The sequence below is a fragment of the Bos taurus genome, chromosome 6 (genome assembly GCF_002263795.3).
Source record: "Bos taurus isolate L1 Dominette 01449 registration number 42190680 breed Hereford chromosome 6, ARS-UCD2.0, whole genome shotgun sequence".
Classification (NCBI taxonomy): Eukaryota; Metazoa; Chordata; class Mammalia; order Artiodactyla; family Bovidae; genus Bos; species Bos taurus.
Window position 1 is genome coordinate 94,907,849 of NC_037333.1, and position 1,153,433 is coordinate 96,061,281.

Below are 1,153,433 nucleotides of genomic sequence, written 5' to 3' on the forward strand. Positions count from 1 at the left end.
CTGAATATTCATTGGAAGGACTGATACTGAAGCTGATGTTACAGTACTTTGGCCACTTGATGGGAAGAGCTGACTCTTTGGAAAAGACCCTGAAGCTGGGAAAGATTGAAGGCAAAAAGAGAAGGGGGTGGCAGAGTATGAAATGGTTAACTAGCACCACTGATTTAATAGACATGAATTTGAGCAAACTCTGGGAGACGGTGGAGGACAGAGGAGTCTGGTGTGCGGCAGTCCATGCGGTTGCAAAGAGTTGGACGCAATTTAGCAACTGAACAACAACATTCAGATGTTGGAATTACTGATGACTTAGGGAATGACCACTGCCCTTCCTTGCTTTTCTAGGTTTTCTTCAGTTCAGTTCAGTTCAGTTCAGTAGCTCAGTCGTGTCCGACTCTTTGCGACCCCATGAGTCGCAGCACGCCAGGCCTCCCTGTTCATCACCAATTCCCGGAGTTCACTCAAACTCACGTCCATCAAGTCAGTGATGCCATCCAGCCATCTCATCCTCTGTTGTCCCCTTTTCCTCCTGCCCCCAATCCCTCCCAGCATCAGAGTCTTTTCCAATGAGTCAACTCTTCGCATGAGGTGGCCAAAGTAATGGAGTTTCAGCTTTAGCATCATTCCTTCCAAAGAACACCCAGGACTGATCTCCTTTAGAATGGACTGGTTGGATCTCCTTGCAGTCCAAGGGACTCTCAAGAGTCTTCTCCAACACCACAGTTCAAAAGCATCAATTCTTCGGCGCTCAGCTTTCTTCACAGTCCAACTCTCACATCCATACGTGACCACTGGAAAAACCATAGCCTTGACTAGATGAACCTTTGTTGGCAAAGTAATGTCTCTGCTTTTGAATATGCTATCTAGGTTGGTCATAACTTTCCTTCCAAGGAGAACGCATCTTTTAATTTCATGGCTGCAGTCACTATCTGCAGTGATTTTGGAGCCCCAAAAAATAAAGTCTGACACTGTTTCCACTGTTTCGCCATCTATTTCCCATGAAGTGATGGGACCGGATGCCATAGGTTTTCTTACTCCAGAAAAAGATATTGGAGACAGAAAGACCGTGGCATTGTTCCAAGAGTTACTACTCTTGGTCGTGTCCTGTGCAGAATGTACTGTTGGTAAGCCGCCTAACTTTTCTGAACCTAGTTTTCTTCCCTGTAAACTGAACATTGGAAACCACATAATGTTGTAAAGATTGGAGATGAAGTTTGGAAGTCCAAGCCACCTAGTAGGCAGTAGGAGCATAACAATGATTATTTTCATAACTGCATTTCCTGTGTCTTCATGAGTTTTCTATTTCCTTGGGGTTTCTCAACTTCATAAATGGCTTTCTCCTTTTTTGTGAATGACCCGAAGAGTCTTTGGTACTCTGTATAAAGAAGAGGATGGGAAACTGGGAAGCTATGACAAATCTGGACAGCATATTAAAAAGCATTTTTTTTTTTCCTACAGCAAAGCTTAGATAGTTTAACATAAAAATTTGTACAATAATTTTTAAAAATCTTTGGCCTCAGTGGCCTCTTACACACTAACTATGCCGCAGTCACCAGTGTTTGGGAGAGATCATTGGTCTTCAAGAACCATGAACTGACAGGATTTCAGCACAGTAAGTTTTCCAAATTGCAGCTTGTAGTACGCATGACAGTGAGCAAGGTCCTGGATAATACAGAGGAGGATGCCTAATTTAGACAATCTACTTTAAGTAAAAAAAAAAGAAATTCACAGATACCCATCAGTTACTACTTTAAGGTTCTAATAGTGTCTTAATCTGAGAAACAAAGGCTTCACAAAATATGAGCTTACTGGGATTAAAAAGCATTTTTTAATATGAGGCTTCCTGGGATATGGATCATTTCTTGAGAATTGTAGGTGGAAAACTAAGACAAATAAAGTTGGAGTCTGAACTATGGATTCCACTTGACAGAGTAGGTTCCTTATCTCCCTTCAACATCTTCTGTAAAAATCCACTCCCTCAAGTCTCCTTTGGAAGCTCACCACTCCAGAGAGCTCCCTTCCCTGGTGGTCTGGTGGAGCCCAGGAATGCTGGCCTTTAGGGCACACCGGCCAGACCTGTTTGCTCACTCAAGTTTAGAGCAAGCAGCATGGGAGGTCCTGATAAGCTGGCTTCTTAAGCATGTAAGGTAGGTTCTGAGCACTTGAACAGGCCGGTGAGACAAATTGTCAAGTGGTCCCTAGGAAGTCTGCATTAAAAAAAAAGAATAAAAGCATGAATTTGATTAGCAAACTGTCCTATTAGAGCCCTAAAAGATGATTCTATTTAGAACACTTTGAAATCTCTTATGTTTAACCTTGGAAAAGAATTATCTTATCTATCTCTTTAAATAGTGTTTCAGGACTCTTTTTTTTTTTTTCTCCTAAATTACCTGGATGCTAGAAAAATTTAAACCAAGAAGGATGAAAAACTGGTGGTTCTGCAGTTTTCAATCTAAGGGAATTGACCAAGAAGAAAAAATAAAACATGGACAGTAGATGAAAGTAATACTATGCTCACACACTCATTTCATATTAATATTTCTCAGAATGGCTTCTAGAAGAGATTTTCCCATTACTGAAATCTTATTTTTCCCATAAAACTATGTTATATTAGTTGAAAAAGACCTGTAAAGTTTTCCTTCTGAAAATCTCCTCACCTCAAGATGATTACTGATTCATAACTTATCAGAACTTATTTTTTAATTAATTTTAACTCTAATAAAAAATTATGGTTTTTCTGGTTTAGAAAGTAAAATGATCATTCCAGGAATTTTCAGTGCTCTTTGGAACTGGTACAAGATTCCTGTGTTTACTTGGAAATATGGTTTCTGAACATATTTCCTTTTATATTTGAGAAATTTCATCTAAACTATTTTTGCTCTTTGAAAAAAAAATGATTCTCTTCTTTCTTTTAACAGTAATACCTTCAGAGTGATTTTAAAAAAGAAATCTATCTTTAACTTGGTGGGGACCTCTTTTACTTTTACTATTTTATCACCCTACTGTAAATCAACATCTTGTTTCCAATTTGTGCTTTTTAAGAAATTTCCTTCAAGATACTGAAGTCAGGAAACAACTGGTGATGGTTTGGGTCACTTACTCATCAGAGAGTCTAGGCCCCTGCCGAGGATCCACCCTATTTTTTTTTTCTTGGAGTACAGTTGATTTACAATGTTGTGTTAATTTCTGCTGTACAGCAAAGTGATTCAGTTATACATATAATTATTTTCCACATTTTTTCCATTGTGGTTTGTCATGGGATATTGAATATATTTCCCTGTGCTATACAGTAGGACACTGTTGCTTACCCATCCTATATGTACTAGTTTTCATCTGCTAATCCCAGATTGTAGCTCCATCCATCCCCTGCATGCCTCTCCCTTGGCAACCGCCAGTCTATTCTCCTCTGTGTCTATTTCATAGATAAGTTCATTTGAGTCATATTTTAGATTCCATGGATATGTGATATCCTGTTCATTGTTCTCTTTCTTACTTGCTTCACTTAGTGTGATAATCGCTATCTAGGCCTGTCCAGGTTGCTGCTGGTGGCATTATTTCATTCTTTTTTATGGATCAGCCTTATTAGAAACCAGCAAGTGCTGTGGGTCAGGTTTGTCGGCGTGCCGTTGGCTGGCAAAGTGGGAGGTGAACGCAGTGAAGCACTGGGCCCACAGAGACAAGTGCTGACGGGAGCCTGTCCCTCATTTCTCATGGGTCTAGACTGTGTCTTCCTGCCCAACTAGAAATGCACTTTGGTCAATAAAAACTGTTCCATGTGTGAAACGTACTTTTTAAAGTTTATTTTAAATATATTAGATTATATCAGGAGAATTTGTGAACTCCTTTTGAAATAATGATTTTCAAATTTTTCAAGCCATCAAAATAAATACATTATGTTACTAAATGTGTTTTTAAAATATGTTATCCAGATTCATAACAAAACCTTTTATTTTTTTTTAATGGAGTCAGCTTTATACATGAAGCTAAGAGTCCACTAGAGGTCACTTTTTCAACTTATTTCCCTTAAAAATGGAAAAATTTAGCTGTGATTCCTGCCACTGAATCTTTTTTACATGCCTTTGTTTTCCATATTGGAATTTTTGACTCCTCCAAGAAAAAAATGTCTGTATTTCAAACATTTTTTCCCCTGAAATCTTTCTGAGACTGATATGTTCTTATGTTTCAAGCACATTTTCTATTGTGACATTTTAAATGATCTTAGATATCTAAGTCTATGTTAATTTTTGATTATTTAAATATCTCTATTTGAACATTAGTATCTAGAATACGTGTGACTCTTTCGTAAAGTTTTCATGGATTTTACAATACTGTATTAGTGTGATTTCCCTGGAGGCTCAGTGGTAAAGAATCCGCCTACCACTGCAGGATACTCTGGTTTGATCTCTGTTCTGGGAAGATCCCCTGGAGAAAGAAATGGCAACTCACTCCAGTATTCTTGCCTAGGAGATCCCATGGACAGAGGAGCCTGGCGAAATATAATCTGTGGGGTTGCCAAGAGTCAGACATGACTTAGCGGCTGAACAATAACATTAGTGTTAAAGAAGTGGGTTAACTGCTATTATGTTACTAGTACCACTACTTGTGCATAAAAAGTAACTTTACAAACATATCTTTGTGTATATACAATCTTGTGTATTTTCCACTAAACCATCTGGCATAAAGTTATAATTTTCTGGCCTCCCAGTTCAATAAATGTCCTCTCCATAACTATATTGATTTTAAAACATTTTCAGTTATTAAAATTTACCCCAGATCAATGGTTTTTAAACTCAGAAATAATGCAGTGCAGTATCTCATTTCTCTATGAAATGGAGGCATTTAAAGGGAAATATTGTAGAGAGATTTATTCTTATCTTCCAAAAGATTGTCTCTGTATCATTCACTAGACACTCATTTATGTAAATGATTCCTTTAACAACAAAGATCCCGTTAGCATAATTTTTACCAATGTTGAAAAGATCTTATTGAAGAAAATATTTGATATCTGAAAAAAAGTTAAAATCATTCTACATGTACTACTTAATTTTGATGGTATTATGTTATTTTCATACATGAATATAATACATGAATAATTTCTCTATGTAAAATACTGAAATATTACAAAAACTAGCTATAATCCAAACCTTCCCAAAGGTATGCCACTTTATATGTATTCTTCTCTGATGTAGGTCTTGTAATAAAGAGTTACATTTAAATGTTTCAAACACCTATTAATAGAATATATACCTATATTTTGCTTTATGTACACATGTTTTAAAGATAGATATAAGATGCAACAAATTGTTCTGTCATTTATGTACTTGATTTTGATTTAATAATAGGTGTTGGAATTATTTACAAGTTGGTTCCTATAAATCTCTCTCATTATTTTGATCTACAGCATGAAGTCTTTGAGAATGACTATAGTTGAATTCCCCATTTTCCTAGAGAAGTCCAGTTCATTTCCTTTTTTCTCTTAGAAATAGTATGTGTGTGTGTGTGTGTGTGTGTGTGTGTGTGTGTGTGTGTATCCTCCTGTGTGTGGTCAAGCATTCCTCTCCACTGAATTCTATGAAGAGAATTGCTAGGTCATAGGGTAGAAGCATTGAACACATTAGTTGATACTGCCAAGTGGCTCTTCTCTCAGGGTCTCACCAATGCCCTCTCAGCTAGTAACAACTGGAGAAGAGCAGACTTCCCACACTGAAGCCAACATTTAATTTTTTTTGTTATTTCTATGGTATCTCATGTCTGAAATTGCATTTGCCTAGTTATTAGTACTATTTACATTCACCCTCTATCCATTCCTTTAGTGAGCATTTGTGTTTCCTCTTTTGTGCATTTCTTATTCATATTTTTTGCCCATTTTTATACTTATTTGCTTTTTCTTTTTAATTTCTAGGGGATTTTATGTATTTTGAATACTAAGTGCTTCCTAGGTGAAAGTGAAAGTGTTAGTTGCTCAGTCATGTCCGACTCTTTGTGACTTCATGGAGTGTAGCCTACCAGTCTCCTCTGTCCATGGAATTCTCTAAAAAAAAAATATTGGGATGGGTAGCCATTCCCTTCTCCCGGGGATCATCCCCACCCAGGAATCGAACCCATGTCTCCTGCATGGTAGGCAGATTCATTACTGTGTGAGCCACCAGGGAAGCCTAGTTATATTTATGCAAATATATTTTTCCAGTTCATTTCTTGACTTTTAACTTATAATTTTTCTGTTGTAAAAAGTTTTTAATTTTTATGCTGTCAATTTACCAATTCTTTCTCTTGTAGCTTTAATTTTGGTATCTTGGTTAAGAAGATCACTCCAGGATTTCCTTGGTGGTTAAGAGTTCACCTGCCAATGCAGGGGACACAGGTTCAATCCCTGGTCCAGGAGGATTCCACAGGTCACAGGGCAGCCAAGCCTGTGCGCCACAGCTACTGAGCCCTGGGCCCTAGAGCCTGTGCTCCACAACAGAAGCCACCACAAGGAGAAGCCCACGCACTGCAATTAGAGAGAGGTCCCTGCTCATCACAACTAGAGAAAATCCTCTCACAGCAATGAAGAACCAGCACAGCCAAAAATAAATAACATTTAAAAAGACCACTTCTACTCGCCAGACCTATAGTTCATCCAGCTATCTTATATCTTATAGTTTCATCTAATTCTCATATAGTTTCATTGTTATTGTTGTCTTCAAATTTCATGAGGATTAGGTTTGTGTGTGAGGCACAAATCTCATTTCACTCTTTTTCCCAAATGGATGGTGAATATTCCTTATACCCTTTGATGTGTAGTTAACATCTTATTGACTTAAAATGTTATTCTCATGATAATGTAAATCTCCTACCTTTCACAGAATTATTTCTGGGCACTTCACTATTGATTGATCATTATTAATGGATACTTGTACAACACCACATTTTTTAAAGTAGCACACACTTTGCTATCTGGCATATCACACCCTTTTTTCTTCCTTAAAATGGCAAAATTAATAACAAAGTTACCTTCGCTATTTTGATTTACTCTTTCACATTAGTTTTTTTGTTGTTCTTAAACATTTATCTATTTATTTGACTGCTCTGGGTCTTCACTGTGGTGTGTAGGAAAACAGACACCATGTTTTCCTTATTTTCTTTTAAAGAAATGTATGTATTTATTTGGCTGTGCCAGGTCTTAGTTGTGACATGCGGAAGCTGCTTCCCTGACTCGGGATCGAACCCAGGCTCCCTGTGTCGGGAGCATGGAGTCTTAGCCACTGCATCATCAGGAAAGTCCCTCACATTGATTTTAGAATTGGCTTGTGAAGGTTACTGAAAAATCCTATTCAAAGTGAGAATTAAACTGAATGCACCACTGGTGTAGATTAAAATATAAAATACAACACGCCTTTAAACTACATATTAATTACTTTGTCCAGTTTTTCCGAAGAACATTGATGCTTAAAACTAACCAACTACTAGGTACCCCACTATTAGTCTTGACATTGTTATAATGAATATCTCCAACCAATGATAGTATAGGGAGTCTGTGATTTGTTCAACAGACATTTAAAGAATGCTCATTTTTTGCCAGGCATAGAAGATGAATATTAAAGTTAGAGGGACGTTATACCTCTGAAAATCTGAGTCGATTCCATTGTCATTGTCATATTCCAGAAGTCAAAACAGGCACCCAAACTTAAACATTTATCCCTGGTGTACCACAACAGTTCTAAACGTTCAGATATCCCCAGGACACTTGTGGAAAGTCCATCATGTCAATACAACTTCATATAATCTCAGTCTCTCACACTTGAGTGTTTCAGAATCTCTAGGTGACATGCTGTCAGAATGGACTGAATGCAGATAAGAAAGTCCACTTCTCTTTTAACTCACATAGTAAAGAGATTTATAGAAATATAAGACAAGTCTTCTCTTCCCACTAAATTACTTTTGACTCTGGGAAATATGATTATTCTTCATAAAATATATACAATTTCATGTTCTAAATTTCTCATACTAAAAGCCTTGGAGTTATCCTTCATTCCCCTATTTTTCTCCTATTCTTCATGCAAATTATCAATGAATCCTGTTGGCTCCACATCAGAATGTATCACAGTATGATACATATCTCATCATCTTTGCCACTACCACACTGCCTGGCCCATGCAAAGATGATATCAAGCCTGGATTATTATAATAACCTTCTATTGCTTCCCTTTAGTGAAGGCCTTTCCTAGCTTCACTGACTTGGTCTGGCTTAAATTTTATTTTTCCACCTATTTTTTTCTTTTTCTAAAAAAATCTTTTTGAAGTATAGTTGATTTACACTTTGCAATGTAGTATTAGTTTCAGGCACTGTGTCTCTTTACTAAACTTCCCCATCTTTACAAAATCATTTATTATTAACAGTCCACATTACAAAACTATTATTTGTCTATTTTTCTTGTTCCTTCCGAAATGTGTCTTGCAAATAAAATGCATTTCTACCAAAATTTTTCTTCATGAGTAAATCCATCATAAATTTCCAAGATGGAAAGGCAATTGTCTCCTTGTAAGAGTAGCAGTAGTAAATACTTTGCCTCTTCCAACTTTGGTCCACATGACTTGGTTTTCTGTTTTAAGTATTTGTATCTTCCAAACTTCAAATTTTTCTAAACAAGTAGAAACTGAATTATCTTTCTTCATATGTATTTTATCATGTAATGTTTTCATTTAGTTGAGTCATCAGTAATACACATTTCAGTGACTTTTATTTTAGAAGAAATATGGATAATAATAGAGTTTGTATTTCTTTATCATTTTATACTTACCAAAGCATTTCATTTACACTTTAAGTGATTCTCACTTAATCATCATAGTGACCCTGGAAATGGTCCACATATGTATTTTTTAGGCTTAAATTAATAAATAAAATTTTGTTCTGTGTAATTTTAACCATTTTTATTTTTCTTTCTCATTTTATTAAGATATAATTGATGAGCTCTATAAAGGACAGAAATGGTATGGACCTAACAGAAGCAGAAGATATTGAGAAGAGATGGCAAGAATACACAGAACTGTACAAAAAAGATCTTCATGACCCAGATAATCACGATGGTGTGATCACTGACCTAGAGCCAGACATCCTGGAATGTTAAGTCAAGTGGGCCTTAGAAAGCATCACTACGAACAAAGCTAGTGGAGGTGATGGAATTCCAGTTAAGCTATTCCAAATCTTGAAAGATGATGCTATGAAAGTGCTGCACTCAATATGCCAGCAAATTTGGAAAACTCAGCAGTGGCCACAGGACTGGAAAAGGTCAGTTTTCATTCCAATCCCAAAGAAAGGCAATGCCAAAGAATGCTCAAACTACCACACAATTGCACTCATCTCACACGCTAGTAAAGTAATGCTCAAAATTCTCCAAGCCAGGCTTCAGCAATATGTGAACCGTGAACTTCCTGATGTTCAAGCTGGTTTTAGAAAAGGCAGAGGAACCAGAGATCAAATTGCCAACATCTTCTGGATCATGGAAAAAGCAAGAGAGTTGCAGAAAAACATCTATTTCTGCTTTATTGACTATGCCAAAGCCTTTGACTGTGTGGATCACAATAAACTGTGGAAAATTCTGAAAGAGATGGGAATACCAGACCACCTGACCTGCCTCTTGATAAATCTGTATGCAGGTCAGGAAGCAACAGTTAGAACTGGACATGGAACAACAGACTGGTTCCAAATAGGAAAAGGAGTACGTCAAGGCTGTATATTGTCACCCCGTTCATTTAACTTCTATGCAGAGTACATTATGAGAAACACTGGACTGGAAGAAACACAAGCTGGAATCAAGATTGCCGGGAGAAATATCAATAACCTCAGATATGCAGATGACACCACCCTTATGGCAGAAAGTGAAGAGGAACTCAAAAGCCACTTGATGAAAGTGAAAGTGGAGAGTGAAAGAGTTGGCTTAAAGCTCAACATTCAGAAAACGAAGATCATGGCATCTGGTCCCACCACTTCATGGGAAATAGATGGGGAAACAGTGGAAACAGTGTCAGACTTTATTTTTCTGGGCTCCAAAATCACTGCAGATGGTGACTGCAGCCATGAAATTGAAAGACGCTTACTCCTTGGAAGGAAAGTTATGACCAACCTAGACAGCATATTGAAAAGCAGAGACATTACTTTGCCAACAAAGGTTCGTCTAGTCAAGGCTATGGTTTTTCCTGTGGTCATGTATAGATGTGAGAGTTGGACTGTGAAGAAGGCTGAGCGCCAAAGAATTGATGCTTTTGAACTGTGGTGTTGGAGAAGACTCTTGAGAGTCCCTTGGACTGCAAGGAGATCCAACCAGTCCATTCTGAAGGAGATCAGCCCTGGGATTTCTTTGGAAGGAATGATGCTAAAGCTGAAACTCCAGTACTTTGGCCACCTCATGCAAAGAGTTGACTCATTGGAAAAGACCCTGATGCTGGGAGGGATTGGGGGCAGGAGGAGAAGGGGACGACAGAGGATGAGATGGCTGGATGGCATCACTGACTCGATGGATGTGAGTCTGAGTGAAATCCGGGAGTTGGTGATGGACAGGGAGGCCTGGCATGCTGCGATTCATGGGGTCACAAAGAGTCGGACACAACTAAGTGACTGATCTGATCTGATCTGATCTGATGGTATAAATTTAAGAGGTACAGCATAATGACTTGACCAACATATTTTATGGAATGATTACCACAACAGACTTAGTGAACATTCTTATATAGATTTTTTAAAAAAGAAAAAAAAAATTTTTCCCTTGTGATGAGAACTCTTAACAACTTTCAACTTTTATAAGAACTTCATTGAAAATGATACAATAGGCTCCTTCTCCCTCTGCTAAAGAAAAGTTATAATAGAAAGACTATCAGGTCTTCATGGAAACAAATAAACATAGCCATTTTGAGGTCAAGTCAGTTGGGTTGATTGCCTCTTATGGTTAGTCACAGTCTAAAAAGCACAATAGAATAACTGTAAAAGAAATACATTTTAAACTTGCCCGGTGCTTATTTTCCAGCTCAAATGTAGAGTGTGCATAATCAGACCAGGGTTTGTGTGTGTGTGTGTGTGTGTGTGTGTGTGTGTGGTAGTCTCTAGTGGGCTTCCCAAGTGGCTCAGTGGTAAAGAACCCACCTGCCAATGCAGGAGACACAGGAGATGAGAGTTCAATTCCTGGGTCAGGAAGACCCCTTTGAGATGGAAATAGCAACCTACCCCAGTATTCTTGCTTGGAAAATCCCATGGACAGAAGTGCCGGGTGCCCCAGTCTATGGGGTCACGAAGACTGGTATACAACTTAGTGACTAAGCACACACTGGTGCTGAGCAGAACTCAGTATTTCATGGTTAGAAAACATGCGTACAAACGTATCACAAAACTAAACCCAAGCCTCAGTTTCCTTGAAAATATTTCATACATTTTCTCCTTCCAAAATTTAAACTACATATATTCATTCTTGAGATTACAGTTATTGTAAAATATTCTTTCTTACCATAGCAATATCTGAAGAGAATTTGAAAAACCATTCAGCTTTCACTGCTGGACAAGTGAACCAACATTCCCTGTTCACATAACAGCATAGTTAGTCGAATCCAAAGTGCATTCTAATTCTGACTATAGCATCCAGTTAACTCTCATGGAAATTATGTGCATATATTACATAATATTTATAATTATATGATGTATAAATATGTCCCTGTAATTTGTAATAATTTGATAGAGGCTCTAAGTTTTCTATTCTTAGGTAAGTTCTAACAAAGGTCTTACTGCTTGCCGCCTTCTTTACATGTTATTCTGATGACCGATTTCTATTTTAAATTCAGATTTCTCTCCCTTCTGCTCACTTTGCATTCCTTCAGCAGGGACTCTCTAATTCTTGGAATACCTTTGAACCTTCACACTTTCTCTCTCCGTGGCTTCACTTTCCTTCCTTTTCCTTTCTCAAGTGTTCGGTTTCTCCACCCTCAGGTCCTTCCATACCCTCCCCTCACCACTCCTTCCTTCCAGTTGGTATAGCTGACTAGGGGTTGCCAGTTCCCAAAAAGGAAAAGGGAAAAGCATGGATTCCTATCCTATACTTTTTGGCTACTCTCCAGCTGTTTCTCTGCCTCTCCCTCTCCCTCTCCCCTTGCCCCTTCCTTTCTGCGGCTATTAACTTCTTTTCTATTCTCCCCTTTCCTCCTTTGGTAATTTCCTATAACTTCTACTGGAATTCTTTCAATCATTACTTACTTCTTTTCTTTTCTTTCTTTCTTTATTTTATTTTTGGGTGCATTGGATCTACATTGTGGCACGTGGGCTTCTCTTTAGTTGTGTCTCCAGGCTTAGTTGCCTGGTGGCATGTGGGATCTAAGTTCCCTGACGAGGGATCGAACCTGCCTCCCCTGCTTGGAAGGCAGATTCTTAGCCACTACACTGCCAGAGAAAAGTCTCAACTTACTTCTTTTTATTCTTTTAGGTAGTAGTTACCATGTTGCTTTTTCATACTGGCATCACTGACATGAGTTTGCGCAAGCCCTGGGAGGACTTGGTGATGGACAGGGAAGCCTGGCGTGCTGCAGTCCATGGGATCGCAAAGAGTCAGACACGACTGAGCGATTGAACCGAACTGACTACCATGTTGCAGTTTCAGGATACAAGTAAAAAGATATGGCTACTGTTAAAAAGAAGAAACATCAGTTATTTACGTCACCAAGTAAAAGTCACACTGACCATTATCTTGGAGCTTAGACTAGAGGCTGGTGTCCCCAGTCTTAGGCAATTCCAGTGATCTCCCATACTACTTGAATATTATGAGTCATTATAGTGAATCTTGGGTTTCCCTGGTAACTCAGATGGTAAAGAATCCGCCTGCAGGAGATGAAGGTTCAATCCCTGGATTGAGAAGATCCCCTGGAGAAGAGATTGGCAACCCACTCCAGTATTCTTTCCTGCAGAATTCCATGGACAGAGGAGCATGGTGGGCTGTAGTCCCTTGGGTTGCAAGAGTTGGACACAATTTAGTAACTAAACAACAACAATAGTGGATCTTGGCTTGCTACTAGCAATGTAGAAGTGAGTGCCCCTAGTTTTGTAAGAGGCCAATAAGAGATATTATAAGAATTATGCATTCATGAAAGAAACAGAATTGTGGATATTGTCAATGTCTTAAAATAAATATCTGTTAAGTGTGCTAAGAAACCCTGAGGATATATTCTCTTGCTTATAGAGAAAAAGAAGCCTTATATTTTAGCTTCCACAGCCTCATAAAAATGATTCACAGCAAAATTTAGTTAGTTCAGTCACTCAGCCATGTCCGACTCTTTGCACCCCATGAACTGCAGCACTCCAGGCTTCCCTGTCCATCACCAGCTCCTGGAGTTAACTCAAACTCACATCCATCAAGTCGGTGATTCCATCCAGCCATCTCATCCTCTGTCGTCCCCTTCTCCTCCTGCCCCCAATCCCTCCCAGCATCGGGGTCTTTTCCAATGAGTCAACTCTTCGCATGAGGTGGCCAAAGTACTGGAGTTGCAGCTTTAGCATCATTCCTTCCGAAGAACACCCAGGACTGATCTCCTTTAGGATGGACTGGTTGGATCTCCTTGCAGTCCAAGGGACTCTCAAGAGTCTTCTCCAACACCACAGTTCAAAAGCATCAATTCTTTGGCGCTCAGCTTTCTTCACAGTCCAACTCTCACATCCATACATGACCACTGGAAAAACCATAGCCTTGACTAGATGAACCTTTGTTGGCAAAATGATGTCTCTGCTTTTGAATATGTTATCTAGGTTGGTCATAACTTCCTTTCCAAGGAGTAAGCGTCTTTTAATTTCATGGCTGCAGTCACCATTTGCAGTGATTTTGGAGCCCCCCAAAATAAAGTCTGACACTGTTTCCACTGTTTCCCCATCTATTTCCCATGAAGTGGTGGGACCAGATGCCATGATCTTTGTTTTCTGAATGTTGAGCTTTAAGCCAACTTTTTCACTCTCCTCTTTTACTTTCATCAAGAGGCTTTTGAGTTCCTCTTCACTTTCTGCCATAAGTGTGGTATCATCTGCATATCTGAGGTTATTGATATTTCTCCTGGCAATCTTGATTCCAGCTTGTGCTTCTTCCAGCCCAGCGTTTCTCCTGATGTACTCTGCATAGAAGTTAAATAAGCAGGGTGACAATATACAGCCTTGACATACTCCTTTTCCTATTTGGAACCAGTCTGTTGTTTCGTGTCCAGTTCTAACTGTTGCTTCCTGACCTGCATATAGGTTTCTCAAGAGGCAGGTCAGGTGGTCTGGTATTCCCATCTCTTTCAGAATTTTCCACAGTTTATTGTGATCCACACAGTCAAAGGCTTTGGCATAGTCAATAAAGCAGAAATAGATGTTTTTCTGGAACTCTCTTGCTTTTTCCATGATCCAGGAGATGTTGGCAATTTGATTTCTGGTTCCTCTGCCTTTTCTAAAACCAGCTTGAACATCAGGAAGTTCACGGTTCATGTATTGCTGAAGCCTGGCTTGGAGAATTTTGAGCATTACTTTGCAAGTGTGTGAGATGAGTGCAATTGTGCAGTAGTTTTAGCATTCTTTGGCATTGCCTTTCTTTGGGATTGGAATGAAAACTGACCTTTTCCAGTCCCGTGGCCACTGCTGAGTTTTCCAAATTTGCTGGCATATTGAGTGCAGCACTTTCATAGCATCATCTTTCAGGATTTGAAATAGCTCAACTGGAATTCCATCACCTCCACTAGCTTTGTTCGTAGTGATGCTTTCTAAGGCCCACTTGACTTAACATTCCAGGATGTCTGGCTCTAGGTGAGTGATCACACCATCGTGATTATCTGGGTCATGAAGATCTTTTTGTATAGTTCTTCTGTGTATTCTTGCCACCTCTTCTTCATATCTTCTGCTTCTGTTAGGTCCATACCATTTCTGTCCTTTATCGGGCCCATCTTTACATGAAATGTTCCCTTGATATCTCTAATTTTCTTGAAGAGATCTCTAGTCTTTCCCATTCTGTTGTTTTCCTCTATTTCTTTGCATTGATCGCTGAGGAAGGACTTTCTTATCTCTTCTTGCTATTCTGTGGAACTCTGCATTCAGATGCTTATACAAAATTTACAGCAAAATTTACCAGCATGTAAAATTGGTTGATGTAATTAGGAATGATTAACTCAAAAGAAACCAGATAAGACATGATAACTGTCTTTAAACAGTTGAAGTACTATTAAATAATTAATAAATTATTTACTTCTGGAGGATTTTCTACTATATTTTTTTGCTTTTTATATGTTAGGTACTGTTCTGGGTGGGCTTCCCAGGTGGCACTAGTGGTAAAGAACCCACTTGCAAATGCAGGAAAAGTAAGAGATGGAGGTTCAATCCTTAGGTTGTGAAGATCCCCTGGAGGAGGGCATGGCAACCCACTCCAGTATTCTTGCCTGGAGAATCCCATGGACAGAGGAACCCGATGGGCTACATTTCATAGAGTTGCAAAGAGTCAGACACGACTGAAATGACTTAGCACACATGCATGCACTGTTCTGGGTACATTTACTTACGGAGGATGATAATTGGGCCAACAGTGGAAACATATTTTTATTGTTTTAAATAAAGTAAGGGAGATTTTGCCCCATTGTACATTTTCCCCTCTATTCAGATTATATTCTTTTTTATGGCTTAGCTACTCTAGGTGAAAAGGATATTTTCTCCATCCTTTGAAAGATTCTATCATGTATTAATAAGTTCTTCATATACTTATATATGAATGATATACTAAACGGTGCTGTGCTTAGTCGCTCAGTCATGTCCTACTCTTTGGAACCCCATGGACTGTAGCCTGCCAGGCTCCTCTGTATGCAGGAATTCTTTAGGCAAGGATACTGGAGTGGGTTGCCATTCCCGTCTCCAGAGGATCTTCCCAACCCAGGGATTGAACCAGGTTTCCTTCATTGCAGGTGGATTCTTTATCATCTGAGCCACCAGGGAAGCCCATAATAAATGAGACTAAACGAAATATATGAAATCTTCTACCACGGTGGTTCTCAACTAACAGAGGCTTTTCCCTCCAGGAGATATTTGACAGTATCTGGAGATTTTTTCTTAGGGACATCACACTTTGGGTGAGGTGCTACTATGTAGAAACTTGGGATGCTGTTAAACATCTTATTAACATAATGCACAGGACAGTCTCCCCCAAACAAAGCAACTTTTCTGAGGTTGAGGAACCCTAGCCTATCACAACAGTAGCCCATTTTACAGAGCTATTCCTAACCAGCCCTGCTTCCCAATCCCATTCTCCATGTCATAAGTAAATGTTAATTTACCCTTTCTCTTCGTTTTCTAGTAAACTCTTACTATTAGTTTCCCTTTCAGCCACTTGTATATTTGAGGTCAGCTTGATAAAGTATTTTTTCTTTTTTAATTTATTTATTTGGCCATAACAATTTGTCTGGCCTTGCCTGGTCTTAGTTGCAGCATGTAGGATCTAGTTCCCTGACCAGGGATTGAATCTGGGGCTCTGTGCATTGGGAACATAGAGTCTTAGCCGCTGGACCACCAGGGAAGTCCCCAACTTCCTAAAGCTCTTATACTCAGATGAAAGAGAGAAGTACATTTACAATGTTTCTCTTGTGCTCCATACATTCATCCATCTCCATCAGCTCCTGCTGCTCTATCTTCACAATGTATCCAGCATCCAACCGCTTCAGTTTCTTTCACTGAAAATACCACAGTTCAATCACATCATCTCAGCACTAGATGACTTCAATAGCCTTTCAACAGAACTTCCAACTTTGACTTTGTCCCTGACAATCTATTGTTCACCCAAGGGCCAGAATGATTCTTTGGAAAACTAAGTCAAATCATGTAATTTTGCTCAGAAACCTTCAACAGTTTTCTTTATCTCTTAGAATAAAATTCGCAATCCTTTCCATCATCTATAGGGTCACACATAATAAGCATCCCTTTCCTCTTTAACTGAAGGCTTCCTAGATCTAGCTTGAATGGTAAAGAATCTGCCTGCAAAGCTGGAGACCTGGGTTGGATCCCTGGGTCGGGAAGATCCCCTTGAGGAGGGCATGGCAACCCACTCCAGTATTCTTTCCTGGAGAATTCCATGTGCTGAGGGGCTTGGTGGGCTACAGTCCATGGGGTCACAAAGAGTTGGACAGGACTGAGTAACTTTCACTTTCCTCTTTTACCTGTTCTCCTATAACTCATTGTCTCTCTGTTTCTATCACATTGGCCTCCTTGATCTACCTGAATTGCATCAAGCATGTCTTTTTCAGAATATTTCTTTTCTCCATATCTGCACAGTTTGCTTCGTCTCTCTGCAATGGCCATTTGTCAAAATTGTTCTTGAATACTCTATATTTAAAAAGCAACATTCTATCCTTCAAACAAATATCTCTATCTTGCTTACTATGATTAAGATTTCAGTGGTTTATTTATCATTATCCTCCCTTCACTGTGATGAAAGTTCAATAAAGGTCTAAGTTGTTTTGTGTTGTTATTTAGTATAACATTTCAAGCACCTAGAACAGCATCTGATACAAAATAAACACTAAGAAAAAACTTTTGAATGAATATTGCTCTTGTTCAGTGGCTCAGTCACGTCCAACTTCACAACCCCATGGACTGCAGCATGCCAGGCTTCCCTGTCCTTCACCAACTCCCAGAGCTTGCTCAAACTCATGTCCATTGAGTCAGTGATGCCATCCAACCATCTCATCCTCTGTCATTCTCTTCTCTTCCTGCCTTCAGCTTCAGGGTCTTTTCCAGTGAGTTCGCTTTTCTCATCACGTGGCTAAAGTATTGGAGTTTCAGCTTCAGCATCAGTCCTTCCAATGAATATTCAGGATTGATTTCCTTTAGGATTGGCTGGTTTGATCTCCTTACTGTCCAAGGGACTCTCAAGAGTCTTCTCCAGCACCACAGTTCAAAAGAATAAACCTATCCTATACCTATAGGTTGACATTTTAAAAAGTGAAGTGAAAGTGAAGATCACTCAGTTGTGTCCAACTCTTTGCAACCCCATGGACTATACAGTCCATAGAGTTCTCCAGGCCAGAATACTGGAGTAGGCAGCCTTTCCTTTCTCCAACCCAGGGGTTGAACCCAGATCTCCTGCATTGCAGGCAGATTCTTTACCAGCTGAACCACAAGGGAAGCCCACTTAAAAACATTTTAAAAACCACCATTTAAAAATTATTATTAAGTGTGTGAGAAAACATAATATATTGTACAGTACTTAAATTAAACTCTGATTTGTTGCACAACTCTCTCCTCAGCAGGACTGACACTTTGGAATCCTGGAGGAACATCCTTTCATGTGAGACAATTTGTTAAAACAAACATGATAAAACATTGATGCAATTCTATCACAGTGAATTAAAATGTCATCTTACTGTATAGTTATGTAGTGACAAGGCAGAATCCAAATGCGGCCTAATAGCAGTCCTCAGTGACTCCTTATTTTATAGGACTTTTAATGCAATGTTCTGGCATCTGTGAATATTTACTCAATTGAATTGTATGAGAGAAGTGTTTTGTAATCATTTGTAATTAGCCATCTTGATATCTGGTCTCAACACAGCTACAGGGCAGATAGAATTGGGGCCGTAACAAGATACTTAATCTCTGAGGCTCAATCTAAGAACTCTGGGTTCTTAGAGCACTTGGGGACACGCAGATGTGCCTCTCAAATCGTGCTTCCTTGAGTAGAAACAAAGCAAAGCATCAACGATTGATGAAAAACAGTTATGACTAAAGTCCCTTTCTCTTTGTCTTCTGGCTTTGTGGCTCCTGCGTGTGGATTGCCTTCTGGCGTGGGAGCTCTGGGCGACTCACATGTCTGCTGGGGTACCGCCGGCTTCTCTGTCATCCTGCTGTGATCCCCTCAAGCCAGTTTGGGGCTGCAGGCCACCACTTCCACTCTCATCCCATTTCCTGTTTGTTCAGGAGGTACCTGCCATCCTGCTATGACAGTCTGTTCTGCCCGGCTCTCTATCCCCACGCCACTGTCTCTGCGATCAGTAGTTCCTGAACTCTGGTTCCCAACAGCTTGCCAACAGCACACTCTGCCCTTGTCATCTCTCGCCTATCACACCTGCTGCTGCCACCTGTTCCGGTACCTTGCCAACATCTCCCCTACTGCCTTCAGTGCTGGCTACGCTCCTGCAATGGAGGAAGAATATTTTCTTCCTAATCAGTGGCTGCTGTTGGACAGTGACACAACCAAGCAGTGATGTCTGGGAAATATTATGTCGTCTGTCCTTGAGATAGTGCACTCACTCTCATTGTTGCCAAGACATTTAACCACAAAGCTCTAAGGTCTGTGGTGCTTACTGTTCTAGAACTCTCCCCACCGCCACCACCACCCGCCTACCCCCGCCAGCTTTCTAAGAACTGCAACCTCTACCAATCAACATAAGATCCAACTATTAACTCAAACTCCTCCATTAAGCTTGTTTTTAAAGTCTTCTTCTTTGATTCTCATATCAAAATTTAGCTACAGGGAGACAAAGGGAGGGATATTTTGCCAAGTCTGGTTTCAGCATTACTGACATTGGCTAGGGTATAGAGATAAGTCAAAATCAAAGAGCCCTGTCACGTCTACTTTCCTTGTGGCTCAGCTGGTAAAGAATCTGCCTGCAATGCGGGAGACCTGGGTTCAATCCCTGGGTTGGCAAGATTCCCTGGAGAAGGGAAAGACTACCCACTCTAGTATTCTGGCCTGGAGAATTCCATGGACTGTACAGTCCATGGGGTCATAAAGAGTCGGACAAGACTGAGTGATTTTCACTTTCATTATGTTTACAGGTAAGTGTGAACTAAGCTCTTAGATTTTAAGGTGAATATTAAGTTGGTATACGATCTGTAAAAGATACATAATTAGGGTGTTGATGGTTATACCGCATACTTCTGTGTGACGGGATGTGCACTATGATAGTCTGTTTTTTTTCAAAATGCCAAAATGAAAACTGGGGATGAGAGAGACGGAAGGAAAATGAGTGAGTATGTTAGAGATTAACAAATTTTCAGAAAACAAGATTTCTTAAAAACTTGCATATCTATAGAATAATGGAGTAATGGAGATGCAAAGATCAATAGAAATGAAGTGATATGAACATGTTATGTAAGCAATAAACTATTATACACATGTAAGGATTATTATAAGCAGGTTATTTCCAAAGTACAGCTTCCAGAAACTGATCTCTTAAAATGGCAGTCTATTTCCTTTAGGAAATGCTCTCATTTTAGAAAAATTACATCAAGCCAAAAGCTAATTTCACTTATACTATGTTCTAGAACATTTGATACAAAATAGCCCAATCTCATTAGCAAACCTTTCAAAGCAATCAAGGGTATAAATGTAAAATCTAGAATATCTGTGATTTGTAAAAGTGAAGAATCAAGAGTTTTGTGCTTAGGGGTCTGTGGAGAGATGTATAGCTTAAGTGATCTATTAATATACATTCAAATAAAAATTGCTCAAAATCTTTGACCCAGCTATCCCACAGAAATAAAATCAAAGGTACATCTGAATGTTTTGGATTGTAAGTAATTATAGTTAAGAAAATACTGGAAACAACTGAAACAACCACAAAAGAATATACATTTATTCTTTTGATCCTATGGAATATAGAGTGACTATTTAAGAGGATGCGTTAGATTCATATGCATTGATCTAGCCTAAGACAGCTGCCCTCGGCATGTTTTTATGTGAGGGAAGCACAACCATGTACACTATAGGATCTCATTTCTTAAAACAATCAGAAAAACAACCCAAATACATAAATTTCGGGATATGTGTTTGAAATAGCATGGAAAAAGGCATGGAAGAATATACTATAAACCAACATTGATCACCTAAAAAAGAGAACATCAGTCTTTTATATTTGAATAAGATTGTATTCTTTTTTACATTTAAATTATCTAATATCTAAAAAGAGATCAAATTGTCAACATCCGCTGGATCATGGAAAAAGCAAGAGAGTTCCAGAAAAACATCTATTTCTGCTTTATTGACTATGACAAAGCCTTTGACTGTGTGGATCACAGTAAACTGTGGAAAATTCTGAAAGAGATGGGAATACCAGACCATCTGACCTGCCTCCTGAGAAATCTGTATGCAGGTCAGGAAGCAACAGTTAGAACTGGACACGATACAACAGACTGGTTCCAAATAGGAAAAGGAGTATGTCAAGGCTGTATATTATCACCCTGCTTATTTAACTTCTATGCAGAGTACATCATGAGAAACGCTGGGCTGGAAGAAGCACAAGCTGGAATCAAGATTGCCAGAAGAAATATCAATAACCTCAGATATGCAGATGACACCACCCTTATGGCAGAAAGTGAAGAGGAACTCAAAAGCCTCTTGATGAAAGTGAAAATGGAGAGTGAAAAAGTTGGCTTAAAGCTCAACATTCAGAAAATGAAGATCATGACATCTGGTCCCACCACTTCATGGGACATAGATGGGGAAACAGTGGAAACAGTGTCAGACTTTATTTTTCTGGGCTCCAAAATCACTGCAGATGGTGACTGCAGCCATGAAATTAAAAGATGCTTACTCCTTGGAAGGAAAGTTATGACCAACCTAGATAGCATATTGAAAAGCAGAGACATTACTTTGCCAACAAAGGTCTGTCTAGTCAAGGCTATGGGTTTTCCTGTGGTCATGTATGGATGTAAGAGTTGGACTGTGAAGAAAGCTGAGAGCCAAAGAATTGATGCTTTTGAAGTGTGGTGTTGGAGAAGACTCTTGAGAGTCCCTTGGACTGTAAGGAGATCCAACCAGTCCATTTTAAAGGAGATCGGTCCTGGGTGTTCTCTGGAAGGAATGATGCTAAAGCTGAAACTCCAGTACTTTGGCTACCTCATGCGAAGAGTTGACTCATTGGAAAAGACCCCGATACTGGGAGGGATTAGGGGCAGTAGGAGATGGGGATGACAGAGGATGAGATGGCTGGATGGCATCACCGACTCGATGGACCTGAGTTTGAGTGAACTCCGGGAGTTGATGATGGACAGGGAGGCCTGGCATGCTGCAATTCATGGGGTTGCAAAGAGTTGGACATGACTGAGCGACTGAACTGAACTGAACTAAATATCTGCAAACATAAAACATATTTTAAAAAGTGAATCTAACTCTGTGCTGCTCTATAAATATACATGAAATTGAAGTTGCTTCTAGGATTTCTTCCGGTGTGGAAATTATACACTAATTTTCCCAGTTGCAGTGACACATTTATACCTAAAGGACTCTCAGTTTTCATACATGCATCATTAGGATCCTGTTAATTGTTCAACTCTAATAAAATTCTGGCAATAAAATCTTTGTTTTTTTTTTTTTAAGTACTCAATTTAAAAATTGGGTTGAAATTGGGACATCAAGGTAAATGTCAGAAAGTTATAACTTCCCAAAAAGGTGTAGTTCTTCCAATTCTATTTTCTGTGATAAACATCCTCAGACCATTCAATCAAATGATAATATTTTCAGATCTTTTGTACCATATTGGCTGTGATTCTCTGGCTCTATTTTGAAATATTTCTTCTGCTTTGTAAACAGTTATCTGTACTTTCTTAAAGTATCCCGATATTGCAATTGATTTTGAGAAGCCTTGATTCAATGGAAATTTACACTGAGATTGTGGCAAACTAACAATCCCAAAGGAATTGGGAACATTATTTTAAAATACAGCCAGAGAATCACAGCCAATATGGTAAAAAAATCTGAGAATATTATTTGATTGAATGATCTGAGCTTGTTTATCATGGAAAATAGAATTGAAGGATTCCACCTCTTCTGGAGCTAATAATTTTTTTGACATTTACTTGCATGAATTCCCAATTTTAATCCAAATTTAAAATTGAGTCAATCATAAAGGAAATCAATCCTGAATATTCATTGGATGGTTGGAGGGATTGATGCTGAAGCTGAGCTCCAATACTTTGGCCACCAGATGTGAAGAGCTGACTTGTTGGAAAAGACCCTGATGCTGGGAAGGATTGAAGGCAGGAGGGGAAGGGGACAACAGAGATGGTTGGATGGCATCACCAACTCAATGGACATGAGTTTGAGCACGCTCCAGGAGTTGGTGAAGGACAGAGAAGTGTGGCATGCTGCAGTCCATGGGGTCGCAAAGAGTCAGACATGAGTGAGTGGCTGAACAACACAACAGTCCCAGGGTCTTTCACCCTGTTGTGTTTGTGAATGTTTTAATGCAAGCGATGTAAGAGTCTCTGCCACATCTATCTTGTACTTGAGCAAATGACTTTTTAAGGCTAAATGTCAGGCTTTATCGTTCTCCATTTTCAGATTGACTGTGTTCATCATGTTAAAATTTGAAAAGGAACTAAACTGCACATATAGTACGATTAAAACAAGGGACTTTTATGGGGATTCAGGGGCCAAGACTCCACACTCCCAATGCAGGGGGCAAGGGTTTGATTCCTGGTCAGGGAACTATTAAAAGATCCCACATGCAGCAACTAATAGACCTCACATGCTGCAACTAAGACCTGGCACAGTTAAATAAATTAAAAAATATTTTTTAAAATAAGTAAATTAAAAAAATAAAGAAGACGGGAAAGCAAAATGAAAAGAAAGTTATGTAAAAAATACATATACTTGTTAAAAGAAATTTAAAAAAGAAAGTGTAGTTGTGCTCAGTTATATCCATATCTTTGTGACCCCATAGACTGTAGCCCACCAGGCTCCTCTGTCCATGAAATTTTCCAGGCAAGAATATTGGAATGAGTTGCCATTTTTTACTCCGGGGGATCTTCCTGACCCAGGCATTGAACCTACATCTCCTGTGTCTCCTGCCTTGGCAGACAGATTCTTTACCACTAGCACCACCTGGAAAGCCCCTGAAAAAGAAAATAAACAGATCAAAATGACCATGAGTATGGCTGAGTGTTAAGAATCATAAGTGATTTGCTCTCCTCACACCGTTTTGGTAATTTTCTTTCATGATATTTCAATGAAAAGTTACATTCTTTTAAATAAAAATAAATAAATAAAATGACCTTCATCTTGTTTGTTTGAACAAACTGCTATATATCTGATGATGACATAAGAAAAAAGAACTTGGGAACATTTAATCGTGAAGTAGCAAGAATTCCTAGTTGATAGATCTTGGGTGCCAATGTGACCTGTTTCCTGACCTAAAAGGATAAAAGGCAAAGGGAATAGGGGAGCTGTTGTTTAATGGGTTTAAATGCTCAGTTTTGCAAGATGAAAAAGTTCCAGAAGTCTGCTTCACAACTGTGTGGCAGTATTTAACGGTGCTTGAACTAACATTCTTTTAAAATGGCCAAGATGGTTAAGTTTTGTTTTATGTGTGTTTTATCACAGTTAGAAAAAAAGTGTGAAAGGAACAAGCTTCAATATTAGATATGGTGGATGGGAAAGGATCGGATCACTCAGAGCATCCTGGCTTGGTAGAGGGTGATTGTATTATTGGAAAAACCGAATATGTATGAGGAGGAGGAGGGGCTTCCCCGGTTTGCTCAGCGGTCAAGAATCTGCCTGCTGTGCAGCAGACATAGGGACACAGGTTTGATTCCTGGATTGCAAAGATAACCTGGAGAAGGGAGTAGCAACCCACTCCAGTATTCTTGCTTGGAAAGCCCCATGGACAGAGGAGCCTGGTGGGATCCGGTTCATGGGATCGCTAAGAGTTGGACACTACTGAAGGGATTGAGCACTGAGCACTGATGAAGAGGAGCAATTTGGAGTGAAAACATTAATAGTGTGGTGGTCTGCACCATCTCTCCTTTTTCCAAATATTTCAGCGTTGCTTTAATAAGCAGTTCCCTGTGTATCTCCAGGGTCCCATCTCATATGGGAAATGTTGTGCATATCTGCTTTTCTGCTCCAGGGCTTTCCTCTAAGGCATGCTGTTGTGACCTGGAAATGGGAGGAAGAGGGAATCAATGGATAATTGCTCCAACTTCCCCATTCTTCTATAAGTTAGTTTTGAGGCAGATTCTACATGGTGCCTGGTATGTCTCTAGTGAGTTTGAGCCCCAGTTACTGATGATGGTAATCAGTTCAGTAATCTATCCCTCCTTTTTTTTTGGCCTTTTCCTCAGGTCTGGCTTTATTCCCTCAACTTCCTCTTTCTGCTTTTCTGCTGTATCATTTTCTAAATAAACTATCTACACCCAAGCCTTGTCTCAGACTCTGAGTAAATCAAGATAAAGATATTGAATGATATTAATATTTAGGATACATAACATTTAGGAGTCATTGGGAGATTCATTGAAGATATCCATTAGAAGGTTAAAAATTAGTGTCGTTGCCCCAAAAGTATAGTCTTTCCATTGTCTTGATCCATTTTGCTCTTCAACCTTTCAATAATTTTTCTTTCTGCCACTCATTTACATTTATCATTGTTCTCTGCTCCTTCTCCTATTTTACTGTTTTGCTTCTTTTTTTTTTAAGTCTGAGATCTTAAGAAAATTCACTGAACAGAAATTTTGTTTAAAACACTTCACATTGTCCTTCCTCAAATGAATCATAGGTGACTGCCTACAGGTCTAGTTTCTGTTCAGAGATTATTTGGTCCCTCTTGAGTTTTTGGCCCCAGGATCACTCCAAATTTTTTCCTCAATCTGATTGCTCTGAATAAGGGCATGTTCTCTTTTTTATGCCTTTATTTCATCTGATGCAAAGTAGTGTTGTTAAAAACAATGTGAACAAATATAATAAAAGATATTTTGATTCTACCCCGTCTTGTCAGTCTAAGAAAGGTTTGCTACTGTAACAAAGTAAGTTTTATTTTTTTTAAAAAACACCTCTAGGAACCCATTATGTCCATGTGTCATATCTTATTGGATGCACAGTATTGGAAATGTGGTTAAAATCTGGAGGAATCATGGATCTTTGGCACTTTTCCAAATGCTAAAAGAAATTCTTGCAATAATGAAAGGTGCTTGTGTCTGGGAGAAGTAAAGTCATTCTGTTTAAATCAAAATTGTAGTTTCAAAGAGAACAAAAGGGGAAGGGTATGGAAGAGAAATTATGTTAATCCACTCTTGTAAGTTAGAGTCTTCTTCCTCTCCTCATGGCAAGGATGCTGTGATCATGTTTCCTTATCCTAATCTTTCTGCAATTATAGTGATCCCCATCTCCTGGGGTATCAGTTTTCTGCTGTGCTTGGTTTCTCCTAGTTTTATATCTACTCTCTGTTGTCTTTTTTCAGAAATAACTCTTTCCTACAATATTTATCACCTTTATAAGGTTTAGGGGACTTGGTTAGCTTGACAAGCTTAAAGAAACTCATTGGAAATTAGGCATTTAAATGACACCAATTCAAAAATTTTCTAACTTTAAGCAAAAATATTTTTTAAAAAACTAGAATAATCTAGTTTGTGATTAATCGAGGTGGTGATTAAACAAAAGTCAGAGCTATCCTAAGATTGTATACAAGAAATGAATGACCCGTGCAGTTTACATAGTATGCAAAGCCATCTACTAACAATCAGCATCACCAGGACTAAGATATACTCTTTCCATTATTTAATGTGGTTTATTTGAAACAAGCCGCAATATCATAGACTGGTGGCAGGTCTGGTCTCGTGCCACTTATTGGTCTGTAAAGCCTGAGATAAGGTAGAGACAAGTGACTTTTTCTTGTTGATCTTGTGAGTTTGTAACATCTCTCTCTCTTTTTTTTTTTAAGACTCGTAGTGATTATCTAACCTAATTGCTTTTGCAGATTTTACCAGTTGAGAAAAGCCTGATAATATGGAGAAAGTGAGTAATGGTCAACCATGGAGTTGACTGATGGCAGAGCCAGAACCAGAAGCCATTCACTCCTTTCTTCACTTAGGCAACAAGTATCTCCTGAGTACATTCTCAGTCACAGGCAGCATGTGAATTCAACTAGGGACCAAAATAGTTTCCTCTGGGATGGAGTTCATGGTAGGGATGTCCAGGCTGTTGGAAGGTCCAAACGAGACGTAAGAAAGAGAACTTGAGAACATCTAATTGTGGAGTAGCAAGCATTCCTCATTGATAGGATCTTGGCTGCTGGTAATGCCCTGTTCTTCCAGAGCCTAGAAGTTTAAGAGGCTTATAGCTTTTGTCTCCTTTTACCTGATCTGTTTTTAAAGGATTGACTAAACCAGCACAGCTCTTTGCACACAGTAGAGTGAGGAACTAAGGAGAAATGGTTGGCCATGTACATTCCCTTGTAAAATCTTTCAGTACATAAGCCTTACTCTACCTGTCTGCTGGTTCTGTAGTAAGACAAAGTGAAAGCTTTGTTAGCATCTTGGTTGTCTTTCTGGGCTTTCCAGGTGGCACTAGTGGTTAAAGAAACCACCTGCCAATACGGGATACATGAGACTGGGTCGGGAAGATCCCGTGGAGGAGGGCATGGCAACCCACTCTAGTGCTCTTGCCTGGAGAATCCCATGGATAAAGGAGCCTGGCAGGCTACAGTCCATGGGGTTGCAAAGAGTTGGACATGACTGAAGCCACTTAGCATGCACGCACACATGAACTGTTGCCTTTCCTGCCAGTGTTTGAACCTAGATCAACCTTTGTGGCCCAGCCTAGCTTAGAGCTGATTGTCCAGTGAAAGCTACTAAAAAGTGAAACTGATTGGAGAAGAGAGACCGGTGGCAGGTCTGGTCTCATGACACTTATTGGTTGGGAAAAGTTGATATGAGGAAGTCTCCATATTTAACTCTGTTTATGTGCTTTAGAAACCCTACTGCTTATGTTCAGCTATACACACTGATCTTTACTTTCACATAGGTTTTACCTGACCTTTAGAGGAAAATTGGTACAGTTGGTGCAGTGAAAAATTTAATAGTATTAGACTTATTTTATCCTAGTGGCTAAAAAAATTGTTGAAATCCATTTTTGGAGAGATTAGCAAGACCAACCACACTACCTCCCCCCCTTACAAACTTTTTTTTTTTTAAATTACAGTGTAATTGCTTTATAATGTTGTGTTAGTTTCTGCTGTAGAATGAAGTGAATCAGCTATATGTAAACATATATCCCCTCCCTCTTGGATCTCCCTCCGCCCCCTCATCCCACCCCTCTAGATCATCACAGAGCACCAAGCTGAGCTTCCTGTGCTTTACAGCAGGTTCCCACTAGCTATTTATTTTATACATGGGTGTGTATATGTGTCAATTCTAATCTCCCAACTCATCCCATCCTCTTCTTTCCCCTACTGATACAACCATTAAGGAGAGCAGTACAGAGGTTCCTTAAAAAACTAAAAGTAGAACTACCATATGATCCAGCAATCCTACTACTAGGCATATACCCTGAGAAACCATAATTCAAAAAGACACATGTACCCCAATGTTTACTGCAGCACTATTTACAAAGCCAGGACATGGAAACAACCTGAGTGTCCATCGAGAGATGAATGGATAAAGAAGACGTGGTGTATATAGTGGAATATTATTCAGCCCTATAAAAGAGTGAAATTGGGCCATTTGTAGAGATGTAGATGGACTTAGAGTCTGTCATGCAGGGTGATATAAGAGAAAAACAAATATTGTATATTAACGCATATATGTGGAATTAAAAAAAACGGTACAGATGAACCTATTTATAGGACAGGAAGAGAGACCCAATCACACTCTCCACTTACACAGTGTGGGAGATGGACTTTGGCTAATTATCTCATGAAAAGTCATGTACCTTTCTTCTAATATCCCCCCCTCCCAAATTCTCTGTATTTTCCATTTAAAGGATTGAATCTGTTACACGTTACCATTTATATTGCATTACCTATATCTTGGTCTTCCCTTGTGGCTCAGCTGGTAAAGAATCCGCCTGCAATGCAGGAGACCTGGGTTCAATCCCTGGGTTGGGAAGATCCCCTGGGGAAGGGAAAGGCTACCGACTCCAGTATTCTGGCCTGGAGAATTCCATGGACTCTATAGTCCATGGGGTTGCAAAGAGTCAGACACGACTGAGTGACTTCCACTCTCACATATATCTTAGAGCCAGTTACAACTAAATGCAGGTCTTGACTGTGATGATGATTACTATACTATGCTTTTGTAAAACTGAGATCAATACACCAAAAAAAAAAAATGAAATTTTACTACATATAAAGCTTTCAAAGAAAGAGAACCAAAATAAAACAAGAGTACAGCATTGACTACTGTTGTCCAGTTGTTCCTTGACCTTCATATTAAGAAACAGCAAGTAACACAGAAATGTGCACAGGATTATATGTGCTTCCTGGAAATTCTAATCCTCCCCTGGAGAATGGACTGTTTGCACTTGATATTATTTGAATGTTTTATGTTTCTATCCCAAGAAGGACTCTTTAATCTGCCTCTAATATGTAGACAGGCTGGGAAAATTCCTGCAAGAAAAATATTTCTTGTGACATACAGACGTAACAAATGGAGTGGCATTTTAAAGCTTTATTCTGGCATGACATGACAGGTGTCTCTGTTATCTAGAAGAGATATGCTACCCGCGCTGGTAGAACCCATGATATAGGTGCCTGAATGTCACCACTCCAGTAATGGGAAGATTTGAGTGATCCTTATTCCATAGCCCACAAAACTTGTGTACTATTGTTGTTAACTTGGAGGCCTGGCACTTCTCTGTGCGTCATCTGATGACACTGTCTCTGGTGTTTATGACAAAGGGAATCTGTTGCAATTTTTACCCATCAGGATAAAGAACATTTTCTTTTCCTTTCACAGAATTGAAGAAATCTGACTTAAAAAAGGAAGTTCCATTTAGATGCTTTTGTTGATTTGCACCAGAATGTAAAGCCCTACGGCCTCCAAAATGATTTCACCTGAAGTATGTGAGGAACAGAGAGGTTGTATTTTGATGGTTAATGGTATCGAGGCAACCAATGTGCCAGGAGAGGGTAGTGCCGTCTAGTTTATGAGCCTTAGCTCCTTAGCTTTTACACCAATCATCAAAACAGCACTTGGCGGCAGAGGTTATCACTGGTACCATTTCACCAATGAGGAGAGTGAGGCCCAGAGAGGTTCAGAAACTTGCTCCAGGTTGCAGAGCTAGGAGCGTTGTGCTTGTGCAGAAGACTGAATGTGCGTTTTACATGCCAAGATCAGGAGTGTTTGTGGAGAGGAGTAATGTTGTTTAATTCACCCAAGCAGCCCTTAAGACTGATGTTTAGGTGCATGTTGATTTCTTCATGTTGGGCCTGCATCTTGTGTCAATTCATATTAAAACCTCAGTATTGTACGTCCTGGTTCCCTGCCTTTAAACAGAAGGTATGTTCCTGTGATTCCCTTTAAGAAGCAGTAACCAAAGTGTCCCCCAGATTCTGCTTCCTTAATAATCCTCCTTTCAGTAGCAACAGATTGGGTGCAAAACAATTGCAGTGGAGGGTGCAAGAATTTTATTAATCAATGCAAAGGTCATATATATATATATACACACACATATATTTTGACAGCACTGGGTCTTCATTGCAGCTTGTGGGCTCTTTGTTGCTGCCCTGGGGCTTTTACTTATTTATGGCATGGGGGCTTCTGGTATTGCGGAGCATGGGCTCTAGAGTTCCCATGCTCTCAAGTTACAGCACATGGGGCTTAGTTGCTCCACGGCATGTAGGTTCTTAGTTTCCCAACTAGGGATTGAACTCTCATCTCCTGCATTGGAAGGTGAATTCTTAATCACTGGGCCACCAGCAAAGTCCCGCCAAGGGAATATTTTTAATGATAATTTCAAATGTTTCAAAATGCTTGGTAATACACTAAGAGTGGTCTTTACCACTGAAATAGACAATTCTTTTATGATTTTTTTTTTCTTACAATGCATTGGCCTTTAAAATCTTTAGTCTGGGACTTCCCTGGTAGTACAGTGGGTAAGACTCCATGCTCTCAATGCAAGGGGCCCCGGGTTTGATTCCTGGTCAGGGAACTAGATCCCACATGCTACAACTAAGACTTGGCCCAGCCTAAACAAATAAATATTGTTAAAAAAAATCAATAAAATCTTTGGTCTTAGACATGTCCTCAAATTTTCCCTAAGTTGCCTTGTTATAGTACACCTGCAATCCTGTTGCTTATCTTTTTCCAAACAAATCAAAACACATTATAGATGAAGCTTAATGCAGTAAAAGACCCTAAAATACTTTTTAAAAAAGACCTTTTTTTTGGTACAATATTTCTTTCTTTTTTTTTTTTTGGCCATGCCACAGAGACATTTATAATCTTAGTTTCCCAACCAGGGTTGAAACCTGTGCCCCTTGCATTGGAAGCACAAGCTAAACTATTGGACTGCCTGGGAAAGCCCTAAAGAAAAGCTTTGAAAATTAATCAAAGGAAATTAGTATATAAGGAAAACTCTTAAAGCTGACTAGTTTGTGTCTCAGTTTTACTCATGGAGAAGATGAGGTGGAAAAAGAGTTTGTTCCAAGTGATCTCCTCTGAGCCCTCAGTCACTGTGAGATTATTCAACTCCATCTATGGGAGATTATCATTTGATTTGAAGACTAGTAGCTTTCTATGGGAAGAAGGCAATGGCACCCCACTCCATTTCTTGCCTGGAAAATCACATGGACGGAGGAGCCTGGTAGGCTGCAGTCCATGAGGTCACTAAGAGTTGGACATGACTGAGTGACTTCACTTTCACTTTTCACGTTCACACAGTGGAGAAGGAAATGGCAACCCACTCCAGTGTTCTTGCATGGAGGATCCCAGGGACGGCGGGGCCTGGTGGGCTGCCCTCTATGGGGTCGCACAGAATCGGACACGACTGAAGCGACTTAGCAGCAGCAGCAGCAGCAGTTTTCTGTGGTGTCAAAGTGTCTGCTACCAAGGTGTTCCCATGTGGAAATCTGAAGCTAACTCCCTTTCCTTTAAAAGGCAGACAGGTTATCTGGGCAAATTCTCCAATCCTGCAAACTGCTGTACCTGCTAAAAGCCTTAGAGTCAGAAAAGATGACACACCAGTAACTCTTGCTGCCTTAGAAGTGTTAGTAGTATTAGGATCACTATTTGAAGAAGACAGTGGCCAGTACAGATTGGGCTTCTGATTTATTTATTTTTGGCCATGCTGCACGGCATGAGGGATTTTAGTTCCCGGATCAGGGATCAAACCGGTGCCACCTACACTGGACGCACAGTGTCCTAACCCCTGGATATCCAGGGAAGTCCTCAGGTTGGGCTTCTTTACTTTGATTATCTTCCTTTCCTTTAGCTTTCCTTAGAATAAGGCCGATAAATTTCATTCATCTCATGATTCACAAATGTTCACTACAATTGTCTTTCAGCTGCTGAAATACCAACAGGGAATCATAATCCAACCTTGTAAAAAGCTGCTGGACCCAGCTCTTCTGTCACAAATTATGACACCCAAGTGTATTAAATTGATTTATTTTACTACCTGCATTTTTCCAAAGGCAGGATGAGTTGATTAAAATATCTTTATTTCATACATTGTTAGATTTTTTTTGTATGTTAAGGAAATGCATTATTTTGACAAATTTAACATAAACAATTCTAATTCTTATAATTATATAATTTGAATTATAAATTAAGTTTGCATACTAATTTCACATTTACAGTCACACCTGTGTTTTTATTTACTTCTCAAAACAAAGGGCACCTGAACAGAAATTATTACCTCTACTTTTACAGAGAGTGAAAATGAGGCTGTAAGGTTTGACTCATCACACTATTTACCTTGTGTATGTGTGTTTACATGTGGAGGTGAGCTCTGGAATTAGAGTATATTTGCTCTCATGAGAGATCTTTCTCACCATCGCTCCTACTGTCTTTACAAAATGAGCTGAGTTTTGAAGCCCTGCAGGCTTCCACTCTGCTGTGCTGGAATTTTTAAAAATCTGGATGCATGTGGTTTGCTTTGTTTTGTTCTTTGTACCACAGAGAGCCAGCAGGAATTCCCTGGTGGTCCAATGGTTAAGACTTGGACTTTTACTGCTGTGGATCTGGGTTTCATCCCTGGTCAGGGAAGTAAGATCCCACAAGCTGTGCAATGTCACACACACACACACAAGAGGCAGTACATTGCTGTCACACTGTCTCGTAGTCCATCCCCACTTTCTGGCTCCTGATCTCTCTGTCTTTGCATTGTCATCACTACAAAATTCTTTGAGAAGGTAAGATTTAAAGCCTAAACCTTACTTCCCCATTGGTAAGACTGGTGTCAACTCAATGGACATGAGTTTGAGCAAATTCCAGGAGATAGTGAGGGGCAGGGAAGCCTGGTGTGCTGCAGTCCATGGGGTCACAAAGAGTCCGACACAACTGAGCAACTGAACAACGACAACAAAAGGCTAACTGGTGTTTAGCATGTGTGTGTAAAACCAAGAACAAACTCTTATTTCTTTCCTTCCTTCTCTCCTCTCATGTCTAGGGTGGAGAGGGGTAGGTGGAGTTGTAAAGGAAACAAAGTGAAAAAATCAGAGGGAAATAATAGCAGCATCTCTGAGGCTGTTTTTCTCATTCAAAAACTATACAATGAAATAAAGTATCTGAACTAGAAGGCTGTTTCTCCTTGTTCTACTCTCCCTAAAGCCCCTGGAGGATAAACTGAGAAGTGGATATTTTAGTAATGAGCCCAGAATAAAGTATCTCAAGCTGGGGAGCAGACTGTCCGTCATTAAGTTTATTTATTCATTCAACAAATATTTATTGGGCACCCACAATATGTGTCAAACATCATTCTAGGTGGATGATAAATATTTGTAAACAGAAGATCCGTACCATTGTGGAGCTTACATGCTAGCAGGGTGAAAGAAGAAAACAATAAACATGACACTGAAGTAGATTGTATAGTGTATTAGAAAGTGATACGAACTTCAAGCACAGTTGTAAGGGTACTGCTCCTAGAATCAGACTGAGTCTGAACCTCAGCTCTACCACTTCCTAGCTGTGTAACTTGGGTAAGTTAGTTACCTTCTCTGTGCCCCAGTTTTCTTATGACTATAAAGTAGAAAAGACAATGGCACCTACTCCGTAAGATTGTTATGTGCGTGAAATGAATTAATACCTGGCAAGAATGCCTGGCTGAGAGTAAGAAAGAGCCACATAACTGTGTGTTAAACAAATAGCTGCTATGAAAAAAATTAAAAAGAAAAGCAGTGTGAATATTATGGAATATGAAGAGTGTATGTATGTATTTTGTAGAGGATGGTCAGGTAATGTTTGAGAAGAAAACATATGAGCAAAACCTTGAAGGAGGGGACAGTTCAGTCAGTCAGTTCACTCACTCAGTTGTGTCTGACTCTTTGTGACCCCATGGACTGCGGCACGTCAGGCCTCCCTGTCCATCACCAACTCCTGGAACTTGCTCAAACTCGTGTCTGTTGAGTCGGTGATGCCATCCAACTATCTCATCCTCTGTCCTCCCCTTCTCCTCCTGCCTTCAATTATTCCCAGCATCAGGGTCTTTCCCAATGAGTCAATTCTTTGCATCAGGTAGCCAAAGTATTAGAGCTTCAGCTTCAGCATCAGTCCCTCCAATGAATATTCAGGACTGATTTCCTATAGGATGGACTGGTTGGATCTCCTTGCATTCCAAGGGACTCTCAAGAGTCTTCTCTGACACCACAGTTCAAAAGCATCAATTCTTCAGTGCTCAGCTTTCGTTATAGTCCAACTCTCACATCCATACATGACTATTAGAAAAACCATAGCCTTGACTAGACCTTTGTTGGCAAAGTAATGTCTCTGCTTTTTAATATACTGTTTAGGTTGGTCATAGCTTTTCTTCCAAGGAGCAACTGTCTTTTAATTTCCTGGTTGCAGTCACCATCTGCAGTGATTTTGGAGCACTACCCCCCCCCCCAAATAAAGTCTCTCACTGTTTCCATTGTTTCCCCATCTATTTGCCATGAAGTGTTGGGAACAGATGCCATGATCCTAGTTTTCTGAATGTTGAGTTTTAAGCCAACTTGTTCACTCTCCTTTTTCACTTTCATCAAGAGGCTCTTTAGTTCTTCACTTTCTGCCATAAGGGTGGTGTCATCTGCATACATTAGGTTATTGATATTTCTCCCTGTAATTTGATTCCAGAGGAGGGGACAGAGTTAGACAAATATATTGGATAGTAGTTACAGAGGAAGTGACCTTGGTGAATGTCTTAAAGTGAAGGTGCCGCTGCTAAGCTTTGAGAACTGCCAGGCAGCAAGTGTAGTTTGAACGATGTGAGTCGGGTTCAATTAGGAGCTGGAAGTCCACTGGGAGGAGTTTAGCTTTTCCTTTAGGCATGAAATGAGAGGTGACTGAAGTTGTAAGGAGAGGAGTGGCAAACACTGACTTTCCTTTTTAAAAAGATTACTACCCCACGTTGAAAATAAATTGAAAGGGTAGAAAAATTAAAGGCAGGGTCTTTGGGGAGATGGTGATGGCTTATACCTGGGTGGTTGCAACGGAGATCTTAAGTAGTGGGTGGCTTCCGCATATATTTGGAAGATAAAGCTGAAAGGAAGTCCTGATGGATTGCATATAGAGTGCAGGAAAGAGGAAAATCTAGAGTGAATCCAAGATTAAAAGTGCTCGTAATGATTTCTCCTGTCTGCTTTCCTTACCTACAATTTTATTCATCCACCCCCGTTTCCTCTTTGTATCTAATGCCAAGATAGCTCCGAGACGAGAAAAAGTCATAATATAGGGAAAGGAGAATGTATTTGTGAGAGATAGTGGGACAGAAGAGAGAAGCAAAATCTGTCTGGAAGAAGAATTTAAGGCTGATGGTTCCTCCCACAGAATATAGTGGAAAAGAGTTCCAACTGGAAAAGGATGCAAATGAAAAGGCTCGATGGCCCCATTTTTATATTTCCCAGATCTCTGGGCGATCTTCCACCAGATGAGGCAGGATCAAGACATTTCTCTGAGCTGGAATGTATTTCTATATATCTTAAAGATGGGGAACAAAAGGTTAGCAAAACTAAAAATAAATATTGGTGTTAAAATTCATCTTTGAAAAACGTAGGCTTATCTCCTCTCTCCTACCCAAACCTTCGTGTCATTTCATTCTCTTCCTTCTTTGTGTGCGGACATAACCATGTTTAAACTAAACTGTCGAAGAATAATTAATGAGTGTATTAGTCACTCAGTCATGTCTGACTCTGCGACCCCATAGACGGCAGCCCACGAGGCTCCCCCGTCCCTGGGATTCTCCAGGCAAGAAACACTGGAGTGGGTTGCCATTTCCTTCTCCAATGACTTAGCAGCATGTCTGACTCTGCGACCCTATGGACTGTAGCCGTCAGGCTCCTCTCTCCTTGAAATTCTCTAGGCAAGAATACTGGAGTAGGTTGCCATTCCCTTCTCCAGGGGATTTTCCAGACCCAAGGATCAAACCTGCATCTCCTGCACTATAGGCAGACTCTTAACCATCTGAACTACCAGGGAAGCTCAAATAATTAATAAGCGCAGGAACTGACACTGACTTTTTCCAGTGAAGTCTGTTAAGCTCAATCTCTACACAATCTCTCTTTATACCTATCTCTACACAAATGCAGTGCAGTACCATGAATGTGCTCCAAATGGTGATTTTTTTCAAGGAGGTTACATATGGAAAAACTTTGTTTGTCCTACTTTTTTTTTGCTCTCTCAACATTTCTCCCCAATCTCTTTTTTCTTCTTGCTTCCCATCCTCCACTCCCTTCAGCTGGATATTCATCCATAAAAGCCATTTACAGTTTGATGCTGCAAAGCACTCATAGCTGTTAAACTAGTCTCCGCTGGAAAGGAATTTTCCTCGAATCTGGCCACATTCAGTCACTCACTAACAGATGTTGTGGCCCCAGGCTGCGTTTCTGGGGAGTAGGTAGAGAAAGGGGAAGGGATTCATTGACATCCTCTGTCAGAAGTCAATAAGCCATCATTCAACTCTCCCAGGCCCTAAGCAGGTGCTCTTTCCTTTTTTCTGACAATAGCAAAGGTTCCCAAGACCCAGATGACAGTCTCTATGTTAACACTTAATGGCTGTACTGACAGGTGCTTCTCTGTATAACCAGACAACAGGTGTTTGCCCGGTGCAGCCTGCCAAAAGCCAAGGAGCCAGAGTAGAAAACAAAGCCCATTTGTGAAAATGATTACTGTAATTAAGAGCTATGGCAATGCAAACAATGAAAACTCATACACTTTCTGCAACTCACAACATCTCAAATTCTTTGTCCCCTGGATAGAGGAAATGACAGACTACAAATCACCCAGCATTATAATGTAGTTTTAAAACGCTAAAGTTCTCGGTTCTTTGGGGAAGAGATTGAAATGATGATTAAGGCATCTTTTGAAACGATCCCTCATAAGGTTCTTCTTTTAAAGTGTGTATCATTGTACTCTTGGGGGATTACAAATCAGTGTATGCTGAAGGAGACTGCCTTTGAGAGAGGTATAATTTGCTTGAGAGGCCTATATACCCCTAAATAAAAAGAAATAGCTAAGCAGTATTCAAATCACAATATGTCTGGGGTGACCCTCATTACAGCAGAAGATCCAGTTCGATCCCTGGGTCAGAAAGATCCCCTGGAGAAGGGAATGACTACCCACTCCAGTATTCTTGCCTGGAAAATTCCCATGGATGGGGAGCCTGGGTCACAAACAGTTGGACACAACTGAAAGACTGAGCATGCCCCTGGGAGTTGAGCGGGGAGGCATGGGGTTAGTTCAATTCTAGCTGTTACATACTGTGATTATTATTACTATTATTTTTGCCATCAGGAACGTCTTTATTTTAATTAATTTATAGAAGTGGAAAATATATTCTTTTTTCCAGTAGACAATATAATTTTTATTAATCATATATGATTTAAAAACTCTTAAATAGGGGCTTCACTGGTGATCCAGTGGCTAAGTCTCTGAGCTCCTAGTGAAGGTGCCTGGGTTCAATCCCTTGTTGGGGAACTAGATCCCATACACTGCAGCAAAGACTGAAGATCCCACATGCTGAAACTAAGACTCAGCAAAGCCAAAGAAATAAATTAATCAATTTTTAAAAATTCTTGCACAATTTTTGATTTTGTAGGTCTTTATATTCCTCTCTCCCAACTCCTTAGCCAAGTTTAAAAGTTTTATGCTTTTCATTTTGATTTTCTTAGTATTTAGTATTACATAGTAAAGATCATCGGAGAAGGCAATGGCACCCCACTCCAGTACTCTTGCCTGGAAAATCCCATGGACGGAGGAGCCTGGTAGGCTGCAGTCCATGGGGTCGCTGAGGGTCGGACACGACTGAGCGACTTCACTTTCACTTTTCACTTTCATGCACTGGAGAAGGAAATGGCAACCCACTCCGGTGTTCTTGCCTGGAGAATCCCAGGGACGGGGGAGCCTGGGGGGCTGCCGTCTATGGGGTCGCACAGAGTTGGACACGACTGAAGTGACTTAGCTTAGCTTAGCTTAGTAAAGATCATATTTTATTTCAGTAATTATTAAAGGGATAAGTAATGTATCATGAAAACAGAATAATAAATAACTTATATACTGTGGTTATTGAACACCTTTGTATTGTGATCGCCAAAAGGATAGTCCAAGATTTTTTAGCTAGCTATTTTGCAGTGTTAAAAAAAAAAAAAAGAAAGAAAGATTGAAAGAAGTAAAAAGGGCAGTTCACAAATAATTCTTCTAGAGGTCCTAGGAATGGGATGCTTTTTTTTTTTTTTCCAAACCGCTTTTGGTTAAGCTGAAAAGTTTTTGGACTTCTCAGAAAATTCTTGATTTTAGAAAAAGTATGCAAGGAGTATTCCTCTAGAATGTTCTGCCTAAACTTTTCTTGGGGAAAAACTAAACTGACATGAAGCATCCACTTGCTATTGTTGATATCTTTCAAATGTTGTGTACTTCCTTTTAATGGTTGCATCTTCAATTTTGGTCCCCTTACCTCTTTAACACTGAAGAAAAATAAGCATCTTATTATGGGGAGAGGGAAATTTAGTATGTGTGGACTAGCTCTCAGACTTAGTATGAGAAATCAGCTTTGATCAAATTACTTTCTGAACAAATGGCCTTTGACTGGGTTGGTGAAAGGATAGGCCATGTGCCCTGGGTTTCAGCAGCTTCCTATCTGTTTATCACTGGTACCAGGCTTGGTCTCACTTCTGTTTTCTCCCTCCTGTCTCATCTGGAACAAGAGGGATGTCCTAGAAAAGACACTGTGCTTCCTTTCTCTCCTTCCCACCCCCTCCTGATTTTTCTTGAATGAGAGCCCATTTCCTTATGGTCTGTCTCTCTGGATACCATCCAAACATCCAGAATGCTAAAGCTATTCCAATACCAGCAACTCTAATTGACCCTCTTTTTATCTCATAGATGAGAAAAGTCTCTGATTCCTCATCCTCTTTGCCACCCAACCCACTTCTTATGGAGAATTAAGGCTGGAAGTACCATACCTCTCCACCTATGTTGAGAATGACCTCTCTAGACATTATTAGAGACACACTGTGCTGAGTGCTGAAGAATTGATGCCTCTGAACTGTGGTGTTGGAGAAGACTCTTGAGAGTCCCTTGGACTGCAAGGAGATCCAACCAGTCCATCCTAAAGGAGATCAGTCCTGAATATTCATTGGAAGGACTGATGCTGAAGCTGAAACTCCAATACTTTGGCCACCCGATGAGAAGAACTGACTTATTTGAAAAGACCCTGATGCTGGGAAAGATTGAAGACAGGAGGAGAAGGAGATGACAGAGGATGAGATGGTTGGATGGCATCACCGACTTGATGGACATGAGTTTGAGCAAGTTCCGGGAGTTGGTGATGGACAGGGAGGCCTGGTGTGCTGCAGTCCATGAGGTTGCAAAGCATTGCACACAACTGAGCAACTGAACTGTACGAGGAACAAAAGCAATCACTAAGAGCAAAGTGGGTTTTGCAGGGTATGGTGGCATTATCTCAAATCATGACCTTTCTTAGGGAGTTTAGGATTGAAATATACACCATCTGAGCCACCAGCGAAGCCCAAATTGTACACAATGCTGTATTTAAAGTGGATGACAAACAAGGACCTACTGTACAGCACAGAAAACTTAATGTTATGTGACAGCCTGGATGGGAAGGGAGTTTGCGGAGGATGGATACATGTATATACATGGCTGAATCCCTTTGCTGTCCACCTAAAATTATCTCAACATTGCTTTTTGTTTTTGCTTTTTGGTTGTGCTGGGTCCTTGCTGCTGCACGTGATATTTCTCTGGTTGCAGTGAATGAGGGCTACTCTTGCTTGTGGGCTTCTCATTTCAGTGTTTCTCTTGTTGCTGATCTTAGGCTCTAGGTGTGCAGGCTCAGTAGTTGTGGCTTATTTGCTGCATGTGGAATCTTCCTGGGCCAGGGATCGAAACCATGTCCCCTGCATTGGCGGGAGGACTCCTATCCACTGTACCACCAGGGAAGTCCTACTATAACACTGTTTAATGGCTATTAGTTCAGTTCAGTTGCTCAGTCGTGTCCGACTCTTTGCGACCCCATGAATCGCAGAACGCCAGGCCTCCCTGTCCATCACCAACTTCTGGAGTTCACTCAGACTCACGTCCATCGAGTCAGCAATGCCATCCAGCCATCTCATCCTCTGTCGTCCCCTTCTCCTCCTGCCCTCAATCCTTCCCAGCATCAGAGTTTTTCCAATGAGTCAACACTTTGCATGAGGTGGCCAAAGTACTGGAATTTTAGCTTTAGCATCATTCCTTCCAAAGAAATCCCAGGGCTGATCTTCTTCAGAATGGACTGGTTGGATCTCCTTGCAGTCCAAGGGACTCTCAAGAGTCTTCTCCAACACCACAGTTCAAAAGCATCAATTCTTTGGTGCTCAGCCTTCTTCACAGTCCAACTCTCACATCCATACATGACCACTGGAAAAACCATAGCCTTGACTAGACGGACCTTTGTTGGCAAAGTAATATCTCTGCTTTTCAATATGCTATCTAGGTTGGCCATAACTTTCCTTCCAAGGAGTAAGCGTCTTTTAATTTCATGGCCGCAGTCGCCATCTGCAGTGATTTTGGAGCCCAGAAAAATAAAGTCTGACACTGTTTCCACTGTTGCCCCATCTATTTCCCATGAAGTGATGGGACCAGATGCCATGATCTTCGTTTTCTGAATGTTGAGCTTTCAGCCAACTTTTTCACTCTCCACTTTCACTTTCATCAAGAGGCTTTTGAGTTCCTCTTCACTTTCTGCCATAAGGGTGGTGTCATCTGCATATCTGAGGTTATTGATATTTCTCCGGACAATCTTGATTCCAGCTTGTGCTTCTTCCAGCCCAGCATTTCTCATGATGTACTCTGCATAGAAGTTAAATAAGCAGGGTGACAATATACAGCCTTGACATACTCCTTTTCCTATTTGGAACCAGTCTGTTGTTCCATGTCCAGTTCTAACTGTTGCTTCCTGACCTGCATACAGGTTTCTCAAGAGGCAGGTCAGATGGTCTGGTATTCCCATCTCTTTCAGAATTTTCCACAGTTTATTGTGACCCACACAGTCAAAGGCTTTCGCATAGTCAATAAAGCAGAAATAGATGTTTTTCTGGAACTCTCTCGCTTTTTCCAAGATCCAGCAGATGTTGGCAATTTGATCTCTGGTTCCTCTGCCTTTTCTAAAACCAGCTTGAACATCAGGAAGTTCATGGTTCACGTATTGCTGAAGCCTGGCTTGGAGAATTTTGAGCATTACTTCACTAGTGTGTGAGATGAGTGAAATTGTGTGGTAGTTTGAACATTCTTTGGCATTGCCTTTCTTTGGGATTGGAATGAAAACTGACATTTCCAGTCCTGTGGCCACTGCTGAGTTTTCCAAATTTGCTGGCATACTGAATGCAGCACTTTCACAGCATCATCTTTCAGGATTTGAAATAGCTCAGCTGGAATTCCATCACCTCCACTAGATTTATACTCCAATATAAAACAGTTTTAAAAAAAATCAAATCACAACTTTTGCACTCATGTGTCACCAGCACAAAGAACTATGTCCTCCATCTTCCATGGCTGGCCCTGGACAGAATAAGGGGCTTCTAGTACTTTAAGAAGAGAATGTATTTTCTCCAATTGGACATCATGTGCCAAGGTAACTGGGGGACCTGTAGTGCTTTGGGACTCAGTGCATGGATGCAGCAGAAGCTAAAGTTAAACTAGTCACAAAGTTAGTTGGAAAGCACCAGAGATTAGTTTTATGAGAAAAAGTAACTGATTCCATGCAGTCAATTCACAAAAGGTCTCCTTCTACTAGCAAAGGCTGCTTTGCTTTCTGACTTCACAGATACGGAGGAGACCAAATGCCTGTGACCATTTCAAAGCAGCTGCCTCTTCAGAGAGGAGTAGTAGGCCCTGGAGAAAGAGGAGGGGATCTAACCTCCGGACCCGCAGAGTTCCTAATCACTCGTCAGCACCCTGCCGGTGCGCCCCTCCTCTCTGCTTCCTTGCCGCACAGCCGGCCCTTCCCACCCTTCTCAGCCTGCTCCCGGCTCCTTTAGCCACAGGCTATTTGTTCTTGTAGTTGCTGCCAACTTGGCTGGTGAGAAGCCAGGCCTGGAGGAAACTGAGGGTCCTGGCAGGAACGTGGACTGACGGCTCCAACGGGGTCAGTGCCTGACTCCTCCCACAATGCAACTGTGCCTGCATCAAAAATCCTATGGAGGTAGAAGTCTATGTGGGGTCAGCAGGGACCCTGTTAGCAAAAAAAAAAAAAAAAAAAGCGGTGCTGCTGTCTGGATACAGCTTCTGAGTGTGTGGAAGGGCAGCAGGAATGGAGAGGGAGGGCCAGACTGAAGCCCTTCACGAAGGAAAAAATTTCTGAGATCCTCTGGACTTTTGTCTGCATGAATCAAGCCAAGAAAACCAGCCCTTGCCTTGCACTGTAGCAAACCTATATTAAGGTGGCGCTCGTGATAAAACCGGCCAGCCAATGCAGGAGACAGACCCGGGTTCTATCCCTCCTTGGGAAGATCTCTTGCAGGAGGAAATGGCAATCCACTCCAATATTCTTTCCTGGAGAATCCCATGGACAGAGGAACATGGCAGGCTACAGTCCATAGGGTCGCAGAAAGTCAGACACAATTGAAGTGACTGAAGTGACTGAGCACCTCCAGCAGCAGAGATGTGTAGAGACTGACTGGCTCTGAACAGAAGCCTGTGTGAGGTCCAGAGGCTCCCCCTGGCAGCCTAGTTCTTGGGTTGGAGAACCTTCTGGGAAACTGGTGTGCACTGTCCAGGGTTGCTCATTCAGTCTCATTATCTACCTCTGGTCCTTCCTTCAACCCAGCATGAAGCACTATAGATATGATGGACCAAGTTTTGGCCTCACCTCTGGTCTCAGAGACCTCTGACCTCTGTTTCCAGACAGAGGAAGATTGTAATTAGTAAGCTTATCCCTCAGGTGAAGGGAACCTTGGGCGCTGACCTCTTCATCCCCATCTCTTTCTTCCTAGACTTTTGAGTACCGATCTAAGGATACAAGTCATTATAGCTTGCTTTTCAATTGACTCCCGTGCCTAGAGATTGGATCATAGGTACAGCTACAAAAAGCTAAGAGAAATTCACCTCTGGGGTTCTCACGCTGAACTGGGGGAGGACTGGAAAGAAACTCAGGTGCTAGGGCTAGGAAAGGTAAGTCTAAGGAGATAGGGCTACCGAACCTGAGGCTGAGGGGTTGAGGAACTGAGGAAAGTAAATCCCAAGAATTGGGGACACAGCTGATGCCTGGATGATTGGTGGGACCCATTAACCTTTTGGTTAGTTTTTCGGTGACCCTTCCAGGGGGCGATGAGTGGAAGCTAGCCTTGGAGGACCGTTTGCTTTCTCTCTGCAGGCAGCCAGGAGCACACACCTTCTCTCCGGCCTCGCTTCCGAGGCTGGGAGAGTGCAGGAATTAAAAACAGCATGGTGCACTGGCCGCGGGCACCTCCACCTAAGCCCTGGCGACCTTGACCAGGCTCATTGGCCTGTGAATGGACTGAGGGATCATCCCCAGTCAGGGGGCTTTTGATGATGGAGAAAAAAAAAAAAAGCGGTACAGGATTGCACTCTTTTGAGTGGAGCTGGTAGGAGTAGAGACCGGGTAGCCAAGACCATGAAATGAGAGTTTTTTAGACCTCAGATGTGTGGTGGACACAGGCTCAGCTGATCTGCTGTGCCCCGAGTTAGGCAGGGAGGGCGCAGGCCAGGACAGGTGCAGTCGGAAGCGAGGGGCGACTGGTCCCTTTCTCTACGGAGCTGTGGAGGGATGGAAGGGGGCTTGGCTGTTCAGAGCAGAGGGCAGGCGCAGCCCTGTCTTCTTTAACTGTTCAGCTTGTTCTTTTTTTAACAACCCAAATACATGTTCAGCCCTCTTCTAGATTTTTAAAAGTCCAGTGGTACCCACTCTACATGCTCCTGCACACCATACTCATTCAGTTTTAATCGCAACTTCAAAAAAAAAAAAAAAAAAAAACCAGCATCCAGCAGAGTTGAGAAGGAATCTGAGATCTGATTTGCCAGACTCAAACCACTCTTCTCCACTGGTCACTCCTCCACTTAGCAATGCTCTGCTTACCCTGACGTTTCACTCTCAGAGGAAGTCGGAGGGCACCTCCCCACCCTCCAGGTACAGCTGAGCTAAAACTTGAGCAAGTGTCTTGGCCTTCTGGGGTCATCCCTAGACAAAAGTTTGATCCCTAGCTGGAATCTTGCAGGAGATGAAAGGGATACAAGAATGGCTGTTTCACTGGGGGTGGGGTTGGAGAATCTGAAAAACAGAGGAAAAGAAAAGGAGGAATTTCAGCGAGAGAGGCTCAGCCTCAGAGTCTCTTTGGCCCTAGGGTTTGGAAAGGAGGTTGATGGTGTCTTCAAGGTCAGTCACTTTCCTGCTCTTTCAGCAGACCCCCAGGGAAGAGGAGGTGGAGACACAAGCAACTGGATTTGCTTTGGAAAATCTTTGTCACTTGAGGCATAGGTGGTATATGGTGTCACAGGCAGGGGAACTTACCGATGCCATGGGCCTTAAACCCTGACAGCTTTGTCAGAGACTCAAGGGCATCACCTGCAGAAGGCACAGTGCCCAGGCTCAGCATTCTTTACTCATTCAGCCTGAAAAGAGGTAATGTCAGTCAAGGAGATTGTTGTGAGGGACCACCTGTCCTCAATCTCCACTTTCAGGATTGCCTTGCAAGGATCTGCTTACCTGTGGTAGTTAAGCCGGAAGCCTAGAGCTTGAGCCAAGCACAGCAGAAAGAGAAGGGGTGTTTAGCCCAGGATGGCATCCTACATAGGGCTTCCCTGTTGGCTCAGACAGTAGAGAATCTGCCTGCAAAATGGGAGTCCTGGGTTTGATCTCTGGGTTGCGAAGATCCCCTGGAGGAGGGCATGGCAACCCACTCCAGTGTTCTTGCCTGGAGAATCCCATGGACAGAAGAGCCTGGCAGGCTACAGTCCATGGGGTCACAAAGAATTGGACACGACTGAAATAACTTAGCACTGAAGTGATTTAGCATCTTACACAGTATGTCAGGAGCATTGTGCCCAGGCCATACACATCTGCGAGTGATGCACCCTTTCTTTCCCCTCTCTCCCTCCACCCAGTGGCTTCACTAAGTTGTCCAGGTGACTTTCTGTTAACAGCTGCCTTGATGTTAAGTATTCCAGCCAAGGCAGATTACCAATCCTGAAAAACAAACAAGTGCTTTATAGGCTTCTAATTATTGAGATAGGATTCCTCAAGTGGGACTCAATAATAGAGGAAGCAAGTTCTTCCCATCAGTCTTAGACCTTACCGGGCCAAATCACCTTATCAGGCCAAATCACAGCCTTTTCATTGAACTGAACAGTGAATAATGTACTAGAATGTAGTTTCAGGCTTCAAATATGTTTCCAGACGGAAATATTTCAAGAATGTAAGCCAGGTATACTTCTCAGATAAATGACAGTAGGGGCATCGCCTACACGGGAATTCTCGGTTCTCAGGTTTCCTGAAATCCAGAGCGCGCATCATTAATCATTCAGTGGGGTCGGCCCTTCAGTCAGTGGCAGCTCTGAGTAAGCTGAAGCGAGCCGTGAGCTAATCCTTCCTGCCACGGGGATCCTGGCGCGAGAGAGGACAACTGGACAGTCGGTCACATGCGTCGGTGGTGCCCAGACCCTGCCTCTCTTGCCGGGCTCCGAGCACGGCGTGCGTGTGCGCTCACGCTCCGGAACGCAGACCCGGAGCTACCCAGAAGGAAAAACCGATTCGGCGGCAGGCGGCAGGATGTTTAGCGCTACCAAGAGTTTCCCAGCAGGAAAGCAGCTCGAGCCCTGGCGTTAATTGCTTAAGGTGGCTCTCTAAACACTGAATAAACCCACTCCTTAGCTCTTTAGTAAATCAGTAGCCACAACAACGGCCAGAGCCTTCTACCCAGCGCGCCACACCAAAGCCTTCCCAAGTTGGGCTGCGAATCCTTGTTTGGTTCCTGGCGGCCAACACTTGGAGCACGGGCGGGGGATTCCCCCCGGCCGGGATGAATCCCCCTCGGGATGCAGTTCCCGAGACACCCCCGGGGCGGGGGTGGTGACAGTCGGGTCGGCTGGGCACCGGGGAAGTGAACTTGGAGACTGGATCCTGGGTAGGCGAGGGCGCGTTGCTGGGACGCCAGCGTTCCGCGGAGGTGCGAGAGGATGAGAACTCACTCACTCGGCATTTCAAGCCCCCATCCCAGGGGCTCGCGCGGGGCTGAATTCGGCGCCGCGTTGGCTTGAGTGGAGGTGGCCGTGCGGCGCGTGAGAACTGCTGGGGTGCGTGGCCCGGGTGCGCGCGCGCCGGGCGTCGGGGTGCAGCTTCCCTCCGCCCGGGTTCCCCTCCCATTCGCCCTCTCCCATCTCCTCCCTCCTCCACACCCCCGCCCCTCCCCGCACCGGCCGGAGAGTACACAAAGCGGCGGGTGAGGGGAAGCTTCGCAGGCGTGCACGGAGCAGTGAGATCACTGGCGTTATAAATATCCCAGTGCCAGCGCCGAGATCCGTTCGGGTGGCCTCCCTCTCTCTCGCTCCCCCCCTCTCCCTCTCTCTCTTCCCCGAGGCTATGTCCACCCGGTGCGGCGAGGGGGGCAGCGCCAGAGGCACGCAGCCGCGCAGGGGCTACGAAGCCCAGAACCAACCCTGCAAGATGCACTTAGGACCCCCGCGGCTGGAAGCATGAGCTTGTCCTTCCTCCTCCTCCTCTTCCTCAGCCACCTGATCCTCAGCGCCTGGGCTCAAGGGGAGAAGCGCCTCGCACCCAAAGGGCAGCCCGGACCTGCTGCCACCGAGAGGAACCCGGGAGGCGCCAGCAGCCGCCGGAGCAGCAGTAGCACCGCGACTTCCTCTTCTTCCCCTGCCTCCTCCTCCTCCGCGGCTTCTCGGGGCGGCCCAGGAAGCAGCTTGGAGCAGAGCAGCTTCCAGTGGAGCCCCTCGGGGCGCCGGACCGGCAGCCTCTACTGCAGAGTGGGCATCGGTTTCCATCTGCAGATCTACCCGGATGGCAAAGTCAACGGCTCCCACGAAGCCAATATGTTAAGTAAGTTGCTTGCTGTCCTCCAAAACCTGTCTTGAGCGGGTGGCGGGAGCATCGAGAGGGACCGCCGGTTATTCCCCAGGCTGTAAGCGCACCTTCCGGAGCCTGGGCCACTGGGATCCAGCCGGCCCTCGAAACAGCCGGGCGGGTTGGGTTGGAGGTGCGTCTGGGTGGCACGCACACCCTTACCGGTCTCGTGGGGATGGGGAAAGGCGATTCCTGAGGTACAGGCTACCCCGAGGCTGGTGCAGACAGGCATCTTGTTTCCAGCTTGCCCTGGTCCCAAAGAGGAGCTCCAACCTGTGCCCGGAGGAAAACCAAAAATCTTTCTCCTTGTTTAGTTTCTGTTTACCTTCTGCTTCTGTTTACCAGACTAGCATTTTCCACTGGGCAGCAAAGTGCACCCCTTTACCTGCCCATAACGGAACAGTTCTTTTAAAAATAACCAAATCTCACATACTCCCCTCTCACAACCGCTACCACAAACCCCAAATTGCTACATAATGTGTGTGCGTATATGTGTGTGTGTGTATCCGTATATGTCTCTTGTAGGTAGGTACATATTTGCACATCATATACATATAGGATATATAGGTATACCAGACAGGAGACCAGACGTTCTCTGACTGGAAGAAGACAGTGATCTAGAAAACTGGACACGTTTCGAGAGGGAGACGTGATGGACATTCGAATTATTAATTCCGGAGTTGGGTTTAGCAACGTTTAGTATCTTGAGACCATGACCAGACCTTGTGAGGAAGAGTGGCCGGCCTTTTGTCCTCCAAGGACAATTAAAGGAAAGTTCGGTATTTTAGAGAACATTTAGAGGCAGTTCAGTTCAGTACAGGTGAAAATTTTGTGGGTTTTTAAATTTAAGCCAAGTTTAAAATTTTCTTTCTTAGTTTAGCTCTCTCTCTCTTTCCCTCCTTCCTTGTCTCCTCCCTTCCACTCTGTCTGAGTTTCCAGACCATCACTGCGGTTCCTGATTCTTCTGTTTCTCCAAGGCAGCAGAGGGGAAAGATGTGTGGGACTGGGGACATCTCTGAGGACGTTTTCCTCGGTAGGGCCAGATGGCTCTTCCAGCCGGGGCTGGTCCAACAGATAGACTCACGGCCCGGGCCTCAGGGACCCAGGGAGAGTGGAAACGTGGCCAGGAGACAGCGCAGTCATCCGGCCCGGAGTCTCAGCCTGGTGGCTCCCAGGTGTACTTAACTTTCTCTGCCTCAAGCCAGTGACCCCACAGATTTCTTCTTAACCAAGCTCCGGAGGAGCGGGGGGCGCCACTGCGGGGCTGGCAGCCGCCCCCACGGGGGGTTGGAGATGCGCATATCGGTGTGGGGGGGGGGGGGCCGGCTGGCAAGCTCTCTCTTGGGAGTTCAGGAGGCGGGAAGTGGAACGCGAGCGCGTCCACGCCTGCCCCTTGCCCCTGACTGCTCCTACCGCCTCTGCCTTCAGCTTGCTGTGCTGCCCGTGGTGAGGTGGCTTGGAGCACCGAACCCCAGAGAGGGCCTTCCGCGTCAGCCCTAGCGAATGCCAGGGCCTCCCACATGCTCTTCAGAGGGGACTGTTTTTTTTTTTTTTTTAAAGAATGTATTTATTTTTGGCTGGGTCTTCCTTGCAGTGGCAGTCTTTCTGTACTTTCAGGAGCCCGGGCTACCCTTCCTTGTGGTGCATGGGCTTCTGATTGCAGTGTTTCTCTAGTTGCAGAGTGCAGACTTCACTAGTTGCAGTGTGTGGGCGCGGGAGTTGAGGCACAGGACTTAGTTGCTCAGGGGGATATGCAATCTTCCCGGACCAGGGATTGATCCTCTGTCCCCTGCTTTGGGAGGTGAACTCTTATCCACTGCATCACCAGGAAAGTCCGAGGGGCCTACTTCTGTGTTTTAAGGTTCATTGCACTCGTTAAACTTCTCGCCATATTTGGTGATAAAAGGCAAGGTCAATTAGGGTGAAGGGGAATTTCCGGAGATTTCAGGGTAAGCAAATGTTATGTCTAAGCAAGTGTTACTTCCATCTGTCCTCATTTTGTCCCACCCAGCTCTCCTTCCACCAGACATCAGAGCTCATTTCCCCACTTGTGGTAATCTTTCCCTCTTCCTCTTACAGGAACACTGTTTCTATTCTGTTCTTCCTGTTGTTCAGTAGCTAAGTTGTGTCTGACTCTTTTGAGATGCCATGGACTGTAGCCCACCAGGCTCCTCTGTCCATGATATTTCCCAAGCAAGAATACTGGAGTGGGTTGCCATTTTCCTTCTCCAAGGGATCTTCCCAACTCAGGGGTCAAATCCACATCTCCTGCATTGGCAGGTGGATTCTTTACCACTCAGCCACCAGGGAAGCCCATTCTTCCTGTAGTTTATCCCCAAACTCAGCCTCAACAGAGAATGACTTCTATGTTCCCAAGGGAAGATTCAAAGCTAACCTGCAAGGAGCCACAGGTTGGATCCCAGAGTGGGTAAAGGAGGTGTTGGAGCGGGTTTTGGTGTGCTAGGAATCTCTGAAAACCAGACTCATTCCCACAGTATTTACCCTCTTCTCTTGGAAGAAACCACAAGAGACAAAGATTTTTTGCAGCTTAGGCCTTTTGGAGGGGAAGTTATAGAAAAGTAGAGAAAGGGAAAATGAGAACAGATCAACAGAGAATACATTCAGCTAAAGAAGACATTGGCCAGTATTTATTTCCAAGGTACCTTTTATTTTAAAATCCACTTTGAAAGATATCTAACAAGAACAGACACAAAATGCTGCTTTGTTTCTTAAGCAAAACTAAATAAAAGTGCCTAAATAAAACTTTCTTAATTTAACTAAGAAATTTAATGCTTTCCTAATTCATTCCAGTTTATAACAACAGCCTTTCACAGTTTAGTCTGTATCTTTTGCTTGGCTTTCGATCAATTCACTTATTCATTCATGCATTTGTTCATGTACCCAACACAGGATACCTAGCTCAGCAAGCTTGATATTCTGGTTACTTGATATTGGGTTAGTTGGGATTTTTTTTTCCTTTGCCTTCTATAGGATTTTCTCACAGAGGAAAGTATAATTTGTTTAAATCATGGTGATTTTCAGCTTTGTGATATCTGGAATGTCCTATACTGTATCATAAGATTTTGCTACTGTTGATCCATGAAGAATTTATAAAATATGTCATGTTTAAAAGGACAGCATGTAATTTGAAAGTTTAAAATGAATCTCTGTCTTTAAGTAGCTGTGAAAGAGAAACAAGATCTGCTAATTGAAGTTGGTCATAGACCTTTTTGAAGATAGCACATGATGGTTTCCTGATACATATGTAAACACAGGAGTTGTTTATGGACTATTGGTTGGAGTAGATGAGGAAACATTTGCCCATATCTCTTAAGAGATGCTGAGAGAGCTTGGACCATGAGAACCATGGAGGATACATCAGTTTTACCTCATCATCTAATTCTACTGTCTATGAGTTAGCAGTGATGGAAAACACATTATTCTGACACAGCTTGTTACCTCTGTAAAGAGTCAAAACTCTGCCATGAAACTGCATTCTAACAGGTTCTTCTAAACTCCATAATTTTCTGTAATGTTTATCAGAAGAGAGAAATATATATGCATGTATGTTTCATGACTATCATTTGACATTAAAAAATTTCCAAAACCCTGAATATTTTTTGTTTTGTTATCAAAAGTACATTTCCCATAGATCTTGAAATATAATTTGTTTAGCTAAGGTGTACCACTTAATATAGTCTTAGCTTCTCATACAAGAGTTATCCCAAGTTTTAAAGACAAGAATCAAGCTCACTGCACATAAACTCTTATCATAGGAAATGCTAAGGAAGGATGAAGATGGGCAAGACAGATAGATGATAGAATTCCACTACTGAATGAAAACAAAACTTTCCTTTAATTTCTACATTTTCAAGTTTAATTTTAATACAATGCTTCTGTTGGCTTATCTTGGGCCACTGAAGGAAAGGCAGTCAAGTAACTGTCAGTTCAGGGAGCAAAAGCTTAAGGCTATAGCTACACAAAGACTAACCGTTCACATAAAATTATGGAGATTACAGTCATTTATTTTGGCTAGCTTTTAAAAATCTGAATTCACTGTCAACCTTGATATTAATGCACAGTCAACCTTTATATAGTCCCTGAAGCCTAAATAAACCAGAATCTATATGGAAAAACTCAAGTGGCAAATTTGCTAACTTAATGAAGACTGCTAAACTCAGATTTCAAGACTCAGATTTGATAATGACTTATCATGTTTGTTGCTGTGTGAAGCCAAGTAGAGAAACTTCAGCTTTAAATGATTTATCTTTGAGAGTTTTCAGATGCACTGTTGAAATCTTCTGAATACATGGAATATTTGTGTATCTTATTCACTGATAAAATAGAAAAAAGGGAGATGTCTACATAACTGTATCAACCATCATTGATAAAAGTCTTACTGTATTAAAAATTCTAGAGGGGACTAAGTGAACAAATCTAGATAGAGATTTTCTTATGGGAATAAGTTTACTTTGTAATGAACACCTAATGCTTGTAAGTAGATTAAGCAGTGCGAGACCCTGAATCCCTGCATCCTTCAACCTAGATGTCAATCCCAGAATTCCACCAACAGAGAATAATTCCTTCAATTTAACACTGCTTTTTACTTTTGATCCTCTTAAATGTGAGCACCCTAGGAAAGATAACACATTGTCACTTGTACTTTAATGTGAATTAATTTATACTGATCTCTCTCTCTTTCCCATTCCCCCTGCTGCTGCTGCTAAGTCACTTCAGTCGTGTCTGACTCTGTGCGACCCCATAGATGGCAGCCCACCAGGCTCCCCCGTTCTGGGATTCTCCAGGCAAGAACACTGGAGTGGGTTGCCTTTTCCTTCTCCAATGCATGAAAGTGAAAAGTGAAAGTGAAGTCGCTCAGTCGTGTCCGACCCTCAGCGACCCCATGGACTGCAGCCTTCCAGGCTCCTCCATCCATGGGATTTTCCAGGCAAGAGTACTGGAGTGGGGTGCCATTCCCATTCCCCCAGCAGGACCAAAATAGCAGGAGATTACTAAGACATATATTCATACATGTGTACACATGGAGTATCCTGAAAAGGAAGAGAGGTAGTGAGATGATCAAAGAAACAATCCAACTTACAAACATTCACTGACTGTAATCTGAGACACTTGGCCTTCCACAGTTTTTCTTCTGGCTACCATTTGGGCTTCCATGGGAATTGTAAATTCCCATCAAATTTATTATTGCTGACTCCTAAGCGGAAATTACTAAAATTGAAAAAAAAATCAATTTTAGAGAAATGCTTTCTGAAATTTATATACATGTGATTTAGTGCACATAGGTTTAAAACACTTAGAATTCTTTAATGAGTTATTGAGATTTGGCATAAAAATCAATAGGCCTGTGATCTTTTTAGGCAGGTGAGGGGAAAGAGGTTGAATTGTGGGGCCTGAAGAATCTACTCCAATATTCTATGAAAAAAGACATTGTGAAATTACTGTTGAAATGACTTTAAAACTATAATCTTACGAGTGTTCCCAATAGTACACTATAATTACATTAAAATTTAGAACATCATACCAAAGTTAACTTTTGAAAAAACAATTATTTCATTTAATCTCAGCTTGTTTCTTTCCTTCATTCTTCATAACTTGAAATAGAATGATTTTTGCAGAATTATATTTTCAAGGTTTCAATTAAATATAATTTTCTTAAAATTATAAAATCCTTTAGGTATGATCCAGCAATCCCACTGCTGGGCATACACACTGAGGAAACCAGAAGGGAAAGAGACACGTGTACCCCAATGTTCATCGCAGCACTGTTTATAATAGCCAGGACATGGAAGCAACCTAGATGTCCATCAGCAGATGAATGGATAAGAAAGCTGTGGTACATATACACAATGGAGTATTACTCAGCCATTAAAAAGAATACATTTGAATCAGTTCTAATGAGGTGGATGAAACTGGAGCCTATTATACAGAGTGAAGTAAGCCAGAAGGAAAAACATAAATACAGTATACTAACGCATATATATGGAATTTAGAAAGATGGTAACGATAACCCTGTATACGAGACAGCAAAAGAGGCACTGATGTATAGAACAGTCTTATGGACTCTGTGGGAGAGGGAGAGGGTGGGAAGATTTGAGAGAATGGCATTGAAACATGTGAAATGTCATGTATGAAACGAGATGCCAGTCCAGGTTCAGTGCACGATGCTGGATGCTTGGGGCTGGTGCGCTGGGACGGCCCAGGGGGATGGTATGGGGAGGGGGGTGGGAGGAGGGTTCAGGATGGGGAGCATGTGTATACCTGAAATTTAAAAATGTTAAAAATTATTAAAAAAATAAATATGAAAATAAAAATAAATAAATAAATAAATAAATTTACAGAATTAAAAAAAATAAATAAATAAAATAAGTATTGGTGGGTCTTCCCTGGTGGTCCCGTGGCTAAGACTTTGCACTCCCAGTACAGGGGGCCTGGGTTCTATCCCTGGTGGAGGGACTAGATCCCAAGACTGTGCTGCAACTAGAAGATCCTGCGTGTCGCAACTAGGACCTGGTGCAGCCAAATCAATAAATAAAATACTAAAGTAAATAAAATAAGTACTGCTGAAATGCCTTGCAATATGGGACACTCAAGGTATTTTAGTAAAAGTAGTAGGACGTTTACCAAAGAGTCTCATTTGAAATTATGATCTGTGCCTTTCACTTTGAAGTTAGTCCTATGTGACAGGAGAGGCCTAACTTGCCGATTTCATTCTGAGTTTATAAGATACAAAACCTGTCCTTTTTTTTTTCAGTGCCATTTCCTTAATTATTTGCAACCCTCTATGAATCAGACCCCAAAATCCTCATTTGAGCTGCACGGAGATGCATGTGTTAGCCAGAAAGAGAGTGGACTGGCAGGAGGGAGGAAGGGAGGAAAGACATATTGTTCTGATTCTTGATCAGCCATGATTACACAAGTGTGTTCATTTTGTGAAAATCACTGGGCTGTGTACTTCAGATGTGTGCACTTTTCTATATTGACTTGCTACTTAAAAAATAAATGATAATATTCAAAAAAAAATTATAAAATCCTTTTATTCTCAGGCAATATATCATTTTTTTGTACTGGAACTTATAAGAAAAGAAGCCATGTAGTATGTAATAAAATAACATTTTCACACATATTGTTTCATCTTCCCCGTATTTAAAATTTATTACAATGCAAATTTTATATAACATATACATGCAATTGGGAAATGAGTCAAAATGGGTCTTTCTTAAAAATAGAATATGTTGTCGGAAGCCAGTTATATAAACAAAATATTAAACAAACATTTACAGAGCCCGTTTGTCTTGACCTCTTAAATGTTAACCTGCAAACACATGAGAATTAATGAGAATTTTTCCCCCCACTAATACACAATAGATTACAAAACCAGGTGATTTTCCAGACAATAATACAGAAAGCCTTTACTAGTAAAGAGCCAGGCGTTAATTGAGGGAAACATACAATCAAGTCTTTTCTACCAACTCCACATTGTCTGTTTTGTATCTGTCATTCTACACATAGATGATTTCTTGTGTTCTCCCTGTCTCATTTTTTAACAGATGTCTACATAGTATTCTCAATTGTATTTATCATCTCCGAAATATCAAAAATCATTAATGCTATTTTCAATATCACCCTGTAATTTTGATAGAAATATAACTTTGCATCAGATATTCTAATCATGCTTTATTAATAATATTATTATTGTACTACATTATGTAGTAAATTTATCTTTACAAAGCATTCTGTGTGCTTTGTTACTATTTGATAAAATGATAATGCTTCTAAGTCTTTGGATACACATCACAATCAGTCTGTATCATAACATCTATTATAAATTGAATTTTGAAAACATTTTGAAGAAAAAAATTTCTAAGACACAGTGTTGTTTTGGTTTTTTTTTTAGGAGTTTTTTTTCCTGAAAGCAAAAGTAATTCCTTTCCAATAGTTTTTAGATTTGGGGGAGTTCGTTTTAAAGAAACACCCACTAATAAAGTGGTAGTGGTAGTTTTCTTGAGATGTGTTTTATTTACTCCAGGCTAAGAACACTTATTCATAAGAACAGTAGTTTCCCTATGAACTTTCTGTTCAAGTATTTTTTAAAAATGAAGTTGAATAAATAAGTGGCAGGATTTGCTACAGTTATAGGTATTAGGTCACATTATGCAACATTTAAGTGCTCTATAAAGATACTCATATATGTGTTTGTATGTATTATATACATGTATATCCACAATACACTGCTTCTTGTATATTGAATAATTTTATATATACTTCAAATACTGTAGGAGGAGATTACTATGTTAAGAAAATCTGATGAACTTCCCTATTCAACAGAGTCCTATTGAAATATGCTAATTAGAATATATGCTCAAAATACTACAGATTGAAATACTGAGATTTTTTTTCCTTCTCCCTTCCACTCCCACTTGCTTCCTTCCTTTCTTCCAAGGCAGGTCCCTTTATAGCTTTAATGAATAATATTTTATCTTTTTTATTTTTGCAATTTGATGTAGGCAGTTAACAAAAAGCCCTATGCTTTTCTCTTGTTCATATGGCATTACATATGAGTTTATGGTAAACAGGCAGGAATTCCAATTATATACAGACTATGAGTTTCAGCTTCTTAAAAATACCCTATGAACTGTAGTGTGCAACTCTTTTGACCCAGTGGATGTGAACTTTCAAGTTATTATAGGAGACAGAGGGACATAGACTTGGTAGTTCTCACTATGAAATACCAAGTATAAATGATAACATAATAAAATACCTCATGAGATTTTTTCCAGAAGAGTCATTCAAAATGCAAGATGTCTCAAACCGTAATCCATCAAACACTTCATTGAGCTAACAACCCCAAATTATCTATGGTGCTTTCAATGTCTTGTTATGTGTAATCTTGAAATAAGCAACCACTAAATGATAGGGTATGATATATATTGATTTATACTTTTATAATTATGGTCATTTGAGAAAAGGGATTTTTTACTTCATTGAATATTGTTTTCAAGGCTTCCAGTGATTTATATTAATTTTGAGTGCAGTTGTATGTGCTTTAATATTCAATGGACTGTCTTATCTTTGACCGAGCAACAATGCATGAGAATTATTTTGTAAAACATTTTAAACAGTCTTTTCCATTTCTCTAGAACTTGAAAAGATTCTTCTGTCAAACACTGATTATGAATAGTGACATCATTTTAGGAAAAAATGAGTGCTAATGAAGCACAAGCAAATTTTGAACCTTGAAATTTATCATTTTAAATGAATACTTGAGTGCTAAACCTTTTTTTCCTTTTACATAATAAATGTCACAATAAACAAGGATGTTCAATACTTTTTAAAAAAATCACAGTAATAAGGAATGGAAAGAGTCTCTGTAGAAATTTAAATCTTCACAATGATATATAGAGGAGTCTGTGTTTTATTTTGGGATTTCTGTCATCCTAGGTATTTTGGAAATATTTGCTGTGTCTCAGGGGATTGTAGGAATACGAGGAGTTTTCAGCAACAAATTTTTAGCGATGTCAAAAAAAGGAAAACTCCATGCAAGTGTAAGTAGAACTACTTTATATTTGTTAAAGGTGTTACAGAGATTTTACATGTGTAAAATGGAACGAGTGATTTTCCAAACTGATAGATAAGACAATTTGCCCAGAGAACTTTATGTTTTTCATTTTTATAAGATTTTATGTGTCCATTAAACCAAGAGAATTGTGTGTGTTTTTGTAAGTAATAATTTAAATATTTTATTTATTTGAAAAGATAATATAGAATCCACAAAAAGGTTTAAGGATAAGTTTATTTGAAAAAAGCATTCTCTAAGTGATTGTCATTATTTATGTCTTAATAGTGGTCCAAGTAAGGAGAAACATTATGGAAATACGATATTATATTTTAAAGTTACATACTGATGGTGATTGTGTAACCAGTAGATCATGTTATTAATTTTAAAAGCTACTTATTATGTCAAAAATGGAGTCTAAGTAATAAAACATATTTATTTTAATAAGTATGGTGGGAAGAAACCAATAATGAGATGATTTTGACCTTTAATAGAGAAATTTCATTTGAGACATTTTCATCTTGTAGTTTTTGTTACATCAAAAACAATTACTTCTTAAAACTACGAAGACTGATTCTGCACTTGTAAACACTTTTTTGGACTAGTTACGCAGTTTGTAATCAATTTATAAATTATAGATTTCTACGCTTTGTTCTGAAAATGCTCATTACTTGGGAAACACTAAAATGTTTTAAAGTTAGTAAAGTACATTTAGCTTAATTTTCCTGTTGAGAGTTTCTTTCATTAGTATTAGTGTGTATGCACAGCCCTTAAAGTTATTTATGCTTTGTCTGTGGTGTACTGTTTTGTCACACTAAATCATTTTAAAAAGCAGTTCTTCTTTAAAGCTACTCCTTTAATCCTTATTCACTTTAATTCTTATTAAATTGGAGAAATATGACTCCCAGTTTTCAAAGTATATAGGAAGTTTTAATCGAGCGCAGTCAATTGAAACTTACTAATTATGATTTCTGCTTTACAGACTTTTAAAAAATGGAAAGAGAATTTCACTTGGTTTACTGTTTAAGACTTTGTTTTCCTTTCTCTAGCATCTAAAGGTGGCTTGTTAATAGCTTTTGAAGGAGATCATAAAACTGAAGCTATTTCTACAGTTATTTGGGGATTAAATGAGATAATATATACAAAGCTTTTTAGAACAATATTAGGTACAATGTAAGTGCTCAATAAATATTACCTATTATTAGATAATTCAAATTTAAATACAATAAACTACTATAATCTCAGTTTATTAAATCTTTGTTAACCTCTTCAATCATCCATTGCAAGAGTTATAACTAGATTTACTTATCTCATTTTCTGAGCAGATTATTTTATTCTAGCAAATTACAATATTCATAAAATAATTGCTCTGGTTTATAACCTATTTTAAGGGGCAGTGTTCTGTGGAAAGCAGGACATGCCATTTTATTTTTAAAAAGATGTTCTAAAAATCCACACACAGAATGGAAAAGAATCATCAAATGCTTCTGCACTGAATAACTTTTCTTCGATCTACTTTGGTCATTAAAGATTGAAACACATTCAAACTCTAAGCATTATAATAATATGCAATTCCTGAAAAAAATTTTCTGTTATTGGTTTGCTTATTTTGGGTGAAAATATTAATTTTTAAAATATTCTGATTCAAGCCTTAGCATATGCAAAAAATAGACTACCTTGGGCCAGCTTAAGGATAATTGTCGCAGCAAGCAAAGTATTACAAATGGATGCCAATTAGAAAGGTCACACTGAGAGGTTAGGATACATGATTCCTCTGTCAAATGCAAGTAACAAATTTCCAGAAACTTGACCCAAATGTCTAAGGAAGGCTGGCTGAAATAATGCAGATAATGCAAAAACAGCATCTGTTATTCTTTCTCATCTTGGCAGGCTAAAAGTTATTTCATGGAGTAATGACTTTTAAACAGTACAAAGCAAGCCTTGCTCTTGTCACTCATTGAAGCTCTTTGATATAAAAGTCATTCTGATGACTTTGAGCTGAATTGAAGATAAAAAATTAAGCCCTATGATTATGTGAATTTTTTAAAAACCAATTGTCCAAGCCCACTGTCTCTTATTTGAGCTTTTATTATTCTCTCGATAGACACCTAATTAGATTATAAAGTGAATTATTTTTGAGGAAGTTGAATTTAGGTATAGTATTAGCCCTAATGTTTATTAGTTATATGCCAGATGATTTCCTTCTTCTTTTTAGTTACTAGTTAAACATGTTGAAAAATTGTTCTTATAACTTTAAATATAATTATTTGATTTAGTTTGACTTTTGCAAAGTTTCATCACCACTAAAAAGGCTAAAATGCCTTACACTTTCAAGATTAAATATATAATTAAGTGAGTTGCTTTAAATTAATAATTGTGCAGAGCCATTTAAAGAGTAACTTTATAATCATTTCAAAAAATAGCTATATAAAATCATCATGTTGTATATCTTAAACTTACACAGTGTTGTATGTCAATTGTATCTCAATAAAACCGGAAAAATTTTAAATTAATGAAGAGTAACTTTGGGGTTCTATTTACAAAGTGTGAACTATAAATGTAAAGTAGTCATATAATTCTGGGGAAAGTAAACCCATAGTATGTCGAGAAATATTCATGGATTATAGTAGATTTTTCTTGTTTTATATAGTAACAATCAGACTATTACAAATTAGTTACTAGATAGAGATAAAATATCTGTATATTTCTTTCAAAGTTCTTTCACTCACATTCTCTCATTACCTGGTTAGGTGAGGCAACAGTCTCAGCCAGAGATGTTAAATATTTTCCTAAGTTACCACAGTTAACAAAAACTTGAACCAGAATAACATGCTTTAAAAATTCTCTCTCCATTTAAACGCTATAATGCTTGGTATGGAAAAGGTAGCTCGAAAGAAGATATTTTGTTTCATTTGGAACTATTTACACTATTTTCAGCTATTATTTTATGGAAATTAATAGTTGCATGTTTTAATAATATTTTTATGCTACATTTTAAAGAGTGAATTCTGTGGTTCATCCTTAGACTATTTTTGCTTTCTTCTCTCTCTTTCTCTCTCATTCCAAGCTCTTTGGGAGGATCTTTTTCCCCCATCTACTTCTGTGTCTCCTGTACCTGATTTTAAAGTCTAGAAAGGAGGAGACGTGTGCACCATGAAACTTATCACACTGTTTTGTAAATGTTGGTCATTCAGTGTGATGAGGAGCTGCATCGGGAACCTCTTTTAGGATGTACTCCCGGAAGAAAAAGGAGATCTGTTTCATTCACAGAAAATCTTCTTTCAGAAAATGCTTCATGGTCAGTGGACACGAAGATGGTGAACAGTATTATCAGCCCAGAAAGCTCAGGTTTAGGCAACATTTATGCTGACCTCCTTTGTGTGCTAAGTTTGTTAATTCTGTAAGAGAAGTTTTATCTGGACTTCAGCCATCTCAGTGTGCTCTGCTCTGTGCACTCAGTCAACCAACACACTCATATTAATCTCCACGCAGCTCTGCTTCAGACCTTTAACTGCTGCTGCTGCTGCTGCTGCTGCTGCTAAGTCGCTTCAGTCGTGTCTGACTCTGTGTGACCCCATAGATGGCAGCCCACCAGGCTCCCCCATCCCTGGGATTCTCCAGGCAAGAACACTGGAGTGGGTTGCCATTTCCTTCTCCAATGCGTGAAAGTGAAGAGTGAAAGTGAAGTCTCTCAGTCGTGTCTGACTGTAGCGACCCCATGGACTGCAGCCTACCAGGCTCCTCTGTCCATGGGATTTTCCAGGCAAGAGTACTGGAGTGGGGTGCCATTGCCTTCTCTGGACCTTTAACTGGAAGACCCTAAATAGACAATGCAGTCAGATCCCTAGTGTGCAGGTTTTTTTCAGCAGCCGTTGCAAGGAGGAAGGTGTCTGGTCTTTTTCTCAAGATGCCTTGAGAATCATTGAGAGAAGCACGAGGTAATTGTTTCCCCAAGACCCTGAGGGTTAGTCAGAGCCTTCTCTGTGGCCTCTGTACTTTATCCACTTACTCCCAGGCTGAGGTACTAGGTGAGGCTGAGCACCCTTCTCTTTCGGTCTCTCTCTGCCTGCCTGTCTGTTCATGCTCCCTCCTCACTCTGTTCTTGCTCTCTTCTCAGGTTGCTTATCTTTATCCAGAGTCTCATATACGGTGCCTTCCTGGATTTATCTGAGATGGGTCTGGATGTAAGAGAGGGAGCTCTTGAGTCTGGTAGTTAAATTGTGTCATTCTTCTTAAACTGTATTGTTTTACTTAATCTTTCTATTCCTTGGCTTTATCAGCTGTAAAAGGAAGAAAATTAAACTAACAATACAGGGTGATAGTGGAGCATTTTAAATGAGATAATACATATAAAACACTTAGAATAGTCCCTGGAAAGTATTCAGCATTTAATGTTAGAACAGATCTTCCTGAATTTGCTCTCAGGCAGCTGTTTCATGATCCTATATCCCCTCTCTCCTCTTTCTGATTTTGGGGTCAGGCAGCTGTGACCCCCTTGGATATTTAGACCAGCCTCAAATCGCATTCATTATTGGCCTTTTTGTTCTTTTCTTTAGGTCCCAACTCGTCTTGCATACAGTAGCCTCTTATGTCCTGGGTTTTCCTTTTCCCAAGGAACTTAATTTGAAAGCAAGGATTTCCAATGGTCATAATCTCATAACTTTTTAAGATCCTTCTCGTGCATCGTATTTTTTTCCCTTAAAAATCTAAATCTTAGAAAAAGTGGTTATCATGAATTTGTCAGTCTTTTCATAAACTATATGTGATCACCCATTGGTTGTTGGGGGAAAACATTTTAGCTTATTTTAAACATACAGAAAGAAGCATGTGGTGGAATTATTTTTGTTTCTCAGGGTTTTAGGGGATCATGCTTGGAAGGAAAGCTAATTGCAGAGTTTACGAAACAGGCATGGAATGTATGCTTGATCAGCCCTGAGCAAGGACTAGAAAAGCCTCCTTTCTTGGTTTCAGAGGGTGCCAGCTGGCTTGCCCAGGATGAGAGTCTGGACTGGACTTCCTGAGCTGGGGGCAGAGTGAGGAGGAGTCCGCAGCCCCAGAGCTGGGCGTGTTTATTGAAAGGAGAAATGAAGGTTTGAGTGATGGCTATCATCATCATTAAAAAAATAATTTATTGGCCTCTGTAAAGGAATTGAATAGAAACTTCCCTTATCCTCTGTGTTGTGCTGTGCTAAGTCACTTCAGTCATGTACGACTCTTTGGGACTATATGGACTGTAGCCCGCCCCCTCCTCTGTCCGTGGGATTCTCCAGGCGACAGTACTGGAGTGGGTTGCCATGCCTTTCTCCAGGGTATCTTCCTAACCCAAGGATCAAACCCCTGTCTGTTATGTTTCCTACATTGGCAGGCAGGTTCTTTACCAGTAGCGCCGCCTGGGAAGCACCCCCATCTTCTAAGAACTTTCAATTTACACAGTAGAATTGAGTACCTAGTAACTCAGGCTAAAAAAAAAAATGGGTTCAGGATTCTACCTTTGCAGTAAATGTCAGTTTTCCCTTAATTTCACACTATGTTTATCTGGTTGTGCTGTGCTCAGTTGTGTCTGACTCTTTGGGACCCCATGGACTGTAGCCTTCCAGGCTCCTCTGTCCATGGGGATTCTCCAGGCAAGAATACTGGAGTAGGTTGCCATGCCTTCCTCTAGGGGATCTTTCCAACACTGAAGCTCTATTTTATTGAGGAAAATTACATGTAATGAATTGACTTGTAGCTTCGGAGATCCATTTCAGCCTAAAGTGAGAGATGGTGTTCTATGTCTCCGGTGGCTTGGGGAGTGGCACTTGTTTTTATCAGTATTTTAACACGGAGCAACTTTAGGGCAAGGTAGTACTGTACAGAAGCCTAGGAGATGCCCTTGGCTTTGCTCGTTGTTACTGAAAGAGCTTGAATCTAGGATTCAGTAGATGAGATTTAAGTCTTAGGCTTACCTTGGCATTTGGTAAATGTGGGGATTTAGAGGAACTAGTTTCTTTATTTTTCTGGCTGGAAAATCAGATAATAGCATCCTAATAGTTGTGGAATTATGTGAGAATGAAACAATATATGTAAAACACCTGGCCTCAATAGCCCAGCTCTTTTGAGCAAGGTGACTCAGACGGTAAAGAATCTGATTCAATGCAGGAGACCTGGGTTCGATCCTTAGGTCAGGAAGATTCCCCTGGAGAGGGCAACCCACTCCAGTATTCTTGCCTGGGAAATCCCGTGGACAGAGGAGCCTGGCAGCCTACAGTCCACTGGGTTACAAAGAGTCAGACATGACTAAGGGACTGAGAACTCATGCCTGAGCACTCACATATATTCCCTTGATTGCTCAGCATGAAGTATTGAGATACAGAATGGCCAGATTAGAGATTGCTAAGCAGGAAATATGGCCAAGCTCTGGAGATGGCACGGCTTGCCTACAACTGACCCATACAATACTTGTGAAGAGTAGGAGGCCACCTTCAGGGTGCGTGCTGCCCTGTTCTGGAGTTCTCTGCTTGGGAGCAGTTGGAGCAGGGTCTGGCTTTCGGCTTTCACTCACTACCGAAGGTTGGTACTTTTGTGCTGGGAACATCCTGCGCAACCGTACAAAACAGCCTGGGCTTAGGGCACCTGACCCGGGCAGTCCCATTGGCATGGGTAGTACTGGGAACCAAAACACACTGAAGGAACATAGAGGAACCGGAAGTAGGGATGCAGGCAGCAAGAAAGTGTTGTTTAGAGCACAATTTGGTCTATAACTGCGTTGATTACAGTCTATAAGAATAGTTTAATGATTTAATAATATTATATAGCCTTCGACAACATTTTAATTATTTGTATTTATTACTTAACTTTATAAAGTTTTGCAAGAGGCAAATCAAATAAAAAGTGAAATAAAGAATTAAAATTGATTAAATACCCCACAGACTCGAGGGTTTATACTCCAGGGCTTTGCTATTAGCCTGAATTCAATCCTCTTTATACATCTCTTTCATACATCATATATTTACTTTGATAGTGGCACATAATGAGAATTGGGACCCTATTAACACGCCCTCAGCTCCCTTGCTATAAGATTCTCAATCATCTTAGAGCATGTTGACTAAGAAAAAAACTATATTAAAAGGTTTTAGAAAGTTTTTTAAAAACATTGTTTCAGAAAGAATTCTCTGGTTTAATTGACCTTCAGATTTCAATTAAGCAGACTTGTTCTTTTGTGGAATATTACTTTCTTTGAACTGAATTTGATTTTTCTTTTAAATATCCACTGTGTGCCCTCTCCCTGTGAGGAGATGAGTAGAATCAAGGCAAAGTGTTCTCCTAAGCCCAAAATTCTTGTTTTATTTAACAGCACTGTGTTGCCCCACCTCTGAATTATTTCCATAGTTTCAAGCAAAAGTAGTGTAATTTAGTTTTTATTTGTTCTGTCAATTAAGACTATTTTAAATTATGTAGTAATCAGCCAATTTAAACATTTCATTTTAATTTTGCAGTTATGGCTTGTTGACTGTAACTTATTTTTACACTTGCAAAATCAAGGAGAAATTAAAGAGAAAAACACAGATAATTTAAGTCAACAAAGAACACAGGCAGAACCATATTAAATTGTCTTTCTTCGTAAAAATGGCAACCAGCAGTGTCTGGGATGTGATAGATAGTCAATAAACATCTATTGAATAAATTCAGAAAATAATGAATTAGAAACAAAGATAGGGGTTCTTTATGAACATGTTAATGATTGGTTTTGTTGTAGTGACTGATGGTGGTAGGATGAAGGTGATGTGTGTTCTGTTTTCAGTAGCTTATTTGAAATCTGATTCACCTCTCTACTTCACACCTGAACTGTAGATAAAGTCTTTATGTTGACTTCACTTTTTCTAGGGAAATAATCCAGTTCTTTTATTTATTTTTTAAGTTTTTGGTTGGAGGATGATTGCTTTACAATGTTGTGTTGGTTTCTGCTATAAAACAACATGAGTCAGCGATAAATATACATGAATCTTCTCCCTCCTGAGACTCCCTCCCACCCCCACATCCCATCCCTTGAGGTTATCACAGAACACCACAGCTCTATTATTTTAAAAGTATATATTTTGCTAAAGGAGTTTTTATAATTCCAAAAGAATTTCAAAGGTTAAACTTAGCCTGGTAGATTTATTATCTAAAATTGTATAATGGCAAATGTACAATAAATAATTCTGCTGCTTGATGACTCTGCTATAGAGATGTTTAATGAGTAACATTAAGGATAGCCATGCACTGCTTCCCTGGTGGCTCAGGGGTTAAAGCGTCTGCTTCAATCCCTGGGTTGGGAAGATCCCCTGGAGAAGGAAATGGCAACCCACTCCAGTATTCTTGCCTGGAGAATCCCATGGATGGAGGAGCTTGGTGGGCTACAGTCCACGGGGGTCACAAAGAGTCAGACACGACTGAGCGACTTCACTTTCACTTTCATGCACTGCTTGGGGTTCCCATCTTGTCTGAAAAGGGCCAGGAATATTGATAGGAACAGTCAGTTTCTCCAGAAGAAACTAGATCCCCTGATGAAAAAAAACTCACTGAAATGTTCATTTCAAATGATTCTGTTCCATCGTAGCTGGAAGAATTTTTCAGACAAAACATTAAATTAGAAGTCAATTAAGAAAACCAAAACAGTCTGACTGCCTTTGCTTCTGTTTCAGTGGGAAGTTTGGAATGGCTAAGGGCCTACAAGTAGTGTGTGGGTCCTCAGAATTCTATCTCTATACTCCATGTGACAATTAAGTGCCCCTTGAAAAACCTAGAGCATGAACAGTCATCCTGGTAAAGGCTTCTCTTAAGAAAGAACATGAATCTTGAGCAGAGGAGGGGGAGAGGGAGAAAGTTTTTAGATGCAATAATTTTAGGGACAGTATTGCTATAGGTTAGGTGTGTGTATGCATGTGTCTGTTGGTCACATCAATTAAAAAAAATACAGGTTTCTTCTTTATTTTCATTGACACTGTTAGGAGAAAAAGGTTAAATTATACAGTGCTGCTAAGTCGCTTCAGTTGTGCCCGACTCTGTGCGACCCCAGAGATGGCAGCCCACCAGGCTCCCCCATCCCTGGGATTCTTCAGGCAAGAACACTGGAGTGGGTTGCCATTTCCTTCTCCAGTGCATGAAAGTGAAAAGTGAAAAGTGAAAGTGAAGTCGCTCAGTCGTGTCCGACTCTTAGCGACCCCATGGACTGCAGCCTACCAGGCTCCTCCATCCATGGGATTTTCCAGGCAAGAGTACTGGAGTGGGGTGCCAACACTTTTAAAAAATTTGTCAAAATTGAATTAAGTAATCACTGCTGTCTTTATTTCAGGAAAATGATTTTTGTGTGTGTGTGAAACTGGGGTAGAAGTCAAGTCAAAGTATAATGTACTGTACATTAGAAATGTTATTCAGACATATTTTAAGAAAAAAAATCTGAGGCAGGATGAATATACGTGCTACTGTTTTTTAATGAAATCTTCCACACCTTTCTATAATGCTTGTCCATTTATGTAGCAGAAAATATTCCAGAAGACTATTGCTGTTGTTCAGTTGCTAAGTTGTATCTGACTCTTTTCCACCCCGTGGACTGCAGCACACCAGGCCTCCCTGTCTCTCACTGTCTCCCAGTGTTTGCCCAAGTTCATGTCCATTGAGTCAGTGACACTATCCAACCATCTCCTCCTCTGCAGCCCTCTTCTTTTACCACATGACTATAGTTTTTATTTTACAATAAAACTTTGAGATTATCTAATTGAATGGGAGAGCACTGATGTCCTTTTAAGAGCTAAGTTGACAAATCTATGTTTGGTTTGTAAGAAAGCATTTTTAATTGAAGGCCAATAAGAACAATAAATGTCTCCTCTTCTAAAGGAATGTCAGCATAGCACCCTTGTCCTAGGTATGGGCCAGTAGGTTAGGATGTGATGAGAGAAAGCCATAGACAAAGGTTCTTTAAAACACTAGATTATAGCCTGCTAAAGACCCAGTCAAAGGAATTGCCAGTAGACAGATTCTCAGATACATAGTTTCAGAGTCCTCAGATAAAGAGCTTTTTGACTGAACTACACTCTACACTCGAATGTAAATAACTTAGGTAGACTGTCATGTGTAAGATAAATGTGCTATTGGAAATACTCTGAGATTGGTTGTCTTCTGATATTGTCAGTACCTTTCAAAACTCAAAAATTCTATGTGGCCATCAACAGTAGGTATATGTAGATTGTTTTGCAGTGTTCAGACTTCCAGATTACAAGGTTGGGATCTGTACTGCAGAAGAAAGCTTGATATTATTAGAGAAGCAAGGAAACTAGAGGACTGTTAGTTCCAGTGTGGAACTGAAGCAGAGCATATTAAAAAGCAGAGACATTATTTTGCCAACAAAGGTCCGCCTAGTCAAAGCTATGGTTTTTCCAGTAGTCACGTATGGATGTGAGAGTTGGACCATAAAGAAAGCTGAGCACCAAAGAACTGATGCTTTTCAACTGTGGTGTTGGAGAAGAATCTTGAGAGTCCCTTGGACTGCAAGGAGATCGAACCAGTCCATCCTAAAGGAAATCAGTCCTGAATATTCATTGAAAGGACTGATGCTGAGGCTGAAACTCCAGTACTTTGGCCACCTAATGCAAAGAACTGACTTATTTGAAAAGACCCTGATGCTGGGAAAGATTGAAGGCAGGAGGAAAAGGGATGACAGAGGATGAGATGGTTGGATGGCATCACCAACTCAATGGACATGAGTTTGAGCAAGCTCTGGGAGTTGGTGATGAACAGGGAAGCCTGGTGTATTGCAACTCACGGAGTTGCAAAGAGTCGGACTGAACGACTGAACTGAACTGATGGAACCTCTATGATATATAAAGAATTATATATATAAACAAATATATATATTATATATATAATATATATGTAGTTGTTTAGTCACTAATTCATGTCCAGCTCTTTTTTCAACCCCGTGGACTGTAGCCTGCTGGTCTCCTCTGTCCATGGGATTTCCCAGGGAAGAATACTAGAGTTGGTATTTAGTGTTCATATATATGGGTCAAGATCCTTAGTATTCCAAAGCCCAAGACGTTTGTACAAATGGTCCTCCCTGAAATTGTGAAACCTAGTCCAGGATAGGGAATTCTACTTCTTTGGGAGTTATGGACTCTTTTGTATTTGATGAAAGCTAAACTCCAGATCCTTTTCCTAGAAAAATATTTTGATTCTCACAATAGCCTTATGGCTGCACGTATTGTGAACAAGGAGCCTAAAGCTAAGAACTCAATTGGCAGAACTAGCATTTGATTGCAGGTCTATTTGGCACCATCTCGCGCTCTTCCCCTATGCTGTGTTCATTCAACTTCCTCAGTACGGCACACTGAGCCTTTTCAGAGCTGGTACTGGCCTACTTTGTCATCTTTATCTCTGGGTCCTTTCTCTATGCATCCTAAGTGAAAGTCACATTGAACAACTTATAGTAGCTTCCTGATGACCTGTGAACACACCGTTGCTGTTCCCTGAAAAACCTCTCATGTCACCTGATTACTATTATCTCATTGTACTTTAAGACTCAGCTCAAAAGTCACCTTTTCTAGGAAGACCTTCCTGCCCTCTTCGCTGCCACCTCTATCCTTTTAGATGCCTTGTACCCTCTGCATACCACTATCATAATTCCATTTATCAAACTGCACTGTGATGAATGTCTACTTCTTTGCTTATTCCACTGTTCTGTGAGCATTTTCAAGGGCAGGTGTGTGTGTGTGTGTGTGTGTGTGTGTGTGTGTAGAGGGAAAGAGAGAGTGATATCTGCCTGAAGTGTTGCTAGTGACTCCAAAAGGTAATTTTTTTCTTCCTGGCATCAAATAGACTCTCCTGTATCACTGTGTGAAGATGAATTTTTTCCTAAAGAACTCTTAACACATGCAATATTAATAGGGCCATATGCTACCCCTTTCTCAGCACCAGGAAGCACACGGATGAGACTGAAAACTGTATTCTTGTTTCAAAGGATAACATGACCCCATTTCTCTGAATGAATTCATGTTTTACCAGGCAATTGTTTCTTAGTAATATAGTACTATTTACTTTCTTGATGGTTTAGGAGGGGGAAAATCTTACGTTAAAAGTTAAATTTTTAACTAAAATTTTCAATGTATGTTAAAAAGAGCAACAGAATTTAAATATATTGAATTCCTGTTATTTTAATATACACTGATATTATTTCACAATTGTGTAATTCGTAGTAAACCACCAGCATTACAAAGATGAATGAAGTAGGAATATAGAAATGAAAATAGTAATTTTAAAGCAACTTTAAAAGAGGCAAATGTGTCTTTATAAAGAGAATGGAGTCGGAGTGCAGGGGCCAGTGGAATTCTTGTTTTTCTTTATAGTCTTCTATAAAGACTTCTATAAAGACTTCTTTATATTACATGCTGAAAATATTATCATTGCTTGAATTTCCTCCTCCTCTTCTTTTTTTTTTTTTCCTCTAGGCCAAATTTACAGATGACTGCAAGTTCAGGGAGCGATTTCAAGAAAACAGCTATAATACCTATGCCTCTGCGATACACAGAACTGAAAAGACGGGGCGGGAGTGGTACGTGGCCCTGAACAAGAGGGGGAAGGCTAAACGGGGCTGTAGCCCCCGGGTTAAACCTCAGCACGTCTCTACCCACTTTCTGCCAAGATTCAAGCAATTGGAGCAGCCGGAACTTTCTTTCACAGTTACTGTTCCCGAAAAGAAAAAGCCACCTAATCCTGTCAAGCCAAAGGTTCCCCTTTCCGCACCTCGGAGAAGTCCTAACACCGTGAAATACAGACTCAAGTTTCGCTTTGGTTAAGACTTACTTTGGTTTTGTGAGAAACCATGGAGTCTCCTCAGGAGTTTCTGCAGCTGTCCTCAGTGCTCTGAAGACAACTTCTTGGACACAGCTTCAGCTATATACTACACTGTATTGAAGTCAGGTCATTTGTTTCAGCTTGACTGAAACAAAAATGTTTTCTGATAGTAACTGAACTGGAAGTCTTTGTACCAATATAGGGAGTTCACGACGACATAAAGCCTTTTGCTTTATGCTTGGTGCATACAGGGATTCTTTTTTGGAAAGTTCAACAGTGGGGACTATGTATTTTTCTGACTTTTACAGATCAACCTGAAGAAAACATACATGATACATTTTTATTTTTGGTTTCCAAAGAATATTTTGATGGAGATAAAAGTATTTTATTAGATTTTTTTTTAAAGTACCTCTGCATTGAGCATATTTTCTTACTTTTATTATTTCTAATTGATAAGATATGAAACAACCATTTTAATGCAGTTTATGAATTATAAATATGTTTATAGACCATTTTTAACATGTGGATTTCTTTTTCATTGTTCTCATTCATTGCACTTTTAATTTTTATTATGATTGTTTTTCTACCATACCTCAGATCATGTAAGTTTAATTTTACATCTTAAAATGTTTAAATTCTCTTCAACAGCACTAAAGGCTCAGCTTGTGTTTGTGTGTGTGTGTGAGTGTGTGTAAATTCATGATTTTATATATGGAATCCTGTCTCTGTGGTGGCTGGGCTATAATGGGTTAGAAGTAAGGAGAAAACGTAAGGAATTTTTGGTGGAATTAAAAGTTGAGGCAAGGAAAAGAATTAGAGGTTCAAGTGCACTGATTTTGCAGTGTTTATTGATAGCTAATTCTACTTTGCCTTCACTTCCCATTTTATCTACCCCCTGCCCTCATTCTTTAAAGCTGGAGAAATACATTTTATTCTGTCCATCAAGCATAGACTATGAAACCAGAGTGCTTAAAATACCTCTTCTATGACCTTCTGCTATCTCCACTGTATAGATCCACAGGGAGCAACCCATTTAGTGGAAAAACATGGAGAACCGAAGGAGATGAATCATGTAACAGTTATCCATGTCAAGTCCCATTATCTAAAATATTATTACTCAAACACTCTTTGAGTTTCCTATCCTAAAGGTAAACACCTCAGTGAATAGATCTGCCCTTTTATAAGGAAAATTTCTATGTATATTTTTAAATAGTTGGCTATGTGACATGGGAAACTTAATCTGATGAGTTGAAAATGGCACTTAAATGTCAACCCAAATACTGAATGTTTGGTATAAGACAGAAAATTTAACTGAAAAGAATTTACATAATTTATTTTCTTGGGTAATCATTTTTATGGAGTTCTATGAGATAGAAGTATTTTCTTCAGAAAGGTGGCAATAAAAATGGTAAAGCTAATGTTTAAAAGTATGTCCCACAGGAAGAGCAAAAATTGTGCACAGAAAGTATGTGATTTGTATTTAAGCACGTTTCTTTTCTTTTAAAAGATATTGCTAAACTGTTTTTTTTTTTTAGAAACACAGCATAGTTTATTTTGATTTACAAATGCAAAGTGGAAACGCAACAAAATTGAACTTACTACCATTTAAACAGATTGCTATGTTTCAATAGAAACTATACACATTATATATAATTTATATAAAATCCATCCATCAACTAAAACATCATATGTATATCTAGTATGGTGTTTTTATTATAGAACCAACAATCTGATTAAATGTTGTTTGCATTTAATGCATGACTTAAAAGAAATAAAATTCTACAAAAGTTTTAACTAATTTATATCTTAAAAATCTCCTGGATTAAATGAAACAATGAAATTTTGCCAACAAAGGTGTGCCTAACTCTTATCTAATTATCATATTTTCTTACATACATGGTAAAAGCTAAAAATAATCCTCTAGTTTATTCTGATTTATTGTTTAAAATTATACACTGTATATCAAGTTTTTAGTGCACATGAAAAATAAAATTGCAGAACAGGAGAGCAGTAGACATGTGTCCCAAAATGGGCAAGGAAAATGCAGTATTAATGATGGCTAATAATAAAGTTAATACATATGTTGTATTGGGCAAATATTGCTGGTAGTTTATGTTAAACTAAAAAACACTACCTTATCTTGTAATCCTAATTTGATTTGATCAGCATATGGAAGTTAAAGTAGAATAGCTTTAGTAGAATATGCACTATGCAAATCAAGACTCATTAATTTCAAAATTTAAAGCAAAGCTAAAAAATATTTAAATTACACTTCTCTTTAGTTTACTGGCCATAAACAATTATATTTAATTAAATCTCACTGAAGCAGAAAGTTACTCAAGGTAATTAATTGAAAGAACTCATGTAGAGGAAATATGTATAATTCCTTACTAATACCTAGCACTTTTTAAAGGGGTCCTTGCTTATGCAGTTTTTGGTGATTTTGAAGTAACTAGACCTACCGAATAGTCAATAAAGTTATTTAATTGTGATTGTGTTCACCTAAAAATGTCAATGAATTTTACATTACAGTTTAGGAAACTTGTTCAGAAGAGAGACAACAAACACCTTCAGACTGACATTTCAGTTCTATTAATTATGTTTAATTTAGTTTCGATAATCTTTATTTGGAACATCAGTAGAGGTAAATAGACGCTTTCAATTAGATGTAATAACACTGCGGTTTTTATTTCACAGAATATACCATCACTTTTTAAGGAACTCATTTGAGAGTGTGGCTTACATATACCTTAGTTCTTTTAGCTGAGTTATAATGACTCAGCTGTACAAGATTGTGTGGTGGTGATAAAGGGTACTGACAAAAGATTTTCCAAACTTAACAATTTTATCATCTTAGATAACTTTTATTTCTTGGACCTGAGAATAAAACAACATAATTCTGGTAGGTAGATTTTCTATAAAGTTGATCTTGAAATAGAAAACTGAACAAATTTCTTAAATTAACACTTTTACCCTTCCAAAGGAAAGAGGCATTTAGCCATAACTTCTCACATTTTCAATAACAAAATGAAAATACTGCACTAACTAAAATCTTGAATTCTGGCACTATGTTTACAGCTGCAGAAAATTTCTTGTACAGTTAATTTTTAAAATAAAAACAATATTGTGGACACTGCAGCAGTGGCAAGCTAACAGAAACATCTTGTCCAAAGAATTCTACACCTTCTGTAAGATTTATTTTATTGTTACATCTAAATTTTGATTACATAAAATCTATTTTTTTAAAATCAATCATCTTTTTACACCTTTTCAAAGAAAGAAACTTTCAGGCAAATGAACATGATTCCTCTATTTTTCTTTTAGAAGTCAGTCCAATTGTACTGAAATAGGATTATCATATGATTAGGCATTAGTGGAAGAAAAGCATTGCCTGCTCTATCTCATTCCCTGGGAGAACAGGGAGGAGAACCCAGCCTGAGTCAGTAGAGGCATTTTTTTTCATCTGAGAATCACATACAAAGTTCAGATGTACCATCAAACAATGGCACTACAAATCATCCGTGAGTATTTAAGCAATTTTATGTAATAAAAAGATAGAAATCAATAGCTCATACATACTTTTATTTCAAATCTTCTTTTGTCCTGACTGACACATATTTATTTATCCAAAGTCACTCTCTAGCCTTATTCCACCATAGGAACTTGAACGCCATTTCCAATTTTGTCATCAATGATTATGTGAGCCTTAAACTGTTGAGGTACCAAAAAGAAGACATGGTCCTCTTCAGGTGGAACTTAAAGTCTGTCCAGATGAAACTGGACAGCCATGTGAAAGGGATCATTGAAGAAGTAATGCGCTGTTATTTTTTAAAGGCCTTGTCTTACATTAAGAAAAAAATTGAGTATGCCATTGGATTAAGAGATTTTAAATATAGGGATCAATCCCTGGCTTACCATTTTGTGAGGAATTTTGCAAATTTGTATTAATTGGTCAGGAATGGTCAGAGTAGCAACATTGTTCATAATAAATACCTCAAGATCTTAATTAAATATGTAATTTTTGAATATCTATGTTTTGACCAAAATGCCACCTTCTTCATGAAGACTTCTAGAAATTCATGAAGAAATATGAATGATCTTATCTTGACACCAGTCCTTCAAATAGGTATAGCTCATGACATAACTTTCCATCGCCTTTCCCTTATTATCCAATTAATTTAGTATTTTCTGAGATCCTGCTTAGCTGAGGCACTCAGCAAGTGAAATGTTTCTTTATTTGCTCAATACTCATTCAGTATGTTCCAGGCGGAGGTGAATAAACGTATTCATTGCTTTTGAACTTATGTAGAGAATATAGCTGCTCTCCTTGCATGCTGGCCAACCCAAATTCAGGCTAATAAAAAGAAAATAAGAAATGTTCTTAGGTGATAGCAATTTTGAATAATGTGTTCCCATGACTTTAACATTTTGTGGAGGCTATTGGACATTCTACTTATTCAAGGCACTAGCTACATAATTATAGGTTCCTTAAATATGTTAGGTGCTCCAGAATGCTTATAGAATGGATAAAGGTGCTGAATAAGATTTATTTGATGAAGATGATGATGGTTAAGAGAAATTCCTGCAAGATATGAAATGGAATACCGGCTGCCTCCCTCACTGTACATGGATTTCTCAAACACAAATCCCAAGCCCAGACTAAAAATATCAGGCACTCACAAGCTGCATTGAACTATCAATAAATTTAGTTACCGTATGAAAGTTCAATTTCATCCCCAATCATAAAAATAGGTGACAGTGCAAATTCCCCTCCTTTTTTTTTTTTTTTTTTGGCAGTTTGCAGGCCAAACCAGCAGTCCAGTGGGATGTCAGTAGGTATCAGTGGGAGAGTGAAGACATTACTTTTTGGTAATTTGTTTCTTGATGCTTCCCTTGCCCCTCCTCCTTTTCGCAGATAAACTCTTTCAGTGAAGTCCGTGTTTTTCTGTACCCTACAGAGAGATTAGTGAATGCATAATCACACAGTGACAGGTCCAGTTCCAATGTGTTTCTCATTAAATTCTCTGTCATCCCCTCTGTGGGAAACTGGGAAATTTATCAGATTTTCCTACAGGGAGGTGAATTTCTGCTGAGGAGGCAACACAGTGTCTTTTACTCTCCGGAGTGCAATTATGGCTCGGCTTCCACAGCTCCGCTTCGTTGACCATCAGGCTCTCTTTGGGGGAGGTGTGCATTCCATAACCTGTCTCCATGCTTTGAGACATGTTATATATTTACATTTTTTAAAGTTTGCTAGTTGTTCTACATTCTTCTCCAGAAAAGGCCTCTGAAAGCAAGGGGAAATGTACTATTCAGTGTACCGGAAGAGGCGATACCAAGACCTCCCTAACAGTCACCATCCTAATAGAAAATGAGACAGAACGTGTTTAAATTCTAGAAGAGAAAAGCAGTTGAAAATTGTATGTTCTCTATTTGTTCTCTCTCTTTCTCTTCTCTCTCTTTTTTTCATACAAGATGCATTACAAAGGGGTGAAAACATGTTTTCTGTTTAGGTAATGAAAGAATGACAGTCATGCCAATGACTCCTATAAATCTCCTCTGAGACCTGCAGTTCCTCTAAATGATGATTAGGAGGAATGCCATGCCCATTTCTGTTGCCACATTTGTTATGTCACTGAGTTCTAAAACTGGGTCAGCTCTGAGAAAGAGTTTGTTTTCACCTTAGTAATTGTGTTGTCTGAGATCCTCAGCCTTTACCATCTGCACAGCAGGAGGACAAATGAGAAAAAGACACAGAGCCTGGCGCTGGCACAGACACAAACCACAAGATCTCACTGCCACCTAAGGGAGGGGTTCCCAGGTGGCACAGCTGTAAAGAACCACCTGCCGATGTAGAAGATGCAGGAGACACGGGTCCCGATCCCTGGGTCGGGAAGATTCTCTGGAGGAGGGCGTGACAACCCACCCCAGTGTTTTTGCCTGGAGAATCACATGGACAGAGGAGACCGGGGGGCTACAGCTCATGCGGTCACTACAGCCCACGGCGGTCGCGAAAGAGTCAGACACGACTTAGTGACTAAACAACAATACATCATTGAAAGATAATCAGGAACCCAATAGAGCATGGGAAGCAGGAGGTATATTTTTCTACATGCATGTTAAGTGCTTCAGTCGTGTTCAACTCTTGGTGACCTTATGGACTGTAGCCTGCCAGGCTTCTCTGTCCATAGACTTTTCCAGGCAAGAATACTGGAGCAGGTTGCCATGCCCTTCTCCAGGGGATCTTTCCGACACACAGATCAAACCAGCATCTCTTTTGTCTCCTGCATTGGCAGGTGGGTTCTTTAGGACTGGTGCCACTTGGGAAGCTCCACATTTTTCTACGGAAACTTCTAATTCTATCTGTCACAACACTGACCCGATAGCTGAGATTGGAAGATCAACGGCCATCTAATTTCAGTATTGCTTAGAAAGGGAAAAACGGACTTGTGCTTCTCAGCATCTGATATATTTCTCATGATGTAGACGTCCCTGGGATAGAACATGTGTGGGTTAAAAAATTGAAAGGGGAAAGTAGCCCTGAGTCTGCCGTAACTTTTCAGCTCTTTTCTACCTGTCTGCAGGAAGCTGGACAATTGTTAACCATTTAGCACTTAAAACACACACATACACCCACCCAATACACATACACACACTACCTCCCACCGTTGGTCTTAAAGGATTATATCAGCTCCTTCTGAAAATTGCCACTCCTTTGGGGGCTGCAAGGATTAGAGCAAAGCAACCTCCTCCAAGACATGTGAGGGGGTTGGCAAGTGTTGCTGCATCTACCTTGAATATTACAGAGGCACCCTTGCAGTGCTTCCAGCCAGCGTTCCTGTAACGCTGGCCTGCAGTCAATAAATATTTCATGTCTCTTGCCCCCAGGGTGTGCTCAGAGGACCACCCTGCTAGTGTCTGACTCGGTGCTCACAGCTTTGTGCTGTGGGTGGAAAGGTGGGTGTGGAGCCGGAGGCGGAAAGTGCAGGCAGGATCCAATGTGGTTAACATTTGGGATCATTGGTCTGGCTGTAGGGGATCTGCAGAATTCTTCATGTCAATACTCATTCTGGGAGACGGAGCAAGTCCATCAAGAGGATTATCATCCAGCATCAGTGTGACTCACTCAAGGGTTAATGGAAGGAAGCATTCATAAGAGGTGAGGTTGCAGATTCAGAGAGAAATAGAGGCCTCATGGACTTCTTAACAGGGCTTTCACTGTTGAGTGTGTGGGTGTGTGTGTGCTCAGTCGTGTCTGACTCTGTGTGACCCCATAGACTGTAGCCTACCAGGCTCTTCTGTCCATGGGATGTCCCAGACAACAGTACTGGAGTGGGTTGCCATTTCCTTTTCCATTTCACTGTTGAGGTAATGTAGAATGTCATCTTCCATTTAGGAAGGAAACTCTCAGAATTTCCCAAAGGCAGGCACCCAGATGGGAAAGGGTTCTTGTCTCCTTGGGGCTTCCCTGGTGGTTCAGATGATAATGAATTTGCCTGTAATTCAGGAGACTCACATTCTATCCCTGGGTTGGAAAGATTCCCTGGATAAGGGTATGGCAACCCACTCCAGTACTCTTGCCTGGAGAATCCCATGGACAGAGGAGCCTGGCAGGCTACAGTTCATGGGGTCCAACAGAGTGGGATGTGACTGAAGAGACTGAGCACAGCACAACCTATTTAGACACACAGCTAAAACACCTAAAGGGAAATGAATAGTTAATAAATTGTTGGCATTTGAACCTTGGCCCCTGTATTGTTCTACGCAGATTCCTTCTTCAGTGCTATGACATTCATTTCCCAGCTGCTGGAAATGTGCCCTTTGGCCCTTAGGGAACTGTCCCATCCAAGGTTATACCCACTCCCAGGGACACCATGAGGACAGTGATTTGCTGTTTCAGAGATTCAATAGCCTATCCCTCTTGCCAGAATTTGTAATAAAAATGGAGGATCATACTAGCTTCTTCACTTCCTTACAGGGAAGGATGTAGATAAAATACAACACATTCAGTTTAATTAAAATCCCAGGTATAAACAATGTTTTAGTATATTCAAATATTGCATGGGCACTCTGTATTTTTATTTATGAGGTTTGGCAACTATACTTATGGATGTTACTCTCAAGAGGACTCCCCAATAAACCTGTGTACTACTCTGAAGTAGCTTAAGATTATTTCCAGATAATCCATTCTTCAGGAAAAGATTGTTGTTGTTATTCATTCGCTAAGTCGTGACTGACTCTTTGGAACCCCATGGACTGCAGCACAGCAGGCTTCCCTGTCCTTCACTATCTCCCAGAGTTTGCTCAAACTCATGTCCATTGAGTCAGTGATGCCATCCAACCATCTCGTTCCTCTGTCGTTCCCTTCTCCTCCTGCCTTCAATCTTTCCCAGCATCAGAGTCTTTTCCAATGAGTCAGCTCTTGCATGAAGTGGCCAAAGTTTTGGAGATTCAGCTGCAGCATCAGTCCTTCCAATGAATATTCATGGTTGATTTCCTTTAGAATTGACTGATTTGATCTCCTTGTAGTCCAAAGAACTCTCAAGAGTCTTCTCCAGCCCCACAGTTCAAAAGCCTCAATTCTTCAGCGCTCGGCCTTCTTTATGGTCCAATTCTCACATCTGTACATGACTACTGGAAAAACCATAACTTTGACTATATGGACCTTTTGGAGAAGGTATTATGGTCAATAAACATCAAGAAGTACCTTGAGTTACAAAAATAACTTACAGAAGAACACGAAGAGATCTAGAAATTTGTCTTTCCACATTTGGGGGATCACAGTTCAACATTCTCATGGTCATAAAAACCTTTACACTCATAAACAATGCCAAATTCAGAAGTTTCGGTGGCTATACAAACTCTGAATTATTATTTATTCAAAGTGGGATCTAAAGGCATCAACCTTTCACTCCACCAAGATATTAGCTGTCAGTCTGCTTGTTTGTATGTTTTATGCTGAATGGACTGCATTTTCCTAAAATTATACAAGGAGTGTAATCATTTTGTGATTTATCACCAACATTTCTGAAAGTCTCTTAGAAAGTTTGTTACTCCCTCCTTCATGAAATACATTTTTTAGTTATTTTCCAAAGTGCCACATTCTCCTGGTAGGTTTGCTAGGTCAGTGGCTCCTTCTTCCTCATCTCTTTGGCTAACTTCTCTTGCACCTGACTTCTAAAGCTTGCAGTTCCTCAGGGCTCAGGTTTTGGCTCTTTTCTACTCTCTCTTTCTCTCTCAAACTCACTCCCTGTGTAATCTCATCTCTGCTTTAAAAAATCATCTGTATGCTGATGACTCTCCAATTGAAATCTCCAGCCTCAATCTCTCCCAGAGTGCCAGGCTCACACAGTCAACAGCCTCCTTGACATTGCTCCTTGGATGTCTAACAGGAATTTCAACCTTAGTATGTCCAAAACAACTCAACTCTTGTTCCTGAACCGGTTAAGCTTCCAGGCTTGCACAGTTTAATAAACAGCATGATGATATATTTAGTGATGTGAGCCAAAAATCTAGGAATAATTCTTGTGCCTCCTCTTTCCTTCATAATCCTCATCCTAACCCTCATCAATCTACCAGTAACTCCTTTTGCCCAAACTTTCAAAATAAATCCTTATTCCTACCACCCCTCTCTCTACTCTATACCTCAGTCCAAGCCACCCTCACTTTTCATTTCATTTACCCCTACAGCCTCTCAACAGGTCTATCTTTGTCTCATAAGAATGGATTTGACAGAGAAGTCAGAGTAAAATTTTTAAAACTTAAGTGCTGTCACTGAGCTGCTTAGAACTCTTGAGTAGCTTCTCCACCCACTAGAATGAACCTGGTCCCTTCTTCACTCTTCCATCACATCTCCACCCTCGGCCAGCCTCACTCTTTCTACTCCAGCCACAATGGCCGGGAATGCCTTCCCTTGAGTTCTTCACCAGTTGCATTCTCTTTCTCCTGAGAGCTGTCCTCCATGATGGTGCTGTTTAAAACCTCTTCCTGAGCTCCTCCATCATCTCCTCCTTAGTTTCTTTAAGCACATGTTACACACTCCTCAATGATGTTAAGTCCTTCTTGTGTTTACTGGATTCCCAAGGGGATTGTAAATAGTTGTCTCCTCCCAGTAGAATGTAAGCACCTTGAAGGAAGAAGCCACCCTGTTGGGTTTATTCACTGTGGTATCTCAGGCACCAGGCAATGTACCTGGCACATAGGAGTCACCCCATGTTTACTGATTGAATGAACACATACTATCCATTTTGTTGCAAGTCTTCTTTTGAAAAATGCTAATTTGTTCCAATTTGATGGATACAAAAAGGAACAACTTGAACAAAAGGTGAATTTGTGTTTGCCTATAGGTAATTCCAACCTGTCCATTCTAAAGGAGATCAGTCCTGGGTGTTCACTGCAAGGACTGATGCTAAAGCTGAAACTCCAATACTTTGGCCACCTCATGCGAAGAGTTGACTCATTGGAAAAGACTGTGATGCTGGGAGGGATTGGGGGCAGGAGGAGAAGGGGACGACAGAGGATGAGATGGCTGGATGGCATCACCGACTCGATGGACATGAGTTTGAGTGAACTCTGGGAGTTGGTGATGGACAAGGAGGCCTGGCGTGCTGCAATTCATGGGGTTGCAAAGAGTCGGACACGACTGAGTGACTGAACTGAACTGATAAGTAATTTCATCCGGGAGAAATATTCTGTATTTCAGATGAACCAAATTGCATCGATGTGCATAATATATACTGCACACTTCTCATGAAGTCAGCAAGCTACATCTGTCCACATCTGGGTTTACAACTTTCCACCTGATTCAGAGCACCACCTTCAAACATTTTATGGACGGAATTGTGTCTCCCGCACATACATATGTTGGAAGTTCTAGCCCCCAGTGTATTTAAAAATAGGGCCTTTAAGAAGATAATTAAGTTTAAACAGATGTATAAGAGTGCGGCCCTACTCTAATAGATCTCATATAAGAATGATGCCCTAATAAGAAGAGGAAAAGGCGGCAGAGAGCTCTCCCCACCCCTTACGGACACATGCGCATGCGCACACAGAGAAAAAAGGACACAGCAGGCAATCCGCTGAAGCCAGAAGGAGAGCCTTTACCAGAAGCTGAGTGGGCTTGAACCTCAGTCTTGAACTATGAGGAAATAAATTTATGTTTAAGTCATCCAGTCTGTAGGCTTTTGTGATGGCAGCCCCAGCCAACTAGGACAAACCACTTGAAAACTCAGAAGCCACATCTCTTCCAACAGCCACTCTATCACACAGTCCTGTGCTCTCCTTTCTCCTCTCAGCCTTTTTGGTATTTTTTCCTCTTCTTTTAAAAATTTTTATTTAATATTTATTTTTATTTCTTTGGCTCCACCACGTCTTGGTCATGGCATATGGGATCTAGTTCCCTGATCAGGGATGGAACCCAGACCCCTTGCACTGGGAGCTCAGAATCAATCACTGGACTACCAGGGCAGTTCCTCTCAGCTCTCTTTTATGATATAAGTATCGTCTCACATTTTTTTCTATGGATCTGTCTCTGTTACTCACCCTGGAAGCTTAACTATAAGCAAACTTAAAACTTTTTTAAGGTAAAATGACATATTTATATATTTCTTAAACATTTAAGGTATATAAACTGTGCTGAGCCACCAGGGAAGCCCCAAGTATATCCATATATTTGTGCAAATATAAATACATATAACTATATGGAGATATACATACATATATATATATATAACAAATATATAGCAAAAAAATTATAGATGAAGCAAAAGATTGAAGCCTTAGGCATAAATTATAATGTATTTTCTATTATCCCAGGCAAGCTTCTGTCTTGTATTTTCTGATATTAACCCTTATTTTTAAACATTACCAATTATCTTTGGTACATTCCAGTTATGGAGTTGGTGATGGACAGGGAGGCCTGGCGTGCTGCAATTCATGGGGTCACAAAGAGTCGGACTTGACTGAGTGACTGAACTGAACAGAACTGAACTGAATTATCTTTAATCTGATCATTTTTGAAATGCTTTGTCTCTTTGTGGTGATACTTGCATTGGAAAAAGACATGAGGATATGACTTAGATAACTTCACTCCAAAGTCTTTCACTGACAGTGCTGTACAGATTGAAATTTTAAATGCTATATCAATGGATTCAATAAGTTAAGAGTTTGAGTCATGCTTTATTTCATTTTGAAGGTCAAATACCCATTATTATTATTAAATAATATCAGCTTCAAATCACACAGTTCAGCCTCAAATAAAAATATAAAGTAGATTGACACATAAACTATCATTTTATTATAGTTAAGAAGCCATGTATTTTATTATCAGATGATATTTATTGAACATGTGTGTGTGTGTTAGTCGCTTAATCTTGTCTGCCTCTATGCAACCCCATAGACTTTAGCCCACCAGGCTTCTCTGTCCATGGGATTCTCTAGGCAAGAATATTGGAATGGATTGTCATGCCCTGCTCCAGGGGATCTTTGTGACCCATAGATTGAACCCGGGTCTCCTACATTGTAGGTGGACTCTTTACCATCTGAGCCACAAGAGCAGCCATCAAACATGTACTGTGTGCAAATCTATAAAAATGACTAAAGAAGACTTCTGTTAGTTGTTCCATTTGCTATGTACATTCTCTATTGGGGGACCCATTGGGTGTACTGCTTGTAACAGGAAAAGTGGCAACTGGCAGATGTGAGTCTGTGTCCTAATCTTAGCCCTGCCATGAATTAACTGGAAGGGCTTGGACCTTTAAATGGGGCTTAATTTGATGATTCATAAAGTTTCCCAGAAATGTGAGCTGGTGTATTAGTTCTGTAGAACAGTGGTCCCCAACCTTTTTGGCATAAGGTACTGGTTTAGTGGAAGACATTTTTTCCATGGATGGAGGCAGAGGATGGTTTCAGGGTGATTCAAGCTCATTACATTTATTATACACTTCATTTCTATTATTATTACATTGTGATATTAATGAAATAATTGTACAACTCACCATAATGCAGAATCAGTGGGAGCCCTGAGCTTGTTTTCCTGCAACCAGACAATCCCATCTGGGAGTGATGGGATACAGTGACACTTGAAGTGTGTTGCTTATGTCCAGTTTACTCCATAACCTCATTTTGGTTGCATCTCATGGTCCATGGTCCAGAGGGTTGGCGACCTCTGCTCTAGAGAAACAGAACCAGTAGGATCTATTTGTTTACATAGGAATTGGCTCATGTGATTATGGAGGCTGAGAAGTCTCAGGATCTGTTATCTGCAATTTGGAGAAACAGGAAAGCCAATGGTACAATTCAATCTAAGTCCAAACATCTAAAATCAGGAGCACTGATGTCTGAGGGCAGGGAAGGATAGATGATCCGTTTCAAAGAGAGAGAGGGAATTTACCCTTCATCTCTTGCTACTCTATGGGCTCTTGGTGGATTGAATGATACCACTTACACCAGAGAAGGTGATCTTCTTTATTCAGTCAGCCCATTCAAACATTAATCTTGCCTGGAAACATGCTAACACATTTTTAGAAATAATTTTTTAACCAGTCATCTGTGATCCCCGAGTTGACATGTAAAATTAACCATCACAGCTGGGTTTTCTCTGTTTCCCCTTCAGCCCAGTTTCCTAGTTGGCTGCATTTAAGGCTGAACCACTGTTCAGGTTGTAAATGATATTGTGGAGAACACTATTCTTCTACCAGAACTCCACAGACCTCTGTAAGCTTCCTTTAGGAAGGCTCTAGTGGGAGAAGAGGAGTAAGGCAAAGTCTTCTGTAAGAACACATAGAACATGTGTGCACTCAGGAATAATCTACTTAATAATAATTACACACTATGAGGGGAGAAGGGGAGAGAATGTGTATAAGACATGGTTAGTTTAATCAATACAGTTAATTGAATGAATGAAACAAATTGCCAATGATTTCCTTACTTTCTTTGCTGGTACAGGCCAGCTCTCCAAGGTCTTTTAACAACATTCCACTGTAGGGTAGAAGGAGTTGATGAATTATTTCAATTCATAGGTAACCAAAACTTTAAACTCTCCTACTAGATTTAAGGGGCTTCCCTGATAGCTCAGTTGGTAAAGAATCTGCCTGCAATTTAGGAGACCCCGGTTTGATTCCTGGGTTGGGAAGATCCCCTGGAGAAGGGATAGGCTACCTACTCCAGTATTCTTGGGCTTCCCTTGTGGCTCAGCTGGTAAAGAATCCACCTGCAATCCAGGAGACCTGGGTTCAATCCTTGGGTTGGGATCCCTTGAAGAAGAAAGGTTCTCCACACCAGTATTCTGGTCTGGAGAATTCCATGGACAGAGGAGCCTGTCCATGGGGTTGTCAAGAGTTGGACATGACTTAGTGACTTCACTAGATTTAAATCTTGTTTTCAGTTTGACTTTCTCAAAATAAATCACACTTCCTAATACAGCGTCTATCAATCTACTGATATAGAAACCCAATTCTCTTTTAAGACTTATTTTTCTTTCTTATAGTGAATTATTTCCAAATTAAAAGAAAGAGGGAGAAAAACATGACTGTTTTAAATACAAATGTGACAAAAAACAAGACAAAGAGAAATATTTATAGTAAGATGTAGGAAGTTGCCTCTTAAATTGCTTCTAAGGCACTATCCAAATTTAAGCTTTTAAAATCACATAAAACTCACTAGTTGTAAACATGGTGATTGACCAGCTACTATATTACTTATAATTTTAGTCATTTTTTGAAAATCTCACTGAAATGGAAAACCATAGTAATAGCCCTCAAAGGAACTGACCTTAAGACATGCTTCAATATTTCGGTGATAAGCCACACATTCAAATAGTGAGGTATTCATTCAGAAAGCTTGTGATCTTTTCTCTGAGAGAGCTAAGATTCATTTCCCACATATCTTGAGTGGGAGAAATGAGAACACTATTGTTATCAACAACAACAAAATGAGTGGATGGCTGAATTCTACAAAAGATGGTCTGTTTTGTCTTCAAAATACAGTAGAGGGCAAAGGAAAGGGCGCTTTAGGAAAAATGACACATATTTTTAGCAGAATTATGACCACTCATGTCATCCAATAAAAAATATGTCTCATCTACATAATAGCTTCATGCTTACTATTGTGCTAATTGAACTATGTACTTTTGATGCATTCTCTATTCATGTGAAAGTGTGGGTAACAAGTGATAAAAGTCAACAGTCACGGCAATTGGACACACTGAAAATCTTTCTTCTATGACTCTGAGTCAGTCTCCTCAGTGGATTACTAAACACATTCCAGAAATCTCATAAGTTACTACTGGTCTAAAAATGGATATAATTAAAGATGAGTAAACCTACCGCAGAGCTTGATGTAATCTTTTAGGGTAATTAACCCAAACTATTTACAATGGATTTTTATTCCACTTTTCTAAAGATTGCATATATGTTATTACAAGTTCATATATCTTTCCATTACAAAAGCAACTCCCCCTCCCACCCCCCACCGCCCCAACATAGTCACACAAAGCGAAGAGGTATCTGCATTGTAACAGTTTTAGAGCAGGTAAGTCCAGTAACCATGGTTGTAAGTTTGATCACAGCCAGACCAAGATCTGGGGATACTACATGAATTTCACCACATCAGAAATTTACCAGTATATATCTCTAGGTTTGGGAGTAGTATGATTTGGATTGATAATTTCCAGTGAGATATTGTTACAGGGAAGAGCTGACTCCATATTGGATCTGCTGCTTTCACTTTAACATTTCTTCCTGTTGCTTTTTTCACTAAAAGGATACTGTTTACACATAAAGACCTGCCTTGGGGAGCTCTGAAACCTCTGCCTAAAGGTTAAACCATTATGTCTTTGTTCAGGATCCTGTCCATCTGTGGATGGATACAGGAAGGAAAAAATTAACACATTCTCTCCCCAAAGCTAGCCATTCAAGGAGATATTTGTAAGATAAATGGCCGTTTAAAAATTTTACCTCCTCACCTCCCCCCACTCTCTGTTCTATAAAAGAACCTGGCATCCAGACCCTGATAAGATGATTATTTTGAGATATTAGTCTGCCATCTTCTCAGTTAGCTGAATTAATTGACCTATCATGCAGTGAGCAAAGGGAGCTTGGACTCAGAAAAAAATATGCTTGTCTCAACTAAGTTGTTTTTATTGCTATGCCACAAAGTTGCTTTACATGGTGGGGGAAAGGTGACTCTTTACTAAAATTCTCTCTTTTTTTTTTTAAACATCTGATTATGGCCAACCTAGATAGCATATTGAAAAGCAGAGGCATTACTTTGCCAACAAAGGTCTGTCTAGTCAAGGCTATGGTTTTTCCAGTAGTCATGTATGGATATGACAGTTGGACTGTAAAGAAAGACAAGCACCGAAGAATTGATGCTTTTGAACTGTGTTGTTTGAGAAGACTCTTGAGAGTCCCTTGGACTGCAAGGAGATCAAACCAGTCCATTCTAAAGGAGATTAGCCCTGGGTGTTCTTTGGAAGGAATGATGCTAAAGCTGAAACTCCAGTACTTTGACCACCTCATGTGAAGAGTTGACTCATTGGAAAAGACTCTGATGCTGGGAGGAATTGGGGGCAGGAGGAAAAGGGGATGACAGAGGATGAGATGGCTGGATGGCATCACTGACTCAATGGATGTGAGTCTGAGTGAACTCCAGGAGTTGGTGATGGACAGGGAGGCCTGGTGTGCTGCGATTCATGGGGTCGCAAAGAGTCAGACACGATTGAGCAACTGAACTGAACTGAACTGAAGTGTTATTAAATTCTAGAAAATAAGGATCCTTTTCTTGCTGTCTGGTAGTTTTCTCTTAACTCAAACTCTTAACTTTCCATAGTAAGGCTTTCCATTCTATGTGGATTCACTAAAACACCTATGAAATAAGGCCATTTCTGGATAATTAACTCTGTCTTTTCCTTCATAATTGACCATTACTTCTTATAGTCCAGCTACAGTGCTCAGGGCTTTCACCCTATCTCTTTAGCCCTCATAATCACCATATGGAGTGTGTAATTTCCCCCTTTTCGGGTTGATGAAACTGAGGCTGGGGGATTAAATCTTCCAGGATCACAAGGCAAAGTTGAGAGTCAAATCAGGTTTGTTTTTTGCCCCTGTCTTCCCCAAGTTTTAGCTTAAACAGTGTGTTCATCCTTGAAATTCTGTTATATATTACATCATTCAAAACCTAAATGCTTCCCTCTATTGAGAGTTATAGGAGGTGGGTTGGGGTGTCTAGGGTTTAGAAAAGAAGAGCAAATAGTCAGATGTAAATTTGACTTCCTGACTCTGCATGTTAGAAGTTTGTGAGTCCATGTGCTGGTATATAGAAGAGATGTAACAAAATGAGAAGTAACAAAAATGAGTAATTGGATAAGGATTACAAATATTGAATGACATGGTGTTGGAGAAGACTCTTAAGAGTCCCTTGGACTGCAAGGAGATCCAACCAGTCCATTCTGAAGGAGATCAGCCCTGGGATTTCTTTGGAAGGACTGATGCTGAAGCTGAAACACCAGTACTTTGGCCACCTCATGCAAAGAGTTGACTCATTGGAAAAGACTCTGATGCTGGGAGGAATTGGGGGCAGGAGGAGAAGGGGACGACTGAGGATGAGATGGCTGGATGGCATCACTGACTCAATGGATGTGAGTCTGGGTGAACTCCAGGAGTTGGTAATGGACAGGGAGGCCTGGTGTGCTGCGATTCATGGGGTCACAAAGAGTCGGACACAACTGAGCGACTGAACTGAACTGAACTGATATCACCTTGTATATCTGGAGATGCCCACTGATCTTTTAGGGTATCGAATCCTTTTTTTAACTTGTCCATTCTGATTTTTGGTGAATGACACACCATTTTACTTTCTGTAGTTACATCTAGATATCAGGGATTAATGCCATCTTTAATTTTTTAAGTTTTACATCAAAGAACCAGAAACAAATGGTAGGAATCAATTATCATAAAACTCAGGACCTGCATCCTGTTGTTGTGATACCTTTGTCTCATTAAAGTGTGACCTGATTGTAGCTGAGGAGTTGTTGAGAATATTTCCCTTTTTCTTAGCTGTCAAAATTCAGTTGATACATCACAGATCCCTAAAGCTATGTAGGGAACTCTTCCCTTAATTCCATTCGCTTCATTTCTAAGCATCTGTAATAGTCATGGCTGGGTTCAGTGAGAGTTCTGCTTGCCATGAGTGTGAGATCATGCCCTAAGTAATTATAGTGAGCGTGCAATGAAAATATGTGGTAAGTATAATGTCAGGAAATCATGCAAATTTTATTATCATCAGTGAAGTGGTGGCTGGTGGAGAACTTGTCAGTATTCGCAACTTGAGGCTTCTAATTACCCTGATTTACTTGTAGCTCCATTCATAATCTTGCTGCTGTGTTGCTCCTGACAGTACTTTTGCATTTTGCAGGAAAGAGATAATACCACGTAAATAATTTAAAAACAATAAATCATTTACAGTGGCTTTAAACCAAAACCTAATGCAGTAGCTGGCTGAGGACTTGCTACACTTGACAGGTAGCTGGCATGCAGAATTCATCTATGCATCATAAGTATTTACTTTAAAAATTCCCCAATCCAAATCAGGCAGGTTGAAGAAAAAATAAGACCTAATCCTCCTCCGTCCTGAAGAGTCCATTTTACCTTCTTGAGGCAAAATGGGAAAGAGAGAAATTAAGTTCTGTATAGGATAGTAGTTCTACTTAAAACACAGATTTGCTGAGTTATGCTTGCTAAATGACTAATTAAGGCTGAGTCTACCAGCAGAGCTGGCTGAGTGTTGGAAGAGTTACACAGACACGCCTGTGGCAGCACCCCACCCCTCCCTACCCCCCATCTCACCCCTCCTTCTCCTCCCCGGCCCCCACTATAAGGAAAGACTGGAAAGACTGGGAGCAGGAGGAGAGAGCTAGCTGATACCTAACCAACTCCCAGCTACTTGCAGGGGAAGTGGACGCTCTTTCTCTTTGGTTATTTCTATTCACACAAGACAAAGCAGATAATGAAAAGCAGAAACCCATCGAGAAAAGCTTCAACTCAAAGAAAAAAGGTAGGACTCCTTCCATTATGCCGGAGGAAGTGCTGTGTCTGCCAGCTGCCTTTGGACAATTGAGTTCCTACTGGGTGCCAAGCAGGTCATTATCTCTTTTAATCCTCTCAACAATTTTCTGAGGTAGGTATGATTATCCCCTTTTATAGATAAGGAAAAAACCTGAGTTAGATTAAGTAATTCCCTGAGATCACCAGCTAGGGAAGTGACTTTCGGAATTAAGTCTGAATCTGTCTGACTCAGGCGGCGTTTTCCCTCCATCCCTTTCTTTGTACTCTCCATCCCTCTCTACAAGCCCGATTTCTTGCTTCAGTTCAGTTCAGTCGCTCAGTCATGTCCGACTCTTTGGGACCCCATGAATCACAGCACACCAGGCCTCACTGTCTATCACCAACTCCCGGAGTTCACTTAAACTCACGTCCATCGAATCGGTGATGCCATCCAGCCATCTAATCCTCTGTCGTCCCCTTCTCCTCCTGCCCCCAATCCCTCCCAGCATCACAGTCTTTTCCAATGAGTCAACTCTTCGCATGAGGTGGCCAAAGTACTGGAGTTTCAGCTTTTGCATCATTCCTTCCAAAGAACACCCAGGACTGATCTCCTTCAGAATGGACTGGTTGGATCTCCTTGCAGTCCAAGGGACTCTCAAGAGTCTTCTCCAACACCACACTTCAAAAGCATCGATTCTTCGGCGCTCAGCTTTCTTCACAGTCCAACTCTTACATCCATATGTGACTACTGGAAAAACTATAGCCTTGACTAGACGGGCCTTTGTTGGCAAAGTAATGTCTCTGCTTTTGAATATGCTATCTAGGTTGGTCATAACTTTCCTTCCAAGGAGTAAGCGTCTTTTAATTTCATGGCTGCAGTACCATCTGTAGTGATTTTGGAGCCCAGAAAAATAAAGTCTGACACTGTTTCCACTGTTTCCCCATCTATTTCCCATGAAGTGGTGGGACCAGATGCCATGATCTTCGTTTTCTGAATGTTGAGAGCTTTCAGCCAACTTTTTCACTCTCCACTTTCACTTTCATCAATAGGCTTTTTAGTTCCTCTTCATTTTCTGCCATAAGGGTGGTGTCATCTGCATATCTGAGGTTATTGATATTTCTCCCGGAAATCTTGATTCCAGCTTGTGCTTCTTCCAGCCCAGCATTTCTCATGATCTACTCTGCATAGAAGTTAAGTAAGTAGGGTGACAATATACAGCCTTGATGTATTCCTTTTCCTATTTGGAACCAGTCTGTTGTTCCATGTCCAGTTCTAACTGTTGCTTCCTGACCTGCATACAGGTTTCTCAAGAGGCAGGTCAGGAGGTCTGGTATTCCCATCTCTTTCAGAATTTTCCACAGTTTATTGTGATCCATACAGTCAAAGGCTTTGTCATAGTCAATAAAGCAGAAATAGATGTTTTTCTGGAACTCTCTTGCTTTTTCCATGATCCAGCAGATGTTGGCAATTTGATCTCTGGTTCATCTGCCTTTTCTAAAACCAGCTTGAACATCTGGAATTTCATGGTTCACGTATTGCTAAAGCCTGGCTTGGAGAATTTTGAGCATTGCTTTACTAGCATGTGAGATGAGTGCAATCGTGCGGTAGTTTGAGCATTCTTTGGCATTGCCTTTCTTTGGGATTGGAATGAAAACTGACCTTTTCCAGTCCTGTGGCCACTGCTGAGCTTTCCAAATTTGCTGGCACAGGCTGCATGGGCGCAGGAGGGCTGAGAGGAGCTACTCCACGTTCAAGGTCTGGAGGGGCGGTGGTGAGGAGATACTCCTCGTCCAAGGTAAGGAGCAGCGGCTGTGCTGTGCTGGGGCAGACGTGAAGAGATACCCCCAGGTAAGAGAAACCCAAGTAAGATGGTAGGTGTTGTGAGAGGACATCAGAGGGCAGACACACTGAAACCGTAATCACAGAAAACGAGTCAATCTAATCACGAGGATCACAGCCTTGTCTAACTCAATGAAACTAAGCCATGCCATGTGGGGTCACCAAGTCAGGCTTTCTCTACAACATTGTACTTCCAACAGACTTGTGGCTGCCAAGGGGGAGTGGAATGGGGGAGGGAAGGATTGGGAGTTTGAGGTTAGCAGATGCAAATTTTTATATATAGAATGGATAAAGAATAAAGTCCTACTCTATAGCAAAGGGAACTATACTCAATATCTTGTAATAATCTTTAATGGAAATAATCTGAAAAAGAATATGTATACAATCTGAAATATAATATAATAATCTGAAAAAGAATATATATATGAGCGTTAGACCATAAAGAGAGCTGAGCACCAAAGAATTGATGCTTTTGAACTATGGTGTTGGACAAGAGTCTTGAAAGTCTCTTGGACAGCAAGGAGATCAAACCAGTCAATCCTAAAGGAAATCAGTCCTGAATATTCATTGGAAGGACTGATGCTGAAGTTGAAACTCCAATATTTTGGCCACCTGATGCGAAGAACTTACTCATTGGAAAAGACCCTGATGCTGGGAAAGGTTGAAGGCAGGAGGAGAAGGGGACAACAGAGGATGAGATGGTTGGATGGCATCACTGACTCAATGGATATGAGTTTGAGCAAGCTCTGGGAGTTGGTGATGGACAGGGAAGCCTGGTGTGCTGCAGTCCATGGGGTCGCAAAGAGTCAGACATGACTGAGTGACTGAACTGAACTGAACTGAGATATATACACCACATACATAGGGTAGGCCAAAAAAGTTGAAGTTCATTTGGATTTTTCAGTAAGATATGGGAAAATTCAAAAAAACTTTCTGGCCAGCCCAATATATATCTGAATCACTTTGCTGTACAGCAGAAGTTAACATAACACTGTAAATCAACCAGTCCTGGGTGTTCATTGGAAGGACTCATGCTGAAGCTGAAACTCCAGTACTTTGGCCACCTCATGTGAAGAGCTGACTCATTGGAAAAGACACTGATGCTGGGAGGGATTGCGGGGCAGGAGGAGAAGGGGAGGACAGAGGATTAGATGGCTGGATGGCATCAGCAACTCAATGGACATGAGTTTGAATGAACTCCGGGAGTTGGTGATGGAGAGGGAGGCCTGGCGTGCTGGGATTCATGGGGTTGCACAGAGTTGGACACGACTGAGCGACTGAACTGAACTGAACTGAACTGAATATTTTAATTAAAAAAAAAATAAAGGATCCCTCTTCCATGCCTCCAGAAAGGGTCCACTAGCCTATTCTGTGAGCACCCCACAATAGGGCACACACATAGATTGCTTGAAACAGATGACTTCTGTTTTTGTTCTATACATTGCTACTTCCTGTCCCCCTCCCTCTACAAATAATCTCCCCAAGTTCCCAGCTATCCTGTTTTTTCATTAGGTGTTTCTCTTGGGGGAGACCTCACTAGACCTGTTAAAATGCCTTTTTTCTTCTTCTGAAATACCAGCAGTTAAATATTTATTTCTTTAGATTAATGATTTTCAAACGTTTGCATAAGAATTACCCGGAGCACTTGCTAAAACACAGATTGCCATCTTGTGAATTAAATATACTTTGTATATTTACAAATATACAAATATACAAAGTATAATACTTTGGCTCCTAGTAGACACTCAATAAATGTTATTTCCTTTTTCAGTCTACATTTTAAATTATCCTCACATCTTCCCAATGTGAGGTTTACCCTGATGTTCCCCAGTCTTTGAATATCAATTTCCTATTAACAAACAACAGGTTTCTTTTATTAATGCATTTAGAAAAAGGAGAATAAAGGGTATTTCTACCCATTTATTTGTACTGCAAAAAGAAGCAAAATATACCTGGCATCAAGAGACAGTGTGGTGTAACTACAGCTGTGCTGCCTTTATGGAAAAAGGCCATGTCTTTAGAAGGTTACTCTGTTCAAAGTCATTCAAACTTTGTTTTGAGGGAAAGAGGGCTGCTCTTTAAGAACTGAAAGTAAATGGCAGAGTCTAGCTGATGAAATGTGCCAGAACCTCTCTAAAGCTATGGAGAGGGAAGCACGTTTGATAGAATTTAGGTACTGATCAGAAGGGGCCTTGGCAGTTAGTTGTCAAAGAATCTTGCCTTCCATGGGGAAGATCAGTAAGGAAGAAGGAAACTGGTGAGCTTTATCAACTGCTCAGAGTAGTAGTTTTTTTTTTTTTTTCTTTTAAAACTTAATTTCACTTGTTGTTTGTTATTTATTTATTTATATATTATTGGTTGTTCTGGGTCTTCGTTGCTGCGCAGGCAGGCTTTTCTCTAGTTGAGACGAGGCAGGGGGCTACTCTTCATTGCGGTGTGTAGGCTTCTCACTGAGATGACTTGTTTTGTTGCTAAGCACAGGCTCTAGGAGCATGGGTTTCAATAGCTGTGGAGTACAGGCTTAGTTGTTCCGAGGCATGTGGGATTTTCCCAGACCAGGGATCAAACCTGTGTCCCCTATATTAGCAGGCAAATTCCCATCCACTGTACCACCAGGGAAGGCCCTAGAGTAGTAATTCTTTCAGTGTGTCCCCTAGACCAGCAGAAATAGCATCTCCTGTGAAATACGAATTCTCTAGTTTCATCCCAGACCTAACTGAAGTAGAACCCTGGGCAAGGGCCCAGATCTGTGTTTTAGCAAGTCCTTCAGGGGATCCTGCTGAACAGGAACATTTAAGAACAGTCTTAGGGAAATTTTCCTAAAGAAAGACACAAAAGTGTAGATAGTACACTGACCTAAGATATGAGCTGTGACTCTGGTGTGTTACCTCCAATGGAGTCTTTCATAATGACACTGTAAAAGTAGAGCAGGAGAAAGTTTCAGGTGATTCTCAACCGTGGCTGCACATTTGAGTCACTTGGGTCCCTTTGAGAAATACCACCAACCATTTTGGGCTATATCCTAACAATTTCATTTTCCTTGAGCGGGGCTCTAGGCTTTCATATTTTTAAGGCTTGCTCAGATGCCTGTAATGTGGTGGCCTGGGTTAAGAATATCTGTTGTAGAGGCTTGAAGTTTGGAACTTGGGATACCATTAGAAAAAGTTACTGATATTACTTTAAAACATAACTTAAGTACTGCATGATAACAGCTACCAGTTAGCTGAGTTATCAGAACTCCTGTCACAGTTAGGAGATGGTTTAGGAGTGGGAAATGGTAACCCATTCCAGAATTCTCACCTGGAAAATTTCATGGACAGGGGAGCCCGGCAGGCTATAGTCCATAGGCTTGCAAAGAGTTGGACACGACTGAAGCACGTGAGTATACACATGTGCTAGAGTGCAAGGCCATTGCCACTGTTCCTAGTTAGCAGCCTTTGCAGACTGCTGGGCACATGCACAAGTAGAGTTGTGTGCCTTGAATCGAGCCCACTGCCCTTTTTACAACTATCCCCTGTGTGAAGGGAAAGTAATAAGACTCATGGAAAAAGCTTGGTCTCAGAGAAGGAAAATCTGCCCAGGAGTGCCAGCTTCACCACTAGCAAGACCTACAATGAGATCATATATAACTTGAGTGCTCTGCAGCTGTGTCCTTGTCTGTACTACTCAGTAGGCTTCCTCCAGCTCTAAAATAAAATCTTTACTCATACCATGGCTTCCCTGATGGCTCAGCGGGTGAAGAATCTGCCCGCAATGCAGGAGACATAAGAGACACTAGTTTGATCCCTGGGTTGGGAAGATCCCCTGGAGAAAAAAATGGCAACCCACTCCAGTATTCTTGCCTGGGAAATCCCATGGACAGAGGAGCCTGGCAGGCTACAGTCCAGAGTCATAAAGAGTCAGACACAACTGAGAACTAAGCACACACACACACAGAGCTTCTTTAGTTTCATGCAAACTGGACAATTGCACATTTGTCTGTTAAGAGCCAACATGGTCTGAGGCATCACAGATCTCTAACCTTGAGTCTTACTCCTTTGACTTTTTATTAAAGCAAAACTTTCCCCTTTGGATAAATAAGATGGATGCACGCATGCATGCTAAGTTGCTTTAGTCATGTCCGATTCTTTGTGACCCCACAGACTACAGCCCGCCAGGCTTCTTTGTCCATGGGATTTTTCAGGTATGAAGAACCCACTAGAGTGGGTTGCCATGCCCTCCTTTAGGGGATCTTCCTGTCCCAGGGACTGAACCCGAGTCTCTTATACATCTCTTGCATTGCAGGCAGGTTCTTTACCACTAGTGCCATCTAGGAAGCCCATTAAGATGGATGCTCTAAGGGAAACACAGAAACTGCTGAAATTAAGTTCACACTATGAACTGAGAGTGTTCATTTTACCTCCTTCAACTGTAAAATCAGTTGAAAGCAATCCATTCAGGTACCTGTACTATCATGTTTTTGTAAAAAGAATGGGATTGATTCTAGAAAGTACGAAGCTTCTCTGGCTGCCTTTAAAAAAAAAAAAACTACTATTAGATGTGCTTAAATTTCATTTCATGATACTTTTTGTTTATGAAGCCAACTTATAAGCTGAGAAAGGCTTGGACATTCCTGTCCTCTCATAAATGATGCTCCAGATATTATACTATTCTGAGAGGTACCATATGAAGCGTATCATATAATTATCATGGTCCATTCATTATGCTTGGTTTCAACTGATATATTTGGAAACCATACAAGGATCAGATTCTAAATGGAGTACTTAGGCAGGAGATAGACATGACCTCTATCTTTATTGCTCACATACTCTATCCTTCTTACATGGTAATATTGTAAATCTTACTTCTTCTGTAGCAGAAAATAATTATTTTCCCATCTCTCACTAGCTCTCTCACCCTCCCCTCCCCTTTTCATTCTAATTTAACATATCTCCAAGTATCATTAACTCTGAAAAATTCACTTAAGATGTTCGTGTAAACATTTATTTATTTGGCTGCAATGGGTCTTAGTTTCAGCATGTGGGATCTTCAGTCTTTGTTGCGGCTTGCATGGTCTTTAGTTGCAGCATGCAGAGACTCTAGTTGTAGCACATGGGATCTAATTCCCTGACCAGGGATGGAATCTGGGCCGTCAGCATTGGCCATCTGCACTGAGTGCAGAGTCTTAGCCACCATACCACCAGGAAAATCCCAAAGTTCATGTAACCTTTAATTTTTTCCAAGTCATAGGTCAATTGATAAATGCCAATTTTCATTCATGTGCTTTTGACAAGCTTCAAAATACATATGTCGGTATGGATATATATATGTGTGTGCACACGTGTGTGCGCACACACACACACACACAAGCACATTTGCAGCCTTATTAGCAAAACCATTCCCTTCTCTTTAACCAAACCACGGTTTTGAAGGCAGGCACATGCGCCAAGGCGAAAGGCTGAACAAGGAAGTATGAACTGGAGGAAATGAGACCTCTCCTAGTTTAAGATGCACAGTACTTTCTAACTAGCATGAAAGACTGTTATCACAGAAGATAGAGATGTATGTACTAGCTATCAACAAAACTCTTTTACCTAACTGGCAGATGAGATTGAAAAAAGCTACTGTGATTCAATAAGCAGTGCCTAGTTGCACCTCTTCCATATGGGTCTAGGAAGCTTACGAAGAATATTTTTTAGTTACAACAGCTATTTAAGATCATGTATTGAAACATGATGACTCTGGACGCATAGCTTTGAATTGCTATACCACAAAAGGTTAGAAACATTATAAGACACTCAATCACTTTGCTTTCAATTAAAATATATTATAGAAAAATTATGTACTATTTGTCAATAACCAAAATTGTTTAAAATGTTATGAATTACATTAAAAAATTTTTGTCCATACTCTAGCCATGTGAGACCTTAGTTTCCCAAGGGATTGAACCCATGGCCCTGCATCAGAAGGTAGGGTCTTAACCACTGAACCACCGGGGAAATCCCGTGAATTACATTTTTATCTCATCCTTTTAAATTTCATATATATTTATAACACATACATTATATATAATATGTATTACATATTCATCTTTCATGTTTATAAAGGAAGGTCAGCTATATAGGGGACAACCTATAATAGAAAATTAGTAGCAAAAAGGACTGTAGGTGAATGAATTAGAGTATTGAGTTCATCCACAAAGGCAACTATAGTTTTTTAAATATAAAAACCGATTTAAAAAATAATAATCCAAAACCTCCACACATCTTATTGAAATGTTTCTGATACATATTAAGAGTTTGACAAGTAGAGTTACTTTGATGGCATAATTTGCATAGTACCTATGAGAATTGGGGAATTAGATGCTAAGAGACTTTCCACAATCCATTTTATAACCACTGATGATCAATCATACCTCCTGTTTTCTCTTCCATCATATCTGGATATAAACAAAATTTCAGGTGAGAGAAATTTCAAGCTGAAAAACAAAAGGGTGGACCAATAGGTAGATTGACGTACAGGTAGATGAGTTGAATCATTCCAGCCCCACCCGTTGCCTTACGTTTTAAAATCAACTCCATTAATAAAAGAGTATTTGAACCCAACCCCCAAATTTTATATCTTTATAAATTACATAAAGTACTATTGTACCAATATATTATTATCAATAATATGTATCAAAACAGAGTAAATATTTTTATATTGGCTTATAGCATATCTAAGGGGACTATTTTTTTGTATTACTGAGTTTTTTAATCTACCTTATCATCTCCCCCTATCTTTCACCAGGTATGAGATGTAGTTTTTGTTCAGTGAACACTTTTTTGAACTCCTACTATTTCCATATACAATACTAAGATCTCTAGGTGATAAATATTTGAAATAGGCTTGTCATATCTATCTATTGTGTGCCCAGTATCTCTGAAAAAGATGCATCCTGGACATAATAGAATAGCCCCTGTTGAATAAATGTAGTCATATGGTTCAGTGCAGGCTGTGGTTTGTTATTTGCCAGTCCTCTATCTAGGGAATACTGTCTTCCAGTAAGGAAGTAAGGGAGATAATAAAGTGAATGCTAAGGTAGAAAAGTTAGAAAATTATGTATAAAAGTGTTAGTCATTCAGTTGTGTCCGACTCTTTGTGACCTGGACTGGACTATAGCCCACCAGGCTCCTCTGTCCATGGAATTCTCCAGGCAAGAATACTGGAGTGGGTTGCCATTCCCTTCTCCAGGGGATCTTCCCAACCCAGGGATTGAAATTGAGGCTCCCACATTGCAGGCAGATGCTTTATCATCTGAGTCACCAGGGAAGCCCATGTATATACATCATATATAGCATATATGTACTTTATATGTAAATATATATGCTTTTATACAGCGTATGTGGAGAAGGCAACGGCACCCCACTCCAGTACTCTTGCCTGGAAAATCCCATGGGTGGAGGAGCCTGGTAGGCTGCAGTCCATGGGGTCGCTAACAGTCAGACACGACTGAGCGACTTCACTTTCACTTTTCACTTTCATGCATTGGAGAAGGAAATGGCAACCCACTCCGGTGTTCTTGCCTGGAGAATCCCAGGGATGGGGGAGCCTGGTGGGCTGCCGTCTATGGGGTCACAAAGAGTCGGACATGACTGAAGTGACTTAGCATACAGCATATGTAGTATATATATATGTTATTTATCTTGTAAATTTAAAATGTTTCAGGAATATTAATAGTAGATGGTATCAATGTATATAAGAGGAAATTATAGGATATTCCTGTTAGCTTTCAATGCTCATTAAAATAAATGTGAGTATAAGACAAATTATTAGCTAAGATTTTCAGATAAGTACATTAAGAAAGAAACAATTCAAAGTCTATTTGAGAACTTACCATGTGCCAAGCATTGTGCTAATTTTTTCGATGTGCATTTTCTCATTTCATCTTTTATGATAATTCATAAGCTAAGTAGTTCTATTACTTTCAGTTTACAAAGAAGAGATTTTGTGATTTACCCAATATGACAGCCATGAAAGGGTAGATCTGAGATTAAAATTCAGATTATCCTGGTAAATAGCTAAGGCTCTGGAGCCAATGCTAGACTGGTTTTCCTACCTCTTTACTAACAGGGATGCTCCAGTGCTTTCCACTGAGATTAAAATCAACAGTATTTAAATACAATTTATGGGGGCATGTTCGGATAAGTTACTTGTAAGTAAGCATTCTTGCGGTTTGTTTTGTTATGAATTAATGATAACTTAGGCTGTCAACTCTGCCAAACTTTAATATATGTTTAATATATGTTTGATAACTGTTTTTATAATTGTTAAAGCTTGGTCTTAAAAAAATGTCTGAGTGGTAATGGTCAAAAACATGAAATACAACCAGCCAGACTAGAAGACTAATTACTTAAACCGTCCCTGTGATTATATATATTTCCTTTATAGACACACATAATATGAAAACATCTCAGAACAGGGGTGAAGTTCTATCATAGATCAGTCTGTTTCCTTCTGATGAGGAATTTCAAGCTCATCCTAAATGCAGGATCTTTCTCTGTGTGTCACTGCCTAACTTCCAGATAAAACTCCTTAAGAGAGATTTTCTCAGAGCAACATCATGGCCATATTCCTTATAATATACCTTGGTTGCGAGGTAACCCCACCTCCTGGGGGCAGGAAGTTGCCCCTAAACTCAATATCCTCCTTGGTAACATACTAACCCCTCAGCTGAGCTCCTTAATGAGTGCCTCAGAAACATAATTCTGTGAAGACAGCCATATGGGGATGATAGATGCATTTTGGACAGAGACAGAGAGACATGTTGAAAGCCTCACAGTGTTCCCAGAATCAGTTATATAATTCTTGACTAATTTTTATTGCTTTGCTATCAGTCTTGTGCCAAATTCTGGTAGTATTTTTTGTTTGTTTGTTTTTTAATTCAATGTGTTACAAAGTGATTGAAGGAGAGGTTTTCTAGGTAGAGGAAAAATTAGCCATAAGTGACAGGTATGTTTTGTGATGTGGCGGGGGGCATGTACATTAAAACTTTAATTGGCCTTTTGTGGACTGATGTTCTAGTTTCTCATTTATATTACTACAAACTTACTGCCATAGTGATGGGACATTGCTTTTCTGTGCTTTTTTTTTTTTTTTTTAAGAAAAAGAGATTAGTATTTATTTATGTATATGTTTTTGGCTGGGCTGGGTTTTCATTGCTGGACCATTCAAGGGCTCCTCATCGCCCTGGCTTTTCTTGTTGCAGAGCACGGGCTCTGGGGCACGCGGGCTTCAGTAGCTGTTCATGTGGACCCAGTAGTTGTGGCTCCTGGGCTTTAGAGTACAGGCTCACTAGTTGTAGTGCATTGGCTTAGTTGCTCCGGGGCATGTGGGATCTTCCCAGATCAGGGAAGTCACCGAGGTCTCCTGCATTGGTAGGCAGATTCTTTACCACTGAGCCACCAGGGAAGCCCTGCTCTTCTGTACTTCTGATTGCTGTGTAAACCCTATTCTAAAGAAATTTGTCTTATTTTACTGAATCACATACTCCTGGCCTTGGGATTGGTTAGGTAGCCTAATCCTTTTGGCATAAATGGTAATAACATTTTAATTTTTTTGCAGAAAGGTGACAGTTTTACTGTGGGAAGTAAAGCAGTCAAAGGAAACAATTGTCCAAGCATAATTAAAGAACAGAGAACAAAAAGAGAAGAAATATTTTATCAGAGAGTCACATATTAGTGAAAAGTGCATGCGGGCATGCTCAGTCCCTCAATCCTGTCTAACTCTTTGCAACCCTGTGGACTGTAGCCAGCCAGATTCCTCTGTCCCTGGGATTCCCCAGGCAAGAATACTGGACTTGGTTGCCATTTCCTACTGCTGGGGATCTTCTAGACCAGGGATTGAACCCACGTCTCCTGCATTGACAGGCAGAGTGTTTACCTCTCTGCCACCTGGGAAGCCCATTAATGAAAATAGATTTGATAAAATGGAAAAATTCATGTATAAATTCTTACATCTGGACTTACTACATTCAGTGATTTCATTTAAGGTCAAATGTAGTAAAGGATTCTTTTAAAAGCATTACTAAGAAGTAAAACTTTCACTATTTGAGATAATATGTATTGTATATAGAAAATACTAAGGAATCAACTAAAACTTCCATTAGAAGCAATGGACAAAATCAGCTGGGTTGTGGAATATAAGATAAATATATAAAAATCTATATATTGTATGTACATATAAGAGTATATATTCTAGACTCCTGAAGTGAACAATCCAAAAACAGAATCTAAAACGCTTTGATTATAAAAAACATCAAAAGAATACAGTGTGGGCTACAGTCCATAGGGTTGCAAAGAGTCAGACATGACTGAGTGACTAACACTATCTTCATTTTATTGATAAGATGGCATTATTTCCCATACTGATCTATAGATTCGACAGTCCCTAGCAGATTCCCAGTTGGCTTCTTTGTAGAAATTGACATGCTGATCCTAAAATGAATATAGAAATTTAAAGTACTCCAAATCATCCAAACAATTTTGAAAAAGAAAAATTGGAGAATTACACCTAATTTCAAAGCTTACTACTACAAAGCAGCAGTTACTAAGACAGCATAGTATTGGCATAGGATAGACATATAGATTCTATAGAAAAAGACCCAATATATCTATGGTCAAAAATGATTTCAATAAAGATGCCAAGACCATTTAATGAGGAAAGAAGTGTCTTTTTGACAAATGTCAGTGGGACAACTGAATATCCATCCACCTTGAAAAGAAACGTTGGACTACTACTGAATACTCCATGTGAATATTAACTGGAAATGTGTTTAGTAGAAAATATAAAACTACACAATTCTTAAAAAAATAGGGGTCAGCCTTCATGACCTGGACTTAGCAATGATTTCTTAGTTGTTGTTGTTGGATGGGATGTAAAATGGTGCAGCCACTTTGGAATCTTTGGAAAGTGTGGCAGTTTCTCAAAAAGTTAAGCATGGAGTTACTATATGACCCGAGAATTCTAATTCCAGGTATATATTAAAAGGAAATGAAAACACATTCATACAAAGACAGACGCATTCATCTTCACAGCAGTATTATTCACAATAGCCAAAGCATAGAAACAACCCAAACGTCCATCAGCTAATGAATGGATAAACAAAATGTGATATATTCATAAAACGGAATGTTATTCTCAAAAATAAGTATGAAGTATAGATACACGCTATAACATAGATGAACTAGATGCTAAGAGAAGGAAGTCAATCACAAAAAAGCATGTATTTTGAGATTCCATTTACATAAATTGTTCAGAATAGGCAAATGTATAGAGACAGAAAATAAATCAGTGGTTGCCTAGAACGGGGTAGGAATCTGACTGGCTGGAGATGATAACTAAAGGGTACAGGGTATCTTTGGGGAGTGATAAAATGTTGTAAGATGAATTGTGTTAATTGGTGGCACAAGTCTTTGAATATACTAGAAACCATTGAGTCACATATTCTAAATTTGTGAATTGTATGGTATGTGAATTATATCTCAACAAAGCTGTGACCAAAACAGCATTATTTCTGAGGCAGCAGTCACACACTTTTAATGTAAGTATCCAGCCCCTTCAACATGGGTTTTCCAGTTACACCTGTGCAAAATAAGGAAACATTTTTTAAGAGAACTTTGGTTTGGATGGAAAAACATCCAATGTACTTCAAAAATATGGATTCATTTAAACTTTGGTATGTCACGAGCTTATTAGCATTGTGAAGTTAATGGTTGTAAAGGTCAAGGGATGTGAAATAGGAGAACAAATTCTTTAGACTTTTTTTTTGTTTTTTAACAGGTGCACCGTATCCAGAGAAACAGTTGGTGTAACCCTTACATCCATCTTTTTTGTTGATATCTCAGCAGAAAATACTATTTTCAGAAAGTATTGTCTTGCCAATGAGTTATACATTTACAATCTATCATTCTTGCCCAGCTATGAAAATAATCCTAAGGCACTACACCAGAATCCTGAAGAGCTGGTGCAAGAGCCAATTCTGTTTGCTTCTTGCCTTTCTTTTGCCTCTGAGCCTTTTTACTTAATAAATCTGAAAAATGTATTAGTCACAGTGGTTTTGACTCTAAGCTAAAGCTCTAAGTGAGCTGTTGCACTTCTGAACTAAAATTTCCCCGCTCTTTGCCATCTCTCACCCTGTGCTTTTCCAGACCTAAAATGTCAAAGTATCAGGCAGATGGAATTACATTTGGAACGTTGGTTTGGTAGGGAATAACTCCATGCTTTTAGCAGATCTGTAATCGTAGTATTTTTAAAAACAGTAGACTGCTAATAAAGGACTCATTGAAACCAGTTCTCTGTCTCAAGTAACTATTGTGTTTAGATAAAATATTCAGTACTATGAAACAAAATCAGTACTGGCCATTTTCTAAGGTGTCTAGGAAGTTATTGTAGGCCAGATTTTTGTCTAGCAAACCTTTAGAAGAAAGGGTTTTAGGTAGATGGAAATACTTCAATACTTTTTTGGGGGGTGCATCTTGGCTAAAGAAACTAAAACACTTCTAACCTTATTTCAGCAGAACATTAGAGTAGCTTCCTTTCTGTCAGGGCCTTGTGCCCATGAAGCATCCGGCAAAGACATTCTGTTATACCTTTGAAATGACTGGCATTATGTTTCCTTTACCTGTTGAGCTTAGTCGCTCAGTCTTGGCCAACTCTTTGTGACCCGATGGACTGTAGCCTGCCAGGCTCCTCTGTCCATGGGATTCTCCAGGCAAGAATACTGGAGTGGGTAGCTTATCCCCTCTCCAGGGGATCTTCCCAACTCAGGAATCCAACCAGGGTCTCCCGAGTTGCAGACAGATTCTTTACCAGCTGAGCTTTTTACAAAATTGCATTTCTGTGATTGGGAGTGCATTTTTTTTTTTCTTGTTGAATTTTGGACCTCCGTGACTACAATTATGTCTCATTGCATTGCTGACTCTGGCTGGGGAAAATGTGAGGACGAAACAGAGCCAAAACAACTGACCAGGAAGTAGGAGTCCTTCTGGCTTCTAACACCGGCTTCTCTGTCACTATCTCTGCCTTTGGGTGATATTTCCATCATCCAACAAATATTTATAAGCACATACTGTGAATGTACAAAGTATCATCTAGATGTCTAAACTCATAAGATTTCAGTTTCTTCTGCTGTAAAATGAAACATGATTTTTAAGCTGTAAAGCTGATTATTCTCTTATGATCCAGAGAGCAGAGGTTAACACACTTGACCTCAGTTCTAGGGAACTCAGAAATTTTACCCATATTTGTACACTTAGTACAATACTTTCTCATTCATAGAGAAGTTCTCTGTTTTTAAGTGATGTTTTGTACATGCCTTAAATTCAGTTTTGAAAGTCACTTTAAATGAAAATTGTGTGTGCGTGCTCAGCCCCACAATAAAGTCAGCAATGGAAACGTGACACTGGACAACTTATGGTGTGGTGTCACAATTTTAAATGGCTGGAAATTCCCTCTACTCTGAATAGGGAGAAATGACAAGATATTTTGTTAGTCTTGAAAAACTGCTGGATTCTAGCCCATCTGCTTTTTTATTCTTCTTCCCTTTTTCAAGAAAAAAAAAAAAAAAAAGACCAAATGCAGTGAGGACCAGTGTGGCAGTGGCCCAGTCGTGACTGGCAAGTGTTCTCAGTTGCAGTCACAGTACGTGTTAAGGGCCACTTTATAGACTGCCCTTTGCGGCTTTAGCTCTGCTCACCATCAGTTGACTTCCTTGTGGTGGGAAGTCGGAAGGAGAAAACTGAAGCCTGGGCCCTGTATTTTTCAGTGGAGCCTACTTTTCTGCCCCCGTTCTTCCCCAGACTTAAGTGGCCAACAGAACACATTCACCCAGGTGTGAGTCCTTTCCTCTTGGACTGGGCTTTGGATACTGGGATTCCAGAATTCTCCCTTAACTGAGCCTCCACACTGCAGGTGTGTGGACTTTGCCTGAAGGGTGGTCATGTCAGCTGTGGACCCTGATTAAACCTCTACGTGTGCATTAGGGATGAGAGGAGAGGGGAGAACTGGGCTCCAAGCCATGGAAACAGTGGGGCTGGGCCTGAGAGTAGATATTCACCACTCTTCAGAAGACATTCTCCTATGAGTATGTTTCCATGGTTACACCCTCTCTTCTACAAGGAGCACACATTTTCAGAACAATTTAACTCTAAACCCTGGGCAAAATGGTAAACTTGGTTAAGACCTCCCTTTGGGGGATGGGAATCATTGGTGCAAAAACAAGAACTGTAACATTTTAGTAGTGGGGAGAGGAAATATCAAGTAGAAGGAGAAAAAGGATTTGGGAGGATACTGGAAATATTTCTTGTCCTGGGGGGGAAAAATATGGGTATTCACTTTGATATAAATCATTCTGGGTATTTTTCTTTAGGTGTGCTACAATTTTCAATAAAAGCATTTTTTACATTTTTAAAAAGCTTTTTAGAAAAAGATTCTTTGGTTCTTTTTTCTAAAAAGAATCTTTTTAGAAAAGATTCTCTGTGCTGCATTTATGTATATCTCTCAGTCACGCTGGTTATTTCTTCTCAACACCCCATCACACTGTATTCCCATATGTTTATCACTATATGCTCAGATGCTCAGTTGTGCCCAACTCTTTGCAACCCCACGGACTGTAGCCCACCAGGCTCCTCTGTCCAAGGGATTCTCCAGGCAAGAATACTAGACTGGGTTGCTATTTCCTTCTCCAGGGGATCTTCCCTATCCAGGGATCAAACCTGGGTCTCCTGCATTGCAAGTGGATTCTTTGCCAACTGAGCCACTAGGGAATCCCTGTTTATCACTGACTTCCCAAGTGGCACTCGTTGTAAAGAAACCACCTGCCAATGCAGGAGATGCTGGCTGCTCTTAATTGCCTACCAAAGAGGCTACCTCTCCTGGACCAAGCTCACTCCTTCCATTCCTCATCCTTTCCTACCCTTGGTCAATGTGACTAGGTCTCCATTTGTTCCAGGAAGTGCTGTGCTGCTCTTGGTAGCTTAATCAATGAATTAAATGTATCTTTAATGATCCATTTACTAATTAATGTGTTCTTTGTTCCAGGCAACAAAAAGATTCATAATGTTGAAATTTACTTCTGCTCAGAAGGCATTATAAGGAAAATAACCTCCACTGGGCTTCCCTTGTGGCTCAGCTGGTAAAGAATCCGCCTGCAATGCAGGAGACCTGGGTTGGGAAGATCCCCTAGAGAAGGGAAAGGCTACCCACTTCAGTATTCTGGCTTGGAGAATTCCAAGGACTATATAGTCCACGGGGTCACAAAGAGTCGGACATGACTGAGTGACTTTTCCCTTTACTTCACTTGAAAGGAAAACTCAGAACTTCCTGAGTTTTAGGAAGTAGAATCCTCTGGGGAGGAATGTTCCCTCAGGGTCCCTGCTTGCTTGGATTTTTCTCAACCTGTTACAGTTTGTATCACTTTGTTACAGTCTCCTGTGGGCCTCTCTCCCCCGTGTGCATACAATTTCTTGTCTGTAGGCAAACTTATTTTTAACACCTTTCCCCCCCCATTCTAAATACTAAAGTAGTACTTAGTATTTAGTAGAAAGAATGAAAGGATTACAAAAAAACATAAAAATCTTGCTTACCAAGCGCCATCTGTTCTGCTATAACACAACTGCTGAAATTTACGAAATCTTGAGTTCTCAATAATCATGTAGGGAAATGATTATTCCAATAGGAAAAGGTAGGAGTGGGGGCAAGAAGAATTGAGTCAAAACAACAAAGTTATTTTAAGGAGCAACACTAATGATCCTTGGCTGGAATTTCAGGTAGGCTGCCAGGGGAGGTTTTGGCTGGCAGGCCTGATGCCCTTCAAACCACACGATATTACAGCTTTCACCTGTGGGTGAAGCTGTTTCTGCAGGGCACCATTGGCAGACGTAGAAGTAACCCTTAGATGTTGCTTTCCGGTTGGGGAGCCTCAGGCAGGAGCGCCACCCACAGGAAGCTGGAATAAATGCATTACTCGCGGAAAGATGAAACAACAAAGAGGAAACATCCATCTCCAGACCAGAAGCAATGCCCAGGGTCGTAACTGGGAAAATAGGGTAACGTGTGGTGAAAAGACAAAGTTAGATTGTAAATGGAGGAATAAAAAAATTCAGGAATAGAAAGGTCAGAAACTGGGTGGAACACAGCGTATGGTGCATGCTAAGTCGCTTCAGTTGTGTCGGACTCTTCGCAACCCCGTGGACTGTTGCCCTCCAGGCTCCTCTGCCCATGGGATTTTCCAGGCAAGAATAGTGGAGTGGACTGCCATGCCCTCCTCCAGGGGATCTTTCCGACCCAGGGACTGAACGGGCATCTCTTACCCCTCCTGCATTGGCAGGCGAGTTCTTTACCACTAGTGCCACCTGGAAGGCCAGAGCACAGTGTATAGATTAGGGCAACTGGTTCTGGACCAAGACCCTTGAGTAGTGATTACAAACCAGCTTCAGGACTTCTTCGGTTGCCCAGTGGCTAGGACTTTGTGCTCCCAGGGCCTGGGGCCCAGGATCAATCCCCGGTCAGGGAACCAGATCCCACATGCTGCAATTAAGACCTGGCACATTGAAGTAAGTAAATAAATGAAGAAGCCAGCTATCATGTGATGTCTTGGGTGCAGAGCTTATGGACTGAAGAGCTCTTGACTTAAAAAATAAAGAAAGAGGGACTTCCCTGGTGGTCCCATGGCTAAGACTCCGAGCTCCCAATACAGGGGACTGGGGTTCAATCCCTGGTCAGGGAACTGGATCCCACGTGCTGCAACTAAGACCTGGCACAGTCAAATAAATAAAATGTTTTTTAAAGGAGGAAAACATGGTCTCTGTTTTATGTAGCTCATTTCTATTAATTAACTTCATTGTTTAACTATGACTTGAAGCTATAATTTATTATCAGTGTCTCTCAATAAAGTAAGATAGAAAGGAGTTATAGGATTTGACCATGATTCCCAACTAAATAAAAATAATTGAGGCTTGACTTTTTTAGAACCTAAACAAACACTTTCTCTCTTAAATGTTGGATTCACAGGAAAATGGCCTTATTTTTTTCTTGACCCAACAACAGGTTTGACAAGTGAAAGCTGCTCAGTCATGTCTGATGAATTCTCCAGGTCAGAAGATTGTGAGGTAGCCTTTCCCTTCTCTAGAGGATCTTCCCAACCCAGGGATCAAGCCCAGGTCTCCTGCATTGCAGGCAGATTCCTTAACAGCTGAGCCATAAGGGAAGCCCAAGAATACTGGAATGGGGAGCCTATCCCTTCTCCAGGGGATCTTCCTGATCCAGGAATCGAACTGGGGTCTCCTTCATTGCAGGTGGGTTCTTTACCAACAACACGTTTAATTACTTTTTTTCTCTTAGTATCCAAAACCTATTAATTAGGGTTTATTAGCATGTGGAGCGGAGAAGGCAATGGCACCCCACTCCAGTACTCTTGCCTGGAAAATCCATGGACGAAGGAGCCTGGTTGGCTGCAGTCCATGGGGTTGCTAAGAATCGGGAACGACTGAGTGACTTCACTTTTACTTTTCACTTTCATGCATTGGAGGAGGGAATGGCAACCCACTCCAGTGTTCTTGCCTGGAGAATCCCAGGGATGGGGAAGCCTGGTGGGCTGCCGTCTCTGGGGTCGCACAGAGTCGGACACGACTGAAGCAACTTAGCAGCAGCAGCAGCATGTGGAGAAACAAATCAGTTACATAATCATATATATTATAATGATCAATAAATTATATAAGCCTATAATAGAAAATGTGCCAGTATTTCATAAAAATAATATAATTCTTCACTCTTGAATAATTATGCAGGCCAAACTTCTAGAAATCAGTAGAAGTTTTAATTTCAAAATTACTTAGCCTATTTTTAGTTCATTTTAAATTAACAATTAGATTTCCTCCTGCGTATTAATAATTATTTGGAAATGTTGAGTGATTTAGGGCAGTCAGAATGTTTGCCAACAGTCACATGTTCTTGGTAGCTGCTATTGTAGTCATACTTTAAGGCAAATATTAGATTTTTTAAATTAAAGTAAGAGACAATATTCTTAAACTACATTTTAAAAAAGTTCAGGAATCTACACGTACACTCTTTCTGGAATATGTAATCTACTGGGAAACATTATGAAAGAACATAACATAAAAAAAAACTCTTTTGCTCTCCAGAGTGGTTATCATGAAAGGCTCTCAGAGTACTTTGCCATCAATTTTTATGATCAGCCCTTTACAAAAACCCTCAAAATCCAGTAATTGACTCATAAACTAAATAGTAAGTGGAAAGGGGAAAAATTAGGAAGCACAGTGCATTACACATGGTATCATAAACAGAAGCCTAAGTTACCATTATTAATGCATTTGGTTATTGATAAGCATGCAAACAGAGCCACATTTTTTGTGATAAAACTTTATCACAGATGCACAGTCATTTCAGGTCTGTTGCTGCCATCATCTCCTCGGTCTCAATGTTCTAGAATGCAAATCAGAGACATTAACACTGAGGTATGCTGGGAGGAAATGGTTTTTAAAGAAATTTGAAATTTTGAGACTAGCAAAAATTTTGAAAAAGAAAATATGAGCCAGTAATTGCATATGTCTGTAGATATTCTGAATGGACATGGAAAAGGGGTAGTTTTAGAAGAAAGGTAAAAAGAATCTGAGAAATAAAAAGGTTCACGGGTCCAGATAGAAAAGGCAGCAGCTGGAGATCCATTAACGTGGTTGTACAAGAACACGTTTGTGTCATATTCATTAAAATAACTTTACATTTAATGTGCATACTACTGAAGCACTATAGTTGCTAGAAATATTCTCTCTTGGTTATTGACATTAATATTTTTGTGTGCCTTTGGCTAAAGTTGACCACATCATTTTGACCAATGGTTGACAGCATCTATTTATATAAGCTTTTCATTTTTCTTCATAAGTACGTGCTATGGTATTAATATGTTTAGTGTTCATATTATTTGGCAAGGGTTAGCTTTATCTGTCTGAATTATCCTAAAAATAATATTCATCTAATTTGTTTTTGTATTTAAAAATTAAAGTAATTATTGGGTGGATGTATTGGGTGGGTAGTGGTGGTAGAGGCAGGTGGAAAAAGGAGAAGAAAAGAGATAATTATGAATAAAAGAAAAGATGGGAAATACACATTTTTTGACACTGACAAAAAATCTTGCCAAGCATACTGAGATTTATTGTTATAAAATAACTTAGTACAATATGTGTTTTCTTATTGCATGGGGGAGCAATTCTACTCTTTCCCCTTCTTCTCAGAGACTTTCTTTAGGTTAAATCCAAACACTTAATAAACACATATGTTATGTTATATCACACAATTTTCCATCTAGATGTGATCTTACAGACCATCCAGTTCTTTTAGAGAAGACAAAATTATTTTCTGATTTCTTAAAACAAATTCCTGCATTCTTTCTATTAAGTCTGTTGTTCACACACAGGACCAGTTTTTTTCACCTATATCCCACTCTGTATACTGTAAATATTTTTTATCATTTAGCTCCTATAAAATCGAATTGTCCTCATTTATTTAAAGATGTATTTCCCAAATCTGCTTAATTTATCTCCTTCTTTCCCTCCCCTCAACCACTTACCAGTTCAGGACCTCTATCCCCCTTGCCTAAATTGTGATATCCTTGAAGATGTGAAGGACCAGGTTTTAATTTTTGTGGCACTTTCAGAGACTTTTGAGCTTCCCAAGTGACCCTAGAGGTAAAAAAAAAAAAAATCCACCTGCCAATGAGGGAGACGTGGATTCAATCCCTGACTTGGGAAGATCCCTGGACAAGGAAATGGCAACTCACTCCAGTTTTCTTGCCTAGAAAATCCCATAGACAGAAGAGCCTGCAGGGTTACAGTCCATAGGGTCACAAAGAGTTGGGCCCAAGTGAGTGACTGAGCATGTACGCACACACTGTGCCTGGTCCAGTTATGTTAAATTATTGCTGAGTGATTAACTTTATTGCTTTGATGAGTGTCAGTGGCAAAGATGGACCCAAACATCTCTTTTTTTAATTCTTGTGATAAGTTTATCCATACTCAGAGAATGTTGGATATCCTGGAGAATTAGAGCCAAGCTCAATGAGTGAATTAGCTCTTAATGGAGTTGGCGTCCCTTCCTTAAATGCTTCTTCTAGAGTGTTTAATGAAGACTAATGAAGGTTAGGTCCTCTTTTTGTGTTGGCTTAGTTGTGAGTGGGGTTGTTGTATTATTACCATGGCTGCAAAAACACTTTGCTACCTGATGAGCTCTGACATTGTATTCAGAGGCTAGAAAGAAGATGCTGATTTAAAATAGATCAGGTTTCTCCTCTGAGGAATTCTATAGAGGTCAGTGAGTATTTTAGAGGTGCTAAATATACTCCTCAGAAAAGCAGCTTGTTTCCACCTTGTCTCTAGAGTTTTAAAGATGTCACTTCTTATTTTCTCCAGAAATTTCATCTGAAATTTTTTTTACCATCAAATCAGTACCTAATTATTAGAGTTTATTAAATACTTGCAAGCTTTCATTAAAAACCAACCACATCACTGTATTTCTTATTTTGATCTAAAATGAAAATCTTTTGACTCTTATTTGAGGATAAAAAGTGCTCAGTTGCGCCTCTATACACTTTATCCCAGTAGTTTCTGGAATCCGTCTCTTCTACACGTAATGTGTGAGACGGTGAAAATGTCAGATGAAGGATTATGGAGGGCCTTGTTAGCCATGTTTTTAAAAAAAAAAAGAAAAGAAAGAAATTTTAATTCAAAGGCAGTGGAAAGCCAATGGAGGTTTTCAGAGAAGTGTGATGAAATCAGATCACTGTTTTTAAGTAAACCCTCTAACTCAGTTGTGAAGAGTGGAATGGAGAGGGTGCCCAAGGGATCTAAGGAAACCAGAAAAGAGGCTATCTTTGGAGTCTAGATGTCAGTTTCTGGCTTAGACAAGAATGCAAAAGCAAGGAGGTTGGAAAGAAATCAAAGCTTTAAGTGATATATTTGGGAGAATGAAATAATACAGGTCATGTATTTCAGGGGTAAAGGAGAGTCAAGGTCACAACTGTCTTCCAGGTTTCTTCCATGAACCATGGAGAGAAGAGAGAAAGATGTATTCTGAAGGAGGGAACACATGTGGAGCAGCAAGTTTAGGAAGCATGGAAGAGAAAAATTCAATTGTATACTCATTTTCATCTGGTGATGTCTTGTAGGCAGTTGGACTTGTGGGCTGGAGCTCAGGAGAGTGATCTGGCTAGTTATATAAACCTGAGAATCATATGCATGTAGGATATAAGTTATGGATATAGATATACAGTAAGTCCCCTACATACGAACCTTCAAGTTGCGAACTTTCAAAGATGTGAATGTATATTCCATCACCGTCAGGCATGAGTGAAATTGCAGCTCGTCCTCTGTCTCCTATTGCTGACAACCCTTCAGCTCTACCATCTCCCACCTCCTCTCCCTCCTCCATCAGTAACTCTTGTTGCCTGTCACTTGATGCCAGCCACCTGTATGCCAGCTGTTGTACTGTGCTACTGTACTTTTCAAGGTACTGTACTGTAAGATTAAAAATGTTTCATTTCTGTTTGTTTTTTATGTATTATTTGTGTGACAAGTATTATAAACCCATTACAGTACAGTACCACGTAGCCAACTGTGTTAGTTGGGCGCCTAGGCTAACTTTGTTGGACTTATGAACAAATTGGACTTATGATTGTATTCTCAGAGTGGAACTTGTTTGTACATAGGGGACTGACTATAGTCTCAGAACATATAGAGGCAAGAAAAAGCCCAGAAGAGAACTCCACGACCATTGAACTTTTAAAAGCCAGTTAAGGGGAAGAGGAGCCTGCAAAGAACACAGCAAAGACAGCTAATAGAAAATCAGCCATCTAGTTGACCAACCAAACAACTGGTCAGAAATGATGTGATGGCAACTGAAGGAGAGTTTTGAAGAGACGAGAGTGGTCACAGACTCATATGCCCCTGAGAGTGACGTAGTATGAGAATAGAAAAAATTGCCTAGGAGGCCTTCCCTGGAGGTTCAGTGGTTAATACTTTGAGCTCCCGATGCATGGGGCATGGGTTTGATCCCTGGTTGGGGAACTAAGATCCTGCATGCCACTCAGCCAAAAAAAAAAAAAGCCTAGGATATCATCATTGCCTGTGATAAAGATAGTTTCAGTGGACCAGTGCATAACATTAGATTGGGAAGGGCTGAGCAGAAACTGTATGGTTAGAACATGGGAATAGGGGCAGTTGCTAACTCTTTCAAGAATCTTTGCTGTGAGAGATGAGAGAGCTTGTAGCTGAAGTGGACTGTGGAGTGGAAGGCTTGTTTTAGGGTTCATTTGCTTGTTCTAAAAATGGGGAAAGAAGTGGGGGAGAGAGAAAAGGAAAGAGAGAGGAAGAGAGATAATGATACAGGAGTGAGAAGGGATAGTCAAAATAAGAAATCCTGAGAAGGCAGGAGAGAGCCAGGGTAGAATGAAGGTCTAAGAGGAGGTGAATCTCTTCTTTTGAAACCAAAGGGAAGAAATTGAAGAATTGATATGTGAGTAATCTCGTAGGATATCTAATCTGATGCCTTTTACTTCCATTGTGAAGTAGGAGTTAAGATGATCTGCTTTGAGACAGGAGGATATAGGGTTAAAGAGAGAAGACAAAGGAGGAAAAGTCACTGCAGAAAATAAGAGTGATTTGAAGGGAAAAACACATAGTAAGATCGGGGGTGGTGCCGAGCAACCATCTGAAACTGGCAGCTCTGCACTGGTCGCGGTGGCCATCTGTTCACCTGCGATGCCTTCTGAGAGCGTTTGGCTCCTCAGCGGGAGTGGTGCATTAGGGGAGAGCCTGATATCCATGTAGGCAAAGAGGTTGAAGGAATTTTCAGTGGAATTGCTAGGAAAACCTTAGAGAGTCGCTGAGAGCCCAGTTCTGAGAAGATTGTTGCAGCTACCGTATCCACCATTTATTCCAGAAAAGAGATGGTGAAGGCTTAAGTCTATGGGGTCACAAAGAATCGGACATCACTTAGCAGCTGAACAGCAACAACAACAAAAATCCCATAGCACAGTAACTTCCAAACTTTTATTAGCTTCTGTCACCTGTCAGCCCCATTCCTGGTAGCAGTTACCTCTGGTCTTTCTTCTGGATCCTTCCCTTTACATTGTCAGAGGCCAGGAGAAAACTGGAATTATGACACATGGACATATCACGTCTGCATGAGCTAGAAGCTGTGGAACCAGAACTCCAGCACTTTAGAATAACAGACGATGTGGAAGTCCAGTGATCTCATCACAAGAAATAAATTCAGTGTTGTTTTTATTACAAAGTGCAAAAGAGCTCTCCTTGACTGATGATTAAGCACTAGTCCTCATCTGCAACCCACAGGAACTTCATGAGCAATAGGGCAACGTCAGACACAAGTCTCTTATCCTTTTAGAGTGAGCATTATGTTTCTCTTTCTTACAATATGGTAATGTATTAAGTGCAGTTTAATAGAACCTCAAGTTCTTACTCAGAGTGTTTAGCATCTTATTAGCATAATAAACAAGGCATTTCGTTTCTATCATGTCAACTTACCTAAAGTATGTTTTCTAGTCACTTTCCCAGATACCATGGTATATTGCTGGATATTTGGAAATAGAAAAGCACAAAGCTTAATTGGAAATTTTTTCATACACTTCCACTTATACTTTGGTAAGTATAATACCAAAGCCTTTTTATTTCAAAGAGATAATGATGCTTAGATTTTTGCTTACATTCCCATGACTTTTATTTTTATATTGTGTCATTTTTTAAACTCAGTAAACTGAGCTAAGGGCTTCCCTGGTAGCTCAGTGGTAAAGAACTCATTTGCCAATGCAGGAGACGTGAGTTCGATTCCTGGTCGAGGAAATGGCAACCCACTCCAGTATTCATTCATGTCCTGGGAAATCCCATGGACAGAGGAGCCTGGAGGGCTACAGTCCATGTGGTTGTAAAAGAGATAGACATGACTTAGAGACTAACGGCAACAAAACTAAGCTAAATATGGTGTATATTTTGTTATTCTTACATAGCACATGTTTCTTTCATCTTTTGGAGTATTGTTGTGAATATAGATATTCCTTGCTGGTCCTCTTGCAAAGAATGAAATATCCAGGATTGGGTGCTAAATTCAGGTTTCCATCTTTAAAAATCCTGGACTACAAGTAGGAATGCATGTTACCCAAAATAACTGATCATAACAAAGACTTTAAAATAGGAAATAGAGATCTGCCAAAGCTCATTAATTTCTCAGGCACAGGTCTGAAAGTGCTTTTAAACTTAAATTGAAGGTCAAGAAAAATACAATTGACTTAGGCCTACCATCATTCAAGCTTTTCTTGAGAAGTAAGGCTGAATTGATATTTTTTTCTTCCACTATGTATAACTTTGGCCACCTCATGCAACGAGTTGACTCATTGGAAAAGACTCTGATGCTGGGAGGGATTGGGGGCAGGGGGAGAAGGGGATGACAGAGGATGAGATGGCTGGATGGCATCACCAACTTGATGGATGTGAGTTTGAGTGAACTCCGGGAGTTGGTAATGGACAGGGAGGCCTGGCGTGCTGCGATTCAGGGGGTCGCAAAGAGTCGGACACGACTGAGCGACTGAACTGAACTGATGTATAAAGAAACTAATTTGTTGAAAATCATCCTCAGTGTTCTCCGTTGGAACACATTGCTAGATTCATTGACTTGAAGCATTTTCATGATTTTTTAAATTTAGATGTTTTAGGGATTCCTTCATCAAAGAGCTGATGGCCAAATGGTAACGTTTAATGAGGTTTCCACCAAAAATACATAGTCACAGTGGATCCTAATAGAAGAATATACAGGCAAACAGTAATCTCAGATTTTACTAACATATAGGTCCTTGTAATCAAATTGTTATGGTTGAATAAACCCAAAGATTCCACCTGCAATGCAGGAGACACAAGAGATGTGGGTTTGATTCTCTGGGTTGGGAAGATGCCCTTTAGGAGGAAATGGCAACCCTATCCAGTATTCTTGCCTAAAAAATCCCATGGACAGAGGAGCCTGGTGGGCTACAGTCTATGGGGTCGCAAAGAGTTGGACACTACTGAGCAACTGAGGATGCCCACGCGTGCCCGTGCACACACATACACACAGACAGACAGACACACAGTTTCCCCAGATTCTTTATGGTTTCTCAGAATGCATGAGATCATGAAGGAGGAGGACTTCAAAGCTGATATGATAATATAAGCACTCTGGAGGCTTCAACAGTGACATGTTTTGTTTGTACGTGATCATCAGTCATTTTCTTCGTACCCTGTCTTACTCTAAGATTATTACCTCTGCAAACTCTTCATTCAAGCATTCAAAGCCTTCCTACCAATTTGTCTCCTTAGTCAGATTCCTTCCTTCTGTGCTCCTTCCCGGGTTTCTTTTTCCTACACAGGACCCAATCTTTCTTTGCCTCCACATCTTGGAATATGCCACACCTTTTGCTTCTTTATTTGTGCTGATCCACGTTCCCTTTCACAATTTGACATATATATGTATTTCTAATAAATACAAAACCCCAACTTTGATAGTTAATTCCATGTGGCCCTTCAAACCTCGATTCACCTTTCTCTTTCTGGGAAAGCACGAGTAGTGAGTTGTTTTGCTATTTTTATCTCTAAGACTTTGGCCAATCCACTTAGATTCATTCTGTTTCCATATTACGAATAACGCTAGTGCTACTTTCCTGGTGGATTTGTAGTCATGATTAAACAAGATAATGCATATAAAGCATGCATTTAGAACAGGGCTGGCACATGATAAAATTTTAATAAATATTATCATACTAAATTAAATATATATTTTCTAAGCCTTTCCTTGTGCTCAGTTCACTCAGAACAATGAGGAGACATTAGATAATAGAGAATACTGAGACCTAGATAATCCAGACAGAGAAGGCAATGGCACCCCACTCCAGTACTTTTGCCTAGAAAATCCCATGGACGAAGGAGCCTGGCGGGCTGCAGTCCATGGGGTCGCTAAGAGTCGGACACGACTGAGCGACTTCACTTTCACTTTTCACTTTCATGCATTGGAGAAGGAAATGGCAACCCATTCCTCTTCTTGCCTGGAGAATCCCAGGGACGGGGGAGCCTGATGGGCTGCCGTCTATGGGGTCGCACAGAGTCGGACACGACTGAAGCGACTTAGCAGCAGCAGCAGCAGCAGATAATCCAGAATCCTGAGACCTCTGTCTCTTATCAGGTAGAATGCCTTAAGCCACATGGATTTTTCCCTCAGTCTTGAGCTATTTGAATTTTCATGTCTTTTTAGGCATTAGATGATGTCAAAGTGTTGGTGGTTGTTAATTTTAGCACAGATACTAGCTAAAGATGTAATCCATTGTTGGTACTTAGGACAGTGCCTAGCATGCAGGGTGCACTCGATAACTGGTATTATTATTATTAATGTCATTGTTGTATTATGAGTGTCCAGGGTTTTTTTCTCCTTTCTGTTCTCCTAAATCAAGACGACATTGTACTTAAAAATAATGTCCAAAGTGCCACTTAAAATGTAATTAATTAAAAGACAAGTTACTGATATCCTAGAGATTATTGTTTCCAGCACTTAAAATCAGAACATTCATGACATTCTAATTTTGAGAGGGCCTTTTTAAAGTAAGAAAGCTAACTCAAGGTGAAGTATCTTAACAGATGTTTTCATTAAAAATTTTTTTGCACTTCTGTGGAAAGCTTCAAAATTAACTCGGTAAGTACTTAGAGAGCAACTACCACAGACTCAAGTGTTGTACTATGTGTTAATTCCCAAGGATGATTTGTAGAACATTAAAATCCAAAAATGGATTCTGAAAAATTTTGCCAGCTGCCAGGGTGGATTACTTTAAATCCATGTTTTCAAAATGTAAAACTCTGTTCTAAAGGAAAAGTCTTTAGTAAAAACCTTTGCTTTCTAATTTTCCACAGATATTTTACCCTTTAAAAGAAGGCAGCTTCCACAGGCCAAGGTCTTTGTGTGTTTACTGAAACTTAAAGGTTAAAAAAAAAAAGTTAAAACAAGCGCCTGGGGCCAAAAGAAGTCTTCAAAGATATTTTCGTTCAGTTAGTTTCCTTTGGGAAATTCGTAAATTCTTTCTCATGTTCAAAAATTAGCAATAACTTAAAAATAGGTGGCCCAGTGGTAAAGAATCCTCCTGCCAATACAGGAGATGTAAGAGACGTGGGTTCGATCCCTGGGTCGGGAAGATCCCCTAGGGAAGGGAATGACACCCCATTCCAGGATTCTTGCCCCGGAAATCCCATGGACAGAGGAGCCTGACAAAGCTACAGTCCATGGGGTCTTGGAAAAGAGTCGGGACTGACTTAGCAACTAAACAACAACAACAACAATTTGAAAATGTTATTAATGTTTCTTTTGTTAATGGATTTATTCACAAGTCCATTTCTAGAAATTTCTGTTTTGAGACACTCTGCAAAAATGGACCTTCAGTTACCAGAGAACTAACCTTGGTAATCTGGTCCTTCACAGCATTGATTTAGAATGAGACTAGAAGCTCTGATCTGTAGTATTTTGTCTACATATCCTGGCAGGAGTTTCACCTTTCCAAATTTTGGATTGCAATTGTCTCTCTTCCAAGACTACTCATTTTTATCGAAGTGCGCGTCTACTGAAGTCGTCAGACCTGAACTTGGGGAGGGTAATTTGAGACAGCTTTCCTAGGAGTGAGGCGGGAACCTGAAACCGTAACCAGACACGGGGGTGGGATTAACGCCCCAAACTCCGCACCGGTTTCTAACTGATTGGAAGGGACGAAGTGGGTGGAATCTTCTGACCCTGCCCCCGGGCCTCCGTAGCTAGGGACGCTTCGGCCACGGCAACAGCGATGGATCAGGACGAAGCGTTGACCACCGTGGACAATATAGTCACGCAGTTCAACACCTACGAAGATTTCCTGGACTCGCAGATCACGACCCTGGACTTGTACTACCTGGAGGTAAGGGCAGCCGCCCAGTAGGGTGGCCACCGCCTTTGCGTTCCCTGGGTCCGCGCACGATCCTGAGCCCCCGGGTCGTGGGGTGTTCGCCCCCTGGCGGTGAATCTTGGGGACTGCAGGCGCGGCAGTTTCCTGACCGCGGCTCCAAAGCCACCGCGGTGGAGTGCCGCCGTGTCCGTGTCCCTAACCCGCCCCCCGCCCCCCGCCCCCTCCACTACCTGGGTCTGAGCGGCATTCCGGCCCCTTTGTCCGTGGCGCCGCGCAGACCCGTGCCCGTGCGCACGCGCACACACGCGCCGCGGAACTTCGGTTGTCTGCCCAGCGCCGCCCTCGCCGTCTCCTGGCCGCCCCGCTTCCAAAATCCTCCCTCTCCGAGCTGAGGGGCTGGATTCGGAGACCCGCGGAGACCCTTCCGGGGGCTGCAGTTCAGGTCTGACACCCTGTTTCTTTTTGCCAGTTTGTACCAAAGAACAGAAGGCAGTATCCTTCCAGGTGTATCTCGTGTTCTACTGGGCATTTGGTTCCCTGAACTGTCACCCCCAGCTAGTTGGTTCAGAAAGCGCTTTAATTACAGGTACAGTTACAGCTCCCTGTAACTGCAGGCATAAGCTGACTCCTGTTTACCGAGTTGATGGAGCACAACTGTTGTTGACAGTTAAAAAAAAAAAAAAAAAAGCCTGCAACACAGCAAAATCGGACGTAATTGGGATTGGCTACAGTCCTTCTCTGGCTTCTTAAAGGTGTTGGGGATGGGTGGGGAGCAAGTGGGGGGCTGGGAGGAGGGCAGAATGATACAGTGCTTGGCCTCCTGGAGGAGAATCAGAATGGAGGGGTGGATAATGGGCTGCGGGTCCTGAGAAGCAGGATATGGACCGAACGTCCCTGTAGCCCTGATACAGTCCCCAGACCAGGCCGACTAAACGGACACTGACTTGGAAATTCTGGTGTTTTGGAGCCAGACCCCGGACCCCCAAGTTGCCCCATATTTAGGCCAGAGAGAGCAAGCACTGCCATGTGGGTCCACTCCACATGTGAGTCTGAGAAGGATCTGTATCCTGCAGTGAACTCCACAAATACTTATTCACCACAACAGTAATTCTTTTAGTGGATTGAAATTTTTGGATTTGGAGTCCAAAATGATCATATTAAAACTTAGATTTTACTTCAGTGGGGATTCCAAGGTCTGAAAAGTGTTTCTTCAAAACACATTTATGTGCTACATAGGAACATAATTTTTTAATACAGTATATTTGACATGTTCACAATGCTTTCATTTATTTGTATATCCTTAGCTGCACTGGGTCTTTGTTGCTGCACTGTAGCTTTCTCTAGTTGTGGTTCTCCGGCTTCTCATTGCTGTTCCTGGGCTTCTTCTTGCCATGGCTTTTCTTGCTGTGGGAGCACGGGGTCTAGGCGTGAGGGCTTCAGTGGCTGCTGCACAGGCGCTCCGTAGTTGGGGCTTGCCGTCCCTGGAGCTTCAGTTCAGTTCAGTTCAGTCGCTCAGTCATGTCTGACTCTTTGCGACCCCATGGACTGCAGCACGCCAGGCTTCCCTGTTTATCACCAACTCCTGGAGCTTGCTCAAACTCATGTCCAGGGAGTCGGTGATGCCATCCAACCATCTCATCCTCTGTCATCCCCTTCTCCTCCTGCCTTCAATCTTTCTCAGCATCAGGGTCTTTTCCACTGAGGTAGTTCTTCGCATGAGGTGGCCAAAGTATTGAAGCTTCAGCTTCAGCATCAGTCCTTCCAATGAATATTCAGGACTGATTTCCTTTATAATTGACTGGCTTGATTTCCTTGCAGTCCAAGGGACTCTCAAGAGTCTTCTCCAACACCACAATTCAAAAGCATCAATTCTTTGGTGCTCAGCTTTCCTCATAGTCCAACTGTCACATCCATACATGACCACAGGAAAAACCATAGCCTTGACTAGACAGACCTTTACTGGCAAAGTAATGTCTCTGCTTTTTAATATGCTGTCTAGGTTGGTCATAGCTTTTCTTCCAAGGAGCAAATGTCTTTTAATTTCATGGCTGCAGTCACCATCTGCAGTGATTTTGGAGCCCCCCAAAATAAAGTCTCTCACTGTTTCCCCATGTATTTACCATGAAGTGATGGGACTAGATGCCATGATCTTAGTTTTTTGAATGTTGAGTTGTAAGTCAACTTTTTCACTCTCCTCTTTCAGTTTCATCAAGAGGCTCTTCAGTTCTTCACTTTCTGCCATAAGGGTGGTGTCATCTTCATATCTGAGGTTATTGATATTTTTCCTGGCAGTCTTGATTCCAGCTTGTGCTTCATACAGTCCAGCATTTTGCATGATGTACTCTGCATATAAGTTAAATAAGCAGGGTGACAATATACAGCCTTGTCATACTCTTTTCCCAGTTTGGAGCCAGACCATTGTTCAAACTACTGCACAATTGCTCTCATCTCACATGCTAGCAAAGTAATGCTCAAAATTCTCCAAGCCAGGCTTCAGTAGTATGTGAATCATGAACTTCCAGATGTTCAAGATGGTTTTAGAAAAGACAGAGGAGCCAGGGATCAAATTGCCAACATCTGTTGGATCATCGAAAAAGCAAAAGAGTTCCAGAAAAACATCTACTTCTGCTTTACTGACTATGCCAAAGCCTTTGACTGTGGATCACAACAAACTGGAAAATTCTTAAGGAGATGGGAATACCAGACCACCTGACTTGCCTTCCTAGCGCTTCAGGCTTCAATAGTTGTGGCACATGGGCTCAGTGGTTTCAGCTGGAGGGCTCTAGAGCATGGGCTTAGTAGTTGTGGCTCATGGGGTTAGTTGCTCTGAGGCATGTGGAATCTTCCCAGCCAGGGATTGAACCTGTGCCCCCCCTGCGTTGGTAGGTGGATTCTTACCCACTGTGCCACCAGGGAAGTCCAGGAACATAATTTTAAGGAAGTAGAAACATCTCACTTTAGTCCTATCTTTTCCATGAGCAAATTGTGTGACCTTGGGCAGAAAATTTGATCTTTCTGGAATTATGTGTTAAAAAAAAGCCGGGTGGTATTTCCAACATATTTTCTGACTTCAAAATCAAGCTTTTAATATTTTATACAGATAATATAAAGTTAAAATCATGAAGGTTCAGTTTTATGCCTTGCAATGGAAGTCACTGAAGTAAATGAGGGGCAAAAAGTAGTGGTGCCAAACAGTGTTTGAATGTAAATTTTTGAATATCAAATAAATAATAATGAAATATAGACAATAAATACTCCAATAGGATATAATTATCTTTGTAGCACATGTGCACAATTGCCAAGCATCAGCTTAATATTGTTAAGAAAGGTTTCAATTTTTTTTTAAGGCAGAGTTTTTCATGTGAGTTAGCAATGAAACTTATTGACATTGATTAGGAGTGAGAAATTAAAACTTTGTGTTATATTAATCATAATTTCAAAGGTCTCCAAAATGGAAAATGATGACTATGTTTGGGGGAAAGGTAAAGAAATTTGCTTTTACATTTGATGTTAGTTAAGCCATTTGCTGTCAGCCAACTTCTTTCACTGGCCACTTTAGTGCTGCCATGATGGGCACATGGAGGAAGACAGAGGCTACACAGGGACCCAGTGGCATGGATGCCCTCTTGCAAAGGCTGATGTTGCTGAATATCTGACTCAAATGACAGGAGTTTGACTGTCAGCAACCAAGTTGAATACCTGCAATATTGCACCATTTCTCAAGGGAACCAACCAACCACTTGGTGGCAAATTGACCACATTGGGGCCCTTCAACTTTGGAAAGGTCAACAGTTCAATCTGATAGGAACAGATACATTTGGTAGTAATGGGTTTGCCTCTTCTGGCTGTAGTCATAAGTCTGCTCCACTATCTAATGGCCTATGGAGTATTTTTTTCTCTTGGAAAAAAGCTTTTTAATATCATGAAATTATATCAAATGTTTTTCCCTTTCAAGATGGAGGTAGTCATGGGTAACTAACCTGCTACCAAGTGATTGGCTAATTCCTAAGACTTGGGCTTTTCATTTTCTTTTCCCATAGCATTCAACACACTTAGAAGCAACCAATGCCATTATCTTTCTTATTGCCACTAAATTATACTCTGGCAAAAAACACTTGGTTACCCAAAGCCCTGACTTCATTGCAGGTCTGTAAAGTTGATAAATTAAAACTTGGCCTCTGCACTTCACTGACTACAGCATAATCTTTTCTACTGTAAAGAGGGCTTGTAATACCTTTAATAAGGTCAGAGAACCAATTCTAGGTAACCTAGAACCATTCAGTTCAGTTCAGTTGCTCAGTTGTGTCCGACTCTTTGCGACCCCATGAATTGCAGAACGCCAGGCCTCCCTGTCCTTAACCAACTCCCGGAGTTCACTCAGATTCACGTCCATCGAGTCAGTGATGCCATCCAGCCATCTCATCCTCTGTCGTCCCCTTCTCCTCCTGCCCCCAATCCCTCCCAGCATCAGAGTCTTTTCCAATGAGTTAACTGTTCGCATGAGGTGGCCAAAGTACTGGAGTTTCAGCTTTAGCATCATTCCTTCCAAAGAAATCCCAGGGCTGATCTCCTTCAGAATGGGCTGGTTTGATCTCCTTGCAGTCCAAGGGACTCTCAAGAGTCTTCTCCAACACCACAGTTCAAAAGCATCAATTCTTTGGTGCTCAGCCTTCTTCACAGTCCACCTCTCACATCCATACATGACCACAGGAAAAACCATAGCCTTGACTAGATGGACCTTTGTTGCAAAGAAATATTTGCAAAGAAATAGAGGAAAACAACAGAATGGGAAAGACTAGAGATCTCTTCAAGAAAATTAGAGATACCAAGGGTACATTTCATGCAAAGATGAGCTCAATAAAGGACAGAAATGGTGTGGACCTAACAGAAGCAGAAGATATTAAGAAGAGGTGGCAAGAATACACAGAAGAACTGTACAAAAAAGATCTTCACGACCCAGATAATCACGATGGTGTGATCACTCACCTAGAGCCAGACATCCTGGAATGTGAAGGCAAGTGGGCCTTAGAAAGCATTACTACAAACAAAGCTAGTGGAGGTGATGGCATTCCAGTGGAGCTATTTCAAATCCTGAAAGATGATACTGTGAAAGTGCTGCACTCAATATGCCAGCAAATTTGAAAACTCAGCAGTGGCCACAGGACTGGAAAAGATCAGTTTTCATTCCAGTCCCAAAGAAAGGCAATGCCAAAGAATGCTCAAACTACTGCAGAATTGCACTCATCTCACACGCTAGTAAAGTAACGCTCAAAATTCTCCAAGCCAGGCTTCAGCAATACCTGAACCATGAACTTCCAGTTGTTCAAGCTGGTTTTAGAAAAGGCAGAGGAACCAGAGACCGAATTGCCAACATCTGCTGGATCATGGAAACAGCGAGAGAGTTCCAGAAAAATATCTATTTCTGCTTTATTGACTATGCCAAAGCCTTTGACTGTGTGGATCACAATAAACTGTGGAAAATTCTGAAAGAGATGGGAATACCAGACCACCTGACCTGCCTCTTGATAAATCTGTATGCAGGTCAGGGAGCAACAGTTAGAACTGGACATGGAACAACAGACTGCTTCCAAATAGGAAAAGGAATACGTCAAGGCTATACATTGTCACCCTGCTTATTTAACTTATATGCAGAGTACATCATAAGAAATGCTGGGCTGGAAGAAGCACAAGCTGAAATCAAGATTGCCAGGAGAAACATCAATAACCTCAGATATGCAGATGACACCACCCTTATGGCAGAAAGTGAAGAGGAACTAAAAAGCCTCTTGATGAAGGTGAAAGAGGAGAGTGAAAAAGTTGGCTTAAAACTCAACATTCAGAAAACGAAGATCATGGCATCTGGTCCCATCACTTCATGGGAAATAGATGGGGAAAAAGTGGAAACAGTGTCAGACTTTATTCTTTTGGTCTCCAAAATCACTGCAGATGGTGACTGCAGCCATGAAATTAAAAGACGCTTACTCCTTGGAAGAAAAGTTATGACCAACCTAGATAGCATATTGAAAAGCAGAACCATTCAATCTGTCCTTTAAATTTCCATTCCTCTGGAATCATTGCCAATAGCCAACTGTGACTCATTCAGGGTTCACTAAGAGAAGCAGAACATGAACACACACACACACACACACGTAGATGCAAATATGTGTGTGTCATGTATATTTACCTTTTTATAGAAATTTTCCCCTGCACCATTATGAAAACTGTTTAAATGGTTGAAGACGGGCTGTTTCTTTAGTGTCTGGAACCTGAAGTCATTAGGACAGACAGCCAGGAAGTAAAGTTACCTGAGAAGTGGGGGAAACGAGGGGAAATGGACCTATAAAAGTGCACTAGAATTCATAAGGACAAACTGGAACTTGGATCAGGCTGTCACCTTTTCTACACTTCCAACTTTGATGGTAGGAGGAGATCTGCAGAAGAAACTAGTATCTTTAGTCACGGAGATAAACATACTCATACACCTGACCCAGGAGTTGGAGGAGGTAAAGGAGAAGATCCTGTAAGAGCTAGAACAATATGGTTGCTCTTCTTCTATCATCCAAATCTATTGCAAATGTCTCTTGTGGTCCAACCTAACCTGTAACTAACTAAGGAAGGAAAGTTATGGAAACAAAGCTCTAACTTAGCTAAGTTGACAGAATACAGCATTCACTGCATCTACCACATTTTACTTTTCACAAGGAGACTGAATTAAAGTATAACTTATATAATTAAAAATTAATAAAAAGAAAAGCATGTAATTTTCTTGAATCATTTATAGGATTTGTATAGCCCTGACATCAATCCATAAAAGGATAGCACAAAATGGAAAGCTAAAGACTAATTTTACTTACTGAGTGAGAAATGAATCTAGGAATATAATAAGAAACAATAGATCAGAGACTGCTAAATACTACTCTTAAGTAGTATGGTTTATCATAGGAATGCAAAGATGGACTCAAACAGGAAAGATAGCACTTCTCATCAGAAGTAATACAAGCCATGGTATAATGGGATAACATTCTCTAAAGTGCTGAAAGGTTAAAAAGTCAACCTGTAACACTAATCCAGCAAAAATGTCTTTCAAAAATTAAGTGAAATAACTGAAGAAATCAAAGAGAAAACAACAAGTTCCTGAAAAAGATAAAAGAGAAGACCAACAATCCAAAATCTAGGGGATGAAAGCAAAAGCAGTTCTAATAGGGAAGTGTATAATGAAAGAAGCTTTTTAGGAAACAAGAAAAATCCCAAATAAGCAACCTAAACTTGCACTTAAAGGAACTAGAAAAAGGAGATCCAACCAGTCCATTCTGAAGGAGATCAGCCCTGGGATTTCTTTGGAAGGACTGATGCTGAAACACCAGTACTTTGGCCACCTCATGCAAAGAGTTGACTCATTGGAAAAGACTCTGATGCTGGGAGGGATTGCAGGCAGGAGGAAAAGGGGACGACAGAGGATGAGATGGCTGGATGGCATCACTGACTCGATGGATGTGAGTGTGAGTGAACTCTGGGAATTGGTGATGAACAGGGAGGCCTGGCGTGCTGCGACTCATGGGGTCGCAAAGAGTGGGACAAAAATCCTCAACAAAATGTTAGCAAACTGAATTCAATAATACATTAAAAGGATCATACGCCATGGTCAAATGGGATTTATTCTAGAGATACAAGGATGGCTCAATACTCACTAATCAATCAAAGTGGATTAATAGTCACTAATCAAATTTCATTCAACAATTTATTAATATGACATTATTAACAAATCGCTGAATGAAAATGATATGATCATTTCAATAGATGTAGTAAAAAGCTTTTAACAGTATTCAGTATCCATTTCTGATAAAGACTCTCAACAAAGTGGGTATAAAGGAAACATACATCAAAAAAATAAAGGCTATATATGACAAACCCACAGCTGTCATCATACTTAACAGTAGAAAGTTGAAAGCATTTTATCTAAGGTCAAGAATAAGAGAAGGATGCCCACACTTGCCACTTTTGTTCAACAAAGTATTGTAAATCCTAGTCATAGTGATTAGAGAAGAAAAAGAAAGAAAAAGAATACAAATTGGAGAGGAAGAAGTAAAACCACCACTCTTTCCAGGTGATATGATACTATACATAATAAATCCTCAGTCATGTCCAACTCTTTGAGACCCCATGGACTGTAGCTTTCCAGGTTTCTCTGTGCATGGAATTCTCTAGGCAAGAAAACTGGAGTGGGTTGCCATTTCCTTCTCCAGGGGATCTTCCCAACCCAGGGATCGAACCTAGGTCTTCTGCATTGCAGGCAGATTCTTTACTGTTTGAGCCACCAAAGAAGCACTGCAGGTGGATTCTTTATCATCTGAGCTACCAGGGAAGCCCCAATAAATTCTCATACACCATCAAAAAATTATGAGAACTCATCATAAGATTAAGTAAAGTTGCAGTATGCAAAATTAATATGCAGAAACCTGTTGCTTTTCCATATGCTAACAGTGAACTATCTGAAAGGGAAACTGAAAAAACAATCCTGTTTGTAACTGCATCAAACAGAACAGAATACTTAAGAATGAATTTAACTAAGGAGATAGATTACCTGTACTTGGAAAACCATAAGACACTGATGAAACCAAAGACAACACAAACAGATGGAAAGATATACAGTGCTCATTGGTTGGAGGAATTAGTATTGTTAAAATGACTCTACTACCCAAGACAATCTACAGATTCAGTGCAATCCCTATTAAAATACCAGTGGGATTTTTCATAGAACTAGCACAAATTCTAAAATTTTATGGAAACACAGGAGATGTCAAATATCTAAAGCAACCTTAATATAGAAAGAACTGGATTTAAAATTATACTGCAAGGCTCTGGTAATCAAAATAATATAGTATTGGCACAAAAGCAGACACAGATCAATAGAACAGAAGAGTGAGACCAGAAATGAACCCAGACTTTAGTGGGCAATTAATCTATGACAAAGAAGACAAGAATATACAATGGGAAAAGACAGCCTCTTCAATAAATGCTTTTGGGAAAACTGGACAGCTGTGTGCAAAAAGGTCAAACTGGAGTACTTTCTTATACTGTGTACAAAAATAAATTCAAAATGGATTAAAGACTTAAATGCAAGACTTGAAACTATGAAACTTCTAGAAGAAAGCATAGCCTGTACATTCTTTTACACTGGTGTGGGAAATACATTTCTGGATATATCTGCCCAGGCAAGGAAAACAAAATCAAAAATAGACAAATGGTACTACATCACATTAAAAGGCTTTTGCATAGAAAAAGAAACTATCAACAAAACAAAAGGCTGCTTAGTAAATGGGAGAAGATATTTGCAGATGATACATTTGAGAAGCGGTTAATACCCAAAATATACAAAGAACTCATACAATTCTACATCAGAAAAACCCAAACAAGATGATCAAAGAAATGAGAGGTAATCAGAATAGACATTTTTCCACAGAAGATACACAAATGGCCAGCAGATGTATGAAAAGTTGCTCAGTGTCACTAGTCATCAGTTCAGTTCAGTTCAGTTCAGTCGCTCAGTTGTGTCCAACTCTTTGCGACCCCATGAACCGCAGCACGCCAAGCCTCCCTGTCTATCACCAACTCCAGGAGTTTACCTGAACTCACGTCCATTGAATCGGTGATGCCATCCAACCATCTCAACCTCTGTCATCCCATTCTCCTCCTGCCCTCAATCTTTCCCAGCATCAGGGTCTTTTCAAATGAGTCAGCTCTTCACATCAGGTGGCCAAAGTATTGGAATTTCAGCTTCAGGATCATTCCTTCCAATGAATATTCAGGACTGATCTCCTTTAGGATGGACTGGTTAGATCTCCTTGCAGTCCAAGAGATTCTCAAGAGTCTTCTCCAACACCACAGCTCAAAAGCATCAATTCTTAGGAGCTCAGCTTTCTTTATAGTCCAGCTCTCACATTCATACATGACTACCGGAAAAACCATAGCCTTGACTAGACGGACCTTTGTTGGCAAAGTAATGTCTCTGCTTTTTAATATGCCGTCTAGGTTGGTCATAACTTTCTTTCCAAGGAGTAAGCGTCTTTTAGTTTCATGGCTGCAATCACCATCTGCAGTGATTTTGGAGCCCCCCAAAATAAAGTCAGCCACTGTTTCCACATCTATTTGCCATGAAGTGATGGAACGGATGCCATCATCTTAGTTTTCTGAATGTTGAGCTTTAAGCCAACTTTTTCACTCTCCACTTTCACTTTCATCAAGAAGCTCTTTAGTTCTTCTTCACTTTATGCTATAAGGGTAGTGTCAAGTGCATATCTGAGGTTATTGATGTTTCTCCCGGCAATCTTGATTCCAGTTTGTGCTTCATCCAGCTCAGCATTTCTCAGGATGTACTCTGCATATAAGTTAAATAAGCAGGGTGACAATATACAGCCTTGATGTATTCCTTTTCCTATTTGGAACCAGTCTGTTGTTCCATGTCCAGTTCTAACTATTGCTTCCTGACCTGCATACAGGTTTCTCAAGAGGCAGATCAGGAGGTCTGGTATTCCCATCTCTTTCAGAATTTTCCACAGTTTATTGTGATCCACGCAGTTGAAAGCTTTGGCGTAGTCAGTAAAGCAGAAATAGATGTTTTTCTGGAACTCTCTTGCTTTTTTCATGATCCAGCGTATGTTGGCAATTTGATCTCTGGTTCCTCTGCCTTTTCTAAAACCAGCTTGAACATCTGGAAGTTCATGTATTGCTGAAGCCTGGCTAGTCATCAGGGAAATGCAAATCAAAACCACAAGGTAACACCTCACAAATTTCAGAATGGCTGTTATCAAAGACAACAAATAACAAATATTGATGAGGATGTTGAGAAAAGGGAAACTTCATGCACTGTTGAAGAGCGTGTAAATTGCTACAGTCCTCGAGAATTTAAAACTGGAGCTACCATATGATCCAGCAGTTCTACTCCAAAGAAAATGAAAATATTAATTCAAAAAGACATAGGCACCCCTATGTTCATTGCACTATTATTTGTATTAGCCAAGATATGGAAACACCTAAGTGCCATCAACAGATGAATGAATAAAGAAGATGTGGTTACAATAGAATATTACTTAGCCATAGAAAAGAATGAAATCTTGCCATTTCTGCCAACGTGGATGGACCTAGAGGGCATTATGCTAAATGAAATAAATCAGACAGACAAAGACAAATACTCCTTGATCTCACTTATATGTAGAATCTAGAAAATCAAAACAAATGAACAGCTATATTTAACAAAACATAAGTAGAGTCATAGATACAGAGAAGAAACAGGCGATTGCCAAACGGGAATGAATTAGAGGGAGGAGAGAAATAGATGAGGGATATTAAGAGATAAAGACTTCCAGGTGCACAGAATTGCGTGAGTTGTGGGTATGAAAGGTACAGTGTGGGGAATAGAGTCAATAACTATGTAATATCTTTGTATGGTGAGATATTTGTTAATTAGATATCATGGTTATTGTTTGATAGGAATATGAAATCTCCTTGCTGTGTAACTGGAACTAACAGTGTTGTAGTTTGTTCAATGTACTTTAAAACGAACAAACAAACACACTTTTAGAAAAAGAGAGCAGATTTGTGGTTACCAGAGATCGAGGAGGGTGGAGGGAGGGGGAATTAAATGAAGGCCAGTGCAAAGGTACAGACTTGCAATTACAAGATGAATAAGTACTAGGGATATAATGTACAATATGACAAATACAATTAATGCTGCTTTATATCATTTTTGAAATGTGTTGAGAGTAAATCCAAGAGATCTCATCCCAAGGGGGGAAATATATATATTTTTCTATTTCTTTAATTTGGTATCTGTATGAGATAGATGTGAACTAAACTTACTACAGTAATCATTTCATGATGTATATAAATCAAATCATTATACTGTACACCTTGAACTTATATAGTGCTGTATGTCAATTATATCTCAGTAAAACTTGAAGAAAAAATTAAGGTGAAATAAATATTTCTTTAGTTAAAAAAGCCAAGATAACTTGTTGTTAGCAGGCCTGTTAAAAAAATATTTATTTTATTTATTTGGCTGTGCCAGGTCTTAACTGCGACACAAGGACGTATGAACTCAGCAAGTTGTGGCATGTGATCACCTAAGTTGCAGGATGTGGGGTCTCGTTCCCTGACCAGTGATCGAACCTGGGCTCCCTGCAGTGGGAGCGTGGCGTCTCAGCCACTGGGCCACCAGGGAAATCCCTTAGCAGACCTTTCCTACAAGAATTGTTGACGTTTTTGAGGTAGAAGGAAAATCGTGTATCTGTAAGAAAGTTGGATCTACACAAAATAATGAAAATCATGAGAAATGCAAATGAATGAATGAATATGTGAATGAATAAAACTATTTTATTTCTGTTTCTTTAAAGATAAGTTATTTAAAGATGATTAACCATTAGAGAGATGACTTGTGACTCCACCAGTTAGAACATGGTAATGGTTAAGTGGGGAAACAACTTCAACTTTCTGCTTGATCTTGTCATTTGTTAAATACAAAGAAGGCTGATTACCAAAGAATTGATGCCTTTGAACTGTGGTGCTGGAGAAGACTCTTGAGAGTCCCTTGGACTCTCAAGGAGAGAGATCGAACCAGTAAATCCTAAAGGAAATCAACACTGAATATTCATCGGAAGGACTGATGCTGAAGCTGAAGCTCCAGTACTCTGGCCACCTGATGCGAAGAGCTGGCTCATTGGAAAAGACCCTGATGCTGGGTAAGATTTAACGTAGAAGGAGAAGGAGATGACCGAGGAGATGGTTGGATGGCATCACCGACTCAATGGACATGAGTTTGAGTAAGCTCCAGGAGATAGTGAAGGACAGAGAAGCCTGGCATGCTCCAGTCCGTGGGGTCATAAAGAGTCAGACATGATTTAGTGACTGAATAACAACATTTTTGTGTCAATGAGCACAGAACTATCCAAATAATTCAGTGTGGCTCTGGTAGGGTACACAACAATAATTCACTCCATATGCAAAGTTAATAGTGCAGTTGGGTTGGGTTTAATTCAATCACTGATGAATTATATGTGATGAACCATGTTTCCTTATACCTGGCTGGTTAGTTCCGTAGCACACTGTGGTATAGAGCAGAAAGAGGTATAAGAAAAAGAAGAACTAGTCAATACAGCAACTTTTTAATGGTCTTTATTATATAAAATGCTTTGTTGACCACAGGCAACTTATGTTTTGCTGCTAGAAGAACCCCACAGTTTCACAGAGCTCAGCTATAAATTCTTCCTCTGAGCTCATTTTTAGTAATGTATTTAAGAAAATTTATACTCAAGTCATCTCATTTTTTTCTAAATCAAACTCAAAATCCACATCCCTTTTCTATTAAATGTTGACTCCACTAGGTGGAGGCATTTGCTCAGTTTTGTGGTTCAGAGGAAAGTAGCCTGGGATAGAGAGTAAAGTGAGCAGGGGAACAAGTCAAGAAAGAGCCCTGGCAAGCCCTGCTGCTTTGCATTGTCTTCACTTGGCAAATGTACCCATATTGCTACACAGGTTTCAGTATTTGCTTTTAGTGTTTAGCAAAGCAAGGTAGTCAGGTTTTCCACGTTGATAGTATCTGAATTTTTTATTTTGTTTGAGTAGTTTGAACTTTAAAATAGCCACTGTGGGTTGAATAGATTATTAACCATGAATTAAGTTTTCTCATTTTAATTCTGCTAGACAAAAAGTGAAAAAGAACTAAAGAGCCTCTTGATGAAAGTGAAAGAGGAGAGTGAAAAAGCTGGCTTAAAGCTCAACATTCAGAAAACTAAGACCATGGCACCTGGTCCCATCACTTCATGGCAAATAGATGGGGAAACAGTGGAAACAGTGGCTGACTTTATTTTTCTGGGCTCCAAAATCACTGCAGATGGTGACTGCAGCCATGAGATTAAAAGATGCTTACTCCTTGGAAGGAAAGTTATGACCAACCTAGACAGCATATTCAAAAGCAGAGACATTACTTTGCCAACAAAGGTCCGTCTAGTTAAGCCTATGGTTTTTCCAGTGGTCATGTATGGTCATGTTGGACTATAAAGAAAGCTGAGCTCCTAAGAATTGATGCTTTTGAGCTGTGGTGTTGGAGAAGGCCCTTGAGAGTCCCTTGGACTGCAAGGAGATCCAACCAGTCCATCCTAAAGGAGATCAGTCCTGGGTGTTCATTGGTAGGACTGATGCTAAAGCTGAAACTCTAATACTTTGGCCACCTGATGGGAAGAGCTGACTCATTTGAAAAGACCCTGATGCTGGGAAAGATTGAGGGCAGGAGGAGAATGGGATGACAGAGGTTGAGATGGTTGGATGGCATCACCAACTCAATGGACATGGGTTTGGGTGGACTCTGGGAGTTGGTGATAGACAGGGAGGCCTGGCGTGCTGCAGTTTATGGGGTCGCAAAGAGTCGGATATGACTGAGCAACTGAACTGAACTGAACTGAACTGAGACAGTTCTTGCATTCAGCAGTGATGTATTAAGTGAGGGTCTGTAACAATAAAATAAATGCTATTTTCACGATATTACAGACATTTTCTGTTTAATTAAGATGGTAATATAAGGGATAATATAAAATGTTAATATACATGTTGTTATATAATACTTAGGGGTTTCCTAGGTGGCACTAGTGGTAAAGAGCCCACCTGTTACTACAGGAGATGTAAGAGACATGGGTTTGGTCCCTGGCTCCAGAAGATCCCCTAGAGGAGGGCATGACTACCCACTCCAGTATTCTTGCTGGGAAAATTCCATGGACAGAGGAGCCTGGTGGGCTAGTGTCAATAAGGTCACACAGATTCAGACACAACTGAAGCGACTTAGCGTGCATGCACAGACAAGTAATACTTAAGCCTTTATATCAGTAACTTCTGGTAAAATATCACCTCTTCAATGGGGAGATGCTTGTCTCTTTTGAATATGCTATGCAAGTAACAGAAATGTGTGTGACAATTTTTAAAATAACTGAAATATAAAAGGTCCAGAGAATTGTAGGGAAATATATATATATATATATATTTTTTTTTTTTTTCTTTTCAGTTTGAAGCTTTTTGTGGTCATCTTGGGTTTCTACTTCTCTGTTTTTATTGGTACCGACATTATATGGAAACAATATCCTTCTACTCAAATAGGAAATTCATCTGCTCTGTGCTTTGTATTTGAAGTTATAATGCCCCGTGTCATCAGTTAATTGACTTCAAGGAAGTAGCTCTCTGAAGTATTGAACTTTCTGAAAGCAATCCAGTTTTCTTTTTTGTGCAGTTGCTTTTTATAAAGTCTTTTTTGTGTAAATACTATTGTCTTGTATAAATACTATTGTCTCTAAGTTTTATTGTTTTAAGGATACTTTATTAATTATCTACAGCTCTTCTCATAAATTGATTAAAAACATAACAGACTTTTGTCTTCCAGTCCCTTAGAGAAAATTTAATGCATGATGTTATTATCATTTTTTTGTCCCATCTTACGTCTCTGGGAAAGGGATAACAAATCAGATGTTTATAAAATTACTGTTGGAAAGAATTCCAACTTTTCAAATAACACATTTGCTTTTTCATTTGAAACAGTTATTCCGTATACATTGATAAAACGTCTCATTCATCCACAAACCTAACATCTATCTTCTTTTCAGGATGAAGGTCTGGCCCGCCAGTTGGTGGAGCTAGGCTACCGAGGTACTGGAGAGGTGGTGAAAAGAGAAGATTTTGAAGCAAGGAAGGCAGCTATAGAGATTGCAAGGTTGGCTGAAAGAACTCAGAAAAAGTAAGTGTCCATGTTCCAAACTGATTTTATATTACATCGTAGAGTCTGTGAAAAAAATCCAGTTTTGTTGGCATTGTGGTAATTTAGAAGCACTGGTTGGAACCGGTAGAACTTGGAATATTCTAAGCATGTGTTGTGCAGATCAGGGATTGGAGGAACTGTGATATGGTTGCAAGAAAGCCACAGGCAACTGTGAGCTACTAATTTAAAAAATATCGATACTGAAATATGGTCATCATACCAATAAAGTCCTATTAAAACACAATTCTATATAATTGGCTTTACACAAAAACTACGAGTGATTTTTGCCTTTGTACTTTTGAGGCCTGTTAATCTTTGGCTTCATTTACATTCTCACGTTTTTGTAAATACTGATTCACTGGATTCTGTTAGCGATCACTGGCTTTTGTTAATGTGACTCATACCTGGTTATATGAAATGTGAATTTAATAAAATACATTAAATGTATTAGGAAAGAGAGGTACATCTAAAGTGAATAAACAAGTAAGACAATTTGAAAAAGACTTGATAAGTAATTACCTATTTTCTTTTTAAAAGTTAACGCTTAAGTTGTAAATGCTGGAGAAGATAATTACTTCGAAATTGGTATATTATTCTTGCTGTTGTTTAGTCATTAAGTCATGCCTGACTCTTTCTGACCCTATAGACGTAACCTGCCAGGCTCCCCTGTCCATAGGATTTCCCTAACTATGGTTGATTCTTGTTGATGTTTGACAGAAAACAACAAAATTCTGTAAAGCAATTATCCTTAAAAAACAAATAAATTAAAAAAAAAAGAATACTGTATCTTCCCGACCCAGGCATTGAACCCATATCTCTTGCATTGGCAGGCGAAGTTTTACCACTGAGCCACCAGGGAAGCCCACATTATTCTTAGGTAACATTTAAAAAAATACCCAGTAATTACGAGTAGAAATCTCCCATGGATTTGCTATCAAAGTAACATTTGGTAGTGGACTGTGAATCCGTTCTGGAAATGTGCAGTTTTAATGGATCTTTCCATTGAAGTAGTGGTTCTTGTACTTCAGAACCATAGAATATTGGAATTTAATATGCTGACATTCAGTAATATATTAGTCTTCTATTGCTGTCATAACACACTGCCACAAACTGAGTGGCTGAACACTACACTAATGTATTTCTTCATCGTCCTATAGGTCAGAAATCAGAGTACAGTGGCTTGGATGGATTCTCTGCACTCTGTATCACAAAGTTGAAATCGTGGTGTTGGCTAGACTGAGTTCTTTTCTGGAGACTCTGAGAATGAATCTGCTTCCACACTCATTTGGGGCTTCTGTGATAGCTCAGTTGGTAAAGAATCCGCCTGCAGTGCAGGAGACCCCTGTTCGATTCCTGGGTCAGGAAGATCTGCTGGAGAAGGCTACCCACTCCAGTACTCTTGGGCTTCCCTTGTGGCTTAGCTGGTAAAGAATCCGCCTGCAATGTGGGAGACCTGGGTTCGATCCCTGGGTTGGGAAGACGCCCTGGAGAAGGGAAAGGCCACCCACATACGGGATGGGCCCCACATGTTTCCTCTTGCCCCATGTGGGAGTTCCTTTGTTCCCTTCTCTGCCCAGGTCCATTGTCGTGTTATTGGCAGCAGTGCCAGCAGAGTCTGGACACCAAACATGTCCTGTACCTATTATGCTGAGGATCACTTTGAAAATATGTGTGAACATCTGCCTGCCTGCCAACTGGTACCGACTTGAAAACACATGATTCTATGATGAGATTATCTTAGTTAGCTTCTCTAATGTGTGGGCAAGCAGCCCCATGCAGATCACAACCCTATTCTCCAGCAATCATAGAGCACTCATCAGCAGCAAGAGTATGTCACTTTCTTAGAATAGTTTCATGGATAAAAGTGGCCGGTTAAAGATATTGGGAGAGAGTATTTTGCTGGAAGAAAGCACAAGGTTGAAACAAATTCCTTAGTTGTTCGCTTCACAAATACTCATAGACAACTGTGCTGCCCTAGGTGTTATGCTAGGTACGGGGGCTGTTATAGAAGAGTTATTAGTCCCTGCCCTCCAGAAAACTGAGGGCTGGATAAAGAAAACACAGTGATGTTGCTGGTGGGAGTATACATTGGGAAATAGTTTGGTGGTTCTTCAAATAGTTACCATATGACCCAGTAATCCCACTCCTAAGTGTATATCCAAGGGAATTGAACACTTCAGTTCAGTTCAGTTGCTCAGTTGTGTCCGACTCTTTGCGACCCCATGAATTGCAGCACGCCAGGCCTCCCTGTCCATTACCAACTCCCGGAGTTCACTCAAACTCATGTCCATCGAGTCAGTGATGCCATCCAGCCATCTCATCCTCTGTCGTCCCCTTCTCCTCCTGCCCCCAATCCCTCCCAGCATCAGAGTCTTTTCCAATGAGTCAACTCTTCGCATGAGGTGGCCAAAGTACTGGAGTTTCAGCTTTAGCATCATTCCTTCCAAAGAAATCCCAGGGCTGATCTCCTTCAGAATGGACTGGTTTGATCTCCTTGCAGTCCAAGGGACTCACAAGAGTCCTTTCCAACACCACAGCTCAAAAGCATCAATTGAACACTTAGGTCCACTGAAAAACTTATACACCAATGTTCATAGCAGGATTATTCATAGCAGCCAGAAAAGGGCAGAAACTCCGGGACTTTCCTGGTGGTTTAGTGGTTAAAACTCTGAGCTTTCAGTGAAGGGGGTATGGGTTCAATCCCTGGTCAGGGAACTAAGATCTCACATGCTGCATGGCATGGACAAAAGAGGGAAAAAAGGGAAAAAAAAAGGGGAAGCAATCCAAATGTCCATCAACAGATGAATGGATAAAAAAATGTAATATACATAGATAACAATGGAATATTATTCAGTCTTAAAAAGGAGTGAAATATTCTTCTCTGCTATGACATGAATAAACTTTGAAAATATTAGATTTAGCAAAGGAGGCAGGTAAAAAAGTTTATAAATTATATAGTCCCATTTATGTAAAGTGTCCACAATTGGTAGATCCATAAGGACAAAAGTAGATTTGTGGTTGTCTTTGTCAAGATCTGGAAGGAAGAGTGAAAGAAGAATGATTGCCAGTGGGTATGGGGTGTTTTTCTGGGGTGATAGAATGTTCTGGAATTAGATATTGGTGATGGCTGTACAGCTTTGTAACTGTATTAAGAACCATTGAATTGTGGACCTTGGAAGTTTGAATATTGTGGTTTGTGAATTATATCTCAACTTAGGAAGGCAGTTACAACAGAAGGTAACATATGCTATCATAGGTCTCACAGCAACACCCTGAAGTAGTACTAAGTCAAGATTTGAATGTGAACAGGGAAGGCTCTTCTTAAGGCATGTCAGCTGAATTTACTTTTAAAGGGCAAGTAGGAGTCAATGAGGAAGACAAGGGTATGAAGATGGACACACATTCAGTTTGCCTCAATTCATGATAAACTTGCCTTCTTCACAAATCATCCTCTCTACCTCTTTGTCTTAATCTGTGCCTAGTCCCTTGCTAAGATGTCCCCCCACGTCCAACCCAAGTTGTACCAGCTAGAGGTCACTCATTTCCACATTAACTGGGTTGGTGGCAGTGGTGGTCGTGGGTGGGCTCTGCATTCTCCTAGCTCCCTCAGCCTTTGCTTCAAAGCCCTCTGTGCTTCATTATCACATAAACATCATCTCTCATCCCCCATCCACTGAGATTCATGCCAGCTGGGTAGCTGCAAGGCAGAGACTTTTTGTAAAGGTTGGAAAGAAAGGATGGGATTAGTTTAGCTGGTGTTTACTGAGGTAGCTCCCCTCATAAGTCCTGGAGAATCTCTATTTGTAGTGAGAAGTTCAGTTGATTTCCATGGGTGATAGAGAAAAAGATGTTGACTGTACACAGGTTGAATATTGGATTATTGGGGTCTAGTTAGTAGTTAATATCTGAGTAGTTATATCTCAGCCTGAACACTCTTCTGGATGACCTTGTAAGATTGTCAGTCTCTTAGCTTTGGGCTAGTTTATGTTTTTAGGAGATGAATTAGCTTTTCTTTAAACTGCTTCTGAGATAATGACCTTATTTTTACTGAAATGCAGAATCTGAAACACAGAGGGCATAAATAGTAGCCCTGGAGGAACTGCGAATTGTACTGCTTGGCTGTTGCCATCTTCTTGAGAGACTTTGTGATGCGCCTTTGGGAATTCCTGTAAAGGGAGCTTGACAGGCATCTCAGATGCCGAATATATAGGGATCCCTGTGATCTTTCTTGCTGAAATAGAGAGGATATCTGTGGTGATTTGGGCTTCCCAGGTGGCTCAGTGGTGAAGAATTCACCTTTCAATGCAGAAGATGCAGGAGACCTGGGTTCGATCCCTGGGTTGGGAAGATCCCTGGAGGAGGAAATGGCAACCCACTCCAGTATTCTTGCCTGGGAAATCCCACGGGTAGAGGATCCTGGTGGGCTACAGTCCATGGGGTTGCAAAGAGTCGGGCATGACTGAGCACACATGTATGCATAGTGATTTTGGAGAAGGCCCTATATTCTTTTATCCTCAAGTACATCGGGGACTAAATTTAAAAAGTTGGACAAGTCCCCAACCTTTCTTATTCCAACCAATTGTCAGCTTATCATCTGTCCACTATTTCTAAGTGGAGTATGCTTCCTCAATTTATTTTTAAAAATAGGAGTTGGATGTATCTATTAATTGATAGCATACTTTTCCTGAAGATGATGTTAGATACAAGGTCAAAATTTGTTTTATGATTCACTTTATGATCAAAAGGGAATACCACATGCTAGTGAATTAAATGAATTTCTGTAAGTTTAATGTTTTCTGCTAGTTAACATCTGATTTCTATAAAATGTTTCACCTTTTCACTTTGTTTCAAGTAGTTTATGCTTTTAAAGTCATTCTTGTGCATTTAATAGCGCTCAAGCAAGAAATCTAGAGTTGTGGCTTGTCTGAGATTAGCCTCTCCAGGAAGCAGACAGTGGGGGTCAGAAGAGAGAAGGTTTGCTGGGGAAGGTAACACCTGTGAAAGGGAAAGTGGGAAAGCAGGACTAAGCAGGGTCAGAATCTTCTTTTTTTTTTTTTAATGTTTATGTATTTATTTGGCTGTGCTGGGTCTTCATCGCCACATGTGGGATCTTCAGTCCTGGTTGCGGCACTCAGGATGTTTTTAGTTGTACCATACAAACTAGTGGCAACATGTGGGACTGAGTTCCTCGACCAGGCATCAAACCAAGGCCTCCGGCGCTGTGAGCGCAGAGTCCTAGCCACTGGACCACCCAGGAAGACCCAGGGTCAGACTCTTTTTTTTTTGGCCAGTAAACAACTTAGTCTTTTATTTGCCCAAGGCCAGCTGTTGCAGGCATTGAGGCCCCAAGACTTCCAGAAGGGATGGGGGAGGGGGTGAGCCATCCTGTCTCCCAGGTGCTGCCTGCCCCACCCGGCTTCCTGCAGGAGATGGGAGAGTAGATAGAGGGGACCCTTGCACCATCAAGTATATCCTCAATTTTGTGTGTGTCAGTCGCTCAGTCGTGTCTGTCTCCATGATGTCATGGACTGTAGCCCACCAGGTTCCTCTGTCTAAGGGATTCTCCAGGCAAGAGTACTGGAGGGTCAGACTTCTTGATACCAAAGTTACAAAGACTCTCCCAGCACCTCAGAAAGCTCCAGAGTAAAGGCTGTTTGTTAAAGTTTGGGTGAAGCATTCAGGCCCTTAGTACCACTTTTGTATTTAGTCATTGCCTGAGGGTTGCCCTCCAAGTGTGATCTCAGCTTGAAACTGAGGCAGATCCTGGAAGGGTTAACAGCTGGAGGCTGTCATTTCAGCATCTTCCCGCAGTCAGGCAGCGAGGCCTTTTTCCAAGGGGTATCTGAGTGCCATGTCCCCATGCCTGCTACGGATCACCCCATGTGACGTATGGATCCATTTTATACTTGCAGGGAGCAGCTCTTCCACAGCACCAAGGGCCTTTCTCCCAGAGAGGTCATTCACAAGAGGAGAGTTAGTGGGATGAGCTACAGTCCCCATCACTGGTGTTGGTTTGGGGGCCAGAGGTGGTTCTCATCATCTCATTCTTCTACTGTTCATCCTGTATCCTCTGTCTTCAGCTGTCACCTCTGTTAGTCTCAACCATAAGATGATGCAGGCCATGGTAATCCTACTGTGCTCATGTTGAAGTTGCTGAATTTCTCATCCTCATTTAAAATTCTGTTAGGAAGTACCAAGAGGTACTTGGGTGGGCCACTCAAGTTTGTCGCTTGTTACTCTTTACCCCCATTCTGTAACAGCAGTGCCATCTCTCTTGCCGATCAGCAAGAGTAACTCTTCACAAGACAACGTCTCTCCATCTTGTTTGCTGGGATGTGGGCACAAGAAACTTAAGAGTGCTCACATGGAAGTCAGAGTTTGTAGTTCAGTGACACACTTGCTGTTTTTCCTGGTAAGAGTATTCTCAAAGACGGCGCCCTATCCTAGAACAATATTGCTTCTGAGCTGGAGATTCAGCTGTGCGTCCTGTGGACTATTCCAAACAGTTTTAGGCTGACGACTTCTGATGGGGCACTAAGTGATTTGGCCAGAGGATCCCATGATTATGAGCTCTCTCCCACACCTTTTTTTTGGTTGTACAGTGGGTTTCCTGGTTGGGGTGCTGTGTTGTATTGGATTTCATGCCTGTGGATTAGGCATTTTGTAGGCACCCAGATAGTGGTGCCAGCTAAGGTCAGGTAGGCAGCAAAAAGCACATTCGTATCAGGAATAGGTAGGTGTTCCCATGGAAATAAATTTTTGTCCTTTCAGGGGACAACAACTGTCAACAAGAGTTCATTGTTCTCCTCGAGGACTAATGCCCTCCCAGAGACTCAACATTGGTCTCTTTTGCTGGAAAATTGGACCTGGAGAAGTAGAGTAGCTAGATCCGCCATAGTGAGTGGGAGTCTGCTGTTGGGTCCTTGATCTGTTGTGCTTTGTTGATGTGTCTATCATGCTGATGTTGAGAAGACTGCTGACAAGGCTGAGTGACATCAACTGGCTGAGCCCTTTTGTCTGTTTGGTTGTTTAGTGCATCATTTTTGACGGGTGTTATAAGAATCTTCACACTTGTACTCATTACCCTATATCCATCCATGTGACACCACCTCAGATATTCTTAGTTTCCACCTTTTTTCTTCCCAGTTTCCTGCCCAGCCACTTAGCCCATTCACCATTGCCTATGAGTCTTTGTTTCTCTTTATCCTTATGCCTATTTGTTTTCCCTTATCGTTCTACACAGAGATGTATAGGGATGATCAGGGACTTCTCTGGCAGCCCTGTGGTTGAGACTCCATGCTTCCACTGCAAGGGGTGTGGGTTTGATCCCTGCTTAAGGAACTAGGATCCCACATGCTGGGCAATCAAAAAACAAATAAACAACAAAAACAAAGTAGATGATCAGATGTGTCACTGAAAATTCTGCCTATTGGGAAAAGTTTTCTTTCTCACTGTAATTTACAGACATTCCTAGATTTTATGGCTTGAACTGGATTCTCCAGCAAAGGTTTGTTTAAATCCTGATCCCCAGTATCACCAATACCACAGCATGTGACCTTATTTGGGAATAAGATCATTGCAGATATGACCAGTTGTTGTTGTTCAGTCACTCTCTTGTGTCTGACTGTTTGTGACCCCATAGACTGCAGCATGCCAGGCCCCTCTGTCCTTCATTATCTCCCAGAGTTTGCTCAGATTCATGTACACTGAGTTGGTGATGCTATCTAACCATTTTATCCTCTGCCACCCCCTTCTCCTCTTGCCTTCAATCTTTCCCAGCATTTGGGTCTTTTCCAATGAGTTGGCTCTTCACATCAGGTGGCCAAAGTATTGGAATTTCAGTTTCAGTGTTAGTCCTTCTGATGAAAATTCAGGGTTGATTTCCTTTAGGATTGACTGGTTTGACCTCTTTGCTGTCCAAATGACTCTCAAGTCTTCTCCAGCACCACAATTCAAAAGCATTAATTCTTCAGCATTCAGCCTTCTTGATGGTCCAACTGTCACATCAGTGTGTTACTACTGGAAAAATTAAAGCTTTGACTCTATGGGCTTCCCTGATAGCTCAGTTGGTAAAGAATCTGTCTGCAATGGGGGAGAGCCTGGTTGATTCCTGGATTGGGAAGATCCGCTGGAGATGGGATAGGCTACCTGCTCTAGTATTCTTGGACTTCCCTTGTGACTCAGCTGGTAAAGAATCTGCCTGCGATGTGGGAGACCTGTGTTCGATCCCTGGGTTGAGAAGGTCCCCTGGAGAAGGGAAAGGTTACCCACTCCAGTATTCTGGCCTGGAGAATTCCATGGATTGTATTGTCCATGGGGTCACAAAGAGTTGGACACGACAGTGACTTTCACTTTCACTTTGAATATATGGACCTTTGTAGGCAAACTGATGTCTCTACTTTTTCATACACTGTCTAGGTTTGTCATAGTTTTCCTTCCAAGGAGGAAGCATCTTTTAATTTCATGGCTGGAGTCACTGTCCTCAGTGATTTTGGAGCCTAAGAAAATACAATTATAATCAGTTAACTTAAGATAAGTTTGTATTGAAATTGGGTGGGCCCCTAATCTAGTATGACTGGTGTCCTTATAAGAAGATGGCCATGTGAAGAATCTGCATGCAATGCAGGAGACCCCAGTTTGATTCCTGGGTTGGGAAGATTAGCTGGAGAATGGATAGGCTACCCACTCCAGTATTCTTGGGCTTCCTTCGTGGCTCAGCTGGTAAGGAATCTGCCTGCAGTGTGGGAGACCTGGGTTTGATGTCTGGGTTGAGAAGATCCCCTATAGAAGGGAAAAGCTACCCACTCCAGTATTCTGGCCTGGAGAGTTCCATGGAGTGTATAGTCCATGGGGTCAGAAAGAGTCGGACATGACTGAAAGACTTTCACTTCACTTTCATGTGAAGACAGATACCTAGGGAAAATGCCATGTGACAATTAAGGATTCAAGTGATTACAGACGAAGGAATGGCAAAGATTTCCAGCAAGCCACCAAAAGCTATGAAAAGCAAGAAAAGATTCCCTTAAAGTTTCCAGAGTAAGTATGACCCTGCTGATACATCTTGATGTTTGGATTTTAGCTTCTGAGCCTATAAAGGTGATCAATTTCTGTTGTTTTAAGCCACCCAATTTGCAATGCTTTGTTGTAGTAGCCCTAGGACGCTACTACACTGAGGAAGTCTTTATCTTGAAAAGCTTTGAAGTGGCAGATACCCACAGTTTTTAGGGTTTACTCTGTCTTTCGGAGTGCATGTGTCTTATAAAAGGTATGTGATGGCCGCCTCTTGTTCATTCTTTCAATCAGTGTGGTGTCACTGGTGGAATTAATCAATGTTATGTTCTGTGGAATGTCCAGTTGGCCCAGATTCCATTGTGAAAGGGGATAGTTACTGTAGCCCCGAGGCAAAACTGTGAATGAGTATTGTTGTTGTTTATTGTGAATTCATTGATTTTGACCCCATTTCCCAGTTGGCAGAGAAAAGGACTCACTCACCAAATCAATAGCTATATGCCATGTATCTGAAGTCATAATTTGTTCTAGCAACTCTCACAACAAATGCAATCAATACTATGACTTGAATGAGCTTGTGGTAGTCTACAGTCATTTTCCAGGATCCAGTGTGGGGATTGTGCCAGTTGCTAAGTGTGGCAATCTGAATTAGATGTTTGGATCAATGATCCCTGGGTAGATCAGTAAGCACAGTGGACCTGTTGTAAACTGACCCTTTCGTCAAATGGCCAGGACTCCATCTGTTATCTCCTCCCCACGTGCCTTCACTCTAATAGTGGGACCATGAAGATGCTTTGGATCTCCAGATACCAATCTCAGCTGTGACCCTGCACCCAGTAGTCTATCAGCTGTCTGGGTATTCTCCTTTCTTTAGTGTCTGTTAATCTAAGTAAATGGTTGAAGATCCCTTTGGCAAAGAACAGAGGGACTCATTGCAACAGATACTTGATATTGGGTTACAGGTCCATTCCTCTAGGACAGGGTAACTTCTTCAGTCAGCAGGTTCCTAGTCCAATACTGGATCAGGTATGGATATTGGGCAAGACGTCCTAACTTCCTACTGTGATGGCTTCCTTCAACCTCAAATAATCAGCTTTGATTTCTTATTGTGATACACATTGAGTAGTACCTTTGTTGACGGAGCATCTGTTTTGCCCCAAGGGATGACATGTTCAACACACCAATTGCATGATTTTCTCCATGTGAGGGTCCTAAGCGGCCACTCTGAGCTTATTGATCAAGTCCCTGGATTAAGCTCTTATCTGAGTCTGAGTCAGCAAATTATGATATTGATAAATGCTCAGTATTAACTAGCTTTATATTATAACATCACTGAGATTACATTCTCAATTTTTCCTCCTTTCCTCTTTCCTTCTCTCTGCCTCTCTTTCACTTTTTTTCCTTCCACCAGTCTTTCCCTCCCTCCCTTTCTCTCCAACAAGCAAGTGATTATAGAGGGTGCTGATCTTTTTAGGAATGTCATGTCTATCTATACATGTCAGCCTATCAGCAAATGTATCCATATTATTATACTTTCAGTTCAGTTCAGTTCGGTCACTCAGTCATGTCTGGCTCTTTGTGACCCCATGAACTGCAGCACACCAGGCCTCCCTGTCCACTGCCAACTCCCGGAGTTTACTCAAACTCATGTCCATCAAGTTGGTGATGCCATCCAACCATCTCATCTTTTGTCAGCCCCTTCTCCTCCTGCCTTCAATCTTTCCCAGCATCAGGGTCTTTTCAAATGAGTCAGTTCTTCTCATCAGGTGGCCAAAGTATTGGAGTTTCAGATTCAGCATCAGTCCTTCCAATGAACACTCAGGACTGATCTCCTTTAAGATGGACTGGTTGGATCTCCTTGCAATAGTCCCTTTATAGGCAAATTCAAGGATGTCTTCTCAGATTCACCTTACTTGCTTGACTTCTTCTGATGCCTTTAATAGCAATTTGGAATTATCCATTTCTTCAAATATTTCCTACCTTTGACTTTTATTACCTTTAACCTTCCGTTTTCTTCTGTGTTTGCTATTGTCTACTAGCTTTGCTGTATCTTCTCCTTTCTCACTAACTTGGATCTCTCCCAAAGGACAGTTCTTCTTCTTCTTCTTTTTTTTTTCACTCTTTATATTCCACTGTTTTCATATCTCAAACACTTAACGTTTCCAGTTTCCTAAACCAGATCTCCAGTCCTGACATCTTTCCTGGGCTTTTAGTTCCATGTTTGTTTTTTAAATAACTGTGTTGTTAAACCAATACCAAAATACCAAAAAGTCTTACTGTTGTTCCTTTATAGAGATCCACTCCCCATACAAAGATTCCTTTTTAAGTGCTGGTAATACCGTTTTAGAAAACTATAAGCATTATATTTTACAATATCTTCAAAAGACTATTTGTGAGCAATTCTAAAAGACAATTGACACTGGATTTCTGTTGAGTCCTTTGTTCAGATTTGTTCCTACCTTCATATATTTTTCACTCTTATTACATCTTGCTAATCCAATTTTTCTTCAGATTGACTTAGTTTATTACAATATCACATGATTGCTCAATCTCAGCTTTATCATCTAATACTATGCTGCCCAATCATATGTCTGTGGAACAGCCTTCAAAACATTTTCTTTCCTCCCATCCCTTCCTCTTTCCATTCTTTCTTCTTTCTAGCTTGTGCTCATGCTCAGTCGCTCAGTCATGTCTGACTTTTGTGAGCCTATGGACTGTAGCTCTCCAGGCTTCTCTGTCATGGGATTTCCCAGGCAAGAATACAGAATGGGTTGCCATTTCCTCCAACATGGGAATCTTCCTGACCCAGGGATCAAACCCACAGCTCCTGCATCTCTGCATTGGAGGTGAGTTCTTTATCACTGAGCCACCTTGGAAGCCCCCTCTTTCTATCTTCAACATTTGAATTTTCATCCCTACAAAAGGATATTAGGTGGCTTGCAAGAGAAATAGGAATATCTCATAGCAACAAGACTTTGAAAGGTAGAAGATAAAGTAAAGGTGGAAGAAATGCAATGAAGCTGAGGTTGTATGCCAAATTTGGGAAGGTAATTCAAAGAGGAAAATATTTACATTACATAATTCATATGTCCACTTGGAACAACAAAACTATTGATAAGAAGTGTAGATATTACTGGTTCTAGGAGCTATAGGGGGAGAAAAATTTTCCTCGACCATCTTAGAGTCCCTGAATGGGTTTGAAAATTAAACTGGCAAGCACATTAACAGGAGAAAAGGATACAAATGTATTTAATATAAGGAGCCTTCAAGAGGAAATAAAAACCTAAAGAAACAGACCTAAGTAGTTTGTACTAGGTTTGATGAAGAGTGGACAGTTGTCAAGGAATATGATCGGTTAAGGAGCATGAGATAATTACAGTAAACTGGAGAAACTTCGCAAGGCTTGTTTGTTAGGATTCTTTTTGGCACTTCTTTGTCCTCAGAGATGCAGGGATTTTTCAGTACCCACAAATCAATCAGTATGATATACCACATTAACAAATTAAAGAGCAGAAACCACATGATCATCTCAGTAGATACAGAAAAAACTTTTGACAAAATTCAACATCCATTATGGTAAACTCTCCAGAAACAACACTGTAAGTTAAGTATATTTCAGTAAAACTTAAAAAAACTACCAAGGTATTTGTTTCAGAAAGCAAAACTATGTCATGCCTAAGTCTCTTTCATTTAAGGATGTCAGAAACACAGTTTAGTTGATTTTGCTCTTCTTTCCATTCCATGCTGTTTCCTAGGGTAGGTATATAAGGAGAAAGAGGAATGTGATTGGAAATGAAGGATAAAGTAGGAAAACATTAAATTTTTTTTCATTAGAGAGGAGCCTAGCAAGGACTCATGGAAAATAAGTAAACAAAGCAATAGATATTTTCCACAGTGCTATATACATTGCTCTCGTCTTTCAGCATATTTGATTAACTAATTTGCTTAGCTGACAAATTATTTTTCTTATTGGTTTTAATTTTTATTTGATGGGAAAATTCCTTTTAACCATCAAAGAGAAGGATGGTTTGATCTAGGAGAAGGATGGCAGAACCCCATTACAAGGGTCCTTTGATCTACTTAGAGATGTTCATTTCTAGTAATCAGTGCATAATAAGAAGGGGTGTTAGAAGAAGGATAAACAGGGTTTTTCCAGTTTGTTATGGAGTCAGTTCATTACATCATAAACACCCCTGTTTGCCTCAAACACATTTTCAAGGGTAATTGTAAACATCCATTGAGAAAATAAAATATGTTTATATATATATATACACAAATATATACATAAACATTTCATGCCTAATATTCAGATAATTTAAAAATTTTATACTGTGAATTTTATTAGCAACAGTATTCATTTTATAGATGAGTAATAAGCATTAAGTTCTTTCAAGTGCATAGAATCTTGCTAGTAGAATTATTCTAATCAAGATGATTAAAAGTGATCTTTTAAAATTCAAATGTTGAAACAATTTCCAGATGTGAACTGATTTCTTGACTTGACACAACTTATACATTCTAAAAAAAGACAAATTTTCTTTTCAACCAGAGGGGTTTTTGTCTGTTTTTGCCATAACATTAAATGATTATATGTCACATCCTTGAAACAAATTATTGTAAAACTACTAGATTTTAACACTAAAATTTAATTTCTGTAACTGTTAGGTTAATATTATGACTTTAAAATTTTGTACTTGATTTAGTTTATATATTCTCTTTTTATTTACATCTATATGTGATTGCAGCCATGAAATTAAAAGCTTACTCCTTGGAAGGAAAGTTATGACCAACCTAGATAGCATATTCAAAAGCAGGGCATTACTTTGCCAACAAAGGTTTGTCTAGTCAAGGCTATGGTTTTTCCAGTAGTCATGTGTGGATGTGAGAGTTGGACTGTGAAAAAAGCTGAGCACCAATGAATTGATGCTTTTGAACTGTGGTGTTGGAGAAGACTCTTGAGAGTCCCTTGGACTGCAAGGAGATCCAACCAGTCCATTCTAAAGGAGATCAGTCCTGGGTGTTCTTTGGAAGGAATGATGCTAAAGCTGAAACTCCAGTACTTTGGCCACCTCATGCGAAGAGTTGATTCATTGGAAAAGACTCTGATGCTGGGAGGGATTGGGGGCAGGAGGAGAAGGGGACGACAGAGGATGAGATGGCTGGATGGCATCACTGACTCGATGGACATGAGTTTGAGTGAACTCCAGGAGTTGGTGATGGACAGGGAGGCCTGGCGTGCTGGAGTTCATGGGGTCGCAAAGAGTGGGACACGATTGAGAAACTGAACTGAACTGAACTGTAGATGTATCCGTATATCATAGATCAATGATGTATACATATATGGGCTTCCCAATTGGCACTAGTGGTAACCCACCTGTCAATGCAGGAGACATAAGAGACATAGGTTTGATCCCTGGCTCGGGAAGATCCCATGGAGGAGGGCATGGCAACCCATTCCAGTATTTCTCCCATGGACAGAGGAGCCTGGCAGGCTGCAGTCTGTAGGGCTGCACAGAATTGGACACAACTGAGGTGAGTTAGCACGTGTGCGCACACGCATGTGCACATGCACGTGTGCCCCCACACACACACATATGTATTTAGAAACAAACTTTCATGGCAGTGAATCGTTTGCCAGTACAGTGATCTGTGTATATTTTGTGTATAACACAATAATTAGTCGTATTTTAAGTATCATTTGCTAATATCTGCCAAGCACTGTAGAGCATTTTATGTGTTTTAACTTAGTTAATGTTCACAACTGTTTTCGTGGATATAAGTATAATTACCTCCATTTTACAGTGGAAAAACTCAGTACATAGAGTTTACAAACAAGTTTAAACAGCCCTTAAGAGGCAGATGTGGGGGAAAGCTCAAGCAGCCTGGTGTTGGAACCTGGATTCTTACACTCTGGATTCTACACTCTCTTACCTCATATAATGAAATGTGTCATTAAATGCCATATCCTCAGAACAGAGCGCCTTCCTCATACGTTGTTCTCTGTATTCTCAATCTGTATGTGTTATGACTGAGGTAATATTAGAGTGAAATCATAAGCACCAGTACTACTTGATAATATTGAATTGGGAAAGGAAGTCACGAAATGCAGGTTTATCTTTATCAGAATCCAAGTAACTTGTCTCATTCACTTTAAGTAACACATTGGGCAATAGAGCTTTTTGATGACTAAACCTTCATGTCCTTAATATGTTTACTTTAACACAATATTAAGTCAGTTCTGAAAAGGTGCAGGTGTGTTTGGGTAGCTTTTCTCTCTAAGTAGTGAATTTGTAACATTAGCAATAATGTTTTTGCACCTGGATTTGGATGGCGATAACAGACTTTCTCAGCCTAAGAATAAATTTGGACTCCTTTAAAATTTTTTTCCTCCTCTGATTTAAAAATATTCTAAACCTAAATAATTTTGGAAAACTCCACAGCAATAAATAAAATTTGTTTACTTAGGTGCAACAAAATATTTCCTTGTAACAGGGATTGTTTCTACTTGTAATAAGTTTATAATCTTTAAGCAAAAGGGGCTAGATTCAAGGCCGTCATTTGTTTGTGGAGTCCGAGGCTGTTATGCACAGGCTTAAAATGATCCTGCTCTTGTGAATCCTTTTCCTCTTTTACTTCAATATTAACTGGTAGTTCTGATTTGTTTCTTTTGTGAACATGAAGCTTGTTCCTTATGTAGAGTCTGCACTGGCCTTCTTTTTGTTTGGAAAACTCTTCTGCCTAATTGATCATTATGTTGTTGGTTTCCTTTTGTCGTTCAGATCACAGTCCCTATCTCCATATCTCCATAGAGGCACCCCAGACTTTAGCCATGCAGTCGCTCACTTCAGCACTGCTGTTTTATTCTTCTCTGAGGTCAGAAACTTCATAGGTTTTGTTTGTGTTGATTGATAAAATGCAGTTTTTCTTTCTTTTTTTTTGTGCATTTCTTTTTCTTGGGGATGGTCTTGATCACTGCCTCCTGTACAATGTCATGAACCTCCATCCATAGTTCATCAGGCACTCTATCTATCAGATCTAGGCCCTTAAATATATTTCTCACTTCCCCTGTATAATCATAAGGGATTTGATTTAGGTCATACCTGAATGGTCTAGTGGTTTTCCCCACTCTCTTCAATTTAAGTCTGAATTTTGCAATAAGGAGCTCATGATCTGAGCCACAGTCAGCTCCCGGTTTTGTTTTTGCTGACTGTATAGAGCTTCTCCATCTTTGGCTGCAAAGAATATAATCTGTTTATAATAGCCAGGACATGGAAGCAACCTAGATGTCCATGAGCAGATGAATGGATAAGAAAGCTGTGGTACATATACACAATGGAGTATTACTCAGCCTTTAAAAAGAATATATTTGAATCAGTTCTAATGTGGTGGATGAAAATGGAGCCGATTATACAGAGTGAAGTAAGTCAGAAAGAAAAACACCAATACAGTATACTAAGGCATATATATGGAATTTAGACAGATGGTAATGATGACCCTATATGTGAGACAGCAAAGGAGACACAGATGTAAAGAACAGAGTTTTGGACTCTGTGGAGGGGGGTGATTTGGGAGAATGGCAGTGAAACATGTATAATATCATATGGGAAATGAATCGCCAGTCCAGGTTCAATGCAGGATACAGGATGCTTGGGGCTGGTGCGCTGGGATGACCCAGAGGGATGATATGGGGAGGGAGGTGGGAGGGGGGTTCAGGAGTGGGAACACGTGTATACCTGTGGTGGATTCATGTTGATGCATGGCAAAACCAATACAATATTGTAAAGTAATTAGCCTCCAATTAAAATAAAATAAAAAAAAACGAATATAATCAGTCTGATTCTGGTGTTGGCCATCTGGTATGTCCATGTGTAGAGTCTTCTCTTGTGTTGTTGAAAGAGGGTGTTTGCTATGACCAGTGTGTTCTCTTGGCAAAACTCTATTAGCCTTTGCCCTGCTTCATTCTGATTCGAACTCCAAGGCCAAATTTGCCTGTTACTCTAGGTGTTTCTTGACTTCCTACTTTTGCATTCCCTATAATGAAAAGGATATCTTTTTTGGATGTTAGTTCAAAAAGGTCTTGTAGGTCTTCAAAAACTGTTCAAGTTCAGCTTCTTCAGCATTACTGGTCGGGGCATAGACTTGGATTACCGTGATATTGAATGGTTTGCCTTGGAAATCAACAGAAATCATTCTGTTGTTTTTGAGATTGCATCCTAGTACTGCGTTTTGGACTCTTGTTGACCATGATGGCTACTCATTTCTTCCAAGGGATTCCTGCCTACAGTAGTAGATACAATGGTCATCTGAGTTAAATTCACCCATTCCAGTCTATCTTAGTTTGCTGATTCCTAGAATGTCAAAGTTCACGCTTTGATCACTTCCAATTTGCTTTGATTCATGGACCTAACATTCCAGGTTCCTATGCAGTATTGCTCTTTATAGCACCAGACCTTGCTTCTATCACCAGTCCCATCCACAACTGGGTGTTGTTTTTGCTTTGGCTCCATCCCTTCATTCTTTCTGGAGTTATTTTTCCACTGATCTCCAGTAGCATATTGGGCACCTACTGACCTGGGGAGTTTCTCTTTCAGTATCCCATCATTTTGCCTTTTCATACTGTTCATGGGGTTCTCAAGGCAAGAATACTGAAGTGGTTTGCCATTCCCTTCTCCAGTGGACCACATTATCTCAGACCTCTACACCATGACCCCTCCATTTTCCGTGCCCCCATATGGCATGGCCTAGTTTCATTGAATTAGACAAGGCTGTGGTCCCTGTGATCAGATTGGGTAGTTGTCTGTGATTGTGATTTCAGTGTGTCTGCCCTCTGATGCCCTCTCTCAGTGCCTACTGCCTTACTTGGGTGTCTCTTACCTTGGACGTGGGGTACCTCTTCATGGTTGCTCCAGCAAAGCGCAGCTGGGGCTCCTGACCTTGGACATGGGGTAGCTGCTCCCCGCCCCTGCGCCGCCCAGCCGCTGCCCCTCCACTGCCCAGCTGCCGTCCCTGCACCGCTGGATGCAAAAAATGCAAAAAAGCAAAATGGCTGTCTGGGGAGGCCTTACAAATAGCTGTGAAAAGAAGAGAAGTGAAAAGCAAAGGAGAAAAGGAAAGATATACCCATTTGAATGCAGAGTTCCAAAGAATAGCAAGGAGAGATAAGAAAGCCTTCCTCAGCGATCAATGCAAAGAAATAGAGGAAAACAATAGAATGGGAAAGACTAGACATCTCTTCAAGAAAATTAGAGACACCAAGGGAACATTTCATGCAAAGATGGGCTCAATAAAGGACAGAAATGGTATGGACATAACAGAAGCAGAAGATATTAAGAAGAGGTGGCAAGAATACACAGAGCTGTACAAAAAAGATCTTCATGACCCAGATAATCATGATGGTGTGATCACTCACCTAGAGCCAGACATCCTGGAATGTGAAGTCAAGTGGGCCTTAGGAAGCATCACTACGAACAAAGCTAGTGGAGGTGATGGAATTCCAGTTGAGCTATTTCAAATCCTAAAAGATGATGCTGTGAAAGTGTTGCACTCAATGTGTCAGCAAATTTGGAAAACTCAGCAGTGGCCACAGGACTGGAAAAGATCAGTTTTCATTCCAATCCCAAAGAAAGGCAATGCCAAAGAATGCTCAAACTACCACACAATTGCACTCATCTCACACGCTAGTAATGTAATGCTCAAAATTCTCCAAGCCAGGCTTTAGCAATACGTGATCTGTGAACTTCCTGATGTTCAAGCTGGTTTTAGAAAAGGCAGAGGAACCAGAGATCAAATTGCCAACATCCACTGGATCATGGAAAAACAAGAGAGTTCCAGAAAAACATCTATTTCTGCATTATTGACTATGCCAAAGCCTTTGTCTATGTGATCACTACAAACTGGAAAATTCTTCAGCAGATGGGAGTACCAAACCACTTGATATGTCTCTTGAGAAACTTGTATGCAGGCCAGGAAGCAACAGTTAGAACTGGACATGGAACAACAGACTGGTTCCAGATAGGAAAAGGAGTATGTTAAGGATGTATGAAAGTGAACGGTGAAAGTGGAGTCGCTCAGTTGGGTCCAACTCTTCACGACCCCATGGACTGCAGCCTATCTGGCTCCTCTGTCCATGGGATTTTCCAGGCAAGAGTACTGGAGTGGGATGCCATTGCCTTCTCCAGTGTTCTTGCCTGGAGAATCCCAGGGACGGGGGAGCCTAGTGGGCTGCCGTCTATGGGGTTGCACAGAGTCGGACACGACTGAAGTGACTTAGCAGCAGCAGCAGCAGCAGCAGCAAGGATGTATATTGTCCCCCTGCTTATTTAACTTATATGCCAAGTACATCATGAGAAATGCTGGGCTGGAATCAAGATTGCCAGGAGAAATATCAATAACCTCAGATATTCAGATGACACCACACTTATGGCAGAAAGAAAGGAAGAACTAAGAGCCTCTTGATGAAAGTGAAAGAGGAGAGTGAAAAAGTTGGCTTAAAGCTCAACATTCAGAAAACGAAGATCATGGCATCTGGTCCCATCACTTCATGGGAAATAGATGGAGAAACAGTGGAAACAGTGGCTGACTTTATTTTTTGGGACTCCAAATCATTGCAGATGGTGATTGCAGCAATGAAATTAAAAGATGCTTACTCCTTGGAAGGAAAGTCATGACCAACCTAGACAGCATATTAAAAAGCAGAGACATTGCTTGCCAACAAAGTGGTCATGTATGTATGTGAGAGTTGGACTATAAAGAAAGCTGAGCTGTGAAGAATTGATGCTTTTGAACTGTGGTGTTGGAGAAGACTCTTGAGAGTCCCTTGGACAGCAAGGAGATCCAACCAGTCCATCCTAAAGGAGATCAGTCCTGGGTGTTCATTGGTAGGACTGATGTGAAGCTGAAACTGCAATACTTTGGCCACCTGATGTGAAGAGCTGACTCATTTGAAAAGACCCTGATGAGGGGAAAGATTGAGGGCAGGAGGAGAATGGGATGACAGAGGTTGAGATGGTTGGATGGCATCACCGATTCAGTGGACATGAGTTTGGGTAAACTCCTGGAATTGGTGATAGACAGGGAGGCCTGGCATGCTGCGGTTCATGGGGTTACAAAGAGTTGGATACGACTGAGTGACTGAACTGAACTGAACTGATATGCAGTATTTTTTCCTCAGCCACATGTAAGTTCTGTATGAGCAAGTGTCTTTCTTTTGCTCACTACTGTCTCACCAAAGTCAACTATAGTCCTGATGAAGAGCAGATTCTCAGCTACTAGTTGAATTACATGACTTTGTGATTCAGGAGTTGAGAGCGCCCGGTGCTGGATGTGTTTTGGATAAGGTAACAGTAAAATGGGCTTCGCAGGTGGTTCAGTGGTCAAGAACCCACGTGCAGTGCAGGAGACATGGATTCAATCCCTGGGTCAGGAAGATCTCCTGGAGAAGGAAACAGCAATCCCCTCCAGTATTCTTACCTGGAAAATCCCATGGACAGAGGAGTCTGGTGGGCTACAGTCCATGGGGTCGCAAAAGAGTCAGACGTGATTCAGAGACTAAACAATAGTAAAATGGCTTGTCATCCAATCTGTAACACTAATGTTTGTCTAGTATGGACAGTCAAGTCCTAGATATGACACCCAGAGCTTTGCAACATAGTTCAGCAACTTAACCCATGTACTTGAACCCACATTGTTAAAAAAAATTCCCATCACAAAACCTATACCTACATACATCTTTTAAAACTTTACTTCTCTGTGAAACTATGTACTTGGGCAAATTGCTTCTAAGTTAGATTGCAAGTCAGTGGCAATAAATAACAAGTCAATTGTCAAGTAGCAACTATATATATATAACATATATAGTATATAAATATACATAATATAAAATTTATATCTGTTGTATAAATACACATTACATAAAATTTTCCATCTTAACCATTTTAAAGTGTACGGTTCAGTAAAGTATATTCACATTATTGTACAACCAATCTTCAGAACTTTTTGGTCTTGCAGAACTGCAGCTATATACTTGTCAAACAAAATTCACTCTTTCTCCCCCTCCCCCAGTCTTGGCAACCACCATTTTACTTTCTGTCCCTGTGAATTTGACTACTCTAAGATATCTTATATAAATGGAATCATACAATATTGTCTATTTTATGACGTCTTGTTTCATTTAACATAATGTCCTCCAGGGTTCATTCACATTGTAGCATGTCTCAGAATTTCCTTTGTGACTTCCTGAAGAGTATATTATCATTATTTTTTAAGTACTTTTCCAACTCTTGAAAAAGTATTAATTATATCCTGGATATAGTTATTTAGCCTTGACAGTAATTATTAATATCAACTCATATGCTTTTTTAATTAGTTGATCAAAAACTACAGAATTATGAGTGATATTTTTATTGTACCTACCCATCAGGATATGCCGTGTCCTTTTTTTTTTAATAGGTAAGAAGTGGATTTATTTAGAGAAACATACTCCACAGACAGAGTGTGGGCCATCTCAGAAGGTGAGAGTGGTGCAGAAATATGGCACAGTTAGTTTTTTATGGACTAATTTCGTAGGCTAATAAATGGGAGGATTATGCCAACTGTTGTGTGGAAGGGGCAGAGATTTCCATGGATTGGGTCCCTGCCCACTTTTTGGTCTTTGATGGTCAGCCTCAGAACTGTCATGGCACCTTTGAGTGTGTCGTTTAGTTTGCTGATGTGTTGTTCTTGTTCAATCATTAAGTCCCGTCTGACTGCAGCACTCCAAGCTTCTCTGACCTTCACTGTCTGCTGGAGTTTGCTTAAACTCATGTCCATTGAGTCAGTGATGCCACCAACCATCTCGTTCTTTGTTGCCCCTTTCTCCTTTGCCTTCAGTCTTTCCCATTATTGGGGTCTTTTCCAATGAGTTGGTTCTTTGCATCATGTGGCCAAAGTGTTGGAACTGCAGCTTCAGCATCAGTCCTTCTAGTGAATAATCAGTATTTATTTCCTTTAGGATTGACTGGTTTGATCTTCTCACTGTCCAAGGGCCTCTCAAGAGTCTATTCCAGCAATGCAGTTCGAAAGCATCGATTGTTTTGTGCTCTGCTTTCTTTATGGTCCAACTCTCATATTCATACATGACTATTGAAAAAACCATAGCTTTGACTATATGCACCTTTGTTGGCAAAGTGATGTCTCTGCTTTTTAATATGCTGTCTAGTTTTGTCATAGCTTTTCTTCTAAGGAGCAAGTGTCTTTTAATTTCATGGCTTCAGTCACCATCTGTAGTGATTTTCGAAAATAAAATCTGTCACTGTTTCTATTGTTTCCCCATCTATTTGCCATGAAGTGATGGGACCAGATGCCATGATCTTAGTTTTTTGAATGTTGAGTTTTAAGCCAGCTTTTTCACTCTTCTCTTTCACCTTCATCAAGAGGCTCTTCAGTTCCTCTTAGATTTCTGCCATTAGAGTGGTATTATCTGCATATCTGAGCTTGCTGATATTCTCCTGGAAATTTCTCCAGCTTGTGATTCATCCAGCCCAATGTTGCACATGATGTACTCTGCATATAAGTTAAATAAGCAGGGTGACAGTATAAAGCCTTAACATACTGCTTTCTCAGTTTTGAACCAGGCCATTGTTCCACATCCAGTTCTAACTATTGCTTCTTGGCCTGTATACAGGTTTATCAGGAGGCAGGTAATGTGGTCTGGTATTCCCATCTCTAAGAATTTTCCACAGTTTGTTGTGATCTACACAACAAACTGATGTGTTGTGATGAGTGTATACTGAAATTCAAGGTCGAGTGGAAGTCAGCTCATCTGACATCTTGGACCCATTTGGTTCCAATCAGTTTATGTTATGTTCCCGCCCTATGTCATTCTTTCAAAGGCTGTGCCCTATCCCCTTCCCTTTTCATTCCTCCCTCAGAGATTTCACTTCCGTATTCTTATGGGAACCAGAGAGAGAATACATCGTGTTTTAACTGAAAAGTAAAAATGGTTAAATCACACCCAGGACCCAAGAGGAATAATTTTAGAGAGATGCAGGGATGTCAGTATATTCAGCAGTCAGCTTATTTAGTGGATCTTGTACCTTTGATCCCAAAATGTCAGAAGCATGGGTCCTGGGTGCATTCTTCTGGCTGAGGCAGGGATCTAATGGAGAGAGACAGGCAGGCTTGAAACCAGCAGACTATCATTTCTGTACTATCCTATTCACTAAAATGAGTCACGAGGTCATTCCGGATTCAAGAGATGGAGAAAAAGACTCTGCCTCTTATTGGAAGAAGGTGCGAAATTATATTGCAAAGGGCATAGATGTAGGGAGAGGCATGAAGTATTGAGCCCATTTTTGTAATAATTTGAGCCATTTTTATATTCACAACTTAGCCTACACCCTGAATTCTTCATTCACTATCCTGCTCTCCTTTTAATATAGTTTTATATGTGTGTTGCTAAAAAGTAGAGTTTTCATTTTAATTGTTTTGACTTTATAAAAGATGCTATTGCTAAATGTTTGCTTTGGGGATTTACTTTTTCACATAGTATCTTATTACTAAGAATAATTCATATTGTTGTGTGTTGCTATATTTTGTTTCTTTTTTCTCTTCTGTATAACATTCTATTGATGGTATCAGCACTGAGTCTTAAACATCCTTGTTGATAGGGGTTTGGGTTACTTATGGGTCTTGCTATTGTGAACAGAGCTGCTATGAAAGTGTCTCCTAATGGATCTTTCTCCTGAGCAATATGCCATTTACTGGAATGTATCTGTTATAGAGTATGTGAATGTTTAATTTTATTTCCAAGGTGATTGAACCAATTTGCCTGCTGCCACCAATTAATAGTGTATCTTTTGGCTCTCCATCCCATCCAATCCCATCCTTGTATGGTCAGAATTTATTTTTGTCATTCGAATATTTTAAAAATGACTTCTCATTGTAGTTTTGATTTGTGCTCCCTAATCACTAAAGAAATTGAATCAAAAGTGCCTTTGTATGTTTATTGGCCATATAGGTTTCTCTTCTGTGCTTTTCTTATTTTCTTGTAGGAATATTTTATTTGTACCTGCTTCAGCTTTATATAATTCCAGTAGCTTCTTCTAGTTTGCAGTTTGTCTTCTTTAGTTTAAGGTGTCTTTTGATAGAATCTGAAATTAACTTTGATGTGAGGTTATGAAGGGTCATAGGGTGGGTCATACATTTGCATTGTTATACATAGAACAGAGATGCATATTGTCCTCTCTTCCATACATTCCTTAGATTGTGTTCTGCTATTTGAGGGAATGGTTAAGAATGACAAATACCCATAAGAGGCTCTGAAATTATGGGACTAACTGGGAAGAAAATTCCCTATTAAAAAAAATAATTTTTAAAATGAAAGCATAGTCTTTCTTCTATTTTTTTCTTCAAATCATTGTAACATTTTTCTTTTCACATCTTTCAGTTTTCGCATTCCTAAGCAATAAAATGGACTTTCCTGGTTGCTCAGATGGTAAAGAATCCACTTGCAATTCAGGAGACCTGGGTTCAATCCCTGGGTTGGGAAGATCCCCTGGAGAAGGGAATGGCTACCCGCTCCAGTATTTTTGCCTTGAGTGGACAGAGGAGCCTGGTGGGCTATAGTCCATTTGGTTGCTGAGTCAGATACAACTGAGTGACTAACCACACATATAAGCAATGAAGTGATCAAGTGATGGTTTAAAACATAAACAACTGATAAATATATGTGTTATGGAACTATTCTAGCTTAACATGTTTGTGATGGGAGAATTTGTACATAGTTTGGTATCTTCATGATGGTAAATAGAAAAAGAAAAAAATTATGAGAAATTTAACTGGTTTCAAACATATTAATTTATAATAGTTCAAAAATAGTTATTGTCAATTCTAATACCCTTAGAAACATATCCCTTGGTACATGCATTCAAACATTTAAAGCAATACAGGGGTCAGAAAATGTTTAACGTGTATTATTAAGAAGTAGAGTCTAGATTAAAATTGTGAAATTCGAATTAGATTTAAAATGTGTGTTGAGTCACCATTTTCACAAATTCATTGACAAATTCATCTGTAACTTTTAACTTTTCAATTATTACATGTTTACAAGTTACTCCTATAAAATCTGTCAGGTTATATCATCTTAAATTAGAAGAAAATGGATTTCTATGTACATGTGAAGAAAACAGATTTCTTAAATGTCATCAAGAGGTAAACATTGACGGTTATTTCATGGATTGTATGAATTTTGATTTTGTTTTCACAGCTTTTCTATTTTAGCTTTTATAGAAGGTAGAAAAATGTTCTGAAGCTGTGTGCTTCTAAATTTGGTCCTTACTGACAGGGAGGAATTATTTGAAGCACCTGAAATCTGATCTGAGCCTTGGAGAAAGGTACCACAAGATGATAGCATACATGGTTACAAAGCAAGGAGGATTAGCAAGAGCAATATATTTTTGGAAAAAAGGGCAAGCACACCACTTGGAATGTTTTATCAAGAGAGGGATACAGAAGTGAAAAGTAATCCTTCTGCTTTATTTGGCATTATTGCTGTGTTCGATTTTGGTCTTTGCATTTGGCAAAGTATATGGAGACTCTGGAGAAGGTCCAGCGAAGATCAGCAAAAGTGATGTAAGGAATGGGGACCAGCTCCTATGAGAGGGCTCAGTGGGATCAGGACTGTTTAACTTGGAGAAGGGAAGACTAAGGGGTGATTTAACTGTCTTCAAGTATTTGAAAGGTTATTATATAGAAGATGCAGAACAGATGTTCTTTACTTCCACAGGAGAGCAAATAAAAGGAAATAGTTTTAAATTGTAGCAAGAGAAAAAGTTCAGTTGGTCATAAAGATGGACATAACTATGAAGAAGGGATTAAACACTGAAACAGGTAACCAAGGAATACAGGGAAATTCAATCCTTAGAGATCTTTAAAACTAGGGATGGATAGCCATCTGCCTAGGAAGCTTTAAGTATCTTCCACCTCAGTGCAGTGAGTTACACTGTTTCTCGTTTTGAAACTCTTCCAACTTGGAGATTCTATGCTCGTTGTTTGTACTCTTGGAGTTACCTGAAAGACAGTCAGTTAGGAATAACTATCTATCCAAGGACAGAGGCTAAATCTCAGAAAAGGCAGAGATCAAAGGGCTACCTGGTGTTCCCCTGAGTGTCTCTGATCTCTTCCTAACCCCACAGGTATTAGTGAGTGGATGAGAGAGGAGAAACCTGTTTCTCACCTGTTCATTTGTAGAACTATGTGTAGAAAGAACTATATATGTTCTTTCTTCCTAGAACTTTCTCAGTATGCAGTGATTATTTAGGAAATTATGCTAGCTACTGTGATACGGAAGGTCAGGCATTGTACTAAGTTATCTCAGTCGTAGGGAGGTGGCATGTTTCTTCTTTCATAGATAAGGAAACTGAGACTTCAAAGAATTAGCTTAAGGTCCTTCAACAAGTTAGCAAGAAAAGTATTAATAGGACTCCTTTTAGGACTTCTTGTTTGTCTCATTGTTCTAAGGAGAGGTTATACTCATGTAGAAGTATTTTCCAAGTTATATTAATTTTGTTATATATTATATTTATATATATATACTTTACATATTAATTTTGTTAATATTTCCAATATTAACAAAAGTTGATAATGGCAACTTTTGTTAATATTAAGAATAGAATATGGGTACAAAAGTAATAACCTTCATTAGGAGAATATAAGGAAATATGTGTTCAATAAATAATGACCAAGACTTTGATTTGAAGTTGAATTTGGTGATGTGTTGTGATATGTGTCATAATTAAGGTGCTCCCCTTCACTAAAGCAGCAGCACTGTATGTAACCAAAGATGATTATTTCCTTTGGCCTTTGGATCCACAATTAGGACAACTGAATAGTGGGCCCATGAATCACAAATTTACAATTTGTGATTTACAATTTAAGTAAACTTTGAAGTTTGAGCATCTACATTTCCTAAAGACATGAGAGACATGGAATATTGCAAACTTCCATAATTAAGTTAAACACAAAATGATAATATAACTATTTTAGAGTAAATTTAAATGAATAAAATAGTATGTGTTTGATGTTTGATTCACTGATTCTTCACGGTCCTCCATCAGTGCTTCATTTAAATTTATCACAGCCTAAAGTTTGTATAGAGTTAATCTGATTTTTGTATTTCTAGTAAAAAAATACTTCTGGGAACATCCAACCAGATGTAAAAAATCAATTTTCTAAACTAAAAATTAGCAGTGAACATACTACAGCATTTATCTTGTTTTTTAGAAAAATAATACCTTTCCCATTAATTTATTCAATTAAAAACTTTAAAGGCACTACAGCTAGGTGTTGGGAGCTCTTAATTTGTTAGGGCAGTAGGAGTATGAATTCTTCTACCCTGTTTTGTTGCTGTTTTCATTTCTATGATTCTTGGGAAGCTTATCAGCCAAATAATGTTAAGAGCACTTGAATGTTATTTTCTGGAGTAAAATTTCTCTTTGCCTAATGTCTCTTTTATATTCTGTAATTTAGACTTCTTTTACTTCATGGTAAAGAGAAAGAAACAGGTAACATTTATTGACCACTCAGGGTTTCCCAGGTAGCTCAGTGGTAAAGAGTCTGCCCGCTAATGTAGGAGACGTGGGTTCTGTCCCTTTGTCAGGTAAGATCCCCTGGAGAAGGAAAGGGCAACTCACTCCAGTATTCTTGCCTGGAGAATTCCATGGACAGAGGAGCCTGGCGGGCTGCAGTCTGTGGGGTAGTAAAAGAGTCGATCGTGACTTAGCGACTAAACAAGAAAAATTCAGCTTTCATCGTCAGTGCCACTGAAGGCATCATCTATGGTGTTGTCAACGCAGTGGTCTCTTTCAGGTGTTCCTGTAAATGCTCTGCCAGTACTGTCAAATCCTTATACTCATCCTACTGAGTGGGGCTTTGATTAGGCTCCTTTTATGGAATGAGAAACTGAGTGTGTACTGTGTAGACCACAGTCACAGAGAGGTTAACTAATGCCCCTTGTCACTCAGCAAGAAAATGGAGAAGTAAGGATTCATGCTCAGGCAATCACATGACCATGCTTTGGACTTCATACCATGTTGCCTGCTCTTTTGGAGACTGTTTGCTTCTGTAAAATCTTATCATTGTCATTTCAGATGTCCCAAGTTTTCTGCACTTTATTTCTAATTAATAGCCTGAATCAGTTTAGAGTTCTTATTTTTTTTTGCTTATTAAACACTAATCATAAAACCTTTACAATTCAAATAAATATTTGTTTATTCTAAGCTGTGATTTAAAGGGACGTATTTTGTATGACACATTTTAGGGTAAAAGTTAAACATGAAAAAACTCCTTTTGTTTCGTTAAGGAACTTACAGTTCAGAGAGATTAACACGTAAATTCAGCTAGATATATTTCTTGAAGCAGAATGTGCTAACTGGTATAAGAGAAGTATAAACAACATATTCCAGAAGCACAGAGGAGGGAGAGTTTCATTCTCATGAAGGAAGTGTAGAGCCATGGAGCTTGCCATAGGGTGAGAGAGCTAAAGGATCTGTATTAAATAGGGTAACAACAAGACATGTGGGCACAGACAATGTGCAGGACAGGGAGGAGGGACATTCTTTCCAGTGGCTTATGCCCACTGAGGATATGGGGGGATGCGGCACCATGTAGATTATCTCTCTCTTATTCGCTGGATTATAAACATCAGGAAACTGTACCTTGACACCCACACACACACACCCACCCACCCAACAATCTGGCTACTCACTTTTTAAAATCAAATCTCTGGTTAAAGTAGGCTCAGTTAATTGGGATGGTGATTGTTTTCCTTAATAGGTATGCATTTTTAAACCTCAAGAAGATTTAAAACAGAGTGTAAAAGCGTTTAAGACTCAAAATTTTAGAGCACTGATATCTATGTGTTAAGGAAGAGTCTTCATAATTAGTATTGTATTTGCTTAAAATGAGCAGATCTTGGGCTTTTAAGATGATATCCTAGTAGCTTCAAGTTAAAATGTGTAATTGAGTAAGTTGTTTCAGCTTGTTGTTTTTTGTATAAAAGTTTCTAAATTTATATGTTGTATTTGGACATTTAAGGCCTTCTCTGATAGCTCAGTTGGTACAGAATCCACCTGCAATGCAGGAGATCCCCCGTTTGATTCCTGGGTCAGGAAGATCCTCTGGAGAAGGGATAGGCTACCCACTCCAGTATTCTTGGGCTTTCCTTTGTGGCTCAGATGGTAAAGAATCCACCTGCAATATGGGAGACCTGGGTTCGATCCCTGGGTTGGGAAGATCCTCTGGAGAAGGGAAAGGTTACTCACTCCAGTATTCTGGCCTGGACAATTCCATGGACTATGTATGTCCATGGGGTTACAGTCAGACACGACCAAGCCACTTTCACTTTCAGGATATTTAAGAAAGCTTAAGATTTCCCTTTTTATGTGTTTAATTTACTAAATATATAAAAAATACTTAAGCATTTTAGAAAGTTTTTTTTAGTAGACAAAGTGTTTAAAAAGGAAATTGAATATATTGAGTTTATGATGTACTTTAGTATGTATGAAGGTATTTAGTTTTATAAATGGATCCAAATGTCAATCAAAAGCTACTTAAATAGACCCTTAGAAGTTTCTCAGCTTATCACTAAAATTTATTAGCAGAGTTTAAAAGGCTAAAAGATGGTTGTTTGTATCCCAAAGCTGCCTGTGTGATGACATCAATAATAGTGGAATAAGTCTGATTGGAATGGGTTTAAGAGAGAATGGGAGGAGTGGAATTAGAGAGCAAGATCCGGATATTGGTGTCATTACTTAGGTACTGACTGTGGTGCTGGCTGCAGCTTTGAGGTCTCACCCTTAGATGACTGTGCACGCAGCAGACTTCCTGCGAAGAGACCAGGGGTGGGGGAAGATAACAAGGCTGTGTATGAGTGAATTCACCTGTGATGCCTCCCAGGACGGGATTCAGGAGCTGCAGATACAGCTATACCGGCAGGTGCTCACACCTACAGAGGTAGCTTATTTCCTTTCAGTTCAGTTCAGTCACTCAGTTGTGTCCGACTGTTTGCGACCCCATGAATCACAGCATACCAGGCCTGCCTGTCCATCACCAACTCCTGGAGTCCACCCAAACTCATGTCCATCGAGTCGGTGATGCCATCCAGCCATCTCATTTTCTGTCATCCCCTTCTCCTTCTGCTCCTAATCCCTCCCAGCATCAGGGTCTCTTCCAATGAGTCAACTCTTCGCATGAGGTGCGAAGTTTCAGCTTCAACATCAGTCCTTCCAATAAACACCCAGGACTGATCTCCTTTAGGATGGACTGGTTGTATCTTCTTGCAGTCCAAGGGACTCTCAGGAGTCTTCTGCAACACCACAGTTCAAAAGCATCAATTCTTTGGTGCTCAGCTTTCTTCACAGTCCAACTCTCACATCCATACATGACCATTGGAAAATCCACAGCCTTGACTAGACGGACCTTTGTTGGCAAAGTAATGTCTCTGCTTTTGAATATGCTATCTAGGTTGGTCATAACTTTCCTTCCAAGGAGTAAGCGTCTTTTAATTTCATGGCTGCAATCACCATCTGCAGTGATTTTGGAGCCCCCCCCCAAATAAAGTCTGACACTGTTTCCACTGTTTCCCCATCTATTTCCCATGAAGTGATGGGACCAGATGCCATGATCTTCGTTTTCTGAATATTGAGCTTTAAGCCAACTTTTTAACTCTCCTCTTTCACTTTCATCAAGAGGCTTTTTAGTTCCTCTTCACTTTCTGCCATAAGGGTAGTGTCATCTGCATATCTGAGGTTATTGATATTTCTCCTGGCAATCTTGATTCCAGCTTGTTCTTCATCCAGCCCAGCATTTCTCATGATGTACTCTGCATAAAAGTTAAATTATTTCCTTTATCAAAACCCTATTTGTAACATGCAGATTTCTGAGGCTGAAACTCACTCTACAAGAGTGAAAGAAAAGCAAGAAGAGTCTGGAAGGGGCCAAGAAATTGGAGGAATGGTGAAGAATAGGTGCCTTAGAATTCTGTATGAAAAGGATGCAGATTTCTGCATTTATAACATGAAGATTTCTGAGGCTGAAACTTACTCTACAAGAGTGAAAGAAAAGCAAGAAGAGTCTGGAAGGGGTCAAGAGTCTGGAAGGGGCCCCCAAATTGGAGGAACCATGGAGAGTAGATGTCTTAGAATTCTGTATGAAAAGGACAGAAGCCTGTTTGGTGGCTCAGTCTCAGAAGGCCAGAGCCCAGGAATTGCAAAGTCAGGAATGAAGCTTACTTTTTCTGTCTCTCCAGTGTCTCATAGTTCCTCACTTCTGCTTTTGTGTGCCTGTCTGTGTCATTCTTTTCAATCTTTAGCTACAAACCTGCTCCACTATTACTCTGGGTTTATGCCTTAAAGTGACAGATGCAGCCTTAAATGTCTCTCCATTCAAGCCATCAGAAACTCATAAAAGTCGTGAGTCACAATGGCAATAATTGTGACGGACCTGGATCCAGTTACTTCTGGCTGAGAGAGCAAAGTCTAGGGTCCATTGCCCTCTTAAGAAGCATGAGAATCTTTGAAAAGGAGACTCAGTTGTTGTCTTGGAGTGTGATGCGCCTGCAGGAAATGGGTGGGCAATTGTGGTGCAGTGGGATATGGCTGGGAAGTGCAGCTAGAGAAGAATATTATTCCAAATCTAATTTTTAGATAGAAACCAGTTCAAAACTTTATCCTTAATAATCAAAGGATTTTTACATAGTTCTGAAGTAGTTTTTCATTAAGTTTAAGGAAGAAAATGAAGCACAGTAATTAGGTTGGTGGTTTTCAAAGGTTTTTGCTTTTCCTTCAGCAGAAACTTTTTGCCACTGAAATCTCATGTGTAGCACCAAAAGACAGAACAGATGTGGGTGGAGTGCTATTGCAGAAGTATTTTCAAGGGGCATGGAACCCTCCCTGCCCCATTCTTTGAAATATATATGTTATATCCTAATAGGTTCCATCTTCTATTTCTAGTCCCCTTTCTACCCATAACATCCACGTGAAACTATCCTTGGGGTACCTTAGAGGAATTGCATCTTTCTTGGCATGTTTATTTTGATTATACATATTCTTCATTTGGGGTGAGGTATCTGTTAAGGTCTTAGGTCCATTTTAAAAATCAGGTTGTTTGTTTAGTTTTAAGAGTTCTCTGTATATTTTGGAAAACTGTCCTTTATCAGATGTGTCTTTTGGAAATACTGAAAGTCATGACTTGCCTTCTCATTTCTCTCTCTGTTGGCTTTTTGAAAAATATTCTTTTCTTGAAAAACTGCTGAAAGCATGCAAAATTATCATTAGTATAAATGCTGGAAAGGCAGTTGATACCCATATTGCCAGGGTTACTAAAAAGTTATGTCCAGTCAAGTTGAGTCGCTCAGTTGTGTCCAGCTCTTTGAGACCCTGTGGACTGCAGCATGCCAGACTTCCCTGTCCATCACTAACTCCTGGAGCTTACTCAAACTCATGTCCATCGAGTCAGTGATGCCATCCAACCATCTCATCCTCTGTCGTCCCCTTTTCCTCCCACCTTCAATCTTTTCCAGCATCAAGATATTTTCTAATGAATCAGTTCTTTGCTTCAGATGGCCAAAGTATTGGAGTTTCAGCTTCAGCATCAGTCCTTCCAATGAACATTCAGGACTGATTTCCTTTAGGAAGGACTGGTTGGATCTCCTTGCAGTCCAAGGGACTCTCAAGAGTCTTCTCCAACATCACAGTACAAAAGCATCGATTCCTCCATGCTCAGCTTTCTTTATAGTCCAACTATCACATCCATACATGACTACTGTTAAAACCATAGCTTTGACTGGATGGACCTTTGTCAGTAAACTAATGTCTCTGCTTTTCAATATACTGTCTAGGTTGGTCACAGCTTTTCTTTCGAGGAGCAAGCATCTTCTAATTTCATGGCTGCAGTCACCATCTACAGTGATTTCACAAATAGCTTAATTATGTGATGTGTTTTTGATGGTCTCTTTGATTTTACCATCAAAATTATGGTTTTGTTACAGGACGAAATTGTCAATACTATGTTCTAATTATTATTTACCTCATACATATTTTATTATGTTAATTTCTATATTGTTTTATTTTTGTTAGCTTTTGACAAAAGACCTACTATCCTGCTTTTGAACATTTATAATTTAAGATATTTGTCTGAAATGTGTTAAAAGCAGATATATTCTGTATCTCAGCATATTTGGTATAAATAGCTGGACTACTTATCTGTCTGAAATTGTAAATTCACACATTTCTGTGCATCAGAAAGAAAAGAAATATGGCAAGATTTTCTGTGGCATTTACATAAACTTCGTCTCACCTCTCACTACTTTGAGTAAAATGAGCACAATTCTTATAAAATTCTATTTTAATGAGAAAATTAGATAATTGTTGTTGTTTGGTTCCTCCAGTGAGAGTCAGGCTTCCCTGTCTTTCACTGTCTCCTGGAGTTAGCTCAAACTCATGTCCACTGGGGCTTCCCTGGTGGCTCAGATGGTAAAGAGTCGGCCCATAAAGCGGGAGACCCAGGTTCTATCCCTGGGTCAGGAAGCTCCCCTGGTGAAGGAAATGGTAACCCACTCTAGTATTCTTGCCTGGAGAATCCCATGGACAGAGGAGCCTGGCAGACTGCAGTCCATGGGATTGCAAAGAGTCGGACACAATTGAGTGACTTCACTTACATGTCCATTGAGTCCGTGATGCCTTTCAACCATCTCATCCTCTGTCGCCCCCTTCTCCTCCTGCCCTCAATCTTTCCCAGTATCAGGGTCTTTTCCAATGAATTGGCTCTTTGTATCAGGTGGCCAAAATATTGGAGCTTCAGTTTCAGCATCAGTCATTCCAATGATTATCCAAGGTTGATTTCCTTTAGGATTGACCGGTTTGATCTCCTTGCAGTCCAAGGGACTCTCAATCATCTTCTCCAGCACCACAGTTCAAAAGCATCAGTTCTTCAGTGCTCAGCTTTCTTTATCCAAATCTCACATCCATACATGATGTGATAATACATGGAGTTATTTTATAAATATAAAATACTGGAAAAGACCTTGATGCTGGGAAAGATTGAAGGCAGGAGGAGAAGGGGATGACAGAGGATGAGATGTTTGGATGGCATCACTGACTCTATGGACATGAGTTTCAGCAGACTCCAGGGGTTGGTGATGGACAGGGGAGCCTGGTGTGCTGCAGTCCATGGGGTCACAAAGAGTGGGACACGACAGAGTGACTGAACTGAATAAGTGATTTTATAAATTACATCATTGTATTATAATTACTGACTTAAAATGAGTTTAAATGATCTCCTGTGTATAGATGCTGAAGCTTGGCGGTTTGGTAAAGGCCCATAACACTGACACTCAGAAAAGAAAGGCACTGACAGGAGTGCTATCCCAGCAGCTCATCAGCAGTAGAATAGCCCCGTCCTGGATGTGAGGTCAGATGCAAATGCTCTGATGTTGTGCTGCTGGCTCTTTCCTTGAGGTGGTACTCAGCATGTTTTGCTTCTGTTTTGGCAATATTAGGTCATTTTTTCCTATTATAGAAGGCTTAGTTTCACAATTGGGTGGCAATTCGAAATCCAATTATCTTTCTGTTTCATTACATTAAAGAGTGTTTCCAGAGCTTTGCGCCCAAGATGCTGGGTGATGCCTTGCCATTTATTAGGGAGGTTTTGACAAGAGGGTGGTTATGACATGTCTCATTATTCTATGCCTTCCAGCCACCCTCTCTGCCCTTAGATCTTATGTTCTGCTCTGTTCCCATTAAAACGCAGCTCTGGCTTGCTTCTCCCTAGCTTATAAAGCCTCTGACAGCTTTCCCTCACTTATTGTTCTAACCTACTTTTCTATCTGATTCCTCACAACTCATCTTAATGTTTTTGTTGTTCAGTTGCTCAGTTGTGTCTCTTTGCGACCTCATGGACCACAGCATGCCAGGCTTCCTATCCTTTACCATCTCCCAGAGTTTGCTCAAACTCATGTACACTGAGTTGGTAATGCCATCCAACCACCTCATCCTCTTTCATCCCTTTTTCCTGTCTTCAATCTTTCCCAGCATCAGGGTCTTTTCCAATGAGTTGACTCTTCACATCAGGTGGCCAAAGTATTGGAGTTTCAGCTTTAGCATCCGTTCTTCCAATGAATATTCAGGGTTGACTTCCTTTAGGATTGACTGGTTTATCTCCTTGTTGTCCAAGGAACTCTCAAGAGTCTTTTCCAACACCGAAGTTTGAAAGCATCAATTCTTCAGTGCTCAGCCTTTCTTATGGTCCAACTCTCACATCCGTACATGACTGCTGGGAAAATCACAGCCTTGACTATATGGAGCTTTGTTGGCAAAATAATGTTTTTGCTTCTTAATACGCTTTCTAGGTTTGTCATAGCTTTTCTTCCAAGGAGCAAGCGTCTTTTAATTTCATGGCCTTAGTCACCATCCTCAGTGATTTTGGAAACCATGGAAATAAAGTCTGTCACGGTTTCCATTGTTTCCCCATCTATTTGCCATGAAGTGTTGGGAACAGATGCCATGATCTTCATTTTTTGAATGTTGAGTTTTAAGCCAAGTTTTTCACTCTCTTCTTTCACCTTCATCAAGAGGCTCTTTAGTTCCTCTTTGCTTTCTGCCGTAAGTGTGGTGTCATCTGCATATCTGAGTTTATTGATACTTCTCCTGGCAATCTTGATTCTAGCTTGTGCTTCATCCAACCCAGCATTTCACGTGATTTACTCTGCATAGAAGTTAAATAAGCGGGGTGACAGTATACAACCTTGATGTAGTCCTTTCCCAAATTGGAACCAGTCTGTTGTTCCATGTCCAGTTCTGAGTGTTGCTTCTTGACCTGGATACAGGTTTCTCAAGAAGCAGGAAATGTGGTCTAGTATTTCCATCTCTTTAAGAATTTTCCACAGTTTGTTGTAATCTACATGGTCACAGGTTTTGGTGTAGTCAATGAAACAGAAGCAGATGTTTTTCATGAATTCTCTTGCTTTTTTTTAATGATCCAACAGATGTTGGCAATTTGATATTTCATATTTATAAGTATTATTCATATTTATTTCATACTTACTTTCACTAAAATAAGCTGCTCTTTGTGGCTCACATCGGGTTTTCACTGATTGCTTCTTTGCCTTTTCCCAGCCCGTTGTTTGTTCATTTGTTGAAAAACTATATATTGGGGCTGCTTCCTGCCAGGCACTTGTTCTTCTAAGAAGACCTCTTTCTTAATTTTCTCATATACTGTACAGTCCCTATTATTCAAAACCCAGCTGAAACACTTCATGAAGCCTTTTAAGATACACCTTGATAGCCCAATTCTCCTTTTTTTCTGGGAACTCATTACCTATTGTCATATTATCTGTATTTTTCTCATGTCACATTTTCTCTAGTCACATTCAAGTTTATGATCATGACTTATGAAGGCTTTTAGTGCTTCTGTTTGATTATAATCTCCTTGAGGACATAGACTATGTTTCAGTCCTTCTGCTTCCCTCATAATCCCTTGCACAGTACTTTGTAGATCATCATAGGCATTTGTGGGATAAATAACCAAAATTGTATTTTAAACTAGTTTTAATTCAAATTGATTTCCATCTTGAGAAATTAGGAGGCCAGTATATCTACTTTATGACATTTTGTGGTCTTGGTACAGCAGCTTTCTAAATCATTAGCAATTACTGATTACTTACATTCCCATGAATTTTTATTTCCCTCTGTCTTGTGATTCTCTTACTTAAAATGTTTAGATAAGAAAGGTAAGTAGGGGAAATAATTTAAGACCAAATCAAGTTTTAAACCTCAGTTCCCCAAATTCATTGAAGAGGGGACTCCACGAAAGAACTTTACATGTTTTTGACTTAATTTGTGTATGTATGTATTTATTTTTTTTATGAATGGACTTTCAAGGGCCTGGGAACTCCATGATATTCTGTGCAGATCTTGCAGTGGGTGAGTCAGTGGTTTTTATCCAATGCTCAAAGGTGCCTTTTACACAAAAATAAAGCAAAACAACAGTAACAAAAACCCTACTATTCTCATTGGTCTTCTTTATCCTCTTACTTTATCCTGGCATTTCAAAGAGTGTCACTGTATGTGAAAGGCTTTTGAGGAATTAAATCCTATATATGAATTAATTTTAGAGATTATTGTTGTCAGCAAGAGTCCATACCATAAAAATAGTCACTTGATATAATTCTATAAGATCATTCATCACTAAGACTTAGAGAAGTGAATGTCAAAGTTGTTTTTTTCCCCCATCTTAATGAGATAAATACAGTGATATGAATTTAACGGTCCCAAAGGCTGGTGCACAATGTTCAAAGAACAGGTGATTTGTTCCCTATATAGTAAAAGAGTGAAAGAATGATTCCTTGCTTGAAGCTGGCCAAGGCTTAAGGAAACAGAGAATGCGGTGATTCTGGGATGTCACTCTCGGTCCACTAAATTTGGACTCGTAACTATCCAGCATAATTCAGTGCCCTATAAAGTTGTTGGTATTTCAGACCTGATGGAAAACAGTCCTCTGTAGCTGAGGAAATAGTTTTCCCCTTTACTAATCTGAAAGCATTGCTTTTTCCAGTGCTACCCAAATTAAGAAGAGAATCTTCAGCTTAGCCCTCCACTTCATGGTAATGAACTTCGTTTCTAACTGCATCTCCTGGGACTTTCTTATGCGGAATCCAGGTTTCTTACAAATGAGGTTACTTGCAGGGCCTTGCACTTTCTTAGCTTTTTACTTTTCCTCATCTCATTTTTTGTTTGTTGGTTTTTTCTTAAATGGAATTAACTAACTCAATTATTTATTTAACCATTTTTTATTGAGTAAGTACCCTCTACCAGGACTGAGCACCAGGGATTCAATGATAAGATATAGTCTTCAGGCAGTCAACACCCTGCCCTGGCCATGTAAGTAATTAAATAAGACAAAGTATTACTAGGTAGTCTGGGAAGATCCCCTGGAGAAGGAAATGGCAACCCACTCCAGTATTCTTTCTGAGAGAACCCCATGGACAGAGGAGCCTGGCAGGCTACAGTCCATGGGGTCACAAAGAGTCGGACATGACTTAGTGACTGAGCAACAACAACAATCAGTAGATGATCAGTATAAATTTTATATATGTGAAGATGTATATAAAGTCAGCCTTACAGTTATTTATACATTTTCTTGTAGAGAACCTATTTTCTTCTGCTTGGATACTTTTACTGTGTATGTGTATATATACACACACACACATACACATATATATATATACACCAGACAAACATTTGGACCATCTATTAATACATTTTTACCTATGTGCCCTTCTTGAAAATGTTATTTTAATAAGTATTCTTTCTAGTCAGCTAATTTTTTACAAGGGAACTGAGAATACTCAATGGAGAAGACAGTCTCTTCAATAAATGGTGTTGGGAAAATTGTAAATTCACATGTAGAAGAATGAAACTGGACTCCTATATCATACCATCACAAAAATAAAATGAAATGTATTAAAGACTTTAATACAAGACCTGGAATCATAAAACTCCTAGAAGAAAATGTAGGAAAAAGTCTTCCTAAATCTTTGCAATGATTTTTTTTTAATATGTAATCTAAAGTACAATAAAGTAAAAACTAAACAAGAAAAATCTAGGAAAAGAAAATGGCAACCCACTCTAGTATTCTTGCCTGAGAAATCCCATGGACAGAGGGGCCTGGTGGGCTTTAGTCCATGCGGTCACAAAAGAAGCAGACATGACTTAGCGACTAAAGAACAACACATCAAACTAAAAACTTCCATATAGCAAAAGAAACAATCAACAAAATAAAAAGATAGCCTACAGAATGGGAAAAAATATTTGCAAATATATTTGCAAATTATAAATTTGATATCCAAACTATATAAAAAACTCATACACCTCGATAGCAAAAAAAGAAAAAATCAATAAAAAAATGGGCAAAAGACCTGAATAGACATTTTCCAAGGAAGCTTTATGAATGGTCAACAGATAAATGAAAAGGTCAGCTCAGTATCACTATTAGGGAAATGCAAATAAACACCACAATAAGATGTCAACTCTTGCCAATTAGAATGGCTGTCATCAAAAACATAAGAGATAACAAGAGTTTATGAGAAGATGAAGAAAAGGAGAACCTCTATGAACTGTTGGTGAGATTGTAAACTGGTACAGCCCTTTGGAAAACAGTATGGAGGATTCCTCAAAAGAATTAAAAATAGACCTATTATGATCCAGTAATTCCATATATTCCATATATCTGGGACTATATCCACAGGAAATGATAACATTGTGTTGAAGACCTACCCGTTGCTGTCCATAGCAGCATTATTTATAATACTCAAGACATGGAAACAACTTAAGTGTCCATCAACATATAAATGGATAATGGAAAGTGGTGTATATTGGTAAAATGAAGTATGGTTTAGCCATTAAGAAGGCGAGCCTGCCTTTTGTGATGACATGGGTGTACCTAGAAGACATTATGTTAAAGTGAAATAAAGTCAAACAGAAAGGCAAATACTGTATAGTCTCATTTATATCTCAAATCTAAAAGAAGAAAAATAAATCTGAGCTTGCTGTATAAGAGATTAGATTTGGAGTTACCAGAGTTGGGTGGAAGTGGGAGGGGTAATTGGAGGAAAGTGGTCAAAAGGTACAAAGTTCCAGTTCTAAATAAGTATTGGTGATGTAATAGACACATGATGACTAACACATGATAGCTAAATTTGGTGACCTGGGGTCCTTTCCTCAATGTTTGGGGTCCTCCTCTGGTTCCTGGGATCTGCTAAGATGGGTGGTGGGTTCTGGAGTAGCCCCTGGCAAGTTCTGGACAGTGTGAGCTGCAGTCCCTGTGTCTTCCACTAGGGGGGTTCTCCAACTCTCTTCCTTGAGGATGGAAGCCAATTAGATGTCCTGAGAGCTCTGGGACTTGAGTTTTCGGGTCATTTCAGTCCATCTCGGTTGGGCTAGAGTTCCAGGAGGGGCAGTCTGCTGGGCAGACCCCTCTTCTGACTGGTGTAGCATTTCTTTCTCTGACTGGGCAGCACTGAGTGAAAGGAATGGTGCTGACATACTGATTATTGGTAACTCACTCACGCATGTCAGTGAACAAATGCAGGATTCTGGGAGACTGAAAGAGTCTTGTGCTGGAACCACTTGGGTATAGGTATTGTCATTGTGTTCCAAATGTGGTGCTGCCTTGAGGTTATGCATCCTGCTCTCAGGAGCACTCCTGCCCCCCACCTCTGCTGGCATCCCCAAAGGCCACCCACCTCTCTGCAGGTGGTCCTCCTAAGTGGCCAAGTTCCTGCCCTCTGAGAACTTCAGAAATCATTGCTCTCAACAGCAGTGGGCCCTCTTGATTGGTATCCTATTTTGTCTTGGATCTATGTAGATGCACGTTCTCCTAGTCAATCTTCAGCCATGTTGGAAGGGAAGGACATTCCTTGCTCCAGTGGGACTCTTCTCTCACCGAACATGGTTCTTCTTCTAACCAGTGCTCTATTGTCAGTATGTGGGAGGTGGGGTTACAGTTTCAAAAGAGTTCACATTCGATGAATTCAGTAATTATATCCAGAAGATATCAAGAAGAGACACTATTGGAAGATGTTTGCTCTGTGTTATAAAGCTCTGAAGATAAATTTATCATGACCAGAAAAAGGATTATTATTCACACTTTCCTGCATGCTCTGGGTAAGACTTGCTTGTGTAAAGCAAGTGTCATCTTTTGAATGTCACTGAATGCCAGCATTCATGAGTGGCACCAGGGATGAAGCAACTTCCTTAGGAATGATTCAATTAGCGTGAAAGAACTGGTACTGGAAAAGTAGAGAGGCAAATATTGTTTCAATATAAACAAGTTCCAGTTATGGTGATATGAGTAATAATAGCGTTTTTACCTTTTTCTTGCCAAAGGAGGTAGGAAATTAATCAAGAACATGAAGAGAGAGTTCCAGGACCTGTTCAAGAAGAGATGGTACCTAAACATGAAGAGGAATTGTCACATGTATTATTGGAGTGAACTTGAGTTCACTTGCCAACCGCACAGCAAAGCCAGTCTACTGACACTATTGAGTGGTAGTAAAGGAAAGTACAGCATTTATTGCAGACAGCAAGCATGAATGGGTACTTGGGCTCAAAAGGCCTGAACTCCCTGATGGCTGTCAGGGAAGGGTATTTAAAGGCAACATTTGGGGTGAGAGTCTGTTTTTTGGAACTCAAGGAAGGCCGAGGAGACTAAAGCTTTTTTTCCACCACGGAAACCCTTTTTTCTCCCAGGGAAGACCTACAAATGGCGGAGGACAAAGAAAGGCTTTTGTACTCAGGAAGGCCCCACAGGGTCCCACTTGGTTTCCGTCTCCCTCTTTCTTTGATATTTCTCAATCCTAAGAGGAACAGAGGGCAGGACAAGAAAAAGACTGAAGTTTTGGATAGAGAAGTTAATTGTAAACCCAGTTTTTGGGACACCCAGATTCACATGCACTCATTGGACCCTAAAAAAAAAAAAATTAAGTGCTTGTTTTCTACCCATTTTCCTCAATTGTCATCAATCACTAGACATTGTATAGACTCATGAATTTTTGAAGTAAATTATTTAACCAACTGGGTTATATAGATGGGGACCTGATACATTCTAGGGGCAGACCAGCCAAGAATCAGCATTTGTCCACGAATTATTGGAAGATATGGTATCATCTGTTCTTGGAGACTGTTCTGTTTATTACTATTAGTCATTTTTACTCTCAGGGCCTCTTAAGAGTTTTTAGGCCTCTCTCAAGGCCTAACCCATAATTTCTCACATGATTTTTTTTCACATTGTACACTGAGGATGTATGATAGGCTATCAGTAAATAGTTGTTGAGTGAATAGTAGTTGCTTAATACATGCCTGTTGCATTGAAAAGGATAACTGTATAACAAATGGCACAGAGAAAATTAGCTCTTACTCGTGGTAACTATTTCGCCTTTGGAGAATGATAAAAAGTATTTTACAATTATAATCTAGCACATTAACTGCTGCTGGTGCTGTTAAGTTGCTTCAGTCATGTCCAACTCTGTGCGACCCCATACACGGCAGCCCACCAGGCTCCCCTGTCCCTGGGATTCTCCAGGCAAGAACACTGGAGTGGGTTGCCATTTCCTTCTCCCAATGCATGAAAGTTAAAAGTGAAAGTGAAGTCGCTCAGTCCTGTCCGACTCTTAGCGACCCCATGGACTGTAGCCTACCAGGCTCCTCTGTCCATGGGATTTTCCAGGCAAGAATACTGGAGTGGGGTGTCATTGCTTTCTTTGAACACATTAACTACTACACTTAAATTTCTGAGAATACACTTACATAGTTCTGGAAAAACCTTCACTAGATCAAGGATTATTCTCACCCCTTCTTTTCCTTGGGGAGAACTGATTCAGGCTTGTGTGAAGAAAGTGTTTAGTGTTGTTTTCTTGGTTCTGTTATCTGTTTCTTGGTCTTTTCACTTAGAATCTTTATAAAACAGGTGTATAAATAGAATTGTTTTCAATGAAAGGGAACCTTGCCCTTCGCAAGCCTCTGAACAGTTGTTTTCTGCACCTGCAGCAATAAAATTCGAGAGAGATAATGTATTGAATTTTAATCACATGCTGCCTTGTTACATATTCACTGTTTAAAAACATTCCGTTTATCTTGGAGTTGTTAGTAAAAGGGCGGTGTTGCCATTAAGCCACTGAATGGCCTGGGGAGTGATTTTACACTGGGGAATGATTATAGTCTTATGTAAAAATAGCAGACTCTTAGGTTAAAGTGAAAAAGACTGGTAAAATGCTTGATAAAAGCCATGCTCACTAGAAATGCTTCAATTGAATGTGTGTGTGTGTGTTTAAAATTATGGATGAAGTTGGATTTTTATCTCGATACGCAGAAAGGGATCATTAAGTCTACAACTATGAGTATTACAATTTTGATAACATTATATATTTAGTAAAACTCGTCTCTGAAGCGAAGGGGAACATGTTTTGCCACCCTGAAATATGCCTCTTTTTGGCATAAGGATCCTCTTTGCCTGGTCTTTTTTAAGAAGCAGCAGATACAGAGAAGTTTCAAAAACTAAATAGAAGTAGGAAACATGTGGGCTTTCAAGGTGGTGCTGGTCACATGGACCACAGCCTGGTCTAACTCAGTGAAACTAAGCCATGTCGTGTGGGGCCACCCAACATGGACAGGTCATGGTGGAGAGTTCTGACAAAATGTGGTCCACTGGAGAAGGGAATGGCAAACCACTTCAGTATTCTTGCCTTGAGAACCCCATGAACAGCATGAAAAGGCAAAAAGATAGGACAGTGAAAGATGAACTCCCCAGATCAGTAGGTGCCCAATATGCTGCTGGAGATCAGTGGAGAAATAATTCCAGAAAGAATGAAGAGACAGAGCCAAAGCAAAAACAATGCCCAGTTGTTGATGTGACTGGTGATGGAAGTAAAGTCTGATGCTATAAAGAGCAATATTGCATAGGAACCTGGAATGTTCGGTCCATGAATCAAGGCAAATTAGAAGTGGTCAAACAGGAGATGGCAAGAGTGAACATTGACATATTAGGAATCAGAGAACTAAAATGGACTGGAATGGGTGAATTTAACTCAGATGACCATTATATCTACTACTGTGGGCAAGAATCCCCTAGCAGAAAGGGAGTAGCCATCATAGTCAACAAAGGAGTCCAAAATGCAGTACTTGGATGCAATCTCAAAAACGATAGAATGATCTCTGTTCATTTCCAAGGCAAGCCATTCAATATAACAGTAATCCAAAGCTATGCCCCAACCAGTAATGCTGAAAAAGCTGGAGCTGAACGGTTTTTGAAGACCTACAAGACCTTCTAGAACTAACACCCAAAAAAGATGTCCTTTTCTTTATAGGGGACTGGAAAGCAAAAGTAGAAGTCAAGAGATACCTGGAGTAATAGGCAAATTTGGCCTTTGAATACAAAACAAAGTAGGGCAAAGGCTAACAGAGTTTTGCCAAGAGAACGCACTGGTCATAGCAAACATCCTCTTCCAACAACACAAGAGAAGACTCTACACATGGACATCACCAGATGGTCAGTACCAAAATCAGATTGATTGTATTCTTTGCAGCCAAAGATGGAGAAGTTCTATACAGTCAGCAAAAACAAGACCAGTAGCTGACTGTGGCTCAGATCATGAACCCTTTATTGCCAAATTCAGACTTAAATTCAAGAAAGTAGGGAAGACCACTAGACCATTCAGGTATGAACTAAATCAAATCCCTTACAATGAAACAGTGGAAGTGACAAGTAGATTCAAGGGTTTAAATCTGATAGAGTGCCTGAAGAACTTTGGATGGAGGTTGTGATATTGTACAAGAGGCAGTGATCAAGAAAAAGAAATGCAAAAAGGCAAAATGGCTGTCTGTGGAGGCCTTGCAAATAGCTGAGAAAAGAAAAGAAGCGAAAGGCAAAGGAGAAAGGAAAGATATATCCATTTGAATGAGGAATTCCAAAGATAACAAAGAGAGATAAGAAAGCCTTCCTCAGTGATCAATGCAAAAAAATAGAGGGAAACAACAAAATGGGAAAGACTAGACATCTCTTCAAGAAAATTAGAGATCCCAAGGGAACATTTCATGCAAAGATAGGCACAATAAAGGACGGAAATGGTATGGACCTAACAGAAGCAGAAGATATTAAGAAGAGGTGGCAAGAATACACAGAAGAACTGTACAAAAAAGATCTTCAATCTTCATAACCTAGAAAACCACAATGGTGTGATCACTCCCTTAGAGCCAGACATCCTGGAATGCAGTCAAGTGGACCTTAGGAAGCATTAGTACGAACAAAGCTAGTGGAGGTAATGGAATTCCAGTTATTTCAAATCCTAAAAGATGATTTTGTGAAAATGCTGCACTCAATATGCTAGCAAATTTGGAAAATTCAGCAGTAGCCACAGACTGATAAAGGTCAGTTTCCATTCCAATCCTAAAGAAGAGCAATGCCAAAGAATGTTCAAACTACTGCACAGTTGCACTCATCTCACATGCTAGCAAAGTAATGCTTAAAATTCTCCAAGCCAAGCTTCACCAGTACATGAACCATGAACTTCGAGATGTTCAAGCTGGATTTAGAAAAGGCAGAACCAGAGATCAAAATGCCAATATCTCTTGGATCATGGAAAAAGCAAGAGAGTTCCAGAGAAACATCTCAGTTCACTTCAGCTCAGTTGCTCAGTCATGTACAACTCTTTGCAACCCCATGAACCACAACATGCCAGGCCTCCCTGTCCATCATGAACTCCCGGAGCCTACCCAAACCCATGTCTATTGAGTTGGTGATGCCATCCAACCGTCTCATCCTCTGTCGTCCCCTTCTTCTCCTGTCCTTAATCTTTTGAGCATCAGGGTCTTTTCAAATGAGTCAGCTCTTTGCATCAGGTGACAAAAGTATTGGAGTTTCAGCTTCAACATCAGTCCTTCCAATGAACACCCAGGACTGATCTCCTTTAGGATGGACTGGTTGTATCCCCTTGCTCTCCAAGGGACTCCGAAGAGTCTTCTCCAACACCACAGTTCAAAAGCATTAATTCTTTGGTGCTCAGCTTTCTTTATAGGCCAACTCTTACATCCATACATGACTACTGGAAAAACCATAGCCTTGACTAGATGGACCTTTGTTGACAAAGTAATGTCTCTGCTTTTTAATATGCTAGCTAGGTTAGTCATAAATTTCCTTCCTAGGGGTAAGCATCTTTTAATTTCATGGCTTCAATCACCATCTGCAGTGATTTTGGAGCCCAGAAAAATAAAGTCAGTGACTGTTTCCACTGTTTCCCCATCTATTTGCCATGAAGTGATGGGACTGGATGTCATGATCTTAGTTTTCTGAATGTTGAGCTTTAAGCCAACTTTTTCAGTCTACTCTTTCTCTTTCATCAAGAGGCTCTTTAGTTCCTCTTCACTTTCTGCCATAAGGGTGGTGTCATCTGCATATCTGAGGTTATTGATATTTCTCCCAGCAATCTTGATTCCAGCCGAGCGTTTCTCATGATGTACTCTGCATAGAAGTTAAATAAGCAGGGTGACAATACACAGCCTTGATGTACTCCTTTTCCTATTTGGAACCAGTCTGTTGTTCCATGTCCAGTTCTAACTGTTGCTTCCTAACCTGCATACAGGTTTCTCAAGAGGCTGATCAGGTGGTCTGGTATTCACATCTTTTAAAGAATTTTCCCACAGTTTATTGTGATCCACAGTCAAAGGCCTTGGCATAGTCAATAAAGCAGAAGTAATATTTTTCTGGAACTCTCTTGCTTTTTCGATGATCCAGTAGATGTTGGCAATTTGATCTCTGGTTCCTCTGTCTTTTCTGAATCCAGCTTGAACACCTGGAAGTTCTGCTTTATTGACTACGCCAAAGCTTTTGACTGTATGGATCACAATAAACTCTGGAAAATTCTTCCAAAGATGGGAATATCAGACCACCTGACCTGCCTCCTGAGAAATCTGTATGCAGGTCAAGAAGCAACAGTTAGAATTGGACGTGAAACAACGGACTGGTTCCAAATAGGAAAAGAATTACGTCAAGGCTATATATTGTCACCCTGCTTATTTAACTTATATGCAGAGTACATCATGTGAAATGCCAGGCTGGATGAAGCACGAGCTGGAATCAAAATTGCTGGGAGAAATATCAATAATCTCAGATATGCAGAAGACAGTACCATTATGGCAGAAAGCAAAGAAGAACCAATGAGCATCTTGATGAAAGTCAAAGAGGAGAGTGAAAAAGTTGGCTTAAAACACAACATTCAGAAAACTAAGATCATGACATGCAGTCCTATCACTTCGTGGCAAATAGATGGAGAAATGATGGAAACAGTGAGGGACTTTATTTTTCTGGGCTCCAAAATCACTGCAGATGGTGACCACAGCCATGAAATTAAAAGACACTTGCTCTTTGGGAAAAAAGTTATGACCAACTTAGACAGCATATTAAGAAGCACAGACATTACTTTGCCAACAAAGGTCCATCTAGTCAAAGCTATGGTTTTTCCAGTGGTCATGTATGAATGTGAGAGTTGGACCATAAAGACAGTTGAGCACTGAAGAATTGATGCTTTTGAACTATTGTGTTGGAGAAGATTCTTGAGAGTCCCTTGGACTGCAGGGAGATCCAACCAGTCCATCGTAATGGAAATCAGTCCTGAATGTTCACTGGAAGGACTGATGCTGAAGCTGAAACTCCAATACTTTGGCCACCTGAACTGGCTCACTGGAAAAGACCCTGATGCTGGGAAAGATTGAAAGCGGGAGGAGAAGGGGACGACAGAGGATGAGATGGTTGGATGGTATCACCTATTCAATGGACATGAGTTTGAGTAAGCTCCAGGAATTGGTAATGGACAGGGAAGCCTGGTGTGCTGCAATCCATGGGGTTGCAACGAGTTGGACACGACTGAGTGACTGAACTGAGTGGAAAAGAATCTGCCTTCCAGTGCTGGTGACATGAGAGATGTGAGTTAGATCCCTAGGTCAGGAAGATGCCCTGGAGAAGGGAATGGCAGCCCTGTCCAGTATTCTTGCCTGGGAAATCCCATAGGCAGTGGAGCCTGGTGGGCTACAGTACATGGGTTTGCAAAGAGTGAGACACAACTGAGTGACTAAACGGCAGCAGCAAGAAACGTTTGCATTCATAAGGGAGATCTCCATTTTTAAGGATGTTTCCCAGCTCTAATGGGAAGAGGAGGATATCCAAATCTCTAGAAACTCTTTATCAGTGGAGAAGGCTGTAACTTAAATCTGCATAACAACCATGGTGGTGGTTTAGTTGCTAAGTTGTGTCCGACTTTTGTGACCCCATAAACTGTAGCCTTCCAGGCTCCTCTATCCATGGGATTTCCCAAGCAAGAATACTGCAGTGTGTTGCCATTTCCTTCTCCAGGGGATCTTCCTGACCCAGGGGTTGAACCCACATCTCCTGCATCAGAGGTGGATTCTTTACCCACCTAGCCACCAAGGAGGCCCTGCATAACAACCTTAACCTTGCTTATTGTGCTTTGCCTGATAATCTCCCATGACTGGCTCCCTATCTCCCATCTGTTTAGCTGGAGATGATGCTGTTTAGCTTAAGATGATGCTTGGGCCATTTCCTGGGTACTCAGTTTTCTTGGACATCTCCCATATTTGTAAGAAGTGTGTATAGTATTAAGCTTCTGTTTGTTTTCTCCTGTTAATCTGCCTTTTATTATAGGTGTTCTCACCTGAGAACCTAGACGGGTGGAGGGAAAATGATAATTTGTCCCCTGAACAACCAAACACAGTTTCACAGTGTTCCTATGGCTGTTAGTTTTAATTTTGTTGCTGGACTTTTTAAAAAAACATTAGACTGAAGTTTATCATATCGACTATTTCCACACTCTTTAACCTGAACAGATTCAATGTTTATTTAATGGAGATTATTTCAGTTATTTTTAAAGAGATTAGGAGAGGAAAAAAGTTGTTTTTATTAGCCTTTATTTTTTCACTCTATATTTTAATATGATCAGTACATCATGTTTTGCTGTTTTCTGGAAGGCTCTGGATATTTTCTTTGGGATGTGGAGTTCTCTAATATGGAGTACATCTTAAAAGGTGGGGAATACATGGAGATGGAAAACTGTTTTTTTTTTTAATCCCCAAATTAAAATAGTACTTAAAAAATTAAAATGTAGGAATTTCTGTGAACATATACTAGAAATTAGGTTACACATATGTTAGAATTTAGGTTATGTGTACGTTAGAATTTTCATTGATTAGGCATAACATAGGGTGGGATTTCCCAAACTTAACTTGTTCATAAGAATCTTGTTGGTGTATTATCCGAAAACTGGGTTCACCTCTTGGTGGGTGTCAAGGCAAAAGGCACAACCAAGCCAAAGATCTAGAGAAAGTGAAAGTGAAAGTGTTAGTTGCTCAGTCGTGGCTGGCTCTTTGCGACCCTATGGACTGTAGCTCACCAGGCTCCTCTGTCCAAGGGTTTCTCCATGCAAGAATAATGGAGTGGATTGCTTCTCCAGGGGGGGTCTTCCTGCCCCAGAGATCTAACCGAGTCTCCTGCATTGTAGGCAGACTCTTCACTGTCTGAACCACTTGGGAATCCCAAATGTCCATTACTTGAAATAGTATGGAAATTTTCAAAAGTAATGTGTCCTTGAACAGCAAAATTAGGGAAGTTTTAAGCTGAAGGTCATGCATATTCATGAAGAGGCTTGAGCATAGGAGAATTCAGTATAGAAGTGGGGCAAAGGTTGACAGAGTCCTGTTCAGTTCAGTCTCTCAGTCATGTCTGACTCTTTGCGACCCCATGGACTTCAGCACACCAGGCTTCCCTGTCCATCACCAACTCTCGGAGCTTGCTCAGACTTATGCCAGTTGAGTCAGTGATGCCATCCAACCATCTCATCCTCTGTCATCCCCTTCTCCTCCTGCCTTCAATCTTTCCCAGCATCAGGATCTTTTCCAGTGAGTCCATTCTTTGCATCAGGTGGCCAAAGTATTGGAGTTTCAGCTTCAGCATCAATTCTTCCAATGAATATTCAGCACTGATTTCCTTTAGGATGGACTGGTTGAATCTCCTTGCAGTCCAAGGGACTCTCAAGAGTCTTCTCCAACACCACAGTTCAAAAGCATCAATTCTTTAGCATTCAACTTTCTTTATAGTCCAACTCTCACATCCACACATGACTACTGGAAAAGCCACAGCTTTGACTAAGCAGGCCTTTGTTGGTAAAGTTAATTAAAGTTAAGAAAGGTAAATATCATCATCCATTCTCCTACTTGGCTGAGGGCCTTTAGTTCCTACAGAATTCAAAGATATGTATCGGGTTATTATGTGTATTCCTTGAGGAGGAACTCAGAATCTGTTTCATTGAACAATGGTTTTTCCAGTAGTAGTCATGTGTGGATGCGAGAGTTGAACCATAAAGAAGGCTGTGCACTGAAGAATTGATGCTTTTGAACTGTGGTGCTCTCGAGAGTCCCTTGGACTGCAAGGAGATCAAACCAGTCAATCCTAAAGGAAGTCAACCTTGAAGATTCATTGGAAGGACTGATGCTGAAACTGAAGCTCTAATACTTTGGCCACCTGATACGAGGAGCCAACTCATTGGAAAAGACCCTAATGCTGGGAAAGATTGAGGGAAGAAGGAGAAGGAAATGACAAAGGATGAGATGGTTGGATGACATTACTGACTCAGTGGACATGAGTTTGAGCCAGTGCTGGGAGATAGTGAAGGACAGGGAAGCTGGGTGTGCTGCAGTCCACGGGGTTGCAGAGCCAGAAACAACTTAGAGACTGAACAAGAACAACAACAATTGTTTATTTTTTAAATTTAAATTTATTTACTTTTTAATTGAAGGATACTTGCATTACAGAATTTTGTTGGTTTCTTACAAACATCAACTTGAATCATGAATCAGCCATAGGTATACATATGTCCGCTCCCTCTTGAAACTCCCTCCCCATCCTACCCCTAACAGTTGTTTGTTGACTGCTTTTCCTTTGTCCCTGCTTTCCCTCCCTTCCCTAAAGATCCTTAATTACTGAGCTCTGTTTAAGGACAGGCACTTTTGCCAGGCTTAGATCACAAAAGGGTTTAAACCCAAAATAGCTTCTCTTAAGTCAAGAAAGCCATGCCTGGTTCTCTTTTTCCAGGGATCTCCCTACCCTATCTGCTTATAAGAGGACTTATTGCTTATGTAGATTCTTGGGTCCCTTAGGCCTACAGAATCAGAATCTCCATGGGGAGGGCCTAGAGTGCTTGTTTACGATAGAAACGTTGGGTAATGGCTAAGAACAGATGTTAGAGACTAGAGTATCTGAGTTAGAACCTTGAGTTCACCGCTTTTTCCACCTGGGCTTCCCAGGTGGTGCAGTGGCAGAGAATCTGCCTGCCAATGCAGGTGACGTGGGTTTGAGTCCTGGACAGGGAAGATCCCCTGGAGAAGAGTGTGACAACCCACTCCAGTATTCTTGCCTGGAAAGTTCCATGGACAGTGGAGCCTGCTGGGCTACAGTCCATGAGGTTGAAAAGAGTTGGGCACAACTACTTGAGCAAAGCTGATCCACAGAGGAAGTATTATTGAAAAAAGCTCTACACCTCAGTTTTCGTATATATAAAATAGGGGCAATGGTAATACCTACTAAGAGCGTTGATCTATAGATAGAAAGAGATGTAAATTGTATCATGTATTTAGCACAATGCCTGGCACTAGTTAAGCATTCAGTAAATATTAGCTGACTGTGGCTCAGATCATGAACTCCTTATTGCCAAATTCAGACTTAAATTGAAGAAAGTGGGGAAAACCATTAGACCATTCAGGTATGATCTAAATCAAATCCCTTATGATTATACAGTGGAAGTGAGAAATAGATTTAAGGGACTAGATCTGATAGAGTACCTGATGAACTGTGGACGGAGGTTCATGACATTGTACAGGAGATAGGAAGCAAGACCATCCTCAAGAAAAAGAAATGCAAAAGACCAAAATGGCTGCCTGAGGAGGCCTTGCAAATCGCTGAGAAAAGAAGAGAAGAAAAAAGCAAAGGAGAAAAGGAAAGATATACCCATTTGAATGCAGAATTCCGAAGAATAGCAAGGAGAGATAAGAAAACCTTCCTCAGTGATCAGTGCAAAGAAATAGAGGAAAACAATAGAATAGGAAAGACTAGAGATCTCTTCAAGAAAATTAGAGAAAGCAAGGGAACATTTCTTGCAAAGATAGGCTCAATAAAGGACAGAAATGGTATGTACCTAACAGAAGCAGAAGATATTAAGAAGATGTGGCAAGAATACACAGAAGAACTGTACAAAAAAGATCTTCACGGCAGATAATCACGATGGTGTGATCACTTACCTAGAGCCAGACATCCTGGAATGTAAAGTCAAGTGGGCCTTAGGAAGCATCACTACAAACAAAGCTAGTGGAGGCGATGGAATTCCAGTTGAGGTATTTCAAATCTTAAAAGATGATGCTGACAATATGTCAGCAAATCTGGAAAACTCAGCAGTGGCCACAGGACTGGATAAGGTCAGTTTTCGTTCCAGTTCCAAAGAAAGGAAATGCCAAAGAATGCTCAAACTAATGCACAATTGCACTCATCTCACACGCTAGCAAAGTAATGCTCAAAATTCTCCAAGCCAGGCTTCAACAGTACGTGAAGCGTGAACTTCCAGATGTTCAGGCTGGTTTTAGAAAAGGCAGAAGAACCAGAGATCAAATTGTCAATATTTGCTGGATCATTGAAAAAGCAAGAGAGTTCCAGAAAAACATCTATTTCTGCTTTATAGACTACGCCAAAACCTTTGACTGTGTGGATCACAATAAACTGTGGAAAATTCTGAAAGAAATGGGAATACCAGACCACCTTGACCTACCTCTTTCTGTATGCAGGTCAGGAAGCAACAACAACAGACTGTTTCCAAATAGGAAAAGCAGTACATCAAGCCTGTATGTTGTCACCCTGCTTATTTAACTTCTATGCAGAGTACATCATGAGAAACTCTGGGCTGGAAGAAGCACAAGCTGGAATCAAGATTGCCAGAAGATATATCAATAACCTCAGATATGCAAATGACACCACCCTAATGGCAGAAAATGAAGAACTAAAGAGCCTCTTGATGAAAGTAAAAGAGGAGAGTGAAAAATTTGTCTTAAAGCTCAACTTTCAGAAAACTAAGATCATGGCATCCATTCCCATCACTTCATGGCAAATAGATGGGGAAACAGTGGAAACAGTAGCTGACTTTATTTTTTTGGTCTCCAAAATCACTGCAGATGGTGACTGCAGCCATGAAATTAAAAGACGCTTGCTCCTTGGAAGGAAAGTTATGACCAACCTAGGCAGCATATTAAAAAGCAGAGACATTACTTTGTCAACAAAGGTCCTTCTAGTCAAGGCTATGGTTTTTCCAGTAGTCATGTATGGGTGTGAGACTTGGCCTATAAAGAAAGCTGACCACCAAAGTATGGATGTTTTTGAACTGTGGTATTGGAGAAGACTCTTGAGAGTCCCTTGGACTGCAAGGAGATCCAACCAGTCCATCCTAAAAGAGATCAGTCCTGGGTGTTCATTGGAAGGACTGATGTTGAAGCTGAAACTAATATTTTGGCCACCTGATGTACAGAGCTGACTGTTTTGAAAAGACGCTGATATTGGGAAAGATTGAGGGCAGGAGGAGAAGGGGACATCAGAGGTTGAGATGGCTGGATGGCATCACTGATTCAATGGACATGAGTTTGGGTAAACTCTGGGAGTTGGTGATGGACAGGGAGGCCTGGCGTGCTGTGGTTCATGGGGTCGCAGAGTCGCACATGACTGAGCTACTGAACTGAACTGAATTGAAATATTAGCTATTACCATTTATAGTATAATACTTAATACATTTTCAAATACATTTTTTCAAAAAATTAAAAAAAATCCACTAGATAGTTAAGTAGGTTGAATATTATTTAATGTGAGAATCAAATGAACCGAAATGCTGTTTCCACTCTTTGAGGCTAGTTCAGTCTTTCCAGCTTTTCCTTAAAAGAAAAGGAACTTGGAGAAGGAAATGGCAACCCACTCCAGTGTTCGTGCCTGGAGAATCCCAGGGACAGAGGAGCCTGGTGGCTTGCCGTCTATGGGGTCGCACAGAGTCGGACACGACTGAAATGACTTAGCAGCAGCAGCATGCACATATATTCTGCACGTTTATTCACATATGGCATTTAAATAAGCATATTTAAATGCTATATTTAAAAAATATATATCATTTTCCTGAAGTAAAATACAGCAACAGATCTTAAAGGCAGTTTTTGTTATATTGTCTATAAGTTACTTTTAAAAACATATGAATAGCAAGTGTGATATATATGTGTAACTTATTTTTAAACCACATCTGTTAACATTTGAAATGACCTAATCAGGAATCCACAGACTGAGAAGTTAGCATTTCAAACAGAGAATTATCTAAATCTGCAAGAGATTCTATTAACTACCATAAATGATTTTAGACAAACATTTTCATTGATTAAATGTGAATTTTTAATATATGTGAATTAAGCATCACCACTTTTGCATGGCTGTGGTAGAAGAACTAGGAGCGTCCCTCAGTTTAATCCGTTGGGATTGGTACAGACTTTCCTTCAGTCTCGTATCCCAAGACTTAAAGGATGGGCCATTGTGTGATTCAGCCAGACACTTAGATCAGCTCATCCTGCTTGCAGAAAGCTGTGTTTGTCTCTGAATCTTTCATATGAGGCTCTTGTTGGAGCCTAGTGGCCCGTGAGGACTTCATCTTGCTTACAGACCTGGGTTTGTGTCCCTTTGCCATAAATGCTTATACCCGTGGCAGAATTCATTGTGAAGCTAACTTTGTTTTCCACATATTCTAGTGGTGAGTTGTAGAAAAGGACACTTTCAGCCCTCACTTGCCTTTGATCATTAGAGCCTACTAAGCAAGAGATATTCAGGGGGAAAAATGTGACCAATTTTGAGTGACCACTGTTAAAAGATAAATGAGGCATAGTAAAATTTTTAAAAAGTTTATTTGAACAAAAATTGATTTGAACTGGGCTGTGCCAAACCAGAAGTCATTAGGAGTACTCCTTGGACAGGAGCCAGGGTAAAGCCTTACCTAGAGAGGATGCAGAAGCAAAGAAAGGAAATTGCTGATTGGCTATAGCTTAAAGATTGAAGGCAAAAGGAGAAGGGGGCGGCAGAGGATGAGATGGTTAGATATCATCACTGGCTTAAAGGACATGAATTTGAGCAAACTCCGGGGAAACAGTGAAGGACAGAGGAGCCTAGCGTGCTGCAGTCCATGGGGTCGCAGTGTCAGACACAACTTAGCAAAAGAGTAACAACAACAAATAACATAAAGCCCTGTTTGCTGTTTGTGATTGGTTGTCCTTAGCGTTTTTTAAATAGAAATTTATTTATATTAATTGGAGGCTAATTACTTTACAACATTGTATCGGTTTTGCCATACATCAACATGAATCCACCACGGGTGTACACTTTTGATTTCATAACCTTGAGGCATTTACAGGCTGAGATTTTGTTTTGCTTACATAGGCCACCCAGGCATTAGCACCACTTCAATCTGAGAGCTTGTTTCATTAATTTAACATCACATAAGTTTATTTCAGTTCACACGTATCTCCTAGTTCCATTGCAATTTTTAAAGTTGAAGGTCAAAATCTTAGGCGTTTTAGTATTTGTTTTTCAACCCTTGGTATCATAGTCTTACTCAAAAGAGGCCATTTTCCATCTCTCTTCCAGTTCATTAGTAGTTTGAAATAGAACATGGCAGGAATGTTTGCGTGCATGGGTGCTAAGTTGCTTCAGTCAGGTAGGACTCTTTGTGACCCTATGGACTGTAGCCTGCCTGGCTCCTCTGTCCATGGGATTCTCCAGGCAAGATACTGGAGTGGATTGCCATGCCCTCCTCCTGGGTATCTTCCTGAGCCAGGGATCAAACCCGTGTCTCTTTTGTCTCCTGCATTGGCAGATGTGTTCTTTCCACTGGTGCCATCTGGGAAGCTGTAGGGATGTTTATGAGTTGTCAAGCTTTAGAAATTCCCTCACCATCCTCACCGAGAGCTGTTTACTAAACATGTAGCTGGCCTTTCATGGAATGGTGTTCATTCTGATAGGTCTGTATTTGTGATTCACTGGCTTTAAAAAAAGATTCATACTAGTACCCCTGCAGTAGAAGAACATGGAAACAGCGACAGATTTTCTTTTCTTGGACTCCAAAATCATCGTGGATGGTAACTGCAGCCGTGAAATAAAAAAAATGCTTTCTCCTCAGAAGAAAAGCTGTGACAAACCTAGACAGCGTATTATAAAGCAGAGACATCACTTTACCAAAAAAGGTCCAAAAAGGACTGTATGGTCAAATCTATGGTTTTTCTAGTGGTCATGTATGGATGTGAGAGTTGGACAATAAAGAAGGCTGAGTGCTGAAGAATTGAGGCTTTTGAACTGTGGTGTTGGAGAAGACTCTTGAGAGTTGGACAGCAAGGAGATCAAACCAGTCAATCCTAAAGGAAATCAACTGTATATATTCATTGGAAAGACTAATGCTGATGCTGAAGCTCGAATACTTTGGCTACCTGATGCGAAGAGCCAACTCACTGGAAAAGATCTTGATGCTGGCAGAGATTGAGGGCAGGAACAGAAGAGGGCAACAGAGCATGAGATGTTTGGATGATATTTCCAGGGGCTTCCCTGGTGACTTAGATGGTAAAGAATCCATCTGCAATGTGAGAGGCCCAGATTCCATCTCTGGGTGAGGAAGATCCGCTGGAAAAGGAAATGGCAACCCACTCTAGTATTGTTGCCTGGAGAATCCAATGGACAGAGGAACCTGGAGGGCAGTTGGACACAACTGAGCAACTAACATTTTCACTTTCACTTTCACTTTTAACCGACTCAATGGACATGAATTTGAGCAAACTCCTAGAGATAGTGAAGGACCAGGAAGCCTGATGTGCGGCAGTCCATGGTGTCACAAAGACTCACACAGGACTGAGTGACTGAACAACAAGTAGAAGAAAAAGGTCAGAAAATACATAAGAAACTCATAAATTTCTGGATTTTTTTCTGGGCCACCATAGCATTGTTGGAAGAAGACATGGAATACAGTCAGCTAGAAGCACAGAATTGGTGGGGGCCTTTGGCAGAAGAGGTTGGTTGAGAAAGTATTCAGAGATATAACCCAGATAAAACCAAGACAGGTAATGGAGCTGAACAGAAACAATCTAAGGTTCATGTATTAATTTCCACAATCATCTCTTAATTTTCTGTTGATAATAAATACTGGTAGCACATCTCTTAATCTTTATGTAAATGTTTTTGAATATAAAATTTTAGTTTGAGATATTTGTAGATTTAGTTGTAGTTGTAAGAAATAATAGAGATCTCATGTATCCTTTAGCCATTACCCCCTCAATGGTAACATTCTACAGAACTATAACACACTGTGGCCTTGATATTGACATTGATGCGGTCAAGATAGACAACATTTTCCTCACTACAAGGATCTCTTCTGGTGTATGCCCTCATATAGCCATAGTCACTCTCACTCACCATCTCTCCTTCCTTACCTTTGACAACTGCAAATGTGTTCTTCATTTCTATAATTTTATCATTTCAGGAATGTTACATTAAATGGAGTGGTACAATATGTAACCTGGGTTGGCTTTTTTTTTTTTTTTAACTCAGCATAATTTTCTGGAGCTTCACTGAGGTCATTGTGTGTATCAAAAGTTCATTCCTTTTTATTGATTGGTAGTTATTCATCATATGGATTGTACCACAGTTTGTTTAATCATTCACCCATTGAAAGATACCTGAGTTGTTTTGGCTGTTACGAATAAGGTTGCTATAGACATAGGTGTACAGGTTTTTTTTGTGAATGTGATTTTTTTATTTCTCTGGGATATATGCCCAGAAGTGCAATTGCTGGGTTATATGATAATCACATTTCAGCTTTTTAGGAATATGCTCAACTTTTTAGAGTGTCTGTATCAACAGCAAAGTTTGAGTGATCCAGAGTCTCTGCATCCTTGCCAGCTTGTGGGGTTGCTACTGGTTTTTGTCTTAGCATTCTCACAACTGTAGAGTGGTATCTCCTTGTGGTTTTAAGGCATTCCTACTGGCTACTGATGCTGGCCATCTTTTCCTGTACTTACTTGCCACCTGTGCATCTTCTTTGTTGACATGTCTCTTCATGTCTTTTGCCCATGTTCTAGTTGCACTTTTTTTTTTTTTAACTGTTCTTTATGTATTTTAGAGACTAGTCCTTTGTGTGGTTTGTAAGTATTTTCTTATGGACTACAACTTGTCTTTTCACATTTATTACATGATCTTTTATAGAACAAAGGTTTTTAATTTTGACAAATTCCAATTTATCATTTTTTTCCTTTTGGTGTTGTCTAAGAACATTCTGAGAGTCCCTTGGACTGCAAGGAGATCCAACCAATCCATTCTATTTTTTTATTTTTTAAATTTTATTTTATTTTTTAACTTTACAATATTGTATTGGTTTTGCCATATATCTAAATGACTCTGCCCCAGGTATACATGTGTTCCCCATCCTGAACCCTCCTCCCTCCTCCCTCCCCATACCATCCCTCTGGGTCGTCCCAGTGCACCAGCCCCAAGCATCCAGTATCATGCATCGAACCTGGACTGGCGACTCGTTTCATATATGATATTATACATATTTCAATGCCATTCTCCCAAATCATCCCACCCTCTCCCTCTCCCACAGAGTCCAAAAGACTGTTCTATACATCAGTGTCTCTTTTGCTGTCTCATATACAGGGTTATTGTTATCATCGTTCTAAATTCCATATATATGCGTTAGTATACTGTATTGGTGTTTTTCTTTCTGGCTTACTTCACTCTGTATAATAGGCTCCAATCCATTCTAAAGGAGATCAGTCCTGGGTGTTCATTGGAAGGACTGATGCTAAAGCTGAAACTCCAATACTTTGGCCACCTCATGCGAAGAGTTGACTCATTGGAAAAGACTCTGATGCTGGGAGGGATTGGGGGAAGGAGGGGAAGGGGACGACAAAGGGTGAGATGGTTGGATGGCATCACTGACTCAATGGGCATGAGTTTGAGTGAACTCCGGGAGTTGGTGATGGACAGGGAGGCCTGGTATGCTGAGATTCATGGGGTCGCAAAGAGTTGGACATGACTGAGTGACCGAACTAAACTGAACTGCAGAACATTCAGCCTAAACCTTGATTTTCAAGATTTTCTTTTTTTTTTCCTTCTAAAAGTTTTGTAATTTTGTGTTTTATATTTTCATCTGTGGTCCATTTTGAGCTGATTTTTGTATAAAGAGTGAGACTTAGTTTGAGTTTCATTTTCTGGCTTATGAATGTTTAATCATCCAGCATTGTTTATTTAAGAGGTGATTTTTTTTTTTTTTTACATTGAATTGCTTTTTCACCTCTGACAGATACCACATCAGTCAGATCAGTTGCTCAGTCATGTCCGACTCTTTGCAGCCCCATGAATCGCAGCACACCAGGCCTCCCTGTCCATCACCAACTCCCGGAGTTCACTCAGATTCACGTCCATCGAGTCAGTGATGCCATCCAGCCATCTCATCCTCTGTCGTCCCTTTCTCCTCTTGCCCCCAATCCCTCCCAGCATCAGAGTCTTTTCCAATGAGTCAACTCTTCGCATGAGGTGGCCAAAGTACTGGAGTTTCAGCTTTAGCATCATTCCTTCCAAAGAAATCCCAGGGCTGATCTCCTTCAGAATGGACTGGTTGGATCTCCTTGCAGTCCAAGGGACTCTCAAGAGTCTTCTCCAACACCACAGTTCAAAAGCATCAATTCTTCCATGCTCAGCCTTCTTCAGAGTCAGTTGGGTATTATTTGTGTGGGGCCATTTTGGCTTCTCTGTGCTGTTCCAATTTCATTAGTTTCTTCTCCTTACTTTTTTTCATCCTTCTGCTTGCTCAGGGTTTATTTTGCTCTTCTTTATCGAGGTTCTTGAAGTGGGAGCTTAAATTATTGATTTGAGAATTTCCCCCTTTTCTACTGCATTAAGTTCATGCTGTAAATTTTTTTGTCTCAGCACTCTTAGCAGTCTCCCATAGATTGATGCATTTTTGTTCTGTTCAATGTATCTTTAAATTTTTCTTGAACTTTTCTTTTTCTTCTATTTATTATTTGAAAGCGAAAGTGTTAGTCACTCAGTTGTGACCCCATGGACTGCACGGACTGTAGCCTGTCAGGCTCCTCTGTCCATGGAATTCTCCAGGCAAGAATACTAGAGTGGGTTGCTATTTCCTTCTCCAGGGGATCTTCCTGACCCAGGCGTTGATCCTGGGTCTCCTGCATTGTAAGCAGATTCTTTACCTTTGAAGTGTGTTATTTAGTTCCTAAGTGTTTGTAGATTTTCCTGTTATCTTTCTTGTTCATTTCTAGTTATTTTCCTTTTGGAGAACCCACTGAATGTGATTTGAATTATTTTAAATTTTGAGACTTGTTTTATGTCCCATAATATAGTCTATCATGATGTATATTTCTCATGCATTTGAAAAAAATGTGTATTATGCTGTTGTTGGGTTAATTGTTCTATAAATGTTGTGATTCTTTTGGTTGATGATGTTGTCAAGTTCTTCTGTATTCTTGCTGGTTTTCTGTCTGATTGTTTTATCAATTGTTGAGAGAGAAGTATTGAAGGCTCCAAGCCTTCAAGATCCAGGGGATCTTCCTGAACCAAGGATCAAACGTGGGTCTCCTGTATTTTAGCTGTACCACAGCCATCATTAGTAATTTCCAGCAACAGGTAACAAGTGTTTTGAGGAAAATTGGACTTCATGGTAAAAAAAAATGGTACATAACCTATCCCACTTTTGTGTATTGATATGGTAGCAACTCTCAAAAGTTGTGTAGTGAACAAATTCCTGCTTAAAGTTGTCTAATCTAGCATTTAATTATATAATTCTACATGTTAATAATTGTTGTTTAATTGCTCAGTCATGTCTGACTCTTTGGCAACCCCATGGACTGTAGTCTGCCAGGTTCCTCTGTTCATGGTATTCTCCAGGCAAGAATGTTGGAGTGGGTTGCCATTTCATTCTCCAGGGGATTTCCTGACCAGGGACTGAACCTGCATCTCCTGCATTGGCAGGTGGATTCTTTACCACTGAGCCACCAGGGAAGCTCTACATAATTAAACAATCCAGATTTATTTAACTACATAATTTCTCTCCAACATATTTCATTTTGTTTTACTTTGCTATGCTAAGTCACTTCAGTCGTGTCCAACTCTGTGCAACCGCATAGACGGCAGCCCACCAGGCTCCCCCGTCCCTGGGATTCTCCAGGCAAGAACACTGGGGTGGGCTGTTATTTCCTTCTCCAGTGCATGAAAGTGACTTTGCCTATCACCAATTAACAAAATTTAGTCTATTAATACCTATTAAAACTAATTTTAGCTTGGGGAATATAAATTCAAAGTAATTTGTTTCCTGTAATATGTGGGATATTATATGATGCACTGATATAATTAATCTTTCTTGGCTTTTTAAAGAGGTAATAACAAATCTGTAGCTTTATTGTCATCTCCTCTTTAGGATGTTTTCTTAATCTGGATCTTATGGGCCTTTTCAGGTTTCAGTGAATGGCATGAAGAGTCCCCAAATTGAGTATGGTATTTTGTATAAGATGTGCACATTTCTGTAGAAAGGGCTTGTTGTTTTAATATTCAGTCCTCAAAGAGTCATGTGACCCTTGTAAGATTAAGATCTAATGTTCTATAGGATGTAGTTGTCCATTAGTGAGTGTAGTTTTTTATTTCTCAAATCAAGGTACTTAATTAAACAGCAATTTATGTATCTAAACAAGAAATAAAGGTACATTGCAATATATTGGTGAAGGCATTTAGGACATTTTGTTTTTATTACAACTACCTATAATGCTTAGAACTTGTATAAAAGGGCAGAGGAAGTCATACTCTTTATGTTTTTATATTTAATAGCAGATGCAAATTTTATTTTTCATTGTGGTTTATTTTCCTGATGTGTTTTTCTTTGTCCACTTATATTAATTCACAAATGGCTATTTAATGTCTACTATCTGCCACATATTAAATATCTTATTATATATCATGAAATAAGAAGAATCATCAGGTGATTTTACAGAATAGCTCTTCATTTGAGCTTTACATTTCTCAGAAGATAATTAGTAAGGTTAATATGCTACACATTGCTAGACATTGAAGAAACTGTATTCCTCTCCCCCATGAAAAATCAAGAGAAATTTAGGGCTGCAATTTTGCAGTTTATTGAGCAGCCTAATCTGCTCCTGTTTGTTACTTTAGACACCCGTTTTGATGCCGTTCCTTGGCTCTGTATTACAACTGTTGTTGTTTAGTCCCTAAGTTGTGTCCAACTCTCTGCGACCCCATGGACTGTAGGATTCTTTTCCACTGAGCCACCAGGGAAGCCCCTGTATTACAGCACTTCCCATTAATGACTGTCCTTTTATTTCTAGTTTGATTCTTGATTTTCCAAAGTTTCTGTTTTCATTCTTCCACTATTTGTATCCATCTAATATCTTCTTATTAAAAGTATATTTTATATTGAAAACAGGGAGGGAAAATTTTTTATCTGTATTCTATAAAGTGATGTGGGCAGAATTTAGGTCACAGGGTATAATTTTAATAATTTAAGAATTCCTCATGGGAATGAGGAATGGCTGGGGGTGCAAAATCAGAAACCCTGACTTCAATAACATCATATTTTAAAAAGCTGAATTAATTACTCTAAAAAAAAAATAATGTACAAGTGTAGTAACATGTGAATAAAATGTTTCCTTGGGAGAAAAATGAACTAATTATGGTAAAAATATTTCAGCAGAAACAACACTGCATTCTTTTAAAGTGAAATCATAAATAGAGGTAAACTAATATTTCCGGAATTATTGACACTCTATACACAATGTGTGTATTTTTCTTGGCCTTCAACATTTTTTTCCACTAAATCAGATTCATTGCATTTGGCAAGATTTTTCAAAAAGAGCATGAGGTTATTTGTGGGATGTGTATTTGACATGTTCACACAATGTACAGTTCATAGTTCAAAGTTGAAATCACAGCACTGTTTTTCTTGACAAGAATTCTCTCTGGCAAATTGCCTAGGAAAATTCTGGTAGATTTGTTTGCATCCCACCCAATATTCAACTAATATTATAAAATCAGTCATCAGCTGGGACTAACTAATTGCTCTAGAGTTATTTACTGAATAAGACGACTCTCCATTAGACTTGCTGAAACAATTGTTGTTTAGTCACTAAGTCTTTTCATACTATTCATGGAGTTCTTGAGGCAAGAATACTGAAGTGGTTTGCCATTCCTTTCTCCATGCAGGAGGAGAAGGGGACAACAGAGAATGAGATGGTTGGATGGCATCACCAATGAGATGAACATGTTTCTGATTTTGAGTAGGCTCTGGGAGTTGATGATGGACAGGGAAGCCTGGTGTGCTTCCCTGTGTGTCCATGGAGTCACAAAGAGTCGGACACGACTGAGCGACTGAACTGACTGAATCACTAAGTCAAATCCAAATTTGTGACCCTATGGACTGTAGCATGCCAGGCTCCTCTATCCATGGGATTTCCCAGGCAAGAATACTGGAGTGGGTTTCCATTTCCTCATCCAGGGGATCTTCCCACCCAGGGATTGAACCCACATCTCCTGCATTGGCAGGAAGGTTCTTTACAGTCGAGCCATCTGGGAAGCCCCTGTTGAAACAATAGGACACGTTTAACTGAAAGACTTAAGTACTCTTTTACCTAAAAATTGATTGGAAAAATATATGTTGAATTTGTATCTTTGATAATATGACAGTTATATTATTGGTAACTTGGGAAGATCCCCTGGAGGAGGGCATGGCAGCCCACTCTAGTATTCTTGGCCTGGAGAATACCATGTATGGAGGAACCTGGTGGGTAGTCCATGGGGTCGCAGAGTCAGACACGACTGAAGCGACTGAGCATGAGCATGCATATTATTGGTAATTCACACAACATACAGATATCTAGTCCTGTATATCTCAGGATAAAATCTAGGTAGGAACTCGGTAGAAATGTTTTACTCTAACTTCACTTAATGACATGTTACTGTTGCACTCTGCCTATGCCATCAACATTCTTCACTTGTTAATTTATTTCGGTGGCTATAGTGCTGAAATTTTATGTCATTTTGAACTATAAACTCTGCCTCATAGAAAGTATTGTGCCACATTCAGAGAGTTTAGACTCTGATTGGCAGTGGTAGCACGAGTCTAAAATTTGATTTTAAGAGTGTGAGCATGTTGCTAAATCCAAGTTTGTGCGCCCGACACACAGTGAGGCCAAACAGACTGAAATGTCGGAATTTGGAACTGAGAACAGTTTAATATGAGGGCAAAGCAAAGTGAACAGGCAACTGATGCTAAAAGACCGCCACACTCCCTGACAGTTTTCAGAAAAGAGGTTTAATTTTAAAGGCAGGATTTGGGGTAAAAACTGCAGGGTACATGACTTTCTTCTGATTGGTTGGTGGTAAGGTAACAGGGCAGTGCTCCAGAGATCTTGTGCTCAGCCTGAAGTTACCATCCTCCACCTGGGTGGGGTCCTTACTTCCTGCAGGAGAACTCAGATAGTTAGGTATATCTCTTGAGAAGGAGCTAAGATTTTATCACTGCATTATAGTTTGACTTCCCTGGTGGCTGGGATTCAATCCCCGGGTTGGGAAGATCCCCTGGAGAAGGGAATGGCTACCCACTCCAGTCAGTATTCTTGCCTGGGAAATCCCATGGACAGAGGAGCTTGGCAGGCTACAGTCCAAGGGGTCGCAAGGGTCAAATATGACTTAGTGACTAAACCATCACATTGTTTGACAGCTTTTCCTTTGTCTCTGCATTCCTTTACTTTCCTGATTAGTAATGATTTGCACCTGATCTTTGAAACTCAGGGAAGTAAGTTTAGGTGGCTGATGCCTTTCCCCTACAAACGAAAGTGGGGACACAAAAAGGCCTTTTTTTCTTTTAAACTTGGGATGGCCCCACAGGTCCTGCTTAGTTTCAAGCAGGCTGTAAAACGTTATATAACTAATGTGATTCTAGTGGAGTTCTTCAGCATCTGTCAATTAAGGTTGTAGTTTGTAATGTAATGTGTCATTGCAAAACATTATATAAAATGGCAGTGTTTGTAAATGTGCAAGGTTTAGGTAAAATAAGTAATCTGGATACTAAAGCAGAATCAGGGATGCAAATTGTTGTTTTATTTCCAAGTTTTCCTTTTCTAGATACTGTTACCCCTCTAAATTTTGTGAAGTAGTGTCATCTAGAACCTGAAATTTTACAGCAAAGTCCTACTTTTTTCTAACAATGTTTATGAACAATTTACCATCATAAACCATTTAAAATTTTATTTTGCATTGCTCTATTTATATTCATAACAAAGATCTATTGGCTTATTAATATGCATTTATTTAACATGAATTATGTACCAGACAGTCACTCAGAATTTACTGTTGTCATTTTAGTTGCTAAGATGTGTCTGGCTGTTTGTGACCCCATGAACCATAGTCTGTGAGGCCCCTATGTCCATGGGATTTTTTCCAGGCAACAATTTTGGAATGGGCTGTCATTTCTTTCTCCAGGGGATCTTCCTGACCCAGGGACTGAACCCATATCTCCTTCATTTGCAGGAGGATTCTTGTCTGCTGAGCCACTAGGGAAGCCCTAAGAATTTACTAATGACTAAGAAAAGACTTCCTGCAATAATGATGTTTACATCACCGCAGGAGAGAAGACAAACAAGACCAAGAAATCTATTGGCCAATTCTCAGTTCTCATCTTGCTTGACTTACAGCAGCATCAACACAAAGGATCTTTTTCTCTATTTTGCAATACTTTCTTCACTTAGCTTTGGGATTTCCCCAGGTTTTCTTCTCTGGCTGTTTATTCTCTATTTCCTTTGCTCATTTCTCCTTATTTTCTTGATTTCTTAATGTTGAAGTGCTCCAGGATTGTCCTTGAACTTCTTCTTGTTTTTTTCCATCCTTGATGGTTGTATTTATTAGCATGGCTTTAAATACACTCTCTTCTCTGACAACTGCCTACTCATTAATCTCCAACTTGGACTTCTCCCCTGATCTCCAGATTCACCGTGGATTTGTTTATTCTGTATGTCTTCCGTATAATCTGATACCCACAAAGTCCTGATTGTCTCTTCCAGATCAGCTTGTCCTGCAGGCTTTTCCATTTTAGTAAATGGTAACTCTAGCCAAAACTCTAAGTTACCATTCACTTCTCTTTCTCTATTAACACATCTCCAATTCACTGTCTTTTTGATTTCATTACTCCTCATTTTCCCAAGTCCAGCCATTCTAGCCTCCTTGCTATTGCTCCAGTACATCATATATGGTTCAGCCTTAGGGCCTTGTGCTTGATTTCTCATCTCCCAGATAAACTCACTTGTGAGACTCTCCCTGACCAGTCTGTTTTTAAAATTGTATAACCCTTCCCCCCATAACTATTCTCTCTTACATTAAAAAAAAAAGTTTTTGTTTATTTATGTTTCTTGTTTTTCTTCATTACATCTATCCCTGTCTGATATACTATATATTTTACTTCTGTACTTTTTCCTAGCTTCTCCCTTTTCTAGAACATGAGCTCCATGGCCAGGAAATTTCATGTTTTGTTCTGTACCAAGAGTGGGATCTGGCCTGCAGTAAGTCCTCAGTGGAATGAGTGGCTCCAGTGCAGAGGAGCCACGTCTCTGCAGGGTTCCCCCCGTCCTTCTTCCCTCATCATATCTAGTTCTTCAGGCACCCTACTATCCACCCTACTTCCTTCCATCCATCCCTGTCTTCCTTTTTCCTAGTCCCCCGCATGCCTCCACCTCCTCCTTCATTGTTCTTAATAAACTTGGAGAAGCCACTGAGTTAAGGCTAGTTTTCTATTCCTGGCTCTCTGGATTGGCAGTCATTTGGTCATGTGGTAAATCTGTGTCTCGTTTGTCTGAGGTATAAGCTACCTGTATATCATAGAGATGCCTCTTTATCTTCAGGGTCCCTGCCTGCTAACCATTCAATTTGAATTCTGCTGCTGATGGCTCAGCAGTCATTGAATGCCACTGATACGTGGCTGCGGAAGTTCTGTTTGGGAAGTGGCTGGTTCCTGTATGAGTGTCCCAGCTGCTGCCCGCATCACAGCTCTGGATTACCCTCCTCAGTACCTGAGGTGATACTGTGCTGTATTCATACACTCATTTATGTTCTTCATGGCAGTAAGTTGTAAGCTCTATGAGGATAGGAACATATTCTGAATATCAAGGCCAAGGATGGTGCCTCATTCATGAAAATAAATATTTATTGAATAAGGACCAAATATCTAAATTTCACTTATAGAAAGAAAAATCTAAAAACAAATAAAGATGGAAGCTAGTTTATAATGGTAAAATATTGGTAATAAGCACATCACTTTTTCTTTCATTTGTCTTATCTCTGCTCTTTCTGGAGCTTCCCAGGTGGTGCTAGTGGTAAATAACCTGCCTGCCAATGTAGGAGACATAAAAAGACATGGGCTTGATCCCTGAGTCAGGAAGATTCCCTGGAAGAAGGCATGGCAACCCACTCTAGTATTCTTGCCTGGAAAATTCTGTAGACAGAGGGGCCTGGTGGGCTACAGTCCTTAAGGGTCACAAAGAGTGAGACATGACTCAAGCAACTTAGCATGCACACATTCTCTTCCTAAGAGAAAGTCTTTGTAGTTTTTGGAACAAGGTTTACAGTTCTTATATAGCATGCATCCTACTTTTTTGTATACTTTTGTTCATATTAATGGGAATAAGGCATTGTAGAGAGGGGAATAAATTGGCCTAGATTGCCATCTTTTCCAGAATATTTTCACTAGTGTTTGCTTTTTAATGACAAATATTTCTCAGATTTTACCCACCTTCTATGCCTGATAGAGCACTAATTAACTGTCCATTATCACAGAACAAAAATTTACTCTTATCAGGAGACTTAAAAAATATGTTCTTGGTGTTTTAGGGCAGGTATTGAGCAGTTGTTTTCCTGTGCTTAATTGTCCTTAATTTTTTTCTCGTCATCTTTTCATTCCCAAGTATGTAAACTGTGGAGTAAAACTAAAGAGTTATAAAAGGCTAAACATGTATGATTTCTGTTAAGACATTATCTTGTGGAAGAAACAATCTGGATGTGTCATGCATTTTATATGTGTATGTGAATAAGTCATTTCCCTTAATGTGTAGACAGCTTTCTAAATACTATATCTGTGATATAGTATGCTGTGATCTATAGCAATGCATTCCTAAAAATGATGTGTGGTGATAGCTAAATGCTACAGGGTTTTGGATCTGGTAGACAGAGTGCCTGGGGAACTATGGATGGAGGTTCACAACATTGTATAGGAGGTGGTGACCAAAACCATCCCTAAGAAAAAGAAATGCAAGAAGGCAAAGTGCTTGTCTGAGGAGGCCTTACAGATAGTTGAGAAAAGAAGAGAAGACAAAGGCAAAGGAGAAAGGGAAAGATATACCCATTTGAAAGAAGAGTTCCAAAGAATAGCAAGGAGAGATAAAAAAGCCTTCATAAGTGAACAATGAAAAGAAATAGAGAAAAACAATAGAATGAGAAAGACGAGAGATCTCTTCAAGAAAATTGAAGGTACCAAGGGAACACTTCATAAAAAGATGGGCATGATAAAGGACAGAAATGACAAGGACCTGACGAAAGCAGAAGAGGTTAAGGGGCAAGAATATACAGAAGAACTGTACAAAAAAAGATCTTCATGGCCCAGATAACCATGATGGTGTGGTTATTCACCTAGAGCCAGACATCCTGGAGTGTGAAGTCAAGTGGGACTTAGGGAATATTGCTATGAACAAGGCTGGTGGAGGTGATGCAATTCCAGCTGAGCTATTTTAGGTCCTAAAAGATGGTACTGTGAAAGTGCTGCACTCAGTATGCCAGCAAATCTGGAAAACTCAGCAGTGGCCATAGGACTGGAAAAGGTCAGTTTTCATTCCAATCCCAAAGAAGGGCAATGCTAAAGAATGTTCTAACTATGGTACGATTACACTCATTTCACATATTAGCAAGGTAATGCACAAAATCCTTCAATCTAGACTTCAGCAGTACATGAACTGAGAAATTCCAAATGTACAAGCTGAATTTAGAAAAAGGCAGAATAACCAGAGATCAAATTGCCAACATTCCTTGGATCATAGAAAAAGCAAAGGAATACCAGAAAAACATCTGCTTCATTGACTACACTAATGCCTTTGACTGTGTGGATCTATAGTAAACTGTGGAAAATTCTTAAAGAGATTGGAGTACCCAATCACCTTACCTGTCTCCTGAGAGACTTGTATGCAGGTAAAGAAGCAACAATTAGAACCAGACATGGAACAACAGATTGGTTTTTAACTGGGAAAGGAGTATGTCAAGAAGGACATGTATATTATCACCCTGCTTATTTAACTTCAATGCAGAACACATCACGCAAAATGCCAGCCTGGATGAATCACCAGCTAGCATCAAGATTACTGGGAGAAATAACAACAGCCTCAGATATGCAGATGATACCATCCTAATGGCAGAAAGCAAAGAGAAACTATTAAGCCTCTTGATGGGGGTAAAAGAGGAGAGTGAAAAAACCAGCTTAAAACTCAACATTCAAAAAACTAAGATCATGGCATCCGGTCCCGTTACTTCATGGAAGGTATAAAGGGAAAAATTGGAAACAGTGACAGATTTTCTTGGGCTCCAAAATCACTGCTGATGGTGACTGCAGCCATGAAATTAAAAGACATTTGCTCCTTGGAAGGAAAGCTATGACAAACCCAGACAGTGTATAAAAGGAGGAGACATCATTTTGCTGACAAAGGTCCCTATAGTCAAAGGTATGGTTTTTCTAGTTGTCATGTATGGTTGTAAGAGTTGGACCATAAAGAGGACTGAGCACCGAAGAATTTTCTTTTGAATTGTGGTGTTGGTGAAGACTCTTGAGAATCCCCTGGACTTCAGGGAGATAAAACCAGTCAATCCTAAAGGAAATCAAACCTGAATATTCATTGGAGGGACTGATGCTGAAGCTGAAGCTCCAATGCTTTGGCCACCTGATGAGAAGAGCTGACTCATTGGAAAAGACCCTGATGATGGGAAATTTGAGTGTAGGAAGAGAAGGGAGCAACAAAGCATGATGTGTTTGTATGGCATCACTGACTCAATGGACATGAGTTTGAACTAACTCCGGGAGACAGTGAAGGACAGGGTAGCCTGGCATGCTGCACTCCATGGGGTTGCCAAGAGTCGGACTCAACTTAGCAACTGAACAACAGCAAGAAGGATTGGAAGAATAGAAAAGAGAAACATCTGTGGAAAAGTGAGAAGAATACTTTAATGAAAGTATTGCTTCAAGTTCTGCTTTTCTCAGTTTCTCAAAACTACAGATGAATTAGTTTATTCTTTATATAAAAGCACACATAGCTTTGATGTTTATGAAGAAATAGTTCCCTTATTTGTTATTGATTTTAATTTACTTGAAAACCATTCCAATTTTAAGCAAATAATTACATGTCAGAATCTCATGCTAAATGTGCAGTTTTGTGTGTGTGTGTGTGTGTGTGTGTTACTTGCTCAGTCGTGTCTGACTCTTTGCAACCCCATGAACTGTTGTAGCCCACCAGGCTCTTCTGTCCATGCAATTGTCCAGACATAAATATTAGAGTGGGCAGCCTTTCCCTTCTCTAGGGGATCTTCCTGATCCAGGAATGGAACCTGGGTCTCCTTGATTGTAGGCAGATTCTGTACTATCTGAGCCATTTTTTTTTTTTTCTTTACTAAAATCTAAGTATAAGATTTGGTATAATATGAATATACCAGTTTGGTGTAATATAAAATTTATGTGAATAAATACCAATTATTCATTTGCTCTTAGCATAACCTTCTCAGCATAAATTAAAAAGAGGTATTTTATTTGAAATTTTTAATTTAAGAAAAAAATTAATTTGGGAAAGTTTTATTTTCTGTACAATTATTGGGAATAGTGTTGAAAATTTCTTTCTTATATTATTTGTATATTATTAATGTTTTATATCTATATTAGATGGGTATAGTGCTTCATGTTGCCAGTATTATCAAGTAAGATGCTGCCAATCTCTTTCACATGTCATACATTTAAAAATATGTCTTGGGTGTCCAACACAGTTATGGTCCCATAGCAAGGACTCAAAAAATATTTGTTAACTGGTCACTTCATTCATTCTTTCCATGCTGCAATTATTTATCAAATGTTGATTATGTATAGTTAGAAACAGCAAGAGAATTCCAGAAAAACATCTACTTCTGCTTCATTGACTATGCTACAGCTTTTGTGTGGATCACAACAAACTGTGGATTCTTAAAGTGATGGGAAAACCAGACCATCTTGGGAAACCTGTATGCAGGTCAAGAAGCAGCAGTTAAAATCATACAAGGAACAATGGACTGGTTCCAAATAGGAAAAGGAGTACATCAAGGCTGTATACTGTCACCCTGCTTATTTAACTTACATGCCGAGTCCATCATGCAAAATGCCAGACTGGATGAAGCACAAGCTGGAATCAAGATTGCCGGGAAAAATATCAATAACCTTAGATATGCATATGACACCACCCTTCTGGCAGAAAGTGAAGAGGAAATAAAGAGCCTCTTGATGAAGGTAAAAGAGGAGAGTGAAAAAGCTGACTTAAAACTCAACATTTAAAAAAAAAAAAAATCATGACATCTGCTCCTATCCCTTCATGGTAAATGGATGAGGGAAAAATGAAAACAGTGACAGACTTTATTTTCTTGGTCTCCAAAATTACTGAGGATGTTGATTGCAGCCATGAAATTTAAAAGATGTTTGGTGTTTGGAAGAAAAACAATGACAAACCTAGACAGTGTATTAAAAAGCAACTTTGCCAACAAAGGTCCATATAGTGAAAGCTATGGTTTTTCCAGTAGTCATATATGGATGTGGGAGTTGGAATATGAAGGATGAATGCTGAAGAGTTGATGCTTTTGAGCTGTGGTGCTGGAGAAGACTCTTGAGAATCCCTTGGACTGCAAGGAGTTCCAACCAGTCCATTCTAAAGAAGATCAGTCCTGAGTGTTCATTGGAAGGACAGATGCTGAAGCTGAAACTCTAATACTTTGGCCACCTGATGTGAAGAGGCAACTCATTAGAAAAGTCCCTGATGCTGGGAAAGATTGACGGCAGGAGGAGAAGGGATGACAGAGGATAAGACAGTTGGATGGCATCACTGACTCAATGGACATGAGTTTGAGCAAGCTCTGGGTGATGGTGAAAGACAGGCCTGGCATGCTGCAGTCCATGGTGTCACAAAGAGTCGGACATAACTGAGTGCTGAACAACAACAAAAATTTAATGCAAAATATAAGCTGTAAATTTACATTTATTTATGCCACAATTTATATTTGGATGTTGTACCTTATAAAATATTCTATAAATATCAGTTGTTCTTAAAATAATGTTCTAGTCAACTTAGTTCTTTTTTTTAATAGGATATGGTTGGATTTGTGTTTTTATTTTTTTAATTAAAAAAGATTTTAAAAAATTTATTTGGCTGTGGATTCTTAACCAGTGGATCACCAGGGTAGTCCCCTTAGTTCTTATTGTTTTAATTCTGTTTCATAATACACTAACACGTTAGATCCAAATAATGTCACTTGTTTTAAGGTTGTCACTAAGACTGTTTTTTGCTTCCTGATATCCATGATCCTATTTTCTATAATGAAAGGACTCTTGTTTTGTAGAAGGGCATGTGCCTACAGAGTAAGGATGACATTTGCTAAGCTCCTTTGGATGTGATGTGTGCAACCTTCAGACTTGCCTTGAAGGGAGGAAGAGTTGTCCCTTGGCTAACTTTTCCCTATCATGCTGCTTTGAGAAGTGTTTGTGGTGATGGGTTATCTTGTATCATGTGGATAAGAGCAGTATCTTAGAGATGACAGAGCTACATGATAGAAAGAGCCTGTGTGATGTCTAATGCTCAATTGTGTATGACTGTTTGTGACTCCCTGGACTGTAGCCTGCCAGGCTCCTCTGTCCATGGAATTCTCCAGGGCAGAATATGAGAGTGGGTAGCTGCTCCCTTCTCCATGGGATTTTCCCAACCCAGAGATCAAACCCGGGTCTCCCATATTGCAGGCAGAGTCTTTATCATCTGAGCCACCAGTTCAGTTCAGTTCAGTTGCTCAGTCATGTCCGACTCCTTGCGACCCCATGAATCGCAACACACCAGGCCTCCCTGTCCATCACCAACTCCTGGAGTTCACTCAAACTTATGTCCATTAAGTCGGTGATGCCATCCAGCCATCTTATCCTCTGTCATCCCCTTTTCCTCCTGCCCACAATCCCTCCCAGCATCAGAGTCTTTTCCAATGAGTCAACTCTTCACATGAGGTGGCCAAAGTACTGGAGTTTCAGCTTTAGCATCATTCCTTCCAAAGAACACCCAGGGCTGATCTTCTTTAGAATGGACTGGTTGGATCTCCTTGCAGTCCAAGGGACTCTCAAGAGTCTTCTCCAACACCACACTTCAAAAGCATCAATTCTTCAGTGCTCAGCTTTCTTCACAGTCCAACTCTCACATCCATGCATGATCACTGGAAAAACCATAGCCTTGACTAGACGGACCTTTGTTGGCAAAGTAATGTCTCTGCTTTTGAATATGCTATCTAGGTTGGTCACAACTTTCCTTCCAAGGAGTAAGCATCTTTTAATTTCATGGCTGCAGTCACCATCTGCAGTGATTTTGGAGCCCGAAAAAATAAAGTCTGACACTGTTTCTACTGTTTCCCCATCTATTTGCCATGAAGTGATGGGACCAGATGCCATGATCTTAGTTTTCTGAATGTTGAGCTTTAAGCCAACCTTTTCACTCTCCACTTTCACCTTCATCAAGAGGCTTTTTAGTTCCTCTTCACTTTCTCCCATAAGGGTGGTATCATCTGCATATCTGAGGTTATTGATATTTCTCCTGACAATCTTGATTCCAGCTTGTGCTTCTTCCAGTCCAGCGTTTCTCATGATATACTCTGCATATAAGTTAAATAAACAGAGTGACACTATACAGCCTTGACGTACTCCTTTTCCTATTTGGAACCAGTCTGTTGTTCCATGTCCAGTTCTAAATGTTGCTTCCTGACCTGCATACAGATTTCTCAAGAGGCAGGTCAGGTGGTCTGGTATTCCCATCTCTTTCAGAATTTGCCCTGAAAGAACCTGGATCCCCCATAAAATCTACCATTTCTAGACTGTAGTGTGAAAGGAGTAAACTTCTATTTTCTTTCTGTATTTGAATCTCAGCCATGCATTTCAAACTTACATCCTAACTAAGAAAGAATTTGGTATTACCAGACAGGGGTGTTTAAAAGTGGCATAACCTAGCTCTGTGTTAATATGTTTAACGTTTGGGAAGCAGAACCACAGATATTGGAGATTGAAATGCTGGTTGATCGTTGATAAGCTTTGATATAGTTGTTGCTTTCAGTATTTTAGAAGGCACGTGAAATGTTGACAGAGGCCATACATAACATTTGGGGAAATCATTGCAAAGCTGCAGAGTTTTCATGTGTGTTGGCAGCTGCTTGCTCCTCCAGCAAATTTCTATGACAGAGATGAACTCAAGCTAGAGTTAACCAGTCTGTGATCAGAGGTGGAAAGGAATACAGTTCTCTTAAGAAAAGCTCTTTGTGCCAGGTTAGCAAAATAATTTCACTGAGAGTCCTATAATTTGAGGCCTTTGAGGGTTGAAAAAGTCAACTTCTGTATTCCAAACCCAAGCAATCATAACTGATAGCTTCAAAGCCACTGCCTTAGTAGGAGATAAGCTCAATGCCCTGCCAGATTTGGGAGCCAGACCAGAGGCACAATCAAATTAAAAAAGTATTGCTTTTCCACCCTTACAAAATGGTTTAGATAGCCTGGATATAGCTTCCATCCAGAGAAGGGGTAAGGAAAATACAAGCATCTTCAGGCTTAAAGACTACGCTCAGATTAAATCTTTGGCTATAGTTACTTACATATGGAACTAATCCAAAACAAATTGCCTGGAAGCTTGCTATGGTTTTGAGGGAATTGTATGGCTACAGAACAACAACATAGACTGCAAAAGCCTGTAACTGTTCAGCCCTTTAGGAAATTCCTCAGCCACCAAATCTGGACCAGCCAGGAGCAGGCTACAAAAACACTTCAGTCTTCAAGGAGAGCAATCTTGTAAGGCCTACTGGATTCATAGCAAGGGAGGACAAAAGATAAGAAAGCTCCTTCTTGGGGATAGAATGATAGGCTATGGAAGAAAATGGACATTTCTTCCAGGAAAGCAGAATCAGGGCCTTCCAGTTGAGACTAGTCTATTGTTGGCTCATGGAATATTTGTAACTCCTACCTAGTAGGATTTGATCATTGCCATGGCCCAGTGGCTGCTGTAAGTTTACCAATCCCTCTTTGCTCAGTGGGGGCAGCTTAGTTTGCATTATGCATTTTCTTTATAAGCTTTGAGCATTGTGTGTATGGGCACAGATAAACTTGTTGTAGTTTGTAGGCTGCTAAACCATGAGGCTCCACCTCCATGATTAGTTAGGGAAAGCATTATGTCATCCAGAGAGGAGAGACTTTTAGCTGGGTGCAGTAACCAGTGGGTAGTAATGGGCTTCCCAACTGGCTCAGTGGTAAAAGAATCTGCCTGCCAATGCAGGAGATGCAGGATTGATCCCTGGGTGGGGAAGATCCCTTGGAGGAGGAAATGGCAACCCCCTCCAGGGGATGCAAAGAGTTGGATACTACTGAGCATGCACATAATTACATTAGTATTCCTTTTAGCCACAAGTATAGAAATGAGAGATCCATGGAGAATTGGCTCCCAACTGCTTTTGCCCAAGTCATTTGTGACTTTCTAAGTTTTGTTCTAATGTGCACTTTTCCTACTTACCTAACTTGAGCTTTTACAGCTTACAGCTCTACTGTCATTTTACCCATCCTGACTTAATTATACCATTTTCTCTAGAGTTTCTTCTTATTCCTTTGACTTAAAAAATTTATTTTATTTTTAGATGCATTGGGTCTTTGTTGCTGCATGTGGTCTTTCTCTAGTTGTGAGTGGGGGCTACTCTCGAGTTATGGTGCACAGGCTTTTCATTGTGGTGGCTTCCCTTGCTACAGAATATGGCTTCTAGGGCACTCGAGCTCAGTCCTTGTGCTTGTGGGCCCAGCAGCTGCAGCTCACAGGCTTAGTTGCCCCATAGCATGTGGCATCTTCCCAGACCAGGGATTGAACCTGTGACCCCTGAATTGACAGGTGGATTCTTAACCACTGGACCACCAGGCAAATCACCCCTTCGCTTCTTTATTCATTCTTTCCTCCATTTATCAAATATGTTTTCAGTACTTCATATACTCCAAGCAGTCCTGTAGGCACCGAGAAGTGGACAATACAGAAAAAGCACCTTTATTTTCTTAAAGCTAGCAGGGGAAGCTTAAGGTGAAGTCAGGTAATAAATGAGATAAATGATGTGTAATGTTTTAGATGGGGCAAGTACTAAATGGGAAAATAATGCAAGGTAAAGGAATAGAGAAATAGGAAGATTAGGGTAGGTTACAGTTTGAGAACAAAGGTTTTACTGAGTAAAAAGCATTTGAATAACCATCTGAAATAAGTGAGCAAACCTTGAGGTTATTTGGGCCCTATTTGAGGGTTGATGGAAAAGGCCTGGGCTTCCTAGGTGGTGCTAGTGATAAAGAACCCACCTGCTAATGGAGGAGACTAAAGGGATGCAGGTTTGATCCCTGGGCTGGGAAGATCCCCTGGAGGAGGGCATAGCAGTCCTCTCCAGTTTTCTTGCCTGGAGAATTCCGTGGACAGAGGAGCCAGGCAGGTACCAGTCCATGGGGTTGCAAAGCATGACTGAAGCAACTTGGCAGGTATGCATGGAAAAGGTCTAGGAAAAGCCAAGAGGAAATGCAAGACCTTGAGCCCATGGTGGGCCTCCTGTGTCTGAGGAATAGCAAGAAAAAGCCCTGTTACTTATTCCTTTATTGTCTATCTTCCAAAGTTCATCCTAACTCTTGACAATATAAAATTGATTTTACTTTTTTCTTCTACAAATTTATGGTTTTGTGTGTGTGTATTTGTGAGACATGCTTCATCCATTTGTAATAGTTGAGGTAGAGAGTTCTCCAAAAGGTATATAGTTTTTCTAAGATAATTTATTCACTAATCTTTTACTTTCTCCATTGATTTTGTCATTTAAGAATTAAAATAAATTCTTATATGAATAGGCTTTTTTTTTTACTTCTGTTCCATTCCTGTTTGTTGATTTTTAAAATTCATTAAGAAGCTATTTTAATTATATGACTTTTTTTTTTTTAGAAATTTCTAGACTGTCCTCCTTATTTTTCCAATTGAAATGTATAATTCTTATGTCCAATTTCAACATCTTCTAGATATTTTAATTTATGTTGTGCTTAATAGATGATAGATAGATAAGTGAACATGGCAACTGTATTATGTTGTCATCCCACACAAGATTGTGATTTATTAACTTATTGAAATATTCTTTTATACTCCTCAGTACTTAAAGTACAGTAACATGTCTTTTTGGTTATTGGGTTTATAGTTGTGGGCTGTGCTGTGCTAAGCCAGAATACTGGAGTGGGTAGCTGTTCCCTTCTCCAAGGGATCTTCCCAACCCATGGATCTTCCCAACCCAAGGTCTCCTGCATTAAAGATAGATTCTTTACCAGCTGAACTACCAGGGAAGCCCTGGGTCTATTGTTATGCCTTTTTTTTTGGTTCAGTTGTGTTTAAGTGTTAGTAACATTGAACATAATAGAGAAATACATATCTCTGGACTCAATTTTACCATTTAACGTGCTTTATTGTTAGTCTCAAGTAATTCTTAAAATTCAAGTTGAAATTATTTTATTATTCTAATGAAATTATGCCGTATCCCACATAGAAAGTTGTCAAACTTTCTAAATGTCAATATTTCTAAATAAGAGTTTTGGTGTTCTGGGCTTTGCATACAAAACAGTGATGAGAGGGTTACTGATCCTGAGACATGAACATAGCCTAAGTGATATAATCTAATCTTCTGTCTCCCCCTGGATAGAACTCAGTGAAACCCATCAAGCAAGACAGCTTAATATACTTTTTGGAGATTTAAGTCAGACAAGAAGATTCACATATTCCGCTGGTACAGTCCACAAATTATAAAGTTGTTTTGCAGGTGGTCATATATCCCGATGGGGTAAAATATTCGGGTTTGTTTTGATTTTTTAGTCAAAGTTTGCATGATGGCATGGAGACTCTCCCATTCACTTTTCTACCATAATCTGATTATTATGTAAGCCCTGATGTTTATCAATAAAGTTCTTACTTTGTAGGTATGAGTCAAATATTCATTTTTTCTTAAGATTTAGTTTGCTCTGAATTTTCACAATGAACTCGTTTCATGCTTAATTTTATTTTTATCACTCACCTATTATTAGTATTCACAAATAAAGCAGAATTACTTTGTTAGTTGCCGACATTCTTGTTTTCCTTATTTTCTGTTGATATTAAAAATTTGTTATAATAACAATTCGATTATATTGTTTCAGTGATTTGTTGATGTTAACACTTTGCCAAGGCTAATTCTTGATGGAATTTCATAATTTAAAAAAAATCAACTTCTGAACCATTTTTAAGGATATAGTTCAGTTTTTTTTTAAATTATTTTTTCATTTGACTGCACTGGGTCTTAGTTGTGGCATGAGGGACCTTTAGTTATGGCCTGCGGGATCTAGTTCCCTGACCAGCGATGCAACCTGGGCCCCCTGCGCTGGGAGCTCTGAGTCTTAGCCCTTGGTCACCAGGAAAGTCCCCGTAATTTTTTTCATGTAGGTGTATAAAATATTTACTTTTAAAAGCAGATAACTGAAAACAATTTAATAAAGTTATCAAAGACGATTGTGTATCTTATTGGATTTAAAAATGTATTTTTAAAAAACATTTACAGTGATTATTTTAATTGATATTATGATTATATTTTTGAATTTTCCATGATTACAATGAAATGGAATAATATTTTTATTTGGAGGATAATTGCTTTGCAATATTATGTTAGTTTCTGCCATAATCAACGTGAATCAGCCATAGGTTGACATATGTCCCTCCCTCTGGAACCTTGCTCCCACCTCCCACCCCATTTCACCTCTCTAGGTTGTCACAGAGCATTGGGTTTGAGAAACTGGATAATTCATCAATATTTTCTGCTTTGCTAACCACATTTTTCATGATCACATTCTCAATCCATTCTGTTTTGTGTAATTTCTAAGAATGCCAACATCTAAAAAACACTGACAAATTTATTTTCTGAAGTTAGAGAGTCCCACAGTCTCCTTCAGTACTTTATTTTTAATTGGATTCACTATTTATGGATATTAATTTTTCACCAAAAGGTTAACTTCTTTCTCAAAGCTAGAAAGTTACTTATTCATGAGGTAGACTATCTTGTCATTAATTCAGATAGGCTTTTTGTCCCCTAATAATTTCTGCCTTCCTCTGCCTAAATGTCTTACTTGCCTGGAAGAGATATGCAGTTGAGCAGTGGAGCAAAGTACAATATATTAGCACAAAATTAAAAAATGAAACCATTATTTTTAGACTGCTTATAACAGTGTCAAATCAAAGCCCAAGAAACTGGTTTTAGAGTTAATTCCTGACACCAGAAAAAAAGATATCTCACATCACTGCAAACCTTTAATTTTACCATCCTGTATAAAAACTTACCCATACTGTATTTGATACCAAAAAGGGAAAGAGAATAAAAAAGTTGCCTCTTCAAATAATGTGTTACTACATACGTTGACATTTCATATCAAATATGAGAAAGACAATATGAATCCAGAAGATTGGTACATCAAAAAATTTTCATTACACATGGATGATTTCACAAAAGTAGTATACTTACCGATATATTACTGCTTGGAATTCTTGAAGACAAAGGCTTGGAAGAATATTATTTATTCCAATGAAGCTCTGTATCAAACATCTGAGAATAAAGTGGTAAAGGAATACTTGAAACCAATAATATACTGAAGAAGCACTCCCCAAAATATCTGGGTGACGAAAGTTATATGAGGTTACAGGAAAGCATCTTGAGATTTACATCAAAAGTTCTCTTTATACCCTAGAATTCAGAAATACATTATTTAATTAACATTAGAAATATTCACATATGTCAATGTTTGTCCATAGATCTATAATCTGTATTAAAAGATGTTACAAGGATTGTGATGAGTACTAAAAATGAGGATACTTATATACATAAAGTGATAATTAAATCCAAGCTGATAAAATACCATTTTCATCTTCATTCAAAGAATGTTCAGAACATAATTTCATACTGAAGTACATTGGTGACCCAAGGAGAGTTAGGCAAGAATTTATACAATTATTGATAAATTGTGTGTGTGTGAGAGAAGGAAGGATGGAGAGAGAGAGAGAGAGGACGGGATATGAAAGAATGTAAGGAAGTGGAGGGGCTGGTTTCTTTGCCTATTTTTTAGAGGCGTTGTTGTTGGCTTTCAAAACAGTGCACTTCACTGATATTTTTTCAGCTTCCAAGGAGCTTAATTAAAGTATTTTAGCAGGTACTAATAGAGTTAATAGAGAAATTTGTATCTTGAAACTTTAAGATGAGCAGAGCAACATCTGTGTAGGCTTGAGGAAAATCTTTAATATTTTTAAATACTTGAAATTTTAAAATCAGCATTACTACAAGACTACTCACTGTTAAATTTGTCACACACAAAAAAGAAGGAAGCTAAAACTGTTTTAAAGGACTGATTGCTCCTGTGACATATAATTTAAACAGAATTATCTGAATTCTGGTAATTTTACAAGAAAGCAATGGAAATACAAGCAACATATATTCATTTGATACTGCCTACTTTGTGTGAACAAAATGTGTTATTAATATCACTATGAAAAATTTAAGGAGATCATCCTTAAACAGTTTTGACAAGGATTTGTGTATAGCCATTTTGAACATAAAACCATATACTAAAGCATTATGCCCACAGAAGAAATGTCACATTTCTTATTAAAAGTAAAAAAATCTTTTTTTGGAAAGTGCATTTATAGTCAATATTTTAAATCTTCCCTAATATTTTGTATTTTATAATCACAAAATGCAAAGAAAATGTAATACTTTCTTCTCTAAGTCTCATAGTTGCTCCCAGAGTCAATTTTGTAAAATTTATTTTAATGTGTGTCATTAGAAAAAGGCTGTTAGTCACTTCTTTATAATTCAGCAGAGGAGAATAGTGAGTCAGTAACTGGTGAAATTATAAGGGCTGAAAAAGCAGCTTTGGAGATGGCAGTGGTTTAAAAGATTGTGCTAAATGAGTTGGATAATTTTCATCAGACTAAAAGCACATGAGGTAAATCTAAAGTAGCTTAGGGAAGACAATTGTTCTTGGGAAGCTGAAAAAGCTATGTTGATTTTTAATAGTTTTTCTCTTCTCTGTCTCTCTTTAAAGTAATTATCTTCTCAGTCACATAAAGCATTTCTGTAATGCCCTGAGCAGCTTAAAATGGGAACAGTCGCCCAGGCTGTACCCAACCCAGCAACTAGCGCCGTCTATTTCCACCATCTTTCTCAGATAGTATCTGGTGCATGCATGCGAGCTAAGTCACTTCAGTCATAACTGACTCTTTGTGATCCTGTGAACTACAGCCTGCCAGGCTCCTCTGTCCATGGGATTCTCCAGGCAGGAAATACTGGAGTGGGTTGCCATGCCCTCCTCCAGGGATCTTCCCCACCAGGGATCAAATTTGTGTCTTTTATGTCTCTTGCATTGGCAGGCAGGTTCTGTACCACTAGTGCGACCTGGGAAGCCCGGTATCTGTAAGTGAGAGGGTACTGTATTAGTTTGCTCAGGCTGCCATTACAGAGTACCACAGACCGGATGGCTGGCTCGAACAATAGAAATTAATTTTCTCCTGGTTCTAGAGGATGGAAGTCCAAGATCAGAATGTTGGCAGGGTTGGTTTCTTCTGAAACTTCTGTCCTTGGCTTATGGGTGGCTGCCTTCTTGCAGTGTGCAAGCATCCTTGGTATTTCTTTCTGTGTCTAAATTTCCTTTGGTTATAAGAATACCAGTCAGATAGGAATAGGGTCTACCTGTACAATGGGAAAGGAGTACGTCAAGGCTGTATGTTGTCACCTTGCTTATTTAACTTATATGCAGAGTACATCATGAGAAATGTTGGACTGGAGGAAGCACAAGCTGGAATCAAGATTGCTGAGAGAAATATCAGTAACCTCAGATATGCAGATAACACCACCCTTATGGCAGAAAGTGAAGATGAACTAAAGAGCCTCTTGATGAAAGTGAAAGAGGATAGTGAAAAAGTTGGCTTAAAACTCAACATTCAGAAAACGAAGATCGTGGCATCTGGTCTCATCACTTCATGGCAAATAGATGGGGAAACAATGGAAACAGTGTCAGACTTTATTTTTGGGGGCTCCAAAATCACTGCAAATGGTGACTGCATACATGAAATTAAAAGACACTTGCTCCTTGGAAGAAAAGTTATGACCAACCTAGACCGCATATTGAAAAGCAGAGACATTACTTTGCCAACAAAGGTCTGTCTACTCAAAGCTATGGTTTTTCCAGTAGTCATGTATGAATGTGAGAGTTGGAGTACAAAGCTGAGCACTGAAGAATTGATGCTTTTGAACTGTGGTGTTGGAGAAGACTCTTGAGAGTCCCTTGGATAGCGAGGGAGATACAACCAGTTTCCATCTTAAAGAAAATCAGTCCTGAATATTCATGGAAGGACTGATGTTGAAACTGAAACTCCGATAACTTTGGCCACCTGATGCAAAGAACTGACTCACTGGAAAAGACTCTGATGCTGGGAAAGATTGAAGGCAGGAGAAGGGGACGTCAGCGGATGAGATGGTTGGATGGCATCACTGACTCAATGGACATGAGTTTGAGTAAGCTCTGGGAGTTGGTGATGGACAGGGAAGCCCTGTATGCTGCAGTCCATGGAATTGCAAAGAGTCAGACAGCACTGAGTGACTGAACTGAACTGTACAACGTATTTGACTTTAATTATCTTTAAAGGCCCTATCTCCAAATGTAGTCACTCTCTGGGTTACTGTGGCTTGGGACTTTTGCTTATGAGTTTTAGGGGGATACAATTCATCCCATAATAGGGATCCAGCAGTGCAGTTGGGACATTGTAAGGGCTTATTTTTAAAAAATTTAAGTTAATATTTTTCAGTGTAGGAATGATTTTCATGTTATTCTGTAATGATAAAGGAAACATAGTCCTGTCTGGCATATAATTAATATAGTTAGTTATCTATAGATAAACTGCTTCCATTTAAGCCTTTTTAAAATGCTTGATTTAGTGTTTGCTTTAAATCTTTTGACAATATAATCCATTTATTTCCTTTCCTCTTTGACAGTAGTTATAAAGCATTATACAGTTAAAGGATGGAAAGTTCCAGTGGTTGATCTTTAGATTAATTTAGTCTCCTCCTCACTTTCACCCATTACTCTAACAAACTATGCTGTAGAGAAGATGGAGCCTCATTTAAGACTGACTATTTTGATCTGGTAATTACTAGTGAAAGACTAGATCCCATCATATCTAAAGCCTGATCCTGTTACCTGGAAAATTGTTCCTAGGAAACTGATGGCACACCAGTAAACACTCAGGTCCTGCAGTCAACACTCAGAAGAGCGCTAGGGATGTTACCATTGATTTGTGCCTCCTGGGCACAAGCATGGTTGCTGAGGGTAGAAATATAAACCCATTGGAAGAAATATAAAGGAAACTTCTAGAAGGTCATAGGGACTTCTCTGGTGGCTCAGCAGTAAAGAATCTACTTGCCAATGGAGGAAATGCAAGAGATATGTGTTCTATCCCGGGGTAGGGAAGATCCCCTGGAGAAGGAAATGGCAACCCACTCTAGTATTCTTGCTTAGGAAATCCCTTGGAGAGAGGAGCCTGGCAGGCTCCTACAGTCCATGGGGTTGCAAAAGAGTCACACATGACTTAGTGAATAAGCAACAGCAAAGAAGGCCATAGGAGATCTTCACTCTAAACAGATAGGACCCCAGGCTTTCCTGGTGGCTCAGTGGTAAAGAATCCTCCCATCAGCACAGGAGACATGGGCTCGATCCCTGATCTGGGAAGATCTCACATGCCCAGGAGCATCTACGCCTATGTGCCACAATTATTGAGCCTGTGCTCTGGAGCCCAGGAACTGCTACTACTGAGCTCACAGCTGCAACTACTGAAGCCATAAAGCTTGTGCTCTGCAACAAGACAAGACATCACAACGAGAACCCCCCTCTTGCCTCAACAAGAGGAAAGCCTGCACAGCAACAAGACCTAGTACAGCCATAAATAAATAAACTTATTAAAAGAGAGAGAGAGAGAGAGAGAGAGAGAGAGAGAGAGAGAGAGAGATGACCCTGATAATAGATGTTTGGTGGGGATTTGAGGCAGAGAAGTCTGCCCCCTGGCTGGGAGCATCACACGTCATCACTGGTGCGTGTAGTAAGCTGTATGTTGTGAATGGAGTCCTTTCCTTCTTTAAAGGAGTGATGTCGTCTTAGCATGCCTGGCTCTTTGGGTATCTTTTAGTCAGTTATCCTGTTGGGGAAAACAGGCCCTCAACTATTTATTTCATTTCCCACTTCTTTCCCTTGATACAGAGGAACACCCAACAGAATAAATTACAGGACATGTAAATCCAAATTAGTTTTTTCTGGCTACTGTCATTTCTGGGAAAGGGAAGTGGATAAAATTACTTTTAGAGTTTCTTCTGAGAATTGTTGGTCTCTCAGTTTGTGAAGGCTCTGGGTATCCTGTGTGGAACTAGCTGAGTTTATGTTTAACATGCTGCTGTTTGGGTAAAGACTATTGTAAAATACATCTGATGGTTTATTTTAGATGGCGGAAATTTAATGCCTTTTGGAGCTAAAGTTATTATTGTTAATATTGTGAACATTAAAAGGGCCATCAAACCAAGCTGAATGAGAACAATGTGGTACAACAATAAGTTTGAAAAATAAGGTAATTAAATTACTGTATTTTACTTGATTACTTGTTAAGCAGTAGGAGTTTTGGGGGTAGATTATGGGATTTGTTTGAAGGGATATAACACATTTCCCCAAATGAAAACATCTGTCTACATTGATGTTTTCCATTAGTCATCTTCAGAGACATTAATTTAACTTAAAACAATTCACACGACTCTGTTGATGATTAATTTGGAAATGATGTTTGCATTATTAGTTGAAGTCAGAGACACCATGAGAAATGGTAGTAAAAACAGATGGCCACGATGATGCCTTTGGTCCTTAGAATGTTTACATTAAAGTGGCCCCTGGTGTTTGCATAGGGATTGAGAGCAGAGGAGAAACTAAAATTGGCACAAGTTATTAAAATGCCTGACTCAAAAAGTCAACATAATCCCTGCATAGAGTCTCATAGAAACTGCAGTCTTATCGAGTTTCATGTGATTGACAGTAGCTTGCACTTACCCATTATTCTACAGGACTAGAGTAAGCAGGGAGAACTAAATCCCTTTTATTTATTTATATTTAAGAAAAGGTTTTAAAATCATAAAAGCTATTAGAAGAGATCATGCTTTTATCTAATGAATCTTGCGTATCACAAACATTCCAGTTTTTAATACACAGTAGAGTTTTCTGTAAGCATTCAGGCAGAGGCATTTAAACTCCTTCAAGAGTACTCTCATACTAAGAGTGTATTGTCATATATCATCCTTTTAAATCATTTGTTCCCAGATTTTAATGTGTATGTATCCTGTCCTATATATCTTAATTAGTAAGGATTTTAGCTGAATAAGGGTAAAGAATCCACCTGCAATGCAGGAGACCCCGGTTCAACTCCTAGGTCAGGAGGATCCGCTGGAGAAGGGATAGGCTACCCACTCCAGCATCATTAGGCTTCCCTTGTGTGGTTCAGCTAGTGAAGAATCTGCCTGCAATGCGAGAGACATGGGTTCAATCCCTAGGTTGGGAAGATGCCCTGGAGAAGAGAAAGGCTACCCACTCCAGTATTCTGGCCTGGAGAATTCCATGGACTTTATAGTCCATGGGATCGCAAAGAGTCGGACACTACTGAGCGGCTTTCACTTCACTTCACTTTTGCCGAGTAAAGATGCAAAGAGCCAACTCATTGGAAAAGACCCTGATGCTGGGAAAATTGAGGGCAAAAGGAGAAGGAGGTTACAAAGGATAAGATGGTTAGATAGTATCACCGACTCAATGGACATGAGTTTGAGCAAGTTCCGGAAGATAGTGAAGGAGAGGGAAGCCTGGTGTGCTGCAGTCCATGGAGTTGCAAAGAGTCAGACACAACTGAGCAAGTGAACAACAAGCTTTATTATCTAAATTTTCAGCAAGCTTTAGAAGTGCCTTTCTAAAGAATAATTTTTAAAAATTCACATATACCTATTCCTTAAATTATTTCTTAAAAATAATCTCCCACAAGCCTGATGTTCTTTTTTTCTTAAACCAATCTAGCTGTTTCCCTAGCATTTAGCTTTGTTGTTACTGTTGAGTATAGCTTAAGTGTAGCTTTAAATAAGAGAAGATATTTGGTTTGGGGAAGATATTTGGTTTACAGTGACACACTAATCACATGATACTGTGTCCTTTATCATTTCAGACACTCCAAAGGGATTAAATGTATAAACACATCACAATGAAGGTAATAGGTGACCATCAGTAGCTGACAATTTTCAATGATTTTCTGTTAGACAGAAAGCAATTTGGGGAGAGCAATTTGAGAGGATAGAAGGATCTGAGACCTGAGAAGGAGTAGATTTTTATTTTACTGAATCCTGGAGATCCTCAAGATTCTAGAATGCCAGTTCTGATGAAGAACAGAAGTGAAGAGTGAGTTGAAAAACAAGACCATTTATATCTATACATGGAAAGGCTTCCTTGGTGTCTCAGACACAGTAAAGAATCTGCCTGCAATTCAGGAGACCTGGGTTTGATACCTGGATTGGGAAGATCCCCTGGAGGAGGGCAAGGCAACCGACCAGTATTCTTGCCTGGAGAATTCCATGGACAGAGGAGCCTGGCAGGCTACAGTCCATGGGGTTGCAAAGAGTCAGATACGACTGAGCAACTAACATTTTCACTTTAACTTCTTGGACGGTCACGATAATGTTATACTTTACAGAGTCGACAAAATACCCAACAATGAGCATCAACCCACTTAGGCAAAAATCAGAGGGTTCTTCCTTTTACAAATAAGTGACTGTCTGAATTGCATGCAGACAGTTGGTGTGGGAGTTCGTGCCCAGATCGAAGACCTTAGCATTCTGGGAGGTAGGAGTTCTCCAGTGTGAGGACCACCTCCCCACTGAAACGTTCCACCAGCACCCGTGTGCACATTCCCACACGTTTAGGTTTTTATCGGCTCATTCCTAAATGTGAAGAGATAACTAGGGTCAACAGATATTTGAGGAAAACTTGAAACATAAGAAAGAAAAATTAAGGTAAACATATTAAAAAAAATGCCCATAGATGGACACATGATCACAAATGAAACAGATACTTATTCAAATTATTTGGGGATTTTAGTGAATCCTCCCACCACACACTCATACACACTTTCACTATTAATACTCTATGCATTATTCTTTAAAATAAGGATACAGTGCTATCCGAAAGCAACATGGTGAACAAGAAAGATTTTTAAAAGTATAAGCAAAATAAAAGATTTAAAGCATAGGACCAGTAAAGTTGAAGAAAATTCCTAGAAAGCAGGAAAAAATATATACTGACTGGCCTATTTCATTTTCTATTATATTTGTTGTTGTTCAGTCACTAAATCGTGTCTCTTTGGTGACACTATGGGCTGTAGCCCTCCAGCCTCCTCTCTCCATGGGATTTCCCAGGCAAGACTATTGGAGTAGGTTGCCATTTCCTTCTCCATAGGATCTTCCTTGATGCAGTGTGTCCTGCATTGGCAGGCATACTCTTTACCACTGAGCCACCATGGAAGCCCTTTTCTCACACAGAACCCAAGGAAATAAAAGCACCTCCTTGAAATGTCTTTAAATTTCTTATGTTACTGTTTTCAGATACAAAATCTGACAGTCACCAGTGTACAGTATGCAGTGATTCACATATCAATGAATTATCCTTTATTCTTTCATTATCTGGTATTGATTGAGCATCTACTATTGATCTATCATTACTCTAAGCACCAAGTAGTGATCAGTACAGTGATCAAGGGAATTCCCTGGTGGTCCAGTGGTTAAGATTCCATGCTTTCACTGCTGAGAGCATGGGTTCAATCCTTGGTCAGGGAACCAAGGTCTCCACAAGTCACAGAGTGCAGGCAAAAAAAAAAAAAAAAAAATCAGTGACCAAAACATACAAAAATTTCTGTATTCACAGAGCTTATGTTTTCATTGGGAAAGATAGGCAATAAACAGAAACCAAAAAAATAAATAAATAGTATGATAGATGGTCATAAGTACTTTGAAAAATAAAGCAGATCAAGGAGATAGGAAGGTGCTGCTTGGTATGGGGTTTGGAAGAGGACTTTTTAAAAAATACTTATTTATTAATTATCATTTTTAAAATTTGGCTATGCCAGTTCTTCATTGTGGCATGTTGAATCTAGTGCCCTGACCCAGGCCCCCAGCACTGGGAGCGTGGAGTCTTGGTCACTGGACCACCAGGAAAGTCCTGGGAGGAGGATTTTTGGAGGGTTAGAATCCATAGAGTTTGTGTTTCAGGCATATCAAATTAGAGACGCCATGTAGAAATCCAAGTGGAGATGGTAAGGGCGGTTGGGCAAACATTTTGGAGTTCATTGGAGGGGTCTGGGCTGGAGATACTGATTTGTGAACTGTTCAAGTATAGTAATATTTAAAGTCACTTGAATGGATAAGATAAGAGTTACAGGGAATGAGCCATGTAATACTCTTAACATGTAGAAGTTCACACCATGAGGAAGAACTTACTAACAGAGACTGAGAAGGGTTAGCCAGGAAGAGACCAAAGGGAATATGGTGTTCTGGATACCAAGATTGGAAGGTATTTTGGGAAGGAGGCAGTAATCAATCATTCCAAATGATTTTATAAAAATGTTTTCATCTGCAAATGGGTAGTGGCAGTGCTCTTCTTATTTTATGAGGCTAAGAGCTGAAACTCTAATACTTTGGCCACCTCATGTGAAGAGTTGACTCATTGGAAAAGACTCTGATGCTGGGAGGGATTAGGGGCAGGAGAAGGGGACGACAGAGGATTAGATGGCTGGATGGCATCACCGACTCGATGGACATGAGTTTGGGTGAACTCCGTGAGTTGGTGATGGACAGGGAGGCCCGGTGTGCTGCAATTCATGGGGTCGCAAAGAGTCGGATATGACTGAGCGACTGAACTGAACTGAACTGAGAGTAAGTAAAAATGGAAGCGTTACATTGCATAAGTAGTTTGCACTACACCAAAATGTAGCCACTTCAAATACAACTTTGAAGTAAGCAGAGTAGAAACAAATTATTCAGTCAACCACTCAATTGAGAGGCAAGGGTCACACCATTTGATGATCCAGAGCCAGGATTTCCTACCGCGCCCCCTGCCCACCCCACCCACCAATAAATCACATGGGAAATTGAGTAACTGTCTTTGTTATTTGTGTATGTCCGGACAGAGGAGCTTGGTGGGCTGCCGGCTATGGGGTTGCACAGAGTCGGACACGACTGAAGTGACTTAGCAGCAGCAGCAGCAGCAAGAGCATCTCTGAAACCTGGAATCATTATTGGGGCATGTTGGAAAGTTGTTTTTGGTAATTTCCCTAGTTTGAAGATGAGGCTACCCAGTTTGTGGTATTTGAAAACATATTTTTTTGAGTTTACACACTTTTGCAAAATTAAATGGAGTCATAGATGTTTATCCACTGAAATCCCTTTGGGTTGGATGGATTGGCAGAATAGCAGAAAATATGCTTGCTTTTATTTATCTATTTATTTTAAAAATATAAATTTATTTATTTTAATTGGAAGCTAATTACTTTACAATATTGTATTGGTATATCCTTTGGGTGCCTAGTGTACTGTTAAGACTCCATTTATTATAAATGCAGCAGTATATATTAATTGTTGAGATACTATTTTTTGGTCCTTTGCATTTTCTCCCCTCATTTATTTTCTTAGAGATTCTGCTTAGTGTTCTGAATGGTAGAGAGAACCCAATCTTTGAAGGTAAGGAGAGGAACAGAACAGCTTTTCTTCCTGATTCAGCAGGATAGAGGTTGTCAGATCTTCTGAGTAGGAAGGAATCCATTCCCACCTTAGAGCAGTACCTTGCACTGTGGGCCCAGGAAGCCCGGTCCCTAAGAATGGAGAGTCCCAGCCACACCAGGTGTGACACAGGGACAGCCTTCAGCTTCCAGGGCCCGTGTGGCCAGAGGCAACAAATGCCGTTCTTCTCTCACCTCCAGGAGGCACTGGGACAAATTTATGTGTAAGAATTTCATAAAGCAGCAGTCTCCTACCTTTTTGACACTAGGGACTGGTTTCATGGAAGGCAGTTTTTCCATGGACAGGGTTGGGGAATGGTTTCAGGTTGATTCTCAGAAGGATTACAGAGTCTAGATCCCTTACACGTACAATTTCCAGTAGGGTTCGCCACCCTATGAGAATCTGATGCCGCTGCTGATCTGACGGGAGGCTGAGCTCAGGTGGTAATGTGAGTGATGGAAAGTGGCTGTAAATACAGATGAAGCTTCATTTGTACACCCGGGGCTCACCTCCTGCTGTGTGGCCTGGTTCCTAACAGACCTCTGCTATAAAGTACCCTAATGCTTACTTTTGCCCTTGAGTTCTTAGGCAAAGAACTCAAATTCAAGATTTTTTAGTCATAGCTTTTCTTCTGAGCCAATCCTCTTTTGCTGGTTCTTCCCTGCCCCATAGATCATTTTCAGATGCCTTTCTGATTTCTTTAACTACGTTCTACTGTAACACTCATTTTTCATAGTATGCTTCATACAACACCTTTGCCCTAACTGAAGCTAGCCCCGCCTGCTGAGGAGATGATTTTTCTGGCAACTATCTGCCGTAGAGATCGTTTATACACTGCATGTTTAACTGGGCTTGTCATTCCCTATTGGTTTTCTAGACCATTTCCTGCATCTTCCAATAAAAATCTTCCTTCTGCTTCGAAACTTATTCCTGACATCCATCTCCATCCTTCTGTGACATGTTTATCTGTGACATCTCTTGTGTTTGTCAAGTATTTTGGCAACTAGGTCAAAATTTTATTTGTCATTCCAAGTGCTTTCATTTTTTATTGTTACTTCCTGTGGTTCACGCAACTCTTGAAAGTTCACAGTTCTTATGATAGCTTGACAAGTGGCTACATTCTGGAACCTCTCATTCTCTGTCTTTGGACTCCAAAATTCTACTATCTTTAGTTCTAGTCACAGTCTCTGCTGTTTCTAGCTTTCTGTCTCTTACTCAGAAATCCTAATCTCCAGTTCCTTAACTGCTTCATCTCTCCTTCCCCTTCTAGCAAAACTTCATTTTAAAAAAATTACTACTTACATCTTCCTTTGCTTGACTACTCAACCTCTTAGTCTGTCTCTGTCTTTCCCTCTTTCCTTCCCCTTCTCTTCCTTCCTCCCTCCCTTCCTTTGTTCCTGCCTTCATCTTTATTTTTTTTCTTTGTATTTCTTTTTATCTAATCTATCTATCTATGTATCCATCCATCCTAACTTATTGAAACTTATACCCTGTGTCAGAAACTTGGTTAAGTTCTTAATCTAAAACCTGTCTTTCTCTCTTTCTAGCACTCAGGCCTCCTGTTAGGTTTTGGCGTATGTCTGAGGTCTAACCAACAGGCCATGAATAGAAATGATGTGTGCGCCACTTTTGTATGAACCTCTGGCATGACCCTTCTCCTTTCTCCCAGTCCCATCTGCTGGTTGGATGACAACACTCGAGGTGTTCTTGGAAGCTGCATGTTAAAGACATGCTATCTTGACTTCCTAAAGACGTCCTGACTAAATCCCTGCTTCTATTCCAGATAATTTTAAATGAATGAGAAATAAGCTTCTTTTGTGTTAAATTATTGACATTTCTAAAAATTAATCTGTTATAGCAGTTCATGTTATCATAACCTAAGATAGATCCAGACCTCTCCTTTTTTTTTTCTTCCCCATGTTTGATCTGCCACTGAGTGGTACTGGAGAAATTCATACCACTGTGTGGATTAGTACCAAAATCTACCACCTTCAACTTTGGCTGGATTGTCAGTTTTGCTCAGTGATCACTCTGGGTGTCATATTACTTCTTTTCCTCATTTCCCCCAATAACTATTTTTTTTTAATTTTATGAACATGCTCAGTTGGGTATATGATTTGTATTTTATGTTATAGAAATATGAAAGACCTTGAGAAATTGGAATTCTTCAAGCTTCTATTCAACTCGTATTCCCCCTTCCCTTCATCTACAAGCTTGCCTGCCTTCATCATGTCCACTTTACCCTCATTCAATGAAACAATTGATTCTCTTTCTTTTTGAGGTTAATAATTCCACTTGTACATCCATCTCATTTATCTTCTTAGAGCCTTTGGTCCACCTGGGATTCTTAACAGGGCATTCTTAACAGGCTAATTTAACCCAGCCTTGTATTTCCATCATGAAACATAGTACATGACACATAGTGGGTGTTCAAAACAAGTTTCTTCAGTAAGAAAATAAATTGTATTTTCTTTATTGTATTTTCAACATCATCCTTTCTACTGATATTTTTCCTCTTCAATATAGAGTCAATCCTGTTCCTATGAAATACAAATGGAAGTAAATAAAATCTTCTCAACCTTTAAACTCCTTGAATTCCTATTCTATTTCTTTTCTATGAGCAACCCTTCTGGGAATTATCTATATGCACTCTCCTACTCAACCCACTATGGCTAGACTTCTGTCTCCCTTGCTTCACTAAGATGTTTTTCACTAAGGTCAGCAGGACTTTGTAGTTCTTGAAATAAAAGAACAGCCACACTCTATGTTAGTTTCCTTGACTTCTCTGCTGAATTTCACACTGTTGTTACTCCCCTACCCCCACCATAACATGTTCCCTTGCTGCACAGTTTTGCTTTTCTTTTTATTTCTCTGTTCTTGCCCTCCCACCATCAGTTTATCTGTTCATGCTGGTGGTACTGATTTGCTTTCTTCTCCGTTTATAGACTCTAAGTGATCTCTTCCCACCAATGCTTTCCCAATTTACAACAGCTCAAGCCTCTTCCCAGTTTCAGATCTGTTTATTCAACTGTTCACTGGATGACCCAAATGTCCTAAAGTCCTCTCATCAGCCTATTACCCGGAGAAGCTTCTCCCTCTCCCTAATATTCCTTTTAATGAATATTGAAGTCATAATAACAGCCTGTATTGGAAATGTTAGTTTTTTTTTTCTTTATCATACCACTTTAGTCTAGACTATTAGAGACTGAGGTAGTGATAGCAGAAGAAGATGATCCCTCAGGACAACAGAATAGGACCAAGTGAATATCTGAGCAAAACCACAAGTGGAAGAGGAATTTTTGCCCACCAGATTGTTTCAAAGTTGTGGATCTGAGAGAAGAAAGACTGCCTGCTCCCCCCAAATAGTGAATAGGAGAGGGAAAAAATCTTCAAAATTTATCTTCTGGTAATGGCAAGTCAGAATAAAATGATTAAATATTAAAACTTTTTTAACACAAGGCTTATCAAAACTTTTACATAATAGAGGAAAAGAAACATGAGACTAAACATTCAGAAGAAAAGTAAAACTCCTGAAAATCCTGTGTAGCAAGTGGGTACTTTAGAAACATGATCATGGGGATGAATGCTATAAAACTACATGAAGAGAGAACATGAGATATGATCAAGAAACTGTTATGAAGAATTTAATGAACAAAAGGAAATGACCTTAAAGAGATAAAGACATAAATATGATGCCATCCAACCATTTCATCTTCTATCACCCTCTTTTCATTTTCTTCTAATCTTTCCCAGCATCAGGGTCTTTTCCAATGAGCCAGTTCTTCACATCAGATGGCCAAAATATCAGAGCTTCAGTTTAATCATCAGTCCTTCCAATGAATATTCAGGGTTGATTTCCTTTAGGATTGACTAGTTTGATCTCCTTGCAGTCCAAGGGACTCTCAAGAGTCTTCTCCAGCAGTACAGTTCAAAAGCATCAATTCTTCAGTGCTATGCTTTCTTTATAGTCCAACTCTCACATCCATACATGACTACTGGAAAAACTAGAGCTCTGACTACAAGGACCTTTGTCGGCAAAGTAATGTCTCTGCTTTTTAATATGCTGTCTAGGTTGGTCATAACTTTTCTTCCAAGGAGCAAGTGTCTTTTAATTTAATGGCTGCAGTCACCCTCTGCAGTGATTTTGGAGCCCCAAAAAATAAAGGTCACCAAAGTGCCACACAGATGGACAGGTCATGGTGGAGCTTTCTGACAAAACGTGGTCCACTGGAGAAGGGAATGGAAAACCATGTCAGTATTCTTGCCTTGACAACCCCGTGATCAATATGAAAAGGCAAAAAGATAGGACACTGAAAGATGAACTCTCCAGGTTGGTAGGTGCCCAATATGCTACTGAAGATTAGTGGAGCAGTTACTCTAGAAAGAATGAAGAGACGGAGCCAAAGCAAAAACAATGCCCTGTTATGGATGTCACTGGTGATGGAAGTAAAGATGCTGTAAAGAGTAATATTGCATAGGAGCCTGGAATGTTAGGTCCATGAATCAAGGCAAAGTGGAAGTGGTCAAACAAGAAATGGCAAGAGTGAACATCAACATATTAGAAATCAGGGAACTAAAATGGACTGGAATGGGTGAATTTTACTCAGATGACCATTATATCTACTACTGTGGGCAAGAATCCCCTAGAAGAAATGAAGTAGCCATCATAGTAAACAAAAGAGTCCAAAATGCAGTACTTGGATGCAATCTCAAAAACGATAGAATGATCTCTGTTCATTTCCAAGGCAAACCATTCAATATCACAGTAATCCAAGGCTATGCCCCAACCAGTAATGCTGAAGAAGCTGAAGTTGAATGGTTCTATGAAGACCTACAAGACCTTCTAGAACTGACACCCAAAAAAGATGTCCTTTTCTTTATAGGGGACTGGAATGCAAAAGTAGGAAGTCAAGAGATACCTGGAGTAACAGGCAAATTTGGCCTTGGAATGCAAAATGAAGTAGGTCAAAGGCTAACAGAGTTTTGTGAACAGAATGCTCTGGTCATAGGCTCACATGAACAAATATTAAAGCTCTGCCAGTCAGACCTCTTCTCCATTATCCACAAATGTCTGCTACATTTCATTTTTAAAGTTAAGACTGATTTAAAATTAGAGATGCACAAAAGTATCAAGACCATACCCAAGAAAAAGAAATGCAGAAAGGCAAAATGGTTGTCTGAGGAGGCTTTACAAACAACTGAGAAAAAAGAAGCGAAAGGCAAAGGAGAAAAGGAAAGATGTAGGCATCTGAATGAAGAGTTCCAAAGAAGAGCAGAGAGATAAGAAAGCCTTCCTCAGTGATAAATGCAAAGAAATAGAGGAAAACAATAGAATGGGAAAGACTAGAGATGTCTTCAAGAAAATTCGAGATACTAAGGGAACATTTCATGCAAAGATGAGCTCAACAAAGGATCAAAATTGTATCAACCTAACAGAAGCAGAAGATATTAAGAAGAGGTGGCAAGAATACACAGAACAACTATACAAAAAAGATCTTCATGACCCAGATAACCATGATAGTGTGATCACTCACCTAGAGCCAGACATCCTAGAATGCGAAGTTAAGTGGTCCTTAGGAAGCATCACTATGAATAAAGCTAGTGGAGGTGATGGAATTCTAGTTGAGCTATTTCAAATCCTGAAAGATGATGCTGTGAAAGTGCTGCACTCAATATGCCAGCAAATATGGAAAACTCAGCAGTGGCCACAAGACTGGAAAAAGTCAGTTTTCATTCCAATTCCAAAAAATGGCAATGCCAAAGAATGCTCAAACTACCACACAATTGCACTCACCTCACATACTAGCAAAGTAATGCTCAAAATTCTCCAAGCCAGGCTTCAACAGTATGTGAACCTTGAACTTCCAGATATTCAAGCTGGATTTAGAAAAGGCAGAGGAACCAGAGATCAAATTGCCAATATCTGTTGTATAGTTAAAAAAAGTAAGAGAGTTCCAGAAAAACACCTACTTTTGCTTTATTGATTACGCCAAAGCCTTTGACTGTGTGGATCATAACAAAATGGAAAATTCTGAAAGAGATGGGAAAACGAGACCGACTTACCTACCTCCTGAGAAATCTGTATGCAGGTTAAGAAGCAACAGTTAAACCCTGACATGCAAGAATAGACTGGTTCCAAATTGGGAAAGGAGTATGTCAAGGCTGTATATTGTCACCCTGCTTATTTAACTAATATGTAGAGTACATCATGAGAAATGCTGGGCTAGATGAAGCACAAGCTGGAATCAAGATAGTCAGGAGAAATATCAATAACCTCAGATACACAGATGACACCACCCTTATGGCAGAAAGTGAAGAGGAACTAAAGAGCTTCTTGATGAAAGTGAAAGAGGAGAGTTAAAAAGCTAGTTTAAAACTCAACATTCAGAAAACTAAGATCATGGCATCCGATCCCATCACTTCATGGCAAATAGATAGGGAAACAATGGAAACAGTGAGAGACTTTATTTTTTTGGTCTCCAAAATCACTGCAGATGGTGACTGCAGCCACAAAATTAAAAGGCACTTGCTCCTTGGAAGAAATGCTATGACCAACCCAGACAGCATATTAAAAAGCAGAGATATTACTTTGCTGACAAAGGTCTATCTAGTCGAAACTATGGTTTTTGCAGTAGTCATGTATACATGTGAGAGTTGGACTCTAAAGAAAGTTGAGAGCTGAAGAATTTATGCTTTTGAACTGTGGTGTTGGAGAAGACGCTTGTGAGTCCCTTGGATTGTGGGGAGATCCAACCAGTCCACCCTAAAGGAAATCAGTCCTGAATATTCATTGGAAGGACTGATGCTGAAGCTGAAACTCCAATACTTTGGCCACCTGATGTGAAGAAGTGACTCATTGGAAAAGACCCTGATTCTGGGAAAGATTGAGGGCAAGTGGAGAAGGGGACAACAAAGGATGAGATGGTTGGATGGTATCACCGACTCGATGGACAAGTGATGGAGCATGTTCTGGGATTTGGTAATGGACAGGGAAGCCTGGTGTGCTGTAGTCCATGGGGTTGCAAGGAGTCGGACACAACTGAGCGACTGAACTGAACTGAAAAGTATCTAAATTCTAGCCAAGATCATGTTATTTTTGGCCACCTTTAGCTAAATAACAAGCAAACTAATTTTGACTCTATTTTGTAAAGTCAAAGGAAAAATATTGCACATTCTAGTAAAGAACTTCTATGCCAAGTTTAAGCCTGGATCCAATGTTAAAACTAATTTATAACTCCCCCAAATGTAGAAGTTTGCTAGAACCTTAACATTACTGTGCTGCCAATTGCTTACTGTTTCATTTACTTACATTACTGGTACTTAAGCTAAAGGAAACTGAATGTGGCTGTTTAAGACATAAGAAACTACGTACTGTATTTTCTATGTAGTTTACTCTTTTGAGAAAGTGATGATTTTTACCTAAGAAATGAAGAAGGTGACCTTCATGGCCACTCAAAATGTTGCAGTGCTAAATAGTACACCCAATAGTGTGTGATGCAGAACTTTAAAAACAATGAGTGTTTTTCAGTATTTAAAACTTTGCTCTGAGCATGTCAGAGCTTTACAGATGAGATATATCGTCCAGGATCCCAAACTTCAAAGGCCTAAAAAATAAATTGCAAACTAGCAAACTTTTGGTTTTTGTTTTACTTCCATTATTTTTGTAACCTTTCCTTTTAAGCACACTTTTTGCTTTTTCCATTTGCAGATAAAGTTAGTAGTACTGAAATAATTCATTTTAAAATAAATTTGAAATGGGTTGAGCTTTCTGTGAGTTGTACCAAATGACATAAAACTGTGAGTTTCAGAGATTTTATATTTTCTCCTATCTTGTCATAATATTTTGACATCTTCTAGTGAGCTTCAAGTTGAAAAATGTACCTGGACTATTATTGATTAATAGAAAAACAATGATCCTGTAAACTGCAGGGAATACTTCTGTCTTTTACTTTTTCAGTCATTTAATTTTCTACTCAAAGGTAAATCTGACTAGCATCTTTTTCTCTTCTATGATGAGCCTAATCTATTTTTTTAAAGTTTGAGAGTGGTAGTCACTCAGTTGTGCTGGATACTCTGTGACCCCCTAGACTGTAGCCTGTCAGGCTCCTCTGTCCATGGGATCGCCCAGGCAAGAATTTTCACTCCAATTTCACTGGAGTGAATTGCCATTTCCTTCTCCAGGAGATCTTCCCAACCCAAGAATTGAACCCTGATCTCCTGAATTGCAGGCAGATCCTTTATTGCCTGAGCCACCAGGGAAGCCTATCTTTTTATTAAGAATGGCATTAAAATGATAAATTATGTCAGTGATTCCTTTGAAAATTATTTTACCATGATGAAGTTGCTTTCAGGTATTGATCAAATTTTATTTGCAATTGGTAGTGCAATAAAAATGACAGTTCTTGGGTGTGTGTGTGACTTAAATGATCTGGGTTATTTTATTAAATACCATGCATTGTATGTTGTTTAGTTGCTAAGTCATGTCTGATTCTTTGCAGCCCCATGGACTGTAGCCCTCCAGGTTCCTCTGTCTTCCACTGCTTCCCAGTTTGTTCAAACTCATGTCCATTGAGTTGATGATACTACCCAACCATCGCATCATCTGTCGCCCCCTTCTCCTGCCCTCAGTCTTTCCCAGTATCAGGGTTTTTCCCATTGGATGTATTGGACCTTATTTTCTAGCAGGCAGAAGTCAAGAATAGATAAAGATAGAATTTGACATTTCTGTTTTATAGAATACTCTAATTTAGGTAACAAAAATGTGAGAGGTACTGCCTAAGCTGACAGGAGGAGAGTGGTGACGTTGCTGCTGCTGCTGCTGCTGCGTCGCTTCAGTCGTGTCCGACTCTGTGCAACCCCATAGACGGCAGCCCACCAAGCTCCCCCGTCCCGGGGATTCTCCAGGCAAGAACACTGGAGTGGGTTGCCATTTCCTTCTCCAATGCATGAAAGTGAAAAGTGAAAGTGAAGTCGCTCAGTCGTGCCTGACTCCTAGCGACCCCATAGACTGCAGCCCACCAGGCCCCTCGGTCCATGGGATTTTCCAGGCAAGAGTATTGGCGTGGGGTGCCGTTGCCTTCTCTGAGTGGTGACATTAGGAGGTCATCAGTTCAGTTCAGTTCAGTCACTCAGTCGTGTCCGACTCTTTGCGACCGCATGAATCACAGCACACCAGGCCTCCCTGTCCATCACCAACTCCCAGAGTTCACTCAGACTCACGTCCATCGAGTCAGTGATGCCATCCAGCCATCTCATCCTCTGGTATCCCCTTCTCCTCCTGCCCCCAATCCCTCCCAGCATCAGAGTCTTTTCCAATGAGTCAACTCTTCGCATGAGGTGGCCAAAGTACTGGAGTTTCAGCTTTAGCATCATTCCTTCCACAGAAATCCCAGGGCTGATCTCCTTCAGAATGGACTGGTTGGATCTCCTTGTAGTCCAAGGGACTCTCAAGAGTCTTCTCCAACACCACAGTTCAAAAGCATCAATTCTTCAGTGCTCAGCCTTCTTCACAGTCCAACTCTCACATCCATACATGATCACAGGAAAAACCATAGCCTTGACTAGACAGATCTTTGTTGGCATAATAATGTCTCTGCTTTTGAATATGCTATCTAAGTTGGACATAACTTTCCTTCCAAGGAGTAAGCGTCTTTTAATTTCATGGCTGTAGTCACCATCTGCAGTGATTTTGGAGCCCCCGAAAATAAAGTCTGACACTGTTTCCACTGTTTCTCCATCTATTTCCCACGAAGTGATCCCTGTAAAAGGAGAAACAGGGAGGGACGCAGATTCCTGTATTAGGAACGAAGTGATAGAGAGTCTCAGAGGCAAAGATCCCTTTTTGGGATTTTTTGAATTTGTCCCACAGATCCTGAGAGCAACTTGAGATCATTCTTCAGGACTGGAGCCTGGGAACCAAATGCTTCAATTTTCTATATATATAAATCACCACCCTTCCATCTCTTCCACATTCTAAAAACTGTTGTTATATTATGAGGAAATTAAAAAAGATCCCTCTCCCTCCCTTGGGAGAGTGAAAGAGAAGGAAACCAAGGGAAGCCATGGAGTGACACAGAAAGAAAAAACAAACCAAACCAAGGCACAAACTAACAAATTGCAGCCTTCTGATACATTTTGGAGTTTTTCCTTCATGTGTTAACCCTCTGTAGACTGTTCTTTTCTTGGACTTACTTGAGCAAGGCTTCTGAATCATGCAGTCCCAAAGAAAACAAAAAAGGAGTGCCTAATGAATAAACACTTTGATTGATTAACATTCACAGCCCTGAGGATTGCAGCCCAGCAACTCAAGCTGTATTTCACATGCAGACGAATGTAAACTTCTCTTTCATTCAGTGGCTGTAATTTCTGGGAAAACACAGATCCTCTCACAGGTTGAGAGAAGCACAGAATCTACAGGTTTTGAGGGCCCCAGCTGCAGTTTTTTAATTTCAATGAAGATACCTGAAAATAATTCAGGGTACCTTAAAAAACTCAAATAATTTCCTAATAGGTTAACTATGTTGTTGTTCAGTCACTCAGTCGTGTTTGATTCTGACAACCCCATGGACTGCTGCACGCCAGGCTTCTCTGTCCTTCACTATCTCCCAGAGTTTGCTCGAACTCATGTCCATTGAGTCAATAATGCCATCCAACCATCTCATCCTCTGTTGCCTTCTTCTCCCCCTGCCCTCAGTCTTTCCCAGCATCAAGGTCTTTTCCAATGAGTTGGCTCTTTACATCAGGTGGATAAAGTGTTGAAGCTTCAGCTTCAGCATCAGTCCTTCCAATGAATCTTCAGGGTTGATTTCCTTTAGGATTGACTGGTTTGATCTCCTTGCTGCCCAAGGGACTCTCAAGAGGCTTCTCCAGCACCACAGTTTGAGCAATTCTTTGGTGCTCAGCTTTCTTTATGGTCCAACTCTCACATCCATAAATGACTACTGAAAAAACTATAGCTTTGCATATATGGACCTTTGTCGACAAAGTGATGTCTCTGCTTTTTAATATGCTGTCTAGGTTTGTCACAGCTTTTCTTCCAAAGAGCAAGCGTCTTTTAATTTCAGGGCTGCAGTCACAATTTTCAGTGATTTTGGAACCCAAGAAAATAAAGCTTGTCACTGTTTCCATTTTTTCCCCATCTATTTTCCATGAAGTGGTGAGACTGGATGATGATCTAACTATGAGCTAATAATCAAAGGAAAAAAAATCTGTTTTTTTGTGACATCAAGAATATTCATTAGAAGGACTGATGCTGAAGCTGAAGCGCCAACACTTTGGCCACCTGATGTGAAGAGCCAACTCATCAGAAAAGACCCTGATGCTGGGAAAGATTGAAGGTAGGAGGAGAAGGAGGCGACAGAAGACGAGATGGTTGGATGGCATCACTAGCTCAATGGACATGCGTTTGAGTGAACTCTGGGAGATGGTAAAGGACAGGGAAGCCTGGCACACTGCGGTCTCAGATCAGATCAGATCAGATCAGTCACTCAGTCATGTCCGACTCTTTGCGACCCCATGAATCGCAGCATGCCAGGCCTCCCTGTCCATCACCAACTCCCGGAGTTCACTGAGACCCACGTCCATTGAGTCAGTGATGCCATGCAGCCATCTCATCCTCTGTCGTCCCCTTCTCCTCTTGCCCCCAATCCCTCCCAGCATCAGAGTCTTTTCCAATGAGTCAACTCTTCGCATGAGGTGGCCAAAGTACTGGAGTTTCAGCTTTAGCATCATTCCTTCCAAAGAACACCCAGGACTGATCTCCTTCAGAATGGACTGGTTGGATCTCCTTGCAGTCTAGGGGGTTGCAAAGAGTCAGACACTACTGAGTGACTGAATGACGACAACAAAAATTGCAGACCCAAATGTCATCGACTTAAATATTTTAAAAGATGGCACAAAGTATAAATTAGTGCCCTTTTGAGCCAATATCTTTCTAGACTCTTTCTGCAAAAAGGATAACAAGTGTAAGTCGTGGAATACCACCAAGATATTCATTGTTCTTTCTTTTTTTTTTTTTTCTAATTTTATTTTATTTTTAAACTTAACATAATTGTATTAGTTTTGGCAAATATCAAAATGAATCCGCCACAGGTATACATGTGTTCCCCATCCTGAACACTCCTCCCTCCTCCCTCCCCATACCATCCCTCTGGGTCGTCCCAGTGCACTAGCCCCAAGCATCCAGTATCGTGCATCGAACCTGGACTGGCAACTCGTTTCTTACATGATATTTTACATGTTTCAATGCCATTCTCCCAAATCTTCCCACCCTCTCCCTCTCCCACAGAGTCCATAAGACTGTTCTATACATCAGTGTCTCTTTTGCTGTCTCGTACACTGGGTTATTGTTACCATCTTTCTAAATTCCATATATATGCATTAGTATACTGTATTTATGTTTTTCCTTCCGGCTTACTTCACTCTGTATAATAGGCTCCAGTTTCATCCACCTCATTAGAACTGATTCAAATGTATTCTTTTTAATGTCTGAGTAATACTCCATTGTGTATATGTACCACAGCTTTCTTATCCATTCATCTGCTGATGGACATCTAGGTTGCTTCCATGTCCTGGCTATTATAAACAGTGCTGCGATGAACATTGGGGTACATGTGTCTCTTTCCCTTCTGGTTTCCTCAGTGTATATGCCCAGCAGTGGGATTGCTGGATCATAAGGCAATTCTTTTTCCAGTTTTTTAAGGAATCTCCACACTGTTCTCCATAGTGGCTGTACTAGTTTGCATTCCCACCAACAGTGTAAGAGGGTTCCCTTTTCTCCACACCTTCTCCAGCATTTATTATTTGTACACTTTTGGATGGCAGCCATTCTGACTGGTGTGAAATGGTACCTCATAGTGGTTTTGATTTGCATTTCTCTGATAATGAGTGATGTTGAGCATCTTTTCATGTGTTTGTTAGCCATCTGTATGTCTTCTTTGGAGAAATGTCTATTTAGTTCTTTGGCCCATTTTTTGATTGGGTCGTTTATTTTTCTGGAGTTGAGCTGTAGGAGTTGCTTATATATTTTTGAGATTAGTTGTTTGTCGGTTGTTTCATTTGCTATTATTTTCTCCCATTCTGAAGGCTGTCTTTTCACCTTGCTAATAGTTTCCTTTGATGTGCAGAAGCTTTTAAGGTTAATTAGGTCCCATTTGTTTATTTTTGCTTTTATTTCCAATATTCTGGGAGGTGGGTCATAGAGGATCCTGCTGTGATGTATGTCGGAGAGTGTTTTGCCTATGTTCTCCTCTAGGAGAACACATTAAAAAGATCATACACCATGACCAAGTGGGCTTTATCCCAGGGATGCAAGGATTCTTCAATATCCACAAATCAATCAATGTAATACACCACATTGACAAATTGAAAAATAAAAACCATATAATTATCTCAATAGATGCAGAGAAAGCCTTTGACAAAATTCAACATCCATTTATGATAAAAACTCTCCAGAAAGCAGGAATAGAAGGAACATACCTCAACATAATAAAAGCTATATATGACAAACCCACAGCAAACATTATCCTCAATGGTGAAAAATTGAAAGCATTTCCTCTAAAGTCAGGAACAAGACAAGGGTGCCCACTTTCACCATTACTATTCAACATAGTTTTGGAAGTTTTGGCCACAGCAATCAGAGCAGAAAAAGAAATAAAAGGAATCCAAATTGGAAAAGAAGAAGTAAAACTCTCACTATTTGCAGATGACATGATCCTCTACATAGAAAACCCTAAAGATTCCACCAGAAAATTACTAGAAATAATCAATGACTATAGTAAAGTTGCAGGATATAAAATCAACACACAGAAATCCCTTGCACTCCTATACACTACTAATGAGAAAACAGAAAGAGAAATTAAGGAAACAATTCCATTCACCATTGTTCTGTTCTTTCAAACAAAAGGAACCAAGTAATTGCAGGTTTTAAAAATTGTGAATTGCTTATCAATGTCTGAAGCAAGGAAATATGCAACAATTCCTTTTGAGTATTTTTAAAATAAATATGTGTAAAAATAAAAAATAGGTACAAAATATTTAGAGCTATACTTCAAAATATTTAACCTGAAGGTTCAGTTTGGAGGTATGGTCCTGCTTATGAAGTGTTGACCAGCACTGGAACTCTGGTAAGTGGTTATGGGGACCTTCTTCTTTTTTTAAATTTATTTTTATTTTTGTCTGTGTCAGGTATTTGTGGTGAGTGAGCTTCTCTCTAGTTGAGGTGTGCAGGCTCAATAGTTGAGGAGGCATAGGCTTAGTTGCCCCACGGCATGTGGGATCTTAGTTCCTTGACCAGGGATTGAACCTTTGTAAGGTTCAATTGTAAGGTGGATTCTTATCTGGGAAGTCCCCTCATGGAGGCCTTCTGCTCCTGGGCAATTGTTTTCCTTCTCGTGCCCTTGAGGCTAACTGTGGTAGAGAGGCTTATCCCCCTCACCAGCCCACTCCAAATCACAGAGTCAGCTAAAGACAATATTTCTCATCCCTCAGCCTTGAATTCTGTTTTCACCCCTGAAGCTGACTGCAGGTCATTATTACTACCCCATCAAATGCTCTCTCACCCCAGGCTGCTGCAGTCTTGCATTACCTCAGACCTGTGCACTGCAGGATATCTGTACAATGAGAGCAGCTAGATACATGTATCAGCACAAAAGGAGGAAATATCTGCATGCTAAGGTTTTGTTTAGAAGCTTGAAGGAAGGCAATTCCATGCCTGTCCCTCAGTTACAGAGAAGAGATGGTTCTCCATCTTTTACAAGGAAGATTTTGGGGTCAAAATTCTAGCAGAGGGCTGCGGATAAGCCTGTAGAGCTGTTGTCCCGAAGCTGTATTTGAATAGCAGGTCCACTGATTTTCTCTTAGGTTGTGTTTTCATGTGTGGATTTGAGACACGGATGTGTTGGAGCTAGCTTTCACGAACTAGCAAGACCCCTGGGCACTTCCCTTCCCAGATAGGCCATCAGTTGGTAGCCCGAAATTGGCCAAGGTGGTTGTATTTATGCCTTTATACCATGGATGCTGGCAGATGCTATCAGTCAGGGCCCCTGTCTCTCCTCTAGCCAACCCCAGCCGGATTTGGGGATATTGACGGTTGATTGGAGCAGAGCTGCTAAAGCCATTCTAGGTCGATGCCTTGGTGGCACATATGTCTTAAGCACTTCCTAAAATGTAGACCTTGTTTCTTTCATTTTTCTCCTTTGTTCTGATCTTCATTTTGCTTTTGGTTTCCTCTCCAGACTAATCCGCTTCTCGCTCTCCAGCTTTCACTATTCTGCTTTTCTCATAAAGTCGGCTGCCTCCTGAATCTCTTCCCAGAAAATTCCCCAGTTTTTTGCCTTGTCTCAGTTTGGCAGGCGTCTAAACCTGCACCTTTACACCTGCATCCCTCTTGTTAAATGTGGGAGAATATTTTCCTTTCATGTGCTCTCCAACACAGGAATATGTAGTAGAGACTAAATAATGTAGATTTTAATGCCAAGTGCGATGATGCAAGTGGGGATGAGAGTCAACTTACAGGAAGAAGAAGTTGGTACCACATAGGTGTGGTGTTACATGTGCTTTGTTTGTTTGTTTTTTGTCCTTATATGTAATCCAAATTTTTCACTATGAAATGAGATTGACCAAAAGAAATGTGACCACTGTAGATACCTTAAATAAAAGAAGATAGTGAGAACCAAAGTGAACATTGGTTTGTTAGCTTTAGAAAACTCATTGGCAAATGTGGTTTAGAAAAGGATGTTAATTACAGTAGAATAATATCCAGCCTTTACAAGGAATGAAGTTCTCATACATATTATTAATACAATATGGATGAATCTTAGAGCAAGCCAGGCACAAAAGGACAATATTATAGGAAACATATAAAGAGAGATAGTAGATTAATTTTCATCAGGAGCTGGAGAGAGGGGTAATGGAAAGTTATTGTTTGATGGGTACAGAGTTTCTGTTTGGGATAATGGAAAGTTTTAGAAATAGTGATAATGGTACAGAAAATTGTGAATAATTAATGCCACTAAATTGTGTTCTTAAATATTGTTAAAATAGCATATTTGTGTTATATTTATTTTCCCACAATAGAAAAATAACTTAATTGGGAAAAAAAAAAGAAAGTGGTGTTATTTCTAGATACCACCTGGGTCCTCTTTCATTATTCTTTATCTCAGTGACTGGACCTACATTGCCAAATAAATTTGGATGACTAATAAAAAGCATTCAGCAAAATACCCTATTAAGTGTGATATATATTTGGAAGCTTTCAAAATTACAGGCCAGTAGTTCTCAATCTGTAATCTCTGACCAGCAACATCAGCATCATGTGGAAATTTGTTAGAAATGTAAATTCTCTGTCTGCATCTCAGGTCTACTAAATCATGATCTCTGATGGAGCTCGGGCCCTGTGATTTGTGTTTTTCACAAGCCCTCCAGGTGATGGATGCTTGCTGGCTTTGAGAACTAGGTTTTCAGGCTGTGACCACAGAACTGACTGCCAATGAGGTGGTGTCTTTTTGTCTGAAGTAGAACATGGGATTTGGAGTAACAAGATGTGCAGAAGTCTTGATGATAAAATGCATGAGAATTTACTATTTATGTGACCTCGGGCAAGCTACTAAGTTTTCTCATTTATACAGATGTTTTCTCATCCATTAAGTGGGGATAATATCAGTACTTAATTCAAAAGGTATTTATATGAAAACATAAAATTATGCATTATTATTCATTTAATATTAATAATAACAGTATTAACAATAGCAATACATAGGAGGATGTTGGGTTAGGCTGTTAGGAAAGGACATTATTTAATATATTATCTGTGGGTCTCCAGTTGAAGAAAGGAAGAGAGAAGTTTCTTTTAAATTTTAACGACAGAGAGACTTCCCTGGTGGTCCAGTGGCTAAGACTCCGCATTCCCAATGCCGGTGGCCCAGGTTCAATCCCTGGTCAGGGAGCTAGATCCCACATACCACAACTAAGAGTTTGCATACTGCAGCTAAAGATTGAAGACGTAGCATGTCACAACAAAGACTGAAGATCCTGTGGGCGAAAACTAAGACCCATTGCAGCCAAATAAATAAATAAAAATAAATAAAAAAATAACTATTTAAAATGTTTAATGACTGGAAAAATGACTTATTTATCTGCAAGAAATAAGTGCCCCTGTTTGTTTCTGCTAATGAGAATTATATAATTTTTCATGTGTTCATTTTTAGTTTGGTTGATAGGATACTCAGGGCCAAATTTGATACTCAGTCCCATCAATTACTTAAGACTTTTTGTGTAATATGTACTTCTTTTCATTTTTATATGTGGTTCTATTTTTAAAATTCATCCAATTTTATTTGTTGCTAAGTCATTTCTGACTCTTTGTGACCCCATGAACTGCAGCATGCCAGGCTTCCCTGTCCTTCACTATCTCCCAGAGTTTGTTCAAATGCCCATTGAGTCATTGATGCTATCTAACTATCTTATCCTCTGTTGTCCCCTTCTCCTCCTGCCCTCAATCATTCTCAGCATCTGGATCTTTTCCAGTGAGTCAGTTCTTTGCATCAGGTGGCCAAATTACTGAAGCTCCAGCTTCAGCATCAGTCCTTCCAATGAATATTCAGGGTTGATTTCCCTTAGGATCGACTGGTTTAATCTCCATCCAGTCCAAGGGACTCTCAAGATATGTCCCCAATTATAACTTCCTTTACACTTACTTTTTCTTTTGCCTTAGTAAAAAATGGAAGATAGAAAGAAGGAAAATACCTATCACTTGATTTAGTAAAATTACTTAAGAATGCTAGGAATACCAGGAAAGTCTCCATATTGAAAGAATTCTTCTGTGTTCTTTCTGTGGTCATAAGATTTCTCAGGCTTAGCCTCTCCTCTGCATAATGAATAATGATTTTCCAGTACCATGTAGTGAAAAGAGCCCTAGCCAGTATTTAGGAAAACCAACCATATGCCTCTGTCACATTGGACATGCTATATGTTCACTTCCCTCATCTCTTGAATAGATTATGAAGATCAAATAAGAAAATCTATGTAAAAATGCTTGGTAAATAACAAAACTATGCACAAGTTGAAGCTGATGTATATAAAATTTTTATCACATAGATACCATTTGTTAAATAAGTGAGTAAACAATGAACGAATGGATTCTTCATCTGCCTTTTCTCCTTCTCTCTCTTTCATTTGTCATGCCCAAATGTATTGGCTTCTAGAACATAGTTTAGGACAATGTTTTAATAAATGAAATTCATTTTGTCATTAAGAACATTGTGTTCATTTCATGTAGATATCACCTCAAATGGAAATTGATATTTTTAAGTACCTAAGACAAATGTAATTGTTGTTATACATATTATTACTGAGTCACTTGATGTCATTTAATGGCTCATACTTGTTTTTATTTTCTTCATATTCAGTTGCAGATATGGCAGTCTTCTCAATTTCATGAGAATATTTTGTTGACCTTAACATTTATCGGTTTTGTGAATTAGGAATGATAGCATGACATATTATTAATGAAATCTTGGGATGCATTTCAACAGTCTAGCAAAATGTCATCTTTCACCCAGCAGAAGACTGACTCAAGAGAAATGCTCAAAATTGACAAAATAAGGTAGGGGAGAGAGAATATATTTTAGCAGAGAAGTTAATTACAAATTTATTTATTTGTATTTATAGTCAGTCACTTCATATAGTCAAACAATTTGAAAACAATATGAAATTGAGTTAAAGTTACTTCTATATGAAGTAAGTAGACATTATTAAATAGTGATACTAATGACATTAATAGCTATTTGACATTATTAAGAGGCACTGTATAATGCAGAAAATTACCCTCTGCTGGGAGATATCACAATTAGTCCAGTTTGCAAAGGAAGCCCTGAGACTTGAGAATTTACATAATCTGCTCAAGCCTCACAGTAGTGGGTTGTTCAGCTAAAATATGAACTGAGACTGTCTGCCTTTAAATCCTATATTTATTACCATTTGCTACCCTATGGGTTATTGTACACTATTTTAGCACTATTTTTGATAACAACAGATGGATATATGGGAAAACTAAACCAACCCCCCAAAAAAAGACTCCAAAATAAAGCCAAAAACAAATTAAAAAAAGCAGAACCCCAAAAAATAAAAAATCCCCACAAACCCAAACCTATTAACAAATGTTATTGATACATTTATTAGTCTTCTATGCCATAGTCCTAATATATTTTTGTAAAGCACTGCCATGCCATTTAACAGACATTGGCAGGAAAAGTCCTCTTGTGGCATTAATTCCATGCAACCATAAAAAGAATCCTTGCTAAATGCCAGCAAATGAGGTGGTAATAACTTCAAACTTCTTTACTCAGCAGGGAGATGCTCAGCAGGGGTAAAAAAAAGATCTGCTTTCCATCTCAAATTTTTCAGTGTAAAACAATGATATGAGGTTCAAGTGTTCTTCATGACCCCTTTAAGTTGAGGATGTATTAACATGCGAGTTAAGATGTAGCAGTTTCACAAAAATGATCTATTTTCAAAGTTTAGCATTCAGACTCCACAGCGTGACTGCCAGTGTTTCTTTAGCTGCTCGATGGGAGAGACCTTGCGCTCCTTCCCACACACCTGTGTTTACATTGAGGCCTTGGCAGCACATGACCCCGCAGCCATCCCTCACAGCACTCGGTTTGCCTTCAACCATGGCAAGCCGCACTGTCCCTGCACTCTCACTGGCTAGCACTGTTAGAATGTTGACTTAGGAGTCCTAAGCTTGGAATTTAATATAAATCAGTTTGTTGAATTTCACTCATTTTAGAATGTTACACAGATATTTTCTTAAATCCTAAACTGGAATTGATTATGTCGTGTAAATACTGTGGAACTTTAAAAAGGGAATGGGGGCGTTGTTTTCATGTAACTTTTTTGCTTTATATGGACTTAAGATATTTCTCCCCATTTGCATCTCTTGGAAAATAGGGATCATGGGCTTAAAATGAGTTGGTTATTTAGCAAAATATATAGCAAGAGAGGAGGGGGATAATATTTCTTTGAGGCTTCTTAGGTTTCAGGTACAAGATATTAAGGCAAAAGAAATCTAAAACAATACAACTTTGAAGTGATGGTTTAAGTTTTTAGATGCTGCTTTTCATGAAAAAATTGATGCATAATTAATCTTTTCATCAAAGTATATGACATTGCTTTTAGAGCCTAATGAATGAATAGTACGTAGAATGCATTGACCTCTAGATTTCTCAGGAAATAGCAGGTACTGTGGCTATATTCAACTACATGAGAGTGACTGATGTGATTAATTGATTCTTGAAAACTATGCTTTCCTAAAGTTCATTCCTGAAGAAGATAATCAGTTCCTGCCCACAAGGAACTTAACATTGTTTAGGGGTTAGAGATAAGCAAATAGATGGTTACAAAAAGAATAAATAAGAGAATTGCAGAATCCACAGGAAGCTCCTCTAATCAAAATGCTGTGGGGTCAGGGAAGCCTGAGCAAAGAGGGGCTAGCCAGGTAAGGCTCTGGGTAAAGAATATTCTAGGCAGAAGGTAGAGATGTGTGAATTCCCAAAACCAAAAACAGATTTCTACAAAACAAATTCCATAAAATGGGTCTAAGGCCAGTATCATTAATCCTTTGGAAAGGGATATAAGGTTTAACTTATTTATAATTTCTGATAGGTTTAAATCATCCCATCTTTAAAAAAGAATCTAAGGTGCTATTTCTTTAGGGAGGTGAACTGTTTCTCATGGAATATCTCTTTTATTTATATATTTTCTGCCCTTTTGGAGTAAAATGGAAAGGTCCCCGCTTGTTCAAAAAAATTAGAAATTTTGTTTCAGTCAGTGAACTACTAAAAAGAGGTTGGTTATAAGCTATGTTAGAACCAAAAATTTTTTGCTATTAAAATTTTTATAGTATTAAAAGATTTTATTATAAATCATTTTTTTTTACTACTTAAAATATATTTTGACCATTTAAAGTTATGATTTTAAAATGGAAGTTTAATTAAATGAATAAATTAAAAATATAAATTTAATTAAATTAATGAATATTTTGAAATCAAAGTTGAAATTTAATGAACAAGTTCTGGGGATCTCAGGTACAGTATAGTGATTACATTTTGTGATACTGTATTGCATACTAGCAAGTTGCTGTGAGAGTAGATCTTAAATGTTCTCACTATAATATAGTGGAAATATGTGATATAATGCAGGTGTTAGCTAACACTGTAGTGGTAATCATTTTGCAATACCAAGTATATTAAATCAACATGTTATATACCTTAAACTTACACAATGTTAGTATTCAGTTATATCTCAATATAGCTGGAAAAACATTTAACTTTTCACCACATTGTGGCTGTCTCAAGTTTCTCCAATTTTATATTATCACTATTTTCATTAAGCAAAGGAACATGCTGAGTACTGACAGTAGGAAAAATGTGTTTATTTGAACAATAATGTTTGAGTACCTAATTTATCTGATAATATTATTTTATTATATATACATTTAACTTACTGAATTATAAATCTTTTCCAAAAGCTGAGAAGTGAGGTTACTGACTTAATAAATAATACTCCTTATTTTAAAAATGGAAATAAGAAAGTGATTGTAATTAGAAAAATGTTTTCTATCTAAAAATTTCCTGCTGCTGCTGCTGCTAAGTCGCTTCAGTCGTGTCCAACTCTGTGCGACCCCATAGATGGCAACCTACCAGGCTCCCCTGTTCCTGTGATTCTCCAGGCATGAACACTGGAGTTGGTTGCCATTTCCTTCTCCAATGCATGAAAGTGAAAAGTGAAAGTGAAGTTGCTCAGTCATGTCTGACTCTTAGCGACCCCATGGACTGCAGCTTACCAGGCTCCTCTGTCCATGGGACTCTCCAGGCAAGAGTACTGGAGTGGGGTGCCATTGCCTTCTCCAATAAATTTCCTAGATGGGGCAATAAATTTAAAGTCAGTTTCTGAATACTTAAGGTTAATAAGGTATTAAATAATTCCCTTTTCATCTATAAAAAACAAACAATCTGAGACAAATTCACATTTCTTCTTTGACATGGTAGGGTGGGATGAAGAATATATGTATTCAAATTGAATTTAAAACCATTTTCTGATGGCCAGTTCAAGATGGCAGTTTAGGAAAATCCTGAAGACTTATCCCCTCCCGCAGACATACTAAATCTACATCTATGTTTTGAACAATTCCGTCTAAAAAAGACCTTAAAACTAGCTTAATGGTCCTCTCCAACAAAGGTTAAAAGGGTTACATCAAGGCAGTAGGAGAAGCAGAGATATCTCACAAGAATTCCACCCTTCCACAATCAGGAGGAAGTCTTACAAACACAGAGTTTCTTTCTGAAGAGCCAGGTGTTCATGCTCAATATCAAGCACCCCAACCCTTGGAACCTGCACCATAGGAGGAGCCCCCAAAAGGTATGGCTTTGAAAACAAACAGGACATATTAAAGAGGCCCACTGGGGTATAGGGTACAGATATTTCACCCCTAAAAGACTCACACATAGAGTCACTCACCCTGGGACCCAGCATAAAAACAGCAATTGGAAAAGCACATAGACCATATGTGAAGGAGATTCATTTGCTAATCTTAAAACATCTGTTGGAGGGGCAGGTGCCTATTGGCACCCTCTCTGGGAACAGAAGTGGCAGTGGGTGCCATTTCTGTGTTCTTCGTCTATCCTTCTAGCAACAGTGGGTGTGACCTGGTCCCAGACTCTCCTGCAGTCCCATAAAAGCTGGTGGGTGTGCCCCAGCTTCATGCTTAATCACGGACCTGCTAAAGTCAGCAGGAGCACACTCGCCCCACTCTCCTCTTGTTCAGTTAAAGTATGTGGGGTACACAATTCACACAGAGAAGTCTTGTTGAGCACCTGGCTCTGGTGGCATCAGGTTGTACACTTTTGGTCCCTGCAGAACTGAAAACAATCAGAGAGACAGTTCTTGTCAGGCTTTGCACAGACAGTAGACTTAAACACGTCCCCAGTCATCCTGTGAAAAAGGCCTACCGGAGCTTCAGCCAGAGCAATAGGCTTCAGGTTTTCCACATATCTAAAGGCTACTGACACCATCCTTGGCAGAAAGTGAAGAGGAACTAAAAATCCTCTTGATGAAAGTGAAAGTGGAGAGTGAAAAAGTTGACTTAAAGCTCAACATTCAGAAAATGAGGATCATGGCATCCGGTCCCATCACTTCATGGGAAATAGATGGGGAAACAGTGGAAACAGTGTCAGACTTTTTCTGGGCTCCAAAATCACTGCAGATGGTGATTGCAGCCATGAAATTAAAAGACGCTTACTCCTTGGAAGGAAAGTTATGACCAACCTTGATAGCATATTCAAAAGCAGAGACATTACTTTGCCCACAAAGGTTCGTCTAGTCAAGGCTATGGTTTTTCCTGTGGTCATGTATGGATGTGAGAGTTGGATTGTGAAGAAGGCTGAGCACTGAAGAATTGATGCTTTTGAACTGTGGTGTTGCAGAAGACTCTTGAGAGTCCCTTGGACTGCAAGGAGATCCAACCAGTCCACTCTGAAGGAGATCAGCCCTGGGATTTCTGTGGAAGGAATGATACTAAAGCTGAAACTCCGATACTTTGGCCACCTCATGCAAAGAGTTGACTCATTGGAAAAGACTCTGATGCTGGGAGGGATTGTGGGCAAGAGGAGAAGGGGACGACAGAGGATGAGATGGCTGGATGGCATCACTGACTCGCTGGACGTGAGTCTGAGTGAACTCCGGGAGTTGGTGATGGACAGGGAGGCCTGGCATGCTGCGATTCATGGGGTCACAAAGAGTCGGACATGACTGAGCGACTGATCTGATCTGATCTACTGAGTTGCTCTGAGGTTATGTGGGCTGGAGGAACCATCTTTCCACTCTCCTATGGCCTTGCTGGAGAAGGAAATGGCAAGCCATTCCAGTATTCTTGCCTGGAGAATTCCATGGAGAGAGGAGCCTGGTGGGCTACAGTCCATGGGGTCACAAAGAGTCAGAGACGACTGAGTGACTAACACTTTGGCCTTGCTACAGCTTGCCAGTACTCCCAGAAAGGAGTTGATACACTTGCCTGGACCCCTGATTTTTGTACCTTTCTTCAAGAAGACACATCCAGATCACATGCTCAGGAGGCCAGCAGGGTTTATCTTTGAGGTTCCATAAGACAGCATGTGTGTATCTGCTTTAAAAGCTGCTGCCTGAGGGTCTGGCTTATCAGCCTGAAACGAGGTTCTAACTGAGATCTCTCTGTCTGGAATGCTAACAAGTCTTGGCACACCCTCAATAACTAGGACCTATCAAGAATAAATCAGGCTGCTTAAACAATCACAAAGGTTCAAGAGATAACTAAGAACTAGGGCAAGGTTGAATGATAAGGTTCATTTCTTACACAAGGCCACTTCTTCAAATAGGAGGGAAGGAGTCCTCCCCACCACCCCCAAGTATATAGAAGCAAACATGGAGAGTCAAACAAATGAGGAAACAGAGGAATATGTTCCAAATGAAACAATAAGATAAAATCCCAGGAAAAAAAACCCTTAAATTAAATGCAAATAAATAATTTAGCTTATCCCTGGGATTTCTTTGGAAGAAATGATGCTAAAGCTGAAACTCCAGTACTTTGGCCACCTCATGTAAAGAGTTGACTCATTGGAAAAGACTCTGATGCTGGGAGGGATTGGGGGCAGGAGGAGAAGGGGACTACAGAGGGTGAGATGGCTGGATGGCATCACTGACTCGCTGGACGTGAGTCTGAGTGAACTCCGGGAGTTGGTGATGGACACGAGGCCTGGCATGCTGCGATTCATGGGGTCGCAAAGAGTTGGACACAACTGAGCGACTGAACTGAACTGAAAGAGTTCAAAGTAATGGTCATAAAGATGAGACCTTCAACAAAGAGAAAATACAAGAAAGTAACAAATGGAAGTTGAAGTTGAATTACAGAATATAATAACTGTGCTGAAAAATATGCTAGAGGCATTCATCAGAAGACCAGATGAACTAGCAGAAAGGATCAGGGATCTGGAAGGCTGGCCAGTGGAACTCATCCAAACAGAATAGCAAAAAAATTGTTTAAAAGTGAAGGTATCTTAAGAGACCTATGAGACAACATGAAGCAGAACAACATTTACATTATAGGAATTCCAGAAGAAAGAGAGAAAGGGGGTAGAAAACTTATTTGAAGAAAATAATGGCTGAAAATTTCCCTAACATGGGAAGGAAATACAATCCAGATCCAGAAAGCCCAGAGAGTTCCAAGTAAGAGGAACCCAGAAAGATTTACACCAAGATGCATTATGATTAAAATGTCAGAGTTCAAGAGTGAATCTTAAAAGAGTAAGGAAAAAAAAAAAAAAAAAAACACACACTTGTTATATACAAAAGAATCTCCCAATGACTCTTAGATTTTCAGCAGAAACTTTGTAAGCCAGAAAGGAGTGATGTGACATATTCAATGAGCTGAAAGGAAAAAATTTCAAAGAAGAATAATCTGCCTTGTCAGATTATCATTCAGAATTGAAGGGAGATATTTTCCAGACAAGCAAAAAGTAAAGGTATTCATTACCACTAAACTGGCCTTGCAAGAAATGTTAAGGGGACTTCCTTAGGGTAAAAAATAAGGACACTGATTAGTATCAAGAAAACATATGTTTATGAATATCTCACTGGTAAAGGTAACTATGTAGTAAAGGTAGGGGATTGATTACTTATAGAGCTAGTACAAAGGGTAAAATGCAAAAGTAATAAAAATAGCTGCAACTATAATAATGTTATATAGAATAAAAAGCTGTAATATGTGATATCAAAAACATAAAATGTGGGAGAAGAGTAAAAATATACAATTTTAGAATGTGTTCAAACTTAAATTGCCAAGAACTTAAAATAGAATGGTACTCACACACTCATACACACACACAAACATACACATACATGTATATGCATACATACATACATAGGCTATTAAGTATGAACCTCTTGGTAAATACAAATGAAAAATGGACAGTACATACCAAGAAATAATGAGAATGAGTTCTAAGCATAACACTAAAGAAGATCATCAAACTGTAAGGGAGGAGAACAAGAGAAGAATAAACAGAGAGGAACTACAAAACAGCCAGAAAACAATTAAGAGAAATGTAAATGGGCTTAATTCTCCAATCAAAGTAAGTGACCAAATGGATAAAAAATAAGACCCTGTATTTGCTCCCTGTAAGACACTCACTTCAGATGTAAGCACACACACAGACTGAAAGTAAAATGATGGAAAAAAGATGTTTCATATAGGTAGAGAGCAAAGAAGGCTGAGGTAGCTAAATTTACATCAGGCAAAATAGGCTTTAAAACAAAGTGAGAGTGAAGTCACTCAGTCGTGTCCGACTCTTTGTGACCCCATGGACTGTAGCCTGCCAAACTCCTCCACCCATGGGATTTTTCAGGCAAGAATACTGGAGTGGGTCGCCATTTAAAACAAAGATGGTAATAAAAGATAAAGATGATCATTACATAATGATTAAGGGGTCAATCCAACAAGAAGATATAACATTTGGAAATATTTATTCACCCAACATAATCTGAGCCACAGTCAGCTCCAAGTTTTGTTTTTGCTGACTATATAGACCTTCCCCATCTTTGGCCACAAAGAATATAATCAATCTGATTTCGATATTGACCATCTGGTGATGTCCATGTGTAGAGTCATATTTTGTGTTGTTGGAAGAGGGTGTTTGCTATGACCAGTGCGTTCTTTTGGCACAACTCTATTAGCCTTTGCCCTGCTTCATTCTGTACTCCTAGGCCAAATTTGCCTGTTACTCCAGATATCTCTTGACTTCCTACTTTAGCATGCTAGTCCCCTCTGATGAAAAGGACATCTTTTTTGGGTGTTAGTTCTAGAAGGTCTTGTAGGTCTTCATAGAATCATTCAACTTCAGCTTTTTTAGCATTACTGGTTGAGGCATAGACTTGGATTACTGTGATATTGAATGGTTTCCCTTGGAAATTGAGAAAGTAGGGAAAACCACTAGACCATTCAGGTATGAGCTAAATCAAATCCCTTATGATTATATAGTGGAAGTGACAAATAGATTCAAGGGTTTAGATCTCATAGACAGAGTCCCTGAAGAACTATGGATGGAGGTTCATGACATTATACAGGAGGGAGTGATCAAGACCATCCCCAAGAAAAGAAATACAAAAAGGCAAAATGATTGTCTGAGGAGGCCTTACAAATAGCTGAGAAAAGAAGAGGAGCTAAAGGCAGAGGAGAAAAGGAAAGATATACCTATCTGAATGCAGAGTTCCAAAAAATAGCAAGGAAAGATAAGAAAGCCTTCCTCAGTGATCAATGCAAAGAAATAGAAGAAAACAATGGAATGGGAAAGACTAGAGATGTCTTCAAGAAAATTAGAGATACCAAGGGAACATTTCATGCAAAGATGGGCACAATAAAGGACAGAAATGGTATGGAACTAACAGAAGCAGAAGATATTAAGAAGAGGTGGCAAGAATACACAGATCAACTATACAAAAAAGATCTTCATGACCCAGATAACCACGATGGTACGTTCACTCACTTAGAGCCAGACGTCCTGGAATGTGAAGTCAAGTAGTCCTTGGAAGCATCACTATGAATAAAGCTAGTGGAGATGATGGAATTCCAGATGAGCTATTTCAAATCCCCAAAGATGATGCTGTGAAAGTGCTTCACTCAGTATGCCAGCAAATTTTGAAAACTCAAGAGTGGCTACAGGACTGGAAAAGGTCAGTTTTCATTCCAATTCCAAAGATAGGCAATGCCAAAGAATGCTCAAACTACCACACAATTGCACTTATCTCACATGCTAGCAAAGTAATGCTCAAGATTCTCCAAGCCAAGCATCAGTAGTATGTGAACCATGAACTTCCAGATTTTCAAGCTTGATTTAGAAAAGGCAGAGGAACCAGGGATCAGATTGCCAACATCTGTTGGATCACTGAAAAAGCAAGAGACTTCCAAAAAACATCTACTTTGCTTTATTGACTACGCCAAAGCCTTTGACTGTGTGGATGACAAGAAACTGTGGAAAATTCCTCAAGAGATGGGAGTACCAGATCACCTTACCTGCCTCCTGAGAAATCTGTATGCAGGTCAAGAAGCAACAATTAGAACTGGATATGAAACAACAGACTGGTTCCAAATTGGGAAAGGAGTATGTTAAGGCTATATATTGTCACTCTGCTTATTTAACTTATATGCAGAGCACATCATGCAAAATGCCGAGCTGGGTGAAGCACAAGGTGGAATCAATATGCAGATGATACCACCCTTATGGCAGAAAGTGAAGAAGAACTAAAGAGCCTCTTAAAAGAAGAGGTTGAAAAAGTTGGCCTAAAACTCAACGTTCAGAAAACTAAGATCATGGCATCTGGTCCCTTCACTTCATGGCAAATAGATGGGGAAACAGGGGAAACAGTGAGAGACTTAATTTCTTTGGTCTACTAAATCACTGCAGATGGAGACTGCAGCCACAAAATTAAGACGCTTGGTCCTTGGAAGAAAAGCTATGACCAACCTAGACAGCATATTAAAACACAGAGACATTACTTTGCTGACAAAGGTCTGTCTAGTTAAATCTATGCTTTTTGCAGTAGTCATGTATAGATGTGAGAGTTGGGCTATAAGGAAAGCTGAGCGTCAAAGAATTGATGCTTTTGAACTGTGGTGTTGGAGAAGACTCTTGAGAGTCCCTTTGACTGCAAGGAAATCCAACAGTCCATCCTAAAGGAAATCAGTCCTGAATATTCATTGGAAAGACTGATCCTGAAGTTGAAACTCCAATACTTTGACCACCTGATGTGAAGAACTGACTCATTGGAAAAGACCCTGATGCTGGGAAAGATTGAAGGCAAGAGGAGAACGGGACGACAGAGGATGAGATCATTGGATCACATCACCAGTTCAATGGATATGAATTTGAACAGGCCTTGGGAGTTGGTAATGGACAGGGAAGCCTGATGTGCTACAGTCCAGAGTCACAAAGAATTAGACACAACTGAGCAACTTAACTGAACTGATTCACTCAACATAGGAGCAGCTAAATATATCAAGCAAGTATTAGTAGACCTAAAGGGAGAAACTGACAGCAATATAGTAATAGAGAACTTTAGCACCCTAGTTATGTTAATGGATATATCATCCAAACAGGAAGTTAATAAGGCATTGTCAATGTCACATTGGACAAGATAAATTTAATAGACACATAAAGAATATTCCATCCCCCAAAAGGAGAATACATTTTTCTCAAAGGTACACAGAACATTCTCTAGGAAGGCTCATATGTTAAGCTCCACAAGTCTCAATCAATTTAAGAAGATTTAAATCATTTCAAGCATCTTTTCCAACCATCTGGAAATGATTCCAAGCATCATTTCCCACCAATGTGTGCAAAAGATACAAAGTATTATAATAGACTACAATGAATAATTATACACTAACCAATTGGACAAGTAGAAGAAATGGATAAATTCCTAGGAACATACAATCTTCCAAGACTTAATCATGAAGAAACAAAGTCTAAATAGACTAATTATTAGTAGAGTGATTGAAACAGTGATCAAAAATCTACCCCGAAATGAAAGTCCAGGACCAGGTTGCTTCACTGTTGAATTCTACCAAACTTTCAAAGACTTCCGAGATTCTCAAACTCTTCTAAAAAAATGAGGAGGAGAGAATGCTTCCAAATTCACTTTAGAAGGCCAACAAAGCACACAAAAACAAAATTATAGGCCAGTATCTCTCACCAAAATGTTAATAAACCAAATTTAATGATGTATTAAAAGGATCATATGCCATGATCAAGTGAGATTTGTTTCAGGGATGCAAGGATTGTTTAACATCTGCAGATAAATTACTGTGATATGTCATGTTAATAAAATGAAGGATAAAAATCATATGATAATACCAATTGATGCAGGAGAAACTTTTGAGAAAATCCAGCATCCAGTTATAATAATAAAAAGCCTTCAACAATGTGAGTACAGAGGGAATATACCTCAACATAATAAAGGCAATATATGACAAACCCACAGTTATCATCATACTCATGGTGAAAGTTGAAAACTTTTTTCTACGATGAGGTATAAAATAGGGATGCCCGCTCTCACTACTTCTCTTAAACATAGTATTGAAAATCCTAGCCATAGAAGTTAGGCAAGAGGGGAGGAGCTAAGATGGTGGAGGAATAGGACGGGGAGAACACTTTCTCCCCGACAAATTCATCAAAAGAACATTTAAACGCCGAGTAAATTCCACAAAACAACTTCTGAATGCTAGCAGAGGACATCAGGCACCCAGAAAAGCAACCCATTGTCTTCAAAAGGAGGTAGGAAAAAATATAAAAGACAAAAAAAGAGACAAAAGAGGGAGGGATGGAGTTCCGTCCTGGGAAGGGAGTCTTAAAGAGAGGTTTCCAAACACCAGGAAACATTCTCACTGCTGAGTCTGTGCTGAGCTTTGGAAGCACAGAGGGCAACATAACAGGGAGGAAAAATACATAAACAATTAAAACCCACAGATTATGAGCCCTACGGTAACTCCGCCAGCAGAGAAGCAGCGCAGACACCTGCACCCACCACTAGCAAGCGGGGGCTGGGCAGGGAGGCACAGTGCGGGCTGAATCACTTAGAGTAAGGATCTGGCCTGAATACCCCGAGCGCTACCTGAGTGAAATAATTTGGGCTGGCAAACCAGACTGTGGGATATCTACCATGCGAAAAGCCAGCCCTAACCTAAGACACCGCCAGGCCCGTGCACGGAACAAAGGACTGTACAGAGATAGCTGGCTGCAGAACGTACCCCTCCAGTGACAGGCAGCCAGAGCCGGAAGGGGGCAATTGCAGCCCCAAAGAGACATTATCTACAAAACTGTAAGCAGGCTTCTTTGCTAACTAAAACTTCTTGGGGTTCTGGACAGTCAACATCTGCCTGAGAAGGTGCGCCAGTTGTACATCCAGATAACCGAGTGGCGGGGAGGTGATAAGTCGCAGCAACCGCGCTCGCCATCATTGAAAGACAAGTATATGTCTTGTCTTTCTTGTCTGAGCTGCTCGGACCTGGGAAGGGCACAAAACGCAGGCCCAACCGAGGCTGTGCCTCTGAGGACTACCCAAGTGCCTGAACCTGAGCGGCTTAGACCTGGGAGGCGCAAGCAGCCCAGGGCCAGCCGCGGATAGTTCCCGGAGGAGCAACCTAGAGCCTGAGCAGTGGGGGCAGGGAGGCTACACGCGCCATGAGCGGGGGCAGGCCCAGTGTGGCTGAGGCACTGCGAGCACACACCAGTCTTATTTATTTGCAGCGTCCCTCCCTCCCCACAGCACGATTGAACAAGTGAGTCTTAAAAAAAAAAAAAAAAGGTGTCCACCACCGCCCCCTTTGTATCAGGGCAGAAATCAGACACTGAAGAGACCAGCAAACAGAAGAAGCTATAACAGAGGGAACCGCCTTGGAAGTGACAGGCAATAGATTAAAACCCCGTGGTTAGTACTGACATAGGAAGGGGCCTATAGATCTTGAGAAATATAAGCCGAACCAAGGAACTAGCCGAAAATGAACTGAACCCACAATACCCACAACAACATCAGAGAAAGTCCTATATATTTTTTACTATTTTTACAATCATTGTTTCTTTCTTTTTTTTTTAATTAAAAAATTTTTTAAGTCCTCTATTACTCCTTTAATTTTCACTTTTATAACCTACTATTACTTTGCAAAAGAAAAAAGACCATTTTTTTAAAAAAAAAGCAAACTTCATATATATAATTTTTATAACTTCTGTGACCTTGTTTTTTTTCTTTTTTCTTTTCTTCTTTTCTTTAACATTGTATTTTTGAAATTCCAAACTCTGCTCTAGATTTTTAATTTTAGCTTTTTGGTATTTGTTATCAATTTTGTACCTATATATTTTTTATAACTTTGTGACTTTTTTTTTCTTTCTTTCTTTCTCTTCATCTTTTCTTTAACATTGTATTCCTGAAATTCCAAACTCTACTCTAGATTTTTAATTTATGCTTTTTGGTATTTGTTATCAATTTTGTACCTATATCTTCTTTATAATTTTTGTGACTTTGTTTGTTTTTATTTTTTTCTCTTTCTTTTTCTTCTTCTTTTCCTTAAAATTGTATTTTTGAAATTCCAAATTCTAGATTTTTAAACTTTTGCTTTTTGGTATTTGTTATCAATTTTGTACCTATATTTTCTTTATAATTTTTGTGACTTTTTTTTTCTTTTTCTCTGTTTCTTTTCCTTCTTCTTTTCTTTAACATTGTATTTTTGAAATTCTAAACTCTACTCTAGATTTTTAATTTTTGCTTTTAGGAATTTGTTACCAATTTTGTACCTTTAAGAACCCAATCTTCAGTACCCATTTTTTACTAGGGAGCGAGATTACTGGCTTGACTGCTCTCTCCCCCTTCAGACTCTCCTTTTTTTCCACCAGGTCGCCTGTGTCTCCTCCCTAACCCTTCTCTACTCTACCCAACTCTGAATTTCTGTGTGTTCCAGATGGTGGAGAACACTTAGGGAACTGATTACTGGCTGGATCTGTCTTTCTCCTTTTCATTCCCTCCTTTTATCCTCCTGGCCACCTCTGTCTCCTTCCTCCCTCTTCTCTTCTCTGTATAACTCCGTGAACATCTCTGAGCAGTCCAGTTGTGTAGTGCACATAAGGAAGTGATTACTGGTTAGCCCGCTTTCTCCTCTATTGATTCCACCTCATCTCATTTGGGTCACCTCTAACTCCCTCCTCCCTCTTCTCTTTTCCATGTAACACTGTGAACCTCTCTGGGTGACCCTCATGGTGGAGAAACTTTTCATCTTTAACCTATATGTTTTATCAATGGTGTTGTATAGAAGGAGAAGTTTTGAGACTACAGTAAAAATAAGACTGGTAACTGGAAGCAGGAGGCTTAAGTCCAAACCCTGATTCCAGGGAACATTAATTGACAGGAGCTCATCAAATGCCTCCATACCTACACTGAAACCAAGCACCACACAAGGGCCAACAAGTTCCAGGGCAAGACATACCAAGCAAATTCTCCAGCAACACAGGAACACAGCCCTGAGCTCCAATATACAGGCTGCCCAAAGTCACCCCAAAACCATAGACATCTCATAACTCATTACTGGACACTTCATTGCACTCCAGAGAGAAGAAATCCAGCTCCACCCACCAGAACACCGACACAAGCTTCCCTAACTAAGAAACCTTGACAAGCCACCTGTACAAACCCACACACAGTGAGGAAATGCCACAATAAACAGAACTCCACAAACTGCCAGAATACAGAAAGGACACCCTAAACTCAGCAATTTAAATAAGATGAAGAGACAGAGGAAAACCCAGCAGGTAAAGGAACAGGATAAATGCCCACCAAACCAAACAAAAGAGGAAGAGATAGGGAATCTACCTGATAAAGAATTCTGAATAATGATAGTGAAATTGATCCAAAATCTTGAAATCAAACTGGAATCACAGATAAATAGCCTGGAGACAAGGATTGAGAAGATGCAAGAAAGGTTTAACAAGGACCTAGAAGAAATAAGAGTCAATATATAATGAATAATGCAATAAATGAGATCAAAAATACTCTGGAGGCAACAAATAGTAGAATAACAGAGGCAGAAGATAGGATTAGTGAGTTAGAAGATAGAATGGTAGAAATAAATGAATCAGAGAGGAAAAAAGAAAAACAAAAGAAATGAGTACAATCTCAGAGACCTCCAGGACAATATTAAACGCTACAACATTCGAATCATAGGGGTCCCAGAAGAAGAAGACAAAAAGAAAGACCATGAGAAAATACTTGAGGAGATAATAGTTGAAAACTTCCCTAAAATGGGGAAGGAAATAATCACTCAAGTCCAAGAAACCCAGAGAGTCCCAAACAGGATAAACCCAAGGTGAAACACCCCAAGACACATATTAATCAAATTAACAAAGATCAAACACAGAGAACAAATATTAAAAGCAGCAAGGGAAAAACAACAAATAACACACAAGGGAATTCCCATAAGGATAACAGCTGATCTTTCAATAGAAACTCTCCAAGCCAGGACGGAATGGCAAGACATACTTAAAGTGATGAAAGAAAATAACCTACAGCCCAGATTATTGTACCCAGCAAGGATCTCATTCAAATATGAAGGAGAAATCAAAAGCTTCACAGACAAGCAAAAGCTGAGAGAATTCAGCACCATCAAACCAGCTCTCCAAAAAATACTAAAGGATATTCTCTAGACAGGAAACACAAAAAGGGTGTATAAATTCGAACCCAAAACAATAAAGTAAATGGCAATGGGATCATGCTGCTGCTGAGTCACTTCAGTCGTGTCTGACTCTGCGCGACCCCATAGACGGCAGCCCACCAGGCTTCCTCATCCCTGGGATTCTTCAGCCAAGAACACTGGAGTGGGTTGCCATTTCCTTCTCCAGTGCATGAAAGTGAAAAGTGAAAGTGAAGTTGCTTAGTCGTGTCCGACTCAGTGACCCCATGGACTGCAGCCTACCAGGCTCCTCCATCCATGGGATTTTCCAGGCAGGAGTACTGGAGTGGGTGGCCCTATCAATAATTACCTTAAACGTAAATGGGTTGAATGCCCCAACCAAAAGACAAAGACTGAATGGATACAAAAACAAGACCCCTATATGTGTTGTCTACAAGAGACCCACCTCAAAACAGGGGACACATACAGACTGAAAGTGAAGGGCTGGAAAAAGATTTTCCACGCAAATAGGGACCAAAAGAAAGCAGGAATATCAATACTCATATCAGATAAAATAGACTTTAAAACAAAGCCTGTGAAAAGAGACAAGGTCACTACATAATCAAAGGATCAATCCAAGAAGAAGATATAACAATTATAAATATATATGCACCCAACATAGGAGCACCGCAATATGTAAGACAAATACTAACAAGTATGAAAGGAGAAATTAACAATAACACAATAATAGTGGGAGACTTTAATACCCCACTCACACCTATGGATAGATCAACTAAACAGAAAATTAACAAGGAAACACAAACTTTAAATGATACAATAGACCAGTTAGACCTAATTGATATCTATAGGACATTTCATCCCAAAACAATGAATTTCACCTTTTTCTCAAGTGCACACAAAACCTTCTCCAGGATAGATCACATCCTGGGCCATAAATCTAGCCTTGGTAAATTCAGAAAAATTTAAATAATTCCAAGCATTTTTTCTGACCACAATACAGTAAGATTAGATCTCAACTACAGGAGAAAAACTATTAAAAATTCCAACATATGGAGGCTGAACAACACTCTGCTGAATAACCAACAAATCACAGAAGAAATCAAAAAAGAAATCAAAATTTGCATAGAAATGAATGAAAATGAAAACACAACAATCCAAAACCTGTGGGACACTGTAAAAGCAGTCCTAAGGGGAAAGTTCATAGCAATACAAGCATACCTCAAGAAACAAGAAAAAAATCAAATAAATAATCTAACTCTACACCTAAAGCAACTAGAAAAGGAAGAAATGAAGAACCCTAGGGTTAGTAGAAGGAAAGAAATCTTAAAAATTAGGGCAGAAATAAATGCTAAAGAAACAAAAGAGACCATAGCAAAAATCAACAAAGCCAAAAGCTGGTTCTTTGAAAGGATAAATAAAATTGACAAACCATTAGCCAGACTCATCAAGAAACAAAGGGAGAAAAATCAAATCAATAAAATTAGAAATGAAAATGGAGAGATCACAACAGACAACACAGAAATACAAAGGATCATAAGAGACTACTATCAACAATTATATGCCAATAAAATGGACAACGTGGAAGAAATGGACAAATTCTTAGAAAAGTACAACTTTCCAAAACTGGACCAGGAAGAAATAGAAAATCTTAACAGACCCATCACAAGCACAGAAATTGAAACTGTAATCAGAAATCTTCCAGCAAACAAAAGCCCAGGTCCAGACGGCTTCACAGCTGAATTCTACCAAAAATTTAGAGAAGAGCTAACACCTATCCTACTTAAACTCTTCCAGAAAATTGCAAAGGAAGGTAAACTTCCAAACTCATTCTATGAGGCCACCATCACCCTGATACCAAAACCTGACAAAGATGCCACAAAAAAACAAAACAAACAAACAAAAAAACTACAGGCCAATATCACTGATGAACATAGATGCAAAAATCCTTAACAAAATTCTAGCAATCAGAATCCAACAACACATTAAAAAGATCATACACCATGACAAGTGGGCTTTATCCCAGGGATGCAAGGATTCTTCAATATCCACAAATCAATCAATGTAATACACCACATTAACAAATTGAAAAATAAAAACCATATGATTATCTCAATAGATGCACAGAAAGCCTTTGACAAAATTCAACATCCATTTATGATAAGAACTCTCCAGAAAGCAGGAATAGAAGGAACATACCTCAACATAATAAAAGCTATATATGACAAACCCACAGCAAACATTATCCTCAATGGTGAAAAATTGAAAGCATTTCCTCTAAAGTCAGGAACAAGACAAGGGTGCCCACTTTCACCATTACTCTTCAACATAGTTTTGGAAGTTTTGGCCACAGCAATCAGAGCAGAAAAAGAAATAAAAGGAATCCAAATTGGAAAAGAAGAAGTAAAACTCTCACTGTTTGCAGATGACATGATCCTCTACATAGAAAACCCTAAAGACTCCACCAGAAAATTACTGGAACTAATCAATGAATATAGTAAAGTTGCAGGATATAAAATCAACACACAGAAATCCCTTGCATTCCTATACACTAATGATGAGAAAATAGAGAAATTAAGGAAACAATTCCATTCACAATTGCAACGGAAAGAATAAAATACTTAGGAATATATCTACCTAAAGAAACTAAAGATCTATATATAGAAAACTATAAAACACTGGTGAAAGAAATCAAAGAGGACACTAACAGAAGGAGAAATATACCGTGTTCATGGATTGGAAGAATCAATATAGTGAAAATGAGTATACTACCCAAAGCAATTTATAGATTCAATGCAATCCCTATCAAGTTACCAACAGTATTCTTCACAGAGCTAGAACAAATAATTTCACAATTTGTATGGAAATACAAAAAACCTCAAATAGCCAAAGCAATCTTGAGAAAGAAGAATGGAACTGGAGGAATCAACCTGCCTGACTTCAGGCTGTACTACAAAGCCACAGTCATCAAGACAGTATGGTACTGGCACAAAGACAGAAATATAGATCAATGGAACAAAATAGAAAGCCCAGAGATAAATCCAAGCACATATGGACACCTTATCTTTGACAAAGGAGGCAAGAATATACAATGGATTAAAGACAATCTCTTTAACAAGTGGTGCTGGGAAAACTGGTCAACGACTTGTAAAAGAATGAAACTAGAGCACTTTCTAACACCATACACAAAAATAAACTCAAAATGGATTAAAGATCTAAATGTAAGACCAGAAACTATAAAACTCCTAGAGGAGAACATAGGCAAAACACTGTCCAACATACATCACAGCAGGATCCTCTATGACCCACCTCCCAGAATATTGGAAATAAAAGCAAAAATAAACAAATGGGACCTAATTAAACTTAAAAGCTTCTGCACAACAAAGGAAACTATAAGCGAGGTGAAAAGACAGCCTTCAGAATGGGAGAAAATAATAGCAAATGAAGCAACAGACAAACAACTAATCTAAAAAATATACAAGCAACTCCTGCAGCTCAACTCCAGAAAAATAAATGACCCAATCAAAAAATGGGCCAAAGAACTAAATAGACATTTCTCCAAAGAAGACATACAGATGGCTAACAAACACATGAAAAGATGCTCAACATCACTCATTATCAGAGAAATGCAAATCAAAACCACTATGAGGTACCATTTCACACCAGTCAGAATGGCTGTGATCCAAAAGTCTACAAGCAATAAATGCAGGAGAGGGTGTGGAGAAAAGGGAACCCTCTTACACTGTTGGTGGGAATGCAAACTAGTACAGCCACTATGGAGAACCGTGTGGAGATTCCTTAAAAAACTGGAAATAGAACTGCCTTATGATCCAGCAATCCCACTGCTGGGCATACACACTGAGGAAACCAGAATAGAAAGAGACACATGTACCCCAATGTTCATCACAGCACTGTTTATAATAGCCAGGACATGGAAGCAACCTAGATATCTATCAGCAGATGAATGGATAAGAAAGCTGTGGTACATATACACAATGGAGTATTACTCAGCCATTAAAATGAATACATTTGAATCAGTTCTAATGAGGTGGATGAAACTGGAGCCTATTATACAGAGTGAAGTAAGCCAGAAAGAAAAACACCAATACAGTATACTAATGCATATCTATGGAATTTAGAAAGATGGTAACGATAACCCTGTATACGAGACAGCAAAAGAGACACTGATGTATAGAACAGTCTTATGGACTCTGTGGCAGAGGGCGAGGGTGTGGTGATTTGGGAGAATGGCATTGAAATATGTGTAATATCATATATGAAACGAGTCACCAGTCCAGGTTCGATGCATGATATTGGATGCTTGGGGCTGGTGCACTGGGACAACTGAGAGGGATGGTGTGGGGAGGGAGGAAGGAGGAGGGTTCAGGATGGGGAACACATGTATACCTGTGGCAGATTCATTTTGATATATGGCAAAACGAATACAATATTGTAAAATTAAATAAAATAATAAAAAAAGAAGTTAGGCAAGAAAAATAAAAAAGGGTATTTTAATTGGAAAGTGCCTCCACTAGTTTGTCAGGAGAAATAACAATAACCTCAGATATGCAGATGATACCACCCTTATGGCAGAAAGTGAAGATGAACTAAAGAGCCTCTTAAAAGAAGAGATTGAAAAAGTTGACTTAAAACTCAACATTCAGAAAACTAAGATCATGGCATCTGGTCCCATCACTTTATGGCAAATAGATGGGGAAACAGTGGAAACAGTGTCAGACTTTATATTTTTGGGCTCCAAAATCACTGCAGATGGTGATTGCAGCCATGAAATTAAAAGACGCTTACTCCTTGGAAGGAAAGTTATGACCAAGAAGTGACTTAGCAGCAGCAGCAGCAGATAGCATATTCAAAAGCAGAGACATTACTTTGCCAACAAAGGTCCATCTAGTCAAGGCTATGATTTTTCCAATAATCATGTATGGATGTGAGATTTGGACTGTGAAGAAAGCTGAGCGCTGAAGAATTGATGCTTTTGAACTGTGGTGTTGGAGAAGACTCTTGAGAGTCCCTTCGACTGCAAGGAGATCCAACCAGTCTATTCTAAAGGAAATCAGTCCTGGGTGTTCTTTGGAAGGATTGATGCTAAACCTGAAACTCCAGTACTTTGGCCACCTCATGCGAAGAGTTGACTCATTGGAAAAGACTCTGATGCTGGGAGGGGTTGGGGGCAGGAGGAGAATGGGATGACAGAGGATGAGATGGCTGGATGGCATCACTGACTCAAAGGATGTGAGTTTGAGTGAACTCCAGGAGTTGGTGATGGACAGAGAGGCCTGGCGTACTGCAATTCATGGAGTCTCAAAGATTTGGACACGACCCAGCGACTGAACTGAACTGAACTGAGCTGAACAAGTCCATCAAAATGTAGTTAGAATTATTGAAAAAATTCAGTAAAGTTTAGGCACAAAATCAATTTACAAGTTCAATTTATAAATGTCTCTTGTGTTTTTATACACTAACTTTGAACTATCAGAAAGAGAAATTAAGAGAGAAATGCCATTTACTACTGCAGCAAGAGAATAAAATATCTAGGGATAAAGTTCACCAAGAAGGTTAAACACCTGTATGCCGAAAAATTTAATACTTTGATGAAAGTAATTGAGGAAGATGGCAAATAAATAGAAGTTCTGTGCTCATAAATTGGAAGAATGACTCTTCACACTGACTGTTGTGTAAAGACCAAAGTATAGGGGAAAACAGAAGTAGGCATGAGCCAGTTAACAGGTACTGCAGTAGCACATGCAAGAAAAGATCAACGCTTGTTCTGGGGAGATGGTGGAGCAGGACCCAGTTAGGAATCCTTTTGTTTTTTTCAATTAGAGCGTCAGGATATACTGATAGATTTGATATGCAGAGTAAAAGAGAAGAATCAACTTGGATGTCTAAGTTATTGTTTTTTGTTTTAATTTTTTAATTCGAGGATAATTGCTTTTCAATGTTGTGTTAGTTTCTGCTCTACAACAACTCGAATCAGTCATAACTCTATAGATATATCATATCTCCTCCCTCTTGATTCTCCCTCCCATCCCCATTCCCCCACATCCCACCCTTCTAGGTCGTCACAGAGCACCAGGCTGGGCTCTGTGTGCTATACAACAGCTTTCCACTACCTAGCTATTTTACATATGGTAGTGTGTATATTGGAGAAGGCAATGGCACCCCACTCCAGTACTCTTGCCTGGAAAATCCCATGGACGGAGGAGCCTGGTGGGCTGCAGTCCATGGGGTCGCTAAGAGTCGGACATGACTGAAGTGACTTAGCAGCAGCAGCAGTATATATATGTCGATGCTACTTTCCCAATTCGTCCCACCCTCTCCTTCCCCTGCTGTTTCCATAAGTCCACTCTCTACATCTGTGTCTCCATTTCTTTCTTGCATCTAGGCTCATCAGTATCATCTTTCTAGATTCCGTGCATGTGTGCTTAGTCGTGGCTGACTCTTTGTGAATAGATATACACATTAATGTATGATATTTGTTTTTCTTTCTGACTTACTTGACTCTGTATGACGGGCTCTAGACACATCTGCCTTACTATAGCTGACTCAAATTTGTCCCTTTTTATGGCTGAGTAAATGTTATTTTTGGCCTGAGAAACTAGGTAAATTTTGGTGTCATTTACTGAGATGAGGAAACGTGTGAAAGCAGAGGGTTGTTCTGGGGACATGAAGGGAATATCAGTAGTTTTTGGACACATCAAAGTTGAGATAGCTTCTGTCATCTGTGTGAACCTCTTAGGTCATCTCTTGATATGTGAATTTTGATCTCAAGCCAAAGTCAGGCTACGAGCTGTACATTAAAAAAAAAAAAAAAAGAATCATCAAGGAATATTTGATGTTTAAAGCTAATTTAGTGGGTCTAATTGCGACTCTCCAGGGAGAGTGATGGAGTAAAAATGACCAAGGACAAAGTCCTAGGCAATTTTTGTCTCCTCCAGTCTCCCAGCTTCGGAAATCACATCTTCAGACGATACAGTCTACCGCTCCTGCTTCTTGGTGTTCTCTACAGACTTGAGTTTAAGCTCCTGGATTTGTCTGTCTTTTCAAATTATTAAAAGATAAACTGAAGTGTGTGAAGAATTTCAAGAGTTCATTTTTTGAGCAAAAAGTGGTTTTAATCATGCAGAACCAAACTGGAAGTGGTTAGGAGAGCTCTGTCAACAGGAGTTCAGAGAGGAACTTTATAGAGAAAAGGCAGAAGCAAAGCAAGGAAATTATTGGTTGATGACATCTTACGGCCTCCCTGACTATTTCTGATTGGTTGTCTTTAGGTTTTGATTTTGTAACCATGAGAAATTTATGGCTTAGATTTTTATTTATTTACTTATGTAGGCTTCCAAGACATTAGAGTCACCTCAGTCAGATGATCTATTGTTTAAATAATTCAATAATCCTTATGCCCATCATACTCTCAGAGGTTCAGTGAGCATGGAGATAAACCTTCCAGTCTGGCCACTCAGATCCTGGCTCTCTTCTCCTCCAATGAGTTTCTCTGACAACAACCTTATGCATCTCATCCCACCATCAAACTCTAGATCTTGCATTACTAATATCTGCAATCCATCCACGATCACAATGTCAAGGTGATGAGATCACAATGTCTCAGCACTACCACTGAACTTTCCACAGTTTTCGCTCTAGTTCTCTAGATTTATTCTCTGACTCTCATGAGCTCTATAGCTCATTGTTCCTACACCTTTTAAAAGTATCCCTAAAGTCTCTATTCTCCCATTTCCCTCCCAACTTAGTTTTGATTCCATGGTCCATCATTATAATCACTCCCTTGCAGACACTGTCAACTCACTTGCGTCTATTTTCTGCTTTATTATTGTTGCCTGGCAAGACTCCAATGCTGGTTAAATCCAACTTTCCTCTTTCTCCACACCTGCACTTGCAGACCTGAATATAGCTGGAGAAAATCCTGCAAAAGTGACTAGTGTCATTAAAAAAAAAATTGTATTGGCGGATAGCTGCTCTACAGTGTTGTATTAGTTTCTGATGTACAGTGAAGTAAATCAGCTATATGTATCATATGTCCCCTCTTTTTTGGATTTCCTTCCCATTTAGGTCACCACGGAGCACTGAGTAGAGTTCTCTGTGTTATGTAGTAGGTTCTCATTAGTTATCTCTTTTGTACCTAGTATTGTATATATGTCAGTCCCAGTCTCCCAGTTCATCCCACCCCTCCTTTTTTTGAATTCATGAGAACTAACCTGCATGAATCCCCTTACTGCTCCAGCAATCCTTCTACGTTGTTCCCTAGGGCATTTGTTTACTCTCCCTCTTTCCTAAATCAGTGGTCTTCAAACATATTGCTCATTTAGTCCTAAGAATTTTGAAATACATTCCTCATGTATTTTTCAAGTTTATATCTAATAATTTCACCACAATTTGAATTGTTCTAAAGGATGTCACACCTGGTATATTGGATGCCACTTTTTAAAATGTATCCAGTGGTAACTAAATGCCAAAGCAGATATGTCCACTCTTTCCCATTTAAAAGGTCAAACAAGCTATTCCATAACAGTTCAAAATGTTTATCACTAATGTTTCTTCCTGACTTTGATTCCATTCTACTTACCCCACAGGATTTTATTTTGTGCTAATGATGTTTCCTTTGTGTTTGCTAGCCTTTCATTTATTACCTTATCATACTTATCTGGAATAGCAATGTGTATAAATAAAATTTTAAGAATTCTTTTTATTCTATGAGCATAATTCTCTAATTGTTAAAGTAGTTAATGGATTATTATCAGTACAAATATTTTTAGTAAGCAGCTGACCAAATAAAAAATCTTTTATGCATTTTGAAAAATAAGAAGTTTAAAAACATTGCTGGAAATTCAGTGTCAAAAGAGACTGACAGTTTTTAAGCACCAATAAATACGTCCACCTAATGAAACCATTTTGTTTCTGAACGCAATAGTTGGATATAAATTGATTCTATTTCCTTGCATGTTCCTTAGATGAAAGGAACTTTCACTCCCTGTCTTCATGTATTTATGATTTAATTGATTATCTTTTTATCTTTGAAATTAAAATCCTTGGTTATAAAGACATGGCTGTAGTGGAGAGCCCTGACAAAAGAGGTATACATTGGAGGGTAGGAGTGGGAGAAGAGGGTGCTGATACATTGATTTCACACAAAATTTTCAAAGAAGCCCACTTTAAAAAAGGAATGTCCAGCAGTAATACCAGACAGGCCTCGATGATGTTCAAAGTGGTTCCTGATTCCCGGAATATGCCACATTCACTAGACTGATATGCCTAGTGTCAATTACCGCCATTCAAAATGATTGTAGATACTTTTGAAAAGTATGGTTCCAGAAGAATGATCACATGAGTATAAACTGTGATATATAAGGGAAAAAATAGTAGGATTTTGGTCAATTTAGTCTACCAAAGTGAAAAGTAAGGGGTGATATAACAATTTTACAATAGCAAGCATACTATCTTGGTGAATATTTACTGCATTGAGTTGGACTATGTAAAAGTGGAAGTTAAGGTTGCCAGTTTATTAGTAGCCTCTATTTAAAAAAAAACAAAAAAGAATGAGATGTAGGGGCTCTAGGTGAAAAAATATAGATTTGAAAAATGTGAAAAATTATTTAAGAATTAGACATGAAGTATCCAAAGAAAACTTGGAGGTATCTTTTCTGTCCCTAGCCTTTTAAAGTACTCTCTGCATGAGGTTACGATCTTTATGAGATATAATAATTTCATAGTCAAGTAAATTTGAGAAGTGCTTAGTTAGAAAAAAATCATACCAACGTTTTAAAATTAGACTTTAAATAAATGCTTCTAACATTCATTGTTTTTTTACAACTGTTAGGTAAGACTAGAACACATCTTTGGTCAAAAGTACAAATGTTTACCACCAACTGATAAAGTAATGAATTATTTATTATAAAAACTGGTCTATTTGGAAAAGTAGCATTGTAAACAAATCGATTAAATAAAAAAGTAAAAGTAGTTATTTTAATGTTAAGTGGTCATGTGAAATTACTGAAACATTACTACAGAGCTACATTACTTTTGTCCAATAAACTTGTTTAGTTCAGTACATTTAGACTACATCTTGAAAAATCTTTATTGTATTGGTACTAACTAAATTAAGTGGACACCTGGAACATTTACACATTTTGGGAGGCCTTAAGAGAACCAAGTGACAAAAAGCTCACAGCCTATTGCCATAAAGCTGAAACACGTGTTCTGACTTACGCCGGCCAAGTATCTGCTGATAGTCATATCCAGATTTTTAAAAAATGGTTATACCCAGCTGTAACAATTTAATGTGAACCTGGGCAATACTTAGTTGATGTATTCTTTTCTTCATGTACTACGGCATTTCCCTTAAAAACAAATTAATACAAAATTTTAAATTGTGTGTTCTTTGTCCGGTATTATTTGCATGCTTTTTTATTGATTGTATAGTACTCCAAGACTGAAAGTGTCTAAGTTGATATTGTAAAGAAGCTGCTAGTTGCTTATTAGGTGGATTGTTTCAGATAATTGCATTTTTAAGATATTATATTCCAACCAAAATAAAATTCCAGTTACACTATAAGTAGAAAAACCTCTGAACTTCTGGTATTGAATTTGATCATATTATTCATAGCTCAATTCAATTTATAAAGAGTGCAATATAATATGCATTTGTCCATGAAGTCTTTTTTAAAAAAATCATTCTATATTAAAAATTTAGCTCATAAATTTATCTAAAAAAGTAAGTGTTACTGTTAAAGATCAATCAATGGCCAGAAAGTTAATCATTATCTCTGGAAAAATGTCAGAATGCCCCAAAGACATATGTTTAGACTATTGGTCTCTTTAAGCCATGAAAGCAGAAATGTCATGTTCAAAGACTGACTTCGTCATGTGTGGCAGATGGAAAAGCATAGTCATAGATACTTCCAAGAAGAGGCAGCACTTTGCTGAAAAAGCTTAATGTCAGTAGGGGCAGCCAACAGATATTCTGAGGACTTTAGGTCTGACTTCTAAAGACATAGTCTAGACAAGGATGCCAGTACTTCACTGAAATGAAGATGCTCTTGTCAAGTTCATACCTTGTTGTTTCAGAAAAAGTCTCCATATGCCACAGAACAAAGTAATGTGCTAAACTAATTAATTACTACCATTTAAGTCCCTCGAAACTCATAGCAAATAACATGTTTTAAGACCTATATGTGGGTTTCCCTGGTAGTCCAACGGTTAAGAGTCTGCCTTGCAGCACGGGGGACACTGCTTTGATCCCTGGGTGCCTGCGTGCCACAGCTACTGAGCCCACATGCCACAGTACTGAAGCTGCACACCCTAGAGCTCATGCCTGACAACTGAGGAAGCCACTGCAGCCATGCAGCGAGAAATCTGGGCATCAGAACTGAATGGTAGCCCCTGCTCGCTGCAACTAGAGAAAGCCTGTGCACAGGCAAAATTAAGTAAAATTGTTTTAAAAAGACCTGTAAGCATTGGTGAAGTATTGATTTTTTTAAAAAATTGACAAAATTGAAGCTCACTTCAGAGCCTGCACTCAGCTTAGGGCATTTAAAAAGACTCTGTTGAAGGCATAAATTCATCTATTTTACTGGCTTTGCAAAGTACATATGAAATAATTTTGTTAATATGAATTGTATTTTCTTTAGAGAATTTCGATTACTGACCGTAGCAACTCAATATGGATAAAATTTTAAAACTAGAAGGAAACTTGGAGACCTAGTCTTTACTTACTTATTTAACAGAATGAGGACACCATGCCTGACTCTGAGGGCTTAAAAATGAGTTGTTTAAAAATTTCATGCTAATTAGTGTCAGAACTGGGACTTAAATACAGGTGTTCCTACTTCTAAGCTGAAAATAGAAAATATAATTGAACAAGTATGTACTTACTGTTATCAGTTAACATATGATGATAGCAATGCTACCGTGTATCCCCCGTCCTCCCATTTATTCTGTCCATCTAAAAATTTTCCAGTATGTCTGGTTTGTTTCGGACCTGTTGTTGCTGATGGTTAGCCACTAAGTCATGTTCGACTCTTTTGCAACCCCATGGACTGTAGCCCACCAAGGCTCCTCTGTCTATGGGATTTTCTAGGTGGGAACATGGAGTGGATTGCCATTTCCTTCTCCAGAGGACCTTCCCCACCAAGGGACCAAACCCACGTCTCTTACTTGGCAGGTGGATTCTTTACTACTGAGTCACCAGGGAGGCCTGTTTAAGACCTAGTATCTGGCGAATGCTCAGTATCACACGTTTAATTTAGAAATCCTATTTCAAGAAGCGAAAAGACAGAATCTTTTGTTCTGGTATATGTGACATTATTTGAAAATATGGGAACACACATGTTTTGTGTGATTATATGAGAAAGGATTGCTGTCTAAAACTGGATTGTAATAAAAGAAGTAGAAGAGTCAGACAATCTTATATAATGGCCCTGTAACCTCACAGGTGGCAACTCTATCTGGGAATATAGAATTCAAGCAAAGAGTTTATGATGCTTGAAATTCTTTTACCAGAAATGTGTACTATATCAATAAGAAAGTACATACTACTCCTTGCAGTAACATCAGTACCGGCTCTAACTGCCTCTTCTCTTTTCTCTGACCTTAAAGAGATATTTATTAGAGGACGAGAAGAAATTCAGAGTGAAGTCTCATGGACTGTCACTTTTGTCTAAATGACATTTCTATCATTGGTTTCATAATAATATTACTCCAAAGTATTCCTTTTGGGTAGATCAAAATACCATTCAAGATTATAATACTCCTAGGAAATCTCTTATTAAGTCATCCAAGAAATGAGAAAGTTTTAGCACATGAACTTAATAAAATGTCTTGGCATGCAGGCCCAGAGTAACATATGCATTTGAGGAATTATTTTTTTCCATTTTATGTATTTAATTAATTTATTTTTCACTGCACTGGGTCTTCATTGCTGTGTGTGGGCTACTCTGTAGTTGCGGCGTGCAGGCTTCTCACTGTGGTGGCTTCTCTTGTTGCAGAGCACGGGCTTTTGAACATGGGCTCAGTAGTTGTGGCCCACGGGCTTAATGGCCCTGAAGCTTGTGGGATCTAACCAAACCTGGTATTGAACCATTGTCCCCTGCACTGGCAGGCAGATGCTTAAACACTGGACCATCAGGGTGGTCCAGCAATTGTTGAAGTTAGTGAAACAATAAGGAACAAAGCAGTAGAGAATAAATTAAAGTGTGAAAGTGTAGTTGCTCAGTCGTGTCCAACTCTTTGCGATCCCACAGACTGTAGCCTACCAGGCTCCTCTGTCCATGGGATTTTCCAGGCAACAGTACTGGAGTCGATTGCCATTTCCTTCTCCAAAATTAAAGAAAACTAGGTGCAATTTTAGCATTCTCTTTCTTTTTACTTATGTTTTAGATGCATTGCATTGATGATTTCTTTTTTCTATGGATAAAAGTATTTTAAAAAATGTTTGCATCATTCTCAATTTTGTCTTCATTATATATTGCATTTCTCTGTAGTCTTTTGAAATGTGTGTATAAACAATATTAAAGTGTACTTATAACTAGATGAAGTATGGGGTCAGTTTTTAAAATCCTGAATGAAAATATAAAAAGGTCCTTAGGAGTTTTCTGTGGTAGTCAGTTCCAAACTGTCTACATCAAATGTTAAAACTATTTTAAAAGTTGTATTCTTAAAACTTGCCTTCCTCACTCTGTATGACAGTTCCTAAGGTCCATCCACATCTCTGTAAATGACTCAGTTTTGTTCCTTTTTATGGCTGAGTAATATTCCATTGTCTATATGTACTACATCTTTATCCATTCATCCGTCGATGGGCATTTAGGTTGCTTCCATGACCCGGCTATCGTAAATAGTACTTCAGTGAACATTGGGGTGCATGTGTTTTTTTTTTAATTTTGTTTTTTTCAGGGTGTTTGTCCAGTAGTAGGGTTACTCGGTCATATGATAATTCTATTTTTAGCGTTCAAAGGAACCTCCCTAAATCCAAAAAGAGAAAAACAAATATCCTATATTAACACATATGTGTGGAATTGATAAAAATGCTATAAATGAACCTGTTTTCAAGGCAGATATAGAGACACATACGTAGAGGGGGAAGGAAGGTGGGGTAAATTGGGAGACTGGGACTGATGTGTAGACACTGATATGTATAAAATAGGTAACTAATAAGAACCTGGTGTATAGCACAGGGAACTCTACCTAATGCTCTGTGGTGACCTAAATGGGAGTGAAGTCCGAAACAGGGGATATATATATATATACACACACACATACATATATATCTATATCTATATCTATATCTATATCTATATATACACACACACACACACACATATGGGCTTTCCTGGTGGCTCAATGGTAAAGTGAAAGAAAGTTAAGTCGCTTGCTCAGTAGTGTCTGACTCTTTACGACCCCGTGGACTGTAGCCCACCAGGCTCCTCCGTCCATGGGATTCTCCAGGCAAGAATACTGGAATGGGTTGCCATTTCCTTCTCCAGGGAATCTTCCTGACCCAGGGATTGAACCCAGGTCTCCCGCATTGCAGGCAGACGCTTTAACCTCTGAGCCACCAGGGAAGCCCAATGGTAAAGAATCCACCTACAGTGCAGGTGATGCAGGAGACGGAGGTTTGATCCCTGGGTTGAGAAGATCCCCTGGAGGAGGGAATGGTGACCCACTCCAGTATTCTTGCCAGGAAAATTCCATGGACAGAGGAACCTTGTGGGCTATGGTTGCAAAGGGTTGGATGACTGAAGTGACTGAGCAAAAAAAAAAAAAAAAAGTATGCATATAGCTGATTCACTTTGCTGTACAGTAGAAACTAATACAACAGTAAAGCAACTGTACCCCAATAAAAAAACAAAACAGAACTTTCCTCTTTTTTTCTTTCTTTTGTCCCAACCACATACCTTTGTGAATCAGAGACCTGGACTCTTGCTTTTGTTGTTAATTATTTAAATCAACTTTTAATCTTTAGTTAAAATATTTTCTTTTATCACAAATAATTAGGACACTTGAATGTTCAAATTACTGTATTACTTTTGTGTAAAAAGTTTTTTTGAGTTTATACAATTTTATTCTGTCTTGGATTTATATATATATATATATGTGTGTGTGTACATATATATATATATATATATATATATATAGGAGAAGGAAATGGCAATGTATAATCATATGCAGAAAGACACCACACCCAAATTTAAGGTATCCTAGAGTACTGAGAACTATACCTTACTGTTAGTGGTTGATTGTCTGTTGTTCTTTCTTTACTTAAAAAAAAAAAAATCTTTCTGTTTTATATGGTAGTATTGCCAATGAACAATGTTGTGATAGTTTCGGGTGCATAGCAGAGTGACTCAACCATCATATACATGTACCCATTCTCTCCCAAACTCCTCTCCAGGCTGCCGCATAACACTGAGCAGAGTTACCTCTGCTATGCAGTAGGTCCTTATTGGTTATCCATTTTAAATACAGCAGTGTATACATGTCCATCCCAAAGTCCCTATCTATTCCCCCGACCTTTCCCCTCTGTGTAAAAAGTTTGAAGCAAGTTCCTTTGATCACTCTACTATAGCATTGAAAGTTGGCAAACTGCTTGGCAAATATATCCTGGAGTTATGATCTATCAGGCTGCTAATTATAACTTTATTTTTTATTGACCATTAAGACTATTCAGCTCTCTGCTCTTGTTGGCCTCTGTGGCCATTGAAGGCACCTTCTGATTTTAAATTTGCTCTCTTTGTAGAATTTTCTGTTCTGGGGAAACAGGGAAATAACTTGCAAACTTACTAGTTAAAATTCTCAGTGCAAATTAGCTGTCTGGTTTTACATCAATTTCTCAGAGATTTGGTTAGCAGGAATCAGTATCCCCTTAGCCTAATTACCTGGACAACCAGCTGGTGTGACCTGCCAACTGCTTCAGGCATTTTTAGTCCTATTTGCAACTTGACCTTATATTTTCTAGACCCATACTATCTCCTATAGACTATATCATTCTACTAAGCAGAACTTTCTTCTTGAATGTCAAGTCCCAAGTATATTTGGGCACTTTATATAGCTTGGCCTCTTTTCTCTCCATTTCTAGGTGCTGCTCTATGTGTAACATTCTTTCAATTATGTCAAACGCTTTGGAAAGATGTATAGAACTTCTATCACCAAAGGCATACAAAATAATCAATTTAGTAATTTTAGTAATTATTATTTTAGCAATAAAGGTACATTTAATTTAAAAATTACTTTATCAACAATGATCTTTGTCAACTATGATGATTTTGTTCATTTAAAAAAGTAACGTGCATTCTATTGTTTCCTGACATTTTGATTTCACAAGTCACCATCTACTTTTGTTCTACTTTATCAGTGTCCATCCTATAGAGTATAAGATCTGTGGGTGCAGAAACCTCTTCTGTTCTGTATTTACTCTCCCTTTGTGAAACAGTAAAGTCAGGGGTTTCTGGACTTAGCTGTAAGGGTCTCTTCTTACGTGGCAAATGTATTGATATCTTTCTGCCTTAGGTGTAGCCTCTCAAGGCTCTCTGAATCCTTACCTTTGCCTCCTGATTCTGTCTCTTCTACACTGAGCTTCTTTGGCACTCGGTGTCTCTGTGTTTCAGCCTGCCTATACTATCTCTTTTACAGAGCTTCCTGACTTTGATTTCACAAGTCACCATCTACTTTCTTTCTGCTTTACCAGTGTCTATCCTATAGAGTATAAGATCTGTGGGTGCAGAAACCTCTTCTGTGTCGTTCACTAGTACTATCTCTGGATAAAACAGAGGTTAGATATTATATAAATACTGAACTGAGTGGCTCCTTATCCTAATTTTCTTCTTCTAGAAACGATATAATTTATATATTCTGAGAATTCCCAATTTATGTTCTTCCCAGTTACCAAAACTTTTCTGGAGTTTTGCTGTTGTTGTTTAAATCAGTGCTTAAGAAAAATAAAACACATTTGTTCTGTGATCTCATAGTTTGAAATTCAGTGCATTAAATAGTCATTATGTATAAGATTTAAACCATAATAGCTATGCAATAATTCAGTAAAATGTTCTACACAAGGGATTACTGCCTTTTCAAAGGCAATTTAACCCATAAATATTTACTATATAAATATCATTTTCTCTAGTATTTCTATAAAGAGGATGTTTTTCTTGGTTAATTAATCTTGTTTGTTTCTCCATTTTACGAAAGGCAAATTTTTCATTTTAACAGTGCCTGAGTAGCTTGTCATTCTCCTAGCAAAAAGTTCAATTTAGCACTTAACAATATTTGGCAAGACTAAAAATATTCTGACATGAAATACTTTGTTTAATATATTTAATTTTGTCTAATATGAATATCATTAAGTTACAGATAAAAATTATTTAACTGTAATGAAAATAATTGTAAAATGCTTTTCAGGAAAGACCACATGTTTTATGTAATGATTGTCTTAATGAGCAAGATCTTAAAAAAATTCTAAGGATAATTTCATGGTTTAAAAATAGAATTAATATAGGCTGGACACCAGATTTTCTGAAAGTTTAACATGTTCATAAAAATAGAGGTATAGCAAATTAAACTTAGAATTCTGAATTCCATTTGATAAAAGCACTTAAACAAAAATGAGTTTTGCTCAGGCTTTAAAAAAGAACTCATCTGGAAAATATGTTATAAAGGACAACACATGTAATACACATACAAATACCATAGTTAACATTCGTAAACAGGACATAAGAGTAATATAGCCATTTTTTTCTCTATTTAAGGAAATGTTTTATTGTAGTTAGGTCAACACAATATTGGGGCTTCCCTGGTGGCTCAGATGGTAAAGAATCTGCCTGCAATGCAGAAGACCTGGGTTCAATCCCTGGGTCAGGGAGTATCCCCTGGAGGCGGGCATGATAACCCACTCCCATATTTTTGTCTGGAGAATTCCATGGACAGAGGAGACTGGTAGGCTACAGTCCATGGGGTCACAAAGAGTCGGATATAACTGAGCATCTAATATGGACACAGTATCACACAGCCCATATTTATATATAATAACTCTGAAAAACGACTTTTCTTTCATTATCACCAGATTTCATAGGTTGATATTTTTGACAATCCAGTGTCAAGAAGAATTAACAACAGAGATGTTTGTAAAATAAGCATAAAGTGGCTCATGGTAAACTAGTTCTTTAGCGGGGGCGGGAAAAGCAATTGTGACCAATAGAAGGTCAAAGGCAGAGAACTCTTGTGTAGGATAAAGTGAAGGGACTTGGAAGTATGTGTAAAGAAGTTAGGAAGAAATATAGTTTGGTATAACATAATGCTAGTTGCAAATTTAAATAGTTTCAACCAGCTCTGAAATATGTATAAGGCTGTCTCTTTAGTTGTACAGTACTTGGGTACACGTGTTAGGCCTTATCCTTCTGGTCTGGGCCCAAATGGCAGTTATGTTGAGCAGTCTTCCTTGATCCCTTGAGTTAATGAAGCCATCCTCTGCTATTTAACTCTATGTCAGTTTTGTTTATTTCTTTCACAGCATTTTTTAAAAATTGCAATTTATAATTATCTTGAGTTTTTCAGGCATTTGGTATTGTCTTTTCCTCCACTGAGCTGAAACCCTCGACTGCTGAGACCTAGCCTGGCTTTCTCTCCCTCTTTCCCATTGCTGTAAACCACCTCTGTGTTTTAGTGACTAGATATGATACACATAGTCAGTATTGGTGCAATAAATGAATATGTTAAAATATGTCATTGTGTGTTCTCAGTCGCTCAGTGTTGTTTGACTCTTTGTGACCTCATGGACTGTAGCCTACAGGCTCCTCTGTCCATGGGACTTCCCAGGCAAGAATACTGGAGTGGGTTGCCATTTTCTTCTCCAGGGGATGTTCCTAACCCAGGGATTGAACCTGCGTCTCCTGCTTGGCAGGCTGATTCTTTACCAATGAGCTACCAGGAAAGCCAATTATATGTGGTAGACTCAAAAAATTAAAAATGATCATCTGCGATAGATAAGAACCTTAATTCCAGTATATCTGACTCTAAGTTCATCACTTTCTTAATTATAATCTAAAGATAGATTTGTATCTCTTTTACCTTATGTTTTAAAAGAAAACCATCACAATTTAAATGCTAAATTTTATTTTGTTTTGTTAATGCATATAAAGCTAGGCTAGATTTTATGGATTTGGTGTTCATCCGCAGAGTGGAAATTCAGTAATAGCTATGTTTTACAATGAAAGTAGCAAGGGGAAGGAGAAGGAAAAGCTATTTAATTTGGCTGAAACTCTCATTTCCTTCTTGAAATATATCCTTATACAGCTTACTTTCCTTGCAAAAAAGGATCTGCAGCGAGAACAAATTTTACCTATTATATTTAAAATAACATTTTAGGAAATCATATAAACATCACAGACACATTGAGCTGCCAATTCTTGGTCATTGTGAGATTTTTAGGATGGGTAAAAAAAAATTGTAGTTGGTTTCACTTTATTTGGAAGAATATTTTCTTTAATTTCTACCAAAGTAATTATATGATTTGTATCAAATTTTTGGTTTAAATTTTCTTAAAGCCATAATGCAATATTTGTAATTTACAAGTGACTTTCGCCATTTCTTTCTTTCTTTTTTTTTTTACTTTTTAAAACATTTTATTTTTATAAAATTTTAGAGGTTACTTTCCATTTATAGTTATTACCAAAAATGGGCTACATTTTTTGTGTATATAATATATCCCTGAGCTTATCTTACACCCTAGTATTTGCACCTCTCACTTCCCCTTTTCCATACTCGCCCTCCCCCTCCTTTCCACTGGTAACCAGTAGCTTGTTGTCTTTTTTTTTTGGCGGGGGGGGGGGGGGGGATGGAGATTTCCTTAAGTGGTTTTGATAAATGAGACTCTTAAACAGAAATGTTTTAGTTTAAAAGGTAAAGAATAGAGAACTAAATAAGATAAAGTCCATGTTTGTTATTCTAAAAGTAAATTTCTATAAAAATGATACATATTCAGTATAGAAAATTTCAAAAAATAAGCAAAAAGTGATAAAAAAAATTGCCTGTAATTCTGTCAACTGGCTTTGGTATATTGATATATATGGTGGGCTCTGTATGGTGTTCAGTCACTAAGTCATATCCCCGCTCTTGTGATCCCAGGCTATAGTCTATGGGATTCTCCAGGCAAGAATACTGGAGGGTTGCCATTTCCTTCTCCAGGGGATCTTCCCGATCCAGGTCTCCTGAACCCAGGTCTTCCAGAACTCAGGTCTCCTGCATTGTAGGCACATTTTTACTGACTGAGCTATGAGGGAAGGCCATCTATCTCTATAGATATATGTGAATCTATATTTTATATACTATTTAAAATTTGGATCATGCTATACATTCCATTTTGAAACTTAATTTTTAACCTAAGAGTATATTATGGGCAATATCCAAAGTCATTGGATTTTTCTTGGGTAACTTATTTATTTATTCATGAGTATATTTTTAATAAAAATTTTACATATTTAAGGCATATAACATGAAGATTCAGTATACATACGAATTCCCACAATTAGCACATCTATCACCTCACATATTTACCTTTTTAATTTATTTATTTGTTTTGGTGAGAACACGTTAAGTACTACTCTCAGCAAATTTTAATTATGCAATATAATATTATCAACTGTCATCACCCTGTTATATATTTATCTTATAATTGAAGGTTTTTACCCTTTAACCAGCTTCTATTTCTTCCTGCACCAAGCTCCTGGCAACCACTGTTTCCACTCTGTTTCTATGAGTTCTACTTTTTTTTTTTTTTTAAAGATCATGCATATAAGTGAGACCATGCAGTAGTAGTCTGCCCTCCCAATCCATCGGTTTTGCATCTATGAATTCAGCCAGCCACAGATACAAGTATTTGAAAAAAGAAAATTCTAGTAAGCTCCAAAAAGCAGAACTTGAATTTGCCTTACACTAATGCAGATGACACCACCCTTATGGCAGAAAGTGAAGAGGAACTCAAAAGCCTCTTGATGAAAGTGAAAGAGGAGAGTGAAAATGTTGGCTTAAAGCTCAACATTCGGAAAACTAGATCATGGCATCTGGTCCCATCACTTCATGGGAAATAGATGGGGAAACAGTGGAAACAGTGTCAGACTTTATTTTTTTGGGCTCCAAAATCACTGCAGATGGTAACTGCAGCCATGAAATTAAAAGACGCTTACTCCTTGGAAGGAAAGTTGTGACCAACCTAGATAGCATATTGAAAAGCAAAGATATTACTTTGCCAACAAAGGTCCATCTAGTCAAGGCTGTGGTTTTTCCAGTGGTCATGTATGGATGTGAGAGTTGGACTGTGAAGAAGGCTGAACACTGAAGAATTGATGCATTTGAACTGTGGTGTTGGAGAAGACTCTTGAGAGTCCCTTGGACTGCAAGGAGATCCAACCAGTCCATCCTAAAGGATATCAGTCCTGGGTGTTCATTGGAAGGACTGATGCTGAAGCTGAAACTCCAATACTTTGGCCACCTCATGCGAAGAGTTGACTCATTAGAAAAGACTCTGATGCTGGGAGGGATTGGGGGCAGGAAGAGAAGGGGACGATAGAGGATGAGATGGCTGGATGGCATCACCGACTCGATGGACATGAGTTTGAGTGAAATCTGGGAGTTGGTGAAGGACAGGGAGGCCTGGCGTGCTGCAATTCATGGGGTTGCAAAGAGTCGGACACGACTGAGTGACTGAACTGAACTGAACAACTACTTACATAGCATTTGTTTAATTTACAATTATTTACATAGTATTTACATTGTATTAGGCATCCTCAAGAAGACTTATAATATATGAGAAGATGTGCATAAGCTATATGCAAATACAACACTTTTATGGAAGACATCCGTGAATTTTGTGTGTCTGTGGGGGGTTTTGGAACCAATATCTCATGGGTACTGGGGACAACTGCATTTGTCTTCCTTTGTCTGGGTTATTTCACTTAGCATCATTCCTTCCAGGTTGAGACATGTTTTTGCAATTGCCAGGATTTTTCTTTAAAGACTATAATGTTCCATTGTATGTGTAAACCACACTTTCTTTATTCATTCATTTGTTGAAGGATGCTTAGGTTGTTTTTATACCTTGGATGAGGTGAATAATGCTTCACTGAACATGCAAGTACAACTAACTCTTCAAGATAGTGATTTCATGTAACATAATTTTTAATGTCAGTATTGTAATATGGATATATTCAATACCATGTTTAGTTTAGGATTTATTACATTTTGTATTTCACATTCTTTTCTTGCATTATAATAATGATAATATGCTTAATATAATAATGATAATATGCTTCAAAGTTGAATTTGCTTCCTAGACCACTAGTGTTCCTAGACACTAATAGATATTATTTTTACAATGTAATGTTTTAACCTTGATGTAATGTTTCTGGCATTAACATTTCTACATTATTGTACATACCACTAACATTTACCCATGGACTTTTTTCATGCAGTAATATTTCTACATTATTGTACATATCGCTAACATTTACCCATGGACTTTTTTCATCCCTTTAATTTTTAGCTTTTCTTGGTATTTTGATATATGTTGATATATGTTGATGAGCTGTGTTTCTTATTAATAATGTGTGTAGGCTTTTTTTTTAATATTCATCTAAGTGGAAAATCACTGCTAGTTAAGAGGAGAATTTGACCTATTTTCAATATTTTTTGTGTAATTAATTTTAGTGGATGGGTGTATGTGTGTACAATTTAGGTACAGGAGCTACTTTGGTCATTTTAGTTATATTTTCTCCCTTTTTCGATTGAGTTATAATTGACATATAACATTGTATTAGTTTCATCACAACATAATGATGTGATATTTGCATATATTGTGAAATGATAACCACAGTAAATCTAGTTAACATTCATCACCATCAGTTCAGTTCAGTTCAGTCGCTCAGTCATGTTTGACTCTTTGCAACGCCATGAATCGCAGCACACCAGGCCTCCCTGTCCATCACCAACTCCCGGAGTTCACTCAAACTCATGTCCATCGAGTCGGTGATGCCATCCAGCCATCTCATCTTCTGTCGTCCCCTTCTCCTCTTGCCCCCAATCCTTCCCAGCATCAGAGTCTTTTCCAATGAGTCAACTCTTTGCACAAGGTGGCCAAAGTACTGGAGTTTCAGCTTTAGCATCATTCCTTCCAAAGAAATCCCAGGGCTGATCTCCTTCAGAGTGGACTGGTTGGATCTCCTTGCAGTCCAAGGGAGTCTCAAGAGTCTTCTCCAACACCACAGTTCAAAAGCATCAATTCTTCGGCGCTCAGCCTTCTTCACAGTCCAACTCTCACATCCATACATGACCACAGGAAAAACCATAGCCTTGACTAGACGGACTTTTGTTGGCAAAGTAATGTCTCTGCTTTTCAATATGCTATCTAGGTTGGTCATAACTTTGCTTCCAAGGAGTAAGCGTCTTTTAATTTCATGGCTGCAGTCACCATCTGCAGTGATTTTGGAGCCCCCAGAAATAAAGTCTGACACTGTTTCCACTGTTTCCCCATCTATTTCCCATGAAGTGATGGGACCGGATGCCATGATCTTCGTTTTCTGAATGTTGAGCTTTAAGCAACTTTTTCACTCTCCTCTTTCACTTTCATCAAGATACATAGTTACAAATTTTTTGGTGATAAGACCTTTTAAGATTTACCATATCAGTAGCTTTCAAATATTTATTTTAATATTATTAATTATATTTACCATGCTGTACATCACATTCCTGTGTCTTATTTGTTTTAAAACTGGACATTTTTATCTTTTAATTCACGTCACCTATTTCACCACTCCTCATACCCTGCCTCTGGCAACCATCAATCTGTTCTCTGTATCTATGAGGTGGTGGTGTTGTTTTTTAAATTACGCATATAAATAAGATTATGTGATACTTGTCTTTCTCTGGGTCTGACATATTTCACTTAGCATAATGCCCTCAGAGTCCATGTGTGTGGTCAAAAATGACAAGATTTCATGTTTTTATGGCTGAATATATTCATATATATATATATATATATACACATTCCATTTTCTTTATCCATCAATGCACATATAGGTTATTTCCTCTATCTCCTCTTGAGCTTTTCTCCTAAGATGAATAATAAAATCAATATTTCTCTGATTAAAGCCCATACTCTGAAGTATGATGGCAAAATGTCTCATAACTTCCAACTAAACTTTACCATTTCACATCTAACATTTTATTTATATAAAATAGCCATAAATAGCCAGCCTAGCTCTAAGGAATTTAGAAACGTACTTACTTTATTGAGTTCATTTTGTTGTTGTTGCTGTTTTAATGATAAGCCAATGTATTTGCATTTTGAAATAGTCACATTTTGGTTTTTTTGGTCGGGAAGAATCTTACCTAAACTTCTATTTAGTCTTCAGACTATTGCAATCAGAATAGAACTCTCATCTCAATCAAAATTGCCCTTGTGAGCATCATCAGTGACTTCTAGTCAATCAATCCATTGATCATTCAATACTGCTCTCCTAACTAATGTCTCTGATGCTTTTGGCATTATTGCAAAGAGGTTCCTAGAAGAATATGGTAGGAAACCATGAGAAAGTGATCCTTTAATCAGCATTCTTTTGGCAGCCTTCTTATATGCATAGAAAGTGGTTTTGTTCAGTTTTCAGTCTTTGAGTGTTCTTTTCTGATTATTAATTTCTCCTTGGGAGAACTTGTTGAAAAGCTGTTTCCTAACGTTTCCTCATATAAGAGCCTGAAATATTTAATTATAATAAAATCCTTAAATTTAGACCTGTGTAGATTATAGAACGTGAATAAAATTATGCCAAACTACCGCATTTTAAATTGCAATAATTCTATTTCAATATACTCCATCTTCTCATTTGTTGAAATAGCCAGCTATTTTGTTCAAACTGCTGTCAAAGCAATAGTAAATTTATTCTAAAACGTTTTAATATTTGTGGTATTTGGCAGTATATTCAGTAAGTCTTTAATTACATCTGATAGAAATACAAGTTCCATCTGTCTTGCACATGCGTCCTACTCAAAGGATGGCACCAATGCAAGTCCGTTTCTGATGCTCATAAATAAGATACCAACAAACCCACAATATTGGTACAGACTGTTCTGGACCAGGTTCTAAAATGTTAACCACAGGAAGTGATTTTAGTTCTTTTTTTAAAACCTTTTTTTAAAAAAATTTTCCCTCCATCAGACCGCCTACGTGCTCATTGTGGCACTTTAGGTTTCCTGGATCTTCTAAGTACTCAGAATTACTGGAATAACCAAATGGAAGGCAATCTTATTTAATGACATAAAATGTTAGACATAGAACTAAAGCGATAGCTAGCTAAGTCTGATCATTCTAAGATGAAGTTTTTTTTTAAAAAAAGACCACTAAAGCTTGTAAAATGTGTGGTCACAGCAAATGCATACATATCAGCGCATTAACAGTCAACCTTTCTGATAATTCGTAAGATAACTTGTAATTCATAAGCCTTCATAAGTCTGGCTTACCTTATCACCACTCTTCGACATTTGTATTTACAATATTGAGTTATTTGCTATTGACATTTAAATTTTAAATGCAAGCAAAAATACTAAGAAGGAAATTAGTGTGCTGTACTTAATAGTTGACTCTATTTTTCTCAGTAGGTGCTTTCTTTTGTAATTAAAATAATGTGTTATTAATATATATTTATATGAAAATATATAAACTGCAATTCATTTGTTAATTTTACAATTAAAAATTATTCATATAACTTTGGATAGGTTTCTAAGAGTTTCCTTAACAGTTTGGATTTGTCTCAACATTTCTGAACACAGAGTAAAATTTCCACAGTGTTCACAGATGGCTCTGTTCTTGATGTAGTGTTCTCTTTTCTTCTTCATGACGTAAGAGAGAAAATGAAGCATATGAAGTTTAGTAGTTTGGAAAATATTTTTTCATTTTTTAGGATGAATTTTAATTATTTTTCTAAGGTTATCATTCAGTTTTGGTTCTGCTCAGTTCTGCTGAACTGTCTAACATTTTACCTCATGGTAAATAATTTGAAATACTTTAATGTTTTGTATGATCCATTTTAATTATTTTGATCAAGATGGCTGATTTATAAAAGACTATGATATAATATCTCTCCCCATATTTTTATATTATGAAATGCTTAGATGAATGAGTCACATTTGATGCGTTAAGTTTTGTAACAAATACCCACGTATCAAGTGCATTAAAACAGCAATTTTCCTTTACTCAGGTGGTTCTTTTTTCCAGATAGAAACTGGCAAATAAGAGATTATGACTAAGTGCTCTTCATTTACTGAGAATTCATTCTGGTGCACAATTAATAAAATCCTTGGGGTAACATAAGCTTAGGTGGGAAAATGGACAAGGGTTGAGAGGGGCAGAAAAGTGTCATTAACTTCCTGAAGGACATGTGAGAGAAAATGTGAGATCCAAAGATCTTTCTGTAGGATTTTGAAACACCATCTCCTCTCCATGATTGGAATTATTAAGTTGAGTTCTCACAGAAAACACGAGGAATTCCATGAAACTATAAACTGAGATTGTTCTCCTTTAATGTCTGAATAAGCCTACTCTCAACTCTTGATTTCTCCAAGACATCCTTATAGTTATCTTTAGCATGGAATTTCTTTAAGAGGTAGTCTGTGTTTGTTGATTTTATTTCTCAGTCCTTAAATATCAATATGATTTCCTCCCACCTTTTTATGAGTTCTTCTGGAAGAAGCTAGGTTCACTACTGTTTATATCTACATCTTACCCAGTCTCTTTATAGCTTTTGTCACTGAGACCAGTACTTCCTTGATAATATCTTAGCTTCTGCCTACAGTGTCACACCTCTCTCTGAGTTTATCTTCTGTCTCCAAGGATCTTTGTTGGGTTGTTTCCCCTGAATCTAACCTTGTTGTTGTTGTTCAGTCACTAAGTTGTGTCTGACTTTTTGCTTCCCCAGTGACTGCAGCATGCCAGGCTTCCCTGTCCTTCACTATCTCCTGGAGCTTGCTCAAACTCATGTCCATTGATTTGGTGATGCCACCCAACCATATGATTCTCTGTCACCCCCTTATTCTCCTGCCCTCAATCTTTCCCAGCAACAGGGTCTACCCTTACTAGTTAGGTATCTTACATACCATTTTTGTCCTCCTTTTGGCACGTTTTCCTTTGTCTGTCTCATTTATTCCTATGGCTTCAACTTTGAGGACTCCCATTTTACATGCATACAAACCCCTTTCTTAGCTCATGAGCCTGGATCACCCATGAAGCATAATAACAAGCTCAGGGGAGCCATGGAAATAAAGAAATAATTCAGAAAAATAAAAGGGAGAATCTGACCTGTTGGGAAAAGGTTGTTGAAGAAAGCTTCCTGGAGGAACTGATTGTTGAGGAGGCATTTGAAGGCAGTGGTGTAAATGATGTTGTGAGGAGGTAGAAGAACAAGCAAGATTCTTGCATGCTGTCTAAAACTGAATTTGCTGAACATCATTCTCATAGTAGCAATAGTAAAATCCTGCAGTGCTATCTCATCATCTACAGAATAAGGGTAAAATCCTTTAGCCTAGGACTTGAAGTCCCTCATATCCTGGCCTCAAGTTAACTTTCATCTGATTTCTAGCACTCCCTCTAATCTACTTTGTTTTTCAGTTGCTATGTCATGTCCAACTCTGTGACCTCATGGACTGCAGCAGGCCTGGCTTCCCTGTCCTTCACTATCTCCCAGAGTCTGCTCAAACTCATGTCCATTGAGTCAGCAATGCCATCCAACCATCTCATCCTCTTTTGCCCCTTCCCCTTCTGCCCTGATCTACTTGGTTGCTTCCTAAACTTCAATGTACATTAAAGACTTTATCATTTGTTTTACACTATTTCTTTACCTGGATTGTCCTCTTTCCTCCACATTTTGTTCCTGGCCGGCATCTCTTAGGTATCATCCAAAGCCCAATGAAATATGATACCTCCGCAAGTTTCCTACACAGTGGGTTTTTGCAGAACTTTTTGCAAGACTTTATTATGTTCTTATCATATCTTACTCACAAGAGGTGTCATTGTATTGATACTCAGACCATGGCTCTGGACACAGACTGCCTGGAGTCAGTATCCTGTTTCTCCTGATTGTTACCTGTGTGATCTCGTATAAGCTAACGATAGTACCTCCTTCATCAAGTTGTTGGAAGGGCCATAGGTATTTATTTCTTAGAACAGTAACTGACTTAATATTAAGCAGTCAGTTTCTTAGTTATTGTCACTTAAAAAAAATTATATATCATCCTGCACATTCAAGCTACAACTCTTTTGGAGACAGAGCTATCCTTATTAACTTTTTTGCTGGCCACAAAGTAAATGAAAAAATAGATATTTGCAAGATTGAGTTTGTTATTTCTCTGAAATTCTTTGAATGACATGCTTACCACCACCTTTGTTTTAATATCTGTTCATGATTTTGTAGGAAAAGAGAATTGGGGTAATGAGATTTAATTTCTCTGTTACTTGAATAAATGTCAATGTATTGACTAATGTCTTGATATAAAGTACTCAGCATATGTGTAACTGAATCACTTTGCTGTACACCTGAAACTAACACAACATTGTTAGTCAGCTATACTCAGATATAAAATTTAAGAAATAGAAGTACTCAGGAAGCCCTTGACTGAATTGTGAAATAGACAAAAATTGTCTTTTCCCCCCTTCATTATTTCCCCAAAGTTCTTCTCCTATTCCTAATCTCAAATAGCTATTCTTTTTCTGTCTCATGAACTTCAGCTGTCAATTATCTGACAGGCATCTCAAAAGCAGTAGTATGTAAGAAAATAACACATGGATTAATGCATGGATTGGTGTGAGTTATTGTCAGTGTTCTAATTCTAGAGTCGGTGGTTCAGTTCATGGAAGTTCAAGATAAAAAAGGAAAAGTTGATCATGTGTGGCCCATGATAATTAGTCTAGTTCTATGAACTGAAGTCTACCTAACAATATTTTCCATTTTTAGATTATAAACCTGCAGTACTTTCTAGAGTTATTTACATTTTAATGGAGATCTGAATTTATTTCAAGGAATTCATCTCTTAGTCATTTGAAACTCAATGTCAGATTGTCCTATTATCTCCAGTTCTAGAGATTTTGGTTCTCCTATATCTTATATCTGCTCACACTCTTTCACAGATGTTTATTTCTTCATGGTCTGAGGAAACAAATTTCTTCATGGTCTGTTTGTATGTGGGTAGTTGGGGAAAGGACTTGTCCATATCAGTTGAGGTCATTGTGTTGCCACAGATTCCTGAAGGCATTCCTTATAGTGAGATTTAAGATTAACAAGCCTTGGACAGTGTGATGGAGGGACATTCTTTGGAGTATCACATGGTTTTCCCACTTTGTTTATGGGTAGATCCTGATTATACTTATTTGAGAATAACATCAATGTGTTTGGGAGCCTTTAGAACTGTATCCTCTAAAGAGAATTGAGGCAATTTCCTAAGTAGTACTTTGAGAGAGTTGCATTAATTTTATAATACTAACTTTAGAAGCATTACTTTCTTGGATCTTTCACAAGTATTCTTTTGGAAGATTCACTTTTAATTAAAATCTAATCTATTACCAAATCGAGTTGATCCCAGTTCAAAAAGAGATTTTAAATTGATTGACATGGGCCAGTTTTCACTGCCACTGTTCTGGTCCAATCGTGTGACTTCCTCTGCAGAAAATCACCACATTGGCCTCCTACCTGGTCTGGGTGCCTGCTGTTGGCTGTTGGGCTCTTCTTCTCTGCAAGCTTCTCTCTGATGCTTTTACAGCAGATACATTATAGATGCCAAGCTCCAAGCCTCAGGAACTTTTGTGATGGACTCTTAGATTCCAGAAGCTTCACTTATTGGAGATTTGTTATATTTTCTTGATTCAAAAACAATAAATTACAACTGATTTCCATATAAAGACAGATGACACTTTTGTGTCAGTTTTTTATTTATACTGTACACTATAATTAGTCAGACCCAAAATAATTTTAATTATACTATCTAGATACATTTTTAAAGTTGGTCTCATCTGGTAGACAAGAATAATACATAATTGAGACCTCAAAATTGTGTCATGTCTGCTGCACCCTAGGAAAAAACAAAATTAAAAAAATCCATATTTAGATGATACTGTGAAAGGTGTTATTTCTCTAGGGAAAGCAGTTAGTATGAATTTTATTTTTTTTCTACTCATTTATTTATATTCTGAAAATTTTCACATTTATGCCTATTTAATATTAATATCTAAATAAGTTGACCCATACATGCAATAACTTGCTTCAAAGAGAAGTGCTATGTAACAATATTTTTCTGTGATATAGTTCAGTATAACAATTATTTTCCTATCATATGGTAGAAAGATATAACTCTTTTCTGATTACAACCATTTCTATGAAATGGATGGTCCTGTAAAAGCAATTGTTTCTTTTGATTTATTTTCTGTCTAAGGTAATAAAATAAAGAAGAAACTTTTGCAATAAGAACTTAGTTGTATAAATCTTGTAATGACTATGTCCTGTATCAAGTATGTCTTGTCTTCAGATTCCCTTCATCTTTTCAATTTTAATCAGTTCTATTGATTATGCAGGGCTTCCTTGGTGGCTCAGAAGGTAAAGAATCTGCCTGCAATGTGGGAGACCTGGATTTGATCCCTGGGTTGGGAAGATAACCTGGAGGAGAGCATGGTGACCCACTCCAGTATTCTTGCCTGGAGAATCCCCATGGACAGTAGTCCGCCAGGCTCTCTGTCCATGAGGTCACAAAGAGTTGGCCACGACTGAGCAATTAAGCACAGCACAGCATTGATTATGTAAAATAAATTTACTGGAAAAATAATACTCTGATGTATATACACACACAATGTGTGTGTTGGAGGAGGTGGCCAGAGAAAGAGAGAAGACACACCATAAAAACCAGGGAGAGAGAAGACTAAGGATGATGTGGTAGATTATCATTTAATTTTAAAGTTTCTTTTATAATAAAATTTCATTTTAGCTGTTAATTCAACAGACAGTAGCTGAATATCATCTACACTTTGATAATCGTCAGTTATTACAGATAGAAGGTTGTGGTTTATATTAGTTCCTATAAAACATTTCTAGGTGATTTTAGTATCTTTTACTAGAAATAGCAACCCAGTCCAGTACCGTTGCCTGGAAAATCCCATGGATGGGGGAGCCTGGTAGGCCTACAGTTCATGGGGTCGCAAAGAGTCGGACACGACTGAGTGACTTCACTTCACTTCAGTTTAATAGTTTCTTGGCCTACTATCTTCTATTTATGTCATCTTCCAGTCTGCTTTAGTTTCTCAGTCCCAGTACCGTAATCTTGACCTTATCATTGTTGGTAAAGTCAACCTATCTTTAATCTCAGTTTCAAGGAGTCCATTCTCTGACCACCTTTTATCTCTACAATTCACTTTCACAATGACACCAATTTCAAAGATTCTTCAAACCCATCAGGACCTTACAATTCCCTTATTTTATGCCTTTTTTCACTACCTGATCACATTTCTCACATTCTCACTCATGTTCCCAATTGCCAGTTGTCCATTCAAATGCCGAGGTCCATCACTATAACCACTCATTTTCAGACCCAACTGCTTACTCCTGTGACCCTTTCTCACTCTTTTATATTTATATGATAAAATCCAAAATTTGATAAAAGCTCATTTTCTACTTTGTGCCTGTACCTGTGGAGCTGAACATGTCTAGAGAAAAATGCTATGTTGAAACTCACTCCTAAGTTCACAATCATCAACCCATGTGCCTTATTAGTGTTTTCGGTAGTCCTATTACATTTACCTAATCCATTTGCTTTCCCACACTCCTTAATGACTTTTTTATACCTTCTTCCATCTTTTCAAAACACCCCACCCTCACTCTCATTATCTTCACTCTCAGCTGATAATCCTTCTTTTCATCTTCCTGAGATACAGAAACAATAAATAAAAAATTTAAAAGCTACTACCATTGTAGCAAATCTACATTGTACAAATCTACACTTGTACCCTTATACTTTGATCTTCCTCCTTTTAAAAATTAATTAACTGATTATGCTTCAATCAAAAGCTAATATTTTCACTGATATCCTAGAGCCCATCCCCTCTTGCCAGCTTAAGGACACCACTCCAGCCACCCTCTCTTCTTTCAACATAAACTTTTTTCTCCCTATTCGGTCAACCATGTCAGTGGAAAATTTTAATGTAATTTTTCTCATCTCATAAATCTCTATCTTTAGTCCATATTTCACTCTAGATATCACCTCATCTCTGTTTCTCTTTACGACAAAACAATACTTGAGATACTTATTTGTACTTTCTGCATCCAAGCCTTCTCCTGTTACTATTTCTCACTTTAGAAAAAATTGTATTCGGATTTATTGATTAGCACCATGTGGTATACAGGATAAGTTTTATTCTTTCATGATTTCTTGAACTAGTGAGCTTTATATAATTTTTCCATTGACTATATTAAAACTTTCTACTTTCTGTCATCTTAAAAATATGGCTTTTTAAGTCAAGTCTCACTTTTAAAAATTCTCAATGAGAAGATACTTAAATGTGACATTTCACTTTTAAAAAATGTCATGAGATATTTTGTGCTTATCTTTGTGACACAATTTGTTGTTGTTCAGTCACTCAGTCATGTCCGACTTTTTGCGACCCCATGGACTAGAGTGTGCCAGGCTTCCCTGTCCTTCACTATCTCCTGAAGTTTGCTCAAACTCATGTCCATTGAGTCGATAATGCCATCGAACCACCTCATCCTCTGTAACCCCCTTCTCCTGCCTTCAATCTTTTCCAGCATCAGGGTTTTTTCTAATGAGTTGGCTCTTTGCATCAGGTGGCCCAAGTATTGGAACTTCAGTATCAGCCCTTCCAGTGAATATTCAGAACTGATTTCCTTTAGGATTAACTGGTTTGATCTCCTTGCAGTCCAAGGGACTCTCAAGAATCTTCTCCAGCAATACAGTTTGAAAGCATCAGTTCTTTCATGCTCAGCCTTCTTTATGGTCCAGCTCTTACATCTGTACATGGCTAGTGGAAAAACCATAGCTTTGACTATATAGGCCTTTAATATATGTGACACGATAATTACCATTTTATCTTCAGTTCACTCAGTCATGTCCAAATCTTTGCAGCCCAATGGACTACAGCATGCCAGGCTTCCCTGTCCATCACCAACTCCCGGAGCTTGCTCAAACTCACATCCATCGAGTCAGTGATGCCATCCAACCATCTCCTCCTCTTCTCCTCCTGCCTTCAATCTTTCCCAGCATTAGGGTCTTTTTCAATGAGTCAGTTCTTCACATCAGGTGACCAAAGTATTGGAGCTTCAGCTTCAGCATCAGTCCTTCCAATGAATATTCAGGACTGATTTCCTTTAGGATGGACTGGTTTGATCTCCTTGTAGTTCAAGGGACTCTCATGAGTCTTCTCCAACACCACAGTTCAAAACCATCAATTCTTTGGTGCTCAGCTTTCTTTATGGTCCAACTCTCACATCCATACATGACTACTGGAAAAACCATAGCTTTGACTAGATGGACCTTTGTTGGCAAAGTAATGTCTCTGCTTTTTAATAAGCTGTCTAGGTTTGTTATAGCTTTTCTTCCAAGGAGCAAGCGTCTTTTAATTTCATCGCTACACTCACCATCTGCAGTGACTTTGGAGCCCAAGAAAATAAAATCTATCAATGTTTCCATTTTTTCCCCTTCTATTTGCCATGAAGTGATGGGACCATTTTAGGTTGGTGTTAATTATATTCACTAATATGGAAAGTAGTTTATTAGCAATGTTGTCTGGTTTGGTCTTAACTGCAGGATGCTATGACTTGAAATACATACCCATATTTTTCTGTCATAAAGTTGCAGGGCCTTTTTTCTTGAACTTGCTCTAACCAGGTTTTTTCCCTCCCCATCTCTCCACTGAATCTGCTCTGCTCAGGTCACCACTGATCTCCACGTTGTTTTTTCCAGTGGTTGATCCTCAGTCCTGGTATGACAGAGACAATCTTTTCTTCTCCTTTTTCTCTTTTAAAAACACTTCACTCTTCTTGAAACATCTCTGCTATGTTTCTAAGACTCTTTCAGGAAACCATACCTCATTGGTCAATCTCACTGACTGACTACTTTTCAGATTCCATACTTCAAAGGCTTGGGTACTCTGGAACTAAGATCTTGATCTCTTCATATCCACTTACATGTTTTCACCTCCAGATTTATACTTTCAATTCAGACTTATTTCCCCTAAACTCCAGACTTTTATATTCAGATGCCTACTGGGTATCTCTACTTAGATGTCTACCAGGCAGCTTAAACTTACCATGTCCAAAACTGTACTGTACTTGTAACCTGTCATTCCATCTCCAAACCGTCTCTTCCCACAGGCTGTCTCATATCAAGAAGCAGAAAATCCATCCATCCAGTGGCTCAGAGCAAAATATATGTATATATTTGAGTCATCTTGATCCTTCTCTTCCTACCTCACCCCAAATCAAGTCTGTCAACAAATCATGTAAGATCTACCTTGAAAATATAAGTAGAATTGAATCATTACTCACTAACTCTACTACTACCTTTCTCGTCTAAACACCACTTTTCTAGTCTGGAATATTATGTGCCATATAACAGCCTCTTAAAAGGTCTGCTTGATTCTGTGCCCTTTCTGTTCCCCCATCACTTTCTTTTCTCAACTCAGTAGCCAGATTGATCATATTAGGTTATATCAGTTTAGTTCTCTACCCCAACTTTCACTATAGATCCTTTTCCTTCACTGTACAAGTCAAAATTCACAGAATGACTTACAAAGCCAACCCAAACTGCCTTTTCACCTTTCTGACCTTACCTCTTGCCAGTCTCCCCATTACCTACTGAGTTGGCCAAAAAGTTCTTTCAGGTTTTAGCCAACTTTTTGGCAAACCCAATACTTCAGAGAAGCCACATTAACCTTACACATGTCACACAAACTCCTAACTCAAGGACTCTGCTCTTGTTCTTCCTGCTGCCTGAAACACTCTTCTTCCAGATCATACTGTTCCTCATGGGTCATACCCTTTCCTTCTTTGCACCTTTTCTTATGCAGCCAACCATACCACCTACCATATGACTGAATGGATATTTACTTGCCTAATGTGTGCATAGTCTGTCTCCACATTGGATTGTGAGCGCCTGGAGGGTAAGGATTCTCATCTAGTGTTTTCCTTTGCTGATTTTTAAGTGCCTAGAACAGTGCCTGGCTAGGTTAATAACAAAGCTTATAAAAGGAATGAACGAGTAAAATGCAATGCATATATTCTCCATTTTCACTCTGTAATTTTATTCATTCTTCAATTGTTATTTGATCCATTACCTACTTTGAGAAGGCTTTATTTCCCATCCTGCTCCCATATCAAGAGTGAATTAGTTGCACCTCTTACCTGCAGTCACTGCATCCTATACTAAGCTGTATTTTTGTACCTCATCACCTTGCCTGTTTTCATGTGTCATCATGGAAGGCAAATACAGAGTGTTTACCACTACATGTTCAGTACCTGCATCCTAAGAGCTTTTCAGATAATTATTTCTTGAATAAATGAATCACATATATATCCTTTATTGAGATTGTACTGCATCACAGAAATAGTATGTGTTGTACATCTCATATTTTCTTGAGGATCATCTTTATTGTATGCCAAGATTTGTTTGATGTTTTCAAAACTCTTCTTAAATAAATGGGTATCTTTTGAATTAAATATTAAAACGTTGACAACCTTGAAAACTTGACTCTAGTAAATGTTTTGAATGATATCCTCATTAATCTTTGATTAATTTTCAGACCATATTTTCTCCCTCAGGGAATGGTGTTGATTAGTTGCCTGTTACCAGATTGAAAGTGAAATCGCTTAGTCCTGTCCGACTCTTCGCGACCTGTGGACTGTAGCCCACCAAGCTCCTCTGTCCATGGGATTGTCCAGGCAAGAATACTGGAGTGGGTTGCCGTTTCCTTCTCCAGGGGATCTTCCTGACCCAGGGATCGAACCCAGGTCTCCCACATTGCAGGCAGACGCTTTAACCTCTGCACTACCAGGGAAGCCCTTAAATACGAGAATACAGTCTCTCAGAAAACCTCCTATAGAGACATAGAACTTCAGATCCAAGTACTAACATCAAAGATTTCAAGGGAGGAAAGGAAGCCGGTAGAAAGAAGAAGGGAGAGAAGGCGGGAGAGGGGGCGAAAGGGGTGGCCTTACAGACGTCTCCTGCCACCTACAGATACCCAGGCGTTATGGGACTTTTCCCTGGGCCTCCAGAGAAGGGAGGACTGGAACTCGGCCCTACCAGAAATCAGATCAGACCAGAACCAGAATTCGAGTTCTCTGCCAAGAGGAGGTGATCAGTCTCCAATCCTCAGCTCAGGCTGAGGGCCCTTTGACCAGATTCCTGCGTCCAGGACCAGGGGACTAGAAAAACAGGGAAGGATAGGAAGAGTTAAGGAGAGGAAAGAGAGAGGGAAGAGGAGACATGTCAATAAAGTCTCTTGTTCCTTACCCGGTCGGGGCACTCTGGCTAGTTGTCCATGTCAGGAGGAGACCAGGAACAAAAGGGTCCCAGTTGCGGCTGCTGGGTCTGGTCCATTGGCAGGCAAGCTGGCCCCTGAGTACCCCGAGTGGTCAGGATGTCAGTCTCAGCGAAGAAGAGTCCCCCCCCCCCCGCCAGAGTCGCCATTTGTTGCAGGAAGGCGGACCCCTTCCAGGGCTCGAAACTGGGCTCTTGTCTAACACTCAGAAATGAATTGTCCGAGGAGACACATGTGCTGACAACAGGTTCAATAATCTTTATTAGTGTTATGATCTTTATTTTATTTTATTTAAAATATTTTGGAGTATAGTTGATAAACAATGTTGTGTTAGTTTCAGATGTACAGCAAAGTGATTTAGTTTTACATGTGCATGTATTCCCTGTTTCTCAGATTCTTTTCTCATGTAGGTTATTATAGAGTACTGAGTAGAATTCCCTGTAGGTCCTTGTTTATTTCTCTTATATGTAATAGTGTATGTTAATCCCAAGCTCCTGATTTATCTCTCACCCCTATGTTTCCCCTTTGGCAGCCGTAAGTTTGTTCTCAATATCTGTAAGTTTGTTTCTATTTTGTAAATAAGTTAATTTGTGTCATTTTAAAAATTCAATTCCACATAAATGTGTATGATATTTCTTTCTGACTTACTTCACTTAGTATGATAATCTCTAGGTCCATCTATATCGCTATAAATGGCATTATTTCATTCTTTTAGTGGCTGAGTAATATTCCATTGTATATATGTGCTGAATCTTCTTTATCTATTCATCCATTGATGGATATTTAGGTTGTTTTCATGTCTTGGTTTTTGTAAATAGTACTGCAATGAGAATTGAGGTACATGTGTCTTTTTAAATTATCTTTCTGGGTATATGCCCAGCAGTGGGATTGCTGGATCTTACATGCTCAGTCACAGTTATGTCTGACTCTTTGCTGAATCATATGGCAACTCCAGTTCTAGGTTTTCTTTTTTTTTTTTTTTAATGTAAATTTATTTATTTTAATTGGAGGCAAATTACTTTACAATATTGTATTGGTTTTGCCATACATCAACATGAATGCGCCACGGTGTACACTTGTTCCCCATCCTGAACCCCCCTCCCACCTCCCTCCCCATACCATCCCTCTGGGTCATCCCAGTGCACCAGCCCTGAGCATCCTGTATCATGCATCGAACTTGGACTGGCGATTCATTTCATATATGATATTATACGTGTTTCAATGCCATTCTCCCATATCATCCCACCCTCACCCTCTCCCACAGAGTCCAAAAGACTGTTCTATACATCTGTGTCTCTTTTGCTGTCTCCCATACAGGGTTATCGTTACCATCTTTCTAAATTCCATAGATATGCGTTAGTATACTGTATTGGTATTTTTCTTTCTGGCTTACTTCACTCTGTATAATAGGCTCCAGTTTCATCCATCTCATTAGAACTGATTCAAATGTATTCTTTTTAATGGCTGAATAATACTCCATTGTGTATATGTACCACAGCTTTCTTATCCATTCATCAGCTGTTGGGCATCTAGGTTGCTTCCATGTCCTGGCTATTATAAACAGTGCTGCGATGAGCATTGGGGTACACGTGTCTCTTTCTATTCTGGTTTCCTTGGTGTGTATGCCCAGCAGTGGGATTGCTGAGTCATATGGCAGTTGTATTTCCAGTTTTTTAAGGAATCTCCACACTGTTCTCCATAGTGGCTGTACTAGTCTGCATTCCCACCAAGAGTGTAAGAGGGTTCCCTTTTCTCCACACCCTCTCCAGCATTTATTGCTTGTAGACTTTTGGATCTCAGCCATTCTGACTGGCGTGAAATGGTACCTCACAGTGGTTTGATTTGCATTTTTCTGATAATGAGTGATGTTGAGCATCTTTTCATATGTTTGTTAGCCATCTGTATGTCTTCTTTGGAGAAATGTCTATTTAGTTCTTTGGCCCACTTTTTGATTGGGTTGTTTATTTTTCTGGAATTGAGCTGCAGGAGTTGCTTGTATATTTTTGAGATTAGTTGTTTGTCAGTTGCTTCATTTGCTATTATTTTCTCCCATTCTGAAGGCTGTCTTTTCACCTTGCTTATAGTTTGCTTTGTTGTGCAGAAGCTTTTAAGTTTAATTAGGTCCCATTTGTTTATTTTTGCTTTTATTTCCAGTATTCTGGGAGGTGGGTCATAGAGGATCCTGCTGTGATTTATGTCAGAGAGTGTTTTGCCTATGTTCTCCTCTAGGAGTTTCATAGTTTCTGGTCTTACATTTAGATCTTTAATCCATTTTGAGTTTATTTTTGTATATGGTGTTAGAAAGTGTTCTAGTTTCATTCTGTTACAAGTGGTTGACCAGTTTTTTTCTTAAAGAGCCTCCATTCTGTTCTCCATAGTGGGTTTTATCAATTTACATTACCACCAGCAGGGTAGGAGGGTTCCGTTTTCTCCACACCTTCTCTAGCATTTATTGTTTGTAGACATTTTGATGATGGCCATTCAGACTGGTGTGAGGTGATATTGTAATTTTGATCTGCATTTCTCTTATGATTAGTGATGTTGAGCATCTTTTCATGTGTCTCTTGGCCATCTATGTGTTTTCTTTGGAGAAATGTCTAGTATATTTAGATTCTCTGCCATTTTTTAATTGGGTTGTTTGTTTTTTTTGATATAAACCTGCATGAGAGAAAGAAAGATAGTGCTAAGTCATGTCTGACTTGCAATCCCATGAACTGTAGCCTGACAGGCTCCTCTGTCCATGGGATTCTCCAGGCAAGTTTACTGGAGTGGGTTGCCATCTAATTCTCCAGGGGAACTTCCCAACTCAGGAATTGAACCCAGGTCTCCTGCATTGGAGGGAGATGCTTTACTGACTGAGCTACGTGGGAAGCCCAACCTGAAGATCTGCATGAGCTGTTTGTATACCTTGGAGATTAATCCTTTGTGAGTTCCTTTGTTTGCAAATATTTTCTCCCATTCTATGGGTTATATTTTCATTTTATTTAGGGTGTCCTTCGATGTGTATGAACTGTATTTTAACATCTTGCTTCTCTTTGGAGGAAAGAGGTCAAGTTGCTTTAGATGAATGTAACTTCTTATAATACTTCCTTAAGACTTAACTGACTTCATTTAGAACTTAGGTGTAATGATGAAAACCAAATGTTGACTATACTTATGGTAAAGTTTAAAACAAAGTAAAAATTAATTTTAATTTTATTTCTGAAACCAAATACAACAGAATATCATTTTAACAAAGTCCAGTTGTTTCACATTTTCAAATATTTTAAAAGCCTCATAATGTCTTCAAATAGACCACCACACATTGCATAAATTTGTAGGAATGTTGCTGGTCTGGAATAAGAATGTCAGTCCTGCAGTCAGCACCATATGTATTTTTCAGAGATTAAACTTTATAAAAAAATCATCAAGATTTTAGGAATTTTGAAGCAACAAAATGATGATGTAGAAAAAACAATTAGAAGGTGTCTTCATGTCTAGCCTTATTCCTTATTTAAGGAGTAAAAATACATATTTTAGAAGATATCCATAAATTGTTAAAATAAATTTTATTTATAAATGCTTATAGTCATTTTGGCTATCTGAAAAATGTATATAAGTAGAGCTATCATTTCTAGATTATGTTAGATATAGGAAATGTCATTTCATACTTTTATTCTAACTAGTTCTGTGATACACATGAAAAAATTAACCTAAGTGTAGTTGTTTTAAAAAGATATTATATGCAAGTTATATTAATTTTTTATGATTAAAAGTTAGCAATCTTTATTTAAATTATTTTGGCTTACAAAGAACAAAAATGTGACATTTGCATTTTGAAAAAAATTATTTTGGAAACTTAATAAGTTAGTTTTCTGTTTTATTTTATTATTTTTATTTTTTTTACTTTACAATATTGTATTGGTTTTGCCATACATCAACATGCATCTGCCACAGGTGTACACGTGTTCCCCATTCTGAAATCCCTCCCACCTCCCTCCCCATCCCATCCCTCTGGGTCACCCCAGTGCACTAGCCCCGAGCACCCCGTATCATGCATCAAACCTGGACTGGCGATTTGTTTCACATATGATATTTTACATGTTTCAATGCCATTCTCCCATATCATCCCACCCTCACTCTCTCCCACAGAGTCCAAAAGACTGTTCTATACATCTGTGTCTCTTTTGCTGTCTCCCATACAGGGTTATTGTTACCTTCTTTCTATATTCCATATATATGCGTTAGTATACTGCATTGATGTTTTTCTTTCTGGCTTACATCACTCTGTAAAATAGGCTCCAGTTTCATTCACCTCATTAGAACTGATTCAAATGTATTCTTTTTAATGGCTGAGTAATACTCCATTGTGTATATGTACCACAGCTTTCTTATCCATTCATCTGCTGATAGACATCTAGGTTGCTTCCATGTCCTGGCTATTATAAATAGTGCTGCAATGAACATTGGGGTGCACGTGTCTCTTTCAGTTCTGGTTTTCTTGGTGTGTATGCCCAGCAGTGGGATTGCTGGGTCGTATGCCAATTCTATTTCCAGTTTTTTAAGGAATCTCCACACTGTTCTCCTTAGTGGCTGTACTAGTTTGGTGTACACACTGTACACCAACAGTGTAAGAGGGTTCCCTTTTCTCCATACCCTCTGCAGTGTTTATTGCTTGTAGACTTTTGGATCGCAGACATTCTGACTGACGTGAAATGGTACCTCATTGTGGTTTTGATTTGCATTTCTCTGATAATGAGTGATGTTGAGCATCTTTTCATGTGTTTGTTAGCCATCTGTATGTCTTCTTTGGAGAAATGTCTGTTTAGTTCTTTGGTCTTAAAAATTAGAGTAGAAATAAATGCAAAAGAAACAAAAGAGACCATAGCAAAAATCAACAAAGCCAAAACCTGGTTCTTTGAGAAGATAAATAAAATTGACAAACCATTAGCCAGACTCATCAAGAAACAAAGGGAGAAAAATCAAATCAACAAAATTAGAAATGAAAATGGAGAGATCACAATGGACAACACAGAAATACAAAGGATCATAAGAGACTACTATCGGCAACTATATGCAAATAAAATGGAAAACTTGGAAGAAATGGACAAATTCTTAGAAAAGTACAACTTTCCAAAATTGAACCAGGAAGAAATAGAAAATCTTAACAGACCCATCACAAGCATTGAAATCGAAACTGTAATCAGAAATCTTCCAACAAACAAAAGCCCAGGACCAAATGGCTTCACAGGTGAATTTTACCAAAAATTTAGAGAAGAACTAACACCTATCCTACTCAAACTCTTCCAGAAAATTGCAGAGGAAAGTAAACTTCCCAACTCATTCTATGAGGCCCCCATTACCTTAATACCAAAACCTGACAAAGATGCCACAAAAAAAAAAGAAAACTACAGGCCAATATCACTGATGAACATAGATGCAAAAATCCTTAACAAAATCCTAGCAAACAGAATCCAACAACATATTAAAAAGATCATACATCATGACCAAGTGGGCTTTATCCCAGGGATGCAAAGATTCTTCAATATCCGCAAATCAATATATTAATTTTAAGAATTATTTCAGACTCAATAACCCTTTATTAGAAATGCACTTAAATAATTGTGAATCAAGTTGGACAATCAACCTATAAACATTCTGCTGCTGCTGCTAAGTCACTTTAGTCGTGTCCGACTCTGTGCGACCCCATAGACGGTGGCCCACCAGGCTCCCCTGTCCCTGGGATTCTCCAGGCAAGAACACTGGAGTGGGTTGCCATTTCCTTCTCCAATGCATGAAAGTGAAAGTGAAGTCGCTCAGTCATGTCCTACTCTTAGCAACCCCATGGACTGTGGCCCACCAGGCTCCTCCGTTCATGGGATTCTCCAGGCAAGAGTGCTGGAGTGGGGTGCCTTTGTATGAAACCATTTGTAGCTGATAGTATTTTAAAGTATTTCCCCCACTGCTTCTGCAGATTTTTGGTGGATCTCGGTCCATCAGCTACTCAGTATGCTAGGGAAGTCTTTGTTCATTTCTCCAGAGAAGGGAATACTCAGAAAAATTCTGAGGATCAAGGGAAAAGCAAGAGAATGTTTAGGTTCAAGAGTGTGTAGGGATGGGGATGGGGAGAAATTCAAAGGAGAGTTGATAATGGTTTTGATTCAGTCTTGGGGATCCCAGAGAAAATAGCTTATGGTGAAATATGTCAGATTTGTGATCTCCAAAGATTTAGCTTCAAGATCAGGGACCAGGCTTGATCACTCAGGGCTCTTGTGTGACAGAAGTTTTATTACACTGAAAAAGAAACTGAGAAAGCTTCTGACATAGACCCACGCCTACAGCATCAGTTAAGTTCAGTCACTCAGTCGTGTCTGACTCTTTGAGACCCCATGAATCGAAGCATGCCAGGCCTCCCTATCCATCACCAACTCCCGGAGTTTACCCAAACTCATGTCCATCAAGTCGGTGATGCCATCCAGCCATCTCATCCTCTGTCATCCCCTTCTTCTGCCCCCAATCCCTCCCAGCATCAGGGTCTTTTCCAATTAGTCAACTCTTCGCATCAGGTGGCCAAAGTATTGGAGTTTCAGCCTCAACATCAGTCCTTCCAGTGAATATTCAGGACCGATTTCCATTACAATGGACTGGTTGGATCTCCTTGCAGTCCAAGGGACTCTCAAGAGTCTTCTCCAACACCACAGTTCAAAAGCATCAATTCTTTGGCACCCAGCTTTCTTCATAGTCCAACTCTCACATCCATACATGACCACTGGAAAAACCATAGCCTTGACTAGATGGACCTTTGTTGGCAAAGTAATGTTTCTGCTTTTGAATATGCTGTCTAGGTTGGTCATAACTTTCCTTCCAAGCAGTAAGTGTCTTTTAATTTCATGGCTGCAATCACCATCTGCAGTGATTTTGGAGCCCCCCAAAATAAAATCTGACACTGTTTCCACTGTTTCCCCATCTATTTCCCATGAAGTGATGGGACCAGATGCCATGATCTAGTTTTCCGAATGTTGAGCTTTAAGCCAACTTTTTCATTCTCCTCTTTCACTTTCATCAAGAGGCTTTTGAGTTCCTCTTCACTTTCTGCCATAAGGGTGGTGTCATCTGCATATCTGAGATTATTGATATTTCTCCAATCTTGATTCCATCTTGAGAATCTTAACTGTGACTGTGTCTTAAGATAACAAGATTAGTGAAGGTTCTTGTTAAGGAGAAACATGTCCTTGAGCAAGATACATTTTTGTTATATAATAATTAGTACAGAAAAGAGTGACTGAACTGAACTGAACAGAGCTTAAGGAAAAACATACCCTTGAGCAAGATGGGTTGTTTTGTTGTGTAATCATTAGCTCTGGGCTTAAGAAAGTTAGTCTTAAAGACTGTTGTCATAAAAACTCAGAGTTTAAGAAAAAAAACCTCTTATGTGACTAAAACAAAGCCATGTAGAAAACATTTGTCCCTGTCTCCTCCTTGAAAGCCCAGGAATCCTTTCTCCTCCTTCCCGTCCTCCTCCTCCCCCTCCTCCCCCTCCTCCCCCTCCTCTCTCTCCTCCCCCTCCTCTTCCTCCTCCCCCTCCTCTCCCTCCTCCTCTTCCTCCTCCTCCTCCGGGACTCAGGAGTTCTTATCAACCTACCTAAGAATTAACTCTCTCACTGACTACCTCTCTCTAGTAGTTGAGCCCCAGGTGAAGATCAGTAGAGATCTCGGTTGAGATCCCAGAGCAAAACAGACCTAGACCTCCTTATCCTATGGCAGAGTCTATCAAGCATGTCGAGAGGGGTCTACTCCAGGGAGCAGAGATGGCTGCATAACACCTCTAAGCAGCCTGGCTTGAGGTTGACCCATAACTTTCTCAGGGACCACCATGCTCTGCAGTGACTGAAAATCTTCAGGCACACCCAAGAGGATCATGAAAATACAGAAGAGAGTTACTGGACAAGGTCTTATGGATGAGAATTAGGTTTGACAGAATTGTAACCTGACTAGACTAACTTCCAAGGATCAGGCCACAGATGAGCTAAGATTCAGAAGCATGGACAGATGTCACCATGGACCAACCACCCCTGAACTCCACTGCCTATGTTTTATTACTCTGTTAGACCTTTGGTGTGTAGACTCAATCCTAAGCAAAAATCCTAGAGTTTGGATGAGTTCAGAGATTAATTTGCTAGATACAAATAAAGGTTTCTTTTTGTTTGTTTTCCCCTCACAACTGAATATATGGATAGAGCTCCATACCTACTTCAAATTTTTTTTTTTCCCAAACAAATTGAAAGGGTATGTTTTAGCTTGTACATATCCTTAACTCAATAGATAACCCACAATCATATGATGACAGTGGAGAACTGCTTAGGTAGGTACATTTCAGGGGCCATATAACTGGCATGTGGAGTACTTTATACAGCCCTGATTGGCAAAAAATAACTTTTACGAGTGTAGAATAGTGATTACCCTCACCTTCAGAACATTTGAGATCTATACAAGAGGAGAATCCAGATAGTTTTCATTTATATATACAAAAGCGCTATGGATAAATCAGTTTCTATCTGCTGTGCTGAAGAACAAGTGAAAACACCACACTCAGAGATTTCTAGGCTTCCGGATCCAACACTGATTAACTTCCAAGTTCATGGAGGATTGCCTCCTCCCCCCAATGTTTATAGGTTTTCTCTGGAACACAGCTCTCCAGACACCAGAACAAGCCAAATGACAAGTTGCCAACAGAGAAATATGGGAAACAGTGGAGAGTACTTTTTAAACTGAGACCCACAAAACTTCTAGAGCCAGAGGTTAACTCTAGAAGCTTAGCCTCTCTTGGATATAAATCCTGAAGATAACATCTTGACCCCAGATGCTTCCATGATGATCTTGGTGACTAATGAAGGGAATGAAGGAAGATGTTTAAACCACTGGATATAGTGTGGTTGGAATTAGATACCTAACTATGGCTGATATAAATTAAATGTTAAACACATTTGCTTATATAGTCTAAATATGTGAAATTATGTAATTTTTGTTTTAAACACCTTATAAAAAGTAATAGCATGGCACCCCTTTATTTTTATTAGTTTATAGCATGCTGAAATATATTGTTCAATCTTAAATTTATGTGAAAGCATTTTAGAACAGGCTTGAGTAGAGGAGGTGGAATTAAATGCGAGAATTTATTGACAATAGGACTGCATACTGAGGAAACAAATTTAAGCTGTATTTGCTTTTACATGAAGTAGGCCTTACTTGAAATGAAAGCTGAATAAATAACAAAATCCTTGTTATTTTCATGTGTGAATGTGTCTTTTAGTCAAAAATATATTGTTATATACACTCATAGCAATTTTCCTTTGTCAGACCTTCAATCTTGACCTTTAAGTGTGAATATTAGAACTCTATATTATGATCTTATAAAATTGCCTATTTCTGAAAAAAATAGTAACTAGCAACAGAATTTATCAGGTAATAAATAACTTGAAGAACACTACACATTAGGGATATATCATTATTATTTCTGCACATAGAATTGACTATTACAGATGTTAGTATTAATGAATCAGCAACAAAAAATAACCATACATTTTGAAGGTTGAATATTTGTTTCATTGAGACGAGTAATGATGGCACTATCTAGAAAAAATCATGAATTTATCACAAACTTATTCCCTGATCACCCTTTGTCCTGCTTATAGAAACTACTTTTAAAAAATATTGTTGGAACTTATATCTCATCTCTTTCAAGATTCTGTTGTTTCCTCATTGTTCACAGACTCCTCACCTTCAGAGCAAGCTCCCTGGGGAGTGACCTGTGTAGTTGCACAGCGTCCTACATTTAGAAGGGCCCCTCAGGGGACCTCCCCTGTGGTCCAATGGTGAAGACTCCACACCACCACTGCAGGGGGCCCAGGTTCAATCCCTGGTTGGGGAACTAAGATCACACATGCACATGGCCAAATAGGGGGTGGGAAAGAAGAAGGGCTGCTTGCTTAATTTAAAGCTCTGTAATAATTTTGAACATTCTCCACATTTCATTGTCTACTGGGTCTCACATATTATGTGGGAATCCTTATCCTGATGCTCCAAACAGAATTTATTCTCCTCTTTGTCTTTATACTTTTTTTGTACCAGTCTGAACTATCATACCAAGTTACACTATAGCTTGATTATCATCTACTTTCTCAGACAGTTGTAGTAGATGCTCGTGGTACCAGCCAGCTTACTCATCTCCTAGATGCTGTGAGTACTAGCCTTCTCCAGAGAATTGTGCTGCAGATGCAGAAGGCCCTCTGCCTTCAGGTGAAACTGCTCTGCCGTGCCACTCATGTTGCACAGCTCCCTGTGGTCTCCCGTAGGATCAGCTAAAATCTAAAGTAAACTTTAGCTGAGCCCACAGCCTTGCTTTGGTTTATCCTCTAACTTATCCTCCTTCCCTCACTGCTCTTCTCCTCTGAGAATTCCCTTAATGGTACAGAAGTATCCGAATCCCTGTCTCAGGCTCTGCTGCTAGGTCTTCCTGTCTAAGGTACACAAGACAATGATATTTACAGGTGAGGAAAGTAAAGTGACTTGAAGAGAGATGTTCGCAGTTAAATGGAAGTGGTAAAAATGTTGATACCGGTAAATTATTATGTCACATGTGTATACTGTAATTCTCTGAGTAATACTATGAAAACTATGCAAAGAGACAGAGTCAAAAACACTATAAATCAATCAAGTTGGAATCCTAAAATATATTCAGTTAACCCCCAGGAAAGCAGGAAAAGAGAAACAAAAGATGAATTTCAGGAGAAAGAAACAGAAAAAAAATAATAATAAAATGGAAGTCTTAAGTTCTAGAGCATTAACAGCTCAGTGATACCACTCAAAATACACCAATCAAAACACTAATTGGCAGAATGAATTAAAATAAATACAACCAGATGTTCTTTGCAAGAGATTCACTTCAAATTCAAGAACATAGTTAGGTTGAAAATAAAGGACTGAAAAAAGTATACATGAAAATACTAATTAAAAAATCAAGAGTAACATATTAATATCTGGCAAATACCAGGGCCAATAAAATTACTAGGAGCAAAGAGCATTGATAAAAGGATGAATTTATGAGAAAGACAAAATGATCCTAAATACTTATACACCAAACAATAAAGGTTCAAAATTTAAGAAGCAAAGCTGAAATGAGAATTAGATTACAATTATAGTGGGTGTCTTCAACACCATCCCCTTGGTAACAGATAGAACTACTGGATAAAGTCAGCAAGGGTAAGAAAGATCTCAACAGTGTACTGAAAACCAATATCTAATTGACGTATATAGAACACTCACTCAACAAATAAAGAACAAGTGCCCATGGGACATTCAGATAAATAGAATAATTCCTGGGTCATAAAACAAACCTCAACAAATTTGAAAGAATTGAATTCACACATAGAGTGTTGTCTGACCATAATGTAATGAAACTAGAAATCAATAACAGAAAGATAACAAAAATATCTCTAAACATGTGGAAATTAAACAATACACTTCTAAATAATCCATGGATCAAAGAGAAAGGCTAAAAGGAAAGAGAAAAAAATTTATAGAACTGAATGAAAATGAAAATATTAAAATAAATTGCAGCTGAAGTGTCATGTAGAGGGAAATTTATAATTTATAAATTGTTTATAATTGACAGCTTCCATTGGAAATGTGGTAAGGCCTTAAATAATCTGAGTTCTTATCTCAGAAAGTAGAAAAAGAGAGCCAGATAAACCAAAAACAAAGAAATCCAAAGCAAAAGGAAGGAAATAATAAAGATTATTGTAGAAACAATGACATAGTAAAGTAGGAAAACAATAGAGCAAATAAATTGAAACAAAAAATCCATAAAAGTAATAAACGTCTAATAATGCAAAAAATAAAAGAAGAATGAAACAGACAATATTGAAATAGATATTACTCCAAATTCTTCAGCCATTAAAAATTAAGAACTTAATAATCTGAACAACTTTAATATATTGGATGATGTAGAAGAAAGTAGCCAATTTCTTGAAAACCACAAACTATCAAATTTCAACCAAGATGAAGAAAATAATTTCAATAGTCCTTTAACCTAGGAAAGTTGAATTCATAATTAAAAAATTACTGAAAAAATATCACCAGATCCAGATAATTTCAGGAGAGATTTCTAGTAAGCCTTCAAAAAGAATTAACAGTTATTTTAAAGTCTCTTAGAAAATAAATGAGATGGGAATACTTCCCAACTCATTTTAGGAGGCCAGTATTATCCTACAGTAAAGCCAGAAAAAGATAATAATGCAAATAAGACAACATGAAGAAAAGTATCTCAAATAAATTCAGACTCAAAATTTGTCAGCAAAATATGAACAAACTGAATTCAACAATGTACCAAGAGAATTAGTGGAATTTATTCCAGGTATGCAAGGCTTGTTCAGTTTTCAAAATCATCCAGTGTAATTCACCTTGTCAACAACTTAAAGAAGAAAAATCATATGATCATATCAATTGACATAGAGAAAACATTAGAATAAAATTCAACATAGTTAATGATAAAATTCTTAGGTTAGAAATAGGATGCATTTAACAAAGCATGAAAGCTGGAAATTTTTTAATATGCTTATGAAAGAAATCAAAGATCTAAATAAATGAAAAGGTACTACTGGGTTCATGGATTGGGAGCTCAGCATAATAAAAATGTCATTTCCCTCCTACCTGATCTACAAGTAGAATGAAATTCATGTAAACTTTCATCAAGCTTTTTTTTTTTTTTTGGTAGATGTAAAAAAGCATATTCTAAAATTTATATGTAAGGCACAGAAGTAGAATAGCTGAAATAATCTTAACAAAGAATAATAAAGTAAGAGGGATTGATGTATATACACTACTGATACTATGTTTAAAATAGATAACTAATGATATAAAATAGATAACCTACTATATAGCACAGGAAACTCTACTCAATTCTCTGTGGTGACCTAAATGGGAAAAAAATCAATAAGAGAAGGGATATATGTATACGTATGACTCATTGGAAAAGACTCTGATGCTGGGAGGGATTGGGGGCAGGAGGAGAAGGGGACGACAGAGGATGAGATAGCTGGATGGCATCACTGACTGGATGGACGTGAGTCTGAGTGAACTCCCGGAGTTGGTGATGGACAGGGAGGCCTGGCGTGCTGCGGTTCATGGGGTCACAAAGAGTCGGACACGACTGAGCGACTGATCTGATCTGATCTGATCTGATCTGATGACTGATTCACTTTGCTATCCAGCAGAAACTAACACAGCATTGTAAAGCACCTATATTCCAATAAAAATTAAAAAGAAATAAAGTTGGAGGAATCACTCTACCTGTACTGTTGACTACATTCTATCCCATAATGTTGACTGTGCAGATTCAGCAATAAAGACGGTTTGCTATTGGTAGAGGGATAAACTAGTCAGAATAGACTACAGAACCCAGAAGAAGATGCACACAAATATGCTCAACTGATTTTTTATGAAAAATGCAAAAAAGTTCAGTGAAGTAAGGATTGTTGTTCAGTCTCTAAGTTGTGTCCAACTCTTTGCAACCCCATGAACTGCAGGACACCAGGCTTCCCTGTCCTTCACTATCTCTCGGAGTTTGCTCAAATTCATGTCCATTGAGTCAGTGATGCCATTCAGCCATCTTATCCTCTGTCACCCTCTTCTTCTCCTGCCCTCAGTCTTTCCCAGAAGCAGGATCACTTCCAGTAAATTGGCTCTTCACATCAGGCAGCCAAAGTATTGGAGCTTCAGCTTCAGCACTAGTCCTTCCAATGAATATTCAGGGTTGATTTCCTTTAGGATTGACTGGTTTGAGAATTGACTGGTTTGATCTCCTTGCTGTCCAAGGGACTCTCAAGAGTCTTCACCAGCACCACAATTTGAAAGCATCAGTTCTTCGGTTCTCAACCTTCTTTATGGTCCAACTCTCGTATCAGTACATGACTACTAGAAAAACCATACCTTTGACTATATGGACGTTTGTCGTCAAAGTAATGTCTTTGCTTTTCAATATACCGTCTAGGTTTGTCATAGCTTTTCTTCCAAGAAGCCAGCATCTTTTAATTTCCTGGCTGCAGTTACTGTCTGCAGTGATTTTGGAGCCTAAGAATATAAAATCTGTCACTGTTTCCACTTTCCCCCCATCTATTTGCCATGAAGTGATAGAACAGCATGCCATGATTTTAGTTTTTTGAATGTTGAGTTTTAAGTCAGCTTAAAGTAAGAATAGCCTTTTCAACAACTGGTGTTGGAATGATTGGATCTCCATAGGTAAAAGAAGAAGGAGGACGAAAAGGAGATGGAGAAGGAGAAACAGGAGAAGCAGAAGGGGAGTATCTCAACTTAAATCTCACACCTTATGTAAAAACTAATTCAAACTGTATCATAGAATTAAATACAAAATATAAAAATATACAACTTTTAGAAAAACAGTTTAGAAAATATTCAGCCCCTAGAGCTATTCAGATGTTCTTAGATGTGATACCAATAGCATGATCTATAAGAAGAAAACTGAATAAATTGGATTTCATCAAAATTTTAAGTTTTGCCATGTGAAAGTCCATGTGAAAAGGATTAAAAAAACTACAGATCAGGGGAAAATATTTGCAGGCTATTTATTCAACAAAAGGCTAAAATGTAGAGTATATAAAGAACTCTGGAAACACAACAGTAAAAAAAAAAAAAACAGAAAATGGAAAAAGGACATGAAGAGGCATTTCAGTGAAAAGGAAATACAGATGTCAAATAAGCACATGGAAATATGTTCAACATCAAAGAAGCACAAATTAAAACCTCAATGAGGCATTCCTGCACATCTATCAGAAGGGAAAAAATGAAAAAAAATAGTAACAATACCAAGTGCCTGAGAGGATGTGGAGAAACTGGATCTGTCACAGGTGGGAATGTAAAATGCTACAGCCTCTTTGGAAAACAAATTGGCAGTTTGTTATAAAACGAAACATGCAATTTCCATATGACCCATTAATTGTCCTCCTAGGCATTTATCCTAGAGAAGTGAAAACTTATGGTCACATAAACTCCTGTAAAGTTCATAGCAGCTTTCCTTGGAGTAGCCCTAAATTGAAATAAGCCCCAGTGCTCTTCAGCAGATAAGTGATTAAACAAACTATCATGTGTATATACCATCGAGTACTGCTGCTGCTGCTGCTAAGTCGCTTCAGTCGTGTCCGACTCTGTGCGACCCCATAGACAGCAGCCCACCAGGCTCCCCCGTCCCTGGGATTCTCCAGGCAAGAACACTGGAGTGGGTTGCCATTTTCTTCTCCAATGCATGAAAGTGAAAAGTGAAAGTGAACTCGCTCAGTCATGTCTGACTCTTAGCGACCCCATGGACTGCAGCCTACCAGGCTCCTCTGTCCATGGGATTTTCCAGGCAAGAGTATTGCAGTGGGGTGCCATTGCCTTCTCCGACCATGGAGTACTACTCAGGAATAAAAAGAAAGGACCTGATTCAGACAGCAAATTGGATGAATATCTAGGGAATTATGCCAAGTGAAAAACAGAGCCAGTCGCCAAAGGTTACATACCTTGGTTCCATTTGTAGAACATTTTAAAAAATGGAAGTCCAGTTGATGTACAATATTATATGTTACAACTGTATAATGTATGATTCAAAAATCTAAAGGTTATATTTCATTTATAGGTATTTTAAAATATTGGCTATATTCTCTGTGTTGTACAGTATATCACTGTAGCTTGTTATATACATAATAGTTTGTACCTCTTAATCCCCAGCCCCTATATTGCTGCTCTGCTGTTCAGTCTCCCCACTGGTAACCAATAGCTTATTCTTTCTATCTGTAAGTCTGCTCCTTTTTTGTTCTAGTTTGCTTTTTTTTTTTTGTTTTCAGTTATAGTGACTATAAAAAAAAAGGAGCAGACTTACAGATAGTTTTTGTTTCTTTTAGACTCTAGTTATAAGTGACATCATACAGATTGTGTTTTTCTCTGTCTGACTTATTTCACTCAGCATGTTCTGTGCTTAGTCGCTCAGTGGTGTCCGACTCTTTGCAACATGGGGTAGACTATGGCCCATTAGACTCCTTTCCATGTGGATTATCCAGGCAAGAATTTTGGAGTGGGTTGCCATGCTCTCCTCCAAGGAATCTTCCAGACCCAGGAATTGAACTGGGGTCTCCTGCATTGCAGGCGGATTCTTTATCAGCTGAGCTACCAGGGAAGCCCTCACTCAGCATAATACCCTCCAAATTATAGAGCAGTTTTTGAATAACAAGATTTTAGAAATGGAGGACAGATTAGCAGATATCTGAGGTTAGGAACAATGGAAAGTTGAAGGTGGAAGGGAGATGGGTGTGGTTACAGAACTGAGTTCAAGTCCCACTTCACTTATCTGTATATTATCTTGGGCAATCTCTTTGTGCTTCTCCCTAACTGTAGTAAACATACCTACCTACTTCATGAATGAACTAGGGTAGTACATATAAGAAGTTAAAAAAAAAAAAGTTTTGAACTTCGGACACATAGAAAGCATTCTATTGATGTTGGTAATTATTACTTTTGACATGAAATATGGGAGATGCCCATAGCATTTGAGAATTTATGTCTGAATGCATTATAGCTATAGTCACTGCTATTTTGTAAATGACTTTTCCTGAATTGATAAAATGATTGCATATCTTAATTTGGCTAAAATTTTCTGTGAGGGAATAAAATTTTGGTTTAATTTAATTGTAATACATTGAAGTATTCAGAACTACTTATTCATATTTTTCCACTAAAGTGAATATGAATGATGTTTTCATATCTATTTTTTGTTAGTCAGTAGTTAGTGATAATGAAATTGGTCATTGAACAGCACTTAGGGTGAATTTATTTGCCTTGAATTTATTAAAGACCAGAATCTTCAGACAAACCATATATAGCATTTATAAAGCTACTGACCCCAGGCCCATCACATGACCTAATGATTGACTAAAAGAGAGTCTTTATGTATCTTAATATGTCCAATAACTGTAGTCAAACCAAGCATAAAATAACAGGTCCTCTTCTCTTTCAAGTTGTAGTAACTCAGGAATTGCCTTAATGCTAATTTCTTTTAGGATAATAGTAAGGCTCACGACACTGATGCTAAGATTTCCTATGAAAACCTGAGAGACTCATAGAGGCCTGGAAGTGGATTTTTCAAAATTATAAAGTTTTAATGATTGACAGTTTTAATTATTAACATTTATTATATATATACATGCACGCACACACACACACATGCACACACACACACACACACACACACATATATATATTTTTTGTTTTTGGAGAGCATCCCTCCTGCCCTGCTTCAGTTTTTTCAGGACCTCGGACAATCAAACTGTTCATCTCTAACTTCAAACACTTTTATGTATGTGAAATCAGATTAAAATGAGGGTTAAGTACAATCACAGAAGAGGAGAATAAGGAAAAGGTCAGTTCTGCTTGGCTGTGAAGGCAGGTGCACATTGTACACAGTATATACTAGTACCTTGGGAGTTTTTTAAAATGTAAAATAGAGCACATCTTTTCCCATCAGTCATATCCCTGACTGACTACCTTGATATCTACTGATTTGAAGAATCAGAAAGTGGGAGAAAGTGAGAGAAAGTGATGCAACGTGGTATACTAAGAAGAGTTATGTCTTGCTAGAGAAAATTGTTGTAGTTTAGTTGCTAAGTCATATTAGACTGTTGCAACCCAATGGACTGTAGTCTGCCAGGCTCCTCTGTCCATGGGATTTCCCAGGCAACAATACTGGAGTGGGTTCCCATTTCCTTCTCCAGGGGATCTTCCTGATCCAGGGATTGAACCCAAGTCTCCTGCAGTGGCAGGCAGATTCTTTACCACCAAGCCACCTGGGAAGCCCTGACAAAATTGTATTTAACTTACAGAGCAACGTGCTTATGGAGCATGTGTGGAAAACAGCTCTGAATGGCAGTACTCAGTATAGTGACACATATTTTAGGTCCAGATGAGGATGCAGTCCTCACAGCTTTTAGGGAATAAGTTACATGTTATATGTGTGAGCTGCCCAACAAGATAACTATAGCCATTTAGTAGGGGTTCTATAAGCTAAGAGCCCCAGTTATGCTCAAGAGGTTATGCTGCCTGGGTTCAAATCTCCAGCTGTACCATTTATCAGCTGTGGGTCCTTGTGTAAGTTGCTTAACTTCTTATTGTCTCAATATTCTCATTTGAAAATATGGAAATAATAATAGTTACCTGCTAGAGTTATTATTAGGAGTAAGTATTGCAACTCCATGGAGAAGGCAATGGCACCCCACTCCAGTACTCTTGCCTAGAAAATCCCATGGATGGAGGAGCCTGGTGGGCTGCAGTCCATGGGGTCGCTAGAGTCGGACACGACTAAGCGACTTCCCTTTCACTTTTCACTTTCATGCATTGGAGAAGGAAATGGCAACCCACTCCAGTGTTCTTGCCTGGAGAATCCCAGGGACGGGGAAGCCTGGTGGGCTGCCGTCTATGGGGTCGCACAGAGTCGGACACGACTGAAGTGACTTAGCAGTAGCAATTGCAACTCCATGGACTGTAGCTCACCAGGCCCCTCTGTCTGTGGGATTTCCCAGGCAAGGATACTGGAATGGGGAGCCATTCCCTTCTCTAGGGGATCTTCCCAACCCAGGGATCAAACTCAGGTCTCCTACATTGTAGGCAGATTCTTTTCTGTCTGAGCTACCAGGAAGTCCAAGATTACTATATCGGGTGGGTATTCTCTTCTTTAGGAGATCTTCCTGACTCAAGGATTGAACAGGAGTCTTTACCATCTGAGCTACTAGGAAACCCCTCTTAGAGCAATGCCTAGTACTTAATAACCATTCAATAAATGGTATTTTAAATTTTTTTATTTGGAAATTTACTAATAAATTCTGTACAGAATTCAAGAGAAGAACTTGCCTACTTTTACTTCTACTTTGTAGTGATTCAAGATTCTTCGCCCTTTGGTGCCTGTTTTCTACATCTATTGTTACATTCTTTAAAAATACGAAATTTGAAATATTTTTTACTCCATATAATTTTTAGATATGGTTATGTCGGCTATACCAGGGAGGATTTTTTATTAATAATCATAATGATAAAAATCTAATTTTCTTTATTATGTTTCTTATTAACATATCTTAGAAAACTGAAAGATTGTAAATAGGAACCAAATGCTATGAATCTTTAAAATATAGCTTCAAAGTCATTGCAGATTTTTAAAGCTAAATACAATAAAAAATATTTAGCTCCCCAGAACAACGGCGGAAAGATACATAAGGTAGAAAGCACACAAGTGAGGCCATATGTCTATTCGTATATCACAATTCCACTGTTTAAATTCACTCTGAAAGCCAGCTAGTGAAAAAACAGTGCAAAACTAGTTGGTTTGTAGTTCTTATTTTTACTTAAAAAGTTGCCTGTTTAAATAAAGAACATTCCATGTAATTAAAACTTTTATTAAATTCAATCAAGGAGCATTTGAAGCTATAGTTTATAAAGTACAAATTTGAAAATTCAATTTTGACTTAAATGCTAACAGATTGTAAGTAACTGTATCTTACCCTCAACTGTACCAGTCCCAAAATAAGATATCAGAGGAGTCAAAAGTCCAAACACCAGGGACAGATTGTGTAAGTTAAAATCTGAGCTCTTATCCTTGCTGGGAAGGACAGGGAACCCTGGTGTGCTGCAATCCGTGGGGTCATAAAGAGTTGGGGATGACTGAGCGACTGAACAACAATCCTTGCTGGAGGCATGACTCTGACTACGGGGTAATTATTTAGCCTCTCTGTGCCTCAGTTTCTTCATCTGTGAAACCAGTTAAAATAGTACCCAGTTCATTGGGTTTCTGCAAGGATTACAGAATGTATATATTCTCTGTGTGTGTGTGTGTGTGTGTATATATGTATATACATAGTGTAGAGTTGGTCACTCAGTTGTGCTGACACTGCAACCCCACAGACTGTAGCCTGACAGGTTTCTCTGTCCATGGGATTCTCCTGGCAAGATACTGGAGTGGGTTGCCATTCTCTTCTCCAGGGGATCTCCGAACCCAGGGATTGAACCCAGGTCTCCTACATTGCAGGCAGATTCTTTACTGTCTGAACTATAGAGGAGTCCTGTAGCTTTACTGTCTGAGCTACAGGGAAGTACTATATATATGTATATGTATATTTACACACACATGTGACTGTCTATGTAATAGACACACACATTAATAAATATGTTGTGTGTGTGTATAGATGAGTGGGTGTGTATAGATGAGTGGGTGTGTGTGTATATATATATATATATATATAAAATATGTATTAAAAATTTTCATGTCCCTATATTGGGCTTTCTCCTAAACCATTGCTGTTACTCTTGCTGCCTTTCCCTAGGTATGAAAGAAGAGAAATCAGACTTTTCAAAAACACCTTCACTGGCCTGGCCTGGAAAAAATAATGAAGCTGCTGAAGTTTGTTTTTTTGTCGTATGCTTACTCCCTTGAACTTGGGTAAACTCCAGGAGATGGTGAGAGACAGGGAGGCCTAGCGTGCTGCAGTCCATGGGTTTTGCATAGAGTTGGGCACAACTTTAGCAACTGAACAACGGCCTCTCTTTCTGTACCCTTGTCTCTTTTCCAGTACTCAGTACACTCTTTTTAGCTACTTTTATAAACATAATGCCTTTTAGCTGCCACACTGGTTTTCTGAAGTCCATTTCTCTAGTGCTTTCCTTGTGTCTGCCTTACCACAAAGTGTTAAAATAACTTCTTACCCTCTTGCCCATTCCCAACAGTGAAACTGTTTTTTTTTTAAACCTGGTCAGCACTTGGGACCACACCTATTTGTAAACACACACTAAGGTGTGACGTGCTGGTAGGCTTACCTGCGGCTTCTTTCCTCTGATAGGAAAAAAAAAAAATCTGTGCCTCTGCGCTGGAGGAGTGAAGTTTGAAATGTGCATTTTGATTTGTGTTAGTGGGTATGAGTAGTTGGAGAGGTGGCTGACACCTTTGGGGTGAAGCTGACTCTAATGAGAAGTAGGTAGCCTTGGTCCTCATATTTACTGAAAATAAATGTCATGGAAAAGTAAAAACAAGACTCTAGAAACATAAGCAGTCTTTATTTAGAGTCACTGTCTTCCATTTACTTACTAAGAGTACTATTTATTTCTGTAACTGCTCCTAAGCTACTACCTAAAATTTTCTTGTGTATTTTCATAACTTTTTGAGAAGGGGATACATAAGAACACAGATGTGGGTCTTGTTTACTTGTTATATTTCCTACAGTAGATGCTAAATAAATGCATGGTGAATATAAGATATAGAAATGGACCTATTTCTGGCTTCCTTTTGGCTTATTTGCTTCAACAGACTTTTTGTTTTTAAATAAAATTTGAATTTTTGTGAAGTCTAAATAAAAATTGATAATGAATAGAGAAATCTAAAAAACCTGTTCAAGCACAACTTCTGCATTTTTAACTCTGTTTTATTATTTTTTATTTTTTTAAATATAATTTTATTTAATTGGAGGTTAATTACTTTACAATATTGTATTGGTTTTGCCATACATCAACATGAATCCGCCACAGGTGTACACGTGTTCACCATCCTGAAACCCCCTCCCTCCTCCCTCCCCGTACCATCCATCTGGGTCGTCACAGTGCACCAGACCCAAGCAACCAATATCATGCATTGAACTTGGACTGGCGATTCATTTCATATATGATATTATACATGTTTCAATGCCATTCTCCCAAATCATCCCCTCCTCCCTCTCCCACAGAGTCCAAAAGACTGTTCTATACATCTGTGTCTCTTTTGCTGTCTCCCATACAGGGTTATCGTTACCATCTTTCTAAATTCCATAGATATGCGTTAGTATACTGTATTGGTGTTTTTCTTTCTGGCTTACTTCACTCTGTATAATAGGCTCCAATTTCATCCACCTCATTAGAACTGATTCAAATGTATTTTTTTTAATGGCTGAGTAATACTCCATTGTGTATATGTACCACAGCTTTCTTATCCATTCATCTGCTGATGGGCATCTAGGTTGCTTCCATGTCCTGGCTATTATAAACAGTGCTGCGATGAACATTGGGGTACACGTGTCTCTTTCCCTTCTGGTTTCCTCAGTGTGTATGCCCAGCAGTGGGATTGCTAGATCATAAGGCAATTCTATTTCCAGTTTTTTAAGGAATCTCCACACTGTTCTCCATAGTGGCTGTATTAGTTTGCATTCCCACCAAGAGTGTAAGAGGGTTCCCTTTTCTCCACACCCTCTCCAGCATTTATTGCTTGTAGACTTTTGGATCTCAGCCATTCTGACTGGCGTGTAATGGTACCTCATTGTGGTTTTGATTTGCATTTCTCTGATAATGAGTGATGTTGAGCATCTTTTCATGTGTTTGTTAGCCATCTGTATGTCTTCTTTGGAGAAATGTCTATTTAGTCCTTTAGCCCATTTTTTGATTGGGTTGTTTATTTTTCTGGAATTGAGCTGCAGGAGTTGTTTGTATATTTTTGAGATTAGTTGTTTGTCAGTTGCTTCATTTGCTATTATTTTCTCCCATTCTGAAGGCTGCCTTTTCACCTTGCTTATAGTTTCCTTTGTTGTGCAGAAGCTTTTAAGTTTAATTAGGTCCCATTTGTTTATTTTTGCTTTTATTTCCAGTATTCTGGGTGGTGGGTCATAGAGGATCCTGCTGTGATTTATGTCAGAGAGTGTTTTGCCTATGTTCTCCTCTAGGAGTTTTATAGTTTCTGATCTTACGAAAATACACATATGTACCAATGGCATCTACATTATTCCTAGGGCTAAGAGCCTGAAGGGAATGCACAAAAGATGCTGACACAGCTGCAAGTGAAACCGAAGCCATAGCAATACAAATGGGTTTTAGCCAGTTTTTATCTCGGAGTGTTTCATTGACCTTCTCTGGGATAGTCAGGCCTGGGTATTTCCACAGCTCTTTGGAAGAGTACTCAGCAAATAAACTCACAACAAAAGCCATTTTAAGGGGGAAGTAGTTGGGCAATAATATTTAAATCACTCGACAAATAAGTGATTTCAAGCAGTTGTAATGTAACCTTCTGATAATCACCTTTAATCCATTTTCAATTCTCAACTAGTATGTTAACTGACTCCTCATTATTCAGCTGCAGAGAAATTACATTGGAGCCTTTGTGCAAACATAATCTCTGGATATCAAGACCAGGAAAGTTTAGATGTATTGGGTGATTAAGTGGTATTAATATTGAGAAAAACAATGGGTTTTACTTGCCTCTATAGGATGAATTTCAATTACCTCTAGTCCCACATTTGACCTTTTTAGAATTCACTTTTTCTATATGTACATAAATGATTGATGATAATGATTAAAATAAATTATATAATAGCATGTTTTTAAAGTAATTCAGTTGAACGCATAATAGTAGCTCAAGAATATTTCCAATTGTAAACTAAGTTGGGTTCAAATTTTTTAACTTTGCTGCATTTTCATTTAAATAAAAATGTGTAGAAGAACTGTACATTCACTCTTTGGTCCCCTGATAATAAGACCACTTTCACTTTTGACTTTGTCTGGATAATCTCAGGTTGTATCAGTTGTCCCAGCATAATAATTCATGACACTGTCTTCTATTCTCAAAAATGTTGTGCTTTCACTAATAAAGCATGCTACCTAGTACAGAGAATTTGTTTGTGATGTACTTTTATAGTCTAAAAAGTTCTGGAACTTATCAGATTGTGAGTCACATATAATGGTAGCTAGTCATAGCAAGCATCAATTCCTCTGCTTTGTCATACTTAGCATTGCTTCTTTATGAGACATTCTTCCAAATATTTTGCCATGTTCTTTAAAATAAAAAAGTATTGCTCCTTTCTAGTATGTTTTATTCAGAACATTCACAAATACAAGCTCATTTTTCCCCATAACATAGTAACATGTTAAGATTTTCATTTCTACAGTACTTAGTAGTTTGTGTTATTTTTCAGAAGAGGAAAGATCTTTTGAAAACCACACCTTCATTAGTCAATTTCATCCTTGGGTAAACTCTTGGCTTCTGGAAATGTCACTCTGAATGTAGTATAATGTTTACTATGCAGTAGGCACCTAATAGATATTTGTTAAATGAGTAAATGAGTAGCAATGATAGTTTTCTAAATTTTAAAAATATTACTTTGTTTTAGTAAATGGCATTATTTTTCAAGTCATCCAAGCTACAATGGGAATAATAAAATTCTTAACTTGAGAAATAGCCAATCACTAGTATCTATATTAATTAGGATACACTACAAGAATTAATTAAATTATCCCATGTGAGATAGTAACTGAGAAACCTTAACCCATATATGTTTCAATATGAAGGAGGGAAAGAGATGATGTGGAGAGGAAAGTTGTTGTTCAGCTGCTCAGTCATGTGCGACTCCTTGAGACCCCATGGACTGCAGCACGCCAGGCTTCCCTGTCTTTCACCATCTCCCGGAACTTGCTCAAACTCATCAGTTGATGATGCCATCCAACCATCTTATCCTCTGTCATCCCCATTTCCTCCTGCCTCAGTCTTTCCCAGCATCAAGGTCTTTTCCAATGAGTCAGCTTTGTGTCAGGTGGCCAAAGTATTGGAGCTTCAGCTTCAGCACCAGTCCTTCCTATGAATATTCAGGGTTGATTTCTTTTAGGATTGACTGATTTGATCTCCTTGCTGTCCAGGGGTCTCTCAAGAGTCTTCTTCAGCACCACAGTTTGAAAGCCTCAATTCTTCAGCACCCAGGTTTCTTATGGTTCAGTTTTCACAGCCATACATGACTATTGGAAAAACCATAGCTTTGACTGTATGGACCTTTGTCACCAAAGTAATGTTTCTTCTTTTTAATACACTGTCTAGATTTGTCATAGCTTTTCTTTCAAGGAACAAGCGTCTTTTAATTTTGTGGCTGCAGTCACCATCCACAGTGATTTTGGAGCCCAGTAAAATAAAATCTGTCACTGTGTTCACTTTTACCCCATCTATTTTCCATGAAGTAATGGGACCAGATGCCATGCTCTTAGGTTTTAAATTTTGAGCTTTAAGCCAGCTTTTTCACTCTCCTCTTTCACCTTCTTCAAGAGGCTCGTTAGTGTCTCTTTGATTTCTGCCATTAGAGTAGCATCTGCATGTCTGAGGTTGTGGAGGGGAGATTGCTTTGCTCTGCTAAGTTGCTCTGTCGTGTCATACTCTATGTGACTCCATGGACTGTAGACCGCCAGATTCCTCTGTCCATGGGAATTCTCCAGGCCAGAATACTGGAGTGGGTTGTCATGCCCTCCTCCAGGGGAGGGGAGAGTACCATAAAGTAATTGAATTTCTTGTCATGGTGAATGGTATACCCATTAATTTCTTCAGACTTGCTATTGAAAATGTATCAATAATTATTCTGGAGCCCCTTAAAAATATACTTTCCATGTTATGTTACAAATTTCTGTCTTCAGAGAGGTGACTTGTGATTTCAGCCCAACATCAATTAAGAAATATACACCATATTACAGAGGAGAAGACCTTGAAGGCTCATCAGTAGGCCATGAACTTTTCAGACAGTAATTTGAAAGAAAGTTTGAGAATTGCACTTAAAGGAATGGGCTTTGCTCTTTGATCATGTTATTAATCTTCCAGGAATTTAATAATGCTTAAGCCAGTTTTACAATTAAACTAAGAGGTAGTCGATAATGACAATAAACTTTAAGTGTCTGTAATAGCATATGATGGTGAAGGAAAAGACCAGAGTTTTAAAAGTTTTTAATTCTTTAAGTCAATTGGAAGAGAATTATTGGCATCAAAATAGGCTTTGACTGGCAAGCCACTATCAAATTAAAATAATTATTTAAAGCCCTCTAGTCCCTTGATATTGCAATCAAATCCCATTAAAGACTAAGCTCTATATCCCCTTGTCATTCCTTCCTAACCACATTTTTGTATACCTGGTGAATCTTTCCCTACTTTCTCACTCCTTCCACTTAGTTTCATCCACCTCTTTTAGTTGTTAAAAAGGAGTATAATTTTGTGTCCTTTTTAGGAAAAATAAAACTAATGAAGATAAAGCGTCATTGCTTCAAAGTTCAATAACTACATATTGAAATTTCTGGAATAAGTAAAAAATTGCCCTTACTGGGTAGCCAAATCCCTCTCCCTCTATAATAGGCGAGAAGACAGAAAACAGGCATATCGATGTAGCTGTTTGTACCTGTGTTGGCAGAAAATTGAGGGGATTCTCTGTTGTTTTGTAATACTAAGGTTATTGTTTTATAGTGAACAAGGAAGTGGCTAGAGCTTTGAAATGAGTGGAGACTTTTTTTTTTTTAAATGGCTGCACGAGGACTGGAAAGAGCATTCACTAGTTATACCTGGAAGTAACCTAGATAGCAGTGAGTGCAGGTCACAGATCTTTAGTGACACTGACATGCATTTCTTATTTTCTCTAGCAAGATACAGCTTTCCAGATTTAGAAGGCAGATATTCCACTTAAACTGTGTGGATGTATTATAGGGACAAGCAAGGGAGTTGAGGACATAGTAACAGCAACTGATACACTGCACTATGGAGTTGAATATAGGGGAGATAGAGTGGAGATATGATGAGTGTATTTGATAGGCAGAAAGTAGAAGCATTAGAAATTGGATACCTGGGCTTCCCTGTTGGGGCTCAGCGATAAAGAATCCACCTGCTAGTGCAGGAGACACAATTTTGATCCCTGGGTGGGGAAGATCCCCTGGAGGAGGAAATGGCAACCCATTCCAGTATTCCTGAAATGGGAAATCCCATGGACAAAAGAGTCTCGTGGGCCACAGTCCATAGGGTTACAAAGAGTCAGACATGATTTAGCAACTAAACACAACTAAACACCAACAACAATAAGATACTTTATAGCTGGTAAAACCATAATTCTTCAATATTTGAGGGGAGGATTTAAGGATTATTAAAAAAAAAAAAAACATTGGATTTGTTACTAAGATCTAAGTCCTGGTGCAAGGAGGGAAAAACTGAGTGATTTGCTACATACTAAACAACCAATAGGGCTTCCCTGGTGGCTCAGAGGGTAAAGCATCTGCCTGCAATGCAGGAGCGGAGAAGGTGATGGCATCCCACTCCAGTACTCTTGCCTGGAAAATCCCATGGACGGAGGAGCCTGGTAGGCTGCTGTCCATGGGGTCGAGAAGAGTTGGACACGACTGAGCGACTTCACTTTCACTTCTCAGAGCTAGGATTATAGACAGCTGCTGCTGTTTGAGTTTCAGAGTTTAGCAGTGAACCAGTTATAGGTGATGACAAGACCCAGGGTGTAGACAATAGAGCTGGATGGAAAGTGGAGTAGAAGTGAGATTCACTAAAGAGGAGGAAGCAGAGGAACTGAGATGTTAAGATTGTACCTTTGAACTTTGAAGATGCTCAAGTTGATATTAGCAATTTGTGCATAGGAAATAATGCTGAGAGAAGTGCAAAGCCTTCAGCGAATATGGGGGGAATGGCTAAAAGATTGATAGGTAAATAGTAAGGAGGTAATTTAGGCAGTAGAAAGCTGGGATGCTCCATGAGCCTTTAAAGATAAAGGTTCTCATGGAATTATGTTGTCAAAAAGATCTAGCGGTATCATTGAGGCTCTAGGACAATGGTAGCTAATTATCTTGACTCTAACATAAAACACAATATGAGAAAAAAAATGGATTTTACTTGTGAGTTCCATATGGGAGAGCCTGGTTTGAATCAGGGCAAGCACATAGAGAAAACATTCAGTGAAAGTGTTCAGAATACATGTCTTTTCCTTCTTTGTGAATACATTTTTTGGAACCACTCTGTTTTAAGAGGTAGGAAAACCAATGTTCCATCAGATGAAAGGAATTGCAGAACTGTATGGAGACATGAATTTAAGAGAATTGCAGAACTGTATGGAGACATGAATTTAAGAGAGAGAAGATGACGATGAAGCTTATGCCTTGGGTGGAAAGATTGCAGGACTGTGTGAGGCATGCTGGCTTAACATGCACAGGTTGTCTATAAGTTAGTCTATGCTTGGAGCCTCATTTTGAGTTCTGAGCACATAATTTTATGATTCATATAGTGTAAGAACTATAGTTAGTGAGTGTTGGGATGGAGGACAAAATGAGATATAGGCTTGCCTGCCTCTTGCCTGCCTCCAAATCTCCATTTGAGGCAACCATTAGTTTGGGGTCTCACTGGAGAGCTGCCAACACATTATTGGAGACAGTATGAAAGAAGCACGTGTTGACTCTTAAAGCTCTTTATTTAATTTCCTACGTGTTCACTCTGTTTTGAGTACCTCACATGTTTAATTGCATCATGTGACACAACCAGAGAGAAATAAGCCTCCTATCTAAAACATTGTTCTGGGAGGGGCATTCCCTAACTAATTTTATCTCCTCTGAGCACCAAAATATTGACTTTTACCAGCTAGGTGGGGTGAATTTAGTGGCATACTTTAGAGTTAGTGCGCTTGGCCCTGTTCTCTATCAACATTCTTTCTGTGATAACCTCCTCTGACACACTAGGGAGGGCTATACTTCACTCTGATATGCCCAAATAATCTACTTATTGTTTAAGGTTCTTTTTTTTCTTAAAATTTCCTCCTTACCTTTAATATGAAAAATGAAATTGCTAGTTGCTCAGTCGTGTCTGACTCTTTGCAACCCCATGGACTATGGTCTGACAGGCTCCTCTGTCCATGGGATCCTCTAGGAAAGAATACTGGAGTGGATTGCCACTCCCTTTTCCATGGGATCTTCCCTACCCAGGGATCAAACCTGCATCCCTTAAGTCTCCTGCATTGCAGGTGGATTCTTTACCGTCTAAACCACCATTAAATCACCTTTAATATGGGACAGTCAAAACATTTCCCAAGAAGGTAGTGATGTGAGCATCAAAGTAAATTCCTCATTTTTATTCCCTCCCATAATAACAAACGGGCTTCCCTGATGGCTCAGTAGTAAAGAGTCCACTTGCAATACAGGAGACATAGGAGATGTGGGTTTGATCCCTGGGTCAGGATGAACCTCTGGAGGAGGAAATGGCAACCTATTCCAGTATTCTTTCCTGGGAAATCCCCATGGACAGAGGAGCCTGGCGGGCTACAGTCCATGGGGTTGCAAAGTCGTGTGTGACTTAGGACCAAACAACAACAGCACAACAACAAAAATTTGGCATTGATTCATCCACAAATGAAACTGCCCCTCTGGGAGTTGTGGGATCCAACACCATCTGCCAAGGGACCCGAAAGAGTCTCGCCCACCTGTGTATCGGGTAATAGGCTGACAGACCTCAGTACCAGCTGTGGACCCTGCTGTGGCCTGTGAACCAGTTCCAGCCCTCTCTCAGCAGGCCAGAGCACCTGGAGAACACCAACTCAAGGCAGTTACCCACAGAGGAACAAGAGCGCCTTTGTGGAAGTTCAGGTTTCCAGAGAAGAAGTTGTAGCACTCTGCTGGAGAAAAAAAATAAAATATGAGTTTGGATAAATTGGAGTGGGTGAGAAGAAGAGCTTGACTTTGCCCATATCACCCCACCCCTGGGAGGCACAGCTTCGGCCTAAATGAGACCCATTTGGCCCGAGATTTCTCCTGTGGGAGAAGGGAGACCTGGTGAATGAGTGTGAGACTTGTCCAGTGGTGAGGCATTTTGCCAGAGACTCATTTCTCTCTCCCAGCCTGTGTGCGTGTGTGTATGCTGTGGCTTCAGTTGTGTCCAACTCTTTGAGACCCCATGGACTCTAGCCCACCAGTCTCCTCTGTCCATGGGATTCTCCAGGCAAGAATACTGGAGTGGGTTGCCACACCGTATTCCAGGGGATCTCCTCAACCCAGGGATCAAACCTATGTCTCTTATGTCTCCTGTGTTGGCAGGTGGGTTCTTTACCACTAGGGCCACGTGGGAAGCCCCTCTCCCAGCATCCAGAGTCCTAAACTGAGTGTTTCATGAGTGGACAGCGGTATGGGGGTGGGGGGTGGGTGGGGATTGGGGCTGGGCGTGGAAGGACATTGGGAAAGAGGCCGCTATGATTCTGAGAGGGTGTTAAAGAAATGTAGTTTCTGATGGCTGCCTAGTGGGCTCCATTAGGAAGCTGGCCCATGAGCCACTGGGGAAGCCTCATGTGTGAATTCCCTCAACTGGCCCATGGGCACCCCCAGTACCTGCATGCTTGTCCGGCTCCCCCTGCTCTACTGCAGGCTCGTTGTGGTCACTCCAGAAAGCAGAAAAGCTAGTAAGCATGCAGAAAAAGCAGGTCAGGGTCTGTGGGCCAGAGGGAAACCACTAAGAAGTCCCATGGTATGGCTTCCTTAAGAACAACAAAGACGCTGTCAGTGGCCAGCCTGGTGCTCTGCAGGACTGAGAGAAGACATACAAGCTTAATCATTATGCCACAGTGGGAACAAGAAGTGTGGAAGAGGTACATTCACACAGGATCTGAGAAAGCCTCAGAATCTCTAATAGGACTGATGGAAGGTATAACTACATTAAAGTCAGTCCATAAAGATTGGAGGAGGCAACTGCTAACACGGAAGTGAAGACAGCAATACAGAACTACAAGAAACATGAAAAATCAAGGAAACATTATGAAAGATCACAATAATCAGTGTGTGTGGGCTCAGACATGTCCAACTCTTTGTAACCCCATGGACTGTAGCCCACCAGGCTCCTGTGTCCATAGGATTTTCCCGGCAAGAATACTGGAGTGGGTTGCCATTTCCTTCTCCAGTGTTATCTTCCCGACTCAGACATCAAACCCGCATCGTCAGCGTCTCCTGCACTGGCAGGCAGATTCTTTACCACTGAGCCACCTGGGAAGCCCTGTAATCTCCCAGTAAATAAAGCCAAAGACGTGCAGAGCTATGATTTATCCAATACAGAATTTTAAGAAAGTACTTTAAGAGAACTCCATTAAAACACACAAAGACAATTCACTGAAACCATGAACACAATGAGAAATTTAATACAGAGATAGAAATCCTAAAAAAGAACCAAACAGCAATTCTGGAGCTGAAGAATTCAGTGAACAAAAAAAAAAGTGCAGTAGGAAGCATCAAGCACAGAATAGACCAAATTGAAAAAGAATCTGTGCATTAGAAGGTAGGAATTTGAAAACAAAGGAAATGATTACCAAGAAGAAAGTGAGGGAGATTGGGATTGACATATACACTATATAAAATAGATAACTAATAAGTAACCTACTGTGTAACAAAGGGAACTCTACTCGGTTCTCTGTAATGACCTATATGGAAAAATAATCTTAGAAAGAGTGGACCTATGTATCGATACATGTATTACTGATTCACTTTGCTGTACAGCAGAAAATAACACAACATTGTAAATCAAACTATACTCCAATCAAAATTAGTTAAAAAATAGGACTGCATTCTTTAGGGGACATGTGTTTTCTCGCTATAAGCAGGTATTATCATATGGAAAGTGTTTATGTTAAAATACCCAGCTTTAGTACTTAGCTGTGTAACTGGGACAATCACAAAAAACTAGCCAGTCTGAACACATGGACCACAGCCTTGTCTAATTCAATGCAAGCAATCCATGCCGTGTAGGGCCACCCAAGATGGAAGGGTCATGGTGGAGAATTCTGACAAAATGTGGTCCACTGGAGAAGGGAATGGCAAACCACTTCAGTATTCTTGCCTCGAGAACCCCATGAACAGTATGAAAAGGCAAAAAGATAGGACACTGAAAGATGAACTCCCCAGGTCAGTAGATGCACAATATACTACTGGACATCAGTGGAGAAATAACTCCAGAAAGAATGAAGGGATGGAGCCAAAGCAAAAACAACATCCAGTTGTGGATGTCACTGGTGATAGAGGCAAGGCCCGATGCTGTAAAGAGCAATATTGCATAGGAACCTGAAATGTTACATGAATCAAGGCAAATTGGAAGTGGTCAAACAAGAGATGGCAAGAGTGAACGTCGACATTCTAGGAATCAGCGAACTCAAATGGACTGGAATGGGTGAATTTAACTCAGATGACCATTATATCTACTAGTGTGGGCAAGAATCCCTTAGAAGAAATGGAGTATCCATCATGGTCAACAAAAGAGTCTGAAATGCAGTACTTGGATGCAATCTCAAAAACAACAGAATGATCTCTGTTTGTTTCCAAGGCAAACCATTCAACATCACAGTAATCCAAATCTATGCCCCAACCAGTAATGCTGAAGAAGCTGAAGTTGAATGGTTCCATGAAGACCTAGAAGACCTTTTAGAACTAACACCAAAAAAAGATGTTCTTTTCATTATAGGGGGCTAAAATGCAAAAGTAGGAAGTCAAGAAACAGCTGGAATAACAGGCAAATTTGGCCTTGGAGTACAGAATGAAGCAGGGCAAAGGCTCATAGAGTTTTGCCAAGAGAATGCACTGGTCATAGCAAACACCCTCTTCTAACAACACAAGAGAAGACTCTACACATGGACATCACCAGATGGTCAATCCTGAAATCAGATTGATTATATTCTTTGCAGCCAAAGTTGGAGAAGCTTTATCAGATCAGATCAGTCGCTCAGCAAAAACAAGACTGGGAACTGACTGTGGCTCAGATCATGAACTCCTTATTGCCAAATTCAGACTAAAATTGAAAAAAGTAGGGAAAACCACTAGACCATTCAGGTATGACCTAAACCAAATCCCTTATGACTATACAGTGGAAGTGAGAAATAGATTTAAGGGATTAGATCTGATAGAAAGAGTGCCTGATGAGCTATGGACAGAGGTTCGTGACATTGTACAGGAGACAGGGATCAAGACCATCCCCAAGAAAAAGAAATGCAAAAAGGCAAAATGGCTGTCTAGGAAGGCCTTACAAATAGCTGTGAAAAGAAGTGAAGCAAAAAGCAAAGGAGAAAAGGAAAGATATACCCATTTGAATGAAGAGTACCAAAGAATAGCAAGGAGAGATAAGAAAGCCTTTCTCAGGGATCAATGTAAAGAAATAGAGGAAAACAACAGAATGGGAAAGACTAGATATGTCTTCAAGAAAATCAGAGATACCAAGGGAACATTTCATGCAAATATGGGCTCAATAAAGGTCAGAAATCATATGGACCTAACAGAAGCAGAAGATATTAAGAAGAGGTGGCAAGAATGCACAGAACTGTACAAAAAAGATCTTCACGACCAAGATAATCCTGATGGTGTGATCACTCACCTAGAGCCAGACATCCTGGAATGTGAAGTCAAGTGGGCCTTAGAAAGCATTACTATGAACAAAGCTAGTGGAGGTGATGGAATTCCAGTTGAGCTATTTCAAAACCTGAAAGATGATGCTGTGAAAGTGCTGCACTCAATATGCCAGCAAATTTGGAAAACTCAGCAGTGGCCACAGGACTGGAAAAGGTCAGTTTTCATTCCAATCCCAAAGAAAGGCAATGCCAAAGAATGCTCAAACTAATGCACAATGGCACTCATCTCACACGCTAGTAAAGTAATGCTCAAAATTCTCCAGACAGGCTTCAGCAATACGTAAACCGTGAACTTCCTGATGTTCAAGCTGGTTTTAGAAAAAGCAGAGGAACCAGAGATCAAATTGCCAGCATCCACTGGATCATGGAAAAAGCAAGAGAGTTTTAGAAAAACATCTATTTCTGCTTTATTGACTATGCCAAAGCCTTTGACTGCATCTGTCACAATAAACTGTGGAAAATTCTTCAAGAGATCGGAATACCAGACCACCTGATCTACATCCTGAGAACTGGACATGGAACAACAGACTGGTTCCAAATAGGAAAAGGAGTATGTCAAGGCTGTATATTGTCACCCTGCTTATTTTAACTTATATGCAGAGTACATCATGAGAAACGCTGGTCTGAGTTGGATGAAGATTGCCAGCTGGAATCAAGATTGCCAGGAGAAATATCAATAACCTCAGATATGCAGATGACATCACCCTTATGGCAGAAAGTGAAGAAGAACTAAAGAGCTTCTTGATGAAAGTGAAAGAGGAGAGTGAAAAAGTTGGCTTAAAGCTCAACATTCAGAAAACTAAGATCATGGCATCTGGTCCCATCACTTCATGGCAAATAGATGGGGAAACAGTGGAAACAGTGACAGAATTTATTTTTGGGGAATCCAAAATCACTGCAGATGTTGATTGCAGCCATGAAATTAAAAGACGTTTACTCCTTGGAAGGAAAGTTATGACCAACCTAGACAGCATCTTAAAAAGCAGAGATATTACTTTGCCAACAAAGGTCCATCTAGTCAAGGCTATTGTTTTTCCAATAGTCATGTATGGATGCGAGAGTTGGACTATAAAGAAAGCTGAGCCCTGAAGAACTGATGCTTTTGAACTGTGGTGTTGGAGAAGACTCTTGAGAGTCCCTTGGACTGCAAGGAGATCCAACCAGTCCATCTGAAGGGAGATTAGTGCTGAGTGTTCAATGGAAGGACTGATGTTGAAGCTGAAACTCCAATACTTTGGCCACCTGATGGGAAGAGCTGACTGATTTGAGAAGACCCTGATGCTGGGAAAGATTGAGGGCAGGAGGAGACGGGGACAACAGAGCATGAGATAGTTGATTGGCGTCACCAACTCAATGGACATGGGTGTGGGTGGACCCCGGGAGATGGTGATGGACAGGGAGGGCTGGTGTTTGTGGTCCATGGGGTTGCAAATAGTCGGACCTGACTGAGTGGCTGAACTGAACTGAACTGGGATAATTATATAACCTCAGCTTCTTAAACTATAAAAGGAGGATAGGTAGTAATGATCTGTTTCAAGCATTGTTATTCAATAATTTAAAGCATTATCTAGTACACATGAAGTATCAGTAAATTTACTGAGTGTGTTCTGAAATGTACCTTCATTTTCATATGACAGCCTAGTTTTTTTTAAAAGTAGGAATGTATCTCCCAATTCAAACCAAATAAAGATTTTTTTAAACAAAAACAATGAAAAGGTAACCTCTGGAATCTATGGAATAGAAGAAATTATTTGCAGTCCATATATATAATAAAAGGATAGCTCATACAACTCAGAACAAAAACAATCTGAATAAAAATTGGGCAGAGGATCTGAATAGACATTTTTCTAAAAACAACATACAGATAGCTAAAAGGTGTATGAGAAAGTGCTCAACATCACTAACATCAGGGAAATAGAAATTAAAACCACAGTGTGATACTGCTTAGGACCTGTTAGAGAAAGTCTTATTCAAAAGGCAAGGAATAACAAATATTGGAAAGGATATGGAACAAAGAGAACCTCTGTGCACTGTTGATTAGAATGTAACTTGATTGATTTGTGAAAAACAGTATATAAGTTTCTCAAAAAATAAAAAGTATAAGTGTCATATGATTCAGAAATCCAACTTCTGGGTATACAGCCAGAGGAAATGAAAACAGGATCCTGGCGAAGTACCTATACTTCCATATTTATTGCACCTTATTCACAATAGCAAAGATATGGAAACAACCCAAGTGTCCATCAAGGATGAATGGATGAAGAAGTGGTGAGATATATATATATATATATTTCTCTTGTTGTTCAGTTGCCAAGTCGTGTCTGACTCTGTGACCCCATGGACCGCAGCACGTCAGGCCTCCCTGTCCCTCACCATCTCCTGAAGTTTGCCCCAGTTCATGTCAGTTGCATCGATGATGCCATCCAGCCATCTCATCCTCTGACACCCTCTTTTCCCTCCGCCCTCAATCTTTGCCAGCATCAGGGACTTTTCCAATGAGTTGGCTATTCGCATCAGATGACCATCAAATCACTTCACCTTAAGCATTAATCCTTCCAGTGATTATTCAGGGTTGATTTCCCTTAAGATTGACTGGTTTGATTTCCTTGTTGTCCAAGGGACTTTCAGGAGTCTTCTCCAGCACTGCAGTTAGGAGGTATCAGTTCTTCGGTTCTCTGCCTTCTTTACAGTCCAGCTCTCACAACTGTACATGACCACTGGGAAGACCATAGCCTTGACTATACAGACCTTTGTCAACAGAGTAATGTTTCTGCTTTTCAACACACATAGATACATATATAATGGAATATTATCCAACCATGAGAAAGAAGGAAAAAACTCTGCTATTTGGGACAGCATAGACAGACCTTGAGGACATTATGCTAAGTGAAAGGTCACCTGTGAAAAATAAATACATGTATGATAACACTTATATGTGGAATTAAAAAAAATTAAACTCATGGAGACAGATAGTAGAATGGTGGTTACCAGGGCTTGAGAGCTTAGGGATATGGAGAATGTTGGTTCAAAGGGTAGAAATTCCCAGTTAGAAGATGAATAAATTTGGAGCATCTAGTATACAGTATGATGTCTATAGTTAACAGTTCAGTTCAGTTCAGCTGCTCAGTCGTGTCCGACCCTTTGTGACCCCATGGACTGCAGCATGCCAGGCCTCCCTGTCCATCACCACCAACTCCCAGAGTTTACTCAGACTCATGCGCATTGAGTTAGTGATGCCATCCAACCATCTCATCCTCTGCCGTCCTCTTCTCCTCCCACCTTCAATCTTTCCCAGCATCAGGGTCTTTTCAAATGAGTCAGCTCTTTGCATCAGGTGGCCAAAATATTGAGGTTTCAGCTTCAATATCAGTCCTTCCAATGAATATTCAGGACTGATTTCCTTTAGGATGGACTGGTTGGATCTCCTTGCAGTCCAAGGGACTCTCAAGAGTCTTCTCCAACACCACAGTTCCAAAGCATCAATTCTTCAGCGCTCTGCTTTCTTTATGGTCCAACTCTCACGTAGTTAACAGTACTGTATTATATACTTGCAAGTTGCTAAGAGAGTAGATCTGAAATGTAATCCTCACAAAAAGGAAATGGTAATTATATCATGTGATGGGGGTAGTAGTTTATTAGACAGTAGTAATCATTTTGCAATATATAAGTGTATCAGATGAGCACCTTGTACCTTTTAAACATACATAGTGTTAATTGTGTTATATTATTGTTATGTGTCAATTATATCAATTATATCACAATAAAAGTGGAAAAAAGTTGCCCATGGATCATCATTAAATAGTCCCTGCAAGCAGTAGCTCAGCTGTAATACACTTTCACCAAATCATGCCCCACTAGTACGCAAGTTCAAGGTACTGAGGTCAGCCTTGTATGTGAGAAGATGACACCTTCGTGGGCCATATATACTCAGGCATAAGTAGTTGTACTAGCAGAAAACACTCAAGTAATATATAGTTTAAGAAAGGTGACTTTAAAGACAGTAGAATTACACATGTTTTAAAAATTAAAACTACAGCTATAGTTATGCACATTTAAGAACACTTTTAAACATTATAAATTATGGTGTAGCTTATTCTATAAATAATTTAAGGCACCTTAGAATGAGTAAATGGAGCTTTTCTGGTGGCTCAGACAGCAGCTACAGGAGACCCAGGTTTGATCCTTGGGTTGGGAAGATCCCCTGGAGAGGGGCGTGGCAACCCACTCCAGTATTCTTGCCTGGAGAATATCATGGACAGAAGAGCTGGGTGTGCTACAGTCCATGGGGGTGCAAAGAGTCAGATGCAACTGAGTGACTTTCACTTTCAGAGTAAGAAAATATAATTTAGAAACAAAAAAGAAAATGAAGAAAAAGTAAAGGTATTTGGAATTAGGTCTGTGATGTCTATAAAAACACATGCCATAAATGTGAATATACTCATGAATAATGGGCCACCAATTTAGGTTTTTTAACTGTCAATGAAAAAAGGAGTAACAGACTCACAGAGATAGAGAACAAACTAGTGTTTACTAGTGAGTGGGGAGGGGCAATAGAGCAATATAGGAGTTGGGAATGGGAGCTATAAACCATGGGTGTAAGACAGGCTCAAGGGTGTATACCATGGGGAATAGAGCCAATATTTTGTAATAAATGGTAAATGGAAATTAAGCTTTAAAAACTGAATAACAAATAAAACTTTTAAAAATGAATAGAAAAAAGAAATTATGTAAGAAAAGAAATAGAGAAAGCTTTTGTCATTTAAGCAATGACACCAAATAAATAGATAAAAGAAATCTTAGGGTCACTTGAAAATGTAAAAATAGTACAAAAAAGTTAGATATTAAAACAAAGTCATGGTGATTTGGGGTTCATTCCTGGAGGATTAAACTGATGAAAAACAGTTCTTATATATATTGTCTAAGTAAGAAGTCAAACTTTCACCAAATGACAACAGATTTGGTGCAGATTTTCCCTAGGCACAATAAGAGATAAATTTTATTCTGATTCTTATATGACTAATGCAAAATTGATGTTCACTTGAATATTTTATTCCTTGATTTAAATTGCAGTGGTTTCTATTTCTGTTATATGAAGCTAATGTTTTCATACTTGAATTTTATAGCGTGCAGGCTTTGGCTTTGACAAAAGTAAGAGAATAGTTTTATTTTACCATGTATAAAATGTCTTGTTCTGTGCCATTTTCTGAAATGGTAAATTACTTAAGTAAAATTTTAAAGAGTTATTTTACCACTTTTGAAATTTTCCTGAAGTAAAAGGTAAATACAACAAATAAATGATACAGTAAATTCAGTTCAGTTCAGTTCAGTCACTCAGTTATGTCCGACTCTGTGCGACCCTATGGACTGCAGCATGCCAGGCTTCCCTGTCATCACCAACTCTTGGAGCTTGCTCAAACTCATGTCCATCGAGTCGGTGATGGCATCTGACCATCTCATTCTCTGACATCTCCTTCTCATCCTGCCTTCAATCTTTCCTAGCATCGGGGTCTTTTCCAATGAATTAGTTCTTCGCATCAGGTGGCCAGAGTATTGGAACTTCAGCTCAGCATCAGTCCTTAAAATGAATATTCAGGACTGATTTCCTGATTAAACATCCCTGTATTTAAAAGAAAAATCATATTGCACTTTTCTAAATCTCTTGTCTTTATCCTGGCTTTTTTCCAGTTTGTCCTTCAACAGCATTCAATCGCTTTTAAGGGGTATATTTAAAAAACGCATTGAATTTTCCATACATCATTCATATTGGGTAGTTTATTTTATTATTGGAGAAGGAAATGGCAACCCACTCCAGTGTTCTTACCTGGAGAATCCCAGGGACGGGGAGCCATCTATGGGGTCGCACAGAGTTGGATATGACTGAAGCGACTTAGCAGCAGCAGCAGTTTATTTTATTATTAAATCTATGTTTGAGGAGAATTTTAGATATACACATATATGTGGAGAAAATATAATTAATCATTTTTTGAAACTAGCATGACTTACTGGAGATTTTCAGGTTGAAGTTATTGCCATTTTTTATGGAAAATTTTTGTATTATGGTTTTTCTAGAATATTTTTATTATAAAATAATATATATTTATTTTAAAACTTAAAAAATAAAACTGAAGTAAAAAGCGGAAGTCTGTCTATATCCTTAATTCACTCCTTGGAGTTAGCTACTGAAAATATTATGGTAGTCATTCTTTCACACATTTTTTAATAGAAGGTACTTATAGTTTTTATGTATTTACACATGCATGTACTTACTACATGTAAATGGAATAATGTAAGATATTGTGGCCTTTTTCATCATTTACCAATTTATTTTTATATGTTTTTTATTGTGGTAAAAGTCACATAATATAAAACATACTATTTTAACCATATTTATCTGGTTGGCCTTAAGTGCATTCACATTGTTGTACAGCTCTCACCATCATCCATTTCCCAAATTTTTCACCTTTCTAAATGCTGTCTCCATTAAACATGAACTCCCTTTTCCCCCTCCTCACCTCTCCACCCTTTGGCCCCTGGCACGTATCAATGTATTTTGGATATCACTTCACTTTGTGGATATAGGTTTACATCATTACTTTAACATATGGATGTCCTATAGTTTATTTAACCAAGTTCCTATTGGTGGACACTTATATTTTTCCTAATTATTTACTTTTATCAAAATGCTACATGGGGAACACATGTATACCTGTGGTGGATTCATTTTGATATTTGGCAAAACTAATACAATTTTAGATAAAAAAAAAAATAATAGAAAAGCCCATTTTAGTGTGAAAAAAAAAATGCTACAGTACTTACGCAGGAAAGGAAACCATCAACAAAAGGAAAAGACAGTCTACAGACTAAGAGAAAATATTTGCAAACAATGGGAATGACAAGGGTTTAATTTTCAAAATACATAAACAGTTCATATAGCTCAATATCAAAACCCGAAACAACCCAATCAAGAAATGAGCAGAAGACCTAAATATATATTTCTCCATAGAAGACATATAATGGACAAAGACACATGAAAAAATGCTCAACATTGCTAATTATTAGAGAAATGCAAATCCAAACTACAATGGGGTATCATCTCACCCTTGTCAGGATGGCCATCATTAAAAAGTCTACATATAAATGCTAAAGATGGTGTGGAGAAAAGGGCACCCTCATACACTTGTTGGTGGGAATGTAAATTGGTGCAGCCACTATAAAAACAGTATGGAGCCTCCTTAAAAACTAAAAACAGAGTTACCATATGATCCAGCAGTTCCACTCTTGTGCATATATGCAGACAAAATTATAATTTGAAAAGATACCTGCACCCTTATGTTCATAGCAGTACTATTCATAATAGCCAAGACATGGAAGCAACCTAAATGTCTATCAACAGATGAAAAATAAAAAATATGTGGTACATATACACAGTGCGATATTACTCAGCCATCAAAAATGCCATTTTCAGCAATATGTGTGGACCTAGAGGTTATCATACTAAGTGAAGTAAGTCAGAAAGAGAAAGACAAATATATGATATCACTTACATGTGGAGTCCATAATATGATACAAATGAACTTATTTATGAATCAGAAACAAACAGAAACAAACTCACAGACATGGAGAACAGACTTGTCCTTGCCAAGAGGTAGGAGTTGAAGGAGGGATATATTGGGATTTGGGGAATAGCAGGTGCAAACTATTATATGTAAGATGGATAAACAAAAAGGTCCCACTGTATAACACAGGGAGCTATATTCAATACCCTGTGATAAAGCATATACATACTTTTCATATATATGAATCCCTTTGCTGTACACTAGAAATTAATAAATTATAAATCAACTCTACTTCAAAAATAAATTTAAAAATTCTGTAGCTAATATCCTTATACTAACCTTATATTAAAACTTTGCTTTGTTTTATTAGAATATTTATATATTAAATTCTGAGAAGTGGATCCTTGTACTAAACTATGTATATTTTAAATTTTAATAGATATTTCCAAATAGTCCTCCAAAACAGTTTTACCAATTTACATTCCTAAAAGTGGGCTATGAGATTTACTGTACTCAGCTATCACAGGCTATTATGAAGCTTCTTTTTTATCTTTCAAATTCCTAAATGAAAAATGATACACTATATTTTTACCTGTACAGTTGACCCTTGAACCACATTGGTTTGAACTGTGTGGGTCCACTTATATGTGGATTTAAAAAAAAAATATGTACTGCAGTATTATAAGACCTGAAGTTGTTGAATCTGTGGATAGAGAACTCTTGATAATGAAGGCTGGAGGGCTGACTATAAATTTAAACTTTGATTTTTCAACAACGCTGGGGAGGTTGGTATCCTTAATCCCCATGTTGTTTAAGGGTCAACAGTACTTGGTTAAGTTTGAGTGATGTTGAGCAACTTTTAACACATTTATTCATGACAAGAACATTGATCAACCATTTTCACAATACTGCCGTCATTGAGACTGCTAAAATTCAAGGATTTCTTTTGACCTCCAGGAGACTATATCTATGCCTAGAAGATCATGTTTGAGCACTCTTTAAGACATTAAAGAAGAGTAATATGTAGATACTAACTTGAGAACATATGAAATATTTTGGATTCATATTGTACAAGGAAAGACAGAAGATTTGACTTAAATTTCTAAGACCATGGACACTATGATTGAACATAAACTTACTCATTCTGATGAAATACTATAATGTGTTCATTACTGGGTGAATGTTTTTATTGGCCAGGCATCTTAGTTAAGAATGGGAATTGACTTGGATGATTTTTTTAATATTAATCCACTGATATCTGAGAACAGAGTAATGGGAATCAAAGCGTATACCACTGAGTTTTACAACAGCCAAGCCTTGGAATTAACCCTGGAACACTCACTTCTCTTGAAACTCAATAGTGGATGAGATCATTGAAGGAGAGTACAGCTTAGAAGGCAAAATACCTAGGACAAATTATGGAAGAACTCAAACTTCTTTTATTTATTTATATATTTTTTTTCATTTTTACAATATTGTGTTGGTTTCTGCTGTAGAACAACGCGAATTAGCTATAATGACACATTAGCCTTTCCTCTTGAACCTCCCTTTCCTCCCTGCCCGATCCTACCCCTCTAAATCATCACGGAGTGCCAGGCTGGGCTCCCTGTGATATACAGCAACTTCTCCCCAGCTATTCATTTATTCATGGTAGTGTATCCGTGTTGATGCTACTTTCTCCATTCATCACTCTCTCCCTCCCCAGCTGTGTCCACAAGTCCACTCTCTACATCTGCCTCTCCATTCCTTCCCTGAAAATAGGTTCATCAATACCATTTTTCTAGATCCTATATATATATATATGTATATATATATACACATACATTATTTTGTATATAATACATAGAGCCTGTGTAACAGGCTCTAGGAACTCAAACATCTATTTTACACAGTACTCTTTCTTCTACTTTCCTCGCAACTCCATCTTTGTTTCCTTTGCACGTTAATCTTTCTCTTTCCAGCCATAAAATGTTGATCTTACTGAAGGCTCAGTTCTAAGTTGCGTCAACTTTTCACTTTATACTTTTTTTCTAGATAATCCAATATCATGCCCATTGACTCATACATAATTTACACACCTATGTATACATTTATACAGCTAGCCCAGAGTTTCTCAATCTTATCATTATTGATAATTTCTGTGTTTGTCTTTTGCTCTTTGACACATGGATCATCTGTCCTGTGGATTTTAGGGTTTTTGGAAGAATTATTGGTTTTTCCCACTACATACCAGTAGTAACCTCCATTTGTAGCAATCAAAAATGTTTCTAGACATTGTCAAATGTTCCTGAGGGGCAAAATCACCATTGTTCTAGCCAAAAGCTTATTTTAGCCCCATATATACAAATATCTAATTGCCATGCCTCTTGAGTATTTTAAAAAACCTCAAATTCAAAATACCCCAAGTGAAACTAGTTGTGGAACTCCTGTGTTTAAACCTGGGTGTTTCCCAGTCCTTGTTCACTCAATGAAAAGCACCTCACCCTCTGACTGTGCAAACCTAGCCTAGATATCATATCTTCTTTTTCTAGATGTATTTGTTTTCTATTGATATGTGACAAATTACCACAAATTTTTCAGCTTAAAACTGGAACAGGCTTATTTTGTTAGAGTTTCTATGAGTCAGGAAGAGTCTACACACAGCTTTACTGACTCCTCTGCTGAGGGTCTCACAAGGCTGCAGTCAAAGCCTCAGGCTTTCATCTCATTTGAGAAGAGGTTAAATTTTACCTCAAGCTCCTTCTGATTGTTGGTGAAGTTCATTTCACTGTGGCTGTATGAGCGAGGGCCCTGGCTGTTTGCTGGCTGTTGTTTGGAGACTGTCCTAGAGACTGCCCACAGCTCCCTGCCGTATGACCACCTCAATAAGCAGTTCACCGTATCTGGCATTTGCTTCTCCAAGGCCAGTAAAAGACTCTGTCTCTTTCCTGTTTGTTAAGACAGAGTCTTCTATGGCATAATGTTATCAGGAGAGTAAAATCCCACTACCTTTGGCACATTCTGTTAGAAGGAGGTGACAGGTTCCACCTGTGCTCAAGGAGAGGGGCTTATTCAAGAGCACGACTCATTGGGGGTCATCTTAGGGTGTTACTAGAGAATCAGTCCATCACCAACATCTGTGAATTTCATCTTAACATGTATATCCACCAGCTTCCATCTGTCTTCTCTTCAGTGCTTATCATGAAGCTGTTCCAGCCTATCATCATCACTTACCCAGATTGTTGCAGTATCTTCATTAATATTTGTCTATATCTGTTTTCCTAGTAGCTCAGTGGTAAAGAACTCACCTGCAATGTAAGATTTGACCCCGGGATCAGGAAGATTCCCCTGAAGGAGGAAATGGCAACCCACTCCAGTATTCTTACCTGGAGAATCCCATGGACAGCCTGGCAGGCTACAGTCAATGGGGTTGCAAGAGTTGGACATGACTTAGTGACTAAAACACCACCACATCCACTCTGGCCTTCTCCAGTCCACTCTCAACCACGTAGCCCATATGATCTCTTTGAAATGCAAATATGTTCATGGCTTCCTTTTGCTTAAATCTTTTTGAAGTCTTTCAAGAGTTCTTGATGTGATTAAACTCCATAGCAAAGTGTTAGTTGTTAAGTTGTGTCCAACTCTTTGTGACCTTGTGGACTGTAGCTTGCCAGGCTCCTCTGTCTGTGGGGTTCTTCAGGCAGGAATACTGGAGTGGGTAGCCATTCCCTTCTCCAAGGAGTCTTCACAAACCAGGGATCTAACCCCAGTCTCCTGCATTGCAGGCAGATTTTTTACCATCTGAGCCATCAGGGATTCTTAGAAAAATTTCCAGGATCATTTTGGCTTCTTTCAAATCCTTTGTTTTCCTTGTCACAGGATTTCTGTATGTATTTTCTTCCTTTGCCTAGAAAGATTTTACACCTTATCCTTCACCCAGATCACTTCCTCACAGAAACTTTCTGACCTCTATGAATATATACTCTCCTTATGACAAGTTCTTCCTCTTAGAATTTATAGTGGTCTCAATATTATAAATGAGTTTATGGTTAGTTGAATAATCTCTCTCTCTCTCTTCCACTAGGCAACACACTTTATGAAGGTAGAGACTGTGTCTGGTCTTGCTCACTCTTTAGCCTCTGCATGAAGCACTACGTCTGGCACAAATAGGCATTTAAATTGTTTTGTCTTAGTAGATGCGTGATTGATCAGAGAGATAATTCAGCAAATTGGAATCATATAGGAGATATGGATACTTTGGTTTTTAAACTGATTCCAGAATGAGAACTGTACATACATGTACTACTTACCAGTTATGTATCTCACAGTTTATGTGGATCAGGAGTCCGAGTGTAGCTCAGCAGGGTCCTTGGCTTGGGATCTACTGTGGTTTGAATATTTTATCTCTGATCCTTCACACCCTCCCACCCCCTACCCGACCTCGCCATTCATATGTTGGAAATCCTAACCTCCAAAGATGATGATATTAGGAAGTGGGGCCTTTGGGAGGTGCTTAGGTCATGAGAATGAAGCCCTCGTGAATGGTTAGTGCCTTATATAAAGATGATCCAGAGAGGTCTCTGGTCCTTTCCACCATGTGAGGACAGAGAAGAAAGTGCTGGCTATGAACCAGGAAAGTCAACCCTCACCATAATCTTGGACTTCCAGCCTCCAGAACTGAAAGAAATAAATTTCTGTTGTTTATAACCTACCCAGTCTGTGGTATTTTGTTACAGCAGCTGGAATAAACTAGATAAGCTGCAGTTAAATACTTTGAAAACTTCAACTAAGATGAACTACTCAGCAATTATAATCAAGAAATTAAGAAAATATATTCACTTGGAAAATAGCTTGAAAAAGTACATTTTGGCATAAGAAACAGAAAATTCATTATATAAGAATAAACAGAAGTTCAAAGTGAAAAATAATTCTCTGTTCCTTCAGAGCTCCAAATCTTTCTGCTACTGCTGCTGCTAAGTTGCTTCAGTGGTGTCTGACTCTGTGCGACCCCATAGACGGCAGCCCATCAGGCTCCCCTATCCCTGGGATTCTCCAGGCAAGAATACCTGAGTGGGTTGCCATTTCCTTCTCCAATGCCTGAAAGTGAAAAGTGAAAGTGAAGTCGCTCAGTCGTGTCCGACTCCTAGCAACCCCATGGACTGCAGCTTATCAGGCTCCTCTGTCTGTGGGATTTTCCAGGCAAGAGTACTGGAGTAGGGTGCCATTGCCTTCTTCATAAATCTTTCTACTACCCGCTTACAAAGGTCCTTCATGCAAATTCTCCTAACACATACTAAATCAAAATCATAAATCTCTAGAGACTAGTACTGTAGCTTCTACTACTTATGCCAAGGTATATTTGTGTGTGTGTATATTAGTTGCTTAGTCATGTCTGACTCTTTGCAACCCTGTGGAATGTAGCTTGCCAGGCTCCTTTGTCCATGGGATTTACCAGGCAAGAATACTGGAGTGAGTAGCCATTCCCTTCTTCAGAATGTATATTTATTGAAAAGAAAATTTAAATTAAAAAATCTGTATGTCATCTCTTCAATATCATTCTGTCTTTCCAATTAAAACAGAATAAAACCTTCTAAATATTCTAATGATTTTTAATAATGAGTACAAATTTTTTGTATTCATAAAATCCTACAATTGCAATTTATAGCTTTAAAATTGAATGAGATATTGCCATTTTAAAATGGGTTCTCTTGGCAATCTGTTATTTTAGTAAATAAGATTATTCTGTAGTTTGTAAGGTAGTCAAACAAATGTGATTCTAATTAAAACTAACAAAGAAATGTAAATAGACAAATAGGCAAGTGGAATGGATTTACTTAGCTGTTCTATTGTATCATGTCTTATATCACTGTTATTATAATTATATTAATAGTTTCCAGCCTAGCTATCTCTGTGCACATCCTAAGAACCTAATATCTAGTTCTTGAACAAACATGTATACAAGGCCTTTATTCTGAGATGTTACAATTGCTTTAAACTTTTTCCATCTCTTTCTAAAGCATACTGTATGAGAGCAAGATACCAGTTGTGTGTTATTGGGGCAGATACTTAAACTTTTCAAGCTACATTTTTCTCATTCAGTACCTACATCTTCTTATTGTGAGGTACAAAGAGCTAAGGCTCACAGTGCTTAATAGAATGCCTGCTGCTGCTGCTGCTGCTGCTAAGTTGCTTCAGTCATGTCCGACTCTGTGCGGCCCCATAGACGGCGGCCCACCAGGCTCCCCTGTCCCTGGGATTCTCCAGGTGAGAACACTGGAGTGGGTTGCCATTTCCTTCTCCAATGCATGAAAGTGAAAAGTGAAAGTGAAGTCGCTCAGTCGTGTCCGACTCTTAGCGACCTCATGGACCACAGCCTACCAGGCTCCTCCGTCCGTGGGATTTTCCAGGCAAGAGTACTGGAGTGGGGTGCCATTGCCTTCTCCGAATAGAATGCCTAGTTCATACTAAGAATATTCAGGTAATATTAGCAATTGTTATTTGCTATTTGAGACTTCCATGCTGGCTCAGCAGTAAAGAATCCGCCTGCAGTGCAAGAAACACAGGAGTTACAAGTTCGATACCTGGGTCAGGAAGATCCCCTAGAGAAGGAAATGGCAACCCACTCTAGTAATCTTGCCTGGGAAATCCCAGGGACAGAGGAGCCTGGTGGGTTACAGTCTGTGGCGTTGCAGTTGGACATAACTTAGTAACTAAACTACCACCACCATTTGCTGTTGATACAAATTCATCATCATCTTCAAGAATTGTGTTCCTCAGTCTCATGTCAAGCTTGCTCATCATGGAATCACTGGAAACTTCCTTGTAAGTACTTTTAATATTAACCACTAACATTTGTTTCCATAAAAAATATTATCCTACTCAGATTGGAAGCAGTTTTCATGACAGATTAGTATAGGAAGTTGCTCAGTTGTGTCTGACTCTTTGTGACCCCATGGATATACAGTCCATGGAATTCTCCAGGACAGAATATTAGAGTAGATAGCCTTTTCATTCTCCAGGGGATCTTCCCAACCCATTTCTCCTGCAGTGCAAGTGGATTCTTTACGAGCTGAGCCACAAGGGAAGCCTTTCAACAATACGTAAACTGTGAACTTCCAGATGTTCAAGCTGGTGTTAGAAAAGGCAGGTGAACCAGAGATCAAATTGCCAACATCTACTGGATTATTGAAAAAGCAAGAGAGTTCCAGAAAAATATCTACTTCTGCTTTATTGACTATGCCAAAGCCTTTGACTGTGTTCAGTTCAGTCGCTCAGTCGTGTCCTACTCTTTGCAACCCCATGAACCGTAGTACGCCAGGCCTCCCTGTCCATCACCAACTCCCGGAGTCCACCCAAACCCATGTCCATCGAGTTGGTGATGCCATCCAACCATCTCATCCTCTGTTGTCCCCTTCTCCTCCTGCCCTCAATCTTTCCCAGCATCAGGGTCTTTTCTAATGAGTCAGCTCTTCATATCAGGTGGCCAAAGTATTGGAATTTCAGTTTCAACATGGGTCCTTCCAATGAACACCCAGGACTGATCTCCTTTAGAATGGACTGGTTGGATCTCCTTGCAGTCCAAGGGACTCTCAAGAGTCTTCTCCAAAACCACAGTTCAAAAGCATCAATTCTTTAGCGCTCAGCTTTCTCTATAGTCCATCTCTCACATCCATACATGACCACTGGAAAAACCATAGCCTTGACTAGACATCTTTGCTTTTTAATATGCTATCTAGGTTGGTCATAACTTTCCTTCCAAGGAGTAAGCGTCTTTTAATTTCATGGCTGCAGTCACCATCTGCAGTGATTTTGGAGCCCAGAAAAATAAAGTCTGACACTGTTTCCACTGTTACCCATCTATTTGCCATGAGTGGACCACCACAAACTGTGGAAAGTTCTTAAAGAGATGGGAATACCAGGCCACCTGACCTGCCTCTTGAAAACCTGTGTGCAGGTCAGGAATCAACAATTAGAACTGGACATGGAACAACAGACCGGTTCCAAATAGGAAAAGGAGTACATCAAGGCTGTATATTGTCCCCCTGCTTGAGTACATCATGAGAAACGCTGGGCTGGAGGAAGCACAAGCTGGAATCAAGATTACCGGGAGAAATATCAATAACCTCAGATATGCAGATGACACCACCCTTGTGGCAGAAAGTGAAGAAGAACTAAAGAGCTTCTTGATGAAAGTGAAAGAGGAGAGCAAAAAAGTTGGCTTAAAGCTTAACATTCAGAAAACTAAGATCATGGCATCTGGTCCCATCACTTCATGGCAAATAGATGGGGAAACAGTGGAAACAGTGTCAGACTTTATTTTGGGGGGCTCCAGAATCACTGCTGATGGTGAGTGCAGCCATGAAATTAAAAGACACTTGCTCCTTGGAAGAAAAGTTATGACCAACCTAGACAGCATATTACAAAGCAGAGACATTATTTTGCCAACAGAGGTCCATCACATCAAGGCTATGGTTTTTCCAGTAGTCATGTATGGATGTGAGAGTTGGACTATAAAGAAAACTGAGTGCTGAAGAATTGATGCTTTTGAACTGTGATGTTGGAGAAGACTCTTGAGAGTCCCTTGGACATCAAGGAGATCCAACCAGTCCATCTTAAAGGAGATCAGTCCTGAATAATCATTGGAGGGACTGATGTTGAAACTGAAACTCCAATACTTTGGCCACCTGATGTGAAGAACTGACTCATTTGAACCTGATGCTGGGAAAGGTTGAGGGTGGGAGGAGAAGAGAAGGACAGAGGATGAGATGGCTGGATGGCATCGCCGACTCAGTGGACATGAGTTTGGGTAAACTCTGGCAGTTGGTGATGGACAGGGAGGCCTGATATGCTGCAATCCATGGGGTCATAAAGAGTCGGACACAACTGAGCAACTGAACTATCTGTGTGTAGGAAGAGACTTAGAGCATTTTAAAAGAATTTATCTGTGACCCTTTTCTGTTTATTGCATCTTCCTTACATGAATTCACCTGCAATGCAGGAGACCCTGGGTCAATTCCTGGGTTGGGAAGATCTCCTGGAGAAGGAATAGGCTACCTACTCCAGTATTCTTGGACTTCCCTGTTGGGTCAGCTGGTTAAGAATCCATGTGCAATGAGGGAGACCTGTGTTCAATCCTTGGATTTGGAAGATCTCCTGGAGAAGGGAAAGGCTGCCCATTCTGGTATTCTGGCCTGGAGAATTCCATTGACTGTATAGTCCATGGGGTCACAAAGAGTCAGACACAAGTGAGAAACTTTTGCTTTCACAATATTTGCCTATGTGGGTGTTGGCAATGACAAAGCTAAAGGACATAGGGCCTTACTAGTATTCCTAAAATGCCACTCTTTTCATTCACCCAGGTTTTACAAAAGTCCTCCATGACTTTCTGTTGTTTGGAGAACAGTGTGCAAAGCCAAAATCAGAAAGTGAAGGTCCCTCTATAATAAGACCTTTCCTGGGACTTCCCCAGTGGTCTAGTGGTTGTGACTTTGCCTTCCAATGAAAGGATTGCATTCAATCCCTGGTCAGGGAACTAAGATCCCACATACCTTGAAGCCAAGAAACCAAAACACAAAACAGAAGCAGTATTATAACAAATTGAGTAAAAATTAAAAATGGTTTACATAAAAAAAAAAAAAAAATCCTAAACAAAAAAAATCAAGTCTTTCCCCATCTTTTACCAAATGATTCCTCTTCCCCCTTGTACACGCTGCCTCACCAGGACTGGTTTGTTCTCCCTTTCACTGGAACTGCCTGACCATGCTCACCTCTGCACTTCCATTCGTCTCCTTTTCATATCCTGGTGAGCCCCTTCTGTTTCAGAGTTTATTAAATCTTCACGGCTTCTTATGATTGCTTTTTCCAACACTATGTGTATGCCTGAAAAAAAGGGATACTCTATGGCATTGTTACATTAAGAAAATAATTGTTGGAGAAGGGTGCTTAAAGAGCTTAGCCATCTCAGACCTTGAAGAAGGGAATGCTTGCTATTTTCCTGGCTGACAAATCTCATAAGCTCTCCATTAGGTTTGCAAGCAGCTGAGGGGTTGGCTATTACCCCCTAACTTCCTTCTCCTGTTTACTGATTCAGAGCCCCACCTATCTTTTGGTTAATGGACAATTCTTACAATCTGGTAGATTATTGATTAAGATTCTTGGTTTCTCCTGTGGTTGTGTGTTATTCTCATAAATCTCCAGAAGGGGATACATCAGAAGCTGCTGGATAAGGAATTCCTCAATGGTCTAGTGGTTAGGACTCTGCACTTTTCACTAAGATCCTGTGAAAAGAGTGGCCTGGCAAGCTACAGTCCATGGGGTCACAGAGAGTCAGACCTAGCTGGGTAGGCACACGTGCATTTCTGTAAATAAATGGAAGGGGATACATCAGAAACTGCTTGATTGGGATTTCCCCAGTGGTCCAGTGGTTAGGACTCTGTACCTCCACTGCAGGGGTTATGGGTTCCTGCCGGGGTCCAGCCCCGGTGGATCCAGGGAATTTGTAGCGGGGACTGCGTCGGCGAGGATCAGGAAACAATTGCTTAATTAAATGTTAATTAAGGATATAAAGAGTGGTTAAATAAGGATAGCTCAGTGAGGAAATTCAGTGGAGAAAAGAGGCTGAATAATGCAGCCAGAAGGTGAGAGAAAGAACGACATGGGGAGACCAAGTTTCGGTGAACAAGGCCCGCACTTTATTTTCCAAAGTAGTTTTTATACCTTAAGTTATACATAGAGGATAATGGGGGAAGGGGTAGAGTCAGGCAGTAAGCCAGGCTTTCTTCCTGCAAACTTATCATCTGCAAAAGTTTAGGTGATTTGCATCATCTTCTGGCCCGGAGGCCTGTTAACATTTTAAGACCCTTTCTTCAGAAAACTTATTTTTCTCTAAAGGTGATTAGTCAGGCGCCACCCTCCAAAAGCATTAGATAAAGTTGCATTCCTATAGGGCAAAGGTGTGGTGGGCTATAACAAGGAAAAGAATTAACTCAAGGGTCCAAGGTTACAAACATTAAAGCTACTACTTACACCAATTATATTAATCAATACACTGCCAGGGACACAGCAGGTAAGGGATATGGAGACTTAGCAGCAAACATTGGCCCAACAAGTGAAAAACCCTTCACCAATACAATTTCTAATCAATCTTTTAACTGCTCAAAGGAATTTGTATTTAGACAGTTTAGAACATCTCATGCCTCTCACAGTTGGGAGGCTCTGAGCAATCACATGTGGCCGGAAAAACCTATTCAGGCAGGCTAGAGGACTTCCAAAGGAGTTTGTAGGTTGAAACACTATCACACCCAGGAACTTTATTACCTGGAGCTGTAAGTTAACTCTTTTTTCAGAGAGAGGTAGTGGGGGACAGCCCCCCGTAAAGTCAGAGGTGTAGGTGAGAGCACAAAGCAGAAAGTAGGCAGACTCTGGTTTTGGGGGTAGATGCTCGAGAATTTCCAGGGGGACTCCTGAGGCTCGATCCCGCCTTTGCGTTTGCTGAGCCTCCTTCCTCATGATCTTTGCCAGGGGCGGAGCTCCTGCTCCCGGCAGGTTCCATCCTTGGTCTGTTAACTAAGATCCCACGTGCCTCATGCCGTGGCAAAAAAAAAAAAAAAAAGAAGAAGGAGCTGCTTTATTGTTTCCATCTTACTGGAGTAGTAGCTGTAGTCGCTCAGTCATGTCTGACTCTTTGCAACCCTATGGACTGTAGTCTGCCAGGTTCCTCTGTCCATGGGATTCTCCAGGCAAGAATATTGGAGTGGGATGCCATCCCCTTCTCCAGGAGATCTTCCTGACGCAGGGATTGAACCTGGGTCCTCTGATTGCAGGCAGATTCTTTACCATCTGAGACACCAGGGAAACTCTATCTTACTGGGAGCTATTCCACATTTGAATTTAATGCCAATCCTTAGAATTCCTCTAATCCTCTTTTGTGCCCATTAGACCCACTCCCCTGTATTTGCAACCTCATCCCACTTACTGCATCTTTACCTACAACATGCTTATACCATTTGGTTTGAAAAGAAAAAGGCAGTCATTTCCTGTATCTCCTAGCCTTTTGTCTTTAGAGTCATGGATTATGGAAACTCCTGTGTCTGTCTGTCTCCATTTGCAGTGGACAGCATGGAGAGATGGCTAGGTCCCTATCTTACTCTCTTCAGGCTGCCATAACAAAAATACCATTGATTGGGTGACTTATTAACAACAGATATTTATTTTTCACAGTTCTGGAGGATGGCAACTCCAAAATCAAGACTGCCGATCTGTGTCTGATGAAAATCTGCTTCCTGGTTCACAGAAGACTGTCTCTCACTTTGTCTTCACAGAACAGAAGGAGCGAGGGAGCTGTCAACCTACTATTCTTGACAATATTCCTCTTTTAGAAAAAAATCTTTCCTGTTTTCAGCTGATGGTTACTAAGTTCTGCTGTTCCTGCCACTTCACTCCCCTCTAACCTCTACTCTAGCCAGACCCGGTTATTTGTACTTCCAGAAACATGACATGTTGTTCCTCACCTTCCACTCCTGGTCTTTGAACTTGCCCTTTGTTTTCCCTTGAGAAATTCCATGTCTCTCCCATATTCTTTGCTGTTCTCACCATCTTCCAGACCCAGGTCGCAAGTCACTGCCAACCCCACAACCAAAAATGTGACTTTACAATCTCTTGGGCAATGTTGTGTTTTTAATCACAGTGTCCCGCATTGTATGATAATTATTTGCAGTCCTGTTTTCATCACTAAACTGTATGTTCATTGATTCATTTCTCTTGGCATTCACAGACCTAGCCGCTAAGTCGCTTCAGTCGTGTCCGACTCTGTGCAACCCCATAGGCCGCAGCCCACCAGGCTCCCCCGTCCCTGGGATTCTCCAGGCAAGAACACCGGAGTGGGTTGCCATTTCCTTCTCCAATGCATGAAAGGGAAAAGTGAAAGTGAAGTCACTTAGTCGTGTCTGACTTTTAGCAACCCCACGGACTGCAGCCCACCAGGCTCCTCCATCCATGAGATTTTCCAGGCAAGAGTACTGGAGTGGGGTGCCATTGCCTTCTCCTCACAGACCTAGACAGCATAGTAAAAAGCAGAGACACTACTTTCCCAACAAAGGTCCATCTAGTCAAAGCTATGGTTTTTCCAGTAGTCATGTATGGATGTGAGAGTTGGACCATAAGGAAGGCTGAGTACCGAAGAATTGATGCCTTTGAACTGTGGTGTTGGAAAGGACTCTTGAGAGTCCCTTGGACTGCAAGGAGATCCAACCAGTCCGTCCTAAAGGAAATCAGCCCTGAATATTTATTGGAAGGACTGATGCTGAAGCTGAAACTCCAATACTTTGGCCAACTGATGCGAAGAGCCAACTTGTTAGAAACCCTGATGCTGGGAAAGATTAAAGGCAGGAGGAGACGGGGACGACAGAGGATGAGATGGTTGGATGACATCACTGACTCAACGATATAAGTTTGAGCAAGCTCTGGGTGATGGTGAAGCACAGGGAAGTCTGGCATTCTGCAGTCCATGGGGTGGCAAAGAGCTGGACATGACTGAGCGACCAAACAACAACAAAGTATTATATCTGGCATGTAACAGATAGCTAATGATTTTTCTTTAATCAAGAAGATTTTTTTGTTTGTCTTTAAATTTATTAATTTGGCTGCACCAAGTCTTGGTTGTGGTATCTTTGTATGCTGTGCTGAATTACTTCAGTTGTGTCTGGCTCTTTGCGACCCCCTGGACTGTAGCCCACTAGGCTCCTGTGTTCATGGGATTCTCCAGGCAAGAATACTGGAGTGGGTTGCCAAGCCCTTCTCCAGGGGATCTTCCCAACCAGGAATCGAACCCTGCATTGGCAGGTGAGTTCTCTACCACTCGTGCCACCTGGGAAGCCCTATGCTTAGTTGCATGGGATCTTTAGTTGAACACAAACTGTTAGGTGAGGCATGTGGGACCTAGTTCCCTGATCAGGGATTGTATCTGGGCCCCCCTGCATTGGGAGCTTGGAATTTTAGCCTTTGGACCACCAGAGAAATCCCAAGAATGTTTTTTGAATGAGTGGATGAATGAATGCAGTGGCACAGGAGACTGAGGAGAAGAGACAGAAGCAAGAGACAATTTAGGTGCTAGATTCATTAGAACTTCATAACTGTTGGCTTGTGAGAAAGAAAGGAGCTATCTGTCAGGGAATAATATAATTCCAGGTAGTGATGAACACTGTGTCATGAAGACAAATAAGAATGTTTAAACAGAAAAGGGTGGGGTGGTATTTTCAATAGTCTCACAATGGGTTCATCAGCGATGCTGCTGCTGCTAAGTCGCTTCAGTTGTGTCTGACCCTCTGTGACCCCATAGATGGCAGCCCACCAGGCTCCTCCATCCTTGGGATTCTCCAGGCAAGAGCACTGGAGTGGGTTGCCATTTCCTTCTCTGATGGATGAAAGTGAAAAGTGAAAGTGAAGTCGCTCAGTTGTGTCTGACTCCTAGTGACCCCATGGACCGCAGCCTACCAGGCTCCTCTGTCCATGGGATTTTCCAGGCAAGAGTACTGGAGTGGGGTGCCATTGCCTTCTCCATCATCAGGGGTGACTTCTCAATTATGTGACCAAGTACAGCAGTGAGCTCTGTGGATATGTGAGTGCAGATTGTTCCAGGCAGAAAGAGGCACATATACAGAGCCTTGAGATGGAAGCATGCTTGACTTGTTTGAGAAATGGCAAGGAGAACGGTGTGGGTGGGGGAGGGAGTTAGAGACGTGATCAGAGATGCAGGAGTTGGGAGGGACATGACCTTGGAGGCTATGCTATGCCTTTGGATTTTATTCTGTGTGAGATTGGAGGTCTTTGGAGGGTTTGAGCCAAGCAATGACACAATCTGACTTAAATTTAAAAGGATCACTTTGGCTGCTATACTGAAAATCAATTATAAAGGGACACGGAGGCCAATTAGGAGACTGTTGCAATAATCCCAGAGCAAGATGGTGGTGTCTTGGACTAGGATAAGAGCAGAGCAAATGGTGAGAAGTGCTCAGATCAGATTCTAATAGGTACATTTTTGAAATTAGAGCCAATAGGCTTTACTTGTGGACTGGATGAGAAAAGAAAAGGGCTCTTCCTGGATTTTGGACTTGAATATTCTACAGTGATTTTAAAGACAGTGTATTCAAAATGAAACTCATTCTCTCCATCTTTCATTTTGGTATGTAAATTTCAGCATCCCAACATTTCTTTCTTATTCTGATCACCTTTTCTCCTTTCTGTGTCTACCCAAACAATTCCTACATCTTGACACCTTTACTGCCTTACTGATACCAAATACATTCACTTCTATTCACCCACAACCTTATTTCAGGCCATGAAATGACCTGCTTGGATTACTCCCACAAGCTTCTATATCTCCCTTTAGAATATCTCTGCATGTGGCCAGAACAATCTTTCTCAGTGAAACATTTCAGTGATTTCTAGACTCTCTGACCTAGCAATCTTCTCTCTTGCTGAATTCTTAAAGCCCCTGTGCCTTTCACCTTTGCCTGTGCCATATTCTCTTATGGGGCTTCCCTGGTGGCTTAGTCTGTAAAGAAGCTGCCTGCATTGCAGGAGACCTGGCTTCAATCCCTGGGTCAGGAATATCCCCTGGAGAAGGGAATGGTGACCCACTTTAGTATTCTTGCCTGGAAAATCCCACAGACAGAAGAACCTGGCGGGCTACAGCCCATGGGGTCGCAAGAGTCAGACGTGACCAAACCACCACATATTCTCTTACATCCAGCCCTTTGCATGTGCTGTGTTCTCTGCTAATCAGAGCACTTCCAGTTCCTTTCGTGGAATAGTTGTGACTTGTGTTTTGGGTCACAGTTTAGTCATTTAAATAGTTTAAGAAACTTCCCAGGTTCATTTTTAGAATATAAGGTGTCATATTACATGAATTTTTTTTTCATTTTCTAGTTGAATTTTCATAAAATACTCAATGCTTTTGTATCTCTGTGTTGTATTGTTCATTTTCTCTCAATCTGTGCTTATAGTTTCATTCATTTACAGTAAAATTAGTTGGCCCTTTGAATCATCCTACTGTGTTTTAATTATTGCTGGAATACAGTCATGTGTTTCACATGAACACATTTTTATCTTGAATTTTTGTAGAGAAACATTTTAAAGAACTATTTTGGAACTACTGTGTTGTGTTTTTGGTTTTGTTTTTCTCTGTGTGTGGAGAGAGGCCAAGGACTCTTTGCTCACCTGTACCTGCTTATTCCCTGATTAGGTACAGTGCCTTCCTTTTGTTGATAAACAAGGTAGGTTGTTAAGAAAAACCCAATGAGGTGAGGGGACCTGTGGATGCACAGGAAGGACAATGAAGTACTTATAAATTAACTGCATTAGAAGATACCAGATTTCCCTTTCTTTGTGTGAGTGCTAAGTCACTACAGTCACGTCCGACTCTTTGTGACCCTATGGACAGTGTCCCGCCACACTCTTCTGTTCGTGAGATTCTCTAGGCATGAATACTGGAGTGGGTTGCCGTGTCCTCCTGCAGGGGATCTTTCTGATCCAGGGGTTGAACCCGAGTCTCTTATGTCTCCTGCATCGGCAAGCAAGACTTTTACCACAAGTTCCACCTTGGAAGCCCTTTCTTAGATATAGTGCAACACTTTTAAACACCTAGTGTCTTGTTTGGAGAGCAGTATTTGAATAGTGAGGGGAAAAGAAATGGGACCTGAGGGGAGAAATTGTATTAAATCACCGAGACAAAATATTTTCCTTACAGACTGTAAATACTGGTTTTTAAGATGCATGTGAGTTAGCAAAGCAGGTCACACGTTCACCAGTGTGGTGAGGATATTTATGTGAAATACACAAGGGGTTTTGACTTCCAGATGTTTGCCTTGGAATGTGATTGCAATGACATCACAGATACATTTGAAAGTATATCTGCAGCTATGATAATGGTGTTTCAAAATTTGAAATGGAAAGAAGAGCAGAATAGATCATGCCAATATTGGTGATTTCTTTCAGAAATAGTAGAGATTTTATTGGTAAGATATAACTACTTCTTGAAACAGTCAGTGAAAAACTTTTAAGATACTTTAAAATAACCCTGCTACTAAGATTATGTTTTCTGGAGAATATCATTTGTAGAAATTGTATGCAAAAAGAAGGTAATTTAATTCAGCTGTAATCTAGACCGTTTTCCTGAAATCTAAGGCTTTTCTTCTTTATATTAAATAATAATGTTCACCAAGAGATTCAACAAGTACTTATTGTCTTCTATGTGCCAAAGGTGTTCAGGTGCAAGGATTAACCAGTTAACAGAAAGTAAAGTCCCTGCTTTGTTAGAGGTTACTCTGTGCAGGGAAGAGAGACAATAAACAAGGAAGACAGCATTGTAAGTTACAAGGATGATAAATGTAGGGAAGGAAAAGAAAGTAGAAGAGGTTGGATACAGAATGCTGGAGGAGAGGGGCTGGACTGTAATTTTCTGTAGCGTCCCCGCCAGTGCCTAATCAATATTCCAAGGGCACAGCCAAATAAATCGAAATAAATATAGGAAAAAAAAAACAAAGCAAGTGAGGGGAAAGCCAAGCAATTTTGGAGAAGAAAGTGTTCCAGGCAGAGTGAAATCATGTGCAAAGAGCTTAAGGCAGACATATGCTTCCAGGACTGGCTAGAGGTGATAAGTAATAGAGCCGGTAGGAAATGACATTTAAAATCTGTGACGTGGGGCTGGGTGATGGCAAAGATCACACGGGACCTTGTAAATCAATATGCAAACTTGAAGTTTTGTTTTGGAAAAATACTGAAATCTTTTAGATGGTTAAAAGCAGAGACAAAAATGATTTACATTTCAGAAGTATGATTGTGGCTGCTGTGTTGAGAGGCAAAGGAGGAAGTGGGGAGACCAATTAAAAGTCTAGTTTCATAATCTATGAAAGAGATGAGGATAGCTTGATCATGAAGGTAAGGGAGTGGAAATAGGAAACCATGGCCAAGTTCCAGATATATTTTGAAGGTAACTTTCAAAAGATTTCCTGATGTGCATGCCCAATCATTACTGTCTGACTCCTTGCAATTCTATGGGTCTTAAACCCACCAGGCTCCTCTGTCCATTGTATATCCCAGGCAGTAATACTGTAGTGGGCTGCCATTTCCTTTTCCATGCGTAATTATTTAAATGTTAAAGTATTCTATGTGAAATGTGAGTGAAAGAAAGAAATCATGATTTAAGATTTTTTACCTTTGAATTTCTTTTTATCATTAAAAATTTCATGCATAGTTGATATAAAATGTGTTAATTTCTTCTGTACAGTAAAGGGACTCAGATATGCATAGTTGTATATTCCTTTCATATTCTTTTCCTTTATTATCTGTCACAAGATATTGAATATAGTTGCTTGTTCTATACAGTAGGATGTTGCTGTTTATCCAGCCTGTATATAATAATTTACCTCTTGCTAATCCCCAAATTAATCCCATTCCTTACTCCGCTATCTGCCTCCTGCTTGGAAATCACAAGTCTATTCTTTGTATCTGTTTTTGTGTCATAAATAAGTTCATTTGGTATCATATTTTAGGTTCCGCATGTAAAATATGTCATAATGACATTTGTCTTTCTCTTTCTGATGTGCTTCACTTAGACTGATAATCTCTAGATCTAACAATGTTTCTGCAAATGGAATTATTTCATCATTTTTGATGGCTGAATAATATTACATTCATCTGTTGATGGACACTTAGATTGCTTCCACGTCATGGCTATTGTAAATAGTGCTGCTATGGACATGTGCACGCTTAGTCGCTTCGGTCATGTCTGACTCTTTGTGATGCTGTGGACTGTAGCTCATCAGGCTTCTCTGTCCGTGGGATTTTACAGGCAAGAATACTGGAGTGGGTGGCCATGCCCTCCTCCAGGAGATCTTCCTGATTCAGGAACTAGACCCGTGTCTCTTACATCTCCTGTGTTGGCAGGCATCTTCTTTACCATCAGGGCCATCTGCTGCTTTCAGTCTCTCAGTCATGTCTGACTCTTTGCAACCCCATGGACTGCAGCACACCAGGCTTCCGTGTCCTTCACCATCTCCCAGAGCTTGCACAAAACCATGTCCATTGAGTTGGTGATGGTATCCAGCCATCTTATCCTCTATCATCCCCTTCTCCTCCTGCCTTCACTCTTTCCCAGCATCAGGGTCTTTTCCAATGGTTCAGTTCTTTGCCAAAGTATTGGAGCTTCAGCTTCAGCATCAGTCCCTCCAAGGAATATTCAGGGTTGATTTCCTTTAGGATTGACTGGTTTGATCTCCTGCAGTCCAAGGAACTCTCAAGAATTTCCTTGAACACCACCGTTCAAAAGCATCACTTCTTTGGCACTCAGCCTTCTTTATGGTCCAACTTTCACATCGATACATGACTATTGGTAAAACCATAGCTTTGACTATACGGACTAAATGGACTATCTTGGCAAAGTAATGTCTCTGCTTTTTAATACACTGTCTAGGTTTGTCATAGCTTTTCTTCCAAGGAGCAAGTGTCTTAATTTCATGGCTGCAGTCACCATCTGCAGTGATTTTGGAGCCCAAAAAAATAAAGTCTGCCACTGTTTTCACTAAAGTTTCCCCATCTATTTGCCATGAAGTGATGGGACCGGATGCCATGATCTTAGTTTTCTGAATGTTGAGCTTTAAGCCAACTTTTTCACTCTCCACTTTCACTTTCATCAAGAGGCTTTTTAGTTCTTCTTCACTTTCTGCCATAAGGGTGGTGTCATCTGCATATCTGAGGTTATTGATATTTTTCCCAGCAATCTTGATTCCAGCTTCTGCTTCATCCAGTTCAGCGTTTCTCATGATGTACTCTGCATATAAGTTAAATAAGCAGGGTGACAATATATAGTCTTGATGTACTCCTTTCCTAAAAAACAGTCTGTTTTTCCATGTCCTAACCCTTGCTTACAAATTATGGAAAATTCTTAAGGAGATGGGAAAACCTGACCACCTGATCTGCCTCTTGTGAAATCTGTATGCAGGTCAGGAAGCAACAGTTACAACTGGACATGGAACAACAGACTGGTTCCAAATAGGAAAAGGAGATCGTCAAGGCTGTATATTGTCACCCTGCTTATTTAACTTATATGCAGAGTGCATCATGAGAAACGCTGGACTGGAAGAAACACAAGCTGGAATCAAGATTGCCAAGAGAAATATCAATAACCTCAGATATGCAGATGACACCACCCTTATGGCAGAAAGTGAAGAAGAACTAAAAAGCCTCTTGATGAAAGTGAAAGTGGAGAGTGAAAAGTTGGCTTAAAGCTCAACATTCAGAAAACGAAGATCATGGCATCTGGTCCCATCACTTCATGGGAAATAGATGGGGAAACAGTGGAAACAGCGTCAGACTTTATTTTTCTGGGCTACAAAATCACTACAGATGGTGACTGCAGCCATGAAATTAAAAGATGCTTACTCCTTGGAAGGAAAGTTATGACCAACCTAGATAGCTTATTGAAAAGCAGAGACATTTCTTTGCCAACAAAGGTTCAATTAGTCAAGGCTATGGTTTTTCCAGTGGTCATGTATGGATGTGAGAGTTGGACTGTGAAGAAGGCTGAGCACTGAAGAATTGAAGCTTTTAAACTGTGGTGTTGGAGAAGACTCTTGAGAGTCCCTTGGACTGCAAGGAGATCCAATCAGTCCATTCTGAAGGAGATCATCCCTGGATTTCTTTGGAAGGAATGATGCTAAAGCTGAAACTCCAGTACTTTGGCCACTTCATGTGAAGAGTTGACTCATTGGAAAAGACTCTGATGCTGGGAGGGATTGGGGGCAGGAGGAGAAGGGGACGACAGAGGATGAGATGGCTGGATGGCGTCACTGACTCGATGGACATGAGTCTGAGTGAACTCCAGGAGTTGGTGATGGACAGGGAGGCCTGGTGTGCTGCGATTCATTGGGTCGCAAAGAGTCGGACACGACTGAGCAACTTATCTGATCTGATCTGAACCCTTGCTTCTTGACTTGCATGCACATTTCTCAGGAGGCAGGTCAGGTGGTCAGGTTTTCCCATCTCCTTAAGAATTTTCCATAATTTGTTATGGTCCACACAGTCAAGGGTCTGGCATAGTCAATAAAGCATAAGTAGATTTTTTTTCTAGAATTATCTTGCTTTTTCAATGGTCCAGTAGATGTTAGCAATTTGATCTCTGGTTCCTCTGCCTTTTCCAAATCCAGCTTGAACATCTGGAAGTTCTAGGTTCATGTACTGTTGAAGCCTACCTTGGAGCATTACTTTGCTAGCATGTAGAATGAATGCAATTGTGCAATAGTTTGAACATTCTTTGGCATTGCCTTTCTTTGGGATTGGAATGAAATCCAGTCCTGTGGCCACTGCTGAGTTTTCCAAATTTGCTGGCATATTGAGTGCAGCACTTTTAATACCATCATCTTTTAGGATTTGAAATAGCTCAGCTAGAAATCTATCATCTCCACCAGCTTTGTTCAGAGTGATCTTGACTTCCTACTCCAGGATATCTGTCTCTAGGTGAGTGATCACACCATCGTGGTTATCTGAGTCATTAAGATCTTTTTTATATAGTTCTAGGTTGGGAAGATCCCCTGGAGAAGGGATAGGTTACCTACTCCAGTTTTCTTGGGTTTCCCTGGTGACTCAAATGGTAAAGAATTCACCTGCAATGTGGGAGACCTGGCTTCAATCCCTAGGTTGGGAATATCCCCTGAAGAAGAGAAAGACTACCCACTCCAGTATTCTAGCCCGAAGAATTCCATGGACAGAAGAAACTGGCAGGCTGCCAGGGGTTTGCAAAGAGTTGGACACGACTGACTGACTTTCACTTTTATTTTCTGTGTATTTTGCCACCTCATCTTAATATCTTCTGCTTCTGTTAGGTCCATACCATTTCTGTCCTCTGTTGTTCCCATTTTTGCATGAAATGTTCCCTTGGTATCTCTAATTTTCTAGAAGAGATCTCTAGTCTTTCCCATCCTATTGTTTTCCTCTGTTTCTTTGCACTGATCCCTTAGGAAAACTTTCTTATCTCTCCTTGCTATTCTTTGGAACTCTGCTCAGATGGATATATCGTTCCTTTTCTCTTTTGCCTTTCATTTCTCTTCTTTTCTCAGCTATTTGTAAGGCCTTCTCAGACAAACCATTTTGCCTTTTTGCATTTTTTCCCCCCTTGGGGATGGTTTTGATCACTGCCTCCTATACAATGTTATGAACCTCTGTCCATGGTTTTTCAGCACTCTGTCTATAAGACCTAAACTCTTGAATCTATTTGTCACTTCCACTGTATAATTGTATGGAATTCAATTTAGGTCATGCATGAATGCCCTTGTGGTTTTCCTTACCCTCTTTAGTTTCAGTCTGAATTTTTCAATAAGTAGTTCATGATCTGAACTCCAAGTCTTGTTTTTGCTTACTGTATAGAGCTTTTCCATCTGGTTCCAAATAGGAAAAGGAGTACATCAAGGCTGTATATTGTCACCCTGCTTATTTAACTTCTATGCAGAGTACATCATGAGAAACGCTGGGCTGGAAGAAGCACAAGCTGGAATCAAGATTGCCGGGAGAAATATCAATAACCTCAGATATGCAGTGGAGAAGGCAATGGCACCCCACTTCAGTACTCTTGCCTGGAAAATCCCATGGATGGAGGAGCCTGGTGGGCTGCAGTCCATGGGGTCGCTAAAAGTCAGACACGACTGAGTGACTTCACTTTCACTTTTCACTTTCGTGCATTGGAGAAGGAAATGGCAACCCACTCCAGTGTTCTTGCCTGGAGAATCTCAGGGACAGGGGAGCCTGGTGGGCTTCCATCTCTGGGATCGCACAGAGTTGGACACGACTGAAGCGACTTTGCAGCAGCAGCAGCAGCAGCAGCAGCAGATATGCAGATGACACCACCCTTATGGCAGAAAGTGAAGAGGAACTAAAAAGCCTCTTGATGAAAGTGAAAGAGGAGAGTGAAAAAGTTGGCTAAAAGCTCAACATTCAGAAAACTAACATCAGGGCATCTGGTCCCATCACTTCATGGGAAATAGATGGGGGAACAGTGGAAACAGTGTCAGACTTTATCTTTTTGGGCTCCAAAATCACTGCAGATGGTGATTGCAGCCATGAAATTAAAAGACGCTTACTGCTTGGAAGGAAAGTTATGACCAACCTAGATAGCATATTCAAAAGCTGAGGCATTACTTTGCCAACAAAGGTCCGTCTAGTCAAGGCTATGGTTTTTCCAGTGGTCATGTATGGATATGAGAGTTGGCCTGTGAAGAAAGTTGAGTGCTGAAGAATTGATGCTTTTGAAGCGTGGTGTTGGAGAAGACTCTTGAGAGTCCCTTGGACTGCAAGGAGATCCAACCAGTCCGTTCTAAAGGAGATCAGCCCTGGGTGTTCTTTGGAAGGAATGATGCTAAAGCTGAAACTCCAGTACTTTGGTCACCTCATGCGAAGAGTTGACTCACTGGAAAAGACTCTGATCCTGGGAGGGATTGGGGGCAAGAGGAGAAGGGGATGACAGAGGATGAGATGGCTGGATGGCATCACCGACTTGATGGACGTGAGTTTGAGTGAACTCCGGGAGATGGTGATAGACAAGGAGGCCTGGCGTGCTGCGATTCATGGGGTCTCAAAGAGTCGGACACGACTGAGCAATGAACTGAACTACAGAGCTTCTCCATCTTTAGCTACAAACAGTATAATCACTCTGATTTCAGTATTGATCATCTGGTGATATCCATGTGTAGAATCTTCCATTGTGTTGTTGGAAATGGGTGTTTGCTATGACCAGCACGTTCTCTTGGCAAAACTCTGTTAGCCAAATGTTAGCTTCATTTTGTATTCCAAGGCCAAACTTGCCTGTTACTCCAGGTGTCTCTTTTTTTTTTTTTTCCAGGTGTCTCTTGACTTCATACTTTTGTATTCCAGTTCCCTATGATGAAAAGGACATCTTTTTTTGATGTTAGTTCTAGAAAGTCTTGTAGGTCTTCATAGAACCATTCAACTTCAGCTTCTTTGTGTTTGGGGCATAAACTTGTATTACTGTGATGTTGAATGGCTTGCCTTGGAAATGAACAGAATGAAATGAACATTCTGTTATTTTTGAAATTGTACCCAAATACTGCATTTTGGGCTCTTTTGTTGACTATGAGGGCTACTTCATTTCTTCTAATGGATTCTTGCCCACAGTAGTAGATATAATGTTCATCTGAATTAAATTTGCCCATTCCAGTCCATTTTATTTCACGGATTCCTAAAATGTCGATGCTCACTCTTGCCATCTCCTGTTTGACCACGTCCACTTTACCTTGATTCATGGACCTAACATTCCAAGTTCCTATGCAATGCTGTTCTTTGTAGTGTTGAACTTTACTTTCACCACCAGACATGTCCACAACTGGGTGTTGTTTCCACTTTGTCTCAGCCTCTTCATTCCTTCTAGAGGTATTTGTCCACCCATCTCCAGTAGCAATTTGGACACCTGCCGACCTGGGAATTCACCTTTCAGTGTCATATCTTTTTGCCTTTTCATACTGTTCATGGGGTTCTCAAGGCAAGAATGCTGAAGTGGTTTGCCATTCCCTTGTCCCGTGCACCACATTTTGTCAGAACTCTCCACCATGACCCTTCCATCTTGGGTGGCCCTACTGCATGGCTTACAGTTTCATTGAGTTAGACAGGGCTGTGATCCATATGATCAGTTTGGTTAGTTTTCTGTGTTTTTCATTCTGTCCTCTGATGGATGAGGATTAAAGGCTTGTGGAAGCTTCCTGATGGGAGGGATTGGCTGTGGGGAAATCTGGGTCTTGCTCTGGTAGGCAGGGCCTGCTCAGTAAATCTTTAATCCAATTTTCTGCTTACGGGTGGGGCTGAGCAGCCACCTATAAACATAGGGAACATATATCTTTTCAAATTATAGTTTTATTACCTTTATATTTCAATTTAAACACTGCTTTTTAATGTTCAGAATACAATTTTAAAAATTTCTTAAATTGTGAAATCAAGTGCTTGCTAATTTTGCTAGTTTTTTGTTATTTCAATTTGTGGTTCAAAGATTTACTTAAAAATGTTACTCTATTTGCAGCTTATATAATTGTCCAATTTAGAATTAAAATTTTCATTATAATACTAAACTATAGACTTTTATTATCTTTCAAAATCTACAGAAAAGAAAACAGGCTATATTTTATTCTCTTAGCAGCAACTGATAGTGACCTATTGAATATCCATTCTTTTCTTCATTAAACATAAATCTCTGATTTGTTTCAAGATGGAAGTGTGCCCAACTAATTATAATCACTTTCTCAGCTTCCCTTTCAACTAGACATGGCCATGTGACCCATTTCTGACCATTCAAATGTAATAAGCAAGCACAGGTGATAAGACTCTTGGAAAGATTTTTTAAGGTACAAAGATGAAGATGACCTTGTGTTATGCCATACTACCTTCTCCTCTTCTTCCTACTTAGACTGGAGCCATCTTAAAATCTCAGCTGAATATTTAATCTCTTGGACATCTGAATATTTGGGGTCTATCTTATCACAGTTTAATACTTCTACTTTTTAAACAAGAGAAATTAGCATATAGAAGAATGTGTTGCTTTTCTAGATATTTTATTGCTAAGTGTTGGGAAGGGTTTGTCAGAAGGGTACATGGTATTAAAAAAAATAGTAATTAGTTCATTATAAACTCCTTGACTTTTTTGTTCATTTCTCTGCAACATTCTGGAAAAGATTGGAAAGGCATATTTATCTTGCCCTTTTCTCTGTAGTTTGAGTTAGAATTGTCTTCTGCTCTGTCTCTTAATCATTATGCATTGGCTAAGGCTCAGTTCCCTCATTTGTAAAATAAGGTCAATAGTTATTTTCTCATTAGTTTTTTTTGTGAGGATTAAATGACATAATATTGGCAAATTATGTAAATCCTATGAAATCCTATAATCTATATCTTGCACAAGGTAAAAGCTAATTGAATGTTAACTGCTATTATCATTGGGCTTCCCTGGTGGCTCAGATGGTAAAGAATATTGTAAAGTTATAAAATAAATAAATAAATAAAAAAGAATCCTCCTGCAAGGCAGGAGACACTTGTTCAGCCCTGGATTGGGAAGAGTCCCTGGAGAAGGGAATGGCTATCACTCCAGTATTCTAGCCTGGAGAATTCCATGGACAGAGGAGCCTGGTGGGCTAAAGTTCATGGAGTTGCAAAGAGTCGGACATGACTGAGCAACAGTGCACACACACTATTATTGCTGCTGCTATTTCACTGATATTCAGAAAGCCATATGTTATTTGGATAACACATTAAAAAATTTTGCAAGTAAAGTTTAAGTTGAGCACATTGTTATAAAGCAGAAAGAGAACTCCCCAGGGCTGCCGTCTATGGGGTTGCACAGAGTTGGACATGACTGAAGCGACTAAGCAGGGGCAGCAGCAGAGAGACTACAGATCTGATGCTGCTAAGCAAGTACAAAGGATCTCCTACAATGAGAACCTAGTGGATAGCTAAGTATTTTTCTTTACATTTTTTCTTCATTATTTTAATGTCACTCGGCCCAAGCATCTCAATACTAACAGACTTCTTAATAATTTATTATACTCCTGTTGTGTCTACTTTCCATCTGACAATGTCTAAGCCTTGTGTATACTCTGCCTTATTGAATTCCTTGAAAGTATTGTCTCCATTTGAAAAGCTTTTCACCTGCTCTACTGTAATCTGAGTTGAGCAATCTCACGTGCTTGTCTGCAGAACAGGATTTAAGTACTCATTAGAAATATTAAATCCAGAGGCAAGCACAGGTGCATGAATTCTGGCTTCAGTTTCATTTGCATAATAGTAGCTGGGTAATTGAAGCTGTCAGTTGTTACCTGGCCAAACACAAGAGATAAAAACACTGTATTCAAGCATGGGTTCCTAAATCCGTCTACCTTTTAGTCTTTACAAACTTGAATGATTTTTGTTACCATTTATTAGTATGCACAGGTGCAGAATGCTAGGATTCCTATTTATAAATTCTTTTCCTGGAATGTTGCAGTCCCTTCTTTAAACCTTATTTTAGACTCCTCTAGCTAGAAAGGAAATTTTGGCCACTGAATACTTTTTTCCTTTCAGGGTGGGTGCCTTTTGCAATTTTAATTATAGAAGAGCATAACTGTTGGCAAAACAAAGCTACTGGGTTTCCGCCCTCAGAGGAACTTTAAAAAAGGATTGGGGCTTGATTCCATGGACTAAATATGTAAGATCCAGTCATTTCTTACAGTCTTCCAATGTTTGAAAACAAAGACAAAATATTTTGTGTTCTTTGGTGTTGTAAATGAGAAGGGAATCCAAAAAAGAGGGGATATATCTATGCATATGGAGATTATCTTTGCTGTACAGCAGAAAATAGCATGTCATAAAGCCATTATATTCCAATAAAAATAAAAAAACCCTTTCTAACAAAAATTAAGCGATATATCTCAGAAACTTTTTTAATATGCTAGTGAATTCTGCATCATATGCATACATACTCCAATGATGTTCTTCATAGAGTTATTTATAAGACAAAACCTAGGAAACTTTCCATAGTAAAATGTGGATACAATTGAATCCTAAGGTGGTCTTTAAAGTGATAGTATAAAAAATATGTTCTATGACCTGGGAATATGTTCATAATTTCTTAAGTAACAAATATAAGAAATATAAAAATTGTAAATATAAGAAATATAAACAACAAATATGTTGCATAATATTATATACAAATGGTGGTGGTTTAGTTGCTAAGCTGTGTCCAACTCTTGCGACCCTATGGACTGTATCCTGCCAGGCTCCTCTGTCCATGGGATTCTCCAGGCAATAATACTGGAGTGCATTGCCATTTCCTTCTCCAGGGGATCTTCCCGACCCAGGAATTGAACCCGGGTCTCCTGCATTGGAGGCAGATTCTTTACCGACTGAGATACGAGGGAAGATACGTTATACATTATATACAAGTAATGGAAATACATATAACTGTTGATTAGATCCAGTACTGTGCTCAGAAGAATTGTAGGGCAAATAATATCCTCAGTAGGAAAGAATATTAATATTTATTATCAACCTCTACCGTGGGTAAAGCAAAGGATACTAATATCTGAATGTTATATATTTAAAATTCATGCCCCAAACAGTAAACGTGGTCACTTCTGGGTAAGGAGATTAAAGGGGATTTAATTTTTTTTACTTTTGGTTACTTCTCATTTTCAAACCTTTGAGAAATGATTTTATTTTATTACATTGAAAAAAAACCCAACAAAACTTTTTTAGGGATCTTTCCTTAAAAGCACATTATCCACAAATTAAAGAGAAAACAGAAAGAAAGCAAAGTTTTTCTAATATACTTTTGTGAAGGTTTAAAAGTTTCAGATAAGTTTATGACATTTTTATAGGAGGTAATTCCATTGGCAATATATGCTGGCCTGGTCTTAGTAGTTAAATATACTGAAGTACAATGCACAATTATTCTTAACAATTAGAGATAAAAAATCATGTCTTAAGATTCTGATGATTTTCTTTGAGTTTAACAAGTTTGCTTTTGTTCTGTTTATCTACAGAAATGATATGATTTATTGTGGTATTAAAAGGAAAATTTCCACAGACAATTTACTGATTTAGTTGGCTTTTATTTAGTGAATCATGAAGGACCTAGTCTAGAAAATATCAATACAAGGGGGTTTCAAAGAGTTATACAAGGCGAGGGGGTTTTATAGACCAAAGTGAGCAAGAATAAAGAATTTATACTGGACATTTGCTGATTGGTTAAAGCAAGGTTACCTTCCTTTTGTTGTTGTTTATTTGCTAGTCATGTCTGACTCTTTTGTGACCCCGTGGACTGTAGCCCACTAGGCTTCTCTGTCCATGAAATTCTCCATGATGTGGGTTGCCGTTTCCTTCTCCAGGGAATCTTCCTGACCCAGAAATCGAACCCACATCTCCTGCATTGCAGGCTGATTGGGTTCTTTACTGCTGAGCCACCAGGAAAGCCCAGCTTGCCTTTTGGTCGAGCAAAGTATTGGAGGCAGGTCAGGTCACTTGTGCTGAGTAGACATGTGTTGAGTGGTTAACTTAGTTCTTCCTTTTCTGAGAGATTTAAGCATGGAAGCATAGTTAAGTTTCGATTTGGTGATACGTGGCTTAGCATGAATTACTCTATCTTGGGCCTTATCTAGTTCAATAGTGCAGCCCACCAGGCTCCGCCCTCCCTGGGATTCTCAAGGCAAGAACACTGGACTGGGTTGCCATTTCCTTCTCCAATGCATGAAAGTGAAAAGTGAAGTCGCTCAGTCGTGTCCGACTCTTTGCGACCCCATGGACTGCAGCCTACAAGGCTCCTCTGTCCATGGGATTTTCCAGGCAAGAGTACTGGAATGGGTTGCCATTGCCTTCTCTGATAGTAGTAATTAGTTGAATATAAAAAAATTAAAAAATAAAATTTTAGTTTATAGTTTTATGTCTGGAATATAAAAAAATTCTTGTTTCAGAAAGTAAATCATGGGCTCATGTTACTAAAATAAAGACATTGTATTTTAAAATATTTATAGGACAAAGATATTTTAAGAGTCACACTAGGAAATTTTTGAATGGCATCTGCCAATTTAAAGAGAGTAAATGGAATTCCTTAGTCATCAGTATTTTTTTAATTAATTTTTTTTATTGAAGGATATTGCTTTACAGAATTTTGTTGTTTTCTGTCAAACTTCAACATGAATAAGCCATAGATATACATATATCCCCTCCCTTTTGAACCTCCCTCCCATCTCCCTCCCCATCCCATCCCTCTAGATTGATACAGAGCTCCTGTTTGAGTTTCCTGAGCCATACAGCAAATTCCCGTTGGCTATCTATTTTACATATGGTAATGTAAGTTTCCATGTTACTCTTTTCATACATCTCACCCTCTCCTCCCCTTTCCCCATGTCCATAAGTCTATTACAGGGGCAGCAATGGGGAAATAGACTTATATTCATCAGCATTTTTAATTGAACACAGATTCTTTTTCTTTTTTTTAAAAAACTTAGGAATGATTAAAACCTTTGGATGATAGGAATAACCAAAGAATTTTTAAGAATATCAAGAAATCTTTTAAAAATTCTAGGTTCAACAGGGTTTTTAAATTTTATTATTTATTTATTTATTTTAACCTCCAATTAAAATAAATAAATTTATATCAACAGGGTTTTTTAACTTGATTTCTGAACAGTAAAAGTAATAAGGATTAAAAGAGAACTTTCATTCCATCTGTGCCAGTTCTGGATGAGATGACGGGGCAGAAGTACATGACAGAGGAGAAAGATTCAGAGTTTAGCCAGGTTGTGAGTCTGCCCATTTACTTGAGAGGAATCATCTTCAACCTGGGTACAGCAAAGTACGTATCATAAAATATAAAAAGTTAAGAATGAAGCATATTTACTAAGTCTCATTATTTTTAGTCCCCGCAGCCCACATGTTAGGTGTAGAATAGAATGGCCATTTTATTTTCAGAGTTATCTCTAAGAATGAGAGACCTGAGCAGGGATCCTTCTTCATTTTTCCAAAGGGGAAGAGTTGAGTTTCAGAGACTATAGCCTGAGGACTTTCATGTCAATCCCAATCCTATGTTGGAATATATAATACACAACTGATTGGTGGACACTTAGCAAAGAGGGGATATTAGCACTGGAAGACAACCTTGATTCTTAGCAATAGAAATTTTAACAAGCTCTTTTCCTGTTTTGATAAATTTACAACTTAATAGTCATTCCTTTAGCCTTGTGCTATAGTGGGACGTGAGTCTCAGTGAACTCCTGGAGTTGGTGATGGACAGGGAGGCCTGGCGTGCTGTGATTCATGGGGTCGCAAAGAGTCGGACACGACTGAGCAACTGATCTGATCTGATCTGATCTGATCTGATAGTGGGTATGACTGAATGCCTTGGGCAGTTAGTTAAAAGTAACCTTAAGGTTTGTTAAAATCAGTATGCTGTTTGTTAAAATCATGATGTACATGCTTACAAGTGTCGAGCACAAATGTTTTGTCATTGTAGCCTTAGTTAAGTTCTTACAGAGTATAGTTCCGAGTTGTGAGAACTTTATTTTGTAGGAAATAATTAAAATTGGAGATTATTCAGAGGAGGGTCATCAAGCTAATGTGAGCTCTAGAACCATGTATATTGAAGTTATTAAGGAACTGGTGATATTAAGCATAAAGAGGTGGCTTTTATGGTGGTCACAGAAAAGCTATACTCAAGGTTGAAAATGTAACTGATTGTTGGACATGACAGTGGAGCTTTGGAAAATAAAGTAGAAGCATTGGGTGGTTATTACACACAGGAAAATTTCAGCTGTCTCCGGAACCATTTTCTAGTTCTTAGAACTGCTCAACTGTGGGATAATAGCCTATAGAAATTTCCTGCCATTGAAAATCTTGCTGCAGAATCCAAATTAATGCCTTTCAAGGATGTCACTAAGTGGATTCCCTACCCTGGTTAGGAACTCTTAGATCCTCTGATTTAATGACTCTAGTTTTTTTTTTTTTTTTTCTTTTAAATAAGCTAATCTGAAGAATTGTTCCACTACGTAACTCTGAGTCATGGTATACATGTATCATTTAAAGGTGTTGTAATTATGCTACTCTGAGATACATTAGATAAATACTATTTCATTAACAAAATCTAATGAAAGAGTGCTACATCATCTACAACTGTTAGATTAAGGTACTTTAACATGTTTTGTATAAACAACAGAGTTCATTCACATTTCTGCACCATGACTTTCTTAGTAGGTTTTTAATTTCCTCACAGCTCTAAAGACATCTTCAGATCAAGGGCAAGTTTAAAGGGCATATTGGTGGTTTTCCAAGGAAGTATCCTAAGCTGAAATTTGCCTACAATTTCTCTCACTAAATTTAATTAACAGGAAAAGTTTCTGTTAATAAAATGATCTCACTTACTTCGTAGATGTACTGGCTGTTTATCACATTTGTGGCCTTACAACATCTTTGAAACACCTGTTCTATATTTGGATAGTTCCTCAGATTATATGCCTTGGACTTATGGTCTAAGATTTGTATCTTGGATTTTGTTTTAATTAGGTATGGTAAGGTGGCAGACAAGGGGGCATCTGCCTTTGAAAGAAGAATTTATTACTTATGTTTTCTAAGAGAAGGGACCTGCCATGTCACAGAGGGCCAGATGGAAAGCAGCAGGTTTTGTCAGGTTGCAGAAGCAGGAGTGAAGGGGAGAGCATGACTGAGAGCCTTTATCACGTTTTCTGTGGGAAAGGCAGGCAAGGGAAACCAGTAAAGACTGGCTAGATTGAATAATCTCAGAACGCTCTGGGCAATGGGTACAGTGTCTAGTTCTTTGGTACTTGGCTCTGCATGATTTAGTACAAGAGGAATGTTGGCTTGATATGTGTGAGGTAGGTAAAAGAGATGGTTGGGAGAATGGAGTCTTGATTGGCTGGAGGGTTTGTTATATCACTTTCATATCCCTGAAGAAGCTGGAATGCAAGGAGGATGTAAACAAGTTTGGCTGTTAATTTATCTCTGGGATTATTTGGTACAAATAAACAAATATAGAATTAACAAAAAATAGAGAGAATGCTTCCTCAAAGTAGAAGTCAGGATCATTATCTTAGCCTCTCTTGCTTCTACAGCACATACATGTGACTTCAACTTACAAATCTCTTGATTTGCAAGAGATCTGTACTTGGAGGTGTCCAAGATGAGGGAATCAAGCACATTGGAGATACTTTTTTTTGGTGAGTAAAGCATCTAGTTTTGGGGTCCTGCGGTTGAGAAGTTTCTGGAATCTAGTCTTAGTATTTTTGATATGAACTAAGCAGTCTATAAAAGCACAATATCTTGGTTAAGTACAGAGGCCATAGGGTTTTTGCTAAAGCTATCAATTCAGTGTAATTGAGTATTTTTCAGTAGCTTCTTTTTCTGGATTTCTGACCTTTTTCAAAGTTATATGATCTCCCTAATATCTTTTGATTAATTTAATTTCTGCTTAACCTTGCTAGAGTGGATTCTGTTATTCACAATTAAGAACCTTGAGAGATACAGTGACTTTCTAGGAGTTCACATTTTCCTGAATTTTCTTTTAATAAATAGAGAAGCCAGGCAAAAATAGTTGAAAGTATACTTTACCTATTTTAATTAAACATGAATATCAATAAAATAATTATACTTTGAAACATAAATACCTACTGTACCATATGAGGAGATGGAGAAATTGTAAGCAGGTTCAGCAAATAGTATGTCGCAAAACTCTATAATTCCAATACCCCAAACAAGGACGGGAAATCAAAAATAGGCCAATTAACTTGTAAACTGTAGTTGTAAATATAGACTTTTATGACTATTTTGATGGCACAAAGAGATTTAAAGGAAAACAACTCTTTATGATGAGCAACTTTAGCCAGAAACCCAAACAAAGTCTGTTTATGTGGAACAGAGAAAGACAGAGCTGGTGATCATACATCAGAAAATCCAGCACACCCTTACCCATGGATAGCAAGCTGAAAACCTCTGGTTCAAATAAGAATGATGAAGTGTACATTTTCTCTATGTAGCTTTTATTTCCATGATGTAAAGTGAATAACGTATACTTGAAACTTACAAATAATGAAGAGTTAATGTCCCACAAATGGCCCAAATATTTTTTCTTATGCTGTATAAGAAATTTTGTAGTGACTAGTAAGGAGCTATCTAACAGACTTTTTTCAACTCTTGCAAAACTCTCACATGTTTCTTTGATGGGGATTTTTATTCTTGATAATTATCAAAGCCACTAACCACAGAGAAGGATCAGAGAACCAGATGATTCAATTCTTGCTCTGATCTCTGTGTCCTGGTCAAATGAAAACCTTGTTTTAAGAAAGAAATTTGCTTTCTCCAAGATATTTAGTAATGTATTTTGCATTTTCCAAGAAACATGATGGAGATTTTGTTTTATGTGATTTAGACATAATACGAACAGAAAATAAATGTTTCATATGACAGGAAAGATAATTGTGAGAAATAATATACATGCTGTTTTTTATAACTTTCTTTAGACATTGCAGAAATATAATTTCTCTGTTTATGTGTATTCCAGATAAACATGGTTAAGTTTATTTGAATTCCTTTTTTCCATATTACTTCATTGTGGTTGGTAGTTTTGACCATTGTAAGGATTAAACATTCTTCAAAGAGACAGTTGGGTTAGTTAAATCAAAGTTATAAATGTGTTAAATATGTACATTTGCATATGTATATTATGAGTATTTTTCTTCTTAACATTTTGTATTAAGAGAACCTTAGGGTATTTTTGATGTAGTACTGTATGCCTTTTCTACAGGCTCATTTGGCACTCATTGTACCTCACTTGTAACTTTTTAAAGGAAGCATGTATAATCACATTTCTTCTTCTAGTTTTTATAAAAGTAGCTGATTCAATTCACAGACATTTGTGGAAGTGCTGTGCTACTCATTGGGTATGCAGAGTTAAGTAAGATAGACAAGGTTCATGGTCTCATCAGATTCAGCCCAGTGAAGATAACAGACATTTCACAATTAAACACAAAAATAAATATTATAGGTGCCAAAAAAAGAAAAGAATTCTATGTGAATTTATGGGAAACCTTAAATAATGTGGTTGGAATTCTAAATAGTTTATCAAAGTACGAGGCCACTACTGAGCCACTGGCCAAGGATTGACAAGCAAATCAAGGTTAGAAGGCATATTCACAAGAAAAATAAGAAAAAGTCATGAGAGTGAGAATGTAGAAATATCCAGCTACGTACTTAATCATGGAAACTCTAAGATTATAAGAAATTCAGTTTGTATATGACTGCAGCGTTTTGTCTTTTCCCCATGAAGGGAACTGTGGCCCTACCAATCTCTTTTGTCTGTTGTTTGTGAATTAAAACTCTGATCGGGATGTGATGGTTTGCTTATCTCACTATCTTATGTAATAAAACTTTAGTTTTAATCTGCTGTATTTTCAAGTGCTATACTTATCTTTCATTGAAGCTGTGTAATTGCCTAAATTAGAAAGGAGATCAGGAAGGGCTCTCTGAGGATGTGACATTCAACCTGTTATATTATAGATAAACAGGAATTAGACAAAAAAATTCTGGGTGGTATTTTCAGCAAATATCTCGTGGGGAGATCTCAGGTGGGAAAAAGCATCACAAGTGTCAAGAACTAAACACTGACCAGCACGACCAAAGTAGTGAGAGGAAGAGAGTGGCAAGAAGACTCTTGCAAAGCTTTTAGAACAGGTTTGTGACCTTTATATTTTATTCTAAATTCTATAGGGAACAATTAATTAGAAGGGTTTAAGCAAGCAAGCAACTCACATACACATATACACATGCAGACACATATATTTTTAGGGTACTGTGGCTTCAGTGAGGAAAACTGGAGATAAATTGAGAGATGCCAGCTAAGAGGCCTTTTTAAAATATGATATTAAACTAAATGATGATGATGTATTAGATTTAGGATAAGTAGAGGCAAAGTAGAGGAAGTTGAATGGATTCTAGATCTATTATAGACGGAGGCTTAGCAAGACAGTGAAGAGTGATGGGCTTCCTCATGACTCAGATGGTAAAGAATCTGCCTGCAACACAGGAGACCTGAGTTTGATTCCTGGGTGGGGAAGATCCCCTAGAGAAGAACCCACTCCAGTATTCTTGCCTGGAGAATTCCATGGACAGAGGAGCCTGGCAGGCTACAGTCCATGGGTTGCAAAGAGCTGGACATGACTGAGCGACTTTCACATTTTCCATGGGGGTAAAGGTGAATGCAGCCATGAAATTAAAAGATGCTTGCTCCTTGGAAGAAAAGCTATGACCGACCTAGACAGAGTATTAAAAAGCAGAGACATTACTTTGCTGACAAAGGTCCATTTAGTTAAAGCTATGGGGTCGCAAAGAGTCGGACATGACTGAGCAACTGATCTGATCTGATCTGATCTGATGGTTTTTCCAGTAGTCATGTATGGATGTGAGAGTTGGACTATAAAGAAAGCTGAGTACTGAAGAATTGATGCTTTTGAACTGTGGTGTTGGAGAAGACCCTGAGAGTCCCTTGGACTGCAAGGAGATCAAACCAGTCCATCCTAAAGGAAATCAGTCCTGAATTTGCTCTGGAAGGACTGATGCTGAAGCTGGAATTCCAATTCTTTGGCCACCTGATGTAAAGAACTGACTCATTGGAAAAGACCATGATGCTGGGAAAGATAGAAGGCAGGAGGAGAAGGGGACAACAGAGGATGAGATGGTTGGATGGCATCACTGACTTGATGGACATGAGCTTGAGCAAGCTGCAAGAGTTGGCGATGGACAGGGAAGCCTGGCATGCTGCAGTCCGTGGGGTCGCAAAAAGTTAGACACAACTGAGCGACTGAACTGAACTGAAAGAGTGAGAGGGAAGGACATTACCAGATTAAACTATTGAAATGTTTACAACATTTCTAAAAAAATGTTTTGTATGTTTATGCACATACTTGTTACACATATATTAATAGATGTTCTGTGAAATGACAAAGCTCATTCTATGGTCAAATAAATTTTGGAAACACAGTTTAGAGAAAGTTAGAAAGATTACTATAAGACTTTTCAGTGTCTTTAATATACTCTTGTACAGTATAGATTGTCAGCAGGGTGACCAAAAAACTCTTGTATTTGTTGAAATTCTTGTAGTATTTTCCTGAATGTGCTTTGTGATTTGCTGCTTAAAAGAGTAACTGAACTCTCATATAAATTTAATTGTTCATATTAAATTCTGAATTGGAATAATTTTTTCTTTTAACTTACTGAGAGTGTTTATAAGATAAATTTGGGGATTTAGCCCCAACTCATGTCCCAAATTCATAGACACGAATTTGATCAAACTCTGGGGAATAGTGAAGGGCAGGGAAGCCTGGCATGCTGCAGTTTATGGGTCACAGAAAGTGGGGCATGGCATAGCAACTAAACAACAGCAACAAAGTTTCACACACTGTAACATTAGTCCTTCAAAGTGGATTTTGTCTGTTCAAGAGTTATTTATTGAGCTAAATATTGTCTTAGACATATATTGCCTATGAAATTATAAATAAGACATGAAAATTGTGTCTAATAAGCGTTTAGCCAATATTAATATTTATTGATTGATGTTGACTGCATGTACACTTTTAGACGAATCATCTGAACCTTATGTCACCATATCCAACTCTTTCTTTCTTACATTTACTTTTATCTGCATAGGTTTGGCTCACTTGATATAGGCCAATTTTACTTTTTCTTAGCCGTGTCTCAATTTAATGCTATAATGTCTCTAGATTTTTTTTCTTGGGTATTATTGGACGTGAGTTTGAGTGAACTCCAGGAGTTGGTGATGGATAGGGAGGCCTGGCATGCTGCAATTCATGGGGTCGCAAAGAGTCGGACACGACTGAGCGACTGAACTGAACTGAACTGATCATCATCTTAAGTGGCTTCTACATAGGTTTGTTTTATTATTTACTATCATTAATTATTCACCTTGAAAATAAAGTTAGAGTTTGACTCTAATCCCTCCTCTTTTAATCCCTACCATTCTTATCCTGAAATTAATACAGTTCCTAACTTAATGTCCCATACGATTCAGGGTATAGCAATGTATATAACATAGGCTATTTTCTAAACCTTTAAAAGTATCACTCAACACACACACACACACACACACACACACACACACACATACACACAGATATACACACAGACACACATTCTAAGTATGAAATCTAAAGAAGAAAAATTACCTCTTCACATATACTGGTCTATGCTATAACCATATAAGGAGAGCTTCTCAGTCATAATTTTCCCCCTTTCTGGAAGTGGTGCATTTTACAAACTTAGCAGAAAGTTGATAAAGAAACATATATATATATATATATATAAATGTAAATGTATATATATAGTTAGTGCTGGGTAAGTGACATGAGACATGCCACTGGTAGCTTTGTTAACTGTCTGAAACATTTGTGCCAATATTTGGTCAGGTGTCGACTTCCCAGTGTAAGCCAAAACTCCCATAACCATGGAAACTGTTCAATTGAAGTATGTGAGCAATAATAATATTTTTTAAATCATTTACTCTGTGGAGTTTCAAATATCATATACTAAGTGTAGTTTTTACAATTACTTGTTCATTTTATTAAACAATAAAATATGTGATATTAAGATCCTTACAAAGACATTTCCTGTACATTAGATTATGTCAGTAGCAATGAAATTTTTATAGTAGATTTTTCAGCTGACAACATGCCAGAAATATCAAGATGGCTAACAATCTATGCTTTAAAAAATGACTTCCTAATCCAATTATTTCTTGTAAAGGATAGCACATTTTTAAAGTATCTTTAATTTAAAAATAAAATACATGATAGATAGACCAATGTTTATTCTGACAACATATACGTTGTTATTTCTAATTCATATATATTTTTAGTCCAGGTATCAGCTAAATGTACTATAAATAATATCTTGTGTTAAATTTTTTTTCCCTTGGAATAGATTTTAGTTTTATACATGGAAATTTATGTGTACATTCCTCTATTACTAAACCTAAGACTTTTTCACATGACTAATACTTGAATTTTTGTGTATAAAAGATTTGCCTTTTAAGTTATATATAGATTTTTTTTAATCTATTAATGTTTTTAAAGAAACTGTAACTGTTTAATTTACTTAAAAACATAATACAATTCTTTGCCTTTCAAGGAAGTATTTAGATACAAATAGTTGTTCAAATAATCAGATCAGATCAGATCAGTCGCTGAGTCATGTCTGACTCTTTGTGACCCCATGAATCGCAGCTCGCCAGGCCTCCCTGTCCATCACCAACTCCTGGAGTTCACTGAGACTCATGTCCATCCAGTCAGTGATGCCATCCAGCCATCTCATCCTCTGTCATCCCCTTCTCCTCCTGCCCCCAATCCCTCCCAGCATCAGAGTCTTCTCCAATGACTCAACTCTTCTCATGAGGTGGCCAAAGTACTGGAGTTTCAGCTTTAGCATCATTCCTTCCAAAGAAATCCCAGGGCTGATCTCCTTCAGAATGGACTGGTTGGATCTCCTTGCAATCCAAGGGACTCTCAAGAGTCTTCTCCAACACCACAGTTCAAAAGCATCAATTCTTTGGCGCTCAGCCTTCTTCACAGTCCAACTCTCACATCCATACATGACCACAGGAAAAACCATAGCCTTGACTAGACGAACCTTTGTGGGCAAAGTAATGTCTCTGCTTTTGAATATGCTATCTAGGTTGGTCATAACTTTCCTTCCAAGGAGTAAGTGTCTTTTAATTTCATGGCTGCAGTACCATCTGTAGTGATTTTGGAGCCCAGAAAAATAAAGTCTGACACTGTTTCCACTGTTTCCCCATCTATTTCCCATGAAGTGATGGGACCAGATACCATGATAGACTCCTATTTGTTTTCCTTATTGGGGTAAACTAACAAATAAGTGATATGCTTCCCAGGTGGCTCAGTGGGTAAAGAATCTGCCTGCAGTGCAGGAGGTGCAGGAGACATGAGTTCTATCCCTGGGTTGGGAAGATTCCCTGGAGCAAGGTATGTAAACCCACTCCAGTATTCTTGCCTAGAAAATCCCATGGTCAGAGGAGTCTGGCAGGCACAGTCAATAGAGTTACAAGGAGTTGGACATGACTGAAGTGACTGAGCACACACACATGAGACTTGAGTTAATAAAAGGTATTAAAATATTGCTTGTTTAAATTGGACTATGGTACTGGTTAACACAGGTTACCACAATTGATTACTTTTATAATTGGGGAAATATAAATAGATTCTGGACTCCCCTAATGGCTGAGTGGTAAAATATCTTCCTGCAATGCAAGACAGTGGGTTTAATCCCTGGGTCAGGAAGATCTCATGGAGGAGAAAACGGCAACCCACTCCAGTAGTCTTGCCAGGAAAATCCCATGGACAAAGGTGGGCTACAGTCTGTAAGACATGACAGCAAGTAGGTCAGGTCAAATAGACTCTGCTTTCAATGAAGTAGACAGTGCCTACAATTGGAAATAAAAAAACAAAAATATCTTTTGCCTGGCCCTGACCTGTTAAATATTTTCCTAAAATATATATAATTATGCCACCAACTCTGAGCCAGCCAGGTGAAAGTCCCAACCAGAATAGCATGGACCATAGTGCTTTTTATTGGAAGTGAGTGGTTTATTTTATTATCTAGACTTTAAAGTCTTTTAATATGTCTCCTAAGTATTTGTATGGTCTAGAATATTACAAAGGAAGCTCTAGAGAGAAAAAGAATTATAGAAAAAGGGAAATATTTTGCTAACATGAAAGCTGACTTTACAAAAATTTAAATACATTTTGAACAAGAGTTTATTACTACATCTAGTAGCTTTATTCTTAGAGCATGTGTGAATGAATAGCCAGTTATGAATGGTAGACAAATTTATGCAATGAAAAGTAAATGAAAATAAAATGTGTCTTTCCATTCCCTGAATGTAAGAATCATTTATTTGGAGCATAAACATAAAGGTTTATATTTTTCCATAGGAAATAAATTTCATTCCACATCTTCTAAGTAAATATATATTATGATTATCTCTTTTTATGCAAAGCACACCACAGCTTTAAATATCTGCTTTGTTTTGCTCACAGTTTTGTGAGTCAAAACTTCAGGAAGGGCTCGTCTGGAAATCTGGTCCTTGCTCAATAGACTCTGCGGCGGCTGGAGTTAGAGGGTCCACTTCCAACATGGCCTCTTCACTGATATGCTTATGCCTCAGTATTCTGTCTACCAGTGTCTGTCTGTCTCTCTCCTTCTCTCCAAGTGGCAGCTCCTGCTTCAGGTTTTCTCCATGTGACTTGGGCTTTTCACAGCATGGATGTCTTAAGTGTAGTTGGCTTACATAGCAGTTGGCTTCTAAGACAGGATGTTCCAAGAGAGATGGGGAGAAGATGCCAGTTCAGTTACTGTCTGGTAATTAGAACTGGTACAGTGTTACTTCCCTGTATTCCATTGTTCAGAATAATCAGGTTCAAAGAGGTGGAGAAAACAGACTACTCCTCTTGAGAAGGATGGCATGAGCACAAAGCATATGATTATGTAGGATAGAAGATGCTATTTTGCCATTTTGAAAAATGTCCAGTAAGTCTTTTAAAAAACCGTGGTCTAGACAGATACTTTATGATTAGTGTATTTGGAAAACTGCACATCTTGATTGGAGCATAGGGAGAGACAGATGAAGAGATTCAAAATTTAGATGTCAAAATATAACTTTACTACATGAGCTGTCTTTTCCTGTTTTGATCCTTCATCAAATGAGGAAATGCAAACATATGAAAATATGTTCGCTTTTGTTTATAATAAGATAAATACAAAAAAATGTACTGTTAGTTTCTCACCTATGAAATCAGCAGAAACCTAAAAGCTTTGGAATATACTTTGTTGATGAGAGTATGCAGAAACTTGTAAATAATATTCTTATAAATGACAGAAAGGACTACCGAATGGCCCACCCATTGAAGGAGAGTTTGATAATATTTAACAAAATAAAATACTCATTTATTCTTTAACCAGGAATTCTACACCTAGGAATTTATCCTAAAAATATACTGGCAAAAATATGAATGACCAATGCCCAAAGCTATACATTAAAGCAGTATTTGTCTTAGTAAATAAGAGGGAGCAACCCAAATGACCATCAGTAGCCAAGCGACTGTACTGGAATATATCCATATAGTAGAGTACTATGCACCTAAGAAAGGAGTGACAATGTCTCTTACTACTATGTCGTAATTTTCTGACTGTAATGTAAGTGAAAAAGAAAAGTTGAGATAAATGGGTATAAGATGCTACTATTTACAAAATAAATATAAAGCTAGCAAGATAATAGATAGATATGCTTATCTTTGAAAAATAGCAATTAAAAAAGCAATATCAAGTCAATCCTTTTGTTTAAATTGAGGATCTGTATAGAAGGGAGGGAATAGAACAGGATAGAAAAAAACTAAGGAAGATGCAAGCTAGGCTTCTTTAAAATCTCTACATTGTAGATTTGACTTTAGTATTCTAAGGATATTTTCTATAATTATAAGGAAAAATTTTATATATCTTAAAAACTTAAATAAAATTAATAAATGAACCTAATTGTGTATGTAACTGGGATCACAGTTACAAAGAAGGTATCTTTTTCAAGTGTGGGGACTTTATTTTTTTGTTAATTTTAAAATTTCTTACTCATGCTGAGTATCATGCAGGATGCTAATTCTTTAACCAGGGATCCAACTTGCACCCTCTGTAGTGGAAGCGTGGAGTCTTAAGCCAGTGGACCATCAAGGAAGTTCCCAAGTGTGGTGACTTTAAAACACAGTTATCTGGTCATATGTCCCTAGTGGGATATAGCTTAAATGGAAAAAAAAAAAAAGATTTGCATTTGCACCTTAACGTATTTTCAAAGCATATTGTTGATAATATTGGCTTATGATAATTATCATAAAACTTATCATAAAAGTTTTATTATCATAAAACTTATGATAATAAGTTTTATTTGGGACTCTATGATAAAGCGAATGAGATATTAGCTCTTTCCCTGGTGGTTCAGTGATAAAGAACCCACCTGGCAATACAAGAGACACAGGTTCAATCCGTGCATCAGGAAGATCCCTTGGAGAAGAAAATGACAGCCCACTCCAGTATTCTTGCCTGGGAAACCCCATGGACAGAGGAACCTGGTAGGCTACAGTCCATGAGGTCACAAAGAGTCGGACACAACTTAGTAACTGAACAACAATAAAAATGATTTATTATGATGGTGTTTTTGAACTTCAGGATTTTTGCTTTTGGATGGAAGGAGACTGATTGTAAGAACAAGGCACCTTGTATAAGGAGTGTAATTCATTGAGGGCCCCGTCAGATGCTCTTTGAAACCTGTTGTCCATTTGCACCCATGCCACACCTGCCATAGGCTGCTTTCCCCCAGTGACTGAGTGTGGCAGGAATATTAAGCGTGGATCCATTTCTGGGAGCCATAACTCTTTATTGGCTAACTTTGGTTCAAGGACTTAGAGCTTTGCTGAATCTTCCTTAGCATAGCAGTTTAGGATACTTATTTCTCTCTCTGACTCTCTCGCTCTCTCTCCTCCTTCCCCATTCTAATGCTGTCCCATCTTTTCTAAACTCTTCTTTGTCACTAAAGGTCAGAATTATATCCCAGTGCTGCAATTCTTATTGAAAGGGTAACACAGAGGTTCATACAGGGGGACAACAGGAACCAAGGCTTCCTAACAGCCTTCTTTGGGTATCTTTCTCCCCGAGGTCCCACATGGATACTCCTCTCCTTCTGTATACCCCCTCCTACTGTATCCCCCTCATCTGTATACTCTTCTGCTTTAAGTACACACTGTCTTGATGCTTGAAAGTCTCTACCTGCCTCATATGGTTGTTGAGAAATGCAGCGTGGCTTTTCTGCTTAGACTGCTTTTCTCTGGTGAGTAGTTGCCCCCTGGAATTTCATCATATCAGATTGTCTTCCACCTTATATAGAATTTTTCAAACATTATTAACAAGAGACACACACATGGAGACTAGGTATAAATAGCATCAAAATGTTGAGCCTCAAGACCTTTGACTTTCTAAAGCCTCGTGTGCATGATCGACCTCCGTGTTCTATTGTAAATGTAAATAATATTTTTATGATGTAAAGCAGTAAGACGGATGCCTGAAGAGAGTTTAAAGGCTAGTATATCAAACACGGGGTTATTTTCCTTGCTTTCTGTTTTCTAATTGGCTTGTATAAATATAACCAGGAAATCAGGGAGTATATTTCAAACCAGATAAAAGATTTAGCTGCCTCTCGGAGGAGAGTGAAAGTGAAGTTATATTTTAATGTTTATAGAATAAAAGCGAACACATTCAGAAACTAAGAACTTTTATTTCCTCTCTAAGTTGTCTTTTTTCTCCCCTCAAAGTGTGAGAACGTCTTAACCTACCATATTTAAGAACTATCTCGATAAATTTGCCAAAGTTACCAAGAAATGAGGAATCCATTGATGCTTTCTCACACAGAAGCCAAACCATTTTGTCCCTTCAAAGAAAAGCACAAGTTTTCCTCCAGGGGGAGTGGAGTTTGATGTCAGATACCACAGATTTCAGGACTCCCACTTGGGTTTTCCTCAAAATAGAAAATGAAAAGAAACAGCTGTCCAGTGTGCGTGTTAGCACTTCTCGTCTTTCGTCTGTGTGCTTCTGACAGTTAAAGTTTTTCCCAGAGATGTTGAGAGCTTTACTGTACGTTTGATAACTTAAAAACTCTTTCACACAGAAAAGGGTGGGAAGGTGGTGCCATTCATCTTCCTAACGGAAATTTGATTCTCATTCCTTCTCATCAGCAAATGAACCACATTCCTCAAGTATTCTACTCCTTTTCTGAAAGTTATTAGAATATAAATTGATGACCTCCTGGAAATTCTATGGAAATCATAGTATGTAATGTAAAAGTTATGCATTCATGCTGCTGCTGCTGCTGCTAAGTCGCTTTAGTCGTGTCCGACTCTGTGCGACCCCATAGACGGCAGCCCACCAGGCTCCCCCTTCCCTGGGATTCTCCAAGCAAGAATACTGGAGTGGGTTGCCGTTTCCCATCTGTATTCATAAATCTCTCTAAATGCAATCCTGACTGACCTGACTCCTAAGGAACATTGTTTCAATTACATTTGAAGAAAAGAAAGAAAGAAAAGCCACCAAGAATAGATTACAAGAAAATACAAGAGACTCAAAAACCACACACTGGATTTAGCTCCACTGTTTTTTTCCTTTTGAATCTTCAGAAAATTATCCCTTGGTATTAAAGGTAGATTCGCCTATTGAATTTATACTCAAAGGAAAGGACTTGAAATTGTTCACCGGTTGCTTTTTTCCCCTTCTATACATTTTCTGGTATTCGTTCTGTTATTCAGAGGACATGTAGATCAGACATAAAAGTATGTACATACGAAACATAAAAGTAATCAGGGGAAAGCAAATTAAAGGTATGACAAGACAGTACAAACACACCAAATTACTTGATATGAAAAACTCCAGTATAATAACACATATATATGGAATTTAGAAAGATGGTAATGATAACCCTGTATGCGAGACAGCAAAAGAGGCACAGATGTATAGAACAGTCTTTTGGACTCTGTGGGAGAGGGCGAGGGTGGGATGATTTGGGAGAATGGCATTGAAACATGTATATTATCATATGTGAAACGAATCACCAGTTCAGCTTCGATGCATGATACAGGATGCTCGGGGCTGGTACACTGGGTGACCCAGAGGGATGATATGGGGCGGGAGGTGGGAGGGGGGTTAACACATGTACACCCATGGCGGATTCATGTCAATGTATGGCAAAACCAATACAATATTGTAAAGTAATTAGCCTCCAATTAAAATAAAAAAAAATTTAAAAACTCCTAAAATACAACATTTGGGGAGTGATGAGGATCAAAAGGAACTCTCATGTTCACGTGGATCAGAAGGAACCCTTATTTTCTGGTAATGGTAGTGTCAGTTGGTTCAACTGTTTTGGAAAGGAGTTGGCATTGTTTTGTAAAGTTAAAGTTACAAATACCCTACAACACAAGTATTCCACTGCTAGCTACATTTCTTAGAGAAATTTCTGCTCAGGACACATGTACAGGAAATTCTGGTTTATAATAGACCCAAAGGAGAAACAACTTTGAGGTCTATGTTAATAAAAATGGTAAATAAATAGTTGTGTGTTAATATAAAAGAATTCAGTGAAAATGAGAGTCAACCACAAGCATCAAGATGTGTGAAACATACAAACATGTTAATGAAAAGAAACAAAATTTGAAAAACACATACTTCATGATACCATTTGTAGAAACTTCAAAAACAGGCAAATTAAACTATATTGTCTAGGGGGTACAGTGATACTTATGTGATAAAAGGAAATGGTGATCATGAAAGTTGAAGACATATAAGCCAAAAGCAAGGGAGTGGATTTCATAAGAGTGAGAAAGTGGTTACCTTTGGTGATGGTGGTGATGGGAGATGGAGTAGTGAGCAGGAAGGAATAATCGGAGTTCTAGACTGTTGTCATTGCTCTGTTTCTTGACTTGGTGATAAGTTACAGGGGTTGGCTTTGAAATAATTGGTTAACTCTATATTTAAGTTTTATGCTGTTTTTAATGTTTGTTAGTTATATATCGCATATATCCTATAATGAGTATATTATTGTTTAAATTCACATTCAAGATAAAAAACAAAGTTTTTCTCTAGGCTATTTGAGGCAAATTCCTATGGTCTGTCATTTGGGCTTTTTAAAATTTTTTGTGGTTACATGACTTGAAATTGCTTGCACCTTGCTAAAGATAGCTGGAGAGGAACAAATAATTGTCTGTCGTAACTTAATCTAGCATATCTCAAGAGGTCAGTTCAGTTCAGTTCAGTTGCTCGGTCGTGTCTGACTCTGCGACCCCATGAACTGCAGCATGCCAGGCCTCCCTGTCCATCACCAACTCCCGGAGTTCACTCAGACTCATGTCCATCGAGTCAGTGATGCCATCCAGCCATCTCATCCTCTGTCATCCCCTTCTCCTCCTGCCCCCAATCCCTCCCAGCATCAGAGTCTTTTCCAATGAGTCAACTCTTCACATGAGGTGGCCAAAGTACTGGAGTTTCAGCTTCAGCATCATTCCTTCCAAAGAAATCCCAGGACTGATCTCCTTCAGAAAGGACTGGTTGGATCTCCTTGCAGTCCAAGGGACTCTCAAGAGTCTTCTCCAACACCACAGTTCAAAAGCATCAATTCTTCTGCACTTAGTTTTCTTTATAGTCCAACTCTCACATCCATACATGACTACTGGCAAAACCATAGGCTTGACTAGACGGACCTTTGTTGGCAAAGTAATGTCTCTGCTTTTGAATATGCTATCTGGGTTGGTCATAACTTTCCTTCCAAGGAGTAAGCGTCTTTTAATTTCATAGCTGCAGTCACCATCTGCAGTGATTTTGGAGCCCAGAAAAATAAAGTCTGACACTGTTTCCACTGTTTCCCCATCTATTTGCCATGAAGTGATGGGACCAGATGCCATGATCTTTGTTTTCTGAACGTTGAACTTTAAGCCAACATTTTCACTTTCCTCTTTCACTTTCATCAAGAGGCTTTTTAAAGTTCCTCTTCATTTTCTGCCGTAAGGGTCGTGTCGTCTACCTATCTGTGGTTATTGATATTTCTCCTGGCAATCTTGATTCCAGCTTGTGCTTCTTCCAGCCCAGTGTTTCTCATGATGTACTCTGCATATAAGCTAACTAAGCAGGGTGACAATATACAGCCTTGACATACTCCTTTTCCTATTTGGAACCAGTCTGTTGTTCCATGTCCAGTTCTAACTGTTGATTCCTGACCTGCATATAGGTTTCTCAAGAGGCCAGTCAGGTGGTCTGGTATTCCCATCTCTTTCAGAATGTTCTGCAGTTTATTGTGATCCACACAGCCAAAGGCTTTGGCATAGTCAATAAAGCAGAAATAGATGTTTTTCTGAATTCTCTTGCTTTTTCAATGATCCAGCAGGTGTTGGCAATTTTATCTCTGGTTCCTCTGCCTTTTCTAAAACCAGCTTGAATATCTGGAAAGTTCAAGGTTCATGTATTGCTGAAGCCTGGCTTAGAGAGTTTTGAGCATTACTTTGCAAGTGTGTGAGATGAGTGCAATTGTGCGGTAGTTTGAGCATTCTTTGGCATTGCCTTTCTTTGGGATTGGAATGAAAACTGACCTTTTCCAGTCCTGTGGCCACTGCTGAGTTTTCCAAATTTGCTGGCATATTGAGTGCAGCACTTTCACTGCATCATCTTTCAGGATTTGAAAGAGAGCTCAACTGGAATTCCATCACCTCCACTAGCTTTGTTTGTAGTGATCCTTTCTAAGGCCACTTGACTTCACATTCCAGGATGTCTGGCTCTAGGTGAGTGATCACACCGTCGGGATTATCTTGGTCATGAAGATCTTTTTTGTACAGTTCTTCTGTGTATTCTTGCCACCTCTTCTTAATATCTTCTGCTTCTGTTAGGTCCATATCATTTCTGTCCTTTATCGAGCCCATCTTTATATGAAATGTTCTCTTGGTATCTCTAATTTTCTTGAAGAGATCTCTAGTCTTTCCCATTCTGTTGTTTTCCTCTGTTTCTTTGCATTGATTGCTGAGGAAGGCTTTCTTATCTCTTCTTGCTATTCTTTGGAACTCTGCATTCAGATGTTTATATCTTTCCTTTTCTCCTTTGCTTTTCGCTTCTCTTCTTTTCACAGTTATATGTAAGGCCTCCCCAGACAGCCATTTTGCTTTTTTGCTTTCTTTTCCATGGGGATAGTCTTGATCCCTGTCTCCTGTACAATGTCACGGACCTCAGTCCATAGTTAATCAGGCACTCTTATCTATCAGATCTAGTCCCTTAAATCTATTTCTCACTTCCACTATATAATCACAAGGGATTTGATTTAGGCCATACCTGAATGGTCTAGTGATTTTTCCCTACTTTCTTCAATTTAAGTCTGAATTTGACAATAAGGAGTTCATGATCTGAGCCACAGTCAGCTCCCAGTCTTGTTTTTGCTGACTGTATATAGAGCTTCTCCATCTTTGGCTGCAAAGAATATAATCAGTCTGATTTCGGTGTTGACCATCTGGTGATGTCCATGTATAGAGTCTTCTCTTGTGTTCTTGGAAGAGGGTGTTTGCTATGACCAGTGCTTTCTCTTGGCAAAATTCTATTAGCCTTTGCCCTGCTTCATTCCGTATTCCAAGGCCAGATTTGCCTGTTACTCCAGGCAAAGTTTCTTGACTTCCTACTTTTGCATTCCAGTCCCCTATAATGAAAAGGACATCTTTTTTGGGTGTTAGTTCTAAAAGGTCTTGTAAGTCTTCATAGAACTGTTGAACTTCAGCTTCTTCAGCATTACTGGTTGGGGCATAGTTTTGGATTACTGTGATATTGAATGGTTTGCCTTGGAAATGAACAGAGATCATTCTGTTGTTTTTGAGATTGCATCCAAGTACTGCATTTTGGACTCTTTTATTGACCACGATGGCTACTCCATTTCTTCTGAGGGATTCCTGGCCGCAGTAGTAGATATAATGGTCATCTGAGTTAAAGTCACCCATTCCAGTCCATTTGAGTTCGCTGATTCCTAGAATGTCAACGTTCACTCTTGCCATCTCCTGTTTGACCACTTCCAATTTGCCTTGATTCATGGACCTGACATTCCAGGTTCCTATGCAATATTGCTCTTTACAGCATCAGACCTTGCTTTTATCACCAGTCACATCCACAACTGGGTATTGTTTTTGCTTTGGCTCCATTCCTTCATTCTTTCTGCAGTTATTTCTCCACTGATCTCCAGTAGCATATTGGGCACCTACTGACCTGGGGAGTTCCTCTTTCAGTATCCTATCATTTTGCCTTTTCATACTGTTCATGGGGTTCTCAAGGCAAGAATACTGACGTGATTTGCCATTTCCTTCTCCAGTGGACCACATTCTGTCAAACCTCTCCACCATGACCCGCCCGTCTTGCGTGGCCCCACAGGGCATGGCTTAGTTTCATTGGTTTACCAGGCTATGGTCCCTGTGATTAGATTGACTAGTTTTCTGTGAGTGTGGTTTCAGTGTGTCTGCCCTCTGATACCCTCTTGCAACACTTACCGTCTTACTTGGGTTCTCTTACCTTGGACGAGGGGTATCTCCTCACTGCTGCCCCTCCTGACCTTGAACGTGGAGTGGCTCCTCTTGGCCCTCCTGCGCCCGCGCAGCCACTGCTCCTTGGATGTGGGGTTGCTCTCTCAAGAGGTAAGACTTGCTAACATTCTCCATAGGATAAAAGAAAATCTGAAATAGCTCCAAGTTGTACCAAAGAAGTGATAAGACAAGCAAGACAGAATATTGCAAGAAAAAAGGTGGGAAATGAATTCTGAAGAGAGGAAAAAACCATGCTATAAATAGGATTGTGTACCCCATCCACCCCACTTGACCCTACCAAGTCATATGTTGAAACCCTAACCCCCAGTGGGATGGTATTTGAGGACTGACCTTTGAGAGGTAATTAGGTTTAGAGGAGATTCTGATGGCTGAGCATTCGTGATTGGTTTAGTGTTCACATAAGAAGAGACACCAGAGAATTTGCTCTTGTTCTGTCTCTGCTGTGGGGGACCCAATGAGAAGGCAGCCAGGTGCAGGCTAAAGGAAGCACTCCTCAGGTACAGAACGTGCTGGTGCCCCAACTTCAGACTTCTGATGTACAGAACTTGATAAATTTCTGTTATTGAAGCCACCCAGTCTATGGTATGGTAAATTCCATAGTATTTTGTTATGGCAGTCTGAGCTGACTATTGGGCTTCCCTGGTGACTCAGATGGTAAAGAATCTGCCTGTAATGCAGGAGATGTGGGTTCGACCCCTGGGTGGGGAAGATCCCCTGCAAATATACAATGATACATTGAGGAAAGGAAAGTGAGGGTTTACCAATTAAAAGATAGTTATAAAACACTTTATTTAGGGGAAACTAAGATTTTTCTTCTCCTAATTTATGCAAAGGACTAAAGCAAAATATATCATGTTGTCCTGGAAAAGTACAGAATCATCTCTCCCTGACAAAGTAAAAGACTATGTTAAAGTACTGTAAAAACATTTCATACTGAAACACTCAAATGAATTATCTAAAAATTCACACATTGTTTTAATTGAAATTATGTATTTTTTAATCAAGTTTGCCAACAACTTTTTTTCTATTTTGGCCTTTAAAAAATCAAAGGTATATTATTTGAGACCGTACAAATACACATATTACAAATCATTTTCTCAGTAAACTTATCATGGGAAATAAAGCTACCCATGAAAAACTGCTCTTTCATAAATTAGTGTGCTTGTGTCTAAAGAAGATAATATTATAGAGTTTTTATAATAAATATTTTACCCATTTACTATTTTTTACTTTACTCTGCACTTAATGTTTCTAAACCGAATATACAAAAACATCCTTTTAAACAAACTGAGGTACAGAGAGGTTAAATTAAAACATATTTTCAAACAAGTACTAATGAGCTGGATATAAATTCTAGAAATATAAAATGTGAATGTGGGTTATTTAAACAACATAATTAAATCATAAAACCAGTAGCTTAATTTTTGAGGATTAAGAATATATTTAGAGTCATTCATGTAGAATTATATAAATACATTTAGCTAATGATTAAATAAGGTTGGTAAAAATTAACTCATACATATGACTTTTACCCTATTTTGAAAGTGTGGTGGAGTGTAAACAACATAGATGGAGTGTTTGCCTTTTTAAAACTTATAACCCTCAGATTTTGTAACAGAAATACTTCACTTCTTAAGGAAGTGACTCCTTTTGTAATATTTATTTAAGCAAGGTTTCTCAGGTCACTGACTGTTAAATAAATCTAGTTAAGTAAGAGTAAATCATGTTAAAGATTTAAGAATTCCTTACCACACACTCTGTATTACCTTTCTTTCCCAGTATTTCTTCTTGCTGAGAAGTTTCAGGTTCTCAGATGTAGCATGTTATAATAATTGATTATTTATATAACTTTTTTTTACCCTGCTGCAAATAGCTTAGGGCTTTTAGACTGTATCCTCTCTGTTCCTAGTTTATATAACAAAAATACTATTATCTTCCTCATAGAGGTTATAAGAAATGATGTTAAGTCTGTGTATGTAAGACTTGAATAATATTAAAAAGGAACAATATTGTCTTCATGTATTGTCAGTGTGGCAGTCACATTTCTTAAACTTATTATAAATAAATGATGTTTGGTGCTTGATGATGGGGTATGATCATTTTAAATTAAAAGTTTAAGGCCTCCCTGGTGGCTCAGACGGTAAAGAACCTGCCTGCAGTGTAGGAGACCAGGGTTTGATCCTTGGGTCAGGAAGATCCCCTGGAGAAGGGAACGGCTACCCACTCTAGTATTCTTGCCTGGAGAATCTCATGGACAGAGGAATCTCATGGGCTACAGTCCACGGGGTTGCAAAGAGTTGGACACAACTGAGCAACTAACACATACAGCTGCTAGGCTACTTAGAGATTATTCAACTCATCATGAAACCCAGGTTCAGAAAAACTTGACTTGGACTAATCAGTTGGTAAGTGAATAAGAATTAAAGACTGATGTCCTGTCTTATATTTCAGTTTGATTTCCATTATCTCATGTTTCCATTTTAAATACTTAACATTTTGACTATTTAAAAAGCAATTCATTTTAATTAGATAAATTGTGCAGTCTCCTGGGATATCTTCAGTATATTACAGATTAGGTTAAAGTCTAATTTGATCAACAAGCCAATCCCAAAACAACATCTTTGTTGAAAGAGTGAGCATTTCATATGGTGAAAGTATCAGTTTAGATTAAGTTTAGTTAGAAATAGGGGTTCCCTGGTGGCTCAGATGGTAAAGAATCTACCTGCAATGCAGGAGACTTGTGTCAGGAAGATCCCCTGGAGAAGGAAATGGCTACCCACCCCAGTATTCTTGCCTGAAGAACTCCATGGACAAAAGAGCCTTGGAGAGCTATAGTCCATGGGGTCACAAAGAGTGGGGACATGACTGAGAAGTTAACACTTAGTTAAAAATAATTGAAAACCCCAAAGTGACAGTGACTGAAACCAATTATAAACTCTTTTTATTTAGCCTTATATTCCAGAGGTTTTTCACGTCTGATAAACCTGGGAATAAATATGATCTTCCTTGACACTTGCATAAACATCTATTCCTAGGAACAATAACAATTCAGTAAAACAGTAAGTTGCAAAATATGTAATAAAATGAACCACTCACAAAATGATATTGATACAGTATATACTTTTATGGGTACATGAGTATATGCATAAACAACTGAAAATAACTGAAGGCTGTGTGCAAAATGATAATGATGTTTACTTTGGATGTTTAGGGTTGAGATTGGTAATCTGATTGGACTTTATCTGTAATGTTCTAAGGATTTACAACAAAATAAGGTGTGTTTGGGGATAGGAAAAGTGGGGAGTAGACTTACTATACAGAAATCTTTAGGACTGCTGCAGTATTGTTGTTTTTTTTTTTCTCCCGGTTATGTTGCCCTCTGAGATTCCAAAACTCCCCACAGACGTGCCAGTGAGAGGGGGTCCTGCTGTTTGGAAACTTCTCCTTCACGACTCCCTCCCCAGCATGGGTCTCTGTCCCTAACTCTTTGTCTCTTTGGCTTTTACATTTTGTCCTACCTCCTTCCAAAGAGAATGGGCTGCCTTTCTGGGTGCCTGGTGTCCTCGCCAGTGTTCCGAAGTTGTTTTGTGGCAGTTGCTCAGCATTCAAACGATCTCTTGATGAATTTGTGGGGGAGAAAGTGGTCTCCCCATCCTGTTCCTGCACCATCTTTGGACCGCCCCCTAAAGTAACTTAAAAAATTTTTTTTTCATTGTGGTAAAATCCACATAACATGAAACATACTATTTTGATTATATTTGACTGTATGGTTCAGTGGCGCTATGTGCATTCCTATTGTGTAGCTCTCACCACTCATTGTTTCCCAAATTTTTCAGCTTGCTAAACTGAAACTGTCCCCATTAAACACTAACTCCCCATTCCCCCTCCCTCCCCTCTGACCCCTTGACCCCGTCATCTACTATTGCACTTCCGGATTCTATTAACTTGACTATTCTAGGTATCTTGTACAAGTGGAATCAAACAATATTTGTTGCTCTGCAGTATCTTAGCTGGATAACCATCATATCAATTATAGGTTTTGTTTGTGAACAATAGAAACCAATTCCAATGAACTAAATCAAAAAGGGGGTTTACTGGAGGGATACTGATTATTGTAGATTTGAGGGAAAAGTTGAATGATGAGGCTATCTAGTAGGAATTAAGGACAGCTTAATTCAGCTTAATACAACTCCAATTTCTTTGCAACCTTGGATCTCTCTCTTTATGATATGCATTCCCATGAGATGACGTGACATTAGGTAAGTTTGAGGCATATTCATCAGCTGAGCTTTGGGAGGTAAGAGTTGTGAGTGAGTGGGTACCATTGACTATGTCACCAGAGCAAAGAATGTGAGAGGGACCATTTTCCAAATAAAAAGTGTATGTGTGCTCAGCCGCTCAGTCGTGTCTTGACTCTTTGTGACCCATGAACAGTAGCCGCCAGGCTCCTCTGCTCATGGAATTTTCCAGGCAAGAATACTCAGTAGAGTGCCACTCCCTTCTCCAGGGGATCTTCTCGATCCAGGGATCAAACCCACGTCTCTTATATCTCCAACATTGGCAGGCAGATTCTTTTACCACTAGTGACACCTAGGAAGCCCTCCAAATAAAAATTAGGGTTCTGTTTTCAAAAAATGCGAAGGTTGTCAGGAAGGCAAAACCAATAAGTGTCTATAGCTATCACAGAAGAACACAGACCGAAGTCTATCTCATTTCTTCAACCATAGTTTTTAGATGTTCTGTGCGTCTGCGGAAAGATATTCTTCTGTGGAGCTAAGTTTAGTGATCATACTGTCCAAAAGTGTCTTTATTTGGTTAAAATGCAATCAACTGCATGAACACATTTTCTGTACCTTTAAATTTTGCTCAGAAATTCTTTTCTTTATTGCTCTTGTTTACTGAGCTATGTACTCATCTTTGGTTATGCTGTTGAAGGCAATGGGTACATGGGATACTGTTTACAAATATTTACTACTTTTCCGTAGGCAGGATTATCCTTTTCCATTCTGTTGATTTCAGGCGTGGTGTTTGCTTTCTCCAATAAAATAGAGTGGAAGTGACATGAGTCTCTTACAAGCAGATGTTCTAAGAGCCAGCAAGTGATGGTGTTCCCTCTGCACAGTAACAAAGATGTTTCAAATAGAGGTTATTTTCAGGAGCCTCCCAGTACATCCCTCCACGGTGAAGAGCCAAAGTCAACCTGCTGTGGATGCACAGCTTTTTGAGAAACAATCATTTGTAATTTTAAACCTCAGAGATTTGGGGTATTTGTTACCTTAGTATAAGCTAACCAGTCCTAATTGAAATACTTATAAAACTAATTCTCTGTTCAGACTTCACAGATAATTTCTAACTCATTGTGGTTTTAAATATTTCTATCATAAGTAGGAAATTAGGTAGAAAGTGATGAAGTGAAGAGAAGATTATTTTGTGAGCATTGGAGAAGCAATACTTCTCTCTGGGCAAGCTTCTGACAAAATAAATTTGATATTTTGGAGATTTAATGTCAGAAGTACATAGGTGTATTATAATATGGAAGACTTACTTTTAAATAGAGCAACAGATTGAGAAATTTCTCAAACACATGATTCTCTCCATTAGTACCAATTAGTAGTTATTTTTATGTATAGTTAGATGTCTGGTGGCCCAGTGGTAAAGAATTTACCTGCTAATGCAGGAGATTTAGGAGACATGGATTTGATCACCAGGTTGGGAAGATCCTCTGGAATAGAAAATGGCAACCCACTCCAGTATTCTTTCCTGGAAAATTCCATGGACAGAGAAGCCTGGTGGGGTACAGTCCATTGGGTTGCAAAGCATTAGACACAACTGAGCGACTGAGCATGCACACACACAGGTGTTTTGATTATTAGTTGATATTGATACTATGCGTGTGTGCATCCTAAGTCACTTTAGTCGTGTCTGACTGTGACCCCGTGCACTATAGCCCACCATGCTCCTTTATTCATGGGATTCTCCAGGCAAGAATATTGGAGTGGATTGCCATGCTCTCCTCCAGGGGCTTTTCCCAACCCAGAGATCGAACCCACCTCTCTTACATATTCTGCATCGGCAGGTGAGATGTTTACCACTAGCATCACCTGGGAAGTCCATTGATACTATAAGCCAAGGCATATAAAACTAGTAAAGAAGAAGCTGACAAGTTATGATTAGTTTAATAAGTTGCATGTATTGTTCAACAAAATAATCATTAGGTTACATGCTGTATATGCCCATATTGATTTAAAGAAACCTGGTAATAATCTCTCTTTAACTTTTTAGAAAAAGAAATCCCAGGTCTATTTCCCTATTAAGTACTTCCCAAATCTACCTCTTCTTATTCTTACCACCGCTGCTTTAAGTCACGTCTTCATTATCTCTTACCAAAGCTCTCTAATTAATATTTCCAGTGTGCTTCTCCTCCAGGTTATGTTTACCACAACCACTGGATGCTATAACTAAAATACAACATTGACCGTTGTATTTCCTTGCATATGACCCTGTGGTTCAACATGTCCTAGAAGACAAGGTTCAGGCTCCTTAATGTAGCATATAAGGGCTTCCTGGAAAGGCAGCATGGCCTGTTGGTTATGAGAATGAGTTTTAGAACCACACTTCCTGGGTTTGAAAATAGATCTGCTCTAAATTAGCTGAGTGACTTTTACTAAATATTTACAACAGTATGTCTATAAAAATGTTAGCTTTTGTTAATTTTATATGGTTTCTCCCTCCCTTCCTGTACTTACTGTCTGATTTTTAAAAAAATTACCCAAGGGTAATGAATACCCAATTAATTTTTTAATAATTACTCAATGCTTTCCTGGTGGCTCAGACAGTAAAGAGTCTACCTGCAATGTGGGAGATCTGGGTTTGATCCTTGGGTTGGGAAGATCCCTTGGAGAAGGAAATGGTAACCCACTCCAGTATTCTTGCCTGGAGAATTCTGTGGACAGAGGAGCCTGGGAGGCTGTGGTCCACAGGGTCACAAAGAGTCAGGCATGACTGAGGGACTAACTTCCACTTTCAAGGGTACAGATTTTCATCTCTATTCTTGAATTCCTTTGTAATTACTCATAACTCTTTCCCTCTTCCACTACCCTCACCCTCCAACTGGCTAATGCTGTCTCATCTTTTAATGTTTAGTTCAATGATAGCTTTAAAGCTTAAGACTAAGTTGACTGTTCTTCAGATACCTAGGATATTTCTCTTATGAACTCAAAATCCATCCGTATCTCTATTATTATACTTATCACACAGTGTAATATTATAATGTTTCTGTATCTACTGACTTCTATGAGACCACAGGCAACTTGAGAGCAGGAATCATATCTCATTAATTTGTCCTTAGTATAGTTCCTGGTTCATAATAGACACACAGTAGAAATGTTTGTTGAATATATAGAATATTGCCAAATAAAGAAAGGATTGTTATTTTATAATCACTTTTGAACTCACTCTTTATTTTGTGGTTCAGTGTTGCTTGATCAAGATCATTGTGATAAATTTCCTTTAAAATTTATTTCCAGAGAAAGTAATTTCTCTCTTGAATTCTTAATACTTTCTTTTTTTTTTGACAAAGATAACCTGGTTTCCTGTCTTGCCTTGAGTATCTCCACTCATAGAGCTAAAATAGTGTTCTATTCCAGTAACTGAATTGGCCTAAGTGGCTAATATTTTACTTTTATTATATTAAATAATTGTGCTTAGATTACAGTCCATTTTAAATTATTATGGATAGTGAGGAGAGTACATAGTTTGAATTCCATGACATGATAAAAAGAATAAAATGGACATGTAAGTGCAATTAACTATATCTGGCATGAGTATTGATATTATTTATAATCTTGATTCCAGTTATTTTAAAATAAAGACTCTATAACTGTATGAAATTAAATTTAAGAATCTGATAGTTTATTATAATTATGTATAATTATAATGATTGTGAATTGTGTATACTGTTTATTTGTAGTTTTCATGTTGAAGGAATTGTCACTTGAAATAAAGAAGGCTGTTTTTTTGTACCCAGATTATTTTCAATATATTTGTTTAGCTAATATATTATAACTGGAGATCTGCTTTTTTTTTTTTTAGGACACTAACAAGTGCTGGTAAAGACCTACATGATAATTTTCTGAAGGCTTTGGCAGTGAGAGAAGAAGACAATCGCAGTGGAAAAGTGAGCGTGAGTACATTTCATTCAGAGATTAAAAACGTATACCTTAAAGGCACATTAGTATGTAATATCTAGTTAGTTAATAATATAATTTTAAATACTGTCTCTGAAAGGTAGTTCATTAGGGATATAACAGAGCTCTTTATTATTGGAATATATGTGGAAAAATTATGTCAGTTTATATCTGTAGAAGTAGCTACATGGTGAAAAATATTAGTATCATTCTGCATATTTGTTGTGGAGAAAATGCCTATATGTGGCAGACTGGTTGTCATCTCCAACTTTGTGCTACTGCTATGCTGAAACTTCCTGCTTCTTTTTAGCCTCATCTCTTAACACTCATCTTGAAGGTTTTCCCACTGCATACCTGATTTTATGCTGTCTCTAGAAGATAGAGTCTTCCCTATAGTCCTATGTTGGGAGGTGTGTTAGAAACCACATAATGGAGAGAGATGATTTTGAGTCATCCAAGGAGGATATGCTTTTGCTTTATTAAAACTTGTGCTAAATCAGATATTTAAAATTGCTAATATTATTTGGAATATTTACTTTCATGTTTTACTAATATAATACTGGTGATAACAGTCTTCTGTATGTAAAAATAGACAAATATTCATGCTGAAACTGTAATGAGTGACTTACAGGAAAAGAATCAGAAGTAGCAGGATGCAAATTTTAGAGCAACAGGAAAATATGTTATGAGTGTCTATTTTTACCAAAGTTTTCTTAATTAAAAAAGTTGTATTTTTTTATCATGTCACTGGAAGATGTCACATGCAGATAAAATCCTCAGTGTACCTCAGAAAGAAAAAATATCACTCTTTGGTTAGGTAATTGTATAGAATGATCCTGGACTTGAAATCAGGGAAAGTTTCTTGGTGGAAGTGGGCAGAGTGAAATTTAAAAGAGGTGAGGTTGGAAACATGGGTGGACACTAGACTTGGGGGATTTTGTAAATCACAACAGAAAAGTTGGAATTTATCTGACCCTTTTTGGAAAGAGCAGCTAGAAAGGAGGAAGACACGTAGAAAAATGTGGTGTCATAGTAATCCATGGTAAGGACCTTCAAGAAAAAGCAAATGATCATCAGTGATCAAGCAGGATAGGTCTGGAAAAGGATCTGTTGTGTTTGGGAATATTTACTTTAAAAAATACTTGACAAGAACAAATTCCATCCATAGTAAGGATAGAAGTCAGGTTTCTCAGGGTTGAAAAATGGCCCGTGGTTAGGCAGTACCACCAAAAAACACAAACAGCTTTAGAGACCCGAGGCCCATGGTTTGTTCTGAAATGGTCTAATGCCTCTCAAAAATGCCTTTTTAACCTTTCTATCCCATTGGTATTTCCTTTAACAATGAATAACAGCATCATTCACTTATTTACTCAATCAGAAGTATGTAAGTTATAATAAACTCTTAATTCTTTCTCATGCATGTTGACTTGAGCTACTGCTGCTGCTGCTAAGTCGCCTCAGTCGTGTCCGACTCTGTGCGACCCCATAGATGGCAGCCCACCAGACTCCCCTGTCCCTGAGATTCTCCAGGCAAGAACACTGGAGTGGGTTGCCATTTCCTTCTCCAATGCATGAAAGTGAAAAGTGAAAGTAAAGTCACTCAGTTGTGTCGGACTGTTCGCAACCCCATGGACTACAGCCCACTAGGCCTCTCCGTCCATGGGATTTTCCAGACAAGAGTACTGGAGTAGGGTGCCTTTGCCTTCTCCGGAATGAGCTACTAAATTCTTCTAAATATGTCAAATTACATCACTTTTCACCGTCTCAAATAGCATTTATCTAGATTCAAACCCCCATCACATCTTAAATATATTACTATAACAGCCTCTTAAATCATAACACCTGTTATCATTTTCTTGGCCGCCTCTGATCTATTTTCCAATCTCATGCTTCTTATGCACCTGCTCAAGCCTGGAACTGTTTTAGTCTCTGGGACACTGCGACACTGACGAATCTGTGACCTTAAAGCATTTGTATTTTAGAGCGCGAGATAGAGAATGCTATGCTATGCTAAGTCACTTCAGTCGTGTCCAACTCTGCGCGACCCCATAGATGGCAGCCCACCAGGCTCCCCCGTCCCTGGGATTCTCCAGGCAAGAACACTGGAGTGGGCTGCCATTTCCTTCTCCAATGCAAGAAAGTGAAAAGTGAAAAGTGAAGTCGCTCAGTCGTGTCCGACTCTTAGCGACCCCATGGATTGCAGCCTACCAGGCTCCTCCGTCCATGGGATTTTCCAAGCAAGAGTACTGGAGTGGGGTGCCATTACCTTCTAGGTGAGGAAAACAAAAATGGAACAGTTAATTTCAACGTTGGATGGGTGCTATGAAGAGCACAGAATTAGAATATCAGATATAGAGATTGAACAGACAGTGGTTGGATGCTTTAGCTACTGTGTATAGGAAAATCACTTTAAGGAGGTTACATCTGTTGAGACTGGAATGAAATGAGGAAGATAGTCATGGAATGTGAAGAGTAAGATATCCCAAAGAGATAAATATTTGAGAGGGTGCAATATATCCCATTAAGAAGGAACGTGTATTAAAATCTCCCAAGATAACAGCAATCATGGCATAATCAAGAGACGATAAGAAAACTGAAATGACTGGAAGGCAGTTATTGAAGGAGATTATAAAGACAGATGAGGTCAGAGAGAAGGTCAGAAGCTGGACCATACAGGTTATAAGGAATTTTTATTTTATTCTTTTTTAATGTTTATATTTATTCTTTTATTACTGTGATAAGAAGTCAATGGATGGATGATGTTAAGTAGAGAAGTGACATGATCTGGCTTACACTTTAGATTGACTTCACCACTGCTGTGTACAGTAGGATAATATGGGGAAGAAGTCAAGCAGAAGCAAGCAGATAAGTTAGGGAGCTCTTCTAGTCAATCAGCAAAAGAAGAAGCTCTTAAAACAGCATGGTTGTAGTTGAGATAGATGGAAGTTCATCTCAACTGAATCATGTCCATGTTTTAGAGGCAAAGCAGACAAGACTCAGTGATGGATTGGATGTAAAATCTTAAAGAAAGAGGAAATTAGGATGCTTTCTAGGTGTATCATTTGAACAGGTGGGGATGATGGTGGCATTTTGTGTGGCTGGGGAACTTATTTCAGGAATCAATAATGAAATAGTTATATTTTGGCTACATTAATTTTGTGATGCCTATTAGATGCCCAAATGGAGAATTGGATTGGTCATTTACATATATTGGTTTGGAAATTGTGAGAAGTCTTGGCTTGCATGTAAACCTGAAGGTTATCAACATCAAATATTAGTCACTCAGTCGTGTCTGACTCTTTGAGACCCCATTGACTGTGACCTGCTAGTCTCCTCTGTTCATGAGATTTCCCAGGCTAGAATACTGGAGTGGGTTGCCATTTCCTTCTCCAGGGGATCTTCCCAACGCAGGGATCCAACCCAGGTCTCCACGATTGCAGGCCGATTATTTACAACATCTAAATGGTATGTAAAATCATGAACTTGCAAAAGTTAACCAGGAAGAGAGTATAGGTAAAAAGAGTGAGGTTCTATGACAGATTTTTAAGACACTCCAACATATAGAGATCTGAAATGTGTTGAAGAAGTAGCTAAGGAAGCTGAGAAATAGCACATAGGAGAAAAATCAGGTCAGAGCCATGCTGTGAACAGAAAAATTTAAAAAAACTCCAAGGAAAGAATGCTCGCCATGGCAATTGCTGCTGAGAGGCTACATAAGGGGATATATCAATTTCCCAGGGCTGCCATAGGAAATTACCATAACCCAAGCAGCTTAAAACAACAGAAATTTGTTCTCTCACAGTTCAGCAGAAACATTCTGAAGGGTCTAGGGAAGAATCTGTTCCATTCCTTTCTCAGTTTCTGGTGTTGCTGACAATCATTGGAGCCGGGGTCCAGCCCTGGTGGATCCAGGGAATTTGAAGGGAAGACAGCATCAGGGATCAGGAAACAACAGCTTATTTAAATGTTAATTAAAGACATAAAGAGTGGTTAAATAAGGATAGCTCAGTGAGGAAATTCAGTGGAGAAAAGAGGCTGAATAATTCAGCCAGAAGGTGAGAGAAATAACTACATGGGGAGACCAAGCTTCAGTGAACAAGGCCCGCACTTTATTTTCCAAAGTAGTTTTTATACCTTAAGTTATGCATAGAGGATAATGGGGGAAGGGGTAGAGTCATGTAGTAAGACAGGCTTTCTTCCTGCAAACTTATCATCTGCAAAAGTTTAGGTGATTTGCATCATCTTCTGGCCCGGAGGCCTGTTAACATTTTAAGACCCTTTCTTCAGAAAACTTATTTTTCTCTAAAGGTGATTAGTCAGGCGCCACCCTCCAAAAGCATTAGATAAAGTTGCATTCCTATAGGGCAAAGGTGTGGTGGGCTACAACAAGAAAAAGAATTAACTCAAGGGTCCAAGGTTACAAACATTAAAGCTACTACTTACACCAATTATATTAATCAATACACTGCCAGGGACACAGCAGGTAAGGGATATGGAAACTTAGCAGCAAACATTGGCCCAACAAGTGAAAAACCCTTCACCAATACAATTTCTAATCAATCTTTTAACTGCTCAAAGGAATCTGTGTTTAGACAGTTTAGAACATCTCATGCCTCTCACAGTCGGGAGACTCTGAACAATCACATATGGCCGGAAAAACCTATTCAGGCAGGCTAGAGGACTTCCAAAGGAGTTTGTAGGTTGAAACACTATCACACCCAGGAACTTTATTAACTGGAGCTATAAGTTAACTCTTTTTTCAGAGAGAAGTAGTGGGGGACAGCCCCCCGTAAGGTCAGAGGTGTAGGTGGGAGCACAAAGCAGAAAGTAGGCAGACTCTGGTTTTGGGGGTAGATGCTCGAGAATTTCCAGGGGGACTCCTGAGGCTCGATCCTGCCTTTGCCTATGCCAAGCCTCCTTCCTCATGACCTTTGCCATGGGCGGAGTTCCTCACGCTGGCTCCCGGCACATTGGTATACTTTGGTTGGTTTGTAGAGACATCACTTTGATCTCTGCTACTGTCATCACAAGACATTTCTCCTTGTGTACCTGTGTTTGAGTTTTCTGTCCTCATAGAGGCACCAGTCATATGGGATTAGCAACCCCCTACCCTGAATATGACTTAATATTAATTCCATTATGCCTACAAAAAACCTATTTCCAAATAAGGTTGTCCTCACAGGTACTAGAGGTTAAGATCTTAACATATATTTCGAGAGGGACAGAATTCAATCCATGAAAAACCCATCAATTCAACAGATAAAATATTTGCTGTTGTTTTGGGGTAGGTAAATATCATGGATTATACTGGCAAGGGCAGTTTCAGTGGAAGACTGTGGTTAAGTGTCTCCTTGGAGTAAGTAAAGAAAAAGTTGTATAGGTGAAGATAAGGAAGATCAACTGTTTTTGAGGATTTCTGCAGTGAAGTATCACTTAGATATTGATTGCTAACTGGTACAGGGTCAAGAGTCCAGGAAATTTATTTTATTATGCTTTAAGATGGATCATTGATGTTGTTCAGTCACTAAGTTGCACCTGACTCTTTGCGGCCCCATGGATTACAGCACGCCAGGCTTCCCCGTCCTTCACCATCTGCCAGAGATCGCTCAAACTCATGTCCGTTGAGTTGGTGATGCCATCCAACCATCTCATCCTCTGTTGTCCCCTTGTCCTTTTGCCTTCAATATTTCCCAGCATCAGGTCTTTACCAACGAGCCGGCTCTTCACATCAGGTGGCCAAAGTGTGTATTAACCAAGTTTATGTCAATGGGAATGACCCATAGAGAGAGGAGTGTTGATGCTGTAGAGGACAGAGGGGATCTTTGCTGGAGGAATGGGATTCAGAACACAAGGAAAGGGCTTGCCTTTGAGAGGGGAAAAGGCCACTCACAGGAGGGAAAAAGGAATCTATAGGTCTATGTACTAGGTAGACTCGTGAATTTGGATTTGGGAAAATGAGATAACTCTTCTGGGAGTTTATCTAATTTTTTGACATTGCTGCTAAATGACCTTTAATTACATCAGTATAGGTCCCCCCCCCCGTCCCCCCCCTTAGAAAAACATCCTAAATTTAACTTTTTTGAGTCATTTAATGTTTGGTAGGCTGTCATTGATTTGGAAACTAGCATCTTTTTTAGACTCGTTGCTGACTCTGAAAATAACATATGGTCACTTATTTGGACCTTTGAATTTGTGATACTATTATAATCAGCAGAATGCATGTCATTGTATCAAGGGCAGCATTTACAGCTTACTTTTCTGTATCTAGTCTTGTCTTAATGAAGACTCCAAATTGTTTTAGAGAAACTATTTACAACAGAATACAGTATGTTTTAGAAAGATCTAATTATCAATATTAGGATCATAAGCTTACTTAAAAGCCATTTACTAAATGGATATGCTTTAAAAAAGTAATCCTATAAAATATACAATATTCATGAGATTTGAATCTATATTAATTTGCTGTCAGCAGAAATTATACGTGAATTTTATGAGGTCTGAACTCTCCAAGGGAAATGACTATTTCCTGAGCATTGAGATTTCTCTGCATAATGCACAGATACAAAATACATGGAGAACTTCATTTCAGGGGCACATTTGCTACTCTTTTTGTTTCATCTTATTGAAAGTAAATAGTAAAAAAGTTATGATATAGTTTTAGAACTGGCATACTTGACCTGCATGGACTAATAAGGTTTGAAGCTCTAATTTTGCAGCAATTTTCCCAGATAATTTTCTTTAAATGTAGCTAGGAAATAAGAAGAAGATGGGATTTACTTTCCCACACTCATAACTTTTGAGTATATTTTTAAGTTTGGTGATCCCAGGTTTCAAATGCTATTTAGTGTAATTGGATCTTTTTCTGAGTGTCCTCTTTCTCCCTCTGGTCAACTAATTGCAAATGTGATTTATTAGTTTTTTTTTTTATGCTTTGAGTTGACACTGCTATAGAGCCTGGAATTTAGAAAAAGCAGGCCTCCTCTCAGTCCTTCATCCCCAGGAGCCCCCACCTAATATTTTCAATGTGTAAGTTATAAGGTTATTTGCTTATTATACACATTTATACAATCCCCACAAAGTTGCTGCCTGGGGATGTAGTCTTGGGCTATGCCCTGGGAGAGAGTAGGGTTTTACGAAAATTGAAAGTTTATAGAGCTGCTATTTAAAGACTAAAATTTCTTGAAAATGTACTTCCTTTAAAGGTTTCAGTGGTTCAGATGTTTTAGATATAGATATTATTTCTATAAGTTCCTTTTAAAAGAAATGTGATAGACAGAGTCGTGTCCTACTCTGTGCGACCCCATAGACGGCAGCCCACCAGGCTCCCCCATCCCTGGGATTCTCCAGGTAAGAACACTGGAGTGAGTTGCCATTTCCTTCTCCAATGCATGAAAGTGAAAAGTGAAAGTCAAGTCGCTCAGTCCTGTCCTAACTCTTCGTGACCCCATGGACTCCAGTCTACCAGGCTCCTCTGTCCATGGGATTTTCCAGGCAAGCGTACTGGAGTGGGGTGCCATTGCCTTCTCCAAATGAAATGTGATAAGCCAGAGGTAACTCAGTTGAATTCAAGAATTAGTATTATTTCATAGTTACCTATGAATGTTGTATATAAATGTTATATATAATGCTTGCAAAATACTAGGTATGTATAGTATCTGAATATGTATATATCTATGTCAGTTCAGTTCAGTTCAGTCACTCAGTTGTGTCCGACTCTTTATGACCCCATGAATCGCAGCACACCAGGCCTCCCTGTCCATCACCAACTCCCAGAGTACACTCAGACTCACGTCCATCGAGTCAGTGATGCCATCCAGCCATCTCATCCTCTGTTGTCCCCTTCTCCTCCTGCCCCCAATCCCTCCCAGCATCAGAGTCTTTTCCAATGAGTCAACTCTTCGCATGAGGTGGCCAAAGTACTGGAGTTTCAGCTTTAGTATATAAACATATACAAACACCATGTATAAGTATATATATATAGGTACGTATGCATAAGCACACATTATTTTACATCTTTTCCAAAATACTCCATTTTAAATTACTATGATGCAGCATGTTGTTTAGACAAAGCATTGAGCCTTATGTGTAATTCATGTATAGAAAATGTTTGAAATAATTTTGTAGTACTTCAAATGACAGGTATCATGAGTATTTTTTCCTGGTAACAGAGTATTTAATTATATTTTAAATGCAAGCTATTCATATAAGAAAACATTTCTACCTCATACCTCATAAATTTCAGGTTTAAAACTTCTTTGAAGACTAAAATAGCTAACCATTTTCTTCTCATTTGTAAGCAGATTTATTGTTTCCTGAGAAGGTGTAATTTTCTGATTGCTCCATCTATGAAGTGTTTAACACTGTCCCCACAATGAGGCATTTATTAAGAGTATAACAAGTGCTTAGAAAAGCACATTAAACAGGTCTGGTTCTAGATGGCCCGAAACTCAGATCAGAAGCAAATCATAGTGATGCTGGTGGACATAAAAAGTTCTCAGAAAGCTGAACGCATTGTGTAAACATATGTTGTTGTTGTTCAGTTGCTCAGCTGTGTCTCACCCTTTGCGACCCCATGAACTGTAGCATGCCAGGCTTCCCTGTCCTTAACCATCTCCCGGAGCTTGCTCAAACTCATGCCCATTGAGTCGATGATGCCATCCAACCATCTCATACTCTGTAGTCCCCTTCTCCTCCTGCACTCAATCTTTCCCAGCAACAGGGTCTTTTCCAATGAGCTGGCTCTTCACATCAGGTGGCCAAAATATCGGAGTTTCAGCATTAGTCCTTCTAATGAATATTCAGGATTGATTTCCTTTAGGATTGATTAGTGAACATATGAGATAGAGCAAAATGCATTTTCTCAGAAAAATCTGTGGAAATATTAAATATTTCAATGAGGATGATATTAAAGGTATTTCACTTTATTTTTTGCAATTTATAGAAATATCATAATCAAATGGCTGAATTTTTACAGAGGATGCTTGAGTGAAGATGTAACATCTTGAGAGCATTTCATGTCCATGATAGAGACTAAGAAAAATACTTGAGGTCAAGATTTGATGATTTTACAAAGAAAAGACTGGGCTTCCCTAGTGGCTCAGCAGTAAAGAATCTACTTGCAATGTAGGAGACGTGGATTCAGTCCCTGGGTTGGGAAGATCCCCTGGAGAAGGAAAGGGCAACACACTCCAGTATTCTTGCCTGGGAAATCCCATGGACAGAGGAGCCTGGCGAGCTACAGTCCATGAGTTGCAAAGAGTCGAACATGAGTTAGCAACTAAACAACAACCACAGTAAAGAAAAGACTAGATAAACAACAGAGTGAAGAGGTAAAATGGATTATGCTGAGATGATAATTTCTTCCTAAATTGCCTTGAGGTATTTATGTAGTTGATAAATCTTTTTTCTCTCCTATCTTGATGTCTATGACATGATTATTGTGTAGTTTCCCAACTGTCTTCTGATTTTTGATCCCAGTCTCTTTCTTGGACTGACTACTGTATATCTCCGTTTGAGCTCCATCTTTTTCACTGTATACATTTCCCCTTGGTGAATCACCCAGACCCATGAACTCACTACTCTATGCTTCTTGCTACCATAAAAAGAGGCTTACCTCTGTTTGCTTCCTTCTACCTATTAATTTATTCAATTATTTATTAAATGGTGACAACTGGTTCTGTAGAAGGCCTTATATCAGCTTCTGGGGGAGGCAGTGGATGGCAAGTGCCGTAAGGAGTTTAGAGCTGCTTGGAAAATAAAGTGTACAATCCAGTAAACATACAGATGAAGCAAAATTGCAAGTGTGATAAGTGCTATTGATATGAATAAAAACACAAAAAGTTTTGATTGCGTTTAAGTGGGTTGAGAAATGATATGATCAGATTTTCAGACAAAAAAAGATCAGTGTGCTTTCAATGTAGAGAATAAATGATAGAAAGCATAAAGCAGTTGCTTTAATTTTTGCAATACGATAAATGCATTTCAAGAGCTAATAAGAGAAGATGAGATGGTAGCCTGGACCAGGAAGATGACAGGGAAGATAAAGAAGATTTGAGAGTTATTTAGAAGGTAAACTGGGCAGAAATTGGTAACTGGATATTGCTAAGGAGGGGACTGAGACAAAGGGAGTGGCCATGGATGTTGGCCTTCACAGTTGGATAGAAGGTGCTACTACTCTTTGGGTCATGGGACACTCTAAGATTGTGAATGGGTACAGAGATCATGGCTCTGATTTTGGACATACATCTTTGATGAAAAACATTGTTTAGGTGTTAAGTAGAGATCTGGAGAAGAAGAATTCTTCTTGGACTGTATTCCAGTGTTTATCTCCACATTTTGCTACACCTCACAATACTTCATTTAATCTGCTACTAAACCAAATTTCTGTTCCTCTTCCATTCCCCAGGTATCACATCCAGTTGGTGACCAAACCTGGTCAACTCTACCTTGTGTATTTGTCTCAGATAAATGTGGGGGAGATGGCAAGAAAGCCAGAGAGGTCTGAGGACTCCACTGTGCTGTGCTCAGTAGTGTGGATAATGTCCTGGAGGTGATGGGTATCCCTGAAAGACTTTAGTCGCAAATGGTCTGTGTGATCAGATGTGTACTTAAGGGTACAGCAGGGGCACTATGTAAGACGTGTCTGTAGGGATAGGACGGGGAGGTCATTGTAACATTACAGATAGATAATAAAAGACTAGAATAAAGAAACGACAAAATGAATAGTGAGAAAAAGATGGGTTGGAGTAATTCAGGAGATAACTTTGTTTTGATAAGGAAATGGTGAGAGGGAGTTTTGAATACTATCCATGCATTTCTCTTTGGAGAACGTGATGGCATATATAAGCAGCTGATGATAATTTTATTAACGGGAAGAGGAGTGTGATCCTGGCTTTAGAGGTCTAAAGTTCCCAATTTACCACTTACCTAGTATTAACATTTGCCAAAGGACTATTAAGAGTACCCTCATCTTAATATTGGGGCCTCCCGGGCGGCACTAGTGGTAAACACCCCTCCTGCCAATGCAGGAGATGTAAGAGACTCAGGTTCGATCCCTGGGTTCAGAAGATCCCCTGGAGAAGAAAATGGCAATCCAAAACTCCAGTATTGTTGCCTGGGGAATCCCATGGACAGAGGAGCCTGGTGGGCTTCAGTCCTTAGGGTAGCACAGAGTTGGATGCAACTGGAGTGACTTAGCATGCATCTTAATACTGATTGAGCACTGAAAAGAAAATATAGACCTTTGGCACACTGCATGATAAAGTGAAGTGAAGTCACTCAGTCGTGTCCAACTCTTTGCGACCCCATGGACTGTAGAGCCTCTGTCCGTGGGATTTTCCAGGCAAGAATACTGGAGTGGGTTGCCATTTCCTTCTCCAGGAGATCTTCCCAATCCAGGGATTGAACCCGGGTCTTCTGCACTGTAGGCAGACGCTTTACCGTCTGAGCCACCAGGGAAGTCTACACTGCATGATACATGATAATAATTTAGTAAATAATGTGATTTTTCTGGTAAATTATAACATTGCTAGAGCTAAAATTGTAAATAAAATAGAAATTGTAGAAAGTATGAAATACTTTTGTTAAGTTTCTGAGGTAAGTATTGAATAGTTTTGAATCTTTCTTTAGAAAATATTGTAGAGAGGGTTCCTTGAGACCATAGATACTTGCAGATTTTATTAGAAATCTAAAGATTGTCAGTCATTGGCAAGATATTATAGCAGTCAGAGTATTTTCTAAAAGCCTTTATATTATAGATGTTTTAATGTTATAGGAAACCACAGTCCATTTCATTAGTTTTCTGCTGTGTGAAAACTTTGCTACTTGCATAATATTTGCTCTTTTCCAAAGACACAAAGGACAGGCTGTCCCTGCAGGGTTTCTAACGTAATAGGATTACGTAACTCTTTTAAGTAGTGACCTGGCAGGGTAGGGGTGGGTGACAGGAGTCGTTATTTTTTGAGATGGTACTAAACAAAGACTCCAGCATTTATTGATTCCACTAAAATAGTCCTTTCCTAATCAGAGACTGATGAGGATTGAAATGGAGGGTCACACGCTGTTCTGGGTTGGGGAAGTGGAACCTGTTGACACTTATTTTCCCACTGAATGTTGACTGTGTAAACAGTTACATGGCTGACCCGTTTGGGCTTTGAAATATGCATTATTGAAGCTGGTATAAAGGCACTACTTACAGATTTTCCTTCAGAGTCATTCAAAGAAACTACTGTATGTGGCTCAGGAAAACCTATGAATTAGGCAGTTCCTAATATACCCATTTCCTGTGTTGAAATCTCTATGAAACATAAGATTGCGTTGTATATGACCAGTAACATTGTGCTGACATGATCTTTTCCCTCCTTGCTGTTTTCCAACTTCTATAAAATGTTCCCTTTCAGGAAAATGAAGGTATTATACAGATGTTTATTTCCTTTTTAATTGAATCCATGCTTGTCCACCAATAAACCCTATGGAAATTATATGACTCATACTGTTTTACCTTCATTTTAAACAAATTACATCAATGTTTGGAAAACAGAATGCACATCAACTTCTATGTCAATAAAAAATGTATAGTCAAATAGATCTTTAATTTTTTATTTCCTGGATAAAAGTATGATACAGAGGCAGTGAGAAATTCTAAAGAGTAGAGATTATGGAGCCATATTCATCTGAGTTTGATTCTGGGATTTCCTACTTATTATACACTAAGTTCTTCAACTTTACAATCTGAGTTTACCCACCCACCCTATGGGATCATAATTTTCATATAACTGAGATACTTCTAGAATAAAATTATACTGTGTTCTAATCTTTAGTACATGGTGTGTGTGTGTGTGTGTGTGTGTGTGTGTGTGTGTGTGCCATCAATACTCATGTCTGAATCTGTGATCCCATGGATTATAGCCCGTCAGGCTGCTCTGTCCATGGAATATTTCAGGCAAGATACTGGGAGCAGATTGCCATTTCCTATTCCAGGGCAATCTTCCTGACGCGGGGATTGAACCCATGTCTCTTGTGTCTCATACATTGACAGGCAAGTTCTTTATCATTACTGCCATCTGGGAAGCCAGGTGGATCACAACAAACTGGAAAATTATTAAAGAGATGGGAATACCAGACCACCTGACCTGTCTCCTGGGAAATCTGTATGCAGGTCAAGAAGCAACAGTTAGAACTAGACATGGAACAACAGACTGGTTCCAAATCAAGAAAGGAGTAAGTCAAGACTATATGTTGTCACCTTGCTTTTTTAACTTATATGCAGAGTACATCATGCGAAATCCCAGGCTGGAAGAAGCGCAAGCTGGAATCAAGATTGCCAGGTGAAATATGAGTAACCTCAGATACACAGACGACACCACCCTTATGGCAGAAAGCGAAGAAGAACTAAAGAGCCTCTTGATGAAAGTGAAAGAGGAGAGTGAAAAAGTTGGCTTAAAACTCAGCATTCAGAAAACTAAGATCGTGGCATCTTAATCCCATCACTTCAAGGGTCCCATCATTTCATGACAAATAGATGGAGAAACACTGGAAACAGGTCAAGTGGGCCTTAGAAAGCATCACTATGAACAAAGCTAGTGGAGGTGGTGGAATTCCAGTTGAGCTATTCCAAATCCTGAAAGATGATGCTGTGAAAGTGCTGTACTCAATATGCCAGCAAATTTGGAAAACTCAGCAGTGGCCACAGGACTGGAAAAGGTCAGTTCTCATTCCAATCCCAAAGAAAGGCAATGCCAAAGAATGCTCAAACTACCGCACAATTGCACTCATCTCACACACTAGTAAAGTAATGCTTAAAATTCTCCAAGCCAGGCTTCAGCAATATGTGAACCGTGAACTTCCTGATGTTCAAGCTGGTTTTAGAAAAGGCAGAGGAACCAGAGATCAAATTGCCAACATCCACTGGATCATGGAAAAAGCAAGAGAGTTCCAGAAAAACATCTGTTTCTGCTTTATTGACTATGCCAAAGCCTTTGACTGTATGGATCACAATAAACTGTGGAAAATTCTGAAAGAGATGGGAATACCAGACCACCTGATCTGCCTCTTGAGAAATTTGTATGCAGGTCAGGAAGCAACAGTTAGAACTGGACATGGAACAACAGACTGGTTCTAAATAGGAAAAGGAGTACATCAAGGCTGTATATTGTCACCCTGTTTATTTAACTTATATGCAGAGTATGGTTTTTCCAGTGGTCATGTATGGATGTGAGAGTTGGACCGTGAAGAAAGCTGAGCACCGAAGAATTGATGCTTTTGAACTGTGGTGTTGGAGAAGACTCTTGAGAGTCCCTTGGACTGCAAGGAGATCCAACCAGTCCATTCTGAAGGAGATCAGCCCTGGGATTTCTTTGGAAGGAATGATGCTAAAGCTGAAACTCCAGTACTTTGGCCACCTCATGTGAAGAGTTGACTCATTGGAGAAGACTCTGATGCTGGGAGGGATTGGGGGCAAGAGGAGAAGGGGATGACAGAGGATGAGATGGCTGGATGGCATCACTGACTTGATGGACATGAGTCTAGGTGAACTCCGGGAGTTGGTGATGGACAGGGAGGCCTGGCGTGCTGCGATTCATGGGGTCGCAAAGAGTCGGACACGACTGAGCGACTGATCTGATCTGATTTTTTTTTTTTTTTGATTCCCAAATCACTTCAGATGGTGATTGAAGGCATGAATTTAAAAGATGCTTGCTCCTTGGAAGAAAACCTATCACCAACCTGGACAGCATATTCAAAAGCAGAGACATTACTTTGCCAACAAAGGTTCATCTAGTCAAAGCTTTGGTTTTTCCAGTAGTCATGTATGGATATAAGAGTTGGACTATAAAGAAAGCTAAGTGCTGAAGAATTGATGCTTTTGAAATGTGGTGTTGGAGAAGACTCATGAGAGTCCCTTGGACTGCAAAGAGATCCAACCAGTCCATCCTAAAGGAGATCAGTCCTGGGTGTTCATTGGAAGGACTGATGCTGAAGCTCCAGTACTTTGGCCACCTGATGCAAAGAACCGGCTAATTAGAAAAGACCCTGATGCTGGGAAAGAATGAAGGCAGGAGGAGAAGGGGATGATAGAGAATGAGATGGTTGGATGGCATCACCGTTGTGATGGACATGAGTTTGAGTAGGCTCCAGGAGTTGGTGTTGAACAGGGAAGCCTGGCATGCTGCAGTCCATGAGGTCACAAAGCGTGAGACACGACTGAGTGACTGAACTGAAGTGAAATAATACGTGTTGTGTTAGCTCATGTCCTCTAGACAACAGTTCCCAACCTTTTTGGCACCAAGGATAAATATTCCACGGACCAGGGTTGTGGGGGGGTGGATGGTTTCAGGATGATTTAAGCACATTACATTTTTTTGTGCACTTTATTTTTTTTTTATTGTTATATCAGCCCCATTATACATCAGCTTTACCTCAGATCATCAGGCATTAGATCCTGAAGGTTGAGGACCTCTGCTCTAGAAGCAGAGTCTGATATGCAGATTTTGGGGTATGTGATTTAGTGAGAAAGGTCTCTCGTGTGAAACCTACTAAGGGAATGAAGGAGGCATGATTGTATAGAGGAAAACGAAGGCAGAAATGTGGTTTCATTGGAAATCTTGCCTCGGTCTGATCAGGCAGGGATCTCGGGAACATGAATTGTATGAGATCTGTTCTGCCTGAGATAAGGGGGATGTGCTTATATGTATAATCTCTGTCCCTTCTCCTATCTCCATCCATTAATCCTCAGCTGTCACAGGGGTTGGGGGAGAGGGAAAGTGGCTCAAATCACCTAAGGGCAGTCCTTTTCAAAGGGAATGCAGGTGTGAACCATTAGCCATTAACACATGCAGCATCTGCAGCTGAGTGACCAGCCTATGAAAGGAACCTAGGAGGCCCCCCACCAACATGTTCTGAAGATGCAAAAGTTTTTAGTTTCAGCCTTTTTTGAAAGAAAAGAATGTCCCCTTTTCAATACTGTAATCCTATATAGGCAAAAATATTTTTTAAATAGTTAAATTCATCAACTATTTTTATATGAAAATTTAATTATATCTTTGTGTGTTCTCAGTTGCTCAGTCTAATATCCTTTTTCCATGTATTATACTGCAGAAGGCTCTTCACTTACAAATAATCAGAAGTCCAAACACGGTTTTGAGGTCCAGAAATGTTGTGCATATTATAAACTTTCCTATTTAAATCTTATTTGCGTTAGAACGTGTTCCCATATAGAACAGGGACTATTTTGTTTGGATTGACATAATCAAGCCAGTGACTCTACTTAAGAACGGGCAACCAGCATCATGTTTGAGAGTATTCACAAAAGACAGGTTTGTGAGTATAAGAAAAAAGTCATCATAAAAAAATGAAGATACAGTTTATTATTTAATAAACACTACCCATTTTCAGATGTAGTACAATGTATTTTGGATGCTTTTGGTTGTTTGTGGAATATGAAAAAGAGTAAAGTTGATACAAAGTCACCAAAATTTGAAAATGAATCTCTTTGTCATATAATGGAGCTATTATAGCCCCAATATTCTATGCAAACAAGTTACCTTGGTTCTTTGTCTAATGGTGAAATGCAGTAGGATTGTTTAGACAGTAACAGAGGTCTGAATATCCTAAGATTGCATCACTTCTCTCCACAAATGAAAATAGAGTTAAAAATGGTTTTTTAAAAAAAAGGTGTGTGGGGGAGCACCAATATTCTAACAGCAAGTGCCCTGATGTGAAGATTATGTGAATTTCCAAGTCCACAATCCCTTAGCTACCAACCTAAAATCCATGAAGTTCTGAGACAGCAGGGGAGTACATTGTTACATGCACTTCAGAGAGAAATTTGGCAATATCTGGTAGAAATAAAGATGAGTACAAGCTTTAAACTAGTAGATATATATCTAAGAGAAACAGTCAATCGTATATATATACTAATATATATGAAGATCATTACTCGCAGGTGCATTAAAGCATTGCTTAGAATAGCAAAATAACCTAAATGTTCTTAAACTTGATAATAAACTTGTGGTCTCTTTATGGAATGGGATACTGTACAGCATCAATCTGAAAAACTAGGTGTATTCTGTATATCAACATGGAATCATCTTTAAAACATCATGTTAAGTTAAAAGAAAAAAGGTATGTTCCAGAGTGACATGTGCAAGATGACCTTCCCTTAGTCACTAACAAGCTCTGTTCCTTTCTTTGTCTTAGTTTTCTTATCTGCCTATTGAACTAATAACAGTATCAGGTTAGTAGAATAGGTATGAGAATTAAAGGAACTAATCACTGCAGATGGTGACTGCAGCCATGAATTAAAAGAAGCCTACTCCTTGGAAGGAAAGTTATGACCAACCTAGATAGCATATTCAAAAGCAGAGACATTACTTTGTGAACAAAGGTCCGTCTAGTCAAGGCTATGGTTTTTCCTGTGGTCATGTATGGATATGAGAGTTGGACTGTGAAGAAAGCTGAGCACTGAAGAACTGATGCTTTTGAAGTGTGGTGTTGGAGAAGACTCTTGAGAGTCCCTTGGACTGCAAGGAGATCCAACCAGTCCTTTCTAAAGGCGATCAGTCCTGGGTGTTCTTTGGAAGGACTGATGCTAAAGCTGAAACTCCAGTACTTTGGCCACCTCATGGGAAGAGTTGACTCATTGGAAAAGACTGATGTTGGCAGGGATTGGGGGCAAGAGGAGAAGGGGATGACAGAGGATGAGATGGCTGGATGGCATCACCAACTCGATGGACGTGAGTTTGAGTGAACTCCGAGAGTTGGTGATGGACAGGGAGGCCTGGTGTGCTGTGGTTCATGGGGGTCACAAAGAGTCGGACACGACTGAGTGACTGAACTGAACTGAACATAAGCAAAGTGCTTGGAACTCTATTTGGACAACAGTAAATTATCAAGAAACACCATTATTACAAACATTTATATAAATCTTAAAAACATACAAAAGAACTGATTTTTTAGTGGATACATCCATGTTCTAATTTTATGAAAACTGCATGGCGACAATGTACACAAATTTTGGAAATTGTGCAAGGTAAGAGAAGGTTGGAAAGAGGGGGAAAATAATAGAATTATAGAGCAGGCTTTTATGTAATGCTTTATTTCTTTAAAATTTATGATACCAGTAAGAATGAATGTAAAGATTTAAGCTTAACTGGATGTTGGCTAAAGGATATTAGTTATGGTAGTTATATTAATAAATGCTATTTATGTTTATCTCTTTGCAATTTTTTATGCTTAAAATATTTCATAGTTATAAATGTAAGCAAAACAAGATTGTGATATTTTTAGAAAAAAAATTAAATTATTATGCTAGTAAAATTTTTATAGGGAAATAAACAAAAAATGCAGCCAAGAGGTCAAACATAAAGGACAAACTTTGGGTGGCAGCTTACAACAATTCTTTTTCCTCTGGGAAAGGAGCCCAGATCCAGAAGAGGGCCCTCAGAGGCCACAGGGGTCCTGCTTTTTCCTGTCTATCCCAGATGATTGATTCATGTTGGGTCAGTAAAATGTATTCAGGTGTGAAGCAATATTCAAGAAGATACACAGGCTAGCAGACACTGAAGCTAAAAGAGACAGTCTAAACTCCAAATGCTGAGTTCTTGGAGTTGCCTGTGGATCTACTGTTGTGTTTTGAACATTCAATCCTGCCTTTGAATCTGGGGGATATTGCAGGAGTATCCAACAAAACCTCCATTTTTCTTAGAGTTCAATTGGCTCACAGCAAATAAATCTACAATCTTAAAATTAGTAGTTTATCTCTGATACAGAGAGGGTAATCACTTCGTAGCATCCTTCTGTGGGCATAGATTATTTCCAATTTCATCCAGAGGAGACTTTCAGAAGCATTTCAGAGTTGGAATCTATGGATTCATACTCTGTCAAACTCTTTGTGACCCCTACTGTAGCCCTCCAGGCTCTCTGCCCAAGGAATTCTCCAGGAAAGAATACTGGAATGAATAGCCATTTCCTTCTCCAGGATATCTTCCCAACCCAGGGATTGAACCTGGGTCTCATGCATTGCAGGCAGATTCTTTACCATATGAGCCACCACAGAAGCCTCAATAAAGCTCTTCAGTTCAGTTCAGTTCAGTCGCTCAGTCTTGTCCGACTCTTTGTGACCCCATGAGTCGCAGCACGCCAGGCCTCCCTGTCCATCACCAACTCCTGGAGTTCACTCAGACTCACATCCGTCGAGTCAGTGATGCCATCCAGCCATCTCATCTTCTGTCATCCCCTTCTCCTCCTGCCCCCAATCCCTCCCAGCATCAGAGTCTTCTCCAATAAGTCAACTCTTTGCATGAGGTGGCCAAAGTACTGGAGTTTCAGCTTCAGCATCATTCCTTCCAAAGAAATCCCAGGGCTGATCTCCTTCAGAATGGACTGGTTGGATCTCCTTGCAGTCCAAGGGACTCTAAAGAGTCTTCTCCAACACCACACTTCAAAAGCATCAATTCTTTGGCACTCAGCCTTCTTCACAATCCAACTCTCACATCCATACATGACCACTGGAAAAACCATAGCCTTGATTAGACGGATCTTTGTTGGCAAAGTAATATCTCTGCTTTTGAATATGCTATCTAGGTTGGTCATAACTTTCCTTCCAAGGGATAAACGTCTTTTAATTTCATGACTACAGTCACCATCTGCAGTGATTTTGGAGCCCCCAAAAATAAAGTCTGACACTGTTTCCACTGTTTCCCCATCTATTTCCCATGAAGTGATGGAACCAGATGCCATGATCTTTGTTTTCTGAATGTTGAGCTTTAAGCCAACTTTTTCACTCTCCACTTTCACTTTCATCAAGAGGCTTTTGAGTTCCTCTTCACTTTCTGCCATAAGGGTGGTGTCATCTGCATATCTGAGGTTATTGATATTTGTCCCGGCAATCTTGATTCCAGCTTGTGCTTCTTCCAGCCCAGCGTTTCTCATGATGTACTCTGCATATAAGTTAAATAAACAGGGTGACAATATACAGCCTTGATGTACTCCTTTTCCTATTTGGAACCAGTCTGTTGTTCCATGTTCAGTTCTAACTGTTGCTTCCTGACCTGCATACAAATTTCTCAAGAGGCAGATCAGGTAGTCTGGTATTCCCATCTGTTTCAGAATTTTCCACAGTTTATTGTGATCCACACACTCAAAGGCAATTCTGTGTACTTAATTTGTCACACAGCAATTCAAACATAAATTGCTACAAATTTTTTGAGATATATCATGCAAAATGTGTAACAAAATGTAAAATTAATGGATGTGCCGATTGTGATGATATACCTAAGAGCTTTTATTTTTTTTATGTTAATGAAATTAACCTAGACTTTTAGTGAAATTATTAACATAAAAATTTATGTTAATGAAATTATTAACGTAACAGAGGATTAGATGGTTGGATCACATCACTGACTGATGGACATGAGTTTGAGCAAGCTCTGGGAGTTGGTGATGGACAGGGAAGCCTGGCGTGCCATAGTCCATGGGGTCACAGAGTCAGACATGATTGAGCGACTGAACTGAACTGATAACTGAGAAAATGTTTACATATTGTTTTGTATTTGGACATGGGCAATGGAGGCCAAGTATATTCATGAGGCTATTTGACAACTTATTCAACATATAGTAATAGTTTTTTCTTCAAATCCATAAATTTTAAGGAAAAACTTGTTAAAATTAACAAATAGGATGATTTTCATAACATGAGTGATATATAACAATGGGAAAAGGGGATTTTTTGATATATAATATATGCTATTATAATGAATGGATTGACTAGGTCTTCTGTCAACAGATAGTTTCACTTCCTGAAATTAACAGAGGATCTCTTTATGAGACCTTCTTTAGAAGATCATAAAGTAGAAACTTTATGAAGTTTCTACTGAAAATCAGCTTTCAGGAAAGAGGTTGACTGTAGTATAGTAAATTATAGAGGTTCTTCAAAACAATAAAAGGGATACAACAAAGATTACTCTTTAAAATTTATTAACATTTTTGCTCAACCTAATTTGCAAAACGTGATGGTGAATTTGAAAGAAAGTTGCAATTTAACGTTTCTGCTATCAGAAGAAAATTATATTCAAAACATTTTTTCTTTTGATTTTTCAACTGAATATAATTTAGCACTTTAAGAGGTTAGTAGATAGGCTCTCAACAAGACTTGGATCACAAACAAATTTAGCAATCATGCTAATTTCTGTTTTCCTCCTTAACTCCAGTATGTGGTGAATTAAGTGCTCTCCTTTTTTTTTTCACTTTCTCTAGAGCAGGGGTTATAGCTGTACACACAGGACAAAGTTATGTTTCTTTAGATGAGGAAAACAGTGCAGTGTTGTCTGTGCTCTTCTTTGGACGTTTTACATGTCTGACCAGTGCTGGTCTCTATATTTACTAATCCTAGGGAAAGAGTTTCAAGGAGAGGGACAAGATCTGAACCAATGTCTTCATTAAAGCCAAGATATCAAAAATACCTGCTTCCTTTGGCATTTTTGGGGGGGAGCTCAAATATAATACATTTTTACTCAACTTTAATTCTTGAGTGTTGGAGGAAAACTCTCAAAAGGGTCAGTTTATCTGTTACTCTTTTTTTTTTTTTTAAATATAGCTTTGTTCCTCTTCATATAGATAGAGGCTTTGACTGTTTTTAGATTACAGCTATATTTAAGATAACTGTCTTCTGTTGACTGCTCACATTTTGTTGGATCTTGTAATTTGTCAAATTTATTAGCATAAGCTGATTCATAATACTGCTTGATCATTTTACCATTTGTAAGATCTGTAGTGATATCCACTCTCATTCCTGATACTGCTGATTTCTGTCTTCTCTGTTTTCCTGAGCTGTCTAGTCTGAAGTTTATCAATATTCTTGGTCTTCTTAGAGAACCAGTTATTTGTTTCATTGATTTTCTTATTAATTTTGTATTGTTTATGCCTTTGATGTCTGCCCTTTATGATTTTGTTTCTCCTGCGTACTTTGGGTTTATTTTGTGTGTGTGTGGGTTTCTTCTTAAGATGAGAGTGTAGGTCATTGATATGAAGTTTTTTTTCTTTTATCATATAGGTATTTTAGTGCCATAAATTATCCTCTAAGTGTTGGTTTATCTCCAGCAGGTATTTTGATAGGTCATGTTTTAATTTTCAAAAATTCATTTGATATGCAGTACAAATTACTTTTTGATTTTCCTTTGGATTTCTTTTTAACCCATGGATTATCTAAAAGTTATTATCTAGTTTCCAAATATCTGGGAATTTTCCAGCTTCCAATATGCCAGCAAATTTGGAAAACTCAGCAGTGGCCACAGGACTGGAAAAGGTCAGTTCTCATTCCAATCCCAAAGAAAGGCAATGCCAAAGAATGCTCAAACTACTGCACAATTGCACTCATCTCACACGCTATTAAAGTAATGCTCAAAATTCTCCAAGCCAGGCTTCAGCAATACGTGAACCGTGAACTTCCAGATATTCAAGCTGGTTTTAGAAAAGGCAGAGGAACCAGAGATCAAATTGCCAACATCTGCTGGATCATCAAAAAAGAAAGAGAGTTCCAGAAAAACATCAATTTCTGCTTTATTGACTATGCCAAAGCCTTTGACTGTGTGGATCACAATAAACTGTGGAAAATTCTGAAAGAGATGGGGATACCAGACCACCTGACCTGCCTCTTGAGAAACCTGCATGCAGATCAGGAAGCTACAGTTAGAACTGGACATGGAACAACAGACTGGTTCCAAATAGGAAAAGGAGTACATCAAGGCTGTATATTGTCACCCTGCTTATTTAACTTCTATGCAGAGTACATCATGAGAAACGCTGGACTGGGAGAAGCACAGCTGGAATCAAGATTGCTGGGAGAAATATCAGTAACTTCAGATATGCAAATGACACCATGCTTATGGCATAAAGTGAAGAGGAACTAAAAAGCCTCTTGATGAAAGTGAAAGAGGAGAGTGAAAAAGTTGGCTTAAAGCTCCACATTCAGAAAAAGAAGATCATAGCATCTGGTTCCATCACTTCATGAGAAATAGTTGGGGAAACAGTGGAAACAGTGTCAGACTTTATTTTTTTGCGGCTCCAAAATCACTGCAGATGGTGATTGCAGCCATGAAATAAAAAGATGCTTACTCCTTGGAAGGAAAGTTATGACCAACCTAGATAGCATATTAAAAAGCAGAGACATTACTTTGCCAACAAAGATCCGTCTAGTCAAGGCTATGGTTTTTCCAGTGGTCATGTATGGATGTGAGAGTTGGACTGTGAAGAAAGCTGAGCACTGAAGAATTGATGCTTTTGAACTGTGGTGTTGGAGAAGACTCTTGAGAGTCCCTTGGACTGCAAGGAGATCCAACCAGTCCGTTCTAAAGGAAATCAGTCCTGGGTGTTCATTGGAAGAACTGATGTTAAAGCTGAAACTAGTACTTTGGCCACCTCATGCAAAGAGTTGACTCATTGGAAAAGACTCTGATGCTGGGAGGGATTGGGGGCAGGAGGAGAGGGGGACAACAGAGGATGAGATGGCTGGATGGCATCACTGACTCGATGGACATAAGTTTGAGTGAACTCTGGGAGTTGGTGATGGACAGGGAGGCCTGGTGTGCTGCAATTCATGGGGTCGCAAAGAGTCGGACACAACTGAGCAACTGAATTGAACTGAACTGAAGCTGGCCCCAGGGTCTAAGATTAATGTGTTAAATTTGATTACTTTATGCCTCTTTTTCCTTTACTGTCACAGTTGTATCATTTGAGATCAACAGGCTGAACTGGTGAGTCACTGATTTAACTGATATTCTTTCATCATAGTAATGTGTTCTTATGTGATCCTTGAGGAGACTGGAGGTTTTTGTTTTGTTTTGGTTGTTTTCTCTGTTGCCTAAATTACTTCTATGTCCTCTGGGGTGAATAATTTTGTATTTATTTTTGTCTATCATGTTGCAAGACTTTTTTCCCCCCAAACTTTTAGTAATACTTGGTTCTTCATTTATATTTAAGAAAGAGGCAATCTAAATGCTGACTATGAGCTCTAATGGGTTTTGCATCAACCTATGACTGGTCAGGGAGCCTACCGTTAGGCAGAAGCTCTCTTAATTGTGGAAGACTTAGTTCTGGGGAACCAAGTGCTTGTTCTGGTTCTCTCCAGGGATTTTGTGCACTCTCTTTAGATATTATTCTTCAGTTCTTTGTCTGGGTTTTTGAGGGGCGTAATTGTCTAGCTACTGATAATTCTGTTCAGGCAGGTGGAGTATATTTTGATTGGCTTTCTTATTTATAGGTCACTTCTCATTGTTTGATATTATGTAACTGGAATCTCTGAGCTCTGAGCTTCTCCAGCATTCAACTAATAAAACTGGTTTTCTTCTTAGATTCAGTCCTCTATATACTCCTTCCTGCCAGCCATTCTTCCTTTCCTCCTTTGTGGGTAGGTCCAATTATATCTGATTCTCTTTTATTATTATTAATATTAATAGGTATATTTTAATCCCTGATAGTTACAGAGCTTTGTTTTTTCAAAGAATCATGCCATTGTATCCTTACTACCAGGAATCATTTGATAGGAGCATAGTACGCTCATGTGTATGTGTGCTCAGTTGCTTAGTCGTGCCCAACACTTTGTGGCCCCATGGACTGTAACCTGCCGGGCTCCTCTGTCCATGGCATTTTCTGGGCAAGAATACTGGAGCAGATTGCCATTTCCTACTCCAGGCGATCTTGACCCAGGGGCCAAACCTGTGTCTCTTATCTCTCCTGCACTGGCAGGTGAATTCTTTGCCACTAGTGCCCCCTGGGAAGCCTGTCTTCTCATATATGTGTATAATTTATAAACTATACAAGAAAAGGTGCTGTTCATTGATTAATGTAATTTTTTATAAAGAAGATTTTCCCATATGTTAGAGATTTCTAGGAATATAGGAAATATAATATATGTAAAAAATGATGCAGAAACTCTTTGGGAATTATGTTGCAGGGGCTTGTGCAACACTTTGTATATATGTTGTTGCTTTGTAATAGATGCTATTTGATAGGCTAGAACTAAATTGAGTTTTTAAATTAAATGCTTTCTACTAGGTTAAGGTAATCAAATAAAATGACATCTCAATTATTTAAGAGCTAATGTGCTGAAATGTATATAAAATTCAACAAAATGCTATTGTTGCAAAGACCTAAGTGACAAGGTGTCAATGAGATGATGCTGCATAACACTTTGGTATCTGTAGTCGAGTTTGTAATTTCTTAAGCACATATTTTTTTGTATGTTTTCCAAGGTAGTGGAGTTCCTCAAGATTCTTGGAGTAATATTTGGGCAGGAAAAAGATCCAGTTCCATAATATTTTCTCCTTTGGGGGTAGTTGGCTGGGAATGAACTATGTAGCACCCATATCTGGCCCTTGATGAGGGTTCCCATCACAGTTACCAGGCTGTGTGTGACTCACCGGGAGGAAATAGATTTAGGAAAACAAAAGATCTGATTTTCTGTTGTCTATTTGGAGACTGAGGGATAGAGACACTGTGGAAGGAAGGCAAGGAGAAGGGAGGGAGGGAGGAGAGAAAGACAGATACATTTGACACCAATGTTATCATGAATCATAGAATCTCAGAAAAGCAGAGTGCATCTTATTCAGCCCCCTTTCCAATATGAATCAAACTGTCCAGCTTCTTTAACAGAATGGTTTAAATACTTGCATTAGTAGGAAGCTCAGTTCTCTGTAGGCTGTCATGTATTAATATATTTCAGATCTAACAGAGCTGGGAAAAATCTACCACCTCGGTTACTTGTCTTCTGGAACAACATAAAATAATGCTACTGCCACTCTGGTTTTTGAAGATGGATTTCAGTTTTTCCTTTTACATCTTCTAGCCTTTTTAAGTTAAATGTCTTATTTCCTTCAATAACTCTTTACTTAAACACACGGTGTTTTGACTGATTTTTTTCTTGGTACTCCCTAATTTTCAGTATCCCTTTACAAGCTTATTGGGATTCCCTCATAGCTCAGTTGGTAAAGAATCCACCTGCAATGCAGGAGACCCCACTTTGATTCCTGGGCCGGGAAGATCCCCTGGAGATGGGATAGGTTACCCACTCCAGTATTCTTGGGCTTCCTTGTGGCTCAGCTGGTAAAGAATCTGTCTGCAATGTAGGAGACCTGGGTTCGATCTCTGCATTGGGAAGATGCCCTGGAGACGGGAACAGCTACACACTCCAGTATTCTGGCCTGGAGAATTCCATGGACTGTATAGTCCATGGGATTGCAACAAGTTGGACACGAATGAGCAACTTTCACTTCACTTTACAAGTTTATTAAGATTGAATTATAACCTACATATGAAAGTGAAGTCACTCAGTCGTGTCCGACTCTTAGCGACCCCATGAATCCTACCAGGATCCTCCGTCCACGGGATTTTCCAGGCAAGAGTACTGGAGTGGGTGGCCATTTCCTTCTCCAGGGGATCTTCCCTGACCCAGAGATTGAACCTGGGTCTCCAGCATCGTAGGCAGATGCTTTACCATCTACACCACCAGGGAAGTCAAGTTGTAAATGTGCAGCTCCATCATTTACCATAATTTGATCAGTACCCAGAGTAATAAAAATAGTATTACAGATATCAAATAAACTCCCTCTATGCCCATTTATTCACTATTCTCATACCCCCAAATATAATCATATTCTAATTTCTAACACCATTGAACAGTTTTGTCATTTTTGACATATTTTATAAAATTAGAACCAGATTGTCTGAACGTCTCACAGTTTTGTTTACAAGAGTCACCCATGTTGTTGTGTGTAGTTGTAGTATATACTAATTCATTTCTGTGGTTTTTCCACTATATGATAACACAATTTATTTTTGTTTTACTGTTATGCACAGTGGATTGTTTACAGTTTGGTGCTGCTATGAAGGTGCTGTGAACATCCTTGTACATGGCTTTGTGTACATATGTGCATAAGCTTTCTATTTCTATTGGATATATACTTATAAATAAAATTGTCAGATTATAAGTTATTTATATATATGTTTAATTTGAGCTTCTCAGGTGGCACCAGTGGTAAAGAACCTGCCTGACTATGCAGGAAACATAAGAGATGTGGATTTGATTCCTGGGTTGAAAAGATCCCCTGGAGAAGGGCATGGCAACCCACTCCAGTATTCTTGCCTGGAGAATCCCATGGACAGAGAAGCCTGGCAGGCTATAGTCCATAGGATTGCATAGAGTCAGACACAACTGAAGTGACTTAGCATGGACATGTGTTTAGCTTTAGTAAGTAGATAATGCCAAATGCTTTGTAAAGCAATTGAGACAATGTACATTCCCAGCAGTCATACATAGGAGTCATGGCCCCAGTCTCATTAACATTTATTTATTTTAAATTTTGATCTTAGAAATTCTCATAAGTGTGTGATGTTATCTCACTGTGATTTAAATTTGCATTTCTCTGATTATTGATGTGGTCTTCTGTATGTTCATTAGTCATTTGGATGTCCTTTTTGAGAAGTGTCTGTTCAAGATTCTTCCATTTGTCTACTGTAATTTTGGCCTTTTCATAATTGATTGTATTTTCCATATGTTCAGGATAAAATTTATTTGTTGATTGTGTGTGCTGCAGATATCTTCTCCCACTCTGTACCTTGACTTTTTCTCTCAATGAACGTTCCCAATTTTGATGTAATAGTTCAATTCATTAATTTCTTCCTTTATGACCAGAGCTTTAGTTTTATCCTGTTTTACAAATCTATGCTATCCCAAGATCATAAATATATACTCCTATGTTATCTTATAGTAGTTTTATTGTTTAATGTTTACATTAGATATGTATTTTGCCTGCATTTACTTTTTCAAATAGTATAAAGTAGAGGTCAGCTTCCAATGAGATGCCTGTTATATCAGTACATCCTAGCAAAGGTGTCAGGCAGGCACAGATATAAAAATTTGGATTTCCAAGTAGAGGTCTACACTGAAGTTAAAGTTCTGGGAGTGTTTAGTGTGCAAATGCTCAGTTATGAGATTGCTGTTACTAGAGAAGTGAGCATAGGTTGAGAAGAAACCTGAAGACAGAGTCCAGGGACACTCCAGCGTGTCACCTGAATCTTCACTCAGGACTCTGCTGGGTGTAAATGTGGAGGACAGTGTACTAACAGAGGGTAGTGTGTACCCCATAATTCTGACTGTCTGGATATCACCTTCAGTAGCGCATCCCATGATCATGTTGGCTTATGCCACAGTCAAGTCAGAATATAAACTTAGTTCAATGTCACGTAAGCTAGAATGTCAAATTTTAAAATATGAGTTGTTATTAAGCCAAATGCTTCATTTTGTCCTAATGGAGTTAACTAGTTGGCATACAAAAGCAATGATTTGTATTTTTTTTTCCTTGAGCATTTTATGAGCTTTTCATGTTCCTTGAGTTATTTGTCTCAACCTATCAGGATATTTTGGGATTCTAAATAATGAATCCAACATGTTAGCTATGTCTCATACATCCAGACATTCAACACTTTCAGGTTTGATAAGTAAGGGATTAATAGGGATTATTGGATACTGTAAGGTCATATCTTGAAATCTTTGACACTAGAAACACTAGAAACCTTTGTAGATACACTACAAACCTTCCTCTTCTAGCTGACATTGTTCCCAAAGCTTGTTTGAGCAAAGCTGTTCAACTGTATGTAACTTACTGTCATCCCGATCATATTCCCTTGGCTTTTCTAGGAAGCTTCTTCGAGAACCTTCCTAGAACCTTTCTCTCAGCTTCTCATGAGAGAAGCCATCTTTCTTTGAATTCTCACTTTATGTTGCCTAATGCTGGAATCTCACCCACATTCTTGACAGTGTAAATCACTTCCAGTGTCAATTTATTTCACTTCTGCCAAAAGGAATATCCAAAAGACGGTATGACATGTGCTCAAATGTCACAGTTGGCCTCCAGCCACCTCCAGCAATGTGCAAGTAAAAATTGTGCAGAGTAACTTTTATTCAGCCAAATGCGAAAAGAAAAAGTCCCGTAGCATGAAGACATTTCAGTTGCAACATTTATGAAGTGCCTGTTTTATGCAATGTGCTGTTTTAGATGCTATGAGGAGAATCATATGAATTATGGTTCCCTGCCATCACTCTGCTATCTGATCTAGAGGTCTGTCACTTACCTTGCTGTTGAGCCCACAACTCTATAATTTTCTTCATTTTTTGCATAATTTGTTCTCCAGTCGTTGCCTGTGATTTCGTTGCTTCTTTAAGACACCCCTATAAGTTGTTACAAGGTACTTTTCTAAGTTCTTTCTAGCAGTGACAGTATTTGACTCTTTACATCCACATGCTTAGTATTCATATCTTGTGAACCACCTTTTCTTCTATACTGTCATACAGAGTTCATAATGAGAAATAAAAAAAAATAAGAACACTGAGTCTTTTAGAGGTTAAACCATATAGTTTCTGGCCAGCAGGGTCTAGAAAATAAATGCCTTCATCTCCAGTTCTGTTTTTTTTTTTTTTTTTCCCTAGTCCACAAACTGTGACTTCAAAATTGCAGAGGCATTGAATTTAAGGACCCCTAGTAACTGTGAATACGGACTCAAAACTCTCTTAACTGTACCTCATGACTGGTATGAATGCCATGTAAAATGAGATACTGCTGCTCCTGATCTTAGGAGCAGGCTACTACTATTACACTCCCAGGAAATATTTGAGGTCTGAAACTTGTGTCTCGGTTACAAGGGATCATTTATTCCTGAAATATTTGCAGTAGTATTTTTATAAGGCATGTGACCAAATCATAATATGTGCCTTTAGCAGTGAAGGGATAAAGGTGGTTGATTATCAGTAGGAAACTTGGATGTTATATACTTGAAATCAGGATACAAAACAAAACAGACAGCTCAAGATCGCAAAGGGAAAAATTAGTAATCCATGAATAATAAACAGGAAAAATATTTTTAAAAGGTAGGATGTCAGAATACCTCTGAGATCAGTTTAACATATATGATCTGCACTTATGTATAGCAGATTACCTAAATTCAAACTGACCTTGGCCACTGTATGGAGGCAGTATTTTTGAAAGAATGAGCTGTACTAAAACAGTTTCTGCAATACATTAGGCACAACTATGCTTTCCTTCCATGTTAGGCATGCAGAACTTTTCCCCACCTGTTTATTTTTCCTTAAACAAATATATTATCTGATATAACTTGTCCAAAGAAAATTTTCTCTTCCTCTATATGAATGAACTCCCCTCTTACCCTTTTGCTAAATCCTGGAGTTGTGATGTAGTTCAGGATCTTATATTACATCCATGTCACTTTTTGGAATCGCTTCAATGGTATAGTGACTTGAATTATTTTCAAGTATTTAATCAGCTTCTGTTTAAGTCGATTTTCTCCTTTGATGGTGTAAATTTATTTTCCAAATGCAAATGTATGATAATACAGATTGGACTCCCTGTGCTGTTATAAGATTTGAAACAAATAATAAGCTTTTGTCTTAAAGTCTTTTATAGCTGTAAAAAGTAGAAAAATTAAAAATGTTTTATCAAGTCTGTACTGTAGATTTCATGTATGTGTGTGCTAAGTCACTTCCATCGTGTTCAACTCTTTGTGACCCTGTGGACTGTAGCCCAACAGGCTCCTCTGTCCATGAGATTCTCCAGGCAAGAATACTGGAGTGGGTTGCTATGCCCTCCTCCAGGGGATCTTCCTGACCCAGGGATCGAACCTGCGTCTCCTGGATTGGCAGGCGGGTTCCTTACCACTGGCACTACGTATGGCAGCTATTAAATACTGTAGTCATTTATTTTCTTTTGATTGTTGAAAATTTAAGGTGTTATTCCATGGGAATGGATGGCTCCTAAAGAAATGGTTCTGAGTGTCCAAAATGTAAGGAAGAAGTTTTTTAATAAATGGATTTAGACTTTGTGGGAAAAAAATACTAGGTGTCTGAGTCAAAGTTTTAGATTTATAATTAAGCTGTGATATTTACTTGTTTGAGCTCTTTGGGAAAATGATATGCCTTTTCTGTACCTCAGTTTTCTCAGCTATGGATTCAAGGTGAAAACTGGCTCTTGGTCATTTAATTATGGAACACTTTAAATGAGATAGAGTGTGTAATGTTCTTAGTGAGTGCGCAGTAAATATTAGTTATTACTAAAATTCACAAGAAGAGTATTATATAAAGTAGTGATCTTCCCAGAGGGTTGAAGAAAGGAACAACTAGGAAAAATTAAGAAGTTTCAGTTATTTTTAGTGGGCTTCCCTGGTGGTTCTGATGGTAAAGAATCCACCTGCAGTGCAGGAAACTCAGGTTCAATCCTTGGGTCAAGAAGATGCCCTGGATAAGCGAATCGCTACCCACTCCAATATTCTTGCCTGGAGAATTCCGTAGACAGAGGAGCCTGGTGGGCTTCAGTCCATGGAGTCGCAAAGAGTTGGACATGACTGAGCAACTAACACTTCTGAAATTGAGACTCAGAAGTAACAGTGTATTATAGCTATATTAAATACCTAAGAAGGTAAATTGAGGAGGTTAAACTTTTAATCTCACTGTTTTATCATACAGCATTGTTTGTGTAATATATACAATTAATTTTTATTGGAGTATAGTTGCTATACTATGTGCTAACCATGGGACAGTTGCACTTATCTCCCATGCTATAAGGTCATGCTTAAAATCTTGCATGCTGACTTCAGCATTATTTGAATCAAACCCTTCCAGGTGTCCAAGTTGGATTTAGAAAAAGAAGGGGAACCAGAGATCAAATTGGTAACATTCACTGGATGATAGAGAAAGCTAGGGACTTCCACAAAAACATCTATCTCTGTTTCATTGACTGCACCAAAGCCTTCGACTGTGTGGATCATAATAAACTGTGGAAAGCTCTTAACAAAATGGTAATACCAGAACATCTTACCTGTCTCTGGAGAAACCTGTATGCAGTTCAGGAAGCAACAGTTAGAACCAGTTCAAGTGTGAGAAAGGAGTATGACAGGGCTGTCTGCCGTCACCCTGTTTGTTGAATCTATACACTGAGCAGATCATGAGAAATGCTGGACTGGATGAGTTACAAGCTGGAATCAAGATAGGCAGGGGAAACATCAACAACCTCAGATATGTGGATGCCAGTCTATTGGCAGAAAGTGAAGAGGAACTAAAGAGTCTCTTGATGAAGGTGAAGAAGGAGAGTAAAAGAGGTGGTTTAAAAATAAGTATTTAAAAAACTAAGACCATGGCATCCAGCCCCATTACTTCATGGCAAATAGAAGGAGAAAAGGTGGAAGTAGTGACAGATTTACTCTTCTTGGGCTCCAAGATCATTGCAGATTGTGAATGTAGCCATGAAATCAAAAGATGTTTGCTTCTTGGCAGAAAAGCTATGGCGAACCTAGACAGTGTGGTGAAGAGCAGAGACATTACTCTGCTGACAAAGGCCCGTATAGCCAAGGCTTTGGTCTTCCCAGTGGTCAAGTACAGTTGTGACTGTAGAGGAGGCAGAGTGCTGAAGAACTGATGCCTTTGAACTGTGGTGCTGGAGAAGATTCCTGAGAGTCCCCTGGACAATAAGGAGATCAAACCAGTCAATCTTAAGGGAAATCAACCCTGAATGCTCATTGGAAGGACTGATGCTGAAGCTGAAACTCCAGTATTTTGGTCATGTGATGCAAACAGCTAACTCTTTGGAAAAGTCCCTGATGATGGGAAAGATTGAAGGCAGAAGGAGAAGAGGGTGCCAGAGGATGAGATGTCTGGTATCACCAATGCAATGGACATGAACTTGGGAAAACTTCAGGAGATGGTGAGGGACAGAGAGACCTGGTGTGCTGCAGTCCATGGGGTTGTAAAGAGTTGCACAGACTGGGCAACTGAACAGCAACATAGTTGCTTTACAATATTGTATAAGCTTCTACTGTATGGTGCAATTAATCACCCATACATATGCGTATATCCGCTCAGTTTTGGACTTCCTCCCATTCAGGTCACCCACTAAGTAGAGTTCCTTGTGGTGTATAGTATGTTCTCATTAGCTATCTATTTTATATATAGTATCAGTAGTGTATACATGTCCTTCCACTCCCCTTCTCCCTCTTGGTATCCATACATTTGTTTTCTCTATCTGTGATACAGGGTTATTTAAAGTGGAAATTTGTGCTTTGTTGTTGTTGTTTGAAGTCACTAAGTTGCACCCAACTCTTTGCAACCCTGTTGACCGTAACCCCAGGCTCTTCTGTCTGTGGGATTTCCCAGACAAAAATACTGGAGTGAGTTGCCACTTCCTTCTTCAGGGGAACTTCCTGACCCAGGGATGGAACCCTCACCTCCTGCTTGGCAGGTAGGTTCCTTACTGCTGAGTCACCAGGAAACAATAATTCAACTTTTGCCTACATTTTGAGTTTATCTGATTAAGTAAGTAACATTTTTCACTTGATGAACTTCCCTTGATAGAAAATATGCCATATTTTGTGCATTTTGAAATGTAAGTGTATGAATAAATAAATAATAAATACCACTGGAGTTTGAGGGCATTATATGTATATCCTTTCTCTGTTCTTCACCTAAATTTGGATTTGATTGAGAGAACATCCTAAGGTCAGATGGAAAAAGATGTTGTTCTTCAAACAGATAAATCTCTATTGAATTGATGCTTACGCTGAAAGCACATGCACTTGCCATTGCTACTGTTTTTCCCGGGATAGGTTTTGGAACAACTAGTCTAAAAGGGAATGCTTTGCTCTACAGTGTAGACTTTAATTTATCTAGGATCACTCTGGTGGCTCAGTGGTAAAGAATCTGCCTGTCAATGTAGGAGTCATGGGTTCAATCCCTGGGTCAGGAAGATCCCCTGGAGAAGGAAATACCAGCCCACTCCAGTATTCTTGCCTGGGAAATCCCATGGGCAGAGGAATCTGGTAGGCTACAGTCCATGGGGTCCCAAATGAGTCAGACACAACTTAGCAACTAATCAACAACAAGATCACTATACCACTTCACACTTACAGCTTTATTAGCTCCACCCAGTTGAGAGAAACAAGGATTACCAACGTGTCCAATTCTATAGGGAGGAGTATGAGGTAGAACAAAGCAGTTTTCTTAAATATCAAGAGGTTCTACAGCTTTCTTATCCATTCATCTGCTGATGGACATCTAGGTTGCTTCCATGTCCTGGCCATTATAAACAGTGCTGCAATGAACATTGGGGTACATGTGTCTCTTTCAATTCTGGTTTCCTCGGTGTGTATGTCCAGCAGTGGGATTGCTGGGTCATAAGGCAGTTCTATTTCCAGTTTTTTAAGGAATCTCCACACTGTTCTCCATAGTGGCTGTACTAGTTTGCATTCCCACCAACAGTGTAAGAGTTCTAATGAGGTGGATGGAACTGGAGCCTATTATACAGAGTGAAGTAAGCCAGAAAGAAAAACACCAATACAGTATACTAACACATATATATGGAATTTAGAAAGATGGTAATGACAACCCTGTATGCGAGACAGAAAAAGAGACAAAGATGTATAGAACAGTCTTTTGGACTCTGTGGGAGAGGGAGGGGGGGTGATTTGGGAGAATGACATTAAAACATGCATAATATCATATAAGAAACAAATCGCCAGTCCAGGTTCGATGCAGGACACAGGAAGCTTGGGGCTGGTGCACTGGGATGACCCAGAGGGATGGTATGGGGAGGGAGGTGGGAGGGGGGTTCAGGATGGGGAACACGTGTACACCCGTGGCAGATGCATGTTGATGTATGGCAAAACCAATACAATATTGTAAAGTAAAAAAATAATAATAATAAAAATTTTTTTTGAAAACCCATAAAAAAAAAATCAAGAGGTTCTAAGTAAGTGTAGAAGAAGAGAATACAGAAATTAAACCCTAGATGCATACCTGTTAAAGCTGGACTACTTGGCAAGATCATTGGCATTCATTGAAGTTGTATACGATGATCAATATTCTAAATGCTCTAGCCTAAAAACTAACCTAACAAAATAAAATACATTTGTACATATAAACATGGAAAGTGAAAGTGAAGTTTACTCAGTCATGTCCGAGTCTTTGTGATCCATGGCCTATACAGTCCATGGAATTCTCCAGGCAAGAATACTGAAATGGGTAGCCTTTCCCTTCACCAGGGCATCTTCCCAACCCAGAGATCAAACCCAGGTCTCCCACATTGCAGGTGGATTCTTTACCAGCTGAGTCACAAGGGAAGCCCAAGAATACCAGAGTGGGTAGCCTATCTCTTCTCCAGTGCATCTTCCTGACCCATGAATCAAACCGGGATCTCCTGCATTGCAGGCAGATTCTTTACTAACTGAGCTATGAGGGAAGAATTCAAAGGGCTAAAAGCAGACAATGATGTCATTTTTTTTTTCAAATTTCAAGACAATTAAATGAAAAATTATTGAAACTACTAAGTAAAAAGACAAAATATCAGTTCTTTGCTTTTTGTCAGATCATTCCAGTATAAAATTGAAATATAAAAAGTAATCATTAGGTTTAGGTTGTGTGGGTGTGCTCAGTTGCTCAGTCATGTCCTATTCTTTGAGATCGGACAGATTGTAGCCCTCCTGCCAGGCTTCTCTCTGTCCATGGGATTTCCCCATCAAGAGTACTCGAGTGGCTTGCCATTTCTTCCTCCAGAGGATCTTCCTGACCCAGGGATCGAACCAGCATCTTCTGCATTGGCAGGTAGATTCTTTATCACTGAACCACCAGGGAATTCATCAGCCTGGTGACTCACTTCTTTTCTTACCTTGGTTGCTTAGCAGGAAGCTGGCTCAGCAGGTGTGAGTTAGTTCAATAGAAGAATAGTCACTGGGGTCCAAAGGCAACCCCTTTCAAACAGAGCCTCTCCCCTGACAAGAAAGTTTCTACTGATACAGATCACATAGATGTCCTTGGCTCTTAGCCTTACACATACATGGGGCATTACTGATGCCAGTTTCCTCTCTGCTGGAAAGTTGGCCATGCGCACATGGATTTGAGCAGTGGATGATGAGCACTGAGGGCTGGGCATGCTGTGTGTTCTACTGCTTCTCTGCTTATCAGTTTTCTCTTGATAACCCCCATATTCTGTCTGCACTGTGAAATGTTGGTGGTGTGTGCCCATGACTAGCAACTAGGAAGCAGAGAGGGACACTCTGTTTCAAGGTAAAACACAGGGACAACCATCAAAAGCCAAAAGTATGAATTACGTGGCTCAGATGGTAAAGGATCCATCTGCAATGTGGGAGACCCGAGTTTGATCCCTGGGTCAGGAAAATCTCGAGAAGGGAATGGCTACCCACTCTGGTATTCTTGTCATGGACAGTGGAGGCTGGCAGGCTACAGTCCATGGGGTCGCAAAGAGTCAGACATGACTGAGCAGCTAACACACACACACACGAATTATACATTGCATCCGAAAGGCAGAATGGGTAAATGTCAGTGAACTTGGATTGGACACCTGTCCTCTGAGGTCAGTGTGATACTGGAAGGAGAAATTTAATCTTAAGAAGATCAAAAAGAGATTGATGATGAAGAGAATTTCGAGCCATTGGAATATTTTCCTCAGAGAAAGTGTGTTTAAACTAGGAAGAAAGGAATTGAGTTTATTTTGCACTGGCAAGATCACATATTTTGCCACCAGTTGAAATGAAGGATCACAAGGTAAGTTCAGTTACAGAGAAAAAATTTTAAAGCTCCATCTTTCATGACTCAGTTATAAAAATTCATACCTCAATTAAAAGAGAAATTGTTATTTGTATTCTAGTTGAGGTCATGTTAAGATAAATTATTTGTATTTTTAAAAATAGGAGTTAAATGATTTCTCTTGGAGAGATCTGTGCAAATACATTTCCTTTGGAACAGCATTTACTTTTCAACCAATTGCTTACTAAGCATGTCTTTGACTTTATTTTCCAAAGGTAAAAATTGGCCTAATGGGAGAAGAAAAATATCAAAATGATTTTTCTACTGTGTTTTCAAAATAATCATCTTTCCTTAAACATAAAAGAAGTTATACTAGTACATCTAACTCTGGATACAGGCTGGAGGACTGAAAAAGATTGTATCACCAAGAGGAAATAACATTAAAAAATCCTCCTACTGATTTACTGCTGTGTTGTATGCGCTAGTCATGTCCAACTCTTTGTGACCTCATAAACTGTAGCCCTCCAGGTTTCTCTGTCCATGGAATTTTCCAGGCAAAAATACTGGAGTAGATTGCCATTTCCTCCTCCAGGGGATCTTCCCGACTCAAGGAGATCAAACCCACTTCTCTTGTGTCTCCTGCTTTGGCAGGTGGATTCTTTACCACTGCACCATCTGCAAAGCCCACTGACTTACTACATCACCTTTTAAATGAAAGAAATGGAAACAAATGTCAGGAATGTGCTTTCAAAATGAGCTTTTTGCTTGTGGTATTTCATTCTGGCTCTAAACATAACCTACAAATGCAATGAAAAGAGGACATTTGTTTTTACAGAAACCAAAACCAGTTTGTTTTGTCACCTACTCTGTAACATTTCATTATGCCAGCTGTTGTTTTTCTGTTTTTGAATCTTTTCCTTTAGAAATAATTTTAAACTATTGAAAAGACACAAGAATAATACAATATCTGTATACCTTTTACCCAGATTCACCTATTGTTAGCTATTATTTTTAATGACACTTGTCAAAATTTTAGTATGTTGAGTACTAAAAGCTAGTCATGCTGCTTTCTTTTGTGGGTTTGATGTGCTACATTCCTGTTTCCAGGGATGGTGAGTTCTGGCCAGTCCATGTAAGTCCTCTTAGGGCAATGGGAATCAAATTACCTTTCTTTTGTAACCCTTAGGGAGGCCTCTCCACTTGTTGACGGAAGAGTCAGTGAAGCTCCCAAGAATAGGTATAGAGTTTAAAAGTTAAAAGTCCCATTTTCCAATCTCGTTACTGCTTCTGAAACCAACAGTATCTTGTAAATCTTTCCAGAAACATTCCATGGATGTACAAAGATATATGGCTATTACTATAGCAACAGGCACATAGTTGTAGACACATGAAGAGGTATAAATACGTTTGTAAATGGAATTACAGATATAGATTTAGAAATAATTTTCCATATATACTCTAATGGGATTATGTTGTATATGCTTTTCTGCAGCTTGCTGTTTCCATGTGGCAATAAATCTGAATTCATTTGTGAAGCTGGTCATATAGATTTGTCTCAATCTTTTTTAAAAACTGCATAGTAATTTCATTGGGTGTATATGCCATAATTTTTAATCTATACCACAAATGATAAGCATTTTTTTTTACCTTTTTCTGTTATAAAACTAATAAATATGCTTAGCTTACCTGAGAGTTTCTGTAAAATAAATTTATAGCAGGGTGTGTGCGGATTTAAATTGTGATAACAGTTTTTAGATAATTTTGATAATGATTGATATTTCTTGTGTTTGGAAAATAGTATGCATTCAGAAAATATTTACAGAAAGAGGGAAGGGAGGAAGAGAGGTAGACAGGGAGTGAAAGAAGCAGTGAAGGCTAGTCTCTTGGGGACAGTTTTCTTTACCTAAGTGAAGAAGAAGATGGACCTTTCAAACAAGATTATGATTGCTTTTATCTAACAGTTTTCTATTATGCTTTATATTTTTGAATTTATGTACTTTTATGTTGTGTAATTTTTATATCTTTCAGAGACAAACTTGACTGTTACTTCGTTAGGAGGAATATAAAAAACAGAATGTTAAATATTCTTATTGTATGGTCTTGTCATACCCTAAACTTCTTCATCGCACCTGCACTTTCTTTCAATATCTGTCTCCTTAGATAGACCAGAGGCAAGAAGCACCATAAGGAATGAGACCATGTCTGTCTTTTCGGTGTATTCTCTAAATAAGGATGTTTAGGTGTTCGGCATTTGTTAAAAACAAAAAGGTAGGGAGAAGAGAATTAGAGAGACACAGAGATAGAGAGAGAAATGGACACAGAGAGAGAGAGAGAGAAATAGAAAGGAAGGAAGGGAGGGAGGGAGAAGAGGAAGGAAATGAGCAGGGTGATGATGCCAGGAGTTAAAGCTGTAAATATGGGGGAAATCGGTGAAAACCACTGCAGACAGTGACTGCAACTGTGAAATTAAAAGACCCTTGCTGCTTGGAAGAAAAGCTATGACAAAAATAGACAGCGGATATAAAAGCAGAGCCATCACTTTGCTGACAAAGGTCAGTATAGTCAAAGCTATGGTTTATCCAGTATGTATGGATGTGACAGTTGGACCATAAAGAAGGCTTAAGACCAAAGAATTGATGCTCTTGAATTGTGCTCCAGAGAAGACTCTTAAGAGTCCCTTGGACAGCAAGGAGATCAAAGCAGTCAATCCTAAAAGAAATCAATCCTGAATATTCATTGGAAGGACAGATGCTGAAGCTAAAGCTCCAATATTTTGGTCACCTGATGCAAAGAGCCAACTCATTTGAAAAGACTCTGATGCTGGGGAAAATTGAGGGCAGGAGGAGAAGGGGGCAACGGAGGATGAGATTGTTGGATGGCATCATCAACTCAATGGACATGAGTTTGAGCAAGCTCTGGGAGAGAGTGAAGGACAGGGAATCCTGGCATGCTGCAGTACATTGGGTCACAGAGTAAGACATGACTGAATGACTGAACAATAACAAGGTGAAAAGTCAATGGTAAGAAAGAAAAAAACTCACAGGTATATGACTGTCAGTATTTTCTGACTTTAGAATTGGGAAACATTGGGTCATTTTCCTGAAAACCAGAGGAGTTGACCGCAGCTTAGTTTCTGACTGCAGAGTGAAAGCTGTGAGTGTTGGAAGGTCTAGAGTAAGAAGGATTGTTTGTAGGACTTGTTTTTCCATTTCAGTGATATGCAGAGAACTAGGAAAGGTATCACTGTAAAGATGAATACATGCTTTCTACTATTAATGCTAGGAAAATATGAATATAATTCCAATCATGAATCCATCATAGAGGGGCTGTTTGGAAATTGCACTGGACTCAAAGCTTATGTAATTTAATAGCATGAAGGTTCTCTGAGGTGGTTTTGCTTATTTTTACTTTAGATTAGAATGTAATGTAGTAGAGACATTTATAAAACATTTCCTAGCTGAAATTTCTTTTTGAATCTAGTACATCATAATTATATAACTCTTCATCTTAATATTTCTCTATGTCTGTATATACCTGGTCTTCCCTGGTGGCTCAAATGGTAAAGAATCTGCCCACAATGCGGGAGACCTGAGTTCAATCCCTGGGTCAGAGAAGGTATTTATATAATTATACTATGTAGAGACATTCACACTAAAGAAATGAACCATCTTAAATTCAATACCATTCAAAGTGTTGCTAAACATAAAACAATAAGAAGTAAATTATTCAATTTATAAGCTTGCTTTTTCTGTTTCACTTTCATTCTTGGGCTGTGTGTGTTTTGGCTAACATTTAAAAGTGGGTTCTTTGCCATATATCAACATGAATCCACCACAGGTATACAATATTGTAAAGTTAAAAAATAAAATAAAAAAAAATAAAATCAAGAATTTAAAAAAAACTGGGTTCTTGAAAGGAAAATAAATGATATATTTAATTATTAACAGGTTGCATATTTTTGTTCATTTCACTTATCGGTATGCCTGACTGATGGCTAATTCCAGTAATAACAGAGAGTGGGCTTCAAATTTTACTCTAACAGGATGAATTGTTAACCTATGGAACATGCCTCATTTGAATTTCCTCTCAATTATCAGAGTTAAATCAACAGGAGGCTGATGCTGCTCATACCTTTAAGAAGAAACTGGCAGAAAGTAGTGCTCATAGCAAAGTTTCCTTTACAAGTTAGGAAAACATTTTGGCTTCATCCTACGTATACTACACTCCAAGGTCTTTTGCTACTGTTTTCCGAATTACTCACTGACTTGATGAATGGCAGTTACAAGTAGTGCTTTTATTGCAATACACAGATGTTGGTATTTTCCACAATTTTCTGGAGGTAAATGGAGAGCTTTCATATAGAAAAACTTATTTCAGATGTAATAAAAGAACCTAGATTTCTACTTTTTAAAGATCCATACAACTCCTAGATTTTTATTTTTACTTATTTTTTAAAGAAGTCTATTTAAAGAGCCTGTCTTTCTTGGCATTGATAGAAAGCAGATGTTACCTGATGGGATGAAGCCAGGAGGTTTAACCCAGAATAATACAGAGATAGAAACATCACACTAGTATCTCAGACGGTAAAGCATCTGCCTGCAATGGGTTCAATTACTGGGTTGAGAAGATCCCTTGGAGAAGGAAATGGCAACCACTCCAGTATTCTTGCCTGGAGAATTCCATGGACAGAGGAGCCTGGTGGGCTACAGTCCATGGGGTTGCAGAGTTGGATATGACTGAGCGACTAACACACACACAGAAACATCATGTTAAGGGTCAGAAATGGCTTAGAATTTTAATATACAACTGAGTAAAGCTAAGAGAGTGGGTGTGTATGTTTTTGTGTATAAACTTGTGGGTATGTATGGAGACAGAGAGAGGTTCAGATGGAGCTGATGATGAAAGTTCAGTTCAGTTCAGTCACTCAGTTGTGTCCGACTCTCTGCGACCCATGAACCGCAGCACGCCAGGCCTCCCTGTCCATCACCAACTCCCGGAGTCCACCTAAACCCAGGTCCAATGAGTCAGTGATGCCATCCAACCATCTCATCCTCTGTCATCCCCTTCTCCTCCTGCCCTCAATCTTTCCCGGCATCAGGATCTTTTCCAATGAATCAGCTCTTCGAATCAGGTGGCCAAAGTATTGGAGTTTCAGCTTCAACATCAGTCCTTCTAATGAACACCCAGGACTGATCTCCTTTAGGATGGACTGGTTGGATCTCCTTGCAGTCCAAGGGACTCTCAAGAGTCTTCTCCAACACCACAGTTCAAAAGCACTGATTCTTTGGCACTCAGCTTTCCTTATAGTCCAACTCTCACATCCATACATGACCACTAGAAAAACCATAGCCTTGACTAGATGGACCTTTGTTGACAAAGTAATGTCTCTGCTTTTGAATATGTTATCTAGGTTGGTCATAACTTTCCTTCCAAGGAGTAAGCGTCTTTTAATTGCATGGCTGTAATCACCGTCTGCAGTGATTTTAAAGCCCCCCCAAATAAAGTCAGCCACCGTTTCCACTGTTTCCCAATATATTTCCCATGAAGTGATGGGACCAGATGCTATGATCTTAGTTTTCTGAATATTGAGCTTTAAGCCAACTTTTTAACTCTCCTCTTTCACTTTCATCAAGAGGCTCCTTAGTTCTTCTTCACTCTCTGCCATAAGGGTGGTGTCATCTGCATATCTGAGGTTACTGATATTTCTCCTGGCAATCTTGATTCCAGCTTGTGCTTCTTCCAGCCCAGTGTTTCTCATGATGTACTCTGCATATAAGTTAAATAAGCAGGGTGACAATATACAGCCTTTTGACATACTCCTTTTCCTATTTGGAACCAGTCAGAGGTGAAAATAAGGAAATGTTTTATGAAGATATTCTGTGTTAAAATTCAATTCTCCAAATAATTTGGCATTACTTTCATTCATTCCTTCCATTTATTTTAGTTTTTACTGGACTGTAGTTGCTTTAAACAGTGTTGTGTTAGTTTCTGCTGTGTAAGAAAGGGAATCAGCTTTATGTATATATGAATGAGTGCTCAGTTGCTCAGTCATGTCCCATTCTTTGCGACCCAATGGACAATAGCCCACCAGGGTCCTCTGTCCATGGAATTTTCCAGGCAAGAATACTGGAGGAGGTTGCCATTTCTTACTCCATGGAATCTTCCCTGACACAGGGACTGCAGCTGCATCTCTTGAGTCTCCTACATTGGTGGGCAGATCCTGTACCACTGTGCCATCTGGGAAGCCCCTATATGTGTAAATATATCCCCTCTTTTTTGGATTTCCTTTCCATTTAGGTCAGCACAGAGCATTGAGTACATTTAAATTTATTTCAGTTGTTTTAAGTTCGCAAAGTGTGTGAGACTTTTAATTAGAAATTATAATTCAATATAAAGAAATGTAGGGATGAATTTCTCAGAAAAGTTTCCAAGGGATTTTTTGTATAACTATACTATTTTCTATTTGAGCACCTTACTATATTCAGAAACTTAAGACTGTTTTGGAGGGGGAAAAAAGCTTACATTTTGTTAAATAACATGACTTTGTAAATCAATAAGACTTTTGCCTTGTGTATAATTATGTATACTAGCAAAGCTTTACAGTGAAATCTGAATAATATTCATAGTTGTTAATTTTTTCCCATATGTCTGCTTTCTCCACACACACATAGCCTTCCCTGCTATCAACATCAATGGAATGAGGGACATAGGTTCATCAATTCATTACAACTGATGAACCTATATTGACGCATCATGATCACCCAGTGTCCATACTTTACATTATAGTTGACTCTTGGCTGAGTGCCGAAGAATTGATGCTTTTGAACTGCGGTGTTGGAGAAGACTCTTGAGAGTCCCTTGGACTGCAAGGAGATCCAACCAGTCCATTCTGAAGGACATCAGCCCTGGGATTTCTTTGGAAGGAATGATGCTAAAGCTGAAACTCCAATACTTTGGCCACCTCATGCGAAGAGTTGACTCATTGGAAAAGACTCTGATGCTGGGAGGGATTGGGGGCAGGAGGAGAAGGGGACGACAGAGGATGAGATGGCTGGATGGCATCACTGACTCGATGGACATGAGTCTGAGTGAACTCTGGGAGTTGGTGATGGACAGGGAGGCCTGGCGTGCTGCGATTCATGGGGTCACAAAGAGTTGGACACGACTGAGCGACTGATCTGATCTGAACGTACATTCTGTGGGTTTGGACAAATGTAAAATGACATGTACCCATATGCCCTGAAAATGCTTTGTGCTCTGCCTTTTCATCACTCTCCACTGCCTGGCCCCCAAACCTTTGGCTGTACAGTATACTTGAAATTTGCTATGAGAATAGATCTGTGTTCTCACCAAGAAAAAACTGATCTTTTACTGTCTTCATAGTTTCACCTCTTTCAGAATGTCATTTGGTTGATATTATACAGTATGCAGCCTTTTTCAGGTTGGATTTTTTTTTTCACTTACCAATATGTCTTTAAATTTCTTCTGTGTCTTTTCATGACTTGGTAGCTCATTTCTTTTTAGCACTGAATGTTATCCCAGGGTTCATTTATCTATTCATTTTGGTTGCTTCCAAGGTTTAATAATTAACAATAAAGCTGCTCTAAGCACCTATGTGCAGGTTTTTCTGTAAGCATAATCATTCAACTCCTTGGCGTAAATATCAAGGAATTCTGCAATGATTTTTTGATAGTGCTTTGAATATTTAAAATTTCCCTACTTTTTGTTTATATGGCATTAATGGAATTTTTTTACAGTTTCTATTTTATGTGCAATAGTATGTTTTTGTAGCTTTTCACCAATACCTAGCCTGTCTAGATATTAACCTGTTTGTATGCTACCTTCTGTGATTTTTTTGTGACCATATATCTGTGCCAACTAGTGGATTTTTTTCAATAAAAATAATGATTTTGTTTGAATAGTTCATAAATGACCCTCAAAATGATTAAGTGAAATGAAGTAAAAAATTCTAAATGATGTTTGAACAAATCAAATGAGTTTTCATAGTTATCTCTTTTGAATTGTATCTCACCAATATTTTACCCACTGAAAGTTTGTTAAAACTTTAAGGCAGAATAATATTCATTAATATCTATAGGTTTTCCGGTAACTTACATATTTATTTAATCTGTATTTTATGAAGTTGTAATTTATTATTTGAAGAGATTTCAGTTCCACTTTCTGATCATATTAACAACTTCTTTAATAGAAGTTCTAATAATAATAATAAATAACATCAATAAGATGCAGAGGGAAATGAGTCTTCTCTCTGTTCACAGAAGACCATTACACTGGTTTCAAAGTTGTGAATACCCTAGACTTACCTGAACCCCCACAATCCACCTTGACTGAACATAGCATTGAAGTAGTAAAAATTTGCACACTTAAGAAAAAGAGAGCAATTTTCCCCCAACTTTATTGAGATATAATTGACACATAAAAGTCTTACATATTTAAACGTACAATATGATGGTTTTATATATGTAAATATCATGAAATCACGGAGAAGGCAATGGCACCCCATTCCAGTACTCTTGCCTGGAAAATCCCATGGATGGAGGAGCCTGGAAGGCTGCAGTCCATTGGGTTGCTGAGGGTCAGACACGACTGAGCGACTTCACTTTCACTTTTCACTTTCATGCATTGGAGAAGGAAATGGCAACCCACTCCAGTGTTCTTGCCTGGAGAATCCCAGGGACGGGGGAGCCTGGTGGGCTGCTGTCTATGGGGTGGCACAGAGTCGGACACGACTGAAGCGACTTAGCAGCAGCAGCAGCAGCATGAAATCATTACCACAATGAAGCTAATTAACATGTTCATCATCTCACATACTTTTTTCTTGGTGAGAACACAGATCTATTCTCATAGCAAATTTCAAGTACACTGTACAGTATTACTCACTACAGTTATCATGCTGTACATTAGATCCTCAGAATCTGTTCATCTTATAACTATCCTTATACCCTTGACTAACATCTCCCTGTTACCTACCCCTCCACAGCCCCAAGCAACCACCATTGTAGTCTTTTCTTCTTTGAGTCTGACTATTTTAATTAAGATTCCATATATAAGTAAAATCATATGGAATTTGTTTTTCTGTGTCTGGCTTATTTCATTTAGTGTAATGTCGCCAAGGTTGATTAATATTGTTACAGATAGTAGGATTTCTTTCTATGCCTTAATACTATTTCATAATTATAATCTTATAGCTGAATTTTATATATATATATGTATATATATAATTATATATATGTAAATATAAATATATACATATATATATATATAATATATGTGTGTGTGTTATCTCTTTGAGGTCCAGATATCATTTCCTCTGGCTATATAGCTGGAAATGGAATCTTAGTTTTAAGGAACCTCTGTATTATTTTTGGAATGGCTGTATCCATTTACATTCCCATCAACAATGTACAAGGGTTCCTTTTTCTCCATATCCTCTTCCTTGCTTATCTCTTAATGTTTTTATTATAGCCATTCTTTAACAAGAGTGAGGTGATATCTCATTGTGGTTTGGATGTGCGTTTTCCAGTGATCAGTGGTGTTGAGCACCTTTTCAGATAATTGTTGGTCATTTGTAAGTTTGCTTTGTAAAAGTGTCTATTCAGATCATTTGCCCATTTTTTAAACCAGATTATTTCTCTTTTGCTGTTGAATTGCATGAGCTCCTCATATAATTTGGATATGAATTTATCAGGTGTATGGTTTGCAATTATTTTCCCCCCAAAGAGTAAATTCTAACAAAACACATGCTATTATATCTAAAGAGAAATAGACACTTGCTTTTTCTCTCCCATTCTCTCCAATATCTTTCCTGTGATACTCATTACATTCTTCCTTACTCACATATTCTCTGCTTCATGTTTTAAATATGTTTCTTAAACTCAGTGTTGCTATGCCCAGTTCCTTAATGACAATAGTACAGAATGTATGTTGGCTTAGTTAACCAATATAATTTAAAGACCTTTTATCAGAATGGACCTTAAGCTACAAAGTCCTTTGGGCCCTTCTTGTCAATACTGTATAATCTACAAAAGTGAAATAAGATCCTTCCTAAATATAAAACTATGGTTCATGTTCAATGATAATTATAAAGGCTTTTTACGTCTTAAATCTTGTGATTAACCCAGAAACTTGCTGGCAGGAGGGTTTCATCAGTCCTGGTTCAGTTGCTCTGGGCGGCCTATAACCATTATGTCATTATCAGCTGCAGGGTGAGCTAGTCTCGCTGTGTGTAGGTTCACTAAGTTGGTCTATCAGTTCTCCAGGAGAAAATGCAAATAAACGGGTTCCAAACCCCTTCAGAGCACACTGTAAATCTTTGTAACTTCATGGCCGAATGGTAAACCGCAGGACCACATGACTCAATTCCCTTGAGACAGCCATGTTATTCCTGTCAGACTTTTCGTCCCTCATACATCAGCTGGAAGCTTTCATCTCCTTTTAAAGTCATGGCCCCTCAAGTAGGGGTGAAATTACACCTGTCAGTAATAAATGTGCCCAGTACTCTATATCATTCTGTCATGTCACAGAAGATATTAAAAGGAGGCAGAGCTTATTCCAAATTGTTAGGAACACTTTTTCCCCCTTTTCTCCACAGTACGTTTCAATACCTTCCAGTTGTGTAATTGTTGAGAGAATTTAAAACTTTCTCACCTAAGGTAGTTTTAAAAATATTCCCCATAAATTGAGGAGCCTTGAAGAAATTAGCTTCCATGTGGACTATACGTTATATTCAGTAACTGTGTTAAACTTCTTTGACAGAAAGATTTAACTGTATACATAATCTACAACGGCAATCTAAATGTGCCCCTTAGCACACTTGTTCTGTTTATTTTTTGTACGTTACCCTCTGATAACTTTCTGTTTGCCTGTAATACCATACGGCAGGTGCACCTGGAGAGCCACCGCTTTATTTACACAGAGAACAAAGTTAATGTTTTATCAAATGCAGGTCACACCTGGGTTGAGACATTAGTAGGAAACAGGGTTCAAATCAAAACTGCAACTTGCTCTTAGCTTGATATTTGAACTCCATTGAGCAAACCCTCTTGAGTTCTCTTGAAAGTTCTGAGAACTTAGTCTCTTAACTCCCCATTTACTGAAGGATGAAAGGCAAGCTGGGAGACTGAAGTGCATTACTTGTAGTGCTACCACCCCTACGATAGGTCTTGACCTAAGCAATGAGAAACACTGAATGGTGTCATTACTGCCCATAACACGTACTACATATGCTGTCCCCGGTAGAGAATTCTTGAAATACATTTGTGTGTGAGGGAAAACGTTTGGGTCATTGTCCTAAAACTGAGCTATAGATGAGTGAATGCATATTGTGTGAACTTCACAAATCTCTGATAATGGCCATGCTCTAATGGGTTTTTGTTGTCATTGTTATCCCTCAATGAGAAAGTATGGGCCAGTTATTTTTAGATTAGTGATACAGTAAGGGTACATGAATACAGTTATCTACTAGAATTGTTATATTTTGTTTGCCACAGGCATGGTATTTTTTTTTTTCAGAGCCCAAAAGAAATAATATAATTCTTCATTTCTATACCTTTCTTTCTCACCCTGTGTTGTCCTTTCTCTTATTTTGCCTAAGGATAAAAATAACACAGCAAACTAAAGCACAGAGCCTAAAATTTGGTGAAAAGGATGGATTGACTTGCTTGTTACTAAACTAAAGAATTTATCTCAAAAGAACAATATAAATTTGATTTCTCTGAAAATGATTACATTAGAGTCTGATGAGAAAAAAAAAAAATCCTAAAGTATCTATTTCAAGCTTTATCAACTAATATGGCTTAGATGGTAAAGATTCTGCCTGCAATGCAGGAAACCTATGTTCTTTCCCTGGGTTGGGAAGATCCCCTGGAGAAGGGAATGATTACCCACTCCAGTATTCTAGCCTGGGAAATCCCATGGACAGAGGAGCCTGGTGGGCTACAGTTCATGGGGTCTCAAAGAGTCGGACATGACTGAATGACTAACACTTTCAATCTTATCTTTATTTACAGAAACCCACCCTAAACCATAGGCAAGGCTAAAAATGTATTATTATTATTTAATATTATGTGGTTTATTGTTTGTTTCTTTTTAAATTTTTTATTTTATATTGGAATATAGTGGATTTGCAACATTGTATTATTTTCAGGTGTACAACAAAATTATTCAGTTTTACACATACTTACATCTATTCTTTTTCAGAATTTTCCCCATATAGGTTATTACAGAATATTGAGTAGTGTTCCCTGTGCTATTTAGTATGTCTTGTTGATTATCTATTTATTCATATATAGTAGTATCTATGTGTTAATCCCAAACACTGAATTTATCCCTCCCCTCTTTACCTTTTGGTAACCATAAGTTTGTTTTCTGTATTTGTGAGTCAATTTCTCTCTTTAAATTAATTCATTTATATCATTTCTTTAGATTTCACATATAAATGATATCATATATTAGTCTTTCTCTGTCTGATTTACTTCAATTAGTATGACATTCTCTACGTCTGTCCATATTGCTGCACATGGCACTCATTTTTATGACTGAATAATATTTCCTTGTATATATGAACCACATCTTCTTTATCTAGTCATCTGCCAATTTCTTCCATTCATCTGTTGGTTGCTTTCATGTCTTGGCTATTGAAAATAGTGCTGCAGTGAACATCAGGCTGTGTGTATCTTTTGAATTGTGGTTTTCTCTGGATATGTGCCCAGGAGTGGGATTGCTGGAACATACAGTAGCTCTATTTTAGTTTTTTAAAGAAACTCCATACTGCTCTTCATAGTGGTTTCACCAACATACATTCCCACCAACACTGTAGGAGGGTTCTTTTTTCTCCATACCCTATCCAGCATTTATTTTTTATAGACATTTTGATGATGGCTATTCTAACCAGTGTGAGTGATGTCTCAATTGTATGGACCTAAAAGAAGCAGAAGATATTACGAAGAGGTGGCAAGAATACACAGAAGAACTGTACAAAAAAGATCTTCATGACCAAGATAATCACGATGGTGTGATCACTGACCTAGAGCCAGACATCCTGGAATGTGAAGTCAAGTGGGCCTTAGAAAGCATTACTATGAACAAAGCTAGTGGAGGTGATGGAATTCCAGTTGAGCTATTTCAAATCCTGAAAGATGATGCTGTGAAAGCGCCACACTCAATATGCCAGCAAATTTGGAAAACTCAGCAGTGGCCACAGGACTGGAAAAGGTCAATTTTCACTCCAATCCCAAAGAAAGGCAATACCAAAGAATGCTCAAACTACTGCACAATTGCACTCATCTCACACGCTAGTAAATAAATGCTCAAAATTCTCCAAGCCAGGCTTCAGCGATATGTGAACCATGAACTTCCAGATGTTCAAGCTGGTTTTAGAAAAGGCAGAGGAACCAGAGATCAAATTGCCAATATCCGCTGGATTGTCAAAAAAGCAAGAGAGTTCCAGAAAAACATCTACTTCTGCTTTATTGACTATGCCAGCCTTTGACTGTGTGGATCACCACAAACTGTGGAAAATTCTGAAAAAGATGGGCTACCAAACCAACTGACCTGCCTCTTGAGAAATCTGTATGCAGGTCAGGAAGCGGACATGGAACAACAGACTGGTTCCAAATAGGAAAAGGAGTACGTCAAGGCTATATGTTGTCACCCTGCTTATTTAACTTATATGCAGAGCACATCATGATAAACACTGGGCTGGAAGAAGCACAAGCTGGAATCAAGATTGCCAGGAGAAATATCAATAACCTCAGATATGCAGATGACACCACCCTTATGGCAGAAAGTGAAGAGGAACTAAAAAAAGCCTCTTGATGAAAGTGAAAGAGGAGAGTGAAAGGTTGGCTTAAAGTTCAACATTCAGAAAACGAAGATCATGGCATCCGGTCCCATCACTTCATGGGAAATAGATGGGGAAACAGTGAAAACAGTGTCAGACTTTATTTTTTTTGGCTCCAAAAATCACTGCAGATGGTGATTGAAGCCATGAGATTAAAAGACGCTTACTCCTTGGAAGGAAAGTTATGACCAATCTAGATAGCATATTCAAAAGCAGAGACATTACTTTGCCAACAAAGGTCCATCTAGTCAAGGTTATGGGTTTTCCAATGGTCATGTATGGATGTGAGAGTTGGACTGTGAAGAAAGCTGAGCACCAAAGAATTGATGCTTTTGAACTGTGGTATTGGAGAAGACTCTTGAGAGTCCCTTGGACTTCAAGGAGATCCAGCCTGTCCATTCTAAAGGAGATCAGTCCTGGGTGTTCACTGGAAGGACTGATGCTAAAGTGAAACTCCAATACTTTGGCCACCTCATGCGAAGAGTTGACTCATTGGAAAAGGCTCTGATGCTGGGAGGGATTGGGGACAGGAGGAGAAGGGGATGACAGAGGATGAGATGGTTGAATGGCATCACCAACTTGATGGATGTGAGTTTAAGTGAACTCCAGGAGTTGGTGATGGACAGGGAGGCCTGGTGTGCTACAATTCATAGGGTCACAAAGAGTTGGACATGACTGAGCAACTGAACTGAACTGAACTGAATAATTAGCAGTGTTGAACATCTTTTCATGTGGCTTTTGGCCATCATTCTGGAGAAATGTCTATTTAGGTCTTCTTTCCATTTTTTGATTGGGTTGATTATTTTTTTATATTGAGCTGCATAAGCCATTTGTATATTTAGGCTGTTTGTATATTTAGGCTATTCGGTGTCTTTTGTTTTCATACAAATTTTAAGCCTTGTCAATTGTATCATTTGCAAATATTTTCTCCCAATCTGTGGGTTATATTTTTGTTTTGTTTATGATTTCCTTTGCTATGCAAGAGCTTTTAAATTTAATTATGTCCCATTGTTTATTTTTGTTATTTTTATTGCTCTAGGAGTTGGATCAAAAAAAGATCTTGCTGCAATCTATGTCAAAAAGTCTTCTGCTATGTTTTCCTCTAAGAGTTTTATTGTATCTGGTTTTACATTAGATCTTCAATCTACTTTGAGCTTTTTTGTGTGTGTATGGTGATAGAAAATATTGTAATTTCATTCTTTACATGTAGCTCCAGTTTTCCCAGAACCACTTATTGAGGAGACTATCTTTTCTCCATTGTATATTCTTGCCTCCTTTGTCATACATTAATTGACCATAGGTGTGGGGGCTTATTTCTGGGCTTTCTATCCTGTTCCATTTATCTACAATTCTGTTTTTGTGCTAGGACCATACTGTTTTGATTACTGTAGATTTATAGTATAGTTTTAAGTTGAGGCATATGACTCCTCCAGCTCCATTCTTCTTTCTCAAGATAGCTTTGGCTATTCAGGGTCTTTTGTGTTTCCATGCAAAATTTAATAATTTTTTGTTTTAGATCTGCAAAAAAAAAATTCCATTGATAATTGGATAGGGATGTCATTCAGTTTATGGCTTGCCTAGAGTAGTACAGTCAATATTAATCCAATCCAAGAGTATGGAATATCTCTTCATATGTTCATTTCATCATCAATTTCTGTGGTCAGTATCTTATAGTTCCCAGAGTACAGGTCTTTTGCCTCCTTTAGGTATGTTTATTCCTAGGTATTTTATTGTTTTTGATGGGACAATATGTGGTATTGTTTCCTTAATTTCTCTTTCTGATCTTTAATTGTTAATTTATAGAAGTGCAACAGATTTCTTTGTATTAATTTTGTATTCTGCAAATTTCAGGAATTTATTGATGAACTCTAGTAGTTTTTTGATGGTCACTTTAGGATTTTCTCTGTAGCTGTGTGTGTGTGTGTGTGCGCACGCGCGTGCACGCTAAGTCACTTCAGTAGTGTCTGACTCTTTGTGACTCTATGGACTGTAGCCTGCCAGTTCCCCTGTCCATGGGATTCTCTAGACAAGAATACTGTAGTGGCCTCCATGACCTCCTCCAGGGGATCTTCCAAATCCAAGGATTGAAACAGCATCTCTTACGTCTCCTGCATTGGCAGGCAGGTTCTTTACCATTAGCACCACCTGAGGAGCCCCTTTCTAGGTAGACTATCATGTTATCTGCAAAACAGTGAGAGTTTTACTTCTTTTTTCCCCCTTTGGATTATTTTTATTTCTTTTCTTCTCTGATTGTCATGGGTAGTACTTCAAAAAATATGTTTTGTGAATTTTTTTTATATAAAAAATTTGTGAGAATTCAATTATTCCCATTTCTGTACTCAGATCATCCTTATACCAAATAATTTCTATGGTTTAATTTAAAGTTCTGTGATACTATTTTCACTTAAACAGAAGTTGAGCAATCCTCTCAATCCTCTCAATTAAGTGTGAAATAGCTCTGAACACCGCAAACCCTAACATTGCACTTTGGACTCTCACTACAAGTCTTGCATTTAATACATAGTACTTAATAAGCTGGTTTTTCTGTTCTATTTACCTTTAGAATATAAGAAGCATGAAGCTTAAAGAATTAAGTACGATAGTGAGAATGGAAAAAATAACAGCCATGGAGGGAAAGGAAAGTAACAGTAATGTACTAGATATGTTATTAGGTTCTTTCACATTTAATGCTCAAAACTGTATGTGAGGTACATTACTTGTTCCCCCAAAAAACACATTACTTGTTTCCTAGGCTAAGGCATAGGGCACAAGGCACGCATTTTTCTTCAAGACTGGTAAGGAACAGAATTGGGATGTTAACTCAGAATATTCCCTCGGGGGTAAAGAATCTGCCTGCCAATGTAGGAGGTGCAAGTTTGATCCCTGGCTTGGGAAAATCTCTTGGAGAATGAAATGGCAACTCACTCCCAATGGGAAAATCTCTTGGAGAGTGAAATGGCAACCCACTCCAGTATTTTTGCCTGGGTAATCCCATGGACAGAGAAGCTGCTGGTTTACAGTGCATAGGGTCACAAAAGAGTTGAACGTGACTTAGCGACTAAACAACAGCAAAATTTTACCTTAAATGAGCAGGGAAAAGTTAGAAGAATGACAAGTCACCTATGTAATGTAAATGTTGTCTAGTGTGTTTGTCAGAGAAAGAAGTAGTAGAAAATTCATTTTAGGGAGATCCATAGAAATGGGTAAAATCTACAGAGCTTTGAAGTCACTGGCGTCATGTATTTTCTGGAACCTCTCATTTTCTAAGGATAATTAAGACATTATTTTACATATTTTTGTTGTCATTGCCTGAATCATTTAACTCTAAATCTGATGGGACCCCTATGGTGTTGCAAATAAATTTAAGTAACTCAGTTCCTTAAATTCAATTCATTATAATCCCAAATTACATTACTTCCTCCATTCTCTCTGCAGAACTTGGTCACATCCATAATGTCAGTCAGGACAAACAGAGCCACTTGTCCTCTGCCCCATTTCAGTTGGCTTTAGTGTTTTACTGGTATGCATCCATGTAACAGAATTTTGCAAAATGAAGTCCGCACGTGACCTCCATGAGAAACCCCTATGTTGCTTTTGTAGAATGCTGAATTAGTTCATCGGGAACTGGGGCTTACCACTTTCAGTTCAACATCATTTCCTTTTGTACATATGATGGTGCTGTTTTGAAACTGATGGCGTTTTATAATCCATCTACACCTACTAGGACTAATGCTTGTTCGGAACACTGTTGACTGAGACAAAAGTGATGGGAAAGACAAGAATCTGTCTTCAGTTTATAACTCTGAACACTGTTGGCCATGCTTTTCCCTGTATCTTTGCCAGAAAAGCAGGCAGGCACATATTTGATTCATTTTCTCTAATTATTTTAAGTTATTATTACTGCCTTCCAGTTAGTATGGAATTGGGTTTTGTTAATTGATGCTATGGTTCATAGACCCCTGTCCTTTTGTTAAGTACATTTGTTATCTTTCCATTTTTTTTTCTCTCTGTAAATATAAGAAATGATCCATTTACAAGTTAAGTTCACCCCAACAGATTGTTAATGTCAGTTTGGACTGAAGTTATAGTCTTCCTATCTTAATGAGAAGAGTTTTGATTAAAATTTGCTGCTATCTTTGCATATTTCAAGTCTCAAGGGGTGATTCAAAACATATAGAAAGAGTGTTCCTGATAGAAAGTGTCTTAAGAGGTGCATTTATATGACTAATAACCATGTGGTGCCAGCCAGCAGCTCTATATTTAATAGAGACGACAGACAGACCATAGCAGTCGTGAGGCACTGACTCTAAATTAAAGGCAGTTCTACTGAAAAGGAGCTCTTGATGTAACAGATATCACAGATACTCTCACTGGAGAAGTTGGCACTGATTGGATGTGGGTGATGTGGGAGAACTGGTGCCAGATCTTTTCTGGAAAAGCATAAGTTACTATGTTCTTGGAAGTCTGGCTGCACTCCTGAAAAGTTAACAGGCAAAATTCATGTCGTTTGTTTGACAGAGAAGTTGGGTGATATGGGAAAATGCTTTTTTGTTTTTTAACTTGGAAAAATAAATTTTGACAATGTCTGGCAATGTGGCTCTTTTTAAATGTGGTTACAAGTCTTTAAATGAATTAGGGGAAAATTAGGGATATACAATTAAGAGACACAAACTACTATCTATGAAATAGATAAGCAACAAGGATATATTGTATAGCACAGGGAATTATGGTCATTATTTTGTAATAACTTTTAATGGAATATAATCTATAAAAATACTGAATACTATGCTGTACACCAGAAAATATTATAATACTGTAACTCACCTATACTTCAGTAACAAAAAAATGCTGCTTTGAATGTCAGTTAATGGGACTTCAGTGTTAATAGAGCTTGATGTCAAAACTAGATAATGAAATTTTTGGTTATCCCCTGCCTCAAAAAAGTAGATATATTAGTCCAACTTATCAAAAATTAAAAAAAAATTGAACATCACTGTTATGAATATGTTGTTTGAAGTTGACATGTTTGAAATATTTTTGATCAGAAGAGAAAAACATGATTTTATTTTATTTTTTAAATTTTATTTTATTTTTAAACCTTACATAATTGTATTAGTTTTGCCAAATATCAAAATGAATCCACCACAGGTCAACATAAATAAGACACCTTTGGTTGCACTTACACCAAAGCTTTGTGAGCTATATTTAATTATAGATTCACTTCCCATTTCTTCAGTGATATATTTAAATGTTTATTAACTAATTATATTTTACACATCATTTTACTATGGATAGCCTCACTGGTGAAGAGTACTAAAACATCATTTGTATCTTAATAACATACTTTACTTATTCGAAAATCTCTTCATTTTATTGCATTAACTTTTTCCTTCTTTCTGCGTAGTCAATAAATTTTGGCTAATACTGAGAACTGAAAGTACTAATATTTACTAATATGAATAAATTAGTGTACTAGTCTTTAGAAATCCTGATCTGAGCTTAGGGAACTGCAAACAGAGTGCAGAATTTAGAAACTCTTGGCTGTTTACTGGTCAAACACTGTTCACTGGCTAGGTAAACAGTGATATGGAAGCAAACTTATATAAGTACAACGTAAATAGCAGTGTATTTACTTTTTTCTAATATTTTCAACTATTTATAACAAAGTATTGTGGATTACTGAAGCCAAACTTCTTTACAAAGTAAAGCTCTCAGCATATTTAAATACCCAGCTCCAGTGTGTCTACTTGGGAAAAGAAAACTGACACCACCGATTCACCCTAGGTTGGCATGCGTCTTGGTACTTCCAGCAATGGTAGCTTAGGAATAATTTCTGTCTTCTGTATTTAACTCCACAACCTCTGCAAGAATTTTAAGACATTGTTAAAGAATCACATTATTGCTTGTGGGAATGGCGTTTAGCTGTGTGGAAATCTGGGCCCTCATGGTCTCCTTTAAAGTAGAGCAATACCATTCCTTCAGGAGCTTGGGAGCTGGTAATTAGCCTTAGTTATCCACCGCTTAGTTACTAACCTTCTCCAGGAAAGGGCTTCCCTCGTGGCTCAGCTGGTAAACAATCCACCTGCAATGCGGGAGACCTGGGTTCAATCCCTGGGTTGGGAAGATCCCCTGGAGAAAGGAAAGGCTATCCACTCCAGTATTCTGGCCTGGGGTCCCAAAGAGTGGGACACGACTGAGCAACTTTCACTTCACTTCTCCAGGAAAGAGTAGCTATTTCCTTTGATTGCTCAATTCAGCTTCATATGTCTAAGAGTTTACCTCACATAAAATTATAACAAATATCACATTGTTTTGTATTATGTTGTATTATATTCTATTTTCATGTAAATTTTATTTGTGTGTCTTCCCAAGTTAACTGTGAACTGTTTACTTTGCGTGCCAAGACTGGAACCAGACCAAAGTGGCTCTTTTCTGTGAACACAGCAAAGCCTTCTGGCTGCCCCTAAACATGTAAAATTACAATGAAGAGTTGCTGCTGCTAAGTCGCTTCAGTCGTGTCCGACTCTGTGTGACCCCATAGATGGCAGCCCACCAGGCTCCCCCATCCCTGGGATTCTCCAGGCAAGAACACTGGAGTGAGTTGCCATTTCCTTCTCCAATGCAGGAAAGTGAAAAGTGAAAGTGAAGTTGCTCAGTCATGTCCGACTCTTCACGACCCCCTGGACTACAGCCCACCAGGCTCCTCTGTCCATGGAATTTTCCAGGCAAGAGTACTGGAGTGGGGTGCCATCGCCTTCTCCGGCAATGAAGGGTTACAAATCCCTTATAACCGATAAGCATCTTGTGGCTATTAATGAAGGTCAAGTATGGAAAGAATAAGCTTTTACTCTTTCAGGTCTTTGAAGGAAAAATAAGAGGTCAAGCCAGGTATACTTTTGGAATTAAGATGTAGGAGGTATTGCATAAAGTCAAGTTATTTTTGAAGAAAAAAGTGTTATCTACAGTGTGTAAAATTTTTCATCTCATGTACATGTAAGTAAAGAGAGTAAACAGTTTTTCTCAAACAGAGGCATAGGACTGAAGGACAACCAAGCAAATAATAATTTGATAATAATTAAATCTAAGTCTTTCAAATTTGTGACCAAGTGTTCTTATATTCAGAGTTATGCCATGGACACAAAGATGTTAAGGACCTCTACTGTTTTAGGAAAAAATTAGAGCTATATAAAAATTATTTAGAGGTGAAATAATATGAAGTAAAGATCAGTGAAGTCTTTGAAGATAGAATGTTAACTCAAACCAAAATCATATAAATCAGGAAAGGAGTTTTTTCTGAAGGGTCTTGCAGCCAAATCAGTCACATAAGCTCTGATTATTTCCATGATTTTTAATTACTAATAAGCTAAAAAATACATTATATAAATTTTTCTTAATTCAGAATTGAAGGTGAGATACTTAATGACAAGTGGATTTTTATTTAGTGTACTTACAGTAGGGTTTACTATGTTATAAACAGGACATACTCTTACTTAAAATAACTATATTCTAATAGAAATGAAATAAAAATAAAATTTTTATTTAAAATACCTATGAAACTCATACCATAACCTATTAAAACATGGAGGAAGTATGACATCTATACATGTAATAGTGATTACTCTTTTGGCTTCCTGGACTCAGTTTCAATGTGTGTGTTATCTGTGTGTGTGTGGTGGGGGGGCAGAATTTGAATTATTTCTGACAATGTCTACTTGGAGATAGTATCACATTACCCAGGTAAAGGGCTCAATCAGTGACATGAGACCATTCTCCACTTCAGATGCCAATCACAAGTCCCACTGACTTTAAATCAGTGGTTCCCCATGACCCCCTCCTTGGGTTCAGTTAATTTACTGGAATGGCTCACAGAATTCAGAAAAGCCTCTTTATTCACTAGAGTGCTGATTCATTGGAAAGGATATTAAAGAATATAGGTCAGAAGCCAGTTGAAGGAATGCATAGGGGGAGTCCCAGGAAAAACAGCTTCCTTCCTTGTGAAGTTTGGTGTCTGGTATGGTGGCACCTGGAAGTGTTCTTGTTCACCAGCCTGGGTTTCTGAACCCCCTCCTTTTGGGTTTTATGGAAGCTTCATTGGTTATTTTTGCTCAGGTGCTCACTTGTGTCTGACTTTTTGTGACCCCACAGACTGCAGCATACCAGGCTTCCCTGTCCCTCACTCTCTCCTTGAGTTTGCTCAAACTCATGTCCATTAAGTCAATGATGCCATCCGACAGTCTCATCCTCTGTCACCCGCTTCTTCTACTGCCTTCAATCTTGCCTAGCATCAGGGTCTTCTCCAAGGAGTCAGTTGTTTGCATCAGGTGACCGAAGTATTGGAGCTTCATCTTCAGCATCAGTTCTTCCAATGATATTCAGTACTGATTTCCTCTAGGATTGACTGGTTTGATCTCCTTGCAGTCCAAGGGATTCTCAAGAGTCTTCGCCAATACCACAGTTCAAAAGCATCAGTTCTTCAGCACTCAGCCTTCTTTATGGTCCAACTCTCACATCTCCTTCATTACCTGGGCATAGTTGATTATATCTCTCAGTTCAGTTCAGTTCAGTCACTCAGTCGTGTCTGACTTTATGCGACTCCATGAATCGCAGCATGCCAGGCCTCCCTGTCCATCTTTATCCACTGGTGATTGATATAACCTCTAGCTCCTCTCTCTCCCTGGAAATCGTGGGGTCGAACTGAAATTTTCAACTCTCTATAATCACACGGTTGTTTCTCCTGGGCACCAGCCCTCATCCTTAGTATTTTCCAAAAGTAACCTTCCATAGTATAAGCTCAATTGTTATGGAAGGGGATTTGTTGAGAATAACAAAACACCCATTTCACCTTTGCAGCTCAGAAGCCCTTTCAGGCACTCAGGATAGGAAACAAATACTGTCATTAAAATTGTTCCCATTCTTCTATTGGCTCATAAAATTGCAAGTGTTTGGGAAGCTATGAGCCAGGAACTGTGGAGGAATAGGAAATATATATAAAGTTTTGTCATCTGAATGACCAAATCTATATTTCTTATAAATCAGGATATTGCATTTAATAAAGTGATCTTTGGTTATCTTTCCGTTTTTCAGTCATTCAAAACTCAGGTTCTACATTGAGTTGTTGAATATTTTATTTTATTAGGAGGTAATTGACTTATTTGTCTGAATATGTGAAAATAGAAACTAGATATGAAAAGAATCACCTGTACAGCATTAAAATCCAGTAAGAATCAGTTTACCACTTTACCACCAAAGTTAATAATACAAAAACACTGCAGATGGTGACTGCAGTGATGAAATTAAAAGACACTTGCTCCTTGGGAGAAAAGCTATGACAAACCTAGACAACATATTAAAAACCAGAGACATTATTTTTGCCGATGAAGGTCCTTCTAGTCAAAGCTATGGTTTTTCCAGTAGTCATGTATGGATGTGAGCGCTGGACCATAAAGAAAGCTGAGCACTGAAGAATTGATGCTTTTGAACTGTGATGTTGGAGAAGACTCTTGAGAGTCCCTTGGACTGCAAGGAGATCCAACCAGTCAATCCTAAAAGAAATCAGTCTTCAGTGTTCATTGGAAAGACTGATGCTGAAGCTGAAGCTCCAATACTTTGGGCCACCTGATGCAAAGAACTGACTCATTGAAAACAAACCCTGGTGCTGGGCAAGATTGAAGGCAGGAAGAGAAGGGGACGACAGAGGATGAGATGGTTGGATGGCATCACCGACATGATGGACATGAGTTTGAGCAAGTTCTGGGAGTTGGTGATGGACAGGGAGGCCTAGCATGCTACAGTCCATGGGGTTGTAAAGAGTCGGACATGACTGAGTGACTGAACTGACTTAAAATAATCTGAAAAGATCCATACTCCAGTTCACACTTCATCATGATATGTTAGGTAAGGTTGTTGTTGTTCAGTCACTAAGTTGTGTCTGACTCTTTGTGACCCCATGGACTGCAGCATTCTAGGCTTCCCTGTCCTCCACTATTTCCTGGAGTTTGCTCAAGTTCTTGTCCATTGAGTTTGATGCTATCTAACCATCTCATCTCTGCTGGAAAGATTGGAGGCAGAAGGTGAAGAGGGCAGCGGATGAGATGGTTAGATGAGGTGTTACAGATGGATCCCTTATCAAAATCACTGAGTTGAGTTGGCATGGTGGCCATGGCCTGCACAAGCTGGTGGCCTTTCTGAGAGCACTGAAGGCCCTTCTCTTTAGAGTGACTTTCTACTTCCTTATATTTTTTTGATAGTTGACCTTACTGCTTTGAGACCTGTGGCATTTTCTGAATACATTTAGGGTTGGAAAACATCTAATAACTCATTTCCTTAACCTTTATTATCCTCTACAATCATAAAAGAAAGAAAGATGAAAATATTTTATTTAATGTGCCAGCTACCTAACTAGATGCCTTACACATATTATGTATCTAGAATATAGTTAAATATTCAGCAGATACTTAACACTGTTGAAGTACTGAAATGCAGTATATTTTCTTTCATCTTAAAACAATGCAAACAAGTCTTCAGTAAGCACCTATTAAACCTCTCACTCTCTAAGCTCCCATCACTGGCTGTGACAGTTCATTTGATTTGCCCATGTAAAATATCTGCCTAATTATACAGTTTATGTTTAGGCATATATTCCAGGATGATTATGTCTAATGCACTGGTTTGTAATATTTCTTTCTCTATTGCAATGGAATAAGCTGAGGTTGAGAGAATTTGTCATGATGCTGTTAGCAGCTCATTTTCTGCTATAAAAATGACTAAACAATCTTTTTTTTTAATTTTATTTTATTTTTAAACTTTATAATATTGTATTAGTTTTGCCAAATATCGAAATGAATCTGCCACAGGTTTACCTGTGTTCCTCATCCTGAACCCTCCTCCCTCCTCCCTCCCCGTACCCTCCCTCTGGGTCGTCCCAGTGCACCAGCCCCAAGCCTCCAGTATCGTGCATCGAACCTGGACTGGCGACTTGTTTCATACATGATATTATTCATGTTTCAATGCCATTCTCCCAAATCTTCCCACCCTCTCCCTCTCCCACAGAGTCCATAAGACTGATCTATACATCAGTGTCTCTTTTGCTGTCTCGTACACAGGGTTATTGTTACCATCTTTCTAAATTCCATATATATGCGTTAGTATACTGTATTGGTGTTTTTCTTTCTGGCTTACTTCACTCTGTATAATAGGTTCCAGTTTCATCCATCTCATTAGAACTGATTCAAATGTATTCTTTTTAATGGCTGAGTAATACTCCATTGTGTATATGTACCACTGCTTTCTTATCCATTCATCTGCTGATGGACATCTAGGTTGCTTCCATGTCCTGGCTATTATAAATAGTGCTGCGATGAACATTGGGGTACACGTGTCTCTTTCCCTTCTGGTTTCCTCAGTGTGTATGCCCAGCAGTGGGATTGCTGGATCATAAGGCAGTTCTATTTCCAGTTTTTTAAGGAATCTCCACACTGTTCTCCATAGTGGCTGTACTAGTTTGCATTCCCACCAACAGTGTAAGAGGGTTCCCTTTTCTCCACACCCTCTCCAGCATTTATTGCTTGTAGACTTTTGGATCGCAGCCATTCTGACTGGCGTGAAATGGTACCTCATAATGGTTTTGATGTTTTCCAATTTCCATATAAACCTATTGATATAGTTGTGATGGTTGGTGATGGACAGGGAAGCCTGGCATGCTGCAGTCCATGGGGTTGCAAAGAGTTGGACATGACTGAGTGACTGAACTGAACTGATGCTCATGAAAATACCATCAACAATCAGAAGCATTGAAAGAATGAGATAACATAGAGTTGTGGAAACAATTTTAAAGTACATGATATAAAATACAAGTATTTTGTCATTGTTATTGTCTTTAGGTCAAATGCTATCAGTTCAGTTCAGTTGCTCAATTGTGTCTGATTCTTTGCGACCCCAAAGACTGCAGCATGCCAGGCTTCCCTGTCCATCACCAACTCCTGGATCTTGCTCAAACTCATGTCCAATGAGTCGGTGATGCCATCCAACCATCTCATCCTCTGTCGTCCCCTGCTATGTATCTTCACACTTTGCATTTATGGAAAATGATACCAAAAAAATCTATCAAGCAATACACACTGGTCTCAACATCTGTAGGCATATATTCCACTGGTCAAGGCTGTCCAATGAATTTATAGACAAGAATCTTTGGAGTTGAATGTTTGCCACCACCCATGATCTTTGATAAGAGAAATAATACAGTGTATAACTTTACTTATGGAGGGTTTATCAGTGGACTCCAGAGGGGAATAAAAAGAACAATTTGCTGAAAAGGGGGTGACTGCAGAGTCACTGGGGATGTCATGGTGATGAAGGAGATGTGTTTCTCCTCTTAGAGATAATGGAGAATGTCTGAAAGGGCTTTGTAATTGACAGTCATTGTGACTTTCTCCAAAGATGTTCACAAAACAGTTTTGAAATGTTTTTAATAGGTATTTCTTTTGTATTTTGTGTTTGATCTACAATCAAGTGAATTTAGACTATGTTACTCTTGCTTCAGGGTGATGGCTTGATTCCTGATGCCATATTGATAAATTGATACTGAACATCTCATCCCTGTCAACCTTCTCATCACTTGATTTAATTAGTTCTTTGAGGTCATGTTTAATCAACTCTGCACTGACTGAGTGATAGTCTCTCCTTTCTCTTTTTTTCTCCTTAAATATGTGCCCTGTAGGAAGTCAGAGGACTGGCTATACAGCAGAGTAGAGTTGGGTTCAAATTTTGGCCCAACCACTTTTTTGCATGAGATTTTTAGCTATTTATCATCTATAAATGTTACTTTCCTAGTGCATAAAATGAGAAAAAAAATTTCTGCCTTTGGGGATTGGTTTGTGATGAAGACTAAATAACACAGGTATGTAGAACATCTGGCCTGGAGTATTTAAATAAATTGGAGCTATTGTGTGAGTTAGAAAATACGTAGTGGCAACTGTAATGTTCATATAATTTATCTAATCATATTTTGTTCATTTCAACGCCAGTGAAAGACATACACTTTTAAAATTTTTATTTATTTCTTTTTGGCTGCACCGGGTCTTCATTGTTGCATGCGAACTTTCTCTAGTTGCGGCAAGGGCGAGAGAGAGCTGCGCTTTGTGGCTCTGTGCAGGCTTCTCATTGTGGCTTCCCTTGTGGAGCACAGGCTCTAAAGTGTGGGATCAGTGGTTGTAATGCATGGGCTTAATTGCCACCCCACCCCGGTTTGTGGGATCTTCCCGGACCAAGGATCGAACTCATGTCCCCTGCATTGGCAGGTGGATTCTTAACCACTGGACCACCAGGGAAATTCAAACTTACTTTTTTAATAGCTGCTGCTGCTAAGTCGCTTCAGTCATGTCTGGTGTCCAACTCTGTGTGACCCCATAGACAGCAGCCCACCAGGCTCCTCTGTGCCTGGGATTCTCCAGGCAAGAATACTGGAGGGTGTTGCCATTTCCTTCTCCAATGCATGCATGCATGCTAAGTCGCTTCAGTCATGTTTGACTCTGTGCAACCCTATGAACAGCAGCCCACCAGGCTCCTCCATCCACAGGATTCTCTAGGCAAGAGTACTTGAGTGGGTTGCCATTTCCTTCTCCCTTTTTAATAGCAAAAGCTGTGATATCTGCCATTTCAGTAGGTATAGTTCAGTGATAGCTAGTGATCATAGTCCTGACTCTAAATACGTTCCAAATTACCCAATTTCTTAGAAGAAAAAAAAAAAAAAACACGAAACTAGGTGATGTAGTATGTTGAAATTTTGAGAGTATTTTAATAATGCAGTTGTAGATCCCATGGATGGAGGAGCCTGGTGGACTGCAGTCCATGGGGTTGCGAAGAGTCGGACATGACTGAGCGACTTCACTTTTCACTTTCATGCATTGGAGAAGGAAATGGCAACCCACTCCAGTGTTCTTGCCTGGAGAATCCCAGGGACAGAGGAGCCTGGTGGGCTGCCGTCTATGGGGTCACATAGAGTCGAACACGACTGAAGCGACTTAGCAGCAGCAGCAGCAGATAGACTATTAATAGTTTTGCTAAAGTATATGATATACAGGCATACTACATCACAACTATAAATCAATATCTCAGGATTCTTATTTTCTGTTAAGGGCTTGTTTATAAATATACCTTTCATAGTTTCCTAAAAATTATAATTTATAAAGAAGTTTCCTTGGTATAGTGTTTGAAAATATTAATTCTCTTTATATTTTGGAAACAGAAATAGTTCTATATTTTGATTTTCTTACTTGAAGATCTTCAATTTTTCTTCTACTTGGATAAACATGTCAAAAGTTTGAAATAGCCCATGGGCCTGGAAAATGCATTTCTTTAGGGTCATGGGACTCATTCAAAGAAGGACAAGGTTATGATGATAAAGTTTTCAGCATATACATTTAAATATTTACAATACGACATTTAAATTATTATATTCATTGCATGCTATTACTATAGACAGAAATTAATGATCTATTTATTAAGTAATATATTGACCATAACTGCATAATGTTTTTATAATTATTTAAATGATATTACTTGTTTCATGGTAGATTTTCTATGAAATAAATGCCAAGAATAGGTAGACTTGTAAATTATTTTTTCACTCAAATATACTTGAGTCATATTAACATATTACTTTCAGTTCAGTTCAGTTGCTCAGTCGTGTCCGACTCTTCGTAACCCCATGAACTGCAGCATGCCAGGACTCCCTGTCCATATTACTTTAGGACAGTACATTTTAGAAATTAATTAGGTCTAAGTTGAGACTAGACTGTCAGAAAATCTGCTTAATGACACAAAGATTCTATTTAGACTGTTTAAATATTAGAAACAGAAAGCAAAAAGGAAGTATGATCAATTGTAGGGCTATTCATAAAATAGTTTCTTCCTGTATTAGAAAACAGTGCTGTATAAATTAATTATTAAATAACATTAAACTGATATAGTCACTAGAATTATCTTCTTGACTTTAATAAAAGATACAAAGGTACTTTAATAAAAAGTCCAGTAAAAGTGTTGATTTAGCGATTATTGAATTTTACCATATTAGTAGATAGGAATAGTAAGCTCTATTGCTATTTTATAATTGATTTTATATGAATTATTTGTTGAGACAGTATTATATAATATATATGTCTTACTAATTGTATTTACATATATTTTATTGACTGATAAATTATATAAATGTCATTAGATTTAACACAGACACTTGAAATAGATGCTGATATAAGTATGAAGCACAGATTATGAATTAAGGACTAAGGCTGGAAATTAGTAGGTGATAAAATTAAACATTAAAAAATAAAAATATATATGGTGGGATTCCTGGCCATATGCATTTCTTCCCTTTTAATAATTTTCCAGTAAGTAAACATCCTTATCTTTATACTTTTTTGTATATTATAATCCTGGTACCTCAGATTATCGAGTATTTGAATGTTTTTCATTTTGAAAATGAGAAAGCACTTCACTTTGTCCCTTGCATTGTTCTAACATAATTCTGACTGTATAAACGTATTGTTTTCAAAGCAAGTTACATAAAATTTTTTCAAATTTTTTCTTTTTGATTCATATCATCATGGATTATGATTGCTTTCATCATGTTAACAATAATAAAAGTATTTTAGAAAATTAGAGCTATTCAGACCATTTTTGCTGAGGTTTCATGTTGTAGTTCATATTATTGATATATTTAGTTATGGTATGAACATTTTTTAACAAAAATTATTTTCTTGTATCAAAATTATTTTTATAACTATGAATTTGTTTTCAGAAGGGCCCAAAATGCCTGGTTATCATTAATACTTAATTGTTTATTTCCTGTTTTCCCTATATATTTATTCATCATTTGTTATGTGCTTAGCAAATGTTAGATGCTGGAAGTGAAGTCTGACAAGTCCCTGGATATCATGGAAATTAATGCTCCATGGGAGAGGTGGACAATAAACAAGTAAATAAATGAAGAAATCTAGTGATAACTACAATACTATGAAGAAAACAAAGAACAAGAATAAAGACTTATATGGAACAGACTAATTAACAAATACATACTTATGAGAATATATACACTTGCTACTTTTCATATGTATAAGTGAGAAGTAAAATCATTTTTTGGTGAGGAGGTGGTTTTTTGCAAGTGTTTTGTATATATTTAACACAGTGATAATTGAACTAGAGAAAATGTATTATCAAGTAAATAGAAATTAAATATTTCCTAAAATAGCACTAATGGAAAATTTTGAAACCTATTTACCTGATTTGTAAAAGAAAAGAGCTTAAAAATTGTCTTTTGTTTGAGTAATATAATTTTAATAAGCACTCCACATTGTGTTGAAAACTCACAATATGAAGAGTGAAAAATTTTATGTGAGTGACTTATTTGATATAACTATTAAGCCATAAAAATTTACTGAAAGAACATGCATTAAACATGGTTGTTTTTCATCTCTAAAATGCCATTTTGAAAAAAAAATAAATATTTATCTTATCACTCATTTCTTCTTAAAATCTGGAAACTTGTAAATCATATACATTATGGTAGTAGAATCCTCTTAAAATCTAACATTACTACTTAACTCTTAAAATTACAGTTTAAAAATTAAATTGTTGATTTTAATAGGTTTTATTACTTGGTTTACTGTTTTGTACTTAGGACACATTTTATTAGATTATGTCATGCTTTTAGGATTTAACATATGACAGGATACTATCGGGAATGTAGATTCTTGGATTCTGAGTCTAATTAAGATTATAACTACACTGGCCATTAAAAAACAAAATCTTGTTCCTTTGCTTGCTTCTGAATTTCATAGGAGAATAATTTATTTTGAAATGTACTTATATATACTGATTATATACTTTGCTCAGAGACCAAATTTTGTACAAGAATACCAACTTCGTTAATATATGAGAAGCAATATTTCCTGAAACTAATTAGTCTTAACTACAGGTTTTTCTTCATGGCTTAATGTTTCTCTCTTTAAACATTTCTAATAATGTAGAGAATGGGAAACTATGGAACTATTAAAACAAAAAGCTGAGTGTGAACTCTTGCTGCCGAGAGAAAAGCTTTTGAGATAGCATAGAATAATGAAGAGTAGAGGTGAAGGGGTGAAAGCTAAATCAAGTTCACTTCAAATCAACTCTGCTATCAGCTTCTTAGGCAGGATGATCTCTATGGTCCTCAGTGCCAGCATGTGTAAATTAGAGAAGGTAATATGTTCCTCAGATTGTTGGTTTCATTATATATATGATATAATAGATATAATATAATAGCATATTTAAAAGAGTGTGCATGTTATTTTATAAACACTGTTAATGATGCAAAGAGCTGACTCATTTGAAAAGACCCTGATGCTGGGAAAGATTGAGGGCAGGAGGAGAATGGGATGACAGAGGATAAGATGGTTGGATGGCATCACCAACTCAATGGACGTGAGTTTGGGTGAACTCCAGGAGTTGGTGATGGACAGGGAGGCCTGGCGTACTGCTGTTCATGGAATCGCAAAGAGTCAGACATGACTGAGTGACTGAACTGAACTGAACTGAATGTTAGCCATTATTTTATAACATTTTCACTTAGTTGTTTAAGCATTCTACCTTGATTACAATGATAGTAAAGTGGTGTGATCTTAGAACAGCCATCCCAAACGTTTTTTGAACCATGGACTGGTTTCATGGAGGACAATTTTTCCAGGGACTCAGGACAGGGAGATAGATGGTTTTGAGATGATTTGAGCCTATTACATTGATTATGCTGCCACTGACTTGACAAAAGAGGAGCTCAGGTGGTAATGTGAACAGCGAGCAGTGGCTGTAAATAAAGATGAAGCCTTAGTTGCCCACTACTCACCTCCTATCATGTGGCCTGATTCCTAACATGCCATGGACTGGTACCAGTCCAGGTGCTGGGGACCCTGGTCCTAGAGCATATAGGTTGAACATGTGTAACAAAATATGCTTTTTTTGGTAGGCCACTATAACTGAATTATTAGATTGCATCTAAAAGCACAGCCATGTAGGTCCACTTTGGACCTACTAATTTGAATTTTCTAAGCTTCTAAAAGCATTTAGGGTACTCTTTTTTTAAGTTCTTTGGAGACACCATTATAAACACCTGAAAGTGAAAGTGAAGCCGCTCAGTCGTGTCCAACTCTTTGCGACCCCATGAACTGGAGCCTACCATGCTCCTCTGTCCATGGGATTTTCCAGGCAAGAGTACTGGAGTGGGGTGCCATTGCCTTCTCCAGAGCATCTTCTCAACACCTAGTATCATTAAATTGTAGTTGTATTAAAGTTACAGTTGACTAAGAGTTCCATTTAGTGAAGACCAGTTAAACTTGAATTGTTAAAATGTAAAAGATGTAGGAAACCCACTGTCTAACCTGAAATGATTAATGTGAATAGTGAAATACAACGAACCTTATGTATTCCACTGAGACCATTGCAAATCATTTCATATTATGCTATCTCCCAAAGGAATTTAATATAGGAAATGATTAATTGTACAAAAATCATACTTTCTTAATATAGGCATCCTTAGAGTTCAGCTCTGGAGAAGGCGATGGCACCCCACTCCAGTACTCTTGCCTGGAAAATCCCATGGACGGAGGAGCCTGGTAGGCTGTAGTTCATGGGGTGGCTAAGAGTCAGGCACGACTGAGTGACTTCACTTTCACTTTTCCCTTTCATGCATTGGAGAAGGAAATGGCAACCCACTCCAGTGTTCTTGCCTGGAGAATCCTAGGGATGGCGGAGCCTGGTGGACTGCCGTCTATGGGGTCGCACAGAGTCAGACATGACTGAAGTGACTTAGCAGCAGCAGCAGCAGCAGAGTTCAGTTCAGTCGCTCAGTCATGTCCAACACTTTGCTACCTTAGAGTAATCCTTAGAGTAATCTAGTTTTATAAAATTCTGTAATTCTTAGAATTATAAAGTAGGAAATTAATTTCATTCATGTTTATAGATATTTTTCATTTGTAACATTTTAGCTCATCTTGAGTTTAGTATACATGAAACTAAGATGAAAACAGCTGAAATAGTGACTGTCATATGTACCTTTTCTCAACATAAAATGTGCTTCGTGAAAGAAAGCAACCCCTACAGAATACTGAATCTGGAATGGACTATCCCTACCATAAATTAAAGATCTAGAATCTACTTTTTCTTCTTTTTCCCCTACTGTAAACAGTCATCCTATAACAAACAGTTGTCCTATAACAGTCGCTTGCACTCTTACTTTACTTGACTGAAGTAAAGTGAAAGTCACTCAGTCATGTCCCATGGAATTCTCCAGGCCAGAATACTGGAGTGGGTAGCCTTTCCCTTCTCCAGCAGATTTTCCTGACCCAGGAATCAATCCAGGGTCTCCTGCATTGCAGGCCTATTTTTTACCAACTGAGCTGTGAGGGAAGCCCACTTTACTTGATTATATTTAGACTAAATAATACTCAGTTCAGTTTGGTTCAGTTCAGTCGCTGAGTTGTGTCCGACTCTTTGTGACCCCATGGACTGAAGCATGCCAGGCCTTCCTGTCCATCACCAACTCCCGGAGATTACTCAAACTCATGTCCATTGAGGTGGTGATGCCATTCAACTATTTCATCTTCTGTTGTCCCCTTCTCCTCCTGCCATCAATCTTTGCCAGCATCAGGGTCTTTTCCAAGGAGTCAGTTCTTCACATCAGGTGTCCAAAGTATTGAAGTTTCAGCTTGAACATCAGTCCTTCCAATGAACACTCAGGACTGATCTCCTTTAAGATGGACGGGTTGGATGTCCTTGCAGTCCAAGGGACTCTCAAGAGTCTTCTCCAACACCACAGTTCAAAAGCATCAATTCTTCAGTGCTCAGCTTTCTTTATAGTCCAGCTCTCACAATCATACCTGACAACTGGAAAAACCATAGCCTTGACTAAACAGACCTTTGTTGGCAAAGTAATGTCTCTGCTTTGTAATACGCTGTCTAGGTTGGTCATAACTTTCCTTCCAAGGAGTAAGCGTCTTTTAATTTCATGGCTGCAGTCACCATCTGCAGTGATTTTGGAGGCCCCCCAAAATAAAGTCTGACACTGTTTCCCCATCTATTTCCCATGAAGTGATGGGACCAGATGCCATGATCTTCATTTTCTGAATGTTGAACTTTAAGCCAGCTTTTTCCACTCTCCTCTTTCACTTTCATCAAGAGGCTCTTTAGTTCTTCTTCACTCTCTGCCATAAGGGTGGTGTCATCTGAATATCTGAGGTTATTGATATTTCTCCTGGCAATCTTGATTCCAGCTTGTGCCATATCCAGCCCAGCGTTTCTCATGATGTACTCTGCATATAAGTTAAATAAGCAAGGTGACAATATACAACCTTGACGTACTCCTTTTACTATTTGGAATCAGTCTGTTCTGTGTCCAGTTCTAACTGTTGCTTCCTGACCTGCATACAGGTTTCTCAAGAGGCAGGTCAGGTGGTCTAGTAGCCCATCTTTTTCAGAATTTTCCACAGTTTGTGGTGATCCACACAGGGAAAGGCTTTGACATAGTCAATAAAGCAGAAATAGATGTTTTTCTGGAACTCTCTTGCTTTTTTGATAATCCAGCAGATGTTGGCAATTTGATCTCTGGTTCCTCTGCCTTTTCTAAAACCAGCTTGAACATCTGAAAGTTCACGGTTTATGTGTTGTTGAAGCCTGGCTTGGAGAATTTTGAGCATTGCTTTACTAGCATGTGAGATGAGTGCAATTGTGCGGTAGTTTGAGTATTCTTTGGCATTGCCTTTCTTTGGGATTGGAATGAAAACTGACCTTTTCCAGTCCTGTGGCCACTGCTGAGTTTTCCAAATTTGCTGGCATATTGAGTGCAGCACTTTCACAGCATCATCTTTCAGGATTTGAAATAGTTCAACTGGAGTTCCATCACCTCCATTAGCTTTGTTTGTAGTGATGCTTCCTAAGACCCACTTGACTTCATATTCCAGGATATATAGCTCTAGGTCAGTGATCACACCATCGTGATTATCTGGGTCGTGAAGATATTTTTTGTATGGTTCTTCTATGTATTCTTGATACTCCTTTTAGTATCTTCTGCTTCTGTTAGGTCCATACCATTTCTGTCCTTTATTGAGCCCATCTTTGCAAGAAATGATCCCTTGGTATATCTAGTTTTCTTGAAGAGATCTCTAGTCTTTCCCATTCTATTGTTTTCCTCTATTTCTTTGCACTGATCACTGAGGAAGGTAGGTTTAATTTTTTATTTTTTTTTTAAATGCAACATTTTATGAAAAGCTAAGATAAATTCTCCAAAACAAAATTGCCCTCAAGCTTAATGTATGTTAATGACTGCTGTGTACTCTTTATCTGTAACTTATTTTTAGATTTTAAATTAATAAAAGAAAATGTGAATTGAAAAAGCAGATTATTTCATTGTTTTTCATGCTTATTTTCATTCTCCCAACTGCTCTCTGATTCCCCTCAGGTAATACAGCAGTAATTTGTTAGGAAGTGGATTTTTATGACCCATGTTAGTATTGAAAGTAGCAACAGGCATTCATCTGTCAGTAATAGTATTCTAACAACCATGGGCTCTCACTTATTGAACTTTACTACCTTAGCAACTGCAGAGCATTTGGAGATCTTAGATCTTTTGTTAAATATGGCCCACTAATAATTGGATTGTTTTACATTCTGATAGAATTATAAATTATATGTTTCCTGGAAGAAACTTTGCATAAATTCACTAATACCCAAAGTAAATGTACCATGAAAAGCAAATCGTATCAGCATTTCAGCTAGTTAATAGGAGTACTATATTATTACCTAAATGACAAAACTTTTGGATATGACCTCAGTTGTCATGTATTATGGCCACTAATATTCTTCAGAGGGTTTAGAGAATAACAGCCCATCCTTCCCCTGAAAGCTCACTCTCTTCTTCAGGGGTACAGACAGGAATTAGAGAGGGAAAAAGAGGGCCTCTGCCTGGTAGGACAAAACAGCAGCCTTAACCTTGGCTACTCAAGTGGTATGAGATGCCACATTCTCAAACCCTTCCTTTTCAGTATTAAAAGTTCAGTTATGGATGAACATTTATAATTACTTAGAAAAATTTTGAGTGATTCTGAAAGTTTACTTTTCAAAGAAAAGCAATAAAAAATAAAATAATTTGCAAAAAGGACTTAAAAAACAAAACAAAACTTATTCACAAGTTGTAGCATTTAGCTTCTTAGCATTTGTCCACAAGTTGTGAAGGGGATCCTCAAGTGACTATTGAAATGTTAGGGTTTGATGACATTCACTTGGACCAGACAACTTCGCATTACAAATGAAGAAGCTCAGAAAGGCTAAGAGGCATGCCCAAAGTGACATAGCTGATGGAAAAGCTTGCTCTAAATGAACATATCTTGCATTCCTATGTTTAGGATTTGCACAACACTATATATAGAAGGGTATAGAGCAGGAGTGGGCCGACTCTGGCCTGTGAGCCAAATCCAGCCTACTGTGTGCTTTAGTAAATGAAAGTTTATTGGCTTACATCTGTGTTCATTCAATATCATATTGCTTATGGCTACTTTTGTGCTATTTAACAGTATATTACTTAGACTGTAATACCCCCCAAATATAAAGTACATATTATCTGGCCTTTTACAGAAAAAGTTCACCAAACTTTTTCTGTATACAAAACTAAGGTATGAGGGTATGCTAATGAAGAGAAAATTGAAATACTTTTATAAAAAGTGTTGTTCAATGTGCCTATCCAAAAATAGTTTGAAACTTTACTCTGAATTTCCAATCAAAAATAAAGATTATGGCCATCCATGAATGTCATAAAGCCTGAGTCTTTCATTAATTACTTTTGTTCATTTTTTAAAGATCAAGAATCTGAAACCTATTGTATTACATTTAATGAAGATAAAATGTTAGTATGGAAAAGCTATATAAAAGGTATGGATAATATTCTCTAAATTGTATTCTAACAAAATAGAAGGAAAATGAGAAAAAATCATTGTCAGCAAGGTATAATAGATAATAGATATGATATAACGTACAGTAAGAAGGGGAAGTGATAGACAAGCACTTTCATTTTTGTGAAACTCCCTTACTTTGGAAAGAAATGGTTGTCAATGCCTGTGCATTTCCTTGACAGATTATACCACACTGCACAATGGCAGCATTTGTCTTTGGTCTGTGGACCTAAGACATTCAGTACTGATGGGACCTTTTTCAGTACAGGTAATAATAAGGTGGTCAGTCAAGCAACCGAAAGATCGAGTTTAAAGTTAAAATTAAAGAAGAATTCCCAGCACTATAGCATTTCATTTTATGTAAAGCTCCTCACCAGCCAGGCTCGTTTACTTGTCATAGGTCCCCAAATAAGAATATAAGGTTGACATGAAAGATATAAACATGTAAGGTAGCTCCATTCCATGGAAAAGGAACTAAAAGAAACACTAGAACAAGCCTATTAGATAACTTAAAAGAATGGCAGAAAGAGTAATTAACAAAGTCTCTAATCTCTATCATGTCCTTTAAAAAAATAACGTGTCCAAGCAGCAGTTCATCCAAAGGTCATGGAGCCTTACTTCCCAGTTTTCACTGGAGAAGCCACTGTTAAATTAATATTATTTAAATTATTATTAAAGCATCAGTACAATGTTCTGATGCTTTTGTTCTGATTTCTTTTGTCACATATAGTTGTCTCTCAAAATATTTAATGTATAGTCTTATGGTTGATTTCTAGCAATAAAGACAATTCTTTTTTACCTTTCTATGTGTATTTAGCATGTAGATGGGAGGGAAACTGGTGACTTCTGCAGTGTTCAGAACTCAGGGTGATTCACCTTACCAAACCATCTTGTGTTGATGGATGAGGAAACTGAGGCTCAGAGAGCCTTTATTTCCAGAGTTACACAATGAATGAGAGCGTGGCTGGCAGGCAAGAAACAAATGACCCCAATCTCTGTCATAGACTCTTCTCACAGTGCCACTCTAATTCCCCACTTGGAGAACTTTAATTCAGTTTCCTTATTGAGATATGGCAAGGAGTCACGTTATGACAAAGAGCTCCGATTTGAGGACATTTCCTTCAATGTTTAAATATTATTGTGCACTTTATTGATATGGGTGCTTATGATACTATATGTTTTGAAGCATGTTTAGCCATTCTTGGTAGGTCTAGTCATGGGTCCCCAGATGAGCATACAGGGTGGGCATGAGAGATACAAACAAGTAAGGTAGCCTGATCCTTACTTCTCATTCCAAAGAAAAGGAGCTGGAGACTTCCCAACTCAGAAGCACTAGGACAAGCCTATTAGATGACTAACACGTGGAGTCTTGGGTCACATTTTCCTGAGACTGTAAGCGCTAGATCACAGTCTTCAGTAACTAGATCAAGTCCCTGACCAGAGTTTCTGGATCAGCAAAGCTATCACGTTTCCCAGTGTTCTGTTGTTTCCCCATAAGTTATCATTGAATGTAAAGTACTGCAACAATGCCAGGTGTGATTCCCTAAGGGAGCAAGCAGCGATTCTTATATTTGGTGAACATATCAGAGCACTCATTCTTTTTCAGATTGTCTTAACCCACTCAGGCCACCGTAACAAAATGTCTTGGAGTAGGTGACGGAAAGAACAGAAATGTATTTCCTCACACTTTCTGGAGACTGGAATTCTTAGATCAGGGTCCTGACATGGTCAGTTTCAGGCGAGGACTCTCTTCCTGACTTCCAGATGGCCAGCTTCTCAATGTGTCTTCACACGGCAGAAAGAACAAGGACAAGTTCTTTGGTTTCTCTTCTCCTAAGGAGAGTAATCTTATCGTGAGTGTTGTAACCCTCTCCCCTGACTTCATCTAAACCTGATTACCTCCCAAGGGCCCCGTCTCTAAATATTATCGCAGTTGGGATGGGAGCTTCTGCATATGCATTTTTGGGGAGGGAAACACAATTCAGGAGCTACACCAAGCACGAAGGACACAAGGGTTAGACATAGACCTTTCCTCTAGCAGGGAAGACGGACTTCAACAGAAAGTATCACAATACAATGCAAACAGTGCCATCAGTGAGCAAAATACCAATACTCTAAGGAGGGTAGCGGGCCATTTCATCTGTTATTCCTCTCATAGAAGGACACGGAGATGTGTTTTCGGTGTGGAGAATGCAGAGATGCCATTCACAGTAGGATCAGCTACATCATTTGTCAGAGGACCAGTGCAAAGTGAAAATGGAGGGGCTCTTTTTCTAAAATTGCTAAGAATTTCAAGGCAGTGACAGTGAAATATTAAACCCAGTATGGGCAAAGAACAAATATTGTATGATTCCATTTATGTGGGCTAGCCAAAGGAGTCAAATTCCAAGAGACAGAAAATAGGTGAGGGGCTATAGGGGTGGAGGGAGGGGAGAAGGAGATACTATTTTTTTTAAGGACTTTTAGTTTGGGGTGATGAAAAAGTTCTGGCAGAGGATGGTGGTGACAGTTGCACAACAATGTAAATGGACTTAATGCCCCTGGATTGTGCATTTAAAAATGATTAAGATGGTAAATTTTATGTTATGGCTATTTTACCACAGTAAAAAAATAAATGAACCAAGCATGGGGCTCTTCTGAGTCCAGGGCACTATGTGGCTTCTGGGAGGTATACTCTGGTTTTTCGCAGCGAGGAAAATGTTTAGTCTTTAGATCTGCTGGAATGCCAGAGGAGTGTGTGTGTGTGTGTGTGTGTGTGAGTGTGTGTGTGCACGCGCATGTACCTGGGCTGGCAGGAGATGAGAGCTGGAACAGTAGACTGAGACCAGGTCATTCTGACCCACAGTATCGCTTGCCTCCCCTAAGAGGTTTGCCCTTGTTTCCTCTTAATTAGCCACCTGTTTTGTTCAGGTATACATCCCTTGGGCACAGTAATCCTGTTTCAAGTTCTGAGCTTAATACTGATTAGTCTATCAAAACTGAGCAATACTCAGAGGATTCCCATTGCCAGTGGTTAGTTAAGTGGCAGCCCCAAATTTGTCTTCATATATTTTCCTCCTTGGAGTGCTACGAAACACATGTAGTCATGTTTCAGGATTAGTCCTGGGAATTGTATAATTCCTCCGAAGTGAACTCCAGCAGTGACACTAGATATCACCTATAATACTCATTGCATTTGTTTAAATGTCATCTGTTTTTTCTCTGTGTCTATTTTCTGGTGAATTATTATTTTCCTCCTGTGTGCACATTACTTACATTCTGCATCTAGAGGGTTACTCAAGATTAATGAGTGGCCCCCTGTGTATAGAAAGTGACTACCTCTGCAGGTTATTATTTTTTGTTTTTACCAATTGCCTTTTTTTTTTTAAAGTTAATTTACTTATTTTAATTGGAGGCTAATTACTTTACAATATTGTAGTGGTTTTTGCCATACATTGACATGAATCAGCCATGGGTGTACATGTTTCCCCATCCTGAACCCCGCTTCTACCTCCCTCCCCATCCCATCCCTCAGGGTCATCCCAGTGCAGTGCCCCTGAGCGCCCTGTCTCATGCATCAAACCTGGACTCGTGATCTGTTTCACATATGGTAATATACATGTTTCAAGGTTATTCCCTCAAATCATCCCACCCTTGCCTTCTCCCACAGAGTCCAAAAGTCTGTTCTTTACATCTGTGTCTCTTTTGCAGTCTCGCATGTAAGGACACTGTTACCATCTTTCTAAATTCCATATATATGTGTTAATATACTGCATTTGTGTTTTTCTTTCTGACTTCCTTCACTCTGTATAATAGGGTCCAGTTTCATCCAACTTGTTAGAACTGATTCAAGTGCATTATTTTTAATATCTGAGTAATATTCCATTGTATATATGCACCATAGCTTTCTTATCCATTCATCTGCTGATGGACATATAGGTTTTTGCAGGTTGTTAGAGAATATCATCCATCCTTTGCTCAGCAAAATCCAGATGAAAATATTTTACATTTCCATGCATGTATTAATGTGATATGTGAATAAATATGCTATGTTCATTAATTAAATTTTCTGTATATTTCTGTCACTATAGATATAAAATATTAATATCTACTAAATATGATTACAGATGAATTATATGAGTTTGAAAAATTTTATTACACAGTGTACTATTTTGCAAGACTTATTTTATGCTCATCCAAGCATTTTAAAGACTAGATCATTGTATCTGTACAGATGTAACATCATTATATCCAAAACTTAAAAGTCATTTCTGCAAAGTTAATATATTCATCATAGTATGAGTGAAGTGAAAGTCACGCGATCATGTCTGACTCTTTGCAACCCCATGGATTATAGTGCATGGAATTCTCCAGGCCAGAATACTGGAGTGAGTAACCTTTCCCTTCTCCAGGGGATCTTCCCAACCCAGGGATTGAACCCAAGTTTCCCGCATTGCAGGCAGATTTTTTACCAGCTGAGCCACAAGGGAAGCCCAAGAATATTAGAGTGGGTAACCTATCCCTTCTCCAGCAGATCTTCCCAACTCAGGAATCAAAACTGGGGTCTCCTGCATTACAGGTAGATTCTTTACCAACTGAGCTATCAGGGAAGCCCTGATAGCATATTTAGCTACATTAACATTTTCTCTTTTAAACTCAATACCACACTGGTATTTATCTGGAGATTTCACAACACTTGATCCTTTTTAACACCTTAGTTTAATTACTTTTTAAATTAAGTACAGACTTCCTTGGTGGCTCAGATGGTAAGAATCCACTTGTCAATGCAGGAGATGCAGGTTCAGTCCCTGGGTTGGGAAGGTACCCAGGAGAAGGGAATGGCAACCCACTCCAGTATTCTTGCCTGGGAAATTCCATGGACAGAGGAGCCTCGTGGATTACAGTCCATGGGTCACAAATACTTGGACATGACTGAGGAACTCACACACACACACACAAATTAAGTATATACTCTTTAGTAGGTGTTGTGCTAGGTGCTAAACAGAATTTAATCAAGAATAAGTAATCTATGCTTTTGAACTGTGGTGTTGGAGAAGACTCTTGAGAGTCCCTTGGACTGCAAGGAGATCCAACCAGTCCATTCTGAAGGAGATCGGCCCTGGGATTTCTTTGGAGGAAATGATGCTGAAGCTGAAACTCCAGTACTTTGGCCACCTCATGCGAAGAGTTGACTCACTGGAAAAGACTCTGATGCTGGGAGGGATGGGGGCGGGAGGAGAAGGGGACGACAGAGGATGAGATGGCTGGATGGCATCACTGACTCGATGGACATGAGTCTGAGTGAACTCTGGGAATTGGTGATGGACAGGGAGGCCTGGAGTGCTGCAATTCATGGGATTGCAAACAGTCGAACACGACTGAGCGACTGAACTGAACTGAACTGATCTACCCACAGCTTACATTTCATACCAAAGTGCAGATGAGTGTAACAAGGAACAGTAGAGAGGGCATCACATGGATATGGCCACAGAGTGGGGGACATTCACAAATCATGAAGCTGAACAGGAAAAGTTGTCATATAAGTTAAGCAAATGGTATGAGAAGAATCTATGTAAGCTGAAATTAAGCAAAGTACAGTTTGTCAGTACTTAATGAAGTTGTCATTCGGGTGGCAAGGAACCTGCAAAATCAATGGTAGGTGCCTACTTCAGGAATCATGGATATTTAGGGGTAACTAAGGGATAACTAAATGAAGCTAACAGAGGGGAATGGTTCTGCATTTAATAGGGTCTTAAAGACTAGTCTGAGAAGTTTGTAGTTAATCTGAGGCTTTTAGGAAGTTAAAAAAAATTTTAAATGGCAAATTATCATTCTAAATCTTCTGTTTAGGGAAGATTAATCTGTTAAGAGTGTGAAGAGTCATTTAAACTATGGAAAGATAGAGGTCATAGGATCCAGTTGGAAGGGATACGGTAAACAGAAAACCTCAGGGGAGTTGGCAACAGACAGAACTTGGATTTAAGCACTGTCCTGAATAATATAGTTGGCTGGGGAAATGAATGCTGGCATTATTAATTGAACTAGGAAAGTCAGGAGAAAAGTTGGCTTATGAGAAGACATAATTAATTCTGTTTTGGCATTTTATAAATTAATAGAAACTCTTCAGGTCCACTGTGCCAAAATTACCACTGTCTACCTTGATACTTCAGTGAAAAGTCAATAGTTTTACAAGCACATCATAGATCAACTACATTGTCTACTACATGCAAGACACTGCTTTAAGTGCTGGGATATGTAGTGGTTAATAAAACAGACAGAAATAAAGACTTTTCCCTCGTGGAGCTTACATTTGGTGTTAGAAAAACAGCAAGGGACACTTGAACGAAATAGGAAAATCCAGAGAGATGCTAAACTGGAATAGAAGCAAAGGGATTGTTTAAACAAAAAGAGAGTGATCTACTGGGCCACATGCTGCTGGTAAAGTAGTGAAGTGGAGTGAAAGTCACTCAGTCATGACTGCTCTTTTTGACCCCATGGACTACACAGTCCATGGAATTCTCTAGGCCAGAATACTGGAGTGGGTAGCCTTTCCCTTCTCCAGGAGATCTTCCCAACCCAGGGATTGAACTCAGGTCTCCTGCACTGCGGGTGGATTCTTTACCAGCTGAGCCACGAGGGAATCCCACTGGTAAAGTAAGAATAAGATAAATAAATTGTCATTTGGATTTGAGAAGATGAACATTGTTGGTGATTTTATGACAGTAGGTGAGTGGGGTGTGTCCAATTTAAATTAAAAAAAGAGGGAATGAGTATAAAAGACTCAGCCGCTTATTAGATGATTATGGTGTAATGAAGAGTATGGAAATAAGCCAGGGCTGATAGAGGGTTTGTGAAGTCTTTAGCTTGTCTGTTTTGGAGTGGATGAAATTGTAGGATATTTGTTTATTGATGAGAAAATCCATTAGAGAAGGAAAAGTTATGATTAAGTAAAGGGAGGAATTCTAGAGCAATGTCTTTGAGTAGATAAGGGGCAATAGCATCCAGCGTACAAGTTGGGGAATTGGCTTTTGGATGGGAAGATGGATGACTTATCCTAGTGGAAAGCAGAGTTTGGGAGTCCAGTGTAGATGGATATGATTGAGGGAATTTGTGAAAGGTCTGTACTTACTGCCTCTATTTTCTTTGTTTCAGAATAAAAAGAATCAAAGAAGTTACTAAGAGTGAGTTTTTTGTGTAACTCTCATCAATAAAGATATTATTGTATAATAGATTTAGTGGAAAAAAGAGAACAATTTGGTTTTACAATGTAATACACCTTTTTAAAAGACAGTTGTAGGCATTATAGGATGTTTTAGTATCTGTATGAGATATGGATTTTTGTGTCTTGTGAGTTATAAGATAAAGCATCAATGGCTCTGATGTCCCTCGGTGGGAAAGCAGTTGGATGCACTATGGTCCATCCACACTGGGGACTGCTGTGTAGTTATTAGAAAATGAATTTGTTAGTTCCACAGCTACTTGACTGGAGGGATTTCCAATGTATCTTTGTCAGGTGAGAAAAGTTCCAGTTACGGGTAATGTAGTTATTATGATCCCAGATTTTATAAAAATGAAGCAAGTATCTTGTGTGGATTTTTGTATATCACATTATTAATATAAAAAGCAATTAAAATGGATATATAGTGACATATTAGCATTAACGGCCTTTTGTAGAGTGAGAATGAAGGCATGATGGAGACAATAGTAGCTTTATTTTTATAGTTCTTTTCATTGTTTCACTGATGATAATGAGTATACTTTTTAAAAATTTTGATATTTGACAAAACCAATACAATATTGTAAAGTTTAAAAATAAAATAAAATTAAAAAAAATTTTTTTTTTTAATAAATAAATAATTAAAGAAACTTCCCTGGCAGTCAGTGGTCAAGATTCTGTGCTTCCAACATAGGGGGCATGGGTTTGGTCCCTGGTCTGGGAACTAAGATCCCACACGCCTCCTGGTATGGCCAAATATTAAAAAAAAAATTAAAGAGCAAACAGATTCAGAGATTCTGAATTATTCAATATCATCTTTACGTAACACAATATCTTAAAAATTGTTAACAGACTTAATTCCATTTTATGGTTCTTTTTATGAAAAGTATATTAACTTTTTCATATTTTTCACTTGTGGTTTAGTCACTAAATCGTGTCCATCTCTTTTGCAACCCCATGGACTGTAGCCCACCAGATTTCTCTGTCCATGGGATTTCTCAGGCAAGAATACTGGCGTGGGTTACCATTTCCTTATCCTTATCTCCTTGACCCCTGGGGATTGAACCCATGTCTCCTGCATGGAAAGTGAACTCTTTACCACTGAGCTTCCAAGGAAGTCTATATTTTTCATACTACTATTTTCTTCCTGTATCCCCATGGAATGACAGATCAATTGGTATTTGGGTTGAAGGAGATAATAGTAGGTATCTATGTGTTCTATGAAGCCTAATTCAGATGAGCAGGATGGCAGCTTGTGCTCCTCGGGTGTACTTCGTGACCTGGTTAGAAGAATTTTATGCCAGAGGCAACTTGCTCCCCCTGTAAATGGGCTTATGTGTGACTCTGGGCCTGTTGCCTAACTTCATGAACAAATATTTCTCATGCTTTGTTGTTAAATGAAATAATTTTTAAGATGCCTAATTCATAGCAAAATGTGAGCAAAGAAATAAAAAAGGATATTAGTTGCAGAAGTATTTTTCACCCCCCCCCCCCCCACACACTGATCTTTCGTCAGTGTTTATCACTTTGAGTCGAGTTTTCCTTCTTGGAAGGCTTCATTAACTGAGTCTCTATGACATGACGCACTCCCACAGAAGTCTCACCCCAGTTATGTCTTCCAGTTCAAGCTTCTTGCCTGGGTTTCAGAGTACCTACTTTAGGTACAGATATTCTTCACTAGATCAAAACTTGAAACCTGACATTGCCCAAGCTGAGCTCGCCATCTTTCCCATTTTGCTGTTCTCCAGTGTTTGCTGCCTCAACAAATGTTGAGGGGCCTTATAAATGCTTAGAGTCCTTATAACTGTAAAACACAGAGGCAAGAGAGGGAGAACCAGAGACGTGGCTATCCTTTATCCAATTGTGGAGATGTACTTCAACAGCTAGCAAAGAAGTGCAGCCCAGAGTTCAACAGTTTATGAAATAGTTCATCTTATCCCTCCAGAAGCCAGGAGAGTGATCTTAGAAGTGGATTCTCTCCCAGTTGAGCCTTCAGAAAGTCCAGTCTTTAGCATCTTTTATTCCCTTTGATTTTTTCTGTTTCCTTAGACTGTATTCATTTCCTGTTGCTGCTGTAACCGATTACCACAAAGCTGGTGACTTAACACAAATTCATTGTTCTAAGATTCTGGAGGTCGGGTGCCTGAAACAGGTATCACTGGGGTAAGATAGGACTTCAGTCCTGCTGAGGCCTCAAGGGTATAGTCCTGGCAGGCTATAGTCCATGGGATTGCAAAGAGTCTGACAGGACTGAGCAACTAAGCACAGCATAGCATGGCATTCTACCAAACACATGGGTTCACCCTTAAAAAATGTATGCAAATACGATATGCACACACACCAAAAGGAGAGTAGAGTGGGGTGTCAAATACTTATCAAGTAATCAAAGGGAGAGAACGTGGGAGCAAACATAACATGAATGGCGTGAGTGGTGATGGGGTCAGGAATATTCTCTCCTCTGATGTGTTCTTAGGTGTTCCAATAAAATCACACTTGTCCAGTAAGAGTTCAGCGGATGCCTTTGGAAACACAGGAGACTAAGAGGATGGCACAAATTGGTTATTGGCAATAATTAGTGCTTATTCTTTCCCCCATGTCTAGGCTATTTGGTGACAGTGAATCTTCTGTTGCCACACTTGTTCAGAGTGGCTGGAGCTATGCAATTGGGAAGATCAACACCAGCTGAGTCCCTGCTTTTATTAGCTCCCTTTCTTCAGCAAAATACAACTTATGTCTCCACCTAGAAAATGAAAAATTCTCTTCCACTTCCACAACCCGAAGACATTTGTGGCCAATGCTAGTCTAAAATCATAATGCCAGGGAAAACGCCCTTCTAAATTGTAGAGATGCTGTGCTGTGCTTAACTGCTCAGTTGTGTCCAATTATTTGCGACCCCATGGACTCTTCTGGTAGACTCCTCTACCAGGCTCCTCTGTCCATGGAATTCTCCAGGCAAGAATACTGGAGCAGGTAGCCTTTTCCTTTTCCAGGAGATCTTCCCAACCCAGGGATCAAACCCAGGTCTCCCAAACTGCAGGTGGATTCTTTACCGTCTGAACCACCAGGGAAGGTCCCATACTATAGAGGTAATCTTACTTTATTTTGTATTGAAAGAATAGATAAAATGTCAGTTATTCAATTTGATGACACTGAGCGCAGGAGGTTTGACTTTATGTGATGCAAGTAACTGCCTAGAGTCATAGCTGATTTAAATTAGAGTTATCTTCAGATTTTGAATTAATAAATATTTTAGGTCACCCTTTAACAGTCAGTTGCAAGTCATCTAACTTAGGGAATGTAAAATAACTAGGAAAAAAGAGAGAACTAATAGCTCTTTGGGTACTTGAAATATCTTCCCATCACTCGGATTAATTTTGAGGTGGGGAAGGGACATTTGGCTTCTATTGTGTGAGGTTCTTTCTATAACCTGGCATATTTTCCAAGGCCTTCATGATTTGGAAGGTTAAGTACTGGTTGTGCCTCTTCTCACAAACAAAAAATAGCAAGTTAAAATGAGGAAAGTGCTTGGTAGACGTTATCTGCAAAGAATTTTTGTTTAGAACCCTTGTTTTTACTGTGGTTGAATGACTTTCAGTCTGAAATATTTGAAATTTAGCATGATCTCCCAACTTGTGGTTGTTTCCACTCTTCAGCTTTTAGGACTGAGCTTTTAACACACAGTCCCTGAAAAGTCAACATCCATCCCTAAACATGGTCCCATCTTTGAGCCACAAGTTAATGAGAATGGACTATTTCAACAGCCAAACCACAACAGTGCCTCCAGTGTCTGTACTCTTGCTTTGAGTTGCCACAGATGCATGTGCTCTGCATCTGTGTTAGAGGGGTTAGCCTTGACATTCCTTCATCCCATGGAATATTTGTTTTTTTAAAAAAGAAAGGAGCAGATGTGCTTCACCCAGATATGATATTTGGTCAGGCTGGAAATTCTTCCACCATGTCTTTCCTGTCACTGAGTAGTACCACACCAGGGCTGGCCTTCTGTATCCAATTGAAATTGATGACTGCTGGTGACTTACTAATTATAATAGATCTACTGTCTGGAGTACGAGTGCTGTAATTTATTCCAAAAAGACCCTTATTCCCAGTTACACATTTACAATTTCAGCATTTAATCAGTTATCTCCTGTGTGAACCACTCTTATTTTTGAGTGTTTTGAAAAGTTAGAAAAAAAGTCATCCAAATCATTTTGAAAGTTTTATCAGAAAACAAGGTATGTGTCACACTTTTCACATATTCATTTCTGGAAAATCATGCACTGTAAAGTGAAAATCGCTCAGTTGTGTCCGACTCTTTGTAACTCCATGGTTTATACAGTCCATGGAATTCTCTGGGCCGGAATGCTGGAATGGGTAGCCTTTCTCTTCTCCGGGGGATCTTCCCAACCCAGGAATCAAACCCAGGTCTCCTGCACTGCAGACGGATTCTTTACCAGCTGAGCCACCAGGGAAGCTCATGTACTGTAAGGATCTGGTTTATTTCACTTGGGCTTCCCTAGTAGCTCAGCTGGTAAAGAATCTGCCTGCAATGCAAGAGACCTGAGTTCAGTCCCTGATTCAGGAAGATCCCCTGGAGAAGGAAATGGCCACCCAGTCCAATGCCCTTGCCTGGAAAATTCCATGAACAGAGGAGCTGGGCAGGCTATAGTCTATGGGATCACAAAGAGTCGGACATGATTGTGCAACTAACTTTCTTTCACTTACATAACGAAATCCAGATCCATCTATTTTGTCCCAACTGGAAGATTTTCCTTCCTTTATATGGCTATATGCTATGCTATGCTAAGTCACTTCAGTTGTGTCCGACTCTGTGGGACCCCATAGATGGCAGCCCACCAGGCTCTTCTGTCCCTGGGATTCTCCAGGCAAGAACCCTGGAGTGGGTTGCCATTTCCTTCTCCAATGCATGAAAGTGAAAAGTGAAAGTGAAGTCGCTCAGTCGTGTCCAACTCTTCGAGACCCCATGGATTGCAGCCTACCAGGCTCCTCCATCCATGGGATTTTCCAAGCAAGAGTACTGGAGTGGGGTGCCATTGCCTTCTCCGATATGGCTATATACTATATATATAATACTATTCCATATCATATATACACACATATGAGGTATACATATATACTCACGTGTACATATGTATTACGCTTTCTGCATCCATTCATCCATTGATGACATTTGGGTTGCTTTCATATCTTGGCTATTGTGAGTTATGCTGCAGTGAACATGGAAATTCAGGTGTCTCTTCAAGATCCTAATTTAAATTCCTTTGGATAAATACCCAAAAGTGAGATTGCTGGATCATATGGTGGTTCTATTTAATTTTTTGAGGAAAAATAATGGTTGCCCCATTTTCATTACCACCAACAGTGTGCAAGGGCTCCCTTTAACTCCGCATCTTTACCAACAATGATGATGATGTTAGTCATCCAAACATAATGATGATATTAGTCATCCTAAAAAGTGTCATGTACTATCTCATATGATTTTGACTTACATTTCCCTGATGATTAGTTATGTTGAGCATATTTTCACTTTTTAACATCTTTGGAAAAATGCCTTTTTATTTCATTTGTCCGTGAAAACCATGCATTTTGACTGGTGAAATCACTGTCTCCATTCAGACATAGACTCCAGATAATGTGGGAATCCTTGATGTTGGTTTGTTCTTTTTTCCACCTTCCCTTTCCTCCCTTCCTCTGCCCCTCTCTCTTCCCTTTCCCTCTTTCTGCCCCTTTCAAACTATAAGCCACACTTAGTTGTGCTAATAGCATAATTCTCTGGGGGCTCAGCAGTAGGGAATCCATCTGCAATGCATGGGATGCAGGAGAAGCGGGTTCTATCCCTGGATCAGCAAGCTTCCCTGGGGAAGGAAATGGCAACCCTCTCCAGTATTCTTGCCTGGGAAATCCCATGGACAGAGGATCCTGGAGGGCCACAGTCCATGGGTTCACAAAAGAGTTGAACACTACTTAGCCACTAAACAACAGCAAATTGTGCTCATAAAGTAACATAAGTGCAGAATGGATTAACAGATGTTTCAATTTTATAGTAATTTTCCCATCTGACACTGTGATTTTGAAACATAGTGAAAGTGAAAGTCACTCAGTTGTGTCGGACTCTTTGTGACCCCATGGCCTATACAGTCCAGGCCAGAATACTGGAGTGGGTAGCCTTTCCCTTCTCCAGGGGATCTTCCCAACACAGGGATTGAACCCAGGTCTCCCACAATGCAGGCGGATTCTTTACCAGCTGAGCCACCAGGGAAGCCCAAGAATACTATAGTGGGTAGTCTTTCCCTTCTCCAGTGGATCTTCCCAACCCAGGAATGCATCCAGGGTCTCCTGCATTGCAGGTGGATTCTTTGCCAACTGAGCTGTGAAACATAGAGTGAAACAAAAAGGCTTGAAACTGGATTTCAATTCAGTTTTTCAATTCTTTGAATGTATAAGTATTTCCAAGGCATTGAAAAATGAAGTACACAATATAGTTTTCTGTTCAAGTATACGAGCAATTCTCTTTAAAATAATGTGAATCAAATCATAAATACTATGTAGAGCACATCTGTGTTAGTGGACTCCATGCCTCTGAGCAGAGAGCAGTGGCCTTCAAACCAGGTGCTAGTGAATGCTAGGGTTTTGTAGAGACCCTACAAACATTCCTTAAAATATAATTTAAAACACTCTCACGTGTGTTGTAAAGCTTTTTAGGTCCTTCAGTTTGTCAACTTATGAAGACAGGTTTGTTTTTTTTTTTTCACTGTAGACCATGAAATAAACTCTCTTTTCGTCACCATGATGAGTTTGAGCAAACTCTGGGAGATGGTGCAAGACAGGGAAGCCTAACGTGCTGCAGTCCACAGGGTTGCAAAGAGTTGGACACAACTGAGCTACTAAACACCCACCACCATCAAGGTGAAGTGGGCTCATATGATAACTGTTTCATCAAAAGGATGACTTCATCTTTGCACTGGTCATGTTACAAAGAAAAACTTATTTCTGTGCATGTTCCCTTATATAAAATTGCAGAAGTAACAATTTTACCACATTCAGAACCACAGATTGCAAAGGTGACTCTACATATTTCATAAGCCATTATGTGTACAGATGTGCATCACATAATTTATAAATATTCATAAATAGACATACATGTGTATATATGCTGCTGCTTAGTCACTTCAGTCATGTCTGACTCTGTGCAACCCTATGGACTGCACCTGCCAGGTTCCTCTGTCCATGGGAACTGGTGTATGTGTGTGTATATATATACATATATATACCCTTTCCTCTTGAACCTCCCTCCCACCCCTCTAGGTTGTTTCAGAGCCCTGGTTTGAGTTCCCTGAGTCACACAGCAAATTCCGACTGGCTATCCATTTCACATATGGTAGTGTATATGTTTCTCTGATACTCTCTCCATTCGTCCCACCCTCTCTTTCTCTCTCTGTGTCCATAAGTCTGTTCTCTATGTCTGCATCTCCATTGCTGACCTGCAAATAGACAAGAGTGCCCCCTCTTGCCACTATTATTCAACATAGTTTAGGAAGTTCCAACTGCGGCAATCAGAGAAGAAAAAGCAATAAAAGGAATCCAGATTGGAAAAGAAGAAAGATCTCACTGTTTGCAGGAGACATGATATGATACATAGAAAACCCTAAAGATACTATCAGAATATTGCTAGAGCTAATCAGTGAGTTTAGTAAAGTTGTAGGATACAAAATCAATACACAGAAGGGCTGTATATAGAGAACTATTGATGGAAGAAACCAAAGACAACAAAAACAGATGGAAAGATACTCCAGGTTCCTGGACTGGAAGAACCAATATTGTGAAAATAACTATATTACCAAGTGCAATCTACATATTCAATGCTATCTCTATTAAATTACCAACAACTTTTTTTGCAGAACTAGCATATCAGTGTTTTAATGCTGCTGCTGCTGCTAAGTCGCTTCAGTCGTGTCAGACACTGTGCGATCTCATAGATGGCAGCCCACCCAGGCTTCCCCGTCCCTGGGATTCTCCAGGCAAGAACACTGGAGTGGGTTGCCATTTCCTTCTCCAATACGTGAAAGTGAAGTCACTCAGTTGTGTCTGACTCATAGTGACCCCATGGACTGCAGCCTACCAGTCTCCTCCATCCATGGGATTTTCCAGGCAAGAGTACTGGAGTGGGTTGCCATTGCTTTCTCCGCATATCAGTGTTTTAATGGCAAGTACTAAAATGGTATCATAGAAAGTTTTCATATGTATTTTATTTTTCTTCTGTATTTTATATTTCTAACCGAAAGTCCAGATATTGTTAAGTAATTAATGCAATAGTAAGCCTGTAAATCTACATTTCATGAGTCCCTGAACTATGAAAATATTCATTTCCTCTGAAAGACCATGGTAGGATAGTGAAAGTGAAAGTGTTAGTTGCTGAGTTGTGTCCAACTCTTTCCGGCCCCATAGACTGTAGGCAACCAGGCTCCTCTGTCCATGTAATCTTCCAGGCAAGAATACTGGAGTGTGTAGCTATTCCCTTCTCCAGGGGATCTTTCTGACCCAGGGATCAAACCTGGGTCTACTGCATTACAGGAAAATTCTTTACCATCTGAGCCACCAGGGAAACCCCAGTAGTATGGTATTGATGTTCAAAATTAGCAATAAACTTGGTAGAAGCCCCATGCACTCCTGCTCCCTCTGGCTGTGCTGTATGCCAGCCGGTCAAGAGCAATTTATTTTTGTTTCCAAACCTGTCTGTGTTAGTTGTTCTTTTATTTACTAATACATTAAATTTATATTTAATTGTTCATATAATTAAATGGTATGAAAAGAGATGAATTTTGGGAACAAAAAGAAATGTTGTTTCTAAGACAAGTAAGTTAAATGCTTTGGAAAGCTTTAGTTACAATCACAGCTAAATTAGGTGTAGAAAAAAATGGTGAATTATTGGAAAAAGAATCATCAAAATCTAGATGGTTTTCATGTGCAAGTTGCTTCTAAAGTATTTTCAGTTCCGCTATGTCTTAAAGACACTAGACTTCATACGTAATGCACTGGAGGAAAAAGGAATGTAAGAAGCTCTGAGGAGCAACTGCTTACTTAGAAAACACCTTATCCATAGTTTTAAAATGGCAACTATGCGAACCTTTGTATGTTTTACATAAAAATTGAATGGTTTGTATCATCTTCTAGAAAGGGCTTCCCAGGTGGCTCAGTGGTAAAGCATCTGCCTGCCATTGCAGGAGTTGCAGGTTTGATCCCTGGGTCGGGAAAATCCCTTGGAGGAGGAAATGTCAACCCACTCCAGTATTCTTGCCTGGAAAATTCTGTGGACAAATAGGCCTGGTGGGCTGCAGAGTGGGACACAACTAAGCCAGTGAACACGCATGCATGCATCCTTTTATAATCATCTCTGTAAGTGTTTTTTTTTTTCTTTTTTTTTTTGATGTATAGACTACTTACCAGTCTAACTGAGTCAGTGGAGAGGATATCTACCATAACTCAATCCTGATATTTCCTTTTACCCCTCTTTTAATGCTTCCAGGGCAATGTTATTGAAAGATATCAAAATTGAAAAGGTGCTAAAAATCTATTACCACTTTCAATTTAATTGTGTGAGTCATAATTTTTTTTTAATATTGTGCAACCTAAAGAAAATTTAAAAATAAGAGCAAAAGTACAGGTGATAGACATGAAAATAAATGTGACTCTGATTCTTGTTTCAAATGTCTCTCAAAGTAGCCTCATTATTTTCATTGAGTAACTACCAAAAAAAAAAAAATGTAAAGATCATAAATGCAAACAGAAGCAAGAGATTTTAAAACACAATTTAACAGGTTGAGAGATTTATGTAAGTTTTCATCAAAAAAGTATTTCTTTATCAAACTGTGTCTCAAATACTCTAATTTAGAGTGTAGAAAAGTGATTCAGATGCTACTTGAGCTTCCTAGCAACAGAGGAAGAACAGGATGCTATCAAACTGACACAAAGGGAATCAGTAAGCTTCATTTTCAGTAAGACGATAGGGGAGACTTCACATAGGAAGTAGGTTTAAACTCAGCCTTAACATTTTCTGGCGAATAGAGGGAGAGGTAATTTCCGAGAGAGGAAATTCAGCAAAGGATGGTACAAGAGAAACAGAGTATTTATAGAGAAGAGTAGAAGCTCTTGGTTGGCTACCCTGGTGGCTCAGTGTTAAAGAATCCGTCTGCCAATGGAGGTGACACAGGTTTGCTCCCTGGGTTGGGAAGATCCCCTGGAGAAGGAAATGGCAAACCACTTCAGTATTCTTGCCTGAGAAATCCCATAGACAGAGGAGCCTGGAGGGCTACAGTCCGTGGGGTCACAAGAGTCGGACACAACATAGCGGCTAAACCACAACTGCTACCAGAAGCTATTGGTCCTGGAGTTTGGGGAGGGAGAGAGCTGCCTAAAGGCCAAGGCATTGGTCCTGTCAAATAAAGTGGCTTTTTTGAACCACTGATGTTGCCTAAGTCTGAGAATGACACAATTTATGGAACATCTGTTTAGATGGGTATAAAGTATTCTAGAAGAACCTGGGAAGCTGTGACTAATTCTGCCTGTAGGAAAGCTTCTTTATAGAGGAGATGACGCTTCATTTTAACTTGATGGATGCATATTTCAGATCTGCTTGTTGGTCATAGTTTGAAGGGAAAATAGACTAGAGGCAGAGACAGTGATATGGATATGATATGGATAATGGAAAATAATTTAAGACTTTAGTCAAACAATTTCTCTCTTTAGTCAATTTTAAGGCAATTACTGTTGATGTTTAAAAATAAATTCCAAATTCGTGGAATTCAAGATATTTTCATGTCCTTCTACTTTATTTGTCCTTTTCCCTTATATTCAGAAAGTTCACCATGAAGTAAGCATCTTGGAGTCATTTGACTAAAATGAAAAAATTAATTTAAAAAATCTTTCTCTCAAAACCAGTCATTATTTCTAAATAAAATGAGAGGTAAAATAAAAGTACAGTTTTATTGTATAGAAAGATAAAATGTTTGCTCAAGTTGTTGTATTATTAAAAGACAATTAAAGTTGGATTTTAAATGTTTTTGAAAGGTTCCTAATTGTTGTCATATGGTTCGGTTTCATGTATGTTTAGGCATTAAGTACTTGCCATACATAAATCACTGAAGAATATGTTCCTTATGAAGTGAACTTTCAGTTGTATTCATGATTAATAAAAGAAAGAGGTATAATTATATCATTTTTTTCAATATTGTTCTGGCTTTCAGTTAAGAGGTTAGCTTGTAAATAGTAAAATAATGACAAAACAGCTTCACTGTACAGAAATACCTATATAATACTTATGGTATAAGAAATATGAATACATTTCACATGTAGAATCATTTAAAATATATTGGGAAGGTTAATATTTGCAAGATTTGCATACTTCATAGTATTTATAAATTGAGAGCTGTAATTTTTGTGTATTAGTGTACTTATTTTTAAAATAACAATTTTAAATTAATACTTAATGAAAAACTTTTTAGAAATGTCAGTAAAATTAAAAAAAAAATTTTATCCTACCATCCCCCCAAAATATTTTGTAGGATATATCTTTTATGCATACATAAAACTATGTAACCTACTTATATTTTTTACTGTTTTCTTATAAAATTTATATTGATACTTCATTTTTAAAACTTAAGTTCTTAGCATATCCCTTTAGCATATTTTAATATTATAAATCATTTTTAAAATTATGGGATCTTAATGGTTCACATGCCAGTAAAGTAATGCTCAAAATTCTCCAAGCCAGGCTTCAGCAATATATGAACTGTGAACTTCCTGATGTTCAAGCTGGTTTTAGAAAAGGCAGAGGAACCAGAGACCAAATTGCCAACATCCGCTGGATCATTGAAAAAGCAAGAGAGTTCCAGAAAAACATCTATTTCTGCTTTATTGACTATGCCAAAGCCTTTGACTGTGTGGATCACAATAAACTGTGGAAAATTCTGAAAGAGATGGGAATACCAGACCACCTGATCTGCCTCTTGAGAAATTTGTATGCAGGTCAGGGAGCAACAGTTAGAACTGGACATGGAACAACAGACTGGTTCCAAATAGGGAAAGGAGTTCGTCAAGGCTGTATATTGTCACCCTGTTTATTTAAATTCTATGCAGACTACATCATGAGAAACGCTGGACTGGAAGAAACACAAGCTGGAATCAAGATTGCCAGGAGAAATATCAATAACCTCAGATATGCAGATGACCCCACCCTTATGGCAGAAAGTGAAGAGGAACACAAAAGCCTCTTGATGAAAGTGAAAGTGGAGAGTGAAAAAGTTGACTTAAAGCTCAACATTCAGAAAATGAAGATCATGGCATCCAGTCCCATCACTTCATGGGAAATAGATGGGGAAACAGTGGAAACAGTGTCAGACTTTATTTTTCTGGGCTCCAAAATCACTACAGATGGTGACTGCAGCCATAAAATTAAAAGACACTTACTCCTTGGAAGGAAAGTTATGACCAACCTAGATAGCATATTCAAAAGCAGAGACATTACTTTGCCAACAAAGGTTCGTCTAGTCAAGGCTAGGGTTTTTCCTGTGGTCATGTATGGATATGAGAGTTGGACTGTGAAGAAGGCTGAGCACCGAAGAATTGATGGTTTTGAACTGTGGTGTTGGAGAAGACTCTTGAGAGTCCCTTGGACTGCAAGGAGATCCAACCAGTCCATTCTGAAGGAGATCAGCCCTGGGGTTTCTTTGGAAGGAATGATGCTAAAGCTGAAACTCCAGTACTTTGGCCACCTCATGCGAAGCGTTGAATGATTGGAAAAGACTCTGATGCTGGGAGGGATTGGGGGCAAGAGGAGAAGGGGACGACAGAGGATGAGATGGCTGGCTGGCATCACTGACTCGATGGACATGAGTCTCAGTGAACTCCAGGAGTTGGTGATGGACAGGGAGGCCTGGGGTGCTGCAATTCATGGGGTCGCAAAGAATCGGACATGCTGAGCGACCGATCTGATCTGATCTGAATGGTTTACATAAAGGTTATTGTATTGGTGTTTTTGTATTTCATTTAGCCAGCCATTTGTGGTTGGCATTTACACTGTTGTTATCACCCCTGATGTAACTATGAAGGTGAACTGCCTGAAACTTAAATATTTGGCCCCATCTCCTAGAGGGCAGTACAGGGATGTAGGCAATAAGCATCTTAAGGCTTTTGATTCATAGTGTGAAAAGGCCATGGAGAAGGCAATGGCACCCCACTCCAGTACTCTTGCCTGGAAAATCCCATGGATGGAGGAGCCTAGTAGGCTGCAGTCCATGGGGTCGCTAAGAGTCAGACACAACTGAGTGACTTCACTTTCACTTTTCACTTTCATGCATTGGAGAAGGAAATGGCAATCCACTCCAGTGTTCTTGCTTGGAGAATCCCAGGACCGGGGAGCCTGGTGGACTGCCGTCTGTAGGGTCGCACAGAGTCAGACACGACTGAAGTGACTTAGCAGCAGCAGTGAAAAGGCCATCCAACTTAAATGCCTACTTTCTTTAAATTTTGCCATCCCAGGAATCATCAGTATTTCATTATTATTTTTGTTATTTTTAATCCTTTGGAGTTTTCTGTTTTAAATTATTTATTTGATATTGATTGTTTTACATTTATCGACAATTTGCATTTTTATGAGTTGTCTATTATTCCTGTGAATTTATATGATGCCTTTTGTCATCTGACTTTCCTACTTTTGGATTCCAATTCCCTACAATGAAAAAGACATTTTTTATTGGTGTTAGTTCTAGAAGGTTTTATAGGTCTTTGTAGAACCAGTCAATTTCAGCTTCTTCAGCATCAGTGGTTGGGGCATAGACTTGGATTACTGTGATTTTGAATGGTTTGCCTTGGAAATAAACAGATCATTCTTCATCTTTCAGACTGCACCCAAGTACTGTATTTCCAACTCTTTTGTTGACTATGAGGGCTACTCCATTTCTTCTAAGGGATTCTTGCCCACAGTAGTAGGGTATACTGGTCATCTGAATTAAATTTGCCCATTTCCATCTATTTTAGTTCACTGATTCCTAAGATGTCGATGTTCACTCTTACCATCTCCTGCTTGACCATGTCCAATTTACCTTGATTTATGGACCCAACATTCCAGGTTCCTATGCAGTACTGTTCTTTACAATATCAGATTTTTCTTTCATCACAAGACACATCCATAACTTAGCATCATTTCCGCTTTGTCCTAGCTGCTTCATCCTTTCTGAAGCTATTTGTAATTGCCCTCTACTCTCCTCCAATAGCGTATTGGACACCTTCCAATCTGGGGGGCTCATCTTCCGGTGTCTGATCTTTTTGCCTTTTCATACTGTTCATGGGGTTCTCACGGCAAGAACGCTAAAGTGGCTTGCCATTTTCTTCTCCAGTTTTCTCCTCTTGTCCTTTGCTTTGGTATTTTGTTTATGGCACATGCGTGTGTATGTGTGTGGTCTGAGGCTGTAAATAGGCACATAAAAGGAAAAAGCACTCAGATAAGTTTTCAAATATTAATCTACTACGTATTGATATTATTCAGTTTCATTCAGGACAAAGTCAAAGCCTATTTAAACAGTCCATATATTTATGAATTCGAGGATTCACTTAGGTTGCAAGGTTCCTTTCTCTTACAATCAGAAACTAGGACACACTCTACTCAAAATTGGTGTATTTGGGTGATTTTGAAAATTGAACAGAAGAGAGAATTCCTAGGAAAATGAAAAGCTACTCTTACGCTTAGAGATAAAAATCGGTGGTATGATTAAGTCTCTCAAAACACTCAAGACAAATTAGGCTGTGACTGTCACAACAAAATTTTCATTTGATGAGAACTTGAAGCTGACTGCATGGTTTCCAATAAATGTTTCCCATTAGAAGTGACACTGGACATCTTAGATGATGAAAGACTGTTGTTAATGGATGTAGAGCTTCAACAACGCCAAAAATATTTCATCAAGTGGATTCTCTGCATGAGGTGAAGTTTCACCACGTACAAATATTTTATGAACAATATTTTAGAAAATACATATTTATTTAGTTGGCAAAGCTGTAGAGAAAAGTAAAAAATGAAAACCATGAATCTTAGGTTAGTAGTTACCTCTGGGAGAGAGAAGAGGGAGTGTGATCAAAGTGGGTAAACAGGGGCAACAAATGTGCTGAGAATGTTTAAATTGGTGGCAGTTGGACACGACTGAGCGACATCTGATCTGATCTGATCTGACACAGGTTGTTGTTACTATTATCCCTTTTATATGCATTATGCATAGGCTTTGTTTGAATAAGCTGTTAAAATATATTTTAGTAATTTTTAAAATCACAAAAAATATCTAAAAACAGTGATAGTCAATGCTTCTTAATGTGTTCTACATGCCAGGTACTCCCCCCACTTTTTTTTTTCCCCCTTTCCCCATCATGTTCACACACTGTATTGTCCTTCTTATTTCTACTTGCATCTAAGTGAGTTTATCTTTTTTCTGTTCTGACAGACATCAAGAGCAAGTGGGTGGTGAACCCAAATGTAGAATCAGATTTTAAAAGCACTGTTTTAGAAACTATTAGGTATAAATGGGGGCCGGGGGTGGGATGATACCTGTTTATTTTTTAAAATTCTGTATTTCATCTCTAGTGTATCCTTTAAAAATATATATTTGATGTATGTTTAAACATACATCCAGGATAGTAAAATGATGCATATATATATATGTATACATTTGTCTCAGTAATAAAAAAGGCACAAATGTAAAATACTTCTGTGCTTTATTTTTGCCTATTGTGCATATTTTTAAAAGGTTAACAAAGACAGGCATACAGTTAGGATATTTATGGAATATAGGCTATTTAGGAAGGGATGGATAAAATTAAGCATTTTGATAAAATAAAAAGGGCTATTCATTAAATCCTGTCCATCTAACTTAAATATAATGTATAATAAAGTTCACTGTTTGGTTTCCCAATTCTCCTAGAGGAAAGTACTTGTGAGATTAGCACAGGCAAAGTAAATGTATGAGCTGACATCCTGAGAGCAAAGGGAAATTTAGAAATTATTTTAAAAGTGATTACTCAATTATATAATGTTTTATATAATACAAGATGGATATTCATGATGTGGTATCAAGAAACACTTCACTTTTATATTAAAATGATTTTCATTTTCACTAAAATTATTCAGTTTATCACTTGAATTATTATACTCCAATATTGAATTTTTTCCCCCAGACTAAGACTTTTTTTTTCAATAAATTAGACAACAATGTAGTGTTCTTCTCTTGCTGGACATTTCATGTGAGTGTTTTATGAAATCATTCACTGTCATGAAGTCTGTGTCCAGTCTTATGTAGATAGGTATACGCAGCATGCTAATTAAGGAAAATTCATTTTCATATATAAATGCAGTAAGCAAATATTACGCTGATTTTTTTTTCAGCTGTAACTCGTTGCAGTTACTATATTTCACTTATAAGATTTTGTTCAGATTGTGGCTACCTGATGATAAATCTCCATGAATATTGGGGTACTGGGGAATGATGGATCTTCTGAAAGCTGATTAATAGAATCAACAGTAGCGATACACTATTGGGTTCCTGTGTATCTTCTAACTGCTCATGCTCAAGGAAGATGAAGCATATTTAGTGATTCATTATGCTCTTAAAATAGAGGGGCAAGAGAAAGAAAGACATAAAGTTAGATGGCAGGTATTTAGGTTGTATTTATTGGTCAGTGCAGATGGCTCATGGAGATTTCATAAACTCTGCATTGCTCCAGAGACCTGATAGATTTTATTAGGTCTTGTTAAAGTCTCATGCTGGGAGGGATTGGGGGCAGGAGGAGAAGGGGACATAGGGGATAAGATGGCTGGATGGCATCACCAACTCGATGGACGTCAGTTTGAGTGAACTCCGGGAGTTGGTGATGGACAGGGAGGCCTGGCGTGCTGCAGTTCATGGGGTCACAAAGAGTCGGACACGACTGAGCAACTGAACTGAACTGAACTAAAAGTCTATACTGAGGCTTTTCAAGTAGTGCAGTAGGAAAGAATCCATCTGCTAATTCAGGAGACACTGAAGATGTGCGTTCGATCCTTGGGTAGGGAAGATCCCTTGGAGTAGGAAATTGCAAAGTGTCAGACACAGCTGAGCAAACATGCATACCAGTACACTCTATACTAAATAATGTGTTTACAGTTCTTGGTCTCTTTCCTTTTTTCAGCTTCTTGGTCACTCTGTATTTAGATCTGATTAACCTTGCCTGGAAAATCCCATGGACAGAGGAGCCTAGTAGGCTGCAGTCCATGGGGTCGCTAAGAGTCAGACACAACTGAGTGACTTCACTTTCACTTTTCACTTTCATGCATTGGAGAAGGAAATGGCAACCTATTCCAGTGTTCTTGCCTGGAGAATCCCAGAGACAGAGGAGCCTGGTAGGAGGCCGTCTATGGGGTCACACAGAGTTGGACACGACTGAAGTGACTTAGCAGCAGCAGCAGCAACAGCAACCTTACCATGAAATATTCTGGTGTAAGTGAATGAAAGAGTGTGTGTGCATGCTCAGTCATATCTGACTCTTTGCAACTCCATGAACTGCAGCCCTCCAGGCTCCACTGTCTATGGAATTTTCCAAGCAAGAATACTGGAGTGGATTCCCATTTCCTATTCTAGGGGATCTTCCTGACCCAGAGATCAAACCTGCATCTCTTGCATCTCCTGCATTGGCAGGTGGCTACTTGACCACTGTTCAGTTCAGTTCAGTCGCTCAGTCGTGTCTGACTCTTTGTGACCCCAAGAATTGCAGCACACCAGACCTCCCTGTCCATCACCAACTCCCGGAGTTCACTCAAACTCACGTCCATTGAGTTGGCGATGCCATCCAGCCATCTCATCTTCTGTTGTCCCCTTCTCCTCCTGCCCCTAATCCCTCCCAGCATCAGAGTCTTTTCCAATCAGACAACGCTTCGCATGAGGTGGCCGAAGTACTGGAGTTTCAGCTTCAGCATCATTCCTTCCAAAGAAGATCCAGGACTGATCTCCTTTAGAATGGACTGATTGGATCTCCTTGCAGTCCAAGGGACTCTCAAGAGTCTTCTCCAACACCACAGTTCAAAAGCATCAATTCTTCAGCACTCAGCTTTCTTTATAGTCCAACTCTCACATCCATACATGACCACTGGAAAAACCATAGCCTTGACTAGACAGACCTTTGTTGGCAAAGTAATGTCTCTGCTTTTGAATATGCCATCTAGGTTGGTCATAACTTTCCTTCCAAGGAGTAAGCGTCTTTTAATTTCATGGCTGCAGTCACCATCTGCAGTGATTTTGGAGCCCCCCAAAATAAAGTCTGACATTGTTTTCACTGTTTCCCCATCTATTTCCCATGAAGTGATGGGACCAGATGCCATGATCTTAGTTTTCTGAATGTTGAGCTTTAAGCCAACTTTTTCACTCTCCTCTTTCACTTGCATCAAGAGGCTTTTTAGTTCCTCTTCCCACCTGGGAAAATGTCAATGGAAATATGTCCACAGATACACTATCTATATTGCACTAATTTATTAATTTTTGCAATTTTATATTCATTATTCTTAATTACTGTTTTTAAAGATTAATAGATAATTCCATTTATATAGGTAAAAATATTGCAAGACTTCTGTTTCCTGTTCTCCTTAGTCAAACCACACCCCCCACCAAAGGGAATATTTTCGTAAAAGACATTAAGGGTGAATTCTAGGGTGATACCACCTAATTGTCAGTATTAGCTTATTTTATTTATAAAATTAATGTGGTAGGAGTTTGTGTTATGCAGAATTAACAGAAGATAATGAAAGTTACCAAAGAATCTGATTAATATGAATAGGTTTTCTCCATTAAATTATTGATAAAGTATGAATTGTCTATTTATCATTTCCAGTAATTAATTACTTGCTAAGCAGTCTCTCTAGCATGATGGATAGAAAGAAAGGATTTACCATGAAGTAAAGGTGACACTGGAAAGTACTAAGGATTAGCTTTCTTCCGTAGGTGTCTGATATAACATCATTGAAATACCGATTTTAAAAGCAAATATCCTGGAGTCATTGCAGGAAATACATTTCATGTGTCTTTAAATGTGAATCTATATAAAAGTAAGAAGGACCCTGGGTAGACAGAATTGGTATGCTAAGTGGGTGCTGCAGCTGCGTTGGCTTCACAAATGCTTTGCATGTGTTGTTCTCGAAGAGCAAATAATAAAGCAGTCCCCTCATCGTTCAAGGCCATGAGAATATTTTTTTCCCTTTTAATAATAGTCCCAAATATGATCTTCGTTTTATTTTCTTAAAATGTTTGAAACAGTGAGCAGACACTTCAACTTGAAGACACAGCTGTTCAGTTGATCAGGCACAAAAGAAGCCCCACAATATCCTCAAAGTGAAATTGAAATTGCAATTATGTGGATTTTAACTACTGAATTTATAAATGTGCCCCTCCCCCCAAAGAAAGTTGGAAAGCTGCCAACTGCATTTTATGAAAACGGCCACACATATCACAAAGAAATTTACATTTTGTCACCCTCTTCCCTTTATTGACATGTAAACCATCTCCTTGCTCTCTACCACTTACTTCTATTTGAAGGTGGAAGTCAGGTGGTTGGAAGTTGCTTTAATGATTTCCTCTCATTTGTTTGGGATAAGCAGCTGCACTAAATTGTATAGCATCATTTTGAATATGCATAGACCAAAGCTCAGCTCCAGTCAAAAGGAAAGTCTCACTTTATCTTCTTGGCTATTTCAGTTTGCACTGAACATTTTTAAGGCAGAAGGATTAATGCTGCATTTTGATACCATGCAAAATGGACTATTATTGTTATGGGATCTTTGAGACATATTTTAAGCTACTTCATGTTCACTTTGAAAATTCTTAGCAACTTCTGACAAAAGCTAGAGAAATTTTTCGGTTTCAAAGTTTCCAAAAAAATCTATTTAGTTTTCTTTATAATTGCCCCTTAAAATTATTAATACCATTTTTGGTTGTCAAAGGTAATAGTTGGCTTTGTCAAAGCCATGTGAAATAATTAATATGCTCCCTGCCATATATTTTTCATTATTGGGACAAAGTGAAAACTTTGTGACTTTTCATTAGTTTTCATTTTTTAATTCAGTTCTTGAGTTTGTCCAGGATACATTTGTTCTATTTTTAAATCATTTTTTAAAAAATTCATTTTATGGAAGTATAGTTGATTTATACTGTTCATGGGGTTCTCAAGGCAAGAATGCTGAAGTGGTTTGCCATTCTGTTCTCCAGTGGACCACGTTTTATCAGAACTCTCCACCATGACCCGTCCATCCTGGGTGGCCCTACGTGGCATGGCTCATACTTTCATTGAGTTAGACAAGGCTGTGATGCACGTGATCAGTTTGGTTAGTTCTCTGTGATTTTGATTTTCCTTCTGTCTGCCCTCTGATGGATGAGGATAAGAGGCTTGTGAAAGCTTTGTGATGGGAAAGACTGGCATGGGGAAAATAGGTCTTGCTCTGGCAAGCAGGGCCATACTCAGTAAATCTTTAATCCAATTTCTGCTGATGGGTGGGGCTGTGTTCCCTCCCTGTAGTTTGGCTTGAGACCAAACTATGGTAGGGATAATGGGCTCCAAAATCACTGCAGATGGTGACTGCAGCCATGAAATTAAAAGACACTTGCTCCTTGGAAGAAAAGCTATGACAAACCTAGACGGTGTATTAAAAAGCAGAGACATTACTTTGCCAAAAAAGGTCTGTCTAGTCAAAGCTATGGTTTTTCCTATAATCATGTATGGATGTGACAGCTGGACCATAAAGAAGGTTGAACGTAGAATAATTGATGCTTTTGAACTGTGGTGTTGGAGAAGACTATTGAGAGTCCCTTGCACTGCAAGGAGATCAAACCAGTCAATCCTAAAGGAAATCAATTCTGAATATTCATTGGAAGGACTGATGATAAAACTGAAGTTCTGATACTTTAGTCATCTGATGACAAGAGCTGACTCATTAGAAAAGACCCTGATGCTGGGAAAGATTGAAGGCAGGAGGAGAAGGGGATGACAGAGGATGAGATGATTGGGTGGCATCACCGACTCAATGGACATGGGTTTGAGCAAGCTCTGGGAGATGGTGAAGGACAGGGAAGCCTGGCGTGCTGCAGTCCATGGGGTTGCAAAGAGTTGAACACGACCGAGTGACTGAGCAACTTCAACAGTAGTTGATTTATGATGATGTGTTAATTTCTGCTTTATAGCAAAATGAGTCAAGTATACATATAGATACATTATTTTCATATTCTTTTCCATTATCACAAAATATGGATTGTAGTTCTCTGTGTTGTACAGTAAGATCTTGTTTTTTATCCATTCTATGTATAGTATTTTGCATCTGCTAACCCCAAACTTCCAATCCATCCCTCCTCTACCCACTACCCCCTCGGCAACCACAGCTCAGTTCTCTATGTCTGTGAGTCTATTTCTGTTTCGTAGATAAGTTCATTCATGTCATATTTTAGATTCCACATGTAAGGTATAGTATATGGTATTTGTCTTCCTGACTTCATTTCTTTTTTAATTTATTGAAATTTTTAATGTTTTGAAAATGTTAGCTCTCTGAATATACCTTATTATTACCTTGACTTGTCATTTATTGTTCATAAAATAGCTTCAGATTTTTTTCATAAAAAATCTCCAAACAAAAAGAAAAATATTGATTACATTTGTATTTGGGGTCAGCTTCTACTATTTAAACTAACACTGTAAACATGTAACTTTTATCTATGGTAATCCTGTTTCATGAAGATTCTAAATGCTAAAGAATTCCTTGAAAGGAAAAAGAATATTTAAAGTGTAAAAATGTTTTGATATCCATTATTATGAGTTTTGAAGTGGCAAATGACTTTGATTTGTTATCAACATTTAATAAACATTTTTCAAATGTTGATAATAGCCACCTGATGTGTATCATTGAAATATTTTTTTAAAATATATTATTTGTATGTCTCAAAATTATGAGATATCTTGGGTTAGAATTGTTTCAGATCAGATCAGATCAGATCAGTCTCTCAGTCGTGTCCGACTCTTTGTGACCCCATGAATCACAGCACGCCAGGCCTCCCTGTCCATCACCAACTCCTGGAGTTCACCCAGACTCACGTCCATCGAGTCGGTGATGCCGTCCAGCCATCTCATCCTCTGTCACCCCCTTCTCCTCTTGACCCCAATCCCTCCCAGCATCAGAGTCTTTTCCAATCAGTCAACTCTTTGCATGAGGTGGCCAAAGTATTGGAGTTTCAGCTTTAGCATCATTCCTTCCAAAGAAATCCCAGGGCTGATCTCCTTCAGAGTGGACTGGTTGGATCTCCTTGCAGTCCAAGGGACTCTCAAGAGTCTTCTCCAACACCACAGTTCAAGAGCATCAATTCTTCGGCGCTCAGCCTTCTTCACAGTTCAACTCTCACATCCATACATGACCACAGGAAAAACCCTAGCCTTGACTAGACGAAACTTTGTTGTCAAAGTAATGTCTCTGCTTTTGAATATGCTATCTAGGTTGGTCATAACTTTCCTTCCAAGGAGTAAGCGTCTTTTAATTTCATGGCTGCAATCACCATCTGCAGTGATTTTGGAGCCCCCCAAAATAAAGTCTGACATTGTTTCCACTGTTTCCCCATCTATTTCCCATGAAGTGATGGGACCAGATGCCATGATCTTCGTTTTCTGAATGTTGAACTTTAAGCCAACTTTTTCACTCTCCTCTTTCACTTTCATTAAGAGGCTTTTGAGTTCCTCCTCTTCACTTTCTGCCATAAGAGTGGTGTCATGTGCATATCTGAGGTTATTGATATTTCTCCCGGCAATCTTGATTCCAGCTTGTGTTTCTTCCAGTCCAGCATTTCTCATGATGTACTCTGCATATAGGTTAAATTAACAGGGTGACAATATACAGCCTTGATGAACTCCTTTTCCTATTTGGAACCAGTCTGTTGTTCCATGTCCAGTTCTAACTGTTGCTTCCTGACCTGCATACAAATTTCTCAAGAGGCAGATCAGGCATGGATAAATCTGTTGCTCACTTCTAAAGATTTGATTGAATTCTCTTTGTCACATTTGAACGTATTAGTCATTTAAGTTTTTTGCTTTTTTCAAAGTCTCCCTCTACTCCTATACCTGGTACTTTTTCATAGCAGCATCTCATGCCTCTGCTAGCCTCTTAAGTTTATCTGAATTTTATTTGGGTTGTATATTCCTTTCTTAATTAAGTTTACCCTGGGTACTTCTTCACCTACCACCCCAAGTTTTCACCTTATGCTTAAGGCTCTCAGATCTTCTCGATTCTCTCCTCTGAACTCCAGAACCATATCATCAAAATGCTATTGGAAATCTCTACTAAGTTGTTCTACAAATACGTTAAACTCAGCTTATCTAAGTAAGACTTATCATTTTTCATTTTCCTCTATTCCACCTGATCCCAGCCCCATGTTTCCCCACTAGTACTTGAATAGGCTGGGAACACAGACATCATCCTATAGATACTATCTTCCTTCTCAGATTATCTCCCACAGTATTCATCAAGGCTTATCAAGTGTCTCATTCAATATCAATGCCAACCCCTTTCTATTTTAACTTCTCGTATTCTATTAATAGGAGCTGGAAAATAACAAAGTTACATAATTCTAGACTCTCTGCTGCTGCTGCAGCTGCTAAATCGCTTCAGTCGTGTCCAACTCTGTGCGACCCATAGACGGCAGCCCATCAGGCTCCCCCCGTCCCTGGGATTCTCCAGGCAAGAACACTGGAGTGGGTTGCCATTTCCTTCTCCAAGGCATGAAAGTGAAAAGTGAAAGTGAAGTCACTCAGTCGTGTCCGACTCTAGCGACCCCATGGACTGCAGCCTACCAGGCTCCTCCGTCCATGGGATTTTCTAGGCAAAAGTACTGGAGTGGGGTGCCATTGCCTTCTCCATCTAGACTCTCTAGGGAATAGATAAGCGAGAAGATGCAGTGGTCAAACTCAACAAGCATTGTATGTTCTGTTGAACTGTGGTGGTTCCATCTGATTTTTTTTGACAGCTGAAGCAGACTGCCTAACATTCAAATTCCCAAGGGAATGAAGAGTGATTACACATTTCTTCTGCGTTGCCTTCAATTTCCATAGTCTGGCATTTAAGACTCTCCCAGATCAGCTCATCTACCTTTATTTTCTTTTTGTCCTTCTATTACTCTGTACTACAGACAGACAGAACTGTTTTTATTGTTCATACTTAAATCATAATTTCATGTGGTTAAGTATCTATTCCAAATTTTCTTCCCATATGGAGCTGTAACCTCACCCCCACAAATGTAGTCTTACTGTTCCTGGATTGCTTCAATTCTGTCACTTCTCTTATCATTTTATACACTGGAATTCATCTATTTACAGGATGGTTTTTCTCTTCTATAATTTCTTAAGAAGTAGTTTATATTTTCTCTGTATCCCTACATCTTTTAGTTTTGGGAATTTGAATATTTAAATATTCTGGATGAATAAATGGTTTTTATTAAAAATTACTGAAGTATGAATGTAATTATTGACCAAGACTTTATATTGTGGTAAAATAACCTAAAATTTGCTATTTTTTGACTGTACAGTTTAATTGCACTAAGTATATTCATGTTATTGTGTAGCTATTAGCACCATCCATCTCTGGGACTTTTTCATTTTTCTAGATGGAAACTTTCTACCTGTTAAATCAAAACTTTCCATTTCACAATAACTAGCCCCTGCCCTGGGGAACCACCCTTCTACATTCTGCCTCTGTGAATTTGACTACCCTAGATTCTTCATGTAAGTAAAATCACACAATATTTGTCCTTTTGTAACTGTTTGTTTCATTTTAGCGTAGTATCCTTAAGGTTCATCCAGGTTAAGAATTGAAACGAGTTGCCAGTTCAGGTTCGATACACGATACTGGATGCTTGGGGCTAGTGCACTGGGACGACCCAGAGGGATGGTATGGGGAGGGAGGAGGGAGGAGGGTTCAGGATGGGGAACACATGTATACCTGTGGTGGATTCATTTTGATATTTGGCAAAACTAATACAATTATGTAAAGTTTAAAAATAAAATAAAATTTAAAAAAATAAAAAAAAATTAAAAAAAAAGAATTTCATTCTTTTTAAAAATTGTATAGTTTTTCATTGTATGTTTATACCAACATTTTGTTTATCCTTCATCCATCAATGTGCACTTGGGTTGCTTCCATGTTTTGGCTGTTGTGAATATGCTTCTTTGAATATGAGTGTACACATATCTGTTCAAGTCCTTGCTTTCAGTTATCTTGGATGCATACCCAGAAGTGGATTGCTCGATCATATGACAGTTCTATGTTTAACTTTTGAAGGAACTGCTCTACTTTTTTCATTGTGCCTGTACTGTACAATTTTAAATTTCCACAAGCAGTACTCTCATTTCTCCACATCCTTGCCAATACTCCTTATTTTCTTCTTCTTCTTCTTTTTTTTTTTTTTTTTTGGTAACAGCCCTTGTTTTCAGTAAGTATGAAGTAGTATAACCTTGTAGTTTTGATTACATTGCCCTCATAATTAAGGATGTTGAGCACCTTTTCATGTGCCCATTGCCCATTTTTATGTCTTCCTTGGGAAAATGTGTATTCAAGTCCTTTGCCTTATTTGTTAATAGAGTTGTTTATTTGTTTTTGTTGTTGTTGAGTTATAGAAGTTCTTCTGTACATTCTAGATATTAATCCTTTATCAGATATATGATTTGAAAATACTTTCCATTTTATGGATTGCCTTTTCACTCTGTTGATAGTGTCCTTTGGTGCACGAAAATTGCAATTTTGATAAAATCCAATTTATCTACATTTCATTTTTTGTCTATGAGTTTGGTGTCATATGTAAGAAATCATTGCCAAAACCAGTAGCATGAAGCTTTCCCCTTTTGTTTCTTGTAAGAGCTCTATAGTTCTATATCTTTGTTTAGGTCTCTGATCCATTTTGAGTTCATTTTTTGATTGTGCTTGAAGGTAAGGGTCTAACTTCTTTTTTCTGTATGTGGATATCCAGTTTTCTCAAAGAAAAAAGAAAAAAACTATTGAAAAGACTATTCTTTCTCCATTGGATGCTCTTGGCACCCTTGTTGAAAATCATTTGAGCATACATTTGAGGGCTTATTTCAAGGCTCAATATTCTATTCTCTTTGTCAACATGTCTCTCATTAAGCTGGTACCACACTGATTACTTTGTAGTAAGTTTTGAAATCAGGAGATGTGAGACCTCCAACTCTGTTGTATTTCAAGGTTACTTTAACTATTTGGGATACTTTGAGATTTCAGATGAATTTTAGCTGTCAGCCAAATTTCTTATCTTCCCTTTGCTTGAAAATAAAGTCACTCAGTCATGCCCAACTCTTTGCAACCCTGTGGACTATACAGTCCATGGAATTCTCCAGGCCAGAATACTGGAATGGGTAGCCTTTTCCTTCTCCAGGGGATCATCCCAACCCAGGGATCAAACCCAGGTCTCCCTCATTGCAGGTGGATCCTTTACCAGCTGAGCCACCAGGGAAGTCCAAGATTACTGGATAGGTTGCCTATCCCTTCTCCAGGGGGTCTTCCCAACCCAGGGATTGAACCAGAGTCTCCCACATTGCAGGTGGATTCTTTACCAGCTGAGCTACCAGGGAAGCTTAGTTACACAAATATCGAGAAGAATAAAAACAATTAGTATTCCATCAATTTTTAGTGTCAAAGAACTTGAATATTTTTGGATATTAATAATACACAAACCATTAGAATACAAAGAAGACAATGTTATATAATGGAAACAACCTTGGAATAGCAGTTGAGAAGTTCTGAGATTTTGGTTATAACTTCTAACTACCTTTGTGGTCTTCAGGAAGCTATTTAATCCATCTGGGCCCCAGTTTCTTTTTTCTCATAGTGAGATCATTGAAACTGATTATCTCTAAGATGTGCTCTAACTCAGATTTGTATGAAAAGTAAAATCTTTGGAAACTCTGCAAGATAGTGTTTTAGTTCCTTTCCCTGCCTACTCCTAGCTAATATTATGCTTATGAAAAACGGTCTTTCTGTCCATCAAATGTATATTATGTGTATCTCTTCCTCTGGCAGAGGGAAATCTCTCTTGTGAATTCCGTTCATGCTCATGTTTGTTAATGTTCCATCAATCAGGAGATTGATGAGGTGGAAGTTTAACAAAGGATGAAAGACAAGTTGTACCCAGGTGTGCAGAAAGGAGTAAGTTGCATAAACAAGAAAAATCACAAGAGGTTTAGCACCAGAGGCAAACAAGAATGAGAGGCCAATCAAGGAAAGGAGGTGGGAAGCCTGTGGAACTGAAAAGTTTGGCACTGGACTGCTGGAAATGGGGGCAGTAGAGGATACTTTTATTTAGGTATCTGAACTAGAACTAGGACTACCCACTTCTTTAGTTGCCTGGGGACCTAGAGATATAGAAACCGAGAAAAAGAGCTATTCCTGAAGTGTTGAAAGGGAAGAGGGAAGCATAGAAACAGGATGCAATTAGAAAGAAGAGGTAACATAGCATACACTAGCCAAAGGCAATTTAACAGATGGCAAGATGTGTAAGATGCTTATTGTGATGCTGGCCAGTAACTCCGTTTCCCCAGTGACTTAGTGGTAAAGAATCCGCCTGCAATGCAGGAGGCACAAGAGACACGGGTTTGATCCCTGGGTCAGGAAGATCCCCTGGAGAAGGAAATGGCAACCCACTTCAGTATTCTTGCCTGGAAAATTCCATGGACAGAGGAACCTGGCAGAGCTACAGTCCGTGGGGTTGCAAAGAAGCAGACATGACTGAACATGTACTTACCAAATACTCAGTAAAGTCCCCTAAGCTCATGAATGCTTTTGTATGAGAAACATTTTGGTGCCTGGGAAATCCCATAGACAGAGGAGCCTGGTGTGCTACAGTCCATGGGGTTGCAAAAGAGTCAGATGAGGCTTAGTGACTAAACAACAATAGCAATCTGACAAAGGGCTATCTTTCATGCCAGCATTCATGTAGCCTGATGCAAAGGCAACCCTTGGGGATTCAAGAGCCTGGAGAATGTTAGACCATCAGACGTCTCCAGAACTTTGGGGAAGGCTTTGGAAACTTATAACTTCAGGAGCTGGTGAAGAGAAAGGGTACAAGGTGATATTGGAATACCTGTGAAACAGAAAAGAGAGAAATTCCCTGTTGAACAGGCTGATTTCAGTGAGATATACAAAAACGGTTGATTTTGTTTTCCTCCAACCGCTGCCTTCAAATTTGTCCTGTGGAATCTGCCTTCCTTTTCCCTGGACAGTATCACAGTCTTATTTTGTATTTTTTTCCCCCACTAAAAATAGTCTTATAGCTAATTCAAATTCACTTTTAGTTTTTAAGAGTCCGGTCCAGTCTAAATCAAACCCTTGTTCTAATGCGCATTTATTATCACCAGATAAGGTCTCAAGTTACATTTGGGGTAGGAAAATGTGACTCTGTTTTGTTGTTTATTTTATATTCTTTTGAATAAGAAGAACAGTAGCTAAAACTTGAGTGCTAAACTTTGCATTCTATATGCATGTACATTTATTCTTTGTAATAAACTTACTGTTGCCTCCCTCATGTAAATGAGGGAACTGAGACTTAGAAGGGGAAGTCTCTTTCTCAAAGGTCTTATTTTCATTGTTTCTTCCCCTGAATCTTTCCCATCAAGGCAGCATTTTACACGTATCACTTAGATTTCATTTTTAAACTTTCACTCCATCAATTCTGGCCCATTGAGATCCTTCCAGTGTTTCTGTCATCCCGCCTCTTTCTCCTAGCTCTTGAAGGCTGCCAGTGGATAAAACCTTCCCTGTCATCATCCCCGTTGTTGATAAAAAGGTTGAACAGATTGGTACCAAGAGCAGAGCCTGAGGTCCTCTGCCAGAGAACACTCCTCATGTTGTATCCATTTATCCATCAACATTCTATGAGTGCTGTTGACTTACAGGTTGTGAATTAACTCTCATTTAGCCCATTAAGAAAAATCTGGTCCACAGATTTAATCAAATTCTTTCTCCTTCTGTAGTATAACACATCTATCTCAAAGATAATATGAGAAAAATTTGCTGTTCTATGGGCAGATGTGACGGTGGTGGAAAGAATACAGTATAAATATGAAGCCTCTGTAAACTATTATTTATAGGTTCACAAGGTGAAAATATCTTAAGGGGTCTCCCAATGTGCTTTTCTTACCATTACATTAATAATTATATCATTTATTCTATAAGTCCTCGTGCTTCTTAGTGACAAAACCTAGGGCCTGATGTTTAAATTTTCACAAAGTCAAAAGTCCTGGAGAAGTTCCCCTTATTGGAGCAAATATTTTCTTTTGTATTATTACCAAAAGATGTTTAATAGAAGATACCGATGTTCATTTTATAACATAAAAGCTACAGGTATGCTTAGAAAATCTCTACTTTCTTTTAACTAACCTAATATGGATCTATCTACATTGAATGCAATGAAATATCTCTTGAACATATTTTTATTTTTACCTTAACTTTTAAAGTTAATGAGTTCCATATGTTTACCACTTAACTGCCTAAAATAACTATTTTTGAATTTCTAAATAATTTTAGTTTTGAAAAATAAGGATAGCACAAAATTAAATACATATCTTCCCTGTAGTTCAAATGATAAAGAATCTCCCTAACCCTAACGCAGGAGACCCAGATTCTATCTCTGGGTCGGGAAGATCCTCTGGAGATGGGAATGGCAGTCCACTCCAGTATTCTTGCCTGGAAGATTCCATGGACGGAGGAGCCTGGCAGGCTACAGTCCGTGAGATCGCAGAGTCAGACATGACTTAGCGACTATAACTACTGCTCTTACTGTTTATACAGTGCCTTATCCATAGCAGATGCTCAATAATTACTTATGTAAAGAACTTTTGTATTATATGGAAATCTAGTCCATTTTCTTTTCTGTATTTTAAAATGTCTTTTTTTGAGTGTCTAGGAGTGCACATTTCTAGTCTTACTATTGGGAGAGAAGTTCATTTATGTAAGTTTTAGGATTTTGAATACTTTAATCATCTGTTTTTATCTTTCACTTTCTAAACTGGAGTCTCAGTTGTTCCCAATATACTCTTGTATGAGAGGTATATCCCATCCTTGCTCATTGCAGCTGTTCATTTCTGAACCTTTGACAGATTAGTTATATCTTTTCTGTTCCACACCTGATTAATCAGAATGTAAGCTTTCAGGTCTGAGTGACCCTTATTGGTTGTCTTCAGGGCATCAAAACATTTTTCTCTGCTTTATTTCTGTCATTTATCCTGACATATCTTTTAAAAAATCTTTCTAACTATTATGCTGCTGCTGCTGCCAAGTCGCTTCAGTCGTGTCCGACTCTGTGCAACCCCATAGATGGCAGCCCACTAGGCTACCCCGTCTCTGGGATTCTCCAGGCACAAGAACACTGGAGTGGGTTGCCATTTCCTTCTCCAATGAATGAAAGTGAAAAATGAAAGTGAAGTCGCTCAGTCATGTCCAACTCTTAGCGACCCCATGGACTGCAGACTACCAGGCTCCTCCGTCCATGGGATTTTCCATGCTGGTTCAGTTCTTTAGAATAAGTAAGTCCAGGTTCAATGCAGGATACAAGATGCTTAGGGCTGGTGCACTGGGATGACCCAGAGGGATGGTATGGGAGGGAGGTGGGAGCGGGATTCAGAATTGGGAACATGTGTACACCCGTGGTGGATTCATGTTGATGTATGGCAAAACCAATACAATATTGTAAAGTAATTAGCCTCTAATTAAAATAAATAAAATTAAATTAAAAAAAAGAATAAGTAAGTCATTAATATTATCTAAATACTAACTTTTCTGTTCCAAATGAATTCCTTTTTTTCTTGTTCTTCACCCAGTGATAAGATTTGGCCACAATTAGCCAGGACTACTAGTCTTTTACATCATTAAAAATTCTTACTTCTATCACCTTCACACTTTTCTTTTTCTGAGTAAAAGAATATCTTTTTATAGATTCTATCCTGTCTGTTAACAGTCTCAAAAGCCTCTTTCTCTTTTCTTGAAGCCTATCCACTTCAGACATATGTGTATATGTTTGTCCCAGTAAAGCCTCAGAAAAAAATTTTAATGGATAGAAATGGTAAAATACTAAAGTTCATATAAAGGGTGTGATGATGTTGATATGTATTATTTGTGTGATGGTGGTTCATTCGGTAAGTTGTGTCCAACTCATTGTGACCCCATGGACTCTAGCCCATTATGCACAAATTAAAGTATATTAGAAATGATTTAAAATTTGTTTCTAATGTTGCTTTCTGAAGGCAACAAAAATAGGAGACTTATTCATAAAACCAGAATTGAACACTCTATGCAGTTCTGTCGTCCTTTAAAATTTTCAGATAAAAGAGACTTTGAGGCTGGCCTCACACCATCACCTAAGATTTCTCTGGAGTTTTCATCACTTATCCTAAGAAGCTCTTGTTCAGCAAATGAATTTTCAGAATGTTATTAAATTTAGATTACTAGTTTCTTAGATTTGGTTTGAGATCTCTGAGGGGAAAACTCCAGAGCGTCACCATTAGCTACCCAATGCATAACGTCTGCTTTCAAAACAATGAGCAGGGAAATGTGACCCCGTGCTTGGGAATTGAAATCTTGCCAATTGCACTGAAGTGTTACATTCATTATGTCATACCACACACATCTGATAAGGGAAGACATAATGCTGTTGGATAGGCTCTTGTATACAAGAACTCTCTAGGTCAAGTAAAGGGCTGTTTTTCATTTAATAACTGAACTATGCAGGTGCTAATTTGGACCATATGTAGGACAATGCAGAAATATGTTACTCTGCAGTGGAATGGTAGCATGTGTGTGAGTTGATAGCAAGGGGGGGGGGTTGATTAATTAAGGTGACTATGCTCTGGTTAATTTAAACCATGGAAATCAATTAACGTAACTTTGTAAAAACATAAAGCTTGCAGAAAACTGTCATAACGCTGAAGTTTTTTCTGTTCCTTCTCTTCATACACCCTGACTTTTTGAAGCTCCCTGTGGACCAGTTCATCTGAGAGAAACATATTGGACACTGGGAAAGGCCAAATGAGAACTGAGGCAGCAATTGACTCCCTCATTACATATGCCTGCCATGGGATCTACATAGTGTATCTGGCACAAGAAATACGGAGTGATTCAGGTTCTTAATATTTTTCATCTTCTTGTGGGAACTAAGTTAGAAGAAAGGGCCCCAGAGGTAACATGCTAAAAACCATTTTCAAGATTTAATTGCAAATTTGTACTAACCAACCAATACGTAGATATAACCTATGTATTGAGGATTAAGTAAATCCATGAGAACTTTGATGAAAATTTCGTTTGAATGCTAACCCCTAAGAGGACTTTTTAGGTTGCTGACCTATCCAGTGAAAGCCATGTTTCACAACCTTCTGCCCTCCAGTTGCTCATACGCCTCTCTAACATTTTTATATTTTCTTCTTGTTCGCTCCTTTTTTGAGATTCTGTTATAGAATCCTCTTATTTTCATTACATGTATTGTGTGCTCAGTTGCTCAGTTGTGTCTGACTCTTTGCGATCCCATGGATTATAGCCTGCCAGGCTCCTCTGTGCTTTGGATTTTCCAGGCAAGGATACTGTCTCGGGTTGCCATTTCCTATTCCAGGGGAATCTTCCCGACCCAGGATCAAACCTGCATCTCTTGCATCTCCTGCATTGACAGGCAGATTCTTTACCACTAGTGCCACCTGGGAAGCCCTGTTACATATATTATTCTCCTACTAAAATCATCATTAGAGATGAGTAATATTTTGGTTCATTATGATCATACAAAGGCTTGTGAAGAAAAATTTTTATTACCCTACTGGGTACACAAATGCTGCCCCCCAGGAGGAAAAGGGGGATGGTGGGATAAATTGGGAGGTTGGAACTGATATATATATATATATGTGTTGCTGCTGCTAAGTTGCTTGTCAGGTCCGACTCTGTGTGACCCCAGAGATGGCAGCCTACCAGGCTCTTCTGTCCCTGGGATTCTCCAGGCAAGAACACTGGAGTGGGTTGCCATTTCCTTCTCCAATGCATGAGAGTGAAAAGTGAAAGTGAAGTCGCTCAGTCGTGTCCAACTCTTTGCGATCCCATGGACTGCAGCCCACCAGGCTCCTCTGTCCATGGGATTTTCCAGGCAAGAGTACTGGAGTGGGGTGCCATTGCCTTCTCCGATATATGTGTATGTATGTACATATATATACACATATATATGTCTATATATATACACACATACATACATATATATATGTATATATACACTATTGATACTATGTGTAAAATAGGTAACTAATGAGAACCTACTGTACAGCACAGGAAACTCTATGTTCTGTGGTGACCTAAATGGGAAGGAAATTCAAAAAAGAGGGGATATATTTAAACATATAGCTGATTCACTTTGCTGTATAGAAGAAACTAACACAACATTGTAAAGCAACTCTACCCCAATAAAAAAAGAAATGCTGCCCTGGTTCTCACTGTTTCAATGGGTTTTCATTGCTATTGCACAATGATAGGATTTATTGAGCAGTGGTAGCACTTAGATGCCATTCTTAATTCTGAGAAAAAAAGATTTCCAGAGAATACAATTATTGATCATATCTTTGGCACTTTATCAGGATATGAACTTTCCTGAGCCTAGATTTCTACTGTGATGTGAAGCATCTGTCCTGCGAAATGAAAGCATGGACTAAATTTCCTCCAAAGATGCGTGTAAAACTGATATCCACCCTCCAGTGTAGTGATTGGTAGACCATGTGCATGGTATAACATTTTTGTTTTTCCCTTTATACTTACAACAGAAATCCCCTGAGTTATCTGCCTTACAGACATGTTCCTATTTCTCTAGAACTTTCTAACTGAACTTATCACTTCTAAAACACCCACACCCATCAGTTTCATCAATCTCTATAAAACGTACTTTGCAAACGTTACCCCTTCTCCTTAGAAAACACTCTTGCCTCTAAAATAAATCCTGAAACCCAAGTTTCAAGAGAATCAAGTCATTATGCCATCTGGCCTAACTTACCAGTCCACTTTCTCTCCTGCTACCCTCGAGCAAGGGTGACCCATCACTGGACTTCTGAAACTATTTGGTCAGCTCTTCTCTAATCTGTGCTTGCCCAATTCCATTTCCCTGGAATGTGCCCCTCCCTCCACTCTATTTATTAAACCTCGATATTTCACATTCTTATCTCAAACTCCAGCTCTACCACCCATGATGTCCTCAGCCTCAGAACTCTTGAAATTAGTTATGTAGAATCTCAGAAGTTGCATACCTAAAGGGACCTTTATAAGTGACCTGTCTGAATAAATTTCAGTAAGAAAACTGAGAGCCATGGAAGATAAAATTAACAGCTTGCTATTGCAAAAAGCTTAAGAAATACACAGAGAAAGGTTTCATCCCTGGGGAGAGGAGGAAATCACAACTGTAAATTCTTTGAGATCGGGATTTGCGTCTTATACTTGTCACCTAGCAAGTATGAAACGGGTGCTTCGTAGATAATTTGATGATGACATCCTGAGAAGCTTTACATGATAGAATACGGTGGGCAGTTTTAATCATCCAAAGTAAAGGCTACGTAGAAAACATAGAGGACTGGCTTCCATTATTAGAAACGCTGCAACAAAAATAATTTGTAAAAATTATTCATTCATCTCAGCAGATTAGTGCTATCAAAAACAGCTATTAGTAGCTATCAAAAACAGCTGCATTTAATCATAATGGAAGCTAGTGCTAATACTTACTATTTATACATAAAAATGATTTTAAAAACTTCTATTTTAAAGTTTGTTATGAATAAAATTGTCACTGCCCTAACAATTGTGGTGTTTCTGCCTCACCACTTAATATTGGAAATACAACCGTTGAGTTCTGAAAGTCACACATGGAGTACATTCTTTGGAATCTTCTTTGTTTGATCACTGCTGAACAACATGCAAAGCTTTGTATTTTTTCACCTGAATAAATAGTGCCCTGCATTTCACCCTTTGAGGTCAATACATATGTGTCACAAGACAGGCGTTCTTCAGCTCTTTTCCTGCAGATTCTAATGAAAAGCAAAAAGCTCAGCACTCATACCACCTGACTGAGAGTGGAAGGGCCTGTGTTTCTTATTCTTATTTTGCAAGGCAAGATGGTGATCTCCACTAGTTTTATATATGGTGATGTTTTCTCACTAGAAAAGAACTGTATGTATCTATATGCCTCTCTCAATTTTGTTTATCTACCAACATAGCTTTAAAGCAGATGACTTGTCAAATACTCTGAGTATTTGAATTTCATTGTAATTTGCAATAACTGGTGTGCAAAAGAGTTGCCAATATCTGCATATTATTTGTGAATTTAATGATTACTTGTCAGGATAATTAATGTTCAATTGATATCTTGAATTCTAACTTGGCAGTAGCCCTTTAAAAAGTTTCAGCTTTCATTAGAAATCATTTCTTTATTATTTATAAATGTTAATTGTGGGTAGAAAACTTGTTTACTATTTTAAAGAAATCTCAGATTATCTATACCATGTATTTAGTTGAAAGTGTTTGTTTTGGGCCTGTCTTGAATTTGACACTTTTAAAATAACATTAAAAAAAAACTACTGTGATTTAATTGTGCATAACGAATGTATGATCAGAGAAGGCAATGGCACCCCACTCTAGTACTCTTGCCTGGAAAATCCCATGGATGGAGGAGCCTGGTAGGCTGCAGTCCATGGGGTCGCTAAGAGTCGCATACAACTGAGCGACTTCACTTTCACTTTTCACTTTCACACAATGGAGAAGGAAATGGCAACCCACTCCAGTGTTCTTGCCTGGGGAATCCCAGGGACGGCGGAGCCTGGTGGGCTGCCGTCTATGGGGTCGCACAGAGTCGGACACGACTGAAGTGACTTAGCAGCAGTAGCAGCAACGAATGTATGATAAGTTTTAGAGTCCAAAGCGGAAACAAAAACTTCATTTTCATAGCTTCAATGAGTCTCCATAACTTGACCTTTTTTTTAGACACAGGGACCAGGTTTGGGGAGCTGAAATTGTTCTATTGGTTACTGGATATTTAAGGTTTGCTAACAAATACTATACACTCTGTAGTATTTGGAAATGTCTCATAGTAGCATCATTAGACAAACCAAGTTTTCATTTAGATGTGATGAGAGCCAAGTACATATGAATGTGCACATGGTTTTCTTATTTGGGCACAGGGAAATATTTCTATAGTACATTCACACCTCACCATTCATGTGGGGAAATATTTGATGTGTTGTTAATTAATAGTGTGGACTACTCTGGATAATCTTAGCTATATTAGAAAACTGATTTTATTAGCAGGTCTTACCAATTAAGTCTAGTGATAATATATGGACTGCTAGAAACTTCTTGTTTTGTTTTGTTTGTTTTTTGTTTGTTTGTTTGTTTTTTAAATACCTAGATTTTCCCCACTACTTTATTCCAGGGGCAGCTTCCTCACATGTCTTGAGGTCCAACTGCCATTCTATCTATCTATGCCATACCATCACTACCCAGATGGAGCAACCTGTGTTCTGTGAGTGCATGCTAAGTTGCTTTAGTCATGTCCAGCTCATCTGGACTGCAGCTCACCAGGCTCCTCTGTCACGGTATTCTCCAGGCAAGAATACTAGAGTGGGTTGCTATGCCCTCCTCCAAGGTATCTTCCTGATCCAGGGATCAAACCTACACTTCTTATATATCCAGCATTGGCAGGCAGAATCTTTATGACTAATGTCACCTGGGAAGCCCAACCTGTGTTCTATCCATCTGCATATTCTTTTTAAAATGAAAATCTGGCCCAAATGGAAATGAGCATCTGCATAAATTTTGTTTGTATTACTCCCCACCACCAAATCCTCAAATGATCCCCTCCTTTAATAGGCTAGAGTTGACTGTATCAGAAATTGACCAATATAAACCATATCATTATCATCTTAAATACTATAAAAACTTGGACATAGACAAACCAAAGCCTCATATATGTAGAATTTTTAAAATTATAGAAGAACAATTTGATTCACTATGTCTTAAAGTTACTAATTTCAATGTTATTTGTTTGTTTATTGAGTCATTTGTTCAGTGGACATGTAAGAAAGAGAAGAAAATGGATTTATGAATCTGTGGACTTCCTGCCCCATGCAAAGGAGGACCTCCTGACATCAGTCAAAAGTGACAAATGATAATCAAATACCAAGATAAGAGACAGGAAAATAAAGAAAGCAACACATGATCTGTAAAAGTACAGTGAATCCAAAAACTTCATCACCTGGTCTCAAAAGTGTTTCTGTCTTTAACAATTACTGTCTACTGAGTTCTAACACCCTCTTCCAACAACACAAGAGAAGACTCTACACATGGACATCACCAGGTGGTCAACACCGAAATCAGATTGATTATATTCTTTGCAGCCAAATGGAGAAGCTCTATACAGTCAACAAAAACAAGAACAGGAGCTGACTGTGGCTCAGATCATGAACTCCTTATTGCCAAATTCAGACTTAAATTGAAAAAAGTAGGGAAAACCACTAGACCATTCAGGTATGACCTAAATCAAATCCCTTATGATTATACAGTGGAAGTGAGAAATAGATTTAAGGGACTAGATCTGATAGATAGAGTGCCTGATGAACTATGGACTGAGGTTCGTGACATTGTACAGGAGACAGGGATCAAGACCATCCCCATGGAAATGAAATGCAAAAAAGCAAAATGGCTGTCTGGGGAGGCCTTACAAATAGCTGTGAAAAGAAGAGAAGCGAAAAGCAAAGGAGAAAAGGAAAGATATAAGCATCTGAATGCAGAGTTCCAAAGAATAGCAAGAAGAGATAAGAAAGCCTTCCTCAGTGATCAATGCAAAGAAATAGAGGAAAATAACAGAATGGGAAAGACTAGAGATCTCTTCAAGAAAATTAGAGATACCAAGGTAACATTTCATGCAAAGATGGGCTCGATAAAGGACAGAAATGGTATGGACCTAACAGAAGCAGAAGATATTAAGAAGAGGTGGCAAGTATACACAGAAGAACTGTACAAAGAAGATCTTCATGACCCAGATAATCACGATGGTGTGATCACTGACCTAGAGCCAGATATCCTGGAATGTGAAGTCAAGTGGGCCTTAGAAAGCATTACTACGAACAAAGCTAGTGGAGGTGATGGAACTCCAGTTGAGCTATTCCAAATCCTGAAAGCTGATGCTGTGAAAGTACTGCACTCAATATGCCAGCAAATTTGGAAAACTCAGCAGTGGCCACAGGACTGGAAAGGTCAGTTTTCATTCCAATCCCAAAGAAAGGCAATGCCAAAGGATGCTCAAACTACCACACAATTGTACTCATCTCACACACTAGCAAAGTAATGCTCAAAATTCTCCAAGCCAGGCTTCAGCAATACGTGAACCGTGAATTTCCAGTTGTTCAAGCTGGTTTTAGGAAAGGCAGAGGAACCAGAGACCAAATTGCCAACATCTGCTGGATCATGGAAAAAGCAAGAGAGTTCCAGAAAGACATCTATTTCTGCTTTATTGACTATGCCAAAGCCTTTAACTGTGTGGATCACAATAAACTGTGGAAAATTCTGAAAGAGATGGGAATACCAGACCACCTGATCTGCCTCTTGAGAAATTTGTATGCAGGTCAGGAAGCAACAGTTAGAACTGGACATGGAACAACAGACTGGTTCCAAATAGGAAAAGGAGTACATCAAGGCTATATATTGTCACCCTGTTTATTTAACTTATATGCAGAGCACATCATGAGAAATGCTGGGCTGGAAGAAGCACAAGCTAGAATCAAGATTGCTGGGAGAAATATCGATAACCTCAGATACGCAGATGACACCACCCTTATGGCAGAAAGTGAAGAGGAACTAAAAGCCTCTTGATGAAAGTGAAAGAGGAGAGTGAAAAAGTTGGCTTAAAGCTCAACATTCAGAAAATGAAGATCATGGCATCTGGTCCCATCACTTCATGGCAAATAGATGGGGAAACAGTGGAAACAGTGTCAGACTTTATTTTTTGGGGCTCCAAAATCACAGCAGATGGTGACTGCAGACATGAAATTAAAAGATGCTTACTCCTTGGAAGAAAAGTTATGACCAACCTAGATAGCATATTCAAAAGCAGAGGCATTACTTTGCCCACAAAGGTTCATCTAGTCAAGGTTATGGTTTTTCTATGGTCATGGATGGATGTGAGAGTTGGACTTTGAAGAAGGCTAAGCACGGAAGAATTGATGCTTTTGAACAGTGGTATTGGGGAAGACTCTTGAGAGTCCCTTGGACTGGAAGGAGATCCAACCAGTCCAGTCTGAAGGAGATCAGCCCTGGGTGTCCTTTGGAAGGAATGATGCTAAAGCTGAAGCTCCAGTACTTTGGCCACCTCATGCGAAGAGTTGACTCATTGGCAAAGACTCTGATGCTGGGAGGGATTGGGGGCAGGAGGAGAAGGGGACGACAGAGGATGAGATGGCTGGATGGCATCACTGACTCGATGGATGTGGGTCTGGGTGAACTCCGGGAGTTGGTGATGGACAGGGAGGCTGGCGTGCTGTGATTCATGGGGTCACAAAGAGTTGGACACGACTGAGCGACTGAACTGAACTGAACTGAGTTCTAGATAGTAAAGATACAGAATGGTGAATGAGGATCTAGAACAGGAAGTAAGGATATAGACATTGAAGATTTAGAGCAGAAGGCTTGCCTGGTGATTCAGTGGTTGGAATCTGCCTGCCAAGGCACGACTCACTGGTTCGATCCCTGGTCCAGGAAAATCCCCCATGCTGCAGAGCAACTAAACCCATGTGCCACAACTACTGAGCCTGTGCTCTAGAGCCTGGGAGCTGTAACTGCTGAGCCCGCATGCCTCAGCTACTGAAGCTCACATCCCCAAGAGTCTGTGCTGCACAACAAGAGAGACCACTGCAGTGAGAAACCATGCACCACAACTCTAGAGTAGCTCCCACTTGCCACAACTAGAGAAAAGCCCACACAGCAATGTAAAACCAGCACAGCTAAAAAATATATAAATCAGTGTTCCATAAAATTTTTATTTTTTAAAAAAGGTGTAGAGCAGAGGATAAAACAGACAAAGCCCCTCTTTCTGTATAATTTATGTTCTATTTTGAGGAGACAGACACTAAACACACAATAAAAATACGCTTGATCATTTTATGGGATAAATGCAAAAGGGAATAAAAACAAAGTATGATAAAAACTTACAATGGGTGGTTATGGAAGGCTTCTCTGAGACAGTGGCATTTGAGGGGAGGGCTGTTGCTGCTGCTGCTGCTGCTGCTGAGTCGCTTCAGTCGTGTCTGACTCTGTGCCACCCCATAGATGGCAGCCCACCAGGCTCCTCTATCCCTGGGATTCTCCAGGCAAGAATACTGAAGTGGGTTGCCATTTCCTTGTCCAATGCATGCATGCATGCTAAGTCACTTCAGTTGTATCCGACTCTATGGGACCCTATGGATAGCAGCCCACCAGGCTCCTCTGCCCACAGGATTCTCTAGGCAAGAATACTATAGTGGGTTGCTATTTCCTTCTCCAGAGGGGAGGGCTGAATGTCTAGAAAAGCAAACGGAGGGACTGATGAAAGTGTTCTAGGCAGAAGGAAGAGTAAGTGCGTAGACCTTGAGGCATAAATGAGCTTAACATGCATGAAGAAGTAAGAAAGGCCAAGGTGCTTGAACGGCAAGTACTGGAAGAGTAGTTTGAGAAGAGGATGGGAGTGGGTGGCCGGACACAAATCACACGTGACCTTTTGTGAAGAGAAGAAATTTGAATTATAGTCTATTGTGTCAGTGGAAAAGATGAAGTGAAGTTCAGTACCCTTGAAACATATTGATGTTAAGTACACACCACTGTATTTAAAATGGATAATCCTTGAGGACCTACTGTTCTACACATGGAACTCTGTTCAACATTATGTCACAGCCTTGATGGGAGGGGAGTTTGGGGCAGAATGGATACATGTGTGTGTATGGCTGAATCCTTTCACTGTTCACCTGAAATGTCACAACATTGTTAATCAGCTATACCCCAATACAAAATAAAAAGTTTTTTTTTACAAAGTATTATGTAAAATGACTGTAAGGTGTTATGGAAACATTTGAACGAACATTTTGGCCTACCCAATATAAGGACTAATGCTCTTATAAAATTTTGAATAAAAGTAGAGTTAGAACGAACAGTAAGCAGATCAGGTTTATCTGGAAAATTACAAATTCTTTAATATTACTGGCACAGTTTGAATTTCCTGAGTCCCTATAAGCTCACTGGCACCTCAGAAGTCATTTAACAGTGATATTTAAATTTTGCAACTTCTTTCTTCTTTACAGTAAGTGCCTTAGTCTCCCTGACACCAGGGGGATATAACTGATATACCTCGCCACCTGGCAACCTAGTTGTGACTAAGATTAGTCAATATTATTTCTAACATGTTTATGACAGACTTCTTCCAAACAGGTTCCGCATTTGCTCTGTTGTACTGGGCAGGCTCTCTGTTGGGCTGTGGGTGGCCTGTCAACATTTCACTCTATAGCACTTCATTGCTGTTTCAACAGATACCATGTTATCTGTGGCTGCTTTTCCAGACCCAACAGTTCCCAACCAATGGCCACATTGCTTCCAGATGCAGGAAACACACTTACTATTCCACCAGGAAGTGCCAGAAACACTCGGAATTCCCATAGTGCCCAAGATAGGAAGCAATCTGTGGCAAAATGGATAACGGGCAGGTGACTTTCTCTCCTCTGACTTAGGCTTTATTAGAGGATCCCAAGATGCAGTTAGCTGATATTTTACAGCTTCTTCAATTGTTATTCAGTCGCTAGGTTGTGTCTGACTCTTTGCAACCCCATGGACTGCAGCACGCCTGCTTCCCTGTCTTTCATTATCTCCCAGAGTTTGCTCAAAGTCATGTCCATTGAGTTAATCCTACCATCTCATCCTCTGTTTCCCTCTATCCTCCTGTCCTCAGTCTTTTGCAGCATGAGGGTCTTTTCTGATGAGTCCGCTCTTCACATCAGGTGGCCAAATATTGGAGCCACAATTGGTGCAGTCTTCCACAATTCCTCAATCTTCCTACATTCGTCATGTGTGTGTTAGTCCCTCAGGCGTGTCCAAATCTTTGCAACCCTGGGGACTGTAGCCCGCCAGGCTCCTCTGTCCTTGGGATTCCCCAGGCAAGAATGCTGGAGTGGGTTGCCATTTACTTCTCCAGGGCATCTTCCTGACCCAGGGATAGAACCCAGGTCTGCATTGCAGGCAGATTTTTACCGTCTGAGCCACCAGGGGGCTGAAAACTTTTTCACATCAGGTACTATTTATATTTTTGTCTTCATTTGTTATAGACAGTCAAGTTCCAGAAGAAAGAGTTGAATAGTCATTGTGATCTATTTGGAAGAGCTCCTTACCTCTGATAGCCAAAGGCTTTGTTACTAATGCAAGTTCATTTGTTGTACATTGCCATGTGGATTTGCTACTGGTGCCTCAACCTCAGTATGTCCAAAATTAACTCATTGTGTTATTTTTCACACTTACCCGGACTCCTAATCTCCTGTCCCTTTTTTCTTTTTTGTCTAGTTTTTGGTTTTTTGAGTTTATTTATTTTTTGTCCTTATGTTTAAACTCTCCCAGTCCTCTGCTTAATAGACTGCTGAGTTATCACACATACCTGAACTTCAGCTCTGGACACAGTCTATACTCAATTTGGAACTCCCTAGTTACACATGTGGATGAAACTGACAAGAGTTGGCACTGAAGAGGTAAGCAGTTTCTGATACTGAAACTTAGTTTTATACTCAAAGTAAATTGGGACCATTGAAGCAGGGAAGGAACTCATCAGAATTTAATATTAGACAGATCTTTTTGGCAGGATTAGGGTGGGGGGATTGGAAAGAACTAGAAGCAAAGAATCTAGTAACCATATAGGTGAGATAAAATGAGAATCTGAAGAGATCTCTTTGTTAGATATATAGGAGCTAAAATGCGCCAAGTGTGGAATACTAACGCAATAAAGAAGGTAGAAAGGAAATTGACATGTTAAATGTGACTTTCATCTTCTTGCATAGCTTCCAAGTTGAGGTCAAAAAAGTAAAGTTTGGTCAAATGTACAGATTCACAAGGCAGAACACTGGTTTTACTACTTGCTAGCTGTGTGACCTTGGGCAAGTTACTTAAGCCTTCTTTTCATCAGATATGTATAGTTATTACTTCCTAGGATTTTTTTTTTTTGACCACTAGTAAGTTAATGTTTGTAAATTCTTAGAACAATACTTGGTATGCAATAAAAATTTAAATAGTTTTAGTTATTGCTGTTGTTCAGTTTAGTTCAGTCACTCAGTTGTGTCCGACTCTGCCATCCCATGAACTGCAGCACGCCAGGCCTCCCTGTCCATCACCAACTCCCAGAGTTTACCCAAACTCCATGTCCGTCGAGTCGGTGATGCCATCTAACCATCTTATTCCCTGTCATCCCCTTCTCCTCCTGCCTTCAATCTTCAAATGAGTCAGCTCTTTGCATCAGGTGGCCAAAATATTGGAGTTTCAGCTTCAACATCAGTCCTACCAATGAACACCCAGGACTAATCTCCTTTAGAATGGACTGGTTGGATCTTCTTGCAGTCCAAGGGACTCTCAAGAGTCTTCTCCAACACCACAGTTCAAAAGCATCAATTCTTCAGCGCTCAGCTTTCTTCACAGTCCAACTCTCACATCCATACGTGACCACTGGAAAAACCATAGCCTTGACTAGATGGACCTTTGTTGACAAATGTCTCTGCTTTTTAATATACTGTCTAGGTTAGTCATAACTTTTCTTCCAAGGAGTAAGCGTCTTTTAATTTCATGGCTGCAGTCATCATCTGCAGTGATTTTGGAGCCCCCCAAAATAAAGTCTGACACTGTTTCCACTGTTTCCCCATCTATTTGCCATGAAGTGATGGGACCAGATGCCATGATCTTCATTTTCTGAATGTTGAGCTTTAAGCCAAGTTCTTCACTCTCCTCTTTCACTTTCATCAAGGGGCTCTTTAGTTCTTCACTTTCTGCCATAAGGGTGGTGTCATCTGCGTATCTGAGGTTATCGATATTTCTCCCAGCAATCTTGATTCTAGCTTGTGCTTCTTCCAGCCCAGCATTTCTCATGATGTGCTCTGCATATAAGTTAAATAAGCAGGGTGACAATATACAGTCTTGATGTACTCCTTTTCCTATTTGGAACCAGTCTGTTGTTCCATGTCCAGTTCTAACTGTTGCTTCCTGACCTGCATACAGGTTTCTCAAGAGGCAGGTCAGGTGGTCTGGTATTCCTGTCTCTTTCAGTATTTTCCAGTTTATTGTGATCCACACAGTCAAAGGCTTTGGCATAGTCAATAAAGCAGAAATAAATGCTGTTGTAGTTTGTACTTGATGTTATATTATTTTAATATTATAAAATGGGTGGTAATGGTGCTGCTAATTGGAATGGGCTATAGAAGAGGCAAAGTATACTTGAAAATTAAGATTATGTTTAAATTTAGACTTACTGAGTCTGAGATGTCAGTCATATTTCCAGCTAATGAAGTACTACCAGAAGATGAGCCTGCAGTTCTAGCAAGGGCTCTGGATAGAAGAATGTAAGTAGGCTAAGGTTTCCTTAAAAAATGTGCTAGGGTTTGGAAACTAAACATAATCGGGAATAAATAAAATGAGAATGTGGTGATAGAATATCTAGCACATTCTTTCAAGAAGTTATAGATGAGAGAAAAATAGGTATGACAGTAGCCAGAGAGAGGAAGAAATTTTTAATAAAGTTTTTTAAAATAAAAGTTTTAAATATTTTAAATGAAAGAATAGTTTTAATATATTTACAGACTGAGTTTGTATAAAACCAGAGGAGGGAAAGGAAAGGAAAATACTTAATAAAAATCAAGATAAAAACTAATATTAACTATTTACTAATGGTAAAGACATTTATTCTGAGTCATCCACTGTTCTAAGCATTTACATGAATTATCTCACTGGACCCTCAGAAGCAAGCAAGATGGGTACCAGATGAGGAATCTTGAAGTCTAAGAGGCTAAGCTGGAGTGCGTGACCTTGAACCCAGGACTGCCTGTTACCAAAGTTCTTATCTCTAGGTACTATATGATTTTGCTTCCCATACTTGGAATGAAAGGGATAATGGACAGTGATCCTAAAAACAATAGTAGAGATTACAATAAAGAGAAAAAAATGGAAAAATAAAAGTAATAATCTATAATGGAAGAGAATATAAGAGAAGTGTATATGTATATATATATATATATATATATATTTATATATGTGGATCACTTTATGTACATCTGAAACAAACACAATACCATAAATCAACTGCATTTCAATAAAAATTTTTAAATGGAAAAATCAAAAGCATCAAATAGTTGAGGATATGATTTAAGAATCTTTGGGTTGGGTTAGAAAGAAAGATATTAAATGAGTAAGGGGATAAAGAAAACAGAGTTCTCACACCTTCAGTTGAGTTCAGTCGCTCAGTCATGTCCAGCTCTTGGCTACCCCATGGACTGCAGCACTCCAGGCTTCCCTGTCCATCACCAACTCCTGGAGCTTGCTCAAACTCATGTCCATCGAGTCAGTGATGCCATCCTTCTCATAGCTTGGCCCCTGTTAAAATAGAAATTATATTTGTATTAAAAATTTCTAAATCTTGATATTCAATTATCAAATCCCAATCACCAAAAAAGTTTAATGAAGTTACTTGTTTTTAAAAAATTACCTAAAATTTTTGATTCTCTTGAAAAAGTGCTAAGACTCCTTTGGCTATAAGGATTGAAAACGATATTTAAAAGTATTAAACCTAATCTAGATGCATGGGATGAGGGGGTTGGAGAGAAGTTCAAGAGGAAGGACTTGGATATATATCAGTTCAGTTCAGTTCAGTTCAGTTCAGTCTCTCAGTCCTGTCTGACTCTTTGTGACCCCATGACTTGCAGCACGCCAGGTCTCCCTGTCCATCACCAATTCCTGGACTTCACCCAAAGTCACATCCATCGAGTGGGTGATGCCATCCAGCCATCTCATCCTCTGTCGTCCCCTTCTCCTCCTGCCCCTAATCCCTCCCAGCATCAGAGTCTTTTCCAATGACTCAACTCTTCGCATGAGGTGGCCAAAGTATTGGAGTTTCAGCTTTAGCATCAGTCCTTCCAAAGAACACCCAGGACTAATCTCCTTTAGAATGGACTGGTTGGATCTCCTTGCAGTCCATGGGACTCTCAAGAGTCTTCTCCAACACCACAGTTCAAAAGCATCAATTCTTCGGCGCTCAGCTTTCTTCACAGTCCAACTTTCACATCCATACATGACTACTGGAAAAACCATAGCCTATATACATATATGTATATGTATACCTATAGCTGATTCACTTCATTGTACTGCAGAAACTTTACATTGTAAACAACTATATCTCAATTTCAAAAAAGAAGAAATATATTTACATTAAAAAAGTAATAATCCTAGATGAGAGTCCATTTATCTACACTGGTTTTAGGCAGAAAATACAGAGAGATTTACTGGTGTGTGTCTATTTTTTTTTTTTTTTTCCCACCAGAGTTTAAATGTGGTTAACGGGGTAATTGTTAGCAGAAACCTTTTCCTTATGGCAATGTTGGTGGGCTTTAAAATCCCTTGTACTTAAATTATCTGTTTTCCCCCTTGTTTTAGCTATGCAGTATTTACTCCAGAAGGGGAAAAAATTCCTACTGATTCATACCAGGCTTATAAAACAGAATGTGTGCTTCTACTTTTTATAGGCAAATGAAATAGAATGATTATAAACAATGAACTTGCCAACGTGATACTGCTAATCAGCTTGTTTAAACAAAATCCATACCAAGTGCCAAATACCTGCCATCTTGTTAAGGAACAGTTTGTGTTCTTTGTATACGGCCAGATTTGATTCCCCAGAGATTTGATGCTATGAGGCTGGAATTCAATTTGTATGTGGTTAGGAATGATATTAGGTTCTAGACACACTGCCAGGGCATATCTTTCCAAACAGGTGGGAGAATGAGGCAGAGTGGAAAAACTCTACAGTGATGCTTGAGGAGATGCATAAATAGATTTATTTTTATAATAGCCTTTCAAGAATCTTCTTAGCCCTTTTCCATTACTCAAGTTAATCACAAATTTAGGAAGTTCTCTTTACATCTTTGTATTTTCTTTAGCTTAATGCAGTATAGAGAATGTAATTCAATGTTTATAAATATTCATTTTTCAGAAACCCTTTTTACATATGTTTCATGAATCCATATTTAATTTACTTCATTTTCCCCTTCTGTTAAAGAAACATTTAACAATTAAGAAAACGTATGGCACAGAAAATTTGTCTTGGAAATTCTGCAGAAATAAATTACTTCTCTGCTTTAATATACTGCACTAAGCTGTTTTTTTAGTGGAATGAAGATAAATATCTTACCAAATGTCTAAAATATTGGCATCAATGAAGGCTAATCTGCATGTCTGTGATTGATATTAGGTCATTCTAGAAAACTGTACTCAGATAAGACCATATGACTAGGGTCCCTTTTATTTATTTTTTTTGTTTTGTTTTTTTGTCTTTTTTTTTTTGGACTAGGGTCCCTTTTAAAGTTATGGGTCCCTTTTAAAGTCATTGCTATTTGGGTAAATTCTGGAATTTTATTGAATATTTTTTCCCGGCCATTTTGCCTTACAGCATCTGCTAAGTAAGAAATAAATGGATCTGCCAATATTTTGCATTTTGATTTTTAAAAAATAAACATATGATGTCTCAGTTAAGTTTTCCTATATTAAGTATTTCACCCTAGTTAATTTCTAGTGGGGTTTAAAATCCTATATCATATAACAAATAAGCCTCATCAGATAAACTGGAAATTATTCCAGTTGAGTCTGTCTTCTGATTCATAGAGCATTTCGAGACTAGCCTTGGAAAAATTGACATAATGGAAGAAAAACTGCTTAACTTTCTGGAAAGATGTTATGGAAATAAACTGTGCTAATGCCATCTTTCACAGTTAGATCAACCTTCAGCTCGACATATACTCAGCTGTCTTTTTCCTGCTTAAGTCTATTTCACCCTCCATGACCTGTCCTGTCTTAGTGGGACTAGAGGGGAATCTACTCCCTCCCCTTGACACAAACATAGCATTTGTCTGCTAATAAAGAAGTTAATAAGTCCTTTTTCAGGTTAACTTCAATTAACATCTGTAGTTTTCTTATTCATTAAACTGAAATCTTTCTGACCAAAAACTGGTCTTTGTTTGGACCTGGATCTACTGATCTGCTGTCTGTAACTACCACTCTATGACCTCGAGGAGATGTCAATTTCTGAAAGACTGGCTCAGCGAGTAAAGAATCCGCCTGCTATATGGGAGACCTGGGTTTGATCCTTGGGTTGGGAAGATTTCCTGGAGACGGGAAAGGCTACTCACTCCAGTATTCTGGCCTGGAGAATTCCATAGACTGTATAGTCCATGGGGTCACAAAGAGTCGGACACAACTGAGTGACTTTCACTTCAATCAACAGTACATGAATAATCTTGATCCTTCACTTCCATACAGAAAAATACTCAAATTTCTGCTCAGTTTTTACAGAGCAATATCTAATCTGAAAAACAGGTAAATGGATGCACACATCTGCTTATTACTGTGAGAAAATTGAACATCTCTTTTCTCAGGTTCCTTTTCCCTTAAATTGTGATATTTCTGTGAAAATGCTCCTTGCCTCTGTTGTCTGCACCAACCATTTTTACTGGGTCTTGGGAAAGGTGGCAACCTTTGGTGCAATTATGTGATGAAAGAAGTGTGGGCCAGGTACTCATCTGACTGGGCAGATCCTGTCTGTTCCACTTTAGCTAAAACCTTTGACTTCTCTGGGCCACCTTTATTCTTCTTTATTCTTTTAAAAATTAACTTAATCAATGTAAAGAATATGATTCAGTGTCCAGAACATAGAGAAAAATCAATAAGTCAAAAATCAGTGAATTAATGCATATAGATAGTTATGCACATATCAGGTCAGCCTATGGACTTTGCCACAGCAGGCACCTTAAAGCTATCATATATGATAACTCCATGAAAAAAATGAGTTTCCCTGGTGGCTCAGATGGTAAAGAATCTGCCTGTAATGCAGGAGACCTGGGTTCAGTCCCTGGGTTGGGAAGATCCCCTGGAGAAGGGCATGGCTACCCACTCCAGTATTCTTTGATGGAGATTTCCCTGAACAGAGAAGCCTGGTGGTCTACAGTCCATGGGGTCTCAGAAAGAAGGACAGAACTGGGTGACTAATACTTTCACACTTTCATGAGGAAACTTAGAAGGAATGCTATGCTATGCTATGCTATGCTAAGTCACTTCAGTCGTGTCCGACTCTGTGTGACCCCATAGACAGCAGCCCACCAGGCTCCCCCGTCCCTGGGATTCTCCAGGCAAGAACACTGGAGTGGGTTTCCATTTCCTTAGAAGGAATAGTGACATATATATTTCTAAAAGAGCAAATTTGTTTGGAAGGCTAAATTATTGGTTCAATAAGTTCCCCATTATAGTTTGAACAACCTTGTGAAAGAATGTCTTAAAAGTCCATAAGAAATATTGTAAGTGATGTTAAACAGTTAGTTTTCCTCATTTTAAACCAGAGTATCCTATATTAGTGGCTTATTTACACATTCAGATTTCTTTTCACTGTATTTCATATATTAAGTGAAATATAATGTATGAAAATGTCAGTTATGATAGTGGTAAAGAAAGCTGTGAACTGTTATCATGAGATAAGTATGTAGATAACTAGAACTGGTCTAAAGGCAGAGGAATATAGAGAAATAAGTGATAGGAAGCAGAAAAAGATGAGAATATGGGACTAAGAAGGGTAGCTGAGGTCCCTGGCTTACCCATTTTCTTGAATTTAAAGTGTATTCTCATATTTTGGTGGCTTTAGAGGTTGTGAAATATTTCTTTGCTTAAAAAAAAAAAAACTGTAATGAAACCACTGGATATACTACATAAATACTGATATTCTGAATTCTCTACCTGGATAAGGAAATGGAAACCGACTCCAGTATTCTTGCCTGGGAAATTCCATGGACAGAGACGCCTGGCAGGCTACAGTCCATGGGGTCACAAAGAGTCAAACACAACTTAGCAACTAAACAACAACAACAGCCATCTATCATATTCTACTTTTCCAGCCCTTTTTCCTTTCTTTCCCTGCAACTGCCCAAGAAGATACATGTATTTCCCTCCAAACATGTCATTCTGTCTTACCTCTACACTTCTATTTTGATGTCTATCTTAGTCCATCTTCAGCTGACAATATCCTGCACACTTCTTCATAAATCTAGACTAAAGCAAATTAAAAAACCAGTGCCTAGAAAGGAAAAGAAGGGGAAAATGTAGGTTCTCCTTTTAAAAATTTGTTAGCAAAAAGAAAAAGGTGGGGATAATATTGAAAGTCCCTGAGGGAGATTTCTCTTTAACTTTTTTTTGTCCTCATGGGTGTAGAGAATTTTGCTTTAGACTCGAAAACTAATAGAGAGGAAGAGAAAATTGTATAGCCTGGGAAAATGAGAAAGCTTGATAGAGAAAATCTGGAGGAGGTGAAAATAAACAGTAAGGACGTAAGATGGGAGTGTGTATCTCGCATCTAGGCGGTTGTGTGTGATAAGGCTTCAAAGAGATGCTGTAAAGTTACTCATCTGCTTCGGGAAGTAAGGAGGAACGAATAGCTGAAGACGTATGTAGATAGGTGAAAGGTGAAGAATTTGAGTGAACTCATTATAATGGCCTGCATCTTCTCAGGAACTTAACTGCTGAAAATGAGAAATACAGGGTTGGAGGAGGATACTTCAGAAGAGTAGAAAAGTTCTGGAAGGGCTATCATAAGAAATAAGATAGGTTGTCAGCTGAATTTAAGGAATGCAAAGTTAAACTGAAGATCTAGTTGAGGTCAGTTGCATATAGAGATGATGCAAGTTGCAGTTAAGGAATCTCATATTTTGTTCATTTCTAAGAATAATGCATAATGCCGTACAGTTATATTTTATGATTAGGTTCCTGATAGATATAGCAGATAATAGGCATGATTACATGTCAGTGTTATTGTTGGCAGGCTTCCTTGGTGGCTCAGATGGCTAAGAATCCACCGGCAATGCAGGAGACCTGGGTTCAACTCCTGAGTTGGGAAGATCCCCTGGAGAAGGAAATGGCAATCCACTCCAATATCCTTGCCAGGAGAATTCCAAGGACAGAGGAGCCTGGTGGGCTACAGACCATGGGATCTGTTATTGTCGGCAAAAGATCAGACATTCCTGAAACTGCAGGAGCAGCGTGCCTTTCTTCAAGCCTTTAATTTTAATAAATGGATAAATATTAGTTGCTAAAACAATCTCATGTAATAGCAGCCTGTCCTAGATAGAACTATATTTGCAGATGTACCAAGAACTTTTGGAGGTTTCAGTCAGTTCTGATACATTCTGTTTTAGAGATTGTTGATATACATGGTTTTATATTATTGGAGTTGTCAGTTAAGAAGAACTAAGACTAAAGGACAAACTGATTATTTTACCATTTTAGATGTGATGATAGAAATTGGATAAGCCTCACCCAGTTTTTGAATAGCTAGGTCATATAGTCGTTGGCTTTAGACTCGACCACAGGTTCAGGTAGAAACTAGAAATGGTAATGACAGTGAAATCAGAGGCGATACGGACAAGAGTGCTAGCAGTTTTGTCTTGGAAAGAAGAAAGGGAGAAAATGCAACTTCCTCTTTGCCTATATCCCCAATTACATAATAATAGGGTAATAGTAGCTGCTGTAGAAAATGGTCCACAACATTTATCACTATTTGAACAACTAGTTTATTTCTTGCTCACAAAACACTGCTGAGCTATTCCAGTTTAGTGGAAAGTAAGAAATGTTTCATTCCACTCAGTCATTCAGAAACCCAGCTTAATGGAAGTCTCTGTCATATGCAAGACATGGTTTCCAAGGTTGTATAGTTGTCTCCTTCCAGTGAAAAACTGAGAAAGATCATGGAAGTTGGCTTCTGGGAAGCCTGATTTGCTGATATAGAAGTGGAGCACATAGATTGTGCTAATGTTCTATTACCAAAACTCTGTCATGTGGCCAAACCCCACTGTAAGGAAAGATAAGAATATAATCTACCTGTATGCCTAGGAGAAGAGGAAAAGAGGTATGGAACAACTTATAGTCGGTGCCATACTAACTGCTTAGTAAGTGTTGTGACAAAAGCACTGGTATATTCATCTAATAGGGAAAGTTATCTCCTCCTGCTGCTAATTCGCTTCAGTCGTGTCCGACTCTGTGCGACCCCATAGACGGCAGCCCACCAGGCTCCCCCATCCCTGGGATTCTCCAGGCAAGAACACTGGAGTGGGTTGCCATTTCCTTCTCCAATGCATGAAAGTGAAAAGTGAAGTGAAGTCACTCAGTTCGTGTCTGACTCCTAGCAACCCCATGGACTGCAGCCCACCAGGTTCCTCCATCCATGGGATTTTCCAGGCAAGAGTACTGGAGTGGGGTGCCATTGCCTTCTCCGAGTTATCTCCTACCTAACCCTAATCTCCATTTAAAGATTAGGAAAACATGGCTGGTTTCCCTTCAGTTGGCTCTTGCTTGAATATATTTTTAGCAATTAACCTCATTATCCAGCATTCAAAAACTGCTGAATAATTTCAGAATTCACCTACTTAATACCATTGCTACCAATTCAGGTCAGTTGGTCAGTCATGTCGAGCTCTTTGTGACACCATGGAATGCAGCACACCAGGCTTCTCTGTTCATCACCAACTCCTGGAGCCTGCTCAAACTCATGTCTGTTGAGTCGGTGATGCCATCCAACCATCTCATCTTCTATTTTCCCCTTCTCCTACCTTCAATCTTTCCCAGCATCAGGGTCTTTTCCAGTGATTCAGTTCTTTGTATCAGGTGGCCAAAGTATTGGAGATTCAGCTTCAGCATCAATCTTTCCAATGAATATTCAGGACCAATTTCCTGTAGGATTGACTGGTTTGCTCTCCTTGCAGTCCAAGGGACTCTCTTGAGTCTTCTCTAGCCCCAAAGTTCAACAGCATCAATTCTTTGGCACTCAACTTTATGATCCAGTTCTCACATCTATACATGACTACTGGAAAAACCATAGCTTTGACTATACATACATTTGTCAGCAAAGTAATATCTCTGCTTTTTAGTATATTGTCTAGTTTCATCATACCTTTCCCTCCGAGGAGCAAGTGTCTTTTAATTTCATGGCTGCAGTCACCATTTGCAGTGACTTTGGAGCCCAAGAAAATAAAGTCTGTCACTGTTTCTATTGTTTCCCCATTTCTTTGCCATGATGTGATGAAACAGGATACCATGATATTTGTTTTTTGAATGCTGAGTTTTAAACCAGCTTTTTCACTATTCTCTTTTACTTTCATCAAGAGGCTGTTTAGTTCCTCTTGGCTTTCTGCCATATGGGTGGTATCATCTGCGTATCTGAAGTTATTGAGATTTCTCCTGGCAATCTTGATCCATACTGGCATTTTGCATGATGTACTCTGCGTTTAAGTTAAATAAGCCAGGTGACAGTATACAACCTTGACATACTTCTGTCCCAATTTGGAACTAGTCTGTAGTTCCATGTCCGGTTCTAACTGTTGCTTCCTGACCTGCAAGAGGCAGGTCAGGTGGTCTGGTGTTCCCATCTCGTGAAGAATTTTCCACAGTTTATTGTGATCCACGCAGTCAAAGGCGTTGTCATAGTCAATAAAGCAGGAGTAGATGTTTTTCTGGAACTCTCTTGCTTTTTCCATGATCCAGTGGATGTTGGCAATTTAATCTCTGGTTCCTCTGCCTTTTCTAAAGCCAGCTTGTACATCTGGAAGTTCACAGTTCATGTATTGTTGAAGCCTGGCTTGGAGGATTTTGAGCATTACTTTGCTAGCATGTGAGATGAGTGCAATTGTGCGTTAGTTTGAGCATTGTTTGGCATTGCCTTTCTTAGCGAATGGAGTGAAAACTGACCTTTTCCAGTCCTGTGGCCACTGGTGAGTTTTCCAAATTTGCTGGCATATTGAGTGCAGCACTTTCACAGCATCATCTTTCAGGATTTGAAAGAGCTCAACTGGAATTCCATCACCTCCACTAGCTTTGTTCGTAGTGATGCTTTCTAAGGCCCACTTGACTTTACATTTCAAGATGTCTGGCTCTAGGTGAGTGAGCACACCATCGTGATTATCTGGGTCGTGAAGATCTTTTTTGTACAGTTCTTCTGTGTATTCTTACCACCTCTTCTTAATATCTTCTGCTTCTGTCATCTTTCAGTGTCTTGTCTTTTTGCCTTTTCATACTGTACATGGAGTTTTCAAGGCAAGAATACTGAAGTGGTTTGCTGTTCCCTTCTCTAGTGCACCATGTTTTGTCAGAACTCTCCACCAAGACTTGTCTGTCTTGGGTGGCCCTACACAGCATGGCTCATAGTTTCATTGAGTTAGACAAGGCTGTGATCCAAGTGATCAGTTTGCTTAGTTTTCTGTGTTTGTCGTTTCCATTCTGTCTGCCCTCTGAGGGATAAGCGTAAGAGGCTTGTGGAAGATCTGTCCCATTACTATAAACGACTCTTAATTACAATGAGGCAATGTAGAAAATTCTTGGTTTTTCAAGGAAACAAACTTTTATCCCCACTATGTGAGAAGAATGAGTGCATTTCGACTTGAGAAATGGATAATAGTATTCGTTAAAGTAGTGAGATTTTATATATTTTTTCATTAAAAAATTTTTGCTATTGCTTTGGTATTGTTTATGCAATAAATAAAAGTCCTTGCTTTTTAATGTTGAGTGCAGATTTCTCAAATGTGTGTAAGTCTACACATTATATTAATGTATATCTTATATTTAAAAGGCTACTATGGAATTTTCAAAATTCAGATTATAATTCTTTTACAGTTTTGACTTTAAATATAAGCTCTTAGTATGTAGCAAGTATACCCAGATGCATTATTTAAAAAATTGTCATCTTTATCTGCCTTTGTTAATGTAGTCTGTGTTATGTTTTAAGAAAATATTATTTATTTTTCTTATATTTTGGAGTTGAATTTGTGTGAACATATCTTAAAATGTTAAAATTTTTAGTTAACACAAATGAGAATATTGGAGAATCCCTGTACTGTCTAAGGATTAAATGAAAAATTATTTACATTAAGTCTTGGTCACAGTAGTTAGCACAAGCTTCAGAGTTTTAAGGAATAAAAATTTTGCCCAAAAGAAAAGTTTTCTGGGAAAAACATGAATTCAAGTCAGATTTGGAATTATTAGTCTTTTCTCTCCTAATGCCCTCCAAATATGCAAATTCCTGATAATCATAAATGAAGTCCTATATGGAATTATAGCCTGAATAATAAGGATAAAATAAGGAGAAATTTATAAAAATTTTATAGATACATTGAATTGCTTCCTACTGTGGCATAGAAGATTGCGTGCCAATGTTTATGCTTCTGTGTGTATACCACGTGTGTATGCTTAGCATGCATGTAAGACTGAGTTTTCTATTTTCCCTTTGCTCTCATAACAGTTCGTTAGAGAGAGATTTACCAAATGGGCTTATGCTACAGTCAGTTTTGAGAACATTTTTGTAGATAATTAGATATTCACATGAACTTCTTTGGTTTCAATCATGGACATGAAACATTGATTTCATCACTTATAATACCTACCAATATATCTCTTTACCTAGGAGGTTGTTCTTGAAATTTAGTACGCATGGAAACTAACCTCATACCTAACGAAACATACAGATTTCTAATGAAACAAATTAAAGGAACATGAATATACGTTTATGGTCCATGAATATACATTTACTAAGCACCACCTCTTAATGCTTGCTCCATGTCAAGAAACACTGCCTTAAGGAGTGCATCAAATAATATTTCAGTGTTTGACTTTTATCATGCATCTTGCATAAAGTCTTATATGAAATGATGTTTCTGAAATGAATATTGTGCCATCCATATTCAACTTAAATTCTATAGTGACACATGAAGTTCCTGATTGAGAACCCACTCTGTTTTGCCTTTGAGCATGAAACATCTATGCTGTCCAACAAGGACTGGAAATTATGGTCTGTGAACCAAATATGGCCTGTCTGTTTTTGCTGGGCCTTTAAGCTGAGTGGTTTTTACATTTAGAAATGGTTAAAAAAAATCAAAAGAAGAATATTTCCTGATGTGAAAATTATATTCAAATTTCAGTGCTATGAAATAAAGTTTTATTAGTTTTATTTATGCTTATCTGTTTATGTATCCACCTGTGATTATTCCTATACTCTAATGTCAAAGCTGAGTAGCAGCCACAGAGACTGTATACTATGCTCTCATCTCTTTGCGTTGCTGTTCAGTGCAGTTCCAATCACAGTGACACCGTTATAATTCTGTAGTCTTTCAAGTGCCACATGTATGGTCATACCACATGATTGGCAAAGCAGTGGCACTGTGGTTTTGCAAAAATAATAAAATAGGTCAACATCACCAAACTGAGCACTCGTCAGTAATATTCCCAATTAACAAGAAAACAGCATTCATAAAAATTAGAAAACTAAAATTTAATATTGCATCATAGAAGAATTCCTTCTCAAAAATACAAATGAAAATGAAGATGCAACCATAGAAAGTTTCTGAGTCATTCATTTGTTAGTTAAGCAAGGAAAGCCATTTTCTGATGTTGAATTAATTAAATCATCTTTGATTGCAGTAGATTAAGAAATTTATCCAGAGAAAATAAACTGAAGACAAATGCCTTCCAAGGGATGAATATACTCAATTAAAATAATATTTTTGTATATTGATATCAGTATTTGGCAATACTTGTCTTTGTAAAAACTCATTTTCAAACATGAAATATGTAAAATCTCATTAAAGATCAGCATTAATGGATGAGCATTTGTGGTTGATTTTGATGATAGGGAACAATGCATTTGTCAGTCTCATCATTTGCAAGTACTTTCTCTCATTTCATAGATTGTCTTTTCATCCTGTTGATGTTTTCTTTTGCTGTGCAAAAGCTTTTAACTTTGATTAGGCCCCCTTTGTTTATTTTTGCTTTTGTTTCTTTTGCGTTAGGACCTAAAGAAAGTATTGCTATGATTTATTTCAGAGTGTCCAGTCTATGTTCTCTTGTAAGAGTTTTATGGTTTCAGGTCTTACATCTGTGAGAATAACCTTATTTGGAAATAGGTTCTTTGTAGATGTTACTGTTTTTCAGTCACTTGGTTGTATCCGACTCTTTGCAACCCCATGGACTGCAGCATGCCAGGTTTCCCCATCCTTCACTGTCTCTCAGACTTTGCTTAATCTCATGTCCATTGAGTCAGTGATGCCATCCAATCATCTCATCCTCTGTTGTCCCCTTCTCCTCCTGACCTCAATCTCTCCTAGCATCAGGGTCTTCTCCAGTGAGTCAGTTTTTCACATCAGGTGGCCAAAGAAGTGGAGCTTCAGCTTCACATCAGTTCTTCCAATGGATATTCAGAGTTGATTTCCTTAAGGACATCGTTTTGCCAACAAAAGTCTGTGTAGTCAAAGCTGTGGTTTTTCCAGTAGTACATGTACAGATGTGAGAGTTGGACCATAAAGAAGGCTGAGCACCAAAGAACTGAAGCATTCAAATTGTGAAGCTGAAGAAGACTCTTGAGAATCATTTGGATAGCCAGATCAAACCAGTTGATCCTTAAGGAAACCCGTGAGGTATTTACTTACTGCCATTTTATTACTTGTTTTCTGGTTGTTTTGTAGTTCTTTGTTTTTTTATTCTTATTACTTGATGATTTTTGTTAGCATGCTTGTGTTCCTTTCTTTTTAGTTTTATATCCATGGTGGGTTTTTGATTTGTGGTTAGCATGAGATTCATCTATGTTGATCTATAATTGTATCTACTTGTTGCAAACTTAGTCATTTAATTTCACACATACTCTATAAGATATGCATTTTTACTCCCTGCCTCTACCTTTTGTGTTTTTGATGTTCTATTTTATATCTTTGTGGTTATACCTTAACTGTTTATTGTAGTTATAGTTGCTTTTATAATTTTTTGTCTTTTAATCTTTATACTGGCTTATTTTGTTGTTTGATTGTTAGTCCTTATTATATATTTGCCTTTTCTGTGAGACTTTTCTTTCCCATATATTTTTATTTTTTTTCTATTTAGAGAAGACTCTTTAACATTTATTTTAAGGTTGGTTTATTATTGATGAAAGAAATAAGTTCTTTTGAGTTTCTTTAGATATCCATGTTACTTCCATATAAATTTGGTTCCCACCTTTAAGCTAAAAACTTATGTTATTTCTTATACTTGATTCAGTGTTAATGAAAAGTAGAAGGGACTCAATAAATGTTACATGGTTATTTGAAACAATGAATTAATTTATTCTCCTTGAGTATATTAATAGCAAACTCACCCTTTTTTCTTTTACCCATTAGTTTTAGTTTTAGTAACTCAACATTTATATACTAACAGTCTTAGTGTTCTGATCATACAGTTTCTTGTCTTTACTAGCTCTTTTAGGAAAAGCCTAAAAGAAGCTACAGGTGTTTTTCTGCTACACCATGCCAGTTGCCCACTCTAAGGTTGCTACATGTGTCATTCAAGACTGCTTCATATCCAGCATTGTCAAATTTATAAAGCAAGAAACTCCAATATTTTCATCTTTCCTACATTCTCATTAATTATGTTACCCTTGCCCTAGCAGCTTCCAGTTTTTTTCTCTCCAGCATATTGTGTCTTTAATCTTATTTTTTTACATTATTTATTTTAATTAGAGGATAATTACTGTACACTAACGTGGTGGGTTTTTGCCATGTATTAACATGAATCAGCCACGGGTGCACATGTGTCCCCCCATCCCAAATCCCCTTCCCACATCCTTCCCCACTCTATCCCTCTGGGTTGTCCCAGAGACTGACTTCGAGTGCCCTACTTCATGCATCAAACTTGCACTGGTCATCTATTTTCCATATAGTAATATATATGTTTCAAGGCTATTCTCTCAAGTCATCCCACCCTCACCTTCTCCCACACAGTCCAAAAGTCTGTTCTTTACATCTGTGTCTCTTTTGCTGCCTTGCATACAGGATCGTCATTACCATCTTTCTAAATCCCATATATATGCATTAATATACTGTATCTGTATTGCTCTTTCTGACTTTCTTCACTTTGTATATAATAGGCTCTAGTTTCATCCACCTCATTAGAACTGATTCAAATGCATTATTTTTATAGCTGAGTAATATTCCATTGTGTATGTGTACCACAACTTCCTTATCCATTCATCTGCTGATGGACATCTAGGTTGCTTCCGTATCCTAGGTATTGTAAATAGTGCTGCAATAAGCATTGGGGTACATGTGTCTTTTTCAGTTCTGGTTTCCTCAGTGTGTATGCCCAGCAGTGGGATTGCTGGGTCATATGGCAGTTCTATTTCCAGTTTTTAAAGGAATCTCCACACTGTTCTCCATAATGGCTGTACCAGTTTGCATTCTCACGAATGCTGTTAGAGGGTTCCCTTTTCTCTACACCCTCTCCAGCATTTATTGTTTGTAGACTTTTTGATGACAGCCATTCTGACCAGTGTGAGGTACCTCGTTGTGGTTTTGATTTACATTTCTCTAATAATGAGTATGTTAAGCATCTTTTCATATGTTTATTAGCCATCTGTATGGATAATGTCTTTGGATAAATGTCTGTTTCGTTCTTTGGCTCACTTTTTGAATGGGTTGTTCGTTTTTCTGGTATTGAGCTGCATGAGCTGTTGCGTGTATCTTTTGGAAATTAATTCTTTGTCAGTTGTTTCATTTGCTATTATTTTCTCCCATTCTGAAGACTGCCTTTTGACCTTGCTTATAGTTTCCTTCATTGTACAAAAGCTTTTAAGTTTAATTAGGTCCTTTCAGTCTCATTTTTATGTAACTTGTTTTCTTCTTTTAGCTACATTGGTTAATCAGTCATTTTATCAGTCTCTCAACCAACACAACTTCATCATATCTTTCTCTCTGTAACCTTTATAATCACCAATAATGTACTTTGATGTTTAAGTTGTCTTTTACTTTAGAGAATGCCATAATTATCATTTATTTTGCTTATTAAAATTTTATAATTTCTAGGGCATTCACAACCTCACCATTACTATAACTCATCTTGCCAAGTATTTATTTATTTCACAATGGTTCTTAATCCTCACTTTTCTGGTTCTAGACATTGAAAGTAAATTCTAGATTTCCAGATGTTTTATTCAACTTTATTTCTGTCTTTTTTCTGGACAGTAATCCCATTATTTCCACCTTTGAATATTTTAAAACTTCATTGAATGAGTCAGTTGCTAAATTATAGCTATCTGTGCAGCAAGCAAAATTGGAGTAAAAGAGCAATTTCTTCTGGTTCCAGAAAGTATCATTGTTCATTTGGCCATATGTCTCAACTACTCTAGCTGTGATGAATTAGATTAAGTGGTCTTTGAAAGAGGAAAATTTGGAGCAAGGAAAATTTCAGGAATCTGATGAGGGACTCTCTGAAGTTCCAGGGTACACAAACCAGGAGCTTTCATTTATTTTCATCTATGAGGCACAAGTAGTTTGAGCTTGAGATTGTTGGTTTCAAATAAATGAATCTGGACCCAGTTTCAATAGCAAATGGGAATGCATAACTGAGTGGCAGCTGCTCACCAGCAAACTCAACACGGGGCAAGCTTTTCAGTTGAATTGTTTCATTTGGTGTGATTTTCACAGCTTGATCATCTCATGTTTGCACAGTGTTTTCCTGCTAGATTTTAATCAGTTCTCCTCTTGAGCTGGCTAGATAAAAAAAGAGTGAGTGATTTTAGTTTAGTGACTCAGTCATAGACGTCGGACTCTTTGCAATCATGCGGACTATAGCCCACAAGCCTCTGTCCATGGAATTCTCCAGGCAAGAATACTGGAGTGGATTGCCATTCCCTTCTCCAGGCATCTTCCCGACCCAGGGATTGAACCTGGGTCTCCTGCATTGCAGGCAGATTTCTTACCCTCTGAGCTAGGGAATAAAAAAAAAAAAAAAAGGACTAATCAAATTATGCTTTATGATTTTATACTTTTTATTGAGCTATAATTAACATATTATATTAGTTTCAGTGGTACCATAGAGAATCAGCATTTTTGTACATTATGAAATGATCACTTCAATGAGACCAGTTACCATCAGTCACTATACAAAGTTGTTACAGTATTATTCACTATATTCTCTGGTTTTCTTTCACATTTTTGTTGTCTTTGCAGACTACCTAGATAAGAGTTCAGTCCTAGTAGGAAACGCTTTTTTTTTTTTTTTTTGGCTTTTTGCTCTTTATGTGAATATTACCAAATTCTTTTTACTTTACTGAATGTAAGTAAAATTGAGTCTAACATGCCACATGATATTTTCCATTTTCTTTATCAGATTCAATGTATGATTTACAGTTGCAATTATTCTCTTTGTGCTGCTGCTGTTGCTAAGTCGCTTCAGTCATGTCCGACTCTGTGCCACCCCATAGATGGCAGCCCAGCAGGCTCCCCTGTCCCTGGGATTCTCCAGGCAAGAACACTGGAGTGGGTTGCCATTTCCTTCTCCAATGCATGAAAGTGAAAAGTGAAAGTGAACTCGCTCAGTCATGTCTGACTCTTATCGACCCCATGGACTGCAGCCTACCAGGCTCCTCCATCCATGGGATTTTCCAGGCAAGAGTACTGGAGTGGGTTGCCATTGCCTTCTCCGATTCTCTTTGTAGAGATGTTCAATTGAGAAAGACTGTCAGTTGGTATTTTTCTTACAAGGTTTGCTAAGATTCTATTTTAAATTAGTGTAAAATATTTATGAGAAAATTGTCTTTGATGTTAGTATTTTTACCATACTGAACAAAGTACATATGGGCCTGTCCAAATAGCTTATTCAGTGGAGAGAGTCACTTAGGCAATTTTAAAAGTTGTTATACTATACACTCAATCTGTGATCACTTGCACACAAAAACTATCCTAGTAAAAATGTAGTTAAGAGCAAATAACATGTATGGTTGATACATCATAAGGACATGCTCTTGAATTTGAACTTTTAGTTATTAATAACCAAAAGCACAACATAAAATACTAGAATAGATGACTATAAGCATTGTTTTCAAGTATAAAGAAAAATATATTTAGAGAGGGAATCAGAGTATGGTTAATTTGATATCTGATCTGTAGCATATCAATCTTAAACCTGTAAAAGTCACACAAAATAAATGTCAGCTCTGGTTTTACTATTATAAATACTATAGCTATTAACACTTTTGCTGTTTTTTTCCAATAGCTAGAAACAGTATATTCAACCAAAGTGAATCCAGTAAATGTTTTAATGAAGGCAAATATAGTCTTATAACCAAATGTTCTTTACATTTACATATCAATCAGTAGCTTGGAAAATGCATTATTATTATTTTTTTTTTTTTTTTAGTTTAGCTGTTTGATTCTTCCACATGTTTTACGTTTGTTTAAAGATGTGGCTCCTTTGAAAGACATTTTGAACTACAGCCTCTCTGTTGTATGGGTAAATGAAAGCAAATGATGTTGTTGTAAAGTATAAAGACAAAAGAAAATTTGTCAATGTTGCAAACAAGTATAAGCCTGTAATACATATAAATAATCTGGCTTAAACATGAAGGTTGTCAGAAGCACTGTTATATATTGCTGCTATCCACATTCATATTTTGATATAAATCACTAACCCTATGATTAAGAAATATTACTGAGGAAGTTTCTTCCCAAGTTTAAATTTCTTCTTCAATCTGAGTGGGTCAGTGCTTCACTTATGCCCTCGTAGTTCAGATGCTGGACAGTCTGATTCAGCAAAGGCCCATAATGTCCCACCATCTAGAAGCTAGGTAAAATGTGACACAAACACAGACTGGCTCCTCTGAATCGTCAGGAATAGGGATGAACAGGAAGCATATTTTGCTGTCAATGCTTACCCATTGATCCAGATTTCTCTCAGGTTGATGGCGATGTGAAAAAAATCTTGTTTTTTTCTAGAACAATGCTTCAACCTTATTAGGTGCTCAGGGCATATCTGAGGGAGAAAGGGAGGAAGCTTAGGCCATTTGGTAATAGAGACTCTCATTTTCCTTAAAATTATTTTAATTTTAAAGTCTTTGTGACAGTTATTGGACTTCCCTGGTGGCTCAGATGGTAAAGAATCTGCTAGCAATGCAGGAGACCCGGGTTTGATCCCTGGGTCAAGAAGATCCCCCTGAGGAGGGCGAGGCAACTCACTCCAGTATTTTTGCCTGGACAATCCCATGGACAGAGGAGCCTGGCGGGCTACATACAGTCCATAAGGTTGCAAAGATTTGGTCATGACCAACAGTTAGAACTGGACATGGAACAACAGACTGGTTCCAAAGAGGAAAAGGAGTACATCAAGGCTGTATATTGTCACTCTGCTTATTTAACTTATATGTAGAGCACATAATGAGAAACACTGGGCTGGAAGAAGCACAAGCTGGAATCAAGATTGCTGGGAGAAATATCAATAACTTCAGATATGCAGATGACACCACGCTTATGGCAGAAAGTGAAGAGGAACTAAAAAGCCTCTTGATGAAAGTGAAAGTGGAGAGTGAAAAAGTTGGCTTAAAGCTCAACATTCAGAAAACGAAGATCATGGCATCTGGTCCCATCACTTCATGGGAAATAGATGGGGAAACAGTGGAAACAGTGTCAGACTTTATTTTGGGGGGCTCCAAAATCACTGCAGATGGTGATTGCAGACATAAAATTAAAAGACGCTTACTTCTTAGAAGGAAAGTTATGACCAACCTAGATAGCATATTCAAAAGCAGAGATATTACTTTGCCAACAAAGGTCCGTCTAGTCAAAGCTATGGTTTTTCCAGTGGTCATGTATGGATGTGAGAGTTGGACTGTGAAGAAAGCTGAGCACCGAAGAATTAATGCTTTTGAACTGTGGTGTTGGAGAAGACTCTTGAGAGTCCCTTGGACTGCAAGGAGATCCAAGCAGTCCATTCTAAAGGAGGTCAGTCCTGGGTGTTCTTTGGAAGCAATGATGCTAAAGCTGAAACTCCAGTACTTTGGCCACCTCATGCGAAGAGTTGACTCATTGGAAAAGACTCTGAGGCTGGGAGGGATTGGGAGCAGGAGGAGAACAGAACGACAGAGGATGAGATGGCTGGCTGGCATCACCGACTCGATGGACGTGAGTTTGAGTGAACTCCAGGAGTTGGTGATGGACAGGGAGGCCTGGCGTGCTGCAATTCATGGGGTCACAAAGAGTTGGACATGACTGAGCGACTGAACTGAACTGAACTGAGTGACTAAACATGCACGCACGCATGACAATTATTAAGCACATAGTGAATGATAACATGAATCATAGTTATTCATCCAAAGCATACAAGACCATGTATACTTATACCTGTATATTGACAGCTATGCATAATATACTTTATACCTGTGTATTGACAGCTATGCATATATAGTAAGTAGTGTACAACTGATTGACTTCTCATTCTGTCTCTGATAAGCAATAATAATCAATAGCTATTAGGAAACTATCAAATTTATCTGAATGCCAGCTGGAGAAATTGATTTCAGAATACTGAGAAAGGTAAATCAAGATTGAATTATATAAGGCTGTGGTGATAGTAGAGCAGCTGAACAAATTTTTGGGGATTAAATATTGGGGCTTGAAGAGAGAAGAAAACTCCGTAACCAGCTATCTCAAGGTCAAAAAATCTGAGGAATGTGAGCTGGGAGGGCATTTTATCTGAACTTCATTACTTGAGGCCCAGTGTGGAAGTAGGTAAAGTTTTCTTACTGGCCAGGATGATTGAAGAAAATAGTTTTCCTTTGAGAGCAGCATCCAGAAAACTGCAAAGGAAATTTGATTCTTAGAGATGCCAGAAAGAGACAAACATGAGACTGAAAGAAAGAAGCTCAAGTAAACTTACTAGGGAAGCAAGTTCTAATTCCAGCTCTGGCAATAAGCTTCTGGGTGATTAAGACAAGTAACCGTCTCTCTGAGCATTGGCTTTCTTATTACTAAAATAATTATGTTGCGGTATCAAGCATTATAGATTGATGACCTCGTCTTAACTTTGAAGAAATGATTGCATGTTCAGCTGTTAGTCATGTCTGACTCTGCAAACTCATGGACTGCAGCCTGCCAGGATCCTCTATCCATGGAATTCTCCAGGCAAGAATACTGGAGTGGGTTGCCATTTCCTCCTCCAGGGGATCTTCCCCATCCAAGGATCAAACCTCATCTCCTGCACTGGCAGGCAGATTTTTTACCACTGAGCCATCTGAGAAGCCCTTGAAGAACTGAAGTGAGACTTTTGTTCGTGATGTTTAGATTTGAATCTAAAGTCTCAGTGAAGCTTGTATACATTCCCTGTTTCTATCAGGATTCCCTTGCTCCACCTTTTGTCCTCCTTGCACGAGCACTTGCTTTGCCCTTGACAGTGTTTGAATTTCAAACCTCTCTACCTCTCTTTCTATTGTCTTTTAGGGTTTTTGTTTGTTTGTTTGCTCTAAAATTCCACTAGTGCCTGCCGATAATGATAGAATGAACAATAATACTGTCTAATTATTGGGTTCCTTTTATGTGCTTGAGACTAACCCTCAGAACCACCTTAGAACATTCAGAAAACTAAGATCATGGCATCTGGTCCCATCATTTCATGGGAAATAGATGGGGAAACAGTGGAAACAGTGTCAGACTTTATTTTTGGGGGCTCCAAAATCACCAAAGATGGTGACTGCAGCCATGAAATTAAAAGACGCTTACTCCTTGGAAGGAAAGTTATGACCAACCTAGATAGCATATTCAAAAGCAGAGACATTACTTTGCCAACAAAGGTCCATCTAGTCAAGGCTATGGTTTTTCCAGTGGTCATGTATGGATGTGAGAGTTGGACTGTGAAGAAAGCTGAATGCCAAAGAATTGATGCTTTTAAACTGTGGTGTTGGAGAAGACTCCTGAGAGTCCCTTGGACTGCAAGGAGATCCAACCAGTCCATTATAAAGGAGATCAGCCCTGGGTGTTCATTGAAAGGACTGATGCTAAAGCTGAAACTCCAATACTTTGGCCACCTCATGTGAAGAGTTGACTCATTGGAAAAGACTCTGATGCCGGGAGGGATTGGGGGCAGGAGGAGAAGGGGACGCCAGAGGATGAGAAGGCTGGCTGGCATCACCGACTCGATGGATGTGAGTTTGAGTGAACTCCGGGAGTTGGTGTTCTCATCCAGAGTGACATATTTTCTAATTATGTTGGAGAAATTAGTTACTATTTTTCATCAAGATGAGGTTACTTCAAGGTTAGACCCTCTTAGTAGGCTTAAGAGAGATTTCTTTAACCGGGCATTGTAGAACACAAGTTCTAGGAATTAATTCTGTTCTCTTAAAGCAGATTAAAATGTACAATTGTGGTTATTATCCCAGTGTTTAAAGTTTCATTTTTTGCTTGCATTTCTAAAATGTACTATCCTTTGTAATGTTAATTTTACTAATATTAAATTTTCATGTTAGTACTGAAGAGGCAATAAGTTTAACTTGTCATTCAAAAAAATTCTGAGAAGATTAATTGGGTTAAACTGGTGAGTTTACACACGCTGAAGCAGTAGTTTTGACTGTAGCCACAGTCCTTGAAAATGAAGGTACAAGTCTCTGAAATGCCCCCCTTATAAGGTATTTGGTTACTTCTCAATAACCATACTGTCCTGAGAACCATTATCTCCTAACATCTGCTCCTTAAGTACTGTCTGAATCATGACTATTTAGCATGCTTAGAAAAAGAAAACCCTCCATCTGTACCACTGTTAACATTGCAAAGCCAGTACAGCCAGGACAGAGTAGATTAGAGTAATTTAAACTTATATATCAACAAAAACTTCAGATAAGTACTAAGTCCAGAATCTAGGTTACATGTGATAACATAAAAGTATGAAGAAGACCAGCTAACAATGGCAATCTTCATTTCTTAGCTACTAGCTTGAGCTTGTACTGCTGGCTGCACAAAAGAAAAAAGAAGAAACCTTGTTTTGACTTGAACAAATTCAATGTGTAAGTCAGTAATGACTAATTGTATAATCCATACTTAACAATTTTTAATTATATTCTTCAATAAAATGAGTAAACTGTAAACTTTCAAGTCAACCAAATGTATTATAATATATCCAAAGCCTTGAAAAATTTCCTTATTCTTTTAAAAATTTATTTACTTTTAAATTAATATTTACTGGGATATAACTGATTTGCACTGTTGTATTAGTTTCTGCTATACAGTAAAGTGAATCAGTTATACATATACATTATAGCCACTCTTTTTTACATCCTATTTCCATGTAGGTCATTACAGAGTATTGAGTAGAGCTCCCTGTGCTATACAGTAAGTTCTTATTCATTTCAGTCAGTTCAGTGCTCAGTCGTGTCCGACTCTTTGCGACCCCATGACTTGCAGCACGCCAGGCCTCCCTGTCCATCACCAACTCCGGGAGTTCACTCAGACTCACGTCTATCGAGTCAGTGATGCCATCCAGCCATCTCATCCTCTGTCATCCCCTTCTCCTCCTGCCCCCAATCCCTCCCATCATCAGAGCCTTTTCCAATGAGTCAACTCTTCGCATGAGGTGGCCAAAGTACTAGTTACCTATTTTATTACATAGTGAAAGTTGCTCTGTCGTGTCCAACTCTTTGTGACCCCATGGACTGTAGCCTGCCAGGTTCCTCTGTCCATGGAATTCTCCAGACCAGAATACCGGAGTGGGTAGTCATTCCCTTCTCCAGGAGATCTTCCCAACCCAGGGATCAAACCCATGTCTCCTGCATTGCAGGCTGATTCTTTACCATCTGAGCCACCAGGGAAGCCCTATTCCATAGTAGTGTGTATATACCAATCCCAATCTCCCATTTTATATCTCCTCCCTTTCTTTCCCCCTTGGCAACCATAAGTTTGTTTTCTACATCTGTGACTCTATTTTTGTTTTGTAAATAGGTTCATTTGTATCATATTTTTAAACTCCACATATAAGCAGTATCATATGACATTTGTCTTTCTCTGACTTACTTCACTCAATATGACTATCTCTAGATCCGTCCATGTCATTGCAAATGGAATTATTTCATTCTTTTTTTTTTAATTTATATCCAAAAATGTTTTAAAACTCAGATATAGAAATGATTTGGAATCATTTGTCCTTCCATAATAGCTTGATTAATTTAACAAGTCAGTGAATGGTTTGTCCAAAAATAATCTGTTAACCTATAGATTTAACAAAATGGCACTAAATATTCTGCCTTGTTCATATACATGAAGATTGTTTTGTACACTCTGACCAATGTACTTTGAACCTGCAAACAGAAGCTTTTGTATGCCTTCATTTTCTCAGTTCTCTGTCTAGAGTACCCTATTAGAGGGCTGTTTTTTCCATCTCTTCATTCTTTGATAGTCAATAATGTGCCAAGCACTGTTCTGGGTTCTGGGGGATAGTGGTGAGCCAACCATTGAGTTGGGAAACTAGGGAGAGGATGTGAACACTGACTGTTCCAGAATACGCAAGAGTTAACCCAATGGATGGGACATGAGAGTGTGTTTCAGAACTGGAACAGAGAGACTGGAGCAGAGGCACGGAGGTGAGAGACAGCTCGATGTATAAAGGACTAAAGCTGAATGGTGTTAATGGGCCATAAAGTATTATAAAAGGAAGAGTTGAATGGCAAAAGCTTGGCTACAAGGACTCAGTTAATGGGTTTGAACCCCTGTAGGGAGGCCACTGAAGAGCTGAAGTCAGAAAAATTGCATATCCAGCTGTGCAGGAGGCAGCTGAGTACAATTTTGAGAAGAGAACTCTCAGATGTTAAGGCAAGAGGCCAAGCAGGAGATGATGATGGTCTGAAATAGGTTGCTTTTATTCCATAGAATAATAAATTGTTTTCTAGAATGTAGAAAGATTTTGAGGTTATCAGGAGAATCCGGCACAAGCATCACCAATAGCAACGATGGTAACATCAGTAGCAACCAGAACTTACAGAGCGCTTACGGGTGCCAGGCACTCTGCCAAGACTTTACATGATCTGGTGCAATCCTTCCTGTGACTTTGTGAGTTAGGTGCTTTTATTATCTCCATGTTTAGAGAAGGTCACACAACTAGGAACTGAGTGAGCTGAGACTCAGGCCAGATCAACTTATAGCTATGGTCTTAACTACCATGCTATGCAACCAAGCTTATTTAGTTTATAAATTTAAGTTTGCATAAAATACTAATGACTTTCAGAATAAAAATTGAATAAATTTGTCTACTAAAGTAGTCAAGTTAGTGGACTTTGTGACTATTTTCACTCTTCATAAGAGTGAAAGAGGAGAGTGAAAAAGCTGGCTTAAAACTCAACATTCAAAAAATGAAGATCATGGCATCCAGTCACATCACTTCATTGCAAATAGATGAGGAAACATTGGAAAAAGTGACAGGCTTTATTTTCTTGGGTTCCAAAATTACTGCAGATGACGATTGCAGCCGGGAAATTCAAAGATGCTTGCTTCTTTGAAGAAAAGCTATGACCAACCTAGACAGCATGTTAAAAGCAGAGACATTACTTTGCTGAAAAAGGTCCATCTAGTCAAAGCTATGGTTTTTCCAGTAGTCATGTATGGATGTGGGAGTTGGACCATAAAGAAACCTGAGCACTGAAGAATCTGTGCTTTTGAACTATGGTTTTGGAGAAGACTCTTGAGAATCTGTTGGACTGCAAGAAATCAAACCAGTCAATCCTACAGGATATCAGTTCTGAATATTCATTGGAAAGACTGATGCTGAAGCTCCAATACTTGGGCCACATGATGCAAAGAAAAGACTCACTGGAAAAGACCCTGATACTGGGACAGATTGAAGGCAGGAGGAGAAGGGGACAACAGAAGATGAATGGTTGGATGGCATCACTGACTCAGTGGACAGGAGTCTGAGCAAGCTCTGGAAGTTGGTGATGGATAGGGAAGCCTGGAGTGCTGCAGTCCATGGGGTTGCAAAGAGTCGGACGCGACTGAGCGACTGAACTGAACTGCCCATACTTCAAAGAGGCATTTAACTTCCAAGTTTGAACTCATTTTGACAGGTGCTTAAACTGCAGAGGCATCTGCTTATACCCAAACAGAAGGAAGCTGCAAGCAAGCCCTATTAAATGTATGAAGTAGTAGAAAACATCTTCAGTCCTTTGTGTCTGTTCATCCTTATTTCTTGTTGATTTTTATCCTCCTCCCTAGGTTATCTGTGATTTAATGCTGTCTCTCCCACCTCTTGAGATATAAGTGACCTGAGAAGTTGATTTTAACATTTATATTTAATAGTGACTCAGTGGGATATTGCTCCTAAAGGATATTTTTATATGAAGAATGGATTATAGGTGGAGAAGGAAATGGCAACCACTCCAGTATTCTTGCCTGGGAAATCCCATGGACAGAAGAGCCTGGTGGGTTACAGTCCATGAGGTCTCAAAGAGTCAGACAACTTAGCGAATAAGCAGCAACATGAGTTATAGAAGGATGGAAGGGAAGAGAGAGGCTTCAGAAGTACTTAGAAAGAGTTGCTTCCTAAAAGGACTAACTCATTTTAAAATAATCATCTCATGTGATGAATTTAAGCATGAAAATTGCAGCACAAAAAATCCTTATTCAGATTCTGTCCTTCAAAGCAAATATCTGATTATAATCTGACGTCTGCTGGGATATGATTGCCTGGAGAGAGTGCACTGGGGAAAGGTTCAAGTATCTGGATACACAGGCGGTTATAATTCTTCAACCTTAAAACGGCATCTAGTTTTAGCTCTTAACTGTTATGAGCTTTGGTTCCTGTGAGTCAGTTTCTGAGTTGCAAGTGGGTTTCCAGAACACTCCCAGATCAAATCTCTAAGTCTGACACACTGATGATAGGCTTCAAGTAATGGTGACTTCATCAAGGAAAATGCTCCCTTTCAATGCTCCTTGGCAGTAACCTAGTTTGTCTTCCTATATTACACCTTACCTTGCTCTATGTCCCTTCCCTTTGGAAATTCTTACAAGACCTCTTTAGAAATTCAAATTGTAAGTGTCTCCATCTTGGAAGGGAGATAGAGCTCTGAGAAAGAGTTGGCCTTCCCATTACCTTCAGACCATATCATGTAGGAAAATTGAGCGAGTTTTGGAAATCTCCTAATCATACTTCCGACACTGATGACTTCTTAAATTATTGGAAGGAAAAATATCAATCCTGACAGCTGACAATGTTTTATAATTGCATTTCATCAAAGAGTTTATTTTAAAGCTGCCTAGAGTTCTTACTGCATTCCACATGGCTGACTTTTGGCAAAGTTAGGAATACTGATAGTCTTACTAAAACCTCATAATTTTCCAGGTAGTTCCCTGTCTTAAACAATAAATCTCATTTTCTCTTCTCAAAGTTATTTGACTTCCTGGGCAGTGTACCAAGTTGGGCAGATGTTTTGAAGATGTTCCGATCAATCCAAATTAGGAAATAGGTATTTGAAGTTCACTAGATCAACATAATGGTATTGAAACTTGGCTGTGTGATTTGGGTGGAACACGGTAAAAGAAACACAAAAAGTTTTACTGCTTGTGTATGACCCAACCTTTGAGAGGAGAAAAAAATGACAAGTTGGCTTACTTCAGATATATTTTGATCTCCCTTGCAAATCCTGGAAATACTTAGGTCTGCTTGCTGTTGGTAATAACAGATCAAGAAATATTTTCCGCAAAAGGTTTTGTTTTGTATTTGTGATGGCATAAATTATTTTTGTTTATGGTTTGGAAATAGCATACCTTTTAATTTCCTGAGGGTCATCATAAATATTGCACTTCTGAAAGACTAAATGAGCCTACAAAGTGTGGTCAAAGAAATATATTTCATTTCTCATTGGCTAACATTATGGGTGAGTGCTTTTCAGAAATAAAGCATTTGTGTGTGTTTTTTTTTAATTGGAGGATAATTGCTTTGCAATGTTGTGTTGATCTCTGCTGTAAAACACTGTGTAAACACTGGTTTCATATATATATATATATATATATAGTTATATATATATATACATACATCTCCTCCCTCTTGAGCCTCCCTCTCACCCACTCCAAATCCTGTCCTTCTAGGTCATCACAGAGCACCAGCTGGGCTCCCTGGGTTATATAGCAGCTTCCCATTAGATAGATGTTTGTTTTAAAAAAATTAAAAATTCATTTTAAATATAAAATACACATTTTTCACTTGAATGTATGTCTTCCTTAAATACTGACCATGTGAGCACCCCATACACTCTTTATAACATTGCTATGTACAATTTAATGGAATATAATGATTTTAAGAAGTTTAGAGTTTATTATCTCCATTTTATTGGCAAGGATGGCAACACTCATAAATTTAAAGCTGTGATTAAAAGTCACATCCAATGTTGTTTCCATCAACCTTTGAATTTGTACCCACTTCAGTGTACCAAAGACATAGCAAACCTTTAGTACCAGCAATTGTTATTTTTCTTGGACCCTGATTTGACTGTCATTATGTCAGAAACTGAAAATGATTCTATTTGTAAACCTACTAATAATGGCATAATTTTCATAAGACTGAAAGAACTTATAGGTTCTTATAGGTTGTAACCTGTAAGTCTATAAAAGTCCAAATGGAAATAAGGCAGAGAACAGACTTTGTTCAGTAAAATAGAGTAAAAATGTCAACATGATAGCTGTGTTAGTAATCCCTTTAAATATTTAAAGTGCTATATTAACACAATGTGGCTTCTGTACAGGTGTCTTATTTGTTCCTTTCAGTGGCCCTGTGAGAGAAACAAGGGGCATGGTAGTTTCCTTTGCAGAGAAGAAAAAGGAAGCTTAGAAAGCTAAGATATCTAATGTCTGACAGCAAGTGAATATCAGTAAGAATAAGTCTGACTTGTAATATATGCCATAACTAAGTTAATTTGAGCTTTGAGTGCATTGATAACATGTGCAGACCTGCTTATACCCATGCAAAGACAATTTGAATGTAATCACTTCATTATGTCTTACCTTAAAGCATTCACTCCCAATATGTAAATTTACATCTTGTACATGCGTCCCAGTTCTTCTATTACCAAGCTACATGACTTTTCTTCATTTATGATATATTTTGCGGCCACTTTTCTTATTTATAATAGAAATGATCATCCTACCCCCTTATAGTTTATGCCACTGAGTAAAGTAAAATGACATGATAAAGCACATAGCTCTTAGCCTGGTACATAGCTAGTTTCCTATAATCTAGTTTAGTTAAATTTGAGTATGTATACATTCAATTCATAGCTATGGATTAAAGATACTTAGCTAGTTCTAAAGCAGTGCCAGTCCTGAAGGTCTCTGAAGGTCTGACATCATTATCAATAGTAGAGAAGTTACTTGAGGATGCAAATAAAATGTGATCATTGTATCTAGACCTTTGGAGGGATGTGCTTGCATATTCTCTGTCTGCTTCAGATCCAGATTCTAGAGTTACTTCTGGCTGTACGTTGAAATTTGCACATCTGTTGCTCATTCACTAAGTCGTGTACATCTCACTGTGACGCCACGGACTGCAGCATGCCACGCTTCCCTGTCCTTCATTGTCTCCCAGAGTTTGCTCAAATTCATATCCATTAACTTGGTGATGCTGTCTGACCATGTCATCCTCTGCCATCCTTTCTCCTTTTGCCTTCAATCTTTCCCAGCATCAGAGTCTTTTCTAATGAGTCAGTTCTTCACGTCAGATGGCCAAAGTATTGGAACTTCAGCTTCAGCATCAGTCCTTCCAATGAATTTCAGGGTTGATTTCATTTAGGATTGACAGGTTTGATCTCCTTGCTCATCTGTTAGGGAATTTATTCATGTACTCAATCACTGATTTGATAAATAATGAGTTGTCAACATTGTGCCATACAGTTTGCATATGCTGGGGCAACAACAATGAATAAGACAGACATATCTCTTCTTTTCGTGGACTTTACAATATATTGAGAAGATATACAACTAAAAAACTATGAAAAAATATGATGAATATTATGATAGGAAAATTTTAGGTTAGGGCATGGGACCACTTCGAGGAGTCTAGCCTAAAGGGAATGGCTTCACTAAGGAAGTGAGTGTTAAAGCAGAAAACTGAAGGATGAGTTGAGTTGGCTGTTTTTAAATGAGAAGAGAACCAGAACGTCTGGCAGTGATTTTCTTCTGTGTAGTTCCAGCTTCTCCCATGACACTTGAGATATACAAAGTCATATTTGAATGCTTTGTTGTGACCACTGTGTGTTACTGGAAATAAACTCAGGTCAGCAGAAATCGCATATGACTACTAGATTTTCTTTCCAACAACTGGTAGACAAAACATCTAAATTCCTTCAAAATGTATCCTGGAAAGGCCTGCAAGTTATTTATGTCTCAGGATCATTGTTTAAAAAAATGTCTAACTTTATATAAGAATACACTAATAATAATGAAAACAAGTGCTACCATATTCCAGTGCCTGCTATGTATCAAGAAAGCCTTTGCATTCATTAGTTCTGATCTCATCAACCTCATAAAACTGATATTTTTATCACCATATTGTACAAATAAAAACTGAGATACAGCTTGTTTAATTCTTATTTTATTCTGTTAATCAGGAAATTTTTATAAAATATTACATGTGACTGTTTGCTAGTTGAAACATTTGACTTCCCCCATTTCACAAATACTTTCTTGTTATTAATCACCATAATTTTTGACCATTTCTATTTTACAATTATAATTGTGTGTTAATTCTCCAGTATCAACTATTTTCTGTAAATTCTCCTTTAAGTTTATATTTGGTGATAGCAATGCCCTACTATTTGTTGAAGCCAGAGTGTTTGTAACTCAAGGAAAGGTAAGAGAGAACATGAACAGGTGAATAATACCCAATCGTGTTATGGTGATCATCAATATAGTTTTTCTACATAGGCTGTACAATAATTTGGCTGTACACTATATGGCATTAGTAAGTTTTTGGGACACTGCACTGAAATATAGGGAACAAAAACTATGAGTGGTTCTAACAATACTCAAGGAGAAAGAAAAGAAAAGCATGGCAGATTACCAAGCTTCTTCTGGGACAAGGACCAAGTCTTCAACTGGGTATCTGTTGTTCCTACATTATACTCAAATTTTTGGTGAACTGAAGAATATACAGGTGGTCTGAAACTAACACAACATTGTATATCAGCTATACTCCATTAAATATTAAAAAATTTAAAACCTAAAAATATACAGGTGGAGAGGAAATAATCTCTTCAATAAGAAATGTGTTTAAAATGGTTATTTTCATCAGTGGAAACATATAGGAGCAGTGTCTCTGTATAATATTTTGGAGCAGTTGTCAAGACTGAAAAATTGATGATAGAGGGACTTGAGGGGATTTAACATAAGTCAGAGAGAAGGTTTTAAAAGTATTGAAAATAAGAACAAAAAATAAGGTAATTCTTACAGATGTATTTGTATTTAAAAAATCAATTATATCTTAAGCTACAAATAAAACATCAGTGTCCTGAAGTAAAAATATTACAAAATTATCATTCAATCATAAAGCAATAAAATTATCAATTATTCATAAAATAAATACTAAAAGATTTTTTTCATCTGTAAATTAAAAATAAAATCTTCCATTAAACAACTTTCAGATAAAGGGGGAAAATAGAATAGAATGTGCAAAAAGTAATAATAAAAATACTACATATCAAGACCAACAGCATGCATTTAAACAATAATCAGAAGAAAATCTGAAACTTACCAAATTAAGACTTTTACTATTGCTATCTTAGTGTATAAGTAGAGAAGTAGGAGGAGAAGCAGATGAATGAGATATCAACCCCAGATGGTTAACAAATAGTTAAAGTATTTTCATATCTGACTATTGTGGAGTAATGGGTACCAGATTTACCTTCTTCATGCAACAGCTAAAGAAATGGATGAAAACATATAAAATAAATTATATGGAATCTATAAACCCACAGATCCAAAAAACACAATGAACCCCAAGTATAAGAAGAATAAAAAAAATTATACCAAGGCACATCAAAATCAAAATCCTTAAACTGAGTGATACAGAAAAAAATCTTGACAGTAGCAAAAAGAAGGGGAGGAGAGAAAAGATACATTATATGCAGAGAAAGATAAAGGAGGCAGCATATTTCTGTTAGGAAACAATGCAAAGGGGAAGACAGTGTAGAAATGTCCTTAAACAGCTGAAAGAAAAAACTGTCAACCTAGAATTTTTTTTACCCAACAAAATTATTATTCAAGAAACTAGCAAAATAAAGACCTTTTCAAACATAGGAAAGCTGAAATAATTACTCACCACCAGACCAGTACTAAAAGAAATTTTAAAGGATTTAGCAGAAGGAGAATTACACCAGACAGAATCCTGGATCTTCACAAAGGAACAAAGAACACTAGAAATGATAAGTATGTGGGTAAATATATTTTAAGATGTATTTAAGTATATTTAATGGGCTTCTCTGGTGGCTCAGCTGGTAAAGAATCTGCCTGCAGTGTAGGAGACCTGGGTTTGATCACTGGGTTGGGAAGATCCCCTGGAGAAGGGAATGGCTACCCACTCCAGTATTCTGGCCTGGAGAATTCCATGGACTTTATAGTCCATGGGGTCGCAAAGGGTCGGTCATGACTGAGACTTTCATTTACTTACGTAAGTATATTTAATAGATAATAAACTGTTTAAAGGAAAAATAATGACAAATTGTGGGTCTTCTAACATATGAAAAAGCATAAACTATAAAAGGAAAATTGATAAATTGTACTTTATAAAAATTTAGAATGCCATTCTTCAAACGATGCTCTTAGTAGAGTGAAAAGATAAGCCATAGACTTGGAAAATACTTTTAAAACATTTATGTGATAAAAGATCTGTATCAAGAATATATAAAGAACTCTCAAAATTTAATTATTAGACAACAAACAATGCAGTAATCAAATCAGGCAAGTAACTTGAACAGATACCTTACCAAAAACAATACAGAAATGGCAAATAAACACTTGAATTAGTGTTACTAATCTCACTAAGAAATGAAAATTAAAATCATAATGAGAAACAATTTCACACCTATTAATATGTCTAAAATAAACAAGACTGATCATACCATCTGTTAGCAAGGATGTGGAATGCTCATATTGTGCTAGTGGGAATGTAAAATGGGGCAGTCTCTTTGGAGAACTTTTTTGACAGTTTCTTAATGACTAAATATTCACCTACTAAATGACTTAGTAATTGCCCTAGTTAGTTATCAAAAAGATACCCTCATACAAAGACTTATACATGAGTGGTCATTGGAACATGATTCATAACAGCCCCAAACTGGAAACAACCTAAATGTCCATTAACAGGCTCAGTTCAGGTTAGTCGCTCAGTCGTGTCCAGCTCTGAGAACCCACGGACTGCAGCATGCCAGGCTTCCCCGCCCATCACCAACTCCTGAAGCCTGCTCAAACTCATGTTCATCGAGTTGGTGATGCCATCTAACCATCTCATCCTCCATCATCCCCTTCTCCTCCCCTCTTCAATTTTCCCAGCATCAGGGTCTTTTCCAATGAGTCAGTTCTTCACATCAGGTGGCCAAAGTATTGGAATTTCAGCTTCAGCATCAGTCCTTCCAATGAATATTCAGGACTGATTTCCTTTAGGATTGACTAGTTTGATCTCCTTGTAGTCCAAGGGATTCTCAAGAGTCTTCTCCAACACCACAGTTCAAAAGCATCAGTTCTTCTGCACTTAGTTTTCTTTATGGTCCAATTCTCACATCCATACATGACTACTGGAAAAACCATAGCTTTGACTAGATGGATCTTTGTCAGTAAAGTGATGTCTCTGCTTTTTAATATGCTATCCGGGTTGGTGATAGCTTTTCTTCCAAGGAGCAAGCATATTCTAATTTCATGGCTGCAGTCACCATCTGCAGTGATTTTGGAGCCCAAGAAAATACAGTCTGTCACTGTATCCATTGTTTCCCCATCTGTTTACCATGAAGTGATGGGACCAGATGCCATGATCTTCATTTTTTGAATGTTGAGGTTTAAGCCAGCTTTTTCACTCTCCTCTTTCACTTTCATCAAGAGTCTCTTTAGTTCTTCTTTACTTTCTGCCATAAGGGTGGTTTCATCTGTATATCTGAAGTTGTTGATACTTCTCCCGACTATCTTGATTCCAGCTTGTGCTTCATCCAGCCTGGCATTTTGCATGATGTACTCTGCATATAAGTTACATAAGCAGAGTGACACTATACAGCCTCGACGTACCCCTTTCCCAATTTGAAACCAGTCCATTGTTTCATGTCCTGTTCTAACTGTTTCTTTTTGACCTGCATACAGGTTTCTCAGGAGGGAGGTAAGGTGGTCTGGTATTCACATCTCTTTAAGAATTTTCCAGTTTGTTGTGATCCACACAGTCAAAGACTTTAGTGTAGTCAATGAAGCAAAAGTAGATGTTTTTCTGGAATTCTTTTCTTTATTCTATGACCCAGTAAATGTTGGCAATTTGATCTCTGGTATCCTTTAGCAGGCAAAAGGATAAAAATACAGTAGCCTACTCATACAAATACAAGTAGGAATCAGTTCAGTTCAGTCGCTCAGTCGTGTCTGACTCTTTGTGACCCATGAATCACAGCACGCCAGGCCTCCCTGTCCATCACCAACTCCTGGAGTTCACCCAGACTCACGTCCATCGAGTCAGTGATACCATCCAGCCATCTCATCCTCTGTCGTCCCCTCCTCCTCCTGCCCCCAATCCCTCCCAGCATCACAGTCTTTTCCAATGAGTCAACTCTTTGCATGAGGTGGCCAAAGTACTGGAGTTTCAGCTTTAGCATCATTCCTTCCAAAGAACACCCAGGGCTGATCTCCTTCAGAATGGACTGGTTGGATCTCCTTGCAGTCCAAGGGACTCTCAAGAGTCTTCTCCTCTCAAAAAAAGGAATGAGTTGCTGATACTGTTACTACGAGAATGAAATCCAAAATGATTATGCAGAGTGAAAGAAGCCAGATAAAAAGAGTCCATAGATGATTCCATTTATACAAAATTCTAAAAATGCAAATTAATTTATAGTGTAAGAAAGCTGTATGATTGTCTCCTGATGAGAGGTTGGAGAGAGGTAGGAGGAAGGTTATGGAGGCAACAAGAAAACTTTTGTGGGTAGTGTGTTCATTATCCTTATTGTCAGGAAGTTTTTACAGATTTTAAGCAGGTAAAACATAAATAGTGCGCTTTAAATATGTGCATATTTTAATGTATGTCAATGGCACCTATTAAAATATAAAAATAAATAAATGGATTAAATACCTACATCCGCTCCCCCCCAAAAATCTATATAAACAACAAACCAAAGGAGAAATTATTAAGTATAAAAGTAAAGATCAATAAGGTAGACAATGGAAAAAGTCTACCTAACAAATAACTCAAAATCTTGGTGTTATGAAAAGAACTAACAAAATAGACAAACTTCCAGCTAATTTCATAAGGCAAAAACGTGAGGGGACACAAAATTATACAAAATAAGAAATGATAATATGTAAATCACCATCAAAACAAAAAATATCATTTCAAAATATTCCAGAAATTTTGCTACTGTTCATATCTTTGTTTCCTTGAGTTCATTTCTTCATAGACATAACAGCAACTGCAACAACTATTTAGAAGTTAGATACACACACACTTGTTGTGGATAAGACTATTTTATCACTGACGTGGCTTAGAATTGTTGGCTCATGCTAATGATAAAAAGCTAACTACTTTTAGTTGGTTTTATTCTTTTTAATTTTTCTATACACCGCACACCCCTTTCTTGCCTATAGGACCACTGCCTTTGTCCCTTCCTTGATATATCATTACATCCAATTACTTCTTAATATTTCTTACTGAGTAGTTTATTTCCATTTTTTTCTAATTCCCAAAATATTTTTTTTCTCTGAATGTTTCTCTTTTTATATTATGGATGAACTACACCCTTTGAACCCTTTGGGAATACTAATTTTATATAATTTGAGGTTTTTATTATACTTTATTCATTAGCATCAAGAGACTATATTTCCTCTGAATCTCCTTTTCAGTTTGTCTTTTTTTTTTTTTTATCCTCTTTGTTTTATGTTAGAAACTCTCCTCCAATGCCTAGAGATCTTTGGTTTATTTATATTTAAGAGAATGCACTGAAAAAGTCAATTTGGAAGGTCTCTAGCCCTGTGATTGATTTTTTCCCAAAGATACAGAAGTATAGATCTCACTATGCCAAGTAAGGGACAAAGTATAGTCTCTTTGTCCCTCACTTCATAATTCTCTTTGCCCTTGTGAGTTTAGATGATTTTTATCCCTTTACTGTTACTTCTTAGGCTTTCCAGAGGAGCAGAGGTAGATGGGTGTGTTCAATCTGCCAAATTTATCCAGAAGCTTGGACTCTTCCTGTATGACATGTTTAAATTAATAACATTACAATTTATATACTGAAGCTGTCTGTAATTTTCAAGTGTTTGGGTAGGTTTTCTTTGGCCATTTTAAAAAGCTGTTCCATTCGGCGATCACTAATACCTGTTAAATTTAACTTAGAAGAGAAAAGAAAATGTCTCTTATAAAGCCTCCAAATACATTAATTTTCTACCATACTTACTTTAAATATACTTAAAAATAAAACATATGTTTATACAACCTGTGTTCAAAGTTGAATAAATAATTATCAAATAATGAGGGTTAAAAGTAAAAATAAAATGTATCAAGAAGATACTTTTTTTTCCCCACACACTTCACTGGTGCTGAAATGTGTTATGAGCTATCTTTCTTTGTAATGCTTTTGGCACTTCAGTTCATGCAGATCAAAACTAGCATATGTTCTTTCCCTGATTTTCCATTTCTTCACTAACTTAAACATTGTGGGGGCTGACTATATTACTCACTGATGGTGGACTAAAGTAGTTAGCTTGAAATTGATTTAAATTAAATCGGATATTTCAAAGATACAAGCCATGTCTTGACAGCATTACCACAGCACCCATGAGATATTATATAATCAGTTGGATACAGATATGTGTTTATCAATTGATTTGTTCTTATCTAGGAATACTTTTCATGATTGTATTGTTTTTCTTTCAGTTCAGAAATTTACTTCAGAGAAAATCTAAAGGTTTCTTTTTTCCACACCCTATCCCCCAGGCTTCCAGCAAAACTAAACTAAAAAATAAATAAAAGAAAATAAATCATCTTAAGTTAGGGCAATGTGCTATATATTCCAAGATAACATTTTTTAAAGGAAAATATTTACTTTCAATGTGAAAGAACTTCTGTGTATCCTTTCTAGAAAAAATATTTTTATTCAGCTCACTAGTAAGATATTCCATAGTTCAGCATTCCAGGTCATTTAATGAAGGTGTCTACATGTTTTTATTTTTCTTCCAGAATATTTTATTTACTATTTTACTACTATAGTATTTTAAAATAGCTACAATATCTGCAGAAAATTATTTAACTAGGCTGTACTTTAGTTTACTACCCTAAAGGATAAAGAATATAGAGTATGAATTTTTTAACTTACATATGCTGTAATGTATTATTGCTTTAAGGACAACAAATGCCTAGAAAATTATGTAGAGGAGGGGAAGTGCAATGGACTCTTGAGTTAGACTACCTGGATTCAGACCTTGATCCCACCACTTATTATCTTATAGAAGAATGGCCCTTGGTGTCCTCATTTTAAAAATAAGGCTACTAATAGTACCTCATAGAAATGTTAAGACATTTAAAGAAGGGTAACACACAAAAAGAAAAGGCAATGGCACCCCACTCCAGTACTCTTGCCCAGAAAATCCCATGGAAGGAGGAGCCTGGTGGGCTGCAGTCCATTGGGTCGCGAAGAGTCAGACACGACTGAGACTTCACTTTCACTTTTCACTTTCATGAATTGGAGAAGGCAATGGCAACCCATGCCACTGTTCTTGCCTGGAGAATCCCAGGGACAGGGGAGCCTGGTGGGCTGCCGTCTATGGGGTCGCACAGAGTCGGACACGACTGAAGCGACTTAGCAGCAGCAGCAACACACATAAAAAGCACTACATAGCTCCAGTTACTTAATAAGAACTCAATAAATGTTATGTAATAATTGTCATTATTATCATAAACTAAAATATTATTATTATTATTATCATTATCACCAAGTCACAGCAGATCATTTTAAGATATTTCCCTTTATTCTGTTGTTAGATTTGGGACAGCTCTTTAGGTATTGATTCCTGACTTCCTAGGCATCCATTGATGAGCAAAATATATTTCTGAGAATGGTCTAGAAAACAAATATGAACTTACTGGGAAAATATGTTAGGAAATTTCTCATCCTATTTTGAAGTGATAGCAATATTAATGAATTTGTAAATAGAATTTCTTTTTGCAGCCATTAATTGGCATTCTAGGAAAAACTCAAACATGCATTTAATGAATCACAAAAGAACACTTTCTATGTATAAAACCATGAATGTCAGAACATATTACAGTTTAAGAATTAATAGCAATAGCAAAGTTTTAGTTGGTTTTGGAAAGGAAATTATCCTTATTATTTCCATATTCAAACCTCAGTTAGTAATCTTAAAACTGATATGATTTATTATACAGTAGTGATATTCTTTTTTAATCCTCTTATTTTTCCAAACTTGTGAAATATTATTTCTTATAATCTTAAAGCTTTTTCTTCAGTTTTGAGTCTGAAAAACTTTGGCTTAGCACCTTCCACATATTTCAGTGACAATGGAGTAATAAACTAAAATATATTCTGGAAAAGCAAAAACCAGTAGACTGAAAATGTTACCATGGATTCTGTTTTCTTTAAAAAAACAATACTCTTTTTCCAATAGCAACATTTATGATAATTCTTTCATTTGCTCTTGACCTCTGATTTATGAAACTATTCAGAGCCGTATTCTGTACTTATCTTTTCCTATTATAATTTCACTCAAAGTTACATTTCCTTCTGTCTTCCCAACTGATCTCATCAAGTGAAGTAGGAGACTGGAAACTGAATTCCTTCCTTCTTCCAAACACTCTGCATTCAGTCAGTCATCATGTCATGCATTTTGCTTTTAAACAGTCTGTCAATTCTGTTCCTCTCTCTGTCTTTTCTGTCCTTGTCTTAGTTTCTGTTCCAGCTCCAAACATGAGGACTTGAAGAAATAATCATCCTTGAAACATAGCCCTCAAACCCATTCTTCTTTCTACATTATTGACAGTATGCTCTCTAGAAAACATGATCCCTTTAGAAGTCACACATTGCCCACAGAATAAATCTAAGCTTTTTAGTGTGAGAGACAAAACCCATCTTTGCTGGTTCCTGCCTACCCGATCAGTATCTTGTTCTCACCTTTGCACCAAAGGTATACTCAGTTTTTAAAAGATGCTTTTGCTCCCCCAACCCACATTCAACCAAAAGAGATCAACTCCTTTTTGCTGACATCAGGGAAAGTGAGTTTGACTAACCAAGACAAAATTTCTTAGATAGATGAAAAAGAAGATTGTAGGTTGCTGTTCTTGACTGTCCTTCTTCAATGGTGAGGTTGAAATTACACAAAAGAATGGAAAGTAAGCTGTATCTTTATCCTAGTAAGTATCTGTACTCTTGGAGCTGCCACAAAGCGTTCACAGACGTAACAGTCGTCTGTAGGAGTGAGGACACCAGTTTGGCCTCGTAGGCAGAACAGTATGACAGCTTTGGTTTATACCAATGCCAGGTGGGCTTCCCTGGTGGCTCGGACAGTAAAGAATCTGCCTGCAATGCAGGAGACCTGGGTTTAATCTCTGGATTAGGAAGATCCCCCGGAGAAGGGAATGACTACCCACTCCAGTATCCTGGCCTGGAGAATTCCATGGACTTCAAGAAGAGCCTTGTAGGCCACAGTCTATGGGGTCGCAAAGAGTTGGACATGACCGAGCGACTTCCACACACACAATGCCAGGTCAGAGCTCTTTTTGGTTGCTGACCCCTCAGCCTCAGCATTGCCACCTTAAGCATACCTGGAAGGAAATTCGCATGTGTTTGTGGCTGGCAGTCTCATCAGCAGGCAGCTTCAAATCATCTTCTGATATTCAGGTGCTGATGCCATCATCTTCTCTTGATTGAGCTGGATTTGTGATTCACTTTTAACAGATAGAATACAGCAGAATTTATGGTATGTCAATCTTGGGATTGGGTTATAAAAAGACTGTGGCTTCCTTCTTGAGCACTCTGTCTTAGATCACTCATTCTGGGAGAAGCAAGCTAACATGTTATGAGCAGGCCTGGGGAGGAAAACACTTGAATGAGCTTGGGAGTGAATCCTGTATTCCGAGTCAAGCCTTAAGATGACTGGTGCCCTGCCCAACAGCTTGACTACAACCTCATGAGACACCCTGAGATAGAGGCACCCAGGACCAGATTCTTGGCTCACAGAAACTGTGAAATAATAAACATTTGTTGTTTTAAGCTGCTAGATTTTAGGAGTCATTTGGGCACTGGATAACCAATACACTGTTCCTTACAGCTGTCATACCCCAAGCAGTACACTGGCTGCCTTTAGGCTAATTACACTGCCAAAGTACTGAACAGCTTTAGAAATTACCATATACACTGAGTTGTTCCATTTCTTCCCTCCTTTTCATATGCCTGTCTTCTTCCTGTCTGCCTTTCGTGTCCACTTGTTTTCTAGTCTTACCTTGAGATTTCCTGAGATGGTAAACTTAGACATGTACTTCCTCTGGTTACTTCTACGCTTTGTATCTATTGTTGACATTCTATTGTAATGATTTGAGAGATCCTCTGACTCACAAACACATAACCTAATTCTCTGTGCCTCTTTTCTCTCTGTGTGTGTTTAAAGATGACACTTCTTTTCTCGGAAAATAAAAAGTAAAACCTAGGTGAGGGTAGTAGTTGCCTGATTTATTTTTTTTAACTTTTCAAAGCTTCGATATGTCAATCAAATCAGTACTAAAACAGGTCCAGTATTGTTTTTCCTATCGTTAAAATGAACGTTCAGTTAGACTACATGGGTAAACAAAACAGGCACAGTCAAACAACCAGATCTTTTGCATTTTAAAAATGCCCTGCGGGCAGTTTTCCTTGAAACCTCCTCTGACAATAAAAAGAAAGGCATGCCTGAGGAAATGCACAATAATGGCTTGTAAAATAACTTTCAAATTACAAGGAGTCAAACGTTCTGGTTTCTGTCAGGGCCCAGTGGCCATTACCAAGCTTTAATGGGTGCAGGTGCAGTTGGCTCTTAACATGTTTTGTTTTTACTTAATCCAGTTATCACTGGCTGTTACCCCAGTACCCACTCCATCTGTTCGCCCTCATCCTTCACTCATTTAGCACTGCCTCGGCAAGCTCAGTTTACCAATGCAAAGGAAAAAGTTCCTTGATTTCATCATTATCTAGTAGGGAGTGACCTAGTATTCTTATATTCATTGGCTTAAAACTATAAAGACTTTGGCAGAGTTGATTTTCATCAACTTTTCATGGTTTTCCTCATAATGTCAAGATTATGACCAGTTCATTTTCTAGGTATAGAACTCTGAAAAACCACTGACTTTTAACCTTATCATCAACCCTCAGTGTGGTTCTTTGCTAACTTGTTTCTATCTTTCATAATTTTTATTATCAGCTTCTCATGTGTTTGCTATACTATAACCCCTAATTGCTTCATTTCTGAAAGCTTCCATAAACTTTTCTCTGTGTTATAAATGTTTTCTCCTTTAAAATTTTGGACAAAGATTTCCCTGCATTTAAAAAAAAAATATTGTGTGTTTTGAGTTGTAGATACTGAAAGCAGAAAAACGACCAATCTGATTGGAAGTGTGCCAGAAAGGGTGGAATATTTGAAAGAAATGGCTCACTTTCATGGTTTTCCTTCATAAATCTTGCTGTTTACTTGGAGAAAAGCCACAGATACTCTGGGAGTTTGCTTAAAGAATCACACACCTTGAACTATGAGTTCTGCTTGCTGTTTCCAGATGCAAGGTCTGGAAATGACCTTGCATTTCCAGCAGGCCATAGAATGACCTGCTGCCTACTTTTCGATTACACATTAACCTTGCTTCCTTTGCATTTTGGGCTTCCCACGTGGTTCGGTGGTAAAGAATCCGCCTACTAATGTAGAAGATGGGCAGCTTCAATCCCTGGGTTAGGAAGATCCTTTGGAGAAGGAAATGGCAACCCACTTCAGTATTCTTGCCTGGAAAGTCACATGAACAGAGGAGCCTGGAGGGTTACTCAACTTTTTAATAATTGAGATATTGTCTTCCCTTTTGACTGGAAATACAGAACACAGTGAGAACACATAAGAGGATTAGTTAAGAAATGCATATGAGTTTTTAGCCAGTAAAGAAAAGAAACAGCAACTGGAGAGAAATTATTTTGCAATACTATTATGCTTAATTGGGCTTCCCAGGTAGCACTAATGGTACAGGACCCACTGGCCACTGCAGGAGACATAAGAGATGTGGGTTCGATCCCTGGGTTGGGAAGATCCCCTAGAGGAGGGCATGGCAACCCATTCCAGTATTTTTGCCTGGAGAATCCCATCCATAGGGTCACAAAAAGTTGGACATGACTGAAGTGACTTAGTAAGCATGCACACAATGTTTAATTATTACTGTTCTGATTCACCTTTTAGAAGCCGAGTAGCAATTGTCTCTAATGGTAATTATTCTTCTCTTTTTTCCCCATGAATTTTCCTTGAAGCATGTATTTTCTGACACCCTTTCTTGGGTCTCCACACTGAGTAATTATCACATTGCATTAATATTTTCTATTTAGACTTTGGGCTCATTCTTTTCTGTATTCTTTATGTTAGAAAAGAGTCTGTTATATAATAGACTCTCAACAAATGTTTTGAAGAATGGAAGAAAGAATTTCTATGTATAATTCTCATCATCTTCTAATAGCTATGACAATTTTAGTATTATTCTAAAGAGTTAATTCTAACTCGATTAATTATAAGCGTTATGAGGTGTTTGATATGGATTACATTTAAAGCTACCAGGAATATACATGTATACTACTAAATCAGTATTAATTGGGCCCACATCTGTAATGTGGGGCCCCGCACCCATAATGTAATTATGGTTGCTTATCATCTATCTGTATGGCTATAATTTTGAGACCATAATATATTATGTTCTGCATATAATAATTTTGAAATCTATATAAATGTACCAGCCTAAACAATAACTGAAAATCTATGAATGGCTATTAAATATAAATTAACACTTGTAAAAGCATGCAAATAAACTTTTAATGAACTATTAAATTACTGTTTAAACTTATGCCAACTAATATACTCTCAGCTTAACATAGGGCATGAAAAAGGGTATAAAATAAAAAGTGTCCAGCATCCTTATAGGAAAAATGAGGCATTTTCTAATAAAAATTATTAAATGTATTTATTCATTTCCTCATTCAGGAAATAAGTACTGAGTTCCTATAAAGTGCTAGGTGTCATTATAGTTCTAGGATGTAACAGGAGATAAAATAAATTCCCTGTCCTCAAGGAGGTGAAATTACATTGGTGGATAGAGGCCAATAAGCATATCTGTCATAGACTGATAAACTGACACAGACAAATAGAAAGAAAGAATAATATCAGCATCTGATAAGTACAATGAAGAAAACTGAAGGGTCAGAGAATGATGGGCTATTTTGGTAGATGGTAAGGGGAGAACTCTTTATCAGGCTGAAGATGTCAGGAGCTGAAAAGGTTTTCTACAAGTGAGAGAATTTCAGAGAATATATGACTTTATATTTTTTACATTTTTTGAAAAGTAGTTAATTTACAGTGTTGTGTTAGTTTCAAGTGTACAGCAAAGCAATTCAGTTATACATATATGTATGTATATATTTTTAGATTATTTTCCATTATAGGTTATTATAAGATACTGGGTATGGTTCCCTTTGTTGTACACTAGGTCCTTGCAGTTTACCTATTTTATATATAGGAGTATATATATGTTCGGAGAAGGCAATGGCACCCCACTCCAGTACTCTTGCCTGGAAAATCCCATGGATGGAGGAGCCCGGTGGGCTACAGTCCATGGGGTCGCTGAGAGTCGGACACGACTGAGCGACTTCACTTTCACTTTTCACTCTTATGCATTGGAGAAGGAAATGGCAACCCACTCCAGTGTTCTTGCCTGGAGAATCCCAGGGACAGGGGAGCCTGGTGGGCTGCCGTTTATGGGGTCGCACAGAGTCGGACACGACTGAAGCGACTCAGCAGCAGCAGTAGCATATATATGTTAAGTGCAAACTTCTAGTTTATCCCTCCCCCCACTTTCCCTTTTGGTCACCATTAGTTTGTCTTCTATGTCTGTGACTCTGTTTCTATTTTGTAAATAAGGTCATTCATATCATTTTTTGTTTCCACATATAAGTGATGTCATATCATGTCTTTCTCTCTCTGACTTACTTCATTTAATATGATAATCTCTGGGTGCATCTATGTTGCCAAAAATGGCATTACTCATTCTTTTTGTGGCTGAGTAATATTCCATTGTATATATATACTCCACAGCTTCTTTATGCATTCAAGACTATATGACTTTAGATAAGAGTGAGATATAGGAGACCAACTGTAGATGTCCAGGGAAGCCAAAAAATATTGGTCTTAATTCAGTTAGACATGTAGACCACTTTAGTGTCCTACATTTAAAAGCTCAAGACAAATTCAACTCAGAAATAGGCAGTGGTGTATCTTTCAGAAAATGTGACTCCCTTTGGCAACTTAACTTGATCTTTCATGTGTGAAAAGGTGATTTAGGTATGTATGTTGACGGTAGTACTGTTTATGAAAAAAATTGGATATTATGTAAAAAATTTATCTTAGAAATAGTGTGATATCAGTTGACTTCATTGCATCTGTTTCTGTCATTGACTCAAAGTAATTGTGTAGTTTATTGTCAAATTTAATATTTATATTTCATTAAAAGTTATGAGTATATATCTATATATACATACATTGAGTGTGTTCACACACACACACACACACACACACACACACAATATATCAGTTATATAATGATATGTTTCATTCATAGCAAGATTCAAACAACTTTCAAACTTATTTTGTTAAAGATCATTAAAATATTAGGGTTTCTTTGAGATAAACTGGAAAATAATAACTCAATGGCAAAAAAATTGGATATTATTTTTATTTCTAGGAAGAAGGTGGGTTGAAGTCATTGGTTTCTTGTTTTAAGTTTAGATAGCTGGTAACATTTTCAGACAAGATAGATTTACATGTTTTCTTCATCCGCAGTTGAGAGTTGGATCTCGGAGGACATGTTGCCAATAAAACTAAATCAAGCTGTTTCCCTCACACTTACTGAGATATTGATTATGCAAGGAATTAATAAATATTGGTTTTTAAAACAATATATCTAGATAGATAAGGCAATTCTTATTTCTTCTTTATAAAGGAGATCTAAATCCTTGCCCTAAAAATCATAAAGATTACTGTGAAATGTGCTTTTAAATTCATGAAATACACTTGATTTCAAAAAGTTAATGTACTGTTATGTGGGGTCCTAAGCTAGGCTTCACTCCACGTTATCAGTGATCACTTTTAGTACATAATTCGTTGAATTTTCAAATGGCAACCCACTCCAGTGTTCTTGCCTGGAGAATTCCAGCGACGGGGAAGCCTGATGGGCTGCCGTCTCTGGGGTTGCACAGAGTCGGACATGACTGAAGCAACTTAGCAGTAGCAGCAGCAATCCTGCAACCTGGAATGTGAATGCTAAAGGAGCAATTTTAAGCCAGCACAGAAACATTCAGCAAAAAATATTTGTAGAACTATGACTTATACACATGTTAATTTGTTGCTAGAAATGACAAAAAAAGGAAGACAAACTTTAAACATCATAACAAAACCTAATTCTTTAGACAATATATTTACTTATACCATTTTCTATGCACACACACATACACCCAAACACAGGTTTATCTGATCCCATGGTTAACTTTGACCTCTGATAAAATAGGGGATATATCTGATGATAGCCATTAATATATGTGTATAAATGATTATAAATATAAAGTAATGTTAAATTGAATTTGGGGTCCACACTTGGTTTTCATGAGCTAGTTTCTGGCTTAGTCTACATAGGAATCTTTATAAGAGACTATTCAGCTGCACAGTGGTATTTGAGAATGAGTAGAACTGAAATCTATAAAATATGACTTAATTTGCCACATGTCAGAAGCCATAAAAGCAAATGTATCTAAAGTTCTTTCATGCCTACAAGTATAACACAAGTGGTCTTTTTCGTCACTTATAGTAAATATGATTATTGCCAGATTGTAAATATGGACCCAGGTTCTTCCTTGGGAAATTTAGTCCAATCTGTTTTCAACTCTTTACAGATGTGAGTTTTCCATAAAGATAATATCTTTGTACTTTGCTACAAACTGTAAATTATATTATTTAATTTATCTCTTAAAGGTATATGATAACACTATATATGTGATTCAAGCTAGGACTAAATCTTCATGATTTTCTGTAAAAGAAGAAAAGGATAGGAAAATAAGATGGCAGTTTCTTCACAATAGAGACATCTATCTCATTTTAAAGACAGCAATATAATGACCTTATCAGAGTGCTATTGCTGTCTTTCTATCTTCCAGATGTCCTAGAAAGAATCCAGAGACATTGTGCCTCATTTAGGTCCTTACTGCAATCCCTTCTGTGTTCTCTGTCTCTGTTTTAGCCCTCCTCCAAACCTGACCAGTCAGCTCAGAGATTTTTAGGCAATGTGTGTGTGTGCTCAGTCGTGTCCGACTCTTTGCCACCCCATGGACTGTAGCTCACCAGGCTCTTCTGTCCATGGAATTTTTGAGGCAAGAATACTGGACTGGGTGCCATTTCCTTCTCCAGGGGATCACCCCAACCCAGGGACTGAGCTCACCTCTCCTGCATCTCCTGTATTGGCAGGCAGATTCTTTTTCACTGAGCCGCACAAACAACAGCCCCACAAACAACAGTAAAATAGTGGAAAATAGTTATTTAGGCACTCATTTTCACCTTTGAAAAACCTGATTTACAAATTTTACTAATGCAGTTCAGCCATCACAGTTTTGCATGCTAAAGCACCATTTTTGACAAATAATTCTGCTTCCCTGCCTATGAACACCTCCTTTCTTATCTTTTGTGTTTTTGTTTGTTTGTTTTCCTTTTGTAAGGCTGTTTGCTTTATTCCTATTAACACACAAGATCTACCCAGCATATAAATTATTCTTCAAGAATCATTTACATGGTTGATACGAAGTACATTGATTTGTTAAGAATTTGACCACCTATTATAATAATGATGAGCCTCAAATTTCTCCTCAACTTGAGAAAGTGAGTTTCATGATTAGAAAGAATCCAAATCATCTCTAATACAGATCACTTTTAAAAATTATGCAAAATACTACTCCACTGGTTGAGAAGTTGGGTTGGTCACCTTGTATGTGGCACTGAATATTTCTTAAGGATAAGGAAATGTTTCTGATAGATGAATAAAAACATCCTGAACTAAGGCTTGCCCTACCAAATGGAATTTCCAGTGTATTATTGGTTTCAACCAGGACAAAACCAAACGACTCATCTGGCTTAAAAAGTAATAGTAATAATAATTGAAAAGGACAGATAGAAACTGACTTTGAAATGAAGATCATAAACATACAAAGTGGCTAAGCCAATTCCACAGTGTAGGTGGGTATTCAGTCAGAGGGAAGGACATGATGTCTAAGCAGCGGGGAAGCAAACATTCAGAAATGGTGACTGCACATCCCTGCGCTGTAACATGTCAATACTCATGTTTGGTGATTCAGCCAAAGCCCATGTACCTTAGCCAATCGTGCAGTCAAATCTTAAATGGATATTTCTAATCTGGTCCTCTGAAAGTTTTCAGATAGTTACAGGCAGTGAAGCAAAACTTGATATCCTATATTCAAGAAAAATAATGTTTGAATAGGGTAACATTGTATTTTAAGAGCTAACCTATATAAAGATCTTCAACTAGTCTTGATATCATTATCTCATTCCATCCCACCTGCAATCCTATGAGTTATCCATTGTTATACCCACTTTGCACACAAGGAAACAGAATGAGAAGAGTTAAGGAGTCAATGAAAGGCTAATGCTTGACAGTAAGTATGAAACTAATGATATAGGTTACATAAAAATGATATCATTAAAATGACCAGCAGATCCAAACAGAATAGGAACCAAACCTTAATTAAGTTGCAGCTTGAAATATTGTACATGGATATGCTATACCAAACAAAATTGCCTTTATATGTTTCTAGTAGTGAAAGTAAAAGTTGCTCAGTCGTGTCCAACTCTTTGTGACCCCATGGACTATACAGTCCATGGAATTCTCCAGGCCAGAATACTGGAGTGAGTAGCCTTTCCCTTCTCCAGGGGTTGAACTTTCCTTTCCCTTCTCAACCCAGGGATTGAACCCAGGTCTCTCATATTGCAGGCAGATTGTTTATCACCTGAGCCACCAGGGAAGTCCAAGAATACTGGAGTGGGTAGCCTATCCCTTCTCCAGCAGATCTTCCATACCCAGGAATTGAACTGGGGTCTCCTGCATTGTAGGTGGATTCTTTACCAACTGAGCTATCAGGGAAGCCCATGTTTCTAGTAAGTCTTCACTAAAAATATTGCATTCAATTTGAGAATTGTGTTAATGTCTCCTTTAGTAAAAATGAATTAGAGAGTAGCATTTTTTACTTGTTTATAAAATTGTTATTTTAGAATAGATTTAGATTTGTAGAAAATTTGTGAAGATAATATAGATTTCCCAGATATCACATACTCAGTTTACAGTACTAATAATGCCTTATATCAGTGTGAAACACATCAGAATTAATGAGCCAATATGATTCATCATTATGGACTAAAGTCCTACTATATTCAGATTTCCATAGTCTGTGCTGAAGAGCCTTTTTGTGTTCCAGGAGCCTTTCATTAGGCTCCCCATGGCTTCTCTGTTTCTGAAGATTTGACAGTTTTGATGAGTACTTATCAGAACATGTCTCAGTAGGGATTTTTCCTGTAAGTTTTAATTTGCCTGATGTGTGTCTTGAGCTAAGAAATTTCCTAAGGAATTCAATCTAGAAAAATTTCCTAGAATATTCTGGCTTTCAATCCTATCTGAGTTGAGATAGTCTAGTCATGGTGTAAGAAAAGGGAACCCTCTTACACTGTTGGTGGGAATGCAAACTAGTACAGCCACGATGGAGAACAGTGTGGAGATTCCTTAAAAAACTGGAAGTAGAACTGCCTTATGATTCAGCAATCCCACTGCTGGGCATACACACTGAGAAAACCAGAAGGGAAAGAGACACGTGTACCCCAATGTTCATCGCAGCACTGTTTATAATAGCCAGGACATGGAAGCAACCTAGATGCCCATCAACAGATGAATGGATAAGAAAGCTGTGGTACATATACACAATGGAGTATTACTCAGCCATTAAAAAGAATACATTTGAATCAGTTCTAATGAGGTGGATGAAACTGGAACCTATTATACAGAGTGAAGTAAGCCAGAAAGAAAAACACCAATACAGTATACTAATGCATATATATGGAATTTAGAAAGATGATAACAATAACCCTGTATACAAGACAGCAAAAGAGACACTGATGTATAGAACAGTCTTATGGACTCTGTGGGAGAGGGAGAGGGTGGGAAGATTTGGGAGAATGGCATTGAAACATGTATAACATCATGTATGAAACGAGTCGCCAGTCCAGGTTCGATGCACGATACTGGATGCTTGGGGCTGGTGCACTGGGACGAGCAGAAGGATGGTATGGTGAGGGAGGAGGGAGGAGGGTTCAGGATGGGGAACACATGTATACCTGAGGTGGATTCATTTCGATATTTGGCAAAACCAATACAATATTGTAAAGTTAAAAAAAAAAAAAACCCAAGGTACAATCAATTTAGGACCTGTAGCATTTCTGCAAGTAAAAAATTGGAAATATCACAGAAAATAAAAAGGATCTCTGCCTGAGTCTTCAACCACTTATTAGGTTTTTGTATCTAGGCAAATAATTTAATATTACAGTTTACTCGTCAGTCAAGGGCACTTTCTACTTTAGAGAATATTCTAAGGATTAAAAGAAAGAACTCACACTAAGTTTCTAATATAGTTCCTTGACATAATAAGTTATTAATAAGTAGTAGTTTTAAAATATTATTAGATAAATTATTATTAAATAATAATTTGGATAAATATTAAATAATAATATTATTAGATAAATTATTATTATTCTATATTATTAAATATAAAATATTATTAGATATCACATATAAAGAGTTGGACACAGAATAGGGTTTAATAAGAGTCTATTAAAATTAGTGATTTGAGAAGTCAGTTAGTCAGTCAGTTCAGTCACTCAGTCATGTCCGACTCTTTGCGATCCCATGAATCGCAGCACGCCAGGCCTCCCCGTCCATCACCAAATCCCGGAGTTCACTCAGACTCACGTCCATCGAGTCAGTGATGCCATCCAGCCATCTCATCGTCTGTCGTCCCCTTCTCCTCTTGCCCCCAATCCCTCCCAGCATCAGAGTCTTTTCCAATGAGTTCAATCTTCGCATGAGGTGGCCAAAGTATTGGAGTTTCAGCTTTAGCATCATTCCTTCCAAAGAAATCCCAGGGCTGATCTCCTTCAGAATGGACTGCTTGGATCTCCTTGCAGTCCAAGGGACTCTCCAGAGTCTTCTCCAACACCACAGTTCAAAAGCATCAATTCTTCGGTGCTCAGCTTTCTTCACAGTCCAACTCTCACATCCATACATGACCACAGGAAAAACCATAGCCTTGACTAGACGGACCTTTGTTGGCAAAGTAATGTCTCTGCTTTTGAATATGCTATCTAGGTTGGTCACAACTTTTCTTCCAAGGAGTAAGCATCTTTTAATTTCATGGCTGTAGTCACCATCTGCAGTGATTTGAGAAGTAAGCTGACTTAGTTTGTGAAAATATTTAATTTGGAAATATATACTATTATCCTACAGGAATTAACATTTTTGCACTTGGTTTTACTAGAATCTATTCAGCTTTTACAGTGCAAAATTTTTGTTATTCCTTAAATTTAGAGGTTGATATCAATCAGGTTGACAAGACTTCTTTCAGGAGCAGAGATGGGTCAGCTCCTTGGTATCTCATCATTCTTAAGTAACTAATTATTAAAATTACATTCATAGTCAAACAACAATTAATGCTATAGTGAAAATAATCTGGTATTGGAACAGACCAGCTGATTTTATAGACATCTATTCAAGTGTGTAATGAAAATAGAAAAGATAGTATATAGTCTTATTTGTAATGCATTTTTCATTTAGCCTGGGATAAGTAACGTAATCAAGCCCATTCAGAGTGTGTCTGCACAAATAAGGCCATTAGAAAAGCAAACTAGAAACTAGGAAATGGTCGTCAGAATATGACAAGCTGGGTAAGATTGAATGATCATGATAGTAAGTACTGGCCTTTGTGTCTATGGCTTTAAAGAAACCAGAATGGGCTCAGTGGAAATTGGGCTCTGAGCCCAAGAAGAATTAGGCAGGGAGCCTAAAGGAAATTCAATGTTCTCTGCTTCTTCTTTCTGCTTTCTATTTAATTTGGTTTTGGGAACAAATCTCTATTTACAGGACAATTTTAAGTTTATCTGAAGCAGGTGGAAGATGGTTGGTTTTGAGTCTACAGATATGGCAAAGCAGAGAAAGACATAGGAAAAAAGGAGAGGGCGCCACTGGTGTATGTCAGGGAGAATGTGGAAAGCTTTACAGTTATACTTTGATGCTCTTTAATATAAAGGAGATTTATAGCTTTTGCCTGCATGAGTGGGGTGTTTGATTGTTTCTGTTTCATAGTTTAACTAATCTAGCCTCCATTATTAGAATAGAAATGTAATAATGTCAAAAATGAACTGTAATAGTTTGACTTACTAGACAAATTTCCATTTATTGATTCCATGTATTTGTAAAGTATATCTAAATATAAAGAGGGGTTGCAAAAGGTAAGTCCAGTAGGAATATAAATTGATTTGCTCCAAGCAATATATAGTGGTTGTTTATACATGTGTTTTATGGCAAAAATGTTTCTTAACATTTTACTAAATAAAGTTTCTGAATATATCTGCTATGGAAGAAACTTTAAGATTTAATATATAAAGAGTATGTGACTAAGAAATTTACAAATGAACTTGCTCAACATTTCTAATTTTTCAATAAATGTAAATACTAACTTGATAGTGATATTAATCTTACTAAATGTAGTCAAATTATGTTTTACACAAAGGCAATAACAATTATCACATCAATTCCAGACACCAAATTCTAAGGTGGACACAGAAGTAAACTGATTGAAACAATTGGCAGAAATACCTCAAATAAACAATTATTAAATGTGTGAAATATTAAAACATAAGCAGATGAGATTAAAAAAAATAATTTCTTTCCAGGTATAGGGACTAGAGTTGTCATTTTTGAGTGGAAGAGCTCTCAGATAGAATTTGTTGTTCAGTCACTGAGTCGTGCCTGACTCTTCGTGACTCCATGGACTGCAGTACACCAGGCTTCCCTGTCCATCATGAACTTATTGATATTTTTTCCCACAATCTTGATTACAGCTTGTGCTTCTTCCAGTCTGGCATTTCACATGATGTTCTCTGCATATAAGTTGAATAAGCAACGTGACAATATACAGCCTTGATGTACTCCTTTCCCAATTTGGAACCAGTCTGTTGTTCCATGTCCAGTTCTAATTGTTTCTTCTTGACCTGTGTACAGGTTTCTCAGGAGGCAGATAAGGTGGTCTGGTATTCCTATCTCTTGAAGAGTTTTCCAGAGTTTGTTGTGATCCACACAGTCAAGGCTTTGGCATAGTCAAAAAAAGCAGAAATAGATGTTTTTCTGCAACTCTCTTGCTTTTTTGATGATCCAATGAATGTTTGCAATTTGATCTCTGGTTCCTCTACCTTTTCTAAAACCAGCTTGAACATCTGGAAGTTCTTGGTTCATGTACTGTTGAAGCCTGACTTGGAGAATTTTGAGCATTACTTTGCTAGCATGTGAGATGAGTGCAATTGTGAAATAGTTTGAACATTCTTTGGCATTGCCTTTCTTTGGGATTGAAATAAAAACTGACCTTTTCTAGTCCTGTGGCCACTGCTAAGTTTTCCAAATTTGCTGGCATATTGAGTACAACACTTTCACAGCATCATTTTTCAGGATTTGAAATAGCTCAACTGGAATTCCATCGCCTCCACTAGCTTTGTTTGTAGTGATGCTCCCTAAGGCCCACTTGACTTCACATTCCAGGATGTCTGGTTCTAGGTGAGTGATTACACCACTGTGGTTATCTGGATCATTAAGATCATTTTGTATAGTTCTTCTACGTATCTTCTTAATATCTTCTGCTTTTGTTAGGTCCATACCATTTCTGTCCTTTATTGTGCTCATCTTTGCATGAAATGTTCTTTTGGTAATTCTAATTTTCTTGAAGAGATCTCCAGTCTTTCCCATTCTGTTGTTTTCCTCTATTTCTTTGCACTGATCACTTAGGAAGACTTTATCTCTTTTGTTATTCTTTGGAACTCTGCATTTAGATGAATATATCTTTCCTTTTCTCCTTTGTCTTTAGCTTCTCTTCTTTTCTTGGCTATTTTAAAGGCCTCCTCAGACAACCACTTTGCCTTTTTGAATTTCTTCTTGGGGATAATTTTGATCAGTGCCTCCTGTACAGTGTTAGGAATGTTTGTCCATAGTTCCTCAGGCACTCCATCTATCAGATCTAATTCCTTGAATCTATTTGTCACTTCCACCATATGATCATAACGGATTTGATTTAGGTCATACCTAAATGGTCTAGTGGTTTTCCCTACTTTCTTAAATTTAAGTCTGAATTTTGTAAAAGGAGTCATGATCTGAACCATAGTAAGCTCCTGGTCTTGTTTTTGCTGACTGTATAGAGCTTCTCTTTCTTCAGCTGCAACAAATATAATCACTCTGTTTTCAGTATTGACCATATGGTGATCTCCATGTGTAGAATCTTCTCTTGTGTTTTTTTTTGGAAGAGGGCATTTGCTATGATGAGTGTGTTCTCTTGGCAAAACTCTGTTAGCCTTTGCCCTGCTTCATTTTGTATTACAAGGTCAAACTTGACTGTTAGAATAAGAGGAACCAAAAATTACACAGAACATATTCAGTTAATGAATTGAATGATTGCATGAATCTAAGGTGATGTTTATTATATCCTAATGAGTTGTTTATATAAATAAGGTCTAAAGAATGCAATTTAGCACATTAAAAGTATTAATATATAGTAAAAATAAAAGTTGAGATCAGAGAAAAAGGCATTTTGACCAGGATCTTGAGTTCTAGCTAGGTTTGTTGACAAAATCTCTTATTTTTGAAGAAACCTTTTCATGTTGGAACCATCCTTAAGTTGGGATTTTTTATCTGTAAATAATATTGGCATGCAGATTAATTGAATCTGGCATAGGCTCCAAATGAAAGCACTTAGAAAATTGCTAAATGCCATGTGGTTCAGTGGTAAAGAATGCATCTGCTGACGCAGGAAGCCATGGGTTCAACTCCTGGCTCAGGAAGATTCCCTGGAGAATGAAAAGGCAACCCCCTCCAGTAATCTTGTCTAGGAAATCCCATGGACAGAGGAGCCTGGCAGGGTACAGTCCATGGGGTCACAAAAGTCAGACATGACTGAGCAACTGAGCATACATGCTATGGAAACCAAATATTAATGTCTCTGTTAAAGGAATGTGCTCCTCCCAAGTTAGCACATTCAACAGCCTTCACACTGAACATGTTTCTACATAATAATTATAATCACAAAGAATTCAGACTCATTTGGTAGTCTCATTGTTTATTGCTTCAAAAGAACAAAACAATATTAAAATTAATGAACTTTTAGATTGTCAGTATAGCTGCTGCTGCTAAGTCACATCAGTCATGTCCAACTCTGTGCAACCCCATAGACGGCAGCCCACCAGCCTTCTCTGTCCCTGGGATTCTCCAGGATAGAATACTGGAATGGGTTCCCATTTCCATGTTCAGTTCATGAAAGTGAAAAGTGAAAATGAAGTTTCTCAGTCGGGTCTGACTCTTCGCGAGCCCATGGACTGTAGCCTACCAGGCTCCTCTGTCCATGGGATTTCCCAGGCAAGAGTACTGGAGTGGGTTGCCATTGCCTTCTCTGGTCAATATAGCTAATATTTCTAATTTCCAATATAGCTAGAATTCCCCATTTTGCAAAAGTGGGGAAAAAATAACAGTAATGGCTACATGCACAAACAATAAATATTCCTGGGTCCAAGCTTTCTTTAATTTTCAAAGGTAGAGCAAACTGGAACTAGAAAGCCTTAATGAAATGAATCCATGAGCAACCAAGTGGCAACCTTGTATTTAGAGTCCAGCTGGCCTACAGATGAGATGAGTCCATTTTCTGTTTCCACTCCAGATGCCATGACATCAGCATGTCTATGAACAATAGCCTAAGCATCCAGACCTGTTTCCCTCAAGCAAAGCAATAGTTACAAACAGTCTAGTTTCAGTACTAATCAAATTACTTTGACAAGGAGCAGTCACTTAAAAAGAAAGGAGGGTGCCAAGACTGTTGGAACTTAACCTTGAGCATAGTGGTATGCCTTCAGAGCTATGCAGTTGTCAGCAGAGGGCTTCCTAATCTGCTCAGTGGGATTATCAGTGGTTTAAGGGAGCTGTCCTTGAGTACCCAGCAGTTACTAGGTACACACTTATCACATCAATGAAATGATTTATCCCACTGAGTAGAGTTGCTGGGATTTAACAGGCACTTGTCTGTTAAAAATCACAAGCAAAGATTGATATCTATCATGTTCTTTCTCTTTCCCTTTTTCCACGTCTAATTGCTTCATTCTTGCAATGGTGCTTTCCATATTTCCACAGGTTTCAGCCATGTAGTTTGTCTTGGGATAGGAAGAGGCAGTATTAACCAACTAGTGATGATTGTGTTTCTGCATACATGTGTGCCTATTCCACTCTGACACAAATTTTACCTAATTAATTAAAATGCTTTCTGATATGAATAAGGGGATTCCTTCATTTCAGTGAGTTTGATGTGATGTATATGAGAGATGACATAGTTCTTATGAAATATGATTTAAAACTGAGCAGAGCTTTGGAAGAGAAAGATTGGGATTGTTAAGAAGATAGAGGAAACACCAGGCATTTGAGTTGTCTCTGATTTGGGCTATAACAAATAATTCTCGGGGACTTGTGCAAACATTACTATGGGAAATATTGCACGTATGTACCTATACATATGTGTGTGTATACACATCGTTTCCAAGGCAAACCATTCAATATCACAGTAACCCAAGTCTATGCCCCAACCATTAATGCCAAAGAAGCTGAGGTTGAACAGTTCTGTGATGACCTACAAGATCTTCTAGAACTAACACTGAAAAAAAAAAAAGATGTCCTGTTCATCATAGGGACTGGAATGCAAAAGTAGGAAGTCAAGAGATACCTGGAGTAAGAGGCAAGTTTGGCCATGGAGTACAAAATGAAGCAGGGCAAAGGCTAATAGAGTTTTTCCAAGAGAATGGACTGTCAGAGCAAACACCCTCTTCCAACAACAGAAGACATGCCTCTGCACATTGACATCACCAGATGGTCAATACCAAAAGCAGATTGATTATATTCTTTGCAGCCAAAGATGGAGAAGCTCTATACAGTCAGCTGAATCAATAGACATATTTATGAAATATCAGTAGAATTGCTGGGCCATAGATTGTTTTTAGGTCCACATTTAGTAGAAAATATTAACAGGTATCCATAGTAGTTTGCTCAAAATCCTTCAAGCTAGGCTTCAACAGTATCTGAACCAAGAACTTCCAGATGTACGAGCTGGATTTAGAAAAGGCAAAGGAACCAGAGGTCAAATTTCCAACATCCACTGGATCATAGAGAAAGCAAGGAAATTACAGAAAAACATCTACTTCTGCTTCATAGACTATGTTAAAGCCTTTGACTGTGTGGATCACAACAAACTGAGAAAAATTCTGAAGGACATGGGAATATGAGACCACCTAACCTGCCTCCTGAGAAATCTGTTTGCAAGTCAAGAAGCAACAGTTATAAACAGACATGTAACAATGAACTGTTTCCACACTGGGAAGGGAGTATGTCAAGGCTGTATATTGTCACCCTGCTTATTTAACTTGGTATGCAATTAGTAAATCTTAGCAATTACTAAAGTAAAACTTAAGAAGATAAATCTCTCATTTTAAATTATCATTTATGCTATGAAATATATTTTAAAATATGGCACATTTCACTACTTAGTTTTTCTAATGTATAATTTCTAATACTGTAAGAGTAGGTTATACAAATGCATGATAAATTATTTAGACTGCATAAAAAAGAATTATAATGAAAATCTCACTGATACCCTTATAGAATTACATTTGAAAATGGTAATATTTTTAAAAACTAGAGGGTGTCACTTTAAAGTATTCATAATATACTTGACATATCTAGATCATTGTTAGTGATTTGCATACTTAAGTGGGAAGAGGCTTCTACTCTTAGTTCTCAAGTTACTGTTAGACTTTGTAGCATTCTAATATACTTTCATATAACTGCTGAGTTTACATGTGGAATAATGCTGTTATCAAGATCATTACATGAATGATCACAATGAAATCCATCCATAAGAACCATAAATCTTATATAATAGGAATCCACCTGTGGCTTTATGGTCTTGGAACTCAGCCATAGTTTTTCAAAACCAATGAAAGTACACCTGTCTATCAGATGGGAAAACACAGTGGTCATTAATTATATTCTTTCTTTATCTTATGGGCTTAGAGTTAATTAGTATTATTTACAGGACAGACTTTGTGTTTGATTTAAGTTATATTGAAAGCCTTAGCCCCTATGTGAGTTACTTTTGCAATATCATGGTTTGATCATGTTGTGAAGACATCAGGAACAAAACATGCTTTGGATTATGTGCTGCTGCTGCTAAGTCACTTCAGTCGTGTCCGACTCTGTGCGACCCCAGAGACGGCAGCCCACCGGGCTCCCCTGTCCCTGTTGCAAGTTAATATCATGTTCAGAGTTTCAGGAGTTTGGTTAACCTTTTCTAGACAGTTTATGACAGAGGCTTGATAAAGGAGGAAGGAGGAAAAGGAAAGTATGGGGTCCAGTCAGCATAATCAATTTCCAAACACAAAGTCTATCAAGTAGCATGCCTGCAGAGCAGTGAAAATTGAAGGGAGTGAGAAGCTTTGTTTAAAAAAAGAGATATTATCTTTCTAATTTTCTTTATCTTTTAAAATGTATTCATTGAAAATTTCAGATTAATGTTATTACTTTCATTATTTTCTAAAATGGTCAGTGATTTTTTTCTACTCTGCCTTCACTGAATATCAGAGTCATGGCTCACTATTTATTAAAAGCTTAACTGACCAACATGGGCTGCAAGGGGAGTAGAAGAAGAAGGGAAGGAAGCATATGAAGACAAAGGGAAGACAGAAAGAGGAAGTAGAACAAAAAGGAAAGGATGCAATCTCGGCTCTCGGATGTCTGAAATATTCCCATGTACAATTATCTCTAGCTAAAGAGTACAATTATGTACTCTATTAGTTTACAAAGGCTGCCATCACAAAGGACCATACACTGGCTGGCTTCAAACAATACAAATGTCTTTTTTCACAATCTGGAAGCTAGAAGTTCAAGATCAAGGTGTCAGCAGGGTTGATTTCTTCCAAGGCCCCTTTTGAGCTTGGCTTGTAGATGGCCTTCTTCTCGTGTCTTCATGTGATCATCCTTCTGTGTATTTCTGTGTCATAATTGCCTCTCTTTTTAAGGACGCCAATCCCTCATTTTAGGCTTAGGACTTCAACATGTGGATTTGGGGAGAATACAATTCTAGTTTCTATAATAGATTTTTGAGTAAATTACAGTACAAAGACAGTAGAACAATTAATTCCAGCCAAGGAAATTTGGGAGAGCTTCATGGTAGAGAGAATATGTATTCTTAAGTTCATATACATATCATCACATAACAGGTTTGAATTTTAGGGCTAAGGGCATTTTCAACAAATACTTAATATACTAAGTATAATAATATATGTATGAGTCAGGTTAACTTTTCAGGAAGCAAACTAAGTATAATGTCCTTAGCTATTATTTATACAGGAGAAATGTTGAAACATTCCAAACCCTCTGCATTAATATTCAATTCAAAGAAACCTTCTGTATCAAAGATTGTTTTAGTTATAAGCACATACATAGGCTGTCTTCCAAAATTATTTCCAAATGTATGTGCACTAATATGTTTCCCTGTAGTTTTACCTCTTTGCTATCACTCTGGAATAAAGATTTTAAATGAAAAAGAGGTATACTTAGTTTAAAAGGGGAAAAATTCCATTTTTTATTATGTTTAAGTTTTAAAAAATTGTTATAAACAAATAAAAACTTGTAAAGGTGTGCAAGCATTCTAATTTGAGTTATATTCTTTTTGATAAATGTGAAATCTTCTTTTGAAATGGAATGGAGTTCTATTTTTGTAAAACATAGTCAGATTGGTTTAAGTTCAGCCTACATTTCTGTTGTTTGCAATTATATCCATAATGACAAGGAAAGATTGCATTTACAGTGTAATTACTGTTATTTTTCCTATGTATTAACTTAATATGTCTGTTATAGACTGAATGCTCATTCCCCTCTCAGTTCATATGTTGAAACCTAACCCTCAAAGTGATGGTATTTGAAGGTTGGGTAGGGCCTTTGGGAGGTGATTAGGTCCTGAGGACAGAGACCTCATCAAAGAGATTAGTGTCCTTATCTAAGAGACCCAGAGAACTCCTTTCTCCCTTCTACCATGTGAGGACAGCCATCAGTGAACCAGAAGGCAGGTTCTCACCAGACATTGAATCTGTTGTTAATGTTTCATGTAGGAGAAGTGTATTGGCAGTTCTCCGTAGTAGTTCTAACACTTTATACTCCCATTAGGCATGTGTGAGGTTTACAGTTGCTCAAGAGTCTCAGCAAACTTTGAGATCTGTCAGTCTCTTTTTTAGCTATTCTAGTGAGTTGCATTTCCCTGCAAAGTCTAATAGAGTTGACTATTTTTTAAAAAATCTTCACTGGCCATTTGGATATCTTCTTTTGTGAAGTTGTGCGTTTCAGATTTTATTGAGTTGTCTTTCTATTGTTGATTTGTCAGAGTTCTTTATCTTGTTTTGATTTGAGTCCTCTGTTAGTTACATTATGCAGTAGGCAGAAATCCCTAAGCTTGTATGATAAAAATTTGGCGAATATGATTAAATTAAGGATGCTGGGATAAAGAGATTTTCCTGAATGATCTGGGTGGACTGTGAATGATACAGTCATATGTATCATTTTAAGAGGAAAGCAGAGGGGGACTTGGCACAGACATAGAAGATAAGGCGACAAGGTGTTAGAGCCTCCTTAATGTGACTTCAGAAGCCCGAAGAAGCAAGAACCTGATTCTCCCTCCAGGGTCTGCTGACAATTTGATTTTGACCCACCGATGCTGATCTCAGACCATAGTCATCCAGAACTGGGAGAGAATATGTTTCTGTTCTTTTAATTCACTGGGTTTTTGGTACTCAGCTAGAGAAGCTGATACACATGGGTTGCACATGTCGTCTGTGCTGTGTAGATTGCATTTGCATTCACTAATGGTGTCTTGAATAAATGGAAGGTCCCCAGATAAATGTACTCCTATTTATTAGTCTCTTTCTTGTGGTTAGCGTTTTTCCTGCCATGTTTCAGAAATGTTTCCCTGTCCTGATAACGTGCAGATACTCTGTTGTGTTGTTTTGCCATTCATATTTAAGTTTACCAACCACTTAGAAGGGAGCTATTTGACCTTTACACATCCATAACTGTTTTACAGACATTTTGTCAATTTTCACAAAAAATTGGATGAATTCTGAATTGTACTGACTTCTAAAACAATTTTGAGAAAATTGAGAGCCTGTAAAGCATGACCTTTTCAGTTTATGGATATGATATTTCCTTCTATTCAACATTTACAAAAATTTTATTAGATTTATTTCTAAGTGTTTGATGTCCTCATTATAAATGGTAACTTGAAAATGTCCTTTTCTTTACTCCTGTGGCTGTTAAATACAAATATGGTTGCTTTTTTTTTTAATATTAACTTTCTATCAAGCCAAATGGTTAAACTCACTTATTTACTCTAAAAAAGATCTTTTGCATTTTCTATATACACAGTTATATAAAAATAAGCTATTATTTTTCTTCTAAAACTCATAGATGTTGCTTTTTTCTTTTTTCCTTTTTAAAAAATTTCATTGGGGAGGCTTTCCACTAGAATTTGAATAGAAATGCTCACAGTAGACATCTATATTCTTTCCCTGATTTCAGAGGGAAAGACTTACTACTAAATATGAGGTTTGCTTAGATTTTTTTGTTGTTGTTGATTTTCTTTATCAGATTGAGACTAGTCCCCTCTAATCTTAATTTTGCTGGGATGTTTAAAATCACAGATTTACTGATGCTTTGTTCTAGATATTATCTGAGAGAATAATTTTACTTTCACCATTTTATTCTGCTTAATGTGTTGAATTACCTAAACTGATTTTCTAGTATCAATAAGCCTAACCAGATAATGACATATTATTCTGTTATATATGACTACAATTCATTTGTCAATATTTTGAACATAAATATTTGTAGCTATATGCAGAGTACATCATGAGAAACCCTGGGCTGGAAGAAGCACAAGCTGGAATCAAGATTGCCAGGAGAAATATCAATAACCTCAGATATGCAGATGACACCACCCTTATGGCAGAAAGTGAAGAGGAACTAAAAAGCCTCTTGATGAAAGTGAAAGAGGAGAGTGAAAAAGTTGGCTTAAAGCTTAACATTCAGAAAATGAAGATCATGGCATCTGGTCCCATCACTTCATAGGAAATAGATGGGGAAACAGTGGAAACAGTGTCAGACTATTTTTTTTTGGCTCCAAAATCATGGCAGATGGTGATTGCAGCCATGAAATTAAAAGACGCTTACTCCTTGGAAGAAAAGTTATGACCAACCTAGACAGCATATTAAAAAGCAGAGACATTACTTTGCCAACAAAGGTCCATCTAGTCAAGGCTATGGTTTTTCCTGTAGTCATGTATGGATGTGAGAGTTGGACCATAAAGAAAGCTGAGCGCTGAAGAATTGATGCTTTTGAACTGTGGTGTTGGAGAAGACTCTTGAGAGTCCCTTGGACTGCAAGGAGATCCAACCAGTCCATTCTGAAGGAGATCAGCCCTGGGATTTCTTTGGAAGGAATGATGCTAAAGCTGAAACTCTAGTACTTTGGCCACCTCATGCGAAGAGTTGACTCATTGGCAAAGACTCTGATGCTGGGAGGAATTGGGGGGCAGGAGGAGAAGGGGACGACAGAGGATGAGATGGCTGGATGGCATCACTGACTCGATGGATGTGAGTTTGAGTGAAGTCCGGGAACTGGGATGGACAGGGAGACCTGGTGTGCTGCAATTCATGGGGTCGCAAAGAGTCTGATACAACTGAGCGACTGAAAACTGATATACATCAATGAGATCAGCCTGTAATTTTCTCTGGCTATAATGGTTTATTTTTCATATTTTGGCATCAAGAGTATCTTAGCCCCATAAAACAAGTTTGGATGTATTTTCTTTTTTAAGTATTCAGAATAAGTATTTATGAGATTGACATTGTTTCTTCCTCAAATGAATAGTGAAACTATGAGGCAGAGTTTTGATGTAAGAAAGATTTTTATTTATGGATTCAATGAAATTGTTTTCTGCTTATTTCAATGTAGTGGGTTATGCTTTTCTAGGAATTTTATATCATCACAGATTCTCCAATTTTCTTGCATAATTTTTGTAAAATTCTTTTATGACCTTTTTAAAGTCTGTATAATCTGAAGTAGTGTTCATTCTTCCAACTGATTATTCTTTCTCTCTCTCTCTCAAAGCCAGTATCACCAGATGACATTATTATTATTATCAAAAATCCAAATGTTTCTCTAAGGTTCTCTCTATTGCTTTTATCTTTTTTATTCCCTTCATGGTGTTTTTCTTCATTTATTTTTTATTGTTTTTCTGTCTCTCTCTGAGATTAATGCTTAGGGATTTTGATTTTCTTCATCTTTCTCCTTGATTTTTTTTTCTTTTCTAATATATTTTAGGTGGCTCCACCCTGAACTTTAGGTCTTCCCTTTCAACAGTGCCTTAGGTGGTCTTCCTACAACTTCCTGTCCTTCTCCCAGGGGTAAGAAAATGACTATAGGCAATGCTTGCCATCCTGCTGGGGGTGAGGGAAAGGGGCATTTTTTCTTTAGACCTAGGCTTAGGTAAGCCTTTTGTCAATGGGTGTTGAAATAGGGGATTCTCAGTGATCCTGTCCCAACCCCAGATTTAGTTCAGTTCAGTTTAGTTGCTCAGTCGTGTCTGACTGTCACCCCATGGACTGCAGCACACCAGGCTTCTCTGTCCCTCACCAACTCCTGGAGCATGCTCAAACTCATGTCTATCGAGTCAGTGATGCCATCCAACCATCTCATCCTCTATCGTCCCCTTCTCCTCCTGCCTTCAATCTTTCCCAGCATCAGGGTCTTTTCCAATGAGTCAGTTCTTCGCATCAAGTGGCCAAAGTATGGGAGTTTCAGCTTTAGCATCAGTCCTTCCAAAGGGTATTCAAGACTGATTTCCTTGAGGTTTGACTGGTTCAATCTCCTTGCAGTCCAAGGGACTCTCAAGAGTCTTCTCCAACACCATAGTTCAAAAGCATCAATTCTTTGACACTCAGCTTCCTTTATAGTCCAAATCTCCCATCCACACATGACTACTGGTAAAACCATAGCTTTGACTAGACAGACTTTTGTTGACAAAGTAACATCTCTGCTTTTAATATGCTGTCTAGGTTGGTCAGAGCTTTTCTTCCAAGGAGCAAGTGTCTTTTAGTTTCATGGTTGCAGATTTTGGAGCCCCAATTAATAAGGTCTCTCACTGTTTCCACTATTTCCCCATCTATTTGCCATGAAGTGATGGGACCAGATGCCATGATCTTAGTTTTTTGAATGTTGAGTTTTAAGCAACTTTTTCACTCTCCTCTTTCGATTTCATCAAGGGGCTCTTTAGTTCTTCACTTTCTGCTATAAGGGTGGTGTCATCTGTGTACCTGAGGTTACTGATATTTCTCCCAGCAATCTTGATTCCAGCTTGTGCTTCATACAGTCTGACATTTCACATGATGTTCTGCATAAGTTAAATAAGCAGCATGACAATATACAGCCTTGACAAACTCCTTTCCCGATTTGGAACCAGTCTGTTGTTCTATGTCCAGTTCTAACTGTTGCTTCTTGACCTGCACACAGATTTCTCAGGAGGCAGGTAAGGTGACCTGGTATTCCCATCTCTTGAAGAGTTTTCCAGAGTTTGCTGTGATCCACACAGTCAACGGCTTTGACATAGTCAGTAAAGCAGAAGTAGATGCTTTTCTGGAACTCTCTTGCTTTTTCAATGATCCAGTGGATGTTGGCAATTTGACCTCTGTTTCCTCTGCCTTTTCTAAATCCAGCTTGAACATCTGGAAGTTCACGGTTCACAGACTCTTGAAGCCTGGCTTGGAGAATTTTGAACACTACTTTGCTAGCTTGTGAGATGAGTGCAATTGTGTAGTAGTTTGAACATTCTTTGGCATTGCCTTTCTTTGGAATTGGAATGAAACTGACCTTTTCCAGATTTGTGGCCACTGCTGAGTTTTCCAAATTTGCTGGCATATTGAGTGCAGCACTTTCAGAGCATTATCTTTTAGGATTTAAAATAGCTCAACTGGAATTCCATCACCTTCACAAGCTTTGTTCGTAGTGATGCTTCCTAAGGCCCACTTGATTTCACATTCCAGGATGTCTGGCTCTAGGTGAGTGATCATACCATCGTGGCTATCTGGGTAGTGAAGATCTTTTTTGTACAGTTCTTCAGTATATTCTTGTCACCTCTTCTTAATATCTTCTGCTTCTGTTAGGTCCATACCGTTCCTATCCTTTATTGTGCCCATCTTTACATGAAATGTTCCCTCAGTATCTCTAATTTTCTTGAAGAGCTTTCTAGTCTTTCCCATTCTATTGTTTTCCTTTATTTCTTTGCATTGATCACTGAGGAAGGCTTTCTTATCTCTCTTTGCTATTCTTTAGAACTCTGCATTCAAATTGGGTATATCTTTCCTTTTCTCTTTTGCCTTTTGCTTTTCTTCTTTTCACAGCTATTTGTACGGCCTCCTCAGACAACTGTTTTGTCTTTTCACATTTCTTTTTCTTGGGGATGTTCTTGATCACTGCTTCCTGTACAGTGTCACAAACCTCAGTCCATAGTTCTTCAGGCACTCTATCAGATCTAATATCTTCTAATGGCCACAGGACTGCAACATTTTAGTTTTCATTTCAATCCCAAAGAAAGGCAACGCCAAAGAATGTTCAAACTACTTCACAATTGCACTCATCTCACACACTAGCAAAGTAATGCTCAAAATTCTTCAAGCCAAGTAAACAGTATGTGAACCATGAACTTCCAGATGTTTAGTTGGATTTAGAAAAGGTGGAGGAATCTGAGATCAAATTACCAACATCCGTTGGATAATCAAAAAAGGAAGAGAGTTCCAGAAAAGCATCTACTTCTGCTTTATTACCTTCTGCTTCTAATACCTTCTAATACCGGATTCAGGTCTGGACTATATATGTATCCTCCACCTCCCTCCTGCCCCAGAGGCAGAGTGGAGGTTTTTCCTAGTTTTCTTCTTCTAGTTACAATGAGTTATCAAAATGTTCCTATGGTGATAGTGTTTGTTCCCATTTCGCCACCATTTTCAGGCTTCCCAACCACCCCGCCCAAAGGAAATAAGAATGATATGATTGGGTGTTATGCCTTTTCTAAAAGTGGTTGCTCTGCAACTTCTGTAGGCCTGCACCTCATATGTACTTTCTTATGACTCTCATTGGTCATTTTTGCAAGAAGAGCCCAAGTGTTTGCATGAATTTCTCTTGTGTTTGTGGTTCTCATCATCTTCTATATTATCCTGCTCTCCCACAGTCAGCATTCAGCAATTTGTTAAAAATTTTAGCTGAATTCTTCTAGATGTTCACTTAGCTCTACTCCCCTGTAGGTAAGCAAATGCATGTATTCTGTCTGTGGAGATACCTGCCTTTCCTTAGGTTTCTTGTTGAATTCAACTCTCTGGTATGTTCAAGAAAAGCTGTATGTATGCAGATTGCCAAAGGTGTTGTAAGAGTGGCAGCGATTCTCTTTCCTTTTACCTACCTCCTGTGTGGAACCAGCTTTTCATTTTTAAGTCATAGATAGTCAAGAGGTTATAAGAATCTTAATCTTAGAGGTCCAGGCAGTCTAAGGTTTTCTAGGTCAGTAGTAATCAAACGAGATTTCCCTGGTGCCTGCCTCAAGCAGTAAAAAGTCTGCCTGCAATGTAGGAGACATGGGTTCAGTCCCTGGGTCTGGAAAATCCCCTGGAGAAGGGAATGGCTATCCACACCATTATTTTTGCCTAGAGAATTCCATGGACAGAGGATCCTGGTGGGCTACACTCCATGAGGTTGCAAAGAGTCGGACATGAGTAAATGACTAACACTTTCACTTTCAGTAACTACTTGAGATAGAGCCCAGACTGAAGAGTTAGGTAAGTGAGCAGTGGTGTCATTTCTCTACTATTGTTGCCTGATTGTTTTTTGGAAAGAATCAAACTGTAACATTTGGTCTGCTCTTTGAAAGAGGTGAGTAGAACCAACAGTTGTGTTGTTGTATGCACACTCAGTTGTGTCCAACTCTTTGTGACCCCATGGACTGCAGCTCACTAGGATACCCTGTCCGTGAGATTTTCCTGGCAAGCATACTGGAGTGGGTTGCCATTTTCTCCTCCAGGGGATTTTCTCAACCCAGGGATCAAAGCCCTGTCTCCTGGGTCTCCTGCATTGCAGGCAGATTCTTTACTTCTGAGCCACTGCAGAAGCTCATAGGTGTTAGGCTAAATACAAAATTGCCTCCTCTGGAGTCAGAGCTAACAAAAGAAGAGAAACAACCAAACAAATATCCTCGGTGAAAAATGCTAAACATGTAAAAGTGCTAAAAATGTAAGACGTTAAAACTTAGTACTTCTTTCCATTTCATTTGATTGATTTTGCAACTATTCTTCAATGTTTTCTCAATTATATATTGTGACAGAGTATTTTGAGAATGAAATGAAAGGATCATAAATCATGTAGAACAAATACTTAGATGATCGTGTAGAAAATTCAGCCATTCAATTATTAAGGTCACCCTTTACTCCTCAGGGTGATAAGTGGTTAATGAAAGTAGAAGTTGAGCTAAATAAGAAGTGGAAATCCAGCATAACCCAATTAATGATAAATCCTAGATAGATCTTTGTCAGTGCTTGAGTATCTCAAAGACTGCCTTTCTAACTTTTGTGCAATGAGCCGTGGTTTTCATTAGAACTCCATGGCCAGCAGAAACATCCGTTTGGTTCATTTTACTAGCAAGTATTTTTGTATTCTCACATGAATAAATAAAAAAAAACTGGCTCAAGCAGACCCGTTTCTTCCCTCTGGTGCTTCTGTTAACAAAGGGCTAGTGTCAGTCTTAGGGAAGGCTTCCTGTGCTGCTTGCGGCCTCTCTCATTAGAGATATCAGAGAACTATATTGTGAGGACCCTGCTCTTGCCCACAACACCTCAGAAGTGGCAGTTGGGTTTTTGGTCTTTTTGTATCTTGTTTTTCATAATTTGACCCAACTGCACATGCATGCAATTATTTTTAGTGCCTTATAGTGTCTTTGTATTTTGTTGCTGGAGGAGACTTTTGTCCAGGTGCAAGCATTGCAGTGAAGGATCCCAGGCCCCAGGTCGCCTCATTTTCAAAGGGGCCCGTGTATCACTGCTTTGCAGTTTAGGTAGTTTTAACACAGAAAATACTGTGCCTATTGTGAATCAATTGTAGTAGTTCTCCAACTAGAAAATCAAATATATTAGATTCATCTGTGTGGCTTCACTAATTTTACTTTTTATTTTCTGTGCCCCAAGGTTTTCATTTTTTTCTTTAAAAGGAAATACGGTTCAGATATTTGGCTAGTTGCCTTTGCACAGTGTCACTGCATCTATTTTTATTTATATAAAGAATAATATGATTTATTCACTAAGGATAAAAATGTGTGATTATTTTTCTTCATTCAACCACCATCAGGGAGCTTAAGATTTTTACCCCACAAGCAAACTCAGTTGACAGACTCCTCCGTACTCTGTGACAGGACTTGGCAGACTGTGGCCCACAGGCCGAATCCGGTCCATCACTTGTTTCTCTGTACTCAGGAGCTAAGAATGGTGTTTATGTCTTTAAAATTATTTTTAAGAAACATCAAAAGAGGGTAATATTTTATGACACATGAAAATTGTGACATAAAAAAAAAAAAAAAAGAAAATTGTGACATTCAAATTTCAATGTCCATAAATAAAGTTTTATTGGCTCTATGTTTGCTCAATATTTTCAAAAATTTATTGAAATGGTCATAGTCATTTGTCTTTGAAATACTTTGATGGCTGCTTTCTGCTATGATGGCAGAGCAGAGTAGCTGCCACAGAACTGTATGGCCCGCAAAACCTAAAATACGTACCTGCCAATTTACAAGAGATGTTTGCTGGCCTCTGCTGTATATAATCTAGATTGATCAAGTTCAAGAATATTTCAAAAGAAAGAAGTGTGGCAAACAGTAGATGATGCAAGGGACTGGATATTGCTATCATTACATAGGATTCACGATGTCCTAAAATGTATTATATATTTACAAAATAATGTATTTAATATTTGTGGGTACATGCAGCTAGTATTGAGCTTTCCCAATGGCTCAGCATAAAGAATCTGCCTGCAGTGCAGGAGACACAGGAGACACGGTTTGATCCCTGGGTGGGGAAGATCCCCTGGAGGAAGTAATGGCAACCCACTCTAGTATTCTTGCCTGGAGAATCCCCTGGACAGAGGAGCCTGGAGGGCTACAGTCCATGGGGTGGCAAAGACTTGGTCATGAATGAAGCAGCTTAGCATGCCTGCAGGCAGCTAATAATGATAACACCTCAAGAATTCACACACCATGTTTTGAGTTCTAATCAACTCTAAAATAATGACAATGATTACTCAAACCACACCTAGAAATCAATACTGTTTTTCTTTTCTCATAATCATTGTGTGGTTTTTCTTGTGTTATGACATCAGTTTTTATAATCTTTCATCATTTTATATAAGACATTTGTTGTTGTTGTTGTTCAGTCACTAAATTGTGTCCAATTCTTGTGACCCCATGGACTACAACACGCCAAACTTCCCTGTCCTTCACTATCTTCCAGAGTTTGCTCAGACCTTTTAGGTAGCTCAGTGGTAAAAAAAATCTGCCTGCAATGCAGAAGATGTTAGAGACATGGGTTCAGTCCCTGGGTTGCAAAGATTCCCTGGAGAAGGAAATGGCCATCCACTCCAGTATTCTTTTCAAGGGTTCCATCCCTGGGTCAGGAAGATCCCCTGGGAGAGGAAATGGAAACCCACTCCAATATTCTTACCTGAAAAATTCCATGGACAGAGGAGCCTGGCAGACTATAGTCCATGGGCTCGCAAAGAGTTGGACACGACTGAGCAACTAAACACTCACACGCACACACATATAAGACATTAGACAGAATTTTTTAAAAAAGAGAAAGCAATATTATAATTAGAAATAAAATATCAGCTATTTGATAAGTACTTAAAGCTCAGTTTTTTAAATATATTGTTAATCAGTGAACTATTTCACATTGAAAATTCAGTAAACAGTAATTTAAAAATTGTATTTCTCATGACTCAAACAATTGGATTTCTCACCAATGGGGATATCAGTGTTTCAGGAAGTTTTCTGTAAGAATTTTTGTTATTTTATGTTTATTTATTCAAAATACTTACTCATTGCTAACTTATTTATGGCAACCTTTTATTCTTTTACAGTTTTTTTCCTAATGTCAAAACAATGCCTTTAATCCTGAAAGCTTCAGTAGTTTCTTACCAAAGCAAAGATGCTATTATTCATATTACTAGTTCAGTATTATATATTAGCAAGTTAATGTAGGCATTCTTAATTGTTAAAAAGTATTTCCTACTTTTTCACAAAGTCAGATTTTTTTTCATATTCCCAATCTAAATTGAATTAAACTGATGTTTCCTCATGGACTTATGTTTCCTAACACATTCATTACATAAACAATAAAGGATAATTATTTCTAAACGACTTAATTCTGTGGACCTAAATATAGCAATACAAACATAACAATACTTCCCTTTCAAAATTTGTATTAATTTGATTGCAAAAAAAAAAAAAAGTATGTCAGTCTTATTACAGATGGTATATATTTTAAGGCTATCAAAACAGAGAATTTTATATCAAAGATGGCCAGAAAGCAGATGTAAACTTTCCCAGATATGGATAAATTAAGGGTATACTGGACCCCCCAAATGCCTATCACCTTCTAAATATTAAAACAGCAGGAAAGCATTATTAATATTTTTTTGTATGATCCTGGGTTCTTATGCTTAAAATTAACTTTGAAAAAGAAATGGTGAAGCTCATTCAAGTTATTTTGAAAAGCATATTTATATTTTTATAAAAAATAAAGTCACGACTACAAAAAGACATAAAAATTGGTTTGTGTCATATTCGTGCCTGAAACTTCTGATTATTTTTTTTTTTAGTGTGGTTCAAATAACTTTCATTTCATAAATCTTTTCAAATGCCTCTTAGGTATTAGGCACTATGTTAGGTTCTGAAGGAGGAGGTAAAGTTGGTCAGTATGTAGACCTGACTCTACAGATAGTTATAGTTCAACAGTTACTGTAGAATTTTGACAGTTCTTACATGGCCAAATGTGTGTCAGATAAGATTATCAGAAACGAGATTTAGAGTGGTAGTGTGAGATCTGATTAAAGAGAAAAACTTGAATGCCATGGTGATTCTCTGAACTTCAGTTCAGTTCAGTTCAGTCTCTCAGTCGTGTCCGACTCTTTGAGATCCCATGAATCGCAGCACGCCAGGCCTCCCTTCCCATCACCAACTCCCGGAGTTCACCCAGACTCACGTCCATCGAGTCAGTGATGCCATCCAGCCATCTCATCCTCTGTCTTCCCCTTCTCCTCCTACCCTCATTCCCTCCCAGCATCAGAGTCTTTTCCAATGAGTCAACTCTTCACATGAGGTGGCCAAAGTACTGGAGTTTCAGCTTTAGCATCAGTCCTTCCAAAAAAAATCCCAGGGCTGATCTCCTTCAGGATGGACTAGTTGGATCTGCTTGCAGTCCAAGGGACTCTCAAGAATCTTCTCCAACACCACAGTTCTAAAGCATCAATTCTTCGGCACTCAGCCTTCTTCACAGTCCAACTCTCACATCCATACATGACCACAGGGAAAACCATAGCCTTGACTAGACGGACATTTGTTGGCAAAGTAATGTCTCTGCTTTTGAATATGCTATCTAGGTTGATCATAATTTTCCTTCCAAGGAGTAAGCGTCTTTTAATTTCATGGCTGCAATCACCATCTGCAGTGATTTTGGAGCTCCAAAAAATAAAGTCTGACACTGTTTCCACTGTTTCCCCATCTATTTCCCATGAAGTGATGGGACCAGATGCCATGATCTTCATTTTCTGAATGTTGAGCTTTAAGCCAACTTTTTCACTCTCCACTTTCACTTTCATCAAGAGGCTTTTTAGTTCCTCTTCACTTTCTGCCATAAGGGTAGGGTCATCTGCATATCTGAGGTTATTGATATTTCTCCCGGCAATCTTGATTCCAGCTTGTGCTTCTTCCAGTCCAGCGTTTCTCATGATGTACTCTGCGTATAAGTTAAATAAACAGGGTGACAATATACAGCCTTGATGAACTCCTTTTCCTATTTGGAACCAGTCTGTTGTTCCATGTCCAATTCTAACTGTTGCTTCCTGACCTGCATACAAATTTCTCAAGAGGCAGGTCAGGTGGTCTGGTATTCCCATCTCTTTCAGAATTGTCCACAGTTTATTGTGATCCACACAGTCAAAGGCTTTGGCATAGTCAATAAAGCAGAAATAGATGCTTTTCTGGAACTCTCTTGCTTTTTCCATGATCCAGTGGATGTTGGCAATTTGATCTCTGGTTCCTCTGCCTTTTCTAAAACCAGCTTGAACATCAGGAAGTTCATGGTTCACATATTGCTAAAGCCTGGCTTGCAGAATTTTGAGCATTACTTTACTAGCATGTGAGATAAGTGCAATTGTGCGGTAGTCTGAGCATTCTTTGGCATTGCCTTTCTTTGGGATTGGAATGAAAACTGACTTTTCCAGTCCTGTGGCCACTGCTGAGTTTTCCAAATTTGCTGGCATGTTGAGTGCAGCACTTTCACAGCATCATCTTTCAGGATTTGAATCGCTCCACTGGAATTCCATCACCTCCACTAGCTTTGTTCGTAGTGATGCTTTCTAAGGCCCACTTGACTTCACATTCCAGGATGTCTGGCTCTAGGTCAGTGATCACACCATCGTGATTATCTGGGTTATGAAGATCTTTTTTGTACAGTTCTTCCGTGTATTCTTGCCATCTCTTCTTAATATCTTCTGCTTCTGTTAGGTCCATACCATTTCTGTCCTTTATCGAGCCCATCTTTACATTAAATGTTCCCTTGGTATCTCTAATTTTCTTGAAGAGATCTCTAGTCTTCCCCATTTTGTTGTTTTCCTCTATTTCTTTGCACTGATCGCTGAAGAAGCCTTTCTTATCTCTTCTTGCTATTCTTTGGAACTCTGCATTCAGATGCCTATATCTTTCCTTTTCTCCTTTGCTTTTCGCTTCTCTTCTTTTCACAGCTATTTGTAAGGCCTCCCCAGACAGCCATTTTGCTTTTTGCATTTCTTTTCCATGGGGATGGTCTTGATCCCTGTCTCCTGTACAATGTCTGAACTTCATTTGTCCTCATTAAAAACTTTTGAGTGGAAGGTAGTTATGGTCATGCATGCATGCTACGTTGCTTCAGTCATGTCCAACTCTTTGTGATCCTATGGACTATAGCCTGCCAGGCTCTCCTGTCCATGGGGTTCTCCAGGCAAGAATACTGGAGTGGCTTGCCATGCCCTCTTTCAGGGGATCTTCCTGACCCAGGAATCAAACGCATGTCTCTTATGTCTTCTGCGTTGGCAGACAGGGTTCTTTACCACTAGCACCACTTGGGAAGCCCAGTTATGATTATAATTGTAGTTAAAAATCATAGAAGGAAAAATGTGAGCAAGATTGTCTCTTGTTTCATTTGTTTGGTTGTCATTTAATTTTTCTCCTTTCAACCACTGTTCTCACCTATGTTTAGAAGTTGGGATAAAGATATCAAGTTAATAATATTTACTGTTGTGTATCCATGGCAATTTTGACACCACCATTATTTTATATCTTTTTGGAATTGTTTTATTGTAGTTCTGTTGCTAGAGTATAGGACAAACTTTCCATAAACATAGACAACTGGAATTATTTGATGTCTGTGTTACAGGGATTAAAAAAAAAATAGAAATAATGATGATGTACACAACTTTTACACTGAATTTATTCACAAAATTAAGTCTGCAACTTTATCCCATATTTATTTCTGATTTTCCATAATATTATTCACCTCAATATGGACCTACTCTCCTTAAGTTTTTTTTTCAGTATATATTAAAAAACTGTCTAGATTCATCACAGCAACTTTTTACTTGGGATTATGTTATGGGTAAGTTTGCCCACAACTGCAAACAGCCTGTTGACAAGTCTGGAAAGCATGTCCAAAGCCAGAGAAAAATTATTTAGCTCACCCTGATTTAGTTGGCTTTATGATTTCCATAAACTTTTCATAAAGCTAGACTGTCTTTTTAAAATTTCCATATTGGTTCCATTTTTATTTCTGCAGTGAAAATCTCCTTGGAAATCACTAACCTGAATTTTGGTCTCTAGCATTTTTAGCAAAGTATGAAATAACCTCAAAGAGAGAGTAGTGCTTATTACTCTTTGTATCAATTAGGGCTTCAATCAGAAAAGCCAACTACAATGGACATCATGGAATAATGGGACCTTACAATAATGGGACCTTAGATGTTACACAGTTGTAAAAGAAGATGATGAGTAATTAAGTGTCTGGGAGGAAGATGAGCTGGGTATAGAGCAAAGAGAGATAGAACAAACTAGGACCCACCACCCCTTGTAACTATGTCCAACATGTCTAACCTCACTGACATTCAAAGCCCAATAACCACTAGGTAATTTCTAAACCTTGTGCAAATTTCTCTTTAGCGCTCCTTTAGCTAAGAACTATACAGGGAAGGGGATTCTGAGACACAATTTCAACTTAGCTAAATTGAAATAGTACAAAACTATCACACTGCTCTTTAAAACACACACACACACACACACACACACACACACACATAATGTGTGTGAGTTGCTCAGTAATGTCTGACTCTTTGTGACCCTGTGGACTCTAGCCTGCTAGGCTCCTCTGCCCATGGGATTCTCCAGGCAAGAATACTGGAGTGGGTTGCCGGTTCCTTCTCTGGGGCATCTTCCAGACACAGGGATCAAACACAAGACTCCCCATTGCAAGCAGATTCTTTACCATCTGAGCCACCAAGGAAGGACAAAACTACCATATTGCTCTTTTTTAAAAAATCACATAATATACTTTCATTTATTTTACCCTTATTTAATAAGCATTTACAGGTTTCCAAGCTCCTTGTTGGAGGCTTCTGAGGTAGCTCAGTGGTAAAGGCTCATCTGTCAATGCAGGAGACACAAGAACTGCAGGTCGCAAAGAGCACATACAAGCTCCTTGTTAGCTGTTGAAGATACAATTCTAAACAAGAATTCCCCATCTTCTCAAAATTCAACATTTTTTAGGGACAAAAAAAAAAATGTAAGAAACAAAATAAAAGTGTGAGTAGAAGTACATGTCAAAATGAGAGAGAATGGCGAGACCCTCCCCAAAGAGTTCACCAGAGAAGCCTCCCTGGGCAACGAGGCATCTAAACTAATACCTGATTGGTGGACAGAGGTGATGCGTGGGGGAGAGAAATGCAGGAAGGGAAGTAAAATGTGAAATGCCCCAGAACCAAGAGACATCACGGTGTCTTGGGAGAACTGAGAAACGTTCAGGATAACTAGAATACCGAGACTTCAGGAGGAATGGGTAACCTGTGATGAACAAATTACTGGTTTTGGTGGTGGGGGAGAGGGGACTGTTACACATATAATTAATTTTTTTCCTGTCCCCATACTCATTTTGATAGTAATTCAGTTATTGGAAGATTGTCATATGAAAGTTCTTCTGATCCTGGATGAGTGCATTTTGATTAGTAGAATTGTCTCTCACAGCAGATGTTCTAGAAATATATCAAATAGAAACTGCATTTTATTTTAAAATCTCAATTTAAATTTGCCTAAGAGTATAATATAAACAAGAGCATATGTTTAAGCAAATGTTTTTTTCTTCTCTCTCCATATCCTCTTAGCAACAAGGCTTTTCCTTCTGGGTGGTCATTATGGTGGTCTTTGTTTTTATACAAAGGAAAATATAGGAGGACTCTCCTGTAAACTAAACCACAGTGGAATTTTGCTTAGAATTAGACTACTAAAGAAACCACAATCATGTATTACTTCCTGTGGTTATTATCAGCATGGTCATGATGTACTACACTATTCAAAACTGAAAAACTGATGTATTTGTAGGGAAGGGGGTATAAAGAGAAAGCTTCACCTAAGATTCAAATACCCAAGGTATAAATACTAAAATGGATATTTAGTGAAGTAGATGACTATGCATTATATACAGAAAAAAATAAAAGATTTTCTCTGTTTCTACAGTGATCAACTCTATAAGGGACAAAACTTAATAATAAATATAAAATAATTAGACAAGAAAATAATAATTAGACAGCTTACCAAAAATATGGAGGTTCAAAATAATGTAATAAGCTCCAATCCAATTTCCAGTGGAACTCTATGCAGTTTTAAAGATGATTTTAGTATTTCTTTTAGGTAATAGCCTATGTTAGGAGGCCATAGAGGATCTTAGATAGTAAAAAAAAAAAAAAAAAAAAACCACAAATCTACAATATCTAATAACGTGATATTGGTACAGAAATAGATGAATAGGGAGGGATAGAAAATACAAGAACAGAAATATGAATATCTTTATACACATTTATGTGTGTTTGGGATTCAAATGTAATAAAGTATTTTAAATCAATAGGTAAGTGGTTAATTGTTCTATAAATGGTGCTGGATTTTAACTTGGTATAAAACATAACAGTATGTACATATATTATATTTGATGCAATTCTGATCAATTCAGGTTAAGTTTAGAAGTTCAAAACCTACATTTCTTTTCTTGCAAGTTGATGAACTAAGATAACACGAAAGACTTCCTACATGAACATAGAGATGCTGAGGATGAAATATAAAAACCAAAAATTGCCCTCATGGATAAAAATCACAAGAAAGAAAGATACTTGAAATAAATAACATGCTTCCCCTTCTGCCTAGAACAGTCCTGCCGTCCAAGCGTAAGTGGACTTCCAAAAATATCTCGGTTTGGATGACTCCAGTAATTATAAACAGGAACTAGAAGCTCATGAACTATTAATGCACCTGGTCCTGGTGTGGGGGGTAGAATGCCGTGGGAAGGGAGTTTGTAATTTTGATGTCAGTAAATTAGAGCATAAATTTAATGCTCATATAGGAATAGGAGATGAAGTCTTGAATCCACTGGAAGAGGGGAACTGGGGCCCTTGATGTCTGTACTATGGAGAATGATATACTTCTAGATCCCCTTTTAATAAAAGATTTATTATTCCAGTTGTTAGGAGTGCCTGGCAGAGAGACCTTTGCTACACGCCCTTTGGAAATTGTCTCAACTAAAGAGAGCTATTTCACCAAAGCACAGGGCTCCCAGTGACTAAGCAGCATGGGTATAAGGGCCTGACCCTGTTTCTTCAGTGAAGAAACAGCTATAAAGGGCCATTCCAAATCCAAAGCCACACGTAAGGTCAGGAGAGGCATTTAACATAACTGTATCACAGCTCAACTTCTCCACGGTCCGATCTTATTTCCTTCCTTTTCCTTCCAGAGATGTTAATACCAAGAGCATTCCTAAGAAATGACTTGAGGACTAAATTTTTTTTCAGTCTGTATTTCAGAGAAACCAATCTTTGACATGTCTACTGGGTGAAAGATTGAATTAGAAGTAATTCAATCTTCCTGCCTAATGGCACAGGAAGGCTACTTGTTTTTTCCAAGATTCTGGATGTTGTTCAGTCACTAAGTCATGTCCAACCTCTGCGACCCCATGGACTATAGCACACCAGGCTTCCCTGTCCTTCAGTATCTCCCAGAGTTTGTTCAAACTCATGTCCATTAGTCAGTAATGCTGCCCAACCATCTCATCTTGCTGCCCACTTCTCCACCTGCCATCAATGCTGAAGCTGAAGTTTGCCAGTATGTTGGCAATCTGATGCAAAGATCCATAGGAAGGGGGGGAAATGACAATTTGAGAAATATTTTCTGAATGTGGGCCTAGCCCATGTTGAGGTCAAAATTTACTCCATCCATGTGGTTCAGGAAGCCTTATACTTTATAAAACATATCAAGAAAATTCGCTATAGATTAATTGGTAAACATAAATGTAATAAAGAAATAGAGTTGCAAGAATGTAAGATAGTTAGATTGAGAGTTTAAAATTAGTGTTTGTAAATGAACAGATTTAACAAATAAAACAAGTGGGTCATCAGAAAGAACAAGACAGTATAAAAAAGGTTAAATTTTAAAAGAACTAACATGAGCTTCTAAAACATAATAAAAATACTGCAATTAAAGGAGGTGAAAACCTCAAGGGACAGATAAAATAGCTTTAAAGAAATGGAAGAAAAAATTAGTAATTCAGAAGATAAAATTTTAAAAATTAGCCAGAATGCTGTACAGAGATATAAAACTTTATAATTAATAGAGTGATTAAAATACACAGATGACAAAATGAGAAGTTGAGCACAAATCTACTATAAGTTTCAGAAGGACAGAATAGAGAGAATGGCAGTGAAGCAGAACTTGAAAAAATACTATCCAGAAGGGACAAGAGAGGGGTAAGGGATTCAGTTCAGTTCAGTTGCTCAGTCCTGTCTGCCTCTTTGCGACACCATGAACTGCAACATGCTAGGCCTTCCCGTCCATCACCAACTCCCAGAGTTTACCCAAACACATATCCATTGAGTCGATGATGCCATCTAACCATCTCATCCTCTGTCCTCCCCTTTTCCTCCTGGCTTCAATCTTTCCCAACATCAGGATCTTTTCAAATGAGTCAGCTTTTCACATCAGGTAGCCAAAATATTGGAGTTTCAGCTTCAACATCAGTCCTTCTAATGAACACCCAGGACTGATCTCCTTTAGGATGGACTAGTTGGATCTCTTTTCAGTCCAAGGGGCTCTCAAGAGTCTTCTCCAACACCACAGTTCAAAAGCATCAATTCTTCTGTGCTCAGCTTTCTTTATTGTTCAAGTCTCATATCCATACATGACCACTGGAAAAACCATAGCCTTGACTAGACGGACCTTTGTTGGCAAAGTAATGTCTCTGCTTTTTAATATGCTGTCTAGGTGACTGCAGCCATGAAATTAAAAGATGCTTACTCCTTGGAAGGAAAGTTATGACCAACCTAGATAGCATATTCAAAAGCAGAGACATTACTTTGCCAACAAACGTTCATCTAGTCAAGGCTATGGTTTTTCCTGTGGTCATGTATGGATGTGAGAGTTGGACTGTGAAGAAGGCTGAGCACCAAAGAATTGATACTTTTGAACTGTGGTGTTGGAGAAGACTCTTGAGAGTCCCTTGGATTGCAAGGAGATCCAATCAGTCCATTCTAAAGGAGATCAGCCCTGGGATTTCTTTGGAAGGAATGATGCTAAAGCTGAAACTCCAGTACTTTGGTCATGCGAAGAGTTGACTCATTGGAAAAGACTCTGATGCTGGGAGGGATTGGGGGCAGGAGGAGAAGGGGACGACAGAGGATGAGATGGCTGGATGGCATCACTGACTCGATGGACACAAGTCTGAGTGAACTCCAGGAGTTGGTGATGGACAGGGAGGCCTGGCGTGCTGCAATTCATGGGGTCACAAAGAGTTGGACACGACTGAGCGACTGATCTGATCTGATCTGATCTAGGTTGCTCATAACTTTCCTTCCAAGGAGTAAGGCCCATAATGTACCTATTGTTAATTGCTTACCAGCTACCTGACATTTCACTTTGGCTTAATGAGAGTTATTTCATTTGATACATTATAGTATGAGATATTATAAAACAGGTATTACTATCCTATTTTACTGATTCACTAACTTTGGCTTAGTGAGTCTGTTATAGAGTTTTATGAGGGTGACGCAGTTTATTAGTAGAATCAGACACCACTGAGCAACTAACACTTTCACTTTTTATTAGATTTATATTGCTGTGTAACTCATTACCATGAACTTAGTGGCTAAATTTCCATTTATTATCTCACAGTCTTATAGTTCGTAAGTAGTACATGCCCAGCTCAGTCTACTGTTCAGGGTCTTACCAAGCCTGGTTCTTATCTGAAGCCTCAGGACCTCCTCCAAGCTCATTTGTTGTTCAGTTCAGTTCAGTTGCTCAATTGTGTCTGACTCTTTGCGACCCCATGAACTGCAGCACACCAGGATTCCCTGTCCACCAACTCCCCGAGCTTGCTCAAACTTATGTCAGTTAAATTGGTAATGCCATCCAACCATCTCATCCTCTGTCATCCCCTTCTTTTCCTTCCCTCAAATCTTTCCCAGCATCAGGGTCTTTTCCAATGAGTCAGTTCTTCGCATCAGGTGGCCAAATATTGGAGTTTCAGCTTCAGCATCAGTCCTTCCAAAGAATGCTCAGAACTGATCTCCTTTAGGATGGACTGGTTTGATCTCCTTGCAGTCCAAGGGACTCTCAAGAGTTTTCTCCAACACCATGATTCAAAAGCATCAATTCTTTGGCAGTCTCCTTAGCTTAAAGTACAAACATTTCATCATCCAAATCATCTTAATGAAGGTACAGATGAGGTTTCTACTATAATCCATAAATACAACTCCTAGGACATACTGCCCTCCCTCCGTGGACTTGTTAAAGAGAATAGAAAAGTAGTGTGTTCACAGCATTCCCAATGTATCTGATGAGACAAGTGTATCAGATGATAGTTGTAAACATTTGGCTCAAAAGAAGAGAAATGGAAGGTCAAACTGAATCACTGGTCCAAAGCAGTTCTGTAACCTGGAGTTTCTTGACTACTTTGTTAAAGGTTGTGAGTAATTCTCTGTGGTCTTCATTGCACCCTCCTGGCTCTATGTTTCACTGTCTAAGTCATTCTTTTAATGAAAAGAAGTTTGCAGATGAGTAGTTTATCCACCTGCTTATTGGCAGTAGAATTTTGGTTACAGGAGGGTGGTGATCCCACAGCCTCCTTTCATCTTGTACTTCTGTCCTTTGGAGAAGGGAATGGCAACCCACTCCAGTGTTCTTGCCTGGAGAATTCCATGGACAGAGGAGCCTGGTGGGCCACAGTCCATGGGGTCACAAAGAGTCAGACACAGCTGAGCAACTAAGCACATCACTGTCCTTTTCACCAAGCTTGAAATGTTTGTACTAATAGAAAACTTTTCAAGGACTTTAGGGCCTTCCATGGATTTGTATGACATTGACTCCATTTAGACAAAAGTCATATTTACAAATCTTTTTGAGATAACTCCTTTTTCTTTGGCTCCTCTTTGTAGAGGTCCTCTAGTTTGGTTGAAATGTGTGAGACAATTGATCTCTTAAAATAGCCATAATTTAAACACAGGCCTCTTTTGCTCTGGAGCTCCTTCTTTTAATGTTAGGTTATACTGCCATCTTCTAGAGTTATTTTTGAGGCATATTTTGTAATGATAGCTTACAGTGAACCACATCAGATTTGTGATCTCCGAAGAAGAAAATTTAGCTTCAGGATCAGCGACCAGGCTTGACCAGTCAGGGGTCTTGTGAGGCAGAAGTTTTATTACAGTGAAAAAGGACAGGAAAAGCTTCTAACATAGACATCAGAAGGCGGAGAGTGCCCCCCCACCCCCCCCACCCCCCGCCCCTCCCACTAGTCTTAGCAAGGGAGCTATATACTTTTTCAATTGGTTATTATAGTAAATTAAAAGAATCTTTCAAGGTTGTAAAGGTCTTACCAGACCCACTCCCACAATTTACATTTTAAGATGACAGGATTAGAACTAACAATAGAAAGATCTTACCAGACTCATTCCCACAATATACATTTTAAGATCACAGGATTAGGCAGAAGGTTCTCAAGCAGGATACACTGTTGTTATATAATCCTTAGTACAGAGTTCAAGCTGAGTTGTTTTGTTGTGTACTCATAGCTCTGGGTTTAGAGAAAAAAGAATATGTTTTATGTGACTAAGACTGAGGAATGTAGTAAAAATAGTTTGTCCTTTTCTCCTCCTTGAGAACCCCAGACCCCTTTCTCCTCCTTGGGGACCCCAGACTTCTTATCATCTACCTAAGAATTGCTGACTGTATAGAGATTCTCCATCTTTGGCTGCAAAGAATATAATCAATCTGATTTTGGTGTTGACCATCTGGTGATGTCCATGTGTAGAGTCTTCTCTTGTGTTGTTAGAAGAGGGTGTTTGCTTTGACCAGTGCGTTCTCTTGGCAGAACTCTACTAGCCTTTGCCCTGCTTCATTCTTTACTCCAAGGCCAAATTTGCCTATTACTCCAGGTGTTTTTTGACTTTCTACTTTTGCATTCCAGTCCCCTATAATGAATAGGACATCTTTTTGGGGTGTTAGTTCTAGTAGGTGTAGAACTTCTTCATAGAACTGTTCAACTTCAGCTTCTTCAGGGTTACTGGTCAGGGCATAGACTTGTATTACTGTGATATTGAATGGTTTGCCTTGGAAACTAATAGAGATCCTTCTGTCGTTTTTGAGATTGCATCCAAGTACTGCATTTCGGACTCTTTTGTTGACTATTGTGGCTACTCCATTTCTTCTGAGGGATTCCTGCCCATAGAAGTAGATATAATTGTCATCTGAGTTAAATTCACCCATTCCAGTTCATCTTAGTTTGTGGATTCCTAGAATGTCAATGTTCACTCTTACCATCTCCTGTTTGACCACTTCCAATTTGCCTTGATTTATGGACCTAACATTCCAGGTTCCTATGCAGTGTTGCTCTTCACAGCATCGGACCTTGCTTCTATCACCAGTCATATCCACAACTGGATGTTGTTTTTGCTTTGGCTCCATCCCTTCATTCTTTCTGGAATTAGGGAAGAAGAATTGACTCTCTTAGTAACTTAATATGTTCAAGCCAGAATCGATGTATATGCTTTTTCAAAGTATCAAGCACGGGTCAAATTTATTTACCTCCAACCAGTCTATGGGGTCGCACAGAGTCAGACATGACTGAAGCGACTTAGCAGCAGCAGTAGCAGTAAAGAGATAAATCCATATTTGCTAAGAAATATAGGTATTTGATACAGAAACATTTTACACACATAAACATTAATTGAAATACTGGATGATAGAGTTAATATAACTAAATTTGTTTTCCTACTCAATCAGTTCAATTGAATATAATCTATTACATGATCTCAACCAATAAAAAGCACTTTGGTACATTGTGTGCATCTTTTCAGTTTATATTATTATTTAGAAGCTTGTTTGAGTAATAACAAATGGTCAGATCAGATCAGATCAGATCAGTCGCTCAGTCATGTCCGACTCTTTGTGACCCCATGAATCGCAGCACACCAGGCCTCCCTGTCCATCACCAACTCCCAGAGTTCACTCGGACTCACGTCCATCGAGTCAGTGATGCCATCCAGCCATCTCATCCTCTGTCGTCCCCTTCTCCTCTTGCCCCCAATCCCTCCCAGCATCAGAGTCTTTTCCAATGAGTCAACTCTTCGCATGAAGTGGCCAAAGTACTGGAGTTTCAGCTTTAGCATCATTCCTTCCAAAGAAACCCCAGGGCTGATCTCCTTCAGAATGGGCTAGTTGGATCTCCTTGCAGTCCAAGGGACTCTCAAGAGTCTTCTCCAACACCACAGTTCAAAAGCATCAATTCTTCGGCGCTCAGCCTTCTTCACAGCCCAACTCTCACATCCATATGGGAAGGATAGTAATACTTATATTTTGAAAAATAAAAGTAATACTAATTTAAACAAGTGCATATAAAAACCAAATATCATTGTGCCTTCATCCAGTATCATAAATCCTTTCACACTTTTCTACATACATACAATAAATGCATACATTTATAAGTATTATAGTTCAAGTTTATTTTCTCTCTCTCTCTTTTTTTTTTTTTTTTTTGCAAAAATACTTCTTTGGACAAAGATTTTTATTGAAGTATAGTTGATTTATAACTTGTATTAATTTCAGTGTACAACATAGTAATTCATATTTTTATAGAGTATATTCCATTTTAAGTTATTATAAGATATTGGCTGTATTCCCTGTGCTGTATAATATATCCTTATAGCTTATTTATTTTGTATTTACTAGTTTGTGCTTCTTAATCCTTTACACCTATATTGTCCCTCTCCACTTTTCTCTCCCCACTGGTGAACATTATTTTATTCTTTATATTTGTGAGTTCATTTCTATTTTTGTTATATTCATTTGTTTGTTTTATTTTTCAGATTCCACATATAAGTGAAAACAGTATTTGTCTTTCTCTAATTTATTTTACTAGGCTTATTACTCTGCGTGCATGTGTTCAAGTCACTTCATTTGTGTCTCTTTGTTACTCTAGGGACCATAGCCTGCCAGCCTCCTCTGTCCATGGGATTCTCCAGGTAAGAATACTAGAATGGGTTGCCATTTTCTTCTCCAGGGGATATTCGCAACCCAGAGGCTGAACCCACATCTCTCATATCTCATGCATTGGCAGGCGAATTCTTCACCACTAGAGCCACCTGGGAAGTCCTATTACCCTTCAGGTCCATCCATGTTGTTGCAAATAGCTAATTTTCACTTAAAAAAAAATTATAAATAATGCTGCCATGAACATTGAGGTGCATGTCTTTTCAAATTAAGGTTTTCAGTTTCCTCAGATATACACCCAGGAATGGAATTGCTGGACCATACTATCCCTGGTGGCTCAGATAGTAAAGAACCTGCCTGCAAAGCGAGAGACTGGGATTCTATCCCTGGGTGGGGAAGATCCCCTGGATAAGGGAATGGCTACCCACTCCAGTATCCTATCCTGAAGAATTTCATGGACAATGTAGCCTGGTAAGCTACAGTCCATTGGATCGCAAAGAGTCAGACATAGCTGAGCGACTAACAATTTCGTTGTTATTTCATGTATTCCTGGTTAGTTCTATTTTTTAGTTTTTTGAGGAAAGTCCCTATTGTTTCCATGGTGGCTGCCCCAATGACATTCCCACCAGAAGTGTACTTGGGTTCTCTTTGCTCCATATCTTTACCAACATTTTTTATTTGTGGTCTTTTTGATGATAGCCATTCTAACAGATGTGAAGTACTATCTTATTTTGGTTTTGATTTGCATTTTGCTGATAATTAGTGATTTTGAGCATCTTTTCATGTGCCTGTTGGCCATCTATCTGTATGTCTTCTTTGGAAAAATGTCTATTCATATCTTCTGCCAATCCTTTAATTTGATTGTTTTTTTTTTTTTTTGATATTGATTTGTATGAACTGTTTATATATTTTGGACATTAGCTCCTTATTAGTCATATCACTTGTGAATATTTTCCCCCACGCAATAGGTTGTCTTTTCATTTTGGTGACAGTTTCCTTTGCAGTGCAACAGCTTTTAAGTTTGATTAGATCCCATTTGTTTATTTTTGTTTTTGTTCCTGTTGTCTTATGAGATGGATCAAAAAATATTGCTATGATTTATGTCTAAGAGTATTCTGCCTATATTCTTTCCTAAGAATTTTATGGTTTTCAGTCTAACATTTAGGCCTTTATCAATTTTGAGTTTACTTTTATATATAGTGAGAAAAAATGTGGCAGTCATTCTTTTACATGTAGCTGTCCAGTTTTCCCAGCACCACTCATTGAAGAGACTGTCTTTTCTCCATTGCATATTCTTTTTCTTGTCTGATTGCTGTGATTAGGACTTCCAATACTATGTTAGATAAAAGTGGCAAGAATGGGCATCCTTGTCTCTGATTTTAAAAGAAATGCTTTATTTTCTCTATTAGATATCATAAATGGCCTTTATTTTATTGAGTTGTGTTCCCTCTATGCCAACTTTGATGAGGGTTTTTATCATGAATGGATATGGAGTTTTATCAAATGCTATTTCTGTGTCTAATGAGGTGATCATGTGACTTTCTTTCTTTGGTTAATGTGGCATATCACATTAATTGACTGCAGATAATCAACCATCCCTGCATCCCTAGAATAAATTCCACTTGATCATGGTGTATGATACTTTTTATATATTGCTAGATTCAGTTTGCTAATATTGTTGAGGATTTTTACATCTGTATTCATCAAAGATATTGACCTGTAATTTTTCTTCTTCTGTAGTGTCTTTTATGGTTTTGGTATCAGGGTAATAATGGCCTGCTAGAATTAATTTGAAAAATAGGCAAACTTTCTGGCAGATACTTGGGTGGTATATATCAGATAGCTTAGAACATTCATATTCTTTTATCTATTTGCTATTTCTAAATATTTATGGACAAAGATATTCATCACGTGTGTGCCTACTAAGTCACTTTAGTCATGTCCAACTCTTGTGACCCTATGGACCATAGCCTGCCAGGCTCCTCTGTCAAAGGGATTCTGCAGGTGAGAATACTGGAGTGGGTTCCCATTTCCTACTCCAGCGGATCTTCCCGACTCTTAAAGTCTTCTTCCTTGGCAGGCAGGTTCTTAACCACTAACACTACCTGGGAAGCTCATTCATCACCATCATACTTATTTTAAAAATTGAATAAAACTAAATGTCCAAAGAAAGGACTCATTAAAAAGCTGTCTTCATGTAAGAAACGAGTTGCCAGTCCAGGTTCGATCCACGATACTGGATGCTTGGGGCTAGTACACTGGGACGATCCAGAGGGATGGTATGGGGAGGGAGGAGGGAGGAGGGTTCAGGATGGGGAACACATGTATACCTGTGGTGGATTCATTTTGATATTTGTCAAAACTAATACAATTATGTAAAGTTTAAAAATAAAATAAAATTAAAAAAAAAATAAAATAAAATAAAAAGCTGTCTTCATTTGGTGAACTATATATGATGTAGCTATTAAAAACTTTGTTTTCAGAACAACTGCATGAGAATATTGCTTAGTGGAAAACTAAGCAATAAGCCTATGTATAAATATGCTTCTAATCAAAATGAATATGTAATATGGAGAGATATATTTGTAAGTATAAAAGAAGACTAGAAACTATTACATCATAATTTTAGCATCTCAGGGTGCTAGAGTTATAGATTTTAAAATGTGTTTTACTTATAAACATATCCAGGTCTTCCTCAGTGGTCATATGTTATCTTAATAATTATAAATAATCAATGATTTAACATTTAATCATACAAATAATGGATATTGAATTTTATATAATCATTCATTCATTTACCCACTAATTCATCACTACACCTTTTCCATCTTTCACACATTGTGTTTATTTTCTTGTGATTTGGCTCTGTTTAGTTGATATATTTTTAGATCATCTAGTTAATAAATTTGGGGAATGAAATTAGAACACATTCTTCCAAATTCCAACCAAGCATTCTTTGCCTGAGACTACATTGCAAAAAAGGAAATAATTTGAAAATTAACTAAAAGAAGCACCAGAACACTAAAAATGAATAAAAAGAAATCAGTGCAAATATGTTTGTACGAAAGTTTCAAATCTTGGGCTTGTAAGAATTTTGGAGAATATTTTTGAAAAACTGGTATCCAAATAAAACAAGTTTGTGTGAGATGTAAATTCATAAACAAAATGGTTATATGAAGTGAGAAAGGCATGAGTCTTTGTTTGCTTCGATATTATTTTTAACACGTTGAAATATTCCAGTAAGTGATTTGAATTGCAATTTAGGAACCAACTGAATCAACAAAATAAATATGACAATTTGATGCCATTTGAGGATATTGGCATTTTATAAAAGAAATTGTCTTGCAGAGTAGATCGTGGTTCTGGCTTGGGTTGCATCTCTTTTTCTTTTTTTTTTTTTTCTCCTCTGGATGGAGATGGTTGCCACCAGGTTCAAAGTATTCTCTTGCCAACTCTAACACCATGGAAATAATTTAAAAGGTGCAATGCATGAAATGCTTCAAGGTAATGAGGCTTTTATAACTGTTTAGGATACAAGGATACCCTTGTACAGGTGATCAAGAGAGGGAACGTACAGATATATCATGCTAATTTGGCAATTTTCACGCTTATTTTAGGACCATAGCCAAAATCTCATCAAAGTGTGCTTCTCTACAATGTTTGAACAAACTCTGGGAGATGGTGAAGGACAGAAAAGCCTGGCATGCTGCAGTCTATGGGTCGCAGAGTCAGACACGACTGAGCGACTGAGAAACAACAACAACAACAATAATCTCAGGTCGTAGAGGTTGCTCAACAGAGAAATCTCAGTCTCTCCTGCGTTCTCAACTGGGATTACAGATATTCTGTGTGTGTGTGTGTGTGTTAGTCACTCAGTTGTGTCCTGCTCTTTGTGATCCCATGGACTGTAGCTCGCCAGGCTTCTCTGTCCATGGAATTTTCGAGGCCAGAATACTGGAGTGGGTTGCCATTCCCTTTTCCAGGGAATCTTCCTAATCCAGGGATTGAACCCAAGTCTCCAGCATTGCAAGCAGATTCTTTACTGTCTGAGCCACCAGGGAAGCATCACAGATACCATAGGAGTGCCCAATTGAGCTTTAGGGATCAGATAACACCTTGAAGTTACATCCACATTTTTTGATTCCTGTGTTAGTTTTCATGTCTTAATTCTCCAAAACATCAGAATCCTCAAAATATTAAAAATCACTGCAGAGGTAGCTGATTACATTTTTCAAGCAGATTGAGTAATTGAAAAACTGGATTTTATATCTAGTCAAGGCTATGGTTTTTCCTGTGGTCATGTATGGATGTGAAAGTTGGACTGTGAAGAAGGCTGAGCGCTGAAGAATTGATGCTTTTGAACTGTGGTGTTGCAGAAGACTCTTGAGAGTCCCTTGGACTGCAAGGAGATCCAAACAGCCCATTCTGAAGATCAGCCCTGGGGTTTCTTTGGAAGGAATGATGCTAAAGCTGAAACTCCAGTACTTTGGCCATCTCATGCAAAGAGTTGACTCATTGGAAAAGACTCTGATGCTGAGAGGGATTGGGGGCAGGAGGAGAAGGGGGACAGAGGATGAGATGGCTGGATGGCATCACTGACTCGATGGACGTGAGTCTGAGTGAACTCCAGGAGTTGGTGATGGACAGGGAGGCCTGGCGTGCTGTGATTCATGGGGTCACAAAGCGTCAGACACGACTGAGCAACTGAACTGAACTGAACTGAACTGATATATATATATATGTGTATATATATATACACGGCTTCCCTGGTGGCTCAGAGGTTAAAGCGTCTGCTTCCAATGCGGGAGACCTGGGTTCAATCCCTGGGTTGGGAAGATCCCCTGGAGAAGGAAATGGCATCATACATACATATATAAATTCTGAAACAAAACAGAATAAGTCTAGTCACTTGATCTGTTTATAATCCTTTCAATAGAACAACAAATTCACTGCTGCTGCTGCTGCTAAGTCGCTTCACTATTTATTCCTAAAATCTCTTTCACTCTAAACATTCTCATTTTCTTAAGTGTTTCCTTACTGATGACTTTTTGCCCCATCACCATGGCCACGCTCTTTTATACATACTCCACTTTGATCATTATTGCTTCTTGAAGTGTGGTTCCATCTATGCAAATTTCAGGTGTTATCCTATCCACACACACAACAAGGAGGATTAATTCTCCTCATATTCTGTTCACTCATCTTATATTAATAGAGAGATACTTACCTTTTGGAGGGAGCCATAACAAATGTTTCTCCTCTTTGAATATCAAATAATTTTTTTGTATTCAGATGTAATATTTGCTTAATTCCATAAAGGAAACTGAAATTATGCATCCCCAGAGACCTGGGTTCGATCCCTGGGTTGGGAAGATCCCCTGGAGAAGGGAAAGGCTACCCACTCCAGTATTCTGACCCAGAAAATTCCATGGCCTGTATAGTCCACAGGGTCATAAAGAGTCGGACATGACTGAGCAACTTTCACTTTTACTTTTGTTCTTACTCCAGCTCCCCCAGCTACTTTATTTTCTCTTTTCTATGACTAGGACATTTGATTGTTTAGCCTCACCTTCTGTCGAGTCACTCTTGTGCTTGCTTTGACTTTTCATTCAGAGCAGGCAAAGTTGTCTGTCTGCTGATCTTATTTCCTCCCAAATTTCCCAGGAGAGCATATAGAGAAATACAAGTCATACAGATGTGAAACACTGAAGTTTGATTCTTAGTTCTGTCTCTTATTATTAAAAATCATTGTATGATCTTTAATAGTTTAGTTGACATTTCAAAACATCAAAGCATTCTTCATCTATAAAGTGGAAATATTAATATCCAATTCACAGCATTATAAGAATTAGAGAAGATTGGCTATACATTTTTTTTAGATTAACTTTATTCTTTCCCCTTTCTACATTCAACTGTTAACAGTGTTAGTATTTTTATTATATTATATGCCTATAGAAGAAGACTGAGGAATGCTTAGTAAATGCTTAGTGAATTTTAGGCCTCATACCACATGCATGCCTCTACTCTTTAACGTATTCTCCTCCTACTGCCTCACACCCCACACTGTCCTTTTTCTTCAGCATTAGCCATGCTGGCTTTCTTACTGTTTCTAAAACATTCCACACAAACTCCCATTTCAAAGCTTTTGAATTGCTGTTCACTTTATCTGAATCACTCCCTGCTTCCCTCCCCCTTCCTTCCAATTAAAGAAGTATTTCTTATCTCCTACTTCATGTCTTTATTTTTCAAGTGAAGCCAGCCTGTCAACTTCATAGCACTTGCTCTCCTCCAAACACAGGAGATAAACCTTGAATACCCTGACATGCTAGAAATCACGGAAGCTCTCAAACAAGACCAGGGTTGTATGGAAGACAGTTTCATCATCAAAAAGAAGAAGGATACGTAGATGAAACATCTGTTTCTGGCTATTATGGAGTAATCTGTATCAGGCCATCCCTTTTATTGAGTATTATTATAAAGGCAGGATGAAAAAATTGATAAATAAAATGTTTTAAAGTTAATCAATGAATTACCAAGGTGGCCAGCATTTGAGAGCTTCACATTCCAGAAAGAAATTTAGGTGACTCAACTCTTTCTGCCAGTTTTCCTCGTAGAATATTAGTCAAATCTCAGACACAGCACTAAGGTGAAGCAGAAAGCAATAACCTAAAGCAGGGGTCAGCAAACTGCTACCCGAGGGCCAGATCTGGTCTGTTGTGCACACCATGCTCGTTGGGTTACATAATATCTGTGGCTGCTTCTGGAGGTCAATGGCAGAGTTGAAAGGATTTATCAGACTTCCTAGCTTGTAAATCAGACATGTCTTTATGTTTCTTTCACAGAACTGGAAGGAAAAATCCTGGATTTTAGGGCTGCTGATTGGGTTGAATCACTGATGGAGGAAGATCCCATGAACTGCAGTATTCTTGCCTGGGCAATCCCAGGAGCCTGGCAGGCTACACTGCATGTGGTACCAAAGAGCTGAATAAGACTTAGCAACTGGACAACAGTAACAAACTAGAAAGGGAATATCACAGTGTCAAGGAGTGCTGGAAAACACGTCTTTCAGCTGAGACCTCTGAAAAGCTACACTGTGACTAAAACCAAATTCAAGATAGACTCCACAAAACACAACACCCAACTTTGCTTCCTCTCAGTCCTTGAATGGATTTGAAGTCCTTGATTTATACCAACTCTTCTTAACCAACTGAAGAGTAATAAATCTTTCCTGAAAGAATACAACTTTATCCAGAACTTCTACAACTTTCCATATTCAGTGCCTGACATATAGTCAATAACTACCAGAAATATCAGGAGACAGCACAAGGGAAAATAAGAGAGGAAAACAAATACATAATAAAAAGGAACCTTAAAGTGTCAAGATAGTGAAGTTACCAGTTACAGGAACTGAGCAATATATATAAGAAAATAAATGACAGTAGTTGTAACTCACCACAGAACCATAATAAGGCCCAAACTACAAATTTTAAAGTGAAAAATACCATTAACCAAAGTAGGGGGTTTGGAAGAGAATAGATACATGTATATGTATGGCTGAGTCCCTTCACCATCCACCTGAATCTGTCACAACATTGTTAATCGGCTATACCCTAATACAAAATATTTCTGGTGTTAAAAAATATAAAGAAAGGAAGAGCACAATAGATATGTTTGTGTATTCAGTTGCTAAGTCATGTCTGACTCTTTGTGACCCCATTGACTGTAGCCCGCCAGGCTCCTCGGTCCATGGGATTTTCTAGGCAAGAATGCTAGAGCGCATTGTCATTTCCTCCTCTGGGGATCTTTCCAACCCAACCCAGAGATTCAACCCATGTGTCCTGAATGTCCTGCATTGCAGGTGGATTCTTTATTTTTGAGCGGTTGGAGAAGCAAGTAGATAACAACTAGACTAAAGCAATAAAAAAAAAAAAAAGATGGAAGACATACAAGGAAGGGTAATAGACATGGGTCCTGATGAAAAGCCTAAATGCCTGTCATATGGGCTCTAATATAGAGGAGAGAGAGAATGAGGTGGAAACACAATTTGAAGAGATACTAGTTTCTTAAAATATATAAATAAATGAAAAGAAGCTATACTTTCTACATTTTCATATATCTTCTGAAAATGTAAAGCTGGAGAAAACTGTAAAAACAGCCAGAGACAGAAAGAAAAAAAAAAAAAACTACATTTCCGTCAATGAAGCTACAGTAAGACTGGCACCTATTAACTTGAACTATGGAAATTTGATGAATCTGATCAAAGTTCTACAAAAGCTACAGGATGATATTAAATGTCATCAGGTCTGCCATGCTGTGCTTGCTAAGTCATTTTAGTTGTGTCCAATTCTTTGTGACCCTATGGACCACAGCCTGCCAGGTTCCTATATCCATGGGATTCTCCAGGCAAGAATACTGGAGTGGGTTGCTGTGCCCTCCTCCCCGGGGATCTTCCTGACCCAGGGATCGAACTCACGTCTACTGTGACTCCCACATTGTAGGCAGATTCTTTACTGCTGAGCCACTGGGGAAGCCCCATCACCAGGTATAAACACAGCCAAATCCAGAAGGTCAAGAAGAAAGAGGAGAAGGAGAAGAGTGGAGGAGGAGAGGAGAAATCTAGGAAGAGGAGGAGGAGGAGGGGAGGAGATGGGGAGAGGGAAGGAGAGGGGGAGGGGGAAGTAGGAGAAAAGCACAGTGAGTTCCCTACACGTGAATGAGTTCTGTTCTAGGAGCCTGTTCATAAGTCCAGTTGGCTCAGAAGTCCAACAAAATGAGCCTCGGTGCCACTAACACAATCAACTATGTAGTCCTGTACTGTAACAGGTTAATGATGCCTGTCACTGCTGCTTTCACACTTGTTTCTGGACATCCTGGGCTTGAAGACACTGCACTACTGTACTATACAGTAAAGTACACAACGGCACAAGCACTGGTCGAGGATGCACGCATGTGACAATGTACGCCAGACACATGAACTAACTCAAGTGATGGGACAGGAAAACACGTGTTTGCATCTTTGAAAGTTTGCAACTTGAAGGTTAGTATGTAGGGGACTTACTGTAGAAAGGTAGAAAGAGGAGGATGAAGAGAAGGAAGAAGAAGGAAAAGAGGGAGAGGAATGGGAGGGGGAGGGGGAGGAAAAAGAGGAAGCGGAGGAGGGGAAATTATTTTGAAATGCATATTAACCTTATGCGTTGTTGGAACTTTGCACGTATCCTATTTCGATAAACTCAGAAAAGACATTTGTGAAACAGCTGGTGAAGTGTAGGTGTGATAATCCTATTTTTTGTTTAAATTTATTTTTAATTGGAGGATAATTGCTTTACAATAATTTGTTGGTTTCTGCCATACGACAATGTGTATCAGCTATATGTATAATATAGCCCCTCCCTCTTTAAAGAACATATTTTAAAAGCCCTTAACTCTTAGAGATATGTACCAAACTGAACACAGATAACAATATGATATTTATTATTTCCTTTAATATAATTCAGTGGAGGTGTGGCTAAATGGATGAACAAGATTTTCCACGTTGATAATTTTTGAAGCTGTTGATGAATACCGGAAATATACTACCATATTTGTATTTTAGAACCTTTCTGTAATAAAAAGGCAAAATCATAAAAAGAAAGAAATAGCTAAAAATAGCTTTTAGCTCTTTGAGTTGAACAAAATGAGCTTGAAATTCACATTTAAAAAGGCGTATCTGTGGAATTATTTTACTACACCTAAGTCCCAGGTATTTCCTCAGAAACAAAGTCAAAGCAACAGTTCCTGATTCCAAAGTTTCAGTTCTTTAATAGTGACTCAGGATCACATTTTTTGTTTCTTCTGGGAACTCCCTGGCAGTCCAACTGTTAAGACTCAGACCACCAAGAATATAAACATAAAACATTGTGTTTTAAAATTTCTGTACATCCTTTGTCTAACATTAATACATCATCATTTCAAAGAGACACTATTTGTATGCATCATTGCTGTATAAGAATCTTTCTGGTTCCTGGAAGGAACCTTCTAAATCCTTGAAATTTCCTGAGTAATAGGAGTGTCTTAGTTATTCATGAGCCCCTTGGATCACCCCTCAGTTTATGCTAAGGGATGAACTGACTCAGGATGGGAGCTGGGCACCAGAAAGACCAACCAAGAGGCTTGGGGCTTGGAGCAAGCCTAACCTTGAGGGATGAAAGGGCAGAGATTTGATATGAGTTCAAGCAGATGATCAATGATTAAATCAATCAAGCCTCCCCTATTGGAAAGAAAAAGGCTCAGGCTTTAATTGTTCTGGACCTGAGTTCATCCCCAGTCAGGGAACTAAAATCCTGCAAGCTGCACAGTTTGGCCAGAAAGAAAAAATTCTTTCAAATTTATGCTGTAGGCACTGTACAAGACTTCTTAGCTGAAGTGCAATAGAAAATCACAAACCATCTCTACAGAGTGTACAGAGTGTGCTTTATGCACCAATTTGGTGAGGAATAGGTAAGCACCTATATTTCTGTATAATATTCTAGAATAGTAGATTCTTTTTGAGATTTAATCTTCAAGGGATACATTCCATAAAGTAGAGAAAGGATAGCCAACAATAACTTGTCTGTCACCACTCTTGATCTAATATGTTGGAAACTAGAATAAGAGCATTTACAAGACTTGAGGGGGAAATGATTGAGACTTTTATTGTTCATCCAGTAACTGTAAGGACAGCTTAAGTTAACATACTATACATTGATTTTCTTTGGCCAAGCCCTTGATGCAAACATTGAGATTTCATAGTTGAGTAGACAGGATAGTTGAAGTAATTGGGCTGATTATACAGGACAGGCATATCATTTCAAAAGAGGGAGTGGAACAGGTGTAGTGTCTAAATTAACCCAAATCACTAAGCCACAGCGAATAATAATTCATAGCATCACTTAGAGAGGTAATACAATTACGTGGTGTAGCACATGAAGTCTGGAATCTGGCCCTTCCAGGTGTATCTATGCAATTCCAGGAAAGCCACTCAAGCATTGTGCCTTAATGTCCTCTGTGGAATGTGATAATCATACCAACTAGGTCATGTAATTCTTATGAGTCAGGGGAGAGATCTATTCTTTTTGCCCAGTATCCATTTTACCCTTCTTCTAATCCTGAGTCCTTGGTATCTCAGTTTTTATCTGGTAAGCCACCCCTTTCCCACTTTTAACCTGTGTTCATAACAGAAAGCATGTGATTCAACCTGGCTCTATGATTGGGTCAGAGACGTTGTCCAGTGAGAAAAACAGAGACACAGAGAGAATTTTTCTAGGATTTTTGGGAGAGAGGGACATTTTCTTTGCCACTGGACTGGAATCTAGAAGAATGTGACTCTGAAATTGCTATGAACCGTCTCACTGGGAAGAACTTGAGAACTAAAATAACACGGGAGGAAGGTGGAACCTAAGCATGGAGTTAGACCAGGCAGAAATTGTTTAAGCCCTCTAATCCAGCAGTTTGTGAAAGAAGGTTGCCTTTTACTTTTAGTTACTTGAACTGCAAAATTCCTTATTGCATAAGGGGAGTGGGAGGGTTGAGTTTAAGCCAGTCCAGGTTGGGTCTTCTGACCCCTGAAGTAGAAAGAATGCTAACCAGATGAGGTTTACATGAGAATATATATATATATATATATCCTCTATCCTATTTTATATATATAAACTAGGATAGTGTATAGGAAAAATGCACACTGGTGCTCAGGAATATAACACTTCTGTGTATTCATTATATTCTAGATACTCTTCTTGTTCTGTTGGCATCATATAATTATCTCATGTAATACTTACAATCTATTAGGCAAGGTATTTTATTTTACCTATTGCAGCATAATAAATTACACCAAAGTTTAACATTCATGTTTCAGTAAGTCAGGAGCTTACAGAATAAGGGATCAGCTTATTTAATCCTGGTCTGACTCATAGTCTTAACAAGAGCTTTCAGTTAAAATATCTTTTGGGATTGCAAATATCTGAAGACTTGACTGGGGCTGGAGGATCCACTTTCAAGCTAGAAAAATAAGTGATCCTCTAGAGGCAGAAGCTTCACTGTCTTTCATGACTGAGTACTGGAAGTGACACTCTGTCACTTACATATCATCCTATCGCTTACACAAGTTATCCCTATTTAGTGTAGGGGCGGGCTACATAAGGATGTGACTACAGGAGGCAGGGACGGTTGGGGTCTGGCTAACCACACAGAGTATGCCATTATCTCTGTTTTAAATATGAGAAAACTAAGACTTGGAATAAATAATTTGTCCAAAGTCAATAGCTGTTCAGTGATTGAACATGACTGGGGACTTAGCTAGTCTTTTGTCCAGGACCTACTCTCTTATTCACAATGCAATGCTTTCTGGTTAACTATCTCAGTAGAAGTTATCCTTTATTACTTATCATGTATCCAGCAACTCATTTGCCTTCCTAAGTGAATGTAAGAACATAGAATATAAAACTTAATGTCTATCTCTATCACTTTAATATTGAAACATGTATCAGAAGGCTTAAGACAATGTATCCTTGCAAAAGTCTGTTTCAAAAGATTTCATGTATATTAAAACATTTTGAACAACTACCCTGGTGCCTCCATTGGCTAAACCCAATCAGAAACAAGCCAGTTTGGGAGCCTTGAATGCACTTCTCAGGGTTATCCTTCAGAGCACAGAGCCAGGCAGAAATAGGCGAAGAAGTTCCACAGAGCAAGAGAATTATGAGCCCAGATCCCTACACCTTTAATTAGCAAATAGCTTACTTGGAAATAAGTGATTTGTAAGTAAAGTGAAAAATTAGCCCCATGCAGAGCACATCTTCTCCTGTGAGAACTCCAAAACTACAATTCACTGCTGAACAACCATCAACTGGAGAATGTTGGATCCCCCACATTCCAAGATACCCCACATCCAAGGGCAAAGGAGAAGCCCCAGCAAGATGGTAGGAGGGATGAAATCGCATTTAGAATCAAACCCCTTACCTACCAGAGATGCTCAGAGGGCTCAAACAAACCTTGTGTGCACCAGGACCCAGAGACCCTACAAAGACTGAGCCAGAACAGTGTTTGAGTGTCTCCTGCGAAGGTACAGGTCAGCAGTGGCCTGCTTCAGGGGCAGGGGCTCTGGGTGCAGCAGACCTGGGTATAGCATAAGCCCTCTTGGAGGAGGTCACCATTAACCCTACCATAGAGCCACCAGAACTTACACATGACTGGGGAAACAGACTCTTGGAGGGCACAAACAGAACCTTGTGCACACCAGGACCCAGAAGAAAGGAACAGTGACCCCACAAGAGACTGATCCAGACTTGCCCATGAGTGTCCAGGAGTCTCCGGTGGAGGGGTGGGTCGATGGTGGCCTGCTGCCAGGGTTGGGGGCACTGAGTGCGGCAGTGTGTGCATGGGACCTTTTGAAGGAGGTCCCCATTATGTTCATTGCCCCCACCATAGTTTTGCCTCAGATAAAACAACAGAGAGGGAACACAGCCCCAGCCATCCACAGAAAATTGGATTAAAGATTTAGTGAGCATGGCCCCACCCATCAGAACAAGACCCAGTTTCCCCTCAGTCAGTCTCTCCCATCAGGAAGCTTCCATAAGCCTCTTATCCTTATCCATCAGAGGGCTGCTTCTGCTAAGTCACTTCAGTCGTGTCCAACTCTGTGCGACCCCATAGACGGCAGCCCACCAGGCTCCCCCATCCCTGGGATTCTCCAGGCAAGAACACTGGAGTAGGTTGCCATTTCCTTCTCCAATGCATGAAAGTGAAAAGTGAAAGTGAAGTCGCCCAGTCATGTCCAACTCTTAGTGACCCCATGGACTGCAGCCTACCAGGCTCCTCCGTCCATGGGATTCCCCAGGCAAGAGTACTGGAGTGGGGTGCCACTGGGCAGACAGAATAAAAACCACAGTCACAGAAAACAAACCAAATTGATCACATGGACCACAGCCTTGTCTAACTCAATGAAACTATGAGCTTGCCATGTAAGGCCACCCAAGATGGACGGGTCATGGTGGAGAGTTGTGACAAAACATAGTCCACTGGAGAAGGGAATGGCAAAGCACTTCAGTATTCTCTCCTTCAGAACCCCATGAACAGTATGAAAAAGCAAAAAGATAGGACACTGAAAGATGAACTCCCCAGGTTGGTAGGTGGCAACATAGCATGATATGGGACATCAGTGGAGAAGTAACTCCAAAAAGAATAAAGAGACAGAGACAAAGCAAAAACAGCACCCATTGGTGGATATGACTGGTGATAGAAATAAAGTTCGACGCTGTAAAGAGCAATATTACATAGTAACCTGGAAGGTTAGGTCCATGAATCAAGGCAAATTGGAAGTGCTCAAACAGGAGATGGCAAGAGTGAACATCGACATGTAAGGAATCAGCAAACTTAAATGGACTGGAATGGATGAGTTTAACTCAGATGACCATTATATCTACTACTGTGGGCAAGAATCTCTTAGAAGAAATGGAGTAGCCATCATAGTAAACAAAAGAGTCCAAAATGCAGCACTTGAATGCAATCTCAAAAATGACAGAATGATCTCTATTCATTTCTAAGGCAAACCATTCAATATCACAGTAATCCAAGTCTATGCCCCAACCAGTAACACTGAAGAAGCTGAAGTTGAACGGTTCTATGAAGACCTACAAGACCTTTTAGAACTAACACCCAAAAAAGATGTCCTTTTCATTATAGGGGACTGGAATGCAAAAGAAGGAAGTCAAGAAACACCTGGGGTAACAGGCAAATTTGGCCTTGGAATACAGAATATAGCAGGGCAAAGGCTAATAGAGTTTTGCCAAGAGAACGCACTGGTCATAGCGAACACCCTCTTCCAACAACACAAGAGAAGACTACACATGAACATCACCAGACGGTCAACACCGAAATCAGCATGATTATATTCTTTGCAGCCAAAGATGGAGAAGCTCTATACAGTCAGCAAAAACAAGACCAGGAGCTGCTGTGGCTCAGATCATGAACTCCTTATTGCCAAATTCAGACTTAAATTGAAGAAAGTAGGGAAAACCACTAGACCATCCAGGTATAACCTAAATCAAATCCCTTGTGATTATACAGTGAAAGTGAGAAATAGATTTAAGGGACTATATCTGATAGATAGAGTGCCTGATGAACTATGGATGGAGGTTTGTGACATTGTACAGGAGACAGGGATCAAGGCCATCCCCATGGAAAAGAAATGCAAAAAAAGCAAAATGGCTGTCTAGGGAGGCCTTACAAATAGCTGTGAAAAGAAGAGAAGTGAAAAGCAAAGGAGAAAAGGAAAGATAAAAGCATCTGAATGCAGAGTTCCAAAGAATAGCAGGGAGAGATAAGAAAGGCATCCTCAGTCATCAATGCAAAGAAATAGAGGAAAATAATATTGGTATTCAATATGCCAGCAAATTTGGAAAACTCAGCAGTGAACACAGGACTGGAAAAGGTCACTTTTCATTCCAATCCCAAAGAAAGGCAATGCCAAAGAATGTTCAAACTACCGCACAATTGCACTCATCTTACACGCTAGCAAAGTAGTGCCCCAAATTCTCCAAGCCAGGCTTCAACAGTACATGAACTATGAATGTTCAAGCTGGCTTTAGAAAACACAGATGTTCAAGCTGGATATAGAAAAGGCAGAGGGACTAGAGATCAAATTGGCAACATCTGCTAGATCATTGAAAAGCAAGAGTTCCAGGAAAACATCTACTTCTCCTTTAGTGACTATGCCAAAGTCTTTGACTGTGTGGATTACAACAAACTATGGAAAATTGTTTAAGAGATGGGAGTACGAGACCATCTGACCTGCCTCCTGAGAAATCTGTATGCAGGTTAAGAAGCAACAGTTAGAACTGGACATGAAACAACACACTGGTTCCAAATCGGGAAAGAAATACATCAAGGCTGTATATGTCACCCTGCTTATTTAATTCAATGCATAGTACATCATGCATAATGCTGGGCTGGATGAATCCCAAGCTGGAATCAAGATATCTGGGAGAAATATCAATAATTTCAAATATGCAGATGACACAACCCTTATGGCAAAATGTGAAAAAGAACTAAAGAGCCTCATGATGAAAGTGAAAGAGGAGAGTGAAAATGTTGACTTAAAACTCAACATTCAGAAAACTAAGATAATAGCATCCCGTCCCGTCATTTCATGTTAAATAGACGGGGAAACCGTGGCTGACTTTATTTTCTTGGGCTCCAAAATCACCGCAGATGGTGACTGCAGCCATGAAATTAAAAGACGCTTACTCCTTGGAAGGAAAGTTGTGACCAACCTAGATAGCATATTAAAAAGCAGAGACATTATTTTACCAACAAAGGTCCATCTAGTCAAGGCTATGGTTTTTCCAGTGGTCATGTATGGATGTGAGAGTTGGACTATAAAGAAAGCTGAGTGCTGAAGAACTAATGTTTTTGAACTGTGGGGTTGGAGAAGACTCTTGAGAGTCCCTTGGACTACAAGGAGATCCAATCAATCCATCCTAAAGGAGATCAGTCCTGGGTGTCCATTGGAAGGACTGATATTGAAGCTGAAACTCCAATACTTTGGCCACCTGATGCAAGGAGTTGACTCATTGAAAAAGACCCTGATGCTGGGAAAGATTGAGAGCAGGAGGAGAAGTGGACAACAGAGAATGAGATGGTTGGATTGCATCACCGACTCAATGGACATAGGTTTGGGTGGACTCCGGGAGTTGGTGATGGACAGGAGGCCTGGCGTGCTGCAGTTCATGGGGTCACAAAGAGTCGGACACGATTGAGTGACTGAACTGAACTGAACTGAATGACAAAAAGAAAACTCTTTAAGTGTTTTTCTCATCATTGTGGTTTTGGCACTTCATCATTAGCTTATCTTCATTTTTTTATTATTTATTTAAAGATTGTTATTTTCTGTGTGTTTTGTGCTCAGTAGTGTCCAACTTTTTGCAACCCTAAGTACTGTAGCCCAGCAGGCTCTCTGTTCATGGGATTTTCCGGGCAAGAATACTAGAGTGGGTTGCCATTTCCTCTTCCAGGGGAATCTTCCCCACCCAGGAATAGAAACGGCATCTCTTGTGTCTCCTGCATTGGCAGGCATATTCTTTTCCACTGTGCCACCCGGGTTTCTTATTTTACATATGTTAAATGTTCCCTGACAAAACATATGGTTACACTTTCTGTATATGGCGCCCTACTTTACACATATACCAATGGTATCCCCCTTACCTCTGTCCTTGAGCTAAGGACAGTATGTCTAGAATTTTTCTTTCAGGTCATCTCTAGGACCACATTTTCTTTCTGTTTCCATGGTTAAAATTTCAGTCCATAGTCTAATTACCTTGATAAGTCTCTGCTGGGCTCATGCATTAAATGCCCCAAACATTTATTTACTAAAATGAAGATATGAAATTATGGAGTCTTATATAAACACACTTCTTTTGGATAATGATGACATAGCAATAATAGTAAGAGTCCTTAGAGGGCATGGAGCATAAAATGTCAGGATAGAAATTCTGACCTTTGACATATACAGAGTTGCCTATGGAAGCCATATGAATAGATATTTTTCCCAGTGAGTATGGTGGCTCAGATGGTAAAGAAGCTGCCTGCAATGCAGGAGACTTAGGTTCAATCCCTGGGTCACAATCTCCTGGAGAAGCAAATGGCTATGCACTGCAGTATTCTTGGGGGGATAATCCCATGGACAGAGGAACCTGATGGGCTACAGTCTACTGGACTGCAAAGAGTCAGACACAATTGAGTGATTGTTCACAACTAACTTTTTTTAAAAATGGAAGCCATATGAATAGATATTTTTCCTAGTGATTACTGGAGCCAATATTTCTCACAGTGCAACTTTTTTTAAATTGACGGAGTCTATAATTGGTTTCATCAATATAGGAAAGTGCCTAGCTTCAAAACATAGTTAAAGTAACTCAGAGCACTAAAATAATATTTTTGAGGTACCCTTCTCGAGTCAGGCAATAAAACACAATGTTCAGGGCCAAGCAGAACATAATAATAATAATAATAAAAACCTAGTAAGTCTTTTTATTTTTTTCTTTTAGTGTCAGAGAGGACCTCCACATGTTTTCTAGAACACTTGCAATTTGGAATTGCTATTGTATTTGGCTCTGATTTAACAGTAAACTAGTTAACCTAAATTCTAAGACACTCGTGATCGACATGTGGCTGGTGAAAAAGACCCTCTGTTTAGTGGACTATGGTTTTTGCAGAAAGAACTGCAGTCCTCCAGACTATTTTGATGTTATGGCTTTAAATGGATAATGCTAGTGCAATTAAGTCATAGTTTGGAGTGGAAAGGACGTGGAGGAGATATTAAAACCAATGAAAACACTGCTGACCAAATTACTTTGGCTCTTTGATGGGGCAGATACATCAGATTAAAAAGTGGTGATTTGCAATACTGTGTACATACTACAGTCCAAGAGTTGTTGACTTTCAGATTGATGAAGCTGTAAAGAAAAACTGCCACCTATATGCTTGCTTACTTTTCAAATATGAAATACTTAAGACCTGGTCCAATTATGGATTATAGTCCTCCAATGAACATTAATAAAAGTTTGACCAAATCTAAATTATGCTTTCCACAACCTTTTTAAAGTTAAAAAAAAAAAAAAAAAAAAAAAAACCCTCAACCAATTATAGTAACAGTGCTGTGTAGGAGGTTTGCAAATATATGATACATTTTGACAGCTGTTTTTTTACTGGAATCCTATCAAGACAATCACTAAAATATTTTGGAATGCTTAAAATGAGGGAATGCTAAATTTGTAGCTGTGCCTCGGCCACTGGAGGCCCCAGAGTGGGAAAGTGTTTTTTGGTTGCTAGTGTGCTACCCATTATTGAAGTCAGCCACATTCTGTCACTCAGATTCCACAGTAACTAATAAAAAATATTCACTTATTAAATTAAAAAAAATTTTTTTGGAATGTAACTGCTTTAGGATGTTATGTTAGTGTCTACTGTACAATGAAGTAAATCAGCCACATGCATACATATATACTCTCCTTCTGGACCTACCTCCCACCCTCCCCTCATCCACTTCCCCCAGGTCAACACGGAACACTTGTGCACAGTAAAGGAAACCATTAAAAAGGCAAAAAGACAACCCTCAGAATGGGAAGAAATATTTGCAAACAGAGGATTAATCTCCAAAATATACAAACAGTTCATGGAGCTCAACATCAAAAAACCCAAATATTCATTTTACCTTTAAAATGAATATTACCTCACCACTCAAAATGTTTATACCATTTTTGTTAAGGATCGTGTCCTTCTGACACAATCAATAAAATGGGCAGGTAATATATTCAGAGATTGTCCCTATGAAATGGGTTTGATGATTATAAAATAATACTCCCCAACTTGCAAATAACAAATTGCTGGAGAGCAACAGGAAGGAATAAATGAGTGTGCAGAGCTCACGCTTGAGCCTCTCACTATTAGCAGTTCCATAGATAATGCTGGAGTTGTGCTATTGTTCAGTCACTCAGACATGTCTGACTCTTTGTGACCCCATGGACTACAGCACACCAGGCTTCCCTGTCCTTCACTATCTCCCAGAGCTTGCTCAAACTCATGTCCATTGGTTCCATGATGCCAACCAACCATCTCATCCTTTGTCACCCCCTTCTCCTCCTGCCTTCAATTTTCCCCACCATCAGGATCTTTTCCAATGGGTTGGCTCTTTGCATCAGGTGTCCAAAGTATTGAAGTTTCAGCATCAGTTCTTCTAGTGAATATTCAGGACTGATTTGCTTTAGAATTGACTGGTTGGATCTCCTTGCTGTTCAAGGGACTATCAAGAGTATTCTCCAACACCACAGCTGAAGAGCATCAATTCTTTGACATTCAGCCTTCTTTATGGTCCAACTCTCACATCCATACATGACTGCTGGAAAAACCATAGCTTTGACTAGATGGACCTTTGTCGGCAAAGTAATGTCTCTGCTTTTTAATACACTATCTAGATTTTTCATAACTTTTCTTCCAAAGAGCAAGCATCTTTGAATTTCATGACTGCAGTCACCATCTGCAGTGATTTTGGAGCCCAAGAAAATAGTCTTTCACTATTTCCATTGTTTCCGCATCTATTTGCCATGAAGTGATGGGACCAGATGCCATGATCTTCGTTTTTTGAATGTTGAATCTTAAGTCACTATTTTCACTCCCTTGTTTCACCTTCATCAAGAGGCTCTTTAGTTCCTCTTTGCTTTCTGCCATAAAGGTGGTTTCATATGCATATCTGAGGTTATTAATAATTCTGCCGATAAAGTACTATTTCCTGTCTTCTGATCTATGATCTATCCATGTGTGTGTGCTGTCACTTCAGCCATGTCCGACTCTTTGGACCCTATAGTCTATAGCCTGCCAGTCTCCTCTGTCCATGGGATTTCCAAGGCCAGAATACTGGAGTGGGTTGCCATTTCCTTCTCCAGGGGATCATCCCAACCTAGGGATCGAACCTGTGTCTCCTCCATTGGCAGGATGATTCTTTAGCACTGAGCCACCAAGTAACCAAGGTACTCTAGTGGTATTCAGTTTCATGATCTTGTTATGTTTCAGAGCTCTTTCAGGAATTGGAGTGTCTTTGCTTTTCTCTTCTTCGACAGATTCTTTATTTTCTGAAGACTTTGGCTTTTTTTATTTGGTGCACTGCTGTAGTTGATCCTTCTGCTTCAGCCATCATCCACCCCGGAGGTTCCCACCTCCACGTCGGTTTGGTTTTCCCCCATGCTGAGTTTTGTTATTGTTGTGTGTATGTGTATATATGTTTTATTTAGAAGAGAGCTAACTCGAACTTTTGTTAAAATCACTTTTTACTGTCCTTCCACCCCTCTTCCTCCCTCTGTTTACTCCATCTCAGTCGCCTTTGCTTATGTGTATCCAGCCTAGCTGGGTTCCTGAGCTGCAACTATCTGGAAGCACCTGAGTCTCAGGATTCCCTTCTTATGGTTATCTGCTTCTCTGCCATCACTGGACAGCAAAGCGTCTCCTGCACACTGTCTAAGAACATCCTGAGGAAGCTCTAGAAATTTGTAACAGGTAGCCAACAAGAAACCCAAATTTTGCATCAATTCTAGGTCCTTTTCACAGTGGGTCCCTTATTTGCTCCAGGCCTTATATCAAGCAGCATATGAGACAAGACCTGCAATATTTAAGGCATACACACAGACTCTAATTCCAGTTTATCTATTCTCATCCCCTGTCTCTTACTTTCAATTCCTACCAGTGATGTTCTTCCCTCTCTGCTTTTGTTAATGGTGTCCATTCTGCCTGGAAAAAACATTTACAAATCCTCCCCACACCTCAAGTGCCGGTTCCTCCAGGAAGCCTTCTCCCAAATCTTAGTTCACCTGTGTGTTTCTTTTTTAAAATTTCTTTTATTGAAGTATAGCTGATTTAAAATATTGTGTTAATTTCTGCTGTACTTCAGAGTGATTCAGTTTTTATATTTCAGAATATGAAAAAGATAGACATTCTTTTTCGCATTCTTTTCCATAATGTTTTACCACCAGATATTGAATATAGCTCCCTGTGCCATCCAGTAGGACATTGTTGTTGATCCATCCTAGGTACAACAGTTCGCATCTGATGATCCAAACTCCCAGTCCATCCCTTTCCTATCCCCTGTCCTGACAACCACAAGTCTGGTCTCTACATCTGTGAGTCTGCTTCTGTTTCTAGATAAGTTCAATTGTCTCACATTTTCGATTTCACATATAAGTGATACCATATGGTATTTGACTCTCTATCTGACTTGCTTCACTTAGTATGATAATCTCTAGGTTCATTCATGTTGCTGAGAATGGCACTGCTTTGTTCTCTTTTCATGACTGAGTAATATTCCATGTGTGTGTGGGGGGGTATACACACACACACACATATATATATATATATATACACACACCACATCTTTTTCATTCATTCATCCATTAATGGGACATTTCTGTTGTTTATATATCTTAGCTACCATGAAAATAGCGCTTCTGTGAACATTGGAGTAATGTATCTTTTGAATTATAGTTTTGTCTGGATATTTGATGCCAAAGAGTGGGATTTCTGTATCATATGATTACAAATCTTATTTTTTAGTTTTAAAGGAAATGCCATATGTTCTCCATACTGGCTGTACCAACCTTTTCTCTCTTGTCTCTTGGTAATCCCTGTGTGTTTAGGCCCTCAAACTTCTGTGTGCACTGAAATAACCTAGAGGACTTGTTTCAGTACAGATTCCTGAGTTTCTGTTTCAGTGGATCTGAAATGCAGCCTGGGGTTTTGAATGTCTAACTAGTCTCTAGGGGAAGTTGATGCTGGGAATGTAGGGATACATTTCAAGACTCACTGTTCCAAGTTCTAATCAAACATGGAAAAATTATAAGACTATGTAGAATTTCCCCAAGTCAACTGTGACCCCTTGAAGGCAAAGGGCTTGGTCTGAAACCCGTGGATGCAGAGCCCGTGAATGTGGAGGGCCTATTGTATAATGACATTCTATATAAGGGACTTGAACCAGGGAGTTCGGTGTCTGAGGGGGTCCTGAAACCAATCATCCTGTGGATGCTGAAGGACAACAATCCAGTTGTCTTTTCAGTACTTGAGCATGCTGCCTGACACTCAGTAAGCAATTAATGAAAAGTGAAGAAAGTGAAAGTGTTAGTCAGTCATGTCCGTCTCTTTGCAATCCCACAGCCTCTAGCCACCAGGTTCCTCTGTCCATGGAGTTCTCCAGGCAAGAATACTGGTGTGGGTTTCCATTCCCTTCTCCAGGGCATCTTCCTAACCCAGAGATTCAACCTGGGTCTCCCACACTGTAGGCAGATTCTTTACCATCTGAGCCACCAGGGAAGCCCATCAATGATGCTGACAAATAAAAGATTATAGAATTGGGAGGCAGGCTGAAATGCATTTTGTTGTACCAATAACTAGCTAAACTAGTTGTTCAGGAACTTGGGTATCTAACTTTAGCTGTCAAGTCTTCAGTTTGCTCATCTATACTTAAGGATTAAAAACTAGTACACACATTATCTGCTTATTTTATTAAATTAAATTGTTGGCATATGTTGGGCTTCCCAAGTGGTGTTGGTGGTAAAGAACCTGCATGCCAACGCAGGAGATGTAAGAGATGTGGGTTCAATCCCTGGGTCAAGATCCCCTGGTGGGGTGCAAGGGGCATGGCAATCCACTCCAGTATTCTTGCCTGGAGAAGCCCATGGACAGAGTAGCCTGGCGGGCTATAGTCCATAGGGTCTCAAAGAGTTGGACTCTACTGAAGCGACTTAGCATGCATGCATGCATTGACACATTACATATATAAATATATGTTTGATATAATCCTCTCTACTGGTTTTGTTTTATGTGTGTGTGTGTGTGTGTGTGTGTGTGTGTATAATGATAAGCTCACTGTTAGTGCATCTTAAGTACTTAGTAAGTGGTTTCTTATTAGAATTATGAATAAACTTAGTTGAAAGTCTTTCTTCTGGCTACTAACCGCATTAACTGCACAACTTGTACTGGTCAGCTTCTATGGAGGCATGGGACTGGTCAGTGGAAACAAGAGGAAGAACAAATTATTCTATACAGAACTGGAGGACACATGGTAGGTCCCTGAAACAGGATTTGCTGTGGTAACTGGAAAGTCCTTGTTTATTAAAAGTGGTTTAGGGTTAGACAATATGTTCTTGAATTTTCAAAGCTTTGGTTTTCATTGGAATGGATAAGTCTTTAAATTAAATGTGGTTAACTTAACATAAACATCTAATACTTTCTTCATCTCCTATATCTGCTCTCCTTGGAATACTGCCAAGTCACTGGAGAGTTGCTGAAATACAGTTCTTGAGTAATGATTAACATATAGCGTGAGGTTAGTTTTCCATCTGGAGATTTTACATGTGTGTACACTTAAACCCTGAGGGATTCTGACTAAGAGAAAATCTCAGATTCTAGGAATAGCTATTATTGATTGAAATATACAACTGTCCTCTTCTAACCAGTGTTGGGGAGAAGGTAATGGCACCCCACTCCAGTCCTCTTGCCTGGAAAATCGCATGGACGGAGGAGCCTGGTAGGCTGCAATCCATGAGGTTGCTAAGAGTTGGACACGACTGAGCGACTTCACTTTCACTTTTCGCTTTCACGCATTGGAGAAGGAAATGGCAACCCACTCTAGTGTTCTTGCCTGGAGAATCCCAGGGATGGGGAAGCCTGGTAGGAGGCCGTCTATGGGGTCGCACAGAGTTGGACATGACTGAAGTGACTTAGCAGCAACAGCAGCAGCAACCAGTGTTGGGCAGGAAAAAAGGTGCTTCAATCTGTCAGGTCTTAGAGATGTCACTGAAGCTATTCTCACCATCCAAATCCTGAAAACTGAGAGGTATCTTGCTCCTATGTTGGAGTGATTTAAATGCCAAACTGATTTCTTAGTATACTTAGGTTGGGGCCGCGGGGGGCAGTTAGGAGGAAAGCAGAATGAATTTTAGGAAAAGACAGTTGATTTCAGTTAGAACCTAATCTGCTCTTACTTTAAATTGTCTGATTAACTTTGGTAGAACTTAATACTGATAGAAAGTTACCTGATATAGAATTATTAGATGAGTTTGTTAAAATTCTGCTAAATCATTCTCTCCTAAACGTCCTTATAAATCAATGCTCAATTACTTTCACCATCTGCAAATGAAAAACCAAACATTACTAAGTGTGTGCTGTATTTAAGCTCTTGGACATGAGTTTATTCTTTACATGGCTGATGTTCATCACTGCCCTAGAGATGAGCAAATAGAAGCTCTGAATAAGAGATATTGCTCTGTGATGACCTAGAGGGGTGGGACGAGGGGTAGGTGGGAGGGATACTCAAAAGTGAGGGGATATATGTGTACATATAGCTGATTCACTTTGTTGTACAGCAGAAATTAACTCAATATTATACATAAATTATACTCCAATAATAAAAAAATAAGAGCCAGAGATTTGCCCAAGAAAATAACACCTAGTAAGCAGACCTGGGACCAGTTCCTGATTGCAAGTCTAGAATTTAACACATTTCAACTAAATCCTCCTTATCAAGAATGAAAATCTATTCGCCTGTTCATATATTTTAAAATTGCATTAACTTTCTCTATATGTTAGCTCTTCAATTATTTTACTGATTATAGACCACTCACTTAAAAGTTAACTTGCTTTTGAAAAACTGGAATTGTGCCTTCTACACTTACATATTCAACTTGTCATGACTAGGTAAAGGTAGGTATTAATATTTTTAGTCACTCAGCCATGTCCGTGTCTGACTCGTTGTGGCCCCATAGATTGTAGTCCACCAGGTTCCTCTCTCCATGGAATTTTCCAGGCAATAATACTGGAGCAGGTTGTAATTTCCTATTCCAGGGGACCTTCCAGACCCAGAGATCAAAACTGCAGTTCTTGCATCTCCTGCATTGGCAGGTGGATTCTTTACCACTAACGCCACATGAGAAGCCCAGGTGCTAATATGCATGCATGCATGCTAAGTCACTTCAATTATATCTGACTGTTTGTAACTGCAGCCCATCGGCTCCTTTGTCCATGGGATTTACCAGGCAAGAATACTGGAGTGGGTTGCCATGCTCCCTTACAGGTGATCTTCCTGACTCTGGGATTGAACCCAAGTCTCCTGCAGCTCCTGCATTGCAGGTGGATTCTTTACCACTGAGCCACTGGGGAAGCCCGGGTACTAATATACTAGTACTTTATTTCCTTAGTATAAATCAGTAGGAGACTTGCTCAGGATTATCCAACAAATAATTCAGTCTATATCACAATAGACTCTCCCCACATATCCATTTTTTTTTTTTTTTGCATTTCCATGCAGATTCCTGTTCTTTATTGCATAAAGTAAGATCAAGTGTTATTTTTACTGAAGCTATTTAAGAGTTTGAAAACCACCAGTTTCCATTAGATGCAGTTTCCTTGAAATACGAATTTACCTGTGGCCAAAGAGTGTTCTCCACTGTTTTCTAGTTCACACCACCACTTTGCACACAGATTTGTCTTAATTGTCACAATGTGATTTTCTTTTTCGTAGACAGTGGAACTCTCATCTTGAACCACCATCAGCACATGAGTGTGGGCATGCTAAGTTGCTTTAGTCATGTCTGGCCATTTATGACCCTATGGACTGCAGCCCGCCAGGTTCCATACACATGATAAACTAGATTTCCCTGTTAAAGCTATCACAACCATCAGATATGGGCAAAGAATATTTAATTAAGGATGAGATTAGTAATGGCAATGAGATTAGTAAAGGAAATGGCAACCCACTCTAGTATTCTTGCCTGGAAAATTCCATGGACAGAGGGCTCTGGCAGGCTACAGGCCATGGGATTGCAGAGTCAAACATGACTGAGAGACTGAGCATGCATGAGATTAGTAATATTTCACCTAAAATAATAAATAGCAGAAATGGTTCTCATGCTAAAATTTTAGTGGAATACTTATATTTGAATACATCTTAAACCAAGAGCTATGTAAGTGAGGCTTTGCAATTTCTAATTGTATAATGCCAAACATACATGCCTCCTCCCTCAGGAAAAAAACAAACAAACAAACAACCTCTTAAATTTTCAATGACTAGGTCTTAACTGCCTAAAAAAAATGAACAAAGTCTGAAGTTGAATTTTCTGATGTTGCAATTTTTGTTATTATTTTAGAGAAAGGAGATATGTTACTTAGCAAGTCTCCTTTTGTTTCATGAATATAAAAGACAAAATTTCCCTGTTATACATGAGGAATTTAGGGGGGGGGGAAACTGTTTAAATACACCAACTTTAAATGTCAGACAGGCTGGATTTGATTCCTACCTCTATGTCTCCTAACTGTGTGAACTTGGACAAATATTTAACCTCATTGATTCTTAGTCATGGGAATATCCATGGAGATAATGATACCTACTTTTAAGAGCAGTAGTGAAGATTAAGTGAGATAATCCACAGAAAATATTTAGTTCCATGCATCCTAGTGATTATGAATTAAACAACATTTAGAGAAGGTATAAATGCATTAGAACTCTAGAAATTCTAGGTAAATTGTAGTGCTGGTATTTGATGCTGTCATTATAGTGATTATGAATTTTAAGCATAATGTCATTGATTTAATCATGAAAATGTTATTTGTTTTGGTCTTAGTAGTTACAGCAATTACTGAGATATGGTACATGCTTTGATAAGTTGAAAATAAACCCTCCATGCACATTAGAACTTAACTTTGAAATCAGGGAATGAATACATTATTGATGAAGAAAAAGTAAAATAACACATGCTTTACTGCACCTTTGCAAACCCTTAAATACATGCAAGCTGACTTAGAAAGAAAATAAGTCTGGGAGTAATTGCCAGTGACTAGAAATTTCAGAGTTAAGTCATATTGTTGCCTACATAAATGATCCATATAAGCTATAGAACCTCACCAAAAAAGGAAATCGAGACCATATTCCCTCTCAGAATGAAATATTGACAGATATATGTTTAAAATGCATAAAATTTTGATTATCCACATGTTCTTAAAAGAATGGCAGAAGACATTAAAGAGCAGGATTATCAAATATAAACAACTTTGACCAAGAGCTACTAAACAGAAAGCACCCCAAATCTTTTGAAATTCATTACTTGAAGTCACAATAAATTTTATCTGAAAATTTCCATAGTGTAGTTATCAGATTACTATATGTAATTTTATGTATGTGACTTTAAATTTTTATCAGGCAATAATTTTCGAATATGGCCATCTACTACTTGTGAATATTAAAATTAATATTTATTTGAAATTAAATTAAAAAATGGAGTCTCAGTGGCACAGAGTTGGTTCTTCAGTAACAAAAAAATGAGACTATGATCTCTGTTTTACACTACTGACTTACTAAAGCTTTTGTAGGCAACTGGCAGAACTATGGACATCCTCAGTGGCTCAGTGGTAAAGAATCCACCTGCATGCAGGAGACTCAGGAGATGTGGGTTCCATCCCTGGGTCAGGCAGATCTCTTGGAGGAGTAAATGACAACCCACTCCAGTATTCTTGCCTGGAAAGTCCGATGGACAGAGAAGCCTGGTGGGCTACAACCCACTCGGTCTCAAAGAATCAGACACAACTGAAGCAAACAGAGCATGCTCATATGAGCCTGGTAAAACTATACAGCAAAATTATATCTGGATTGATTTGGTCCCATACAAAAGTTGAGTTTTCTGACTGAGTTGCAGTGGGATTTAGTATTCTTTTGGGTTAAATTCCTAAACTATCACTAGATGAGTGAGTACAAAAATGCATACTAGTGATTGTGAATTAAACAACATTTAGAGAAGATAGAAATGCATTAGAACTCTAGAAATTCTGGGCAAATTGTAGTGCTGGTATTTGATGCTGTCATTATAGTGATTATGAATTTTAAGCATAATGTCATTGATTTAATCATTAAAATGTAATTTTTTTTGGTGGCTGTGGGTTTGAGACAGTATTGTTAGGCAACTAGTCAAAGGTTAAGTTAACCGCACTTGGAATTTCTTTTCTTTATATCCCTACATAAACAAAATCGGTATTTTGAAATGTTTGTTCAGATAGGTTTTCTACATTTATTCTTTCCATAATCCAGTTTGTGTAGGCAATTTGAATTTTTCAAGATCAACATATATCTATGTACGACTCTTATGTCTAACTGAAAACTTTGTCATCCAATATTTTGGGTGTATTTAGCTGTGGACTCAAAGGGAGATTCTGAGTTTGCTCTTCCCATAATGTTTATCTAAAAGTAGAGATCTAACGGGACTTCTCTGGTGGCTCAGTGGTAAAGAATTCATGTGCCAGTGCAGGAGACATGGGTTTGATCCTTGGGTCAGGAAGATCCCCTAGAGAAAGAAATGGCTACCCATTCCACTATTCTTGCCTGGGAAAGCCCATGGACAGTGAAGTCTGGCAGGTTACAACCCATGGGGTTGCAGAGTCTGGCATGATTTAGTGATTAAAATAAACAAGGGATCTAATGATATCCAGTTTGTTTATTTTATGACCATGTAATTGAGGGACACCTATTTCTTATGCAACAACAAAGACAATGAATTTTGAGATTTAAAAAGCACTTTATGCTATTAAATGATTACTTTTTGAAAAAATGGTTTTGAGACTTTTTTACCTATGACAGTTATTCCTCCCCCACAAAAGTTTATGAAATAAAACTCATGAATACCAATACAAATGTTGAAGTGTACCAATTTTTTTAATCAATAAAGTGGGCATCTTTTATGACTTTAAAAATTTTAATCAAGTCTTCTATTGAGTGAAATTCAAATAAAGAGGAAAAAAATGCACTGTGGGTCATTACCTAAAAAAGTGATTGACAAGAAGTTAACAGGCTGTTCATTAAATTTACATACATACAAGAGAATAAAGGCTGCATTTTAAAGCATATGTTCCAAGTCAGTTTTGTGAATTATTAAGTCAGAATCTTGCTTTTTCCAAGCTAATAGAGAAATCATGAAGTGGTATCAGTCATGCTCCACTTATCACTGGTGGATTGTTTTCAGATTCTTCTCAAGTTCTGTAGAGTTATATCATCAACTGGGAAGAAGGACAAAAGAAAGCAAGTTAGTTGTCCACCAAACTGAAACAGGCAAAACTTTGTGCATAAAAAGATGCCTCTAACGCTCACAAGAATGGATTAGGTAAAATCTCAAAACCATTCTTCCCAAAGCACTCTTTGTATTCTCACATTCAAGCTCCTGTGACATTCAGTAGAAATGCAATCCTTATGTTTCTGATTCATTTTCAACTAATTCAGCACAACAATGTTTTGCAAGCACTTTTTGATGTCAGAGAAACATGTTGTGTCTCTCTATGAAGCCTTTTTTTTTTTTGCTGAAGCAGTAAGTCACAAATTAACCTAAAGAACAAAGCACTGTATTTTTTAAAATGATTTAAATGTTCAAAATGAATTAGCCTAAGACTTTCAAAACAGGTTTGTTTTATTCGTCATTTTAATTAAAGAATTTGAAAACATTCTTATCTCCAACACCTTGTTTATTTAACAAGTGAACACTAGATGCTAGGATTGTAGAAATGGAAAGAGGGAGTAAATAACTAATTTTAAATAAATTTTGAATGCAATGGGACAGATGTTCTAAAACACAAGCGTATCTGTTTTGAGGCCTGGCTTTGCTCAAGAAATGTGTTTTTAGAAGTGGGTGAGTGCTTTGAGTTGTGGTATATATGACTGTGGTATTGTTTATTTTCCATTTCTTATTCTCATTCTATCATATTTCATTTTATAAGAATAATAGAATTATGGGTTCTCTAATACATGCAAGGAGATCAAATCAGTCAACCCTAAAGGAAATCAATCCTGAATATTCATTGGAAGGACTGATGCCCAAGTGGAAGCTCCAATACTTTACCCACCTCATGTGAAGAGTCAACTCATTGGAAAAGACCCTGATGCTGGGAAAAATTGAAGGCAAGAGGAGAAGGGCATGACAGAGGATGAGATGGTAGGATGGCATCACCAATTCAATGGATATGAGTTTGAGCTTACTCTGCAGTTTTTTTCTTAATTTCTCTTGTGATACATGTATACAGTGGAAATGAGAAATAGATTTAAGGGACTAGAGCTGATAGAGTACCTGATGAACTATGGATGGAGGTTCGTGACATTGTACAGGAGACAGGGATCAAGACCATCCCCAAGAAAAAGAAATGCAAAAAAGCAAATTGGCTGTCTGGGGAGGCCTTACAAATAGCTGTGAAAACAAGAGAAGCAAAAAGTAAAGGAGAAAAGGAAAGATATAAGCATCTGAATGCAGGGTTCCAAAGAATAGCAGGAGAAATAAGAAAGCCTTCCTCAGCAATCAGTGCAAAGAAATAGAGGAAAACAATATAATGGGAAAAACTAGAGAGCTCTTCAAGAAAATTAAAGATACCAAGAAAACATTTTATGCAAAGATGGGCTCGGTAAAGGACAGAAATGGTATGGACCTAACAGAAGCAGAAGATATTAAGAAGAGGTGGCAAGAATACGCAGAAGAACTGTACAAAAAAGATCTTCACGAACCAGATAATCACGATGGTGTGATCACTCACCTAGAGACAGACATCCTGGAATGTGAAGTCAAGTGGGCCTTAGAAAGCATCACTACAAACAAAGCTAGTGGAGGTGATGGAATTCCAGTTGAGCTATTTCAAATCCTGAAAGATAATGCTGTGAAAGTGCAACACTCAATATGCCAGCAAATTTGGAAAACTCAGCAGTTTTCCACAGGACTGGAAAAGGTCCAGTTTTCCAGGCCACAGGACTGGAAAAGTCAGTTTTCATTCCAATCCCAAAGAAAAGCAATGCCAAAGAATGCTCAAACTACCACACAATTGCACTCATTTCACACACTAGTAAAGTAATGCTCAAAATTTTCCAAGCCAGGCTTCAGTGATACGTGAACCGTGAACTTCCAGATGTTCAAGCTGGTTTTAGAAAAGGCAGAGGAACCAGAGATCAAATTGCCAACATCCACTGGATCATGGAAAAAGCAAGAGAGTTCTAGAAAAACATCTATTTCTGCTTTATTGACTATGGCAAAGCCTTTGACTGTGTGGATCACAATAAACTGTGGAAAATTCTGAAAGAGATGGCAATACCAGACCACCTGACCTGCCTCTTAAGACACCTGTATGCAGGTCATGAAGCAACAGTTAGAACTGGACATGGAACAACAGACTGGTTCCAAATAGGAAAAGGAGTACATCAAGGCTGTATATTGTCACCCTGCTTATTTAACATATGCAGAGTACATCATAAACACTGGGCTGGAGGAAACACAAGCTGGATCAAGATTGCTGGGAGAAATATCAATAACCTCAGATATGCAGATGACACCACCCTTATGGCAGAAAGTGAAGAGGAACTAAAGAGCCTCTTGATGAAAGTGAAAGAGGAGAGTGAAAAAGTTGGCTTAAGGCTCAACATTCAGAAAACTAAGATCATGGCATCCGTCCCATCACTTCATGGGAAATAGATGGGGAAACAGTGGAAACAATGTCAGACTTTATTTTTCTGGGCTCCAAAATCACTGCAGATGGTGATTGCAGCCATGAAATTAAAAGACGCTTACTCCTTGGAAGGCAAGTTATGACCAACCTAGACAGCATATTAAAAAGCAGAGACATTACTTTGCCAACAAAGGTTCGTCTAGTCAAGGCTATGGTTTTTCCAGTGGTCATGTATGGATGTGAGAGTTGGACCATAAAGAAAGCTGAGTACTGAAGAAATGATACTTTTGAACTGTGTTGTTGGAGAAGACTCTTGACAATCCATTAGACTGCAAGGAGATCCAACTAGTCAATCCTAAAGGAAATCAGTCCTGAATATTCATTGGAAGGACTGATGCTGAAGCTGAAACTCCAATACTTTGGCCACTTGATGCAAAGAGCCAACTCATTGGAAAAGACCCTGATGCTGGGAAAGATTGAAAGCAGGAGGAAAAAGGGATGACAGAGGATGAGATGGTTGGATGGAATCATCGACTTGATGGACATGAGTTTGGGCAAGCTTCAGGAGTTGGTGATGGACAGGGAAGCCTGGCGTGCTGCAGTCCATGGGGTCACAAAGAGTTGGACATGACTGAGTGGCTGAACTGAACTGAAAAAGGAATGAATTTGTGTCATTTTCAGAGATATGGATGGATCAAGAGACTGTCGTACAGAGTGAAGTAAGTCAGAAAAAGGAAAAAACAGATATGGTATATTAACCCAGATACGTGGAATCAAGAAAAATGATGCAGATGATCTTATTTGCAAAGCAGAAATAGAGCCACAAATGTGGAAAACAAACATATGGATACTGATGGGGAAAAAGCAAGGGTGGGATGGATTGGGAGGTTGGGACTAACATATATACACTGCATCTGCTGCTGCTGCTGCTGCTAAGTCGCTTCAGTGTCCGACTCTGTGCGACCCCATAGATGGCAGCCCACCAGGCTCCGCCGTCCTTGGGATTCTCCAGGCAAGAACACTGGAGTGGGTTGCCATTTCCTTCTCCAATGCATGAAAGTGAAAAGTGAAAGTGAAGTCGCTCAGTCGTGTCCAACTCTTAGCGACCCTATGGACTGCAGCCTACCAGGCTCCTCCGTCCATGGGATTTTCCAGGCAAGAGTACTGGAATGGGGTGCCTTTGCCTTCTCTGATATGTATATGTACTACTATGTATATATTGGGAATTCTCAGGTGGCTGGGTGATAAAGAATTCTCATGTCAGTGATGGAGTCACAGAAGATGGAGGTTCAATCCCTGGGTCAGGAAGATCCCCTGGAGGAGTAAACGGCAACCTACTCCAGTATTCTTTCTGGTATAATCCCATGGAGAGAGGAGCCTGGCGGGCTGCAGCCCATGGGGTCACAGTCAGACACGACTGAGTTACTTAGCACACAGACCTGTATACATTAGATAACTAATGAGAGCTTACCGTGTAACACAGGGAACTCTATATACTCAGTGCTCTGTGGTGACCTAAATGGGCAGGAAATTCAAAAAAGAGGGTATATATGTATACATATGGCTTATTCACTTTATGTATACATACATCTCCTCTGTACAGCAGAAACTGACACAGCAGTGTAAAGCAACTATATTCCAATAAAACATTTTTTTTTAAATGTATTGGTTGACTGTCTTCTTACCCTAAGTATTTTATGCTTGACTCCATGCAACATAATGTATGGGTTAAGAGCAGTGATCCTGGGGTCTGTCTTCTTTGGTGTAAATCCTGTCTCTAATACTTACTAGTAGTGAGTCTTTGGACAAGTTACTTAAACTCTCTGTGCTTTACTTTTCCCTTCAGTAAAACTGACGCTTAGTGGAGTTAATAAATGTAAAGGCTTTAGAGTTCAGTTCAGTTCAGTTGCTCAGTCGTGTCCGACTCTTTGCAACCCCGTGAATGGCAGCACGCCAGGCCTCGCTGTCCATCACCATCTCCCGGAGTTCACTCAGACTCCCATCCATCAAGTCAGTGATGCCATTCAGCCATCTCATCCTCTATCGTCCCCTTCTCCTCCTGCCCCCAATCCCTCCCAGCATCAGAGTCTTTTCCAATGAGTCAACTCTTCGCATGAGGTGGCCAAAATACTGGAGTTTCAGCTTTAGCATCATTCCTTCCAAAGAAATCCCAGGGCTGATCTCCTTCAGAATGGACTGGTTGGATCTCCTTGCAGTCCAAGGGACTCTCAAGAGTCTTCTCCAACACCACAGTTCAAAAGCATCAATTCTTCAGGGCTCAGCTTTCTTCACAGTCCAACTCTCACATCCATGCATGACCACTGGAAAAACCATAGCCTTGACTAGACAGAAATTTGTTGGCAAAGTAATGTCTCTGCTTTTGAATATTCTATTTAGGTTGGTCATAACTTTCCTTCCAAGGAGTAAGAGTCTTTTTTTTTTTTTTAAGCAAAAGGAATTTAGTTTATTTTTTTTAATTTATTTATTTTCATTCGAGGCTAATTACTTTACAATGCTGTAGTGGTTTTTGCCATACTTGACATGAATCTGCCACGGGTGTACATGTGTTCCCCATCCTGAACCCCCCTCCCACCTCCCTCCCCATCCCATCCCTCTGGGTCATCCCAGTGCACCAGCCCCGAGCACCCTGTCTCATGCATCGAACCTGGACTGGCGATCTGATTCACATATGATAATATACATGTTTCAATGCTATTCTCTCAGATTATCCCACCCTCGCCTTCTCCCACAGAGTCCAAAAGACTCTTCTGTACATCTGTGTCTCTTTTGTGGTCTCACATACAGGGTTATCATTACCATCTTTCTAAATTCCATATATATGCGTTATTATACTGTATTGGTGTTTTTCGTTCTGACTTACTTCACTCTGTATAATAGGCTCCAGTTTCATCCTCCTCATTAGAACTGATTCAAATGTATTCTTTTTAATGGCTGAGTAATACTCCATTGTGTATATGTACCACTGCTTTCTTGTCCATTCATCTGCTGATGGACATCTAGGTTGCTTCCATGTCCTGCCTATTGTAAACAGTGCTGTGATGATCATTCGGGTCCACATGTCTCTTTCAATTCTGGTTTCCTTGGTGTGTATGCCCAGCAGTGGGTCGTATGGCAGTTCTAGTTCCAGTTTTTTAAGTAATCTCCACACTGTGCTCCATAGTGGCTGTACTAGTTTGCATTCGCACCAACAGTGTAAGAGGGTTCCCTTTTCTCAAGCATTTATTGCTTGTAGATTTTTGGATAGCAGCCATCCTGACCGGCGTGAGATGGTACCTCATTGTGGTTTTGATTTGCATTTCTCTGATAATGAATGATGTTGAGCATCTTTTCATGTGTTCGTTAGCCATCTGTATGTCTTCTTTTTTATTTTTTAAATTTTATTTTATTTTTAAACTTTACTATATTGTATTGGTTTTGCCAAATATTTAAATGAATCCACCACAGGTATACATGTGTTCCCCATCCTGAACCCTCCTCCCTCCTCCCTCCCCATACCATCCCTCTGGGTCGTCCCAGTGCATCAGCCCCAAGCATCCAGTATGGTGCGTCGAACCTGGACTGGCAATTCGTTTCATACATGATATTATACATGTTTCAATGTCATTCTCCCAAATCTTCCCACCCTCTCCCTCTCCCACAGAGTCCCTAAGACTGTTCTATACATCAGTGTCTCTTTTGCTGTCTCGTATACAGGGGAGTAAGTGTCTTTTAATTTCATGGCTGCAGTCACCATCTGCAGTGATTTTGGAGCCCCCCAAAATAAAGTCTGACCCTGTTTCCACTGACTCCCTATCTATTTCCCATGGAGTGATGGGACCAGATGCCATGATCTTCATTTTCTGAATGTTGAGCTTTAAGCCAACTTTTTCACTCTCCTCTTTCACTTTCATCAAGAGGCTTTTTAGTTTCTCTTCACTTTCTGCCATAAGGGTGATGTCATCTGCATGTCTGAAGTGATTGATATTTCTCCTGGCAAGTAGTGCTTAGGATACTCTTAGATTTTATGAGTGTCAGCTATAATCTCTTGAACATTGATCATTTATGTATAAATTGTGAGGCAATAACACTCTTATAACCAAAATATTCAATTAACTAGAGTACTCATAGCTTAGCTAGGTAAATGAGAGGTTGCCTATCTGTTTTTTACCTGTGTATCTAACAGCAGACTCATTAGAAATAGTAGGAAAAATAGCTTTAAGTGGCATTGCTAATCAATTTGTAAGCCTAATGCTGGCATATGTATTGTCAGTATATTAGCAAATATGACTGAGCTTAAGAAAAGGTACTTTGTTCTTTCCATATAGTTATAGACTTCTGTTGTGGTTTGTGAAATTTTCATTAAGATACTACATAAATTTAAACATTTAACTATTTATTAATTTCATTCTTCTCCCCTGTTTCAACACTATTTCTACTGATTTGCTATTATTACACATGCTCCTTATCTCCTTTATTTATATAATTGGTCTCTAGACATTTTCAAGGAACATTACTATCTTAGAGTATTATTATATTCTAGATAACCTTGAAAAACGAGAACAGTCAAACTCACAGAAAATATCATGTAAAGAGATGACAGCTGCCTTGTTTGAGAATTTATTCTTTTATCACTTAATCTTTCCTCATCCCCATTATTATCATTTCCACTTTATAGAGACAAGAAACTAAAATACAGAGAAGCTAAACTTTACATTGTCATTATTAAAATTTTTCATTTTGAGAACACAAACAAATTTCAGGGTGTAATGTGTAGGTTGTATATATTAAAGACATCTTGAGAATGGGATCCATTATAGATGATATTAAGAGACAGAAAAATTACATTTACATGTCTTCACTACGCTCTTTGTAACTGTCTTACCAAAGTGCAATTTTGGTCACCACACATTTTAAAAAAGAAAAAAACCACAAACCTTCAGAGGAAAAGTGATATAAATAAGGTCTTTCCACTGAATTATAATGCTTCGTGAAAGCAAGGACTACATATCTTTAATTCATAAAATAAATGATTTTAAAGTAAAGCAGAATTACCTTTAGGAAATAATCTTTGAATGCCTATTCAGTGGATAGTAATGTGCTAAAAGCTCTGAGAATACAGACAAATATAATAATCTCTGCACTCAAGAATTCCATAACATTCTTGGGGAGAATTGTAGTAATTAATAACATGTAAAATAATAATCAATCAGCTATAAGAAGGAAGTCTTAAATGCCAGAACAGTAAAATACCAAATAGCAACTCCAGGAGGCTGTGCACTCACTTCTCTCTGTATATTCTTAAAAATGAGGCCAATCAAATCATGCTGATTGATTTAGTGATTGAAAATGACTATTTATTGAATGCATTCTGTGTGTCAGTCACTAGCACACAGTCATTGGTTGGCACACTGCCAATGATATTATTTAGCATCAGGTCCTGTTAAAGAAATTAATTCATAATTCTTCATCTTATGCCTCTGTTTACATTATCAGAAAAAGACTCTTTGCTTGCTTTCTAAAACCATGTCACTTAACTTCAGTCTATTAGGTATTTATTGAACATTTACTTTGTAGCAGACCCTGTACTAGGGTCTGGAGTTGTGAAAATGTCCTTGAAGAACTTTCCTATGGCAGTAACACACTGAATCAAATATAATGTGAAAATACTAAGGAATTCACTAATGAGATTTTTTTCAGATGTTTCAAAGCTTTCATACCGGGGAGCCTCAGTTCAGTAATGATACATCTTGGATTAAAATGAAAATATAACCCATTTCACTGCATCACAATTAAAAGTCAGGATTGAGGATGGGATGTAGGTAGGGGGAACCTCATTGGTAGGAATTTCCCCTATTTCAAAAATTTTCATGCAGATGTCAAAAACGAAAACCCAGGAAGAGAAACTGCTCCTGGACTGCAAGGAATTTAAACACTGTCAGTCAGGAGCAAAGAAAACAGAGGGGGAAATTGGCACTTTGTTCTATAATATGGAACTTGAAAAAAATTGTATGCATCTATTAAAGGTTTCTGTATGTAAATATTGAAAAGTTCGTAAGACTGCATTCCAGTATTTTCATTTTGATACTGAAACGCTGAAGTATTGAGTCGAACCAATTAATTTGGCCATTAAAATTTCCTAAGATCTACATGTTCACCATTATGACAAAACCATATTCATTGGTTACCAATCAGAATTCTATCTGAAGAAGGAATTTGGCGCTCAAAGATCCTCATATGCTGCGACCCTGGATGACCTTTGTGAAGGCATTTGCATGCCTAACGGTGGGAGCATTAGTTTAACCTGAAATACCAACATGGTGATATGTTTGTCAGCCTGTATTTTAAATTATTTTCCTATAGAAAAGCACCTGAATCTCATGAAAAAAAAGAAGTTCAACTTAATATTGAATTCAAATGTATCCTCCACAGTATTCTAAAATACATTGCTGATTCTGACATGCAGGAAATTTATTGAGTTTTGTGAAGTAAAGATCTTTGATTTCAGTATACGCTATGCGGTCAGCTCTAATGCTTTTGCATTGAGTATGTAGTGATCCCTTCCTGTCTTTCCATAAAATAAGCATCTCAAATGCTGCTAACCTGCCACTTCATGCGTTGCACATGTTAGACATTAACTTATATGATAAGCATCTCTTACATGTGACACATTTAGGACTAGAGGCTTGCGAGAGTCTTGATTCTAAGAGCCACAATTATAGGTTAGAACTTATTCTCCCTTTTTATTTGTGGTTAAGTTTTAATGTGGTCATGGTACATAGTCCCATGATTTACAATCAGATGGATTAGCCACTGACTTATGCCTCACATAAGCATTATAAATTCATATGCATACCTTCCAGATGCAGGGAAAATGCAGAGATATTTTCATAATGGATTATTCAGACCATTTTGAGTGGGGGGCGGGGGGGAACCAATCCAAAGCAAAAACAGCTTTTACATATGGCATCCATGGCTGTAACACTCACTACATTGCAGAAAACGCTCCGATGAAGCAAAAATGTCCTGACAAAGACCAAAAGAAAAAAAAAATAGCCCAACAAACTATTTTTAACTATAGCTCAAGCTGTCAAATTTAGAGTAAACCTTTTGCCTCTAACCACATTTGCTGCAGAATTCTTCTGGCTAATTGCAGGCTACCCTTGCTTTGCACCAAGACATCTGTACCTTGGCACACCCTGTAATTACATGGGAAGGGATCACTCATGATTTTGTTGATAGTGTATTACAGCTAAATCCTTTGGGAGGGAATGGGAGGCCTGCGTTGTTTCCATCTAGGTGACAAAAAGTACAACTTTTAAGGAAGTAAAATTGTCCACAGAGTAAACCACGCCATTGCTCTATGATAATGTTTCATACTTTTTCTTAACTGCATACAGAGACTCTTTATGTTCTATGAAAGAGAAAGAGAGAAGGGAAAGAGGGCTCTCTGCATAGCCAGGATGATTCCCTCCAAGAGTATGTTTGAAATGAATCATAATTACCCCTGTCCTGGTTTAGGAAGTTATCGATTCTTGACTGCAAAGATATTATTGACTGCAAAGATTCTTCATGCAAATGTCTTCTTAGCAGACTGCAATAAGATCCTCATAAGTAAGAAAGAGAAAAACAAATATCATATATTAACATATGTGTGGAATCTAGAAAAATGGTACAGGTAAATCTATTTGCAGGACAGGAACAGAGATACAGACAGGCATAGAGAACAGACATGAGGGCCCAGCGGGGAAAGGGAAGGGTGGGAGAAATTGGAAGATTGGGATTGAAATGTACTCACTACCATGTGTAACATAGATAGCTAGTAGGAACCTGCTATAATATATAGTGCAGGGAGCTCATCTCAGAACTCTGTGATGACTGTGAGAGCGAGGCTCAAGAGGGAGGGGATCAGTCCTGCGTATTCACTGGAAGGGCTGATGCTGAAGCTGAAACTCCAATATTTTGGCCACCTGATGCGAAGAACTGACTCACTGGAAAAGACCCTGATGCTGGGAAAGACTGAAGGCAGGAGAAGGGGATGACAGAGGATGAGATGTTTGGATGGCATCACCGACTCGATGGACATGAGTTTGAGTAAGCTCCAGGAGTTGGTGATGGACAGGGAGGCCCGGCGTGCTTTGGTTCATGGGGTAACAAAGAGTTGGACACGACTGAGCAACTGAATTGAATATATATATATATATATATACATATATACACATATAGCTGATTCACTTTATTGTACAATAGAAACTAACATATCATTGTAAAACAATTATACTCCAATCAAAAAGAAAAAAGATCCCTCATTCTTCAGTGTCTTCTGGACACTAACCATTGGTGCAATGTTCCCATTTCCCTGTTTCTATCATGTAACACACCCTCTATAAAACTTCAGTGACCACATTCCTTACAGATTAGAGACCAGATTCCCATACCTGGCTTTCACAAATTTTCAAAGCTGTCCCTAAACTACTCTTCTTGGTGTATCCCTTCCTAACATCAGTATTGTATTTGGAAATGCACATGGCCTCGTGAATTTAGATCGTCCAGGTTTCAAGTCCAGTCACATTACTCACCAGTTGTATGACTGAAGGCCAGTGGTGTAACAAGTTTGAGGTGCAATATCTTCATCTAAGTGGCTCTAATCATTTCATCCACATTTTAGAGTCTTGGTGAAATTTTCGAATACTAATGAACATGTCAAACACTTATATAGACTGCCTGGCATATAGTTCAGTTCAGTCAGTTCAGTCACTCAGTTGTGTCCGACTCTTTGCGACCCCATGAATCGCAGCACGCCAGGCCTCCCTGTCCATCACCAACTCCCAGAGTTCACTCAGACTCACGTCCATTAAGTCAGTGATGCCATCCAGCCATCTCATCCTCTGGCGTTCCCGTCTCCTCCTGCCCCCAATCCCTCCCAGCATCAGAGTCCTTTCCAATGAGTCAATTCTTCGCATGAGGTGGCCAGAGTACTGGAGTTTGAGCTTTAGCATCATTCCTTCCAAAGAACACCCAGGGCTGATCTCCTTTAGAATGGACTGATTGGATCTCCTTGCAGTCCAAAGGACTCTCAAAAGTCTTCTCCAACACCACAGTTCAAAAGCATCAATTCTTCGGCACTCAGCCTTCTTCACAGTCCAACTCTCACATCCATACATGACCACTGGAAAAACCATAGCCTTGACTAGACGAACCTTTGTTGGCAAAGTAATGTCTCTGCTTTTCAATATGCTATCTAGGTTGGTCATAACTTTTCTTCCAAGGAGTAAGCGTCTTTTAATTTCATGGCTGCAATCACCATCTGCAGTGATTTTGGAGCCCAGAAAAATAAAGTCTGACACTGTTTCCACTGTTTCCCCATCTATTTCCCATGAAGTGATGGGACCAGATGCCATGATCTTTGTTTTCTGAATGTTGAGCTTTAAGCCAACCTTTTCACTCTCCTCTTTCACTTTCACCAAGAGGCTTTTTAGTTCCTCTTCACTTTCTGCCATAAAGGTGGTGTCATCTGCATATCTGAGGTTATTGATATTTCTCCCAGCAATCTTGATTCCAGCTTGTGCTTCTTCCAGCCCAGCGTTTCTCATGATGTACTCTGCATAGAAGTTAAATAAGCAGGGTGACAGTATACAGCCTTGATGTACTCTTTTTCCTATTTGGAATCAGTCTGTTGTTCCATGTCTAGTTCTAACTGTTGCTTCCTGATCTGCATATAGGTTTCTCAAGAGGCAGGTCAGGGGATCTGGTATTCCCATCTCTTTCAGAATTTTCCACAGTTTATTGTGATCCACACAGTCAAAGGCTTTAACACTGTAGGATGTGATAAATATTAATTGGTCCAAATCACCTCTGAATGTTATGAATAATAAGAATCTGTAAATTTATTGAAAGATCTGCCATAAAAACAATTCACTTAAATGTCAAGATATTTTTAGACTCCTGAAACTTCCTTGGACTGCAAGGAGATCTAACCAGTCAATCCTAAAGGAAATCAACCCTGGATACTCATTAGAAGGACTGATGCTGAAGCTGAAACTCCAATACGTTAGCCACCTGATGCAAAGAGCTGACTCATTAGAAAAGAGGCTGATGCAGGAAAAGATTGACAGCTGGAAGAGAAGGGGGTGACAGAGGATGAGATGGTTGGATGGCATCACTGACTCAGTGGACAAGAGTCCATTGAGCAAACTCTGGGAGATAGTGAAGGACAGGGGAGCATGGCATGCTGCAGTCCATGGGGTTCAAAGAGCAGGACACAACTGAGCGACTAAATGATAATAACAACAAATTACATATTTAAAACATGCAAATTGTATATTTAAATACCTTTTCAGTGAGACATGTCACCTGAATAGCCAGAAACATCTGTATCTAACATCAATTGAAAAAATATGATATATTCCCCCAAACAAATATAGTAATTATATATAATTATATTGCTGTCATAGTGAAGCTATTCTTTAACTCATGACTTAATTATATATATTGTGTTCAGCTATGATAATAATTTGTTTCTCATGTAAATTCTTTAGATGAAAATGTTCGCGTGCTTGAAAACATGTAATCCAAATTTGCTGTAAAAGTTAAAATGACGGATGTGTTAGTGACTGCTGCACCAACGTGTTGTTATTTATTTCTTCAAAGACCATGACTAAGGCCATGGGTTTGATCTCCTTATGGCCTGGTTAGTTTTGCAGCTACAGACTATCCCCTTTGCCATAGCTGGCTGACTCATAAATCTGTGGTCATTAAGAGAAGTGATCTGTCAATTCCGGGATAGTTGAAAAGGCAGTGAGTTGAAATGCTATATTACTGGAGAGCTGGATATAAATGGCTTCTAAGATTGAAGGTAGGGCATTTGGCACTTTAGATGTGAGAAGTTAATTTTGGTGTAAACTGAAGACCCAGAGCCAGAAAATTGATATAAAGGAGAATAGGTATAAAAGCAGAATAAAACACAAAGGCAGAAATTTGGTAAAAAAGGAATCATAAAAAAAAAAAAAAAAACAGAGAGAGAGCTTAAAAAAGAAAGCTTAGAACAATGCAGGATTATGGGAGGTAATGAGCTTTGCAGGTCGTGCTAGCAGTAAAGAACCCACCTGAGAATTTAAGAGACCCTGGATTCGATCCCTGAGTCATGGAAGATCCCCTGGAAGAGGGCATGACAACCCACTCTAGGATGCTTGCCTAGAGAATTCCTTGGACAGACGAGCTAGGAGGACTATGATCCATAGGGTCGCACGGAATCAGACACGACTGAAGCAACTTGCATGCACACACACACACACCCGAAGTAATAAATCCATGAAAATGCAATATATGAAGTGGCTGAAAAACAAAAAGGTTCTATCAAAGGGAATTACAATAGCAGCCACATAGTTTCAACAGTGGGAGATAAAGTCTCTTTTTAATGAGTCAGTAATACATACATTCAAAATTTCCAAAAATTAAGCTTGTAAAAATAGTGACTAATATATGTCTATCATGTACCCAGTAAGATGAGTCAACCACTGAGTCATAGCTGGAAGGAACTGTTTTCTGATTGCCTTGGTTTTTTTTTTTTTTTTTTGCTTCAACATTTATTGACCACCTGTTAGGTACCATAAGCTTCTATGCACACATAGTCCCTACATCCCACAAGATTTCCTCTTGTGGTTGGATGTATTGACACTATTAAGGTACAGGTGACAAATGTTTTGATAGAAATTTGTATGTTGAGAGATTATATATTACAGAAAAGAGTCACCTCCTTTGGAATTGAGCAAGGAAAGTGTCTCAGATGAGATGGCACTTAAACTGAAGAAGGAGGCTCTAAAAGTGGTGGAAGCACTAAAATTTGTCATGAAAAGTAGCTTCCATTTCTTCCACTGGTGACTCAGATGGTAAAGCATCCGCCTGCAATGTGGGAGACCCAGATTTGATCCCTAGGTTGGGAAGACCACCTGGAGAAGAAAATGACAATCCACTCCAGTAATCTTGCTGGCAGAATTCCATGGACAGAGGAGTCTGGCGGGCTACAGTCCATGAAGTTTGCAAGAGAAGGACACAGTTGAGTGACTAACACTTTCAATTTCAACTTACTGAGTCACCTACTATTTTCATGGCCCTACAAAGAGCTTGATACCCCTTTAGAGCTTTCCAAACTGATCTGGGACTTGCAATCCAGTGCAAAGAACCAATATGGTCAAATTAGCAGAAATAGTTCGTCCATTATTTTCAAATAGAGGAAGCATTCACCTAGTATTGGAATGGCTACGGAGGAATCACTTTGGTCAATCATTATTTACATAAATAACTTTCAGATCAACTTATTCTAAAGACTGACTACAATATGGTTGCAACTTCTACACTAATCATTACAATGTATATTGGTTTCATATTTCACATTTGGGTCTAACAGTATCACTAATTTGTTTATTTATAAGCTGCTCATTAAAGTTGGCAGACATTTCTTTAAGAGATTATTGACAATCCATGTGAAGTGTTATTTTCTATTCTATTGTTCTCTTAACTTTCAGAATATATTAAATTAGAGGAGAAAACTGTTGTTTTAAAAAATACGTGTATACCTGTGGCTGATTCATGTTGATATATGGCAAAACCAATACAATATTGTAAAGTTACAAAATAAATAAATAAATAAATAAAAATTTTAAATATTTTAATCTTAACACTTCATTATACAAGACAAATGCAAAAACCTATCATCACATATTAAATAGGATCTATATAAATATTTACTTGACCTGTATGCACAAATGTTGATATCCATGTGAAAATCTACATGATGAAATTCCACTTAACACAAGTGAAAAAAGTTTATATTTCCAAAGTTTAGATTGTCATTAAATAGATGACAAAAATCATTATATTGAGTCTTTGACATCATAAACTGAGAAGCAATTTTCTGTCACTCAACAGCTAGATTTATGAAAGGCAGGTTTCCATGAACAAAGGAATTTTTCTGGGGTTTAGAGGTTTATTCTTAAAACTATATTAAACTCTTCAAAGGATTCTTTTTTTTTTTTTTTCTTTTAAATCAAAGAGCATTGTGTATAGGATAGCAAGAAATGGCCAAAGTAGTTCTCTATCTGTTTTTACAGGAAGGACATCTTTTTTTTATCCCAATACATTTTTTGGAAGTAGGTGTCTTTTTCAAACAATAAATCTTCTGGATTTGTAAATAAAACATATAAATGGCTCATCAATTAAATCTGTACCAAATGAGACAGAATTTATATGAATCAAGACTTTGATTTTATTGACATAGATTTCAGAAGTTTAGAAAACTGGAGTTCATTTAAACATCTATTGAGTAGGGAGGAGACATGTGGAGTAGGAATAATGGGTTTATAAGACTAACAAATAAAATAACATCATCACTCTGACAAAAATCACTGTCTGAAGTATAAATATAGATATGAAGCGAAACTTGATGTAGCCAAAAATTTGGCATAATTTCTTACCCAGAATAAAAAAGAAAATTTGAAGGAGTATTTGAAAAATCCTCAACTTATTGTAAAATCAATTTAGCCCATTTGTCTGAAGTTATTGTTATTGCTAAGTAAGAATAGACTGCATTTGATCTTGTTTATTTTCTCTTTCCTAATTAATTATGTTTTTAAAAGTCAGGGTCCCTTATTTTACATATTCCAGTCTGCTGTGACTGCTTATATGTTAGCCAGCTCTCCAAAGGACTGGAAAGTTTTGTTCAGCAAAATAATTTTTCTTTTTCTGTCTTCTATCATTTCTCTATCCCAGAACTCTTAGAAGCAGACTTCTGCTGCCCAAAGCTTTGTAAAGTATGTTTGAACAAGTTGAATTCAATTACACTTCATCACTTCTCTTAAACAAGTGAGCTAATGATGTTTTTTTCCTTTTAAAATGTTGTTGAGACATCCACACGTGTTCCTCAGCAACCCCCAAACTTGTTAAAAGCACGTGCCTATTTTATGTTCTGGAAGTGTACTTGATGTTGGCATTTGGTATCAAACCCAGATGGACATGAGTGTCATCATGTCATTAGTAAACCCATAGAGAGACATTTTTTTTTTCATGTTTATAATGTATTTTGAAGGCCTTTAGATAATTTCAACGAAGGGGGAATATTTGAACCAGAACATACATTCCATTGAAAAGTATGCAAGAAATTAACTCCCCAGTGAGTTTTGTGTCCATATGATTTTTTTCTAAGATTCTTTGTAATTTGGGAGTCATGTTAATGTCTCCAAATAGTTTAAGCTCTATAAACGTGATTTAAAATACTTCCTTGGAGTATTTAGCAAAATTAGTTCTTTTTCCTTTCAACTATTCATGTTAAACGAATGTTAAAAAATCTTCACTTTCTTTTTAACAAATTAAAGAGTTTGGCTGAGAGGAAGTCCCTAGTGAATACTGACACTAGAAAAATAAGCAGGGCAAAGCCATAAAGACAGTTAAGAGAGGAAAAAAAAAAAATAAGGACTAAGATTTGCTCCTAGGATAAAGTCTGTATTGAAAATTCTGACCTAGGTATCAGGATAGTGCTCCAAGACATATAGAATCTAAAAACATGCCACTCATATATCTCAAATTATACATATTCTGTGCACAAACACACATAAGAAATAGTTCGCCTATGCAACTACTCAAGTCAGAAGTAAGTTCACCTATGCAATCAGCACCTACCTTGCCCAAAGGCAAATTGGAATGATCAAGTACAAATATGAACAAATAAACCAAACTTGCCAAACATTTGATGAAAACCAAACTTTAAAATTGGCATTTAATGTACTTAGAGTTAAGAAGATATTGCATCTATAAAATAAAATTAAGCTACTAAGAAAGAGAAATAAACCCTCATAAAATTAAAAATGTGTGTGTGTTCAGTCATGTCCAACTCTTTGCTGCACCATGGACTGTAGCCTACCAAGCTCCTCTGTCCATGGAATTTTCTGGGCAAGAATACTGAAATGGGTTGCCATTTCCTACTCCAGGGGATCTTCCTGACCCAAGGATCGAACTCTCGTCTCTTGCATTTCCTGCATTGGCAAGCGTATTCTTTACCACTAGAGCCACCTGGGAAGCCCGAAATTAAAAATTAAAAAATTAAAAATGCTGTTTCCTTCTCCAGGGGATCTTTCTGACCCAGGGGTCTAACTCGGTCTCCCGCATTGCAGACAGATTCTTTACCATCTGGGCCCACCAGGGAAGCCCCAAAAGTAAAACTATAAAGTGTCAAATGTGGCAGGTTTCCTCTCAACTCTGTTCTAACCCTTTGTACCATACCCTAGTGTGTGCTAGAGACTAGGACGTCTGTATTTCTCAGACTCCTTTCCCTCTTGTGTTCTGTGGGGGACTCTTGGCTCACTTCTTAAAAGGAGAATGTTGTGTGTGAGGTTTGGAGGGCAGAGGAGAACATGCCGACGTGGAGGCCACACTTGAGCTGGTCTTGTTGTGTCTGCTGGCAAGTACAGTCAGGGAGGCATCTGGCTTTTCTGAGGCAGCTCTCGCCAACTTCCAAGTGTCTATCCTCTGGCTTCGGGGGCCCCCAGAAGCAGCATGTGACATCTCTTTACTGCTACATGTCAGGGCTGAGGCTGCAGGGTCCTGTAGCCAGCAGAGGTGTAATGTAATGGCACTGTATCCCTGGACTGGGGCAGAGGCACTTAGTCATGGAGCCAGCCCTCGTGGTAGCATTCCTCACAGGAGCAGAAGCAGCGGCCCCCAGGGTGGCCAGTTCCATCATGTTCTGGAAGTCATTCCAGCACTTCCCAATTACAGACTGCTCCTCCTGATCTTCAGATGATTTTGTAAACATCTAATTTAATCTACTAAGAATTTTTTACCTTATCTAGCCAGATTGATTGAAACCCTGATTGATATATGTGATCATTTAAATAATACAGCTTGATATATATGAGTTGAAGCACAAAATAGATACATTTTGAAGATTGAATTAATGAGTTGGAAGATCAAACTAAAGTCATCTCTAAAATTTAACACCAGAAGACCTAGAGGTGGAAAATATGAAAGAAACACCAAAGCACAAAAGGTATAGTTATGATTTCCACTACTTGTCTAATAGGAGTTCTAGAAGGATAGGACTAAGAAAATGCAGGAGAAGAAATAAACTACGATGTGTCAAATGTTTCAGATTTCTTCTCAACTCTGTTCTAACCTCTTTGTAACATACCCTATTGCATGCTAGAAACTAGGAATTCTGTATTTCTGAAACTCCTTTCCCTCTCGGGCTCTGTGGGGGACTTTGCTCACAGAACAAAGAATAAAAGAAATTCCCTATATTGAAAATATTTTTCAGAGTCAGGTCTCAAGAAGTCAATAACTACAGACCCTTTCTGTTTTAATTATAATTAATGTATAAGAAGATTGAAATAATAAACGTGAATAAACTCAAAAAAAGAGGAAGACATCAAAATAAACAGATATTGAATGATGAGGTATTTGTTTAAAAATTAATAAGATGACAGGAAAAATAAGGCAGTAAAAATTGCTAATCAAAATAAACATTAATTAGTAACACATCTATTAAAGTAGGTACTGTATTGATCAATTTGTTATAAGCACACTGTGGAGCCCTAAAAGTCTCTCCAAGTCAATCATAACAATAAAATATAGCATGTAGCAAAGCAGTGTGTTAATCATGATCACAATTATGTTTGAACATTGTTTACAGTACATATGTTTAAGTGTGAATGCATAGGTAAAGGGTTAGAATGTTGTCATTCAGTTGCTCAGTTGTGTGCTACTCTTTGTGACCCCATGGACTGCAGCATGCCAGGCTTCCCTGTCCTTTACCATCTCCTGGAACTTGCTGAAACTTATGTCCATTGAGTTGGTGATGCCATCCAACCATCTCATCCTCTGTCATCCTCTTCTCCTCCTGCCTTCAATCTTTCCCAGCATCAGGGTCTTTTCTAATGACTCAGCTCTTCTGATCAGGTGGCCACAGTACTGAAGCTTCAGCTTCAGTATCAGCCCTTCCAATTAAATTCAGAGTTGATTTCCTTTAGGATTGACTGGGTTGATCTTCTTGCAGTCCAAGGGACACTCAAGAGTCTTCTCCAGCATCACAGTTCAAAAGCATCAATGGTATACATCAATTTTTAAAAAGTTTTTGTTGGAGTATAGTTGATTTACAATGTTGAGTTGATTTCAGGTGTACAGCAACTTGAATCACTTACACATATACATATATCCACTCTTTTTAGATTCTTTTCACATATAGGCCATCACAGAGTATTGAGTAGAGTCCCCTTTGCTGTACAGTAGGTCCTTATTAGTTATTTATTTTTATATAGTACTGTGTATATGTCAATCCAAATCTCCCAATTTATCCCTTCCTCTCTTCTCATCAAATTTTTAACAATGTTTCACTCTGAATAGGAATTGAATTGGGAGTGGGGATAGAAAACTGCAGTGAGTATTTTTCACCAATGAAATAGTTGTACAATATTTGTAACACTAAAAGTAAGAAATATTTTCCTATTTTCAAAAAATAATTCTATCAATGAAAAACATTTTGTATTAAATAAATCTATACATACATACATACATAATCACAAAACCCCTATCTGACAGTTTCTACAAAACTACCTATAAAGTCAATGAATTAGTAGGGTATGTCAGAATTACAGAATAAGATTTTTTAAAAATATGCTTTATTTAGGATAATGATTCATAGAAAACACATGCAAAACATCACCACCAGATGGTCAACACTGAAATCAGATTGATTATATTCTTTGCAGCCAAAGATGGAGAAGCTCTATACAGTCAGCAAAAACAAGACCGGGAGCTGACTGTGGCTCAGATCATGAACTCCTTATTGCCAAATTCAGACTGAAATTGAAGAAAGTAGGGAAAACCACTAGACCATTCAGGTATGACCTTAATCAAATTCCTTATGATTATACAGTGGAAGTGAGAAATAGATTTAAGGGCCTAGATCTGATAGATAGAGTGCCAGATGAACTTTGGGCGCAGGTTTGTGACATTGTACAGGAGACAGGGGTCAAGAGCATCCCCATGGAAAAGATATGCAAAAAAGCAACATGGCTGTCTGTGGAGGCCTTACAAAATAGCTGTGAAAAGAAGAGAAGCGAAAAGCAAAGGAGAAAAGGAAAGATATAAGCATCTGAATGCAGAGTTCCAAAGAACAGCATGGAGGGATAAGAAAGCCTTCGCCAGCGATCAATGCAAAGAAATAGAGGGAAACAACAGAATGGGGAAGACTAGAGATCTCTTCAAGAAAATTAGAGATACCAAGAGAACATTTCATGCAAAGATGGGCTCGATAAAGGACAGAAATGGTATGGACCTAACAGAAGCAGAAGATATTAAGAAGAGGTGGCAAGAATACACAGAAGAACTTCTTGTACAGAAAAGATCTTCATGACCAAGATAATCACCATGGTGTGATCACTCACCTAGAGACAGACATCCTGGAATGTGAAGTCAAGTGGGCCTTAGAAAGCATCACTACGAACAAAGCTAGTGGAGGTGATAGCTCAAGCTATTTCAAATCCTGAAAGATGATGCTGTGAAAGTGCTGCACTCAATATGCCAGCAAATTTGGAAAACTCAGCAGTGGCAACAGGACTAGAAAAGGTCATTCCAATCCTAAAGAAAGGCAATGCTAAAGAATGCTCAAACTACCGCACAATTGCACTCATTTCACATGCTAGTAAAGTAATGCTCAAAATTCTCCAAGCCAGGCTTCAACAATATGTGAACTGTGAACTTCCAGATGTTCAAGCTGGTTTTAGAAAAGGTAGAGGAACCAGAGATCAAATTGCCAACATCCGCTGGATCATCAAAAAAGCAAGAGAGTTCCAGAAAAACATCTATTTCTGCTTTATTGACTATGCCAAAGCCTTTGACTGTGTGGATCACAACAAACTGTGGAAAATTCTGAAAGAGATGGGAATACCAGACCACCTGACCTGCCTCTTGAGAAACCTATATGCAGGTCAGGAAGCAACAGTTAGAACTGGACATGGAACAATAGACTGGTTCCAAATAGGAAAAAGAGTACGTCAAGGCTGTATATTGTCACCCTGCTTATTTAACTTCTATGCAGAGTACATCATGAGAAACGCTGGGCTGGAAGAAGCACAAGCTGGAATCAAGATTGCCAGGAGAAATATCAATAACCTCAGATATGCAGATGACATCGCCCTTATGGCAGAAAGTGAAGAGGAACTAAAAAGCCTCTTGGTGAAAGTGAAAGAGGAGAGTGAAAAAGTTGGCTTAAAGCTCCACATTCAGAAAACGAAGATCATGGTATCTGGTCCCATTACTTAATGGGAAATAGATGGGGAAACAGTGGAAACAGTGTCAGACTTCAGTTTTTGGGCTTCAAAATCACTGCAGATGGTGATTGCAGCCATGAAATTATTATTTTTTTTAATTTTATTTTATTTTTAAACTTTACATAATTGTATTAGTTTTGCCAAATATCAAAATGAATCTGCCACAGGTGTACATGTGGAACACATGTATACCTGTGGCAGCCATGAAATTAAAAGACGTTTACTCCTTGGAAGGAAAGTTGTGACCAACCTAGATAGCATATTGAAAAGCAGAGACACTACTTTGCCAACAAAGGTCCGTCTAGTCAAGGCTATGGTTTTTCCTGTGGTAATGTATGGATGTGAGAGTTGGACTGTGAAGAAAGCTGAGTGCCAAAGAATTGATGCTTTTGAATTGTGTTGGAGAAGACTCTTGAGAGTCCCTTGGGCTGCAAGGAGATCCAACCAGTCCATTCTAAAGGAGATCAGTCCTGGGTGTTCTTTGGAAGGAATGATGCTAAAGCTGAAACTCCAAAACTTTGGCCACCTCATGTGAAGAGTTGACTCATTGGAAAAGACTCTGATGTTGGGAGGGATTAGGGGCAGGAGGAGAAGGGGACAACAGAGGATGAGATGGTTGGATGGCATCACCGACTGGATGGACATGAGTTTGAGTGAACTCCAGGAGTTGGTGATGGACAGGGAGGCCTGGCGTGCTGCAATTCATGGGGTCACAAAGAGTCGGACATGACTGAGCGACTGAACTGAACTGAACTGAACTGAATGATTTGTGAATGGTTGTAAACAAGATTCTTTCAAATTTAGAACCAATATGTAAATTATAAGAAAGATAAAATAAAATGTAGAATCTATATTAAGTATGGAAAAAATAAGGAAAAAGTTATCAGTGTACATTCAGCAGTAAAGGAAAATGCATCCTTCAAATATAGAAAATGGTATAATGGGACTATTTCAGTTTGAAAATAATTATCTTTTAGTACCATCACTTTTTTTTCCCCTGACACAATGCAAATAAAAAACTTTCTGGTATTTATTTGTTTTCACAAGGAGATTTTTTTCTCAGCTGTCAGTGAACACAAATATTTTGTCCTCATGTCATTTATATATACTCAGTAAAACTAATAAACTGGAGTTTATGTGTTTATATATATATATATATAATTCTTACGAATTGTATTAATGTGAATTCATTCACAGGGGGTGAGAATACATGGACTATAAAACATAATATATTAATATACAGACTGATAAGTAAATTATAATAATATCATTTACATGTAAATATTCACAGTTAAGTATTTTGTAGTGGCTTCCCTGGTGGTTCAGATGGTAAGCAATCTGCCTGCAATACAGGACACCTGGCTTTGATCCCTGACTCAGGAAGATCCCCTGGAGAAGGGAATGGCTACCCACTCCAGGATTCTTGCCTGGAGAATCCCATGGACAGAGGAGCCTGGTGGGCTACAGTCCATGGGGTCACATCATACATGACTGATCGACTAACATTTTCACAACATATATTTGTAAGTACTGATATATGAATAAATTAAAATTAATTGCTTAATAATATTAGTATGAATATACTAAAATTACATTACAAACCCAACTACCTTAATGTGGTCTTCTTGACCACAAAATACAAATTAGATTGGCTTATTTTTTTATACCATCATGCAACTTTTCTTCACAAATTTTATTATGGATTCTACCTGTATATTAACCCATGTAGATATTTGTTAATAAAATAAAGTAAGTTTAATTTCACTAGATTTAAAACTTTATGAGAGAAAGGGCCATCAATGATTCACATTTAGAACAAACCTGATATCATAGTATGTAATTAGAATAATTTCTTCTTCAAAAGCAATTTTTACATAGGTCTAAATATTTGTTCCCAGCTTTTCTTTGCCTCTTAATTTTGTGTTTTAAAATCAAGGTTTTATAAAAAATTTTTATTAATCTTTTTTTTTAATTTAGGCTTTGGTGGAATGTTTGGTATGTTCATCATCATCATCCCAACTTTCTTCTGAATCTATTATTTTCTTCTAGTGCTTCTTTAGTTTCCCTTTTATTTTTTAATCATTTTTGCATCCATGCTAAGTCCCTTCAGTCATGTCTAACTCTTCGAAACGCTATGGACTGTAGCCTGCCAGGCTCCTTTGTCCCTGGGATTCTCCAGGCAGTAATACTAGAGTGGGTTGCTACGCCCTCCTTCAGGGCATCTTCCCGACCCAGGGATCCAGCACATTCTCTTTGTCTCCTGCATTGGGAGGCAGGTTCTTTACCACTAGTGTCGCCTTGGAAGGTGATTTTTTAAACTTTTCTTAGTTGGTCAATTTTTTTCCAATAGCTTTTTTTGAATAAACTATCCTATCACCAGTATTTCGAAACACTACTTTTTCATATACTAAATTATTTTATATGTGTTAATACTTATGTCTCATATATTTTGTTCCATTGCTCTGACAACATCTTAGCAGGTAATAGAATATTAAAGTTTAACTGTAAATGCTTCACTACTCTTCTGTTTAACATATTAGATTCTCTTACATTCTTTCAAGGATATAAAAGGAAAAGTTGCATCAAGCCACCTTCACCCACCAAAAAAAAAAAAGAAAACTAGACGTATAATAATTTGCTGAAATTGGAAAAAGCAAATCAAAGAGAGGCATTAGAATAGAGATTCTGAGAGCCTTGGTAACAGTTTTGATGCAAAGAATTAAAAACAATGTTTCACATTAAAATGTGATGTTTTGTCATCATTTCCCTGTTAGTGAAAAAGTGAAAATATTAGTCACTGTCATGTCTGACTCTTTGTCATCCCATGGACTGGGGCCTGCCAGGGTCCTCTGTCACTGGGATTCTCCAGGCAAGAATACTGGAGAGGGTTGCCATACCTTCCTCCAGGAGATCTTCCTGACTCATGGGTCAAACTCAGGTTTCTTGCATCACAGGCAGATTCTTTATTGTCTGGGCTTCCACCAACGAAACCCATAAAAACCTGTTCCACCAAACGAAAAAGGATTATATACTGTCCAGACAAATGATGACTGGTGAACCAACCCTTCTCTGCTTGCCCTCCTCCCCCAGGCTTCATATTGCTTACTTTGAAATGCTATCTTTTTAACCAGACTTTAATATTCTTTCTTGTTAAGTCATTATGGTATGATTCAATTGAATCAAATAAAACTCATTAAAAATCTTTTTAAAAAAGAAAGAAAAGAAATATCTTAAATTAAGTTCAGTTCAGTTCAGTCGCTCAGTCATGTCCGATTCTTTGCGACCCCATGAATCGCAGCACGCCAGGCCTCCCTGTCCATCACCAACTCCCAGAGTACACTCAAACTCATGTCCATCCAGTCGGTGATGCCATCCAACCATCTCATTCTCTGTTGTCCCCTTCTCCTCCTGCCCCCAATCCCTCACAACATCAGAGTCTTTTCCAATGAGTCAACTCTTCACATGAGGTGGCCAAAGTATTGGAGTTTCAGCTTTAGCATCAGTCCTTCCAAAGAACACCCAGGACTGATCTCCTTTAGAATGGACTAGTTGGATCTCCTTGCAATTCAAGGGACTCTCAAGAGTCTTCTCCAACACCACAGTTCAAAAGCATCAATTCTTCAGGGCTCAGCTTTCTTCACAGTCCAACTCTCACATCCATACATGACCACTGGAAAAACCATAGCCTTGACTAGACGAACCTTTGTTGGCAAAGTAATGTCTCTGCTTTTCAATATGCTATCTGGGTTGGTCATAACTTTCCTTCCAAGGAGTAAGCGTCTTATAATTTCATGGCTGCAATCACCATCTGCAGTGATTTTGGAGCTCAAAAAAATAAAGTCTGACCCTGTTTCCACTGTCTCCCCATCTATTTCCCATGAAGTGATGGGACCAGATGCCATGATCTAGTTTTCTGAATGTTGAGCTTTAAGCCAACCTTTTCACTCTCCTCTTTCACTTTTATCAAGAGGCTTTTTAGTTCCTCTTCACTTTCTGCCATAAGGGTGGTGTCATCTGCATATCTGAGGTTATTGATATTTCTCCCGGCAATCTTTATTCCAGCTTGTGCTTCTTCCAGCCCAGCGTTTGTCATGATGTACTCTGCATATAAGTTAAATAAGCAGGGTGACAATATACAGCCTTGATGTACTCCTTTTCCTATTTGGAGCCAGTCTGTTGTTCCATGTCCAGTTCTAACTTTTGCTTCGTGACCTGCATATAGGTTTCTCTGAAGCTCATTCAAGGGGAGGTAAACTCAACAGGAAATGGCCCACAAGGGGAAGGAAAATACTTTCGCTTCATAGTGTTACAAATAAGGTTTGGAAATTATATACACGTAACTCATAGTGGGACAATTGGTTGCTTAGCAGACTTGATAAGTGAAGTGAAGTGAAGTCACTCAGTCGTGTTCAACTCTTTGCGATCCCGTGGACTGTAGCCCGCCAGGCTCCTCCATCCATGGGATTCTCCAGGCAAGAATACTGGAGTTAGTTGCCATTTCCTTCTCCAAGGGATCTTCCCGACCCAGGGATCGAACCCAGGTCTCCCGCATTGCAGGCAGACGCTTTAACCTCTGAGCCACCAGGGACCAAGCAGACCTGATGGATACGTGCAATACAAGAACTGAAAGAATGTGATTTTCTTTGACTTGGGCATATTGGGAAGTCATTGTATATAAAATTGATTTTATGCATGGCAACAGAAAGTTGAAAATGATAATGTGAACATTCAGTCCTAAACTAGGAGAAGAAGCTGTGTAGGATTTATGAGGACTTCAAGTAGGCAACAGGAATTTCAGAGTAAAAACGAACTGTCTGTGGACTTCAGAAGTCACAGGAGGTTTTTGTAACAGCCTAGGTGCAAAAACGCTGACTAAGTTCAAGCTTTATCAGGGAGTGCAGGAGACCTAAGACTTATGGTTAGGAGTATTAAAAGTGTGTTAGCTGAAAAGGAGAGATCAAGTCACCTGGTAGATTTTGGAGATGATCAAGAGAATGGCTTCACACAAAAGCTGTACTAATGAACCAAGCAAATCCACAAGAAACAAGCTTTCAGGTCAGAAAATCCAGGGAAGTGGTCAAAATTAACTTGATATCTAGACAAATAAAAAGAAAAAAAAACCAGCTAATTGGTGTAGAGGAGGAAATTGCTGTAACTTACGGTCTCAACAAGAGTATGTAAGAGAGCCACAGAAGTATTTATTTCCAGGCTACAGGAACGATCTCTATGAACACTGACCTTAATCATTTCTATTTACCTAAACTGAAAAAATCCATCGGGAAACATCCCAACTCATAAAATCCAAAACAGCTTTTAGCTTGAGTAAGTACTGTGAGAGTCTTAATATAAAACTGACAAAAACAAATACAACAGTGTGTTGTCAACACCAGGCTCCTACTATTTTAGAGACCTTTAAAAAGGCTCCATTCTCATGGACAGTCAAACCCTGACGAGTTTTCCCAATCCAAAGACTAACTAGCTAAACTTCTTGAGAACTGCTGAAAATTTTTGGAAATATCTTTTCTTTCTTCCTCCCTTCCTATCTTCCTTTCTTCTTCTTCTCTCCCTCCCGCCCTCCCTCCTTTCTTTCTTTCCTTCCTTTTTTCTTTTTTTTCCTATTTTTCCTTTATTTCTTTTTTGCCTCCAAAATTTTTAGAAGTGATAGGAGAATTAAACATGAAAGTGGCTGTATCAGAATAGCCAGAAGAAATACTAGTAATATAATAAAGCTTGAAACAAATGATGATTTCCTTGACTTCTAAACACTCATTTAAAAGCATGTGGATTTATACCTTAGTAAATTTACAGTATAAGAAATACAACAAATATACAATCACTATAACATCTTATACCATAACATCAAAGATTTATGGTGATATACTAGGATTATTTGGGCTTCCCAAGTGGTGCTAGTGGTAAAGAACTGCCTGCCAATACTGGAGACAAAAGAGGCGTGGTTCCATCCCTGGGTTGGGAAGATCCCCTGGAAGAGAAAATGGCAACTCACTCCAATATTCTTGCCTGGAGCATCCTGTGGACAAAAGAGCCTACAGGCTGCTGTCCATAAGGTCTCAAACAGTTGGACATGACTGAAGTGACTTAGCATACACAAATATTAGGGCTATTTATTCACATATCTTGGGCCTTCCTGGTGGCTCAGACAGTACAGAATCCACTGCAGTGCAGAAGACACAGGTTTGAGCCCTGGGTTGGGAAGTTCCTCTAGAGAAAGGAATGGCAACCCACTCCAGTATTCTTGCCTGGAGAATCCCATGGACAGAGGATACTAGTGAGTTACAGTCCATGGGGTTGCAAGGAGTTAGACACACACACACACACCCTTTCTAAGTAGACTAAGGACCAGGTAGTGATGCATTCATTCAGTCATTGAACAAATATTTATTGAAATTCTACTGTAGGAAAGGCTGTTCCAGACCCAGGGCATGCAAGAAGAAAACCACAAAGGCTCTGACCTCAGGAACCAAAGCTAGAGGTTACTGAGAACAGAATCTGATCAAGAGATAAATACCATGGAGCTAATAAAGATATAAGTAAGTAAGTGTTAGTCTCTTAGTCATGTCCGACTCTTTGCAACCACATGGACTGTAGCCTGCCAGGCTCTGTCCATGGAATTCTCCAGGCAAGAATACCGGAGTGGGTTTCCATTTCCTCCTTTGACCCAGAGATTGAACCAGCGTCTTCTTCATTGCAGGCAGATTCTTTACCACTGAACCACTGAGGGAGCCCCACTTGACCACATCCCTTTAAATGTAATAAATAGTGTCCACAATATTATTAGAGTAGTTATGGGGAAGGGCTACCCATTCCAGTATTCTTACTTGGAGAACTCCAGAGACAGAAGATCCAGGCAGGCTACAGTCTATGGGATCGCAAAGAGTCAGACACGACTGAGCAACTAACAATTTTTTTTTTTTCCAGTTATGGGGAAAGATAAAAAAGATGATCACAGAGCTGAATTATCATAAAACAAGGATGCTAAGTAATTTCTAACAATTGGCAATTCCTTCAGCAGAAAAATGTTTTTTGAATATTGCATTCAAGACATTAAATCTGATATGTTTTGAGTGAGCCTAGTAAGGAAACCAGTAACCTTCCCAGTTTTATGAAGGTGTATTTGGAAATTCATCACCAAGCAACCTTGATAAGAGGCACCATTCTTGTTCTTTTGGTCTCTGAAAATGTAAGTTGAGGAGGAAAGGATTTCCCATTTTTAAAAGATGTTTATTTCTTTTTATTCAACTGTGAGTAATAATAGATTTGAAAAACAGAATAATTCAAAATCATGTGAACGGTTCTCAGCTCCTTTAATAGTAGCCCCCCCTCCCTCACTTTTGGAAACCAAAGTACACAAACAAACTTCTGAAGAAGAGAACTGCCTCAGAACCAAGCAGAGGATGTGTTCTGGTAAAAGCTGAACTGGAAACGCAGCACACCTGCTCGCAGCCAGTCCCCCTTCACATATCTCACACGGCCTCGCCATGTGAAGTCTCGTCCAAGTCAAACAAGTAGCGATTTTAAAGTAGCACCTAAAGAGGAACTCGGGCAGAGCTGGCCAGCAAAACCCCAGGCCCTAAACGTCCCTGCTGCACAGGCTTTATTTTCATTTCCTTGACCCATTTACCGAGAGTTGTTACTGATGGCCCACTAGGCCTCCCCTGTACGCAGCACACCAATAATAAACAGAGGCCAGCTGACACCCAGAGACACCTGCAGAACACTCACAGTGCAGGATTGTTCATCCAAGGGGGGGGCGTTTGGACCAGGGGGTGGATGGGTAGCCATCCGCAGACTCAGTACACACACACACACACACACACACACTCGCCCGAAAGAAGTTTACCAAGGACCCTCCTGAGGGCCTGCTGAACTGCCAAGAGAACTAACAGAAAAGCACCGCTGACTGTGGAGAGCAATGTGTGAAAAGGCCTCTGTGTGCAGTCATCCCCTTGTATCCCAAGCACTTGGACTTGCTGAAATTAGTTTTGCAAAAGTTTGGTAGAAATTGCATGCAAGCGTTTGCACAAAGACTGGAAGGCATGGAGCTTATTATTCCACTTTCTCGGGCTCCAACTCCTTATTTATTCATAAATTACATATTTGCCAATGAAAATACTTTGTTGAAGGTCCGATCAAGCAGGTGCCTTCAAGTAACCTGAAAAGCCTTCACTAACATTTGAAAACTTTTCAGAACTGGGTTTCTTGGAATTGACAACAAAGGCCTTTTTTTTTCTTCTATGAATTCAAGTTTGAAATATTTTTCTAAATAATTCAGAAAATATGATTTAAGTTGGTGATAAATCAATAGGAATATATGTAGTAACACTCACCACGTTATGAAATAAATATTTAAAATATATGCAAATACAATAATTAACATCTTTAAGGAGCCTGCTTGGTATTTTAAATATTCGATAGACTCAGTGCTTTTAATTAATATGGATTCATGACAGGAGAAATAAAGGAAAGCTGATTTTTGCAACTGTGTGTCTTCCAAAGCCTAAGATTCAGTTCACTTACAATATTTTTGAACTGGATAAGCTTTATGAGAGGGCATAAGAATAGAAAATTATTGAATCCAAAGATATATTGATATCATAACATTACCGAGGGCCACATGAGAGAGACAGAGCATGGAAACTGGACTTCAAACCTCTAGTACAAAATGCTCTTTCTAGAATATTGTACAGCCTAACCTGTGCTCGTCTTATTTCAGTATTCATCAATGGTACAGTAATTTTCTGTAAGAAAAATGAGTAAACAATTGTGTACTATCTTTAAAATTTAGAGATTCTAGCAAGTTGAAATCGTTTGGTTTTCTCTCATTTTTTTCTCATTAACGAAGTGCATCTGTCTGATGGTCTTTAAAATCACTTACATCAATCTTAGGAATAGTCCAAACCATTCTTGGACAAGAGAGAACACACCAGCTGTGGTTTAAGCAGCAATGCAGCTGTAGAAAGTATGTGAGCAAAACCTGAAGCTGGAGAAAAGCCAGTTTGCCTTAAAAAATTCCACCTGGACCTACTTAGCACCTCCTCCCTTACCCTAACCCTAAACACATGCCCCTGGACTCCACAGGGATAAGAATGAAACCTGGAGAGAGCAAGAGGCTTAGTCTTAGTTTGTGTTGGCAAGACTGTTCCAAGGCCCTTCTATTTCCTGCTTCCCATATACTCTCCTTTCGCTCCAACAGACAATTGAAACTCAGTATAGGCAGTAGTCAGTTGCTGCTACATATTAATAAATCAGAAACTGTAGCAATTCCTTCATATTGCCCTTTTATTATTTTTATGAAAGAAATCCAAGGGATATACTGGACACCTTCTTTCATTGCATGTAACCAGAACAATTTAAATAATAAATGTATTTATTATTTGTACCACCTGGGCTGGTACAATGCTTATATATATATATATACACACATTATTTCAGCTATTAAAAAATTTCAAAAAACCCTTTCCATGTTTATATTTTTCCTAATGCTTATTCTTAAATAGATATACCACTTTTGTACATCTAGCAGCTGAAATATAGATATTAAAGTTCCTTTGGAAGACTCAGGAAATTTATTATACCTTTGTTTATTCATTCATTCATTTATTCATCAAATATTAGTTACTATAGCTTTCACTAACTTCATATATCTCTTTTGTGCCTGATCTATTATGCATAGATCATAACATTTAAACTTGCAGTAATGCATAAAGTAAGTACTATGATTATTCCCCTTTTCTAGATAAGGCAACTGAAGTTCAAAGAGGTTAAGTAACTTGCCCAAGGTTATCCTGCTAAGAAGTTATAGAATTAATATTTGAATAGAATCGCTTTCAAAAATATTAATTATAGGATCTAGGCACCAAGTATATGAGGGTTCACTGTGTAATTCTTTCACCTTCTCTGCATATTTCATAATAACATGTCAGGAGTAAAATCACTTTTATTTTCATTTCCATGAAGCTTTCATTGATACGTCATATCATGACTCATTTGATATTCATTTGGGGCCACATTATGAACACTAATGCAAAATTAAGACACTCCCAGATAAACAAAGCCGAGGAAGTTCATTACCACTAGACCTGCCTGCAAGAAATGCTCAGGCATCCTGCAAGTTAAAATGAAAAGATGCTAGTCAGTAATTTGAAGCCATATGAAGAAATAAAAATCTCAGTAAGGGTAATCATAGACACTGATGATAAAATCTTCACAAAATCCCATCAAACTGAATTCAGCAGCATATTAAAAGAATTATACATCATGAAAAACTGGGACTATCAAATGCAAGGATAGTTTAATATAAGAAAATCAGTTAATACGCCATATTAACAGAATGAAGAGGGAAAAAGCTCCATGATTATTTCGGTCAATGCAGAAAAATCATTTGACAAAATTCAACATTTCGTTCATTATAAAAAGATTTAACAAACCAAGAATGTATAGAAACAGCATCAACATGCTAAAATCCATATATGAAAAACCCATATATGAACATCACAGTCAAGGTGAAAAATGGAAAGGTTTTCCTCTAATAACAGCAAAAAGGTAAGATTCCCCTCTCTCACCACTCTTGTTCAGTACTGGAAATTCAACTGAGAACAATAATAAGAAATAAAAAGCACCCATATTGGAAAAGAGGAAATAAAATTTTGTCTGTTCACAGATAATATCTTATATGTAGAGAAACCCTAAAGATTTCATTAAAAAACTCTTGAACTAATAAATTATTTCAGAAAAAGACAAGATTCAAAGCACATTTCTATATGCTAACATCAAACAATCTGAAAAGGAAGCTAAGAAAACAGTTTCATTTACAATAGCATCACAAAGAATAAAATACTCAGACATTAACTTAAGAAAGTAAAAAAAAAAAAAAAAAAAACTACACTGAAAACTGTAAAACATTGCTAAAAGTAATTAGCCATAAGTAAGTAGAAGCACATTACTATGTTCATGGATTAGAAGAATTAATATTGTTAAAACGCCCATATTACTCAGCATGATCTACAGGTATTATGCATCACTCATAAAAATTCCAATGAAGTTTTAAAAGAAATAGAAAAATCCATCCTAAAATTCATATGAATCTCAAGGAACCTCACATAGCCAAAGCAATCTTGAAAAAGAGCAAAGCTGGAAAACTCTCTGATTTCAAAGCTTACTACAAAACTCTAGTAATCAAAACAGAATAGTACAAAAACAGACATATATAGTTCAATGGAATGGAATAAGGAGCCCAGAAATAAGCTTCACTTATGAGGTCAAATGATTTTCAACAAGGGTGCCAAGACCATTCAATGGGGAAAAGGATAGTCTGTTCAGTAAACTGTACTGGTGAAACTGGATGTAGACATGCAAAAGAATGAAAGCAGACCCTTACCTATCACCTTATACAAAAACCACCTCAAAACAGATTAAAAACCTAAAAGTAGAAAGTGAAACTTTAAAACTCTCAGATGAAAACAGGACAAAAGCTTCGTGACATTAAATCTGGTAGTGATTTTTTGGGTGTGACCGTAAAGACACAGGCAACAAAAGAAAAAAAATAGATGAATTCGATTTCACGAAAATTTTAAAATTATATATCATGAAAATTTAAAAACTTTGTTCATCAAAAGATTCTATCAACAGAATTTAAAAGGTAACCCACAGAATGAGAGAAAGTTTTTGCAATTTGTGTATTTAATAAGGGATTAATATCCAAAATATATAGAGAGCTCCTAAAACTAAACAATAAAACCAAAACAACCAGATTCAAAAATCAACAAAAGGATAGACATTTCTCCAAAGAAGATTAAAAATGGCCAATAAACACATTAAAAAATGCTCAACATTGCTAATCATTAGGGAGATACAAACCAAATCTGCAGGGAGAATCACCTCACACAATTAGGATGGCTGCTATCAAAAAAAGAAAACCAGAAGATAACGAATGCTGAGAAGGATGTAGTGAAATTGGAACCATGTGCACTGTTGATGGAAATTAAGTAGCATAGCTTCTGTAGAAAATAATATGGCAGTTCCTAAATTTTTTAAGAATAGAATTGCCACGTGTATATGTGCTCAGTCACTCAGCCATGTTCGAATCTTTGTGACCTCCTGGAGTGTAGCCCACCAGGCTCCACTGTTGGTGGGATTTTCGGGTCAAGAATACTGGAGTAGGTTGCCATTTCCTACTCTAGGGGACCTTCCAACCCAGGGATTGAGCTCGAGTCTCCTGCATTGGCAAGCAGATTCTTTAACACTGTGCCACTGAGGAAGCCCAATGATCTAGCAATGCCACTTCTGAAAATATACCTAAAAGAACAAGTAGAGTATCAAAGAAAATATATTTGTACACCCATAACCCACTCCAGTGTTCTTGCCTGGAGAATCCCAGGGACGGGGGAGCCTGGTGGACTGCCGTCTATGGGGTCGCACAGAGTCGGACACGACTGAAGTGACTTAGCATGATCATAGCAGTGTTTTTCACAACAGTTAAAATGTTGATGTAACCCAAGTATCCATTGATGTATGAATGAATAAGTAGATATTGCATATATCAGTCAGTCAGTCCTATATACACATATACATATATATATAATATACAATGGAATATTATTATCCTTAAAAAGAAGGGAAATTCTGACATATATTACAACATGGATGAACTTTGAAGACATGCTTACTGAAATAATTCAATCACAAAGACGAATATCATGTAATTCCTTTTATATGAGGTACCTAGAGTAGTAAAAAACCATAGAGACAGAAAGTATGGTGGTGATTACCACAGAATGGAGGGAATAGAGAGTTGTTGTTTAATGGGTATAGAGTTTAAATTCTTCAAGATGAAAAGATTTCTGGAGATGGATGATGGCAATGGCTACATACCAATATGAATGTAACCCCACTCTACTGTTCATGGGGTTCTCAAGGCAGGAATATTGGAATACAGTAATACTGGCAGGAATTCTCCAGGCCAGAATATTGGAGTGGGTAGCCTTCCCCTTCTCCAGTGGATCTTCCCAACCCAGGAATTGAACTGGGTTCTCCTGCATTGCAGGCAAATTCTTTACCAATTGAGCTATCAGGGAAGCCCCTCAAAGCAAGAATACTGAAGTGGTTTGCCATTCCCTTCTCCAGTGGACCATGTTTTGTCAGAACTCTCTGCCATGACCTGTCTGTCTTGGGTGGCCCTACGCAGCATGGCTCATAGTTTCATTGACTTAGACAAGCCTGTGGTCCATGTGATCAGTTTGATTAGTTTTGTGTGATTGTGGTATACATTCTGTGTGCCTTTTGATTAATAAAGATAAGAGGCTTGTGGAAGCTTCCCGATGGGAAGGACTGGCTGTGGCAGAATCTGGGTCTTGCTCTGATAGGTGGGCCATGCTCAGTAAATCTTTAATCCAATTTTCTGTTGAAGGGTGGGGCTGTGTTCCCTCCTTATAGTTTGGCCTAAGGCCAAACTATGGAAAAGGTAAAGGTAATGGTGACCTACTTCAAAAGGGCTTATGCCATGACTGTAGTGTTCAGTGCTCCTGACCCCACAGCAGCCACTGTTCACCCACGCCTCTGCCGGAGACTCCTGGACACTCACAGGCAAGTTCGGCTCAGTCTCTTGTGGGGAGTCAATGCTCCTTTCTCCTGGGTCCTGGTGTGCACAAGGTTTTGTTTGTGGCTTCCAGTTTCTGGGTTGTCTGCTCTGTAGCTCTGTGCTGGGGCTCATACACCACCCCTCCCAGGTCTGCTGCAGCCAGAGCCCCGTCCACATGGCAGGTCACTGCCGACCTATGCCTCCTCCACAAGAGACACTCAAACACACAAAGGCAGGTCTGGCTCAGCATGGGGTCCCTGGGTTCTGGTGCACACAAGCTTTTGTTTGAGCCCTCTGATAGTGCATAGGAATTTGGAATGTGAGGTCCATGAATCAAGGTAATTTGGAAGTGGTCAAATAGGAGGTGGCAAGAGTGAATGTCGACATTTTAGGAATCAGTGAACTAAAATGGACCAGAATGGGTAAATTTAATTCAGATGACCATTATATCTACTACTATGGGCAAGAATCCCTTAGAAAAAGTGGAATGGCCTCATAGTCAACAAAAGTGTCTGAAATGCAGTACTTGGGTGCAATCTCAAAAACGACAGAATGATCTCTGTTCGTTTCCAAGGCAAACCATTCAGTATCATAGTAACCAAGTCTATGCCCCAACCACTAATGCCAAAGAAGTTGAAGTTGAATGGTTCTATGAAGACCTCCAAGACCTTCTAGAACTAACACCAAAAAAAAAAAAAAAAAGATGTACTTTTCATCATAGGGGACTAGAATGCAAAAATAGGAAGTCAAGAGATACCTGGAATAACAGGCAAGTTTGGCCGTGAGTACAAAATGAAGCAGGGCAAAGGCTAACAAATGCCTCAGTGCCAAGAGAATGCACTGATTATAGCAAACATCCTCTTCCAACAACACAAGAGATGATTCTACACATGGACATCACCAGATGGTCAATACCGAAAACAGATTGATTATATTCTTTGTAGCTAAAGATGGAGAAGCTAGATACAGTCAGCAAAAACACGACCAGGAGCTGACTGTAGCTTAGATCATGAACTCCTTATTGCAAAATTCAGATTCAAATTGAAAAAAGTAGGGAAAACCACTAGACCATTCAGGCATGACCTAAATCAAATTCCTTGTGATTATTCAGTGGAAGTGACAAATAGATTCAAGGGATTAGATCTGAGAGATAGAGTGCCTGAAGAAGTATGGACAGAGATTCGTGACACTGTACTCCAGGCAGTGATCAAAACCATTCTCAAGAATAAGAAATGCAAAAAGGCAAAATAATATACAGGGTATTTACTAATTTAGAAATGCTGGGTAACTGTGCAGTTTTGCACAGACTGGGCATAACAGAAGTAGGGCTGCAATCAAAGACTGTTCAGTCCCACACCTGTGCTCATAACCACTGCCTATACAGTCAGCGTCTCTTCAACTGGGTAGACAATTTGGCCATTTCCTGAAGAATAGTGGGAGATCTCCCAATAGAAGTTAATTCTATTTACCCCAATGTTTCTTAGCCTAGCTGCAAGTTAGAATCACCTTTAGAATTTTTAAAATCAAGGCATGTCTGGACTATACCCATGGAGTAAACGTATAGAGAGGTATCTGTATTTTTCTAAAACTTCTCAGAGTTGCCAGAGCTAAGAACCACCATGATATATAGTTTATGGCAGTGTTTTTCAAAATGGGAGAACAAGACTGCTGGCAATAGGAATTCAGGAGTACTTATAAAAAATGCAAATCCTAACTCCCCTCCCACGCTTTAAGTAGAATCTTTTGGCACTGCATTTGGCAACTATTAGCATGTGTTTTTTATCTGCATTCATACTATAAAGATATTTTAATAATAAAAATGATATCATTAATTTTCCAAATATGTAATACTGACATTATATATCGAGAACATACCATTTTAGCATATAATAATTTTCTGTTCCTTTTTGTTTACTGTTTAAAAATATAGTACTCCATTTCCTGTCACTCCCAAATCAGTCACTAGTGTGTTACAGAATGCAAACCTCTGGATAGGTAGGAACTGGTACTTCATAATGGTGTTCCAAATAATTTTGGATGTCAGAACTGTACTATTCCCATTCATAATAAATCTAGGCCATGGCAAGTTTACAGGAGCTGTTTCCAAATTAAGCTTCCACAGAAAACATGCGTCAGGTTTGTTTTTCTGTGTCAAAACAATGAGCGCAATATGAATGGATTTTCACTCCTCTGATGCTTCAAAATATTTGCTTAATGCTCATGGACTTTGAGTCTCCCTGAGAGCTGGCCTCCCGTGTATCTATTAGGACTCTCAGGAGCGGTCATGCAGGCTGTGTACTGCACAGTTCCAGGGGGCACCATGCATATTATATGCAACATGGTGCCAACTCCCAGAGGCAATAATTAAATCCCAAAGGAATTTTTCAATTCTAAATTGTCTTATTTTACTATTTCCTATGATATCACATCGGGAAATATGTCTTTTACCTGAAATGAGGCATGTGCATTATTGACTAAAATAACTTGAAGGCACATTGATAAATAAAAGAAAAGCAAGACACGTACTCACTAAAGATAAGGTCACTGATAATTTGGTTCTAAAAATTATATTAAAAAAGAAAACCTGTGGAAGCTAGTCACACACAAAAAAGTTATACCTGTGACAGATTCATTATGATATTTGGCAAAACTAATACAATTTTGTAAAGTTTAAAAATAAAAAATAAAATAAAAACAAACCAAAAAAAAATAATTTTCAAAAATAATAGATTTTAAAGAAAATTTGAAGTTCTGATGTTTTCCTAATTTGGTTTTAATTTAAAATGTAAAGATTTAACATTATTTATTTTAATCTTGACTGTTTATGTAAACAATAAAATCCTTTTTAATTCATTCTTGAAGTAACAGTGTTTGTTATCACAAAACCTGAGGTACCACTTAGAGAATGTGTTTTTTTTTTTTAATTACAAAAATATAATGATTTAGTAAATGTTTTATCAAAGATTCCAATGCAAAAATTTTCACTTTACATTTATGACAGATATCTCAAAATTTCAAGAAATTTGACAATTGTTAACCTTTAGAGATATGTAGTTTAAAAAAACTTATTCTTAAAAATAATCAGATATTTCTCTTTTACTCTTGATTTGTTTTGCTTTTCTAAACTTCTAAATCCAAATATTATAAAAGAGTCTAATTGTGAAATATTCATTGCTAGGGAAGAGTATTATATTTAACTTTTGTGATTTTATAGTAATTATATTTTCTTAACCATACATTTTACTTTACTCAATTAACATGGGATTATGCAAAATAGACTTTGCAGTATTTACTAAACATAGTAACCAAAAATGGGTGAGCTATTTTTGATAATAAAAGGCATAAATTACAAGCCCATAAGCCTATTTTATGAAGTACTATCCATTTAACTTCAGAGTGCTGTTCAGTTCAGTTCAGTTCAGTCACTCAGTCATGTCCGATCTTTGCGACCCCATGAATCACAGCATGCCAGGCCTCCCTGTCGATCACCAACTCCCGGAGTTCACTCAAACTCCCGTCCATGGAGTCGGTGATGCCATCCAGCCATCTCATCCTCTGGCGTCCCCTTTTCCTCCTGCCCCCTATTCCTCCAGCATCAGAGTCTTTTCCAATGAGTCAACTCTTTGCAGGAGATGGCCAGAGTACTGGAGTTTCAGCTTTAGCATCATTCCTTCCAAAGAACACCCAGGGCTAATCTCCTTCAGAATGGACTGGTTGGATCTCCTTGCAGTCCAAGGGACTCTCAAGAGTCTTCTCCAACACCACAGTTCAAAAGCATCAATTCTTCAGGGCTCAGCTTTCTTCACAGTCTAACTCTCACATCCATACATGACCACTGGAAAAACCATAGCCTTGACTAGACGAACCTTTTTTGGCAAAGTAATGTCTCTGCTTTTCAATATACTATCTAGGTTGGTCACAACTTTCCTTCCAAGGAGTAAGCATCTTTTAATTTCGTGGCTACAGTCACCATCTGCAGTGATTTTGGAGCCCAAAATAATAAAGTCTGACACTGTTTCCACTGTTTCCCCATCTATTTCCCATGAAGTGATGGGACCAAAGCCATGATCTTTGTTTTCTGTATGTTGAGCTTTAAGCCAACTTTTTCACTCTCCACTTTCACTTTCATCAAGAGGTTTTTTAGTTCCTCTTCACTTTCTGCCATAAGGGTGGTGTCATCTGCATATCTGAGGTTATTGATATTTCTCCCGGCAATCTTGATTCCAGCTTGTGCTTCTTCCAGCCCAGCGTTTCTCATGATGTACTCTGCATAGAAGTTAAATAAGCAGGGTGACAGTATATAACCTTGATGTACTCCTTTTCCTACTTGGAACCAGTCTTTTGTTCCATGTCCAGTTCTAACTGTTGCTTCCTGACCTGCATACAGGTTTCTCAAGAGGCAGGTCAGATAGTCTGGTATTTCCATCTCTTTCAGAATTGTCCACAGTTTATTGTGATCCACACAGTCAAAGGCTTTGGCATAGTCAATAAAACAGAAATAGATGTTTTTCTGGAACTCTCTTGCTTTTTCCATGATCTAGCAGATGTTGGCAGTTTGATCTCTGGTTCCTCTGCCTTTTCTAAAACCAGCTTGAACATCTGGAAGTTCACGGTTCACGCATTGCTGAAGCCTGGCTTGGAGAATTTTGAGCATTACTTTACTAGCGTGTGAGATGAGTGCAATTGTGCGGTAGTTTGAGCATTCTTTGGCGTTGCCTTTCTTTGGGATTGGAATGAAAACTGACCTTAGTCCTGTGGCCACTGCTGAGTTTTCCAAATTTACTGGCATATTGAGTGTAGCATCACAGCTTCATCTTTCAGGATTTGAAATAGCTCCACTGGAATGCCATCACCTCCACTAGCTTTGTTCATAGTGATGCTTTCTAAGGCCCTCTTGACTTCACATTCCAGGATGTCTGGCTCTAGATCAGTGATCACACCATCGTGATTATCTTGGTCATGACGGTCTTTTTTGTACAGTTCTTCTGTATATTCTTGCCACCTCTTCTTAATATCTTCTGCTTCTGTTAGGTCCATATCATTTCTGTCCTTTATCGAGCCCATCTTTGCATGAAATGTTCCCTTGGTATCTCTAATTTTCCTTGGTATCTCTAATGGAGAACTCTAGTCCTTCCCATTCTGTTGTTTTCCTCTATTTTTTTGTATTGATTGCTGAGGATTGCTGAGGAATATCTCTTCTTGCTATTCTTTTGAACTCTGCATTCAGGTGCTTATATCTTTCCTTTTCTCCTTTGCTTAGTGAAGACAAATATATTCGGCTTCTTGAACATGAAAATATATTGAATATGGATAGTTAATATCAACACTTGTTTACTTGGGAACTAAAAACCCATGAGACCTCCCTAACACTAATCTGGCCCTGCCCAGCTACCTGCTTCATTATAATTGATAGCATTATCAACATTTCTGTTAAGAGAGAAATACCATGTTCTGGACCTACTGTGGGCCACACAGTGTGGGACGCAGGAGCTTTTTACCAAATCAGGAGGGAAGGAGAAGAGGCAAAACATAAATGAGACAATTATGATGCCCCTAGGCAGTGCTAATAAGCTTAATAAGGAAATGCATGATACTATTGATTAACAGCATGTTTAAGGATTTTTTCTATATTTTATACATCTATTCTGATTCTTCCTCAATAGCATGACCACTTAGTTATTGGAGATATTTTAATGAATAAATAATTTTCAAGCAAACAGTGGAATGTACCCTGCATGGAAAACTGTCTACCAGAGTATACCTGTTCTAATGAAGGAAAAAACAATTTCCTTTGTAGATGTGAAATCACATTTGATCTCTTTAACATTAACATTACTCCAACAATGATACACAAGACAACCCCATATCAACCTTTTCAATGAAATCCAGGGATGAATTTTTGGCCCAGAGTAGAGAAATGGAAGCCCGCTGAAAATGCCCCAAATCAGCGGTGTATTAGAGACTAAATGAAAGTAATAAATTTGCAAATGTATAGGTAAGAAGAGTAAAGTGATAAAGTTTTAGTTATTTCAGACAGGAAATATTTGCTCTTCCCTAACTCTGTGTGAATGAATAGTCTGCCAGGCTCCTCTGTCTGTGGGATTTTTCAGGCAAAAATATTGGAATGGGTTGCCGTTTTCCTCTTCCAGGGGATCTTCCTGACCCAGGGATCAAACCCCTGTCTCCTGGGTCTCCTGCATCAGAGGCAGATTCTTTACCCTCTCAGCTATTGGGGAAGCGTGTTCTCTAACCGTATATACATCTAAAAAAGCAATATACTCAATTTCTTTTTCTTTGTTTTCTGGTTTGTCTTTGTTTTTCCTCAAACCACCCATACATCTCCAATTCATTCACATGACCTAGCATTCAATATTTTCTGAATGGATGAACAAGTGAGTATTTCTAGTCTGCACTAGTGATTAAAGATACTGGACAATACTAAGCAAGCTACAGGTGTCCTGAAGTGACCAGGGGCCAGGTGTGCAGGAAAGGCTATAGTCCCCTAATTTGTGAAGTGCCTCCCCTCTCATGGGTTGCTGTGAACATTATCTGAGACCATAAAATTCTTCCCCAAGCCAGGGATCAAACCTGCATCTCCTGCATTGGCAGGCGAATTCTTTACCACTGTACCACCTGGGAAGTCTTAGGCAGGTTTTATTTATAGGTATTTTGTTGTTGTTGTTGCCATGGTAAATGTGATTATTTCCTTAATCTCTCTTTCTGATAGTTTGCTGTTAGCATATATTATAGAAATGCAACATATTTCTGTATATTAATTTTGCATCCTGCAACTACTGATTATTGATGACCTCTACATGTGCTAGCAAAGTGATGATCAAAATTTTTCAGGTGAGTCTTCAACAGTATGTGAACTGAGAACTTCCAGATGTTCAAGCTGGCTTTAGAAAATGCAGAGGAATCAGAGATCAAATTGCCAACATACACTGGATCATCGAAAAAGCAAGAGAGTTCCAGAAAAACATCTGCTTATTGACTATTCCAAAGCCTTTTACTGTACGGATCACAACAAACTGTGGAAAAATCTTAAAGAGGTGGGACTTCTGTACCACCTGACGTGTCCCCTGAGAAATCTGTATGCAGATCAAGAAGCAACAGTTAGAACCAGACATGGAGCATGTCAAGTCTGTATATTGTCACCCTGCTTATTTAACTTCTATGCAGGGTGCATCATGTGAAATGCTGGGCTGGATGAAGCACAATCTGGAATCAAGATTGCCAGGAGAAATATCAGTAACCTCAGATACGCAGATGACACCACCCTTATGGCAGAAAGTAAAGAGGAACTGAAGAGCCTCTTGATGAAAGTCAAAAAGGAGAGTGAAAAACCTGGCTTAAACATTCAGAAAACTAAGATCATGGCATCAGGTCCGATCACTTCATAGCAAATAGATGGGGAAAGAATGGAAACAGTGACAAACTTTATTTTGGGGGGCTCCAAAATCACTGTAGATGGTGACTGCAGCCATGAAATTAAAAAACATTTGCTGCTTGGAAGAAAAGCTATGACCATTCTAGACAACACATTAAAAAGCAGAGACATTACTTTGCCAACAAAATTCCGTCTAGTCAAAGCTATGGTTTTTCCAGTAGTCATGTGTGGATGTGAGAGTTGGACTGTAAAGAAGTGCCAAAGAATTGATGCTGTTGAACTGTGGTGTTGGAGAAGACTCTTGAGAGTCCCTTGGACTGCAAGGAGATCCAACCAGTCCATTCTAAAGGAGATCAGTCCTGGGTGTTCTTTGGAAGGACTGATGCTAAAGCTGAAACTCCAATACTTTGGCCACCTCATGCGAAGAGTTGACTCATTGGAAAAGACTCTGATGTTGGGAGGGATTGGGGGCAGGAGGAGAAGGGGACAACAGAGGATGAGATGGTTGGATGGCATCACCGACTGGATGGACGTGAGTTTGAGTGAACTCTGGGAGTTGGTGATGGACAGGGAGGCCTGGCGTGCTGCGATTCATGGGGTCGCAAAGAGTCAGACATGACTGAGTGACTGAACTGAGTAGTTTTCTGATGGCTTTTTAAGGATTTTCTATGTATAAAATCTGCCTGCAATGTGGGAAATCCAGGTTTGATCCATGGTTTGGGATGATCTCTTGGAAAAGGATATGGCCACTCACTCCAGTATTCTTGCCTGGAGAATTCCATGGGCAGAGGAGCCTGGCAGGCTACAGTCCACTGGGTCACAGAGTCAGATAAAACTGTGTCATCTGCAAACAGTGACAGTTTTACTTCTTTTCCAATTTAGATTCCTTTTATTCCTTTTTTCCTCTGATTGCTGTAGCTGTAACTTCCAAAATTATGTTGAATAAAAGTGGTGAGAGTGGGCATCTTTATCTTGTTCCTGATCTTAGAAGGAATGCTTTCAGCTTTTTCTCACTGAGTATGATGTTGGTTATGGGATATTTTGGATGACCCCAGAGGTTCTTATTAGTACATAAAGGAGAGACTTGCGCCTGTAGACAATGGGCATCCACTTACAGAGAATAAGTCAGAAACTTCAGTGACATACTGACTCCAAATATCTCTGCCAGTCTCCTCTCATTTTGGAAATGTGTTCAGCAGAACCAAAAACCTTTGTTCCTTTAGCCAAAAACTTTATTTCCTTAAAATATAAAAGTTTGACTCAGGTCCTACATGTTGCCTCCTTATTTATTTTTTTTCACTGCCAGTCAATCACTCTTCAAGTTCTCACAATAGTTAACCTTGAACCACTTCTTGAATAGTGCTTCTCAAATTTTAATGTGCATATAAATCACTTGAAGATTTTGTTACAATGCAGATTTCAGTAAAACTTATTCTATAAACAAAATGCAACTGAGTATAGCATCCAGAGGGAAAAAAAAAAAAAAGATTACTACCAGCACTACATTAATACATTGCAGTGAGTTGGATGGTGATTCCAAAGTTATCAGGTCCTAATCCTAGATACCTGTGAGTGTTACCATATATTGTAAAATTTTTGTAGATATTGAAATGAAAAAGAAACTTCTGTAGATCCTTGAAATAAAAGAAAGAATTATCCTGGATTATGCAAGCAGGCTTCAAATGCCATCACAAGTGTTATAAGAGAAAGACAAGGAGATTAAACACACATGAAGAAGACCATGTGAACGCAGAGACAGATTAGAATGAAGGGATGTAGCCGAATGAGACAACAAGAAGTTTAAAGAGACAACAGATGCTACTCCTGAAGCCTCCAGAAGTGAAACGATACCTACACCTTTAATTGGGGATTTACAGCCTTTGGAATTGAGACAAAATAAACAACTATTGCTTTCAGTCCCCAAGTCTGTGACAATTTTGCTAGTAGCAAAAGGAAACAAATACACCATCTTTAATTATATTTTTTTAAATGAAGTATCTCTCTTCTTTTGGTGCCATTAAGACTAAACATACTTTTCTGAGAACTCTTTTTAGGCAACCTGAAGGAAATGAGCGACAAGTCCTTTGTCTGTTATCTTCATGTTACTGCAGAACACCACTTGCTAGTTTTGTCCATTTTACCTTTTGGTTTTAGATATGATTACATATTTAGTGCTGAGACATTTCTGTGTCTCAATTACGGAGCTACTGCACCCATTTACTTAATTCTTTAACTACTGCAGTTCTTAAATTGATTTAGCACTTTTGCCCTAAGCCTGACTGCAATTAATGTTATGATTTGAGTTTTCTAAATATGCCTGGGTTGGAGCTAATATTTAAATAACTCCTTCTAATGAAGATAATCTAAACTTCTTGCTACATTGTTTTCTCTGCAATCTGCAACAAATTACCACAAAGTTAGAAGCTTGAAACAACACAATTTCGTATCTTACAGTTCTGTAGTTCAGAAGTCTGACATAGGTTTTATCCGGCTAAAGTCAAAGAGGCAACAGTGCTGAGTTCCTTTCTGCAGAATTTATGGAGAGAATTAGTTTTCTTACCTAGCTTGTTGAGTTTGCCCACTTTCTTTGGCCCATGGCCCTCTTCCTCCATACTCAGTGTAACTGTGTTGCATATATCTGACCCATCTTCAAGAGTCACAGCTCCTCCTTGTTCACAGCTGGAAAACCTTTTCCCCTTTTTAAGGACCCTCATGAATATTGGGATGACCCAGATAATCCAGGATAATCTCTCCTTCTCTAGGTTCTTAACCTCAATTACATATTCAGAGTCCCTTTGCCATGTAAAGCAACCTATCTACAGGTTCCAGAGATTAAGACATGGACATCCTTAGGGTTCATGTCTTTCTAGTTCTACAACCTAATTATGATGATATAGGAGGTTTTAATATTTCATATAGCTTTTAGAAAATGAGTCTTCTTGGTTTTTTAAAATCTTAACTATATTTTCTGAAGTCACTCATTTTAAATAAAATACTTATTTAAAATATTATTTATTCAAATATTTTCCCTTTGCATAGTGCTGCAAAATACAATTCTCGGCTTTCAGCTATTTTCAGAATCATTATTGTTAGAGTGGCTTCCCTAGAGGCTCAGCAGTAAACGAATCCACCTACAGTGCAGAAGACCACCTGCAAGACAGGCAACACGGGTTCAATCCCTGGGTCGGGAAAATCCTCTGGAGGAAGAAAAGGCAACCCACTCCAATATGCTTGCCTGGAAAATCCCATGGACAGAGGGGCCGGGTGAGCAGCCGTCATGGGGTTGCAAGAGTCTGACAAGACTTAGCAGCTAAACCACAATCACCACCACATTGTGAGAGTAGTTTTTATGCTGGAATTACTATTTTTCCTGAGTTAAGGATATATAATAATTTTAGTTCTACTATTTAAAAATGTTGTTTAGTGACCTGCTAGATGATCTTTCTTGAAGTGAGTAATAAGAATTATCCTATTTTTAAAAGTCAGCAAACTGAGATGGAGAAATTGGTTATATCAGTAGATATCAAGATGGAAAAAAGAGCTAAAATAAGAGGTCAAAAATATTTCATCTATAATCGTTTTTGTGATTCTTTAAATTCTGTAATAATGAAGTTATTGATTCACTGCATTTTTCTAACACATGCGTTGCCTAAATGTTAGAGAAAACTAGCAGAAATCTGTTGATTTTTTTTTTAATATAAGTGGACATTTCTGCCTGTCTCAAATCCACAGATTCATTAAAAATCTATTTCTATTCCTCTCTTCCAATGAGTCTTTCCTGATTTTACCAGCCCATACTGATATGATTCTTTCAAAGGTTTAAACTTTCTTTGGTATATTGTTTATTTGGTACATGCGAGCTGCCTTGAATTATGCATGACTCTTTATATGCATAAACATTCTCTTTCAAATGAATTGTGAGCTACTTGGTGCAAATGACGTTCATTATATTTCTTCATATTCCTCTCATGCTTATCACACTGTTCTGCCCATTGTAGGTAATTATAGTACATTTGTTGATGGGCCAGCAGTATCACACTCCCATCCTCATCATCGTTATCAGCATCATCAGTCATCATTTACTGAGAAAATGACAAGTCGTCGTCTGCAACAGCAAAGAATGTCCTCAGAAATGCTTAACACATATTTTTCTTGCATCATACACAGGAAACCAGTCAATCCTAAAGGAAATCAGTCCTGAATACTCATCAGAAGGACTGATGCTGAAACTGAAGCTCTAACACTTTGGCCATCTGATGCGAAGAGCTGACTTATTAGAAAAGACCCTGATGCTGGGAAAGATTGAAGGCAGGAGGAGAAGAGGGCAACAGAGAATGAGAAGGTTTGGATGGCATCACTGATTCAATGGACATGAGTTTGAGCAAGTTCCAGAAGATGGTGAAGGACAGGAAAGCCTGGAGTGCTGCAGTCCATGGGGTCTCAAGGAGTCAGACACTACTGAGCCACTGAACAACATAGGAAAGGAAATGCTGTTTTATAGTGGTGGGTTCATGGTCAGTTATGAGCACAAAAAGGCAGTGTGATCTAATAAACATTTTAAGGGATTAAAAAAAAATCAGGAAATCTGCCTCCTACTCCTTCAGGTCTTCACTAACAGATTAACTCTAGACAACCTAAGTCATCCTGGCCATTGTGCTGTTTCCTCATCCTGGAAAATTGTCCCTCTAGTGATTTCTTCCCTATGTATTAAACCAGGATATACTCTAGATATATTTAAAAAATAGAAGATAATTCACTTTAATAAGGTAAATGCCTCATAAAAGCCAAATTCTCAGTCATTGTCATTGTAAAATCACATTCTCAAATGGAAATTCCTAAGGGACTAAATGGTTTTTAAAAGACATTCTCCTTGGATTTCTCAGGATATTGGCCCAGGAGTGGGATTGCTGGGTCTTATGATAGCTCTACTTTTAGTTTTTTAAGGAACATCCACATTGTTCTCCATAGTGGCTCTATTTACATTCCCACCAAAAGTGAAGAGGCTTCTCTTTTCTCTATACCCTTTCCACCAACCCTCTCCAGCATTTATTGTTTGCAGATATTTTTGATGATGGCCATTCAGACCAGTGTGAAGTGATTCCTCATTGTAGTTTTGATCTGCATTTCTCTAATAATTAGTGATAGTGAGCATCTTTTCATGTGCCTGTTGGCCATCTGTATGTCTTCTTTGTGGTGACCTAGATGCCTGGGATGGGGGTGGAGGTGGGAAAAAGAGGTCCAAGAAGGAGGGGCTATATGTATACATATTCACTTCCTCAAACAGCAGAAACTAACAGGGCATTGTAAAGCAACTGTGTGTGTGTGTGTGTGTGTGTGTGTGTGTGCTAAGTCACTCACTCTTGTCAAACTCTTTGCGACCCCATGGACTGTAGCCCACCAGGATTCTCTGTCCATGGGATTTTTTTCCAGGCAAGAATCCTGAAGTGGGTTGCCATTTCTTCCTCCAGGGGATCTGCCATTTCTTCCCTTCCAGGAATTGAACCCATGTCTCTTGTGTCTCCTGCACTGCAGGGAGATTCTTTACCACTGAGCCATTGCGGAAGCCCCCAAAGCAACTCTACCCCAATTTTTTTAAAAAAGTGAAAAAGAAAAATAAGACAGTTTCTATGGAATACTCATTTAAAAAAATCCCCTGAACGTGTTTTAAGGTAATAAAAACCCCCTGTTTGTGGTGCCAACCTAGAGCAATTTACTTGTCTTCCTTACTTCTGAGAACTTGAAGTTTCTGGAAATGTCCAAGAAATGATCAAAGTCCCAGGAAGGAAGACCCCAGTCAATGCTGAAGCTTAATTTATCTGACGTGTTATTGTTGTACCTACTCTACAGATTGCATTCACTCTACAGATGATGAAATTGCCTTACAGGATTGTTGTGAACTGCAAATGAGTTAACTTTTGTGAAAACTATCATGCAAAGACATCGCTTTTAGGTGTTTAACTCAGGAAAGTTCAATAAGTTCATCTATTAATCTATCTGCTTTGCTAATGTAAATAAGTATCTGTTTATGAAAAATTCACGAATTTGACATTTCGGGTTTGAATGATCCACATTCAAATTCATGTTTCTCATAATCAAAATATGTGATTTCAACTAGATGGTATATGTTATGTCCTAATCTTCATTAATTAATAAGGTATGTGTGAACATGCTCCATCATTTCAGTCATGTCCAACTCTTTTGGACTGTAGCCCTCAAGTTTCCCTGTTCTTGGGATTCTCCAGGCAAGAATACTGGAGTGGGTTACCATGCCCTCCTCCAGGGGATCTTCCCTACTCAGGAATTAAATCCTTGTCTCCTGCATCTCCAGCATTGCAGGCAGATTCTTTACCACTGAGCTTCCTGGGAAGCACCAATTAATAAGGTATAGCATCAACTGTTTCTGTGGCTGTGCCTATCAGTAATATTTATCATAGGCTTAAAGTGCCTAAACAAGTCATACAGGCAGAAAGGACTTGGATGACTTGATATTTTAAATTGATGTCAATATAAGTAGACAAGTTGGTATTTTGTCTTAAAGGTAAATGCTACTGGGTTGTTTGGACATAATTATCATGGTTAAGAGGAAAGGTATTTTAAATGGGCAGATAACAAAGATAAACACACATTTATTATTTTTGTAATCTTGAGATCACAATGTTGTATCTGCACATTACCCTTAAACCACATCCTGAATGTTTTGAATTTCAGAGAGTTTAGGATTAAGGGCAGTTCTTTTTATCTAATGCTTATTCTCAGAGTTTGTTTTTAATTTTTTCCCTAGCATGATACATAAGAGTTTTAGGTTCTTTAAAGATCCTCTGGACTTATGAGCAAGGAAGAAGAGGATCAAGATGATCTTATTTTTATTTAATATTTATTAAGCACACAAGTTATTCCAGAATTTTTGGAAAACACCAAACTAAAACAGCCTCCCAAAAAATGTGTTTACTTCTTAAAGTTTTAGATTCAGATGTCTAATCGTTCCTGCCACTTTCCTTTTACACATGAGGAAAATGAGTTGCAAAAGCTTAAGTTGCTCATCTCTGGTCATATAGCTGGTTAAAGGCAGAACTGAGACAAGCCTCTGATGTTGTCCTTCCTACTCAGGCTAGACTCTTTCCACTGTCTCAAACTGCCACTCATAACAACTAAATCTTTCCAAGAAGGATAAATATGTTATTGTGTGTGTGCTAAGTTATTTCAGTTGTGTCTGACTCTTTGCAACCCTATGGACTATAGCCCACCAGTCTCCTTGTCCTGGGATTCTCCAGGCAAGAATAGTGGAGTGGGTTCCTTTCACCATACATTAGAATACAGGAAGACTGGCGGCAAAGATGTTGTCTTATTTATCCATGTGCCTGGTGGGCTGCAGTCCATGGGGTCTCTAAGAGTCGGAGAAGACTGAGCGACTTCACTTTCACCTTTCACTTCCATGCATTGGAGAAGGAAATGGCAACCCACTCCAGTATTCTTGCCTGGAGAATCCCAGGGACGGGGGAGCCTGGTGGGCTGCTGTCTCTGGGGTCCCACAGAGTCGGACACGACTGAAGCGACTTAGCAGCAGCAGCAGCACACAGTAACAATGAACACTTTACACATTGAATAATGGAGCTGCTGACTGGTGCTCATTTTCACATGGCATTGGGATCAGTGTATCACCTTTGACTGAGGTAGGCATATTAATTCAAGCCTAGCTGTTCAGTTAGCCTCACTTTTGTGGTCTCATTGTCAATAAAGGCCACAAACTCTTTTTATGTAAAAGGAAATATCTCTAGAGCACTGATCTTGAAGATCTTAATGCTCAAAGTGACTATACAAAGGTCCCTGTGCAAAGGACATTTTACAACACCTAAGTTGATGTCCCAATCCAGTCCTGACTGTATTGTTCTGCCCAGATGAGCAGACAGTCCACACAGGCTCAAAAATTCCCTTTACAATATACTCCTTGAACATTTTTAGAAACCAAGGAAGTAATTAAAATATTACAAGATTATGCTAGGTAATATAAGTTATGGACTTTCCAGGTGGCACAGTGGTAAAAAAATCCTCTTGCCAATGCAGGAGACACAAGAGATGCTGGTTCAATCCCTGGGTCAGGAAGATCCCCTGGAGTAGGAAATGGCAACCCACTCCAGTATTCTTGCCTCAAAAATCCCATGAACAGAGAAGCCTGGCAGGCTACAGTCCATGGGGTCCCAACGAGTTGAACACAACAGAGTGGCTGAGCACACAATGTAAGTTACATTTAAGGTAGTGTTACAATTATAAACTGAAAGTGAAGTTGTTCAGTCGTGTCTGACTCTGCAACCCTATAGACTTTAGCCTGCCAGGCTCCTCTGTCCTTGGGATTCTCTAGGCAATACTGGAGTGGTGCCATTTCCTCCTCCAGGGGATCTTCCCAACCCAGGGATCGAACCCAGGTCTCCCACTTTGCAGGCAGACTCTTTACCCTCTGAGCCACCTATACTTCAAACTAAATCCAAAAAATTATATTTGATCCTCAGACAACTAAAACTTGTGTGACAACTAAAACTTTAGCTAATTGGATGCTAAGACAATAATTCAAGCAAACAGGTACCTCTTTTAAAATGAGGCTTTTGTCCCAAATCTGATGATGAGTGAAACTAAATGAGAAGGATGCCTTTTTGTCTGTACTACATTTTGTCCTAAGTGACCCAAAATACTTGAAATAAACTGAGAAGAACTTCTTGTCTCCTTTTCACCCAAACCTTCTTCTATAAATCTTTGTTTATCAGTCTAATGAGAAGGTGTTGGCAAGAAAACAGGCCAAAATCTCTTTCTAAGGCCAAGAGGAAACTAGCTAATCTGTTCCCAGTTTTTCTCAGTGTGTTAGCAAGGAAAAGAGACTGCATGCCCCTAGCCCCTCTGCTAGACACATCCTGGAGCCTCACTCATCCCTTCTCCTTGGGGCTGGTATGAAGGAGAAGAGCCATACTTTGTCTGGACCTTCCGCTGGACAGAAAAAACAAATTACACTTAGAAGAGGCTGCAGCATGTTATTGGGCAATATCCACAAGCTACTGAATCCTAATCCTGTCTCCACCACCTACTGTATGGGTGAACTTGGCCAAGTTATTAACCAGTTCTATCCTGGATGCTAGGAAATGGTTGGCACCTCTTATAACATTTTCAAATCTCTAGCTAATTTCTTTGTCCTTTCCTCACCATCAGGGTGGTAGAGGGGAGGTTGATCATAACAGGGATTAAAATAGACTCAGGAATCAGACAAATTAGGTTTCTAATTCTAGCTCTGTCACATATGGCTGTAACTTGGGGAAATTACTTCTCTCAAATCACAGTTTTCTAATCAGTAATGTGGAGGCAATCTGTGTGCTTATTTAGCAAGTTCACTGCAAGTACTAGGTGAGATGTTTGTGTGAAGTGTTTGCATGTGCATGGAAACACTTGCATGTGAAAAGTGAAGTGCATATCAGGTGTTTAGCACAGTACATGGCCCAATCTGCAGAGTGCTGGACTCGGTCTGATCGTTTAACAAATACTGGATTTTAATAACAATAGCTGAAGCTTGAGCATGAGCTTAAATGAGACATGGGAAGAGGAGGCCTTTCAACCACCTGCAATCTTAGACTCAGGGTTGCCTCGGGCATCTAAAAAACAGTTGCTCTTTCACGTGATTCAGCCTAAGTACTTAGGCTATGACACCAGGTATTGCCAACAAAACCCCCAAGGAATCATGAACTTAACTCACCTTGAGTTTTCATTGGCATCCAGTCCCATCACTTCAAGGGAAATAGATGGGGAACAGTGGAAACAGTGTCAGACTTTATTTTTGGGGGCTCCAAAATCACTGCAGATGGTGACTGCAGCCATGAAATTAAAAGACGCTTACTCCTTGGAAGGAAAGTTATGACCAACCTAGAGAGCATATTCAAAAGCAGAGACATTACTTTGCCAACAAAGGTCCATCTAGTCAAGGCTATGGTTTTTCCTGTGGTCATGTATGGATGTGAGAGTTGGACTCTGAAGAAGGCTGAGCCCTGAAGAATTGATGCTTTTGAACTGTGGTGCTGGAGAAGACTCTTGAGAGTCCCTTGGACTGCAAGGAGATCCAACCAGTCCATTCTGAAAGAGATCAGCCCTGGGATTTCTTTGGAAGGAATGATGCTAAAGCTGAAACTCCAGTACTTTGGCCACCTCATGCGAAGAGTTGACTCATTGGAAAAGACTCTGATGCTGGGAGGGATTGGGGGCAAGAGGAGAAGGGGACGACAGAGTATGAGATGGCTGGATGGCATCACTGACTCGATGGACGTGAGTCTGAGTGAACTCCGGGAGTTGGTGATGGACAGGGAGGCCTGGTGTGCTGCGATTCATGGGGTCGCAAAGAGTCGGACACGACTGAGCGACTGAACTGAACTGAACTGAACTGAAGTTTTCATTTCCTTAAGACTCTTTGCAGGAGTGGGTGGTGGATAGGGTTTGAGGGTCTGGAGTATTCTTACTAAATCCAATCTTATCACCATTTCTTCAACCATAATGTAAGTCAGATGCCAATTTTCTGCCTAAAACGTGACTAAAAATGAAAGTGTTAGTTGCTCAGGCATGTTTGACTTTTTGCCACCCTATGGACTGTAGTCTGCCAGGCTCCTCTGCCCATGGCATTCTGCAGGAAAGAATACTGGAGTGGGTTGCCTTTCCCTTCTTCAAGAGATCTTCCCAACCCAGGGATCAAATCTGCGTCTCTTATGTCTGCTGCATTGGCAGGCAGGTTCTTTACCAGTAGTACCACCTGGTAAGCTAAAACATGTCTAAATAGAATTTATGTCTGTTGGGCTCATGTTGGCTTGCAGCAGCTCTCTAGTCCTGAAGGTTAGGGCAAAGTCTTACATGTCTCAGTTGTCTTTTCTGCTCTGTCCTCCATTTGTGTCACAGCACAGTCTGCTCCAGCCCCACACTTTCTTCTAGGAAAGAGCTTTGAAATTCCTAAGTGATATCTTTAAATTAAAATTTGTGGTGCTCTGTTACATGAAACTACTCAGTGACTGCCTATTGCATTTAAGTCAAATTGAAAGTTATTCTTAGAGCCTCCTTAGTCTACAGAATTTGGGTCCTACTTAATCCTAAAATTTATCTCATGTCCTCCCTTCCCTGCCTCCTTCTCTAGTCTCACTATAATCTGGACACAATGACCTTTTTACTTTTAGAACAAGCCAGTTTTTTTCCTGTAAGAAGGCCTTTGGATTTGCTATTCCTTCTGCCTGGAATGTTATTCCCTAGCGTCTTCCCCTGGCTTTCTCATTAGTCAAGTTTCAATTAAAACATTTCCTTCTCAGAGATTCTTGATTCTACCTCCTTGTCTAAAGTAGCTGGGTTCTTTCCAATTAATAGCCACTCCATTGTTCTCACAGCACAATGTCTCTACTTGCAATTATTTGTTTACATATTTATGATTCTTCTTTCTTTACTGAAAAACATTATACCGAGAGCAGGGACCTTATCTTATTTACGACTCATTGTCAGTGCCTGGAACAGTGATTTGCTTATAGGTTCCCAATAAATATTCATAAAATATGAAAATGAGTGAATGTCCTGAAATTTTCCTTTAACACGCTGGTCTCTTACTGATTCCCATTTCCATATGTCTGAAATGTGTTCAGCATTGAATAGCAATATTTAGGACTTTTCTACTTTTTGTTTTGTTTTGTTTTTTTATTTTTTTTCTTTTCTTTAATAGAAAATTATTTAATTAGTATACATGTGTTCCCCATCCTGAACCCTCCTCCCTCCTCCCTCTCCACACCATCCCTCTGGGTCGTCCCAGTGCACCAGCCCCAAGCATCCAGCATCGTGCATTGAACCTGGACTGGCATCTCGTTTCCTACATGACGTTTCACATGTTAGTTATCTTTTACCTAATCCTTGTAACTTTCCATGTGGTCGCCCTGCCTTTCACATTCTAGGTAATGCTGCATGGACTTCTTTTGTTCATTTGCTTACTGACTGCTGGGTGGGGTGCCATCACCTCTCTTTGGGGTCTGAGGAAGAAGAGGTGGACACTTACTAAACCCTTGGATAAGTCTTAGTTTTCTCCAGATCAGATCAGGTCACTCAGTCATGTCTGACTCTTTGCGACTCCATGAATCGCAGCACGCCAGGCCTCCCTGTCCATCACCAACTCCCGGAGTTCACTCAGACTCACGTCCATCGAGTCAGTGATGCCATCCAGCCATCTCATCCTCTGTCGTGCCCTTCTCCTCCTGCCCCCAATCCCTCCCAGCATCAGAGTCTTTTCCAATGAGTCAACTCTTCACATGAGGTGGCCAAAGTACTGGAGTTTCAGCTTTAAAATCATTCCTTCCAAAGAAATCCCAGGGCTGATCTTCAGAATGGACTGGTTGGATCTCCTTGCGGTCCAAGGGACTCTCAAGAGTCTTCTCCAACACCACAGTTCAAAAGCATCAATTCTTCAGCACTCAGGTTTCTTCAGAGTCCAACTCTCACATCCATACATGACCACAGGAAAAACCATAGCCTTGACTAGACAGACCTTTGTTGGCAAAGTAATGTCTCTGCTTTTGATTATGCTCTCTAGGTTGGTCATAACTTTCCTTCCAAGGAGTAAGCGTCTTTTAATTTCGTGGCTGCAGTCACCATCTGCAGTGATTTTGGAGCCCAGAAAAATAAAGTCTGACATTGCTTCCACTGTTTCCCCATCTATTTCCCATGAAGTGGTGGGACCGGATGCCATGATCTTCGTTTTTCGAATGTTGAGCTTTAAGCCAACTTTTTCACTCTCCACTTTCACTTTCATCAAGAGGCTTTTGAGTTCCTCTTCACTTTCTGCCATAAGGGTGGTGTCATCTGCATATCTGAGGTTATTGATATTTCTCCCAGCAATCTTGATTCCAGCTTGTGTTTCTTCCAGTCCAGCATTTCTCATGATGTACTCTGCATAGAAGTTAAATAAACAGGGTGACAATATACAGCCTTGACGTACTCCTTTTCCTATTTGGAACCAGTCTGTTGTTCCATGTCCAGTTCTAACTGTTGCTTCCTGTCCTGCATACAAATTTCTCAAGAGGCAGATCAGGTGGTCTGGTACTCCCATCTCTTTCAGAATTTTCCACAGTTTATTGTGATCCACACAGTCAAAGGCTTTGGCATAGTCAATAAAGCAGAAATAGATGTTTTTCTGGAACTCTCTTGCTTTTTCCATGATCCAGCAGATGTTGGCAATTTGATCTCTGGTTCCTCTGCCTTTTCTAAAACCAGCTTGAACATCAGGAAGTTCATGGTTCACATATTGCTAAAGCCTGGCTTGGAGAATTTTGAGCATTACTTTACTGGCATGTGAGATGAGTGCAATTGTGCGGTAGTTTGAGCCTTCTTTGGCATTGCCTTTCTTTGGGATTGGAATGAAAACTGACCTTTTCCAGTCCTGTGGCCACTGCTGAGTTTTCCAAATTTGCTGGCATATTGAATGCAGCACTTTCACAGCATCATCTTTCAGGATTTGAAATAGCTCAACTGGAATTCCATCACCTCCACTAGCTTTGTTCATAGTGATGCTTTCTAAGGCCCACTTGAATTCACATTCCAGGATGTCTGGCTCTAGGTCAGTGATCACACCATCATGATTATCTGGGTCGTGAAGATCTTTTTTTGTACAGTTCTTCTGTGTATTCTTGCCACCTCTTCTTAATATCTTCTGCTTCTGTTAAGTCCATACAATTTCTGTCCTTTATCAAGCTCATCTTTGCATGAAATTTTCCTTTGATATCTCTGATTTTCTTGAAGAGATCCCTAGTCTTTCCCATTCTGTTGTTTTCCTCCATTTCTTTGCATTGATCGCTGGGGAAGGCTTTCTTATCTCTTCTTGCTATTCTTTGGAACTCTGCATTCAGATGTTTATATCTTTCCTTTTCTCCTTTGCTTTTCACTTCTCTTCTTTTCACAGCTATTTGTAAGGCCTCCCCAGACAGCCATTTTGCTTTTTTGCATTTCTTTTCTATGGGAATGGTCTTGATCCCTGTCTCCTGTACAATGTCACAAACCTCATTCCATAGTTCATCAGGCAGTCTATCAGATCTAGTCTCTTAAATCTATTTCTCACTTCCACTGTATAATCATAAGGGATTTGATTTAGGACATACCTGAATGGTCTAGTGGTTTTCCCTACTTTCTTCAATTTCAGTCTGAATTTGGAAATAAGGAGTTCATGATCTGAGCCACAGTCAGCTCCTGGTCTTGTTTTTGCTGACTGTATAGAGCTGTGATTTCGGTGTTGACCATCCAGTGATGTCCATGTATAGAGTCTTCTCTTGTGTTGTTGGAAGAGGGTGTTTGTTATGACCAGTGCATTTTCTTGGCAAAACTCTATTAGTCTTTGCCCTGCTTCATTCCATATTCCAAGGCCAAATTTGCCTGTTACTCCAGGTATTTCTTGACTTCCTACTTTTGCATTCCAGTCCCCTATAATGAAAAGGACATCTTTTTTGGGTGTTAGTTCTAAAAGGTCTTGTAGGTCTCCATAGAACCGTTCAACTTCAGCTTCTTCAGTGTTACTGATTGGGGCATAGACTTGGATTACTGTGATATTGAATGGTTTGCCTTGCAAACGAACAGAGATCATTCTGTCGTTTTTGAGATTGCATCCAAGTACTGCATTTTGGACACTTTTGTTGACCATGATGGCCACTCCATTTCTTCTGAGGGATTCCTGCCCGCAGTAGTAGATATAATGGTCATCTGAGTTAAATTCACCCATTCCAGTCCATTTCAGTTTGCTGATTTTAGAATGTCGACATTCACTCTTGCCATGTCTTGTTTGGCCACTTCCAATTTGCCTTGATTCATAGACCTGACATTCCAGGTTCCTATGCAACATTGCTCTTTACAGCATCGGACCTTGCTTCTATCACCAGTCACATCCACAACTGGGTATTGTTTTTGCTTTGGCTCCATCCCTTCATTCTTTCTGGAGTTATTTCTCCACTTATCTCCAGTAGCATTTCTCCAGAAGGTCCACAAAATCCTCCAAGAAGGTGAGGTTGAGGAATAAGATAAAATGCACAGATGGTAAAGGAGAAGTTCATTCCAGATTTCTGAATGGAGAAGTTGTCTGTCTTCTTCATTAGACTGTGAACTGCATGAGGTCAGGTTCTTACTTTGTTCAGTATTATTCCAGCACCTAGGACAGCACCCAGTACACTCTCATCTCCCATTAAGTATATTTGAATGAGTCCCTCCAAAGCATAGTATTAAGTGATTAACTGTATTCAGAAGCCTATATTTAAAAAAATATAGATGAGTTTTCTAACTTAGGATTGTATGGAGGCAATGAAAAGATTTTTTGAAGTTGACAGAATCCAGTCTATAATGAGAATGATAAATAATTTATTACACATTCATATTCAATGAATTATAGAACCTCACTATATAGTGAGTTTAGATATCAGTTTATAGTTTCTTCTCACTAAGGATGTGGTTTTAACCCATAATTAGTCTTGTTAATTGATGAGACTGTGTTCTGGCTTTGTCATATCCTCATTGTCAGGATGCAGTTATTCCACTGGGATGACCACACTGTCAGCCTCTATTATTTATGGTTTCTTAGTCTTCTAAGGTACCTGAAGCCCTTTGATCCAAACCAATAACACCCTGCAAAATTCTAAGTGCCTATAAGCTTGCTAAAGAGAATCTATATGTACCATTGTAGTCATTTTTCTCTTATTCCCAAATGGTCCCCTATTCTCCTAGGCATTGTATTAGGTGTATAAGATGAATGTTCCATCAATGTTAATGGTGGAAAGGAAATAAAAATCCCCTGTTCATAAGAATCATTTTGTTTTTGGAATCTGAATTGAAAACATAACCTCCCTTCCCGCCTGCCACCCCACCAGCCTAGCAGAGGCTTCATAGTCAAGTTGTTGTTCTTTAGTGGCTCAGTTGTGTCCAACTCTATGCAACCCCATGGACTGTAATCCACCAAACTCCTCTGTCCATCAGATTCTCCAGGCATGAATACTGGACTGGGCAGCCTCTTCCTTCTCCAGGGGACCTTCCCAACCCAGGGATCAAACCACATCCCCTGCATTGGCAGATGGATTCTTTATCACTGAGTCACCTGCGAAGCCCAAGTTAGGTATATATAGTCAACGGCGTGGGTACAGATCCCAGCATTATTAGTAACTATTCCTTATACCTTGGTTTTATTTCTTCAGAGCCTCTTCTATTCTTCTCTGCACCCTCCTCTCTGCCTAAGAAGGCTGGCTCTATGTGACTACATGCATGGTATCAGGGCTCTGGTCCCAGTTAGATATAGTCAGTATGAGGCTCCAGCAGTAAGGTATTTATTCCCTTGATCCTCCTTCTACTTACAGCTCTTTCTGTCCCCTTGACATCAGGTATCCGCTCTTCTTCAGCATGTTTTCAGTCTGTATATCTCTCACTCGCTCTTGGGTTTTGATAAATTCTGCTATTTGGGGGCGAGGAGAGGTTTGTGGCAGAAATAGTGTCAGTGTCATTATTCGTAGCCTTGGCTTCAGGCAGTATCCCTTCTGGTGCCCCTTCGTACCATCCATTTATCCCTGCATAATATGTTGCCATTATATTCTGTTGGAATTAATATAATATTAATGGCATTATATTAATATTAATATAATATAATGGCAATAAAAATATTGCCATTATATTCTGTTGGAATTCTGACATGTTAACCATGTAAGCCTACACCCTAGTACTCCCTGCTTTGGTTTTCTTATCTATAAAATAGGATAATTAGTGTTACCTACATTGTGGGACTCCTGTTAGAATTAAATGAGACAAGATTAGACACATAGTAAACATTCTTTTTGACTGCGTGGGCACAGGAGGGCTGAGAGGAGCTATTCCACGTTCAAGGTCAGGAGGGGCTGTCGTGAGGAGATACCCCTCTTCCAAGGTAAGGAGCAGTGGCTGTGCTTTGCTGGAGCAGCCGTGAAGAGATACCCCATGTCCAGGGTAAGATAAACCCAAGTAAGATGGTAGGTGTTGCGAGAGGGCATCAGAGGGCAGACACACTGAAACACCGAAATCAGCATGATAATGTTCTTTGCAGGCAAAGATGGAGAAGCTCTATACAGTCAGCAAAAACAAGACCAGGAGCTGACTGTGGCTCAGATCATGAACTCCTTATTTCCAAATTCAGACTTAAATTGAAGAAAGTAGGGAAAACCACTAGACCATTTAGGTATGACCTAAATCATATTCCTTATGATTATACAGTGGAAGTGAGAAATAGATTTAAGGGACTAGATCTGATAGACAGACTGCCTGATGAACTATGGACAGAGGTTCTTGACATTGTACAGGAGACAGGGATCAAGACCATCCCCATGGAAAAGAAATGCAAAAAAGCAAAATGGCTGTCTGTGGAGGCCTTAAAAATAGCTGTGAAAAGAAGAGAAGTGAAAAGCAAAGGAGAAAAGGAAAGATATAAGCATCTGAATGCAGAGTTCCAAAGAATAGCAAGAAGAGATAAGAAAGCCTTCCCCAGCGATCAATGCAAAGAAATAGAGAAAAACAACAGAATGGGAAACACTAGAGATCTCTTCAAGAAAATTAGAGATACCAAGAGAACATTTCATGCAAAGATGGGCTCGATAAAGGACAGAAATGATATGGACCTAACAGAAGCAGAAGATATTAAGAAGAGATGGCAAGAATACACAAAAGAACTGTACAAAAAAGATCTTCACGAACCAGATAATCACGATGGTGTGATCACTGACCTAGAGCCAGACATCCTGGAATGTGAAGTCAAGTGGGCCTTAGAAAGCATCACTACAAACAAAGCTAGTGGAGGTGATGGAATTCCAGTTGAGCTCTTTCAAATCCTGAAAGATGATGCTGTGAAAGTGCTTCACTCAATATGCCAGCAAATTTGGAAAACTCAGCAGTGGCCACAGGACTGGAAAAGGTCAGTTTTCATTCCAATCCCAAAGAAAGGCAATGCCAAAGAATGCTCAAACTACCGCACAATTGCACTCATCTCACATGCCAGTAAAGTAATGCTCAAAATTCTCCAAGCCAGGCTTCAGCAATACGTGAACCATGAACTTCCAGATGTACATGCTCGTTTTAGAAAAGGCAGAGGAACCAGAGATCAAATTGCCAACATCCGCTGGATCATGGAAAAAGCAAGAGAGTTCCAGAAAAACATCTATTTCTGCTTTATTGACTATGCCAAAGCCTTTGACTGTGTGGATTACAAGAAACTGTGGAAAATTCTGAAAGAGATGGGAATACCAGACCACCTGATCTGCCTCTTGAGAAATTTGTATGCAGGTCAGGAAGCAACAGTTAGAACTGGACATGGAACAACAGACTGGTTCCAAATAGGAAAAGGAGTTTGTCAAGGCTGTATATTGTCACCCTGTTTATTTAACTTCTATGCAGAGTACATCGTGAGAAATGCTGGACTGGAAGAAGCACAAGCTGGAATCAAGATTGCTGGGAGAAATATCAATAACCTCAGATATGCAGATGACACCACCCTTATGGCAGAAAGTGAAGAGGAACTAAAAAGCCTCTTGATAAAAGTGAAAGAGGAGAGTGAAAAACTTGGCTTAAAGCTCAACATTCAGAAAACTAAGATCATGGCATCCAGTCCCATCACTTCATGGGAATTAGATGGAGAAGCAGTGGAAACAGCATCAGACTTTATTTTTGGGGGCTCCCAAATCACTGCAGATGGTGACTGCAGCCATGAAATTAAAAGACACTTGCTCCTTGGAAGGAAAGTTATGACCAACGTAGATAGCATGTTCAAAAGCAGAGACATTACTTTGCCAACAAATGTCTGTCTAGTCAAGGCTGTGGTTTTTCCAGTGGTCATGTATGGATGTGAGAGTTGGACTATGAAGAAGGCTGAGCGCTGAAGAATTGATGCTTTTGAGCTATGGTGTTGGAGAAGACTCTTGAGAGTTTCTTAGACTGCAAGGAGATCCAACCAGTCCATTTTAAAGGAGATCAGTCCTGGGTGTTCTTTGGAAAGACTTATGCTAAAGCTGAAACTCCAGTACTTTGGCCACCTCATGCGAAGAATTGACTAATTGGAAAAGACTCTGATGCTGGGAGGGATTGTGGGCAGGAGGAGAAGGGGACGACAGAGGATGAGATGGCTGGATGGCATCACCAACTCGATGGACATGAGTTTGGGTGAACTCTGGGAGCTGGTGATGGACAGGGAGGCCTGTCGTGCTGCGATTCATGGTGTCGTACAGAGTAGGACACGACTGAGCGACTGAACTGAACTGAACTGAAATACTCTTTAGAAGTTAGGTCTTATCACTAATATTATTTTGTTACATGGTGACACTTTTTGTGAAGCATGATTGAATAAATAGCACCTTGGCAGATTATATTACTAGACTTTATTTAATCACCTCAAATACAAAACTGTGTTAATTATATACCTTTGAGATATCATATTAAGCATACAAATTTAGATAAAGATATGACGTCCAGCCTGAAAGGACTTCAAATACTACAAAATAAAATAGGAAGTACACAGAGAAAAAAATATGTTTTTAATTTTGGTGACAAGCAGAGGATATTCCCAACATAAAAAATATTTATTAATATTAGTGATAAGCAGAGGAAATTCCCCAAATGCTTCTACTTTCAGAGAGAAAATCTGAATATGAGAAATGGGGTATTGTTGAAAGTTTGAGGAGAGAAGATATGAAAAAAATTGGGAGTGTGGGAGAGAGAAAGAGCTTATCATAGACAATTACTATGTAAGTGCTATATGAGTTGGACTGTGAAGAAGGCTGAGCGCCGAAGAATTAATGCTTTTGAACTGTGGTGTTGGAGAAGACTCTTGAGAGTCCCTTGGACTGCAAGGAGATCCAACCAGTCCATTCTGAAGGAGATCAGCCCTGGGATTTCTTTGGAAGGACTGATGGTTAAGCTGAAACTCCAGTACTTTGGCCACCTCATGCGAAGAGTTGACTCATTGGAAAAGACTCTGATGCTGGGAGGGATTGGGGGCAGGAGGAGAAGGGGACGCCAGAGGATGAGATGGCTGGATGGCATCACTGACTCGATGGACATGAGTCTGAGTGAACTCCGGGAGTTGGTGATGGACAGGGAGGCCTGGCGTGCTTCGATTCATGGGGTCACAAAGAGTCGGACACGACTAAGCGACTGATCTGATCTGATCTGATATAGGTACAAAGGAGTTTATAGTCATTTTTTTAAATCCAGTCATTCTAGTTTTCTTTTTCTCTAGCCAAAATCAGTCATTGCTATGTAAAAAACAATAAAAGGAATGTTGGGTTGAAACCACATTGGAATTTTTTTCATGAGTGTGACAGGATGTGTGCAAGAAATTTGAAAAGGTATGCAAGTGAACAATTATGATAATGCATGGACTCTTAGCTGGATAAAGAGAGAACTGACTATATAAACAGGATAGTAAACAGTGATGAAACATGGTGGTTTAATGAATCAGCAGCTCAAAGATCTGAAATGGTGCCAGCATCTGTGACCTAGAAAGATAGGAGGTAGAGGTCAGAGAGGTGCATATTTGCACAGAAAATTTTAGAATCATGTAGTTAAAGCAAGTGCATACATGAGACTTCCCTGGTGGTCCAGTGGTTAAGACTTTGCCTTCCAATGCAGGGATGTGGGTTCAATCCCTGGTTAGGGACCTAAGTCTCACATGACTTGAAGCCAAAAAACAAAAACAGAGAACAAATGCAATATTGTAACAAATTCAACAAAGAGTTTTAAAATGTTCCATTAAAAAAAAAAACACACCTAAAATAAAAACAAAGCATAGACACCCATTGTAGAAAATTTAGAAAATATCGTACTATATGCAGTATACATATTTGTGTAAGGGTGTGTTTCTGAAGTTAATACTTTTCATTATGCATCACTGTATCAATGATATAAGATTTAGTTATTTCAACTTTATATCTAATAATGCAAGTTCTGCTGTTTATTTTTCCTCTTCAAAATTATCTTGGGTAATGTGAAGTGAAGTGAAAGTCGCTCAGTCATGTCCAACTCTTTCTGACCTCATGGACTGTAGCCTGCCAGGCTTCTCTGTCCATGGAATTCTCCAGGCAAGAATACTGGAGTGGGTTGCCATGTCCTTCTCCAGGTGATCTTCCCAACTCAGAGATTGAACCCAGGTCTCCCCACTGCAGGCGGATTCTTTACCAGCTGAATGTTAATCTTTATATTTAAGGTAAAATTTCAAAGAATCAAAAGTAACCCACTGGTATTTTGCTTAAAATTTTAATACATTTATTTTGTAATAATAAATTTCCTTCAGCAATGTAACCTCTGGTTTTTTATGTTAGTTTATGTTATTTTAGAAAACTTTCTCATAAAAAATGTTTGGAGGAGAGTTATAATTTTAAAAAAGCAGAATGCAAATAAGGTTGCATGTGAAATATTCCAATAGGTTATTGCCAATGCAAGACCAAGCTATTTTTTTTAAATTGGAGTAAAATTGCTTTACAATATTGTGTTAGTTTTTGCTGTCTAGCTATTATTGTATTTTTGTATAGATATTTTATATTGGTTTCAGTTAACTATCTCTGATTTTCTAAGTAAATTATCAGTTCATATACAAATAAAATAGTTTTTCTTTTTTCCAGTACTTAGAGCTTCTATAATATATCCCGACAGACCTCTCTAGTTTTAACTTGGCTATTTCTCGAGGCACATGTTTTGGGGTTTCCAGGTGGCACTAGTGGTAAAGAACCTGCCTGCCAATACGGGAGACGTAAAGAGACTCGGATTCCATCCCTGAATCAGGAAGATCCCCTGGAAAGGTGAATGGCAACTCTCTCCAGTATTCTTGCTTGGAGAATCCCTTGGACAGAGAAGCCTGGCAGGCTGCAGTCCATAGGGTTGTAAAGGGTTGGACACGACTGAAGTGACTTAGCATGCATAATATATACTTTTTTGGGTTTTTTGTTGCTGTTGTTTTTATTTTTATTTTTTTTAATTTTATATTATTTTTAAACTTTACAATATTGTATTAGTTTTGCCAAATATCGAAAGGAATCCGCCACAGGTATACCCGCGTTCCCCATCCTGAACCCTTCACCCTCCTCCCTCCCCTACTCTCCCTCTGGGTCGTCCCAGTGCACCAGCCCCAAGCATCCAGTACCGTGCATCGAACCTGGACTGGCGACTCGTTTCATATGATATTCTACATGTTTCAATGCCATTCTCCCAAATCTCCCCATCCTCTCCTTCTCCCACAGAGTCCTTAAGACTGATCTATACATCGGTGTCTCTTTTGCTATCTTGTACACAGGATTATTGTTACCATCTTTCTAAATTCCATATATATGCGTTAGTATACTGTATTGGTGTTTTTCTTTCTGGCTTACTTCACTCTGTATAATAGGTTCCAGTTTCATCCATCTCATTAGAACTGATTCAAATGTATTCTTTTTAATGGCTGAGTAATACTTCATTGTGTGTATGTACCACAGCTTTCTTATCCATTCATCTGCTGATGGACATCTAGGTTGCTTCCATGTCCTGGCTATTATAAACAGTGCTGCGATGAACACTGGGGTACACGTGTCTCTTTCCCTTCTGGTTTCCTCAGTGTGTATGCCCAGCACAAAAATAAACTCAAAATGAATTAAAGATCTCAACGTAAGACCAGAAACTATAAAACTCCTAGAGGAGAACATAGGCAAAACACTCTCCGACATACATCACAGCAGGATCCTCTATGACCCACCTCCCAGAGTATTGGAAATAAAAGCAAAAATAAACAAATGGGACCTAATTAAACTTAAAAGCTTCTGCACAACAAAGGAAACGATTAGCAAGGTGAAAAGGCAGCCTTCAGAATGGGAGAAAATAATAGCAAATGAAGCAACGGACAAACAACTAATCTCAAAAATATACAAGCAACTCATAGAGCTCAACTCCAGAAAAATAAATGACCCAATCAAAAAATGGGCCAAAGAACTAAATAGACATTTCTCCAAAGAAGACATACAGATGGCTAACAAACACATGAAAAGATGCTCAAACATCACTCATTATCAGAGAAATGCAAATCAAAACCACTATGAGGTACCATTTCACGCCAGTCAGAATGGCTGCAATCCATAAGTCTACAAGCAATAAATGCTGGAGAGGGTGTGGAGAAAAGGGAACTCTCTTACACTGTTGGTGGGAAGGCAAACTAGTACAGCCACTATGGAGAACAGTGTGGAGATTCCTTAAAAAACTGGAAATAGAACTGCCTTATGCTGTTGTTTTTAAATTAATTTTTACTGAAGTATAGGTGCTTTACAATGTTATGTTAATTTCTACTGTACAGCGAAGTGAATCAACTAAACATACATTCATCCCTTCTCTTTTAGACTTCCTTTCCATTTAGGTGGGTCACCACAAAGCACTGATATTACTTTCATTCACTAAAATTTCCAGAACATTTTGGATACTACAGTGAGATCAGGCATTCCTAAGTTACTCTTAACCTCATTAGTAATGCAAAAAAGAAACTTTTTAAAATATGGATATTTTTATAATCTAAAGAGTAAAAATAGTAAAGTCAATAATTCCCCTCAGAAATAAAATCTCTAATTGTCAAAAAATAAGCAAAATTTTTAGGTTCTATATGATAAATACTTAAATTGCAAAATAATGGCTACCATTCTCCACTTTGTCGTTTATCCATGTCCCTTTGCAATGATACTTTGCATCTGCTCCCATCAAGAGAAGTCACTCTGCCTGCCTCTGAAACTGAGCTGCTTTGTGACCTGCTTTGGGCAACATGTGGTGATGGTGGTCTAATCACTCAGTTGTGTCCAACTCTTGTGACCCCATGGACTGTAGCCCACCAGGCTCTTCTGTCCATGGGATTTCCCAGGCAAGAATACTGGAGTGGATTGCCATTTCCTTCTCCAAGGGATCTTCCCAACCCAGGGATCGAACTGTGGTCTCCTGCATTACAGGCAGATTCTTTACCACTGAGCAACCAGGAATTCCCCTCGGCAACAGAATGTGGAAGTAAAAGCTTGCTGGTTCTTAGAATAAGCCTTTAACGAGAAAGACAAAGAACCATCTTCCCCATAACCCTGAGAACTGTGTAAACAGTTATAACTGTGAACAGTGAAAAGATATATCTAATTGCAAATGAATAAGAAGATACAGAATTTTGAAATAATTATCAGCATAAAAAGTAAGAAAACAATTTGTATCAGAGAAATTTATAACAGAAATTTTAAAATGTTAGAAAACAATTGTTTGTCAAAACTTAGACTTCATTTAGCCAAATTATTTCTCTTCCAAACCAAAATGATTCCCTAAAGCTAATGATTCATAAAAGCATTCCAGGATCTTAAAATTCTAAGAAATAAAAATTCTTTCTTCATTTGTCTTTATCAGGGGGCATGCTGACAGTCTCAGGAGGGAATTACCAGAACTTAGCTTGTCAGACAGCTTTCATACCCTGAAATGGATGGTTCAGTTTTTATGCAGCAACATACTGCTTAGTACGCTTTTTTACAAGTGACTTTGGCTTCATTGTTGAAAAAGTCCCATTTCAGTGTATCAGGTTTATGTCTCCTCATTAGTGTTTGGCAAGAAAAATCAGGCAACATATGTACTCAGCCCATAACAACTTTATGAATTTGTATTTTAATCCACTTCTGGGAAAAAGACAAGCAGCCAAAGATCCAAATGATATATTAATGGTCTAAATTGTGCTTTAATTCATCTTCTCCCAACACATGAGAAGTAATGAGGACCTAACTCAGCATTCCATAAGTTTTTTGGTTCACACTTGAGGTCACAGACCATCTCAGTAAAATCTCAGTTTCCACATACCTTTTAGTATCTGAGCTCTCACTTCAATTTCAAGAATGCTTGTGTCTTGATATTTATCGATACCTTCTTCTTATGTTTTTCATTGCTATCATTTTTGTTACTTAGAAATTCATGTCTTTTGCTTCCTTGATTGCTCAGACGTTCTGTTATCTCTTTGCGACACAGTCTGTAACCCACCAGGCTTCTCTGTACATGGGAGTCTCCCAGAAAGAATATTGAAGTGGGTTGCCATTTCCTTCTCCAGGGGATCTTTCCAACCCAGGGGTTGAAGCTGCATCTCTTACATCTTCTGCATTGGCAGGGAGATTCTTTACCAGTAATATGATCCATCTTTTGCTTAGGTTGCAAATAAATGTAGAACTTTGGACTTTGCCAACAAAGGTCCATTAAATCAAAGCTATGGTTTTTCCAGTAGTCATGTACAGGTGTGAGAGTTGGACTATAAAGAAGGCTGAGTGCCGAAGAATTGATGCTTTTGAACTGTGGTCTTGGAGATGACTCTTGAGAGTCCCTTGGACTGCAAGAAGATCCAACCAGTCCATCCTAGAGGAAATCAGTCCTGAATACCCATTGGAAGGACTGATGCTGAAGCTGAAACTCCAATACTTTGGCCACCTGATGTGAAGAAGTGACTCATTTGAAAAGACCCTATTCTGGGAAAGATTGAAGCCAGGAGAAGAAGGGGACAACAGAGGATGAGATGGTTGGATGGCATCACTGACTCAGCGGACATGAGGTTGAGTGGGCTCCAGGAGTTGGTGATGGACAAGGAGGCCTGGCATGCTGCAGTCCATGGGGTCGCAAAGAGTTGGACATGACTGAGTGACTGAACTGAAGTGAACTGAGTCATGCATTCAAATGAATATCATTTGATTTCCTGTAATACTTGTACTGGTTATAACTTGACTTATTCTAGGAAGGATTAAAAGGTCATATCTAAGGATAATGAACATTTTGGAAAATTTTCTTCTATAAACATAACATCATCATTTAGAAGAGCTCTTTGGTATATGAAGTATAGTTTTCATGTGTCTTTTGGGAAATTAACTGTGATTAAAAAGTTATTAGAGTGAATAAAACCATATACTGTGCGATTCCATTTATATGAAAAAATTCAGAAAAGGCAAGTCTATAGAGATACAGAGTAGATTAGTGGTTGCCTGGGACCTGGGGATGGGAACAGGGATGAATGCAAATGGGCACAGGGGATCTTTTCTGGGTGATGAAAATTTTCTAAAGCTAAATTGTATTACACTGCTCTACAAATATACTAAAAACTATTCAATTTTATACTTAAAACTTTGGTATGAATTTTATGTTATATAAACTATACCTCAATAAAGCTACTATATTCTTTAAAAGAAAAAGGTTAGTAGAGAAATTTAAAACAATTATTTATAACATTTTCTAATTCCTATTGAAACAATCAGTCCAGTTCAGTTGCTCAGTCGTGTCTGACTCTGAGACCCCATGGACTGCAGCAGGCCAGGCTTCCCTGTCCATCACCAACTCCCAGAGCCTGCTCAAACTCATGTCCATCAAGTTGGTGATGCCATCCAACCATGTCATCCTCTGTTGTCCCCTTCTCCTCCTGCCTTCAATCTTTCCCATATTAGAGTATTTTCAAATAAGTTCGTTCTTCACATCAGGTGGCCAAAGTATTGGAGTTTCAGCTTCAGCATCAGTCCTTCCAATGAATATTCAGGACTGATCTCCTTTAGGATGGACTGGTAGGATCTCCTTGCAGTCCAAGGGACTCTCAAGAGTCTTCTCCAACACCACAGCTCAAAAGCATCAATTCTTCTGCCCTCAGCTTTCCTTATAGTCCAACACTCACATCCATACATGACTACTGGAAAAACCATAGGTTTGACCAGACAGACCTTTGTTGGCAAAGTAATGTCTCTGCTTTTTAATATGCTGTCTAGGTTGGTCAGAGCTTTTCTACCAAAGAGCAAGTGACTTTAAATTTCATGGCTGCAGTCACCATCTGTAGTGATTTTGGAGCCCAAGAAAATAAAGTCTGACACTGTTTCCCCATCTTTTTCCCATGAAGTGATGGGACCAGATGCCATGATCTTAGTTTTCTGAATGTTGAGTTTTCAGCCAACTTTTTCACTCTCCTCTTTCACTTTCATCAAGAGGCTCTTTAGTCTTCTTCGCTTTCTGCCATTAGGGTGGTGTCATCTGCTTATCTGAGGTTATTGATATATCTCCCAGCAATCATGATTCCAGCTTGATTCCCGGTATTTCTCATGATGTACTCCGCATATAAGCTAAATAAGCATAGTGACAATATACAGCCTTAACGTACTCCTTTCCCAATTTGTAACCAGTCTGTTGTTCCATGTCCAGTTCTAACAGATGGTTCTTGACCTGCATACAGATTTCTCAGGAGGCAGGTCAGGTGATCTGGTATTCTCATCTCTTTCAGAATTTTCCGCAGTTTGTTGTGATCCACACAGTCAAAGCTTTGGCATAGTCAATAAAGCAGAAGTAGATATTTTTCTGAAACTCTCGTTTTTTTGATGATCCAACGGATGTTGGTAATTTGATCCCTGGTTACTCTGCATTTTCTAAATCCATCTTGAACAAATGGAAGTTCACAGTTCACATACTGTTGAAGGTTGGGTTGGAGAATTTTGAGCATTACTGGCTAGCATGTGAAATGCGTGCAATTGTGCAGTAGTTTGAACATTCTTTGTCAATGCCTTTCTTTGGTATTGGAATGAAAACTGACATTTTCCAGTCCTGGGCCACTGCTGAGTTTTCCAGATTTGCTGGCATATTGAGTGCAGCACTTTTACAGCATCATCTTTTAGGATTTGAAATAGCTCAACTGGAATTCCATCACCTCCACTAGCTTTGTTCGTAGTAAGGCTTCCTAAGGCCTACTTGACTTCGCATTCCAGGATGTCCGTCTCTAGGTGAGTGATCACACCATCGTGGTTATCTGGGTCATGAAGATCTTTTTTGTATAGTTCTTCTGTGTATTCTTGCCAACTCTTCTTAATATCTTCTGATTCTGTTAGGTCCATACACTGTCTGTCATTTATTATGCCCATCTTTGCATGAAATGTTCCTTCGGTATCTCTGATTTTCTTGAAGAGATCTCTAGTCTTTCCCATTTTGTTGTTTTCCTCTATCTCTTTGCATTGATCACTGCGTAAGGCTTTCTTATCTCTCCTTGCTATTCTTTGGAACTCTGCGTTCGGATGGATATATCTTTCCTTTTCTCCTTCGCCTTTAGATTCTCTTCTTTTCTCAGCTATTTGTAAGGCCTCCTCAGACAACCATTTTTCCTTTTCGTGTTTCTTTTTCTTGGGGATGGTCTTGATCACTGCCTCCTGTACAAGGTCATGAACTTTTGTCCATAGTTCTTCAGGCAATCTGTCTATCAGATCTAATCCCTTGATTCTATTCTATATTTTGTATTGAATCTATTTTATATGTTGAAACAGTAGAGGACTCCAAATAAGAAAACTTTCATTTAGTAGAACTTGCCACACTCAGGCCGAAATAAGCCTAATTCTTCAAAGGGGTTCCTATTATACCCATTCTGGATGCCAAAGTCATAACTTTATTGTCAATTAGATCCATCCTGTTTAATACCTACAAAGATTGCTTAAATTTTTACTTCAAAATGCATTCAAAGTTTTAACTGAGAATGAATAAACAACAAATGAATTGAACTGCAGCCTAAACATAATTATATACACCTAGGTAATGGAATTCTGATATAATTATTCCATTTCCTTATCCAGGAGGAACTGACAAAACTCTTATCGTATTATAACTACGGAAGTGACAGTAATGCAACTTTTTTAAACTCATATGTAATATTATAATTTACTGAGTTTTTGCCATACACAAGTCATTGTTGTGTGCTTAGCAAAAACAGTCTTATTCATTTCACACAGCCACCCTAAGAGGCAGATGTTATGACCATTTTGTAATAGAGGGAACTAAACCTTAAAAATGATAACTAACTTACTAGTGTCACAGAGTAAATAGATGGCAGGGCCAGCATTTGGATCCAAGTTTTGTGTGTCTGTGCAGAGTGTTGGGATTCATGGAAGTAAGTGTGTAAGGGTGTGTGCCCCACTGTAGCTGAATGTCCTTAGGGAGGTTCCTCAAACTCGCAGTTCTTTGAGGTCCTACATTTATAAAATGAGGATATTAATGCTATCTATTGGGGGAGCCTGGTGGGCTGCGGTCTATGGGGTCGCACAGAGTTGGATACGACTGAAGTGACTTAGTAGTAGTAGTAGTAACCTTTATATATATGTGTGTGTGTGTGTATTTTAGATAATTAAATGCAATGATAAATATGAAGCTAATATTTTGCTCAGAACATGGTATTTTATTAATAAATGATAGTAGTATTAATGGTAGGAGTAATTAGTATTGACTTTATATATATATACACACATTTTAGAAGGAATATATACATTTTGTAAATGAATACATTAAATTAATTAATCAGGAGTATTAGTTAACTTTATTCTAATTCTCTAATTACCTCTCACCTCTTCTGTTTCACTATTTTTTCTGTTACCCTTCCGTATGCTTTTTAATGATATGTTTTGAAAGCTAAATGTCATTTCCTGACTTTTACCAATTACTGTAACTCAATAGTTTTGGCTTCCCTGATAGCTTAGTTGGTAAAGAATCTGCTTGCAATGCAGGAGACCCTGGTTCGATCCCTGGGTTGGGAAGATTCCCTGGAGAAGGGATAGGCTATCCACTCCAGTATCCTTGGGCTTCCCTTGTGGCTCAGCTGGCAAAGAATCCACCTGCAGTGTGATAGACCTGGGTTCAATCCCTGGGTTGGGAAGATGCCCTGGAGAAGGGAACAGCTACCAACTCCAGTATTCTGGCCTGGAGGATTCCATGGACTGTATAGTCCATAGCGTGGCAAAAAGTGGGACATGACTGAGTGACTTTCAATAGTTCTAATCAGAGTTTTAAAATAATTCATAAAGCAAGTTGTTCATATGGAAGGTTTTTCATTTCACCGATTTTTTTTATTTTACTAAAAAGTTTTTAAATATACTTTTACACATATGTACTCATACTTGGAAAGACATGAATAAAGTAATTTTCATTTTCTCTGTAAAGATTTTTGTGAAAACAGCTTCTTGCAATTATTTTTCTAGATTTGAAATCGTAGAAATTTTAATTGAACATTTAGCTTTTCTTGAAGATAAAAAAAATCATAGATATAATGGTGACAAGAATTTCTATTGGGAAAGAAACCATATTTGCATGTTGCTTACAAATTGATCAAATAGGGCTAAAGGTATGGGTCTGACAACACCTAAATGTGAACTTAGAAGTTTCACACAAGAGAGAAGGAAAAGATTATTCTGTTACTCTGTAAAGTAAAAAGACAAACAGGAAGAAGAGAGAGTTTGCAAGAAGGCTTAACCACAATATCATATTAGCTCCAGGTGTACCACATAGTAATTCAATATTTTCATGTATTATACTCTATACAAAGATATAACACGACGTTGACTGTCTTCCCTTTGCTGTATATTACATCCTTGCAATTTATTTATTTTATACCTAGTAGCTTATGCTTCTTAATCTTCTCGATCTATTTTGTCCCCTCTAGTAACCACTAGTTTATTCTCTGTATCTGTGACTCTGTTTCTGTATCTGTGAGTCTGTTTCTGGTTTTTGTTATATTTGTTTATTTTTTAGATTTCACATATAAGTGAAAACATACAGAATCAGTCAACTATAGTTCAATAAAAAAGAAAGAGGAGGCTTAACTAGTTAAATGCTTAGGTCCAAGCAGGATTTTGGATTCTTGTTTATTTTGTTATGGTTTGTTTTGTTATTTTGGGGGTTGTTCAGTCTGCTTTGGTGTAGAGACTTGCTGGATTTTGCAGGAACCTGATTAAGGGCACAGGACTTATGAATATAGAGAGGCATTAAGAGTTTGAACAATCCACCCAAAGACACAGGTGAACATGGAGGGAATCACACTTACGCTTAGACCCAGTTTGAACTTACTTGAAGTTATTTAGTTTCAAAAAACCCCAAAATCTCAGAACTCACAAAAATCACAGAGCAGGCTCTTATTTCTCAAAGGCTGGAGAAGTAATATTTCAAATTTATTTAGATTTCTATGGATAGAGGGCCTTTTTCAAAAACTTTTTATCTTGTATTAGGGTATAGCCAATTAAGGGCTTCCTTGGTGGTTCAGATGGTAGAGAATCTGCCTGCAATATGAGAGACCTGGGTTCGATCCCTGGGTTGGGAAGATCCCCTGGAGGAGGACATGGCAACCCACTCCAGTATTCTTGCCTGGAGAATCCCATGGACAGAGGAACCTGGTGGGCTACAGTCCATAGGGTTGCAAAGAGTCGGGCACAGCTGAGCAACTCAGCACAGCACATAGCCAATTAAAACTGTGATAGTTTCAGGTGAACAGTGAAGGGACTCAGCCGCACATACACATGTATCCATTCTCCCCCAGACTCCCCTCCCAGTCACCTGCCATAGAACTTTCAGCAGGGTTCCCTGTGCTATACGGTAGGTCCTTGTGGGTTGTCCATTTTAAATATGGCAGTGTGTACGTATCCATCTCAAATTCCCTAACTATCCATTCCCCTCATCCTTCTCCCTGACAACCATAGTATGTTTTCTAAGTCTGTGAGTCTCTTTCTGTTTTGTAAGTAAATTTATTTGTATCATTTCTCTTTAGATTCCATATATAAGGGATGTCACATAATATTTCTCCTCTGGATAGAGAGCTTTAATGCACATGGGAGGAATATATATATATATATATATAAAACAAAAATATATTAACAAATATATATAACAAAATGATACATATTTTGCTTATTGTTGCTCATATCCAACTAAGTCGGACTTAGTTGTTCAGTCACGTCCAACTCTTTGCAACCCCATGGACTATAGCCCACCAGGCTCCTCTGTCCATGCGGGTTCTCCAGGCAAGAATACTGGAGTGGGTTGACATGTCCTCCTCCAGGGGATCTCCCCAACCCAGGGATCGAACCGAGGTCTTCTGTATTGCCAGCATTCTAGACAATCAGTCACTTTACCCATAAGAACATTAAAGACTAAAGATGTTTAGGTACTTGGCTAAGTTAAAAGCTAAACAATCAAGCTTATATTTCAATACTTTATAATCTGTATTCTATAATATTTATGTGTATATTCCCTTTAATCTAGAACTTAATGATAGATATAAGTTTACTACAGTGTTCATTTCTGTCCAACTCTTGTAACCCACTAGGCTTTCCCAAGCAAGAATACTGGAGTGAGTTGCCATTTCCTCCTAAATTCATGTATTGATGTATGTTACAAGTTAGTTTTTAGATTTTATCCAGAACTCGTATTTGTTTTTAGCAGAAAAGTCCATAACAATATCTGCTATGCTATTCTGTTGGAAAAATGTCTGGTCCATCTCTTATTTTACTTGCTTGAACTCCAAAATCACTGAGGACAATGACTGCAGGCATGAAATTAAAAGATGCTTGCTCCTTGGAAGAAAAGTTATGACCAGCCTAGACAGCATATTAAAAAGCAGAGACATCACTTTGCCAACATAGGTCCACACAGTCAAAGCTATACTTTTTCCAGTAGTCATGTACAGGTGTGAGAGTTGGACTATAAAGAAGGCTGAGTGCCAAAAATTGTTGCTCTCAAACTGTAGTGCTGGAGAAGACTCTTGAGAGCCCCTTGGCCAGCAAGGAAATCAAACCAGTCCATCCTAAAGGAAATCAATCCTGAATATTCATTGGAAGGATTGATGCTGAATCTGAAGCTCCAATACTTTGACCACCTGATGTGAAGAGCTGACTCACTGGAAAAGACCCTGATGCTGGGAAAGATTGAGGGCAGGAGGAGAAGTGGGCAGCAGAGGATGATATGATTGAATGGCATCATCAACTCAATGGACCCGAGCTTGAGCAAAGTCTGGGAGACAGTGAAGGACAGGGAATCCTGGTGTGCTGCAGTCCATGGGTTACAAAGAGTCAGACACAACTTAGCAATTGAATAATTGCTAATTATTGATAATAATTAGCTAATAATTGCTAATAACAGAATCTCTCATTTTGAAAGACAGAGACAAAAACAGAGAGAAACAGAAGAGCTTTTTGTTGTTGTTATTTTTAATAGAGTTCCATTTTGAAAGTAGAGGACTTATTCTGGGCCTTTTTCCATCTCCATGTCCCTGCATGACTTGCTAACATCAGGAACAGCCATGATGGAATAAAGATTTTAAGTACCTTTCAAACAGCATATGAAATATTAATAGCCCATGGCCTCATTTAAGTTGGGATAGCAACACTAGTTATTGCTTTAGTAGTGTGAGAGTTTCAGGGTCTCTTTGAGTTACTAACCATTTGGATTTTGTGTTGTATAAAGTAAAAGCTAAGTAACTAAAAGCGTGGAGAAATCTACATAAATTTAACTGAGAGTTATGTAGGGGTAATGAGAAGGACTAAGGATTGACTCTAATTTGACCACAGGAATAGTAATGAATGTTTGTTCATCCAGTCATTTCTGAGGGAAACATCACTAATCCAGCACAATATTCCTTCCTCTTGTGCTAAGAAAGGGCCTCAGGATTCTTCTTAGCACAGTATTCTCAGCACCCAATGCCATACCAGAGTAGGCTGAAAGACAGAACATCAGCAGAGTAACAAATAATTGTAAATTATATCTCTGTTCTTCCATTTTTAAGTTGGCATGTTGTTAACAATATATTTTCATAAGTGTAGCAGGGAAAAGAATTATTTCAATTTTCTAACTTCACCCTTTTGGAAACTCTGCTATCTAAGGTAACCCCTGTAAGTGCTCCCTATAATTGACTATACAAAGACCCAACAAGTAACCATCCAGTAATTGCTCAAGAGGAAAAGGAAATCTTGTTTACAGATTCCCCCAAATATAGAACTTCACCATGAAACTCTACACTTTGATCTAGATTTGGAAATGAATACATTATGAGCTTTTCCAATTACAGTTAGAGTTTTGTTTTTTTTTTTTCCTCCCCACCCCCCGCCCCCACCGTAGAACTTGAGATCCATGTGTTTTGGCTTGACAGAGAAAAGACTACACTTCTTCCATTTCCATTATCTTGTTCCCACTTTAGGGTCTTTCTATCAACTGTTCCCCTTGATTTATAGGCTCCTATGCTAGATAACGGCACCCCACTCCAGTACTCCTGCCTGGAAAATCCCATGGACAGAGGAGCCTGGTAGGCTGCAGTCCATGGAGTCGCTGAGGGTCAAACATGAGTAAGCGACTTCACTTTCACTTTTCACTTTCATGCACTGGAGAAAGAAATGGCAACCCACTCCAGTGTTCTTGTCTGGAGAATCCCAGGGACGGGGGAGCCTGGTGGGCTGCTGTCTATGGGGTCGCACAGAGTCGTACACGACTGAAGTGACTTAGCAGCAGCAGCAGCATGCTACATCTCTACATGGCTTACCTCTTCTCAGCCTTCAAGTCTTGGCATAAAGATCTTCTCAAGGTCTTGTCTGATCACTCTACCTAAAGTGGCCTTTAACTCTATGAACTTCTCTAGCCAATCATCTTCTTTATTTTCTTTATGACACTTATCACTCACTGTAAGTGTTGTTTTCTTTTCATGCCTATTGTCTACTTCTGCTTACCTCAACATAAGTTCCAAGAGATCAGAGCTTTACTGTTCTGTTTATCACTGTATCCGTGGCACATTCAACAATGTCTAACATGTTGTAGCCATGCAATGATATTCGTGAAGGAATTAAGATAAAGGAGAAATATGTACTTTCTGTACATTTTTGACCTATGGAATTAATTTTGTGAAGAGATTTCAATTTTTGACTGTTATGATAAAGAGGAGAGACCCCATTTCTATTCTTGTAACAGAAAATATATAGGTGCTCAAATGGAAAAAGAATGTAGTGATTCTTTTCTTCTAATCAGAAGGACAGACACATGAGCCTGGGTTTAATCTGAGTTTTTCAACTTACTAGCTGTATAAGGAACTCAACTTCTTTGTTTCTCAGTTTTTAAATTAACAAAATGATGACAAAGAAAAGACAATAGGATTGGAAAAAGACATTACAAACACTTAAAATAATGTCTGTCATTAGGAATAAATTAATATATTAAATTAATAAATGTATTACAAAACTGAAAATAATGTATTACAAACGCTTAAAATAATGTCTGTCCTTAGGAATACTTCTGGAGTAATTTACTGAAACTGTTATATACAATTACTGTAAGTTAATTAGTGTTAGTTGCTCAGTCATGTCCAACTCTTTGCAATCCCATGGACATAGCTTTCCAAGCTCCTCTTTCTGTGAAATCTCCAGTCAAGAATAATGGAGTGGGTAGCCACGCCCTTCTCCATGGAATCTTCCCAACCCAGGGATCAAACCTGGCTCCCCATTGCAGGCAGATTCTCTACTGTCTGAGCCAAAAGGGAAGCCCTGAATTGCTGTAAATGCATATTATACGCATATTTAGTTAACTTTTCATGAATTTCTTCACTGTCAGGAGAAAGTAATAATACCTATAGGCTCATTGTAAGGATGAAACGTAAAGCCCTTAGAATAAGCTGTAACACACGTATCACTCAATAACTGTAGATTTTATTATCATGTAAAATTTACTCAAATGACTTTCATTCACTTACTCTCTCTCCATTCTCTGTTTTTCTGTGTTACTAGTCCGTGATTTTTATTCGTGACAAAAATTCTCATGGGCAGGAGGTGTCAGGATACATCGATTATGCCCACAGGCTGAAGACTGAAGATTTCGAAGTCTACTTTAGTGGAAAGAAACGACTTCTTCCAAGACCCACAGATATGAGGTAAAGTGTAACACATTTCTCACACCTTCAATAAGAGAACAAGCTTCTCAAGAGTAAAGATAAAGGTTATTTATATTCTGGAACTCCAATGTATGTATAATAGGAATGTAGTAAGAGTGGTTGGAATAAAAAAGTAAGTAAATTTTAAAATGGGGACTGAACATAGATGCATATTTTCCACTAACAGGCCAATGAAGGGAACTCTTCAGAGATGAGATAAGCAAATTCTCAGTGACATTTTTAAATGATAAGTAGAATCTAAAAATTGCTAATCTCACAAGGATCTTGCACCACTTGGGACTTTGCCTGTCTAGAAGCCTCAAGAGCAGCCCAGGGAATAAATTTTCCTCTCACTTTTTTTTTTTTTTTTCGTCACCAACCAAAGTCCAGGCCTCTGAGTAGCTCACGCTCCTTCATTTTCACCACTGGCCTATTTGGATATTTCTTCTACTCATGGTTGTTTTTACTAAGCCCTACCCTTTCTTCCGATGCCCTCAATCCATAACATAGGATCTACTCAACAAAGTCAATCCATGTACAGATCCCGATCCCTCTCCCACCTTCTGAGTAGCTCTCAAGCTAAACTTTTATTCTACACCTATCACTTATGCTAGAACACAATAGTCCTAGCAGCATTCTGCTTTATCTCTTCACTGCTGTATCCAGATTATGTTTTGACACTTGTAACAACCCTTCCTCTGACATCTCGGCCATCCTACTTGCTGTCCTCTGGACTTCCTAACCCATCACCATTCCACAGACATACTCCTTTCCCTATCCAACCTTGATGCAGAGCAAAATCATTTAATTTACCTCTTGCACTAATCCCTGCTGCCCATGACTTTCTTGTGCTTTGATGGTATCTATCCTGCTAACCCTCAGGTTGATTGAGCCAGTCATCCTCTTGTCTGCAAGATCCCTGGGAAATGTTGAAGGAAATTTTGGGATATTTCAGAAAGGTGTGGATGGCTGCTACCAATAATTTATGGTCTCCAGATTCAGCCAGGCCCATTGTGGCCCTCAGCGGTACATCTATATGTTTTTTCTCAGTTCTTAAATTCATCCTTCTCCCCACCGCCCCCAATAATCTGAAGCTTCATCACTTACTCAAAACCATTGTTCTCGACTCTGACCCTGACTCCTCTCCATATATGATTTGCCTCACATTTCAGAGAGAACATTGGGTCTAAACAGAGAAACCACGGCCTAATCTGGCTCTCTCTCAACGCAAATCAGCTTCCTCATGAGCAGGTGCCCCCCTCAGAGTGTTCTTCCGATTATTCCCAGTCACCGTTCCATTCTGGCCGCTACTGGCTCCTGGGCTCACCATCTATGTGCAAAACACGTCCATCCCTAACTCTCAGAACACCGCCCCACCGCCTTTCCCTCAGCCAACCTCTCAGACATTCAGTCCACTGCAAACTTGTGCACATTTCCCCCACACAGCAAGGCTTAGGATTTCCCGAGAACCGTGGGGGAATGTGTGCCCTAAGAGTGACTTAGCGTTTTCTGGAGACATGTCTGAAATAAAATGCCTGACCACAAGTACTTGTACTTGCTTTTATTTTTTAACCTATTCATTTATTTGGCTGCATCAGGTCTTCGCTGAAGCATGCAGGATCGTCACTGTGTCATGTGGCTCTTTTGTTTGCAGCCCACAGACTATGGTTGTGGCACGTGGGCTCACTAGTAGTGGCACGTGGGCTTAGTTTCTGCACAGCTTATGGGCTCTTAGTTCCCTGACCAAGAACTGAACCCACATTTTCTGCATTGCAAGGCGCATTCTTAACCACTGGAACACCAAGGAAGAAAATTGTTTCTTTCTTTAAAAAAAAAATCAATAGTTCATTTTTATTAAGTGAAATACATGCATTTATTCTCACCACATTTTCCCAGACGCAGAAAAAAAAGAACTCCGTGACTTGGTTAGAGCTAATTTATTCAACTTGTTTTTTTTTTTTTTTTTTTAACGTTTCACCCCTCTTTCCAGTGAAGCCATGCTTCATCTATTATTCTCTTTTTTTCATGCTTTCTCATACTGATGCTATCAGCTGGCTCCTTTATCTCACCTCTAGACATGCTGAAGCTATTTCTATATTAAAGAAATCCTTTTTGAATTCCAACTGTTGACCTACCTCTCTTATAGTTTCCAGCTAAACTCTTCAAAATAACAAGTATCTTCAATTCTCACTTCTCATGGAGGTGATAACCCACTGTTATTAGCCCTCTGCCACTATTATTCAAATGAAACAACTCCTGTGAAAATTATGACTGACTGCCAATTGCAAACTTCTGTGTGCTATTTTCAGATCTCATCTTATTTAACTTCTCTACATCATTTGATTACTGTTGCTGAATCAGTATGCTGATTAATTCTTTCTTCTCAAATCTATTCAAATACTCTAACATTTTATATCAGAATCCCTCATTGAATCCTTGCCTTGTTTATTTCACGCATGATGGTAATCACCAGAGTTCATTCTTGACTTCTTTCATACCATGTGGGTGATTTGATCACTTTTCTGGAGTAGAGTTGTCTTTGAAAGTAGAATAGATCTCTTTATTTAAGACCCAATTATCCTGCTACTCACTTAAGAACCTTCTGAATATCACAGTTCAGTTCAGTCACTCAGTCATGTCCGACTCTTTGTGACCCCACGGACTGCAGCATGACAGTCGTCCTTCTCCATCACCAACTCATGGTGCTTACTCAAACTCATGTCCATTGCATTGGTGATGCCATCCAACCATTTCACACTCTGTTGTCCCCTTCTCCTCCTGCCTGTAATTTTTCCCATCATCAGGGTCTTTTCCAATGAGTCAGTTCTTTGAAACGCCAAAGTATTGGAGTTTCAGCTTCAGCATCAGTCCTTCCAATGAATATTCAGGACTGATTTCCTTTAGGATGGACTGGTTGGATCTCCTTGTAGTCCAAGGGAGTCTTAAGAGTCTTCTCTAACACCACAGTTCAAAAGCATCAATTCTTCAGTGCTCAGCTTTCTTCACAGTCCAACTCTCACATCCATACATGACCACAGGAAAAACCATAGCCTTGACTAGACAGACCTTTGTTGGCAAAGTAATATCTCTGCTTTTGAATATGCTATCTAGGCTGGTCATAACTTTCCTTCCAAGGATTAAGTGTCTTTTAATTTCATGGCTGCAATCACCATCTGCAGTGATTTTGGAGCCCAAAAAATAAAGTCTGACACTGTTTCCACTGTTTCCCCATCTATTTCCCATGAAGTGGCGGGACTGGATGCCATGATCTTCGTTTTCTGAATGTTGAGCTTTAAGCCAACTTTTTCACTCTCCTCTTTCACTTTCATCAAGAGGCTTTTGAGTTCCTCTTCACTTTCTGCCATAAGGGTGGTGTCATCTGCATACGTGAGGTTATTGATATTTCTCCCGGCAATCTTGATTCCAGCTTGTGTTTCTTCCAGCCCAGCGTTTCTTATGATGTACTCTGCATATAAGTTAAATAAGCAGGGTAACAATATACAGCCTTGACGTACTCTTTTTCCTATTTAGAACCAGTCTGTTGTTCCATGTCCAGTTCTAACTGTTGCTTCCTGACCTGCATATAGGTTTCTCAAGAGGCAGGTTAGGTGGTCTGGTATTCCCATTTCTTTCAGAATTTTCCAGTTTATTGTGATCAACACAGTCAAAGGCTTATATCTTTAACCTACCAGAATTTAGTGCTGTATATGGTAGTTGGTAAGGGTCTATTTTTTTAAATTGAAATATAGTTGCTTTACAATATTGTGTTAGTTTCTGCTGTAGAGCAAAATGAATCAACTCTATGTGTATATATATCCCCTCTCTCTTAGACCTCCCTCCCACCCTCCTATACCACCCTTCTAGAGAACGGTCTTTGGAACAGGAGGGGAAATGGAAGATTAGAATTGACATATACACACCTTTTGTTCAGTCACTAAATCGTGTCTGACTGTTTGCGACCCCATGACCCGCAGCATGCCAGGCTTCCCTGTCCTTCACTATCTCCCAGAGTTTGCTCAAACTCATGTCTATTGGGTCAGTGATGCCATCCAATCATTTCACCCTCTGTCTTCTCCTTCTCCTCCTGCCTACAATCTTTCCCAGCATCAGGGTCTTTTCCAATGAGTTGTCTCTTCACATCAAGTGGCCAAAGTATTGGAGTTTCAGTTTCAGCATCAGTCCTTCTAATAAATATTCAGGGTTGATTTCCTTTAGGATTGACTGGTTTGACCTCCTTGCTCTCCAAGGGACTCTTAAGAGTCTTCTCTAGAACAACAGTTCAAAGACTATCAATTCTTGGGTGCTCAGCCTTCTTTATGGTCCAACTCTTACATCTGTACATGACTACTGGAAAGACCGTAGCTTTGAATATATGTACCTTTGTCAGCAAAGTGATGCCTCTTGCTTTTTAATATGCTGCCTGGATTTGTCATAGCTTTTCTTCCAAGAAGCAAGCATCTTTTACTTTCATGGCTACAGTCACCATCCACAGTGATTTTGGAGCCCAAGAAAATAAATTCTGTCACTGTTTCCATTTTTTTCCCCATCGATTTGCCATGACATGATGGGACCAGATGCCATGATCTTCATTTTTGAATGTTGAGTTTTATGCCAGCTTTTTCACTCTCCTCTTTTCACCCTCATCAAGAGGCTCTTTAGCTCCTCTTTGCTTTCTGCCATTAGGGTAGAATAATCTGCATATCTGAGGTTATTGATATTTCTCCCAGCAATCTTGGTTCCAGCTTGGAATTCATCCAGCCCAGCATTTCACATGATGTACTCTGCATATAAGTTAAATAAGCAAGGTGATCATGTGTAAAATAGATAGCTAGAGGGAACCTGCTGTATAGCACAGGGAACTCAGCTCAGTGCCCTGTGAAGAGTCCACTTTTTGTTTTCTGTATTACTAATAATTTGCCCTAGCAATATTTATTGAAAAGTCCACTATCTCTTCCCCCACATACACAATACAATTTGTTTCAAAAGTTGATTCTGCATGTGATAGGTTGCTCCTGGGCTCACTCTTTTGTGTTATTGGCCTTTACTTAAAATAATAGAATCTTACTCATTTGTTGTATGTTCATAATAATTCTTGACATAAAAAAGGCAATTTCTTCATCTGGTTTTTCTTTTTCAGGAATATCTAGTCTATGCTTGCCCTTTACTCTCTCATATAAATCTTAGTCAACCTTTAATGTCCACACACAAAAAATGGTGTAATTTTGATTGCAATTGCTTTCATGTTATGCTTAAATGTATCGTTGATTGGCATCTTGATGACATTAGGTCTTTCAGTTATTTATTTACACTTATTTATGTCCTCTAGAAAACTAAGATCATGGCATCCGGTCCCATCAATTCATGGGAAAATAGATGGGGAAACAGTGGAAACAGTGTCAGACTTTATTTTGGGGGGCTCCAAAATCACTGCAGATGGTGACTGCAGCCGTGAAATTAAAAGACGCTTACTCCTTGGAAGGAAAGTTATGACCAACCTAGATAGCATATTCAAAAGCAGAGACATTACTTTGCCAACAAATTTCCGTCTAGTCAAGGCTATGGTTTTTCCAGTGGTCATGTATGGATGTGAGAGTTGGACTCTGAAGAAGGCTGAGCGCCAAAAAATTGATGCTTTTGAACTGTGGTGTTGGAGAAGAGTCTTGAGAGTCCCTTGGACTGCAAGGAGATCCAACCAGTCCATTCTGAAGGAGATCAGCCCTGGGATTTCTTTGGAAGGAATGATGCTAAAGCTGAAACTCCAGTACTCTGGCCACCTCATGCGAAGAGTTGACTCACTGGAAAAGACTCTGATGCTAGGAGGGATTGGGGACAGGAGGAGAAGGGGATGACAGAGGATGAAATGGCTGGATGGCATCACTGACTCGATGGATGTGAGTCTGAGTGAACTCCGGGAGTTGGTGATGGACAAGGAGGCCTGGCGTGCTTCAATTCATGGGGTCGCAAAGAGTCGGACACAACTGAGAGAATGAACTGAACTGAACTGAACTAATGTCTTTTCATAATATTTTGTAAATTTCTCAATTATAGGGTTTTATCATCTTGGGTTTTTTTTTTTTTTCTCCTTGGTGCCAGATAATTTCTGACCTTTCAAGCAAAATTAACTATATTACAAAGACTGCACTTTACAACTTTTACCACATTGAGTTTAAGCCATCTATCAGAACCAGACTTCAGATTTTTTCACTCAAGAGATCTCATGCCAGTAAATGACTTAAACAGTTGTTGCTAGGGAAAAAATATCTTTGGTATACATAGTTCCATGGTCAGTTTGATTCAGAACTAAAACAAAGACTTTAAAATTAAAACTTTCCAAAGGTTCCTTTCTATTTATCTTTTGACATGCTATTTTATTAGAATCCTGTCTTGCACTTTTACTGAGGAAAACATAAATATCAGCAGACAGCTGCAACTATTATGAATTGCAGCAGTAGAAAGGGCTGAGAACTTGATGATCTTGTCAGCTCAGACTTCATCTTGATCATGTGTTTTCGATTCAGTCCCTTCCTCTGGGCATGACTGTGAACAACCTATAAACAAATGCCATGCTACAGTTTACCAAGTTCCTTTACACTGCCCTACAACAACTTTGTGAAATAAGCTCAACAAGCATTATTCTCAACATCCAAGAGAGGATAAAAGAAGATAAATCATTTGCTGAAGTTCACAAGTCAAACAGTGGTAAGTGAGAACAAGTTCTTAGGAATTCACTGTTCACTTCCAGAACTCTCTTCTGGGTGTAAAAGTGTTTGTGTCTTGAAGACAATGCACTATGTAGAATCCTTGAGTTATATTCTGCCCCCCACTCCCCACATTGAGCTGTTTAAATTTCCATATTTATGTATTGTTGAACAAAGATGTAATGTCTCCTGTCGAGCTCTACTCATGCCTCAAATAGAATTGTCATGAGGAAATTAAAATGTTCTCTTTTTGTGTTTCTTTTTAGAGAGTCCATGAAATATTCATACCCTTGACCGAGGAATGCCCCTAAATACTAAAGCTTTGAGAGGTATTATTGTCAAATTTCCCTTGCAGTCCCATTGTCTGTTTTATTAAAATGTTAAACATGCCAAATCTCTGAAGTTAGAATTATAAAGTTGTGCTTATCCTGTGCTTAAGCTCATTCTCATGAAAGCATCTGGTAACACGTTGGCAAGTTCTCAAGTTTAAAACAAAAGGAGTAAATGATTCAGTGCTTCTGCAAGTGATCTGTAAAATAGTGTTTATTTTGAAATTATTAATATTGTCCCACATCTGAATATGGTGACTTGCCATTAGAACATCATTTTAGCCTCTTCAACAAATATTCACTGAATTTGGAAGGGGAAGAAATGCTTTGGGAGTAAAAATACTGATTGAGGGAGACCTGCCACAAATACCCAGCTCCTAGGTATTGAAACTGTGTGGTCCATGGACAAGGAGCAGTGACATCACCTGAGAGCCAGGAAGAAGTGAAGTATCTCAGGCTCTGTCCCAACCAGCAAAGCAGAACTGGCATTTTAATATGATCCCCCCACGGTGTCTCAGATGGTACAGAATCTGCCTGCAATGCAGGAAACCCAGGTTCCATCCCTGGATCAGGAAGATCCCCTGGAGAAGGGAATGGCTACCCACTCCAGTGTTCTTGCCTGTGAATCCTGTGGAGAAAGGAGCCTGGAGGGCTACAGTCCATAGTGTTGGAGAGTAAAGACATGACTGAGCAACTAACACTTTCACATTTCCCTTTCTGCATTTCAATATGCATGTTTAAGTTTGAGAAGCATAGTCTAGACCTGTGCTCTACAGTAGAGTCACCACTATTCATATACAAGTATTGAGTACTTTCACTTTAATCACACTGACTAGCCCTGAATTTAGATGTGCTACAAGGGTAAAATACACACCTGATTTTGAAGATGTTATAAAAATATAAAGTATCTCACCATAAATCTACATTTATTATATGTTAAAATAGTGATATGCTGGATGTATTGTGTTAATGAAATATATTTAAAACTATTTTCACCTATCTTTTTACCTTTTTCAGTATGGCTACTAGAAAATTCAAAATGACACACATGCCTCCTTGTGTTGTGGCTCACATTATATGTGTGTGTATGTGTGTGTGTGTATGTATATATATATATATATATATATATATATATATACACACACACATGTCCCAGTGGGTCAGATGGTAAAGAATCTGCCTGCAATGCTGGAGGCCTAGGTTCAATCCCTGGGTTGGGAGGATCCCCTGGAGAAAGAAATAGCTACCCACTCCAGTGTTCTTGCCTGGAGAATCCCATAGACAGAAGAGCCTGGTGGGATACCTACAGTACATGGGGTCACAAAGAGTTGGACACCACTGAGTGACTAACAATTTCACTTTCACTTTCACACACACACACACACACATATATAAAGAATCCACCTGCCGAATAGAAGATGCGGGTTCAATCCCTGGGTCAGGAAGATACCCTGGAGAAGGAAATGGCAACTCGTTCCAGTATTTTTGCCCTTAAAATACCATGGTGGACAGAGGAGCCTGGTTGGTTACAGTCTATGGGGTCACAGAAAGAGTCAGACATGACTTAGCTGCTCAACAACAACAACATACACATACATACACATAGCACTGGTCTGGTCTACTGCTCCCCAGCCCAGAGATTCACTCCCATCCAGATCATTAGGACCAGTACTGGTGTTAGGTAGATGTGCTACATTAATAAGAAGTCATAGGCCAGAAATCACCAGTTAGTAGCATCTGGCTGCAGACATGTTTTATTTGGGCCTGCACAATATATTTAAAAGTTGGGTCAACACATAAAATATTTTTGAGTTGCTGATTCTCTAAAAACTGATAAGGTCTTCCCACACTGAGCCTGCATGCTCTCATCCCAGCCATGAATCAAAAAGCAGCTGCTACTTAAGATGGGGTATGTTCTCACCACATTGACAGAGACTTGGTGGTGGCTCAGACCATAAATAAAAATAATCTGCCTCCAATGCAGGAGACCTGGGTTTGATCCCTGGGTCAGGAAGATTCCCTGGAGAAGGGAATGGTCACCCACTCCAGTATTCTTGCCTGGAGAATTCCATGGACAGAGGAGCCTGGAAGGCTATAGTCCATGGGGTTGCAAAACGCTGGACACAACTGAGTGACTACTATTCATTTTTACTCCATGACCACTCATACTTACTGGCATCTACACTGTCATCCTTAAGTCACTCATTTATAACACCTATGAGATTCTTCTAGACATTGGAGTTTGTGACCTCCAGTCTAAATTACCACCTAATGTTTTCAAGGGCTTCCCTTGTGGCTCAGCTGGTAAAGAATCCACCTGCAATGCGGGAGACCTGGGTTCAGTCCCAGGGTTGAGAAGATCCCCTGGAGAAGAGAAAAGCTACCCACTCCAGTATTCTGGCCTGTGTCACAAAGAGTCAGACAGGATTAGTCCAGTTATGACTCCTTTGCTCAATCCCTTTGGGTGGGTTTAACTTCAGTCCTTGGGCTATCTCAGGTTGTCCCATAGCACTGGGACTAGGCTGAGTCAGTCTAAGATGACTGTATTGCTGATAAAAATTAACCAAGCACTTACCATGCATAACGCTCTGTGCTAAATGATTTATATACGTCATTTCACGTACACCTTACAGTACTTTGGCCACCTCATGTGAAGAGTTGACTCACTGGAAAAGACTGTGATGCTGGGAGGGATTGGGGGCAGGAGGAGAAGGGGACGACAGAGGATGAGATGGCTGGATGGCATCACTGACTTGATGGACGTGAGTCTGGGTGAACTCTGGGAGTTGGTGATGGACAGGGAGGCCTGGCATGCTGCGATTCATGGGGTCGCAAAGAGTAGGACACGACTGAGCGACTGAACTGAACTGAACAACAACCTTATGGGTTAGGAATATTTTTTACATTTTAACCTCAAAGAACATGAATCATAGTGGTATTAATTGGCTTAACCAAAATTACACATAGATAATTGAACTCACAAGCCAGCACCAAATAGAGACCCATGGAACTCCAGATGCCATGTTTTTTGTTTAATCAATGCTATATGATTCTACTTTAGGATTTTGTCACAAAAAGATATTTTTCTCTTTGGTCTCATATCCATATACTAGCAATTGTCAGGCCATATATTTCTTTGCAGATGTGTATCTGACTTGACAAGACCTAATTTGAGGTTGTTTTTCAGAGCTTTAAACAATCCTGCTATCTACGGTTAAGACTGGGGAATTTCAGCCATCCTGTACCCACCCTTGCCACTTCCTCCTTTCATTGAGCTTGGCAGAAAACAACCCTTTGTACTTAACCAGGCCTTTATTTTCAGTCTGTGTGAGTAAAAATTACAGTGTCCCACAGCTTTGTGTGTGGAAGAGCTCTGGACAGAACTAAAAGTGGCCTTTAATTGTGGCTTCAGCCTAAAAATCTTTAGGGAAAAATTGGCCCTGACGTGTTGAACCTCAGTTATATCCCAGGATACTTTTAGAATCTATTCATATCCTCTGAACTGTGGCTTACATAATTTTTGTAATATTTTACTTGGAATTCTTTTAAAAATAAATTTAATTTTCCAATAATTAACTCATTTGAATTTTTTTCCTATTCCTAAGGTAAACATTTAGTATTCTCTCTCATGGGAGACACAAGGGTGGAGAAGGGAGATCTGAAAGATGGACCTCCTCCTGTTGGTCTATAAAACCCAAATATACTAGAACAGCTCCTACCAAATTTCTACTGAAATATTTGTCTGCATCATTATATGGTAGAATTTTATCTAGGCTGTTTGGCTCATTGCTTTTTTAAAAAGTCAGAACCCCAGAACAATTATCTGGTAGTATATTTAATTATTTAGAATATACTGCCCTGAGTACATTTAATTATTTAGAATATTTAATTGTTTAGAATGTACAATTAAATTATATTTAATTGTTTAGAATGTACTCCCCTGAGTACATTTAATTATTCACTTAAGGTTTACCCAGAAGCTTATGTATCTGGGTAAACCTTAAGTGAATAATTAAAGATCTGAGATAACCTCTAGTTTATTGACAACATTACTGTGGTTCAGTTCAGTTCAGTTCAGACTCAGTCGTGTCCGACTCTTTGCGACCCCATGAATCACAGCACACCAGGCCTCCCTGTCCATCACCAACTCCCGGACTTCACCCAGACTCACGTCCATCGAGTCAGTGATGCCATCCAGCCATCTCATCCTCTGTCGTCCCCTTCTCCTCCTGTCCCCAATCCCTCCCAGCATCAGAGTCTTTTCCAATGAGTCAACTCTTCACATGAGGTGGCCAAAGTACTGGAGTTTCAGCTTTAGCATCATTCCTTCCAAAGAAATCCCAGGGCTGATCTCCTTCAGAATGGACTGGTTGGATCTCCTTGTAGTCCAAGGAACTCTCAAGACTCTTCTCCAACACCACAGTTCAAAAGCATCAATTCTTCAGGGCTCAGCCTTCTTCAGAGTCCAACTCTCACATCCATACATGACCACAGGAAAAACCATAGCCTTGACTAGATGGACCTTTGTTGGCAAAATGTCTCTGGTTTTGAATATGCTCTCTAGGTTGGTCATAACTTTCCTTCCAAGGAGTAAGCGTCTTTTAATTTCATGGCTGCAGTCACCATCTGCAGTGATTTTGGAGCCCAAAAAAATAAAGTCTGACACTGTTCCCACTGTTTCCCCTTCTATTTCCCATGAAGTGATGGGACCAGATGCCACGATCTTCGTTTTCTGAATGTTGAGCTTTAAGCCAACTTTTTCACTCTCCACTTTCACTTTCATCAAGAGGCTTTTGAGTTCCTCTTCACTTTCTGCCATAAGGGTGGTGTCATCTGCATATCTGAGGTTATTGATATTTCTCCCAGCAATCTTGATTCCAGCTTGTGCTTCTTCCAGTCTAGCGTTTCTCATGATGTACTCTACATATAAGTTAAATAAGTAGGGTGACAATATACAGCCTTGATGGACTCCTTTTCCTATTTGGAACCAGTCTGTTGTTCCATGTCCAGTTCTAACTGTTGCTTCCTGACCTGCATATAGGTTTCTCAAGAGGCAGGTCAGGTGGTCTGGTATTCCCATCTCTTTCAGAATTTTCCACAGTTTGTTGTGATCCACACAGTCAAAGCCTTTGGCATAGTCAATAAAGCAGAAATAGATGTTTTTCTGGAACTCTTTTGCTTTATCCATGATCCAGCGGATGTTTGCAATTTGATCTCTGATTCCTCTGCCTTTTCTAAAACCAGCTTGAACATCAGGAAGTTCATGGTTCACATATTGCTAAAGCCTGGCTTGGAGAATTTTGAGCATTATTTTACTAGCGTGTGAGATGAGTGCAATTGTGCAGTAGTTTGAGCCTTCTTTGGCATTGCCTTTCTTTGGGATTGGAATGAAAACTGACCTTTTCCAGTCCTGTGGCCACTGCTGAGTTTTCCAAACTTGCTGGCATGTTGAGTGCAGCACTTTCACAGCATCATCTTTCAGGATTTGAAATAGCTCAACTGGAATTACTGTGGTTATGACAGTGTTATTCTTTATACAAGATTTTTTCCAATATTTAAAAATATTGGTAAAATATACATAGCATAAAATTTACCATTTTAATCATTTTAAGTGTAGTCTCCAGTGATATTAAGTATATTCAAATTGTGTAACTCTTCCAGCTTTTATTATAAAATTTTTTTTAAAAATTTGAAACGTTGGAAGAAAAGTACAATAAATGCCAGTATACTCACAACCTAAACTAAACAACTGTTAACGTTTTTCCAAATATGCTTTAACTCTTCTTAGTACATCGGTATGTGTGTGTGCATGCCATTTTAAAGTAGCTTACAGATTTAATCCCTTAATATTTTTTCACCATTCATCTCCTAAGAATGAAAACTTTCTCCTTTATAGCATTACCATTATCAATATAAGAAAATTAATAAGTATTTCCCACTATCATCTAATATCCAGCTCATATTCAAATTTTCCTAATTGTTTCAAAATCTGTTTTGTAACTGGTTTTGTAAACTATCATTCAGATGATGTACAAAAATTGCATTGCTTATGTATCTTGACTCTCTTTTATGCTAAGGAGCACCTTCTTTCCTCAGTTTCCAACAAGATATGTGTGTGTGTGTGTGTGTGTATATATCACAACATTGTTTTTTTAAAGAGATAAGGCCAGTTGCCTTTTATATTATTCTGCATTCTGCACTTGTCTGATTGTTTCTTTGTAGTATTTTATTTGTTTCTCTCATCTCTGTATTTTCTTTAAACTGGGATGGGAGATAATTCTAAAAGCTTGATCGTATTAAGTGCAAATATTTTTTCAGTAGGAATTCTCTATTGGTGAGGACTATGTATTGCATCATATGAGAAGGCACTTAATGTCAAGTTGTCCTGTTGTTAGTGATGCTCAGTCTGACCCCTATGTTAATGAAAAATGATTATTTATTGTGGAAAGATATATTTTATTTCCCTTGGGAAAATTTTATAGTAATTAAACTAGTATGAACATTTATATATGTGCCTATTTCCTATTCAAAAATCTACATTGGTTAAAAGAAAGACTATTAGTAGCAAGTTAACCTTGATATACAGAGATCTTTTTAAAAAATTTTCTAAAGTAGAAGCAAAGACAGTATTTGTTATAACAGAAATCAAATAGAGTTAAAATTATATGTAGAAGGACTTCCTTGGCAGTATTTAAGCCTTTGCCTTTCAGTGCAAGGGGGTGTGAGTTCAATCCCTGGTCAGGGAGGTAAGATGCCACATGTCTCATGGCCAAAAAAAATCAAAACATAAAACAGAAACAGTATTGTAACAAATTCAATAAAAACTTCAAAAATACTTTTAAAAAGTTATACTGTAGAGCTATCAGAAATTATAAACAATTTCCAATATGCAGATAAACTGTGCACCAAAACTGCACTTGTTTATCACTTGGAGCTCAGAACCATTTTCCTAAAGAAACTATCCATCCATTTCCTAGGTCACCTCACAAAATGCCAAACCCATTATTTCTATTGAAAAATTAATTTTGTTGTATGTAGCAAGAAGAAACATAATGACATCAAATAAATGTCTCCAGTGTCCTGAAAGTTCCCTTCCTCAGGTATATGGTGACCATTTCATTTGGGCTAATTAAATAAATAGGAACACACTATGATCATCTTCCTCAAGACAACATAGCTGTGACCATCATGGAATCAAAAAAGTAAGATAACACATTTCAGGGAACACATCTTGCTCTCTAGAATAGCAAGCAAAATCTAATCCTATTTGAATACATACACATCAATACATTCTGGGTAGATTCTGTTGAAAAGTCCAATCTTCATAACTTAGGGAACACTATAAATCTGGTAATGACTGAAAACCTAAATATCTAAGGATGTATGCTTAAGTGTAAATCTCACAGATGAGAAGAGGATTAATGACTTTGTTGTTGTTTAGTTACTAAGTTGTGTCTGACTCTTTTGCAATCCCATGGACTATATATAGCCCACCAAACTCCTCTGACCATGGGATTTCCCAGGCAAGAAAACTGGAGTGGGTTGCCATTTCTCTGTCCAGAGTAGCTTCCCAACCCAGGGATCAAAACTGTGTCTCCTGCATTGGCAGGTGGATTCTTTATTGCTGAGCCATGAGGGAAAGTCAACTAATGACTTGCATAAGCACAAAAGGATAGATGTAACAGTAGTGATGTGGATTAAATTTTTACACAGTCATGCTATCTATAGAATTTAGAGGAAACTATGGAGAAAACAAAGATAGAAGCAGGGGAAACAGAAGCTATGGGATCTGAAATGTCAGCTTCTCGATGGCAGTTCAAACACTGGATTTTCTGATAAAGATGATCTAATCTTGGGTTTTAAACTTTAGCATACACCTTAATCACATAGAGTACTTGTTAAAACAAGATTTCTGGGTCCTACTCCCAAAGTTTTTAACTTAGTAAAATCGAAGTAGGACCTGAGAATTTGTATTACTAGCAAATCCTCAAGTAATGCTGATGCTACTTAGTCCACGGACTACACTTTAAGAACCACTGGTCCAGAGGATGCCTCTACCTCCTTCTTTAATGCTAGAAATCAGGGCTGCCTGAAGGAAAGCTGGTTTTGCATAGCAAACAGTGACAGTTTTACTTTTTTTTTTTCAATTTGGATTCCTTTTATTTATTTATTTTTCTTCTCTAGTTGTTGTAGCTAGGACTTAAAAAACCATGTTAAAAAAGTGATGGGAATAGATGCAGAGAATGAGAAATTAGAAGTTTTTAACAAATAATTATAAAATATAAAGAACCACCAAACAGAATTACAGAATATAATAACTGAAATGAAAAATACACTACAAGGAGTCAATAGTAGACTAAATGAAGCAGATAAACAGATCAGTGACCTGGAAGACAATGTAATGAAAGTCACTGCTATCAAACAGAGAAAAGCAAAAACAATGAAAAGGAACGAGGACAGTTTAAAAAATCTCTAGGACAACATCAAACATGCTAATATTCACATTACAGAAGTCCCAGAAAGAGAAAAGAGAAAGGGCCTGAGAAAATATTTGAAGATATAAGACCTGAAAATGTCCTTAACCTGGGAAAGGAAACACTCACCTAAGTACAAGAAACACAGAGAGTCTCTCATATAGTATTAACCCAGAGAGGAATATACCATGATGCATTATAATCAAAATGCAAAAATTAAAGATAAAGAGAATATTAAAAATAACAAGAGAAAAGTAACAAATAGCCTACAAGGGAGCTCCCATAAGGCTATCAGTTGATTTCCATTAGAAACTCTGTAGGTCAGAAGGAAGTGGCATGATATGTACTTAGAGTGATAAAAGAGAAAAGTCTACAACCAAGAATATTCTACCCAGCTAGGTATTCATTAAATTTGATGGCTGTAAAATCAAAAGCTGTACAAATAAGCAAAAGCTGAAAGAATTCAGCACTACCAAACCAGCTTTACAACAAATTTAAAGGATCTAAAGGATCTTCTCAGGCAGAAGAAAAAGCCACAACTAGAAACAAGGAAATTATAAAATGGAAAACTCACTGATAAAGGCAACATACAATAAAGGTAGGAAATCGTCCACAGACAAAGCTAATGGGGAGGTTAAAAGACAAAAAAAGGTAAAATCGTTTGTATTCACAATAAGCAGTTAAGAGATACTCAAAACAATTAGATGGAAAATATAAAGCCAGAAACAGTAATTGTGAGGTGAGGAGACTACAGATGCAAGATATCTAAAATACACTTGAAATTAAGAGATCAGCAACTTAAAACACACATGAATAAATATAGATTCCTATACAAAAATCTCATGATAAGCACAAAACAAAAATCTATAATAGATATATGAAAAAGGAACCCAAACATAAGACTAAATTTAGTCATCACATCACAAGAGAGGAGAACAAAAAAAGGAGGAAAAAACCCTACAAAAACAAATCCAAAACAATTAACAAAATGACCATAGGACAGACATAACCATTATTACCTTAAATGTAAGTGGACTAAATACTCCAACCAAAAGACAAAGACTGAATGAATACAGAAACAAGACCCATAGATTTGCTGCTTATAAGAGACTCAATTCAGATCTAGAGACACATACAGACTGAAAGCAAGGGGATGGAAAAGATATTCCACACAAAGGGAAATAAAAATAAAGCCAGAACTGATATATTTATATCAGATAAAATAGACTTCAAATTAAATTCTGTTACAAAAGACAAACACTACATAATGGTGCAAAGATCAATCCAAGAAAACAATATAACAGTTGTACGTATGTATGCACCAACATAGGAGAACCTCAATATATAAGGCAATGTTACAGACATAAAAGGATTTTGTGGTCAAGGGAACAATCTGTGTGTTATTTATTTTTTTAATTTTCCCTACCCCTACTTTTAGGAGTAAAAAGGGTCATTTTAAAAGAACTAAATGATTCAGTTTACTTTGATGGCTTCTCAATTTGTATTCATAAACAAATGCAAAGAATGAAACCAAAATCCAGATACAATTATGCTTTAACTTTGTCTATTTCTATAAGAAGATCCAGAAACATACCAGTTTCCCATATAGTCCTAAGCATACTCAGTTGAGAAGGAAAACCCAATTGCAGTTTGCCTGAGCACTGGAATTCAGGAATGATTAATGTAATTCTTTGATTTCCTGACTGTCCCACATTAGCTCAATTATATATTATTTAGCTATGGAAACAGCAGGACAATGTATATATTCAAACTCTCATGTACACACAAATATTGTAAAGACTTATTAACACATTAATATTCTGTCATTTATGTTCCATCACACATAAATTTGTAAAGGCAAAAAGAAGGAAAGTTAACTTGTTGATGACATAGGTCTAAAAACCCCTTACCAACATTTTTATTCCTTTAACTCTCATCATGTTTACTTTATATCAACATTTATATTTTATTTTTACTTATTTTTTACATAATCATTTTTCAGACTGTGAATCAGATAAGCCCTCAAGCTGTGTCATTCTGATTTATGAACACACCTTACAATCCAGGAACATGTGCATGCAGTTCCAACCCAAAATTTAATGAGATGGAATAATGGCACTTTAAATGGTTTAACTTCTTTAGTCAGAACCCAGAATTCAACCTCTCATTTCCCTCTCTTACCTTCAAATAAGGAAAGCAATAAACAAGTCCAACATGAAAAGGCAAATCACTGGGAACACTGGGAATGCCAACATGCCTTCTTATTAATTCCCATAGTTCTACCCATTATCATCCACCTGAATAGAGGTCTGCATGTCAGACCTTTGGGGTTTTAAAGTGGGAAGTATGCTGTGTGCTTAAGTCCTTTGTCTGTGATGTACTGTCAAGAAAGTGCAGAAATGAACACAGAAAAGAAAGGGAAGGAGAGAAAATTATTGCTTTGGTTTTTCAGCTCATGTTGATTGTAGCCACTTTAAAGGCATTGGGTAAAATACTCAGTAGAAATTGGTTAATCAACCTTTAGTAGGAAGGAACAATATTAGAAACTTTCTCAACTTGCTGGGGAGGTCTTTTTAAAAAATTTTTCAAATGCATACTTTATGTTCTTTGTAAATCAGGGCCTTGTTTCCACTAGTTTTCAAAGAATATATAAGATTTGAAGGATGCAGAACCAGATAATGATGTTTCATGGTTTTCTATAGTCAAGTTTACTTGAATACTTGCAGAAAATGTATATATATGTGTATATATATATGTATGTATGTATGTATATGTATATATATGTATGTATATGTGTATATACATATGTATAGGAACTGTCATGAAGAGATTTTAGTCACTGTGTCTATTAAAGCCATATAGGATTAACCCATAGTTTACACTAGTATAAAGATGAAAATGAACTATTTAGCTCATCTGGGAAGCAGCTGTGCAGAACTGTGGAAAGCAGTGGTAAGAAAAAACCACGATTAGGTAAACAAAGCAACAGAAAGATGGTGAAAAGGGTAAAGGAATAAGAAATTAGAATCCATTCAAACAAAACTTAACTCGGATGAATGAGGAAGAAAGTCTTTTTATGCCAACTCAGTAAATGTTTAATCTGGAAAAGCATGGTTCCACATCTGGCTTATGTTTAATATTGTAAATATCACTGCTTTGATTTTTTAATTTTATTTTTGATGTAAATTTTTGTTTATTAACAAAAATAAAATTCAGTGGAGAGATGTATTAATATTACAAGTGCTAAATATTTCAAATAAAATATTCAAAATACAAAATGATACCTGTTCTCTAGCATGTGTTGCCAAAACCCACTAAAGAAGAAAAGTGAAAATATTGGAAAATAGCAAACATTTTTATTGTTTGAATATGAGTCATCTAATATATTAAATACTGGCTCAGACGGTAAAGCGTCTGCCTGCAGTGCGGGAGACGCGGGTTTGATCCCTGGGTTGGGAAGATCCCCTGGAGAAGGAAATGGCAACCCACTCCAGTACTCTTGCCTGGAAAATTCCATGGACTGAGGAGCCTGGCAGGCTACAGTCCAGGGGGCCACAAAGAGTCGGACACGACTGAGTGACTTCACTTTCACTTTCACTGTGAAAATTCTCAAAATGGCCAAAACACTAGTCTCTGTGGTATACTTGTAATACAGTATGATTTTGAAAGTGACCATAAATCATTTAAAAGGAAAAGAGGAAGTAAAAATGTTTCATTTGTATTAATTTTTTTGAGGACAGTATTATAATGTTTGTATGCAGTAATGAACTAGCTTCAAACTGAATTATTTCTTAATTTTCTGAGGAATTACTCTGAGGGAGCCTTCTACTCTTCAAGTCAGCCAAACACATTGACATTTGGCTACCAAAGGCTTCCTGGCTCTTCTTCATAGGGCTTCCAAAAGTAAGGTCATATGTAAGTCAGTCCAAAAAAAGAAGACAAGTGGAATAAACTGAGGGTCTACCAACATTGGAAGAGAAATAAATGAAATTGAGCAATAACTTTCCTCTACTTCTCCATGTAATAATAAAGATAATAACTTAACATTTATGAGGTTTTAGCGTATTTTCACACTTTGTCATTTTAATGCTCTTCACCCATACATTTTATTTCACCTAGTAATTATTACACAATGACTCAAATGTTATTATTCTATAAATGCTATAATAAAATATCTACAGAGTATTACAGATTAAGGTATAATTAATTAATCATTTGTGAAAGTACAGGAAAGGCTTCTGCAAGAAAATAATTAGAAATTTCCTTGAAAAAACAAGTAACAGAAAAATGGACAGGATGTTCCAAACATGAGCAAGAGCAGGAGAATGTTTGACAGATTTTAGGAATAGTGAGTAACTGATACCTATTGAGCAATCTGAAGTTGCTGAAGCTGAAACTTCAAAACTCCATTACTTTGCCACCTGATGCAAAGAGCTGACTCATTGGAAAAGACCCCGATGCTGGGAAAGATTGAGGGCAGGAGGAGAAGGGGGAGACAGAGGGCGAAATGGTTGGATGGCATCACTGACTCAGTTGACATGAGTTTGAGCAAATTCCAGGAGACAGTGAAGAACAGGGAAACCTGGCATGCTGCAGACCATGGGATTGCAAAGAATTGGATACAACTGAGTGACTGCACAACAGTTCAGCAATCTTGGTCTCCTTGATATAGCATAGTCTAGGACCAAACTGAAATGAAGTATATAATACACATAAAGAAAGAAGAAGGTGGACTGGCAAGGAAATTTTTTTTTTCAGATGGTATTCCAAAGCAGTTTCTCTAACTGCAGAAGAAATTAAACATTTTATAAAATTTTGTTAGGAAATTCAATAATTATGTTAACAACCTGCTATGAGATAAGCTCTATTTGACGGTTGTAATTCAACAATCAACAGTAAAGGTCTAACTTCTCTTGAAGTACTTATATTCTGGCAGACAGAAACAAAAATTGCTAGATGTAATGACCAAGCATTTTAGTTGCAGACAGTAGAGTCTACTAAAGTTGGCTTAAGCCCAAAGAGATTTAATAAGAATATAAATAATTCACAAAATCATTTGGAGGACAAAAGAAACAGACTCCAGACTGAGTTTGTACACTCGAGCCACACTGCAGAACTGAACTGATAAAAAGGTGCAGCTTCTACCACTATCAGGAAACTACTTGATCAAGAAGCTTCTACCACTGTTGACAGCTCCAAAAACATGCTGCTTGTGCAGCAATCAGGAGCTGCAGTGAATCTTCTGCCACACCTGCCAGTTCTAGAACCATGCCTTTTCTACCAAAATCTGTTTGAGAAAAATTATTCCTTCTGTCCTGTTTCTCTCCCCACATGACTTAGTTCCAAATTAATTACTCCTGTGAGAGTTTGTAGTTGGTGGAAACTGAATCACCTGGAGCAACTCAGCTGCAGTGTAATCTTAGGAAGGTAGATTTTAGCTCTCTCACTTCTGCAGTACAGGAAGGCACACCAGAAAGGGATTACAGTGGATACTGAGTGGAACAATCCATGGTATCTGACAAAAGTGATGAGTAAGTTGCATGACTTACATTTTTTAATAACTAATTTCAAAAAAATAAATTGCTGATGCTAAGAACAAGCAAGCAGGAGTAAGGGTTGCTTTTCTGAGTAGGTAAAATGTAGGATCATTCGTAAAAGAGGACAGTGCTTCCTACTTTCCCTATAAAGAGTGAGGAAAGATGATTTTAGGGAAAGAGATTTTATAGAGGGTAGTAATAGAGTGAGATCTCTAGGACTAAGCTGAGTTAAAACCTTGCTTACTTTATAATCATGGGCAAATTATTCAAATTCTCTATTTTATTATCCTTGTTTATAAAACAAAGATAGTATTACTACCTAAGAAGGTTACTGCGAGGATTGCATGATTTAGTGTGTATAAAGCACTTATAACAGTGACTGGTACATAATATGTACAGTAAAAGAAAAGGAGGGGGGTATTTTTAACTTTTCCAACATGTTAAGTTTGAGTTATCTATGAGATAAGTCTAGAACTGAGAAGTCTAGAGAAACAAATTTGAAAGTGATTCAACAGATAATTAGTACTTAAATCTCTGGGAAGGAATATTACTAACCACAGACAAGAAGAGAGGAGATGTATGTATAAATGCCAAATTTTAGATCCTGGGAGAGAGACCTGGTAATGAAAACTGAGAATGCAGGTACAGTGGCATGGGAAGAAAAACAGAGGATAATCATAGCATGGAATTCAAGAAAGAAAAGTATTTCAGAAGTAAGGAAGTGATGGAAAACAGTATGTAACCACCTCAAAAAATTAAAAACTAAATAGAATGACAATGTCATCCAGAAATCCCACTTCTGGGTACATATCCAAAGAAAATGAAAAGAGGATATTAAAAAGTTATCTACATCTGAATGTTGTTCAAATAAAGAAGATGTTGAATATGTTATTATATATATATATAGAGAGAGAGAGAATTACTATATATATATATATATATATATATATATATAATTATTCATACATGAGGAAGAAGGAATTGCTTCCATTTGCAACAGCATGAATGGACCCTGGAGGCATTATACTAAGTGAAGTAAATCATACAGATAAAGACAAACACTCTTATATCGTTGGTATGTAAAGTTTAAAACGATGAATGTATAGAAACAAAGACAAAATGGTGGTTACCAGGGGCTGGAGCAGGTAAAGGGAAATTTTGATCAAAAGGTACAAACTTTCAGCTATGAATAAGCCATGTGGATCTAATGTACAGCATAGAGATTATAGTGAATAATACTCTCTCAAGTACCTGAAAGTTGCTAAGAGAGTGGAGGTTAAATGTCATTCCCACAAAGACAAAATATTAATTATCTGATGTGATTCATATGTGAGCTAAACAATGTGGTGCTAATCATTTTGCAATATATAAGTGTATCCAATCAACACAATGTACACCTTAAACTTATACAATGTTATATGTCAATTATAGCTCATTACTGAGCTATGGAAAACAAAAAGAAGAAGTACATCTGTTGATTAAGATGAGGGTTTAAAAAATGTCCATTGTGTCTGGAAATGTGGAGAATATTGTTGCTGTTGTTCAAATGCTAAGTCATGTCCAGTTGTTTGCAACTCCATGGACTCTAGCATTCCAGGCTCCTCTGTCCTCCACTGTCTCCTGGAGTTCCCTCAGATTCATGTCCACTGAGTCAGTGATGCTAGCTAATCATCTCTTCCTCTGCTGCCCTCTTCTCCTTTTGCCTTCAGTCTTTCCCAGCATCAGGGTCTTACCAATCAGTTGGCACTTTTCTTCAGGTGGCTTCCCTGGTGGCTCAGATGGTAAAGCGTCTGCCTGCAGTGTGGGAGACCCGGGTTCAATCCCTGGGTTGGAAAGATCCCTTGGAGAAGGAAATGGCAACCCACTCCAGTATTCTTGCCTGGAAAATTCCATGGACTGAGGAGCCTGGTAAGCTACAGTCTGTTGGGTCGCAAAGAGTCGGACACGACTGAGCGACTTCACTTTCTTTCACTTTGCTTCAGGTAGCCAAAATATTGGAGCTTTAGCTTTGGCAACAGTCCTTCCATGAATGTTCAAGATTGATTTCCTTTAGGATTGAATATTAGTTACCTTTATAAGAACAGGTGCAGTTATGTGGTGGTCATATTGGTAAAACTATATTGTAGTGGATTGAAATAACTTGGAGGTGGAGAAAGAGAAATAGCATGAGTAGAAAACTCTAGAAGTTTGATGAGAAAAAGAAAATGAAACAGGAAGAAATTCTGTGTGTATATTGGTAGCAGTAGATGATAACAGTAGTCAATCATGGAAGAGAGACATGAGAATGAAGAAAGTTCTTCAGGACAAAAGAGCAAAAAGGAAAGGGAAAACATTTAAATCATCCCATCCTTTGCTGTTGTTCAGTCGCCCAGTTGTGTCCAACGCTTTGTGACCCCATGGACTGTAGCATGCCAGGCCTCCCTTGCCCTCACCATCTCCCGGAGTTTGCCCAAGTTCATGTTCATTGCATTGGTGATGCCACCCAGCCATCCTACGGCATTCTAAATCAATTCTTTTACGTTTTTCTTTTACTATCTTACTTTTACTTTTTTTTTTTTTTTTTTTTTACTTTTACTTACTCACACCACTACAAACCGTGGTGTGAGGAGGGAAGAGGTGAGCGTGATGGAGACAGGGGAAGGGCTGGAGGTCGGATTCCCAGGCGGGGGTTGGGGGGCGGTGGAGGGAGTGAAAGTGAAAGTCGCTCAGTCATGTCCGACTCTTTGCGACCCCATGGACTGTAGTCTACCACACTCCTCCGTCCATGGGATTTTCCAGGCAAGGGTACTGGAGTGGGTTGCCATTTCCTTCTCCAGAGGATCTTCCCGACCCAGGGATCGAACCCAGATCTCCGGCATTGTAGGCAGATGCTTTACCATCTGAGCCACCAGGGAAGTCCTTTTACTATCTTATAATTACACAATTTGTGACCCCGTGCACTTTAGCCTAACCAGGTTCCTCCATCCATGGGATTTTCCAGGCAAGAATACTGGAGTGGGTTCCCATTTCCTTCTCCAGGGGATCTTCCCGACCCAGGGATTGAACACAGGTCTCCCACATTGTAGGCAGACGCTTTACCGTCTGAGCCACCAGGGAAGATCCAATCACACAGTGAATATAGTAGGGAAAATATTAAAATAGCAATGACCTTTTCAGGTTATATACCTTATATTTAAAGAAGCTGGACTTTGGGATCACTCAACCTTCATTTCTTGGGCAAGTGTTTTGAATTTTATGACCCTTAGTTTCTACATCTTATATAAGTTGATAAATAATATCTTCCTCAAATGATAGAGGATATGATCAATATGATATTGCATGTAAATTACCTAGTATGAAAACTATCCCATAGTGTATGTTTAATCTATTAAGGTATTGTTAATCACTTCATTAAGTGTTGAGTATCAATGAGTAAGAAGTTGGTAAATTAAATATGGAATCTAAAGGAATTTATGAAGGTCCATAAAAATGTAAATTTTCACTCAGTATCTATCATGTTAACTATACTTGGAGAAAAATACATGAAGCACTAGAATAATTTTTGTTCTAAAACTGGAAAATGGACAGCTGTGGAATAAAACAGGGAGACAGTGAGTAAAATCACAAGTCACCACCATGGGTAGAAATTATGCAAAATCAGATAGCAAAGTTGCCTATCAAGGCAAGACTCTCCTTGGGACATGAATGGGTAGAGGAGGGATGTGTAGGGATAAAAAATATATACCCAGTACAGAACAAAACAGTTCCAGGTATAGAATCTGTAGCATAAACTAGAACATGCACACACATACACACTTGAACACATTACATAGTAAGTAATTTTGATTTTTGAAATCCATTGCTTTATCAAAGGGCTGATCCTAAATTTTTTAGTGGCTCTCAGGATCCCTGGAGACATTCTCTTCCCCTTTGGATGAAGCCATATAATGATGCACTGGATGTTACAGGATACTCTAATTAAACATTCTGGATCTTTCTAAAAATAAAAGAACAAAAATCACTTGCTTCCATATTATACATCATAGTAAACTTAAAAAAATTTTTTTTCTAATTTTTATCTTATTTTTTATTGGAGTTTAGTTGCCCATTTGGCTTCACTTGGTCACTTCTAAGATGCTCATGATCCTTAGGTATTGCCAAGGGGATATGACAGTTCATTTTACCTGCTTGGAACTTTAAAACCCACTGACATTAGTTCACCATCTGAATTTTCATCTTATTCCACTGTCTAGAATGACAGGTTTCTGGACTACAGATTTAGTAATTAGTGTTTATCCTCTTGGCTCAGTCACTGCCATCACTCTCATTTCTTTCAGATATGCATACATAGTCTGGCTTAAATATGACTATAGGATTATTAAGCCTACAATTTCCAAAGAGATTTTAAATGAATCTTCTTTTAAAGTTTTAGAATAGCTTTCATTTTTCCTTCTCAAAGATTGCCAGTTGAATTCTCCCCTTTCTTCCTGAGTCGGCCAGCTAATTGTTGGCTAATGTTTGCTTTCTCTCTCCATACTTTCTCTTTCTCTCTCTCCATACTCAAATCCCTTCATTTCTAAAACTACACACAATTGCATATATATATATATATATAGTATATATCCTTTCTGAAAGACAGTTAAATGTTCAAGAGTGGCATTTTTAAATAATAAAACATGATGTTTTTCATCTTAATGCGGTGCCTCCATCTTTCTCAGTGTGACATGCCCTGAAGTTACATTTCTTTGTACAAAAAGTTTGAACATTTTCCTTAAGGAAAAAGAAGTTGCAGAACATTTAACCCATTTGTTGTTCAGTCGCTAAGTTGTGTCCAACCCTTGCGACCCCATGCCCGCCCCGCTCCTGTGTCCATGGAATTTTCCAGGCAAGAATACTGGAGTGGATTGCCATTTCTTCCTCCAGGGAATCTTCCTGACCCAGGGATCGAACCCATGTTTCCTGAATCTCCTGAGTTAGCAGACAGAGTCTTTACCACTGACCCACCTGGGTAGCCTTCAATAACTTAAATCATCTGGGTTACTTATAATGCCTAAGTGAGTGAGTGAGTGAAAGTGGCTCAGTCATATCCAACTCTTTGCAAGCTCATGGACTGTAGTCTGCCAAGCTCCTCGGTCCATTAAATTCTCCAAGCAAGAATACTGGAGTGGGTAGCCATTTCCTTCTCAAGGGGATCTTCCCAACCCAGGTATCAGATCCAGTTCTCTCATTGCAGGAGGATTCTTTACCAGCTGAACCACCAGGGAATATAAATGTAATGTAATTAGTTGTAGATACCATTTATAAAATAAATAAATAAATGCTATGTAAAGAGCTGACTCATTGGAAAAGACTCTGATGCTGGGAGAGAATGAAGGCAGAAAGAGAAGAGGCCAACAGAGGATGAGATGGTTGGATGGCATCACTGATTCACTGGACATCAACTTGGGCAAATTCTGGGAGATTGTGAGGGACATGGAAGCCTGGCATGCTGCAGTCCATGGGATCATGAAGAGTCAGACATGACTTGGCAACTGAAGAACAACAAAGAGTTGCCAGAATATGAAACATTCAAGTTTTGCTTTTTGGAACTTTCTGGATTTTTTTTTTGAATATTTTCAATCCACATTTGGTTAAATCTATGGATCGAAAATACTCAGGAAAAAAAATACCAGAAAGCTCCAAAAAGCAAACTCAAAATTTTCATCCTCTGGCAACTCTTGACGTAGTATTTAAATTGTATTTACAACTATTTACACAACATTTGCATTATATTAAGTACTATAAATAACCTAAATGATTTAAAATATACAGGAGAATATGCATGGTTTATATGCAAGTAACTCCACTACATCGTATATAAAGGACTTGAGCTTCAGTAGATTTTGGTATCTCTAGGATGTGGATACTGAGGGATGACAGTATATCATCAGCCTTTTCTTTAAGAGAGGTTGGTTGGTTTGCCAACACAGAAGGAACAGTTTCAAGAGAACATCATTTTCTATAAATGCACACTACTGGAAGTAATTTTTAAAGAAGTTGATAACATTTTACCTTCAACTAGATTTTATAACTGTTCAAATACAAGAATAAATTATTTTACCAGAGTAAAATGGTATACAGACATACCTCATTTTCTTGTGCTTTGCAGATATTGCAGTTTTTTTGTTTTGTTTTGTTTTTACAAATATAAGGTTTATAGCAACTCTACATCCATTAAATGGGCTTCCCTGGTGGCTCAGATGGTAAAGACTCGACCACAGTGCAGGAGACCTGGGTTCGATCCTTGAGTTGGGAAGATCCCCTGGAGAAGGGAATGGCTACCCACTTCAGTATTCCTGCCTGGAGAATTCCATGGACAGAAAAGCCTGGCAGGCCACAATCTATAGGGTCACAAAGAATCAGACACGACTGACTAACACTTTTCACTACATCCACTAAGCCAATTAGTACCATTTTTCCAATAGCATTTGCTCACTTTGTGTCTCTGTGTCACATTTTTGATAATTCTCACAATATGTCAAACTTTTTCATTATTATTTTATTTGCTATGGTGATCTGTGGTCAGTGGTTTTTGATGTTATTGCAAAAAGATTGTGACTCGCTAAAGGCTTGGATGGATGATTGCATTTTTTGGCAAAAAAGTATTTTTAAGAATATCATATTACTTATTTATTTTTATTGAAGTATAGTTGATTTACAATGTTGCATTACTTTCACATGTACAGTGTAGTGATTCAGTTATTTTTTTCTACTTTTATTCCATTATAGGCTATTATAAGATAACAAATATAGTTCCCTGTGTTATACAATAAATTCTTATTGCTTATCTATTTTACGTATAGTAGCTTGTATCTGTTAATCTCATAGTCCTAATTTGCTCCTCTCCTCTCCCTCTCCCCTTTGGTAACTATAAGTTTGTTTTCTATGTATGTGAGTCTGTTTCTGTTTTGTATGTAGATTCACTTTTATTGTTCTTTTAGATTCCACATGCAAATTATATCACATAGTATTTGTATTTGTCTGACATTTCAATAAGTAAAATATTCTCTAGGACTATCAATGTTGCTGCAAATGGAAATATTTCATTCTCTTTAGTGAGTAATTATTGTTGTTGTTCAGTTACTAAGTCATGTCCAATTCTTTGCAACCCCATGGACTGCAGCATACCTGGTTCCTCTGTCCTCCACTATCTCCCAGAGTTTACTCAAATTCATGTTCATTGAACAATATTCCATTGGTCCATTGAGTAATAGCCCATCATGTATAAATATATATACCACATCTTAAGCCAGTCATCTGTTGATGAGCACTTGGGTTGTTTCCATGTTTTGGCTATTATAAATAGTGCTTCTATAACCATTTAGCAAAACGTATTTTTAAATTAAGGTGTGTACATTGTTTTTGAAGACATAATGCTATTGCACACTTAATAGAATACAATACAGTATAAAACTAACTTTAATATGCACTGGGAAATCAAAAAAATTGTGTGACTTGCTTTATTGTGATAGTCATTTTATTTAGGTGGTCTGGAATCAAATTTGAAATACCTCTGAGCCATGCTTGTATATAGGACATTATGACAGTGGTTTATTGAAGTATGTATGAAGTGAAAGTGAAAGTATTAGTCAGTCGTGTCTGACTCTTTTTTTGATCCCATGGACTGTAGCCTGCCAAGCTTCTCTGTCCATGGGATTCTCCAGACAAGAATACTGGAGCGGGTAGCCATTCCCTTCTCTAGGGAATCTTCCTGACCCAGGGATCTAACCTAGGTCTTCTGCATTGCAGGCAATTCTTTACTGTCTGAGCTGTATATTTACACGTAAATATGCCATGGGTGTTGGAGAAGGAAATGGCAACTCACTCCAGTATTCTTACCTAAAGAATCCTGTGGACAGAGGAGCCTGGTTGGCTGCAGTCTATGGGGTCGCTAAGAGTTGGACACGACTGAGCGACTTCACTTTCACTTTTCACTTTCATGCATTGGAGAAGGAAATGGCAACCCGCTCCAGTGTTCTTGCCTGGAGAATCCCAGGGATGGAGGAGCCTGGTGGGCTGCTGTCTATGGGGTCGCACAGAGTCGAACACAACTGAAGCAACTTAGCAGCAGCAGCAGCATGCCATGTGTGTATACAGACTATAAATCATCAATGTATATTATTATGCTTCAAAGAAATTGAGATTATTTCAATATGTTAGTATAAAGCGTTGCATATAAAGCGTTACATATAAATTGCATATAAAGCGTTACAACCTAAGAAAGTTATTATATTTACTTAGAAATTTTCAATGGAGGATAAGCCTTTTAATGAATTTATTGGCAAAGACAAAGTGGGAATACCTAAATCTTTGGTGAGATGATATTGGAAGGTTATTACCTTTTTGGTTAAAGGAGGGTGTGGAATATTACAAAGCATCTTTTGTTTTGACAGCATTTGCCCCACTAGGATACCCTAACCTCAGAAGTCAAGTCAGACGTCTGTTTATAGACGTGTTAGGAAAAAGAAACCCTCAGTGTTGCTGTTGTCCACATCCATGTATCATTGTCTGCATAGCCCAAGAAGAGATTTTTAACTAGTGGTCCGGCAAGGAACCTAAATTCCAAAGCAATTAGGGAATGGAAAATGGAGAAATTTTACCTCTGCTTATCATCCAGAAGGTAGATTTCTAGCTCTATTACAGTTACATAGATAAAGATTGAAATCAAATGTAAAAAACTTTTCATAGGAAATTATATTTATTATAACACGTATTTTGGTTGTAATTCTAAAGATAACTTACCTTTAGTGATGACAAATAGCACACAAAAGTATAGAGAAAGTTAAAATCATCTGCAAACAGTGAGAGTTTTATTTCTTCTTTTCCAATTTGGATTCCTTTATTTCTTTTTCTGCTCTGATTGCTGTGGCCAAAACTTCCAAAACTATGTTGAATAGTAATAGTGAAAGTGGGCACCCTTGTCTTGTTCCTGACTTTAGAGGAAATGCTTTCAATTTTTCACCATTGAGGATAATGTTTGCTGTGGGTTTGTCATATATAGCTTTTATTATGTTGAGGTATGTTCCTTCTATTCCTGCTTTCTGGAGAGTTTTTATCATAAATGGATGTTGAATTTTGTCAAAGGCTTTCTCTGCATCTATTGAGATAATCATGTGGTTTTTATTTTTCAATTTGTTAATGTGGTGTATTACATTGATTGATTTGCGGATATTGAAGAATCCTTGCATCCCTGGGATAAAGCCCTCTTGGTCGTGGTGTATGATCTTTTTAATGTGTTGTTGGATTCCGATTGCTAGAATTTTGTTAAGGATTTTTGCATCTATGTTCATCAGTGACATTGGCCTGTAGTTTTCTTTTTTTGTGGCATCTTTGTCAGGTTTTGGTATTAGGGTGATGGTGGCCTCATAGCATGGATTTGGAAGTTTACCTTCCTCTGCAATTTTCCAGAAGAGTTTGAATAGGATAGGTGTTAGCTCTTCTCTAAATTTTGGTAGAATTCAGCTGTGAAACCATCTGGACCTGGGCTTTTGTTTGCTGGAAGATTTCTGATTACAGTTTCAATTTCCGTGCTTGTGATGGGTCTGTTAAGATTTTCTATTTCTTCCTGGTTCAGTTTTGGAAAGTTGTACTTTTCTAAGAATTTGTCCATTTCTTCCATGTTGTCCATTTTATTGCCATATAATTGCTGATAGTAGTCTCTTATGATCCTTTGTATTTCTGTGTTGTCTGTTGTGGTCTCTCCATTTTCATTTCTAATTTTATTGATTTGATTTTTCTCCCTTTGTTTCTTAATGAGTCTAGCTAATGGTTTGTCAATTTTATGTATCCTTTCAAAGAACCAGCTTTTGGGTTTGTTGATTTTTGCAATGGTCTCTTTTGTTTCTTTTGCATTTATTTTTGCCCTAATTTTTAAGATTTCTTTCCTCCTACTAACCCTGAGGTTCTTCATTTCTTCCTTTTCTAGTGCTTTAGGTGTAGAATTAGATTATTTATTTGACTTTTTTCTTGTTTCTTGAGGTATGCCTGTATTGCTATGAACTTTCCCCTTAGGACTGCTTTTACAGTGTCCCACAGGTTTTGGGTTGTTGTGTTTTCATTTTCATTCATTTCTATGCATATTTTGATTTCTTTTTTGATTTCTTCTGTGATTTGTTGGTTATTCAGCAGCGTGTTGTTCAGCCTCCATATGTTGGAATACTTAATAGTTTTTCTCTAAACCCTAAAATCTACCAGAAAATTACTAGAACTAATCAATGAATATAGTAAAGTTGCAGGATATAAAATCAACACACAGAAATCCCTTGCATTCCTATACACTAACAATGAGAAAATACAAAGAGAAATTAAGGAAACAATTCCATTCACTATTGCAACGAAAAGAATAAAATACTTAGGAATATATCCACCTAAAGAAACTAAAGACCTATATATAGAAAACTATAAAACACTGGTGAAAGAAATCAAAAAGGACACTAATAGATGGAGATATATACCATGTCCATGGATTGGAAGAATCATTATAGTGAAAATGAGTATACTACCCAAAGCAATTTATAGATTCGATGCAATCCCTATCAAGCTACCAATGGTATTCTTCACAGAGCTAGAACAAATAATTTCACAATTTGTATGGAAATACAAAAAACCTCGAATAGCCAAAGCTATCTTGAGAAAGAAGAATGGAACTGCAGTAATCAATCTGCCTGACTTCAGGCTCTACTACAAAGCCACAGTCATCAAGACAGTATGGTACTGGCACAAAGACAGAAATATAGATCAATGGAACAAAATAGAAAGCCCAGAGATAAATCCACGCATGTATGGAAACCTTATCTTTGACAAAGGAGGCAAGAATATACAATGGATTAAAGACAATCTCTTTAACAAGTGGTGCTGGGAAAACTGGTCAACCACTTGTAAAAGAATGAAACTAGAACACTTTCTAACACCATACACAAAAATAAACTCAAAATGGATTAAAGATCTAAACGTAAGACCAGAAACTATAAAACTCCTAGAGGAGAACATAGGCAAAACACTCTCCAACATACATCACAGCAGGATCCTCTATGACCCACCTCCCAGAATATTGGAAATAAAAGCAAAAATAAACAAATGGGACCTAATTAAACTTAAAAGCTTCTGCACAACAAAGGAAACTATAAGCAAGGTGACAAGACAGCCTTCAGAATGGGAGAAAATAATAGCAAATGAAGCAACAGACAAACAACTAATCTCAAAAATATATAAGCAACTCCTACAGCTCAACTCCAGAAAAATAAATGACCCAATCAAAAAATGGGACAAAGAACTAAATAGACATTCCTCCAAAGAAGACATACAGATGGCTAACAAACACATGAAAAGATGCTCAACATCACTCATTATCAGAGAAATGCAAATCAAAACCACTATGAGGTACCATTTCACGCCAGTCAGAATGACGGAGATCTGAAAGTCTACAAGCAATAAATGCTGGAGAGGGTGTGGAGAAAAGGGAACCCTCTTACAGTGTTGGTGGGAATGCAAACTAGTACAACCACTATGGAGAACAGTGTGGAGATTCCTTAAAAAACTGGAAATAGAACTGCCTTATGACCCAGCAATCCCACTGCTGGGCATACACACTGAGGAAACCAGAATTGAAAGAGACACGTGTACCCCAGTGTTCATCGCAGCACTGATTATAATAGCCAGGACATGGAAGCAACCTAGATGTCCATCAGCAGACGAATGGATAAGAAAGCTGTGGTACATATACACAATGGAGTATTACTCAGCCATTAAAAAGAATACATTTGAATCAGTTCTAATGAGGTGGATGAAACTGGAGCCTATTATACAGAGTGAAGTAAGCCAGAAAGAAAAACACCAATACAGTATACTAACGCATATATATGGAATTTAGAAAGATGGTAACAATAACCCTGTATACGAGACAGCAAAAGAGACACTGATGTATAGAACAGTCTTTTGGACTCTGTGGGAGAGGGAGAGGATGGGATGATTTGGGAGAATGGCATTGAAATATGTATAACATCATATATGAAATGAGTCACCAGTCCAGGTTCGATGCATGATACTGGATGCTTGGGGCTGGTGCACTGGGACGACCCAGAGGGATGGTATGGGGAGGGAAGAGGGTTCAGGATGGGGAACACATGTATACCTGTGGCAGATTCATTTTCATATATGGCAAAACCAATACAATATTGTAAAGTTAAATAAAATTAAAAAAAAGAAAGAAAGTGAAAAAATAAATAAATAAATAAAATTATCTATAATTTTATCACTGTAAGATATTACAATTATTCTGATTTATTTCTGTCTAGTATTACTTTGTGTGAAGATACATAGTTGGCAATAGCAAAACTGATTATCAATATTGTTGTTGTTGTTTTTCATTTGCTAAGTCATGTCTCACTTTTTGTGGCCCCATGGCCTTAGCACACCAGGCTCCTCTGTCCCCCACTATCTCCCAGAGTTTGCTTAAATTCATGTCCATCGAGTTGGTGAGGCTATCAATACAGGTAGAGGTAGATATTTTTTTGGTGGTGTTTAGTTGCTAAGTCATGTCTGACTCTTTTGCAACCCCATGAACTGTAGCCTGCCAGGCTCCTCTGTCCATAGGATTTCCCAGGTAAATATACTGGAATGTGTTGCCATTTACTTCTCTAGGGGATTTTCCCGACCTAGGGATCGAGCCCATGTTCTATTTGGCAGGCAGACACTTTGCCACTGAGCCACCTGGGTGTGTTAGTTGCTCAGTCGTGTCCGACTCTGTGAGACCCCGTGGACTGTAGCCCAGCAGGCTTCTCTGTCCATGGGAATCTCCAGGCAAGAATATTGAAGTGGATTGCCATGCCCTCTTCCAGGGGATATTCCCAACCCAGGGATCGAACCCAGGTCTCCTGCATTGCAAGCGGAGCCACATTCCCATCTGAGCCACAAGGGAAACCAAGCTACCTTGGAAGCTTTATATGTGTGTGTATAGTTCCTAATGTATATGCACAGATCCTATATGTATAGCTGTATATGTATAGATCCTAATGCAGCTCTTTTTTTCAAAATTCTAATCATGCTTTCATGCAAGATTATTTCAATTACTCTTAGAAAGTCTTTTTTAGAGCACACATCTTGCTCAACTTACAATGAGGTTATGTCACCATAAACCAATCAATAAATTGAAAATATCATAATTCAAAATACATTTAATGCCCCTAACCTACCAAACATCATAGTTTAGCCTAGCCTGCATTTAACATGCTTATTGAAAATGCATTTAAAACACCTAACCTACCAAGCATCATGGCTTAGCCTAGCCTACCTTAAACATGCTCAAAACACTTAACAGTAGCCTATCTAACAGAGATAGATAGCTCTATTAACAGTAGCTCATCTAACAGAGAGCCTCTTTTATAATAGAGTGTCAAATATCTCACATAATTTATCGAATCCTGTACTTAAAGTGAAAAACAATGGTTGTATGGGCACAGAATGATTGTTTTCCTTCATGACCACATGGCTGACTGGGAGCAGTGGCTGCTGCCACTGCCACCGCGAGAGAGTATTGTACTGCAGGAGCCAGAGAACAGATCCAAAGTCAGAGTTCAAAGTCCAGTTTCAGCAGAATGCTTTCACATTTACGATGCATGCACAGCAGCCTAAAGGTGAAGAATTGTAAGTCAAAGCATCATTAAGTTGTTGTAAGGAAGTTCCTGAAATATACATTTAAAGAAATCTATCAATTAATTCAGTGAAACCTACTAAATAATTGTGATTACCTATAGCATTCACTCTACGATCACTCTAGTGGCTCAGACGGTACAGTGTCTGTCTGCTATGCAGAAGACCCAGGTCTGATCCCTGGGTTGGGAAGATACCCTGGAGAAGGATATGGCAGCCCACTCCAGTATTCTTGCCTGGAAAACCCCATGGATATCGGAGCGTGGTAGGCTACCGCCCATGGGGTCGCAAAGAGTCGGACACAACTGAGCAGCTTCACTTTACTTCAGAGCATTCACAGTGGTGTAACTCAGAGTCATTGATCTCAAGAGATTTTTTTATTATTCCCTGCACTTATATAGGGATTCATAGAAAAATAAACTTAAATTTGTCCTTGATCAGGAACACCGAGAAACATTTGCTGAATTGCCCAAAAACATATATACTGAGTAGAAAATCTATCAGTTTTTACTTGGCATACACATAATAAAGGTAATGTTATTTATTTATTTATTTTTAAAAAGGCACTTCCTCAATGTCTCAGTGGGTAAAAAATCTGTCTGCCAATGCAGGAGACATGAGAGACATGAGTTCGATCCCTGGATGGGGAAGATCCCCTGGAGAGGAAAATAGCAACTCACTCCAGTATTCTTGGCTGAAAAATCCTATGGCCAGAGAAGCCTGGCAGGCTACAGTCCAAAGGGTCACATAATTCTTACAATGTATGAATACTTTCATACTTTAGGTTCTGCTTAGAGCAATAAAAATGCAATACAGTTAGGTAATTACCTATGAATTTAGAGTAAAATTGGAAATTTCCCAGTTTCAAGTGTACTGTTTTTGAAATTATTGCCTTCATTGCCCTCTGTCAAATATGATGCTAATTGTTATCCAGTTTAATCCAGCAATTCAGTTAGAGGAATGAATATGTTTGGTCTGAGGAATGCTGAATTCAAGCAGTGCATCTCAAAAAATGGTTCAGAGTCAGGCTGGAAACAGCTTCAATATTCTTAGTGTTGTGGAGTCTGTATCAGCAAGTCTGAGTGAGACCTGCTGCAGTAAAGACATAAAGACACTTGCCTCTCTCCATCCCATTCCACCCTTATGTCCTCGTCAGATTGGCGGGTGGGGCCCTTTTGCTTAGATTCTATGGGGAACCATTTCAGAATCTCTAAATTGCCTTGTTATTGTTAAGTCGTGTCCCACTCTTTTGCGACCCCAAGGACTATAGCCCTCCAGGCTCCTCTGTCCATGGGTTTCTCCAGCAAGAATACTGGAGTGGGTTGCCATTTCCTTCTCTAGGAAATCTTCCCAGTCCAGGGATTGAATTCACATCCCTGGCATCTTCTGCATTGGCAGTGGTTTCTTTACCACTGAGCCACCAGGGAAGTCCCTGAGTTGGATAATTTCATCTTTCTGTTTCATATCCTAGAGAAGGGGATGTTCTTTTCCTCCTCATTTTCCTTGAAGGACTTTTTCCTGGGGTTTGACTTTCTTTACAATCGATGTGGTAATATCTAGATGGACTAGGCCAAGATAAAAGGGACAAGCAAGTTGTTCAGTGTGTTTTTTATAGGCCTTAAGTCAACCTCATCCAAGAAAAGCCATCCGCGGTTCAGCCTAGTTCTCATGAGAACACACTGGAATTTGGGACAAAAGCCTAATAATAAAAATCGTCAATGTATACATCTTAGTGAGAAGAAGTGAATCGTTTGATGTGCAGTAAAACTGATATTGACCCTTAGGGAATGGGTGATATGTATCATAAGAAGCAAACATGAGTACCTTAAGCCTTTGTTACAGGCAATAAAAACCATGTGCTAAATATGAGGGAAAAAGCATTGTATGGTGGGAGTAAATAGAAAATGGTTTTGCAATATGAGAAGCCGTTGATCTAATATCCAACTTTATGATATTTAAAAGTATGTGTCAGATAATGAAATTCTACATGAGACAAGTTTGTAATAAAACATGATCCAAATTTTATAAGTTAAAACAATTTTTAAAAGAAATAGTACTCCCACTCAGTATACTTTGTAAAGGTCCTCATTTATTGAGATTGAGGAAAACTGGAAAGACTTAATTAAACTAAAAGAACACTCTTTTGGTTATAATGCAAACCTGTGTACTACCAGCTGCCTAACTTTCATCATTTCAATCATTTGATCATTTCAGCCCATCAAATTCATGGTCACTGTATTTGAATCTGGTTCATTCAGTGAAAAAAGCCAGGAAAAAAGAAAAGTGTTAGTCACTCAATCCTGTCTGACTCTTTCGCACCCCATGGACTGTAACCCGCCAGGCTTCTCTGTCCAAGGGATTTTCCAGGCAAGAATACTGGAGTAGGTTGCCATTTCCTTTTCCAGGGCATCTTCCTGACCCATGGATTGAACCCAGGTCTCCTGCATGGCAGGCAGATTCTCTACCATCTGAGCAACCATGAGCTTCTAGACCAAATTTACTGGTGAGTTTGCCCATAAATAAGGACTGCCAGCTAATTCCTGCTCCTCAACTGGCACCACTGGGTTGATTTCCATTGTTCCTTCTAATCACTAAAATTGTTTTTATCAGAAACTTTATCCTTTAAAAACGATTAGAATTCTGAAGACTTGGCTGGACATGGCAGTAATATTCTTAGGGCTCGAAGAAAATATATTGACAGTGTTTTCACTCTGAATCTCCCTCACCCAGAACGGTTGCCAAGAAAGCATCAAGCCCACCAGGAGAAACCTTTCAGAAAGCTTAAGGGCGTCCATGCCCCATCACCTTGTTTCTGTGGAGAAACCATTCTTTTAGTTACCTTTGGCTTTCAGTGCTTTTACTCTGTGGCAAAGGGCCCATCCCTGCAATTTTTTATCATGCTTTTTCATTTTGAGGTTAACGAGCAAATGCAAAAATGGTTTCAAACCTTTGCTCAGGGAACCTGAAGTGCCCTGTTCATCAGTACTGGAATGTCTCACTGTCACAAACCTTGTGCCACTTTGTCAGTGGTCCCCAGTGGTCACTGTTAACGAGCGTGTAATAAACTGTTGTATAGCAGTTGAGACACTTTATGTCCATATACGATGATGCTTGACTGCAGATAGTGTATGAATCCTGCGGGTTACATTCATCAGCACTGTGAAACCAACCACCCATGAAATACAAAGTATGCTTGATTTATTTTGCTGATAGGATATCCCATAGAGTTTAAGCTTTAAGAATACTTTTTTGAGTTCGGGTTTTGTTTTTTTCCCCACATCTTTGTTTCATATTTTGAGACTATGGGTTCAGCATGACATTCCTACCTGCTTAAATACCAAGGATTGGGAAAAATTAGTGGAGAAGTGATTCACACTAGAGTTGCTCCCATGCCAGGGTTTTATTCTTCCAAACTTCGCTTTGGTGATGCACCTGCTCCTACACATTAGAATCGGGAGAGAGAAAATACTACTTTAAATGCTGCTTCTCTTTACATCTCCAGATGAAAATGTCCTTAGGAAGTAAGTGTGCAAGCCAGATTGCCTTGTGGGCACCGGTGTACTACACCTCAGATAATATTGCTAAGGTGGTTCAAACTGTCAATTGACATTTTTGCTAAAGTAGTTTGCAAGTTCATTGAAGTGATCTTTAGGTGCTAATGCTCACCTCTTTCATCACCACTTTACTCTGGTGCATGATCTGTACCAAAAGCATATCTCTGGATTGAATGCTAATGTTTTAAAATGCATTTTAAACACACACACATTCACGTGTATGTATACACACAGACACATACATGAACTCACATTCTGCCTTAGTCGCACCTGATTTGAGCCCTCAGATGACAAGTCATGCCCTGATGCTGACATTATGACTCAAACTTTGGGAAAGTCTCATAACAAGATAAAGGCTTTTTACTCTACCAAATGTATATGCAACTTTGATCATTCTCACAATTCTCCCCAGTTTTCCAAATGCATACTCAGAACATACATCTAGAGAGGTGTTTGATTGGATTTAAATCCAAATCAGTTTTTCCCATTGCCTTTATCTTTTTTACTAATTGACTACTAAGAACTAACTGTATTTTGTTCAGTAGGCACCAAGCTTTCGTAATGCCTAGCATAGTTCATGTTTGCAGTATAAAAGGCTTCAGCATTTTCTAGAAATTATCTGGATATTTGTTACAAGACTGAGTTTCCTTCCAGTTATGATACTAGATTAAAATTTGTAATTTAATAGTGATAATCTTAATAATAAATTCATAATTAGCTATCCTAAACAGATATCTCATCCTCTCTCACCCCCTTTTCCTCAAGTCCCTCGATCTTTCCCAGCATCAGGGTCTTTTCCAGTGAATCAGTTCTTCGCATCAGGTGGCCAAAGTATTGGAGCTTCAGCTTCTGCATCAGTCCTTCCAATGAATATTCAGAGTTGGTTTCCTTTCAGATTGACTGGTTGATCTCCTTGCAGTCCAAGGGACTCTCAAGAGTCTTCTCCAGCACCACAATTTGAAAGTGTCAATTCTTTGGTGCTCAGCCAACTCTCACATCCGTATAGAAAGAGAAAGAAAGAGAAGTTGTTCAGTCATGTCCGACTCTTTGCGACCCCACAGACTGTAGCTGACCAGGCTCTTCCATCCGTGGGATTTTCCTGACAAGAATACTGGAGTGGGTTGCCATTTCCTTCTCCAGGGGATCTTCCTGATCCAGGGATCGAACCTGGGTCTCTCGCACTGCAGGCAGACTCTTTACCATCTGAGCCACCATATGACTACTGGAAAAACTATAGCTTTGACTATAGAGACCTTTGTTGGCAGAGTAATGTCTCTGTTTTTCAGTATACTGTCTAGGTTTGTGATGAGATGGTTGGATGGCATCACCAACTAGTGGACATGAGTTTGAGCAAATTCTGGAAGATAATGAAAGACAGGGAGGCCTGACATGCTACAGTCCATAGGGTCACAAAGAGTTGGACATAACTTAGCGACTGAATGGGCAGATATAGGAAGTGAATCTATTATATAATGGTCTAATGAATTCCAAAGGAATACATACTGATAATATGTATTTTAGAGTCCCCCTAAAATTTAAATTTGATATACAATGTATGATTTGCCATTCTAAATTTTTCATTCTAAGAAAGCTTTTTTTTCGTTATGACTTGTGTCTCTTAAACTTCAAGTGGAAAGAGAATTTACCAAAATTTTTAAGTTCTTACTCACTTTTACAAGTTCATTTCGATATTCCAAAACAATAAACAAAATCTATGTGATTTTAAAAGGAACAAATGGCCCATGTAAAACTTAGAAAAGTATGCTTTAAATTCTTCTATTCAATCTCAGTATTCTGAAGTAGGCTTGCAATGATAACAGATTTCTAAATGGTTCAATTTAGTGAAATAATTGAATTTTTTAAAACTATAAATGGAGTTCAATGAACCTACTATTAATTGTGTGTTTAATAACAATTGCTTGAATTGACTCATGCTTTAAAAAGTCCACAAATTGATATTTACATCTAAATTAAATAATCAAGGAAATGGTCCAGAATAACTAAATATATATTTGATCATAAAAAGTTCTCTTAGCCTAGCAGATTAGCACACCAAAATTTATATTTGAAATTTATCTCCAAATAGAAAATTTATTTTACATAAATTATTGACTTCATTAAAAATGGGTCAATGTTATCATTTTCTACTCTAAAAGTAGAATAGTCTAGGAAATGTAAACTCAGAGTTCTCTACAAGATTTGTGCCATTTTCTCTAATTCTCAAGATAGATTACTAGAAGTGCTTCCAAATGAAAAAAAATAAAAGCAATTTGTATAATTCAATAAATGTTCAGTAACACTTTATCCTAGAAATTTTTCTAATCCTTGGCTTTTAGCTTTTTGACTCACTCCAAACTTAACATTTTAGTCATAAAATAAGTATTTTATTTAAAGTATTTACGCATTTACAATTGAGCACTTGAGAGTGTTTAAATATAACAAAGAATAGATGGTTTGTCCTTTTCTTGTTACTTTGTCTCTCATCTGACCCACTATTTCAAAGTTTTTGCTTGTTTTTGTTTTTTTTTAAGCCACCTTTTATATAAAATATTCTTTTCTGCTACAGTCACACTCTTCCTATTCTATTCTGCCAATTCACATTTGAAGAAATTATTCTGACACAAATACAAATTGATTGTATAAGAATTTTCACATCAAATATACTAGTGAGCAAAAGCCATCACAATATTCTAAAGTAATTATCCTCCAATTAAGATTAATTAATTAAAAATTTTTTAAAAGAAGAAAGAGAACCAAACTGGTTTTTTTTGTTGTTGTTTGTTTGTTTAATTTTATAACTAAGGCAGGTGTTTGATAGATTTGGAACTAGGTATCTATTCCAAATGGTAGATTTTTCCTTTTTTTTTTTTCCACCATTTATTTGTCTGTATCCTAAAAAGAATTTAAGTTGAGTACATTCATCATCCAAATTGATGTCAGGCTTAGATTGTTAGGAAAATATCTGGCTACAGTAAGATTCGGCTGATTCTGTAAATCTCATGAAAAGTTTCATGTCATACCAAAGTACATCACACCAACCTTTAAAATTATACCACATACCAGAGGAAGGAAATCAGAATTGCTTCTGTCAGGATCAACATAATGAAATTAGAATTTCTTGAAAGGGAGAATGATCTATAACAAAAGGAAGAGGCATTTGTTTTACATTCAAGAAACCTGTGTCTATTTACTTGGTCTTTTTTATACCATGCAAAAATGGTTTATTCTCTGACATTGTAACTGACTTACAACTGTATTTCAAAAGCAGAATTTTTCCAGAGTTGTTCAAATAAAAAAAATGTGTATTTTACTTTTTTAAGTTAAGACACGCTGCCCTCAAAGCAGCAAACCAACAATACTTAATAGCTTCTTTTTTCAGAGAGAAAATATTAAGCATCTGGCCCCCTGAATGAAATGCTTGATTTATTGAGAAGAGTCAGTATTCTGTGGACCTTTCAGCCAATCTGCCAGAGTAAAAATGAACAACAATAATCATGTGCTAATAAGAGCTATGGTCTTACCAGTAGCCAAGTACTAATGTGAGAGCTGGACCATAAAGAAGGCTGAGCGCCAAGAAATTGATGCCTTTGAATTGTGGTGTTAGAGAAGACTCTTGAGAGTCCCTTGGACTGCAAGGAGATCCAATCAGTCAATCCTAAAGGAAATCAACCCTGAATACTCACTGGAAGGACTGATGCTGAAGCTCCAATACTTTGGCCACCTGACACAACCAGCCAACTCACTGGAAAAGATCTCAATGCTGGGAAAGATTGAAAGCAAATGGAGAAGAGGGCAGCAGAGGATGAGATGGATGGATAGCATCACCGATTCAATGGACATGAACTTGGGCAAACTCCGGGAGAGTCTGTGAGGGACAGAAAGGCCTGGCATGGTGAGTCCATGGAGGTCTCAGAGAGTTGGACACAACTTAGTGACTTGAACAACAACAAAAGTAAGAGCTAGATGCAGTGAAAATGCAAAAGATATGTAAAATGCAGTGTCTTTTCTCCATGAACTTATTCTATCTCCACAGCAAAATTAACATTCAGGTTGCAGTTAGAGAATACTTGGGTATCAGATTATCACCACATACCTGTCTTTACCAGGCACCAGGTGAGGGGCCCATGATCAGAGGGCAAGAAGAAGGTACAGTCCTAGACCAAATAGCCTAAGGCAGGCCCAGGTGTACACAATGTTCCCGTATCATTCAGAGTCAAAAGATAGCATCAGTTAGAAGAACTAACCAGCAACACTGAGCAATAGTGTCAAAAGCTCTTGGGAAAGATAGACATGGCCAGCCCTGGAACACTGCCTTCTTCACTGTGCAGGACCTTTGGAGGCCATGGGATGCTGTAGACCTGAGCAGGGATGAAATCCTAATGGACAAAGTAGACACATGCCTCAGGGGTAACCTGGTGTCCTGAGCACTTCCTGTGTCAGACGTAAGTGAGGCTCACTCAAATCAACCTCAGCCCTATTCTAAGCAGCACAGTCTCCTGTGATCACATGCTATAGGATCCAGCTAATGGGACCAGGAAGACTCTAAAAATATGCATCCTGGAGCTCCTTGAGTCTTCTGACAGATAATAAAAGAATGAGGCAGGGATAAAGAAGAGTCAGAGAGGACCCTGAGGGGGAAAATGGAGACCAGGGAAAACATAGGTCTTGGTGTGTTCTGATTCTCCACCCATATAGCATTGCCTTCCATAGTTGATCTCCACCACCAAGTACCACTGCAAGGGTACTTTGACATTTTTTTAGAAATGCACTCCCAACAATGGGGTCCCTGATGGAAGCCCTGCTTCCCTGGGCCTAGAAGCATACTGGCAGAAAGAATGGCTGGACCTAGTCTTGGATAGATAGTAAGGGTCCAGACAAGAAAAAGGACTTGACAGTAAGCAAAAGAGAAAGGTTGAGAGATAGAAACAGAGAGAGTCCCCGTGAGAAAGAAGAAAACAAGTTCCGTGTATAAGCAGGGAACAAACTAGCCAGTGACTACTTGAAGGTGAGCTGTGGTGGACACCTTGAGCTGGCTATTTGTTTTTGGTACTAACTTCCATTTAACATGCCTTAATATACTTTGAAACCTGGAGCTAAAAATCACATTGCTCAGACTCCAGTAGACCTAGGATTCTGAACAAGGAATAGGCTTCCCTGCCTCAATTTGGACAATTGTTTATGGAGAGGGAGATGGATAGTCAGCATCCAGCGTGGGAGTGTGGACTATGATGGGGACAGAGCTGAGGCAGCTTCTTACTTGGGCAGGGAGCATCCCAGTGTTCACAGAGGCTGTGTGGTTCTGAAACCCACAGTTATAGAAGGGTGTGATGTGTGCTTAGTCAGTTGTGGCTAACTCTGCGACCCCATGGACTGTAGCCCACCAGGCTCCTCTGTCCATGGGGATTCTCCAGACAAGAATACTGGAGTGGGTTGTCATGCCGTCCTCCAGGGGATCTTCCTAACTCAGGGATCAAACCCAGGTCTCCCACATTGCAGGCGGATTCTTTATCCTCTGAGCCACCGGGGAAGCCTAGTTATAGAAGGGTTTGCTTCATCTGACATGCAATTTATTTCCCCCTTTTCAGTTTATTTTGAGATATAAGCTACAGACAATAAAACTTTCTAATTTTAAAATGTACAGCTTGTGAGTTTCAGCAAATGTATACAGTTATGCAAATAGCACCATAGTCAAGATATAGAATATTTTCATCACCCACTAAAATACAACTTTTGCCCCTTTGCAGTCAATCTCCTACCCCCACTCCAGCTCAAGTGATCTGCTTTTTGGTATCACAGTATGATTTTTCTTTCCTGAATGTCATAAAAATGGAATTAAACAGCATGTAAGGTTTGAAGTATGATGTATTTCACTTAGACTAATGCTTTTGAGATTTATCCATGCTGTTGCAGACATCAATGCTGTTTTCTATTGCTGAGTATTACATATGCCACAATCTGTTGATCCATTAACAAGCTGACAGATATTTGAGTTCTTCGCAGTTTGTTTCTAAGAATAAAATGACTGTGCACTAAGTCACTTCAGTCTTTTTTTTTTAAGTTTTTTTTTTTTTTAACTTGACAATACTGTATTGGTTTTGCCATATATCAACATGAATCCGCCACAGTTCAGTTCAGTCGCTTAGTCATGTCTGACTCTTTGTGACCCCACGAATTGCAGCACGCCAGGCCTCCCTGTCCATCACCAACTCCCAGAGTTCACTCAGACTCACGTCGAGTCTGAGTGATGCCATCGAGTCAGTGATGCCATCCAGCCATCTCATCCTCTGTCGTCCCCTTCTCCTCCTGCCCCTATTCCCTCCCAGCATCAGAGTCTTTTCCAATGAGTCAACTCTTCACATGAGGTGGCCAAAGTACTGGAGTTTCAGCTTTAGCATCATTCCTTCCAAAGAAATCCCAGGGCTGATCTCCTTCAGAATGGACTGGTTGGATCTCCTTGCAGTCCAAGGGACTCTCAAGAGTCTTCTCTAACACCACAGTTCAGAAGCATCAATTCTTCAGCGCTCAGCTTTCTTCACAGTCCAACTCTCACATCCATACATGACCACAGGAAAAACCATAGCCTTGACTAGACGGACCTTTGTTGGCAAAGTAATGTCTCTGCTTTTCAATATGCTATCTAGGTTGGTCATAACTTTTCTTCCAAGGAGTAAGTGTCTTTTAATTTCATGTGTCCAACTCTTTGCTCCCCTATAGATCGTAGCCTGCCAGGCTTCTTTGTCGATGGGATTCTTCAGGCAAGAATACTAGAGTGGGTTGCCATGCCCTCCTCCAGGGGAATCTTCCTGACCCAGGCATCAAACCTGATTCTCTTATATCTCCTGAATTGGCAGGTGGGTTCTTAACCACTGGTGCCACCCGGAAAGCCCTTAAAATGACCGTAACGATGAACAAGTCTCTCTGTGGATTATTGGATACAATAAGCTCATGTTTAACATTTTGAGAAAATGCCAAACTGTTTTCCAAAGATTCTGTAGTAATTTGCACTTCTACCAACATTTTACGAGTTCCTTTTTCTCCACATTCTTGCTAACATTGGTATTGTGAGTCTTTTTAATTTTGGCTACTCTATTGTGTATGTAGTTTCAGTTTGTTAAGCTCAGCACCATTGATATTTGAGACCAGATCATTTTTTCTTCTGTTTACTGTAGGATATTCAGAAACATGCCTGTCCTCTACCCACTAGATTCCAGTAACAACCCTCTAGTTTTAACAACCAAAACTGTCTCCAAACTTTGCCAAATGTCCCCTGGGGGCAAATGATCACCTTCTCATTGCGAACCACTAATGTAGTGGTTTCATATGAGTCAGTTATTTATATCAGGTGGCCAAAGTATTGGAGTTTCAGTTTCAACATCAGTCCTTCCAATGAATATTCAAGACTGATTTCCTTTAGGATGAACTGGTTGGGTATCCTTGCAGTACAAGGGATTCTCAAGAGTCTTCTCCAACACCACAGTTCAAAAGCATCAATTCTTTGGCACTCAGCTTTCTTTATAGTCCAACTCTCACATCCATACATGACTACTGCAAAGACCATAGCCTTGACTAGACAGACCTTTGTTGGCAAAATAATGTCTCTGCTTTTTCCTTCCAAGGAGCAAACATCTTTTAATTTTATGGCTGCAGTCACCATCTGCAGTGATTTTGGAGCCCCCCCAAAATAAAGACTGCCACTGTTTCCACTGTTTCCCCATCTATTTGCCATGAAGTGATGGGACCAGATGCCATGATCTTAGTTTTCTGAATGTTGAGCTTTAAGCCAACTTTCTCACTCTCTTCTTTCACTTTCATCAAGAGGTGCTTTAGTTCTTCTTCTTTCTACCAAAAGGGTGGTGTCATCTGCATATCTGAGGTTATTGATATTTCTCCCGGCAATCTTGATTCCAGCTTGTGCTTCTTCCAGCCCAGGACTTCTCATGATGTACTCTGCATAGAAGTTAAATAAGCAGGGTGATAATATACAGCCTTGACGTACTCCTTTTCCTAGTTGGAACCAGTCTGTTTTTCCATGTCCAGTTCCAACTGTTGCTTCCTGACCTGAATACAGATTTGTCAAGAGGCAGGTCAGGTGGTCTGGTATTCCCATCTCTTTCAGAATTTTCCACAGTTTATTGTGATCCACACAGTCAAAGGCTTTGGCATAGTCAATAAAGCAGAAATAGATGTCTTTCTGGAACTCTCTTGCTTTTTCCATGATCCAGCAGATGTTGGCAATTTGATCTCTGGTTCCTCTGCCTTTTCTGAAACCAGCTTGAACATTCTTATCCCTTTTAAGCTGCACATAGAGTATCTTTTTCTCTGTTCTTTAAGATTTCTCTTCTTGTCACTTATTTTCTACAATTGGTATATTTTCCACAACTTTTGGTGTATTGCTCCCTTGGTGCATTTTTTTAATGTGTCTTCTACTTGAAGTTCACTGAGCCTTTTACTACTGCATGCTTATAGAATTCACTAAGTTTGGAAAATTTCAGAAGTCTATTTTTTCAATTATTTTTTTTTCTTAATTCCCTCTTTACTGTCCCCTCTGGATCCTCCCTCCCTCTCCTACTCTCCTTTGAGGACTCCAATTACACATATGTTAGCTCACTGAACTTCTATTAAGTTTTTTTGTGTACTTTCTGTTACTATGTCTTCAAGTTCACTGGTATTGTTTTTTCTTCTGCAATGTCTAATCTGCTCTTAATCCTATCAAATTTATTTTGTCTTTCCAGTATTATATTTTTTCTCTAAAATTTCATTTGGATTATTTTCATACATCCCAAGTCCTCTCTTTACCAGGTACATTTTAAAACATATTTGAAAGATATTTACTGACTGTATTATGAACTAGTCCCATCATCTTTGTCACTCTCAGTCTATTGTCATTAGCTGATGTTTTCTCCTGGCTGAGATCACATATTCCTACTTCTTTGTATATCTAGTGTATAGATTAGAGCTGGGAACCTCCCTGGTGGCTCAGCAATAAAGAATCCACCTGCCAATGCAGGAGACATGGTTTGATCCCCAGGAAGGTCCCCTGGAAAAGGAAATGGTAACCCACTCCAGTATTCTTGCCTGGGAAATCCCATGGACAGAGGAGCCATGTGGGCTAGAGTCCACAGGGTCCCAAAAGGGTTGAATTGAATACAACTTACTGATTAAACAACATTGTAGATTTTAGATTTGGGGATGCTGGATATTTTTGTATTGCTTTAAATAATGTAGCACTTTGTGCTGAAATGTAATTAAGTTACATGAAATCAGGTAGATCCTTCTGACAGTTGTTTTCATACTATGCTTGGGCAGATTCAGAGCACTGCCTCTGCCCAATAACCCAGATATTATGAGATCTATGGTCCAGCTGAAGGGAACATGAACTACTTTCATCCCTTGTGTGAGTTCTGGAAACTCTTCCTCTGACACTTTAATAAATCCCTTATTCGTCAATTCAGCCAAGGCAGGTTCCAGAAAATTCTAACTGAAAGCAAATAATGGTTGCGGGGATTATGTAATTAGGAGTAAATAAGTTATAAAAGACACTAAAAGGCTAGCCAAGTAGCCAAGTTACAACTTAGTGTAAGAGTAAAGATTGAATATGAATTTGAGCAAACTCCAGGAGACAGAGAAGGACAGGAGAGCCTGGTGTGCTGCAGTCCCTGGGTTTGCAAAGAGTCAGACATGAGTCAGTGACTGAACAACAATAGCAACAAAGATGGAACTATTATTGATTATTGAAAAGGTAACTGATAAATACAAAGGAATAAAGTCTGGGGTGAACTAATTTTGGGGGCACATTCAAGAAAAGAAGGTCTTGAAAAAGAGAGCCCAGGGGGGCAATTAAGTAATATACTGTCTTCCAACAGTGATGAGTGTGGAACAGCAGAGAGAAAATGGTTAATATGGGCAACATTTGGAAGGATGAAATTATCTGAGAGGAAAGGCCTGGTAACAAACTGGATATAATGATATTAGGAATGGAAAGGGAAAAGTCAAAGCTGACTCCAAGATTTCTAGCCAGGGTGATACTAAAAGAAATGGGCAAGAAAAAACAGCTTTTAAGAGGAGCGGATGAGCAAATTTTGAACTTGTATTTTGTGATGAAGGTGGCATATCCAAGTAACCACTATTGAAAGACAACAGACTATTTTACAGATCGTATATTCAGTCAGGAGACCTTAGTCTGGACAAAAAATGCCATGGTCAATATGGATGCGTTTAGTCACTTTTCAAATGTATTACTCTTCAAAATTCTGTCCTAATGTCAATCTTACTTTGGTAAAAGAAAAACTAAATAATAATATTTTCTCTGTTTTAGATTTTGAATACTTTTTGGTTTCTAGACTTGAAAAGGAATTAGAAATATCATAATAATGCAAGGAAAGCTGTTCTTCTGTGTAATTACTTACACAAGTATTGGAAGCCTCGCATAAAATGTTGTGTTTGAGGGAACTCCAGCCCATATTCTTTACCAGAATTTTGGCCAACCTTCAGATAAACAAGTCTCCAAATTGTTCAATAGTCACCACCAGCAGTTGCCAGGCTAATTCTTTCATTTCCTTTCCATGGCACATTTCCCAAAGAATCTGAGCCTTTTGTGCTTTGAGCAAAGATTTCATACAGCATAAATAGGCTCTAGAAACACAATGGATGGGTTTTTGCTCATTTTGTGGTACAGACAACTTCCAGAACACAGCATACAGTTTTCTGTTCCGTACAGTTTCCTACAGTAGCAATTCATTCACCACTGTTGGTCTAAATTAATCATTAGGCAAAAACATAAATTACAGCATTCCAGGGGACCTTAGAAATCACCCACTCCAGATGCTTTATTGTATAGATGCAGAAATTGTCGGTAAGAAATGGTACACTTTCCTGTCCAGATTAATGATGAAGTTCTAACTTCAATTTAAAAAGATGTCTGCTCAGTGCCACATGTTGTACCATTAGCTTTGCTCTTTGCAAATATTTTTGAAGTCTCTCTTATCATGGGAAGATGCCAATCAAGCACGATTTCTTCGATCTATTCACCTTAAATATCAGTACCTGTGTTGCCCTAGTTTTCTATCACATTCATAAGCAACTAGGTAACACCAGGTTATCTCCAGAGGCCGTACAATGACTCACTTGATTTCACAACACATCTAAAACTAGTGTTTTGCCTGTATCTCTTCTGTTACTACATGCCTTGACTCTAATTATGAGATAAATTTTTAGTTTCCATGGCTATGAATAACAAAGTCAGTCTTCTCCCCACTTTAAAATGGTGGGGAAAGCTAACAAGTGATAGAATTTGATTTATGACTAATCATATCTAGCATATTCTTGTAGACCTCAATTTACCAATGATTTATTTTCTAAAAGTTTGCAGACTATTAGAAACTTTTACTGCATTTTCCCAACAATGTTATGTATCAAAGTCAGATCTGTTCAATATTATTACTTTGATAGTGGGTTTGTGTGTGCATGTCTGTAAACTTTTAATAGCAAACTGATAACTATCTTTTATTTACAGTAAGTGGTTTATGTAAAAAAAAGAAAACTTTTTTATAAGTTCTAATATTTATATATAATATCTAACATAGTATGGGCTTCCCTGCTGGGTCACTGGTAAGGAATCTGCCTACCAATGCAGGAGACACGGGTTCAATCCCTGGGCCAGGCAGATGCCCTGCAGAAAGAGATGGCAGCCCACTCCAGGATTCTTGCCTGAGAAATCCCTTGGACAGAGGAGACTGGCTGGCTACAGTCTATGGGGGTTGCACAATAGTCAGACACAATGTAGCAACTAAACAGCAACAAAATTACTTTGCTGACAAATGTCTGTCTAGTCAAAGCTATGGTTTGTCCAGTAGTCATGTATGGATATGAGAGCTGGCCCATAAAGAAAGCTGAGTGCTGAAGAATTGATGCTTTTGAACTGTGGTGCTGGAGAAGACTCTTGAGAGTCCCTTGGACCTCAAGAAGATCCAACCGGTCCATCCTAAAGGAAATCAGTTTTGAATAGTCATTGGAAGGACTGATGCTAAAGCTGAAACTCCAGTACTTTGGCCACCTGATGTGAAGAACTGACTCACTGGAAAAGACCCTGATGCTGGGAAAGATTGAAGGCAGGAGGAGAAGGGGACAACAGAGGATGAGATGGTTGGATGGCATCACCAACTCAATGGACATGAGAGAAGCCTGGTATGCTGCAGTCCATGGTGTCGCAAAGAGTCAGACACGACTGAGCAACTGAACTGAACTGAACAAGATATTATTCAATAGCATAGTTTTCCCCACACTAAAGGTGAACTATTTCCTACCCTGCTCAGGCACAGGCTTCACAATTGTAGCACCAGGAGAGGAGGAGAGTGGGGAGGGAGGGAAGAGAGGCTGATGGAATCTTACAGGCAGTGTTTGGGTTGCTTCAATAGCAACTCTTACATCAGGGTAAGCTCTAGGTTTGGGAACTGGTTTCTGAGCATGAAAGTTCTATTTCCAGTGTCTGTCTGTAAGGAAACTAAGAGGAAGTAAAAGGTCCATAGACTGTGATGATGGCTCAGTTGTCCAGCAGCAGCACAAGCCTCCCTGTCAATCAGGAGGTTAAAGGAAGATACACACAATAGCTTGTGTAACTATTGGTTGTAAATTGTGTGGGCAAAAGCCAGGGAAGATCTGTAGTTTTCACAATCTGGTACCGAACCCAAAACCTTAGGGACTTGCATTTACTTTCTTCTTACTATTTCAGTAAATACACATTTAGTTCTCAATTATTAGTTCCTAAAGCATGCTACAAGGAGCAAATTACAAAACAGAATATTCCTACTTAGAATGGTTTCCAGATTCCACAGTTCAGGTTATAATCCAGTGTATTATATCAGTATTTAACCTCCATATGTTTTAATAACCGTGTTGAATTACCATGCAACCCTCTAATTCAAGTTATTGGACAGATGTGGTACATGAAGTTCAAGAATTTAGCCTCTGGTCACAATCATGTCTAAGACAGAAGTGCAGCCATCTGCAGTTCTCAACACATTATAATTCAAGTGGGCAGAATATTATATTATAGTTTGAGGCTATTGCAATGTTTTCCATCTTCAACTATTAGCATGCGATCCTCAGGTGAAGTTGAATTATCCATTACTTAAACTTAAGCAGCTCTCTCTTTTTCCAAGCTACATGAGAAACTATTTTCCCTCTGAGTCAAATCCATGACTCACAAATTCAATATGTTTGGATCATTTCATTCCTAGGTGGGCATAGTTTTCTATTGTTTTGGTCCAAATTTATCTCTGGTTCACATAGAATCAGGACATCAAGTTCATTGAAGGAAAAATTTGTAAGTATTTATTAATTCCAGGCCAAAGTTAGCTAAGACTATTGCGAAGATTGCCATCCAGATAAAATCAAGGGAGCTATAATTTTCTTATGTGAACCTAAGTCCCTTAGGTGTCAAATCTGAGTTATTGGAAAAGACTCTGGTGCTGGGAAAGATTGAAGGCAAAAGGAGAAGGGGACAGTAGAGGATAATAGGGTTGTATGGTATTATTCACTCAATGGACACGAGTTTGAGCAAACTCTCGGAGATAGTGAAGGACAGGGAAGCCTGGCATGCTGCAGTTCATGGGTTGTAAAGAGTCAGACATAACTTAGTGACTGAACAACAACAACAAAAAAGAAATGCCTCCATTTGAAATTAAGTTGAAACCTCTTTTTCTTTAAGTTTTATATTGAAACTTATTTCCTCTTCTTTATTGGTATAATAATTTTTTAACTCAAAGATAGGCCCTTAGTTCCAATATTTCTTTTTATTCTTTGCTTTGTAGTTAGTGTCCCTGCTGGAGAAGGCAATGGCACCCCACTCCAGTACTCTTGCCTGGAAACTCTCATGGATGGAGCAGCCTGGTAGGCTGTAGTCCATGGGGTCACTAAGAGTTGGACATGACTGAACGACTTCATTTTCACTTTTCACTTTCATGCATTGGAGAAGGAAATGGCAACCCACTCCAGTGTTCTTGCCTGGAGAATCCTAGGGATGCGGGAGCCTGGTGGGCTGCCATCTATGGGGTCACACAGAGTTGAACACGACTGAAGCAACTTAGCAGCAGCAGCAGCAGTATATATGAGCTTTCTAGGATACCCCATCTAGCTCCACAATGTTGGCCACATAAACACAACCTCTCTCTTTAAAGGATTATCTGACCTGTTTGGTTTTTTTAAGTTTTAGTAAAAACGTGGACTTGCAAAATCTCCTCCATGAAAAATACTACTCTCATATGATGCACTTCCCCATCTCCAACCCTACCCCAGGATCATACACTGAAGTTAACTACACTATACGTCCCCTTTCAAACTTAAAGATCAAGACAAATAATCCTGGACAAAATTCCTTCCTGGCAAATAAGTTCATAAGCAGAATTTGTCAGTATCTGTCAGACAAATATGGAGCTAGACTACTAGCTCCTCATTCTGAATGTGACTCTCATCTCTCCTATATTAAATACACACTGGATCCCACTGAAGATGAAAGTAGTATTTCCTAACTAAACCAAATGGAGTCAATGCTAAGCCAATCAATGGTGGTGGGTCATGTAGTATATCATACAGATTGTAGGTTCTTGTACCTAACCTGCCTCCTGGACCACAGGAGGAGGGGGAGAGGCCAATATTCATGACTTAAGTCTTCACTCGATGTCCTTAGGTCTCGAGAGGGTATGCCACATGATTGACCTCTTAGTCTTTAATTCTAGCCCTTTCTCCTACTTTCCCTTCCTGTAATGCATCTTCTTTTTAGCTCCTTTCTATGCAATGTCTCTGACCTAACCTTCACTAAAATATGTGCCCTTTTACTACAAAATACTGATGCCCCAGCCTGCAGTCACTTTTTGTTGCTTATTAATAATGTCCAGAAGTCCCTTGAAAGTCCATGACTTCTTTCTGTAACAGGAAGCAGGGAACTCTAGCTTTACTTTCCAGTGCTTTTGGGGGGTGTACATGGGGAATTGGGAAAGGAACAGTTAAGGTAAGGATGAGGACTTCTATTCTGGGCTGTGGCTGACTTTTCCTTTTTTTTTAATAACTTATATTAAACCCAGTTTATCAATAAAATATTATTTTCCTATCAAGAGTTACTCAACCTAATCCTTATAAAACCCACAAATTCCTTCTGTGAACCTGACATTTTTTTTTTAATTGGAGTTTGGTTGCTTTACAATGCTGTGTTAGTTTCTGCTGTACAGCAAAATGAATTAACTGTTGTTATGGTTCAGTATTAAGTCACGTCTGGCTCTTTGAGACCCCATGCACTGCAGCAAGACAGTTTCCCTGTCCTTCACTATTTCCCAGAGTTTGCTTAAATTCATGTTCATTGAGTCAGAGATGCCACCCAACCATCTCATCCTCTCTTGTCCCTTTGTCCTCCTACCTTCAATTTTTCCCAGCATCAGCATCTTTTCTAATGAGTCAGCTCTTCACATCATGTGGCCAAAATACTGGCACTTCAGCTCCCAATAAATATTGGAATGACTGAATATTCCAATGAGTATTCAGGGTTGATTTCCTTTAGGATTGACTGGTTTGATCTCCTTGCAGTCCAAGGAACTCTCAAGAGTTTTATCCAGCACTGTAATTCAAAAGCATCAATTCTTTGGCACTCAGCCTTTTTAAATACATATATATCCCTTATTTATCACCACAGAGCACTGAATGGAGTTCTCTGTGCTATACAGTAGGTTCTCACTAGTTATCTATTTTATACGTAGTATCAATAGTGGATTTATGTCAACCCCAATCTCCCAACTCATCCACATGCCTTCCTTGGTGTCCATATGTTTGTTCTCCAAGTCTGTGCCTCTACTTCTGCTTTGCAGATTCATCTGTACTATTTTTCTAGATTCCACATATATGCATTAATATATGATATTTGTTTTTCTCTTTCTGGCATAACTTGACTTTTACCCTATTTCTCATGGATTAAATTACCATTTTCTCATTTATTAATTTGCACACATGTCTCCTTTCAGTCTAAATTTTTTTGACACCATTTCCCCCACATTAATTGACAAATCCAAGCACCAAGCCCAATTCTCATATTCTTAATCCCCAGGTTTGAGGAGAGTAGTTTAGTTTATCCTCTGACACATCATTCATTATTTTATTTTCTAAATTTCTATCTATCAACCCACTATACATTGGGCAGTGTTAAGTGATTTTATCTTATTTTTTAATAAGATGGTTGCTTTACAATGTTGTATTAATTTCTGCTGTAAAATAAAGCAAATCAACTCTCTCTATATATATAGTGAAAGTGAAAGTGTTAGTCACTCAATCATGTCCAGCTCTTTGCAGTCCTATGGACTATAACCCGCCAGGCTCCTCTGTCCATGGAATTTTCCAAGCAAGAATACTGCAGTAGGTACCATTCCCTTCTCCAGGGGATCGTGCCGACCCAGGGATGGGACCCAAGTCTCCTGCATTGCAGGCAGATCTTTTACTATCTTTTGGATTTCCAAAAGAGAAATAATATACAGTTCCTTCCCTCAAGGAACACATCATCTAATAAAAATACATTAAAAAAAAGTTAGACATAGACAATTATAAAACAATTTGGAAATAGAGTGATAGAAATATGCCCAAAGTATATCTAATTATAGAGGAAAATATAGAGTGAATTCACTGGGCGGGGAAGGAGGGTAGGGAAGACACGGCTTCATAGAGTAGGTCCCCACAAAACTCATTTTTAAAGAATGCATAGGCGTTTCCATTCATGGAAGATGGGGAAATGGCATTTTGGCTGAGGGAAAGGCATGAACAAGGTTGTAAAACTGAAAAACAACATAATACAGGAAAGAGAATCTATTTGTCATTCAAGGTTGCTACAGCATAAACCTCAAACTGGGAGCAATAAGACATGAAGGGCCTTGCAAACCAAATTAAGAAGCTTGGAATTTATGCTATAGGTGATGGTGAGTCATTGAAAGGGATGTGCATCGGGAGGCAACATGGTTAAATCTTGAGCATGAGAACGCCCTGCAGGCAATGTTGAAGATGGATTAAATAGATATAAGACAGGAGGCAAGGAGACAATAAACACACTAAAGGACTGGATTAGGGTGATGGTGGAGGGGGGCAGGGTGACAAGGAGACCAGTAGGAGAAATATTCACAGAGGGAAACTGGCAGAACTGAGTGGAAACAGGCTGTGTGGAGAGGGGAGTGCATGCATACGAAGTCACTTCAGTCATGTTCGACTCTCTGTGACTCCATGAACTGTAGCCCACCAGACTCCTCTGTCCATGGGATTCTCCAGGCAAGAATACTGGAGTGGATTGCCATCCCCTCCTCCAGGGGATTTTCCAAATCCAGTGATCAAACCTGCATCTCCTGAAGCTCCTGCATTACAGGCATATTATTTATTGCTGAGCCACCGGGTAAATCCGGAGAGGGGAGAGTCAAGCACAATTCTAAATCTAAAACATGAATGTCTCAGTCAACAGAGGTACCAATTAATGTAAGAAGGAAAATCCAGGGTAACAGAAGTTCAAGGGGAAGATCAAGCACTCCGTATTGTATATATGGCATTTAAAGTGCCACTAGAGGGCTTCCCTGGTGGTCCAGAGGTTAAGAATCCACCTGCCAATGCAGGGGACACTGGTTTGATCACTGGTCCAGGAACTAAGATCTCACATGCCAGGGGGAAACTAAGCCTGTTAGCCACAAACTATTGAGCCTGCCGTACTAGAGTCTGTGCTCCACAACAAGAGAAACCACTGCAATTGGAAGCCCTCACACCACAACTAGAGAAAGCCCCCACACAGCAGTGAAAACCCAATGCAGTCAAAGGTAAATAAACAAACAAAAAAGAAGTAAAGGGCTAGTGGAATATCTAATATACAGTAGATGGTTATGTATTTCTGAATCTTTGAGATGTGTAAGCAGAGAAATGGATGTGGAATTTTAAAAATATAAGTGGTAACTAATACATCTTGAGCAAAGATGACATTATCCAAGAAAGTCGTTCTTTATATTGCTGTTGTAGTTCAGTCATTCAGTCATGTCCGACTCTTTGCCACCCCATAGACTGCAACACAGCCAGCTTCCCTATCCTCCACTATTTCCTGGAGTTTGCTCAAACTCATGTCCATTGAGTCTGTGATGCCATCCAACCATCTCATCCTCGGTCACCCCCTTCTCCTCCTGCCTTCAATCGTTCTCAGCATCAGGGTCTTTTCCAGTGAGTCAGCCCTTTGCATTTGGTGGCCAAAATGTTAGAGCTTCAGCTTCAGCATGAGTCCTTCTAGTGGATATACAGCATTCATTTCTTTTTGGATTAACTGGTTTGATCTCCTTGCTGCCCAAGTGACTCTCAAAAGTATTCTCCAGCACCACAATTCAAAAACATCTATTCTTTGGTGTTCAGCCTTCTTTATGGTTCAACTCTCACACCCATACATGACTACTAGAAAAACCATAGTTTGGAGTAGACAGACTTTTGTCGGCAAAGTGATGTCTCTGCTTTTTAATACTCTGTCTAGATTTAAAAACTGAACATTCAAAAATCAAGTAAATATCATGGCATTGGGTCCCATCACTTCATGGCAGATAGATGGGGAAACAATGGAAACAGTGACAGGCTTTATCTTCTTGGGCTCCAGAATCACTGCAGATGGTGAGTGCAGCCATGAAATTAAAAGATGCTTGCTCCTTGGAAGAAAGGCTATGAACAACCTAGACAGCATATTAAAAAGCAGAGACATTACTTTGTCAACAAAGGTCCATCTACTCAGAGCTATGGTTTTTCCAGTAGTCATGTATGGATGTGAGAGTTGGACTATAAAGAAAGCTGAGTGTCAAAGAATTGATGCTTTTGAGCTGTGGTGTTGGAGAAGACTCTTGAGAGTCCCTTGAACTGCAGGGAGATCCAACCAGTCCATCCTAAAGGAAATCAGTTTTGAATAGTCATTGGAAGGACTGATGCTGGAGCTGAAACTCCAATACTTTGGCCACCTGGTGCGAAGAACTGACACACTGGAAAAGACCCTGATGCTGGGAAAGATTGAAGGCAATAGGAGAAGGGGACGACAGAGGATGAGATGGTTGAATGGCATCACCGACATGATGGACATGAGTTTGAGCAAGCTCTGGGAGTTCGTGATGGACAGAGAAGCCTGGTGTGCTGCAGTCCATGGTGTTGCAGAGTCAGACATGACTGAGTGAGTGAATTGACTGACTAGATTTGTCATGTCTTCTCTTCCAAGGAGCAAGCACTTTTTAATTTCATGGCTGCAGTCACCATCTGCAGTGATTTTGGAGCCCAAGAAAATATGTCTGTGTTTCCACTTATATATAGGTATAAATGGTTAAATCATTGGCCTCTGGTGATCAACTCAATCTTTGGCTTCTCCAAGTAGCATCTCTCCCCTCCCTGGAGGCCTGAGGGTGCAGCTGAAAGTTCTAATCCTCTAATCACAAGGATGGTTCCTCTGGCAACCAACCCCCATCCTGAATCTATCTAGGCCCCCACCAACAGTCTTCTCATTAGCATATGCTCAGAGGTGGTTGAAAGGGGCTTAAGATATGTAATAGAACACCCTCCACTCACCCCTTCTACTCAAGAAATTACAAGGGTTTGGAAGACCAAGCCATATTTCTTATTATATCACAATATCACAGAAATTGATACAAAATTTTTTCAGATAAAATTATATAAAGTTCAGAACTTGCTAATCTGGTTGGTAAGAGTGAGTTTGTGAGAGGGGAAAGATGAAACTGAAGGACAGGGGGTGGTCCTAAGATGGCGGAGGAATAGGATGGGGAGACCACTTTTTTCCCCACAAATTCATCAAAAGAACATTTGAACGCTGAGTAAATTTCACAAAACAACTTCTGAATGTCAGCAGAGGACATAAGCAGCCCATTGTCTTTGAAATGAAGTCCTCTATTACTCCTTTAATTTTCATTTTTATAACCTAATATTAATTTGTAAAAAGAAAAAAAAGAGAGAGACCTAATTTTTTAAAGCAAACTTCATATATATATATATATATATATATATATATATATACACACATATATTTTATAACTTTGTGACTTTGTTTTTTTTCTCTCTTTGATATTGTATTTTTGAAGATCCAACCTCTACTCTAGATTTTTAATCTTTGCTTTTTGGTATTTGTTATCAATTTTGTACCTTTAAGAACCCCAACCTTCAGTACCCATTTTTACTTGGGAGCCAGATTACTGGCTGGATTGCTCTCTCCCTCTTTGGACTCTCCTTTTTCTCCACCAGGTCGGCTCTATTTCCTCCCTCCCCCTTCCCTTCTCTACCCAGCTCTGTGAATCTCTTTGTGTGTTCCGGACTGTGGAGAACACTTAGGGAACTGATTACTGGCTGGATCTGTCTCTCTCCTTTTGATTCCCCCCTTTATCCTCCTGGCCACCTCTGTCTCCTTCCTCTCTCTTCTCTTCTCTGTATAGCTCCGTGAACATCTCTGAGCAGTCCAGACTGTGGAGCACACATAAGGAAGTGATTACTGGCTAGCTTGCTCTCTCCTCTTTTGATTCCACCTCATCTCATCCTGGTCACCTCTATCTCCTTCCTCCCTCTTCTCTTCTCTATGTAACTCTGTGAACCACTCTGGGTATCCCTCACCATGGAGAAACTTTTCGTCTTTAACCTAGATGTTATATCAATGGTGCTGTATAGATGGAGAAGTCTTGTGGCTACTGTAAAAAATAAGACTGAAAACCAAAAGCAGGAGGCTTAAGTCCAAATCCTGAGAACACCAGAGAACTCCTGACTCCAGGGAACATTAATTGACAGGAGCTCTCAAACGCCTCCATACCTACACTAAAACCAAGCACCACCGAAGGGCCAACCAGTTCCAGAGCAAGACATACCACGCAAATTCTCCAGCAACACAGGAACATAGCTCTGAGCTTCAATATACAGGCTGCTCAAAGTCACTCCAAACCTATTGACATCTCTTAACTCATTACTGGACACTTCATTGCATTCTAGAGAGAAGAAATCCAGCTCCACCCACCAGAACACTGACACAAGCTTCCCTAACCAGGAAACCTTGACAAGCCACCCGTACAACCCCACCCACAGTGAGGAAACTCTACAATACAGAGAACTCCATAAACTGCCATAATACAGAAAGGCCACCCCAAATACAGCAATATAAACAAGATGAAGAGAAAGAGGAATATCCAGCAGGTAAAGGAACAGGATAAATGCCCACCAAACCAAACAAAAGAGGAAGAGATAGGGAATCTACCTGATAGAATTTCCGAATAATGATAGTGAAAATGATCCAAAATCTTGAAAACAAAATGGAATCACAGATAAATAGCCTGGAGACAAGGATTGAGAAGATGCAAGAAAGGTTTAACAAGGACCTAGAAGAAATAAAAAAGAATCAATATATAATGAATAATGCAATAAATGAGATAAAAAACACTGGAGGGAAGAAATAGTAGAATAACGGAGGCAGAAGATAGGATTGGTGAATTAGAAGATAGAATGGTAGAAATAAATGAATCAGGGAGGAAAAAAGAAAAACAAATTAAAAGAAATGAGGACAATCTCAGACACCTCTGGGACAATGTTAGACACCCCAACATTCGAATCATAGGAGTCCCAGAAGAAGAAGACAAAAAGAAAGACCATGAGAAAATACTTGAGGAGATAATAATTGAAAACTTCCCTGAAATGGGGAAGGAAATAATCACCCAAGTCCAAGAAACCCAGAGAGTCCCAAACAGGACAAACCCAAGGCGAAACACCCCAAGGCACATATTAATCAAATTAACCAAGATCAAACACAAAGAACAAGTATTAAAAGCAGCAAGGGAAAAACAACAAATAACACACAAGGGGGGTCCCATAAGGATAACAGCTGATCTTTCAATAGAAACTCTTCAGGCAAGGAAGGAATGGCAGGACATACTTAAAGTGATGAAAGAAAATAACCTACAGCCCAGATTACTGTACCCAGCAAGGATCTCATTCAAATATGAAGGAGAAATCAAAAGCTTTACAGACAAGCAAAAGCTGAGAGAATTCAGCACCACCAAGCCAGGTCTCCAACAAATGCTAAAGGATCCTCTCTAGACAGGAAACACAAAAAGGGTGTATAAACTCGAACCCAAAAGAATAAAGTAAATGGCAACAGGATCATACTTATCAATAACTACCTTAAACATAAATGGGTTGAATGCCCCAACCAAAAGACAAAGACTGGCTGAATGGATACAAAAACAAGACCCCTAAATATGTTGTCTACAAGAGACCCACCTCAAAACAAGGGACACATACAGACTGAAAGTGAAGGGCTGGAAAAAGATATTCCACGCAAATAGAGATCAAAAGAAAGCAGGAGTAGCAATATTCATATCAGACGAAATAGACTTTAAAACAAAGGCTGTGAAAAGAGACAAAGAAAGACACTACATAATGATCAAAGGATCAATCCAAGAACAAGATATAACAGTTATAAATATATATGCACCCAACATAGGAGCACTGCAATATGTAAGACAAATGCTAACAAGTATGAAAGGGGAAATTAACAATAACACAATAATAGTGGGAAACTTTAATACTCCACTCACACCTATGGATAGATCAACTAAACAGAAAATTAACAAGGAAACAAAGAGTTTAAATGATACAATAGACCGGCTAGACCTAATTGATATGTATAGGACATTTCACCCCAAAACAACGAATTTCACCTTTTTCTCAAGCACACATGGAACCTTCTCCAGGATAGATCACATCCTGGGCCATAAATTGAGCCTTGGTAAATTAAACAAAAAAAAATTGAAATCATTCCAAGCATCTTTTCTGACCACAATGCAATAAGATTAGATCTCAATTACAGGAGAAAAACTATTAAAAATTCAAACATATGGAGGCTGAACAACATGCTGCTGAATAACCAACAAATCACAGAATAATCAAAAAAGAAATCAAAATATGCATAGAAATGAATGAAAATGAAAACACAACAACCCAAAACCTGTGGGACACTGTAAAAGCAGTCGTAAGGGGAAGGTTCATAGCAATACAGGAATACCTCAAGAAACAAGAAAAAAGTCAAATAAATAACCTAACTCTACACCTAAAACAACTACAAAAGGAAGAAATGAAGAACCCCAGGGTTAGTAGAAGGAAAGAAATCTTAAAAATTAGGACAGAAATATATGCAAAAGAAACAAAAGAGACCATAGCAAAAATCAACAAGGCCAAAAGCTGGTTCTTTGAAAGGATACATAAAATTGACAAACCATTAGCCAGATTCATCAAGAAACAAAGGGAGAAAAATCAAATCAATAAAATTAGAACAGACATCACAGAAATACAAAGGATCATAAGAGACTACTATCAGCAATTATATGGCAATAAAATGGACAATGTGGAAGAAATGGACAAATTCTTAGAAAAGTACAACTTTCCAAAACTGGACCAGGAAGAAATAGAAAATCTTAACAGACCCATCACAAGCACGGAAATTGAAACTGTAATCAGAAATCTTCCAGCAAACAAAAGCCCAGGTCCAGATGGCTTCACAGCTGAAATCTACCAAAAATTTAGAGAAGAGCTAACACCTATCCTATTCAAACTCTTCCAGAAAATTGCAGAGGAAGGTAAACTTCCAAACTCATTCTATTAGGCCACCATCACCCTAATATCAAAACCTGGCAAAGATGCCACAAAAAAAGAAAACTACAGGCCAATATCACTGATGAACATAGATGCAAAAACCCTTAACAAAATTCTAGCAATCAGAATCCAACAACAAATTAAAAAGATCATACATTATGACCAAGTAGGCTTTATCCCAGGGATGCAAGGATTATTCAATATCCACAAATCAATCAATGTAATACACCACATTAACAAATTGAAAAATAAATACCATATGATTATCTCAATAGATGCAGAGAAAGCCTTTGACAAAATTCAACATCCATTTATGATAAAAAAAAAAAAACTCTCCAGAAAGCAGGAATAGAAGGAACATACCTCAACATAATAAAAGCTATATATGACAAACCCACAGAAAACATTATCCTCAATGGTGAAAAATTGAAAGCATTTCCCCTAAAGTCAGGAACAAGACAAGGGGACTCACTTTTACCACTACTATTCATCATAGTTTTGGAAGTTTTGGCCACAGAAATCAGAATAGAAAAATAAATAAATGGAATCCAAATTGGAAAAGAAGAAGTAAAACTCTCATTGTTTGCAGATGACACAATCCTCTACATAGAAAACCCTAAAGACTCCACCAGAAAATTACTAGAGCTAATCAATGAATATAGTAAAGTAGCAGTATATAAAATCAACACACAGAAATCCTTTGCATTCCTATACACTAATAATGAGAAAATAGAAAGAGAAATTAAGGAAACAATTCCATTCACCATTGCAATGAAAAGAATAAAATACTTAGGAATATATCTACCTAAAGAAACTAAAGACCTATATATAGAAAACTATAAAACACTGGTGAAAGAAATCAAAGAGGACACTAATAGATGGAGAAATATACCGTGTTCATGTATCAGAAGAATCAATATAGTGAAAATGAGTATAATACCCAAAGCAATTTATAGATTCAATGCAATCCCTATCAAGCTACCAACGGTATTCTTCACAGAGCTAGAACAAATAATTTCACAATTTGTATGGAAACACAAAAAACCTCAAATAGCCAAAGCAATCTTGAGAAAGAGGAATGGAACTGGAGGAATCAACCTGCCTGACTTCAGGCTCTACTACAAAGCCACAGTCAGCAGAACAGTATGGTACAGGCACAAAGACAGAAATATAGATCAATGGAACAAAATAGAAAGCCTAGAGATAAATCCACGCACCTATGGACATCTTATCTTTGACAGAGAAGGCAAGAATATACAATGGATTAAAGACAATCTCTTTAACAAGTGGTGCTGGGAAAACTGGTCAACCACTTGTAAAAAGAATGAAACTAGAACACTTTCTAACACCATACACAAAAATAAACTCAAGATGGATTAAAGATCTAAACGTAAGACCAGAAACTATAAAACTCCTAGAGGAGAACATAGGCAAAACACTGTCTGACATACATCACAGCAGGATCCTCTATGACCCACCTCCCAGAATATTGGAAATAAAAGCAAAAATAAACAAATGGGACCTAATTAAACTTAAAAGTTTCTGCACAACAAAGCAAACTATAAGCAAGGTGACAAGACAGCCTTCAGAATGGGAGAAATAATAGCAAATGAAGCAACAGACAAACAACTAATCTCAAAAATATACAAGCAACTCCTGAAGCTCAATTCCAGAAAAATAAATGACCCAATCAAAAAATGGGCCAAAGAACTAAATATACATTTCTCCAAAGAAGACATACAGATGGCTAACAAACACATGAAAAGATGCTCAACATCACTCATTATCAGAGAAATGCAAATCAAAACCACTATGAGGTACCATTTCACGCCAGTCAGAATGGCTGTGATCCAAAAGTCTACAAGCAATAAATGCTGAAGAGGGTGTGGAGAAAAGGGAACCCTCTTACACTGTTGGGGGAATGCAAACTAGTACAACCACTATGGAGAACAGTGTGGAGATTCCTTAAAAAACTGGAAATAGAAATGCCATATGACCCAGCAATCCCACTGCTGGGCATACACACTGAGGAAACCAGAATTGAAAGAGACACGTGTACCCCAGTGTTCATCGCAGCACTGATTATAATAGCCAGGACATAGAAGCAACCTAGATGTCCATCAGCAGACGAATGGATAAGAAAGCTGTGGTACATATACACAATGGAATATTACTCAGCCATTAAAAAGAATACATTTGAATCAGTTCTAATGAGGTGGATGAAACTGGAGCCTATTATACAGAGTGAAGTAAGCCAGAAAGAAAAATGCCAATACAGTATACTAAAGCATATATATGGAATTTAGAAAGATGATAACGTTAACCCTGTATGTGAGACAGCAAAGGAGACACAGATGTACAGAACAGTCTTTTGGACTCAATGGGAGACGGCGAGGGTGGGATGATTTGGGAGAATGGCATTGAAACATGTATAATGTCATATGTGAAACGAATCGCCAGTCCAGGTTCAATGCATGATACAGGATGCTCGGGGCTGGTGCACTGGGATGACCTAGAAGGATAGTATGGGGAGGAAGGTGGGAGGGGGGTTAAGGAGGGGTAACACGTGCACACACATGGTGAATTCATGTTGATATATGCCAAAACCAATACAATATTGTAAAGTAATTAGCCTCCAATTAAAATAAATAAATTTATATTAAAAAAGAAAAGAAACTGAAGTACGCTTTGTAGATAATTATTGATGCTGGATAATGGGTACATGGGGATTTGTTACCTAATCACTCTACTTTTAGGTGTGTTTGAAATCTTTCACTAAACATTTTTTTTTTTTTTAGCTGCTCATTATTTTTATTCTTTTTTTTTTTTTTTTTTTGCTCACTATTTTTATTTTTTCTTTTTTGTTTTTTTGTTTTTTTTTTTACTTTTTTTTTCTTTTTTTCTAAATTTTTTTCTAGACTTACCCTCCTCCCTCCCCATACCATCCCTCTGGGTCGTCCCAGTGCACCAGCCCCAAAGGGGAAGAAGAGATTACTTGAGTCTCTCAATAAATATTCTAGGTAAAGGTTTGTAAAACTTTACCCAATGAAGTGCCCTCTGATATTTTCTACTCTTTTCTATACCATTCTGGATTTTCATTCTGGCTGTGGACCAGCAAATTGATTTTGGAGTTCAAAAAAGAATCTCAATATTTGCTGTTTAAAAACCACTATTCTCTCTCCATGCTCTGCCTCCTAGTCTGCCTTTTTCATTGCTACTGCTAGTTGAAAAGTGAAAGTTGCTCAGTCATGTCCAACTCTTTGTGACCCCATGGCCTATACAGTCCATGGAATTCTCCAGGCCAGAATACTGGAGTGGGCAGTCTTTCCCTTCTCCTGGGGCTCTTCCCAACTCAGGGATTGAACCCAGGTCTCCCACACTGTGCAGGCAGATTCTTTACCAGCTGAGCCACAAGACAAGCCCAAGAATACTAGAGTGGGTAGCCTATCCCTTCTCCAGCGGATCTTCCCCGCTCCTGCATTGCAGACGGATTCTTTACCAACTGAGCTATCAGGGAAGCCACAGACCCAGTTTAAGTAAGAATTTGGCCCTCTGACTGCCTGGCCTAGGAGTTTGGACCCCGTAGGCTGATTTCAAACCATCATTGTTATAAATAATACTGTAGAGAGTCTTTATGTACATATCTGTCTATGGTTCCTAGAGGTGGAATTGCTGGGTCAAGTGATATAAATTCTTACAAGGCTTATTCTGCACATTGCCAAATCGCATTCCAAAAATGTAATAAATTGCACTCTCACAAGCTATCAGTGTGTGTGTGTGCTTGTCTCATGATACCCTTGCTAGTTGGTAGTAATACACACTTCTTAATTATTCTCCATTTTAAAAGTCAAAAACATTTAATATTTTTGTTAGCAGTGATCATTCTAACTATTTGCTGGCCACTATTTTATTTTCCGTGATCTATCTATCCTTGGTCTCACCCAACATTTTTTTAAAAGGACTAGTGTATTTATTTATTAAATATTTGTTTAATTAATTTATTTGTTTTATTTGGCTGCACTGGGGCTTAGTTGTGGCTCTCATGATCTTTCTTGTGGCATGTGAACTCTTATCATGAAGCATGTAGTTCCTTGATCAAGGATCAAACCGGCAGCACCCTGCATTGGGAGTGGGAGTCTACCCACTAGACAACCAGGAAAGTCCCTGGTCTCTTCCAAATTTTAAAGTTAGGACCCTTGAAATTTTTTAAATTACTTTGTAAGAGAGTATTATAATTTCAGGATGTTTATGGCACACATTTTTCCGTATTTACTGCCTCTATTTTTATGACTTATCTTGACATAAAAATATTTTAAATTGTTATGAAGTTAAATTGGTCTATCTTTTCCTTTAGGATTCCTTCCATTGCTTTTAAGCTTAGGAAATCCCTCAGTATGTGCCAGTCAAATAAACAGTAGCCCACATATCCTCCCTTTCATTTCCTCTGGAGGCTTTGTAACATTCAATGTGTATTCTCTCTCAATCCTCATATTCTGTCTTTACTAAGCAAAATATTGCTCATTTACCTTTTTATGTTTTGTCATTATTATCAAGTCCAAATGCTTGCCAAAAGCATATCTTACCAGCTTCTCAAGGGCTAAACAACAGGTTTTTCAATGCAGTGTTTTACCCAACTATAATAATCTCTGCCATTCAATTTTCAGTGGGGTGTCTGGTACTCTAGTCATACCGACGAGAGTTATGCTTTGTACAAACAAAGGAGGTGCTGAGTATGTGATGTAGTTGAAGGAGTGTCAGTAAACAGCCTCCTCTCCCACTCAAAAATGTATTCTCTTAAAAGTGACAGAGCATACACTCCCACAGTGTCAATCCATGACACCAGCAAATGAAAGAAGACACAATTCTTCTGTGCTAATGTATAAGTATCTCATAATGTCTGACCCAAAGCTCTTAGCAGGGAAGATGAAGACCAAAACAGAAAGAAGGTAACAGTAGACCCAAGAAAGAAAGAGAAACTGATGCTGAAGATGAAAGTCCATTTTAAATTGACGGCAGTCTCACGGTAGCAAAGGGAAAAGTTAAACATTTGTTGGAAATAACCAAGTCCCAGGTTCTGCAAGAAGCTCTGGGAGTCATCAAATAAAACCTGGTTCCTACCCTTATGAGCCTGCATGCATGCTCAGTCATGCCCGACTCTTTGCTATCCCATGGACTGCAGCCCACTAGGCTCCCCGTCCATGGAATTTTCCAGGCAAGAATATCCTTATGGGGCTCACAGGCTAATTGAGAAGGTGATGGTTTGATGCTTTAGTCACTAAGTCATACCCGACTCTTTTGCAACCCCATGGACTGTAGCCTGTCAGGCTCCTCTGTCCATGGGATTTTTCAGGCAAGAATACTGGGGTGGGCTGCCATTCCCTTCTCTAGGGGAATCTTTTTGACCCAGGGATCGAACCTGCATCTCTTGCATTGCAGGCAAATTCTTTACTGCTGAGAGAGAGAAGAGTAAATCAATTGTTACAAGACAGAACATTAATGTTCCTAAAAGAAGAGTATCAGGATTTCCCAGGTGGTCCAGTGGCTAAGACTCCACACTCCTGATGCAGGGGGCCCAGGTTCTATCCCTGAACAGGGAACTAGATCCTACCTGCCATATCTAAAAAGATCCTGCCTGCTACACCTAAAGATCCTGAATGCTGCAACAAAGACCTGGCACAGCCAAATAAATAAATATTTATAAGTAGAGTGTCTATTCAGCACAGAGACTGGAGGAGGGATTATGTGATAAGAGACTTGGAGAAAGAGTAGCGCTCGACAAGATAAGAAAAAAAATGCAGAGATGGCAATCCAGGCAAAGAAAACAGCATGCCTGATGGTTAGAGAGGCACTGGCAGGGCATGGACTGGCATGTTGAAAGAAATGCATCATGGAAAAAGCTTAAGAGAAATCTGGGGTCGGGAATAGGTGGGGTGGCCAAAGACGCAGCTTCCAGGTTTTGGAGAGTTTGTGTGCTACACTCTAGAGTGTGGTTAGAAAGCCATGGGTGTCAGAAAAGTATTTTTTATCAGGGATGTCATATCTGATGTGCTATCCTGAAAGATACCTGTGATTGCAAGGATGATAGGGGATGCAGACAAAGCTGGGAGGCTGGTAATGAAGGAATTGTATTAATTCAGGTGAGAACTGATGTATGATGCGGCATTTGGAGAGAAGAGGATGGACGTGAGAGCTTAAGGAGATACAATCTATAAGACTTGACGAGAGAGGATGTAGAAGAGGAAGTGGGAAAAGCCTAAAGTGACCCACATTTCTAGACTGGGTGACTGGATGGGTAGTGGTAACACTTACTGGTGACTCATATTCATCCAGTCATGATGCATAAACATGATAAGACACTGCTTCTTCTGTTTCAGTATTAAAATTAGCAAAGGAAAGAGAAGGAGAATCATTGCAGGAAAAAGACTGAGTGGCAGGTAGGGTCGTGAAAAGAGTTCTGGCACAAAGTCAGTATAAGGTAATGGTTTCACTTGTGAAAATAAAACACTGAAAACCTGATTATTTGAATGAAGAAGGCTTTCAAAGGACATATGTCAGATGAGGAAAGAAAGCTGGATGAGCAGCTCTGATTCTTTCCACTTCATGTTTTTCTCCTCAGTTCTTACTCCCATCACCGTGATGGGCCCCAGAGAATAGCTGCTTCCATTTTCATTCTATCCCGGAGGAGCCAGCACATCTTTTCCTGGCTTAGCTCTGCACAGTTGGGCAGACAGACCTTTAAAAAAAAAAAAAGATAGCTTTCCATAGCATCTACAGAAATAAAACAAAACTGCCCAATGAAAAGTCAAAGGCTATAAAGTGTTTGGCTCCCCTTTCTGCCTAAGGTTGTTTTCCTGCTATGTGGCTTCTCATTGCTTTAGTCGTTGTTGTTTCAGTGGTATTTTTGTTATTTCTCCCTGATCACATTCTAATTATAACTTATATTCCTGCTTTACCAATCGGGAGTACAAAATGAGGTCACATTCCTTTTAACATTCAAAATAAATGTTGAGCCTCAGGTCCATCCCAGCCTCCCAACTGTGATAAAATGTTTATTTCCTCCTCAACATATTTCCTTAAGTTAATCCTAAGGCCCTTGCAAACGCCTGATGTCTTAGCTTTTTAATGCCAAGTAACAAATTACCACAAATTTAGCAGCTTAGAATAACACACATGTCACCGTCTGTAGGTCAGCACGGTATGGCTGGATTCTCAGTTCAGGGTCTCACAAGACTGAGATGAAGGTAAAACTGCATTCCTTTTTGTATGCTCTGGGGAAGAACACACTTCCAAGTCCATTTAGATTGTTGGCAGATTTCAGTTCCATCTACTTATTCAGCTGAGGTCCCCATGGCCCCTCCATCTTAAAGCCAGCAACAATGCACCAAATCCTTCTCATACTTTGAATTTCTGTGACTTCTCCTGGCTTTCTTTTCTGTTTTTAAGGACTCTTATGATAGCATTACCGGGCTTTCCTGGTGGCTCAGCCAATGCAGGAGACATGGGTTCGAGCCCAGGGTCAGGAAGATCCCCTGGAGAAGGAAATGGCAACCCACTCCAGTATTCTTGCCTGGGAAATCCCACGGACAGAGGAATCTGGCCAGCTACACTCCATGGGGTCACAAAAGAGTTAGACACAAGTTGGCGACTAAAACACCAACAACAATAGCATTGTGCCCATCTGGATAATCCAGAATCTTTTCCCTATATTAAGGTCAAACAATTAGTAAAGCCCCTTTTGCCAAGCCATATACAATATTGCGGGCATACCACCAAAGCATAGAGATCACAAGATATTTTGAATTCTGCCTTTCAAGTCTACCTGTTTCAAAGTGGTTAAGTCTTTGTTACTATCTTTTGAAGGACACAAACTCACAAAACCATTTTCATTAGCCACAGAACCCCCTTTCAACAAGTTGTTTCTGTTGAAACCAAGCCACCTAGCAGTTTGGGTATCTTCCCTTCCTAGAGGATTGTAATTCAAGCACAGAAACTCCAGCTTTCTTGAGATCATCTTACTTGTACTGCCAAATGATCCCATTTCCTAGACAAATGTATCATACCATGAGTTTTAACAGGCAGTTGATGCATCTGCCTGGTAAAATTTCTATCCACTAAAAAAAAGTACTTCGGTGACTTGGGATTTCACTTATAATCTAGGCAGTGTCCCTCCAGGTATAGCAGCAGAGAAGGCAGTCTCTCTTCTCCAGCGTTACGTTCCTCCACCACAGCTTCATGTTGCCTAAATGTTGTTTCATAACACTCACCTAGAATATAGCTCTAAATTGCACATCTTTTTAACAAATTCAGAGCCATTTCACGTCAAGGCACAATTATAGTGCCTGAGCCTGAAGGCTATCCAGTCTTCCTCACAACATACCTACAATCCAGTTTTCACATCTGCTTTCATTCTCTAGTCTCTAGGACCCAAGACCCACTGTAATTTCCTCTCCCTAATATACTGACACTTCTTTATTAAAATGCCTTACCTTGTCACGTAGTCATGACTAAAAAATTATAATTCTAGAAATACATCCATAGATATGAAGGAAAACAATGGTGATTACAGGCCCGAATCTTTCTACTTAAAGAAAGATCAGTAAACCTAAAGAACATCTCAATATTCATAGTGTAAAAATGAAGGTATGTTGCTGTTTCAGTAGTTCCAAATAATTTCATATTCACAAAATTCGTATTTTTCAAGATCTTCCAATAAGAGTATTTTAAACCAAAGAATGTTTATTATCTTTAAATAAGAGAACTTTAATCTTATGATTTCCTTAGAAGTAACAGAGATAATTTATCTATACAATCTCCTTGTTGTTCAGTCATTAAATCATGTCCAACTCTTTGGGACCCTATAGACTTCAGTACACCAGGCTTCCCTGTCCTTTACTGTCTCCCGGAGTTTGCTCAAACTCATGTCCATTGAGTCAATGATGCCATCTAACCATCCCAGCCTCTGTCATCCTCTTCTCCTTTTGCCTTCAGTCTTCCCCAGCATCAGGATCTTTTCTAATGAGTTAGTGCTTCTCATCAGGTGGCCAAAGTATTGGAACTTCTGCTTCAACGTCAGTCCTTCTAATGAATATTCAAGACTGATTTCCTTGAGGATTGACTGGTTTGATCTCCTTGCTGTCCAAGGGACTCTCAAGAATCTTCTCCAGCACCACAGTTCGAAAGCATCTATTCTTCAGTGCTGCTGCTAAGTTGCTTCAGTCGTATCCGACTCTGTGCAACCCCATAGACAGCAGCCCCCCAGGCTCCCCTGTCCCTGGGATTCTCCAGGCAAGAACACTGGAATGGGTTACCATTTCCTTCTCCAATGCATGAAAGTGAAAAGTGAAAGTGAAGTCGCTCAGTTGTATCTGACTCTTAGCGACCCCATGGACTGCAGCCTACCAGGCTCCTCCATCCATGGGATTTTCCAGGCAAGAGTACTGGAGTGGGGTGCCATTGCCTTCTCCGATTCTTCAGTGCTAAGCCTTCTTTATGGTCCAACTCTCATATCCAGACATGACTACTGGAAAATGCAGTCTCTTTAGCCTAAGATAAATGCACACTAGCCCCTAAGAGAACAGTTATCAATAATAGCCATCAAATTTTGGTCATTTTCTCATTTCTTTCTTGCATTTGACAAGGGGTTGGATGTCCTTGTTATTTTTTTATACCTTCTATTCTTTTTGGTTCTCATGCCACTGTCTTACTCCTCTTACATTTGTATGAGATTCCTCTGTCTCCTTCTCACATTCTTCTCTTATGTATACCAAATGTAAATTGTAACATCAAAAACATAAAATGTGTCCACAAATAACAAATTCTGGTGAGAATGTGGAGAAAAGGGACCACTTGTACACTGTTAGTGGGAATGTAAATTGATGTAGCCACTCTGAAAAACAGTATGGAGGTCCGCCCCCCTAAAAAAATAAAACTTCCATATGGTCTAATAATTCCACTGATGGGTATGGATATAAAAAAAAATAATGAAAACACTAATTCCGAAAGCTACTTCCACCCCAGTGTTCATAGCAGCACTATTTACAGTGGCCAAGATTTGGGAGCAACTCAAGTGCCCATCAAGAGATGAATGGATAAAGAAGAGTCAATATATATATATATACAACGGAATATTATCAGCCCCCAAAAGAATGAAATAAATGATGTCATTTTCAGCAACATGATGGAACTAGAGGCTATTATGCTTAGTGGAGTAAGTTAGACCTAGAAATGTGAGATCTAAAGAATAAAACAAAATACATTAAACAAATGTATTTAACAAAACAGAAATAGAGTCATAAACATAGAAAACAAACATATTTACCAAAGAAGAGAGGGAGAGAAGAAGGAACAAAATAAGAATATAGGATTAACACAGATACAAATGACTATACATAAATTAAACAACAAGGATTTACAGTATAGCACAGGGAATTATATCCAATATCTTGAAATGACCTATAAATAAATGCCCTGCCTAACACATCATTATTCTGGACATTGAACAACAGTATAAAGGTTCTTGGTAAATGACAAAGCACTACATCAATGCAAAATAACATTATTGACAGTTGTTTCAATAATAATATCAGAAAGAGAATGAAATTAAGGTAGGGGTCTCTGTGACACCCAACCCATACATGCACCCTTCCCTCGGGTTTCTCATGAGGAATGGCCGGATAGCCTAATTACTCTAGGGCTAGATAGTGCCATTCTCTCTTGACCTTGAGATTCTCACTCTGTGATTTGGAACTGAGAGGTATTCCAGGATGTTTCTAATATTTGCTCCCTTTGAAAAATCAGAAAGGGCTGTGTGTAACTCTGTTTCCTTACTCTGGGGAGGTATGGTAATGAGTAGATCTGTTATTATCACCTACTCCTTTCCTATTACCTGCGGTAGCAATGAAACATTCCAGAGACCTTGCCAGAAGGCTGGGATCCATGGTGAGGAGGCCAGCATGGGAGTATGGAAGCAGATTTGGAATACTTCCTCTGAATCTTTCTATAAGAGGGATTCCTCTGATCAAGGGTTACATTGTTCTTTACCCTAGGGGACTTATCACAAATATTCAAGTATACCATATATTATAACATTTACCTTACCCTTAACACCTTCTATAACCAGTCCATATACTTGACATTGTACTTTGGATTTAGAGCAGGTAACATGGTGAACATGCCAGACAGGTGCCCATCTGTCTTCTGACTCAGTGACCTTCTGGCAATGAACACTCCCTATTATCCACATGCCTTCAAAGGAGAGGAGAGCCAACTTTGCCAGTTCTCCTTGCTTCCTTTGCTCTCCCTGAAGGAAAGGCACACCCAAAGTTCTCCACATTTTGGTGGGAGACCAGTCCATATTTGATTCTCAATCCACAGCAATTTATTTTCTGCCTCATTAGTATGAAACTACTGAGAATCTCTTGTAAATGTTAACACTAATTGATATGTACTCATTTTTCAGGCTCCCCAGGTGGCACTCATGGTAAAGAATCCTCCTGCCAATGCAGGAGACCTGAGAGACACAGGTTTGACCCTTGGGTTGGGAAGATCTCCTGGAAAAGGAAAAGGCAACCCATTCTAGTATTTTTTGCTGGCAGAATCCCACGGACAGAGGAGCCCACAAGAGTCAAATATGACAACATACAAAGTTTTCAGTTCTTGTCTAACATTTAATGTCCTTTCTACCTAGAATACTTGGCCCTGTTTCTTTCCATCAAGAAAATCTCATTAGGAACATATCTTACCAAGATACATATTCTTTTTTGACAGAATAGTCCAAAAATACCTTACACAAATACCTATTGTATCATTTCTCAGGCTGTATTATAATCCTTTTTTATTTTTGATGTGTTGAATTGAATTGAATGACACTTCTGACTACCTGTCACTAGGGCACTTAATATTTTCAATTATTTTAATAGTTGCAATAGATTGGTCAACAGTTATCTATATTTTCCTAACTGGAATATGCATTCATTAAATAGCTGATTGAGTTAGAGATACATTGTATAGCTATGAATAGGAGCCAAGTTAACTAACTTTTGAAAACACTAAACTTTAGGTTTCATATCCTTACCAACCAAAATCACTGATCAAACCTATATTTTTACAGGGAATATGATATTTCAGGAAATTAGTTTGTTATAGAATGTTTTACTGCTTTGATATTATTTGAAAAATAGAAAAAGAACAGGAGTGTTTATTATTCTAGATTAAATTTCATGTCTCTTTACCACAATTGCAATTTCATATAATTTTTCCACAGCAATAAAATAAAAAGGATCAACCATAAGAAAACATGTTTTAGCATTTTTTAAACATCTTTATCATAGTTTTGGCAAATCTATGGTAAACCTTTGGAAACAGTTTAGACAAACATTGGATAAATCAGCTCTAAAACAGCAGCATTTAAATGGTCTGTAGGTGTGGCGACCACACACCTCAGTTTTCCTGGCATTGTCTGAGCTTACTCTTATTGTCTTGGCACAATTGTCAGCAGCTTCTTTTTTTCTCAGTAAGATCCTAGTTTGCACAGTAGAACTGTAGCCATCCTACTTACAGACTGTCTACACAGAGATTAAAAAGGAGACAATAATTTTTAATGCCTAAATGTCCCCATGACTCAGATAAAACCCCCTGAATTTTCATTTTTCAATAAAATCTTTTTATTTCACAAAAACAGTTTTTGTAAGTTTTTAAGTTTATTTCTATTTTTACAGATTTCCTTTAAATATGATTATCTCTCCTCCTAAAAATTGTCTTATAAATATTATTTATTTTTCTCTCAAATGAAATGTGTTTTAACTTTATAAGCATATTCAAGTATTAGGTACTATAAATGCCTACTGGTCCAACTCTTCAAAACCCAGGAAGATTCCATTATTAATGGAGATTGAAATAAAAACTCCCTCCTATTCATTATGAACTGTTGGTTATACTCATAGGGAAAATCTCTTAGGAGCTAATAGGTTCTCTTTCAGTAATGTGTTCTCTGTGATGTCAAATTTCCTGTTCATATGATAATGATCTTTTTTTTTCCCCCTATGCTTTAGGTAGTGGAGACTACAATTGTTACAGTCATTATTTTTGTTCTGGATTCACCCTTAAGATGTTGGCTTGCCTTAAATGTATTTTTATGTGCAAAATTTTCTAATCTTTGACAGCATTGTCCGTTATGCTTCCATAGTTTCCCTAAATATGCCACTTGAAGGAAGATATTAAACAAAATTAGGACAAAGCATTTTGGGGACAATGGCTTTGAACTTTACTCCCCCTGGTGGTCCAAAGCCCTGTTTCCCTGTGATGTAATAAAAATATTTTTTTCTGATACTATGAGTCATCATGTAAAATAGATGACAAACAGGTCATTGTTTCCAAAAATATGCATAAGGACCCATTGTCACTTAATGAAAAAATTTTATACGTATTCATCTCAACTCATTATTCTAACTTATTTATATAAGTTGTATATAAGTAAGCTCTTATATAATAAAATGCCCAATTACTAGGATGTTTATCATGGGGAGCAAATGGTAATTTGTTCCGTTACTCCAAAACCTTAATCAATTTCACACAAATCATCCTTTTATGTCCTTCACCTTTCATACAGTATGTTTGAACTTTTCTACAAGTATGTTCTAGATCTGAACATTTACACATAAATTAAAATAACATGCAATAATTCACTGAATCAAAGGAGGCTTTCATAATAATAGACTATTTCCATTGGGAAGAGCCTTTGCAATATATAGGTCAACCTCTAAATTTTAGATAGAGAAAATTTAAACAATTGCTTCAGAGTTCAGGTTTAAGTCCCAGATCAATGTTCTAGGTGAATTCTCTTAATTACCTTTTAAAATAATTTTCTTGCTATTTCTTTGTTTTAGTTCTGTAGTAATTGAAAATAATGTAATCAATTGAATGATGAATGATAATAAATATTGGCACTGTATCATTAATTTAGTTTATGAATATTTATTGAGTGCTACTTGTTGATAGAAACAGTGTAGCAAGTGTAGAATAAACAGGGTTGGAAGATGGGAAAGAAAAAATTACTTTTTGATATGTTGACATTGGGGCTCCCTGGTGGCTCAGACTATAAAGAATTTGCCTGCAATGAAGGAGACCCAGGTTCAATCCCTGGGTTGGGAAGATCCCCTGGAGAAGGAAATGGCTACCCAGTCCAGTATTCTTGTCTGGAAAATTCCATGGACAGAGGAGCCTGGTGGGCTACAGTCCGTGGGGTCGCAAAGAGTCACACGACTGAGCAAGTAACACTTCATGCTGTGATTGAGATGCTTGTGGTTTGTCCCAGTAAATACAGTTGAATAGGTGATGTAGATCAGCAATTCAGGGAGAGAACTGAGATGGAACATGGTTTGGAGTAAGCTGGCACAGAGAAGATAGACTTCATTATATGCATTAGGAGAATATGAGTTTGAGGAAGTTTTTAAATCTTTTTTCTCCTTTTTATTTCTCTTTTTTTATTCCTCTTCTTTCTGTTTTTTTTTTAAATTTTATTTTATTTTTAAACTTTACATAATTGTATTAGTTTTGCCAAATATCAAAATGAATCCACCACAGGTATACACGTGCTCCCCATCCTGAACCCTCCTCCCTCCTCCTTCCCCACACCATCCCTCTGGGTCGTCCCAGTGCACCAGCCCCAAGCATCCAGTATCGTGCATCAAACCTGGACTGGCATCTCGTTTCATACATGATATTTTACATGTTTCAATGCCATTCTCCCAAATCTTCCCACCCTCTCCCTCTCCCACAGAGTCCATAAGACTGTTCTATACATCAGTGTCTCTTTTGCTGTCTCGTACACAGGGTTATTGTTACCATCTTTCTAAATTCCATATATATGCGTTAGTATACTGTATTGGTGTTTTTCCTTCTGGCTTACTTCACTCTGTATAACAGGCTCCGTTTCATCCACCTCATTAGAACTGATTCAAATGTATTCTTTTTAATGGCTGAGTAATACTCCATTGTGTATATGTACCACAGCTTTCTTATCCATTCATCTGCTGATGGACATCTAGGTTGCTTCCATGTCCTGGCTATTATAAACAGTGCTGCGATGAACATTGGGGTACACGTGTCTCTTTCAATTATGGTGTCCTCAGTGTGTATGCCCAGCAGTGGGATTGCTGGATCATAAGGCAGTTCTATTTCCAGTTTTTTAAGGAATCTCCACACTGTTCTCCATAGTGGCTGTACTAGTTTGCATTCCCACCAACAGTGTAAGAGGGTTCCCTTTTCTCCACACCCTCTCCAGCATTTATTATTTGTAGACTTTTGGATCGCAGCCATTCTGACTGGTGTGAAATGGTACTCATAGTGGTTTTGATTTGCATTTCTCTGATAATGAGTGATGTTGAGCATCTTTTCATGTGTTTGTTAGCCATCTGTATGTCTTCTTTAGAGAAATGTCTATTTAGTTCTTTGGCCCATTTTTTGATTGGGTCGTTTATTTTTCTGGAGTTGAGCTGTAGGAGTTGCTTGTATATTTTTGAGATTAGTTGTTTGTCAGTTGCTTCATTTGCTATTATTTTCTCCCATTCTGAAGGCTGTCTTTTCACCTTGCTGATAGTTTCCTTTGATGTGCAGAAGCTTTTAAGGTTAATTGGGTCCCATTTGTTTATTTTTGCTTTTATTTCCAATATTCTGGGAGGTGGGTCATAGAGGATCCTGCTGTGATGTATGTTGGACAGTGTTTTGCCTATGTTCTCCTCTAGGAGTTTTATAGTTTCTGGTCTTACGTTTAGATCTTTAATCCATCTTGAGTTTATTTTTGTGTATGGTGTTAGAAAGTGATCTAGTTTCATTCTTTTACAAGTGGTTGACCAGATTTCCCATCACCACTTGTTAAAGAGATTGTCTTTAATCCATTGTATATTCTTGCCTCCTTTGTCAAAGATAAAGTGTCCATATGTGCGTGGATTTATCTCTGGGCTTTCTATTATGTTCCATTGATCTATATTTCTGTCTTTGTGCCAGTACCATACTGTCTTGATAACTGTGGCTTTGTAGTAGAGCCTGAAGTCAGGTAGGTTGATTCCTCCAGTTCCATTCTTCTTTCTCAACATTGCTTTGGCTATTCGAAGTTTTTTGTATTTCCATACAAATTGTGAAATTATTTGTTCTAGCTCTGTGAAGAATACCATTGGTAGCTTGATAGGGATTGCATTGAATCTATAAATTGCTTTGGGTAGTATACTCATTTTCACTATATTTACTTTCTGTTTTTTACTTCTTTCTCTCTGCCTCTTTATGTCTGTCTTTCTTTTCCTTGTTTAGCTGAAATTTATATGTGTGTGTTAGTTTTGAGAAAAATTGTATAGGGAGATGAGTTTGATTATATTAGAGAAATGTTGAGTAACTATTGAAGTAACAAAGAAGACAATAAGGAATGGAATTCAGAAAACAAATAGAGATTTTTTTTATCTTGAAAAAGAAGAGAGGCATTCATTCTGAGCTGAAGGGAGGTTAGAGAACACTGTCAATATGAATAAATTTGCAAGTGAAGGGATAGGATCTTGATCATGTTCCCATTTAGTGTCCTTTTTTATTAATAAACTAAGAAGTAAGGTCATTTTCGGATAGTAAAGAAGGAAGTGGAGGAATAGGATGCATGAATAACATAATGAAAGATAGAGAAAGAGAACTAGAATATGTAAAAAGTTACTCTGTAGGATCCAGAATTGGGGGTTAGAATTTGAAATTTAGAATTACATCTATGGTACAGTCTGTTGTTTACAGCAAGAATTGTCAGAAGACTATATGCAGGAACAGAGAAGGCAAACATTTGAACTGACCGAGAGCTGGTATTTATAAATATCAAGAGAGTCTATTGAGCTAGACAGTTGTGATTATTGGCAAGTGTCTCAAGAAGGACAGAAGTCAAGAAGTTAGTTGTTACAAATGAGAATTAAAAAGGGTGATCTGGGGAACCCAAGGCCTCAATAAGTGCAAAACAGTACTGTAGAAGAACTATCAAAGAATACTAATAGACAATAAAAATTCAAATAGAATTATGAGTTATAATAATATCTAGAATATCGAGTTGGATATAGATGGCTTAAAAGGAGTGGAATTAAGGTTTAAATATACATTAACACATTCTGCATTGACAATTACTTTGCCACTTTAAAGAAATCAATAAACAGCAGATTAAAAAGAATGTTTGGGTTGGTGAGATCAACAAGATAGCAGAGTAGGAAGCCCTGGACTCTTCTTTCCCTCCACAAATACACAGATTCAGTAACTATTCTCAGACAAATTCCCTTTGTAAGAAATCCAGAAACAACTGAAAGGTCCGTGTACCCCCCAGTCAAATGAAACCCAGCCTTAACAAAGCCAGTAGAGATTTGAGACACCCTCTTACTGGATTACCTTTTGCCAGCTTAGCATCATACGATGCAAAAGAAACCCTCTAGCTCTCAGCTTCTCCCAAGGGAAGCAGGGATTGGTTTCTGTGCCCAAACCCCCAGCTGTTCTAAGTGGGGCTCCCCAGGGAACTAACTTCCATTTTGCCAGTCTTGGACTTCTGTTGGGTCAGGCACATTCTGTGCAACTGGAGGGAAGTGGTTACAGCATCTTGGGCTGGTAGACATCATACATCCCACTCACTGCTCATCACAGAGCAAGGGACAAAATCCACAGCTGCCTGCCTCTTCCTGGGGAGGGAAAAAGTTAGAATGGGCCAATGAATCTCTATCCAAGTTGATAGATGGTGGTCTTTTCCTGTAGAAAACCAGTTCATGAAGACTGGGAGAGGCATCTACTTTGTCTAATATGCAGGCAGCAACACATAAAGTCAAGGAAAATCAATAATCAGGCAAGAATGTTCCCCAAAAAGGAATGAAATAAACCTCCAGATACTCACCCTAAAGAAAAGTAGAAGTGTGTTAGTGTTAGTCACTCAGTTGTGTCTGACTCTTTCTGACCCCATGGACTGTAGCCCACCAGGTTTCTTTGTCCATGGAATTCTCCAGGCAAGAATACTGGAGTGGGTTGCCATTTCCTTCTCTAAAGAAAAGTAGTAATCTGATATATATACCTGAAAGAGAATTGAAAATAACTTTCAGAAAGGTGCTCACTGAGGTCAGGAACACAATGCATGAACAAAAGGAGAAATTGAACAAAGATAAATATTAAAAAGTACAAAACAAATCATGGAGCTAAAGATAATAATCAAACTTAAACAAAACCCACTAAAGTGTTTCAACATCAAACTAGATCAAGCAAAATAAAACACTGGTGAATTTAAAGACTGGCCATTATCCATTCATCTGCTGATGGACATCTAGGTTGCTTCCATTTCCTGGCTATTATAATCAGTGCTGCGATGAACACTGGGGTACACGTATCCCTTTCAATTCTGGTTTCCTCGGTGTGTATGCCCAGCAGTGGGATTGCTGGGTCATAAGGCAGTTCTATTTCCAGTTTTTTTAAGGAATCTCCACACAATTTTCCATAGTGGCTGTACTAGTTTGCATTCCCACCAACAGTGTAAGAGGGTTCCCTTTTCTCCACACCCTCTCCAGCACTTATTGCTTGTAGACTTTTGGATCGCAGCCATTCTGACTGGCATGAAATGGTACCTCATTGTGATTTTGATTTGCATTTCTCTGATAATAAGTGATGTTGAGCATCTTTTCATGTGTTTGTTAGCCATCTGTATGTCTTCATGTTGATGTATGGCAAAACCAATACAATACTGTAAAGTAATTAACCTCCAATTAAAATAAATAAATTTATATTTAAAAAAGACATAAAAGATTAAAAAAAAAAAAGACCAGTCATTGGAAATAATTAGGTCAGAGAAGCAAAAAGAAAACAATGAAGAAAAGTGAACAAAGCTTAAGTGAGTTATGGGATACTGTCAAGAAAACCAATATAAGCAGTATAGGATTCCCAGAATGAGAAGACAGAAATAAAAGACCAGAAAACTTACCCAAAAAATAATAACTGAAACTTCCAAAATCTGAAAAAGGAAATGGATATCCAAATCCAAAAAGCTTGTTGTTGTTCAGTTGCTTGGTTGTGTCCAACTCTCTGTGACCCAAGGAGTGCAGCACACCAGACTTCTCTGTTCTTCACTTTCACCTGGAGTTTGCTCAAACTCATGTCCATTGAGTCAGTGATGTCATCCAACCATCTCATCCTCTGCTCCCTTCTCCTCTTGCCCTCAATCTTTCCTAGCTTCAGGGTCTTTTCCAATGAGTTGGCTCATTGGAAAGCCAGTGAGGCCTCAGGAAGCCAGAGTATTGGAGCTTCAGCATCAGTCCTTCTAATGAATATTCAGGACTGATTTCCTATAGGATTGACTGGTTTGGTCTCCTTTCTATCCAACAGACTCTTAAAAGAGTCTTCTTTCAGCAACACAGTTAAAAGTATAAATTCTTAGGCACTTAGCCTTCTTTATGGTCCAACTCTCACATCCATACATGACTACTGGAAAAACCTTTGTTGGCAAAGTGATGTCTCTGCTTTCAACACACTGTCTAGGTGGAGTTAATAATCAATTGACATCAAATTTCACTGAAACAAGACAAGTAAGCTATAAAGCCCTGCTGTACAGCATTGTACTTATAGTCAACATAATGTACACTTAAAATTTGTAGAGAGAAGGTCTCATGTTGAGTGTTCTTAATATAATAAATTAAATTTTAAGAAAGAGTACTTGTTTTAGAGCCTATAGACTGGGTTTGAGACTGTATTCTAGTACTTGCTAGTAATGTAAATTTTAAATATTTATCTTCTCTTAGCTCCAGTGTATGTGCTCAGTCATGTCTGACTCTTTGCAGCCCCATGGACTGTAGTCCACCAAGCTCCCCTGTCCATGGAATTTTTCAGGCAAGAATACTGAAGTGAGTTGCCATTTCCTACTCCAGGAGATCTTCCTGATCCAGGGGTCAAACCCACATCTCTTTCATCTCCTGCATTGGCAAGCATCTTCTTTACCACTAGAGCCACATGGGAAGCCCCTTAGCTCCAGTGCCCTCATCTATATAATAGGAATAGAAATAAACAGTATGCAGGATTCTTACTAAAATCAAATTAATCTCCATAGAAGAGATATATCATAATGCTGTTACATATTAAATATATCATTTCATATATAATTTGTTTTATGATAAAACCTTTTTATACCTCCTGCCGCTTTAGGATCCTGCTTTCTCTACTTTTCCCTCTTCACATCATGGAAACAAATTCAAGAATAGTTTATACTAAAAAAAAAAACTGACCTTTAATGTTTTGTATCCTTTTCAGTGCTGTCCTAGTTTTCTTGTTTCCTTCACAACTAAATTAATAGAGGAATTTTTTATTCAATGATCTTTTCTCATCTTCTCTTAAATTCTCTATAACTGAATTTTGCTCCCACCATTTTACTGCAACTGTTTTTTCGTAATATCCTTCCAAGTGAAAATTTGAATGAACTCTTTTCATACATTATCTGAATTGTAAAGCATTTGGCACTATAATCTTTCCTAAAATACTGTTTCTTTATATATTCTCCTCTCTTCAGATTTTGCAATAAAATAGCTCTCCTGGTTCTTCCTGATGCTTCAGATCACTATTTTTTAATTTCCTTTACTGATTCCTCTTCTTTTCCTATAAAATTGACATTCCCAGGTTTCACTCTTTTAAATTTTTTTTTTAATTTTTATTAAAGTTTTTTTTATGTGAACCATTTTTAACATGTTTATTGAATATGTTACACTATTGCTTCTGTTTTATGTTTTGGTTTTTTGTCTGCAAGGCACATGTCATCTTAGTTCCCCAATCTGGGATCAAACCCTCACCCCCTGCATTGGAAGGTGAAGTCTTCACCACTGAACCACCAGGGAAGTCTCCCAGATTTCATTCTTATTCACATTATCTCCTTCATCTATCTCAGCCACCTATTGGAATTTAAATACTGCTGGTAGTGCTGGTACTCCATCTAAGCATGCTCAGCCACTCAGTCATGTCCAGCTCTTTGAGACCCCACAGACTGTAGCCTGCCAGGCTCCTCCATCCATAGGATTGTCCCAGCAAGAATACTGGAGTGGGTTGCCATTTCCTCCTCCAGGGGATTTTCCCAACTCAGAGACAGAACCCACATCTCCTGCATTGCAGGCAGATTCTTTCCACTGAGCTACTGGGGAAGCCCCTTCTCCATCTAAGAAAACTCTAAATTTAGAAATTTATCCATTACCTATTTATTCTGTTAATATACATTTAGTATCTGCCATGTGTCAGGCATGGGCTGTAAAAAGGAATTGGAAATATGGCAGTAAACAGCACAAACCAAGACCTTTGGTTTGGTTTCATTTTCTTGGATATTTCCTGAGGATTTCAAGTTGAACACATCTAAAACTGAAATAATCCCCTTCTAACTCCTGCAATCTGTTCCCTACCTTGTGTTTTATTTCCTAGTAAACATTAATAATTCTATCCACTTAGGTATTCAAATCAGAAATCTGAGAGTAATCTAGACTCTTATCTTGTTGACATTTTTCTCATAACCATTAAATCCACTTTTCAGTATGTTATTAAATCCAGTTCCTCATTTTCATCCACAGACACACTTCACGATCACCTGGTCTCTGTATGTATAAAATGGGATAGCTTTATGCCTACTTCATGGGGTTGACAATAAGATTAATGGTATAATAGATTCCTTAGTCTCAAGACATTACCCAGTACATGGTGCTTATTTATTGTTAGTTATCATTATTAAATATTAATAATTATTAGCTATTAGAATTGGCTGAATAGGAGAACAAAAAGTATTGACCAAAAATCCAAGTCACTTCATCAAAAGTACCATGTGCTAGACAAATTGACTTTCTTACATAAAAAGTGTGTATATATACATATTAATATATATTCAAAAAATCTGCCTGAACTTCAATGAGGCTTTTCATTTGAAGTCTGAGCAACAAGATAGGAATGTGTGATACAAACCATGCCCCTCAGAGTATAACTATGACTCAAGCATTTTACTGAGATTGTCTCTATCTATATATCTCAGAAATACACACACATAAAGTTGAGAATCACACCCATGCCCCTTATTCCAGTTTGTCGGTCTCCTAACTGAACACCCAGGAGGATGGAGGTCAATTTATCTTCCTTATTATGAATTAAACTGAATTGAGGAACCCAGTTTGAGTGTGAAGTCAAATTGTCTTGTAATTCCTTTTCTACTGGATTAAATTCACCACCAATACTATTGGCGACTCTCCTATCATCAACCTATTGAGCATTGAGCCTGCCAAAACCTGGCTAAAGTGAGGACCTAGAAAGCATGAATGTTCAGCTCGGGCCCTCAATTCGTTAATCAGATAGTCATTCCTGCTCTCTTGGGAAGGGTTGAGAAAACACAGAGGTGGTTGAAAAACTTCTTTTTCTAACTCTAAGCCTCAGAAAAGGCAGATGTTATTATGTCTTGACCATAGAAGAAGAGGGGATGAGAGAGACTAGTTCTCACTCATATGCACCCCGGAAGATATATGATCTATACAATCAGTTTTTGAATATTAAAATATTTGAAGGTAAACATATCACATTTTCAGGTAATAGCAAAATGTTGATGCCTCAGAAAACAATGTAATTCAGGGTGACTTTAATCAATGAAATCTACTCTTTCAAAACGAAGAAGAGCAGTGATAGAAGGCAAAACAACCCAGAAATAGGATAAGGGGGAAATGATTAAAAATAAATATTAAAAATATTTGAGATGCATACTGGGCTGTGAGCTATACATGTCTTATCTTGACAGCTGTCATTTTAAAAGCAAACATAATATTAGAAATGTGTTAATGGGAATAAGATATGTAAAAATAAGTATGTTGAGGATGCTTCTAACACATAACAGCATTGTATTTGTATTGACAAATAGATATAAAATAAGACATGGAAAAAATACAAAGTTTCCATAGAAGATCATCCAAAGAAAGAGTTAAACAGGCAATGCTGAATGGAAGAAAGAGTATGTGTGTGCTTTGAAACACACAGATCTGGGTTGAAATATTAGATTTAGAATGTTAACTATACTAGTTGAACTCCTCTAATATCTGTCTTGTCTGCGAAGTAAGAGCAGTTTCATATGGATGTTGTTGTAGAATACATCACATCATGCCTGGCCTGTGGTCACCTCTCAAACACAAGTAGTTTTCTTACTGCCTGGGAAACGTATCATTGAAAAATAGAGCCTTAAAGAAACAAATTAATTGGTTTTGAATGAAAAGAAGTGACTTAGCCTACTTTTCCTTCCAGTAAACAGTCTCTTATTTAATACTCTGAATACTCAATAACCTGAAGAGTCTGAGCTAGAAGAAATAGCCTTAAATTACATCAATTTTCTTCTTCCTGGGAATATAATCCTGGAATAGGCCCTAGATCTTAGAGTGTCCAAACCAGGAAATCATGCAAAATAGTCATAAATATGTATCTAAACAATTAAGAACCCAGTCTAATCTTTTCTGCAAGAATTTTAATCATACCTGTGGTCTGCATGGTTCTACAGACTATGATCTTATCCATTTATCTTGAAGCTGACCTGCCTCAAATATTGTCTGGAATATATTTGTCCATTTATTTCATTATGCGTATTAATTCCTAATAAATATTTATTTTTATAGTTTTTACAACTGGGACAGTCATATTGCTATTTGGAATTCAACTCCCAACTACCAAGTGATTGCCGATAATCCAGAAGGCTTACTTTTCAAATACAAAAGAGACAGAAAAATTCTCAATGTGGACCCTAAGGTACATCTGCTTTTACATTTATGAATCTCATAATATTTATTGTATCTTTACTATCACTCAAAAATTATTAAATAATTGACCTTAAGTTTTTTTTTTTAATTTATAAATGAAAAGCTATGTGGAAACAAGCGTCTACTATCCTTAAAGAAAGAAAAAAACTTCAAAACTTAATAAATCAACAGGGAAGAATTTGGGGGGAATTTAAATGGAACTCACATATGGGAACACTCCTCTTTGCCTGGCAGCAGACTTAGGTCAGAGAACCAGTAGACTTCACATCCATTTTTTGCTCTGATTCTGTGGAGTCTAGTCACAGAATTTGGTGATGAGTCATTTACAGAAGAGAGGCTCTCATCTCACATACATACCCAGAATTCTAATATCCCTTTTTTATATGTGACTAACACTGAAGGCATTGGCACTCCAGTACTCTTGCCTGGCAAATCCCATGGACGGAGGAGCCTGGTAGGCTACGGTTATTGGGGTCGCTAGGAGTCGGACATGACTGAGCGACTTCACTTTCACTTTTCACTTTCATGCATTGGAGAAGGAAATGGCAACCCACTCCGGTGTTCTTGCCTGGAGAATCCCAGGGACGCGGGAGCCTGGTGGGCTGCCATCTCTGGGGTCGCACAGAGTCGGACATGACTGAAGCAACTTAGCAGCAGCAGCAGCAGCAACACTGAAAACAATATTGTCTTCAAGGCATTTATGAGTGTTCACTTATGAATAGCAGAGAAGTATATGTGCACACCTTGTCTCTGATAGTGCCTCTTTACTCATATGTGGGTGTCAGAAAGTGAAAATGAAAGTTGCTCAGTCGTGTCTGACTCTTTGCCACCCCATGGACTGTAGCCCGCCAGGCTCCTCTGTCCATAGGATTCTCCAGGCAAGGATACTGGAATGGGAATCCATTCCCTTCTCCAGGGGATCTTCCCAGCCCAGGGATTGAACCCGGGTCTCCCACATTGCAGGCATATTCTTTACCATCTGAGCCACCTGGGAAGCCCCAAATGAGTGTCAGCACACTATCACTTGAGGCAAATTATAGAAAACCTAATAAATAGCATTCTTATGCTAGAGTCTTTTCCTTTTTGTAGACTAAACTACATACATAAGAAAACATATAAAACGATAATAGCACTATTAATATGTGTGGAACAAGTTTTTGAATCAGTTTTGAATGGCATCACACAGACTATTTTAAGGCTCGATTTTAACCTATGCCATATACATATACCAAGAATGTATGCCATCAATTACAGTTTTTGTGTATGTCTTTGAAGAATCATTACTGAATCCAAACTGCTATTTGAATGGTTTGAATAGTTTAATTAATAAACACTCATTTCCATAATAATCAATCATGAAATTTCAAAGACTTAATCAATAATCCATGAAACATAACATTTTCCTCTTTTTCCTGGAAGATTTTAACTCAAAAGATTCATGGTGACTCTGAAGGAAAGGTACTTCCAAAATCCTGGAGAATAAGGATTTGGATAATTAATAATAGAAGTATATGACTTTATATTATATTATACATGTATAAAGTATATTGGTCTTCCTGGTGTCTCAGACAGTAAAAGAATCTGCCTGTAATTCAGGAGACCTGGATTCAATCCCTGGGTTGGGAAGATCCCCTGGAGAAGGGAATGCCTACTCACTCCAATATTCTTGCCTGGAGAATTCCATGGACAGAGGACCCTGGCAGGCTGCAGTTCATGGAGTTGCAAAGAGTTGAGCACAACTGAGCAACTAACACTTTCATAAAATATATTATATAAAAGAATTGTTAAGTGAGGCATCCAGTGATATTTGAGTACTTGCTCAGTTGCTCAGTAGTATCCAACTCTTGGCAACTCTATGGAATATAGCCCACCAGGCTCCTCTGTCCATGGAATTTTTCAGGCAAAAATACTGTAGTGGGTTGCCATTTTCTCTTCCAGGGAGTCTTCCTGATCCTGGGATTGAACTCCCATCTCCTGTGTCCCCTGCATTGGCAGATGGATTCTTTACCACCGAGACACTTAGGAAGCCCCTATTTGTTATGTTCCTTTAAATTTTTTTTTTTTTATCTTTTTGAAGGATAAAAACTAATGAAAAGAATGTTGGTCTTAGCATTAATAAACAAAATTCTAGGCCTTTATTATTAACTGGCTTCATGGTTTTGAGAAATTCACTTAACTTGTCTAGGCTTTGCTGTTCACAGCTGGAAGATGAGACTTTGTTGTTGTTGTTTGATCTCTGGAGTCCCTCTAGCTTTACCCAGGCCCAATTTGAAGAGATTCTAACTCAACTGGGCCTAGAAGTACATATTTTCATAAAGCTACCAGTGTGATTCTGCTGTAGATTGTCCATGAACCACAATTTGAAAAAGTCTTCCCTATAAAAACAATAATCTCAAGATCTGGTACTTTGTGTGTGTCCCAGACACAAGTGTTCTCAAACAATACAGAACACATATATTTTCATTTTTATGGACTAGATATAAAATTAGCATGTTTATCACCTACTTAATTTCTTAACTTATTTACCCTCTTCAAAGAGCCATAATCATTTTATATTTCATGCATCAACACAGTAGCTCTTACAAACCTACAGGCAAGTCAAGAAATAAGCTAATAAGTCAAGTTTTTAAAACTACAAACAACAATTTGAGTTACATCTTTGTACTCAATATCCTCCCTAACAATTCTGCTTAAAATTCTTCCTAAGATGAACATCTCATAATTCCATCTTTAAAGAGCTGTAAAATATTAAGAACCATACAACTCAACTCTCCTTTTTCTTTCCTTCAGGTACTCTCTTTGAGATATTTTATGCCTGAAATTAAAGAGGTTGAGATATATGAAAGGTGGAGACAGTGGTAAACAGGATGTGTTTCCTTTGTACTACACAGATGTAGACTCATTAATTCTGAAGTGTGGTTCCCTTGAAACAGAGTTGTTTGTAAATGGAAAGAGTGGAAAAAAGAAAATCGTGCATGTCTTAGAACAAGTAACATGAGTTCATTGGTTAAGAAATTCCAAATGCAATAAGAGTTTGGTTGCATTGAAAACAGGACCACTGGCTTTAACTTCCCTGCAGCTGTATAACATCTGGAACAAATAAGGCCAGTTTCTATTTCTGAGTGAAGAATGCTTGTCTGAGTGATTCACACCCACCAAACTGTTTCCAGTGTATTATCTTTAGAAGGATTGAGTGGACACACTTTGTACTCACTGCTCTGCATCATCTGCACAAATGAAAAAAAAAAAAAAGGAATTTTCCTTTTGCTTTTAGGAAACATTAACCATGAAAGAGTTTGCTTTGAGTCTTAGCCTAACATAGGTGGTCTAAAAGTTTCATAATCTACTAATGAGAGATTGTTTAGAATAGTTAAAATAGGAAAAAAAAAAAAACTTTCATACTTATACCTTTTTTTTTTTCCTTTCCCCTCCCCTCTTCTATTTACTAATCTGAGAATAGAACCTATCACCTGGAAAAATGTCTGGTTAATAGATAACTCAATAAATATTTATGGCATAAATGATTGAATGTATGATTCCCTCCAAACACAAATGCAATGCTATACATAACAAAAAGGGGAGGCGTATACTATGTCACTGATGCTTGAGGTAGCAGTAACAGTCAGGAATGGCACAGTCACACCACTCTGTATTGATCCAAGTAAGTCAGAAAAAATAATTATAGGAACTTATTGGTGGAAACAGCTAGTAGTGTGGCCATAATTTGAGGCTTTGTTGAAGTTATGCAGGAATCTTTATTTTAGTATGTACTTCCAAGTGTTCTTGTGCAGCCCCAGGAATATGTAATTTAATCCATCTCAAATTCAGACTGTTAGAATATGTTTTTGATTTATGAACAAATTGACACAAACAGGTTAAATGACTTGCTCAGGGTCACAGACTTCTTTATTAGTAGAAACTAGTGATGAAACTTAAACTTAAATATGAGACACCATAGGGAGCATAAAGAGTGTATGAGTTCAACACTTGCCCTTTAAGTGCTTACAGGATTTTTAAGAAAACAGGCATGTAAAGAATATAAGGGCAACCTAAGGAGGAAAGTGATATGCTATAAAAAAAAATAGAAATGCTTTGGGGATTCAGGGGACAGATGACTTTCGATCTAGGGCAGGGAGAGCATTGGAGATTGTTAAGGAATAATGGAGGAAGTAATCTTTCATTGAAATTGAAGAATGATTAGGAATTGAACTCATAGAGATGAAGATGATACCTAGAAGGAAACCTATTAGCAAAGATAAGGTTGATGACTGTAAAACAAAGGAAAGGAAGACCTAAATTGCTAAAGCTAGCTGTTGAATTAGTCTGGAGAAGGAGTGGAATGGGAATAAAGCATGAAAAGATCATGAAAAGCCTTAAATGCAGAACTGGTGAGGACCTTGGACTAGTTCAGATCTGTTCAGTTCAGTCACTCAGTCCTGTATGACACTTTGCGACCCCATGAATCACAGCATGCGAGGCCTCCCTGTCCATCACCAAATCCTGGAGTTCACTCAAACTCATGTCCATCGAGTCAGTGATGCCATCCAGCCATCTCATCCTCAGTCATCCCCTTCTCCTCCTGCCCGCAATCCCTCCCAGCACCAGAGTCTTTTCCAATGAGTCAACTCTTCACATGAGGTGGCCAAAATATTGGAGTTTCAGCTTTAGCATCATTCCTTCCAAAGAACACCCAGGACTGATCTCCTTTAGAATGGACTGGTTGTATCTCCTTGCAGTCTAAGGGAATCTAAAGAGTATTCTCCAACACCACAGTTCAAAAGCATCAATTCTTCAGGGCTCAGCATTCTTCACAGTCCAACTCTCACATCCATACATGACCACTGGAAAAACCATAGCCTTGACTAGATGGACCTGTGTTGGCAAAGTAGTGTCTCTGCTTTTGAATATGCTATCTAGGTTGGTCATAACTTTCCTTCCAAGGAGTAAGCGTCTTTTAATTTCATGGCTGCAATCATCATCTGCTGTGACATAGGGGCCCAAAAAAATAAAGGCTGACACTGTTTTCACTGTTTCCCCATCTATTTCCCATGAACTGATGGGACAGGATGCCATGATCTTTGTTTTCTGAATGTTGAGCTTTAAGCCAACTTTTTCACTCTCCACTTTCACTTTCATCAAGAGGCTTTTGAGTTCCTCTTCACTTTCTGCCATAAGGGTGGTGTCATCTGCATACCTGAGATTATTGATATTTCTCCCGGCAATCTGGATTCCAACTTGTGCTTCTTCCAGCCCAGTATTTCTCATGATGTACTCTGTATATAAGTTAAATAAGCAGGGTGACAATATACAGCCTTAACATACTACTTTTCCTATTTGGAATCAGTCTGTTGTTCCATGTCCAGTTCTAACTGTTGCTTCCTGACCTGCATATAGGTTTCTCAAGAGGCAGGTCAGGTGGGCTGGCATTCCCATCTCTTTCAGAATTTTCCACAGTTTTTTGTGATCCACACAGTCAAAGGCTTTGGCATAGTCAATAAAACAGAAATAGATGTTTTTCTGGAACTCTCTTGCTTTTTCCATGATCCAGCGGATGTTGGCAATTTGATCTCTTGTTCCTATGCCTTTTCTAAAGCCAGCTTGAACATCAGGAAGTTCATGGTACATGTACTGCTGAGGCCTGGCTTGGAGAATTTTGAGCATTACTTTACTAGCGTGTGAGATGAGTGCAATTGTGCAGTAGTTTGAGCATTCTTTGGCATTGCCTTTCTTTGGGATTGGAATGAAAACTGACCTTTTCCAGTCCTGTGGCCACTGCTGAGTTTTCCAAATTTGCTGGCATATTGAGTGCAGCAGTTTCACAGCATCATCTTTTAGGATTTGAAATAGCTCAACTGGAATTCCATCACCTCCACTAGCTTTGTTCGTAGTGATGCTTTCTAAGGCCCACTTGATTTCACATTCCAGGATGTTTGGCTCTAGGTGAGTGATCACACCATCGTGATTATCTGGGTCGTGAAGATCTTTTTTGTACGGTTCTTCTGTGTAGTCTTGCCACCTCTTCTTAATATCTTCTGCTTCTGTTCAGTTCAGTTCAGCTCAGTCGCTCAGTCATGTCCAACTTTTTGGGACCCCATGAATCACAGCATGCCAGCCCTCCCTGTCCATACCCAACTCCCGGAGTTTACTCCAACTCATGTCCATGGAGTCGGTGATGCCATCCAGCCATCTCATCCTCTGTCATCCCCTTCTCCTGCTCCCAAATCGTCCCAGCATCAGGGTCTTTTCCAATGAGTCAACTCTTCGCATGAGGTGGCTAAAGTATTGGAGTTTCAGCTTCAGCATCAGTCCTTCCAATGAACACACAGGACTGATCTCCATTAGGATAGACTTGGGCCTCCTTGCAGTCCAAGGAACTCTCAAGAGTCTTCTCCAACACCACAGTTCAAAAGCAACGTTCTTTGGCGCTCAGCTTTCTTCACAGTCCAACTCTCACATCCATACATGACCACTGGAAAAACCATAGCCTTGATTAGAATGCTTCTGTGAGGTCCACACAATTTTTGTCCTTTATCAAGCCCATATTTGCATGAAATGTTCCCTTGGTATCTCTAATTTTCTTGAAGAGATCTCTAGTTTCCCATTATGTTGTTTTCCTCTATTTCTTTGCACTGATTGCTGAGGAAGGCTTTCTAATCTCTTCCTGCTATTCTTTGGAACTCTGCATTCAGATATTTGTATCTTTCCTTTTCTCTTCGGCTTTTTGCTTCTCTTTTTTTCACAGCTATTTTTAAGGCCTCCTCAGACAGCCATTTTGCTTTTTTGCTTTTCTTTTCCATGGGGATGGTCTTGATCCCTGACTCCTGTACAATGTCATGAACCTCCGTCCATGGTTCATCAGGCACTGTCTATCAGATCTAGTCCCTTAAATCTATTTCTCACTTCCATGTATAATCATAAGGGATTTGATTTAGGTCATACCTGAATGGTCTAGTGGTTTTCCCTACTTTCTTCAATTTAAGTCTGAATTTGGCAATAAGGAGTTCATGATCAGAGCCACAGTCAGCTCCCAGTCTTGTTTTTGCTGACTGTATAGAGCTTCTCCATCTTTAGCTGCAAGGAATATAATCAGTCTGATTTTGGTGTTGACCATCTAGTGATGTCCATGTGTAGAGTCTTCTCTTGTGTTGTTGGAAGAGGGTGTTTGCTATGACCAGTGTGTTCTCTTGGCAAAAGTCTATTAGCCTTTGCCCTGGCTTCATTCCATACTCCAAGGCCAAATTTGCCTGTTACTCCAGGTGTTTCTTGACTTCTACTTCTGCATTCCAGTCCCCTATAATGAAAAGGACATCTTTTTCGGGTGTTAGTTCTAAAAGGTCTTGTAGGTCTTCATAGAACCATTCAACTTCAGCTTCTTCAGCATTACTGGTTGGGACATAGGCTTGGATTATACCATGATATTGAATGGCTAGCCTTGGAAATGAACAGAGATCATTCTGTCATTTTTGAGATTACATCCATGTACTTTATTTTGGAGTCATGTTGAACACGATGGCTACTCCATTTCTTCTAAGGGATTCCTGCCCGCAGTAGTAGATATGATGGTCATCTGAGTTAAATTCACCCATTCCAGTCCATTTTAGTTTGCTGATTTCTAGAATGTCGACATTCACTCTTGCCATCTCCTGTTTGACCACTTCCAATTTGCCTTGATTCATGGACCTAACATTCCAGGTTCCTATGCAATATTGCTCTTTACAGCATCAGACCTTGCTTCTATCACCAGTCACATCCACGACTGGGTATTCTTTTTGCTTTGGCTCCATCCCTTCATTCTTTCTGGAGTTATTTCTCTGCTGATCTCTAGCAGCATATTGGGCACCTACCAACCTGGGGAGTTCCTCTTTCAGTATCCTATCCTTTTGCCTTTTCCTACTGTTCATGGGGTTCTCAAGGCAAGAATACTGAAGTGGTTTGCCATTCCCTTCTCCAGCGGACCACATTCTGTCAGACCTCTCCACCATGACCCGTCTGTCTTGGGTGGCCCCACATGGCAGTGTGTCTGCCCTCTGATGCCCTCTCACAGCACCTACTGTCTTACTTGGGTATCTCTTACCTTGGTCATGGGGTATCTCTTCAAGGCTGCTCCAGCAAAGCTCAGCCACTGCTCCTTACCTTGGAAGAGTTGCCCCTCCTGACCTTGAATGTGAAGCAGCTCCTCTCGGCCCTCCTGCACCCTCGCAGCCGCCACTCCTCAGACTTGGGGTAGCTCCTCTGGGCCGCCGCCCCTGACCTCGGACGTGGAGTGGTGGCTGAGAGGAGCTATCCCACGTCTGAAGTCAGGGGTGGTGGGCAGGATGAGCTATCTTGGAGTAGACTTGATGGGAAATAGGGAAATATGCCCAGGCTCTTGTGCAGGGAAATAACAGGATGCAAGTATGTTTTAAGGAGATTAGAGAGTATAAATTAAGACACACTAGGGAGAAAGACTGGAGAAGATGAGACTACAACAATCAAAGAGAACTAGAACTCAGGGTCGCATTGTAGTTAGAATGTTTCTGAGTTAGGCTTTTAATACTGCAACTACCTGATCATCCAAGAAAAGACAAAACTTAAAGAATATATCAATGTAGAAAAGTGGTTGAGAAATGACATTTTACTCCAACACTTAGGAAAGAGAAAGAGAGAGAGAGAGTTCTAATGCTGGATAAGAGTAGAGAAAAAGATAAGCTGGATGGATATCATTTAAGTCATTCTGTCACCTCTTTACTCTTCCTTCCATCCTCCTCTTCCTGTGTTTACTGGCACTGTGAGGTATAAAAAATGAATCAGAAAGTTGGCTTTCTTTCCCTAAAAAAGCTTATAGGTTAACTAACTGGTGGGTGGGTGGGTGCAAAAATATAATATGCACAGAAATGGCAAGCTGGAAAGTGACCTGACAGGGGAAAAAATGCTCTAAGAATTCCAAAGGAGGCAGAGATTACTTTCAACCTAAAGAATTCATAGGGCTTCCCTTCTGGCTCAGCTGGTAAAAAATCCTCCTGGATTGCAGGAGACCTGGGTTCAATTCCTGGTTGGGAAGATCCCATGGAAAAGGGAAAGGCTACCCACTAATATTCTGGCCTGGAGAATTCCATGCACTGTATAGTCCATGGGGTTGCAGAGAGTCAGACATAACTCAGTGACTTTCACTTCACAAGGCATTCAAAAACAAGTTAGTGAAAGAAATGGCCTCTGAACCAGATTTTGAAAGATGGATGTGATGAAAACATGAGAACAAGAGCAGAAAGGATGTTCTGGTAGGCAGGAACTTCACATAGAAAGGTGTGGAAGCACAGGGCATGAGGCTGCGAGAGAAGGGAGAGGAGCTCCTTTTGGCAAGAGTCATTCTCAGCACTGATCAGATATGAGAATCACCCAGAATGTTTTATAGTATTTCATGCCTGGCCTCATCAGCAAAAACTGTAGTTTAATTGGTGTGGGTGGAAGGTCTGCCTGGACATCCATTCTTATTAAAAGTTCCCAGGTAAGTCTTAAGCGCAAGCAGGGTTGAGACCAAGGTACAGGAAGGAGAGAAATAGCAGAGAAGTTTTGGGAGAAACTTGAAGTCCAAGAGTGGAAGCCAAATCTAGTGAGGTTTTGCCGTTCTGTACAGTTCAACGAAAATCTGTACCATTTGTGTCAAGACTTATAATCAAAATTTCTGAGTATGAAAATGATTAAGCCATCCTGAACGGAGGTTATTTTTCCACTGGCTAAATTCCAATGGTGTACAAAAAAAAAAGAAAATCAATTGTATGAAAAATATGAAATTAGGGCTTCCCAGGGGAAGGCAATGGCACCCCACTCCAGTACTCTTGCCTGGGAAATCCCATGGACGGAGGAGCCTGGAAGGCTGCAGTCCATGTGGTCGCTGAGGGTCGGACAGGACTGAGCGACTTCGCTTTCACTTTTCACTTTCATGCATTGGAGAAGGAAATGGCCACCCACTCCAGTGTTCTTGCCTGGAGAACCCCAGGGACGGGGGAGCCTGGTGGGCTGCTGTCTGTGGGGTCGCACAGAGTTGGACACGACTGAAGCGACTTAGCAGCAGCAGCAGCAGCAGGTGGTGCTAGTGGTAAAGAACACACTTGCCAACGCAGGAGACTGAAGAGACATGGCTTCAATCCCTGGGTCAGGAAGATCCTCTGGAGGAGGAAATGGCAATCCACTGCAATACTCTTGCCTGGAGAATCACATGGACAGAGGAGCCATGCAGGCTACAAACTACGGGGTCACAAAGGGTTGGACACGACTGAAGAAACTTAGCACGGCATGTTCTCTCTGTCACTTTATGTCTAATAGAGTGTATTTAAATATAGTTGCTAGACAAATGGTTAATAACAAAACAAGCAAATAAAAAAATATGTTAAAAGATCTTAAAGATGCGTGGTTTTTATTAGACTTGTGCGTTTGTGTGCTTAGTCGCTCAGTCGTGTCTGACTCTTTGAGACCCATGGACTGTAACCCGCCAGGCTCCTTTGTCCATGGAATTCTCTAGGCAAGAATGCTGGAGTTGGCTGCCATTTCCTCCTCCAGGGGATCTTCCCAACAAAGGGACCGAATCCATGTCTCCTGTGTTTCCTGCACTGCAGGTAAGTTCTTTACCCACAGAGGCACCCCAAATTAGACATAGTAAATAGGAACAGAAGACACTATTATATCATCAACCTTTCTGGTTCGCCCTGAGTGTCACTGAACTTGGAAGTCATGTGTAATGCAGACTGCACTGATTTAGCAGATGTATTTCTGATCTCTTTACATATCGATACTCTTCACTGTGCAACAAGAGCTCCCCAATCTAGTCTCCTCTCTTGGAAAATCACAATTGTTCAAACATAAAAATGAGATATGCTGGAATGCAAACTGTTGTTACAAGAGCTCTTCATCTACATCCAGCCCACCAGGACTTGTTTAGTAGCAATTTTCTCGACCTCCAGATAGCATTTCCCCTTCCTCTCTCCTCACACCAGCTGGTCAGGAAAGCCCTAGGCTTCATCCTCCTAGGGATTCAAACTGCATCTGTCTGTGGCAAGGCCCAGGAATCCCCATTTTTTAAAAAAAATTATTTTACTGAAGCATGGTTGACAACGTTGTATTAGTTTAGGGTGTATAGAAAAGTGATTCAGTCATACAAATATATATAGTTTCTTTCTTTTTCAGATTCTTTTCCTATACAGGTTATTTCAAAACACTGAATATAGTGCCCTTTGCTATACAATATGTCCTTGTTTAATATGTGCATATCTGTTACTCCCAAATTCCTAATTTATCCCCCATCCCACCTTTCCTCTTTGGTAACCAAGGTTTGTTTTATATGTCTGTGAGTCTATTTCTGTTTTGTAAATAAATACATTTGTAACATTTTTTTGTTTTATATTTCACATATAAGTGATATAATATGATATTTGTCTTTGTCTGACTTACTTCACTTAATGTTGTAATCACTAGGTCCATTCACGTTGTTGCAAATGGCAATATTTCATTATTTTTTATGGCCAAGTAATATTCTATTGTATATATGTATATACAACATATATATGTATATATATATTATATATAAAATATATATATATACTTTGGCCACCTGATGCAAAGAACTGACTCATTGGAAAAGACCCTGATGCTGAGAAAGATTGAAGGCAGGAGGAGAAGGGAACAACAGAGGATGAGATGGTTGGATGTCCTTACCAACTTGATGGACATGAGTTTGAGCAAGCTGGAGAGTTGATGATGGACAGGGAGGCCTGGTGTGCTGCAGTCCATGGGGTCGCAAAGAGGGGGACATGACTGAACTGACTGATATATGTACCACATCTTCTAGATATTAAACTTGCTTCCATGTCTTAACTATTGTAAATAGTGCTGCAATGAACATTAGGGTACATATACCTTTTCCAGTTACAGTTTTCCCAGATATATGGCCAAGAGTATTTTCAAATGTCTTTTCTGGTGAGCTTAAAATTAGCTGATTTGATAGAAGCTCTTTAGCAAAGTGATATTTTATTAGCTATTGTTTCAGTGCCAGGAAATTTGGAAAACTCAGCAGTGGCCACAAGACTGGAAAAGGTCAGTTTTCATTCCAATCCTAAAGAAAGGCAATGCCAAAGAATGCTCAAACTACCACACAATTGCCCTCATCTCACACGCTAGCAAAGTAATGCTCAAAATTCTCAAAGTCAGGCTTCAACAGTATGTGAACAATGAACCTCCAGATGTTCAAGCTGTATTTAGAAAAGGCAGAGGAACCAGAGATCAAATTGCCAACATCCATTGGATCACTGAAAAAGTGAGAGACTTCTAGAAAAATATCTACTTCTGCTTTATTGGCTATGCCAAAGCCTTTGACTGTGTGGATCACAATAAACTGTGGAAAATTCTGAAAGAGATGGGAATACCAGACCACCTTACCTGCCCTCTGAGAAATATTTATGCAGGTCAAGAAGCAACAGTTAGAACTGGACATGGAACAACAGACTGGCTTCACATTGGGATAGGAGTACGTCAAGGCTGTATATTGTCACCCTGCTTATTTAACTTATATGCAGAGTACATCATGAGAAATGCTGGACTGGATGAAGCACAAGCTAGAATCAAGATTGCCAGGGAAAATATCAATAACCTCAGATATGCAGATGACACCACCCTTATGGCAGACAGCGAAGAAAAACTAAAGGGCCTCTTGATGAAAGTGAAAGAGGAGATTAAAAAGTGGCTTAAAACTCAGCATTCAGAAAACTAAGATCATGGCATCTGGTCCCATCACTTCATGGCAAATAGATGGAGAAACAATGGAAACAGTGACAGACTATTTTGGGGGTTCCAAAATCACTGTAGATGATGAGTACAGCCATGAAATTAAAAGACACCTGCTCCTTGGAAGAAAAGTTTTGACCAACCTAGACAGCATATTAAAAAGCAGAGACATTACTTTGCCAACAAAGGTCCATTTAGTCAAAGCCATGATTTTTCCAGTAGTCATGTATGGATGTAAGAGTTGGACTATAAAGAAAGCTGACGGCCAAAGAATTGATGCTTTTGAACTGTGGTGTTGGAAAAGACTCTTGAGAGTCCCCTGGACTGCAAGGAGATCCAACCAGTCCATCCTAAAGGAAATCAGTCCTGACTATTCATTGGAAGGGCCGATGCTGAAGATGAAACTCCAATACTTTGGCCACCTGATGTGAGGAACTGACTCACTGGAAAAGACCCTGATGCTTGGAAAGATTGACGGTGGGAGGAGAAGGGGATGACAGAGGATGAGATGGTTGGATGGCATCACTGACTCAATGGACATGAGTTTGAGTAAACTCCGGGAGTTGGTGATGGACAGGGAGGCCTGGCACTCTGGTGCAGTCCGTGGGGTAGCAAATAGTCAAACACGACTGAGCAACTGAACTGGACTCAACTCATTGTTTCACTATGCAGGGAACATAAGAGACACAGGTTCAGTCCTTGTGTTGGGAAGATCCCCTGGAGGAGGCAAGTCCATAGGGTCACAAAGAGTTGGACACAACTGAAGCAACTTAGCATGCACACACCTTTTCGTATGTCCACAAGGTAATCAAACTTCATTCTTTTAAAGCAAGCTATAAGTCAGTAGTCTTAATTTTATGTAGTCTAAATTATACATTTCTGAGATTGCACGAACCAACTAGAAAGTACAGACCACACACCAAAGGCTTTTGGATTAACTCCCACCACAATACCAATGACCTCAGTAGATACTTCCATTGATAAATTGCAGCTATTTTTCCTTCCTTACTTGGATCATGATAGAATGAGGATGACGATACCCATTCTTGCTATCATGGCCTCACCAAGAATCATTTTGTCAGGCAGATCAGTCCAGAGGCTCACATGAAACATGTATGACAAAGACTTGTGAAGCATACACAGAACCGTGGGGCAGAAACCATTTTTGGTCGATTTGCCATCGTATCTCCAGTGCTAGGGTATGGTAGGTGCTTAGTAAACATCTGTGGAATGAATAAACTGAATATTAAATATTTGCTAAAGAAGAAGGAAGGTCAAAAATAATCCTGGAAACTTTTGAGGTTAACTTTAAAATATTTTAGGATCTTAGACACTCGAAACATATGTAGTGCTAAAGCTATTTTTAGTTGAAAATTGCCTGAGTAATTGACTCTGGTACTTTTCTCTCCTTGGTAGGTGAGTTAACCCTGGGGGTCCTTTGCTGCTTTGGAGTGCTGATTCTAGGTGTCCAGGGCAAGGGCAAGGTGTTAGGTACTTAGTATTTTATTATGTTTAAAAAGTAAATGTATAGTCATTATTGTCTGATACAGATGCCAAAAAACACAAAAAACAGAAAGTCAAATTTTACTTTATTTTTCTATAAGCAAAAGAATATCTAGGTGAACAAGGTTTAAAATTAAAAATTACTTCCAATGACAACATATGTTTTTGTTTTGGGGGGGAGTGACTTGTTTTTTTGCTTAATTTAGAGGACCATTGCAGCAATACCTCCTTACAGTTCCTGTCCCTCTGCTCCATTCCTCCCAAGCCATCCTCCACCCAACCACTTGCTATATTAGTAGGAAAGGTGTTAATTGCCTCCTAATGCTGCCTCCCAATTCACTATGTTAAAGTCAGATGGAGCCTGTCATAGGCTGGAAAATTCTCTTCTCAAAATGGGGGCCCCTAACATTCCTACATCCTTTCTGCAGATGGTTTGAATTTATTCTCTTGAAGCTCCACCCTCCCAGCGAAGGTCCTCAATTTTACAGGTTGTCTTTTTACAGGGCTCAGGTATATTTCCTACTGGATATTTTTAAGAAAAACCCATACTGAACAGAATAGGCTTAAGAGAAGCCATGCTTTCTTTCTTGAAAGTCTCCAACAGTGTTCTCTCACCTCCACACAACCTTGAGTTAATGGGGCAGGGGACACTTACTGAGTCACCAGCACCACTTTTTTGGCTCCTGGGTTTTCCTCAGAGGCCTCTTGTAAGTACTGCTTTTAACTGTGGCACAGTCGCAGTTATTAAGTAAAGCTGAGGCCTTGCCAGTTTTCTGGTTTTGCTGCCCAAATTACTGAATGTTTGGTTGATTATAGCCCTAAAACACCCACATACTCCGAAGCTTTTAAATGTTTTCTCCCCTTGGGCAATCACCTGGTATACCTGAACTGAAAGTCTACCACATATAAATTAAGTATTTACTTAACAAACTGCTGCTAAAATCAATGGCCTTGAGGAATACATTAAAAATTACACAACAGAGATTAGCTTTTATGAATTAAAACTCCTAAAACTTAAATGCTATGCCCTTTTTCTGACCTGGAAAACTGATTTTAATTTTATATGCAGTATTATGAAACAACCCCTAGAGATAAGTACATTGTTGTTAAGTCCAATGTATGAATGAACTCATATACAAGGTGTGGCACAGAAAAGGTGAGCTGGAAGAAAGAAAAAAATTAAATATATAATTTTAAATTATATATATATATATATCAATGCTTAGTAATGAAAGTGTGAATGACAACCCTTCACCATCCAAGTATATTATCTTAGTGAAAATAAAAGTATATATTTATGCTGCAGTGAAAAGAAAGTATATAATAAAACATACATGACAAAGAAAATCTGCTGTGTTAAGCTTCTGATTAGAAGGACAGCCTAATCAAACCTTATGCCAAAAGTCAGTTCTGTTCAGTCGCTCAGTCATGTCCAACTCCCTGCAACCCCATGAACCGCAGCATGCCAGGCTTCCCTGTCCATCACCAACACCTGGAGTCCACCCAAACCCATGTCCATTGAGTCGGTGATGCCATTCAACCATCTCATCCTCTGTCGTCCCCTTCTCCTTTTGCCCTCAGTCTTTCCCAGCATCAGGGTCTTCTCAAATGAGCCAAAAGTAATACAGACCAAAAGAGAAGTGAGAATGGAGAAATTTGAGAAAGACAGCTTTAGCTTCAATTCATGCTCACGTTTTTTTACAAAATGTGTTACGAATCAGTACAAGGACTATGGAAAAGAATGGAACATTTCCTTTCCTAGCTGAATGAAAAGATTAAGTAGGAACAAAATAGTCGTTTCCTTCATGGTTTCAAAGACCTGGTAACTAACGTCAGAGAGGCAGGTGCTAGACACACAGGAGTCAGGCATAGTGTCTGTCGGTCTAGACCACAGTCAAGGAATTATTGTTTATTCAAAGAGAGCATGATTTCTTCTCAGTCTTAACAGCTAAACAAGTAGTCAAGTCTCATGACTATTTAACAATTCATCACCCCATTAGATGCTTACAGTTTCTGAGGCACTGAAATCCCAAAGCAGGTTGAGGGATACTGAAATATGTTGGAACATGGAACACGATAGCATGAACAGTGATCAAGCCTCCTGGCAGGGGAGAAAAATCCCATGCTGATAACCTCTAAATGGTTATTGCTAGTTGGGAGAGCTTCAGCGTACATATTAGTGGCCTGGATGATGTATATTGCTCGAAAAGCTGAAGCAAGAGTAAAAAAATCATAAGACAAAGAAACAAATGGCAACCCCCAACTTGGTAACCCAGAACACTACCTCAAGCACACGAGGCTGCTCCAGAGTCCTAAAAGACTCTCAACCTTTTAGGAAACACAACTAATTTTAAAACTCTGACACATTTTATAGATTTGCTCAGAAAAGAAAATGCACACCTGCTGGCATACACAGAGTAATATAAAAATATTTTAGGATATTCAGAAACCTGCCTAAGCCTTTTAATGAATTCCAATTGAGACCTGAGGACCTAGGACTCTCCAAAATGCCCGAAAGCAGTTCAAAGGAGCTAGAAAAAGAACCGGACAAGTAGGAAAGGCTGGGGAACACCTCCTAAGACTCAGAGAAAAGCTGTTTAAGAGGGGCAATAGGGAAAATGAGTTAGAGTTAAACTTTTATCAGCTTTGTGATTAGGGTAAATTCCTTAACTCCTCTGGGCCACTTCTCTATCTCCGTTTTCTCATCTGTTAAATCTATTAAAAACAACTACTTTACACAAGGTTGTTGTGATGATTAAATGAGAGAACGTGTTTAATGTGCTACTGAATTGGGCTGGGTAAACAGATATTGCTTCCTGGTGTTGTACCAACTTAGAAAAGTGGAAGTTGTTAAAAAGTAGTTATTGTTAAAACTAGTAAAAGTAGTAGTTGTTAAAAAGTAAAAAGCTAATTGCAATAGATAAAAAGTGGAAATAATCCCTATGTCCTTGACTGACAGCAATAATTAATTTATGATACATCATAGCAGTGAAGTAATATTGTTGTTATTGTTGTTTAGTCACTAGGTCACGTCCAGCTGTTTTGTGACCCATGGACTGTAGCCCACCAGGCTCCTCTGTCCATGGGATTTCCCAGGCAGAAGTACTGGAGTGGGTTGCCATTTCTTCCTCCAGGGTATCTTCCCAACGCAAGAATCAAACTTGCATCTCCTGCAATGGCAGGCAGATTCTTTACCACTGAGCCACCAGGGAAAGTGAAAGTTGCTCAGTCATGTCCAACTCTTTGCCACCCCATGAACTATGCAGTCCATGGAATTCTCTGGGCCAGAATACTGGAGTGGGTAGCATTTCCCTTCTCCATGGGATCTTCCCAACCCAGGGATTAAACCCAGATCTCCTGCATTGCAGGGATCAAACCCAGATCTCCTGCACTGCAGGCAGATTCTTTACCAGCTGAGCCACCAGGGAAGCCCTAGCTAAAAATGAGTTAAAACTATATGTACTGAATTTGCTGTGTTAGTGTGGACAGATGTTTGTTTACACTATCAAATGGAAAAATCAATCTGTCAGTTCAGTTCAGTTCAGTCGCTTAGTCGTGTCCGACTCTTTGCGACCCCATGAATCGCAGCACGCCAGGCCTCCCTGTCCATCACCAACTCCCGGAGTTCACCCAGACTCACGTCCATCAAGTCAGTGATGCCATTCAGCCATCTCATCCTCTGTCATCCCCTTCTCCTCCTGCCCCCAATCCCTCCCAGCATCAGAGTCTTTTCCAATGAGTCAGCTCTTCGCATGAGGTGGCCAAAGTACTGGAGTTTCAGCTTTACCATCATTCCTTCCAAAGAAATCCCAGGGCTGATCTCTTTCAGAATGGACTGGTTGGATCTCCTTGCAGTCCAAGGGACTCTCAAGAGTCTTCTCCAACACCTCACAATCCAACTCTCACATCCATACATGACCACAGGAAAAACCATAGCCTTGACTAGACGGACCTTTGTTGGCAAAGTAATGTCTCTGCTTTTGAATACGCTATCTAGGTTGGTCATAACTTTCCTTCCAAGGAGTAAGCGTCTTTTAATTTCATGGCTGCAGTCACCATCTGCAGTGATTTTGGAGCCCAAAAAAATAAAGTCTGACACTGTTTCCACTGTTTCCCCATCTATTTCCCATGAAGTGATGGGACCGGATGCCATGATCTTCGTTTTCTGAATGTTGAGCTTTAAGCCAACTTTTTCACTCTCCACTTTCACTTTCATCAAGAGGCTTTTGAGTTCCTCTTCACTTTCTGCCATAAGGGTGGTGTCATCTGCATATCTGAGGTTATTGATATTTCTCCCGGCAATCTTGATTCCAGCTTGTGCTTCTTCCAGCCCAGCGTTTCTCATGATGTACTCTGCATAGAAGTTAAATAAGCAGGGTGACAATATACAGCCTTGATGTACTCCTTTTTCTGTTTGGAACCAGTCTGTTGTTCCATGTCCAGTTCTAAGTGTTGCTTCCTGACCTGCTGTGAAACAGTGTAAATAATGTTTTATCTTATAAGGGGCTTCACTGGTGACTCAAAGGTAAATAATCTGCCTGCAATTCGGGAGACCCAGGTTTGATCCCTGGGTTGAGAAGATTCCCTAGAGAAGAGAAAGTTACCCACTCCAGTATTCTTGCCTGGAAAATTCCATGGACAGAGGAGCCTACAGTCCTCAGGATGCAGAGTGTCAGACACGACTGAGCGACTAACACTTCACTCCATCCTCTAAAGCATTCATCTTTTATATAAGAATTTCCTACTCATGGACACTTAGGTTGGTTTCCATTTTTCTCCCTAGGTTTAAAGAACAACTCTCTATAACCAAGTTTCTGATCTTTTTCTTTAAGATGGACACCTAAAAAGGAAATTGCTTCATCAAAAGATATGTACATTGTAAAACTTTAGAAAGATATTGTCAAATCACTTTGCAGTTAGACCATATCAATTTACAGTTATACCTGAACTGTTTAAAACTGCCAAAAACCATGCTCTATTTTGCACACTTTTGAAACTGTTAATCTTATAGTTAAAATGTATTAGAGGTCACTTTAATTTTCACTTTATATCGTTGTCAGGAGTGAACATTTCTTTCACATGTGTGTTTGTATACTATATTTCTTCTCCTGTATTAGTTATTGCCCTCTACACAATTCTCTATGGAGTTTGAGTAGTTTTCAAAATTAAAGTATTCTATATATAAAGGTAGACAACTTTTGGCAGTCATATTTTAAAGATGCATTACAATTTAAATATCTATCTTAATATTTATAATGTTTTTGGCATACAAATTTTAAATTTTTGTATAGTCCAAACTATTGTCCCATTCTGATTTCTTCCTATTGTTACTATATTCAAAAAGATTCCCATATTAAGACTGGGCAATATTTTACTGATAGTTTCTCTTATACAAAGTTTTTGGTTTTCTTTATACATTAAAATCTACAATTTTTCTCAGGTTTTATAGAATAAGGTTAGAGTCTTTTTTACTTTGTTCAATTATTCTTTTCCAGTAATTTTTAATAGGTGATCTTATCCCAGTATCTTTTTTTACTTGTATTTTATATTTGACTTGGAGTCCCATCTCTCCTAGGACCTAGTAGTGACTTCAGGCAGAAGTCTTTTATTAATAGCAATTCTTACATGCTGTGAATTTGAAGTCAGTTTTCTAAGTGCTAAATTTCCTCAACCACCTGCAATGTTTGTCATTGTTGCTGTATATGTGAGATTATTTCTAGCACTCTTGTTATCTATTGTTAAGGAACAATTTTTAAAAGAAAGTAGATAAAATAAAATTTAAAAAAAAAGTTAAAAACAAACAAACAAAAAAGATAAAAAAATAAAATAAAAGAAAGTAGAATCATGATTCTCAGGTAGAATGTATATGTATTTTTTACTAAACTGAATGTGTCAAAGATTTTTAACTCATTAATTAACGACAAACTGGTAGCTATTAATGTTGATGCCAAGGAAAAGTCAGAGCAGAGGCATATAAAGGGAATAAGAAATTCTGAAATGAATTTATGACTAGATGCACAATTGGTCTACTAAAATCAATGCAAAAGTTAGTTGCAGTCTACCAAGTACCACTGTCTTGCATTTATATAGATGCGAAGTTTTTAAATCATTATCTGACTTTGAGAACTTACAGAGTTGTAATATCAAAGATGAGAAAATCTAAATGAGCATTCAGGATAGCCACTATTTGATATGTAACCCTCAAAGTCTCTTACAATTTTCCCTGAGAGCCTCCTCTCCTCTTTTTATCATAATAATTTCAAAGAAAGATTATTCTTATAAGATAAAGCTGCTCTCATTAGATTTGTCTGATTTTTTACAAAAATGCAACAAAAGGTTTATTTTACCATTTTGGGCATCTTAAGCTGCCCATGTAAACTCTAAATCCGTATAATTTTGAACAAAAACTAAATTAAACTGAGTTTGGAAATTTTCACAAGAAATCTCAAATTGGATTTTTAAAATCCTCTATTATTTATTGACCTGAGGCTAGGAAACCAAGCCCAAGGAATGCTCTCCACCATATTTCACCTGAAATACCTATAAATTTGCATAAATTCCTCTGTTTACTGCTGCTGCTGCTAAGTCACTTCAGTCGTGTCCGACTCTGTGCGACCCCATAGACGGCAGCCCACCAGGCTCCTCTGCCCTAGGATTCTCCAGGCAAGAATACTGGAGTGGGTTGCCCTTTCCTTCTCCACCTGTGTTCACTAGGTCTCCCAAATGTTTTAAAGATTGTTAGTTACATAGAGTGTGTTTCCCAGCTGGCACTAGTGGTAATGGGCTTCTCTTGTGGCTCAGCTGGTAAAGAATCCGCCTGCAATGCAAAAGACCTGATTTCGATCCCTGGGTTGGGAAGACTCCCTGGAGAAGGGAAAGGCTACCCACTCCAGTATTCTGGCCTGGAGAATTCCATGGACTGTATAGTCCATGGGGTGGCAAAGACTTGGACACGACTGATCGACTTTCACTTCACCAGTGGTAAAAATTCTGCCTGCTTATGCAGGAGACAAAAGAGACGTGGGCTCAATCCGTGAGTCAGGAATATCTCCTGGAGGAGGAAATGGCAACCTGTTCCAGTATTCTCTCCTGGAAAATTCCATGACAGAGGAGCCTGGTGGACTGTAGTCCATGGGGTCACAAGGCACTGGTCATGAATGAGAGACTGAGCAAGCATATAATATACAATATTCTTGGATTTTTTAAGTCAAGGAATAGGTCAGCACTTTATAGGCATTTCTTCCGTTCAAGTATGACATTCTAGGCAAGGCTTTGGTTTTTCAATTTGTACAATTATGTTATGTACAATTATAGACGACAGAGCCTTACTGAACCTAGGCAAATAACTAAATGGCATGGAAAGAAAGGAGACAATATAATAATTTTCTGAATCCTGGAGGAATAAATGGGTTTCCCTTCTGGCTCAACTGGTATAGAATCCGCCTGCAATGCGGGACACCTGAGTTTGATCCCTGGGTTAGGAAGGTCCCCTGGAGAAGGAAAAGGCTACCCACTCCAGTATTCTGGCCTGGAGAATTCCACGGACTGTATAGTCCATGGGGTTGCGAAGAGTCGGACATGCTGAGGAATAAGTGGGAATCAGCTATCATTTTAAAATCATTTTAAAATGTTTGGCTTCATTTTACAAAAGCAGACTTTACTAAATTGTATGTGTTACATATTACTTAACGAAAAGGAGATAGGGTGATTCTTAGATATCTGAAAATAGAACATTAAATAATATCAACAATATTCCAGACAAATAGCCACAGCAAAATTTCTCTTAAGAGTTTATTCAGCCCAGTTATAACTGATTCCTGCTCCAGTGGATCTTTGGTTAGCTGTCCTATGCCGTCCTCTCTTTTGGCCAAAACAGAACCTGGAAATCCTGACTCAGTCCATTGCGGTGCAGATTGAAAGCTGTCTAATCTATGTTAGCTTAGCTTTGAAGTGTCAGTAATTGACATACCTGATACAGTTATTTTCTACAATATTCTAAGACTTTTCTTAGTTGAAGACACAGATTCTCACCTGTAACTATAAGAGACACTTCTGGGAAGCATCAGAGCAAAACAATACTATCTGTAGATAAAAGGGACTTAAAATAGGTGAGTGATTTATTACTAGTAATTTTCAAATGCAAGCAGTCTGATGAGAGTTCAGAATAAGAATAATGCAGAAAATAGAAAAGGTTACTTCTCTCTGTGACATTCAAAACAAATTCCTTGCCTCCTCTCCAACGCCAAATAAAGAAATATGATAAACCGTCTAAGGATAATGATTAAATTTATTTCAGGAGTTTGTGAATGCTATAATTGATTCAGAAAAGTGAATAAAAATAATTTTATAAAAGAAAAAATATTGAGATATGACATAAATAATCCTGAGATACAATTGTTTGTACCAGGAACATCAAGCAAGTGGCTTAGTAAGGTCTGCAGTAAGACCTAAACAATTGTATCTTTAAAACCAGTAGTTGAAATGACGACACATAACATTATGCTACCATTGTCTAATATCATCAAGCTCAGTAGCACCAGAACTCTGCTATATATAGGAAAAGCTGGTGGAAATATTCCTAAGAGTTGGAATCAGTGTTCTCCCTGAGGGTAAAGCCATATCATAAGACAGCAAGTTCAATGACATAACTCCAGGGACTTCCCCAATAATTTTTGAAATATTTATGTTAATAGCATTATACCTATACAAGTCTACCTCAGCAAGGCTGAACACCCCTTCTGATTTACCAATAGCAAATCTGCCCACAAAATTCTACAGAAAAATTTAGCTCTTTCTGGCAGCTCTCTTCAAAGGTGAAAAAATAAATCTTTGTGATTTTTTTCCAGGCCCTGTGGGAAATCTCAAAGATAGTTTCAGGTGTAAAATATAACTGGAAAGTTTAATTTTTTCAATACTTAGGATTCAATTATAGGAAGGCAAAAATCAGTTTTAAAAAGTTGTCAGAGGATATTTGGACACTTGATTAGGATGGGATCCGGATGCTGCAAAAACAATACCGAGTTAACTGTTTTAACATTTAAAACAATACATTTATAAATTAACAGTACATTAACATGACTATAAAGAACCTTCAGTTCAGTTCAGTTCAGTCACTCAGTCATGTCCAACTCTTTGCAACCCCATGAATCACAGCACACCAGGCCTCCCTGTCCTAGCTCTTTATAAATGAGGAATTTTTGTTCCTTGCATTTGTTTCTTATTTTTCTTTTTCTTAAGCAATTAAGAATGTAATAAATTCAACATAAAGTGCAGAAAATTATTCTTGTAAGACTTGGAATATTTACTACCTAGACAGTTACACAGAAGGTTAAAAAAAGTACCTTTTATATAGTAGGTAAAGGAATTAACCAGTAAGCAAGCCCATCAAGATATGGCAAACTTAACTGAAATTTTAGCATGTCATTACTGTTTTCAGAATCAAGTACTATAAACCAAGGCAAGCAAAATTTACTTCCAAATTTTGTCCTTCATTTTCCTTTGTTATGTCACAGCAATTCTCAGGAGATCCATGAACTCAAAATAATTTATATATATATATATATATATACATACACACATATATACACACGCACACACACACTAAGATGTTATTTCTGTTAACATTTCAATATGTATTCATCATAGCTATGTTCAAATGAATCACTATCTTAAATTTTCTCAATTTCCACTTCCAATATAGTAAATATTGATAGTTATAACTCACATAAAAATTCTTTGTGGTTCTCAGTAAGTCTTGAGATTTTACAGGGGTTCTGAGATATAACAGAAGAGGAAAAAAGCCTGAAAAGCACTACTATTGCATATGTAGTTATTCATATATAATTATATCAGTATATAGTGTAATTATATAACCATATATAAATTATAAATCTATAGAAATTGTATAAATTATCTTTATTAATACATACATGATAGCTACATAAGTCTATAAATTATATATACAATTTTATATACAATTAATACTATATATATGTGGGTTAAATCACTTTCAGTCTTGTCCAACATTTTGTGACCCTATGGACTGTAGCTCTCTAGGCTCCTCTGTCCATGGGGTTCTCCAGCCAAGAATACTGTAGTGGGTTGCCATTTCCTTCTCCAGGGTATCTTCCTGACCAAGGGATCCTCACGCCTCCTGCATTGGCAGGTGAGTTCTTTACCACTAGTGCCACCCAAGAAGCCCAATACTATATATATAATTACTGTGCTGTGCTGTGCTTAGTTGCTCAGTCGTGTCTGAGTCTTTGCAACCCCACGGACTTAGCCCTCCAGGCTCCTCTGTCCATGGGGATTCTCCAGGCAAGAATACTGGAGTGGGTTGCCGTGCCCTCCTCCAGGGGATCTTCCCAACCCAAGAAGCGAGCCGGGACTTCCTACATTGTAGGCGGATTCTTTACCAGCTGAGCTACCAGGGAAGGCCCTATATACTATATATATCGGAGAAGGCAGTGGCACCCCACTCCAGCACTGTTGCTTGGAAAATCCCATGGACGGAGGACCCTGGTGGGCCGCAGTCCATGGGGTTGCTAAGAGTCGGACACGACTGAGTGACTATATATTTATATTTATATTTATATATATATATATATATATATATATACTGCTACTATATACTGTTATAAAACCTCCACTATAAATGGAAAGGAAATCTAAAAAGGAGTGGATATATATGTATCCATATGTACACGTACGACTGATTCACTTTGCTGTACTGCAAGAAACTAACACAGAATTTGACCCAGAGGGATGGATTGGGGAGGGAGGAGGGAGGGGTGTTCAGGATGGGGAACACATGTATACCTGTGGCAGATTCATGTTGATGTATGGCAAAACCAATACAATATTGTAAAGTAATTAACCTCCAATTAAAATAAATAAATTTATATTAAAAAAATAAAGCAGCTATACTCCAATAAGAATTAATTGGAAAAAAAAATACTCCACTATAGGATAAGACTATTTTCTCTTTGAAACACAAAAGCAAAGAGACTATGGTATTAGTCTATCCCTGTTGCTTGTGATGGCGCTTCCCAGTTGGCTCAGTGGTAAAGAATCCACCTGCCAATGCGGGAGATGCGAATTCAATCCCTGGATAGAGAAAATCCTCTGGAAAAGGAAATGGCACCCTACTCCAATATTCTTGACTGAGAAATCCCATGGACAGAGGAGCCTGGTGGGCTATAGTCCATAAGATTGCAAAACAGTCTGACAAGACTCAGTGACTAAACAACAACAACATTGCTTATGATGTCTTCTCAACCATTCATTTTAATTATGATTTTTCAACCAAAGTAACTCTATTTCATGGAGAAAATTAGAGGTAGATAACTAAGAATTCCTTTATTCCAAAGACATTTTAACAGACAAGAGAAGTTTATGTTGTATCTTTGTCTGCTGCTGCTGCTAAGTCGTGTCAGTCGTGTCCCACTCTGTGCGACCCCCATAGACGGCAGTCCACAAAGGCTCCTCCATCCCTGGGATTCTCCAGGCAAGAACACTGGAGTGGATTGCCATTTCCTTCTCCAGTGCATGAAAGTGAAAAGTGAAAGTGAAGTCGCTCCGTCGTGTCCTACTCTTCACGACCCCCTGGACTGTAGCCCACCAGGCTCCTCCACCCATGGGATTCTCCAGGCAGGAGTACTGGAGTGGGTGGCCATTGCCTTCTTTGCATCTTTGTATAGCCACACACATATCTTTTTAAAGAGAAAAAATGAACATTGTCACTAACATGACCCAAAATAGGAACTTTTCATTGGCTATAAGCAAAAGTATATAAACTTAAAGTTAAGTTTAATAATTAGGCATCAAATTTTCAGTATTCTATCATGATTAGAAGTTATCTGGATATCACATGAATATTCTTTATGCTATTGAATCTAATAGCTAAGTTTTTATGTTACCTAAAGATCTGAGTAATTATATTCACGTTGACAGTAAAAAACAAAATTACTGATGAAATAAAGTTGTCAGAATAATGATTTTGTTGAATATGGATTTCTCATTATATTACAGATTGTATCAGAGTAGTGTTAGTTTATTTTATCAGTATGCATCAATAAGCTTAAGAAAAGCAAACACAAGTACAGTAGAATAAAATATGTTTATGTTATACCTAACATTGATAAATCAGAGGAAAAGCTGTTTGTGTTAAACCAAAATTATTACACTACTCTGATTTGCCAAATATTTATCTCATTGTGTGACCTTAAAATTTTAAATCATTTCTATAAGAATACTCTTTAAGCATAGCACATTAAAATTATCCAAACTCTGGATTTCCCTGACAGTCCAGTGGTTAAGATTCTACACTCCCAACACGGGAGACATGGGTTTGATCCCTGGTTGGGGAAGATTCTCATGTTGCATGGACAAACAGGAAAAAAAAAAAGTATCAAAACTTTAATTTCCACATTTTCATGGAATTTTATAAATATTTTACTTACATAAGAACTTATTTACATAAAAGCTCTACCGGACAATCAGAACAGAGTTTCTTTAATTTAGGAGACTTCTAAATCTAATTTATTAATTCTCTCCAGAGATAGAAAAATACTGTGTACTCATACATAAAGATGCAAAGGTCTTTCTGAATTCTAAACATATATACACACAGACACATAGGGATCTTGTAGCTTCAAGTCTAAACATAAACACAACTCAAGAGTAAACTCAAAAAAGTAATCTGCCCGTATATCAAAAAAGTTGTCCTCTTTCCTACTGGGCATGAAGATTCTTAATTTCTTCAAAAAAGACAAGTAGACAAATAAAGGAAAAATAATAACAAATCAGATTTTCTGTTGTTTCTTACTCAAAAAAAAGAATAAATCTCAGTAATCTATTCATCTATTTACAGAAAACGCAAAGGTTAAGCCATAAAATCAAGTTCCAAATCACAGTTGTCACCAAGGGGGAATAATTTATTCATTGTAAAAGTTCCAAAAGCAAAAACAAGATACAAACATAGTAAAAAGGGAAATATGCAAAGAAACAGAGGATCAACAAAGTTAAAGTTCTATTGCTACTAGGGATTTACCAGTGGAAACCAAGAAATAAAGAGTTTAAGTCACCCAAGAGAGACACGCTCCAGCTACTCAAGCTTTTTAACTGTCAGGTGAATCCACTGTGCATCAAATTGGAATCTCCAAAATGTTTACAAGATAGTGTTTCTAAAAAAGGATATAATTGTGACTCTCATACTGATGTAAAATGAATGTGTCAAAAATTTTGTTTATTCATAAATTATGCAATGAACAAGTAAGATGTTGTAAGCAGTTCAATGAAGAAGTAAAAAATCAGAACACATTTAGGGAAAAAGAAAGATTGAAATTAATTTACAAATTAATGTAAAAGAGGTCTCAAGATGAAGCAATAATCAGTGGTGTGCCACTTAGCACAATTAGTTTGCATCTTTGTAAAGAATATTTTGCATTATTATCAGTTTTCTCCAACTTATTGAGTTATAAAATAGCACAAACATAGAATAAAACGTGGATGAGTAAGCCACTCAAGACACTCACTCCTTTTGTTTTCCCCATTTCAAAATCTTTACAATTTTACTCATTCTTTTAACAGAAGATGGGTCTGATATATTTTTTCTCACTAGCACAAGAAATTGAATACCAAGGGGAAAAGATAATATCAAAGCTTCTCTCTAGTCCCTGATCTAAATTCCTATCATCTCTTCCTACAAGAGGAGAGAGAGCAAGTAACATCGTGCGTTCTTTTGAACATCAAATACAGGAAAGGCCCAATGACTAATATTAAATACTATCTGGCTCTTTTCGGATCTGTCTTCTCTCTTTTTAGTACCACATTAGCGAATACTTTCTCCCAGAGGGTCTCTCTGGGGGCCTTATAAGTATGGCAAAATATCTGTATAAAAGTAAAAGGACCAAATCTTTTTTTCACGGATTATAATGTAAAGGGGGGAACATGTAAATCAAATAGCTATCAAACGAGTAAGAAGCTATTCATGAAACCCACCATGGACAGGTAGTTAGTTCCACGAGTCTGAACCAATTCCAAATCTGAGACATTTTTATTTAACAAACTTGAAATCAAGATAGGGTTCTTTTTAACTTATTACCCTGCAATCACCTGTGTGTGCAAAGCCCTTCCCTGGAAATTCTGCAGAGTTAGTGACCCGTGGGGTTCGGCAGAGTCTAGACAAGTATGAACCTGCGACACCGCTTTGATCCTAGATGTTTTCAGTAATGTCACCACCAGGGCCTCAGAGCTCCTGACTGGAATTATCACCACTCCTGGGAAAAGAATCTGGGGGGGAAACTTGGATATGTTTCCATGGATACAACTTTCTCAGTTCTGTTTGCTACAACATTGAAGCAAGAGGAAAATTCATTTAATGTGAATTATGTGCATGGACTGACCTGACTAACAATATGATTGTGTATTTTAGGCTCAACCTGGTGACAACTCTACTAGAAGCCCGATCCTAACAGAGCTCTACACACAAGTTGTCATTTTTGACCATGTTTCCAGAAGAAAGACTTAACGACAAACATGGTAGATAGTTCCCTCCCCAATGGTTTGCTAAATGTGAATGACTCCTATAACCAGAAGCAAATCAGAATAATAAGTGAGTCCAGTAGCTATAAGGCAAATCAGAATAATAAAAGTTAATAAAGAAATTAGAGAGGAAATCATGACCTTGACTTTCTTTCTGTGGTACTAATATTGTCTTAATCTGCTTTGAGGTTTTTCTAATTTTTTTCCCCCTAAACACTGAAGCTGATTGCAGTAATTCATGGAAGAAAATCTTACTGCTTCTTCAAAGATTAAGTAATTAGTGACTTACATTGTACCTCAGATTTTCCACGTTTCCAAATATCCAAAAATGTCCTAGGTCCTAATATTGCCAAACAGAGTTAGGCAAAGCCTTATGCTACATGGCAGTGCTATCTCCTAAAATCATTGAATTTGATGTTAGTCACTCAGCTATGTCCTCATGGACTGTAGCCCACCGAGCTCCTCTGTCCATGGAATTTTCCAGGCAAGAACACTGGAATGGGTAGCCATTCCCTTCTCCAGGAATCTTCCTGACCCAGGGATCAAGCCCAGGTCTCCTACATTGCAGGCAGATTCTTTACCATCTGACATAAGAGGTTGGAAGACTGTCCAAAAGTTTTTAAGGTTTTCATTAGCACTACACGAGTAAATTGGAGAAGGAAATGGCAACCCACTCCAGTATTCTTGCCTGGAGAATCTCATGGACAGAGGAGCCTGGCGGGCTACAATCCATGGGGTCACAAAGAGTCGGACACGACTGAGTGACTAACACACACACATGAGTAAATATAATCTTGAGTATCCCATGAGTTGATGTATAAAATGATTGAAGTGTTTAATATGTTCATAGGCCTAGACAATGTGAACTTCATGACAATAAAGCTGAGAAAATGAAATCTAAAGGAAACGAGAGATTTTAGAGAAATGAGGACCTTGTAAGAGTGAAGAACACGTTTTCCTAATATGCCCCTGCAGGTGACTTTTGGGCAGAAAAGATGTTCAGAGGCCGTTTGTGAATTTAGGTTAATATTTGGCTCTCCTTCTGGGGCTTCCCAGGTAGTGCAGTGGTAAAGAATCCACGTGCCAATTCAGGAGACCCAGGAGATGAGGGTTCAACCCCTGGGTCAGGAAGACCCCTGGAGTAGGAGATGGCAACTCAATCCAGTGTTCTTGCCTGGAAAATTCCATGGGCAGAGAAGCCTGGTGGGCTTTATAGCCCATGGGGTCACAAAGAGTCAGATATGCCTAAGCACACGTGCTACTTCTCCTCTTTCCCATTGCCTTCCTTCCTTTTCTAAGCAATCCAGTTCTAAGGCAATTAGGTGGAGCCAAGCAAGGCTCAGTGTCAGGGTTGGGGTGGGAGAGCACAGAGTAGGTTGTCCCCAGTTCCAATGCAGTGAGCAGGATGTATTCATGGAGGAGGTGATAGTCTGGTTCGAGGTGTCAGATCCCAGTGTGGAGTAGTAGAGTGGTGTGAAATTAGAATTGGATGTATTGGTGCGATCTCTTCATTCTCAGTAAATACAACAGATACAGAACATACACCTCTGTGTGTATGCATTCATATTCCAACACTCTGTCCACTGAGACAACCTCGGAGCAGCAACACCCAATGTAAGTGAGCACATCTCGCACCCAGATCTTCATTCCTCAACACTATTTTCTCCCAAAGGGAAGGAGGGATCCATAGGAAAATAACTGGTTCTAGGACTGAGGCAGGGAGAGTTAAAGAGTCTGGAATCCCTTTCTGTGCCAGAAAGCAAAGACGTTCCAGAAAAATGAAATGAACTTATCAAAGGAACACAGACTCCACCTTGAAAGGGTTCTCACTGGCCAAATTTGGTACAGGTTGGGCATCAAATAATGAAAACAGCAGGTATAAAATAGGACACCATGAGTCTATACAGATCTACTTAAAAGAATAAATAGAAAGTTTGATGAGGAGCAGAGTATTTACATGGTATCTCCCACAAAATACTTATTACAGAGAGAACAATGCAGAAGCTTGGAATACACCACTTTTAGTAAATGATCAAAGAGAATATGACTAGTAAAGAGGTGAACTGAGTTTGTTCTTCACCTAATTAAGGTGCAATAGAAGAACTCTGCATCCCTTTTGTAGAAATCCTGCCAAAGTTGCATAGCTAGTATTTAATCAAGAGAAAACACAGACAAACCCAAATCCAGGGACATTCTACAAAATAACTGACTGGCCTGACATCTTCAAAAGTGTCAAGATTATCAGAGTAGAAGACTGAGAAATTATCCCAGATTGAGTGAGACTAGAGAGACATAATATTCAAATTCAACATGGGGAATTCCCTAGTGGTTCAGTGATTAAGACGTGGGGCTTTCATTGCCAAGGATCCGGGTTCCATCCTTGGTGGGGGAGCTGAAATTCCACAAGCCACGTGGTAGGGCCAAAAAAAGAAACGCAACACAAGATTCTGAGTTTTATCCATATCTTCTAAAGGGAATTTGGGGACAATCGGTAAAAATTGAAAGATTTCTAAAGATTAGATGGTAGTAATGTAAAAATATTTATGTCCTGATTTTGATGATTATGCTGTGGTTATATTCAAAAATGTCCTTGATTGCAGGAAATTATACTAAAGTATTTGGGAGTCAAAAGGCATCATGTCAGCAAATTATAAATATTTCATGGGGGAAAAAAATCTTTGTTCTGAATTTGCAACATTTCTGTAAAGCTGGGATTGTTTTTGAAATAGGATAAATGCTTGACTTATTACATTTACAAATTCAAAACATCTACTTCTGCTTCACTGACTTCCCTAAAGCCTTTGACTGTGTGGATCACACAAACTGGGAAATTCTTAAAGAGATGGGAATACCAGACCACCTGACCTGCCTCATGAGAAATCTGTATGCAGGTTAAGAAGGAACACTTAGAACCAGACATGGAACAACAGAGTGATTCAAAATTGAGATAGGAGTACATCAAGGATATTTATAGTCACCCTACTTATTTAACTTATATGCAGAGTACATCATGCAAACTGCCAGGCTGGATGAAGCACAAGCTGGAATCAAGATTGCCAGGATAAATATCATTAACCTCAGATATATGCAGATGAACCATGCTTATGGCAGAAAGCAGAGAGGAACTAAAGAGCCTCTTGATGAAAGTGAAAGAGGAGAGTGAAAAATCTGGCTTAAAACTAAACATTTAAAAAATGAAAATCATGGCCTCTGGTCCCATCACTTTATGGCAAATAGATGAGGAAACAATGGAAACAGTGACAGGCTTTATTTTCTTGGGCTCCAAAATCACTGCAGATGGTGATTGCAGTCATGAAATTAAAAGACGCTTGCCCTTTGGAAGAAAAGCTATGACAAACCTGCTGCTGCTGCTAAGTCACTTCAGTCGTGTCCGACTCTGTGCGACTCCATAGACGGCACAGGCTCCCCCATCCCTGGGATTCTCCAGGCAAGAACACTGGAGTGGGTTGCCATTTCCTTCTCCAATGCATGAAAGTGAAAAAAGTGAAGTCGCTCAGTCGTGTCTGACTCGTTGCGACCTCATGGACTGCAGCCTACTAAGCTCCTCTGCCCATGGGATTTTCCAGGCAAGAGTACTGAAGTGGGTTGCCATTGCCTTCTCCAATGACAAACCTAGACAGTGTATTAAAAAGCACAGATATCACTTTGCCAACAAACATCCGTATAGTCAAACTATAGTTTTTCCAGTAGTCATGTGAGAGTTGGACCATTAAGAAGGCTGAGTGCTGAAGAATTGATGCTTTTGAATTGTGGTGCGGGAGATGATTCTTGAGAGTCCCATGGACTTCAAGGAGATCAAACCAGTCAATCCTAAAGGAAATCAACCCTGAATATTCATTGGAAAGATAATACTGAAGTTTAAGTTCCAATACTTTGGCCACCAAATGCGATGAGCTGACTCATTGGAAAAGAACATGATGCTAGAAAATATTGAGGGAAGGAGGAGAAGAGGGCAACAGAGGATGAGATGGATGGATGGCATCATCGACTCAATGGACATGAGTTTGAGCAAACTCCAAGAGATGATAAAGGACAGAGAAGCCTGGCCTGCCACAGTCCATGGGTTGCAAAGAGTTGGACATGACTGAGTGACAGAACAATACAACAACTTGTATTTTAAATATATATACAAATTATTTTTCTATCCGTAGATTTGGTGAAATTTTAGCAATTATTTTTATGAATTCTATAGTGTAGTTAACTAAAATCCTGTAAACATTTTAAATTTTATTTATGAGCTTCATTACATTCAAGTTTCTAATGATTTCAATTTTCCAACTAACAACCTTTCCTACAGATTTAAATAACTGTCATAAATTTAATAAATTAAACTTATAATGATTCATGTTCTCATAAAAGTTTCAATATAGTTCATAAATTTATAAGATTTTAATTTAAAATAGTCTGAATTAATTATTCAAATATCATATTTTATTTTAAAATAAAAATAACTTTTATCCAGAATTAATTTTCTCTTAATCCCTTTGTTTTTAGGAGCTGCCTCCCAGGTGGGTGTAATTTAGATATTTTTTTTAATTGAAGTACATTTGACTTACAATATTGTGTTAGTTTCAGGTGTATAGAAAAGTGATTGAGTTATACATTTTTCATATTATTTTCCATTATAGGTTATTATGATATACTGAACACAATTCCCTGTGCTATTTAGTAAATCCTGTTGACTAGCTAGTTTATGTATAGTAATTTTTATTTGTTAACCCCATACTCATAATTTATCCCTCTGCCTGTCCCTTTCCCCTTTGTAACCATAAACTTGTTTTCTATGTAAGTCTCTCTGGTTTTGTATACATTTTAAATTAGAATAATAATGCTTCTTATTGTTCAGTCACTCAGTCATGTCCGACTCTTTGCAACCCCATACAAAGACGGCAGCATGCCAGGCTTCCCTGTCCTTCACCATCTCCTGGAGTTTGCTCAAACTCATGTCAGTTGAGTCGGTGTTACCTATTAAATAATCTGGGCTTCCCAGGGGGCACGTGTCAATGCAGGAAATGCAAAAGATGCAGTTTGATCCTTGAGTTCAGAAGATTGCCTAGAGTAGGAAATGACAACCCACTCCAGTATTCTTGCCTGGAAAATTTCATGGACAGAGGAGCCTAGTGGTTTACAGTCCATGGGATCACAAAGAGTCAGACAGGACTGATCAAGTAAGCACACACACACACACACACAAATTAGATCATCTATCCCTAATATGCCAGTGTTTCTTAAAAGTTTTAGCTATTTTAAATATTTTTAAGTATCAGTTCCGTTCAGTTGCTTAGTTGTGTCCAACTCTTTGCAACCCCATGAATCGCAGCACGCCAGGCCTCCCTGTCCATCACCAACTCCCGGAGTTCACTCAGACTCACGTCCATGGAGTCAGTGATGCCATTCCCGCCATCTCATCCTCTGTTGTCCCCTTCTCCTCCTGCCCTCAATCCCCCCTAGCATCAGAGTCTTTTCCAATGAGTCAACTCTTCACATGAGGTGGCCAAAGTACTGGAGTTTCAGCTTCAGCATCATTCCCTCCAAAGAAATCCTAGGACTGATCTCCTTTAGAATGGACTGGTTGGATCTCCTTGCAGTCCAAGGGACTCTTTTAAGAGTCCTCTCCAACACCACAGTTCAAAAGCATCAATTCTTCGGTGCTCAGCCTTCTTCACAGTCCAACTCTCACATCCATACATGACCAGTGGAAAAACCATAGCCTTGACTAGATGGACCTTTGTTGGCAAAGTAATGCCTCTGCTTTTCAATATGCTATCTAGGTTGGTCATAATTTCCCTTCCAAGGAGTAAGCGTATTTTAATTTCATGGCTGCAGTCACCATCTGCAGTGATTTTGGAGACCAAAAAATAAAGTCTGACCCTGTTTCCACTGTTTCCCCATCTATTTCCCATGAAGTGATGGGACCAGATGCCATGATCTTCGTTTTCTGAATGTTGAGCTTTAAGCCAACTTTTTCACTCTCCACTTTCACTTTCATCAAGAGGCCTTTTAGTTCCTCTTCACTTTCTACCATAACAGTAGTATCATCTGCATATCTGAGGTGATTGATATTTCTCCCGGCAATCTGGATTCCAGCTTGTGCATCTTCCAGTCCAGCGTTTCTCATGATGTACTGTGCATATAAGTTAAATAAGCAGGGTGACAATATAGAGCCTTGACGTACTCCTCTTCCTATTTGGAACCAGTCTGTTGTTCCATGTCCAGTTCTAACTGTTGCTTCCTGACCTGCATATAAGTTTCTCAAGAGGCAGGTCAGGTGGTCTGGTATTCCCATCTCTTTCAGAATTTTCCACAGTTTGTTGTGATCCACACAGTCAAAGGCTTTGGCATAGTCAATAAAGCAGAAATAGATGTTTTTCTGGAACTCTCTTGCTTTTTCCATGATCCAGCGGATGCTGGCAATTTGATCTCTGGTTCCTCTGCCTTTTCTAAAACCAGCTTGAACATCAGGAAGTTCACGGTTCATGTATTGCTGAAGCCTGGCTTGGAGAATCTTGAGCATTACTTTACTAGCATGTGAGATGAGTGCAATTGTGCAGTAGTTGGAGCATTCTTTGGCTTTGCCTTTCTTTGGGGCTGGAATGAGAATTGACCTTTTCCAGTCCTGTGGCCACTGCTGAGTTTTCCAAATTTGCTGGCATATTGAGTGAAGCACTTTCACAGCATCATCTTTCAGGATTTGAAATAGCTCAACTGGAATTCCAACACCTCCACTAGCTTTGCTTGTAGTGATGCTTTCTAAGGCCCACTTGACTTCACATTCCAGGATGTCTGTCTCTAGGTGAGTGATCACAGCATCGTGATTATCTTGGTCATGAAGATCTTTTTTAAGTATAGCTATTTCAAATATTTAAAATAATTCATATATTTAGATTGCTTCTATATTTATTCCCAACATTTAAGACACAAAAATTAATTATGTCATCAAAAGTAATTTTTATATTACCTTCTAAATTGAATGTGTGTGGTGTGTTAATCACTTCAGTAGTGTCCAACTCTTTGCAACCCCATGAACTGCCACCCACCAGACTCCTCAGTCCATGGGATTCTCCAGGCAAGAATACTGAGTGGATTGCTGTGCCCCTCTAGTCAATATCTCCAACAGTTTCTGCCAGTACAATTGTTGTCCAGCTAGAGAGATGGATTCCATGTTCTTCCTACTCCATCGTCATGTTAAGTGCGGATGTACTTTTGAGGCCCACACAGACAGCAGAAGGCTTGAAAAGAGTGACTGAGAAGGAGCGAAGTGCTCGGGGCCTGAGCTCCAGGCACTAAGAAGCCACATGCACCTTAGCATCCCCCAGTTAGCAGGCAGAAATGCTAGCAGGAACTCAGGGCACGTGATCTGCATCCCGCCAGCAGCACAGAGACTTAATTTAATGAACTGAATTTAATGACTGAATAAACTGTGGTGTTGGAGAAGACTCTTGAGAGTCCCTTGGACTGCAATGAGATCCAACCAGTCCATCCTAAAGGAAATCAGTCCTGGGTGTTCATTGGAAGGACTGATGTTGAAGCTGAAACTCCAATATTTTGGCCACCTGATGCAAGGAGTTGACTCATTTGAAAAAATCCTGATGCTGGGAAAGATTGAGGGCAGGAGGAGAAGGGGACGACAGAAGATGAGACGGTTGGATGGCATCACCGACTCAATGGACATGGATTTGGGTGGACTCCAGGAGTTAGTGATGGACAGGGAGGCCTGGGATGCTGTGGTTCATGGGGTTGCAAAGAGTCAGACCCGACTGAGTGACTGAATTGAACTGAACTGAACTGAACTGAATGTAATGATAGTAAGTATTGAACAGAGTATTTGTTTGCTGGGGATGCCATAACAAAATACCACAGACTGCATGGCTTAAACAATGAGAATTTATTTCTGACACTTCTAGAGACTGTAAGCCCAGGATCGAGGTATCAGAAAGTTTGGTTTCTTCTGAGACCTCTCTTCTTGGCTTGCATGTGCCGTGCTTCTTGCTGTTTCTTCACTCAGTCTTTCCTCTGTGCAGGCATCCCTGGTATCTCTCCACGTGTCAAAATTTCTTATTCTTGTGAGAACATCAGTCAGATTAGATTAGATTCCACTGTAATGGTGTCATTTTACCTCGGTACCACTTCAAAAGCTGTCTCTCAAAGTGCAATCATATTCTGAGGTACCGGGGTGGAGGAGGGAGGAACAGAACTTTAGACATGAATGTGAGCCCATAACGTGGGATGTGGACCACAAATACCCAGGACATTCTCAGGATTAGAAGCTCTGGGCCAGTGCAAAGCCAAGACTAGACTTCTGAGAGTTCCAATATCATGTCTCTTTTTTTTTCCTTTTTTAAATTTTTTAAAATTTAAATTTATTTATTTTAATTAGAGGCTAATTACTTTACAATATTGTATTGGTTTTGCCATACATCAACATGAATCCGCCACGGGTGTACACGTGTTCCCATGCAGCTGGCCTTGGATTCAGATGTCATGTTGCCTGATTTTGTAGCCTGATTTAAGTTTGCAGCAGCCACCCAGGTTGATTGATATTCAATGAATCTATGTAAGATTTCATCCATGTTCTGTTGCTCAATCGTGTCCAACTCTTTGCGGCCCCATGGACTATATAGTCCACCAGGCTCCTCTGTTCATGGAATTTTCAAGGCAAGAATACTAGAGTGGGTTGCCATTTCTTCCTCCAGGGGATCTTCCCGACCCAGGGATTGAACCCGCATCTCATGCATCTCCTGCATTAATAGGTGGATTCTTTACCGTTAAGTCACCTGGGAAGCCCCTATTTATATATACTTTATATCAACAGAGCCACAACTCCTATAAATTTTTAAATGACATGTCCTTGTGTTGAGCTTAGCTCTCACATCTTACCTTGCCCTGTGATCACAGTACTAAGGTCAAACTAACGCGACTACTGGGAATTGGAAACTCCTTCTATGAAAGTTCATTGAACTGACTTTAACCCAGGAAAGAAGAGACAGCGATTAGAGAGCTGTTACACATGAGTCCAGGGTTCACAAAGAAAGTAATTTTAACCTGAAGCTAATGGTCGAATGCAGGGCCAAGGAAAGGAACTATGTGAAATGTATATGAGCATCAGCAGAAGAATGGTGAGCCAAAGACATAGGACCAAAGAATGAACTAGCCGACAGAAAGGAAATGAAACCAGAAATTGAGCAATGCAATAAAGAGTAAAGAGCATTAAGAACCAGACTGTTTGGCAAGCTGATGTTGGTAATTGGCCAAATCACTTTATCTCTCCAGACTTTGGCTCTTGAAGGTCTCTTCAAAATCCAAAACATCTATGATTTCTCCTTGCTGTTTTTCTAATCTATTTATAGATTCCCTCAGCTGAACAGAATAGCCTTGCAAGTTAAGCATAATTTTCTCCAAGTGATAGTTTAAAGGCATTGTCCAAGACTGGTTGCAAGTGATGGCTATCCGATCTGAAGCTTTCTTGTAAAAACACTGAGCTGTCTCCTAGGATTAAAGAAAGGAATATGTCTGCATCGCAGGAATAATCATCATCATACACTGTCAGAAGTCCTGCTCTACCCCATTACTGTGTTGTTCTCTGTGCATCATATTCTCTTCCAACAGAACAGCCTCTCTGTTTCTCCGGGTGTGCACCTCTCACTCTCTCTCTCTCCCTCCACCCCCTTCTCTTCCTCCCTCTTTCCTTCCTTCCCTTCCCCCTTCTCTTTTTACCCAAGTCCAAAATCCCAGAGAAGGGAAACTTGACTCAGCATCAACCAGGAGCCCAGCACCACTAAAATTTAAAATCTAGGAAAGTCAGGCTATGCAGATTTATGTTCTCCTTTGGGCTTCCCTGGTGGCTCAGATGGTAAAAAAAATCTGCCTGCAATACAGGAGACCTGGGTTTGATCCCCTGGTTGGGAAAATCCCCCAGAGAAAGGAATGACTACTCACTCCAGTATTCTTGCCTGGAGAATTCCATGGCCAGAGGAGCCTGGTGGGCTACAGTCCATGGGGTCACAAAGAGTCAAAAACAACTGAGCACACTTTAACTACAACACTTAGTTAAAGTGTGTTTAACTAACACACTTTAATTACAACAACTATGACAGTCTTGTGAATGAATGAGAATCTTCAGAAAAGCACGTAGTTCTGACTAAACAATGCATCTAGTTCAATGGAGTAGAGAGTGTGAGTAGAAGAGAATAAAGGGAGAAGTCTGGGATACTAAAGTACTCAATCGTCCCTCATAAATCAGTCAGTAAAGAATCTGCCTGCAATGTAGGAGACCCAGTTTTGACTCCTGGGTCAGGAAGATCTCCTGGAGAAGGAAATGGCTACCCACTCCAGTATTCTTGCCTAGAGAATCCCATGGACAGAGGAGCCTGTCAGGCTACGGTCCATGGGGTCACAAGAGTCGGACATGACTTAGCAACTAAACCACCACCAAGGTACTCAGTCATTGGAGCAGCAATTCATTCTTCCTCTTTTACTGGTGGTGACAAAAGGAGGAAAAGCAGCAGTGACCATGTGACTGGATGGATACTCTTTCTGTGCAATTCCTACTTTATACTACAGTTTTTGTAAGATAAGAAAGTATATACTTAGAACTACCTGATCTTTGACCAGCATCCTCAAATTTTATTGTATTTCCCAGAATAGTATGATTTAAACAGTTAACAATAGCCAGAAACTATCTTAATCTCAAGGAAATTGAAAGAAAATGTCTACTTATTTAGGGCTTCCCTGGTGGCTCAGTAGGTAAAGCATCTGCCTGAAATGCAGACCTGGGTTCGATCCCTAGGTCGGGAAGATCCCTTGGAGAAGGAAATGGCAACTCATTCCAGCACTCTTGTCTGGAAAATTCCATGGATGGAGGAGCCTACTAGGCTACAGTTCATGGGGTCACAAAGAGTCGGACATGACTGGGCGATTTCACTTTCTGCTTATTTAATTATGAAGGACACAATGTAGGAGACCTGGGTTGGGAAGATCCCCTGGAGACTGGTTACCCACTCCAGTATTCTTGCTTGGAGAATTCCAAGGACAGGGAAGCCTAGGAGGCTAGAGTCCATAGGGTTGCATAGAGTTGGACATGGCTGAGCGACTAACACACACACACACACGCACACACACACACACACACACACACACTTGTTTTTTGTTTGTTTGGGTTTTTTTGCTTCTTGTGAGCCAGATACTCTTCCAGAGACACAATAATGAATAAGTGCTTCCTTCAATAAATTCATTAACTTGGATTAAAAAGGAATCTCAGGCACCTTCTGTTTTTATTTTTGCTGCTGATACTACTGCTATTATGAATTAATTTCCTCCTCATTACAGCTACCAAAAGATTGTTGTAGATGTGACATGAATTGGCCAAGACTTTCTAGAACCAATTAAGTCAAGAGGATGAAGATGCTGGTTTATTGAGAATACCACTAGGGAACTGTTTCCCAAAATATGTTCTGTAGCACACCAATCTTTTTACAGTATCTTCCAAAAGAAAAAATATTCTGTGGTCAAATAAGGCTGTGAAATTGCATACTGCAGATTTCTCCTCAAGACTCACAATGTGACATGTTATTGACTCTGAGAAGTTCCAAAATAAAGACAGCTCTGTAAGTTTGTTTAAGTTCCCACACAAATTGTCTACTGATCAACACGCCTCCATTTTCACCATCAAACACCTATTAGCATCTGAGTTACTTGAGGTTTTCTGTTGTTGTTTGGAAGCCACATAAACAAATCTCACACATTTAAGTGGAAATAGGAGTATACTAGAATCCAAGGAACAGTTGAAAGCCAAGACTCAGGAAAAAATAGAGGATTCTGAAAGCCTCTCTGTCAAATGCTGTCAGTAAATAAAGCAGAGGACCAACTACTTCCCAATCTCTGTCTGTCAGCCCTAAATTTCAGATTCTCAGGAGACGAAGCCTGATGAGCCATCAGAGGGCTGGGTGTCTACTACATCAGTCAGCAATGGTAAAGGTCAGATGGTAGACATACTACATGGAGCTCCATCCCTGAGTCTCAAGGGCTGTTTCTAGAGAGGGGGAGATTATCATGAGTTTGGAAGACACCCAAGAAATGTCTACTATGAAATCTCTTGAAATGAGAAGCTCGCATTGTTAAAAACCATTCATATGATGCTGACTCGATTTAATTTTAATATTTTAAATGGGGAGAAATATACTCCTATTCCTAATATTGCTTTGAGACTTAACCAGAAATGGATGTCAATATTTCCTTCCAAATGCAGTTTTGCCATCAACTGAAATTATTATTATAAATAAAATTGTTATACAGTGTGCTATGTATATATAAATTTTGATATGCTTTCCAGGTAACAATGCTCCTTGAATTATTTCTTCAGTAGACTATCCAAATTGCTTTGCTCATATATTATTTGAGATTTTTGCAACTCCCTTTATGAGAATGTTTCTGTGTATGTAGTTTTAGAATGTTTGTGTGTATGTAGTTTTATTTTCCTCCGTGCCAATAACACATTATTTATGGACACTGAATATTGAATTATATGTAATATTTTAATTAATATAATTTATTTTATTGGATTGGTTTGAGGTTTACAAAAAATTGAGGACAAAGTATAGTTTCCACTTCTTCTCCTCATACTTACACAACTTCCCTTGTTATTAACATCTTGCATTAATGTGCTATATTTGTTACAATTAATAAACCAAACTGAAAAATTACTAAGTCCATAGTTTATATTAGAGATCACTCTTTGTCCTGTTGTTCAATTCTGTGGGTTTTAACAAATGTATATCGTTTGTATCCATCATAACAGTTACCAAAGGAAATATCCAAATCAGTTCAGTTCAGTCGCTCAGTCATGTCTGACTCTTTGTGACCCCATGAATCGCAGTACGCCAGGCCGCCCTGTCCATCACCAACTCCGGGAGTTCACTCAGACTCACGTCCATCGAGTCAGTGATGCCATCTAGCCATCTCATCCTCTGTCGTCCCCTTCTCCTCCTGTCCCCAATCCCTCCTAGCATCAGAGTCTTTTCCAATGAGTCAACTCTTCGCATGAGGTGGCCAAAGAACTGGAGTTTCAACTTTAGCATCATTCCTTCCAAAGAAATCCCAGGGCTGATCTCCTTTAGAATGGACTGGTTGGATCTCCTTGCAGTCCAAGGGACTCTCAAGAGTCTTCTTCAACACCACAGTTCAAAAGCATCAATTCTTCTGCCCTCAGCTTTCTTCACAGTCCAACTCTCACATCCATACATAACTACTGAAAAACCATAGCCTTGACTAGACGGACCTTTGTTGGCAAAGTAATGCCTCTGCTTTTCAATATGCTATCTAGGTTGGTCATAACTTCCCTTCCAAGGCGTAACCGTCTTTTAATTTCATGGCTGCAGTCACCATCTGCAGTGATTTGGGAGCCCAGAAAAATAAAGTCTGATCCTGTTTCCACTGTTTCCCCATCTATTTCCCATGAAGTGATGGGACTGGATGCCATGATCTTCGTTTTCTGAATGTTGCGCTTTAAGCCAACTTTTTCACTCTTCACTTTTACTTTCATCAAGAGGTTTTTTAGTTTCTCTTCACTTTCTGCCATAACGGTGGTGTCATCTGCATATCTGAGATTACTGATATTTCTCCCGGCAATCTTGATTCCAGCTTGTGTTTCTTCCAGTCCAGCGTTTCTCATGATGTACTCTGCATAGAAGTTAAATAAGCAGGGTGACAATATAGAGCCTTGATGTACTCCTTTTCCTATTTGGAATCAGTCTGTTGTTCCATGTCCAGTTCTAACTGTTGCTTTATGATCTGCATATAAATTTCTCAAGAGGCAGGTCAGGTGGTCTGGTATTCCCATCTTTTTCAGAATTTTCCACAGTTTATTGTGATCCACACAGTCAAAGGCTTTGGCATAGTCAATAAAGCAGAAATAGATGTTTTTCTGGAACTCTCTTGCTTTTTCCATGATCCAGTGGATGTTGGCAATTTGATCTCTGGTTCCTCTGCCTTTTCTAAGACCAGCTTGAACATCTGGAAATTCATGGTTCACGTATTGCTGAAGCCTGGCTTGGAGAATTTTGAGCATTACTTTACTAGCGTGTGAGATGAGTGCAATTGTGTGGTAGTTTGAGCCTTCTTTGGCATTACCTTTCTTTGGGACTGGAATGAGAATTGACCTTTTCCAGTCCTGTGGCCACTGCTGAGTTTTCCAAATTTGCTGGCATATTGAGTGCAGCACATTCACAGCATCATCTTTCAGGATTTGAAAGATCTCAACTGGAATTCCATCACCTCCACTAGCTTTGTTCGTAGTGATGCTTTCTAAGGCCCACTTGACTTCACATTCCAGGATGTCTGGCTCTAGGTCACTGATTACACCATCATGATTATCTGGGTCATGAAGATCTTTTTTGTACAGTTCTTATGTGTATTCTTGTGTTGTTGGAAGAGGGTGTTTGTTATGACCAGTGCATTTTCTTGGAGAAACTCTGTTAGTCTTTGCCCTGCTTCATTCCATATTCCAAGGCCAAATTTACCTGTTACTCCAGGTGTTTCTTGACTTCCTACTTTTGCATTCCAGTCCCCTATAATGAAAAGGACATCTTTTTGGGGTGTTAGTTCTAAAAGGTCTTGTAGGTCTTCATAGAACTGTTCAACTTCAGCTTCTTCAGCATTACTGGTTGGGGCATAGACTTGGATTACTGTAATATTGAATGGTTTGCCTTGCAAACAAACAGAGATCATTCTGTCGTTTTTGAGATTGCATCCAAGTACTGCATTTTGAACTCTTCTGTTGACCATAATGGCTACTCCATTTCTTCTGAGGGATTCCTGCCTGAAGTAGTAGGTATAATGGTCATCTGAGTTAAATTCACCCATTCCAGTCCAGTTCGCTGATTGCTAGAATGTCGACATTCACTCTTGCCATCTCTTGTTTGACCACTTCCAATTTGCCTTGATTCATGGACCTGACATTCCAGGTTCCTATGCAATATTGCTCTTTACAGCATCAGACCTTGCTTCTATCACCAGTCACATCCACAGCTGGGTATTGTTTTTGCTTTGGCTCCATCCCTTCATTCTTTCTGGAGTTATTTCTCCACTGATCTCCAGTAGCATATTGGGCACCTACTGACCTGGGGAGTTTCTCTTTCAGTATCCCATCATTTTGCCTTTTCATACTGTTCATGGGGTTCTCAAGGCAAGAATACTGAAGTGGTTTGCCATTCCCTTCTCCAGTGGACCACATTCTGTCAGATCTCGCCACCATGACCTGCCCATTTTGGGTTGCCCCACGGGCATGGCTTAGTTTCATTGAGTTAGACAAGGCTGTGGTCCTAGTGTGATTAGATTGTCTAGTTTTCTGTGAGTATGGTTTCAGTGTGTCTGCCCTCTGATGCCCTCTTGCAACGCCTACCATCTTACTTGGGTTTCTCTTACCTTGGGCGTGGGGTATCTCTTCATGGGTGCTCCAGCAAAGCGCAGCCATTGCTCCTTACCTTGGACGAAGGGTATCTCCTCACTGCCACCCTTCCTGACCTTCAATGTGGGATAGCTCCTCTAGGCCCTCCTGCACCCGCACAGCCACGGCTCCTTGGACGTGGGGTTGGTCTTCCCGGCCACCGCCCCTGGCCTCCAGTGTGGGAGCGTGGGGTAGCTCCTCCTGCCCACCGCCCCTGGCCTCAGGCTTAGGAACGTGGGTTATCTCCTCCCGGCCGCCGCCCCTGACCTCGGACGCTGGGTATCTCCTCTCAGCCGCCCCCCCGACCTTGGACGTGGGGTAACTCCTCTTGGTCGCCGCCCTTCAGGCATGGGGTCCTCCTGGCTTCTGCCCCTGACCTCGGACGTGGGGTGGCTCCTCTCAACCACGCTTAGTGCTCCGGTCGCAGCCGCATGCACTGCAACAACACAAGAGAAGACTCCAGCCAAAGATGGAGAAGCTCTATACAGTCAGCAAAAACAAGACCAGGAGCTGACTGTGGCTCAGACCATGAACTCCTTATTGCCAAATTCAGACTTAAATTGAAGAAAGTAGGGAAAACCACTAGACCATTCAGGTATGACCTAAATCAAATCCCTTATGATTATACGGTGGAAGTGAGAAATAGATTTAAGGGCCTAGATCTGATAGATAGAGTGCCTGATGAACTATGGATGGAGGTTCGTGACATTGTACAGGAGACAGGGATCAAGACCATCCCCAAGGAAAAGAAATGCAAAAAAGCAAAATGGCTGTCTGGGGAGGCCTTACAAATAGCTGTGAAAAGAAGAGAAGTGAAAAGCAAGGGAGAAAAGGAAAGATATAAACATCTGAATGCAGAGTTCCAAAGAATAGCAAGAAGAGATAAGAAAGCCTTCTTCAGCAATCAATGCAAAGAAATAGAGGAAAACAACAGAATGGGAAAGACTAGAGATCTCTTCAAGAAAATTAGATATACCAAAGGAAAGTTTCATGCAAAGATGAGCTCGATAAAGGACAGAAATGGTATGGACCTAACAGAAGCAGAAGATATAAAGAAGAGGTGGCAAGAATACACAAAAGAACTGTACAAAAAAGATCTTCACGACCCAGATAATCACCATGGTGTGATCACTCACCTAGAGCCAGACATCCTGGAATGTGAAGTCAAGTGGGCCTTAGAAAGCATCACTATGAACAAACCTAGTGGAGGTGATAGAATTCCAGTTGAGCTATTCCAAATCCTGAAAGATGATGCTGTGAAAGTGCTGCACTCAATATGCCAGCAAATTTGGAAAACTCAGCAGTGGCCACAGGACTGGAAAAGGTCAGTTTTCATCCCAATCCCAAAGAAAGGCAATACCAAAGAAGGCTCAAACTACCGCACAATTGTACTCATCTCACATGCTAGTAAAGTAATGCTCAAAATTCTCCAAGCCAGGCTTCAGCATTATGTGAACTGTGAACTTGCTGATGTTCAAGCTGGTCTTAGAAAAGGCAGAGGAACCAGAGATCAAATTGCCAACATCCACTGGATCATGGAAAAAGCAAGAGAGTTCCAGAAAAACATCTATTTCTGCTTTATTGACTATGCCAAAGCCTTTGACTGTGTGGATCACAATAAACTGTGGAAAATTCTGAAAGAGATGGGAATACCAGACCGCCTGATCTGCCTCTTGAGAAATTTGTATGCAGGTCAGGAAGCAACAGTTAGAACTGGACATGGAACAACAGACTGGTTCCAAATAGGAAAAGGAGTACGTCAAGGCTGTATATTGTCACCCTGTTTATTTAATTTCTATGCAGAGTACATCATGAGAAATGCTGGACTGGAAGAAATACAAGCTGGAATCAAGATTGCCGGGAGAAATATCAATAATCTCAGATATGCAGATGACACCACCGTTATGGCAGAAAGTGAAGAGAAACTAAAAAACCTCTTGATGAAAGTAAAAGTGAAGAGTGAAAAAGTTGGCTTAAAGCGCAACATTCAGAAAACAAAGATCATGGCATCCAGTCCCATCACTTCATGGGAAATAGATGGGGAAACAGTGGAAACAGGATCAGACTTTATTTTTCTGGGCTCCAAAATCACTACAGATGGTGACTGCAGCCATGAAATTAAAAGATGCTTACTCCTTGGAAGGAAAGTCATGACCAACCTAGATAGCATATTGAAAAGCAGAGACACTACTTTGCCAACAAAGGTCCGTCTAGTCAAGGCTATGGTTTTTCCTGTGGTCATGTATGGATGTGAGAGTTGGACTGTGAAGAAGGCTGAGTGCCTAAGAATTGATGCTTTTGAACTGTGGTGTTGGAGAAGACTCTTAAGAGTCCCTTGGACTGCAAGGAGATCCAATCAGTCCATTCTAAAGGAGATCAGCCCTGGGATTTCTTTGGAAGGAATGATGCTAAAGTTGAAACTCCAGTCCTTTGGCCACCTCATGTGAAGAGTTGACTCATTGGAAAAGACTCTGATGCTGGGAGGGATTGAGGGCAGGAGGAGAAGGGGATGACAGAGGATGAGATGGCTGGATGGCATCACTGACTCGATGGACATGAGTCTGAGTGAACTCCCGGAGTTGGTGATGGACAGGGAGGCCTGGCGTGCTGCGATTCACGGGGTCGCAAAGAGTTGGACATGACTGAGCGACTGATCTGATCTGTGTATTCTTGCCACCTCTTCCTGATATCTTCTGCTTGATCCCTGAGGGAGGCTTTCTTATCTCTTCTTGCTATTCTTTGGAACTCTGCATTCAGATGCCTATATCTTTCCTTTTCTCCTTTGCTTTTCACTTCTCTTCTTTTCACAGCTATTTGTAAGGCCTCTCCAGACAGCCATTTTGCTTTTTTGCATTTCTTTTCCATGGGGATGGTCTTAATCCCTGTCTCCTGTACAACCTCATGAACCTCATTCCATAGTTCATCAGGCACTCTATCTATCAGATCTAGGCCCTTAAATCTATTTCTCACTTCCATTGTATAATTATAAAGGATTTGATTTGGGTCATACCTGAATGGTCTAGTGGTTTTCCCTACTTTCTTCAATTTCAGTCTGAATTTGGCAATAAGGAGTTCATGGTCTGAGCCACAGTCAGCTCCTGGTCTTGTTTTTGCTGACTGTATAGAGCTTCTCCATCTGTGGTTGCAAAGAATATAATTAATCTGATTTTGGTGTTGACCATCTGCTGATGTCCATGTGTAGAGTCTTCTCTCGTGTTGTTGGAAGAGGCTGTTTGCTATGACCAGTGCATTTTCTTGGAAAAACTCTATTAGTCTTTGCCCTGCTTCATTCCGTATTCCAAAGCCAAATTTACCTGTTACTCCAGGTGTTTCTTGACTTCCTACTTTTGCATTCCAGTCCCCTATAATGAAAAGCACATCTTTTTGGGGTGTTAGTTCTAAAAGGTCTTGTAGATCTTCATAGAACCATTCAACTTCAGCTTCTTCAGCATTACTGGTTGGGGCATAGACTTGGATTACTGTAATAATGAATGGTTTGCCTTGCAAATGAACAGAGATCATTCTGTCGTTTTTGAGATTGCATCCAAGTACTGCATTTCGGACTCTTTTGTTGACCATGATGGCTACTCCATTTCTTTTGAGGGATTCCTGCCTGAAGTAGTAGGTATAATGGTCATCTGAGTTAAATTCACCCATTCCAGTTCGCTGATTGCTAGAATGTCGACATTCACTCTTGCCATCTCTTGTTTGACCACTTCTAATTTGCCTTGATTCATGGACCTGACATTTCAGGTTCCTATGCAATGTTGCTCTTTACAGCATCAGACCTTGCTTCTATCACCAGTCACATCCACAGCTGGGTATTGTTTTTGCTTTGGCTCCATCCCTTCATTCTTTCTGGAGTTATTTCTCCACTGATCTCTAGTAGCATATTGGGCACCTACTGACCTGGGGAGTTTCTCTTTCAGTATCCCATCATTTTGCCTTTTCATACTGTTCATGGGGTTCTCAAGGCAAGAATACTGAAGTGGTTTGCCATTCCCTTCTCCAGTGGACCACATTCTGTCAGATCTCGCCACCATGACCTGCCCATTTTGGGTTGCCCCACAGGCATAGCTTAGTTTCATTGAGTTAGACAAGGCCAAATATCAAGACTTAAATATTCCCTGAGCTTCCCTGGTGGCTCAGTGGCAAAGAATCCATCTAACAATGCAGGAAACATTGGTTGAATCCCTCAGTAGGGAATGGCAACTCACTCCAGTATTCTCGCCTGGAAAATTCCATGGACAGAGGAGCCTGGTGGATTATAATCCATATGTGCATGTTCAATAGCTCCACTGTGTCCGACTCTGTGTTGACCCTATAGACTCTAACCCCCCAGGCTCCTCTGTCCACGGAATTTTCCAGGCAAGAATACTGGAGTGCCATTTCTCCAGGGGATCTTCCTGATCCATGGATAAAACCCAGGTTTCCCACATTGGCAAATGGAATCTTTATCACTAAGCCACCAGGGAAGTCTGGGCTACTGTCCATGAGGTTGCAAAAGAGTCAGACAAGACTTGATGACTAAACAACAAGTAGAGTCTGTGCTCCACCTAACTCACCCCTCCGTATCTAGCTCCTTTAACCTCTGGCAACCACTCATCTTTCTACTATATCTATAGTTTTGCCTTTTCCAGAATATCATATCATAGAAATCATAGCCTTTTCAAACTGACTCATTTTGCTTAGCAATTTGCATCTCATTTTCCTCCATGTCTCTTCCATGGCTTGAGAGCTCATTTCTTTTCAGTGCTAGGTAATAGTACATTGTCTGGATTTACCACAATTTATTTATCCACTCACCTATTGAAGGACATCTTGGTAGCTTCCACATTTTGGCAGTTAAGACATAAAGCTGCTATAGATATCTGTGTGCAGGTTTTTGTGTGGACATATGTTTTCAACTCATTTGAGTATATGTCTAGCAATGTGTTTTCTGGATCATATACTATGTTTAGCTTTGTAGGAAACTGTCAAACTGTCTACCAAAGTGACTATGCCACCAGCAGTGAATGGCAGTGCCTATTGTTCTATATCATTGTTAACATTTGGTGTTGTCAGTGTTTGGATTGTAGCCTTTCTAGCAAGTACAGATGGCTCAGTGGGTAAAGAATCCATCTGCAATGCAGGAGATGCAGGAGACACAGGTTCAGTCCTTGGATCACAAAGATCCCCTGGAGGGGTGCATGGCAACCCACTCCAATATTCTTGCCTGGAGAGTCTCATGGACAGAGGAGCCTGGCGGGTTACAGTCCATAGGGTCGCAAAGAGTCAGACATGACTGAAGTGACTGCGTTTATATGCATTAATGTAATAGTATCTAATTGTTGCTTTAATTTGCAATTTCCTAATAATGTGTGATGTTGAGCACCTTTTCATATGCTTATTTTCCATCTGTATATCTTCTTTGGTGAAATATTTGTTCAAATATTTTGCCTGTTTTTTAATGAGGCTGTTTTCTTATTGCTGCATTTTAAGTGTTCTTTGCTTATTTTGGATACAAGTCCTTTATAAGAAATGCTTAGCAAATTTTTTTCCCCGTAATCTGTGGCTTTTCTTTTCACTCTCTTAAAGTATATAATAGAGTTTTTTCAACTATCTTTAAAAGACTCTTTAAAAATCAAAGCTGGCTTTTTCCATACTTGAGAAAAGATTTTATGTAGAATTTGGATTATCTTTTTTTTAAGTTTGACATAATTCTCAATAATAAAACCACATGGCTCAAAGCTTTTCAGAAGAAAAAAAATTGATTATTTCTTATAAGAGAAATAAGAGAAAATAATGTTTTTTATTTCTTGAACCAACTTGAATGTTAAATTTGTCTCAGAAGTAATCTACTCCATTGAAATTTCCTAACATATTTTCATAAAATAGTATATAATGTCTTTGTAGTTTATTTCCTCTATACTTTTTTGTGTTATCAAATATCTAATTCCTATTTTTAAAATTTGTGTTTTATCTTTTCTCTTAATTGTATTTATAAGCTATTTGGTTTTAAAGGACTACCATGTTATTTTTTAATTGATTGTGATGCTGATTAATTTGATTTTTATTCTTCATCACATCCTTTTTTATGCCGTTTTACAAGTGATCTGTTTTTATCCAAACTCTTTGAGTTGCCCTTAGTCATTTTTTTATTTCTGTTTTTTTTTTTGTTTTTGTTTTTGTTTTTTTTAAATAATGAATGCTTTTAACACAAAATCTTTCCTTGTGCTTTGGCCACAATCAACAAAATTTGAGAATTCATGTTCTCATTTTTCTTATTTTCTAAGTACTCCATACTTGTAGATTTGTATTTGTCTTTAGCCTAAAATTTTTATGGGATTCTTTTTAAATTTCATTGTAAACCTAATTATTTGTATCTAAGGTTGTGAACACAATTTGTCATTTTATTGCAGTGTTGTAGAAGAACCTTCCCTTTATGGTTCCTACTTGGGAGATTTTATTGATATTTTATTTGCAAGTTCACTTACAGTTATTTTATTTTTTTAGTTTAGTGCTCCACAGATGGTTGAAAAAACTGAGTATTGTTTTAATACATATTTAAACTGTATTAGTGTATTACCAAGTACCTATATCTCTTATTTTATCTGTATCTTTGTATATGTATATATCAATATTTATGTATGAATATATATATTTTGGCCCATCAGAGGCTAACAGAGATATAACCAAGCTGTCTAATAAAAATAGTGTTTATTATTCTTTTAAATCTAAATGCTGCTGCTAAGTCACTTCAGTCATGTCCAACTCTGTGCGACCCCAGAGTCGGCAGCCCACCAGGCTCCCCCATCCCTGGAATTCTCCAGGCAAGAACACTGGAGTGGGTTGCCATTTCCTTCTCCAATGCATGAAAGTGAAAAGTGAAAGTGAAGTTGCTCAGTCATTTCCGACTCCTAGCGACCCCATGGACTGCAGCCTACCAGGCTCCTCCATCCATGGGATTTTCCAGGCAAGAGTACTGGAGTGGGGTGCCATTGCCTTCTCCATTTAAATCTAAATGTTTTTGCTTAATTTTGAAAGTCTTCCTTTGCTATTCTTCATGGCATTGTCAGAATGGATTACACCTTTACTAAAAGAAAAGAACCTTCATTTTCCTTTTTCTATCACCCAAACTATTTTTTTTTCCTGAAATTTAAACTACCGACCCTACTTTATATCTGTATTGATTTGTCTGATAAATAAGAGTCCAATTGATTATGACTCTCAACATTTTTCATCCTTTTGTATGAAAGTATGTATTCTGTATGTATTCTGAAAGTATAAGCCTATACTCTGCTGTTTAAGTTACTTCAGACACGTCTGACTCTTTGAGACCCCATGGACTGTAGCCCGCCAGGCTTCTCTGTCCATAGGTGTCTCTAGGCAAGAATACTGGAGTGGGTTGCCATTCCCTTCTCCAGGGGATCTTCCCAACCCAGGGATCGAACCCATGTCTCTTAAGTCTCTTACATTGGCAGGCAGGTTCTTTATCACTAGCACTACCTGTGAGCCCTTACTATTATCATTTTAATATAGTTTCTCTTTCAAACTTAAAATCAGTTTTGTAGCAATATTTATGATAGATATTCTCTATTCCGTTCTTAAGGTGCTTGAGTGTCCCTTTATAATGCTTCAGTCCCTTTATAAGGTAAAATCTCTAGTCTTAAATTGTAATATTATTAAGTAATTTAATGTTTTTATTCCAAAATTATTTTCTCATAGCAAGGAAACTGAAAAGTAGAAAACTGGAAGTCAAGTCCCCTCACAGATCAGGGGTAAATCTTCCTTGGTGCCTCAGATGGTGAAGAATCTGCGTGTAAAACAGGAGACCCAGGTTCAATCCCTAAGTCAGGAAAATCCCCTGGAGAAGGGAATGGCTACCCACTTCAGTGGAGAATTCCACTGAATTCTTACCTGGAGAATTCCATGGAGGGAGGAGACTGGTGGGTTACTGTCCATGGGGTCGCAAAGAATTGGACACTAGGACTAAGGGACTTATACTTTCACTTTCAGGATGAAGTAAGTTAGATGCCTGGGTTTGAAATTTAAGGAGATACTTAATCTCAGGTGCTTCCTTCAACCTGTAATGTAGGTGCCTCATTCACCAAGATCTTGTTTTCTTATATTCACTCCAGTACAGAGAAGACACTACTGCTGATGTTTTCCTGTCACTCTTTCCAGGAAAGTGTTTGTGGTTGTATGTGTATGTGTGTATTTTCCTAAACATTGATACTTAGGATCATTGCTAGACCACTCCTCATTGCTTCACACTTAGAATGAGGGTCACCCACTCACTTCAATAAATATTAATTAAAACACCTACTGTTCTAAGCATTTCATTGTTGTTGTTCTTGTGTAGTCGCTAAGTTCATGTCCAACTCTTTGCAACCCATGGACTCTAGCCTGGCAAGCTCCTCTGTCCATGGGATTTACCAGGCAAGAATACTGGATTGGGTTGCCATTTCCTTCTGCAGGAGGTCTTCTTGACCCAGGTATTGAACTCCAGTCTCCTGCATTGGCTGGCATGTTCTTTACCTCTGACCCACCAGGGAAGCCTGTTCTGGGCATTTACACAATACAAAGACAATGAACACGAACATGCTTCAGTCTTCCTAAGTATTGCATGCTATTCCATTGGATAGATGCACCAGAATGGTTTTAACCAGTCTGGTATTGATGATATTTAAGTATTTGTTGTCACAAACTATACTTTTGTTAACATCCTTTTTCATGTATTTTTCTGCCAGGAAGTGAATATACCTGTAGGAGAAACGCCTGAACATAGAACTGCTGAGTCAAAAGGTGTGTCTAATTGTTGATAGGTATCATCAAATTGCCACCCCCAAATGTTACTCTAATTCATAACCCTAAAGTGTAGATGAACAGTAAGATGCACTGATAATACATCTTAGCAATCTTTTCATTATTTGCATCTCTAAAAGGTAAATATTTGTTTTCCATTGTAATTTTAAGTTGTATTTCTTTAATCATGAGTGAGTTTAAACATATTTTTATGTATTTATTGAATACTTTTATGTGTTTTTGCATTTTTGCCTACATCTTATTTTTATGTTCTTTATTTTCTAGTTTATTTGGGAAACTTTGGGCTATATGAAGAATTTTTTTTTTTTCTGAAAAATGCAATGCAAATGTTTTTCTCACTTTTTTTTTATTTTCTGTGGTAACATTTGTTGTGCAAAAGGATTTAATTTTTTAGTAGTCAATTTCAATTGTGCTTAGCTTTCATATTTCGTGGCAGGAAGACTTGCCCACTCGAAGATGGTAATAACATTTAAAATTTTCTTCTGATACTTTTATTGTTGTTTAGATGTACATTGTACATTTGTGATTTATTTTGATATAAAGAATGATGCAGAAAATTAAACATAATGTTTTTCTCAAATAGTTATTAATTTGTCCCTGTATTTTTCAAAATAATTCATTTTTTCTTCACTAATTTAAAAATCCCAAGTTTAAAAAAAATAAAATAAAATAAAAAAATAAAAACCCCAAGTTTATCACAATAAATTCACCCTTCTTTTTGTTTATTTCTAGTATCATTATCTAATGTATTGCTGGGTTATTGCATGCTTTAATTTCTTTTTTCTTGTAATTGCTTTTAATGTCCTTTAAAGAAAGCTTATCTTCATTACTTTTTTTATAGTTGACACAACAATTTTTTACATTGTCTTTAATCTCATTTTTCAAATTCCAAAAGAGCATATAAGGGCTGTATGCGTTTAGAGTAACACCTGTCACATAGTAAATACTCAAAAATTTTAGCCACTTAAATTAATTGTCCAATGAAGTAAGCTCTTTCTAGACCTTGACAAGATGGTGACATTTCCATTGTCTCCACTCAGAGAAGGCAATGGCAACCGACTCCAGTACTCTTGCCTGGAAAATCCCATGGATGGAGGAGCCTGGTAGGCTGCAGTCCATGGGGTCGCTAGGAGTTGGGCACGACTGAGCAACTTCACTTTCACTTTTCACTTTCATGCATTGGAGAAGGAAATGGCAACCCACTCCAGTGTTCTTGCCTGGAGAATTCCAGGGATGGGGGAGCCTGGTGGGCTGCCGACTCTGGGGTTGCACAGAGTCGGACACGACTGAAGCAGCAGCAGCAGCAGCAGCAGCAGCCACTCACTCTGCACTTGGATGTTGCTTGAGTTCTCTACTCATATATTCCTCAACCATAGCAGAATGCATGCAGCTGTCATTAGAAGTTATTTTTATTGTGGAGCTCTCCAGGGCTGTTAGGACTTTCTCCTATGCTCATTGCACAAAGCACCAAAAATTATTGGGACAATTAATTGTTTTTCCTAGTATGCACTTTTACCAAGATTCTTCCTATATGTCCAGGGGTCTTGTACCTGGGGCATATATACACACTACTGCAAGGATTCTCTCTTCTTCTTGTCCAGTTATTTTAAGAGTGGTAAAGTAAAGGTGGGACTTCCCAGGTGGCACTAGTAGTAAAGAACCTGCCTGCCAATGCAGGCGACATAAAGAAACTTGGTTTGATCCCTGGTCAGGAAGCTCCCCTGGAGAAGGAAACAGCAGCTAACTCCAATATCCTTGTTTGGAGAATCCCTTGGACAGAGAGGCCACAGTACCCATGCCAGAGAGCAATGCTTTTACTTTTTTTTTTTTTTATTGGAATATAATTGATTTACAATGTTGTGTTAGTTTCAGGTATACTACAAAGTGAATCGTTATACATATACACATATCCACACGTTTTAAGATTAATTTCCCTTATAGGCCATTACAGAGTATTGAGAGTTCCCTGTGCTCAATTCTTATTAGTTATATATTATATATATATGTACAGTAGTGTATATATATGTCAGTCCCAATCTCCCAGTTTATCCCCTGGTAACCATAAGTTTGTTTTCTACATCCATGACTCTACTTCTGTTTTGTAAATAAGTTCATTTGTACCTTTTTTTTTTTAGATTCCATATATAAGTGATATCATAGGATATTTGCTTTTCTTTGTCTAACCTACTTCACTTAGGATGAAAATCTGGAGGTCCATCTATGTTGCTGCAAATGGCATTGTTTTGTTCTTTTCTATTCCTAAATAATATGATGTAGATATAATGGTCATCTGACTACCGCAGATGCTCAAACTACCGCACAATTGCACTCATCTCACACGCTAGTAAAGTAATGCTCAAAATTCTCCAAGCCAGGCTTCAGCAATATGTGAACCGTGAACTTCCTGATGTTCAAGCTGGTTTTAGAAAAGGCAGAGGAACCAGAGATCAAATTGCCAACATCCGCTGGATCATGGAAAAAGCAAGAGAGTTCCAGAAAAACATCTACTTCTGCTTTATTGACTATGCCAAAGCCTTTGACTGTGTGGATCACAATAAACTGTGGGAAATTCTGAAAGAGATGGGAATACCAGACCACCTGATCTGCCTCTTGAGAAATCTGTATGCAGGTCAGGAAGCAACAGTTAGAACTGGACATGGAACAACAGACTGGTTCCAAATAGGAAAAGGAGGATGTCAAGGCTGTATATCGTCACCCTGCTTATTTAACTTATACGCAGAGTAGATCATGAGAAATGCTGGGCTGGAAGAAATACAAGCTGGAATCAAGATTGCTGGGAGAAATATAAATAACCTCAGATATGCAGATGACACCACCCTTATGGCAGAAAGTGAAGAGGAACTAAAAAGCCTCTTGATGAAAGTGAAAGAGGAGAGTGAAAAAGTTGGCTTAAAGCTCAGCATTCAGAAAATGAAGATCATGGCATCCGGTCCCATCACTTCATGGGAAATAGATGAGGAAACAGTGGAAACAGTGTCAGACTTTATTTTTTTGAGCTCCAAAATTACTGCAGATGGTGACTGCAGCCATGAAATTAAAAGACGCTTACTCCTTGGAAGGAAAGTTGTGACCAACCTAGATAGCATATTCAAAAGCAGAGACATTACTTTGCCAATAAAGGTCTGTCTAGTCAAGGCTATGGTTTTTCCTGTGGTCATGTATGGATGTGAGAGTTGGACTGTGAAGAAGGCTGAGCACTGAAGAATTGGTCCTTTTGAACTGTGGTGTTGGAGAAGACTCTTGAGAGTCCCTTGGACTGCAAGGAGATCCAACCAGTCCATTCTGAAAGAGATCAGCCCTGGGATTTCTTTGGAAGGAATGATGCTAAAGTTGAAACTCCAGTACTTTGGCCACCTCATGCGAAGAGTTGACTCATTGGAAAAGACTCTGATGCTAGGAGGGATTGGGGGCAGGAGGAGAAGGGGAACGACAGAGGATGAGATGGCTGGATGGCATCACTGACTCCCATGGAGGTGAGTCTGAGTGAATTCTGGGAGTTGGTGATGGACAGGGAGGCCTAGCATGCTGCAATTCATGGGGTCGCAAATAGTTGGACACGACTGAGCAACTGAACTGAACTGAACTGAATAGATGTATGGGCTTCCCTGGTTGGCTCAGCAGTAAAGAATCTGCCTGTAACACAGGAGACTCAGATTTGATTCCTGGGTCAGAAAGATACCCTAGAGGAAGAAACAACCCACTCCAGTATTCTTGCCTGGGAAATCACATGGGCAGAGGAGCCTGGCAGGCTACAGTCATGGGGTCCCAAGAATCAGAGACGACTTGGCAACTAAATTACTACCAACCAATATAATGTATATATGTACACATCTTCTTTATCCATTCCTCTATTGAGGACATTTAGGTTGCTTCCATGTCCTGACTATTGTAAATAGAGCTGCAGTGAACATTGGAGGTGCATGTATCCTTTCAAATTATGGTTTTCTCTGGGTATATACCTAGCAGTGGTATTGCTGGGTCATATAGTAGCTCTACTTTTAGATTTTTAATAAACCTCCATACTGTTCTCCAGAGTGACTCTTTTTTAGTTATATTCTTCAGAGCCCTGAAGTTATAGTAAAGCCTTAAGACCATTTCCGGAGAAGGCAATGGCACCCTACTCCAGTACTCTTGCCTGGAAAATCCCATGGGCGGAGGAGCCTGGTAGACTGCAGTCCATGGGGTCGCTAAGAGTTGGACACGACTGAGCAACTTCACTTTCACTTTTCACTTTCATGCATTGGAGAAGGAAATGGCAACCCACTCCAGTGTTCTTGCTTGGAGAATCCCAGGGACGGGAGACCCTGGAGGGCTGCCATCTCTGGGGTCGCACAGAGTTGGACATGACTGAAGCGACTTAGCAGCAGCAGCAAGACCATTTCAAAGGGTCATAGAAAGCAGAGCTAATGAAACTCCAAGACTCCTGTGCATTTTCAGCCACAACAGTTCTTCTTTATGTTTCAAGAAATACTTCATTGGGACAAATGATGAAAAAAAAATTATGTTTATTTGTCTGGCTGTGTCAGGTCTTAGTTGCAGCACACAGGATCTGTAGTTGCAGGGTGCAAATTCTTAGTTGCAGCGCGGGGAATCAAGTTCCCTGACCAGGGACTGAACTCAGATCCCTTGTATTGGGAGCAGGGAGTCTGCACCACTGGACCAGTAGGGAGGTCCCCAGTGAAATTATTTTTAAAATAAAAGTTAGGGAGGGGAGAACAAGGGAACAGATAGACTCATATCCAACTCCCTAGTAGTATAGACCAGGGTTTCTCAGCATCAGGATTATTTATTCTGAGGACTACATGCTTCTTCCTTGCAGGTGGAACATTCTGTGAGCTATAGGGTGTACAGCAACAGCTTTGGCCTCTAGCTAGTAGCAATCCTCACACAACTGTAACAGAAGAAAATAACTGCGGATATTGCCAAAAATCGCATGATTGGCAAAACTGTCCCCAGTTGAGAACCATAGGTATAGATCATGCCTTGGCATCCTGAGGCTGTTTTAGTGGGCGCATGAAGCACCTTGTATCTTCCTTCAGTTTGACAAGTTTGCTCTTGATAACAAGTTATGTTTTTCAATCCATTCTATCAGACTTTAGTTAATAGACTTTTCCTCCAGGCTCTATTCAGTTCAGTTCAGTTCAGTCACTCAGTCGGGTCCCACTCTTTGTGACCCTCATGGACTCCAGCACACTAGGCTTCCCTGTCCATCACCAATTCCTGGAGCTTACTCAAACTCATGTTCATAGAGTCACTGATGTCATCCAACCATCTCATCCTCTGTTTTCCCTTTCTCCTCCTGCTTTCAATCTTCCTGACTCAGGGTCTTTTCCAATGAGTCAGTTCTTCTCATCAGGTGGCCAAAGTACTGGAGTTTCAGCTTCAGCATCAGTCCTTCCAATGAACATTCAGGACTGATTTCCTTTAAGATGGACTGGTTGGATCTCCTTTCAGTCCCAGTGACTCTCAAGAGTCTTCTCCAACACCACAGTTCAAAGGTATCAATTCTTCAGCACTCAGCTTTCTTTATAGTCCAACTCTCACATCTATACATGACTACTGGAAAAACCATAGGTTTGACTAAATGGACCTTTTTTGGTAAAGTAATGTCTCTACTTTTTAATATGCTATCTAGGTTGGTCATAGCTTTTCTTCCAAGGAGTAAGTGTATTTTAATTTCATGGCTACAATCACCATCTGCAATGATTTTAGAGCCCCCAAAATAAAGTCTTCACTGTTTCCACTGTTTCCCCATCTATTTCCCATGAAGTGATGGGACCAGATGCCATGATCTTGGTTTTCTGAATGTTGAGTTTTAAGCCAACTTTTTCACTCTCCTCTTTGACTTTCATCAAGAGGCTCTCTAGTTCTTCTACACTTTCTGCCATAAAGGTGGTGTCATTTGCATATCTGAGGTTATTGATATTTCTCCCAGGAATCTTGATTCCAGCTTGTTCTTCATTAATCCAGCCCAGCATTTTTCATGATGTACTCTGCGTATAAGTTAAATAAACAGGGTGACAATATACAGCCTTGATGTACTCCTTTCCCAATTTGGAACCAGTCTGTTGTTCCATGTCCAGTTCTAACTGTTGCTTCTTGACCTGCATAAAGATTTCTCAGGAGGCAGTTCAGGTAGTCTGGTATTCCCATCTCTTGAAGTATTTTTCACAGTTTGTTGTGATCCAGACAGTCAAAGGCTTTGGCATAGTCAATAAAGTAGAAGTAGATGTTTTTCTGGAACTCTCTTGCTTTTTTGATGATCCAATGGATGTTGACAATTTGATTTCTGGTTCCTCTACCTTTTCTAAATCCAGCTTGAACAATTGGAAGTTCATGGTTCACGTACTATTGAAGCCTAACTTGGAGAATTTCTGAGCATTACTTTGCTAGCATGTGAGATGAGTGCAATTATGCAGTAGTTTGAGCATTCTTTGTCATTGCCTTTCTTTGGGACTGGAATGAAAACGGACCTTTTCCAGTCCTGTGGCCACTGCTGAGTTTTCCAAATTTACTGGCAGATTGAGTGCAGCACTTTCACAACATCATCTTTTAGAATTTGAAATAACTCAACTGGGATTCCATCCACTAGCTTTGTTCATAGTAATGTTTACTAAGGCCCACCGGACTCTATTAGATTTAGTAATTGAGTGTTTATATGGTTAGGACAGAGGAGCCTGATGGGCTGCAGTCCATAGTGTTGTAAAGAGTCAGACACAACTGAAGTAATTTAGCACACATGCAGGTTAAGAAAACTGCATTGAGTCCTCCAGTGTAACAGCATTTAACACCAGCCTTCCTCAAGACTTTAAATTGTAAGTTAGTGTCATAGTCATGAGAAAATGATTAGTTAATGATGAACAGTGAATAAACATAAATCAAGCAATGTTTTCTCACTAGTGGGTTTCAGCCTCCAGTAGCCCATGAAAACATAGATAAGAATTGGTCCCTGGTAACTGATACCTTGAATAAGTCTTTGCTTTACTTTCCTTTTTTCTCACTTAACCACCTTGATTTCTCTGACATTTCACTTGCTCTGTGCTTGCACTTTGGAAACACTACCAGCTTTCAAATCTTCCTTTTGGTCCTCCCGGTCCTAGCCACTGATGATTCTTATTTTATAACATCTGTTTTTAAAGATCATGACTGTCAATTTTGAAGAAAAACAACATTTTATTTCATTTTCAAATGGCTCATAACTTAAAAAAGAATATTATTTGAAAAATTTCCTCTTCTCAGACATAATTTCCTCCCCCAAAATATGAACATTCAGCCAGTAATGCGTTGTGGTTATTTCTTTTAGGAAATCAAATAAGTAGGTGTTTGCTAATATGATTATGTAATAAGCAATATTTAAAGTTGAAAAATAATTTCTGCTTTCTCTTGGCAGTTTATTAATTCCATAGCTGGCATGTGATAATGGGGGAAAATGTACTTACTATGCAAGTTATAATCAGGTGTCAAAGTTAAAAGATAAGTGAGCTTATAAACCAAATCTTTAGTTTGTAATTTGCCAGTTATTTTTAAATTGGCCGTTGTTTCTTTCAAATTATCACTGTAAGGAGGGTGATATTATAATGATGAGAAATTCCAGTCTTGGTTTGAAAGTGTCCAAAGAAAATTGAAAACTTGAAAATCAGATCCAAATGGTTGGGCAGCAGGTAAGGGTAAAATCAAACAAATAAAAGCCTTCAAGAATCTCCTGGAATCCGCCACAGGTATACAATATTGTAAAGTTTAAAAATAAAATTAAAAAAAAAAAGAATCTCCTGGATATGTAAGTGATAAAAAGCCTATGGATTTGGAATTGCTGCACCTGAATTCACATTTGCCAAATTCTGCAACTGTTATTGTTGACTGTAACTCCACCCAGCCATACCTGTAATGCAAAGAAGGTACCACATGCCTTCTTTCTTCATTTCTCCCACGTCATAGATACCAACACAACCCAGAAACCTTCACCAGCCTTAAGCTTAGAGGATTCGAGTTCATTTTCTGATGTTCTTCCCACTGCAATTTACTTGAGTAAGTTCTTTAACTGCTCTGGGCCCATCTTAGCTGTGTGGCTCTCACCTGTATTAATTCCTGACTGCAGCCAAACACAATCTAGAATACTGGGTTTAGGACCCATAGGAAGCCCCCTCATCTGGGTTTAGGACTAGTTTGTGAGCATTCCTCCAGTTATCCCCTGATAAGAGCCTGCCTGCAAGTCATACTATCAGCCTGAAGGCCTGCATCTGAAACCGTCATAGACTTTGAAGTGCCTAGAAATATGCACATTCGCTACCTAAGCAATGACATTGTTAAAGTGTGTATTCCTTTATTAATCCATACAACAAGTACTTACTAAGCACCTACTAGGTACCGGGCAATCTTCTAAGCCCCAGGACTAAAGCAGTAAATAATATAGTCAACGTCCTTGATCCAAGGGATCTTACCCACACCCCCCCACCCGCCAGTGAGGAGCAGAGACAAAAGACAAAGAAACAACCAAGAATAGCTTCGTTCTATAACTTAAACTACGCTTCTAAGATTGAGAAGCAACTGTAGCATGAGATAAATCGCAATGATCTTGGACGCAAGAGACCTGCACTTGTGTGCCAGTTTATTCTTTTTTTTTTTTTGGTTTGTTTTTAATTAATTTTTATTGGAGTATAGCTTCTTTACAATGTTGTGTTAGTTTCTATTGTACATCAAAATGAATCAGCTGTATGTATCCATACATCCCCTCTTTTATGGATTTCCTTCCCATTTAGGTCACCACAGAGCACTGGGTAGGGTTCCCTGTGCTCTACAGTAGGTTCTCATTAGTAATCTATTTTATACATAATCGGGTATGCATGTCAAACCCAATTTCCCAATTCATCCCACCTTCCCTTTCCCCCCTGGTGTCCCTATGCTTGTTATCTACATCGGTGTCTCTGTTTCAGTTTATTCACCTTTTAGCTGAATCATTTTAAGTAAATGACAGATTTTAATTTCTGATCCTGTTTCCTCACATGAAAAAAAGGAATCATCATAAACTTTTTTTGTTAGAATTAACTGATATAAGGCTGAAACAACCTCTTGCAATAAAATATTGAAAAACAAAAAATATTCATTTATAAGATTAAAGTTGTCTTTGACAGCGCATTCTTTTTCAGCACTATGTCTTCTTTTAATTATCCTTTATGATTAGTGAACAATTCAAAAATACACAAAAGTACAGAATTCTTCCTCTTGCCTAATGTAAAATGCATCCTGATGTTCTGTTAATTTTAGCAGAGCATCAGTAGGCAATGCAGAATGACACAGGCTCAGGGCCAGGAAAGAGGTGGCTAAATCCCAAATTAAATACAGATGATCCCATCTCAACTGTTAGCATTTTGAGGCACAAACCTCAATACCCTGATATTAGACTGAGATTCCAAAGCTTGATATTTTCATATGTTTCTTTGAAATGGATGCAACCACTTTAAAAAATGCCAAAGAAATTTACTGCACATAATGAAGCTTAAGGGTGGAAATATTAAATGTCAAGTCAAATGTTTGCTCTTCAGTCTGAAATCTGACAACATAAAATAGAAAATACTATAAATTAGAATTCAGTTTGGGGACTACCAAATTTTGCTCCATTAATTGTGTTCACTTGACAAGATGCAGTCTGTTCTTTATTTTTTAATGAGCATTATATAAGGATGTTTCATCTAAGTTGATATACCACATCATCAATAGGGGTATGTGTAGTCCACTGATGCAGGAACATGTATTTTTACTATATTTCTATGCCTCAGCTTGTCTCCCAAAACTCAGATGCATTTTACCAACTGCCTTAATTTCTCTGCCGGAATAATTCACTGGCACATTAAGTTCAGCAAATTTAAGTGGCCTTTTCTAATTTCTCTAGCAGGAAATGAATAATTTCTCTCTTCTGGGCTTTCTTTACCACTGTTTATGTCTCTTAATTTTGTTTTATTTCCTTCAAACTTCCTAATACATAAATGTTGTTTTGTCCTTATTAAATCTAAGAGCTTTACAGGAATAATTATCTTGACTTTTATCTTTGAACCCCAAAAGAGTTCTGCTGCTAAGTTGCTTCATTCGTGTCCGACTCTGTGTGACCCCATAGACGGCAGCCCACCAGGCTCCCCTGTCCCTTGGATTCTCCAGGCAAGAACACTGGAGTGGGTTGCCGTTTCCTTCTCCAATGCATGAAAGTGAAAAGGTGCCAAAAGAGTTCAGGTCATTGCAAATGAATACTCAAGAAAATTTTTGTTGAACAAAAAGAATGAATAAATAAATGTGTAGAAAATGCACACATTTATATAACTTCCTCATGACTTGTTTAAAGAACTGGTGTAACATCTTTGGTCTGCTTTAAAAGGAACACTTTAAATTTTTTAAATGGATTTTATTGAATTAAACCTTTGGTACTAGGGAATAAATATCAGAATATGGTTTTAGAAGACAGTCATAATAAAAATCTTCTGATACATCAATATCATCTGGGTCTCTCTATAACACAGAATGCAATAAACATTGTAGATAATCTTTAGACCATAAGCATTCTTGTACTCTGAACAATTTCCCTACAGTTGATATGATTCTTTAATGATGTTCCAATGTTTATTTCTCCATTCTCTGATTTGCTTATTTTTCCATATTTTGAAAATGACAATGTTGTTGTCTCTAAACAATGTCAGCCCAGAGCCCTAGGCAGACAGAGTGAGACAAATGTGCCAAACATATGGATGACAGGGGAATAGTTTTCCCAGAAATGATAACCACATAAAAGTGTTAAGAATGTCCTCCTTAGCTTTGGGATTTTTTTTCACCAAATTTCTTGCAAATTATATGGCCTGAAGTGGGAGTCATACAGAGGGGTAAGAAAAGTAGTTCAGTATTTTCAGAAAAGAGAATCACCTTCTTGACATACAAAATAACTTCAATATTCCTACAGAATATTTGTAACTGAAATTGGGGTCCAGGTTCTTGCCACTCAAAAGCCAATATAGAGGCCAGTGTGGTGCAAAGGAAAGTTGGCTTTATTTTGGGTGCCAGACATCAGGGGGAAGGGCAAACTCCTATCCAAAGACCGAATCCTCCTCCCTAACAAGTAGACAATGGGTTTTATAGGCAGAGAAAGGGGGTTACATGGGAAAACAGCATAGTCAGCTCTGATAGTCATCTTGAAATTGGTCATTGGCTTTATCAGCATCACCTTGACTGTTTTAAGTAGTTAATATTCAGTTCCAGAGTCAGTTTGTTCCCATTTCCTTGAGGACATTTCATGGAATTGTGAAAGCTTATGTCATGGCTCCAGTCTGGTCATCATGTAGTTAAGCTTATGTCATGGCTACAGTCTGGTTATCATGTAATTAACTTCTTCCACCTGGTGGAGGTTTCAGTATCTATGAAAGGTATGACAGGATATGGCTCAGAATATTGTCCATAGCCCTTGAGAAGAAAGTAAAGGTCCTGACTATGCTTAACAACTATACATCTTCTTTCTTTTCTTGTGTTTCTGCATGCTCTCATTTCTCTAATGAAACTTATTCTTTGGGGAAACTTTTTCCACAGACAAAAGGCAGGGTGAGGACATGGGGAGCAAGGACCATAGGGTCCTGCTCCATTTCATATTGACTCTGCTTCTAAAAGGGCACTTTTTGGAAATATTTCTATAAAACTAGAAAATCGGTACTGCTGGATTTAGGAGAATAACATTTAGTAGACATAAAGGGAGAAGTCATTCATTGATATTGGGGACATTGTGTACTGAATACCTTCCCTGCTGGACACTGAACTAGGAACTGGGAATGCCAAAATTGATATTATAAGGCTTTGCCTTCAAGAAGCTTAAATTCTCAGCCACTTCACACTTGTTTAATTCACAAGGAGGCTAAAGGGCTTTCCGTGGCTTATTTTCTGTGATTCAACTTGTGGTAAATTGACCCACTCCTGAGAACTTCTAAGGATTTCTGAGAACTGAGAATATAGTAGTAGGAACAGACAATCAGATGATTTCTATTAAATGGAATAGAGTATGACAGATGTTTTCGAAAGATTATCTGATAGTCAAAAGCACCAAGGCAGCTTTCTGGATGAGGTGATCCCTAAGATTTGTCCTGAAAAAGGAGAAGGAAAGAAACAGCAAGGGAGAGACATCTACAATAAGAGATTTAGAGCGAGAATACAAAGCATTTGAGGAGCTCTGCGTAGACGAGGCGGGCAGGAGCAAAGTGTCTGCAGCAGGGTGTGCCCTGTGGGACGTGAGGGAGAGAGAAACGACAGCCAGACCATGAAAGTTCCCATGCATACCACCCAGGCATTTGTATGTTGTTTTGACAAACGTGGGAAAACTAGACAGAGAAAGCTGAACTACCAATAGCATGGAGGTAAGACAAAATGGAAGAAGGAGCACTTTAATTTACAGATTAGATGACATGAGATTGAAGAGAGAGAAGGAGAGGCTTGGTTAGTTCTTGAGCCTCCATAGGCATATGACTGGATCGTTTGGCGTAATGGAAACATGGAGCTGGAGAGATAAGAGACAAGAGGGTCACTTAGGAGGCACGTGCCATAATTCATGACAGAATCATCTGACAGTGATAGAACATTAGGAAGAAAAAAAAGGATGTGAGAACTATTGGGGAAGTCGTGTTCATGTGATTTATAGACCCATTGGCTATGAGGGAGGAAGACATGGCAGAGGACCTCGTGATCTCCAGGCTGGGAAACAGGCAAAGTGATGACGGCATTAAACCTAGTGGAAGTGGCACGGAGTTCATCATGGATTAAATCTTGCTTCATTTATTTATTTTGGCCATGAGGCAGGTGGAATCTTGGCTCCCTTCCACCCCTTGCATTAGAAGATGTAGTCTTAACCACTGGACCACCAGTAAAGTCCCACTTGCTTTATTTATTACGTTGACTCGCATGTATTTGCCCAGCATCTTCATGGAGTAGCTGAAAGTTACCCAAGAGCTAAAAGTGTATAACTTACTATGATTTTTCATTTAAAATGTTTTCTAAAATGTTGCCCAGATATCTCACTAATATATAAATGAGATGCATGAAACTGACTTTTTGTGACCCCGTGGTCTATACAGTCCATGGAATTCTCCAGGCCAGAATACAGGAGTGGGTAGCCTTTCACTTCTCCAGGGGATCTTCCCAACCCAGGGATCAAACCCAGGTCTCCCTCATTGCAAACAGATTCTTTACCAGCTGAGCCACAAGGGAAGGCCAAGAATACTGGAGTGGGTAGCCCATCCCTTCTCCAGTGGATCTTCCTAACCAGGAATCGAACCAGGGTCTTGTGCATTGCAGGTGGATGGTTTATCAACTGAGCTATCAGGGATGCCCTGACTTTATGCCACTCTCTTAGAATTATTTCTACATGTTTTTACTTGGTCAAAGGAAAAAGCATTAATATTTGGCAAGTGCCTATTTTATGAAGGCAGTGTTTTAGAGTGTTTCTGCATATTATATCCTCTAACGCTTACAAAAGTTGAAGTAAATGATGTCCAAGAAAGCTCAGGAAATGGTAGTCATCTCCAATGATAGCCTAAACTTTAGCTTTGTAAGTTACTGGTTTTCTGGGCCCAAGGCCTCAGACCGACAAATGTTCTTTTCTGAGCACAAGGATAGGCCATAGACAGAATAATACTTTATCTTTTGAGGGCACTTAGCTTTGTACATCTTTGGTAGAGTGGTAATCCATTTGGTCTCACGGTGTGTGAAAGGTTAAAATTGTAATATATCCTTTGAACACTGGATGGCAATATTCTGAATAGGCTAGTCCATTTCCCTGTGTCGGGGACAGTCTTACACAGGGTTTATATAACAAAGCTTCTGAAATCCTATTCAGTCTCTGGCTTTCTGAGCCTTGCATGCTGTTTTTGCCAATAGGGAAGAGAAAAACTAATTTGGCTAAAGTGCCAGTCAGTCCATCCAAATGCTTGCAAAAGGTCAATCATATTATCCTGAATGATGGAAACAATACACATGATAAATTAACTCCAGGAGGCCAAGAGCTAAGTTTTCTCATAGTGAAATTAAGAAGCTGAACACATTCAAATAATTTCTGCCTCAGTGCCAAATGTGAGCTTCAATAATTTTGCAGCATTCACATCTGATGAGCATACTCTGAAAGGGGTATGGTTTGGGTGTGAATATGTTTCACTGTCCCCCAAACTGGGGAGTCTGTGGAATCTTTTATCATATGGGTGTCTTTGGGACAGCATAACACCAGATTCTAGAGAAGGACATGGCAACCCACTCTGGTATTTGTGCCTAGAGAATCCCATGGACAGAGGAGCCTGGAGGGCTACAATCCATAGGGTCGCAAACTAGAAATGTGAGGTGGGAGATATGAGAACAGTGTCAGTTGGCTGAAATTTGGTATTAAGATAAAAGGAGAAGGATTGTGTGTGAAGATGAGAAGAAGGGGCTCATTCTCTGAATTATTTGTGCATGCATGACTTCCCCTGTCCAAAAGAAGAAATGTGGAGCTGGGTGTATTTTGATGTTTTCTGTTTGTTTGTTTTGAGAGGCTCAATTATGTGACCTGCAGCCAGACTTGTACAATTTCAGAAAGTCGTATGTCAGGTCCCTTGGTGGTTCATAGGCTAAACTCTAGGAAAGTTCCCCCAATTCCTCTAACTTTCAGAGCTAGACCTTAATGATAGATTAGAAATCAAAGCTAATGAATAAATTCCTTAAGCCAGCCATGTGTCATAAAAGCACAGGTTTTGGCCATTTCCCTGGGCAGTGTCTCAAAATGGTAATAAGAAAAAGTAGTATTAGGAATTACATTCAACCAAACGCACCTGGTGAAGCTCAGCTCTCAGGAATGCCTGTCAGAGCTGAATCTGCTTCAGGAGCAGATGTGTACTCGGGTCAGACGGGATTTATTCTCATCGATCACAGCTTGCTCTCCTAAACTCCTCTGCCATTCTCTTTATAGTGCAAGTGATGTTATGAAACACTGGGGAAAATATTATACTTTAAAACAAAGAGCACTAGCTGCAAAAAGTTGTTCCCATGAGGAAAGCATATGATGTGCGTGTACCATTTAAGTTTTGTCTTCAGCCGTATAATATGATTTCTGTGTGAGTTTAACTGAGATGGCTGAAATATACAGAAGATGCTGAAATATGAGGTCACAATTGTCCTAAGCTTAAAAAGAAAATATCAGAAAGCAAATCAATTTTATTGGATTTCAATCCCTCTAGTTTCTAAAACAGGGTAGAATTGGGGATAATTATATCTTCTCTGAGTAGGTGATCATCAGTTTCTGAGTTTATAGCAACATAACAGCAGTAGGCTAAAGAAAAGTATTCTGTTTTTAAGTAAGAGAATATGCATTTATTTAAGCCATAAGGGAAGTAAAACGTTATTTTTCTAATTGCATGTGCATTCCTATTTATATATGCAGCTTTTAAAAAGCTTCAGTGTATACTATTTCTAGACTGTTTATTACACTTGTAGAGAAGCAATGATGAAATAGGCATGTGGTTGTAGAGGGATGTTCACAGAGGTCGTCATCTAAAAATCCAGTGGATCTTAAACTTGGTTTAATAATTGGCAAGTCTTTTAAAAATACGTATTCTAAGCTACATCCTAGCTCTAATAAATCAACATCTTCAGGTATGGCACACTCATATACTGTCATTAGAAATGATGAGATAGCCCCTTCTGTTGGGTGTCATGGCCCAGCAGACAGCACCCTGGGAAGACTCTTTTCAAGACAGAACAGACCTAACCACCATCCTAAATGCCCCTTGATCTTCAGGAAATAACATGCTTCATTCTCCTGCCAATGGGCAGCTTACCCACCTGTGGCCTTCTTTCCTCACCCTGCTGGCTTCCCACTTTCAGAATTCTCCAGGAGGGAAGCAACCACTAATCCTTATCCTAAGGGAATATGCATTGAGATCATACCTGGGCCTTTGGTCCATGCCCATGGCTGTACTTCAGCCCAGTCAATATCTGGTGCATGCCTGCCCAATCTCCTTATATGTTTCTTTGGCTGGGAAAAAGAAGTATCCTCTCCTTTTCTCTCAGCAGAGAAAGGTCAAACTATTTCCCACTCTGACATATTTCTTTAAGAAGCTGATCTTTCCAAATGGTAATTTTCTTTGCTATATTCTGGAGATAGAGGAAAGATAGATAGTTAAGAGACCAGCTCATTCACCATGCAAAAAGGGGAGATAAATTTAATAATTCTCTTTAGAATATGGGAATGTTTATTTAAGAATGTTTTCAACTCTCAGGTTTAGCCCATATTCAGGAAGTCACCTTAACACTCTGTTCCGTAAGTGTTTAAACTCAGTGAGCTGAGTTCAATAATAAAAATATTATGATGGTTAATTTTATGTATCTACCTGACTAGCCATAGAGTCCCCAGATATTTGATTAAGCATTATTTCTGGTGTGTCCCAGAGAGTGATTTTGGATGAAATTGATGTTAGAATCAATAAACAAAGCAGATTGCCCTTCCCCAATGTGGGTGGACATCAATCCTATCCATTGAAGGACTGAATAGAACAAAGAGGTTGAGTAGGGAAGAATTCTCTCTCTCTGCATGATTGCTTTCAAGCTGAGACGTGGGTTTTCTCTTGTCTTCTGACTTGGATTGAAACGTATCTTTATCTCTCCAGATTTTTACCTGGGCTTGGACTCTCCAGGGTCTCTGTCTTGGTGACTGAAGGTCATGGGACTTCTCAGCCTTCATAACTGTCTTTTAGCCAATAGATAGAAAAATAGACAGACTGCTAGTCTGTTTCTCTGGAGAACCCGCATACAGACATGTAATTCCTTCTCACACTCCTTGCTAATCTGATTCTGTTGGACTATTGGCTTGCTCCAACCCTCCACCCAAGAGTCCATCAGACAAACCTTATCCTATAGCTTTTCCCTTCTCTGCTTATTCAAAACCCATCTCAACTAGCTGGCATCCATTCAGTTTAGTTTTAAATCTGTCTACTCTTCAGAGACTTTTCATGCTAGTTCTAAAGTTTTGGCAGCTTCACGTTGGCCATTGTGGGAGTATTTACACCACAAAATTGATGAATGTAAAAATCAGGGTTGGAGGGAAGGGATCCAGTTTTACTGACACCAATGAAGGGGAATAATATTAAATTTGACTTGAAAGGACCTCTTCTGAAGATCAGTGCTCTATCCTATAAGAATGAATGTTACATTAAAAAAATGCCAATGAAAGGTTTTAAAAAAAAAAAAAAAAGTAAGTGGTTAAAAAAAAGAGAAAGAAAATCTGTCTGTCCCGCCTCTGTCACCCAGGCTGAGCCATCAGAGACTTTAGCAACTGATCTCTTCATCTGCAAAATGAAGAAGATGGCAATCATATAATAATGACAAAAGCATGATATATGTGTGTTGAAGTGCTTTGTAAAATCTAACATAGGATGCACATATTTATATTTTAATTATTATTTCAAATTCCTTAAGATTGGGACCTTCCTTTCTTCTTCTTTAGCTACTTCCCAACTATTAGCTCAGGACCCGACTATGGGGCTGTTTTCTTTATTTCCTGAATATAAACTAAGATTTTTCAAAGTTAACAATACAAAATAATCTCCACATGGGAAAAAGTCAATAGGCATTGTAGCCTTAACTCTGTGTCCTTGGCAATATGTCCTCCATTTGGGAAAATTGCTGTTAATTATGGTCGCCAGGAGCTCAGTCTTATCTATTATTTAATTGCCATTTTAATAGAGATAGTCTTAAAATTCAGGAAGTGAAACAACATAGAAAAGATGCATAAAGGCTCTTGAGGTGCAAATGACCTCAGGCACAGATCAAAAACATTATCACCATGATTATTATAAGAGAATGAAACAGGGGTTCCTAATCACATTAGTAAAGAAAAAGAAATAAACTTTCCGCTTCCAAAGTATGGTATTCAGTATTATGGAATCAATTCACTTTCTAATATGAGTATAACATGACTCATAGCCAATTACGTAATTTGAAAACTCTACCAAAAAGTAACAGCAATCTTTCAGAAAATAATCCAAAATTCAATAAAGAACTTGTTCTTTCAGTTTACTTAAAATGTTCAATAACCTTTTCATTTTTTGAACAATGACAAATATTTAGTCAGTCCAAATGGTAACTCCTTAAAGACCTAACAATTTGCAATCCACTTTCTTTATATATTCATATATGTATGTATATATATAATTTTATTTATTTGTTTATTGGCTGTGCTGGGTCTTGGTTGCTGCTCCGGTTATTCCCTAGTTGCCCTGAGCGGGAGCTACACTTTGGTCGCAGAGCTTGGACTCTAGGGAGTGTAGGTTTCAATACTTGAAGTACATGGGCTCAGTAGTTGTGGCTCATGGGCTCCAGAGCACAGGCTCAATAGTTGGGGCACATGGGCTTAGTTGCTCTGGCACATGTGGGATATTCCGGGATCAGTGATTGAATCATCTGCTCTTGCACTCAGCCACCAGGGAAGCCCTGTGATCCACTTTCCACATTCCAGCTTCTATAGAATATATGTGGGCAAAGTTTAGTGGCATCCAAGTGAAAGTGTTAGACTCTCAGTCATGTCCGACTTTTTGTGACCCATGGGCTGTAGCCTGGCAGGGCTATCTATCCATGGGACTCTATCCATGGGATTCTCCAAGCAAAAATACTGGAGTGGGTTGCTGTGCACTCCTCCAGGGGACCTTCCCAACCCAGGGATTTAACCCATGTCTCTTATGTCTCCTGTATTTGCAGGAGGTGGGTTCTTTACCACTTGTGGCTCAGTTGGTTAAGAATCTGCCTGCAGTGTGGGAGACCTGGGTTCAATCCCTGGGTTGGGAAGATCCCCTGGAGAAGGGAAGGGCTACCCACTCCAATATTCTTGCCTGGAGAATTACATGGACAGAGGAGCCTGGAGGGCTATAGACCCTGGGATTGCAAAGAGTCAGACACGACTGATCGACTAGCACTACCTACCTATGTATGATTGCATTCAAGATACATCTAGTGAATAAGTACCATCTACTAGTCTCAAAGGTGTAAAAGATATCACCTGCCTCTATGGGGCTTACTAAATAACAAGGAAATGGTTAACTAAGTAATGTAATTTAAGTGAAAATGACTCAGTTGTGTCCGACTCTTTGCAACCCCATAGACTATACAGTCCATGGAATTCTCCAGGCCAGAATACTGGAGTGAGTAGCCTTTCCCTTCTGCAGGGGATCTTCCCAACCCAGGGATCAAACCCAGGTTTCGTGCATTGCAGCCGGATTCTTTACCAGCTGGCCCAAAGGGAAGCCCAAGAATACTGGAGTGGGTAACCTATCCCTTCTCCAGCGGATCTTCCCGACCCAGGAATTGAATCGGGGTCTCCTGCATTGCAGACAGATTCTTTACCAACTGAGCTATCAGGGAAGCCCGATAATATAATTTAATGGAGTAATAATTGAGCGGTACAGTATTCTGTGGAAGTATGTGGCAGAAGCAGCTACCTGTGTCATGGGATTTGTGGGTGTGGAAGGGAGAAAACCCTAAGGAAGTCTCTGAAAGCTCATGTGTAGCTTTCTTCTCCCTCTCTTCTTTCATTTCTCCTCTAATTTATTCTCTATTTTACCTTATTCCAAATATTTTTCTTTTTCTTTTCCTTGTCCCAACCTACCTAGTATTAGACCCTTTAGCCTTTTTGCATTTGGAACTGACATTGGACTTGAGCAACAATTCTCTTTAAAGTTAAAACTGACTTAATTCATATCTGAAGTCAGTTTCCTAAAACCACACAGAAACCTACAGTCTTGATAAGTGTGTGAGCCCTAAACTTGTAATCAGAAGATCTGGATTCAAATTGTGATTTTGCTGAGCAATAATAGCCGTGTGTGGCTGAAAATAAAGAACCTCTCGGAGTCTAAGAGTCTTCATTTTCATAATGAGCCTAACTTACAGGGATGTTGAAAGGAGAAATGTAGTGAAAGTGTATATAAAATGAAGAGTAAGTCAAATAAAAGCAACCTTATCATCAAAGGAACAAATAAACCCCCCAAAAAGATATAATTTGACTCATTTGGGAGGTGTTTTAGGAGACTTTGTTTTGAAATACATAGAAAGTTGTACTTCAGTTGTACCTTTACAAAATGAATCAGATTGCAGAGCTGAGATAGCTGGGGCTGTATTGTGCAGAAAATTATTTTGTTTTTAATAGATTTTGTTAGAGAAATGTCTAAGTAGTTGAACATGACTGACAGGGTTTGGAAAAAAAAAACTTTTTTAAGACTATATATTCATTATATATTTTACTCTTTCCATTTGTATAGCTTTTTAAAGATAGAATGCAACCTTCTTACCATGTGAATCTGGGAAGCTTCTTAAGCATAGAATGGACTCATTTAATTGTTCAAAATACTTAGACATGGATTTATATTATTGTCTACAATTTTTTTTAATCCAAAAAATATTGAGCAGCCTACACTTTATTTTTCACAACTACAGAATGCTCAAAAAATCTAGCAGCTTAAAGGAAAACGTATATAATAATAGTGAATTACCTTGATCCTTCCATTTACAACAGACCCTCATCTAGAATCTAGAGTGACAATCCACTCTTTTCTCATAGTATTTCCAGATGGTGGGCCACTTTTTAGCAGACATTTTTTGGAAGGATGTGTGTGTGTGTGTATCTATACATGAAAGATTTTGTCTACTTTGTTTTCTTGTAAGATAATTTTTTTTTTTTAATTTTCCCCTCTCTTTGGACAAGGCCACATTTAATTCAAGACATTTTAGGAAAACTATCTACTTCTATTTTTCTTGTTGATTAATTCAACCACTCTTTGAACAAATATTTATAGAGGAACTAGTATGTGCCAGATAACCTTTCAAGGGTTATTTCATCTAACTGTCACGACAACACTGCCAGGGAGTTTGGACTGAGACAAACCAAGTCAATTCTGTCAAAAGCATGCATAGGTGTTCTGTCATCCATATCTTTGTGGAATTAATTTGCTCATCTAAGCATTTGGGCAAACCTGGGTCTTCTGCTTTGAAGGCAGATGCCTTACCATTTGAGCCACCAGAACTCGGAAGATGGAACAGAAATGCTACTCCTCTCCTATCCAGAGGATCTGCCACCTAGTGGTGAAGTTTAGCAAAACTTTTTGTTGTCTACTAAGACCACAGTTTTCTTCATAATTGTATTTTTCTCAGCTCTAGATAAGGATCAGCTTTGCTCAGCTACCTCCAATGAGAAATGCAGACACATTTACATGATGATAAACCAACAGGCAGAAATTCTAGGGATAACAAGAAACCCCTTCGGCTCTCCCTTCTTCAAGGAAAAGGTGAAAGTGCACCCCCTAATTAATGGTGCTTCCTGTGAGAGGGGCATAACACTCCATATGCAAAAACAAAAAACAAACAAACAAAAAAAACCACGCAGGAGCAAACTGCAAAGAGATTTGACAAAGAATTCAGTCCACTGAACTAGAATTTGGCTGCTTCTGGATTCTTAAATTAAGTGCCCTTTTGTTTCTCTGACTTTCAACAAGGGTATTAGCAAGTATTTTCCTCTTGGTTTCCTGCTTTATTAGCATATAAAAATACACATTTCAGTATTCCTCACCAAATGACAAATATGAAGTGTTTGGGAATTTTCAGAGAAACAGTATTTTTGCAGACACTGCAGTTTGCCAAAAATTCTGAAGTTGAAGTCTGAGGAGAATGAGACTTTCATGAAGAGACCAGGCAAGAAGTCGATCATTCCTAAGTCTCGTGTCGGCCTATAATGTCGTATTTCGTGTTTCAATCCCATCCTGACACTGAAACATTCATAACACTGAGATCTGGGGCCAGGATGAGATGTTGTTTTGGAGTGGGGATGAATCAAGTCACTCATTCTCAGATAAAACGCACCCACAGTCAAGAGTTCCATGACTCTCTGTGAGACAGATGGGAAGTCCTGATGCATACCAGGCCACTGTTTTCCAGCAAAGAAAACAAAAACCCAGGTGCAGAATGTATTGGAACAGTGCAGATGGGCCTTCAAGGGTGTTCACTGTTTACAAGAACAGGAACGGAGCTCTCATCATTGAGTGACCGCTCTTCCTGGGGATCTGTTTCCCCCAGCTGGTCTCAAGCAGCATATTCCCCCCACCCGGCAACAAAGGCCCAGGCAGCAGCTGTCAATGACCTTTGGCCCTTCAAAGGGAGAGTCTGGGTGGCTGCTCTCACCCTGTCAAGATGTGCTAATTATGTGAATGCTGAGAGTCAGAGACTCCACACTAGCATGGTTTTTCTATAGCCTGTCTGCCTCCCACACATCTTGCTCTTGTCTGCAGTCTTTTTAAGGAAAACAATTTACATCTGTTTCTATACAGATTCCTGGCATCTCTTCCATCCAGTTGTATGTTATCAGCTCCCAGTTCTGTCTGAAACGTGCTGTTATTCAGGGAATTGCAAGTCAGCTCTAAGAAGAGGAATTTGAAAAGAGAGAAGGGTCCTCTTGATACCTACCCTATGTCATGTACCTGTCTGTCATTTGTAGACAAAGCTTCATCTGATCATCGTCATAGCCCTAGATGAGAACATGGCTGTTCACACTTGGCGGGCAAGGAAACGGAGCTGACACTCTTCACAACTGTCTAATGTCTCCTCCTCACTTCATCTTTCACATGACCTCATTTATCTTTGTTAAAATTCTATTTCATACACCACTGCCCTTCCCTGACCTAGTTAAGGAATTACAAACTACTCCATCTGCTTTTTAAGAGGTAGTCTCAGCCTAACCTGTATAAACTATTCCTCATACAACTAAGACTTCTCTCCCTTCCCTGTCTTACCCTTTCTGTTTGCCCTTCTGCCAGGGAAATGCTACCATGTTTTGCAGATCAGCACAAAAGTCACTGAAGAAAGCTTTTCTCTATCTTTAATATGTGCTACACAATTCTTATCATGTTAAACTTAGTGCCTCTCAGTCCATTAAAGATGATTTCAAACTATCTATGCATGCACTGAAAATCATTACCATGTGACAATATTGTAATGATCTCCATGGGACACTGTATTAAATATCATGTAAGAAGAATTAGGGGCTTCCCTGGGGTTCGGACGGTAAAGACTCCGCCTGCAATGCAGGAGACCCTGGCTCGATCCCTGGGTCGGGAAGATCCCCTGCAGGAGGAAATGACAGCTCACTCCAGTATTCTTGCAGAGAAAATCCCACGGACAGAGGAGCCTGGTGGGCTATAGTCCCTGGAGTCACAACATGACTGAGCAACTAACACTTTCAACACTAAGGAGAATTAGAGAAAAGAGGTTACATTTCTGATTTCTTCTGAGCTAGGCTGAAAGAGAAACAGAAAGTAGAGAGCTGAGTCACATGATACAATATGCAAGTAAGCTTCCAAGTAAGAATTTCTTATCATTTGAATTTGTCTAGAGATGTTCAAATCAAAGATGTTCAGACACTTGTATTCTGTGAGGATGGCTCAGGTGAAGGAAAATTCATATTGCATCATTACAATCGATGAAACCTATTCATTATTTCATTTTATAATCTCATTTTATACATAAGCAGAGATGTACCAATGAATGCTAAATAGCCTTTCTGAAATAAAAAGGGGCCTTGATTTGTAGTCTTTGCCAACTTACTTAGTGCAAATATTTTTACTACGACTGTTTCAGTTTCTAACTGCTACTGTGACATCTCCTATCACAGAGTTAGAAGAATTATGCAGACAGTCTCTTCAGTTCAATTCAGTTGCTCAGTCATGTCTGACTCTTTGCGATCCCATGGACTGCAGCACTCCAGGCTTCCCTGTCCATCATCAACTCCTGGAGCTTACTCAAACTCATGTCCATTGAGTCGGTGATGCCATCCAACCATCTCATCCTCTGTCATCCCCTTTTCCTCCCGCCCTCAATCTTTCCCAGCAGCAGAGTCAAAATTTTCCAGTGAGTCAGTTCTTTGCATCAGGTGGCCAAAGTATTGGAGTTTCAGCTTCAGCATCAGTCCTTTCAGTGAATATTCAGAACTGATTTCCTTTAGGATGGACTGGTTGGATCTCCTTGCAGTCCAAGGGACTCTCAAGAGTCTTCTCCAACACCACAGTTCAAAAGCATCAATTCTTTGGCACTCAGTTTTCTTTATAATAGTCCAGTCTCTTAGGAGGTGGTATGAGCCCCCTCCAGCACACCTCTCAAAAAGCCACATATTATTTCTATTAAGCAGATGAGGAAACTGAGGGTCAGAGAGGGTTGTAACTTGTCCAAGACCCCCTTGTAGATATATAGAAGGCATGTGCTTTCAGTCTGGTATGTGAGATTACAAATTCCATTCTCCTCTGCTAGAGCACACTGTCTAGACAGCGTCAATAAGTGATGGCATTAAGGACATGGAACACATGGAGCATTTCTCAGTCGCTTGATGCTTCTCCCAGGAGTAGGGAAGCCAAACACAAAGGAATAGTCACACGGTGGTCAAGTCTACAGTAAAAGGTTTCAACAGAGGAGAAATTTCTGGTAGCATATAGTGATGACTCTCAGAAAGAGAGAAAGATGAGCAGGAATAGAGCTTTTACCTTTGCACGTAATCATCTCTCTACTTCTACAACCCCTCACTTTCATAGAAACACTACTTTCCTCTAGCCCTTAACTTAGCCACACAATGGACTTCTCCCTGTAGTTTGTATTTTTTCCGCTCCCTCATTTCTTTCCTTCCTTCCATTCTTTTTCCTTCCTTCCTTCTTTCCTTCATTTCTCCTATCTTCTTTCTTACTTACTTCCTCTCTTCCTCATTTATGTCTTTGCCTAACACTATTTTATTGTTGTCCCTTCATTAACAAGGATATGAAATAATATATGACACTGTTTACCAATGAGGTATATCATATATAATTCATCCTGCAAAAGTCATTTGGCCAAATAGGATATAAAAAAGTAGTTACAGAGTCAGGATATGTTAATGGAGTGCACAAAAGTGTGTTGTGAGGGTCATATACATTTGCGAAGAGGCATAAAAATACTCTTATTAAAAGTATGGAGTGAAAAATTAATCTGTGGGATATCAAGCACTATTTTGACTCTTCTCAGTATGAATAAGGGGTTTCCCTGATGGCTCAGATGGTAAAGAATCTGCCTACAATGCAAGAGACCCAGGTTTGATCCCTGGGTTGGGAAGATTCCCTGGAAAAGCAAATAGTAATTCACTCCAGTGTTCTTGCCCGGAGAGTCCCATGGACAGAGGAGCCTGGCGGGCTACAGTCTGTAGGGTCACAAAAAGTCAGACACAAATACAAAAGCATGTACAAACCAAGGTTAAAGTCTAAATGTTTGTGTATAAAACTTTCAGATCTTCATACCTTACAGAGGAAAAAAAAAGATTATAGAGCTGTAAAGAATACACAAAGCGCACTTCCTTTTATTCCCATAATGAACCTGCCTGATACACTGTTTAACACTAAAATGAATTTCTAACTTAACAACAAGGACCAATTCTTTGATTGTTGACATGGTGTATCAAGTGAAATTCAAAACAACTCATGAAGAAAAGAAGCCTTCCAGTTAAACCAAATGATGCTTTTAAAAAGTCACACACTCAGGAATCACTTTGTAGCCCTTGGCTTTTGGTCTGAAGTATTTATTCCCAACGGGAGAATCGGCCCCTCTCCTGCCCACCAGCACCCTCTTCACGTCTCCCATTTGTCAAGCCATTTGTCAACACACAGGAGTCTCCAGAGTGCCTGGATTTTGTCAGATTCTCATCTGGGAAGCAAAGCAAAGCTGTCTAAAGTCACTCGCAGAGCCACCTCCTTACAATGACCAGAACCCAGCCTTGGAGAAGCCCGGCCCCCCCGCCAAACCACGCTCATGGAACAGAGCTCTCTGAGTAGCCGTGACACACCTACCTAGAGAACCATTAAAAACTGGAGGAGCTGAAGGGACAAGAAACAGGAGTTGAGACCTGGCTCTGAGCATCTCCAGGCCTCAGTCTCTTCATCTTTACATGAGACAGCATCTGGACCAGAGGATTTCTAACTTGTTTCCAGCTTTAAATCTCTGTAGCACAAATTAAGGCATCACTAGGCTGTAGTTTACTTTTTCAACTGCTAGATAAAGTTTGAGGATTCTACAAGTAAAATATTTTAACTTTCGGGGTATGTGTCCCAAGTGGACAAAGTGAGACTTACTCATGTGTGCTTTGGAACTTGGCTTGGTCATCCTGGACATTCTGAAATGAGGGATACCTAAGTGAAAGAGCCCAAGAAGGGGTGCTATCTGTCTATGCAGGAGAGAAATAGTGGGAAATCCAGTTAGCACCACAGTGGTTAGATGCTTGAAGTAAGTATACCAAGAAAGCAGCATCTTGGTGGCATCACCATCCTCTGTGGTCTAGTCCTGAGCATCCATGGTTGGTTGTTTTTCAGTTGCTAAGTCACATCCGACTCTTTGCAACTCCCTGAACTGCAGCACACCAGGCTTCTCCGTCCTTTACCATCTCCTGGAGTTTGCTCAGATTCATATCCATTGAGTCAGTGGTGCCACCCAATGTATGGTTTGGAGCATATTAATAGATATTTCACTTCTCTTTGAGATTAACAGAGTCTAAAAAATTGCCTCACATTGATGAGGTAATGATAACTGTCACACAGGACCCTGGAAAACACTTTTCCCACAGTATGTATTTTAGGACATACTCACTACAGCCTCACTGGGGCTTCCTAGGTGGCTCAGTGGTAAAGAATCCACCTGTCAATTCAGGAGATGCAAGAGACAAGGGTTCGATCCCTGGGTCGAGAAGATTCCCTGGAGGAAGAAATGGCAACCCAGTCCAGTGTTCTTCCTGGAGAATCCCATGGTCAGAGGAGTTTGTTGGGCTACAGTCCATGGGGTAGCAGAGTGTTGGGCATGAATGCACAATGGAGCACATGTGCACGCAATACTGCATGGCCTAATAAAACTTACAGAATCTGATAGGGCCTAAAATGCAATTATAGAAAGAATTATAACAAGAAACTATACTGTTGTACTGTTCAGTTTGGCTGTGTCTATTCGGTCCCCGGCACATGAGAAACCAAACTCCTCTCAGAAGAGGCCTGGTAAGCAAGCAAGAAATAGATGCAAATGGCTTTGGATTAAGTCAACAAAAACATCATCATGTCTGGATCCACAGGGGCACCTCAGTTTTGGCCAGATCTAATCTGCACTGATAAATCCTTGCTCCATGTCTTCCCTGACCAGTCCCAATCTCCCTTTGATGCATCCCATCAGTTGGTGTGCAACAACATCGATGAGGCTGTGGCTCTTGCTTTTATCTTCTGAAGAAGCCTCTTACATAGCTCAGTTACAATGGGATGCTTTCCTGATTGTTGCTACTGTTTAGTCGCTAAGTTGTGCTCCACTCTTTTGCGATCCCATGGACTGTAACTCACCAGGATCCTCTGTCCATAGAATTTTCCAGGCAAGAATACTGGAGTGGGTTGTCATTTCCTTCTCCAGGGTATCTTCCCGACCCAGGGATCAAACCTGCGTCTGGTCCATTGGCAGGTGGGTTCTTTACCACTGAGCCACCAGAGAAGCCCCACTTGCCTGATTGCACTTCTGCCAACTCTTTCTTCAGCAGAGAATGGTTTTGCAGTTAATTTAAATAGCTAGCAGTTATACACCCTGCTCTAAGGACATCACTCATGTTGTCTTCATTAATCTTAATTAAACAACCCTCTGAAGTCATTACTATTAATTGTCCTCATTTTACAGATGCAGAAACCGAGACACAAAGAGGTCAGGTAAATTTCAGAGGGTCACACAACTCTAAGCATAGAGCTGAACCCCAGTTTATTCTCTTATCCACCCTGATTGTTTCTGAGAATATTTAATATGCTTATTTTTGCCATTTTTATTCTTTGATGATGACAAAACCTTCACATTCAGCTGACACTTTGAAGAAAATATTGTGAATATAACCATTAAAGGTACAAATGACTCAGCATTATATGTCACACACAGAGAAGAATACTTAAAGGAACACAGTTGCCTTTATAATATCCACTTGTCATCTTTCTATAAGCATAGCACCCATCCCCATTCAGGGATTGTCTTAAAATTGCACAATGTAAATTCTACTCACCAATTGTCACTGGGAATATAAAACCAACTGGATGAAAGAGTGTGATGTAAATAATGTACCATTTCTTTCCTCTGGCTATATCAGCCCTCCTATGTGTGTATGGATATTTTTACTAAGAGATTATATCATGGCCATAAGAAGTTAATTACACCTTCTCTTTCATAATACTATCCTTACCACATCTCTGTCTTCTAGGTCAGCTGAACTAATTCATCCTTTTAATATTTACGTTTGAAAGATTCCTTTGAAGCTCCATGGCATTAGGAGGTGAGGGTCTGCAGGAATGATAACAGGCCAGACACAAGCCCTGTTTCTACTGTTTCCTCTCTTTCATGTAAAGACCTGACTTTCAACATCATGAAATTTCCACTCTGTACTCACCAATGTAGCTGCTGGGTTTCTGTCAGAGAGACAGGGTTTTTGGAATTTTCCAAAGAAGTGATTCAGGAAGCTGTAACCTCTATTAGAGTCTGGACCTGGACAATACTTCTTAAAATGTTTGTTTTGGTTTTTTTTTTTTTTAATAAACAAATTAAAGGACCAAGAATTTCTGTCTTTCCCCCTCCCCTTCCCTTGCTTTGATTTTATGTTTGGTTGCTAAATAGGGGCCAGTTTAAAATATTTCATTTAAGGAAACTCCCAGCAAACTTTTCCCAATTGAACAGGCAAAAAATACTATAATGTTGCATTAATTATAAATAATACAAAGAATTTTATTTTAGACTTCATGCTTTACCAAGTAACTCAAGTATTCAATCAATACATGAATTACCAAGGATAGAATATTACAACCAGTCAGTGAAAGATGAAATGATTCCATTCCAAGTGAATGACTAGATGGATACCAACAGGCCTTGAAAAAGAATATCAATTTGTCTTTCATTCTAAAGGAAGAATATCAAATATTCACCTTCTGCATAAGGTCTATGGTTAGCCACTTAAAAAACATGTATACAATATCAAATCTCCCAAGGATTTCTGAGACAATCTTGATTTCAAACATCCTGCCGTGTTCACCCAAGAAAATTACTGAATGTCTCTTTTTAATAATTGTAATATTAACAGTAATATACAGAGTATATTCAGTTCAGTTCAGTTCAATTCAGTCACTCAGCCATGTCCAACTCTGCTACCCCATGGACCGCATCACACCAGGCTTCCCTGTCCATCACCAACTCCTGGAGTTTACTCAAACTCAAGTCCATTGACCCAGTGATGCCATCCAACCATCTCATCCTATGTCGTCCCCTTCTCCTCCAGCCTTCAATTTTTCCCAGCATCAGGGTCTCTTCAAATGAGTCAGCTCTTTGCATCAGGTGGCCAAAGTATTGGAGTTTCAGCTTCAACATCAGTCCTTCCAATGAATATTCAGGACTGATTTCCTTTAAGATGGACTGGTTGGATCTCCTTGCAGTCCAAGTGACTCTCAAGAGTCTTTTCCAACACCATAGTTCAAAAGCATCAGTTCTTCTGCACTCAGCTTTCTTTATAATCCAATTCACATCCATACATGACGACTGGAAAAACTATATAGCTTTGACTAGATAGACCTTTGTTGTCAAAGTAATGTCTCTGCTTTTTAATATGCTGTCTAGGTTGGTCATAACTTTTCTCCCAAGGAGTAAGCATCTTTTAATTTCAAGGCTGCAATCACTATCTACAGTGAATGATTTTGGAGCCCCAAAAGATAAAGTCTGCCACTGTTTCCACTGTTTCTCCATCTATTTGCCATGAAGTCATGGGACTAGATGCCATGATCTTTGTTTTCTGAATGTTGAACTTTAAGCCAGTTTACTATTTGTCAAACTATGCATCCTAAATTTTTATTTGGAAAATATGGTCATAAAAGAATTTTACTTTCTCTGTCATCAATAGGCTTTATGAGGGTGGCCTTTTAAAATGTATTGGATAGAACTTGGACTAAAATGAGTTAATTTTAGGAGTTCATGTTTTTGAAACCAGATTTCTTGTGTTCATAGCACAGTCCCCATTTTTTACATAATTGTGTGAACCAAGGACTGTAACTTAATCCCACAGAGCTTTAGCTTCCTCATCTAAATTGTGACTAAGAGTGTGCATTCCATTGGGTTAAGATAATTTAATAAGATAATGAAGATAAAGTCCTTTCAGTTCAGTTCAGTTGCTCAGTCGTGTCCAACTATTTGCGACCCCATGAATTGCAGCACGCTAGGCCTCCCTGTCCATCACCAACTCCCAGAGTCCACCCAGACTCAAGTCCATCAAGTCAGTGATGTCATCCAGCCATCTCATCCTCTGTCGTCCCCTTCTCCTCCTGCCCCCAATCCCTCCCAGCATCAGAGTCTTTTCCAATGAGTCAACTCTTCACATGAGGTGGCCAAAGTACTGGAGTTTCAGCTTTAGCATCATTCCTTCCAAAGAAATCCCAGGGCTGATCTCCTTCAGAATGGACTGGTTGGATCTCCTTGCAGTCCAAGGGACTCTCAAGAGTCTTCTCCAACACCACAGTTCAAAAGCATCAATTCTTCGGTGCTCAGCCTTCTTCACAGTCCAACTCTCACATCCATACATGACCACAGGAAAAACCGTATTAGTACCAGTAAGTTATTACCTTGCTCAGTCGTGTCTGACTCTTTGTGACCACATGGACTGTAGCCCACCAGCATCCTCTATCCATGAGATTTGCCAGGCAAGAATACTGGAGTGGGTTGTCATTTCCTTCTCCAGGGGATTTTCCCTGACCCAGGGATCAAACCAGCGTCTCCTGAGTCCCTTGCATTGGCAGGTGGATTGTTTACCACTAGCACCACCTGGGAAGCCCCAGGTTATTACCTTAATTGTTTCCTAAAGGAAGACCCTTTAGAATGGCAGGAGCACCTTTTTCTCCTTACCTGCCTCTATACATTTTCAAATGAATGGAACTGCCTATTACCCCAGGCCCAGATTATTTCAAGTATTGCATCAAAGATAAACTCCTTTGCTATTTTATTTTCTGGTTTGTATATTATTAAGCAATGATACCTATTTTTAAAATTATATATCTTATTTTCAATGTCTAATGAAAGGTTATCAAATGAAATATCTATATGGCATTTTTTTTTACTAGCGATAAGAAATATTTGTACATGACCTCTTTTTCACTGCCCCCCTCCAAAAACAACCTATATAAAAGTAATAATCCTAAAAGGCACATAAGCAGGAGAATCTGAGGAAACAAGAATCCATTCATTCTTGAAAAGTAAATGTTACGATAAACAATTACAGAAGTTATAACTGATGCCTGCAGAAAACTAGTTCTCATGGATCTGCTATGGAAAGGATGGATGGCATAATATGCAAGAATCAACTATGTAGCACTGAAAGTGATTCAGTTATGTCCAACTCTTTGCGACCCCATGGACTATGCAGTCCATGGAATTCCCCAGGCCAGAATACTGGAAATGGGTAGCCTTTCCCTTCTCCAGGGGATCTTTCCAAGCCAGGGATCAGACCCAGGTCTCCTGCATTGCAAGAGGATTCTTTACCAGCTGAGCCACAAGGGAAGCCCTTGTAGTGCTTAAGTAGAGTCAAAGCACCAAGGGGTGAGGGGAGGGGATGGGGAAGTGGGAGGAGATTTATTTATTGCAAAAGAGTTGGACGTGACTGAACAACTAAACAACAACAACAACAACAACTTTAAACCACATAATCTAACATAAATACCTCCCAACCTTGCAGTTGACACAGCCTCACTCATAGTAGGAATTCAAGAAATGTTAGCTGGATGGATAAATACATAAATGAACCTGATCCTGAACTATGAGAGGATAGAAAATGCAGACTAATGTGCCGTGGCTTTGTTTTATTTTTCTTTCATGTGTTTGGCTTTTGGCAGAATTATGATCAATTAACTTCCCGTTTTAAAGTAGTTTCTTCTTTAGGAAAATGTATATGTGTTCAGTTCAGTTCAGTTGCTTAGTCATGTGCCGGGGTCCAGCCCCGGCTGATCCAGAGTATTCAAAGGAGAGACGGCATAGGCGACCTATTTATTTAAATATTTATCAAAGATATAAAGAGTAATAGAATGAGGATAGCTCAGTGAGGAAATTCAGTGGAGAAAAGAGGCTGAGTAGCTTGGTTTACGCAGGAAACAAATAAAACTTCAAGACAAGAAGTTCGCACCACTTACGTAGGCCACAGGCGTCCTTCCATTCTCCCAAAGGAGAGGAAACACTGAGGCCTCCCCGGTCGGATCTTAGAAGCCCAGGCATAATTAGTAAGCATGGTGGGTTCCGCACTCCAGATGGAGACTCAGCCAGAGTGAGAGAGAGAGTGACATGGGGAGACCAAGTTTCGGTGAACAAGGCCCGCACTTTTATTTTCCAAAGTAGTTTTTATACCTTAAGTTATGCATAGAGGATAATGGGGAAAGGGGTAGAGTCATGCAGTAAGTCAGGCTTTCTTCCTGCAAACTTATCATCTGCAAAAGTTTAGGTGATTTGCATCATCTTCTGGCCCGGAGGCCTGTTAACATTTTAAGACCCTTTCTTCAGAAAACTTATTTTTCTCTAAAGGTGATTAGTCAGGCGCCACCATCCAAAAGCATTAAAGTTGCATTCCTATAGGGCAAAGGTGTGGTGGGCTACAACAAGAAAAAGAATTAACTCAAGGGTCCAAGGTTACAAACATTAAAGCTACTACTTACACCAATTATATTAATCAATACACTGCCAGGGACATAGCAGGTAAGGGATATGGAGACTTAGCAGCAAACATTGGCCCAACAAGTGAAAAACCCTTCACCAATACAATTTCTAATCAATCTTTTAACTACTCAAAGGAATCTGTGTTTAGACAGTTTAGAACATCTCCTGCCTCTCACAGTTGGGAGGCTCTGAACAATCACATGTGGCCGGAAAAACCTATTCAGGCAGGCTAGAGGATTTCCAAAGGAGTTTGTAGGTTGAAACACTGTCACACCCAGGAATTATTAACTGGAGCTGTAAACTAACTCTTTTTTCAGAGAGAGGTAGTGGGGGACAGCCCCCCTGTGAAGTCAGAGGTGTAGGTGAGAGCACAAAGCAGAAAGTAGGCAGACTCTGGTTTTGGGGGTAGATGCTCAAGAATTTCCAGGGGGACTCCTGAGGCTCGATCCCGCCTTTGCGTATGCAGAGCCTCCTTCCTCATGACCTTTGCCATGGGCGGAGTTCCTCACGCTGGCTCCCGGCAGTGATAGAATTCTAGTTGAGCTATTCCAGATCCTGAAAGATGATGCTGTGGAAAGTGCTGCACTCAATATGCAATATGCACTCAAAATGCAATATGCCGGCTCCCAACAGTCATGTCCGACTATTTGCAACCCCATGGACTGAGGCACGCCAGGCCTCCCTGTCCATCACCAACTCCTGGAGCTTGCTCAAACTCATGTCTATCAAGTTGGTGATGCCATCCAACCATCTCATCCTATATCGTCCCCTTCTTCTGCCTTCAGTCTTTCCCATCATCAGGATCTTTTCCAGTGAGTCAGTTCTTCACATCAGGTGGCCAAAGTATTGGAGTTCCAGCTTCAACATCAGTCCTTCCAATGAATATTCAGGACTGATTTGTTTTAGGATTGACTGGTTGGATCTCCTTTCAGTCCCAGTTACTCTCAAGAGTCTTCTCCAACACCACAGTTCAAAAGCATCAATTCTTTGGCACTCAGCTTTCTTTATAGTCCAACTCTCACATCTATACATGACTATTGGAAAAACCATGGCTTTGACTAGATGGACCTTTGTTGGAAAAGTAATGGCTCTGCTTTTTAATATGCTGTCTAGGTTGGTCATAGTTTTTCTTCCAAGGACCAAGAGTCTATTATATGTTGGATTGGCCAAAATATTTGTTCCAGTTTTTCCATACTATCTTACAGAATAATAATAATCATAATGTTATAATTTAAGAATCCTTCCTACCCCAAAGGGTTATTGTCACTTTCAAATGAGAGCACTCGAATTTACAAATGCTCTATGTAATTAAGTACTTTTTATATCACTTCCTTAGAAAAAGTGAAAAGCCCCTGCTACTTGGTACAGATCTCAACCCTTTCAGCCTACCTTCACGTTATCTAGAGGTGTGGGGATGAGGCTAAGGGTAGAGTGGAAAATAGAGAAGGGAGCATTGGTACAGAAGAAAGTTGGAAAGTCTTCAATCATCTTTGCGATAGTTTAGAGGGATTGTCTGAAGAACGGGTGAATGAGAGAAGGAAGTCACCATTGCTTCCCTCTGTAAGTCAAGTGCTGGGTGGTTTATAGGAAACAAGGTGTGCGAGTCCCTGAGGAAAAAGGTGAGAGATAGCAGTTACAGCCATAAATGGAAGAACAGTCATCGCAGGTTCAAAGTGTGAAAAGCAAAATTAGTCAAGCACTGCTATTTTAAGTTTCACTTGCACTCAAAGCAAGCAATATGTGAAAAGTTTAGCCCCTTGCCCCTGCTTCTGAAAGCAGAGGGGAGACACACCATAAAGAGGAATGAGGGTTTCCTGTGTTAAAATATTAATTATTTGTGGGTGGTATTTTTTAAATATAGCCAGGAGTTGCTATTGAAATGCAAATGTGTGTTTATTGCCCTGAAGGAGATGTTGTAAAATAAGAAAAAAAAAAAAAAATAGACAATACCCAGAGCTGGAAATTGCCCCCTGGGCTAAGGGCAGATGTTGGGTAAGAGCAAGAACAGGCAGAGAAGACAGGAAGAAGGGAGGAGGGGCCGGGAAAGGAAGAAGTAGAAAAGACCAGTGTGGACATCCCATGAGAGCTGATTAAAAAGTCTCAGCTGAGCCAGACTTTGTCACAATTCAAGAAAAGCATCCCAAGATTTATGGGTGGAATGGTCAACTACTGAGAATGGAAAGACTTTCCCCAGTAGAAGCCTATATGGTCAAGCTGATCTTCCTGCCTTTATCATGTGAAATGATATATATCCCCTCCCCATAAAGTAAAAGTTGACTTGGAAATAATGCAGCCTTAGAGAACCCAGATATGGAGCAGAATAGCAGTATCACTTAGAGATGAAATAGAGAAGAGGCAGAAAAGGTCATATCTATGTAATATTTGATTGGAGAGGTTTCCCACTAATCTTCCTCACCCACTGACTGGGGACAGGAGAGGAAAATGGAAGACTTACTAGGAATGGGCCTGGAAGAAATAGGGAAAAACCACATAATCAAACTCCGATTGTTTCATCACTTTCCCACTGTAAGCCATACTTGAATATGAATAAACACAGCAGCTAAAAACAACACCTACACAACTTCGTGACTGAACAATGACAAACTGAGACATGATCATTCATGAACCGTTGCTGTTTCTGGATAATTCACTATGTAAAGGCAAAATGCTAAGGAAACTTGAATACATACAGGTGGGCTGGGAAGCAAGAACGAGAACTAAATTCATACTTCTGTGTCTCTGATAGACTCCAAGTGCCTTTGTGTGTGATTCCAACAACGTTACTATGAAATGTCACAGAACCACACATTCCATTTAGAGGCTGAACTGAAGTCCAGTGGTATTTAAATATCAGTTTTTGAATTGATTTGTTCAATCAAAAATTTTGATGAGCAACTTTGCTTTTGGTCGGGTGGCTTAGACTCTGTGCTCCAAATGGAGGGGGCCTGGGTTCCACCCCTGGACAAATAACTAGATTCTACATGCCGTAACTAAAGATCCTGCATGCTGCAACTAACAACCTGTGCAGACAAATAAAACATGCATATATTTTAAAAAACTATGATGAGTGCTTCCTATGTACCTCACACCCTGCTGAGTCCTGGGATAGAGCTGTGAGCAGAGGTGGGCATTGAAGAAGGAAATGGCAACCCACTCCAGTATTCCTACCTGAGAAATCCCATAGTCAGAGGAGCCTGGTGGGCTGTAGTCTATGGGGTCGAAAAGAGTGGGACACGACTTAGTGACTAAACAACAAAAACAGAGGTGGGCATAGCACATAAACTTCATGTCCAGATCACAGAGATGAAAGAGTGATAATGAACTACCCTAAGTTCATGCCCCTAAGTTACCGAGACTTTTTATCCTTAAGCAGCTGGACAAGAGACCAACCATCAGATGTGTTCTTAATCAGAAAAAAAAAAAAAAGGCGGAATCAATTTATACTGCAGAAAGATGATACTAATTGTATGCAAAACAGATAAACAGGAAGGAGATTCAAGGATTTGAAAGGCTGGAAAAATGTGTCAGGTTACTGCATAACAGTACTTGGGACAAGGAAATGTGAACTCAAGTGGTGTCAGTGAGAATATTTTTAAAAGGATCAGATCTTTACCAGAAGCTCTGGCAAAACTTGGGAACAATTAAAGACAGAGAGTAAAAGAGGAAGACGGAAAGATTACAAAATGATGAGAAGTTTTTGGTTGAGAAAGTCCACAGGATAGAGAATAATTCCCTAATATAAATGACCTAAGTAATTCTGAGGACGATAGAAAACCAAGAAATTAGTACGTTTTCCTTAAGCTGCTCGTAACTGATAAGATGTGTCAGAATGCTCACAGCTCTCCAGGCACTGGGGTCAAGAGTGGTTCTTAGATTTCTAGGTTTCTTATCTTAAATTCATCAGTGAGATCCTTAATGTTAACATATGTTGCATTAGAGCTAAGTTTGTTTTAGAGTTGGTGGAGATATCCTTCATTACGCCAAAAAAAGGTAAGTGTCGGAGGAAGAAAAACACGTTTGAGAATGACCTCTTATTTATGCTTAAGGATATGGCTTTATCGACTCGGCTCCTTTCAGAGACCAGTAGATCTTGTCAGAATACACTAGGTCTCAAGGATCCCAAATTTAAAATTAGAGGGTAAAGATTAAGGATGAAGTGTAAAGAACATTGGATCAGGAAGAACTTTTTTCTGTCCCTAACTCTGCCCTGCCACTTACTAGCTATGTATCTTGGATAAGAAAAGCAACAAACACACTGTAGCTAAATACACACACCCAGACACACACAAACACACAAAACTGGGAGTTGGTGGCATTCATTCATTTGTTTATTTGTTCAACAAGTTTTTATTGACAGCTTATTTGTGCTAGGCACAGTTCCCTACACTGGGGGATGCCAGAAAAAGGAATTATATGGCACTGATGGTGAAACTGGGCTTCCCAGGTGACTCAGTGGTAAAGAATCCGCCTGCCGATGCAGGAGACACGGGGTCGATCCCTGAGTCGGGAAGATTCCCTGGAGAAGGAAATGCTAACGCTGACTGGAGAACTCTTCAGGAACTCTTGGCTGGAGAATTCCATGGACAGAGGAGCCTGGTGGGCTACAGTCATGGGGTCGCAGAAGAGCCTGACATGACTTACAGACTCAACCACAACAGTAGTGAAACATAAGGCAACACAGTGTTGGGAGTGCTTCCAGGGTGGACTGTAAAGCCCCCTTTGGCTGTGGAGAGTCTTCATGAAAAAAGTAAGATCTGAACTCTTGCAAGGGTTGAACAAGTATTTACCACGTGTACCCACTGTGGATGACATTCCTACTAGGAAGAATTGACTAAGGATCAGAAAACTAAAACCATTGTATTGACATTTAAATGTTATATTTTGAAACCAGTCTCATAAATTTAAAACTTAGAAGTTTTCCTTTCAGGAGAAAAATACATTTTCTTTTGAGCAGAGGTTCATAGAATGTAAAGAAATTATCCTCTTTGAGAGGAGTTAAGGAATTTTAAAGTCTCAAAAACAGTTGAGCAAGATTAACATTCCCATATTATCTGACAAAGATAAAAATGTTTTAAAATAGTAACATTTATTCAATATGTTTACAACTCGTGAGTTCTTACAGATATTTCTCTGTATTTCATTCTTCTTTGTTCTACTGAAAAAAACATGACCTTAGTAAAAAAAAAGGATTCCGTTCAATTGTATAAGCATTTATAGAAGCTTCCTGATTTTTTAATCAATGTTTAATATTTATGACTGAGAAAATTGAGGCAATAAGAATTTGTCTTTTGAAGCAGTTATTCCATAATCCCCATGTATCCACACATGAAGATTCACAGTAGGTCTAAAAGGCAACAGTTTTTGCCTCCAACTGTAACATTCCAAAAATGTTTTCCCTTGTTTCTTTGAGATGTAGGTTATAATATGTGTTTTTAAAGGTAATTTTTAGAAATGACGCATTGGACAAACACTGAAAAATTTTCACTAAATAATCTAGAATGAAGTGATATAGGATTTTGAAAGGGGAAAAAAAATCTAGCTATAATTTACTGAGTTTCTATTTTGTGCCAAGCACATTACATTCCCTTATTGTGCTCAGTCACTTCAGTCGTGTCTGACTTTTTGCAATCTCATGGACTATAGCCTGCCAGGCTCCTCTGTCCATGGGGATTCTCCAGGCAAGAATACTAGAGTGGGTTGCCATGCCCTCCTCCAGGGGATCTTTCTAACCCAGGGATCTAACCCATGTCTCCCCCATTGCAGGTGGATTCTTTACCATCTGAGCCACCAGCAAAGCCCAAGAATACTGGAGTGGGTAGCCTATCCCATATAGTCAATAGCCATATTTTTTCCTAGACTTCTTTATTTATTTATTTATTTTAATTGGAGGATAATTACTTTACAATATTGTGATGGTTTTTGCCATACATCAACATGAATCGGCCACAGGTATACATGTGTCCCCCACATCTTGAACCCCACTCCCACCTCCCTCCCCACCCCCATCCCTCTGGGTTGTCTCAGAGCACCAGTTTTGGGTGTCCTGCTTCATGCATTGAACTTGCACTGGTCATCTATTTTACATACAGTAATGTACATGTTTCAGTGCTATTCTCTCAAATCATCCCACCCTGGCCTTCTCCCACTGAGTCCAAAAGTCTGTTCTTTATGTCTGTGCTTCCCTTGCTGCCATGCATGTAGGATCATTGCTTTTGAAATATTTTAAAACCAATTGGTTTGAAATATTCCATTGCTTCCTCAACACTGTAGTATTGTAGATACCAGATTTTTCAAGAGGCATTTAAAGTAATATGACCGCAATGACTAATTTTAAGTATCCATTTGGCTAGGCTATGGTGCCTGTTTCATCAAAGACTAGTCTAGATATGGCTGCGAAGATATTTATACATGTGATCAACATTCACAATCAGTTGAACTTAAGATTACTTTCCAGAGTGGGGTGGGCCTCATCCAATTAGTTGAAGGTCCGTAAAGAAATGTATTTATTTGGCTGTGCTGGGTCTTAGTTTTGGTATGTGGGTCCTTTTAGTTGCAGTATGTGGGATCTTTAGTTGTGGCATGTGGGATCTTTAGTAATGGCATGTGGGATCTAGTTCCCTGATCAGGGATCGAACATGGACCCCTTGCACTGGGAACATACAGTCTTAGCCACTGGACCACCAGGAAACTCCTCAGTTGCAAGTCTTGAGAGCAGAAGAACCCTGACTCATCAGTGACCAACTGTTTTTGTTTGCCTAGGATAGATTAAGTGGGACATGGACTTTTCCATCCTATACCAGGACAGACTTGGACAAATCAAGACAAGTTGGTCACGCTACCTTAAAGTTTATCTTCCCTGCAGCAAATCACAGGAGGAAAAGAAATATTAGTGTTATACAGATTTGCAGAATCTTTCCAAGTATTGTTGGCACAAGTTATCTAGCCAATCACAAGTCAGACTATATTAACTTAGCACTGTACTATCTTGCGTGGGTGTATGGTAAAGTACACATAACACAAAATTCACCTTGTAAACCGTTATAAAGGTACACACCAATGTGCAGTCATCACCACTAGCTACTTGCAGAATTTTTGCATCACCCCAAACAAAATCTCATATCTGTTAAACAGTCACTCTCCTCAACTCCTGGCAACCACCAATCTGTTTTGTCCCTCTATGGGTTTGCCTTACTCTGGCAAATATATCACAGTGAATTAAAATGCTGCCTGAAGGAACTCAACAACACGGATTATGAGAAAGAATGAGCACAAGTGTATTGAGTTCTAAATCATTTATTCATGCATTCGACAACTGTTTATTAAACAGCTACTATGAACCAGATGCTTTTCACAATAATGAGGCTCTAACTGTCCTCAGAGTCATGGCATTGACACAGAGTATCAGTCACTAGTGCAAAATGGTTAGATGTACTGAGTTTGCGAGAAAATGGAAATGAGGCCAGTGTAAGTCAGAGCCTTGGGTTTTCTTGTCCTGTTTCTGTGTGGACAGAGATAGGGGACATCAGGAAGCAATTCTTCTTAGCTGGCACGAAGACAAGTGTGGCCACAATGGAAGAGCAGGAGGATAAGAATCGACTGTAGTCATGAAAAAGAAAAACTTCTGCTTTTTCATGGGATTAAAAAAAAAAAATCTATCCAACTGCTTTGAATGGTGCTTAGCTACGCATTCGGATATCACTTTCTGATAAGAAATACTATAAAACACCTGTGTTAGGTAATAAAAGTCAACAACATCCCCTTCCTATCAGGACTTCATCTTTACTCATCAGTGGTTCGTAGGACTTCTACCATGGCCTGGCAGGGAGATCCGAACAGGTCCACCTCTCTACTGAGCTGGAGATAAGTATTTCCACAAATCTTACCATTATGATGCTACGTAGATCATGTTTACAGTCCTGTAATAAAGCCACTAATAACACTTTGTACTTATGAACTGCCTCCCACTGAAAATCTCAAATGTTTTATAGACCATAAATTCTCCCAACACCCTTCATGAGATAAAGAATAATTACGCTGCCCTAATAACATAAAACCAGAAACTAGCTTAGCTGAATGACTTGCCCAAGGCCACTTATGCAAGACAGAAATCCACTTGTTCTGGAGATTAAGTGGGGCCCATTCTGGACCAAAGGGTTGATACTTGATCCCAGGGACTGTTTCTATTTCCCCTTTCTTTTTCTACCAATTTCTGGCAACTCTTGTAAGTTTCCCTCAAGGTGTTAACTGATACCAGTTGATAATGCTTAAGGTGTTAGCCTTCCCAAGGATATCTACCTTTTATTAGGGAGCTCTTGAAGCCTGGCTGGATTTCAAGAACTAAGGAAAGGAGCTCTTTGAATCGCTGATGAAATGTTTGTTCCCTTCTCCACCCTCGTACACTGTTGGTGGGAATGTAAATTGGTACAGCCACTATGAAGAATAGTATGGAGTTTCCTTTTAAAAAACTCAAAATAGAGCTACCATATGACCCTGCAATCCCACTCTTGGATATATGTCCAGAGAAAAACATGATCCAAAAGGATATATGCACCCCAGTGATCACTGCAGCACTGTTTACAATATCAACCTAAATGGAAGCAGCCTAAATGTCCATCAACAGAGGAACGGATAAAGAAGATGTTGTACATATATACAATGGAATACTACTCAGCCACAAAAAATGAAACAATGCCATTTGCAATACCATGGATGGACCTAGAGAGTGTCATACTGAGTAAAGTAAGTCAGATAGAGAAGAAATATCATATGACATGCCTTATGTGTGGAATCTAAAAAGATGATACAAATGAACTTTCTTACAAAATAGAAACAGACTCGAAGACTTGAACAAGCTCGTGGTTGCCGGAGGGAAGGATCGGGGGAAGGGATAGTTAGGGTGGTCGGGATCAACCACTGCTATATTTTAAATGAATAATCAACAAGACCTACTGTATAGCACATGGAACTCTCCAGGTTGTATGGCAACCCGGATGGGAGGGGGCTTGGGGGAGAATGCAGACATGTGTATGTACGGCTGAGTGCTTTTGCTATTCACCTGACACTCACAACATTGTTCATCAGCTATATCTCAATACAAAGTTAAAAGTTTGAAAAGCAAAAAAAAAGAAAGTTTGTTCCCTTCTCATCACTCACACAGTGTACAGCCCAGGGGACCATTCACCCCCTGCCACCCTGGAGACTATCTCCAGAGAGAAAGCTCTTATCCTACTCCATCAGCCAGTATACCTCGAGGTTGTGCTTTGGCTTAACCACAGAAATGGAAAGAAAAGAATTATCTTTGCGGCAAGAACTTTCTGACATCAGGACCCATCTGGCTGTATTAGGCAGCAGGATCCCTGAAAATACTTTATCGCTCCATTCTTTATGCCCAAATATTGTTAGTGAGTGAATTCTTTCAAGACATGGGCTGGGAATACAATCCAAACACTGCCGCCAGGTGGGATCTCTTTCAACTAGCAGGACGGACATTTCCCACAGAACTTCCAGGATCAACAGCATATAAGACCTCCTTCTACCTAAATGGGAGGAAATGGAACAGTTTGAAACCACTAGAAACATACTTGGTTGTCCATTGCCGTTTGTTGTTTAATCGCCAAGCTGTGTCCGACTTTTGCGACCCCTGGACTGTAGCCTGCCATCTCCCCTTGTTGAAACTTATATCTGATTTCCTAAAGCAATTTCAAATGGTCTGTTACACATGATTCAAAAGGAAAGTGAAACTTTAAGTTTAATAGGGACTAGGGGCTGAGGTTTACTGTATGATCATTGACACATATTTTATGATATGCATCAAAGTATTGGAGAAGGCAGTTACACTTACATTATGTACAAGTGCTAAACGCATAGAGAAAAATATGGGGGAAAAAACTTTTTACTCCCATCTTTTTTATCACTGGACGAGAAGTAGTACTGCTTTTCTTTAAAAAGGAAATTTTTTTCTGCTATCAACCTGAACTTCCTCTATATATAGCCCTGTTGAGGCTTGAGAGATAATAGACTATCCCAAGTTGAAAAACAGAAAGCTTCTCTTTTTCAGCTTCATGTCATCTTAGGTGGCAGAATTAGTATATCACTATTTGTGCCTCAGTGTTAGGGGCTTCCTTGGTAGCTCAGAGGTAAAGAATCTGCCCATAATGCAGGAAAGCCAGGTTCGATCCCTGGGTTGGGAAGATCACATAGAAAAGGAAATGGCAACCAGAATTCTTTCCTTGGAAATCCCAAGGACAGAAGAGCCTGGCAGGCTATAGTCCATGGGGTCTCAAAGAGTCGGACATGACTGAGCGATAGAGCAGGCATTCACGTTCTTATTTCAACTGCTTTTCTAAAGGGTATTTAATGGAGGCAAAGCCCTCGCCCATGATTCTTGTCCTCAGGAACTGCATTCTAAATAGAGATGCAAATGTACACAAATGCTCATTTTGTATGGTCAGTTAGCTTCTCATATGCTTATATATTAGATATAATAATAGCCTGGAGTCATCCAGAAAGACTTTATGGGAAAAAATTCTAAACTGTGCTGATCTGGAGAAGATTCACTTCTTGGTTTGGGTTGGGTTTCACAGTAGGAGGAAATTTGCACTAGAGTTTTAAAGCAAGAAAAGCTGCCACAGCAGCATGGATAGAAGGGGAGTTTGGAGGAGAATGGATAATATTTGGGGCTTCCCTAGTGGCTCAGTGGTAAAGAAACCGCCTTGCAATGCAGGAGATGCAGGAGACAGGTTCAATCCCTCGGTTGGGAAGATCCCCTGGCAGAGGGCATGGCAATCCACTAATGTGTTCTTGCCTAGGGAATCCCATGGACAGAGGAGCCTGGTGGACCACATCCATAGGTCGAAAAGAGTCGGACACAATGGAAACAACCTGGCATGCATGCACACATATACACAGATACATATATACGTATGGTTGAGTCCCTTTTTTGTTCACTTGAAACTATCACAGCATTGTTAACTGGCTATACTCCAATATGTGTGTGTGTGTTTTAGTCACTCAGTCGTGTCTAACTCTTCGTGACCCCATGGATTATAGCTTGTCAGACTTCACTGCCCATGGAATTCACCAGGCAAGAATACTGGAATGGGTAGCCATTTCCTTTCTCGAAGGAATCTTCCTGACCCAGGGATCAAAACCAGGTCTCCTGCATTGCAGATAGATTCTTTACCATCTGAGCCACCAGGGAAGCCTATACTCCAATATAAAGAAGTCTATTTTATAAAAAGTACAGCTGCCACAAAACAGCATCAGATTGCTTGAGGGCATTCCTTGTCAACTCCTTAGAATTCAAAAATATATGCTGAACTAGCTACAAAGATAATCATGAATCCCTTTTTAATTATTTACCCTTCCTTCAAAACATGGGTTGCAATAAAAAATGTGTTGCGTACTTAGTATAGATGGAGGATAATCAAAATGGAAAAAAGGCAGGCTTTGGTCTTGCTGAGCTCAGGATCTGTCAGTTTCCATTCAATGTTAATTCCAGTTCAGCCAAATCCTACTCAGCTTGCCCAGCGCTAGCCAGACACTCCTGCTCTGTTTACAGCTCAGCAATAGTTACCAGGATTGAGGACATGGATACCTGAAGTATTTATACAGCGTTTGTGCAATCACTCTTCATTGCCTAGTAAAAGACGGATTTGCAGAGGCTGGCTCCTTGCCAGAGTTATCTAGATCTTCATTTTATAAGGTAAGAATTTACCCCAGAGTTCAAAAATTGAAAAACAGGGTGGAGGAGTTGTTGGTGGTAATCACTTGTGGTCAAAGAAAGCTGTTTGCTTTTCTGCGGGCAGATATCCAGGGGCAGTTTGAAATGACTTCCCTCAAGGAAGAAACGACAGAAGAACACCTGGAAATCCTGAAGTGAAAGTAGAGAATAAAACTAGTTCCCAGTGGAGATATTTATCACATCTATACCCTCTATCTGTCTCTATTTTTAAAGGATTCTTCACTGTAACTAAGGAGCTTCCCTGGTGGCTCAGCGGTAAAGAATCTGCCTGCGATGCAGGAAACACAGGTTCGATTCCTGGGTCGGGAAGATCCCCTGGAGAAGGGAATGGCAACTCACTCCAGTATTCTTGCCTGGGAATTCCCATGGGCAGTGGAGCCTGGCGTGCTACAGTCCGTGGGGTCACAAGAGTTGGACACAACTTAGTGACTAAACCATCGTCACCACACCATACCTAAGCAACTTTAATTGATCCTGTTAAGGTTTTTACATGGGTCATCTGAGCAGTTACACCTAGAAATTTATGTGCAAGGTGAAAAGGCAGATGGTTGCAGCCATGCCAATGACTGTATCCTGGGTTGCTGAAGTGAAAAATGAGATCACCTCCCTCCAGGGACTGGAGGGTCAGAAACCTCTTTAATCCACAGTCCTATTGCCAACCATCTCAAGGACTGCATGCAGGTAGGACCAGTGGGAAAGAGGAGGGACAAAAGGAGGTAAAGTTAAGAGGGTGAGATGATTTCCCTGATGATCCAGGTGTTAAGAGCATGCCATGCAAGGAACACGAGTTTGATCTCTGGTCCAAGAAGATCCCACATACTGCAAGGCAACTAAGCCCATGCCCCACAACTATTGAGACCATGCCCAAGAGCCCATGCTCTGCGAAAAGAGAAGCCACCATAATGAGAAGTCCACTCTCCACAACTAGAGAAAGCTCACATGCAGCAATGGAGACCCAGTGCAGACATAAATAAATAAAATAAAATAAGAGGTGAGTGAGAAAAGGTAGACAAGAGACGGGGGCGGTGGTGAGCCTGAAGGCAGAAGAGGAATGAGACAGCCACTTGTATTTCTGCATTGCCAGCTAACCCTCACTGTTGGGGGCTTAGAGGCATAGTTCCCTGGGAGAGTACTATGAAAATATGAATGGAAATGCTCACTGAATTGCATATGGAACCACTTCCAGGACACAAAACACTTTAAATATTATGCTTTTAGAAAGTCAGTTTAAGAACCAGTCTCCAAAACGATGAGTGAGAATGGAGAGATGAATTCTAAGAGGAGATTGTTCATTTGTTTTAATGTAACAGCTTTTCCCCAAAGAATAAAACTAGCAAACTGCCATGTACAGAAACAGCTAAGTCCAAGAGACAGATAGATGAAGGAAAAAGGTCTTTAAGAGACTGTAAGGATTAAAACACAAATTATAGCAGAAGGATGCCACCTGAACTGCCTGCAGGAAGAAACTGATCAGGATGGTGGGTCGAGTCCCACAAGCAAATCCCATAGACAACATGTGGAAAACAATGGGCGAGGCACCCGAGGAGACACTCCAACCGCCAAACCACAGAAGACTAAATGAACAGCCAGGGGAAGGAGGGCGTCAAGGCGGGCTTGCAAAGTTTCTCATTTCTGTCATTCAAGCATGACACTAAGCATTCTACCAAGGGGAGAATATCCACTGTTACAAGTAAAATTCTTAAAAAGAACACAATAAAGAAAGAAAAATATACAAATTGTTTTTTTTAATTTTTTAAATAAAGAAAATTATTTTCTTTTTCTTGGGGGAGGGGGAGATGTAAGGGCATATCCTCAAAGCATCATTATCAGTTGAAATTATCAGTATAGGTGGAATTGAAAATACAAGCAGAAATATGACCAGGCATGTCAGTTAGTTGTAAAACTTTAGTGAGCATGTTGTTCTGATATGTTCCTTATGAAGCAGAATCAACATAGTTAAGCATTAAAAAAGGATGCAATCCCCTCAGAGTATAATTTCTCTAATGTTTTATTAAGCAGAATAAAGTCAAAATACTGTGTGATTCTAAAGATACAATTAACACAGAGATATATTCTATGCCCTAGGCATAGAAAAAGGAAAATTTGAGAAGTTATACCCCAAGATGCTAATTTTGGTTTTGTTTGGGTCCTATGATGACAGGTGATATGAAAATATATAAAATACTGTTTCTGCCCTCAAGGATCTGACTAATTCATTTTCCTTATTATATTGGTTTAGTCATCCTTAATTTTCATATCATTCAAATTTTAAGGACTGTCTTAGTTGAAAAGCAGTTGAAATGAATTCAGGGGGAAAAAGGAAATAAGCAAAAGCTAAAATCAAATTATTTTATATTATAAGAAAATAAACATTTTTATTCTATATAGTTAGACAAGAAAACAAATGTGTTTGGTTAAAGATATCTGATGTAACACCCCTTCAGCTCATCACTATTCAATTGGATTCTGTTCCACAAATATTATATTAAACATGTAATGAAATGTAAGGAAATTAGAGGAAGGCAGTGGAGCTAAACAATGAACGACTCTCCCTGCCTTCAAGGCCTTTGTATCTAACAAGATGTCAGATCAATGTAATGACACTTCCATCTCTCTCCAACCCCAAGTCTATGCCTGGATTCTTATCTGATTTTCTAAGGACAGAAAATAGGACTGAGCCTTTGAGAGAAATCCTCTGAGTGACTGAATAGTCTCAATGTAGATCGTTAAGAAAGTGTAAGATCCTCAGTCTCTGGAAGGCCCTCAGCAGATTCTCCTTCAGTCATTATGAATAGATTTCCCTTCACTCAGGTCTCAGTTCAAATGCTGGGCCCTCAGAGAGATGCCTCCTGACCACCTTACCGTTCTGGAACACCCCAACATCCCCAGCACCACCTTCCACATATACACACTATTCTGGGGTTATTGCATTGTTTTATCTTCGTGGTGCTTCTATGAAATTCTTAAATCTTTGGTTTTACTGTCCATTTCTCTTGAAATATAAACTCCGTGAGGATAAGATTTCAAAGGTTTTTTGTATGGCTATATCCCCAACTTTTAGAACAGCATATGGCTCATAATGTATGGTCAATAAATATTTATGAACAAATGAGGAAGCACCTGCCTCTGTCTCTCTGGGTCTTGCTATCTTGACCCTAAATTTAAAAAAAAAAAAAAAAAGGCAAGCAATCAGTTTATTCCCATTGCATCTCCAGCACTTAGAGGGATTTCTGATACATGGCGGATGTTCAGTTAAATGTTGCTGTTGTTCAGTCACTAAGTCATAGTTGACTCTTTGCAACCCCATGGATTGAAGCTTGACAGGCTTCCCTGTCCTTCACTATCCCCTGAAGTTTGTTCAAATTCATGTACATTGAGTTGGTGATGCTATCTAAGCACCTCATCTTCTGCTGCCCGCTTCTCCTTTTGCCTTCAGTCTTTCCCAGCATCAGGGTCTTTTCCATTGAGCCAGTCTTTGCATCAAGTGGCCAAGGTACTAGAACTTCAGCTTTAGCATTGGTCCTTCCAATGAATGTGCAAGGTTGATTTTCTTTAAAATTTATCTCCTTGCTGTCCAAGGGACTCTCAAGAATCTTCTCCAGCACCATAATTCTAAAGCATCAATTCTTTATCACTCAGCCATCTTTATGGCCCAACTCCCACATTCATACATGACTACTGGAAAACCTTAGCTTTGACTATATGGAACTTCGTTGGCAAAGTGATATTTCTGCCTTTTAATACACTGTCTAGGTTTGTCATAGCTTTTCTTTCAAGGAGCAAGGTCTTTTAATTTCATCACTTCAGTTAAACAATTGTTAGCTAAAATGATGGTAGGACAATAGCCAGGAAGAAAAAGATCCCCAAAACAGAAAATCAAAATGTGGTGTAAGTCAGATTAAGGAGTTGTATATTGATCTGTGTTTATTTCCATGAACCTTTAGTCAATTATTGTCTGCAAGTTCCAGGCTTGCTTCAATTGTGTGTCAAAAATCAAAATTAAATTAGTTGTGGGTTCAAACTTAGCTAGAATGTGACAGAAGATGTATCAGAATCCCTTAGTGCAGTGCAGGAGTAAAAATAGGAATCAGTCAGAGAAAGATGGGGCAGATGGAAAATCTCTGGCAATGACGAGTCAGATGAGAGGTCCAGCCACTTCTTCCCCAGGTGGATATTCTCCCATTGCTGCCAACCCCGAGGGAGCTGGTTTTTATTAGAGAAGCAGCTATTCCTTTATAAAAGTAAACAAAAGCAGCATATGACAGATTCTCTTAAGTGTTATGAGAGGTACTAAATGCTATGAAGATTTAAAGGATTAAGAGCTTACAAGCCATTGGACTGATTAGGAATCGCTGCACAGAAAAGGTAGAATCTTCAGATGGGTCCTGAGGAGCACAAACCAGGCCAAGGAAGGCTGCAAGTGAAAAAACTGAAAAAAACCATCTATTATGGCTGGAGCACAGGGGCTATGTGGGAGAGAACAGAGACACACCAGAAAATTAGGTTGAGGACAAATTGTGGAAAGCTTATGAGTACCAAACTGAGGATTTATTTTGTTTTGTTCGCATTTAGTTTGTAATAGGCAACTACTTATAGATTTTTGAGAAAGTTTATACTGTTACTGACCAGCTTCCCAGGTAGATTAGTGGTAAAGAATCTTCCTGTCAATGCAGCAGATGCAGGAGATGTGTGGGTTCAATCCCTGAATTAGGAAGATCCCCTGGAGAAGGAAATGGCAACCCACTCCAGTATTCATGCCCAGGAAATCCCAGGGAGAGAGGAGCCTGGTGGGCTACAGTCTATGGGATCACAAAGAGTCGAATAGGACTGAGCATACACACGCATGCAATATTGTTACCAAATTAAGTTGTAGGAGAATAAATCTAGTAGCAGTGTTTAGATGGTTATGATGGTAAGCAGGATTCTAAATTGATTCCCAGTCATTTGTATAATTTCCGTTGTCAGTGTAAGAGAAAGCTATGGATATGATGGGATATCCCTTTGGTGATTCCCTTATGCTATTCGGCAAAATTGAGTTTAGAAAAGGAAGGTTATCTCGGGTGGACCTGACCTCAGCAAGTCCTTTAAAAGGATAAGGACTCTTTCTGGAGAGATTAGAAGATATTTAACATGCAGGAAATTCTCCTGTACTGGTTTGAAGATGGAGAGGACCACGTGGTAGAAATGGCAGATGGCTTCTGGGAGCTGATAACAAAATCTGGTAATAGCCAACAAGAAGATTAGACTCCAGTCCTACAACTGTAAGGAACTAGATTCTGTCAACACATGAATGAGCTTGGAAGAAGAGTCTTACTCAGAACTTTCAGATAAGAACACCACACATTCAGTACCTTCAATCTGAGACCCTGAGCAGAAACCCAGATGAGCCCACCTGGATCTGACCTACAGAACTGTAACATATGGGTGTTACAGTTGGGTGTTGTTGAATGCCAACAACAATGGGTGTTGTTGAATGCCTCTGAGTTTGTATTTCTTATGCAGCAATATAAATCAAATACAATTGGAGTAAGGAGAAAATCAAATACAGTTGGGAGACTATGACTTTTCTGCTGCTGCTGCTGCTAAGTCACTTCAGTCGTGTCTGACTCTGTTGGCAGCCCACCAGGCTCCCATAGGTGGAAGCCCACCAGGCTCCCCCATCCCTGGGATTCTCCAGGCAAGAACACTGGAGTGGGTTGCCATTTCCTTCTCCAATGCATGAAAGTGAAAGTGAAAGTGAAGTCGCTCAGTCGTGTCCAACTCTTAGCAACCCCATGGATTGCGGCCCACCAGGCTCCTCCATCCATGGGATTTTCCAGGCAAGAGTGCTGGAGTGGAGTGCCATTGACTCTTCTAGATCAGAATAAATTAGCAACTAAATGAAAGAGATGGCAATAAAAATAAAAAGGACGGATGGCAGAGATATCAAAAAGATAGCTTCATGTGACTTAGCAATGATTAGATATGGTGGTCAGAAAGACAGAGAGGCAAATGTGACTCTAAGAGTTGAGACCTAGATGACTAGAAGGATAAGGATGCCATTCACAGGAGAATGTGGAAATCAAGAATAAGAAGGTGGGTTGGGGGTTCAGTTTCATTACAGAGGCACAGAATTTATGATGTCAACAAAACTTATAAAAGATGGAGTCTTAAATTCTATAGGGAAGTTTAGGGTAGGAAAGTCATTTTGAAGACTTTCTGGTAAGTAAATAAAAGTACATAGCTAAAGTGAGTTAACTGAGGAAATAATTGGAGAAAGATGGGTATGAAGTTGAAGTATGAAGAAAGGCTTCTGGGATCCTCTTACACCCCTGTGTTCTTGTTACTTCCTCTACCTGGAAAATCCTATGTAAAATTGTCCTGGAAAGCCACCTATTTAACCTTGAAATCCCAATTGAAGTATCATCTCCTCTATGTAGCGCTTGCTGCTCTATTCAGCCATTCAAAATTATTTTAAGGTTTCTTAAGTGATAATATTCCTGTCTCCCCAGAGGGCTAGGTTTCCAGAGGATAGGGAACCTTTCATTTCATCTCTGTATTATCAATACCAAAAGAAGCATCAGGAACACAGCAGACACTAAGCATCTGTTAAATGAATGAAACAAAGATATGTGTAATCAAAGAGATAGGAAGAAACCAGAATAGATAAGATAAAAAAGCAAGAGAGTTTCCAGGAGAGGGTGGTAAATAGTGTCAAACCCTTAAAGATAGATGAGAATGAAGCTTTAAGGGGCAGGGGGGTGGGGGCTGGGGAGGTAGGGATGGTGGCGATTGGATTGCTGATAGAAGTTTAGTGCCTAATACAAGGACAGTTTCAGTAGAGTACAAAGATCCTATTCCAGATGCTAAGAAATAAAATGAAGTGATGTGATTATAGGTAATGAAAAAGGGAGATATTAGGTATAGACTGCTTTTTAAATAAGTTCAGAGATCAAAGAAAAGAATAGGATGAAAGTTTGTGAAATGGATAAGAAAAAGAGTTTTGATGTTTGTTTTTGTTTTTAGAGTGTAGAAAAACTAAACAAGTTTACAGAATAGAAAATAATAAATGGATTGAAGATTCATAGACTCTCAACATTGGGAGAGTCCTTATAACATTCCTTGTCAGTTACTTTACATTTTCCATTGTCCCTTCTTCTTTGATAACTGAATTCAGATCCATTTTAAAGTGGCAATGTTCCCAGGCCAGACAAGATGCTTAATTTTCCAGTCCCCCTCATTCAGATATGGGCTTCCCTGGTGGCTCAGCAGTGTGGGAGACCCAGGTTCCATCCCTGGATTGGGAAGACCCCCTGGAGAAGAAAATGGCAACCCACTCCAGTATTCTTGCCTGGAAAATCCGGTGGATGGAGGAGCCTGGCAGGCTATAGTCCCTGAAGTCATAAAGAGTCAGACACATCTGAATGACTTCACTTTCACTCATTCAGATAATCTTGAACACTTACAGGAAAGGATAGCCATGAAAAGGTTTAGACCAATGAGGTTTAATAGATAACAGTCAGAACTCTGAGAGAGATTTTGCCTCTCTTGATGAAACAGAAAAACATATGATTGGTGCTTTCCTTTCCACCTTCTTTCTTCCTTGAGCAAGAGCTCAATGGCTGGAGTTGCAGGAGCCATGTGGTGACCCTGAGGCAGCAAGAAAGAGAAAAGATGAGTCTCAAAAACATTAGAAATGACATTGTCAAGTGACTGAACAAATATCAACAGCTCCTTAACTTCAGACTTTTTGCAACAGGAGGAAAAATAAACCCCTATGTTTAAGCCACTGTGAATCAAACCCATATATATGTATCCTTGCAGCCAAGTAAGTTTGCAGTTAATAAGGCTTTAAATATCTTTAATCAACCTTTCAGCATTTGAGTTAGTTCTAAAATTTCTCCAAGTTATTTACCTCCTTCCAGAGGCAGGAAATTGATTAGTTATTAAAACTTTCCAGACCATTTTAGACAGTTTGGACCATTAGAGAGTTGGACCATTGGCTCGCTCTTCTCAAAAACATTCTATAGTTCCCTACTTTCTCCTTGATTTGGCATTCAAGGTCCTCCATAAACTCATTCTAGCCTACAATCCATTTCTATTTCCTGTACTCTCCAGCACATACGCTGTCTTCAAATCAGATCAACCTTTGTCCCAACAGACACAGCCTTACTAACAGGGCAAACTCATTCTTACTTTTTGCAACTTATCTGTTACAGATATACTTTTCTAAATTGCAAGTCCTTTATGTTTGACTTGTCTAAGGTCCTACTCATTTTTTAAGGCTAAATAAAGCCTCTTCTTTTCTAGGAAATCTTCTCTGGCTACTCCATTTCCCATTGATTTTCTCCTTTTGATTGACACAGCAAATTGTGACTTAAGTCTATGGTTGAACACTACTTCTCCCATTATTTGTTGATTGTCTCATGTGGGTTTCCTTGATTCACTTGCTGCTGCTGCTGCTAAGTCGCATCAGTCGTGTCCGACTCTGTGCGATCCCATAGACGGCAGCCCACAAGGCTCCGCCACCCCTGGGATTCTCCAGGCAAGAACACTGGAGTGGGTTGCCATTTCCTTCTCCAATGCATGAAAGTGAAAAGTGAAAGTGAAGTCGCTGTCATGTCTGACTCAGTGACCCCATGGACTGTAGCCCACCAAGGCTCCTCCATCCATGGGATTTTCCAGGCAAGAGTACTGGAGTGGGGTGCCACTGCCTTGGTTAAAATGCTCCAAGCCTAAGACACATTCTTCTTACATATTTTTCCCACAACTACTACTGCAGCCTTCTGTAAGCATTCAATGATAAGTGCCAATGGTACATTTTAAGAAAATAAATGTACATATTGCTTAAGAGGGCTAATAAGAGGACATGTATACATGCAAATGTATAGGCTTCCCTGCTCAGACAGTAAAGAATCTGCCTGCAATGTGGGAGACCTGGGTTCGATCCTTGGGTTGGGATCATTCACTCTCTCCCTCACTCATATATATATATACACACACACACACACACACACACACATATACACACACACACTTACACACAGACATGATTTTGTGGTCAAAAGTAAAATTGAACTCAACAGAAACCACTAAAATTGCAAATTTGTGTTTGCTGTTATTTTAAATTATAGAAATGTCTCTCTTCAACTCTTCTTGTATTTAGAAAAGAGACCAATAAGTGTCCTCTGTCTGATTCAGTGGTTGACTATAACAGTTACTCTCTAAGATAAAAATAGGAAATTCCTATTATTAAAATTTAAGACAAATTTTAACCAACCAGATCCAATAAGAAACCCAACCATGTACCACCACTGTATTCACCTCAGAAGTTCCTTGTTTCTATAGCTGCAAATCTTTCATGCATCAAATAAGCCAGAAGCTCAGCCAGAATCATGAATCCTATTATTGGTCTCATTTTGGGAAAAGGCATCTAAAGAAGCCAGCACTGTGTCATAACTTCATCCATCCAGATCTGCGAACTTTGATAAAAGAAACATTGGCCTATAGTCTTAAAGTGTCATAAGATGGCATCTCAAGGTATTCTGATGCTGTGCTGTGCTGCTCAGCAGTGTCCGACTCTTTGAGACCCCATAGACCCTGCCAGGCTCCTCTGTCCATGAGATTCTGCGGGCAAAAATACTGAAGGGGATTGCCACGCCCTCCTCCAGGGGATCTTTTCAACCCATGGATCGAACCCAGGTCTCCCACATTGCAGGCAGATTCTTCACCATCTGAACCACCAGGGATAAGATGGCATCTCATGGTATTGTAATGAGGGAACTACTACTCCCAATTCAATTTGATTTTTTTTAATAAATGGATTGTATTTGTTTATTGTGTGTGTGTGTGTGTGTGTTTGGCCACTTCACAAAGCATGTGGGATCTAGTTCCCTGACCAGGGATCAAACCTGTGCCCCCTGCAATGGAAGTTCGGAGTCTTAACCACTAGACCACTTAGGGAAGTCCCTCAGTTTGCTTTTAATTCAGTTCCCCAGGAAGTACTCAGAGTGTCTGACATGCGTCGTTTCTTTGTCATTGATGAACATGATCTGCTGACTTCATCTGTTTCATCCCTTGCTCCATCTTCTGGGGAGTAGTTTAGTTGCAAATGAGCCACTTTTGGTTCAGAATCTGGCTGCTGCAAATGTTCTTCATCTTGCTAGATTCCATTCACATTTTTTCTTTTATCAACTCTTGCAATTACAGGTGAGAGTCCAGCTAGGGATCATTCTACCTGCTTAACATCTTGTCATCTCATTACTCTAAATGTAATGGCTGGTCACTAAAATGCAAAGATAGGTATGGCCTGGCCTCTGTGTTAAACAAAAACACACAAACAATTCTCTTAGCTCATAGCTGACTCTTCTAAAACATGTTATGTGCTAGGCACTGCACTTTCCTGGTGGCTCAGATGGTAAAGTGTCTGCTTCCAATGCAGGCAAGAAATTGCAACCCACTCTAGTACTCTTGCCTGGAAAATCCCATGGACAGAGGAGTCTGGTAGGCTACAGTCCATAGGGTCACAAAGAGTCAGACACAACTGAGCAACTCCACTTTCTTCACTTTCAGGCACTGTACTAACTCTTGACATGGACTGTCACATGATTTTTTTCTTATTTACAACAACCCTGTTGACAGGGACTATTAGTTCATATTTATGACTCTAATAAGAAAATGGAAGCATGAAGAAGAGAAAGTACATCTAGGAAGAAGTAAGGATAGGCATTGAAGACACGTGGTCAACCCTAGCAGTCATAGCACAGCTTCTACAAATGAAGAACTGTGTCAAGTATAAAGCAGCAGAAGTAGCAATGGAGTTATGCAGACTCCTTACCTTCTGACCCACCCACTATGGAGCTATGCATCAGAGCTATGCACCAGAGCTAAAAGAAGGGAAGTCTTGGGGATGGTTTCAAAAGGCTGGAAGGCGAAATTTCAGCAATGCAGACTGGGGCTGGGAGAGACCCAGAACTATGTATTCAAAGCTCAGAGGAGATCACCAAAGCAGATTTTTTTCTTCATTAGGTATCCTCCCTGGGTAGGTTATAAAGATGTGAGAAACACTGAAGGCAGGCCAAGAAAGAGCAGAGAGCTCACAGAACTGAGAGAGAGCAAAAAGCAGGGGAGAGAACCAAAGATTCACAGGGAAAAACCAAAAAGGGAGCAAATTTCCAGGGCCTATTGAATTTTGCAATTGGGTCTTCATTATTAATCACAAAAGCTATTATGTTCTTGATGCCAGGCAAAGATCACACACATGATCTCACTTAATCCTCACAACCACCCCTAAAATATGTGTTATTATCTGCAGAACAGTTCCAGGGGTGGCCAAGGGCAAAATCCAAACCGCAGTGGGTTGAGAAGTGACTGAATGGGGAGAATGTCGTCTGCATTTGGGATGAATTTGGGATAAAAAGAGATTGAGTCTCCACTGAAAGCTAGCCAGGGTGCCAGTCACTTTAACCCTGTCTTCTATTGTCATCCAAGCAAAACTCTGAAAGGGACATGTCCTTATTCACCTTCAAAGAAGAAATGGAGATTTGGAAGCCCACTGTGATACTACAGCCTGTATTCCTTTTCATAAACTCTACTCTGCTCCCATTGAGGGAACAGATAAGTTGCAACTGACATTTACTGAAGTCTTTACTGCACCAGGCCAGGCACTGTGCTAAAAATGTGCCAGCCCGTTAAGTCGCTTCAATCAAGTACGATTCTCTGCAAGCCCATGGACTGCAGCCTGCCAGGCTCCATGGGATTCTCCATGGGATTCTCCAGACAAGAATACTGGAGTTCTTGTCCAGTATTGGGTTGCCGTCCCCTTTTCCAGAGGATTTTCCAGAGGATTTTCCAGATTCCAGGGATCAAACCCAAGTCATTTATGTCTCCCGCATTATTAGCAGCCGGGTTCTCTTCAGCTAGCACCACTTGGGAAGCCTCTGCTAAGAATATTTACATGAATTGTCACACTGAAGCTTCACTTTAAATGCTAGCTTCATTTCTGATAATGAGATGATTAAAGGGTTGAGCTCGGGAATCAGATTCCCTGAGTTAGGAGCTCAGCTCTGCCATCTGGGAGAGTGTTTGCCTCAGTTTCCTCATCTGTAAAATGGGCTTTACTGCAAAAGTTGTTTCAAGATAGCACACTTGATATCAAAAGAACAGTGAGTAACTAAAGCATGATTAGCAACTCTGAAAGTCTGCTCTGGATTTCAGCCTCTCCCAGAAATCCTTCTGTTTCACCACCACCCACAATCCTGCAGAGAATCCTCTTGAGGGGGAATGTGGCGGGGGTTGGGGGATGTTTGCAGGGTGTTTGCTTGTTTATTTGTTTTAAGACGGGACTGAGTCGATTTGGCGCATATTTATTTCCTGGGAACCGGGGGACTGGGTGGAGAGTGGAGGAGGTGCAAAGGGAAGATGCAGAAGAGAAGGAGCTTTGACTGGTAAGCTCTCGGGGAGCCTGGGGAAGCTGGCAACCCTGCACAGGTGCAGGTGCGTGGTCCGCCACCTGATCCCCAGAGGCCCAGGAAAGGAACTGAGGTTGGTGTTTTCTGTTCACGACTTGATTTTGATTGGAATCAGAGGAGAAAGAATCCAGGAAGTTTATTTTTCCTCTCCCTTCTTGCTGGCCGGGACATAGCCAATGTTCCTGAAGAGATTAAAAAATAATAATACCCCGTGCCTCCTACCCTTTCTTTCTTCCTGAACCTTCTCCTTCCCCCACTTCCTCCCCTCTACCAACCCCACCTCTACTTCCTCTTCTCGCCCTCCCCCTGCTGGCTAACTGGCTACTTCCCCCTTCCCTTCTCTCGGGGGTAGAGCGCGGTCCCTGCTGCCTTCCAGGGCGAGGGAGAGCGCGAGATTGGCTGCGGACGGTACAGATCAGCCAGGGAACCGAGTCTGTCTCTCTCTCCCTCTCTCTCTTTCCCCCTCTTCCCCCCTCCTTCTGTTGCACACCACACACACGCACACGCGCACACGTACACACACACACACACACACACGCAAACACTCAAAACTCGGACCGGCCGCACCGCGGCTGCTCCAATCCTTGCAAAAGACGAGTGAGCGCCCTTCGGTCCGCGCTCCGCTCGCCCGGCTCCGGCTTCTCGCCCGACGCAGCGCTAAGTCACGGTGCCCTGCGCGCCCGCTTCGGCCGGGTGTTCCCGAGAATAAAGCGGGGAGGGAGGGTACAGATAGATCAGAAAACACGCCAGCCACACACGCCGCGACTTCAGCTCTGGCTGGGAGTCCGAGGGGAGACGGCGCCGGCAGCGCCCTGCGCGGGTGAGGTCCGCGCGGCCGCCGGGGAAGAGCCCACCTGCCGGCCCGCGATCGGCCGGCGCCAAGAGTGGGGCCCATCGTGGTCCTGCTCGGGCAGCGTCCGGGCTCCGGGCGCCCTCGCCCCAGCTAGTTGAGAGTTTCCACCCTCGGCTCCGCCGCCTGAGGGACCTCGGAGGCACCCGGTCTGCGCCTCGGAGGGACCTCCCCTCCTTCTCCCAGGACGCAGCAGCGGAGCGGACCTCGCGATGGCCGGGGCGCGCGGGCTGCTCCATCTGTGGCTGAGCTGCTTGTGTGTGAGCCTGGCGCAGGGACAGAGACTCAGGCAGCCCTTCCCGGAGCTCCGCGTGGCTGTGCCGGCCGACCGCGCGGCAGGTGGCGGCCCCGAATCCCCGCTGCAGCCCCTCGACCAGGTGTCGGAGCACATGCTGCGGCTCTACGACAGGTACAGCGGCGGCCGAACGGAGGAGGCGCGGACGCCCGGGAACTCGGAGCGGGGCTCGCCGTCTTTGCGCCCCCAGCCGCTGCGCGAGGGCAACACGGTTCGCAGCTTTCGAGCCGGAGCCGCAGGTGAGTGCCGGGGCGCCCCCTTTCCGCGATCCCGTCCCAGGGGTCTCCCGGGACACCCCCCACGGCTTCCTCGTTTGCCCCCCGCGTTACCTAGAGACGCTCCCTCGCCCTGCAGCTCACCCTCCCCTCAGCCCCTCGGTGCCGTCACATCCCGCATTCCACCCGTGACCTAAGTAAGAATCAGCCCAATTCTAGAGTCTGAACGGAGAGGGAGAAGTGGGAGAGAAGGGCGCCGAGACCTGAACCGGGTCGGCTGGAAGAAGGAAGCGCAGGAAACCGGGCTGCCCCCGACCCTGTCCAGGGGGGTCCTCTTGCCCTGGGTGTCTGGGGCTCCTCTGGGGCAACCTATGCCGACGTTGAAGTCGGTCAGCGGAAATTCCCTTGGACAGGGCTATAGCCGTGTTTACCTAGAGGCAGATGTTATTTTATGCCAACCCCAGGGCACGAGAGAGAAAAGTCACACTTGAACTAGACGCCTTCCCCTTAGCCCTTTAAGACAGTCGCTTCTCCAGACCTTCCACCTTCTCTTAACTGGCGTCCTCTGTGTTTATATTTGACACTTTCTACTTGATAGTCCCTTGGTGGCAAACAACGCAGACTAAACCAGGTGCTCGGGTGTTTCGATTATTTAAAACCCATCTGGGCAAACAGGGGACTGTACCACCCACCCTGGGAGGAGTTGGGACGGAGGCGAGCAGCCGGTGGATGTAAACACCTCTTGGAATCTGCCGATGAAAATTTGCTCATCCCATTTTCAACACACAGATCACTGTGGGCTGAAATTCATGGCTTAACAAGGTTTCTCCTGGCCCCTGTGGTGAAGCGAATAACTTATGCTAACAGCCTGCCTCCCCTGTGCTAACAGCTTGAGGGAAAGTTTCCTGGACGCTAACTCGGTTTATATGCTTTGAGGATGCACCCGGCTTTTTTGTTCACTGCATTCACGATGAAGGGAAATGTAACTGCAAAGCCTGTCCTCAGTGAACCGTTGAAAAATAGCCAAGAATCTTCAAGTTAGGAGGCCATGCCTGATGCTCTCAATTCTGTCAGAATCACTAGAAAGACATCTCCCAAAGCTTTGATACGTAGGACTCCTGGAAAAGAGGAACACCACGAAAGCATTCATCAAGGAAAGCCCTAGGCTGACAGTGTAAATACACTCTAGAGCACCTAGCCTTGATGACATTTACAATAAAAGTGAATTATGCTTTCTAATGCAGAAGTCTCTAGCTGGAGCCTGAGCTGAATCAGATTTCGCTTTCTTCTGAAAACCACGAGCATGATCTATAAGGAGGTGGCCTCTGCTAAGGAAAGAGAAGCCTACTCTTGGTGTGTCAGCCCCTGGAGAAGGCTGTCCTGACAGCTGACCACACCAGTGACTGGCCTGTTCAGTGCAACTCCAAGGGCAGAGCTCCATGAAAAAACAGTGTGGAAGAAACCAGAGAAGTTGGGTGGGCAAGGCAGGTGGCAATAGTGAAGATAATCTAATCATTCTTACCTCTATCTGCATTTTCTTGGTAATACTCCTAGGGAGTCTCCAAGGCACCCAAGAGATGAATAGTATTTTTGGAATCACAGATTTTTAGTATGAATCACAAGGTTTGGAGGTGGCATGTGAGTTTGATTCATTCACACCTATTCTATAGTGTTTTTGTATGTTTGTTTTAGACTGAGGGAACCGTGAGTGAGAGATGGATAAGGATTTGAATATCTCAGGCCCCATTTACTCTTTGGCTTCAGCTCACTCTATGCATTATAATTTCAGAGTGTCCCTTATCAGCCTCTCTGTAGTCTTAGACCATCAAATGATAAACTCTGATACGGAGGCCAGAAGTTCCCTTGAAATGATGAATTGCAGCTGAAAGCATATATACAAGGCTGTGCGCCCTGATAAGAAAAGTAATTCCTTTAGCATCCTAGAGACTGTCTTAATGACTTATTTATCAAATGTAGACACTGGTTTTTGTGGAAGCTGAAGTGTCCTGTTACTATACTGGAAACTCCTGGAGAGGTGGTTCATGTTGGACTCCTTCCAAGAGTTTAGTTACTAACACACTAAAAAGACCTTATTAAAAGCAGTTCTGGTTTTAATAAGGCCCAACTCCAGGAAGGTGCTAAGGCTTTCGTGTGTCTCTCTCCTTTATATGTATCAGCATTTCCCTAACACCCTTCATCTTGTGACATGCGTTCTAACGTAGGTGAAAGATGCTGTCTGCTTTAATAAATTAGATATGTTTTCCAGTTCACAGTGTTGAGGTTTCACAAACACATGTGCTTCTCTGGACCAACGATGTTACAGATTTTAATGGAAGGTCAGGTGTGTGCTGTTGTCTATGGAGTGGCTGCTGATTCGGCACACTTTCCCCGTGCTTATTCAGGCTGAGTTATAGCCTTAGAGTCCTCTTTGCTCCTTGGAACATACCTGATTAAAATTATTTATTGTTCTAAACCTAGAATATCTTTGGTTGAAATTTAGCTGCTGTGGTCTCCCTCTGATTACCTTCTACTTAAACCATTACTTGATGGTGGGTGGCATTCATCCTAAATACACTTTCTGCTAACCCCTTTCTCCTCCCTCAATGCTATGCAGTTGGTGTGCCAAAACCGTAAGTTTGGAGCACTCATACGTCTTTTTGTGGTGTGTAAGTGTTTATATAAAGATAGGTTTTATCTTTCCCTTTGTAAAAGGTAATTTACAAAATTATTGATGACAGAGAAGTTTGGCTTTAGAAAAACACACCATCTCGAAGGAAGACAAGAGGGACATGAAATCAGCTTTTATTTTCGTCTTAGTTGAAGTTGTCCTTGGCTTCTATGTAATGAAAGAAGAATATTTTGCATGAGGTTTTCTCCTGGCTTGATCCTTGAAGATACATACTTTGTGTTCATTAGTTTCTCATCATTTCCATAGTCACTTAATCTTATTTTTCTTAATCATAAATTTAACCTCTTTAGGGAAAGTGATTAACGCACAGCTGTTCTTATTAGGAAACTATCATTATTTTAATTTATGACATATAACTACAAAAGATTGCATTTCAGTGGATTTATGTCACCTTTCAAGAAAAATGACACAGACTTTATAGACAGAAAGAAAAGAAAGTTGAGAAAAGTCAGACCCCAAAGTGAATATTTTCCTTCAGTGAGAAAGAAGAGAGTCTTTCCTACTGTAACCAAAAATCTTTAAAAATGAAGAATTAAAATGTGACATGTTTCTGAAGTGCAAGGCTAAAATATAAGGCTTTAGAAAGGATGTAGTGATGGGCTGAACAATCGTTCTAATAGGAGTCAGTTTTGTAAAATGCATGGACTGGGGGTGGGGAAGCATCATTGTTGGTGGGTTTGATGGCAAGGGGCTATTACAACAGTATTAAAACAGAGTTACCTAGAAATTTCTGGCACCTAGAAATTAAAGAATACTTAGATTATCTGATGTTTTTATTCAGAGGACAATAGTACATCTGGAGAGGGAGAACTGGATGTGCAGCTGCTTTGAATTACACTCTACTTTGAATACATGATAGCCCTTAATGAAGTTTTTACTGTAACAATCAAGACAGCTTTACAATCTCTGACATTTAAAAATCCATAATGCCATGAATTCTAGATTATCTATGCTAATGGAAAAGAAAAAGACTGTTACATTAAAAATAATTTAAATTTATCTCTTTAGTATGGTTAGACACACTCAGAGAGACCAGGAGAACATGAGGATCAATGAAAAAAGTCCCCTAAGTAGATAATTCACTCAGGGAATATTTATACATTAAAACTATGTACATAATTGAGAATATATTAAAAGGGTTACAGACATTTTATCTAAGTGGTGGAAGTTTATAAGCATTTGATTGACCCAGTTCAGGTTTTTCTAAAAATTAGCTAGAGACATGAATGTCAGACCTGATCTTAAACGTTTTGGAATTATACAGTTTCATGTTTGAAAGAGGCTATAAAGAAAGCAAGCCCAACCCTTTATTTAAATGGAAGAAGAAATGGACATCATGATATATTTGTCAGACAAGTTTTCAAACATACTGAGCTCATCTCAAAATTTCTAATCATCTTATCTGATTTTCTAGGAGAAGATTTTGTAAAAGAGGGTATTTAAAAGTCGTTGAAAGATGTTACATAAAATTGCATTCCATGATCAAGTAAGTTTGGGAAAAGTTATCAGTTTACTTTGGGACCTTTCAGGGCCTTTAAAAAGCTCATGAACCCTCTAAAGAGTGGATCACTTTCTCCTCATGAGAGTACTTTAGAGAATTGTGGTTCTGAGACATCTATCTGGGGAAACACTGGTTCAGATTCTTCCTAATTTCTCAAGAAAGAAGATACGCAAAATTCAAGTGAATCTTATGACTGAACACTATCTCATTTCTCATTTGTTTACTCAGGATATTTACTTACACTGTTAGTTTTTGGACTTGAGTCCAGTTGGCATTGTACAGTTAGCCTTCCATATCCCTGGGTACCAGGGATCCAACTACAGATTAAAAATATTCACAGGGAAAAACTTCAGGAATTTCTCAAAAGCAGAACTTGATTTTGCTGAATAATAAATACTCTAGAGATGATTTAATGTATACAGGAGCATGTATGTAGATTATATGCAGATACAATGCCATTTAATTTTAGGGACTTAAACATCTGTGGATTTTGGTATCTGCAAGGGTCCTGCAACCAGTTCTCTGAGAATACCAAGGGCCAACTGGACCATCTTCCTGATTTCATGTTTTAAATTTCTCTGGATGTAATTTTAGAGCCTCTGTCATTAAATTTTATTTTGCCTGTTTTTATGAATTCTCCATTATTTTCTTCTATAGGATTAGTATTTATTATTTTACATCAATCTGTTATTATTCTTTTAGAAGAAAGCCTTCTTTATTTGTGGAAAAATTCACTAGAGATCATACTTATCATTTTGTTAATGTTTTATCATCATCAATCCCTTGGTTATAGATACCCGTCAAAGCCCTTATATAATCCCATTGTTTGTTGTATTTATTAGATATAATAAAACTCATACCTATCAAAAAGCCTAATGAAAATTATTGAGCAATTTTGTATATGCTATTCAGGATTTTTCTGCCCCAACATCAGAACTTTTCTCCTAAAATTTTGAAGGTTTTCCCATCCATTAAATTTGTATATCCTAGGTTTCCCAGATGGCATTGCTGCTGCTGCTAAGTCACTTCAGTTGTGTCCGACTCTGTATGACCCCATAGACGGCAGCCCACCAGGCTCCCCTGTCCCTGGGATTCTCCAGGCAAGAACACGAGTGGGTTGCCATTTCCTTCTCCAATTCATGAAAGTGAAAAGTGAAAGGGAAGTTTCTCAGTCATGTCCAACTCTTTGCAACCCCATGGACTGTAGCCTACCAGGCTCCTCAGTCCATGGGATTTTCCAGGCAAGAATACTGGAATGGGTTGCCATTTCCTTCTCCAGGGGATCTTCCCAACCCAGGGATTGAACCGGCTCTCCCGCATTGTAGGCAGACGCTTTACCATCTGAGCTACCAGGGAAGCCACCTGCCAAACAGGAGATATGAGAGCCACAGGTTCAGTCCTTGGGTCTGGAAGGTGCCCTGGAGAAAGGCATGGCAACCCACTCCAGTATTCTTACCTGGAGAATCCCACGGGCACAGGAGCCTATCAGGGTATAGTCCATGGGGTCACACAAAGTCTCGGACATGACTGAAGCGATTTAGCAAGCATAGCACAGTAATCAGGATCTTGATAACTTTATTTCAGTGATATGATGGAAAGAAGTTTGGCTTCATAAATAGTTTCTATTTGAAATTTCCTATGCCGAGTTTCAATTCAGAGTGAATTTTTATGATTATGTTCCTAACCCATGAAAATAGTTTTGTAATGGACACAGTGACATAGTATTAATCAAGTGACACAAGTTTACCAAGGTAATATCTACTTTGGACCGTAGTAAACTATGACATTGTGACCAAAGAGCCCTCACCTACAGGCTCTACTTAGAAATCCATAAAGCCACTAGTCTAGTAATACGTTAGTAGTGGTTGTGTCCTAGGATATTGGTACCTAAAGCGCTCTTGGCAACACACATTTTCAGGGATGATATGATTAAAGGCGTGGATGTCTCTTTATTTGCTAAAACGTCCACATGTAAGTCATAAAGCCAATTGACCCTGTGTTTTATTGGATCCTTCAGTGATCTACCTTCCTTTACGATCTATTGTTTCTTGGCAGTAGAACCACAATAATGCAATGCCTTGGTTTTGCTTGGGCATTATTAATAAAGTGTTTGGACAAACTGATCCTACTATATTTCTGCCTTCAATATGTTCTTACTTTCCTGAGGGAGTAAATATTAAGTATGACTTTAAATATTATAGTGAGTAAATGTTAAATGTTCTGTTTATAAAATGATTGTATCCAATAGCTTTAATAATGAGAGATTCTCTGCCCAGTCCTCTGATTTAAAAGTTAAAACTACTGAGGCCCAACACGAACTTATTTGCTTTTTCGGCCAAGAAAATTTTAATTTAATTGCATGGAATTAATCTAAAGACTGAATGGAGTATAATTGCTGCACTTAGGTATGGGTTAAGATAAATGGTTTTCAAGAAGAGAAGAGATTCCTAGAGAATCTAGGATTAAGAGCATTAAGAGACCTTGGCTGCATTGTTAATTAATAAAGTCATCTAATATTTCCAGGCCTATCAAATGGGTTAACTCATACCTACTGTGCTAGTCTCAGAAAGATGGTGAAATGTAGTTGAAAAAATCAAATGCAAAAATGCATTTGGAAGTCCCATGTAAATGAGATTGTCTCGATACTTTGAGATACTGTCTTTCTCTCGCTCCCCACAAAACCTTAAACATACCTAACACAGTAATACCACGCAGTTGTTTGTGGCGCAGAGGATATATCTGGATAGCAATGTAAGCATGAAGAGGCCGTAGTCCTCTTGTAATACAATCTATGCCAAATTTCCATTCAAGAAATTACTGTTTCTGTCCTGACCTTGGTGGCTGCATGGAGCAGAGTTGCACCTCTTTATAGTGATTTCTTGAAGTTAGTTTTTCTCCAAGTATGGTCCCTGGGTTAGCAGCATCAACATCACCCAGGGAAATTGTTAGAAATCCTCCAGCCCACCCAGACCATCTGAATCGCACTCTGAGGGTGGGCACAGAAGCCTCAGTTTTCAGAAGCCAGTAAGGTGATTCTGACACCTGTCTGAGACACTGCTCTAAACTCAACATCCCTGGAGTGTTGACTATCTTATAAGAGGCGTCTGAAATTCAGGATTGATTAACCTCCTAGTTCTGGTCTCATCTGGCCGTTTTAGTGGGTCTTTCCCTGGACAAATGGTTTATTAATTTATATAAGGGTAAGTTTCTTTCACTTTGGATGGTATATTAATGTTTTTATGACAGCTTTACCCTGGGGAGGAGTTCAAAAGTAAGTTAATAAAGACGTCTAACCCTTCTTTCCCAGCTGCAGAGTTCGGGGCCTAATAGGTTTGCTAGAAAATAGGTGATAGGGCAGGGATCAAGTTTCTGGAGAGCAAATAGCATATTTCATTTCAAGCTTGTATTTTGAGGGCCTGGCATAGGTGGCCACACAGTAGGTGCTCGGGAAATAATTCAGTTGAGCTGAATTAGGTGTTCAGGGGACTAGGTAAGAGAAGATAGTAGAAAAGCTATCAGCCAGGCAACAGATGCTTTAAAAATAATTGAAAGAAATTTCAGTTTAAGAGTTTCCCCGAGACATTTTACCATGAAGATGTGGGACAAAGCCTTTCTACTTTATACACTGTTCTAGTAATGTTTTTCTCCTGATGAAATGAAACTCCATAGGATACTTATTGCCCAGAAGGCCTTTTGCTTTGGGAGCTTAAAATTTTTTTCACTTTGTTGTGAAGTAGGAAACACTCAAGAATCTGGTAAGTTTGAACAGTGGCTCATTCATTGTTAAATATTTTAAAATATTTTTCAGGATATCAATGCTCCAGACCACGCAAAGTGCTAGGAGTTCAAAGATTTATCTGGACATGGGTCTACCCTCTGAGAGCTCACAGTCTAGGAATGCCCTTGGGTGGAGGCTGAGAGTAGATAAACTTGATTAGTGAACATTTTGTTGTTCTAGAAAAACATACATTATATCATCTTTGGCCATGTTTTACTTTGGACATAGAGGATGGTTGTTTTGAGATCCCATAAAACTCAGTCATTTGACTGGAACTGCAAGAAAAACAACATTCTGACTGTGTTCTATTTAGAAGCTCTCCATCTCTTGATGCCTGGACACTGAAGGTGGCATAGAGGAACTGTAGCCTTGGCGCCATAATCAGCAAAGAGTATTCAGCCCGTGACTATGAGCATATATGGCCCTGTCCTAGGCACCCCGGCATTTCTAGCAGCTGTGCTTTGTTTGGAGAAAGGGATGGAAAAAAAAGAGTTGTTCTTAGTTACATATTTTCTGTATGACTAAAATGTTTTCGCTGCTTCCTGGGGATTTAACTAATCATCAAGATTTCATTTAGTCTATTTGTTTTAAAATCAGACTTTACATAGAAAGCTTTCCATTGTACGTTCTATTTCCCTTTGAAAACGTTCTGTGTGGGCCAGCACGAAGGTGACCTCCCACTCCCCACTCCCCGGGCCCCGCCTCGACTCCTCCCTGAGAGGAACTGAACTGTTAAAATAGTAGGGCTGGTCCCAGGTCTTACTTTCTTTGCAGAGTCCTGGGTTTCTTGAGGAGCAGGTGCTTTCTTTTCAGAAGAAAACAAATAGATGTTCTGCCTTTATCTGATAACCAGACCCACCCCCCCCAAAAAAATTTTTTTATATAGGTAACAGAAGACCTGGGTTCCTCTCCAAAATCAATGCTCACTGGCTGGCTGACTTTTAAGGCCCTTCATTTTCTTATTTCTACAATGAATGTGTATGCATGCATGCTGAGTCGCTTCAGTTGTGTCCAACTCTGCGACTCTATGGATTATAGCCCGCCAGGCTCCTCTGTCCATGAGATTCTCCAGGCAAGAATACTGGAGTGGGTTGCTACGCCCTCCTCTAGGAGATCTCTCGATCCAGGGATTGAACCCAAGTCTCCTGCATCTCCTACACTGCAGGCAGATTCTTTACTGCTGAGCCTTGGGGGAAGCCCTCTACAATGAATGCTGCTGCTGCTAAGTTGCTTCAGTCATGTCCGAGTCTGTACGACCCCATAGAGGGCAGCCCACCAGGCTCCCCCGTCCCTGGGATTCTCCAGGCAAGAACACGAGTGGGTTGCCAATGCTAGTGCTCAGCAAACAGTAAGAAAACAGCACCACCTATTGGTAGTTACATTTTGACATCTAAAAACAGTACCTTGGAAAGAGCTGAAATTAAAGCCGATTATAGTTCCTTGCAGGAGATCTGAGAGGTTATCTAGTTCACCTTTCACACCTTCCCTACTATAAAGAGATCCTTTGGTAAGTCTTGAATTATGGTCGTCTCTCTTCTGTCTGCCTGACCCCATAGAAGGGTCTCATCATCAGGCTACACACTTAGACAGTCATTATTTACCTTGACCTGGATTCTGCCTCCATTCAGCTATCACCTTTAGACCTAATTCTCATCTTTGACACTGACAAGAAAAACCCTGATCTCTCTACGGCCCCTCGAGTATTTGTAAACAACTCTTAAGTCATTGGTTAACGTTTTTTGGGGTTTTTTTTTGTTTTGTTTTTCTTTCCTCCAGAGCAGGTATTCTGTAACTCAAATGCGTAAGAAATAACTTTAAGACCAACATCTAGGTTACTTTCCTAGCTACTTTCTTTTATTTTAATAAACTAGTTAAAGTTAGAGCACCCAGAATAAGCATGCAATTGTAGATATGATTGAATTGTGTGGCACACAGTTAATGCTCTCTAGTACCTGAAGACTACAAAGTGCATCCTGAAAATACATAAACCTTTGTTCTGTAACCTGATAACACTTTCCATTGCTTTTAATAATATTATTATTATATTTTGCTCTTAGTAATCAGAAAGTATGCCTCCATTTTCAGATTCATTGATTCCAAATAGGTTAATATCAGAATATTTCAGAAGAATGGAAAAAGTGAACAGGAAAGCATTTTCCATTCACTGATATGCCAACATAGATATCTTTTTCACAGACAAATCTGTGCTTTGCACAGTAAAGAGAGAGAAGGCTATTGGAAAACTCCTTAAGTATAGGAAAAGATACTTTTTTGAACAGTTAATATAAAATCAGAAAAGGCATGCGAGTAATGGAACAGATACTATTAGCATATATTTCATCCTGCAGGAAAGTATTTGTTGACTTGTTTTGGGGAACAGAGCATTGACTTGTATGGAAATGAAATGCTTTAAATTCAGGGAAGACAAAAATAAAGTATGGGTTAAAGAAATCAAGGAATGGTTTGTGAAATGGTGGAGACTTATTGTTTTAAAAAAGGTGGGGAGGAGGGAAATCTAGGGCAGGCAGAGGTAATGTATTCCTTCACCTGGGTGGGAATGGCAAAGGCTTTGCATGCCAGGGGTCATATAATGCTGTAAGTTAGGAGCTAAATGTCAATTGGCCATTCCTTTTCTTTTAAAAAAATTTTTATTATTTAAAAAAATTTTTTAAATTATTTTTAAATGTTTTTCTGGCTGTTCTGAGTGTTCGTTATGGCACACAGACTTTCTGTACTTGCACAGGAGGTCTCTAGCGGTGTGAAGCTTTAGTTGCCCTGCAACATGTGGTAGCGCCCCTAGCAGGGATGGAACCCACGTCCCCTGCATTGAAAGGCAGAGTCTTCTTTATTTTTTTTTAAAGGAAGGCAAATTCTTAACCATTGGACCACCAGGGAAGTCCCTGTCTATTCCTTTTCTGAATTTAAGCAGCTGAGACATCTGTAAGGACTTCGAATAACTAGGTTAATTTGGGATTTTTTTTTTAATAAATCTCCATTTAAAACATTGGAAATATTGCTTATGCAAAAGCTTCCAGATATCCAGCATCACTGACAACTACAGTGTGCTCCTCTTATCGCCTCCCCAACAATCCCTTTTACCCTCATTCTTTTTTTCTTTTTCCCCAAAGTACAGTTGATTTGGGCTTCCCCGTGCCTTAGCCAGAGAAGGCAATGGCACCCCACTCCAGTACTCTTGCCTGGAAAATCCCATGGACGGAGGAGCCTGGTAGGCTGCAGTCCATGGGGTCATGAAGAGTTGGACGCGACTGAGCAACTTCCCTTTCACTTTTCACTTTCATGCATTGGAGAAGGAAATGGCAACCCACTCCAGTGTTCTTGCCTGGAGAATCCCAGGGACGGAGGAGCCTGGTGGGCTGAGTCGGACACAATGGAAGCAATTTAGCAGCAGCAGCAGCGTGCCTTGGTAAAGAATCTGCCTGCCAACGCAGGAGAGATGGTTTGATCTCTGGGTCAGGGAGATCCCCGGAGAAGAAAATGGCAACCCACTCCAGTGTTCTTGCTTGGAAATTCCCATAGACAGAGGAGCCTGCCAGGCTGCAGTCCATGGGGTCACAAAGAATGGGACAAGACTGAGTGACTAAGCACAGAAATATGTCCTGAATAAAGGAAGGTGTGTCGCTTTCCAAGAAAATAATCTCTTGCCCAACTTACATTTTGGTTTGCATGTTCATGTTTAGCAAATTCCTAATTCTTCCCTGCATTTGGGGAAAAAAATGCCTTTTTTTCTTTCCTTTTGAACCACGTGACCACAAAAATGGTGGTCATTCCACTGTCCAGGAGAAAGTTACTTTGAACCACGAATGTGAGCCATGTATGCAATTTAAAAGTTTTAGTAGCCTCATTAAAAATATGAAAAGCAAAGGGTGAGATTACTTTCTATAATATATTATATTTTAAATGTTCTGCACCCACACCAGCAAGCAATACTCAAACACCAACAGGGTGTCTGAGAATTCAACCGAATTCTGACACTATCTACCTAAAGAAAGCATCCATATTCCATAGATAAAGGGCTCAGTCCTACAAGACTGTCCTCCACTTCAGACGCCAGTCCCAAACCCAGATGGTTTCCTGTGCTTATGACCTTCCTGTGCTTATGACCTACCTGTGCTTATGACTACAGATTGGATGTTCCCACAACCTCTTCCTTGGGTTTGATTAATTTGCTGGAGTGGTTCACATAACTCAGGAAATGCAGTTACTCACTACATTCCTACTTTAGGATACAACTCAGGAACAGCCAGGTAAAAGATGCACAGGGCAAGGTAGGGGAAGGGCTTGGGGATTCCTTGCTGTCACCAGGAGCGTCACTCTCCCCAGTCTCCACATATTCACCAACCCCCAAGCTCTCCAAACCTTGTGTTTTAGGGTTTTTTTTGTTTGTTTGTTTGTTTTGATTTGTATGGAGGCCTCACTATATAGTCATGGCTGATTAAATCATTGGCCATTGGTAACTAATTTCCAGCTCCTCTTCCCACCCAGACATCTGGGCTTAAGGGTGAGACTGAAAAATGCCAAACCCCTAATCACAGGGTTAAGTTCCCAGGCAACCAGCTCCCATTCGTTGTGGGCGCTCAGTTGCTCAGTTTTATCCGACTCTTTGAGACCCCATGGACTGCAGCCCACCAGGCCTCTGTTCATGGGATTTCCCAGGCAAGAATACAAAGTGGGTTGCCATTTCCTTCTCCACGGGATCTTCCCAATCCAGGAATCCCTGTCACCTGCATTGGCAGGCAGATTCTTTACCACTGAGTTACCTGGAAAGCCAAGATTATTTGGCCTCCAAAACCACCCCATTAGCATAGAAAGGACACTTTATGGCTCTCATCACTTAGACAATTCCAAAGGTTTTAGGAATTCTGGCCCTGAAAGAGAGATAAAGACCAAATATATATTTCTTGGTATAAATCACAATAATCACAATATTTAGCCCAGTGTTTTCAAGTGGTATGATTTCAACACATAATCAATATAAAATATTCATTTGATATTTTATACTCATTTTTGTGCTAAGGCTTCAAAACTATGTGTTTTATACTTACAGCACATCTGAATTCAAACTTAAGTGCCTACTTGGACATGGCTGTTCTAGTTAGCTAACATTCATTGAATTTTGTCCTGTGTGCTGTGTACACTACCTGCATTCTTTCAATTAATTCTCAGAGCATCTCTGCTGATACTACTGGGCTCATTTTACAGGTAAGTAAACTAAGGCTTGAAGAGTTTAGATAATTTGTCTGAGAACAGCTGCTGGTGGTGGATTAATCACTAAGTTGTGTCTGACTCTTATGACCCCATGAACTGTAACCCACCAGGCTTCTCTGTCCATGGGATTTTTCAGGCAAAAATACTGAAGTGGGTTGCCGTTTCCTTTTCCAAGAGATCTTCCCGATCTGGGGATCAAACCCTTGTCTCCTTCCTTGGCAGCCGGATTCTTTACCTGCTGAGCCACTGGGGTAGAGCTGAGCCTGGGCCATAGGGCTTTGACTTCAAAGGAAGGCAATCAATTAAAATTAAAGCCATCAGAAGAGGTATATGGTAGATTATGAGACACTCATGAGATTTTATCAAAGGTTAGACCCAAGGTGGAGACTGGTTAACAGCAGGACGCAAAGTGTTTGTAAGAAGGAAATAGTTTGAAGCCAAATGTAGGGGAAAGAAACAGGACTGGTTTCCCCAGTAAGACACCACCACCCACATCCCTTGGAGTTCATTTCCGCACTCCAGAGTGTTCCTTTGGCAACCATGCGATTGCCACATACTTTTCCTTCCATTTTAACTTTCATTTGGGTAAAAGTATATGCTCTGGTAACTGATATGAATCAGAGCTAGAATCTGAACAAGCCTGATGCCGTGGCTTTGTAATAAAAGTCTATAAAATATTATCCTGATCTCACTGAAGAAGGAAATGGCAACCCACTCCAGTATTCTTGTCTGGAAAATCCCATGGATGGAGGAGTCTTATAGGCTACAGTCCATGGGGTCCCAAAGAGTCAGACACAACTGAACAACTTCACTTGCAACTTTTTCATGGACTATACAAACCTTCACAAATGGCAGTTTCCCCCTTTTCCTTTACACAGTGTTAGAAAGGAGTGAAATATGTGTCCCAAATGAACTTCCCCTGTACTTGGGGACTCAGTGAACTCATTTTAAATTTCCCATCTTGCTAAAATGTTTTGTTTTTACTGAAATATGTTTCTGATCAATAACATAATTTCAAAATTGCTTGTATGCTTCCAGAACAAATCTATGTATGAAACAAGTGTTTGGAAGAGGGTTCAAGCTCTGGTGCCCATCCCAGGACTGGGGAATCTTGAGTGTAACCTCAGCCTTACTATTAGCTCATGAGATGATCTCAAGAGCAGGAACCAGCTTCTGCCCCTGCTAATCAGTCACCCCTTCTGTTACTCCTCGTTTCTGCATTTGAAAAATTGGAAATACAGTTGCCTAGTTTCAATAATTTCATCAAGCTCTAGAGAAGCAATTCCCCTCTTAAATTCATGTGATATCATAAACTTTATTTTTTATTGTATTAAAATGTATTTATGTATTTGGCTGCATCAGGTCTTAGTTGAGCTCGAAGGATCTTCATTGTATCATGTAGGATCTTTCCTTGCAGCTCTAGGGCTCCAGAGCACAGGCTGCTCAGTAGTTAACAGAGTGCAGGCTTAGCTGCTCCATGGCATGTGACATTCTTAGTTCCCTGACAAGGGATCGAACCCATCTCCCCTGCATTGCAAGGCAGATTCTTAACCACTGGACCACCAGGGAAGCCCCTAATCCCATAAACTTTAGACAAGCTCCACAAACAGCATTATCTTCATGACACTTTAAATGCGTGACTCAATTTTTTCAGATACACTATCTGAAGATAGAGCTATATGGTCTTGCTTACCCACCCTCATCCTGCACCCTTAATTTTGTAAGGCAGATAGAAAGTATAATCCCCAATTTATGCTTAATATCAGCACTTATAATAATAATAATTTATACTTAAGAAACACTTACTGGACCCTTTGTGATTTGATTTACACACATCTCAATTCTGTGGAGAAGGCAATGACACCCCACTCCAGTACTCTTGCCTGGAAAATCCCATGGACAGAGGGGCCTGGTAGGCTGCAGTCCATGGGGTCACTAGGAGTTGGACACAACTGAGCGACTTCACTTTATTTTTTCACTTTCATGCATTGGAGAAGGAAATGGCAACCCACTCCAGTGTTCTTGCCTGGAGAATTCCAGGGATGGGGGAGCCTGGTGGGCTGTCATCTATGGGATTGCACAGAGTTGGACGTGACTGAAGTGACTTAGCAGCAGCACTTAATTCTGATTGAGTGTGTGCTAAATCGATTCAGTCATATGTGACTCTTTTGCAACCCTATGGACTGTAGCCCACCAGACTTCTCTGTGCAAGGAATTCTCCAGGCAAGGATATTGGAGTCGGTTGCCATGCCCTCTTCCCAACCCAGAGACTGAACCTACGTCTCTTATATCTCCTGCTTTGGCAAGCAGGTTCTTTACCACTCTTACCATCTGGGAAGCCCTTAATTCTGATGATAGGACTATTATTCCATTTAATGAATGAGAACACTAACTTTTCCAGTTACATAGTTAATAAGTGGCTGAGCCAGAACTTGAATCAACATGAATTTACTTCCACTAATGCTTGTAACCAGGAGGCTAGACACTGCTTCTGATAAGACACTATTATGACACTGTACCAAATTTATAGGAATAGTTTTTGGTAGTCTCATTAAGAAAGGTCAGAGCTCTCAGCTCTCATACCACTAACTTTATGATTTGCATTTCAGTAAAGGAAAGAGAATATTAGTAAATATGGCTGATCCTTGCTTTCATCTTTATCCAGTTTGTAAAATTACTCCTGTTATCTTTTGTTTAGCTGAAGTGGAAATTACATAACTTAAACAGAGATATTTTTAAGTAAACAGCTCAGGAACATTTGGTAGTTTCACAATGTTAGGCAATCACCAAGTTTATTCAGTTCTAAAATATTTCTATTATCCCAAAGGAAAACCCCCTACCCATCGAGCACTTTCTCCACATTACTCCCTCCCCTCAGCCCCTGGCAAACACCAGTCTGCATTCTGTCTCAGTGGATTTACCTTTTGGGGATATTTCACATAAATGGAATCATACAATATGAGACCTTTACGTCTGACTTCTTTCATTTAGCACAAGGTTAATATTTTCAAGGTTCATCCACACTGTATGATGTATCAACCCCTTATTCCTCTTTATGGCTGAATAATATTCCATTATATGACTATATCACAATTCAGTTCAGGTTTTCAGTCATGTCCAACTCTTTGTGACCCCATGGACTGCAGCACACACCAGGCCTGCCTGTCCATCACTAACTCCCGGAGTTTACTCAAATTCATGTCCATTGAGTCAGTGATGCCATCCAACCATCTCATCCTCTGTCATTCCCTTCTCCTCCTGCCTTCAATCTTTCCCAGCATCAGGGTCTTTTCAAATGAGTCAGCTCTTCACATCAGGTGGCCAAGGTATTGGAGTTTCAGCTTCAACATCAGTCCTTCCAATGAATATTCAGAACTGATTTCCTTTAGGATGGACTGGTTGGATCTCCTTGCAGATAATATCACATTTATTTATCCATTAATCCATTGATGGACATTGATTTTTTTCTGCCTTTTGGCTATTATGGAGAGTAGTGCTGTTATAAACATGTGTGTACATGTACTTATTTGAATACCTGTTTTCAATTCTTTGGGGTTTATACCTGGAATATTGTGGGATCATGTGCCATTTCTCTGTTTAACTTTTTGAGGAATTGTCAAACTGTTTCCCACAAGAGCTGAACCATTTTACATTCCAACCAGCAATGTAAAACTGTTCCAATTTCTCCACATCCGAACACTTACAATTTTGTTGTTTATTATTATGTGTCAAATGGTACCTCATGGAGGCTTTGATTTACATTTTTCTGATGACTAATGATATTGAGCATCTTTTCCTGTGCTTGTTGGCTATTTGTATGTCTTTGGAGAAATGTCTGTTTGAATCCTTTGGTTATTTTTTTTATTGGTTTGTTTGTCTATTTGTTGTTGAGGTGTAAGAGTTATTTTTATATTCTGGATCCTGTGCTATGCTGTGCTTAGTCACTCAGTCACGTCCAACTCTGCGGCCCCATGGACTGTAGCCTGCCAGGCTTCTCTGTCCATAAGGATTCTCCAGGCAAGAATACAGGAGTGGGTTGCAGGCCCCCCTCCAGGGGATCTTCCCAACCCAGGGATTAAACCCTGGTCTCCTGCATTACAGGCAGATTCTTTACCATCTGAGCCACCAGGGAAGCCCAAGAATACTGGAGTGGGTAGCCTATCCCTTCTCCAGGGGATCTTCCCAACTCAGAAATCGAACTGGGGTTTCCCGCATTGCAAGCAGATTCTTTACCAGCTGACCTATCAGGAAAGCCCATCCTGGATCCTAGGTTTTATCATATATTATATATGATTTGAAAATATTTTCTCCATTATGCAGGTTGTACAAACTTTCTTGATAACATCTTTTGATGCACATAATTTGAGATATTGATGAATTTTATCCAGTTTATCTATTTTATCAATTTATCTATTTTTTATTTCTCTTTATTTTTTTACTTGCACTTTGAGTGTCATATGTAAGAACCAACTATCAAATCCAAAGCCATGAAGATTTTACTATGTTTTCTTCTAAGAGTTTTATGATTTTAGTGCTTATATTTAGGTCATTCATTCATTTTGAGTTAATTTTTGTATATGATGTGAAGTAGAGAGTCCTGTTTACTTCTGTTTACTTCCTTTGTTTTTTTCTTCCTAGGAATGCTTGAAAACAAGGAACTGCATATTTTTAACCTGACTTCTCTAACTAAGTCAGAAAACATTTTATCTGCCACACTGTATTTCTATATCAGAGAGCTGATAAATATAAGCCTGAGTTGTCCTGTGTCCCAGGAATGCTCACATCATGCCCAGAGGAAACACATTCAGATTGACCTCTCTGCGTGGATCCTCAAATCCAGTGGAAACCAAAGTCAACTCCTGGGTCATCTTTCAGTAGATGGAGGGAAACCTCATCGAGACTTTGTGTCCTGGCTGTCAAAAGACATCACCCAACTTTTGAGGAAAGCCAAGGAAAATGAGGAGTTTCTCATAGGATTTAACATTACTACCAAAGGACACCAGCTGCCAAAGAAGATGACACCCAGTCCTGAGCCTTATATCTTGGTGTATGCCAATGATGCTGCCATTTCTGAGCCGGAGAGTGTGGTGTCAAGCTTACAAGGACACCGGAATTTCCCCACTGGAGCTGTGCCCAAACTGGACAGCCAGAGTAGGTCTGCCCCTTCTATTGAACGGAGGAGGAGGAAGCGGTCTACGGGGGTCCTTCTGCCTCTGCAGAACAATGAGCTTCCTGGGGCAGAATATCAGTACAAGGAGGATGAAGTATGGGAGGAGAGGAAGCCTTACAAGACTCTTCAGACTCAGCCCCCTGATAAGAGTAAGAACAAAAAGAAACAGAGGAAGGGACCTCAGCAGAAGAGTCAGACGCTCCAGTTTGATGAACAGACCCTGAAGAAGGCAAGAAGAAAGCAATGGATTGAACCCCGGAATTGTGCCAGACGGTACCTTAAAGTGGACTTCGCAGATATTGGCTGGAGCGAATGGATTATTTCCCCCAAGTCCTTCGATGCCTATTACTGCTCCGGAGCGTGCCAGTTCCCCATGCCAAAGGTAGCCATTGTTTTTTGTCCTGTCCTTCCCATTTCCATAGTGTGGAAAGACCCAAATTGAATGTGTGTTTTCATTTCCAAAATCCATCTGGACCTTTATTCATTGCATTCTAAAGTGTAATAGGTAACATGGTTATGTTTGGTTTTTCTTTACTGGTTGTTAAAGTAATATGAAGTCAATATTGGTATGAAGAAGAATATGAGAAAACACTGCATGCATAAAACATGTTTTTGCACTGCTTCCAAACAGAGTGCATGTTCAGCTACATGATCACATGTGAATTTATGCCTGTCCACAACAAGGAAGCCCCCAGTGGTAAGAGGCTGACCTTTCAGCGGGTATTTAGGGAATGAGTGAATGTCATGAGAGCAAAAGGAAGGACTAATTGGATTGGTGCCCTGATACAGAACATTTTTGATAGTCTCTTGTGAGATGAATTGTCGTCACGGGGGTTAGGATCAGGGTTGGGCTAGGAAAACTTGCCTCATGAAATCCACCAGATGCTTATTTCATTTGCTTCCCTGATAAATATCAAAACTGGAGTCAGAATAGGGCACAATGACTCTGGCGACTTCTAAGACTCATTTTAACTGCTAAGAGCTAATCCATGTCTCTTCTAAAATCAATAGGGACTGAACCTTTAGCTTATCAGTACTCAGTATCCTCCTGACAAATATATTCTCAGAAGCCTCCCCAACCCCACTTCTGTCTCGCACAGCAAGTCCAAGTGCTGTACTCTGAATTTAGAATTAATAAAACATATTGGTGCCCCCCTGACCTTCGTGAAGCTTATTGCTGCACTTCCATTCTTAGCCCATAACAATTTGAGTCTGATGTACAGTGAAAAGTGATCCTGGCAATAGAATTCAGAGAATAAATAGGAGTGGCTTGTTTCGTTTTGTTTTAGTTTTTTGCAAAACTTGACATGGATCAACTTCTGCTATTGTATGTTAATGGAGAAAAACCCTTTGTCTCAAAGAGTGACAAACTTGTGCGTATAGGCCTTTAAAGGAGCATGTTCATGTTACAGGCCTGTGATCGCTGGAATGCTAAGGGTAACACACACATAAGACAGAAGGTCAACTAAGCAAGGCCAGATCAGCCTCAGGGCCAAGAACTTGATTGAAATCCCATTTTCCTGTTAGGATGTCTCAGAAGAACAAGCTTGCCACATTTTCTAGACCTTGTGGATTCCAGGTTTTGTCAACCCAAATACAAAGTAGGGATTGTAGACATTTATAATGATATAAATAGCCTTATCTTGTTTAAAGATTATAAAGGACATTTTATTGATCAATAGAAACTTGATCAAACTGGGACAGCATTTAAAACACACCAACAAAGATGCCAAGTATAACAGGCAGTAATGAATCTTTACTCTACAGTGGGGCTTGCTTTGTGGCACTGAGAGGCAGAAATGGATTCAAAATATCTCTAAACCTGGGATGACTGATTTTAAGTGGGTCTCTGAGTTTTCCAAATAATTCCTCTCTCTCTCCTAAACTGTGATTTTTTTTTTCTAGGTTGCCTGAGGAAGTTTTCCTCTTTCCTCTTGACTCCAGATTTTAGGACCCAGAAAGCTATGATCACGTGGACATATTCAGTCAGTTAGCTGACCTGGGTTGGTCTCCATAATTACCCCAATTTGCCTCTCCAATCTGTAATGGCTCTGCTTGTTTTTCCTGTTCAAAAACCTTGCTGCTGTTTCCATAGATCTTCATCATAGTCCTCAGTGATCTAAAGAATAACAATTTAAAAACGCATGAGGGATAAGAATAGAAGAGATAAATTTAAGGAAAGAAGTATGTTAGTGTAACAGGATGATTAAAGGGTACATGCTTGATCATAGCTGGGTTTCTTAACCTTCAGGTACCTGCAAATTGCCTAGGGATCTTCTTAATCTGTAGGTTCTGATCCAGTGGTTTCAGGGGCAAAGCCCAAGATTCGATGTATCTAACAAGCCTCTAAATGTTACTGATGCTGTTGGTCTGCAAACCATCCTTTGAGTCGTTGAATCCTTTTGGCTTAAAACTTGGCTCCACTTCTTACCCGCTGTGGTTTTGAGGTGGGGAAGTTCCTCTAACTTTCTGTATGTTAGTTTTCTCATCTTTGAAACAGGTACTAGGGTAAATAAAAATATCACAGTATCTGCATTATAAAAACGATGGGGAAATGAGATCATCGAGCACCTTGTACTGATAGGCACTCAATGAATTTTTTGCCATTATTAATGGCCGTGGCTGAGACTGAAGAGAATAGAAAATCCAATGTAGGGAACTGGAAAAAAAAAAAAAAAACACAGGAGTAGGGATCAAAAGAATAAAAATTGTGGGACTTCCCTGGTGATCCAGTGGTTAAGACTCTGTGCCTCCAATGCAGGGGGCATGGGTTCAGTTCCTCCTTGGGGAACTAAGATCCCACACGCTGTGCAGCATGATCAAATAAATAATATGAAATAAAATATTAAAAAAAATAATAGATGTAAGACAAGGATACGTTTTGTAAATGTTTCTTATCCCTTTTTAAATGTCACAAGGCTTTAAATAGGATTCTCCCTTCAGCCCTAGTTCATAAGCTCTTTGGTGGGTAGAATCAAGAGAGCATCCATTATAGCAACTGAACACATGCTGTGTTAATCGCTCGGTCATGTCTGACTCTTTATGTGACCCCATGGACTGTAGCCCACCAGGCTGCTCTGTCCATGGCATTCTCCAGGCAAGAATACTGGAGTTGCCTTGCCCTCCTCTAGGGGATCTTCCCAACCCAGGGATCAAACCCAGGTCTCCCACATTGCAGGCAGATTCTTTACCATCTGAGCCACCAGGGAAGCCCATGATAGTATTTGTCAAACCTTGGAATGGCATCCAAACTACAGGGAGATGTCATGTAATAGGGATAAGGGTGGAGTCTTCTCTCCAAGCTGGAGAATTCCTTTTGCCAAGTTTCGAGTGGAAGTCTGGCTGTGACATGGACATCTCAGTCCTTCATCACCTTGTGTGGATCTGCTTAACTTTTGAAGCTTTCTACTGATTCCCTGTAAGCCTTCCAGGCTTTGTGTCTTTCAAGTGGTATAGTCACCAAAATGATGGGAAGCTTGAAGCGGTATGAAGCTGTGACATCAGGGGTAATTAATCACTGTCCCTGTTATCAGCCTAGTGTCCAGCATGGTAACCAGAGTCAACTATTTAAACAAAAATATAGTTTTTGAACCACAGAGGAAAATAAGGCCTCTGACCAGATCAGTACAAATGCATGTGGAATAAGTGAGGTGCCAAAGACCTTTCAGACTATACATATACATTCTGCCCCAGAGAAAAGTTCTCTCGGGCCAGACTCCTCGGCTGGCCCTCCTTCCTTCTGGCCTCCCCAGTGAGAGCCTGCTCTCTAGAGCCGGGCTCTTCATCTGCAAAAGTCGACAACCTGTCTGTAATTCAGAACAGCTGTGCTCTGCCTTTCCCAAATTCCAGGCTTTGCCCTTTCCCTGATTCCAATTAGATAGTTTCTGGGCTATCACACCCATGTGGGTTGGACTGGGAGAGCATGGAGCAAAGCCCCATGGCCTGAGTCAGGAATGAAGGCTCAGAGCTGATGACATTCTCTCCCCTGCTAATGCACTTGTAATCGAATTCAACTCGAGGACATCACCCGCAGCTTGGCAGGTGAGGGCCTGAGCACGGCAGATTTCATTCACAGACACGGCAGCTTGGATTTTTCTGATTTCTAGCCCTTACAGCCAATCTGTTCCCCCAGGGAGAGACCCTGGCATTCTGCCATGAGATGAAAAATACCCATATAGCTGTAGCCAAGTCTTAGGCCTTGGCCTCCCCTCACCACCAAAGCAGAGATGGAAAACAGAGATTTCAAATGAAAGTGATTGAGCCATTGTTGCTGACAAGTGGTCCAAGGGAACCAATGAAGGATTGGAGGAGTGAAGGTATTTTTGCATGGAGTGGTGCAAAGGTTGGGAACAGCAAAGACAAAGAATTATGGACCAAAGAAGCTAAACACTTTGAACCAAGCATCCTTTCTAAACAAGAAATTCACATGGAATGCGTTCAAAATGATGCAGTCTCAATTAATGTCCTGAGGTTTCCAATTTCAATCTCTGATCATGAAGATGAACTCTAAAAATCCTAACTCTTGATATATTGAGTTACCTAAGCAAAAAAAAAAAAAAAAAACCTAAATAGATACCGATGTCCTGTTTCACCCACATTAAAAAGTGAGACTGGGGAGGAAAAGGGCTTCCCAGGTGGCTCAGTGGTAAAGAATCTGCCTGCTAATGCAAAAGACAGAGGAGACGTAGGTTCAATCCCTCGGGTCAGGAGGATCCCCTGGAGGAGGAAATGGCAACCCACTCCAGTATTTTTGCCTGGAAAATCACATGGACAGAGGAGCCTGCTGGACTACAGTCCATGAGGTTACAAAGAGTCAGACACGACTGAGCAACTGAGTGTGCACCGGGAAAAAAAGCACAGGTCTGCATTTGTCATCACTGGGATTCTTAAGCTGCTGTGAAGAGAGACCTGAGAAACGTAATCGGAAGGCAAAAACAAGTGAAAATGATAGACTGGCAAATGTTCCACACCAGCAAATGGTCACATGGATCTTTTGTGTTTGGCTTAATTATTCCTGATCATGGCAGCTGGATTTCACAGTGAGAAAGAGAAAGGGGACAACTCCCTAGAAAACAGAGAGGTTCCTGATAAAACACACCGCCGACAATCAAGGGCTTGCTGGATTCCAGTGAGCCCACCAGAAACTGCTCATTTGTGAGTTAGAGCTTTTAAAAAGGACAGGAATTTTCCTAGGGAACACCCATGAATATTTTCCATATCTGTGCTGGGTCATTAGCTCAGAACCTTTTATTTTTGTTGATGGGAATTATTTCCACAGAAATAGGTGCAATGGAGGGTATGTTATTATTTATAAGTATTTCATCCATTTGGCAAGTATTTATTCAGTGCCTAGAGAACCTTCTCTGCTCCAAGCACCGAGGACAAGCAATGCACAGCTGGATTTATGGATCAAGTCCTTGTCTACTTAAATGTATGAAAATTAAATGGTATAGGAGTCAGTAAAACATTAACAGTAACAAAATAGTGTCAGACAATCTATGGCTTTAAAAAAATCCTTTGGGGTGTTATCATATGCTGTTTGGATGACTGAATTTAAAAATAAATCAATAGAGATAAGTGGATGGCTGCAAAAGTTTTCTTAAGAAATCGCCTGATCCTAATGAAAGAGCAAACAGTGGCCATTGGTACGGTGGTTATAGTACAATTGTAGTTTGTCAATTACATGCATAGTGTTGATGCCACAGGACACAGGAGATGCAGAATAGAACAAGACAGACTTCTTATCCTTAAGCGGAGAAAATACCCTTCTTTGCAAAGTTAATTAATTGTAGGTTAACTACTCTTCCAGGAAAAAAGAGTAGATAAAGGAGCTGGCCATCATCAATACTAACTTTAAGGTAATTTGTGCCCGTTAGCAACCATGTTGAAGTCTAATGCATGGATAATTTTTTTCACTGAATTGAAAGATGAGATGAGACAAATCGGATTTGCCCTTTTCCTGCCCACCCCCCAGCAAAATCCTATTATTTTTTAACAATGTGCCAACTTTCTACTTATTTGCTTCTCCTTTGGCTTTTGTGTACTCTTAACCTTTCCATATGTTTCAGTTTCCCCTCCTGGGAGTTTTAGGTGTATAAACTTAGAATACCAGGTAACTGGGGGCTGAGGTGCCTCTGAAACGTGGCTCAAAATCTTGACATTAAAAAGCCAGCATTTTGGCTTAAATCCCATTCCTGAATTGACATGTGATCTCTGGCAAGTTACCAAAGACCTGTTTCTAAATTCTTTCTAATGGATTTCATCTGCTTAAAAGAGACATCGGGGAGAACTGATGTTGAAAAGTGTGGCATTGCTCAGGAAGAAGGTCTTACCACACTGGCAATTCCTAAACATTCTGGGCTTGGAAAAGTGACCGTTCTTCAATGCTGAGCCAAGCTGGATAGGGCTCTCTAAGTAAAACCAAACTTCTCCCATGTATGGTCACGGTCCCATTTGGCATTGCTTGGGAACAGATTTTACTCAAGCTCCTTTGGTCAAACTTCTGACAGCCACAAAATAATCTCAGGCCCCCTGGATTATTCCTAGAGGATATGCCCCAGGTTTAGAAAACTAAAATGCTACAGCATTAATGTCTGCACCCATGGAGCAACAGTGACCCCCAGTGGCCAACAGTGTGGTCCTCTTAATCAGCATCCATTCATCAAGTGAAGTTGCTCAGTCAGGTCCGACTCTTAGCGACCCCATGGACGGCAGCCTATCAGGCTCCTCCATCCATGGAATTTTCCAGGCAAGAGTACTGGAGTGGGGTGCCATTGCCTTCTCCGTCCATTCATCCAGGTGGTAACTATTAAATAAATCAATGCCCCTTGACGTTGGGGACTTCCCAAGTGGTGCTAGTGGTAAAGAACCTTCATGCCAATGCAGGAGACATAAAGAGAGATGGGTTTGATCCCTGGGTGAGGAAGATCTTGCATGAAGAATCCCTTGGACAGAGGAGCCTGGCAAGCTATAGTCCATAGGGTCGCAAAGAGCTGGACAAGAGTGAAGTGACTTAGCATGCACTTGACATGTTTGTGTTATTTTCAAAACAAAGTATAAATGTCACTATAGCAGTGGCAAAAATCTGTTAAGTTGGTGCTTGTTAAGCGTTCTTTGTGACTAGCTCAGGATCAGATTGTTTCTTTTGCAATCCTGTTATTGAAAACACCCTTCATCCAGTCACCCAGTCGTGTCCGTCTCTTTGCGACCCCATGGACTGCAGCATGCCAGGCTTCCCTGTCCATTACCAACTCCTGGAATCTGCTCAAACTCATGTCCATCGAGTCGGTGATGCCATCCAACTATCTCATTCTCAGTCGTCCCCTTTTTCTCCCACCTTCAATCTTTCCCGGCATCAGAGTCTCTTCCAGTGAGTCAGTTCTTCTCATCAGGTGGCCAAAATATTGGAGCTTCAGCAGCAGTCCTTCCGGTGAATATTTAGGACCAATTTTCTTTAGGATTGACTGGTCTGAAAACACCCTGACCTGACCTGAAGTCACTCAGTCATATCCGACTCTTTGCGAACCCATGGACTGTAGCCTACCAGGCTCCTCAGTCCATGGGATTTTCCAGGCAAGAGTACTGGAGTTGGTTGCCATTTCCTTCTCCAGGTGATCTTCCTGACCCAGGGATCGAACCTGGGTCTCCTGCATTGTAGGCAGACGCTTTACCATCTGAACTACCAAGGAAGCCCTGAAAACACCCTGCTGCTGCTGCTAAGTCGCTTCAGTTGTGTCCGACTCTGTGCGACCCCATAGATGGCAGCACACCAGGCTCCCCCGTCCCTGGGATTCTCCAGGCAAGAACACTGGAGTGGGTGAAAACACCTTAGGATGTACTAATTCCCTGTTTGAGGACTAAATCATTTTTAATTAAATGATTCCTGCTTAGAAAACCAGATTCGAGTTCTCACTCTCCATGTCTGTATGACTTTATATGTGTCATTCAAGCTTTTTGAGGCTATTTCTCTATCTGTAAAATGGAAGAAATGGTGGTTATGTGGTAAGGATTAGAAATACTACACAGAACATGCCTAGCACCTGAAAAAAAGTAGAAGTGTTAGTCAGTCAGTTGTGTCTGACTCTTTGCAACCCCATGAACTGTAGCCCACCAGGCTCCTCTTGTCCATGGAATTCTCCAGGCAAGAATACTGGAGTGGTGTGCCATTCCCTTCTCCAGAGGATCTTCCCGACCTAGAGTTCGAGCTCAGGTCTCCTGCATCGCAGGCAAATTCTTTATCAATCAATCTGAGTAGGCACTTAGTTGAGGACAACCATTTTGGTGATAGTGATATTGGAGATTGGGCTGAATGTGTGATGATGCCAGAGCTTTATTAATTTGTTGAACCAAATCCATCATATGTATATTTTTAGTGGGGGCAAGAGAGGGGAAAAGCCATTCTACCTAACCTGTGTTCTCCCTTTTCGTTCCTAGTCTTTGAAGCCATCAAATCACGCTACCATCCAGAGTATAGTGAGAGCTGTGGGGGTCGTCCCTGGAATCCCCGAGCCTTGCTGTGTGCCAGAAAAGATGTCCTCACTCAGCATCTTATTCTTTGATGAAAACAAGAATGTGGTACTTAAAGTATATCCAAACATGACAGTAGAGTCTTGTGCTTGCAGATAACCTGGTGAAGAACTCATCTGGATGCTTAACTCAATCGTTAGTTTATTTTTATGGACTTTTTTTTGCACGGCCAATGCATTTCATTTCAAAAGATTTTTCAGTAGTCAAAGGCAAATGAGCAAATAGACTGATGATTTCCACCAAGGAGAACTGGACTGTATTTGTTTCTGAATGTAATTCAAAGCAAGATTAAAGTAAATATGGAAATCGTTTTCTTTAAAAAAAATTACACAAGAAAAACAATCACTCAAACTGTTTTTAGAACTGTTGGAGAACATACTGATTTATTTTTGTAATGGGCTTTGAAAATAGATTGGAAGCAAACAATAGCTTATCATTGATCTCTGCTCACAGAAATAGAATAATTTCATATTTTAAAGCAGGCTTCTTGCCTTAGATTCCTGAGCAACTTAGCAAGTACTAAATAATTCAATCAGCTTTGATGTTTATCTTAAATTTGTGGAGACTATTGTTTACCTGTGTTTTTCTTTACAGATCCTTGTGTGACTAGCTGAGTGGAGGATGTGTGCTGAGTGTCAGTGTGTATGGATGTGAACACATTCCTAGGGACGTGTGCCCTCTTTTGGAAGATTGGCTTAACATGATTTTATAATTCAGTCTGCATGGGATTCTTGTTTTTTTCATTTCATGTTCTGACAAGCATCATTCATTTGTGAGAAGTTTACCAAAATGGATAGAGTGATCCAAGAGGGTATGCAAGAGTTACCACTTTCCTCAGCCATTTATTTGGAAATACTGATGTTTTCATTCCATGGCCCTCACAAGAAAGGCAACCAGCAACCTAGTTTTCAAAAACCCAGATCTAATTATTCTTCTGTATCTCTCTTCCACAAGTGCTTTCATTTGTTCTTTTAAATTGAACTTCAACATGCAATTAATTCTCTTGATATACCTTTGCTTCCTATAAAGTAATCAATAGATACCAAGGCTCAGTGGATGGACTATTGGAGATTTCTTTAAGTGATCAATCTAATCACAATCACAAGTCCACATCCTTGTTCACCTACTATGTCCACGTCCAGACACTTTTTCATGTTGATCACGGCTTTTGGTTCAGACAGGGAATCTATTCTTTAGTATGGCTTACTATAAATTATCCAGCAAGAAAGGGAATTGAATCTATACACTTATTGTTTTTTTCCCCTATTTCCATTTGTCATAAATATCTCCTCTCACACTTTTGCCTTTGAGAAATTGTTTCAAAAATCTTTTCTTGGCTCTGTTTATGTGTGACAGAAATGTTTTCAGACCATGATTGTTGTTGACGTTCTCTCTGTGGTTAATTGTTATCTAAGTTCAGTCTGACCTGATTAGAGTCAGCTAAGGCAATGGCACCCCACTCCAGAACTCTTGCCTGGAAAATCCCATGGGCGGAGGAGCCTGGTGGGCTGCAGTCCATGGGGTCGCTGAGAGTCGGACATGACTGAGCAACTTCACTTCCACTTTTCACTTTCATGCATTGGAGAAGGAAATGGCAACCCACTCCAGTATTCTTGCCTGGAGAATCCCAGGGATGGGGGAGCCTGGTGGGCTGCCATCTATGGGGTCGTACAGAGTCGGACATGACTGAAGCGACTTAGTAGTAGTAGTAGTAAGCCATTTCAGAGGCTGTGAAGTTATCGGAAGACACAGAATACATGGAGTTTTGTTCTGTCTGTCTGTAGTTATCTGTGGTAGTTCGTAATTTAATGTTAACTGAGCATCTACTTTGTGAAAGACGTGTTAAGTGTCTTCACTTGTAAAAATAAAGAGGCAGACTAGTTAAGCTGGAAGGTCCTTCTTCCACCAAAAGTTTGGGTTTACAGTACTTGTTATATCACACATATCTTCCTTGAATGGATGGTAATGACAGAGCTAAAACCCTGCAAGTATGGCTGTTCATAAACCAAAGGCAGAAACATCCTGTTCTTCTGTGTTTGCCAGTATGGCATTCCCTGGCAGTTAAGTAGTATTTCTATCTCACTGGAAACCCATTAAAAAGAATACCATGAGAAGACGCTCTTTGACACTTTTGGAATGTGTGTTGACTCCATGAATGAGAAACACCTGTTCTAAATGATGAATGAAGTGCTGGTACCTGAGTTGCTATGGTTTCTTCTAGTTCATTTTTTTGTTCTGGTAGCATACAGATTAAAAATTAGATAAGGGATGAAATTATTTTCTACTAAATTTTATCAAAAATTTGAAACACAGTTATATAATAGAAGTGACCCCGTGTGTGGCTGCTCTACCCTGGGCATGCTCTTTCTGTAAATATAACTTTTATTTCATTGGTAGATTGGGTGAAATTCGTAATTTAGTTTTTTCTAGAGATGTATCTACCAAAATCTCTTAACAATTCCTAGTTTTCTTTCCCAGCCTTCTTCTCTCCAGATGTCTGTCAGTTACCTTTAATTTAAATTTAAATTGATGCTCACTTGTTATAAATTAAATTCTATAATGGCCAAAAATATCTCTAAATAATAACTATTTCCAATTTTGAAGCAATTGATACGACAAAATTAGAATGTAATAAAAGTCACAGGATTGACTTTTAGCGATCAAAATAGCTTTTGACTAGTAGTTATTTTTCGGCAAGCTTGTAACCATTATTAATTATCTCCTGCTTTGAAGCCATATTATGGTATAAATGGGAAAATGTTTAGTTCCCCAAAATAAAGGAAAGTTACTTTTTAGGGGGTTGAAGCAGAGTTTGAAGTAAATGAGTTAATATTTTAAGTAATAAAATTTTACATGAAATAACTGGAAAATTGAGTGACTGTGTCACAATTTGTTAGATACTAATGTCTGTATAATTACTATATAAACTTTTTATAAATCTCCTGATTTAAAGTGATATTAATGAGAAGAGAAATTGCATTTATATTAATAATGCCATTTTCTAAATCATGCATCTTTCTTTTCCTCTCCCTTTCTCTTGCAACCACCCTATCACCCCCATATGAGACACACACACACACAGTTAGTTGAAAATAACTTTTTTTTTCAATAACTGTTCTGTTGAATTCAAATTCAAGGGCTGCTGATATAGTACTATCAAAGTATTTTGTTGTAACCTGTGTAAATAATATACCATTTACAGGATGTGGGGTTGTAGAATTTAAACTGGAAGACTGGACTCTGTAGATCTCAGGACTATAATATTCCCGATCAATTTGGACACTCACCTAGCTATATATTAACTGATGATCATTTATTCATTAAGCTAGGATTTTTTTTACCTTTCGTTTCAGAAGAAAAAAAGTTTTTTGCCCATTTATTATTTTCATAGGCAATCATATGTGTATAATGCTATTATCAATCTGGCTTACAAAGATTTTTTTTATATATATAATTACATTATACACTTTAGTCTTACTTTTCTCTGTGCTAACAAGTAAGTAATGTCTGGATATTGACTTGGCTGAATCAAGGTTGGGTCAAAAAATAGTTCTGCATACCTTATGTGTAAGATTAAATACGAGATTAAATAAGATATCTTGGATAAGTCTGACTTCTCTGTATATCTTTTTTTCCCTTGGGAATTGTATTTTAATGTAGTTATAGTACTTAAATGATCCCCTTCTCCCAAAAAACCAAGCCTTCCCTTCAGCTTTCCACAATAGTTTCTGTAAATGTTCTAGTTGAGAACTGAATGCTTGTACAGTTGATGGCAATTTAAAAAATATATATTATATATGTATATGGAAAAACTTTAAAGATGCTTTTAATTTATTTAATGACTGTTGCATTCCTATCTATAATGGTAATAATTTTCATATTTAGATGATAAGAAAAAGTTCTTTTTACTAGTCACTACAGGCAGAATGACAACTGGTTCTCTAGTACAGTTACTAAAGGAGCATACTGCAGTGAAACTGTAAGGATGCTTCACTACTGATGTGTAAGCTTTGCTGGCTTTGTATCACTTTCCTCCAGTAATGGAGAGCTTTTCTCTATACAGTATGGAAATAAAATTGCTTAACTGAACACTTCCCCGTTCTCTTCTACTTATCATTGGGAAAGACTGCATTTTCACAACTTGAGAAAGTTGAAAAATTGCTGCATCTGAAAAGAGATAACAAAACTTAGGCACAGAGTCAAACATTTTCAAATAGTATCATAAATGAAGCATCGTAACCTATCAACAACATAACATGAAACATAACACTGTGAAACAATTTATATACCTGTGTGTATATATATACATATATATACACCTGTATATATATATATATATACGTATCAGTTCAGTCACTCAGTCGTGTCCAACTCTCTGCGACCCCATGAATCACAGCACGCCAGGCCTCCTTGTCCATCACCAACTCCCGGAGTTCACTCAAACTCATGTCCATCGAGTCAGTGATGCCATCCAGCCATCTCATCCTCTGTCGCCCCCTTTTCCTCCTGTCCCAACCCCTCCCAGCATCAAGGTCTTTTCCAATGAGTCAACTCTTCACATGAGGTGGCCAAAGTATTGGAGTTTCAGCTTCAGCATCAGTCCTTCCAATGAACGCCCAGGACTGATTTCCTTTAGGATGGACTAGTTGGATCTCCTTGCAGTCCAAGGGACTCTCAAGAGTCTTCTCCAACACCACAGTTCAAAAGCATCAATTCTTCGGCACTCAGCTTTCTTTATAGTCCAACTCTCACATCCATACATGACCACTGGAAAAACCATAGCCTTGACTAGACAGACCTTTGTTGGCAAAGTAATATCTCTGCTTTTCAATATACTATCTAGGTTGGTCATAACGTTCCTTCCAAGGAGTAAGCGTCTTTTAATTTCATGGCTGCAGTCACCATCTGCAGTGATTTTGGAGCCCCAAAAAGTAAAGTCTGCCATGGTTTCCACTCTTTCCCCATCTATTTCATACATATATACCTCTGTACATATATATATATATGTACATATATGTATATATACACACACACCCATAAGGGGAATATCTGAGATTCAGCTTGAATCACTTCATTTTTTTTTTCTCTCTCTCCCTCCCTCTCAGTCATTTCTTGTTTAACCACACACTCCACTTACAGATACTTTGTGTGAATGCCCATATGACTGTTTTGACAGTAACTTTATCTGTCATTGTTAACATGTTCATGTACACATTTTAGGATGATAAGCACCTATTTAACTCATCTGATCATTGAGATGTATTTCACCATTTTTGTTTAGGCTATACCTTTCTCTCTAAAAGAAAAATGACCTCAGGTTAAGAAATAAAATATGCTTTGTTATTATTCTCCCTCATTTAATTGATCTATTCAGACTGCGTCTACTTAAAAATCATACCATTTTGGAACTAAAACCATAGCATTTTGGAACTACCAGGCCTTTTAAAGATCATGTTGAACAAATTCCTTAACCTCTCTGTGTCTCACTTATCTCATCTATGAAATGGGGCAATAAAGTTCTTGCCTCATAGGATTGTATAAGGTTTAATGAGATATACACATAAATTTTGGACTTCCCTGATAACTCGATAAGAATCTGCCTGCAATGCAGGAGATCCTGGTTTGATTCCTGGGTCAGGAAGATCCTCTGGAGAAGGGATTGGCTACCCACTCCAGTATTCTTGGGCTTCCCTTGTGGCTTAGCTGGTAAAGAATCTGCTCCCAATGCAGGAGACCTGGGTTCGATCCCTGGGTTGGGAAGATTCCCTGGAAAAGGGAAAGGCTACCCACTCCAGTATTCTGGCCTGGAGAATTCCATGGACTGTATAGACTACGGGGTCACAAAGAGTTGGACTTGACTGGGCAACTTTCACTTTTCACTTTCACACATAAACTACATTGCCAAGCACCTGGAACAGAATGAAGACTCAGTTATTATCAACTGCTATTATTATCTAAGCCAGTCTCCCCATTTTCCAAATGAGGAAGTGTAGACATGCTGTGGTTTGCATCTATTTGGATGTCTACTTGCCATGCCATCCTCTGAAAACCGGCTTCCACCAACAGTGAGAGGTTCCTTGACACTAACGAAGATGAGCCCCGACAGTTCAGGGAGAGAAGAATGAAAGGCTCACCATTATATCTTACTTCTTGCAAAGTAAGGAGATTAGCTACCCTGTTGCTCAAGATATTCCAGTTTCTGCTCCTGTCTGAGAGGCACTGCACTTCCTGTCCTTGGATGACATAAGATTTCTCTGCAAACTCAATAATGTGCTCACTCTTCCTTAAGCAGTGTTTGTGCACATGTCTGTAAATGGCAACCAAAAGAATTTTGATATGACATACTGAGTTATCGAGTATGCCTGGTGCCATATGATGAACTACTGAAAAAACTGGTATTAGAATCTTTCGTAACATCATGGAGACAGCAATGTCCTTGAGATTAAAAAGCCTTGTGTTAGAATCCCAGTACTGCCTATTACCACAAGGAGGACATGTGCCCTTGGCAAGTCACAACTGGGTCTTCATTCCATCAGTGTGGTCAGTTCTGTGACTCTCAGTCAATTCAGTCACTCAGTCGTGTCTGACTCTTTGTGACCCCATGGACTGCAGTGCACCAGGCCTCCCTGTCCATCACCAACTCCTGGAGTTTACTCAAACTCATGCCCATTGAGTCAGTGATGCCATCCAGCCATCTCATCCTCTGTCATCCCTTCTCCTCCTGCCTTCAATCTTTCCCACCATCAGGGTCTTTTCAAATGAGTCAGCTCTTCGCCTCAGGTGGCCAAAGTGTTGGAGTTTCAGCATCAGTCCTTCCAATGAACGCCCAGGACTGATTTCCTTTAGGATGGACTGGTTTGATCTCCTTGCAGTCCAAGGGACTCTCAAGAGTCTTCTGCAACACCACAGTTCAAAAGCATCAATTCTTTGGCACTCAGCTTTCTTTATGATCCAACTCTCACATCCATACATGACCACAGGAAAAACCATAGCCTTCACTAGACAGACCTTTGTTGGCAAAGTAACGTCTCTGATTTTTAATATGCTGTCTAGATTGGTCATAACTTTTCTCCCAAGGAGTAAGCATCTTTTAATGTCATGGCTGCAGTCACCATCTGCAGTGATTTTGGAGGCCCCCAAAAATAAAGTCAGTCACTGTTTCCACTGTTTCTCCATCTATTTGCCATGAAGTGATGGGACCAGATGCCATGATCTTTGTTTTCTGAATATTGAGCTTTAAGCCAACTTTTTCACTGTCCTCTTTCACTTTCATCAAATCTGTGACTCTTAAAGACTTCCAAAAGAGTCGCTGTTGTAATTTCTTGATTCAGTTCTCCTGTCAGAGGAATTGCCTTGAAATATCTCTTGGGATAGGACTTCGTAGCCATCAGAAGATATGATAGAGGTTAGGGTTGACAAGAAGAACTCAGGACAAATCCAAATAATCCTGTAAATCAGTTAGAACAGGCACACCTTGGAGATGTTGTGGGGCTGTTTCCAGACCACCACAATAAAGCAAATATTGCAATAAAGTGAGTTTTATTTTTACATATTAGTTACATATATCACATAGTTTTTGGTTTTCAAGTCTGTTTGAAAATTATGTTTACACTGTATCATAGTCTATTAATACTCTTAAGAGTCCCTTGGACTTGGAGAGCAAACCAGTAAATCTTAAAGGAAATCAACCCTGCATTTTCACTGAAAGGACTGTTAGATAACAACACTAACTCAATGGACATAAATTTGAGCAAACTCCGGGAAATAATGAAGGACAGGGAAGCCTGTACACTGCAGTCCATGGACAGTCGGACATGACTTAGGGACTGAACAAAAATAAAATTAAATGTGCACTACCATTATTTCTTTAAAAAAAATACAAATCTTAATTAAAGATACTTTATTGCTAAAAAATGCTAACCATCATGTGAGCCTTCAGTGAAGTGCGATCTTTCTACAATAACAATATCAAACTTGACTGATCACGGATCATCACAACAAATACAAGAATAATGAAAAATTTTTAAATGTTGTGAGAATTACTAAAATGTGACACTGAGACACAGAGTAAACAGATGCTGTTGGAAAACTGGTGCCAACAGTCTTTCTTGACACAGTTGTCACAAAATTTTAATTTGTAAAAATATAGTATCTATGAAGTGTGAAAACAAGTGATACTTGTACTCAAGATTATTTGCATTGTACAAAACCCTATCTTAGTTAGTGGAGATCTACTTGATGATTCAGAACATCGATATCTAAGTTTTCCACCATCTCAGAATTGGATTAGATATATGTAACTAATATGAAAAGGATGTGTATTGCTAAGTCACATCAGTCATGTTCAATTCTATGTAACCCTATGGACTGGAGCCCCTTGAGCTCCTCTGTCCATGGGATTCTCCAGGCAAGAATACTGGAGTAAGTTGCCATGTCCTCCTCCAAGGGATTTTCCCCATTCAGGGATTGAACCCACATCTCTTATGTCTCCTGCATTGGCAAGCAGGTTATTTCCAACTGGGAAGCCCATTATAAAGTGTATATCAGCAAGTAATACTAAAACATTATCACTGTGGGTGAAGCCGCAATGGGAAACCACTGTGGGAAAAACCACAATGCCCCAATGCCCCAGGGTTATACCTTTAGATCCACAACACACAAAATTTAAGAATCCACAAGTCTTTTCTTCATACACTTGTGTTCACAAAAAAAAAAAAGAGAGAGAGATGTTCTCGTGGTATGGGTTTTTAAATTTCATTTTGGTTATAATGTTTATTTTTTATAATTTTGGTTATAATATTCATGAATTTGAACAAAAACTCTGGGAGACAGTGAAGGACAGGGAAGCCTGGTGTGCTGCAGTCCATAGGGTCACAAAGAGTCAGATACAACTTAGCAAGTGAACAATAGCAGCAGTTCATTGTTTTAGCTGTATTTGATATCTTCTAGCCCTGGCATTGCTAAGCTTTGAGCTTGTGTGCTTTGCTATACGTTCCCTCAGGTCCTGGTGCCCTCAGTTTTCTCTTTCAATGATCTTTAAAATCCTTTCCTTCTCAACTGTGCCAGATTCTATGATCCAAACATTCTTACTAAACCACAGCTCCTAGGCATTTTTGTCCTGTTCACGTCTTAGGGAGAAGCAACAGAAGTGTTGATGAAAGGGAGAGTGAGCAGCAGGGTGAGAAAGTACAAGGAGAATGGTTCAGTCCACCCTCAACTGAGACGATCTGAGATTCTCAGTTCCCTCACAAGATGGCGTTTTTGAGAATCCTCCGCCTTTCATGCCTGTCACCTTTCCAGGTGACCCAGTGATAAAGAATCCACTTGCCAATGCAGGAAAGACAGGCAGGTTCAATCCTGGGGTGGGAAAATACCCTGAAGGAGGAAATGGCAATCGGCTCCAGTATTCCTGCCTGGAAAATTCCATGGACAGAGGAGCCTGGCAGACTATAGTCCATGGGGTCACAAAAGTCGAACACAATTGAGCACACACACATTCATTGTCTCATTTTAAGAGGAAAATAATTCTTTAAAATGAGGTTCATCTGTCATTAATTAGAGAGCATAGAAGAGGGGTTGGGGCTCAGACTTGGAGCCAAACTAGAATTAGAATCCCAGCTGTGTCTCTTGTTAGCTGTGTGACCTGTGGCAAGTTATTAACCCTCTCTATGCTTCCGTGTCCTCATGTGTAAGACAAGAGTGAAATGCACAGTCTATCTTACAGAGTTGTGAGGATTTCTTGCAGCACTTAGACTTGTCTATAGCACAAAATAAATGTTCTAGAATGTTAGCATTTTGATGTATCAAGTGCATTTTAGACATTTCCATGAATGAGTCTTCACTTGATCCTGAGAGGGAGAGACTCAGGGATTATCCTCATTTTACTGATCAGGGAGAATCATTGGCTTAACTGAGGTTACAGCCATGCTAGTGTCAGAACTGAGATTCAAGTCATGGGAGACTCACCCTAATTGTCCCTTTCTTTTCTACTCTGCTTCAGATGTTTGGGAAAGGTCAGTTTTCATTCCAATCCCAAAGAAAGGCAATGCCAAAGAATGTTCAAACTACCGCACAATTGTACTCATCTCACACACTAGGAAAGTAGTGCTCAAAATTCTCCAAGCAATATTCTTCAGCAATATGTGAACCAAGAATTTCCAGATGTTAAAGCTGGATTTAGAAAAGGCAGAGGAACCAGAGATCAAATGGCCAACATCCGCTGGATCGTGGAAAAAGCAAGAGAGTTCCAGAAAAATATCTATTTCTGCTTTATTGACTATGACAAAGCCTTTGACTGTGTGGATCACAATAAACTGTGGAAAATTCTGAAAGAGATGGGAATACCAGACCACCTGACCTGCCTCTTGAGAAACCTGTATGCAGGTCAGGAAGCAACAGTTAGAACTGGACATGGAACAACAGACTGGTTCCAAATAGGAAAAGGAGTACGTCAAGGCTGTATATTGTCACCCTGCTTATTTAACTTATATGCAGAGTACATCATGAGAAACGCTGGGCTGGAAGAAACACAAGCTGGAATCCAGATTGCCAGGAGAAATATCAATAACCTCGGATATGCAGATGACACCACCCTTATGGCAGAAAGTGAAGAGGAACTAAAAAGCCTTTTGATGAAAGTGAAAGAGGAGAGCGAAAAAGTTGGCTTAAAGCTCATTATTCAGAAAACTAAGATCATGGCATCCAGTCCCATCACTTCTTGGGAAATAGATGGGGAAGCAGTGGAAACAGTGGCTGACTTTATATTTTGGGGCTCCAAAATCACTGCAGATGGTGACTGCAGCCATGAAATTAAAAGATGCTTATTCCTTGGGAGCAAAGTTACGACCAACCTAGATAGCATATTAAAAGGCAGAGACATTACTTTGCCAACAAAGGTGTGTCTAGTCAAGGCTATGGTTTTTCCAGTAGTCACGTATGGATGTGAGAGTTGGACTGTGAAGAAAGCTGAGCGCCGAAGAATTGATGCTTTTGAACTGTGGTGTTGGAGAAAACTCTTGAGAGTCCCTTGGAGAGCAAGGAGATCAAACCAGTCAATCCTAAAGGAAATCAACTCTGAATTCAATTCATTGGAAGGACTGATGCTGAAGCTACGATACTTAGGCCACCTGCTATGAAGACCTGACTTATTGGAAAAGACTCTGATGCTGGGAAAGATTGAGGGCCGGAGGAGAAGGGGGCAACAGAGGATGAGATGGTTGGATGGCATCACTGACTCAGTGGACATGAGTTTGAGCAAACTCAGAGAGATAGTGAAGGACAGGGAAGCCTGGTGTGCTGTAGTCCATGGGGTTGCAAAGAGTTGGACACAACTGAGGGACTGGTCAACACACATCATCAATCAGATCAGTTGCTCCCTTTACAAAGAAAAGATGGAGACAGGAAATAAATACATTGCTCCCACACTGTTCCTTCACAGAGAAGACAAAGGACTGGTTGCCCCCTGTGTGGGAGACGTGAATAGGGTGTAACTCAGAGACTCCTGCAATTCCTGCCATGCTGTCATGTGGGAAAATGAGGCACATATCTACTACCTCCCATTCAGCTCAGAGAAATGAAGAGACCAAGAGCACAAGTGACTGTAATCTTCAGTCTTAACATGTCCCCACTGAGAAATAGGGAGCAATTGGTGAATGGCTGGTTCTGACTCTGTCACCACTGGGATCTTTGCTCCTCTTCCCCTGGTGAGGCCACTCCTCCCCCAGGACTTGTCTTCCATCATGTTCCCTTGTCGACTAAAAACAGATGCACAATGCGAGAGCTGCAAGTTGTTTCATTTGCGGACAAAAGGAGAACTGCAGCCTGGGAGACAGACCTCAGGTGGCTCTGAGACACTGCTCCAAAGAGGTAGTGGTCGTTCTTGTTGTTCAGCTGCTAAGTCACATCCAACACTTTGGACCCATGAACTACAAGACATGCCAGGCTTCCCTGCCCTTCACTATCTCCTTGAGTTTGCTCAAACTCATGCACATTGAGTCGGCGATACCATCCAACCATCTCATCCTCTGTCGCCCCATTCTCCCCCTGCCCTCAATCTTTCCCAGAATCAGGGTCTTTTCCAATGAGTCAGCTGTTCTCATCTGGTAGCCAAAGTACTGGAGCTTCAGTTTCAGCGCCAGTCCTTCCAACGAACATTCAGGGTTGATTTCCTTTAGGATTGACTGGTTCAATCTCCTTGCTGACCAAGGGACTCTTAAGAGTTTTCTTCAGTACCACAGTTTGAAAGCATCAGTGCTTCAGCACTCAGCCTTCTTATGGTCCAACTCTCAGATCCATACATGACTACCAGAAAAACCATACCTTTGACTCTGTGGACCTGGAGGTAGTGGGGGTAGGTCAATATATGTGATTTTGGTGAAGGGGGTGTGAAATGAAATCAAGCACTTATTTTACAAAAGTTTTTTTTCTGCTAGTCTCGAGGAACAGATGTCACCACGAAGGGATTTAGTACTTTTCTCGATATGAGGAGATGCAAGTATTGGGATCATGAAATCAGTTCCTAAAAAGATCTAAATATATAAAGACCTGTTCCACCAGTTTCTCTGGAGCACAGAGTGTCTCACTGTCCACCCTGAACTCCCTTCTGGCCATGTGGAAGGTCAACAGCTGCAGCAAGACAGGATTCAATCTTCGCAGAGGCAGATGGCAAATCCCTTTGGCAGGTGCCAATCTGTAGTTGACACCCTCTTGGCAAATGAGGTAGCAGTAAAGCCCCATTCAAGAAAGGTGAGAAATGGGGTAAAGAGACTTCTCCTACATAAATTTTGATCTGAACTGCCTTCTTTCACTTTTGAAATCATAGAGAGCATTTATTATCCAATCTCAAAGGGACAAACACAATATACAGTAATCATGACAGGTAGCTGTTGGGATTTGCTTTGAAGAGTTCCCCTGCCCTGTTTACCATACCTATTTTCTCCAGAACCTGTGGATGATGTGGGGGAAAAAAATCATGTTTGATTTGCTTCAAGGTTGTCTGGGTATTTGAGCAGGAGCCTGTAGGAAGGGAGCAGTCCTTCCGGTGAAAAAATGGGAGGCTGCTGATAATTAACAAGGTTAGAATAGGAAGCTTACTTAAGGGTATTAATTTTGGTTTGTGACAACTTGTTTCTGACAACTTTGGTTTTCATTTTGTCCGCTTTTTTATCTGGGGCACCGAAACACTGCTGTGAGGGCAGTAAGAAATCCAGTCCTAGAGAAAGTGAGACTGGAGAGTAGCAGGTGTTTCCCTTCCCCCACATTTCCTTCATCCCAGCTCCATACCCAACATCTCTCGTGTTCGCTCTGTTTCACATGCACACACAGATGCTAGGTCCACTGCAGTGTCACTGAAGCAGGGAGGGAGTTATACGGCTATATTTCAACTTCTTGACTCAAAATATTAGCCAACTGCATTTTCAGACTCAAAACACAGGCAGACTGCCATCAGGTTCCAGTCAGAACCAACCCCCAGCTCACGGGGGCTCAGGCCAGATGTGAGTGCAGCAGTTCAGAGGTGAGGCAATTATGTGCAAGAACCATGTGACAGAGCTTTTCCCAAAATGGACTTATTTAAGAGAAACATTTTGGTGTTTATAGGACTTCAGCTCTGCTTTCTGGAGGTTTTCCATCACTATAAATACTGACATACATACATATGAACAAGCACGGACTTTTAAAATGGGGTCCAGCATATGTAATTTCATTAAGTCGTCTTATTTGTTAGAAATGGGAGAAATTAACGACACACTATCGAAATGTTGGCAGTCGAAACAGTCACATTGACAAACACTCTCTGGAAACTGGAGCCCATACTCTGGTGTCAATCACATGAGTTGGGGAAACTTGGAGCTGTTGGCCATGTTTGGGTAATTTTATAATGTAGAGGTGGATGGTCTGCCTGGCAGGGGAAGATGCCCCAAGAGATATCTGAGCCCTTTGGGGCTGTGCTTTTTATTTCCTTTGATCTGAAGCTCACTTTGTAACAATTCCAAGGGACGACATATCACAAAGAGAAGTTTAAGGATGGACGGGTTAGGCTAAAAACACTTAGAAGTTGCTCGTTGCCTCTCAAGTCATCAGTAGTTATTTCCTCTAGCAGAGTGGTATAGGAGTTTTGGGGTTTTTTTTTATTATTAAAATATAGTTGATTTATTGGGTTGGCTAAAAAACTTCATTTGGGTTTTTCCATAAGATGTAACAGAAAAAGCCGCATGAAGTTTTTTGGCCAACCCAATACAGTGTTGTGTTAATTTCTGCTGTACAGCAAAATGTATCAGTTATACACATATATACATTCTTTTTTTATATCCTTTCCCATTATGGTTTATCACAAGATATTAAATATAGTTCCCTGTGCCATACAGTGCATGAGTGCTCAGTCATTCAGTTGTGTCCAACTCTTTGTGGACTATAGCCTTCCAGGCTCCTCTGTTCATGAGACTTCCCTGACAAGAGAATGCTGGAGTGGGTTGCCATTTCCTCCTCCACGGGGTCTTCCTGGCCCAGGGATTGAACCTGCCTGTCCTGAACTGGGAGGCGGATTCTTTTACCACTGAGCCACCAGGGAAGCCCTGTGCTATACAGTAAGACCTTGTTTATTCAACCTATACTGGGAGTTTGGGATTAGCAGATGCAAACTCTTATGCATAAGAGTTATTTCTAAGTTCTATTCCACTCCAACTAGTTACAGAATTAAGATCTGGAACTCATCATAAAGATGAGATATTTCTGTCTTGTAGAAGGCACACTCCTTTACTGCATTCTGCCTTGAACTACTTAATATAGACATAAGAAAATGACCCCATGGTGTGAGAACAAGGGTCAAATCACCAAACATGAGTATGTTGATTTAAATTAAAATCTTATATTTTATTTATATTTTTAAAAAATCTTAAAGACTATTGGAATCTATTATTTTTTCTTAGATCTCTTGCAGCTTTCTGGAATAAATCCGAATCTGTGAGAAGGCTCAATAGCCCAAGAATTGCTATCAAGCACATATAGATGATGGTCTACAAACGTTAATTAGGATACAAAGAAAAAAATAAGTGTAAAATGGAATGACTGAAAATACACATTCAATATTTAATGATTGAAAGAATTTTCTTTTGCATTTATTGAATTTCTAGGAAAATGACAGTCAAGTCTTAGACATTAATGACTGATAAAAAATAATTACTTTGCTTAAAAATCTACCTACTCAAGAAAAGAAAAGAAAATGTCTCTTTTGAACCACCAAAAATTTGAATAATGTTAGATGATCAATGATAAGAGGTCCTGAGTAGTAATTTCTTCATTAACTGATATAAACAGTAGTGGTTAAAAGTGAAGGGACCCTAAATAAGAGGCTCCTCAGAAGTTTGAATGACAGGCAACTTAAGTTTGAGTTTTGGCCCAAGTTTTAAAGGTCTAGCATCTGATACTAAACCATCAGAAAAATTGTCTCAGTGGACCTAAGAGTTAGGAGAGCTTGGATCTAAGCCTGCACAAATACAGTGGTCACTAGCCATACACGGCTACTTAATTTCAAGTTAATTAAAACAGAACAGGGACTTGCCTTGTTGTCCAGTGGTTAGGGCTTCCCTGGTGGCTCAGAGGGTAAAGAATCTGCCTGCGATGCAGGAGACCCAGGTTCAATCCTTGGGTTGGGAAGATCCCCTGGAGGAGGGCATGGCAACCCACTCCAGTATTCTTGCCTGGAGAATCCCCATGGACAGTGGAGCCTGGCAGGCTGTAGTCCATGGGGTCGCAAAGAGTCAGACACGACTGAGCGACTAAGCACAGCACAGCACCAGTGGTCAAGACTTCACCATCCAATGCAGGGGGTGAGAGTTTGAGCCCCGGTTGGGAAACTAAGATCTGACATGCCTTGTGGCCAAAAACCCAAAACATATACAGAAGTAATATTGCAACAAATTCAATAAAGACTTCTAAAAGTGGTCCACATCAAAAAAACTTTTAAAAAAATTAAAATGGAATAAAATTAAAAATTCAGTTCCTTAACCCAACAAACCACATTTCAAGTGCCCAAAGCCACATCTGTCTAGTGACTACCTTACTGAACAGCACGGACATAGAACATTACATCATCACAGAAAGTTCTCTTGGACAGTGATGATCTAAGGGATAAATAGGAAGTAGTTTTACTTTGAATCTTTAGAAAAATGTTTTCCATTTATGTCCCTCATCTAGATGCGGTGCACTGTCAAAGATATAAAGAAAAAATATTACATATAAAATAGAAAGATGTTCATGCCTGCGTGTGTGCTAAGTCCCTTCAGTCATGTCCGACTCTCTGTGACCCCATGGACTGTACCCTGCCAGGCTCCCCTGTTCATGGGATTCTCCAGGCAAGAATACTGGAGTGGGTTGCCACTTACTTCTCCAGGGGATCTTCCTGACCCAGGGATAAAACCCGAGTTTCTTGCATCTCCTTCATTGGCAGCAAGGTTCTTTACCACTAGCACCACCAGGGAAGCCCCAAAATAGAAAGATGTATATACATAATTTTTGTTGTTGTTGTTGTTTTCCAGTCACTTAATTGTGCCGACTCTTTGCGACACCATGGACTGCAGCACGCCAGGCATCCTTGTCCTTTACCCGGAGTTTGCTCAAACTCATGTCCATTGAGTTGGTGATGCGTTGATGCCATCCAGCCATCTTGTCGTCTGTCATCCCCTTCTCCTCCTGCCCCTTCAATCTTTCCTGGCATTAGGGTCTTCTAATGAGTTGGCTTTTCACATACATTTATATAACATATATAAACATATAATATTTATCTGAGATCCTTGGTCAATATGCAGGCTCTAAAAAATGCAGCACCATCCTGGATAACTAAAATTTAAAAACAATTACAAGTGTAGTTTATTAACCCCGATTTATTTTTCATACTTAATTTAATATGTTAATCACACTCTAACCTAAAATCTGCCTCAGATCATTCCTCCTGGCACTGGATCCAGTTTTTCCTCATCTGCTATTTATGATACAGATGTTAATGACCAGACCCAGCTGTGCTACTCTTTCAGGCCTTACATGACTTCCCACAGAAAGCACCCAACACCTTTCCCTAGATTCTAAACAACTTCGTATGATAACATTAAATCTGTCCCCAGTTATTTTCGATCCATTCAGTCCACTTTTGCAAGAAATTAGTCTTTAGCTCTTTTTGAACATTTAGACTATGTGCATGCACACACACAGAGATGATAGATAGATAAGTTAAAAACTGTTAAACTATTTCACCCTGTTTCTCATCAACAGTTATCTGAATTCCTTTTTTAAGATTTTTTTTGATGTGGACCATTTTTTCAAGTCTTTATTGAATGTTATAATATTGCTTCCATTTTATGCTTTGGTTTTTTTGGCTGCAAGGCATGTGGGATCTTAGTTCCCTGACCAGGGATTAAACCTGACCTTCCGCACTGGAAGGCGAAGTGTTAACCACTGGATGGCCAGGGAAGTCCCTCAGTTCCTTTATGATGACTCTGTTCATTCATTTTTCTATAAGGGAATGACTTGACAAATGAAAAGCATGTATTACCACCAAGTAAACTGTTACAGGAAAGAAAATCACAGTATTGTGAAAATTATATTACATACTTATATCACACAAAGAGGTGAAACGGTTCTTCAAATTTCTTGTCCCTCCTTATTCCTTTGAGCTATAGATTGATTGCTATTAAAATAAGTAATACATATTTTTAAATAATTATGTCAGAAGGGCAGCCATTTTCAAGGCTAAAATAGAAAGTTGGTATAAACTAGACAAAAGCAGTCAGGTTCCGACTCACCAGTCGCTTCTCCGTGTGATGTGGGTCTTTGCTCAGGGAAGCCAAAGGGAAATTGTCAATCTCTATAACCCAGAGAGAATATACTTGCTTTCTGTTTTGTGAAGGACTTTTGTTGTTGTTGTTCAGTTGCTAAGTTGTGTCTGACTCTTTGCAACCCCATGTATTGTAGCCAGCCAGGCTCCTCTGTCCACCAGATTTCCCGGGTAAGTATCCTGGAATGGATTGACATTTTCTTCCCCAGAGGCTCTTTCTCTGAACCAGATATCTAACCCACATCTCCTGCATTGGCAGGCAGATTCTTTACCTCTGAGTAACCAGGAAAGCTCTTTGAAGGACTTGTGTCCCTCTAAAACCCTTTTTAAAAATTGTTTTTAACTTTCTAGAGTACACAAGCCTGTGTCAACTGACTGGAGGTGTAATGTCTCTAGACTAAGGATGAGGAAATGTGTGTGAAATATAGTCTTAGTTATGTATTTGAAACATGTAGGTTGCTCTAGGATATTTTACTCAGTATCCCATCTACAGAGATGAATAGATAAATGAAAATGAGCACTTAAAACAATTATTTAAAAATAATTATGTCAGAAAAGCAGCTATCTCCAATGCTGAAACAGAAAGTTGTGGATATTTTTTCATTCTTGCTTACAAGTCAGTTTAGAGAAGTTCATAACTGAAGTTAAGATTTTTGAAGCATAAACTGAGCAATGATAGGTAATCAAGATGATAACGTGGATACATCCGGTGTTAAGGTTGAGAAGTGTTCATAAATTCTGATTGAGAAATCTGTAAATACGTAGACTTGTTTACTTAGAAAGCTTGTAGATTTAAACAAGAATCCTATAAAGACTGGAGAGTGAAGAGTTGCAAGCACTTGGTTTGGAATCCTTCCGTGGCTCAGAACAAATGGTTATGCTTCTCCTTATCACAGTTTTCCTCTCACTGGATGCAGAAGAACTCTGTCTGTGCTGTTCTCTTTCTCATGTGTGGTGAATAGACAGAGATGCCTATGTGTTCATGCACACATACACACCCACACACACAGAGTTTACACAAAGTGCTTTTCCAAATACTCTCCCCCACCAAACAAATCTACATTAAACTCCCTCCCGTCTCTCTGATGCACCTGCATTCTGATTTTCTGGCTAGGAAAGAGAGAGTGGAAACTTTTGGAAACTATCAAACGCCTCTTAAATCAGCCAGGTAAATGAGTTACACATGGCTTTTAGTGTTCATGGGAACTCCAAAATAATATTGTAAGGAATAAATGCAATCCACAGTAATGCATGGAAACCTACCGACAGCCCGTAGTTTATTTCAGCATTGTGAATCTTCTCGTTGTGGAAATATTTTGTGCACTGTAAAATACTATACACCTTTTACTTATTAATGCTATTGGTTTCTATGCATTGTATCTATCAATTCATTCTCAATTCCCAGTAATCCAAACCTAATAAATCTTCATGGTTTTCTAATTGTGAATAAGAATGTTAATGATAGTCTTATTTTACAGGTATTATGTAGATAATAGAAACAAAAGTCATAAAATTCCAAGATCTTCAATATGAATAATAATGCTAAAAATATATTATATTTGCTAAGCAATGGACAATACTAATTTATTTTCACAGCAATTGGTTTAATCTTTTTTCTTTTTTTTTTTTAACTTTACAATATTGTATTGGTTTTGGCATATATCAACCAACAGCAGAACCCAAGACTTGGAAAAGTTAAAGTAAATGTTAAAGATCTAAAAGTTAACAAAAGGTAGACTCCATCTGAATTCTGATTCAAATCTGAATTAGAACAGCATAACCATTATGACTGACAGATTCACTCTATAAATGGTGCTTACAACTTATGACAACTGACAAAAAGGATGCCATTCTGTGAGATTTTATTATTCCAATTTTATGAATATTGAAAATGAGACCCAAAGATGATAAGTATATTTTCTAAATTTAGATAGCTAATTACAATATTCTTTCATTTTTTTATTCTTTTATTTCACAATTATTTCATTAGTGCTATTTTTATGTATCCATTCCACAATTACTTACGGAGCATTGTGCCAGGCATTCCGTCAAAGCTGGAAATACAAGCTTAAAGAAGATAATTTTAGTGCTTGCTCTCAAAGTGCTCACAGTCTAGTGGGCAGGTGATTCAGCAGGCAAGGCAAAGGGACAGGCCAAGATGCCAAGGAGACCAGGTGGTGTCCTGCCGTCTCAAAAATTCCCAGCACATTGTACAGAGAGCAGCAGTCAGCAACCTCTATTCTGGATCCAACAGGCAATAGAATTGATTGTTGCTGCCTCAGGCTGACCATCACAGTACAATTATCCAACTGCTAGAAAGCTGGGCTTACAGCCAGGAACCACCCAGAAAATGCAAGAGCCATTTCCTGGCATCTGAGACTAATTGTTCCAAGGCATCTGGTCATAAATTCTATAACCATTTACTGAGCACGTACAATATGCTAGGCAGCGAGGATGTAAAGTCACATGGCACACCGAGGGGACACTGATGTGTGAGCCAGTGATAGGAATGCAGCTCAGACTTGTCCTCAGGGCAACATCGCATTCTCCCAACCCACGTCCCATAAGGAAACCATCCAGATTCCGTGCTGATAATAAAACACCAGCCATTGTGAATGTTGTACAGTTCGAGGAAATCAGATTAAGAAATTTATAACCAGAATGATCATCCATCTTAACTTGCCCTGGTCAGTTCCCAAATTAATCTTGCATTGGCTTAATGAAGCACCTCCTTGTACCCTCCAAATCAATCTCGTTCATTCGATAAGTGATATGGTCACCCGACTTGTGTCTAATGGAGGTTAATACTTGCTTTAACATACAGTACATAACTTAATTTTCATTTCTGGAGCACATGACTCATGCAAGCATAGGGCTAGCTGTTGCTGGCACCACACCCTTCATGAGAATTAGAGGCAATGATATTACTCCTGCTCTTCACATGAGGGAAATAAAATTTTAGGGAATTCAGTTACTTACCCAAGCATCACATAGATATTAAACAGTAATGCTAGGATTCGGGATCTTCATAGCATCTAGTGGAGTAAGTCTGACAACAATATTAAGGACTAAAGAAGATGATCCCTAGAGAAGCTCAAGGCTTCCCTAGTGACTCAGACAGTAAAGAATCTGCCTGCAATGTGAGAGAACTGGGTTTGATCCCTGGGTCAAGAAGATCTCCTGGAAGAGGGCATGGCAACCCACTCCAGTATTCTTGCCTGGAGAATCCCCATGGATAGAGGAGCCTGGCAGGCTACACTTCATGGGGTTGCAAAGAGTTGAACAAGAGTGAACTAAGTACAGCACAGAGAAACAGATGGGAGACAATCAGAACCTGTAGACACGATGCTCACCACTGTGGTCACCCTGAGCCCAGGAAAAGACTGTATCCTCAGCCATCCCTACCACCCCCGTGTCTATGCTCAGCTCTCACTGGCCGCTTCTTCAGCTCTGACACCTGACTGACCACAGCACACACACCACCACGTGGAGGGGTGGTTGCAGGCCAAGGGGATGTGTCCAGACCATGCAAACTGTTACCCAGTCCTCTTCAGAGACCTCCCTTCTGTCTTTGCAAGTTTCCTTTTTATCTCCTTGCATGTTATCATGCCTAAGGGATATGAGAAGAGAAACTTTTTTTTACAGTTAAGTGGAACTTTTGTGGTCTGTGAAAGATACATCTCTTTTGTTAGTTCCTTTATTTACCTCTATAGTGCAATAAACCGAAGCAGGAAATTACACGTTCAGATTAGGAAACATTGTGGAAGATGTAGTTAGAGATTTTTGTGGAAGTTTGCCCCAGTTACTCCAACTTTATTCCAATCTTCAATAAATGTTGCTTAATTGGCTTATCTGATAATAAAAGCAATTTATCATGATTGTGGGAAATACGGACAACCAAGAAAGATATAAAAACAAAGTGAAAATTGTAATTTCATCACCAAGAAGCTACAGTACTGTTTTAATTTATCTTTCTGGATATTTTTCCATGGTAATGAAATGAGATGAAATGTTAGTCACTCAGTCATGTCCAACTCTTTGCAACCGCATGGACTAGGGCTCACCAGGACCCTCTGTCCTTGGAATGCTCCTGGCAAGAGTACAGGAGTGGGTTGCCATTTCCTTCTCCAGGGGATCTTCCCAACCCAGGGGTCAAACCCCGCTCTCCTGCATTGCAGGTGGACTCTTAATCATTTGAGCCACCATGGAAGCTCTCATTAAACTTTTGTTAAAATACAAAGTTTTAATTTATATCTTTCTGGATATTTTTCTGTGGTAATTCATATGCATATACTATTCATTATATTATTAAAAGTAAAATTGTGACATACTATATTTATTCTTTTCTAAGCTCAATCTCCTTAGTGAACTGTAAATATTTTATGTTATACACATAAATCTATAAAATTTTTTCATTATAGTATAATAGTAGTCTAATATGTGGCTCTATCCCAATTACTTAACTATTCCTAAATAGTAAAATATTTAGAGTTGGTAGCTTATTGTTGGTTATTTGCTATTTCCTTTACTACTACACAAAATGCTACAACAAAGATGATCACAAATACATTTCCGTGTAGCTGTCCATCCAGTTGTTTCTTTTAGATATACTAAAAGTGGAATCTTTTCCATTTTAATTCATATAGTCAGGCTTTATTTAGATAGGTCAGCCAACACACACTCCCATCACTCCTGTATGGAAGGACATCATGGTGCACTCAGTATTTGTGATTACTTTGCTCCTCTGACAAGAATTTTAAAATTCACTGTTACTAATAATTAACTTTAGATAATTGCATAATTAAATAGTAATTAAAACTAATTTCATTGCTTAAAAAATAATTTAGCCTATCTCTTTGCTGGTAAAGCTTAAATATGTGTTTAACAGACTTTTAATTCTCTGTAATTCTTTTCTGAGAATGACCTGTTTATGTCCTTTGCTCATTTTATCTCTAAGGAGTCTTTTTTTAAGTTATTCATTTGTAAGAATTCTTGATACATTAAAGATATAAAATTTTAATCTGTTACTCATGTTCCCAAGGCTTTCCCTGAGTGGTCATCTGTCTTTTTAAAATTGATTATGAGGTATGTATATTTATATGTATATATTTACATAAGTGTTCATACAGAAAGAATAGATGTGGACAAGAATACAGCCGTGGACAGTCACAGACATAGGGAAAGTTTACTATTCTTGTCACCTCCTCATTCTTACACCTATGAGTAATTATCTAACCCTCAGACATCTCCAAGGAACTCTTGTGATGCTCAGGTATGAAATTTGGTAACTTTCAGAAAGTATTTTAGATATTTACCCTTTAAACATTTATCTCTTTCTTGAACATTAAAGTCCTTGAGTTTCACAAAGCACTCGACAGAGGGCCTGGCAGGTATGAAATAGACAAGTGGTGAAAACCTTTGCGTCTCACCTTCTCATCTTAGACACGCCGACTCGGTCCCTCGGAGGTTTAGCCCCAGGACCTGCCAGAAGTCACACAGCAGAGACGATGCTCCTGAGGCTTCGTTCAGTACTGCGCCCACCATCCTCTCTTGTTTCACACGATAATAAAACACATCACACAAACCATCCCAGTGAGAAAAGTACCATAGGACCAACAGGGTCTCAGCCACACAGGCTCCTACCTGCAAAAGGAGGGTAGCAGAGTGCCTGAGATTGCGTGTATTGTTGTTGCTGTTGTTTTATTTGGTCCTTTCAGCCCCCTCTGACCACAGCAGCAAGTTGAATCTCACGAACAGGGCTGGTTGATTTGCTTTGGTGTGAGGTCTCTTTCTGGAAGCAGCTAGAGCCCGGTGTGTTATTATGACCACTAGATGGAGTCCAGTTATTAGTCTGAAGTGCCAACACTGCTTGTTGAAGGGCATCCCAGCTTCCACAATTACCCAGAGTGTGACTGGCCATTGTGCACAAGTTCTCGGACAGCCCTTGCTTCCAAAGGGGACAATTCTAGACAACCCTGGAGATCAAAGGGTTTTGTCTTTTTCTTTGTTGTGAGCAAAGTATCCTTTTGTGAGGCTCTTCAGCGGAATTTCAAAGAGGCTGCATTTAAATGTTCCTAGACCAGGGACGGGGGACCCTGGTGGCCTGCCGTCTATGAGGTCACACAGAGTCGGACACAACTGAAGTGACTTAGCAGCAGCTGCAGACCCCTACTTCCCCTCCTCCTCCTAACTCGCTCCTTTACTTTCATTGTTCTTAAAGAGAAAGAGTATTCTGTGAATCCCATATGCTCATCCCAGTGCTTCCCAGGCGGCGCAGTGGTAAAGAATCTGCCTACCAATGTAGGAGACGCTGGAGATCCCTGGGTTGGGATGATCCCCTGGAGGGGGAGGAAATGGCAACACACTCCAGTATTCTTGTCTGGGAAATCTCATAGACAGAGGAGCCTGGTGGGCCACAGTCCATGGGGTCACAAAGAGTTAGACGCGACTGAGCACAGACTGACTCCTACTTTCTCTGCCTCTCTTACTCCCTCTCTCTCCTTTACCTTTATTGTTTTTAAAGAGAAAGAGTGTTCTGTGCATCCCTCAGCCAGATATTTCTGCCCCCAAAGCATTCTGAGTTTCCATTCAGGTCACCACAGTGCATTAAGTAGAGTCACCTGTGTTATATAGTATGTTCTTATTTTTTAACCTATTTTATGCCTAGTATCAATAGCATATATGTCTCAATCCCAGTCTCCCAATTCCTCCCATCCCCTCTTTCCCCTTAGTATCCATACATTTGTTTTCCAGTCTATGTTTCTATTTCTAGTTTGTTTTGTAAAGCAACTCTACTCCAATAAAAATTAATCATTAAAAAAGTATTATGAGCTATTAGATTTGCCTGGTGAGAGAATATTGCTGCACTGAAGTAATAACAAAAAAATCAAGAAATAGTTTCACCTCTTTATTTAAACGCCACATGGATCTACAATGGAATTCCTCTTGATCACACATATTCAATTAAAACTTTTTCAGGAAATTGTATTCAGGAGTGCCTTTTGTCACATTATTATCTGATCAGTTTTCACAGAGAACGTGGCACATTTTGCAAATGCTGTCTTTTTCCATGCTTTGAATACTTATTAAATTTGCGAGATTTTTAACAGTCATTACCATGCATTTCCCGGACCTATCAAATAGAGACACAAATCAGATGCGCCTGAAAGTGGGGCAAACAAAACCCAGAACGGCAGTTCTTACTCTAAGCACTAGAGCTTTTTAAAATTCAAAATCATTCCACTTCACTTGTATAAAAACAAATTGCCCCAGCTTCCCTGGGGCGCTAACCATCAGTTGAGTTAACTAAATCCTTGGTTAAAAATACAGAAAATAGCATCTTATATACATTAATATGTCTAATATTTGGAGAAGGCAATGGCATCCCACTCCAGTACTCTTGCCTGGAAAATCCCATGGACAGAGGAGCCTGGTGGGCCACAGTCCATGGGGTCGCTAAGAGTCGGACAAGACTCAGCGACTTCACTTTTACTTTTCACTTTCCTGCATTGGAGAAGGCAATGGCAACCCACTCCAGTGTTCTTGCCTGGAGAATCCCAGGGACGGGGGAGCCTCGTGGGCTGCCGTCTATGGGGTTGCACAGAGTCGGACATGACTGAAGTGACTTAGCAGCAGCAGCAGCAGCAGCATCATGTCTAACATTGTTCACCTTTAAGTAGCTCAAGTTGGTAACAAATGTGACAGAGTTCCCTTGCATCCACCTTCACATTACTTAGCTTGAGAATGATGGAGACATTTAAAGGAGGCTTAGGAAAATAATCAACCATTTAACTGCAAGGTGGTAGAGTGCCATAAGTATGACTTACAAGATAGAGGAAGATTTTTAGGTCAAAACAAAATCTTTCTGGTATGTATATATATATGTATATATATATACATACATCTTCCCAGGTGGTGCAGTGGTAAAGAATCCACCTCCCAATGCAGGAGATGCCAGAGCACAGGTTCAATCCCTGGTCTGGGAAGATCCCCTGGAGAAGGAAATAGCAACCCACTCCAATATTCTTGTCTGGATAATTCCATGGTTAGTGGAGTCTTGTGGGCCACAGTCCCTGGCGTCACAAAGAACTGGACATGACTGAGCATAACTGTGTCTCTTGTGTCTCCTGCATTGACAGGTAGATTCTTTACCACTGAGCCACCTGCAAAGCTCAGTTGGAGTTACCTTATTTTAAATTCTTACAGTGTTTTAGCAAGCTCATATAAGAATAACCATTTTCCTCTGAGTACTATTTAACTATATCCCAAAGGTTTTTGAAATGCATTGCTCATTTTTAAAAATTAATTTCTACCTTGAAACTTTATGTTTTAAAGTCATCTTTAAAACTCAGAGTCATTGGGGGAAAAAAAATGTAATTTCCTACTGAATAGTTGTTTGGTTCTATTATTGGTTCTAGTTTTATTGCACTGCATACTTGGTTATTTTTTCCAATCTACTTTTTAGTGCACCAAGTATCTCTTTGATAAATCTAAAAATCCTTTCCCCAAAATTTAATTTAACATATAACAATTTTAATTTGGATGAAGTGCTTTTAAGTGAAATGAATTGGATAATTTTCCATCATTAAATTTGTGTTTTGGAAAAAAAATAAACACTAGAGAAGTACAAGTGGTAACTGATGGAGATGTAGAGTGGAAACAAGAACAATTCTAAAGCGCTCAAATAAACCCAACAAGAGATGATGTTATCCTGAACAGAGACAAGAGATGCAGAATGAGGAATTATGTTTTGAACTGCGTTTGTGGTCACTAGAAAATTTAGATGGATGCGATCAGAAACCTGTTGGCCTGCAGCTTAGCAGTAAGGTCTGGTATGGAGATAAGAACTTGGAGTTACAGTTACACAGGTAATACTAAAAATAGTAAGTATAAAGGAGGTGGAGTCATCTGTAAGGAGAGATGGGCCAAAGGAATTGAGAAAACTGGTGAAAGTTTGATTTGATGGAGAGCAGTTGTGAAGAATGAAGGCAGAGTGAATACCAGAGTCCTAAATTGAGGATTAAGTCCAAAGTGTTGAATTGATAGTTGTATCTTTATATAGGTTAGTTGGCCTGTTATGCTATGGAGGCCAAGTTTGGTACTCTTTGACCTTCTTGCTAGAGAACTGGTAAGAAGAGCAGGATTTGGGGATGAAAGATGACGAGTTGTCTTTCAGACATGCTTGCACCAAGTACAAAAAATCTAACATAGTAGAAGTTGAAAATATAAATGCCCAGAGTTTGAATAAGAGTAGGAGAAGGCAATGGCACCCCACTCCAGTACTCTTGCCTGGAAAATCCCATGGACAGAGGAGCCTAGTGGGCTGCAGTCCATGGGGTCACTAAGAGTTGGACACGACTGATCAACTTCACTTTCACGCATTGGAGAAGGAAATGGCAACCCACTCCAGTGTTCTTGCCTGGAGAATCCCAGGGATGGGGGAACCTGGTGGGCTGCCGTCTATGGGGTCGCACAGAGTTGAACATGACTGAAGCGACTTAGCAGCAGCAGCAGTAGCAGAAGTAGCTGTGAGCTCTAATTCAGGCAATAAAACAAATTAAAAGATGAATGCAATCTGGCAAGTGGAAGAGGAAGGTGTGAGTAGAGTGGTGACCTAGTATTTAGCAAGCAAATAAGAATTTTACTCCAGGCCTGAAACTGTTTACTTGGGAGGCTACACACCCCAAAAATATTGGCATTCCCCTAGTTTGGGTGGCACTAGTGATAAGGAACCCACCTGCCAATGCAGGAGACGTAAGAGGCACTGGTTTAATCCCTGTGTCAGGAAGATTCTCTAAAGTAGGAAATGGCAACCCACTCCAGTATTCTTGCCTGGAGAATCTCATGGACAGAGGAGCCTGGTGGGCTACAATCCATGGGGTTGCAAATAGTCGGACACAACTGAAACGACTTAGTACGCACACAAGCACTGGTTTACAAGAAAGTACATTTTTTCTCTTGATAGCAACACATTACTTTGAGCCCAAATGGTATTGCTTATTGTTTCTATTAGTCTATATTTTCACACTTGGCTTGAATGGATTTCTGATGTGTTTCCATATATCCTTAGGTTACCCTGTCCATCTAGAGAGAAGTTGGAGTAAAGGATAAATTGGTTCATAACATGATTCTATAGGTAATTTCCCTGAGTAGTCAACAACCTTTTGAACATATACTTCTTCCCACTAAAAATAACCTTGTTCACTTATCTTCATATTTGCATACTTGCAAGTATGCACCCATCTGCATGAATGCAAGTCATAGAAGCAAAAATAAACCAGTAAGACTTATGTGAAAACCATAAGATAAATTTAATGGCACAACCCTGCTAGGAATAAGCAGTATTCAGTTTGAGTTGGAAAAAAAGTGAAGAAAACTAACCACAGAGGGCTAGGAAAGCTTCCCTAGGGTCTGTAGATTGGGTCTATTCCATAGAAGAGGGGTATGCAGACTCTTGCAAAGGAAAGATGTGATACATCTAGGAAGTGAAGACGATTTTTAGAGCAGCTGGTATCCCAACTCTGCTTCATTCCAAAAAAAAAAGCTAAAACAGTAGCAGAAATTGAACTTAACATGAAGAAGGATTAAAGCTAAAATACTCCACCATCTAAAACCACTACAACATTACTTTTATATGATGTACATATTTTGACTGACACCTGGAGCAACATATGCTTGAGGATATATTTGAGCACTACTGTTATGTCTGGTTTAAATTAGTCCATGAAAGGCACGGTCTTTTAACTAGTTTTGCACCCAGAAAATACAGCATACAATGTGTAGGATCTAGAACTGTTTTTTCCAGTTTTTTTTAAATCCATGCTGACCTTCAACTATGACTATAACGCACACCAAAAGTCCTTTAAAATGTTGGCTGAATACATGTTTGAAGTGTGTTAGTTTCTTTTCCCTCCAGGGTAAATTTTCATCTATTAAGTAGTAGAAACAATTGCTTATAAAATTGAGGCATAAAGTTCAAGTGAGATAACATTTATTTATTTATTTTATAATCTTATGTATCTCTTTTTGGCTTTGCTGGGTCTTCGTTACTGCTCAGGCTTGTCTCTAGCTGTGGCGAGCAGGGGCTACCCTCTAGCTGTGGCGCTTGGGCTTCTCAGTGTGGTGTCTTCCGCTGATGTGGAGCACAGGCTCAGTAGCTGTGGCACACGGGCTTAGCTGCTCCGCGGCATGTGGGATCTTCCCAGACCAGGGATCGAACCTGTGTCTCCTGCCTTAGAAGGCAGACTCTTTACCACTGAGCCACCAGAGAAGCCCTGAAATAACATTAATAATGTACTTAGCACACTGCCTGTCAATAAATGCTTAAGATGTTAATCCTTTTCCTTTTTTTTAATCTTGAACAATGTAATCACCAATATCTGGCAATCTCATCTGAAAAATTACTGAGACCACATGCTGTTCTTAGAAGAGGAATATTTTAAAATTATATGTAATCATACACACACATATATATACTTACAGATACTTATGTACACACCTATATATATACCTGTATACATCTATTTACTCACCTAGAACCTTCAAAAATCTCAAGAACTGTTCTTATTTCTTCTTCTCTTTATCTCATTCTTCCCATCCAAGCCTGTTACCTGTTACTTTCCAAAACACAGCCTCAGTCTACCGATCACTCCTTTTATGTGATCCGTCTGACATTCTAGTCTGAACCAGTTCCCATTAGTTTTCCCTTGAATTAAATATTTCAACATCCTGCTAACTTGTCTGTCTGCTTCCTTCACTCCCCCATCTATGCTCCTTCAGAGCACAGTCACCAGTATGATCTTTTGAAAACATAAATCAGCTCAAGTCACTCTCCTGTTCTAAAAGGGAAAAAAAATCACGTGGCTTCATATTTTTTTGGTGATAAACCCAAGCACTTTATATGGTATAGGAAGTTTTCCTAATCTGGTCCTGCCTACCTCTTTGAGCTCTCATTATTCTGGAAACTTACGAGACTTCTTCCTGTTTCCCCAACATGCCAAATTCATTAATACCCCAACATTTTTTGCATTTGTTTATTTATTTTTTTTTGCATGGAACACTTTTTCCTAGACTGTATCAAGATTGTTTCCCTTTTAGCATTCAAATCTCATCTCAAATGTCACTTACTCCGGAAAGCATTTCCTTACCAGTTATTCAAATCCATTCTCACCTCTCCTCAGGCTCAGTGTGTCACATTAGCCTATTTAACTATATTAACAGAGTTTATCACTGTGATGAAAAAGTTTATTTGTTTATTTTTGCAGAGCAAATAATTCTCCTTTTGAATTACTTACATGATCTTGTTTTTGCCTTCCTTGGAATAAATCTTGGTTCTTCTCTAGAAGCATCCACCTGCCTATTAGGATGAGTTCCAGTAAAGTAGCAGAGAAAGTCTCAGCTGACATTAAGCTTCTGGAAGTCAAAAGCCAAGCTTTGATCCTGAGAAAGGATTATCTAAATTCCTCTATCTCCTTTAGCTTATAAAGGATCAGGCCTTGTTAAGAGACCAGAGAATTTTGTATATGTAAGAAAAGTCCAGGGAGAAAAGAAAGAGGGAAAAGCCTACCCTTTTCTAGCCAGAGGGAACTGTGAAAGGAAGGAAGGAGGAGAGGACACCCTTGCTCCCATTTGGGACTCAAGCTGCTCTAGAATAAATGTCAGCACAGTAACTTTGGGGACACAGCGTGGCCTGCAGTACAAGTGCGTGTGTGCTCAGTCACGTCTAACTCTTTGCAACCCCATGGACTGTAGCCCTCCAGGCTCCTCTGTCTATGGGATTTTTCGGGCAAGAATACTGGGGTGGGTTGCCATTTCCTCCTCCAGGGGATCTCCCCATCCCAGGGATCAAACTCGTGTCACCTGTGTCTCCTGCATTGCAGGCAGATTCTTTACCCGCTGCGCCAACAGGGAAGCCCCTAGAACCTCCTATTTGTTAGTCCCTCCACTGTGTCTGACTCTTTGCAACTCCATGGACTAAAGCCCCAACAGACTCCTCTGTCCATGGAATTCTCCAGGCAAGAGTACTGGATTGGGTAGCCATTCCCTTCTCCACAGAATCTTCCCAACCCAGGGATTGAACCCAGGTCTCCTGCATTGCAGGTGGACTCCTCACTGTCTGAGCCGCCAGGGAGACCTCCCGGGGAGCTAATAAATCCCACAGAGGACCAGGCTACTTCAAGTGGAATGGGGCCTAGGCCTTGATACTTGTATTAGTCCCCATCAAATGCTGATATCAATCAAAATTTGAGAACCACTGCCCTAAAAAGATTGTATAAATTATTTCATTGGATTAACTTTAAACTAGATGAGACTTTTCATGTCCTCTCACTAATCAATAGGTGGAAGCCCAAAGGGTATAAGCTACAGATACAGCTTTTAAATTTATATTTTTTCTATGAATATCCAGATTTTATGTTGAATTACATTTTGTAATGCCTTCCATCTGTTTAACAATTTACAGTCATCCTCTTAGAATTAGAATATATGCTTCATGATGGAAGGAGTCTGGTCTATGTTGATCACTAGTAATCACCAGGTCTGGTCGAGAGAAGACACACAAATATGTGTTGAAAGAATCCTTCAATCAGTTGGTTCATTAACTAGTTAAGTAATTTATGCATATGTATTTAGTGGAGAAAATTTGGTGTCAGAAGATACTCTGCCTGAGGATGATAGAGACGGTTGGGGGGACAAGAGTCAGAAAGTCTGGCAAACGCATAACTAGGTATTACCTAAAAACAGCTAAAAACACCCAGCAAAGTAAATCACCTGCTGCTAACAACCAAAAGCCTTAACTTGCATCTGTAAAAGTTTGAGGCAAAGATTTAAGTAAAAGCTTAATGCTGGACAAGCCTGATAGGGTATGTCAGTCACCTGCCTTTAGAATGATTTGATGGAGTGGACTTTGTATTTGATGTTCCCCAGTCCTTTCTCTTTTTCAATGATTTTTCTAGTATCGAGCCTAGCTCTCTGTTTCAAGTGTATTTTTTAAAGTAAACGTTCATGATCATAAAATAGAAGTTCAGTGTATAAAATGTAGCAATAGATAAAAATATCCATGATCACACTGCCTTGAGATCATCACCGTTCACCTACCAGGTCATCCAATAAATATGAATATAGATTAGGACCGTGAATTTGGTCCTTCTGCTGTACCCTCAGTGCCTAGTAGAGTGCCTGGAACAGTGCTTAATTAATAAGTGTAGAATGAATCGATTAAGAAACACGTTAAATATTTTTCTTCACATTCACTATGCCTGAGTATAAGAAGGTTCCTCTTAATCCCTTTGATAAAGAATATATATATATATATTAATATTTTTATTAGCCTTTCTTTACTTTCTTTGGCCTCGATTCATGGATCGAATTTTTAAGTATTTCTAGTTATACCTGAATATTTTCACTCTTCTTACCCTGTTCGGCCTACTTCGTTTCCAGGATTGATACATTGCCAGTGTCTTCCTTGAGCTCATCATATTTTCTTCTGCTTCTTCTTTTCTTTTCCCTTTTTTAAAAAATAAGTCCATTTATTTATTTTTGGCTGAACTGGGTCTTTGTTGCTGCACATGGGCTTTCTCTGGTTGTTGTGAGTGGGGTCCACTCTCTAGTGGTGGTGTAAGGGCTTCTCATTTTGGTAGCTTCTCTTGTTGCAGAGCACGGGCTCTAGGCATGGTCTTCTTTTGGCACACAGGCTTAGTCATCCTGTGGCATGTGGAATCTTCCCAGACCAGGGATCAAACTCATGTCCCCTGCATTGGCAGGTGGATTCTTAACCACTGGACTACCAGGGAAGTCCTGCTTCTTATTTTCTTAATGCATGTCCACCTAGTTAATATTTATCAAAACAAATTTCTTGTTATTTTTATTATACCATGTTAAATTCATAACAAACAATTAAATAAACAAAAATGCTTTGGTTTCATGCTTTCCAAAACTGAAAATGCTCCAGGTTGAACTCAGTGTAGAGCGTGTCTGTAAACCGCCTGAGACAAATTGATATTGCCGGTTTTAGGTGAGTCACGTGGCCTGTGCTCTGTATACACTGATAAGTGAAAATGGGTAGAAAGACAGGAAGCAGATCTCATTAGTTAAAGATTCTAAATAAATTACATAAGAATAATGATATATATAGGTTTGAAATGCAGTGACTTTGTACCGTGTTAATTCAGCTAAGCCAGAAATATATTCCCCAGATTTCCCTTCTCTATGCAATTCTGAATCTGGCTTTGCCACAAGAGACATCTGCCTGTATCTGTGAGACACCTCAAATGTCGGCGAGTAGCAGCCATATTTATATTCTAGAGATCGGTGCACGATCAAGCACAGCTGCACCTCGTGCACATTTCTGTTGATACACTGGCTCGCGTTGGTGGTGAAGGGCAGTAGCCAGGCTTGTGGTTCCTCCAACTCCAGCCAGATTGCTCCTTTGGCATCTCCTTTGCCAATGCTGAGCGAGGTGTATAAAAGTGTCAGCTCATCCTACAAGCCACCCATACGGCCAAAGTCGGCAACCTTGAAAGACAGACATAGATCCTCATTTGTCTCTACGGGTTCTGGTTTGCCAGTTTATCTTCTCGTGTTCACTTTGTTCTTGTCTCTCCCACTTCATGTCTGTCTTTCCTTCCCAATCTAGTGGTTTAATTCCTACACACACATTTCTTATCTCACCATTTCTACAGGTCCCAAATCCGGGAGTTGCTTATTTGGCTCCTTTGGCTCATGAACTCTCACTAGGCTTTGACCAAGTACTGGCTAAGGTGATATTTTCATCCGGAGGCTCAATCAAAGGAGTATCTACTTGCAGTTGGCAGAATTCGGTTCATCACAGGCTGTGGGACTGGGGGCCTCGTTTCCTTATTGGCTGTTGGCCAGTGGTTTCCTTAATTATTTGCCACATGAGTTCCTCCATAGAGAAGTTCATGTCATGGCAGCTGGCTTCCATCGGAGCAAGCAAATGAGAGAGAAAGCGAAGGCAGGCAAGACAGAAGCAGATTCACTTTGGCAACATAATCTCAGAAGCGACTTCCCATCACTTTTATTCTATTTGTAGAAGGACGTAACTAGATTCAGTCAACACTCAAGGGAAGGTGATTATAAAAGGGCATGAACACCATAAGCTGGACTCATTGAAAGGCATCTTTTTTTTTTCTGTTGTTGTTTTTAAATATTTATTTATTCATTTGTGTCTTAGTTGTGGCACACAAGATATGCAATCTTCTCTGTGATACGTGGTATCTGTTAGTTGTGGCTGTGGGATCTAGTTCCCTGACCAGATATCAAACCTGGGCTGCCAGCATTGGGGGCACAGAGTCTCAGCCACTGGATCACCAGGGAGGTCCCTGGAAAGCATCTTTGAGGCCGACTACCAAGCCTTTCAAATAGGCAAAAGGCTTTCTCAATATCTGAAGCATGTGCTACACACATCTTCTATTTTTAAAGAATAGAACTTCTAAGCATCATTTTTTCCATAACGTCCTCACAGAAAAGATTTGTGCATGTAGCTTTTGCCTAATGGAGTGGATCATGAATTCATACATATGAAACTCACCAAATTTTTAAAGAAAATATATCATCTTGGAGTAAAGAAAGAGAGACAAATTGAAAAAAGCATTTCTACCTTCAAACATGTACAGTCGGGAAACAGGCTAAGAAGTCAGTGGCAAATACTAGCCATATCTTACAGAAAAAAAAAAAAAGGGGGTAACTCAGAGGCAAAACCAAGATTCTACAAGGTGGAGCCAAGATTCTACAGGGTGGAGCCAAGAGCTATGGCAAACAGCTCACAGGGAGTGGGACTGAGCCCTAAGCAGTGAAATGGTAACATGCATCAGACTAAATTTCAGAATTCTATGGAAGGCTTTGTGCCTCTAATTTTCTCACTCTTGGAATGCAAGGATCTGTTGTGGTTATCCTTTGGTTGTCTCACCATTCAGTGCTGTGAGTGTGAGAATAGATGTCTTGTTAACTTAGGTCACAGGCGTTTTGACCTAAAAGAATATATCCAAGGAATCACATCTGAGGTGTCTTCATCCACACCTGAATGGAACTTAGATGACAAGATCCCAGACCTTGGGTTTGAGTCTGATATCATGAGATGATCTTTTTACAGAGGCTCTTGAGAGGGAATGCATTTATTTTGCACAAGGTAGTAATATAAGTAGCCTGTGGCCAGACAGTGGGTTGTGGTGGTTTTAAAACTTTCTTGCAAATTCTTTGAAACTCTCATTAAGAAACGGAGCCTCTGTTCCCTCCCCACAAATCAGGTGGGCTTGTGCTTCCACCCGTAGAATATGGCAGAAGTGATGAGGTGTGACTCCAATGCTGGTTCATAAAGTTTAGTGCTGCTTCTCTTTGTTGACTGGAACTCTTGCTCTCAAAGGCACACAAAAGGAGTCTGACTACTCTAATGACGTCATAACGTGAGGAATTCAAACCACATTGAGGATGTGTGTAAGCACGCTGGACAGCAGTCCTAGTCTTCGAGAAGTCCCAGGCTGGGCTCCAGATACATGAGTGAACAAGGCTTCAGGTAATTATAGCTCTCAGCCAATGAGTCACCCTAGTCTTTGAATCTTTCCATCTGATGTCCCAGATACTGTGGTGCAGAGACAAGTCATCTTTGTCATGTGCTGTCCAAATGTCTGATCCACCGAATCTAGAAGAAGAATCCAAGCAACTAAGAGGTGAGTGAGTGGAAGTCACTCAGTCGTGTCCAACTCTTTGAGACCCCATAGACTGTATAGCCTGCCAGGCTCCTCTGTCCATGGAATTCTCCAGACCAGAATTCTGGAGTGGGTGGCCATTCCCTTCTCCAGGGGATCTTCCCAACCCAGGGACTGAACACAGATCTCCCACATTGCAGGTGGATTCTTTACTGTCTGAGCCACCAGGGAAGCTCAACTAAGAAGTTGTGGGTGAATTTGTTATATTGTTATAGCAACTGGAACTAAGCCATGAAAAACCATCACAGCTAAATTGAAAATGAAAGGCATATTTGAGGCCAATATTTAGCTTTCAAGGCAGTTAATAATCAGTGTTTTTATAATTATTTTAGAATCTTGTGTGAATGAAATAATGATGTAAATACTCCTAGTATAATACTTGGCAATAAAAAATAAGAGTTTATTATTATACCAAAAGATATATATGTATATATTTATTTCCAAATGGTTATTATCAATGACCTACAAGAAATAATATTCTGGCCCAATATTCTAAAACTTTACATATACCACCTCTAAGTTATAGATGAATAAATATGTGGTTTGTTATTCAAGGTCACACATATCTAGGAAGAGCAGGAATTCAAACCCATAGTATTTTACTCCAAATCTTTTCCTTGTCATCACAACATTCTCCTCACCCCAGACATTTTGATATTTAGAGAAAATAGGAAATTACCATTGTGAAAAGCTGACACCACAGAGAAGAGGCTCAAGAATGAAAAATCAACTTTGTACCCAGAAAAGACAGATTAGGAATGATTTAATGATTAGGAATATGAAGGATATGTATATAGGGGAATAATTTTCTATATTTTATAAGAATACCTACATATCTAATTTATAAAAAGTTAGAATTTAGAAACTTAGGTGAGCAGTGAGCTCTTAATAAGCACTTCATTTTTGTGAGGATTAACTCTTCATATGCACTAAAGCTTAACTATCTTTACTTCATGATTTAAAACAAAAAGAAAAGATTGACATTATATTTAATTGATATGGTTGGCATACAGATACCAATGATACACAGAGTTCAGGATTAAATGGTTATTAAGGCCCCTTTAATTCTAACAGATAGTAACAGTACTTTCCATCTATGCAGCATTGATTATTTCGTTGAAATTGGTAAAGGACTCTCTATCAACTTACTCCCCAAAACAGGCCCCTAACGTACATATTATTTTAGTGTGCCTTTTTCTACAGGTGAGAAAGCTAGTACTCAAAAAAGTGAAGTCATTTTCCCAAGGTCATCCAGCTACAGAATAGAATTGGGTTTATATTATGGTTAGGTCTCTCATTTCTTCATCTTTATAAAGTACTCTAAAGGAAACCCAATAAAACCACATGTGGAGATTATATAATGGCATGGCCAGTCATAGCCAAAGTAAACTTGTAGTACTCTAAGTTGGTTTTTATTTGTATATTTGTAAGCTGTTTTTGAATTACAACTACTGATCACCTTTGAGAATACCATTGCTAGTATAACTGTACAGTTCTAATATTAACCTAATACATAAATTTCCTACATTTATAGGTGGGTAATTGAAAAATATATACATGGAAAAACATACAGCGCTTACAAACCAAATGCAAATAAAACTCTTTAAAAAATCTTAGAAATTCATTAAGCGGGTTACGTCAATCCTATTAAAAATGCTTCATCTATGTACAACTTTAAAAATACTACTCCAGGAAACAAAAATTCTTTGGTTCAGCAAAAAGATTCTAAATGTGGAAATATAATTTGTTAAGGATGCACCTTCTTGGGTGGGGCCTCACTCATCTGTTTTAACACTTCAGAAAGCAGATAACTGATTCTCTGAATGCTGAAAATATGGGTGGAGTGTGGGTAGAGGTTGCTTTTCCTATAGAACATCAGCATATGGAAATATAACCAGGAGCTTCAACAATGCAGAAGCTTCATTAATGGAACTTTTTAATGCAGAAGAAACGTCATTTTTACTCTGCTAGATCAGAAAGGTAGAAAGTCGGCTTCCTATCCATTTGGAAAGGAGGGTAGGAGAATAATCATGATTGACACATAAAAACATTCTACTAGCAAAGTTCTTAGGCACTGGCATCCAACACTATTGAAACAAATCTACCCATCATTTGGAAGACTACAGAGGAGACAGGAGGGGACTTGATGTCGGGTGTCCTTGTTACTGGGCATTACTTCTCGAGCGGCTGGCCTGCCTTACATATCTAAAATTATAAATAGTCCCATGACTCATACATCTTTTTAAAAAATTATTAATGCAACAGTGATTTTGGTTTGCATCAATATTTGCCAATGGGATTTTCATTAAAAATTAACTGTGTTTATTCTATACTCTTGGTTTATTAATAGCAACAGTCACAGAACTGGCCAAAATATCTCAGAGTCTCAAAGAGTCAACATTTTGACCTTTTGGAAGTTTTTCTCCTCCACAGGTAAGGGGAAGTAAAAGCCTTCACAATCTAGTTTCTGCATATTTTCTAAGTTGATTGTGAAAATATTTAATATGTAAGATAAAACTTTTCCAAAGGCCCCTCAATTAACCACACGTTACAACCACCTCTCACAAGACTTTTGCAAAGTCTCTGAGGTACCACAGCTGGTCACGGGAAAATAAAAAATATTTTTTGCTTTGTTTATTTTTTCTAAGTTCTCCAATACAATATAATTACCTGGAAGGAAGAATTAACTCATTTATGTTAGGAAGTGGTACCAAGGACTAATATTCAAATTTGCCTTTCCCCAGACTACTTTCAGAAGCATATTAATTTATTTCTAGGTTGAATGCAGGTAAAAATCAAGAATTTCTATTGACTAACAAGTTTCCTGCAAACCGCAATTTCAAGATGCCGTGATGCTTACGTGAGATTGTTGGGAAAGGGAAATTTTCCAAAATTAACCCTTGTTCTTCCTTCTATTTGAATGACTTAGTTGCTCAAGGACAAGACATTTTTTATACCTTACTAGGACTTAAACAAGACAAGAATGATAAGGACGGAGCAATAGATTGCAGAGAAGATAATGTCCCTTTAACAAAAATGGTTCTGACTTTGAAGAGGGGACTAAGACAGCCTTCAACATTTGAGAAAAGCAAAGAATGGAACACATGAATAATTCACAGCATCTAAATGAGACGTTATAATTCAAAACCACCTCTGCACCCACTCTCGCCCACCCCCCTCCCCCCAGATCATGGGCAGGGATTCGTTTCTCTAATGGTCTTCCAAAAGATAGTGTCAAACTCCAAAGAGAAATGATCAGTGTTGGATTACTAGGACTTCTAGTCCTCTTGATTCTGTAGGCAGTGATCGTCTTCCCTTCTCTCAGAAGTCTTTGTCCCAGCCTGACAGCTCATCTGGAGGCACCCCCCTTTCAGGAGGATACTTGTCAAAGTAGCTGTGATCTGTGGGTCCACTGAGCTAGTAGAGAAAAGATGAAACCAAAGGTGAGGATAATGTTGACAAAGCATGCTAGAACACATGGGAATGCTCCCTGTATTTGAACACTGATTTTATACTGCAGCCACTTGTAAGGTACGCATAAGGAAAAGATGACCAGTTATCAGTTTTGAATCACACTCAACCTCATGAGATCTCCCCTTTAGAACAAATGGACTGGATTCCAGAATTACCTTTGATAGGAGCTACCTGGCCTGAGAAGTTATTTCTGAAAGAAAAGGTGAAAAAAAGTGATATCTATTTTTCAAACTGGAAAACATTTTAAAAGGAAATACTTTTTCTTTAAAAATGGGTCAGAATCCTTCTTCCACTTTGTATATTTCTCATCAATCGAAATTTTATATGGCTAATTGACCCATATAAAGTCTCCAGAAGTTTAAACAATGGGAAAATTCAAAATGTTTGTTTTGAATGACTTTGTTGAAAGAATGAAATGACTCTGGTGTTCAGTTACTCTGTAAATCAAGTGGTTTCCAATTTTTAGCCTTCAATTTTCATTAGTATCTAATTGAATTATCAGCTGGTAGATAATTGAAAATACTATTTAGAATCCATCATAATGAGTTTTGGAGAGACAAGGAGACTACTCAGGTGTTCAAAGTGACATTTTATTACAAAACCCTCCACTCTCATTTACTTATTTACGTGAACACAACTCTTAGCAAGTTCATCTATCGGACTGGCCAAAAAGTTCATTTGGGTTTTTCTGGAAGATGGTATGGAAAAACCTGAACGAACTTTTTGACCAACCCAATATATAAAAATAATTTTTAAGAGAAATAGAACTGATGTGGAATCTGGTTCCACTTATTAATAAATAATATTTATCCTCAAGTACATTAAATAATTTCTTTTCAAAGCATTTTGCTTAATAATTACTTTAAAATTTATAATGTATTTATGTTGTTTGATACTGCATCTTACAAAAATGTAATTATAACTGAATTCAGAAGAAATATCTGTGCTGCCAACAAAATCTTTACTGTCACAAAAATTTTTAATTAAAAAAATTAAAATTTAAAGTTTTTAAAGGATGAGCAATAGAAGGCTTTCCAGCATAAAAATCTTTTATATTAGGATAAAATTTTATAGGGAACATCTAACGGAAATATGGAGATAGGCATTCAGAGAGAAAAATGAATGATATAATATTTCTGTCTGTATTTTAAAATTATTTTTAAGATAATTATTTCTGTCCAAAAAGTAACACTCAGGGACTGAGCACTGGAAATGTAGCTAGTCGGAATTAAGATGTGATGAGAAGTGGAAAATCCACTTGAGATTTTTGAAAATTTAGAAAGATCTCATTAATATTTTGTGTTGGTTACAATTTGAAATGTAATGTGTAAGGGCTTCCCTGGTGCTACCAAGGGCTTCCCTGGTGGCTCAGCTGGTAAAGGATTCATCTGCAATGCGGGACACCTGGGTTCGATCCCTGGGTTGGGAAGATCCCCTGGATACGGGAATGGCTACCCACTCTAGTATTCTAGCCTGGAGAATTCCATGGACTGTATGGGGTCACAGAGAGTCAGACACGACTGAGAGAGTTTCACTTTCATTTTCACATGTGGAAATAATAATCCTTAATGTAGTAAAATAATTAAAACTAATTTCACCTATTTCTTTTAACCCTTTTAAATATGGCTACTGGAAGATTTTAAATTGCATATAGGTTCATATTATATTTCTAGAACCATCTTTCAGCCTGACCAACACTGAGACTTAGAAATGAAAGTGTTAGTCACTCAGTCGTATCTGACTCTTTTTGACTCCAAGGACTATACAGCCCACCAGCCTCCTCTGTTCATGGAATTCTCCAGGCAAGAATATTGGAGTGAGTAGCCATTCCTTTCTCCAGGAGATCTTCCTGACCCAGGGATCCAACCTGGTCTCCTTCATTACTTAGATTCACATGTAATGCATTCCTAAGAGTTGAGCTAAGGTCCATTGAACAGGTAATAGAATCATATTTGCATAGAATCACAACTGCAATGACATTTTAACTTAAATTTAAAAACTTAAAAATTTTAAGATCTATTATATACATATACTTGAGTTTGCACACATGATCACACACTTAAACTCTGTTTACAAAAACACCTAGAAAAAAATCAAGAGAGTAATATCAGCTACCATACCTCTCTTTGTAAAGGTGATGGAAGATTTCGTGCTTTCAGTCCCTCCCAATTAAAACCATTTAACCACCTGAGAAATGAGAAAAGCACAGAGGAATATTACTGATCTGATACACTATTAGCATGTCATGTTATCTGTCAACCCATTCTGTTGCCTGCTTCCTGCCTCCAATGGTGTAGCTGTAAGTAATCAGAGAGAAATACTCACTGTGCCCACACACACACACACACACACACACGTGTGTATCTCACATTAAATCCATGCCCACTACTTTCCCGGGAGGGGGCTTTAGTGTCTCCAGCAGTCAGTCTAGGTCTCCCTGTTTTTCCACTCATTGCCACACCCTTTTAGACTCAAAATTCATTCTTTGTCTTCTCTCCTCAAACTTTCAGAACCGCCTCTCCATCCTCACTCCCAAATGATAGCCTGGCTTCCTATTTCATGAAGAAAATTGGAGCAGAAAAGAGAACTCCTACAATTTTTCACCAGCATAATGCTACACGCAAGTTCAGGAGCTAAGTCATGTCTGACTCTTTGCAACCCCAAGGACTGTAGCCTGCCAGGCTTCCTCTGTTCATGAGATGTTTCAGGCAAGATACTGGAGTGGGTTGCCATTTCCTTCTCCTATGTACCTGCCTATGTACCCACATCTGTGTGTTTCCCTTCTCTCCTGTGCCATGAATGCATTGCCTTTGCTTCCAGTTGAGGAGAGCTCCTCTACTGTGTACTTGATCTTGTAGACATTCTTTATTCAAACATGCTCCTTAAAATCTCACCTCTCCTGAATTTTCTCTGCTGGTGTATTCAGATTAGTGTGGAAAAAATGAAATTCTTGCAACCACAAAGCACTCTCCCTTCACCTGAACTTTCCTCCAACTCTCACTCCAGTTCTCTCTTCTCATTGGAAGAAAACTTGAAAGAGTAACCTAATCACTGTATCGACTGCAGATAAAAAAATTGCTGCCTGCTAATGCCAAAGAATGCTCAAACTACCACACAACTGCACTCATCTCACACGCTAGTAAAGTAAAGCTCAAAATTCTCCAAGCCAGGCTTCAGCAATACGTGAACCGCAAACTTCCAGATGTTCAAGCTGGGTTTAGAAAAGGCAGAGGAACCAGAGATCAAATTGCCAACATCCTCTGGATCATGGAAAAAGCAAGAGAGTTCCAGAAAAACATCTATGTCTGCTTTACTGACCATGCCAAAGCCTTTGACTGTGTGAATCATAATAAACTGTGGACAATTCTGAAAGAGACGGGAATACCAGACCACCTGACCTGCCTCTTGAGAAACCTGTATGCAGGTCAGGAAGCAACAGTTAGAACTGGACATGGAACAACAGACTGGTTCCAAATAGGAAAAGGAGTACGTCAAGGCTGTATATTGTCACCCTGCTTATTTAACTTATATGCAGAGTACATCATGAGAAACCCTGGGCTGGAAGAAGCACAAGATGGAATCCAGATTGCTGTGAGAAATATCAATAACCTCAGATATGCAGATGACACCACCCTTGTGGCAGAAAGTGAAGAAGAACTAAAAAGCCTCTTGATGAAAGTGAAAGAGAAGAGTGAAAAAGTTGGCTTAAAGTTCAACATTCAGAAAACTAAGATCATGGCATCTGGTCCCATCACTTCATGGCAAATAGATGGGGAAACAGGGGAAACGGTGGCTGACTTTATTTTTCTGGGCTCCAAAATCACTGCAGATGGTGATTGCAGTCATGAAATTAAAAGACGCTTACTCCTTGGAAGGAAAGTTATGACCAACCTAGATAACATATTAAAAAGCAGGTAGACATCACTTTGTCAACAAAGGTCTGTCTAGTCAAGGCTATGGTTTTTCCTGTGGTCATGTATGGATGTGAGAGTTGGACTATAAAGAAAGCTGAGTGCCGAAGAATTGATGCTTTTGAACTGTGGTGCTGGAGAAGACTCTTGAGAGTCCCTTGGACTGCAAGATCCAACCAGTCTATCCTAAAGGAGATGAGTCCTGGGTGTTCATTGGAAGGACTGATGTTGAAGCTGAAACTCCAATACTTTGGCCACCTGATGCAAAGAGCTGACTCATTTGAAAAGACCCTGATACTGGGAAAGATTGAGGGCAGGAGGAGAAGGGGATGACAGAAGATGAGATGGTTGGATGGCATCACCGGCTTAATGGACATGGGTTTGGGTGGACTCCAGGAGTTGGTGATAGACAGGGGGGCCTGGCATGCTGTGGTTCATGGGGTTGCAAAGAGTCGGACACGACTGAGCAACTGAACTGAACTGATGCCAGTAAACACTGAATGTTGCCTGCACTGAAGCCATCAGCCACTGTAGCCACCTGGCAAGGAATTTGGGGTGGAGAAAAACATAATATTGGCACTAGATAGTTGAGATATATACCAAAATAATAATTTCAAGAAGATGCCCAGACTCTTGCTTCTTCTCATATATAGAAAAGCAGTAAAATCGTTGACTTGTGATGTCTTTGTGATTAGCCATAAATGTTTTTTCTCTCTTTTTTACATTGAAGTATAGTTGCTGTACAGTATTATATGTTACAGATGTACAATACAGTGGTTGACAATTTTGAAAGGTTGTACTCCATTTATAGTTATTACAAAGTTGGCTATATTTCCTATGTTGTACAATATATCTTTGTAGCTTGTTCTTTACCTAATACCTAATAGTTTGTAGGTAAATTCTTACTCCTCTACCCCTAGATTGCCCCACCCTGTTTCAGCAGTAATCTTCTGATGTCCTACTACATGCTTTTTTCTTAAGCAAAAACTCCTATATGTCCCAGCTCTCCCTTACCTCTCCGGAGCAATTTCTCAGAGATAGCTGAGAGGCTACTTCCCAGGCTATCGTCCTCAGTAAGGTCTTTGAATAAAACCTAACTTGCAACTTTTAGGTTGTGTGTTTTGCTTCAGTTGACACTACCCATTTTCTCCTAGGCACACTTCAGTCAGATTTCACCCTCTCCACTCCATGACATTGCCCCGGTTAACCTCACTGCTATCCGCATTTGCCACAGCTCATCACTCACACTTAGCCATCACTCACACTTATCCAAACACTTTCTTTGCTTGAGACTTACTCTTGTTCTGGCTTTCTTCCTGCCTTCCTGAGTACTTTTTCCTCATTTTCCACTGCTATTTCCATATGAAGTTGGTGTGCTCTGGAGCTCAGTCATTGGACCTGTTCATTTTTCAACTACCCTCACTTTGTAGGTAATCTCATTCAGTCTTATGGCTTTAAATAGCATGTACGAACTGATTACTCTCAAATTTCTATTTCCATTCAAGATCTCCCCACCCCATTGCTTTATAGGCTCATATCCATAACTGCCATTCACTATCACCCCAAAGAATGCCTAATGGGTATCTAGCAACAATCAGGTCCACATTGAAGCTCCAAATTTTCCTCAATAAAGTTGTCTAAACTCTTTCAGTTGTTCAAACCAAAGACTTTGGAGTTATCCTTTGTCTCACATCCTGTCTCAGTTCATGAGCAAATTTAGTCAGCATTATCTTCAAAATACATTGCTATTCAGAACCCTACAAATACCCAATACCTCCATTCTACCATCATGCACCAAGCCATTAGTATTTCTTGCCTGTATTATTACAATAACCTCCTAACAGGTCCTCTGGGCTTCCCAGGTCAGTCAGGGGTAAAAGAATCCCCCTGCCAATGCAGGAGACTCAAGAGATGTGGGTTCAATCCCTGGATGAGGAAGATCCCCTGGACTAGGAAATGGTAATCCCCTCCAGTATTCTTGCCTGGAGAATCCCATGGACAGAGGAGCCTGGAGGGCTACAGTCCATGGGGTTACAAAGAGTTGGACACAACTGAGCGCACGCACGCATGCAAACAGGTCCTTCTACTTTTGTCCATGGGAAACAACCCAGCAGCAAAGGCAATCATTGAAAATGTAAGTCAGGTCACATCATGCCTTTGTTCAAAGCTGTCCAATGCTTTCAATTTCACTCAGTGGAAAAGGCAAAGTCTTCACCATGTCTTTATTACAATCCATAGACTTACAAAATCATCCTTTCAACCACCACCCTTCCCCCACCTTACAATTGTCCTACTTTTCTCTTTCTTTCTGTTTTGTGCCTTTGTCTCCTCAACATTCTTCCAACAAGCTAGGGATGCTCCCAATTCAAGGCCTTTGCATGTGAGCCCCTGTAAGTGAATGAGTCTTTCCCCAGATTTCCACTTGATTTGCTCCCTCAACAGTATCAGATATTTTCTCAAAGGTCATTTCTTAGAGAGGCCTTCTTTGGGAGACCCAAGCTCAATCCTTGGGTCGGGAAGATCCCCTGGAGAAGGAAATGGCAACCCACTCCAGTACTCGTGCCTGGAAAATTCCATGGATGGAGAAGCCTGGTGGGCTACAGTCCATGGGGTCGCAAAGAGTCAGACATGACTGAGTGACTTCACTTTCTTTCACTTTCTTTGACCATCCAGTCTAACATGGCAAACCTTCCCCATTCCCCACACCGCCCCACTCCCCCACCACATATTACATCCCATCCTTTCTCTATTTTCTCTCCTTAGTACTTAACGCTCTCTAATATCTCTACTATACACTTTATGTAGTTATAATACCTTCTTTATTTTCTTTCTCCCCAACCGGAATGCAAGCTCCATGATGGCAGAGATGCAAGCTCGTTTCCAAAGAAGCGTCACTAACACTTGGAACAGTCCATGCTAAGTTGCTTCAGTTGTGTCTGACTTTTTTTTGCGACCCTGTGGATGACAGCCTGCCAGGCTCCTCTGTCCATGGGATTCTCCAGGCAAGAAAACTGGAGTGGATTGCTATTTCCTTCTCCAGGGGATCTTTCCAACCAAGGGATCAAACCTGCATCTCTTATGTCTTCCTGCACTGGCAGGTGGCTTCTTTACCACCAGGGCCATCCGGGAAGCCCACTGGGAACAAAAGAGGTGCTCAAATAAATGTCTGTTGAATAACTTAATGAGTCTACAACAAGAGGACACGTTTACACAGGATCTCTAACTATCATGTCTTACAACATCACATTGCCATACTGTGATGCTCTTGATGACATGTATCTAAAAAGCTCCAAGAGAAAAAGTATCTTACAATTATCTGTAATGAGATGAAGCTGAAGACCAGATGAAGTTCTTTCATTTATTGCTTCCAAATCATTAATCTAAAAGGACTGATATGGTCTTTAGGATACACACCAGGCTTGGTGAGCTGGAGATTCAACACCAGAAATGAGGAGACCTTGCTTCTCTCAGACAGAAAAAAAATGTACTCTGTCTCTTAGAATCTTATGAAGCACATGGAGTAATACTGTTTTGTATAATACTGATCTTTTCTGTTGGGACACTGAAGTCACTTCAGTCAGTCAAGAAAAATGTACACACTGCTATATACTTATTAATAAAATGGATAACCAACAAAGACCTACTGTATAGCACAGGGAACTCTGCTCAATGTTATGTGGCAGCCTGGATGGGAGGGGACTTGGGGGGAGAATGGACACATGAATACGTATGGCTGAGTCCCTTCCCTGTTCACTGAAACTATCACATCATTGTTAATCAGCTATACCCCCAATACAAAACAAAAACTTCAAAAAAAAAAAAGAAGAAAGAAAAGAAAAAGCACCAATCCAGGGCTTAAAAATAAAAAGTACAGAAAGTCGATTTGGTCCCAGGATCAAAAACAACAAAGACCCTGCTTTTAAGATATTTTTATTTTGGTAGGAGGTCACAAGTAAACAAACAAGTAAGTACTACAAATACTTACATTAGTTTCACATACTAATAAGTAATAGAGAATAAAGAGAAGACATAAGAGAATAAAATGGTAGAGGTGACTGGGATGGGGATGGGTTGGAGGTACTGCTTTTTAGCCAGAGTGATATCTGAATTAAAGCCATAATGAACAGAATGGAGATGCCACGGATAGATTTGTGTCAACGGCTTTCTAAATGGAAGAAAGTGATGAAATGAGCAGAAGTGTAGTGAATGGAGGGAAAACTAGAAAAACATATCATGTCTGAGAACCAATCAGAGGCCAGATCCTGTAGGGTCTTGTAGAACATAGAAAGGAATCAAGATTTTATGCTTAGGGGAAAACCAGCAGAAAGTTAGAAGGAAGTGATGCGATCTAAGCATGTTAAGACAATTATGGCTGCTATGTGAAGAATATGCATGGGCGGGGGTGGGGGGCGGGTTGTGCAATGGGAGGGTGGCGGGAGGTGTGAGAAGGCAGGCTGGGAGATTTTATGAGACCTTCACATTCTTCTGTCTGTCAACTGGACCCACAGTTAGGTTTTTCTACCTTTTTCAATCTCTTCCCACTCGTAGAACTGGTTTGGGGTCACTCCTTGACTGGATCTCCCATCCTAAGTCTAAGCTTAGCAAGAGAAAAAGTACTAAAAACAGAGGGCAGGCTCTAGTACATTCCACTTTAGATGCCATGCCATTCTTCACCCACAGTGCCGTTTTTGCCTAAGCTGCTGAGTCTTTAAGCAAAGAGTGAGAGTCAGACAGCAGTGCTAGCTGTATGACTTCCCCTGTCCTTGCTGCAAAACCGCAGAAATCTGCTTGATCCACCCATCAGCTTCTTTGGACAGACTGAGGCTCCATTTTTAGGGATTTCTGGGCACACAGTTCTGTGGATTCGTTTCTTTTACCACCAAAGTCTGCCACAATTCCTTTTCACATATTTTACAATGCTCTCTACCCAGAAGCTACTCCATAAATATTAATAAAAATCATTACTGTTACTCCACTGAATCAAAGAGCCTATGCATTTCTTGTTGAGTACTTGTTACAATTTGACTTATGGCAATATTTACTTAACATGAGTGGTTATTCACTTAACACTTGGCCTTTTTGACACTAACCACATTTTAAGTAATCCAAGTGCCAGCATGCACTCGTGTGTGAAAAATATTCACTAAAGAAATATTAGCAGCAACTGTACATAAATTGCTTCTTCATTTTTAGAAGACTTGTAGCTATTCTTGAGAGTAAAATTCTAGAGACTCGAAATATTAAAGGTAACATTATGAGACTGGAAACAAATTACTCCTGGATCTAGCAGGAAAGATTTAATTGTACCCTACAAATATATTATCCCTCTTTTTAGACAGGCATGACTGGTACCTAGTTAATAAGTTAACTCACAAAAAGGAGAGAGAGGAATTCTATTTTTAGGAAAGACGATTTAACACAGACTGGACAAACATTTGACAATAGAACATGTTTAACTGTATTGTTTTTAAAAACAAAATGGAAGTAAACGGCTTTCTAAGAAAAAAAATGTTTTACCTTAGAGAGGAGCTGGAAAATCTGATAGCAAATTTTAGAAAATTTTTTTGTTTTATTTCTTTATTTAGGCAGTGATGTGTGGCATGTGGGGATCTTAGTTACCTAGCCAGGGATTGAACCTGTGCTCCCTGCATTGGAAGCAAGGAGTCTTAACCACTGGACCTCCAGGGAAGCCCAGAAAGAATGTTTTCTCAAAAAAAAAAAAAAAAATCCAAGAATATCCTGGGTAGAGAAGCTATATATGCCTTGGAGATTTATAGAAGGTTCTGCTGCTGCTGCTGCTGCTAAGTCGCTTCGTCGTGTCCGACTCTGTGCGACCCCATAGACGGCAGACCATCAGGCTCTGCCATCCCTGGGATTCTCCAGGCAAGAACACTGGAGTGGGTTGCCATTTCCTTCTCCAATGCATGAAAGTGAAAATTGAAAATGAACTTGCTCAGTCGTGTCTGACTCTTAGCAACCCCATGGACTGCAGCCCATCAGGCTCCTCCATCCATGGGATTTTCCAGGCAAGAGTACTGGAGTGGGGTGCCATTGCCTTTTCCTATAGAAGGTTCTAGAACACTCCTATTTGAAAGCAGAGAGAGATCTGTTTTTCAGCCCCACATGCCCCAGCTTTGTATCTTAAGAATCACTATGAAAATAAGGTGAAATAATGGTTTTAAGCTCCCTGCGCTCACCAGAAGGCACTGTGTAAATTTGGTGCATCTTATTAGTGAACTCTGCTCTACACACGGATGCTTCAGCTACTTGGCAAAAAGCACCCTCTGTTAAAAAGCATGGGCAAATTAATCCCTATGGGGAAGGGAATTCAAAATTCTTCATTACCACACTAAAGTGAGAAAGTCCTTTAGCATCAATTTGCATGTGCATAAAATTCCAATTTGACAGTTACATTTAAATGAGCCTCAGGTAAATGAGAAGCAAGAGATAAAACTGGAACCTGTTAACAATTATATCACTTCTATTTTTCAACTACCTCAGAGCAACCATGAAGATGCTTCTTTAATGAGACAAAAGAGGACAATACACTGGAAGAGGGACTTTAATTGGCAGGACTTCTGTTTGTTCAATAAGAATGGTATATTTATGTGTCTTTCTATCATGAGAGAAGAAACTGTGATAACAGCATGTAGGAAGAGAGAGAAAAATTGGAATCTAAGATAAATAATAAACTTTACACTGAAGACAATCCAAAGGCTCTAAGAATAAAAACAGTCAAATACTCTAAGCATTTTGATGTCTCTGAAATCCACAGATGTGTCTGTCTGTCTCCATCTCTTCCCTGCTCCCCACCCTCTTCCTGATATATCCTGACTCCTTACGGAAGAGCCCAATATGAATTTACAATGTTGAATACATGGCTTTCTTTCAAGAAAGCTCATGAATAGATAGAGCAGGGTTGGCAGCCCAGGATTTTTTTTTTGAGCTGCACCACTTCTGTTCAGAAAAATGGACAGTGTTTCTATTCAGCAGCATCTCTCCCTTTATTTTCACCCTGTGGTGATTTGCATCTAATTCTTCAATAAAAACATCCAGAGAGAAATAAAATATGGAGAGGCGTTTTCCTCTCTGAAAGTGAACACAGCAGTGTGCTCAAAGGTTTTCAAAAATGAAATTCTCAAATTTATTTTTTTTTGTACTATCAAGAGGTGATAGTCTCTATTTGCAAATCAAGCACAAAAGCAAAACATCTTGAGGATGGCAGGATTTAGCCAAGCATAGATTAAAAACAAACAAACAAACAACTCCAAGGCTTGAACCTCCACACATGCAAACAAATCAGAGATTTTATGTTGTGGAGGTTATTGATGATTTTAAAGGCCAGTTTTAGAAATTAACAGACCTGAAGAGGTGCATATTAGATTACTACATAAGGATAAAACATGGTTTGAGGTTTTGTGGAAATCAATGTACCTTACCCGAAAAAGTAAAGTACAATATGAGACTTTAAAATGTGCAGAGCTAACATCACTCATTATCAGAGAAATGCAAGTCAAAACCACAATGAGGTACCATTTCACACCAGTTAGAATGACTGCTATCCAAAAGTCTACAAGCAATAAATGCTGGAGAGGGTGTGGAGAAAAGGGAACCCTCTTACACTCTTGGTGGGAATGCAAACTAGTACAGCCACTATGGAGAACAATGTGGAGATTCCTTTAAAAACTGGAAATAGAACTGCCATATGACCCAGCAATCCCACTGTTAAGCATACACACCAAGGAAACCAGAATTGAAAGAGACACGTGTACCCCAATGTTCATCGCAGCATTGTTTATAATAGCCAGGATATGGAAGCAACCTAGATGTCCATCAGCAGATGAATGGATAAGAAAGCTGTGGTACATATACACAATGGAGTATTACTCAGCCATTAAAAAGAATACATTTGAATCAGTTCTAATGAGGTGGATGAAACTGAAGCCTATTATACAGAGTGAAGTAAGCCAGAAAGAAAAATACCAATACAGTATACTAACACATATATATGGAATTTAGAAAGATGGTAACGATAACCCTATATGCGAGACAGAAAAAGAGACACAGATGTATAGAACAGTCTTTTGGACTCTGTGGGAGAAGGCGAGGGTGGGATGATCTGAGAGAATAGCATTGAAACATGTATATCATCATATGTGAAACAGATCGCCAGCCCAGGTTTGATGCATGAAACAGGTGCTCAGGGCTGGTGCACTGGGATGACCCAGAGGGATGGGATGGGGAGAGAGGTGGGAGGGGGGTTCAGGATGGGGAACACATGTATACCCATGGCTGATTCATATCGGTGTATGGCAAAAACCACTACAGTATTGTAAAATAATTAGCCTCCAACTAAAAGAAATAAATTTTAAAAATAATAATAAAATAAAATGTGGAGAGCTAGTCAAAGGAAAATTATGTTTAAAATTAATGTATAATATCAATTAAACTGAAATAGAAGGCTATTTAATAGTTGGTCTAGTTAACCCATTCTCTTGAATATGGATAACAATGATAGTATCCTACTTTAACTGCAAATCAAATGTCAAAATTAGAATTTGATTCCTTTACAGAATCCAAGATAATATTGGAAAATAATAAAGATAGCAGCAGATAAAAAGCTAAGTTGCTATAACCTGAATATGTAATTTTGTGATTTGTTTTGTAATTTTATCCATACTTGGTGGGAATTTCCAGCACTGGCGAAACCACACTGAGATTGATCTTTGTAACTGCAGCTAGTACAACACAGATGAAAAATAAAGCACCAGAAAGGGTAAACTGAGTGTCTGGGGAGGGCTCTTTGCAGCATACTGAGAAAAGTTTCAAGATGACCACATTTGAAAAATATTTCTATATTTTCTGGGCAGAGAAATATGTACCTGTGTTTCTTAATGTCATTGATTCCATTCTTCAGATTTCCCAGTCTTTCTGTTGGATTTTGCCTACAAAAAGAGTTTTCAATCAGCTCATAATAATTATGCTTGAGTGAATTTTACATTCAAATTTTATGCTTTTTCTTTATCCATTCATTGATTTTGTCAGTAATATGTATAAACCAGGCACATTTGTGTACAGGGAGACAGAAAACATATGCCCTCTCTGGAGGAGCCACAGTCCAATTACAGTCAGAAATATGAATATATGTATTTATATATCCCAGTATATAGCTATAGGCCATATATGGGCTTCCTTTGTGGGTCAGCTGGTAAAGAATCCGCCTACAGTGCTGGAGATCTGGGTTCAGTCCCTGGATTGGGAAGATCCCCTGGAGAAGGGAAAGGCTACCCACTTCAGTGGTCTAGACTAGAGAATTCCATGGACTATATAGTCCATGGGGTCGCAAAGAGTCAGACATGACTGAGCGACTTACTTTCTCTATATAGCTATAGATACTTAGATATAGATATTGATATATAGATAGGTATATATCCCAGTGCTTTAAATGAGCTGTGAATAAATGCTTAGAAGAATGCTGCTGCTAAGTCGCTTTAGTCGTGTCCGACTCTGTGAGACCCCAGAGACGGCAGCCCACTAGGCTCCCCTGTCCCTGGGATTCTCCAGGCAAGAACACTGGAGTGAGTTGCCATTTCCTTCTCCAATGCATGAAAGTGAAAAGTGAAAGTGAAGTCGCTCAGTCGTGTCTGACTCCTAGCGACCCCATGGGCTGCAGCCTACCAGGCTCCTCCGTCCATGGGATTTTCCAGGCAAGAGTACTGGAGTGGGGTGCCATTGCCTTCTCCACTTAGAAGAATAGGTGGATGCTATTATATCTTACCAATTTTGCTAAGAAGACCAAGGAAAGCTTTAGAGAATCATTTACTATGGAGTTAAAATTTTAAAAACATGAAGAAATTTCTGCGGGAAACCAGCAGCAAGGTTTCATGTCCTAAATTTACTAAATTTTAATGCACTTTTGAAAGTTTGTATGTGCAAAAAAATGTTCAAAATGTTTAAAAAAAGGCAAAAAAATTAAGTTTAAACAAAATTCTAGAAGTCTTCTGTTCTCCAACAAATTACTTTTAATGTTAAATAGAAATCTGCAGTAATTTGCAATAAGGTCAGAGGAGTAGTTTTTTAAAAAACTAAAGGCTGAAAGAGGGCATACAGCAATACTGTATCATCACCACTTAAAATTAACAGAGGCTATAGATTACTCCTTCATTATGGTAAGTTTTGTGGTTTTGTTTTTCTCTACAGCAGACAAAGATGATTCTCCAGGATAACCTGAACAATCTGGATAACTTTTAAACTATAAGAAGGTACTGTGGTTCTATCATATGAAGGAAATTCAAACTCCTAGTACAGACCATTAAATAGAAAACATGTAGGCGCGTGCTAAGTCACTTCAGTCGTATCTGACTCTTTGCAATCCTAGGGACCGCCAGGCTCCTCTGTCCATGGGATTCTCCAGGAATACTGGAGTGGGCTGCCATGCGCTTCTCCAGGCGATCTTCCCAACCCAGGGATCAAACCCATGTCTCTTACGTCTCCTGCACTGGCAGGCAGATTCTTTACCACTATCCACCTGGGAAGCCCAAAGTAGAAATGATTTTCTTTAAATATACTCTAACTACATAGAAAAGTACTATAAGTAAATACACATATAACTTTAAAATGGCAGCAGAAATAAGAAGCCTTCACACTTTCCCTAAAAACAAAGGATTTTTAATAGTCATTCTCACCTGCAAAGCCTCCGAATCAGATCCTCAGGTCGTCTTGTTATCTTTCTGGGAAAATCCATTTTTTCAATGCCTTTGAGAATCAGATTGTAGGTCATCATTTGGTCAATCCCAGAAAAAGGAGGGCTAGAGAAAAGCCAAAATAGGACATTAGGACCCACATCTGAGACACATTTACAGCTAATATTCCATCCTCCCTCTTTCCCTCCTTCCTTCTCTCTCATAGGTTGTTTTATAGCAAATCTGCACATATGCTAGAAAATAATCTCATTACTTGAATACCACTTAAAATACATACATACACAGACACAGAGGTAATCTATCGGGTGGTGATAATCACTGAAAAGAAAAATAAAGGGGAGGACAGAGAGTGAGAGAGAGGCGTGATGTTTTTAGACACAATGGATAGTAAAAGGGCTTCAGTGGTAAAGAATCCACCTGCCAAGGCAGAAGAATGGATTTAATCCCTGGGTTGGGAAGATCCCCTGGAGAAGAAAATGTCAACCCACTAAGCCTCTCTCATATGCTGACAATTAAGCAGAGATGAGAATGAGTCACACTGTTCTCTTGTAGACAAAGAATTCCAAGATAGCAAGGAGTCAGGAGTGGACACAGGTTATTCTTGGAAATGGGAGGGCAGTGTTGCTGGTGGAGTCAGTAAGCAGGGCAGGAGGATAAGAGATGAGGGTCACATGACTATAGACCCAGTGGGCTATGGGAAGGACCTGGGAATGTGTTCTAATTTACAAAACCCAAAGTAAGGTTTTAAAAACGTGTTGATGGACTTCCCTTGTGGTCCAGTGGTTAAGATTCCATGCTTCCACTGGAGGGGTGGTGGAGTCAATTACTGGTCAGGAAACTAAGATCCCGAATGCCAGGTGGTATGACCAAAAGGTAGAAAAAAAAAAAGAAAAAACAAAACAAAACAAAAAAATGTGTTGAAAATAAACTGTGATGGTTCTAGTGGTGGGGGAAGGCAGGGCTGGTAGCTCGGACTAGAACAGTAGTGGTGAAGGTGGAGATGTGATTGGATTCCAGATTATTTTGAAGAAAGTCAACAGGATTTGCTAATGGGGTGAATGTGGTATGCAGGAGAAAGCAAAGATTCAAGAATGATGCTAAAGTGTTTTGGGGGTTTCCCTGGTAGCTCAGCTGGTAAAGAATCCACCTGCAATGCAGGAGACCTGGGTGCAATCCATGGGTTGGGAAGATCCCTTGGAGAAGGGCATGGCAAGCCACTCCAGTATTCTGGCCTGGAGAATCCCTATTGACAGAGGGGCCTGGTGGGCTGCAGTCCATGGGGTCATAAAGAGTCGGACATGACTGAGTGACTGAGCAACTAAGCACAAAGCGTTTTGATCTATAGAACTGAGCTATTTTTACTAAGACTGGAGTGGGCTGGGAGTAAAGGATGCAGAGCAGGTTATGAAGAAGAAAATCAAGAGTTATGTCTTGAACATCCAAATAGAGATGCTAAGCAAACAGTTGAACTTAGGGGTCTGGAATTCAGGGAAGAACCTAGGGCTGGAGGTGTGGTTCTGAGGAGTCCTTAGACAGCATTTATGGCCAGGGGACTTGATGTTATCACCCAAGGAGTGAATAGGTAGAAAACAGGTCAAGGACTGAAGTGACCTGAGGTCAGGATGAGAAGAAGGATCTAGCAACAGATACTGAGCTGGAGACTCTAGCATGGGGACAGAAAAGAGAGTATTTCAAGGCAACTGTTGCAACAATGAATAAGAAAGTTTACAATAGCTAGGAAATGGAAGCAACCTAGATGTCCATTGGCAGACGAATGGATAAGAAAGTTGTGGTATATATATACAATGGAATATTATTCAGCTATTAAAAATGCATTTGAGTCAGTTCTAATGAGGTGGATGAAACTGGAGCCTATTATACAGAGTGAAGTAAGTCTGAAAGAAAAACACCAATACAGTATATTAATGTATATATATGGAATTTAGAAAGATGGTAATGACGACCCGGTATGCGAGACAGCAAAAGAGACACAGATATAAAGAACAGACTTTTGGACTCTGTGGGAGAAGGTGAGGGTGGGATGATTTGAAAGAATAGCACTGAAACACGTATATTACCGTATGTGAAACAGATGACCAGTCCAAGTTTGATGCATGAAACAGGGCACTCAGAGCTGGTGCCCTGGGACAGCCCAGAGGGATGGGATGGGGAGCGAGGTGGGAGGGGGTTCAACACGAGGGGACACATATACACCCATGTCTGGTTCATGTCACTGTATGGCAAAAACCACTACAATATTGTAAAGTAATTAGTCTCTAATTATAATAAATAAACTAATTTTTTAAAAAAGAAAGCATTGGGAATGAACCACTGAATTTGGGTAACATGTTAATGCATAGACTCTGCTTTTAAAATCACTTTCAAACCTACACTGTTGTGTCATTTAATTTTTGAAAATTAAAGATGAGTTTCACAAACAACTCTGCCGTATTTTAGTCACGCTTGAGATGGGAGGATACTGAGAGCTCCCACTCTTTGTAATAAACTTGAAACAAGTTTGGTGCACCGACTTTTCAATAATCTATGTTTCATTCATAAATAAAAAGATGTAGGAAACAAAAAACATTGCTCTAACATCTTCAACTTATTTATGTATTTACAAGTAGGTAGTGTTTTGTTTTGGCTTGGTTTTTCAGTTCTTTTCTTATCTTCATTTACCTCCTGACTTTAGGGCATTTAAAATGAACCAATACAATTTTGTAAAGTAAAAAAATAAATAAATAAAAATAAATCAATGAAAAAAAATTTTTTTTAATAAAATGAACTGTCCCCATACCCTATCCCAGGAAACCTTTATAAAAATGATTTCTCAACTTTTTTTTCATATTTTATTTTTAATTGGAGGATACTTGCTTTACAATGTTGTGTTGGGTGTACAAGCTGTACGACAACTTGAATCAGCTGTAAGTATACATATATCCCCCTCCCTCTTGAATCTCCCTCCCACCCATCCCCCACTCTCAACTTCTTTAGGACAACTCAAGACCATTTTGGCAATTCCAAATTATTGAGAATCATTCCCCTTTCCTATTCCCTCACTTTATTTCCACACTTCACATAACAATGTATTCCAGCTGATGAAGACAGAAATGTATATTCTCCAGGTACCTACAAGAGCTGTCACGTATCTGTTAGAAATGCAGCTGACTTATTTTCCAGAGACAAGAAAACCAATTCTTGAAACAGAAATCCTTGTGTCCTGAGACCGTAAGCAATTTTCTCTCTAAATGACTAGCAGGACATTTTTCTTTTCTTTCCTTCAAAATCTTAAGCAATGAATATTTGAAAATATTTGATATTGCAGATAATATCAAATAATCTTTCATGTGGACAAGGATAAAGAACAGAGCCACACATAATCCAATACTGAAATTTGCAGTGTATAAAGTTCAAGAAGATTCCAGGAAACTCTCCTTTGGTAAAGTATGTGCTGAGCCTTGAATCCCCTGAACTGGGCTCATTCCAGCATTTCTTATGCCGTTCCACATGCAAATCCTCCCTGAAATCAAGACTGAGGATATTTGGTTGTAAAGGCTTAAAAGGATGACCGAATCAGTTCATGATAAATGGAGGTAGAAAACTGACCTGAGTGCTGTGGGTACATCCATGCATTATACTAAAAGCTCATTTGTATAAGGCACATGTGTTTAATAAAAAACGTGTCTCATTTGGAGTCAGAAGACCTGAGATTAAATCCCAGGTCTTAGTGGTAGATCTCTGACCCAGTCTTCTAATCCATAACATTTAAATCATAAAATACTCATAATACAAATTTAAACCTTAAGATAACAAAAATTCCTGCTTTAACTTCCATATAAGTTTGTGAAAACAAAACTAGATAAAACAGATGTAAGTGCTTTGTAAGCTGGCAAAGGCTTTACAAATGTGAGGTAATATGTGTTTGTGCACATATATGTATAAGTGTGTGTGTGTGGGCATGACTGTTTGGGATCCTGAATTCATTAATATACAGCTCTTTATCACTTCAGGAATGACAATCCAATTTTAACTTGTAAAACTCCTGCTGTGTCTTGTCTCTGTTCATCAGCACCTCTAGAAAGCAGTTGACAAGGGGATTAAAATTTAAATCCAGCAATGCTTCCTTCTTTTAGCATTTCTGGTTAATGATTTATTGGGAAGATGGAAGAATATGGTTAAATTTAATTGATCAATGGATTTAATGGAAATACATCTGCTATTTTCTCAACTGAAAAAAATATATGAGGAAATAATAACAGCCCACAACTTCAGTTCTCTTTATTTTGATGATGAAGTCCCAAAACTTTCACTTAATATAGTGAAGTTATAGTTAAGTATTAATGATACTTAATATAAAAGTATATAGTTTTATATATATATATATATATATATATATATATACATTAGTATATTAGTATATATATATATTGGAGAAGGCAATGGCACCCCACTCCAGTACTCTTGCCTGGAAAATCCCATGGACAGAAGAGCCTGGTAGGCTGTAGTCCATGGGGTCGCTAAGAGTTGGACACGACTGAGCGACTTCACTTTCACTTTTCACTTTCATGCATTGGAGAAGGAAATGGCAACCCACTCCAGTGTTCTTGCCTGGAGAATCCCAGGGACGGGGGAGCCTGGTGGGCTGCAGTCTATGGGGTCGCACAGAGTCGGACACGACTAAAGTGACTTAGCAGCAGCAGCAGCAGCATTAATATATATACACTATCTAGAAGTATATATTAAGTAAAATTATACTTAATTTAAAAGTATATAAAGTATTAATTATACTTTATATAGTATGTATAACAACAGGCCTTGCCCCTCTAGGTGCATGCATGAGTGCTAAGTCATTTCAGTTGTGTCCTACTCTTTGCAACTCTACAAATTGTAACCCCCCAGGCTCTGTTGTCCATGGGATTCTCCAGGCAAGAATACTGGAGTGGGTTTCCACGCCCTCTTCCAGGGGATCCTTCCAATCCAGGGATCGAACCCGTGTCTCTTTGTCTCCTGGATTGGCAGGAGGGTTCTTTACCACAAGTGCCACCTGGGGAGCCCTTCTAGGTAAACTATAGCAGTTTTGTACTCCTTTACTGTACCTTCCTGAATATTTTCACCATGTTATACCCTAGAAAGCATGCTATACAGGACATGATGTGAAGAGGAAAAGGCATCATGCTTAATCAAAAACACTTCCAAAATGTTAAATTCTTATATACATATATATATATATATATATATATATATATATGTATGTATTATCATGAGTAAGTTATTTTTGCAGTTCTCTGAAGAAGAGGTGAACACAACTTGAAGGTACTTACTTGCCCGTGAGGAGCTCATATACTAGAATTCCCAGGGACCAAAAATCCACACTGAAGTCATGTCCTTTGTTGAGAATGACTTCAGGAGCTACATACTCTGGAGTTCCACAGAACGTCCATGTTTTCTGTCCAGATCCTATTTTCTTAGCAAATCCAAAGTCAACCTAGAAAAGAAGATCAAAGAAATCTTCAGAGATCATAAAACTCACACTCTTCTTTAAATCTCTGTTTAACTTCTTAAGGGTTTCCCTGATAGCTCAGCTGGTAAAGAATCCACCTGCAATGCAGGAGACCCTGGTTCAATTCCTGGGTTGGGAAAATCCACTGGAGATGGGATTGGCTACCCATTCCAGTATTCTTTGGGCTTCCCTTGTGGCTCAGCTGGTAAAGAATCCGCCTGCAATGTGGGAGATCTGGGTTCGATCTCTGGGTTGGAAAGATGCCCTGGTGAAGGGAAAGGCTACCCACTCCAGTATTCTGGCCTGGAGAATTCCATGGACTGTGTAGTCCAGGGGGTCGCAAAGAGTTGGACACGACTGAGCAACTTTCACTTTAACTTCTTCAGTCTTCTTTCTTTGCCTCCACCCTCCCCTTCACACCACACACACATACTCACAAACACTGACCCTCTCATTCAGGGCCAAGGGTAAACCTCATTACACTGGAGAAAGTTCCATGCACACATCTCTACACCCAGGACTCCTAGAGGGCTAGAGGGTTGGTTTAGGAAGGGGCTGTGTGCTGTGCTCAGTCACTCAGTTGTGTCCAACTCTTTGAGACCTCATGGATTGTATGTAGCCCACCAAGCTCCTCTGTCCATGGGATTTCTCAGGCAAGAATATTGAAGTGGGTTGCCATTTCCTTCTCCAGGGGATTTTCCCAACCCATAGATCGAACGTGCGTCTCTTGTGGAGCCTATGTTGGCAGGTGGATTCTTTACTGCTAGTGCCACCTGGGAAGCCCTTTAGGAAGGGGAGATCCTTCCAACCAAGGTGAAGTTCAGGGCAAGCAGACCAGTGATTTTCAATATCAACAGTGGTATTCATTAGGAAAAGAAGAGAAGGGGGCAGTGACTGACCCTTTTGCACTTCATATCATAAAAGGAAATTGAGGATTTGGAAAAGGAACCATTGTTGAGGAAAAAAGGGCTTAAAATTCTAGATAGTCTTGAAAAACCTTTGTGCACAATGCCTGCACCTTCTCAAGGCTGGGAGTCAGAAGTAAAAGTCAGGATCATCCCATCTCAACTTTGGCTGCACTCTGACACCCTCAGTCCCTCTCAGGGTGGTGGGCGATGGGTAGCACTTGGATTAACTTATTTATTCTGAAAAAATACAGTCAGCACTTACAATTGGCCAAGCTCTGTGCTATAGATACAAAGTGGACTAGAAGAACTTCGGAGTACTGGGATTGCTTAAACAGACATGTGAGAATAATAAAATGCCACGTGAGACATGATACAGAAGATGATGTAAAGTATAAACTCAAAGAGCCCAAAGACATGGATTTCTGGCACATCAGGGAGAAGATAGCTGGGGAAGATGCCATTAGGAGCTGACAGCTGAGCTCAGTGCTGACTGAGCGTTGGGAACTCTCCCAGGGTGATGTATGGGCACTGCCCTCATCTGTCGCTTCAGAATAGGTCCCTCCACTTCTCTGAGACTCTATTCAATGAATTCTGCACACAGAATAGAGACTGGAAATAAGACTGGAGCACAGAAGACCCACTCTTTGAATCAAGGCTGTGTATATGACTGAAGTCCTGCCCTGCAAAACAAACAGCTGGTTTCCTTCCAAGGGGTGACTTCGCGTGTACCTTTCATCTCCAAATACATACAGACATTATTTTAGTAAAACCACCCTCCACCGCCCTCAAGTAAACACACACAAATTATACCTGGGCTTCAACATGCATATTTTAATAGCTTCATTACACATGGACTATCTCAATAATATGGCAGTAATCTTGACTAAAAAAATTAAATAAATCAGGTTAACATCAAAATAGGCCCTCATCTAAAAAAAACATGAATCAGTCAATTATAAAATCCAGCCCTCATTTCTTTATTCAAGTATTAATATTTAAAATATTTGTCTTACTTTTAAAAATCTCTTAGAAATTGATCTTTTTACTAATGCTTTTTGTTATGTATTAGAAATTTTTCCTAATATTTCCTTATTAGAAAGAGGGATTTTAAACAACCTAATTTGAAGCAGGTTTTAACTGTTTTCTTTCATCTACCAAAAGGACTCACAATGATAATACCTAAGAGATGGCTGGTAATATTATGAAATTAAAATTTGCAATTTACTGAGACTAGCATATCTACTTACTCCTGAGAGGAAGAACCAATATGAAAATCCTAGCTGATTTTTTAAAGACAAATTTAGGACACAAGAAAACAATGCTTATACCTGCATTTTCACGAATGCATATGGAAATATTATATTTTGTTGTTTTATAACAGCCTTTCAACTCATTTTTTAAATTGCAAGTAAGTTTTCCTTTTAATGATGACTGAAAGTTCATTAGATACTGAGGATACATTTTTAAAAGTGATACATTTTAATTTGAGTATCTGGTTTTGCTTTTGTACTTACATACTAACTGAAAGAGATGGCAGTAATTACATTAAAATTTAAGATTTATGAAGATTTCCCACTTTCTTTATCTGCTTTGATCTTATCAGCTTTAGTCTAAACCATCTGGTTGGAGAAAATCAACACTCAGACCTCTCTAAAGTGAGGTGCCAAATAGAAGTTCCCAGATCTTCTGATGTGAAGCTCTGTGTATTTCCTATAAAAATCCACACTACCTCTGTGTTGAACCAGCATGGATACCACTACAAAGCCTCAAACTTTATTTAACCCTTTCTCTTCTAGGCAACAGAACTGTAAGTTTTTTCCTTTATTCAATGAATGTTTATTGAAAACCACTATGTACCAAACACTAGGGTATAGACAAAGCCCCCAATCTTCTTAGAGTTTACATTTAAGAGAAAGAAAGAAAACATAAATAAAAATATATTACCATATAACCAATAAGGACCTACTTATTGTTACCTACAAGGTCCCTGTAAGTTCCCTACTGTGTAGCACAGGAACTCTACTCAGTATTTTATAATAACTTACAAGCTAAAAAGCTGAAACTCCAGTACTTTGGCCACCTCATGCGAAGAGTTGACTCACTGGAAAAGACTCTGATGCTGGGAGGGATTGGGGGCAGGAGGAGAAGGGAACAACAGAGGATGAGATGGCTGGATGGCATCACCGACTTGATGGACATGAGTTTGAGTGAACTCCAGGAGTTGGTGATGGACAGGGAGGCCTGGCGTGATGCAATTCACGGGGTCACAAAGAGTTGGACATGACTGAGCAACTGAACTGAACTGAACTGAACAAGGGAAAAGAATGTGAAAAAACCAAAATGACTTTGCTGTACACCTGAAACTAACACAACATTGTAAATCAACTATACTTCAATTAAAATTTTGACAATATATAATAGCATACATAATATTATCAGATTTTAACATATGCTATGGAGAAACATATAAACATGTACTGAGATCAATATGAATTACACTCTAAACAGGGTGATCAGAAAAGCCTCTCTGGAGAGGTAGCATTTATGCAGATTTGAGCAGAAATCTGCATGAAATAAAATAAGAGCTCTGTAAAAAATCTGAGCAAGAGTGATCCTGACAGATAAAGAGCTAGCACCAAGGCCCTAGCCTTCGGGAACATGTGTGGTGAAGATCAAGGATTGCCAAGAAGGCCACTGTGGCTGGGCCATAGTGTGTGAAGAGAAGAGGCAGGAAGTGAGGGCAAAACTGTGGAGTGGCCCAGTAAACCACAGAAAGAACTTCAGACTTTTTTTCTAGGAGACCATTGGAGGATTAAGAGAAGAGGTGTGCATGACATGACTAATGTTTCAAAAGGATCATTCTAGAAGAAAAGAAAATAGAGACCTCCTCTTTTTAAAAACGCTTTTTTTTTTTCTTTTTTCTTAGCAGAACTGAGCTTTTAAGAAGAATCTCTGGAGAAGCTACACTCAGGTTTTCCCTTGTCACTATTAAATTCTCATTATGAAAGTCAACTGAACATTATGCTGAAATCTTAAAAACATTGCCTCTGAAGATTTTAATAAACCAGAAGGTTCTAGCATGTTTCTATACTTATAGCAATGATTGGATCTTTCAGAAAGAAAAAAAGAAAAAAAATTTAGCACTGTGGCTTGATGGAGCTGGTATCCAGTAAATGCTAGCTTTTTCCCAGAAGTTTCTCTCCGGGACAGAAAATTTGTCAGATATTGGTTCTCTTGGTCATATAAAAAAGGGATACAAAATGACCACTCTAATTAAGCCAGATGATTCATGGGACACAACATTCCAAAAAAAATATTTATGTGGCATTTTCAGGGCACTTTCTTTGCCCAAGTCTAGACAAGGGTAAAATGGAATCTGTTTATTCTGTCCACCAATAACCAAAGAGGATTTCGTGTTCTTGTGATACTAAGGTCCATCCACTGAAATGGACAAGAGTGGACGGCTTCCACTGAGGCAACAGTGGGTGACTGTTGGGTGAGGCAAAAGTATGGGATGCATGAGTCTTTCACAGCAACATCCCATTTTCCTGGAGCTCTGGTGACTCCCCCTGAAAGACTTAGAGTGCTTAGTCAAAAGTAGAAAGGATAATGGGGTGCTTTGCATACATAAGAGCAAACAAAAAAATCAAACTGCAGACTTCCTCAGTGGTCCAGTGATGAAGAATCCACCGTGCAACGCAGGGGACGCAGGTTCAATCCCTAGTCGAGGAACTAAGAGCCCGCATGCCTCGAAACAACTAAGCCCCAGTGTTCTGGAGCCTGCATGCCACAACTAGAGGGTCCTGGGGCGCAATGAATGATCCTGCACTACGCAACGAAGATCCCCTGTGTCATAACTAAGACCTGACTCAACCAAATGAAAATAAAACCACTGGAGGTTCATCTCACAGGACGCTGCCTCTTTGAAACCCTTGAATTTACAGAACTAATTCCTTTCTCTTACACAGTTCTTTAACAGATTCTGTTCCACAATGACCTCCCCTTTGGCACCATCTTCTAGTTGCCTGGGAATAAATCTAGCTCCTTGGGGAGATGCATCACATCCTAATAATTTTTTACCCCCTACAGCATTTGTAGCACAACAGATGTTCCACGTGTGCTTGGTGAAAGAATCTGAATGAAGCGATAACCCTTAACATGTTTCAATATGATGTATTTGTATCAGATCAGATCATTCGCTCAGTCTTGTCCGACTCTTTGCGACCCCATGAATCGCAGCACGCCAGGACTCCCTGTCCATCACCAACTCCCGGAGTTCACTCAGACTCATGTCCATTGAGTCAGTGATGCCATCCAGCCATCTCATTCTCTGTCATCCCCTTCTCCTCCTGCCCCCAATCCCTCCCAGCATCAGAGTCTTTTCCAATGAGTCAACTCTTCGCATAAGGTGGCCAAAGGACTGGAGTTTCAGCTTTAGCATCATTCCTTCCAAAGAAATCCCAGGGCTGATCTCCTTCAGAATGGACTGGCTGGATCTCCTTGCAGTCCAAGGGACTCTCAAGAGTCTTCTCCAACACCACAGTTCAAAAGCATCAATTCTTCAGTGCTCAGCCTTCTTCACGGTCCAACTCTCACATCCATACATGACCACAGGAAAAACCGCAGCCTTGACTAGACAAACCTTTGTTGGCAAAGTAATGTCTCTGCTTTTGAATATGCTATCTAGGTTGATCATAACTTTCCTTCCAAGGAGTAAGTGTCTTTTAATTTCATGGCTGCAGTCACCATCTGCAGTGATTTTGGAGCCCAGAAAAATAAAGTCTGACACTGTTTCCACTGTTTCCCCATCTATTTCCCATGAAGTGATGGGACCGGATGCCATGATCTTCATTTTCTGAATGTTGAGCTTTAAGCCAAGTTTTTCACTCTCCACTTTCACTTTCATCAAGAGGCTTTTTAGTTCCTCTTCACTTTCTGCCATAAGGGTGGTGTCATCTGCATATCTGAGGTTATTGATATTTCTCCCGGCAATCTTGATTCCAGCTTGTGTTTCTTCCAGTCCAGCACTTCTCATGATGTACTCTGCATATAAGTTAAATAAGCAGGGTGACAATATACAGCCTTGATGTACGCCTTTTCCTATTTGGAACCAGTCTGTTGTTCCATGTCCAGTTCTAACTGTTGCTTCCTGACCTGCATACAGGTTTCTCAAGAGGCAGGTCAGGTGGTCTGGTATTCCCATCTCTTTCAGAATTATCCACAGTTTTTTGTGATCCACACAGTCAAAGGCTTTGGCATAGTCAATAAAGCAAAAATAGATGTTTTTCTGGAACTCTCTTGCTTTTTCCATGATCCAGAGGATGTTGGCAATTTGATCTCTGGTTCCTCTGCCTTTTCTAAAACCAGCTTGAACATCAGGAAGTTCACGGTTCACATGTTGCTGAAGCCTGGCTTGGAGAATTTTAAGCATTATTTTACTAGCGTGTGAGATGAGTGCAATTGTGCAGTAGTTTGAGCATTCTTTGGCATTGCCTTTCTTTGGGATTGGGATGAAAACTGACCTTTTCCAGTCCTGTGGCCACTGCTGAGTTTTCCAAATTTGCTGGCATATTGAGTGCAGCACTTTCACAGCATCATCTTTCAGGATTTGGAATAGCTCAACTGGAATTCTATCACCTCCACTAGCTTTGTTCGTAGTGATGTTTTCTAAGGCCCACTTGACTTCACATTCCAGGATGTCTGGCTCTAGGTCAGTGATCATACCATCGTGATTATCTGGGTCGTGAAGATCTTTTTTGTACAGTTTTTCTGTATGTTCTTGCCATCTCTTCTTAATATCTTCTGCTTCTGTTAGGTCTATACCATTTGTGTCCTTTATCAAGCCCATCTTTGCATGAAATGTTCCTTTGGTATCTCTGATTTTCTTGAAGAGATCTCTAGTCTTTCCCATTCTGTTGTTTTCCTCTATTTCTTTGCATTGATGGCTGAAGAAGGCTTTCTTATCTCTTCTTGTTATTCTTTGGAACTCTGCATTCAGACGTTTGTATCTTTCCTTTTCTCCCTTGCTTTTCACTTCTCTTCTTTTCACAGCTATTTGTAAGGCCTCCCCAGACAGCCATTTTGCTTTTTTGCATTTCTTTTCCATGGGGATGGTCTTGATCCCTGTCTCCTGTACAATGTCACGAACCTCATTCCATAGTTCAGCAGGCACTCTATCAGATCTAGGCCCTTAAATCTATTTCTCACTTCCACTGTATAATCATAAGGGATTTGATTTAGGTCATATCTGAATGGTCTAGTGGTTTTTCCTACTTTCTTCAATTTAAGTCTGAATTTGGCAAAAAGGAGTTCATGGTCTGAGCCATAGTCAGCTCCTGGTCTTATTTTTGCTGACTGTATAGAGCTTCTCCATCCTTGGCTGCAAAGAATATAATCAATCTGATTTCGGTGTTGACCATCTGGTGATGTCCATGTATAGAGTCTTCTCTTGTGCTGTTGGAAGAGGGTGTTTGTTATGACCAGTGCATTTTCTTGGCAAAACTCTATTAGTCTTTGCCCTGCTTCATTCCATATTCCAAGGCCAAATTTGCCTGTTACTTCAGGTGTTTCTTGACTTCCTACTTTTGCATTCCAGTCCCCCATAATGAAAAGGACATCTTTTTTGGGTTTTAGTTATAAAAGATGACAAAATGAAAGTCTAGGGAGGTTATGGAAGCTTGAGATGAGACTGTAATCAGGGTCCAAAGTAACCTTCCCATTACATATAAATTCATGAGTAAGTAGATTTTTAAGGGAAAAGGAACAACATATGTTAGGCACATTGGTGGGATAAGCTTCACTGTCACTTAATAAGTACAGTCTGGCAAAAAAGTACACAGTTAGAATCAATGATTACTTTTAGTTTTCAAGTTCGGAAATACTTGACACATACAAAACAATGTGACATATATGCAAATTTTAATGCATGAAAATAAAAACACCCCTGTGTCCACCTCCAGTTTAGTAATTAGAACAGAACTGATACACCAGCACGCTTTGTTCCTGCCACACTGTTCTCCTGTCACACTGTCCTCCTACCCCTTGCCAAGAGGTCACCATTACCCTGACTTTTGTGTTTATCATTTGCTTGCCTTCACTTCTAATTTTCCCACATATTTAATTATCCTTACATGATCCAGTCTATACTTCTAGAAGCTGCTTCAGTCATGTCCAACTCTTTGCAACCCTGTGGACTGCAGCCTGCTAGGCTCCTCTGTTCATGGGATTCTCTGGGCTAGAATACTGGAGAATGCTATATAGTTACAATTTTTAACATTTTTAGATAAATCTTACCACTTCTTGAACAAACTGCCTTTTTTTCACTTAAAACTGTATTTTTTAATTTAGCCCATATTGGAGTACGTTTATACTGCTGTATCACACACCATTGAAAGAATATGCTATAAATGTTCTAAACTTTTTTGAAAAATGATTTCCCATCATGATGCCATAGATGGAAATTTGTGTTATACCTATTAGTGTGTTATCACAAAGAAAAGTTTCTATTAGCATCATTTCCCATCTTGCTTACTGGACATGTGTAAGGTAGAACTTCTGGGTCAATGATATGGTATGTTCAACTTCACTACACATTTTCAAATTAATTTCCTTAGGTACTATGTAAGCAACTCCTTCACCAGCAGCAGTGATTAAAAGTTGCTATTGCCCTATATCCTCACCATCTTTTAGTGACATCAACTTTTATTTTTTGCCACCTATAAGATTTTCTGCTGGTAAAGAATATGCTGGCAATGCAGGAGACCTGGGTTCAACCCCTATGTTGGGAAGATCCCTGGAAAAGGTCATGGCAACCCACCCCAGTATCCTTGCCAGAGAATCCCCAAGGAGAGAGGAGACTGGCAGGCTGTGGTCCAAAAGGGTTGCAAAGAGTTGGACATGAGCGAATAAGCCATTAAGTATTATATCAGTCAGTTCAGTCGCTCAGTCGTGTCTGATTCTTTGTCATCCCATGAACCACACAGCACGCCAGGCCTCCCTGCCCATCACTAATTCCTGGAGTCCACCCAAACCCATGCCCATTGAGTCGGTGATGTCATCCAACCATCTCATCCTCTGTCGTCCCCTTCTCCTCCTGCCTTCAATCTTTCCCAGCATCAGGGTCTTTTCAAATGAGTCAGCTCTTTGCATCAGGTGACCAAAGTATTGGAGTGTTAACTTCAACATCAGTGCTTCCAATGAACACCCAGGACTGATCTCCTTTAGGATGGACTGGTTGGATGTCCTTGCAGTCCAAGGGACTCTCAAGAATCTTCAAAACCACAGTTCAAAAGCATCAATTCTTTGGCGCTCAGCTTTCTTCACAGTCCAACTCTCACATCCATACATTACCACTGGAAAAACCATAGCCTTGACTAGACGGACCTTTGTTGGCAAAGCAATGTCTCTGCTTTTCAATGTGCTATCTAGGTTGGTCATAACTTTCCTTCCAAGGAGTAAGCGTCTTTTAATTTCATGACTGCAATCACCATCTGCAGTGATTTTGGGGCCCAAAAAAATGAAGTCAGCCACTGTTTCCACTGTTTCCCCATCTATTTGCCATGAGGTAATGAGACCAGATGCCATGATCTTAGTTTTCTGAATGTTGAGCTTTAAGCCAACTTTTTCACTCTTCTCTTTCACTTTCATCAAGAGGCTTTTTTAGTTCCTCTTCACTTTCTGCCATAAGGGTGGTGTCATCTGCATATCTGAGGTTATTGATATTTCTCACAGCAATCTGGATTCCATCTTGTGCTTCTTCCAGCCCATCGTTTCTCATGATGTACTCTGCATAGAATTTAAATAAGCAGGGTGACAATATACAGCCTTGATGTACGCCTTTTCCTATTTGGAACCAGTCTGTTATTCCATGTCCAGTTCTGACTATTGCTTTCTGACCTGTATACAGCTTTCTCAAGAGGCAGGTCAGGTGGTCTGGTATTCCCATCTCTTTCAGAATTATCCACAGTTTTTTGTGATCCACACAGTCAAAGGCTTTGGCATAGTCAATAAAGCAGAAATAGATGTTCTTCTGAAACTCTCTTGCTTTTCCAATGATCCAGTGGGTGTTCGCAATTTGATCTCTGGTTCCTCTGCCTTTTCTAGAACCAGCTTGAACATCTGGAAGTTCACGGTTCACATATTGCTGAAGCCTGGCTTGGAGAATTTTGAGCATTACTTAACTAGAGTGTGAGATGAGTGCAATTCTGCGGTAGTTTGAGCATTCTTTGGCATTGCCTTTCTTTGGGATTGGAATGAAAACTGATCTTTTCCAGTCCTGTGGCCACTGCTGAGTTTTCCAAATTTGCTGGCATATTGAGTGCAGCACTTTCACAGCATCATCTTTCAGGATTTGAAATAGCTCAACTGGAATTCCATCACCTCCTCTAGCTTTTTTCATGGTGATGCTTTCTAAGGCCCACTTGACTTCACATTCCAGGATGTCTGGCTGTAGATCAGTGATCACACCATCGTGATTATCTGGGTTGTGAAGATCTTTTTTGTACAGTTCTTCTGTATATTCTTGCCACCTCTTCTTAATATCATCTGTTAGGTCCATACTATTTCTGTGCTTCATCAAGCCCATCTTTGCATGAAATGTTCCCTTGGTATCTCTAATTTTCTTGCAGTGATCTCTAGTCCTTCCCACTCTATTGTTTTCCTCTATTTCTTTGTACTGATCACTAAGGATGGCTTTCTTATCTCTCCTTGCTATTCTTTGGAACTCTGCATTCAGATGTTTATATCTTTCCATTTCTCCTTTGCCTTTTACTTCTCTTCTTTTCACAGCTATTTGTAAGGCCTCCCCAGACAGCCACTTTGCTTTTTTGCATTTCTTTTTCTTGGGGATGGTCTTGCTCCCTGTCTCCTGTACAATGTCATGAACCTCCATGCATAGTTCATCAGGCACTCTGTCTATCAGATCTAGGCCCTTAAATCTGTTTCTCACTTCCACTGTATAATCATAAGGGATTGCTTTAGGTCATACCTGGGAAAGACTAGAGATCTCTAGTGAAAGAGGAAAGCAAAAAATTTGGCTTAAAGCTCAACATTCAGGAAACAAAGATCATGGCATCTGGTCCCATCACTTCATGGCAAATAGATGGGGAAACAGTGGAAACAGTGGCTGACTTTATTTTTCCAAAATCACTGCAGATGGTGATTGGAGCCATGAAGTTAAAAGACGCTTACTCCTTGGAAGGAAAGTTGCTGGATGGCATCACTGACTCGATGGACATGAGTTTGAGTGAGGTCCAGGAGTTGGTGATGGACAGGGAGGCCTGGTGTGCTGTGATTCATGGGGTCGCAAAGAGTTGGGCACGACTGAGCGACTGAAATGAATAGTCTAGTGGTTTATAGACTGTATTATATTGTGATTTTAATTTGCACTGCTGCCCCGCTAGTAATTTGAGCTAAAGCACTATAATTTGTTCTGATATCAGAGAGAGTTCCCCTTTCCCATGTTCTCATCTGCCCTCAGAAATGTCTTGGCTGTTCTTGGCCCTTGGTCAGTCTGTATAAAATCTACAATCAGCTTTTGCCAAGCTTCAGGGAAAGCTCTCCTGGAATTCCACTGGAAGTGAATCAAATCTGCAGATCCTTTTGGAAACTATTGTTACCTTTAGAATGTTGACTCCTCCTATTTTTAAACTTAGTACATCTTTCTGAGTGAGTAAGGGTAATGCTAGCCACAGCAACAAACATCAGGAAAGTATAAACCCTTAAACTCTACATTAATTTCCTTCTTCCTCGCATAATGGGTTTTCCTGAGCAGTAGGGAAATCTCCAAGTTGTAGCTCAGGGACACAGACTCCTTCCATCTGAGGGCTCTACCAACCTCCAGTCAGCTGTGTTCATTGGCCATAAGCCAGAAGGACTGAATAGAAGTCAGCTGCACCACACACCATCAGCCCAGGTCAGCTCACATTTCATGAGATAGAACTATGAAACACCATCACAATGAGCCATACAAAAGGTAGGGGATGGGGGAGGATGCTCTAGCTCTGTGCCCTAAAGAAGAGAGAATGAATCTATTATTTTAGGTCTTTTAGTATCTTTCTATAACTTCGTATAAGCTTCTCAATAAAGCTTCTACACATTTTGCCAGATTCATTCCTAGATACTTAGTTTATTTATATGATATGTATGCTTTTTGTAAATGGCATCTGCATTCCTATTTACCAACTATGCTTCTGGTATTTAAAAATACACTGAGTTCTTGCTTTATTAATCTCACATTTAGCAACCATATTGAACTTTCTGCTAAATTCTGATAATTTGCTGTTATATTCTAGATTTCTACAGTTAATCATGTCACATGGGAAAATAGGTTTTGTTGTTTATGTTCCTATCTTTCTTTAAATTTTATCTATATCTGACTGCATTGGGTAGAACCTCTGGTAAAATAGAAGTACTTATACCACGACTTTTAAAAGCATAACTTCAAATGTTTCATCATTATGGTTATTCTAAATTTTTGTTAGGTATCTTTCACCGGATTAATAAAATTTATTTCTATTCCTAGTTGCTAAGAGAATTTATCATGACTGAATGTAAAAACATCAAAATTGCCTCTGTAGCTATTGAGGTAATTATTATATGTAATTGTTTTTATTTTTTAATCTATTAAGTGGTAACTTGGTTAGATAAAATTTTTAATGTTAAAAGCAATGCTTGCTTTCCTGAGATATAGCCAGCCTTAGTTATGAGTTGCATTAATTGTACTATTCAGTTTGCTAAGATTTTGCTTATGTTTTACATTTAATTCATGAGTGAGGTTGGACATTAATTTGCCTTCCTTAGGCATTTTGTTTGAAGAATCAAGTTTACACTAGCTTTATAGAATAAGATGGAAATTATCTTTCACTGTTTTCTAAAGAATCTGCATAAGATTCATATTGAAAATCCTTGAAGTAAATTTTCTAGATCTCATGTGTTATGGACTGCATGTTTGTGTCTCTCTAAAATTCCTCTTGAAACTCTAGTCCTCACTGTGATAATATCTGGAGGAGGGGTCTTTGGAGGTAATCAGGTCATAAGGGTGAGGCCCTCATGAATGGGATTTGTGCCCTTAGGAAAAAAAAAAAACAGAAGAAAGATGATTGATCTCTCTCTCTGTCCGACATGTGAGGACACAGAGAAGATGGCTATCTGCAAACCAGGAAGAGAACTCTCACAGGCCCCAACCATTTATATATACTGTATACTATATTAGGGTTTCCCAGGTGGCACTAGTGGTAAAGAACTCCCCTGCCAATGCAGAAGACAAAAGAGATGCTGGTTCGATCCCTGGGTTGAGAAGATCCCCTGGAGGAGGGCAGGGCATGGAGAATCCCACGGACAAACGAGTCTGGTGGGTACACAGTCCATGTGGTCACAAAGAGTCAGACACGACTGAAGTAACTTAACACACACGTATACACACACTTATAGTGTATTATATATAGCAACAGAGTTGCTCAAATAATTTCGAATCCATGTAAATCTCTGCTATAACTATGGTCATGTTCACTCATAATAGCATTTATCTGTAATACTTCTCTTTTTCTTTTGTTCAGTATTTTCACAGTTTGTTAGTTTTATTAGTCTTTCCAAAACATCCTGGTTCTGTATCCTTTTATTTTATGTTTAATTAATTCGTGTTCTTTATTTTTTCCTTCTCTTTTCTTTTTCCCCCTTTTTCCATCTTCTTAAGTTGAATGCATATTTAGTTCATTTTTAGCCTTCTTTATTTCCTACTTGAAACATGAAAAGTTATAAACATTATTCCCATTATCATTTAGTTGCAACACATATGTATTGATGTGTAGTATTCTCTATTGTGCAATTTGGTTCTATAATCTTGTTAAAATCTCTCCTTCACTGATCCTTGAATTATTTTGAAATATCCTTAACATTCTAACAAGATGAATCTTTTTAGTGGTTTCTTCCTGATTTTTAAATTTTGTTATTGATTTTTATCTTACATACTTTGATGTCACTGAACAAAACCTTTGTGTTCTTATTTTGGGAGTGAGGAGCAAACTGCCTCATCGGCCTTTCATTCATTCTTCTATGCTAAGCAGTGTACTAAGTCTAGCAATAAATACTGCAGCACAGTCTGATATTATGAGGCAATCAGGGTAGAGGGGCAGAAAGATCATAAAGAAATAGGTAATAATATCAACATTTAATGTGTTTTCTTTTTTTTTAATGTGTTTTCTTATACCATACTCAATAGAAATAAGATTAAGGTATTCTGTGTTCACATGAGGTGTATTATTCAAATGAGTTAAATAGCTTAATCATACAGAACATTTATTGATGAAAGACAACTGAGATTTATTGTATTACAACAAAGTTTTTCCTGCAGAAGGCTAGCTACTGTATAAATTCTGCTTGGGTTGAGAACAAGGTCATTTTTTAATTCTTTAAATACTGTCCTACATCTTAGTATCAACTCTGATTCATTCATGATAACCAGAAGGAGGACTCGATCACGACTGCCTTCAAAAGCTCTCCTTCGGCCTTGAAAGAAAAATTTAGGAAAATATTGGATGGGCAGATAAGTGTTAGTGATGTGAGAATCTCCTTGGTCCATTAGTAGTATCTGCTAATCCTTAATCTCCAACCTAGTATTTTTCCCGATGGAGACAGCTTGGACCACATGGGCTCCTTGTGGGACTGAACCAGTGTGGCATTCTCAATCATGAATCAGGGAAGAAGAGTAGAGTTAAGTCTTCATCCCTCATACAAACACATTCTCTGTAATTAAAACCAAAGAGCAAGCCTCTGTAGTTTCTAAGGAGACACTTTGAAAATCCAGACCTTCTTCCTACTTAAGTCTTTTCTCCAGGCTTTAGCTGGTTAGTCTTTGCTGGGGGTGAGGGGAAGCCTCTCTTACTATAGTCCTTAGCTATCTGACCTCTCACTGATATTGCTAAGAAATGATAAAGGGAGATGAAAATGCCACTTATTAAAATTTGAAGAATAAGGCCAAGGTCATCCTTTACGGAGTCTTTCATCCTCAAGTTCATTAATGTCTGAGTCTGGGCTGCCCAGTGTCCACCCAGATGTGCATTCCTGACATGCTGGGCACTACACCACTAGACTGCACTGCCCTCATCTCTACTGCGACCCCCTCAGGACCTTCTAGCAGAAGAAGCCCTGCTAGACTGCCAGCCCAATTTCTATTTTTTTTTAAATTTGCTGAAACTTGCTTGATGATCCAGTATATGATCAAATGCGGTAAATGGCATCCTGTAAATATTGGCAACAATATTCTACAAATCAATTATATCAACTTGATCAACCGTGTTGTACACATCTTCTAAAGTTTTAGTGATTTTCAGTCTGAATGTTCTTTCAATTTCTGTGAGAGGTAGTCATATTTTCCTACAGTTGTTCATTTCTCCTTACGAGTTCTGTCATTCAGCTTCTTACTTTTGAAGCATTTTCATAGGTAATTGAAAGATCAGGATTTTTACATCATCATGGTAAAATGAACCCTTTATCATCATATGGTAACCCTCTCTATCTCTAGAAATACTTCTTCCCTGATACCAACATAATGAAACCTGCTTTTCGATTTGCTGAATATTTCCCAGACATATTATTTTCTATCCTTTTCATTTCAACCTGTCTGCACCCTCATGTTCTGGTCTGTCTCTTGTAAACCTCATGTAGCTGATTTTTATTTTTGGAATCTATTTGGCAGTGTTTGGTTTTTATCTAAACAGTGAAGTCTATTTACATACATTAGATTTCTTTCTCCTTTCAGATTGTGTTTTCTCTTTGCTTTTTTTTTTTTTTCTAGGCTTCCTGTTCTCCTTTGTTGCCTTCTTTTAAAATGACTGACATCTTCTTCCACTTCGATTCCAATTACACCTACTCTCAGCTTACACGCTGCTGTTTATTTCAGTTATTTAGCATTTTCTCATGAGATGGCAACCCACTCCAGTATTCTTGCCTGGAGAATCCCAGAGACAGAGGAGCCTAGTGGGCTGCTGTCTATGGGGTCGCACAGAGTTGGATACGACTGAGGCGACTTAGCAGTGGCAGCAGCAGTGATAATTATTACATTATAGCATAATTTGGAAAAATCTAGCCACACGTTTACATTTTTCTACAGTCACCACTCCCTACTACATCTCAGACCTTTCATCAGGGATTTTCCGTTTCCCTCAAGCACATGCTTTGGATGTTGGTGGTTAACTCTTTATCTTTGTTGAAAAATGCCTTTATTTCACCCCTCTTGAAAGATAATTTCTCTGGATTTGTAAGTCAAGTTTGTTGGTTATTTTCTCTCACAATTTTAAGATATTATTCCATTGCATCCTGGTTGCTATGGCTGCTGTTGAGACATCAACTGAAAGTATAATTTTTACTCCTTTATGTGCAAACTGTTATTTCTCTTTGATAGCTTTTAAAACTTTCTCTTAGCTTTGGTTCTGCACCATATTATAATAGCCAACATCCAAGATAGCCTCAACGATCCCCTTCTCCTGGTATTCAGAGGTGACCTCTCTCACAGTGGATCAGGCTGGCCCCACGTGGCCAATGGAAGACATAGGGAAGTGCCAGTGTGACTCTGAATCTTGGAAGGCAGTGTAGCTGTTCCTAGGTCTCTCAAATGACTCACCCTGGGGAGAGCCAGCCACCATGCCTTGAGGACGTTCGATCCAGAAAGAGAAAGATTCATATGGAAAAGAACTAAGGTCCCCAACTAACAGCCAACACTAGTTTGCCAGCCAGAGGAGTGAGTCACCTTGAATGCAGATCCTCTAGCCTGAGTCAAGCCTCCAGGTGACTGTGGCCCCAGCCAACACTTGACAGAAACTTCCTGAGAGACCCTAAGTCAGAACCATCCAGTTGAACCACTCCCAAACTCCTGAACCGCAGAAACCATGAGAGTTCAACCAGGATTCTTGCTGTTGTAAGTCATTAAATTTTGGAAAGATCTGTTATGCAAAAGCAGAATCTACAATAAATACAATCTGTCTCAGTTGGGATTTTTTGGACTTCCTTTACCTGAATGGCCTTTTTTATTCGGAAATGTTTTCTGGAAAATTCTCAGCCATTATTTCTTTAAGTATTTTTATCTCATTCTCTATATTTTTACCTTGGACTCCAACTGAACATTTTAAGAACTTCTCGCTTTATTCTCCACGTCTCTTCATTTCTCTTATTTTCAATCTTTTTTGAGCCTTTATGCTTTATTCTGAAATTTTATCTTTCAATTCACTGATTTTTCTCTTTACTTGTGAATCATCTACTATTTAACCTTTCCATTTTTCAAATTGATGTATAATTTATAAGCAATAAAATGCACAGATTTGGGGAGTATAATTCATTGAACTTTGATGCAGATTATAGTCTTGTAACCACAACCACCATATGGTCAAGAGACAGACATTCCCATTATCTCAGAAAGTTCCCTCCTGCCCTTCTGCAGTCAAATGATCCTCCCAGAGGCTACCATTGTATTAATTTCTACCATCTAATCTACAACTTCAATAAATGTAATCATAAACAGGCTACTAGAGGCTAGTCTTCTGTATCTGTCTTCCTTTTGCTCAACATGCTTTTTAAAATTCATTCATGTTATTACCTATACTAATTTATTGTTGAAAAGTTGAAAGTGAAAGTCACTCAGTCGTGTCCAACTCTTTGCAACCTCATGGACTATGCAGTCCATGGAATTCTCCAGGCCAGAATATGGAGTGGGTAGCCTTTCCCTTCTCCAGGGGATCTTTCCAACCCAGGGATCGAACCCAGGTCTCCTGCATTACAGGTGGATTCTTTACCAGCTGAGCCACAAGGGAAGTCCATACTAATTCAGTGCTTTATACTATTGAGAAGAGTTCGGTTAATGAATGCACTACTATACATTTATACCTTCAATTGGTGATGATTATTTTGGCTCTTTCTGATTTGGGACTTTCAGGAAAAAGCTGTTATGAAGATTCTTGTCCAAAATTTTTGAAACATTATTTCAATTTTTTTGGATAAATACCAAGGAGTGAAATTTCTTCCAAGGAATAGAATTTCTTGTCATAGAATAGGTGTGTTTGACTCAATGAGAAACTGACAAACTATTCTTCAAAAAGTTTTCTAATTTTGTTTTCCTACTAGAAATTTAGGAAAATTTCCTCACCAACACTTGGTATTGTCAACCTTTAAAATTATAGTCATTCTAGTGGGTGTGAAATGGCACATCCTTATGGTTTTAATTTGCTTTGAAGGAAATCAGCCCTGGGATTTCTTTGGAAGGAATGATGCTAAAGCTGAAACTCCAGTACTTTGGCCACCTCATGCGAAGAGTTGACTCATTGGAAAAGACTCTGATGCTGGGAGGGATTGGGGGCAAGAGAAGAAGGGGATAACAGAGTATGAGGTGGCTAGATGGCATCACTGACTCAATGGACGTGAGTCTGAGTGAACTCCGGGAGTTGGTGATGGACAGGGAGGCCTGGTGTGCCTGGTGTGTGATTCATGGGGTCGCAAAGAGTCGGACACGACTGAGTGACTGATCTGATCTGATCTGACTGATATTACTTATTGACCATTCTTATGTCTTCCCTTGTAATTTTTCAAGATCTTTGATCATTTTTTACCAGTTGGATTGTCTTTTATTATTGAGTTTTTTATATATTTCTGGATACATGTCCTTTGTCATGTAATGATACATTGCAAGTATTTTCTACCAGCTTGTGGCATGACTGTTCATTTTCTTTACAATGTATTTTGATTTTGAGAATAAAACATTCTCAAAAACTTAAAACAATTTTGATGAAGCTTAATTATTAAGGACTAAATGATTGTGACCCTCCCCCCAAATTTGTATGTTGAAACCCTAATCCTCAGTGTGATAGTATCTGAGGGTAAAGCCCTTGGGAGCTAATTAAGTCGTGAGGTGAAACCTTCATGAAGAAATTAGTAGCTCTATAAGAAGAGACAGAAGAGAGCACTCTCTCTCTCTCTCTCCCTCTCCTCCATACGAAGAAGACAGAGGACAGTTGTCTGTAAGCCAGGAAGTTGGCCTTGACCACACATCAGATCAGCCAACACCTTGACCTTGAACTTCACAGCCTCCAGAACTAAATAAATTGTTGTTTAAGCCACCTTACTCTATGGTATTTTTGTTGTAGTAACCTGAACTTTTTATGCTTACTACTATTTGTGTTCTAAGAAGTCTCTATCCCATGTTGTAAATATATCATCTTATGTTCACATATACTTCTGGATGCTTTATGGGTCCATGATCCAGCTTGATTTAATTTTTTTATATAATGTAAAGTGCAAGTCATGTTCCTTTTCTGTTGCCATGTGTATCCAATTGTTTCTGCAATACTTGCTGAGAAAACTAGCCTTTCATCCTTTTCCTAAAATCATTTAACTATATGTGTTTATTTCTGGACTTTATTCTGTTAGATTAAGCCATTTATCATACTGCCTTGATTACTACAGCTTTATAGTGAGCTTTATAATATCATCAGTTATTATAAATTCATTTTTTCTTCTTCTTTTTTCAAAGTGGTTATTGACTTTCCTAAACTGCATTTCTTTGTAAATTTTAGAATAAATATCTCTGTTTCTAAAAACAGCTGTTCCACCTTTTATTGCAATGGCCTTAAATATGTACATCAATTGGAGGAGACTGAACAGCTTATCAACTATGGAGTTACACAATTTATAAACATAGTATATTTTACCATTAGTTAGTTTTCTGTCAACAAAATTTTGTATTTTTCAATGTAGGGGTATTACACATTAAATTTATTCATAGTTATTTTATAATTTTTGATATTACAAATGGCATTTTAATTTCATTCTTGAATATTTACTGCTAGCACGTAAAAATTATGTAATAAATTTTTATTTGTACATTGACTTTGTACCTGTAATTCTGCTTAATTTATTTTTCCTTTCCAGAATTTGTTGGTAGATTCTTCATGCTTTTCTACATAAACAATTGTGTTGTCTTCAAATAAAGACAGGTAGCCTCTTCCTTTCTAATTTTTGGCCTTTCACTTCTTTTTTGTGTTTCATTTATTTTGCTAAGATCTCTGTTATAATGCTGAAAAAACTGGTGAAAGAAAATAATCCTGTTTTGTTCACAATCTAAATAGAAAATATTCAATATTTCACTGTTAGATACAATGTTAACTAAAGGTTTATCCTCCATATCTTATACACCAACGAGTGCTTAGAAATGAATAGCTGTATTAATGTGGATTTCACCCAGTGCTGTTCTTTTTTTTCAAAGTTTGAATGTCTATTTCTTGTTGCTCTCTAATGTTTTCATACACTTTTATATATGTATCATAATTAACCTCAGCAAGATTAGTCCAATGCAAGCTTTTCCACCATTAGTGAAAATTCCATTTAATATTTAATTTCAATTATGATATTCTGAATTTCTTAATAGAAGTTTTATTTGTGATGTTTTTTCTAAACAGGTTAGGTCTTTTTTGAGAGGTTCTGTTCCTTACTCATTTGTTAGTTCCTCTCTTACTTTTAAAAGACTTAGACACATTTGTTTTACATTCTGTATCTGATTACTCCAATTTATGAGACTCTTACATTCCTGCCAAATAATGCTCCTGGCACTTTATTGCCTCACACATATTTTTATTTTATTTTATTGGCATGAGTTTATATTCCCTGGAAGTTCATCTCTGGGAATTCTCTGTAACTTGAATTGAGAGAACATTCTTCCAGAGAAAATACACTTTGTTCCTGGAAACTTGGTCATGCTACCAACATGGCTCCCTTTTCATTTAAATTTTTGCTTGGGCATTTCCATCCTGAAAGACTGGGCACCCAAAACTCCAGGAAAGCCGGCCTATGGCCAAGTATTCTTAGAGCAGACTCTTTGGTTCCTCTACCAAGAGACCAATAATGAGAAAAGCATGTCTTTCTGCCTTTAGAAATTTGATTCCCCCTGCCTCCTTTTCCTGTTTCTCTGAGAGCACAATCTGTATGATTCCTGGCTCTGGACAATGTTCTCTGATTCAACTTCCCACATTGCCCAGGTCTAAAACTTGGTCTCCTGTTCCCGGAGGGTACAGCAACTAAAATAAAACCTCTCTAGGCCACCTAGGATCGCTGGGTGACCGCAAGACAGGAGAGTCAGTGTTTGAGTTCCACCCTTCACTACAGCCCAAGCTTGGTTCTCAGCCTCAGGGGAATCCAAATGTTGTCTTATAAACTCAGCCACGCATATAATACTGCTTTTCATGTTTCTTCCAGTACTTGAGACTTTTTGTAGTAAGAGAAAATCAGTATATTATATCTAGCTTGATATATAGGTAGAAATGGAAATATTGAACACTTCTTAATCTCTAAAAGCTTTAGTTATTACTCTTCATTTGGCTGGTTAGCAAATGAGTTAGCTGGATGGATTACAATGGCTACAGAAGAGATGCTTACAGACCTCTGTACCTACAAAGGCAGAATATGATGCCCGATTTCTTAAAAACAGGTATTAAAAAAGAATGAATTTAATGGATATCTGCATCCCTATGATTATTTTACTTCTAGAATATTCCAAAAGGCTTCTCTAAAGAGTTGTAAGAGGCATAGCCAATGAAGGAATTGTGAAGAAGACAAGTGATCAAAGCCTTGAGTTAGTACCTCACCAGTTCTCAAAGCTGTATTTCATAGATAAAGTAAAGCTTGAATGGATCAAAACATTTCTTGGAAGTTAGCCAGATTTCAGAGGAAAGAACTTACTTTACTCCTTTCCTATGGAGAGAAATCACTTAGCAACTACACATAATAAATTTAATTCCTAAGGCTAAACTGCACACTATAACATATGGATGATAAAACCTATCTTATCAGTTGTTAAACATATTAACTGCAAAATGTTCAGCACAGTAGCTTTATACATTAAGTGTTAGCTATTATTAATGTTCTGATATGAGAACCTTTTAATATCTTTGTAAATGTTAAGTTCAGGCATGGTTTAATGTCCTTGAGCTCCTGACAAGATGGACACAGTTAAAATCAGCCTGGGTTCCCCTTCCTAATGGGGTTCCCTCCTGAGGTCCAAAATGCCTGGTTTCTCCTCAATTATGACCACCCAGTTCTCTTATCTGGAAGAGGAAATGACTACCCACTCCAGTATTCTTGCCCCAAAAATTCCCATAGACAGAAGAGCCTGGTGGGCTACAGTTCCTGAGGTTGCAAAGAGCCAGACATGACTAAGCGACTGAGCATGCAGTTCTCTTATAATTTTGTATCTAATGCAGTTTACATGAATGGTAGCATTTTTTTCTGTCTTGTGACATGCAAAGGGCTTCACGTTAGGCATTGTATCCATTACAAAGATGCATGACAAGGAAAGTCTCTATACCTAAGGGACCTATAGAATCAGACCTTGTGTTCTGATTCTCAACCCTGCTTGACCTTAGAATCATTTTAAAAAATATTTTTTTAAACTACCAACATTCATATGTGCATCTTTTCTCCTTCTTCAGACAGTAGCTATCTTGAGACAGAAGCCATACTATCTTCTTTTCTTATTCTTCACAGCCAATCCCTCTATGTAACAGAAATCTATTAAAACCTATTTAAAATCATTCTATAAAAATGCTAATGACATACAGATGGCCAAGAAGCACATGAAAAGATGCGCAACACCACTAATCATTAGAGAAATGCAAATCACACTATAATGAAGTATCATCTCACACTGGTCAGAATGGTCATCGTCAAAAAATCTACAAACAATAAATGCTGGAGAGGGTGTGGAGAAAAGGGAACCCTCTTACACAATCTGTGGGAGTGCATATTGGTACAGCCACTATGGAGAACAGTATGAAGATTCCTTAAAAAACTAAGACAGACTTACTATATGATCAAACAATCCCAATCCTGGGCATATATCTGAAGAAAACCATAATTCAAAAAGATACATGTACCCCAATGTTCATTGCAGCAGTATTGACAGTATTCAGGACAAGGAAGCAACCTAAATGGCCATCAACAGAGGAATGAATAAAGAAGGTGTGGTACATATACACAGTGGAATATAACTTAGCCATATAAAAGAACAAAACGATGCCATTGGCCGTGATATGGAAGGACCTACTGATTGTCGTGCTGAATGAAGTAAGTCAGAGAAAGACAAGTATCACATTATATTGCTTGTATGTTGACTCTAAAGAAACAGTACAAATAAACATATTTACAAAACAGAAGCTTAGTCAAAGATGTAGAAAACATGATTACCATGGCAGGAGGCAGGGGAGGGATAAAACGGGAGACTGGGATTGACAGATGAAAAAAAAAAAAGGTGAACGCTTTAGTTGCTCAGTCATGTTTGCCCATGGAATTCTCCAGGAAAGAATACTGGAGTGGGTAGCCATTCCCTTCTCCAGGGGATCTTCCTGACCCAGGGATCAAACTCAGGTCTCCTACATTGCAGGCAGATTCTTTACTGTCTGAGCCACCAGGGAAGCCCATACCAACTACTATATGTGGAATAGGTAACTAATAAGAACCTACTGAATAGCACAGGGAACTTTATTCAATACCCTGTAATGACTTATACGGGAACGGAATCTAAAAAGAGTAGATATATGTGTGTGTATAACTGACTCACAGCAGAAATTAATACAACTTTGTAAATCAACTATATTCCAATAAAAAATTAAGAACGCTAACAAAACATTAAAATGGTAACATTTTATGCTAACATTAATAATGCTAACAAAATCCAATTTTAAAGCAATTCTATTATCTGGATCCTAGTCGGGGGGCAGGTTGAAACATTCAGTTCTTAGGCTAGAAAGTGCTTGTAACATCATTCCCTGTGTTAAATATGCTGATTTAAAAGGCCATATCTCGAAAAGTAAAAATAACAAGTGAACCAAAATTAAAAGATAATTGCTTTGTAAAAATGGTACTGAGGTACCTATTTGCAATGCAGGAATAGAGAACCAACTGGTGGACACAGCGGGGGAAGAAAAGAGTGGGACAAACTGAGAAACTAGCATTTGAAACATACATATTACCATGTGCCAAACAGAGCTAGTGGGAAGTTGCTGTATAACCCAGGTAGTTCAGCTTGATGCTCTGTGTCAACTTAGAGGAGTGGGAACAGCTGGGGGTGCGGGGGATGGAGTGAGAGAGTGACTCTAGAGGGAGGGAATATATGTATACTTATGACTGATTCACAGTGTTGTATGGCAGAAACCAACAAAACATTGTAAACAATTACCCACCAATTAAACATAAACATTTTTTTAATTTAAAATAAAAGTTTTTAAAAAAAAAGAATTGCAACTACAGCACAACTTTATGTTTAGAAATATCTCACAGGATAAGAATTTGTCTTACCAATTTAAGATAGCCCTCAGCATCTAGAATTAAGTTTTCTGGTTTCAGGTCTCTGTAGATAATACCTAGTCGATGCAGGTAATCGAATGCTTCTGTCACACAGGCAACACAGAACTTGGAGGTGGGTTCATCAAAGCTGCCTCTGCAACGAAACCATTTTCCTTCTTAAAACTCTAGACATCCTGGTTGCAGATTCTAGGTGTCAATTATAATATTATATATTTATGCAATATAAATGCTTTATAAGGCATTAGCACTAAAAAGTACTTCATAGCATCAATGAATCAGATCATAAAGAAATTTAGGTGAATGTTTGATGCCAACAAGAACCACTTTACTAAAATTTACTAAAATTAAAATGTCTACATTCAAACAATTGTTTCTGGTAATCACATCCAAACATACAAAATGGAAAGGATAAGAAAACAAGACTTTTTAAAGACAACTATGGAAAACTCTGGAGAAAATGCAACTATTTCAAGGGAGAGGTTGAACCAGACTACTGCACTTGATTGCTTGACTAAAATGAGTCCAGTGCTCATTTCCATTTCCTGTTTGTATACTTTGTAATATAACCCATGTAGAAACAGGGTCATAACTCTTTCCTCTTTGGTGCACCTTGATGATACCAGAGTTGCCCTGTGCCAGCACTGTGTGTAGGTTTACACGCTAAATTATTAAAATTTGATGGTGATTTGCTGCATGGTATAATAGAAAGCTATTACATTTTGGCTTCCTTTGTGGCTCAGATGGTAAAGAATCTGCCTGCAATGTGGGAGACATGGGTTCGATCCCTGGGTTGGGAAGATCCCCTAGAGGAGGTCATGGAAAACCACTCCATATTCTTGCCTGGAGAATCCCCATGGACAGAGGAGCCTGGCGGGCTACAGTCCATGGGGTTGCAAAGAGTCGGACATGACTGAAGCGACTAAGTACCGCACATAGTAGAAAGCTGTGGCTTTGGAATGAGAGAAACCAGCTTCGAGTCCTGCTTCTTCCCCTTACTGAATCCTCAGGCCAGTTGTTTGGCTGTTCTGACCCTCAGACACCTGTCTTAAAATGGGTTTACTACTGACTTAACGAGGCTGTTTTATGGACATGGCAAAGTGCCTAACGGGTACTAAGAACTACCACCACTAAATAGATATTCTAAAAAGATTTGCCTGTTAAAGCAATGATGGGAGATGCAGATGCTTCTGTAGGTATCATGCAAGTCTCCTCAACACATCCAGGCTTACCTCATCCTGATCCATCCATCAGTATGTTCCTAGTACAACAGATAAATCTCTGTTTGGATGCTCAAAAGTCTGTTATTAGGTAGGTATGTGATTTTCAACCGTGAATGCACATTAGAATTGCCTGAAAGGCAGCTAAAAATCATTTTCTGGCCCTACTGCAGATGAACCAAATAAAAGTCTGGCACCAGGGCACAGCATTTTTACTTTGTTAAAGCTCCCGTGAGATTGTGAGGTGAAGCCAGGGTTGAGAACCACTGGCCCAGGGAATGCTGCCTAAATGTCTGACCTGGCATTAACCGCCACAACCTAAGGCAAAGCTACCTCTTCTGTTGCCGTTTTCTATTCAAACTCTGCTCTCACTCAGCAAGTAAAAGACCTAATCCTACTCCAACTTTCCTGATTCTTAAATCAGTTCTCTTCCTTACTGTCTTTCCAAATTTTGTCCTTAGAGTTTAGCTCAAGGCCTTTCACGGCCATCACATTTTTCTCTCTTTCCTCTATTCTGAGCTCAGTGCCCACAACACATACTGGACATTTACTTATGTTGCCAACTTCTTCATCATATTTATTTTCCACATTAAATAATGGAATGTTTTAAAATTATATATTACATTATCTCCCAAAATATAACCCAAACTCACTGGAGGAAAACGTTACATGGTTTTGGGTTAGAAAAGTGTACATTGTTTAGAAAACCCCCATACCGTCAACTCGGAAGCCTTGTATGGAGGTGGAGCTCAGTGAACACCTATGATTTTGATTGTTTGGAAATCATTCCTTTTGTGAAGCTGAGTCTTTGCAGACATGTCACTCTGCTTTTCAGCCCCAACTTCACCACTCTCCACCCCTTTCGTCATCTCGCTTCTCAAGATTCAGAGTCAGTAACATCTGGATTTATACTCTGCCTCATATTAATCATGTGATATGGATGGTTGACATGCTAAGCCTGGGTTTCTTTAATCTCTAATACGAGAATGACAGAGACTACTGGTACAGGGGGCCTATTACATGATTACAATGTTAGCTCATAAAATATCACTATTACGACTTGTTTATCAATTTGTTCTTAAATTCATTTCTCTTTTTTAAGACATTTTTTAAGATTCTTTATATGGACCATGTTTTTTTTTAAGTCGTTATTGAATCTGTTACAATATTGCTGTTTCACACTTTGGTTTTTTTGGCCATGAGGCATCTGGGATCTTAGTGTCACAACCAGGGATTGAACCTGTGCCTCCTGCATTAGAAGGCAAAGTCTTAACCACTGGAGAGGCAAGGAAGTCCCTTAGACTCATTTCTTAGTGACTTTCTTCATGTTTCTTTAAATAGTCATGAATACAGCATCCTTTAGGCCAGGCAGGAACAGACAAAAGTTATTGCATATAATTCTTTTTCATTACCTGTCTCTTAATATACTCCACAGCTCCCCACCTAAGCAGGCCTCCAGAAGCATGTATACATACTTATTGTCCTTGAAGGTGCGATATAATCTGTGAAAATAAAAGAAAAACACGATTATTATTAGAAATCCCGTTCTAAAACATCTTCAAGTTTGCTTAAAAGCATCATCAATAACTTTTTGAAGGATGGTCCTCATCTCCTTCCAAACATCTGACAAAGACACTGGATGCTCACTGAACACTCTGATCCTTCCTGTTCCCCTGGTTTTTCATCTGCTGATCCCTTTACTTGGACTCCCCTTCACGCTACCCACAGACTTTCTTAATCTCAGTTCCATGGTAATAAAAGTGTTATCCACCCCTCAAGATCAAGCCCTGGGGCCACCTTCCTGATTAGGTAGCTCATTAACCCCCCTACTAAATACAGCCTTCCCTTCCTCCCCAGATCCTGAGATCTCTGCATGGTCTCCTTTAAGATCTGCCTTGCATATCAGGGCTTCCCTGATGGCTCAGTTGGTAAAGAATCAGCCTGCAATGCAGGAGACCCTGGTTCAATTCCTGGGTCAGGAAGATTCACTGGAGAAGGGATAGGCTACCCACTCCAGTATTCTTGGGCTTCCCTTGTGGCTCAGTTGGTAAAGAATCCGCCTGCAATGCAGGAGACCTGGCTTCGATTTCTGGGTTGGAAAGATTCCCTGGAGAAGGCAAAGGCTACCCACTCCAGTATTCTGGCCTGAAGAATTACATGGAATATGCAGTCCATAGGGTTGCAAAGAGTCAGACACGACTGAGCGACTTTCACTTTCACTTTGCATAACAGTTACTCGTGCCTGTGTTTTATGTCTTCTAGTTGGTACTACGAAACAGACCCTAAGACAGAAATTTGTAAGCAGTCAGTTTAGTGGGAAATGCTCTTGGGACCAACACCCATGGGGAGGAAGGAAGCAGACTTGGGCAGAGGGAGAGCTGGCCTGTAATTTTACAAAAGCCTCAGCTTCAAGGACCTGAACCATCACTCGATGCAGAATGTGCCTGGAGAAAGAGTATGGGGCCAGGTGGGTCTCTTTACCTCGGTGCAATGGCTGGAGAGAGAATTAGTCAGAGTCCCCAGCTGGCAAGACTCACAGAAGCTGGAGGAATGGCAGTCTCAATCCAGATGTGGGATGTGGGCAGGGCACCATATTACAATGCTGGGGGAAAGCAGTTTCTGGGTCTTACTCAAGAGATGCCCATGTCTCCCTAGCACCAGGCTAATGCAGACAGCAGGACAGCCGTACCATGTACAGACAGCAGAAGTAATCTAGGAAGTGTTTCGGTATGGGCTCTGGATCCAAGCTGCCTAGGCTTGAGTCCCTGACTGGCTATTCGTTAGCTAAGTGACATCAGCTTTCTCACTGCTCTTGTCAAACAAGGAAAATCATAACATTTATCTGTTTTATTTTGAGGATCATAACAAATGTATATTCATTTGATTACATATTGATTATATGTAATTATATTATTTATTTTATATAAACAATATAAATAAATTACAAGATACATTTAATTATATAATATAATGTAAATATGGCCTTCCTTGATAGTTCAACTGGTAAAGAATCTGCCAGCAATGCAGGAGACCTGGGTTCAATCCCTGGGTTGGAAAAAACCCCTGGAGAAGGGAATGGCTACCCACTCCAGTATTTTTGCTTGAAGAACTCCATGGACAGAGAAGCCTGGCTGGCTACAGTCCATGGAATCACAGAGTCGGACATGACTGAGCAACATTCACGTTTACCTTCAATATAAATATAATAATAATATAATATACACTTTAAATATATATATACAAGATATATATATTAATATTTTGCTTAGAAGACTGCCTGGCACATGTTACTTTCTCAATAATAAATGTTGTCATTAACACTTATTCTTAATATGAGTATTGCCCTACTCTATGCCAGCTACTTTGCAAAGGGCAGGAAATGAAAAAATGAATAAAATTTAATCCATGCCCTGAAGCTGTTCATGATAGTTTTTAATGAATTATTGATTAAAAGAGGGGAGGGACACATAGTTTATATAAAAATAATTGGATGACTTTATTGCCAGTATTGCCTGGGTTCAGACTTTTTTTTATCTTGAAAAAATATGGGTCTGAGAATATGGATAGGCAGGAAGACTCTCTCAAGACATTTGATCAAAAAGCATAAATTCTCCTCATTACAGTGGCATTTTACCTCACCTAGAAATCTCTAAAACTACACTCTAGGGGCATGAAAATAGGTGTGAAAATATGTGCCTTAACTGGCTTACACCACTAACCCATGAATTCACAAGAGAGCCATGGCTTAGAATATGTTTCTGTTCTAAACTCTGGTCATAGCTACAGAAAGAACAGGAACTGTAGGGAAGTGTTTCTTCTGGCATCTGGCATTGCAAGGACCAGGCTTCCCCGTTGGCTCAGACGGTAAAGAATCTGCCTTCAATGCAGGAGTCCCAGGTTTGATCCCTGGGTCGGGAAGATCCCCTGGAGAAGCGAATGGGAACCCACTCCAATATTCTTGCCTAGAGAATTCCATGGACAGATGAGCTTGGCTGGCTACAGTCCATGGGCTCGCAAAGAGTCAGGCACCACTAAGCAGCTGACAACTGCAGGGACCGGCTCCCGGCAGCCTAAATGTGTCCAAATGCCACTTTTTGCAGAAATTCAACTCAGCACGTCCCCTGAGGGGTTCTACATGAATCCTTGCTTCCCAATTCTGCATTAGGTCTGAATTAAATAAGTAATTCAATTTATTAAAACAATAATTTTATATTCACACACATACACACCCACACACACTTTCCTGGGGTTTACTCAAGAATAAAAAAATCTGGATTCTGATTTCAGTTCTCAGACTTCCAATATTTTATGTATTGTCGCTGTGACTAGGCTGGAGAATTCAGAGAAGGGCCTCCTCTTCCTCCTCTGTCCGCTTGCATAGAAGCACTCCAAAGAAGAACCTAAGATGCTAAAATTCTGGGAGCGAAACGCTAACTTACTTCACAATGAAGGGTGAGCATAGCTCTTCCAGGATCTTCTTTTCTGAGTAGACATGCTCCTGCTGCTTCGTGTCAACGATGTGCTTCTTCCTTATACACTTCATAGCAAAAGCAACGTTCTCATTTTTCACCTTAACCTAGAGGAGAAGAGAACGAGCCCTCAAAATGAACTTACTAGGAAAGATCTGCAATATCTATGTAAAACATGTGAACCAGCAGGAGTTCAAATCCTTTCACAGCTAAATAGCATGGAAGCTTTTCACCACTTTATCCCTCTAGAAGCTGAATTTTATCCAGGTGTACACACTTCCTTTCCATTGTAATTTCCAAAAGAATTCACATAGTTGGAACATGGTTCTAGAATGTTTGTATTGAAACAAGAAAAATATTCTAGTTGGAAGTTTGAGTGTATAGAAATCTCTTTGGTTCTGAGTATATGACATGAAAAGCTTGGTCCAGAATTGCCAAAAACTGCTCTTTTGTAATAGTCACTTTTTTTGAGTTTCAAATAAAACCTATTTAATCCACGATTCATATCTGTATGATCCAATCTGCTAGCCACTAGTCACAAAAAGCTATTTAATTTTAAATTGATTAAAATTAAAAATTCAGTTCCTTCATTTGCACTGTCCACATTTCAAAAGCTCTCTAGTCACGTCTAGCCAGCAGCTACGCTATTGGACACGTGGATACAAACACTACCATCAGTGCAGAAAGTTCTATTGGAGACCATGCTTTAGATGGACAAATAGGATTTTCCTTTAAAAGGAAATTTTTTAAATTCAATAGGTATTTATTCAGATAGGCTTAAAATTCCATAAGCAGACTATCTTCAACAAATAATGAAATTGTGCAGAGTTGGTTGCTCCCTCAATTTCACTCAGAGTTTGCCACTAGTTGATGCCCAGACTTTCAAATCAATGGTGGGATTATTGTTTCAATTATTATCATCTAACCATATCAAAACAAACCTCAGCATTGTTAATTCAATCATTTGCCATGATTTTGATGAAAAATACAGCACATGGCTCTCTTATCCCTCCATATGGCATAAGAAACACTACAAACTCTCTGGCCTATTAAGAAATCATTTCTGCCCCTCTTTGACCAAAAGAGATGAAGTATTGACTTGGTGTAGAGTGTACTATTCGGAGTCTCCTGGTAGCATTTCAGATCGGCTCACACCCAGGCCACCCAGCAGATGGAGGTGTCATCATAGTTCCCAAGGTTAATGGACAGTGAATGGTTACAGATCTGCTGGGCAAGGAAGGGCTCAGAAGTCACCAAGGGTTCAGCATTATCTCTACCCAGTAAAGTCACAGGTCACCATTCCATAGTTTCCTCAGAGCATCTGACTGCATGGCTCTGCTACTCTTTAGAAGCCAATTATAAAGCTCAGAAGGGTGTGATACGGAAGATGCAGCTGAAATCAGACTATAAATTCCCAGCTGTCTTGATCAGCACTACAGAAGGCTGCTCTTCAAACACCTCCTTGCATTCAACTTCTTTTTTTTTTAATTTGGATAGAAAATTTTGAGCAACCCAAAAATAGGAACATGAAAGCCAAATACAGACATGGCAGAGGAATTATTTAAGAAATGAAACTACGGTATTAAAGATTTCATCTCTGTGACCCTTTCACTGGACACATTTTTGTTTGCTTTATATAGAGTTAATGCATCATGAGTATAAGTATACATAAGTGTTACTGCTAAGAAATACACATTTTATGTTTTATAGCCTCTGGGGAAAGTTACTTGGTACATTCTGCAATAGCTGCCCTCAAGAAAAAAAGTCACAAAAGGATGTGGCATAGCAGCTGAAATAGCAGCTATATTATTACAAGTTATTTAGTAGCACACACCCACTATTATAAAATAGAGTGAAAACTGTACTCTCAATTATAGTCCAAAGTAACGTTTGGATAGCAATAACAATGCGAATATTCCTCCAAGATACACTGGAATACAAAACAAAACAAAAGTCAAAAGGCTTCTCTCAGATGCTTGAAACGTAAACCCCTTACAAGCTCAACTCTTCCGAACCCACCAACGCCCAGTGTTGCGATAATCTCAAGGTTCTGGAAGGGGGATGATGAGGAAAATCTGGCCACTTTCTCCTTCAGTTGAATCATCTCCAAAGAGAGTGCTTTGGACAGCTTCCAGCTAGACATGGATCTCCTGTACGAGAAAAGCGAAACTTTACATACGCTCCCTTAGGCAAAGCAGGGGTCACAGCACACATAAATCCCACCCTTACATCAGTCTTATTTCTGCCAGTAATTACTGCCCATAGTTGCCATAGAGTTTATCTCAACTTTTATAGAATCAGATTCAGTTACATCTGGGGAGAGAATCAACAGAAAATACAAATATAAAACAGATACACTCACACACAATAAAAAAGACAAATGTCAGACTGAGTCAGTGAGTGGTAAAAGTAGGTGAATTGTGTGGTATTTGAGATACATCTCAATAAAGCTGTTTAAAAAACAAAGAGTCAATGAGAGAAAAGAAAACCAGAAAAGAGAGCCATTTCCTTTGCTGCACCTACACGATGACACTGCACTGAGAATCTTTGCCGTATTTTGCTATTTTTGTTAGATTTCGAAGATTTCTCTGGCTGAACCAGAATAACTGCTTTGGGAAACATGAAAAATACATTTCTTACTTTACGCTTAAGTATTGTTATTTGGAAATACTCATTTTCCCCTCTTAATTAAAGTTTACTGCTCTGGGTTATATATTCATGAACCATTCTTACTACAAAAGATCTTTGGCACAAAAACTGCAAACATATTTCCTGCAAGAAAAAAAAATATGCAGTCTGCCTGAATGCTCTAATTAAACTCAAATATCAGTCTTCCAGAACTTTTGCCTCTTCAACTTTAATGGTACTGTCTGGTGAATACATGCTTAAGTATTCATTCTGCAAAATGTTTTAGCAAAGAATTTTCAAATAATTTTAATTCTACAAAGATTTTTTTTCCCTATGAACCAAAAACTATTTTCGTCAGTATTACTACATTTAGAACCCAACACAAAACCACTTGGGCAATAAATAGCTCTCTTAATTTTTTAAAAATATTTTTTTGATGCGGACCATTTTTAAAGTCTTTGTTGAATTTGTTAGAATATTGTTTCTGTTTTATGTTTTGGTTTTCCAGCCGCAAGGCATATGGGATCCTAGCTCCCTGGCCAGGGATTGAACCTACACCCCTTGCATCAGAAGATGAAGTCTTAACCACTGGACTGCCAGGGAAGTCCCACTCCCTTATATTCTGAAATAAGCCAGGTGCTGAATGCTATGCTGTTCCTTGGAATTCCTGTTTGATTTCCATAAGCAAGAGAGACTTCCTTTCTGAATTAGTATCCTTTTGAACCAAGTCACCAGTCAATGTAAAGAACTCTTTGCCAAGGCCTCCTATCAGGAAATTTCTCCCAAACATTACTACTCATCACCAAAAATAAGAAAATACTTATAGACTAAAATAATACCTACACTAGAGGTAATTGGTATCCTTTTTGTGGAAGAATAATTTAAAACAACTCCCCCAAATTTTCTAGTGACAACACACTAGAAGTTACCAATCACACCCTTCAGTTCCCTTCTTCATCAACTGCCAGAGTCACATCCAGCTTAGAAAAACATCTCCACTTACTTCGCATGTCTTTTTTCATCATCCCGGTTCAGGTTTGCCACATACCCTTCAAGATATTTCTGGAGTTCTTCAAAAGTCCCCACTGTTTGGTTGAATGTTCTAAATGAATGAAATGAATAAAACAAAATAAAAAGCTCAGGGCTGACGGTTAACCACTGCAACTTGCCATTCTTCTTCAGCTGATGAAAGCCTATTTGTATGGTTACTGAAAACTTTGCAAACTATTTTTCAATAACTTATTTACATTCAGGTTGCCATCACATGTAGATATAATAGTTATTGGAAGTTACATAATTGATACCATGAGTTTCTGAAAGCAAAGAGGCTATCAGTGAGAAGAGACATTTCTGTAATTTTCTGCCTTGTGGTTCAGATTTACCAATATTGTTCTTTGTTTTTAAGAAGATTGTGGAAAGGAAATAGGCTACATGATTTATGTACTGGGAGGTGAGTTTGGGGGAGAATGGATACATGTATATATATATGGCTGAGTCCCTTAGCTGTCTATCTGAAACTATCACAACATTGTTAATAAGCTATACTCTAATACAAAATAAAAAGTTAAAAACAAACAAAAAAACCCCAAAACAATGATTGACTTGTTACTGTAAACAAAAACAGTACATCATGAGCTTATGAATTAATAAACATTCAAAAAATACTTTCTAAAAAAGAGAGTGAAAAGGAAATAGGCTACATGATTCGATTACTACATCAACAGGTTACATGCATTACAGATTTTTATAATTTGCTTAATCAAATTAATCTATTTATTTTTAAAATCAAAAATAAAATTTACCTCTTCTTTGGCCCTAGATACTACTACTTATTTTATATTCCTAAATGATTAAGTCCAAATATTTTACCTTAATGGTTCTCCGAGGCTCAGCCAACATCTTTCCCTTGACTTCCCTCCCCTCAGGGATCACAGGCTTGTTACTGGTCCCATCTAATTGCCTTGTCTCCAGTTCCCCATCTCTGGGAATTCTTACATAGGGAACTGCCCATGAGAAAAAAATAGTCTCCTTCCTCACCTAACAAATTTATCTTCTGGATTATTCTTCCAGTGCATCCCGCACTCCACACAATCTACCTTGATTCATCATTGCCAGGGTGGTGCTCTTCCCCACGAAAACCAGTATCCTTCTAAAAACCATGCTTTACGCACCCCAGTAAATCTTAAGCTCTTGGACTTAACAAAATGAAAGGAATGAAAATTTACCTCAAGCTACCTAAAACTAATAAACCTTATTAATGTACTGATGCCACATACTGCCTAGCCCTGAAGACCTCTATCCACATTTAACTGATCACCAACCTATACTTACATTATTAAGTATATCTATTTTTCTTTTTTAGAGTTTTTGACGGGAGCCATTTTTAACGTTTTTACTGAATTTGTTACAATACTGTTTCTGTTTTATGTTTTGGATTTGTGGCCATGAGGCACATGGGCTCTTAGTTCCCCAGCCAGGGATCGAACCCACACCTCCAGTAATGGAAAGTGAAGTCTAAATCATTGGACCACTATGGAAGTCTGGATATTTTTCATTCCCCATTCAAATCTACTCTCTTCTCTACCCTGCTCTGGGAACTGTCCTTTGCTGACTAGAGAAGTGAGAAACAAAACAATATTATTTCAAATTTCCAAGGGTTGAAATTTTCAAGTAAAAGTAAATACTTCTTGTATATGTCACCATTACCTTGCTATGAAACTAACTGAAGGATTGTTGTAAACAAATTTTATGTTTTAACTGCAAGTGACATTGGTGTCAGAGTTCTCTAGAAAATCCCTGCAAACTAAAGCCAAGTTTAAACAGCTACAACATTCCAGTTGTAACTTTCAAATATGTATTTTTAAAGGAGATGAATTAGAAAAGAAGAAATAAAGAGGCATAGGCTTTCAGCCACTACATTGCATTGCAAGGATGGTGCCCTTTATTCAGACAACATCTGAATCATTTCCTGTATGCCAAGGACTCTGTCAAATGCTGGCACAGCAACAGCAGTGAACAAAGTAAATGCTTCTGTTCTCATGAAGGAGCTGAAGTGTGGGAAGACAGATGCTAAACAAAGCCATCACATCAAGTGTGAACCATGGTGTGAGGGCACTATGGGAAAATTATCATGGGATCCTAATCTAGCCTTATAAGTGATAACTACAATGATCATACAATTGATCATCCAAAATGAATGCTTTTCAGAGTGAATTGGACAGCCAAAATATTAGAATAACCAGAACTGTCCCAGGAAATTCAGGATGTAGGTCAACAGTCATACCTGATGTCCAGTTTCTCTCACACACAGAATAAATTCATGTAACTTTTAATGTCTCACTGTGTCTAACAGGTCAGTACCTTGTATGTTATAAGAATCTCAACTATGCATATGTAAATTATGCATTTGAAAAGTATATGTTTCCAAATAATTTATAAAATCTATAAAAACCACTCAATCCTTTATATGGATTATGAATACATGAGATATTGCACAAACATTTGGTTAAGTGACTACAATGAATTTTTAATCCTAGCATTTCAGAGCAATTCATAAGATCTTACCACATACACACAGCTAAAGCTCTTTAGTGCACACATGTATTTTTAAGGAACTCATACAGAAAACAATGCAATACCATATCAATGTATTTGAGAGCTGCCAGCAAAGATTACCTTCATCTGAACATACCTGCACTTTCTAACCCCATGCCTTTTTATTTTTTAAGTTTTACTTCACCTGGAAAGACTTCTACATTTCCTCTTGGCCTAGAATTTTAAGCCCCAATTTCACACTTAAAAAATAAAGTAAAACTTTTCCCACTTCACTGTACTGTGACTGCTTCTCTTTCTGAACACATGCTGTGGGAACCTAATGGCATGGTGGAAAGACTGTTAAAAGGAACTAGAAGACCTGGGCAGGAGCCTTTGCTCCATTTCAGATGATACTGTTGGGGCAGTTCTTGAACCGACCTGAACTCACTTTCCTTATCTGTAAGGGAAAGATTAAAGAAACTCAAAGTGATACTAAGAATTTTTATTCTATGTGTAAAGATGAATGTTAACTAGACTTACTGTAGTGATCATTTTGCAATATATACATATATTGGATGATTATGTTGTACCCCTGAAACTAGTATAATGTTATATGTCAATTATACCTCAATTAAAATATAATTAAATAAAAATTGTTAATTGTTTAGGCATGTTATAGTATTGTGGTCATGTACTACAAATAACACTTAGCTTTTAGAGATGCTACTAAAATTCATAGAAGAGATAATTTTATGCTTCTGATTTGCTTGAAAATAGTATGGAGAAGATAGGAAGGAGATGGCAAAGCAGTACAGGTAAGGTTTTAAATGATAATCGCTATACTTGCATGACACAATATCATCTTATTTTTTAATATGTTTGAAACTTTTCATAATAAAAAGATTTTATAAAATAATCCAAAGTTCTTTTCAGCTCTAAATCTCTATGATGCTATGTTCAATAAATAGTGTATTTAATTAGCAATCACTTACATACTCCTGTGACACTCGTCATTATCCTATTTCATATCAGCATTTCATAACAGTATGCCCTGTTTCTTTGACTACAGGTGGCCTAGCTCTGGTATACTTGAATTTCCTTTTTTATATCTAGATTTATATCAACAAATATCCAACTGATTAATGACAGATTGAAGGAGTCAGATTCAAATATGATTCGAAGTGAGTTAAGGACACAAACTGAGATATTCTAAAAAATAACCTCAGACACTTAGAGATGAATGTTGACACACATCTCTTCCAAATTACTACAAGTGTTAAAACTTCTCTGGAAATACATCTAGCTAATAAGCATTTCATATTTTGAGAGAGATAGGTTTTGTTAAATTTTTGACTGCTTAGAGCATTTTACAAATAAATTATGAAACTCTTCAGTGTGCGGTGTGTGGAAAAATCCATGAGTCCTAACAAGCTTGTTTCTCTGGAAGATGCAGAATTTAAATCAGTCTATTGCTGATATTTATGTACAAACTCTGCTCACAAAATATTTAGCCCATCAGCATCTGCCACTGCCACAGACAGATTCAGATCAGAAGGCCTGGTTCCTTCCCATGAATTTTAATAGAATGTCCTCGCAGCTGAGGATTGGCCAGCGTTTCCAAATGGTGATGAATGGGAAGACAGATGGGCCCTTGGAGTAACAGAAGGCCGAGTCTTCAAAGGTGGCAATTGCTGGCATTCTCTAACATCAGTATACTCACTCTCGATCTATAACCAGGCATGCGACATCATTTTCCTCGGCGATAATGTTAGCTGATCTGACATCTTCACTGCAGACAAAAACAGGAAAAGTCAATTTTCTAGTGAGAAATTAGACATCTATTTTTATTAGCGAATCTGCGACTGATATGAAACACCATCACTTAAACCTTCCAAAGATGATGTGTTTCTGTAACATCATAATTTACACTCCACCCCTTCCCCCCCAAAAAAGGATTTGAAATGTGTCCTAAAAATATGATGTGCACGAGGAATCCAGAGGAGAATAAGATAAATGCTCTGGGAACATCAAGGAGTTGGTGAGCGCAACCATGTATGGAATTTCATTCTGTGTTCTGTGCCAGTGCAACTAAAATAGCTCTCCTGTGATCAAACAGGAACTGCTAATTAATAAGCAGCCAAAATTGAAATGAACTGATCAAAGAAATTTATAAGAAAACCCTTAGTGAGTAACTTATAATGAACCAAACAAGAAGAAAACCCAAAGAAAGTGCCATATCACCCAGTGAATTAAAGAAATATTAAAACCTTTCATTTTATAGTCTAAGATGTACAGTTTCCATGAAAATCCCTGAAATCAAAACATGTCTTACAACTGACAGTGAGTCAGAATGTAATTAATAGCTCTGTCTTTCTTTCTCAGGGGTGGACAATATATTAGGAACTCTTACTGTTGTTCCCTTAAATACAATGAGTTATGGCATATGATCTAATGATGGTAAATTTAATTACTAATGAATACCAAGGGTCAAGCATCAGAGAAAGTATTTCTGTAGGTACCTCTATTTATATTATTTTTCTTCCTCTATTAATCACAAACTAGAGACCCCGAGGAAAGGTACATCCATATGATACCCAGTGCTCTGAAAGTTATTGTATTTAAGGTAGCCTATAGCGGCAAGCATATTAAGACTGCTTTTAACAACTTCACGAAAAATGGCATCACACAAAGTAGAGTTCCCTCATCTTCCATTAGTGACAGGACAGGGAAGACTTTGACAGCCTATCTCTCATTCCACAGAGGTCCCCTATCCACATCACTGGCTTCCAGAGACTTCAGACATAACCCACAGCCCCTCCCAAGTTTACAGGGTCCTAGGTAGAAAACATTGGTGAGAACATTTCAGCTTAATGTGCTTTTGAGTTGGGAGCTGGGTAGCTTATTCTCGACTTGTATGTGTGTAGATATCTATACAGATATGATCCTGGAGATTGGTCAATTATTTGATTTGTAAGTTCAAAAAAAAAAGAGGCATGGCATCCTTTTCACTTGTCAGTGTCATGATTTTGACTAGGAATATCCTCTACAAAAAGTTTATAAATATTAGATGTTTACAAATACACATATGTTTCTTTCATAATAACTGTGTAAGTGTCATAGATTTATTTTTGCACATAAAATGCTGAAGGAACTCCTGGGGCTATTTAACATCAAATCATGGAAATACACAGAATATAAGGAATACTGAATCAGTCAGTGGCCCTAAAGAGAGACAGCATAAAAATACACAAAAATGAAAAAAATATATGTATCCAACTGTCCTTCTCATTGACTCTAGCTTTACGTTTTAAATGCTTTGGGGAGCAGAGTGTCTTTATTAAATATAAATTCCCATGTTTCTCATGGGAAAATACTATAATTGGCTGGCTGCAACAGAGAACATAAATTATTTCAGATCCAGCATAACCAGACAGCATTTTTCCTTTCAAAGAGTTATTTTGAGTCTGTGGTGTATTTATAAAGTTCTCTGCACTTTTAGTAATTTTGCTTTAGTAATTTAGACTTTAGTAATTTTGCTTGGGGGTATGACAAAAGTAATGTGCTAATGTTAAGAACAAACACATTGAAGTCTTGAATAATATTACATGATTGTATTACGAGTGTATTCATATTCTGTCATAAAAAAGCAAACAAGAAAAGGATTATTTCCCTGTTATTGAAACAAGTTCATTACCAGCTAGAAAACGGAAAACAAAAATTCAACTTGTCTTTAAATTCAATTTTTAAATTGTTTACAAAATAACCATAACTTAGCTTACTAAGTTTTTAAGTAGTTTAATTTTCTTTAAAAACTAAGAGCTTTATGATTTTTAAAGAATCAAATTTGTTTTCAGGTAATTTATGAAGATTTTTTCATTGCTCTGTACTTAATGTAATCCTAACATGTCAATCAGCAGAACTTGTAGGCTTCACAGACAAAAATTAAAAAGGAAGAAATGTGAGCAGAATGCTACTCATTTTTATAAGCATAAAGATGAAATAAAAAGTATTTAGTAATAACAAATTTTAAGTGTTTCCTTAACTAATTTCAAGCATTCATTTAAAAACATGTAGTTAAAAAAAAGTGTGTTGTTCAAAATTCTAACTTGATCTTTTATAAAGTTATCTTATTTAAGAAAATTTTTTTTAGACTTGAGGTTGTTTTCTGAATTTCAGGAAGCACATAATGCCTTCTGAGACATTTGATTAATCTTTACAAATGTTTTTCCATAAGTTAGGTCAACAGTAAATAAACTCATATCTCAAAAGGCCAAAGGTTCAGGTAGAAATGTCAAATACACTATTTTGAGCTGTTTTTAAAACTTCCAAAATAAGCCTATAAAAATCCTTGAGAAAATATTACTTTTGACATAATGATTTAAAATCACAAAAATATGGGAAGTCATTATTTGATCATTTTTAAAGGGTAAAACAGGAATATATAAAAACACGTTCTTACAGGAAAATTAAAATTTTCACTTTCTTTCTCTCTTTTAAACTAAAAATTCTAATAGAACACCAATTTTATTTTCACTAGCAAACTTAGATTTCCTGAATGTCTTCCTCTGGAAAATTAGGACACTTATTTCCTGCTTAACAATGAAATTTTAAGAAGTCAGTAAAATTGCCATTTATTTCCTTGATAATTGGTAGCTCTATTTGACAACTCTACATGGGTAAGAAGTACACATGTAAAACAACCAAAGAATTATTTAAGTGTGGTATACAAATTCATGAACTCACCTGATAAGAGCTTTTTCTCCAAAATATTCTCCTTTCTGCAGTGTTTTTATTAGCTGTGGTTGATCATGGCCTTCAGTACTTTGAGTGACTTTTACCTAAATGATGTCAAATAATATAAGAAAAGAGAGAGAGAAGAAGAAAAAAGGAGAATCTGAACACATACCCATTCAACCAGACTCTCCTGAGCCATATAAACTTGATTCAACAAGGAAAAAAAGACAAGTCTTTGCTTTATTCTTGCAGTAGTTACAATCATCTAACTATAGTCATTTCATTTGGGTGGACTGAGAAATCCTGTGATTCAACACAATCAAATGACTCCACCTTTTGTAAGAGGAAGGTTTCATTCAAATCTCACTGCTCAAACTATTTTACATGAATCCAGTTATTTCTTCCTAGGGATACTCAAGGAAAATAATAATGGCCCTATGGGAAATTTATTTTTTCAAAAAACCAAACGGGGTTGACAAATCGATCAAGAATAAGACTGAATATCAGGAATTCTGAATCTCATGTTCCTGACTAACTTGATTTCTGTGTACCCTCTAAAACTGAAAGAAAAATGAGTATATGGAGGAGAGTCCACAACTTTCATGAGAGTCTCAGTGTGATCCACAGTCCAGGAAGCCAGAGTCAAACAAAAACGTCAATATTCCTTTTTGTGGCTAGAATTATTCCAGTTCAACATGCTAAGAAGTGTTGCTTTGTCCTGGTTTGAAGTTCTGATGAACATTTATTAATAAATTTCAAAAAGTTTAAATGATAAATGCAATTTATTAACCAGAATTCTTTCAAACCATGAGGTCCAGGTTGGGGAGAAATGATGAAAAGTGGTGCAGAGTGTTCAAGAGTTTCTGAAACTATTTTGTCAACTTTTTTCCATTGCTGGGGGCTCTGTCCAAAGTTCAACAACAAAGCAGTTTACAAAGGGCAGTGTCTAATGCTGTGATGATAAACTCTTCCGGGGAAGAAAGAGTGTCAGTAAAAAGCTGACCCTTCAGAGACATAGATGCTTAAGATTTTATCCTTTTCTTCAGTATTTCACAAATGCTTTTTGTCTCTGAGGAACACTGCAAAGAGTCAACCTAGGAACAACTGGCAACATGTTATCCACTCAATATCTAGGTAAAGGAATATATTTCATCAGTTCAGTTCAGTTCAGTTCAGTCGCTCAGTTGTGTCCGACTCTTTGCGACCCCATGAATCGCAGCATGCCAGGCCTCCCTGTCCATCACCAACTCCTGGAGTTCACTCAGATTCACGTCCATCGAGTCAGTGATGCCATCCAGCCATCTCATCCTCTGTCGTCCCCTTCTCCTCCTGCCTCCAATCCCTCCCAGCATCAGTCTTTTCCAATAAGTCAACTCTTCGGATGAGGTGGCCAAAGTCCTGGAGTTTCAGCTTCAGCATCATTCCTTCCAAAGAAATCCCAGGGCTGATCTCCTTCAGAATGGACTGGTTGGATCTCCTTGCAGTCCAAAGGACTCTCAAGAGTCTTCTCCAACACCACAGTTCAAAAGCATCAATTCTTCAGCGCTCAGCTTTCTTCACAGTCCAACTCTCACATCCATACATCAACGCTGGAAAAACCATAGCCTTAACTAGACAGACCTTTGTTGGCAAAGTAATGTCTCTGCTTTTGAATATGCTATCTAGATTGGTCATAACTTTTCTTCCAAGGAGTAAGTGTCTTTTAATTTCATGGCTGCAGTCAGCATTTGTGGTAATTTTGGAGCCCCCCAAAATAAAGTCTGACACTGTTTCCACTGTTTCCCCATCTATTTCCCATGAAGTGATGGGACCAGATGCCATGATCTTCCTTTTCTGAATGTTGAGCTTTAAGCCAACTTTTTCACTATCCTCTTTCACTTTCATCAAGAGGCTTTTTAATTCCTCTTCACTTTAGTGTAAATATGTTGCATATATTAGTGCAAATTTTTCATCAGCATCTAAATCGACTTGAGCTGCTGTGTATGAATTCAAGTTCTCAATCATATTGTTCTATTGCATGATGCCTGATTGTGCTGTCAGTTATCTAGTTCATTCTCTACCTGTTGTTTGTCTACCTGTGGGATAGGAAAATATTACAGCCCTCGATCTAGAACCCTTGGGCTGAGAATCACACAATCATAGCTGGAAGGGACCTTTAGAAATAATCCAGTCATTTTACACACAATGAAATGAGGTCCAAAGAAAGTCAAGTGACCTGACTAAGGTCACCAAGAAATTAGTATTGCAGCCGGAACCCATGATAAGTCTCCTGTGGCCCCAAACCCAGTGTTCAGACCGCATCCCCTTCCCCCTCCTCCAACCCTCACTTCCCCAGGTGTCTTCTGAGCAGAAGCTCCGTTACCTGCTCAACGCAGACAGACAACTTAGGCTGCAATGCACAACACTGCTGCTTTTATGGCAAACAGATTTGAAATGCTTCTTTAGATTTACATTAAGCAAGCTTTCATTAATATTTACCTTTCCTTTTGCTAAAATGAAAAACGTACTTCCTTCCTCGCCCTCTCTAATAATGTAATCTCCTTTGTCATAGTATTCCTATTGGGATGAAAGAAAAAGAAAAGGTTAGATGCAGCAGAGATATACAGATGAAGACATAAATGAGACGAACATTCCATACCCACTTCTGCTATTTTTTGCTTACTGTAACTGTGATCTTCTTAAATATTGTAGTCAAAAGCCATGGAAAAGTAAGAAGACTTTTGCTTGTTTATCTGAATTTATGTTTATCTTTCACATACACACAAAAAATATTCACCTGGAATATTGTCAGGCATGGACACAGAAGACATGAAGAGAAATGAGAGCAAGGTAATTATCGGAGATACTCAAGTGAGCTTCACCCAAATAATCTAAATATAAGCTGTTGAGAGAGCTGCAACAATCTGAAACTGGGTCTAGAGTTTAGAAAAAGGGCAAACATTATCTTATAAACTGAAAATACTATCCCCACTGGGTATGGAGTAATATCAGTCTCAATTCTTATTCTTTCCAGAGCAATGGTTGGAAACATTATACGCAATCTATATGAAAGGAGCTCTTTCATATGGATTCTCTCCAAAGATTTATATTATGAAAGGTTGACATTAGAATTTTTTACATGTAAATTCTGTTCTTCAACAAAGTTTAAACTCACGAAATCTCAAATTATCACTTATTTCTTCGTTTCCCTCATATAAGTGTGTATAATCAGAGAATTTTGGGGCAGGGAAAAGTAATTCATCCACCTGTCAGACCAAAAGAGTAATTCAGTCTCTTAGAAAATACAAGATGGATTAAACTGTCCATCCCTACTTTCCTTTAATTTGATATTGCCTCAGAGTCATAGAACTAAGATGGATATCTTAATTTATACAAGCAAAAATGGGCTTATTTAATTTTTGTAAAAGGCATAAAGAACAACATAATAGCTCCCTTATTTTTCTTTTAGAGTTGAAAATAAAATCCAGACAACACTACTTTTGTGTCTGCTATATTTTAGTACCTTTTTTGGTTATTTACACTTAAAACAGATTTACACTATAGAATAAGTATTACTCCTGATACTAATAAACATGCCTTTTATTTACCTAGCACATTGTACGTTTTGCAAGACATTTCAATGTCTTGTGGTAGGAAGCACAGTATCTTCAGGGAAAAAGTACTTTCAAGCCATAGAAATATAGATTCAAATCTATATTCTATATTCAAATCTATATTCATTCAAAGTGATGAATTTCACTTTCATCAATCCACAAAATTCAAATAACATTTACTTTCAAAGACTGAGAGAATATAAGTACATTATTTTTCTATTGCATCTGTAAGAAAATAACCACATAGTGGCTTGGAACAACCTCCATTTATTATCTCAGTTTCTGCGGGTCAGAGAGTCGAGGCATGGTGTGGCTCAACAGAATTTCTGTGTTTTGGGTCTCTCAAGATTGAACTCAACGTGTGTCAGTAGGGCTGTGTTCCTTTCTGGAGACTCCAGGAAAAAACTTGCTCTCAAGTTTCATCATATTGTTGGCAGAATGTAGTTCATGGAGGTTGTAGAACATGGTTCCATTTCCCTGTAGGCTGTGAGCTGGGGGCTGCCTCTTAGCACCCAGAGACTTCTTTCCTGTCCTTTCATGGAGCCTGCTATGTTTCAGAACCAACAGTTGCACATGGCATTTTTCATACACTTGAAACCTCTCTGACTCCCACTTCTGCTGCATCTCTCTGACTCCAGCCAGGGAAAATTCTCTGCTCATAAGGGCTCATGTAATAATATTTGACCCACCTAGACAGTCGAAGGTAATCTCCCTATTTTAAGGTCCTAAACCTTAACTGGGCTTCCCAGGTGGCACTAGTGGTAAAGAACCTGCCTGCCAATGCAGGAGCCGTTGAGAGATGCAGGTTCAGCCCCTGGGTTGGGAAGATCCCCTGGAGGAGAGCATGGTAACCCACTCAAGTATTCTTGGCAGTACTCAGGGCTTCCCTGATAGCTCCGTTGGTAAAGAATCTGCCTGCAAGGCAGGAGACCCCAGTTCTATTCCTGAGTTGGGAATATCCACTGGAGAAGGGAAAAAGCTACCCACTCCAGTATTCTGGCCTGGAGAACTCCATGGACTGTATAGTCCATGGGGTCATAAAGGGTCGGACAGGACTGAGCAACTTTCACTTTCATTGGGCTTCCCTTAAGAGTCTGCCTGCAATGCAGGAGACTTGGGTTCTATCCCCGGGTCAAGAAGATCCCTGGAGAAGGAAATGGCAACGCACTCCAGTATTCTTGCCTGGAGAATTCCATGGACAGAGGAGCCTAGCAGGCTACAGTCCATGGGGTCACAAAGAGTCAGACACAACTGAGTGACCTTCACTTCACTTTACTTCACTAGAAACCTTAATTACATATTTAAAGTTGCTTATGCCATGTAACATAACACATTCATGTTCCAGGATTCAGGGTCTAGACAATTACTTGGAGGAAGTCCATTTTCGCCTACCACCAGAAGTCAACTAAAGATAATAATTTTTGATTAATTAAAAGCACCTGAAACATAGCAAATGATTAATGATTGCTATGTTAAGGAGGAGGATGAGAATGGTTTGCTTAGCTGTTACTTAAATCTGACTTCAGTTTCCTATTCTGTCGAATTGAGATGCTATGATCTACCACTCCTAACAATGTGTGAGGACTAGGTGAGACAGTCAAGTTGGTGACTATTAATTCCTGTGAAAGAGGCTGTGAGTTGGTCATTAATGTTTTTCACAGGTAAACTGCATTCCCCAGCCTCCCTGCTATTAGCTGTGGCCACGGGATTAACTTCTAGCTGTAAGAGTCTGAATAGAAGTGACACATGCCATTTCCATACCAAGCCCCTGATCCGTTGCAGACATGTGCCTTCATACTTGTGCCCCAGTGGCAATGGCATGACCAGGAGAGATCTTGGGAGAGGGACCGTGTTAAAGATGGCAGAATAGCCAGCAGCTAAAGTTCTTGAAGGATTCTGTCTAGCCACCCAGGACCATTCTCCCTGGACTGCTATGTGGGCAAGAACAAACTTCTATTTTACTTGGAAAATAATATTTTGAGTTTTTTACATCACAGGCTGCTTACTCAACTTTCTTATTTTAGCTCTATCACAAATGTTGACTCCATTCAAGCACGATTTTACTGTTGAGATGACTGTGATCCAGGAAGGTTGAGTGACCATGATACCTCAGTCCAGGCATCTTCATGAGAGAGCGAAGGTTCAGTTCTCTTTACTGAAACTGCTGGTTTTAGGGGTGACGTGGGACACACTCCTGTTTCAATCAGCCTGCTCTCAGTCTCTCCTGTTCCCTTCTCAATCCCAGCCCCTCTTACCCAAAAGGAATCGAAGGAATCTGGAGAGCTTCTGAACTGCTAATAGGCTGTTCCTTCAGTTATTATATAGCCTCTGGTCTGCGTGGATGTGCAGCTTTAATTTCTATCTGTCAGATAAACTAAGAGAGAAGCTAGAAAGGGAACACTGAGAAAGAGCTTTGTTGTTTCCTAAGCGGCAAGGTTCCTAACAGTATTTTTCCTAGTGATGGGTCTTTGTCACCCAAAACCATGGGAGGAAGATAAATAATACCTCCCAGTGTGTTGACAGTAACTTCATAGATCAGAAAAGGCTGGGGATGTAGGTCAGACCAAAAATATATAGTGGTAAGTACTGGCTATGATGCCAGACTGGCCAGTGTTTGTCAACTGGGGAGTGTAGCCAGTCTAGCCAGGGTGGTCACCAAGACCAAAAAGAGAACTGCAAACATTGTGGTTTATTGTCCTGCGGTTACACTGCAAAGGGTCCCTTAGAGGAGCAAGAAGCAAGACCCTACCCTGTGAAGCAATGGTTTTTGGACATTTTTTACTCTGGCCTACAGTAATTAAATACGTTTTACATGTATGCCCACATACACACATGTGAACATGGACACACACATTTGTATAAAACAAACATATTTGAACAACACTTATGCTTACTACTCGGATTTTTTAAAATTGTTCCTCTAAATTGATTTGATGACCTACTAATGAGTTGTGCCCCGCAGTCTAAAAAAGATGTTTTAAAAGAAGGTGTCTAAAAACCCTGAGAGTAGTTATTTAGTATTATGGTAAGACAGGAAAAAAAGGAAATCAATTCCAGGGCAAACTGAGAGGCAGAGGTCAGAAGAAAACATAAACAGCAACAGTTAAAGATGAAAGAGTTTTTTTATGTAAAGAAAATGCTCATTCTGTGATAGCAAAATGCTAGAGCCTGAGTGTCTGTAAATAGAAAATATGAAACTAGAATTAAAATCCAAGTTGATAGAAGGCAAAGACAAAGAAGAAAGCCTATGATTGCCTTAGCTTCTTCAGTGTGTGGCTTGAAATCTTCATTACAAATACTATTGATGATACACAGAGGTATGATCAGAAACACACACTTACCCACACACACACCCTGCATCATGTGACCATTTACCTAAGTTGATTGTTTAAAAAACTGTATACAGACTAGTAAAACCCATCACATTATTGTAAAGTAATTATCCCCCAATTAAAATAGATAGATTAAAATACACACACTATATTCAGTTATTTGGGTTTGTTACCAGCTGTTTTTTCGCTTGTCCAAGTTATTTATCTCAGAAATTTTAAATCAAACACATCTGGATCAGGTGAACCCTGTCAACCATTCAGGCATAATTTAGTGTCTGATGCCTTATCAGAGCCTACAAAATGAAAACCAACAGCAATTCCTCCATTTGGGTGAACAGTATGGGATTTTGTAACTGAAACACTGAGAAAGCCCTTAGAGATGTGGTCTACCACGCCTTTATTTGATAGATGAGGAGACCTTGATCCCCACCACAATTGACGTCTGCAATGAACAGACACTTGACCACAAACCCTAATCTCCAGACTTTGGACTAGTTAACTTTCTCACCGAGCAGCCCAGACTTTAACTAACAGGTCCATAAACTGGCAAAATCCACAATTATCTCAACTTTCTTATGGTTCTGGGTGTAATCATTAAATTGAGAAAAAACTCACTGGCTTATGCAAGTGTTAGCAGGAAATATAAGAAAGGAAGATTAGACTTTCCAAAAATGATAAAAAATGGAAATCTTGTGAATGAAGAGGCAGACTGTGGCAAACCCAAAATACATGTATTCTTTTCATAATTTTAAACTTTAATAAGGCTAAAAATTGTATGGCTAAAATGTGGATATCTGAGTCCTTACCCCAGAGTTTCTGATTCAGTAAATGTTGAGGTAGTATGTGGGAACCTGCCTTTTTTTATTGGAGGATAATTGCTTTACAATGTTGAGTTAGTTGCTGCTGTACAAGAGCGTGAATCAGCTACATGTGTACATATATTCCCTCCCTCTCAAGCCTCCCTCTCACCCCTTCTCCCCAATCCCACACCTCTGGATCATCACAGAGCACCAAGTGCAGGTCTCTTTGTAATACAGCAGGTTCCCACTAGCCATGTATTTTATACATGGTCGGAGAAGGCAATGGCAACCCACTCCAGTACTCTTGCCTGGAAAATCCCATGGATGGAGGAGCCTGGTAGGCTGCAGTCCATGGGGTCGCTAAGAGTCGGGCACGACTGAACGACTTCACTTTCCCTTTTCACTTTCATGCATTGGAGAAGGAAATGGCAACCCACTCCAGTGTTCTTGCCTGGAGAATCCCAGGGACGGTGGAGCCTGGTGGGCTGCCGTCTCTGGGGTCTCACAGAGTCGGACACGACTGAATCGACTTAGCAGCAGCAGCAGTGTATATTTCCATGCTCCTCTCTCAATCCGTCCCATCCTCTCCTTCCTCTGCTGCACCCACAAGTCTATTCTGTCTTTCTGTGTCTCTATTCCTGTTCTGCAAATAGGTGCATCAGTACCGTATTTCTAGAGGGAGTCTGCCTTTGAAGCAGCACCACTGGTCATCTGATGAAGGACAAGGACATTCCACACTCCCTACCCCCACCCCACTCTAACTACACCTCGTGTCATGAAAGACCCATGTCAGAGTCGCAGTGCCAGGGCCACTGGGTCAAATTACCAAACCTCCATACCAAAAAATTAGGTGACTTTCCCATCCACCACACACTCAAGTCCCAAACTTCCTGGATCGATTGCCACCAGAGGAAACAGAAACTGTTCCTTCTCCTTTTATACTACACAACTGCCAGGGGCAGAAGTCACTTTGTCATTTTCATCATCATTAACAGTTACACTGCATCCAGAATCTGTGACATGTTTTAGGATGTACATCAGTTAACCCTTAAAACACACCAGTGAGTATGTTGCTACTCTTTCCACCCTCCTTTTCTCATTAGAACACGAGAAGAGGTTTAAAGGTGATGTCTGCTTCTAGAATTGAATGCTCTGGATGATTTATGCTAAAACAAGAAATGCTTTTGGAATACCGCACATTCAGCCCATTTGGTCCAGGAGTTCAACAGACAAAGTCTTAACAAACTCATCAGATCTACTGGTTGGTGATGGGAAATTCTGATGCTCCCCCTGTACCCTCTGCACAAAAACTTGAAACCACCCAAATCAACTCCTAAATAGCACACCAGATTCAGCCTGCTTTTCTCAAAGATTATGGAGCCAGTTGGTGGGACAGCTGGCCCTGGAGTTCAGCAGGGGCTCTGTCATAACTCCAGTGCATTAGTGACTGGCTGCTGTCAGGACCCTGCTGATGGGTTATTAGTCCAAGCTATGCTGGTAAATTATGTACTTTTCTTAGCGCTAAATAGATCCCATGACTCCCTTGTTAATCAGTTTCGAATTTGAGAATTTTCACACATTACAGAGACACATTTGTTTGCCAGGTATGAATAAAGAGCCCTTTATAAACTGTGCTGCTGTCTGCAAAGGCGAATATATAATAAAGCCTTTCTATGGTGTTTTAAATGATGAGACTTTCAAACTCAAACTGTGTGTTAATTAATACTAGGTTGGAGCCCACCCCCCACCCCCTATATATTCTGTAGCTATTGCCTGTGGCTGCTATAAATATGTCTAATTTACCATTTATTTTTAATGATACTAAATTTTAATATTTGCTGTCAGCATGGAATTCCCCTCTGGTGAATCTACTCTATTAGTATTATATTAAAAACAGATTTCCTCGGTTCACAAAAAAATACATGGCCTCTCCAGCTTTAAAAAAAAAACAACACTCAGAAATTAGGATGAATTATTAATTTGTAACATCTGTGATTGGGTTATGTTACACTGCGAAAATCCCATGAGATGCAGGCAAGCAGTCCTCTTGAAAATGACTTCATATCTGAGTGCTCTGGGGACACAAGGCCAGGCAATGTGTCACCATGGCCTGTCCCTGATGAATGGCTGGATGGGTTCCATGAATTGTAAATGGAAACATTACTGGTGTCACTTACACTTAAGGATGAAATGGTTGGTGTTCCCTTCTCAACAGATATTAGTTTACATTGTATATTGTGATTGACAGAGGCATGAATCTGTCAACAATCAGTCTGGAGGGGTTTTTTTTCTTTTTGTCTCCCACTGAGAGCAGCTTTATAAAAGCTTAAAGTGGACATGTGATTCCTTTCCTATTCCGTACTACCTTTAAATTCCCTAAAAGCAATTTGGGTTTCAATGAAATTAACTACCCCCCCCACCAAAAAAAAGTTAGAAGTTATTTACTTTGAATATTAATCTCTGAAGAGGTTTTCATATAATGCATATTATTAGAATCCAAGGTACATGTCAGAAAAGCATTATTCACGAAAAGACTTGACTAGGCTTGGACTAGAACCAACCATCTGTGTGATCCCTAATATGAGTTTTTGAACACGTTCCAATATGCCTCTTTTCCCTAGATGTTAAAATAGGTAAAGTGCTTCTTAAGTGCAGGATTTGTTTGGTTTTTTTTTCAAATGTCTTTTCATAGCCTAGAGTTTTCAAGTATGGAGTATTTCATAGCTTGATTCGGAAACTTGTCAGGAAAGTTCCAATAATATCCTTTCTCTACTCCATTACTAACTTATGCATCACTGACTCCTTCATACTAGGAATACTCTGTAAAGGACTGTGATGTTAATTGGTGAAAATGAAATGCCTCTTGAGTAAGGCAGATTAGTTTTATAAAACATACTAAAAAAGATTAAAATATGTAAATCTTTACATACGCAAATCCAATTTTCTTTTATATATTTCAGAAGAGTCCCTGAATCCCAATTGAGGCCCTTAATTCAGTGTGAGTTAGCCTAAAGTTTTTCTACTGTGAAAACGTTTCCTGGTTTCTGTAGACCAGTAATCACCATCTTTTCCTTTTTATTCATTTACAAGGTTAATAATGATGAGATTATACAATCTTTTAATGAAATATATTTTTTTTACTTTAAAATTTCTTACCACTTCCAAGCAGTCAATGATCTTGGTTAGTTTATCTTCAGGTAAATTCTTCAGCAAGGATACACTTCAAAATTAAAAAGAAACCTTTATTTAATTATCTTCCTGAATTAAACTACAAATATACACCTCTACATAGATTTATACATGCATTTACACAGATATTTTAATTTTTCCAAAGTAAACCTCCATATATATCATACATAAATAACTGAATTTCAAAATCATATTGTAAATACACTGAAATTATACGATCACATAAAACAGCAGACATTTATCCTAGGCAAATAAAAATTGTAAGACGCCATGAAAGGAAAATGACTAAATTTTTTTTAGAGAAAAAAAAATGTTTACATTTATTGTTGGCTTTCAAAGTGAATCACATCCAGAAATGTGTTCCACATCTCAAAATCTCTTTTATTAGCATGAATGAGGTCCTCCACTTCCAGAGGAGGATCAGATTTTCATCTAAATCCTGTAATTAAGTTAAGACTGAATCCAGGGGGAACATAGGAATTAGCATGGAAATCATCTTTGATTATTAGTCATATTGTACAATCTTTTAAAATTAATGGTAGCCAGAGGCATGCAATAAGAACATTTTTACAGATAATAATAATAAACAGAGAAGGAAAAGAACATTGAAATTATTTGAAAAACAAAAATTCCACTCAGTATTATTAACTAATCAATATGCTTAAATTGTACTTTTAAAGAAATTTCTACTTTACCTATTTTCACTCAGGACTGTTGATAGAATTTCTGTAAAGTAAATACTTTTTTCTTACCATCTAAAATTTGACACCGCTAGGGAAAAAAATGATGCTCCTCCATAAATACACGATTGGGTCTGATTTTCAAAAAGAGAGGTCTAAGCTGATTCTCGCACAGTGCTTCAGGAGGCGTGTATCCAGGAGCCGTGTCTAAGAACTTTTGCATCTGAATCATTTGTAATTGTGAAACACTGGAACACCCCCAGTGGTAGAGCAGTCAATGCACTGTGATTGAATCAGATGACAGAACTCTACAACAGAAGAAATGACCGCACTAACCAAGCATATGAACCTTAATAAAAGGAACTGAGTAAAAAAAGTGACTTGCAAAAATAATGCCAATTTTGTAAAATTCAAAACTAGGCTAAACCAAGCTACGGGCAAAATAATAAGAAATACCAAGTAGATGAACCTTAACAAAAGGTATTGAGAAAAAAAATTGACTTGCAAAAATAATACCAATTTTGTAAAATTCAAAAGTAGGCCAAACCAAGCTAGAGGCAAAATAATAAGAAATACCAAGGTTATGATTACCAAATTTCAGAATATAGACTAATCCAAGGAGAGGAGATACCCCAAGGAAGGCTAGAAAATGACCACAGGAGAGCATATGAGAACCCCAATAGCACTGCTAACTTTCTACTTATATTGGGCAGTAGCTTGATACACTCATTCTGTTATTATATCTTATAACTTACATATGTACTGCGCATCATTTGATATATGTCAAATATTTCATAACATGCTCAGTCACTCAGTAGGGTCTGACTCTTTGCAATCTATTTACAGTAGCTCGCCAGGCTCCTTCAGTCCGTAGGATTTTTCAGGCAAGATTACTGGAGTGGGTTGCCATTTCCTTCTCCAGGCAATCTTCCCAACCCAGGGATCAAACCCGCATCTCCTGTACTGCAGGTGGATTCTTCACTGCTGAGCCATCGGGAAAGAAGATGTAAATAGAAAAAGAGCTTGTTGTATATTATGAAGCAAACACAAATGTATTTCTCTAATATGTCTTCTTGCAGATGAAAGGTAAAAGGGTTAACCAGAACCTTTTTTTCTGTATAGTGGCATTTACTGTAAGGGAATGCTTTTTGTTCCTTTGGTTTAATTGATTAACACATGCCAATCATGAAAGTTCTAATTCTGGTCCAAACTGGGATCTATAATGTTAGTGAAAAATATGTCCTATAAGCTTGTCACCCTTGGGGGTTGGTAAGGAAATTAATATGAGAAAAAGTCTTTAATCTGTCTCCTATCTATGAAGGCAGAGATTAGGTTTGTCTTGTTCACCACTGGATTCACAGTGTTTAGGCCTGGAATACGTATTGGTTGAAAAAACGTATGAATGAGATAACAAAAAGAAGAAAGGAAAGTAAAAAGGAAGGAACGTGCACTAGTAAATTCTCTTGAGTTCCTTCCACTGAGGCAGAACATAGTAGATTTCAAGGGAACGAACCACTATTGCCTAGTGGCTCAGGTTGTATCTCAGACATGATGCAACCATAGACACTGGTTTATTTATGTATCCCCGTGTGGCCCTTGCATTAGTTTTAAATACAGACCTGTGTTGCTCAGTTGCTGGATTTTGAGATAACCTGTGGCTCAGACAGTAAAGAATCTGCCTGCAATGCAGGAGACCCAGGTTCAATCCCTGGGTTGGAAAGATCCCCTGGAGAAGGGAATTGCAACCCACCCCAGGATTCTTGCTTGGAGAATTCCATGGACAGAAGAGCCTGGTGGGCTACAGTCCATGGAGTGGCAAAGAGTCAGAAACAGCTGAGCAACTAACACAAATACTCAGGTAGACCCCACAACCTGATGGATAAGGTGTTGATTAGCATATAGGTAAGGCACCTGCTTGTCATTACTGCAGCTCTCTTGCAGGAGTCATTATTGTGTCTGGGAAAGAATATCAAAGAGAGTCCATATGAAAAACCTCAATGTTCTACTGATTAACAATGCCTCTGTTCAGTATTCACTGAGTCCTCACTATGGGCTAGGCACTGCACATTTCTAAAATCATTGACTCTGCAGGATAGTTATGCAAGATAAACTTAATTATACTTAAGAAGAACTCAGAATTTGTTTTGGAAAGTGCAGGATATTTTATTGTTATTATCACTTATTACAGGTTACATATCGTTACAGTACACATGGCAGCTTCAGAGACGGTCAAATCTCCCCCAAAACACACAGAAAGATTTTAAATAAGAAACTTATACTTGCCAAAAAATGCTTTTAATGTGCTGCTGACTTTTTTTTTTAGCTAAATAGGTACTTGTTTCTCTATAATTTAATCCGTCCGAGTAGTTGGGGGTTCAGAACAGTTTACAAAACACATATGTTTCAAGGCTCCATGTCATGATGGCAAGCATAATAACATTTTTGGCAAGTTAATTTGCTACAAATAATAGTAATTTGGAAGATAGTGTTTCTATGCCAATGAGAAAATGTCTCAGGTAAAGCAAATAAGGACAGTAAAATAATTTAATATTATTTTAAGCAAAGCATTATTACCTTTTGTTATTGACTTTCAAATTATAAGATATCTTTAAAAGTCAACTGAGCAACCCAAATGAATATTTTAGGAATTTTTTGGACATTATTCTATACTATGTGAAATGACTCCATCAACACGAAGGGCAAAATTAGCAAGAGAAATAAACCAGTGAAAAGGCTAATGGGAATGAAACACAAATTTTCATAGATAGTGGCACTTACTGCAAGAAAATACTTGTGTTCCTTTGGCTTAGTCATGTGGAAAATGCTTAAATAAGAAAAGCTATAGTAAAATAATTACTCTGATAAAACCAACATACCCACAGTATGGCTAGACCAGCTTCTCCTTCTGCCATCAATGTGTTACTCTTACCTTCTGAGGAAGTTTCTGTACTGTTCATCTCTAGCTTGAGCTGTCCTTCTCATTATATTCTGGAATACCTCTCGATCTAGTGCCCATGTTTTAACATTGGTAATAGCTTTAGAAAAATCAAGAAAATAATAAAACTCTGTTGAGCTCTTATATTAAGAAAACATTCCAAAATGTTAATCAATCAATTTTTCATGTACTGTCATAAAATTATCTTTCTTGGAAAACGCATTATTTAAACACGCAAAATGGAAGGAAGTAGTGATGTAAAGAGTAGGTAATTTTATAAAATCATTTTTGGCTTTGAAATGAACCATGATTTGGAAGTGAGCAGCAAAAGATTTCCATTCTAATTATGTTTTGCTTAGGATGATATTAAAATTAGTTTGCAATTCTTAATTACACACTGCATCATCAGGATGTATTTTAGATTTGGGCTGTGATACATAAGAAAGCCAGCCAGCCTGCATCTATTCCAGAAAGTGAAGAATTCACAAGCAGATAATTGAAAGTTAAAGGTCTCTGCTTGTGAGTCTGTTTTTATGTCTTTTTATGTTGTTTAGACACCGTTGCTAACAAGAGCCAATATATTTTAAGAATCTCTATGGTTACTTTTACATAAAATATATAAAATCACTTTCAAAGAGATTATGCAAGACAGTTTTTGAGACAGCCTTTTCATAGGAAAGACATTAAAAGCAAGAATATAATCTAAAAAGGAAGAGAAGCAGAAGAAGTCACTCCAAAAAATCTATATGAAATTATGATAGTGAGATTTTTTTTTTATAGCAGTGATGAGAGCCTACAGAATAAACCAAAATCAAAATCTCTGGTTTACTAAACTTCAGAGTGAATTAGAATTATTTTGACATTCTTGTTAAAAATAAAGATCCCTGGGCCCCATTGCCAGAGATTGGAGTGGAACCTTAGAATCTGCATTTTTATCAAATACTGAAACAATGCTCAAAAAGAAAACCTAGTCCCAAACACTGAGAAACACTAGATCTAAGTTAATTCAGAAGAAAACATGATATGACCATGAATAAAGTCAATAAAAACAAGAACCCTAAGGAAAAGCAATTGAACTAATCTCAAAAATCACTCAGGAAAACCCTCATTAATTAATTCATATCCTTTTTGATATTTACACATTTTATTGGTATAATTACTTTTTCTGATTTATAATATGGTCATCACCTCATGGAGAAGAGAAAGCAAACATTCTGGATGAGCCAAAGACAAATATCTGCATGGTAAAAAGTTGACATTGGCAACTAAGGCAAACACTAGAATCAATTATGCTTAAAGCCATATTCACATTTTAAATACAGGTATCCAATGGGAAGGTTTCTTTAAGCTTGAATCATTCAGACAAGTGCTTCAATATAAATCCTTTTATGAGCATTGCCTTTCTATTAATAAGAGCATAAGGGGCACAGCAGGAGACAAAAAGACTCAGGATGCAACAGTGACTTAGATTGTCTTTAACACTGTGTAGCAATTGAAAACTAGAGCATTTCTTCTTCTGTTACCTTTCACAGAGGCAGTTCTTGTACAGTTGTATAAAATGGCTAGCTCCCCAAACGTGGTCCACATAGGGATGGATGACAGCAATTTCTCCCCTTGGGACACCTCTAGTCGACCCTCTATCAAGTAGAATGCAAGAACACACAAATAAGCAAAATCCATCGAGATTCCATAAATTAAAAGAAAACAAGCAGCAGGTATACAAAGCATCTAGGTGAGATATCTTACGATTTTCATTGTAATAAAGTGGTTAGGAATGCAGACTGAAGCCCACTCTCTATTAGTTGATTAGCATTAAGAGGTACCCACTCTGCATGGGTTCCTTGTCAATAACAGAGATAAAATTAATCACATTCACTTCATATGGTGGTGATAAGTAAACAAGTTACTATAAGTAGGATCACAGAACCACAGACGGCTCACCAGTGCCACCTAAGTGTTAGCTCTTAGGGATTTCCTGGTGGGCCAGCGGTGAGGACTCAGCGCTTCCACTACAGGGGGCATGGGTTTGATCCCTGGTTGGGGAACTAAGATCCTGCAACTGTACAGAGCAGCCAAATATATATATATATTGTCAGTGTTATTATCGTTACAAAGCTCTTTCCCTGAAGCAGCAGATGGCAAATGTTTCATTAAAATTCATTCTACTCCCCCAAAAATGCAGCACATGATACTTCTTTTGTACAAGAAACAGAACAATCACTGCATGTCCTCAAAACACAACAAAGGTGTTTACACTGCTGGAAAGACTAACTCGTCACAACTGAGAAGTGTGCTGGCCCTGGAGTCAGCCTGCCTGGCTCTGACTCGTCACTGGCTGTGTGACCTTGGGTAAGTTACCTCATCATGCCTTGTTCATTGCTTAAGCCCTCATTCATTGAAGTGAATTAATAAACGAAGTCACTAAGAAGAGTATAGCAAGAGAATTAAAAGACAAGCCACAGACTGAGAGAAAATATCTTTTTTGCAAAAGATACATCTGATGAAGACCTGTTTTACAAAATACATTAATGCAAAGAACTTTTAAAGTTCTTCAATAAGAAAACAGCCCAATTAAACAGGACAGACTTTACCAGACACTCACCAAAGAAGACATACAGATGGAAAATAAGCCTATGAAAAGATGCTCCACATCACATTTATCAGGGAAAAACAAATTAAAACAATGAGATATCACTCTACCCCTAATAGAATGGCCAAAATTGAGAACACTGACAACACCACGTGTTGGAGAGGACGTGGAGCAATGGGAACTACCATACACTGCTGGTGGGAATGCTAAATGGGACACCCAATTTGGAACAGTTTGGTGGTTTCTTACAAAATTAAACACACTCTCACCGTACAATCCAGCAACTGTGCTCCTTAGTATGTATTCAGAGCTAAAAACCTAGGTCTACACAAAAACCTACACACAGATGTTTACAGCAGCTTTATTCATAATGGTCAAAACCTGGAAATGACCAAAATGTCCTTCAGTAGGTAAATGGATAAATAAACTGTGGGGGGTGTGTGTGTGTGTGAGTGTGTGTGTGTGTTAGCCATTCAGTCGTGTCCAACTCTTTGGGACGCCATGGACTGTAGCCCGCCAGGTGGGACCCCATGGACTGTATGGACTGTAGCCATGGACTGTAGCCCGCCAGGCCGCAGGCTCCTCTGTTCATGGAATTCTCCAGGCAAGAATACTGGACTGGGTTGCCATTTTCCTCTCCAAGGGATCCACCCGACTCAGGGATCGAACCCAGGTCTCCTGAATTGCGGGCAGATTCTTTACCACCTGAACCACCAGGGAAGCCCAAAACTGTGATACATCCAGACAATGAAACCCTATTCAGTGCTAAAAAGAGATGAGATACTAATCCATGAAAAGACAAGGCAGAACCTTAAACACATATTACTAAGTGAAAGAAGTCAATCTGTAAAGGCTAAATAATGCATGATTCCAACTATATAAAATTCGAGAAAAGGGAAAATGAGGGAGAAAATTAAAAGATTAGCGGTCGCCAACAGTTGGGGGAAGATGAATAGGCAGAGCACAGAGGATTTTCAGGACAGTGAAAATACTCTGCATGATATTATAATGATGGCTATATATCATTATACATTTGTCTCAACCTATAGACTGCAGAACACCAAGGATGGACTTCGAATGATTATAATGTGTCAATGTAGGTTCATCTTTGGTTATTAAAAACAATATCTTTCTAGTGAGTGATGTTAATAACAGGAGAGGCTATGGTTATGGGTAGAGGGTATATGGGAAATCTCTGTTCCTTCCTATCAATTATTCTGTAAACCTAAAACTGTTCTAAAATTAAAGTCATAAAAAGAAAGAGCACTTGACAACAATCTTTAGCTAAGCAGAGGCTGGGGGGAAGGAGAGGTAACTTCCTCACAATTCTTCTGCCTAGGTAATTCTCTCCTTTCCTTTCAAATGCAAACAAACCATAGTTAATCAAGTGTTAGTCGCTGGGTCCTGTCCAACTCTTTGTGACACCATGGACTGTATCCCACCAGGCTCCTCTGTCCATGGAATTCTCCAGGCAAGAATACTGGAATGGGTAGTCATTCCCTTCTTCCACAGATCTTCCTGACCTAGGGATTGAACCCTGGTCTCCTGCATTGAAGGCAGATTCTTTACTGTCTGAGCCACCAGGGAAGCTCATTAGCTAATTAAAACCATACGTAATAAGACCTATATTCTTAGAGGAAGAAAATGGCAGGGTTATTTCTCTTTCCCTTGAAGAACTGGTCTTTCCTTCTCCTAATTCACAGCTAAGTACAACAGCTCTGGGTCAGCTCTGTCCACCCATTCATTCAATGCACCTGATCTGAATACCTATGTTGTGCCAGGAGCTAGTCTGGATGCCAGACAGATAGGGCAGACAGAACAGAGAAGATATTTACTCTGTTACAACTTACACTCTAGTAAGAAATAAACTCCATTTTGGCTCCAAATCTTATAAGTTAGCTATGCAATTTAATAATTTCTCATTATAACCAAATTCTATTCCATCAAAACCACTTAGCTGTACTGCTGAGTTGCTATCATGGATCTTTATGCATTTCAAGTGTTTTCCTAATTGGTTATGGCTCATGGGATTTGAACCACACCGAACATGATACAGAATGCCAAAAGTTTAAGCTAAGTATGCTTTTACTAGTTGGTATTCTTGCTATATTTTATAAAGGGGAGATTTTGAATAATGAACTAATTTGCTGAATCAGTTCAATCACACAATCCAACTCTTAGATAACACTGTAATTAATTCAAATATGAAATCACCCAATTTTCATTTCCATGTGTGCTATAGCCCTGACTTCAGTAACTATATCGATATTGACATCTACCTTTTCAACCCCTTCTCTCCCCAAACCTTTCATCAGAGTCACTAGCAAGGAACAAGACAAGCTAACATGAGTTTCTAATCCTTCCTAGCAGGTTTCATAAATATTGGTTGACTTAAGCACCTATCTACTCTTGCCTGAGTGTTCTAGTGTTGCTAAACCAGAAGTGAAATATCCAAGAAAAAAGCTGAAAGAGGGGGAAATTGCTTAGGGTCACCTATTCCTACAACTTGAAGGCTGGCTAAATTAAGAATACGATTCACTTCTTGGGTAGAATAATTACTTGGGGATGACTATAATTTTAAGTGTGCCTACAAACATGTATACAGCAAATAATACACTAGTAACTATGAAACTGTCAAGTTTAAAGAATCAAAATATAGAAAACAACCTTTTACCACACTACCAATAGAAGAAAATGTGTGAGTGCATGCTAAGTCATTTCAGTCATGTCTGACTCTTTGCGACTCCATGGACTTGTAACACGCCAGCTCCTCTGTCCATGGGGATTCTCTCGGCAAGAATACTGAAGTGGGTTGCCATGCCCTCTTCCGGGGATCTTCCTGACCCAGGGATCGAACCCACATATCTTACGTCTCCTGCATTGGCAGGAGGGTTCTTTACCACTAGCACAACCAGGAAATCTGATAGAATAATACATGCATATTAATTTGTTTGGATAGGCAACTTTTGCTCCACACCTAAGGCCTCAAGGAAACAAGAATCATAAAAGCATTGCTCCTCTTTGTTTCTTAGCTTCTGTGATTCTTTTCACCCCTCCTTGCTAAAAACAGATCTGTCTAAACTTGTACCGCTTACCAGAATGTAACCTCCCATAAAAATCATTTCTTTTTTTTAATATAAATTAATTTATTTTATTTGGAGGCTAATTACTTCACAATATTGTATTGGTTTTGCCATATATCATCATGAATCCACCACCAGTGTACACGTGTTCCCCATCCTGAACCCCCCTCCCACTCCCCTCCCCATACCATCCCTCTGGGTCATCCCAGTGTACCAGCCCCGAGCATCCTGTATCATGTATCGAACCTGGACTGGCGATTCATTTCACATATGATATTATACATGTTTCAATGCCATTCTCCCAAATCATCCCACCCTCACCCTCTCCCACAGAGTCCAAAAGACTGTTCTATACATCTGTGTCTCTTTTGCTGCCTCGCATACAGGGTTATCGTTACCATCATTCTAGATTCCATATATATGTGTTAGTATACTGTATTGGTGTTTTTCTTTCTGGGAATCAGTTCTAATGAGGTGGATGAAACTGAAGCCTATTATACAGAAATCATGTCTTATTCACATATGTCTCCCTCAGAACTCCCAAAACCCAAATATGGCTTTGATCATATTTGACCATAAATAAAAATTTATAAATTTGAAAAAGCATTGTTTAGATGGCCAGGAAGCAAAATAAAAGGCCACAGCACATTCCAGGTTAGCAGTCCATCTGGGCAAGCTAGTTAACTTTTTTCCCTAAAACTCAAAAAGTTGAGGCAATTCAGAATTTGACAGAGCATTCAATAACGACAAGTCCTGTTCAGATAATTTCTTACTTCTGTATCAAAAAAAAAAATTGTTGAATTCCACTACAAGATTTGATATGCATTTGACATGCATCTGAGAAATAAATCCTTTTCCTTCTAACTATTATGATCTACCTAGCATGGAAGCATGTTCAAGTGATCGGGTATGGAGGAATTTCTTTAAATGGTTCTAAATACACCAGCCTTAATCTTAAGGCATTTCATTTGACTTATCTATTGTGTGCACCATGTAGGAAGTCCAGCCGTTGGTTAAATGCAACTAAACGATCTTTTGAAATCATTGGGATATAACCAAACTATTTAACAGAGCCACAAAAATAACTGTTTTCTTTTTCACGGTACAACAGTGTAAAAGGTCAGCACAAGCAGTGGCATTCTGAATATTCTAAACACCTTTCTGAAGTTGTTAAGTGTCACTATGATTAAAGTATGAACTTTCAAATCAGATTGTTAAATTTGCATTCTGTCTCCACCACTAATAAGCTGCATGGCCTTGGGTAAGTTACTTAACCTCTCTGTGACATAGTCCACATTAGTAACATGAAGATATTAGCACTTGCCTAACAGAATTAGTAAGCTGAAATAAGATCTCTCTATTAAATACTCAGTAGGATGCTGGACATATAGAAAGCATTCTATAAATATTAGTTATTAACATCAGGATGATTCGACCAACAAATATTATTATTTCATGAACTCAATCTGTTATATTTTCTACAAATAGAACAACCAATTTTGCATTTTTATAAATATGTGCAAAAAATCATTAAACAATAGGCAAATATTTGTTATATGATAACTGTAAAAATCTGTGAAACCCACCTGCCAGTACAAAGATATGGTTTCCTGGTTCTCCTTGCTTAATAATGTAGCTCCCTTGCTGGTAGTTTCTCCCATACATGCATTCCACCATGTCTTTGATCTGCTGAGGATCCAGTCTCTTCAGAAATTGATTTTTATTAAGGGCATCTGTAATGAGCTTCTTCTCACTGATGTAATGGAAAGGAAATGTTGAGTTACAATTAGTGAAAAACATCTTTATTCTTAATATTACTACCCATGTGTTTACAACTTTAACCAGTCAATCCTAAAGGATTTCAACCCTGAATATTCATTGGAAGGACTGATGCTGAAGCTGAAGCACCAATACTTTGGCCACCTGATGTGAAGAGCTGACTCATGGAAAAGACCCTGATGCTGGGAAAGACTGAAGGCAGGAGGAGAAGGGGGTGACAGAGGATGAGATGGTTGGATGGCATCACCGACTCAATGAACATGAGTTTCAGCCAACCCTAGGAGACAGTAAAGGACAGGGAAGCCTGGTGTGCTGCAGTTCACAGGGCACCAGAGTCAGACACGACTTAGCAACTGAATAACAAAAACAATTCACAACTTTTCCAGCATGGACAAAAAGTCTTTTCTAGCTCCACCAACACTTGACCCTTATAACTACCATTCATTATGTGGAAATCCTTTGAAAATATTTTTGAATATTTTTCTGTTAATCATGATGAAATCAATTTCATCATCACTTTCAATTGTCATCATCACAAATGTAGCAACCTTCAAGATCTCTAGGTGCAATACTAAGGCACATATGATTTTTAAATGGAAAAGGGGCAGGTCTATTTGATAGATAGAAGGTTATGTAAGAGACTATAACACAGTACTTACCTAATTCCTATGGTGCTAGTCATTTTTATCTTATTTAACCCTCACTACTATTCTGTGAGATAGTGACTATTTCTACTTTTAGAAAAGTAGACTAAAAGCTGGGCGTCCCAGGTGGCACTAGCAGTAAAGAACCTGCCTGTCAAATGCAGGAGACTTAAGAGATGGCGGTTCGATCCCTGGGTTGAGGAGGGCATGGCAATCCATTCCAGTATTCTTGCCTGGAGAATCCCATGGACAGAGGAGCCTGGCGGGCTATAGTCCATAGGGTCGCAAAGAGTCGGACACGACTGAAGGACTGAGCATGCACACATAGACTAAAAGTTGAAAAGCAACTATTTCCCCCCACCCCAGGATTTAAATCTAAGTCTATGAGTCTGAAGTCTGTGCTGCTTCCATTCCATCTCTTTCTTATTCTGAGCTGGAGAAGTCGCCTCCCCTGGGACTCATAAGGTTTGATCAGACATAGACGGTGATGGTGATAGTTTGGTTTTGCTTATGTTTTAACTCTTACTATGCCTAGACTAGACAGAACCTACATTTACAATCTCACAGCATATTTAGTCCCCACATCAGAGGTCCATTTGTTGATAATCCTAGAACACTTCAGTTTCTTTTGGAAAAGAAGTAGCTCAAAGCAATTACCTAATCATCGTCACCATAAATTTAAAATGTTCTAATTAGCATATTATATTGGTAGTTATCTTAGAATTATGTGCTGGAAGAAAAGTTGCCTTGTGGGCTAAGTCAGAAACTTTACACAATATATTTGCTTTCACTCAAATACAGTGTTTTGTTTTGGTTTTTTTTTTTTAATCAGGGTTTTGTCCTGTATTTTTCATTCAAACTCTCTCCCATCCCTAGCTTTGTGTTTAAAAATTGTGATTTTTTCTACACAGCAAGTTCTCAAGGGATTTCTCTGGAAGTCCAGTGGTTAGGATTCAGCACTTTTACTGCCAGGGCCTAAGGTTGAATCCCTGGTTGGGGAACTAAGACCTCACATGCCTCATGGTGCAGCCAAATTGAAAAAAAAAAGAAAGACGGTTCTCCAATCCAAAGTAAAAGTTCATGGAATTAGTACTTTATGATCCTCTTCATCAAGTCATAGGCTCCATGAAGGAAACAAAACACTCTTGTATAGAAATTCCTTCTTCCCTATAGTGACTCCCTCAGCCTCAGAGTCATCCAGACTCTCAGAGTACCTTGAAAACTTCCTTCCTCTTTCATTTAATCTATCACCAAATCTTGTAAGTTCTCTTTACAAAATATCACTGTTATCCATTTTAGTTTCCACTTCCAAGGATGTCACCACATCCAAGAAAAAAATTCTTAGGTCTGGATGATTTTAACAGCTTCCTTTTGGTTTTTCAGCTTCTAATCTCTTACCCGTGTCAGTCGGTTCAGGCACTCGGTCGTGTCTGACTCTTTGAGACCCCATGGACTGCAGCACACCAGGCCTCCCTGTGCATCACCAACTCCAGAGCTTAATCAAACTCATGTCCATCGAGTCGGTGATGCCATTCAACCATCTATCCTCTGTCAGCCCCTTCTCCTCCTGCCTTCAGTCTTTCCCAGCATCAAGGTCTTTTCCAATGACTCAGTTATTCGCATCAGGTGGCCAAAGGATTGGAGTTTCAGCTTCAGCATCAGTATTTCCAATGAATATTCAGGACTTATTTCCTTTTGGATGGACTGGTTTGATCTCCTTGCCATCCAAGGGACTCTCAAGAGTCTTTTCCAACAACCACACTTCAAAAGCATCAAGTTTTCAGCACTCAGCTTTCTTTATGGTCCGACTCTCACATCCATACATAACTACTAGAAAAACTATAGCTTTGACTAGACAGACCTTTATCAGCAAAGTAATGTCTCTGCTTTTTAATATGCTGTCTAGGTTGGTCATAGCCTTTCTTCCAAGGAGCAAGCATCTTTTAATTTCATGGTAATTACTTACCTCTGTAAGTGGTAATTACTTACCCCTGTAGTCCATCCTATACCATACTATCAGATTAATTTTGGTAAAAAACTGGTAAAAAAAAAAAAAAAAAAACACATCCTATACCACACTATCAAATTTAGTTCAGTCAGTTGCTCAGTCGTGTCCGACTCTTTGTGACCCCATGGACTGCAGCATGCCAGGGCTCCCTGTCCATCACCAACTCCCGGAGTTTACTCAAACTCATGTCCATTGAGTCGGTGATGCCATCCAACCATCTCAGCCTCTGTTGTCCCCTTCTCCTCCTGCCCTCAATCTTTCCCAGCATCCGGGCTCTTTTCAAATGAGTCAGCTCTTCAATTCAGGTAGCCAAAGGATTGGAGTTTCAGCTTCAGCATCAGTCCTTCCAATGAATATTCAGGACTGATTTCCTTTAGGATGGACTGGTTGGATCTCCTTGCAATTCAAGGGACTTTCAAGAGTCTTCTCGAACATCACAGTTCAAAAGTGTCAATTCTTTGGTGCTCCGCTTTCTTTATAGTCCAACTCTATCAGATTAATTTTGATAAAAAACTGACTTCACTCTGATCTCATTCTTCCTTTATCCACTAAAACCATTAATTCACTCAATTAATATAAAGTGAAAAAAGACTTTTGCAAGATGCTCTTCTTGGGGGAAATCTGTGAACAATATCGTAAAATCTCCAGCTTTCACAAGCCTTTCATGCTAGTGTCATATTCCATCAAGTATTTCCTCAATGCCCATATATCCCAATTTCCCAAAACATGTTCCCAGAAGCACTGTTCCTTTATAAACAAAAATTTGTTGAGTTTAGACAATTTGGGGAATTCACCATGCACACTTTAAAGTTTCAAAGAAATCTTGCAGTAAACAAATCTGTTTAAATCAATGTTTTCCAAACCTCAACGTCTTCTGTATTTCTTTGTTTGGCTTAGCTTCTATTAACATTGCATGGAAGTATTATGAAAAGCCTTTTGCCCATAGAAGAAAATTAACATCCCACAATGTGGTATTCCCACATTTCTCATCATATGCATCCACTCTATACATCCAGTACTTACTCCCTAGAACAAATCCTTTGTTACAGATAGACTGGTAACCTCATGGTCTCCTGTGCCTGCCAGCTTCATCCTCAGACTTGGCACACGTTTTCTCCTTGACTTTAGTTTCTTTTCCCCTTGACCTACCAAATATTATACATCTAACAAGAAATCCCTTATTACTGATGCTGCCTGCATACAGTAGCCCACACACCCTTTTATGCTATTCCAAACTCCTATAATACGTGTTTTCATGCCCATTCACCTCAACAAATTTAAAAAGCATTTACTAAAGACATAAAAAGCAATTAAGCATAGTCCATAGCCTCAAAGAGTTTCTAGATTCATTTAACTTAGTTTAGTACATAAACACATTGTAATATACTTTTAGAAAAGAGTTCTATGAGTTTTTCTCCAAAGTAATTCATAAATTCTTGGACAAGTGAGTCTTGTCTTGAATTATCTGTTTACGAAGCTACATACAATAGTGATTAAGTGTATGACCTTTGCCACTCCTTCTCTAACTATGATATAGGCCAGCCATTATAAGCACAGCTCTCCCTGCTCACATAAAACAAGTATAAAAGCTGATTGAAATATATATTTACAAACCTGCTTGATAGCATTGGAGACCTATCAACACAGCAACAGCTTGATGAAGGATGATCAACAAGAGAACATGAACTTGACATTCACCTCTTCTCTTCCCTCTAACGCATTTACTGATTTGCAAGCAGCACTGAGCAGAGTTTTGGCAGCCTCAAAGAGTTTGGAAGACACAAGTCAGTGTTTAAGACACACCAAGATAGATCCTAGTAAACCTAGGATTACAGATGGGACATCAAAAGAGCTGTAACGTAGAAGTAAAGACTGACCCAAACAGGAATAAAAAAAACAAAAAACTAACTTTAAAACTACAGATTCTATTTTGGCTAAAATTATTTGCCCTCACTTAACTGCCTATGGGAAGCAAAGGTAAATCTTTCTGTAAGATGTTCACAAAATCTAGGGCTCAAATTTTCTCTACATTTTTTTCTATATGGAGTGCCTGGCACGACATAAAAAATTACCAGGCATACCAAGAGAAAAGATCAAATGGATGAATATGAGGAGGAAAAAGACAACAGAAACAGATCCACAGTAGATTTAAAAATTGGATGTATCAGGTAAAAACTTTAGTATAACTATGTTTAAGACAATCAAGGACAAAATGGAAAATGTCAACTGAGAAAATGAATCTTTTTATGAATCATATAGAGATTCTAAAATTTAAACATACAATACCTGAAGTCTAGAACTCAATAGATGGGTTTAAAATCTAATAAATCACAGCTGATAAAGATTAGAAAATGAATATGGGCAGGCAGAATATATCCAGATAGAAGACTGGATAGAATCTAGGATAGAGAGAAGAACAATAAAAACAAAAGCAAAATACAGGAGATATATAAGGCATGATAGAGAAGTTGAGCATATATGTAACTGGGCCCCAAAGAAAGGGGAAAAATTAGTCTGAAACAATCTATGAATGCATCATATCTAAGAATTTTCTTAAACCAGTGAAAACGTATCAAGCTATGGACAAGATGCACAACAAATGCCAAATAAAACATATACAGAAAAAAAGCATGTTTAGTCCCATCATAGCCAAGTTACTGAAAACCAATACAAAAGAAAAAATGTATAAAGCAGCTGGAGAAAACAGGCGTTATTACCTTCAAATGACCAATAATAGGACTGACTTACTCGCCAACGTAAATTACGGAGACCAAAAGACAATGGAATATCTTCAAAGTGCTTCAGAGTGCCTAGTTCAATATCTTTACTCAGTGAAAAGAGCCTTTAAAAATTAAAGGAAAGTGAATACATATTCCAAATACAATTCCATTGGCAACAGACTTAACAGAGAACAAAATGACCCCAGATGTTAGAAGAAAGAAACAATGGGAAAAGTAAAATGTGGGTGACTAAAGCAAGCTCGTCTTCATAAAAGAGTAATAATAATACCTTGCAGAGGGGGCTTCCCTGGTAGTCAAGGGGCTAAGACTCGGTGCTCCCAATGCAGGGGCCTGGGTTGAATTCCTGGTCAGTGAACTGGATTCCACACACTGCAGCTAAGAGTTTGCATGGCACAGATAAAAGATCTCACATGCCACAACTATTCATAAGACCTGGTGCAGCCACATAAATCAAAATAAATATTCAAAAAATACGAATAATACCTTGTAGAGTTTGCAATACATGATAAATGTATAAAAACAAGAGCCAAAACTGCATGATCAGAAAATGGAGCTGATATAAATTTAAGGTCTTGGTATTGATAAAAGTATTCATCTATATTGGAAATTGAATAAATTAAGAATGTATGTTACAATTTGGGTAACTCCGACAAGATTTGTCTAAGAATGTTTAACTAGAAAGCTAACAGAAGAGAAAATGGAATAATAAATATACTTAATTCAAGAAAATGGGAGGTAGAGAAAAAAGAAATCAAAGTGAAACAAATAGTAAGATGCTAAAGTTAAACCCAAACATTTTTATTTACACTAAATATAAATACATTAAATACCTCAATTAAAAGACCAGGTTGTCAGATTGATAAAAAGAAAGAAAGAAAATACCAAGTATATGTTGCTTATAAGAGGTATACCTTAAATATAATGATATAGAAAACTTCAAAATAGAAAGGCAGAAAATGATATACTATGTAAACACCAACTATGGGCATGGGTGTGTTTTAGTCACTCAGTCGTGTCCAACTCTCTGCAACCCTATGGACTGTAGCCCGCCAAAACCCCCTGTCCATGGAATTCTCCAGGCAAGAATACTGGAGTAAGTAGCCATTTCCTTCTCCAGGAGATCTTCCTGACCCAAAGATCAAATTCCAGTCATCTGCATTATTGGCAGATTATTTATAGTCTGAGCCACCAGGGAAGCCCAATTATAGGCATACCACAGAGATATCGCAGGTTCAGTTCCAGATAGCCACAATAAAACAAATATTGTAGCAAAGTGAGTCACATAAATTTTTTGGTTTATCAGAGCATATAAAAGCTATCTTTACACTATATTGTAGACTATTAAGTGTGCAATAGCATTATGTCTAAAAAAAAATGTACACACATTAATTAAAAAATACTTTCTTGTGAAAACATACTAACCATCATCTGAGACTTCAGTAACTCACAGTAGTAATATCAAAGATCACTGATCACAGATCATCATAACAAATACAGTAATAAAAGGTTTGAAATACTGTGAGAATTATCAAACTGTGTTGCAAAGATATGAAGTGAGCAAACTGTTGGAAAAATGGGGCACCTATAGACCTGATGGACACAGGCTTGTCACAAATTTTCAATAGGTAAAAAATGCAATATCTTAAAGTACAATAAAGTGAATGCACAATAAAACAAGTTCTACCTATGTAAAGAAAATTTTCCTTGATACAGGAAAGTAGGCTTTAATGAAAGATATTATTTCTAGAAATAAAGAGCAATATTTTATATTGATAGCATCGGGAAGATTAAATCTTTATCCATCTAATTAGATATCATCGAATTGACAAAAATAAACTGACAAAATTAAAAGAAGAAATAGACAAACACAACCATTTTGGGAGATTTAATACATCCCTCTAAGTAACTAATAGAATAAGCAGGCAAAAATTAGTTAGAAAATAGAAGATCTAAACACTTGACTATCAAACTTTACTTAATCTCTTGACCTAACTGACATGTTAAAAAGCTGTATTCCAACAAATTCAGAATATACATTCTTTTCAATTACACGTGGAACCTTCATGAGAACTGACCATATGAGGATCATAAAGCAAATCTAACAAATTTCACAAGATTGAATAATACAAGCATATTCTTTGAAAACAATAGAAGCTAAAAATTTAAGCTAGAGATCAGAAACAAAATCAATAAAAAATAATCAGAAAATCCTCAAATGTTTGAGAACTGAGTAATATATTTCTGAACAGCCCACTGATTAAGAAAGATTAAATCATAAAGAAGTCAGATAAAATTTTGAAATAAATGATAAAAATGTGTTTTTTCAAAACTTGTGGGATTCAGTTTATTCAAAACTAAGAGGAAAACTTACATTATTAAACAGATTACAAAAGAAAACAGATTAAAAATGAGCAACTTAAGTGAAAGTGGTTTAAAGAGCTAGAAAAAGAAAAGCAACTGAGCTTAAAAAAAGGGAAGAGAAATAACAAAAAAAGAAGCAGAAAATAACACAAAAGGAAAAAGTGCAAAGAAGAGAATCAAAACAACTCAAAATACTTTATTTGAAAAGCCTAATAGAATTGATAAATTCATGCAGAATGGGGTGGTGGGGGGGAAAGTTAGGAGGGTAGGGAGAAAGAATAATTGCTAATGTTAGAAATGAGAAAAGAGACATCACCGTAGATATTACAGATATGAAAAATGAGGGGATAGTATAAATAACTATTTTTAAAATTTAGATTAAAAGAAAATTCCCCAGAAAAATACAGTATACCCATACTGAAATTTAAAAGAGAGAGAAAGAAAATCTGATTAGCAATAAATAGATAAAAACTATTCCACAAAGAAAATTCTAGACCTAGGTGACATTATCTTTAAGTTTTCCAGATATTTAAGGAAAAAACATTATTAAGCTTATATAATCTTTTCCAGAAAATAGAAAAAAGAAATTTTTTCCAACTTATTTTTTAATGCAAGAATGGCCTAATAACAAAAACACATATTACTAGAAAAATTAAAGATTAATATCCCTAATAAAGATAGGTACAAAGGTCAAAAACAAACACATCTAGACCAGACTAAAAATCAACATAATTAATCAAATGAAAAGGGTAAAGGAGTAAAATACATAGCAAAATCTTATTGAATGAATAAAAAGTATTTGATAAAATTAAACACCCATATATGTTTTAATTTTTTTTTAAAAAAAGAACTTAGTAAATTAGGAATAGAAGGGAATTTTCTTAATCTGATTTTTTTTAAATCTGTAAAACAAAACAAAAACAGAAAGTATCATATCATTTTCTGGAAATGCTTTCCTTCAGATATTAGAAATGGGACACTTCAATTTCACCCTGAATAAAGAGTCTGAGCAAATTTAATACAAAGAGAATAAAAGAATGAAAAAGGAAAAAAGTGTATCAAAGATACAAACACAGGAAAAGAAGTAATAAAACTGCCATTCTCTCCAAAAAACATAGTTATATAAATGGAAAACTCAAAAGAATATACAGGTAAAACCATCAAAATTAATAACTGATTTTAAGAATCTTGCTGGATTCAAGGTCAATAAGCAAATTCAGTTGTATTTCTATATCCCAGAAGCAAAGTAAAAATGCAAATTTTTAAATGACATCATTTTTAAAAGATCAAAAATATCAACCAAATAAGATTATATATAACAAAATGTGTAAGCCTTATAGAAAGTACAAAATAAGAGAAATGAAAGAATATCTCAATAAATGGAGGCCTATTAGCAGATCATGAATGAGAAGACAATTTTTTTAATGATGTCAATTGTATTCAAATTGATCAGGTTCAATGAAATCGCAATAACATCTTAAAAAAATTTTTTATGAAAATTGACAAGCAATTTATAAAATTCTTAGTCATAAGAGCCCAAGAAGAGCCATCACAACACTGAAGAACAATAACAAAACTAAAAGACTTAAAGTAATGGATATCGAGAATTATTATTAATCAAAATAATTGAGAGACTATACTCATGGCACAAAGATGGACAAAAAGACATTTGGACCTGCACAGAGAGACCAAAAAGCCATCCAAACACACAGAGATACTTGATTTATGACAACAGCTGTACTACAAAGCTACAGGGGGAAGCAGATAACAACGGAGAATACATAAATTAAAAAGCGTTCACCCTTGTTAAGTATCAAGAAAAAGCAAGTCAAAGCCACAATGAGACAGCACAACATAAACATACCATAAACACAGCCACCAGAACAGCCAAAATGAGAAAGACTGACAGTGCTAAATGCCAGTGATAATGGAGAGTAACAGCGCTCATACAATGCTGGTAGGGGTGTATATTTGTTCAACCATTTTGGAAAACTACTCACAGTATTTGGCAATCTATATTAAATGTGAACTTAGCTAAAATGTACCACCCAGCAATTCCACTCCTAAGCATTTTCGTTGTTGTTTAGTTGTTACATCGTGTCTGACTCTTTGCTACCCTATGAATTGATTATAGCCCACCAGGCTCCTCTGTTCATGGGATTTCCCAGGCAAGAATAGTGGCGTGGGTTGCCATTTTCTTCTCCAGGGAATCTTCTTGACCCAGGAATCAAACCCACGTCTCCTGCTTGGCAGGTGGATTCTTTACTATTAAGTCACCTGGGAAGCCCACTCCTAGGTATACACCCATCATAAATCATATATAAATAAAAAGATATGTGCAAAACTGCTCATGGAAGCATCATTTAAATTTGCGAAACACCAGAATCAACCAAATGTCTATCAATAAGTTGAACTGATAAACGATGGCACAGTCATGCAACAAGCACTATAGAGCAATGATAATAGTGAACCATTGCTACACACAACATCATAAATGACTCTCAGTATATAAACTAAAGAAGTCAGACTCCTAGAGTCCATACTCTATAATTCCATTAACATAAAGTTAAAAAATAGGCAGAGTAATCTTTGATAATACGAGTGCTACCTTTGAAATGGGCTTCCCAGGTGGTGGTAGGGGTAAAGAGTCTGCCTGCCAGTGCAGGAGATGTAAGAGACGCAGGTTCGATCCCTGGGCCAGGAAGATCCCCTGGAGGAGGGCATGGCAACCCACTCCAGTATTCTTGCCTGGAGAATCCCATGGCTAGAGGAGCCTGGAGGGCTACAATCTATAAGGTCACAAAGAGTGGGGCATGACACATACACATTTGAAATAGATAATGTTTAGGGATTGCAAGGGAGCAGAGGGGCTTCTGAGGTACTGGTAAGGAAGATTCTATTTCCTGATCTGTTTGGAGGTTACATGGGTGTGTTCATTTTACGATTTGAGCACATCAATTAAAAATTCATTTAAAAGCTAAAATGCGTATATGGCTTTGGAGGCAGAAGATCCTAGGTTCAAATTCCAGCTCTGCCACTTCCTAGCTGCGTGACCTTGGTCAAGTCGCTTAAACTTTCTGAACCTCAGATTTCTCCCCTGTAAACAGAGCTGAGTAATCATAACCTATGTCATACAGATGCTATGCACATTAACTAAGATAAGATGCCAATATATTCCTAATAAATGGCAGTAACACTCGTAGTTGGCAATAGCAGTAATCATAGCATGCTTTTGTGTGGGGAAGAGTGGGATGGGAAAAGTTCTGGAAACCACAAAGAAGCGCTGCAAAGACCCTATGCTCAGTTCAAAGTTCCTCCAATAGGGCTGGATCTCGAATTGATGCCCATCAGTGGCAGGTCCACTGGTAATCCTTTTGTAATCCTTTTATACCCCCAACTTACATAATCAACATTCTTTGAAGCAATAAATTCCTGTCCTCTCGGTTGCTTCAGGAAGTTTAATTTGTCAAAGTCCACTGACAGTTCTTGTTAAGCCAGGCTCTCCATCTTCCTTCACCGGTCCTGTTTACTACAGCCCTGTGTTCTCACTGTTTGTTTTTGTCAGGTCATAGAATGTGTCTTGCAACCTTCTTTGCACAAAGCTCAGTGCCCAGCAGGGACCAGGGGCCTCCACCTACTTTCTTATCTGTCAAGTATTTCTTGTGAGCACAAAGGCCAAGGCAAATTTACTTGTGTGGCATTTCATAGCTTACTCGTATATACAAATAGAAAGCATATGATAAGGCATATTTGTCGAGGGCCCAAGATCTAAAGCTGTAATACCAGGGCTTGATTCCTAATTCTGTCCCTTATGAGTTGGGGAACCCTGGGCAAGTCACTTAATCTCAAGTTTTCTCAGCTGTAAAATGACAATAAACACAGTCCACAGGTCACAGGATTTCCATGAGAATTAAGTTAGTTAACCATACAGAGCACTAATGATATGGCCTGGCACATAAAATATATCACAGAAGCGATAGTGGTACTATTATAAGTCAGCAAGTTACCAGCAACTTAAAAATCTCTGAGTTAACACAGCTCTAAAAGTACTATACTTGAGATCCACTGCTATTTATTAAAGGAGACTCTTCATGATGTGAATAAAACTTCTGACAGTCCAGATCCCTCGGCTGTTCAGCCTCCCTATGCTCAGGGTACCCCAGGCTCACAGATCTCCAGATGTACCAGGCTACTTTGTCCCCCAGCCATCCAATCCTCCTCAAAACCCAGGTCAACACCAGCTCTTCCATTCAGGTTTCCTTGATCCCACAAAGCAAATGGTGCTCCTTCTCTCCTTCATACACCCATCTGTTAGGACATCAATCATGCAAGACTGCAATATATTTAATTTCCCCAAAGAGACTGTGATCTTCAAGGGTGTGACTACCCTTTCCTCATCCTCTACCTAAAATCCAGAATGGCATCTGGCACAACGTAGGGACTCAACAGAACTAACACTAAAGCACATTTAATTTCCAGCTCACAAAATCTGGGTACAGAGAAGAGTGGAAATGGGAAATGCCAGTCACCCACAAAACAGGCACAGAAAATAAGCAAGATAAGGCTTCTCTGGTGGCTCAGATGGTAAAGAATCTGCCTACAATGCAGGAGACCTGGGTTCGATCCCTGGGTTGGGAAGATCCTCCAGAGGAGGACATGGCAACCCATTCCAGTATTCCTGCCTGGAGAATCCCCATGGACAGAGGAGCCTGGTGGGCTACAGTCCATGGGGTCACAAAGAGTCGGACACGACTGAGAGACTAACATTTTCACTTTTCACTTTCAAAACTTTTTGAGTAATAAACCAACAAGAAATAATAGCTAACAAATGCACACGTTTATAATTTGAGAAGCTAGCATGAAAAGATGAGGTCATTCCATGGGTAATCAGAAAATGAGCATGACTTCCTCCTGTCAACCCTCTTACTCTATATGGCCCATGTAATTAAGTATAGTTGTAATTTAATCATGTTTACTGTTACTTCATGCTTACAACATTTCTCTCTCCCTTTCTTAAATGTGTGCAGATGATCCAGTTCCTGGGAGCATCCAAGAATAGAGTTGAACAATGAAATGTTGAAAACAACCACAGCTTCTAAGGCTGTTAATCTGACACACACAATGATGGGCATTATCATCATTGTGCTGCGTGGTAATTAGGTAGAAATAGTAAATAGTTCTCTTAGACGTCAGTAATGAGCATTGCTCTTAAAGTGTCAAATTGAATATTTCTGGGGTCAGCTGCAGGAAGGCCTGTTCCTATAACAAAATGGTTCTCAATTGTCACTGCACATTAGAATCACCAAGGGACCGTCTATAAATCCTGTACCCAGGGTCCTCACCTCAAACGGATTTAATCAGATTCCTTCGGGGTTGCACCAGGACATCAGTATTTTTTACTACTCCCCTGGTGATTACAATGTGCATTTGCACTTAAGAATTACAGCTGTAAACAAGAAAACACAAGGGAGTCAGAAGCTGCTTTTTTCCCTCTATTTTCCCACAGTGCTGGGAACAAGCCTCCATTGAAGGCTCAACAAGCAATCAATCAGTTACTATTCAGAAATTAGCAGCTGATTAATTAATAATCAATTGATGTTCATTTTTCACAAGACTTTGCTACATATGATTGTCCTTTACAAGATAACCAATAAATACAGGAAAGTGACAATCATTACTCTTATTCCTTCTTCCCAGCATCCTATATGGAATCTGAAACAGCCTGGCACTTTGGGACATGCTGTCAAATCAGCCTCAGGCATTAATTTTTTTCAACTACGGTAAAATACACAACACAAACTGTACCATCTCAACTATTTTTAAGTGCACAGCTCAGTGGCATTAAATGCATTCCCAATATTTTGCAACTGTTGCCACTGTCCATCTCTAGAACTTTTCTCATCTTCCCAAACTAAAACTCTGTACCCATTAAACAATAACTAAAACTCTGTACCCATTAAACAATAACTTAAACAATAACTCCTCCCAGCCCCTGGAAACCCATTCTACTTTATGTATCTAGGAATCTGACTCTCTAGGTACCTAAAATAAAGTGGAATAATAATATTTATTATTTTGAGGCTGACTTATTTCACTTAGCATAATGACTTCAAGGTTCATTCATATTGTAGTATGAAAAGGAAGGCTGAATAATAATAATAATAACTCTCTTAAGGCTGAATAATAACTCATCGTATGCATACACTCCATTCTGTTTATCTATTCATCCATCAATGGGCGTTTGGATCATGTGAATATGCTGCTATGAATATGCATGTATAAGACTCTGGGCTTTTTATATATGGCTTTACATATCCAGCATGGCCAACATTCTATGCGAGAGAATCTCACACCAGAGATGCAAAGGAGCTGGTATGGTATGCAGAACTCCAAGATGGCCCCATGATCTCTATCCATCTGGTGTAATACTCTTATGTAATCCACTCCCCTTGAGTGGAGAGGGAATCTGGGACTTGCTCCTTACCAACAGAATATGGCAACTGTGATGGTAGGGTTGGCCAGTGTATGTTATATGAGACTTCATCTTTTTAGCCAACAGTAATAAGAGATTCTCCAGGTGGCCCGAAGTAGTTAGTGGCCTTGTTGGGAGATGGCCACTGTGTAGGACATATGTGACCAGGAACTGTGGGCAGATCTCATACCAGGAATTGAGAGCAGACCCTGGCTGACAGCCAGCAAGAAAATGGGCACCTCAGTCCTACCACCACAAGGCACTGAATTCTGTCAGCAATCACTGGAGCTTAGAGAAGGACATCCTCCTTTTAGAGAAAGCTCTAAAAAAGGAGCACAGCTGGTGGATACCTTAACTGCAGCCTTGTGAAACTCTGAGCAGATGACCTCATAGCCTTGACTCCTGACCCACAGAAATGCTAAGATAACAAATACGCATTGCTTTAAGCTGCTAAATCTGTGATAACTTGTTATCCAACAATAGAAAACGAACCCACTGGAGTTTCTCTGAGTTTCTAGTTCCAAGAAATATCAAATAGTATCTTTCCCTGCTCACTTTTTATTTCTCTTTTCCTCACCTCATCTGGAGACAAGAGACTAGAAACTACCGATCTTTTCCTCCATATTTCTCAGAGCTTGATAAAAACTGGTGCCTGAAATTTACTAATTACAATAAATGTGTCATGACAAATACTCCTAGAAGAGTTCAAAGGAAATCAGGAGTTCCTGATCATTCACACTTTAATATGAATTACATATAAATTATCTCCTGGCTATTCCTGACCATAGATCTTGAAAAACAAAAACAAAAATACTCTGTCAAGCAAGACTATGCTGAAAAATCTACAACTCAGCAATGCTTCTAAGGAAAGTTGGCATGGAGGGGAGCAGACAAATTATCTTAAAATAAGACTTCAAAAAAGAAAAAGGTTTAGTTAAAAGATAACTACAACAAATGTATCTTTCACATAGAAGGTATTTCCAGAGTCTAAAAACTTTTCCTTGGCTTTAGATTTTTTTCCCCCTTTTTGGGAATTCAACTGCAGTTTAAAATGCTAGAAAAAGTCAGCGATAGGAGCTATGCTGCTCAGACTTTGCAGCTCTGGAAACTGACTGCACTGGCAGAAGTCAGTGATGATGCCTCACTCTGATTGGACAGGCTAGGAGAAAAGGCCACTGTCTTCTCATTCACGCTATTTCTGCCACACTCTCGCCTGGCACTCTAGCAAGGAAATGGGCAGTGTCTGGAATGGCATGAAATGTGTGTGAAGGAAAAAATGGGTCAGGAAAGAGTAACTCATTTCAGAAAACACTTAAAAGCCATAAGTGGCTCTGCCCAGTCCCCCAGGACAGTCATTCAAAACCAACCCTCCTATCTATTTACAATAGCCAGGTCATGGAAGCAACCCAAATATCCACTAACAGAGGAATGGATAAAGAAGGTGTGGTATATATACCATGGAATATTACTCAGCCATCAAAAAGAATGAAATAATGCCATTTGCAGCAACATGGACGGACCTAGAGACGATCATACTAAGTCAGACAGAGAAAGACAAACATCAAATTATATCACTTATATGTAAAATCTAATCATACAAATGAACTTACAAAACCAAAATTGAGTCACAGATACAGAAAACAAACATGGTTACCAGGGGGAAAGGTGGTGGAGAAGGAGAGAGAAATTGGGAGATTGGGACTGACATATACCTACTACTAGACATAAAAGGATACGAATAAGGACCTGCTGTATAGCACAGGAACTCTGCTTAATACTCTGCAATGACTATGGTCTTCCCTGGTGGCTCAAACAGTAAAGACTCCATCTGCAATGCAGGAGACCTGGGTTTGATGCCTGGGTCAGGAAGATCCCCTAGAGAGAGAAATGGTTACCCACTCCAGTGTTCTTGCCTGGAGAGCTCCATGGACAGAGGAGTCTGCCAGGTTACAGTCCATGGAGTTGCAGAATAAGACACGACTGTGCAACTAACACTTTTACTTTCACTTTTTCAATGATTTATATGGGAAACGAATCTAAAAAAGAGTGGATATATGTATAGGTGATTCACTTTGCTGTACAGCAGAAACTAACACATTTTAAATCAACTATATACCAATAAAAATTTAAAAAAACAACAACAAAGCCAGCCCTGCTATATTCACCTGGAGTAACTTATTTAGAGGCAAGCAGATCCACAAACTGCTATAAATATCCTATAAATTTAAAAGAGTGCAGGCAAAATATAATGAGTGCAGGTTTCAGAGTTGTTCTGATTACGCGGCAGCTGTCTCGGCATCTAGGCAACGGTTACCCATCTTCAGGAACTACTGAAAACCAACATGGGCTGGGTACTTATGCTCGGTAAGCCTCATACAATAACACTCACCCAGCAGGCTTGCCTGGCCTATATTAGGTACTAGAAATTGGTACTTATGGCCACTGAAACTAGTCTAATGCTGATAGTGGAAGAAAATTAGGAGCAAACAAAATAAACATGTAAGTGAAAGAAATGAGGGAGAGAATACAAAAAGAACTAAGAAAGAAAAGAACAAAATTAAAGAATTCAATACTCAGTAAACATTTGTTGAACTGAATGTGTCCATCTGAAGACGTAAAGGGAATTATCCAAGGATATTGGGTCAAAAATGGCTGTGGGTTTTGCATAATATAAAAATATCATAGAACATGCTATAACTCAGGAATGTCAAATGCCAGGCGAGGGCAAGGGGGCTCCGAGTTAGCTCAGTACTTACAAAAAGCGCTTAGATTTTTTATTCTTCACAATGATTAGTCCTCAAGTCCTGAATGTTTCCTGAGGCTTAATTAAACATTTTTTCTAACATCTAGCGACTGATAGACTGGGAGATGTGAGGATAAAGCGAGAAGGAACAGAGAGAGACTATAAACCAAGCTGAAGGTAATTTGAGAGGTTGACAGGGGACTCAGTGGGGTGCAGGGGGAGAAGAGCCCATGCCCTTTGGCTTCTAGAGAGAAGGAAGAAAAGGCAGGGCAGGAAGTGACAGGGGCTGGGTGCTGAAGTTGAAAAGCACTGCCCATCCCCTCCCCCACCACTGCCCAACCCCAAGGGGAACCATTCACTTTGCAGGCTGCACAGAGTGCAGAGAACACACCTTTCCCCACCAGGCAGACTCGCACTGGCAACTTGGTTCAGCAGATGACCTTGAGCAAGCTGTTGAATGCCTCTGACCTTTCATTTCACCTTTGGTCTAAGGTTAAAGTTAGCACCTACCTCCAGTCTCCATGAGATAATGAACATTAAACTACAGACCTCTAGCAGTTAGCCAAACACTTGGTCTTCTCACCCCATTCCTGAGTAGCCAGCTCTGACCTGGATGTCTAAATGCAGGTTATTGCTATTAAACATAACCTTCTGATTTCAAGCACTCTGACAACTTTTAGCAGACACAGAATCCAGATCCCTTCACCCACAGCTTCACGGCCATGATATCACCTCATAACTGGACCTTTCTCTCTTTCCTTCCCTTGTATTTACTGAGAGCTTCATTTTTTTTTTTTTTTTGGCTTGTCTGAAGACATAGGTTAAGACAACAGTCACAAGCATATGCATGAATGTTGTTAACTGTCCAACTAATAATTAAGAGTCTGTACATACACTCTTAAAAATCCGCAATAATCTATGTAAAATGTAAATAAAGACCCTCTCAAAACAGCAACATCTAAGTCACTACCTCCTGGAAGAAAAAAAGGTTTGTTTCCCTTCCACATTCAGCAAAAATTTCCTCCACTGCAAACTGATAACAGGGCATCATTTTCTCAAAGCACAGTTTTTAGGAAGAAATAACAATAGCAGGGAGCTGTTTGCAACCATACCAAAAAAAATTAAAAATGTATCTATTTGGTGGCTCAGAGGGTAGGTAAAGCATCTGCCTGCAATGAGAGAGACCCGGGTTCGATCCCTGGGTCAGGAAGATCACCTGGAGAAGGAAATGGCAACCCACTCCAGTATTCTTGCCTAGAGAATCCCATGGACGGAGGAGCCTGGTGGGCTACAGTCTATGGGGTCACAAAGAGTCAGACACGACTGAGCAACTTCACTTTATTTCTTTCTAACTATATATCTAATTTTTTATAAGGCCAACCAACTAAAATATAAAGAACCCTCTCTAATTTTCATTTTGGTATATTTGTTACAATGGACTCTTTTTTTTTTTTTTTTGGAGTATACTTGACTTGAATACCAGACCACCTACCCTGCCTCTTGGAAACCTATATGCAGGTCAGGAAGCAACAGTTAGAACTGGACATGAAACAACAGACTGGTTCCAAATAGGAAAAGGAGTACGTCAAGGCTGTATATTGTCACCCTGCTTATTTAACTTATATGCAGAGTACATCATGAGAAACGCAGGGCTGGAATCAAGATTACCAGGAGAAATATCAATAACGTCAGATACGCAGATGACACCACCCTTATGGCAGAAAGTGAAGAAGAACTAAAGAGCCTCTTGATGAAAGTGAAAGAGGAGAGTGAAAAAGTTGGCTTAAAGCTCAACATTCAGAAAACGAAGATCGTGACATCTGGTCCCATTACTTCATGGGAAATAGATGGGGAAACATTGGAAATAACGTCAGACTTTATTTTGGGGGGCTCCAAAATCACTGCAGATGGTGACTGCAGCCATGAAATTAAAAGACGCTTACTCCTTGGAAGGAAAGTTATGACCAACCTAGACAGCATATTAAAAAGCGGAGACATTACTTTGCCCACAAAGGTCTGTCTAGTCAAGGCTATGGTTTTTCCAGTAGTCATGTATGGATGTGAGAGTTGGACTATAAAGAAAGCTGAGCACCAAAGAATTAATGCTTTTGAACTGTGGTGTTGGAAAAGACTCTTGAGAGTCCCTTGGACTGCAAGGAGATCCAACCAGTTCATCCTAAAGGAGATGAGTCTTGGGTGTTCATTGGAAGGACTGATGTTCAAGCTGAAACTCCAATACTTTGGCCACCTGATGCAAAGAGCTGACTTATTTGAAAAGACCCTGATGCTTGGAAAGATTATGGGCAGGAGGAGAAGGGGAGGACAGAGGATGAGATGGTTGGATGGCATCACCGACTCAATGGACATGTGTTTGGGTAAACTCTGGGAGTTGGTGATGGACAGGGAGGCCTGGCATGCTGCAGTTCATGGGGTCGCAAAGAATGAGACATGACTGAGTGACTGAACTGAACTGAACTGATACAGCAAAAGTGATTCAGCATGTGTGTATATATATACATATATAATATATAAATATGTATATAAAATGTTCTTTTTCAGAGTCTTTTCCAGTTGAGGTTATTACGAGATATTGAAGATAGTTCTGTGACACACAATCTTTGCTCTCAACAGACTTTTTTTTTTTAATATTTATATATTTGGCTGCATCAGGTCTTAGCTGCAGCATATGGGACCTAGTTCCCTGACCAGGGATCAAACCTGGGCCTCCTGCATTGGGAGCACAGAGTCTTAGCCACTAGATCACCAAGGAAGTTCCTTGAATAGATAGCACATTTCTTGGTTTTGAATCCCACTTCCAATAGTAAAAGCTGTGTAACCTCAGGCAGTTATTTAATTTTGTATGCCTCAGTTTCCTCATATATAAAATGGTATATAATAATCATATCTATTATGATTGTCATAATACTAATATACATCTCATATGTTTGCTTTGAGGATTAAATAATTCCATGTTTGTGAAGCACTCAGAGTGGTGTCTGGCATATCATTAGTGATGTATGCTGCTGCTGCTGCTGCTGCTGCTGCTGCTGCTAAGTCGCTTCAGTCGTGTCCAACTGTGCGACCCCATAGACAGCAGCCCACTAGGCTCCTCTGCCCCTTCATTCCATGGAAATACTTTTGCTCAGTAGAAGAGCCGCATTTTTAGAAGGCAGATTGAAATGTTCAGCACTGCTTTAGAAACGAAGGACAAATGATAACAAACATACTCTTCCTTGCTGTTTTTCCATATCTTGTTTAAAAGGGTGACTCACGAGCATGTCCCACTTTTACCTATTTTGCTCCTGGGGTGGGAGTGACAAATGAGACTAATTGTCCTTCCGAACACTAGAGTCAACATGTGAAGTCAAACAGCAAGTCTTTGTTTTATCTTTCCTTTCCGAAGAACAATAGTTTCAAATGATAGTCTAAGTGTTCTTAGTGAAAGGCAGTCATACCAGCAACTTGCCAGATGTCTCTGATTAATCTGCCCGTGTTCCACCAGACATTCTGCATGAGCTTGTAATTTTGTTCTGCCAGTGCTGAAGTTTGCTAAACAACATCTACAGAGACAGAAAATTTAATTGCAGTAAAAGGTCTGACCTCTGGAGACACGGTTGTCTTGGTGTTCGAGGCAGGTCAAACATGGACAGAAATGTGATCTGAGCTCTTTCTTGCCCACCTTTGCCCTTGATATTCAGTTCGCAGCCTTGAGAAGCACTGTGCTCATTTTGGAACCCATTCGTGCCCCTCCAGATATATCACAGTCTGTATCACCAGATCAAAACCATTCTCTGTGTCCTTTTCACACAGGCCTGAACTCTGAGGATCCAGCACCTGGTGAATATTAATGAAACAGATAAGCGCCACTCAACTCTGCTTAGAAGAAGCCAGGAAGCACCATTTTTCTTCCTACCAGTGAATAGGGCGTATCAAAATAGAGCAGACTGGTGCCCAAACTAACTTGACTGGAGGCCTTTAATCTTTGTGGGTTGCTTTAAGAACACTTGTGTAAGCAGACAGGGTCGGGGACCCCCAGGAGAAGCGAACCAGCTATCACTTTGTTGACATAAGAGAAGCCATTTTAAGCCTTAAACCATTTTGTGATCTAAGCCTGGTCCCAATCCTTGCTCTCCATCAGGCCAGAATATAACTTAACCATATCAGAGACAATAAATCAGTTGTAAAGATTCCCAGGTTCTATTTCAAAACTAAAGATCAGACTGAAACACATTCTTGAACTATTTTGCAGGATCCAAAACTCCCTTGAGTCTCAACCACCAGACTAACTGGAACCTAAGGAATGATGATGTGGACCTTTGCTGACCTTTGTTGATTTTAATCATGTATAGCCAGGACTCTCTCAGTCTTTGCTCCAACTCTGTGCTGAATTTGCCTCTGCTCCAGGCCCTCCATGAATAGGCATACACTGCTCAAGACTGTCGGAGAAGGCAATGGCAACCCACTCCAGTACTCTTGCCTGGAAAATCCCATGGGAAGAGGAGCCTGGTAGGCTGCAGTCCATGGGGTTGCGCAGAGTTGGATACGACTGAAGTGACTTAGCAGCAGCAGCAGCAGCTGAAGTCTGTTCATAAATAAGCACACACTCTTGGCTTAAAACTTGCCCAGTTTTGCTGTTAGGGACCTACTGCTTTGAGAAATATCCCCAGTGTTCTCTTTACCTCTGCAAGGAATAAATCCTTCCTTCTCTCACTCTTTGGCTTGGTAGTGTCTTTGAGCTTGACATCCACCAAGAGGAAAATCCAGTTTTCAATTAACACCAGGCTTTTGGAGAGAAAAAAACTGATTTCAAAGTCAAGAATCTTGGGTTCTAATCTCAGCTCTGACATTTACCATGGCCTATTCTGCAACTCCTCTGCACCTGTTTCCTCACTTCTCCAGTAGGAGAGAAGCATGAAACAACCTCTAAGGTTCTTCCAGCTCTAAATCTTCTATAGTTATCATAATAAATTTAAATCAGACTTCAGAGTATTTGATATACTGTAATGCTCTGACTCATCATGATTTATGATAGTTCAGTAAGGCTGAGGACCTATAAAATGGGCTACGTGCCCACACGGCTGTGTGCTTCTGATGATCTCAAATGGTCAGTGGGCACACAACCGCATCCCTATGAAAGACTGTGATCAATTGCAGATTTATGCAGTTGAAGATGACATTGTATCCACCCCAATTCAACCAGCTCATTCTCATTTTCTATGACTCTGTCATGATACTGAACACAGGTCTTATCTTGTCTATAAAGTTCTCCCAAACATCACTAGGTCATTATTCCAATCTCAGGAGATAGCGGTCACAGTTGAAACCACATCAGCCAGAACTGCAGTATCCAATACAGTGGTCATTAGACCCATGTGGCTATCTAATCTTAAAATAAGTTGAAACTAAAAATTCAGTTCCTCAGGGCACTCGCCACATGTCTAGGGCTCAACAGCCACATACATACTATTGGCTACTGTATCAGGCAACACAGGTTATAGGATGTTTCCATCATTGCAGAAAATTCTCTGGGACAGCACTGGGTTATTCTAGAACCTGATCTTAAAAAGTAGCCCTTTGAATTTTGCAAAAGACAAATTTCAAGAGTTCTCCAATGCCACTAGAGCATATAAGTTCCTCCAAATACAGCAGGGAGGTGTAACTATACCATGTAAGCTACCCCTTCAGGTCCTACAAGTACACAGAGATGGCATGATCTGCACAGAGATGGCATGAGTGGGCTGCCTGGCAATCGCTTAGGTTCACTTGCCATTTATTTGAGCCCAGGGGCCTCAGCAAACTCACAGACTGCAGTGACATGGGTTTGAGAGTCTCTCATGAATTCCTGAATCCGAACCTCCAAGTTCCACATGTGTCATTTCCCTCAGATGTTGTTCTCTGGTTTCTCTCAGTACTACCTGTCTCCCTCATGCTGTTGATTGCAGGAGAGCTCGGAGTCTCCCCTCACTTTCTTGCTCACTGTTAAGTACTCATCAGAGACCACCTTTTTGACAAAAAGACAAAATAGACACCGAGCGGCTTTCAGATTGAGGGTGTAGAGGGGGACCTGATCCAAAATGTAGTTAGCACATATTAGCAGAGACAAGACTAGTCATGAACTCAGCCAGAAAACTTTATAAAGTTCAACAAATAAATCATGAGAACCTAAAAATACCGGGTTGGCCAAAAAGTTAGTTTGGGTTTTTCTGAACCATCTTACAGAAAAACTCTAATGAACTTTTGGGCCAACCCAATAAATGAAGGCACCATTTTGACTGATATCTGAAAATTCTCTAATGTCTAATAGGAGTTGCTTGGAAAAGTAGCCAAAACAATGGATACTGTCCATAATCACTGTATCAGTGAATGGCAATCCCATCTTTTCTAACTTCTAGAAAGTTATTTCTTACAAAATTTATGAATTAAAATATCCAAACTTTACTTAAAGCCTTTCTCTCAAGCTGGAACTACTGGAAAATGGAAAGTGAATTGTAATACTGAGAACTTTCAAAAAACTGGAATACTTTAAATCTCTGAATTGGTGATGTTAGCTATCTGTGTTTAACCCATTATTCCAGACTTAAAGCAAAAGACTTTTTGGAAGGGAAAATTGAGGCATAAATGTCTGCAAGGGGAAATAAAACAAAGACCAGTCAATGAAAAAGAGTAGCTCCCATATTTCAACTAATTTTTCCATTTAGAACCAAAAGGCTCTATGAAAGCATAAAGGGATTATGAAGACATAAAGGATTTAATCTGGTCTCTTTAGGACTTAATCATTACAGAATCAATTATCGTGTTTCTCCATCATGTCCCTAATGCAAACTTGTACTCCTGGGCTTGCCTTTAAGATGTTTGAGGGGAATCATTGCTCATCCGTACTCAAGGGCTGTAAGGTCTTTCCTCTTTTGTGTCCCATTCACTACAGAGGTGATTTGGCCCAACAGTGAACTGTGCCTAGCTGCTGATTTCCTTTATCTTGTTATAATACTGCTGCTAAGTCACTTCAGCTGTGTCTGACTCTGTGTGACCCCATAGACAGCAGCCCACCAGGCTCCCCCATCCCTGGGATTCCCAAGGCAAGAACACTGGAGTGGGTTGCCATTTCCTTTTCCAATGCATGAAAGTGAAGTCGCTCAGTCTTGTCCGACTCTTAGCGACCCCATGGACTGCAGCCTACCAGGCTCCTTTGTCCATGGGATTCTCCAGGCAAAAGTGCTGGAGTGGGGTGAGCTTATAAAATTCAAGAGGAATGCATTTATCTTGAGTGGTTTTGTTACCTAACACCAGAAATACTTCTGGTGTATATACTCAAATGGACATAAATAGTGGTATAAATACTCAAATGGACATAAATCTTTGGAACAAAGTAATTGAAAATAATCTTATTTCATGAGGTGAAATCTGGTGGGATACGTAGGAAAATGGTAAAAGAAGATGAATTGCTATTACATTCTCTCACACTTCTAGATATACAATCACATTGCTATCTGAAAGAATTTTTGTGGGTAAATAATATATTGTGCTTATATATAGTATACATGCATGATATATTGTGCTTATGTAAGGTATACATACATTTTTTTTGGTATTTACCAAAAATTTACCAACAATTTTTGTTGGTAAATGATACATCGTGCTTATGTAAGGTATACCTTACATAAGCACGATGTATCATTTACCAACAAAAATTATTACCTGCAAAAATTATGTATACTATACATAAGCACAATATATTAATTACCCAGAGAAATTTTTCCGGATAGCAATGGGCTTGTATATACAGTAAAGTTTGCCAGGAGAAATATCAACAACCTCAGATATGTAGATGATACCACCCTAATGACAGAAAGTGAGGAGGAACTAAAGAGATTCTTGAAAGAGGATAGTGAAAAGCTGGCCTAAAACTCAACATTCAAAAAACTAAGATCTTGGCATCCAGTCCCATCACTTCATGGCAAGTAGAAGGGGAAATGTGGAAGCAGGGACAGATTTTCTTGGGCTCCAAAATCACTGCAGACACTGTCTGCAGCCATGAAATTAAAAGATGCTTGCTCCTTAAAAGGAAAGCTATGACAAACCTAGACAGCATATTAAAAAGCAGAGACATCACTTTGCCAACAAAGGTTCATATAGTCAAAGCTATGGTTTTTCCAGTAGTCAGGTGAAGATGTGAGAGATGGACCTTAAAGGTTGAGTGCTGAAGAACTGATGTTGAGTGCTGAAGACTTTTCAAATTGCGGTGCTGGAGAAGACTCTTGGCAGTCTCCTGGACAGCAAGAAGATCAAACCAATCAATCCTAAAGGAAATCAACTTTGAATATTCATTAGAAGGACTGATGCTGAAGCTGAAGCCCCAATACTTTATCCACCTGATGCAAAGAGCCGATTCATTAGAAAAGACCCTGATGCTGGGAAAGACTGAGGGCAGGAGAAGTGGACAACAGAGGATGCAGTGGACATGAGTTCAAACCAACTCCAGGAGACTGTGAAGGACAGGAAGCCCGGTGTGCTATAGTCCACGGGGTACAAAGAGTTGGACACAACTTAGTGATTCAACAACAACAAACACTATACAGTAATACAATGTATGTGTGCATGCTCAGTCTCAGTCATGTCGGGCTCTCTGCAACCCTGTGGACTGCAGCCCACCAGGCTCCTCTATACATGGGATTTCAGAGGCAAGAATACTGGAGTAGGTTTCCATTTCCTCCTCCAGGGGATCTTCCCGGCCCAGGGATTGAACCCGAGTCTCTTGTGTCTCCTGCATTGGCAGGCAGATTCTTTACCACAAAGCCACATGGGAAGCCCCAGTATAATGCATAATATATGATAATTATTATGTACATATATACCTTATACATCAAAAGAGAATACTATGATGTTCAATTGAAAAACAAGTATAAGTTTGTAAGCAGCATTTATAATTTCTGAATTCATATCATTAAAAATAAATAATTATTATGTTTGCAATGGGAATAGATAAGACTTTTCTAAACCAACAAATAAATAAACTCTTGGCTTAAAAAAAAAAAAAACTCTTCTAAACTCCAATATTAAACAGATTCTTTCAGCCCCACAGTATTATGATTAATACTCCAGCATGACTTGTTTCCTTAACAAATATTTATCGATCATTCACTATGTGCCAAGCACGGTCAACAAACTGATGAATTAAACCTCCCTTTATAATCCTGTTGTCAAAACTAATCACTTATTTGTTTAAGTCAGATGTTTTATCTTGATTTACATAACTTATATGTGAATAAATTAAAAGCTGTTCTCATTTCACAAATCTTGCATTTTGAAAGAGGGATCCAGGCTCAGACAAGACAATCAAGGCAAAATATCTAATTTCAACTAAGAAATTTTACTCACTTAAGAACAGTGCAGAAAGGAGACCCTAATTCATAATGTTTCTAGTCAATCTTTCCTGGTTAGGATATTCAATCTTTAGCCAGAAAAAGATACACACACACACACACACATACAGGCATGCACACAGGAGAGGGCTATGGTAAATAATTACATTTCTTTTAAAGATACTTAATTTTAAAATTACTTCTAGCTTGTAATTGTTGCCCATGCCTGAAATGCTCCACCTGGTCTATGTTCCTTTTTCTCCTTTGGGTCTCAGTTCAAGGTCACCTCCTCTGCCTGGCCTCTGTGACAATCCTAATTCTGTTGCCTCCTTGCCCTTCTCACCCCCAATCCCAGATACCACCCACTATGCTGTCTGTTTCATCATATAATTTGTCTCAATTAACAATTACACAGTGTTTACTTGTTTCTATGTATACCATCCCCGCAAGAGAGAGGCTCTGTGTCTATTTATTCACTAATATATACTTAGCATCTAACACAGAGGCTGGCAGAGGGCAGTGCTCAAGTGAAACTGTGGGATGAATGAATGAATTCATCCCCTTTAGAGGTACCAGCTTATCCCTTTTTCATGACTCTTACAGACTAAAGTGCTAAGAAGTGGCTTTTGCTATACATATTCTTAATACTGTGTGATTTGTGTATACCGTTAAGTCCACTTCTACAGGAAGAGAGAAGGGTAGTCTTCCTAAAACTACCTTTTCACTCCCCTAGGGTTTTCAAGATCACAGAAATGACTTTTGTAAGCTCAGCTCCTCGGTTATACAAATCACGAATCAAAGTCGAGGTACAGCACAAGTTCTGCTTTCAAGAGAAGTCCCAATTCAAGGGAGACTCTGTGGCAAAGCAAACCACTTCCTCAGCCCCTCTATCCAAAATCTGAAAAGGTTCATACACTCTTGTCCACTGAGGAGACTCAGTAAATAGCACTCTAACGTTTCATCATGTGAATGCCATCGGAGCCAAAAAGCTGGGGGAACGTCTTACCTGGAGTCCTTTCTGACTCTTGCTTTCTCAAAGGAAAATTCAGGGGGTTTGTTGAGGTCATAGGTTCGGGTGGTCGGCTCGGCGGACACTCCAGCCTTCGCTCCCCTCCTGCTGTGGAGGGAGACCAATCCCGAGGTCTTCCGCTGAACCTCAAGAGGCACTTTGTCCGGGGACGCCCGGGGCAGGCTTCCTCCCTGCAGGTGCACCACATCCTGAAGCTTGTTCAGCTGGATGCACTTGTTCTGGAGCTCCTCCGTGAGCTCCGCGATGGCCACAGTCTGTTTGGACAGCTGCTCCCGCAGCTCCTTCAGGTGGTATTCCCGCTCCTGGATCTCAGCATCCTTCCTTCTCAGCTCTCTTTCCAGCTCTGTCACCCTGCTCCGGAGGGCGCTGGCGGTGAGGTTCCCGGGGTGCCCATCTGGATTCTTGGAGTGTTTGGGTTTCACCGAACCATTTCCCATTTTGCTCAAGGACCTGAGAGAAGGCACAGAATCGGAGGTTACCTAGTGGAGTTTCCGGCTTCCCAGGTGGCGCTAGTGGTAAAGAACCCGCCTGCCAATGCAGGAAATATAAGAGATGAGGGTTCCATCCCTGGGTGGGAAAGATCTCCTGGAGGACAGCATGGCAACCCACTCCAGAATTCTTGTCTGGAGACAGAGGAGCCTGGCAGGCTATGGTCCATAGGGTCACAAAGAGTCAGATACGACTGAAGCAACTTAGCATACACTGCATGGCTGGGAGTTTCACTTTCCAGCGGCCCCCACTGCTCCTCTTGTTCTACTCTGTTTCATAAATGGAAACACAGGACTCATGGCTCTTCGGTAAGCAATAAATTCCCCACCCTTCCAGAAGGAAAGCCATGGATTGACTTCATTGGTTCCTCCCTGAGGAGGGGCTGGTGCTTGGGTTCCTTCTCTCCCATCCCATTGCTGGCAAAAGCATAACACCTAAGCATTTTGCACAAACGGCCTGCCTTACCTGCTGTTCTCTTTGGTTGCTCTCTCTGGACAGCTGTCAAAAGCATCACAACAGAACCGCCATTCGGATGTCAGCATGGCCAAGACAGAATGCCAAGGAGCAACTACTGCAGCAGAGGCTTGTTAATGTCACAATGTTCACAGCTCCCTGAGCAGCTCCACTGAGAAAGCTGCCCCTGATTTAGAAAACAACACATCTGCATTCCTCGTGGTGGGAGGAGGCAGAGCTGGGGTTGCCTCATTAGCACTTTTCTCCAGCCGTAGGTGCCTATTAAGTTTGGCTTTTCTTTATATATATATATATATATATATATGTATGTATTTTATATATTTTTTATTTTAATTGGAGGCAAATTACTTTACAATGTTGTCATGGTTTTTGCCATACATTCACATGAATCAGCCATGGGTGTACATGTGTTCCCTATCCTGACCCTCCCTCCCACCTCCCTCCCCATCCCATCCCTCAGGGTCATCCCAGTGCACCAGCCCTGAGCACCCTGTCTCATGCATCAAGTTTGGCTTTTCTGGCAATGCTCGCCATTATAAACATGTGGATGGCAGTTTGTGTATGAGTGCCTGCATGCTGTCACTTCAGTCGGGTCTGACTCTTTACAGCCCCATGGACTTAGTCCTCTGTCCATAGGATTCTCCACGCAAGAATATTGGAGTGGGTTGCCATGCCCTCCTCCAGGTGATCTTCCTTACCCAGGGATCAAACCTGTGTCTCTTACATCTCCTGGATTAGGTTTTTAGCACTAAGGCCACCTGGGAAGCTGCTGGACGGCAGTTACCAGAAGGTAAAAACAAGGATGGGGATTCTTTGATATTCTTTACTTTATATCCCCAAACCAAGATTGTCCCCAAAAATGACAACCTATGGTCCAATACTCTATTATTTTCCTGAAAAGAATATCCTCAGTGTAGGCCTCAAAGCAGTTAGTTACTCCTCCAGTAAGTCTCAGGAGGTAAAATGCAGATTGAGGAATGGGAGACAAGATTTTAGTTGATTCAAAAACATTTCTTTTTGGTTCAATAGATATGTATTTGTTTTAACATCCATTACAAATTATAAATAATTGGCACCAGAAAAATTTGAGGTTTAGTTAGGTATTTAGCTTTTCTGAGTCAATTCAATGAAAACAGAAAAGAAATCATCTGTGGTTAATAAACACATATGAGCAAAATCAAAAAAGAGAACTCAAAAGGCTGAAGACTGGAAAATACTGCTTTGATTAAGTATCATAAGGTTTAAGTCTTTTTAGGCTAGCTATTGAAATGCCGTACTTTTGTGTGTGTGATTTTTGACAGCCATTACTCAAGAAACTTGTAAACTAAGTTTGAATGACGCTCATTATCTAATATATGAAGAAAATGATGGAACTTTGAAGTTATAAATCCCACATATTCTTTCCTCACTCTCTCTCTCCAAGTTTCAAGCTCAGAGAGAAATGAAATGCTTAAACAGATTTCACTGGCTCTACCAGAATCACTGTGACCTCTAAAACAAAGACAACAAAGACGCAAACAGCCTCTAAGTTTCAAACAGATGCATCCCAGTAGCTAATGCAGATCACCTAAGATAGATGGTAGAAACAGAAAATAAATATACTTATAAAAGCCATCTTGCAATACCCAGACATTCTTCATAGAACTCAGGTTCAAAGTAGGCATTAATAAACATCAGCCTCCTGAGACTTGCCTTAATATGTTGCAGAGATGTGGCAGGTTTAACCTTTAAGCTTCTGTTGACTTGGCAGCATTTACTGTTCTTATATATTAGGAATATATAAAAAGGTTAAGACTAGAATTCAAAGATGTGGCCCTGGACACCAAGGTAACCTGAATAAGCAATTAAGAAAACGTTAGATTGGGACTTGAAAATAAACTTGAATGAGATTCTGAATGACAAGCGTAAGAAGGGTGCCCCCAAAGGGACCTTAAATTAATGTGTGCACAAGTTTTTAACATGAAGCAGTGAAATATTTTCTAGACGTGCTTTTCTGATTCATGGACAAGCATTTCTAATCCAAGGCAGGACAAAGGGAGAAGAATGGATGGGGGGAAGAAATTGTCTTATAAAGAACAAAAGTAAGCACAAAAACTTTTAAACCTAATATTAAACTAAACTAACAACTCATTCTTTATTTATAGAAACAATTGCTTCCTAACACCTAACTAAGTGTCATGTACTATACCAGGGGCACAGTTCCAAGAATTTGAAGTAAAATTTGACACAGAGAAGAGTTCTAGCATTCTAAATATGAAAAGGCTTAGGATCATTTTTGCTTTAGGTATGGCAGTCAAAACATTCTGTACCAATTCAATAATTTTGCAAACTCGAACTACAATTAGGTACAGGTGGTTAAATCCTCCCCAAACACCAGCTATTCTCTGGGTTTTGTTTGCTTGTTTTTAAACTTTTTATTTTGTGTTGGGGTGTAGTGGATTAACAAACAATGTTGTAATCATTTCAGGTGGACAGCAAAGGGACTCAGCCATACATATATTAATACATGTATCCATCCTCCCGAAACTCCCCTCTCATCCAGACTGCCACATAACACTGAGCAGAGTTCCATATGCTATACATTAGGTCCTTGTTGGTTTTCCATTTTAAATATCCAGCTACTCTGGCTTTAAAGACATCAGTTTGCAAACTGAATAAATCTTTGGAGCAGTTTAGAATTCCAAAGAGGGATGAAATGAAGTGAAATAACTAACCCATCTTCCAGGTCACTAATTTAAGATATGTAAGGAAGCTACCAAAGGACTCAATAAATACAAGTCTGATTTCTTAGTTCACCTATTTCAATTTTGGTGTCTCTCAATCCAAAGCTTCGAGTGTCTGGCTTCATAAAACCTAATTAGACTCATTTTGTTTCCTGTCTGTATCAGTCATTAAGAGAGAAAAGCCATTTCTCAAATATGTATTACTAGTCACAATTGAACCACAGGATGTTGTTCTATCTAGCAACTATAGGTTCTTAGATCATTCTTATAATCAGAGAACAGCGGTTAAAGTAAGAAGAAATGACCTTGGAGATAAAGATCAGGAATTTTTTCCTCCAAGCTTTATTGAAATACAATTGACATACAGCACTGTGTAAATGTAAGGTTTACAGCATAATGATTTGACTTATACATATCAGAAAATGATTACCACAAGAATTTTAATGAACATCCATCATCTCACACAGATACAAAATTAAAGAAATAGAAAAAATTTTCCTTGTGATGAGAACTCTTGGCATTTCTTCTCTTAACGGCTTTGCATGTATAACGTATATAATATTGCAGTGTTAATTATATTTATCATATTGTGTATGACACCCCTGATACTTAATTATCTTACAACTGGATGTCTGTACCTTTTGATTGCCTGCATCCTACCCACTCCCCACCTCTGGTAACCACAAATCTGATCTCTTTTTCTATGAGTTTGTTTGTTTGTTTTCAAAGTATAAGAAATAAGCATGGAGACAAAGATCAGGATTTAACATAAGCAATGGAATCAAGCCAGCCAGGGTAAGAAAACAACGTGCCTTTTCCCAGCTGTGTAACCTTCTATAAATTACTTCAATTTCTCAATTTTCTAATCTAGAAAGTGGATATATTCATCTTATAGATTTATTATGAAGATTATGCTTGTAAGGTATTCTGCGCATTATTATCTGGCGTGTGGTGGTTTAGTCGCTAAGTCATGTCAGATTCTTACAACCCCATGAACTGCAGCCCACCAGGCTCCTCTGTTCATGGGATTCTCAAGGCAAGAATACTGGAGTGGGTTGCCATTTCCTTCTCCAGGGGATCTTCCTCACCCAGGAATCGAACCCGGATCTCCAGTATTGCAGGCTGATTCTTTACCGACTGAGCTATGAGGGAAGCCCTATCTGGTGTGTAGTAGGCACCAAGTAGCTTTTATAGGATGTGACTAGCAAGGCACTTGGTGACTTGGTATGAGGAAATGTCCAGAGGGCATCATTACTGAATGGGAAAGAACTCTAGTAGACTGAATGTCTTCCAGACAAGGGGGTTTTAAAGATGAAAATTATTCGGATGAGAGAGAGGGGTGTGCTTACTCTGTCTGGATTAAGGAAAAAAGTCATTCTGGAACAAACATCCTGGGATACCTTCCCAGTGAAGAGAAGCCCCATGAAAAGATGGAGAATAGAAAGCTTCATGAATGTCCCAGCCCAGGTTCTAAGATGGCAAGGACTCCTCCTCTGCAATTCCTTCATGTAGCCTCTATCTATTTACACAGGTTTAAACCAAAAGAGCCCATCTAAATATCTTTGAAGGCAACAACAACAACAATAACAACAAAAAAACGTAGTTCACTTTGAAGGAGATATTCTTCTGCAGCCAGGGACAGGAATGAGGAATATAATGAGCAGTGGCATTTAGGAAAAGAGAGGAAAACTATATAAAGTTATAAATTATTATTACATTAATTTAATTGTGATGTAGGAAATGCCATGCAGCAGAGGTAATTAGAAGAGACACAGGAAAAGGAAAACCAACTGTGGAGGCTCCTGCAGGCAGATTAACACCTGACAGCCAGTGTGGTAGGAATTAGCCTTTGTTGTCTGTCTTCCCTCCAGCTCTAAAGTAGTTTGAAACCAAAATCTCGGCTCTGATGGAGATAGTATCTATGTTTCTCTCTACCCATCTGGATTCTGATATATATATCTGTAAATACAGGAGATAGTGTAGTGCTCACTAATGTTATTGAGTCAGAGTCCCAGTGTAAACACTTTCAATTAGTATTCATATGCCCTTGGCCATGATATTGGGCATGAGTGTGAATGACGGAAGAGACAGACAGACACATAGACAGATGGACAGATAAAATAATGCTGCATATCATTTAGTCGTTAGAGGGTTAAATGAGATAAATCATGATAAGAATTTAGCACAGTGCTTGATATATAGTGAGTGCTTGATAAGCATTAAATATTACTATTGTTATTACTGTTAAAATTATTCACCCAATAAAATAACTCATTTTAGTGGAAAAACTTATCAATCAACAAATGTATACTAAAGCAACAAAACATTATAGGAGAACAAAGTCAGAGAGCTGGTACTACCAGACTTCAAGACTTACATAAGGCTGCAATAATCAAGAAACTGTATTGGTGAAAGCGTAAACAAATAGATCAATGGTACAGAATAGACAGCCCAGAAACAGACTGACAAAAATTTAGTCAACTGATCTTTCATAAAGGAGCAAAGATAATTCAATGGGGAAAGAATAGTCTCTTTAAATAAACTGTATTGGAACAACTGGAAATCCATATGCCAAAACAATGAATCTAGAAAAAGATTTATCTTCCACAAAAATTAGTTCAAAATGGATCAAAATCCTCAAAATTTGTGAAACACAAACTATAAAACTCCTAGTAGACAACAGGAAAAAATGGAAGTGATCTTGAGTTTAGTGATGACTTTTGAGATAAAACACCAAAAGCACAATTTATGATGAGTACACAGATGTTTACAGCGGTTTTACTCATGGTTGTCAAAGCTTGCAAGCGATTAAAAGTCCTTCAGTGGATGGATGAACAAACTGTGATGTGTACAGACCACAGACTATTATTCCGAGGTGAAAAGTAATAACTATCAAGCCCTGAAAAGTCATGGAGGAATTTTAAAGGCAGATTGCAAAGTGAAAGAAGTCAATTTGTAAAACCTGTATGTTAACTCTTATATGACGTTCTAGGAAAAGATGAAATCTGGAGACAGTAAAAAGAAGTGGTTTCCAGGAGACTGGAGAGAGGAAGACAGAAATGAATAGATGGAGTCCAGGGGAATTATTGGGCACAACTATTCTGTATAATACTGTTATGGTGGATACATGTCATTATATATTTGTCCAAGCCTACAGAACTGAACAACAAAAAGAGCAAACTCTAATGTAAACTATGGACTTCAGTTAATAATTTTCCATATTTGCTCATCAGTTGTAAAAAGAAAAAAAATTTATCACACTGATCCAAGATGTTAAGAATAGGGAAGGGGAGGGAAGACTATGGAACCTCTCCATGTTTTTTACCTTATTTTTCTGTAAACCTAAAACTGCTCTAAAAAAAAAGAAATTCTATTAATTAAAAAACAAAACATGTACTAGGAGTGAATGCAAGGAAGTTGGTGGCACATTCAGGGACCAGGCTGAAATGTATGATGGTGAAGGAGAGTGATGAGAAGTAATGTTGAAAAAGTAAGAAACCAGAATAAAATACTGAAAATTGTCATATGCCATTTATGGTATCTGGATTTTAATGTAGGTCTAGAGAAGGAAATGGCAACCCACTCCAGTGTTTTTGCCTGGAGAATCCCATGGACGGAGAAGCCTGGTAGGCTGCAGTCCATGGGGTCACACAGAGTCGGACATGACTGAAGCAACTTAGCAGCAGTAGCAGCAGCAGCTTTTTTCAAGTAATATGGTCAGGTTTGTTCTTTAGAAAAATAAATAGATTTTCTGGCAATTAATATGAAACAGAGTGAAAAGAGCTTAGAGGAAAAAAGGCAAAATCAGGCTACTGCATCAATCCAAGAAAAAGGGGATGACAAAATATCAGAAAGAATGTCAACTCTATCCTAATATCTTGAACTCAAGAAAAAATGGACCATTTCCATGGTAGCCAATAGAGAAAAACACTATCATAGAGTATTCAGCCAAAGATATGGCTAAAGGCAAAAACTCTGCAATTGCCTTCCTTTCAATAAATCATGAAAAGTAGAAAAGGTTCTTTTTCATGAAATGGGCAGGTTAGCCTGAAGTCACATGAATTATGCAGGCTTCTCCAGATAGTTTTTTAAGTAGATATGAAACCAATGCATCCGGTGTTCCTCTCAACTTGTCTCACCAAATGTCTTTTAGAAAATAATTAAACATCAGTGAGTATATAAACCCTGCTGCTCCTGCCGGAAGCAAACACAAAGAGCTACCCTTGTGAGAAACAGCTCAATTTCATATCAGTTACACAATTAAAAGCACCTGACCTTGTGACTATTAAGCTTGGGCTCAGTTTTGAATCTACTGCTTGTTTTCTTTGGCCATGGCATCTTAAACTGGGGCGTTACTTTCTCTTGTCAGGCAGTCATATGAGCTTCTTATTGTGCCAAAGTTTCAGCTACTCCTGAGGCTATATCTTGCAGTGCCCCAAACCACCTCACTCACCATGTAAACACCCCTCAGAATGTTTACAGTGAATTGTATAAACACGATATATCCCATATGTTGTGGCATTCCATTCAGCTATTTTCGGGGTGCCACAGTCTCAGGTAAGTAGGTAAATACACAGAAATGCAATTTTACAGGTGTAGATCCAGAGATGGTAGCTGATGGAATTTGAGCAATGATAAGAACAATGGGCTTCCTAGGTGGTTGCTGCTAAGTCACTTCAGTCATGTCCGACTCTGTGCAACCCCACAGATGGCAGCCCACCAGGCTCTGCTGTCCCTGGGATTCTCCAGGCAAGAACACTGGAGTGGGTTGCCATTTCCTTCTCCAATGCATGAAAGTGAAAAGTAAAAGTGAAGTTGCTCAGTCGTGTCTGACTCTTCGAGACCCCATGGACTGAAGCCTACCAGGCTCCTCCGTCCATGGGATTTTCCAGGCAAGAGTACTGGAGTGGGTTGCCATTGCCTTCTCCATCCTAGGTGGTACTAGTGGTAAAGAACCTGCCTGCCAATGCAGGAGACATAAGAGACACAGGTTCGATCCCCAGGTAGGAAAGATCCCCTGGAGGAGGGCATGGCAAACCCACTCCAGTATTTCTTGCCTGGAGAATCCCATGGACAGAGGACCATGGAGGGCTACAATCCATAGGGTTGCAAAAAGGCAGACACAACTGAAGCGACTTACTATACACGCACAAGAAGAAGAAGAAAGATTTAGAAGTTTCCATTGCAGCAACTGGGTATTTTGGTTATTAACCAAAATGAGGGGCAGATTTGAGGGACATGACAGTGAATGTGATTTTGGACAGTTTGTGGAACCTGTGGAAACTTTAAGGTCAAGAAGTTCAGTAGGTGGTATGAAGTGAGGAACTAGCAACTCAAAAAGGGGAGCTGAAAATACTTAGCAATCATAAGTAAAGGCTGAAGCTGAAGTAGATAAAGGTGCCGAAGAGATAGGCAATGAAAAGAGGAAGAATGTTTAGGTCTATATGGAGTAAGAGGAAAACTAGACATGGTAAGAAGAAACTATTGTGTTAGGGAGAGGATGCAGAGGGATTAACTGTAAAAGATGGTCGGAGTAATACTGCAGGGACAGAATTTCTAAAATAAAAGCAGTATAAAGTATTGGTTGCTCAGTCATGTCCAACTCCTTGGGACCCATGGACGGCAGCCCACCAGGCTTCTCTGTCCATGGGATTCTCCAGGCAAGAAACCCGGAGTAGGTAGCCATTCCTTTCTCCAGGGGGTCTTCCCAACCCAGGGATCGAATCCAGGTCCCCTACATTGCAAGCAGATTCTTTACTGTCTGAGCCACTAGGGAAGCATGTAGTAATTAAGTGGGTGCACACAAGACGGGAGTCAAAAAAAGATTCCAATGTTTTGATGTTGGCAGGCTGGAAGGAAGGCAGTACTATGAACTCATTCATTAAAAACGAGTAGAGCACCATCTATGGGCTAGGCACTGTGACACTGACCACAGTCAAGAGAATAAGCATGCTATAAGGGGAAGGAGATGAGTCCATACATACATTTGTTGAGTTTGTTGAAGTGCCTGTGGGTCATCAAGGTGGAAATGTCTAGCAGAGGGCAGAAAAGAAGAAAGATCAAGGCAAAAGAATACTTGGTAGAAGAACTGAAGTCCCACGAGTATTAACAAATGAGATCACTAAGGGAAAAGGGGGAAAATGCCTCTGTTGTTATGTATGTACATTTAGATGGTTCTTATGAATAATATTTATAGAAGAGGAGAAGGAGATGCAAATAAAGACAGAGAAGGAACAGTTGTACAATAAGAAATCCAGAAAGATAAGATAAAGCCATAATGAGAAGATTTCCAAGAGGTGAACAGGCTGCAGTTGACAACCCACAGACCTATCACAGCAAATGAGATCAGAAGAAAATATACTGAATTTAGTCTTTCACAGAAGACCTGGGATAGAAACCAGATTACCAAGAACCCTGGAAAGAGCTGAGAGTAGGGACTTCAAAATGGTACCATGGTTCATGCAGAGGATTTTTAGAAAAGTGAAAACTTGAGAGTACCTGTAAGACCAAAATAATGAACCAGTGAATACAGAGAAAATGAAAACAGAAGAGATGAGGAGATAATTGATAGGGAAAATAGCCTAGAGGGAGCAAGACAATATGGGATCAAAAGACTTGGGCAGCATCCAGGCAACATACGCCTGCACTGGGAGGTGGATTAGCCCTCACTTGTAAGGATTTCAGAGGAGTGAAATGCAGCATTTCAGGTAAAAGAGAAAGATCTCTCTGTACCATCTTTTTATGTCCTTTACTTTAGTTGCGCAATGTTCCAATGGGGAAGGAAGAATTCTACAAAGAGAATTCTCTACCATATGATCTTCTACCCTCCTGTGTAAAAGCTAAGCAGTAGTACTGACAACAGCCGCTGTACGTTATGTGGGATGCTCGCCTTCTCCAAGAGTTAAATAGAAACTTGCAAAGAAAAGAGACAATTTCTGAGGAACCGTTGGGGGAAGGGGAGCGCAGGCAGGTAGGTGTCTGCCGCTGGCTTCCTTCATAAAGAGGCCCCTGGGAACTTAGGCGACCAGATGAACAGAGCGTCATCCTTTCTACCTGTTCATTCTGCCTGCGTGGTTTCTTTGTATTTTCAGCCAGGGTCAACTGCTATGCATCTGTACCCTAGTTCTTCTCAAACTTGAGCCCCTTGCTTTTTCTCTCATCTCCAAAGTGACAGATTCGTTTTTGTTCGCTATTGATTCTTCACCAGGAAAAACACAGCGAAAAAAAAAATGTGAAAGAGCCTCAAGGTGCCGAGAGTGACACAGGACACCCACACAAGTTTACAAGTCCTCGCCCAAGTCCTCGCCTCCCAGCCGCTCCCCGGAGCTTGGAGAAGCGGAGCCGGGAGCGCCCGCCCTGACGGCCTCGCCAAGCCCCCAGCCTCGAGCAGCAGTCTCGCCGGCCGCCCCGGGCTAAATGCGTGAGAACCCGAAGACTCCCGACCCGGGCTGAGCGCGCCCCTCCCTTCCCCAGTCGAGCTTCTGGAAATCCAGTAGCCTTCCTCTGCCTCCGGGAGCTCGCGGCCGGCTGCCACCCCGGAGCCAACGCACCGCGTGCACACGTCCACACGCCAGCAGCCCAGGCGCGGGAGCGCTGGGTGTGGAACCCAGGCGCACCGCGCGCCCAGCCGGCACCCGCGCGCACCCGGACCCTTGCCCCCCCGGCGCCCCCCGGCGGCCCGAGCCCCCCGCCCGCCAGCCTCACCAAACAGCCGGGTAACTTTCCAGGTGCGCAGCTGGTCCCCTCGGCGCCGCCGCCGCCCCTGCGTCTCGGCGTCCGCTCCCTCGCCGCCCTGCCTCCCCAGCCGCCCGCGGCGCCCCAGCCGGGCGCGGGTCAGTGTAGCCAGCCCCGGCCGGGCGCGGGGCGCGGGGCGCGGGCCCGGGGCTGCCGGCGCCGCCACTCGGGCTACGTGGGAGCCGGGTGGCCAGCGAGCGCTCTGCGGGCTGGAGCTGCGGCGTCTCGGGTGCTGCCGCCTGGCTCCACCGCGGGGGCCGGTGCAGAGGAGACGCGCGGGGAGGGAGAGAGAGGGAGGGAAGGAGGGAGGAGAGGAGGAGAAGGAGGGGGTGGGGGTCAGTCGGGGCGGTGGCGGGCAAGAGCAGGGAGCCGGCTTCCCTGGAGGTGGGGTCACCCGCGCGCGCACCCGCACCGGCCCCAACCTTTACTCTCGAGACACGCCAGCAGCGACAGCTGCAGCCTGCACTTTATACCCATCCCCTCCAGAGTGGGGCAACTTAAGGAGGGAGATAACATCGCGGATGTAAGCAAAAAAAAAAAAAAAAAAATTCATGTTGTTATTATTATTTCTATTTCAAGTGTGTGGGACGAGGGGAGAGGAAAGTTCAGGGAGGTGTTCATCTTTTCCTTCTCCTCCCTCTCTCCTCCCCACCCCCAGCCCCATACCAGCCCCCTCAGCCCCAACCCCAGGTCTGTTTTCTCTGCAAGCTGTCTCCCACCTCGCCTTTGCTCCCAGAGCACAAACAGGCGCACGTACCCTGGACGTGCTCTTCTCCGCTGTCACACGAGTGCCCTTCTAGAAGACATGTGACCCGGGAGCAGACTGGCCACGCGCTCTTTTCCGGACTCTGGAGCCATATAACTTGCCTGTAGTTTGCCCGTTCACATGATGCGAGGAAGGGGCAGCGGTTTGCACCGAGTTTCCAGGGACCTTCGGAATCTGTAGGTCTCCTGGCAGGGAGCTCTCTTGATCACCCAAGCTGGTAATGCTCTCCCCGTCGCCTTTTGATTACATGTTTTGTTTTGTTTGTTTGTTTTTCCCCCTGAGGCTCACATTATGGTTTTCTAAATATATATATATAACCCCCACCGCATTATTTGCTGTGCCCTGGAGTTGTGAGATCTCCGTGTAGCCTGTGCCCTTTGCTCCTGCCTCCAGAGGAATTTCACTGGTGAAATCTGCGGAAGACAAGGGCAGTTTCTTTGCGCAGGGAAGGGAAGTACAGTGAGGGTCTATTCACTGCGCCTCTTGAGAATGTTGGAACCCAGCTCCCTTGGGTTTTAAACCACAGTGGGGGCAGTGGGACTCATGGAACCCCGGTCTGCACTAGGACATACATAAACTTATAGAGAAATTGGGCCCACATAAAATATGTTTAATAGGGCCATTACATTTCAAAGAAGGGAAGATGTAGTCCTGGGTTTTGTGTGTGTGTTATGTGCCGCTAACTGGGAAAAAAAAAAAAAAAAAAATCAGCCAAAGTACAGAGTAGTTTCTCAGGAACATATGCCAGAGTCTTTCCATTTCACGTAGGTCCTCGAAATAGCCCAACTGGAGGACACGGGCATGGAAAAGAATTCCACAGGAAAAAAGAAAATAATGAATTAAGTCACTGTAATAATGGCCATTTAAGTCAATGGCCTGGATTTTTATGAACAGTTAAACAAAAAAAGAGAAAATCAGAGATTTTCAAAGTCTTTGCATTTAATTTAGTTCTTGGGGGAGGTTGGAGGGGGGGTGCGCTGTGTAGCTAGTTAATGGGTCTAAAAATTGGTGTTTGGGGCCAGAACTTGCATTTTCTTAATGAACTAGAATAGGATAAAAATATCAGGGACATTATAGATAGTACGAGTAAATGTGCTCTATAAACCTTTAGCTTTAGTTAGATATGTAAATGTGTGTGTGTACTGGTTCAGCCCTGTAATATGTATTTTATTACTGTTCCTTGAGATAAAACTTGAAAAGTTCTGATGGAGTGCAGGCTGCTGCCCAGGGCCTGAGTCTGAGGGAGAGCTTAGGTTCCTTCCTGGTGAGCCTGGGCTCTGTCAACAATGCTGAATTGTAAAGAACAAGGCGGAGGGTGAGAAAGAGGAAGAGAAAAGGAACCATGTTTGAGCTCTTTATTCATTCTTCCCCCACATGTGCTTGAGCAGTTTCTATGACTCCAGTCCAGTGCAAAAATCTGAGAATTCAGTGATGAACAAAGTCATCACGCAATCTCAGCACTTGAAAATCCAGAAAGGGAACCAGACGTCAAACAAATAAACATTGGATTAGATACATATGTGATACATGCTAGGTAGGAAAATATGAGAGTAAAAATGATGAGGTCATAAGTTAGACGTGGGAGGCTACAATGAATAATTAAACCAATTTAAAAGGTCTTCAATGATAAGGAAATTTGTTTCACATGGCAAGAAGTCCCAAGGTCAAGAGGCTCTGTGGTGAGTTCAGCTCAGTGCTGTCAGGAAGGCCCCAGGCCCTATTGGCTTATTGCCCGCTGCCACCGCCAACTTGGCAGCCTGGTACTTGGGGCTGCGCTACCTATGGCCCCAGGAAGGCGGAACAGCTCTTGCTAAGACAGACAGTCCTCACAGTACCCCATGGTAACAGTATTATTTTTTCAAGAGTGGGAAAATCTTCCTCAGAAGCTTCTAACCGACTTCTCACTCGTCATCAGTCCAAACTAAATCACATACCCACGTGTGAATGCTGGGAAGGGGGCCGGGGGTGGAGGGGGCATTACTGTGATTGGTTGAGGCTCTTCAGGATGTGCCCTTGAACTTTTCAGGACTGCCTTCTTTGAGGATACCTAAATAAAAAGGAGAAGGTGGCAATGGATGTTGGGGAGCCAATCTAGAGTCGGCTACAGGAGCTCAGGGATGATGTCTCAGGAAAAAAAAAAGGAGACATTTAAAACTGAAGATGAGTAAGCGTCAGCCAGGAGTGAGGAGGACACAACTTCAGGCAGACCGAAATCCTGTGTGCAGTCTGACTGTGCCACGTGTTACAGGTATACATGCAATTTCTCATTTGCTACGTGAACCCTAAAAATTAAGTGTCCCTGTGGAAGCCAGCTCAAACAGCTAAATAACATGATCAAGTTTACAGAATTCAGACATCTCAGAGCCAACTGATCTGATTCAAGAGCCTAAAATCTTGATTTCTGCTGTTATGGAGACAATGAGATGCCAGAATCCACTTGCCTTTTCCAGAGCCTAAAATCTTGATTTCTGCCTCTATGGAGACAATGAAATGCCAGAATCCACTTGCCTTTACCCTGCCATTGACTGAGGAGCAGCACCCGCTCCAGATTGCCTCTGGCAAGTTTCCTCTGGGTCCACTGCTTAGTATAGAACACGTGTTCACGAATAAACCCTCCAGTCCTGAGTGTACCTCTGCTCCGTGGGCTGTCATGGTCCATGCCAAGCTCTGTCACCAGAGTGCTAGGGTGTCAAAGCTTGGAGCTGGCTTGATATGTGGTAGGGTAAAATGCCCATCTTTGTGTTACATGCAGAGAAGCTCTTTACCAGCTTCTGTGTTTTAGAAAAATCAGTTTCTCCTACTTTCTTTTTCTTGCATGGACTTGCATCCAGGGGACTGAGCTGGGAACAGGTTACTTCTCCTGAACTCAGACTCCCAAGGCTCTGCACACAGATTCATCTAGCCAGTGGCCTATTCTCTTGGGATAAATATCCTCACTGGAGACTCTGTAGTTGCCCTGGCACTTGACCACCCCATCAGATCACAACATTTGAGCTCAATTCAGAGCATCCCTCGGTGCAAGCTGAGCTCTCTCCTATGTGCCACCAGATGAAGCCCTTCTGAGGACATGAGGGGAGTACAGCCACCATCTTGGTTCCCGCTCATTTCTCCCTCTTTAGTTCTGCTCCCTTCCATCTTCTTTCAATCATCTGCATGATTGCATGTCTCACCACACCGACCTCGTGAGCAATCATTTCAGTTACAGAAGCCAGAACCTTAGGTCACTGTGCCCTTCTTTCACTGCAGCATTGCCAAAGCGTAACCCAAGAAAAATACTATTATTTGCCATTGACATTCTTGCTCTCCAGGGGCCAGCATCCTTGATACGTTTACGAAACGGGGCCAGTTGATTCCAACATCGTGTTTCTGCAAACCTCCCTGCAGCTCACAATCCCTTTCTTCACCTCAAAGCTGTTTATTCCTTCCGAGTGAAAGTGAAAGTCACTCAGTTGCATCCCATGGATGGACACGACCCCGTGAATGATACAGTCCGTGGAATTCTTCAGGCCAGAATACTGGAGTGGCTACCCACTCCAGTATTTCTTCTCCAGGGCATCTTCCCAACCTAGGGATCGAACCCAGGCCTCCTGCATTGCAGGCAGATTCTTTACCAGCTGAGTCACCAGGGAAGCCCTTCCGTCTGAGAATTTGCTCTAATTCTGCAGAATAGTAGGTATATGACCACAGCAGTGTGTTGCCCCAAGTCGTAAAGACTTGTCTGCTTGTCTCTCTCCTTTCTTGGACATCAGAGCAGGGACTTTCTATGTTAACTCTTGTATCTTTGGGATATACATAGCTCAAGTCTTTTCATAAAGCAAAAAAGCAACACCACCCCCCACCCCACCTTGCAAATTCTATTCTTTAATCTACTATCTCAATTTTCTTAAAAAACAAACAAAAGTCTTCCCTGGTGGTCCAGTGGTTAAGAATTTGCCTTGCAATGCAAGAGTCACTGGTTTGATCCCTGGTCTGGGAAGATCCCACATGCCATGGAACAACTAACCCCATGCACCACAACTACTGAGCTTGCGCTCCAGAGCCCTGGAGCTGCAACTACTCAGGCGAAGCTCTAGAGCCCATGGTCTGCAACGAGAGAAGCCACCGCAATGAGAAGCCCGAGCACTGCAGCAAAGAGTAGTCCCCACCGTCTGCAACTAGCGAAAGCCTGAGCAGCCACAAAGAGCCACCACAGCCAGTAAATAAATAAATCTTTATTAAAAAAACAACAAAAAATAAAATAAAACACAAAAACTAGTTGGAGAAGGAAATGGCAACCCACTCCAGTATCCTTGCCTGGAAAATCCCATGGATGGAGGAGACTGGTGAGTTGCAGTCCATGGGGTTGCAAAGAGCCGGGCACGACTGAGCAACTAACACACACACACAGACTTGAGAAAGAACCCTGTGGGAACCTATTACTCACATCACACAGTCAGGCCTGGTGCACCTCTGCAAGAGGACCATGGCTTCAAATTGGCCAGATGCCTCCCTGCTGATTGCCAGTGGGGAGGCGGATGAGCCTCGTGCCTATTGACTCACATGCATTAGGGCAGTTTCCAGGCCCCTCCAGGCAGTAGCCAGAGCCTACACATGTTCCCCTGTTTGAACTGAACTGACCAGTCTCTTGCTCATGCCCTCCTTGAAAGCCCTTCCTCCTTTACCTAGTCCCACTCATCCTGGGCTTTCCCCGGATTCTGTCCTTAGCCTCTTCTTCCTTCCTTTCTTCCCTCGATCCCTCCATCCCTTCCTTCTTTCTTCTCTCTCTTCTCGTAGCTTCAGTGATCACTTCTCAGGGTATTCCCTTTCTTCAGAACTGCACTTTATCTCAGCCCTTCTAGGGCTACTTATCCCTTTCTTGTTGTCGTTCAGTCTTTCAGTCGTGTCCGATGCTTTGTGACCCTGTGGACTGTAGCACACCAGGCTTCCCTGTCCTTCACTATCTCCCAGAGTTTGCTCAAACCCATGCCCATTGAGTCAGTGATGCCATACAGCCCTCTCTTCCTCTCACACCCGCTTCTCTTCCTACCTTCAATCTTTCCCAGGGTCTTTTCCAGTGAGTTGGCTCTTCACATCAGGTGGCCAAAGTATCTCTTTCTGCTTTCGGTTGCAGTTGTCTATCTGCGTTTCTTATCTCTCCTACTTGACTGTAAACACCTGGAGGGCATGGTTCACATCTGATTGTCTCTGCTGAGTCTCTCACAGCACTCGCTGAAAGTCCAAATCCTAGGGACAGAGAGCGTTATGACTTATTACCTAGCAGAATTGTACTTGAGGTTCTGAAATTCTATAGGAAGAATCTGAAATGTGTTCTTGATTTTCCTTCCGGAATAAAGATAGTTGTTTGTAAAAATAGCACAATTTAGAAATCAATGACCTACATAATTAACAAACAGGTAATGATTTCAGAGAAGGCAATGGCACCCCACTCCAGTACTCTTGCCTGGAAAATCCCATGGGCAGAGGAGCCTGGTAGGCTGTAGTCCATGGGGTCGCTAAGAGTCGGACACGACTGAGCGACTTCACTTTCACTTTTCACTTTCATGCATTGGAGAAGGAAATGGCAGCCCACTCCAGTGTTCTTGCCTGGAGAATCCCAGGGATGGGGGAGCCTGGTGGGCTTCTGTCTATGGGGTCGCACAGAGTTGGACATGACTGAAGCGACTTAGCAGCAGCAGCAATGATGAATTTTACTACAAAAGACCAACATATGAATGCATTCAATGTTCTGTTTTTATCTGCATGTTCTGAGTTTCAGTCCCACGTGCACTGACGCTCCTCAGTAGTGATTTTTTTTTTTTTCTAGTTATGGATGTAGCCAGTGCACTAACTAGGCACCAGGCTCACACTGTTTGGCATCCCACGTCCTGTGCTATGTCAAAATCCATGGGGAATATTTATCCATCACTTTTTTTCCTCTAATAACCTTTGTGTCCACTCAACTTCAGGCATTCACTGCCACAATTAGACCTGGAATCTCCTATAAAATCATGGAGGTACCATATGCACCTCAGATTAGCTGGGCCCTCTCTGCCCCCAAGGCTTTAGCTCTTCGCCTGTCTTCTCAGACACAGTGGCTTCAGCAGTGTCTCATGCCATTCCTCTGGTTATAAGGCCCAGGTGAACACTGCCGTGGACCTCAGCCTCCTCTGGAGGGAAGACCAGACCAGCATGGCCACCCTAACACCCACCTCAGGGTGCCTCGGTGGCTCCAGCTCCCAGGTCTGAGCTGACTGTATTGCAGGCAGAGGAACCCCTTCCAGGGCTCTAAAGTGGGCTTTTGTCTAACACTCAGGAACGAATTGTCCGAAGAGACACACATGCAGACAAAGCAAGAGACTTTATTGGGAAGGGGCGCTGGGTGGAGAACAGGAGGGTAGGGGAACCCAGGAGAACTGCTCTGCCACACGGCTTGAAGTCTCAGGTTTAATGGTGATAGGATTAATTTCCAGGTTGTCTTCGTCCAGTCATTCTGATTCAGGGTCCTTCCCTGTGCTCAGCCAAGATGGATGCCAGTGAGAAGGATTCTGGGAGGTGGTCAGACACCTGGCATCTCCTTTTGACCTTTTCTGAAGTCTTCCAGTTAAGGGGTGGTTTATTAGTTTCGTGTTCCTTATCAGGATCTCCTGTCATAAAATAACTCATGCGAATGGTTAGTGTGGTGCCTGGCCAGGGTGGGCGGTTTCCCTCAGTGTGCTTCCCCTAACAACTGGACCCGCAGAAGTTCTGGCTGCCCTGGCAGCTGCCTGGAGGGGCCCCAAACACACCCTAGGATGAATGTCCCATGGAGCCGATTCTGACCAGAGAGACAGGAGCCAGGAAGAAGCCCGCAGGTAATTGCTGACCCTTCCTGCCCACCCAGGAGCTGTTCAGAGATGCTGTGGTTCTGTACTTCTGGCTTCCCAAGCATGACTCAGCAACCAGCTTCGTTTTCTAGAGAGGCTGTGGACAGACTGGTAATATATCACCTTAAATCTGCTTTTTCTCCTTCTCTCCCTGATTTCTCTTTCTCACTTCTGTGCCCTTAGGATTACACCCCATTATTACGAATTAGCACATGAGCATCACCTCAGGCTGTTTCCTAGAGAACCCGGGCTGAGATAAGCCCTTATACTTGTGACCCCAACTTTCCACCCTTCAAGCTTATTTGCTCAGTTATTTTCTCTTCATGTGCATTTAACCTTAAAGTGACCTCTAGTTCTCTGACTCTCAATTTCCTTTCGCCCTGTCTTTACCCTGCTTCTTACTCAGTTTAGTGTGCAGTCCGTTATTTCACACTCTTGGTACTTCTCCCCAAAATGGTACCCTAAAATGGCCAGATGAAGCCCCCTTCTGGAGGAAGCCCTCTCTTCACCTCCTTTCTTGTACTTGGACAGTGAACACCCACCGTGGAGCAAGGTAAATACAAGCCCTGCTCTCATGGAACTTAAATTCTGGGGCAATGGTAGGATATTAGACTGGTGAAACCATTCTAGAGGGCTGTCTTTCACAATTTCTTCAAATTATGATTATGTACAGCCCACCTGCAATTCTACTTCTGTTGTTGTTCAGTCGCTAAGTCACGTCCAGCTCTTTGCAACCCCATGGACTGCAGATGCCAGGCTTCCCTGTCTTCCACTGTCTTCCAAAGTTTACCCAAACTCGTATTCATTGAGTTGGTGATGCTATCTAACCATTTCATTCTCTGCCACCCTTTCCTCCTTTTGCCTTCAGTCTTTCCCAGCATCAGGGTCTTTTCCAGTTGTTTCTTCTAATCAAGTGGTCAAAGTATCAGAGCTTCAGCTTCAGCATCTGTCCTTCCAATGAATATTCAGGGTTGATTTCCTTTAGGATTGACTGGTTTAATCTCCTTGCAGTCCAAGGGACTCTCAAGAGTCTTCTCCAGCACCACAATTCGAAAGCATCATTCCTTTGGTGCTCGGAACTAAAGTCTCTCTCACCTTATGGCTAGTAACTTCTCTCACCTTAAGCAAGGACTTCTTCCATTATATCATATACTGTGTCCTCCTCTTTGCAACTCCATGGACTGTAGCCTGCCAGACTCCTCTGTCTATGGAATTCTCCAGGCCAGAATACTAGAGTGGGTAGCCATTCCGTTTTCCAGGGGATCTTCCCCACCCAGGGATCAAACCCCAGTCTCCTGAACTGCAGGCAGAGTCTTTACAGTCTGAGCCACCAGGGAAGCCCTATATTATATACAGCTCCTCCTTAAATTCCCTCAGTTATTTCTTTGACCCTCAGTGTATCCGTTTCTTAAAGCTGCTGTAACAAATTATCACAAAGTTAGTGGTTTAAACCAAGTAACAACACACACTTATTTTCTTACAGTTCTTGACGTCAGAACTCTGAAATGGGTCTCACTAGGCCAAAATCAGGAGAAGGCAATGGCACCCCACTCCAGTACTCTTGCCTGGAGAATCCCATGGACAGAGGAGCCTGGTAGGCTACAGTCCATGGGGTCGTGAAGAGTCGGACACAACTGAGCAACTTCACTTTCACTTTTCACTTTCATGCACTGGAGAAGGAAATGGCAACCCACTCCAGTGCTCTTGCCTGGAGAATCCCGGGGACGGGGGAGCCTGGTGGGCTGCCGTCTCTGGGGTCGCACAGAGTCGGACACGACTGAAGTGACTTAGCAGCAGCAGCAGCAGCAGGCCAATATCAGGTGTTATCAAGATTGTGTTCTTTCTGGAGATTGTGGGGGAGAATCTGTTGCCCTTCCCTCTTGAGGCTTTTGGAAGTTTCCACATTTCTTGGCTCATGGTCCCCTCCATCTTCAAAGCCAGCAGCTTAGCATCTTTAAAGCTGTCTCTGACTCTGACCATCCTGACTCCCTCTTTCACTTATAAGGGCCCTTGTCATTACATGCAACTCACCCAGGTAATCCAGATAACCTCCTCATCTTGAGATCCTTACCTTAATCACATCTGCAAAGTCCTTTTGTGCATGCATAATATCTTCCCAGGTTCTAGAATATGAACTTTTCGGAGAGCTGTTCTTTTGTCTACCACACTCAGTAATCTTGCTTCCCACAACCCTTCCGAATGTACTTTTCCTGAAGTCACCAGTTTCTATTTTCCTTAGAAAGGTGTGTGTCTTAGTTGACGTCTCAGCGGCATTGGGTGCAGGTACTTCTCACAGCAGTGGCCTCCAGGAAGACATTTTCTCTGGAGTTTCTCTCCTTCTTCAGAAGAGAAGACTCTCCTTCCTAGTCTCCCTTGCCAACAGCTCTGTCTCTAACCATAAATATTGAAAGTCCTTGCTGCCCTTAGCAAGGTTGTCTTTCCTCTTTGTGGGTAACTGACTTCTTAAAAATAGTGCCCCCTTTCAGTTCTGCAGTGAAGACGGAGAGAAGCAAAGAGAGCCCCTCATTTCCATCCCCTTCTGCCTGCTGATGACTCCCGAACCCACATTTCCAGTTCCCACTTCTCTTCTGTGAGCCAGAACAGATTGTTTAGCTGCCTTTATGATACTTCCACCCAGATACTAGTCACCCAATATCAACATGCCCAAAAGTAAAGGAACATCTCGTCCCCAAGAACTAATGACTCCTTTAGTGTCTCTTTTATGAATAAGCCATTTTCCAGTTAGATTTCTTAGTTTGAAATTCAGGGAGTCATCCCTGTCTCTGTCTCTCTCTCACTCTTCATAAAAGATTTATCATGAGGTCCTGACAGTTCTGCCACACACCGCTCTCTGAGGTTAGGAGGCTTCCTCCATTAACACCATCAGCATCTTCTCTTGCCTAAGTTGCCATGGGAGGCACCTCGTCATCTCCGAGTGGCCATTCCTGCTCCCACGCCAGCCCCCAGCCCATCCCCTGCACTGCTGTCAAAGTGATCTTTTTAGAATATAAAGCAGATTTTGTCACATCTCTGCTCAAATCCCATTAATCTAATAAGCATGCAGCCACAGTGCTTAGGGCCATACGTGAGCAAGGACCTGTGGAATTGTATGGGACCTGAAAAAAAAAAAAATCATTGCCCCCCTGCCCCGCCCTGCCATGCTACAAAAGAGGAAAATACAGAATGTTGAATTAAATATCTACAAAAGATGACATTATGCTAACTAGCAACTCAAGAGTATGTGTGAATATATGTGTATATTTATATGTATATGCATATAAATGTATAATCAATTTTAAGTTAGAAAACAAAAGGAGTAATTTAGCCATATAAAAGCTCAACTTAATTTTTAATATATAATTATATGTATCTATTTGTTTGTTTAATTATTTATTTTTGACTCTGCTGGGTCTTCCTGACTGTGTGGGCTTTTCTCTAGTTGTGAAGAGCAGAGGCTACTCTTCATTATGTTGCTCTAGGGAGCACAGCCCTCAGTACTTGTGGCCCATGAGCTTAGTTGCCCCAACGTGTGTGTAATCTTCCCAGACCAGGGATTGAACCTGTAACTCTGCGATGGCAGATAGATTCTTTAAAAAAAGGAAAAAATATTTATTTATTTTTGGCTGAGCTGGGTCTTTGTTGCTGTTCTCAGGCTTCTCTCTAGTTGCTGCAGGCAGGGGCCCACTCTCTAGTTGCGTTGTGAGGGTTTCTCATTGCAGTGGCTTCTCCTATTGCGGAGCACGGGTTCTAGGGTACGTGGGCTTCAGGGGTGGTGGCTCTCAGGCTCCAGAGCACAGGTTCAATAGTTGTGGCCCGCAGGCTTAGATGTTCTGTGTCATGAGGGATCTTCTCGGATCAGGGATCAAACTCACATCTCCTGCATTGGCAGGCAGATTGTTTACTGAACAAGCCCCAAAACTCAACTTTAAAAATCACTAAATTTTTAATATTTTTTTCCAAAAAAATCTGCATTTTGAATCAGATGCCAATATATTTACTTAATATGCTCTGAAAGTGGAGCATCTAAAAGTCATAGTGAATAGGGCCTATAAAAATCCCAAAACATTATCCCCAAGTCCTTCCCCCTGCTCTTACCTTAAAGTCCCAAATCTTTAACATGGCTTTGCAGCAGGTCAGGCTGTATTTTGTAGCTTGCCTTGGGAGATATCCATATTGGAGGAATACACTGGCTTCTTAGGCAGCCCTAGACCACGGCATCTGATCACCTGAGGAGCTTATTAATGCAGGTTCTGACTCAGCAGGTGTGGGAGGGGCCTGAGATGCTGCATGGCATTTTTCATAAACTCCTGGGTGATACCACGGCTGCTGGTCCATGAATCCCACTTAGAGTGGCAAGACTCCTGAGCACAGCCCTGCCCTCTGGCCACTCTAGTAATGCTATTATTACTCTTACTCAGACCTCTGAAGAGTAATTGGTTTGGAGATTCAAGGGCTAAGACATGCTTATAGCCTGATGGAAAACTTTTGTGGAAGAAGATGATTTTAAAGATTCAAAGATGAGAGACCATGATGCTTTCCTATATGCTGTGTTGGAGCTGAGTGCGAGGGGAGGAATACAGGAGGAGCAAATACACTTACCTTGGTCTGTGCTTGTCCTCTGGACACCCACACAGCCCTGGGTTTGCCCCTAAGCCTGTTTCCCTAACATTAGAATCTTGTTGAGGCTTTGCCTGTGTCATCTTATGTTTATATACCTGTTTTAAGATTAAACTGTAAACTTCTATGTGGCCCAGATGAGCTTTTCATGTAAGCATTGGGTGGAAGTCCACTCATAAAAGAGTAACATTAAATACCCTTTTAGGCATTACTTCTAGCCAGAAGGCGACACTGTTCTGGATTGTTGGGAAACAATTCAATCCCATACGACAACCTTGGGTACAGTAACTAGAAATGGGCTAGCTGTTTCGGACTCAGATGCCATACACCCAACAAATGGAAATAACACATAGCAACAATTCTATAAATGGCAGTCCTAGCTATAAATTAAAAAAAGAACACCCATGCTTATCTAGCAATAGCCAGGATAGCATAAGCTGTTTGTTAATAATACCCGAGTTTTGTTTTGGTTTCTTTCATTTGTTCTTTACTATGCTGTTATACACTAACTGTATTAGAAGTGGTGACTACTTTGCTTCCAAAGTAATTAAAGATAGATGAAGATAACTTGAGTGTTATTATTGCTTTTCACTGGGCTCTTTTAGAGTATTGTGCCATTGGATATGGGCTATTATTTGCCCACCCTGTCATTTAAACAGCAGAAACCTGGCTTGAACTATATTTATCTTTCCACATAACCATTCAAGAGGAACCAAATCCATTATGACTTCAGTAGAGATATAAAGTTGTCCTTTTTCCCAAACTCAGACTGTCTGTAACCGATACTTCCTCTCAGAAAGTCCTCCAGACATGAAAGGTTTCATTTAATCAGTCAGCAACAATATTTCCCTGAAATAAGGGGAATTGAGAATCCTGTTTCAGTACTTCAATGGGTCAAACTGTTTTTCAGATCTGTGTAAACAGTGTACCGCTAAGTGAGCTCATTTGATGCCATCATGCCAGGTAGAACCATCTGCTCAAAGACAGCAAATAATAAATCATCTTCAGGCCTGTATTAAGCCAGCATGTTGCATGAAGAAGTCAGTAAAATAAGACTACATAGTCTTCTGTCTTAGCACATTGTCAGATGTCACTGTTTATTATGATCTGGCCAATGGGGATCACTACAGATAAACCATGTCACCCTCTCCTTTTCTCTGCCCACGCTATTCGTTACTGACTTGGCAATTTACATGTGTAGTTTTCCTTTAGAGACTCCAATTGGGAGTAAACCACCAATTTAATGGTCACTGTGGTCCATTTAAAACAGGGTCTTATATTTGTTCTTATTTCTGCTTCATTTTATAAAGGCCAAGAGTCTGTTAACTACTTATCAGAGGCTCACCAGAGGATGCACAGGATCTTCTAAGCCAGATACTCACAAACATTCCTAGTGTCTCTAACACAGAGTGGGTGGTCAATAATAAGTTCTTCTTCTTTTTTTTTTTAATGTTGATGTGGACCATTTTAAAGCCTTTATTGAATTTGCTACAACATTGCTTCTGTTTTATGTTTTGGTTTTTTGGCCCCAAGGCATGTGGGATGTTAGTTTCCCAACTAAAAATCAAACCCACAGCCCACTGCATTGGAAGGCGAAGTCTTAACCAGTGAACCAGCAAGGAAGTCCTGATAATTAGTTCTTGAGTGGATGGATACCTGTTGCTAGGCTACTTACAGGTAAGACCAGAGGTGAATGCAACTTTGTTTTTGGCAATTTAATAAAAGTGAACATGTTTGGGGATCAATTTCTTTTTTAACTATAGATTTTTATTAGAAATTCTGCAACTGTGATGAAGAGTTATTTTCTTTTTCTCCATCACTGAATGGCTCCTTTATTGAGGGAACATTTCAGAAAGTACATAATTAGCACACTCTCCAGGAGATGATTGTAATGACTCGCTCTTGAACAGATTTTCCGTAGGAGTTGAGGCTCCCTGGTGCTGGGAGAAGGCTTTGAGGGACTCACAGGAGGAAGAACGGATGTCAGAGTTTGGCCTCAGGCCAGAAAGTCAATATCCGGTTCCAGTTGCAGATTCCTGGCAAAGCAGAAGTAGCGTTGCCCTTGTTGAGAGAAGAGGTTTAGAGGAATGAAGTAGAGAAGGGGGCTGATGTCCAGATCCATATAAGTGGTTCACCTTCTGCCTCTGCACCCAGCCTACACACTAGCCAGAGGGAAGTTCTCTAGCAGTGAGAGGGCAGTGGGTCTGAAACTTCTTCTGAGTCCATGTTTATCTAAGTCAGTGGTTCTCACATTTTTGGTCTCAGAAGACTTCAATAGTCTTAAAATTATTGAGGCTCCCAGCATATTTTTGTTTATGTGGATTATATCTATCAATATTTATCATATTCAAAATTAAAACTGAGAAATGGTTATAAGCATTTATCTTAAAATAACTACTATGCAGTCATTAAATATTAACACAAATGACATCATTTTATGAGAAATAACTACTTATAAAAGAATAGTGAAGAGAAGCATTGTTTTATGGTTTTGTTAATCTTCTTTATATTTGGCTTAATAGAAGATAGCTGGATTTGCATATCCACTTCTGCATTCAACCTGTTGTTACACAGCATACTGTGTAGTGCCTGGGAAAGTGCACTGGATGGGAATGAGAAAGGCAAATAATGGCTCCATATTTTCATAATAACATTTCTGATCTGTGACTCCCTGAAAAGCTCTTGGGAACTCCCATTGGTCTCCAGGCCACACTTTGAGAACCGCGATTCTAATTCCTAATCCCCATGCTCTTTTATATGTCATGGATAGTTTTAAAGGCGTCTTACCACAGTGGTTGCCTTTGACTTCCCAAGCACAGGCTTAAAATAACTAGGTGGGAAAAAAAAACAGACCTGTGAATTACTCAGCTCTGAGGTGCTATCTCAATGTCCAAGTATAAGTAAGTGAATGAATGAGTACACGAATGAAATAATGAAACTCTTCCTCAAGTTTAGTACTTTCATTTTCTTGATCTTGACATTAGATTGTAGTCCCTATCATGAAGCTGGATTTTGTTGTTATTGTTTAGTCACGAAGTCGTGTCCAACTTTTTGTGACCCCATGAACTGTAGCCCACCAGGCTCCTCTGTCCATGGAATTTCCCAGGCAAGAATACTGGAGTGGGTTGCCATTTCCTTCTCCAGGGGATCTTCCCGACCCAGGGATCAAACCCACATCTCCTGCAGTGTCAGGCAGATTCTTTACCTTGGAGTCATTGGAGAAGCCCAAAGCTGGATTAGCTGCAATCAATCTGAGTTTAATAGAGATTAGACAGATTTTTTCCTTTTTGTATGCTCTTTTATCACTTGCTCCTAAATCTTATAAAATATGGAGGGAAAACTGCCACATGCTGGGCTTCCAGGCAGCTCTAATCATTCATTCAGCCAAATCATTCCCTGACTAAATCATTCAGCCAACAGACTTTCGTTCAACTCCAGAGATTCAAAATTTTAAAAAGGCCAGGTTTCTATCGTCCAGAAGTTCACAGTCAAATAGAAAATGCTGTGACTTTATAATTCATGTGTGTTTTTATTCAGCATGCTCTAATCCATTCAACAACTATTTGGGGGGCACTTACTAGATGCCATAATTGAAGCAGGTGGGAAAGAGTCATTTCCTGTCTTGGAAATTCAATCAACTGGGACTGCAAACCCACATAAGTAATTAAAATGTAAAATATTGTGACTTATCATAATAAAAATCAGTGTAAGACTCCATAGGAACTTGGAGGAGAAAGTGAATATTTGGCTAGGGAAGTTAAGGAAGATTTCTGACTTGACAAAAGGCCAAGAAACAGAAACATTGATTCTGTGATCTGAAAGAACCAGGTTCCAGTGCTACTTCCATGTCATTCTAACCTCTCTCAGCCTAAACCACAAGGTTGTGAATACTAAGGGGATCATGTCTGTGTAATACCCAGGACAGTGTTGATCATCATAGTTGGAGAAGTGAAGACTTTGTTTAGGTGGAATGAATCAGAAACACATTCTGGATAAGGAAAAATACACATGCAAAAGCTAGTGTGTCCTGGAAACAAATGAAATAAAATTAATAAAGTTGGTCAAGTAAAAGGACCACAGGTCCTTATTGAGGTAAGAGCAGGATTTTCATTTCTTTCATTCGTTCATAAATATCATCCCTTGCACCAACCACAAATAAAAATATAAAAGCCTTTGGTAAAGTAAATCAAGATGATGAAAAAGACAGGAGCAGCTTTCTGAGAATAAGTCCGGGTAACATTTCACAGTTTTTAATCAAAAAGTGAGTCTGCATGGAAGTGGGCTTTCCAGTGAGCTGGGGGTAAAGATGTGACTCAGAGATACCTGACACTTACTGTCATTTCTCCCCTTGAAGGAGGCCGTGGCTTTGTCAATGTTGAGTTTGGATCAAGAACCAGAAGAGGGCTTCCCTGGAGATCCAGTGGTGAAAACTCTGCACTCCCAGTGCAGGGAACATGGGTCCCATCCTTGTACTGGGAACTAAGATTACACAAGCCTTGAAGCTGGGGAAAAAAAAAAAAAACAGAAAAAAGCCTGAACGTCACATTTGTAAACATTCTCTTAAACAGAAGACAGAGACTGTAAATTCTTCAGGGTTGGTGCTGTAAGTTTACACGTGAAAGTGCAGTGGTGGCACTTTTTCTAGATCCAAGGCACCTTTGTCAAGCAGGGACAGAGCCACTAGAGCGGCTGTCCCCACCAGAAATGCTAGTGGCTGGGAGAAGCTGGGCTGTGTGGCCACTTCGCTTCCCATGAAATCTGGTATCTGTATTAGCTCCCCAGGGTTGCCTTTAAAAACTCCAAAGACCAGGTGGTTAAAAGAAGAGAAGTATATTATCCCACAAAATCAGTCCTGAATATTCACTGGAAGGACGGATGCCAAAGTTGAAGCTCCAGGACTCTGGCCGCCTGATGCAAAGAACTGACTCATTGGAAAAGACCCTGATGCTGGGAAAGATTGAAGGCAGGAGGATAAGGGGATGACAGGATGAGATGGTTGGATGGCATCACCAACTCGAAGGACATGAGTTGGAGCAGGCTCCGGGAGTTGGTGATGGACAGGGAAGCCTGACATGCTGCAGTCCATAGGGTTGCAAAGAGTCGGACACAACTGAGTGACTAAACTGACTTGTCCCATCCTTCTTTACCTCTTGGGTTGCCGTTGATCCTTGGCATTCCTCGTCTTGTAGCTACAGTGCCTCCATCATCAGGTAGCATTCTCCCTTTGTGACTCTTGTCCAAATTTTCCCATTTGAAAATTACTTAAGTTATATTGGACTAGAACCCACCCTAATGGCCTCATCTTAACTTGATCCCATTGGCAAAGACCAATTTCCATGTACAGTCACATTCCCAGGTACCAGGGATTAGGACTTCAATATATATTTTTGGTGGGATACAATTCAACCCATAATTAATTATGAATTAATTGGGGAACCAAATCGAACAGTGTGTATTGGTGGTGGTGGTGGGAGGAGTGAGACAGAGTCCCTCTTTTTTTTTTTTTTTTTCTTTTTTAAATACTTTTTATCGTGGTAAAAGTTAGATAATATAAAACATACTATTTTAACTACATTTAACCATATATCTCAATGGCACTAAGTACATTCACACTGCTGTGCAACCTCACCATCATCCATCTCCCAAATTTGTCACCTTCCTAAACTGAAACTCTGTCCCGATTACACACTAACTCTCCAAGCCCTCTCCCTACCCTTGGTCCCTGGCATCTTCCAAGGTACCTTCTGACTCTACGAATTTGACTATTCTAGGTATGTCGTATAAGTGCAGAGTCCCTCTTTCACCCAGCCAATACCTACCTAAAATAATGCAGAGTCATAAAACCCATATATCAGAGTCCTTTTTACTCACAATGTTTAAAGTCAATTTAGGCATCATTTGTGAAGTGAGAACTAATTTTCTCTGTCTAGAAAACAAATGTGAGCCCAACTCTGAGCTATCAAGGTATTTGCACATAACCATTTAGGAATTGAGCAGCTACTGATGTTTCTAAATAACAAAGTGATAAGATTTGTGTTATAAAAAGGTTGCTCTGGTGATAGTATGAGTAGTGAATGGTCCAGGGCAAAAATTAAAGGCAGAAATAGTAATTAGAAAATCACTGTAAGAGTCTAGAGAAAGAAGCTGCCTGGGGATATGGTGTCTATGGCAGTGGATGGATATGCTGGACCAAGCAGTGGCCAGAAAGAGGAGAGGCGGAAGTGATCAGGACGTTCTGAGGGACCTGTTGGATGTGACTAGTGAGAAAGAAAACTTGAGGTTGACTCTGAGGGAATGAGCTTGGCTAAGTGGGGAGACCAAGTCACCATTAATGGGTGTGGAAAGCACAGGAAAAAATGTAGATTTTCTCAGAGGTGATGTGAATAACAATGCACTATAGAGGATGCTTGGAGAAGGCGATGGCACCCCACTCCAGTACTCTTGCCTGGAAAATCCCATGGACGGAGGAGCCTGGTGGGCTGCAGTCCATGGGGTCGCTGAGGGTTGGACACGACTGAGCGACTTCACTTTCACTTTTCCCTTTCATGCATTGGAGAAGGAAATGGCAACCCACTCCAGTGTTCTTGCCTGGAGAATCCCAGAGACCGGGGAGACTGGCGGGCTGCTGTCCATGGGGTCTCACAGAGTCGGACACGACTGAAGTGACTTAGCAGCAGCAGCAGCAGCATAGAGGATGCTATACAGGGATAACAAAGGCATGAATGTTATGAAATATATTTATGAAAAACTGCCCTTTGTCTGGACAGTTATACACGGACACTGAGGTGTGCTGTCTTCTACTTACTGCACAGTCAAAATGTCCCAAAGAGGGACTTCCCTAGAGGTCCAGTGGTTAAGACTCTGTGTTTCCAATGCAAGGGGAACAAGTTTGATCCCTGGCCGGGGAACTAAGATCCCAAGTGCTGCTGCAAGGTGTGGCCAAAAACAAATAAATTTAGTAAATAAACATAAATTAACAAAAAAGAAGAAATGAGAAGATTCTGAATGGAAAAATATTCCTATTTTTTCTAAAAGGCCCAAAGGATCAGCTGGTCCCCTCTACTTTCAGCTTGCTCATCCTCCCAAACCAGTCCTGTATTCCCTACCTGGGTGGGCAGGACCATCTTCACCTGTCTTTTAAGCCATGAATCTTTCCCTTTTTCCATGAGTCCTTCTCTCCAGATCCTCATATCTAGTCATCAGATCTTGCCCACTCCATCTTATAAATCTCTTGAATCAACCTGGCCTCTTCATTTCTATGGCCTCTGCTTTGCTGAAAGTCATAGTCTTCTCCCATCTACTTTATTATCATCGCACCTTCCTAAGTCAATCCACCAGTACACTTGAACTCACTCCAGCGATAACTGCCAAAGTGCTCTTGGCAGAATGCTCTGAGACTTAGCAGGCTCATATTACTGAGACTTAGCTTATCCACACTAAGAGCTTTCCCTGCCCCTTGCCTCACAGCCTGCTGAAGTCCAAACTCTGTCACATGACCTACAAAGTGTTGGATGTTTTTGCTCCTGCACATCAACTTTGTCTCCTCTTATAGCTCCTTCTCAGTACATTTTAGCCTATTCAAGAATTGTGGCATTAAAATCTCTAAACACTTCTTGCTTCTTCTTTGGATGGTGTTTCCTCCACCCGGGAGTCCTTCCCCACCGGCTCCCCTGGAATCACCTCCTTTTTCATACTCTCCCTGACACTTCCAAACATAAATCATCTTCCTCTCTTTCTCTCTCCTACTTTTGTATCATCACATACTTCCCCTGTTCCACTTACAACAACACTGTGTGTTGTTTGCTTGTTTGTTTTGGCCTCCTAGCATGTAGGATCTTAATTGCCCCATCAGGGATCGAACCTGAGCCCCTTTCATTGGAAGCTTGGCGTCTTAACCGCTGGACCAACAGGGAGTCCCATGTATGTCATTTTCAATGCAGCTGACTCCCCAAGTCACCCAAAATCTCCCTGTGGGCAGGACTGTCCAAATTACATTCCACAAGCAGACTGGGCATCTGTTTTGCTACATGCATTGTGCTTTAGCTCAAGCTACAAAGACAAACGGGTTCCTCACTCCAAGTTTCTGAAACCTGTGGACCAAAGAATTGGATAATTCAAATATTGAAAAGGAGCTTATAGCCTCATAGGAGAGTCAAGGAAAATAAAAATGTAAAAAAAAAAAAGTTGGTATGATCAAAACTGAATCATTACAGGTAGAAATTTTTAACAGGTTTGGTTAAAAGCCATGGCAAGCCATACAAGCCAGGGTAGCTACGGTATTATCTTTAAAGCAAACCATACAGATAAAAACTGAACAAAGTGAGGAAAGAATTTCCAAATATAAAAATGACATTTTCCAGTTCTTTTGAAGAAGAAGTCACTAGACCGATACATTGCCTCTGACATTTTATTCACACCAACTAAAGTAACTCACAACCCTGCTTTGCTCCAGATGAAATAAAGAAATGGTAGAAAAACAAATGCATTTTCAAAAATAGTAGAGTAGGTAGGGTATTCATTTTCTCATCAGAACTGGCCTTCAGAATCCTCTGACCTGCCTTCCAACTGATGGAAAACTTTGTTCCACTACCATCAGCCCCTGTAATCCAGCCACACCCTTGCCCCCCGACCAAGGATCAGAGATCAGAGCAGTCATGTCCAGGCTGAACTCCTGCTTCTCTCTTGCTCTCTAGAAGCCTTCTATGTTCTCATGGCCCCTCCTCTTGTGTGTTGGGGGCTTCCCAGGTAGTATAGTGGTAAAGAATCTGCTTCCCAATGCAAGAGACATGGGCTCGATCTCTGGGTCAGGAAGATCCCCTGGAGAAGGAAATGGCAATCCACTCCAATGTTCTTGCCTGGAAATTCCCATGAACAGAGGAGCCTGGTGGGCTATAGTCCATGGGGTTGCTAACCAAATTTATTAAATGTAACAAAATTCTCTTTACAACATGACCTGAACCTTCAAAACATGATCTTTTCTTAACTAATATTTCGATAAGTCAATCCATAGTCAAAAAGCAGGTTACTCTAAAATTAACGGATAAGTATCAAATGCATATTCCATGATTGGCCCAACTGCTGGAACTCTTAATAGTTCTATAAGATAATTAACACAAGGTATGATTGGGTCCCTATGACAGGCTACTGGGGAAGGGATGAGAGACATCAAGAGGGCATTTTGTGCTCTGTCACCATATAGCCATTGTGTTCTGCGTCATGATGTTCCCTAATTCTCACTTACCACCAGAACACCAGTGAGATCTGAGGTTAGTTTAGCCGCTGGCTGGGCTAGAACAGGTATCACGTGGCATGCTCATCTTACAGGGTTCCAGGCAGCCCAAACTGAATCCCTGTGAGCCTGTTCACAAGACTTCAGCAGTTGATGGCTCCTTCATTGCATCCTCTGGGTGCTGCTCCAAGGCCATCTCCATCCTGCTGTTAGCCTGGTTCAGAACCCCACAGTGAATCACCTCCTCCTTTTTTGTTCTTAAATTCTAGTATCCAATTTAACCTGCAGGTCACTGCATGGTCTACCTAGGCTGTTATCCCTCCATCAGCAGGAGGCAGCCTCAGTTCAGTTCAGTTCAGTCGCTCAGTCATGTCTAACTCTTTGCAACCCCATGGACTGCAGCACGTCAGGCCTCCCTGTCCATCACCAACTCCCGGAGTTTACCCAAACTAATGTACATCGAGTCGGTGATGCCATCCAGCCATCTCATCCTCTGTTGTCCCCTTCTCTTCCTGCCCCCAATCCCTCCCAGCATCAGGGTCTTTTCCAAGGAGGCAATTCTTTGCATGAGGCGGCCAAAGTATTGGAGTTTCAGCTTTAGCATCAGTCCTTCCAAAGAAATCCCAGGGCTGATCTCCTTCAGAATGGACTGATTGGATCTCCTTGCAGTCCAAGGGACTCTCAAGAGTCTTTTCCAACACCACAGTTCAGTTCAGTTCAGTTCAGTCGCTCAGTCATGTCTGACTCTTTGTGACCCCATGAATCACAGCACACCAGGCCTCCCTGTCCATCACCAACTCCCAGAGTTCACTCAAACTCATGTCCATCAAGTCAGTGATGCCATCCAGCCATCTCATCCTCTGTCGTCCCCTTTTCCTCCTGCCCTCAATCCCTCCCAGCATCAGAGTCTTTTCCAATGAGTCAACTCTTTGCATGAGGTGGCCAAAGTACTGGAGTTTCAGCATCATTCCTTCCAAAGAACACCCAGGACTGATCTCCTTTAGAATGGACTGGTTGGATCTCCTTGCAGTCCAAGGGACTCTCAAGAGTCTTCTCCAACACCATAGATCAAAAGCATCAATTCTTCAGCGCTCAGCTTTCTTTATAGTCCAACTCTCACATCCATACATGACTATTGGAAAAACCATAGCCTTGACTAGACGGACCTTTGTTGGCAAAGTAACAAAGGTCTCTGCTTTTTAATATGCTGTCTAGGTTGGTCATAGCTTTTCTTCCAAGGAGCAAGTGTCTTTTAATTTCATGGCTGCAATCACCATCTGCAGTGATTTTGGAGCCTCCCAAAATAAAGTCTGCCACTGTTTCCACTGTTTCCCCATCTATTGGCCATGAAGTGGCCATGATCTTAGTTTTTTAATGTTCTTAGTTTTAGTTCTTAGTTCTGAATGATCTTAGTTTTCTGAATGTTCTTCTTCGCTTTCTGCCATAAGCTTGGTTTCATTTATTTATCTGAGGTTTTCTGAATGTTCTTAGTTTTAGTTCTTAGTTCTGAATGATCTTAGTTTTCTGAATGTTCTTCTTCACTTTCTGCCATAAGCTTGGTTTCATTTATTTATCTGAGGTTATTGATATTTCTCCCTACAATCTTGATTCCAGCTTGTGCCTCATCCAGTCCAGCGTTTCTCATGATGTACTCTGAATAGAAGTTAAATAAGCAGGGTGACAATATACAGCCTTGACATACTCCTTTCCAGATTTGGAACCAGCCTGTTCCACGTCCAGTTCTAAGTGTTGCTTCTTGACCTGCATACAGCTCTGTCAGGAGGGAGGTCAGGTGGTCTGGCATTCCCATCTCTTTCAGAATTTTCCACAGTTTGTTGCAATCCACACAGTCAAAGGCTTTGGCATAGTCAATAAAGCAAAAGTTTTTCTGGAACTCTCTCACTTTTTCAGTCATCCAATGGATGTTGGCCATTTGATCTCTGGTTCCTCTGCCTTTTCTAAATCCATCTTGAACATCTGGATGTCATAGTTCACATACTGTTAAAGCTTGGCTTGGAGAATTTTGAGCATTATTCTGCTAGCATGTGAGATGAGTGCAATTTTGTGGTATTTTTTAGCATTCTTTGGCATTGCCTTTCTCTGGAGGCAGCCTATTTTCAGTCAAAATCTCTCCAAACACTTACCCTTCCCAAGGTCTTTTTAAAAAATTTAATTAATTAATTAATTTTAATTGAAGACTAATTACAATGTTGTAGTGGTTTTTGCCATACATTGACATGAATCAGCCATGGGTGTACATGTGTTACCCATACTGAACCCCCCTCCCACCTTCCTCCCCATCCCATCCCTCAGGGTCATCCCAGTGCACCAGCCCTGAGCACCCTGTCTCATGTATCAAACCTGGACTGCCGATCTGTTTCACATATGATAATATACATATTTCAATGCTGTTCTCTCAAATCATCCCACCCTTGCCTTCTCCCACAGAGTCCAAAAAACTGTTCTTCCCAAGGTCTTTGTTAAAGGATAGATTAAACAAAAAGACACAGCAGATCTCAATCAACAAAGCTACCTTGACATTAGTTGACACTTAAAATTTTAAAAGTGAAAGCACCAACATAATCATGCATGTGCTAAGTCACTTCAGTTGTGTCTGACTCTTTGAGATCCTATAGATTGTAGCCTGCCAGATTCCTCTGTCCTTGGGAATCTCCAGGCAAGAATACTGGGGTGAGTTGCCATGCTCTCCTCCAAGGGATCTTCCAAACCCAGGGATCAAAGCCACATCTCTTATGTCTCCTGTATTGGCAGGTGGGTTCTTTCCCACTGGCACACCTGGAAACCCATAGTCATGGTGGGAAATCTTTGAGTCTGGTAGAATTACTTCCACCTATTTTGTGGTTTAGTTCTGTTTTGCTCTTGAATTATATCAGCATTACATGTTTCTTAGGGAAGAGGATAACAGTAGCCTTTTTAGAATTTAAGTCTTCTTTAGGTCTTAATTTAATCTAGCCTTCACTGTGTGAATGGAGGTGTATCCTAACCTTTCACCTGTGTGTTTCCTCTTCCGTTTACCTTCCTTAGGAATGACTTCTTGACTCTCCTATTCTATATCACTCCTTCCTGTTAGTGTCCCACTTGCTCCTCTATTCCTCCATTCCGTGGCCCAGTTCTGGGCTCCATCATCCTTTACCTAGACTACTGCAGCAGCTTCATCCCTGGTATCACTCCTCCTACTTCGAGTCTTTTCAGTCCATCCTCCACACAGCAGCAGACAATTCTCAGAATAGGTCAGATCAGTCTCTACTTAAAAATCCTCAGTGGCTTTCCACTTCTTCAGAATAAAATCCACACTTCTCTCACTGTCCCATGAAAGCACCATGACCGGGCTCCTGCCCTGCCCTCAACAGTACTGGTCATTAGATTTCCACTAAGACTCCTGCTTCATCCTGTCCTGATCTTTCACCCTGGGGACTTTGCACTTCCTGTTTTCTCTGCTTGAACATTTTCTACCTCTTCCTAAAATGACAGCTTCTCAGATCTCAGCTTAAATATCACCTTCTCTTGGAAATCTTATCAGCTCACAGCCTCTAAAGATGTCCTCACTTTTTTCCCCTTCTTTGATTTCCTACAACATGCATCACAAGTTACTGTTAAGTCTTTGTTCATTCATAATTAATTAAATATTTGGTCTTTGGGGCTATCTTTCATACTAGAAAGTGAGCTCCATTAAAAAAAGAGGCATCTCTTTCCTTTAAAAGCTAGGAATAAATCTACCATAGGAACTAGCAATCCCACTACTGAGTGCATACCCTGAGAAAACCGTAACTATTAAAATACACAGGTACCTCAATGTTCACTGAAGCAATATTTACAACAGCCAGGGCATGGAAGCAACCTAGATGTCCATTGATAGATGAATGGATAAAGATGTTGTGATACATTTATACAATGGAATATTACTCAGCCATAAAAAGGAATGAATTTGAGTCAGTTATAGTGAGTTGGATGAACCTAGAGCCTCTTACACAAAGTGAAGTAAGTCAGAAAGAGAAAATCAAGTATCATATATTAATGTATGTATATGGAATCTAGAAAAATGGTAAAACCTAGTTAACAATGAACTTGGATAGAGAAGTCTGCTGGGCTACAGTCCATGGGGTGTCAAAGAGTTGGACACAACTGGGCAACTGAGCAAAGATGCATAATTGACTGATTTGCATAGTTGTACAGCAGAAAATTATAAAGCAATTTTCCACCAATTAAAAAAATAAATTTTTTTTTAAAAAAAGAGGCATCTCTGACTCATTCACTTTGGTATTCCCTGTGCCTGGCACATTAACTGGCTAATAAGCCACTAGACATATATTTATTGAATGAGTAATCCTTTATTACACACTTTATGTAATATTCATATAAAATTTTACAAGTTTAATTATATTTGTATGTGTTCTTTTATTGACTTAATTTCTTCTTCTTTACTAAAGTTCTACAAGAGCAAAGATCAAGGTCATTTTGTTCACTGATGTGTTACTGGGAGCCTGCAAGTGATAAGACCCTTACTGTTTTTTATATAATAAGTAAATGCATTAAAGAATTAGTGATCAATGGAGGACACTTTAAGAAGGCAATATTAAGGGGTCCAGACAGTCTGTTGTGTTAAAAAAAAAAAAAGCAGATAAACTCTGCTTTCAATAATCTGAACTTGGGAAAGGCAAGTTTCAACAAGTAATGACTTACCACATGCATGCTAAGTCACTTCAGACATGTCCGACTCTTTGCGACCCCATGGACTATAGCCCGCCAAGCTCCTCTGTCCATGGGATCCTTCAGTCAAGAATACTGGAGTGGGTCACCATGCCCTCCTCTAGGAGATCTTCCCATCCCAGGGATCGAACCTACATTTCTTGTGTCTCCTGCATTGGCAGGCAGATTCTTTACCACTAGTACCACGTGGGAAATCCAATGACTTACTATAACTCTTTAATTGCTTCTTTTATTTTTATTGGAATATAATTGTTTTACAATATTGTGTTAGTTTCTGCTGTTCAACAGCATGAATTAGCCGTATGTATGCATATATTCACTGCCCTCTTGAGCTTCCCTCCAACCCCTTCACCCCCCTGATCTGGGTCACCACAGAGCATAGAATTGAGCTCCCTGTGCTCTCCAGCAGCTCCCAATAGCTATCTAGTTTATGCAAGGTAGTGCACATATTGTCAGTGCTACTCTAATTGCTTAATTCTGTCTGTAAAAATTAAGATATAACTAGACTGTTGAATAGAGATTTCATTTTCTTTGTTTTTTCAATCAAGGAATCCAGCCTTGTACATTAGCATCTACTTGAAACAAACTTTGTTTATAGGGATAGAATGTACTTAAAAGCATCTATGATGTTTAACGACCTAGTCCTTATTTTTTGGACATTGGCCTCAATATAATTTTGATGGACAGTTCTGTTCAAGACGTTTCCAGAATTGATATTGGAACATAATGTTGACCCACACGTCTGATCTGTGGGAAGCTTTGGTGCCATAATGTCAGATGGCTATGGTGATAGATGGCAAACATGACCACAATACCCTGTATCTCCTTGCACGAAGAAGTGGAGTCTATTTTCTTAACTGTTGAATCTGCACTGGCTTTGTTTTGCTCAATAGAATATGGCAAGCGTGATATAGCGTGCTACAACTACCACAACTATTTAACTTTTTCTTTCAGGTTTTTCCTTTGGGAGCTCCAATATCAGTGATCACTTCAAACCCAGATTTAGTAGTTTCCAATCAATATCTCTGCCAAAAGTATATTCTTCAAGGTGTGTTCTTATCCACACGGGATAAGACGGGGCTTATTTTCTTTAAAATCACATCAAGCACACCTCACAGAAACCTTACATAGGTGGAAAGCATGGTTTATTTAATTTTATGTGTTATGTTCATCTCTAAATACCAATATTTTCGCCAGAGGAAACTCAGTCTTCTGAAGTTAAATTTCATGCATGTCAGAAATGTTCCCCCAACTGAGTAAATATTGAAATGAGCAATTCTACTTTTTGACAGAGAGTGTTAAATGTGTTTGGGCATCAAATTTGACTTAGTATTCTCCAGGGTATCCTAATGTTTTTGGCAATATCTCAAAGCTCTTGTGAATCTCCCAGCCAACTGTTGCTTTGAAGGGCAGTTTCTTCACCCAGGAGGAAGTTTTTCTAGTTAATTTGCCTTTACTTAGAGTTCTGTATTTTCCTGTTTTAATATTTCCTACATATTTAAGCATAACTAAAAATGTGACCAAGAAATGTTTTTAAAAAGTTTTACTTGGTTAAGAAACCTTACTACTTTCATGCTGGAAACTGATCATTTGTGATTCTAATTTAAACTGGATTAGTCTCACTCACATATGTGGGAAATGTTGAGACTTGAGATGTTTTTGCTGTCAAAGGAATATTACTCATGCCCTAACATGCAATTTAAACTGAGTCAATGATATATGCCACTTAATTTTTATTTTGAAAGTATTTTTGCAAAAATTTAGTTTCCTGGGGATTCTTTACCAAAAAATCATAGACACTCCTGCTCTCAAAGGTACTATTGTGTTCCCACCACCACAGTTTCTCACTCTGTTGAGGGCTAGTAACTGTTCAGCTTCAAAAAAGTGAAAGTATTAGTCGCTCAGTTGTGTCCAACTCTTTGCAACCCCATGGCCTGTAGCCCACCAGACTCCTCTGTCCATGGAATTCTCAAGGCAAAAATACTGGAGTCAGTTGCCATGCCCTTCTCCAAGGGATCTTCCCGAGCTAGGAATCAAATCCCAGTCTTCTGAATTGTAGGTGGATTCTTTACTGTCTGAGTCTCCAGGGAAGCCCGTTCAGATTCAAAGGATCAACATTTTCCTGTTGTGGCTGTCTGGGGACTTGGCTGGGTTTTGCCACTCCTTGAGGGTTGCCACTCCTTGAGGGTTACATGGCTTTCCTTCCTGCATTGGCTATCATTGTGTCTGCTATTTCCTATGTTCCAGGAAGCCCACTGCTTTCTACCTGAATCTAATTCAGTTTGTTAATATACAATGTTTATCTGGTTTATGGACATAGAGTAACCTTAGATAATTTCATCTATGCTCACCAATTGACTATACCAGATAAGAGCCTTACCGTCAGCATCAGGCTGCCCAGAAATCCTCTTGTGCTTTGACCTTTAGTCTTAATAGTCTGTAGCTGAGGAATGTTGCTTTGGCATATAACCATCACTTTGACTGGGACCGTTTCTGTCTCTCATCCCTGGTAGTGTAATAACTGCTCTATCTTTTTCTTCTTCTTTTTCTTAAGTTTCTTTCTATCTTGTGCATTGGAGGACGTGAGAGTTTCTCCAGTTTCATTTTACTTTCATCGTTATTCTGGAAATGCTCTCGCTCCCTTAGGGGTCTCTTTCTTATCTAATTTCTTTAATTTTTTGCCAGAACCAACAAGGAAGCATTGCTTGATGCCATCCTTCCTGAGCAGAAAGTCTAGGTGCCAGACGATATTAGACAATTTTTTTTCTCCAGAACTTTCTAGGTTGAAGAGACTTTGATGTCTATATTCTTATAAAAATTGCCCCCTCTTTAAAGAGTCCTAGCAGTCTTTCCTGTTCAGAAAATACTTCTTTCTCACTCAACAGATTTTCCAAAAATTTGGAGAGAAATGTTTCTCTGTCCAGAAATATCAGTTTGTCTAAAAACAAATAAAATGTACATTCAGTAACAGCAGCCAGAATTGTACTTTTGCCTTTCCCTGGTTTGTTATTTGGAAAATAGCTTTCTCAGTCTGTGAACACTAGGATTCCAGGGGCTGAGACATAGAACATCAATTCAAATGCATGATTTTTGACAGTTATAATGATAAATGTAACTTATGTCAGCTAAACTAATCAGTCGTTCTGAGGGTCAGAATAATCTTACGGTAGGTTTTGTCCTGAGGCCACTCTTTGGGACATCAAATGCCATCTTGTTGACTGCCTGTATCACTAGAAACTTGAAGATCACTTATATTTGAAAATGGCTTGAAAATCTGTTTAGGCTTCAGATATCCTCAGAAATTCACATAAATTTGGTGTGTGTGTGTGTGTGTGTGTTTTAAGTATAAGGTAAAAAATGCTTTCAGAATCTGCTATCTCTGTCCATGGGATTCTCCAGGCAAGAATAGTGTAGTGGGTTGCCATTTCCTTCTCCAGGGGATCTTCCCGACCTAGGGATAGAACCCACATCTCTGGCGTCACCTGGCATTGAGAGGCAGATTCTTTACCACTGAGTCACCTGGGAAGCTCAGCCCTTAGTAAAGTGCAGATAGACTTAAAAAACAGCTTACTTTGTTGGGTTAAAAGAATTAAATGAGCAATATGTAAATGTTATTTAGAGCTGTATCTGGCTTACAGTAAGTACTCAAATGCCCCCTGATTATCTTCTGCTCCAAATCTCAAAAATCCTATGAACATCTGTCACAAACATGAGCCATCAGAATATTATGGTAGTATCATTAGACTGTTTCTGGAGTTTTCTTAAAATATTTCATAGAGTTCTTGGGAACACAGTCAGTATCATAACATAGCTGGTAGAAAGCCCTAGGCAGCAGGCCATCAAGACCAGTGGTTGAATCCTCATTCTACCACTGATTAGAAATACAGGAACTTCCCTGGTGGCCTAGTGGTTAAGAGTCAACACTGCCAGTGCCCTTGTTCCTGTGGTGAGCAATATGGATGGACCTAGAGATTGTTATTCTGAGCATAGGAAGTCAGAGAAGGAGAAATATCATATGACATCCCTTATATGGGAAATTTAAAAAGCAATGATACACATGAACTTACTTACAGAACAGATAAAGACTCACAGACTTAAGAGAAAAAAGCTATGGTTGCCAGAGTAGAAGGGACAGTTGGGGAGTTTGAGATAGACATGTACACACTGCCATAGATAAAATGGATAACCAGAAAAGACATACTGTATATATAACACATGGAATTCTGCTCAATGTTATTTGCAGCCTGAAGAGGAGGTGAATTTGTGGGGAGAATAGATACATGTGTATGTAAGGCTGAGTCCCTTTGCTGTCCACCTGAAATCATCACATTGTTAATTGGCTATATTCCAATGCAAAATAAAAAGTTAAAAAAATAATAATAATCTGTGCTTCCGCCCCAGTGGTGGAGGCTCAGATTAGATCCCTGGTCGGGGATCCATCTTGCCTGCTGTGCTGTGTGGCCAAAAACATAAAAGAAAAGGAAGGTAACCCAACCAAGTTAACCCAGTCAACATAAGTTAAATAAGCAGGGTGACAATATACAGCCTTGATGTACTCCTTTTCCTATCTGGAACCAGTCCATTGTTCCATGTCCAGTTCTAACTGTTGCTTCCTGACCTGCATACACGTTTCTCAAGAAGCAGGTCAGGTGGTCTGGTATTCCCATCTCTTTCAGAATTTTCCAGTTTATTGTGATCCATACAGTCAAAGGCTTTGGCATAGTCAATAAAGCAGAAATAGATGTTTTTCTGGAACTGTCTTGCTTTTTCCATGATCCAGTGGGTGCTGGCAATTGTGTGTGGTTCCTCTGCCTTTTATAAAACCAGCTTGAACATCTGGAAATTCACGGTTCACATATTGCTGAAGCCTGGCTTGGAGAATTTTGAGCATTACTTAACTAGCGTGTGAGATGAGTGCAATTGTGCAGTAGTTTGAACATTCTTTGGCATAGCCTTTCTTTGGGATTGGAATGAAAACTGACCTTTTCCAGTCCTGTGGCCACTGCTGAGTTTTCCAAATTTGCTGGCATATTGAGTGCAGCACTTTCACAGCATCATCTTTCAGGATTTGGAATAGCTCAACTGGAATTCCATCACCTCCACTATCTTTGTTCGTAATGATGCTTTCTAAGGCCCACTTGACTTCACATTTCAGGATGTTTGGCTCTAGGTGAGTATCACACCATCGTGATTATCTGGTCGTGAAGATCTTTTTTGTACAGGTCTTCTGTGTATACTTGCCACTTCTTAATAGCTTCTGTTAGGTCCATACCAGTTCTGTCCTTTATCAAGCCCATCTTTGCATGAAATGTTCCCTTGATATCTCTAATTTTCTTGAAGAGATCTCTAGTCTTTCCCATTCTGTTGTTTTCCTCTATTTCTTTGCGTTGATCGCTGAGGAAGGTTTTCTTATCTCTCCTTGCTATTCTTTGGAACTCTGCATTCAAATGGGAATATCTTTCCTTTTCTCCTTTGCTTTTTGCTTCTCTTCTTTTCACAGCTATTTGTAAGGCCTCCTCAGACAGCCAGTTTGATTTTTTGCATTTCTTTTCCATGGGGATGGTCTTGATCCCTGTTTCCTGTACAATGTCACGAACCTCCGTCCATAGTTCATCAGGCGCTCTATCAGATCTAGTCCCTTAAAGTGATTTCTCATTTCCACTATATAATCATAAGGTTGATTATATTTAATCAATATTAAATCAGTGATTTAATCAATATTAAATCAGTGATTTAGGTCATATCTGAATGGTCTAGTGGTTTTCCCTACTTTCTTCAATTTAAGTCTAAATTTGGCAATAAGGACTTCATGATCTGAGCCACAGTCAGCTCCTGGTCTTGTCTTTGCTGACTGTATAGAGCTTCTCCCTCTTTGGCTGGAAGAAGCATGAGCTAGAATCAAGATTGCCGGGAGAAATATCAATAACCTCAGATATGCAGATGACACCACCCTTATTACCGAAAATGAAGAGGAACTAAAAAGCCTCTTGATGAAAGTGAAAGAGGAGACTGAAAAAGTTGGCTTAAAGCTCAACATTCAGAAAACGAAGATCATGGCATCTGGTCCCATCCCTTCGTGGGAAATAGATGGGAAAACAGTGGAAACAGTGTCAGACTTTATTTTTGGGGGCTCCAAAATCACTGCAGATGGTGACTGCAGCCATGAAATTAAAAGACGCTTACTCCTTGGAAGGAAAGTTATGACCAATCTAGATAGCATATTGAAAAGCAGAGATAATAGTTTGCCAAGAAAGGTCCGTCTAGTCAAGGCTATGGTTTTCCCAGTGGTCATGTATGGATGTGAGAGTTGGACTATGAAGAAAGCTGAGCACCAAAGAATTGATGCTTTTGAACTGTGGTGTTGGAGAAGACTCTTGAGAGTCCCTTGGACTGCAAGGAGGTCCAACCAGTCCATCCTAAAGGAGATCAGTCCTGGGTGTTCATTGGAAGGACTGATGCTGAAACTCCAGTACTTTGGCCACATCATGTGAAGAGTTGACTCATTGGAAAAGACCCTGATGCTGGGAGGGATTAGGGGCAGGAGGAGAAGGGGATGACAGAGGTTGAGATGGCTGAATGCCATCACCGACTCGATGGACATGAGTTTGGGTGAACTCCGGGAGCTGGTGATGGACAGGGAGGCCTGGTGTGCTGCAATTCATGGGGTCGCAAAGAGTCAGACATGACAGAGCGACTGAACTGAACCCAGTCAAGCATTTTTCCATATCTTTATAATAGGATAATAGTGACTACCGTGCAGGATTATAGATGAGATTAATCAAGTCATGATTTGAATAGTATCTATTCAAGAAATTATTTATATGTGTGTGTATATTTGTATATATGTGTGTGTATTTTCGTCATTTCAGTGCAGTACTTTTAAGTCCAGAATATGAATTCTTTGGCTTGGTGTCCTTTGAGCCTGCCTACCCAGATCTTGGAGAAGGAAATGGCAACCCACTCCACTATTCTTGCCTGGAAAATTCCATGGACAGAGAAGCCTGGTGGGCTACAGCCCATGGGGTCACAAAGAGTTGTACCCAACTGAGTGACTAACACACACAAAAAAAGCCCAGAACTTTTATTGATAATGTCTGACATTTGTGTGGTATGTTTCAGCTTACTCAGTGCTTCACATCTACCATCTCACTTAATCCAGAAAATAACTTTGTGAGGCAGGTATTTTTATTCCTAGAATACAGACTCAAGATCACAGGGCTCCTGAGTAATTGAGCCAGAACTAGAATCCAGATCTTCTGAGTACAGGCATCTATGATAGTTTTTCATATTCCCCCCACTTTCTTCTGAATGTTCTCAGGGAAAAAAATTTAAGACGTTGTAGACCCAGAGTTACACACACACCTACCCTATATGTTACACTGGCCAAAGTGAAGGAAAGAAAGTCTTTCCTAAAAGCACATAGATGGCTTCAGAGAAAAGAAAAAAGGAACACAATGACATGCTTCATCTTTTGCAAATATCTTTCCTTCGCAGTTTTCAAGTCAGTAAGAATCATGTGACTAATTAGTCTACAGAGTTCCCATTGAGATTTGTGAACCCAAAAAAAGTAAGCAGGAAAATAAACTGGACAGACAACCAAACATTTTATATTTTATGTTTTCACTTATTTTTTAAAATACGTTCTGTTTTCATACACACACAAATGTGAACATTGAGAAACCATTTAAAAACCCAGTGGAAATATTATTAAATTACAAAAAAGACATAGTTGATAGGGATATGTAGATAATTACTATGATTTTCCCCCCTAATCCACTGTCAATAACTTATTCCAGTGGTGTAAGCTGACATTTACTTTCTTACCTTTTTTAAACTCCTGGGTTTCAGCTAAAGTTCAGTTTCCAGGAAATCCCTCCCGATTTGGGGTGACTGTGTACCACAGCCTCAAATTCCTCCCAAGGCTCTTGCCCAGGTACACAGTTGTACAACTCACCGTCTGTTCAGGCTGGTTTAGTGGACAGTGCCCATGTGACAAAATTATATGCCTTGGAAAGGAACTGGAATGAAAGAGAACAGATATTACCCACTCAGAGATGGGTTTAGTAGGAAATCATGGACGCTTGCTGGCCAGGAGCACAAGTTTCGCCAGCAGGCTCCAATTTTTGCATCTTGGTCCCTTGTATCTGTCATGCCTCTTTTTAAAGAATGCTGAGATACAGAAAATATAAAATCAAGTCTTTTTTATCCAGGAAGGCAGTCCTGCTGATTCTCACACTGAAAAGTTTAAACAGAGAGGTAGAAGATCAGGATATGATAATAAGCACTTACTCCTTGATGGATAAAAATTTATGGGGGATTTACAGGTCGAATATAAATACCTTGACAAGCCAAAAAGGACTGAAAAAACAAGATTGTGAATGAAGCTGTACTGTGATTCACTTTTGTTCAATGAAACTAACGGATGGACTAAATTTTTTTTTTCCCCCAAATGATGCATTTACATGCCTGGATATTTTCTGTTTCATTCACTATCACACATTCCTTCATCCACGCTGAAGAGAACACTGTCATTTAGAAAGTCAGGGCTTTCTGTTGTCCCCTGTGACTATGCCGTGAGCTTGTTTATCAGCCACACAGATGCATTGCAAGGCCTTTGGTTGGCTTGGGACCACAAGTGAGTGTGTGGTGCAAAAAAGACCTTGCCATGCAATTCCACAGAGTCCAAAAAAAGGAACAAAAATCCTGAGAGAAGGCATTCATGACAGTAAAAATTACGGTTGGTGAAACTTGGCTGAATTGGCTGAGGAACGCTTCATCTTTCTAAAAAGATTCTTCCCCTGTATTAAGTTCAGTCCTGAAAGGACCTATTTGAAACTACGTTGCTCTTGCATGTGGCTGAGGACATAATTAACCACACTCGAATGCCATTTTTAGTCTTTCAATATTTGATTGAAACAAGGGTTCACATCCTTTGAAGCACAAGTCTTCACGGTTGCAGTATTGTCAATAAGCATTGGCATACTTACTACGTTCTGATTAAGTGAATGCTCTGGTAAGATAAAATGTTACCCATAATCAATTTTTATGTAAATGCTTATTTCCTGAGACTCACACTAGCATGTTGAACTAGTGTTCTCTGCTTTGGAACTCATAGTGTACTGAACATAATTTCATTATTTCTTTAAAATTAGTAACCTAAAAGAGAGTAAGCTATTAAATATCTTAAAAATAGCCCTTTGAGTTTGTAATCACTATGAATGTAGGGCCTCGGAAATTTAACACAAAAACAGAAATATCTGAATAAGGAATCTGACCTCCAAGACAATGGTGTTAATAGCTTTAAATATCTTGGCCAGCTTTTAGGTTACCATTATGATTGTGTGCTTAGTCACTCAGTCATGTCTGACTCTGCAATCCCATGGACCGTAACCCACCAGGCTCCTCCATCCCTGGGATATTTCGGGCAAGAATACTGGAATGGGTTGCCATTTTCCTCCTCCATGGTATCTTCCTGATCCAGGGATCGAACCTGAATCTCCTGAGTCTCCTGCATTGCGGGTGGATTCTTTACCCACTGAGCCATCAGGGAAGCCCAACCATTATGATTATTAGTATATATATTTTGAGTGATGTTAAAGAAGATGGTTACTGGTATCAAGTGAAAAAGTGAAAGTGAAAGTCTCTCAGTTGTGTCCTACTCTTTGTGACCCCATGGACTATACAGTTCATGGAATTCTCCAGGCCAGAATAGTGGAGTGGGTAGCCTTTCCCTTCTCCAGGGGATCTTCCCAACAGAGGGATTGAACCCAGATCTCCTGCATTGCAGGCAGATTCTTTACCAACTGAGCTCTCAGGGAAGCCCCACTGGTACCAAGCTAAGGCTATATTCTCAAAGATCTATTTGTAAAAAATCCATGATTTATGAATATAGCAGTTTAATTCATAATAGCTGGAATATGGATGCAAACCATGTATTAATATCTATTGACAGATAATTGGATAAGCAAAATGTGATATATACATACAATGAAATATTACTCAGCTTATTCATCCAGTGGAATTTTATCTAGCCTTAAAAAGGAAGGAAATTCTGTCATAGGCTACAATATGGATGAACTGTGAAGACACTAATCTAAGTGAAATAAGCTAATCACAAAAAGACAAATACTATGTGCTTGTACTTACATGAGATACTGAGAGTACACAGTCAATTTTACTAAAAGGAGAGTGATTTCCAAGAGTAGGGACGGGGTTTGATTGGAAATTGCTGTTTACTTGGTACAGAGTTTCCATTTTGCCAGATGAAAAATTATGCACAACAATGTAAATGACATATTGAACCATAGGTACACTTAAAAATGGTCAGGACTGCACATTTTGCTACATGCATATTATCACAATTAAATCTTTAAAGATAGAATATTCCATGATTGAAGCTTGTTGTCTTGTCATTTTCTCTCTTATAAATTCACATGTAGAAAAAAATGTAGGTTGAGGAAAACATGGAGTTAAGATTTTACTCTACAGGAAGCATATGGAACAACAAGAACTTAGTAATACAGTAGCCTTGATCTCCTTTTATGTGGATAGTGTTGACAGGAAATAAACCTACTAGAAATTAAGGAAGAGATTGTTTTCCCTAAAGTTTTCTTTTTCCATTAATTATTTCCTGTCTGATTTGTTTCTTTCATTTCTCCATCCCCACTGATTCATTTTTTAAATTTTGTTGAGATATAGTTGATTTACAATACTGTGTTTAATTTCTGCTGTACAGCTAAGTGACTCAGTTATACATATATATTCTTTTTAATATTCTTTTTCATTTTCATTTGTCACAGGATACTGAAATTAGTTGCCTATGCTATATAGTAGAAGCTCGTTGTTTATCCATTATATGTATAATGGTTTGCATCTACTAATTCTAAAATCCCAATCCATCCCTCCCTCACTCCCTTACCTACTCTTGGCAATTATAAATCTGTTCCCTTTGTCCATGAGATTGTTTATGTTTCATAGATAAGTTCATTTGTGACATATTTTAGATTTCACATATAAGTGATATCTTATGATATTTGTCTTTTTCCTCCTCACTTAACTTAGTATGATAATCTCTAGGTTCATCCATGTTGCTGCAAATGGCATTATTTCTTGCTTTTTGTGGCTGAGTAATATTCCATCTTGTGTGTGTGTGTGTATGCGTATACCAAATTTTCATCCATTCATCTACTGTGCTGCACTCAGTCATCTCTGACTCTTTGCACCCTTATGGACTGAAGATTTCCAGGCTTCTCTGTCCATTGAATTTTCCAGGCAAGAAAACTGGAGTGGGTTGCCATTCCTGCTCAGGGGATCTTCCCGACCCAGAGATTGAAAGTGCATCTCTTGTGTGTCTCCTGCATTAGAGGCAGATTCTTTACTACTGTGCCATCTATTGATAGACATTTCGGTTGTTTCCATGTCTTACTTATTGACCTCTCTGGTGGCTCAGTGGTAAAGAATCCACCTGCAATGCAGGAGATACAGGAGATGGCAGATTGATCCCTGTGTTGGGAAGATGCCCTGGAAAAGGAAATGAAACCCACTCCAGTATTCTTGCCTGAAAAATCTCATGGACGGAGGAGCCTGGTGGTCTGCAGTCCATGTGGTTGCGAAGAGTCAGACACGATTGAACAACTGAGCATAGGTTGTTTCCACGTCTTGGTTATTGTAAATAGTGCTACTGTGAACGTTGGGGTGCATGCATCTTTTCAAGTTAGTTTTATCTGGGTGTATGTTAAGGAGTGGGATTGCCGGATCATATGGAAGCTCTATTTTTAGTTTTTGAGGAACCTCCACACTATTTTCCATAGTGGCCGCACCAGTTTACATTCCCATCAACAGTGTAAGAGTGTTCTCTTTCCTCCGCATCCTCTCCAGCACTTACTATTTGTAGACTTTTTAATGATGATCACTCTGACAGGTATGAGGTAGTACTTCATTGTTGTTTTGATTTGCATTTCTCTAATGGTTGGCAATGATGAGCATCTTTTCATGTGCCTATTGACCTTCTGTGTGTCTCCTTTGGAAAATGTGTACTTAGGACTGCTACCCATTTTTCAGTTCAGTTGTTTTTGTTCTGTCTTGCTTTGTTATTGAGCTGTAGGAGCTGTTTGTATACTTTGAAAATAAAGCCCTTGCCAGTCACATTATTTGCAAATATTTTCTCCCATTCCATATATTGTCTTTTCATTTTCTTTATGGTTTCCATTGCTGTGCAAAAGCTTATAAGTTTAATTAGGTCCCATTTGTTTATTTTTGCTTTTACATGCATTGCCTTGGGAGACTGACCTCAGAAAATGTTGGTATGATTTATGTTAGAGAATTATTTCTTCTGTCATGTCTTATACTTCAGTCTTTAAGCCATTTTGTGTTTATTTTTTTATATGGTGTGAGGATGTGTTCTAGCTTCATTGATTTCCATGCAAAGGTCCAACCTTCCCAACACCACTTGCTAAAGAGACTGCCTTTTCCCAACTGTATACATTCTCTCCTCATTTATCAAAGATTAATTGTCCATAGGTGTGTGGGTTTATTTCTGAGTTTTCTACTCTGTCCATTGATTCATATGCCAGTTTTCATGCCAATACTATGCTGTTTTGACTCCTGTAGCTTTGTATTATTGTCTGGAGTCTAGGAGGGTAAACCTGCTCTGTTCTTTTCCCTCAGGATTGCTTTGGCAATTTGGGGTCTTTTATTAGTTTCATATAAATTTTAGGATTATTTGTTCTATTTCTGTGAAAAATGTCATGGGTATTTTGAAAAGTATTGCATTAAATCTGTAGATTGCTTTAGGGAGTATGGCTGCTTTAACACTACTAATTCTTCCAATTCAAGAGTGTGTTTCACACAGTCTATCCAACCTGCTTGGGACTCCTGAATCCTTTCACCTGATTTGATTCAATCTACCTCCTATTTTTGTGACCACATGGATGACTGAGTGACTGAGCACACACACATACCTCCTATCTTTCCTAGCTATATATATATATATATATATATATAGTTTTATATACAAATTGGCTGGCTTTATATATAAATTGGAGCTAACTAGGAAGTAGTTGATATGAGAGGGAAGGAAATTTAAAATGCTAGATAAAAAGTCTAAACCATTGAATCATGATTTAAGATTCAAGCCTGGAGCTGAAAGGAGGCAGTAGCACAAGTGATGATGGATAAATGGTTGGAGAAGGAGCCAAAGGAAAAGAAAAACCAAATTAGAGACCAAATTTTCAGCTGGGGCACAAAGAGATCTCGCATAATGCCAGGTATGGAGGTGATATAGGATCAATACTTCCAAAGCTTTTTAAAATTTGACCACAGCCTGTATTCCAGTCATCTGTCTTCATTATGACCCTGTTAAACTAGTTGCTTATGTATGTTTCCATGATTTCATTCATACTATTCTCATTCTAGATATAGTACCGTCCAATAGAACTTTTTCTGTTGGTAAAAATATTCTGTATGTACATGAACCAGTACAGTAGCCACTAGCCACCTGTGACTAAAGGCTGATATATAGAACAGCACAGGTCTAGAATGTTCTTCCCTATTTCCAAACCTCTTGAAACTTTACATCTTTCTTTTGGATGTCTAACACTATAGTGAATACCATCAATATTCCACCCAGAGCCTCTCAGGCCCCTTTTACTGCTTCTGTGTGCCTCTTAGCTTTTGCTTCTAATTAATAGCCTGTATCCTAAGATCATGGCATCTGGTCCCATCACTCCATGGGAAATAGATGGGGAAACAGTGTCAGACTTTATTTTTGGGGGCTCCAAAATCATTGCAGATGGTGATTGCAGCCATGAAATTAAAAGACGCTTACTCCTTGGAAGGAAAGTTATGACCAACCTAGATAGCATATTCAAAAGCAGAGACATTACTTCGCCAACAAAGATCAGTCTAGTCAAGGCTATGGTTTATCCAGTGGTTATGTATGGATGTTAAAGTTGGACTATGAAGAAAGCTGAGCACCGAAGAACTGCTTATTTTGAACTGTGGTGTTGGAGAAGACTCTTGAGAGTCCCTTGGACTGCCAGGAGATCCAACCAGTCCATTCTAAAGGAGATCAGTCCTGGGTGTTCTTTGGAAGGACTGATGCTAAAGCTAAAACTCCAATACTGTGACCACCTCATGCGAAGAGTTGACTCATTGGAAAAGGCTCTGATGCTGGGAGGGATTGGGGGCAGGAGAAGGGGATGACAGAGGATGAGATGGCTGGATGGCATCACCTACTCGATGGACGTGAGTCTCAGTGAACTCTGGGAGTTGGTGATGGACAGGGAGGCCTGGCAGGCTGCAATTCATGGGGTCGAAAAAAGTCGGACATGACTGAGTGACTGAACTGAACTAAACTGACCCATGACTTCAGAGGACTTTCCTGAAACTACTGGAGCCATTGTGCATAAAGGGGAAGAGGTCAGAGAGCTTGGGAGTTTATGCCCTGCCTCAGCTCCCAACCCCATCCTCAGGGCATCACTCTGACTCTCATTGACCAGTGTATGAGCATGAAAACCCAGCTCTTCAACTCAGGCCATCTCTGAGGTCAAACACACTCCTGAGTCCCCTGAAGTAGCAAGCTGAAGCTACCTTTTGTCAGATTTTGCCTGAATTCCTGCTTGGCTTCTTTCTCTTCCTTGTCTTGTTCCCCTTGATCCTTATTTGTTGTTCAGCCACTCAGTTGTGTCCAACTCTTTGCAACCCCATAGACTGCAGTATGCCAGGCTTCCCTTTCCTTCACTATATCCGGGAGTTTGCCTAAACTCATGTCCACTGAGTCAGTGATGTTTAACTATCTCATCTTCTGCAGCCCTTTTCTCCTTTTGCTTTCAGTCTTTTCCAGCATCAGGGTCTTTTCCAGTGAGTTGGCTCTTCATGTCAGGTGGCCAGAATATTGGAGCTTCAGCTTCAGCATCAGTCCTTCTAATGAATATTCAGGGTTGATTTCCTTTAGGATTGACTGGTAAATATAGTTTAATGATGACAGGTCACAAAGTAGTACATATTTTAAAAACTAAAAATGTATTTATACAAGGAAATAAAAAGAAAAAAAATTATACCAGAATGTTAGAAATGGCTGGCTCTGAATAGTACTATTTTGGCTGATTTCTACTTCCTTGATGATGCTTTGCTGAATTTTTTACGTTTTTAATAGTAAATATACACACTTTTTGAAATTAAAAAATGTGTATAGCAAATATACACACTTTTTGAAATTAAATATACACACTTTTTGACATTTTTTATAGTAAATATACACACTTTTTGAAATTAAAATTTAAAAACACACTCTTTTTTTTAAAAAAGTTAAAAAAATATGTTTTCAAAAATCTCCAGCTACATCCATATCTTTTCAGAACTCCCTACTCCAAAAATCAGCAGCAATAATCAAATAAGACTCTTAGCGACCCCATGGACTGTAGCCTGTGAGGCTCCTCCGTCCATGGGATTTCCCAGGCAAGAGTACTGGAGTGGGGTGCCATTGCCATCTCCATTGGGTTTACAAAGAGAGTGATAAAAACAAAAATATCAGAGTTATCTTACTCACTGAGAAATCATTTATGATTCAATTAATTGTAGAGTAAAGCTTGATGCTGAGTCTGACAAACCTAAGAGATGACTTGTTGTGATAGAGATGTAACCCAACACAAACATAAGGAGCCAGTTCAATTGCACAATATGATTCTTTCTTTACACACTCTCATGTATGTATGTATTTTACACACAAAGCCCATGTTATTATGCCAGAATGCATTATTTCAACCATTTCAACATTTAGTTAACAATTCACATTCATCATTCTTACTTTGATTGTGTTAGAAGCTAACAGGTAAATTTGGCTAAGAAAACTAAACTATGCTTTATACCATCATGTAAAGACTTTTTTAATGAACTAAAAGTATTAAATTAGTCACCCTGAGAATTCCTATTGACCAAACTGTTCAGATTCTTCAAGGAAATATTCTGGGACTTCCCTGGTAGGCCAGTGGCTAGGACTCTTTGCTTCCACTGCAGGGGGTCATGGATTCTATCCGTGGTCAGGGAACTAAGATTCTGCAAACCTTGTGATGCAGCAGAGAAAGAAAAAAAGGAGAAAATATCCAAATATCCTAACTTCTTTCCCTTTTACCTTTGGCGATGACATTGTTAAAAAAGAAAAAAAAAATTAAGAACCAGATCTCAACCTTATTGTATGGAAAAGGAAGTGATCTTTAAGACACAAAGTTCTTAGGTAATCTTCAAATTAGATCCCTGCTTAAGGAAAACTTTTGTGAAGTGTATAGAAGCATTTCTTTTCAAAATGTATTCACCATATTTGCAGAGCAAGAATAGAGATGCAGACAAAGAGAAAGGACTTGCAGACACAGTGGGGGAATGAGTGGCTGGGATGAACTGAGAGAGTGGCACTGATGTATATACAGATACATCAATAAAATAGATAGCTAGTGGGAAGCTGCTATATAAGACAGGGAGCCCAGCCCCACACTCTGTGATGACTTAGCAGGGTTGGATGGGGTAGGGGTGGAGCAGTGGGAGGAAGGGAAGCTCAAGAGGCAGGGGATATATAAATATACTTATGGCTGATTCACATTGTACTGCAGAAACCAACACAACATTATAAAGCAATTATCCTCCAATTAAAAATGGTAGGTTGGTTTAGTCACTGAGTCGTGTCTGACTCTTGCGACCCCATGGACTGTAGCCTGCCAGGCTTCTCTGCCCATGGGATTCTCCAGGCAATAATACTGGAGTGGGTTGCCATTTCCCTCTCCAGGGAATCTTCCAGACTCAGGAATCGAACCCAGATCTCTTGCATTGCAGGGAGATTCTTAACCGACTGAACATTGAGGAAAGCTCATAAAAATATATAAATAAAGTGTTGGCCCTCAAAAAACTGAATGAATGATTTTAAAAGATAAAAATGTGTTCACATTTATTTCTTACATATACAATAGCACTGAGAATCAGAAGGGCAATTATCATTATCCTTAATTTTCTGATACAGACTCGGAAGCCACAGTTCAGTCCTCTTAAGCTGAGTTGGATTCAAGCACAGCTCTATGGACCTTGTGTTACAAGCACACTGCAACAGGTCAAGGCTTGAACGCTTGAGGGATGGCGGGCACCTTAGAAATGGAGAGGAAATAATATTCCTTCACCATCATCTCGGAGAAGGCAATGGCAACCCACTCCAGTACTCTTGCCTGAAAAATCCCATGGATGGAGGAGCCTGGTAGGCCGCAGTCCACGGGGTCGCTAAGAGTCGGACATGGCTGAGCGACTTCACTTTCACTTTTCACTTTCATGCAATGGAGGAGGAAATGGCAACCCACTCCAGTGTTCTTGCCTGGAGAATCCCAGGGACGGTGGGGCCTGGTGGGCTGCTGTCTCTGGGGTCGCACAGAGTCGGACACGACTTAAGCAGCTTAGCAGCAGCAGCAGCAGCAGCACCATCATCTCCTGACACTGCTGAATATCCCATTTTCCTGAGTACCTCTCCTGAGTGCTTGGCAGAACTGCTACACTCCTTGGTACCAGTCAGGGCAACTTGGCACTGCTCTCGCTGCAGCCTAGCACAGTCCACCATCTGGGTGGTCTTGTGGGGAAGGACTCAGAGGAGTACTGATTAGTACCAGAATTGCCTTGCCACCCACACTGTACCTAGTGTCAGAACCCAGCCAGCTAACCCATATTAGCTATCCTAAAATAATAAAAACAAATTAATAGAATTTCCTCGAGGGAAATCAAATTCCACTTGGAAGTCTAGTGGCAGAACAGCTGTTAAAATTCATTAAATTGGAAGTTCCTGTAGTAGCTTCTTGAGGATGTTTTTCAAAGTCTTTGGGCCACTACTATAAAAAACCTGGTTAAACATTTTTCATCCAAAAGTATTTTTGCAGGGAGGACATGGAGCCTGTTTTGCAATCTTCATGGGATGTAAGATTGTGGCTGGACCATTTGCAAAGTTTATATTACAGTAGGTTTTGACAGATGGGCTCCTTGTAGTTTTCAAATTTAAGAATAGGAGATCAATGACTGCATTAAAAACCCCCAAAGCCTTCCCACTGAGGATTAAAAACCCCAAAAGCTTTCCACTGAGCATGGTTTTCTTTATCAAAGAAACTTCTGTAAGATGTTTATAGATTTTCACAAGTCTGGCTGCAAATCTTATAATAAAATTATTAGCTAATGACAAGAACAAACAAAAGCCTATGTTACTTCAAATTTTGTTAAAAGTGTTGTTTATCTACCTTTTTCTTCCAAGGATATTTCTATGTTATTACAATTAAGGCTGTGTTGTTATAGAGATAAAATATTTCGGGAAGAATCCTTATAATGTTAATAATAAAGGACTGTATCTGCTAAGCTGCTCTGTGTACTTCAAATTCATCTCTTAACAAAAAAAGTTTGAATAAGCTTATCACTGAGGACTTCTTTGGCTTTTGAGTTCTAGGACACTAGAATTCCAAGAGCCAGATCTAAATGCAGAGTTTAACACATGCATTCAGCAAGAATTTGAAGATTGTTGACTCTTGCCTGGAAAATCCCATGAATGGAGGAGCCTGGAAGGCTGCAGTCCATGGGGTCGCTAAGAGTCAGATATGACTATCGTCTTCACTTTCACTTTTCACTTTCATGCATTGGAAAAGGAAATGGCAACCCACTCCAGTGTTCTTGCCTGGAGAATCCCAGGGATGGGGGAGCCTGGTGGGCTGCCGTCTATGGGGTTGCACAGAGTCGGACATGACTGAATCGACTTAGCAGCAGCAGCAGCAGATGCTGCAAAACAATGTCCAATCATGTATCAGTTAAGGTCTTTGATTATAAAATTTTTGTTGTTGTTCAGTTGTTCAGTCGTGTCCCACTCTTTGCAACCCCATGGACTACAGCACACCAGGCTTCCCTGTCCTTCACTATCTCCCAGAGTTTGCTCAAACTCATATGCATTGAATCAATAGTGCCATCCAACCATCTCATCCTCTGCCACCTTCTTCTCCTTTTGCCTTCAGTCTTTCTCAGCATCAGGGTCTTTTCCAATGAGTCGGCTCTTTGATCAGGTAACCAAGATATTGGAGCTTCACCTTCAGCATCAATTCCTCCAATGAATATCCAAGGTCGATTTCCTTTAGGATTGACTGGTTTGGACTCTTTGCTGTCCAGGGGACTCTAGAGAGTCTTGTCCAGCACCACAGTTCAAAAGCATCAAATTCTTTGGGGCCCAGCCTTGAAAATATAAATACCAGAACTCATGTTTGGGTCACTGTAGATAAAAGGGAAATGATACTGAGGTCAGGGTGGGGCTCCCAAGGGGAAACCTAAAGAAGCAGAAGCCTGGAAAGACAAGAACCTGAGTCTTGGAGGGATCTAAGTGGCAGATCTCCAGGATACTGCACTGGCTCTAATTGGCTCCAAGCATTTTCCTTCTGTCCTTTAGTCACTAGGCTCCAGAGTCCAAGTGTGAAGAGGGGGAACATTGCTCACATGATGGATCGATGTTCGCTATTCATTCTGCCCCATTTCAAGGCCCCTTTATTCACAGTAGAGGCTAGAATGCTAAAAACTCTATTCTGCAGTCTCTCTTGCAGCCAGTGTTCCAGAGGATAATTATTACTCAGCCAGTCACATACACTTGTGTGTGCCTGGAAAGGCAGAAGTGAGGTGGAGCCCACAATTGTGCAGCTTCTGCAATTTCTACTCCAGAGAGTGAATATCAAGGGGTTTGATTTTTCTGCAATAGCCCTGGCCAGGGTCCCAATATCCAACCACAGCTTATTAAGTGTTGAGAGGCATGGTCCTTCTGGATTGCTGGTGCAATCCCAGCAGGTGTCATGGCTCTGGAACCAACAACTCTGGCAGTGGCTTCTATTCTGGCAAGTCACGGCTAAGGAGGCGTATTCCTGGAGCTCACAGTGGCAGTGGGCACCAGAAGTTGGCACGGCGACTTCCTAATTCCTCAGCTTCCTGGTGGGAGACATTCTTTCTTCACTCCAGTCTTATACTGGCAGTACTTCCTGGAAGGCTGGTTCTCTGTAGTAAATCTTCTGCTTCAATAGCTAGAGAGCATTCCATTAGTGTCTACTTGGCCATCGTGGTTCACACACCCACCTCTTGACTAGAAGGTGGCAGGACATGTTGATTGGCATCCCCAAATGATAGCATACACAAAGGAAGAGAGAATTCTCTCCAAATTAAATAAGGCATCGTTATTAAAAAAGAGTGGATTGTGAGTGGCAGAAAATAACAAACAACTATTCTGCAAATGAATACAAATAAAGTTGATTCAACATTATTTCAAAAGTGTGTTGCAGGTCCATTATGCAAACCAGTTTTCGGAAGTCTTAAAATGTTTCAGTGCATGATGAAAGCTTAACTATTCTATGGGCAAGAGTCAGAGAAGGCTTCATAAAGTGACATCTGATCAAGCAGGTATGAAGGGTTTTCAAGGTAGTGGGAAATTAAGAACTTAATTTGTTGTTCAGTTGCTCAGTCATGTCTGGCTCTTTACGACCCCATGGACTGCAGCACACCAGGCTTCCCTGTCTCTACTATCTCCTGGAGTTTGCTCAAGTTCATGTCCATTGAGTCCATGGTGCTATCTAACCATCTCATCCTCCACCACCCTCTTCTCCTTTTACTTCAGTCTTTCCCAGCATCAGGATTTGGGGTGTGTGTGTGTGTGTGTGTGTGTGTGTGTGTATCTAAATATCTAAATATAGATTGAGAGGGTGGTTAAATAGTAAAAAGAAAAGTTTCATTTTAAGCTTTTTTTCTCAGGTAGGTGTAAATTTCCTTATTGGAAAGAACCCTAAAAAGGCAACACAAACAATTGAGACACTCTAGACCCCGTGAGGTAGCAGAAGATTCCAAGAGCCTAACCTCAGTACTTCTAAACCCTACTCAGAGGGCACCTAGAAGTAGGCAGCTTCCTATCTCTGCCCCTTTTATTGCCCTGTGAATCCTTGCCTCCTTAGCAAGAAACTGGATTTAATTTCTGAATGTCTCCAAATGCTAAGATTCCTTATCTGTGGACTCCCACATCACCTGATTTTTTTTTTTTTTATGGCTTCCCAACATTCTTCCCCAGGCTTGGCTTGCCACTCAGAGTCATGGTCATGAGCACATGGATGAGACCCTAGGGATATTAGATCGTCCCACTTCCCCCAGGGGAAACTAGACCCCTATTACTTCTTTCTCAGCTCCAGCTGAGGCTGTGGTTTTATTTCTCTCCTAACACACGACTGCTATTTTTCTCACTCGGCATTTCACACGTTGAGCTCAACTTTTACCTGCATTAGAAATGCTGCTGAGACAATACTGTCACAGTGATGCCTTGACCCAAACTCACATAATGTGTTTTCTGTGCCACCTGGTAGCATCATCAAGAGCAGGAAGGGAAGGAAAACTAATACTAGTTGAATTTCCATTATGCATCAGGTATGCGTCTAAGACCTTTCCCATGTGTTATTCATTGAATATAATTTATGCAGTGGTTTGCATCCCCAAGCCAATCATTTTGGAGTCTGGGTCAGCACTTTCCAGGGGCTGGCTACGGTAGAACTCGGTTTAATTAGATATCTTCCTCCCAACAGTGCCCTTTCTTCCACTCATCCTGCCTTTTAATCCAGGTCAGCCTGAAGTCCGTCTCTCCTGCCCTTGCTTTCACCACTGCCATCCTCTGGAGTTCTGTCTCTCTTCTTTCCCAGTCTTTCCTGACTCTAGTCTTTCTACTAGAGTGAAACTCTGATCTCATCCCTCAGTTCAAGCCAGTTACAAGTGAAATGCTTCTGGCACCTCAGATGCTGACACTGACCCCACAGAGAGAGGGAAATTGTGATAAGAACCAAATTTCTAACATTCCTACCATTTTTCTAAAACTGTGTCCATCTGTTTTGGATCAGTGGCAGCCATTATATGAATGTGATTCTCCCAACAGGATAAAAATGAGTCGATGTTCCTTACCACACAGTTTCTCAAAGCTTTTCTTCTCTTCTTGAACTTCCACATTTACTTTCCAAGTGCCAGAGGACTGCTAAGAGAGAAGGGTGTAAAATATGATAGAGATTAGGGAGTAGATCAAATCATAGATTAAACATATTCGATGAAACATAGTAGACAAAATCATAGATCTCCCTCAAAAGATTAGGGAGTAGATGATAAAATCATAGATCAAACAATGAATGAACAGTAACACAAGCAGCCCTGAGGAGACTTCTGAGAGTTGCTGAAAAAAGTCCTGATGCCTCTATGTGCAAGCTTGTACATATACACACCACCCACCCCCCACCTCACCACTTACTCTCCTGTCGTAGCATTTAAAAATCAAATGTGTTGCATTGCTTCCATTTCTTTCACACACTGGATTTCCAGGCATAAAAGCTGTAAAAAAAAAAAAAGAGAGAGAAAAAAAAAACTATTTTTGCAACAGGATTCTTGGTATTAGGTGCTTGAAGAGACTCTGGTTTTTTTAAAAACAGTTCTGGCCCTGGCTGAGAAAAGAAGTGCTAAGTTCCTAAGAGAACTGTGAGAAGCCGGATCCAATTACCTCTCCAAGGCCTGAGGTGTTAAGACAAGGCATTTCTGCTCACCCTCTACTCACCCCTCAACTGTGGAATAGGAGAAATAGGAACCAGAAAGACTTCATCTCTTAGGGGAGCACAGTGTTAAGAAGAGAAACCATGTGTTCCCTTCAGCGCCCCCTACTGGGCATAGAGGACTTCTCTTCCCTGGATCCCGTGAAGGGCAGCCCCACAGGAAATCTGATGAGGTTTTGGGAGACTGCTGCAAGTGGAGACGGATGATTCATTTTTCGGTTACGTATATGACTGGGAACCGAGCTGGCTCATCTTCTCAATGCCACTCAAGCGAGGATAGTGGAACGTTGGCAGTCTTGCTGGGAACCCCAGCAGCATAGGAACCGAGGAGTTCATGGAGGAACGCCAGCTGATGTCACCAGCCACATGTCAGAGTGTGGTGAGGACTGAGGTATTTTAGCATTTTGCATCTTACGTATGTCTCAGACTATGAAATAATAAAATGTGTGCGTGCTTCATAAACATTTATCTAGAACTGATTTCAAGAAGAGGCTTCAGGACTAATTTGAGTGGTGACAACTAGGTGCACAAATGCATCATTTTTCACTGTAGTAATTTTGCAAAGAAACCCAGTTAGATCTGCCTGTTTTGTTGTGCTTGTTCAAAAGCACTGCTCAGCCCTTATATCTCAGCTTCCATGGGTTGTGGCATCTCTGAAGCAGCTGTGGCATCACTGAAGCAGCTGTTGCATCATGTTGCATCAAATGCAAAAAGTTGCATCATTTTCCCCATCATGAAGGCTTCCGGTGGTGGATTTTCATGGTTTACCTTTGTCCTCCTGCTTTCATCTGTGAACCAGAAACGGAGATATGCTGAGAAATGTTTAACCACTGGGCCTCTTGTGGTGGGGGAAGGGGAGAGTATTACTTGTTCCCAGGTGACTCAGTGCTAAAGAACCCTCCTGCCAATGCAGGAGACATAAAAGTTGTGGGTTTGATCCCTGGGTCAGGAAGATCCCCCCTACTCCAGTATTCTTGCCTGGAGAACCCCATGGACAGAGGGAACTGGTGGGCTACAGGCCATGGGTTCCCAAAGAGTCAGACATGACTCAGCAACTGAGCACTACCACAATCACACCTGACTCACCACTGTGGTTAATTTCAAGCTACCAACATAACACCGCTGAATGTAGGGTTGGGAAGAGCAAATTAGCTCTCAGAAGGCAGTATAAGTCATCTCCAGGTCACTGCTGAAGTGGTTTGATGGTAAAAGCCATGCAGTCTGTACCACTGGTCCAATTAAAATGCTGCTGTGCTGTTGCATTCCACTTTATATTAAATGCCCTTCCTCCAAAAATTCCAAATCGCATAGAAAAAATAATTGTAGTACTCAAGTACAACCAAGAATGACATGAAAACTATCAGCTTTTCAAAGAAGTCTTCCTAGATGAAGGAGCTAATTGTCTGTATTATGGTAGGTAACAATCCCATTTCTTTCCTTATCTCCTCTAGCCGTTCCCAGTGTCATGTGGGATCTTTGTTCCATGACCAGGGATAGAACCCAAGTCCCCTGCCCTGGAAGTGCTGAGAGTCTTAACCACTGAACCACCAGGGAAGTCCCAACAATCCCATTTTTAAGAAGACAGTACAACAGCCCTGCTGGTTTTAGATTCTTGCCGTAATGGCCCCTACTGCAGGACATCTTAAAGCATAGGTCTTTTGATAGATAAGCTACAGTGGGGTAGCTTATCACTGTGGGGTATCAGCTCCTCAGCTACACTTGGAGGCACAGCTCTTTGCTCTCTGCAAAGGAGAAAAGATCAGAGGCAAAAAATTAGTACAGTTCATTTTCTAAAACAGAAGTTGTTTCCCCCAGGCTGATGAAGGAGTATACTAACAGTAAACCACAGAAGCCCAGGCATCCTTTATAGCCAGTAGTTTCCCACACAAGATTTCTACCAGGACCTCTGAAGTTATGGGCTTCCCAGGTGGTGCTAGTGGTAAAGAATCTGGCTGCCAATGCAGGAGATGCAAGAGACACAGGTTCGATCCCTGGGTCAGGAAGATCCCCTGCAGGAAAAATGGCAACCCATTCAGTATTCTTGCCTGGAGAATCCCAGGAACAGAGGAGGCTGGTGGGCTATGGTCCATGGGGTCCCAAAAAGTCTGATGTGGTGAAGTTATGCTCTACATCCATTCAGATTCTCAGCTGTAGCCCAAGTGGAGTTGAAAATAACCATGACCATGGCCCCAGTTAAGGTACTCTCTGAGAAAAGGAAACCAAAGGATTATGGCTCATACTGCTTTTTCTTAGAAAGAAACACCAAAAGCCATATTGTTTTCAATCAAAAACAAAAAGAGAATTAATGGCTTGACCTCAATTTCACACCTGCATTAACAATTCAAAAAGAACAATTTGGCAATCTTCTATAAGTAGAAGAGCCTATCACTGGCCTGATTCAATTATAGTTAAACCAAGGCCAAGTCAATAAAAATAAAAGCATAGTGAAGAGTTTTTGAAGTTTTACACAGAACTTTTATCGAAGACTCACTTTGATTTTGAAATGCTGCATTTACACATTCCAATTATGCCCTTATAAAGTTCAGTGAGCATCATGAGGCCAGCCCAATTAAACAGCAACATGAAGATCTTTGTTTACTTCCTGGTCCATCCTTGCCCAACTCCAATTATCCCATTTTATAATAACTGAAAGACTAGCATGGAGCTGAAGTTTAAACGTCTTACTATTTTCCTGCTTTTTCTTTTTAATTCAAAGAAGAACTGTTGCGATGGTTTTATTTCAAATCCATTCTGCTGCTGCTAATATGCTTCAGTCCGACTCTGCAACACCATGGACTATAGCCTGCCAGGCTCTTCTATCCATGGGATTTTCCAGGCAAGAATACTGGAGTGGGTTGCCATTTCCTTATCCATAATTCCTCATCACCTAAAGAATAGGTCAGAGTTACTGGACCATATTTACTTGCATTTTGCCACTTGTCATAATCCATTCTCCTTTTCTTCAGAGAAAGAAAGAGGGAAGGGAGAGGAAGAGATAAATAGAGCAGATCAAGATAAGCTAAACTGCCTCAGACTGCAAGAACTGTTGGACTGCAAGGAGATCCAACCAGTCCATCCTAAAGGAAATCAGTCCTGAGTATTCATTGGAAGGACTGATGTTGAAGCTGAAACTCCAATACTTTGGCCACCTAATATGAAGAACTGACTCATTTGAGAAGACCCTGATGCTGGGAAAGACTGAAGGCAGGAGGAGAAGGGACGACAGAGGATGAAATGGTTGGATGGCACCACCGACTCAATGAACATGAGTTTGAGTAAACTCTGGGAGTTGGCGATGGACGGGGAGGGCTGGCGTGCTATAGTCCATGGGGGTCGCAAAGAGTCAAACATGACTGAGCGACTGAACTGAACTGAAACTGCCTCAGAAGAATATACTCATATTTTAAAGAGTTTCTTCAGCCATGCAGAGGGAAAATCAATCTCCAAGATGTGTCAGCAAGTTGTCAGTACAATATTGCACAGATTGATGAAGAAGAAGCCTGAACAAAGAAGGCTAAGTCCTTTGAGATGCCAGCAGACAGAGTGTGACTTCAAGACTTAAAGCCCAACTCTGAACTTGTTGGGAGGTATACCGACTTCAGAAGTCTCTTCTTGCATGAGCATTTCCAGTGGAATTCCCTGTGAGCCTATTGAACAGGAAATGGCCTGCCAGGGACTCCAGCAGTACAGTGACGTGCATCTTGGCACAGCTTTATGGAACTGACCCCGTTTGGGAAAGAGATGACCACCAGACACTCAAGGAACTTTCATAATTGTGAGTTAAAGTAGGACAGCCACCAGCAGGATGGGGCAGGAGGACTATTTTAAGGATTCCCTGAAGCACAGCTTCAAATGATGAGGCCCAGCGTTGTCACGTTGGTCAGATGGGGAAGTAATTTTAAAGACCTCAGGCTCACGAAGGAAACTCCAAGTGAGCAAAAGGCTCTGATTCTGCAAATAGCAGCTGTAACCACCCTTCCAAAAACAGGATGCGCTCTTTCAGCCATTCTGATTTGAACTATCAGTCTCTGTCACTGGCATCTTGGAATTGAAAAGTCAATGCCTGCAAGTGATCTGACCTGCCTAGAGAAATTAATTTGGAACAATTTTCCCTGGCAAAATGAATGGCAGGCAAAGGGTCAAAATATAAAGAAATGGGAAAGAATCAATTGGAAAAGATCAATAGAAAATGAAACAATGCCTCCATGTTTTGAGCTAGGAAAAGAATATGAAAGAACAATTTTTAAAATTACAACTACAGTCATGAGTCAACATATTTTTTTTAAAAAAGCTTCAACCTAAACATTGATCAAAGACATAAAAGCTACTATCAGGAAGATATCAGTTTCTACTTTTTTGAAGATTTTTTTCTTAACGATATGATAAACAGATGGCAGGAAAACAAGAAACACATGCGTTGATTTAAGTATCAGAAATTTATTGAACAGATTACATATGCCAAGTACTATTCTGAATGCCAGAAATACAGTAAAGTAACCATTGAATCAAGCAAAGTCTTTATCCTCATGGAGCTTACATTTAATCAGAAGAAATTTATAAATGATTAAAGTACTTTGAGACAAAAATAATCTTATAGAACATAAAATAAAACAATCAGATGAAGAGTAACAGCAGAGCGGTCCACTTGAGACTGGTTGCTGTAGGCCCCTCAGAGGAGATGAGATTTGGCTCATGATGACAGTGTGAACACAATTTTACTTCTAAAACTATATGTTAAAGAAACTATGAAAGTCTAAAATATATAATTGTATAGATGTTCATCGCAGCCTATTTTATAACTGTTGAAAATGGAAAGAACATAAAAGCTACCACGCAGCTCTCTGCTTTTTCTTTGTCCCTCTTGGATGACTGCTTACGGAGGAAGCCATAAGCAGTTATGAGCCATCCTATGGAAAGGTCCATTTGGCAAGAAACTGAGACCTCCAGCCAAGAGTCATATGACTAGGCTTAGAAGGGATCCAATAGCCCCAGTCAAGCCTTCAGATGACAGCAACCTTGTGACTGCAATATTTGGAGAGACCCTGAGAGTCCCTTGGACAGCAAGGAGATCCAACTAGTCAATCCTAAAGGAAATCAACCCTGAATATTCATTGGAAGGACTGATGCTGAAGCTGAAGCTCCAATATTTTGGCCACCTGATGCAAAGAGCCGACTCTTTGGAAAAGACCCTGATGCTGGGAAAGATTGAGGACAGGAAGAGAAGGGGATGACAGAGGATGAGATGGTTGGATGGCATCACTGACTCAATGGACATGAGTTTGAGCAAACTCCGGGAGACAGTGAAGGACGGAGAAGCCTGGTGTGCTGCAGTTCATGGGGTCGCAAAGAGCTGGACACTACTTAGTGGCTGAAAAACAACAATCTGTATCCATAGGCATCCTTTATGGAGAGAAAGAAGGAAATGTATAAACATTGCCATTTTCCTCCTGACAAGCGTCCTCCTCTTCTCCAAGTCCTTTGCTGGGCTGAGTTGTCTTAGTTTGGGTTCTTCCTGAGGCAATCCCTGAAACAAGAGTCCAGTGTAAGTAGTTTAGCTAGGAGATGGTGCCAGGAAACCCTGCAGAGTGCAGAGAAGAGAACCAGGAGAAGGAAGTCAGTGAAGAGGAAGAGATGTAGCCCATTACCACTGCAAGCAAAAGGCTCTTACCCCACTGGGAGGTCTAGGACTCAGTGCAGGGTGATCCTCAGAGTTATCCTTGTAGGGAGCTGGGTGTTTTGTCCACAAACTCCCTTCAGTGATTGGTTGAGGGCAATAACTCCCCTTTCTTAGGGACAATTAATTCCCCTTGACTTCCAGCCTCACCTGTCAGTCAGAAACCCCACAGAGGAGGCTGGTGCCAACAGTTAGAAATTAGGACTGGGCATGTAGAAATGGTAAGTTGTTTACTACAAAAGTCAATTTCTGTCTTTCCTGACAGCTTCCTTTTTCACCTTCCTTTGTATGTGGGCTCTTTTCCAGATCCTTCTAGTTCTTCTAGTTTACTGAGTGTCTTTTTCTAGAAGAGACGGGCTCACTTGTCTACCTGATCGTTCAGGCAAACTTACCTGCATTGTTGCATAGGTCTGGTGAGTCTCTTTTCTACCCCTGTTGGATGCTGTTAGGAGTTTGGGATGCAGTTAGATATCACATGGAGGTCGGCTAATACAAATGTAGTTTCTTCATAAGCATATATATTTTAATAAATTTTGGCAGCAATAAACCACTTTGAGGGACCTCCCTTGTGGCTCCTGGTAAAGAATCTGCCTGCAATGCGGGAGACCTGGGTTCAATTCCTGGGTTGGAAAGATCCCCTGGAGAAGGGAAAGGCTACCCACTCCAGTATTCTGGCCTGGAGAATTCCGTGGACTGTCCATGGGGTCACAAAGAGTTGGACGCAACTGAGCGACTTTCACTTTCACTTTCAACCACTTTGAAGGGCCACCCTGGTAGCTTGGTGGTCGAGAACCCACCTGCAATGCAGGAGACGTGTGTTTGATCCCTGGGTCAGGAAGATACCGTGGAGGAGGAAATGGCAACTCACTTCCAGTATTCTTGCCACGAAAATCCCATGGACTGAGGAATCTGGCAGGCTACAGTCTATGTGGTCACAAAGAGTTGGACATGACTTACTGACTGAGCACACATCCACACAACCACTCTGAACATTGACTGTTGCTGTTTCCCTGATAAGTTATTCAATTTAACTCACTTAGTTGCAGTAACCATTTGGTAATCAATCAAAGAGGCGAAGTATTTGAACCACTTAAGTACATACAAGTATTTTTCTCTTCCTATCGATTTTAATCACAAACCACTTTAGTGCTCTTAAACAAGTAATCGGATTTTCTAAGTCTGTTATGCAAAACCTCTGAATTCCTATTTCTTTATAACTTAAAGATTGTTGCTTCACATTTTTTTTTGCTGATGGGATAAATGATTTTATGTGTCCTATGACTTTAGAAAGACAGCACTGTTGATTCACATCAACTATTACATTTCGGCCAATAGTTAAAGTACAAATGTCCACCTAACCTTGCCTCTCTCCAAGACTTTATTGGTGCTTTGGGCAGGTCACCCCAAAATGTGCCACAATGGCATAGTGATTATTTTTAAAAGTAGGTTAAGAAATGGCCAAAGCAAAAGGCACACTTTAACCTTCCTTTCTGTCTTCCTGAAACAGGAAGTAAATCTCTCAAATGAAAGGGGCACCCTCCACATCTGGAGGTAGAAGGACACCTTTTTTTTTTTTTTTTTTTTTGCCATGCTGCATGGCGTGTGGAGATCAAACTTGTGCCCCTTGCAGTAGAGACACGGAGTCTCAACCACTGGGCTGCCAGGGAAGTCTTGAAGGTCACCCTTAATTGCCAGAGATAGAGAGTTAGGTCTAAGAAGTCTAGATAAATAAACATTGTTACTTTTTTAACTTTTTAAATAATAGCTTCATTGAGATGTGCTTCACATACCACAAAGTTCACCTTTTAAAATTGTATAGTTCAGTGACTTTTCATATCCAGTTGGTCCTTAAACAATTCAATGGTTAGGGAAGTCGACCCACTGCCACTGAAAATACAGATATAACTTCACAGTTATCCTATGTGTCCACAGCCCTGCATCTGTAGATTCAACTAAGTACGGATCATGTAGTTCTTTCGTACCACCAAAAAACATCCAAGTATAACTGCGTGTGTGCTAAGTCGCTTCAGTCGGGTAGAGCTCTTTGAAATCCTATGGACTGTAGCCCGTCAGACTTCTCTGTCCATGGAATTCTCCAGGCAAGAAAACTGGAGTCGGTTGCCATGCTCTCCTCCAGGGCATCTTCCCAACTCAGGACCCATGAAATTGGAATCCATGTTGTTCTAGGGTCAACTGTACTTACAAATGTGTACAGCCATCACCATTATTTTGAAACATTTCTACCACCCCCAAAATAAGCACTGTACCCATTAACAGCTCCTCCTTTCTCCCTTCTTCTAAGCCTCTGGTGACTACTAATCTGTTTTCTGTCTCAATGGATTTGCCCGTTAACATTCATGTTAACATTTAATATGAATCGTGTCATACAATATCTGGTATTTTGTGACTGGCTTCTTTTGCATAGCATACTGCTTTCAAGAGCTATCCATATTTAGCATGTATCATTACTCATTCCTTTTTATTTTTGAGTAATATTTCAATGAATAATGCTTATCTATTCATCGATTGATGAATATTTGGGATTTTTTACCCTTTAGATATTACAGATAATGCATAAAGCATTATATTTCAATAAAAAAATAGACAAATAATACAATTGAAAATGGACATAGCATGTAAGAAGACATTTCTTGCAAAGAAAGTACACAAAAGACCAAAGGAAGCCCAATGTCTTTAGTTGTTCAAGGAACACAAATCAAAACTAACATTTGATACATAGCACACCCAGTACAAAGGCTAAAATATTTAAAAGACAAAATTTGCAATGAATTTAGAGAAATTATAAAGCCTCTTTCATAGTTGGTACTATTTTATTTTACTTTTTTATTTTGGAAGGACTGATGTTGAAGCTGAAACTCAATACTTTGGCCACCTAATGTGAAGGGCTGACTCATTTGAAAAGACCCTGATACTGGGAAAGATTGAGGGCAGGAGGAGAAGGGACAACAGAGGATGAAATGGTGGCATGGCATCACCGACACAATGGACATGAGTTTGGGTCAACTCTGGGAGTTGGTGATGAACAGGGAGGCCTGGAGTGCTGGGGTTCATGGGGTCGCAAAGACTCGGACACAACTGAGCGACTGAACTGAACTGACTGAAATTATATTTATTCATTTTCTATTTTCATCAAGGCTGTACATTGTATATTTCATCAAGGCTGCTTATCTAACTCAGAAAACTAAAATCATGGCATCTGGTCCTATCACTTCATGGCAAATAGATGGAGAACAAATGGAAACAGTAACAGACTTTATTTTTCTTGGGCTCCAAAATCACTGCAGAAGGTGACTGTAATCATGAAATTAAAAGACGCTTGTTCCTTGGAAGAAAAGCTATGACAAACCTAGGCAGCATATTCAAAAACAGAGACATCACTGCTGACAAATATCCATCCAGTCAAAGCTATGGTTTTTCCAGTAGACATGCACCGATATAAGAGTTGGACCATAAAGAAGGCTAGCACCAAAGAACTGATGCTTTCAAACTGTGGTGCCGGACAAGACTCTTGAGAGTCCCTTGGACAACAGGGAGATCA

The 1,153,433-nt window shown here is 39.3% G+C and overlaps 4 protein-coding genes and 1 non-coding gene across 10 annotated transcripts; 4 read left to right on the forward strand and 1 right to left on the reverse strand.

The window, feature by feature from the left end:
* Positions 1-46,820: 46,820 nt before the first annotated feature.
* On the forward strand, positions 46,821-71,520 carry FGF5 (fibroblast growth factor 5). 2 transcript variants are annotated; one of them, NM_001078011.2, is made up of 3 exons: positions 47,051-47,411; positions 56,895-56,998; positions 69,471-69,854. In NM_001078011.2, the coding sequence occupies exons 1-3, from the start codon at positions 47,051-47,053 to the stop codon at positions 69,816-69,818; spliced, it is 813 nt and encodes a 270-aa protein (NP_001071479.2). In that variant the 3' UTR covers positions 69,819-69,854. The 2 variants fall into 2 exon arrangements, with proteins under 2 accessions (XP_059743565.1, NP_001071479.2); XM_059887582.1 differs by lacking the exon at positions 56,895-56,998 and having other exon boundaries at positions 46,821-47,411; positions 69,471-71,520.
* Positions 71,521-118,417: 46,897 nt separating this feature from the next.
* CFAP299 (cilia and flagella associated protein 299) lies at positions 118,418-849,644 on the forward strand. 3 transcript variants are annotated; one of them, XM_024993415.2, is made up of 6 exons: positions 118,418-118,690; positions 134,317-134,447; positions 393,842-393,932; positions 710,598-710,740; positions 796,289-796,418; positions 849,422-849,644. In XM_024993415.2, the coding sequence occupies exons 1-6, from the start codon at positions 118,580-118,582 to the stop codon at positions 849,491-849,493; spliced, it is 678 nt and encodes a 225-aa protein (XP_024849183.1). In that variant the 5' UTR covers positions 118,418-118,579; the 3' UTR covers positions 849,494-849,644. The 3 variants fall into 3 exon arrangements, with proteins under 3 accessions (XP_024849183.1, XP_005208211.1, NP_001069857.1); XM_005208154.5 differs by lacking the exon at positions 849,422-849,644 and adding an exon at positions 825,120-825,363 and having other exon boundaries at positions 118,432-118,690; NM_001076389.2 differs by lacking the exon at positions 849,422-849,644 and adding an exon at positions 825,120-825,363 and having other exon boundaries at positions 118,520-118,690; positions 393,842-393,926.
* TRNAG-CCC (transfer RNA glycine (anticodon CCC)) lies at positions 241,270-241,342 on the forward strand. Its single transcript has one exon. It is a non-coding gene; the product is annotated as a tRNA-Gly (tRNA).
* Positions 849,645-907,523: 57,879 nt separating the features above from the next.
* BMP3 (bone morphogenetic protein 3) lies at positions 907,524-934,810 on the forward strand. Its single transcript, NM_001192268.1, has 3 exons — positions 907,524-907,845; positions 925,654-926,567; positions 934,619-934,810. Exons 1-3 carry the CDS (start codon positions 907,524-907,526, stop codon positions 934,808-934,810), a joined length of 1,428 nt encoding a protein of 475 aa, NP_001179197.1.
* A 24,619-nt stretch (positions 934,811-959,429) lies between these two features.
* PRKG2 (protein kinase cGMP-dependent 2) lies at positions 959,430-1,095,868 on the reverse strand. 3 transcript variants are annotated; one of them, XM_024993286.2, is made up of 19 exons: positions 1,095,397-1,095,868; positions 1,083,983-1,084,456; positions 1,056,456-1,056,622; positions 1,050,720-1,050,833; positions 1,049,191-1,049,296; positions 1,045,549-1,045,612; positions 1,037,146-1,037,223; positions 1,034,677-1,034,771; positions 1,031,654-1,031,722; positions 1,027,403-1,027,501; positions 1,025,768-1,025,921; positions 1,023,742-1,023,878; positions 1,020,715-1,020,804; positions 1,018,077-1,018,218; positions 993,665-993,828; positions 988,326-988,448; positions 986,523-986,585; positions 975,850-975,916; positions 959,430-973,672 (listed from the first exon to the last, which is right to left on the reverse strand). In XM_024993286.2, the coding sequence occupies exons 2-19, from the start codon at positions 1,084,441-1,084,443 to the stop codon at positions 973,577-973,579; spliced, it is 2,289 nt and encodes a 762-aa protein (XP_024849054.1). In that variant the 5' UTR covers positions 1,084,444-1,084,456; positions 1,095,397-1,095,868; the 3' UTR covers positions 959,430-973,576. The 3 variants fall into 3 exon arrangements, with proteins under 3 accessions (XP_024849054.1, XP_024849057.1, NP_001137571.1); NM_001144099.1 differs by lacking the exon at positions 1,095,397-1,095,868 and having other exon boundaries at positions 973,577-973,672; positions 1,083,983-1,084,443; XM_024993289.2 differs by lacking the exons at positions 1,027,403-1,027,501; positions 1,031,654-1,031,722; positions 1,034,677-1,034,771; ... (5 more) ...; positions 1,083,983-1,084,456; positions 1,095,397-1,095,868 and having other exon boundaries at positions 1,025,791-1,025,875.
* Positions 1,095,869-1,153,433: the final 57,565 nt, after the last annotated feature.

Bases quoted from the DNA above. Each gene is read 5' to 3' on its own strand.
- CFAP299 (XM_005208154.5), top strand. From the start codon at position 118,580: ATGGATCAGGACGAAGCGTTGACCACCGTGGACAATATAGTCACGCAG. The intron at 134,448-393,841 runs GTAAGTGTCCAT...TTTTTTTTTTAG, and splicing joins GCTGAAAGAACTCAGAAAAA to GACACTAACAAGTGCTGGTA. The intron at 710,741-796,288 runs GTAAAGTGTAAC...TTATTTTTATAG, and splicing joins CCAAGACCCACAGATATGAG to TTTTTACAACTGGGACAGTC.
- FGF5 (NM_001078011.2), top strand. From the start codon at position 47,051: ATGAGCTTGTCCTTCCTCCTCCTCCTCTTCCTCAGCCACCTGATCCTC. The intron at 47,412-56,894 runs GTAAGTTGCTTG...CTGTCATCCTAG, and splicing joins CCACGAAGCCAATATGTTAA to GTATTTTGGAAATATTTGCT. The intron at 56,999-69,470 runs GTAAGTAGAACT...TTTTTCCTCTAG, and splicing joins AAGGAAAACTCCATGCAAGT to GCCAAATTTACAGATGACTG.
- BMP3 (NM_001192268.1), top strand. From the start codon at position 907,524: ATGGCCGGGGCGCGCGGGCTGCTCCATCTGTGGCTGAGCTGCTTGTGT. The intron at 907,846-925,653 runs GTGAGTGCCGGG...TTTTCTTCCTAG, and splicing joins CTTTCGAGCCGGAGCCGCAG to GAATGCTTGAAAACAAGGAA. The intron at 926,568-934,618 runs GTAGCCATTGTT...TTTCGTTCCTAG, and splicing joins GCCAGTTCCCCATGCCAAAG to TCTTTGAAGCCATCAAATCA.
- PRKG2 (XM_024993286.2), bottom strand. From the start codon at position 1,084,443: ATGGGAAATGGTTCGGTGAAACCCAAACACTCCAAGAATCCAGATGGG. The intron at 1,023,879-1,025,767 runs GTAAGGGGTTTA...CTTCTCCTCTAG, and splicing joins GGTTCGGAAGAGTTGAGCTT to GTTAAGGTGAAAAATGAGAA. The intron at 993,829-1,018,076 runs GTAAGACAAATT...CTTCTTTTCTAG, and splicing joins CTGAGGGCTATCTTAAATTG to GTTGACTTTGGATTTGCTAA.